Consider the following 1,153,433-nt stretch of genomic DNA (forward strand, 5'->3'; position numbering starts at 1 on the left):
CCTGAACCTCCCCAAAGTGCTAGGATTACAGGCATGAGCCACTATGCCCAACTGGAATCCTTGGATTTAGCTGACGATGTAGCTAGTTCCACCTCTGTATTTACAAATTAAATGAACCAATAAATCCCCTTTTACTGCTTAAGGTAGTTTTAGTTAGCTTTTTGTCACTTGCAAACAGACTTCTAATATCCAGAAATAAACTTCTAAGGATAGAGGAAGCGAAGTGGATCTAATGTAGTAAATGTTAGTCCTCAGGGTAGAAAGCAGAGTGAAACAGAAATAGAAACTTCTGTTCATGAATAGGTTTACAGAGTGTCCCATTAGTCCATCTTATTTTTGATTCCATGGTATCCTACAAATTTGTATTGAAATTAAATGAAATGTGGTTTCTGTCTGTGTTCTTCTGGCACTAAATAAAAATAGTACCTTGAGTGGCAGTCTTATGAATAATTTTCATTTTCTTTTTACCTGCATTTTCTGATTTGCCTATAATAAACATATGTAGATTTTTCACCATTTTAAATCAAACACTTATCATTACTCTTTACCAACTATTGTATTAGTTTCCTATCAGTGCTGTAGCAAATTGCTATAAAGTGGGTGGTTTAAAGCAAAACATATTTACCATTTTACAGTTCTGGAAGTCAGAATACAGTGGGTCCGCAAAGCAGTTTATCCTGGTCAACACTCTGACGGGAGATTTGTTTCCTTGCCTTTTCTAGTTTCTAGACAGCACCTCCATTCCTTGGCTCATGGCCCCCTTCCTTCATCTTCAAGGCCAGAAGGTTAGCATCCTTTCTCCTCTTTAACCTTCCACCTTCTACCTACCTCTTAAGAAGACTCTTGGGATTACATTGGATCTACCCAAATAATCCAGGATAATCTCACTTTGAGCCTTAATCACACGTGCAAAGTTCTTTTGCCATGGAAAGTAACACATTAACAGGTTCCAGGGATTAAGATCTGGACATCTTTAGGGGCCATTTTGCAGCCTTCCACAACTATCTACATGTAAATGAATACGAAAGGTAATTAAATTAAAAACTGTAAAGTAAGCACAGCCTACCCCTGCAAATAAAAGGCACAATTTCAATGGTTGGATGAAAGCTCCCAGGGAAAAATAAGCTGGTCTGGCTTCAGCTTCCCTGACAGTCATAAAGCCTATTCTGGGGAAGTGAGGGAACAAAGCTTTAAGTGATTTCTTGGAAACAAAGGGCTTAATATTGTTGGGGTTTCTGGCCAGGCTGGAATGCTCATTTGGCAGGCATAAGTTCAGGGATGAACTCCTATGAATTTTATACTTGCAAGCTCTCCAAGAGCAGGTACATAGTAGAACATTTCCAGCAGCTCAAGGAAGGAACAGGAACTTCATTAGAACACAGAACATAGTCTTGGGGACTTGGGAGGAAGGGTGGGAGTGGGGCAATGGATAAGACTACAAATAGGGTGCAGCATATACTGCTTGGGTGATAGATGCACCAAAATCTCACAAATTACCACTGAAGAACGTACTCATGTAACCAACCACCACTTGCACCCCAATAACCTGTGTGTGGTGGAGAAGAACATGGTCAGATTTTCGGCCAGTTTTCCCCCGGGCTGTTTCTCAGTGTAAAATGATGGTACAATGATAGCAGGCATCTTTGTGATGACAGCTCTCATGAGCCAGTGTTCCAATCTGAACCACTTGCCTTCTACAGAGTGTACATGTATAATCCCGAGAGTCCTTCACCAAGCTCTTTGGATGAGTCCCGTCACTGCTTCCCTGTGTTTGGCTGGAAAAGCACACATCCTTCAGAAGCCCCTTAAGAAATGGTACTCAGGAAGGAAATGCTTTTGAGATCTCTTATATCTCAAAGCGTCTTTATTCTACCCTAACCCTTGGCTTAAAATTTGGCTATGTATAGAGTTCTAGGTTGGAAATAATTTTTTTGTAAGAATTCCAAAGGCATTTCTCCATTATCTTCTTTGTAGCTTCCAAAGATGTTGTTGAGAAGCTTGAAGACATTTTGATTCTTGATCCTTTATATGTAACAATCTGCCCCTCCTCCCCCACTCCATGCCTGCAGAATCTTCGTGTGCTTGGGTGTTCTGCTATCTCACAAATAACATGCTCCAGAGTTGGTCTATTTTCATCCATTGTGCAGTGACCTTTTGATTCTGGAAATTCTATCAATCAGTTCTGGAAAATTCTGAATTATTTTGATGACTTCTCCCCTCCAGTTTTCTCTCAGGTCATTCAGCTACTGACTTTCCAGACTGGTCCTCCTATTTTCTCTTCTCTGTTTTCCATGTTTGTCTTTGTTGGCTCCACTTTCTTTGAGTTTGTCAACTTTAATTTCTAACTTTCCCATTGAATTTTAATTCCTGCTACCATATTTTTAATTTCGATGAGCTGTTTTGTTCTTTTTTAATAAAATAGCATCTTGTATATTATTATGGCTGCAATTGTCTTCTGTGAGGATATATTTTTCTTTTTTGAGACAGGGTCTGGTTCTGTCATTCAGGCTGGAGTACAGTGTCACATAGTTCATTAAAACAGTAACCGCCTCCTGAGGCTTGAATTCCTGGACTCAAGCAATCCTCCTCCCTAGCCTCCCAAGTAGCTGATACTATAGGCGCACACCACCATGTCTGGCTAATTTTTGTATGGTTTGTAAAGATGAGGGTCTCACTACGTTGCCCAGGCTAGTCTGAAATTTCTGGGCTCAAGTTATCCTCCCACCTTGGCCTCCCAAAGTGCTGGGATTTACAGACATGAGCCATCACACCCAGCCTGAGGATATATTTCTTAAAAAAAAGTTTTCTTCTTACATCATCTGTTTTCTCCATAGTCTTTCGCAGATTTGTTTTACTCCTTGTCTTTCACAATGTACAACTGCCTTATCTGGTGATCCTCAACTCTCTACTGATGTTTAAAAGTGGGGAGCTAAAACACGGTTTAGAAGCTGTGTTGGTTAGGGGGTGGTTTGTTGAGCCTCTCTGCTCTGTGTCCTGGCTTGGTCATTTCATTTGTTGGGAAACTCTCAATTTCAACAACTGTAGTAGGTCTTTCTCTTAGGCTGGTCAGATACTCCACAACTCTTCCCATTTCCTTCCGAGAGAAGGCCAAGGGTGGGGAATGAAGAGATGGATGACAACACTCCATATGCATTCATTCCCACAGTCCCTACCTTTAACACAGAAATGTAGCTCTTGCTGGGTGCCGTGGCTCATGCCTGTAATCCCAGCACTCTGGGAGGCCAAGGTGGGCGGATCACCTGAGGTCGGGAGTTTGAGACCAGCCTGACCAACATGGAGCAATCCCACCTCTACTAAAAATACAAAATTAGCCAGGCGTAGTGGCACATGCCTGTAATCCCAGCTACTTGGGAGGCTGAGGCAGGAGAATTGCTTGAACCCGGGAGGTGGAGGTTGTGGTGAGCTGAGATCGGATCACTGAACTCCAGCCTGGGCAACAAGAGCAAAATCCGTTTCAAAAAAAAAAAGAAAGAAATGTGGCTCTCAATTGTCTTAAGGTACTTTCAAAAGTACTGACCATTTATCAATATCATAGATCAAAAAGTTCTAGGTTTATTTTGTATTATAATGGACATCCTTTTATATTTTTCAAAATTGAAAAATAATTTTTAGATTTTTCAATTTATATTTTTCAGTTATTGAGATAAACATCTCAATAATTTTTTTTTTTTTTTTTTTGAGATGGAGTCTCACTCTGTCACCAGGCTAGAGTGCAGTGGTGCAATCTCGGCTCATTGCAACCTCTGCCACCTGGGTGCAAGCGATTCTCCTGCCTCAGCCTCCCAAGCAGCTTGGACTACAGGCACATGCCATCACGCCCAGCTAATTTTTGTATTTTTAGTAGAGACGAGGTTTCACCATGTTGGCCAGGATGGTCTCGATCTCTTGACCTCGTGATCCGCCCACCTCAGCCTCCCAAAGTGCTGGGATTACAGGTGTGAGCCACTGACCTTTCAATAATTTTAAGTCAGTATTTACACATTAAGACTACCTTGATTCATTTGAGACAGGGTCTTGCTCTGTCACCCAGGCTGGTGTGCAGTGTCACAATCATATCTTATGGTGGCTTTGAACTCCTGGACACAAGTGATCCTCCTACCTCAGTCTCTCAAAGCACTGGGATTATAGACGTGAGCCACCACACCTAGCAAGACTACCTTTTGATATGTTGCAAATATTTTTTCTGAATTGGGCACGAATCTTTTATACATTTTAATTCCTTACAAGTAGAGAAGTAAGAACATTAACTCTGGAGCTGGACTATTGGGTTCAAAACCTGACTGACATTTTCTATAAAAAAGCTGACATTTTCAGCTATAAAACCTTGGCAAGTTATGTTATTTAACTGGGGTGTGTTACATGTCCACATATGAGAAAAACAGTAACCGCCTCCTGAGGTTTTTGTGAGAACCAAGTAATTTTTATTCCTATACATCTAGTTCACCGATCTAAGGTGTTCAGAACAGTGTTCAGCACATATTAAGCTTGATATAACTGTTACCTATGATGATGATGGTGATAATGATGACTCTGTACAGTCACTGTATTTCTGAAGTCTTGTTTGGTAATCAAGAATGTGTTTCGAACTATCTCTTTATTAGACAAAGTCATAAACCAAAAATTTCCAACTTCCTGTACATGTTGAAGGCTTTAAATAAGGATCCTTGGATACAAACTATGGTCCGCATGGCTGAAAATTAATTCTATGACACAGTATTATTCTAAAGTCATAACTGACTTTGAAAGCCTAAAGATTTTCTTTTATGGTTACAAAAATACCACCAAGCTAGACATTTTAATTCTGTTGAGATATACAAATAGAATTACTACAGCAGCCCACACATTCTATGATTTCTAAACATTTAAACATCAATGGTTTTGCGAAGATGCTGTCGTCCTTCACAGTTCATTAAAAGTTCAGATGCCTTTTGTGAAAGCCCACCTTTTCTTCTACCTGCTAAACTGTCTTTTCAGAAGTCTTGCCGGATGTTTTCTTTGTTTGCCTCTCCATGTTGCTGCTTAATTTGATAGATTTCATTTTCTAGCTGAACAATAGTCCGTTCAATCTCATAATTCTTACTGACCAGGGATACCCAACTAGAATGGGGGGGGAAAAAGGAAAAAAATTACTCAAAGTAAAATTTCTCTTAGAAGATTTTATTTTAAATGGATACACATGTTCACCCAGAGCTATAACACTAATCTTCACTTTTTTTTTTTTTTTTTGAGACAGAGTCTCACTCTTGTTGCCCAGACTGGAATACAATGGCACAACCTTGGCTCACTGCAACCTCTGGCTCCCGGGTTCAAGCGATTCTCTCGCCTCAGCCTCCCGAGCAGCTGGATTACAGGCACCTGCCACCACGGCTGGCTCATGTTTTTGTATGTTTAGCAGAGATGGGGGTTTCACCATGTTGGCCAGGCTGGTCTCAAACTCCTGATCTCAGGTGAGCCACCCACCTCGGCCTCCCAATGTGCTGGGATTACAGGCGTGAGCCACTGCACCCGGCCTAAACTTTACTTTCAACTTTCCATTAAAAAAAAATCAAGGCACAATTGTGGAAAAGTAGGTAAAGGGTACATGGAATCTGTATTCTTTCTTTCTTTCTTTTTTTTTTTTTTTCCCCCCAGAGATAGGGTCTTGCTCTGTTGCCTAGGCTGGAATGCAGTGGTGTGATCACAGCTCACTGCAGCCTGGAACTCCTGAGCTCAAGCAATCCTTCCACCTTAGCCTCCCAAGGAGCTAAGACTACAGGTGCATGCCATCATGCCTGGGTTCATTTAAAAACATTTTTTTTTGTAGAGACAGGGTCTTGTTATGTTGCCCAGGCTCATCTTGAACTCCTGGCTTCAAGCAATCCTCCTACCTTGGCCTACCAAGGCACTAGGATTACAATGTGAGTCACCACACCTGGCTCTCTGTATTATTTCTTACAACTGCATGTGAATCTACAATTATCTCAAAAGTTCAACTAATAAAAAAGCAAATTAGAAACAGATGAGAGAACTTGTAAACCAGAAGAAATAGGAAAGAGTGATGAAGACAGTATCTAATTTAATCAACAAAAAGGAAAGAGGCAACAGTTTATTAAATTGAGGAAAAAACATGAAAAGGTACCAAAGAGACTGATAACACGTACATGGAGATGGTAGAACAAGGAGAATAACTTGAGTAATGAAGGGACAAAGGGAATGGGAAAGCAAAAAAGAAGAGAGAAATGACACAAATATTCAAGATATTGTATAAAGGCATACGTGTGTATGTAAAAGAACATTTTTTAAAATGTATAAACCTGAGGTACAAACAAATTATCAAGAAAAGTATGAAATCTCCCTCCCTACAATATTTTATAAAATTAATTTTTTTCCTTTTTTTTTTTTTAAGACTAGGTCTCACTCTGTTGCCCAGGCTGGAGTGCATTGGTGCGATTATGGCTCACTGCAGCTTCAACCTCCCAGGCTAAGCAATCCTCCTGCCTCAGCCTCCACAGTAGCTGGGACTACAGGCATGTGCCACTGTAGCTGGCTATTTTTTTTTTTTCCATTTAAAAGGAGAATAAAGGTAGAATTCCATTCAAGGCCAAAAATACTAGACTAAAAACAGGGTATTCTAAGACCAGAATCCTTTAGCAATGGTTCAATTTAGCAAAGGATCCTTCACCAATGGTTCAATTCTCGTTTATAGTTCTCTTTAACACCTTATAGAAAGGCAGAGACAGTGAAGGGTGAATTCAGAAAACAGCATTTTCTTTGACACCTATGGCATCCCACATGAATGCTATTTGAATATTATTGAATCGACCTTAGACTGGGCTAAACAATTTAAAAGATGATGGAATTACAGATACTCACTTTGACTCCATTTCTCTCAATTTAGATCCAGCTGTGAGCTGCATGTTCTTTCTCTGCCAGTTTAAATCTTGAATATGTTTTCTGTAAAAAATTATACAACCTAATGACATTTTAATGTAAGACCAAAACTCAACAGAAAACTCTGTAACACAAGAGAATATCTTAATCCCATGAGAACAATATCATGTACAGTTATAGGCTAACTGTAGAAATTACCGTTCTTCTAATTATTTTTTGATTACAAGTTTCATAAAACATGCTCATTGTGAGAAATCACACACACACACACACACACACGAGCACACACAGATTACAAGTCTCAAGTCCCTCTTCCCATGCATGTCTCCTTTTTCCTGGTAACTCCTGTTGAGTTTTTGCTGGGTGTCCTTCCAGGCTTTCCTATATGTGTGTGTAGAAATCGGTCTTAAAAATCAGATTATATGTGTTATTCTCCAACCTTTCCCCCTCTAAAAGCGTCTTTCCATGTTCGCAGACTTGCAAGCTACAAGTGGCAGAGATGTTTTCAGACCTCAGGCCTGCTACTCGTCTACTTAGGTAGGCCAAACCCAGTGCCAGATGCTGAACAAAGACAGTGGATCAATTGTTTACTTTCACCTGGCTGCAGTCTCTTTGCTTTCTTTTTCCTCCTATTTTCTATTCATTAAAGGTTCACTTAAAGTTCATTCTGTAATAGGAAAAAACAATTTACCTTAATTTCTGAAGTTCTTTCTGTGCGTGTTCAATCATATGAACTAGATTTCTGAAGGAAAAGAGGAAAATCAGATTTAAATACATTAAAATAGTACCAATTAAAAGTGAACTTTTTCAAGTTTTTTTGCTAAAAATCGTATTTCTGGAGCTCTGTGCCAAGAACATGTTGGCCAGGCTGGTCTCGAACTCCTGACCTCAAGCAATCCACCTGCCTCTGCCTCTCAAAGGGCTGGGATTACTGGCGTGAGCCACTGCACCCAGAACCTCCCATACTTTTAAAAAGTACTAACACTTTGGGTGAGATGGAAAGAAAAGGAAAAAAAAAAGGTTCTTACTCATTGTATACTTTCCAGGCATTACATCCATGCTGTGACATTAGTTCCAGATTCTCAATTCTAACTGCTTGATGCTCTAACTGGGCCATAGAATTGTTTACACATTCTTGCCATGCAGTAATGTCATTTTTTTGACCAGAGGAAGGGGCTGGAAGCTCATATCTGAAATTAAACAACAAAATAAAACCATCTGTACTGTCAAGCCTTTACATCTCTTCCCAACAGAATGTCCCATGAGTCTCCATATAGTATAAAAACTACAGAAGACTGAGGATGTAAACCTTGCAATAATAAGAAACTGATACAGCCTAACAATCAATTTACAAATATGATTTAGCACCGTTATGTTCACTTCAATGTGAACTGGTTAAATAAGCAACATTACATTCACATAAAAGATTGTTATATTAGCTATTAAATGATGTCACTGAAGAACATTTAATAATATTAAGATGTGAATAATATATTAAGGGGAAAAAGTAGTAGACAAAAACCTTTGCTACCATTTTTGTAAATTACTCACACCCACCCATCCACTAACATACCCATTCCCCGGTAGAGAAAAAAAATGAGAAGTGATATGACTCCTTCTATTCCCTCTTCACACTACCCAGTCAGTCCTTCAACACTGCCTCCCTAGATATCTATAGATCTATATCTACAGATATCTATAGATATATATCTATAGATATATATCTATATCTACATCTCTATATCTATCTATAGATCTCTGTATCTATATCTATATCCATAGATATATCTTCATCTATCTATAGCTGTATCTACAGATATCTCTCTCTATATAGTTTTTTTTCAAGACTGGGTCTCCCTCTGTTCCCCACGCTGGAGTGCAGTGGTACAATCTCGGCTTGCTGCAACCTCCATCTCCTGGAGGATGTCAAGCGATCTCCCTACCTCAGCTTTCCAAGTAGCTGGGTCTACGGGTGTGTGCCACCATACCCAGGTACGTTGTTTATTATTATTATTATTATTTTGGTAGAGATAGGGTTTTGCCATGTTGTCCAGGCTGATCTCAAAACTCCTGGATTCAAGCAATCCGCCATTCTCGGCCTCCCAAAGTGCTGGAATTACAGGTGTGAGCCACCACGCCCAGCCAACACTGCCAATATTAGCCAGCAAATACATTCTTCACAAATCTCAGCTCATTACTGAGTTACTACAAATTAAATTTTAATTTCCATTTTAATATTCTTACCGTTTCATACTGAGCAATTCAATTGGTTGTCGAGCAGCCAGTCTTTCAAATTCATTTCTCATTATGTCAGTCTGATGTGTAAATCAGAAAAAGATTTCTAAGATCATGTTGACAATTGAAATTAACAATCACCAAAGAATAGATTTAAGCTACACTACCTATTATAATGAATCATTTCCCTTTCCCTAATTCTTCTCTGAGTTAAATGCTCTCTAGAATCACACACAAACACACAGTCACTTCACATTCAGCTTAGCCAGGAAAAGTGGCATGTATTAAGGAGCCCACAGAGAAAAGGATTAATCCTAACTCAGATGTTCTCAATTCCAGAAGCATGTTACCATCAGTTGGACAGTGCTATGGTTTGAATGTTTGTCCCCTCTGAAACTCATATGGAAACTTAATCCCCAATGTAATAGTATTAAGAGGTGGGGTCTTTAAGAGGTGATTGGGTTATGAGGGCTCAACCCATTCATGGATTAATGAGTTATCACCAGAGTGGGTATGTTATAAAAGCCAGTTTGTCTTTCCCTTGTGTGCCCCTACGTGCCATGTAATGCTCTGTGCTGCTTCAGGACTGTACACCAAGTACACATCAGCAAGAACGCCCTCACCAGATGCAGCCTGTGAACCTTACTTACACTTTCCAGCCTCCAGAAATCTAAGAATTTTTTTTTTTTTTTTTCACGATGAAGTCTCACTCTTGTCCCCCAGGCTGGAGAGCAATGGCGCAATCTTGGCTCATTGCAACCTCTGCCTCCCAGGTTCAAGTGATTCTCTTGCCTCATCCTCCCGAGTAGCTGGGATTACAGGTGCCTGCCACCATGCCCAGCTAATTTTTGTATTTTTAGTAGAGGCAGGGTTTCACCATGTTGGCCAGGCTGGTCTTGAACTCCTGACCTCAGGTGATCTGCCCGCCTCAGTCTCCCAAAGTGTCTTTTCTTTATATTCACTATCTTCTCTAGCAATTTTACTGTTTGCCAAGTAAATGTAGTATGGCTATTCCTCTTTAGGGATGTTTTGGCCAATATCTTATCCCATTTCCGTTCTGCACATTTCCTACCCCGAGTATAAAGAACTGCTTAAAATATTTGTTTGTAGTAATACTTCAGTTATTCCATGTAATTTTAATTTTCTGAGGGCTTCAACTATCTTAACAATTAGACTAGAGAATAAGTATCAAAGGCCTTACAGAAGCCTGCATTAATGTTTAAAAGTTTTGTATTAGGCCGGGCGAGGTGGCTCACGCCTGTAATCCCAGCACTTTGGGAGGCCGAGGTGGGTGGATCACGAGGTCAAGAGATTGAGACCATCCTGGCCAAGATGGTGAAACCTTGTATCTACTAAAAATACAAAAACTAGCTGGGCATGATGGCACGCGCCTGTAATCCCAGCTACTTGGGAGGCTGAGGCAGGAGAACTTCTTGAACCCGGGAGGCGGAGGCTGCAGTGATCCAAGATCGCGCCACTGCACTCCAGCCTGGCAACAGAGTGAGACTCCATCTAAAAAAAAAAAAAAAAAAAATTTGTATTAAGCATTTCTTTCTGGAGAAAGCATTTTGCAGGCGCTACTGCTAAATTACACATAATCTTAAGAAAATGTAGTTATCTAGTTTCCTGCAAAAAATACCAAGGCATTTTAGCTAGAAAATTCTGCAGTGACAAAGAGTAACAGCTAATAATTAAACAAGAGGCAGTATAAAAATGTATAAGTAGTCTTGAGCCATACAGCACAGGAGGAACCCTTAACTAACTCACACGCTCAGTAAGTGATAGATCTGGAATTTTAGCTCAGCTCTCTCCAAAGACTAAGCCAGTGTTCATGGAGCTAAGTCATGGGCGGCGGGGTCGGTGGGGGAAATCCCTGCTCATGGAGTAGTCTCATCTCAGCTTTGAGAGGCCTTCCTCAACCACCCAACCTAGAGTCACCCAGTCACTTTATCACTATCATTCTCTGTGCAGCATTTATCAACAATTTTTCTGATCTATTTATTGTCCGTCTCAACACTCTAGATTGTAAGGTTCATAAGTATGGACCCTGCTGATACTGTTCTCCAATATCCAGCATGGAATAGACCTTCGTAAATAGTTGTTAAGTGAATTAATGAAAGAGTAATTTCAGAGGCAGTTTGAAGAATGGTTAAGGTCTTAGTCAATGAGCCTTTCTAAGCTGCAGTTTTCCCAGCTAAAAAAATGGGGATAGTGAACATAGTTATATAGTTTATAGAGCTGTTTTGTGCACCAAGAAAGACAGTGAGCCCAGTATACATTACCAACTATTACTAAGAAAGGATGCCAAGTGTGGTGGCTCACACCTGTAATCCCAGTACTTTGGGAGGCCGAGGCAGGTGAATCACTTGAGGTCAGGAGTTCGAGATCAGCCTGGCCACAATGGTGAAACCCTGTCTGTACTAAAAATACAAAAATTAGTTGGGCATGGTAGTGCATGCCTGTAATCCCAGCCACTTGGGAGGCTGGGGGAGGAGAATCGCTTGAACCCAGGAGGCAGAGGTTGCAGTGAGCCAAGGAGTTGCATGCACTCCAGCCTAGGCGACAGAGCAAGACTCTGTCTCAAAAAAAGAAAGGATTAAATGATCAGTAAACTAATTACAGGAGAATCATTTGAACCCAGGAGTTTGCTAATTAAATAATCAGTAAACTAATTACAAAGGTATTTGAGAGAAGGAAAAAAACTGGCAAAAGTATTATAAGAAGTCTGTGATTGAATGCAGTTATTTGAAAACGTCAGAAATCAGTCCAAGAAGCATTACTGTACTTAATTCTCTTTTTTTTTTTTAATGAGATGGAGTCTCGCTCTGTCGCCCAGGCTGGAGTGCAGTGGCGCCATCTTGGCTCACTGCAAGCTCCGCCTCCCGGGTTCAGGCCATTCTTCTGCCTCAGCCTCCTGAGTAGCTGGGACTACAGGCACCCGCCACCATGCCCAGTTAATTTTTTGTATTTTTAGTAGAGGATGGTCTCGATTTCCTGACCTCGTGATCCACTCGCCTCAGCCTCCCAAGGTGCTGGGATTACAGGTGTGAGCCACTGTACTTAGTTCTTAACGTGGTTAACATCTACACCTAGGTAACAATATTTGGAAAAAGCATAGGAAAACACGTTCATAGAAACATATGTCTTCTACTTAAAACTTAGCCAAGGCAGGGTGTGGTGGTTCACCCCGTATCCCAACACTTTGGGAGGATGAGGTGGGCGGATCACTTGAGGCCAGGAGTTCAAGACCAGCCTGGCCAACGTGGTGACACCCCATCTCTACTGAAAATACAAAAATTAGCCAGGCATGGTGGCAGGCACCTGTAATCCTAGCTGCTCGCGAGGCTGAGGCAAGAGAATCACTTGAGCTCGGAAGGTGGAAGTTGCAGTGAGCAGAAATGGCACCACTGCACTCCAGGCTGGGTGACAGAGTAAGACTCCGTCTCAAACAAAAACAACAAACTTAACTATTTTTTCATGTTACTTTAATGTAAATAATATCTTTTTTTTTTTTTTCCCCTCTGAGACAGGATCTCAGTCTGTCGCCAGGCTGGAGCGCAATGGTATTATCATGGCTCACTGTAGCAGCCTTGAACTTCCAGGCTCAAGTGATCCTTCCACCTCAGCCTCCTGAGTGGCTTGGACTACAGGTGCATGCCATCATGCTTGGCTAATTTTTTAGTTTTTCTTTTGTAGAGAAAGGGTCTCACTATGCTGCACAGGCTGGTCTCAAGTGATCCTCACACCTCAGCCTCCTAAAGTGCTGGGATTACAGGTGTGAGCCACCACACCCAGCTAAATACTGCCTTTTAATAATACAATCCTTTCATAAATAAACGATTAGGTATAATGGGAAAAAAACCTCCAAGCTGTACATATTGAAATACTTGAATCCAATAATTTAGAAATAACTTACATTTCACTTAGCTAATTAGACCCTAACTAGAATCTTGGGTGTACTTCAAGGTTATACATTTAAAATAGTATCATACTCACTGTGTGCAGTAGAACAGCATCTGACTCCCTAGGCAAGCATGGGCACTCCTTTCTCTAATTCTCTTGTCCTTATATATACCTCCACTACAGGTCCTTTACATATTATTACACATTTATACATACTATTGTAAACTTTCTGTTTTATATATCTAGCTCCTCATTGTATTGTATTTTTCTGTATTCAGAAACCCTATCTTTTTTTGGAGACGATGCTTGTCTTAAATAAAGAAAAGAAAAATTAAAATACAGCAAAATACATATTTTTTTAAAACCCAGATATTTTTATCTCTATGATTTCAGAATCTAGAATGGCACCTAGCACTTGGAAAGTATTCGTATCAGGGAAAGTTCTTGCCTACATTAATCAGAACTGTGTTAATAAAAACATCGGACAGATTATAGAAAAAAGGAGAAGGCTGAGAAAAGAGTAGTATACACTTGGATATGGTTTGTCCCTTCAGTCATACCACAAACGTTTGGTAAATAACTAGACTTTAATACGCCACTCTCCAGTGGTTCTAAAGAGCTTAGGTAATTAGGCTTATACATACTAAAAAATTCTAGATCACCTGCTGTAGAGTGACTCTTGGCAGGAGAGGGTCCCTTTGAGAATTTACGCATGGATCCTATCTCAAAGAATTGTGGCCACAAATTTTTGCATTAAGTGAGTCGTGGAGTCCCAGAAAGTCTTCCTATGGATCTTAGAATAAGAACCTCGGAGAAGACTTATCTATCTAGCTGTTTTCAACAGACTGGTACCTATGCAGGCAATGGTTAAAACTGGAATTTAAAAATCACTTTTACGTAGCTGAAGCTCTCAATCCAAAATAAAGGTTCACAGGAATCCTCGTTCATACCCGGGCTCAAGACATACTTACTTCAAAGGCAGAATAATCCGGGGCTGTTAGGTAGCTCAGGTAGTTCTTAGTAGGTCGGTATCTGCGAGTTTCCTCCTCCACCAGCGCTGCAGCCTTAGAAAGAGAATTGGGGCCAGGGTAGAAGCGGCAAATTGTAACATGTTTCTTTCGGTACCGAGCCAGGGAACAGTGAGTCAGCTACAAAGACACCCCGCACTCACCGCTTCCCGCACACCAGGGGCTTCATAACCTTGATCAAAATACGGCAGCGCATCCACCACAACCTCTCCAGCCACCAAACCCGTGCCCGCCATTCTGAGGACCTCAGGTTTGCCTGCGTTTTCTGCGTCTGCGTAAACTGAGTTCTATTTAGATACGCCGGCGCCTGACACTGATGTAATCACGTTCCCTGCATATTGACGTTCGCGCATGCTCAGTTGCTAATTTTGAAGGCGGGTCCGCCCGGTATCTAGAAATTGCCGGGCTGCTTTGTTTTGGGCGGACGTGACGTCAGTCTTGGCTTCACTGCGTCAGCGGAAGGCCTCAATTTCCTGTCTTCTGCTTACTGTATTTTTTTTGCCAGCGAATGGTGGCGATTTGAAGTTAGGGCTTTTCGTTTCCTCCAAAACATTGATATCTGGAACGGGAGCCCCTTAACACTTTTGGAGGGAACTGGCTGCAGGATTTGACGGGGAGAGATAACTGATTTCCCACCTCTGCTTACTGCCACCGTCTTCCCTTAATCTTCTCTTCCTCTGTGCCGGACTTCTTTCCTTTTTTATTATGGACACACGCTCTTGTTCTGCTGCCCAGGTTGGAGTGCAGTGGCGCGATCATAGTTCACTGCAGCCTCAACCCCCCCAGGCCCAAGCGATCCTTCCACCTCAGCCTCCTGAGCCGCTGGGCCTAGAGGTGCACACCACCACGCCTGGCTAATTTTTAATTTTTTTTTTTTTTTTTTTTTTTTTTTTTTTTCCGAGACGGAGTCTCACTCTGTCGCCCAGGCTGGAGTGCAGTGGCGCGATCTCGGCTCACTGCAAGCTCCGCCTCCTGCGTTCACGCCATTCTCCTGCCTCAGCCTCCTAGTAGCTGGGACTACAAGGCATCCGCCTCCATGCCCGGCTAATTTTTTGTATTTTTTGTATTTTCACCGTGTTAGCCAGGATGATCTCGATCTCCTGACCTCGTGATCCGCCCGCCTCGGCCTCCCAAAGTGCTGGGATTATAGGCTTGAGCCACAGCGCCCGGCCATTTTAAAATTTTTTTGTAGAGTTGGAGCCTTCCTATGTTGCCAAGGCTGGCCTCAAGCTATCCTCTCGCCTAGGCCTCCTAAAATGTGGGGAATACAGGCGTAAGCCACTGCACCCCGGGTCGTTCCTCTTTTACTTCCTTGCTGTACCCCGACTATCCTCCCCCCTCACCACCCTGAAAACCTTTGCATTGGATAAGTACAATTCTTAAAGAGGCTCTAGAATTGGGCGCCAGTCTCCAATTAAAATTGTGAAGCTTTATGGTCTGAGTATCAAAAGGAACCTCAGTTCCTTAAAAATCTTGCCATTTTGGCTTTAGGACTTAAACGGTAATAGAATGGCACTCCTGTCTCCGAACCATTCAAGCTGCTGCCCATGCACTTTGTCTTCTTCATGGCTCCTGGACTAAGCAGCCTCCCTTTGATTAAGCAGTTAAAGACCAAATAAAGTTGTCAGACTATATACCCTGCCCAGTGTGCGGTCTAGACCCAGGCTTTGTCTGCCAAGAGCCTCGAAATGTTGACCTCCATTATTAAGCCTGATCAATCTAAGACTAATTCTTATTACTTAAGTACCATTAGGTAAATGTGCTAGCTGTAGATTTAAGTGACATAAAAGATCTTTACATCTTAAGAATTCTCCAAGGGATCTGTGGGGTTTTTATGTATTTATTCATTAAAAGATCTGTAAACAATATTTTATACAAATCTTGATTCTTTTACAAAAATATCCAGAATTCATAACACTTTACAGAAACAAAACACAACAGACCTAAGGAAATGAAGCAGCTTCAGGCTGCAAAGATGAAGACAGCATTCCTGAAGCGCAAAGGTCTCCTCCTAAAGGGATAGCCAGGATCCATCATAGTAAACCCTTTTACCCCCATTTTATAAACATCCAATTATTAACTGTTCCCGCTGGGTTGCAGTGTAAGAAGAGACCAAATGGAGAGATGTCTAGTAGAAGCCCCATTAGGGTAACCTGCTTAACATTTAAAAAAAGGCTCAGTTCTATTCCCTGGACCCACATCTGTAGGAATTATATTATACAGCACCAGTCTTAAATGGTGTTCTGCTTCAGGTTCATGCATACCTGAATGGGTTGTAATGAAATACTGTGCAAGTCAATAAACTGTATCACAATACAACTTAACAGTTTTGTAAGGTTGAATAAATACTTTCTGTGCCAGTTGAAACCATCAGCAGAAACTGAAGAAAACAAACTGACATTTGCTATAGCATTAATAAATGAAAAGTGCACCATCTGTGAATTTGCCCATTAATTTGAAAAAACAAAACAAAACAAAAAAACAGGCCCGGTGCACTGACTCATGCCTGTAATCCCAGCACTTTGGGAGGCCAAGGTGGGTGGATCACCTGAGGTCAGGAGTTCGAGACTAGCTTGGCCAACATGGTGAAACCCCGTCTCTACAAAAAATACAAAATTAGCCAGGTGTGGTGGTGGGCACCTATAATTCCAGCTACACGGGAGGCTGAGGCAGGAGAATTGCTTGAACCCAGGAGGCGGAGGTCTCAGTGAGCCGAGATCGTGCCATTGCGCTCCAGCCTGGGCAAAAAGAGCGAAACTCCATCTTAAAACACACACACACACACACACACACACACACAACATTGCACCATCACTGAAAAATTTCTCTTTCCAATCACTACTACTACTACTTTAGATATTAAAGGTCCGGATGACTAAGTGGTATATGTTCAAGGAATGTTCATATTTTGAGTCTAATTTAATTAGAGCAAAAATTTCAGCATTTCTAGGGCAATAAAAAGAGTCTCATCTAGGCATATATATATAAAGTCCCTTATCCTCAGAGCTGAAAAGTGGCTCTGGTACACTTAATAGAAAATTTTTTATTAATAAAATAAATAGCTATATAATCCTACTGAGATGAAATTTCCATCTGGAGGACTAACCAACTTTGTGTCCATAAAAGTCCTGGCTTCAGTTCTGTGTTGTATAACTTTGGGCAACTTATTTAACTTCTTTGAATTTGTGTTTTTTTCTTTTTTTTTTGAGATGGAGTCTTACTCTGTCACCCTGACTGGAGTGCAGTGGTGCGATCTCCGCTCACTGCAACCTCCACCTCCTGGGCTCAAGCAATTCTCGTGACTCAGCCTCCCAAGTAGCCGGGATTACAGGCACCTGCCACCACGCCCAGCTAATTTTTATTTTTATTTTATTTTTAGTAGAGGGTTTCACCATGTTGGCCAGGCTGGTCTCGAACCCCTGACCTCAAATGATCCACCTGCCTTGGCCTCCCATAGTGCTGGGATTACAGACGCGAGTAACAGCACCCAGCTTTAGTTTCTTTATTAGTAAAATGCAGATGTAAATATCTATCTCATAAGGTTGATTTAAGGATTGGTTGAGATGATATGCATACATATACCACAGTGCATGGCACATGGTGGACACTAAAAAATAAAGGTGGCTCCCATGCCCTTGAGAGGACATTTTCATAATAGTTATAATTCCACAAAGTTTAAATTTATTTACTTATTTTTAAAATGTTTTTGTAGCGATAGGATCTTGCTACATTGCCCAGGCTGGTCTCAAACTCCTACCCTCAAACTCCTGCCTTAGTCTCTCAAAGTGGTGGAGATTACAAGTGTGAGCCACTGGATCCAGCCTCCACAAAGTTTAATGTTGACATGTGAGGGACAAGCAAGCTACTCAAATGCTACACAATTTGGAGGAGGAGTTGCAAGATGTCTAATTTTATAAGGTACTTAATAACAGTACTTTATTTTTTTTATTTTTTTTTTTTTTTTGAGACGGAGTCTCGCTCTGTCACCCAGGCTGGAGTGCAGTGGCCGGATCTCAGCTCACTGCAAGCTCCGCCTCCCGGGTTCACGCCATTCTCCTGCCTCAGCCTCCCGAGTAGCTGGGACTACAGGCGCCCACAACCGCGCCCGGCTAATTTTTTGTATTTTTAGTAGAGACGGGGTTTCACCGTGGTCTCGATCTCCTGACCTTGTGATCCGCCCGCCTCGGCCTCCCAAAGTGCTGGGATTACAGGCGTGAGCCACCGCGCCCGGCCAATAACAGTACTTTATAATATTACAAGTAGGGCTTCCTCCTGAGATTCCCCTAGATACAATATAAGACAAAATAATGGAGATATGTAATGAGTCTATTCCTTTGCCCAGGTCAAACAGCCCACGGATTTAAAGCTGCCATGATAGTTCAGTGATGAGAATTACGCGTATAAGGCCAGTGTTCTCCATTTCCATCGTGTCTCTCTACTATGTTAAACTCAGCATTTCTCTCCTTATTCTCATCTTTGAGCTATTTTTAAAAATGTAACAAGGCTTTTCCTTGTGAAAGACAACTGCTTTCATAGATGAAGCACAAAACAGAGAATGAGCCCAAGAATTACATAGAAAAGGCTGCTATTAAAAAAAAAAAAATGGAGACAGAGTAAAGATGGCATTGGTTCCAGACCATTCCCAACAATTCTCCAGTAATTACTACAGCAGCAACAGGAGAATCCTCCTCCGACAGCCTGACTCGCTCTTTAACCTTTTAAAATTTCAAGAATTTTGTAGAATACTTCATGGGATCCTGACCCTTGGAAAAATATTTTCTTTGGCACTTTCTATTGTATATTCAGGATGGAGACAATCAGAGGTTTCATTTCTTCTGCAGAAATTTCATTTTACTTCCTAAAGGGAAAGAAAAGGACAGTGAACTCTCAATTCATTTTTATTTATTGTACATTATTTGAGGCAAGGGGTTAACTGGTCAGTCATTCAGAACAGCCCAAGAGTTAAGCTGACATCTCAAACTCAGTTGATGTGTTTAACCACCAAAACCAAAACAAAAACGAACCCCAAACCCCATGTGTCTAATTAATTGCAGAGGTCAAAAAGAACTCAGACATCATGTAATCTGGTGGTTTTCAACCTTGACTATGGGTTAAAATCACCTGGCTTCTCCCCAGAGATTTCCTGGAGCCCAGGGGAAAATTTTTTTAAGTTCTCTGGAGATTATAAAATGTAGTCAGAGCTGGGAACCACTGATCTAATCTAACCCCATAGTATAAAGATGAAATAACAGCCTAAGGCCTAATATGTCCATGGTCTGTCAACTAGTGAAGGACAGGGCCTAATTAGGGGGCATATATTTCAAAGGCAAAATATAAATATCATAGAATATAGGTTATTCATAATTTTAGGCTAGCCACACCCCTGTTCTCTTATATCATACTAGATAATGAACTATTATTGAAAAATCATAAATGTGTTTATGAAGTAGAAAATTAGAGACTTGTAAGAAATCCTCTTTTGCCTCAGAAGTCCCTCTAAACCAGGTGTTTTTAATCTGGAGTACCAAGGATAGACTTCATGGGTTACATGAGCAGCCTAAAATTATACGCAAAATTTATTTATATGCTGTAAATACATTTTTCTGGGAAAAAGGACCACAGTTTTTATAAGATTTCTCCAAGGAATGTGTCCTAGAAAAGATTAATAATCATGATATACAAACATATCATGAAATAAATAAACTTCTATCAGAGAGGTTCATCTCTGGGAAATGGCCCCACAGACTACTCTGATGAGGGATCCCAAATTTTGAGAAAAATGCTTCTTTTTCTCCAGAACACTTTGAAACTAGCATCATGGTTTATGGTCAGCCTATTTAAGGCTATATTACTGATCTGATTATAAAGCTTTTGTGATGAGGCCCACTTACTGCAAAGCTTTTTCAGCCACATTTATTTTTTATTTTTATTTATTTATTTTTTATTTATTATTTTTTAAATTTTTATTTATTTTTTTCAGAGACAAGAATCTCACTCTGTTGTCTGTGGCAAGATCATCTTACTGAGGCCTCAAACTCCCAGGTTCCAGCAATCCCCCTCAGGCCTCAACCTCCTATGTAGCTAGAACTACAGGCATGTGCCAGCATGCCTACTTTTTTTTTTTTTTTTTTTTTTTTGAGAGAGAGTTTTGCTCTTGTCGCCCAGGCTGCAGTGCAACGGTGTGATCTCTGCTCACTATAACCTCTGTCTCCTGGGTTCAAGCAATTCTCCTGCCTCAGCCTCCCAAGTAGCTGGCATTACAGGTGCCTGCCACTAAGCCATGCTAATTTTTGTATTTTTAGTTGAGACAGGGTTTCACCATGTTGGACAGGCTAGCTAGTCTCGAACTCCTAACCTCAGGTGATCAACCTGCCTCAGCTTCCCAAAGTGCTGGGATTACAGGCGTGAGCCACCATGCCAAGCCATGTCCAGCTAATTTTAAAATTTTGTGTACAGATGGGGTCTCACTATGTTGCCCATGCTGGTCTCAAACTCCTGGCCTGAAGCAAACCTCCTTACTTGACCTCGTAAAGTGCTAGAATTACAGGTATGAGCCACTGCGCCTGGTCTTCAGCAACATTTATCTAACAAGAAAACACAGCAACTTACCAAGACTCCGCAAAATTCTATTCATCCCACTGGGCTCTGACTCAGGAATTGTTTCCAAATACTGGATGGCCCGGACCTCAAACAAACCTACAAGGAAAAACTCATGTTGGTGAAACTGTCTAACACTCCAGACTGGGAATTACATAAAACTCTGTGCTCATTACCAGTGTATTATTTGCAGGGCTAAAACAATATTACAAAATAAACAATTCTTATAATAAACAACTCGGATTTTGAGTCCTTGTTGCTTTACAATACTTTTTATTCATAATATAGTAAAATCTTTCAAGGTATTCACTAAATAGAGAGGGAGAACTTAATAATGAAACCGACCTTTAACTCCACTTTTCCGGAGCTCTCGGTCCTGGATGAATCCTGCAAACATCTGAGTCTCCATGAAGAGATCCAGGAAGTGGCGTACACTTCGGGAGGTGTGAGACTTACGGAATGGTTCCCTTTGGAAAACACGCTCCCCACGCTCCGTGACAGTCATGTTCAAAGAATAATGTCCTACCAACTCCACAAAAAACCTGACAAATGCTTCAGACACCAGAGAGTTGAGTGTCACATCTGCTGCAACATGAAAAAAAAAGAAAAAATCTCCTCAGTTATCTGTATCTGTAAACACTGGCTCTGGTTATGGAAGTCATGCCTAAGAAGTTATAGATCAAAGGACTGAGAATAAATCTAGGAGTGTTCATTCTTCACTTTCTTTCTCCATGACCTAGAAAAGGCTAATTGATTCTACCCTTACCTTCATTTTCTTTCCATACATACTCCTTCTACATCTTGCAAACTGGCCTGCACATCTGTTGATTTCATGGTAACTGCTCTTTCAAAGGCCACTGGTGAGAGCCAGCCAAATTTAATCTGCTCTTCTATTTTTATCTCCTTTAAGCTCCATGTTGCATTTGTGCTGACTACCTCCTCAGTTCTTTTGTCCCCCACAACTCTATGCTCTTCTGATTTCCTGGTTCCCTTCCTGACTTGATGACAAAGCAGTTATTTTTCTCTTGTCCTTTCTTTCTCTTCCTGAGCATGGTGCTCAGACACTCTTCTTCAACACTCCCTTCCTTAAAGGGCTAATTGGCACAGAGATAGAGCTGGCTATGATAATACTGTAATTCCAAACCTTAGTTTTCCAGCCCTGTGATCTCACCTTCTACATTTTCAGGCTACCTATGGGTGGTTATCATTTGGCTGTCCCATTAGCACATAAGTTCCATCTGTCTAAAGGTCACTATATCAGGTTCTTTTTGGAACTTGGACTATGAATCAATTAAACAAACAATACATATCTAAAGCCAAATCCATTATATTTCCCCACCAAATCAGTTTCCCTCTCAATAGTCCCATTTTTTTAAATAAAGATTTTTTTTTTCCTAAAATACAGACAGGGTCTTGCTATGCTGCCCAGGTGCTGGTCTCAAACTCCTGGGCTCAAGCAATTCTCCCACCTCAGCATTCCAAAATGCTGGGATTACAGATGTGAGCCACCATGCCTCGGTGACATTGCCATTTCATACTACACTATAATTATTCCATAAAAATAGTGATTTGAGGTCTGAAGTTGCACTGTATTAAGTGCTTTTACAAACATAATAATCTATTATTATTTTTTTCTTTTACAGAGGAAACTGAGATGCCAAATGATTAAATAAATTCTCTAGGGTCATCCCATCTAGTAAGTGAAGATGCTGGACTCACAAGTCAGGTGATTTTTAATCCCTATAATACACTACATTATATTGCCTTCCAGGTTCCAGGCTCAAACTTCAGATTCAACTTACACTCCCTCTTTTTCTTCCATATCCAAATAGTCTTCCCCCCACCGACCCTTCACACTGTCTGTTGCTCTTTTCCCAGGGATCCACTCAGGATGGGAATCAGGGACCTAAGTTTAGTCAGAGTTCTACCATAAAGCAGTTGCATAATAGTGGGTGGCTCACTTTTCTCAGTTGGCCTGTCCACATCTGGGCAGCCAGCAGGGCTGACCAGGTGATTTCCAAGGTCTCTTTCTGAATTACACTTTGACTCTAATCTAGGGTTTTGCTATATTTTGTCCAACTCCCTTCCTTCTCATCTCTTTCCTTCTGCAGCTGAGAATCCGTGTCCATCACTGCATTTATCTTTCTTTTTTTTAATTAATTTTTTTTTTTTTGTAGAGATGGGGTCTTGCTATGTTGCTCAGGCTGGTATTGAACTTATCCTGCCTTGACCTCCCAAAGTGCTTGAGATCACAGGTATGAGCCACCACACCCAGCCCCAACACTGCATTTATCTTCAACACTTTTGCCTCACTGTTATGTCTTATTTTCTTTCTTTTAAAAATTATGTTTTTCTATAATTTCTTTATTCTTTCCTTTTTAATGTATATACTTTACATATTCTTTGATATGTATGAGTATTTTATAAGATCAACAATGAAATGAATAAATTCTCTACCACAAACAAAGCTTACAAACAGAACATTACTAATATCTTTGAAGTTTCCTGTGTGACTCTCTCTAATGGCATTCTTCTCCTACTTTCCAATAGAGTGACCATGGAATTTTGGATTTATTATTCCCTTGCTCTGCATTATAGTTTCACTATACACATATAAAACCCCAATAGCATATTATTAGGTTTTGTATGTCTTTGAACGGTATACAAAATATTGTAGTCTTCTTCAACTTACTGTTTTATTCAATATATGTTTTTAAGAATCATTTTTAACTGGGTGCAGCTAAAATGGCTCATGCCTGTAATCCCAACACTTAGGAGACTGAGGCAGGCAGCTCACCTGAGCCCAGGAGCTTAGGACCAGGCTGGGCAACATAGACTCCATCTCTACAAAAAATTTAAGAATTAGCTGAGTGTGGTGGCACAGGCCTGTGGTCCCAGTTACTCAGGAGGCTGAGGACAGAGGATTGCTTGAGCATAGGGGGTCAAGGCTGCAGTGGGCCATGATCACACCACTTGCACTCCAGCCTGGTTGACAAAATAAAACCTTATCTCAAAAAAAATTCATTATTAAAGCTTTATTCTCCTGAAAATGGATATTCACATTGTTTTTAGTTTTTGCTATCACATATACTGGCACTATGAAAACTAATGAACTTGTTTCCCAGTGATCATGTACAAGAGATTCACTAGGATATGTATCTACAAACTACATTGTTGGGTTGCAGGATATGTACACCTTTAATATTACTAGATAATGCCAACTTCAAAGTGGTTGAACTACTTGACACACTCTTACCAACACTTGATATTGTCAGACTTAAATTTTTTTTTTTTGAGACAGGGTCTTGCTCTATTGCCCAGGCTAGAGTGCAAGTGGCACCATCACAGCTCACTGCAGCCTCAAATTCCCGGGCTCAAGTGATCCTTCCACCCTAGCCTCCTGAGTAGCTGGGACTACAGGCACACATCAACACTCCTGGCTAATGTTTTAATTATTTTTGTAGAAACAGGGTCTTGCTATGTTACACAGGCTGGTCTTGAACTCCCGGGCTCAAGTGGTTCTCCCACCTTGACCTCCCAAAGTGCTAGGATTACAGGTATGAATCACAGTGCCTGGACAGATTTTTTAGTTTTTGTGAATACGGTGGGTGTAAAAAATGGTATTGCACTGTGACTTACATTTACACTTCCCTGAATGTAAATGATGTAGTGAGGTTGCATGTCTCTTCAATTACTTATATGCTTATCATGTTTCTTCTTTTTTGAATGTTTGTTCCTGTCTTTTTCTCATTTTTCTATTGGATTGTTTATCTTTTTCTTACTGATTTGCAGGTGTTTTTTAAAAAAATTAATTCTAGACACTATTCATTTGGTAGCTACATATGTTGAAGATGTCTTCACCTAGTCTGTAACTAGTTTTTTAGATCTCTTTTCCATGGTGTCCCTTGATGAAAAGAAAATTTAAAGATTTAACACAGTCAAATTAACCTATCTTTTCCTTTATGGTCTCTGCTCTTTGTGCCATGTTTTTAAGAACCCCACCACTGTGTTATTGACATAAATAATTTTCTTCTATTCTTTCAAAAATATTTTCAAAAGCTTTGCTTTTAACATTTAAGTCTTTAAATTCACTGGAATTAATTTTCTGTATAGTATGAGGTGTATATCCATATTCATTTCTTTTCATATAGAAGACCAATTGTCCTATTTATTATTATTATTTTAGACAGGGTCTTACTCTCTCACCCAGGCAGGAGTGCAGTGGCACAATCTTGGCCCACTGCAACCTCCACCTCCCGGGTTCAAGTGATTCTCCTGCCTCAACATACTGAGTAGCTGGGATTAAAGGTGTGCACCACCACACCTGGCTAATTTTTGTATTTTTAGTAGAGACGGGGTTTCACCATGTTGGCCAGGCTGGTCTCAAACTGCTGACCTCAAGTGATCTGCCCACCTCCGCCTCCCAAAGTACTGGGATTACAGGTACGAGCCACCGTGCCCAGCCCATGGATCATTAAATGATCCATCCTTTTTCCACTGATACACAATGCTGGCACTGACACAAATCAAGTTTCCTTATGCATACGCACTCTGTATTCCTTCTGTTGCTCTATTTCTGCACCAAAACCAAACTATCTTAATTACTATCTTTATAATAAAATTTGATGTCTAGTAGTGCAAGCCTTCCAACCTTGTTCTTTTTTGAGTGCCTTGGCTGTTCCTGGCCCTTTTTACATCCAATTAAATTTTATGGTTGGGCGCAATGGCTCACCCATGTAATCCCACGGCTTTGGGAGGCCGAGGTGGGTGAATTGCTTGAGCTCAGGAGTTCAAAATCAGCCTGGGCAACATCGTGAAACCCTGTCTCTACAAAAAATACAAAAAACTAGCCAGGTGTGATGGTGCACACCTGTTGGCCCAGCTACATGGTGGGCTGAGGTGGGAGGATTGCTTGTGCTCAGGAGGTCAAAGCTGCAGTGAACCATGATTGCACCACTGCACTCCAACCTGGGTAACAAAGCAAGACCCTGTCTCAAAAATAAAGATAAAAATAATAAATAATAAATTTTACAATCAATCGGCTGAATGGAATTCTAATTCTCTCTTGAACCCTCTCCCATCTCACTTTCTTCCCCTCATTCCACTGAATCTGCTGTTATCAAGGTCTTCATACTGTCAAATCCACTGGTCAAATCTTAGTCCCACCATACTTGGTCTCTTTGCAGCTGTAGGCATAACTGATTACTCTTCTTTTCATGAGGTATTCTATTTGCTCAACTTCTGCAATGTCACACTCCTGTTTGTTTTTTATTTTTCTTTTCACTTTTTGTAGAGATGAGGTCTCATTATGTTGCCCAGGCTAGTTTGGAATTCCTAGGTTGAAGCAATCTCCTGCCTTGGCCTCCCAAAGTGCTGGGATTACAGGTGTGAGCCACTGTACCTGCCCACACTCCTGGCAGTTTACACACATACTTTCCTGGTTTTTCTCCTTTACTGGCTGCTCCTCTTAGTCTCCCTTGCTGGATAGTTCTCCTCCTTCCAACCTCCAAGTGTTGGAAATCTAACCACGCCATTTACAACCAACAGAGGGCTCAATCCTTAAACCTTTGTTATTTTCTAACAATACTCACTCTATACGATCATCTCATCTGGTCCCACAGCTTTATAACAGCAATTTCTAAATGTTTGCATTTAGCCCAAATCTTTCTTCTAAAACATTTCTAGTTGGAAGTCTGCTTAAGTATTAAACTTCTAATAGGTATCTCAAACTGTAACATCCAAAACTAAACTTTTTATTACTCCTCTAAATCTGCTCCTTCTAGGCCAGGTGTGGTGGCTCACAACTGTAATCCCAGTGCTTTGTGAGGCTAAGGCGGGAGGATTGCTTGAGACCAGGAGTTTAAAATCAACCTAGGCAACATGGTGAGACCCTGTCTCTACAAAAAATAAAAAGATTAGCTAGGTGTGGTGGTGCATGCCTGTAGTCCCAGTTGAGGCAGGAGACTTGCTTGAGCCCAGGAGGTTGAGGCTGTGGTGAGCTATAATTGCATCACTGCACTCCAGCCTGGGTGACACAGCAAGAAACAAAAAACAAAGAAAGAAAAAAACCCAAAACAAACAAAAAAAGCCCTGCTCCTTCCCTAATATTCCTTGTCAGTACATAGCCTTAGTTTTCTCATCTGTAAAATGAGGATTAAATAATGATACCTGCTTCATAAAGATAAAACAAAATGTATGTTAAGTGCTTAGCATAATGCCTGATACAGTGTAAGCACCCAATAAATATTATTTGCCCATTTATTTAACAAGTATTTATTGAGTACCTACTTACTGAATACTGTTTAAAGTACTGGAGATAGAGAACAAAATAAAGCCACTGTTCTCACAGAACTTACGCTGTAGCATATGAAATAGTGCTAAGAGCCTTGAAGAAAATTAAAGCAAGGGGAAGAGGATAAGGAGCACTAGGGGAATGGGTACAATTTAAAATAGGACAGTCAGGAAAGGCCTCAGTGAGAAGGTGATGTGAGCATGGACCTACAGGAAGAAAGGGCAGGAGTCATGTGGATATCTGCGGGAATAGCATTCTATAAATGTAACTGAGCAAGTGCAAAGGTCCTGAAATAGAAGAGGACCTGGCATATTGAGGATAAGCAAGGAAGCTGATTATAAGATTTTCAAGGCGCAGGCAATCTAATGCTACTTTGGTATATCCTTTAACATAGTGCTGGGCATTCAGTAAATATTTACTACCTTAATCCTTAAGTCCTTGGCTCACTTGTCTCATACCTTGTGAAAAATTCTGCTCCTGAGTCAAGATTTCATTTCGTTCTTCCAAAATCTGCATCAGGGCAGCTTGAAGTTTTGGTGGTAGAATTTCATCCTCATCAGATACCTTAAGAAAAAAAATGGAGATTTTTCTTTGTAGGAGATTTGAGGGATTAAGTCTCAAATATGCCCTAGTTATTTCTCCAAAATTCCACAAGTGACTTTATATATTTTGGCTAAAGAGTCAGTCTGAAGTCTCCTTCCCTACATGAAGAATCTTTCATGTTTATGGTGTATATATTTTAACTATATTAAACAAATAAACAATATACTTTATAAAATTTTCTGGCACTTTTCCACCAGATCTCTCTCATCTACAAGTCTTCTATTATATTATGAAGATCATCCACAAATAAATTGTATTTCAAACGTGATGAGCTAATTGATTCTGAAAATGTCCTGGGAAACACTCTTCTTTTCACCCTGTGTTTCAGAGCTCACACTCCGACACACAGGTTATATCTGGAGGGCTGATCTAAGAAGGCTTTTGAACTCTTCCTTTCCACTTCAGTATTAAGAATAAATGGTCACTTTATTCTTGCTCCGACTGTACCTTGTACAAATTTCTATCATACAATTTCTAAAACTTTATGTATGTCTGTTTCTCCGCATTAGTCTGTAAGACCTAAGGGTTCAAACTGTGTCTTACTCATTTTTACATTCTAACAGAGTATCTAGAAACAATCAGTGCTTAATAAATGCTTTTAAAATGTAATTAAATTAGAGGCTTATGTGTCGACCCACCTGGAGTTGAAGGGTGGTTTTACCTCTTTTGAGAATGACACATTTATGTTTCCTCCTTCCTTTGGGATAGGCAGCTATAAACTGAAGCCAAATTTTTCAGGTCGATCTTGCTTGATTGGCCATGGTGTCAACTCAAGTATGTGTAGGAACTAAAGTTTTGCCTGAGTCATATTCTCTAAGTACTTTCACATATTGTCTGTCCAATTATCTACAGTAGACATTTATCCTAAAACATCAGTAATTACCTCCTTTGGCACTCACCTCCTGTAAGAACTTGTCTGCACAGAGATCAACTATCAGCACCTATGAAATAAAGGAGCCAGGCAAGTTCAACCAGAGACATTCACAGACAAATACAGGCAATGAGAATAGTTTTAAACAAAATTTACTCAAAGTTTTAGCCCATTTAAAAGTTAGCCAATCAACACAACAAAAAATAAATTGCAAATAGAAGAATGATGACATGCATACCAATAGATTAAAAGAGACTAAAAACATATCAACTAAATACAATGTGTGGGGCCAGGCACAATGGCTCACACCTGTAATCCCAGAACTTCGGAAAGTCGAGGCAGGAGGAACTCTTCAGCCCAGGAGTTGGAGACCAGCCCTGGCAACACAGTGAGACCCTGTCTATACACAAAATTTAAAAATTAGCTGGGCGTGTGGTACACACTTGTAGTCCCAGCTACTTGGGAGGCTGATCTGAGAGGATCACTTGAGTCTGGGAGGTCAAGGCTGCATTGATTGTGATTGTGCCAATGCACTCCAGCCTGGGTGACAGAATGAGACCCTGTCTCTAAATAAATAAATAAACGAATAAATAAGTACAATATGTGGACTTCGTTTTGAACCTGATTTAAATAAATTATTAAAAGTTTATGAGACAACTGGAGATTTAAACACTGGATTTTGCTGATATCAAGGAATTGTTGGATATTTTAGGTGTGATAATGGTATTGAGGTTATGTTTAAATATGCCCTTATGTTAGAGAGATTCACATTGTAATATTTAGAGATGAAATTGTGTCAGGATATCCTTCAAAATATTATGGGAAAGAGGAACGGGTAAGGGTAAAGACTGGCCATTATTTGATAAGTACTGAAGTGAGGTGACTGGTACACAAGGATTCATTTCACTCTTCTGTTTACTTTTACATATGTTTAAAGTTTCCAAAATAATTTTTTTTTTTTTAAGAAGGACAAAGCAGTGGAGTAACAGGGAACAGTCTTTTCAGTAAGTGGTATCGGCACAGACGGTACCATATAAAAACAAATGAAACAACCCCTACTTCACATTATACACACAAAAATCAAGTTCCAGGAGGATTCATAATCAAAAGTTAAAGGCAAAATAATGAAAGGCCCAAGAGACAATATAGAAGGATATTTTCATGAGGTTAATATAAAGTAACTTAAGCAGCTCACTAAAAACATCATGTATAAAGAAAAAGATTGATAATTTTAACCACATTAAAATTAAGAATTTCTGTGCATTAAAAAACATCATTTTTGAAAATGAAAAGGCAAGCCACAGACAAAGGGGCCAGTATCCAGAGCATAAAAAGACATCTTAACGCCAGGCGCGGTGGCTCACGCCTGTAATCCCAGCACTTTGGGAGGCCGAGGTGGGCGGATCACCTGAGGTGGAGTTCAAGAGCAGCCTGGCCAACATGCTGAAACCCTGTCTCTACTAAAAATACAAAAATTAGCCAGGCGTGGTGGCAGGCGCCTGTAATCCCAGCTACTCAGGAGGCTGAGGCAGGAGAATTGCTTGAATCCAGGAGGCAGAGGTTGCATTGAGCCAAGATCGTGCCATTGCACTCCAGCCTGGGAGACAAGAGCGAGACTTCATCTCAAAAAGGAAAGGAAAAGGAAAAGGAAAAGGAACAGGGAGAGGAGAGGAGAGGAGAGGAAAGGAAAGGAGAGGAAAGAAAAAGAAAACATCTTAAACAATAAGAGAGTAGGGGCTGGGTGTGGTGGCTCACACCTGTAATCCCAGCACTTTGGGAGGTGAAGAGGGCAGATCACTTGAGGACAGAAGTTTGAGACCAGCCTGGCCAACATGGTGAAACCCTGTCTCTACTAAAAATACAAAAAATTAGCTGTGCTTGGTGGCGTGCACCTATAGTCCCAGCTACTTGGGAGGCTGAGACATGATAATTGCTTGAACCTGGGAGGCAGAAGTTGCAGCGAGCTGAGATCACGCCACTGCACTCCAGCCTGGGCAACAGAGTGAGACTCCATCTCAAAAACAAAACAAAACAAAAACAAAACCAAAAACAAAACAAGAGAGTAAACAATGTAATGGAAAGAGACAAAGATTTTTATAAAAGATGATATTCAAGAGACCAATAAATAGGATGCTCAACCTCAACAGGAATCAAATTAAATTAAATTTGTGCAAATTAAACCACAATGTGAATAACACTATGCACCCACCAGATAGGCTAAATTATACAACTGATGACAGTAAGTAATGGTGAAGACGTGGAGCAACAGGAATTCTCATACACTGTTGAAGGGAATTTAAATTGGCACAACTACTTTGGAAAACAATTTAACTTTATTAAAGTTGGAGATATGTTTACCCTATGACTCAGCAATTCAATTTCCAAGTATATACCCATTGAATTATGTGTGTATGCACTGGGAGTCATGTATATTTATAGCAACATTATTCATAACAACCTCAAACTGGAAACAACTCAAATGTTCAATTGTAGAATGGATAAGAAAATTGTGGTACATTCACACAATGGAATCCTATATACAATTAGAATGATCAAACTATTGTTGACCTCATCAACATAGATCAATCTTACAGATATAATATTGAGCAGAGGAAGCCAGGCAAAAATATATATACCATATGAATCTATTTATATCAAGTTTAAAACCAGACAAAGCTGAATTACATTGCTTAGGGAGGAATGCCTAGGAGTAAAACTATAAAGAAAAACAAGTCAATGAATACCATTAAAGTCAAGATAATGATTACCTTTGGTGGGGGATGGGGATGGGGATGGAAACAGAGATTAGAAAGAGGCATGATGGGGACTTCTAGGGGGTTGGCACTGATTCCATTGTGGTAATATTTCCATTCCATTCTAATGCTGGTTATGTATCTGTACATTTTGCTTTAACCACATATCTATATTGTGTTTTATTTGAAATAAAGTTTTTTGGGTTTTTGTTTTGAGACAGTGTCTCCCTCTGACACCCAGGCTGGAGCACAGTGGCATGATCTCAGCTCACTGCAACCTCTGCCTCCTGGGTTCAGGCAATTCTGCCTCAGCCTCTCAAGTTGCTGGGATTACAGGCATGTGCCACCACACCTGGCTAATCTTTGTCTTTTTAGTAGGGATGGGGTTTTACCATGTTGGCCAGGCTGGTTTCAAACTCCTTGACTTCAAGTGATCCACCTGCCTCAGCCTCCCAAAGTGCTGGGATTACAGGCATGAGCCACCATGCCAGGCCGTGAAATAATTTTTAAAGTTAATCCAGAGTACTGTACCCTTCAGAATAACACAAGAATGACCCCAAGGTTACTACTGTAAATAAGATACAGGTTTGGATTTATGTGTACTATCAAATTTTCCCATCTTAATACTAGAAATATTATAAACAACAATATTATAATATAATAGAAATATTATAAATAGCATAAAGTAGTAATAATAACTATATTAATTAATAACAATTCCACCACTCTTAAGATTACTTATTTTTACTTCTCAGTGCTCCAATATTAGGTTCTATTCTTCCATCTCACCTCTTCAATGGGTAGGTCCTGGAGCTGTGGTAAGGAGCAAGACAGGATTCCAATAAGGAATGGAGTAGGTGAGCAGACGATGTCAATCATAGATGCTGGCAGGACTGGGATGTAGGTATGCTGCCAGGTGAACGGATACAGTGTAGCTACCACAGCATGGCCACATTTTGACAGGGTGCTAGCCAGAGGAGAAAACAAATGGTGTCATATATAGAGCAACATAAGCAGGACATTTCAGTTATTATGTTAAAGAATTAAAAATTGATGCTGGTTAGTGATCACAGATTAAAAACTATGTGAACAGTCATTAATTTTTTAACATTTTAGTTAAAATTTAAACTTAGTTTACTGAAAATGTTCAATCTCAATCCAGCTCATCTCCACAATTTCTCATGCGAAAAATTAGTGTACTTAGAAAAGTATTACCGACTTTTGACAATAGGGTAAGCAAAATGCATTTAAAAGGGAAATTTATTATAACCCAAAAAAGTCATTTGTATACCCTAATGCAAGTGGCTTTTTGATGATTTACCATTTGAAATTATCCATGCCACTATATACCACTAGCTAATTGAGAGACTGATCCTACATTTTAATAATATGCCCAAATTTTTGTTCTCACTCATAGGTGGGAATTGAACAATGAGAACACTTGGACACAGGGTGGGGAACATCACACACCAGGACCTGTTGTGGGGTGGGGGAGGGAGGGAGGGAGGGATAGCATTAGGAGAAATACCTAATGTAAATGACGAATTAATGGGTGCAGCACACCAACATGCATACATATGTAACAAACCTGCCCGTTGTGCACATGTACCCTAGAACTTAAACTATAATAATAAAAAAACCTCCAATTTTAAAATTTGGAGCAAATAAAACGCCAGTGTGAAGTAACATATTTCACTTATTTCTTACCTTAGGCTGTTGGCAACAAAGATTACCCTACGCTCCAAAAGGAGAGAGGCACAGACGCGGATGAGATGACACACACTCAGGCACTTAAAGAGACATTCAAAATCAACATGTTCCAATCGGGAATCTAGTGGTCGGCAGAGTTCAATGGACTGAAATGCAAGAATTTGAATCATGTGAGCTAATGTTGGAAAACAATCCCTAGTGCCAACGCTATGGATCCTGTTATTCTTACGTAAGTTAAATTCAAGAAGGGTCTGCTACACAGGGTCTGTGAAGCTTCCTATACTAATGCCAGGACCCAACAGCTTATTTTTGTTCTGTAAATCAAGATCCTTTATTCCTTCTGACAACAGTACATACAGTCTTCATTTATCACATTGAAATTGTCATTACAAAGGGAGTCAGTCTATGTATGGTAGAAAATCTCTAGGTCCTGGGTCTAGGAAGAACTATGTTACAGATAAGCTGGATATTTCTCCATTGCTTTATGGAAATAAAACATATCCTTTACAGTTTATAAAAAAGGGAAATCTATCCCCTTGGGCTCTGGAAACTGCCTACTAGTATAAGTCCTGCTTTTTAGTGGCTATCAAATCTTTTCAAAATGAGCTAACTTACCTCATCTCCAGCCCCAGGGAGGTAACTCTTAACTGTGATGGTGCGTCCAGGAGCTGGGAAAGGAGCTTCTATGACACTTCGCATGAATGGGTAAACAAGGGCTGGAGACATTTCTCTTCTCTTCTCTACTTCATCCAGAATCTATACATGCAAAGCGTTATTTTGTTATGGACTAAGTTAAAAAACATAAAAGAATGCTATTACAGGAACTGCCCAGCCTGGTGTACAAACTTTAAAATAACCCAAATATAATTTAAGACAGATAAGCTTCTGCAATCAATAAAAGTTAAATAAGCATCATATCTCTTGGGAGGTATCATTATACCCTGAAGAAAAGTTACTAACATAAATCAACATATTTTTAAAGGAGAAGCCCCTTTTTGGCTCACTAAGGGAGGGGCAAGGAAGGTGACAGTGGCAATGATATCCTGCAATTTGGTCTAAGAAAGACACAAGACAAGATAAGCTTTGGACTATGTTCTCCCTTAAGCTGAAAGTTCTAGCAAACCAAAATGAAGATGATATAGCAACAGCAAATGGATTAGAGATGTAAGTTTAAGCCTTCGGGCATGTGGTTCCTACTTTACTAATAGGGAACCTTTCTGAAGTAGTATGTTAAAGTCTATGCCACTTAACATTGCGAGATCAAAAAGGACACCATTTTTCATACAGCTCATTCTCCACTCACCTTTGAAAAAAGATTGAAGCAGCCTAGGCGACTAACCATGCAGTATACCTCAGGGAGTCGCTTTCCTTTGCCTTCTGGCTAAAAGATAAAAACAACAACAAAAAAATCAAGCAGCGTTAAGTTTTTATTAATATTGATTTGGACTATTAATTACCTTTTACTACTCTTTAGTACAGAGCAGTAACCAAGGCTCTCATCTTCAGTGAACACTAAAAGATGTGAAAAGTGCTAAAAATGATAGCATGATTTATTCTAGGTTTAGTGAAGCCACCTAAGCAAGAAAAAAGCCCTAATATGTTGATGAGTAACTCAGAGCTCCTTTGAGTAGCTCATTGTACTCTATTCCAAATATATCCAGATGAGATTCAGCCCCTATGTCATCAGTTACTTTCTCTATTATAAACAAATAAAATAAATCCATACCCCTTCTTTTCTAGAACACTCCATGGTTAACCCCCTACCTTGCTCTTGCTGTTTAACGCTAATACAGCTTCCTTAATACACAGGTCATTGAGCATCCCTCAAACTCATCTAGAGATAGTGCTTCTGAAGTTCCTACTCTGACTCAGTTGTTCCTTGACCAACCCTGTCCTGGTAAGTAACACAGATCTGATACTTACCAAGAGCTTCTTACAGTAACCAAACCACCGGCTTCCATCTTCACCAGTCAAGACAAAGGAGAATGTTTCACTGAAAAAAGAGCCAATAGTTAGTTTAGGATCCAAACAACCACTTACGGCATTCTCCATGGAACAAACAATTGAAAACTAGAGTCCAACAGTAGTCATTTTGTGATCTAAGAGGAGGCATAATATTAAATTCATTGCAAGTCACATTCCTCCTAAGGAATGAATGCCCAGGCCTTAAGAATATCTTGCCTTGTACTGGAGTGAGAGAACAGGTATGGGATAAGCTGTTGATGCTGGTTCCTTTTGTTTTCTTATTCATCCACTCTAGGTATTAATCAGGCTTATTTTCATTTAAATTTTATTTATTTATTTATTTTTGTTTTTTGTTTTTTGTTTTTTTTTTGAGACGGAGTTTCACTCTGTCCCCCTGGCTGGAGTGCAGTGGCGCGATCTCGGCTCACTGCAAGCTCCGCCTCCCGGGTTCCTGCCATTCTCCTGCCTCAGCCTCCCAAGTAGCTGGGACTACAGGCACCCGCCACCGCGCCCGGCTAATTTTTTGTATTTTTAGTAGAGACAGGGTTTCACCGTGGTCTCGATCTCCTGACCTTGTGATCTGCCCGCCTCGGCCTCCCAAAGTGCCGGGATTACAAGCATGAGCCACCGTGCCCGGCCTAAATTTTACTTTTATTTTTTAAGACAGTCTCACTCTGTTGCCCAGGCTGGAGTGCAGTGGTGCAAACAGAGCTCACTGTAGCCTTGACCTCCTGAGGCTCAAGTGATCCTCCCACCTCAGCCTCCCAAGTAGCTGGAACTGCATATGTGTGCCACCATGCCCTGCTAATCTTTTAATTTTGTGTAGAGATAAGGTCTCACGATCTTGCCAGGGCTGGTCTCAAACACCTGGGTTCAAATAATCCTTCTGCCTTGGCCTCTCAAAGTGCTAGGATTATAGACATGAGCCACTGCACCTGGTCTTATTTTCCTTTTGTTGAATCCCCAATTTAGTCAAACAGGTAACCTACAAAGACTTTTGATATGTCATTTCCCAGTTACAAATTCTTCTCTTTAGTTCTGAGAGGCTGTATAGAGCAGTGACAGGCAAAGGATTATATCCTTAATATATAAAAATTATTAGGAAAATATCAACTCCTCATTAGAAACATGGGCAAAAGATATGCGTTAATAATTTACAAATGAAAACCTAAATATGCCCAAGAAAGAAACTCAGACTCGATAATCAAATAAGTCCCCCCCCTTTTTTTTTTTCTGAGACAGAGTATCACTGTCACTCAGGCTGAAGTACAGTGGCGCCATCTCCACTCACTACAACCTCCACCTCCCGGGTTCAAGCAATTCTCCCACTTCAGCCTCCCGAGTAGCTAAGTAGGCATGTGCCACCACACTCAGCTAATTTTTTATTTTTAGTAGAGATGGGGTTTCACCATGTTGGCCAGGCTGGTCTTGAACTCCTGACCTCAGGTGATCCTCCCGCCTCGGCCTCCCAAAATGCTAGGATTACAGGCGTGAGCCACAGCACCTGGCAAAGTCCAATTTTTTTTTTAAGAGACTGGGTCTCACTGAACAGAACTTAATTTTCTGAAGACATATTTATTATCTTCCTTCCTTCCTCCCTCCCTCCCTCCCTCCCTCCATTCCTTTTTTTTTTTTTTTTTTTGGACAGCGTCTTGCTCTGTTGCCCAGGCTGGAGTACTATGGCATAATCATAACTCATTGCAACCTTGAACTCCTGAGCTCAAGTGGTCCTCCTGCCTCAGCCTCCTGAGTAACAACTGCACACCACCCTGTCTGTCTAGCTTTTTGGTATTTTCTGTAGAGACAGGGACTTGCTATGCTGCCCAGGATGGTCTCAAACCTGGCCTCAAGTGACCCTCCCACCTTAGCCTCCCAAAGTGCTAGGATTACAGGTGTGAACCACTGCACCTGGCCTAAATCCAAACTTGAACAATATATACATATCTGTATTTGGCTAAAAATAAAGATTGGAAGGGAATATGACAAAATATTTACAGTGATTACCTTTGAGTAACCAGATTGCCAGTGATCTGCAATTTCTGCTTTTTATTTACTCTTCTGTATTTCCCAAATACTCTAGAATAAACATATATAACTCGTTGTGGGGGAAAACCAGCCACAGAGCAGCCAGGTCAATATGAAAGGCGCTGTTTATAAAGGTAGCAGTGCAACTGACAACACAAGAGCATCAACAGTGATGGCTGAGAAATGACAGTGTCAATCAGGCTAAACTGCTTATGAGAGACAGTAGCTTAGTCTGGAGGCAATGCGAAGTTGAAGTGCAGAGCTATTTAAGCAAAACCTGAGGCTATTATCCAGAAGGTCATTACCATGTGATATAGTTCAACAAATCAAGCTTTTCAAACTAAATGGCATCATCAATAATTACAGTTTTGAACAAAGCAGGCATCTATTAATATTTACAAGCAGAATTCAGAGATTATGATAGTTCATTAATTAAAAATAGCAATTTCCTCTAGATACCTGGAAGAAATTCTTTAATACTTCCTTTCTTAATATACTATACTTCCCAAACTGGAGCCTCCCTTTGTACAGGTTCCACAGGGGAACATAAAAGCTGGGCTGTGGATTCTTCTGTTAATTTGAAGGAGAAAGAAAATGAAGATGAAGGCCTCACTCTGTTTCATCTCTGTTTCTAGGTTGAGTCTCAAAATCCAAGTCTTTTTTCCTTTCTGTACACTTGGGAGCATTTTTGATTGCACATAAAATAGAACTTTTTTTGTTGTTGTTGTTGAACTGGCAACCTTGAAGTGACTCTCAAATTTGTTTTCCTTTTGACACTGAAATTATTCCATGTTTTTCTTTTTTTAAGCCCCACATAGGAAATGTTCTAATACTGCTTCTTCCTTTCCTCCCACCACATCCTTGACTTGCCACAGTATTCACATAGCTTCACTAATGGCTCTACTCATTTCTCAAATACTCTGATTTATTTTTGCAGTTCTAATGAATATAAATTAGATAAATTAGCCCATTTACCTCTTGAGTTCTGAGGTTGGCATCCAGTCCTTTGAATCAGGAAAACAAAATTTTGGGATAACTTTAAGCCTCTCTTCCGTGTCTTTGGACTGCTTATAGCCATGATCGTCCTGAAAAAGATAACACCTTCAAACACCCTCAAAATAGGTGACTTGAATTATACTATGTAAGTGGGGAATAGAAATAAAAAACTCAGTCTCATCTCAGGAAAAAAGGTCTCTGATAAGCTTGGGCAGTTACTGATAAGCCTCAGCATGGTTTTGTACTGCTTAACAAAATTAAAAAGTCAATTCTGGAAATCACTGAAGATGAACTGAGAACAGAGTTACTGAGAACAAAGTATCCTATTTTTACTGAGAAATGGTACCTGTGGATATCTCAGCATCTACTGTAAGAGAGATTAGTGAAAAGTTTCCTATCAAGAGGAAATATCTTAATTCAGGATTCACAAACTAATGGGAACCCAGTATTTTTATGAACCGTGGGACATAAGATAAAAATTCATTCTTCAATGTACTGAGAACAAAAACCTAGTCAGCTCAAGACACTGTCCAATCAGTAATTAAAGAAGCTTTGAAATGGTAGATGAAAGGGCCGGGCGCGGTGGCTCAGGCCTGTAATCCCAGCACTTTGGGAGGCCGAGACGGGCAGATCACGAGGTCAGGAGATCGAGACCATCCTGGCTAACATGGTGAAACCCCGTCTCTACTAAAAATACAAAAAATTAGCCGGGTGTGGTGGCGGGCGCCTGTAGTCCCAGCTATATGGGAGGCTGAGGCAGGAGAATGGTGTGAACCCGGGAGGCGGAGCTTGCAGTGAGCCAGAGATCGCGCCACTGCACTCCAGCCTGGGTGACAAAGCGAGACTCCGTCTCAAAAAAAAAAAAAAAAAAAAAAAGAAAAGAAATGGTAGATGAATATTATTTAGAAAAGATACGGCCAGATGCACTGGCTCATGCCTGTAATCTCAGCACCTTGGGAGCCCAAGGTGGGCGTATCACTTGAGCCCAGGAGTTGGAGACCAGCCTGGGCAACATGGTGAAACCCCATCTCCACAAAAAATACAAAAGTAAGCTGGGTGTGGTGGCACATGTCTGTAGTCCCAGCTACTCAGGAGGCTGAGAAGTGGGAGGATCTCTTGAGCCTAGGAAGATGAGGCTGCAGTGAGCCGTGATTGCGCCATTGCACTCCAGCCTGAGAGACAGAGAGAAACCTGTCTCGAAAAAAGAAAAAATAGGCGGGGTGCGGTGGCTCAATCCTGTAATCCCAGCACTTTGGGAGACCGAGACAGGCAGATCACGAGGTCAGGAGATCGAGACCATCCTGGCTAACACAGTGAAACCCCGTCTCTACTAAAAAAAATACAAAAAACTAGCCGGGCATGGTGGTGGGCGCCTGTAGTCCCAGCTACTCGGGAAGCTGAGGCAGGAGAATGGCTTAAACCTGGGAGGCGGAGCTTGCAGTGAGCTGAGATCCAGTCACTGCACTCCAGCCTGGGCAACAGAGCGAGACTCCGTCTCAAAAAAAAAAAAAAAGAAAAAAGAAAAGATACTATTTTGAGAATCCACCCCATATATAATCATTTCCTTTAGCATAGAATCTTTGCTACCTAATTGCTGGTTTGCAACTTCTTGTAAAATTTTAGCATAGAAGACCCTTTTGCATAAATCTGGTACTGTACCTATGTGACAGTCTGAATTTCAGTAAACCAGACATTTAGAAATTAGTATGACCTGTCCGCTATAAAAACAAGCCCTTAAGTCTAATTACCATATTGCCTTCAGATAACTAGTAAAAATGACGTCCCCTTTAATTTCTTTTTTGTTGTTGTTGAGAAGGCGGTCTTGCTATGTTGCCCAGGCTGGCCTCAAACTCCTGTGCTCCAGTGATTCTCCCATTTCATCTGGCCAACTAGCTGGGATTATAAGCATGTGCCACTGTGCACGGCCCCTTTAATTTCTTAAAAAAACCAAACTATGTAGCCATTCTGGGTCACTTAACAGTGCTGTGACATTGTACTTTCAGGCTACATTGAGAAATTTTATGAGAAATTAAACTTACTGATTATTTACTGTAGGGATATTTTTGAGGACTTTGAAAATGAGAATCCATGCAGGAAATGTCTCTTAGATTCCAGTACAGTTGTACTTCACCAGCTTTTTTAGTGAAACATGTAACTCAGGGTTATAAACCCAAAAGTCCTAAAGTGGCCAAGCAGGTAACTGAAATGAGAGAAGTGGTCCAAGTAATAAGCAGGAGAGTGAGTAAATGTTCCTATTAAAGGGATCACTCCTTACTAAGGAAAACTACATAATTCAGACAGCATAATGCAAAATGAAAATGTGGAGCTTCTTGTCCAAAAAGCAGAAAAAATTAAACATAAAACATCTTTTCTTCTGTGGCCTCTGTAATGGAGTTTTTATTTGCTATTTAACGTCACACTCCCTTAGGCATGAGGATCCTGGGGGATGAGTGTAGACTCTCACAGACACCCAGGTGCTGCAGTCTGCAATTTGGTACGCAAGGGGCCCACGAGGTACTGGGTTTCCTCTCCGGGTAGCTGCAGAATTGAGACTCTGTGTTTCGACTGGGGGTTGGGAAGTTAAGCCAGGCTTCTCCCCTTCCCATGGGGGCCAACATTCCAACCCACAGCAGTTGAGCAACCCCCAAAAAGTCACCCATGAGTGGCACCACCAGCCCAGGCCAGGGAAAGCTTCCCTGGAGATGCTGCAGAGCAATGCTGGCCTGATCCTAACCCTCCCAATGCCTGTGGCCAGCTGGGGGGAGAAGGTGGCAGTAGTCACTGAGTAGAGGTGGAAAGGGCACATGCTAGGACCCAGGGAATCAGGCAGTGGAGAACAGGACAAGAGAACTCATCCTAGGGAAGCAGCAGAAGGTGACACCATGAATGAACTCAGGCTTTAAGACCTTGGCACATGCCCAATTTTCCTATCAGACTTCATTTACAAACACAAATTCAAAGCTAAAATTATTTAGCATTTCAAGATGGTGACTGCAGATCATTAAACCCTACATGCAGGGCCCTTCTGAGTGACGGCTTTATGTAACTACACTGGTCACCTGCTCTGAAGTCCTGCTCCTTATTAAGCTTCAACCCATTCCTGACACTTAGGAATGCAGGCTGTGCTGGCATTCTTTCCAGTTTCTCAGCAAAAGGCAGAAATACAGATTTGTATGTGAAATTTGATTGTTAAATGTTGGCAACAAAAATTATTGTTGTTACTTTTACACAGATACTCTGCAAAGCAAAAGAAACCCAATCATGTCTGTGGGCTTAACTAAGATCTTTTTCAGTAGTACTCCCATCATCTAATCCTGGCAAATATTAGGTATTTTTAAAATATTTGAATGAATGAATGATTTTATTTATTTTTATTTTAAAAAAGGTAGAGAAATCAAATATTGTTGTTAATAATAATGGCTACCAAAAATTAGTACCTACCATTTATCGAGTACATACTATGTGCCAGGGATGGCATTAAGCACTTTATATACATTATCTCACTAAATCCTTACTAATAATGGATAACATCATATTGAGCTTACTACATGCCAGACACTGTTCTAAGTGCCTTATATAAATTAGCTTATTTAATCCTCACTCTGACTCAGAGGGGTAGATACTATTGTGATTACCCCCATTCTACAAATTAAACAACTAAGACACAATATGGTGGCTCACGCCTGTAATCCCAGCACTTTGGGAGGCCAATGTGGGCGGATCACTTGAGGTCAGGAGTTCGAGATCACTCTGGCCAACATGGTGAAATCCTGTCTCTACTAAAAATATAAAAATTAGCTGGGCGTGGTGGCACATGCCTGTAGTCCCAGCTACTCAGGAGGCTTGAACCTGGGAGGTGGAGGTTGCAGGGTTGCAGTGAGCCGAAACTGCACCACTGCACTCCAGCCTGGGCAACAAAGCGAGACTCTGTCTCAAAAAAAAAAGAGAGAGAAAGAAAAGTAACTTCTTAAAGTCACAGAACTAATAAGTGGGAAATGCAGAGCTTTTGCACAGAGTACATACTCTAAACCACTACCCTATTCTGTCACATTTATTATTCCCCTCCTTAAGGTTTTGTAACTTGTTAAAGATTATTAAATGGCAGAGCCAAAAATTTAAAAAACTAGGAAAATGAGTTGTTTTGTTTTGCTTTGTTTTGCTGGGTTGCAGCTCATGCCTAACATAACATGTTTTCAAAGCCACCAGATCCTACCACAAGTACTGGTAAAAACTGGCTGAGATAACAAAAACCAAGAGGACAGGAAATAAATGTACACAGAGACACAGGAACATTCCTGAATGCCTCTTGGCCTCCTTGTACCTACCTTGCCAGGGAATTGTTGTATGACCTGGGGAATATAGCTTATTCCTGATGGTTTCTTCTGTAGAGACACCACCACAAAAAGTTCAAACAGCTGCTGCTCCTGTAATTCAATAAGATCCCGCTCCAAGGTCTGGTAGTGAGGATTCCTCTTGGAAGACTGTTGCAGTTGTGCTAAGCGTTTATGGCGATCTGTAATGAAATCATGGAGCAATGTTTTCTCTCTGTAGCCCTACCTTCCTTCCAGCACCAGAGGTCATGACCCACACAGGAGTAATCTTCACACAGTCACTGCGGAATGAATGTTGAATAACCAGTATCTGATGCATAGACATATCTGTTAGGGCTCTGACATTCTAGGGGGAATAGGTGCAGACCCTCACAAGTGCACAGGGGCCTCATTCCACTTCTGGCCAGCAATGGGACTGACATTCCATGTACCAACCAATACTTACGTATGTCCCAACAAATAATCTATGCTATCCCATCTTTCACGGCATCACACCAGGACACATGGAAAATGTCACGAAAAAGTGCTAGACTGACAACAGATGCTACTGCTGGGAATGCCATGAAATCACAGGGTGCCAGGTGGCAGGGGGCAGGGGGCAGAGATTTGATAAAATAATTGAGTCCTAAGTACAGAAAGGGGTGAGTTTGATAAATTAAAACAAAAATTATCCTCACATTGAAGAAACTGTCCAGTTCCCTCCCCTCCTTGCCATATATTACTAACAATGAATATATGCTTGTATCAGTAAATGGTGCTAGACGCAAGAGAAAAATATTAAGTGGAAGAAGATATCCACCAGCAGACTTTCTCAAAATAATAAAATTATGGAAGCATACTATTTAAACAGTCATAGCAATATCAATCAAAACTGGATAGCACCTATACTCTATTCTCATTTATCTCTAAATTTTGAGCAATCTAGGGTGGTCCCCACTGAAGGAAACTATGGACTTGCAGAACAGTCTACATGTCCCAATGATTTGCTTATGTGTCATTCTGAGCCACTGATAGACTCAACCTCTAATTGTCTTTCCTTTCTTTTTGATATAATGCATGCTGTCCCAAAAGAAGTTATACTATAGATCAAAATATGAAGAACATTTTAAAAAATGCATCCGGGAATGGCTCCCCAGAATAATCCAGTACATTCAGTGCTCTAGGCAAAACTTTACTTACGTCAAAGGGCTGAGTTCAAGTCAAGAAAATTTTAGGTCCTGTTTCTCAGTAGTAACAGCCCTAAATTAGTCGTCTTTACACATCTAGACTGAACCTGATGATTATTAAATTTCACCTTCAGTCAGGCTACAGAATCAAACACCTGAAGCAATTCAGGCCAGTGGAGGGAGCACAAGACTATTAATCATAAAATTAGGGTGTCAGATTGGAAGTGGAACTGCCCTGTACTCAGCTTTGATAATGTACGTCTTCTACTTTTTACACGGCTTAGTATGTCAGTCACTTAAATAGGAAGTAGATAACTTGCTGTGATAACTAGATAACATCATCATTAGATGAAGGATGAAGGTACCATGAAGTGCTTGGACAAATAGAGTCAAAAAAGCATGATGCATTCTATATTCTACTAGAAAGTAAACAGCACAATAATCTGGAATATAAATGCCTATAAATAACAAATAGATGTTTCCTTTTTCAATATCAGAGGTATCAAAGTTACTTAAATAATTACACTTGAGTGGCTACAAAAAAATCAGATATTTGGCCGGGCGCGGTGGCTCACGCCTGTAATCCCAGCACTTTGGGAGGCTGACGTGGGAGGATCATGAGGTCAGGAGTTCGAGACCAGCCTGACCAACATGGTGAAACCCCATCTCTACTAAAAATACAAAAATTAGCTTGGTGTGGTGGCACGTGCCTGTAATCCCAGCTACTCAGGAGGCTGAGGCAGGAGAATCGCCTGAACCCAGGAAGCAGAGGTTGCAGTGAGCCGAGCTCACACCACTGCACTCCAGCCTGGGCGACAGAGGGAGACTCCATCTCAAAAAAAAAAAAATCAGATGTTTACTGCTCAGAGAATGATTCACACACTCTGTTTTGGCTGCCAGGAAACTACTGCATATATGTCTGGACATGCAGCTCTCTGCCGCTCCCCTAAGAATATTCCATCATAAGAACCACACTGTTCAGCCTCACTCCACCACGGGAGACTTTAAATGCTGTCAAATATCTGACAGTGTTTAATTCTGACTGTTTAATTCTCCAAACCTCAACAAGTTCTGAAAATAAGGAAATCACCTACAAAATGGGACTTCATGTGGGGAAAAACATGCTTAATCACAAAGGTAGGTGCCACTCCACCTAACCCATGATCATCACAAGAACGGGAGCAGCTCCACTGACTCACTCACTCTTTGGCAGATACTCGGCATCACTTTCGTTCCCACTGGTTTCACCTGAAAAAGAGAGAAGGAGTTTCCATTTGTATTGTCCAACAGTAGGAAGTACATGAGGATGAGAACAATGTAAACCCACAAACCTGGGGACTTGGAGTAAGGAATAATAAAGCTGCTGAGCCTTTCTCCAAACCACTTGGTTGTATCAGGTTGGGATAGCTATCAAAAGAGAGTAAAAGGCTCAAAGAGGAAACTCCTCTACTACATCTTCTTCCCACACCCTACTTCACTCCTCAGCTCCCCTCTCATCCCTAATTCTAGAAACTAATTGCATTTCAGACCAGTTTTAAGAAGTCTAGTTCAGAGTGGATTCTATTTCTATATCCACATAGTTGTCTGTGTATTCCAAACAAAGTATCAAAGGCAAACTCCAAGAGGGCTAACCAAGAATATAAACACCAACCAGACTATAAATTAGAATAACAGGAAAACATGAGAACTAGGAGAGAGATATTACCAAGTCAGCCTACCTCTTCTATGATGCCTCTAAACTACTTCTAGTCCATATTGATTTTTTCTTTACTCCAAATTCTCATAGTACTCATAATGCTTTGAACTATTTTCATTTTCCCCAATCATATTTTAAGTATTTTGGGGATAAGGGGCTATCTTGTTTTCACAAGGGAGTGTTTTGTATAATTCTGAGCACACAGGCAACACACACACACACACACAAAGCAGCTTTTAAAATAAATAAATGAAACATTTCTAGATTAAGTTTGAAAAGTTAAAGCAAAATAGAAATGCAAAGAAAGGGAAAACATTTAAATGTATCAGAAAAAAACAAGGCCTAGAAGTCATAAGTGAAATTTGATTATATAAACTTGTATCTAATTTAAAAGTCAGTATTAAACTCAAAAAGTGAACGATAAACTGGGAAAATATTTGTAAACACATTGCAGATATAAGGCTGTTTCTTAATGTTCAAAAAATTGTTACAAATCAAGAAGAAAAAGCCAACAGAAAAAAGGAATAAAGGGTGGGAACAGGCAATTCATAGAAAAAGATTTGTAAGTTGTTGATAAACATGAAAACTGCCCAAATTCATAACGAAATAAATGTAAATTAAAACAATAAACAAGACATACATTTTCAACCATGATACTGCCATAAAAAGCTTTAATAAAGCATAGTATTTATTGATGAAGATTATGGGGAAAGAGGTATTTTCAAATGATGTTTGTAGAAACATAAGCTGTTACAATCTGCTTGTGGGACAATTTGGCAGCAGTTAAAATTTTTTTTTTTTTTTTTTTGAGACAGGGTCTCACTCTGCTGCACAGGCTAGAATGCAGTGGCACAATCTTGGCTCACTGCAACCTCTGCCACCTGGGCTCAAGTGATACCCCCTAGCTCAGCCTCCCGAGTAGGCTGGGACTACAGGCGTGTGCCACCACACCCAGCTAATTTTTTTTTTTTTTGAGACGGAGTCTCACTCTGTCGCCCAGGCTGGAGTGCAGTGGCACAATCTTGGCTCACTGCAACCTCCACCTCCCGGGTTCAAGCAGTTCTCCTGCCTCAGCCTCCTGAGTAGCTGGGATTACAGGCGTGTGCCGCCATGCCTGGCTAATTTTTGTACTTTTTAGTAGAGACGGGGTTTCACCATGTTGGTCAGGCTGGTATTGAATTCCTGACTTCGTGATCTGCCCGCCTTGGCCTCCCAAAGTGCTGGGATTATAGGTGTGAGCCACCGCACCTGGCCACCCAGCTAATTTTTGTATTTTTTGTAGAGACAGGATTTCGTCATGTTGCCCAGGCTGGTCTCAAACTCCTGGGGTCAAGTGATCCACCCGCCTCAGCCTCCCAAACTGTTGGAGTTACAGGTGTGAGCCACCATGCCTGGCCAAAATTTTAAATCCATATGTTCTGTGATTAAGCCCACTTCTAGGAACTTATTCTACAAAAATAGTCTTATATAGAAACATAAGTAAAAGACGCATTTGCAGCATTGAAGATTTTTATGTAAACACACACACACACTTTTAAATATCTACAGGTTAAATAAAATGTTAGAAACAACTAAACTGTCTACTAGTTAAATAAAATTATTTTACTTCTATGCAATGAAATACAGTACAGCTATGTGGATCTCTATGTGTTGATATTGAAAGAGCTCTGAAATACATTAATTAAGCTTTTTAAAAAAGGAAGGCATACAAAGCCTGAATAGTGTAAGAGTATTTGTGTAGAAAATGTATTTGCATGCACATGAAATTTTCTAAGTGTGCAAGGGGGAAGTTTGGAAAACTCTGGCTTTTCATTTTATAATAAGGAATAAGAGAACATTAAAATAAATGCTGCCTATTCTTAGGTGGGAAAGATACATAAGAGATGTTACAGAAAAAGCGCTTATTTAAATATTGCATATTACATATGTTTTATAACTCAAAATTAACCACCAAGACAAAAAGTATAGTGTGGCTATAACATATTATTCAGAGGAAGAAACGAACACTGTGAGCTCCTGGTCCTATCTATAGTCTTAGGACCAGGTACCTCTTAGAAACTTAGGAAGTGCTTGGAAAGAAAGAAAAGAGAGAAGAAAAGGAGAAAAGGCAATATAACTAGAAAAGTCCTTATAAAAGATCACTTAATTGGCTTAATATATTCTCATCTACGGGTTTTGATGACCTGTATTCTAAGACAATGAATGAGGCAAGAGAAAAATCTACTGAGAATCCACAGGGATCGAAAAAGTACCAGATAGTCCACTTTTAATATGAGACTTCAACACACAAAATTATAATGACAGAATTGATGAAGGCTGGTAAGTCCTTTTGTAATACGTGAAAACTGAAAGTTAAGAAATATTTAGGGCCAGGTATGTTGGCTCATGCCTATAATCCCAGCACTTTGGGAGGCCGAGGCAGAAGGATCGAGCCCAGGAATTCAAGACCAATCTGGGCAACACAGTGAGATTTTGTCTCTATAAAAAATTAAAAATTAGCTGGGTGTGGTGGGCATGAGCCTGTGATCCCAGCTACTCAGGAGGCTCTGGTGGGAGGAAAGCTGGAACCCAGGAGGTTGAGGCTACAGTGAGCCATGTTTGCATCACTGTACCCCTGCCTGTGTCACAGAGTGAGACTCTGTCTCAGAAAAGAAAAAAAAAATCAACAAATATTCAGGTTGGAATATATTCAGTAAACTCTAGCAGGGACTTCAGAGTAGGTAAATATAATTATCTATTGTATTAGGCATTGTTGATATACAGACGAAAGTTTAAGAAAGAAAATGAAAATCTAAGAACTCTGATGATAAAGGCAGGAGATCCTCAGGCATGAGAGAAATTTCTCTGGTGCACTGGAGGAGTTGGTCAGAGGTAGGGAAAGGTAAATGCTTATTTTATTTGAGCCATAAGTGAAGGGTTACAATGTAGAGGCTGCTCCTTTTTTCTTTACTTTTGTTTTGGACAGCAGAAGTTGGCTAGAAGTTGGAGGATTTTTTGTTCTTTTCAACATTAATACAGTCAAAAAACTGGCTCTTCAAAAACTTGTCGTAGAGCCAAATTTACTAGAATGTTCCTAATCCATAAGGCATAGACTACAAATAAATTAAGGGCTCGGAAATAACCTACTTAGAGATACCTGGGCGCAGTGGCTCACGCCTGTAATCCCAGCACTTTGGGAGGCCGAGGCGGGCGCATCACGAGGTCAGGAGATCAAGACCATCCTGGCTAACACGGTGAAACCCCGTCTCTACTAAAAATACAAAAAATTAGCCGGGCGTGGTGGTGAGCACCTGTAATCCCAGCCACTCGGGAGGCTGAGGCAGGAGAATGGCGTGAACCTGAGAGGCGGAGCTTGCAGTGAGCTGAGATTGCGCCACTGGACTCCAGCCTGGGAGACAGGGCAAGACTGTCTCAAAAAACAAAAAGCAGCAGCAAAAGAAAAAAAAAGAAAATTCTGGCCAGGTGTGGTGGCTCATGCTTGTAATCCTAGCACTTTGGGAGGGCCAGGGAGGTGGATCATTTGAGGTCAGGAGCTCAAGATCAGCCTGGCCAAATATGGTAAAATCCCATCTCAACTTAGAAAAAATTAGCTGGGTGTGGTGCCATGCGCCTGTAATCCCAAGCTCCTCAGGAGGAAGAGGCGGGAGAATCACTTGAATCCAGAAGGCAGAGGTTGCAGTGAGCTGAAATTACACCACTGCACTCCGGCCTGGGTGACAGAGTGAGAGACTCTGTATCAAAAAGAAAAAAAAAAAGAAAAGAAAATTCTATCTTTAAAAGTCTGCAAAAAGAAGAAATATTCTCCTTTGCTATGACTTAGCTATTGTTTCTAAGGAACTTATAAACAAAAATTGCTAAATTCTACATATTTGCCAGATGTGTTAGTCCATTTTCATGCTGCTAATAAAGACACACCCAAGGCCGGGCACAGTGCTTCACGTCTGTAACCCTAGCACTTTGGGAGGCTGAGGCGGTGGATCACTTGAGGTCAGGAGTTTGAGATCGGCCTGGCCAACATGATGAAACCCCGTCTCTACTAAAAACACAAAAAATTAGCCGGGCATGGTAGTGGACGCTTGTAATCCCAGCTACTTGGGAGGCTGAGGCTGAGAATCGCTTGAACCTGGGAGATGGAAGTTGCACTGAGCTGAGATCATGCCATTGCACTCCAGCCTGGGCAGCAAGAGCAAACCTCCATCTCAAAAAAAAAGGCATATCCAAGACTGGGAAACAAAGAGGCTGAACTTGACTTACTGTTCCATATGGTTAGGGAGGCCTCAGAATCATGGTGGGAGGCAAAAGGCACTTCTTACGTGGTGGCAGCAAGAGAAAATCAGAAGAAGCAAATGCAGAAACCACTGATAAACCCATCAGTTCTTGTGAGACTTATTCACTATCATGAGAATAACATGGGAAAGACTGGCCCCCATGATTCAATTACCTCCCCCTGGGTCCCTCCCACAACATGTGGGAATTCTGGGAGATACAATTCAAGTTGAAATTTGTGTGGGGACACAGCCAAACCATATTCCCAGACAACCAAGTTAAGAATCTTGCATAAGTTTTTAAGAAAGTTCTAATGATTTATTATAAATATTGACAATTTCTTAGTTAACAATATAAATTTTATCTAGGCATCTGAAGGATAAAACTTTTTTTTTTTTTTTGAGATGGAGTCTCGCTCTGTTGCCCAGGCTAGAGCACAGTGGCATGATCTCAGCTCACTGCAACCTCCGCCTCCTGGGTTCAAGTTATTCTTCCGCTTCAGCCTCCTGAGTAGCTGGGATTATGGGTGCGTGCCACCACGCCCAGTTAATTTTTGTATTTTTAGTAGAGACGGGGTTTCTCCATGTTGGTCAGGCTGGTCTCGAACTCCTGACCTTGTGATCTGCCTGCCTCGGCCTCCCAAAGTGCTGGGATTACAGGCGTGAGCCACCATGCCTGGCCAGGATAAAACTTATTAAATGACTACAAGTTGAGTACCACATACCTTCAGTCTATACAAGACTAATGTTTTCATACCTACAACAAAAGAGTCTATACTGATAAATGATTATAAATCAAAGTAGGACTACAAAATAGTGATTCAATTTGTCTATGAAAATTAGTATCATTGGTTTATGATTATTTTTGCATTTTTTATTTGTTCATCCAATAGTTATTACTTGGCACAGAATTAAATAAAATGGATTTGAGAAACAATCCCTTATCTTAAAGAAGTTTATGCTTAAGTGGGATAACAGGAAAGTTAAGCCAAAATTTTTAATACATATTAAACATTAAGTTATATGGTGATTCTCCTCTTATATCCTGACAGCTACAGGATAGCTGAAACAGAAAACAATTCTTACCTTTTGTTGGAGGTAATTCCTTTCCAGTGTAAGAATGTAACTTTACCTTCTTCTTCCCTCTTTTAGATTCAAATATGTCATCTATTTTCAATACAAGCTGAAAAAAGACCAGAAAAATACAAATTAAGACCAACACCCAAAAGTTTCAGTTTGATGATATTAACCTATTAAGGATTCTTATTCAGAGAAAAGACCTATTTTATAAATAGAAACCTTTACCTTTTTGAATTTTGGATTTAAAATGATGACCTTTAATTAGATGATATGTTGTTCTAATACCAAGTCCACATAACATGGGGAAGGAAAATGGGAAAGGATGTCGTATGAACCCAGCACAGGCTTTTAGATTCCTTGTCACTCCATGTCACAACATGCAGGAAATGTGGCTATTGCCCTTTGTATAGTGATCAAGCCTCTACTATTAAACTCAAGTTCTCACTTGCCTGGAGTAGGAAGTGGAACACTCATTTATCTAAAAGGCAAGGTGAGGCATAGTTATTTCTGCTCCCAGAAATTCTTCCCAAGGAGCGGATAAACATACTTAGAAAGCTTTTGTCAAAGGGAATATTCTAAGAGTACTAACATTACCATTTATTTCAGAAATATGTCATAAAATTACGAGACCCAAATATACTGAAATACAAAAACTATGTTTTTTCTTCCACTCATCAATCTATTTCTCAAGCAAGTAAAATCCAGACCATTTATTTTTAAATTGTTATATAACTGCTTCTCTCCATTTCATAAGTATTACTCATTAGAAAGTTTTCTTTGCTGCTGGGAGAGATATGTGTGTGTAAGAGAGACAGGAGACACACACAGAATGTGGTAAAAAAGAGGAGATTCAGAGCTGATCAACAGGTACTTTTAAAAGGAGGAATTGATTAGTTTTTCTATAAATATTTCTCTTTTTTTCTTAAAATTCCAAGCTTTTCTTAAGTATCAATCCTGATTTAACATACTTAATGCCCAGAATTACAATTGTTAGGAACATTATATATGATAACAACCAATAAAGTTCCCCGAGAAAAATGCTCTTGTATTCTCTTTTGTCCTTGTTTCTCTAGCCATCCTGGCAATCAACAGGCAGTGAATCAGTCCAGTGCAAACCACCGTCCCCTGCCAACCACCCACCCCCAAAAAACCATGTAAGAAACACATGCTTCCAATACACAGATTATTACCACATTTTTGGATGAGTTTGTGCTCTTAAAGATTTTTATTGCTGCAACGCAAGTGAAAAATTGCCAATGTTCTTAAATATCACCATTACAGAAAACAAATAAGAGAATCTAAAATTAAAAAGTACTAAGAGCTATAGGAAAGATGTATGGAAATAAATATATATTTGGGTTACATAATGACCCAAAATAGCATAATTGTTAATTTGCATTTGAAAAGTAGAATCAAAAGTATATTCAAGTATAAAGGAAAGAGAACTGTTCTAAAACTATGCGATAAAGTGATAAATTTAAATTTCTGTCATGAGCTAGGAAGAAGAGCCTCCTAGTTGCAAGAAATACTGTAGAATATTCTTCCTAAGAAATGATGGAAATCATACTGCTGTACACACAACACAAACAATAAAGACAGTAGGAAATGTACTCTAGCAAACAATCCGACACAGGATTACACAGCAGGGAAGGAACGGAAGAGTGGGGAAGAGGCAAATGGACTAGATCAGTGAGGTGAAACTGTGAGGCAGTTTCCCTTCCAGGGACAGCTGGAGGCCTTAAAGGGGAAATAAATGAAAATGGACTTTCTTATGGAATGTTGTTCTACAAGATACTCCAAAGCCAAACTTTGTATTGCATAAGGGACATCCTAACAAGATTTAATCCAAGGAGGGTCATGGGTAGAAATGCTGTCATGGCTTGTTCCTGCCTGACAATTAAAAATTCATAATGATTTTTTTTTCCTCACATCTCCAAAAACCTTCAGAAAAATATTAGAAAGGGAAAAGTTAGATCATATCACCTATCATCAGATACAGAAAAAGCTTCGAGTACTTGAGATCCATAATACATAAAATATTGAGGCATGAAATCAGAAGTGCTATAAAGCCTCCCTGGGTCTCATTAAACTCTATAATCCATGATTCCTAAATATTTGTTAATGCCATTATAAGAACCACATCTTAAACGCAGTCCCTTAAGGTGTTTGCATTCTTCTCCCTATGAACACACAATTTGTCGTTTCTTGACCATGTGGGAGGCTGCTTTGTTGTGCCAACATGATCTACCGGAGGACGGAGCTACTGCAAGATGCCTGGCAGTTCTTTAAGCCTCTTTTTAAAAAAATATTCCTCATCATACACAGAAAGATAAACAGTTAATGTTTTTTTTTTTCACTAAGAAAGATCAGTTTAGCTCTTTTTTTTTTTTTTTGAGACAGAGTCTTGCTCTGTTGCCCAGGCTGGAGTGCAGTGGTGTGATCTCAGCTCACTGCAAGCTCCGCCTCCCAGGTTCATGCCATTCTCCTGCCTCAGCCTCCCAAGTAGCTGGGAGTACAGGCACCTGCCACCATGCCCAGCTAATTTTTTGTATTTTTTAGTAGAGAAGGGGTTTCACCGTGTTAACCAGGATGGTCTCGATCTCCTGACCTCGTGATCCGCCCGCCTCGGCCTCCCAAAGTGCTGGCATTACAGGCGTGAGCCACTATGCCCACCCAGTTTAGCTTTAAAAAACCTCTATGTCTTTAACTTTTCACATAGTAAAGAGGAAGGGGCAGAAAACTGATCATAAGAATTAAACTGTGGAATAGAATATTTCCCAAGGAATCAATCAACAGTTACTAACCCAAGAAATAGATGTGACTTTTGTTTAATGTTAAAATCAGGTACAAAAAGTACATGTTAGGCCGGGCGCAGTGGCTCAAGCCTGTAATCCCAGCACTTTGGGAGGCCGAGGTGGGTGGATCACGAGGTCAGGAGATCGAGACCACCCTGGCTAACACAGTGAAATCCCGTCTCTACTAAAAATACAAAAAAGTTAGCCAGGCATGGTGGCGGGCGTCTGTAGTCCCAGCTACTCAGGAGGTTGAGGCAGGAGAATGGCGTGAACCCAGGAGGTGGAGCTTGCAGTGAGCCGAGATTGCACCACTGCACTCCAGCCTGGGCAACAGAGCAAGACTCCATCTCAAAAAAAAAAAAAAATTACGTGTTAAATGAACACATATAGCTAATTCAGATGGGATTAAAGAAGGAATAATATTTAAGTGATCTGATTTCTTCATTACAGCAGAATATTTGCATAGTATTTTGACAATCCTGATAACACCCTGCATTACAGCAGAACAAAGTAACAGAGAAAGTTTAAAAATTTTTCATATAATTCCTTAAGTATTTCTCCTAAAAGAAAATGTCTATCAGTCAGGTGTAGTGGCTCACACCTGCAGTCCCAGAACTCTGGGGGGTCAAGGCAAGAGGATCGCTTAAGGCCAGGAGTTCAAGACCAGCCTGGGTAATATAGCGAGACTCTGTCTCTACAAAATAAGTAAACATGTAAGAAAAAAAAAATATATGTCTATCTGCAAGTCATCTCAATTTCTTCATTTTGGTTGCAATGCTTCTAGTAGAGATGATGTACAGACTTACCGCCTTTTCTCCCTTGAGGGAGAAGTCATTTACGTATTATGATTGCTGATAATTTCTATTCCCAAGTAATAGATTTGTTTTTTTCTTTGGAAATTTTTGCCCCAAATAAATGGCATATACTTTTTCGTTACTGAAAATCTGTAAACTCAAGCACAAAACTGAACTCACTTTGGCAATGATATGAATGAGTGAATTAGAACAACACTGAAGCCATCCTGAGAGAACGCCCTTTTATATAAGATTCTGGTGCTTCCTTGAAATAGGCAGATGATTTTAATGAGAGCTAAAGTAACTGAAGTGAAGTCCCCATCTAAATCAATTTTACAAATCCATAATGAAACTCTGGCAAAAGCCATTCATGCACTTTTCTAGCATGAGCAAAAATTTAAAACGTAACGCTGCCTTCCAAGTCTTCTAATCCCAGTAGGTCAGTTCTAACCTATTATTCATTCCAGTCTACAGTTTACTTATTCTCATTCATGGAAATGCTGAAGTAAGAGTCAAAGAATGAAAGCACTGGAGTCTTTACCCTTGGAAGATTTTTCATTTTCCTGTTTGCAACTTCACCAGCTCGGAAAAGCTTCCATTCCGTTAAAGTTACCGGCAAAGTGGTATCTTTTGTGAGCTTTGACCGCAAATAAGCTTGTGAGTTCTTTACTTCCATAGTCTTCCGGTGAAGGAATTGAGGTTTGGGAGGCAGCTAAAACAGGATAAGATGTACTGGTAAGATCACCTAGTTCTGTTGTTGTTGTTTGTTTGTTTGTTTGAGATGGGGTCTTGCTCTGTCACCCAGGCTGGAACTCAGTGGCATGATCATGGCTCATTGCAGCCTCAACCTCTGAGCTCAAGCGATCCCCCCACCTCAGCCCCTTGAACAGCTGGGACTACAGGCACGTGTCACCACATCTGGCTAATTTTTTTTTTTTTTTGTAAAGATGGGGTTTTACCAGGTTGCCCAGGCTGGTCTCAAACTCCTGGGCTCAAGCATTCCTCCCACCTCGGCCTCCCAAAGTTCTGGGATTATAGGTGTGAGCCACTGCGCCTGGCCAGCATCATCTAGTTAATCCCTGTGTTATCATACAAAGTCAAAGCTATTCCAGAAATGCATTTATCCTGTATTTCATTTAAAATCATTTCAAATGAAGATAACATAATTTCTTTCTCACCATTTATAAAGAAGTTTCTCAGGTTTCTAATCCAAAGTTCCACTACAGGGTAATCAAATTCCCAGAAAACAATGGCTCACAGTTTTTATGAACTCTAGGGAGCCTTTGCTTCTAGGCGTCTTGCATGCTTTCAGGGACTAGGAAGGTAATTTAATGGTCATAGGTTGACGTAGATTAATAGGGAAAGTGGGAACTAAAGTGAACTGAAAAGTTCATGGCTGTCTAAAGGCATATATATTCAATTATTTTTGAGGTGTTAAAACAACCACCAAAAAAAAAAAAAAAAAAAAAAAAAAAAAGCTGTATGCTACCCCAAAAACAAAACAAAACAAAACAAAACAAAAAAACCACCACCAACATTAAACCTTACATTTCAGTGCCTCTTAGTTCTGGCCCCAGTTAAACACCCTTAATCTTTTTGTAGATACCATGAATAAGATTCTAATGTTTTCTTCAATTAATTATCTGGTTATACCTTGGGCGCTTTAAAAGCACTTTTAGTGGGTGGTAGCTTCCATGCTGAAGGGGATCTCCACATAGGTAAAGGCTGCACTGGAATATCTTCATATGGATTTTCTTTGGTGGGATCTTAAAAAATAATTTTAAAAAATGCTTACATGAACATAACTAAATGCAAAGATAACCACAGCTAGCAAAAGAAAGAAAAAGCTAACTATGTTCAGCTTTCTTATTCGACATTGCTGTAGGGATGTGGGTTAAAGCACTTTAAGCTTATAAAGCCACTTATGTGTCCAACAGAGCTAAAAGAATTCTCAAAATGCTATATTATAAAAATCTACTTATGAGCTGAGCAGTCTATCACATTAGTTGTAAAATTCATTACAGAATAAAATAATTTATACACCAAAGGTTTCCATGCTAAAGAGAAAAACCTAGGGCAATATATGCTTGATTATAGAAGAAAATACCATCCTACAATTAAAGGCTTCACCAAATACATAATCACCAAATTTAATTGCAAAGTTGTCAACACCTACATATGATATCTTCATAGATATTGTCCTCAGACTGTGTGTAATAAAGTGCTGACCCAGAATTTTTTCCAAGTTCTTCATGAATCGTCTGTGTGTTCCGATTTCGAAAGTGCTGAATATCCTCAAATTCAAAGGATTTCCTTAAGAAAATAGATATATTTTAAAGTTATATCTTTCAAAACTCTTTATTTTTTAAAATTTTTATTTATTTATTTGATTGTTTTATTATTGTTATTTTTTGAGACAGAATCTTAGTCTGTTGCCCGAGCTACAGTGCAGTGGCACAATCTTGGCTCACTGAAACCTCTGCCTCCCAGGTTCAAGTGATTCTACATTGCTGTAGGGATGTTACACCTGGGATTACAGGTGCATGCCACCATGACCAGCTCTTTTTTGTATTTTTAGTAGAGACGAGGTTTCACCATGACCACCAGGCTGGTCTTGAACTCCTGACCTCAGGTGATCTGCCTGCCTCAGCCTCCCAAAGTGCTACGATTACAGAAAATTCTAATCTTCTTTAAATTGGTATGGGAGACAGAAATAAATAAGTACAGAACTTGTATGCAAAATTACAAAGGTGTTTTATCAGAGATCTAAGAATAATGAAGTAGGCTGTGCCTTATAAACACCATGAGAAAACTGGATGCTTGCAGCCAATCATATTTATGTTCTACATTGGGTTCCTTTATTAAGTTCACTTAGTAAGGAAAAGTAGGGCTGAGGCCAGCATGCCCTAAATGAAGTGGAAGAATGTTACTGCTTCCCTACAGAATTTTTAAATTTAATTTAATTTAATTTTTATTTTATTTTATTTTAGAAGCAGGGTCTCATTCTGCTGCCCAGGTTGGAGTGCAGTGAAGTGATCACAGCTCACTGTAGCCTGAGCTCTTGGGTTCAAGTAATACTCCCAAGTAGGTAGGACGACAGGAACACATCACCACACCTGGCTAATTTTTTCTCTTTTTTTTTTCTATAGAGACAGGGTCTCACTATGTTGCACTGTCTAGTGTTTGGCTGGTCTTGAACTCCTGGCCTCAGGTGATCCTCCTGCCCCAGCCACCCAAAGTGCTGAGATTGAGCCAGCACACCCAGCACCTATAGATTAATTTTGTTTTTTGTTTTTTTGAGACTGAGTCTTGCTCTGTCACCCAGGCTGGAGTGCAGTGGCACGATCTCAGCTCACTGCAAGCTCAGCCTTCCAGGTTCAAGTGTTTCTTCTGCCTCAGCCTCCTGTGTAGCTGGGACTACAGGTGCACACCACCATGCCCAGCTAATTTTGTATTTTTAGTAGAGACAGGGTTTCACCATGTTGGCCAGGCTGGTCTTGAACTCCTGACCTCAAGTGATCTGCCAGCCTCAGCCTCCCAAAGTGCTGGAATTACAGGAGTGAGCTACCATGCCCGGCGCTGGCCCAGATTCTTTTTTGTTTTTGTTTTTTTTTGTTTTTGTTTTTTTGAGACGGAGTCTCGCTCTGTCGCCCAGGCTGGAGTGCAGTGGCGCGATCTCGGCTCACTGCAAGCTCCGCCTCCTGGGTTTACGCCATTCTCCTGCCTCAGCCTCCTGAGTAGCTGGGACTACAGGCGCCCGCCACCGCGCCCGGCTAATTTTTTGTATTTTTAGTAGAGACGGGGTTTCACCGTGGTCTCGATCTCCTGACCTTGTGATCTGCCCGCCTCGGCCTCCCAAAGTGCTGGGATTACAGGCGTGAGCCACCGCGCCCGGCCGCTGGCCCAGATTCTTAAAGATATATTAATAAAATGGAAGGTGTTCCAATGCTCTTATGTCAGTAGATTATCTTAGACATTACTACATTTCTACTTTTTTCTCTTATTTTCCTTCCACATTAATCAACACCTGCATGTTCAAATCAGGGCCACCACCTAAGCTGGGAAATGGAAACTGGTTTGAAAAGGAAAAAGAAGCTCAATAATCCTGTAAGGAAAATACCTACAAGTCTTTATCTGTAGGATAAAAACATACCTTTTAGATCTTCCTCTTATTTTTCCACCATATTTCTTTGGTTCGGGTTCCTGAGAAGAGGCCAAAGAAGATTGTGCACAAGAATTATTTTCACAGTATTTTTTGTCACAGTTTCTTTCTTTATACGGCATAACACCGGATTCGGATAAATATCTGAATGTCCTACGAGGTTTTGGCAAAGGATTTATGGAAGGTCCACATTCTTGCCCCTCAGGCTCAGAGTAAATATTTTCTAAGCTCTTGGTTATTCCATATGAACTATCCAGAACTCTGAAGTTCAGTTCTTTTTCTGAAGAGTCACAATGTTCTAAAGCCAAATTTAAGAGTTTATCTGGGGGAAGTGCTTCTATTTTCTTCCACAGTATTTGTGAGGTATAGAAGTTTCCTGGAGGTAATGAAGTCTCTGGATCTAAGACATCTTCTTTACAGCTTTCAATTTCTTTGACCCGAGAACATACCCAGTTGGATTCTGATTCATTTTTAAAGAAGTGTGTATCATCATATTCCTGTTTCTTATTTTCATTCTCACTTTGATCATGGCTTTTGGTATCTTCATTTATATCTAGACCTACATTCTCACAGCTGGTTACATCCAAGTTTTTGCTCTTTCTCTCAGCTATAGGATTTTTCTTGGGAAGGATCGCTTGGTGACAGTTATATCTCACTCCAAAGTCCTTTGGACGCCACTTTTCTGGATTAGATATATTAGCCCTTCCTTCCCATTGAGAAATTTTTTGTTTGATATTTTTGCAGTGGCTTCTTGACAGTGTCTGAACAGCAGTACGAGAAAAACCAACATCCATGTTCCCAACTGGGTGAATGACAAGTGATTAATCTTACAAAGGTTCCATTACAAGTAAATGTGAAATATTGTATTTTTTATCCTGTCAGAATCCAAATGATTCCAGTATTTTCCCTTCATGTTTAACTTGTAAATCTCTTTGTAAAAAGAACAATTTTGATCAGTGATCCTTGTTGAAAATGGCTACAACCTGATCTTGAATAATCCTGTGAAAATGACACAAAAATATGTTAACACATTTTATAATTTCCTAATTTAAAACTCCACTGAAACACTGCCCACCTATCCCTACATAATTCATATACATTGCACATGTAAAAACATACCTGTCATCTATTAAGTGATTCAACTACATAAAGGCACTCCTAAGATGGTGAGATAATAATACTAACAAAACATTATTTGTGGTATTTTTCAAATTGTCAGCTTTAATGTTCTGCCATATTTAATTTCCTAAAGTTAGGTAGAATGAGGTTTTAGAAAAAATTATACATAGTAGTATACAATATTATTTTGTAATAAATTAATTCTTTTTTTTTTTTTTAGACAGAGTCTTGCTCTGTCACCCAGGCTGGAGTGCAGTGATGGTGATCTTGGCTCACTGCAACCTCTGCCTCCTGGGTTCAAGTGATTCTTCCACCTCTGCCTACTGAGTAGCTGTGACTACAGTTACGTGACACCACACCTGACTAAGTTTTTGTATTTTTTGTATAGACGGAGTTTCTCCATATTGCCCAGGCTAGTTTTGAACTTCCTGAGTTCAAGCAATCTACCCCCTTGGCCTCCCAAAGTGCTGGGATCACAGGCATGAGGCACTGCACCTAGGCATACATTAATTCTTTATGAAACCTTCTCTTAATGAAACAAGGAGCAATGGAGTATCATAAGGAGCATATATACACACAGAATTACATCTCAAAAACCCCCCAAAATTTATGTATGTCCACAGCAAGAGCCAGTTAGCATGGAAACACACCAATAGCCAACTTCCTCCTCCTGTCCTACGTTGATTAATACTATCAGCCCATCATATAGCCTATTTCAACTTTACTATTAGCAGCACAGGATTCCATATACACTAAAGACAACTCAAAGTGCCCATTAACTATCAGTTGCTTTAAAATGTAATAACCTATTTTGATGACTGGACTTCCTACATCTATGCTACCACACCCTTGACCCAAATCAACACAAATACTTACAGCCACTGTCACATTCCTTCCTTTCACACAGAGGCTTCATTCAGGCCCATAAACCATTTCCTCATATGGAAGTTTCAGTGGAAAACTTTTCCTACCAACTGAGTAAAGACTTGATCTCAAGTTCTACTGTATACTTGTTAAAAATAGCAGTTGATTCAAAACTTCCTGAGGCAGGGATCATCCTTCCTTGAGCTTTGTCTGTGTGGCCTTGATTAACAGGCAGGAAAATATCTTAGCCCAGCTCTGTCAGTACAGCTGACCAAAACTGTCACATACAGAAAGCACGCAAAAATGTTATTCTTGGCAGAGCAACTGCTAACTAAGACTTCCATCAACTTTCATTTAAACCATTCCTACCTACAAATCTGTGGGAAAACCAGCTTTGCCAGCAAATACACTTTGGTGACAGTCTGATGCAAAAAAAAAAAAAAAAACTTCCAAACAACTTTGAGAAATTAACCTCATGTGGATGAAAAAATAATAACTATACCCAAAGCCCAAAACACCACAACTGTTGCACAGAACTCTTAATAAAAAACAAATGCATACAATTTAAAGATCTAACCTGCTACTGTTGATTATTAAAACTGAAAATTCTTTTCTTGCTTCCGATATTTATAGGGAATTCCTAGGATTTTAGGGTGTCTTTGAGACTCAAGTTTTCTTCACTATAGACAAGATAGGACTTTTTTTCTCCAGCTCCGGGGAAGCTTCTAGAGGTTTTTGGTGGTCCTTGTTAACCCTTTCTTTATTCTTCTCTGGTTAATGTGTCTTAAGTGTGAATGGCTCAAATTGAGAAAAAAAAAAGATGAAAATTGTCAGAGCTAAAAACAATTTTTAACTTGAAAATTACTGGCAACATGGCTGGGTGTGGTCGCTCACACTTGTCATCTCAGGACTTTGGGATGTTGAGGCAGGAGCATCACTTGAGGCCAGGAGTTTGCGACCAGCCTGGGCAATACAGTGAGACTTCATCTCTACTAAATAAATAAATAAATAAAATTAGCTGTGCATGGTGGCATGTACCTGCAGTCCCAGCTACAGGGTGGGAGGGTGAGGCAGGAGGACTGCTTAAGCCCAGATATTGGAAGCTGCAGTGAGTTATGATCACAGCATTGTGATCTAGCCTGGGTGATGGAGCGAGACCCCAACTCATAAAAAGAAAAAAAAAAAGGTAAAAGTCAAATGACTGGGAACATGGCTAAATCTACAGAATTCACACACAAATATAAATGATGTATACTGATGGTGTTTCAGTTGAACAGAGTAGCACGGCAGGTAAGACTCTCATAAAATAAGTAGGTATTTACTTTCTCCTAAATGTATGCTTTAATACTTATAGCTTTCAAAAAATGAACTATTTCAAAAATGAAAACACTTTAATGAATTTTAACTAGATCTATGACTGTACTGATAACACAGAAAATCTGTCTTAGAGCTGATTAACAGTTCCAATTTTTGCCAAATTAACTTACATGCTTTATAATGTGGCTTGCCTATTCTCACATACAGGCTGTGATTTTGTCCCATTCAAAAGTAAGAATTGCTCACCTCAGTTGTTTTCTTACAGAAACTTCACATCTGTCCCTTTAACCTAATTATATTCTGAGCCACCTTGCTTCTCAGTGCCTCCTCTCCCATGGCTCTCCTAGCCTGCGAGATCTTACTCATCCCATTCCTCATCTTCCCAGTTTCTTGCCTTAACCTCCATTACTGGTGGACATCCTAACTCCTAAGTGCTGGCCCAACTTTCAAATCCTAGATCTCTCCCAAGATTTGTCTTTTGAAAACTTTCGAAAGTCAACTTATTTGCATACTTGTCCTAGAGACTGCTTTCTCAAGTTTGCTTTAACAGTTCTAACAGAAATAGAGGGTGAGAAAATCTAACAGTTTCAACAATCTTAAGAATCATTTTGTCTTTTCTTTTAATAGCACAAAATGAGTCGGAGACTTTTCCAGCTATTAAAAACTACTGAAGTCAGATGGGACTCACAAAAAGAGAAGGCAGAACACACACAACCACAATGGGCAATTTCAACAAAAGAAACAACAGCAGTCATTCAGTTCCTCACCTGAACAATAGAATATAAACATAAAAACTCACGCATGATTTTTTTCTTTTATGAGATGAAGTTTTGCTCTTGTTGCCCAGGCTGGAGTGCAATGGTGCAACCTCGGCTCACTGCAACCTCTGCCTCCCGGGTTCAAACAATTCTCCTGCCTCAGCCTCCTGAGTAGCTGGGATTACAGATGCCCATCACCGCACCCAGCTAGTTTTTTATATTTTTAGCAGAGACGGGGTTTCACCATGTTGGCCAGGCTGGTCTCGAACTCCTGACCTCAGGTGATCCAGCTGCCTCAGCCTCCCAAAGTGCTGGGATTACAAGCATGAGCCACTGCGCCCGGCCAAGCATGATTTTTAGAAGCCTATTCAAACAGCATACTTTGAGATGACTCTTAATCATGTCCCTTTCTTTTTATTTTCTATTGCTCTTCTGTGTATTTATTTTCATCCAAGAAATATATCAACTGTAGTTTATCAGCTTAAAATACAATTTATAACATAACCTATCATATATAGAATTTTGTGTTTTTAACATATTAAGAGAAACCAATCTGAATTCACTCAAGTAAATTAAATTATCTTTGGGAAAGAGGATACTGATGCTCTATTTACTAATTCAAGTCTTGGATAGGGCAAGTTTCTCACTCCAAATCTTTTAAAATATTTTATTTGATTAGATATAAGCATCTGGAAAAATAACTTGGAAGAATTTGGAACATTCTAAAACCTGATTTACAAAATAATTGAGGGGTACACTGTAAAAATAGTGAATTTTACCTCAATTAAAAACAAAACTGGCTGGGTGCAGTGGCTCACGCCTGTAATCCCAGCACTTTGGGAGGCTGAGGCAGGTGGATCACAAGGTCAAGAGAACGAGACCTACCTGGCCAACACGGTGAAACTCCATCTCTACTAAAAATATAAAAAATTAGCTGGGCGTGGTGGCACGCACCTGTCATCCCAGCTACTCGGGAGGCTGAGGCAGGAGAATCGCTTGAACCCAGGAGGTAGAGGCTGCAATGAGCCGAGATTATGCCACTTCACTCCAGCCTGGCGACAGAGCAAGATTCTGTCAAAAAAAAAAAAAAAAAAAGAAGAAAAATGATGAAAGGGACCAGGAAAACTTCACTTCTGGCCATGATGGAGTAGCTGAACTAGGCTTGCCTTTCCCACATTAATAACTATAAAACCAGAAAAATATATAAAATAAGTGCTTTCAGATACTGGATAACAGACAGCTTAGGATTATGATCCCTGAAAGAAGAGAGAAAAATGAGGCAGGTTCTATGATGGCCCAGCTTTCTCCCTGGAGACTCCAGAAAGTAGGGTCAGGAAGGGGAACACAAATAGACATGGCAACCTTACTGAGTTGAGGATAACAAGATTGGAATATGGAGAGGCTGAGGCAAACAGAATTTTCAGGGCACAGTATCAGAAAAGAGAGCAACATAGAGAAAAAGTTCCAGAAATCTACATAGAGTCCCCTTGAATCTTTGGTTGAATACTAAGCTGTTAATGCATAGGGTAATACTACATGAGGCTAGACAATGAACAACTAGTGGAGAAAGAAAAACTATGGGGGATTTTTAAGCTAACCCGGGGTTCACCCAGCTCTGGGAAACCTTCAAAGTCCAACAACAGAGGAGCAACCTCATTGAACGCCCAGGTAATTCAGTAGAGAAACAAGAGGTCATGATTTACCAGTAGGATGAAATTAACCCTAGAGTAAAGACTATCTTAGAGCCACCCTAACAAGGATGAAGTTGATTCTTACGAAATTTAAGTATGCACAAAAACAAAATTCAATAATTTTTACATGAAGACAACTAAATCCAGATAGTCAGCAACGTAACATTTAAAATGTCTGGGCATGGTGGCTCACACCTGTAATCCCAGCACTTTGGGAGGCCAAGGTGGGTAGATCACCTGAGGTCAGGAGTCCGAGACCAGTCTGGCCAATATGGTGATACCCCATCTCTACTAAAAATACAAAAATCAGCTGAGCATGATGGCACATGCCTGTAATCCCAGCTACTTGGGAGGCTGAGGGAGAATTGCTTGTACCTGGGAGGTGGAGGCTGCAGTGAGTCGAGATTGGGCCACCGCACTCCAGCCTTGGAGACAGAGCAAGACTCCGTCTCAAAAAATAAATAAAAATAAATAAAATGAAATAAAATAAAATGTCCATCATCTAATCAAAATTACTAAACATACAAAGAAACCTGAAAATAAGACCTATACCCAGGAGAAAAATCAATCAATAGAAGTAGAACCGGGCCGGGCGCGGTGGCTCACGCCTGTAATCCCAGCACTTTGGGAGGCTGAGGCGGGTGGATCACAAGGACAGGAGATCGAAACCATCCTGGCTAACACGGTAAAACCCTGTCTCTACTAAAAATACAAAAAATTAGCTGGGTGTGGTGGCAGGCGCCTGTAGTCCCAGCTACTCGGGAGGCTGAGGCAGGAGAATGGTCAGAACCCGGGAGGCGGAGCTTGCAGTGATCCGAGATTGCGTCACTGTACTCCAGCTTGGGCAACAGAGCAAGACTCTGTCTAAAAAAAAAAAAAAAAAAAAAGAAGTAGAACCAAAATAATACAAAATAAAAGAAATAGATCCAAAACAACAGACATGATGGAATTGGCAGACAGGGACTTCAATTCAGCTATTATAAATATTTTCATAAATTTGAAGGAAAACATGAACATAAGTAGAGTAATGGAAGATATAAAAAAAGACAACAAATAAAACTTCTGGAGCTTAAAAATATACTATATGAAATGAAAAATTCACTGGATGGGTTGAAGAGCAGATTTTAGTTATTTTAGAAGGAATGACCAATAAAGTTGAATAAGTAGCAATAGAACCTGTTTTTAAAAACGCCTGAAGCACAAAGTGAAGAAAAAAAGGTAAAACAAAGATGAAAAACAGAGCTTCACTGGGACAACATGAAGTGGTTTTGCTTTACCCTACATATAACTGGAGTCGCAGAAATGAAGGGGTTGGGAGTGGGGACAGAGAACAAATATTTCAAGTAAAAACAGATGAAAATTTTCTAAATTTGATGAAAACTCTAAACCCAAAGATCCAAGAGGCTCAACAAACCTCAAACAGGATAAACACAAAGAAAGCCACCAGGCAAACCATAATCAAGTTGCTAAAAACCAGTGATAAAAAGAAAATTCTTTAAGAAGTCAGAGAAAAAATATATATACAGGGGAAACAAGGTAAGCCGGGAAACAAGGTAAGCCAGAAAACAAGGAAAATTTTTAAAGTGCTAGGAAAAAACCCAGCAACTGCAAATCTAGAATTCTAGACACAATCTTCAAAATGAAGGCGAAATAAAAATGCTTTCAGTTAAACATAAGCTGTAAAAATTTGTCAACAGCAGACCTGCATTCAGAGCCAGTGATATAATTCATGAGTCCAAGTACAAATTGAAAATGTAAGGTCCCTGTTCAAAAGGCAGTAAAAGTGCCTTTAAAGGTACATATAAAGCTTTTTCTTTTCTTCTGCAGCCTTGCTTTCAACTTGTGGTGTTTTTTTATTTTCTATTTAACACTGTTTTAAGTAAAAAAAGAAAATTATGCTATTAGGCCGGGCGCGGTGGCTCAAGCCTGTAATCCCAGCACTTTGGGAGGCCGAGACGGGCGGATCATGAGGTCAGGAGATCGAGACCATCCTGGCTAATACGGTGAAACCCCGTCTCTACTAAAAAATACAAAAAACTAGCCGGGCGAAGTGGCGGGTGCCTGTAGTCCCAGCTACTCGGGAGGCTGAGGCAGGAGAATGGCGTGAACCCGAGAGGAGGAGCTTGCAGTGAGCTGAGATCCGGCCACTGCACTCCAGCCTGGGTGACAGAGCGAGACTCCGTCTCAAAAAAAAAAAAAAAAAAAAGAAAATTATGCTATTAGCAGAAATTTTACATTTATCTATATTTAGTGCCCATTTTAAATGCAAATATCAGCACGTTTAACTCGTATGCAGCATCACGTAAAAATGTTAAAGTTCTTCAAGTTGAAGAAAAAATGATACCAGATAGATATCTGCATCTAAAAAAGGAATGAGGAGAACAAAACATGGTACTTGTGGATAAATATAAAAGGCATATTTTTTCTTATTAATCTCTTTAAAAGATGACTTGACTAAAGTAAACATGAATGCACTGTGAAATTTACAACAATGTATGTGGAAATAAATGTAAGACCAGGGCATAAAGGTAGGAATGGAAAATTGTGTATGGTGTTGTAAGTTTCTCTAACCCACAATGGAACTGAATTAAAAATCACTTCACGCCAACGCGGTGTCTCACACCTGCAATCCCAGTGCTTTGGAAGGCAGAGGCAGGTGGATCACTTGAGGTCAGGAATTCAAAACCAGCCTGGTCAACAATGGTGAAGCCCCGTCTCTACTAAAAACACAGAAATTGGCCAGGTGTGGTGGCACATGCCTGCAATCCCAGCTACTCAGGAGGCTGAAGCATTAGAATCGCTTGAAGCAAGCGAGGTTGCAGTGAGCCAAGATTGCGCCACTGTGCTCCAGCTTGGGCAACAGAGTAAGATCCTAGCTCAAATAAATAAATAAATAAATAAATAAATAAAAAAAAATTTTTTTAAAAAGACAAAAAAAAAGAAAAAAGAAATCACTTTACATATGATATGAAGTGGTACTTTATATATAATTTCAAAATGATGGGTTAAAGTTGTGTTATAAACCCTAATGAAACTACAAAGGAAAAAAAAAGGAATAGCTAAGAAGTCAACAAAAAAAGATTAAATGGAATTCTAAACAAAAATTGATGCCAAAAAAGCAGGGGAGTTGGAGGGGGAACCCTAAGAATGGTAACAACAATAATAAAAAAACCCACATGGGACAAACAGAAAATGAATAGCAAGATGGTACACTTAAATCTGACTATATCAATAATTATATTGTATATAAATAGGTTAAGCTCTAAGCACAAGGCAAAGATTATCAAATTTAATTTAAAAAGCAAGACCTAACTCTATGCTGTTCATAAAAAAATGCACTTTGAATACAAAGAGACAGATCTGTTAAAGAGACACAAACAGTAAACACTATCATAAGAAAGCTAGATTGTCTATATTAATATCAGACAAGGTAGACTCCTGAGCAAGAAATAACAGCAGTGATAAAAGAGGGACATTACAAAAAGATAATGGGGGCAATTCATCAAGAATACCTAACAATTCTAAATGCTCATGCACCTAGTAAGAGTTTCAAAAATGTAAGAAGCAAGAAAATATCAGAATTAAAAAGCCAAATGGACAAATCCACAATTTTAGTTGGGGATTTCATAACTTTTCAACGGTAGTTGACAAAACATATAGACAGAAAATCAGTAAATATATAAAAGATTTGAATATCACTATCAATCAACTTGACATTTTAGAATGCTTTACTCAACAAACATAAAATACATACTCCTTTCTCTTTTTTTCTTTCTTTTTTTTTTTTTTTTTGAGACAGAGTCTCACTCTGTTGCCCAGGCTGGAGTGCACTAGTGTGATCTCGGCTCACTGCAGCCTCAGCCTCCTGGGTTCAAGCGATTCTCCTGCCTGTCTCCTGAGTAGCTGGGACTATAGGCACGTGCCACCAAAAATTCATACTCTTTTCAAGTGTACATGAAACATTCACCAGTAGACCATATGTTGGGCCATAAAATAAGACTCAATAAATTTTAAAAGACTGACATCATATTGAGAATGTTCTCTAGCCCAAAATGGAACTGAAAGAGAAATCAGTAACAAAAAGATATCTGGAAAATCCCAAATTATTTGGAAATAAATCTTATAAAATAAAAAAGTTTAAAAACACTAAGTGAGGATACTACTTCTTGATATTTGAAACTGGAACACGGCCGAGCGTGGTGGCTCAAGCCTGTAATCCCAGCACTTCAGGAGGCCAAGGCAGGCGGATCACCTGAAGTTAGGAGTTGAACACCAGCCTGGCAAACATGGCGAAACCCCACCTCTACTAAAAATAAAAAATACAAAAATTAGCCGGGCAAGGTGTCGTGCGCCTGTAATCCCAGCTACTGGGTAGGCTGAGGTACGAGAATCGCTTGAACCTGGGAGGCGGAGGTTGCAGTGAGCCGAGATCGTGTCACTGCACTCCAGCCTGGGCGATAGAGTGAGACTCCATCCAAAAAAAAACTGGAATACATTTTACCTCATAAAGTTTCAAATTATTATTTTAAATTTCTCTCTAGGTTAGGTGCTCTACCTTAACATTTGTTTAAATGGTCTCATTGCTAATCCTGCACAAAACGTACCAACCTTTTCAACATCATAGTCTTCTACATCCTGTACTGAAATTTGAGTGTCATCATTACACCTAATAATATCTTCAAAAGGATCAATTATTTAAAGTTCTCCCTTAAGAAGAAAAAAAGCGTAAACCCAAAGAAAGTGGAGGAAAATAAAGAGTGAGTATTAATGAAATAGATGAACATAGGATAAAAATCAATGAAACAAAAAACTGTTTCTTTAAAAACATTAGTAAATTGACAGACCTCTAGGCAAAGTGAAGAAAAAAAGAGTCTGAGGCTGCAGTGGGTTATGACTGCACCACTGCATTCCAGCATGGGTGACAGAGCAAGACCGTCTCTTAATACAAAAAATAAGAGAAGAAAAAGAAATAATACCAATCATATACAAACTCATTCAGAAAACAGAGGAAGTAGAAACCATTTCAACTCATTCTATGTGAGACCAGCATTACCCTACTAGGTAACTGGGCAAAAAACTTATAAAAGAAAAATACAGAATAATATAACTCATGAACATAAATGCAAAAGTCCGTCTAAAATATTAGCAAATCCACTAGGTGCGGTTGCTCACACCTGTAATCCCAACACTTTGGGAGGCCGGGGAGGGCCGATCGCTTGAGGTTAGGAGTTCGAGACCAGCCTAGGGAACATGGAGAAATTAGTCTCCACTAAAAGTACACAAAAAGTAGTTTTTGTCTCTAAATTAGTCTCTACACAAAAAGTAGCCGGGCATACTGGTGTGCACCTATAATCCCAGTTTCTTGAAAGACTGAGGTGGGAGGATTACTTGAACCCAGGAGGTGGAGGTTGCAGTGAGCCAAGATCACGCCTCTGCACTCCAACCTGGGTGACAGAGAAAGACTCCCACCTCAAAATAATAATAATAATTTTATATATATATATATATATGCAAATCAAACCCATAAATAAATATACAGAAAGGATACCAGAACGCAAGGTTGCTTTAACATTAAAAGTAACCATGATTATGGGATAAAGAAAACTATGTAATTATCTTAATAGGCCGAGCGAGGTGGCTCACGCCTGCAATCCCAGCACTTTGGGAGGCCGAGGTGGGCGGATCACAAGGTCAGGAGATCGAGACTCCCCTGGCTAACACAGTGAAACACCGTCTCTACTAAAAAATACAAAAACTTAGCCGGGCGTGGTGGCAGGTGCCTGTAGTCCCAGCTACTCGGGAGGCTGAGGCAGGAGAACGGCGTGAACTTGGGAGGCAGAGCTTGCAGTAAGCCGAGAATGCACCACTGCACTCCAGCCTGGGCGACAAAGTGAGACTCTGTCTCAAAAATTATAATAATAATAATAAATTATCTTAATAGATGAAGAAAAAGCATTTTAAAAAATTTACACTTTCAGCAAATCGGAAACAGAACAGAATTTCTACAATCTGATAAAATATCTATAAATAAAAAAACCCACTGCTGATATCACAATAAGTGGTAAAGACTAAATACTTTTTCCTTAAGTATGGGAAAAAGGCAAGGATGTCTCCTCTTACCACTTTTATTCAACATTGTAAAAGAAGTTTACAAAGGCCAGGTGCAGTGGCTCATGCCTGTAATCCTAACATTTTGGGAGGCCAAGGAGGACAGATGGCTTGAGCTCAGCAGTTCAAGACCATCGTGGGCAAAGTGGTGAATCCAGTCTCTACAAAAAATACAAAAATTAGCCAGGCGTGGTAGTGCGGGCCTGTAGTCGCAGCTACTCAGGAGACTAAGGTGGGAATAGGGGAGGACTGCTTGAGTCTGGGAGGTTGAAGCTGCAGTGAGCAGATCTCACCACTCCAGCCTGGGTGACAGAGTGCAACCCTGTCTCAACAGCAACAATAACAACAACAACAAAAACATAATGAATAAGGCAAGAAAAACTAAGTAAAAGGCACAGAGATTGTAAAAGAAGCTGTTTTTTTTTTCCTGCAAACAATATGATTGTAAATGTAGAAATTTCTAAGAAATCTGTATTACAAGATATAAGAATTCGTAAGAGAATTTAGCAAGGTCTCAGAATACATGGTCAGTATAGAAGAATTAATTGTGCATCTACACACTAAGAATAAACAATTGGAAAATGAAATTTAAAATAGCATGTACAACAGCATAAAAACATGAAACAGTGGCCGGGTGTGGTGGCTCACACCTGTAATCCCAGCACTTTGGGAGGTCAAGGCGGGCAGACCACTTGAGGTCAGGAGTTTGAGACCAGCCTGGGCAACATGGTAAAACCCTGTCTTTACTAAAACAAAAAAAAAATCCAAAAAAAAAAAAAAAAATTACCTGGGTGTGGTGCACACCTGTAGTCCCAGCTACTCAGGAGGCTGAGGCACGAGAATCGCTTGAACCCAGGAGGTGGAGGCTATAGTGAGCCAAGATCATGCTACTATACTTCGGCCTGGGCAGCAGAGCAAGACCTTGTCTCAAACGAAAACAAAAACAAAAACAAAAACAAAAAAAAACAAAAGAAAAGAAAAAGAAATACTTAGGGATTCAAGATGTGTACACTGAAAATGACAAGCTAATGCAGAGTAAAAAATAAAGAATAACTACATAGATATTATACATTAATGTTCTGGAATATTCAATTTTTTTTTTTTTTTTTGAGACAGAGTCTTGCTCTGTTGCCCAGGCTGGAGTGCAGTGGTGTGATCTCGGCTCACTGCAGCCTCAACCTCTCAGGTTCAAGCAATTCTTCTGCTTCAGCCTCCCAAGACTGCAGGTGTGTGCCACCACACCTGGCTAATTTTTATATTTTTAGAAGAGATTAAAATGTGGTTTTGCCATGTTGCCCAGACTGGTCTTGAACTCCTGGCCTCAAGTGATCTGCCTGCCTCGGCCTCCCAAAGTGCTAGAATTACAGACGTGAGCCACTGGGCCTGGCTAGGAATATTCAACTTTGTTACAATAAAAAATTATCTCAAAATTGATCTATAGATTCAACACAATCCCTAGATTGTTGAATCTACAGATTCAACAAAATCACAGCAGGCTTTGCTGTAGAAATTGACAAGTTGATTTTCAAGTTTATAAGGAAAGGCAAAGAATCTAGAATAGCCTAAATAATTTTCAAAAAGAATAAAGCTGGAGGGCATACGCTACCGATTTTAAGACTTATTATAAAACTGCAGTAATCTCAACAATGTATGTTAGTTGATGGGATAGACAAAAAGATCAGCAGAAGAGCAGAATCCAGAAATGAACTCACGTTTATATAGTCAATTGATTTCCACAAAGCTGGGGAAAGAATAATCTTTTCAATAAATGGCATTGGAACAAATAGGTATCTATCTGGAAAAAAAAATGAACCTCGACATTTACCCATAACATTTACAAAATTTAAGTTGAAATAGATCATAAACCATAAGTTGAAATAGATCACTTTTTCTAGAAGAAAAAAACTTCATGACTTTGAGGAAGAAAAAGATGTCTTAGGACACAAAACACATTAACCATGAAGAAAAAGAATGGATACACTGGACTTCATCAAAATTAAAACCTTCTGCTCACTTAAGACATTGGCTTAAAAATGAAATGGAGCTGGGTGTGGTGGCTCACACCTGTAATCCCAGCACTTTGGGGCGCCCAGGTGGGAGGATCGTTTGAGCTCAGGAATCTGAGACCAGCCCTGGCAACATAGTAAACCCCGTCTCCACAAAATTCAAAAAAAAATTAGGCGGGCATGGTGTCGTGCATCTGTAGTCCCAGCTACCTGGGAGGCTGAGGTGGGAGTATCGCTTGAGCCTGGGAAGTCAAGGATGTAGTGAGCAATGATTACTCTACTGCACTCCAGCCTGAGCAACAGAGCAAGACCTTGTCTCAAAAAAAAAAAAAAAAAAAAAAGAAAAGAAAAGAAAAGAAAAAGAAAAAAAAAAGAAAGAAAAGAAAGAATATATAGACAGAAAAGCAGTAAATATATAAAAGACTTGAATATCACTATCAATCAACTTGACTTAATTGGCAAGAAATAAATAAATGGCAAGCCACAAACTGGGAAAAAATATCTGCAATACATATATCTGATGAGGACTTAAATCCAGAATATGTAAACAATTATTACACTAAAAAAGTCAAACAACACAACTAAAATATGAGTAAGATTTGAACACTTCACAAAAGATTTATGAGTAGCCAATAAAGCACATGAAAAGATGCACACCATCCTTAGTCACCAAGAACATGCAAATTAAAACACAAGATTCTAAAATTACACACCCACTAGAATGGATAAAATTTAAAAGAATGACAATACAAAAGATTGGAGCACCTGGAACTCTCAAATATTGCTAGTGTAAGATGGTGCAACCGCTTTGGAAAACAGACAGTTTCTTACAAAATTTAACATATGATTGCTATATGATGTAGCCATTTGGCCAGGCGTGGTGGCTCACACTTGTAATCTCAGCACTTTGGGAGTCCGAGGTGGGAAGATCACGAGGTCAGGAGTTTGAGACCAGACTGGCCAACGTGGTAAAACCCCGCCTCTACTAAAACTACAAAAAATTAGCCAGGCACGGTGGCAGGTACCTGTAATCCCAGCTACTTGGGAGGCTGAGGCAGGAGAATTGCTTGAACCCGCGAGGTGGAGGTTGCAGTGAGATGAGATTGCTCCATTGCACTCTAGCCTGGGCAACAGGAGCAAGACTCCATCTCAAAAGAAAAAAAAAAGAATTTTTATTTCAGCTATTGTATTTATCAGCTCTTAATTTTCTATTTGGTTCTTTTTTTTTTCTTTATATTCTCATTTGTATTTTGAAACACTCCTTCTCTTCACCCATTATATTAATTTTTTTCGAGATGGAGTTTTGCTCTTGCTGCCCAGGCTGGAGTGCAATAGCGTGATCTCAGCTCACCGCAACCTCGGCCTCCCAGTTCAAGCAATCTGAAGTGCTGAAATTACAGGCATGAACCACCTGGCCACCACTGCCTTTTTAATCCTATCAATGTTAAGCTGGAAAGAGCATGGCTGCAGTTTCACATAGTTTTGGTTCACCTCTGTAATCAACTCTGGCAGGGCATTACTGCATAATATGTGGGACTACACAATTTTTTGTATCTCTCCTGTCCTCCTTCAATGCTGCTTTTTTTTTTTTTTTTTTTTAAGGGCGACTCTGATTTCCAGAGTTAGTGTTTATTATATTCAAATATCATTTTCAACAGTAAAATCACACCACCAACAAAAAAAGGAAAACAGGAAGGTATGGCCCATTCAAAGAAAAAAAATTATTCAACAGGCACTATCCCTGAATTAGACTTAATGGCAAATCTACTAGACAAAGACTTTTTTTTTTTAAATATCATTTTTTTCTCCCACGTGTTTACATTTTTTTAAAATTATTATTATACTTTAAGTTCTAGGGTACATGTGCATAACGTGCAGGTTTGTTACATATGTATACTTGTGCCATGTTGCTGTGCTGCACCCATCAACTCGTCAGCACCCATCAACTCGTCATTTACATCAGGTATAACTCCCAGTGCAATCCTTCCCCCCTCCCCCCTCCCCATGATAGGCCCCGGTGTGTGATGTTCCCCTTCCTGAGTCCAAGTGATCTCATTGTTCAGTTCCCACCTATGAGTGAGAACATGCGGTGTTTGGTTTTCTGTTCTTGTGATAGTTTGCTAAGAATGATGGTTTCCAGCTGCATCCACGTCCCTACAAAGGACACAAACTCATCCTTTTTTATGGCTGCATAGTATTCCATGGTGTATATGCTGCTTTTTTAGCAAAAGCTGGGAGAAAGAGGACACAGCAGATAATTCCTGGGCTAAGTGGTTTGTTTTTCCATTTGAGATTCTTCCAGATTCCAACCTACATTTCAATTTCAACAATTTACACCATTAACTAAGGCTTGTCTGATTTCATAAAGTCTTACCATCTATGTCAGAGCTACTCAAATCCAGATCATGTGCTTGTCCCAGGTGTAAAAGTTCCTGTGGCTCTCTGCTCATTTACGAGGGGCTATTTTTACTTTGAAAATCAGTTCATGGAAGTTTATTTGCATACACTGCTAGTCACTAGCCCCAGAGAAATATATGATTTTTATTTTGTCTAGAATGTTCTTGTTACTATCAGAGCAAAGGTCTTTTTACATCCTTCTACATCCTAAATGGAAGTCTTAAAATCAATGAAACAAAATAGTGTAGAATAGAATACATTAGAGTACACTGCATGTATTGCTTCAGAAACGTTTGTTTCAGGGATGTGTGTGTGTGCATGTGTGTGTGACCATGGTGAGGTATGGTCAGAAAGTTGTGGAAAGCAACTGTTCTAGAGACATTAAGGTCCACTTCAGTGCTAAGCAGGAGTTCAGAGAAAAGATGTGAGGACACCAATCTTTAAAGAAAATAGTCCATAGCTAGATCAACTTCATGCACTGAAACTGTTCAGAAACCCGAAGGCTTTTACATATCAACACAGAACAAACTCAGTCTCTGGAAAAATACACAAAAACATAATTTTTTTTAATGTTTTATCACAATTTAACACAAAACTTAACACAATTTTAACATAACAAGCAACTGCTGTTAAAGAGTAAAACACATGCAGATATTTTAATAATAGCCTTTGATTTTTTATTAAAGTTATTTAATAGTTTTGAGTGCCTGTGTACTATGTCTCAATTTGTTGCTTACTGATTGCTATTATTAGGTTGAGAATGCACAGAAATTCTGAAGAAAGAATATGTTCCTTTTATGTTTGGCTTCCTTAAAAAAAAAAAAAAAACTTTCTAAAATCTCTTTTTTAGAGAGGAGGAAAGAGATAAAAAGATTATCTGAAGGTAGGAAAGCCATTCCTAGGTGAACAGAATAAATCACTTTGGCCGGGCATGGTGGCTCATGCCTGTAATCCCAGCACCTGTTGGGAGGTCAAGGTGAGAGAACTGCTTGAGCCCAAGAGACCAGCCTGGGCAACATAGAGAGACTCTTTCTCAAAAAAAAAAAAAAAAAAAAAGAAAGAAAGAAAGAAAAAAGAAAAAAAAAATCACTTTGAACTCAGCAATTAGAGGCAATACTAACATAATGGCAAAACAAATATACAGCTGATAGAGTTTGGATATCTGTCCCCTCCAAATCTTATGCTGAAATCTGATCTCCAATGTTGGAAGTGGGGTTGAGTGGGAGGTGTTTGTGTCACAGGGATGGATCCCTCATGAATGGCTAAATGCCCTCACTAAGGTAAAAAGTGAGTTTTTGCTCTATTAGTTAATATAAGAGCTGGTTATTTGAAAGAGCCTGGCACGTCCTTTCATTCTCTTGCGCCCTCTCTTGCCATGTGACACGCCTCCTTCCCCTTCACTTTCCACCATGATTGTAAGCTTCCTGAGGCCTCACCAGAAGCAGATCCTAGTGCCATGCTTCTTGTCCAGCCTGAAGAACCATAAGCCAAATAAACCTCTTTTCTTTATAAATTACCCAGCCTCAGGTAATCCTTTATAGCAACGCACAATGGACTAATACAATAGCCAACAAATATTTATGAAACAATTGAGAAAAGACAACTGTATAGTTTTAAACCTATTTTAAAATGTCACAGGTACACAAAACTTGTATTTTTATGATGCATACAAAAATATGATCATAATTTTGCCACTAAACTAGTTTCTGGTATAAATTATATATTTATTTATTTATTTATTTATCTTTGAGATGCAGTCTTGCTCTGTCACCTTGGCAGGAGTGAAGTGGCACAATCTAGACTCACTGCAACCTCTGCCTCCCGGTTCAAGTGGTTCTCCTATCTTAGCCTCCCAAGTAGCTGGGATTACAGGCACATGCCACCATGCCTGTCTAATTATTGTATTTTTGGTAGAGAGGGGTTTCACCATGTTGGGCAGGCTGGTCTCAAACTCCTGGCCTCAAGTGATCTGTCTGCCTCGGCCTCCCAAAGTGCTGGGATTATAGGCGTGAGTCACCGCGCCCGGCCAATAAAATTAAACAGGTAAATATTTCATGGTGTGCAAGAGATAAGAGAAAGTCTATACTCCTAAATATGACATATAAGGTCTTTCACCCTCTAATTCGAGCTTTGACTCTTGCCACTTGCCTTACTCACCAGCTACATATTTTCCAACATTGCCAAATAGTCTGGAACTATTAGCAGTCCAAAGTTAGAATGTTTGAGTTACAGAGTTTAAATACCAACAGCTTTGGTTCTTGGTTGTATATCATTAGTCAAATTACTTAACCCTTCTAAGCTTGTTTTCTTATCTGTAGAATGATCACAATGTTTACAGATAATACTTACTGAGTACTTAATATGAGCCAGGCATAGCTCTACTAACTTTATCCATATTAACTCACCTAATTCTTGTAACAACCGCATGAGGTAGATACTACTGTAAATCTCATTTTACAGATAAGACAATAAGGCACCAAAAGGTTAAGTAACGAACACATGTCTTAACATCCTTTGGCACAACAGATACAGATATTTATTTTATAAGGTTGTGAGGATTAAATATGAGATAAAGTAAATAAAATGTTTAAGACAGTGACTGGAATATAGTAACTGCTCAATAAATGACAGGTACTATAAATTTCTCTCTGAATACACCATGTACTTTCAAGATCAGTTGAAAGTTTTTCCGTGAAAGCTTCCTTAGCCCTCTCCCCAGAGTTAATCACTCCTTCTGTGTGCTTCTATTACACCTATTTGCATATTGTTATACTTTTCCGATTCTGAATTTGCCTTACAGCAGATACCTGTGTACGTCTTTTCCATGACCTTAAGACTCTTAACACTCATTCTTGCTGGCGACACTTAGAAAAAGAGGAAAGTCAGGGATAAGACTGAAGGGGAGGTAGCATGAATAGTGACAAGCAAATGCTTCTGCAATGCTGTCTTAGAAGACCTAAAGTAAACCTCAATCTCAGAATGTCACTCCTGAACTTGTTATAGCAGAGGATGCTAAGGCTTGTGTCAGGGAAAAACAATGAACAACATAAATTCTGCTCAGGAAGTTGGGTGGGAACTTGCACTATTCACATTATTTGCTTTTTTCAATTTTCTATTACATTAACACATTATTTAATTGAAAGCCTCAATACATTTTTAATAAAGCCCACAGGAATATATCTTGCATAAGATTCTTCATTAAATGTGGCTAAACATATTTTAAAACAAATAATAAAGGACCAGGCTAATAGAGGAAAAAGTGTCAAACAGGCTTCTACTTTTCAAACCTCTATCATCTTGTTGACTGTTCCTTGAATAACAAATCTTCAAAGCAAGCACATACAGGATACCAGCCTTTTATCTCACTCCTATCAGAGGAAACAGCCTTATAAGTAACTAAAAATGGTTCCCAAAATAACAAAGAAACTTTAAATAAAGTCCTAATATTGCTTATAACACATAATACAAATTTCTCAAGTCATTACTCTACCTATTGGCAAATCAAGAAATATGTAAGATTCTTTAAAAAGTAAATTTAATCCTTTTAACAGTTCTATCAAGTCTGTTGTGATATTTGTCATGGAAATTTTTTCAGGTTTTTTAAAATGAAAGAATGAAAAATGATAGCTGATATAATGCAGATTATATTCAGAATTTTGAGGCATAAGCCAAAGACTTAGAATAATGCTAACTTCATGATTGTGTTACATGGTTGGTTATCCGCACTATTCATAAAACCTTCCAAATGACTACAATTCCTTTTCTTTGCTGTTTACTGATTGTAATGGGTACTACTGGAGGGTTTATTTGCCACAGCTACATGACCCTAGGTGTTATCTCCATAACAAACCCAATGGTAATTCCTGTTAGCTCCACCTTTAAAACAAATCGAACTCCCACCACTTATCATCTGTACTGTTAACACACTAAACCAGGCCACTATCACTTCTTCCTCTCTCATTTTCTATTTCTAGTCAATTTTCACCTTCCCTGTTCATTCTATCTGAAATAAAGCTCCTTTTCCAACACGATTTTCTATGTCCACACTCTGCCATGTTTTCGCCATAGAAGTTATCATTTATCTGAAATTGTGTTACTTATTTGCTTATTTACTTCTCTCCCTCACTGGAATGTAAGCCTTTTTACTACTGTATCCCCAGCACCCAGAAGAGTATGCATCATACAGTAAGCCCTCAGTAAATATTTGTTGAATGAATGACAAAATCCTAAGTATAAGAATGCTTAAAAGGAAAAGGCTGATGAAAAATTTGCAGTGCCTGTTACTTTAAGTGCCTCCAACGATTTGAAGCTGCCCCATTTGTAGAATCGGGAAGCTTCTTAGAATAGTTTAAGAATATGAGTAACACCAAAATAACTTATTTAAATAATTCACACCACAATAAGAATGTTTTTTGTATATTCACTATTTGCCAAGCACTATATGCATAATCTCATTCAATCCTCATAACAATCCTTAGAGGAAGATATCTTCATTTTCTAGATGAGGAAACTGAGGCTTAGCAAGTTTAGATGGCTTTCTAAGGTCATATACATTGTTACAATTTGAAAAGCATAATTTAATAGCACATAACATACTACCTTCAGGATAGAAAGACATTTTGAGAAGGGGCAATATCTAAGTTAGGGTTCTCCAATGAAGAAAACAATTGATTTATATATAGTTATTTATAAATTATAAACATAAAACTATAATATCATGTACATTATAAAGCATACTGAAACTAAAAATTTAAAGGTATGAGATTTTAAAAACCATTTTACTAGTTTAAATTAGTAAAAATTAAATATGTAAAAGAAGGGTATAGTAACCATTTCATTCTCACTGAAGTTTAACTACAAATATTTTGAGTAAGAGCAATGTGATGAAACGTGGTTTTTTTTGATACAGTGATTCAAAGATTTAGTCTAAAACTCAGTTTATTTCAATACTTGGTTCTAAGGGTGTTACAGACTGAACCGTGTCCCCTGAAAATTCATATGTTGAAGTCCTAACCCCCAGCACCTCAGAATATAACTGGATTTGGAGATCAGATCTCTTGAAAGGTAGTTAAGTTAAAATGAGGTGACTAGGGTGGGCTCTAATCCAATGACTGGTGTTCTGAGAAAAAAAGAGGAAATCTAGACACAGACAGATTCAGAGGGGAGACCATGTGAAGACACAGGGAGAAGACTGCCATCTACCAGCCAAGGAAACAGGCCTCACAAGAAACGTACCCTGTCAGCGCCTTGATGTTAGATTTCTACAGCCTCCAGACTTGTGAGAATATCAATCTCTGGTGTTTGAACCACTCAATCTGCGGTATTTGGTCATGGCAGCCCTAGCAAACTAATACAAAATGCCACAGTAATAGAAAATGGCAACTCACCACAAATACATGGAGACAATGAAAGAAGAGCTTCACTGACTGAATCAGAATACTTATTTGTCAATTCTTTTCACCTTAAATTAAGCATGGATTTTTGTTGGAATTTGACTAAGTTTTCATCTTCTCTAATGTTTATCATCTGTACTTTCAAACTAACTGAATATTTAAAAACTTTTAACAAACTGATTCAAAATCTAAGTGTGTAGATAGGAGAGCTTTAAAGATAACACATTCTTTGCTTTGGGCAACATTAAGTAGTAATTGATATATTACCAAATATCAAATTCTGTCTGCAAATCATGTTTCTTTAGAAAAATAATTTCTCATTTATTGTTTTTTTTTTTTTTTTTTTTGTTTTTTTTGTTTTTTTTGAGACGGAGTCTGGCTCTGTCGCCCAGGCTGGAGTGCAGTGGCGCGATCTCAGCTCACTGCAAGCTCCGCCTCCCGGGTTCACGCCATTCTCCTGCCTCAGCCTCCGGAGTAGCTGGGACTACAGGCGCCGCCACCACGCCCGGCTAGTTTTTTGTATTTTTAGTAGAGACGGGGTTTCACCGTGTTAGCCAGGATGGTCTCGATCTCCTGACCTCGTGATCCGCCCGCCACGGCCTCCCAAAGTGCTGGGATTACAGGCGTGAGCCACCGCGCCTGGCTGTTTTTTTGTTTTTGAGACGGAGTTTTGCTCTGTCGCCCAGGCTGGAGTGCAGTGGCGCATTCTTGGCTCACTGCAAGCTCCTCCTCCCGGGTTCACGCCATTCTCCCGCCTCAGCCTCCCGAGTAGCTGGGACTACAGGCGCCCACCACCACGCCCGGCTAATTTTTTGTATTTTTAGTAGAGACGGGTTTTCACCGTGTTAGCCAGGATGGTCTCGAACTCCTGACCTTGTGACCTGCCCGCCTCAGCCTCCCAAAGTGCTGGGATTACAAGTGTGAGCCACCTCGCGTGGCCTCTCATTCATTGTTAAAACATCATGTTTACCTTGTAGGAACACACTGACCATGTTTAAGAGAATTTTTTGCTGACAACCACTTGTCATTACAGAAAATCAACAATTTTAGAACACTTTTCTTTGGAAAAGAAAAATGGTGTGACTTATTTTAAGATTGGCAACTTTAAAAAATACTTTTCCATAATGTAATCAGAAAACTAGTATGTGATATATTTTCATGACTGTGACACTTCTCATTTTCAAAGGATTATAATGATTCTATTATTTAAGATATAATCTGTAAATCCACCTACTTGGACACATATGAACTGCTGTATGTTGCAACAGCTAAAAGTGAACAAACAAGTGAGGATGTCACCGCCAACTTCGTTTTATTTGAGGGAATGCCTACTCTTCCCCTGGGGATCACTGCTTATATAAAGTCTGATCCAGAGAAAGCACCAGTGTCAAACTGTGTATTAAATATTTAGTAAGGCTTAATTTATTTTTAGATGAAAATGAATACAAGTAGCATTTCTAATGTTTTTTTCACATCCTAACATACCAACTTGTGCACCTCTGGGAGATCATGAGTCCATAATAAGGTATTCTAACTTACACATGCATTAGCTTTAATGTTCACCATTACACCTAGGTAAATAGAGAATATTTAGGGAGGGCACGGTAACTCACGCCTGTAATCCCAGCACTTTGGGAGGCTGAGGTGGGAGGATCATCTGAGGTCGGGAGTTAGAGACCAGCTTGGCCAACATGGTAAAACCCTGTCTCTACTAAAAATACAAAAATTAGCTGCATGTGGTGGCGCATGCCTGTAATCCCAGCTACTCAGGGGGCTGCAGCAGGTGAACTGATTGAACCCAGGAGGCACAGAGGTTGCAGTGGGCCGAGATTGTACCACTGAACTCCAGCCTGGGCAACAGAGCGAGATTCTGTCTCAAGAAAAAAAAAAAAAGAGAGAGAGAGAGAATATTCAGGGGTCTGCTAAAATAACCAGGTGGCCAAAAGTTGTATGAATATAAAATGTAAACAACCCTTTCCTTTGTTTACTCAGAAGAAGGAAGAACTATTTCTTTTTTAATTTTTATTTTTAATTGACCAATTCCAATTATATATGTTTATGGAGTACAATGTGATTTTTTTTTTTAGACAGAGTCTTGCTCTGTCACCCAGGCTGGGTGGGTGATCTCCGCTCACTGCAACCTCTGCCTCTCAGGTTCAATAATCCACTATTGTACAGCCTGGTAACAATACTCTCTAATATTCTTCTGGTTTCTCAAGCCATTTACTTAGCTTCTAATTCACTTATTTATATTATTAGGTAATGTTTGTGAAAGGAATGCACTGCCACGTCTGGCTAATTTTTGTATTTTTAATAGAGACAGGGTTTTGCCATGTTGGCCAGGCTGGTCTGTAACTCCTGACCTCAAGTGAACCAACTGCCTCAGCCTCCCAAAGTGCTGAGATTACAGGTGTGAGCCACCACGCCTGACCTGTTTAGCATATATTTTAAATAATTATTACTTAAGTGTTTACTGTGCCAGACACTATGCTATGTATCTGCTTGCTTTCATTACTACATTTAATTCTTTTTTTTTTTTTTTTTGAGACAGAGTCTCGCTGTTGTTGCCAGGGCTGGAGTGCAATGGCGCCATCTTGGCTCACTGCAAACTCTGCTTCCCAGGTTCCAGCAATTCTCCTGCCTCAGCCACCCAAGTAACTGAGATTACAGGTGCCCTCCACCATGCCTGGCTAATTTTTGTATTTTTAGTAGAGGCAGGGTTTCACCATGTTGGCCAGGCTGGTCTCAAACTCCTGGCCTCAGGTGATCCACCCGCCTCGGCCTCCCAAAGTGTTGGGATTACAGGCGTGAGCCACCGCGCCTGGCCTCCATTTAATTCTTACAACAACCCTAACAGATAGTTACTATTACCTACAATAGTAGCAAGTTTTATTATTTTGTGAATGAGTAAACTGAAGCTGAACTGGTTAATTACCCAAACTAACACAAACCTAGTTCTGCTTTACTCCAAAGTTTGTGCACTAAACCACTATATATTATATTACTTGTTAGTTGGTAGACATAACAATAATATAAACTAACGCAACAGGATGTCAAATGCAACTTTTCCTGTGTTCTCCGAGTTTCAGCAGGGCCTCAAAGGCCAAAACCAAAACAATAGAAGTCGAATACCCCCACATTCTAAGAAAAGTGCAAGGCTTAGAAAGTGAGGTTGCCAAAAATTGGCTCTGCTGACATTAGTTCACTATCCTTCTCAAGGCTGTATAAGAGAAGAATTACAATTTCTTAAATTGTGAGGATTACAAGGGACAACAGAGAGGACTTCTTTAAAGAAACTAGGTGGTGTGTTTCCCTGCCTCCTATAAGGAAAGAGGGATGTACCTCTTGCCTACCTCAAGCCAGGGACTGAAACCTCAAGATAACCACTCAAAGTGCTTGAGGCATATGCCCAGACTTAGGGAAGTACATAGACACAGGGACTGGTATCTGACTCCCATCTGGTGGATAAAATGAGCTGACATGTAGCTAAATGTTAAAGACAGCTTAGGCACAACAGTCATATGAGAAATTTCAGCAGAAGTTCTACAAAATGCCACAGTGTGGAAAATTACATGTAAAACTAACTTTAATAACATTAAAATTTTAGAATTTAATTATGTTAATGCAATGTTATTAATTGCCCATATAATTAAATAAAATGTCTCTTTTCACATAATTATCCTTTTTTTTTTTTTTTCTGAGACAGAGCCTCGCTCGTGTTGCCCAGGCTGGAGTGCAGTGATCTTGGCTCACTGCAACATTCACCTCCCAGGTTCAAATGATTCTCCTGTCTCAGCCTCCCGAGTAGCTGAGATTACAGGCGCCTGCCACCATGCCTGGCTAATTTTTGTATTTTTAGTAGAGACAGGGTTTCACCATGTTGGCCAGGCTGATCTCAAACTCCTGACCTCTAGTAATCCGCCCACCTTGGCCTTCCAAAATGCTGGGATTACAGGTGTGAGCCATTGCACCCGGCACTTTTCATTTAATTATCCTTTTAAAAATCCCCTCCAAAGTAAAAAATAACTGTCCCAAACTAGAACTTTGCAGCTATACAAATTGCTTCAAAACAACTTTAATGTAACCTAGTATTTTCCTAGTGTTTCTGTTTTGTTTTGTTTTTGAGACCCGTCTTACTCTGTTGCCCAGAGGCATGGTGTGATCATAGTTTACTGTAGCCTTAACTCCCTGGGCTCAAGCAATTCTCCTGCCTCTGCCTCCCAAGTAGCTGGGACTACAGGAGCATCCCACCACATCTGGCTAATTTTTTTTCTTTTTTTTTTTTTTTAAATAGAGACAGCGTCTTGCTGTGTTGCCAGGGCTGGTCTTGAACTCTTGGGCTCAATCCTCCTGTCTCAGCTTTCCAAAGTGTTGGTATTATAAAGTATGAGCCAACATGCCTGGCCAATAAAACCTAGTTTTTAAACCACAAATTCAAACTTGGTAAGCTCTTCTTAGCAAGACATTGGAAAATAAAGGCAGCAAAATCATTACTAAAGTATTCAAAGGTTGAAGAAATTTTCCAAAAGCTAAAAAGAAGCAATAAAAAAAGTTTTAAAAGTCACAAAGTAATACTACTAGTAATACTACTACTTTTTAGAAATTTTGAAAACAGAGAAAACAGGAGAAAAATACCTGTAAGTCTACTACCTCCAACATGGTCACTGGAACATTTCGGTGTATCTCCTGTTTTTTAAGCACATTTTTATACAGATGCAATTACAGTGTATATGTAATTGTATTCTGCTTTTTTTTGTATTCAGAGTTACATAAAAAGATGCAGTTTTGGCCAGGCTCTGTGGCTCATGCCTGTAATCCCAGCACTTTGGGAGGCTGAGGTGGGCGGATCATCTGAGGTGAGGAGTTCGAGACTAGCCTGGCTAACATGGTGAAACCCTGTTCCTACTAAAAATACAAAAAATTAGCCGGGCATGGTGGTGCACGCCTGTAATCCCAGCTACTCAGGAGACTGAGGCAGGAGAATTGAACCCAGGAGGTAGAGGTTGCAGTGGGCTGAGATCACGCCATTGCACGCCAACCTGGGCAATAAGAGTGAAAGTCTGTCTTAAAAAAAAAAAAAGAGATGCAATTTTCAAGAATTTCAGACTGCAGACATACAGGCTTTCTTAAAAAATACACATTCATAACAATTGTATGATGTAACTTTCTATTTCATTCTAAAGCTTAAAAGCCAGAAGATGTATTTCTCAAATTTTCAAAAGAGATTCCAAAATTATATATTCTTTGCATATTTTATCTCATTTGACAATACAAGAGCAACAAAAGTAAAACTGCAGTAACATGGTTATTAAATACATCTCATATCCCTCACAGTGCCATGTAAAACACAGTAAGGGCATTAGCTGGGTGTGGTGGTAACCGCCTGTAGTCTCAGGTACTTGGGAGGCTGAGGCAGGAGAATCGCTTGAACCCAGGAGGTGGAGGTTGTAGTGAGCCAAGGTCGCGCCACTGCACTCCAGCCTGGGCAACACAGCGAGACTCAAGACTCTGTCTCAAAACAAAACAAAACAAAACAAAACCAACAACCAAACATAGTAAGGGCTGGGCATGGTGGCTTACACCTGTAATCCCAACACTTTGGGAGGCTAAGGCAGGAGGATCACTAGAGGCTAAGAGTTTGAACCAGCCTGGGCAACACAATGAGACCTTCCCTCTACACACACACACACACACACACACACACACACAAAAGCCAAGTATCAAGCATGTGCTGTAGTCCCAGATACTCAGGAGGCTAAGGCAGGTGGATTGCTTGAGCCCAGAAGCTGGAGGCTGCAGTGAGCCATGATTGCGCCACTGCACTCCAACCAGGGCAATGGAGCAAGACTGTCTCTAAAAATAAAAAATAAAAATAAAAAGTGCCTGTAATCCCAGCACTTTGGGAGGCTGAGGTGGGCAGATCACCTGAGGTCAGGAGTTCAAGACCAGTCTGGCCAACATGGTGAAACCCATCTCTACTAAAAATACAAAAATTAGTCGGGCATGGTGGCATGTGCCTATAATCCCAGCTACTTGGGAGGCTGAGGCAGGAGAATGACTCGAACTCGAGAGGCAGAGGTTGCAGAGCTGAGATCATGCCACTGCACTCTAGCCTGGGTGACAGAGTGAGATTTTGACTCAAAGAAAAAAAAAAGTTATTACCAACTCTTCTTCCTCAACAATTTGGCCCTAATTAGGCAAAGCAGAGTAAGTAAGGCAGGCATACTTCCCTCATGCTAACGAGCAAGGTAAGGAGAGCATTTGTGTAGGAGGGCTGCCTACTGTGGAAGTATCAGGGCCTAAACAAGGTAAGGAGTGCACTCCCACAGAGGGGTAGCCCAGCATGGGATGTTAGAGCTTCAGCAGAATGAGGAGGGTATCCAGGCTGATAGATGGCCTGGTGCAGGGTTGTCAGAGTCAGGGCAAGGTGAGGAAAGCATCCTAGGAGGGAGCCAACTGGCACAGAGCCAATTGGCAAGTGGACCTTGGGCTTGATTTCAGCTTCTTGGCTGGGTGCTGTGTGTAATGCACAAACTACTTAATCAAACACAGCACCCTGACTCAATACTATGCAACTATTAAAAAGGATGAGGTAAAGATCTGTATGCAGACATGCAAAGATGTCCAAAATAAAAGTGGGGCAAAAGCAAGTGGAAAAACAATTTTCAATACACTTTTTAAAAAGAATATACATATATCTATATACCTGCTATACATGTATCTATATACATGCCCTCCCCTCACACATGTACTGCAATAATATGAATTCGAATGTTACACAATTGACTCTTAGTCTCTGTCCAGCCCCCTTTTCTCAAATGGGGGTTCTCTTCCTCAAATTGTAGGAGGTGGGTAGTTAGGAAGCAATCATTTTCTGACCATTTGAACTTTCTCAATTCAGTACAGTAATCCTTTGGTATGTGTAGGGATTGGTTCTAGGACCTCCCTCGGATACCAAAACCCATAAACGCTAAAGTCTCTTTTATAAAATGGTGTTGAATTTGCATTATAAAACCTACTTACAACTTATATCCTTCCATTTACTTTTTTTTTTTAAGAGGCAGAGTCTCCTCGTTGCCCAACCTGAAGTATAGTGGCTATTCACAGACACAATCATGGTGCGCTACAGCCTTGAACTCCCAGACTCCAGTGATTGTCCCACCTCAGCCTCCCAAGTAGCTGGGACTACAAGCCCCATGCCTGACTCTATCTCCCATATGCTTGAAATAATCTTGAGATTACTTATAATACCTAATACAATGTAAATGCTATGTAAATTACTATTATACTGTATTGTTCAGGGAACAGTGACAAGCAAAAAAAGTCCATTCATGTTCAGTACAGATGCAACCATCCAATTTTTTCTGAATCTTTTCGATCCATGATTGGTTGTATCCACAGGAGCAAAATCCATGGATACAGAGGGCTGATTCTATATGATCAGTTATACCAATAAAGTTTTTTTAACTTCACATTGGTACTTTTTTTGTTTTGTTTTGTTTGAGGCAGGGTCTCACTTTGTTGACCAGGCTGGAGTGCAGTGGTGCTATCTTGGCTCACTGCAGCCTCTGCCTCCTGGGTTCAAGAGATTCTCTTGCCTCGGCCACCCAAGTTACTGGGATTACAGGTGTGCACCACCACACTCGGCTAATTTTGGTATTTTTTTGGTAGAGATCAGGTTTCATCATGTTACCCAGGCTGGTCTTGAACTCCTGAACTCAAGTGATCCACCTGCCTCAGCCTCCCAAAGTGCTGGGATTACAGGTGTGAGCCACGGTGCCCAGCCTCGCATCAGTACTTTTTATACTATTAATATTAAATCATATTTTTAAATGTTGTTTTTTCATTATCCTTAAAATAAGACTCGAGATTTTTATAAGATTGAATTTTCTGGTCCCCACTTATTAAATTACGGTGGCTACACAAGAAATTGTCAACAATGGTACCAGTGAGAGAACCTGGGGTGGGGAAACAAGTCATTTACTGTTTATTTTATAACTTTTTATAATGATTACATGTTTTGTGTTTTTTGTTGTTTTTAAATGTTAAAACAGGATCTGAATGGTGGAATAATGGACCTTTTAAGTGGTATTTGTTATATTTTTCTATATTAAGTAAAACCCTAATAAATTTTTTTAAATGAACACATATGATGATGCAGAGATATCACTTCCAATAATTTACCCTAATGAAATAAGTAGACAAATTCACAAAGATATATGTACAAGAGGAGATTTAGAATATTATAAAACTGAGAATAAATTTCCAGTAGGTGATGATTAAATGTACCATGGTAAATCCATACTCCGAAATACAATGAAGTTATAACATGCTCAAGATCTATTAAGTAAAAGAATGTTATAAAAGGTTGTGTAATATAAATTAACTTTAATCTGTATGAATAAACAAATAGAATTTATAGTTAATATGGATATGCACCAAAAAGCTAACAACGATTATCTCTGGGTGATATAACTATGGTTGAATTTTCTTTTGGTTTATCTGTATTTTCTAATTTTAAAAAATAAACGGGCCGGGCGCAGTGGCTCACGCCTGTAATCCCAGCACTTTGGGAGGCCGAGGTGGGTGGATCACGAGGTCAGGAGATCGAGACCATCCTGGCTAACATGGTGAAACCCTGTCTCCACTAAAAATACAAAAAATTAGCCAGGTGTGGTGGCGGGCACCTGTAGTCCCAGCTATTCAGGAGGCTGAGGCAGGGGAATGGCGTGAACCCAGGAGGCGGAGCTTGCGGTGAGCCGAGATCACACCACTGCACTCCAGCCTGGGTGACAGAGCAAGACTCTGTCTCAAAAAATAAAAATAAACATAAATCACTTTCATAGCATTTGTTTCAAAAAGAGATAGCTTACTTTTTAAAGATACATCAAATACTTACTGAACACCCACTTCATACAGAGCATTGTGAGAATTAAAACAGCAAGAACAGTGATTACACTTTATTAAATATTTTGTTAAATACTATGTGCCAATCACTTCAATCACATTATCACAATTAATTTTCATAGCACCTATTTGGGGTACTATATAAGATTAAGTCTTGGTACATACAACTGGAACTGGAAATAGCAAATGGTTTAAGCAACACCGATGTTTGTTTCTCTGCCACTTAAAAAAAAAAAAAAAAGAGTAGGCAGTCTAAGATGTCATCAAGTCCCCAGGCGCCTATGTTTCTGCTATGCCACCCTCAACACATGGATTCTGTCTTCAAGATCACTTCATAGTTCACACATGGAGCTCCAGCTATTACATCCACATTCAAAGAAGCAAAAAGGAAAAAAGTTCTATTTAAGCAGCACTTTTGCTATGGCTTATTGACCAGGACTTAGTCACATGTACAAACTGCAAGCCAGGCTGGGAAATATAATCTTTAATCATTTTATCCTGCAATGTGCCTCAAGTAAACTACTGAGTTCTATTACTTAGAAGAATGGATATTAGATTAGCCAAAAAATCTCTGCCACAAGCAGGTATTATTATCCTCATTCGCACACAGAAAACAGGTACAGAATCAAATGGTTAAATGACAGAGCATAATTTGAAAGTGGTCTATATACATTTCACTACACATTCTGTGTCCCATTAGAAAATTATATGCATGAAAATAAATATAAGCACACTCACAGGACATTTATATATGATTAAAGGCAGTTTATTACTAAATGAGATTATTGATAGATGAGAAGTCATCTACAAAATGAAAAAAACTAAGAGCACATTCCTGGCAAATGTAACATCAGCAACAAATTATTTATGAAGCACCTATGATGCACCAAGGGTTTTCAAAAACCTGTAAAAAAATTTTTGTTTGTTTGAGATGGAGTCTTGCCCTGTTGTCCAGGCTGGAGTGCAGTGGCGTGATCTCGGCTCACTGCAACTTCCATCTCCCGGGTTCAAGCGATTCTTCTGCCTCAGCCTCCCGAATAGTTGGGATTACAGGCGCCCACCACCACGCCAGGCTAATTTTTGTATTTTCAGTAGAGACGGCGTTTTGCCATGTTGGCTAGGCTGGTCTTGAACTCCTGACCTCAGGTGATCCACCCACCTCGGCCTCCCAAAGTGCTGGGATTATAGGCATGAGCCACCGTGCCCAGCCTAAAGCCTATAAATGTTTTAAAATGTAACATACATAAAGCACATAAAGTCCACCAATCTATGTACAACTCAAAGAACTTTTATTTATATATATATAAATACATATATAAAATATATATGTCATTCATGTTGTTGTATATAGCAGTCAGTTTTTCTTCTTTGTTTCTGTATAGTACTTCATTTAATGGTAATGCCAGTATCTATTTATCCATTCTCCTGTTGACTAATATGCGAACTGTTTCCAGGTTTTGGTTATTATGAAGTCGTTCCAAACAATTTTTTTTCTTTTTTTTTTTCGGAGATGGGGTCTTGCTCCGTCATCCAGGCTGGAGTGCAATGGTACAATTAAGGCTCACAGCCAACTCAGCCATCTGGGCTTAAAGTGATCCTCCCACCTCAGCTTCCCAAGTATCTGGGACCACAGGTGTGTGCCACCACGCCTGGCTAATTGTTTAAAAACTTTTTTTGTAGAAATGGGGTCTTACTATATTGTCCAAGCTGGTTGCAAACTCCTGGCCTCAAGCAATCCTCCTGTTTCCGGCTCCCAAAGTGCTGGGATTACAGAAGTGAGCCACTGTGTTCAGCCTGTTATAAACATCCTTTTTTTTTTTTTTTTTTAAAGACAGAGTCTCGCTCAGTCGGAGTGCAGTGGTGTGATCTTGGCTCACTGCAACCTCTGCCTCCCAGGTTCAAGCGATTCTCCTGCCTCAGTCTCTCAAGTAGCTGGGACTACAGGTGCACATCACCACGCCCAGCTCATTTTTTTGTATTTTTAGTAGAGACGGGCTTTCACCATGTTGGCCAGGATGGTCTCGATCTCCTGACCTTGTCTGCCCGCCTCAGCCTCTCAAACTGCTGGGATTATAGGCATGAGCCACCACACCCGGCCTAAACATTCTTATATGTATCTTTGATAGACACAATCACACTTCTCTTGGGTATCATCTAGGAGTAGAATTGCTGGGTTATAGAATAGGCATATGTTTTTGGGTTTTATTTGGTTTTTGTTTTTGAGATGTAGTCTCACTCTGTTGCCCAGGCTGGAGTGCAGTGGTGCAATCTTGGCTCACTGCAACCTCCACCTCTTGGGTTCAAGCAATTATCCTGCCTCAGCCTCCTGAGTAGCTGGGACTACAGGTGCATGCCACCACACCTGGCTAGCTTTTGTAGAGATGCGGCTTCCCCATGTTGGCCAGGCTGGTCTCGAACTCCTGACCTCAAGTGATCTGGCCTTCCAAAGTGATGGGATTATAGGCCTGAGCCACCGCACCTGGCCAAGCAGGCATATGTTTAACTTAAGTGGACACTGCCAGAGTTTTCCAAAGAGGCTGTACTAATTTACACTCTCGTCAGCAATGTAAGTGGTTGCAGTCACTCTTCAGTCACACTGGAATTGTTAGTCTTTTTAATTTTATCCATTCTGGTATGTAGTAGCATCTCACTGTGGTTTCCATGTCAACTTTTCAAACTCATTTGTTTCTTTTGTTTGTTTGTTTCTTACCATACCATATTTATTTTTACTTTATTACTATATTATCATATTTTATTTTTTAAGATTATTTTTATACATCATGTTTTGTTGGAATTAAGCTTTATAAACTCCAAAACATTGGTAATCAAGAATAAGTCAGTTCTCAAACATTTTAGGTAAGTCCTCATGTATCACATATGGTCATGAAAGAAGACAAAAGATGGCAGAAATACTATCAATGTGTGGAATCATGGAAGCCAAAGGAAGAGACTTTATCAAGAAGGAAAGAGTGGTCAATAATGACAGATACGTTGTCAAAAGGTCAAGTAAGATTAAAAACTGGAGTGTCTGTTGGTCATTAGGACTTGGACAAGAGCAGGTTCCGTGGCGTGGAGGAGGCTGAAGGAAAATAAGTGAATTGAGAATTGGATGAGAAAAAAAGAATGCAAATATCAACTGTAGACAATCCATTCAAGGAGTTTATCCAAGTAGGCAAGTGGACAATAGAGTGGAGCTGGACAGGAACGTGAAGTCCAGGAAAGCTTTCTAAATTTGTTTCCTAAACAAGTTTAATCTTGTTTAAATACAGTGGGAAAGAGTTGCTAAAGAGGAGGTAAGAAAAGAAACAAGGGTGTAAAGCAAAGACCTCAAGAAGGAGAGAGAGCATGGGCCTCCAACGGGACCTGGAAGGATTATCAGCATCTGCCAGGAAGACGGACAGGTCTTCCACGGGAACAGAAGGTAAATGATAAAAGAAAGATAAGAGTGCGGGTAAATTTCCAGGTTTAGCGGCTAATACACTGATGAACTTTCCATCTGATGGGTTCTATTTTCTATTTTAACAGCCACGGTTATCTGCTGAGAGTAAAGTGAGAGATACAAAAACCAAAGGTTTAAGGAGAAGGAAGGTTTAAAATAGGAAGTGTGGCGGGGGAAAGGTGCAAGAATACACAGGTTCCCTAAGCAGAGAGTTTTCAAAGTTATGAAAAAAACCTTTGAGAACATTCATCATGATTAGGGACATAGATGAGAAGAAAAGAGAGCGTCAGATAAAGAGTGGGAGAAAGGCTGGTGAGGGGTAACAAAACCAGGATAGTATCACGAGAAGAAAAAAATTCTATAAAGAAAAGAAAGATGCAAACCAGTGTCATACAAGTAAGGAGAATAAAGACTGAGAAAGGATCCTTGCATTTGGTAAGAGGGCATTAAATAAATGGTTTCTAAAGGATGGTGAAGGCAGGTAACAGCCAAAATTAAAAAGAAAATTAGTGAGGAAATGGACAAAGTATGAATACAACATTTATTTGAAACTCAATAAGAGGGATAATAACAACAAAAAGGAGACACAACTACAAATGAAACATTTTAAAGTTGGGGAAAATCGATATTTTTTAAAACTGCAGCAAAAAATAATGAAAGATAAAATAAATACACAGAAGAGGGAGGAGAAAGTCTGATGGAAGAAAGGTGCTACGGCTCACAAGAGGGGCGAAAGAATGGCAACACTACTTTGCAACAGTTACTTTGTCTTAATACAAAATGATAACTGAGGCAGAGGATTGCTTGAGCCCAGAAGTTCAAGACCAGCCTGAGCAACATAATGAGACCCTGCCTCTATTTTTAAAATTGTTTAAATGATGATAAGCAATGCCAATTAATCATTCTTCAAAATAAATGAGGAACTAAGCTGCAAGAATTCATTCTCTTTTTGGAGTGCACATTAAACTCAATTATTGATGTGATGCATTGCTTCTCAGTCTTTTGGCTAAGATCAAGTGTATTGATGTGATGGGGCACAAACGAATCTCTTGGTCAAATATTTTTCTTTAATGTTTCAGGTTTCTCTTCAGGAAAATAACAACTAAAAGTCTGGTAATAGTAATAAGAACTAACAATATCACTACATTTTATTTTGGTCAAACTTTCTTCACTGATAATGCCATGTTCAAGATGCAGTAGTGGCCAGACGCGGTGACTCACGCCTATAATCCCAGCACTTTGGGTGGTAGAGGCGGGTGGATCACTTGTGGTCAACAGTTCGAGACCAGCCCGGTCAACGCGGTGAAACCTTGTCTCTACTAAAAATACAAAAAATTAGCCAGGCATGGCGGCCGGCGCCTGTAATTCAAGCTACTTGGGAAGCTGAGGCAGGAGAATCGCTTGAACCCAGGAGGCAGAGGTTGCAGTGAGTGGAGATCCCACCACTGCACTCCAGCCTGAGCTACAGAGCTAGACTCTGTCTCATAAACAAAGGTGCAGTAGTGATGCTTGAAAGATACAGTAGCCAGATATAGACAATAGTACCAAGTGTCATTTGCCATAACAACGTCTGTCTTTTGGAATCCTTCAGCATATAGCTTCAAAGGTAGTTCACTAGACCACCAAAAGCAGCAAATTTGCAAATTTTGCTATTCTAAAATATTGAAAAATATCTGCCCAATGAGATTCTTTCTTACTCTCCCTCCTCCCCTCCCCTCCCTCCCTCCCCTCCCCTCCCTTCCCCTCCCTCTCTTCCTTCCTTCCTTTCCCTCTCTCTCTCTCTCTTTTTTTTTTTTTTTTTTGACAAAGTCTCATCCTGTTGCCCAGGAGGGACTGCAGTGGCATAATTGCAGCTCACTGCAGTCTCACTCTTTGGGCTTCGGTGATCCTTCTACCTCAGTCTCCCGGGTAGCTAGGACCACAGGCACACATCACCACGCCTAGCTAATTTCTTGTATTTTTAGTAAAGACTGAGTTTCGCCATGTTGCCTAGGCTGGTCTCAAACTCATGGGCTCAAGTGATACTCCTGCCTCGGCCTTCCAAGTGCTGGGATTAAAGGCATGAGCCACCATGCCTGACCAAGATTGCCTCTCAACTAGAAAAATTCTGGATTCATAAAATCTGCTTAGCTCCTCATCTCAACTATCAAACTCCATTACGATATAGTAAATAGCTACAGTTAACTCTCAATAAAATATTTTAAACGTTGGTTACTCAGCAAGCTTCCTTTAATATAATTAACAACTTTCAATATATTCGTGACATTCAGAAAGTTTTCTGTGCATTCCAAAGCTTTGCAATATATAAAGCAGCAGTTTCAAACAGCACTCTTAGCCCTTAGAACAAACAGGACAGAAATGGAGCCCAGCAGTGACTTGCTGGGCAGTATGTTCACCCACACCCAGCTTATTGTTTTTGCTGGAGGTAAAGCTCCAAGGAGCTTTCCTGCTGCCCTGGACAGTCAGAAGAAAGCAGGAGGATGTCTATACTTTCAGCTGTATTGTTTTGACTACTGGCTGTAAGTTTGTCTCTAATTCCCTCCCTCCCCTTGAGTGCTGGAAGGTGCTTTGAGGAGATACTCACTAAAACACAAGTGTGAGACTTGCATGGGAGGCTGGACAAGGGGGAGGGAACACTGTTAGTAGCAGCTTCAAACAATGCTTAAAATAACTGCTTTATATTTTCTAATCACATTTGCTATTCAATTGCTCATAATTAATAGTTTTTTCCCAGTTTAATTTCTGAGGATCAACAATTTATTTTTTTAAATTCTGTAAATATGCCCATACAGCTGTGGTTAAATTTAAACAACACAAGAAAATCCTCCTTATTATCTTCACTACCTAAAAGCACAGTACAACTTAATGATATCAGCAACTCCATCGATTTGGACTGCAAAATCTGCACCAGACTCTAACCATCTTACAAGTACTGCTGAAATGTCCCACAATGGTAAAGAATAGAGATATGTCATCACTAAGAAGTATAATTTTTAATTTCCAGCTCATTTAGTGTCAAAAATCATGAGCACAATATCCATGAATTCTAGATGCATACTTTTTTCAAGAGATGTGTAGTCATTTTTCCCTTATGCCACTGATATACAACTAAATGAGACAATAATCTTTCTCAGGAATGATCCTTGAATAAATAGGAAACTGAGATAACTTTATCTCTTTTTATTTCTTTGAAAACATTTGAAGGGCTTATTTAAAAGTCCAGTATGCTATGTTTCCAAGAATCTTTTTAATTTTAAGGATTTTAAATTTTCATTTGCAACATTATATGAAGACATGGGTCTGTCATTTTACTCAGATTTTGCCCATTTGATAAAGCCATATTTTAAATAATCTTCATTCAAAGTATTATACTTTTTCTCAGGTGACCATTTCCCTCAACAGTTTTGTTCTTCCAGATCCAGTTATTGCACCTACTTCTGTATTTTTTACTTTGTTTCTTTCCTCTAATAATGAAACAACAAATTTGAATGGCAAATTGATCTAGTTTGATTTAAAAATACAATTATCACTAGACTCTTGAAAATATCACACTTGACGAACGCAAAGTTCAAAAATAAAATTTGGTTCAACAACTCACCATTTTTAACAACAGCAGATAAAATTCTCCTACACTTTGCTTAATCCTGATTTATGTCAATATAACTATACAACGATAGCTATCACATTACACTCATGATTAAACTGACCATCACTCTAATTCACATAATTTTCCTCTTTTGTTCCAAGTTACCCCTTATAGTTTAAATAGGGCCCAGGGAAAAGGAAATTTTCAGTAAATACTGTTGTGCAGCAGGCTATGTCATTTCCTCACAGAAGGCTCTATTATTACAGCCTTAATAGACCCTTGTTTAATCAGAATATCAAAGAGTACAGATAAATATTTAAATACAAAATTATGCTTTACATTGCTAAGTAACCAATTCAAACACATCCCACACAGCTGGGAGATTTTGTTTTTTCACTCCAACAGAAAAAAAGACAGAGAAAAATGCAAATCCCTTTTAAGCAGCAGCAAAAATAACTCTCTCTCTCCCCCACCAATCTGTCCTGAATTTTAACATCCAAATAAAAAATCCGCAAACATGTCATTTCTATGAATTCAAACTTGAAGGAAAACAAATAATTTCTCTCCATATCCTTTGTTGTAAATACCACTGCCATGAAAACTACGAAAGTTAGAAATTTAACTTTAAAAAGTACAGCATAAGTAACCTTTAAGTAATATAAATGGATTAATATTGCCTGAACTGAATGCTAAAAACTCTATTTTCACGCCACTAACCAGAAGTCTAAGATACATAAGGAAAAAAAAAATCTTGAGTTTCTTCCTCAAAAACAGGGGCCAGGCATAATGGCTTCATACTTGTAATCCCAGCACTTCGGGAGGCTGAGATGGGAGGATCCCGAGGCCAGGAGTTCAGGCCCAGCCTAGATAATGTATCAAGATCCCATCTCTACAAAAAGTTTTTTTAAAAATTAGAAAGTCTGGGTGGCGTGCACCTGTAGTGCCAGCTAACTGGGAGGCTGAGGTGGAGGGATCGTGTGAGCCCAGGGATTGGAGGCTGCAGTAAACTGGAGTGCCACTGCACTCCAGCCTGGATGACAGAGAAAGACCAAGAAAAGAAAAGGGAAGGGAAGAGGGAAGAGGGAAGAAGGAAAAGGGAAAAGGAAAAGGTAAACACCAGGGATAGATGTGAAAACGTCAGTCCTTTAAATTTTCTTCTCTTACCATCATTTACTTAATCCTTCAGTCTTAAAATTTGCTATACTGCTTATAAAGTGGAGACATTGTCATGTTTTCTTATCTTTAGGATAAAAATTATTCATTCAGGGCAAAGAAGAAAAAGAGAAAAAAATTCCATCCTGTCCAATCCTCTGGGAACCAGTGAAGAACACCCCTTCAAGTCTATCTTTTATTTCACCCAGGCTTCAATGTCCCCACTTTCACCGAAGCAAACAGATCAATGTTTTATTGATTCAGTAAAGAATATTGAATATCAAAAAGTATTTTTCAAACATACTTCTTTATTCTGACTCTACAAGTTAATCTATTTCTCTGTATCTCAGGTTCCAAATGAGTAAAGGGAGTATTTTCCATTTAAATGAGAAATGGAAGATGAATGAAAATGTTTTAATTATTTTAAGAAATGTACTAGAATTTAAAAACAGGAGGTATAATTTCGAAGAACCATGATTTTTTTCTAAACCAAGCTTACGAATTTAAGTATTTCAAAGAAGATCCCTTAGGGTTGGCAGACTATGGCCTACCTGTGGGCCAGATCCGGCCCACTGCCTGTTTTTGCAAGGCCTCTTGAGTTAAGAGTGGTTTTTACATTTTTCAATGGTTGGGGGCAAAAATCAAATAAGTATAACATTTTGTGATGTGAAAATTATATGAAATTCAAATTTCAGTGTCCATAAATAAAGATTTATTGGAACACAGTTCATGCTTACTCATTTAAGTGTTGTCTACGGCTGCTTTTTGGCAGAATTGGGTAGTTGTGACAGAGACCGTATGGCACACAAATATTAATATTTGCTATCTAGCCCTTTACAGAATATTTGCTAACCCTTGCCTTAGAAGACCATATAGTTATTCTCTCTTTTTTTTTTTTTTCCTGTCTTGTCACCCAAGCTGGAGTGCAATGGCAGGATCTCGGCTCACTGCAACCTCTGCCTCCCGGGTTCTAGCAATTCTCCCACCTCAGCCTCCCAAGCAGCTGGGACCACAGGCATTTGCCAGCAGGTCCGGCTAATTTTTAAAAATTTTTTGTAGAGACAAGGTCTCCTTACGTTGCCCAGGCTGGTCTAGAACTCCTGGGCTCAAGTGATCCTCCCATCTTGGCCTCCCAACGTGCTGATTACAGGCATGGGGACACAGTCTTTTATTGTTTTTTAAGCTTTGTCTATGATTTCCAAGAACTAAAGAGCCAGTGTTGGGATAGGAATATGCTTTTAAAGCTTTGATTGACGGTTAAAAAAAAAAAATGCTGGGCACAGTAGCTCATGCCTGTAATCCTAGCACTCGGGTAGGCTGAGGCAGAAGGAGTGCTTAGGCCCAGGAGTTTAAGATCAGCCTGGGCAACACAGTGAAATCCCACCTCTACAAAAGAAAAATATTTATTTATTTAAATTTTTTTTGAGATGGAGTTTCACTCTTGTCTCTCAGGCTGAAGTGGAATCGCGCAATCTCAGCTCACTGCAACCTCCACCTCCCGGGTTCAAGTGATTCTCCTGCCTCAGCCTCCCAAGTAGCTGGGATTACAGACACGCACCAACACATCCAGCTAATTTTTAGTAGAGATGGGATTTCACCATGTTGGCCAGGCGGGTCTCAAACCCCTGACTCAAGTGACCCACCGCCTCGGCCTCCCAAAGTGCTAGGATTACACGCGTGAGCCGCTGTGCCTGGGCAAAAAAAATTGTTTTTTAATTAGCAGGGGGTCAGGCCGGGTGCGGAGGCTCACGCCTGTAATCCCAGCACTTTGGGACACCAGGTGGGTGGATCACCTGAGGTCAGGAGCTCGAGACCAGCCTGATCAATATGGTGAAACCCCATCTCTACTAAAAAGTACAAAAATTACTCAGGCGTGGTGGTGTGTGCCTGTAGTCCCAGCTACTTGGGAGGCTGAGACAGGAGAATCACTTGAACCTGGGAGGCAGAGGTTGCAGTGAGCTGAGATCACGCCACTGCACTCCAGCCTGGGCAACAAAGCAAGACTCTCTCTCAAGAAAAATAAAATAAAAAACAAAAACTAGCAGGGGGTGGTGGTGCATGCCTGTAGTCCTAGTTTCTCAGGAGACTGAAGCAGGAGGATCCCTTGAGCCCAAGAGGTCCAGGCTACAGTGAGCTATGATTGCATCACTGTATTCCAGCCAGGGTGGCTGGGCAAGACCCTGTCTCTTGGGGAGAAAAAAAAAAGTAAATAAGTTATATGTGCCACACAAATAAAAAGACAGAAAAATAATTCCATAATAAAGCCAGAAGATCAACATTCTTGTGTAGCTGTGAATTTGCTATAAAGCTTTTTACAAAGAGAAGCTCTAATAATACTTTGGGCAATACAGACAGTCTCTGATGTTTTAAATTAATGATTTTTCAACTTTATGATGGTGCCAAAGTTGTATGTGCTCAGTACCCTCCTTAACTTATGATAGGGTTACATTCGGATAAACCCGTCGTAAGTTTATCATATGTTGACTAACAACAGTTTCAGCTTATGATGGGTTTATTCAGACATAACCCTATTGAAAATTGAGGAGCATCTGTACTTCTGGAATAAATGAGTGACTCCCAAATGAAATTTTAAAAGAACAGGACTCATTTGGATGCAAAAGTTGTTCAAATTTCAAGTAAAACCCATTTCATTGCTTTATAATAATTTACAGAACAAAATTAGCATAGATAAATACTCCCTTCTACTTATACAAAGTAAGTCACTTATTCTTGGCCCCCTTCTCTTCTAATTCTGTATGCTCCCTTGAGCAATTTCATCTGCTCTTAGAGCTTCAATCAACACTTACTGGTTACCTCTGAAATCTGAATCACCAATTTTAGTCTGGCTTCTGGACTCTAGATCCTCTCTTGACATCTCCACTTGAATGCTCCAAAGATAATTCAAACTCAACATGTTCAAAATGGAAACAATTATCTTCCTCCAACATTAAAAAATAAAACAAGACCCTTCATCCAAACAGTTTTCCAAGCTAAAAAACCAAGTCATTTACTTTTCTGTTCACCTTCTGAGCCAATTGATTTTAAAGTCCTGTCAAATTCTACACCTTCACTATCTATCCTCTCCTCTCCATCCCTATTACTATTTTCCTACTCCAGGCCCTTATCCTCTCTTATCTGGACTATTTCAATAGCAATAGCCTCCTAACTTATCTCCCTACCTTTTGTCTCTCTCCATCCAATCCAGCCTCCAAACCATCTTCAGGTTATCTTTCCTAAATACCTATATCTAAAATCCTTCACTGCTCTCCATTGTCTTTAGAATCAAGTCCAAAGTCCTTGGCATGATACTCTGGCTCTTCATGACCTAGCACCAGAAGACTTTTTTCCCTCTTTTTCTGAATCATAACTTTTTTTTTTTTTTTTTGAGACAGATTGCCAGGCTGGAGTGCAGTGGCACGATCTCAGCTTACCGCAAGCTCCGACTCCCTGGTTCAAGTGATTCTCCTGCCTCAGCCTCCCGAGTAGCTGGGATTACAAGCATGCGCCACCACACCCAGCTAATTTTTGTATTTTAGTAGAAACGGGGTTTCACCCTGTTGACCAGGATGGTCCCGATCTCCTGACCTCTTGATCCACCTGCCTCGGCCTCCCAAAGTGCTGCGATTACAGGCATGAGCCACTGCGTCTGGCCCTAAATCTTAACTTTTTACTTACCTAAGTCTGTAATGTTGTCTTATAACATATCTTGTACTTCAAAGTATTAAAAGTACCTTCAACACCGTATTTTTTAGTGAAACTTTCTGCCAAACTGAACTAATTACTCATTTCATTGTTACAAATGAAGGGAAGTGAAATACCACATTATCTAGCAATTTTAGTGATCCTAATGCAATCAGCAAGGAAGCTTTGCAATTTTCTTTTTTCATCTTATTTCCAGGCACCATCTCCTTTAGCCCAACCACCCATTTCTGTACACCCTGGCCTTCAGTGACAATGGACTACAACACATTCCTCAAACATACCATACACTTTCACACTTATCCCTGTTCTTTATTCATATCACCTGTTTCCTGATCCAGTTTCAGCAAACTCCTATTCATCCTTCAAAGCCAAATGTAATATCTTCTCTCTAATCGTCCTCCCTACCACATGTAGAATGATTTTTCCTCATCAGTGGTTAAACTCTATCTATACTTCTTTTTTTTTTCTTGCATCTCTTCAAACATATATAAATCTATACTTCTTTACAGGTCTTACCACGCTGAAAATTGTAGGGACTTATTTACATGTCGGGTTATAAGCTTCTTGAAGATAGGGAAGCATTTTCTTTTCTTGAATCTAACACTTAACTTACAGTCTGAGAACAGATATTTTTAACTTCTTAACGAAAGAAGTTATAAGGTGCTTTTTAATGAAAAATAAGCACCTCATATTGTTAAGATAATGCCATAACTGTTGTTACTGAGGGACTGAGAGCTTAGAATCAACACCATGTCATTCACTGGCAACAACAAAAAAAAGGGTTCCTACATACAAACTGTAATTAAATAGTATCTTGGACATGCCTTCATCCACATATTGCAATACCAGTTTATTTTTTCCTCTTTCTTTCCTTCTTTTTGAAATAGTTTTTTATAGACCTCTTTTTAAAATACCTATTAGATGTCATTTGTATCTCACTCACAGAATTTGAAACTCAGTATAGTGCAAAGGTTACAACCAGGTCCTTGGAGTATGACTGATTTGAATTCTACCTTCGCTATCTAGGTTGTCTAATCACGGGCAAGTTACTCAACCTCTCTATGCCTCTTAACGAGATGATCATAATTAACATCCCTCATGGTGCTGTTGTGAGGATTAAATAAGCTAATACATGTAAAGAATTTAGAATACTGTCTGGCACAGAGTAGGTATCAATGAATGTTAGTCGATGTCGTTATTGTCACCATCCGCTTTAAAAACAGCTTTTGTTTTTTTGGTACTTATTTTAGCTCACTTGGTAGAATGGAATCTCCTAGATGAAAAGAATTACATACTGCTCTTACATAAATATAATCTTGTGCCTATTGCATAGTAGGCCCTCAAAAAACAATGTGAATGCAAGGTTTCAGACTTCCAAGATCACAAATTGTAAAATCACAGAAAAATTTATACATGGAGTACATGTTTAAAACTCATGTTTTAAAGTAGTTTCAAAAGACCCATCCTCCACTGAATTGTTGAAACATGTTTAAGTAAAACTTCTAAAGCAACATACACAAAAATTACATTCACTAGTAACTTTCCCTCTACTACTTCATTTAATTTGATCTTGGTATCCAGTGACCTAAAAATCTTGCCTATAACTTAAGACTCACTACAGATCATTTAAACGCAATATAATTTCCAGCTTTAGAAAGCTGCTTATTTTCAATAAGAAAAATGAATATTCTTCCTTTATTCCTGCATTTAAAAAACGCACTGCCACATTCAACACACACACACACACCAACTAATGAAAGACCAAGACACATAATTACTACATTTCCTGGTTTCTGCCTGACAAAGTCAGAACAGGCCTACAAGTATCCCCAGCAAAAGCCTACGGGTTACAAAACTGCCATTTTCTTTTGTATTTCCCATCTCCCCGCTAAAATCCCTTGCACACATATCCATAGGAAAGAACAAAAACGTCTATAATAAAGACTGTATGAAAAAAACATATATTAACAATATTTTGGAAGATTTAAATCTTCCTATAAGCAGCCCGTCAATTCACAAAAACAAATGAAAGTCTTGATTTGGAGCAATATTCCCAGCTTACTTTAGCAAGCATTTTAAACTACAACTATTTAGCTAAGGCAAAGAAGTAGATTATTTGATTGCTACAGACTTCGTGGTAAATGATTCAGCAACAGTGTATAGATAACACCACTGCGCTATTCTAGAAAATTTCATCAATCATTTAAAAATAGAACACACTCAAACAATGGTGACTGTGGGAAAAGTTTAAACAACTTATTTACACAGTAAGCAAGGATCTATCACTTTATCTAAAACACTGCAGGAGAATCACTAGCTTTAGGGTAAAGTTTTGTAAAGCACCTACTATGTACCTTAGTAGTTGCTTCACAGAATATACACATTCCACACGCACGTTCAAATATCTGAGATTTGTAGAATACTCTCACTCATCTCACTTGGCCCTGAGAATGCCCATAGGCATGAACTTACCAGTTTCATAGTTACGGAAACGGAGGCCCAGGAAGTTAATTTGACCGAGGTATCACATCTGGTTCCGTGGGTTCTGGCCCTAGACTTGAGCCTTTTGACTCATAATCTAATCATCAGCTGCTATACAGCACTAGTTACTCAAATGCTCTTAGGTGTTCCATTGTAAGATTTTTAAATTAAAATTATACTTGACAACTTTCGGTATTGTGCTTATTAGATGCTGTTAAGAATCAAAACACCAAAAAAAAAAAAAAAAAGCAAAAAATTGTTTGGAAGTGGATCGTCCCAGCATGTCGAAGTTCAAGCTCACTAGCTAATCTTGGAGAAAGCCCGCGTTTCCCCGGGCTGTGGGGCGCTCCCTCCCTCTTCCCCAGCAGAGCGCGGCGCCCCGCCTAGGGGTCCCCAAGCCCCTGAGGTGAGCGAGGAGGTCCTCAGCCAGGCTCCGCGGCAACCCGTGCGGCCACGAGAGGACGTCCCAAAGCTGGGCCCAACACCCGGTTGCTCCTCCGGACCGGGGAGGTGCCGAGACAGCAGGGCTCGGAGACTCCACCTCCGCCAGCCCGGCTCGCACCTTCCGCGGACTAAACCGCGGCACCTCAGCCCGCGTCCGACGCCCAGAGGGGTGATGCCAACCGCCCCGAGAGTCCGAAGCCTCTGTGACTTGAGACCCCGCACCGAATCACCCCGACTCCTACCTGTCTGGACCTCAACGTTGTCTCTGTGGCCAGGCTATTCTCCTGGGTCTCACTCGGGTCCGCTCAGTCCCGCCCCCGCAAGCCTTGCCAAAGGCTCCGCCCCGGCTGCAGCCCCACCCCTAGCCCCGCCCGGTTTGGCAAGACTCAGTTCTTATTGGCTTCTATTCCCACCCCTCCCGCTACGCCCGCCCCTAACACCGCCCCGGCCGGCGGTGAGAGGAACTTCCACACCTCAAGTCCGCTGAATGGCCAGAACCTTGCCAGGACCTCGGTCGCTGCAGTTCCAGCAGGCGGACGATCGGTGCCACCGTCGTCCGGCCGAGCCCTCGAGCCAGAGCTCCATCGCCTTCGCTTGCCGTCGCATCGGGCCCACGGCGACGGCCCTACGCTTTATGTGAAGGTTTACTCTTCACAACTACTCAACAAGATAAAGCCTGGCTTAATCAGGGAATCCAAGCATTCTTTCCTAGGTTGACCTCAGTGGGCAAACAATTGCACTACGGTGCCAATTTGAAACGTCAAGAGAAGCAAATAACTCTCGCAGCACCTCAGGCTTGGAATCTCAGAACAGGGGTGCCTTGATACTCCCAGTGCGTGAGGTCAGCCCCCACGCCCTGTTGAGACACACATGCCTAAGCGCTCCGCCTGCAACACGCTCTTACTCAGGTATGTGCATGGCGTTGTGCCTACTGCAAGCTGTAACCCAGTTTCACCGAGGCTGAGGGACAAGGATCTGTTGAGCCTGTTTCCCAGGCACTCGCTAACCACCCCACCTCGCCTCGCCCCGCCCCACCCCACCCCACCCCACCCAGCCAGAGCCTCTTGGGTCTGGTGACCAAACTCTTCCTACATTTGTTCACACAGAGGTACCAAAATAGAAGACTACCAGAAAGAGAGGTGTTTAGTTACGTATCACAGATGACTGTCACAAGCAAACTTAACCCAAACAATAAAGGCAGCATATCCCAAACAGCTGTGAAACTATGACCTGTAGACAGTAAAACAGAAATTACATTCCATGATGGGGGGAAAAAGTAATGACATACTTAAAAAAAATCATGTCCCAATGAGGAAATAAATGTGGATACTATTTGTAGTAAATTTTGAACACTGATCTTTATGGGCTTCCCCCACAAAAAAAAAAAAAAAAAAAAAAAAAAAAAAAAAAATCTTATCTAACGTATCTTTTTATTTATTTATTGAGACAGGATCTCTGTGTGTCACTCACACTGGAGTGCAGTGGCCCAATCATAGCTCACTTGAAACCTCAACCTCCTAGGCTCAAAGAATCCTCCCACCTCAGCCTCCCAAGTAGCTAGTACTGTAAGCATGCACCACCACCCCTGGCTAATGTTTTTATTTTTTTGTAGAGACAGGGTCTCACTATGTTGCCCAGGGTGGTCTCCAACTCCTGAGCTCAAGCAATCCTCCTGCCTCAGCCTCCCAAAGTGCTGGGATTACAGACACGAGCCACTGCACCCAGCCCAGAAATGTATTTTTTGTCCTCTGCATTCAGGAAGATTATTTGGCAAAATGAGGCAGGTTGAATTCCAAGTATCACATATGAAACCAAATTTATAGATGTAATAAATGAATTCACATGTATGTATTGTACTGCCCTCTCATGGGTAAGATGGAGATATACATAATGGTAGTTCATGCCCTCTGAAGTCTGAGAATACAGTGTTTAATGTAGCAATTTGTACTATTTTGATGAGGAGGAGGCCAAGGTAAAATAAAATCTGGTTCTTTAAAGGGTTTACAAATACTCAACAAACAAAACTTCAACTTAAGAAATCAGGAAGAGATTCTTACACCAGAGCTAGTACAAACATGCCGTCAGGGTTACACCTATGCTTATGGCTGCCTGTATAGAATATAGAAACATGCAGGAATTTGCTTTCAATTTTTTTTCCATTTGAAAGTTCAGGCTGGGCGCAGCGGCTCATGCCTATAATCCCAGTACTTTGGGAGGCCAAGGCACGTGGATCATTTGAGCCTCGGAGTTTGAGACCAGCCGGGGCAACATGGTGAAACCGTGTCTCTACAAAAGATTAAAAAATTAGCCAGGTGTGGTGACATGTGCCTGTAGTCCTGGCTACTCGGAAGCCTGAGGTAAGAGGATCACCTGAGCCTGGGAGGCCAAGGCTGCAGTGAACTGTGATTACACCACTGCACTGCACTCCAGCCTGGGTGACAGAGCAAGACCCTGTCTCATAAAAAAGAAAAAAGTTCATAACTTTTGAAGACATCTCACAAAATTCTCTTTTTTACTTATAGCCACACTGTAACTTCATGCTGAGGACAACTAGAGGATAGGAATGAAGTCTTATTCTGTATACCTTTGGTATTTAGAATAGTACCTGATAATTTAGCTATTTGATCAATAATTGTTTATTGAGTAAATTGAATGAAATGTCAGCCCAGCCACTAGATGCCAACACAGTTGTATGTGTGGAAGTATCATCTGCCCATTTGGAATTTCACCTGACCTTGAGTAATATGCATGCTTCTTAAAAGTTATATGTGCATTTTACTTTGGTAAGCAAAATCATTTAAAATGTACCAGTTTAGCTCACTATAATCTTATTGTCAATTACATCCTTAAAGCTAAGAATCCTTTTGTAAGATAAATTCTCCCTGAGTATACTAACTCAGAAGTACTGATTTTTTATATTAAGGCACACCCTCTGGTTTTGTCTAAAAAAGCCACTATTCACTTATACGTTGTCAAAGGACTTTTTAATAGTTCTAAGTGCCTTAAGCAAATTTCATTCTATAAACCAGAAGCCTATCTCCCAAAAAGTCATTTGCTTGTATTTTTGCCCAGCTTTATTAGATATTTTGCCTGAAAGTCATAGAGACTACAGTCAGAGAAACCTACATTCCCACTGCTACCCTTCACCAGGTATATCCTTGTGCAGGTTATTAACCTTATTAGCTTTAGTGTACTAATTTCCCCAAAATGGAGATAATAATGTCTACTTTATAAAGGTTGTGAGAAGGATTAAGTGAAATAATATCAGTGGAACATCTAATATTGTCCTTGGTTTATAGTAGGGACTCAATTAACAGGTAACTATTATTATTCAAACTCTACAATGAAATTCTCACTCATATTATTATTTGGTTTATTTTTTTTTTATTCTGTTGATTTAAGACCCTCAGCAATTAAATTGAGTTCATAACACCAGGTTTCATAGCGATAGGCCATGCGGATTTGGGCTACGTTTGTCCTCCGGATATCATTTCCAGCAGGGCCTTCTTCAAGGTAATTGTCACCCAGAAACTTTACTTTCTCCTATAAGAGAAAAGGATGCAGAATTATTGTTGTCTCTTTTCACACTGGTATAGACAATAATTGCATTCTTTACAAAAATTCCTTCCTTATGTTAGCCACTGACAAAAGAATAATAATAATAAACCATTAAAAGCACTCATCTAGTGCCTCAGTGTTCACAGTCTGCTGAGAAATCAAGTGTATTTTACTTCCTTTGCCCAAAAGGCATAGGCAAAGAGATAGAATAATCCCTTCTAGTCCTTGTCCATAGTAACTGCATGTGATTCGTGGGCCAATTTTTCCACATGTGTTTCCCATCTACTTTTTCGATATTCAAGTTAGCAGACCCTATACTCAGAAGGGAAGCCATTTGAGGACAGGTCTACCTCATGAGAAATTCCACACTGCAAGACACTGTTCCTTGCCACTTCGCACATATCACAGGTGCTCAGCTTGAAGACTTGTGCAGCAATAGCATATTCTTCCATTAGGGGCTCCTGCAGTTAATTATTAAATGAGGAAAAAGGAGGAATGAATTAATAAATAATATGTATCCTGCACAAAAGAAAATAATGAAATACCTTTATTTGACTTTCAAATTCTGGATGGGAAACAACAGTCCAGCAAAATACACTTGTATTGCGCAAGTCCATACTATACCTTGGTAAAGTGGAATTGCATTGGGTCATCTGTGGACAGTGAGATCATTAGCCCTTTCTGAAGGAAATTCAAAAAAGGATTTTTGGCATACTCTAGAAATAGGCTATTGTTACTTAGTGGTGACATGGCGATGGGAATCTGGGCTAAGAAAAACAAGTACTGTAACACGGGACTCTGAAAAAGAAAAGTGAAAAAATACGTAAAGATGTTGAAAAAGAAATACAAACTAGAAACACTACAATCTCATGATCTACCTTAAGCTTCAGCTTTCAACAAAATTATCACTTGTTCTTCAAGTCCCTTAGTAAGGAGAATTTAGGAGTTTTTCAATGTAAATGCTATTTGGGATAAATGTATTTAGGATACATTAATTTTCAGAAGCATTGAGTCAAACCAGATTGTTTATTCGATCTATAATTGCCTACGTTAGATGGTCTGTCTCAGGCAAAAGACTTTGCCTTGAAACATTCTTTTTTTCCCTCTCTCTCTACAAGAAAGTTCTGACTCTCACAAAAAACATCTTGAAGCATGCTATAACAAGAAATCTGGCAAAAACTAGCTTAAGGAAAGCCAGGCCATCTCTGAATTATTACCCTTGTCAGGATTCTAAGCTAGAAGTCAGGAGATCTGTGTTAACATATCTCTAACAGCAACTAGCAAGGTAATCTTGAGCAAGTCCCTTTACTTCTCTCTGTAGAATGAACTGCACTAAACTAAAAAATCTTTTATGCTCTACTTGAATATGATTCCAGTGTCGATAATGACTTGTGACAGTATGGTTGGCTAAGGGAAAAAAGATTCCTCTAGCTCCAATGTAAAAATTAAGAAGAGAGCTTCCAACTCACCTTTTTTAAATTTAGGCCATGAGATATATTATCTGCTGTCATGAATGCTGTCATGAGATGGGTGAGGGCTCCAGCTTCCCCACAGTGAGGTCGGAACAGAAACGTATTCATGCCTCGTTCCCTGGGGAAATAGAACTGCTATTGGAATCACAGGTTCTGAGTATGGAGTGATTCACAAGAAAATTCAGTAGAAAAATGAACACTCTGGAAGGAAGTAAGCCATCCAAAGGATTCAGCAAAACAGTCCCAAATCATAATCTTAACTCTTCCTAAATACAAAGTTTCTAAAAAGAGGCAGCAGAGGATATAGGGGTAAGGAAGTAAATCAAGTGTTGATTGCCTGGATGGAAATACCTTCAGTCTCAATAGGAAATTTACCAATATCAACATCTCATCATTTATTCTATTCTATTCTATTCAAACTTTAAGGGAGAAATGTTTCCAGAAAACCCCAGTATAATATTCCTCTACTTATTCCTTACCCAAATATATCAAGAAGGGTAAAATATATGAAGTGTTATAATTAATTACACAATGATTAGTATAAATTCCTAAACTTCTCCCCCAAAAAAATGAACTGTGAAAGTTATTGAAAGCATCAAAATATCAATCTCTGCCCCTAAGTAAATAAACTGAAGAAAAAAGTTAAGAGAAGGAAATTTCTGATTTGGGCCAGTTGGAACCATCACAGTGATGCATGAGACCCTTGACCACCTTTAGTGCCAATATATGTGGAAAGAGCTGTGTCAAATAGACCCCCCTGGCTCCAGTTCTCTCTTGCTTACTTTCTCAGGCTGTTGAGCACCATGATGTTTGCATACATGTAGTAGGCATAGTAAGTGTAAGATGGATTCTTTTCCAATGTCCACTCTTGGGGCTTAGGACTCTTGGAGGAGAACATGTGGCCACTGTGTTTGGACTCATCATCCACACTGTCAAAGCCAGTGATCTGTTAGGAAAAGTGAGTCATGCAATGGGTTCAGTCCAACTGCAGGTTCCCAGTCCTCACACAAACTTTCAGGTCCAAAGGCACAGACCAAACATAAAGAGATAAGCACCAAGAATTCGTCATGACCAGGTAGGGAGGTTGGTTCATGAGCAGCAGTATGAAGGCCTGAAGGGTCATGCTTACATGCTTGAGGAAGACACTGAGTTCTGGGTCAGCCTGGGGGTTGATGGTGGCCTCAAACACTGGCATGAAAATATTCTCCAGCATTTTTCCAAAATGTGGAAGGAAATTCTTGGAACGGAACACATCACTAGAGGCAAGAATTAAGAGAATTTAGGAGAAAAAATGATTTTTAGGACTGATAGCCCCAGTATGAGGGAACCAGAGGACCGAATGTCATGCACAGGAAAAGACTTGGTATATCTATCCTAGGTCCATGCTCCTCATACATTCTTCTTGGTCCCATACAGAGAGGGATTCAGTTTGGGCTGCACATAGGAAGTAAAAATTTTTTGGTGGACCCTATTCCCCCATCTTTTTTACAAATCTTTGTCATAAGAAAACTAAACCTTCACAGCTAAGTCCTCATAGAGGAATATAGCAAGTATGTCATAAAAGTTTCAATATATGTGTGCAGCTACAAGACAGTGAGCATGAAATGATTTCCAAGAATACCTCTGGTCTGCAATTTAACACTCTTATATAGCAGTTAATATATCCCAACCACTCTTCTAAGTGTCCAGAAATATTAGCTAATGTAATCCTCATAACAACTCAATAAGTTAGGTATTGTTTTTAACCTTGTTTTAGAGATGATGAAACTAAGGCACAATGGGGTGATATGACTTAACCCAAGGTAACACAGTGAAATGGTAGAGCCAGGATTCAAGTATCGCCACTCTCGGTCCAGAATCTGTACTCCTAACCAACCTACTGCCTCTCTGCCTATTAGACAGGAAGTATTATCCTAGTCAAAAAATTACTTTTTTGGTTAAAGAGACGGGATGAAACTCTTGCATTGCAGTAGGTCACACAGAACACAAAGACAGGTAGCCAGAAAATACATAAACACCTAAGTTAGGTAAAAGATCAATGATACTGAACAAACGGAAAGAGAAGCCATCCCTGAAGGCGATGAATGACAGCAGGGGGTATGAAAGGGAGATGACATCCTCAGCAATACCATTGATAAATACTTTTTGATTGTGGAGAACTTGAGCACTTGTAGGTGGGACAATTGACAGACAGTAGTAAAGGTTCTGATACAAGAAAGCCACATCCCAGTAGAGATGAGCATGGGAAAGAATGGACTTGACACAGAGAAGACCAGGTGAAAGACAATGTATACCAAACTACATAGTTCTTATTCTATCTTAGTTTTAATCATTCTCAGTAAATTATTTATGATCTTCATAAAGCTAGAGGACTGAACTGAAATGATCTTCCTAACTCCTGTCTGTGGTTAAGAGCGCTGTACCCAGAGTGCACAAAACCAAGCATTCAGGACCCAATAGTGAATGCTGATTTAACAAAGCTGATTTCTATCTAGATGGGCAACACATTCCTTGTTCATACAGGGGAGTTGAAGCAGATGAGACAAGTGCAGGCTCTAGAGTTTCTAGAGGTACATACTAGATCCTGGGGACCTGGATCATCCATGTCATGTTGGGGCAGTGGATGCGATTGCGGACGAACCAGGAGGACAGTTTGTTCCACTCATCAGGACTGCGGCCATAGATGGACAGGCGGGGCTCAGCATGCTGGTACTTGGCCTCCACCAGGTCTGCACCTACCTCCTGCAAAGCCAAGGGAGAAGTCCAAGCCAGGAATTCCCACAAGTTCCTCTGGGGTCTAGGGAGAGGAGATTCCTTTTCTAACTCTTCCTTTCAGAATCTGAAAAGGCTAGGTCCTTAATCAATCTCAAAACCACACCCTTAATTTCTATACCTTAGGAATAGAGGTCTTTAGAAATCATTAGAGTGGATGTTTCAGAAGAAATTCTTATATTCATTTGTGTGGTGTTTGGCCCCAGGGATAGCATCCTCCCTCTCTTCCTTCCTTCCTTCTTCCCTTTCTTCAAGAACGGTGCCAGGTACCATAGATCTGATTGGTTCCTCCTCACCTTGATGATAGTGGCAAAATATTCTCCATTAATGTAATTGTCTGTCTTCAAGTAGAGGTCCCGTAGCTCACTTGCTCCTACAGGATTATATTTGTCATTGAACTTATCAAAACGCTGGAAGGTCTGGCGTCCCTGAATCAGGAAAAAATTGCAGAAATGTATTATTACCAGAGTGGTCTGGACACAGAGAGCTAGGAAATAGTCAAGCAGACCTGGGGTCTGGTAGTGGGGGAGGGCATTGGGCTCCAAGAATGGAATTTGGGACAGGTGACAATGAGCAAACTTCAAAATTGTCTGTGGTGCTTTCAGGCATCATGGCAAGCCAAGATAGTTAAAAGAGCTCTGAGAAGGGAGGGCTTGTAGGAGAAAGACACGTGAGGTTCTGAGTATTAGAGTGAAACTGACATTGGCATTTCAACCTACAGCATGAACATCCAGAGAATCAACAGTCAAGTCATAAGGATGCATGTTCAATTTCACAAAAAGTTCCTTTAGGGTCAGATTCTTCTCTTTGGTGCTATGGACCACTCTGTCAGCATCAGTTTGGTAAGATTTCTTAATAAAACGCAGCAGATGTTTCTGGTTCATGCAAGCGGCTGCATGGATATGAGTGTCCACCTGTATGTACATTCAAAGAAAGAAAAAAACATCAATCAGCCTTAGTTATGATACTCTGTTTAGAGGATATGGTGCTGCAAATCCCACTATGTTGGGACAAAGTAAATAATGAGGATGTGAGCTGACAGTTGGTGGAGGTGGTCCAGCAATAAAAAACTCGTTACAACTGTGATGTGCCCATGTGAGGATGTGGAAGGTTTGGCTAGATGCAATAATAATGCTTGCTTCTTCCGTATATCTGTACATCCAATTTACTTCCTACATCTGATCCACACATTCTTCAGGACCATTCTTCACTCCTGAAACACAGCTGGAAGTGAAGTCACTACCGTAACTTTCAGCCTCTAAGGATAAAGGATTGAAATTATGAAGCCATGACACGGTGGTGGCTTTTATGAGGTAGATATTCTTATAACTAAATTTTATACACTGAAATTTCAGCAGATTAAGTAATTAGTCCAAAGTTGTATAGGCAGCTGAGCCAGGATTTGGGCCTGAATCTCTGCTCATATATTTCCTATTCCCACTTCCTTGTAATCATGTTAATGGTCAGAATACATCTTGGAAGTGTTTCTAGTTGATTGGGTTTCACAATCTCTAGGCTAGCTCATTTGATATTCACAATCCTCATGTGAACTGGACTGTGCAGATGTAGTTCCCAATTTGACAAATGAGGACTGAAATGAAAATATGTTGTCACTTCCTCCAAGGTCTTACAGTCAGGAATTCAAAGAAAAAGGACTAGAGGGAAGATCTTTCAAATTCCAGAATGGTCATTTTTGATTTTTTTGTTGTTGTTGTTATTTTTGTTGTTGATGATAACTATAATTTTTTATGCCAAAAATGTGGCAAACCTTTCTGTGGGGAAAACAGTAGAAATGGCACTTAACTCTAACCCATTAGACATAATCTGTTATCTGCTTTTACTAAAATCCACTAAACCTGTAGAAATCTTAGATTAATCAGAAACACACTGTTTTCTTGCGCCTCTCAATAAATAATTGAATTGCTTTTGCCCAGGAATTACCTCGGAGCAACTAAAATGTTTACCTTCCTGCAGTTATAAAAATCTCGGTGGGGGTTGTTTTTCAGCTCTTTTAACTCGTCCATCTCGTTGAGCATCTGATGGACCTGGAACTTGGAGGAGAGGAACTTCAGACGCCGGTGGGTATAGGTCTTACTGTGAAAAATAAAATTAGATAACTCCAAAAAGTTTCAGACATTCAAGGAAAACAGTCACAATTTCAAAACTATCAGGACCTTTATCATTCCTAGGAAATAATTATTGGAACAAACATTTCAGTTTACTCTTCAGTTAATCTCATTGAGAAGTAGTGGGCTCCAAAGGCTTAATCTTTTCAACAATGTTGGACACAATAATGAGGGAGAACTTGGAAAGATATCTTAAAACTCCGTGGAGAGAGTGTTGTTCAAAGTTAAAGGCCCTGGCATTGGGGTCAGCAAATTCAAGTGCAAATCCTGGCTCAGCCAGCTGTGTCACTTTTGGCAAGTTACTTAACGCATCAAAGTCTTAGCTCATAAAACTGGAATTATGAAAATAACCACCTCACAGAGCAAGTGTAAGGAATAAAAGGAACAATGTGCATGAAGGGTTTAATATAGTGTTTGAACATAGTAAGCATTTAGTAAACACTTAGTCTTACTATCAGTAGTCGTAGTACTAGTTGTTTAGGTCTCGCTAAACACTTACACAGGTCCTTGAGCAATTAAAGCAAGTAAAAAATTCATATCATCTAAGAAGGTGTCCAGATTTGGGTAAGGAAGTGGCTTAGGCTGATCTTTGCTGGCTGCTGCTTCGTTAGGATAGACGTAAACTACACCGTCCTTCATTTTGAGGTGATAGCCCATGTTTTCAGGAAGGTTGTCTGTTCGGAAAGGGTCCTCTCCCTTCTTCACAGGAGGAGTAAAGACTTTTTCAATCAAGGACAGAGTAATATATTAGCACATAGGATGAACGACCACATAAAAATAACCAACATCTGAAATACTACAACATCTCTTTAGCTTGGAATCCTGTACTTAAGTTGTAATTATCTGGAATTAAGCTAACCTTTATTTTTGCATTATTTTTCAAAGGTGACTTCATAGTATAAAATAACTATAAAAATAATATGTTGGCTGGGCGTGGTGGCTTGTGCCTGTAATCCCAGCACTTTGGGAGGCCGAGGCGGGTGGATCACCTGTGGTCAGGAGTTTGAGACCAGCCTGACCAGTACGGTGAAACCCCGTCTCTACTACAAATACACAAATTAGCCGGGCTGTGGTGGTGCACACCTGTTATCTCAGCTACTCGGGAGGCTAGGAGTAGAGAGTTCAAGGAGAATCACTTGAACCCGGGAGGCATACGTTGCAGTGAGCTGAGATCACACCACTGCACTCCAGCCTGGGTGACAGAGGGAGACCCTATCTCAAAAAAAGAAAAATAAAACAATATGTTATCTAGTGTAAGAATGATTTTTCAATTTATTTGGAAGAACTGTTTACATAAAGTAATCCATATACTACTTACAAACAATCTTCATTATTTACTGAAGTTGGTCATCAAAGGCTTTCTGTTTAGAGCATATTATTAGGTCTTAGATAATGAGATAAGAATAAAAGTCAAACTACAGTTAAAAAAAATAGAGTTTAGCTTATTTAAGCCAATCTTTTTTATTAGGCTTAATTTAGAGTGTTTTCTGAAATAGGCTTTTAAAGATCAGTTTTGGGTTCACAGTAAAATCAAGTAGAAAATGCTGTTTCCAGACTGGGCACAGTGGCTCATGCCTGTAATCCCAGCACTTTGGGAGGCCAAGGTGGGTGGGTCGTTTGAGGTCAGGAGTTCAAAATCAGCCTGACCAACATGGTGAAACCTCATCTCCACTAAAAATACAAAAGTTAGCTGGGTGTGGTGTTGTACACCTGTAGTCCCAGCTACTCAGGAGGCTGAGGTAGGAGAATCTCCTGAACCTAGGAGGTGGAGGTTGCAGTGAGTGAGTTTGTGCCACTGCACTCCAGCCTGGGTGACAGAGTGAGACTCCATCTCAAAAAAAAAAAAAAAAGAAAGAAAGAAAAAAAAGAAAATGCAGTTTCCCCACAGCCCTTGCACCCACACATGCACAGCCAGTCTCCACTCTAGGCATCCTGCATCAGAGGGTCCATTTGTTACAACAGATGAATCTACATTAACACCTTATAATCACCCGAAGTCCATAGTGCACATTAGGGTTCACTCAAAGCCTATGGGTTTTGGCAAATGTATAATGACATATATCCACTCTTATAGTATCATACAGAATAGTTTCACTCTCCTAAGAATCCTCTGTGCTCCACCTAAAGTGGTTTTAATGTAAAAAAGAGATATAAAATAAATTATTATTGTAAGAGTAATAATTCTTATGAGAATTATTTTTCCCACCTTTTAAAGCACATACAATTTCTGCTAAAGGAATTGAGAAGAGATTAAGTGGATGTGTTCCCTTCTTTCCACTGCTAGCGGTTTCAGCCTAAGGAAGCCATGAACACATTTCACACTGTCACAGCCTTTAAGAATTCATCCTTTTACTTTCAACAAGTATGGTCATTTATGCCTCTTCACTGCTGTGCCCAAGGAAGGCATCAGAAAGTCTCCTGTTCGCAAGTGATGCCTACAGCAGCCAAAGTGAGAAAAATAGCATAGAAAAAAAACAAAACAAAACAGTCTGCACATTTCCTATTCAAAATTGGGAGAAAAGGAACCTAAGAGAAGTGAAACAGCATGTTGCTACATCAAATATTAATTTTAAAATCCTTATACTTAATGATTAATAGCTCACTATTAATGATATAATTATTATTAAAGCATAACTTAGGGGAAATAAAGACAAGACAAACTAAATGTCAATATTATAGAGGATGGGTAAACCACTGTTATGAGTTACCAAACTGGAGACATGTTTAATACGATTTTAATATTAAAAGGAATTACAGACAGGAAGTTGTGGAACTGGCAATCTTTAATAATATTACAATTTGGAAGTTCAAAAATCTTTTTTTTTTTTGAGATGGAGTCTCGCTCTGTCACCCAGGCTGGAGTGCAGTGACGCCATCTCGGCTCACTGCAAGCTCCTCCTCCCAGGTTCATGCCATTCTCCTGCCTCAGCCTCCCAAGTAGCTGGGACTACAGGCGCCGGCCACCACGCCCGGCTAATTTTTTGTATTTTTAGTAGAGATGGGGTTTCACCGTGTTAGCCAGGATGGTCTCTATCTCCTGACCTCGTGATCCGCCTGCCTTGGCCTCCCAAAGTGCTGGGATTACAGGCGTGAGCTACTGCACCTGGCCTCAAAAATCTTAAGTATTTGCCTCCCCAGAAATTTTAGTTCTAGGAGTGTAATCCTAAAATTATGAGACAATTACAGGAAGATGTGTATATAAAGATGCTTATTGTACCCTTTTTAGAAACAAGTTTTAAAAAGTCAGAAATTTAATTGCCTAAAAATAGGAATTAAGTCAATTATGTTCCAGTTATACAATAGAAATCTGTAAAATTATTAAAATCTGATTGTTGAAAAATATGTACTTAACTTTCTACAAGGCAGAAAGTAAAAGCTGAGATAAGTAAATAAAGTGCTATAGAAAGTCAGAACATGTAGTTTACATCTATCCAGAAGGCAAGAAAGGATAGTATTTAGGCTGCCTCTTGAAAGATTGGGTTGGCTCTAGAGACTTGGACAAGTGGTGAGTAAGTGAGAGGAAGGACAGTCTGGGCACAGGGAAGCAGAGCAGCAATCCAGGAGCAGGAAAGTGTTGATCTATGCAGGGAACGAGAACTATTTCCAACCGGAACCAAGAGTATAAAGATGGAGCAGAGAAAGTAAGTTCAGAAATAGCTTGAGTGGGCCAGGCATGGTGGCTCACACCTGTAATCCCAACACTTTGGGAGGCCGAGGCGGGTGGATCACGAGGTCAGGAGATCGAGACCATCCTGGCTAACACGGTGAAACTCCATCTCTACTGAAAATACAAAAAATTAGCCAGGCGTGGTGGCCGGCGCCTGTAGTCCCAGCTACTCAGGAGGCTGAGGCAGGAGAATGGCGTGAACCCAGGAGGCGGAGCTTGCAGTGAGCTGAGACCGTGCCACTGTACTCCAGTCTGGGCAACAGAGCTAGACTCCGTCTCAAAAAAAAAAAAAAAAAAAAAGAAAAGAAAAGAAAAGAAAGAAATAGGTTGAGTGTGCAAGTTCAAAAATAAACAGGCCAGGTGTGGTGCCTCATGCCTGTAATCCCAGCACTTTGGGAGGTTGAGGCAGGCAGATCACTTGAGGCCAGGAGTTTGAGACCAGCCTGGCCAACATGGCAAAACCCCATCTCTACAAAAAATACAAAAATTAGACAGGCATGGTGGCGCACGCCAGTAATCCCAGCTACCCAGGGGGCTGAGGCAGGAGAATCGCTTGAACCCAGGAGGTGGAAGTTGCAGTGAGCCAAGAGGGTGACGCTGCACTCCAGCCTGGGCAACAGAATAAGACCTTGTCTCGGAAAACAAACAAACAAATAAAATGTAGTTAGGGGGCGAGAGGATGTGGGCCTCAAATGCCAGGCTAAAGACTGGACTTTGCTTTGTAGGTAGCAAGGAGCAGCTAAAGGTTCTTGTCAGGAGAAGGATGTGCTCAGATCTGTGTTTTAAAAATTAGCACCAAAGTAAAGATGAACAAAAAAGAGTGAGACTGAAATTTAGGAGAGTAGTTAGGAAGCTCTTGTAATTATCTGGACAAGGAGAAGGCTAAGCCTGAATGATGGTTTAGGGAATGGTGAAGAGAAAAAGTTCAGAAAGATGTTGTGCAGACTGAATCAAGTGATTGGACACATGAGGAAATGGGGCCAAAGATGACTATTACTATGGTATTTTTAGACTAGATTACTTATAATCTAGGGGCATATTTTAAATTTAATATTTAACAGTTTAAATAAAAGACATGTTTCATACATTATGTAAGAGAATTGTTACCTGGATAGAAGCTCTCATTTGCTATCCAAGCCTCACCATCAATGTTGCGTAAGTATTTGGAAGGGGTTTTAGGGAACCTCTGAAATGATTTCTGCATGTATTTCTCACGTATGCATAGTGCCCGATACAGACCTTTGCAAACAATTTCAAAATCTTCAACTGTAACCTGCAAAAAAAAAAAAAAAAAAAACTCAGCATATCAGAGTCATCCCATGAAAACCTGAGAAGTTAGTAAAGCTTATCCTTGGCACCTCCCAGCTCTCCTGTGTGTCGCAGCCTATTCAGAGCCTCACCACTCACCTTCCTGCTTCTTCATTGACTTGGGACCAAAATCTCCCTCCCAGAGCAGGTCCTGAAGCTTTTCTAGCTTTTTCGTCTCTACCAAACTTACCTGTCCTACGAGTCTTTCCCTTATAGTCCTGTATTTGTTTTTGGTTTTTGTTATATAGCAGGGATTATCTAGCAAATAAGATTAAAAGAATCCATTCTAACATGGTATATACTTTCTTCCTTCCAAGTGCGTGTGAATATTTTAAGTACAAGACAATACCTCAGGCCGGGCATGGTGGCTCACGCCTGTAATCCCAGCACTTTGGGAGGCCAAGGTGGGTGGATCACAAGGTCAAGAGATCAAGACCAGCCTGGCCAACATGGTGAAACCCCGTCTCTACTAAAAATACAAAAATTAGCCGGGCGTGGTGGCTCGCACCTTTAGTCCCAGCTACTCGGGAGGCTGAGGCAGGAGAATCACCTGAACCTGGGAGGTGGAGGTTGCAGTGAGCCGAGATTGCGCCACTGCATTCAAGCCTGGCAACAGAGCGAGACTCCGTCTCAAAAAGACAAAACAAAACAAAGACAATACCTCAACTGAAAGACTATGTGACTCAAATTGTGAGAATTCAAACCACTTGGTCAGTGAGGGAAATATTTTGGGATGAATAAGGGGTCACAAATCTCTCAAACCCATGCACTGCCTTCTTTAGCTATGATGATCACAACATCATTCTGTGAGAAGTTAGTCTTTTAGATGATTTTATTTCTGGGTAAAAATAGAGAGATTCTAGAGGAAAGCCTCATTAGAGCTGCTGGAAATTTCCCCTGCTCCCATTCCCAACTCTTGACTGGGCCAGACAGGCATGCCCAAGTAGTTATAACTTGAAATCACTGAATGTTCATTATCAGAACCCAAAGACTTTTACTCTGGGACTAGCATATGCTTGTCCCCAATAGTTTAAGGTCCAGATATTGATCCTGAATTAGTTTAACTATTTTAAAGACCTGCTGACCTTGGCCAAAAGAGTCTGGCACAGGTGCTAGGTCTGGGGGTCTGCTTCCATGCTTCCAGTGGCATGTGTAGCTCATTGCCACCTAATAGGCCACTAGTCTATCAGGTCCTCAAGAATGAGAGCTGGGTCTTATTCACCTTCATGTTCTCAGCACACAATGCCTAGCACAGAATAGGTGCTCAATAAAGACTGATTAAATTGAATCAAGTGTTTAGCAGGAATTAATGATCTTGGGAACTGAGCCCTGGTTTCCCCTTTGCCTCTCTATTTAAATTACAAGGGTGAAGATTAATTTGGGTAGAGACTACAACCAGGTAGAGCATAGAGTGTTGTTCAGCAGCCCACATTCAGCCAACAGGTACAGCAACATACTTCGTTTTTCCCAGTCTCCAGGTCAAGGTTTCAGGTGCTCTCCAGCTTTCACAGGAGGAGAAGCTACTCCTTGACTTCTGTACATTTTGTTTGTCCTCCTAACTTCTTTGTTTTTATTGTTGTTTTCATTTCTATCAAGCATGCGGGTATGACGTTTATCTCCAAATTTTTACGTTATTTTTGAATTCTGGAGTCCTCCAAACTGTGTTTCCCCTGTACTCATCTCTATTAGGCATTTCTTTTTAGTTATTTAGTGCCTAAACCCCCTGACATTTAGAGAGCACCCATGTTATACAGAAAATGAATAAGCAAGGATGAGGTGCATTTAATTGCTCTGTCACTTTTAAGTATCTTAGGACTGACTCTAAGTGGGTCAGTTACATGAGAAGGGGACCCAGCACTGGTCATTAAAACTATATTTGGAGCATCGACTGATGGCTGCACAGCAGTTTCACCAATATGATGCTGATTCTGCAAGTCCCCGTGGCAGAGATTTATTAATTGACCAACTGTTCTGGATGAGACAAGCAGGTCAAGTTGCTTGTGACATGACTTTACTATCCCTGTGGCATACTAGACTCTGTTCCAAGTAATGATCTACTATGTAACCATCTGCAATGAAATTGGAGAGTTCAGCTCCTCAAAACACAATAGCCTCATTAGGATTCTCTAACCCCTCTCTCGTCTTCCTTCTTTTCTCTGATTCCTTCTTTTTTCTCTTCCCTCTCTCTTTCTCTGGATCTGTTTTCTTTGGTTGGTTTATGCTATCTGCAACCCTTCTCACTATCCTAGGTCTGCTGGGGTCTTTCTTTTCCCCAGAGTCTCCGTGCCTCCCCAGAGGCTCCCTTTTCTGATTTATGATAACATCAGTGAGATTTGACCACTCTCCTGCTCTCTTTGATCCTTTTTGCCAAAATCTGTCCATTGTATTCTGTAACATACACACTGTATTCTACTCCATATTCTCCATGTGCAAGCAAATGAGACAGAGGATACATTATGTGGGATGATAAAAACAACAGAAATATAAGACATACCATATTAGTAGTGATATGCAATAATGAAGTGTAACAAAGCACAGGTGAGCTACACCTCCCTCAACAGGAAGGAGAAGGTAAGGCGCTAGAACTGTCAAGCTGAATGGCTTCCTGGTTGCTAAGTCTGAGTGGCAAGGACCAACTCACCCCAGAGGCATAGTCACCAGTGATCTGCACTCTCTGAAAATCAGGCACGTTCTGGTAGGTTGGAGATGAGGAAATGTATTCATCAATGTGGGACAGTTTGGTGGAAGATGTTTCACTTAGTGGAATGGACAAATTAACAGTCTTCCGTCCTTGGAAACGCTTTTTTCTGGGTTCGAAATTTAAAAGTAAGAGTTAATTTTGTCTTCATCAGGCATTTCACTGTGACAGATAGATGTTTCTCTATACGATTTTATTCTGAGGACAAAAAGTAAAATTTAAAATGTGGTTGGGTATCAGAAACAGGATCCAAGCATAGTGGGAGGAGAAATCACTGAAGACACATGACAGTGTGCCCCTGTCCCTGGTCTACCTTGGAAGAGCCTTAGCAATCCTAGAAGACCTTCACCATGACACCCTTCTTCCCAGGCAATCCACTCCCAGCTGAACAGGCAGTTTAGGTACTACAGAAAACACAGGTTATATCAGTTACTACCTGTATCATTTTATTCATGTTCCTTAAACATGGATAAAGGAGCTCCCATTTACCCACCTAAAAAAATGGTGCAAAAATGACTACCTTATAGGATTTCTATGAGATTTAATGTGTACAAAATGCCTAGCAGAGTACCTGGAACTTACAAGGTATTTAATATTATTTTCTCAAATCAACAAGTATTTGTTGAGTTTGACCCAAGTTTATTGCTTTGACCCAAGTCCTGTGTTAAGTCCTATGGGGGACACCAAAGGAGGTGGATTGTTCTTCTTTCCTTAAAGATGTAAAACCAAGAGAAAGACAGCAGAATAGTCTTTTCCCCATGAAGCTGGTGGGATCGGGAGAGGACTTAAGGAGAGGATTCCAACAAAGTGGTTAGTATAGGTTTGAGGTTTGAGGACTAAAGTATGGCCGGTAGTGAATCCTAGAGTGGTTCAAATAAAGGAAAATAGATTTGGTGGAGAGGGATTTTCAAAGACTGCTTGGGGGAGGCAGCAAGTATGCATCACAGACATAGGATGGGCAGGGCATGAGGGCAGAAGTAGAGAGCAGTATTCCTAAGGCCAGGAGGTGGTCAGACTAACTGGAAGGCAAGATTCACGCCAGGGAGCATAACACTAAGGTTGACTAGGGACAGAGTCTGAAGATGGAGGCTCTTGTGTCCCAGTTTATATAACCGTTGTGTGTAAATTGAATATGTTCACAGCAGCCATTTGCCCACTTTGGTTTGAAATAATTCTATGGTATCTTGAAGTCCTCTTGCTTAGATGGGTAGGGAGGCTTCAATCAAGGGAGATGTGAACGAGATAGGAGGCCCACTGCTTTCTTCTTTTTTCGTCATTGGCTCCTCTCTCTACTCACTCTAGCATATCCAGTATGGGGGGAAAAGAATTTTTTTTTTTTTTTTTGAGACAAAGTCTCGCTCTGTCACCCAGGCTGGAGTGCAGTGGGGCGATCTTGGCTTACTGCAACCTCCGCCTCCCAGGTTCAAGTGATTCTTCTGCCTCAACCTCCCAGGTAGCTGGGACTACAGGTGTGCACCACCGTGCCTGGCTAATTTTTGTATTTTTAGTAGAGACAGGGTTTCACCATGTTGACCAGGCTGGTCTCAAACTCCTGTCCTCAAGTCATTCACCCACCTCAGCCTCCCAAAGTGCTGGAGTTACACTTGTGAGCCACTGTGCCCAGCCTTAGGAATTCCTAACTCTGGCAGAGTTCTTCCTCTGAGTTGAACATCATTTGGATAAATTAAACCATATCTTCCCTGGCAGATACCCCTCCTTAGGTGCCAATATGCTAAGCATTCCGCTTACACCACTTACCTCCTGGCTTCTATAGAGGTGGACAGAGTCTCCAGATGGAATATGTGTGCTTGCATCTCACGATGAGAAATTGGACAGATCTCATCCACATCAAAGGGGGAAATCTCCTGACGACCTCCTTCATCTTTGACTTCAGTGGCAAACACTTTTTCAGCAAAGCTGCGCGTTGCATCATCAATTTCTAAAGGAGGTTTTCACATTAGTGTTCAAGCCCCTTTTCAAAAGTCATCTGAGAGTTTCTGCTATGTGTAAGGCATGAGACAGGGACTGTGCTGCGTGCATGGCTCCCCTGCTTTCCAACCAGGGTCCCGGAAACACCGCAGAGCTCAGTGCCTGTTCTCCTTTTAGTGGGTTTCTGTGTGGGTACCTTGAAAATATGCTCTCAGAAACATGGGTCAGATTCTCATAGCGCATATCAGAATAGTCCTAAAGATGGTCCTAAAGATGAGACTGGGCTCTTGGAGGACCAGCACCTCATGTAAGATCACCTGTTTCTGGCAAGGCTAAGTTTGATTTCATAGTTTGAACCATGCAGCACAGTTCTTCCCATTAGGTTGGTGGAGTTTTTCTGATGGTTTTAAAGATGTGGATAGGATTATTGGTCCTTGGAGTTTCTCTTGCTAAGGAGAACCAGTGATTCCAGTGATCTAAGTAGTTCTGAGAAATAAATGTGTACTTTAGGGCCTTTCTTCTACTTAAGACAGATACTGTGTTTCTCTCACACATCAAACCTTGTTTTCTTCAAATCCAGACAACTTTGTGATATGCTGCTGTATGCAGCGAGGGGACCACTGACATTTACTACCTAGTACTGGAAGTCCCATTTCTTGTGGACATGGGCCTCAGTAGTGAATGACCCTTGGAAGGCCAAGTTTACTTGTATATACCCTAATTTTCCCATTCTTAAAATGGGGGGAGAGGATGCTTCTTATTTTGGCAACGAATAACCCCAAGACCCTCAGGATGTAAGAAAACCAGTGTCTCTGGGCACGGTGGCTCATCCCTGTAATCCCAGCACTTTGGGAGACCAAGGAGGGTGGATCCCTTGATGTCAGGAGTTGAAGACCAGCCTGGCCAACATGTGAAACCCTGTCTCTACTAAAAATACGAAAATTAGTTATGCATGGTAGTGCACACCTGTAATCCCAGCTACTCAGGAGGCTGAGGCAGGAGAATCACTTGAACCCAGGAGGCAGAGGTTGCAGTGAGTCGAGACTGCACCTCTGCACTCCAGTCTGGATGACAGAGCAAAACTCTGTCTCAAAAAAGAAAAGAAAAGAAAACCAGTGTCATCATATAGGATGGTGATGGCCATCAAGTATCTGCCTTTCTGTTAAGTTCCACTGTGTTCTCCAGATCCTCAGTGTTTTCTGTCTGAATAATCATTACCTCTAATACTTTTCCTAGTATTTCCAGCAAATAGCTGGTAGCAATAATGACAATGGCAAATAGCTAGCTATTTGGAGCAACAGTAGAAGACAGAAACATTCCCCACAGGATGACAGAGCAAACTGTATGCAGAGAGAAAGATGCCCCCACCCATGAATGTCTATACAGACCTGCAAAAGTCCATATTTTCTATTCTAAATTAAGTAGATGTCATGTGTTCAAGCTCCCTGCTCTGCACTTAACACCTCCTACATCTTCCTCTATTTCCATTTCTTTATCTGTAAAGTGGGAATACTAATACCTACCCAACCTCGCTGGCAAGGCTGTTGCGACACGAAGTGAGATAGTGTATGTGGAAATGCCTTAAGACAAGTAAAGCACCAGATTAAATTGAAAGAGGTAATGTGTAGCATTGGTCAAACAGACATTTGGTGTGTGGGGTTAGCTTTGGACTATGAATGAGATGATAAATGATATGACTTAGTATGTGATGTAATGTACATTGGAGATGATAGGAATTGATTCATAACTTCCCCAACAATAAGTCAGGTCAGCCAGTTTTTAAAACCTGGTTTGTTACAGCAAAGTTAACAGAGAAGCCCACTATGTTGGCCAAACTTCATGCATCTATTTGCCTTGTTAAACTCAAACACCTGAAACGGAAATGCATCCTTGGATGCTATCAGTAGTCCTTTGGCAAGCACCATGATCCATGAAGGAACAAATGGAACATCAAGTAAATGCATTCGATGGCCTGAGAATGCCTCCACACCCTACTGCCAACTGATCCCCAGAAATAATGTCACTTCTTCCTAAGCATCACGAGCAAGCACATGCATCTCAAGGGAGAGTGGCAAGCAGAAGTTGGAAGAGGCTGCATGCACCATGAAGGGTAAATGGAAATAGGACAGTTGGTTATGAAGATGAGAATGAGGATGATGCAACTGGTCAGTCATGCTGGGTCTGCAGCAATAGTGCTGGAGGCCTCAGGAAGGACAGTATGGAAATGGATGCCCAGAAACCAAATCCTACTTGCTTGGTATCTGGCTTTTCCAGAACAAGCATTCATTGTCTGGGACTGCACATTTCTATTTGTTTCCTATTTTAAAACAGTATTGTTTTTACTAAGATTGTATCTCTCTAAGCCACTATAGACAGTTGAAAAGTAGAAACTCTACTCTTGAGAAGTAGCTTACATGATGACCAAAAATTATATGGTTGATATTTCCTTCCACTGAATCAACCACTTGTTTTGACTTCATGTAACCACAGCTGAAATTTGACTCTAATTCAAGAGCTCTGCTTTTCAAAAATACCTAGGGGAGTGGGCCTGGCATGGTGACTCACACCAGTAATCCCAGCCCTTTGAGATGCTAAGGTGGGAGGATTGTTTGAGGCCAGGAGTTCGAGACTTTGGAGCCTGGGCAACATAGTGAGAACCTCATCTCCACAATTTTTTTTTTTTTCTAAAAATTAGCCAAGCATGGTGGCATATGCATGAAGTCCCAGCTACTCAGGAGACTGAGGTGGGAGGATCATTTGAGCCCAGAAGGTTGAGGCTGCAGTGAGCCATGTTCGCACCATTGCACTCCAGCATGGGCAACAGAGTGCAAACAAACAAATGAAACATATTTCAGGGAATGGTGGTGATTATGGAAAGGAAAAAATGAAACTTATATTTCAAAAGATAAGTAGATAGGCCAGGCGCAGTGGCTCACGCCTCTAATCCCACCACTTTGGGGGGCTGAGTGGGCGGATCACCTGAGGTCGGAAGTTTGAGACCAGCTTGACCAACATGGTGAAACCCTGTCTCTACTAAAAATACCAAATTAGCTGGGGATGGTGGCACGTGCCTGTAATCCCAGTTACCCAGGAGGCTGAGGCAGGAGAATTGCTTGAACCTGGGAGGTGGAGGTTGCAGTGAGCCGAGATTATGCTGCTACACTCCAGCCTGGGTGACAGAGCAAGATTGTCTCAAGAAAAATAAAAATAAAAAAAGAAAATGTGTGTAGGACAGCTGGATGGCCTTGGGCAAACCACATAATAACTGGGAGCCTCAGTGTTCATCATCATAAAGGGGAATGTTAATAATAATAATGTCAATTTCAGAGAATTGTTATGAAGATTACACAAAAAATACTTTAAAATTATGCAGTACCGTCCAGAAGTTGGGGATTACTATTATTAACACCGGAAGCGCAAGACTCTTGAGAAGAGGAATATCATGCTTGCTTCTTAACCCAACAGGTCCAGAAAAACATGCTTGTTTCTCAGCAGTGCTTTATTAATGTGTAGGAAAGACAAGGTTGTAGGCCTTTCATCTACCACATCTCATCTCCCAAAGGAATTCAGAGGCAACCCTACTATCAGTCAGCAAAAGGACAAGTCTAATTTGAGATTGAGGGGAATAGACAACTAAAGTTATGGTTTTATCTAAAATAGGTTTTTAAAGCCAGGCACAGTGACTCATGCCTGTAATCATAGCACTTTGGGAGCCTGAGGTGGGTGGATCACTCGAGGACAGGAGTTCGAGACCATCCTGGCCAATATAGCAACACCTCGTCTCTACTCAAAATACAAAAATTAGCTAGGTGTGGTGGTGGGCACCTGTAATCTCAGCTACTCGAGAGGCTGAGGCAAGATAATTAGTTGAACCCCGGAGGCGAAGGTTGCGATGAGCCGAGGTCACACCTCTGCACCCCATCATGGGCTACAGAGCAAGACTCCATCTTTAAATAAATAAATAAATAAATGTGCCACATGAGGTTTTCTTTTAAAAAAAATATCTATCTATCTATCTATCTATCTATCTATCTATCTATCTATCTTTATACACACACTAGAATCCAGAAAAGCCATGAGCTTATTTACTATGCTATGGGATAGCTATGGTCATTACGAATCTCTGTTGACTTTCAAGGCTATTATTTAATAAACACTGCTGAAAAATAGCCATGTTTCTGAATTAAGGAACAGTATATTTTCTTTAATTAATACTCTGACAAATGGCAGCAAAAGTAATGCAATACTCACGTTTCTCTTCAGCTGTATGAAGTAAAATAAAACAAGATAAAATATGTGAACAACTTTCTGTAATCACGGTGGCTATTAATCACTGCTTTGGGGTAGACGCATGTAGATTGCTGTTATTTCAGCTCAGTCTTCCAGCTTGTCTACACTTGGCATCAGAAAGCTTAGGAATATGGTCATTATACAGCTCTTCATTTTCTTTTCTTTTCTAATATGTCTCTTAACATTTTTAAAAGGCACTCTCTATAAAATATGATTTTTAAAAATATCTGATGAAGAAAAATGGGAACGCTCATATGATGTTGACAGTTCATTTGGTAAACAATTTAGTAACACCTACCAAACAACCATTTGAGAAGCTATCCTATGAAAATCATCCTTAAACATGGAAAAAGCTTTAGGTGTCAATATTGTTGTCAGAACACATTTATACTTATAAAAATCCATAAAGAGGCCAGGCGCAGTGGCTCACGCCTGTAATCCCAGCACTTTGGGAGGCCAAGGCGGGCGGATCACTAGGTCAGGAGATCGAGACCATCCTGGTTAACATGGTGAAACCGTGTCTCTACTAAAAATACAAAAATTAGCCAGGCATGGTGGCGGGCATCTGCAGTCCCAGCTACTCGGTAGGCTGAGGCAGGAGAATGGCGTAAACTCAGGAGGTGGAGCTTGCAGTGAGCCGAGATGGCGCCACTGCATTCCAGCCTGGGTGACAGAGCGAGACTCCGTCTCTAAAACAAACAAACAAACAACAACAACAAAAAACCCCCCAAAACCATAAAGAACCTAAGGAATTAGTTAAGAAAATAGAATATGCAGTCTTTTAAAATGTTTTTTAGGAAAAGTTTGGGATACCATGGTAAATGGATAAGTTGTAAAGTTAAGCCAAAACATTATCCTGCCAAAAGCAGGATATAAAATTACATGTGCAATATAATCATAACAGTGTCTTTTTAAAAAAATTCTTTAATTTTGCACAGAAGATAGATTGAAAAGAAAAAACACTAAAATGTTAAGAGTGGCTATCTTTGTATAATGGATGTGCAGAGTTTTAAAATTATTACTTTTGGCTGGGTGCAGTGGCTAATACTTGTAGTCCCAGCACTTTGGGAGGCCGAGGTGGGCAGATTGCTTGAGCCCAGAAGTTTGAGACCAGCCTGGGCAACATAGTGAAATCTTGTCTCTACAAAAAATACAAAAACTAGCTGGGCATGGTGGCACGTGCCTGTAGTCCCAGCTACTCAGGAGGCTGAGATGGGAAGATCACCAGATCCCAGAAGATTGGGGCTGCAGTGACTCATGATCGTGTCACTGCACTCCTGCCTGGGCAACAGAGGGACACCGTGTCTCAAAAAAATAAATAAGTAAGAAATAAAATTATTATTTGTACTGAATTCCCCAACTTTCAAAATGAATGTTTATTACTTTTATTTTTTCAGCACAATTTCTATTTCACGTGAAACATGTATTGCTTTTATCATGTAAAATTATAACATTATTATTTTAAAAATTACTCTGTGTACAAACCTGGACAACAGAAAGCTATTCTCATGAACTATCAGAATACACACATTGGGTTATTTTTGTCATGTACATGATTTTCAGCTAATACCATAGCTAGAGTCATTATGTAGGAACTGTCTCAAAGCTATGGCAGCACAGGTTTTGTTTAGACTAGCAGACTAGTTATTAAATATTTCACAGAATTTTCTACTGGGATCATCAAAGATGCAACATGCATGATAACAGTTTTAGAAACTTACCCACATACCAAAACTAAAAACAAACAAAAAACCCTTGAAAACATTTTGTGTTTTCCAGAAATGTATTTTAAAGCTATCATGAACCCCAAATAAAGAATGATCAAAGCTGATATGGTAGCTAAAGGAACAGTTGCATATGAAAAAAAAAACAAAACCTGAGCTCTCCAAATACTTTGTATACCTACCTGCGAGTTTGAACAGAGGCATTGTTGCTGAAATCCCTGATTCTAGGATAGCACAGTAGAAAAGAAGAGAGAGGAGACCGTGGGTGACTGACTGACACTATAAAATATCCTGACATTCATTTTATTATTTTGCTTTGCCCCCTGAAATTTGACCCTTCTCTGCTAAGTGGAGAGAGATGAGCTTTGGACCTATTTATAGCTTGAGGCATTTGATAGTGAAAAACAGGTGAAGCTTTCAGTCTTTACTTTGGGATTAGAAGTTATCTGTGGTGGTTCAAAAACTGCATTTCAATACTCTCTAAATCTTCCTACAGACTGGATCCTTGGCAAGTGTAGTACACGATGTGACCACTGATGGTGATTTCCCACCCTAGTGAAACACAGTGAAGTCTTTTTGGTTTCTGAAGCTACGATCCTCAGGGTTTCACATCACACGAACAGCTTTCTGTGGTTGGTGAATATGCTGGTACATTCACCAAGCTCTCAACAGACACACACACACGCACGCACACACGCGCAGGAATGCATGTTTTTATTAGAAATATATCTGACTTAGCAGAAATTCAGTTGACAGTTTAATGAATTAAGTGGTAAATTTACTTCAAGTCTTACAGAAACTCAACTGTCCTCCGGAGTGTTCAGTTACCACTTCTCTACTTATTGTTATAACAGGAACAATAGCTTTGTTTTGTATAACATTTTATTGTATGTAAAACACTTTGCAAACATTATTTGATACTAATTACAATCCTGTAAGGCAAGTAATACCTTATCTCTGTTTCCCAAATAAGAAAACTGGGGCTCTGACTGGTATCTTGCTCAAAGTCATTCTGTTCATCCTAAATGGCAAAACCAAGGCTCTCTGGACCCAAATTTCACTCTCTTTCCACAATAACACACAGTCTTTTTTTCCACCCCCCCCGAGACAGAGTCTCGCTCTGTCGCCCAGGCTGAGGTGCAGTGGCGCCATCTCGGCTCACTGCAAGCTCCGCCTCCCGAGTTCACGCCATTCTCCTGCCTCAGCCTCCTGAGTAGGTGGGACTACAGGCGCCCGCCACCACGCCCGGCTAGTTTTTTGTATTTTTAGTAGAAACGGGGTTTCACCGTGTTAGCCAGGATAGTCTCGATCTCCTGACCTCGTGATCCGCCCGCCTCAGCCTCCCAAAGTGCTGGGATTACAGGCGTGAGCCACCGCGCCCGGCCAGTTATGACTAAATATTTGATGGTTACTTCTAGGTAAAGAAAGTACGCTGCTGGACTCAGCAGAAATTTTAAATTACAACAGCTTACATTGAAGACCAGCTTGGCATTTCAGATTAGCAGCAGAATTATGGGTATAAACCAAAGGATCTTTTTACTATTAACTATTTCTTTTTGAAAATTGGGACAAGCCTTTTTGTTGGCAAAACTTAATAATATTTTAGTGTTTAGCCTTATGGCCAACCTCTCAATCAACAATATTGGAACACATTACAAAGGTGTTACTGAACCAAAATATTTGCTCATTTCTTTCCAACTCCTTTTTGTTACATTTTCAACTGGATTTCCCAACAGTATCCACAAATTGATATATCCAAACTAAGCATCTTCCTCCATGAACCTGCTTCTCCTTCAGTAATTCCTATCTTTATATAAGTTACCCTCCAATTTTCTCATTCCGCTTGTGTAAATACCCTTGTTGCCTACCCAAAGGTCATTTTCCCTACCTTTCTTACAAACAAAAAAATTTGATTTGAGCATTAATGTGCTCAGCCAAAAAACAACATTTGCTAGATTCCTTTGTGGCTAGAAGTGGCCATTTGACACAGCCTGGCCAACGTGATGTAAGCAGAATTGCTGGGTGGGATGTCTCCAAAAATTCTTTTAAAAGGGACCAGCTCAGCTGGCATATGTTTGCCTTTTGCCCTTCCTCTTCTTCCTGCCTGAAAAAGGAAATATGTGGATAGGGGGCTCCAAACCAACCATTGTTTTAACACAAATGGTGAGCAGGACAAGAGCCACATAAAGAGTATCCGAACAGAAACAAAGAATTAGGGTCCCTGATGCCATCCTAAAGCCACCATATTAGTCCAGGACTTCCCATATTTAGAATTCTTGTTTAATTAAAGAATGTTTTCTTAACAGACAGGGTCTCACTATGTTGCTCAGGCCAGGGTGTAGTGGTATTCACAGGAGTGATCCTACTACTCATCAGCACAGGAGTTTTGACCTGCTCTGTTTCAGACCTGGGCTGGTTCACTCCTTAGGCAACTTGGTGGTCCCTAACTCCTGGGAGGTCACCCTATTGATGCTGAAATTAGTATGGACACTTGATCAGCATAGATTACTATAGCCCAGAACTCCTGGACTCAAGCGATCCTCCTGCCTGAGCCTCCTGAGTAGCTGGGACTGCAAGCATGCAACACCATGCCCGGTCAGACTTCCTGATACATAAGAAAAATGGCCGGGCACTGTGGCTCATGCCTGTAATCCCAGCACTTTGGGAGGCCGAAGCAGGCAGATCACGAGGTCAAGAGATCGAGACCATCCTGATCAACACGGTGAAACCCCGTCTCTACTAAAAATACAAAAATTAGCTGGGTGTGGCGGCCTGTAGTCCCAGCTACTTGGGAGGCTCAGGCAGGAGAATTGCTTTAACTCGGGAGGCGGAGGTTGCAATGAGCTGAGATCACACCACTGCACTCCAGCCTGGTGACAGAGCGAGACTCTGTCTCAAAAAAGAAAAAGAAAAAGAAAAGAAAAGAAAAATAAATTTGTTTTAGTCACTGATTAGTCAGTTTTTTTTGGTTATTAGAAGCCAATGTAATTCTACCCAATAAGTCATTAGTTACCTCAAAGTTGGATAATTGCAATAGATTCCTAATTATCTCCCTTGCCTCCAATCCATATTGTATAATACCACCAGGTTAAATCTTCTGAAAAACCACTTGATCATTATATTCTCAGTTCGGAAACATTCAGTGACTCTTTTTTTTTGGAGATGGAGTCCTGCTCTGTCGCTTCGTCTGGAGTGCAGTGGGGCGCTCTTGGCTCACTGCAACCTCCATCTCCTGGGTTCAAGCGATTTTTCCTGCCTCAGCCTCCCGAGTAGCTGGAATTACAGGTGCACACCACCACACCTAATTTTTGTATTTTTAGTACAGACAGGGTTTCACCATGTTGTCCAGGCTTGTCTCTAACTCCTGACCTCGAGCAATCTGCCTGGCTTGGCTTCCCACAGTGCTAGGATTACAGGCGTGATCCACCGTGCCTTTATTTTTATGACTTTCTTAAGAAAATTTTCATGTAAGTAATCAAAAATGTAGTTCAAGAATGTTTATTGTAGCTAAACCTTTATGATAGTCAAAAGGCAGGAAAAACCCACATGTCTACAATAAAAGATTTAATAAAGCATGGTATAACCGTAAAGTAAAATGCCACACATTGAAATAACGATGTAGATGAATACATATTAACATGAAAAACATTCACAAAATGTTATTAGTGAAAATAATATTACGACAATGTATATATGGTATAATCTTGTCTTTGTAAAAAAGAAAAGTATTAATTTACATATCACTCTAAGCATTGAAAGCAGCTTGAGTAGTTTACACTCTTATTCTTTCTGGGTAGTGTGATGATGATGATTTTTACCCCATTCTTTTGGCTTATGTACATTTTCTACCATGAACAAGTATTATTTCTATCACCAGGAAACAAACTCTGAATTTAAAGCAAAACAAAAATAAAAATCTCAGTTGTATCATCGTTTGCAACCTTCAAGAAAAACGCCCAGAAATTCCCTCTAATGGGAAAAATCTATCTACTCATTCTTTTTCTCTAATTAAGCACGCGTTTCTTCAGGCATAAGCATATAAGATAAACTAGGCTCATTTAATTCTATTTTTGTTTTAGTTTTCAGCGAAAATATTGTTTTCTATGTCTTTTTTAAAAATTATACTTCAAGTTCTGGGATACATGTGCAGAACGTGCAGTTTTGTTACATAGGTATACACATGCCATGGTGGTTTGCTGCACCCATCAACCTGTCACCTACAGTAGGTAGTTCTTCTAATGTTTCCCCTCCCCTAGCCCCCCATCTATTTTTTATGTCTTTTGAAATGATTGGTGTGCAGATATTTCAGCTATGTGATGGACCACATCAGTTGGAGCTAACCTAGGGACTTAACCATTGTTTACAACATTATTTTAGGGGAAATCATTCTAAGATCCAAATATCAACTTTACAAAGGTACTTTTTAAATAAGAGATTTCTTGTAGTTCATTCAGTTGGAGATACCTGAGGATCTGCGGGAAGCAGATGACCTTGTACAGGAATGAACTGTACACAGATTGCTGTGCTTGGCTCCTTATTGTCCAGAAAGCCTTTACCTCCATTCTGCTATAGCAGGTCTCCCTCCCTGCTGTGAAACTTGCTGGGGCTCCCACCTCTTTCCAACTTGTTCATCACCCCACATCCTTCAATGCCTCAATGACCACAGTAAGTTGTGGTTGAGAAGACAGCATACCAAAGGGTTCTGTGGGGCTGAGGGTGACTGTCGGTAAACTGCCAGCTCCATTTTTTTTGTTACATTGCTTCAGTGGGAGCAGTTCTGAGTTCATTACAACTTCCAGTTTAGGAATAGAACTGGAACATAGTTGCCAGCAGCAACCATAGATTTTGTCATCCTGTTAGAGGTATATAACAATTCCTTTATACTTAAGGAATGCGTTTTGGTTTGGAGCATAACCAAACCTGTGGAATGATGAGGCATTTTATGGTACTTTACTACATTCAGTCTCATTTTCCCGTCAGTAGTAATTTCCCCTACATGCCTAAAAATAAAGAAGTCAAATTTTTAAGACACATCCTTTTCCGTGAGACAAACTGACTTTATTTCCTGTCTCTGGAATGGAACTGAAATTCAGCAATTTGCTTTAAACAAAACAAGCTGTACTTCAGCAGTGTACTATGTTCTGTTAGAGGAGAGAGGGAGGCATACTATGGGGTCCCTGCAATAAAAACAGTGCTAGATAGTGTTCTAACTTATTGTTTCTTGTTGATGTTGTTTTTACTATATATTAACTTATCTAATTTTCACAATAGTCTTTTGAAGAACTATTATTTCTTCCATGTTACAGTTGAAAAACTTCAGGTATGGAGAGGTTGACTTGCTCAAGGTCAGACAACTAATAAGTGGTAGAAGGGGCATTCAAGGCAAGGTATTCCGGCTCCAGAGTGGGGTCTCTTAAGCACTATGTTATACACCATCTCACTATTATGTAGAGTGCAATGAACATGATTGTGTCTATAGAATATTGGGATCTGGACTAGACTTGAGGTTGTGATCTAGTGATTCCCACTTTGATAGATAGTCGTAGAAGTAGATTGGTGAAGTCAAGTGGTTTTTATACTTTTACTTATGAAATCTTTTTTTTAAACTAAATCTTTTCTTCCCCCCACTAGAGACAGGGTCTCACTCTGTGGGCCAAACTGGAATGCAGTGGTGCCATTATAGCTTACTGCAGCCTCAAACTCCTGGGCTCAAGTGATCCTCCTGCCTCAGTTTCCTGAATAGCTAGGACTACAACAGGTGCGGGGCTAGCTAAGTTTTAAAACATTGTAGAGACAGGGTCTTGCTATGTTGCCCAGGCTGGTCTTGAATTCCTGGCCTCAAGTGTGGCCTCAAATGTGGCCTCAAGTGATCCTCCCACCTTGGCCTCCCAAAGTGCTGGGATTACAGCGTGAGCCACCATGCGCAGTCACTAGTAGTTTTTAAGCCATGCTGCTCAGTCCTTGGAGTATAAAGGAGACTTTTAGGAGAGGCTGAATGGCTGTGGTTCTGCTCCTCCTCCCTTGTCCCCCAACTTCAAGGAAGGAGGAGGAGGTAGGGTGAAGAACCGGTTGGGAAGAAGTGGGAGTTCCCAACAAGTTTCACACCAGATTAATTCCACGTTCATCTCTTTCATTTCAGGCTTTCATTCAAGATTTAGTTTGAGGCTGGGCATGGTGGCTCACACTTGGAATCTCAGCACTTTCAGAGGCCAAGGTGGGAGGATCACTTCATTTGCCATGCTAGTTTCATTTTGGACTTTAATAGTAAATGTCAAACTCCTCAGCTTCACAGGCAAAACAAGCATACACTTAAAAGATCTCTTGATCTAACTTTCAACATGTCTTTACACTTTATACCATTGATTTACAAAAATATTCCTATCAGGAATGTTGGGCCTCAGTTGTAAATGTGAATTGATTTACAAGAAAATGTTTTCAAATAATGTGCAAGTTTTCTTTCAGACTGAATTATAATCCACACATTTCAAGCTCCTACAGAAAGTATCGATAGCGCCAATTGTATCATGTCCACAGCATCCATTCGGGAAGATTGCCTTTCCTAACCTGGGTATTTCAGGCTGCTGCAAATAAAAGAGCCTGCTAGTAGGCAACTGCTAGCTACAACCACATCCTCCCCTATCAGGCACGTAGCTGCCTCTATCTTTAGAAACATTTAATACAACTCTAAGACCCAATATTGCAGGTGCTACCCATTTTTACTTCATATGGCTTCTACAAGTTGATGGTAATCTTAATTTATACTAGGTAAGAGACTAAGTTCATTCCTCCCCTCCATTCCCCATTCCCACCCCTGCTCCCCACCAACATCAATAGTTTATAATAGACTATTTTGGTGCAAGTGTGAAGTAAATCATGTGGTAGAATACAACTGCAAATAAGAATGGTCAACTCAACTCTTGGTTCATGAATCTGAACCCTCTTATATTCCTTTTGCAACTGGAAAGAATGTTTATCTCCATTTTGTATGTTCCTGAAGTTCCAGCTTTCTTTTATTAAGGTAAAGGGTCACATTTCACCGCCCAGTTACTTTTAAAAGTATTACAAAGCATACCCTTCCCACTTGGAAACTGGACATTGATTCTCTCTGTGCTCTCATGGAGCTGGACATGCTCAGTTTTGCAAAAAGAGGCCTCTTGGCCTCTTCTCATGTATTTATGGATATCAAATAACTCATGCAACTATGTTGGCCTTTCAGTGACCTTAAGTATTGCTTATGAGAACAGAAACCTTAATAGCACAGAGATGCACAGGACGTTCCCTCATATTCCAAATAAGTAAGTTTCTTTAGGTACCTTCTCATTATTTCCGTAGCTTTATTTTGCTGAACGGAATAGCAGTTCTCACCAGAAAACATCCTTTCCTCTTTTCTGTTATTAGAGGGTCAAATATTGGAACAAAATTTTGTAAAATGTGTATGAAAAAGAAACAGAATTGTGGACTGTTTCTCTCTCAAACTATCACCTAGGCCTCTATATGATGTGATAGTTTGAAAGATACAAAGTCCATAATTCTTTCTTTTTCATATACATTTTACAATTATTTATACTCTTTCTAGTTGTCCTAGCTAGAAAAAATACTGTCATTTAAAATTGGTTTTCCCAAGCTTGCTTCAGCCACATGTTAATGACCTACCTTCCCTGCCTCCTTTTTAAGAAAAAAAAGTGAAGAAGAAAAATTGTGATAAGTCTTTCGTAGAGTAAACCAAGGTCTCCAAAATTACAGTATTCTAGTGTTAGTTGAAAATGCCTAGATTTGATATTATTCTTTTAAAAATCTCCTTAAGGTTGAGAAATCTGATATATCCTAATTCAACTCTCCAATTTTGTAAGTGAAGAAACTGGGCCAGCGTAGTAAAATTATATTGGGCCTCAAGTTCTCCAGCCCCTAGCATCAATGCTCCTCCACCTATACCAAGATTGCTAGATTGTGCAGTAATGCAAAAACGAGACAAAAGAGCTCCAATGGCATCTTAATGTATGCAAATCTGACAAATAGCTATGAATCATCCGCAGGGTAATACTTTAAAGCAGGCTTTGATATATTTTATATTATGATGAAACAAGGAACTCAGATATTCCAACACTTCCAAATGTCATATCCAAAAGTTTGAAATTAGTATTAGCGCTTTAGTGAATATAAGAATTACGACTAAGCCAAGAACTTCCAGTTTTTATTTTTTAAACATCATTTAACAAGAAAAACATTCAACCAAATTAAAAAGAATTAGGTTGGATTAATTTACAATAAAATAATCAACTTAAAATATCAGCCCTTCCATTTAGGGCCAAGGAGGCCAATAGTTCCTGTTTAAACAGCAGAATTGCACAATTATTTTTATCTATATTTGATGGCACAAAAAAATAGAAGTCTTACAACTTCCACGGACACCCTTCCCTCCCTCCAGAGTAGAGTTCATCATACAATTCCATCTTAGGTCAGTACTCAGGCTTTTAAAAATCATCTTACATTTTGAAATATAATACAACTACTCTGGTAACAAGAATACTTTTAAAACAATTCTTATAGAAAACAAATACCTTAGATAATTGTGTGGCACATTAGACTGCTCAAAGAAACAGCAAAGATGAAAAATAATGTACAAGAATTATAGTCCCTTGTTTATAGAAACCATCCAAATAAAATATTTTCCCTAATTTTCCTTGCTTCTTATAATTTATTAGCAGAGATGAATTACAAGAAGCAGAATGCACCATTTTTTGGTTCTTGGTTGTAGCTGCCAGCTTAGGAGTTCATGACTATAAATATAAAGCAAATATGATTATGCTCACAAGTTCTGGAATGGGAAAAAACTCCAGATATGTCTAACGTGTTTCTCTATCCTTGCTTTCAAGTCATGACAAAAAAATTCACAGCAGTTTAAAGGATGGTGAAAGACTAAACATGGGCCCACTAAAATAGAGATTAACTTTACCTATTACACTCCTATAGTGAAAACTGTAGTAAGTATGATATTGTATTAAGTAACGTTCTATAGTAAGCTGTTGGAGCAAACACAGCATTTGACAGGTTCATTTACAGACCGGGCATGGTAGCCTTTAGACAGAACATCTTATTTTCACACTCTTGAACATGTAACCTTTAAAAAAACCAAAAGGAATATGTAACTTATGACAGCTGGCCAGGCACTTAAATCTGGGGAAAGAGAAGGATTTTGAGGTAAACTAGAATTATTTTCAGCAATAACAAACATAGCCTAAAAACCACGTTTTACATCACACTGAAGTTATTCAGCTTTTAACTATAGTTTGTCACTCCTTTGTGCCAAAATTCACACCTAGGTGTAACTTTATTTTTTTTTTTGGAGACAAGTCTCACTCTGTCACCCAGGCTGGAGTGTGGTGGCATGATCTCCGCTCACTGTAACCTCCACCTCCTGGGTTCAAGTGATTCTCCTGCCTCAGCCTCTCAAGTAGCTGGGACTACAGGCATGGGCTACCATACCCGGCTAATTGTAACTTCTTAAGAAGCTATTCAAAGAACATACTCAAGTCTGAATTTTGGCCCCATTTAGAAACTTCTGTGCTTAGAACATACTTGAGAAAACTGTAAGTATATACATACAAGGGCTATTGGCACAGGAGCCCAAGATGAGTATCTTTCTCCCTAATTTGACATCAAATTTAATAGATTTTTAAGGAAAAGAATCACACTGCCAGTCACAGACACTAAAAAAAAAAAAAAAAAAAAAAAAGAAAATGACTGAGGTGATAAGCCTCAGGAAAATTACAGAGTAACACCGCTCCAGAAGGAGCAGAAACAGAAAAGCAGAATTTCTGTTTACAAATGATGATAGTACTGTGAAAGCTCCCAGAATTAGCAGTAAGGAGCACAACTCTCCAGGTTCATTATACTCTGGGCACAGTATATGTTTCTTCTTTTCTGAATTTCAAGGTAATATGACATTTGCTTAATAAATGAAAATTCCTAATATAGAAGATGTAGGACCTCAGTAAGTATTTAGATATTAAAGACAGGAACAAAGTGGCCATTTTGGAATTAGTCTTTTATCAAAAGTTATCCAAGTCTGTTTTTCATGAGAATTACCAGGGTATTATCTGCAAATGAAAATGCCAAGCCTCCAAATCCTTATAACTATCAATTAATTATATTTTCCATTCCTGTCTCAACAATTTCAACTTCCTGTTTTGAGCAAACTCATCAGCTTAATCAACATCTTGTTTTAAACCCTTCAAAGAACATTATGAGTAAAGAAAATTTAAAACATTTTTCAGCTGAGACATCCTCATTCTCAAATGAGAATATTGGCTTTAGAGTTTCTACATGGTTAAAAGAAAAAAAAAGGTTTAAATACGTGATACCGAGTTTTCCAGTCATGGTAAAGGGTTTGTGCTAACTGATCTCTTCTTTCCTTGCAGGGCTAACTACAGGCACCCAGCAAAAGTACTAGTTGGAGTTAATGGTGCAATGAGCAAATGTAGAAGAATTTCTTTCTCTGTGATGCTAACTGGATTGTTCAAGTTTTGAAACTGTGACCCTGGTCCATTAGCACCATGCTTTACTCAACTGAAATAATCAAGCCCCTCCTGCTGTGGGGGAAGCTGTAGAAGATGGGGTAAGAAGGGGATTGGGGGCAATTATATACATCATTAAGATACCATGATATACAGTGAAAATGTAATTTGTTAATATACTATATTTGAGGTTTGAAAATCACTGATCACAGCTATTAAATAACAATGCACCAAAGTTTTACAATATTTGAACACCTGCAAATGTAGAGCTTTCTGGTATGACCCAAATTTGAATACAAATGGAAGTTCATTGAATAGTAGGTTTATCAGTAAGCTAGAGGAAACGAATTACATACATTGTATAGGTAGTAACCTATGAAAAAAGTGGAGATTAGGTAAAAATTAAGTGAAATTACTCATATGCTTTCAGTTTCATCTTTCTCCTGGGAAAGCCCCAAAACAGGCCTCTGGAAAACCAACTTCATACATGTACAAAATGGCATCTGCTCTCAAATAGATATAGCTTTCCCTCAATGGTTGATAAGTCACAGAAGTATCTCAGACATTCATTTCATGCATAAGGATTTTTGAGACATCTATTCCATTGAAATATTATAAAGGAAGTCTACAAACCACTTCTAGGAAAAAGGCACTTCACTGTGAAAGTTGGATTTAATTACGTCAAAGTAGTGAAGACTAGGATAGACTCAAAATTCAGTATTCATTTTTGTATTTATGAATCTAGAGCAGATGCCAGTTTAGAGAATACAGCCGAAAACATTATAAACAAACCAAACAGCAATAACTATATTCTTGGCAAAACAGTAATTTATGACATTTCTCCAAAAATTAGCATAGTTCTAAGTTCAACAGTAAAAAGAAAAAAAAAATCACCAGCAGTTGCTACTTTAGAGCTCAAGACACTGTTTCCAACAGAATTTCACGTTTGCGGTTTGGTTCTGTTTCAGACATGAACTGCTTTTCAGATGAAAAACCTGGGGTGGCAGAGGTGTGTTTGTGCTGTGGAAGAACCCAGGGCAGAAAAATAACAGGGAGTAACAAGAGGTGCATTTCTCTGGTCAGACAGCCAAGTGAGGAGGTAGTTATTCTGAGAACTTCTCAAATAGAGAGTACTGTACTAAACTACTGAGAGCTGGGGAAGTAGCAGGAGCTTCTCTGTGAGACTGAAGATAGCAACAGGAATACTTCTCCTCCAGGGAAGTCAGGACCAGGGTGTCAGTGCAGCTGAAATAAAAACAGAATTTGTGTAAGTGACACATTCAGAGTATAAGAAAAACAAGTATACGAAATTAACAGGAATGAGAATACATTTCCAAACTTGTCCTACCTTGAAAGTGGCTCTTTTCTGATAGAACTTTAAAAGTATCTGTAAACAAAGAACACAAACCATGTCATTATTATCTAGTTTCAAAGTAGTGATCCTTCAAATTCCTGGTCATTGCCAGGAATAGGGTATGCCTACATTTCATAAATAATGTCTTATAATTTCTAATGTTAGCAAAAATATAAAGATACCTGTAGAATAATCAAATGTTTTAAATACTTTAGACCTCAGTACTTTCAGAAAGGATGCCATATGGAAAATATGCAGAAAAGAATAGGCAGAAGCTCAAATAACATATAGACGATAACACTAACACTCCTCCAAAAATTGACCAATACTAAATACTAAGATTTATAATTATGCCAAGAAACCATATGCTTACCTTGTTACATCACCACACATGGTAATCCCATACAACCCTGAGTCCCATCATCACTGCTGTTGAGTTTTTTCATTCGGTACTGGCGTATTTCTCTTACCAGTGTGTAAAAAGCATCTTCAACACCCTATAAAAGGAAAAAATGAAAAAAAATGAGAGAGCTAACTCAACGGACACAATCCAAATTGTAAGCTCTCTTGCACTTGTATCTCTTTATGTGGACATAAGATTCCAATTACATAATGAATAGCTGATAAAATAAAATATGGTGATTTAAGGAAGAGAACACTAAATTTCACATTCCTATTGAATCACATGAACAGGCTGATAGAAAAATGGCACATTTTGCCAAATAAACATTCAGGCAAAGGAAAAGGGTAATGTGAGACATACAGAACAAAACTACATTAAACTAAAGACTCCATTCAGGAGACTTAAGCCCTAAACAGGGGCTGGTTTTGACAGAGAAATAACTAATGTTTATAAATATTTTTAGTCAAGGATCTTCAGAAGAAATATTTGTGGATGTTAATGCAGGAGTTAACATGCCATAATAGACTATTAATACATTCATTTTGGGTTTAAACAAGCGATAAAAAAAAGAACACTATTAAAAATGTCTAACAACAGGCCGGGCGTGGTGGCTCACGCCTGTAATCCCAGCACTTTGGGAGGTCCAGGTGGGAGGATCACTTGAGGCCAGGAGTTCGAGACCAGCCTGGGCAACATGGTAAAACCCCATCTCTACTAAAAGCACAAAAATTAGCCAGGCATGATGATGCGCCCGTAGTCCCAGCTACTTGGGAGGCTGAGGCAGGAGAATCACTTGAATCCAAGAGACGGAGGCTGCAGTGAGCTGAAATTGCACCACTGCACTCCAGCTTAGAAGACAGAGTGAGACTGTGCCTAAAAAAGAAGAAAAGAAAAAAATGCATAACAAAGAATATGAACATGGATCACATCTCTACCAGAGTTAATCAACTGATGTTCTCTCGCCTACAGCAAACTGTTGCACAAATGCTGAAAGCTGTACCATACCTGTCTGGTCTTGGCTGAGGTTTCAATGAATGGAATCCCGTAACTCTTGGCCAGTTCGTGGGCTTGTTTTGTATCAACTGTCCTTGTTGGCAAATCACACTTGTTTCCCACTAGCACCATAGGTACATCATCTGAGTCTTTTACTCGCTTAATCTGCTCCCTAAAAACGGGAATATATTATCAGAAAATAAGAAAAACAAGATTAGGCTGGGTGCAGTGGCTCATGCCTGTAATCTCAGCACTTTGGGAGGCTGAGGAGGGCAGATTGCTAGAACCCAGGAGTTCTGAGATTAGCCTGGGCAACATGGCAAAACCCGGTCTCTACAAAAAATATAAAAATTGGGCCAGGTGCAGTGGCTCACACCTGTAATCCCAGCACTTTGGCTGAGGTGGGCGGATCACAAGGTCAGGGTCTGGCCACTAGAGTGAAACCCCATCTCTACTAAAAATACAAAAATTAGCCAGGTGTGGTGGCAGGCACCTGTAGTCCCAGCTACTCGGGAAGCTGAGGCAGGAGACTCGCTTGAACCCGGGAGGCGAAGATTGCAGCGAGCCACGATCACGCCACTACACTCTAGCCTGGGCGACAGAGTGAGACTCCATCCCCACCCGTCAAAAAAAAAAAAAAAAAAAAAAAAGTATATATATACACACACACACACACACACACATATATTATAGCTGGGTGTGGTGGCTCATGCCTGTAGTCCCAGCTAATTGGGAGACTGAGGTGGGAGGATCACCTGGGCCCAGAAAGGTCGAGGCTGCAGTGAGCCATAATTGTTCCACTGCACTCCAGCCTGGGCAGCAGGAAAAAAGAAAGAAAAGAAAGGGAAGAAAGAAAAGAAAAAAAAAAAAGGAAAAGGAAAGAGAGAGAGAGAGAAAGAACAAGAGAAAGAAAGACAAGATTTCAGGAAGGAATAAATGGCTAGGGCAAAAAAGAAATTAGCAAATTTTATGTAGCCCTATTAACTTCTAGTATTTTTGCTTTTTTCTACCACTTAGAGAAGACGTTGTATATGAAGGAGACTGCTTTAGACTTGATGCAACAGCCATCAGGAAGCCATAAGTACAAGCTCACCTTCTACTGGAAGTGGATGGGTCTTTTATCCTGACAGATGCCCTAGTTAGGCTCCTGGATTCTCCAAAGAACTTGGCTCTGGATTTAATTGGCAACTAGAAATCACTCCTTAGATTAAGGTCTAAAGTATAAAAAGTGAAGCTCACTGCTGCTAATAACTGGCGTGACAGTATTTAATGGAAGGCAATCTATCACTTTTGAAGATGGGTGGTGCTCAAACATTTTCTTCAAACAAATTATAGATGAAGCTGGGCATGGTGACTCCCACCCATAGTCTTAGCACTCTGGGAGATTGAGGTGGGAGGACCACTTGACCTAGGAGTCTGAGACCAGCCTGGGTAACCTGGTGAAACCTTGCTTCTACAAAAAATACAAAAATTAGCTGGGTATGGTGGCACATGTGCCTGTGGTTCCAGCTATTCGGGAAGCTGAGGTGGGAGGATCCCTAGATCCCTGAGAGGTTGAGCCCTGAGAGTGTCATGTCACCGCACTCCGGCTTGGGCAACAGAGGTAGACTCCTCCTTAAAAAACTAAAACAGGCTGGGCACGGTGGCTAACACCTGTAATCCCAGCACTCTGGGAGGCCGAGTTAAGTGGATCACCTGAGGTCAGGAGTTTGAAACCAGTCCAGCCAACATGGTGAAACCCCATCTCTACTAAAAATAAAAATAAAAAAACTAGCCGGGAATGGTGGTGGACGCCTGTAATTCCAGCTACTTGGGAAGCTGAGGCAGGAGAACCTCTCAAACCCGGGAGGCGGAGGTTGCAGTGAGCCGAGATCGCACCATTGTACTCCAGCTTGGGCAACAAGAGCGAAACTCAGTCTCAAAAAAAAAAAAAAAAAAAAAAAAAAAAAAAAAGAAAAACTAAAACAAAACATTGTATCTGGAAGCCCAACCTATACAACAGAAAACTAAGAACTGCTCTTAGTAAAGGGAGGCTGAAGCATCTAGAACTCCTGACAACGCCCCCTTCAATGACATGTAAGACACACCACACCTGGGAAAACTATTGCTTTAGATTGTCTTGACCAACACAATCCAACAGTACTTTATGTGATGATGGAAATGGTCTATATCTGTACTGTTCAACATGGTAGCCACTAGTAGCTATTGAGCATTTGGTGGTCAAGGAACTAATTTTTAAATTTTATTTAATCTTAATTAACTATAAATAACTACATACTGCACAGTACTGTTCTAGACTCTACCCCTGGATTACCCACAAGATCATGCATCTGAACTACACTCTATTGGCTGTTTGCAAAACTATGCTTGATGGCAGTAGCCTACATTAAGGGATAAGACAGCCTAAAGCACCTGGACCATGTCACTGTTAGGTTACTAGTGATTTTTACATTAAACAAGCCTCTTTGAGGATCCATGGGAAAATTTCCTTCTAGTAGCAATATAATTCTGCTTCTTCTGAGCAACTTAACTGCTTTCAGCATACAGATACTGAATCTTTCAGTTGGCTACTTTCTTTTTCACAACAGTGACCAAATTGTAGTCCACCTTTAGAAAGTCATTGGAGCTTCATGCACAATCACACAATATGCTCATTCCTAAATTTGTTTTATTTCCTTTACCCTATTTTTTTGGTCTCACTTAAGCCTATTTTTCATTAATTTTATCTTGCTCTACTATATGCATTTTCATAAGATGTTTTAAATACTCTTTGGTTTGAGGTAAGGCATACAGAAAAATGAACAAATTTCTTGTAAGAAAGAAATGACTTCTAGAAATTCAACAAACATTTATTAGATGCACGCCACCAAGTGTGGGCATTTTATTAAGTACTGCTATTACTTTTAGACAATAAAAATGGGAAGTACAACAGGTTAGGAAAAGAACACTTGAATTCAGCTTTGGACCAATCTGCTTTTGAGAGCAGACATCTTCACATGGACAGGAAATAAGCCAAGACTCAAGTCTTTAGGCAGAACACTTAAGTTGCATTTACTGTGTGCCAGGCACTATTCTGAGTGATTTGCATATTTATTAAAACTGTAATCTTCATAACAACTCTATGAGGTAGGTATTATTATTTAAATAGAGCTAGGTTTCAATCCAGGTAGAATTCCTATTCTTAACCATTATATTACTCTGTTTAAGAACACTGTGCTAAGAAAAAGGAGCTTTGGGTTTTTGGTCCCGGCTCTGCTACTAATAACAATCCTGACTCCAAAACCTAACAAACCACCTTCTGAACTCTTTCTGATTCTGCAAAATAAGAATATTGTACTAGAATTTTTATGGTCCAATCTAGCTTTGAAACTTTATGGTTCTATGGACAAAGTCTATCTTTATGTTCCTTTGCTTTGTTTTCATCTTTATGTACTCCCTATTTACTTTTTTCTATCATTTTGTTTTTTATTTTTAATTTTTTATGGAGACAGAATCTTGCTCTGTTGATTAGGCTGGAGTGCAGCAGTGCAGTGGAGTGAGCATGCCTCGACCTCCTGAGCTCACGTGATCCTCCAACCTCTGCCTCCCGAGTAGCTGCCACCATGTGTGACTAATTTTTTTATTTTTATTTTTGTAGAGAAAGGGTCTTGCTCTGTTGCCCAAGCTGGTCTCCAACTCCTGGGCTCAAAGTGATCCTCCCGCCTTGGCATCCCAGAGCACTGACATTCCAGGTGTAAGCCACTGTGCCTGGCCCATCTTTTCCATTACATAGTGAAAGATGTTTCTTGGAGATGTTTTCCTCTCTGAAATTCCTTTGTGATCTCCAATTACAACAACTCTGGTTCCGAGTTGTTCCCAGTAGCAAGCTTCACTTATGTATTATCAAACATTATAGTAACAGTATATTATGCAAAATAAATTCCAGTATTAACTTTCAGTAATTACCCTAGATTCTCAATGTCAAACAACCTAAAACCAACTCTTCCTGTAATTAAAAAGCTCTATCTTCCCTAGTGTGTTAACCTCATTTCCCTATAAAGCTTCAGAACACAAAGATCATCCTTTCAGAGAAAACAATGCTCCTAGTACCTGTAGAGATTAATATCCGCAAATGACTTGCTATTATTGATGGCAAATACACAGAGGAAGCCTTCGCCTGTCCTCATGTATTGGTCTCTCATGGCACTGTACTCTTCTTGTCCAGCTGTATCCAGTATGTCCAACAAACAGGTTTCACCATCTATAACCACCTGTTTTCTGTAAGAATCCTGCGGGTGTGGAGGGTAAGGGAAGGAGGGAGGTTCAATTTTTATTAAAAACCACAGGGAATGCAATGCTATTGTCAAGGTCAAATAAGCCTCTAACTATTCAAGCCCATTTCTGCCTATCTGGTTTGTCCCTCAAATTGCTAATATAAAATCACAAACAAAAAGTATCCAATATCACCCTATGTAAAAGAAAACCCACCAAATTCTATATGCCTGCAGAAAATAAAGATGGTCACTCTGTTCCTGGAAAAGATTAAAAAAACACAGTAACTCAAATGACAACTCTACTGCAGCCAGGAGGCTACAGATTAGGTACCTAGTGTATTTCACTAAGCTATGAACTGTACTATTTTATTTGTGCTGTTTATTTTACTTTAAGAAATCTAAACATACCTTCACCAATTATAACCTGGCCCTATATACATCATTTGTGTTTATGACTAAATAAACAAATACCTTTTGTTTCAGAGAAGGTTATAACACTAAATATTTTTTTTCTCATGACAGAACGTACCTTTGGGAAATATTCCTGAATCAAATTCTTAAAGGTTCCAAACAAGGTATAGTTATGATTAATTTCTCAGGAAGACAGACAGGCATAGTTCATATAAAAAAAAAAAACTTTCATTTTGGTTTTATGGCAACAGGCCCTTTACTTGTATTTTAATGTCATCACACTTGGAGAAGTCTCTGGAGTACTGGAAGTGCTCTATGTGGTTATCTGGGTGGTAGCTACATGACTATATAAAAACGCAAAAAGCACTGGGTTCTAGACATAAAATTTATGAATTTTACTTATGTAAATTGCTCAATAAATCAAACATTTAAAAATATTTAATTAAAATATTAAACATATCATGTAAAATATTAAAGCTGTTAAGCTGGAAATAAAGATTTTGCCAAGGGTTAGCAACCAATTTTTTTATAGTTAGTTTGCATCAATTAAACACTAGTAGCCAGATGGTAGGGAGGCCAGGTGTTGATTAAAATAATCTCTAAAGTTAGGCATTTCTAAACTGAACAAAATTACAAAACCGTTTATTTATCTATTTATTTATTCGTTTATTTTTTGAGAAGGAGTCTCCCTGTGTCGCCCAGGCTGAAGGGCTGTGGCGTGATCTCGGCTCACTGCACTCTCTGCCTCCGGTTCAAGCGATTCTCCTGCCTCAGCCTCCTGAGTAGCTGAGATTACAGGTGCGTGCCACCACACCCAGCTAATTTTTGTATTTTAGTAGAGATGGGGTTTCACCATGTTGATCAGGCTGGTCTTGAACTCCTGACATCGTGATCTGCCCGCCTCCGCCTCCCAAAGTGCTGGGATTACAGGCGTGAGCCACCGCGTCCGGCAAAACCCTTTATTTAAAGAGCCTTAGATGCCACTTACTGAAGACAATCTGTACCATGAACCCTCACAATACAATAGAATCTCTAAGTACCATTACATAGTACTTTACCATTCATAAATAACTTAAATATATTAACTTTCCATAACATCCCTGTGTGGTAGGCAGGACAAGTTTATGATAATACATGAGGAAAATGAGGTTGAGAGAGATTCATTTGCTCAATATCACACAACTAAACAATCTCCCATACAGTCTCGCTACTATGGCCTGTGTTTCTCATGTAATAGAGCTGTCATATATGAAGAAACTCACGAATGAACTCAACACTGAGTTTGCAAGTTTACAGAACTGTTAAAAACTGGACGTTTTAGAAACTTCAGCAGCTAATAAAAATGAACTGTTCTCTATAAACACGTTAAGCTTATTGCATAACTGAATGTAGTACCCAAAATAACTTTTACTTTCTCTCCTCTTATTTCTTTAATAAAGAATATAGGTAAAGATGATCTGACACGTGAGAGACAGGGTCAGGTCAGCGGGCTACCACTGGGCCTCACCTCTATGGTGGGATCATATTCATCTACAAAGTGGTTCTGGATTAGCTGGATTGTCAGTGCGCTTTTCCCAACACCACCTGCTCCAACCACCACCAGTTTGTACTCAGTCATTTCACACCAGCAAGAACCTGTTGGAAACCAGTAATCAGGGTTAATCGGCGAGCACCACAGCTAAAGTACTTTAAAGCTTTCTATAATCAATGGAAATGAAAACCCTAGCGTAACCTGCCATTTGGTTCTTAAAGTGACTCGGGAACGCAAAAACACCGGACCAATATCGGCATCACGTTTCTGGAGTACAGTTTTCTAGCAACCCCCACCCTTGGCTATTTTTCAACAGTCCTTGGGCCCCGCCCTCGCCTAAGCAATGGAAATCCCCCTTCCTATTACTCCCCGAAGCCTTCTCAGCTCTAGCGGGAAGCCTCCAGGCCGCAACTCCTTCCCATTCTCCCTTCTGCCTCCAAAGATCTCCCCACGTAGGCACCAAATGGAAGGACCCCCGCCCAAGGCCTTTGTCTCCAGCTGGTAGATTCTGCTCGATTTCTGGCATCAGTGAAACGCCTGAACATTCCACAGCCCAAAGCCAAACACTATGCATGCGAGAAACTTACCTCAAGCTCCACTGCCTCTGCTTTGGACAGATTCAGGACCACAGCAGGGAAAATTGTTGGAGACCCCGGAACCGCCATGAACAGCCCCCACCAGGGAGCGGCACTTCCGGCCCCGCCCGCTACGTAATCAGTCGGCGCCCCAGGCGCCTGTGTCCCCGCCCCGGCCACGTGGGCCTCCGAACCAGGAGTCATGCGGCAGGCCGCACCCAGACCCGCCCCTCCCACACGGGACGTTTCAATAATGAAAGCGCTAGGTGCTAGTGTCTCAAAAATCAGTAAAACTTTATTCGCTTCCATTCTTTCGCCATTAACAGAAAACTGGAGAAAGCAAAAATGTTTTGTGTTTACAAAGATAAACGGCCTCTTTACCCAGAGATCAAAACCTCAAACGACAAGGGGGAAGATAAAACCGCCCTCCCCCACATCCCCTGAGCTGACCCTTGTCATCTTAGACAAAGCCTTCAGTCCACTGGCCAGGGACCCTGTATATGGCCAATTCAAGAAGAGGGCCAAGAAATCAGACCCATCCATTCCCGTGATATAAAGTTGAACAGAAGCTACACCAAGGGTCAAGTGTCTGTATTTTACAGGACACAGTAACCAGGCGGCTACTTATTAAAAAAACAAGATTCATTTCAGGCACAACTTTTTTATTTTTATTTTTTTGTTTTGTTTTTAAATCAGTAAAAGAAACCGGGTCCTAGAAGCTGCAGTGATCTAAGCAGCAGCAAGTTTGTGCATTCATTTTTTTGTTTTTGTTTAAATATGTTTAAATTATCACACTGCTGGCACTCCTCATTTGCATGAAATTCTGCACCATACTTACTAATTGTAGTAAAGTTACCCCCCAACCCACGAAAAAAAACCTACTCTGTAAGATAATTTTCACTGAAATATAACCAAACTTCTTTAAGTGGATTGTGACAAGATTATAAATGATATGAAAAATAACACTTTAAAATTTGGCCATCAACTTTAAGAAATGGTTTGCCTATACAAATCTTTGTAATTTTTAAAAGATAATATATTCTACCCTCATATGGTCCTCAGAATTAAAGCATAATGAACAGGAAGAAAAAGAAAAAGAACGCAACTGAGTGCTAAGGCAGAACATCTTGCCAGAAGTAATTAATGAAGGTAGAGTATATAATGAAAAGTGCAGAATTTCATAGGGCCAACAAGATAACAGTCTATATTTTTCACTTAACACAGGCGAAGTGGATTTTGCAATTACCAGTTGCGTTAAATGCACCAAATAAAGCTCCTAAAATTGATACTATAAGGCGCCACCTTAAGTTTTCCAGGCTGCAACTGTGCATTATTTTAAAATGGTTTTCTTAAATTTATTTATTTTTTTAAACATAACACGAGGAAGGTGTTAAAACTGGTGTAATAGCTCAATAGAATAAGTATTTCAGATTTCGGGAGGGATGAAGAAGGAGATATTCAGAACCCTTCACCAGATTCCCCCCAACTTGATCATATTGGATTAATGATGTGCTTTGTGGATGTGGTTAGTCAATGACACCAGCTTGACGGATCTTTCTTTCTGCACCAAACCCCTGTGGGGGGGGAAAAAAAACCCTGCAGTTAATGATTTGAGTGCACAACAATCACGGTACATTCACTATTCCGAAATGAAACTACAAAAGCATTATTTTTAATCATCTTATGTACTACTAATTCTTTTCTAGAGGAGAAAATCCACAGTAAGCCCTCCTGACCCATTACCTAAACTATCTTCAGAGCATCAAGAAAAGAAATGTGCTTCTTACTGTAAGCAACCATTAGGTTACGGGCTGAACCAATGTGTAGAAAGTCCTAACTAGTTATAAGCAATATGCAAGTCTCCCTGCTTCATTTCCTGACCTATAGTTTAAATAGGACCACATATTGTATGTAGGTCTATCAGCTGGCCTCCCCCAAGCCTTGTATGCCCTCATACCATTGAGTTATCTGGTCCCCTTGGCTGACGAAGAACCATTAGGCGAGGAGCACTGGCATCATCCAGAGTGATGTTCTTCAAGCGATTGACCAACCGATCAGGTCGAGGAGCTGCAACAGCCTTGGGGCCCTCACTGTAATGAAGTCAAAAGACGAGAAGAAACCACACTTGGTAGGCAGACAGCAAGCACTTGCAAAGGAGTGTGTTTTCCACCTAACTGCCCAAATGACTCACTTTTAATGACGGGACTCTTGCCTCATCTACCTAGCTAGAAAGACAAGATAGACAAGTTTGTTTATGTATTATTATCCCCAACTCAAGGTTCCAGCTTAATAGGAATGGAAGGAATCATTTGCAGACCCTAGACTTGAATGCAATCAGAATGACCCATTCCACAGATGCATAAAAAACAAAGTAGCAGATGTGGTGGCTAACACCTGTAATCCTAGTGCTTTGAGAGGACAGGGCAGGAGGAACACTTGAGCCCAGCAGTTTGAGACCAGCCTGGGCAAAATAGTGGGACCATGTCTCCACAAAAAATAAAAGTGGCTGGGTGTGGTGGTGCATGCTTGTAGTCCCAGCTACTCAGGAAGCTGATGTGGGAGAACTGCTTAGGCCCAGGGGGTTGAGACTGCAATGAGTTGTGACAGCGCCACTGCACTACAGCCTGGGTAACAGAGTCAGACTGTGAGACTGTGTCTCTGGGCGGCAGAGAAGCAAAGAGGCATTATGAATCAGGATGACTAAAGTATTAGAATTTTAAGTAGCATATAACCTAGAAATGACTTAATGGAAGGAAAGGAATTTGGCAAAAATTTTAAAAAACATGTACTACACAATCTTTTTGTATTAGACTAGAAGTAGGAAGTAAATAAAAAGTGGCAAAAGGGGAAAAAACAAGGCACAGAAAAGTAAAGAAATGTGATAAAACAGAGACTACAGAAGTTGAGACACTCCAGGGTAGTTACTAATCAAACCACAACAACAACTCACCAGACTCGCCAAACATTACAGGCGCTGCACTTGCCAGTGCGCTGATTAAGAATCACTGAGAACTCCACCTCATCTCCTGCCTGTAGCTCAATGCCATCCTGAACTTCTTTCACATGGAAAAAGAGCTTCTTGCTATCTCCTACTTCATAGTTAATGAAGCCAAACTGGAAAAAAAAAAAAAAAAAAAAAAAAAAAAAGTAGGTAAAAAAGAGAGGACATGCCACACCTCACTCTGAGTGAAGCACAATGCCTGCCCCTATATAAAAGGATGTATAAAACATGATATTAATGTTGATACTCCAGTCCAGCTGCCTGTGGCAAAACCTGTCAGGGAAGAAATGTATCTTTGAAAGTGCCATTCACTATATCACAAACTTGAACCAAACAAATAAAAGTTGCCTTGTTCCTTCATACATTATGAACTAAGCTTTTTGATTTAAGCAAACTCATCAGGAAGTTGTTACTTCAACATACATATTGTTTGGATCCCCTCTAGAATTAAGCTGGGTTATAGCAGTATATGAAGCAGCCATACAAAATGTTGTTATTCTCTCTACTGATGACGAAAAACATTATGAGGACTCAGATTTCCCTGAGATCTCAGTAGTAAGACTAAGTTTGTTTGCCCTAAGCTTATTTTTTAAGTACTTTCGAACACAGTTTCTGTGTCTGTGTGATATGCAAAAGAAGTTCTAAGCAAAAGTGTACAAAACCATACAGTCCTTCTATTCTGGAAATCTCACCCCAAACTTATTTTCCCCATTGCGTAATGTTAGTTACCAATACCAATCTTACTTTCTCATTGCTAATATAGTCACTTTTTTGTGTAGTTTTCTGTTTTTATTAAGCTACCTCAAATGACTGAAAAAAGGTAAAGTAGAAATACAAAAACGAATGAATGTTGATGATTTCCCCTTGGCTGAAAAAATTTGAAGGTTCTGGTTACCAACTCATAGAAGGATCAAATTCAGATACAGAGATGCTGGCACTTACCTGATCTTTCACACATTCCACTGTGGCCCTACGCAGGGGTGTGATGTTGTAAGCCATAGTTTGTGCATTTTGGCCCAGGACACACAATTGGAACTTGACGCTCTCCCCTTTCTGCAGGCAATCCCCTTTGTTGGCCATCCCAACGATGCCAAATGGATAGACCTCACCTTTCATATCGCCTGTAAAACAGGTACAAAGTTTAAAAGCTAGTATTTCACAACAGTCCTCTGCTGATGATCCTAGAAAGTTTATATAGTTGCTAAAAATGTGTTATGTTACCTAAAATATATATATATCTATTTTTAGTACTCAGAAGTTTCACCTTAAAGCTTAAATGAAATTCCAAATGTTAAATACTACCATGGAACCAAATGAGAATGTCACAGCTCATCAATACTTTATTAGCTGATGAACAATTTTAAACTGCATTTATAAATTAAAAAAAAAAAAAAAAAACACAAAAGAACAAAACACTGTCATTTACAATCCCATTACCTAAATTTTAAGCACTATGGGTTGCTAATAATATTCACAGGACTATCTTCTTCTCAAGTTCACAATATGAGCCAACCAGCCAAAAATATTTTTGTCCCATACTCAATCGGCCAGTAAACAACTAGGCAGGCATAGGCAAAAACAATTTAGATAAACCTGACACCCCATCTCCTTTTTTTTGTTCCAGTTCTGGTTCCCTCATAGGTTCCTTTTTCCAGATCAGAGATCAAAAACCATTTTCCTAAAGGGCCAGATAGTATATGTTTTAGGTTTGCAAGTCATCCTGTCTAACCAACTCTGTTGTTGTAGTGAGAAAGCAACGAAAAACAGTATGTAAACAGATGGTTATGGCTGTGATCACAAAAAAAGGCCACCATGTATGCTGAGCCCTACCCTACAGTATAAAGTTGCCTGGAGCCCAGTGCAGGCTACAGATATAAACTATGCCAAAGAATTCAGCTGCCTAACAATTCAGCATCCAGGCAAATGTACTCGCTCTGCCGCCCAGACTGGAGTGCAGTGGCGATCATGGCTCACTGCAGCCTTGATTTCCTGGGCTCAGGTGAGCCTCCCACCTCAGCTCCTGAGTCACTGGGACTACAGGCACGCACCATGACTAATTTTTGTATTTTTTGTAGAGACAGGTTTTTGCCATGTTGCCCAGGCTGGTCTCAAATTCCTGGGCTCAAGTGATCTGCCTGCCTTGGCATCCCAAAGTGGTGGGTTTACAGGTATGAGCCACCACACTTGGCCTTTTTTTTTTTGAGACAGAGTCATGCTCTGTTGCCCAGGCTAGAGTTCAGTGGCATGATTCAGCTCACTGCAACTTCTGCCTCCCAGGTTCAAGGGATTCTCCTGCCTCAGCCTCTGAAGTAGCTGGGATTATAGGCACCCACCACCATACCTGGCTAATTTTTGTATTTTTGGTGGAGACGGGGTTTCACCATGTTGGACAGGCTGGTCTCGAACTCCTGACCTTCAGGTGATCCGCCTGCCTTGGCTTCCCAAAGTGCTGGGATTACAGGTGTGAGCCCCTACTCTCGGCCCCAGCTGACTTTTTATTTTAAATACAGCAACCAAAAAACTTTGAGGAGATAATCCGAAGAGATCAAGTCATGAGGAAGAGTGATTAGAGGAAGCTGGTGTGACCTCATGCAATATCAATAATTACCACTTATGATGCACATACTGATTCATACTTTATAGAACCTTCTAAGGCTGAAGGTATTACCATTTTAAAGATGAAGAAACTGAGCTAATAAAGATTTAAGTTATTTGTCCAAGATTATAATGCTAGAACAGTGTCCAGATCTATGTCTGCCCAACTTTAAAAGTCTTAGTATAAGTTACAGTTGTGTTACTGAATAAAAGAGCTAGTGCTTACCAAGTGGGAAAATGTAATCTGTCTAGTCCCAGGCTTAGAGATGCCTAAACAAAACCCTTGCTTTGGACTATATCCCACAGCCAGTGCTGAAGAATGAGTGGACTGGGAAGTGGGGATGCAAAAGGAAGTAAAAGCAGCATGTTAGGAAGAGGTGGAAAGGCAATTTGATATCATATCATGAGTTAAAGTAGTAGTCTATACTCCCATGGCCTTTTCAGGGGTGTGCTGTCATGGCATTTGTTTAAAAATTCATATTTAGAGGTGGGGGAATAGTGGTTTTATGTAAAACAGAAATTCTAAGAATCCCATGTGGTAAAGGAATAGGTTATCAAGGTTCATTTCCTTCTCCCAAATGACCTGCTATTCACCACTTTATGTTCGCTGATTCTTAGATGATGCAAGGACTTTATTTTCTTTGTAAACCAAGCCATCATCTTTGGCTGGAATACTCAAGCCTTCTCATCTACTCCACCATCATGTAACTCTGCTATCCTAATCATCTACAGAGTTCTCTCCTATTTCTATCGTGTATTTATTTTATGCATACAGATCACACAAAGTTGGTCTTTCTGATGGTGACTGCTAAAGGAACAGTTGCACTGAACTCTGGGAATTCTTGAAGATAGCAGGGAGAAAAAACAAGAAAGTAGAGAATGAAAGGAACCCTGACCTAGAAACGAGAAATAGGATCCTCATAGAACTCTAGCTATTAAGAAACAGATTATGCACATATGTGTAGTCTGGTGGGGGGGGGTGCGGGGTGGGGGGGGGTGCGGGGTGGGGGGCAGAACAGTAAACTTTTACAGGAAGCAAAAATACAGAACTGAATGGTTACCGATCTAAATACTAGTGAAGGAACTGAATATTTGATCATAACACTCAACATTAAATGTTTTGGTATCAGATTTTGTTCTTAGGTCTATCTCAATATAACTCATAGTTGCTCATGTATCAGTCATGTGCTCACAAAGCAGTCATGTTTTCACTACTTAAATCCAGACTGACCTCATTTTCAAAGGGTATGAAAATAAGCAAGCATGAGAGAGGTCACTTTTCCTTAATTCAGTTTTAACCTAAAAACAACTGCAATGAGCACGGTATTTTAAAACTTTATAGGTGCTCATCTGAAGTTATGGCAAATTTCTAACAGCCTGATAGTGACGATCCTTACCCTCCTCCACAATCTCAATCATTCCTTGGTACTCAGTCTGTGTTGGATCAACACTCCTCAGGGGGCGAATTACTTTGCCAGAGTAAATGGTGGGATCAGCTTCCTCAGTAATGCCATTCACTGCAAAACAAAGGCATGTGCATCTTTCAATTTTATTTCATCTCTACTGTACAGAAAGACAAGCAAGCAACAAATAACACAGATGTTAACAGGGTAGCTTGGCTGCCTGCTATTGAAATGGGGTAGGGAACCCGAAGCCAAGTTCTATTTTTCAAAACAGCTGTTGGACTTTAAATACTTCTCAACTACCAAAATGCCTGCTTTTCCTAAATAGAATTGTTTAAATAAAATTGTTTAAGGAATTAAGAAGTATTCCATAAATAAAACATGCCTTGATCTCTTACTTTTTCCAGGTGACCCTATGTCCCTTTTTAAGAAGCCTTTCCTGGTCTCCAAAATGCAAATCTCAATACTTATATACTGTCCTGATTCATCCTTATTACATGTATTACTGTCTTTCTAAACATCATATACAGTATTTTACACCTCGTCTGCCCCAACTGGGACTGTCTGCCCCCAGTTCCACCAAAAAATAAGGTCAATGAATGCAGGGATGTATCTGATTTCTTCACTGCTGTATCCCCAGTGTCTAAAACATAACACACACTTAAGAGTTTAGATGAGAGCCAGAAATAAGCTGCAGTTCTTTTAAAGTCAGAGATCCTAAATTACAATTAATTTTCTTCACTTCCCATTATTTTTCACATTTAGATTCATTCCTCTTCAAAACGGTCTTCTAGGGAAATGCTTCTCTTCCCTACTCCATGGAGATGTATACGTATCATGACGTTATTTTTGGTTTTGTGAGACAGTCTTGCTCCATCACCCAGGTTGGAGGGCAGTGGTAGGATCATGGCTCACTGCAGTCTCAACCTACCAGCACAGGCGACCCTCACACCTCAGCTTCCCAAGTAACTGTGACTACAGGCATCCACTACCCACAGCTGACTATCTTGGGGTTATTTTTTTAAAAGACAATGAATTGAAAATATAAAGCAAATTACCTAAAATATCTAGGCCAGTCCTTCTCAAACTTGTGTATACCAAAATCACGTAAAGGACTTATTAAAACAGAATGCCCACCCACAGAGTTTCAGTAGGTATGGGACAGGGTCAGAGAATATATATTTCTAATAAGTAACCAGGTGATGCTGTTTTAGGGAATTGCACATGAGAATGACTGATGGAGAATAATTAGGCCTCATCTCCTTCTACTACTCCATCCTTTATCTCCCACTTAAAAGCACAGGCTGAATGAGAAGTCACAATTTATTACCTGAGTGTGTTTTGTTCACTTTTTCTGCACTGACTTTGTTGCCTTTGCCTTTGGACAAGCTATACTCGACCATGTCCCCCAGTTCCAGGCTATCAACATCACCAGAGAACTCACTAAGGAGAAAGGAAATGACATTTAACTAAACATTACCATAAACATCAACAGTAACAGGCAGCCTTTATTTTACAGTAACAGTCATGGCATGGCATGCTTATTCATGTTAGACACCATTTTAAGTACTTTCTATGTCTTGACTCATTTAATCCTTTATCCCCATGAAGAGGTAACATTATCCCTAACTTCAGGATAATAAAACTAAAATACCAAGAAGTTATTTGGTAAAAATTACACAGGTATAAAGTGGCAGGGCCTGGACTCAAAAGCTGAACCGTCTGGTTCTAAGAGCCCCCCCTTTTTTTTTTTGAGAGAGAGTCTCACTCTGTTGCCCACGCTGGAGTACAGTGGTGCAATCTCAGCTTACTGCAACCTCTGCCTCCGAGGATCAAGTGGTCCTCCACATTGGCCTCCTGAATTGGTGAGACTAAAGGCATGCACCACCATTTTTTTTGAGATGGAGTCTTGCTCAGTCGCCCAGGTAATTTTTGTACTTTTTGTAGAGATGGAGTTTCACCGTGTTGCCCAGGCTGGCCTCGAACTCCTGGAATCAAGGGATCCACCTGCCTCAGCCCCCAAAGTGCTGGGATTATAGGCATGAGCCACCACACCCAGTCAGACCCCCTACTCTTAACCACTGTATTATACACCAAATGGCCAACCTTATGGTACCAACACGTAAAACAAGAAGGCACAGGCCTACTTCTTTTGGCCACGTGCTCTGTATATAGAGATCAGTGATTAACTTCAGTTTATATCATGGCATAATTCTACAAATACGAAATCTGGGCCTCAACAAGTATAATCAATCAATACTAAATGTTTTTTATTGCAACAGCAAAGAATGGATGGTAAGCTAGCTGTAAGTTCCTGAAAGTCACACCTTACCTGTAATGGAAAAAGATTTCCTTATCATGATTGGCTGTTTCAATAAATCCAAAATTATCCTTCAGAGTTGCCACATAACCCAAGAGCCTCTTTGAGTTAGAATTACGACCTAAAAGTCGCACACAAGTTGCAACCTGCTGTCCAGGCCTCTGTTTGTCACTAATACTAAATTCAACCTGTGAAAATTAAGGGTGCTCATTAACACCATATCACTTCCACACCAATGTCCTTAACTCAGAAAACAAGACCTATAAATCCCCCAGCACATGCTTTTCATTCCAAATATCCTTTGTAATTACTCCAGTGGAATTGATTTTCACCAAAACATTTATGTCTCATCCCATTTTTCACAAAGGATCAAAGTTTTGTCTTTCAGTCTGTATTTCTTATAGATTCTTAATTTCTTTAGAGGGCTATCCAAAAACCATAGTAAGTATGAGAAATAAAAAATGAACAGCAATGTAAAATCTTTGGTGTGCTTTTACTTTGATAATGTTTCAGTAGTAACTGTTTTAACTTTCTTACCAATAACAACTTTATTTAAGCATGTTTCATCTGACGTTTAAACAGCTAGATTAACAAGGCTGTGATTAACAAAGAGCTTGACAGACACTGTTTTAATAAGCTGCTTTCAAATAGGAAGATAATAATGTATTTCTCTTAAACACAAAATATACTTCAGCAAAACCTGACAAAATCTGAAGAACCATCCTGCAGGATTTATGATTAAGATGACAACTCTTAACCCTCTCTCGAATAAGCAGAATTATCTTGCCTTATCTCCTATTTGAGGAGAAGTAGATCCTTCCACATCCTTGGCTTGAAAAGCAATAGTCAGTTTCACCCCACAGTCATCATAAGCAATAATGCCATCCTCAGCCTCCTAAAGAGATGCAGTCAAAAATAGAATGAAAACAATCTCAAGAACAAAAACCAATAAAAGCAACTACAGTTCTTACAGATTCTTGAGCCAAAGGATTGATACAGCTGTAAAAATGTCTTATTCCAGGGTTTTCTAATAACAGATTATTCATATGAATAAAAGGTAGTCTTGCCTTAAGACTAGCTCAGTCTGCTGTAATTTTTAATTGTCTTTTAATCTTAAGAATCTAATTTTTGCTATTGAGGAGAAAAAAGCTTACTGAAAATGTTTAATACACCTACGCTCCTCATAGCCAATCAGAAATTAAACTGGGCATGTTACTTCCAACGAAGCAGAAATTCTATAGGGCAAGAAGCTTTAGTATTTTCTAAAGAAGCTGCCGAAGTATCCTCTTTTAGTAGCACACAGCACCTTGCACGGTATTTAACATGTAATGTCAATCATTATACTTAATGCAGAAGAATTTGGTATATGATCTAGTACAGTTCAAGCACTTGATATAAAGTAGGTGATTAAAAATTATGACATACCAGTATTTCAACAATTGTTTTAATACCAGACTTCAAGGAGAAGCAACATGTCAATCGTCTTACATGTAAGAATGATTAACTCTTAAAAAAGTCTAAGTGCTGGTCTGAAGGTAGCGAGTTATCTTGATTATTCAGTCCGTTACAGATCGAACTTCCTTGTTCTACTCTTTCCCCCCTTCTCACTACTGCACTTGACTAAAAAAATAAAAAACAATAAAATTCTAAGAAAGTTCAGGTGTGTCGTATTGAATCATACACGTGAAGTAACGACAGTGTACAGCAACTACATAAATTATACTGATTTTATGGTTTCAACATTTCTATGGAGATAATGCCCACATCCCTACTCTAGCCCTGACTTCCTTCCTCAACTCCAGTCCTCATTACAAACTATTACAGTCCTCAAAACCACTTCATTTTCCTCTACCAATCACACTCCTTCCATAACTGTTATAGATTTACTGACCACTTACAACATTACCAGGTATTATGTATTATCAAATTAATCTTGTACAAAATTATCCCCAAAGTTTCTCTTTTCCCTCATTTTACAAATTGGGAAAATCTGAGGAATTAAGTAAACCTTACCAAGGTTACAAAACCCAGCACAAAATAACCCAGAGGATTTGAGTTTGGTTAAGAACAATGTCAGTGAATTCACGTCTGACTCCAAAGTCATCAACTTTTCCACAACCAAACTCAAAAGTTTACTGTTCACCTTTTGCTCTTAACTCATCAACTTCGACATCCAGTCAACAGCTGACAATATACTATACATCAAATATATTAGAGATAGGAGAATCCCTGCCCTGCGGGAGTCCAGTGCAGCAGAGAGATTCATAAACTGGTAAATGTTATATATTGTAAGAAGCACGATGACAGAGGATTTACTAGCTAGGGTGTTGTTGGACTAACAAAAAAAACAAAAAACAAAAACGGCAGGGAGAGTCTCACACAAAGGCTCTCTTCATCAAGCCAGTTTTGCCACACATTTGGGAAGCAGAGCTATTAAAAATAACCCCAACTGAAGTTATTTTTATTTTTGTTAACAGTATCATCTGTCACATGTGAAATTCCTATTATGAGCTAGGTATTTTGAGGGCTTTTTAAACTATTACACAATCATTTTTGAAACTTAAAAACTGAAGCTCAGAGGTAAAATAATTTCCCAAGCTACAGTAAGTGATAAGCAAGATACTAGCCTTGCTCTTTCTGCCTAATAGTAATTATTAAATTACAACACGACTGACTTTCCAGTATCTTTTATGTACCTTCACTTGTCTATAGCCACTATCTCTGTGCCCAGTTCAAGGACTACCTTAACTATCCAAGTAATTTCATAGTAATCCTTTTCATCTTTTGTCTTTCTCCATCCCATCTAGGCTTCATATTGCTGCCATTACTCTCCCAAAGCACATACCTAATGTCATTATCTAAAAGAGATCTTTTCCTTTAAGTACAGAACAAGGTCTAAATTTTTTTTTTTAATTTTTGGAGACGGAGTCTCGCTCAGTCGCCCAGGCTGGAGTGCAGTGGCAGAATCTCAGCTCACTGCAAGCTCCGCCTCCCGGGTTCACGCCATCCTCCTGCCTCAGCCTCCCAAGTAGCTGGGATTACAGGCACGCACCACTGCGCCTGGTTAATTTTTGTATTTTTAGTAGAGACAGGGTTTCACCGTGTTAGCCAGGATGGTCTCGATCTCCTGACCTCGTCATCCACCCATCTCAGCCTCCTAAAGTGCTGGGATTACAGGCATGAGCCACTGTGCCCGTCAACAAGGTCTAAATTCTTTAGAGAAGCAATCAACACCCTCTCAGTCTAGCTGGATCCTGATTTTTCATCCTTATTTCTCCTAACCTCCCTCACCAACAAAAACCCATACACAAAACCCCCCAAAAAATTCCTGTCAGACTAGTTACTCATTGCTTCCTAAAGAAACCCTGAATTTTTCTCATCTGTACTTTTACTCTGTGAATAATGCTCTTTCCTGTCTCCATCTATTAGTGAAACCATCCCATACCCTACCAGTTAATTTTCACCAGAGCACTATCGCTGACCTTCAATAGCAATATTTTATATTCTGTATGAATTACTTGTTTCTATAAAACTCTCTCAATTTGTTATTAACTTGAAAGGAGAATTCATCTCAGACATCTTTATATTTCCTGTTCAGGGGATTTTTCAATAAAATGAAGTTTAAATGTGTGAACTGAGGATACCCAACTTTGAAAGTTTTAAATTGCCTGGAAGACAGTACTATCATTTTATATAATTGGTTCTCTACTTGGAGTGAGTTTGCCTCCCTGGGGACATTTGGCAATGTCTGGAGACATTTTTGGCTGTCGTAGTGGGAGGTAGGGAAAAGGGATCAGAACACCAACTTCCAGTGGGTAGAGGCCAGAGATGCTGCTAAACATCCCATTCCCCACAGTAAAGAATCATTCATCCCAAAATGTCAATAATCCTGAGGTTAAGAAACCTTACTTTGTTTAGTTCACTGTTAATATGACAGAGAATTCTGAAAGAGACAAACTCTGCTCATTATATGTGCTCCATTAACTATGTGCCGTTAAAGCAGAAGAGGAATAAAGAGCTACAAAAATAATTTGGATTACGCAAAACCTACCTTCTCTTTGCCTTTATTTGGGCTAGTGGTTTTAGGGTTGGAAAAAGTGGCTTCTTTTTCTACCGTGCCCAGAAAACGGTGATCTGAATGGGAATGAAACGAAACCGTGCCCTTGGGAAGTTTCTTAATCCTAATAGCATGATTTCTTTGAGCAGAGAGCATATCCTAAAAAATGATAAAACAAAATTAACTTTCAATTGAAAAAGAAAGCATCAAGAAACACCTCCCAAGTTTTCTCAAAAACAACTCACAGGAACCACAGTAAACTCTACTTCATCTGCAATATGGAGCTGGTTCCCATCCAGAATTTCACTGAAGTGGAAGAACATACGAACATCACGATCCACACATTTGATGAAACCAAAACCATCTCTCATGGCAGCAATCACACCCTGAAACCCAAATAATATTTTCACTGGCTGTGAAATTTGTCAAGTAAGGCAACATTCAACTTTACAACCACCATCAAGTTAAATTCATCAGGAATTTTCTCTGATGTGACACAAATATTGTATCCACATTTGAACTGTTCTCACTTAAGTACAAACTCATTGCTTTCAACAAAGTAACCTGAGCAATTTTCTAAGACTCCCCAGTTGCTACTTCCTGGCAAATATGCACTAGAAAAAATCACCACATTTGAACATAAACACATGAACACCATGTATTTCATAAAAGCCCACGCCTAATGACAATATAATTTCCAGAAACTTCACTAATTTAGAGACCATAATTCCAAAGTAGACAAAGGCAATTCTCTAGTTTCTACCTCAAAAATTGCATGAGTTTAGGCCCAGGAAAGAGTTAAAATTACATCTGAAGAATAAAACATACAAAATCTTTTCTCCTGTTTTTTTTTTTTCCTTCTTACTAAATTATCAGCTTTGTAAGGGCTATTGTATCAATAGTACCTGGAACATGGTAGGTACTCATGTTTAATGAGACAATGAACACAAATTATCAATCTGCTATTGTATTACATACTACATATTTGCTCACTGCAGAAGTAATTCTGTAAGTTTTAAATATGACCTAAACAATATTCTGACATTTAATCCTTGCTATGTCCTGATGGTAGCCAAGTTATATTTTCCATACTGTAAAGCAAAACAGATCTTGCCTTTGAAAATGTTAAAAAAAAAAAAAAAAAAAATCACGCATTCAGACTTACAAACTTTTAAAGTTAAATACACTATGTCAAATACAATCAGTTCTTCAAAGGCAAAGGATCAAAAAAAACTCAAGAAACTTAAATTTTCATTCAATGTACCCAGTTCCACTGACAACACTGAGTTACAGTGTAGATGGTATGATCCCAAACATAACTAAATGTAAATTATGTCTGAGAAAGTGAATTCATAAAACATGTTTGGGAAATAATTCTGGTTGGTATAATGCCACTCCCAGACACAAACTCTTTAAAAACAATTTGCAAAGTTCTGCCAAAACGAAACCTTTTTGACTCTGGTTTAATTGCGAGCTTGTCCAAACTGTGGCCTAGGACAGCTCTGAACATGGCCCAACACTACAAATTCTTAAACCTTCTTAAAACATGAGATGTTTTTGCGATTATTTTTTTGAGACAGAGTCTCCGTCACCCACGTTGGAGGGCAATGGCATGGTCTTGGCTCACTGCAACCTCTGCCTCCCGGGTTCAAGCAATTCTCCTGTCTCAGTCTCCTGAGTAGTCAGGATTACAGGCACCCACCACCACACCTGGCTGACTTTTTCTATTTTTGGTAGAGATGGGGTTTTACCATGTTGGCCAGGCTGGTCTTGAACTCCTGACTTCAAGTGATCACCTGCCTCAGCCTCCCAAAGTGCTGGGATTACAGGTGTGAGCCACCACGCCTAAGATTTTTTTTTTTTAAAAGCTCATCAGCTATCATTGGTGTTAAGTGTATTTTATGTGTGATCTAGTGTCTAGATCATGGGTGTCCAATCTTTCGGCTTCCCTGGACCACATTGGAGAATTGTGTTTCCTAAAAACAGAAACCATCACTGATTAAATGTCTTAGGAAATAGTTTGGGAAAATCTACTTTCTACAATGATGAACTTGAATTTTCTTACTCTTCATATTAAGGGCCAGAGAATCACTGACTCTAACAATACCTTAGTAATCCTGTCCAGATTTCCATTCAAAAATTTTTTCACATATATTTCCAAGATAACTGCCAGAGATAACCCAGACTAATCAAATGTGTATGATTCTTAATCACCTTAACAAGGTAAATGCCCATTAGGGTCATTTAACTTAAAAACATTTTTAATTTAGTAGTATAAACTTGAACATAACATTGGCTTTCACATATTAGATACACATCCAGGAATATCCAACACTTACCATTTCTCGGGCTTCATTAGTGAACTGAAATGTATTTGACAGAACTTCTATATTAGTTGCTCGTTCTAATTTGTCACGTCGGTCTGTTGAAATATTAAACCTAACATGGTCACCTTCCAGCAGGGTCACCTTGGATTTCGTATCTTTGTCTCCAAAGGGAAGTTCTTTAGGGATCACAAAGTCAACTTTGATGCGTCCTGGCAATGGGTCATTCTGATGAGAAGGAAAAACGATTTTAGCTGGAGATTTCTCATCCTTCCTAGTTCTAAGTCAAACAAGAAGAACACATAGTAAACCCATGTTATTTTTAACATAGTTTCCTGAAGCGAAAAAAGGTGTTGACAACATAAGTCCAATGTGAAAGCTTCATGGTCTATGGTCACATGAGTCAACCATAAAATTACAACACTGCTATTAAGACCCTGTACTCTAGTACCAAAAAATTTTATTTAAGGAATTTTCCCAGCAATGACACCATTTGTGTCTTCAGCTTCCCCACAAATAAACCGGAGGGGTGGGGCAGGGGCAGAAGAGGGAACAAATGTACACTTGAACTGCAGTCTAATCCAATCAGGTGCTTTCCAATTTAATTAGCATTTTCTTCTTTGGTCTTTTCTCATCACCCAGTAAAAAAAAAAAAAAAATACACATTTGGCTGGGCGAGGTGGCTCATGCCTGTAATCCCAGCACTTTGGGAGGCTGAGGTAGGTGCATCACAAGGTCAAGAGATCGAGACCATCCTTGCCAACAGGGTGAAACCCCGTCTCTACAAAAATTAGCTGTGCGTGGTGGCGCGTGCCTGGAGTCCCAGCAACTCCTGAGGCAGGAGAATCACTTGAACCCGGGAGGCGGAGATTGCAGTGAGCTGAGGCTGTAACAAGCTGAGATCGCGCCACTGCACTCCAGACTGGCGACAGAGCAAGACTCTGTCTCCAAAAAAAAAAAACAAAAAAACAAAAAAAACCACAAAACACCAAAAACCATATTATGGGATGTAAATCTGGTTTCTCTTTTAGTTTAACTATACATAACAAGAGGTACTTAGTTGTTCCACTATCATGTTAACTGAGTAAGATAAAATTTCAGTATACCATACCATATTATTCTATTACTACTGAGGCGAAATAGGACTCTCCTGGAAAAGATTATTTACCTGGTTTTTACTGGGTACTTTTGGGATAACTTTGGTTACAGTTCCTTCAAAATGTTCAATGCTGATATCTTCAAAAATGACTGTTCCTTGAGGCAATAGTCTGACATCTGTTGCAACTTCTTTACCCTAAATCAGAAGGGGTTGGAGGTGGTGGGGGCACAGGGGAAGGAAGAATCACATAATTTTAAGTGTTTCTTAAAAACATAAACCACCGCTGATCTTAAAAGTCCAAAGATCAAGTTAACTATCTTACATTTCTGTCCTTGATTGTGAATTCCACATCATCACCAGGCTGTAAGGTTTCTAAGTCACCCTTAAATTCACTATAGTGAAAGAATATCTCTTTTACAACATCACCTCTTTCAATAAAGCCAAATGCCTCCTGAAGCAAAACAAAAAACCAAGAACATTATTACCACTCTGTACAAATTTAGGATTACAACTTAAAACCAATAATTTTTGTAAAATTATACTGTAGTCACAATAGTATAATTTGGTACAATCTAATATTATCAATTAAACAGCCAATTTTAAAGAAGACAATGTATTAGCAACCAAGGAATTTTAAGAGACTACTTTTGAGGCTAACAGTGAAATATTTTTAAAGGGAAAAGATAAAAAAGAAAAAAAAAAAAAAGGCTGGAGTTTGAAGTACAACACTTCAAATGGCCAAAGAAAAACTCAAGATTCTCAAATTTAATACTTACCTTCATGGCACAAACTACTCCCTGACAGCGGGCTTGTTTCTTTTTCAACAGCATAATGTTGCGAGCACTTACAGCACCAGTACTAGAAAAAAAATAATTGCAGGGAGGAGGAATGAAACACGGGTTAAAAATGTATTGGCTTGCTTAGATATGAGTTTAAAGAAACTAGTTTCCTGGGGCTTCAATAATTCTATCATCACTAAGAATAAATACAGGGTTTATGACATTTGATTACTTTCATATGGCTTTATATGCAAAGGACTTTAACTCCTTAGCCTTCTACATTTGGCAAATATATATATAGGTCATCTTTCTCTAGGACTGTTGTTAGAAGATTTGTTTTTACAAACTTACACATGGGTGCATGATGTTCTACTGTTTTTCTATTTCAACAAAAGAACTGAAATAAAGCCACAAAGCGAATGCTACCAAACATGGGGAATACTAAAGTTTTATAAAAGGTACTGGTGACACACAGATAAATAGGAGATGGTCTCTATTTTCAGTGAGTGCTAAACTTAGTAGCTATCTCAATTATTTCTGAGTAAACAGCCATAAAAGTTGAGCAAATGAAGTGATTTTAAGAGAACTTGCTATGCTTTTAAAAGTAATGATATTCACCGCCATTGGAGAATGGAAACAAGTTAGAGACACCACATGTTGCTTTTATGCCCTCATTTTTGTGCAGCAGTGATGTAAATTCAATTTTAAGATAACATAGACTATATAAGACATAATGGTACTGTTAGTCTAAATGTTTTAAGAGAAGACCTATATACCAAGCAATTACTTCCCTTAATTTTTCATGGACAAATAACCCAAAATGTGTTTTTTATTTAAAAAAAAGTTACAGACTAACAAAGACACCAGAAAAATTCTACCTGCTTTTGTAACTTACTGCAGTGAAAAGGCTTTAGAATCAGATGGGAATTTAAATGCCTGCTATTTAAAAGCAGTACGAATGTCGACAAGTAACTTTGTGAGAACTTATACCTCATTTTACAGATGAAGAAACTTACCAGGTAAGGCTGTTCTGAGATTAACAACTATATAAATTGAGGCCTTCAGACTGTAATAATAACCATACCTACAATGCAATCTGATTCCTTCTAGACTTGCCAAGAAAGAGAGAAGGTTCAAGGCAGATAATCCTTAGGATTATCTGCTCTTAGGACTTTTCCCTCCACATGCTACTGGAAAGTACGTTACTAGCACTTTCTCCAACTTCCTATTTTAATTTCCTTCTCCTCTTGCATCTCTCATCTCTCATATCCCAAGATAAAAATATTCTCCCTGAGCTTTCTTAACTACATTTTCCTTAACTGTGTATGCTGATGAATTCTACAGCTCTATATACTTTCCCTATAGGCAGGAAACAGACCTTAGACTTATAGGTCTAAGTCTCAGACCTATACACGCAACTGTAGATTTGATATCTCTACCCAGATGTCACAAACACCTCACTCAAAAATTGCCAAAGTAAGTATGATTCTTTTCCCACCCTGAACTTTCTCCTATGTCTCCTTAGCCCAGTTTATGGTACCATCTGCCCAGTAGGCCAGGCCAGAAATACAGTATTTGGGACTCCCTTTAATTCCAATCCCACCTTCATCTGATCAATTAAGATTGATGATGGTATCTTCTCAGTATGACTTGACTCCTCCACCTCATCCTCTTAGTCTATCCATATTAGCTAGCCATCTTTCACGTTAACTCTCACATCACTGCCTCTGGTCAACAGCATCCCCACTTTTCAAAAGTCTACCACTTCCACCACCTCCAAAGATCTAAACCAATCACACTTCCTTGTTTTAAATACCACAAAGATTCCTACATAGAAGAATGCTCAAACTTTACCTTCCGGCCAATTCGACTAAACTTTTGGCCATTTCCCCAAAACATGTCATGATATTTCTTCTATCCATAATGCTCTTTTTTCTCATCTCTCTAGTGACTATATCCCTCCCTTAAAACTTACCTCAAAGCACTATTTTTTGAAAAACCTTCACTGATCTCTAGAACAAGTCCTTGAAATGCCTGACAATGTTTTAATTATCATCTTCCTATTTCTGAGATTCTACATCATAGCTGTAATACAATATTCACAGACCTCAAATCATTAGTTGATGAACTGAAAGTTCATGAAAACTATTCAGATTTCCAAGTTAGGTTTTAAATCCACTTCAAATTTCTTAATGGAGGAAAACAAAACACACGCAAAACACTTAGGTGAGAAAATTTTTTTAAAAAAGAACTTACTGTTTATTGTTATCAATTACAAAGTTTATTTTATCTCCAGTTTCCAGCTGAACATTCCCTTCGACATCTTCAGGGGTGTAAGTCAGATAAAACACTTCCTGTGAATTAATAAATCCTTATCACTATTTTGGCAGGATGCATATTCACTGTATACTGTGATTTACTTACTTAAAAACCTCTTATACTGGCATTTTAAGCCAAATTTCTTAAAATTAAATGCTTTATGACAAGTAAGTTACTTTATTCATGTAAACACACACTTCCCCTCCATGGTGCTGATGACTTCTGCGAGTCCACAGCTGAGCAGCAATCCAACTTCAAAAAGCTTACACACGTGGAAGCATTTGCCCAGAGACTATAGTTACATTTCAAAAAAACCAATTTTATATAAGGCATTCCAAACAAAAAAAGCTGGTGTTAGTGCTTAAAAGAAACCAGAAAAAGATCCCCCCCACAACCCCCAAAAAAGTGATTAAAAGGAACATTTTACCTTAATGTTCTAACTAAGGTCATACTTGGGCAAACTGACACTTGGAAGTCCTATGGAATTTTTCTTTTTAAATTTTTTGATTATGCTGCATTTGAAGCCTCTTAAAAACCAAATTTAAAACTGATTTTAACAATTGCAGCTTACGTTTTCTATTTTGAATTTTAAAGTACGCTTATAGATCACATGGTGGATCAGGCAAAGGTTTAAGAAAAATACACAAGTTTACCCCATTACGTTCGTAGCATACACTCCCTGTTGGACTCTGACCCGGGGCAGCTGGAGATTTACTCTCTAAGTTGTGAGGAACAGCGCACACAACCTACCAGTCAAAAAAAAAAAAATTTCCATTGCTAATCATTTCAGGAGCAGCACTGTGCAATATAAACTGAATTTTAATATCCTCTATACTATACACAGGGATGCATTTTAATATGATCCACAAGAGGATGTCATGCTGCCAAGTTTCAAACTTACAGTATGTAAATTGACTGTAAGCATTGACTCAGGGTTATATGTAAAAACCCAACTGAGTCTTGACCATATTTTTATTTCAGGTCAAGAAATGCCAGTGCTTTTGATTAATTTTAAAATAGTAATCTTTATATACTATAGCTCTCTTTCGTGCAAACTGAGGAGATGGGGAGAATCTTCCTTTTCTAATGTGAAAGATATGCAAATGCAGGGCCCTAAAAAAACAGAAAGCATCAAAGTCACTAACTTGTCCATTCATTCGTTCTTCAGGGAGGATTTCTTGTTTTATCTTCACCAGTTTAACAGCAATGGGTTTCCCAGTCCGCCGGTCCGATGATACTTCAAATTCAACATCATCTAAAATAAAGAATGTGTTATATTTGTTGAACTAATTTTTGCGAAACAATATATTGATTCCAAACTAAACATAGCATTTGAATCGCCTTAGACCAGTGGTTTTCAAAGCGTGGTCCCTGGACCAGCATTAACACCACCTGGGAGCTTAAAAGAAATGCAAATTCTTGGACCTCACTCTAGTCTTAGCCAAAGACAAACTCTGGGGATCAAGTATGGCAATCTGTTTGAACATGCCTTCCACGTAATTCTGATACACACAAAATGTTTCAGAACCACCATCTTAGGCTAAGATAGCCATGTCTTAATCTTAGTTTTTATGGAAGTTACACATACTAAAAATGAGATCACTTAATCATAACCTTTGGCAAGTTTTTTTTTTTTTAAACTCCTCTGTACCTCAGTTTTCTCATATGTAAAAGGAGAATAATTCTTAACAAACAGGACTGCCATGAGGATTAACCAAAACAATGCTCCTATAGCATGCATCTTGTCAGCTATTACACTCTTTTCTCAAACATGTTCTTAAAAAACGCACAGAGGCCTCATAATTTCAGTCCTTTAGTAAGCCAAACACTTTAACACATAAAAATGATTTTTTTTTTTTGAGACAGTCTCCCTGTCACCCAAGCTGGAGTGCAGTGGCACAATATAGGCTCACTGCAACCTCTACCTCCTGGACTCAAGCGATCCTCCCACCTCAGTCTACTTAGTAGCTGGGACTACAGTCACAAGCCATCTTCCCCAGCTAATTTTTGTATTTTTTGTAGAGATAGGGTTTTGCCATGTTGCCCAGGCTGCAAGCTGGTCTTGAATTCCTGCGCTCAAGCAATCCGCTTGCCCTGGCTTTCTAAATTGCTGGGAATACAGGCATGAGCCACCATGCCAGACCTGTGAAATAATTTGTATAGTGTCAGCCAAAATGAATTTCCATATAATCTAAGAGGTGACATTCTAAGAATTACTTTTTTCAGGTACTACCCCAAATAGTACCTGATAGAATAATCATAAGTAACACTATAACATTATAAAAGTTCAATATTCCTACTGGCTTAAAATCTTACAGGTAAACAGTCATCATTAGGGGGAACAAAGAAATCTTCCAAGCATTTATTGTAAATATAAACAAATATATCTTTTAAGGATTCTGCTGGTTTATACAGATATTCTTCAGTAAACAATACAACTGAAAGTCCAAAATGTTTTTATTTACATAAAACATTTTTTTGAAAAACACTCATGAACAAGTTGATATGCAAGACAAATTTTGTGATTACATTTTTACAAAGGAGAACTGACAAATTACCTCCTACTTTTAAGTCTTGCAGGTTGCCATTATACTGTGAACAGTGGAAGAAAAGTCTAGCTTGACGTTCTGAACACTGAATAAATCCGTAAGAGGTTAACAGTTTTTCAATAACCCCAGTTTCACGCAGTGCTGCTGAAGTACCATTAGGGTACCCATTATGTCCATTGTTGTGGAGAAGGTTTGGATCAAAGCTCATCTGTTTTAAAAACAAAAAGAATATATACGTATCTGCACATTATCTCCATAGCATATTATGTCTGGTTAATAAGTCACTAAATCTTCCATATAAAAAGGCAAAAAAAAAAGTAAAATGAAAGGAAGATTATGGACTTTTATTAATGCAGCATTAATTTAGCTAATAAAACATTTCAGAGGAAACAATTTAAGTTATTATATTGGGGAACTGCCCCAAATTATGGTAGAATTTCCACTTACCAGACAAAAATAGAATTTCTGGGGTTTACTATTAACATATGACAACAACATCAGTAAATGCTGCCTTTACATAAACTGAAAATTACTAAAACAAATTCAGAACAAGGGTAATTAACATTAAGAGACAGTGACCACTAACTACCAAAGACTCTTAAGAGATTTGGTAACACTATTTTGAAACTTCAGCTGATACCTTAATACAATTTAGTAAGTCATGCATTTGGAAGGCATATTTCAAGTTAGTAAAGATTAACACAATAAAATAAACTTTCTATGCAATACTTAAACTAGAAAATCTCAGAGTAATTCATGCTTAGGTCCTTTAATGAAAGACTATCCAAAATAGTGTATTAGAAAACTTCTGAGACAACAAAACTACAAGACAGCAAAAGCATTTCCATTTTAAAAATGCTGAATCATTTCACAGGTACATTTAAAGACATCTTTACCTGAAAGAAACCCTTCACTTTTCACATACTGATGAAATCTGTAACTATCATTTCTTTCCCATTCTTTTTTTTTTTGAGACGGAGTCTCGCTCTGTAGCCCAGGCTGGAGTGCAGTGGCCGGATCTCAGCTCACTGCAAGCTCCGCCTCCCGGGTTCACGCCATTCTCCGGCCTCAGCCTCCCGAGTAGCTGGGACTACAGGCGCTGCCACCTCGCCCGGCTATTTTTTGTATTTCTTAGTAGAGACGGGGTTTCACCGTGTTAGCCAGGATGGTCTCGATCTCCTGACCTCGTGATCCGCCCATCTCGGCCTCCCAAAGTGCTGGGATTACAGGCTTGAGCCACCGCGCCCGGCCTCTTTCCCATTCTTTAGTGAAACAGGAGCTATTTAAAAGCAATATAACGTAATCTGCCTAGGTCATAAAATACTATCACATTGGATGTTCCATTTTCCTTTCTTTGAGTAAAACAACAAAAACTGTAAGTGAAGCACAAAATAGGACGAAATCCTTAGCAAAGCCTAGGTCTATAATTTACCATAGTAATGACATTTCCAAATCATTACAATTATGTTTTAGACCCTTTCATTGAAAATCTCATTTATAATCAGTATTTCCATTTAAGTGGGATATTGGACATTATTAATAAAAAGGATACATTTTCATTAGGAAAACAGAGTAACAAATTCTAGAAAGATAAACAAAAGTAGGAGTCAACGATATGTGTGGTCAAATCAGGTAAATTAAAGCCACCACACCTGTAGGTGGTTACGTTCTAATTCTTCTACAATAGCCACTGTTCTGTGTTTAACATATATTAACTCATTTAACTTTTACAAAAGTATTGTATTAGCCTCATTTTACCAATGAGAAAACAGACAAGAGAAGTTAAATGACTTGCCAAAGTCAAATAGAAGATTCAAACCAAGAAAGTCTGGCTCTAAACCAGGGCTTCTCAAATGAGAAGTTAAAATACAAAATCAGACTCAGTGCGTATAGGGATTTGAGATTTTCCATCTTAATTAAGATCCAAGGTGTTAATAATGCTTCTGATTCTTGGACATACTTTGAGCAAGGCCCTAATCTACTGGGTTATCTTTCAAGACTGAAGTTAAAAAAAATGATTCGGGAAGTTAGAAGGTGAGTCTGCAGGATATTTCAACCAGAATGAGTGGCAATCCTAGGTCATGCTCTTAACACAAAGCAAGGTAAGCTGAGAATGACTGCTTTCCTGACTTACAGATCTCTGATAAGTTGGGGTCCTCTTTTGTTTTTTAGTCCCAGATGAGGTAGAAGATGAAGATAAGGGTAAAGAAAGTGAAGGAGGGGCTGCAGGAGAGGGATGAGGATCTGACGACACAGTAAAAACGTTCTCCATCTCAAACAGCTGTTATAACATAGCATAATGTTGATAACTATGATCAATAACAATTTTGTGCACATTTCACAGTCAACCTTTATATATTTTTAGCTCGGGTTTAGCAAAATATAATTAATCAGATTTCTATCGACATAGGAAATATATAGAATTAACATTACTATAAAAGGTGAAATGTATTTTTTTTTTAAGCCATTAAAACATACGACGATATCAACAATTCTGAAAATGCCACAAGGACTCTTGATGGTTGTTGGAGTGAGACTATTCAGTCCAATTTCTTTTCAATGCCAATCAACTTTAAATAGAACCTATCATTTTTAGTCACTAGTCTCCCTAAAGTACAGTACACACAGATAATCCAATGGGGTGTAGAATAATTGGGACTATTTTTCTGCCCAGAGATAAAAATGAGCTTTTATAAATATTTACTATGTATTTATAGTCTAGGTTTCACCGAGTTGGTATGTCAGATGGTATCATGTATTACTCAGGTATTCTGAGGGAAGAGTGGAGAACTCCATAAGAGGCCGACAGTGAAGTCCTCACTCATTTGCTCTTGCTATATTCCAGTATGGCCGATAAGGAAATACACAAATTTAGTTATCTAGTGTAACTACACTACCTTCGCAAATAGACAGATGAGGCCGGGTACAGTGGCTCACACCTGTAATCACAGCACAGGGAGGCTGAGGTGAGCAGATCACTTGAGGTCAGGAGTTTGGGACCAGCATGGCCAACATGGTAAAAGACTGTCTCTACTAAAAATACAAAATTTAGCCAGACATGGTGGCATGGGTCTGCAGCCCCAGCTACTCAGGAGGTGGAGACATGAGAATTGCTTGAACCCAGGAGGTGGAGGTTGCAGTGAGCCGAAATTGTGCTACTGCACTCCAGTCTGGGCAATACAGCAAGACTCCAACCCAGAAAAACAAAAAAAGCCCAAATAGACAAATGGTTGAAAGATTCCCGCAGAAGAACTTCAGATGGAAGATAAGGCAAGCACATGTAAAGGGCATGGGAATTGACATTTCTATTCCTAGTACTAGTTCTTCAACCTCCACATTAAGAAACCATCTAATGAGATATGACAAGTATGCCAAAAAGTTAAGATCAAGACTATGATATGGATTTATATTAGTTGCAATACAATGCACTAAATGTTGATCCCCTTGATACTAATTCATGGTATTATAAAGCTTTATAAAATTAAACACTCAAAAACCAGCAATCCAGAACATAGTATTTCTAGCAAGAACAGAACATTTCTGCACAAGTAAACTTTTTATATAATATCCCTCACTCCACATTTTTCCTATTTATTTGTACCACTATGTTTTACAATGCAGACACAAAATTGTAATCACACAATTTATAAATATATACACTTATTGACAATACATGTTTTTAATTGACAAGCAGTATAAAATTACCTTGAGAACCATTATTCTAGATCACTGAGGGACTTTCAAGCTGTGCTTCTTTCATGTTTGTTTATTTAATTATTTACTTTTGAAGACACAGTCTTGCTCTGTCACCCAGGCTGAATTAATTAATTAATTTTTGAGATGGAGCCTCGTCCTGTCACCCAGCCTGGAGTGCAGTGGTGCGATCTTGGCTCACTGCAACCTCTACCTCCTGGGTTCAAGTGATCCCCCTGCCTCAGCCTCCCAAGTAGCTGGGACTACAGGCATGCGCCACCAAACCCAGCCAATTTTTGTATTTTTAGTAGAGACGGGTTTTCACCATGTTGGCCAGGTTGTTCTCAAACTCCTGACCTCAAGAGATCCGTCCCCCGTCACCGGCGCCCCGGGCCTCCCAAAGTGATGGGATTACAGGCGTGAGCCATTGCACCTGGCCTCATGTTTGGACTATAGTTCTGATTACCATTAAACAAGAACACAATGATATTATCTGAAATATATATGCCTGAAAGCTGCAAAAAATCCATTCTCAAGTCTCCAATCCTGCCACACATCTCTGCAGGTAGGAGATAGAAATACTCTTTTTCTCACCCAAAGGGAGACTGAACCAGAATCAGAAAGCATCAAAGCTAATTTTCTTTTAAGACTCTAAATTGCTCCCCAACAAGACTGCTGGAATCTGGGCTCTACTGTTCGGGTCTCGTCTCATCCTTACGTGCATAACAAAATAGCTGAAAAAGCTGTCCCCTTCTCCCAGAATCTTTGCTGACTAGAGCTCTCTTTCCCTAGCCTTTATCCATTTGGAGGATGCCTTTATTTTATTTTTCCAACAGGAAATGCACCACTCAAACAACTTTATATAAGACATGTGACACGTTAATACTTTTCAAAGAATTCCTAATAATTTGGCTAAACTATATTTTTATGGCATTGCAAATATTTCTTCATCAGCACCACCAAAAAACAAGCAAAATGGAAGTTATCACAAAAACAACACATAAAAGTAGAACACAAATGGAAGTAATTTAACAGATCCTTGTTTATAAAAAATTAAAGACACTAACAAAGCTGGTGGTAGGAAGGACCCAATAGGTAAATGTTACTTGGCTTCTTTTTCAAACAGGGGAAAACAAAATCCACAATTTAGTTGCTTGCCTAACAGCATATAAAAATGTATGCAAATGAACCAAGTTTAATGTCTTAAAAAATATTTAAAAACCAGCCAGGCTCAGTGGTTCATGTTTGTAATCCTAGCACTTTGAGAGGCTGAGGTAGCAGATTGCCTGAGCCCAGGAATTTGAGACCAGCCTGGGAACATGGCAAAACGCTGTCTCTACAAAAAATACAAGAATTAGCCAAAATTAGCCGGAGGCCTATAGTCCCAGCTACTCAGGAGGCTGGGGTGGGAGGATCACCCGAGCCCGGTAGGTCAAGTCATGATCCTGACACTGCACTCCAGCCTGGGTGACAGAAGTAAGACTCCGTCTCAAAACAAAAACGACGACAATAAAACAAACAAAAACCCCAAAACACACAACACACACACACGCACACCCCGGATGTGTATATTTGTAAAATCTTTGCAAGGGAGGAACTTTCTAGATTTGAAATCAATTAAAAAAAAAATCACAAGGGACTGATATCTGATTATAGAAAAAGCACAAGCTTTCATACTCAAACCTAGGGGGAAAAGTGTATATACACCAGAGTAGTATTGAAGATTCTAGGCAAATCAGTATAATTAAATTACCAGAATATAAGCTTCTTGAGGGGCATAACTTTCTATTAAAAGCTAAATCCCTAGATTTTAGATAAACAGTGCCTGGCACAGAGCAGGTGCTATGTTGAATTACTGATTAAGTGAGTAAATAAATCATCCTTGAATATCAATCATTAAACTTTAAACACAAAAGCTCAAAACATTAAACATAAAAAACCTTTGAATTTTTGCAATAAAAAAATTCAGATAAAGCAAATTAATACTTTCATATACCAAATTAGCAAAGATGTAAGATTTTAAAATAATGAAAAAGTGAGCTAAGAACAACACATACACTTTTATGGTAGTAAATTGGTACAACATTTAGAAATGCAATTTAGCAACACGTATCAAAACGTGGAGATACTTTTCTTAACAACTGCATTGCAGAAAAGCTCTCCTGGGGAAATCTGAAATGTGAAAAAAGCTTTATGCACAAGTATTCTAACAAACATATTTTTGTAGCAAATTCCTGGAAATAATCTAAAGTCTAACACTTTATGGTTCAAGACGTCATTGCAACTTATGTAATGCTATGTGCTCATTGGAAAGAATATGTGGAAAATGCTTATTCTGTAATAGGAAATGAAACATCAGATATTTATACAGTATGATTTCAAATGTATTTAAAGACCAGAAAATCTACTTTAATGTTCACAGATGAGAAAACACTTAGCCATCTTAAGGGCACACTGCTAAAAATGGCAAATGTGGGAACAGAATCCAGTTCTGACTCCATTCTTAACCACTGCCTTATTCATTCAACCACAATTGAGTTCGTACAATGCATCAGCACTATTTTAGGTTCTACTCATATAGTAGGTAACACAACAAACAAATATCTCCAGCCTCATAAAGTTTAGACCTTCTACCCTTTTCTGCATATTTACTTTTAAAACTGAAGAAGTCATTAACAAAGTTAGTCCTCCTTTAATAAAAGCAAAACTGGAACAAATCTCAGGTCAAATTTAAACTTCATTTCTAACCCAAGAAATAAACTGAAGTTCCCTGAAGAACATAAAAGTCAAAAGACTGGCTTTCAGCCCTGAGTCTCAAGTACTTCTAACATCTCTGGGATTTTGTCCTCAAAAGTAAAGTGGGAGCACCTAACTGGTTTCCAAGTTCCTTTGGGGAGAGGGGGTGGAAATCTATGCTTTGTAATTTATTACAAGATCTAAGTTGTTTTTCCCCACTAATCTGGTCTGCTTGGCTTCTACTGATTGTCAAACAATTACTTTAGAAAAGGTAGCCTATTTCACCATAAGATCTTTAGAAAACCACCCTGTATTCTCAAACATACCTCCCCTTGACTTCCACTGTTTCTTTCAATTTTCTTAACACAACCATTTTTCATACTAATTGCGGTCTCTGGATAGGTTCTAAGTAATTATTCATTAAAGCGCATTTCACGACTATTCTTAACGTACCCGACCAATATAAGGTACTGAGTGATTACACCCCTTGATTCTGTAGACTGAAGTTTTATAACTTTGTAAAACTAAAAAATATCCCCATCATTTCTTCACAAATCACATTAGCAAAATCAGGTTTTCTTTCAGTTCCTCTGTAATGGATCATTTGTTCCTAAATAAAAAACTATAACCTAATGCTTTTAAAATGCCTTCTGTTGGTTAATCTAGTATTTCAATTTGGTGACTAATTTTAAATTATCAGACTCTGTGTAGTGTATCTTTTAATCATTCATTCTCCTATCTTAATACCTGTCTCACACAGTTGTTGAGATAGTTAAATGAGTTGCTTCATGTAAAAAGCCTAAAATAAGTGCTTACGTAGCACACAGGTACTCACATAACTACTTATTAGGTCTCCGAAAAAAGCAGGGCAAGGATAGCATCTGGCAGCATACACCTGGAGACTTCTCTAAAATCAGTCTCTTACTAACCTCTTTTAATTGTTATCCATCCAACATTTCTCCATACTGACCATTATGCTATCATGAGCTACTCTGTCAAGTTTTTTATTCACTGGCTCTGGGGTTTTTGCTAGAGATGAAAAGTAAGCTCAACAGTTCCCACATCTGACTGAAAAATCAGGACACTGACAGTTTCTGTCATAGGTCTCTATTTGACTACTATCACACACCTAGTAACTAGCACCTTAGCAACTGCCAAGTAATCCTGTTACTTTCTCACTCATCTGGGGCTTCGGTTTTCTCTGCTTTGCTATGTTTCAAGTATGAAAATTATTGCATTCAGCAGAAAAAAACTAGGAGCATGACAGGAATTTTCTAGTTTTGCTTTCCTCTTGTCTGTCACCTTTAGACTACCTGGATCAAATCATTCACCAAACAATTCAGGTCTATTTTCACATGTCAAACAAATGTTTCACAGTCCTTGTTCTTTCTTGCCATTTTATGGCTAATTCTACCCTTCCATATGTGTTTGTTCCTAATTATGTATTATTTTTACTGACTTTACAAAACCCCCCTTTAAAATCTGGGGGTTCCATTGCATTACCAAATCTGTTTCCTTAGGTGTGTGTCCCCTTTCACTGAACTATTTCACAACTGTACAACCATGGCCATGTTTTACTGCTAAAAATCTTCATCCCAATTGTGGTTTCTTTGTAACTATGTAAACATGTAATTTTTAGACAGCTATGGATACATTTATATATTAAAATGTTCATGTAGTAAACTAATATTCGGAATACAAAGATTACGCTAAACAAAAAGCATTTCTTTAAATCTATTTCTATAAATCATGTCAATGAAATGAAAGCCTTAATATCTAATCTTGCCAGGCACAGTGGCTCACAAGGTCAGGAGTTCGAGACCAGCCTGGCCAACATGGTGAAACCCCGTCTCTACTAAAAACACAAAAAATCAGCCAGGTGTGGTGATGCACGCCTGTAATCCAGCCTGGGCAACAGAGCAAGACTCATCTCAAAAAAAAAAAAAAAAAAAAAAAAAAAAAAAAAATCTAATCTTTTATCCTTCAGAACATAAAACTGTGGTTTCAATTTGTGTTAATCTTCCTTAGCTAATCCAACAGAATCCATAACAACTAGTCTAAAACTCTAAAATTATTCTTTAAAAATCAGCTAAGGTAAGAAGAAACAAACAGAAAAACTAAATGGTACAGTTACCTTAAAATTAAATAACTGTCTGTTTATGAGACATAGATAATATTACTAGTTTTTAGTTAAGGAATATTCTAGTGCACAGTAAGGTCATCAACACTATTACATAATCCTTCAATAAATTGGAAATAAAGTCCTAAGTGCTTCTTGAAATAGCAGTGAAGCTTTTGTAACTGCACAACTTACTTTCATTCTTCATTTTATTTGACCTCTGTAGCATTTAAAAAAATGTTTACCATTGACTTCTTGAAATTATCTTTGGTGCTTCTTCCTGACTTCTACTTCTTTGCTCTCTTCATTGGTGCTTCTTCCTTTATTACCTATAATCTGATGACTTCTTTCTGAATTCCTTTATGTCTACTAACTTTAGAAAATCTGGAAACTAAAGATTAAAGAGGAAAATTGCTCTTCATAAGCCAACCTTCAAAGTTAACCACTGTTTAATATTCTGTACTAGCGTATTTCCTTCAACTTCAGATTGCTAACGACCTCAATAGATTTCCACTATATATTTTAATATCAGTAAGTTACTATGCTAACTTCCCTATTCCTATGAACAATGGTTTCTAGCTTGGACAACTGGATTTGATAAAGTCATTCCCTCTACATTTACCTTCAGAATCAACTGGTCTCCAAGTCCTCACTTCTATCATCAGAACATTCAGCATCTACCTTTTTCTCTACCTAAACCTTAGCTTTTATCTTCCTTATACTCGATCCACTGCTTTTGGCAGATTTTCCCATCCTCAGCCTTTCCCTCAAAAGTGTCACCATTTGTCTTTTAAAGGTACACTTCTGAATATTACTTTAAAATGTTAAGCAATAAAGCTATCTTACTTTTGGGGGAAAAACCCATTAAGCCCTTGCTTACAGACATCTGATGGCTCTCCTAGAGAATAAAGACAAATGTATTGGGCCAAGCCTCCAGCAAACTTCCCTTTCGTAACTCTCCCCACAAAATTGTATTCTCTACTTTGTTCATAATGAACAACTTAATATATACCATGTGCTTTCAGGTCTCCCTGAATCTGCTAATTCTGTTGTCTCTATACCTCTACCAATGTCTCTTCTCCCTCTTAACAAGGTACTACTCACCTTCAAATATCCTTTCTCTGTAGGCTTTCTTTACCCTCCTCCTTACCTTCAAGGGAACAGCTTCAGTTATATTCTTAATATTTTATGAATATCTTTTAGCCTATATTAAACTGTGATCCTGTGTAACAAATCGTCCTGTATTGCAGGTCCACTAATATCTTATTCACTCATTATATTTCAGCACTAGCAATGCCTAACAATACAGTAGGCATGTCAACCATTCTTTCACAAATATGCACTGTAAATGTAGGTATGGACATAAACCAAGGTTCTTCCCTCAAGAAGCTAACATTGAAGAGAGAAAAACAGATGTCAGTAACAAATATCACCAAAGTTTCACAGACCCTCGTGGAAAGACTGCAATGCATTCTTATTTGAAATCCTAACTTCTAAATAGTACAGACAGAGCTTCTCTAAGAGACCAGTAAGTCGAGAGATCAGCATGTATTAATATAATCTGGTGTGAAAAATCTGTTTTGACCATAAACACTGTCCTTATCTAACAAGAGATAGTGTTGATATTTCATACTAGTTGAGAATAGAAAAACTGTCTTCTGAATACCTTTAGAAAAGAACAAATAAAGATTTTATATTTGACCAAATAATCAGGAAATCCAGAATTATGGAACTGATTCTTAATAGGAAATTACAAACCTACCTCGCAGTGATAATCGAATATTGCACTTTCAGTAGTATTTGCTGATTCTTCTTTTCAGCACACGTTTCAAAGGATGAAAGTTGCTAGTATTAAAAAAAAGAGCGAGAGAAAATGATCTACCAAGCTAATAAAGAATACAACTGCTGCTGTACCGGGCAATCTCACAGTACAGCACTGAAGAAAACAAAGACTACTAGCAGCGTTGGGAAGTGCTCTTTCAAAGCTGTTGAGTAGGCACAAACTTCTTGTTTCAGATCAAGTGTTGTGTCTTCAACTTAAGTGTACTCTTCTTTGGTCTTGTTAGTTGTTACGAGGTTTGTTCCTTGCCTGATCTGAACTTGAAGCAGCAGTTTCAGGTGGTAAAGTCTGTTCTGTTACACTTCATACTAGAGGTAAAAAATGAAGACATTAAGTATAACATATATAAAATAATCAGGGACAGTGGGTGAGAAGAGGGACGAACTCATTTCGTTAACTTAGAATCATAGGTCATGCAAGTAATACAGAAAACCTGGAAGCATGCTCATTTGATGTTATTTGGAGCAATCTCTCAAGTACTAACAACTACCTCCTTTGGTATCTCATACCCAAGACCTCAAATTATTCCATAGTCTTTATTGACCTCTTCCCCCAAATAAGCTCAGTTACATGGCATAATATTTAATTTAGTGCAAGTATTTTATAATGATCTAGCTCTGTGGAAAACATAAAAGAAGTCCCTGCCATGAAGGCATAGACAATCTTGCTGAGAACACAAGATTTATACATGAAAAAAAACAGAGTATAGGACAAAAACGCCAAAAATTATTTTGCTCAATTAGCATCTAGATATCTATTATGTCACAGACTATCTAGAAATATTACTTATTGTTTATCCAGAACTGCATGTGCATCAAAGCAACATGGCAAGTATAGAGAAAGCTTTTAAATAAGTGGAATTTGAACTGAATCTGGAAAATCAGGCAAATAGCTGAGTGTTCTAGGCATGAAATAGCACGTAAGTCAAGCTAGAATATGCCACTAAATTCTAAGTTTCTTGAGAGAAGCAACCACGCATTCTATGATTTTCTAAGCCCGGCATCAATGAAGTCTTCTGCATGAATGCCCGTGGCAACAGTGTGGCTTGTTGTTTCAGAGGAAAATCAACAGGCTAGCCTGGAGAACAGAGAACTGGGCTGAAGTGAAATAGGATATGTAGTGTGACAGGTGTAGTGAAGCCAGATTATGAAGCATTTCAACTTGATGTAACAGGAAACAGTGCCTTAGTTTTTGATGAAAGTGGTATTAAGTCTTGAAATCCTATAGGAGATGACTTAGTGAGCAAATAGAAATCTCATTTGCACTGCTGCAGTAAATAGATGAGAAATGTCTATAGAAGAGAAATAAAATGTATTTGTCAGTAAAAATTACATTTCTGCTTTATATTAGCTATAAAATAAACAACTATTTTGCACTGAATCCAAAGTTAACCAAATGGCGTTAACGAAAATTATTTCTACAGGGAGAAGAAAAAGGTGGACATGCTGAGAAATGGATAATATATTTGAAAACATCAGAAGAATGATTATCAGGTGAGAGATCAGAGCTGATGAAACAGCTCAGACCAGAAGAGCGTAATCTCAATCACTGGTACTAGTAAATACCATGAACAAGTTATTTAATCTCTCTAGGTTTCACTTTCCTCACGTGCAAAATAAAAACTCAATAATAGCTGATCTGGCCATTTTCTATTATCTAACATCCCATGACTTTATATTGTTCCTTCAAACATCAAATGTTACATACACTTGTCTGATCTTTCAACTTTATATCATCCTATTACCCAGACTAGATATATGTCTGAGGGTAATGGTGCTCAAATACTTGGGAAGCTTTAAAAAAAAAAACCAAAAAAAACCCAAAAAAAAAACCTATGCCCAGCCCCCACTCAGAGGAATATAACTGGTCTGAGGTAGGGCCACTTTAACTATCTTGATTCTTCCCCTCTCAATCGCCGTACCCAATGTTGCAAGTTGTGTTAGTATTTCCCTCACGATATCGTTTGTATCCATCTCTTGTCCTACTAAATGACGTATTTTAGCTCAGGTGTCTAATATATCCGCCAAATTCCAGTGTACACACTTTCCATTTTCTGTCACATACCACCACCAGACTATCAAAAAACTTGAATTTTGGCCAGGTGAGCTGGCTCATGCCTGTAATCCCAGCACTTTGGGAGGCCTTGGCAGGAGGATTGCTTGAGCCCAGGAGCTCAAGACCAGCCCGAGCAACGTGGAGAAACCCCATCTCTACTAAATATACAAAAAATTAGCCAGGCATGGTGGTATACGCCTGGAGTCTCAGCTACTGAGGACTGGGAAGTCAAGGCTGCAGAGACCAGGACAGCGACACAGCACTCCAGCCTGGGTAACAGATCAGAACCTTGTCTCAAAAAACAAAACAAAAACCCTCCAATTTCACTTCTCATCTCCCCTATCAAACATCTTCAGTTATTTTTCCACCACTCTAGATGGGAAGTTTTTAATCCTGGCTATCCACCGCCCCCAGCAACCTTAAACAAACAAACAAAAATAAACAAAATCAAAGCCTGAGTCCCATACAAAGATTCTAAATTTAACTACACTAGGTTAGGTGCCAGGCATTGTTATCTCCCCCCACCCCCCAACCACAAATCTGCCCCAAGTGTTTCTGACTTCCAACCAAAATTAAGAACTACTATTCCAGGTGTCTCCATTCTACCTCCCATTCGTACTCTCTACTGTGTTCCAGTTCTCCCAGAAGTCCATTACCTTGCCTAATCCTTAAACACAACTCTTGGGAAATTCTTGAATTCTAGCCACCTTTGTTTATATGGGTCTTCCCACAAAAAAATACTGTTGTGATCTTCAAGGTGACAAAAAGCCTTTCTTGACCATTCTAGCAGACTCATTAATTCCTACTAAAGAATGGGGCAGTAACATCCACTGCCTGCATCAAGCAATTTGCAGCAAGTGGTACCAAGCAATTTCTGTACTTTGTTTACTTCATGTTTTTATGTATCTTGTTCCTCCAATTCTATTTCAAATTTCTGAGAGGTAAACTCAAATTTCTTTATCACAGTCTCCTTTAGCACCTAATACAGTGCTGCCATAAACAACCAAAGGAAAAAGGTAGTTAATCCTTAATAAGCAAAAGGACACCACAATTCAAGTGTAAACAGTTATACCACCTTTAATTGTATGAAGTTTTAATTATCCAATCAAGAAATAATCTCTTCTTTAAAAAATACGGACTGTGTATATTGGTTTTATCTTAATACTTTAGGTCTATTAATGAACCCAAAGAACTCAAGACGGAGAAAGGAAGTTATCTTGAAAAACTTGAACTGGATTAACCCAGTCTAGGTTGTTGTATTACATTAAGAACCGTCAATTCCAAGATACAGTAACACAAAAAGAGATTTCTGGAACCGAAACTCTGGAGTATTGCAGGGCCATTCTTAGGCACTAATGAGGTCTATTAGGAGCTACTAAAGCTCAAACGAACCCACCAACAGTCATGAATAATTTACTGGCCGAATTAACATCTTCACAGCTTCTGCAGTTAAATAAATGTTTTTCAATTAAATTAACACTTACTGAAGAACTTCAAGGTATTGCTCAGGCATTTTAATATAAATGGCTATCCACTCATGCCCAGATTAACATTAATTGGTGCTACTAACCAACTCTTTTGCCTTAACCCTAGGAACGTAAGTGCATCTCCTCCATCCACCTAAAAGCTTGAAACTTAAGTCACACAGAACACTGGGTATTGGGCTGGGGCGGTGGCTCTCGCTTGTAATCCCCAGCACTGTGGCAGGACGAGGTGGGAGGATTGCTTGAGACCAGCCTGGGCAACATGGTGAGACGCTGTCTCTACAAACAATTTTAGAAACAAAAAATAAATTCACTGGGTGTGGTGGCACGCACCTGTAGTCCCAGCTACTCGAGAGGCTGAGGCAAGAAGATCGCTTAAGTCCAGGAGTTTGAGGCTGCAGTGAGCTGATTGTGCCACTGCACTCTTCCCTGGGCGACAGTGAGACGCTGACTCAAAAAAATCACCCCCACAAACCCACCATAGGATACCAATAAAAACACTAGTGAACAATTTAAATGTGTATCTGAGAATCTCCCTGAGTGCTAAGTAATCAACTCCTTTTCCCTTTGCTCAGCATGGAAATAGTAGTATTACTTAATCACTGCAATTTCCACTTCTCGGGTTCAAGCGATTCTCCTGCCTCAGCCTCCCGAGTAGCTGGAATTACAGGCGTGTACCACCACGCCTGGCTGGCTAATTTTTGTATTTTTAGCAGAGAGGGTTTCACCACGTTGGCCAGGCTGGTCTCGAACTGACCTCAAGTGACCCACCCGCCTGAGACTCCCAAAGTGCTGGGATTACAGGTGTGAGTCACCCCACCTGGCCACCACCTGTTTTATTTCATGTCTTCCTCAGTTGGCTGTTTTACCTCAAAGGCCTAGCATAAACCATGACATAGTAGGCACTAAATCAAGAGGTTAAACTAACACATTTATGTGGTAAGTAATCCATCTAAAATGTATCACACTACCTAGTTTATTATTTTGACAAATTATTTTGAAAGTATGGGCAGCACTGACTTTGGGAAAAGTTAATAAAAGGCTAAGCCAGTCTACAAAAGTCTGCTCACCTAACCCACTTCCTTCAGGCAGTGTCTTCTTTTAGGCGGGAAAAACAAAGACCCAAATAGGTAGCATAGGACTGAAAAGTTTCTCTATTGCCTGACATTTCATTGAGCACCACAGTTTATAACTGAAGTGCTTAATAGGTCTTAATTCATTTTCACTTTAGGATCTAAGGTAAATGATAAAGTCTAGATAATTAACCAACCTAAGTCACCTGTTGAGTAAAAAAATAAACTCAAACCGACTCAGCTATCTTTTTGTATCTGTTTAGTAGTAACAACTGTACTGGATTAATTATCTAAACAGATACCGAGATATTTAAAACTATCTATCACTTAACTGCTTATACACACACCCAGAAGTCTAATACTTTTAAGCAGGACAAATGGTAGTGTGGGAAGATGCTGAAGAAACACTCTAGACACATCAGAAAACAACACAGACCAGCAGTGTCCAACAGAAATACAGTGCAAACCACATGTGTAATTTTAATTCTAGTAACCATATTACAGTCAAACAGAAGGAATTTTAATTAAATATCTTAGTTAACCAATTATATCCAAAATGTTATTCTCTACAGAATCAATGTAAAAAATTGACACTTTTACATTCCTTGAAATCCAATGTTATTATACAATCACAGCACATTTCAATTCAAACTAGCCACACTTCAAGTGCACAACAGCCACACGTGGCTGGCAGCTACCATGTTCCACAGAGTAGGTATAAACTGAGCAGGGGTCTAAAAAAGCACTATTGTGCCAATTAGCAACAGGAAGTAAATGTAAGGGTCTTGAGCAAAGATTTTCACTAATAAAAGTAGGCAGTATCTAGCACAGAAGCTTGTTGTTACTAAATTGGAGAAACAGAAATGCAAATAACTGGTTATGTACTGATTGTAGCTGCAAATCAACGGATAGCTTACATGTGCAACATATGGCAACTGATAATTTTCAATCACACAGTTTTACCTCAGCATAAAAGGACATTAAAATATTTAAAAGTTTTGTGTTCTTTTTAACTAGGTACCCACACATGCAAGTGGAAAACATTCTAATATCAAAACAAAGGAATTTTTAAAATCCTGACTGGGCAGAAGGGTTTAACAGCAAGTCACTCTCACCCATAGTAGTTTCACCACTTAAGACAGTCTAGCTATTAAAGCTTACAAAATAGATCTCAAAGTGCTTCCTCTTCTGTTTTCTGCAAAGACAAAGCTAAGAAGAAAGCACATCAATTCTTTGTGTTTAACAAGATCAAGATATTTATCTCATTTTGCAATACAGTCCTGAAATGCAATTCCTCAAAAATCTGTCCAAGAGAACATCGGTCCAAAATTTCCATGTTTTAACTACCTTGTCGAAAGTATGGCTCTCACAACAGTTTCAATAGACTTAGTGCCATTGAACTCTACAATAAAAAACATTGGAACACTAAATGTTATGTATATACTCCAGCATAATTTGATATTTTAGCATTTTGTTTGTATAAAACAAAAATCGATGGCCCTACACGATGTGTCTTCGCGGGGGGGGGGGGGGAGGGAAAAATAAGGGTAGGGGATAAAGCCGGACTGCACATCAGCTTTCACACTTTCAATTTTGATTTGCTAGGACTTCACCAGATTTTCACCCACACTCGCTAAAGGTCATACTTAAGTCAGAACTTACTCACAAAAAAAGAAAACCTATCTTCTGTGCCTCAAATACTTTAGTTTTCAACTCAGCTGCTATAAATACTCATCTCGATGGTAAACATCCAGAACAGCTGCAAAACCAAACTATTAGCTTCTCTTTTATTTTAGTCCCAGGGCTAAAACGAAACAAAAAGAAAGCCGAATATTTATCCAGGTTTTATGACTCAGGTATATGCCTATTCAAGTATATAAACCCCCTCCTTACCCACACCAAGGATATACATTATTGGATATCAATACCAAAACAAAATCAAGGTATGTATTACAGTGCCCCTCAATGTAGTATCAAGAATGTTTGCCTTTACTCAAAATGAAAATTACTCAGCATTTTAGAAAAGTGTAGCTTGTATTTGTGGGTTACAATCTGAAACCTACATTTTAAAAAAGTAGGTTAGTAGCAGTGGCTGAGAACTGCCAGCTCATACCAGCCTGATGAAAATTTAAGCCTCTCAAAAAGATTTAACTACCACAGTGCCTTTGAGCATTCTCCCTCTCCGCCCTGCCTCCCAACTGTTTAAAGAGCGCCACATTCTTTTACTCATTTAAGGTGCAAAACACGAAAATTAACTTGCCTAACAACGTTCAGATTTTCTTTGCAGATTGAAGCCTGTTTCAGGGAGCGTTCTCTGCTTCACCTGTGAGTTAAACAAGACGGCCGCCATCTGGGTGTTTCTAAGGGAAAACCTTAAAGCAAAAGAACCTTGGCACTAAGATTTCGTATTGATAAAACATCATGGTAAAAATTTGAAGCTGTCTCCCACGGGGGAACTTCAAAAAATTCTACATACAATGACGAAGCCAGGCAGTTCATTGCACAATGTGGGCCAGGCGCTGGCACCATCAGAGCTAGAGGAGGTGGAAGGGAGGACACTACTGAGCTTTCAAAAAGGCGCACGCCCTTTCCTCAAGATAGAGGGGTGGGAGCCACGTGCCTAAAAGATTAGGGACTGGTTCCCTTTCCCAAGAAGCCGAAGGGGAGACAATGCGGGGAAGGTTGGGTGCTGAGACCCTGCTCTAGGTGACTGGAGTAACGATGTCAATTCCGCCACGCTGCTGTACCAGATGTGGCTGGGGAAAGCTGTCTTTAAGCACTACCCCTAAATATCTAGATGGAGCGGGGTCTCAGTCTATACACAAAGAAGGCGCCACTGCCGCACTGCGCTCTGGTACTGGTAGTCAGATTCCCAAGCAGGTAATGGCCAGCAAACTATAGGGTCCAGAGTCAAAGCAGGCCCCTCTTCTCGGTCTCAGGCTCTTCCAACCTCACACAAAGGACCGCGCCACCACCCCCTCGCCCCGCCCGCCGGGACATGTAGTTCCCATTTCCCCAGCCAAGCGGCAGATGGGGAAGCCGCCAGACTACAGCTCCCAGCAGCCTCCGCGCCCGAGCCCCGCACCCTATGCCTCCATCTTGGCTGCGGTCGGAGCCTCCATTTTCGCTCCCTCCCCCCACTTTAGTCACCACCACCACTACCAAAACGCGCAGCCGGCTGGCCTCGACTCCTGGTTTCAGCTCTGCGACCTGACGTGAGGCCCAGGCAGTTGAACGGGAGACGTATGAAAAAGCTCAGGGCAGGGAATTGGGGTGCATTCTTCCCCACCTAGAGCTCTACGAGTGCCCACCTTGACTCAGAAAGCTTTCCCCTTAGCCTTGGTCTTATTCTCAGCCCTTCCCCTGGGTTTTTGCTACCCCCAGTTGGACCCTGAGGTCGTACTCACCCCAACAGCTCAGCGCCCCCTCTCCAGCGCCGCCATAAGCAGCACGGCCCGGTACGTAGGAATAAATCTCGCTTCTCTCGCGAGAGTTGCGCGCTCCGAGCTCGTGCACGAGAAGGGGCGGAGTGAAGCGTACTCTCAATACGCTTGCGCAGCAGGGCTGAGTGACGCCAAGCAGTTTGCTGCACTTAACCACAACCAACATGGTGGCTGCATTCCCTTACATTCCTTCTTGGGTGTGCTGCGGGAAGCAATCTGGGTGTTTACTGACTCCTCCTGGACACTACGGGTGGCGGGTAGCTTTAGGCGTCTCTAGTCTTTGAGCGTTTGAATACGTTTTAGCCCACAATAATGGGGTAAACCTTGAAGGCGAACAATTCTGAGGGCATATCCAGGAGTCATAAAAAATGATTTATCTTTTCGCAGCAAAAAATCCAGAAGGGCCTCACACTCGTTTCTTCTCATAGTGCAAGCATTCTTTCTTACATCTACTGCATTAGACGAATTTCATTAGTATAGAGTCAGTTTTTTAGCAAGGTAATTTGGAAATCTAAATGAGACCTTTGTTTTCCACAAACAACATTGCAACAGATGCACAAGAGTGAGCAAGGCTGCATAATCACTAAACAAAATGAAACAAATTCAGTCAACTGACCTTTCAAGTTACCAAAGATATTCCTGTTGTGTCAGGTAATCAAAGAGGGTGAATCAGTAATTAAAAGGTTGAAATAAGAGCAAAGAGATGATTCATCCAATGGGGGAAGAGGGAAGGAGGAAAATGGGTAATTATGACCACAGGAAGTTCAATGGATTATCCCCTGTCAGACAGTACAGCATGCTCCTCTGGTGAGAGGAATGCTTTTCCCAGATTCAGTGCTTCTATTTTCACAGATTCACTGGCTCTCTCACTTGACAGTATTGGATAAATAATGAGCAGCCAGTCTCCTGAGTACTCTCCTACCCACTTTTTGCTTACAACACATTTATTTGACATGTTGTATGTGTAATCACTGGGAAGTGTACAGTTGTAAAGAAAATCGGATATAGTCTTGTCCTCAAGGAACTTTTAGTCTAGCATCATTAATGATCACAAAAATAAATCCAAACGTACACACTGGAATAAGTGCAATGAAGGAAAGATAACCTTCAATTCAAACCTCTTGAATTCTAAGAGGAGGCTGTGTCCCATTTCTGTTTAAAAATTTCTCTCCACCTTTGTTGCTGGTGTCCGGTCCCATGTATAACACCTCAAAAGTGCCCCTTTGCTCTCTCTGATGCCTTCCCACGCTTTCCTAAGCACAAATATTTGCTTCATTTTCAATGCTTTCATAGCTCACTCTATTGTAATTATTAGTTTTTACTAGGTAGTAATACTCCAGCACAGAGCTTATGACATTCATCTTTGCATCCCTGGTTGCTGACAGTGCCTGGTCTCGACAACTCTCAAAAGTTTGTTGAATAAATAGCACTGGACAACAGTATGATAAATTGTTAGAGATTGGAATGTATTTCTGGGAAAGTACAGAATGTAAACTTTTTTTTTTTTTCAGATGGAGTTTCACTCTTGTTGCCTAGGCTGGAGTGTGATGGCATGATCTTGGCTCACTGCAACCTCCGCCTTCTGGGTTCAAGCAGTTCTCCTGCCTCAGACTCCTGAGTAGCTGGGATTACAGGCGCACACCACTACACCCAGCTAATTTTTGTATTTTTAGTAGAGACGCGGTTTCACCATGTTGGTCAGGCTAGTCTTGAGCTCCAGATCTCGTGATCCACCCGCCTTGGCCTCCCAAAGTGCTGGGATTACAGGCGTGAGCCACCATACCAGACCTAATTTTGCATTTTTTTTTTTTTTTTTTTTTTTTTTTTTTTTTTTTTTTTTTGAGACTGAGTCTGGCTCTGTCACCCAGGCTGGAGTGCAGTGGCCGGATCTCAGCTCACTGCAAGCTCCGCCTCCCGGGTTCACACCATTCTCCTGCCTCAGCCTCCCGAGTAGCTGGGACTACAGGCGCCGCCACCTCGCCCGGCTAGTTTTTTGTATTTTTTAGTAGAGACGGGGTTTCACCATGTTCACCAGGATGGTCTCGATCTCCTGACCTCGTGATCCACCCGTCTCGGCCTCCCAAAGTGCTGGGATTACAGGCTTGAGCCACCGCGCCCGGCCCTTGCATTTTTAGTAGAGATGGAGTTTCTCCATGTTGGTCAGGCTGGTCTACAACTCTCTGCCTCAGGTGATCCGCCCACCTCGGCCTCCCAGAGTGCTGGGATTACAGGCATGAGCCACTACGCCTGGCCCAGAATGTAAATATTTCAAACTAGCTGTTTTTTTTACTTCACTCAGTTCTTAAATCAAGATCTCCCCTTCCTGCAATACAGCTGGTCTGTGTATTCTAATCAAATGTTATAGAGAAACTGTACCAGGCTCTTGCACTAGATATGAGGTCATGTGAAACTAATTAGGCAATTAGGTAATTCTACTTTTAGCATACATTCTCAAATATCACAGCAATAGAAAATGTAAAAAAAAAAGTCTCACTAAATTCTATCAATACAATTACTGTTAATAAGAAAGGATAAAGCCTTGATTTCTACCATTACACATAACTTCTGAAAACCTTCTTTAATTATATGATCATTTCATCATCGTCATTCTGAATATATCACAATTGCCTTTAAATTCCTTTAAATTCCTCCTTGTTCCAAAATTAATATCGATTTACATTTATCACAAAATGCAAATCTGTATAAACCCAGAAATATACACTTTAGCTTCTAATGCATTAAAGAAAGTAACAGGTGGAGCAATTTGATGTAAATCACAAGTGAAAATGATTTACTCTTTCTACAAGTAAAACCCATAAATAGAGGTAGGTTTCATTGTTAGATCACTACGTAATGATTTTTTTTCAGATGAATTTTGAAGTCAAATCAAAAACTGAAAAATTGTGGTTATCTTTTTATTTTTTTTAAATTAAATCAGAAACTTGTTAAATCACTGGAAAACCATCTCCTATGCAACAGGGTGACATGGATTTTGGGAAGATAGTCTGTTAAGGGACCATCAGAAAAAAAATTTCAGAAATTATTTTTAGTTATTCATCATACTTAGTTTTCTACTCTGAAAGACTTAGACAATGAAATTGATAACGGTTGTGTGCTTTTTTTTCCCTCTACAATAATAAATAAGCACATTATCTCTGAAGTCTACTTTAGAATCAAAAGTAAACATTTCTTACAGTTTGTAAGGTTTTCTTGAGCAGTGGTGGGTGAGATTTTTGTCATTTCTCTGTCAAATGAGAAAAATTCAGTCAATGTAGAACTGTTTTAAAAAATTAAATAAGGCTAAATTTATTGCAGGTTTTAAGAGTTGTTTTTATTCTGACATGTCCTCCCTGTTTAGAAAAACTAAAGAGGATCTTCTTTTTTAAAATTATGATAGGCTGGGCACGGTGGCTCACAACTGTAATCCCAGACTTTAGAAGCCAAGGTGGGAGGATCACTTGAGCTCAGGAGTTCTAGACCAGCCTGGGCAATGTGGCGAACCCCCGTCTTTACAAAAAAATTAAAAATTAGCCGCGCATGGTGATGCGTGTGTGGTCCCAGCTATTCAGGAGGCTGAGATGGGAAGATTGCTTAAGCCTGGGAGGTCATGGCTGCAGTGAGCCATAATCATGCTATTGCACTTCAGCCTGGGCAACAGAGTGAGACACGGTCTTAAAAAATATTTAATTAAATAAATAAGATAAAATTATGATAATAGTGGATGGTAAAGGGGTCCACATCCAAGGTTTCAGAACAGAAATAATACTTCTAGAGCAAAAACATTCATAAAGAAGAATTATTTCCATAAGAAGTAATGTGACCCAAAACTTATTCTTTAACCAGCCTCTAAACAGTTAAAGTGCATTATATAAATAAGAATAATATAATAATACCACTAATGTAATCAGATGTTAGAATTTAAATAAGAATGCAAAAAGCTTTGTATAATGCTTCCCTTTAAAATGTTAACATTGCACTTACTGGGATAATTATGTGGACATGCTAAACTGCTGCACCAAAAGTAACCATCTAACATTGTAGCTCTGGGAGTCAGTTAATAGAGGGAAGGGTAGAGCAACAGAGTATTTATAATTTAACTAAAACTCAATCCCAATGAAATCCAATTGTATTTAACATAAATCCAAATTCTTTTACTGTGCTCTTCAAGGCCCTGAATGATATAGTCCCCACCAGATTCTCTAACCCCTGGTTAACTGGTTCTTCCAATATTGTAAGTTTGTTCCTCCTTCAAGGCCCATGAATTTACTGTTGTCTCTTCCTGGAATGTTCTAGCCCAAATCTTTGGGCACTTTCTCATCATTCAGATCTTACGTCAAATGTTACCACCTTACAAAGGCCTTTTCTAAAGTAAAAGTACCCACTAAACTATCAGTTTCCATTTGTTTATTGCTCATCCCTCTGAACTACAGCATAAGCTTCAATTCTCTAGTTCATCATTGTGTCCCCAAAACCTGGCACAGTGACTTACGTATGCAGTAAATACTTAAACAATATTCATGGAATGAGTAAATTACACTTATTTTATTGAATCCAAGGCAGTAGTGATTGTAAGGTCCGGTCATCATTTTTGGATTACCAAAATGATGGTTTGGCTGTGTCCTTTCCTAAATCTCATCTTGAATTGTAGTTCCCATAATCCCCACATGTCATGGGAGGGATCCAGTGGGAGGTAATTGAATCATGGGGGCAGTTACCTTCATGCTCCTTATCTTGTGATAGAGACTTCCCATGATATCTGATGGTTTTATAAGGGGCTTTTCCCCCTTTGCTCAGAACTCATTTTCCTTCCTGCCACCATGTGAAGAAGGATGTGTTTGCTTCCCCTTCCACCAGGATTGTTAAGTTCCCTGAGGCCTTCCCAGCCATGCTGAACTGTGAGTTAAACCTCTTTCCTTTATAAATCACCCAGTCTTGGGTGTGTCCTTATAGCAGTATGAGAATGAACTAATACAACAAATTGGTATCAGGAGTTAGTGGGGCACTGCTATAAGGATACCCAAAAATGTGAAAGCGACTTTGGAACTGGGTAACAGGTAGGGGCTGGAACAGTTTGGAGGACTCAGAAGAAGAAAGGAAAATGTGGGAAGGTTTGGAAATTCCTAGAGATTTGGGGACTTAGAAGACAGGAAGATGTGGGAAAGTTTGGAACTAAAATGCTGATAATAATATGGACAATGAAGTCCAGGCTGAAGTGGTCTCAGTTGGAGATGAGGAACTTGTTGGGAACTGGAATAAAGGTGATTCTTGCTATGCTTTAGCAAAGAGACTGGCAGCATATTGCCCCTGCACTAGAGATCTGTGGAACTTTGAACTTAAGAGAGATTTTTTAGGGTATTTAATGGAAGAGGTTTCTAAGTGGCAAAGCATTGAAGAGGTGGCTTGGGTGCTCTTGTTTTTGTTTTTGTTTTTTTTGACGCGGATTCTTGCTCTGTGCCCCAGGCTGGAGTGCAGTGGCGCGATCTCGGCTCACTGCAAGCTCCGCTCCCCCGGGTTCACGCCATTCTCCTGCCTCAGCCTCCCGAGTAGCTGGGACTACAGGCGCCCGCCACCTCGCCCGGCTAATTTTCTTGTATTTTTAGTAGAGACGGGGTTTCACCGTGTTAGCCAGGATGGTCTCGATCTCCTGACCTCATGATCCGCCCGTCTCGGCCTCCCAAAGTGCTGGGATTACAGGCTTGAGCCACCGCGCCCGGCCTTAAAGGCATTTAGTTTTATGCATTCACAAAGACATGGTTTGGATTTGGAACTTATATTTAAAAGGGAAGCAGAGCATAAAAGTTTAGAAAATTTGCAGCCTGATGATGCAGTAGAAAAGAAAAGCCCATTTTCTGGGGAGAAATTCAAGCTGGCTATAGAAACTTGCATAAGTAATAAGGAGACAAATGCTAATCATTCGGATAGTGGGGGAAATGTCTCCAGGGCATGTCAGAGACTTTCATGGCAGCCCCTCCCATCACAGGCCTGGAGGCCAAGGAAGGAAAAACCATTTCCTGAGCCTGGCCCAAGCCCCTCCTGCTCTGTGCAGCCTTGGGATATGTTCACCCTGGGACATGGTGTCCTTAGTCTCAGCTACTTCAACTCCCTCTGTGGGAGGGAGTAAAAGGGGCCAAGGTATAGCTCAGGCTGTTATTTCAGAGGGTGCAAGCCCCAAGCCTTGGCAGCTAACACATGATGTTGGGCCTGTGAGTGTGCAGAAGTCAAGGATTGAGGTTTGGGGACCTCTGCCTAGATTTCAGAGGATGTATGGAAATGCCTTGATGTCCAGGCATTAGTTGGCTGTAGGGGTGGAGCCCTCATGGAGAATCTCTGCTAGTGCAGTGCAGAAGGGAAATATGGGGCCCCCACAGAGTCCCCACTGGGACACTGCCTAGTGGAGCTGTGAGAAGAGGGCCGTTGTCCTCCAGACCCCAGAATGGTAGATTCACTGACAGCTTGCACCATATGCCTGGATAAGCTGCAGACAGTTAAAACCAGCTGTGAAAGCAGCTGAGAGTGGGGCTGTACCCTGTAAAACCACAGTGGTGGAGCTGCCCAAGGTTGTGGGAGCCCACCTGTTGCATCAGTGTGACCTGGAAGTGAGACATCAAGTCAGACAAAGGAAATCATTTTGGAACTTTAAGGTTTGATGACTGCTGTAATGGATTTTGGGCTTGCATGGGGACTATTGCTCCTTTGTTTTGGCCAATTTCTTCCATTTGGAAAGGGTATATTTACCCAATGCCTGTACCCCCATTGTATCTAGGAAGTAACTAACTTGCTTTTGATTTTACAGGCTCGTAAGTGGAAGGGTCTTGCCTTGTCTCAGATGAGACTTTGGACTTGGACTTTTGGGTTAATGCTGGAATGAGCTAAGACTTTGGAGGACTGTTGGAAAGACATGATCTTGTTTTGATACATGAGGATATGAGATTCAGGAGGGGCCATAGGTGGAATGATGTGGTTTGGCTGTGTCCTCACCCAAATCTCATCTTGAATTGTAGTCCCATAATCTCCACCTGTCGTGGGAGGAACCCAATGGTAGGTAATTCAGTCATGGGGGTGGTTACCCCTGTGCCACTGTTCTCATGATAGTGAGTGAGTTCTCACAATATCTGATGGTTTTATTTGTATTTATTTATTTTTTTTGAGACGGAGTTCCGCTCTTGTTGCCCAGGCTGGAGTGCAATGGCACGATCTCAGCTCACTGCAACTTCCACCTTCTGGGTTCAAGCAATTCTGCCTCAGCCTCCCACATAGCTGGGATTACAGGTGTGCACCACCCCGCCCAGCTAATTTTGAATTTTTTTTTTTACTAGAGATGAGATTTCACCATGTTGATCAGGCTGGTTTCGAACTCCTGCCCTCAAGTGATCCACCTGCCTTGGCCTCCCAAAATGCTGAGATTACAGGCATGAGCCACTGCTCCCAGCCTATCTCATGGTTTTATAAGGGGCTTTTCCCCTTTTTCTCAGCACTCATTCTCCTTCTTGCCACTATGTGAAGAAGGACGTGTTTGCTTCCCCTTCTGCAATGATTGTAAGTTTCCTGAGGCCTCCCCAGCCTTGCGGAACTGAAAGTCAATTAAATCTCTTTTCTTTATAAATTACCCAGTCTCGGGTATGTCCTTATAGCAGCATGAGAACAGACTAATAAAATTATGAAATAAAACTTCCACTACTTAGAATTTTTATATTTATTGAAAGGACTATTTTAAACTTACTAGGTTTTTTTTTTTTTTTTTTTTTTTTTTTTTTTGGAGACAGGGTCTCACTCTGTTGTCCAGACTGGATTGCAGTGGCATGATCTCAGCTCACTACAGCCTCCACCTCCTAGGCTCGAGCAATCCTCCTGCCTCAGCCACCTGAGTAGCTGGGACTACAGGCGTGCACCACCATGCCTGGCTAATTTTTGTATTTTTTTGTAGAAACGGGGTTTTGCCATGCCCAGGCTGGTCTTGAACTCTTGGGCTCAAGTAGTCCTTCTGCCTCAGCCTTCCAAAGTGCTGGGATTACAGGAATGAGCCACCTGTGCCCACCCCAGACATAGATTTAAATTATGTCTCCCTTTTGTGTGTATATGAAGTAAAAAAAAAAAAAAAGCCAAATAAATTTGTTAAGGTATTCTTCACAAAGTCTAACTCTTCTGAATCTCTTTTCAGTAATACATTTGACCATATTTTAAAAATTCCACTCATCATGAGTCAACATAAAAAAGTCAACAGACTAGAATATATATTTGCAATATATAAAAAATGTATTGGTATCATGAATATATAATACATTAATAAGAAAAAGCCGAAAGGAAAGAAAAGGAAAATGGGGATAAGACTTGAAGGTCCGTATGTTTTTAAAAACCTGTATAGGCAAATACTTGAAATTATACCCAGCCTCATTAGAAATCAGGGGGATGGCCGGGCACGGTGACTCAAGCCTGTAATCCCAGCACTTTGGGAGGCCGAGACGGGCGGATCACGAGGTCAGGAGATCGAGACCATCCTGGCTAACACGGTGAAACCCCGTCTCTGCTAAAAATACAAAAAACTAGCCGGGTGAGGTGGCGGGCGCCTGTAGTCCCAGCTACTCCGGAGGCTGAGGCAGGAGAATGGCGTAAACCCGGGAGGCGGAGCTTGCAGTGAGCTGAGATCTGGCCACTGCACTCTAGTCCGGGTGAAAGAGCAAGACTCGGTCTCAAAAAAAAAAAAAAAAGAAAGAAATCAGGGAGATGATTTTTTTTTTTTTAAAGATTTTTACATTTACAGAAGAGGTAGAAAATTGTACAGAAAGTTGCCATAAACCCTGTACCTGCTTCTCCTATTTTAACCTTATATAACTATAGAATAATTTTCAAAACTAGGAAATCAACTTTGACATGATAATATGACTTGAAATACAAAATTAATTTGGGCTGCACCAGTTATTCCTCCAATGTCCACTTTCTCCTCCAGGATCGAATCTAGGATCTCACACTGCATTTAGTTTTTATGTGTCCTTTGTCTCCCTTCTATGACAGTTCTTTAGTCTTTGTCTTTTACAGCTTTAACACTGAAACAGTCTAGGCATGCCGGATCATGGCTGTAATCCCAGCACTTTGGGAGGCCGAGGCAGGCGGATCACTTGAGGTCAGGAGTTTGAGACCAGCCTGGCCAACATGGTGAAACCCTGTCTCTACTAAAAATATAAAAATTAGCTGGGCCTGGTGGCAGGCACCTGCAATCCCAGCTACTCTGGAGGCTGACGCTTGAGAATCACTTGAACTCAGGAGGTAGAGGTTGCAGTGAGCGGAGATAGTGCCACTGCACCCCAGCCTGGGCAACAGAGTGAGACACTGAAAAAAAAAATTTATATATATATATATATATATTATATATATATATACACACACACACACACATTTTGAAACAATATCAGTCAGCTATTTTACAAATGTCCCTCTTTTGAAGACTACAGAGGTTATGTGCCTCTCATTGCATCAATATCGGGGTATATAATGTTGAAGTGTATTATTACTATTATTATTTGAGGTGAGGTCTTGCTTGTTGCTAGAGTACAGTGGCATGATCTCGACTCACTGCAGCCTCCACCTCCTGGGTTCAAGCAATTCTCCCACCTCAGCCTCCCGAGTACCTGGGATTATAGATGCCCACCACCATGCCCAGGTAATTTTTGCATTTTTAGTAGAGACGGGGTTTCACCATGTTGACCAGGCTGGTCTCGAACTCCTGACATCAGGTGATCCAGCCACCTTGGCCTCCCAAAGTGCTGGGATTACAGGTGTGAGCTACCTCGCCCAGCCGTTGAAGTGTATTATTAATGATGTTTACCTTAATCAGTTGATGTCTGCCAGGATTCTCCATTGTAAAATCACTACTCTTTGCTTTGTAATTAGTGGGGGCAGGGCAATGCTTTGGTAATGTACTGAATTGAATAGCATCCCCCCCTAAATTCATTCCCACCCAGAACCTTAGAATGTGACCTTATTTATAAATAGGGCCTTTGTGGATGTAATCAAATTAAGATAAAGTTATATTGGATTAGAGTGGGCCTCAATCCAATGAGTAGTGTCCTCAGAAGAGGGAGTTTTATACACTGACTAGAGACATGCAGGGAGAATGCCATATGAAGACAAGAGATTGAAGTGATATATCTAGAAATCAGGGAACAGGAATTGCCAGCAACCCCAGAAGCTAGGAGAGGGGCATGGAACACATTCTCCCTGAGACTTCTAGCCTCCAGGAATATGAGAGAATAAATTTGTTTTAAGCCACCCAGTTTGGGTTCATTTGTAATGGCAACTCTAGGAACTAACACAAACATATATAAATATCCTGTTTTTGCTTAAATTTTAGCCCACCATCCATTGGTGGATCTTGCTGAATCTTTTTGGTTCACAGATGTCCAGGTTTTCCCATATAGAATTATTTTGAGCCCACCAAGAACACTGATAATGTAGTATTTCCTCAAAGAGTGCTTCATGGTTTCCAGGATTTTATTCCAAGCTGCTAAAAGCCACTGGGGTAGGCAGAATTCCAAGCTGGCCACCAAGATTGCCAATGGCACTGTACATGTCTTGTATCATCCCATCTTAAGCATAGGTGAAACGTGGATATGAGAAGCTATATCACTTATATCTCTTTTATGGCAAAGGGACTACTGCAGATATAATTAAGATCTCTAATCAGTTGGTTTAATCAAGAGGGAGATATTCTGGTTGGACCTGACTTAGATGTATTCTTAAAAGGGAGTCTATTTGCCAGGCGTGGTGGCGCATGCCTGTAATCCCAGCTACTCAGGAGGCTGAGGCAGGAGAATCGCTTGAACCCGGGAGGCAGAGGTTGCAGTGAGCCGAGATCATGCCATTGCACTCCAACCTGGGCAACAGGGGTAAAACTCCGTCTCAAAAAAAAAAAAAAAAAAAGGGAGTCTAGAGGTGGGAGACAAGAAGTCAGAGATGATTTCCTGTTGGCCTTGAAGACAGTCTTTGAGTTGTATAGCTGTACTCAAATAGATTTTGTCAATAATTATGAGAACATGGGAGAGAGACTGGAGCCTCATATGGGATGCTGGCTTCAGCTGACACCTTGATTTTAGCCTTGTGAGTGCAAGAGAGAAGAACCCATTTGAGCCCTGCATGGACTTCAGACCTACAGAACTGTGATATAATATGTGGATGTTGCTTTAAACTGTTATTTGTGGTAACTGGTTATATAGCAGTAGAAAACTAAGACAGCCAGCCATACTCCAAATTTGTATAGTGGCACACTCTTGATAAAAACGTGTCAATGGAAAGTACAGAAAATGGCCAAAACCCATGTTATTTTTTCAAGTGGTCCTGAGTTTGATTGAGATATTCAGATTGCCTTTGTCTAGTCGTCCCCCATGAGTGCAAACCAATTTTGTATATGCTTACAGTCAACCACATTGGAACCTGTACCTGTGTAAGACATATCCCAATATCAAAGATGTTAAAATAAGAAATAGAAATGAATGTAACAATCAGTAACATATAAAAATTCATCAATTAGTTCCACACATATTTCTACGAGGCTAGATGACACTGAGTGAGGTTGTACCTAATTTAAACTCTGAAGGTTCTGCCTCCTCTTTAGCATTACAGGAGTGACAAAACAAAAAGCATTATCTGCTTTTTCCTATATTAGCAGATAATACCCCTTAATTCACTCTGAAAGTTGCCATGAGATATATCAGTGAAATAACTGCAGAATGTGAAATATGATCTCTTATAGTTAAATGTGTTTAATATAAATGAGGCAGAGGAAAGGGGAATTAAAAATTAGGAAGTAAAATGTTAGCAAAGATTTTTTAAAAATGCATAATTTATTATATATGTATGTATTCCTTAACAATATGTTGTATAATCCAACAAAGAAATATATATCAATGAAAATGACAGCTATAAAACAATAAAATGTATAAATTCTATAGACATGTTGAGTGAAAAAAAAAATCCTTAGACTACATAAGAGTATGATACAATTCTTTTGAAGTTCAAAAAAAAAAAAAAAAGAAAACTAAAAAATAAGTCACTTTAGGGATACATATGTATTTTAGGTCTTTCTACATGTGAATAAAACTATTAAAAAGCGAGCAGGGGGGTGGGCAAAGATAGGAAAAGAGCTCAAATAGATAAAATACAAGCACTCGTAATGTTATCATTCTTAAGTTAGGTGATGAGTTATTATGCTTGATAATTTATTTGCATTCCACATTTACCCTTTTATAAGCATCAAATATTACATTTAAATATAAGTCCAAAATTATGTATAAAATGTTGATAAAATTTATATCTGCACGGCTGTTCCTAAAACTATGCTTATTTTATCAAGCAGAGTTCTTGGTTTTAGGCAATTCAGGTTAGTTTTAATAACAACAAAAAAATGATTTTATTAAAAGTAATTCTCAGGTTCTCTAGGACAGCCAACAAACAAGAATTAGAGGTTACAGGCCAGGCGTGGTGGTTCACGCCTGTAATCCCAGCACTTTGGGAGGCCAAGGCGGGCGGATCACCTGAGGTCAGAAGTTCGAGACCAGCCTGGCCAACATGGAGAAACCCCATCTCTACTAAAAATACAAAAATTAGCTGTGCATGGTGGTGGGCACTTGTAATCCCAGCCACTTGGGAGGCTGAGGCAGGAGAATTGCTTGAACCCAGGAGGTGGAGGTTGCAGTGACTTGAGATAGTGCTACTGCATTCCAGCCTGGGTAACAGAGGAAGACTGTCCCCCACCCCCCAAAAAAAAAATAGAATTAGAGGTTATCATTAAACCACTTTTGCTGCTCCTCTGTGGAGATGAATGCAGTAGTGTTGTTAGTCACCATTTTCAAAGGAATCTGCATGGTTCCCTGCTTCTTTGTATCACTAACTTTAAAGTTGAAGGCAGATGTTTCTTCCTTAGCTGCAAAGCAGGCTGATAAAACATTTACCTGGTACTTTCAAATTCTTTAGGAGGGAGGAATGCTCTGCCTTATTAGGTGAGGGATTCCCTAAACACAGGATTTAGGATATTGGGCAGCCAAAAGAGAAATGACAGATGTCTGCTACAGCCCATTCTCTTGGCCATTCAATATCAACATACTTCTTCAGCTAATTCTTCCAAAACTATATTCAAGGGGAAAGGACTTGACAATGTTAACAGTCACAGACATGTAACAGTCACAGACACTGTTAGTTGCTTTCTCAATATTCTTTCTTCTTGCTAATACTGATTTTATTTGGGACAGCTATGTACCCTGCTTTCTTTGCAGGTACCAGTGGCCATTTAACTGGTCAGGCAAGTAAGTCAAGGGGGAATCCATTTGGAATTTCTGGGAAAGCTTTGCTTTCCCTCATAAAAGGGGAATATATATAGCTGGCACAGGCCATTTCCATTTTTTCTTCCTTGCCTTCAACATGGGCATGACACTTGGCTAGTCAACAACTTTCTAGCAAACACAAGAAAACAGCATGAGGGATGAAAGCCAATATGGTAAGGAGGCAGATCTGAAAGACAGAACTGCACCTTTTCCTGTATATAGTAAGAGTCACTGATTATACATTATTCCTTTCAGTTGAATGCACACATACTCTCAGCCACGCCATTCTAGAAAATAATAATATCTCATTAGTTAAGACTCCATTTATTGAAGTCATAATACTTTCTAATATATGAGCTGTGGTGTTTCTTTTGCACTGATAAAAATAGATTTTGCTAATTAAGAACCACTTGAACTCCCAGCAGTATTTGGCATTTAGGCATCTCAAGTTAGTTAGTGATTAAAAATGAGCTTAAGACTGTCTGGGTTTGAATCTTGGTTCCAGTTTGGACAAATAACCACCTCCTTGTGCCTGAGTATCTGCAAAATGAGGTACAGTTAAAATGGAGATTATATAATATAGTACCTGACAGACAGTAAAGCACTCAATAGATGGTAGCCATTATTGGCAATACCATACATACTTTGCTTTTATGGCACCAAAGTTTTCTATTTCTCTCCTACCCATTTATTATCTCTATTGAATTCTCAAGTTTAAAGTCCCTCTTCTGTATCCTATACATACTTACATAATGGATTTATCACACTGCATTATAATTATATATATACTTGTCTCCTGTACCAGACTTTTTCATTTTTAAAATCATAAGTATTAATGAAGTGGTTGGCACATAGACTATTTTCTTTTTAATTTTTTAGAGTGCTAACTATTACACAATGGGGCCTAGACTAGACATTTTTAAATTAGTGTCTTCAGGAATTCTTTGGGATGATTAGAATATAAATTCTTGAACTCCATCACCAAATTTCTATTTCAGTGGGTCAGGGAACCACATTTTGAAGAACACTAAAATAGACCTTTAATGTTTGAAACAAATTATGCATAAGGTATTAATATAAGAATCATATATAAGATATGGATATAATACTACACTAATATAAGGTACTATTTGTAGAGTTATACACTGCTGAATATACTGTGCTAATTACAAAGTATGTATGACTCTTGTGAGGACCACTTGACAAGGTTGCTATATATATATATATATATACGTAAAAAAACACTGCACTTCCTAATTTGACTTATTACTGAATAAAATCAGCTAATCTTCTCAAAATGCAGTTTTTGTTAGAAAATGTAATTTTGAACTAAGATTTTTGCAAACCAGGCAAGTTCTTCATCCACTGAAAGAGAAACTTTAAAATCCACTTAAAATGAAAAGCATTCCTCCCCCACTCAATTTTCTAACTACACATTATCTTCATAGCATTAACACCAGCCAGAATTTATATTATGTAGGGCACTAAAAGCTTCTTAGACTTGTACCTCAGGCTTTTAATTTCTCAGGGGGAAAAGTTAATATATAGATTTATCCTGACACTTGAGATATAAAGAACTTTATAAACAGCTCTAAAGGAACGTAAAGCAGATAAAGGGACACCATATTATACCTTAATTTGATTACTTCATCATTTTCGCTGAAATCTGGCCATGGTAAGTTTGGCCATAGCTGCCAAATGGCATAGAGTACCTGCCTCTTGAATGGATTTATGGGTCACTTAAGGTATACTTCAAGGCAGATGGCTGGGCTAACAGTTTCCTTACTTACTCTTGGGAAATGAAATAAAAAATGCTCACACTTGGAGGTGTTTTTTTGTCAAATTCTATGCAGGATATCGAACAGAAATTTGAAAAATTCTTAAATGACATATACCTATTCATTAACACCCACTGCTCTAGATGACATCCATTAGTTATTACTGGGATCAGATGCTTTTAGGACATCTTTGAAAGATTTTGTTTTAACTGTAGTTCTTTATAGCATTACAAAAGAAATATATCACATAAAGCACTAACAACTCTTTTTAATACTGTGTCTCTCCCATGCAGTATGGTGCTTAATGTTACTGGAAACTATTGACAGGTTTAGCATTATTTCAATTAATTCTGGGCAAATCTAAATAGAATAGTATAACACGAAGAATTTATAAATTTGAAATGTGAGTAAACTGAGATGGGAATGAGTTGATGAGTGAACCCAGTTGACCACTGGGCATTTGAATCTCAATGTTGCCTACACAGCATTATGAGTGTAATAATTTTCATTAGGTAACAAAACTGCTTCCTCACCTTTTTATATAGCTTAAAAAAAAAAGAAAAAAGACAAAAAAAAAAAAAAAACAAAAAACACAACTGCTTCTATGTAAAAAAAAAAAAAAAAAAAAAAAAGCAAGCCAACTACCTATTAGTGCTAGGACTGAAAGATATCCAATCCAAGTAAGTGATGGTTCTTGATTATAAAATGGAAATTGTATAAAAATTAAAATAGAATATAGAACTAATACGATAACATTGAAAAACTGACTACTTATATTTGGTTTTTTGATTTTTTGTGTTTTTTTGGCTGATTATATTTAATAAAAGCTACTTTTAGTATTTGAACTAAGTGCACATGTGTGCATGCGCATACACAGGACAAGCTCCTCAGCTTTGAACAGTATGAACTTTGAACAATACGACAACTATAGTATCACTGGGGAAAAAAATAGCTGACTTATTTCCAAGTACGTTTCCTGGGACTAGCAGTAGGTTCTCTCAAATTAAAAGTAAAGGCACCAGGCTATAAAGTGCCAATTCTTAGCACCAGAGAGACTTAAAACTTCACAGGTGAATGACATTACAAATCAGAGAATCTGCTGATCTAGTTCTGTGGAATTGTATTATTTTGTCAAATGGAAAAAAAAAAATCAGGGTTTATGCCAAATAGATTTAAAAAGTTAAATCTTTCCTAAAATTTCCTAGAAGTGTATTTTACAATGCTATATAAAATAAAATTGCTGGCTTATAAAAAAATGCTCAAAGTTTCAAAGATGTGAAAAATAACAATGAACTGAAAACATAGTTTATATAAATCAAAGTCCCAGAAATGAAAATTAAAAGTAGTCTCTTTGAGAAAGGAATGGTGAAATTCAGCATGTATTCATATTAACACATCTGAGAACCGTGGACAGCCATTATTGACTGGAATTCTAAATTGCCACCTGATACCTTTAATTAAGATTAAATCAAATCTGAGGCAAGACACTTAATGGACAGTACTTGAATGGGAAGATAGTAACTTCCTTCCTTGATAGACAATCTCCAGCCATCATTCAGAGTTCAGTTATTTGATGGCTTGGGAAGCAGTGTCCATTGAGTTTTCCTTTCTGGCTTGAAGAGACTCACTGCTAATGGACAATAATTCTCGAAGTTCCTTATTTTCAAGCTGGAAAAAAAAAAGGCATGTTTATTTCTGGTATATTTACTGTCAAGCTGCATTACAACAACACATTATTTTGAGCCAGGAGCAGAAAACATTATTTTTAATTTAAAAAATTTTAAGGAAACAAAAAACCCACTAGTTGAGAATTTCCTTAACTACTACTAATTTATTCATTTAACAAACATTTACATGTAGGATGTAGGCAATGATACTCTTTTGTAGTAGTAATTTACTGAGTAATTTCTATATACCAAGTGTTACAATTACAAAGGAGAAACAAAAAACAGGGTCCCTCTCCATTTGAGGAATTCACTATGTTTTATTCTTCATGGTTCCCACAGTTTTACTATTATTTCTTTTATTTAAAAAATTCCTAATAATCGTTTCACTCTGATTAATCTCCTCTCCTGGATATCTTATAGTTCCAGAGAAATGGAAGGAAAGGGGGAAAGAAATTACTTATTGAGCATGTAGCTGGGTACTACTTGGGTGCCCTGTATATGCTATCTCACAATAATCTGTAGGGTAGGTATCATTGCCTACATCCATGTATTTCATGAGGATGCTCTGGCTCACAAAATTCCTAAAAGTTGTCCAAATTCAGACAACTTGGATGTGGTATTACTGGGGTCTGAATCTAGTGGTCATGTTTTTTCTACTTGAAGTATTAAGGTAGAATTTGTCCCACATTTCCTTAGGGCTGTTTCCATAAGTGAGGTAAATCGAGGATAAATAGAAGGTCATGCTATCATTTCACTAGCTCCTAATTCCTCCTTGGGACCTGTCACTACCTTTGATTTCTAGAGAGAGTAGCTTCCGCTCTTCATCCTTATTCTCTGCAGAAAATTCTGGTAAACCAAAGCATTTTTAGCTTCACCAAGATGTGCGGAAGTCCCAGCTAGAGTAACTAAGAGATTAGAGCCTGTGGTCGATGAATCTTCAGTATTTGTATCTGTCTCCTAGCATTTACATACTATTTAATATCATATGATACTAGGATTATCCCTTCCACTAGACTCTGGGCAGGTACCTGTGTTTTTCTCTCTGGTATTTCTCAAAGGCCCCAGGACAGTACCTTGTAATAAGCAGCACACAAACCATTTACTGAAATGCTTCATTTTTTTTTTTTTTTAATTTTTCAGACAGGATCTCATTCTGTCGCTCAGGTTGGAGTGCAGTGGCATGCATGATCATGGCTCACTGCAGTCTTGACTTCCTGGGTTCAGGTGATCCTCCCACCTCAGCCCCTGAGTACCTGGGATTATAGGTGCACACCACCACACCCGGCTAATTTTCTGTATGTTTTTTGTAAAGACAGGGTCCCCGCCATATCGCCCAGGCTGCTCTTGAACTCTTGGGCTCAAGCAATTCACTCACCTCAGCCTCCGAAAGTTGAAATCCTTAACAATTTTATGAGCACACTAATGCCCCAAACCCTTTTTTGTAACATATTCCTATTTTAATCAAAATATGACCTAAACATAGCTTTTAAGAAATCAAGACTACAAGGCTTATACAAGCAGTTCTTTGGCTTTGTAACCCAAATGCAACCACTTTTAACACTTTTATCTATTTCTTTTGGTATTTAATTCTGTAATTCTAAATAATATGCTTATACTGCTATTTCCTGATCATTAATTTTAGACATTATCTACTTCACTTATTATGGCAGATGAAGGATTTTATCTCACATATAACTTCTCCCCTCTACTCCCTCTACCTTCCCATTATAATATCTCAAGTTATTGCCAATACATAGTTGGTATTTCCACTGATTGCTGTTTACTATATTTCCTTTCTTCAAAAGGATATCAAAGAGTATGAAGGAGGAGTTTTAATTTTAAATCATGAGCACACAGAAAACATTAATATATTACAGTGATGGGATAGTGATGGCATATCTTCCAGACTCCGAAAACTCTGAAATACTGTGAACCTAAAATAGCTACAATCTTACCTCTAATTGGGCTAATTTTTCCTGAATCTTACAAAACTGGTCATCATCCACCTGAACTGCTCTCCTCATCACTTCTCCCATTTCGCAGATTCTGTCAATCTGACTCTCAATTTCCTGTGAAGATATTAAGGAAACAAAGGTGGAAAAGTCACCTGTTCTCTATATATAAAGAACATAAAAGTGTGTGCATTATGATTTTTAAAAGTTCATTTAATCTATGATACAGAAGTTACAATGGAGTTTCACTATAATTTTAGTCCTTAGACATAAAGCCATAGTAAAGTGATCTTGTGGTATTCACAGATAATTTTTTTTTTTCCAAAAAATCAATTGTGCAAGACAGTGTGGCGATTCCTCAAGGATCCACAACTAGAAATACCATTTCACCCAGCCATCCCACTACTGGATATATACCCAAAGGATTATAAATCATGCTACTATAAAGACACATGCACACGTATGTTTATTGCGGCACTATTCACAATAGCAATGACTTGGAACCAACCCAAATATCCATCAATGATAGACTAGATTAAGAAAATGTGGCACATATACACCATGGAATACTATGCAGCCATAAAAAAGGATGAGTTCATGTCCTTTGTAGGGACATGGATGAAGCTGGAAACCATCATTCTGAGAAAACTATCGCAAGGACAGAAAACCAAACACCACATATTCTCACTCATAGGTGGGAAATGAACAATGAGAACACTTGGACACAGGGTGGGGAACATCACACACTGGGGACTGTCGTAGGGTGGGGAGAGTGGGGAAGGATAGCATTAGGAGGAATATCTAATGTAAATGACGAGTTAATGGGTGCAGCACACCATCATGGCACATGTATACATATGTAACAAACCTGCACGTTTTGCACATGTACCCTAGAACTTAAATAAAAAAAAGAAGGCCTCCTTAAGGGGATCCTCATTCCAGTTGTATATGTTCTATTGATACCATTACTAAGGGATACAGTTTTTAAACAAATATATAATGTTTCTTATATTTAAAACCAAGAAGTGAAGAGTAGAATGCATTTTCTGTTTTCACTCTTTGCCCAGACATCAAGTTGATAATCCTATGGTTATCAGTGATATGCATCAGCTCATAAGTAACCCTTCAGTATGTGAACATGGGGAATTTTTAAATACTGGGCTCTTCGATATGGATTTGTGTTACAGTCATGTTATCTTCTCACGCCTTCCAAGATTTCAAAGGATCTGATGGCTGTAATTGCAGAGAATAAATGAGTAATCTTTAGTCTATTTCAGAAATAGAAGGCCAGATGATTCCCTTTCCATAAAGGATTAAGTTTTCATCCAATGCCAACTCTGATAAGGCCTTAGTCATTTCTGTGGGTGAAATCTGATCTGATGCAAGCAATGTTATTTTCATTTCTGAAAATTATCTATGTCCAGTGCATCAATCACCCAATAGGTCCACCCTCCAATAAAAATATTTGAAACGGAAAAAAAAATCAGTTGTAGTTTAACTACCCATTGGATGTTGGATACTACCTCTAAGTGGCTGTTTAACTTAAATTTGAATACTTTCACTGGCAGGAAGCTTACTACATTCCAAGGTGCCTTATTCTATCTTTGGACATATCACTTAGAAAGTTTATCTATCTGAGTAAACTGTCTCTTTCAAAGTTCAGGTTTTTTCCTCCATATGAGAATAAATAAAATCTATTTTTCTCTTCCAGTTGAAAGCCATTCAAATATTTAAAATATCTGTTTCCTAAAACTTTTAAGTCAGTAAAATGCATTCAATGTAATTTAAGATGAAGCTTATATTTCACTACATCTCACAGAAGTAGTAGGCTCCAACTTATACATCTAGAATTAAATGACACAGTACACACGAATGTACAATGACAACCATGAAGCACCTACAAACATAAGAACAATTACCGAGTCTCCCAAATTAGATAATAAGCAATCAAAGCATAGAAACTATGCCATGTTTGTTTTTTTTAAAAACCATACTTCTATCCCCTAATAACATAGTACGATGCTATGTGGTTCAGTTTATAAAAGGTTTATTGACTGCTTGCTATATGTCAGGTACTATGTTAGGAATAAAATGTGAATTCAAGTGCCTCACAACCAAGGAGCTTAAGTGAAATGTATAATAACCAACCAAGTATTTACTGGGCACCTTCAACACTAACTGACATTACGTTTGGTGTGAGGGCTAAGAATTAATGAACATTTTCAAAAGAGATCTTGGTGAGGGAGGGGGAACGTTAGTCCCATTCAAATAAAAGGACCTGAGCAACCACTATCCTTCTTTCTATTCATATCTTTACAAAGCCATGGCAAAATAAACAACAAATGTGATAAACATGAAAGGAAAACAAGCTTACTTTTCTTCAAAAACAAGCACACATGGCCAGTCACAGTGGCTCATGCCTATAATCCCAGCACTTTGGAAGGCTAACGTGGGTTGATCGCTTGAGCCCAGGAGTTTCAGACCAGCCTGGGCAACATGGCGAAACCTCATCTCTACAAAAAAAAAAAAAAATAATAATAATAATAAAAAACCCCACAAAAATTAACAGGGCATGGTGGTGTGCACCTGTAGTCCCAGCTGCTCAGGAGGCAGAGGTGAGAGGATGGCTTGACCCCAGAAGGCAGAGGTTGCAGTGAGCTGAGATCGTGCCATTACACCACAGCCTGGTCGACAGAGCCAGACCCTGTCTCAAAAAGCAAAAAAACAAGCACACAATCTAAAACAATCTCAAGATTTCAATTTGGTTCATTTCAAATTTATTCGAAGTTTCTTACTGCAGAGTGAGACTGGTGAGCTTTCAGGACTGGTTCAGCATCCACAGCTTTTTTAGCAACCATTAACTGTAACATCTGTTTCCGGTACTTGCTCATGATGAGCTCCAAAGCATCCTGGTGTTCCTCCAAGGAAATCCACAGCTCTGTCAAAAAATAAAATAACTTGGCAGTGATGTCTGAGAGAGAGTTCCCAAATCCAAAGTCTTAACAGTTAGAATTTTGCAATACTATAGAGATAATATGAATCCAAGGTTGTAAATCAATGTTTCAGTCCACAAAACTGAGCAGTTAAAGTCTATGTTAAAGGTAACTTTCTAGGCAGAGAAGCAAAATCTTGCAGTAACAACAACGGATATGTCATCAGAAGACATGGATTTGAGTTCAGTTCTGTAACTTGCTTGGTTAATACTCATAAGTAAATCATTTAGCTTCTCTGAGCCTATTTCTTAACAGCATTGTGATAGATAAAAATGAAGATATGAGAATACAGTAGAATGATATATGTGAAACCCCTCTGGTAAACAACTATTAATACTACAGTCATTAATAATGTACTAATCAAGCCTAAGAATATATACCCTTAGAGTAAAATTCTGCTGCTTCACCTTGCACAAACAAGAACATAAACAAAACCTTAAATCTTACCTTCAGTGTTTATATTAATATTTAAACATTAAATTTTAAGTCCATGAGGATATGAACTCTTTTGTTACACATCTGGGGATGCTTAAAAATAAACCATGCAATAATTCTAACTCTACATAGCCCCTCTTTGGTAAGCTGCTACAAAATCAGTCAGATGACCTTGAAATGGGTAATCTAACAAACTTTACTGTTACTGAGCCAGCACAGGAGGACTCTCCTACTAAAAGTACTGACCTGGAAATAGATGCACACCCTTGTGAATGTTTAGGGCAATTTTGCAGTAACTTTAAACTATTACCAGATATGAAAAGGCCTGACTAACCTCTGTTTTCCTGTTGCAAGTCTCTAATCTGTGTGTTCTCTTGAGACAGCAGAATGTGAGGTTTGTATTTGGACATGTCCTTCATATCGGATGCATCCTCTTGATACTGGACAAATAGAGACAGTCTAAGCATGCCTTAAAGAGAACAGCGGCAGATGCAACTCAAGTGGCAGAAGTCAGGGCTCTAGGGCAGGATTCTCAGCTCCGACCCAGGAAAAAGGTCTCACCGCCGCCCTCTGAGACCGGGAATAAATTTCAGGCCGAGTTCCCACTTTACCTCGCTCTCCACCCTTCAGTGCCCAGAATCCGAGAGCACTGGACTCCTACCCTCTGCCTGACCTGGTCCGGAAGCGCTGTCCCCGCCTCCCGCATAGCGGCTACCCGCCGGTGCAGCGCTGCCGACTGATCCACCAGCGACTCGGCAGCCGCATCGTGCTCCCGCAGCCTCTCCAGAAGCGTCTTGGCGTCTGTCAGGATCTTCTCGATGGTGCAGCTCATAGCAGCAGCACAACCCCAGCCCCTGCCGGGCTCAGCTACGCGACTCGCTCAGATCTTCTGGGAGTCTGTCTCAGCATTACTGGCGTCACTTCCGGGCACGTTTAAAAGGTGTCTTGGCAGACGCAAGAGGCGCCTGCGCAGTGGCAGCCTATTTTGCGGGTTCACCCGCTTTTACCTGTGGCTTCCTTGCAGTCCTGCCTGACGCGGAGCCCCAGACCTGCCCTTACCACGCTCTTGGTTTCCAGTTGCCACAGCCTGGTGGTCAGGCCATGATGAGCTGGGCAGAAGGAAGGTCTCCTTTCCCCACTGGTTTTCATTGATGTGGATTGTTATTCAGTCACAGTTATTTTCTTTTTATTTTCATTTAATTTTTATTTATTTTTTTTTCGTTTTTGAGACGGTATCTTGGTATCTTGCTCTTGTCGCCCAGACTGCAGTGCAGTGGCGCGATCTTGGCTCACTGCAACCTATGGCTCCCGGGTTCAAGCGATTCTCCTGCCTCAGCCTCCCGAGTAGCTGGGATTACAGGCATGCACCACCATGCCGGCTAATTTTTCTATTTTTAGTAGAAACGGGGTTTCACATGTTGGCCAGGCTGGTTTTGAACTCCTGACCTCAAGTGATCTGCCTGCCTCGGCCTCCCAAAGTGTTGGTGTGAACCACTGCGCCTGGCCTACTTTCATTTAAGTTTTAAAAAATTGTGTCAAAATGCACATAAAATTTAATATCTCAGCCATTTTTAAGTGTACAGTTCAGTAGTATATTCATATGGTTATACAGCCACCATCAGCATCCATTTCTAGAACTCCTTCGTCTTGCAGTACTGAAGTTCTGCACTCTTTAAACAATAACTCCTCATTCTTCCTTATCCCCAGCCCCTGGCAACCACCATTCTACTTTGTCTCTACAAATCTGACTATTCTGGGTACCTGACGTGAGTGAAATCATACAGCATTTATATTCATATAACTGCCTTTTTTCACTTAGCGTAATGTCCACGAGTTTCATCCACACAGTAGTATATGTTAGAATGTTCTTCCTTTTTAAGGCTGAATAATATGTATATGCCACGTTTTGTTTATCCATTCATCCGCTGGACAGTTGGGTTGCTTCCGCCTTTGCTATTGTAAATAATGCTGCTATTACAACTGGCTCACGTCTGGCTGTTTGTTGCCTAGAGGCCAAAATCATGAGAAGTGACTGATGGTGAAAGGAAAGCAGTTTTACTAATCAAACGCTCGCAGATGGGGAATGGCTACACTCATGCCTTCAAAACAGCATTCCGCTTTTTTTTTTTTTTTTTTTTTGTCAACGTATCCCAGAGACAGTATCAGTGTCCAAACTTTAATTTTGTCCCATATCAATGCCAGGGTGGTGTGCTACCTGCCCTGAGTCCATCATGTCACTCCTGCGGCCAACCGACTTAGAGTCAAAAGAGTTACAGCCAATTAAACATTCTAGGCCAGATGGGGAAGGAGGTGGGCAGGCACTCATTAACCTTAAAACTCCTCTTAAGCAATGTTAAGAGCCAAAAACCAAAAACCAAAAGGCAAGGTTACAAAATTGACTTATCTATAAATTCTATGCATTGAGCTGCTGTAATCTTGGCTTGCTGCAATTAGCTATATGAAATGCAAGCATTGGCCGGGCGCGGTGGCTCAAGCCTGTAATCCCAGCACTTTGGGAGGCCGAGACGGGCGGATCACGAGGTCAGGAGATCGAGACCATCCTGGCTAATATGGTGAAACCCTATCTCTACTAAAAATACAAAAAACTAGCTGGGCGAGGTGGTGGGCGCCTGTAGTCCCAGCTACTCGGGAGGCTGAGGCAGGAGAATGGCGTAAACCCGGGAGGCGGAGCTTGCAGTGAGCTGAGATCTGGCCACTGCACTCCAGCCTGGGCGACAAAGCGAGACTCCGTCTCGGAAAAAAAAAAAAAAAAAAAAAAGAAATGCAAGCATTTTGTTCAGCTGTTTTGGCATCTGTGTGTCATCCTTGATTTGTAGGGTCTGAACTGATTTTAGCCCTCAATACTGGCCCTTACAACATTATGTTATAGTCTCTAGGCCTGAGGGGATTGAAGAGTTTCAACTATTGTAGGTAAAACAAAACAGAAAGAATTAACAACTTTTCAAACACAAAGGTCATAAACCTTGCCTAGTTTTGAGAGTAACAGGAAAGAAAGTTCATACGGAGCTAAACACTTAAATTATTTACTATCAAGGCACAGAATACATTACATTAGTTCAGATAGAGGCAAAATTGTTAAGTGAATCTTAATATTTTTGAACACAAGACTGTCCCTGTGTCTCATGAAAGCAGTTTACTTTGTCGCCTTTGCCTGAGTCTAAAGATGAGGCTTTGGTTAACTGCAGTTTAGTGTCAGATACTGGCAGGAGTTGGTGCCTTCTTTGGATGAGATATGTGTAAAGCCCTGTAACTTGAAAGCACAAGGATTAGTTAATATCACCTGATAAGGACCTTTTCAAGGAGCTGGAGTTGTGATACTGGAGTCTATGACCTGACTGAAAGCTGTAAAAAGATTTTACAACCTTGCAGTGAGTAACTTTTATAGCTTTGATAAACCCTAGCAATAAGTCAGAGACTTAATTTATGATTTTGATTTTGAGGACATCTGTCAAAGATTTCAAAAGTCTCAAAACATTTGATCAAAACAGGATAATATTCATTGTAAAAATAATGTATTTATTTTTATTAATAAATTTGGTTAAATGGTTACTCATTTAACCAAACTGATAATTAAAGACTTTAAAGGCAATTCAGAAGGTTACCTGCACATAAAAACCCGAACCCTTTTAACTCTCAGTTTTTCTAGGCAATTAAAAACCAGTTAAAGAGAGCATGGGAATTATCTTGATAAAACATAAAAATCTTGTTTCTTAAGCAAGTTACTACACAGGCAAAAAACCCCTTCTGCTGTGTGACTGCTTCTCCTTATGGGAAGACCATGTAGATAACCTGAAAGTCAGACTTGAAAAAAGTGCTTGAATTTAATCAGACACAAGAAGAGCGTATTCACGATTATGAGTACAGCAAAGGAATACACCACTCTGAGCAATTGTGTCAGAAGTTTTCTGATTACAATGAAAATCACACTTATCAAGAAAAGCCAAGAGTACAGAATCAAGTTATATTGGAGGAAAACAATGCTTTTATAGAATTCTAAGATAAAACATTTCAGCATCAGGCCCCAACAGTTGGAATCAGAGGAAAAAATTAGAGGAGCTGATGGAAAAAGTTGAAGAGTCCTTTTCAAAGGGAGGAAAAAGCTGAAAACAGCAGGCACAACAAAAGTTGAACGTCTAAGATATGAATCTGAGAAGTTTTGAAAAGAAATAGGTGATAGAATTAAAAAGCAAAAGTTCCTTTAATTTCATTAAGAGTAAACCAATACCTTAGGAAAACCTTATTTAAACCTAGGGAATCATTCATTATTTTTACTTTTATTTTACTTTAAGTTCTGGGATACATGTGCAGAACATGTAGGTTTGTTACATAGGTATACATGTGCCATGGTGGTTTGCTGCACCTATGAACCCATCATCTAGGTTTTAAGCCCCACATGCATTGGGTATTTGTCCTAATGCTGTCCCTCCCCCTGCCCACCACCTGCCGACAGGCCCCAGTGTGAGATGTTCCCCTCCCTGTGTCCATGCATTCTTATTGTTCAACTCCCACTTATGAGTGAGAACATTTGGTGTTCGGTTTTCTGTTCTTGTGTTAGTTTGCTGAGGATGATGGTTTCTAGCTTCATCCATGTCCCTGCAAAGGACATGAACTCATTCTTCTTTTTTTTTTTTTTGGAGACAAGAGTTTCACTCTTGTTGCCCAGGCTGGAGTGCAATGGTGCAATCTCAGCTTACTGCAACCTCTGCCTCCTAGGTTCAAGCGATTCTCCTGCCTCAGCCTCCCAGGTAGTTAGGATTACAGGCATTTGTATTTTTAATAGAGACAGGGTTTCTCCATGTTGGTCAGACTGGTCTCAAACTCCCAACCTCAGGTGATCTGCCTGCCTCAGCCTCCCAAAGTCCTGGGGATCATAGGCATGAGCCACTTTGTCCAGGTGAAGTCATTCTTTTTTATGGCTCCATAGTATTCCATAGTGTATATGTGCCACATTTTCTTTATCCAGTCTGTCACTGATGGGCATGTGGGTTGGTTCCAAATATTTGCTATTGTAAATAGTGCTGCAATAAACATACATGTGCATGTGTCTTTATAGTAGAATGATTTATAATCCTTTGGGTATATACCCAGTAATGGGATTGCTGGGTCAAATGCAATTTCTGGTTCTAGATCCTTGAGGAATCACCACACTGTCTTACACAATGGCTGAACTAATTTACACTCCCACCAACAGTGTAAAAGCGTTCCTATTTCTTCACATCCTCGCCAGCATCTGTTGTTTCCTGACTTTTTAATGATTGCCATTCTAACTGGCATGAGATGGTATCTCCTTGTGGTTTTGATTTGCATTTTTCTAATGACCAGTGGTGATGAGGCTTTTTTTTTTTTTTTTTTAATGTTTGTTGGCCCCATAAATGTCTTCTTTTCTTTTCTTTTCTTTTTCTTTTTTTTTTTTTTTTTGAGATGGAGTCTCGCACTCTCCCCCAGGTTGGAGAGCAGTGGTGAGATCTCGGCTCACTGCAAGCTCTGCCTCCTGGGTTCACACCATTCTCCTCCCTCAGCCTCCAGAGTAGCTGGGACTACAGGCGCCCACCACCATGCCCGGCTAATTTTTTTTTTTTTGTATTTTTAGTAGAGACCGGGTTTCATGGTGTTAGCCAGGATGGTCTCGATCTCCTGACCTCATGATCTGCCCACCTCAGCCTCCCAAAGTGCTGGGATTACAGGCGTGAGCCACTGCACCAGGTATAAATGTCTTCTTTTGAGAAGTGTCTGTTCATATCCTTTGCCCACTTTTTGATGGGGTTTTTTCTTTTTCTTTTTTTCTTGTAAATTTGTTTAAGTTCATTTTAGATTCTGGAGATTAGCCCTTTGTCAGCTGGATATATTGCAAAATTTTTCTCCTATTCTGTAGGTTGCCTGTTCATTCTGATAGTGTCTTTTGCTGAGCAGAAGCTCTTTAATTTAATTAGATCCCATTTGCCAATTTTGACTTTGGTTGAAATTGCTTTTGGTGTTTTAGTCATGAAGTCATCGCGCATGCCTATGTCCTGAATGATATTGCCTAGGTTTTCTTCTAGGGTTTTTATGGTTTTGGGTGTTATGTTTCAGTCTTTAACCTATCTTGAGTTAATTTTTGTTTAAGGCATGAGGAAGGGGCCCAGTTTCTGTTTTCTGCATATGGTTAGCCAGTTTTCCCAACACCATTTATTAAATAGGGAATCCTTTCCCCATTGCTTGTTTTTGTCAGGTTTGCCAAAGATCAGATGGTTGTAGTTGTGTGGTGTTATTTCTGAGGCCTCTGTTCTGTTCCATTGGTCTATATATCTGTGTTGGTATCGGTACCATGCTGTTTTGGTTACTGTAGCCTTGTAGTATAGTTTGAGGTCAGGTAGCGTGATGCCTCCAGCTTTGTTCTTTTGCTTAGGATTGTCTTGGCTATATGGGCTCGTTTTTGGTTCCATATGAAATCTAAAGTAGTTTTTTCTAGTTCTGTGAAGAAAGTCAATGGTAGCTTGATGGGAATAGCATTGAATCTATAAATTACTTTGGAGAGTATGGCCATTTTCATGATACTGATTTTTCCTATCCATAAGCATGGAATTTTTTTTCCCATTTGTTTGTGTCCTCCCTTATTTCCTTGAGCATTGGTTTATAGTTCTCCTTGAAGAGGTCCTTCACATCCCTTGTAAGTTGTATTCCTAGGTATTTTATTCTCTTTGTAGCAATTGTGAATGGGAGTTCACTCATGATTTGGGTCTCTGCTTGTCTATTTTTGGTGTATAGGAATGCTTATGATTTTTGCACATTAATTTTGTATCCTGAGACTTTGCTGAAGTTGTTTATAAGCTTAAGGAGTTTTTGAGCTTAGACGAGAGGGTTTTCTAGATATACAATCATGTCTTTTGCAGACAGAGACAATTTGACTTCCTGTCTTCCTATTTGAATACCCTTTATTCTTTCTTTTGCCTGATTGCCCTGGCCAGAACTTCCAGTACTATGTTGAATAGGAGTGGTGAGAGAGGGCATCCTTGTCTTGTGTCGGTTTTCAAGGGGAATGCTTCCAGCATTTGCTCATTCAGTGTGATATTGGGTATGGGTTTGTCATAAATAGCTCTTATTATTTTGAGATACGTTCCATCAATACCTAGTTTATTGAGAATTTTTAGCATGAAGGGATGTTGAATTTCATCAAAGGTGTTTTCTGCATCTATTGAGATAATCATGTGGTTTTTACATGGTTCTGTTTATGAAATGGATTATGTTTATTGATTTGGGTATGTTGAACCAGCCTTGCATCCCAGGCATGAAGCTGACTTGGTCGTGGTGGATAAGCTTTTTGATGTGCTGCTGGATTCAGTTTGCCAGTATTTTATTGAGGATTATCACATCGATGTTCATCAGGAATATTGGCCTGAAATTTTCTTTTTTTGTGTTGTGTCTCAGCCAAGTTTTGGTATCAGGATGATGCTGGCCTCATAAAATGAGTTAGGGATGAGTCCTTCTTTTTCTATTGTTTGAAACAGTTTCAGAAGAAATGGTACCAGCTCCTCTTTGTACCTCTGGTATAATTCGGCTGTGAATCCATTTGGTCCTCGACTTTTTTGGTTGGTAGGCTATTAATTACTGCCTCAATTTCAGAACTTGTTATTGGTCTATGTAGGGATTTGACTTCTTCCTGGTTTAGTCTTGGGAGGTTGTATGTGTCCAGCAATTTATCTATTTCTTCTAGATTTTCTAGTTTATGTGTGTAGAGGTGTTTATAGTATTCTCCGATGGTAGTTTGTATATATTTTTTTAAGATGGAATTTTGCTCTTGTCACCCAGGCTGGAGTGCAATGGCATGATCTCAGCTCACTGCAACCTCCGCCTCCCGGGTTCAAGCAATTCTCCTGCCTTAGCCTCCCAAGTAGCTGGGACTACAGGCGTGCACCACCACGCCCGGCTAATTTTTGTATTTTTAGTAGAGATGGGGTTTCACCATCTTGGCCAGGCTGGTCTCGAACTCCTGACCTCGTGATTCACCCACCTCGTCCTCCCAAAGTGCTGGGATTACAGTCGTAAGCCATCATGCACAGCCTGGTAGTTGGTATTTTTGTGGGATCAGTGGTGATATCCCCTTTATCATTTTTTATTGCATCTATTTGATTCTTCTCTCTTTTCTTCTTTATTAGTCTTGCCAGCCATCTATCTATTTTGTTAATCTTTTCGAAAAAACTGCTCTTGGATTCATTGACTTTTTGAAGGTTGGGGTGTGTGTGTGTGTGTGTATCTCCTTTTTTGCTCTGATCTTAGTTATTTCTTGTCTTTTTCTAGTTTTTGAATTTGTTTGCTTTTGCTTCTCTAGTTCTTTTACTTGTGATGTTAGGGTGTCAATTTTAGATCTTTTCTGTTTTTTGACATGGGCATTTAGCGCTATAAATTTCCCTCTTAACACTGCTTTAGCTATGTCCCAGAGATTCTGCTTTGTTGTCTCTTTATTCTCCTTGGTTTCAAAGAACTTATTTCTGCCTTAATTTCATTATTTACCCAGTAGTCATTCAGGAGCAGGTTGTTCAATTTCCATGTAGTTGTGCAGTTTTGAGTGAGTTTCTTAATTCTGAATTCTAGTTTGATTGCACTGTGGTCTGAGAGTCTGTTTGTTATGATTTCCATTCTTTTGCATTTGCTGAGGAGTGTTTTACTCCCAATTATGTGGTCGATTTTAGAATAAGTGCTACGTGGTGCTGAGAAGAATGTATATTCTGTTGCTTTGGGATAGGTGGAGAGTTCTGTAGATGTTTATTAGGTCCGCTTGGTCTAGAGTTGAGTTCAAGTCCTGAATATATTTGTTAATTTTCTGTGTCATTGATCTAATACTGACAGTGCGATGTTAAAATCTCCCACTATTATTGTGTGGGAGTCTAAGTATTTTTGTAGGTCTTTAGGAACTTGTTTTTATGAATCTGGGTGTTCTTGTATTGGGTGCATATATATTTAGGATAGTTAGCTCTTGTTGCGTTGATCCCTTTACCATCATTTAATGCCCTTCTTTGTCTTTTTGATCTTTGTTGGTTTAAAGTCTGTTTTATCAGAGACTAGGATTGCAACCCCTGCTTTTTTTGTTTTGTTTTGTTTTGTTTTGTTTGCTTTCCATTTGCTTGGTAAATATTCCTCCGTCCCTTTATTTTGAGCCTATGTGTGTCTTTGCCAGTGGGATGGGTCTTCTGAATACAGCACAGATAGGTCCTGACTCTTTATCCAATTTGCCAGTCTGTGTCTTTTAATTGGGGCATTTAGCCCATTTACATTAAAGGTTAATGTTTTTATGTGTGAATTTGATCCTGTAATCATGATGCTAGCTGGTTATTTTGCACATTAGTTGATGTAGTTTCTTCACAGTGTTGTTGGTCTTTATGTTTTGGTATGTTTTTGCAGTGGCTGGTACCAGTTTTTCCTTTCCATATTTAGTGCTTCCTTCAGGAGCTCTTGTAAGGCAGGCCTGATGGTGGCAAAATCCCTCAGCATTTGCTTGTCTGTAAAGGATTTTATTTCTCGTTCACTTATGAAGCTTAGTTTGGCTGCATATGAAATTCTGGGTTGAAAATTATTTTCTTTAAGAATGTTGAGGCCGGGCGCGGTGGCTCAAGCCTGTAATCCCAGCACTTTGGGAGGCCGAGACGGGTGGATCACGAGGTCAGGAGATCGAGACCATCCTGGCTAACACGGTGAAACCCCGTCTCTACTAAGAAATACAAAAAACTAGCCGGGCGAGGTGGTGGGCGCCTGTAGTCCCAGCTACTTGGGAGGCTGAGGCCGGAGAATGGCGTGAACCCGGGAGGCGGAGCTTGCAGTGAGCTGAGATCCGGCCACTGCACTCCAGCCTGGGTGACAGAGCGAGACTCCGTCTCAAAAAAAAAAAAAAAAAAAAAGAATGTTGAATACTGGTCTTCACTCTCTTCTGGCTTGTCGGGTTTCTGCAGAGAGATCTGCTATTAGTCTGATTGGCTTCCCTTTGTAGGTAACCTGACCTTTCTTTCTGGCTGCTCTTAACATTTTTTCCTTTATTTCAACCTTGGAGAATCTGATGATTATGTGTCTTTGGGTTGCTCTTCTCAAGGAGTATCTCAGTGATGTTCTCTGTATTTCCTGAATCAGCATGTTGACCTGTCTTGCTAGGTTGGAGAGGTTCTCCTGGATAATATCCTGAAGTGTGTTTTGCAACTTGGCTTTATTCTCCCCATCACTTTCAGGTACCCCAATCAATCGTAGGTTTGGTGTTTTCACCTAGTCCCATATTTCTTGGAGGCTTTTTTTGTTCCTTTTCTTTCTTTTTTTTGGATGGAGTTTCACTCTTGTTGCCCAAGCTGGAGTGCAATGGCATGATCTCAGCTCACCGCAACCGCCGCCTCCTGGGTTTAAGTGATTCTCCTGCCTCAGCCTCCTGAGTAGCTGGGATTACAGGCATGTGCCACCACACCCAGCTAATTTTTGTATTTTCAGTAGAGACAAGGTTTCTCCATATTGGTCAGGCTGGTCTCAAATTCCCGACCTCAGGTGATCCGCCTGCCTTGGCCTCCAAAAGTGCTGGGATTACAGGCGTGAGCCACCATGCCCAGCTGTTCGTTCCTTTTCATTTTTTTTTTCTAATCTTGTCTTCAAGCCTTATTTCAGTAGTTGATCTTAAATCTCTGATATCCTTTCTTCTGCTTGATTGATTCGACTATTGATACTTGTGTATGCTTCACGAAGTTCTTGTGCTGTATTTTTCAGCTCCATCAGGTCATTTATGTTCTTCTCTAAACTGGTCATTCTAGTTAGCAGTTTCTGTAACCTTTTATCAAGGTTCTGAGTTTCCTTGCATTGGATTAGAATATGCTTCTTTAGCTCAGAGGAGTTAGTTATTACTCACCTTCTGAAGCTTACTTCTGTCAATTCATCAAACTCATTCTTCATCCAGTTTTGCGCCCTTGCTGGAGAGGAGTTGCAATCATTTGGAGGAGAAGAGGCATTCTGGTTTTTGGAATTTTTAGCATTTTTGCGCTGGTTTTTCCTCATCTCCGTGGATTTATCTACCTTTGATCTTTGAGGCTGATGACCTTTGGATGGGGTATTTGTGTGGAGGTTCTTTTGTTGATGTTGATGTTGTTGCTTTCTGTTTGTTAGTTTTTCTACTAATAGGACCCTCTTCTGCAGGTCTGCTGCAGTTTGCTGGAGGTCCACTCCAGACCCTGTTTGCCTGGGTATCACCAGCGGAGGCTGCAGAACAGCAAAGGTTGCTGCCTCTCCTTCTTCTGGCAGCTTCATCCCAGAGGGGCACCGGCCTGATGCCAGCTGGATCTCTCCTGTATGAGGTGTCTGTCAACCCTTGTTGGGAAATCTCTCCCAGTCAGGAGGCACGGTGATCAGGGACCCACTTGAGGAGGCAGTCTGTCCCTCAGCAGAGCTCAAGTGCTGTGCTGGGAGAATGCTCCTTGTCAGGATCTGCTGCACTCTTCAGAGCTGGCAGGCAGGAATGTGTAAGTCTGCTGAAGCTGTGCCCACAGCCTCCCCTTCCCCCAGGTGCTCTGTCCCAGGCAGATGGGAGTTTTATCTATAAGCCCCTGATGGGGCTGCTGCCCTTCTTTCAGAGATTACCTGCCCAGCGAGGAGCAATCTAGAGAAGCAGTCTGGCCACAGCTGCTTTGCCATGCTGTGGTGTGTTCCGCCCAATCTGAACTTCCTGGCCTCCTTAGCACTGTCAGGGGAAAACCACCTACTCAAGCCTCAGTAATGGTGGACGCCCCTCCCCACACCAAGCTTGATCATCCCAGGTTGACATCAAACTGCTGGCCTGGCAGTGAGAATTTCAAGCCAGTGGTTCTTAGCTTGCTGGGCTCTGTGGGAGTGGGACCCGCTGAGAGAGACCATTTGACTTCCTGGCTTCAGCCCCCTTTCCAGGTGAGTGAATGGTTCTGTCTCGCTGGGGTTCCAGGCACCACTGGGGTAAGAAAAAACAAAACAAAACAAAACAAAACTCCTGCAGCTAACTCGGTGTCTGCCCAAATAGCCATCCAGTTGTGTGCTTGAAACCCAGGGACCTGGTGGTGTAGGCACACAAGGGAATCTCCTGGTCTGCGGATTGGATTGCAAAAATCATGGGAAAAGCGTAGTATCTGAGCCGGATAGCACAGTCCCTCACGGCTTCCCATGGCTCGGGGAGGGAGGCCCCCGGCTTGCACTTCCTGGGTGGGGTGACGCCCCACCCTACCTTTGCTCACCTTCTGTGGGCTGTCTCCACTGCCTAACCAGTCCCAGTGAGATGAACAGGATACCTCAGTTGGAAATGCAGAAATCACCCACCTTCTGTGTTGGTCCTGCTGGGAGCTGCAGACTGTAGCTATTCCTATTTGACTGTCTTGCCAATCTCCGGAGATCATTCTTTTTTTTTTTTTTGAGAAGGAGTCTTGCTCTGTTGCCCAGGCTGGAGTGCAGGTGCATCTCAGCTCACTGCAAGCTCCGCCTCCCGGGTTCATGCCATTCTCCTGCCTCAGCCTCCCGAGTAGCTGGGACTACAGGCGCCCGCCACCACACCCGGCTAATATTTTTTGTATTTTTAGTAGAGACAGGGCTTCACCGTGTTAGCCAGGATGGTCTTGATCTCCTGACCTTGTGATCTGCCCGCCTCGACCTCCCAAAGTGCTGGGATTACAGGCACGAGCCACCATGCGCAGCTGGGGATCATTCTTTAGAAAGACTATGTAAACACTTTCTTTTAAATTATAGCTAACTTAATCACATACAAAATTCCTTTGATAAATTCTCCTTCACTAACCTTGTCATAACTTACACATAACTATGACATGCTTGGGGTTCCTAATTTGTACCCTTTCTTAAATAATCAGTCATTTTGCCTTAGGACAAAAGTTTACCATACAAGATCCTTTTTCATACAAAATTATTCTTTTTTCTTTATAGCATTCCTTACCAAAAATATGCCATAACTTTTTTCACATCTCGCTCCCCTACTTACTGATTTTTTAACCTTCTTCAATAAATAACTTTCAAATAACCTCCAAATGACACAATTTATTTTCAATAAGAACACAACTTGCAGAAGTATATATCAGCTAGAATACTTATCCTTTGAAACCTTAAATTTTAGTGCAGAAAACCCTGAACTGTCTGATGGATGTTAGCATTTTATAGATGAAATCATTCCGCAATTTTAAAAATATGTTTTTCTACATCATAACCTTTTCTTAAAGGTTCTGACTTCAGGTGATCCACTTGCCTTGGCCTCCAAAAGTGCTGGGATTACAGGCGTGAGCCACCATGCCCAGCTGTTCGTTCCTTTTCATTCTTGGAAATTACCCAGACATTTAATGAGAATTTATTACCTAATTCAAAATAATTAAAAAATTTTAAATTATACATAAAATCCACTTATAAGCATTTATCTTACTTACATGTACTCATTTTCATTTTAACAGTTTCTCTAGATTACTTCTGAAAACCGAGACATTATACAAAACTAATTATTATTTAAAGTTATTTCCCAGTTAATCATTTTTAAAGTCAGAATAGCAGGTGAACAGTTAAGTAAGAACCTTAAAGTTAAATGCCTTTTGCTGTTAACTCAGAAGATTCAGCTATTTTCATTGAACCAACAATATTAAATTAGTCTTAAATGACAAAAAAAAAAAAAAAATCGCACAAAGATTATCCTGTTTTTGGCTGGGTTTATAGTCTCACAACCTTTGTGACAAACCCTGATACCTTAATATAGAGAGACAGAGACAAATATAAAACCATTTGTTCAATTAACTCAGACAAAAATGTATGCTGACAATTCTGATAACATTTCTATTTTTACCAATAATTTTTTTGAGACAGGGTCTCACTGTTGCTCAGTATGGAGTGCAGTGGCACAATCACAGCTCACTGCAGCCTTGACCTCCCCAAGGTCAGGTAATCCTTCCAGTTCAGCCTCCCGAATAGCTGGAACTATAGGCATTTGCCACCACACCTGGCTAATTTTTCTATTTTTTGTAGAGACTGGGTCTTGCTACGTTGCCCAGGCTTGTCTAAACTCCTGGGTTCAAGCAATCTTCTTGCCTTGACCTCCCAAAGTGTTGGGATTATGGATGTGAGCCACCATGCCTGGCTTAATTTTATCAATAATTTTAAAGCCAGTTTTATTTACCAAAGATTCATGTAAATTTGAAAAGCATTTGGACTTAATTTATGAGTACCCATTTACTTATAAGCCAATTTTGTAGCATGCTAGACACAACATATAACAATACATATACATACACATAAGCATATAAAAACATGTATACGTATATGCACAAAGATCCAGTAGCTTTTACCTCAGAACTCTAGCCATAAGACAGCAATACAAACTCACCACTTTATAAAAGATAGCTGAATCCAAATTTTTTTTCTGATGAAATTGGAACCTGTTCACATGGTTAAACCTTGTTTGCCCTGACAGGTAATCTAAGGAAAGCTGTGGACCAGAATTTGGGTAAAGTAGTTTTCATGGCAGTTTTGATTTTAAAAACATTTTTTACCTCTTTTTTTCTGTCAGTTTCAAATAAGTTTCTAATGTTTCCATTTTAGCCAGAACTGGCTGACCTGTATAAGAAAAACAAAATCTCCAAGTAACCTTGAAACAGTAAGTTTTGTCTCAACACCAGTAGCTTAATAACAGGTTGAAAGTAGGCAGAAAAGAAAATAAATTGATAGCTTTAGAAGACTTCTTAACTTTATAGTTGCAGGCTAACCATTTGAACTCCAAATTTTCCTTAGCATAATTTGCCCATTAGTTAAAAATGTGCACAAAAACTGGCAATAATATATAACCAGCTGGAGTCCCAGATAGTCTAGGAAAGAGTTCACATGCTTCCCCACTACATCCCCCAAAGCTCGACACAGTTACAGGAAATACTCTGGATTCCCAAAAAGGATGACAAAATCGGGCCAGGAGGTTGAAAATTTTTTCTCCCCGAGTGAGGACAGGAGCAGCCTATTTTGCTGCCTTCTGACAAGCAGATAAGACTGGTCTTATTGGGTGGGATGGAGACTGTGCTAAAGTACCCTGTACTTTACTGTGCTGAGCAGTGGGACTTAAGCCAGTCACACTATGACCATGAATATACAAATATTCTTTAAGTCCCTGCCTTCAGTTCTTCTGGGTAGATACACAGAAGTATAACTGGGGAAGCATGAAGTTGAAGGGAGTTCTAAATTTCAAGATAATCCAACACTTCCACCTCACCCATGAATAATCCAATCTTTAGTGTTGTTTTGTGGAAATTATACAAATCATCCAAGACCTCTTTTACTTGTTCTGAATTATTTTCATTCTGGTCTAATTTCCGTCTGTCTCCTGTTTCTTGGCTACATTTGCTCCTCATTATTTCACTGTTGCTCTTTGGGCCGGAAAGCAATTGTGGGTCTCCCTAACTTTATGCTCAACTCTCAGACTACCCTATTTACAATTCCACTTCTACTTCTTTTTGGGTATATACCTTACCCCAGTGGTCCTTTGAGGATCGAAATGCCAAATCTGACCCACAAGGCAGTGTTCCTGCCACACCTGAACTCTAGTGAGGGAGGGACTTGTACATTTTATTGCAAATTCCTCTTCCAATACCATGCCCATTGTTATAGCCATGCCACATAGACAGGATAACTGGCTTACTTTGGTCACTGAACATGAGAAATGCCGCAGAAGTATGGGAGTACAGGGCTCTGCGAGTAGAAGATGAACCCATTGGTCCAATAACAGAGGCAAGGGCAGAGCTACTCTGCTTTATCTGGCCAGTACCACTCACATAGCTCCCTTGAGTCATGTCTACACATCCATGCCATACCTGTTAATGCCACCTCTGGAAAAAATTTTCAATAATTCAAAATGCAAATCTTTATAGAAACTTAGAATCTATGGTTGGGAAGCATAGATGGAAAGCATTTCATGTCCTGTACTGCATTTATTAAGTATCCTATTTTACTCCTTTCTCCTTTCCCATATGGTCAGTTTTGAGCTTTCAGAGCTGGTTTTTTCCCCTGTTGCCACCAATTAATGGCTGGTTTTCTAAGACTTAGGCTTGAAAAACCACAGGCCTTCATAATTATGGTGAAAGAAATATTAACAAGATAAGGAGAAATGTTTAGTCTTCTCCAAGAGGGTCAGTAAATAGATACTAGTTTGTATCATAAAATTCTCCTTGTAAATATTAATTTTAATTAAGAGTCTTGTAAGACACTGTGACTTCAGAGATTGTTGCTGTGGCCTCTGAAAGTAACCTTTAATATCTAAAATTATGTAATTCTGGTTGGTAGTCTTAATAATTGCTTGTGCTGATAATAATATTTTAATTGAGTTCCCTATTTTCTAAAAGGTTTAAATACACATTGTAGTAGATTGAATTGTGTTTCCCTAAAAGATGTGTCCAAACTATAACTCCCAGTACCTGTGAATGTGGCCTTATTTGGAAAAAAGGTCTTTGCAGATACAACTAAGGAAAGGATCTCAAAGTGAACTCATCCTGGATTAGAGTGGGCTGTAAATCCAATGACAGATGTTCTTATGAAACAAAAGAAGAAAACACACAAGGACACACAGAGAATGTCATGTAAAGATGGAGGCAGAGACTGGAGTGGTGTCTATAAGCCAAAGAATGTGAAGGATTTTCTGCAGCCATTAGAAGCTAGGAGAGAGGCATGGAATAAATTCGTTCAGAAATTTCAAAGTAACCAACCCCAGTGGCACCCTGATTTCAGACTTTTGGTTTCTATAACTGTGAGAGAATACATTTTTGTTGTTTTAAGCCACACAGTGGTAATTTGTTATAGCAATCCTAGGAAACTAATATATACATATAAGGTTGATTTCTCTAAATGAAATCAGAAGAATTTTGATGGTATTGCCCTCTTCTCCTTCATTAATGGAGTTTAAAAACAAATAAGCAAAAGCTATTACTGGTGGATTTCTAAAGTAAACAAATAATCTACTCTCATTCAAATTAATAGTGGAGAATCCAAAAAACAGACATTATTTGTATTATGCCTGCTGGAGGAAACAGCAAGATGGATGGTGCTAGTTATGAAAACCAAAATACCTCCTTCTGGTTTCCTAAAAACATTAAAAATAGAACTACCACATGATCTAGGATTCCCACTCTGGGTATATTGCCAAAGGAAATGAAATCAGTATCCCAAAGATATCTGTACTCCATATTCATTGCAGCATTATTCACATTAGATAAGTGTCCCTCAGTGCCTGAATGGATAAAGAAATTGTGGTATATACACAATGGAATATTACTCAGCCAAAAAAAAAAAAAAAAAAAAAAAGGAAATTCTGCCCCTTGTAATAATATGGATGCACCAGGAAAACTGTGTTAAGTGAAGTCAGACACAAAAAGACAAATACTTATATGATCTCATTTGTGTGTGAAATCTTAAAAAGTCAAACTCATAGAAGCAGAGAGGAGAATGAGGGTTTGCAGGATCTGGGTAGCGGGGGAAATGGGGAAATGTTAGTCAAACGATACAAACTTTCAGTTATAAGATGAACAAGTTCTGGGGATCTAATGTACAATGTGGGTGGTGATGGATGCTTAATTCATTTGATTGTGGTTATCATTACACAACATATACACATAGCTCATCATGTTGCACACCTTGAATATAATTTGTCAGTATTTTAAAATTAAAAAGATTAAAAGTACACTGATTTTTAGGCATTAAAAAAACCTGAAACCTCCTGGTGGGTTAGACACAGGACAAGGCAGGTGCTTCCTGGGTAGAGTAGGAGGACAGATCAATGCAGCCCCTACATCCTATTAACAATAGCAGAGTCGGTGTGGAATCAAAAGGTGGGTAGCTGTACTTTTATTTTAATGAAGTTGGCTATTTATCCATTTGAAAAACATTTATTCATTCACTCCACTGTTTCTCATCTAATTTGCTCCAAGTCTTTCACAAGCATGCTGAAAAATGTTGATCAGTATGTAAAAATGTGTGCAGTGGAATCACAAATTTACTTTTAGCACATGGATGTGAAAAGAAACTTTAACTGATTTTCTATAACAAATTTGCTTTTTCTTGTGAGCCCCCATACCCACCCCATTAGGTGATATGGGAAAAAAACCCCTAGCTTTTAACTGAGTCTGATAAACTTGGTCTGGTTAAGTAATTGAACAGTCTCTTAAGGTGAATAGTATTCTTACGTATGATTCAGTCTTTCAGATTTCCCCCTCTTTTCCCTGCTTTAATCTGTGGGTGTTTGGTGTTGGGGGTGAAGAGTGCCCCTCTGTCTCAACCCAACCCTAGCCTTGTGGAGGTGTTGCTGTTCTGAATCCATTCCTGGGCTAGCGTGCTCCATCCCCTCTAGGCTCACTGAGGATGTGGCAGACCTCCATCATCATACTGGCGATGGTGGTGGAAAAGATCTCATACTTCCCCAGACCTGTACCACCCATGTTGTCCCATGTTTAGGCAATGCTCCTTGGACTCCTCAGCTCCAGGACCACTTTGGGCACCTCCTGAAGTTGCAGTGAACTCCTCTGGTAAGATCCCTAGCCAAATTCTCAGCTACCGTTCTCATCTCCTCAGAGCCTGTGAGACCCTCTGGGTGTCTTCCATGTTGTTATCACTATTTTTCCTTTTATGTGGTGGCAGCAGCAGTGATGGTCATGGGGGTAGCTAGCAATGAGTCTTTCTCTTTTAATTAAAATCAGACACAGATAGCAGACTTTTTGTTTAAAAAGAAATCTAGCTGAGTCGTTGGTTTTAGTTTTCCCCTCAGGTATGTGAAAGAAGCAGGAAGAGCGAACAGGCTTCTTTTGGTTTGAAAAGGAAATGCTATAATACCTTTTTTTGAGTAATAATTATATCATTTTTACTTAGGCAAATATAACGTTATTATCATTGAGCAATCAATGAGAGATGTAGATGACTTTTAACTATTAAAAAACTTTATTTTTTAAGAGAAGTTTTAAGTTCACAGCAAAAATGAGGAGAAAGAATAGAAAGTTCCCATATACTCCCCGTCATATAGATAATTTTTAGAGATTAAAGTAGAATTTCTCAACTCCAGCACTATTGACACTTTAGACCTAACAATTCCTTGTTGTGGAGTCTGTTCTGTGGGCTTAAAGATGTTTAACGCCATCTCTAACCTCTGCTCACTAGATGTTAGTGGCATTTTCTTCTAGCCATGACAATAAACATGTCTCACAAGATTACCAAATACTTTCTAGTGGGCAAACAATCCCCCATTTGAAAACCTCTAGGCTAAATGTTACTTTCTCAGAGTCATATAGTTTTAGTTTGTACATTTAAGTTTCTTATCCATTTTGAGTTAATTTTTGTATATAATATCAGGTAGTCAGTTTGCTGCCAAATGAGTTATAAAAAAGCTTTGAATTTTAATACATTTTTGGATTTTGGAAGTATATTTAAGGGACTGTGAGCTTGTATTATCCTGTCCCCTGGTCACAGCTGGTCAAAGTAGACATGGACAAATCACCTGAGGCCTCAGGAAACTTACAATCATGGCAGAAGGCAAAGAGGAAAGCGGCCCATCTTTCATGGCTGGAGCAGGAGGGAGGGAGGGAAGGGGAAGGTGCTACCCACTTTTGAGCAATGAGATTTTGTGAGAACTCACTCACTATCTTGAGAACAGCAAGGAGAAAATCTGTCCCCATGATACAGTCACCTCCCACCAGGCCCCTCCTCCAACACTGGGGATTACAATTTGACATGAGATTTGGGCAGGGATGCAAACCCAAACCATGTCATTGAGTGATAAATAATACTATTTAATGTTTTGGGGAGGGCCCTGACACAGTGATAGAAAACAAATTAATATGCCTCCGTTTTAGATAAATGTTTGCGGTAGTAGTATGAATTATGTGCATCTTTTGCCTGCAATTTCATCTTTTACAGACTGGTTGCCTACAAAGTTGATTGTTTTCTTCAAATTCCAGACTTAGGCTGCTCAATGATAGACTATAATCATTATTTTCTCTGGGAGTTGTGTGTATCTTTGGTTTAAATATTTGCTTAGGATGGGCGCAGTGGCTCATGCCTGTAATCTCAGCACTTTGGGAGGCTGAGTGAGGCAGCTGGATCACTTGAGGCCAGGAGTTCAAGACCAGCCTGGCCAACATGGCAGAACTCCATGTCTACCAAAAATACAAAAAATTATCCGGGTGTGGTGCGCATGCCTGTAGTCCCAGCTACTTGGGAGGCTGAGGCAGAAGAATTGCTTGAATCTGGGAGGCAGAGTGAGCCAAGATTGCACCACTGTACTCTAGCCTGGGTGACAGAGTGGGACTTTATCTAAAACACAAACGAACAAACAAAAAATTGCTCAAAAGAGATTGGGAGAACAGACCAGAAGAGAAGCATGCAGATCTGAAGTCCTTTTCACTGTAACCCGGAGGACAGTGTGTGAAAAGGAACTATACTGTGTCTGTTATAGCAGTGTCTAAGCAGAATAGTCAGTGAACAACATGGTCCTAGTTAAGGCTGAATAAATCAGACTTTGGGAACTGTACTGTCAACTATAATGTATTGGCTTCCTGGAGCCGGGGTCCATATCATACTTTGCATGGCAGGAAATAGGAGTGCTTTCCTGAATACAATGCATGTCCCCACTGTCAATCATCCTCAAGGAAGAAATGTGGCCCATAGGTAGAGAAGGACAGATTTTTTTCTCTGGCTGGGTCTGTGAGAAAGAGAAACCATGGTTTGGGGAGGAAAAGACAGACTTGAAGGGACTTCTGCTTCTGTAGTCCTGACCTTGAGAGGGAAGCTGTATTCTATAATTCTGTGACCAACTGAGGGGTAAAGGGAAAGATGACTGGTGAGAAACCCTCTGAGGTCAAGTACGGCCAGTAGATTCTAGAGTAATGATAGCTGTGTTTTGTTTTAAATAATCATCTTTCCTGTGTTGTTGTAGTGCTTTTATCTTGAAGTCAGCAGTTAAATTTATAACACTAAAGCCTAACATTTCCTGTAATTTGGGATTTTAGGGAGATGCCTATGTCTATACTTGGGGTAAGGTATTAAGAGGATACCTCTGGCAGGATGGAGAAATGACTTTGAGAGAGTAGGAAGAGATATTGTGAGAAACAAAGAAGTAATCTGGAGTAAGAGATGGCAGGAAACAGTAAGGATATGTTTGTGGAAGATGTAAACATTTCCCAGGGAATCTTAGAAATACTTGGAGAGTAGACAAAACTCCCCGAAGTTACATAAGATGAGGGCTTAGACTGTGTTAACAGAACCTGGGCAACATAGAGAGACTCTGTCTCTACAAAATATTTAACAATGAGCTGGGTGTGGTGGTGTGTACTTGTGGTCCCAGCTACTAGGGAGGCTGAGGTGGGAGGATTGCTTGAGCCCAGGAAATTGAGGCTGCAGTGAACTATGATTATGCCACTGCATTCTAGCCTGGGTGGCAGAGTGAGACCCTGACTCAAAAACCAAAATGACAACAAAAAAGACTATGTTAATAGGACATTAAAAAAGAAAAGCAGGCCGGGCGCGGTGCTTGTAATCCCAGCACTTTGGGAGGCCGAGGCAGGTGGATCACCTGAGGTCGGGAGTTCAAGACCAGCCTGACCAACATGGAGAAACCCTGTCTCTACTAAAAATACAAAATTAGCCGGGGTGGTGGCACATGCCTGTAATCCCAGCTACTCGGGAGGCTGAGGCAGGAGAATCGCTTGAACCCGGGAGGCGGAGGTTGCGGTGAGCCGAGATCGCGCCATTGCACTCCAGCCTGGGCAAAAAGAGTGAAACTCTGTCTCAAAAATAAAATAAAATAAAATAAAATAAAATAAAATAAAATAAAATAAAATAAAATAAAAAGAAAAGCAATCCCTTTGGTTCTGAACTTGGGGGACATTTGAAGGTTATACTTGTAACCCAAAGAACGTTGACTAAGGCATACCAAGATATGTTAGGACTTTTTAGAGGGCAAAAATCTGGGGCAAACCCTTGATTTGCCAGCCTTGGCAGGGGAGACCTGAATGTGGGGATTGAGGAGCTTCCCCTGATTCCACATCTTTAAGCCAGTCTGGTATACATGGTAATGTCAGCTGTAGACAGTCTAATGCTGCTTATGTCCTATCCTCTCCCAATTTTCACTATTAGTTAAAATATATCTAACCATATTCCCATCTGACTCTGATTCTTGGTTTCATCTCTTGTTTACAGTTCTGCTTCTGTTCATTGGACCAGCATTCATATTTGATCTTCCTTGTTGTATTCTTGGCCTTTTCCCAAGGAGTTGTCTCAGATCCACCTTAGGACTTCAGGTCTCAAAATCAAGCTGTGTTTGGGTTGATAAAAAATTCTATAAATTAGACAGTGGTGATGGTTGTACAACTCTGAACATACTAAAAACCACTGAAACATATATTTTATCATATACTTTATTAATTTATATAAATGTTTTTGAGACAGTCTCACTCTATTGCCCAGGCTGGAGTGCAGTGGTGTGATCTTGGCGCACTGCAACCTCCACCTCCTGGGTTCAAGCAATTCTCCTGCCTCAGTCTCCTGAGTAGCTGGGACTGCAGGTGCATGCTGCCATGCCTGTCTAATTTTTTTTTTTTTTTTTTGGGATGGAATTTCGCTCTTGTTGCCCAGGCTGGAGTGCAATGGTGCAATCTCTGCTCACTGCAACCTCCGCCTCTCCGGTTCAAGGGATTCTCATGCCTCAGTCTCCCGAGTAGATGGGATTACAGGCATGCGTCACTGCGCCCAGCTAATTTTGTATGTTTAGTAGAGACAGGGTTTCACTATGTTGGTCAAGCTGGTCTCTAACTCCCGACCTCAGGTGATTCGCCCACCTCGGCCTCCCAAAGTGCTGGGATTACAGGCATGAGCCACCGCGTCTGGTCTGAAACATATAGTTTAAATGTGTGAATTTAATAATAGGTGAATATATAAGTATGGTATGTAAGTAAAACTGTTAAAAACATTAAGCTCTGGATCACTGACCAGTGCACAATAAAAAAAAAAAGGTAGTTTATATAGCATTCACTGTATACAATATAATGATCTAAACTCTTCATTTATAATTCTCATAACAGCTCTATGAGGTGGATATTATCATTATCCCTACTTTTACAGAGAAGAAACATGAGATGCAGTGAAGTTGTGTAATTTTCTCTAGGTCTTACAGCTTATATGTGCCCAGAGCCAAGAGAAGAGCAGGTAATTTGGCTTCAAAACCAGTTCTCTTTACCACTATGCTATAGTGTGCTGTTAAGAAAGTGTGGGAAGTTAAGTGTGTCTGTTTTACCCATCAAAAAAGGAGATAAAGTTAGGTGCTAAGGATAAGAGTAGGAGCAGTCATTGATGATGCAAATGTTTAGAATAATTACTGAAGTGAGTCAAAGGGTGTATCATTAATCTATTGTTGCATAATAAACTATTCCAAAATGTAGTGGCTTAAAACGAAAACCATTTATTTCGTTCATGAAACTGCTGGATAGCTTTGGTCTGAGTCAGGTTCATCTGATTCTAGTTTGCGATTGGTCGGTTGGCCGAGTCTAGCTGGTCCTAGAAGCATTCACTCACATGTCTGTCTGGTGATAGGCTGGCTGTCAACTGTGGTGATGTGGGTGACTGAATCATGTGTCTCTCATCCTGTATCAGGCTAGCCCCAGCTTGTTTACATGGCTACAGGATTATAAGATCATTCTAAGTTCCAACATGCAAGTGTTTTTTAAATCTCTGCTTGCTCATGTATGCCAAAATGTCTCACTGGCCAAAGCAAATCCTGTGGTCAACCTGCATTCAAAAAGTAGATAACTATTTGTTATTATTATTATTATTTCAAATCCCCTGCTTTGAGAAGCATGGTGTGGAGAAATAAATCCCACTTCTTTAGGGCAGGGAAAGAATGCATGGCCATTTTTGCAATCTGCTGTAGAAGGAGAGGTAACAATGGTTAAAGATTAATGAGGGGTGTTACGAGTCTAACTAAAATTAGAAATTATACTTTTGTCATAGCACAATCCCTATGATTTTACATTTTCTGTAGCATGGCTCAGCTTCTTAAAGGCAGATTGTGGTATTAGAGGTGGAAGAGAGTGAGGCCTTTGGGAATTAGTCATGGTGCCCACTCGAAGAAGGTGGCAGTGGACTTAGGGATATGGTGTTTCGTGGACAGGGTGATACCAACCTGAGGTGGCACTGGTGCTTAACAAAGGCAGTCCCATGCAGTAGAAGGTACCGAGTAGAGATCACTATTTTAGTAAGATAGACGAAGCTAAACAACAAGAATTCCAGATTATTTTTGACCAGTCATTTTTGTTGTCACATTTGATGCATTCCTTAGAACATCCATAAATATAAGTGTGGAAGACAGGTGACTTGAAGAGACAGTGAGGGCAAAAGCCAGAGAAACACTAAATCTTAAAATTCTGTATGCAATATAAACCACAGTTCCCAGGAAGAGAGTGGCTTCAATTTTTAATAAATTGGAAAGTTGGGTTAGATAAGCATGCTTGCTTTATTTCTTTTCATTTCTTTTTAAAAATTTGTGAGTGGCTTGTGTAATATGAGAAGTACTGGCAGGTTTATATTTTAGCTTTGTTACTCTCGAATGGGTTCATAGTGATGATATAGTCAAATTTCTCTACTGGACTGATGCCAAGGCTTCTGCTTTTCCATTTACAAGGTTGTATATGTTCTAAACAATGTGAACATTTTTCAGGTATCACTAGACATTTTTTTTCCCTTTAAAACATGCTATAAGGCCAGGTGCAGTGGCTCATGTCTGTACTCCCAATATGCCTGGGGAAGCCGAGGCAGAAGAACTGCTTGAGGCTAGGAATTTGAGAACAGCCTGGGCAATATAGCAAAGGCCCTGCCTCTACAAAAAATATATATAAGAAAAACTGGGCATGGTGGTGTGATAGTTACTCAGAAGGCTGAGGCAGGAGGATTGCTTGAGCCTAGGAGTTCTAGGTTGCAGTGAGCTATGATTGCACCACTGCACACTTACCTGGGTGATGCAGCAAGACTCTATCTCTAAAATAAGTAAATAAAATAAAACATAAAATGTGCTATGGGGATTCTTTGGTGAATTTGATTTAATGACACATCTTTGTTAAACAAAATGAAAGTAGTAATGAAGCTTAAACCTAATATCTCCAACCAAAAAGCACAAAAATGTCTTAAATGATAACAATCACAACAATAATGAATATTTATTGAACACTTTATATGTTTTAGGCATCTGATAAGCATTTACAGGTATTTGCTCATTTATTCTTCACAACATTTTATTTTACTTTATTTTATTTTATTTTATTTTATTTTGAGATGGAGTCTCACTCTGTGGCCCAGGCTGGAGTGCAGTGGCGAGATCTCCGCTCACTGCAAGCTCCGCCTCCCAGGTTCACGCCATTCTCCCGCCTCAGTCTCCAAGTAGCTGGGACTACAGGCATGCACCACCATGCCTGGCTAATTTTTTTATTTTGTATTTTTAGTAGAGACAGGGTTTCACCATGTTAGCCAGGATGGTCTCGATCTCCTGACCTCATGATCCGCCCGCCTCGGCCTCCCAAAGTGCTGGGATTACAGGTGTGAGCCACTGCACCCGGCCCACAACATTTTATGAAATGACTACTAGTAAAGGGCACTGGTGTGTTTTAAAACTTTCTAAAATGTTCTTTAAATGTAATAATGGTAAGTTCACTCATACTAATTAACTATTAATTTAGTATGAATTTAAAACAGAGAAGCCATCCTTGACCAAAAGAGATTCAAATTTTCAGTTCAGATATTCCTTAAAAACCATATGATAAAAATCTGTTGTTATGCCACCTTGTCAACAATGTTACTCACATTAAAATAACAGAACTTCTTTGAATTGATTTTATTCTTGATTTTCTGCCAGAAGATTCCCCTGGTATTTACTTTTTTAAAATGTCCAATTAAGTTTTACTTTCAGAACATTAACCATTTAAGTAATTAATTTACACAGTTTTATTAAAAGTTTAAAGTATTACTAATTTCATTGAACATTATTGTTGTTTAGTATATTCATTGAAATTTAAATGACCATTGACATATGGAATATTTAATCTGATTTTCTTAGCCATCTAAAATTCACTCAAGGAATAATATATAATATAATCGATGGAAGCATAGTGGAAATCCAATTCAATTGTTAAACAATTATTTTGGGCCAGGTGTAGTGGCCTATGCCAGTAATCCTAACACTTTGGGAGGCCAAGTGGGGGGATCACTTGAGACTAGGAATTTGAGACCAGTCTGGGCAAGATAGGAAGACTCCCATCTCTATGGAAAAAAAAAAAAAGCCACGTGTGGTGGCACACACCTATGGTCCCCAGCTACTCGGGATGCTAAGGTGAGGATTGCTTGAGCCCTAGAGGTCAGGATTGCAGTTAGCCGTGATCACTCCAGGCTGGGTGACAGAGCAAGACTCTGTTTAAAAAATAAATAAATAGGGGCAGAGCAAGATGGCCGAATAGGAACCACTCCAGTCTCCAGCTCCCAGCGTGAGCAACACAGAAGATGGGTGATTTCTGCATTTTCAACTGAGGTACCAGGTTCATCTCACTAGGGAGTGCCGGACAATTGGTGCTGGTCAGCTGCTGCAGCCCGACCAGTGAGAGCTGAAGCAGGGCGAGGCATGCCTCACCTGGGAAGCACAAGGGGAAAGGGAATCCTTTTTCTTAGCTAGGGGAACTGAGACACACAACACCTGGAAAATCGGGTAACTCCTACCCCAATATTGTGCTTTACCAAGGCTCTTAGCAAACGGCACACCAGGAGATTATATCCCACACCTGGCTGGGAGGGTCCCACGCCCGCGGAGCCTCCCTCATTGCTAGCACAGCAGTCTGTGATCTAACGGCAAGGAAGCAGCGAGGCTGGGGGAGGGGCGCCTGCCATTGCTGAGGCTTAAGAAGGTAAACAAAGCCGCTGGGAAGCTCGAACTGGGTGGAGCCCACAGTAGCTCAAGGAGGCCTGCCTGTCTCTGTAGACTCCACCTCTGGGGACAGGGCACAGCTAAACAACAACAACAAAAAAGCAGCAGAAACCTCTGCAGACACAAATGACCCTGTCTGACAGCTTTGAAGAGAGCAGTGGATCTCCCAACATGGAGGCTGAGATCTGAGAATGGACAGACTGCCTGCTCAAGTGGGTCCCTGACCCTTGAGTAGCCTAACTGGGAGACATCCCCCACTAGGGGCAGACTGACACCCCACACCTCACACGGCGGGGTACACCCCTGAGACAAAGCTTCCAAAGCAAGAATCAGACAGGTACACTCGCTGTTCAGCAATATTCTATCTTCTGCAGCCTCTGCTGCTGATACCAAGGCAAACAGCGTGTGGAGTGGACCTCAAGCAATCTCCAACAGATCTACAGCTGAGGGTCCTGACTGTTAGAAGGAAAACTAACAAACAGGAAGGACACCCACACCAAAACCCCATCAGTATGTCACCATCATCAAAGACCAAAGGCAGATAAAACCACAAAGATGGGGAAAAATCAGGGCAGAAAAGCGAGAAGAGAAGTCTAAAGAAATGAATGAAATGAAGAGAGAAGAGAAGTCTAAAGAAAAAAGAGGAAAAAGAAATGAACAAAGCGTTCAAGAAGTACGGGATTATGTGAAAAGACCAAATCTACATCTGATTGGGGTGCCTGAAAGTGAGGGGGAAAATGGAACCAAGTTGGAAAACACTCTTCAGGATATCATCCAGGAGAACTTCCCCAACCTAGTAAGGCAGGCCAACATTCAAATTCAGGAAATACAGAGAACGCCACAAAGATACTCCTCGAGAAGAGCAACTCCAAGACACGTAATTGTCAGATTCACCAAAGTTGAAATGAAGGAAAAACCGTTAAGGGCAGCCAGAGAGAAAGGTCAGGTTACCCACAAAGGGAAGCCCATCAGACTAACAGCAGCTCTCTCGGCAGAAACTCTACAAGCCAGAAGAGAGTGGGGGCCAATATTCAACATTCTTAAAGAAAAGAATTTTCAACCTGGAATTTCATATCCAGCCAAACTAAGTTTCATCAGTGAAGGAGAAATAAAATCCTTTACAGATAAACAAATGCTTAGAGATTTTGTCACCACCAGGCCTGCCTTACAAGAGACCCTGAAGGAAGCACTAAACATGGAAAGGAACAACCGGTACCAGCCATTGCAAAAACATGCCAAAATGTAAAGACCATCGATGCAGGAAGAAACTGCATCAACTAATGAGCAAAATAACCAGTTAATACAATGACAGGATCAAGTTCACACATAACAATATTAACTTTAAATGTAAATGGACTAAATGCTCCAATTAAAAGACACAGACTGGCAAACTGGATAAAGAGTCAAGACCCACCAGTTTGCTGTATTCAGGAGACCCATCTCACATGCAGAGACACACATAAGCTCAAAATAAAGGGATTGAGGAAGATCTACCAAGCAAATGGAGAACAAAAAAAAAAAAAAAAAAAAAAAAAAACAGGGATTGCAATTCTAGTCTCTGATAAAACAGACTTTAAACCATCAAAGATCAAAAGAGACAAAGAAGGCTATTACATAATGGTAAAGGGATCAATTCAACAGGAAGAGCTAACTATCCTAAATATATATGCACCCAATACAGGAGCACCCAGATTCATAAAGCAAGTCCTTAGAGATTTACAAAGAGACTTAGACTCCCATACAATAATAATGGGAGACTTCAACACCCCACTGTCAACATTAGACAGATCAATGAGACAGAAAGTTAACAAGGATATCCAGGAGTTGAACTCATCTCTGCACCAAGTGGACCTAATAGACATCTACAGAACTCTCCACCTCAAATCAACAGAATACACATTCTTCTCACCACCACATCACACTTATTCCAAAATTTACCACATAATTGGAAGTAAAGCAATCCTCAGCAAGTGTACAAGAACAGAAATTATAACAAACTGTCTCTCAGACCACAGTGCAATCAAACTAGAATTCAGGACAAAGAAACTCAATCAAAACCGCTCAACTACATGGAAACTGAACAACCTGCTCCTGAATGACTACTGGGTACATAATGAAATGAAGGCAGAAATAAAGATGATCTTTGAAACCAATGAGAACAAAGACACAATATACCAGAATCTCTGGGACACATTTAAAGCAGTGTGTAGAGGGAAATTTATAGCACTAAATGCCCACAAGAGAAAGCTGGAAAGATCTAAAATTGACACTCTAACATCACAATTAAAAGAACTAGAGAAGCAAGAGCAAACACATTCAAAGGCTAGCAGAAGGCAAGAAATAACTAAGATCAGAGCAGAACTGAAGGAGATAGAGACACAAAAAACCCTCCAAAAAATCAGTGAATCCAGGAGTTGGATTTTTGAAAAGATCAACAAAATTGATAGACCGCTAGCAAGACTAATGAAGAAGAAAAGAGAGAAGAATCAAATAGACACAGTAAAAAATGATAAAGGGGATATCACCACCAACCCCACAGAAATACAAACTACCATCAAAGAATACTATAAACACCTCTGTGCAAATAAACTAGAAAATCTGGAAGGAATGGATAATTTCCTGGACACTTACACTCTCCCAAGACTAGACCAGGAAGAAGTTGAATCCTTGAATAGACCAATAGCAGGCTCTGAAATTGAGGCAATAATTAATAGCCTACCAACCAAAAAAAGTCCAGGACCAGATGGATTCACAGCTGAATTCTACCAGAGGTACAAGGAGGAGTTGGTACCATTCCTTCTGAAACTATTCCAATCAATAGAAAAAGAGGGAATCCTCCCTAACTCATTTTATGAGGCCAACATCATCCTGATACCAAAGCCTGGCAGAGACACAACAAAAAAAGAGAATTTTAGACCAATATCCCTGATGAACATCGATGCAAAATCCTCAATAAAATACTGGCAAACCGAATCCAGCAGCACATCAAAAAGCTTATCCACCATGATCAAGTGGGCTTCATCCCTGGGATGCAAGGCTGGTTCAACATACGCAAATCAATAAACGTAATCCAGCATATAAACAGAACCAAAGACAAAAACCACACGATTATCTCAATAGATGCAGAAAAAGCCTTTGACAAAATTCAAGAGCTCTTCATGCTAAAACCTCTCAATAAATTTGGTATTGATGGAACGTATCTCAAAATAATAAGAGCTATTTATGACAAACCCACAGCCAATATCATACTGAATGGGCAAAAACTGGAAGCATTCCCTTTGAAAACTGGCACAAGACAGGGATGCCCTCTCTCACCACTCCTATTCAACATAGTGTTGGAAGTTCTGGCCAGGGCAATCAGGCAAGAGAAAGAAATAAAGGGTATTCGGTTAGGAAAAGAGGAAGCCAAATTGTCCCTGTTTGCAGATGACATGATTGTATATTTAGAAAACCCCATTGTCTCAGCCCAAAATCTCCTTAAGCTGATAAGCAACTTCAGCAAAGTCTCAGGATACAAAATCAATGTGCAAAAATCACAAGCATTCTTATACAGCAGTAACAGACAAACAGAGAGCCAAATCATGAATGAACTCCCATTCACAATTGCTTCAAAGAGAATAAAATACCTAGGAATTCAACTTAAAAGGGATGTAAAGGACTTCTTCAAGGAGAACTACAAACCACTGCTCAGTGAAATAAAAGAGGACACAAACAAATGGAAGAACATTTGCATTGGGATTGCATTGGGAGTTATACCTGATGTAAATAACGAGTTGATGGGTGCTGATGAGTTGATGGGTGCAGCACACCACCATGGCACAAGTATACATATATAACAAACCTGCACATTATGCACATGTACCCTAGAACTTAAAGTATAATAATAAAAAAAATTAAAAAAATAAAAAATAAATAAATAAATAAAAATAAAAAAATCTAAATTATCTAGGAGAAAGAAATACAATGTATGCTTAAGTTGTAGACAACGCGATTGAGCCATTTACTTAGATTATTTATGTTAGTGTTTCCTTGAGACTTCAGTGCAATCTCTCTCAGAGAATTTCTTCAGGGAATCTAAAGATCTTTTATCTTCCTATGTTTAGGTATTGAAGAAATGCTTTTTCCAGCATATCTTGGATATAAGCAAGTATCCTCTGAAACTCTACCACTCTCATGGAACAGAGATTCATTCTAGGTTTAAATCCCTACTCAGTAGTTTGCTACTGCAGAGCTATGATCCTGCCACTGCACTCCAGCCTAGGTGGCAGAGTGAGACCCTGTCTCAGAAAAAGATAGAGAGAGAGAAAGAGAAAAGGACAGCAAAACACGCCATCAAAACATAATACTTCTGCTTCCAAGCTTCAGCCAAAATGGAGTAATCAGGACTTGATTTATCCTCCTGCCTGCTTGATTGTTTTGAACCAACTAAAAAATTGCACAAAACATATGTGCAACAATGATTTTCAAGACAGTGTGTATCAGGTAGCACTGGAGAGTGATCCTGAGAGGGGAAACAAACAAGGTGAGGCCTGTGATTGCCCAATTGACAACCTAGAGAGAGATTCCAGGCACAGCATGGAGAGGAGCTACACAGGCAGAGCCTAGTGGTCTCCCTGAGTTGAGAAGAAACTAGGAGTCTGAGGGAGGCCCAGGCATCCCAGAGTTCACAAGTCAGAGTACCAGAGAGAAAAAAGCTTCAGTGAGACCAAGACAGAAAGCAAGAATGAGTGAGAGAGAGAGTGAGCTCTGCAGATATGGACAGAGCTGGGTTTAGGATGAGGCAAGGGAGATACCTAGACAAGAAAGTGTAAGGAGACACTCATATTTAGGTACTTGCTTGAGCACAAGCAGGTGAGAAAACTGCATGAGGCTGGACAAAGACCACTTAAAAAGATTAGAGGGAACCATATTTGAAATTCTTGAAGCAGAGACTAAGGGAAGTGTATTACTCTTGTAAACCAAAAATAAAATTCTAAGCCCCCACCATCTGAATGGACCCTCCTCTTAGCAAGGGTATTCGAAAGTTAACCTGAAAAACTGATTCAGGCCGTGATTGTAACGGGGAGCCAGACATGCCTCATTATACCCCTTTCCCTTTTGAAATTACTGATAGAACACACTCTTTAAGTTTGATAAGAAACATTTACAGTTTATTCTCTTTGAAGCCTGCTATCTGGATGCCTCATCTGCATGATAAACCTTGGTTTTCAGAACCCCTTAGCATAACCCAGACATTCTTTTCTATTGATAATGACTCTTTCAACCAATTGCCAATCAGAACATCTTTAAATCTACCTGTGACCGGGAAGCCCCTGCTTCAAGTTGTTCCACTTTTCTGGACCAAACCAATGTACATCTTACATGTATTGATTGATGTCTCATGCATTCCTAAAAAATATAAAACCACGCTATACCCTGACCATCTTGGGCATATGTTGTTAGGATCTCGTGAGGCTGTCACGGGTGTGTCCTTAACTTTGGCAAAATAAACTTCCTAAATTGATTGAGACCCATCTTAGATACTTTTGGTTTACACTCTTTACGGTAGCAATAGCCAGAGTGTCAGCACTGTTGCACTGGTTCTCCAATCCATAATTACCAGAGGATGGTGAAAAGTGGGGCTAGGTGACACCAGTGCATGCAGTGGGTTTTTGACAGGAGAGAAATCCAGAGCTTAGGAAACCCGAATCTTTTTCGTAAGGCTAGTGAGCGTGTCTCCCTTTTGGTATGGAGGGAGACACTATCTCATCTTTGAAGGCTGTTTGCTATTCAAACATCTTTGAAAAGATAGTATGAATAAAAGGAAGTAAATGCAGAAATGTGTAAGACACTTGCAGAATTGTTTCTCAACAATCACCTTCCTGTATTATTACAAATACACACTATTCCCTTATGGGAAGTGTAAACTCAAAGGGCCAAGGTGAGGGGTGGGGTGCATACAGGTATTATAAATAAGTTTATTGAGCTAAATGCTAACAACAGGGAGTGGCAGGCTCTGTGGTGAAGATGAATTCAAGAGAGCATGCTCCTCCCTATCCCCATTTCCTGAAGACATTTAGATTAAATAAACTTTAAATAATAGTGCTTGTCAAATAAAAGTATAGTCACTGTTTACACTCAGTGATGAGCATGATCCCTTCCTTACACATTTTATTTGTGTACCTTCTACAAGAATCTTGAAAAAAATGTATAGCTACATATATATATATATTTTTTTTTCCTTCTTTTTTTTTTCTTTTTTTTAGACAGAGCCTCACTGTGTTGCCCAGGCTGGAGTGCAGTGGTGTGATCATAGCCCATTGCAGCCTCAACCTCCAGGGCTCAAGTGATCCTCCCTCCTCAACTTTCTGAGTAGCTGAGAGTATAGACATGTGTCACCATGTCTGGCTAATTTAAAAAATTTTCTTGTAGAGACGAGATCTCACTGTGTTGACCAGCCTGTTCTTGAACTCCTGACCTCAAGTGAACCTTCTATCCCAGCCTCCCAAAGTGCTGGGATTACAGGCATTAGCCACTGTACCTGACATCTACTGATAATTTTTAAGTTGTCCTCAATGATTTTTCAGCAGACGTTTAAATAAGTTTAATTTTTGTTAATATTAAGTAGAAAATAAACATTTTATAAGACTAGAATTGACTAATTGGAATAAACACTTAATTATATGATTTGATAAATTTGGTTTTAATGCTCAATTAAATAAAGCACACCATGTATCTACAGATTTTAGTCAGTGCATCTGAAAAAATTTGGGAGTCCCACAAAATATTCCATTTATATTGAAAAGAATAATCCTGACAAATATACTTGTTTTATCTGTTCTGAATTTATGTGCAATGTGGACCCAAATGCCCAATCTCTAATGCCAAGCCTTATAAAAAAGATAGAAAGCCTTATGGATTAGTGTGCTTTGGTTCATTGTTAAGGGAGATTTCTTCCAAACCAGTGTTTTCATGTATGCTGTTGTTTGATACTCTGGAGGCATAACCCAGGGGAAAGTGGCACGTTAAGATTTGGGTTGGCTAAGAGGTATGCATTTATTTTGGAAAGTAGGAGAAAGACTTTTATGAATATAAGCATATTATCAGGAAGATCAATTGTAGAAAAACGTTTCTTGTGGATCTAGAGGTTGATTTCTCAAAAACATCACTGGATGATGTAAGAAAGTTTTCATGTGTGTCCAGGGGTATCAGTATCCCAGTTTGGAGACTGCTGCCTTGCATTGTGTCCCCAAAAACACACTTTCTTTTGTGAACAAATTCACTGGCTATCTGGATTCTTCAAACATATTTTCCATCTTCCCTTTTTTGAAGCTTGACTTTCCTCTGATAATAGTCCCTTTGAACACTCTCAAGAGGAAATTGCTGTCTCTTGGTCTCGCACTGTCTCCTAGTTCCAGGAGATGAGACAATCTAATTTGGTCACTGATCTGACATTTTCATTCTTGCATTTCAGTCTGAGATCCCTTATGGGCCGACTCAAATGTCTCTCATTCTTCAGATCTCAACTCAAGCATCCTTCACGAGGGAAGCCTTCTGTAACCCTTCAGTTTTGGTTAGATTCCTTTATTATTGCCACAAAGTTGTGTTTTTAAAAAACGTTTATTTCATTTATAATTACATATTCATCAGAGTGCTTGTGAGATTACTTTCTCTTTTCCCACAAGGTAGTCATTTCCAGTAGAGACAACATACTTTATTTATTTATTTATTTATTTATTTATTTTTACCTTTGATCCCTAGCACCTGCAGAGTGCCTAAAAAGTAGGAGGAACTCAATAAATAAATAGAATGAATGAATGGTGCTCTTTGGGCCTCCTGATCAAATAGTCTTATTTTGAATTTGAAAGCTCCCAAATTTGATTCTGATGGCCAGCCAGGTTTGGGGATCATTGCTGTGATATGTGATAAAGGGTCCTGCTTAATACTCTGGGCTGAGTCAATATGTGGAAATATGACAGAAGAAAAGCCAACTACTTATTAGTTGTTAGTTGTTGTGTCTTCCAACATTGTTAGTTGCTGGCTGTAGAAATAAATTCTGGTGGGTTTGAGTGAAGGATCATTTATTTTAAGGATATTGGGTTTCCTAGTTTCCTACAGAATTGTTAGGAAGACTGGAGAATCAGATTACACTTGTGCAACCAGGAGCAACATTCAAAACCATGTTGCAGGTCAGTGTGGTGGCTCACGCCTGTAATCCCAGCACTTTGGGAGGCTGAGGTGGGTGGATTACCTGAGGTCAGGAGTTCAAGACCAGCCTAGCCAACATGATGAAACTCCTGTCTACTAAAAATACAAAAATTAGCTGGCGTGGTGCCACACACCTGTTATCCCAGCTACTCGGGAGACTGAGGCTGGAGAATTGCTTGAGCCCAGGAGACAGAGGTTGCAGTGAGCTGAGATTGCGCCACTGTACTCCAGCCTGGCCAACAGAGTGAGACTCTGCCTAAAAAAAAAAGATTATGTTGCAGAGCTGACCTAGTGAGGACATTACAACCACTATCCTCATCACTAGATGCTTCAGCTTGTTCTGCAGGCATTGCTCAAAAACAACTGCTGTAGTTGCTCCAGGAACTTTATTTGCAATTGTAGCTACTACCATAGACAGAGTTTTGTGGAAGTTTTTACTACTGGGCAGAGTTAGGGGGTGCAGTTTGGTCTGTTGAGCTTAAATCATGGGATGGGCCTATGCTGTAGCTTCAAGGGAGGATGGAAAAGTCACATTTTTAGTTTTCATAGTGGAGGCTGGGCTCTGCCTTACCAAGAATCATAGGATGAGGGGATTTTACAAACAACGAAGTTTCAGATACTAGGTAGCTAGAAAGTATGACAGATGTCAATTACAAATGTTTGTTGTGGCCATGCTAATTATTTTTCCTTTCGCTATGTCCTCATAGTTCTTTGTTTGCATAGTACTTACCATGTTTTATCCTGTGTAGTATTCCTTGAATACATGTCTTTCCCACCTGGAAAGGACTTACGTTGCATTCATCTCTGCATTCCTTTAGTGGCCAGTGAAGTGCCGGGGGTGTAGTCATGTGGCAAGAGGTTTGGGGTAGTCATTAGTAGTTGTTGAGAATCTGCTATTGAGGTGTGTTGTGAATGGCTGTAAATTGAACTAAATTAAATTTGTCATTGGGGGCCTGCTATCTCAGTACTCTGATCTGAAAATTCTTGAATCTAGAATTCTTATGTAATGCACAATAAATCCGTTATTAGTACTACAAATTCTATAACCTTTGTTCTTATTTTCTTTCTTTTCTTTCTTTCTTTTTTTTTTTTTTTTTTTTTTTGAGATGGGAGTCCCTCTCTGTTACCTAGGTTGGAGTGCAGTGACATGATCTCGGCTCGCTGCAACCTCTGCCTCCCAGTCTCAAGAGACCCTCCTACCTCAGCTTCTTGAGCAGCTAGGACCACAGGTGTGTTCTATCATCTTGAAATACTGACGACTAAATGATAATTGTAGTGAATATTTCTAAAATAATTTCCTGACACTTAAGTTACACCAACCATAAGTGAATAGGATTACATTAACTGACACTAAAACAACTATGAACACCCTCTTTATACTAATGCCCTTACTTTTGATCACATTTATTCTTTTAAGGCTAAAGAGAATGGGTCAATTTTTCACTCTAATTTTTAGTGTTTGATTTCAGCTTGATAAAATACTTAAATGTGTATTCCGAGTGAAAAATGAGGTTGTTGAAGTTAATGCTTTGGTGCTTTTAATAACTATCAGTGCCACTTCTGCATCTTGTCAAAATGATACAAGTTCATTCTGGCAGGACCCAGAAACAAAGAATTACTTGATTTAATTAAAAAACAAGAAAGAGCAACCATCATTCTCCGTAGATAATCTTTAAAATACCCATTCTAACTCTAGAACTAATATAAAGAGAAGTGCCAAATAGTCATAAACACTGCATTAAAAATGTGAATAACTTTTTACCCTTACAATTAGAGCCTGAGCTGGTCTGTCAGTGCCCCATTACACAAAACAGACAACGACAATGAAACAGTCTCCACATATGATGTGTATTTCTAGAATATTATATCAAACATATGATTGATTGAAGAAAGGGGGATATAATGAAAAAAAGTCTTAGAGTATTTAATTCTACAATTTAAAGTGCATTTATACAAAATATCTGACAGTCCAAAATCAATGGTGAAATTTCCAGGTGAAGGTTGTCAGGGTCATAAATGGTGAAACCACAAGTTCTCCTTTATATTGTTCAGTTCTTTAATTCATACAAGGGTGATTCACCTGGCCATTTAATGAGGTGTTCCTTCTGCCCTCTGTCCATTCCCCAGAATAAGATCCTTAACAGGTGCTCATATACCTTGACACTTTGGAGAAAAAGTACTATTTCTCCAGAAGATTTTGACTGGTATTATGGAAATATATTGGGCAGTATTGTTTCCCAAATTCTCTAGACAGGAAAACTGTAACTAGAACACTTTAGAAAATTTTTCCTGCCCTTGAAATTGAGATTGTCATGAGTTTTTATTTATTCATTGGTGATTTTATTATGATTTTTAAAATGTCGTGCTAATCAATAAGATTTAGAAAATATATTAAAGTTATACATAGGTAGAAATGCCTCTGTCATTTTCTATAGATTTCTGAATTCTGAAGTCTGTACTACATTAGAGTACTAGAAACAACATAAAATGAAGATAATATTTTAGAAAAAGTATCAATCTCAGATTCAATAAACGTCTGTTAAGTATCTCTTACATGCAAGTCACCATATTAAGTACCAGAGAAAGAAAAGTAAAAATGACCATTGCTTGTAAGCTATACACAATCAATTGGTTAGATACATATGAATGAAAGCAATTACAGCCCAGCAAGATAAAGTACTAACAGATGCATAAACAAATTGTCAACTACTAGTTTTTCTTCTATGAAATGAGAATAAGTCTTGAGTTCAAAATAGAAGGTATAAGATAAAGAACGCCTTGAGTATTCTGACTTTCTTGAATCCTAGAGGCAGCTCAGTTGATTAACATAGCCATTCATTCTTGATCATTTATTCACTTACATAATAAATACTTATTGAGTACCTGTTGTGAGCCAGGCTCTGTGATGGCACTGGAGACACAACAGTAAAGAAGATAGCCACAGACCAAGAGTCTAACCGAATGATAATGAAAAAAAGATCATGAATTGGATCACCAATCACAGATTAGAGCCTTTGCCTGTTTCACAGCTTCAGATTGACCCCTTAAGCTAGCAAAGTGCAGCTGTGAATTGTGAAAAGTGCTAGAAAAGCAGCTCAAAGAACGTATTCAATTGATGACCAGTCACTAGTATCATATGTATATAAAGCTGGCATCCTATGATTATTCCTTATATTCTGATTAGCATTGTAGTTTTTTGCTTCATCTTCCTGATTTAATAATATTCTCAACTCAATAAAATATGAAACTTTGGAAAGAAAGAATTACAACAGTGCAATATATTTTTCTATAAACCATTTAAAACTTTGTGGCATTCTCATTAAATCTCAGTAAATAATCTTTTAAAATTGGAAATTTAAATCTAATTTTGGTTTTGGGTACATAAATTGATAATCTTGCTTGTACCATCTTACAAGATGTATTTTTTTAAAAATAGGAGTTTTTCTATGTTGCTCAAGCTCCACTAGAACTCCTGGGCTCAAACAATCCTCCTGCTTTAGTCACTTGAGTAGCTGGGACTTCATATGTCTGGCACAGTAGTGTGGAAAGAAATATGTCTTATTAATTAATTAATTAATTAATTTTGAGACGGACTCTCGCTCTGTCGCCCAGGCTGGAGTGCAGTGGCCGGATCTCAGCTCACTGCAAGCTCCGCCTCCCGGGTTCACGCCATTCTCCTGCCTCAGCCTCCCGAGTAGCTGGGACTACAGGCGCCCGCCACCTCGCCCGGCTAGTTTTTTGTATTTTTTAATAGAGACGGGGTTTCACCGTGTTAGCCAGGATGGTCTTGATCTCCTGACCTCGTGATCCGCCCGTCTCGGCCTCCCAAAGTGCTGGGATTACAGGCTTGAGCCACCGCGCCCGGCCCTATTTATTTATTTTTGAGACAGAATTTCTCTCTGTTGCCCAGACTGGAGTACTGTGGTGCCATCTCGGCTCGCTGCAACCTCCGCCTCCTGTGTTCAAGTGATTCTCCCGCCTCAGCCTCCCTAGTAGCTGGGATTACAGGCACCTGCCTCCGTGCCCAGCTAATTTTTGTATTTTTAGTAGAGATGGTGTTTCACCATGTTGGCCAGGCTAGTCTTGAACTTTTGGCCTCAAGTGATCCGCCCACCTCGGCCTCCCAAAGTGCTAGGATTATAGGTGTGAGCCACTGTGCCTGGCTGCAAGAGATATATCTTAAACTGAGAAATGTATCTTAAACTCCCTCCCATACCTTTTCACTCAGTCAACTAAAAATTAAGTAGAATAGAAAAAAAAAATGTCTCTAAGGGTGTCTTGATTAATAGGAAACTTTAAAAAATAACTTAATACATAAATAAGCAGCTGAAAACTCAACTTTTCACATTAGTGAATGAAAGTACTGTTAAAATAATTACCCTTGTATAAAAGAATTCAGGTAGAGTCTAGAAGAGCTATGCCAAGAGAAATGCTGTAGGTCTCTAGGATTTCATCATAATAAATGGAAAACAACAACAAAATAACCTGAATAACCTTATAATTAGTGGCATTAGCTTTTAAAGGGCAGTAACTTTGCCCAGATCCTGTTTTTTGTTTAGACTTTGTGTGACAAGTGTTTCATAAATGATTAGAAGAGGTGGTTTCTGTTTCATCAATAAGGATGATAATGGTTAATTACTAAACTGAAATAAATAGTCCCCAACCAGATCACGAATGAAAAGCCAATTATGTAGAAATAATCCAACTGTATTAAATATTACTTACCTTTCCGTTATGAACCTTAAATATGTTTTAAACTACTTGAGGAAAAAAACCACTCAACCATCTATCTTGTAACTATAATTTATACTGCTTTTTTGGGAGATTGAAAGCTACATCTAGTTTAGCTTTCAAATTCAGTGAAATAAGTCCAAAATATGAAATAGAATTCACTTGATCTAAACATAAAGTGAAAATCAGTACTTTAGGAGACATTATTTCTGATTGCATAATTTGAGTTCCATTTGTAGGGCCTGGCTTAAAAAAAGATTAAGTGAGAGTCATATAACATAGAATTAACCATTTCAAAGTGAACAATTCAGTGGCATTTAGTATATTCACCATACCATGCAATTACCATTTCCATGTAGTTCTAAACATTTCATCACCCCTACAGGAAAGTCCATACACCATAAGCTGTGTGCTCCCCATCCTCAAGTCCTGGCAACTACCAATGTGTGTTATATCTCTACAGATTTACCTATTCTGGATATTTCATACCAATAGAATAATATAATATGTAACCTTTTGTTTCTAGCTTTTTTCACTCAATGTAATGTTTGTGAGGTTCATCCACATGTATCAGTACTTCATTACTTTTTATGGCTGAGTAATATTCCATTTGATGTACTTACCACAGTTTATCCATTCATTTCTCTTCCCCTTCCCCTTCCCCTTCCTCCTCCTCCCCCCCCCCTCCCCCTCCCCCTCCCCCTCCCCCTCCCCCCCCCCTCCCCCTCCCCCTCCCCCTCCCCCTCCCCCTCCCCCTCCCCCTCCCCCTCCTCTTCTTTCTTCTTCTTCTTCTTCTTCTTCTTCTTCTTCTTCTTCTTCTTCCTTCTTTTTTTGAGATAGGGTCTCACTCTGTAACCCAGGCTGGAGTGCAGTAGCACGATCTTGGCTCACTGCAACCTCCGCCACCCAGGTTCAAGTGATTCTTGTGCCTCGGCCTCCTGAGTAACTGGAATTACAGCAACGCACCACCATTGCCCAGCTAAGTTTTGTATTTTTAGTAGAGACAGGGTTTCGTCATGTTGGCAAGGCTGGTCTTGAACTCCTGACCACAAGTGATCTGCCTGCCTTGGCCTCCCAAAGTGCAGGGATTACAGGTGTGAGCTGCCATGACGGTCTCCATTCATTTCTTGGTGGACATTTTATTGTTTCTGTCTTTCGACTATAGTAAATAGTGCTTCTATGAACATGTGTTTCTTTGAATACCTGTTTTAAATGCTTTTTGTTATGGACCTGGGAGTGGAATTGCTTGATCATATGGTAAATTCTATATTTAACTTTTTGAATAGTCACAAAACTTGTTTCCACTGCATTGAACCATTTTACATTCCCACCAGGAGTGTATGAGGTTTATAACTTTTCTACATGCTCACCAGTACTTATTTTCTGTTTTTTTTTTTTTTTTTTTTTTTTTTTAGTCATGCTAATGGATGTGAAGTGGTACTTCATTATTGTTTTGATTTGCATTTCCCTAATGGTTAATGATGTTGAGTATCTTTTCATGTGCTTTTGGTTATCTGTATATATTTGGATAAATGTCTATACAAGTTCTTTGCCCATTTTTAAATTTAGTCTTTTTGTTGTTGAGTTGTAAGAGTTCTTTGTGTATTCTGGACACTAGACCCTGATAAATATATTATTTGCAAATATGTTTTTCCCATTTTGTAGATTGTAGATTATCTTTCCACTTTCTTGGTAATATTCTTTGATGCACAAAAGTTTTTAATTTTGATGAAGTCTAATTTATCTATTTTTGTATTACTTGTACTCTTTTAATGTCATATCTAAGAAACCATGCCCATATCCAAACTCATGAAGATTTACCCCTATGTTTTCTTCTAAGAGTTTTATGATTTTAGTTCTCATTGACACATTTTGAGTTTATTTTTTTCATATGGTGTGAGGTAGGGGTCCAAATTCATTCTTTTGCATGTAGAGATCTATTTGTCCTAGCACCATTTGTTGAGACTATTCTTTCCCCATTGAATGGTCTTGGTACCCTTGCCTAAAATCAATTAGCCATAGATGTATGAGTTAGAATCTGACTTTTAAATTATTGCAAAACTAAGCTGACTTTATTTTTTTTTTTTTTTAGAGACAGGGTCTTGCTATGTTGCCCAGGCTGGTCTGGGCTTTCTGGCCTCCAGAGATCCTCCCATCTTGACCTCCCAAAGTCCTGGGATTACAGATCCACTGTAATCCAGGGCATTCAATGTGCTCTGCCACCAAGTGGACATTTTAATCTCACTACAGAGATGCTCAAAAATTTGACTCCAGATTAATAGGGTATGTAAGTTTTTTCCAGGTACGTATTTTGGTCTCTTGACTTTGTTTTATAATAGGAAGCAGTAGGGAAGAAGCATTTTATAGTTGAAATAGCATTCTCTCTAGGCTGCCTAGGTTTGAATCACATCTGTGAGTTTGCTAGTCATTGAGCCCAGCCAAATGATAATATCTGCCTTTATAAGAAAATGTCTAGAAGTTTCTTGTTTGAATTAATCATCATGGTGCTCATTATTACATGTTTTCAAAAACCTCAGGCATGCTTCTGAGTTTTGCTTTCTACTGCAATGACAACTGGGTGAAGAAGGGTGTCCACTAGATTTTTTTTTCTCCATGATAAGGTATATTGTGGAAGAAAGAAGTTTGGTGTTTACTTTTCTATTGTACATGATGCCCTTCTAATCAGTGATGCAAACTCACACCAGTTATGAAAGCTGATTGTGTACACCTTTTTCCAACTCTATATTCTGTGACATTATACTGGTAGCTTGAAATTGGGCATGGTGGGAGTATATATACCAGGAAATTATCAAATGCTACAGATAAAGTTTGATTTTTTCCAGTGAGCTGTTTTGCCAGCACACCACTGCTTCTCTTCCTTCCTTATCTTACTCATTTTTAATAATTCTTTAAGACTTAGTTTAAATAAAACTACATTTCAGAAGACTTCATTCACCTCTACAGGCAAGTGTCCCTCTTCTCTGCTTTCACATAAAACAGTATATAACTTTATTGCCTTTTCAAGGACTTTTCAGGGACCAAATTCTGTTATCAGTTAGTGATCAATTAGAGAAGCCAAACCAGGAATTTTAAGAGATTTATTACAAGGCATTGGCTTATGCAATTGCAATTGTGGAGGCTGTTTAAGCAAGTCAAAAGTCTGGTGGTCAGGAACGGATTACAAGCAGGCTGAAACCCATAGGCATGAACCATTTGGAGTCTTCTTTTTTATCCTCTTGCCTCCCTGCATCATTAGTCTTTCCCCCTCTTCACTACAAAACAGTTTCCATCATCTTACAAACACAGCCTACTGCTTCATGTGAAAAGAGGCAGAGAAGTGGAATGGTATCTAGATTGAGTTGTGGGGTCTGGGGAAATTTTTTGCTTTATTTTTTCACAAACCTCTGGTCAGATAGATAGAAAACATTTCTACTCATTGTGTTTCACTACCTCACCTCCCAATTACTCTTATTAATCCTTAGAATCTGATTTCATTCTCTCCACACCAGTAAAGCTGCTGTGATCAACGTCATCACAGCAGGCACTTTTGGTTGTTCTAATCATCCAATTCTAGTGCATTTTTCCTTTGTCCATTTTCACTATAGAGACTAGAAAAATTAAACGGTCTCTTTCCCAGAGCTTCCCTTGCAGTTTAGGGTGGTCACGTGATATAGTTCTGACTAATGAGATGTAAAAGAATTCTGGGGATAAGGACTTCTTGAAAAGTTGTTCTGTTTTCTTTTTTTAGTTTATTTATTTTAGTTTATTTTATTTTAGATGTTTACAGATAACGATCTTTACAAATAATTACCATATCAAGGTTCTAAGTTTTAAAAAATTTCTTCCATTGGTTTTGTTTAGAAAACCTATTCTTAGACCAAGTTTCAGTTCATCTTTAATGTATCCATGGATGAAGAACCTAGTGAAGAATGTAATGTAACTTCGCTTGTATATGATGTTGTTCAATTTACCTAACACTTTATGGGACAAGCTAGGCCGAAGTATTAAAGGTTATCATTCCCATGTATTACCAAAGAGGCTGGTGCTACTTCAGCTTCAGAAAAAACAATCTCAGCATCCCCCCTTCAGGACATGATCACCCTTGGGGTCACTGTACTGATCTGGGAGGGCAGACCCTCACACACAGGCCTAAAGCCTCAGAAAAGAAGAGCTCTGGACTTTCCTTCTCCTACTACTCAGGATTAGTTCCATGTGGGTTCATGTCAAGTTTTTCTATTCTTGATAAAGGACACATGTTGCTGGTGCCATACCTTTGCCTTTTTTTCCTGCCTTGCACATAGATATGAGTCTAGAGCAATGACACCCACCTTGCAACTAGTAGAGAAAGTCCAAGGAAATCCCAGAGAAGCAGGCCCTGATGTTCAGCTGCCAACAAATGTCTTTAGCTGCTTGCATAAAGACTTTCTGTTGTGTGGGGATAAAAAAGCAGAGCCCTATTTGGGTTTAATTGGATTTTTGTTTCTTGCTTCTGAAATAAGTTCTAATGAATACAATCATCAGCAACTTTCATTTTGCCAAATCCAATAGAAAATTTTTTTCTTCATTTTATTTAGCTTCTCAGTAGCATTCCACACTGTTGAGTACCTTCTCCATGAAACATATGTCCCTTTTGATTTCTTCGATACCATGCTATTTTTTTCTTTTACCTTTTTAGCTATGCAATCTATTTTGTGAGTTTACTCTCAAACTAACATTTAAATGTTGAAGTTCCACAAGGCCATGTCCTAGTACTTCATTTTAATCTCAACATGTCCAAAATGGAATTATTGATTTTCATTAAAAATCCATTGTTATTCAAATCTTATTTATCCTTAATAAACTGTAAATTGATCCAATAATCCATCAATGTGAAACCTGGAAGTCATCCGTGATTCATTACTCTCCATCATTCCTACTATAGTAGATACTATGAACTGGCTCACCTGACACTATTGTAATAAACTTTCTAGGGGCTGGAAAATGAAATACTCATTTCCTAGCCTCCCTTGAACCTGAGTGGTTAATAACATACTTTTGATCAAGGAGCTATTGATGGATGTTTCTAGAAGTGCTCATGTTTCTGAATGAAATCTCACTAAAAGAAAATCTTTGTAACTCTGCCTCTATCTTCCTTACTGGAACTCAGCAGTGGTGCCTGGAAGTATGGCATTTATCTTGTGACCATATGTTTGAAAGCCATACACTAATGATGAGAGAGCTAAAGATAGAAAGATCTTATGACATTGATGACATCACAGAACTACCATACCAGCCCTGGACTACTCAGATTCAGACTTATTGTTAAATGGGAGAAACACTTCTCTATTTAAGTCATTGTAGTAGAATTTTCTATTATTTGCTGCCAAATGCAATTTCTCATTCTAATCATCCAATCATTAGAAAAACTTACAGATTCTACAGCAAAATGTTCTTGAATCTGTCAACTTATCTCCATGCCCTACTTCAAGTCACAGCCATCGTCCTAGTTTTATATACTGTGATAGTCACCTAACTAGTCACCTCACTTTCTCGCTTTCTCTCCTCCATTCTAGTCCCTATATAACATCCTGAGTTATTTGGAAATTAAATTCACCCAGCAAGTTAGGAGTAGAGGAGAATTATCTCAATTTGATAAAGAGCATATATAAAAATCCTACAACTAACATCACTGAATGAAAAACTGAATGCTTTCTCTCTAAAACTAGGAACAAAGTGAGGATGTCTTCTCTCACCATCCTTATTCAATATAGTGCTGGAAATTCTAGCCATTGCAATAAGTCAAGAAAAAGAAATAGAAGGCATATAGATTGGAAGGAAAGAAATAAAACTGCTCCCATTTGCCAATGAGATGATGGTCTGTAAAAAAAAATACCAAGGAATTAAAAATTCACTCTGGAAATAAGTAAGTTCAGTAATGTTGCAGGATATAAGACAATACAGAAAAATACAATCACATTTCTATATACTAACAATGAACATGAAGAAACTGAAATTAAAAGCCATACCATTTATAATCACTCCAAAGAAAATGAAATACGTAGTATATACTTAACAAAACATGTACAGGATTTGTATTCTAACAAATATGAAGAAATAACTCAAAGAAGACCTAAATAAATGGAGAGATATATCACGTTCATGGACTGGAGGACTCAACAGAGTAAAGATGTTAATGTGTCTCAAACTAATCAATAGGTTTATGAAAGGAAAACAAATCTTTGGGCCACAAAATCACTAAGCTAAAGGGAAAAGTCAAGCTGGGAACTGCTTAGGGCAAAACTGCCTCTCATTCTATTCAGAGTAACCTCTTTGCTCACTGAGATAAATGCCTATCTTATTGCCTCATTTGGAGAGGCTAAGAAGAAACTCGAAAGAGTGGAACCATTTGTCTTTTCTCTATCTATGACCTGGAAGCTTCCTCCCTACTTCAAGATATCTCACCTTTGCTTTGAATTGCCCCACTTTTTCCGGACCAAACCAATGTTCATGTTACATACACTCCATTGATGTCTCGTGTCTCCCTAAAATGTACAAAACCGAAGTGTGTGCTGACCACTTTGGGCACATGTCGTCAGGACCTCCTGAAGCTGTGTCATGGGTCCATGTCCTCAGCCTTGGCAAAATAAACTTTCTAAATTAACTGAGACCTGTCTCAGATATTTGGGGTTCACAGATTTAATACAATTCCTATAAAAATCCCAGAGAATTTTTTTTTAGCAATAGACAAGCTTATATTGAAAGTTACATGAAAAGAGCACAAGTCATAGAAAAATTAAAATAATCATAACAAAGAAGAAAAAAGTGGGAGAAATCCCTCTAAATACTGTGGATTACTAGCTATAGTAATCAAAACAGCAAAACAGTTTATTGTTGGTGGAGAGACAGACACATAGAACAATGGAAGAGAATAGAGAATCCAGAAATTGGCCTACATGAATATTTCCAACTGAACTTTGACAAGGGTGCAAAAGCAATTCAATGCAGGAAGGATCACCTTTTCGATCAATGATGCTGTAGCAATTGGTTGGATACCCATAGGCAAAAAGAAAAGAATAGAAAAGAAAAAGAAGCTTAAGACTCACTCTCACTCCTTATAAAAATATTAACTAAAAATGAATCATAGATTAAACATAAAATTTAATATATAAAGCTTTTAGAAAAAAAATCAGAGAAAATCTTCAGGATTCGGACTAGGGAAAGAGTTCTTAGATTTGACATTAAAAGTAGAATCCATAAAAGAATAAGTTGATACATTAGACTCTGTAAAAATGAAAAACTTTCACTTTGTAAAAGACCTCTCTGAAGAAGATGAATAGATAAGCTACAGACTGGGAAAATATTTGCAAATCATATACGCAACAAAAGACTAGGAACTAGAATATATAAAAAGGCAACAGTAAAAAGATAACCAATTAGAAAATGAGAAAATGACATGAATAGACATTTCCCCATGTAGGATATACAAATGGCAAATAAACACATTAAAAAATGCTTAGCATTATTAGCCATGAGAAAAATACAAATTAAAACCACAACCTATCAGAATGGCTAAAATAAAACATAGTGATAATACTGAGTTCTGGTAAAGATGTAAAGAAACGGGATCACTCATACATTGTTGGTAGAAAAGTAAAATGGCACAGCTATTCAGGAAAAGTTTAGAAGCTTTTTATAAAATAAAATTTTCAATTGCCAACAAAACCCAGCAATTGCACTCTTGGACATTCATCCTAGAGAAATGAAAACACGTATTAAAACATGTTAACACAAAAACCTGTACATGAATGTTCATAGCAACTTTATTCGCAATAGCCAGAAACTAGAATGAAATAACAAGTCCTTCAATGGGTGAATGTTTAAACAAACTTTGGTACACTCATACAATGGAATATTAATCAGTAATGAAAAGGAGTGAGCTCTTGATATATACAAGTTGGATGACTCTCCAGGGAATTATGCCAAGTTAAGAAAAGCCAGTCCTATTTGCACTAAAAGGGCTCCTGGTTAAAAAAAAAAAGCCATTCATGAAAGATTACACAATATGCTAACCTGGAAATGACAAAATTTTAGAAATAGAGGACTGTTAGTGGTTTCCAGAGGTTGGCAATGGGAAGATGGTGGAGGGAGAAAGGTGTGGTTTAAAACAGTACAACATGAGGGATCCTTGTGGTGTTGTAACTGTTCAGTACTTGAACTGTGGTGATGGACACATAAACTTGCAAGTGACAAAAATCTTACAGAACTTACACACATACATAACTGCAAGTAAAACTGGGGATATTTGAATAAGATAGGTGGCTTGTATCAATGTCAATGTTTTGCTTGTGGTATTGTACTATATTTTTGCAAAATATTACCATTGAAGGAAATTGGATGAAGTGTAAGTGAGATCTCTCTGTATTACTTCTTATAACTGCAAGTGAATCTACAATGATCTCAATAAAAATTTCAATTAAACAAAACAAGAAGAGCAAACAAAACAAAAAATATACTTCAGATTGTGTGCCTTCTTTACTTAAAACCCTTCAGTGATTTTCTATTACATTCAGAATAAAATTCAGACTTCTCTGTAAGGCCCTATACAGTCTGGTTCATATTTTCTCTCCAGTATCATTGTGTTCTAATCCTGTCTTTTCTCGTTATTCACCACACTGGACTTCTTTTGGTGTTCACACAGGCCAAACTCTTTCCATACTTAGGAACTTTGTGTGTGTTGTTCCCACTCAAACACTCATCCCTCAGTTTTTATTGTGGCTGGTTTTTCTCATCTTTTAGATCATGGCTTGGATGTTACCTCCTCAAAGTCCCTTCCCTAATGACAATCAGTCAGTCAAGAAAATAAAATAAATATTAAACATAAATAAATAAAACAAGTGGATTAGATCTGTAACTCTTTATATCATTACTTATAAGGCAATAATGTTAATATTTTAAATGGCATATATCTATCTATGTAGGCTAGCTGTGTATTGAGTGACATTATAAAAATAATAAACTGTAAGAGATTTCCCCATTCATGCTTGTTAAGGAATGTCAGTGAAATGTGTGATCATAAATAAAATGCTCAGGCAATAGTAGCCTGTGCAAAACTTAAAAATATATTCTATTGGCCGGGCGCCGTGGCTCATGCCTGTAATCCCAACACTTTGGGAGACCAAGGCGGGCGCATCACAAGGTCAAGAAATCGAGACCATCCTGGCCAACACAGTGAAATCCCGTCTCTATGAAAAATACAAAAATTAGCCGGACGTGGTGTCACATGCCTGTAATTTCAGCTACTCAGGAGCCTGAGGCAGGAGAATCGCTTGAACCTGGGAGGCGGAGAATCGCCTGAACCTGGGAGGCGAAGGTTGCTGTGAGCCGGGATTGCGCCAGTGCTTTCCAGCCTGGCAACAGAGCAAGACTCTGTCTCAAAAAAAAAAAAAAAAAAAAAAAAAAAAAAAAAAGTTCTACTGGCCAGGTGCAGTGGCTCACGCCTATAATCCCAGCACTTTGGGAGGCTGAGGCAGGTGGATCACGAGGTCAAGAGATCGAGACCATCCTGGCCAACATGGTGAAACCCCGTCTCTACCAAAAATGCAAAAATTAGTTGGGCGTCGTGGCATGTGTCTGTAGTCCCAGCTACTCAGGAGGCTGAGTCAGGAGAATTGCTTGACCCTAGGAGGCAGAGGTTGCAGTGAGCTGAGATTGCGCCACTGCACTCTAGCCTGGTAACAGAGTGAGACTCCGTCTCAACAAAAATGTATATATATGTTCTATTTTATTATTTTAAAATATTGACATAAATTTGTATATCTTAGATATATATTGTGCCTTGGAATAAGTTAACTATACAACTTAATATGTAACTTATATGTATGACTTGATAAATACTACTTGGTTGACTCTCCAGGAAATTATGCTGAGTTAAAAAAGGCAATCTTATTTGGACTGAAAGGCCCCTGGTTAAAAAAAGCCCATCATAAAATTATCAAGGCTAATTTTAACCTTGATATTAGTGTACTAATAATTAAACTTTAAAAAAATGTTCTCTTAAGAAACCAATGGCTGGGCATTGTGGCACCCACCTGTAATCCAAGCACTTTGGGAGGCTGATACAAGAGATCACTCCTGAACCCAGGAGTTTGAGACCAGCCTGAGCAACATGGTGAGGCTCCATCTCTGCAAAAACTAAACAATACAAAATTTTTTTTTTTAAAAAAAGAAACAAATGTTTCTGATAAGTACTTTAGAAGTTAAGCATTGCTTTAAAAAATATCAAGTACTATGAATTCTTTTGCTATTCTTCAATGTGAGGTTGCCAGTAGAGTGTCACTTCTTTTAAGGCATAATTTGGAGCCTATTTTTGGAATATTTTTTAATCAACACAAAGGAATTGTAATGCTATGATTATTATTTTTTGGCTCATTGACTAAAATTCACAGGCACCGGGCCTATTATTTTAAAAAGTAAACAAAACTCCGTGTAATATGACTTACAGTGAGGACCCTTGAAGAATTCAACATGAATATAGTCATTGGGAAGCCAGAAACAGGATGAGGGCTAAGACCATATGCCAGGGAAAGTCGAGGCGTATACTGAAACAGTGTGTTGTTCCTGTGAACGTAGAATTGGGCAGGACTGAGACCAAACCCTACAGCCAGATAAAAAAGGTTAGTCGGTCGGGCATGGTGGCTCATGCCTGTAATCCCAGCACTTTGGGAGGCTGAGGCGGGTGGATCACGAGCTCAGGAGTTAGAGACCAGCCTGACCAACATGTTGAAACCCTGTCTCTACTAAAAATACAAAAATTAGCCGGGTGTAGCGATGCACGCCTGTAATCCCACCTACTCAGGAGGCTGAAGCAGGAGAATTGCTTGAACCTGGGAGGCAGAGGTTGCAGTGAGCCAAGATCATGTCACTCCAGCCTGGGTGAGAGAGCGAAACTCCATCTCAAAAAAAAAAAAAAAATGTGAATCATCAGATCAGAGATGTAACCAGGAGAGTCAGAGTTTACTGGCTGAACCTGTTTGAAACTTTGCTTCTTAAAGGGATGAGACTATGAGCTTAGTAAGTAACAGACTTTGTTATTGTACGTGATGTTAAAAAAAAACATGACCAAGTTATTTATATATTCTGTACAAGTGCTTGGATTTTCATTGATTCTCACCTCCACTACTAATTAGCTATAAGAACTTGAACAAGTAGTAACATCTATTTGTGTCGCAATTTTTCTTAGCCAAAAAAAGAGCAAGTTTGATTAGAATGTTCAAATCTAACATTGTATCAATCTATGGATTATTCATCTTTCTTTCTTTTTTTCTTCTTCATCTTCTTTTTTAAAATTTTTTTGATACAGGGTCTCACTCTGTTGCCCAGGCTGGAGCACAGTGACACTAATTGTGGCTCACTGCAGCCTTGACCTCCTGGGCCTAAGCCATCCTCCTCCAAGCTCAGTCTCCTAAGTAGCTGGGACCAGGCACATGCCACCATGCCAGACTAATTTGTTTTAAATTTTTTGTAGAGACAGAGTCTTGCCATGTTGCCCAGGCTGGTCTTAACCTCCTGGACTCAAGCAATCCTACCACCTTGGCTTCCCAAAGTGCTAGGATTACAGCCATGGCACTGGCCAAGAGATTAATTTTTTTTTTCTTTTTTTTTAGATACGGTCTCTCTCTGTCACCCAGGCTGGAGTGCAGTGGTGCGATCTTGGCTCACTTCAACATCTGGCTCCGCTCCTAGGTTCAAGCGATCCTCCCACTTCAGCTACACGAGTAGCTGGGATTACAGGCCTCACCACCACAGCCACGCTAATTTTTGTGTTTCTTTGTAGAGATGGCATTTTGCCATGTTGGCCAGGCTGGTCTCAAATTACTGGGCTCAAGTGATCCAGCAGTCTCAGCCTCACAAAGTGGTGGGATTACAGGTGTGCATCACATATTTCTAATTGGCTGAAAACTTTATTTGTAGGTAATGCAAAGATAAACATCAAGGCGAATCATTTTAGCATCTGCATTAATGAAGTTTGAATTAATCCGGGTTTTTTTCTGCTTCCTTTGTATTTTACTCATTAGTTTGTAGAGATCTAATGTTTTGTAACCAAAGTGGAAGAATGTCAAATTCAATAAAGCAAATAAAATATTTATTAAGTAAACAAGGAACTCTGGGAGAATGTGGCCTGGAGATTCCAAAGGCCTCTATCCCTGATGATCTGGTTATCTGATTTATCTCAGCTTGTAATTGCCCTTATTTTGACCCAAGAGATGATTGTGTGGGAAGTTTTTTTTTTTTTATACTTTAAGTTCTAGGGTACATGTGCACAACGTGCAGGTTTGTTACATATGTATACGTGTGCCATGTTGGTGTGCTGCACCCATTAACTCGTCATTTACATTAGGTATATCTCCTAATGCTATCCCTCACCCCTACCCCCTCCCCACAATAGGACCCGGTGTGTGATGCTCCCCTTCCTGTGTCCAAGTGATCTCATTGTTCAATTCTGTGTGGGAAGTTTGTCTCTGAGAGCTAATGCATGGTTCTGCAGTGTGTCTGGAGTGTATGAAGAGTGCCGCCTCTCCACACCTTCATAGAGAGAGAAGGACTTGTCTCCTCTAGCTGGAAAGTGACGTTCTTTGCTGACCACTGGTCAGGAACCCTGTACAGGGACAAGGGTATGAGGTCACTCTCCCCATTGTGCTTTTATTGGACAAGGGTATGAGGCCACTGTCCCCATTGTGTTTTATTGACTCTGCAAGTTGAGCTTGACTCCTTAAAGGGAAGAATACTCTTCCAGTCAAACCTAGAACAACCAGTTTCTCCAATTGTGTTTTGTTGCAAAAGAAAAATAGATTCTTACTGCACTGATACAAACAACTATATTGCCACAGTTAAGAATACTCACAGATAGTTTCTGAATTCTAGAGGAACCAGGCAAAGAGAAACAAACATGCTCCAAATTTTGTTCACAGAAGTATACCTTACTCAATTATTAAAGGCTGTAAATAGTTCAAAATAAGTTTCCTTGACTCTGAAAAAAACATAGGTCAACAATATTCCAAGCAAAAGTAAAAAAGATTTGCTTCAGTTTCCTGAGTTCAGTCCATTTAGTTAACTCTTATTTTGCTTGATATTTGTGAACATTTTAGCTCTTCATGAGTCTTGTACATTTCCCTTTATTCTAATGTTACAATCTCCAAAATCATCAAAAACCAAACCTGTATTTGAGAGCACCTGTTACAGTTCTATAGCCTATTATGAACGATCTTTGGAAAAGGATTACAACAAGACAACAATTGTCTGTGAATTACAAAATGTCCAGGGTGGTTACAGTTAGAAACCCAATTGACAAAGAAGGTTAGTTATCTCTGTGGTTTACAATAACTTAACATAACAACCTTAATTATTATTGATAGCATATACTTAGACATTAAAATTTTAGAAATCCCATACAATTTTGGAACATATATTAGTATTATTCATCAAAATATGACCTAAATAAAATTGAACATCATTTTGGCAATCTCATGGAACTAAATATGTAAAAAATCCTGTTTGCTTCTTTTCTGGATGTTTCAGGGGCCCTCTGATCCACCCAAAAAGCCAGACAATCAGCAAAGACAATTTTGAAACTAAAGTTTCATTTTGGGAAGGTTGTTAAAGATGTTTGATTTTTAAAACACTTGATGTTATGAAATAGAATTCCAGATTACAATAAGTTATTTATTTTGCCAAAATGATGACTCAGAAATTGTAAAGAAATAAAAACCTTTTATAACCCTTTACGAATTTTGCTGAAGAGCAGATTCATGCCTAAAGAATACCTCATTGTGCTTTTAATGCTCAATTTACAGAAAAACCATATAATACCTTTTTTGAATTTACTCGATATGTTCACACAGAGGACTGCTTCTGCAAGATAAATTTCCACAATCCTTCCACTACTTTTGTTTGAACTTTCAGCCTTATCCTACCTAATGTAAAACAATTTTTTAACCCTAGGCAAGAATTTATATTTCCATGCCTTCTTATAACCTTTTACTGAAAAACATATTTTACTGTTCTTACACATCTCACATGTAAATCTATTTTCAACAGTTTCAATTACATGATATAATGGTAATTCCTAGCAATTTTTAACCTTAATGTAAAACCTGGTAACTTGTTTAATGGTGTGCTATATGCAGCCAAGGTTTGACTCCTTCCAGCATAATTAAGGGCGTGTTTAGTTCTACATGTCCCCAGGCCTTACCAATTATGAAGCCAGCAAGTCAAATAGTTCTCAAAATCCAAAAAGTAGTTTATAACACTTAGCAAACCTTGCATCTGACCTGCATAGTTTAGTCCACTTATTTACATTTTGATGACATCTGCTTTTTACCAATAATGTTAAAGGCTGCTTTTATTTTTCAAAGATTAAAGTCATGTGAACTGAAGGGTACCACAGCTTTTATATTTCCTTTAAAAACTACTTGATCCAATTGCTTGTATTCTTTTAGGCCAATTAATTAGAGCTCTTTTTACAGACATTACACACAGCACACATATTGCTACACAAACAGGCAGAAGAAAACCCAGTCCCCAGGTGGAGCCCTTTAAGAGAGAGGGCTAGGAAAATATGCAGATATCAAACCAGAAAGAACTTATTTCCTAAAGCAGGATTGCTAAAGAAAGCCTTGGCACGGGTTATAGGCCACAACCCCAGGATGTAAAACAAGATGAAGGCCTGCAGCGAAGTTTGCTGTAACAGTCATGCAAAGCACACCAGATTGTCTACAGCTTAAGACCAGCCTCACAAAGTCTTTTTGACAATTAAAACTTTACAAAGAAATATAAACAGTGATCCTATCATTCCAGCTGAGTAAAACGCCTTCTAAAAGGAAAAAAACCTTTAACTGCTGATGGGGTAGGGAAAAGGATGCCTGGGGGAACAACCTCTTATTTTTATGCAAGTGGTTTTTCCACTGGGGAGAGAAGCTTAATTACTGTCCAGTGGAGTTGGACCCCTTGCCCAGGGAAGGGGAAAGTCTCTGGCAGTGAGTGGCAGGGAATGCCAGCTAGCTGGTCATTCAGGGTCCTTAAGCCATGTATTTCAGCCCTGGCAGGGAGGGGAAGGTGAGGGGAGGAGGAAGCAGTTGCTGGCCTGTCCATCCCAAAAAAGGAAGGAAAAGACCATGGAGACAGAAGCTGACCTTCTTGACCCCCAGGAGTGATGGGGGTGGGGGCATAGTTTCCCCTACCCTCAGAAGTCCGAGGATGAAAAGGCTTAGAAACAAGAGGGTAAAAGATTTGTTTTTTTGGTTTGCATCTCCTTCACTGCTTCTCGAGCCCCATGTTGGGTGACAAAGATGTTGTAGGACTCTCTCCTTAGTTTAGCTAAGAGCTGGGTCCTTGTCACATGACCATGAAACATTAGACTTCCAGACAATTTGAAGGGTGAGGCTAATGGAATATTTTGGACAAAAAGGCAGAAAGGGAAACAGGAACTCTCTGCAAAGCCAGAGTCCCTGCTACTGTGCTTCCCACCTCACAGATTGAACCCTGGGTTCCATCCAGGTAGAGGTGGGGCCAGGCTCCTCCCCTTTGCAAATCGTGTGAAATTCTGTGGCTCCACCCCAGTGTGCACTCCTCCCAGTGCACAGGCCCGTTGGATTTCCAGAGACCTCCTTACACTTGGCTGTCTCAGTAAGTCATAAGGAGCTGTCAGAGCAGCTGTTCCAATTAGTGTCTGTCCCAGCAATGTCACCAGCAGACAGGGGAAGGTTTGGAGGTCATGCAAGCTGGTAGGGTAAAAACAAGTATAAATCTCAAGGGATATCTGCAAGAGAGCCTGTGTCTTTGCTGCCACATAAACACAGTAAGAGCTGTGGGCACACAAATAACAGGGAGTGTGTGTTTAAGAAGCCATGTGGCATGTGAAGTAAAAGCAAAACAGGCAAACTTGCCCCTGTGGTGGATGGTCTGGTGGGTGTATAAGATCATTTCTGAAAACACACAGAGAAAATAGGAGAATAGGCAGTGTGGGTTCTTAGAAAGAGCTGATTTTAGTTGAAAAAGCAGAAGAAACCCCAGACATTGCCCGGTTTTAGGCTTTAGACCTCTCACTCTTGAAAGCCCCTTGTCCAAAGGGCCATTAGTGCCTCAGTTCTACTCGGTGTATACCCCAAGGTCCTTCCCACCTCCATGAGCTACCCCTATGAGCCAGGGTGAACTGAGAAATCAGCAGGGGGAGCCGAACACTGTGGCTGAGAGGAACCGTTCTGGGTGTTAGTAAGCAGGAGAGGGAAAGGGGAGAAGAAAACAGTGTATGGGGGTGAAATGCCTCCAGATGAAGAAGGCAAGGATAGAGGTGTCTTACCACTGGGGAATGTATCCAAGTCACGTGGCACCAAATGTGTTAGCAACAGATCGTATTGAAGTCACACAGCACCCAAGTATGCTAGTGGCAGTGAATCTGCATGGGTCTGCTGCAACCTCAGTTCTTGCCTCCTCGGAGGAAAGAATTTGGCTGAAGGGCATAAGGTGGAGGAGAGTCTGAGGCAAATTTTAGAGCAGGAGTGAAAGTTCATTAAAAAACTTTAGAGCAGAAATGAAAAGAAGTAAAGTACACTTAGAAGAGGGCCAAGCAGGCAACTTGAGAGATGTTTTTTGACCTTTGACATGGGGTCTTATACTCTGGCATCCTTCTGGGTTCTTGCATCCCTTCTCCCCTGATTCTTGCCTTGGGGTGGGTTGTCTGCATGTATAGTGGCCTGCTAGCAGTTGGGAGGGGAGCATATACAGTTTACTAGAGTTGTATGAATGCTCACTTGAGGTGTTCTTTCCTTACCAGTTGAATGTCCCTAGAAGGTCATGTACCAGTTAAACTCTGCCATTTTGCCTCTTAATTGCGCATGCTTGAGCCCACTCACTTAACCCCTGAGATCTTACTGGAAAGCTGCTGATCAGCAGCTTCTCCTGCCCTGCTCATATCCGCCTGACTATCTACTGTAACAGAATTAAATAAATTAGTGTTTAGAGATAAAAAATCAACATTTTCCCAATTAAAGTGTAAATATGAATGTCTTGTATAAATTCTGCTAAATCCTTAGTTTAAAAAATAGCATTGTACTTTCATCAAACCATACGATTTGATAACCATACTTTCAAATAGTCTGCAAAAATTTTGTTTCCTTCATGTTTTACTCTAAAAAGTCCAGCATTGACTGAAATGAATGAAGAAGTGAGAACTGGGCCAGGGAATGGCAAATACTTATGCATCTGATAGGTATTGTCTTGCTGAACCAGTCAGTGCATTGCTATGATATGTAACAAAAAACTACAGTAAAAAATGGTTAATAAGGCTTTTTTGTGAGAATTATGGTTAATTACAGAGATTTAAAAAATAAATTAACAAATGAACAAAAGACTGTAAATTATTCTCTCTGAAAGAAAATAATTAACTTCAAAAATCAATAATACTAAAATATTGTAAGCCAAAATGAAAGGTAAGGAAGGAAAACCACAATAGTCTAAAATTTTATTCAGTTTTAAAAAAGAGAATTAACATGCAAATTTGAAGTTATTTTTAGGGGTTGGCTCAAACTAGTTTTCATGCCATTTAGTAAATGCAGTTTGCAATAGCTTTTCACATGCTTGGCATTTTAATCTTAACATAAGATTCTTATAAAAGGTAAAGAGAAAGAAAACGGAATGCAAGAGAAACAGGAATTTTTGCAAAAAGACTAAGATTATAATATACATTTAACCTTAAATGCAGCTTTCTTTTATAGTTTGAACTCTGATTTCCCATGCCAACAGAACATCAGCCAGTTTTCTACTGTAGTGAAAAAGAGACAGTCTTTTTTGACAGTCATCCAAGAAAGGTCCTCTTCTTTCTTTTTTTTTTTTTTTAAAGAAAGCTACATTGTTTTACTGTTAACCTTTTTTCTTATATAAGGCTGTCATTTGGTATTCATTCAACATTTAGCATTGCTTTGGATACTGTAAGATTGTAAATGATTTATGTAAATTAATTAAAATTACGATGTTTACCAATCTTGGTGGCAGAATTCTGAGGATAAGAATAAGTCTAATCATCTAATGATTCAGCACCAGGGGAAGCACACATATTACTAGTTATGGACATTGAACAATGAAGTATTCCTGGATCTTTCTATAGCCAAATTTTAAATTTTAAATTTAGTAATTCTCCTGAAAGCAGGAAGTAAGTTGGTGTTTGGGAGCTTCTGATAATAATGATATACATTATGTATCATTTTATAGTATAGCATATACATGCTTTTAATTACATATAGTCATGTGTTACTTAATAACATGTGCTGCTTACATACGTTCTGAGAAATGCATTGTTAGACAATTTCATGATTGTGCAAATATCATGGAATGTACTTACACAAACCTAGACAGTATAGCTTACTACATACCTGGGTTGTATGGCCTAGCCTATTGCTCCTGGGCTAAAACCTGTATAGCATATTACTGTAGTTAACACTGTAGGCAATTGTAACACAATGGTAAGTATTTGGTAGATTATTCTAAACATAGAAAAGGTTCAGTAAAAATACGGTACAAATGATAACAAATGATACACTTGTATAGGGTACTTATGAATAGAGCTTGCAGGAATGGAAGTTTTTCTGAGTGAGTCAGTGAGTGAATGGTGAGTGCATGTGAAGGCCTAGGACATCACTGTACATTATTATAGAACTTATAAATACTGTATACTTAGGTTACCCTGCAGTTATAAACAATTCTTTTCTTTCTTCAATAATAAATTAATCCTAGCTTACTGTAACTTTTTTACTTTATTAACTTAATTTTTTTAGCTTTTTGACTCTTTGGCAATAATACTTTTATTAAAACACAAACACATTGTACAGCTGTACAAAAATATTTTCTTTATATCTGTTTCCTATTCTTAACTTTTTTCTATTAAATTTTTAAAAAACTTTTAAAACTTTTTTGTTAAGGACAAGACACAAACACATGCATTAGCTAGATTTACACTGGGTCAGAATCATCAGTCATCTTCCACCTCCACATCATTGTCCCTCTGGCAGGTCTTCAAGGGCAATAATACACATGGAAACATCATCTCCTAAGATAACAATGCCTTCCCTGGAATATCTCTTGAAAGATCTGCCTGAAGTTGTTTTACACTTAACCTTTGTTAACATTGCTTTGTTAACCTTTTCTTAGAAGGGCACAAATCCCATCACCAGAGCTCCACCCCTCATGACCTTATCTAAACATAATTACTTCCCAAAGGCCCCATCTCCAAATTCCATCACATGGGGGGTTAGGGCTTCAATACATGAATTTTGAAGGATACAATTCAGTTCCTAGCAATCCCTGGTAAGTTGTCTTTTAACCTATGCCTGAAAACCTATGTGAAAGGGAACTCATTTTCTCCCAAGACAATCCATAAGTGAAATCAGTCCTCCTTTTCTCTAAACTTGAAGGAATTATTCCAAAATTGAAAAAAGAGAATGGATATGAGTGTAGCTGTCATGGAATGTGAATATAAACATTATTCAAATGTTATTCATATGCTTTCCAGTCTCCCACTGAATCTCTCTCTCTCTCTCTCTCTCTCTCTCTCTCTCATGTTTATCCTTCTATGTTTGAATTTCTGGGTGTCTAGACCCCATATTCTAGGTAAAAGGAGTTTTCATCAGGAAAGCCCTGGATTTTTATGTGGCTTGGTTTCATTACATAATCAAGCAACTGAAATGATGCAACTGGAAAAAGATGAACCAAAAGTATTAAATACACAGTACATTCCTATCTTCATAGAATACAGGAGTCCCAGTAAAGTAATCGGTATATCATTAAAACTTTGTGATTCCTATGGAGTACACAAAGCTAGTCCACTTGCTTCTCAAGCATTTGGTGCCTATTTATCTGAGAGATGTGTTCACAGAACAATGTGCATATCTCTCTAGACTTAGGTCTGCTTAAGTCTGTTTCTGTCAAATAAAACACAGAACAATGGAGAGATTTTATGTGAAAGGTGCATTGCAAGGGGGGAATGGACTTTTGCAATAGGGCAAGGGGGACTACTGCAATAGGAAGAATGCTGTAGTTAAAAGATATACAAGCAATTCAAGAGTTAGGCAAAAAAGAGTTTTATGGGAAGGAATAAATAAAGCTAGAAAGAACTGATTACAGAGTAGGATAAAAAGGTGATATGATCAGAAAATGTATCAGAGAATGTTTTACTCTGAGTCCAGCCTAGTCTCAGAAAGCTATGTTTGCTGGCTCAGGCTTAGGGTAGATCAAAGTTTCAGGGCCTGGAGCAAGAAATGAAGGTTAGCCAAAGTTTGATTAATACATATTTTGTTTTGATTGATCAGTGGGGATAAAACAGTTGAGATAATCATTCAGGAAGCAGAGAATGTGAATTTTCATGGTCTGCATCTGGCTTTGTCATAGGTAAACAAAGGGGCATCCACGAGTCTTACCTAAGTCAGACTGAGAAAGGTAGCTCTTTGCAGGTAGCCATTTTCCGGAACATAAAAGGATGGGAAGATTCCTTTAGCTTTTGCTATTTTACAGGAGCATGGGGCTCAGGTAAAATTTGAAATTGTCAAGACCTAGTGAATTGAGGGTTGCCACAAGTTTGCCCTAAAGTAATGCATGACTTTGGTTTTTATGATCCTGCCACCGTTACCATAGATATTCATACTACACTTACCATTAAATTGAACTAACATACTTTTGCTTAATTTTTTTTCAGTTTCATATATAGTTATAGAAGTCTGTACAAACAGAGCCTGTACAACATTACTTTCTTTCCTTTGGAGTCCGAATTCCCTTGCCATGTGATGATACTTTAAGTGTCTGAATATAGCTATCTTGTTCCTCATGGATTCCTTTCTCTCATTTTAAAGTATCATGTCAACTACCAAATATGGTAATCAAACATGTGCAAAGCAGAGTGGAATTCAAATACTTCTGTCTTTCTAGATACTATGGGTATATTAATATAGTTTAAGAGCACATTGGCTTTTAAAGGTGGCTGCACTATAGATCCCTTTTTCTCTGTTTTAATCTCAGCTCAATCTTACTGGTTGCTAGTAAGTCTGGACCCTGAAACTATTATCTCATATTGAGCTAAGAGTTGACAGACTACCTCCTTTTGCTTGTACATGTACTGCTATTAATTTACTGTTATTAACCAGTTCACTCTACAAAGTTCAAAAGTTGTATGCCAAGGACAAATCTGATTTATTAGCAAGGGTGTCCCCTGACCACACTCTGAGGTATGATTACCATAGGATATCCCAGGTAGTGGGAGTCATTTGAAGTTAGATGAGTTGTAATGTCATGGTTCCAGTGAATTAACATCCTAGCCAAAGGTTGCAGACATAGGAGACCAAGTCCTATACTTTCAGGGGAGCTGGTGAGATCTAAGAATGTTTATAGGCCACTAGAAAAATAGGTTAAGGCTCAAGAGAAGGTTTCACTCTCACTGGGGAGCTGAACAGAAAGCTAATAAAAATAAAAAATAGAACCAAGCATTTTTCCACATATCTTACTTAATTCTCACTATAACCACAATGAAAATGGCATTTTATCATTCCATTTTATGGAGGAGGAAAGCAAGTCATAGAGTCACATAGCTAACTAGGTGGTAGAGCCAACATTCAAACCCAGGCATGCTGACCAGCTCCAGTATTGGTTATGTTAAACATTATGTGGTGTTACAGTCAGAAATACAATGTGTGTGACTGTGTCCCCCTTCATGTTACTCAAGATTGGTTCAAAAACATTGCAAAGCCAACCTTGCAGGTTAAAGATACTAGCACTTCCTGCTAAGGAGCACTGGAAAAGTCAGGGACTGACATCATGTTCAGGTCCTAATATCTATCCTCAGTAAACTTTTCCTTTGTTACATTTCAGCATAATATTCAGTCTGAAGAGCTTTAAAAAATTTTTTTTGTCATATGATATTTGGGTTATTTCTTTAAGATAACATTGACAAATTTGATCCATATTGTGGTTTAAAATATTGTCTAGAACTAGATGAAGTACGAAACCTTATGACTTACCATTAAAAATATTCTTATAGACTGGCATTCATCTATCTATCAACTTTCTTTGAATATGGTTCCTCAAGTAGTTATTACTTTACACCAACAATCTTGAATCCAACCTACATCTCGATTCTGGCTCTAAGCACATATTAAGAGGACTTGTGAAATGATGTGTTAAATTCCATATATACTTTGTCTAAAGTATTTCCTTGATCTGCCATTTTAAGAAACCTGTCGAAGACAGAATTGAAATTAAGCTGACATGATTAGTTGTTCTGTTATAATTTATACTGGGTTTCATTGATTATTGCTTTTCCTTTTGAGCTTCCATAAACAAATTGTTCAGGTGTAGTTTGTATGAAATTTATCTTTCTGCCTCTTTTTGAAAATCATTATGAAGACTTCTGACTTCTAATGACATTTCTCTTATTATCTACTATTCCTCCAATATCAGACTATAGTTCAATTCTATAGAAACTAATGTTTTTCAGTTGAAGAGATATAAATGCATTAAGAACACTTGCTTATAAATAATTTCTTCAACCATTTAGATGACCATTTTATTTTGTGCTGTCCAAAAAGGTTGACTTGTTTCCTTTAAGTTGTCATCAATATTATATACAGGCACCAAGTTGTGAGTCTCATTTCTTGCTTGAATGTAACTAAAAACATGCCCTTTTCCCACATATCATGGACTCCATTTTGACATGACTCCTTATTTTTTTTCTTTTTCCTTTTTTTTTTTGAAACAGGATCTCACTCTGTTGCTCAGTCTGTGGAGTGCGGTGGTGTGATCACAGCTCACTGAAGCCTCAACCTCCCGGGCTCAGGTGATCCTCCCACTTCAGCCTCCCGAGTAGCTGGGACTACAGACACACACACCACGTCTGGCTAATTTTTATATTTTTGGCAGAGATGGGGTTTCACCATGTTGTTCAGGCTGTTCTCAAACTCCTGCATGGCTCCTTTCTTTAAAGGAGTCTATAATTTCTCTTTCCAAACAGTTAATTCTTGTTAATTTGAAATCTTTCTGTAGTTGAAATTCTTTACCACCATTTTGTCTTGTGCCTGTCTAAGATTTTATGAATTTATTTTTCACCCTTTCATGACTTATCTTCACTTCTCTGCCATTGCCTTTTCCTTTAGGGTACTCTTCTTTCTCATAACTAAAACCTCTTTCGAATATACCTCTTCAGTAAGCCTCCCCACAATTAATTCTCTCTGATTTTAATGACTCCTTTTCTTTATATAATTTTTGCATTTGTGTATTGAGTTCTAATTATTTTAATATTTGATATTCTTTAAACGGCTTTATGTTTTGATATATTCTTGTTTCCCAACAAAATAATGAAATAATTTAGAAAGGGGCTAAGGCTTTTGTTTTTGTTTTTTTCTACCTCAGCTCCTGACATACTTTTTATGTGATTGCTATGTTTTAAATACTTATGAAAAAATGACAAACATTACAAATGATAAAGATCAATATTTGGTTAGTTTTAGCAACAATTGTTGCTCTTCAGGTAGAAGTTCTAGTTGAAGATTCAAAGATGTGTAAAGGTGGCAAGCCAAAAATAAAAATTGTTCACTTTATAAAGAGTGTCCACTGCCTTGTCTTGATTATAAGAAAAAAATTGACCGAGCTGATTTTGAACATCACAAGATACTCTCTTGACTGTATGATGTAAAAATCAAAGATAAAAGCCTGTAGCTAAGGTAGTTCAACTGCTTTATGAGTTGATATTTTATGTTGTTTCCAAAATATAATTAATGTGAAAATTGTTCTAATATTAAAAAGTCTAAATTTATAATTTGGAGATGCAAAATTAATGTATAATTTATGTCTAGGATGACTATGTACTTTTAAGTAGACAAGACAGTTGTGGAATGAAAAGGAGAAAGTAATGTAGTAAATGTAATTGCTATGTACATACTTGCCCAAAAGAAGGCTTCTTTGTAAAAAGACAAGTCTATGATGATGTATGTATATATACATGTACAATATAAGAGAATTTTTAATCCTATCATGTTATCTGTCATACTGAAAACACTTTGTATGAATTTTGTAATAACACGGGTTTGCTCACAGAAATCCAATGTAAATCGAGGAGACTTCGAAAGAACTTTAAGCAGAATAATTGATTTTACTCTAACATGAAAGTGGAAGAGGAGGGAGTAGACAACACATTTCTATCATCCACCAGTAGATCTGGAAAAGTGGCAAGGTTTTTCTTATAAAATTTGTTTCTTTAATTATGATGTTTTGTTTAATAACTATGAATTCTATATTTATAATTTTCCTCCTATGTTTTCTTATAGATTCAGGAAAGCATGGAACTAACTCAAGAGGAACATCAGCTCATTAATAACATTGTGGCTGCTCATCAAAAATATACCATTCCTTTAGAAGAAACAAATTTGTTTGTGTTCATTACTGAAAGAAATAATGTATAATTATGTTAGGAAGCAAAGGCACAAGCATAACAGCTTAAAATTTCAAAAGATATTTGAAAAAATAAAATTTATTAATCTTATTGCTTTTTTATGGGTTAGCTGCAGGAACATGCAAATTCTGAACTGAGCTTTTTGCGACTTTCAGAGACAGCAGTCCTACACATATGTGGGCTAATGAATTTTACCAAGAGGCTCCCAGGTAATTACCTTTGGGAAAAATTAATTTAATACTTAAGCTAATTTTATAAAAAGTTCCCTGTTTTAAGGGAAGTGGGTATTTTAGGAAAAGGAAAAAAAAAACTCTCTATTTTTTTCACCAACTTTTTGTTTCTTTCTCTTTTTCTTTTTTTTTTTTTTGAGACAGGATCTTACTCTATTGCCTAGGCTGGAGTGCAGTGGCATGATCACGGCTCACTGCAGCCTTGACTTCTTGGGCTCATGTGATCCTCCCACCTCAGCCTACTGAGTAGCTGGGACTGTAGGCATGCACCACCATGCTTGGCTAATTTTTGTATTTTTTGTATGCAGAGGGTTTCACCATTTTGCCCAAGCTGATCTTAAACTCCTGGGCTCACAAAGCTGCCTGTCAATGCAAAAATATGTTTATTTTGTCTGCTTTAATCAGATGGGTGAAAAATCTAAATATTTAAAAATACTGCTCAGAGAGTAGAATTCAGATAAAGAGGCTAGGAAGAGTAGTGTGGTGAGGGGAGTGAGGATGGTTAATGGGTACAAAAATATAGTTAGAATTAACAAGATCTAGTATTTGATATCACAACATGTTGATTATAGTCAACAATAATTTATTGTACATTTAAAAATAAAAGAGGCTAGTGCAGTGGCTCACACTTGTAATTCCAGCACTTTGGGAGGCCGAGGCAGGAGAATTACTTGAGCCCAGGAGTTTGAGACAAGTCGACTCAACACAGCAGGACCCCATTTCAACAAAATATTAAAAAATCTCAGGCCTGGTGGTGTATGCCTGTGGTTCCACCTACTCAGAAGGCTGAGGCTAGAGGATTGTTTGAGCCCAGGAGTTCGAGGTTACAGTGAGCTGTGATCACACCACTGCACTCCAGCCTGGGCGACAGACTGAGAACGCTGTCTCTAAACAACAACAAAAAACCTCACAAAACTATAAGTGGAATATTTGCAACACAAAGAAATGATAAATGCTTGAGGTGATGGATACCCATTTTCCCTGATGTGATTATTACACATTGTATACCTGTATCGAAATATCTCATGTACCCCATAAATATATATACCTACTCTATACTCATAAGAATTAAAAATAAAAAAATAAAATTATTCAAATGACTTCAAAGACTTGAGAATTAAGACAAACAAAATGTTGTTTGTTTTTGGAAAATGACTTTTTTTTTCGATAAAGCATGTAACAAAGAAAATTCCCTGTACAATACTGAAATATCAAACCACTGTTGGCCAAAACTTAGCTATCTATTTACATGTACAGATATCTCATTCTAAACATAAATTCTTCAAGGCTAAATCCACTATGTTTAATTTGCTCTTGCCATAGGAAAAGTATTATTTAGTCCTGATAAAAGTGTCCCAAAATATTACCATGTGGAATCAAAATTTTATTTCAGATTTGAAGTAAGATATTATGATTGTTCTAAGGGAGCATTTAGGACTCATACTATTATATGAATAATTTAAAATGTTAAAATACTACGTCTGAAAATTATCTTCTCATTATCGATTTCAAACAATTATGTGATCTTCTCTTTAAAGGATTTGAAAATTTGACCAATGAGGATCAAACTGCACTACAGAAGGGATCAAAAACTGAAGTGATGTTTCTCCATGGGGCCCCACTTTACAGTCAGAAAGAATCAGACTCTGAAAGTAAAAAAGGATTTCTTTCTAACTTTAATGTTAATAGTTATTGTTAAATTTAGCAATAAATTATATCACATTGAGCTATTTTTATTTTAATTTTGCCAGTTACTATAGGCAAAAATACTTCATAATAGCTCTTTATAAGTTGTTTTATAAAAAGCTATTTTTTTATTATATAGCATTATGGAAAACACATTTTTGAAGGGTCTCCTATACAATCTTTCTATAAACTACAAACTATTAATTTAACTTCATGTTTCAGTAATAAAAATTATAAATCTATCATTTGCTGGGAGTATTTCTGATCTAACAACTATGCTGGATTCTGAAAGATTGAGTTTAAAGATTAGAAAAAAATTCAGGCTTTATATTTTTCCTTTTAACTAGATTCTGTGAGAATATTAAATCATTCAGATTATACACCGAATTGTCACAGTAGGAGTGGTGACAGAAGTCTTATCTGTTCTATGGAAAAATGTTACAATGAAGAATGTCCTTATACTACTCTAACTGGTAATATGACTCAGTATGAAATGTTATATTGGATGGAAAAATTTGTATATAATGTTTCACTTTCATATACTGCTTTGAGATACAATGATAATTTCCATATGTTTGATTCTACCCTATGTTTGGATGGAAATACATTTTTGTATCAATTTTTTAGGTATTACTGAAGAATTTATTACCACACTGTTTTACTTCTACAGAAGAATGAGCAAACCTGATACTACTAATACTGAATATGCTCTGATTGCAGCAACAATTGTTTTTTCAGGTAAAAAGTTTTTTCATGTGAAAACCATTCAGTGGTAAAAATCTGTATTAAATTTGGCAATGAAATGATGAAGTTTGTGGTTACTAAATTATTAATTACAGCCAAATGTACCAATTTTGTTTTATCACAATTTCCTTCTCTACAGGAGCATTCCTTTAAGCTTATATACATGCTATAATTTTTTGCAGCTTAAAAAATGCTTTCTTGACCTCATATCCACTTTCATTTACTCTCTTATTTCTCTGTTCCACTTCACAGAAAAAAATTTCTTTATAAAGGGTTGTGTATACTCCTGTCTCTGTTCCTTTGGTTAACTCCTAAACCCTCTACAGTAACATTATGTCCTCTCCTCTCCATACCACCATAACTAGTCAATATCTTTAGGATCTTGGCATTGCTGATTCCGGTGGTCAATTCCTAGTCCTCAGCTTTCTTGACCCATGAGCTACATTTGACAGAACAGATCACGTCCTCTCTCTTAGAACACTTTCATCACTTGGCTTCAGTTGATCACTTCTTCCTTCTTGACATGCATTTTTTTTCTTGATTTCCAAGACCCCACACACTCTTGATTTTCCTCTTTAGTGGTTGCACTTTCAGTTTCTTTTGTTAATTCCTCTTCATCTGCCACAGTGACAAACGACAAGAATATTCCAGGGCTCAGTTCTCTTTTTTCTGTACTCACTTCCTTTGCAATTTCACCCTATCTCATGGCTTTAAAGGCCATATATATGCTGACCACTCCTAAATTTATTATACATACCAACCTGAAGTGCTCCCCCAAACTCCATTAAATAGCCTATTCAAGATTTTAACTTGCATATCTAGTAGGCATATCAAATTTAACACGCTTGAAAGTGAATTCCTAGTTGCCTCCCGCTCCATCCTTCTATATTTGTTCTCCATCTCTACTAAATGGTATTTTCCATCCTTGAAATCGTATATGCTAAAATTTTTTGTCATTCTTAACTTCTTTCTTTCTCTTATACCCATATCAAATATACAACAAATCCCACTGGGTCTGCTCTCAAAATATATCCAGAACTAAACCAGAACTTACTATTTCTATCCTTACAATCCTAATTTAAACTACTCTTCTAACTGGCTTTTTCTGTTTCTGCCCTTGCCTCTCTAGAATCTATTCTCTATACAGGAGCCAGAGTAATTCTTCGAAAATGTAAGTCAGATCATGTGATACACCTCCGCTCATAACCCTTAAATAGCTTCCTATTTTACACAGATAAAGCCAAAGTTCTTTTCATCATTGCCTATTACTATTCATTTTGCTTATTCCATCCCAGCTATGCTGCTTTTGACGTAGATATTCCTAGAAAATTTCAAGCAGGCTCCTGATACAGGTTCTAGTGTATTTGATAAGTCTCCTGCCCAGAAACCTCTTTCCCCAGATAGAGTCCCCATATGACTCCCTCATTCACTATCTTAGATTTCTGCTAAATGCCATTTTATCTCTGACTCGCCTTTGAAAATTAGTTACTCCCCCTTACACTAAATTCTTATCCTCTTCCCTGTTTTTTTCCCTCTATAACACACCACTCTGCTATGTTACATTATTACATTTAAGTGTGTATTACATATACACATTTTAAAAATGTGTATATGTCTCTTTCCTCCTTGACTCCTCTCAGACCAGAATATAAACTCAGTGAAGGGAGAAAATTTTGTCTACTACGTTCACTGCTGTATCACTAGCACAATGACTGGACGGATGAATGAATGCTGTCTAAACATTAATAAATTATTGGTTGGCTCTTATATTTTACAGCTGGATACTTGAACAGCTTTACCTTTTATTTGCTGTTGACTTTGGGAAAATTACTGAATTTTTCTTAATTTCAAGTAAGCCCTTGGCTGATTTAAATTTTTTTTTTTTTTTGAGTCGGAGTTTCGCTGGAGTGTAGGGGTGTGATCTTGGCTCACTGCAACCTCTGCTCCTGGGTTCAAGTGATTCTCCTGCCTCAGGCTCCTGAGGAGCTGGGATTACAGGTGTCCACCACTATGCCTGGCTAATTTTTTGTATTTTTAGTAGAGATGGGGTTTTACCATGTTGGCCAGACTGGTCTCAAACTCCTGACCTCAGGTGATCCACCAGCCTCGGCCTCCTAAAGTGCTAGGATTACAGGCTTGAGCTACCGTGCCTGGCCTGGCTGCTTTTATATTCTTATAACTACTTACTGACCCTTCTTTCCTATGTGACTTAGTGGAAATGACTTATTTTTCTAAGTTTCAAGAAGCTCATCTGGAAAATGGTGGTAATAATAGAACTTAACCTCATATGGTATTGTGGCAACTACATAAAATAATGCATAGAGGCAAGTCACTTAGCATAATATTTAGCATATATTAAGGGCTCAGTAAATATTTGTTTTTTATTATTTAAAAGCTGCATTGTTTTAAAAGATTATTTATCTTTTGCTACTTTCCAATATACATTAAGATAAATATGATGATATTTTTCAGATCGTCCATGCCTTAAGAATAAGCAATATATGGAAAATTTAGAAGAACCAGTTTTACAAATATTGTATAAATATTCAAAAATGTATCATCCAAAAGACCCACAGCTTTTTGCTTATCTCATATGGAAGTTTACTGAACTGAAAACTCTGAATTACAACCATTCAGAAATACTTAGCACTTGGAAAACAAAGGACCCCAAATTGGCTACTTTACTCTCTGAGAAGTGAAATTTGTATTCTTGCTGAAGTTTTAGAATGTTGTAGTTTGTTTTAAACTTCCTAAATCTGAACTGTTTACTTTATCATATAGGATGACTGATTTGGACAACATGAACGGTATTGCTGTGTTACCAACATATCACCATAAAATGGACATCATCAATGCTCATCGAAATTTTATCAAAATTTTGTGGAATATAGAACTATCACTGAGGGATATCTAGGATTCTTTTATGATTGGACTCAAAAAAAGCAAAAGTTGTTTCCTCATGGTTCCTTCAAAAGGAGCCAGAGAGTTATTACCTAAAGAAGCTTCACTTTTTTCATTGAGTAAAACATTGAATGAAAATATATAAATTTATGGATATAAGAAAGGCTAGCTAGTGGAAATGGTTGTAATCAGAATAAAGAGAGTTTGGCCAGGTGTGGTGGCTCACACCTGTAATCCAACACTTTGGGAGGCTGAGGCGAGTGGATCACCTGAGGTCAGGAGTTCAAGACCAGCCTGACCAACATGGTGAAACCCCGTCTCTACTAAAAACACAAAACAAAATACAAAAATTAGCCAGGCATGGTGGTGCGTGCCTGTAATCCCAGCTACTCCAGAGGCTGAGGCAAGAGAATGACTTGAACCTGGGAGGTGGAGGTTGCAGTGAGCCGAGATCACACCCTTGCACTCCAGCCTGGGCAACAAGAGTGAAACTCCATCTCAGCAATAACAGTGACAACAACAACAACAACAACAACAACAACAACAGAATAAAGAGAGTTTGTGAGCCTCATTAACTAAAGCCAGACTGATGGAATAAGGAAGTAACATTTTAAACCTATTCCTGTTACAGCATTTTATGAATTATTAAAGACAAGCAAAACCTGTTCAAATCTTATCATTTCTTAAAATGCCTTAAAAAAAGAGATGCTTTATAAAAAAGTAGAAATTGTGTGATGGCGAGAATAATGAAAAATTAAAATACAAATTATTAAAATATTTTAACATATATTTGGAAATTAAACATAATTTGCTTCTCATTCTGGCAGAATATTTTAACATTTTTGCAGAATATTTTAATATTTTAACATCTTTTGTGGAAAAAAACGAAGTTCTTAAAACCAGAAATCTTTCTACAAATATTTAAGTCCTTATATGGACAGGATGTTAATATGTTAAATTAAATTTCATGTGAAATACATGGAAGTGAGAAATTCTATGGTGGCACCATTGCTTTGAAAGACTGATTTTAAGTAAATAAAATATGGTAAATTTAATATAACACTAGGAGTAGCATTTTGATTTTCAATAAAGAACAAAGTGATCATAGTTGAAATTTTCACTGTTGTAAAACTTTTAAAAATATTGAGATATTAGATTTATACTCTCAATTGAATGAAAAATTTTAATTAGATCAATTATTGCCTCTGGTGATACTTTGTGTATATTCTTAGTATCATCTCTCTGAGGTGATACCTCTCTGAGGTAGTACCTTATCTTTTTCAGAATATCTAGACTCAGTTTCCTTAAATAGCAAAATGAAGGAGTTAAACTGGATCATCCTTAACTGCTCAAAAATTTTATCAGGAATGATTGTTTCTGATTATACAAAGTGAGTTCTTAAAAATATTGCTAAAGCCCTTAGAAAAAGCATCAATTGTATTATGATGCCCCGAGAAAGTTGGAAAACAGAGTCAATGGTATATTCAAAATGGAGCTCATTATTTTATTGCTCAAAATTAAGTAACTTAGCACTAGGATAATGATAATAGCTAGTTACTCAAGCCTGAAACCAGCCAGTCATCTTAGACTGCTCCCTTTCTTTCACTTATTATTAAAAAGTTATCAAATTCTCTTAATTTTACTTCTTAAATATCTTTTACATTTGACATCTCCTCTTCAGTTCCACTGTCCGTGTCATAGCTCAGGTCCTCATGTCTCACCCAGGCTATTAAAACTGTCTCCCTACTCTGGTCTCTTAAGCCTAAATCATTCCTCATACTACAAGTTTTCTTCTGAACTCGATCATGTAATCCTTTCTGCTCAAAATTCTTCGGGATCTCCGTCCACAAAGTCTAAAATCCAGACACTTTTTCAAGGCCTTTCTATAATACTTGCTCTCTCGCTTGTTCTTTTTTTATTTGAGAGAGTCTCATTCTGTGGCTCAGACTGGAGTGCAATGGTGCGATCTCAGCTCACTGCGACGTCCGCCTCCCCGGTGGTTCAGGCGATTCTCCTGCCTCAGCCTCCGAGTCGCTGGGACTACAGGCGTGTGCCACGTGCCTGGCTAATTTTGTATTTTTACTGGAGACGGGGTTTCGTCATGTTGGCCGGGCCGGTCTCAAACTCTTGACCTCAAGTGATCCGCCCTCCTTGGCCTCCCAAAGTGCTGGGATTACAGGAGTGAGCCACCACGCTCTTGAAATCTCTAGTGTCATCTCTTGCCATTTTCTCCACTTAATCCTTACACAGTACGCTTCTTGGGCTTAGTCATACTAATCTCTCTTACAACTCCAAGGCCTTTGCTAGCCTTCCGTCAGCCAGCAATACTCTTTTCCCATTCCCTCTCCTTCTCCCCCTTCTCCCCGCTCTCCCCCCTCACTCCATTCTCCCCGCTGTCCCCCGTTTCCTCCCTCTGCCCCCTTTCTCTCCTCTGCCTCCTCTCTCTTCTCTCTCTCCTCTCTCTGTCTCTTTGAGACACAATCTGGCTCTCTTGCCCAGACGGGAGCCAGTGACAGGATCATTAGCTCACTGCAGCCTCTATCTCCAGGACTCAAGCGATCTTCCCTCTCTGCCTTTTAAGTAGCTGGGACCACAGGTGCGCGCCACCACACCCGGCTATTTTAGGATAGGCAGGGTCTCACTATGTTGCCCAGACTGGTCTTGAACTCCTTCCTGGGCTCAAGCAATCCTCCCGCTTTGGCCTCCCAAAGTGTTGGGATTACAGGCGTGAGCCAATAGCCCGCCTAGCCAACTCTCCATTCACTCATTCTTATGTGAAGCAGTAACAGAACCATACCACATGTGTGGAGCTTCTCCTGACTCCACAAGCCACCGTGAGAGCCACTTTCCCTACGTCCCTATCATAGGAATCACCCTAAATGATTATACGACTTTGTAATTGTTTGCCCATCTGTTTCCTTCCTAAGATAGTGGACCTCTTGGAGGGCAGAAATGGATTTTTCACTCTCAGCTTCAGTCTGTCATAGCGCCTGACATTTTCCCCAGCATTCTTCGACAACAGAAGCCTAAAGAACTTCCACTCCAAGGAAATACAGAACCCGGGAAGGAATTGTTCCTAGCGAGAAGGGAAATCTCGCGAGATTCAGGTCCTGGGAGCCTGGCAAGCCCACGCAGCGACGGTTATTTAGCCGTTGAACTGCCAGCCGCCCGGGGCCCACGCGCTCCGGGCCGCTCAGCCTGAGCGATTTCCCGCCTTTTCTGAGGTTCTGAGGCGGGAGCTATTGGTTCTTTCTGTTGCCCTCATAGACCATAGGTAGCAGTTCGCGTGGGCACGGAGCCCACGGTTTCCCGCTAGTTCTTCAAAGGTGAGGGCAGGTGCCCCGAGTTCTTTTCTTGGGGACTGAGCCCAGAGCGGGGCGATACTGTGCTACTGCGCCTCCCCGCCGCAGCCCGCCGCCGTTTTCTTTTGAATAGTGGTCCAGGAACTTAAGACAGTTCCTCCTGGAGATGTGGTGGAATTTACCAGGGCAGGAGAAGGGAACGGGCTTGCTTTTCAGGCCAGCGTGGCGGCGGGCGGTGGGGCGAAAGGGAGAAGGAAACGAGGGTTTATCCCTTTGCCCACTCCGCGGTAAGCGACCTTGTAGGGCTCCACTGTAGCGAGAGCCCCGTGGATTCCTTTTTTTTAGCCATTTAGTTTGTAAACATCACTTTAAAGAATACATAGTGTATTCACGGCACACGGTGAAAAAACCTTTCCTTCCCCTCCCGCCCCCAGGGCAGTAGATATTTACAACCGTAACAGAAAATGGAAAAGCAAAAGCCCTTTACGTTGTTCGTACCACCGAGATTAAGCAGCAGTCAGGTGTCTGCGGTGAAACCTCAGACCCTGGGAGGAGATTCCACTTTCTTCAAGGTAAATTTCCATGTGACTCTTAATTGGACTCTTCTTAACTTTAGGGAAATGAAGAAAAGTGTACTTTCTTCCTGGTGGTGTTTTATAATTATTTCTTCTCAATAAATGGTGTCATTTACCCAAGAATTTTGAATCCCATTGCTTTAAATGAACAGTGAGCATTATTATGTAGGCATCATTCATTTAAATAATAACTGCTGCCGTAGAACTCTGCATACATAGTGGAACCTGCTTATTTTAATCCTCCTTCTTCCCGTATTTGATTCGAGGCAACTTATAGGACAGATACTACAAGGCAGTAGAATATGTTAGGAGAAAATTAGGAAAATTATCAAGAAAAATGAGGACTATTTGGACAAATGCCTATATATGAGTAATAATTCGTGTTGTGACTGGGCTTCAGATTTGACTCTGAGCTTCCTAGTGGATAGGACAAAGAGGGAAATTCATTTGTGTAATGGAGTTATCATTGGATAGGAGGAATTATACCAAGTTTCCCAGGTGAAACAGAGCTTTAAAAAAATTATTTTAAAAAATTTATCATCTGGATCCTTATATTGGAGATGCAATGATGCAATGAATATTTTACTTGTATATGCTGTAAAAAAATTCTTGTTGCTGCTATAGGCAATGATATATTATTAAATGCTATTGAGTAAAGACAATCTTTAATTCTATCAAGGGAAATCATAAACTGAAGCAATCTGCTAATATTATTCTATACTACTAGTTAGATTTACTGTTATTCTTGAATACCTACAAAGCCATATATTGAGTAATTTATAGTTTAGCTTCATCTTACAAGTGGAAATATCTAATTAGAAGTTTTTCTTTGTTTATATAGAAAACGCATTTGATATTTTAAACATGTATGTACGTTAAAGGATTTGCAATTATAGTGACCTCTTTAAGCAGGTGTATATTACATATGTATATATTACACTATTAGTATCAGAGTGGTATGAAACAGCATATTTAAGAACTTCTTTGTGTCTCTAGAGTTTCAACAAATGTACTGAAGATGATTTTGAGTTTCCATTTGCAATGACTAATCTCTCCAAAAATGGGGAAAACATTGATTCAGGTAAGAGCCTGGAAAAGCAGTGTATCAGCTTATATGGAAACATTGTGTTATATATATCGCTAGTTATTGAAAATATAACGTATTATATCAGTATTATTGACACAAAAGCTAGATATAATACTTAATATAAAAAATAAGGCTGGACACAGTGGCTAACACCTGTAATTCCAGCATTTTGGGAGGGAGCTGAGGGAGGAGGATCACTTGAGGCCAGGAGTGTGAGACCAGCCTGGGCAACATAAGGAGATCCTGTCTGTCCAAAAAAAAAAACAACAAACAAACCCCACCACCCCCAAAACTAGCTGGACGTGGTGGCATGTGCCTGCAGTCCCAGCTACTTGGGAGGTTAAGGTGGATCATTTGAGCCCTAGAGATGGAGGCTTTGAGGCTACAGTGAGCCATGATGGCGCCACTGCCCTCTAGTCTAAGCAACAGAACCAGACGCCCTCTCTCTCTCAAAAAAAGAAAAAAAAAAAAAAGAAAGAAAGAAAGAAAAAAAGATGTTGGCATATTTAATACCTGTCGTCTTTTATCTTGCAGATCCTGCTTTACAAAAAGTTAATTTCTTGCCCATGCTTGAGCAGGTCAGTTAAGCATAGTACATACAGATATAACCTGTTTAGGTAATGAACTGCTTATTTGAAGAAAACAGTCTTTAGTTATTGCATTACTAGTCTTCTGTATTTAATTGTTATTATTTGGAAGCTCTTATCAGAAGTATTTTCTTATAGAAACATCTATTTTTTTAGGTTGGTAATTCTGACTGTCACTATCAGGAAGGACTAAAAGACTCTGATTTGGAGGTCAGAAGATTTTCCATTCATATTAAATTTCTTATAATTGGAATATAACTTATTACCTATATGTATATTTCTTTTGAAGCTTCAAAAGGATTATTATTTGGTTAATGTTTTAAGATATATCCTTTAAAACCTTTTTTCCTGCTTCTGTATTTTTTGGGTTATGAAAGTTCCATTTATGTAGAGGCAATTTCGTTTTAGACCATGAAATCAAGAGGAGGGGAAATGGGTACTGTACGTGAAAAGTATAGTATCAAGAGAGTATTTTACAAAATCAGCCTTTAATTAATACATGAAATTGACTGGTTGGCTGGTTTATTGTATAAGGAATTTGTAGGACATGCTATATACTTTTGATTTTAGTTATAAAGATATTTCTTATTTATGGCATATAGATGTCTTTAAAATGAAGAGAAATTCCACAGCCTGGTAAGGTACTAGATATTTGTTGCTGTGATTATAGTACCAAACGGTTCAAAATATATAGAACTTATTTATATATTTTTATAAGAAAAAGTTATCAACCAGCAGAAATTGATGTGATTAAAAATCTCTGATATTTACAATATAATGTGGATTTAAAAGAAGGCAGGAAATCTATCTAAAACATCAGACTTGATGAAAATTATATCTTGTGTTCACTTTTATTTTTCTTGTCATTATATTTTAAACTTCATGTCCTTTAGTGAATCTTCAAACTGTTTGTATAATCAAAGTGTTTCAAGACCATTGTTAAGATTTATAGATTTTTATAGTTTGATTTATTTTAGCTTTTAACCAGCCAGATCCTCTCACTAACTAAAATATTTTTATGGAGCCATTTCATTTTATTCAGCAAGGTATAATTTAGTCAAATGACCAATAACTTTAATGAAGTAGTTAATATTGCCTTAGTAGTTTAACAGAGTTAATGTGGCTTTCAGTATGCTATTAGTGCTTAAATTGAGGAAACATTTGGTCTCAACTATTAGTATATGGATATTTTCAGTAGGCAGCCGTAGTTTGGTTATATTAGAATTTTGAACAATTAATTTTTGAAAACCTATTTTAATAGAATTCAGAGGCATTGAGCAGAGTGTATTCAAAACTGTATAAAGAGGCTGAAAAGATAAAAAAATGGAAAGTAAGTATAGAAGCTGAACTGAAACAGAAAGAAAATAAGTTGCAAGAAAACAGAAAGATAATTGAAGCACAGCGAAAAGCCATTCAAGAACTGCAAGTATGATAAAATTTTGAATTGTAAACATAGTATAGTAAATCTTATCATAATACTGTTGAAAGTAGAGTATTATTTGGGATAAATTGGATTGATCTTGTTTTCGTGATGAATATTTTAAGGATAATGCTTTTTAAAAGTTACATCAATACTGGATACATTTTAACTTTAAGAATGAGCATAGAGGACAAGTTGTATAATGCTTAGTGCAAATGATTAGGGAAATAATAAATCACTTTATATAAAAATTGATTTAATGATTCTAATTTTTATAAAGAGTTTCAATTTTTATTCCTATTGATGTTTTATATAAATATATTCTCTTAGAGTACAATAGTTGCAGATAACACTTTAAATTTTAAACTGTGTAACTATTTATTTATTTATTTTTTTGAGAGAGAGTCTCCCTCTGTCACCCAGGCTGGAGTGCAGTGGCACCATCTCGGCTCCCTGCAACCTCCGCCTCCCGGGTTCAAGTGATTCTTCTGCCTCAGCCTCCCAAGTAGCTGGGACTACAGGCACCTGCCACCACGCCCGGCTAATCTTTGTATTTTTAGTAAAAACGGGATGTCACCATATTGGCCAGGCTCATCTTGAACTCCTAGACCTTGTGATCTGCCTGCCTCGGCCTCCCAGAGTGCTGGGGTTACAGGCGTGAGCCACCGCGCCCGGCCGAAACTGTGTAACTTTTTGTGTAGCATAAAGTGAAAAAAATGTTAAAATGTGACATTGTGTTAGCACAAAGATAAAACATTACTTCAAAATATTTAGAGAAGATAATATTGCATTAAAATATTGTTGAATGTTTTTTGGAGATGATTTAGCCATCTTTATTTTAGATTGATGAAGGCCATATTCTTAAAGGAAATCATAAGCTATTACAAAAATGTTTCATTTTTATGTGGAAAGAAAATAATTCTTTTAGACTATTGTGCATTAGTAAAGAAATACTGCTTAATGATTATATTCATGTTTATTTTTGCTAATAAGCAAAATGTGATGAACTGTTCTGTTTTATAAATTAGTTTGGAAATGAAAAAGTAAGTTTGAAATTAGAAGAAGGAATTCAAGAAAATAAAGATTTAATAAAAGAGTAAGTAGTAATTTAATGAATTTGTTCTTTCACATTTTTTATTCCAAATTTACTACTAAAATAATTTTCAAAAAGGTATTGAGCACTTTCTATATGTTATATAATATGAATTTATAAGTAGAATTATATCTGAGTGCTATGGGAAAAGGAAGACATACATTCTTGTGTTTGGCAAACTGTGGTCACTGACTAATAGCTTCCTTTTTAAAATGTCAGGCATCAGGAATAAACATTCCTTGGTGTCAAAAAAGATGCCTGATAATTCTGTATCTGCAACTACCTATGTATGTTGTCTGTTTCACTGCTGCCTTGAGTACAGTACTTACAAAATAGGGCTTAATTTAGTTCCAAGTTAATTCTTACTCAAATTCCTGTTTTTGAAAATGTAACAGTTTATTTCTACAGAAAAATGATAAGTTAGAAAATTAAGTCTAACTGCCATATGTGTTAGTAACTTCAAGATAGTCACAGGTCTCATTATTCACATAATGAATGCCTAATCAGAAAGTTACCTTATTTTGTGTTTTGAAGGTTAGACATATATTAATTTGTTAATGAATGGCCCAACCTATTCTCATTATTTTCCTTAGGCAAATCTAGACCTGTCTACTGAAAATTTATTGATAGCAACTTGGGTAGAAACTTGTTAAGGAGCTGTCACTTTTATTTGTTTATTTTAGTGGCCAGTTACTAGAACTTTTACTTTTAAAGGGAGGCAATTACTAAATCATCTTTGCTAGTAGTATAGTCAACCCACTGTTTCTTCATATAGTCATTTATGAATAACGTGATATATACCAAATATTATAATATTTTAAAAATTTCTTAAAAATTGTAACAATGTATTTCATAACACAATGTGATTTTGCTTTGGAATCAGATTACACACAGGCAAACTCTTTCTTTTGTTTCAGGAATAATGCCACAAGGCATTTATGTAATCTACTCAAAGAAACCTGTGCTAGATCTGCAGAAAAGACAAAGAAATGTAAGTATCTTTCTTGTTTTATGTGATTTTATTCATTTATTTTACTGGTAGAGGTGGAGAGGGGAAGAAATTGTCTTTTTAACTTTTGGAACCAATTCTGATTTGAACAAATTATATGTGCCTCAGACTATTTTTATGTAAGTAATAAGGAGAGTCACAGTTCTTTGAGTTTTGAAAGCTCAAAAATTTTTGAAAGGTAATATATGTCAAAAGGTATATTCTTGGTATTTATAGTTAATCCTGGTTTCAGGTAAGGTATGATTTTGAGACTAATCTTTGTCTGGAACAACTAGGAAATTCAATCAAGAATAAGATACATAGCCATGCTCATAATAGAAAATAGCAGTAGAGGCTTTGCTAAAGCCATTGTATTTATGAGCAGTGGTGCAATGTTTATATTCAATCTAAATAGAATTATCAAATTTTTCCTAAAGAAACATTCTTTTGAAATATTATAATATGGTTGTGTTGTGTATGTGAAAGAACAGTGTAAAAATTTTTAAGCATGTTTTCATTTTTTTAAATTGTAAAGTAGGATTTTTTTCCCATTTTGATGAAAAAAAAATGTGTGATTATAAAAAATAATAGTCTTTATTTTTGCCATAATTTGACACTGACTTTACTTTGTTTCTGCCAAGAATCCATTGGGAAATACTGTCTGCCTGCTTTTTCAGTATAGTCTCTATTTTTCTTCGGTAAAAATTTTAATTTGTATCATGCAGCTTACTACTTAACAGCTTGGGCTTAAGGATTAGACAGCCTGTGCTCAAATTTAGACTTTCAGTCTTTGTCCGCCTGGGGAGCTTGAATAATTTGAGTAAATTATGTAGTCTCTCTGTCACTCTGTTTATTAATTAAATGCCTCTTAGTATTGTCCTGAGAATTAAATGTTAATAAATATGCTTAGAACAGTGCAAAGTGCTCAATAAATGTTGGGTATTTTATTATTATTATTATCGTTATTTCTAACATTGACTGTTAGGTGTTTTATTCTTTTTTTTTTTTTTGAGATGTAGTTTCGTTCTTGTTGCCAAAGCTGGAGTGTAATGGTGCAATCTTGGCTTACTGCAACCTCCGCCTCCTGGGTTCAGGCAATTCTTCTTCCTTAGCCTTCCGAGTAGCTGGGATTACAGGCACGTACCACCACGGCTGGCTAATTTTTTGTATTTTTAGTAGAAACGGGGTTTCACCACGTTAGCCAGGCTGGTCTTGACCTCCTGACCTTAGGTGATCCTCCCATCTTGTCCTCTCAAAATGCTGGGATTATAGGCTTGAGCCACTGCGCCCGGCCAGGTTTTTTATTTTTAGTCCCTGCCTGTAGTACCTTGCTTTTTAAAACTATATATATCTTCCAGAATGTACCATGACACTACCAGCTCCTCTGCTATATCCTGTGTATTCAACATTCAAGATTAAATTTTTCTGCCTAGATATAAAAAGTGGTGAAAAGTACAGTGATAGGGTAAAAGGATAGTGCATTGGCTATCTTGCAGAAAATAACTTGGGTTAGAGAGACAAGTCTGATAGTTCTTTCTTTTTTTTCTTTCTTTTTTTTTTTTTTTAGATGGAGTCTCACTCTGTGGCCAGGCTGGAGTGCAGTGGCACAATCTCGGCTCACTGCAACCTCCGCCTCTCAGGTTCAGGTGATTCTCCTGCCTCAGCCTCCTGAGTAGCTGGGACTACAGGCACCTGCCACCACGCCTGGCTAATTTTTTTGTATTTTTAGTAGAGACGGGCTTTCACCATGTTGGCCAGGATGGTCTCCATCTCTTGACCTCGTGATCCACCCGCCTCAGCCTCCCAAAGAGCTGAAATTACAGGCGTGAACCACTGCGCCTGGTGATAGTTCTTTCTTACATTTAGTTTTTAGCTAAGTTAGAGATCAGATGGTGAGGAAGGTTTAGAGAACCCAACATTTTTCAAGCTTGTCTCTTTAATAGACTAAAGTTGAGGTATGTCTTGATGTGACATGTAGAAAGTTTTTTTTTTTTAAAGTCTTGATACTTGCCTTATTATTAGTGTAAACTCTATACAGATTCTTGCCTTAAGTTGTTGACCAGTCTTTTTGTTATTGTGGTGCTTTTTTCTTTCTTTTATTCATTCATTCAATATTTTTTTTAGTGCCTGCTATGTCACGAAATCTTCTAGATGCTGATGAAAAACAGCAGTGAACAAAGTCTCTACTCTTACAAGAGTATATATTCCATGGTGTATATGTGCCACATTTTCTTTATCCATTCTGTCATTGATGGGCATTTGGGTTGGTTCCAAGTCTTTGCTATTGTAAATAGTGCTGCAATAAACTTGTGCATGTGTCTTTATAGTAGAATGATATTTAATCCTTTGGGTATATACCCAGTAATGGGATTGGTGGGTCAAATGGTATTTCTGGTTCTATTTCCTTGAGGAATCACCACACCGTCTTCCACAATGGTTGAACTAATTTACACTCCCACCAACAGTGTAAGTGTTCCTAGGCTGGGCACAGGGGCTCACACCTGTAATCCCAGCACTTTGGGAGGCTGAAGCAGGCAGATCACGAGGTCAAGAGATCGAGACCAGCCTGGCCAACATGGTGAAACTCCATCTCTACTAAAATACAAAAAAAATTAGCTGGGCGTGGTGGCACACGCCTGTAGTCCCAGCTACTTGGGAGACTGAGGCAGGGGAATCGCTTAAACCTGGGAGGCAGAGGTTGCAGTGAGCTGAGCTCATGCCACTGCACTCCAGCCTGGCAGCAGAGCAAGAGCTCTTCTCAAAGAAAAAAGTTCCTATTTCTCCACAGTCTCGCCAGCATCTGTTGTTTCCTGACATTTTAATAATCGCCATTCTAACTGGCGTGAGATAATATCTCACTGTGGTTTTTGATTTGCATTTCTCTAATGACCAGTGATGATGAACTTTTTTTCATATGTTTGTTGGAAGCATAAATGTCTTCTTTTGAGAAATGTCTGTTTATATCCTTTGCCCACTTTTTAAATGGGGTTCTTTTTTTTCTGTAAAAGAATGAGTTCACATCCTTCGCAGGGACATGGATGAAGCTGGGAACCATCATTCTCAGCAAACTAATACAGGAACAGAAAACCAAACACCAAATGTTCTCACCCATAAGTGGGAGCTGAACAATGAGAACACATGGACACAGGGAGGGGAACATTACACATTGGGGCCTGTCGGGAGATGGGGGCAAGGGGAGGGAGAGCATTAGGAAAAATACCTAATGCATGTGGGGCTTAAAACCTAGATTATGGGTTGATAGGTGTGGCGAACCACCATGGCACGTGTATACCTATGTAACAAACCTACACATTCTGCACATGTATCGCAGAACTTTAAAAAAAAAGAGTATACAGTCTAGTGAGGGGGAGGATACAGATCATAGTGAATAAATAAAATGTATGTTAGGTGATAACTGCTTAAGGAGATAATATTTTGGGACAGTGTGATTGGGAAGTTTTTTCTGATTAAGTGACATTGGGTAGAGACCTGAATAAAGTAAGGGAGTGGGCCATCTATTTTGGGAAAGAATATTTCAGGCAGAGGAAGCAGTTAAGTGCAAAGTCCCTGAGATGAGAGCCTGTTCAATCTTTTCAGGTCACGATAATGAGGTCACTGTTCTGTATTTCTGATTCTGTATGTATTTTTCATCTTTTTTCTCACTGTACTCCACTCAGGATACTTTTTTCTTTTTTTTTTTTTTTTTGGGCGGGGGGTGGTCTCACACTGTTGCCCAGGCTGGAGTGCGGTGGTTCCATCTTGGCTCACTATAAACCCCACATCCCAAGCTCAAGCAATCTTCCTACCTCAGCTTCCCAAGTAGCTAGGACTACAGCCGCACAAAACCAGGCCTGTCTAATTTTTGTATTTTTTTAGAGATAGGATTTCGCCATGTTGCCCAGGATAGTCTCAAACTCCTGAGTTCAAGTGATCTTCCCACGTTGGCCTCCCAAAATGTTGGGATTATAGGTATTAGCCACTGCCCTGGCCCACATAATTTCTTCTAACCTCTCTTCCAGTTTACTGATTTTGTATTTAGTTACTTCTTGTCTGTTTTTTTTTTTTTTTTTTTTTTTTTTGAGACGGAGTCTTGCTCTGTGCCCCAGGCTGCAGTGCAGTGGCGCGATCTCGGCTCACTGCAAGCTCCGCCCCCCCGGGTTCACGCCATTCTCCTGCCTCAGCCTCCCGAGTAGCTGGGACTACAGGCGCCCGCCACCTCGCCCGGCTAATTTTCTTGTATTTTTAGTAGAGACGGGGTTTCACCATGTTAGCCAGGATGGTCTCGATCTGCTGACCTCATGATCCGCCCGTCTCGGCCTCCCAAAGTGCTGGGATTACAGGCTTGAGCCACCGCGCCCGGCCTTCTTGTCTGTTTTAAAATTTATCAGTTGATGTCTTAATTTCTGTTACTGTATTTACTGGTTGAGTATTAGCTGGTTCTTTAAAAATTTGTAGGGTCACTTTCCAGAATTTTAAGTTCTTTGCTGACTTTTTAAAGCTCTACTTTTTATCTCTATGAACATAATAAACATAGTTGTATCCAGTAATGCCAATGTCTGGAATATCTTGGGGTCCATTTCTGAGATTTTTTCCCCATAGATCCTAGTTTTATTGGTTATCTCATCAACTATCTTAGGTAATAATTATTAATTTGAGACTTAGAATGGTTAAATTTTCCTAGTTCATTGAATGTTCAGCAATTCTGGATTATGTCCTGGACATTTTGAATATTATGTTGTGAGAATCTGAGTCCTCTTCAGATTTCCTAGAGAATGTTTGTTTATTTTCTAACAGGCAGTCAGCTCACTTAGGTTCATAATAGGTTCTGTCTTGCTTTTTCAGTGTGGGAGTTCCAATATCAGTTCAATTTTTAATGCCTTTGCTGTGCTGCCCCTGGGTCTGTTTAATGTATGCTCTACTCAAGGATAGTTCTGGGTCTACTCAAGGATAGTTCTGGGTTTTATGTAGATTCCAGTTTGCAAAGCTTTTGTCCCATGCATATATAACCTCTCCCATTATCAACATACCTCACCAGAGTGGCACATTTGTTACAATTGATGAACCTACATTGCCACATCATGATTGTCCAAAGTTCATAGTTTACATTAGTGTTCACTCTTGGTATTGTACATTCTATGGGTTTGGACAAATATATCCCCCATTATAGTATAATACAGAATAGTTTCATTGCACTAAAATTCTGTGTTCTGCCTGTTGATTCTCTACACCTTACCCTGGTAACCACTGGTCTTTTAACTGTCTCCATAATTTTGCCTTTTCCAGAATGTTAGGTAGTTGGAATCCTACAGTATGTGGCCTTTTCAGATTGGCTTCTTTCACTTAGTAATATGCATTCAAGGTTCCTCCATGTCTTTTCATCACTTGATAGTTCATTTTTTAAGCACTGAATAATATTCCATTCATTGTTTGCACACACCACAGCTTATTTATCCATTCACCTACTAAAGGACATCTTGGTTGCTTCTAAGTTTTGGCAGTTATGAATAAAGCTGCTATAAGTATCCATGTGCAGGCTTTTGTGTGGACATTTTAAACTCCTTTAGGTAAATACCAAGGAGCACAATTCCTGGATCATATGGTAAAAGTATGTTTAGTTTTGTAAGAAACTGCCAAACTGTCTTCCAAATTGGGTGTACAATTTTTATTTCCACCAGCAGTGAATGAGAGTTTCTATTGTTCTATACTCTCACCAGGATTTGGTGTCGTCAAAGTTCTGGATTTTGGCCATTCGAATAGGGGTGTGTATTGGTATCTCGTTGTTCTAAATTGCATTTCTCTGATGACATATGATGGGAATCTTTTCATATGATTATTTTCCATCTGTATGTCTCCTTTGGTAAGGTGTCTGTTAAGGTCTTTGGCCCATTTTTAAATCAGATTGCTTATTTTCTTATTGTTAGTCAACAATAAGAAAAAAGACTTAACAATTTTGAGTCTTTGTGTATTATAGAAAACAGTCCTTTATCAGATGTTTCTTTTGCAGACATTTTCTCCCAGTCTGCGGCTTGTATTCTCATTCTCTTGACATTATTTTTTGGAGAGCAGAAGTTTTTATTTTTATTTATTTTATTTATTTATTTATTTATTTATTTTTTGAGACGGAGTCTCGCTCTGTCGCCCAGGCTGGAGTGCAGTGGCCAGATCTCAGCTCACTGCAAGCTCCGCCTCCCAGGTTCACACCATTCTCCTGCCTCAGCCTCCCGAGCAGCTGGGACTACAGGCGCCTGCCACCTCACTCGGCTAGTTTTTTGTATTTTTTTAGTAGAGACGGGGTTTCACCGTGTTAGCCAGGATAGTCTCGATCTCCTGACCTCATGATCCGCCCGTCTCGGCCTCCCAAAGTGCTGGGATTACAGGCTTGAGCCACACGCCCGGCGAGAGCAGAAGTTTTTAATTTTAATGAAGTCCGGCTCATGAATTATTTCTTTCATGGATTGTATCTTTGTTATTGTATCTTAAAAAAAAAAAAGTCATTGTGATACCCAAGATCATCCAGGTTTTCTCCTATTTATCTTGGAGTTTTATGGTTTGTATTTTACATTTAGGTCTATGATACATTTTTAGTTAATTTTTTTTAAGGTTGTAAGATCCGTGTCCAGATTTTTTTTTTTTTGCATGTAGATGTCCACTTGCTTCAGCATCATTTTTTGAAAAGACCATCTTTTCTCTATTTTATAGCTGTTACTCCTTTGTCAAAGATCAGTTGACTATTTATTTGGGTCTATTTGTTACTCCCTTGTCAAAGATCAGTTGACTATATTTATTTGGGTCTATTTCTGGACTCTCCATTTTGTTCCTTTGATCTCTTTGTCTCTTTTCCCCACTAATCCCTCACTATGTTGATTACTGTAGCTTTATAGTAAGTCTTGAATTTGAGTAGTATCAGTTCTCCAACTTTGTTCTTCTCCTTTAATGTCGTGCTGGCTCTTCTGAGTCTTTTGCCTCACCATATAAACTTCAGAATCAGTTTGTAGATATCCACAATATGACTTGCTGAGATTTTTACTGGGATTGCATTGAATCTGTAGATCAAGTTGGGAAGGATTGACATCTTGACAATATTGAATCTTCCTATCCATGATCATGGAATATTTCTCTATTGATTTAATTATTATTTGATTGTTTTCATCAAAATTTTATAGTTTTCCTCATATAACTCTTGCACATGTTTTGTTAGATTTGTGCCTAAGTATTTCATTTTTTTTTGTATACTAATGTAAATGGTATTGTGTTTTCAATTTCAAATTCCACTTATTCATTGCTGGTGTATAGGAAAATGATTGACTTTTGTATAGTATATTGACCTTGTATCATGCAACCTTGCTGTAATTGCTTATTAGTTCCAGGATTTTTTTGCTGTTGATTCTTTCAAATTTTCTTTTTTTTTTTTTTTTTTTTTGAGACAGAGTCTCGCTATGTCGCCCAGGGTGGAGTGCAGTGGCCGGATCTCAGCTCACTGCAAGCTCCGCCTCCTGGGTTTTTACGCCATTCTCCTGCCTCAGCCTCCCGAGTAGCCGGGACTACAGGCGCCCACCACCTCGCCCGGCTAGTTTTTTGTATTTTTTAGTAGAGACGGGGTTTCACCGTGTTAGCCAGGATGGTCTCGAACTCCTGACCTCGTGATCCGCCCGTCTCGGCCTCCCAAAGTGCTGGGATTACAGGCTTAAGCCACCGCGCCCGGCCGATTCTTTCAAATTTTCTGTACAGACAGCTATGTTACCTGTGAACAAAAATAGTTTTTATTTCTTTATTCTCAATCTGATTCCATTTGTTTCCTTTTTTTGTTTTATTGTATTAATTGAAACTTTAAGGACAATGTTGAAAAAGAATGGTGAGAGGGGACATCCTTGCGTTGTTCCTGATCTTAGTGGGAAAGCTTCTAGTTTCTCACCATTAAGTATGATATTAGCTATAGATTTCTGTAGATATTCTTTATTAGGTTGAGCAAGTTTCCTTCTATTCCTAGTTTACTAGGAGTTTTTATCATGAATGGGTGTTGGACTTTGTCAAATAATTTTTCTATATCTATTGATATGATCATGTAATTTTTTTAGCCTGTTATGTGATGGATTACAATAATTGATTTAAAATGCTGAGCCAGCCTTGCATACCTTGACTGCATTCCATTTGGTTGTGTGTTGTATAATTCTTTTTATACTTTATTATTATTATTTTTTTTTGAGACAGGATCTTGCTCTGTCACCCAGGCTGGAGTGCAGTGGCTTTTCACAGGCATGATCATAGCTCACTATAGCCTTGAACTCCTGGGCTCAAGTGATCCTCCTGCCTCAGCCTCCTCAGTGGCTGAGACTATAGTTGTGTGCCACTGCACCCAGATAATTTTTTAAATTTCTTTTTAGAGATGGGATCTTGCTGTGTTGCCCAGGCTAGTCTCAAACTTTTGGCCTCAAGCAATCCTCCCACTTCAGTCTCCTGAGTAGCTGGAATTGGGATTTTAGGTGTGGGCCACTGTGTCGGCTCCTTTTATACATTATTGGATTTGATTTGCTAATATTTTGTTGAGTATTTTTGTATCTGTGTTTGTGAGAGATTATTTGTCTGTAGTTTTCTTATAATGTCTTTGTCTGGTTTTGGTATTAGGGTACTGCTGGCATCATAGAATGAATCAGAAAATATTCCCTCTGCTTCTATCTTCTGAAAGAGATAGTAGAGAATTGGTATAATTTCTTCCTTAAATGTTCGTAGAATTCACCAGTGAAGCTGGCAGGTCTGGTGCTTTCTGTTTTGGAGGGTTATTAATTATTGACTTAATTTCTTTAATAGATATAGGCTTATTCATATTGCCTATTTTTAATTCTGTGAGTTTTGGCAGTTGTGTCTTTTGACAGTTGGTCCATTCCATTTAGGTTAGCAAATTTGTGGGCATAGAATTGTTCATAATATGTCTTCATTTTAACATCCGTGGGGTTTGTATTGATGTCTCCTTTTTCATTTATGTATTAGTAATTTGAATCTTCTCTCTCTTTTTCTTAGCCTGGCTAGAATTTATTGATTTTATCGATCTTTTCAAATAACCAGCTTTTGGTTTCATTGATTTTTTAAAATTGTTGATTTTCTGTTTTCACTTTCATGGTTTTTACTCTAATTTTCATTACTTCTTTTCTCCTTCTTAGTTTGGATTTAATTTGCTCTTCTCTTTCTAGTTGCCTACAGCAGAAATTTAGATGATTGATTTCAGATAGTCTTTTCCAATTTATGCATTCAATGCTATAAATTTTCCTCTCAGTTTTTCCTGTATCCCACAGATTTCGATAATGTGTGTTTTAATTTTCATTTAGTTCAAAATATTTTTTTGAATTTCTCTTGAGATTTCTTCTTTGACTCAGGTGGTATTTAGAAGTGTCTTGGTTAATCTCCAGGCATTTTGTGATTTTCCAGCTATCCTTCTGTTATTTATTTCTGGTTTAATTCCATTGTGATCTGAGAGCAGATACTGTACAATTTATGATCTTTTAAATTTGTTAAGGTGTGTTTTATGGCCCAGAATATGGTCTATCTTGATGAATGTTCCATGTGAGCTTCAGAAGACTATGTATGTTATTGTTGGATTAAGCAGTCTGTAGATGTCAAGGTGATTGATGGTTTTATTGAATCCAACTACAGGTTAAGCAGCCCTAATCCAAAAATCCCAAATCTAAGATACTCCAAGATCCAATTGAGTGCCAAAATTGATGCTCAAAGGAAAATGCTCATTGGAGCATTTCAAATTTTGGATTTTCAGATTGGGGATGCTCGACTGGTAAACACAATGGAAATATTCCAAAATCTAAGAAAAAATCTGAAATCTGATATATTAATTGTTCTGGTCCCAAACATTTTGGATAAGGGACACTCAACCTACATGTCTTACTGATTTTCTGCCTGCTGAATCTGTCCATTTCTGATAGAGTTGTTGAAAGCTTCAGCTATAATAGAGGATTAATTTATTTCTCCTTGCAGTTCTACCAGTTTTTGCTTTATGTATTTTGACACCGTATTGCTAGACCTATACATGTTAAACATTGTTATATCTTCTTGGAGAATTGACCCAAAAGCATTTTATTATTATTTATTTATTTTTTTGATACAGAGTATTGCTCTGTCACCCAGACTGCAGTGCAATGATGTGATCACAGTTCACTGCAGCCTTGAAATCCTGGGCTCAAGGGAATATCTTACCTCAGCCTCTTGAGTAGTGGGGACTATAGGTGTGTAGCACCATGCCTGACTGATTTTTCTATTTTTTGTAGAGGTGGATTTTGCTATGTTGCCTAGGCTGGTCTCGAACTCTTGGACTTAAGTAGTCCTCCATCCTCAGCCTCTCAAAAGTACTGGGATTACAGGCACGAACCACTGTGCTCAGCTGTAAAAGCATTTTGAAATGGCCCTCTTTGTATCTGACAACTTTCCTTGCTTTGAAGTTGGCTGTGTCTGAAATTAATATAGCTATTCTTTTTTATATGATTATTTGCCGTCTGTATGTCTCCTTTTGTAAGGTGTCTGTTAAAGTCTTTGGCCCATTTTTTTAATCAAGTTGCTTGTTTTCTTATTGTTGAATTTTAATCAACAATAAGAGAAAAGACTTAACAGTATTTGAGTCTTTGTATATTATAGATAACAGTCCTTTAAAAGATGTTTCTTTTGCAGACATTTTCTCCCAGTCTGTGGTTTGTATTCTCATTTTCTTGACATTCTCTTTTGTAGAGGGGAAGTTTTAAAATTTCTTTTGATTAGTGTTAATATGCTTTCTTGTGATTAGTGTTAATATGGTATATCTGTATCCATTTACTTTTATTCTAGATGTGTTTTTACATTTAAAGTGAGTTTCTTATAGACAGCATGTAGTTGGGTATTGTTTTCTGATCCACTCTGACAATCTCTTAGTCGGTCATTTAGACTATTGTCATTCAAAGTGATTATTGATATATTTGGATTATTATCTACCATATTTATTACTGTTTTTCTATTTGTTGTCCTGTTCTTTGTTCCTATTTTTGTCTTTTACACTTTTTATACTATTTGTGGTTTTAATTGAGCCTTTCCTGTGATTCCATTTTCTCTCCTTTCTTAGAATATTAGTTATACTTCTATTTTTACTTTTTAAAGTGATTTCACTAGAGTTTGCAATATATATTTACAGTAATCCAAGTCCACTTTCAAATAACCCTCTACTGCTTCAAGGTTACTATGGGTACCTTATAATTCTTTCCTCCCATCTTTTATTTTTTTCTTTTTTTTGGATACAGAGTCTTGTTCTGTTGCCCAGATTGGAGTGCAGTGGTGCCATCTCAGTTCACTGCAACCTCCACCTCCCGGGGTCAAGTGATTCTTGTGTTTCAACCTCCTGAGTAGCTGAGATTACAGGTGCCCACCACCAAGCCCGGCTAATTTTTGTATTTTTAGTAGTGACAGGGTTTTGTCATGTTGGGCAGACTGGTCTTGAACTCTTGACCTCAAGTGATCCACCCTCCTCCGCCTGCCAAAGTGCTGGGAATACAGGCTTGAGCCACCATGCCTGGCCTCCTCCCATCTTTTGTATCATTGCTGTCATTCATTTCTTTTATATAAAGCATAAATAAGCATTTATAATCTAATACATTGTTGCTATTTTTTGTTTTGTTTTGTTTTTTTGAGGCAGAGTCTCATTCTGTTGCCCAGGCTGGAGTGCAGTGGCATGATCCTGGCTCACTGCAACCTCTGCCTCCTGGGTTCAAGTGATTCTCCTGTCTCAGCCTCCTGAGTAGCTGGGATTACAGGCATGTGCCATGACACCCTGCTAACTTTTGTATGTTTAGTAGAGATGGAGTTTTGCCATGTTGGCCAGGCTGGTCTCAAACTCCTGACCTCAAGTGATCCACCTGCCTTGGCCTCCTAAAGTGCTGGGATTACAGGCGTGAGCCACTGTGCCCGGCCCGTTGTAGATATTACTATTTTTGACAAACTTATATGTTAGACCAATTAAGAATAAGAAAAATAAAAGTTATTTAGCCTTCACTTATTTCTGCGTTGATGCTCTTTTTTTCTTTCTTTCTTTTTGTTTTTGGTTTTTTTTTTTTTTGGTAGAGATGGGGTCTTGCTAAGAACTTCTGGCCTCAAGTGATTCTCCCACCTCAGCCTCCCAAAGCGCTGGGATTACAGGTGTGAGCCACTGAGACCAGCTGTTGCTCTTTTTTTTTTTTTTAATAGAGATCTGAATTTCTAAACCATTTTCTTTCTCTTTAAATAATTTCTTTTAACATTTCTTGGAAGGCAGGTCTGCTGGCAACACATTCTGTCAACTTTTGTCAGAGAAAGTCTTTATTTCTTCACTTTTGAAGGATAGTTTCTCAAATTACAGAATTCTGTGTTGCTTTTTTTTTCCCTCTCAACATTTTAAATATTTTACTCCATTCTATTCTTGCCTGCATGGTTTCTGAGGAGAAGTCAGATATAATCTTTCTTTTTGCTCCTCTATAGGTAAAATGTTTTTTTCCTCTAGCTTTATCTTTGATTTTCTGTAGTTTGAATGTAATATGCATGGGTATAGTGTTTTTGGCATTTATCCTGCTTTCTGTTCTCTGAGCTTCCTGGATCTGTGATTTGGTGTCTGACATTAATTTAGGGGAAATTCTCAGTCATTATTGTTACAAATATATTTTTTTTATGTTCCTTTTTTTCTTTCTTCTCCTTCCGGTATTCCCATTCACAACTACTTTTCATAGTTGTCTCACAGTTCTTGGATATTCTGTTCTGTCCTTTCTAGTCTTTTCTCTCTTTGCCTTTCAGTTTTTGAGGTTTCTGTTGAAATATCTTCAACTTCAAAGATTTCTTTCCTCAGCTGTGTCTAGTCTACTAATAAGCCCTTCATTTATTCGTTTTATTTTTTTTTAGAGACAAGGTCTTTCTATGTTGTCTAGGCTGGTCTCCAACTCCTGGCCTCAAGTAATCATCCTGCCTGAGGCTTCCGAGTGACTGGGATTATGGGCCTGAGCCCCCACACCCACAAACCCTTCATTTCTGTTACAGTGGTTTTGAGCTGTAGCATTTATGTTTTGAGTCATTCTTAGAATTTTCACCTATCTCTTTAAATTGCTTATCTATTCTTGTGTGATGTCTACTTTATCCATTAGAGCCTTTAGTATATCAATCACAGTTGTTCTAAATTACTGGTCTGGGATAATTCTGACATCCTTAATTGTATTGGAGTCTGGTTCTGATGCTTGTCTTGTCTTGTCAAAGTGTATTTTTTGCCTTTTAGTATGCTTGTATTTTTATTGTTTTGGATAGCTACACATGATGTACTGGGTAAAGGAATTGTTGTAATGTGCTGGTAAAGTATAGGGGGAGGAGTGTTCTATAGACCTGTGGTTAGGTCTCAGTTTTTCAGCAAATTTTTGCCTCCAGACTATGAACTTCATAAATACTTCTCAGCCCTTGCATCCCGCTCCTCCTTAGATGGGACGGGGTGGGTAGAGTGGGCTGCAGTTGGGAATTTCCCATTTTCCATGTGGAAGGCTAGAGGGGGATGGAGTTGGATATTTTCCTTACTTCACATGGAGGACTACAGCTGTCTGGAATTGGGTATTTCCCTTCCCCCAGGTTAGTTAGGCTCTGACAAATTTCCAACAGATTTTTCTCTCCCAAGGGAGGCCTTGTTAAGAACAGGACACATTGGCATAGTTCAAAATGGCTTTTCCTGCCAGAAGCACAAGGGGATGTTTTTCCTATATTCATTGTGAGAAACCTGGTAGAGCTCCAGAAGGTAAAACTCACAATTATCTGGGCCCTCTCTGATGACTGGTTCTCCATAGAGGTTTTATTATTTTTATTTTTTTGAGATAGAGTCTTGCTCTGTTGCCCAGCTCACTGCAACCTCTGCCTCCTGGGTTCAAGCGATTCTCATGTTTTAGCCTTATGAGTAGCTGGGACTGTAGGCATGTGCTACCATGCTTGGAGAATTTTTGTATTTTTAGTAGAGATGGGGTTTTACCACATTGACCAGGGTGGTCTTGAACTCCTGGCATCAAGCAACGTGCCAACTTCCGCCTCTCAAAGTGCTAAGATTACAGGCATGAGCCACCACACCCAGTTTCCACAGAGTGTATCTCTCAGATTTGTTTACACTGAATTTCCAGCAATGCATCAATTATAGTTCAGGTTTTCTTTCCCTGACTCTGGTGCCCACAGAGTTTTCTGCTCATGGGTTTCTGCCCTGGTAAGTTATGATTCTCTCTGTGTTTGCCTGTCTGTCCGATTTTGGGGTAGTTTGCCCTGCGACTTTACTTCTCTTAAGATTTGAGAAGAGTTGTTAATTTTTTAGTTTGTTTAGCTTTTTACTTGTCGTTAGGATGGAGCAGTGACTTCTAAGATTCTTCACATCAGACTGGACCCAAACAACTTTTGATGCAACTTAAAAAGACCCAGTAATGATTTAGATAACCCAATGTTCATCATTAACACAGAATTTTAAATATTTTAATGTTTTCCGGAGGCATTTTGAGCATTATCTTGTTGATATCTTATTTTAAAATTTAATTTTGAAATTTTTATATTAACAACAGATGAATATGAACGGGAAGAAACCAGACAAGTTTATATGGATCTAAATAATAACATTGAGGTGAGTGTTAATGAAATCTGAGTATTTTAAACATAGAAATTTCTAAGCAAATTATAGTGATTACCACAAAGATATGGACAACTATTCTTACTGAAAAGATTATTATTTATTTGTTGATATATTATTGTATCACTAATAAAATTCCTAAGGTTCTATACTATGAGCATTAATGTTTTGTTATGTAGTAGCTTTTTGATTTATATGTTAGTGACATCACTTAATTTATCAAATATTTGCTGACTCTTGTCAGAAATCAGCACATTGTTACACATAACCATTAATTTGAAAACAGATAAAGTATTATTCATCTGTGTCTGGCTTCTGTTTACCTTTGTTATCTCGTCTCTTGTCATTCTTCACTTTGCTTTTCTGCTATAGTCACTCTTATGTTTCTCAAATTTGCTAAGCTCTTTCTGATGGTGCTTCTTTGAATTTGTACCTTTTCCAGAACTTTTATATCTAAGGTCTTATGCACATTTCTAAAGTTCATTTTTCTTTTTTTGTTATTCTCCCCTTAATACTTTATCTAAAATTTCTATTTGATTATTCTATATATATCCACCTCATTTAACTTTTCTTAAGAGCACATAAAGCTACTTGGCATTTATTTGATATATATATGTGTGTGTGTGTGTATTTGCATTCTTTTTTACACTTTATTATAAGTCCCAGTAGGGTAGAGACTTTGTCTTCTATCCCTATTGCCTAAAACAGTTCCTGGCACATAATAGGCACTCAGTAATTAATTAATTAATTAACCTGATTTTACAAAGCAAGATTTGTTGAAAGCTGAATGAACACATGCTGCCAGATGATGGAAGTGTAACTTCGGATTCATGTTGAGAGGCCTCACTTTAGTGGAGAAGACATAAATAAATAAGCACAAATAAATATGAAATTACAGATTTTGATACATGCTATTAAGTAAATGGCTGGTGTACCAACAATCCATTTGCTGCTGTTTTGTATTGTATAACATGTTGCCAGTGCATTTAAGCATTTGGGAAACTAACATAAGGCCCTCTTAATACATTTTTAGTAAGTAATTCAAATTACAATTTTTAATTATTCCAAATTGTGTGGTTTTAAATTTAATGATCACATGATACAAATTTGATAATATTTTCATAGTTTGAAGAAAGCTATTTGAAAAAATCTAAGTGTGATTCTTAAAAGTTAAACTTTATATTTCAGAAAATGGTAACAGCTTTTGAGGAACTTCGTGTGCAAGCTGAGAATTCCAGACTGGAAATGCATTTTAAGTGTAGGGATAGGGATCTTACTTAATTTTTATATTACTGTTTTGCTATTTATATTTTTATTGGATTCCATTAATGTTTTCATCTCTTTAGCCTGATGCTCTCAACTATTTTCTATTTTCTTTATTTCTGTAAGCCCTCTAAATCTTGTGGAATGTGGCAGGGAATTAATATTTGTTAAAAATAGTTTTGGGCTTTAAAACTATGTCTTTCATGAAATCAAACTAATTTTATTTTTTTAGAAATGTGATTTGGTCTCTTTTTACATATCTTGGTATAGTATGCATGTTAAAATAATTTTATATATATCATATTATATATACTTAAAGCCTGTTGTTTCAGATTAGTGTGTTTTAGAGAATAAACTTTTATATAGAAGAATTGTAAAATTTTAGGTTATTATAACTGATATTATTTATATTTAGTATTTTACTAAACAGAAAATAAGGAAGAAAACAGCAATTTTAACCCATTACAAACTTTTAGAGTTTAATATAATTTAGAGATAAATAAAGAGGTGAAATAAACTTTAAATTTTGTTTGTAATAGAAATGTGATACAATTATGTTATGACATTACAGTATATTTGTTTTATTTTTAAAGTAAAGGAAGATTATGAAAAAATCCAACACCTTGAACAAGAATACAAGAAGGAAGTAAATGACAAGGAAAAGCAGGTTTTTTTAAAAAAAAAACTCTTTGTATTCTTTATATTTGCTAATTCATTAAATACTTAAAATTTCAAAAGAAGTTTATATTTGCTGAATGTATGATAAATTCCTATGAGAGAATTTTAGTATTATACATATCTAAATATTTAACCTTTAGATTCACTTAATTTTTGTTGACTCAGATATGTACTCACTCTAGCTTTTTTTGCGTTTTAATCAATTATTCTATAATATTTATATCAGTAATAGGATATTGCCTCAAAATATATTATTTTGTGAGAAATTTTGTTCAGACAAAAACTTCATAAAATGTATAAATGATCATTGACTACTCAACTTACATTTTGCAGTTTGTTTTGAAATGTGCTATTCATAATACCAATGAAGAGGAACTAAAATATTCTGTTGCTTCTTTCTTTTTTCTTTTTTAGCCTAAGAAAACAAGACACAGATGCTTTTTTATATTAATGTCACGTAGTGGAAGACTTGAAAATGTTAACTCTATATCCTTTGGCATTCACAAGAATGTTTCAGATTATTATTATGCCATCTCTATCAGTTTCAAGTCTTCTGCTTCCCAAATGGAAAGCAATATATATAATAGAATCCTTTTCTATTTCTCACTATATTTGCAGTTTTTCTTGTCTGATTTGCCACAAGATGTCTTCTAACCTGGTTAACAGGGATATCTACTTAATAATTTAAAAAATTATTTCACAGTACAGAGAGGATAATAAAAACCACAAAAATAGAGTGAAGTACTAAAACGCTTTTTGGTGTTCTAGGTGCATGGGCAGAGCTTACAGATTGTTGGGCTTCCTTCTAAAATGATGGCATGGCCAGCTAGTACTTTTACTGAGGACTCCTAAATGTCGTTATTTGTAACAATTTTTTTTTGCTGGGGCTTTCTAAATTCTTGCTTGCGGATACAAACTTGGCTGATGGCATTCTGGAGCTGGATTGGGCAGGATAGCAAAGACAGACTGAATCTTACCATTATATATGTTGATTTTTCCATTATATATACCCCCACCCATCCCTGTGCCTGGAATACCCATGTTTAGAGATTGCCTTTTTCAATTTGATATGCCACTGTCTCTTACAAAGATAATAGGGCCAGTTCTCTGACTACATTGGCTGCCAGGGAGTAGAGTACCAGTGTGGGAGGGTTAAGTGGACCAGCTGAAAAACATGTAGACAAGTACATAAAATAATTGTAGGTATTATGAATGTTAAGGTGTCATATTTAACTTTTTATATTGATAATGTATTATTTAAATATTTTAGGTGTCACTACTATTGATCCAAATCTCTGAGAAAGAAAATAAAATGAAAGATTTAACATTTCTGCTAGAGGAATCCAGAGATAAAGTTAATCAATTAGAGGAAAAGACAAGTAAGAATTTATATAAGATAATATAATGTACCTTATGTATTCCTCTTGTTATGTTCGAAATGTTGGCTTTCATTACAAGTTTGTTTTAATGCTTTCTAGTACTGTAATTCTCAATCTGAGTTGGTTTTGTTGGAGGAGGGCATAATAGATTAATCTGGGAAGCTTTTGTAAAATACATATACTCTTCTTTTCCCTTTTCCATGCTCTTACCTTTTTCAAATGTTTCAACTATATGCTCCACAAAGATAGAGACCTTGTCTTTTTTGTTCACTGACTTGAAACTGTTTGTTGCATTCCAAGTGTCGAGAACAGTGCCTGGCACATATAAGACACTCAAAATTAATAATATTATTATTTTTTGAGATGGAGTCCCACTCTATCACCCAGGCTGGGGTGCAGTGGCACAATCTTGGCTCACTGCAACCTCTGCCTCCTGAGTTCAAGTGATTCTCCTGTCTGAGCCTCCTTAGTAGCTGGGACTACAGGTGTGTACCACCACGCCCGGCTAATTTTTGTATTTTCTTGGAGACAGGGTTTCACCATGTTGCCCAGGCTGATCTTGAACTCCTGACCTCAGGTAGTCCACCTGTCTCAACCTCCCAAAGTTCTGGGATTACAAGCATGAGCCACTGTGCCTAGCAAAAATTATTTTTTGAATGAACAAATCGTATGGGAGCACGATGGAGAGAGTTACTGATTTTTCCCAGAGAGAGACCTGTAGAAAGGCAGTAGGAAAAAACTGTTGAACTGTTTAAAAGTTTACTAGACAGTGAACTGGAGGAGACAATATAGGTGGAATAAATGGCTTGTGCAAGTCATGGAAGTAGAAATGTTAGGGTATATTTTTAGTAAACTGACTGGTGTGGCAATATCTTATTGAACTCAGGCAGATGAAATTGTAAAAGATTTGGATCCCTTTATGAAGGATCCTGAGTGTAGTGTCATGTTTAGACTCTCTTATTAGTGAATATTTTTCAAACTTTTCCAAAAGGCAGGACACTTAGAAGGCATAGTGTTTGTGAAACACCATGCACCTTGCAGAACATTATAGAGATCTTATGTTTTTCTGTTCTTCAAAACGTTCTCTTTTCTTCATATGGCAAATGATTATCTGGTTTCTGCCAATCTATACCTGCTAATTTCATCTTACTGTCATAACTATGTGATATTCTCCAGATATATTGAAATAATTTAACTTCACTTATATTTTGTGATCTTTCAATCCCACCCCATGCTTTTGGCTACTACCTCTACTCAAAATGAATCTCTTCTCTCCACCCCACGTCTGTTGGCTAAATTCTTAGTAATGGCGTAAGCATTACCTGTTTGTCTGTCCCCTGTGACTAGGAGTGTCCTGAGGAGGGATTGGGTTTTAAATATCTTTGTAACTATAGTGCCTAGTATATTGTTATGCATATAATATGAGTTCAATAGTTGGATGAATGAAATAATATTTAATCTTATCATATAAACTGAAAAAAGTAATACATAACTATAATTCTATATGATTTCTGTAGACTCAAACCCACTGAAATGTGTTCATTTAAGTGATTTTTCATTGTTTCCCATATGTGTGTATCTTCTGCTTATTTTTCTCTGTGTTCAGTGTGGATATTTTTTACTAATCTGTTATCTGATCCTGCCTGTGATATGTCTAATTTGCTTTAAACCCATCTACTGAATTCTTTACTTTAAATGAATCATATATTTTTCATTTTGAAGTTTCCATTTGATTACTTAAGAGTTCAATTCTCTGGTTAAGTTTTCTCCTCTTTTAAAAATCTCGTTTTTCACCTCTTAAATATATATTCATCATTGATACTTTATAGCTATTCTCTGTTTATTTTAATATATGTCTCATCTGTTGGTTTATTTCTGTTGTTTCTTTTTTAAAACTGTGGTAAAATATGTGTGACATAAAATTTACCACGTTAATAATATTTAAGTGTCCAGTTCTGTAGCATTAAGTATGTTCACATTGTTATTCAACCATAACCACCATCTGTCTTCTCCAAGAACTCACCATCCAAGAACTCTTCATCTTGCAAAATGGAAACTCTGTACCCATTAAAAAATAGCATTCCATTCCCTTCTTCCTGCAGCTTCCGGCAACCACTATTTGATTTTCTTTCTTTTTACTTTTACTTTTTAATTTTGCTGTTTGGGCATTTGTTCTTATCCTTTGGTGTGCCCAGTAATTTTTAAAATTAAATTCTGTACATTGTAATAAGAAAAATCTTGGAGCTTCCCGAAGATGTTGTCTTTTCTCTGCTAGAGAGAAATTGGGTGTGTGTTGGGTTGATTATCTGAATCCAGTTAGAGACTGAGCTAAATGAAAGGAAACTGGCCAAGTATATAAGGTTTTTCAAGTCTTCAATTTTGTTTCTTTAGCTCTTTGAGACGTCTCAAAAGTAAGCTGGCTTTTCTGTTCCTTAGCAACAGGCCTCTCTGCCTGGTTTAAGACAACATCTTAGTCTTTTGTTTATACCCAGATCGGCAGATGTCAGTTGTACTTTATCAGTTCACTTTCAGTGTTTTCTTTTAAGAATCTTAGCCCATTTAGTCCTTTTATGTCATTCTGCCTTTTTTGGTTGTTTCCAGTGTGAGAGTTGGTATGCTACTAACTACTCCACCCTGCCTAGAAATATTCATTTAAATTAATTATGATCGACTAATTTTTGTTTTTCTTTTTAATGTTTGCTTGTTATTACCTAATTTATTTTGTCACTTGCTAATAATAGTTGGTTCCTAAAGAGTATTAATTATCAAAAATTAAGTAGATAACAATAATATTTTACATGATTTCATTATTTCTTGTGGCTGAACAGTATTCCAATTTGTGTGTGTATGTGTATATATATATATATGTATGTATACATTTCTTTATCCAGTCATCTGTTGATGAACACCAGTTGATTCCATATTGCTGCTATTGTGAATAGTGCTACAATAGGTGTATTTTAGTTCTATAGACAGGACATTATTATTACTGTTTTATACAGACAGTATTTATTTCATTTTACCCATGTATTTTTTTTTCAATTTCTTTGCTGTTTTTTTTTTTGTATCTTAAACTTTTTGTTCAGATCATTTTCTGTTTAAAATAGGAATATTTAAAATCTCCTTTAGTGAGAATATGTTTGTGATTAGCTGTCAGAGATTCCATTTGTCTGAAAATTTATTTATTCATTCTCATCCATAAAGGATATGTTTGCATGATATGTCTTTCTAGGTTGGCACACCATATGTTATTTTTAGACATTTCTTTTAGCACATGGAAGGTATTATTTTACTTTCATTCTTTCTTTCTTTTTTTTTTTTTTTCGAGATGGAGTCTCGCTCTGTTGCCCAGGCTGGAGTGCAGTGGGACAATCATGGCCTCAAGTGATCCTCCCAACTCAGCCTCCCGAGTAAATGGGATACGGGCAGATGCCACTACACCTGGCTAATTTTAAAATTTTTTGTGGAGACAGGGTCTCACTATGTTGCCCAGGATGGTCTCAAACTCCTGGGCTCAAGCAATCCTCCTGCCTTGGCTTCCCAAAGTCCTGAGATTACAGATGTGAACCACCACACCTGGCTTACTATGTTGGTTTTAAGAAGTCAGTAGTATCTTTTCAGATTTTCTTCATCTTTGATTTTTAGCATTTACAGTATAATATGTTTACTCATAGGCTTAGTTTTGTTTAATAACTTCTTCAATCTATAAATTACTGTCTGTTACTATTGTGTCTTGGAAATTCTCAACAATAATCTCTTCAGATATTGTATTTACTCTACTTTCTGTTTCCTCATTTTCTGAGTAAGAAAAAAATGTTGAGGGAAAAAACCCATGTTGCTTCTTGGGAGGCTAAGGTGGAAGGATCACTTAAGCCCAGGAGTTTGAGGGTACAGTGAGCTATGATTGCTCCATTGCACTCCAGCCTGGGTGGCAGAGTGAGACCCTGTCTCAAAACAAACAAACAAACAAACAAACAAAACAAACAAACCAAACCCGAAACCAAAGTAAAAACCTACATTAATTTTCTAATTCTTCTTTGACTCTTAATCTCTTTTTCCTATTTCAACAGTTTTGCCTTTCTATACCTTATCGTAGATAATTTCTTTTTACCTATCTTGTAATTCACTAATTTTCTTCTCTTTTATTTCTCACACATTATGAAATTCCTCCATTTAATTTTAGTTACTAAGATGTTTATTTTAAGATGTTATTTTTCTTTTTCTAAGCTGCCATTCTACTTTATCTAGTTTTCTATTCTTATTTTCAAGGTTGTCTTTTCTTTAAATATACAAATCATAGCTATTTTATATTCCTTTTCTGATAATTTTTTATTTTAAATGTTTGTGATTCTCATTCTGTCTTGTTTATGATAGTTTTTAGTCAAAGTGCCTTGTTTGCTTGTGTGCCTTATTGTTTTTGACTTTATGCTCAATTTTTTTACGTGAAAAAAAAAAGATTACTTATAGGAATAAGTTAAGGCCTGCTTAACATCCCCCTGGGAGGATTTGCTTTTTCCCCCCCCATGCACATGGTGTTTCTATCCATTTGGGACAACCTTAAGTCAGCTTGAAGGCTTGGGGTGTCCTGAACCACTCAGGTGATTTCAACCTGGGCTGCAAATCTGCCTCTGAGTTGGTTTACTTTTGCTTGCTCCTTACATCAAAACTGTCCCAATTTATTGTACAAAAGTTTACTTCTTAGACTTTCTCTACTCTCTGTAGTCTTTGGGTTTTCATATATCTTAAATTCTTTATCCCATCATATTTTAAACCAAAAGTCCAACTTTGCCAGGGTTTGCAAATGCCCTTTGGGCACAAACAAGTTTTGTGGGTACCTTACTTCTATAGGTTTCTATTTTCTCTTCATTTTTGGCCTGGCAAATTCCTATTTTGTCAGGAGCTTAATGCTTTAATATTCTTAATATTTGATCTTGAATTTTTATTCCCGTTTACAGGAGTGTTTAAATGACAAAACTCATCATTATCCCTTTGGAGTTTTCAGTTTCAATTTTATGTATTACTTCTAGTAATTTTATTGATTTACTGATATCTTCCTTTAGTTTACAAAGTATGTGATAATACTTATTTTTAAGTTTCATAACCAATAATTCCAAAATCTGAAATCTTTGCAGATCTAAGTTGGCCTTTTGTTCACTTTGCTGACTCTGTTCATGGTGCTTTGTTTCCCATTGTGTTTGTTGATTGTGAGGTCATGTAACTTTATTTGTGTAAATTCTTTAAGGCCTGGATTAGCAGTATATTAGGCCTGGAGAAAATTTGCATGTTCCATTTTCTAGGATCCTGGGGAAATTTAGGAGCACTTCAAATTAAATTTTGGCTTGGAGCTCTTTTGAACATTCTGGCAGTATACATTCTGTTCCCATATATGACTAAGGGCTAGTTTGTGCTTATGATTTTTCAGGGGAAACATTTATTACCAGACCATAAGAAATAGTATCATAATGGACACCACAATCATTAGTCAACATTTCCCTCTCTCCAGGTTAACTTTTTCATTTTTTTGTTTTGTTTTGTTGTTGTTGTTGTTGTTGTTATTGTTTTTGACAGAGTCTCAGTCTGTCACCAGGCTGGAGTGCAATGGTGTGATCTCGGCTTGCTCAACCTCTGCCTCCCTGGTTCAAGTGATTCTCCTGCCTCAGCCTCCCCAGTAGCTGGGACTACAGGCACACACCACCATGCCCACCTAATTTTTGTATTTTTAGTAGAGACGGGGTTTCACCATGTTGGCCAGGATGGTCTCGAACTCCTGACCTCGTGATCTGCCCACCTTGGTCTCCCAAAGTGCTGGGATTACAGGCATGAGCCACCGGGCCTGGCCCAGATTTACTTTTTCTATTTTTTCCTCAGAGTTGGACCAATGACCCTTTCATTCTATGTAGGTTTTTCAGAATGGAATTTTAAAAATATAAACTTGGCACATACTTCTGTTGCTTAACATCCTTCATTGTTTTGCATGGTCTTCATGAATTATGAACCAGAAGACTCTGAACAAGTTATATAAGTCCTGTTATGATCTTGTCCTTATTATCCTTCCAATCATATCTCCTGTGACTTACTCGTTATACTTCAAGCCTTATGCTCCTAAAATACATTTTCTTTAGATGCCAGAATGTGTCATTCTATCTCTTCTGTGTTCCATGCTCTTACACTTGCCTGTGACCTTTTCTCTCCTAACTCCCATTACCTTTGCTAATTCTTACTGTCTTTCAAATGTTTCAACTCAGCTGCTACTTTCTGGAAGTCTTTAAACTTTCTCCATCTCCCTGTACCTCTAACTCTGACTGATCTTATTTGACTTAGGTGTCTCCTCTATGTAAACTCGCAGAACTTCTAGTGAGTACCCATCAGCGCAATCATTGTTTATTTGCCTGCCTGACCAATATACTGTAAATTATCATGAATATTAAGGTCCAGTTTCTACCATATATCACCATTATTATCGTGTTAATAGCAGTTATCATTTATTGATTATAGATTAGACACTGTGCTTGAGCATTTTAAGTTGCATTATCTTGTTTACTTCTAACAGCAGGTAACTCTTCATAATATGAATAATTATCATTATTCTAATATTCCAGGTGGGAAAAGTAGTCAGACTGGTTAAGTATCATGCCCGAGGCCAGGTAGCTTAGTAAAAGGAAACTGTATAATTTGAATCCAGAGAATATAATGAACTTCTTTTTTCTATTGTTTTTATGATGTTTAAAAATGAGTGCATAAATATGAACCATATAGACTAGTACCTGAGACTTAGTATTTATTAAAAATGGGCTCTTAAGTGGAGTCAAAAGCTTTTATTTGTCATTTAATAAATAAAGAGAATATTTTGAAAAATAAAAAAACAAGATAATCAATAATGAAAATAAAATCATGAATAATTTTACCCTCAGGAGATAAATTACTTTTCATATTTTAGTGTGTATCTTTTCCTTTTGCATGCAGTATTTAAATATTGTTTTAAACCCACTCTTTTTATTCTACATTTTATGAATATCCAAATTAGTAATCAATCAATAAAATTTGTGTTAAAAAATGTAAATCCTTAAATATTTATTTTTGAGTTATTGGGAGATAACAGTCTTGGTAAGTCAGTAAAGCTTGATGGTGACCAATATTTGTGTGTTTATATTTGCATATTTCCCCCTCATTTTGTACTATTATCTAATGGAGGAAAAAGACTAATTGTCACAAATAATAATTAGTTTTCTTGGTATATATCTTCTGCTAATTACGATCTATTTATAACTTTCTCTTTTAGAATTACAGAGTGAAAACTTAAAACAATCAATTGAGAAGCAGCATCATTTGACTAAAGAACTAGAAGATATTAAAGTGTCATTACAAAGAAGTGTGGTATGATTTAAAAACTCAGTAATGTGTAATAAGTCTCACACTATCACTCAGTCAACAAATATTTATTAAATACTAATACAATGTACAAGGACCTGGAGTTTCAAATAGATAGAGAAGACACAATCCTAGTCTGCAAAATGCTATAGTTTAGAGACATTGCATAAAAACACATCAAAAGTATAATTAAGATACAAGACCCTGGACAGGTGCCAACAGGGTGGTTTAGGTAATAAATCAATAGTTCTAAGAATTGAAAGAATAGTATGGCTGGGTTGGCTAGGAAGGCTCCATGGTGGAGTTGGAACTATAGGTGGGATATGGAGAATAGTGAATTGAAATAAGAGTAGTGGGTGGGCATTTGAGGGTAGGGAGGAGGAATAATAGTTAGGAAAATATGAGGGTGGGAAAGGGGAAGTAAATGTATAGAAGCAGATAAGTTCAGCTTTTTTGGTTAAGGCCTTTGGATCATTGCTCTTATTTTATACTTTATTTCATTTAGAGTACTCAAAAGGCTTTAGAGGAAGATTTACAGATAGCAACAAAAACAATTTGTCAGCTAACTGAAGAAAAAGAAGCTCAAATGGAAGCATTTAATAAAGCTAGAGCTGCTCATTCATTTGTGGTTACTGAATTTGAAACTACCATCTGCAGCTTGAAAGAATTATTGAGAACAGAACAGCAAAGGTAAAATATATATTATTTTTAATACATAAAATAAGTGAATAAAAAACAATTTACTTTTAATATTCAATGCCATTTTCTTTGCATTGCCAACTGATGTATAATTCATATAACAACTATAGTCAGGTCTCTTATGTATAAAGTGGGAATACATTTTAAAAGTTTCTTTGGATAGACAGATATCTTAGGAAAAGATGTAATAGAAGATGTTCTTTAGGATAGTTCCCATGTGTGCTTTGCCATAGAATTTAGTTATATATATAAACTCATGAAAGGTTGATGCGGTGATTTATTTAATGACTGTAGATTATTATTAACTTCCTAGAAGTAACTTCTAGACTGTAGGGTTTATCTTACTGAGGTCTGTAGACCTTTCTGATTTATAAGTTTAGCAGCTAGCCTGGTATAGGTACTACTCTATGTTTATTAAATTAACCAATTACTCTGTATCAATTTAATTAATATAATTATTATTAACTTAACAAATGGTTTAACAAATGTGATTACATAAAAAATAAACTAGTATTTTCACTTCATCTAAATAGCAGTTTTTCTAACACTTGAGTGTTAAGACTCTATTTTTCACTACTTTATATTAAGGAAATATTTATATAAAGCTGTGTTAGGAGGCCTAGATAATTATTTTTTTGTCTCATTAGCATTATGGTTAATTAAGTTTGGTAGGATAAAGGAGAACACGTTTCTCTCTGAAGCCACAGCCGGGGCCTAGCAATATTTTTTCTCCATTGCTTGTGCATGGTGAGGGAAAACTAGCCTTTCTAGCTCCCCTAATTTATATATTTTTGATTGACCTATGCAGTGATTTTTCATTTTTAAAATGGTAAGTTACCTAAGATTCATCTATCCCTATTACCTCAGTGTTATACTTTGAGGAAACAGAAAGCCAGAGAAGTTAACCAAATTATACATATTCTCATAATTATATTGTTCCTAAGGCAGAATTCAGTATAATAGTAGTTACATACTCAATCTCTTTCAGAGTTCTAGGATGTGTTAATCTGATTATCATCAACAGCTAAGAGAAAACTTATACCATAAGCTTTAAGATATATATGTATATTACATAAAAGTAATATACAATTATGTATTTATAATAGTAATATCTTATTTTAAAATGTTACACTGTATGGCACAGAGTAGGTACTTAATAAATGTTTAAGAATCCAGTGGGTGAATCTATTTTAAGATGTATCAGTTGCTAAATTGCACCAATTTTAGTTATGAGATGAATTCTGACTAAAATAATATTTTGTATTGAAAATGATATATTTTACAAGATTGGAAAAAAGTGAAGATCAATTGAAAATACTTACCATGGAGCTTCAAAAGAAATCAAGTGAACTGGGTAAGACTTAGAGAATAATGTGTGTTCCTTAATAATACTAGCTTATTATAAAATCATAAACACTGTTTTGAAATAAAATATAATTTCCTCTCTGTCATTTGCCAGTAGAGATTGCTTGATAATATTTTTATTTCAATATTTGAAGGTAGAAAATTTAAAACTTAAGAAAGACTATTTTATTATGCAGTTAATAGATATTTAGAAGTGTGGGGAGCCTAAGAGAGGACTGAGGCTCCTAACAGAATACAACTAAGAGAAGTTGATATTCTGCTTTTTTTATTTTAGGATTCAGAGACCTTAATAATTCTTAGTGAGAAATGTCTGTTATTGTTTAATTGAATTTTGAAATTTAATTGCTTGTTGTGTTAGATTATGTACTATTCACAGGAAAATGTGATCCTATTTTATCATAGGTATTATTAAAATTCAACAACTTTCATGGCCAAAAGAGAGAGACATTCTCTACAGTAGTTATTTTATAATTTATGGCCATGTAATTAGATAATTCTAATAACCTATGCTTCATATTCATAAATCTTCATATCTATAAATGTAGAAAATTACAAAGCATAAAATATTTTCCAATTTTAGTGAAAACAAAATTTTTATAAATTAAAAATATTCATGAATTGGCAAATATTTTATAAAATATTTTCATAACTTTATGTAAGCTTTATTATTAGATTTAACTACTTATATAATTAAAATAATTGTCAACTAAAATATTATCTAGTATCTGAAATGTGTGCTTTACATTTCACAAGTAGTTAGGTTTTGGACCATATGAACTTTTGGACCATATTTATGCTTATTTTTGTGAGGCTTAATTTTCCACTATAGATTAACCCTTTATCATCTAAAATTGTACTATCAAATGCAAATAATTTTATCTTCTTAGGATAAGTTTAAATTAAAAAGGTTATAATATAAACCATTCCATTTTTTATTCCTCCTTCGAGCATAAAGTACTGTTTTAAATCATTATATATACCTATACTTACTTTAAAAAAATTATTACTATGCTTTAAGTTCTAGGGTACATGTGTATAACACATAGGTTTGTTACGTAGGTATACATGTGCCACATTGGTTTGCTGCACCCCTCAACTCGTCATTAACATTAGGTATTTCTCCTAATGCTATCCCTCCCCCAGCCCCCCACCCCCCAACAGGTCCTGGTGTGTGATGTTCCCCTGCCTGTGTCCATGTGTTCTCATTGTTCAACTCTCACTTATGAGTGAGAACATGCGGTGTTTGGTTTTCTGTCGTTGTGATATTTTTGCTGAGAATGATGGTTTCCAGCTTCATCCATGTCCCTGCAAAGGACATGAATTCATCCTTTTTTATGGCTGCATGGTATTCCATGGTGTATATGTGCCACATTTTCTTTATCCAGTCTGTTATTGATGGACATTTGGATTGGTTCCAAGTCTTTGCTATTGTGAATAGTGCTGCAATAAACATACATGTGCATGTGTCTTTATAGTAGCATGATTTATAATCCTTTGGGTATATACCCAGTAATGGGATTGCTGGGTCAAATGGTATTTCTAGTTCTATATCCTTGAGGAATCGCCACACTGTCTTCCACAATGGTTGAACTAATTTACACTCCCACCAACAGTGTAAAAGTGTTCCTATTTCTCCACATCCTCTCCAGCATCTGTTGTTTCCTGACTTTTTAATGATCGCCATTCTAACTGGTGTGAGATGGTATCTCATTGTAGTTTTGATTTGCATTTCTCTGATGACCAGTGATGATGAGCATTTTTTCATATGTCTGTTGGCTGCATAAATGTCTTCTTTTGAGAAGTGTCTGTTCATATCCTCTGCCCACTTTTTGATGGTTTTTTTTTTGTTTTTTTCTTGTAAACTTGTTAAGCTCTTTGTAGATTCTGGATATTAGCCCTTTGTCAGATGGATAGATTGCAAAAATTTTCTCCCATTCTGTAGGTTACCTGTTCACTCCGATGATGTTTTCTTTGGCTGTGCAGAATCTCTTTAGTTTAGATCCTATTTATCAATTTTGGCTTTTGTTGCCATTGCTTTTGGTGCTTTAGTCATAAAGTCCTTGCCCATGCCTATGGCCGGAATGGTATTACCTAGGTTTTCTTCTAGGTTTTTTATGGTTTTAGGTCTTACATTTAAGTCTTTAATCCATTGAGTTAATTTTTGTATACCTATAGTTATTTTCTTTAGAATTGTTTAATTTAATGTCTTAGACTAAGGAATAATTTTGTTTCTTAAAATGTCTTTAATGGATATTTATTTGTAATAATTCAGTCTAGTATTGAAATTAAGTGACTGCTATTTTGTATTATTATATGATTTTCTCATAGTAGAGCAATATATTTTGGCAAATTTGAAAAAAGTATTCTAGAATTATGAAATAGAACCATGTATGTTTTTTAGCATTGCCTTAGATGTTGTAGGAATGTATAGAAGTAAAATACCATCCTTTTGAGAAATCTCTGATTATTGTTGGAGAAAGGTTAAACACATAAAACCCTTATAGTAATGGTGTCCAAAATGAAGGGGTGAGCAAAATTTCCTTTAGGAAAAGGGAAGAAAATATTAGAATTTTTATTTTTATTTATTTTTATATTTTAAATTTGTTTTATAATGAATACTATAATACATATTTATATTTTATAAATTTATATTTATAAACATTTATAACATTGATTATACATTTATGTAAATATAAATATGCATTTGTATTTTATACACACTTACATATTTTGGGTGAATGCTTATAGATTTCTTATTGATGGAGGTATGTTAATACTTATACCAAGAGGAAGCCTAAGATAGCAATGTGTACTGCATAGTTGGAAAAGGCTTTATGGAAAAGGTAGATTTAAATTTAAAAGTAGGCTTTAAGGCTTCGGATAGTTGTAGAGGATGAAGGAGTGTAGGAAACATCATGTGTAGGAAAGTAGCATTAACAATGACATAGGTACTGAACTTCTTTGGGTGACAATATAGTCTCAAAACCAGAAATCTTGAAGGATATTCTGTACTATTCTCTTTCCCTTATGCTTTACTGCTAATTGGTTATCTGGTGTTCCTTGACACCTAACTCATAAAATATCACTAACTTAAAAGTTCCTCTTAACTATCATTTGAATATCTCCCTTTTCTTGATTTCCACAGACCTAGAACAGTTCAATTCCTCATTTTCTCTTTCTTGGTTTTAGAATTTCAGGATGCATGTAAAGAACATAATGGTACCAAAATTGTATTTGTAAGATTAATCATCAGTCCGTGCTTCACATTACCCCCATTTGTCCTAATCTTTATTCATCCCTTGCTATATTTAACTAAGTTTCTGTTTGCTTTACCTTTCTTTGAAATCTCTTTTCTTACCCCAACAGCTCTCCTTCTTCTTTGTTTCCTGGCTACACTTTACATTCTTCCTTGATGGTATTTTCTTAGGCTTACATCTTTGTTAAAGTGGTCTTCCATTATTTCCTCAGCAGTTTCAATCCTCAAAACACTTTTAACCTGTGTACCGCTCAGATATAGGCTGCCCTACTCCTTGTATCTTTTAGGTCAGACATCTTTGACCAGTGCTATTATAGTTACAGTAGCTTGAGAATCAGTCCTTTTGTTTCTAGGATAGCCACCTTTTGATCATTTTCTACATTGCTGCTAGAGTGTTTCTTTAACAATACAAATCTGATTATTCTATGTGGCAAATTTAAGAGGCATCTCATTGTCTAAGTTCAAACTATTTAGATATCAGTTATCTTTTCATTGTTCATTTAAAGAGTGGGAGTACTGCATACCAAGTGAGTTGAAGTCAACTGCAATAGGAAATCATTGGCAGTTTTTTCCCAGCTTCTTAACTTGTTACAGTTTTTTTTTTTTTTTTTTGCTGCTTCATGCATTGCCCATCTTCAATTTAATCTAATATTGCTGTAAATGTGTCTTATTCTTGTACTCATTTTTCCATATCTGGATCCATCTTTGCTTTCAATTTGGTTATGTAACAGATTCCCCTCCTAGTATGTTCTATTGCTTCTGCTTTGATTATTAGATGTATAATATAATAACTATCAAAGTAAGGCTTAGATGTTTATTCCTTATTTAGCCTTGGATACGTAATGAGGAATGTAACAGACATGTCTTTGTTCTCACGAGGTTTGCAGTCTTCTTGGAGAAACATACAAAACAAATAATCACAAATAAATATTTAATTATAAATTGGCATAAGTGCTATGAAGGAAATAAAAATGATGCAATGCGGTGGCTGCAATGGACTGTGTGGGCCAGTCCCCAGGCCTACAGGCAAGTGCATGTGGGTGAGTGCCAACTGTGGTGGTAGTGGCAGGCCTGGCTGACCCTTCGTCGGGCACCCAGGAGGAGTGCTTAGGTGCTAATGGTGGTGGATGGAGCAGTGTGATCCCCTAGGCTCTTGGACAGTGTACTCAGGCACTTGAGGGAGCAGAGATAGTCCTGGTGGGCCTCTCTTCAGGCTTCCTAGTTGTGTTTATAGGTGCTGGCTCTGGTGAGCAGGGTGGGGTGATTCCTATGCCCCTGGTGGAGCACTCAGGTGAGTGCTGCAGCAGTTGTGGTGAGCTGGGGGAGCCTGCCCTTAAGAGTATGTGCAAGTGTGCTATGGCCCTGCTGCCAGGGATGATGGGATTGTTTAGGTGGCAGCAGCTATAGGCAGGCCTCTGAGGAGTGTGCACTTCAGCCCCAGGCATCAGCTGTCCGTGAGCCTGTACTCAGGGTATGTGACTCCACTGCTGGGAGCAATGAGGTTGCTGCTAGTGGCTCTGGCTTCACCTGGTAGCTGGCAGTGGCAGTGGTTGTGGCTGTGAGCAAGGTAGCTTGTCCTTGGGGTGTGTGCAAATGTGTGATGGCCCTGCTGCTGGGATGACATGGGATTGATGCCATTGGCTTCTGCTATGGCTCCAGCAGCAGCAGCCAGTAGTAGCAGCTGCGGGAGGGGGAGACTTTCCCTGGGGCACGGGAAGATGTGCGACAGTCCTGCTGTTGGTAGGGGGCAGGGTTGCTGCCAGTGGGGTGCACTTCAGTCTTGGTGGCAGTAGTCAGCAGTGAGTATTGGCTGGGGGTATGTCAGTGGGGCTCCAGGGATATGGAGATGCAGGGGTTGTTGGGCCTCAGAGTAAGATGTAGTCTCCTGGGGGCTGGGCTCTCAAAATGGCACTGTGCTATAGCTGCTTAGAACTCAGAGGGTGGGTGGGACTCAACATGAACTCCCTCTCTGGAGCAATGCCTTTGTGAGATCTCTAGTCAGCTACCTAGGTTAATTTCAGGGCCCAAAGGAGTCTACAATGGCTAGGATTGCAGGAGTCTGCAGTGGGACTGTGGATAGTTGGGGCTCTCTTACTTACCCTTTCCCTGGATTAGGGAGTCTTTCCAGGCTCCCAGCCCATCCTGAGCAGGCTGCCTCACTTCCCTCTCCTTCCTTGCCTTAGGTGTTTCCTGACACATCTCTGTTGAATTTCAGTGTTCTTAGAGGATCTATTTGAAGTGTAATTATCTACTCACTAATTTAGTTCTTCTTTGTGGAGGAGGTGAGTGGGCAGATGCCTCTAATCAGCCATCTTGAAGCCTCTCTGGTTTTTAAACTTTTGTCTTACGTTTTCTACCTCTTTGCTCTTTTTCCTGAATTGGGAGATATCTCTATCCTATTTCTGTCTGTATCTTTATCTTTATCTTTATCTGTATCTGTATCTGTATCTCTATATCTATCTCATCTCTATCTCTATCTTTCTAAATTTGTTTCTCCCTTGCTAATTCAATCTTTAAATTTTATGTCTGTTTTGCTATTTTAAAAATCTCAGTTGTCAAATTTTAAATTTCTAAGAGCTCTAGGTAATTTATATCAGGGATCTGGTATCCTGTTGGAACATTATACTTAGTTAAATACCTGTTTCTGTTTACTCTATTAACTCTTTTTCTTTGGGTTTTAGTTTTTTTCACAGTTTAATTTGGAGCTTTCTTTTTCATTGTTTTGCTTTTCTTCACAAATTGTTGGTACCTGATTGTTGACTCATCTATGTATAAGTATTCATCTTTTCCCACTGTGTATTACAATCTAATTCTTCTGATTATGGGAGTGAGTGGGAGTTGCTGTGTGGAAAGGTGGGCATAGTGTCTTGTCTTTTACTATAGGGGATGTTTATCCTGCTTAAGAATAATGAGCTATTTGGAACACTACCTCGTCTGCCACCCAAATTCCTAGGATCCTTACTTTATCCTGAGGTAGGCTTTGTGGTGAGAGGTATGGTCACTTGGTCTTGTTGTTCCACATAGCCTTCATTGAATTAGTGTGAATTTTTTTTCCTCCAATGATTCCTTAATTTTCTGGTTTGTTAATGATATTCTCTTATTTTGTTAATGTTGTTCTTTTATATATATTTTTTCTTGTACCTTTTTTCTTAATTTTGTGGGATTGGGGTGAGAGAGCATATAGAAACATGCTCAGTCCACTGTCTTTAATCAGTTTTTGAGTTTTTAAAAATTAAATATTTTAACCTGAAATACACTTTCTGGTTAAATAAGCTATGTATATGTCAGGTTTTTCTTTTGGATTCTATATTGACATTTTATATTTTGTTAATTTTCCTTCAAGACTGTGGACAATTATTACAAGTGTTTTTAAAAATGTACAGAGTTTGAGAAATTTTCAGTAAGTCTATTACATCTCCAGTAATCAATAATGACCCTTAACAGCGAGGAAGGACAATATTTCAGACATAATAAAGTTTTAGCTGACAGCTGGACATATTAGGTAACTCTGTAGGCAGTTCTTTTTTGGTTTCATCTTTTGTGGGCAGGTTAAAAATATAAGAAAGTTGAAAAATGCGGGAGGCTTGGGCTGGAAAGATTTTTCAATTTATTAGCATAATGTTGAACTCGTGGAAGTGTAGAAAGAAAAACATTGGGCCTTATTTTTTAGGATGGCAAGAAAGAAGGCTGTCAGCAAAGAAAACAAGAGCAGGAGTTAGAGAGGAAACAGGAAATATGAATAGTGCAAAATCAAAGAGGAAAAAATGGGAGAAGTTAATAGTATCAAATAGTACAAATCTCCACAATGATGAAGACTTAAGAATTGTATCACAAAATGGTTATTGGTGATCTTTAAGATGATAATTTTATTATTATGGTGATAGGCATTAGTTTTACTTGGAGTTCAAAATGAGATGTGTAGGTAACAAATAGGAATTTGTTGGCAAAACAAACTAAGAAATTTGATAGTTGCTTGAAAGAGCAGAAAGGTCAGATATTGTTTTATATTCAAATAGAATGTTTAGACGAGATAGGGGAAATTAAAGATTCCTCTACATAGAATCTGTGTATATTGGTAGTATAAGAACAAAGTCTCAGAGGAGGTGGGAATGTTGAAATCCAAAGTACGATGCTCAGAATTAGCTTGAAAAAAGAGAGTCACTTCTGTTAAGTTTGGAATGACGATTAAAAGGTCAGATGTTTAGACAGTGATGAGTTGAAGGTAAATGTACATTCTGACCTCATTTCAAATATATTTTATATAGATTTATTGCTTATTTTGCTTTGTGAATGTTGGGTTATTTGGCAATGGCATTAACTTTATAGAAACATCACTATTAATATTTATCTTTAATTAGCTTTGCATAGTTAGATTTGGACTTCCTCTATGCTTTACATTGCTCTAATTGCATTTATCTCTCCTGATTTTTCCCTTTTGCATAGTATTATGCTTGTTCCTTCTGTCTCTTTTCCTATTATTTTAATCCAGCTTTTTAACACTTTTTTTTTGCTTATTTTAGAAGAGATGACTAAGCTTACAAATAACAAAGAAGTAGAACTTGAAGAATTGAAAAAAGTCTTGGTAAGTATAGTCTTTCCTATTAATATATAGCAATTACTTTTCAGAAGAATATTGAATCCCTTAACTTACAGACTCTCACACTATAGATGTTTTATACTATTTTTTTCAGCAAAAATGTAAAAATTATATTTGGTTTTAAGTAAAGATGCATTTTTATACCAATTTTTATATACCTTGTTAACTGTCTTCATCAAGCTGTTTATATCATTTGAGTATGTGTTGATAGCACACTAAGATCAAATTTGCATGTTATGTAGCTGATTGTAAATTTGGTAATTTTGGATGTTGTACCCTTTGAACAATAAAGATGCAATTTTGAAAAAGGTGTATGATATATATTCAGTACCTATGTTTAATGTTCAGGTAGAATCATGTTTAGTGAAGATGTAGGGTAAAATTTCATTATATTTTAATTGATTGCAGTGTATAGAACATGGGTCAGCAAACTTTCTGTAGAGGACTAGATAGTAAATATTTTACAGTTGGTGGGTCATACATGGTCTCTCTTCTCTCTTCTCCTCCTTTTTGCCTTCTCTCTTTTTAAGAACCTTGTAAAAATATAAAAACCATTCCTAGCTTAAGGGTCTAGGAAAAGAGACTTGAATTTGTCTTGCATACTGCAGTTTTCTGGCCCCTGATGTAGAAAATAATAATGTTTATGGTGACTGATTAATTGATTTTGTGTTTACCTATCATATCTCTACCTGATTTTGCAGCTCCTACTTCTTCTGTCGCTTGGAAGCATTATTTTAAAATACTTTTTTTTTTCTCCATTTAATTGCTCTGGGACAAACTGTTTGCAACTAATAATAATGTTTTCAGTGCTTTCAGATTTATTAATGCATGCTTATACAGGTCTTAGCTTAAATGTCACTGCTTTATGAAACCTCTCTTGATACTCCAGGCTAGGTTTAGGTCTTTGTATGGCTTATTTCCATAGCACCCTGAATTTTTCCTTTATAACACTTATCACAAATGAAATACATTTATTTTTGGTATTACTATTTAAGGCTTTATTCACCCTTTAGACTCCTTACCTAGCATAGTGGCTGGCACATAGTAGGTGCTCAATAAATAAATAGTGGAATGAATGTATGTAAGGGTTAGGAGCCTTTGTCTTGTTTACCTTGTGACTCTAGTACTTAGTACAGAAAGGGACACTTTGTAACACTTTATAAATATTTGTTGAATGAATACTAAAGCATTGGCTTTTATATAATGATTCCCTTCTGCATGGATGATTTCACTAGTAAATTCTGTCAGACACTTTAGGAAGAAATAATACCAGTCTTCCACAAACCCTTCCAAAAAATAGAAGAGTGAAAACAATTTTCAAGTAGGTTTTTGATACCAAATCCTAACAGAGATATTATAATAAAGGAAAATTACAGACCAATATCCCTATGAATATGAGTATAAATATAAAATTCTTAATAAAGTATTAGTAAATCTAATCTAGATTTTAATACATGATAAAGACCATATTACATCAAACAATTTATCAGGAATGGGATTTATCAGAAATGTAAGGTTGGTTTAAAATTTGAGCTATCAGCGTAATTTACTGTATCAAGTAATAAAGGAGAAAAATAATATAATTATCTCAATAGTTGCAGAAAGACATTTGACAGAATTTCACACTCATTCATGATTAAAAAAAAACTTTCGGCAAACTAGGAATAGATGAGGACTTCTCCAATCTGATAAAGAGCATCTACAAAATACCTACAGCTAGCATCCTATTTACTGATGAAAGGCAGTGTCAAGAACAATGTCTGCTCTTACCATACCTATTCAACCTTGTATTGGAGGTTCTGGCAAGAAAAATAAATATATACAAATTAGAAAGGAGTACGTAAAACTGTCTCCCCAACCCATGACAGGCCCCGGTGTGTGATGTTCCCTTTCCTGTGTCCCAGTGTTCTCATTGTTCAATTCCCACCTATGAATGAGAACATGTGGTGTTTGGTTTTCTGTTCTTGCAATAGTTTGCTGAGAATGATGGTTTCCAGCTTCATCCATGTCCCTACAAAGGACATGAACTCATCCTTTTTTATGACTGCATAGTATTCCATGGTGTATATGTGCCACATTTTCTTAATCCAGTCTATCATTGATGGACATTTGGATTGGTTCCAAGTCTTTGCTATTGTGAGTAGTGCTGCAATAAACATACGTGTGCATATGTCTTTATAATACTTTAGGTATATACCCAGTAATGGGATGGCTGGGACAAATGGTATTTCTAGTTCTAGATCCTTGAGGAATCACCACACTGTCTTCCAAAATGGTTGAACTAGTTTACAGTCCCACCAACAGTGTAAAAGTGTTCCTATTTCTCCACATCCTCTCCAGCACCTGTTTCCTGATGTTTTAATGATTGCCATTCTAACTGGTGTGAGATGGTATCTCATTGTGGTTTTGATTTGCATTTCTCTGATGGCCAGTGATGATGAGCATTTTTTCATGTGTCTGTTGACTGCGTAAATGTCTTCTTTTGAGAAGTGTCTGTTTGTATCCTTTGTCCACTTTTTGATGGGGTTGTTTGATTTTTTCTTGTAAATTTGTTTAAGTTCTTTGTAGATTCTGGATATTAGCCCTTTGTCAGATGGATAGATTGCAAAAATTTTCTCCCATCCTGTAGGTTGCCTGTTCACTCTGATGGTAGTTTCTTTTGCAGTGCAGAAGCTCTTTAGTTTAATTAGATCCCATTTGTCAATTTTGGCTTTTGTTGCCATTGCTTTTGGTGTTTTAGACATGAAGTCCTTGCCCATGCCTATGTCCTGAATGGTATTGCCTAGGTTTTCTTCTAGAGTTTTTATGGTTTTAGGTCTAACATTTACGTCTTTAATCCATCTTGAATTAATTTTGTATAAGGTGTAAGGAAGGGATCCAGTTTCAGCTACATGTGGCTAGCCAGTTTTTCCAGCACCATTTATTTTTTATTTATTTATTTTTTAAATTTTTTTGTTGAGATGGAGTCTTGCTCTGTTGCCCAGGCTGGAGTGCTGTGGCTGGATCTCAGCTCACTGCAAGCTCCACCTCCTGTAGGGAATCCTTTCCCCATTTCTTGTTTTTGTCAGATTTGTGAAAGATCAGATGGTTGTAGATGTGTGGTATTATTTCTTAGGGCTCTCTTTTGTTCCATTGGTCTATATCTCTGTTTTGGTACCAGTACCATGCTGTTTTGGTTACTGTAACCTTGTATAGTTTGAAGTCAGGTAGCGTGATCCTCCAGCTTTGTCCTTTTGGCTTAGGATTGTCTTGGCAATGCAGGCTGTCTTTTGGTTCCATATGAACTTTAAAGTAGTTTTTTGCAATTCTGTGAAGAAGTCATTGGTAGCTTGATGGGGATGGCATTGAATCTATAAATTACCTTGGGCAGTATGGCTGTTTTCATGATATTGATTCTTCCTATCCATGAGCATGGAATGTTCTTCCATTCGTTTGTGTCCTCTTTTATTTCATTGAGCAGTGGTTTGTAGTTCTCCTTGAAGAGATCCTTCACATCCCTTGTAAGTTGGATTCCTAGGTATTTTATTCTCTTTGAAGCAATTGTGAATGGGAGTTCACTCGTGATTTGGCTCTCTGTTTGTTATTTGTGTATAGGAATGCTTGTGATTTTTGCACACTGATTTTGTATCCTGAGACTTTGCTGAAGTTGCTTATCAGCTTAAGGAGATTTTGGGCTGAGACGATGGGCTCGCAGACACTTTGAAGGGTGTGTAGATCAGTTTTTATTTGGTGAAAAGTGAAAAAAGGGAAACAGGGACTGTCAGCAAAGTGAGAGTCCTGCTAGCAAGCTTTCTGCCTCACAGATTGAATCCCCAGTTACCACACAGGAATAGAAGGGGCCAGGCTCCTCTTTCTTGCAAATGGCACGAACTTCCCAAGGCCCCACCCTGTTCTCCCAGTGCACAGACTGGTCGGAGGTTCTCTGGGAAGACCTTTTTACTTGGCTGTCTCATTCTCCACTCTAAAGAAGTACATCTAACTGCCATTAGAATAAGGATAAGGATATGGACAAAGACCAATCTTAACTGCTTCCTACTGACAGGGGGTTCTGTTTTGGGAAAACAGCAGTCAAATCTCCCTCAGAGACGTATGACCGTTTTGGAGTTTGATGGCCTGAAGGTGAGAAGACACAAACAGGGTTATTAGAAAATATGTATCAAAATGAAATGTGGGGTGGGAGGTAAGGACAACTCAAAAATCCCAAGGCTTTTTACCAGTTTGCATGGCGAAAGGGGGGCCAAAAGCCTGACTGGTAAGAAAAACTTTTACCTTTTTGCTGGTATGTCAGGCTTCTGGGTTCCCTTCCCCTGAGCCCAATCCTAAGCAGACCAGTTTAAGGTTTGAGAAATTAACTTCCCAATTTGGAGGATGCATCTGAGGGGAGTCTCCCATAGTACGGACACACAATTACCTATCAGTGAAGAGAGGAGAGAGGAGGAAAAAGGAAAAAAAAGGTTTTTTTCCAAAGGAGTCCCAGGAATTCAGGATGCATTTGAAAGGGGTGCAGACTGAAGATGAATGGTTATTCATCTAGAAAAAGAGAGCAGGCATCCCTGGTTCCTTTCTCTTCCTAGCAAATGCCTGAGATATATGAGGGAGGGAAAGTGAGGCATTCCTCTTTCTTTCCTCTGTTCTTGCATCCCTGAGTCCTGGCAGCCATGACAGGGTACCACCCATTGGTGTTTTAGTGGCTTTCACTCATGTTAACAGGGGAGCCTAGAGGATGGAAGTATCAGCTCTTACCCGCATATGCTATATCTCTCCTGTTGTCAGTAGCCTTTGAATTCCCTAGACCTCATTTATGTCATGAATACTAGCGTAGACTTTATCCATGAAATGGGAAGCTTGGCTTAGTTGGCAGGAATCAGCCACACTCACCTGTACTATGCCTTTTATTTTCCATTATTGTCTGCCTCTGGATCCAGTTTTCTTTCCTAGTGCTTTGACCCAAACCTTGGAATTGAGTTTGGGACCAAAATGTGTCTCAGGGGTGTTGCATGGACTCCTTATTGTAAGCTGAGTGCTAAGGTAACACTGTGGAATTGAGTTTTCCTCCAACAAGGGAGAGAAAAGGATGTCTTGTGACACGCCCAGATAACTGGTGGCTATCATTATGCTTGCTAAGATTTGGGTGCATTGTGCTTGGCTTTGGCTAGCTCCCTTGGTCTTACTTTCCCAAAAAAGAAACCTCCAGGTGATGGGCACCCTATTTATTCCCATCATCTGTCTGGATTTGCAAGATAATTGCTCAGAGCTAGAATATTGATCCAGATTTTTACATTACCCATCCCCCTTTCTTCCTTCTGAACTGCATCTGGAGAATGCTGGTTGGTTCATAGGAACAAGCAGGGTTAGTCTAAAATGTAGGCAAAAACTTAAAAACAACTAATGAATTTAGAATGTAATGACAAATGTATGATAAGTTTTGAAACATAATTTCTCTCTCTCTAATCCTCATTTTTGTTAAAGAAACAAATCATGACAGTACTGAGTTGTTTGCAAAATAGACTTTAGTCTTAAACTTGGCCTGATTTTTTGCATAAAGTACAGCAAGAATAACTGTTTCTACATGGGACTTCTAGATTGACTTTGATGGTACTGTGTTCCACAAGGAATCTCAGACGAGTCCTTTTAAAGCTAAGCCCAGCCATGGGTTTCTGTCCTCAAATACCTCTGAGTTGGGTGATCCTCTCCTCCTAAGGTCCCAAGATATACTTGGAACTCCTGGCCTGTTAGAAAGTGACATTCTTTACTGACCACAGGTCAGGAACCCTGTACAGGGGCTGTGCAGACAAGGGTGTGAGGCCAGTTTTTTTCCCAAGGGGCTTTTATTGGCTCTGTGAGTCAAGTTTGACTCCTTAAAGGGAAGCATACCCTTCCAGTCAAAGACTTGGTGAAACAACCAGTTTCTTTAATTGCATCCTGTTGCAAAAGAAAATGGATTCTTATTGCACTGATGCAAAGAACTATATTGCCATAAGTTAAGAATACTCACAGATAGTTTCCAAATTCTAGAGGAACCAGGCAGAGAGAAACAAACATGCTCTAAATTTTGTTCACAAGAGTATACCTTACTCAATTATTAAAGGCTGTAAATAGTCCAGAATGTTTCTTTTATTCTGAAAAACAAAACAAGTATCAGCAATATGCCAAGAAAAAGTCAAAAAGATTGCTTCAGTTTTCTGAATTCATTCAATTAGCTCTTGTTTTCCTTGATATTCATGAACATTTTAGCTCTTTGTGAATTCTGTACATTTCCCTTTATTCCTGTGTCATATCTTCAAAGTTATCAGACCTGTATTTGAGAGCACTTGTCAAAGTTCTATAGCTTATTATAAACAATCTTTTGAAAAGAATTAAAACAAGACAACAATTGTGAAAAACGAAATGCCCAGGGTAGTTACAATTAGAAACACAATTGACAAAGAAGTTTGGTATCTCCTTGGTTTACAATAACTTAACCTTAATTGTGATTGATAGCATACTCAGACATTAGAATTTTAGAAATCCCATACAATTTGGGAACATATATTGGTATTATTCCCAAAATATAACCTAAAGAATATTGAACACCATTTTGGCAATCCTATGTAACTAAACGTGTCACATAATCCTATTTACCTCTTTTCTGGATACTCCAGAGGCCCTTCTGAAGCATCAGAAAAGTCTGGCGTCAGGAAAGGCAATTTTGAAACTGAGGTTTGATTTTGGGAAGCCTGTTAAATATGTTAGAGGTTTAAAACACTTAATGTTATGAAATAGAATTCCAGATTACATAAATCATTTATTTTGCCAAAATCATGATTCAGAAACTTTTAGAACCTGTTACAAATTTTGCTAAAGAGCAGATTAGTGCCTTATGAATACCTTCTTGTGCTTTTATTTTAATGCTCAATTTACAGAAAAACCTTATAGTACCCTTTTAAATTTAGTCAATATATGCACACACAAGAGTTTTTGCAAGATTAATTTTTACAATCCTTCCACCACTTGTATGAACTTTTATCTACTTTGAAACAATTCTTTAACCTTAGGCAAGAATTTAGATTTTTAATGCCTTCTTATAACCTTTTTTTTTTTGAGATGGGATTTTGCTCTGTCACCCAGGCTGGAGTGTGGTGGCATGATCTCAGCTCACTGCAACCTCTGTCTCCCACGTTCAAGCGATTCTCCTGCCTAAGCCTCCCTAGTAGCTGGGATTATAGTCACCCACCACCATGCCTGGCTAATTTTTGTATTTTTCATAGAGATGGGGTTTTGCCATGTTGGCCAGGCTGGTCTCAATCTCCTGACCACAAGTGATCCACCTCCCTTAGCCTCCCGAAGTGTTGGGATTACAGGCATGAGCCACTGCATGTAGCCTCTTCTAATCTTTGATTAAAAACACATTTTACTGTTCTTACACACCTCACATGTAAATCTATTTCTAGTAGTCTCTATTATATGTCATGGTGGTAACTTTTAGCAATTTTTAACTTCAATGTAAAATCTGGTAAGTTGTTTTGAGTATGTGCTAGGAGCAGCTAAGGTTTGACTCCTTCCTGCCTAATAAAGGGTGTGGCTAGTTCCATATGTCCCCATGCCTTACCAAGTTGAACAGTTCTCAAAACCAAAAAGCAGTTTATAACCTTAAAACACTTAACAAACCTTGCATCTGACCTGCGTAATTTAGTCCACCTATTTATATTTTGATGACATCTGCTTTTTACCAATAATCTTTAAGTCTTTCTTTATTTTACAAAGATTAAAGTTATATGAACTGAAAGGTACTACAGCTTTTATCTTCCCTTTTAAAAATATTTGATGCAAGCACTTATCTTCCTTTAGGCCAATTAATTAGAGCTCTTTTTAGAGACAACACACATACGTAACTACATAGGCAGGCATAAGAAAACCCCAGGTGTCATAAGATTTTTTCAAATGGGGAGAGGGATCTATCTACTTTTAATTCCTAGGGTTCCATGAGGATAACAGAGGTCTCTCCCCACTCAGATGTACAGTAAAAGTGGCAAGGCAAAATCAAGAAAAATAATTCAGTCAACTGAAAAAAACCTTTTTTTCCAGAAAAACAAGGTCCAATAAAAGGAAAACATAAAGGCCTTATAAATAGAACTATAACTTGGATATCCACTTTAATTAAGCTGAGTGCTCCTTAAGAAAATCCTTTTAACTCCATTATTAGCCAACTTTGGTTGGGCCAAGCTGCCAATACTTTTGGCTTTCAAACTTTACTAAAGGCTTAGAGAAAGGAAAATCCAAGGCAATTCATGAAGGGGAAGAGAGTCAGTAAGCAGCAAAAAGTTATGCAGATATGAAACCATAAAGGACTCATTTGCTAAGCTAGGATTGAACCTGGGGCCACCATTGTAAAATGGCAGAGGCTAGAATAAAACATTGCCACGTGGTTACAGGTCTTGCTCTCAAGGACAACAAGGTGGAGGCCTGCAGCAAAGTTTGCTGTGGACTATACAGAAAGTCATGCAAAGCACACTAGATTGGTTGCAGCTTAAGACGAACCTCACAAATCCTTTCTCACAACTAAAACTACAGAAAATATAAATAGTGATCCCCATCATTCCCGGCCCAGCAAAATGTCTTCCAAAAAGAAAAAAAACCTCGTGTAAGAGTCACCTGCTGACAAGGTAGAGAAAAGGATGAGACAGCTTAGATGCAGGGCTATGTTAACTGCTGACAGGGTGGAGAAGAGAAAAGGATGCCTGGGGGAAGAACCTATTATTCTTATGCCAGTTTTTCCTCCACTAGGGAGAGAAGCATAATTGCTGTGGGATGGAACTGGACTCCCTGGCTGGGATAGTGGGAGACTCCACGGGCGCTTGCCAGGGAATGCCAGCCAGCCTCACGGGGCCCTTGGGTCATGCGTCCCAGCCCTGGCAGGGAGGGGAGGGCGGCGGGGAACTGCTGCTCGCCCATCTGTACCAAAAAAAGAAAGAAAAGGCCATGGAAAGGCTGGGTTGGATTGAGGCCGACATTCCGAATCTCAGGAGCAATAGGAGTGGGGGCACAGTTTCCTTTATCCTCAGAAGAAATCCGAAGGAAAAAAGGCTTAGAAGCGAAAGAGAAAAAGGTTTTTTGTTTTTTTTTTTTGGTTTGCATCTCACTAACCCTTTCTCAAGCCTTATGTTTTGCAAACAGTATGTTGTAGGAAAAAACCGGGTTCTTGTCACAGGATCAGGAAAGATTAGGCTTGCAGACACTTTGAAGGGTGAGTAGGGCAGGGTTTATTGGGTGAAAAGGACAAAAAGGCCCACAGGGACTCTCAGCAAAGACAGTCCTGCTATCAGGCTTTCTGTATCACAGATTGAATTCCTGGTTACCACATAAGAGCAGAAGGGGTCAAGCTCATCCCCCCTGCAAATGGCATGAACTTCCTAAGGCCCTGCCCTGTCCTTCCAGTAAGCAGGCTGGTCGGAGGTTCTCCAGGGTGCTCTTTTTACTTGGCCGTCTCATTATATATGAACAACAATTAATATCTGGATTCTCAGGATCAGAATGTCTTGACTGGTGTGCAGCTCTTTACTTGCTAGCTGTATGACCAAGAGCAATTTAAACTCTTGATGCCTCAGTTTTTCCATCTATGAAACGGAGAAAATAATTGTACATATTTCATAGGGTGATTGTGAGGAATAAATGCAATAATTCATTTACTCATTTAACAAACATTTGTTGAGTTTTGCAGCTGGGCATGGTGGCTCACACCTGTAATGTCAGCACTTTGGGGGGCTGAGGTGAGCAGATCACTTGAGACCAGGAGTTTGAGATTGGCCTAGACAGTATGGCAAAACCCTGTCTCTACTAAAAATACAAAAATTAGCTGGGCGTGGTGGCGGTGTGTCTGCAATCCCAGCTACTCGGGAGGCTGAGACATGAGAATTGCTTGAGCCTGGGAGGTGGAGGTTGCAGTGAGCCGAGATCAAACCACTGCACTCCAGCCTGGGCAACAGAGTGGACCCTGTCTGAAAAACAAAAACAAACATTTGTTGAGTTTTATTTATGCTAAAACTCTGGGGATACAGTGGGGAGCAAATGGATGCATATACTGCCTTCATGGAATGACAGTGTTCAAATAGTCACACTTAAATTCAGTCACTCATTGAAATGTAACATTACAATGGTGACAAAGGCATTAAGGAATTAGTTCATAGTATGATGAGGCCTATGATAAAAGGATGTGAAGTAGTTAGATTAGAATAGGCTTTTTTGAAGAAGGAAGGATTGAACTGAATTCTGGAGAAAAAATACAGCATATCAGATAGAGGAAACATGCTAAGATTTTTTTTCATGGGAGGGAGTATGGTGAGTACATGATGAAGTAAAAGATGCTGCTGGAGAGTTAGGAGCCTTACAATTCATGGCCTTGTAAATCATATCAAAGAAATTTTGTATTTAACCCAAGAGGAATGGGAGCCTTACAATTTATGGCCTTGTAAATCATATCAAAAGAATTTTGTATTTATCCTAAGAGGAATGGGACACTCCAGATAATTTTAGCAGGGAGTGACTTGATCAGATTTGCATTTCAAAAAGCACATTTGGCCTGAAGGAGAAAAGTATATTAAGGTAGAACAGTTAAGAGTAGACAGACAATCACAGTAGCCAGAGGAGAGATGATGGTGGCTTCCTCTGGGAGGTGGTAGTAGTAGTAAAAAAAAGTGATGTAGGATGACATTACCACTTGTTAAAAATACTCTCCTTTCTCCATTGAATTGCTTTTGCACATTTATTAAAAAAATCAACTGGCCGTGTTTGCATGGGTCTATTTATGGGCTCTCTTATATTGTCTTGGTGTATTTGTCTATTCATTTGCCAATATTGCAGTGTCTTGATTACTGTAGATTTAATACTAAGTCTTAGAATTGGGTAATGTGATTCCTCCAACGTTATTATTCATTTTCAAAATTGTTTTAGCTATTCTAGTTCCTTTACGTTTCCATATAAATTTTAGAATTAGCTTTTCTTTTTTTCTTTTTAATTTTTTTTGAGATGGATTCTCGCTCTGTTGCCCAGGCTGGAGTGTAGTGGCGTGATCTCAGCTCACTGCAAGCTCCGCCTCCTGGGTTCGTGCCATTCTCCTGCCTCAGCCTCCCGAGCAGCTGGGACTACAGGCACCCACTACTACGCCCGGCTAATTTTTTGTATTTGTAGTAGAGATGGGGTTTCACTGTGTTAGCCAGGATGGTCTCTATTTCCTGACCTTGTGATCTGCCTGCCTCGGCCTCCCAAAGTGCTGGGATTACAGGCGTGAGCCACCACACCCAGCCTAGAATTAGCTTTTCTATACCTTAAAAAACACTCGCTGAAATTGTTGTTGGAATTGTGTGAAATATATAGATTAATTTGGGTTGAACTGATGTCATTAGTATGTTGAGTACATGAACATAGTAGTATCTGTTTCTATTTATATAGATTTTCTTTATAATAATTTATTTCATTAGCATTTTGCAGTTTTCAGCATACAGTACTGTAAATGTTATATTAGGTTTATACCTAAGTATTTCTCTTTTTGCAGGTATTTTAAATAACTACCAAATAGGCATTTGATTTCTTTTTCTTGCCTTATTGCTTGGGCTCAGACTTCCAGTATGCTGAATAACAGTGGTGAGCTTGTAAATCTTTGATATCCTGATCTTAAGAGAAAAACATTCAGTGTTTTACCATTAAGTTACTTGCAGGTTTTTTGTAGAAAGTTCCCTTGTATTTCTAGTTCACTGAAAGTTTTTATTATGAATTGATGTTGAATTGTGTCAAATGCTTTTTCTGTGTCAGTTTATATGATCATGTGGTTTTTCTTCTTCAGACCATTAATGTGGTGTAGACATTCATTTACCAATATTGAATGAGCCTTGCATTTCCAGGATAAACCCCATTTGGTGTTGAGTATTGTACTTTTTTCTATATTACTGAATTTTATTTGTTAATATTTTGCTGAGGATTCTTATATTTGAGTTCATAAGAGATACTGGTCTATAGATATCTTTTGTTTTGCTCTCTATGTCTGGTTTTGGAGACAAAGTAATGCTGGCTTTATAAAATGAACTGAGAAGCTGTTTCACAGAGGCAGGTCTTTGCAAACTCCCAAAGTTCAAAGAAGCTTAGAGGCTGAAGAAAGAAGCTTACAAATCCAGTTTATTGGAAAAGTTTAATAGGGACTTACAAATAGAAGCCATGTGTGTCTCAAGTGGGGGCAAGACAAGATGATGAACCCCTGCATCATTATCCCCCAGACCCAAGGATTATATACCTTAGAGGAGGGGCACATGTGCATCAGAGGCAATACTAGGAATATGCCCTAAGGGCAGAATTTACTGGAAGTACCTTCTTGTACACAAGGAACAATAGATAAACTGGAAATCTTAGAGGCCTTTCTGGAACAGGGGTTAAGCAGAAGCCAACGTGGTAGATTAGCTTCCAAAATAGAGTTGTTTTAGGCTCCATAGAAGCTTTTGTTTCTTTCTGTTTTCTGGAAGAGACTGTGTAGAATTGTTATAATTTCTTCTTTAAGTGTTTAGTAGAATTCTCTAGTGAAACCACTTGGGCCTGGAGATTTCTTTTTGGCAAGGTCTTCAGTATGGATTTATTTTTCTTTATTGTTATAGAACTATGCAGGTTACCTGTTTAATCTTGAATGATTTTGGTAGTTTTTGGTTTTAAAGGAATTAGTCCATTTCACCCAAGTTGTCAAATTTCTGTACATAGAATTTTTTGTAGCTTTTCCTGTTATCCTTTTTAATATTTGTACGGTCTGCAGGATTACCTTCTTTTTGTTACTGATATTGGGCGTTGTGTCATTTCTCTTTTGTCTTTTTTTTTTTTTTTTTTTTGGAGATAGAGTCTTGTTCTGTCGCCCAGGTTGGAGTGCAGTGGCATGATCTAGGCTCACTGCAGCCTACACCTCTTGGGTTCAAGTGATTCTCCTGCTTCAGCCTCCTGAGTAGCTGGGATTACAGGCATGCACCACCACACCGTACTAATTTTTTGTATTTTTAGTAGAGGTGGGATTTCACCATATTGGCCAGGCTGATCTTGAACTCCTGACCTCAAGTGATGCACCCGCCTTGACCTCCCAAAGAGCTGGGATTACAAGTGTGAGCCACCGTGCCCGGCCCCTTTTTTGTTAGTCTTGATAGAGGTTTCTTAATTTTATAGATCTTTTTAAATAATTAGTTTATATTTCATTGATTCTTTCTATTGTTTTTCTGTTTTCAATCTCATTGTTTTCTGCTCATGTCTTTATTATTTCCTTCCTTCTGCTGCTTTGAGTTTATTTTGCTCTCTTTCTAGATTCCTAAGGTGGAAGTTTAGATTGTTTTGAGATCTTTCTTTTCTGTAAGCATTTGCATGCTATAAATTTCCTCTAGTCACCTTTTCAGCTGTATTTCACAAATTTTTATATGTTGTATTCTCATTTAGGTTAAAATATTTTTAAATTTCTCTTGAGGATTTTCCTTTGATCCCATGTAGAAGTTTGTTGTTTAATTTCCATGTATTTGGAGAATTTCCTGTTATTTTTTGTTATTCTTTCCTAGTTTAACTTTGTTATGGTCAGAGAATGTACTTTAAAAAAAATTTATTAAGGTTTGTTTTATATATCAGGATATGATATATCTTAGTGAATGTTCCATGTGCACTGAAAATAATATATATTCTGCTATTGTTAGGTAGAGTGTTCTATAATTGTCAAATAGGTTCAGTTGACTGATGGTGTTGTACAAATATATGTTTTTAATTGAATTTTTGGGTCTAATTCTATTATTTATTGAGAGAAGAGTGTTAAAACTAGTACAATTTTGGAATTGTTTGTTTATCTCTTTAATTCTATCAGTGATTGCTTCATGTGTTTTGAACTTCTGCTATAAATTTCACATTTGTATATAACTGCCATATCTTCTTGATGAATTGACCATTTGATTATAATTAAATGCCCTCTATTTCTGATAATACTTTTTTGTTTTAAAGTCTATTTTAACATATTATTATAGCCACTCCATGTTTCTTATGCTTGTTGTTTGCATGGTGTATCTTTAACCTACATTTGACTTTATATTTGTACATATGTGCTTATATGTAGCCTGCATGTAATTGAGTCTTCCTTCTTTATGCCCTTCGACAATCACTGCTAATTGGAGAATTTAGGCCATAGATACCTTTAAAAATTGCTGTTTAAATGTTGATGTGGCTAGATTAGATTTACCATTTAAAAGTTGTTTTCTGTTTGCTCCTTTCATTTTGTTCCTCTATTAAACTCTCTGCCTTATTTTGGGTTATTTGAATATTTTTTGGTATTCCATTTTAATGTATCTACTGGTATTTTATCTATACTTCTCTACATTTATTTTTGTAGCTATTCTAGGGATTACAATGTGTATCCATTACCTTGTCTATATTGAGTTAATATTGTACCACTTCATGTTGAATGTTGAAACTTTTTGACTATTTATGTCCTTTTCCCACTTTGTCCTTTGTGCCAGAGTTGTCATATATATTACACCTACATGCATTTACATCTTCATAAGACAGCTATAATTTTTGCTTTAGTAGTCATATGTTTTTTTAAATAACTTGAGGAAAAATGATCTTTTATATTTACTCCAATATTTACCAGTTGTGATATTCTTTATTTTTTCCTGAAGATCCACATTTACCTCTAATATTGTTCTCCTTTAGCCTGAAGAACTTCCTTTAGTATTTCTTGTAGTGCAGTTTTGCTGCTGACAAATTTTCTTAGTTTTTCTTTTTGAATATATTATTTATTTACTCTTCATTCTGAAAGGATTTTATTTTATTTTTTAGGTATAGGATTGTGGGTTGACAGTTTTGTTTCTTTCAGCACCTTAAAGATGATGTCTTATTGTCTTGGGTCCTCCATGTTTTCTAATGAGAGACCACATACTTTCAAGATTTTCTCCTTAACTTTGATTTTTCAGCAGTATGTAAGTGAAATTGAATTACTATATTTGAGTTTCACTGCACTTCATAAATCTGTAAATTTTTAACTTTCTTCAAATATGGGAAGTTTTGGCCATTTAAATATTTTTCTGCCCTATTTTTGCTGTCTTCTCCTTTTAAGATTACAATTATACATTGATTTGATCTTTTTATATTGTTCCATGGGTTCCTGAGGTGCTATTCATTTTATTTCAATATTTTTCCTCTCTGTTCTTCAGAGTATCATTTCTGTTGTTCTGATAGTCAGATTCACTGTCTCTTTCCTTGTAATCTCCATTATGCTCCTATGAGCATCCAATGAATTTTTTTTACCAGTTCTAAAATTTCCATTTTTCTTATTTTCTATTTCTTTCCTTAGATGTACTATCTTTTTATTCATTTTAAGAGTATTTCCTATACCTGATTGAGCATACTTGAATTAGCTGCATTAAAGTTCTCATCTGATAAAGTTCTCACATCTTGATTATACTGGGGTTAGTATATATTTGTTGCCTTTTCCCTTGAGAATGTTGACATTTTACCAGTTCTTTGTATGTTGAATAATTTTGGATTATATTCAGGACATTGTGAAGGTTATATTATGTAGATTCTATTATATTCTTCTGAATAATGTAAATGTTTTTGTTTTATCTATCTTTATTTTTGCTAGATTCAAAAATAAACTTTATCTCACCTTCTATGAATGGTGCTTCAAATCTTAATTCTCTAAGCCTTTGGTGTACTTCTTTTGACTCTGTATATGAATGTATGCTTCATGGGTTGTTTTTAAATTTGTGTAGTATTCATACATGGAATCAGGAGATTACTTTCGGTGGTTCTTTGTTCTGTATGATTTCTCCTTTATATTCTGGCAGCTGGTCATGGTTCCCAGGGCTCCTTTCCCTGGTTCTACCAGGTTCCTCTAGCAAGAGAGATGGTGGGATTTCTATTGTAGTTTAAGCTGCCTATACCACACTGCTTAGCAGTGACATTTCACCATTGGGACAAAGCTACCAAAAACTGACAAACTCACTCCGCTTCAGCCACTGTGTTAATTTTTCTTTTTTCACTTGTTAAAATCCTTAGGTTATCTCTCTGTCTCTCTCTCTCTCCCCCTCCCTCCTTCTTTCCCTCTCTTTCTCCCTTGCCATCTACACACACACATACACACACACACACACACACACACATTTATATGTATTTATTTATTTTGTCCAGAGTTTATAGAAGTTTTCAGTGGGAGAGTTGGTCTTTGGGCATGAGATTATAGTGACATACTAAAAGCTAAAAGACTGCTTCTATTTTTTGATCTGTCAAATTGAGACACAAAAATCTGACTTCCATAGGGTAGTGTAAAGAATGAAAATATATTTTAAGCATCTAGTGAGGGCTGGTCATATAGAAGTCATTCGAAAGCGTGAAACCATGGTTATTGTTATCAGTCTGTCTCCACAGCCCTTGACATAATTTAAACACTTTTCATCTTGCATTTGTTTTGGCACAGTAGTCTCATTACTGGCTTTCTTGTTTTTAGGTTCACCCTATTTAAGCTTTCTTGTGCACTGTTGCTAGTGTTATCTTTTAAAATTACAAAATGATGATGTTATATTGTTACAGTAAAATTTATGATGATTCCACATTGTCTATAGATAAAATTCAAACTCCTTAACTACAATTAGTAGTTTTTATAATTAATAATATAGGACCTTTTATTGTGAGGCCTTTTATAAAATTGTTGTGATGTTGTGCTTGGGAAGACAAAGTAAAAAGTGAGTTCATAAATATATGCTGTGTTGGATAGTAGAAGGAATGATGAGAAATTAATCATCTGTAACTAAATAATTAATTATTGTGTTCCAGGGCTGTGTCTATTGAATTGTCTGTCATCATGTTTAGTCTTTGAATTTACTTAATATTGACTAATTTTCTCTTTTTAAAGAATTTTAGCCAGGGGGAAGCTCATAGATCTTTCCATAGCTCCATTTGACTAGTTTGATTACTTTGAATATGTGTATGGTTTGGTACTCCTGATTTGTTAATGTTTATAAATAGGGAGAAAAGGAAAAGCTTTTATATGAAAATAAACAATTTGAGAAGATTGCTGAAGAATTAAAAGGAACAGAACAAGAACTAATTGGTCTTCTCCAAGCCAGAGAGGTTTGTTTAAGGAAACATTTTTATTTTAAATATTTTGTTAGTAGAATATAGATTTATGAATTATGGTATAAGTATTTGTTTTGTTAAAGATTTCTTCACAAAATTCCTTTCAAAGCATTTGTTATTACATTAACATGTTTACGATTGATTTAAAACACATCTAGACAACCTCCACATTATAATGTGAGAAAGACCAACATTTAAAAGATCAATATGATGCATTATGGTTTATAATAGTTATATTTCTTGATGTCTTGAGTATTTTTTCTTTTGAGACAGAGTCTCACTATGTTGCCCAGGCTAGAGTGAAGTAGCTAATTCAAATGCACAGTAATTGCACACTAGCTTTGAACCCTGTGCTTCCTGGAACATCCCCTCAAGTAGCTAGGATTATAGGGGCACACCACCATGCCTAGCCAAGTATTTCTTAATTGGTACATTTGAAATTTAGCCTTCATTAAGTTAGGTTCTTAGTTTATAGTACTTTTTATAGTGCTCATGTTATAGTTTTAGAATTTGTATTTTAAAGTATGTTTCTAGTCCATGACAGAATTACACCTTGTCTTTTTGTAATAATAACATTTTAGTTTTTTAAGATACTACCTGATTTCATCAATTAATATATTTCTCCTTGATAATGTAAAATTTTAATTGAAATTAATTAGTTGGCAGAGTGATAAGAATATTTTATAACATGTAACTATTTTTCTGGTTGAATTTTACAATATCAAGATAGAATTTACTTACATTGAATATGTCATTGTTCATTGTTTTAAAATTATAGTGATTATAGTAATTATTCACTTTAAATTTACTCATTTAAAATATTTGACATAACCTGCCCAATTTTTGCCAAATATATGATTTAATTACTCAGTGAATATACCTTTCAAATGAGAAAATTGGAAAAACACTTGCCATAGTTATATATGTTTATTTTGCAGAAAGAAGTACATGATTTGGAAATACAGTTAACTGCCATTACCACAAGTGAACAGTATTATTCAAAAGAGGTTAAAGATCTGAAAACTGAGCTTGAAAATGAGAAGTATGTTTTCCATTTATGTAAGCATAGCTTATGTACTCAATTCCTAAGCTTTCTGGTGATAAATAATAACTTAATTATATTTAATATTTATTTGAATGTATTTGAAATTATATTTTTATTCTTAAGGATCTAAATAATGTGCTAATTTCATTGCTAAGGAAAGTACATATCACTGACATGAAAAAGAGTACACTGCAAAGTTTAGAAATACTTTACATCAATGTGCTCCTTTTCTTAGAGGTATTTAGTTCCTCATAAAAATAATCATTTTCAGTTCTAACTAGTTGTTTTGGTTGTTTTGCTAAATTATTTTATAGGTTTTTGTTGATAAAGTGTCAAAATAAAAATTTATTTCTTACATTATCCAAATAAAATATTGAATTGGATGATTTTACCTACGCAGTAAGTTTAATTTGGAGAGAAAGCGGGGGAAATTATTATTGTATTATTACTCAGAGAAAAGTAAATTCAAGTAGCCAGTCTAGTGGTGGTGAGCATGATTTTCCCCTTTCGGTGGCTTCTCAGTGCTAGATTAAATAAGAGAAGTAAACAGTTTATGCAGCATCCTCTCCCTTCCTTTTTATCTAATTCTCTATTTCTAGTACCTTTTCAATAGTACTTTTTTAAGGGCCCTAGGTAAAACTCATCTATGAACTAACGTCCCTTTTAATGAATGGACTGGTTAGTTATTTGTATTTTAATGTACATTTGTTATCCTTAGTATATTTGCTTTTCAACTTTTCATGGCTTAGTGAAACGCTTTATCTCCTCTTTGATGAATTTCCAGTATCATTAAATAGAAATAGATAATAGATGCTCCTAAAATCACTCTGTAGAGCCACATACTCCTCTGCCTTCATTTAAAATTGATATTGGATGTAACCAATACAGCAATAATCTCTCTTCCAAGGTAGAACATTTGAAATCTTTTAAGAGCAAATTAGGTGTTGTGCACAAAAGTTAAACTTAGGTTTTTTTTTTTTTAATGAAAATGTCTTAATTAAACACAGCTCATGCCTCATGTACTACTTTAATCAAGTTATAGGAAATTTGAAATAACTTCTAAGAGACAGTCTAATGGAGAGGAAAAAATTATTGAAAAAAATAATGTACTTTTCAAAATTTGTGGAAAGTATGAAAGGATGAGCATACAGGGAACATGCAAGGAAATACATTGTGTGACATTTGAAAATTTAGTAAAGAAAAATTTCAAAAATATATAAATTAGAGGGAATAATGTAATGATCAACCTATCACCCGGCTTCAGGAATTATAAACCAATAGTCAATTTTGTTTCATGTTTTTCCCCCAGTCCATCATCCCTTTCCCCTATCATTATGTTGAATTAAATTCCATATTATGTCATTTCATTTGTAAATATTTTGGTATGACTTTTTTAAAAAAATAGGCTTAAGAATATTGAATTAACTTCACACTGCAACAAGCTTTCACTAGAAAACAAAGAACTCACACAGGAAACAAGTGATATGACCCTAGAACTCAAGAATCAGCAAGAAGATATTAATGTGAGTTGAAGAAGAAAGTGCTGGTGACTTAGTTTTCTTCCAATTAGTAGGTTAGAATAGATGACCTCTAAAGATCCTTTGAACTTTAAAGTCTGATTGCTTTAGAGCTAAAACTTTGTTTTAGAAGAAAAATATGCATATTGGTCTTATAGGGTGGTAATGGGTGACAGAGGCTACCCTCTGATTAATGTGGAGGCCACTCCTAGAACAAGTTAATCTAATTTTAGGCATCAAGATTTTTAAAAACCATCTAGTCAATAGGTATTTATTAAGTCATATAAGATTGTGGAGGATACAATGATGAATAAAATGTCACCCTTTCTCTTTAAGAACTTATGACTTAATAAAAATAGTAATTTCTCACATAGCTTAAGCAAAATAGTATGTCATATGTGTTGTTAGTGGGACAAAGTGTTATCAGAGTTTGCAGTATCACTTCTGTTTTGGATAAAGAGAAGGCTTCTGAGAGACTATAGCATTGATTTTGGTCTTAAAAGATGAATTATGAGTTCAGTAGGTAACAATGAATGGAAAACATTACTTGAAGTGACAATATGAACAAAGGATACAGACTCAAAGTAACACTGGAAAACCAAATGAGACTTGTTTTGTTAACTATTGTATAGGGATTGTTGGGAGAATAATTAAAGTAAGGCTTAAAATGTAGTATGAAACTATACAAGTTGAAAAGCCCATTTTTTTTTTTGCTTTATGTATAACTAAATAAATTTTATACTGACAGATAAAGGTCTTAAATAGTAGTTTAATTTTATTTTTGTTTAAACAAAATAATTGATATAAACAATGTTATTTCTTTAGAATAACAAAAAGCGAGAAGAAAGGATGTTGAAACAAATAGAAAATCTGGAAGAAACAGAAACCCAATTGAGGCAAGACTAACAAATTGGCCTTTTTTTGTCTGGCAAAATATTTTGATATTTCTTTTCTATTAACTTGTTATCATTAATTTAAATTGGACTGATGTTGAATATTGTATGAAGTAAAAATTAGACATAAATCACTGTTGTGGAATCCTGCTTAAAATAAAATTATAATAATGTCTACTTTGTGCTTAGTGTTAAAAGTTAGTGAGATTAGACAGAAATTTTAAAGCATCATAAACCTTCTAATTCTTTAATATTTAAGAAAATATATTAATCACATTTCATAAAATATAGAAATCTTAAAAATTACTTCTAATCATATGAATGATTATAATACTGGAGTTTTATACCCGCTCTATATTTTAAAGAATGTATTTGGTTTTTGCTTATAACCATACACATATAATTTTATATGTGGTTTTTCCATTTGATATTATTTTTAGCATTATTAATGTTTTTATGTTTTTTCACAGTCATCTATTTTATGTCCATCTACCAGTCATTCAAGTGGATGTAATGACATTATTTTTGTCATTTTTACTTTTGGATATTTATGTTTTTTAGTTTTTCACTTTTTTTTTTTTTTTTTTTTTGAGACTGAGTCTCGGTCTGTCACCCAGGCTGGAGTGCAGTGGCGCGATCTCGGCTCACTGCAAGCTCCGCCTGCCGGGTTTACGCCATTCTCCTGCCTCAGCCTCCCAAGTAGCTGGGACTACAGGCGCCCGCCACCTCACCTGGCTAGCTTTTTATATTTTTTAGTAGAGACGGGGTTTCACCGTGTTAGCCAGGATGGTCTCGATCTCCTGACCTCGTGATCCACCCGTCTCGGCCTCCCAAAGTGATGGGATTACAGGTGTGAGCCACCACACCCGGCCTTTTGTTTGTACTTATATTCTGAAGCATTCAGTTTTGGCTTTTTACATTTGGTTAAAGAATGTGGTCTTTAAGACTTCCTTATTTCGAGTTATTTGAGATCTTCTTTAGACCTAATAATTTTATTATAATGTAACTCTTCCATTTTCTTTTAGAAATGAACTGGAATATGTGAGAGAAGAGCTAAAACAGAAAAGAGATGAAGTTAAATGTAAATTGGACAAGAGTGAAGAAAATGTATGTTGTATTTAATAATGGATTGTATCACAAAATTTCAAATCGTAAAAGCAACACCACATGTCTAAACTAAAATAAAGGGAAGTATACTGTTGTATAAATAATAGTGATCTAGAGACTGTCATCAGCCATCAACCTTAAATATTTAGGAAAAGTTGGATTATTTTACTACTAATCTGTTATCTATATCTAGAAGAAATAGTGGCATAATTCTGATTTTCTTTTAACATATGTTTGATATTTAATGTAGACTAACATTTTTTAAGCTAAACAAAAGGCTCATACTTCAGTAATATAAAATATATGGGTGACAAATTGTTTAATAATTTTGTGTCATGCTTTGGTGAATATGATATCAAATTAAGATAAGGTTTTTAGGGAAGAGTGTCATGAAAATGGAATAGTACAAGATATGTGACATGATTATAGTATATATTATACAGAGTGGAAGAAAATTGTGCCAAAGTAGAAAGATCGATCTAGATTATGAGGTCTTTGATTGTGTTTTTTTCATTCATTCAACAAATATTATTGACCACCTACTATGTGTCAGGCACGGTTCTGGGTGTTACATTTGGATTTCATTTATTTGGTAGATTGTAGTGATCTAATTAAAGTTTTTTATTGAGGAGGTGACACCGTCTAATATTTGCGAATGGAATGGGGAGAGATGAAAGGCATTGGAATCAGTTGGGAAGCTATTAAAAGTCATCTTGAAAGTTCTAAAAAAATCTTGGAGAAGACTCTGGCCTAGTTCAATTCATACTTATTCCCAAGTCAATCATTGTGGCTAGGGGATAGAGTAACCTGGCTAAGCCTGAGCGGCATGTCCACTCATAGAGATAGAGTTAGCCCCCATCAAATTACATGAACTGAGCAGGACTACTGTGAATTTTATAGTAGAGGAATTCTTGCAGGAAAGGGTGTTGGCCAGACCACAACATAGGTCCTCTATTTGGATACTATTAGGGTCTATAGAAAGGACATCTAATTCAAACTTAAGCTAGGGCATGCTTCCTGAAAGAAGTCACATTCAGTGTGAAGCTTTAGATTAATAGGAATTAGTGGAGGACAGGTGGTGGACACAAGGATAGCAGGGAGGATAATATTGTAAGTTTAAAAAAACATAAACATTGTATGTGTAAGTCTGAAAGTATCAGAGCATGGCATATTTAAGTACAAAAAATTCATTGTAACTAAAAGATGGAGTTTAAGGTAGTGGTGGTAGAGGGCAGAGTGAGGAAAGATGAGGGTAGGGAGAGGTAAGAATGGAGAGATGAAGGTGGGGAAAGATGAGGGTGGATCATTTAAGGCCACTTAAGCTGCATTTAGGAGTTTGAGGCCATTGAAGAATTTTGACATGAGGATCGTTAAAATTATATTTACACTTTTGAGAGCTGTAAAACTATTGAAACAGTTCAAGGATGAGATAAGGTACCATTTTAAAGGGCTTACAATAGACCAAGCACGTTCTAGGTTCTTTCTGTGTGTTTTTCACTTAACTAGAAGTCATTATTGCTCTTATTTTATGAAGTGAGAAATCAGACCTCCAAAGGATAAAAACCTTCAAAAGGTTACATGACTAAGAAAGAAGTAGTAGAGCTGGTCTTCTACATTCTTTAAACTATACCACATTCTCCTCCCTGAAAAGCTATTTTTCTTTTAATTCATATTTATTAGTTAAATTCAGCCTGAAAAAAATGAACTTAATATGCTAAATACTTGGTATGTAATTCACTACTTTAAAATTTGTATCAGAGGCCACTGCAGATCATTAAGCCTATTGTTTGTTCATGGAGAAAAACGTGAATTTAATTTTTAATGTAAAATAAAATCCTCTATTAAGAATTTAAAACACAATTTATTTTGCCAATATAGAAAATATTAGTGACGATTTAAGGAAAAAAATGAAATGCATGACAAATTTTTAGCATATTTCAGTTTCCCATATTTTGATTTCAACTTACCTGTTAAAACAGTTTCCCAGAAAGAATCCAGGTTGTAAACACTTCCCAGATATTTTGTGTGACATTAAATTTCGTTACACTTTTCTTCCCTCAATCTGCTACCTTAGTTCCGACATTTTTTATTTTATATATATTTTACCTATCTGAGCCTCAGTTTCTTCATCTCTCAAATGGAGATAATACCTATCCTTTCTATCTCATTGGATTGTTGCAAAGTTTGGAATTAAACATTGCAAAGATAAGAATGATGAATGTTGACATATAAGCAGTAACATAAAAATGATTTTTTAACTGAGAAAAATTATATTTATGGTATACAAAGTGATGTTTTGATGTATGTATACATTGTGAAATGATTAAATCATGCTAGTTAACATATTCATCACTTCACAAAGAAAGATGCGTTTTTTTTAAAAAAGGGATACTGAGGCTGAGTATAGTGGCTCACACCTGTAATCCCAGCACTTTGGGAGGCTGGAGTGAGAGGATCACTTGAACCCAGGAATTGGAGGTTGCAGTGAGCTATGATTGCATTTGTATTTAGATGATCTTTATTAAAATTTGTGATTTTAGTATAATTTTTATATTAATGGAATTACCATGATTTTGAAGTGACATTTATCAGTACTTTATGCAATATTTTTATTAGTCTGAAATTGCCTGTTTTGACTGGAATACTGAATAAAATAGCTATAATTTCTCAAAATTTTTTAGTGTAACAATTTAAGGAAACAAGTTGAAAATAAAAACAAGTATATTGAAGAACTTCAGCAGGAGGTATGTATTTTTTATAAATATTCTCAAAATCAAACTGATATTTTCATCACAGTTTTAGAGAATAATGCTTTCTCTTCCTTTAGTAATTTGAGTCTAAGTCAGTGGCAAGGTAAGTTTGAATAACTTTAGTACTAAATATAATTATTTTTACTTTTAACAGAATAAGGCCTTGAAAAAAAAAGGTACAGCAGAAAGCAAGCAACTGAATGTTTATGAGATAAAGGTATTTGGCATCTTTTTTTTGTTTTTTAAATATTAATAAATGAGAATTTAGATATTTTATTCTACTTGTTTATGCAGTATAAATTGAAAAGTTGAAAGGTTGTTATCTTTTTAAATAGGGGAGATCAATTCTTTTAGTTGTAATAGAGTATACATCTGTGATTTAGCATGCACATATCTTCTTAAGCTTGGATTCAAGCAGCTTAAGAATATATGTGCATGCATGAGCTCTTTGTGTGTGGTCATATTCCCTACTTCCATATTAAAAAGTGAAACTGAGTAAGTAGAATGGATTCTTGGAATCTACATTTTAAAAAGCTCTATGTGTGATTATCCTGCTGCAGAAGGGGATTGAGAACCATTTACTTGTATAAAACAAATTAAAGCCTTACAGTATAAGCTCCTAATATTAGAGCCATATTTTGTAACTTTATTCCTATGTCTTTGAACAATGACTGACAGTAAGTATTCAATAAATAGTTTTTGAATTATGAATGGAAAACAGCAGTTCTCATTGTATTAATTATGTGCTCTTTGGGAGGAAACATAAAAATCTTATACCTTCCTTTAATGGTATTTGAAATTAAAAATATGTAAATGTGATTAAAAATTAAGTCAAGGATTTTCATAAACTGTTGACATTCTATATAAACATAGCAGATTCATATATCTTATAATTCAGCTCTTCTACTCCTAGGTAGAGTAAGGAGAAAGGTACAAAAATATTTATAGCAGCATTCTTTGTATTAGCCCCAAACAGAAGACAACACAAATGTCAATCAATAGTATAAAAATCAGTCAATAAAAAATAACACCAAAATAATCCAGATGTTAGAATTAGCAGATAAAGTCTTTTATGCAGCTATTATAAACATCCTCAAAGACAGAAAGGAAAATATGGTCATAACGAAAGATCAAATGGGGAATGTCAGTGAAGAAATGGAAACTGAAAATAATCAAATGGAAGTTCTAGAACTGAAAAGTAAAATGTCTTTAAAAACCAAAACCAAAACCAAAGCCAAAACCAAATGGTCCTAATAGTAGATTGAAGACAAATGAATCAAGTGTCAGTAAACTGGAAGCTGGATAAGTAGAAATTATCTAGTCAGAGGTACACAGAAGAAGATTTTTTAAAAGAGGAATAGTGCCTTGGTGGCCTGTAGAACAATAACAAGTGTTTTTAAGTGTGTAATTGGAATCCTCAAGTAAGAAGAGAAAGAGAATAGGGCAAATAAAATTTTCACTTTTGAGACAGAGTCTCACTCTGTCACCCAGGCTGGAGTATGCAGTGGAGCGATCACAGCTCACCACAGCCTCGACCTCCTGGACTCAGGTGATCCTCCTACCCTAGCCTCCTGAGTAGCTAGGACTACAGGTGTATGCCATCACATCCAGCTAATTTTTGTATTTTTGGTAGCGATGGGGTTTTGCCATGTTTCCCAGGCTGATCTCGAACTCCTCGGCTCAAGTGATCCACCTGCCTCAGCCTCCCAAATTGCTAGGATTATAGGTATGAGTGACTGTACCTGACCTTGACAAATAAAATTAATTGAGAAATTTCTCAAAAATTTATCACACTTAAAACAAACTCGCAGATCCATGGCCCTCAGCAAATCCAAAGCAAGATAGACACAAAACCTTATGCCGGCAGTCATATCTTAGTCAAAGTGCTAAAACCAAAGATAAAAAGAAACTTTTAAAAGCAGACCAAAAAAAATGTCACATTGCACAACAATGACATAGATACATATAAAATGACACAGATGGTGACTGACCTTGTATCAGGACAGTGAAGGTCAGATGACAAAGGAATGACATTTATAAAATGCTAACAAAAATAAACCATCAACCCAGAATTCTGTATGCAGCAAAAATCTTTATAAAATGAAGACAACATGACATCAAAAGCTGTACCCTAAGCAATACTAAAGGAATTTCTTCAAGCTGAAGGAAAATGGCATTAGATGGAAACTTTGATCAATAGAAGAAGTGAAAAGCACTGGAAATGGTAAATACTGAGATGAATTTAAAAGGCAACATATTTTTCTTTTAATTTTAAAAGGGTATATATGGCTGCTTAAAGGAAAACAAATTGCTATTATAGAGTTTATAATCGATGTGACTTCCGTAACACAAAGGACAAGGGAGTAAATATAACTATTTTGTTGTAAAATTTTTACATTGCATATGAAATAGTTACAATATTAACACTTAGAGTTTGATAAGTTAGTGATATATACTATCCTCCTTAGAGCAACCACTACAAAATAATGCAACAAAGTATAGCTGTCTTAGTTTAGGTTTCTATAACAAAGTACCATAAACTGGGTGGCGTATAAACAATGAACATTTATTTCTTACAGTACTGGAGACTGGGAATTCAAAAATCAAGGCACTTCAATATTTTGGAATCGTTTGTTTAGAATTGGTATTATTTTTTCCTCAATAGCTTTGTAGAATTCATCAATAAATTCATCTTGGCCTGGAAAAAAAATATGGGCAAAGGACTTGAATAGATATTTCTCCAAAGATACACAAATGGCCAATAAGCACATAAAAATGAAAATATGCTTAATATCACTGTTCATTGCAAATCAAAATCTCATGAGATATTACCTCATATCTGTTAGAATGGGTACTAATGAAGTAATAGAAAATAACATGTTAATGAGGTTGTGGGAAAATTGGAACTCTCGAGCACTGATGATGGGAATGTCAGATGGTACAGTCAATGTGGAGAACAATTTTGTGGCTCCTCAAAAAAATAAAATTAGAATAACTATACGATCCTCTCATTTCACTTCTGGATATATACCTAAAAGAATTGAAAGCATAGTCTCAAAGAGATATGTGTTCACCTATGTTCATAGCAACATTATTCACAATAGCCAAAAGTTGGAAGCAACCCATGTGTCCATTGACAGAAGAATGGGTAGACTAAAGGTGGCCTCTGCATACAGTATTCCATACAGTATGGAAAATGTTTTGATGGTTTCTACTAAAACTACACATGCATCTACTGTGTGATCCAACAATTATTTTCCTAGATATTTACTTAAAATAAATGGAAACATGTCCACTAAAAATCTTGTACAAGAATATTCATGGTAGCTTTATCCAGAATGATAAAAAATGGAAACACATAAAATGTTCATTAAGAAGAGACTGGATAAACAAATTTGGTATATTCATACAATGTAATACTACTCAGAAGTAAAAAAGACCTACTGATACTCACAGGAACATGGATGAATCTTGTAATATGCTGAATGAATAACCTATATACAAGAGAGTGTGTTTGGCATGATTTCATTTAAATGAAGTTTTTGAATCGACAGAACCAATTTATGGAGACAGAAAGAACAATGGTTGCCTCAGTAGGGTACTATTAGTTTGTTAAGGGATATGAGGGAACTTTCTGGGATTATGGAAATTATGTCTTGATTGGTATTGCCATTACATGGTTTTAAAAACAATTTGTCAAAGCTTATTAAACTTTACACTTAAAACCTTGCATTTTATTACGTGTAAATTATGTCTCATTGAAGTTGAACTCATCGATGAAAGCTACCGGGCCTAGAGTTCTCTTTATGCAAAGGCTTTTAATTTCTGAAACAACTTAATCATAGTTACAGTATAACTTAGTTGTTCTATTTCTTCAAGTTTGATAAATAATATTTTTCTGGGTTTCATCCAGTTCATCTACATTTTCTACAGTTTCAGAATTGTCTGTAGTATTTACTGGTAAAAACAGTAATATCCTGTTTTTAATCTGATGTTGGTTATTTGTTCCTTCTTTTGTTTTTTTCTTTATCAGTGTCACCAGGAGTTTGTCAATTTGGGAAGTTTTCTTCCGTTTTTTTTTTTTTTTTTGAGACGGAGTCTGCCTCTGTCACCCACACTGGAGTGCAGTGACTGTGATCTCGGCTCACTGCAACCTCTACCTCCTGAGTTCAAGCGACTCTCCTGCCTCAACTTCCTAAGTAATTGGGATTACAGGCGTGCACCTCCACGCCGGCTAATTTTTCTATTTTTAGTAGAGATGGGATTTCATATGTTGGCCAGACTGGTCTCAAACTCCTAGCCTCAAGTGATCCACCCATGTCGGTCCCCCAAAGTGCTGGGGTTACAGGTGTGAGCCACTGCACCCGGACCTATCTTAAGATGAATTCTTAGATCATTAATTTTCAGTCTTTCTAATGTACACATTTCAAGGCTATAAATTTCCCAAGAAGTATTGCTGTATCTGTGTCCTATAGGTTTTGATATATAGTAAATTAGTGTTGTTTAGCCCAATGCCCCCCCCCCGTATTTCTTAATTTCCAAATTTAAGGGGACGTATTGTGTTTTTGTTACTCATTTCTAGCGTAATTTAATTGTTATTAGAGAGCACACTCTTGTATGACTTTAGTACTTTGAAATTTATCGATATTTGCCTGATGGCCCAATATATGGGGTCATGTTTTATAAACATCCCTTAAATACATGAAAATAATGTATATTATATAGTTTTGGGTAAAGTGTTCCTTTATGTAAAGATTACCAGTTATATTCTTTATATTTGTGTATCTTTTTTTGATTCTGTACCTCTGCTTATTTTTTATTTGTGTTTTATTAAGTAGTGACTGAGATAGATGTGTTTAAACATTTTACACAATGATTGTGGATTTCTGTCCTCTTATTTGCAGTTCTGTTAACTTGTCTTTATTTCAAGCTCATATTATTGGGTATACATTATTTAGAATATATGCAACTTTTTATTACATACAATAGAACTTTATATGTACAGTTATTCCCTTGGTTTATAAATGGGGGATTGGTTCCAGAACTCCCCAAGAATACCAAAATCTGTGCATACTCATATCCCCTAGTCAGCCCTGTGGAACCCATGCAGACAAGAAGTTGGCCCTTCATATATGTGAGTTTCATATCCTGTGGATACTGTATTGTCCATTTAAATTTGGTTGAAAAAAAATCCACATATAAGTGGATGCAGTTCAAACCCATGTTGTTCAAAGGTCAACTGTATATGTGATATGTATCTTACATATTTATATATAATGGAAATTGTTGTTAAAACAAGATACCTCCTTTATCTCTAATAGAGATAAACTTGCCTTAGAGCAAGTTTTTATGTTGTTATTACAACTATACCATTTTTTATTCTGTTTTGTGTTTGCTTGTTGTATCTTTTAAATCTGTTCACTCTTATCCTCTATCTTTGTGTGGTTTTTTTTTTTTTTTTTTTTTTTTTTTGATGCGGAGTCTGGCTCTGTCTCCCAGGCTGGAGTGCAGTGGCCGGATCTCAGCTCACTGCAAGCCCCGCCTCCCGGCTAGTTTTTTTTTGTATTTTTTAGTAGAGACGGGGTTTCACCGTGTTAGCCAGGATGGTCTCGATCTCCTGACCTCATGATCCACCCGTCTCGGCCTCCCAAAGTGCTGGGATTACAGGCTTGAGCCACCGCGCCCGGCCTATCTTTGTGTTTTAAATGACTCTTATAAATAGCATGTAGCCAGAATTTATAATTTTATGCACTCTGACAATCTTTGTCTCTTTTACTGGTATATTTGGCCTTAGACTACATTATCTCCTTTATCTCTTATGTCTTACTTATATGTTAGTATATTATTATTGTTGTCATGTACTTTGATGATTTTTTTTCTTAGGGTTTTGTATTGTCCAAGAAGAAAAAAAAAATAGAGTGAACTGGGGATGAGCAGTACTTACAGGCTGAATATTTCTAACCTGAAAATCCAAAATCTAAAATGCTCCCAAATCCAAAACTTTATAACACAGACATAATGCTGCAAGTGGAGAAGTCCATGCATAAGTACTTAACACATACTTTTTCATATACAAAATTATTAAAATATTGTATTAAATTACCTTCAGGCTATGTGTAAGGTATATACAAAATATAAATGAGTTTTGTGTTTAGACATAGGTCCTATCCTTAGGATATCTCATTAGATATATATAAATATTCCAAAATCTGAAAACATCTGAAATCTGAAACATTTTTGGTCCCAAGCATTTTGGAAAAGGAATACTCAGCCTCTACTGAGAATATTTAGAGTTGATGAAAGACATGAATTCACAGATACAGAAAGAGAAATTTATACCAAGCAAGAAAAATTAAAAGAAATCCACATCTAGACTTGGTATAACTAAAGAATATTGGACACATAGAAGTATTAAAAGCAGCAGGAGAGAAACGAAAGATCACCAGTGAAGGAATGACAGATTGGTCATGAACATCTCAACAAACAACAATAGAAGTCAGAAAACAATGAGAAAGTATTTTCATGGGCTGAGAAAATTATTGTCAACATTAAATTTTGTCCACAACATACCTATCTTTTAAGAATGTTGGAGAAATAAGCATAATTTTATATTAAAAAGTGAGGAAAATGTGCTTTTCAAGAACACTTGGACTGTTTAACAAAAATGATCATATAGGCTAAGAATAACTAAAGCAATCTTTAAGAACAAAGTCAGAAAATGTGCCCTACCAGATATAAAGATTAATTGTATAGCTAAGGTAATTAAGACAGTATGACATTGGCACAGAAGTTGTCAAGTCAATTGAATAAAAGAGAAACCGAGACAAAGATCCAGGGGTACATGGTAACTAGACACAATACAGAAGTGATATTGCAGATATGTAGTGCTAGAACATTTGACTATCTACATGTAAAAATATGGAAGTCTACCTCTACACTACATACAAACACAAATTCCTTAAGGATATAAATAAATGTGAAGGGCAGGGCTTCAAAACATTTGAAAAAGATGTGGGACAATATCTTTGTGGCCTGATAGTAAAGAAAAAGTTCCTAAATAAGATTAAAAAACACAACCATATTTGAAAATATTGATAAATTCATATATGCTATAACAATTTCTGGTTACTTGGAAAGTAGAGCAACAAACCTCAAAGCTGGAGAAATATTCCCACTTTACATATATAATGAACAAAGGATTAGAACCCATTAAATGTAAGTAAGAAGAAAATGAAGCACCAAGTAGATAAATGAGTAAAATATATGAACAGAGATGGTCACAGAACAGAAAACATGAAGAGTTAAACATGTTACATAATTTTCTGGAAAATGCAAATAATACAACAAAACTTCAGTTGAATACTTTTATGTGACAGTATCAACTCTTGGTGAGGTTTTGAAGCAGGAAAAGTCATAACCCTGTTACTGGGAATTTAAATTGGTATAAATGCATATGGAAAATAATGTCATTTTGTAAAGTTGTATATGTAACCTGCCCTATGACCCAGCAATTCCAATCCTAGGTGTATACTGTAGAGAAATTCTACATTTTCACCAGGAGATGTTTACAAGAACATTCATAGCACTATTGTGTGTATCAGTCCCAAAATGGGGACAACTCAGTGCCCTGAACAATTGATTACATAAATAAACAGTGTTATATTCATACAATAGAACACTACTCAGCAGTGAAAATGAACGAACTGTATTTTTACACATAAATATCTGAAGTGTAACTGTTCAATGAGAAAAGCAAGCCAGAAAAATAATATACTATGACAACATTTATATGAAGTTCAAAAAAATATTGAAATACTGTTTAGGGATACATAATTATGCAATGAATCTATAAAGAAGAGTAAGGGAATATAAGTTAAGAGTGGTTTTTATGCTTAAAAAGGCAGTAGGGGAAAGCTAATGAAGAGGGAGGGGCATTTAATAGCTTTTATCAATATTGGTAATGGTCTATATACAGTCAATGATTGACTCATGGATACAAAATACAGTCTGATTCATCATTATATTACCCATAACCCTCTTCCCAATTCCTGTCCCTGCTGTATAACACCTTTCCAGTATTAAGTTAGCCCTAAGATAAAAGTGAATATGAAGGGTGCTAATTCAGGGCTTTCCTTCCCTCTTGATAATTTCTATATTTGAATTATATCTACACAACTCAGTAAATATTTATACAAAGTATGTGAAAATAATATAAATGGAAGTTGTTGCTTCTTTATAGAAAATTAATCTCATTAAGAATATGCCTTTTCTTTGAATCACATGAGTTTTCTGTCCAATGGAAATACTTATTCTAATAAAGCATATTAAACAGAGTAACCAATGTAAATATTGTTGAGAAATTCATTAAAAATAAATGCATGGATGTTTATTTTATGTTACTTGTCAAGACAAAATACATATTTTAGGGGAGAAGATAGATTTTGTGAAGATAAAACACTTCTCACCATATGAAAATGTAAGGCGAGTGATCCAACCATAATTTCCATGAATAAGTAATCTTTTAAGATTCACAAAACCACAAAATGAATATGGAATATTTTTAAGTAATCCATAGCATTTACTAATATTCATGTTATTTTTCTTTACTTAAAGGTCAATAAATTAGAGTTAGAACTGGAAAGTGCCAAACAGAAATTTGGAGAAATCACTGACACCTATCAGAAAGAAATTGAGGATAAAAAGATATCAGAAGGAAATCTTTTGGAAGAGGTGGGAAAAACTTAGTATTAAGAACTTATTATACTAAAAATCTATATTTTTATTAGGATTTTAAGAGAAAAGTAAAAAATTCTTAATTTTTAAATTATGATTTTAAAAAAGGTTTGGTAAGTTTATATTAGAGTCAGTGTATCAGTTTTTATAGAAGCTAAAAGTATCCTTGTTATTTTAAGTATTTGAGTATATAATTATTTTGAAAGGGTTAAATGATTGCCACAGTGGTATACTGTCATCTTATTTCATAGAACACCCTGAAAAAACCCCAAACAGTGCATTTTCTACTTGTTTTTCCAGTTTCCTGGTGTTTGAGGTTTGCTTTTATTTAAGTAGAACATACGCTTTTTACACTTGTTTGTTTTTTGTGCATTTATTTTAAGAAACTTTTTTTTGCTTATTTGATAGGTTGAGAAAGCAAAAGTAATAGCTGATGAAGCAGTAAAATTACAGAAAGAAATTGATAAACGATGTCAACATAAAATAGCTGAAATGGTAGCACTTATGGAAAAACATAAGGTAATTTTTTTCTCCTTATATAATGAAAATTATTAATTGGAGCCATATTTCTGTTAAATAATGGTGAAATCAAGATAGTATTCTAATTTGTCAGAGAAGATTATTGTCTATGGAACAGTGACTTACTATAGCTAGAGTACCCTTGATGCCCATTTCTCCAAGTTCAGATCTTAACCATACAAAGTTGAGCCTGTGTGTCACATCCTTGAGGAAATCGCTCTTTATTATCTGTGATGAATAGAAATAATCACTCTTTTTCTGGATTCTCCTAGTAGTCTCTTACAGCACTTTCTACCTTATGTATTTTTAAGTACATAACCAGGGTAAGTATCTCATTGACATCTAACACATAATGGGCTAAATCGATTTTTATCAAAGGAATAAATAGATGAAATACTTAGTGTTTGATGTTTTTGTGTCTTATGTTTTTAATTGTTGTTTTAGAGTATCCATCTGTTAAGGAATTAAGCCTCATTCCCCTTAAGATTTGGAGAAGAGGTAGGGTATACCTACCTATTCATTAAAAAAAAAAAAAAAAAAAAGCTGCTGGAATATGAGATTATTATGAGGGAACGGGTGAAGATTTAAAAACAAATTTAAATAACATTGTGAACTCATAGATTTAAACACACTTGGTATGTTTCAATCCAGTGCGGCATCTGTCCTTATTGATAACTCACATTTTACCACCTTTGGCCAGCAGGAGCCTCTTCAAGCTGACTGGCAAGTCCTTTTGACTTAACTCTAATTTTCTCTGACAACTTTCTTTAAGTTATGACGAAATGTTTAAGGCTTATATTTCCTGTCCCAGATTTGAAATCAGCCAGTTTTGTAGAAGTCCTGGTGTTTCTGGCATATTATTAAATGTTAAAATTCAATGTTTCCAGTAAAAGAATTATCTTTTGCTCTTAGGTCATTTCCAAGACTGTTGTGTGTTTCACTGTTGAGGTTGTTTGAATGAAAAAATATAATTGAAACATTAAAAATATATACCCATATATCTTACTGAATTTATAAACATAATTTTCTGCAAAATTAAATTAAATACTAAATAATTAATTAAATACTAAATTAAATATTGAAATATGTTAGGATACCAATCTTATAATCTATTCAGTTTTAATATATCTAAAATGTCTTCTTTGTTTAATATAGCACCAATATGATAAGATCATTGAAGAAAGAGACTCAGAATTAGGACTTTATAAGAGCAAAGAACAAGAACAGTCATCACTGAGAGCATCTTTGGTAAGATACAGAAAAAATAGCAGTAACGGCCAGTGTTCATAATGTCAGCAGTGAGTGGTGGTAAAGAATAATATTAAGTAAAACTAAATTTTGAGCTATAGAATCAGAGTCTTAAATCTGAAAGGGATCTTATAGATCTCCTAGTTACATGTTTTTTTCTAATTTAGTTTTTGAAATAGGGAACAAACTATTTTTTCAAGTGAAATTTTATAAACTCCTGTTAACAAATAAGTTTGGAGCTCTGATTGAAATTGGGAGAGGAGGCTGGGATAAATTGGGAGAGAACGAGGAGAGATATACTTTGTGTTAAATTTTTCTTTAAAGAAAACTGTAAAAAACTTGATTTTTTTTTGTTTTTTTTTGTTTTTTGTTTTTTTGAGATGGAGTCTTTCTCTGTCCCCCAGGTTGGAGTGCACTGGCATGATCTTGGCTCACTGCAAACTCCTGGGTTCAAGCAGTTCTCCTGTCTCAGCCTCCCAAGTAGCTGAGACTACAGGTGTACATCACCATGCCCGGCTAATTTTTGTATTAATATTTTTAGTAGAGACGGGATTTCACCACGTTTGCCAGGTTTGCCTCAAACTCCTGACCTTGAGTGATATGCCTGCCTCTGCCTCCCAAAGTGCTGGGATTACAGGCATGAGCCACTGCGCCCAGCCCAAAAACTTGTTTAAATGAGGTTTTTAGCTATGTTAAGCTAGCAGCCTTTATATCCGTTGACTTTAAAAGTATCTATATTTTATGAGTGAATTTATTTCTCTGTAATATTGAATTTACTCAGAGCACTAGTTTATATTTTCATTGTCTTGAGAAATATATGGAAGCTCTTCTAAACTTCGTGTTTCTTTTTCTTTAGGAGACTGAACTATCCAATCTCAAAACTGAACTTTTGTCTGTTAAGAAACAACTTGAAATCGAAAGAGAAGAGAAAGTAGGTTTTTTGGCATTATAGATAAAATGATTGTAAGGTTTAGGGCAATTTTGCGTTTTTAGAAATATGTCATATTATAAAATAATTTGATAAATTTCGGTAACGGGATGAAAAAATAGTTTTTCCCCATAAGCTTTTTTTCTAGAAACATTTAGAATATTTCCTAATGTAAATGCAAAACACATGTAAATATAAGTGTACTTTTAAGAAAAGGAATATTTTTAAATATACTGTATTTGAGTAACATTATCTGATATTAAAATGCTTATATATATAAAATGTTTATATTTCATATTAAAATGCTTACATAGAATGCTAGATTCCCACTTTTAGTAACCTTAGGAGATATCACTTCAACGAGATAAACAATTAGTTTCTTCTTTTGATAGTCAGGAATTCAGCCTAGCCAGCTAAGTTAAGAGAGGTCCTCCTAACATATATATTTAGATGTTTTTTTTTGAAGAGATTCATCATGTTTCAGAAAAAAAGGCTATCTCTGTAGTGTTTTACAGTTTGCAAAGTGAATTGATTCACACTATAAATGACAAATACTAATTTTTTTTTGCTTTCTATGAGATAAGAACTGTGTTTAGTACCCTACTTACATTTAATTTAATCTTTACAGCAATGTTATATGCAATACTTTACTATTATCTTCATTTTGACAGAGGTTACATTACTTATTCAGGATTACATAGTAAGAGAGCAGAATGACTAGATTTCAAACCTAGGTCTATTTTTGCATGGCTTCCAACCTATTCTCTTAATCACTCTGCAACAGCTTAGATAACATACACTTTCGATTTCAAGCCTCTAAGAATTTATTTACTTTGTTTTCTGCATTTAATTCCTTTCATCCTTTTCTATCTCGGAAAATCTCACACATCTTTCATCTTATAGTTGTGAGCTTACTATATTCGTATGTATTCTCATAGCACTGTTTTTAATGTTAAAATGGTTATTTCACTTTGTGCCCTCTATTATATTGCAAGCTCTGCAAGGGCTAATTATGCCTTATTTATCTTTGTTTTCCCTTTATCTGTGTACAGGGCTTTGAAATTTTTATATTTTCAATTAAAGGACTAACAAAATGGCTTTCCCTTCATCTGCAATAATAAGATTCATGCTTACCTTTATCCTGCTGTTTCAGTAGAAGAGGAATTCTTCTGTGGCTTAACTCTCGATGCTATTAAACCCTCAGCAATCTTTACTTTTTACTCTAGTCAGTAAACATAAATAAGAATTATATTACTGTAGCTTGTATCTCAAGTTCTTTGGCTCTCACATAAGTAGAAATTAACATCAGGCCAAAGAGACATTTTTCTCAGGGAAGATTTAATAGGCTTGTGGCTTAATCAAAGCAAAGGAGCAGTTTACGGCAAAGGTATCTCGGTGCTAGCTCCCTGAGGCTCAACTCTTGTCATTTTAGAAGCTGAGGCAGAAAATGAAATGATGTACAAGCATGTTTAGGCAAAATTTTCTTTGTGTTTGCACAATGGGGCATCATGCTCTGACATACATTGCATGATCAGAAAATGATGGATAAGCCCTGCCTTTGTTGGACATGTTAGTATTAAAATGATATTATAATGAGGAAAAAATCAGTGAAAGGTCAGTGTAGGAGCCTGTCTTGTCTTCAGCAGACTGGATCTGGTCCAGTTCTTATCGAGAATGCCAGAGCCTCACTCACCTTGAAAGATGGTCAGGTTCTTATCAGGAATGCTAGTTTCTCACTTTTAGTAACCTTGGGAGACATCACTTCAAGGAGATAAACAAGTAGTTTCTTCTTTTGATAGTTAGGAATTCAGCCTAGTCAGCTATGTTAGGAGAGGTCCTCCTTCTGCTATGTGACTTGGGTCAGTTTATTAAGGGAGACAGGAAGGTAGGGGAGAGAATATGCCTTGATATGTGAGGCTCATGGGGTCTTGATTACCATGTCTGTGGTCTACCGGGGCTGAATCCCTTCCCTATACTGTCTCATTTCTATCATCTTATAAAAACTTAAACCATTAAACTGCTTAAGCTGCTATACTACTCTGTTCTTTTCTTAAGTAGCAGTCTATTTTTTCAGTTCTTATCTCCTCACCTATTACAATTTAGCTATTGGCCTAACTGCTTTTTTGACTTGGGTCACACTGAACTCCTTATTAACAAACTTAAGGGCTTCTTTTTTATTTGCATATCAAAAATAATTTAGGACCTCCATTTACATCGTATTGTGTTTCTGATCATTTATCTATGAAAAAATATATAAACATGCACACGTGTACACATGCACACACACAAATATGCCTGTACATAGATATATATAAAAAACTTGGGCTTGTGATAGATTGTTTTATTCAAAATGTATGCTGCCCTTTTCTATTAGGGTCCCTCCCAAAGGAAGAATTAAATATTTCCACCTTGCTGACTTCAGATTTGGCCAAATGTTTTATTTTGCCCAATGGAATGTGAGCAAAAGTGGCATTTCTGAGAGGGTGTTTTAAGAGACACCACATGGTCTTCCCAGCCTCTCTTTTCCTTTGGCCTTGAGACTGACATAGAAGTTGCTTCCTCAGCCTAGATTCCTGGAGATGACAAGAAGTAGGGTAGAAACCAGTCTATAATTGACATGTAATGTGGTTGAGAAATAAACTTCTCTTGTAATCCACTAAGATCTGGGGTTCTTACTACAGTATAATTTAGTCTAAACTCATTGATATCAGGATTTATTGTACACATAAATTTATATTGTTTAATAAAAACACATTATGTTTATATTTTATAAAATATGAATACAGAAAACTACAAAAAGGGTAAGAATAGCCTACAAACCCATGTCTCAGAGTTTACTGTTTTTCCATCTGCTTTCCAACTTTCCATATACTCAGATTGGACTAATAGTTATAGAGATAATACCTTTAGGTGTTCTTCTTCTATTTAAAAAGTGTCCACTTTTATTGCATTGTCTATACTATTGTTACTTTTTGGAAATTTCTTTGGTGTTTTTTCTAATGCTGTAAAATATAGTCAGTATTTATGAATGTACATGAGGTCATAAAATGAAGGTATAATTATAATCTATAGACTGATTATCTAGCTAATGATGAATGCTAATTATACATACATATATACATTATCATGTTAAATTACACTTTTTTTTTTTTTTTTGGAGACAGAGTCTTGTTCTGTCGCCCAGGCTGGAGTGCAGTGGTGTGATCTCGGCTCACTGCAAGCTCTGCCTCCCGGGTTCATGCCATTCTCCTGCCTCAGCCTCCCGAGTAGCTGGGACCACAGGCACCCACCATCATGCCTGGTTAATTTTTTGTCTTTTTAGTAGAGACGGAGTTTCACTGTGTTAGCCAGGATGGTCTTGATCTTCTGACCTCATGATCCACCCGCCTCGGCCTCCCAAAGTGCTGGGATTACAGGCATAAGCCAGCATGCCTGGCCTAAATTACACTTTTATACACATTTTAAGAATGTAAGTAATACATATAAATGTAAAGGAAAATGTTGATGGAATTCTAGAGCTTACATCCCAGAATAACTTTTATCTATTTTGGGCGTGTATCACTTCATATGGCTCCTTTATGAAAAAAAAAAAACAAAAAGAACCATAGTCAGATACACTTACACATACCAAGAACGATAAAGGAAGAATACCTTTGAAAAAATGCCATATTAGTTACTTTAAACTTTAATGTACATATTATATTTGAATTTATCAGAAAAATAATTTGAAATTGGAATTGCAGAATTATTAAACTTAAGATAGACATTTCTTTACAAAACATTTAATAGTTCTTGAAAGAGTTTAGATTCTAAGGTGAAGAAAACAGACTGAAAAACATTTTGAAGAGGGAGGAAAGTTGTAGGTACCAGTGTAGTTTCTTTTAATTAAGCTTTTTATTTTGAGATAATTGTAGGTTCACATGCAGTTGTAAGAAATAATATAGAGAGATCCCATGTATCCTTTATTAAGTTTCCCCCCATGGTCACATCTTACAAATTGTAGGATAATATCACAATCAGGATTTTGACATTGACACAATTAAGATACAGAACAGTTCCGTCTCCATAAAGATTCCTCATGTTGCCCTTTTATAGCCACATCCACCTCCCTCCCTCACCCCTGGCAATCATTAACATGTTCTCCATTTCTATAATTTTGCCATTTCAAGAATGTTATATAGATGGATTCATACACTATGTAACCTTTTGTGACTGGCTTTGTTCCTTGGAGATTTATCCAAGTTGTTAGTCCAACCTGAGTGTGTAGAAAGTTGGAAAGCAGATAGAAAAATGTAAATAATTTTTTTAGTTTTTTTTGCCAAGTAGTATTCTGTGGTATGGATGTTCCGCAGTTTAAGAGTTTGCCCAGTCAAGGGTACCTAGTTGTTTCTAGTTTTGAGCTATTATAAATAAAGCTGTTATGAACACCAGTGTACAGGTTTTCGTGTGAACCTGTTTTCATTTTTCTGAAACAACTAATGGTATGGCAGTTGCATATTAGTTTCATAAGCAACTGCCAAACTATTTTCCAAAGTGGTGGTACCATTTTACATTACCATAAGCAATGTATAAATGATCCAGTTTCTCTGCATCCTTGCCAGCAGCAACTTGCTATTTTTATTTTAGTTATTCTTGTAGATTTGTAGTCATAATTCATTGTGGTTCTAATTTGCATTTTCTGCTGTTGAACAGTGTATTAGTGTATTCTCATGCTGCTAATAAAGACATACCTGAGACTGGGTAATTTATAAAGAAAAGAGGTTTAATTGACTCATAGTTCCTCAGGGCTGGGGAGGCCTTAGGAAACTTACAATTATGGTGGAAGGGGAAGCAAACACATCCTTCACATGGCAGCAGGAAGGAGAATGAGTGCCAAGCAAAGGGGTGAAAGCCCCTTATAAAACCATCAGATCTTGTGAGAACTCACTATCATGAGAACAGCAGCATGGGAGCATGGGGTTAACCAACCTTATGATTCAGTTACCTCCCACTGGGTACCCTCCCACTGGGTACCCTCCCACAACATGTGGGGATAATGGGAACTACAATTCAAGATGAGATTTGTATCTGTGTTTTTATTTTTAACTAATTTTCTAATTAGACTTGTTTTTACCTGTTGAATTTTGAGAATTCTTTATATAATGTAATTATTAGTCCTCTGTCAGAGGACTTAGTCCATTTGTGTTGCTATAACAGAATACTTGAGACTGGGTAATTTATAAAGAACAGAAATGTATTTTTCTCACAGTTCTGGAAAATGGGAAGTTCAAGATCAAGGTGCCAGCATCTGGTGAGGGTCTTTTTGTGGCATCCTCCAGAGGGAGAAATGCCCTGTCTTCATATGGTGGAAGGCAAAAAGGCAAAGAATAAAAAGAGGGCCAAACACGCCTTTTTATGATGGGATTCCTGCCACCCATAAGGGCAGAGCCCTCATGGCCCTGTCACCTTCCAAATGTCCTACCTCCTAACACTGCCACAATGACAACCAAATTTCATCATGAGTTTTGGAGGTTACAAACATTCAAACCATAGCATCAGATATGTGGTTTGCCAGTGTATGCTCCCAGTCTATAGCTTGCCTTTTTATTCTAGCAGTTTTTTTGCAGAACAAAAGTTTTTAATCTTGATAAATTTTAATTTTTCAGTTTTTCCTTTTACGGATTGTACTTTTGATCCCAAGTCTAAGAACTCTTTGCCTAGCCCTAGATCCCAAAGACTTTGTCCTGTGTCTTTTTGTAAAAACTTTAGAATTTTATTTTTTATACTTTATGTCTTTGATCCATTTTGAGTTAATTGTTACATAAAGCGTGAAGTTCAGTTTTTTGCCTATGGATCTCAGATTGCTCTATCACTAGCTGTTGAAAAGACTACTTTATCTCCATTGAATTACTTTCAAACTTTTGTCAAAAACTAGTTAGGCATGTTCTTATGGATCTATTTCTATGGTCTTTATTCTGTTCCACTGATCTATGTGTCTCTTCACCAGTATCACTGCCATGATTATAGTAAGCCTTAATATCAAGTAAAATGATTCTCCTCCTTTATTTTTCTCTGTCAAGATTGTTTTGGATGTTTTAGTGCCTGTTACTTTCCATATATTTTAGAATAAATTTGTTTATCTTTACAAAAAAACCTTGCTGGGATTTTGATAGAAAATTTGTTAAACCTATAGATCACAGTTTGAGGAAAATTGACATATTTGTTGAGTTTTCAAATCTATAGCATGGTATTTTTCTCCATTTGTTACATATTTGATTTCTTTCATAAGCATTTCACAATTTTCATTATATAGCCTCTGAACCTGTTTTGTTAAATGTATATCTATTTCATTTCCTTTTTTGCAATTGAAAAAAATAGAAATTTATTCTTTTTATTAATTTTTAATTGACAAATAGTAATTGTGTGCATTTATGAGGTGCAATGTGACATGTTGATATACGTACATGTACATTGTAGAAGATTCAATCAAGCTAATTAACATGTCTATGACCTTACCAGCTTATCATTTTTTTGTGGTGAGAACTTTAAAAATTTTTTAACAATTTTGAAATACACAATATCTTATTATTAGTGGTGGTCATCATGCAGTGCAATAGACTGTGTTTTTAATTTTGTTTCCTATATGCTCATCATTAGTGTATAGAAACATGGTTGATTTTTGTGTTTATTTTGTATCCTGTGCCTGTGCTAAACCTATTTATTAGCTTGTTTTTATTCTTTGTGATTTTCTATGCAGACATTTGTCATCTGCAGGATGACTGGAAAGGATAAAACACTAATATTAATAAATACAATAATAATAATTATATTTTATTTTATCCTTTCCATACAGTGTGATTTAATTTCTATTTATTTATTTATTTTTGAGACGATGTCTTGCTGTGTCACCAGGCTGGAGTGCAGTGACGTGATCTTGGCTCACTGCAACCTCCACCATCCGGGTAATTCTCCTGCCTTAGCCTCCTGAGTAATTGGGACGACAGGCACATGCCACCATGCGCAGCTAATTTTTGTCTTTGTAGTAGAGACAGGGTTTCACCATGTTGTCCAGGATGGTTTCGATCTCTTGACCTTGTGATCTGCCTGCCTCGGCCTCCCAAAGTGCTGGCATTACAGGCATGAGTCACCATGCCTGGCCTTTATTTCTTTTTCTTGACTTATTGCAGTGAGTGACTAGAACTTCCAGCACCATGTGGTAGACATTATAATAAGTGGTGAGAACATACGTGCTTGCAGTATTGATAAATGTAGGGAGAAAACATTCAATTTTTGAATCAAGTATGATGTTAGCTATATATTTTTTTCTAGATTTAAAAAATCAAGTTGATGCAATCTCCTTGTACTAATTTAATTAGAGTTTTTAAAAATCATGAATTGGCACTTGATTTTATCAGATGCTTTCTCTGCATTGATTGATATTATCATATGATTTTTCTTTTTAGCTTGTTGATATGGTGAATTACCTTAGTTGATTTTTGAATGCTATTCCCTAGAATAAATCCCATTTGGTGTATGACATATACATATGGAGAATATGTTTCATTTACCTTTTGTATTTTTTGTTTCAATTTCATTTAGCTATGCTCTGATCTTTGTGATTTCTTTTCTTCTGCTGAATTTGTGTTTGGTTTGTTCTTGTTCCTCTGGTTCCTTGAGGTGTGTCCTTAGATTGTCTCTTTGTGCTCTTTCAGACTTTTTGACGTAGGCGTTTAATGCTATGAACTTTCCTCTTAGTACTGCTTTTGCTGTATCTCAGAGGCATTGATAGGCTGTGTCACTATTATTGTTTAGTTCAAAGAATTTTAAAATTTCCATCTTGATTTCATCGTTGACCCAAAGATCATTCAGGAGCAGATTATTTAATTTCCATGTATTTGCCTGGTTTTGAGAGTTTCTTCTGGAGTTGATTTCCAATTTTATTCCACTGTGGTCTGAGAGAGTACTTGATATAATTTCAGTGTTCTTAAATTCATTGAGACTTGTTTTGTGGCCTTTCATATGGTCTGTCTTGGAGAATGTTCCATGTGGTGATGAATAGAATGTATATTCTACAGTTGTTAGGTAGAATGTTCTGTAAATACCTGTTAAGTGCATCTGTTCCAGGGTATAGTTTAAGTCCATTTTTTCTTAAATGATTTTCTGTCTTGTTGATTTTCTGTCTTGATGACCTGTCTAGTGCTGCCAGTAAAGTATTGAAGTCCCCCACTATTATTTGTGTTGCTATGTATCTAATTTTTTTTTTTTTTTTTTTTTGAGACTGTGTCTCACCCTTTTGCTCAGGCTGGAGTGCAGTGGCACAATTTTGCCTCACTGAAACCTTCGCCTCCCAGGTTCAAGAGATTCTTCTGCATCAGCCTCCCGAGTAGAGTAGCTGAGATTACAGGCACCTGGCACAATGCCCAGCTAATTTTTGTATTTTTTTAGTAGAGACAGAGTTTTGCCATGTTGACCAGGCTGGTCTCGAACTCCTGACCTCAGGTGATCCGGCCTGCCTCAGCCTCCCAAAGTGTTGGGATTACTGGTGTGATCCACCACGCCCAGCCTGTCTATCTCATTTTTAAGGTCTGGTAGTCATTGTTTTATAAATTTGGGAGCTCCAGTGTTAGGTGCATATATTTTTAGGTCTGTGATATTTTCCTGTTAAATAAGTCCTTTTATCATTATGTAATGTCTCTTTTTGTCTTTTTAAACTGTTGTTGGTTTAAAGTCTGTTTTGTCTGATATAAGAATAACTACTCTTGCCTGCTTTTGGTGTCCATTTGCATGAAATATCTTTTTCCACCTCTTTAAGTTTATGTGAGTCCTTATGTGTTAGGTGAGTCTGTTAAAGACAGCAGATACTTGGTTGGTGAATTCTTATACATTCTGCTATTCTGTATCTTTTAAGTGGAGCATTTAGGCCATTTACATTCAACATTAGTATTGAAATGTGAGGTACTCTTCCATTCATTGTGCTATTTGTTGCCTGAATCCTTGATTTTTTTTCATTATGTTATTGTTTTATAGGCCTTGTGAGATTTATGCTTTAAGGAAGTTCTATTTTGGTGTATTTTTGGGTTTTGTTTCAAGATGTAGAGCTCTTTTTAGCAGTTATTGTAGTGCTAGGTTGGTAGTGGTGAATTGTCTCAGCATTTGTTTGTCTGAAAAAGACTTTATCTTTTCTTCATTTTTGAAGCTTAGTTACACTGGATACAAAATTATTGGCTGATAATTATTTTGTTTAAGGAGCCTAAAGATAAGACCCCAGTCCCTACTAGCTTGTAAGGTTTCTGCTGAGAAGTCTGCTGTTAATCCGATCGGTTTTCCTTTATTGGTTAGCTTGATGCTTTTGCCTCAAAGCTCTTTAGATTCTTTCCTCCATCTCGACTTTAGATAATTTGATGACTATGTGCCTAGATTATGATCTTTTGCAATGAATTTCCTGGGTATTCTTCGAACCTCTTGTATTTGGATGCCTAGATCTCTAGCATGGTCAGGGAAGTTTTCCTTGATTATTCTCTCAAATAAATTTTCCAAATTTCTCTTCTTCCTCAGGAACACCAATTTTTCTTAGGTTTGTTTGTTTAACATAATCCCAAGCTTCTTGGAGGCTTTGTTCATTTTTTAAAAGTATTTTTTCTTTTTTGTTTCTTTTTTATTATACTTTAAGTTCTGGGATACATGTGCAGAATGTGCAGGTTTGTTACATAGGTATACATGTGCCATGGTGGTTTGCTGCACAACCCGTCATCTACATTAGGTATTTCTCCTAATACTATCCCTCCCCTTGCCCCCAACCCCCTGACAGACCCCAGTGTATGATGTTCCCCTCCCTGTGCGCATATGTTCTCATTGTTCAGCTTCCACTTATGAGTGAGAACATGTGGTGTTTGGTTTTCTGTTTCTGTGTTAGTTTGCTGAGAATGATGGTTTCCAGCTTCATCCATGTTCCTGTAAAGGACATGAACTCATTCTTTTTTATGGCTGCATAGTATTCCATGGTGTATATGTGCCACATTTTCTTTATCCAGTCTATCATTGATGGGCATTTGGGTTGGTTCCAAGTCTTTGCTATTGTGAATAGTGCTGCAATAAACATATGTGTGCATGTGTCTTTATAATAGAATGATTTATAATCCTTTGGGTATATACCCAGTAATGGGATTGCTGGGTCAAATGGTATTTCTGGTTCTAGATCCTTGAGGAATCACCACACTGTCTTCCACAATAGTTGAACTAATTTACACTCCCCAACAGTGTAAAAGCATTCCTATTTCTCCACATCCTCTCCAGCATCTGTTGTTTCCTGACTTTTTAATGATTGCCATTCTAACTCGTGTGAGATGGTATCTCCTTGTGGTTTTGATTTGCATTTCTCTAATGATCAGTGATGATGATCTTTTTTTTTCATGTTTGTTGGCTGCATAAATGTCTTCTTTTGAGAAGTGTCTGTTCATATCCTTTGTCCACTTTTTGATGAGATTGTTTTTTTCTTGTAAATTTGTTTAAGTTCCTGTAGATTCTGGATACTAGCCCTTTGTCAGATGGATAGATTGCAAAATTTTTCTCCCATTCTGTAGGTTGCCTGTTCACTCTGATGATAGTTTCTTTTGCTGTTCAGAAGCTCTTTCATTTAATTAGATCCTATTTGTCTATTTTGGCTTTCATTGCAATTGTTTTTGGTGTTTTAGTTATGAAGTCTTTGCTCATGCGTATATCCTGAATGGTATTGTCTAGGTTTTCTTCTAGGGTTTTTAATGGGTTTAGGTCTTAAGTTTAAGTCTTTAATCCATCTTGAGTTAATTTTTTTATAAGGTGTAAGGAAGGGGCCCAGTTTCACTTTTCTGCATATGGCTAGCCAGTTTTCCCAACACCATTTATTAAATAGGGAATCCTTTCTCCATTTCTTGTTTTTGTCAGGTTTGTTAAAGATCAGATGGTTGCAGATGTGTGCATTATTTCTGAGGCCTCTGTTCTGTTCCATAGGTCTATATATCTGTTTTGATACCAGTATCATGCTGTTTTGGTTACTGTAGCCTTGTAGTATAGTTTGGAGTCAGGTAACGTGATGCCTCCCACATTGTTCTTTTTGCTTAGGATTGTCTTGGCTATACAGGCTCTTTTTTGGTTCTATATGAAATTTAAAGTAGTTTTTTCTAATATGGTGAAGAAAGTCAATGGTAGCTTGATATGGGGATAGCATTGAATCTGTAAATTACTTTGGGCAATATGGCCATTTTCATGATATTGATTCTTCCTATCCATGAGCATGCAATGTTTTTCCATTTGTTTGTGTCCTCTCTTATTTCCTTAAGCAGTGGTTTGTAGTTCTCCTTGAAGAGGTCCTTCACATCCTAGTAAGTTGTATTCCTAGGTATTTTATTCTCTTTGTAGCAATTATGAATGGGAGTTCACTCATGATTTGGCTCTCTGTTGTCTGTTATTGGTGTATAGGAATGCTTGTGATTTTTGCACATTGATTTTGCATCCTGAGACTTTGCTGAAGTTGCTTATCAGCTTAAGGAGTTTTTGGGCTGAGATGATAGGGGTTTCTAAATATGCCATTGTGTCATCTGCAGAGACAATTTGACTTCCTCTCTTCCTATTTGAATGAACTTTATTTGTTTCTCTTGCCTGATTGCCCTGGCCAGAACTTCCCATACTATGTTGAATAGGAGTGGTAAGAGAGGGCATCCTTGTCTTGTGCTGGTTTTCAAAGGGAATGCTTCCAGGTTTGGCCCATTCAGTATGATATTGGCTATGGGTTTGTCATAATCAGCTCTTATTATTTTAAGATATGTTCCATCACTACCTAGTTTATTGAGTGTTTTTAGCATGAAGGGGTGTTGAATTTTATCAAAGGCCTTTTCTGCATTTATTGAGATAATCATGTGGTTTTTACATGGTTCTGTTTATGTGATGGATTATGTTTATTGATTTGCATATGTTGAACCAGCCTTACCACCAAGGGATGAAGCCAACTTGATCGTGGTGGATAAGCTTTTTGATGTGCTGCTGGATTCGGTTTGCCAGTATTTTATTGAGGATTATCACATTGATGTTCATCAGGGATATTGGCCTGAAATTTTCTATTTTTGTTGTGTCTCTGCCAGGTTTGGTATCAGGATGATGCTGGCCTCATAAACTGAGTTAGGGAGGAATCTCTCTTTCTCTGTTTGGAATAATTTCAGAAGGAATGGTACTGGCTCCTCTTTGTACCTCTGGTAGAATTCGGCTGTGAATCCATCTGGTCCTGGGCTTTTTTTGGTTCATAGGCTATTAATTACTGCCTCAATTTCAGAACTTGTTATTGGTCTATTCAGGGATTTGACTTCTTCCTTGTTTAGTCTTGGGAGGGTGTATGTGTCCAGGAATTTATCCATTTCTTCTAGATTTTCTAGTTTATTTGTGTAGAAGTGTTTATAGTATTCTCTGATGGTAGTTTGTATTTCTGTGGGATCAGTGGTGATATCCCCTTTATTATTTTTTATTGTGTCTATTTGATTCTTCTCTCTTTTCTTTTTTATTAGTCTGGCTAGCAGTATCTATTTTGTTAATCTTTTCAAAATGCCAGGTCCTGCATTCATTGATTTTTTGAAGGGTTTTTCGTGTCTTGGTGTCCTTCAGTTCTGCTCTGATCTTAGTTATTTCTTGTCTTCTGCCAGCTTTTGAATTTGTTTGCTTTTGCTTCTCTAGTTCTTTTAATTGTGATGTTACGGTGTTGATTTTAGATGTTTCCCACTTTCTGATGTGGGCATTTAGTGCTATAAATTTCCCTATAAACACTGCTTTAGCTGTGTCCCAGAGCTTCTGGTACATTGCGTCTTTGTTCTCATTGGTTTTAAAGAACTTATTTATTTCTGCCTTAATTTTGTTACTTACCCAGTAGTCATTCAGGAGCAGGTCGTTTAGTTTTCACGTACTTGTGTGTTTTTGAGTGAGATCCTTTTTTTTTTTTTTTTTTTTTTTAAGATGGAGTCTCAGTCTGCTACCGAGGCTGGAGTGCAGTGGTGCCATCTTGACTCACTGCAACCTGTGCCTCCCAGATTCGAGTGATTCTCCTGTGTCAGCCTCCCAAGTAGCTGGGACTACAGGCATGTGCCAGCATGCCTGGCTAATTTTTGTACTTTTTGTAGAGACGGGTTTTTACCATGTTGGCCAGGTTGGTGTTGAACTTCTGACCTCAGGTGATTGGCCTTCCTCGGCCTCCCAGAGTGCTGGGATTACAGGCGTGAGCCACTGTGCTCAGCCTTGAGTGAGTTTCTTAATCCTGAGTTCTAATTTCATTGCAGTGTGGTCTGAGAGACTGTTTATAATGATTTCCATTCTTTTGCATTTGCTGAGGAGTGTTTTACTTCCAATTATGTGGTCAGTTTTAGAATAAGTGCTATGTGGTGCTGAGAAGAATGAATATTCTGTTGCTTTGGGGTGGAGAGTTCTGTACATGTCTATTAGATCCGTTTGGTCCAGAGCTGAGTTCAAGTCATGAATATCCTTGTTAATTTTCTGTCTCATTGATCTGTCTAATATTAACAGTGAAGTTTTAAAGTCTCCCACTATTATTGTGTGGGAGTCTTAAGTCTCTTTGTAGGTCTCTTAAAACTTGCTTTATGAATCTGGGTGCTCTTGTATTGGGTGCATATATTTAGGATAGTTAGCTCTTCTTGTTGCATTGATCCCTTTACCATTATGTAATGCCCTTCTTGTCTTTTTTGATCTTTGTTGGTTTAAAGTCTGTTTTATCAGAGACTAGGATTGCAACCTCTGCTTTTTTGTTTGTTTGTTTACTTTCCATTTGCTTGGTAAATATTCCTCCATCCCTTTATTTTGAGCCTATGTGTGTCTTTGCACGTGAGATGGGTCTCCTGAATACAGCACACTGATCGGTCTTGACTCTTTGTCCAATGTGCCAGTCTGTGTCCTTTAATTGGAACATTTAGCTCATTTACATTTAAGGTTAATATTGTTATGTGTGAATTTGATCCTGTCATTATGATGCTAACTGGTTATTTTACCCTTTAGTTGATGCAGTTTCTTCATAGTGTTGATGGTCTTTACATTTTAGTATGTTTTTGCAGTGGCTGGTACCGGTTTTTCCTTTCCATAATTAGTGCTTCCTTCAGAAGCTCTTGTAAGGCAGGCCTGGTGGTGACAACATCCCTCATCATTGCTTGTCTGTAAAGGATTTTATTTATCCTTCACTTATAAAGGTTAATTTAGCTGGATATGAAATTCTGGGTTGAAGATTCTTTTCTTTAAGCATGTTGAATACTGGCCCCCCACTCTCTTCTGGCTTGTAGGGTTTCTGCAGAGAGATCCACTGTTAATGTGATGGGCTTCCCTTTGTGGGTAACCTGACCTTTTTCTCTGGCTGCCCTTAAGATTTTTTTCCTTCATTTCAACCTTGGTGAATCTGACAATTATATGTCTTGGGGTTGTTCTTCTCAAGGAGTATCTTTGTGGTGTTCTCTGTATTTCCTGAATTTGAATGTTGGCCTGTCTTGCTAGATTGGGGAATTTCTCCTGGATAATATCTTGAAGTATGTTTTCCAACTTGGTTCTGTTCTCCCTGTCACTTTCAGGTACACCAAACAAATGTCGGTTTGGTCTTTTCACATAGTCCCATATTTCTTGGAGTCTTTGTTTGTTCCTTTTCATTCCTTTTCTCTAATCTTGTCTTCACACTTTATTTTATTAAGTTGATCTTCAGTCTCTGATATCCTTTCTTCCTCTTGATTAATTTGGCTATTGATGCTTGTGTGTGTTTCATGAAGTTCTCATGCTGTGTTTTTCAGCTCTATCAGGTCATTTATGTTCTCTAAACTGGTTATTCTATTTACCAGTTCCTGTAACCTTTTATCAAGGTTCTTAGCTCCTTTGCATTGGGTTAGAACATGCTTTTTTAGCTTGGAGGAGTTTGTTATTACCCACCATCTGAAGCCTACTCTGTCAATTCATCAAACTCATTCTCCATCCAGTTTTGTTTCCTTGCTGGTGAGGAGTTGTGATCATTTGGAGGAGAAGAAGCATTCTGGTTTTTTGAATTTTCAGCCTTTTTGCTCTGGTTTTTGCTCATCTTCATGAATTTATCTATTTTTGGTCTTTGATGTTGGAGACCTTCAGTTGGGGTTTTTGCATGGGCATCCTTTTGGTTGATGTTGATGCTATTGCTTTCTGTTTGTTAGTTTTACTTCTAATAGTCAGGTACCTCTTCTGTAGGTCTGCTGGAGTTTGCTGGGGGTGTACTCCAGACCCTGTTTACTTGGGTATCACCAGCGGAGGCTGCAGAACAGCAAATATTGCTGCCTGCTCCATCCTCTGGAAGCTTCATCCCAGAGGGGCACCTGCCAGATACCAGCTGGAGTTTTCCTATATGAGGTTTCTGTCAGTCTCTGGGAAGTGTCTCCCAGACAGGAGGCACAGGGTTCAGGGACCCACTTGAGGAGGCATTCTGTCCCTTAGCAGAGCTGAGCACTGTGCTGGGAGATCCTCTGCTCTCTTCAGAGCTGTCAGGCAGGAACATTTAAGTCTGCCGAAGCTGCACCCACAGGTGTTCCTTCCCCCAGGTGCTTTGTTCCAGGGAGCTGGGAGTTTTATCTATAAGCCCCTGACTGGGGCTGCTGCCTTTCTTTCAGAGATGCCTCGCCCAGAGAGGAGGAATCTAGAGAGGCGGTCTGGCTATAGCGGCTTTGCCATGCTGCAGTGGGCTCTGCTCAGTTTGAACTTCCCAGTGGCTTTGTTTACACTGTGTGGGGAAAACCACCTGCTGAAGCCTCAGTAATGATGGACTCCCCTCCCCCACACCCAACAAGCTCAAGCATCCCAGGTTGACTTCAGACTGCTGTTTTGGCAGTGAGAATTTCAAGCCAGTGAATTTTAGCTTGTTGGGCTCCATGGGGGTGGGATCCACTGAGCAAGACTACTTGGCTCCCTGGCTTCAGCCCCTTTTCCAGGGGAGTGAACGGTTCTGTCTCATTGGAGTTTCAGGCGCAACCGGTGTACAAAAAAAAAAAAAAAACTCCTTCAGCTAGCTAGGTGTCCTCCCAAACACCCACCCAGTTTTGTGCTTGAAACCCAGGGCCCTGGTTGTGTAGGCATCCAACAGAATCTCCTGGTCTGCGGGCTGCAGAAACCATAAGAAAAGTGTAGTATCTGGGCTGCATAGCACCATCCGTCATGGTACAGTCCCTCACAGCTTCCCTTGGCTAGGAGAGCAAGTTCCCTGGTCCCTTGTGCTTCCTGGGTGAGGCAACACCCCACCCTGCTTCTGCTCACCCTCTGTGGGCTGCACCCACTGTCTAAGCAGTCCCAGTGAGATGAACTGGGTATCTCAGTTGGAAATGCAGAAATCACCCACCTTCTGCATTGGTCTCACTGGCAGCTGCAGACCAGAGTTGTTCTATTTGGTCATCTTGCCAGCCCCCTGCCCCCATTTTTTCTTTGTCTTTATTGGATTGGATTAATTTGAAAGCCTTGTCTTTGAGCTCTAAAGTTCTTTCCTTTACTTGTTCAGTTCTATTGTTGAAACTTTCCAGTGTATTTTGCATTTCTGTGTGTCTTTCATTTCCAGAAGCTATGATTTTTTTTTATGATATCTATTTCTTTGGAGATTTTATTTTTCCACTCCTATCCTATATGATTTTTTAAGTTTCTTTAAGTTTGTTTTCACCTTTTTCTGGTGCCTCCTTGAGTAGCTTATCAATCTTCTGAATTCTTTTTCTGGCAATTCAGAGATTTCTTCTTGGTTTTGATCCATTGCTGGTGAGCTAGTGTGATCTTTTAGTGGTGTTATAGAACCTTGTTTTGGCATATTACCAGAATTGTTGTTCTTTTTTTTTTTTTTTCTAGTTTGGATGGACTATGTCAGAGGAGAGATCTGGGACTCAAGGGCTGCTGTTCAGATTCTTTTGTCCCATGGGATGATCCCTTGATGTGGTGCTCTCCCCCTTCCCCTAGGGATGGGGCTTCCTGAGAGCATGACCACAGTGATTGTTATTGCTCTTCTGGGTCTAGCTACCCAGCAGAGCTATCAGGCTCCAGGCTGGTAGTGGGGAGTGTCTGCAAAGAGTACTCTGATGTGATTCGTCTTCAGGTCTCTCAGCCGTGGCTACCGGCACCTTCTCTGGTGGAGGTAGCAGGGCAGTGAAGTAGACTCTGTGAGAGTCCCTGCTTGTAGTTTTGTTTAGTGTGCTGGTTTTCTCAAATGCTGGTTATGCTGGCAGTGAAGTTGTGATGTGAACAGATTCAGGACCTCTGGTTGGCCAGGGTGTTACAGGTGGTGGAATTAGCTGTTGTTTTCCCCTTCCTCGGAGTAGGGTTGATCTGTTAAGAGTTGCTGTAATGCTTTGAGTTGGTTGGCCTCCAGCCACGTGGTGTTGCCTTCAAGAGAGCATCATCTATGGTAGTGTGGAGGGATACAAGCTTGGCCTAAGATCACCTGGATAAGTATTCAGGTTTCTCAGGTAATGGGCAGAGCCGTAGAGCTCCCATGAGTTTATTTCTTTTGTCTTCAGTTACTAGGTCAGGTAGAGAAAGACCATCAGGTGGGGACAGTGTTAGGCGTTTCTGAGCTCAGACTTTACTTGGGCGGGGCTTGCTGCCACCATTGTGAGGGGTGGGGTAGTGGTTCTCAGGCCAATGGAGTTAAGTTCCAAGGGGGATTATGGCTGCCTCTGATGCTTTGTACAGGTCGCCAGGGAAGTAGGGGGAAAGCTGGCATTGACAGGCCTCACCCAGCTCCCACACAGCCAGCAAGGCCAGTTTCACTCCCTCTGTACTCCCACAACAGCCAACAGAGCCAAATTTATATCCAGACCTCCAGTGTGTAGGGCTGAGATCTTGCTTTAGCAGCTTTCAGTACTTCCCCGTTCAGTATGATACTAGCTGTGAGTTTGTCATATATGGCTTTTATTATGTTGAGATACATTCCTTCTATACCCAGTTTTTTTTGAGGGTTTTTAATCATGAAGGGATGTTAAATTTTATCAAAAGCTTTTTCAGCATCCATTGAAATGATCATATGGTTTGATATGATATATCACACTGATTGGTGTATGTCAAATCATTCTTGCATCCATGGGATAGATCACACAGCCATGATGGTGATCTTTTAATGTATTGTTGAATTTGGTTTGCCCATATTTTTTTGAGGATTTTTGCATCAATGCTCATCAGGGTTATGGGCCTTTAATTTTCTTTTTTTAATGTGTCTTTGTGTCTGGTTTTGATTTAAGGGTACTACTGGCCTCATAGAATGAGTTTGGAAGTATTCCCCTCTCCTCTTGTTTTTCAGAATACTTTGAGCAGGGGTGGTATTAATTCTTCTTTAAATGTTAGGTAAAATTTTGCAGTAAAGTCATTGGGTCCTAGGTTTTTCTTTGTTGGGAGACTTTTTATTATAGCTTCAGTCTTGCTAGTTGTTATTGATTTCTTCAAGTTTTGGATTTCTTCATGGTTCAATTTTTGTAGATTGTATGTGTCTAGGAATTTATTTATTTTTAGGTTTTAAAAATATTGGCATATATTTACCTCATAGTAACCACTAGCGATCCTTTGAATTTCTGTGGTATTGATTGTAATGTCTCCTTTTCCAACTCTCATTTTATTTATTTGAGGCTTCTCTCTTTTTTTTTTTTAGTTTGTCTGGCTAACGGTTTGTCCTTCTATATATCTTTTCAAAAAAATAAACTTTTTGTTTCATTGATCTTTTGTATCATTTTCTTCAATTTCATTTATTTCTGCTCTGATCTTTATTGTTTCTTTTCTCCTACTAACTTTGGGTTTGGTTTGCTTATACTTTTCTAGTTCTTTAAGATATGTAATTAGGTTATTTGAAGTTTTTCTTCTTTTTTGATGTAGATGTTTATAGCTGTATATATCCCTCTTAGTACTGCCTTTGCTGTATCCCATAGATTTTGTTGTGTTTTATTCCAATTATTTGTTTCAATAAATTTTTTGATTGCCATTTTAATCTCCTCATTGACCCACTGGTCATTCTGGAGCATATTGTTTAAATTCCATGTGATTTTATAGTTTCCCAAATTCCCTTTGTTATTGATTTCTGGTTTATTTCGTTGTTGTCAGAGAAGATACTTGATGTGATTTCCATTTTTGAATGTTTAAAACTTGTTTTGCGGCTAGCATATGGTCTGTCCTTAAGATTGATTCATGTGCTTAGGAGAAGAATGTTTATTTTGCAACTGTTGGATGAAATATTTATAAATATCTATTAGATCCTTTTGGTCTATAGTGCAGATTAAGTCCAGTGTTTTGTAGTTTTCTTGTTATGTGTTTTCCTCAGGCTTCAGATCTTTTTACCAGCTCAGTGTAGAGCCCTGGGGCCTGTGTGTCTGTCTGATAGGATAAGCTGTGGTTATTTATTTTGGCCATTTTACCAGTCTTTTCAAGCTCTGTTACGTCACTTGCACAGCTTTGTGAGTGCAAAGATATAAATATCATGATTCGGGATATTCCACTTACAGGATGATGAGAGGAGCCCAGAGAAAAAGATAAAATTTACCTGGTGCTCTTAGTGAGTCTCTTTTTGTGCTTTGTATTCTTATAGGGGAATCTTCTGTTCAAGAAGTTTATCTTTTGACTTTATTTCTAGTATGTTCTGTTTATTGGCAAGGATAACTAATTCTTTATGGTTATGGTTGTGCCTCCTTTCTCCAATCGAGAGAGACCAAAATATAAACTTAAGTGGTTTTTCCGACTGATCACTCATTATGCATTTTCTAGGCATCTTTTTCCTGGATTGCCTATTTATGTCCTCAAATCTCTTCTTACAAAATTCAGGTATATTAGTGACCTTTACTTTCATTATTATATATTTTCATTTTCTTTCACCAATACTCTACAAGTAGTAATAGGGTGAGGAGCCACAGTGAGTGGGGTCAAATGAGCACAATTGTATATTGTGGCTCTTACTAAGCCTCACTAGTATTAGAGATTATAGCATGAGATTGTATGATTTTGTTGTTGAATGTATTTTTGCCAGTTTTTAACTATTTGTGTTTCTTTTCCTCTCTTCCTCTCTTGCTTTTTTTTTTTGTTGTTGTTGTTAGTTTAGGAGAAGGAAGATTTTGTAATCTGACTTTACCGTCTTTACCAAGAAGTTTGATTTATTGCATTTCAATTATATATACTTTAAATTTCTTATATAATTTTTCTGTTTGATCAATCATGAGCTAAAAGGAGTTATGGGTTCTGTTACTACTATCTTTCTCTTCCTTTTGAATTCTCTACTAATTTTGCCTTGCATATTTTGATGAATACTATTTGTTGTACAAAAGTTTATGCTAATTCATTTTTTTTTGGAAATAGTATACTTTATTTTTGTCTTTTTGCCCCCAAATCAGCTTTATCTGGTGTTCATATTGTGACCCTCACTTTCTTATTGTATTTGTCTCCTGTGTTTTTGTCTATTTTTTATTAACCTTGATTGAATCTGTAACCCAAGAGTCTTTTTTTGACTAATAGGTTAGTTTTCCTGATTGTATTTGTTGATGTGATATGTATCAGTTTTGAATTATTCTTATGTTTCTGTAATAAACTCTATTTGGTCATCATGTATTTTTAAAATATGATGTTAGATTATGCTGGCCAATATTTCATTTAGCATTTTTATGTTGATATGCGTAAGTTGAATGGTTTGTACTTTAACTTCATTATTGTGATAAAAAACATATAACAGTAAGTGCACCATCTTAACACTTTTTAAATGTACCATTCAGCAGTGTTAAGTATATTCACCTTGTTGTGCAACAGATCTCTGGTAGTTTTCCATCTTGTAAAACCAAAAGTCTATACCCATTCAACACGAGTTCCCTTTTCCTCTTCCTCCCAGTCCTTGGCATTTGTACATTCTGTTCCTGATTTTGAATACTTTATATGAGTGGAATCATATGGTATTTGTGTTTATGTGACTGGCTTATTTCACTTAGCATAATGTCTTCAAGGTTTATCTATGTTGTAGTATGTAACAGGATGCCCTTTTTAAAGACTGCATAATATTCTATTATATGTATATACCATAGTTTCCTTATTATTTTTCTCTTGATGGACATTTGGGTTACTTCTACCTCTTGCTATTGTGAATAATCCTGTAATGAAAGCGAGTGTGCAACTATCTCTTTAAGATCTTGCTATGAATTCTTTGGGATATATTTCCAGAAGTGGGATTCTTGGATCATACGGCAACTGTATCATTAATTTTTTGAGAACCTCTATATTGGCCATAGTGACTGTACCATTTGACATTCCCACACAACAGTGCATAAGGATTCTAATTTCTTCACATCAGCATTTGTTAAGTCCTGTTCATTTGATAGTGGCCATCCTAATGTGTGTAGGCAATATCTCATGGGGCTATGATTTACATTTCTTGTATGACTAGCAATGGTGACTATTTTTAATATGCCTGTTGGACATTGTATATCTTCTTTGGTGGTTTAATTATTCAAGTCTTTTGCCCATTTTTGAATTGGGTTAATAATAATTTTAATCCAATTTTTTGTTGTTGAGTTGTAGGAGTTGCTTATAGATTCTGGATATTAACTCTTCATTGATTATATATTTTAATGATGTTTTTATCATCTTATTTTTCATTACATAGTAGTACTTATTTTCTTCCTTATTCTCTAAAGTGTGTGTGTGTGTGTGAGTGTGTCTTACGTTGGTTGATTTGGAAGGTGTATGTAGCCTTTTAAATTAGTTTATTGATTACCTTTATATTTTAAAATAATGTATCTAATACTGTCTCCTGTTTCATATTCCTCTGCATATACAATTTTAGTATTTATTATTCTACATTGTCAAGATTGGTAAAAATGTATATTCTGTTATTTAACTATGATTCCTATATCTTTTTAACTTGAGCTTTATATTTACATAGATTCAGCTCATCTTTTATATGCAATTTTTTTCCAAGTTGTCAGTTAATATGACAATCCCCACTTTACCTATAAGCCCATTGGTATAGGAAACTGTTACTAGATGACCGTCTTAACTTCTAATTAAAATAGATTGGCTTTTGGGGATTATGATAAATCATTTTTCCTGTATCTTTCATTAATTTAATGGGGCCTTAATCTCTGCCTAGCAATGTGAAATTTGTTTACTATCTTGATATGGAGAGAGAGATTCAAAGTGTTCTAGTTGGTCCTTTCAACCTTAAAATCTGTTACTCTGTGGTCAGAACAAACATGGGGATTATTCCTTTTATTGAGTTTATTCAAACTATATACTTAGAGTCTAAAAAAATGAGCACAAGATAGGTTTATGGTTCCATGGGCTCACCATGAGGTAGACTCTGATAAAATTCTAATTATTGCTTGACACTGATATGCTTGCACTCTGATTAGTGAAAAAATAGTGGCATTATAGATTTCCAAGAATTAAGTTAGTTGATGTGCAATTACCCATGTCTTAATATTTTAATCCTTAGTGCATAATATAGTAGGAAGGATGTAGTATGTATTTGTTATATTATTTCAGAACTTTTCCACTAGAGTACCAGGCTTCCTTTTTATTCAAATGGCTATAGGCTGATAAATTTATTTAGATCCAAAATTTGTTCACAAGGCTGTCATTATCTACTCTGGTTGCTCAAGTCAACCCTGTGTTTGCCAGGCCATATTACTGGCATATTTTATTTATTCAGATTAAATAGGAACCTTAAAGGTATGGCCATCTCTTTGGTCTAAGGGAACTGATGATTATTTAGCTACCACTAAAGATGCACATTCTTGTATGAACTGTTTCACACCTTGGAAACATATATTTTATTAGAACAGACTTTACCAAGATCTCCAGACCAGGAAAAGTCAGAATTGCAGAGACAGTGCAGTTGTGGGCAATGGTTTCTCTCTCTGTCCTCTAGAAGCCAAGATACATATTCTGAGAGTCATTACGATATTGCTGGTTTAGGAAATGTACTTTGTCTTAAAAGACAGCATGCCAGCCCCTTAGAGTATACATTCCAATTGTCACTATAACTGAAGATCAACCATTGGTAGATGATAGGATACATAATAAGAACAGTAGTAAATACTATTACATCAGTTTGCAGCCAGCCTCTTTCATAGTGAAGTGAGTTCTGTGGTTAGGAGCAATGCTGCGGGAGAGATAACATGGTGTATGCAAAGTATTCAGTGAGGATAGATACTGCCATAGACATCATGGGCAAGTTTTACTGCCTAAAGTTCTGCACACTTGGAGATTTTTACTTTCTAAGACATCTAATACTCCCTGGAGTTGTAAAAATTTTGTTCTTCCGATGGTTGTCATATTACAGGCACCCTACATATTCATTTATGTAGGCCAGGCTTTTCTTTTATCTTACTGAGTAAATTCTATCTAGTGATATTAGCATATCACTCTTTCCAATCTGACCACAGCTCTCCTTTCCGTTTTTATCTTGACTATACACATACCCTATTCTTCAGCAAAAGTTACGTATTATTTCCTAAGTATTGTGCTCTTTTCTGTATTTATTCATGTGATGATTTTTGCTTCTTAGTTTTTCCTTTTACCCCTCGTCTCTACTTATCCCCTGTTGAAAACTTGTTCATTATTGAAAGTCTAACTGAACTACACCTTTTCTCAACATGCATGGAAAAATCTAATTCTGCCTATAAAGGCTCACAATATTTTAGATCTTTTTGCAACTTTTCACAGCTTAGTTACCTGTGCGTATCTCTCATTCTGTAATTTGTTCCATTAACTTTATTTTACAAATAAGAAAGCTGACATTCAGAGTTTTAAGAGACTTATTCAAAAGTCTACAGATATACACTAGAGACTGATTAGAATAAAGGAAAAGATAATCAAAACCAAATAATACCTCTGTAGAAAGGAACTAACTTTTCTTTTTTTCTTTTTATTACTTTATAAGATTGAGAGGTTAGTCATCTTTCTTTGTTAATACTCATTAAAAAAGATTTTGATAATATTCATTTGTGATCATAGTGATGATTATGTTATTTGTACTTGATATTTATTTTTAATAGGAAAAACTCAAAAGAGAGGCAAAAGAAAACACAGCTACTCTTAAAGAAAAAAAAGACAAGGTAAGAGCATATAATTCTCATAGTTTTAAAATATAAATTCATTTTCTAACATCTACTTAGAAATGATTTTTTTGTTTATAAGTGGGAAAATAGCAATAGCATTTTAAATATTTCATACAATTTCATTTCCTAAATTATTTCTTGCTATTTGTTAATTCAAAAGCATTTTAGCTAAAAATTTCAAAATTTTTGTCATTTGGAGATTTAGAGGTTTCCTAATGCAGAAACAAAAAAGAAGAAAGAAAAGATTTCAGTTTGTCTCTACAATTCTTATTATAGTTTTAATTTAATTAGGTACTTCTGTGTTTCTTAAAATTTTTTTAATGTTAGAGGCAAAATATTTTCATAAACAATTCTAAAACTTATTTAGATTATGTCTAATTTTGGGTTTTGAGGGGGCATAATAAATGACATCCTGTTTTCCTCACTTATGTTCCGAACCAACTGCGAAAGACAAGGGAGAATAAAAATAATATTTTTATTATTGAAGACTTTATTAAAAAGTATCAATATTTTAAATACTGGAGAATGCAGTTTATATTTGAAGGCAAGAGGATCTCTTAATCTTGAAGTCCCAAATTAGAAAAATTTATCTACTGTCACAAGTAGAGCTTAAATAGCATAGGTCTACCCACTTGATCGTCTGGTCTTGTAAAACTTAGGTTATAAAGGAGTAGAGCAGAATTTATGTGTAATTCTTTTAGTTCTCAAGAGGAGGAATAAGGAAGAGATTGAGCTGTATGTGACCAACTTCTCGCTTTCTTTAAATTCACCAATCACATTAAGTAACTTTTTCTCCCCTAAGGAACCAGGAAGAGGTTTGGAATGTTACCCTGGTGGTACTCCCTGCATATGGAAGGAAACATCAGTCATAGAGAAGAAGAATACCCCTCAGCTTCTAACCTATCTGATACTATAGGATTGTTGCAGAATAATTTTGATTTAGCAAATTTTTGGTTAAAATGATTTTTTCTTTACATATAGTGATATAGTCTTCTAAGTTCCCACAGAGGTTGCTATGATTATAGTTAAACTGGAAGGAAACGACACTCAGAGTAGTTTGAGAACAGTTCCTTACATTTTATTACATTTGGGTTAAAAGAGAATAAAGAAAAGATGTATTGAACCTGTAAGTGAATATTGAGTGCTTTGTATGTTTCCGACACTGTGCTAGACACTTGGAAACATTATATTTGGAGAAATTATAATCATAATAAAACTAGCCAGAATGGTTAGATATAGACTTACGGAAGTATCTAATTAATATAAGCAAATTGGTTAATCTCCAATAGTGTTTTCTAAATTTAGAATGTGTTCATATTATGAAAGTTTGTATCACATTCTTATAGAGATGTTTTGATTCATGTATAATTCTGTATGTTTCCATTATCAAGTAGATTAGTAAATGCCATATATTTTATCTGAGAGTCTAGATATATATGTTGGAAAATGAACCATATGTATGTTGCAAAATGAAAAAAATGATGAATGAAGAAATTTAACTAGGCTTTTTATTTTTATTTTTTACTATACTTTATTCCAACACTACTGAAACATAAGTCTTGTTAAATTTACCAAACGTTTCTGAGTTTGGACAAGTTACTTAACTTCTTCGTGTTTCAATTTTCTCATCTATAAAGGGATAATAATAATACCTATTTCCTAAAGTTGTTATGAGGATTAAATGAGATGGTGTTTGTAAAACATTTAAAATAGTGCTTGGCACATAGCACATGCCTTATAAATGTTTGTTTGAAAAATACAACAGAGAAATTTGTGAATTTTCTGTCTACATGCATAACTATAAATGTTACATCCTTCCAAAAAAGAATGTAACTTGTAAGGAAGTACATGTTTCCATCATGTGTTCTGGAAAGGGATAGCTCAGTATTTTCACATGCAGGAGAATTTTCTTTAGGCTACCAGGGAAATGTCAAATTCCAGATATGGCCACAAGGTGGTGCAGTGACCTTAAATTGTCATTCTACTTGTAGGGAGAAACAATTTGTCCATGAAAGCAGTTACATTCTGGAGGTTCCAAAGTTTACCCCGATGAATCCAGACAGCAGTAAAAAAATTGCTTTCATCAAAATTTTGTCATCAACTATGATGTATAAATATGTAGGGAAAAGGATACAGAAATGCAACTCTGAAAAAATTCATACTTGCTGGAGAAAGGATTATGAAATGACAGATCACTAGAACTGGGCAGGAAAGATATAAGCCATCTCATTTAGCCCCTTGGTTTACAGATGAATAAATTTAAGCTTGGAGATACTTGAAGATTTACTTAAATAATCTGGAAAGATAGGAAAGATCTAGGAGAAAAGACCATGTTATGTACTTGGCTCCCAGTTCAATGATTTTTGTATAGTACATGTAGTTGCCTCTTTATCACATACCCTAATTTAAACGCACTGAAAGTTCAGCCACCATGCTTTCAAATTTAGTCTTTGTAGTCCCTTTGTGTGTATGTGTGCTCTATTGTTTCTTTCATATGAGTAATTGCCACGATTGTATTCGTGGAGATGGTAGCGACCAAAGAAAGTGGTGAAATAGAAAGTGATGAGCATGAGTTTCATTTTCATGTAGAATCCCACTAAAGCAACTATTACTAGCTTTTACTAGAAAGCTAGGTCAGGTGCTAAAAGAAGCTGTATACAAAGGTAGCGTGAAAGAGAACTGAGGAAATAGAGTTGAAAAAAGTGTCAAGTATTTAAACTTGCAATTTATTTATTTAGAATTGAAGCAAATAGCCATTTTCTCAGTTTTTTCCTTGAAAATTTTTCTCATTCTTTACTTTCATAATTATTCCCCTTGCTTTTGGAGGCAAAGTAGGCTGGTGGATAGGAAAAGACTGATATTTTTTATAGGTGAAAAAGAAGTATCAATGTATGAAAGAGAATGAATGAAAATTAGAATAGATTTCCTTTTGACTTTTAGGCTATTGTAATGAACCATAGATTAGGGCTTTTTGCCACCAGGAGTACAGATTTTTTATTTTTTGAAGAGAATCCTCAACTTTTGGTCAGAGAATTGAGATATCTTGTTTTCATTTTTGAAAATTTAAGTTCAGGGTACATGTACAGATTTATTATATAGGTAAACATCTGTCATGGAGGTTTGTTGTACAGATTATTTTATCACCCAAGTATTAAGACTATACCCGTTAGTTATTTTTCCTGATCCTCTTCCTCCTCCCATCCTGCATGCTCCAATAGGCCCCAGTGTGTGTTGTTGTCTCCCTGTATGTGTCCATGTGTTCTCATGATTTAGCTCCCACTTGTAAATGAGCCCATGTGGTATTTGGCTTTCTGTTCCTTCATTAGTTTGCTGAGAATAACGACCTCCAAGATATCTTATTTGTTTTCATAGATGCTCTGTGAAGACAGGCAGGGGCAGATAACATTTGCATCTTAAATGGGCAAGTAACAAAGAAGATAACTGTAATTTATTCAAACTTATCTAGTCAATGATAAATTTGGGGATAAATTTGCATATTTCGTTGTTAATTCTACTAGTTGCTGCACTTTAATTAAAGAAATAAATAATTAAAATGACATTTAGTGATGGTTTTATTCACTCTTGTTGTTCAATGCAGAAAACACAGACATCTTTATTGGAAACACCTGAAATGTATTGGAAATTTGATTCTAAAGCAGTTCCTTCACAAACTATATCTCGAAATTTCACATCAGTTGATCATGGCAAATCCAAAGATAAAAGAGACTATCTGTGGACATCTGCCAAAAATACTTTATCTACACCATTACCAAAGGTTTGTGTCTAAACTTTCCAAGTTAGTAGTAATTTTTTTAGTAAATAAAGTTCTGTTATCACCATATACGTGGCGTGACGCACACATATATAACTAGTTTCTTGAAAGTTTCAATTTTTTTGTGGTATCAGCATGAAATGTAAAGACAAGGTCTTGCTCTGTTGACTAGGATGGTCTTGAACTCCTGGCCTTAACTGATCCTCCTGTCTTGGTCTTCCAAAGTATTGGGATTATAGATGTGAGTTACTGTGCCTGGCCTTCGATATGAAATTATTTCTTTTTTTTCTATCACTGTCCACAGCTTAATGTCATCTTGGGCAGATTTCATAACTTACTAGTTATTTATCAGTGTTTAAGGCCCTGACACGGGAAATCTGATTCTGACTTGACATTTTATAGCATCACTGCAGTTACTAGTTCCCTTTGCTGTTTACCCCACATCATCTTGCATCTGTAGTCCTTAGCAGTCATCTTGGAGCAGATGCCTCTAGCAAAGTGGCCCAATTCTGAATGTCTTCCATACATCCACTTAATCCGTGGGGAATTCATACAACTTTGCCATGCTAAATGGCAGTGCAGATGCTCTACCTTTGATCTCTCTTTCCTCTCTCTTGTTTCCTTTTCCTCTCCTCAGCTAGATACAAAGACAAACAAATTTGCTGCCTAGGTTCGTATCTAACTAGGGAATGAGATGCCAGTCTTTCTTTCTAGGAAGCACTCCTAGTATTCTTTATAAAGATGCTCTTGGAGTTCCTGCCTCACTTGTCTTGGGAGTTGAAAGGAAAAGGATCTCAATTGTCTCCATCCCACTAAGCTTAAATGTCATGCCTTTTCCTTCTCAGTTTCCCAGGTGTGTTTGATGGTGTCTGCAAGTCTCTGAGACTTTTGTTTTTCTTCATTTTTTTTTCTATTCCATATCAGTTGAATTATATTCAGGTTCATGGATTTTTCTTCTGCTTGCTCAAATCTGCTATTAAGCCCTTCAAGTAAATTTTTCATTTCAGCTATTGCATTTTTTAATTCCAGAATTTCTATCTGGTTATTTTTATAATTTGTTTCTCTTTATTGATATTCCATTTAGTGAGATGTTGTTTTCATGCTTTTCTTCATTTATGTAGACATAATTTTCTTTAACTCTTCAAACATATTTAAAATAGCTGACTTTAAAGCTTTGCCTAGTAAGTCCAATGTCAAGGCTTTCTCAGGGACAGTTTCTATTGTTTGTTCTTTTCCTTTTCTATTTGGGCCATACTTTCTTCTTTCTTTGTATGTCTCATAATTTTTGTTTAAAACTGGACATTTAAAATATAACAACTCTGAAAATCAGATTCTCTCCTATTCCCATTATTTGTTGTTGCTCCTTGTTGTACTTATTGTTTGTTTTGTAACTTTTCTAGACTAATTCTGTAAAGTTTGTATTTTTTGTTGTGAGTGCCACTAAAGGCTCTCCTTGATTATCTTAGTTTTTAGCTAATGTTTGGACAGAAATTTCTTTAAATGCCTAGAATCAATAAATTTCCCGATGTTTGTCAAAGGTCTCTATTATATGTGTGTAAGGGCATGCCTTCAACACTCAGCCAGGTAGTTGACAACTCTGCCTTAGCTTTCCATTCCTGCTTGTACAGAATCTCAAGATTAGCCAGTGTTGAAAACTTAGGGCCTTTTCAGGACTTTCTTGAGCCTGTAGATAGCCCTACACATATGCATGGCACTCTATATTTCCAGGAATATGTCAGAGCTTTTCAAAGCCCCCATGGATATTTCATTTCCTAGCTTTTCTTTTAAGGTTTTTGGTTAGTCTTTTGTTTGTCCCAACTATTCATCACTGCTTCATGTTGCTGCAAAGTTAAAACACTTGTTGTTGTTTTTGACAAATTCTGCCCCCTACTTCACACACACACACACACACACACCAAGGAGAAGGCATTTTTTCACTAGTGAGCGCTCAGGTTGAATGTAATCAGCCATCAGCCTTTAAGTGGGATCTTGCAGAGACCCACCAGACAAATCAAATAATGACAATTCTTTGGGAATAAAGCTTTGAAAGAGCTTCAATTCTGTTCTGTTCTGTCTGGTGGCTGCCAGGCTGCACCAGGAATGTGGGCTGTTATTCTTTAAGGATAACATAGAGCTAGAACAGGGGATGGGACCGGGGAAGTTAAGACACCACAAAGTTTGGGGTTCCTAAAGAGGTTCAACCATTTTATTTTATTTTTTTTAAAGAATAAGTGCTCTCCAGGTGGCTGCAAGCCTTTGGTTAATTTCCAGAGTTCTGAAAAAAAAAACTGATTCTGACAAGTTTTTACCAGTATTTTTATGTTTTTTATGGAGGAGTGAATTTTTAGAGCTCATTACTCTGCCGTTTTTGCTGATGTCTTTGACCTTAACTTTTTTCGTTTGTTTGTTTTGTTTTTGTCTTTTTTGTCAGGCTTTTGCTCTGTTGCCTGGGCTGGGCTACAGTGACATGATCATGGCACACTGCTACCTTGAACTACTGGCTCAAGCAATTCTCCTGCTTCAGCCTCCTGAGTAGCTGAGACTATAGAGATGGACCACCATACCTGGCTATGTTTTTTTAATTAAAAAAAATTTTAGAGTTGGGACCTTGCTATGTTTCTCAGATTAGTCTTGAACTGGCCTCAAGCAATCCTCCTGCCTTGATCTTTCAAAGTGTTGGGATTACAGGCATGGGCCACTGTGCTTGGCTTTTGACCTTACTTTTAAAAGATACTTTTACAAATTATAAAAATTAGAATGTGAAACATTGACATGTGAATTACTTTACCAATATAAAAATAAGCAAGCATATTTTCTCACAAAGTAATGAGTTTTGTGGAGTGAGAAAAGCTCACCCAGTTATTTTTTGAGATCATGATTGGAAATATTAAGGCCCCTAAGATTGTTGATTGCTGAATCTGGAGTGTGTCTGTCTCTGTTTCACTCTTTCTCTTTCTTATTTTCTTCAGCAAGTTAAAGGAAGGGCAAAGAAAGTCTACCATTGTAAAATTTTTGAAGAAAGACAACTTACAGTATCAAAAACATCTGATTTAATTCTTACTCAAAATTTTTGCCTCATATACTTGCCAATAATAATGGAAGTTTCTGATTGCTAAGGACTCAAATTGCCTTAAAATTATTTGTGAAATCCTTTATTAATAATGCATATTTTGATATGATAATATATTGTTTTTTATTTTTGGATAGGCATATACAGTGAAGACACCAACAAAACCAAAACTACAGCAAAGAGAAAACCTGAATATACCCATTGAAGAAAGTAATAAAAAGAGAAAAATGGCCTTTGAATTTGATATTAATTCAGATAGTTCAGAAACTACTGATCTTTTGGTAAAAATTTTACAAATAATATTTAGTATTTATTTATATTACTTATTTGTATACAATTTTCCTTGATATACATGTATAATATATTTACATAGTACCTACCATTGCAATACTGATATACAGTGGAGCTCTGCTAAAATGCAGATCCTTGTGCTTTTGCAGCATTTTAGAGAAATTAGGGTTCAAATAATTTCCCTGTAAATTTCAGAAAACCTGGCACTTTGAAAATACTTGATATAGCACAATGGGCATATGATATGATTAATCATTGTCTTGTTTTCCAGCAGAATGTCATAAAGGAGTTCTTACTATATTTTTAAAAAGAGAGATGGAGTGAATATTTTACTGTAGCCAAATCGGTTATTTAGGCATCCCCTCTATTTTGCATATTATACATGCTCATTTTACATCACTGGTTGATATTTATATCAAGGTATTTGTTGACGACTATAACATTTCCATCACTCTAAAGAAGTTAATGTATTAAGGAGAACGTGTTTAAGCAAGCTATTTCCTCTAGCACTTTGTATCCCTAATTACTCCCATGCACATATACCACTATTTTCTGAAGGCATAATAATGGTTTATTGAGAATAATTAAGCTTAGATTCATTTAATTTTTTTTAAAAAGGTAAACCATACCAGAGTAAATGGAGCAATGCACCAAAAATTCTTAATGACAAAATCCCAGTTAAATTCATTTATTATTCTCATTTATAACTAGAAGATCCTTCAAGCTTTTCTGTTGCTTTGGGACCCTCTATTTTCATTTTTTTCTGGAATAATGAGTAATTGAAGTCTTAAAACCCTAATTATTGAAGTTAACTTACAGAGTCCCTACTTCAGAACCCCTTTGTTTTATAGATAATGATTAACATCTTAACAATTAAAACTGTGAACCAGGTACTATTGTAAACACTTTATACAATGACGATTACTTTAATTATTTCTTATAACAATTCCAGCCTTTAGAAATACAGTTGGCTTTCTGTATTCACAGGTTCTACATGTGTGTATTCAACCAACTACAGGCCAAAAATATTTGAAAAAAATAAAAAATAACAATTCAATAGAAAATAATATAAATAAGAAAGGAATACAACATAACTATTTACATAGTGTTTACGTTGTATGGGATATTATAAGTAACCTAGAGATGATTAAAGTATATAGGAGGAAGTACATAGGTTACATGCAAATATTATATCATTTTATATAAACATCCACAGATTTTGGTATGCATGGAGGGATCCTGGATCCAATCCCCCATGGATACTAAAAGATCACAGTATATACTGTTCTTTCCAGTTTACAGATGAGGAAACTGAGTCACGAAAGTATTTTTTTTTCAAGATCACATACTAAGATATGGAGCCAAAATTTGAACACAGTCTGGCTTCATAGCCTATGTAAGGCATTGCACATAATAACTGCCAATTCAAACTGTAGTCCAGATATATAAAAATGTAATGAGAATTAGAAAGAAAATAAGCTTTAGAATTGAACATTCTGGAGTTGTAATCCCTGCTATTATTCTAGCAGTTTGAGTTTAGGCCAATTTCTTAGCTGATCTGAGATTCAGAATGATTCAACATGATTTCATTTCATTTCTAAAAGGAGCATCACAAACTTGCAACACAATAAACATATTACAGTATTATAGAATTGCACACAATTGTTCAAACTAGTCTAAAAACACATTTCACAATGAGTTTCGTGGTTATAATTATTATATGAACCTATTAGTCATTTTGTAATTTTCTTAGCTCCTGTAGTTAAATTTTGAACATTCAAATTATAAAAATTAAGATTTAAAAATGGGTTGTTGAGCATGATCTCAGGAAGATGGTGGAGTAGGAAGTGCCAGGAATCCATTTCTCTACATAGACAACAAATATACTGGCAGAAACTGTCTGAAGTAACTATTTTGTAAATATGCAATGTTATTTGAATGTTTATAGCTTCCAGGGGAAAGGTTAGCTGGTAAATTGCAGTTAATTTACGTTGATTTCAGCCTAAAGTATGATAGCAGCTACCAGTCTCTCCAGCCTACAGTCCTATGTCAGGAAACCATGCTCATGTTCCTTGAGTGACTTGCTGGTGCCAGAGGGGGCAATAGGACTTGGCCTTCAAACATCAGAGTTCAGTGTTTCAACCCCTACTGACTGAAGCAACTTCCAGGAATTTACATGAAGCATATCTGTCTTTTTTTTTTTTTTTCCTTTCTTCTTTTTCCATCTTTACCCTTTGGGGCTTTTTTTTCATTTAGCACAATGTCCTCAAGGTTTATCTATGTTGTAGCATATATCAGAATTTTCTTCCTTTTTGAGGCTGAATAATATTCCATTGTATATATACACCACATTTTGCTTATTTATTCATCCATGGATGGATACTTGGGTTGCTTCTATGTTTTAACTATTGTGAATAATGCTGCTATGAACATAGTTGTACAATTATCTCTTTAAGACTCTGCTTTCAATTCTATTGAGTATATATCCAGAAGTGGAATTGCTGGATCATAGATAATATTATAATTTTTTATAGAATTATAAATACTTATTATAAGTGTGAGTTTGAATAAACAGGGTCAGGGAAGGAGGACAAGATAGTATTATCAAGACTCTGAAACTGAAATAGAAATCAGTAGAGAAGTGCTACTCACTACACATGTCTTGTATTTCACATAGCCTTTCAGTAATATAGTTAATAGAATAAAAATCTAGGTCATTTCTTGGCCCATTGATTTATTTTGTTATTGTTTTCTTTGTTTGGTCTTCTTTCTTCTCTCTATAATCTTCTTTCTCTTTCCTCCTCCCTTTGCCCTTCTCCCTTCTTCATCCTTCCTCTTTCCACTCTTTGTTCTCCTCACATGTGATATGTTGACAAAATGTTAATAATATAATATTAATGATGGTAACCCTAACATCATATTTTTTAATTTTTCTTCAAGAGCATGGTTTCAGAAGAAGAGACATTGAAAACACTATATAGGAAAAATAATCCACCAGCTTCTCATCTTTGTGTCAAAACACCAAAAAAGGTAGCTTTTAAATTTTATTCCAGAAAGCAAATTTCAAAAGCTGCACTTAAAAAAATTAAACATGTTATGATTTTTAAATTTTATTTTGTATTCAGGCCCCTTCATCTCTAACAACCCCTGGATCTACAATGAAGTTTGGAGCTATAAGAAAAATGCGGGAGGACCGTTGGGCTGTAATTGCTAAAATGGATAGGAAAAAAAAACTAAAAGAAGCAGAAAAGTTATTTGTTTAATTTCAGAGAATCAGTGTAGTTAAGGAGCCTAATAACATTAAACTTATAGTTAATGTTTTGTTCTTATTTGCCAGAGCCAAATTTTATCTGGAAGTTGAGACTTTTAAAAAATATTTGCGTGAATGATTTGTGTTTCTTTATATTTTTAGCCTAAATGTTAACTACATATTGTCTGAAAACCTCATTATATTCAGATAATTAGATGATTATATTTTGTTGTTACTTTTTCTTGTATTCATGAAAACTGTTTTTACTAAGTTTTCAAATTTGTAAAGTTAGCCTTTGAATGCTAGGAATGCATTATTGAGAGTAATTCTTTATTCTTTACTATTAAAATATTTTGGATGCAAATAAGTGCTTCTTATTGATTCTGTTAGGTCGTATAAACAGCTCATCATTGTAATTTAGAGATAATATTATTCATTTTAAAGTCTTGAGAGCATTGTAGTGGAGTTTTGTACTTCTGAGGCAGCTTTGACTTTTTTATTTTATGAAATTGAGAAATGGCTTTTAGTGGCAGGAAAAAGTGGCTATACCAGTATGACTTCCTGAAATATTTCATTTATACAACATTTATTAAGCAAATATTTATTGATGTTTACTAAGAGTCAAACAGTTCTAGATACTGGGGATGTAATAGTGAACAAAACAGAAAAATAACTTGTGTTTTCCTAGAGCTTACATTCTAGTGAGGGAAATAGACAATTAAAAACATAAAAAAAAACATTATATTAGTTAATGATAACTGCTAAGAAGAAAAATAAAACAGGGAAGAGTATTAAGGAGTATAAAGAAGGCTACGTTTTAGGTATGATATCCCTTACTGAAGTGAATTTCGAATGAAGATATGATTAAAACAGCAGCTGAATCTGGGGCTACCTAAGGGAATAACATTTCTCACAGAAGGAATAGGAAGTACAAAGGCCCAGAGGTGGGAGTGTGCCTAGCATATCTGGGAAGCAGCAAAGAGCCCAGTATTGGGAAGGATAGTGAGCAAAAGGAAGAGTAGAAGGAAGAGAGGGCCTAATAGTTAATGGGATGAGGACTTTGAGTGGGCAGATTATGTAGGACTTTAGGCCACTGTAAGAACTTTGGCTTCTCTGAATATGATGTGACATTAGTAGATGATTTTGAGCAAAGAAAACCATGATCTGACTTATGTTTTAACAGTATCTTTGTGGCTACTATATTGAGAACAGATTGAAAAGGGGACATAAATAAACAGGAGATTATTTTAGTAATGCCTGTGAAAGATGATAATGGCTTAAACAGCAGCAAGAGCAGCAGAGGAGTAAAGTAATTAACTTTTGGATATATTTTGAAGATATAGGTAGAATATGAAAGAAAGAGAATGGGCAATATTTTTGGCCTGAACAGTGTAGTTTTGCAAATGTTAGGCTTGAAATACCTGTTTAGACATCCAAACAGAGATGGTAAGTAGGCTTAGAGACAAGTCCAGACTAGTGATATAAATTTGGGAGTCAACATTATATTTAAAGCTATTACACTGGATGAGAACATTAACAGTCATGGGAGTGAGTGTACCTAGGAAAGAGAACAGGTCAGAGAGATGAGAAGGGGCCGTCAAAGGACTGGCCAGAGTGGTAGTAAAAAAAGTAGGCTATGATAATAAACATACGTGTGCATGTTTATTGCAGCACTATTCACAATAGCAAAGACTTGGAATCAACCCAAATGTCCATCAGTGACAGATTGGATTAAGAAAATGTGGCACATATACACCATAGAATACTATGCAGCCATAAAAAAGGATGAGTTTGAGTCCTTTGTAGGGACTTGGATGCAGCTGGAATCCATCATTCTTAGCAAACTATCACAAGAACAGAAAACCAAACACCGCATGTTCTCACTCATAGGTGGGAACTGAACAATGAGATCACTCGGACTCAGGAAGGGGAACATCACACACCGGGGCCTATCATGGGGAGGGGGGAGGGGGGAGGGATTGCATTGGGAGTTATACCTGATGTAAATGACGAGTTGATGGGTGCAGCACAGCAACATGGCACAAGTATACATATGTAACAAACCTGCACGTTATGCACATGTACCCTACAACTTAAAGTATAATAATAATAAATAAATTAAAAAAAAAAAAAAAAAAAGTAGGCTATGGTTTCTTGGAAGCCAAGCAAGAAAGTATTTCAAAGAAGAGGGAGTGATAAATTGTGTTAAATGCTAACCAGAGGTGAAGTAAAATTGATTAATGTGTTATTAATATGAAGGTCATTGGTAATCTTAATGTCAGTTTTAGTTAGAGTGGAGCTTGATTGGAAGGATTTAAAGGAAAAAGAGGGAGAGTAAGCAGAGACAGCTATTTCTATCAGGTGTAACAAACTCAAGAAGTTGTACTTCACATGAAGATGATAAATAGGGAAGTTACTGGAAAGTGAAGTGGATTAACAGAAGGTTTTTTTGTTAAGACATAAGAATTAATAGCATATCCAAATAATTAGAGGAAGATTCAGAATGGGGAAAATGATGGTGTGGGAGAGAAAGGGAAACTTTTTGTAGAATGTCTTATAACAGGAAAGAGGGGTGGAATTTAGTGGATAATTGAAACTGTTGGGCCTTCGGTAGGAGAATAGAAAATTCTGCCATAGCAATAGGAAAAAAGGAAGAGTATATGGCACAAGATGATGGTAAGTGTATGGGAGCTTGTAGAAGTTTTGGTTCCATAATTTCAGTTTTCTCCGTGAAGCTGGAATTAAGATCATGCACTGAGAATGAGGATAGGGAAGACAGTGTTGGAGGTTGTGGAGAGAAAAGTAAGTATGAAAGACTCAGAGTAGGAAAGTGAACGGGTTTTATGAAAACAATGAATACATGAATAAAAATGGTTTTAGAGTTATCTGTAAATAACTATAGTGAAGTAAAATTTGAATCCTCTTGTGGTGTGGATTATGTTTGTAGGAAAGGTTAACCAAGAAAAAATGGAAATGCAATAACTTTACAGAAATTATTTTGTTCCTCCTTTAATTTGTGTGACTACAACTATACTCTGTTAACTGGCAATGGTCTTGGGATTTCTAGCTTTTGATCTCTTAATTGAAACTTTATAAGTCTCCTGAGCAAGCATTTTTGGAGAATTATTGGTCTTGAATTTGAAGCTATATATTTTCAAATATTATAAATAATATAAATATATTTTCAAATTAAAATAATTAATATATTAATCTATACCTTTAGTGTATTTTTGATTTAAATATTTACAATGGGACTAGTCTATTAAGCTATATATTTTCAAATATTTAGAATAAGACTAGCTGCTCTGGCTAACTATTCATTTACTTCTAACTTACCTAAAGTCCAACATAATGTTTCTGTTTAGTGAGAACCATTTCTCTAGGCAGTAATTCAGGAACTCCGGCTCCTTTCAACTTCTAATTCTGCCATCTTCAGAAGCTGGCTTCCAGGTTTATGCTAAAAGGGAAACACCATGGAGGATCCATGTGGGAAGTTTCTAATGACCTAGGCATGAAAGAGATATATAGCACTTCTACCCACATTTCACTTTCTAGGACCAAGTCAATACGGCCACACCTAACTTCAGGGGAGACTGTGACCCATGTTGCAGTTATCTCTCGGGAGATTTGGGAAAAGGGTAAACAACTAGCCAGTCTGCCACAATTAGTTCACAGTCTTTAAATTTTCAAATATTGTTCTTTCTTGCTTTTAGTTAAAACAAGATGAGTTAGTTAAGTCTCCTAAGTTTTGGAAGATTGCTCTTCCTTGAACATGGTGGGTATGTTCCTGCTTTATAACCCCTCTCCTTCCTCCAGCATTTATTTCCCTTATATCTTCTAACATACTGTATACCTTATTTGGTATGTTTATTATTCATTGTCTCTCCTCACAAGAATGTAAACTTCACAAAGGAAATTTCGTTTCCTTTGCTTATTGATGTGTTCCAAGTGGCTAGAATCGTGCCTGGCCCATAGTAGGTACTCAATATTTGTTGAATAAGTAAAATATTAATACATATTTAGAAAAACATACATATACCATATTAGTGATTCTTACAATAAGTAAAATCTTACAACCTAAATGTTGAGTGTCTGATTTAAAAATAAGATTAAATATTGGAAACTAGAATGATCATGAAATTTTCTAAAAGCATATTGTTATAGTATACTATATTTGACTCTTCTTTGCACTCTGGAGAGTTCAGTTTTGATAATAAAGTGCCCCCCAAAAATTTATAACTAATGTTATTGTTTTTACTTTTAAACTACTCCTTTAAAAACCACTAGTCTTAATGAAAAATTGGCAAATTCGTAATTTGATTATTTAATTATGAAAATTTTGTAAGTTAATTACAAGATTATTAACTAATGCCTTTTTAAACTTTGAATGCATTTTGGAGGTTATTACAGGAAAAAGGTTTTGAAAAAGCCTATTTTTAAGTTGGTAGGAAACTCTTCCTACCTTTTAGCCACGCTTTGTGGGATTGACTTAATCTGATGGATTTAGGATCAATCAGATGTGTTTAGGAGTAGGCATATGGGATACACACTATTCTCTTTTTTTTTTTTTTTTTTTTGAGACGGAGTCTCGCTGTGTCGCCCAGGCTGGAGTGCAGTGGCCGGATCTCAGCTCACTGCAAGCTCCGTCCCCCGGGTTTACGCCATTCTCCTGCCTCAGCCTCCCGAGTAGCTGGGACTACAGGCGCCCGCCACCTCGCCCGGCTAGTTTTTTGTATTTTTAGTAGAGACGGGGTTTCACCGTGTTAGCCAGGATGTTCTCGATCTCCTGACCTCGTGATCCGCCCAACTCGGCCTCCCAAAGTGCTGGGATTACAGGCTTGAGCCACTGCGCCCGGCCTAGATACACACTATTCTCTATCTCTCTCTTGAGTGTGGAGCTTCCTACAGGAATCACATGATCTTCTCTATGCTGCAAGTTTTATAGGGCAGGTGGAAGAGTGGTCCTGTTTTGAGGGGATAAGTTTAATAAAATAAAAATTCAGAAGAATATTTGCAAGTTCCAGTATTTTGATGAATAGGCTGGACACTTTGAGAAGGAAATAGAGTGGCATTCAGAGGAATTAACATACCAATATTGATACTCTGATATGGCTTTGGTGGCACTAATCTGGAAAATAGCCACATAGGAATTTTCACTTGTTAGGTCATTATAGCTTATGGTAGCCTTTTCTTTACATGAGTTACTGTTTTTACAGAAACAGGTTGCAAGTTCTGGATCTTAGGTGAATAGTGCATAAGCTTTATCTGAAGCAAAAATGAACATTTAATATGTCTGCAGGCCATAAACTTTAGAAGATGCACGGCCTGAAGGGGCCTCAGCCAAATTATTGGCTATTAAAAAACAAATATTAGCCACACTAGACTGGGTAAAGAGGTGAGACTCAGTCAGAGATAATACTCTGTGTATATTTTGATGATGGAACCAAAAAGATTTCTGGAGATAAGGATTAAATGAGGGAAAGAGAAGGTACAAGATTTGGTTTTGAAGTACGGTTTTGGGCATATGTAATATTTGAGATATTTTAGATATCCAAGTGGAGATATTGAGTAGACCATTGGATAAATGAATCTAGAATTCTCCAGAAGGGTATTTAGTAATCATTGACATATAGGTTCTATAACTGAATGCACTGTTTTTACAGTACTGTAAAAAGAACATATAGGTTCTATTACTGAATGCATTCTTTTTACAGTAATAAATGTTAGTTATAGAAGAGAAAGGAATTAGTACCAAGCCTTGAGGTAAAGGAATATTTGAAAGTGAAGCAATAAAGGAAGAGCCACAAAGAAGCTAAGAAGGAGGGACTGCTGGAGGAGGGAAGAAGCGAGTGTAAGGGATGATGGAAGCCTAAAGAACAAAGTGATTCCAGAAGAAGGGAATATTCCCCTGTGTGAAATCCTGCTGAGCATGAAAGCAGAAAATAAATAATTGGACCTATGGCTATCTGTATGATACAATCTCTGCTCTCAATGACTCACAGTCAAGGAGCAAAATTTTAAATGTGAACAAATGAATCAATTATAATTAATTTGACAGTACACACACATAAGAGCTACAGAGAAGTGAATGTTAATTTCATGACATAAATGCAGGCATCAGAGAAGGACTTCTGGGTTTTGGACATAAATGGGAATGCTAGAGGTGTATAAGAAGGACAAGAGAAAACCAAGACATAAGAAATCACACTGTAAAGGATGAAGAGAAGAATAGTTAGGAGAACAAAGTCATGGTCTCTTCATGTAGGATTTTATGTGTTATATTGCAAAGCTTGGATTTTCTGGTGTGGGAAATGGAATAGAGTATATGCAAAGAAAAGCAGACTTTATTATTTAAATATGGTATTAAAATGTTTTTATTTCAATAAGCTTTGGGGAACAGGTGGTATTTGGTTACATGGATAAGTTATTTAGTGGTGATTTCTAAGATTTTGGTGCACCCATCACCTCAGCAGTGTACACTGTATCCAATGAGTAGTCTTTTCTCCCTCACCCTCTCCTGTCCTTCCCCCACGAGTCCCCAAAATCCATTGTATCATTCTTATGCCTTTGTGTCATCATAGCTTAGCTCCCACTTGTTAGTGGGAATATACCATGTTTGGGTTTTCATTCCTGAGTTACATCATTTAGAATAATGGTCTCCAATTCCACCCAGGTTCTGCAAATGCCATTATTTCGTTCCTTTTTATGGCTGAATAGTATCCATGGGGCTGGTTCCATGTTTTTGCGATTGTAAATTGTGCTATAAACATGCATGTGCAAGTGTCTTTTTTCTATAATGACTTGTTTTCCTCTGGGTAGGTACCTGGTAGTGGGATTGCTGGATCAAATGGTAGATCTACTTTTAGTTCTTTAAAGAATCTCCACACTGTTTTCCATAGTGATTGTACTAGTTTACGTTCCCACCAGCAGTGTAAAAGTGTCCCTTTTTCACCATATTCATGCCAATATCTATTATTTTTTGATTGTTTTATTATGGTCATTCTTGTAGGAGTGAGGCTGTATCACATTGTGGTTTTGATTTGCATTTCTTTGATAATTAGTAACGTTGACCATTTTTTTCACGTTTGTTGGCCATTTGTATATCTTTTTTTGAGAATTGGCTATTCATGTCCTTAGCCCACTTTTTGATGAGGTTGGCTTTTTTTTTCTGGCTGATTTGTAGATTCTGGATATTAGCCCTTTGTCAGATGCACAGTTTGCAAGTATTTTCTCCCACTCTGTGGGTTGTCTGTTTACTCTGCTGATTATTTCTTTTGCTGTGCAGAAGCTTTTTAGTTCAATTAAGTCCCATCTATTTCCCTTTGTTTGTGTTGCATTTGCTTTTGGGTTCTTCTTCATGAACTCTCTGCCTAAGCTAATGTTTAGAAGGGTTTTTCTGATGTTATCTTCTAGACTTATTATGGTTTCAGGTCTTTGATCCATCTTGAGTTGATTTTTGCATAATGTGAGATATGAGAATCCAGCTTCATTCTTCTACATGTGACTTGCCAATTATCTCAGAATCATCTGTTGAATAGGGTATCTTTCCCCACTCTATGTTTTTATTTTCTTTGTCAGTGATCAGTTGGGTGTAAGTATTGGGTTTATTTCTGGGTTCTCTATTCTGTTCCATGGTTCTATGTGCCTATTTTTATTACCAGTTGCATGCTCTTTTCATTACTATAACCTTGTAGTATAGTTTGAAGTCGGGTAATGTGATGCCTCCAGATTTGTTCTTTTTGCTCAGTGTTGCTTAGGCTATGCGGGCTCTTTTTTGCAGTCTACATATTTAATGCAATTCCTATCAAAATACCACCATGACTCTTCACAGAACTAGAAAAAACAATCTTAAAATTCACATGGAACAAAAAATATAGTATTTTTTAATTTAAATTTTACAAAAGGTTATAAAGTATAAGGTCTCCTAACTCTGTCATCCATCCCCCAACTTGAGGAAAATACTTTTCTTTTGGAAGACAACTAAGGGTAATTGAAACTGGATAAAGCAATTGCAGCTATTGAAATAGTCCAGGTAAAAGATAGTGTAACCAAAATGCAGGTAAGTTGCTTGCCGCATGCAGAGTCCAAATAAAAAATAGGAGGTCTGAAACAGATGTCTTGCCATACTGCTTCACTTTGGGAGTAGAAATCAGGCACTTTCATAAGGTAAGGGAGGAAATGAGCAAGGGCAAGGGTCCCCCTGCTAGCTCAGTACCTTATCTATCCGGCAGTTGAACTGGCGCTGTCCTGGGAAGAAGTAAGTTGTAAAAGTGGCCAAGTGGACATGCTTTTGACATGCCCTCCTGAGGTGACCTCCTGGAGGTGAGAATTCCATAGTGGGGTGCAAGGGGCATGCTTTGGTCTGCAAATTGACTGTCAACTCTCAAGGAGAGATCCATCTAAGAGCAAACACATGAACTTCCCCTGTAGGGAATGTCTGGTGAGTGGGAGATGAAAGGTTATATTTGTGTTTCTAAAGGGCTAAGTAGGAAGTAGGGAACAGGGGAAATGAGAAGAAAGGAAAAAAAATTAAACCACCTCTTAGGAAAATGGGGGTACTCGATTACAATGGGAAAATTTCTTAGGCTGAAAGCTTAAGTTCCAAACTTTTGGATTAGATCTAATACCTGTCCTGAGAAAAATATTCATAACTTTATCACTCTAACAGTAATAAAATGTCTTCTACTTCATGTAAATTTAAATTAATGATGTCAAAGAGCAAGTTGCTTTGGTTGATATAAAGGTTAGAAATAAATTATTGATAATTTAGGTAACCTGAATTCAGTATAATTAATACTCCACAGGCTATTGTAGTACATCAGGAACTTTAATCAGTGACAGGTCAACCATGGGTTAGAAATACAAAATGACAAACAAGAGACAGATAAGACAACATTATTTAAGTTACAAAATCAGAGTTTAGAATGAAGGGAACCAAAAGGATCAAGGATCATTTAATTTCAAAAGATCAATCATTTGAGTCCTATAAAAGCAGTAAAAATGAAAAGGAAAGCATAGTTTTAAAAAATGACTCTAAATTTCAGTATGCATATACATAATTTACACTAATGCATAAATATGAGCATATAAAATCTTAGTACCCTCCTTTTTTTTCTTTTGCTTTCTCCCTCAACCTCTCTCTTCCCCACTCCACACACTTGAGTCCCCCTCTGCTAACTTCTCTCTTAGCTAACCCTCGACAAGAATCTAATGTGTAAACTTTCTTATTTTTCTCCATGACAGAAAGACATAGTTATAATCTATTTAGTAGTTTGTTATATTTTGACACATATATACATATACATAGGGTTTTCTGGTTATGGTTAAATTACAAACATGGGATAATATGTACACTTTTCAGAGTCTTGCTTTACTCACTGTCATGGAAATCTCTCTAAAACCTGGTAAATCTCTCTAAACGTGGTATGGTTGCAGTTTATTCTTTTTAGTGGCTGTATAATATTTCATGGGTATATAATAATTCACTATTTCTCTGTTAAAAGGTGTGGTAGAGACCTTGATCACTTATATCTAATCTTCTCTTCTCCCAGGCACATGAGAAGATTATACTTCCCTCCCTCCTTGGTGATGCTATGTTTTAGCAAATGAATTTTAGGTAGAAGTGATGTGTGTTAATTACTTCTGTGGTGTGAGACCCTCTATCACACTCTTCTTCTGTTGCAGCAATTTGTGGTATTATAGATGACAAAGTCTCTGTCATCCTCAGTTCCTGAAGTGAAAATTGCATAGAACAAAGTTCCCCCATTAACCCATTGTGGTTATGTAGTAATGAATTTGATTCACCATATAAAACTGAAAATTCAACAGGGGCAGTGAAATAGGAGGACTGGTGCTCCAGAAGTTCCCTAGCTACAAATTGGTCCTGTGTGCTCTCCCCATCCTCAGAAACCTTTCCTATCCTGGAAGGACCTGCAATGTCAGTAGAACCCGTATTACCAGATTGATGCCTTTCTTTTTTTTTTCAGGTTGGTGTCTTAAAGTGGCCATTATTATTACCTACTTGCTTCTCCCAGGTTCTTTAAAAATTGAAGTACAGAGCCCAGCACTGTCCGAGCCACTCCAGAGACTGATGTGGGAGGATCATTTGAGCCCAAGAGTTTGAGACCATCCTGGGTAACATAATGGAAACTTCATCTCTAAAAAAACACAAAAGGAATATTGGCATACCTGGAGAATTGGTTCCAGGACCCTCTGTTCCCTGCTGATATACCAAAAATCCATGCCTCACAATTCACCCTGCAAAACCTGTGTATACAAGTTTCAGTATATGTGATTGTTGCAGAATTCATGGGATACAGAAACCTACAAATTATGTATTTTCTCTCTCCTTTCCTTCCCTTCCCTTCCCTTTCCCCTTTCCCCTTTCCCCTTTCCTTTCCTTTCCTTTCTTTCCTTTCCTCACTCTGTCACCTAGGCTGGAGTGCAGTCATGCAGTTTCAGCTCACTGCAATCTCCGCCTCCTGGGTTCAAGTGATTCTCCTGCCTCAGCCTCTGGAGTAGCTGGGATTACAAGCATGTGCCACCATGCCCTGCTAATTTTTGTATTTCTACTAGAGACGGGGTTTCACCATGTTGGCCAGGCTGGTCTTGAACCCTTGACTTCAAGTGATCTGCCCACCTCAGTCTCCCAAAGTTTTAGGATTACAGGCGTGAGCCACTGCGCCTGGCTGAATTATGTATTTTCAATCCATGTTTGGTTGGAAAAATATCTGCCTATACATGGACCCATGTAGTTCAAACCTGTGTTGTCAAAGATCAACTGTAGATTGCAGGCTGTAGTTCCCATGAATTAACACATGAGGGTAAGTATACATATGTAACAAACCTGCACGTTATGCACATGTACCCTAGAACTTAAAGTATAATAATAAAAAAAAAACAACAAAAAAAACACATGAGGGCTACCACAGGAAGGCTCTGGCCAGTGATAGGTAGCTACAGCATATGACATGCCAGATGGGCATGATGGGCCAAGAAAGTAGATGGGTCCAAGGATGACAGGTTCACTTGGTGTGTCATGTGTCTTGAGATTCAAGTTTGGGTCTCAAGATCCAAAAAAAGTTATGAATGTGGCATGGTATCACCCTTCAGATACCCTGTGGCAGGGAGAAGTCAGTAATGAGATTTTTGTCTAGTGAATTTGTAACCTGCAACTTTGATAAAGTCAATGTATTAGGGTTCTCTAGAGGGACAAAACTATAGGATAGATGTATATGTAAAGGGGAGTTTATTAAGGAGTATTGACTCATATGATCATAAGGTGAAGTCCCACAATAGGCCATCTGCAAGCTGAGGAGCAAGGAATCCAGTCTGTGTCCCAAAGCTGAAGACCTTGGAGTTCGATGTTTGAGGGCAGGAAACATCCAGCACAGAAGAAAGATGTAGGTTAGAAGACTAAATCGGTCAACCATTTCCACGTTCTTCTGCCTGCTTTTATTTTGGCTGCACTTGCAACTGATTTGATTGTGCCCAACCAGAGTGAGGGTGGGTCTGCCTTTCCCAATACACTGACTCAGATGTTAATCTCTTTTGGCAACATCCTCACAGACATACCCAGGAACGATACTTGGCATCCTTTAATCCAACCATGTTGACAATTTTTTTTTTTTTTTTTTTTTTTTTTTTGAGACAGAGTCTCACTCTGTCACCCAGGCTGGAGTGCAGTAGTGCAATCTCGGCTCACTGCAACATCCAGCCACTGAGTTTAAGCGATTCTCCTATCTCAGCCTCCCGAGTAGCTGGGACCACAGGCGCACGCCACCACACACAGATAATTTTTGTATTTTTAGTAGAGACAGCATTTCACCATGTTGGCGAGGCTGGTCTCGAACTCCTGATCTCCAGTGATCTGCCTACCTCGGCCTTCCAAGGTGCTGGGATTGTAGGCATGAGCCACCGTGCCCAGTCTGACACTCAATATTAACCATCACAAGTCCACCCCTTGTCAACTTGAACCCATACACATCTCCTGAAATCACACATAATCTTCAAATAAAGGCAATAATAAGGTCATAATTATGCCTAACATAATACTGTCCTTCATACAATGGGAAATGCGCAATCCCCAACCCAAATGCTATTACATAAAGTTAACACTTAAATGCTGATATGAAGTCAATAAATCTTATGTCACATGATAAAGGAAAAAGGAAATAAAATGATCTTTTCTTAGTACAGGTGTATACATGCACAAACGTGTTCTTAACAAAAGAAGGAGGAAATACTCATGACAATTATAGTCATTGTTTCTGCAACTGGTCACGTGGTCATAACTGGTATTGATGACTACCTTCTTCTACTACCCATGCTGTATTCCCTTTGCCTTCAGCAAGCACCTCAGCTGGTCATGGTTTTTTTTTCCTGGTGGAGTGACACAAACCTTCATTCCAGAAGGGTATGTCCCATTTTGTAGTCCTGCCTGGACTGGGCTATTATAATTTCCCATTGACCTTAATCACAGGGCATGGGAATACTAAGAGATGCCCTAAGGGATCTCCTGTATTCCAGACATACTCTTCCTTATCTCCATTGTGGAGTACTAGACTGATTTCTTCTTGACAGTCTGGGTCAATCACCCCAGCCAACACTTTAACTCCCTTCTTAGGCTGTTGACTTAAAGGTAGGAGGAGCCCAAAGAGTTCAGGTGGCAATCTTAACTTCCAGTTTAATGGAATCATTGTTGTATCTCCTGGTGGCAGCATTCCTGCCTCTGGAATCTAAGACCTCTAGGCCAGCAGAACATAATGTTGTGGGAACAGGAAGCAAAAACTTTGCTAGTGGGTCACTAGGGGTGATGGTGAGTGGTGCCACTTCCACTTCCACCCCTTGATTTCTGGACCCGTGAATCCTGGCTATGGGAGAAACAGTACCATATATTGGATGCTGATTCAGAGTATACACAGCCTTCTGGAGAACTTTGCCCCAGCCCTGCAAAGTATTGTTACCCAGTCGGTGGTGCAATTGTGACTTCCAAAGCCCATTCCACCATTGTATCAATCCAGCTGCTTAAAGATAACGGGGAACATAGTAAGACCAGTAAATTCCATAAGCATGAGTCCACTGCTGCAGTTCTTTAGCCATAAAGTGAGTGCCTTGGTCAGAGGCAATGCTGTGTAGAATACCATGATGCTGGATAAGGCATTCTGTGTGCCCAAGGATGGTAGTCTTGGCAGAAACATTGTGTGCAGGATATATCTAGAGTAAGTATCTATTCCAGTGAGGACAAACTGCTGCCCTTTCCATGATGGAAGAGGTCCAACATAATCAATCTGCCACCAAGTAGCTGGCTAATCACCCCAAAGAATGGTGCCTTATCAAGGGCTCAGTGTTGGCCTCTGCTTCTGGCAAATTGGGCACTCAGCAGTGGGTGTAGCCAGGTCAGCCTTGGTGAGTGGAAGTCCATGCTGCTGAGCCCATGCATAACCTTCATCCCTGCCCCATGGCCACTTGGTTCATGGGCTCATTGGGCAATGACAGGGGTGGCTGGAGAAAGAGGCTGAGTGGTGTCCACAGAAAGAGTCTTCCTATCCATTTGATTATTAAAATCCTCCTCTACTGAGGTCACCCGTTGGTGAGCACTCACATGGGATACAAATATCTTCAGGGTCTTTGACCACTCAGAGAGGTCCATCTATATACATCTTCCCCAAATTTCTTTGTCACTGATTTTCCAATAATTCTTCTTCCAAGTCTCTGACCATCCAGCCAAACCATTAGCTACAGGCCATGAATCCGTATATAATCGCACATCTGGCCATTTCTCCTTCCATGCAAAGTGCACAACCAGGTGCACTGCTCAAAGTTCTGCCCCCTGGGAAGATTTCCCTTCCCTGCTGTCCTTCAGGGATGTCCTGGAAAGGGGCTGTAGTGCTGCAGCTGTCCACTTTTGGGTGGTGCCTGCATATCTTGCAGAACCATCTGTGAACCAGGCCCTAGTCTTCTCTTCCTCTGTCAACTGATCATAGGGAACTCTCAATGAGACCATTGACGTAGGCTAGAGGAGAGAAGGCAGGGTAGCAGGAGCGGAGACCATGAGCATTTGAACCATTTCCTCATGCAACTTACTTGTGCCTTCAGGACCTGTTCGAGCCCAATCAGGTATATACCACTTCCATTTGATGATGGAATGCTGCTGCACACACCCCACCCTATGGCTAGATGGGTAAAAAAGCACAATTCATGATAGGCAGTTCAGGTCGCATGGTGACTTGATGACCCATAGTCAAATGTTCCGTTTCCAGCAAAGCCCAGTGACAGGCCAAGAGCTGTCTCTCAAAAGGAGAGTAGTTATCTGCAGAAGATGACAGGGCCTTGCTCCAAAATCCTAGAGGCCTCAGCTGTGATTCATTTCTGGGGATATGCCAAAGGCTCCAAAGAGCATCCCTATCTGCTGCCACTGACACCTCAAGCACCATTGGATCTGCTGGTGTCCAAGTGGCAGAGCAGCTTGCACAGCAGCCTGGACCTGTTGCAGACCCTTCTCCTGTTCTAGACTCCACTCAAAACTGGCAGCCTTTTAAGTCCCTTGATAAATGAGCCAGAGTAACACACCCAGATGAGGAACGTATTGCCTCCAAAATCCTAATAGGCCCACTCGGCATTGTGCCTCATTCTTGGTTGTAGGAGGGGCCAAATGCAGCAACTTATCCTTCACCTTAGAAGAAATATCTTGACAGGCTCCACACCACTGGACCCCTAGAAATTTTACTGAGGTAGAAGGTCCCTGAATTTTAGTCAGGTTTATTTCTCATCCTCTGGCATGAAAATGTCTCACCAATAAGTCCAGTCTGTTTGCTACTTCTTGCTCACTGGATCCAATCAGCCCAATGTCATCAATGTAATGGACCAGTGTGATATCTTGTGGAGTGGAAAAGTGATCAAGATCTCTCTGAACAAGATTGTGACACAAAGTTGGAGTTTAAATATCCTGAGGTAGGACAGTAAATGTACATTGCTGGCCTTGCTAACTGAAGGCAAATTGCTTCTGGTGGGCCTTATGGACAGGAATGCAGAAAAAGGTATTTGCCAAGTCAATGGCTGCATACCAGGTACCAGGAGATGCGTTAATTTGCTCAAGCAATGAAACTACATCTGGTACAGCAGCTGCATTTGGAGTCAACACTTGGTTAAGCTTACGATAATCCACTGTCATTCTCCAAGATTTATCTGTCTTCTGCCCAGGCCAACTAGGAGAGTTGAATAGGGGTGTGGTGGGAATCACCACCCCTGCATCTTTCAAGTCCTTGATGGTGGTGCCAATCTCCCCAGTCACTCCAGGGATATGATATTGTTTTGGATTTACTATTTTCCTTGGTAGAGGCAGCTCTAATGGCTTCCATTTGGCCCTTACCACCATAATAGCTTTCATCCTACCAGTCAGGGAGCCAATGTGGGGGTTCTGCCAGGTGCTAAGTATATCTATGCCAATTATGCATACTGACACTGAGGAAATGACCACAGGATGAATCCAGGGACCCACTGCACCTGCTGTAAGTCAGACCTGAGCTAAAACTCCATTAACTGCTTCAACTTTTAAATTTATATAAGCAGAAATCTGGAGAACAGACAAAGGAATGGATATTAAGGGTGTGGGATAATGATGAAAGGAACGTAGGATTGAATCAGGCTGAATTTATTGATTTGGGCCCACTAAGCAGGGATTCTGCATTTAATGTTGCAGCTTGGGGAGCTGAAAAAGTTTCGAATAGTTTATTTGCTTGGTTAGCTAAAATATGGATTAAAAGAAAGCCCGCTGTGAGCAAGCTGGAAATGCCTGATCTCTTTTGGTTTAATGTAGAGGATCCAAAGGCTTAGGGAGATTGGGATGCTGGAGTAGATTAGTCACTTTAGACCCCCTCATCCCAGCTGGGAGGATCCAGAAGATATACCCTTGACCAATATTTTGTGAAACAGATTTGTGAGGGGAGCATTTGCATCCCTGAAGAGCTCTGTAATTGCTCTTCTCTGTGTGCCAGATCTTACAGTAGGAACTGCAGTCATTCAACTACAAAATTTAAATGCAATGAGAACACTTGGATCCCAAAGTGGCAGGGGCTAAGTGGCAGCAGTAGACATTCAAAGGTAAGGTGGGCGTAGCTACTATAATGGATAGCAGAGGCAAAGCAGCAATCAGAATAGTCTGATGCATGTAGAACTCTGTCATTGGCTAACTAATCATGGTGTAGCTAGAAGTGAAATTTATAGGAAACCTATTGCATCCTTAATTTATATAAGCAGAAAACTTCCAGGTCGAATGGACAAAAGACTAATTTGAATTATAAAAACAGAGAATCACAGCCCCTCAATCAATTTTCAGACTTGAACCAGTTTACAGACCCAGAACCCCTGAGGAAGGACCCCATTACACTACTAACAATTTATGCTGTTAATCTTTGTCTCATCCTTCCCCAAGGAGACCTTCAACCCTTTTTTTTTTGGTGGTGGCGGGGGGAGGGTCAGGATCTCACTCTGTAGCCCAGGCTGGAGTGCAGTGGTGCAATCTCGGCTTACTGCAACCTCCACCTCCTGGCTCCTGGTTCAAGCAATTCTCCTGCCTTAGCCTCCCCAGTAGCTAGGATTACAGGCACAAGCCACCATGTCCAGCTAATTTTTGTATTTTTAGTAGAAATGGGGTTTCACCTTGTTGGCCAGGCTGGTCTTGAACTCTTGACCTCGTGATCCGCCTGCCTCGGCCTCTGAAAGTGCTGGGTTTACAGGTGTGAGCCACCGCACCCGGCCTGACCTTCAACCTTTTACCAGGGTAATTGTGCATTGGGGAAAGGGAAATGATCAGACCTTTCAGGGAATGCTGGACACTGGCTCTGAGCTGACATTGATTCCAAGGGAACCAAAACATCATTGTGGTCCTCCAGTTAAAGTAGTGGCTTATGGAGGTCAGGTAATTAATGGAGTGAATTAAACCTCTTTTCTTCATAAATTACTCACTCTCAGGTAGTTCTTTCTAGTAGTGTGAGAATGGACTAATACAGAAAATTGGTACTAGAAGAGTGGGACACTGCTATAAAGACATCTGAAAATGTGGAAGTGACTTTGGAACTGGGTAATGAGCAGAGGTTGGAACAGTTTGGAGGACTCAGAAGAAGACAGGAAGATATGTGAAAGCTTGGAACTTCATAGAGATTTGGTGAATGCTTTTGACCAAAATGCTGATAGTGATATGGACAATGCAGTCCAGGCTGAGGGTGACATGCTTGTCCGTGTGAAGAGACCACCAAACAGGCTTTGTGTGAGCAATAAAGCTTTTTAATCACCTGGTGCAGGCAGACTGAGTCCAAAAAAGGGGTCAGCAAAGGGAGATAGGGGTGGGACAGTTTTATAGGATTTGGGTAGACAGTGGAAAATTACAGTCAAATGGGGTTTTTCTCTTGTGGGCAGGGGTGGGGGTTACAAGGTGTTCAGTGGGGAGCTTCTGAGACTCATTGTCCAGGAGAAGGAATGTCACAAGGTCAATTGATCAGTTAGGGTGGGGCAGGAACAAATCACAATGGTGGAATGTCATCAGTTAAGGCAGGAACTGGCTATTTTCACTTCTTTTGTGGTACTTCAGTTGCTTCAGGCCATCTGGATGTATACATGCATGTCACGGGGATATGATGGCTTAGCTTGGTCTCAGAAGCTTGACGGAGGGCGTCTCAAATGGAGATGAGGAACTTATTAGAAACTGGAGTAAAGGTCGCTCTTGCTATGCTTTAGCAAAGTGACTGGCAGCATTTTGCCCCTGCTCTAGAGATCTGTGTAAGTTTGAACCTGAGAGAGATGATTTAGGTTATCTGGTAGAAGAAATTTATAAGCAGCAAAGCCTTGAAAATGTGGCCTGGATGCTCCTAACAGCCTATGCTCATTTGCATAAAGAAAGAGATGGTCTGAAATTGGAACTTATATTTAAAAGGGAAGCAGAGCATAAAAGTTTGGAAAATTTGCAGCCTGACCATTTGGTGGAATAGAAAAATCCATTTTCTGGAGAGGAATTCAAGCTCAAGCTGGCTGTAGAAATTTGAATAAGTAAAGAGAAGCTGAATGTTAATAGTCAAGACAATGGGGAAATGTCTCCGGGGCATTTCAGAGACTTTTGAGGTAGCCCCTCCCATTGCCCCGGAGGCCTAGGAGGGAAAAATCGTTTCCTGGGCCAGGTACAAGGCCCTGCTGCTCTCTGCAGCCTCAGGATATGGTGCCTTGCATCCCAGCCATTCCAGCTCCAGCCATGGCTAAAAGGGGCCAAGGTACAGCTCAGGCCATTGCTTCAGAGAGTGAAAGCCCCAAGCCTTGGTGACTTCCATGTGGTGTTGCAGGGGTGGAGCCCTCATGAAGAACCTCTACTAGGGCAATGTGGAAAGGAAATGTAGGATTGGAACCCCCATACAGAGTCTTCACTGGGGCACTGCATAACAGAGCTGTGAGAAGAGGGCCACCATCCTCCAGATCCCAGAACGGTAGATCCACTGACAGCTTGCACTGTGTGCCTGGAAAAGCCAAAGACACTCAGTGCTATCCTGTGCAGAGCCATGGGGTGGAGCTGTCCAAGGCCATGGGTGCCCACCCCTTGCTTGCATCACTGTGTCCTGGATATGAGACAGAGTCAAATGAGATTATTTCAATGCTTTAAGATTTAGTGGCTGAGTTTCAGACTTGCATGAAGCATGTAGCCCATATGTTTGGCCAATTTCTCCCTTTTGGAATGAGAACATTTACCCAATGCCGCACCCCCAATGTATCTTGAAGTAAGTAACTTGTTTTTTATTTTACAGGCTCATAGGTGGAAGAGACTTGTCCTGTCTCACATGAAACTTTGGACTTGGACTTTCAAGTTAATGCTGGCATGAGTTAAGACCTTGGGGGACTGTTGGGAAGGCATAATTGGTTTTGAAATGTGAGAAGGACATGAGATTTGGGAGGGGCCAGGGGTTGAATGATATGGTTTGGATTTATGTCCCCACCCAAATCTCATGTTGAAGCAAAGGAGGAACCTAATGGGAGGTAATTGGATTTTGGGGGTGGAATTCCCGCTTGCTGTTTGTGTGATAAGGCCTGATGGTTTAATAGTGTGTGGCACTTACCTCTTCTCTTTCTCACTCTCTCTGCTGCCACCATGTGAAGAAGGTGCTTGCTTCCCCTTCACCTTCTGCCATGATTGTAGGTTTCATGAGGGCTCCCAGTCATGCTTTCTGGTACAGTCTGTTGAACTATGAGTCAATTAAATATCTTTTCTTCACAAATTACCAAGTCTCAGGTAGTTCTTTCTAGCAGAGTGAGAACAAACTAATATATAGTGTGAGAAACTTACAGAAATGTATTTCTGTTTCTTATTCCTATCCTCTCTTTTATTCTTGACATACTATTTACTTCTACAAACATCACAATAATTATTACTAATTTTGCTTTAAGCTGTCAATTGTCTTTTTAAGAAAATTGAGGTAAATTTTACACAAGAAAAGTAACCATTTTAAAGTGAAGAGTTCAGTGGCATTTAATACATTCACAATGTTGTGCAACCACCACCTCTCTCTAGTTCCAAAACATTTTTATCACCCCAAAAGAAAATTCTGTACTCATTAAGCTGTTATTTTCCATTCCCTACTCTCTCTAGCCTCTGGTAACCACCAGTCAGCTTTTTGTCTCCATGCATTTACCTATTATACATATGTCATATAAATGCACTCATGGAATATGTGACCTTTTGTATCTGGCTTCTTTCACTTCAACCATCTTTTGCCAATATTAAAAATTAAAAAAAAAATTATTTTCTCACATATTTACTCACCTCTTCATTGAGTAGTATCACATTTTCTCCTGTTTATTTTATTTTCTCAAAGAACCTCCTTTAACATTTCTTGTAATACAGATCTGCTGATGATGCAATCTGTCACCTTTGTTTTAATCTTAAAAATTTGCCTTCATTGTTGAAAGCTTTTTTTGGTGGGAAATCACATTTCTAGGTTGACAGATTTTCCTCTTTCAACACTCTTAAGTGGGGATTTTTTTATTGAATTCTGGATTGCATAATTTCTAATGAGAAGTTTGCTGTAATTCTCACCTCTGTTTGTCTATACTTAATGTGTCCTTTTTCTCTAGTTGCCTTTAAGATTTTTCTTAACAATAATTTTCAGCCAGGTGATTATGATAATTTGGAATAGTTTTTTACTTGTATAAATGTAAGGGGTACAAGTAAAGTTTTGTTTCAAGGGTATATTTCATACTGATGAAGTCTGGGCTTTTAGTGTAACCATCACTCAAAGAGTATATATACATTGTACTCTTAAAAGAAAAGCTTTAGCTAAATTAAATTTAGAAGAGTTTAATTGAGCAAAGAATGCCTCATGAATTGGGCAGTCTCCTGAGCCATAGTAGGCTCAGAGACTCCAGTGCAGTCATGTGGTAAAAGATTCATGGATAGAAAATGGAAGTGTAGTACAGAAATAGCCAGAATGGCTACAGGTCGGTGTTTTATTTGTACATGGTTTGAACAAATGGCCCCCTTTGATTAGTCAAAACTTGGTGATTGGCACAAGAGTGGACTGTAGTCTGTACACAACTCCATTTAGGTTATACTTCACAATGTACAGAGATACCTTTAGATCAAACTTAATATGTAAGGGGGCAGCTTTAAGCTAAACTTGATTTAGCAGTACCCATTAAATAACTTCTCATTTCTCACTTCCCTTTCACCCTTCCAAATCTCTCTCCAATGTTTATTATTCCACACTCTATGTCTATGTGTACACATTACTTAGTTCCCACTTATAAGTGAGAACATGTGGTATTTGCCTGTCTCTGAGTTATTTCACTTAGGATAATTGCCTTCAGTTCCCTCCATGTTGCTGCAAAAGACATGATTTCATTCTTTTTTTCTTCCTAACTTTCATTTTAAGTTCAGGGGTACATGTGCACATGTGATATGTAGGTAAACTTGTATCACAGGGGTTTGTCTTACAGATTATTTCATCACCCAGGTACTAAAACTAGTACCTGATAGTTATTTTTTCTAATCCTCTCCTTCCTCCCATCCTCCACCCTCAAGTAGGCCCCAGTATCTATTGTTCCCTCTTTGTTTCTATGTGTTCTCATGATTTAGCTCCCATTTATAAGGGAGAACATGAGGTATTTGGTTTTCTGTTCCTGCATTAATTTGCTAAGGATAATGGCCTCCAGTTTCCATTCATGTTCTTGCAAAAGACATGATTTCATTCTTTTTATGGCTGCATAGTATTCCATTGTTTATATGTACCACATTGTCTTTATCCAATCTGCCATTGATGGGCATTTAGGTTGATACCATGTCTTTGCTATTGTGAATAGTGCTGCAATCAACATACACATGCATGTGCCTATATGGTAGAACAATTTATATTCTTTTGGGTATGTATCCAGTAATGGGATTGGTAGGTAGAATTGTAGTTCTGTTCTTCATTCTATGAAGAACTGCCACACTGCTTTCCCCAAAGTTTGAACTAATTTACACTCTCATCAACAGTGTATAAGCATTCTCTTTCCTCTGTTACTTTTTTATCTTTTTTTTTTTTTTGAGACAGGGTCTCACTCTGTCACCTTACCCAGGCTGAAATGCAGTGGTGCTCACTACACCCTCCACTTCCCAGGCTCAAGCAATTCTTCCACTTTAGCCTCCCGAGTAACTGGGACTATAGACACATGCCACCATAGCTGGCTAATTTTTTAACTTTTTGTAGAGACACTGTTTCATTATATTGCCCAGGCTGGTCTCAAACTCCTGGGCTCAAGTGATCTTCCTGCCTTGGCCTCCCAGAGTGCTGGGATTACAGACATGAGCCACTGACTTTTTAATAATAGCCATTTTGACTGGTGTGAGATGGTATTGTAGTTTTGATTTGCATTTCTCTAATGATCAGTGATACTGAGCTTTTCTTCATATGCTTGTTGGCTGCATGTATGTCTTCTTTTGAAAAGTGTCTCTTCATGTCCTTTGCCCACTTTTCAATGGGGTTGTTTTTTTTTCTAAATTTGTTTAAGTTCTTTATAGTTGCTGAATATTAGACCTTTGTCACATGCATAGTTGGCAAATATTTTCTCCCATTCTGTAGGTTGTCTGTTTACTCTGTTGATAGTTTCTTTTGCTGTGCAGAAGCTCTTAAGTTTAATTAGATCCCATTTGTCAAATTTTGCTTTTGTTGCAATTGCTGTTGGTATCTTCATCATGAAATCTTTGCCAGTTTCTATGCCTGGAATGGCATTGCCTAGGTTTTTTTTCAGGGTTTTTATAGTTTTCAGTTTTACATTTTAGCCTTTAGCAATCTTGAGTTGATTTTTGTATATGGTATGAAGAAAAGGCTCAGTTTCAATCTTCTGCATATGGCTAGCCTGTTATCCCAGCAGCATGTATTGAATAGGGAGTCTTTCCCTATTGCTTGTTTTTGTCAACTCTGTCAAAGATCAGATGGTTGTAGCTGTGCAGCCTTATTTCTGGGGTCCCTATTCTGTTCCATTGGTCTATGTGTCTGTTTTGGTACCACTACTATGCTGTTTTAGTTATTGCAGGCCTATAGCATAGTTTGAAGTTGGGTAATGTGGTATCTCCGGCTTTGTTATTTTTTCTTAGAATTGTCTTGGCTATTTCAGCTATTTTTTGGTTCCATAAGAATTTTAAAATAGTTTTTTCTAGTTTGGTGAAGAATGTCATTGGTAGTTTGATATGAATAGCATTGGATCTGTAAATTGCTTTGGGCAGTAGGGCAATTTTAATGATATTGATTTTTTCTATTCATGGGCATGGAATGTTTTTCCATTTGTTTGTATCACCTCTGATTTCTTTGAGTAGTGCTTTGTAATTCTCATTGTTGAGATCTTTCACCTCCTTCATTGGCTGTATGCCTACATATTTTATTCATTTTGTGGCAATTGTGAATGAGATTGCATTCTTGGTATGGTTCTCAGCTTGGCTGTTGTTGGTGTATAGGTATACTAGTGAGTTTTGTACATTGATTTTGTATCCTGAAACTTTGCTGAAGTTATATCAGATTAAGGAGCTTTTGGGCAAAGAATATGGGGTTTTCTAGATATAGAATTATACTGTCAGCAAACAGAGATAGTTGGACTTTCTCTCCTTCTGTCTGGATTCCGTTTATTTCTTTCTTTTGCCTGATTTCTCTGGTTAGGACTTCCAATACTATATTGAATAAGAGTGGTGAGAGAAGGCATCCTTATCTTGTGCTGGTTTTTAAGGGGAATGCTTCCAGCTTTTGCCCATTCAGTATGATGTTGGCTGTGGTTTTGTCATAGATGGCTTTTATTATTTTGAGATATGTTCCTTCAATATATAGTTTATTGAGAGTTTTTAACATGAACGGATATTGAATTTTATCAAAAGCCTTTTCTGCATCTACTGAGATGATTATGTTCTGTTTATGTGATGAATCACACTCGTTGATTTGCATATATTGAACCAAGCTTATATCCCAGGGTTAAAGCTTACTTGATTGTGGTGGATTAGCTTTGTGATGTGCTGCTGGATTCAGTTAGCAAGTATTTTGTTGAGAATTTTTACATCAAGGATATTGGCCTGAAGTTTTTTTCTTTTTCTTTTTTTGGTGTGTCTTTGCCAGATTTTGGTATCAGGATGATGCTGGCCTCATAGAATGAGTTAGGGAGGAGTCCCTTCTCCTCAATTTTCTGGAATTGTTCCAGTAGGCATGGTATCCGCTCTTTTTGGTATATCTGGTAGAAATCAGCTGTGAATTTGTCTGGTCCTGGGCTTTTTCTGGTTGGCAGACTATTTATTACTGATTCCATTTTGGAGCTAATTATTAGCCTGTTCAAGGAATCAATTTCTTCCTGGTTCAGTCTTGTGAAGGTGTATGTGTCCAGCAATTTGTTCATCTCTTCTAGGTTTTCTAGTTTGTGTTTGTAGTAGTTTCTGATGGTTATTCGTATTTCTGTAGGGTCAGTGGTAACACCTCCTTTTGCCATTTCTAATTGTCTTTATTTAGATATTCTCTATTTTCTTTATTAGTCTGGCTAGTGGCCTATCTTATTAATCTTTTTAAAAATCCAACTCCTGTATTCCTAATCCTTTGAATTTTTTGTGTGTCTCAATCTCCTTCAGCTCAGCTCTGATGTTGGTTATTTCTTGTCTTCTGCTACCTTTGGGGTTCATTTACTCTTTCTTATCTAGTTCTTTTAGTTGTGATGTTAGGTTGTTAATTTGAGATCTTTCTAGGTTTTTGAAACAGGCATTTAGTGCTATAAATTTCCCTCTTAACACTGCATTAGCTGTGTCCCAGACATTCTGCTCTGTTGCATCTTTGTTCTCATTAGTTTGAAATAATTTCTTAATTTTTGCCTTAATTTCATTATTTCTCTCCAAATTATTCACAATCAGGTTGTTTAATAGCTATGTAATTGCATGGTTTTGAGCTTTTTTAGAGTATTGATTTCTATTTTCATTGTGCTTTTTATGATTTCAGTTCTTTTGCATTTGCATTGCTGAGGATTGTTTTATGCCTGACTGTGTGGTTGATTGTAGAGTATGTGCCATGTGGCAATGAGAAGAATGTACATTCTGTTGTTTTTGAGTGGAAAGTTCTGTAGAGGCCTATCACATCCATTTGGTCCAATGTTGAGTTCAGGTCCTGCATATCTTTTTAAAATTTCTGTCTTGATGCTCTGTTTAAGACTGTAAGTGAAGTATTATTGTGTGGAAGTCTAAGTCTCTTTGAAGGTCTCTAAGAACTTGCTGTAGGAATCTTGTGTTGGGTACATATCTAATTAGGATAGTTAGGTCTTCTTGTGGAATTGAATTATTTACCCTTATGTAATTTGCTTCTTTGTCTTTTTTGATCTTTGTTGGTGTAAAGTCTGTTGTGTCTGAAATTAGGATTGCAATCCCTGCTTTTTTTCTGTTTTCCATTTACTTCTTTGTCTTTTTTGATCTTTGTTGGTTTAAAGTCTGTTTTGTCTGAAATTAGGATTGCAACCCCTGCTTTTCTCTGTTTTCCATTTGCTTGGTTGATTTTCCTCCATCTCTTTATTTTGAGCCTATGGGTGTTATTGTGTGTAAGACAGGTCTCTTGAAGGCAGCATATCATTGGGTCTTGCTTTTTTAAAAAAATTTTTTATTTTTATTTAAATTCAGCTTGCCACTCTGTGCCTTTTAAATGGGGCATTTAGGCTGTTTACAGTCAAGGTTAATATTGATACATCTGTATTTGATCTTATCATCATGTTGTTAGCTGGTTATTATGCCAGCTTGTTTGTGTGGTTGCTTTATAGTGCAACTAGTCTGTGTACTTAAGTGTGTTTATCTATTGGCTGGTAATGGTCTTTCTTTTCCATATTTAGTGCTCCTTTCAAGATCTCTTGTAAGGTGGGTTTGATAGTAATGAACTCTCTCAGCATTTGCTTATCTGAAAAGGATCTTATTTCTCCTTTGCTTAGGAAGCTTGGTTTGACTGGATATAAAACTATTGGTTGAGGATATTTCTCTTTAAGAATGTTGAATATTGGCTTTCAATCTCTTCTGGCTTGTGGGGTTTCTGCTAAGATGTATGCTGTTTGCCTGATAGGATTCCCTTTATCTCTAGCTGCCTTTAACATTCTTTCTTTCATTTCAACCTTGAAAAATCTGATGATTATGTGTGTTGGGGATGATCTTATTGTGTAGAACCCTGCAGAAATTTTCTGTATTTCCTGAATTTGACTGTTGGTCTCTCTAGTGACATTGGGAAAGTTTCCATGGATGATATCATGAAACACACTTTCCAAGTTGTTTGCTTTCTTCCCCTCCCTTTTAGGTATGCCAATGATTTATAGATTTTTCCCCTTTACATAATCCCATGTTTCTCAGGGGTTTTGCTCATTCATTTTCATTCCTTTTTTCTTTATTTTTGTCTGACTGTCTTATTTCAGAAAACAAGTCTTCACTTTCTGAGATTCTTTCTTCAGCTTGGTCTATTCTGCTGTTAATACTTTCCATTGCATTGTGAAACTCTTGTAGTGTGTTTCAGATCAGTAGCTTTACAAGATCAGTTAGGTTACTTTTTATACTGGCTATTTCATATGTCAGCTCCAGCATTATTTTATTGTGATTCTTAGTTTCCTTGGATTGAGTTTTGCTGTTCTCCTGAATCCTGATGATCTTTATTCCTATCCACATTCTGAATTCCTTTTCTGTCATTTCAGGCAATTTGGCCTGGTTAGGAACCCTTGTTGGGAAACCAGTGAGGTCGTTTACAGGGCATAAGACACTCTGGCCATTTGAGTTGCTGGAGTTCTTGCATTATTTTTTTAAATTTCTGTGTGTGAGTGTTCCTTTAAATGTGGTATAGATTGAGTACAATCAATAGACTTCTTTTCTGGACATTTTCACATGACCAAGGCTTTGTACAGGGTCTTTATTTATAGCTGATTCTTGTCTTTGGCTTCACTTGGGGGTATGTTAGTGAGGTATTTTTGGTGTTGAAGTTTTGGGGTTTGATCTAGCAGGTGGTGCTTCAACATAGTGGTCAGTTGGTAGGCTCCTGCTGAGTTGTGCCGCTCTCCTATATTTCTTCACAGTTTTAGTCATGCTCCCTTTAATGCTCAGAAACTGTGGGCTCCTGTTCCACTTGAGTGCTGACTGTAGATCATGGCTTGGCAGTCACTGCAGGCAGTCAGTGCAGTCTATGCACTGCAGCTCTAAGGTGATTTCAGGGTTTATATTTCCTCCACAACTTGGAGGCAGTAGAAGAAGGGACCTTAGTAGTGGTCGTGGCTGAGAGTCTTTTACTCATCTCCTAGAGAGATGCAGGCCAGCAATCGCTCGGTGTGAACAGCCTGGGATGGGGGGTGGTCTGTGCTGTGGGCCCAAACTGTGGGCTTCCTGCCTGGTGATAAGCAGTGAGGATGGGTAGGACCCATGGGAGACAGACTGGCCTCCTTTCCTTAGGTTGATTGCAGCTTGTTGGACATGTAGATAAGGTACTCGGGGTTGTTACTCCTTCATTAGTCCAAGGTTAACAGTGGTAGTACCACTGCAGAGGCAGTGGCAAAGAGGCTTTTGATTGCCCCTGGTGGTTCCACCTTGGAGAAACACACAGCTGCTGTTACTAGGAGTGTTCAGCCAATGGAGTGGGGCAGTTGCCCTGTTGGTGTGAGCTTGGGCTCTGCCTGTCCGGGAGCAGAGAGTCAAGGCGTCACTGAGAGAAGAGACTGATCTCCTCTCTATATGGTGATTGTGCTAAAAGCTTGGGTGTAGCCTCGGGCTCTTTGTTTCTTCCCAATACCAAGGGGCAGCAGGGATAGATCTGCTGTTGTAGCAGTGGCAGAGGGGCTGTTGTATGCCTCTGGGAGCTTCTGCTCAGAGAAATTCTGGGCTGCTACCAGTAGATATGCTCAGCGGTAGGGGGGGGTGACTGTACTTTGGTCATGAGCTGGGGGCCCTGCTTGGTGAAGTGAAGAGTTGGGGGTGAAGGTTCCCAGAGAAGAGGGGGTAAACTTCTCTCCAGGGTGGCTGTGGTGTGCTGAATGTACCATCGTGGTTTCTAGGCCTTTTGTTCCTTCCCCAGCCCAAGGACTGCTAGGGTGGTAACACTGCAACCATGATTGCAGAGGGGTTGTGGCTCTGAGATTTCCTCCTTGGAGAAATTCTAGACTACTTCCGATTGAAGTGGTCAGGCAGGGGCAGGGTGGTTGTGCTGGAGTCCCAGATCAGGCAGTCCTGCCCAGTGAGAAGTGAGGACCGGGACCTGTGTGAACAGTCCAGCCACTTTTCCGTAAGGTTGGTGTTCTGTGCTGGGGATCTGCACCAGCCCCTGGACCCCACGGACTCTCCAGTGCTTAGAGATAACAATGGCAAGGGCTGTGAGACAGCAAAGATGGCAACATGCCCCTCCAACTGGGAACTGTCTCCCAAGTTGTTGCAGAGCTGATATTGGCTCGATAGCCCTGGTGAGGGGTGGTTGGAGTCTCAGACAGGGAGGACCCACCCAGTGAGGAGACACAGGATTAGGGACCCACATAACAAACAGTCTTGCCACTTTTCCATAGGGCTGCTGCAGTATCCTGGGAGCCTGCTTTTGTCTCTGGTCACCTCAGATTTTCCAGTACCTGAAGGTATCAACACGGAAGGCTATGAAACAGCAAAGATAGTGGCCTCCCCTCCCTCTGGGAGCTCTGTCCCAAGGAGGTACAGACCTGTTGCTAGCCTGAACACACTGGCAGGAGGTGGGTGGACACCCTGGTTGGGAGAGCCTAGTCAAGAGGAATAGGATCTGGGACATGTAAAAAAGCAGTCTGGCTGCTCTTCTAGTAGGGCAGCTGTGCTTTGCTGGGGTCACATTAGCTCCTGGTCACTGTGAACTCTCTAAAGCCTGAAGGCAACAATGGCTAAGATTGCTTAAATAGCAAAGATGGCAGCCTACCTCTCCCATTGGGAGCTCTGTCTAAGCGAGGTTTGAAACTGCTGCCGGCTGGAAAACAGTGGCAGGGGCAGCTGGAGGCCCTGGTTGGGAGATTCTGCTCACTGAAGAGAAACGGGATTCAGGACCTACGTGGATAAGCAGTCTGACTGCTTTTCTGTAGGGCAGTTGTGCTATGTTGGAGGATGACTCCAGTCCCTAGTCATCGCAGACTCCTTGGAGTTCAAGGGCAACAATAGCTAAGGCAGTCAAACAGCAAAGATGGTGGCCATCTTTGGATGGAAAACACTGCTGAGCCAGTGGCTGGAGACCTGCTCAGCAGGCCCCCCAAGGTAAGGAGAAGCAGGGTCAGGGACCCATGTTAAAAAGCAGTCTGGCCACTTTTCTGTAGGGCAGCTGCACAGAAGACAACAATGGTTAACTCTGTGAAACAGCAAAGATGGTGGACTGCCTCTCCCTCTGGGAGCTCCATCTCAGGGAGATGTAATGCTGCTACCAGTGGCTAGCTGGATCCCAAGCCAGTGGGTCTTATCCTGCAAGGTGCTATGGAAGCAGGGCCTGCATCTCATCACTGCTTGGTATCCTGTATTCAGCCCCTTTCCTAGGGGTATCTGTGGGGCAGGGGTGTGTCTAACCTCTTGCTTTGCCAGAGTTGCAGCTGCTTTTTGCTGGGAAAAAAGAGCCCCAGATATCTAAGGCTCCCAGGGTTCTGTGTGTGCCTAAGCAGCTACTCTGCTGAGACTCCAAAGAGTTCTGCATGTCAGACTGAAGGCCCTGGTGGAGTATGTTCATGAGGGGATCTCCTGAGCCAAGGGTTGCAGAGATGCATGGGAAAAGTGCGGATCCCCAGGGTTGCTCACTCACTGCTTCCCTGGGCTGGGGAGGTTCCCCTGGCTCTATTTTGCTCCCACATAGGTGGTCGTCTTGCCTTGAATTTCTCCATTCTCTTTGAGTTGAGTTGTTTCCTTGATGAGTCTCAATGCATGTACGTGGATGTTTCAATTGAAGATGCTGTATTTACCTGCCCTTACTGTATTTTCTTGCCCTTTCTATTTCTCTCCATGAGTGTGCACACCAGCTACTTCTAGCTGGCCATCTTGGCCAGCATTTTTATTTGATTCTTTTTTATGACTGAGTAGTATTCCATTGTGTGTGTGTGTATGCGTGAGTACACACACAATGGAATGCTGTATTGTCTTTACCCAATCATCTGTTGATGGACACTTAGGTTAATTCCATGTCTTTACTATTGTGAATAGTGCTGTGATAAGCATATAGATGTAAGTATCTTTTTAATATAATGATTTCTTTTATTTTGGGTAGATACCCAGTAGTGAGATTGCTGGATCAAATAGTAGTTTTTTTTTTTTTTAAGTTATTTGAGCAATATCTCTATTGTTTTTCATAGAGATTGCACTAATTTACATTCCTACCAACAGTGTATAAGTGTTCCTTTTTCTAGGCATACTCATTACATCTATTATTTTTTGACTTTTTAATAGTAGCTGTCCTGACTAGTGTAAGATGATATCTCATTGTGGTTTTAATTTGCATTTCTCTGATGCTTCATGATGTTGAGCATTTTTTTCATGGTTCTTGGCCATTTGTATGTCTTCTTTTGAAAAATGTCTATTCATGTCCTTTGCCCACTTTTTGTTTGTTTATTTTTTTTTTAATTATTATACTTTAAGTTCTGGGATACATATGTAGAACATGCAGGTTTGTTACATAGGTATACACGTGCCATGGTGATTTGCTGCATTTATCAACCCATCATCTACATTAGGTATTTCTTCTAATGCTATCCCTCCCCTAGCCCCCCAGCCCCCAACAGACCCTGGTGTGTGATCTTCCCCTCGCTGTGTCCATGTGTTCTCATTGTTCAACTCCCACTTATGAGTGAGAACATGCCATGTTTGGTTTTCTGTTCTTGTGTTAGTTTGCTGAGAATGATGATTTCCGGCTTCATCTAAGTCCCTGTAAAAAACATGTACTCATCCTTTTTTATGACTACATAGTATTACATGGTGTGTATGTGCCACATTTTCTTTATCCAGTCTATCATTGATGGGCATTTAGGTTGGTTCCAAATCTTTGCTATTGTGAACAATGCTGTAATAAACATATGTGTGCCTGTGTCTTTATAGTAGAATGATTTATAATCCTTTGGATATATACCTAGTAATGGGATTGCTGGGTCAAATGGTATTTCTGGTTCTAGATCCTTGAGGAATCACCACACTGTCTCCTACAATGGTTGAACTAATTTACACTGCCACCAACAGTGTAAAAGCATTCCTATTTCTCCACATCCTCTCTGGCATCTGTTGTTTCTTGACTTTTTAAATGATCACCGCTCTAACTGCTTTGCCCGCTTTTTAATGGGGCTATTTCTTTTTTGTTGTTCAGTTGTTTGAATTCCTTGTAGATTATGGATATTAGTCCCTTGTCAGATGAATAGTTTGCAAATATTTTCTTCCATTCTGCAGGCTGTCTGTTTATTCTGTTGATTATTTCTTTTATTGTGCATAAGCTTTTTAGTTAAGCCCCATTTGTCTATTTTTGTTTTTCTTGCATTTGCTTTTGAGGCCATAATTGTTGTGAATACTTTGCCTAGGTCAACGTCCAGAAGAGTTTTCCTCATGTTTTCTTCTAGTATTTTAATAGTTTCAGGACTTACATTTAAATTCTTAAACCATCTTGGGTTGATTTTTGTATAAGCTGAAAGGGGAGGGGCTCCAGTTTTATGCTTCTGCATATGGCAATCCGATTTCCCCAGCAACATTTATTGAAAAGAGCGTCCTTTACTCAATGTATGTTTTTGTCAACTTTGTCAAAGATCAGTCGGTTGTAATTATGTGGCTGTATTTTTGGGTTCTCTATTCTGTTCCATTTATCTATGCATCTATTTTTATACTGGTAGGATGCTGTTTTGGTTACTATAGCCTTGTAGTGTAAAGTCAGGTAATCTGATACCTCCAGCTTTGTTCTTTTTGCTCAGAAATGTTTTGGCTATGGGTTCTTTTTTGATTCCATATAAATTTTAGGATTGTATTTTTCTGTTAAAATTGCATTCATATTTTGATAGGAATTGCATTAAATCTGTAGATTGCTTTGGGTAGTATGGTCATTTTAATGATATTGATTCTTTTAACCCATGAGCATGGGATGTTTTTCCATTTGTTTGTGTCATCTACAATTTCCTTTACCAGTGTTTTGTAGTTTTCCTTGCAGAGAGCTTTTACTTTCCTGGTTAAATATATTTCTAGGTATTTTTTTGTTGTTGCTATTGTTAATGGAATTGATTTCTTGATTTGATTCTTAGCTTGATCATTATTGTCATACAGAAATGCCACTGATTTTTGTACATTGATTTTTTTTTAATCCTGAAACTTTATTGAACTCATTTATCAAATTTGGGAGTCTGTTGGAGGAGTCCCTGGGGTTTTCTAGCTGTAAGATCACATCATCAACAGAGATAATTTGAATTTCTTCTTTCCAATTTGGATGCCTTTTATTTCTTTCTGTTGCCTGATTGCTCTGTCTAAGACTTCCAGTACTATGTTGAATAGGAGTGGTGAAAGTGGGCATCCCTTCTTAGGGCGTTCCTGTTCTTAGGAAATGATTTCAACTTTAACCTGTACAGTATGATATTGGCTGTGGGTTTGTCATATATTGCTTTTATTATTTTAAGGTATGTTCCTTTAATGCCTAGTCTGTTGAGGGTTTTTATCATTAAGAGATGCTGAATTTTATCAAATGCTTTTTCTGCATCTATTGAGAGGATCATATCATTTTTGTTTTTAATTCTGTCTATGTAATGAATCACATTTATTGATTTGCATATGTTGAACCATTCTTGCATTTCTGGGATTAATCTCACCTGATCATAGTTAATATCTTTTTGATGTGCTTTTGGATGTGGTTTGCTTGTATTTTGTTGAGGATTTTTGCATTTATGTCCATTGGTGATATTGGTCTGTAGTTTTCTTTTTTTGTCGTATCTTTGTCTGGCTTTGGTATTAGGATGATACCAGATTCATATAATGAGTTAGGACAGATTCCCTTCACCTCAGTTTTTTGAAAGAGTATCTGGAGGATTGGTACCAGTTCTTCTTTGTATGTTTTACAGAATTTTGTTGTGAATCTCTGTGGTCATTGGCTTTTATTTTCTTGGGAGATTTAAAAATTACCGATTCAGTCTCACTACTCGTTATTGGTCTGTTCAGTATTTCTATTTCTTCCTGAATCAATCTTGGTTGGTAGTATGTTTCCAGGAATTTATCCATTTCCTCTAGGTTTTCTAGTTTGTGAGCATATAGTTGCTCCTGGTAGTCTCTGATTATCTTTTGTATTTATGTGGTATCAGTTTTGGCACCTCCTTTTAAATTTCTGATTATGTTTACTTGGATCTTCTCTGTCTTTCTTGGTTAGTCTAGCTAATGGTTTATCAATTTTATCTTTTAAAGAACTAACTTTTTTTTTCATTAATCCTCAGTATTCTTTTGTTCTTAATTTTATTTAGTACTGCTCTGATTTTTGTTATTTCTTTTCTTCTGCTAGCTTCGAGTTTGGTTTGTTCTTTTTTTTCCTAGTTACTTGAGGTGCAATGTGAGGTGGTTACTTTGTTATATTTCTTTTTTTTTTTTTTTTTGATGTAGACATTTAACACTATAAACTTCCCTTTCAGTGCTGCTTTTTCTATATCTTAGAAGTTTTGGTATGTTATGTTTCCATTTTCATTTGTTTCAAAAAATTTTAAATTTCTATCTTAATTTTGTCATTGACCCAAAGATCATTCAGGAGTGTGTTTAATTTCCATATATTTGTATCATTTTGAGAGTTGTTCTTGGCATTGATTTCTAGTTTTATTACACTGTTGTCTGAGAAGATACTTGGTATAATTTCACTTTTTAAAAATTTATTAAAACTTGTTTTGCAGCTTAATATATTACCTGTCTTGGAGAATGTCCCCTGAACTGATGAGAAGAATGTCTATTCTGCCATTTTGGGGTAGAATGTTCTATAAATGTCTTTCAGGTTCATTTAGTCCAAAGTCCAATTTAAGCCCAGTTTTTCTTTGTTGGTTTTGTGTCTCAGTGATCAGTCTAGTGCTATAAGTGGGGTAGTGACATCCCCTGGTATTATTGTATTGCAGTCTATGGCTTTATTTAGGTCTAGCATTATTTGTTTTATGAATCTTAGGGCTCTAATGTTGGATGCATGTGTATTGTGATCATTATATCCTCTCGTTGAATTGATCCCTTTAGCATATTATGACTTCTGTCTTTTTTTTTTTTAATTTTTGTTGGCTTAATGTCTGTTTTATCTGATGTAAGTATATCTACTCCTTCTTGCTTTTGGTTTCTATTTGCATGGAATATGTTTTTCCACCCCTTTACCATCAATCTATAAGTGTCTTTTCCAGAAGGTGGGTTTCTTGTAAGTAGCATATAGTTGGTTCATGTTTTTTTATTCCTTCTGTTAATCTATATCTTTTAAGTGATTAATTTAATCCATTTATATTTAATGTTAACATTGATATGTGATTTTTCATTATTGTCATAATATTAATTGTTATCTAGTTGCTTTGTAGATTCTTTGTTTCTTTCCCCCACCACCCCCATCTGTGGTTTGGTGGAGTTCTATCATGCTGCCATTTATTTATTTCTCTTTCTCCTTTATGTGATTGTTTTATAAGACCTGTGAGTTTTATACTTCATGAATTTTTATGATGGTGAATAACAACCTTTTGTTTTCCATGTTTATAACTCCTTTGGACATTTCCTATAGGGCTGGCCAAGTACTGACAAATTCCCTCAGCATTTGCTTGTCTTGGAAAGAATTTATTTCCTTTTCATTTATGGAACTTATTCTGGCAGGACACAGAATTCATGATTGGTAGGTTTTTTAAAGCACTTTGAAAATGAAATCTCTTCTGGCTTGTAAAATTTCTGCTGAAATTTCCACTGTTAGTCTGACAAGGTTTTCTTTATAGGTGACTGGATGCTTTTCTCTTGCTGATTTTAGGATTTTTTTTTTCATGTTTACTTTAAACTGTCTGATGACAACACGTCATGATGAAGTCCTTCTTGCAGTGTATCTTCCTGGTGTTTACTGGGCCTCCTGTATCTAAATGTTTAATTCTCTTGCAAGACTAGGGAACTTTTTATGAATTATTTCCCTTAATCTGTTGTTAAAACTTTTTGCTTTTTATTCTCCCATACAAATCATTGGTATTCCCATGGACTCCATTATATACCATGAATCTATATATTGGTATTCCATTGGAATACCAGTGATTTGTATGTTGGGAGACTTTACCTAGTCCCATACTTCTTGAAGACTTTGTTTATTGTTTTTTTATTCTTGCTTCTTTATTTTTGCTTGACTGGGTTAATTAAAAAAATCTGTCTTCAAGTATTGATGTTGTCTCTTCTGTGTATTCTAGTCTACTGTTGGAGGTTTCAACTGTATTTTGTTATTCCTTCAATATTTTTCAATTCCAGAAGTTCTATTTTTAAGATATTTATCTCCTTGGTAAATTTCTCATTCATATCCTGAACTGATTTTTTTTGTATTCGTTTTCAGATGTCTTCTGAATCTTACTGAAGTTCTTTAAAATCAATATTTTGATTCTTTATCTGACATTTCAAATATTTCATTTTGGTTAGAATCCATTACTAGAGAGTTAGTGTGATTTTTTGGGGGATGTGTGATAACACCCTACTTTTTCATACTTTTAATATTGTTATGCTGTTTCTTCTCATCTGAAGAAACAATCATTTCTTATATCTTATTTTTGCATTTACTTTTATTTGGATAGGACTTTTTTTTTTTTTTTTAAGATCCGAAGTGATTTTACTTTTATTTCCTTCACTTTAAGCCAGTCTTGAAATTTCACTGTGATTTCTGGGGTCAGGGCAGCAGGAAGGCGGTGTTAAGAATCATCAGGACTGTGACTCAGTTGGCCCATGGAGGTGCAGGCAGGGTGGACCCTCACTGGGGCAACTAGAGGAGCACAGACTGCCTGCTGGCAGGTAAGTGATGTTCCAAGGGCATGAGAGCTGGTACACGATGTCCTCTGTGGCTTACAGCTTGTGCAGCTCAATCAAACCATCCCCTGTGGTGGTCAGTGAGTCGGCAGTCAGCTTGGCTGCTTTGGAGTTGCCCTCAGCAGAGATGATGGCTGCCTTTTTCTGCTGCTCAGCCTTTTTCCACCACAAATCTGGCCCTCTCTGCTTTCTGCTGAGTCACCTGTTTGGCTTTCACCACTTCTGTGAACTCATTCTGGAAGCTCTGATATGCCAATGACATATTGTCCAGGATGAGCCCAAAGGTGGCTGCTCACTCCTTAAGGTCATTGCTCACCTGCCTGGAGACCAGTTGTCTCTGTGTGATTAGTTCTCCAGCATCAAAGTGAGCCAACACTGACTTGAGGATCTCTATAGTGATGGATGGCAGCACATGCTCATCATAGTCCTTTCCAGTGCTGGTATAGATGTGAGGAAGGTGGCTAGCAAAAGGTCAGAAGAAGATGTGGAGTGTGATGTTGACATTCTGTAAATCTTTGCTACCTGTGATGACTGGCACATTACATAGTTGAGATGGCAGTCAAAGGTAATTGGTTTCTACACTCATGGGATGAAAAAGTGATTCCTTTCCCTACCACAATGTTCTGTACTCCATGGAATTGGTCAAAGACAATAACTCTGCACCCAGCATCCACATTATATAAGGCAGAGTTCGCCACATCTACTGCAACAGCTAACGGTGGGCCAAACTTGCTAATGAGCTCAAACACTTTGGCAGTCATGTTTCCTTGTGCTGGAGCTTCCCACACCTGCTTCCACTCTGACCTCCACAAGAATTCCCCAGCCACAGATGGAACTTTTTAATTTTTCCTTGAAGCTGTGACTATAAGGTATGTTGAGTAGGGCCATTTTGCTTTGCTTCTGAGTGTGTTCAGTGGCAAAGACTGGTTACAGATAACCTTAGTGTGGTAGGTTTCTCAAATGCCAGCTGTAGTAGTTGTGTACCAGTTGAGACCACAGGCTTATGGTATCCTGAGAAGCTGGAGGCGTGGGGGCCAAAGAAGCTTCTCTCATTCTCAATTGCTGTGCAGTTGTGTCAGAAGATTTTGTATTTGGTTGTGCTACTTGACCCCCAGGCCAGTAGGTGGCACTTGCAGGTAAGAGACGGCTATGGTGGCAGCAATTGGGTTTATCTTGATCTTTGTTTACCAGGAGAAGTTTTCCAGTGTCCCAGGCATTGGACTGGGCTGTGGGATGCTCAGTGGTTGGGATTCTAGGCTCAGCCTCAGTGGGAGTTGTGGGGGTGAAGCTGTTGGAGCTGGACTAGCCTAGCCTGCCCTCAGGCTTCCTAATTGTGGGTGCAAGTGTCTGCTCTGATGAGCCCAGGGGGCAGTTGCCAAATGCCTGGAGATGTTCCCAGGTAAGGAGTGAAAAACAGCCACTGCATGAAGTTCCTTGCATGGGAAGGGAGGGGTGGCACTAGCTCCCAGACTAGGTGAGTGGGTGTGGTACTCACTTATCTCTCACTCCTCAGATCCAGCTGTGCTCAATCCCTCGTTTTGACCAAAAGAGCAAGGTTGGGCACTCAGTAAAGTTGCATGCAGATTGCCTTTAGATTGCAAAGCTGTTCATGTCTGAAAATTTCACCACCTGTGCAAAACCACAGCTCTCCAGAAAATTTCCTCCTTCTCTGATCCCATGAAGAGGCAGAGCCCAGTTCCAGTGCCCATAATTGCAGCACACTCCAAACTTGCTCCTCAGTTCTGGCTATGGGAGCTCCTCCCTCACTCCAGACCCAGGACTCCAATCTCCAGTCCAAGACTCTCTAATGCTCACGGCAGGCACTGTTGCTAAGTAGCCCTATCCCACCAAGTTTGGGATGAGCCAGGATTGAGAATACTATCCTCCAACTGGGTCCCAGATTTGAGAAAATGCCTAGGACATTTCTCAGTGTCTTTTCTTCTCACAGTATCCAAGCCTTTCCCCCAGTTAGCTCCAGGGCTTGGGAGGGACAAGGTGCTTTTGGTACAGTTCCCCAGTGGAAAGGTAGAATGTAGACTGATATGCTTTGGGTCCGTGTGCCCCACCAAGTCTCATGTCGAACTCTAGTCCCCAGTGTTGGAGGTGGGGCCTGGGGGGATGTGGTTGGATCATGGGAGTGTATTTCTCATGAGTGGTTTAGCGTTATCCTTTCAGCACTGTTCTTGTGATAGTGAGTGAGTTCTCATAAGATCTAGTTGTTTAAAAGCGTGCAGCATCTCCCCTCTTACTCTGTCCTGCTCCTGCTCCTGCCATGTGAGACACTTTGCTCACCTTTTGATTTCTGCCATGATTGGAAGCTTCCTGAGGCCTCCCCTGAAGCAGAACCTGCTATACTTCCTGTATAGCCTGCAGAACCATGAACCAATTAAACCTCTTTTCTTTATAAATCACCCAGTCCTACATCTTTTTTACAGCAATGAGAGAACAGACTAACTCATAGAAAGACACCATCTCGGCTTCTCATGTACTGGGGCTTCACTCTCATTTCTCAGCCAGATGTTGCTGTGCAGACTGCCTGCCTACCTTTTTTTTCCTGAGATCTGAAGTGTCCTTTGCTTTTCTGTCGAATTCTCAGGTTCTTTCTTGAATAAAAGATCACAGTGTGAATCTCAAAACACTGTTTTGCTTCTTCCAAGTAGGTGAAGGATGCTAGAAAAGCATCTAATCTTCCATCATGGAAGAGAAAAGCAGAATAGTTTTTTAAATGTTTATTTTACTTGGGTTTTATTGAACTTCTAGGATTTGTGGCTTTATAGTCATCAAATTTGGAAATATTTTAGCCACATTTTTTCAAATATTTTTTTGTCCCCACTTTAATTCTCACCTTTTATTCTGGACTCCAATTACATGTATTTTATTCTGCTTGATATTATTCCACTAAGGCTTTTTAAAAAACTTTTTTCCCTGTGCTATTCATTTTAAGTAGTCTCTGAATTAGGTATTTGTTGCTGCTCAAAAAATTATTCTAAAACTTAATAGGTTAAACCAGTGATAAATATACATCAAATGATTTCTGTGGATCATGAATTTGGGTGTGACTTAGCTAATGGTTCTGGCTTGGAGTGTCCCTCATCAAGTTGCAGTCAAGATATTGTCTCAGGATTGCAGTTATTTGAAGACTTAATAAGGGCTGAAGATCTACTTCCAAGATGGCTCACTTACATTGTTGACAAGTTGGTTCTGATTGTTGGCAGGAGGTCTCTGTCCTTTGCCATTTGGACTGCCCCATAGTTGCTGTCATTTGAGTGTTTTTGTGACCTGATAGCTGACTTCCCTCATAGCAAGTGATTCAACTGAGCAAGATGAAAGAGGAAATGTCTTTTATGACAGCTTTAGGGCGTAACTTCAATTTTGCTCCAGTCTGAAGATCACACAGATATATCAAATCCAGGTATTACACAATGGGTGGGTATTACACAATGACAGAAGTACTAGGAATTGAAGATCGTTGATACCATCTTGGAAGTTGGCTACCATGGTTTCTATTGTTCTGTCTTTAAGTGTACTGATATTTTCTTCTGAACTATCCACTCTGTTTTTCAGTTCATTCAGTGACTTTTTTTTTCATTTTGGATACTGTATTTTTCATCTCTAGAAGTTCCATTTGGGTCTTTTATTATACTTTTTATTTCTCTTTTCCTCATGTTCATGTTTTCATTTAGATTCTTAAGCTTATTAAAAATGTTTGTAAAAACTCTCTTAAGGTTCTTGTCCCTGAATTTCATTATTTCTGCCATTTTGAGCCTGTTTCTATTTATTGATTTTCCTTCTGGTATGGGTCACATTTTTCACTTCTTTGCATGCCTAGTTATTTCTTATTGGATGCTAGACATTGTTAATTTTACATTTTAATAAATGAGTTATATTTTGTTGTATTTTTTAAAGGAATACTGAACTTCGTTCTGGCAGACATTCATGTTACTTGATTCGCTTAATCCTTTTGAAAGTTGCTTTTTATCTTTGTTCAGGAAGGTTCAGAGCAGCCTTAACTCTAGAGTTAATTTATCCTCACTTTTAAAGCATGACTTTTCTGAGGACTCTACCTAATTATGTATTATAGTACCTCTCCACTCTGGCTTATGGAAGCACAAACTATTTTTAGATATAAGTAAGCTCTAGGAATTGTTCAGTCTCCTGATTTTCAGTGATCTTTCCTTGGCTTCATAGTTTCAACCCGATCATATACAAATTGGTCATCAGTCAAAGACTCAGTGAAAACCCCTTTCAGATCTCCAGATTTTCTTTCTAGGCAGCTCCCTCCTCTTCATTTCTCTGTCCTAAAAATTCTAGGCATTTCAGCCTCCCTGAACTTCTATATGTGTCTTCACAATTCCTCAAGAATATCATCTCTGTTTGGTTGCCCCTCTCTGTGCTGTAGCCTAGAAACTGCCTTCAGGTATCTAGGACAATCATAGGGGTTAACTTATTGGTTTCCTTTCTTTCAGTATCAGCCTTGTGGTTCCTATTATCAAAAGTCTATGAATAATTGTTTCATATATTTTGCCCTGTTTTCTAACTGTTTTTAGTAGAAGAGAAATTCTTATACCAGTTTATCCTTGATGGGTGAGAGCAGAAATATGTGGGGCTTTGGGGAGAAGCTGAATAGTCTGGGCACTGACAAATGAGAACAGTTGTTGGTAGTGCTGGAGTAGAAACTGGGAGGCCTCCTCTTGTGCCAGGCAGGGAAGAGCTTTTCCCTACTCCTGACTTCCTTGAAATCAAAATGTCTTTACCTAAACATATTTTGGTCCTCTCCTTATTCTTTTACTTACTTTACCTGTGGGGAGGTTCACCAAACCTGGTTCATGTTTTGGGCTAGAATAGCTGGCTTAGTCTTGTTCTCCTGCCTTATTTTGGGAGTAAGCCCAGGGGGCGATATGCTGGTATAAGAATGAGGCATGTAACTCAGTCCCTGGGATTCATGGTGCTCACTGAGTTTGGAGTTCCTGTGGAACATCTAATTGGAGATGAAGACAACTCCTACAAGATAGGGAGTTGGATACATGGGTCTGGGGCTCAACTGGACTGCTATTTTATAGCTGTGTGAAGAAGATGACTGGTAAGAAGGGATTTCTTGAGGGCAGTGTCTGGAATGAGGTGGAAATATCATAGATTTGTTGAACAAATGAATTAATGAGTCCATGAATAGCCATTGTTCCCAATAGAAGATAATTTTAAACACTAGGAAAACTCATACATATGTAATGAGACACGTTAACTACATTATGGATTTATTATTCTGTGACTACCACTGATTAATTTGCTAACTAAATTTTTGATTGATTTTTGCATATAATAATACTGTGAACTTCTTTAGAAACAAAAGGTGTGCTAAAAAAGATAAGAAAAGTTAAAAATTTTTGGGTGAGATTAACAGCATATTGTTCATTAGTTGCTGAGAAGTGGCTACACCTATTATTGTGAGTACGGTTAATACTGCTCACATTATTCAGCCAGAGAAATAATATCTAATTACCAGGGGTTATATAAAGTAACATAAGTAGAAAGAAAGATATTATACTAAGGGACAAAGAAACTAGTTTTGACATACGGGTAAGGAAAATTAGATACCAATCTGACTTTTTAACACTACAAATTTTATTACAGAAGACATTAGCAATTTCTATTAACATTTATAGATGACCTTAATTTAAAAAAATGTTTTGAAATAGAAAAGAACTTGCATACATTCATGTAAATCTGGTATACAAGGGGCTTTAATCTGTTACCAAAAGAGAGAAGCAAATTGACATAATTTTTATACATATTAAATCAATTTTGTCTTCTCACTTGAGAGCTTTAAAATAATAAAATGATCAATATGCAAATAGGGTGAACTCTATTTGCTACCAATTATCTGTATTAAGGAAAAAAGCATTGAAAGGAATTAAGTAAACAAACAGGTTTTGTTTCATGTTGCAGGCCATTTTAATATGATTACTGATAACTCAGACTTAAGATGACTAAACCGATTTTTTTAAAAGTGTCTATATTGACCAGGATTTTAGAATTGTATGGATATAGAGAATAGTAGGAGCTAGAAAAGTACCCAATCTTTGGGGTAAAGGATAATGTCAGTAAATCTGATTCATATTTTAATGCCACTTCTTTGTTTGGCTAACTAAAGAGTGTGAGTGTTTGCTTTTCTTTGAAAATGAGTTAAAATTTTAATGCAACGAAAACAATGTCAAGAAACTTGGATGTTAGCCTGACTGTGCCTGTAACTATCTATAGAACATCAGAGCATTAAGTAACCTCTCCATGGATGCAAAATGTCAGAATAGGATCTATGTTTCCATTTATTTATGTAATCAGTATTTACTGAGTACCTAATATATAGCAGAGGCTGGTTTGAATTCTGAAGATATGGTGATGAGCAAGACAAATAAAGCTTCCATTTAAATTGCTTACAGTCTAGTTGGAAAGGGAGAGACAGAGAATAAGTATATAAACAAATATAGTATCAGAAAACGCTGAGTGCAATGAAGAAAATATGAGATAACAGGATAAAAAGTGACAGTGGCAGTAGGCTGCATTAGACTTGGTGGTCAAGGAAGGGTTTTCTAAAGAAGTAATTTTTAAGCTGAGATGATAAGGAGAAAGCCATTCAAAGACTTGTCGAAAGGTTGCTCCATAATAAACAAATAGCAAATGTAAAAGCACTGTTCCAAGAACAAGTTTGGAATGTTCAAAGAGACATAATAAATAAAAGGTGGAGGGAGGTGGGTATGACATGAAGTTAGACAAATAGGCACAGATCATTTCCACCTACCATATTTTTTATCAGTTTTATTGAGGTATAATTGACATACAATAAATTGCATATATTAGTTTCCTAGGACTGCCATAACACAGTACCATAAACTGAGTGGTTTAAAACAACAGAGATTTATTTTCTCACAGCTCTAGAGGCCAGAAGTCCAAGATCAAGGTGTCTGCAGGGCCATGTTCCCTCTGAAGCTGCTGAGCTAGGATGTATTCCAGGCCTCTATTGTAGTTTCTGGTAGTCCTTGGTTTGAGGCAACATAATTTCATTCTTCACATGGCATTCTCCTTATTCATGTGTCTGCGTCCAAATTTCCTCTTTTTGTAAGGGGATATATCCAATCATATTGGCTAGTGGCCTACTTTACTCCAGTGTTATTTCATATTAATTAATTTCATTTGTAATGAACTTATTTCCAAATAAGGTCACATTCTTATATACTACAGGTTAGAACTTCAACATTTGAAATTTGGGGGTACATAATTCAACCCCTAACCCTGCATATATTTTGGTAGGTTTTAACGTATGTGTATCCTGTAAAACCATCATCACAATCAAGATAATGAACATATTTTTCACTTCCTAAATGTTTCCTCTGCCCCTTGGAAATCCTCTTTCTTCCCCTTCCTTGTCTTTCCTCATCCCCAGGCAATCATTAATCTGCTTTCTGTCTTACATTAATTTGTATTTTCTGGTATTTTATATAAACAGAATTATATGGCATGTACTCTGTTTTGGTCTATGTTAATAATATTAAGATTATAACATAATTATTGATATTAATGTCACTGCTATGTCGGTAGTTTATTCCTATTTATTGCTGGCAAATATTCTATTGCATATGTATGACATATTTGTTTATCACCTGTGGAGGGACATTCAGTTTGTTTCCAGTTTGGGACTATTAAAAATAAAGATGCTATAAATGTTTGTGTACAAGTTCATGGATGGATATATCCTATTATTTCTCTTAGATAAATACTTAGGAGTGGAATGGTTAGGTCATATTGTAGGTGTATGTTTAACTTTTTGAGAGACTTATGAACTGACAAACTTGTACCATTTTATGTTTCCATCAAACATTGTATGCAAATTTCAGTTGCTCCACATCCTTGCTAACCCTTGGTATTTCCTATTTTTAAATTTTAGGCAGCCCAAGAAGTGTGTAGTGCTACGTCATTGAGGTCTTAATTTGCTTATCTCTGAGACTAATGATGAAAATTTTTCATCTGTTTAGTTCCCATCGATATAATTCTGTGAAATGTCTATTCAAACATTTGCTTATTTAAAAAATTGGATAATTTTTTCTTACAATTGAGTATAGCAAGTTCTTCATATATTCTGTATACAAGTTCTTTATCTTATGTATAATTCGCAAGTTTCTTTTCTTCCAGTTTGTGATATGTCTTTGTTGTTTTAACAATGCCTTTTGAAGAGAGAAGTTCTTAATTCTGACAGAGTCCAATTTATTGTTTTTGAAAATGGATCATGCTGTTGGTGTTATATGTAAGAAAGTTTTGCCTAATCCAAATTTTGCCTAACAGACGTTTTATTCCGTGCTTTCTTCTAGAAGTTTTAGAATTTTAGTTTTTATATTTCATGTTAACATTTGTATATAATGCAAGCTATGTATTGAAGTTATTTATTTATTTTAAAAAAGTATTTATTTTTATATATGGATAACGAATTGTTCTAGCACCATTTGTTGAAAATACTATTTATTCTCTACATAATCTGATTTTCATCTTTCTTGAAAGTCATTTGACCACATGTGTGCAGGTTTATTACTGGACCATATTTTGTTCCAATGATCTGTCTTACCACCACTTTCTTAATTACCATAGTTTTACAATCTTGAAATCAGCGATTCAATAAGATTTTCTACATAGATGGTCATGTTATATGTGAATAAAATTTTACTCCTTCCTTTCCCATCTGAATGTCTTTTTTCCTTTGGCTTATTGCATTAACATTGCACATACAGTACAGTGTTTAATAGAAGATGCAAAAGCAGACATTTTTGCCTTTTTCCTGATGTTAGAGGAAAAGTATTTTGTCTTTCAATATTAAGTATGATATTAATCATAAATTTTTGCTGATGCCTTTTATTAAGTTAGGAAGTTTTCTTCTATTCCAAGTTTCCTGAAAATTTTTTCAGGAATGTATGTTGGATTTTGTCAAATGCTTTTGTGTATGTGGTTGTGTGTGTTTCCATTGACATCATTGTAAGCCTTTCATTTTTTAGTCTGTTAGTATGGTGAATTTTCTTAATTGAATGCAAACTAAACTTGCATTCCTGAAATAAATTCCACTTTGACCATGATGTATTATTCTTTTTATGTATTGTTTATTTTGTTTTGCTAAATTTTGTGAAGAATTTTTGTATCTATGTTCATTTCATGAGGGTTATTAGTTTGTGGTTTTCGTTTTTGATAATGTCTTTCTTGTGAACTCTGTCTGCCTTGGGGATCCATGGACTCCCAGGTCTATCTCTTCAATTTGGTGATGCTTCTGGCCTCTGCCTTGGTAACCTTTCCTGCCCTATGGCTCAGAAACTTTCTCCAGGCAGTTTCTTCCTGTTTGTTTCCTATGTCTCTCAGATCACGTACTTTTGTTTCCTGATGTCCAATATGTATAGAGATATTATTTTATATATTTTGTACTGTTTTGTAATTATTTTGGGTGAGAAAGTAAACCGGGATCAGAAGCACAAATTCAACATGCCTGGATTCTTTTAACAGTATGAGATCATATACATTAAGGCCTCTTTAGCAAGAAAATCACTACCCAAATGCATGATATTTATTATAGTTCTTCTAGTAACAGGCCAAGTGTTTTTATAGTTGCCCATTACATATGTACACACACACATACATATATATATCTCCCAGGGATAGGTATATAAATCCACTAGAAAATGAGCTCCTGAATCAATGCTTTATATACAAAGGAGGCACTCATTCCATTAGAAACACATATCTAATATTCTTCCATTTATCATACTCTTGTGTTAGCATCTTGTCTGAAATTAGATTGGCACCCTCATTTCCAGTTTCCCTGTTTTCAAAATTATCTTATTACATAGTAGCTCACATTCCCAAGACTTTGGAGCCCCTGGCATGGCCATTTCTCGGTATATATCTGTTAAAGGAAATATGGCCTGAGGATACCTCTGTGTTGTGAGTTCCTACATAATGAACTGCAACCTAACTTAGTATGTAAACTAACTGAAAGCCTAACTTAGGAATATACTTTGGTAACAAACAGCTGAGTTTCAGCTCATCACAGCAGCTGAGCTTCAATCAATTATAGGCAGCCAGCTGATCAGACTTTGTCCAAGTAAGGCAAGTGCTGATCTATAATGAAATCAAGCTGTTTCAGTATCTTATTTCTACTTTCTGTTCATAAATGCTGTCTGCCCACATTGAGGAGCAGAGTTCTGTGAATCTCTTCTGATTCTGAGGGCTGCCTGATTCAACAATCGTTCTTTGCTCAATTAAACTGACAAAAACAAGCAATGGGGAAAGGATTCCCTATTCAATAAATGGTGCTGAGATAACTGGCTAGCCATATGCAGAAGATTGAAACTGGATCCCTTCCCTACACTGTATAGAAAAATCAACTCAACATGGATTAAAGCCTTAAATGTAAAACCTAAAACTAAAAACTCTGGAGGATAACCTCGGAAATACCATTCCAGATGTAGGACCGGGCAAAGATTTCATGACAAAGATGACAAATGCAACTTCAACAAAAACAAAAATTGACCTTTTTTTTTTAACTAAAGAGCTTTAACTAAAGAGCTTCTGCATTATGGCCCAGAAACTTTCTCCAGTCTGTTTCTCCCTGTTTGCTTCCCATCTCTCTAGGATCGTGTACTTTTGTTACCTGGTATAACAGCAAAAGAAACTATCAACAGAATAAACACACAACCTATAGAATGGGAGAAAATATTTGCAAACTATGCATCTGACAAAGGTCTAATACCCAGAATCCATAAGAAGCTTAAACAAATTTATAAGCAAAAACTGAAGAACCCTGTTAAAAAGTGGGCAAAAGACATAAACAGACACTTTTCAAAAGAAGATATGTACATGGCCAACAAGCATATGAAAAAATGCTCAACACCAAAAATTCTTACAGAAGTGATATTACCTTTTCATAGAAACTAAAGCAGTCAAGCATGCCGATGTCATATAGCAAGCAAATGGCAGGGCCAAAATTTTATCTCAGGTCAGCTTGACATCCTGTCAGATGTGGCCATGTTCCTCAGACAGTCATTCTTTCACACGTGTAAATTTTACTTAATATCTTAAAATCTCCCCCAAAATATTTTGAACTACACATTTTGTTCTAAACAAAATTTTTAGATGAGGAATAATTTTATATATCTTTACATGAACATTTAGGTAAAACTTGAAGCACTCAAGCCCCAAATAAATTTTTATTCCCAAGACTTACTTAGATGATGTTAGAGTGTTTTTTGAATTTGGCTTTTCCCATTCTGTATCTATCTTTTATTAATATTAATAAATAAATATTAATAAAGAATAAATTTAAAAGGTAATTTATTTTGAAACAGGAGAGAGGAAAATGCATGCTTCAATAATGTCAGCTTCCAGGGAAAGATATTGTGAGCTTGTTTGTCTAAATACATTTTATTTGGAGTTCAGTATGAATTTTCAATAGATGCTTTTCAGATAAAAAAGCAGTAAATCAAATGCAATTATATAAACAGGAAGATCAGAGGGGATTATCCTGAAGGGTATAAAATGAACCAAGAGCTTTTAGTTTGGGTCATCACAGCATCTGCTCACCAATGCAAAGTAAGGTAGGTGTCTATAGTAAGAAGGCTCTGTGAAATGAAATGTTCTTAAGCTATTTTTTTTCATTTTCACCATTTTACCATTTTTTAGAAAGTGGAAAATGCTGAAAGATAATTTGCTTCAATAGGCTCTAATATTTTAAATTATTGCTCCAAATTGTTTAGCAGTAGATGAAGGTGAGTGAACTACATACATAAGGCTAAGGAAAAAATTCATTGACTTAAAGAAAGAGAAGCAACTGGTTAGTTCCCTAATGAAGGATATTTGATATTCATGGCTTTCTTCTGTTTTCATTTTGATTTAAATATTGTTGTCAGTTTAATGATCTGTGTATTAAATCCTCTCAATTCCTGTACTAATGGTCATCTTTTATGAAAATATGCTTCTGGAAATGTTAGAGCAAATTCATTTTTGAGTACCTGCAGGGGTAATGTGCTCTGTATTATAAGTTCTTTTTAGTTATTTAACAGTTAAACCACCTTTGATAGTGTTCAACACACACACACCTGCTGTATAGCACATTTTGCTTTCTAGAAAAATATGCTGCTTTAATGAAGTTCCAGGATTATTCATAGGATGGGCAATTAGTCCTTTTCATAGTAAGGGATTTGGAGTGTAAAAATTAATGAAGGAAATTGGCAGAGCAGAGAGGAAAGTGTTTATTAAGAATGAAGCATTGGGAGCAAAAATAAGAGGAAAAAAGAGAGGAAAGGGGCAAAGGAAAGAACATATCTTGGAATAAGAAAATATGTTGAAAGTAGGGACATATATGGTCATGCATCTGAAGAAGGCATCTCATTATTTAGGCCCTGCCTGAAACCATGCCTTCTATGTTTAGGTACCCAACAAATTATTTATGATGATTTCAGATGATTAAGTGGCAAAGATGAGAACCCAGATGACGATGAAGAAGAAATTGTGGCGTATCACAGAGGAAGGGATTAACTAACGCTGATTTGTACAGTGCTATATAGCTATATGATCTTTCTTATATAGAGTGCCAAGCATTTCACGCGTATTCTTTTATTCTTTTTATGACTTTAGGAACGGACATATGGAAAAATGAAGGCACAAAGACATTAAATTACTCAGTTGCACACAACTGCAATTAAATCCTGAAGTAGAATTTAGATCACTAACTCTTAATCAGATCTGACACTAATTTATCATATAGAATTACAGACTATTTGTGCTGCGAAGATTTTCATGATCATCTTCTGGTTCTAAGCCTTCCTTTTATAGATGAGAAAGTTGAGGCCCAGAAAGATTCTGTGGGTGAAGTTTTACTATTTGCAATAAAGAAGTAAAGGAAAAGGCACAGTTCTTGCTTTCTTTATGCCCACGAAGTTGTACAGCTACTGTGGCTGGTAATTCAGCACTTTCATTTTCTACTTTTGTTACTTTAGAGTTCTACATTTATAGGAGAAACTTAAAAAAATATAGAGTATCCATAGTAAGTATGACAATTTTCATCCTACCAAACCAAAACAAATTTTCATCCTACATTTTAAAAAGGGTCGGGTGTACTTGTCACTTTCTGTTTTGCAGATGGGGAAATAACACCCAAACAGATTATACATTTTAGTCAAGTTCTCATAGATTTATGGAAGAATTCTGTTTCTTAATTTTTAGACCAATATTTTCATCACCAGGTCACCACATCGATTTTATACAGAATCATAGAGCTAAAAGGTAAAATATGTGAAGTTAATTGTTTCCTACAGAAAAAACTCAGTAGCTGGCTGTCTAAACAAGCCAGAACGATAATGACCATGATGGGTAGGCATTTTACATAATTTAGCAGTTAGTAATGTTAAGCTCCTACAGAGGATCCTCAAGGTCTGTATCTCTAAAATACTGGGACCAACTCTGGACCATAGAGGGAGCTGACATTTGAGAAGCGCTTGAGGAAGCCAGGTTCCATGAGTAAGGAATTTGTATGCTTTTTGCTCCTTAACTCAAATACCAAAAAAAACCCTCCATAGAATGTTTGGATATGCAACATTTCATTTAAAAGAATTTGTGAGAAAAATCCCTGTTATTTTAACCTTTAAAAGTTAAGTCTTCCTAAAATGGGTTACTTTCTTGTGTAATAAGAAGTATAGTAAACATAAATCTTTGATAATTGTAGGTCTTAAAGTCATAATCTGGACTTTTTCAGAGCACTAGAACAATCTGTATTATTATTATTTGTGTTCATATTAGCTCCTCCACTGGACAGTCACCCCTTTAGGTAAAGGACCGTATCTTTTCCATTTGTGTCTGTCAGTGCCTGGTTCAGATGCTCAATATGTGTTTATCTAATTTATCTGCAATTCTCATTCTAGGAATAGAAGGTTGATTGAAATGGCCACTAACCTCTGGAATCTGACATTTAAAATAAATCCCTGGTAACCTGTGTAATGTGGTTTTCATGGTTTCTCATAAAAAAAAAATCCTGGTTAACTGAGGCTGAACCTATGAGGTTTCAGTTAACATAGATTTTAGTGTATCTAGCTTAAAGATGCTGTTTAGGTATAACTGACAGATTTGGGGAAATCTTGGTACTTCTGATTATTGAACAAAATATTTTGTAAATTATAATTTATTTAATAGAACAAGCAAACAAGTTTATGTTCATAGACAACAATAATACTCCATTAAGGTGTATATTTTCTTTACTGACAATGATACTTGAGAATGAAAAAAATCCAGACACATCTAGCTAGCTGTACAATATTTGTAAGATTAAAAAAAAACTTCTTAAATCTTCAAGGTGATCAACTTACATCCAAAAGTCTGAAATTTAATTACCCTTCCTCAGTAGTAGAACTAAAATAATTATGTCATAACATTATCCAGAGTTATAATGATATCAATATCATATCAATGTCATATTGATATGATATATCCAATATATCATATAAATATAACTATATCCAATCAATACATATTGATAATATCCAATTGATATTGAAAAAGTTCTTCATCACGCAAGCTCTATTGAGATGCATGTTCTGTTTCTGCCTGAGGCACTGTGGATCCTCTATTTTCTTCCATGCATCCAAAAATTATGTAATATTCCTGGCTAACCCATAATGGAGCTGTCATCCTTGATTGTATTCTTCTAATTGTGTCAATCTTTTTTTTTCTTTTTTGCCTGTTAATCTTTTTGAGAACAAATTACATACCTCTTTCTGTGTAAAATAATCTTTTATTTGTTCCAACTGTACATATTTCAAACTTAAAGGGATATCCTAAGGGTTTGGAAGTGGGATCAGGGGGTTCCTAGATTTCTGAGTTAGCCCCTTAACACCAGTAGTAATTTTAGCTGACCTTTTTTGGACTTTATCTTTCTGGCATCTTCCTTGACCAAATGGTAGAATTATAAGCATGATTATATGCATTGGGATGGTATTGAGGTTTGGTTATACTTTTTCTTGGCTTATTTGCCCTTTCTGATTTTAACCAATAGGTTCTTTAATTTTGTCTTTGATTTAGCATGACGGCTGTCTTTCTGATGTCCGTGCTTTTTGGCCTTGCATGTGGACAAGCGATGTCTTTTTGTATTCCAACTGAGTATACAATGCACATCGAAAGGAGAGAGTGTGCTTATTGCCTAACCATCAACACCACCATCTGTGCTGGATATTGTATGACACGGGTATGTAGTTCATGTTACTTCTTTTGGCTGTAAATTATATAAGGCTTTAAGAAGTCCGTTCCTATATAGAAAGGAAATGAAATAAATCACAGCCTTGTTTCCCAAATCTAATGGTTATTGACTCCTTAGAAGCAGAGTACACAGGTTACAATATTATGTGAATCTACTCAGCACAATGGATGCAGATAATTTTATAACAGTTTTATGTCCCAGATTTACTTAAATCTTATCTTGTTCCCATGATCAATGATAAAAGAGAGGAGGGTGTCACTTTTATCTCTGTAGAATTCAGCTTGGTTAAGTTGGTATTGGAGAATGGGGCTAAAGAATTCTTTCCCAGTTGTATTTGTGATGAAGGAATATAAGTGAATTTATTTTTATGTTTCTATTTCTATATGTTTCCTAAAGTCCTGTCACATATGTTCTCTTTTCTGTTCTTTCCTCAGGATATCAATGGCAAACTGTTTCTTCCCAAATATGCTCTGTCCCAGGATGTTTGCACATATAGAGACTTCATCTACAGGACTGTAGAAATACCAGGATGCCCACTCCATGTTGCTCCCTATTTTTCCTATCCTGTTGCTTTAAGCTGTAAGTGTGGCAAGTGCAATACTGACTATAGCGACTGTATACATGAGGCCATCAAGACAAACTACTGTACCAAACCTCAGAAGTCTTATCTGGTAGGATTTTCTGTCTAATAGTGATATAATTTGCAATTTGGTTAAATGTGCTTGCCTGAAATAAAGCTAACAAAAATATTATGTTTCACAATATCTTATGTTCATTTTGAGAATTATTTAATCCATACCCATACCTACACAGGCGTTAGAGAGCTTAAGTGGTTTTAGAAGAAAAGTTGAATGAATGGGACTTTTGGGCTCAGTCGAAGGATGGTTTTCACGTGAAAGAGCAGAGTGGATGTAAAATGGAGAACAGGGATATGATATGCCAAAAAACTTGCCTTGAGCAGTCTCTCCTAACAGAGGGCCAGGAGGTTTCTGTGATATAGAAAGTGAATGTGGGATGACTACAGAGTTATGAAGAGTAATGTGATCAAAAGCTGAAGGAACACATGGTGTCAGAACTTCAGAAGGCTAGAAGCAGGGCTGGCATGGAGGTGGGGAGTAAGGAGCATGTGGAATCTACAATGTAGTGCTTTATTCCTGGTCATTCAAATGCACTGGATAAATTTTTTTTTTTTTTTTGGAGTAGGGGAGATGGGGAGATGGAATCTTGCTCTGTTGCCCAGGCTGGAGTGCAGTGGTGCAATCTCGGCTCACTGCAAGCTCCGCCTCCTGGGTTCACGCCATTCTCCTGCCTCAGCCTCCCGAGTAGCTGGGACTATAGGTGCCCACAACCATGCTCGGCTAAGTTTTTTGTATTTTTAGTAGAGATGGTGTTTCACCATGTTGGCCAGGATGGTCTCGATCTCCTGACCTCATGATCCACCCGCCTTGGCCTCCCAAAGTGCTGGGATTACAGGCCTGAGCCACTGCGCCCGGCCTATTTTCTTTAATTAATTACTCTGGTGCACCAACTGACCTATAAAAGTTATACCCCAAAAAGTCAGTTTACAAAGCCTAGAAAAGAGGCCACGATCACTTTACATGTGAAAGTATAAATCCTTCGTAGTCCTTCAAGTAATAGGAGATGCTTTTCAGCATTCATACCAAAAGCAACTGGGGCTGTTTTGACTTTTAATGTAATGAAAAACTAGTATGACTGTAAAAGGTTTTAGGAATGGGGGAGAGTGCAAAGGGATTTGAGAGAGTGGAATTATCCTAAATTTTAATCTAAACCTTCATCAATATTGAAACACTGTTTTCTGGTAAATGTGCTTGGTAAGCAGCTGTTTATTTTTCTTCTCCTTCCTTAGATACTCTTTCATGAGAATTTGCTTTCAACAGATGACTGACATGAGACAGACCTAGTGCCCTGTAGACTTGATCTCAAAAAGATGATATATCCTCTATTTGTCCATTCCTTTTCATTCACACTGCCCCCACCAAGGCAAAAAACAGTTTTCAGCAGGGCCAGTTGCCTTTGCTGTATTCTACAGCCACCAGTTAAATTCAGCTAGGCATAATGTAGATGTCTGTATGCTGATAGTGCACGGGGGGTGGGGGCGAGGAGGGTGGTGGTAGTAGTGGTGGGGTCCTGTAGATGGATTAGCACAATGGGGAGGGAATAGACGTGTATTTACATACGAAAGTCAGAACCCACATTGTTTTACTTTAATATCTGAAGTTGATATTTGTGTGGTCTCCACATATTAATCTAGGGTTTTGGGTTCTCATATCAGCTGATAACATGGACATTTAAAGCTGCATACCACTTAAAACTGTATGTCAAATATAGACCTTTGATTAATAAATACAAAGTCTAATGTTCAAATCTAACTGGCACTAGTCACGAATGCCTTCATGGATTCTGAAAAAGTTTTTTCAAGGATTTGAACTGAGTCTAAGTGTAATAAAAATTCTTTTATAAAGGTAACTTCCACTCTGCTGTTCACTGTTGGGTTCCTCCCTACTTGCTCATCTCTCCTGGTTAATTCCCACTTATAAGACAACTCTAGCTCACTTTCTCTAGTTCTGCCACCCTCCTTCTACCTGATGTTTCTGCCTGCTTAGCATCCATGTCTTTTTTTCCGGTAGCTGCACCTTGATTTCCCTCTGGTGTTCTCTTCACTTCCAGTTTGAGTTCAAGTGGTTTCAGTGGGGATGATGAGGGTGGGTATGCTGCTAGGCTCAACCAAACCTGGACTATTAGAAAGACAAGTGGTTGGCCTGTTGGGGTTCCTAAACTGATAAAATGTGAGCCTGGAGTTGCTGCTAGCCATCTTTGGCATCCCTTGGAAACAGCTAGCTCTCCAGTCCAGTGGAGAGCAAGAGAGACTGAGGAGAGAGAGGCCTATTGTTATCATTTGAGCCTAACCTGAAGCTGGCTTCACCCCTTAACAGAAACCATAACTTCCCTTTTCTGCCCAGTTAGAGTTAGGTTTCTGACACTTGCGCAACTGAGAAGTTTTGATGAATTCAGCATCTTTCCCACTAGTTTCAGAAGATGCTCCTAATTCCATTCCTCATCTCCCCCAGGACTTTGCTGTTTGCTCTTGTATTTTCTCTTGCTTCCTTTTTCTTGATTTCTTTTCAGTATGAAGCATCCTTAAATCTCTTCCCATCATAAAAAAAGCAAAAGCAAAAAAATAACCCTCTCTTCATCCTCTGCAACCATCTAGTTATTTGCCCCCTCTCTCCTTGGGTTCTTATTTCAAGTTTGTGTGTGTGTGTGTGTGTGAAAGAGCCCACTACACTAACCAGCTACTTCCTTGCTTCTCGTTCTCTTCACAGTCATTACAATTTGGCTTCCACTACTGTCCCCTCTTGAAATTGTTTTCAGAAAGGTCAACAATGACTTGCTAATGGGCCAATATGCAGGACAGGTGTTAGTCCCAATCTGCCCTGACCTCCCTTCTTCCCTAGAGGGCCCAGTGGTCCTCACATATCTGGATTCACAATGCAATACATCTTATCCTAGCAGCCTTGCCAATGCACCAGGATGTTTTAGTTTTGTTGTTTTTAAGTAGGACCCAGAGTTCTTTGTCTTACCACCAAGAAAATTAAGGAACATGAACACTAGGGTGAGGATGAAGCGAAAGTTTAATAAGCGAAAGGAGAAAGCTCTCCTTTAGAGGAGCTGGGACCTGAAAGAGGGTTGCCATTCTGCAGTGGAATACAAGGGCTTTTATAAACAGGCTAGTAGGGCAAGATATTTCATTTACATAAGGTGTGAAAAAATGGTTAGGACTAGGTGTTTCATTTGCATAAGACACGAATTCCTGACAGCTCCTCCCTGTGCTTTTGGTATGCATGTGGACTCTTAGCCTAAGTTACTCTATGTTACTTAGTTTCTCTTACTGTGCATGTGTAAGGGGGCAGAATTCTCCATTGTGGACTTGCCAGGTTCTGTGTTACTGTTCTTGGGCATGTTTCAAGCAAGCCCCCCCCCCCGCCCCGTGCAAACTCCCTTATCTGAATATGTTCAAAAAGGAAAGGAATGTGCTCACTGAAGCCTACTGTGTATAAGTGACCCTTGCTAATTACACAGAAGGCATCTTCGTAGTGGACCTTACCTCCTTATCTATGCTTGCAGTCTGATCTTTCAGGCCGTTCCTTTGTTAGACAAAAGGAATCCTATGGAGGACTTATCCTAGCTATGTGCCTAACTGGTTCCTTTCTCTCTTTTTCCTCATTATGGCATTTATAACCAGTCTTAATCAAGATGAAATCCACATTTTCTTCTTTTTTCATGTTTTCTTTCTACCCTCCTTCTCCAAGAGGACTCAAAAGCTATGCCATGGTCTTTAGCAGGCAACAGTAATGTAGGTCTGGACTGTACTTTTGCTTAGTGATTTTGCTTGATTCTGTAGTGATGAAGATTCCAAACTTTGTGAAAGGAAGGCCAGTGTGGAGATAACTTTATGTGTCATATTGACACTTTGGACATTCATATTGACATTTGGAGCATATGAGAAACTTGGGTTTGTATTAATTCAGCCTTGGATATCCTAAGGACTTATACCCATTAAAGACAGTTTTGATGGCAGTTGTTCAAGTAACTGTTATCCCCAGGAGATAAGCCACATGAACAGTGGATTCCTGGAACGTATTTACCCTTTGTTGTTACAATGAGGATATTTAAAAAAATCATTTTGCATTGGTGAAGACTTTTTACCTTTCAAAAGAAGCTTACATATAATACCTTACAGGTACATGTTATAGTAAAAAATGAAGGATCATGCTGAAAAAAAGTAGAAACCTTTTGTCCCTCTTAAAATATAACAACATAAATTTGATTTGGATGAGCCTGAACTAAGATGATGCAGTTAATCTACTAGCTTTGAAGGCCCATGAGTATCCTCCCCAGGGATGGGGAAAATGAAGTTCTTGAAATTGAGGAGCTGGTGGTCAAAGAGGATATCAAAGGGGCCATGAACCAGGAAAGCTGGGGTGTGGTGCACCTATTAAAGGTCCAGTGGCTTTCCCAGTGGCCATGGAAACTGCATTTTACCCATGACAGAAGGGTACCTCTTCCTTTTCATCTTTGATAAACTTATTTCAGAAGGGAAAACATGCTATCTCCTTCACTGCCATCTTCCCACCAGCCTCATTCTCACCCAGTCAAATCTATAAACACTGTTCACAGGGTAAGGAGAACAATTATTGTTGCTGACTGCATAGGGAAACACAATGGACCCTGCATCAGTGTGCAATTTTATAGCTTGAACCATGAATAACAAAGGAGCAATTCTGCAGAAAAGAGGTATAATTTACATAAAAACTATTAATTAAAATACAACTATAGTTGATCCTCAGTATCTGTGGGTTCTGCATCTGTGGATTTAACTGACTACAGATTGAAATAATTTGGACCAAAAAAAAAAAAAAATGGTTGCATCTGTACTGAACATGTATAAAATTTTCTCTTGTCATTATTCCCTAAACAATAAAGTATAACAAGTATTTACATAGCATTTACTTTGAATTAAGTAAATGAGTAATCTAGAAATGGTTTAAAGTATACAGGAGGAGCTAGGAAGTGGGGCAAGATGCTGGAATAGAACCATGCAGTGACAGTGCCCCTACCCGCAGGAACATCAAATTGAACAACTATCTATAAAATAAAGCACCTTCGAAAGAACTAAAAAATCAGGTGAGAGATCACAGCACTTGGTTTTAATAAAACAACAAGGAAAGATGCATTAAAGAGGGTAGGAAGGACAGTATTGCATTGCCTATACCACCCCATTCCCAACCCCAGGCAGTGCAGCACAGAGAGAGAATCTGTGTGCTTAGTAGAGGGAGAGCAAAATATGAGGGATTTTGCACTGGAACTCAGAGCTGTTCTGACATAGAACACAACACCAGGCAGAATTTCTCTGATGCTCAAGAAGGGAGCATTTCAACCAGTCCTGGGACAGAGGGGCATCTTTTGCAGCAGGAGGAGGAACACAAGTCACAGCTGGCTTCACTACAGGCTGACTAAAGTGGTCTGGGGCTCCAAATAAATTCAAGTGACAGTCAGGTCATAGTGACTCTCATCTTTGGGCAAACCTTGGTTTTGCATTGGTCTTGGAGGCAGTGGGATTGGGATGTGACCTGGTGCAAACACCAGCTGCAGCAGCCATGAGAGTGCTGGTGTCACCCCACCCCAACTCCAGGCAATGCAGCAAGGAGGGAGACTCTTTCTACTTGGGGGAACAAGAGGTTACTCTTTGTCTTGCAACTGAGTACCAGCCCAGCCACAGTAAAACAAAGCACCTAGAAGAATCTTGAAGCCCCTATTTCTAGGCCACTGCGCCTGGACCACACTTCTAAACCCACTCCAGACCAGGAGGGAATCCACTGCCCTGGCAGGGCAGACCCAATTCTTGGCTGGCTTTATCATCTGTTGACAAAAGTGGCCTTGGGCCTTGAATAAACATCAGTGCAGTCAGACAATAGCAGCCATGGGCCTTGAGTATCCCAGTCCTATGCTGGTTTGGGAGGTCATGGGTATCAGATGCAACTCAGTGCACTGCCAGCTGCAATGGCCACAGAGTGCTTGAGTCACCCTTCCCACAACACCAGGTGGCCAACCCCAGAGAAGGACTCCTGCTTGGGGGAAAGAGAGGGAAGAGAGTGAGGGACTTTTCCTGGGTATCCAGGAAATTCCCTTATTTTCCCCAAGTCCATCAGGGATGGATATCCAGGAATCTGCAAAGAATCTTAGTGTACGTGGGCTTTGGACACCCTCTAGTGCTGAAATAGCTGTAATGACACAGGCTTACTGAACTCAAAACTCTTCAGAATTCTTGGAAGGCCTTCTGAAGAAGGATGAGGGTAAACAAGGCCAGACTATGAAGACTGGAATAAATACCTAACTCTTCAATGCCAAGACATCAATGAGCATCCAAAAGCATCTAGCACAAAACTTCAGGAAAATATGACCTCATCAAACGACTAAATAAGGGGCCAATGACCAACATTAGAGTGGTGGAAATATGTGATATCTCAGACAGGAAATTCAAAATAGATGTTTTAAGGAAGCTCGATGAACTTTAAGAAAACAGAAAAAATTCAGAAGTTTATTAAAGACATTTAAAAAAGAGATTGAAATAATAATAAAAAAGAAATAGAAATCCTGCAGCTGAAAAGTATAACTGATTAACTGAAAAATGCATAATCAGAGTGTCTCAACAGCAGAACTGATCAAGCAGAAGAAAGAATGAGTGATTTCAAAGGCAGGCTATTTGAAAATACAAAGTCAGAGGAGAAAAAAGAAAAAAGATTGAAGTACATTACGAGATCTGGAAAATAGCCTCAAAAGGACAAATCTAAGAGTTACTGGCCTAAAGAGGAAGTAGAGAAAAAGATGGGGTAGAAAATTTATTCAAAGAAATAACAGATCACTTTCTAAACCTAAAGAAAGTTATGAATATCCAGGCACAAGGAGGTTAGAAAACACCAAGCACCTTCAACCCAAATGGGACTACCCCAAGGTATATAATAATTATACTCTCAAAAGTAAAGGATAAAGAAAGGATTCTAAAAGCAGCAAGGGCTGCTTTTCTTTTGAAACAAATAACATATAAAGGAGCCCCAATATGTCTGCAGAAACCTTACAGGCCAGGAGGAAGTGGGATGACATATTCAAAGTACTGAAGGAAAAAACTTTCAACTGAGAACACTGTACCCAAAAAAGCTATCTTCCAAACATAAAGGAGAAACAAAGACTTTGCCAGACAAACAAAAACTGAGGGAATTCATGAGCACCAGATCTGACTTACCAAAGACGCTAAAGGCAGTTCTTTAATCTAAAAGAATAGAATGTTAAAGTGTGACAAGAAATCATCAGAAGGTATAAAGCTTATTGGTAAAAGTAAATACACATTCAGAATATTCTCATACAATAATTGTGGTGAGTAAACCACTCATATCTTTGGTATGAAGACTAAAAGCCAAATCTATCAAAAATAATAACTACAACATTTTGTTAAGAGATAAGAGACATAAGGCTGGATGTGGTGGCTCATGCCTGTAATCCCAGCACTTTGGGAGGCCGATGTGGGTGGATTACTAGAGGTCAGGAGTTCAAGACCAGCCTGGCTGAAACCCTGGCTCTACTAAAAATATAAAAAATTATCCGGGTGTGGCGGCAGGCGCCTGTAATCCCAGCTACTAGGGAGGCTGAGGCAGGAGAATAGCTCCAACGCAGGAGGCAGAAGTTGCAGTGAGCTGAGATTACGCCACTGAACTCCAGTCTGTGTGACAAAGTGAGATTACGTCTCAAAAAAAAAAAAAAAAAAAAAAAAAAAGAGAGAGAGAGATAAACAACAAAAAAAGTTATAAATGGAGACAATAAAAAGTCAAAAAGTTGGGGAAGACGGAGTTAAATTGTAAAATGCTTTTTTTTTTTTGTAAAAAATTGTAAAAAGATTTTTTTGTCTCATAACAGCCACAAAGCAAAAACCTACAATAGATACAGTAAAAATAAAAAGCAAGGAATTAAAATGTAATACGAGGGACAATAACCACAGAGAAAGATAGTAAGAATAAAATAAAGGACATACAAACCAGAAAACAAATAACAAAATGGCAGTAGTGTTTACCCATCATTAATTACATTGAATGTAAACATGGACCAAATTCTCCAATTTAAAAGACACAGGGTGACTGAATGAATGAAAAAACAAGACCCAACACTTTGTCTCTTTTTAAGTCAGAAACTGTAAAAGGAGACAAAGAAGGTCATTATATAATGGTAAAGGGATCATTCTGTAAGAGGATATAACTGTAAATATAATAGTACCCAACATCAGAGCACAAAAAGAGAGCTAGATTCCAGTACAATAATAGTAGGGAACCTCAAAACCCAACTTTTGCCAATAAATAGATCATACAGAGAGAAAATTAACAAAAAAAGAAACATGAAAAGTAAACTACACTCTAGACCAAATGGACATAACTGACATTTTCAGAACATTCATCCTACTGCTGCAGAATACACATTCTTCTTGCCAGGACATAAAAACATTCTTCAGAAAAGACAATGTGCAAGGTCACAAAACAAGTCTTAAACTCAAAAAATTGAAATAATATTAAATATTCAGGCTGCAATGGAATAAAATCTAGAAATCAATAACAAGAAGAGCATTGAAAATTGAACAAATACATGAAAATTAAACAATATGCTCCTCAATGACCAATGGGTCAATGAAGAAATTAAAAATATTTTTAAAATTCTTGAAACAAATGAAATTAGAAATACAGCATACCAAACCAATGGAATACAGCAAAAGCAGTATTAAGAAGGAAGTTTATAGTAATAAATGCATATATCAAAAAAGTAAAAAGACTTCAAATAGACAAACAAATGATGTACCTTAAAGAACTAGAGAAGTAAGAACAAACCAAATCCCAAACTAGTAGAAGAAAATAAATAATAAAAATGAGAGTAGAGATAAAATGGACACTAAAAAACAATGCAAAAGAGCAACAAAATGAAAAATGAAATTTTTAAAAAGATAAAAATATGACAAAATTTTGGCTAGATTAATTAGGAAAAAAGAAAGACCTAAGTAAATAAGAGACAAAAAAGGAGACATTAAAACTGATACCACAGTAATACAAAAGATTATTAGAGACTTTTGAACTATATGCCAATAAATTGAAAAACCTAGAAAAAAATGAATAAATTTCTAAATACATACAATTTACCATGATTGAACCACGAAGAAGTAGAAAACCTGAATAGATTAATAACAAGTAATAAGATAAAAGCAGTAATAAAAGCCACCCATCAAAGAAAATCCCAGGACCTAATGGCTTCACTGCCAAATTTTATCAAATATTTAAAGAACACCAATTCTACTAAAACTATTCCCCAAAACTGAAGAGCTAATTCAATGAGCCCAGCATTACCCTGATAGCCATACCAAACAAAAATACAACAAAGAAAATGACAGACCAATATTCCCGATGAACATAGATGCAAAAATACTCAACAAAATACTAGCAAACAGAATTCAACAACACATTAAAAAGTTCATTCACCATGATCAATTAATTGGGATTCATTTCAGGGATACAAGGATGGTTCAACATACACAAATCAATAAACATTAATAGTAACAAGGACAAAAACCATATGAACATTTGAATACATACTGAAAAGGCATTCGATAAAATTCAGTATCCTTTATGATAAAAACCCTCAACAAACTGGTGATAGAAGGAACATAATACAAAACATTAAAAGCCATATAAGATAAACCCACAGCTAACATCATATTGAACACGGAAAAATAAAAAAATTAAAAGTCTTTCTTTTTTTTTTTTTTTTCTTTTGAGACAGGGTCTCACTCTCTCACCCAAGCTGGAGTGCAATGGCGTGATCTCAGCTCACTGCAACCTCTGCCTCCAAGGCTCAAGCAATTCTCATGCCTCAGCCTTCCAAGTAGCTGGGATTACAGGCATGCACTACCATGTCCTGCTAATTTTTGTATTTTTAGTAGAGACGGGGTTTCACCATGTTGGCCAGGGTGATCTCAAACTCCTGACCTCGTGATCCACCTGCCTCGGCCTCCCGAAGTGCTGGGATTATCAGCGTTAGCCACTGTGCCTGGCCAAAAATTAAAAGATGTGGAAAAAGACAATAATACCCACCACCTTCACCACTTCTATTCAACATAGAACTGGAAGTCCTATCCAGAACAATTCATCGAGAGAAAAAAAGGGCATCCAAATTGGAAAGAAAGAAGTCAAGTCATCCTTGTTTGCAGAAGACATATTTTATATTTAGAAAAACCTACAGATTCCACCAAAAAAATTGTTAGAACTGATAAATGAATTCAGTAGAGTTGCAGGATATAAAATCAAAATAAAAAAATCAGTAGTATTTTTATATGCCAGCAGTGAACAATCTGAAAAAGAAATCAAGAAAGCAATCCCATTTACAATAACTACAAAAAAATGTAGGAATAAATTTAACCAAATAAGTGAAAGGTCTCTATAATGAAAGCTATGAAATGCTAATGAAATAAATTGAAGAGGACAGAAAAAAATGGAAAAATATTCCATGTTCATGGTTGGAAGACTTGATATTGTTAAAATGACCATACTACCCAAAGTGTTCTACAGATTCAATGCAATCCCTATCAAAATACCAATGACTTTTTTTCACAAAAATATAAAAAAAAATGCTAAAATTCACGTGGAACCACACACACACAAAAAAACCCAAATAGTCAAAGCAATCCTCGGCAGGAAGAATAAAAGCTGAAGGCATCACACTACCTATCTTCAAAATATACCGCAAAGCTATAGTAACCAAAACAGAATGGTATTGGCATAAAAACAAACACATAGACCAATGGAACAGAACAGAGAACCCAGAAATAAATCCATGCATTTATTTTTTTGACAAAGGCACCAAGAACTTACACTGGGAAAAGAACAGTCTCTTCAACAAATAGTGCTGAGAAAACTGGTTATCTACATGCAGAAAAATGAGACCAGACTCCTATTTCTCACCCTACACAAAATTCAAATGTATTAAAGACTTAAATGTAAGACCTGAAACTATGAAACTACTAGAAGAAAACACTGGGAAAATGCTTCAGGACACTGGTGTGGGCAAATATTTTTGGGGTAAAACCTCAAAAGCACAGGCAACCAAAGTAAAAATTGACAAATGGGATTACATCAAGCTAAAAAGTTTCTGCACAACACAGGAAACAATCAACAGCCACTATGCAAAACAGTTTGAAGGTTCCTCAAAAAACTAAAAATAGTACTACCATATGACTCAGCAATCCTACTGCTGGGTATACATCCAACAGATAGAAAATCAGTATATCAAAGAGATGTCTGCATGTTCATATTTATTACAGCACTATTCACAATAGCCAAGATGCAGAATTAATCCAAGTGTCCATCAACAGATGGATAAAGAAAATGTGCTATATACACACGATGAAATATTACTCAGCCATGACAATGGCTGATTAATGAATAAAATCCTGTCAATTGCAGCAACATGGATAGAATTGGAGGATATTAAGTGAGATAAACCAGGCACAGAAAGACAAATATCATCAAGATAAATCATGTTCTCAGTCACATGTGGGAGCTATAAAAATTGATCTCATGGAGGTAGTAAATACAATGGTGCTTACCAGAAGCTGGAAACGGGAGCAGGCAGGGAGGGATGAAGAGGGGTTGATTATTGGGTACAAAAATACAGTTAGATAAAATGAATAAGTTCTAATATTTGGTAGCACAATAAGGTGACTATAGTTAACAATAATTTATTATATATTTTAAAAGGCCTAGGAGATCTGGAATGTTCCCAACACAAAGAAATGATAAATATTTCATGTAATAGATTTCCCAATTACCCTGATGTGATTATTACACATTGTATGCTAATATCAAAATATCACATATATCCCATAAATATATACAACTATTATGTAATAAAAAAATAAAAATTAAAAAAATAAAGTATATGAGAGGATATGCATAGGTTATATGCAAATACCACACAATTTTATATAAGGGGCTTGGACATCTGTGGATTTTGGTATCCACAGGGGATCCTGGAACCATTCTCCTATGAATACTGAGAGATGACTGTATATACAATAACAGTCCTTAGGGTGTTGCTTTTAAGTCAACTATCAATAGCAAATTATAGAAGGGTTACCACTCTGTTTTTTTTAATCACATTATTTGATTGGTAGTTAGACATTTAGATAAGTTGGGTGAAGGTTTGTAGAAAGATACTATAGGACTTTAAGATAAATCAAGCAAGCAATTTCAGTATATAGAAAATTTAATATGAAATCACTTAAAATATTTCAACATTAAGAAGTTTTAGTTCAGTGCCTTGGCATGAGACGTTTAAAAGCATATTGGGGTCTAATCTCAAATTAGTTCAGGGGAACAGAAATAACTGAAAATTTATGTATATGTGTATGTGCATATATATACACACACACACATCTATATATACATGTATATATTCAAATTATATATGTATAAAGATATTTGTAGAATCAAGATATATAGGGATTATATATCTATATATAGATATACTATATGTGTCTATTTATACAGATATATATATTTATCTTCCTGTGTGTATCTGTATATATACATGTATATACATGTGTGTACACTATATACACAGACACACACATATAAAATCTATTGTAGTTTAGTGGTGGAATTTTCTAATTTTTCTCACACACGTATTTTGGAAAGCTTACCCCCAAAGGGGCACATTAACCGTACATGGAACAGAACCCTTCTCTTCTACTTTAATTCATTTCTTTTTAAATTTATTTATTTCTATTCTTCCACTTTCAACTATTGCAGCCTCCTTCCAAGTTGTTAATTCAGATAGGAAATTAAACTCACTTTTGTGGAATCAGAGATAATTCTGAGTTGGAAAGAACCCGAGTATGCACTTGGGCCTGTTTCCTGTCTTCAGGCAAAGAGATAAACTAAAGCTAAGAGAGATGGACTGTCTGTTCTTTGCCTAAAAGGTCACATTTCTCAACTATTGGGGTACAAACTATATTTCATGAAGTAATTTTTGTAAAATAATTTTTCTTTAGCTATAGACACAAGTAAAGTAGCTACTTATAATTAAGTTTTTAGCTTGCCTCAAATATGACCTTTGTTCTTCTGGAAAAGTTTCCTCCAAAATCAGTAGCAGTAGCAAGTATGGCAGAAAGAGAAATGTGGTTCTCCATGGGAGAGAGACTATTTCAAGCAGTTATATCTTTTTAGCAAAATGTTTTGTGAGGTTTTTTGGGAGTGTGACACTTTTAGTGCACACTCAAAGACTTGTGTTTTCACATGTATAGAAGTTCACTTGGGGGTTTCCAAAGCCTCCCGTATTTTCACTTAAGTGTGGTCTTATAAAACGCAGTTTTTAAAAAATCTATGGTTTACTAAATGTAACATGTTAAAAATTACTGAAAAATTTGCCAATGTAAATCCTAAATTTAGGTTTACTAACTTAAAATGAAGCATTAAGACCAAAAAAAAAAAATTGAAAATTTTATTTTCACAGGGGATTTGCACAAAAAGAACATATTTTTGTCCTGTGTGTATATAAGCATTTTTCTTTCCTTAACTTGTTTCTGTTGTCTGCACACAACTAGAAGATGCTTTTCTTTATTTTGGTTTGGCCAAAGATGCTAATGGTTAAATTATGAAGGACTTTGTTTTACTTATTTTAAGTGGTGAAAACTGTAGTTCTTAATCTATAAAGAATTATCCAGGTGGAGATATAAGAAAAATACAAAAAATTGGGAAAACATGTAAACATAAGTTATGAGGTATTTCAAAAATACAGTGCCAGTAAAAATTCTCTTTCCCACAATTTTCAACTGCCAGATCTCTTGCTTTAGTCTTTTTGTCCTTATATTTGGAGAAACAGAAGAGTTTGAGATAAAAGTCCCTTTGAGGATGTGAGGGTTGCAGTAGTTTACAGCAGGGTCAGAAAAGGAAAGTAATAAAGCAATATTTATGTGTTTTTGTATAAGAACAAAAATATTTCCTTAAAAATTTATTAAAAGGTTTTTAGTCCTATAAACACTCACTTTTATAGGGCACATGATTGTCTGTGTGACTTCTCTTTCCAGAGGAAGACTTTTTTATTTTTAAATTCTAGGAAAGCATGACTTATTCAAATTAGATTTTCCATGCTATATTTAGTTTTACAGATGTGTTTAGTTCTAAAACTGTGGTTTACTGTATTCTGGGGAGAGCATGTATATAAAAAAAAACCCAGGACACTCTTACAACCAACTTAGATACAGTCAGTTTTAACATTCCACTGTGATCTCTCAATTCTTACAGCTTATTGCTTCCATTAAGAAGAAATCTCTGAATTTTCTGCATCTAATTTTCAATGGCTACAGTCTGAGAAACTGACCCATTATCACTTTTTCTAAATAACCAAGTTCTCAAAGTTTCTGAAAGCTCTTTGATCTTTTTTTCTGGGAGTGAAATAGGTTGTTTCTCTTATATAACAAGAATCAGGAATTCCCAGCAAACAGATTTCATTATGTATAAAGCATATTTCAGAAACACACAGACCACACATGAATATGCTCTCAGTCAACATTCACAGGCATTCACTCAAGGGGTAAACCAGTAATGAGTCAAACATATGTACTCATGCAAATGTACAATTGACAGCAAATTATTTTAGATATTAATGTCATTTCAGTATTAAAAATGAGCTGGGAGACAGCTCCTGTGACATTTGGTATGAAAGCTTTAGATTGCAGTTTTCATGTAGAAGTAGCTTCATATCACATCTCGTGAGTTTCGTATCGCACAGCAGAGGACCATACTGAATATCATGCCAAAGATCTGAAACAGAAGGAAACACTCATCAGTGACTTTGAAACGGGTACTGATTGGTAAAATGTTCAGCAGATTTTCTGTGTGCCTAACTCAAGTTAACAAATAATTATAACCAATTATTACCAGTTACAAATGACATTTTAGTATGTTACTTAAGGTTGGCTATGGGGTAAAGATTTCCAGATTAACTGTTTAAATGTATATGATTATTGTTAACAAGTAACAAGGCTCTGCTTTAAAGGAACCTACCCTGCTTCAGAATTATAGAACCGTTCTGAATACTTGTGAAAGACAGATACAATACTGGCTTTGGAATTTCATATTTCAGGTTAATCCCAGATCTCTTTTATAAGTTTATTTTGAAAATTGTGTTCATAACCATTTGTTGTTTAGATATGCTTGTGGTCTAAATAATTTTCTATTGTTGGAAAAGCTCTGATTTTTTTACAACAGTGTCTGTATATAAAAAAATGGAGTATCAGCTGGGTGCAGTGGCTCATGCCTGTAATCCCAGCACTTTGGGAGGCTGTGGTGGGAGGATCGCTTGAGCTCAAGAGTTCTAGACCAGCCTGGGAAACATGGTGAAACCCTGTCACTACAAAAAATACAAAAATTAGCCGAGCACGGTAGTGTGTCCCTACAGTCCCAGGTGCTTGGCAAGCTGAGGCGGGAGGATTGCTTCAGCCCAGGAGGTCGAGGCTGCAGTGAGCTATGATCGCACCAATTCACTCCCTGGTGACAGAGAACCTGTCTCACAAAAAAAGAAAAAAAAAGTGGAGCATCACTTCATTTTTGGTCCATTTTTAAGGGCAAATGATGCTTCACTGTTTAATTCAACAGTTTTAGCAAAGCATAAACTAGTGTTTATACTATGATATTATTGACTTTTACCTTTTGGATAGTTCTCTGAGAAGTCAAATACTTGATTGAAATCAATATCCACTTCCATGGTTTAAAAGAAGAATGCCAAAGATTCTTCTTGTCTGCAGTTATTTCCCCTACAATTTTGTAGAGCCCATGAAACCCTATCTGTAGGCACCATTCTATAAACTACTGTCAATGCTTATTTTAAAAAATGGGTACTATAACTTTCTGGTTCTCTCCTCAATTCCATCCTAAGTCAGACTAAGATCTGTAAATGTTAAATTCAATAAGATGAATGATCAGTTGTTTTGAAAAGGGAGGGACAGAAGCAGGTAAGGGTATGGCCAGGAACAGGATTTCAAGCTTCTGGATGACAGGACTAAGTACCAGTATGTAGCACAGGAGACACCCAATGGACATTTAGTTAACTGATTACATTGTGCAACTCTCACTTTACAGAGAAAAGAACTAACGAAGAAACCTGGAGGTGCCGACTCAAGATAGGCTCGCGGCCGGGCGCGGTGGCTCAAGCCTGTAATCCCAGCACTTTGGGAGGCCGAGACGGGTGGATCACGAGGTCAGAAGATCGAGACCATCCTGGCTAACACGGTGAAACCCCGTCTCTACTAAAAAATACAAAAAACTAGCCGGGCGAGGTGGCGGGCGCCTGTAGTCCCAGCTACTCGGGAGGCTGAGGCAGGAGAATGGCGTGAACCCGGGAGGCGGGGCTTGCAGTGAGCTGAGATCCGGCCACTGCACTCCAGCCTGGGCGACAGAGCGAGACTCCGTCTCAAAAAAAAAAAAAAAAAAGAAAAGAAAAAAAAAAAAGATAGGCTCGCTATGGGCATTTCCCCTTTACCACTGCCATAAGGTTGGATGTAATCTCTACCCCATCCTGGCTTCAGTGTCTTCTTCAGTCTCAGCCTACTGCTGACACGAGTCAGGGGTGAATGCTTCTAGGCTGCTCATTTGCTGAGATTGTGAAACTCTCCATTATGTAGCACATGCTCAGACCTGCCTCAGGATTGTCCTTTGGGGAGCTGCGGAACTGCAGCCAGGCTATCCCCAGAGCAGGTGGGGAGGACCTGAGAGCTGTCCCTTGATTTGAAGGGCCTCAGCCGAGTATTTCCAGCCACTTCCCCACCCCTCTGTGCTCTAAATACAGAAAAGGGGAAGGCGCTTGTGTGTCCCCTGATAACTGCAAATTCACTGATTTCCTCACAATTCCCACAGCCCTTGCCTTAGTTTAGGACATGAATTAATCTACATAGAGGGCTAGAGACTAAGTGCCATCTTAGTATTAGCTATTATCACCCAACCCCTGGACAATGGAAATCACCCTTTAACTAGCCTCCCAAATCCAGTCTTGCCTCCCTCCAACCTTTCCTCTAATCTCTACCACAGGTTCTTCCAACCCTTGGTGACTCCCCTCTCCTTAAGGATGAAGCCCACCCTTTCAAAGGGGCATGCAAAGACCTCAATGATGTGGACGCAACACTCTCCATTACCATCTCTCGCAACTCCTGCCATACCTGTCCCCTGCTCTCCGTTCTTCCCACACACTCTTCTTTTGTACTTTAGAAGTACAGAGCCACCTGGTGGTGGCCTGGATGCACTACGCTTAATACCTTCTATGGCATTGCCTTTGCCTGGTAGATTATTCAGAGAGCTGGCATTTGTTGAGTGCTATATGTCCCAGACACTTTACCTGTAATAATTTGTAATACTACTTTATATGTAGTATCCCATTTAATTTTCACGGCAGTCTTATGAGGTTTATATATTAACAAGATGAGGAAATTGAGGTGTAGAGAAGTTAAGAAACTTTCCTATGATCCCAGAGTTTGCAAGTGGTGGAGTCTAGAGTTAAATCCAAACTATGTGATGCCAGAGCTCGCCCTATTAATCTCTATGCTCTGCTGCCTCTTAAAATAATAGATGAGAGAGATTAACCTGATATGTTGCATTGAATTTGTAACAGTAGAAAGAGACCCAGAACTGAAAATCACTTATCTGGGTTACGGATGGTAGCCTTAAAATGGGAAGTTAATAACAATGGTACACTCAAGGTCATAATGAGTTAAAGTTGAAATTTGTATTATATTTTAGAGGACAAACTATTAATATATTTAATGAGCTTTGTTCTTAGAAGATATAACACATTGTGAACAAAGGTCTTTTTTCTTTATGAGAATTCTCTCTTAAGATACTATCACACTTGAAGAGAAATAAGATGCAAAGTTTCAAGGCTTTTAGAGGGCAAAAAAGGTAAGTTCTAGAACTTTCTCACCGTGAGACCTGCAATTCCAATACCGACAATTCCAATGAGCTGGAGCTTAACACTGATTATGGTCTCAATTTCATCGATGCAATTCTGTTTTGAGGAAAAAAAGCCAGGAATAAAAACTGATTGTATGTGTCAATCATTACCCTGATCCAATCCTTTCCATCCCTACAGTTCATTCTATGAGAGTCAATCCACGCCAGCTTCTACTCGTGTTTCAACAATTCATCTTTGGTAACATCATCTTGATAAACTTAACGCAAAAATGCAGTTTGGGGAAAAAAATAGAAGTCTCTCTTTTGGGTGAGATTTTCATGTTTAGGACATTGGCTTCTTCAGAGCCCTGAAATATAACTGGAGGAAGCTATTTGTCTGGTTCCAAGGAATCTAAAAATTTGGAGCCACTTCTTACTTGTAGCAAATAAGTAAAATGCCCTTAAAACAATAACTCTTTGTTTTCATATTGTCATTTACAGTTTAAAATACTTTCTATGTCTTTGATCCAATTTACTATGCAAGGTAGGCATGACCTATTAAGAAACTAAAAAGTCTTAACAGGTTCAAGTTAAACAAAGAAAAGCCAAGAATAAGAAAAGCCAAGTCTTGGGAGCTAAAAGACCATTCTTTTCTGTGGTGGCTGGGCTGGGTGGGTTCCTATCCTTTCATCTGTGCCCATAAGAGACCTGTGTAGCATAGATTCAAAGGGCCTTCATGGATGTGGGGAAACTTAGACAGAAAGCCAAATAGATCACCTGTAACTATTATTAGTTTCCCCAACTTCAAACACTTCTATTTGGAGTGCTCTTAAATAGCCGGATGCTCTCAATCCAACAGTATCCCCGGGTTGTTCAGATCTGTTCGCTTGTCACTGGTTGGTTCCTTCTGATACCATCTGAGCTATGTGAAACCCTCACTTCTCTCTTTGTATTTCCGATCACACTTCATTCATTCAACAAACATTTCTTGAGCATCTACCTTGCGTTAGTCACTGGAAGAGGGGTGGCAGATGCAGAGACAATAGGATATGGTTTCTCCTGCTTTCTGGGAATTCACAGTTTAGAGAAGGACACAGATCCACAAGAGAAAGCTATAATACATTCTGACAAAAGTATGAAAACTACTGTTCTATAGAGTGGCTCCCTTACTTAGTAGAAAAAATAAGAGTCAACCTATAGCAATTCTTTCACTCTTCCTCTCCTTCTCCTATACACTTAGATGCTCCCTTCCTTCAGTGCCAGGCATTGCTGTAGGTAGCAAGCACACTCCTGACTCCTTTTTCTCTAATCAGAGCCAAAGAGGTACCCTTCTCTGTTGAAAGTTAACCTCGTGGCTGGGCGTGGTGGCTCACACCTGTAATCCCAGAACTTTGGGAGGCTGAGGTGGGTGGTTCACCTGAGGTCAGGAGTTCGAGATCAGCCTGGTCAACATGGCAAAACCCCATCTCTACTAAAAATACAAAAATTAGCTGGGCATGGTGGCACCTGCCTGTAATCCCAGCTACTAGTGGGGCTGAGGCAGGAGGATCACTTGAACCTGGGAGGCGGAGGTTGCAGTAAGCCAAGATCTTGCCACTACACTCCAGCCTGGGCAGCAGACTGAGACTCCGTCTCAATAAACAAATACATAAATAAAAATAAAATAAAGTTAACCTCATATCCTGCTTTGGGTCTCTCCCTCAGCTCCTCAGGAAGCCTGTGCTGCCAGTTACTTTTTTTCCTTCCTATACATTCAGCCTCTCCTTACCCAGTGACATTTCCACTTATCCTATTACCATGCTCAAGTTCTTCAATCAAAACAAACAAAACAACACTCAAGATTGTCCTCCTCTAGTTCTGCCATTAGGCCCTCCTTCCCTTCATTGCCAGTTTCTTTTTGTAAAAACCAAATGTACAAAAGATATATTGGCTTTAGTCACAAAAGGAATACATGCTTCTTGTAGAAATCTAGAAAAGAGATTTTTTTTAAAAAAGAAGCATCTGTACTCTCACCACAAAAGGTAATAAATTTGTTGGTGATACTCACACACACAAACACACCTACACCCTTAGGTCATTCTTTATATTCAACAGTGTGCTTTTTTAACTTAACAACTTCAAAAATGCCTTGTTTCACTAAAAAATTCTTCGAAATCATGATTCTTTTTTTTTGGAGACAGAGTCTTGCTCTGTCACCCAGGCTGTAGTGCAGTGGCGCAATCTCAGCTCACTGCAACCTCTGCCTCCCAGGTTCAAGCGATTCTCCTGCCTCAGCCTCCTGAGTAGCTGGGATTACAGGCACATGCCACCATGCCCAGCTAATTTTTGTATTTTTAGTAGAGACGGGATTTCACCGTGTTGCCCAGGGTGGTCTTGAACTTCTCAGCTCAGGCAATTCACCTCCCTCTGCCTCCCTAAATGCTGGGATTACAGACGAAATCATGATCCTTAATGGTGGTAAAACATTTCATCATATAAATAGACCACAATTTATCTAAACAATCCCCTACTGCCATATATTAACAGCCTATCCAGCGTTTTGTTCTTATGAATAACATGTAATGAACAAAATGGTTTGCACAAAAATGTCTGTCTGCATTTCTGATTCGTTTTCCTTAGAATAAACTCCAAGAAGTGGAATTTCTGGATAGAAGGGCATAAACACACTTCATCCTCCAGTCTTACACAGTCATACTGATCTTTAAAACTATTTACTAATTTCTCTGAACATGCTCATCACATCACTCTTACCAAAACTGTGTATTATTAAGGGGGAAAAAAAAAAACTTGGTCAATTTCATAGGTTAAACAACAGCATCTCTTCATTTTAATGTGCTATTAATTTTAAATATTACTTTTAATTTCCTATATTTTCTATATGTTTAATGGTAATGTGGACTTTGGCTTTTGTAAACTTTCTTTTTGTGTCCTTGGCTCAAATCCAAACTTCTTGAAAGGATGCTCTCTCTCCTCACATCTTGCTCTCTGAAACCTGGGCTCTGTCCTCACTCCATCCCTCACAGCACGCACCAGTTGGTTCCTTACATGCTAAATCCTGCCATCTTTTCAGTAGTTATTAGTGGACCTTCTTAGGCTTTTAGTTCCCCACACAAACCATGGCATTTCTACCTCTGTGCTGTTGTTTACCCTGGTCTCTTGGCAGACAGACCTCCCCCTCCCGCTTCCTGCCCAATGCTAGCATAATTACTTTCCATTCTTGAAGATTTAGCTGAGACAGCATTACCTCCAGTCAGCCTTCCCCATCCCCCAGCCTCTGGCCTCTCCTAAGTGTCTTTCCCTGTGTGCTTTCGGAGCACGATGCACATTCCATGCATGCCTAATCACTGCACTGTACGGACTTCATGTTCATCCCTCCTACTAGACTGCAATGCAAGCTCCTTGGGAGTAGGAACCTTTTCTCCTTCCCCTTTGCATCCACAGTGCCGAACATAAGGTAGGCAGCCGATCAATACTGAATTGCCCTCAACAGCAGCATATGGGCCTGGTGACCATTCCCTCTCCTTCCTGCAGTGTCTCCTCACTTGTGTCTGGCTGCCCCTCCCAGTTTCCTTCTTTGGCACCTCTTCTTTTGCCCACCCTTAAATGTGGTTGTTCCCCAGGGCTCCATCCTCATCCTTCTTTTCTTCCAAGTCTAATGAATCAAATCCGTATTTATAGCTTTAAGTTTCCCATCAAGTGCTGACACTCAGACCTCTCTCCTGAGCGACAAACCAGATTTTCCAACTGCCTACTGGATATTTCCACTTGGAAGTGCCACTGGTTCCTCAAAATCACCATGTTAAACACAAAGCTCATTTTTCTCCACAACTGGCTCCTTTTCCTCTCTCCCTCAGCTCCGTAAATGACACCATCATCTACGTAGGTGGTGAAGCCAAAAACCCAGTAGTGGATTCTCCTCTCTTCTCTGATTTTTAACTGGTCACCACTCCTATAGACGTCACTTTCTAAAAGACCCTCTTTAACGTCTCTTGCTAACAACAAGGGCAGCAGCCTTCCCAATGGGTCTCTCAGCTCAACGCTATTCATTTTTCATCAATCCTCTATGCTGCCACTAGAGCAAATTTGGTAAAATGCAGATCCCATCCCAGATTCTACCTTCAATGGCTTCCTAAGCTAGCAGCATGAAGGCTAGACTTTTGGTCTCACAAGAGTGCCCTTGGCCCTTTGAGTACGGGTCCCTCCTTTCTGAAGTACTCATGTCCCACAGGCAACCTGGGCTTTCAGACACTTCTGCCGCTGGCACTCGCCTGCAGACAGCTACCTTTTCTCTCCTCCATGCCTTTGCCCTGTGTTTCTGCCAGAAATATCCCATCCCCCCAAAAAATATTTTTTGCTTGCTTACTGAACTCCTAGTCATCCTTCAAAATTCATCCTGAGAATCACATCAGGGAAGTGCCTGTGGACCCTGGAATCCTATGCCAGGTTTGTCTGCTGCACTGTCCTGCATAGCCTTAACTCAGCCCACGTGCTGTACATGGCTCCTGTGCGGGTCTCCCCTGCCAGACGTGAGCACTTTGAGGGCAGTGCTGTCTTGTTCATTTCATCCAACTCAGAAAGGCCCAACCAGTGTTAAATGGGCAATTCGGGACACAAGCTGGAGCTAAAATCTCATCCACCCCATTCACAGCCGAGGATCTAAGAACATCTACATTATTGTCTCCATAGTCTCATAGTTCCCTCTCTCGTTCCCACATTGTATTTTTCCCCAATTACTTTGCTGACACTGTATGACAAAAGTCATTAATGATATTCTAACCAACAAATCCAACAAACTATTTTTGGTCTTCATTTACTTGTCTCTTCCCAGCATTTGACTTTATGGGTGAACCATCTCCACCTTGGCTTCCCAAGTAGACTCTGAATCCTCCTTCACAGTCTCTTGTGCTGGCTTCTTGGCCTCAGTCTGCCCCTGAAATGAGGGAGCCCCTGCTCCTTCCTTGTTCTGTTCATTCTCCCTGGTGCTCTCGTTCACTCCGAGGGCTTCGGCTATGGCCAAACCGCTCAGTTTCCAACACCGTGTCTTCATCTCAGCCTACCCGTAAGTCGACAGGCACCTAAAGTACAAACTTGACCAAAACCAAAGTTGTCATCTGTCTCCAGGATCTGCCCCTTTCCCTATATTCAGGGAGTGGAACCTCTACCCACCCAGCCACCCAAGCAGAAGTCTGGAAATCTTAGTCCCTTCCTTCCATTCACTCACCACTTATACCCACTAAGTCACCCAGGCCTGTTGATTTTGCCTCCTGAACGTCTCTTCAACTGTCACTTCCTTTCCATCCCTACTGTTTCTGACTTGCTGTGGCCACTCATCCTCTCTTATCAGGGTGACCACAAGTGCCACCTAAGCGGTCTTCCTCCATTACTCTCCAACCCTATTCTATCCTTCACACCCCAGCGGCCTGAAAATACTCTCTACAACTCAAAGCGGATTTGCTCACTCTCTACTAAAATCAATGGCTTCCTCAAACTTCCAGGTGTAAAATCCTGCCTTTGCCTGCTTCTCTCAACATGTTACCCAGTGCTCTCCGTGGGCTCCCTGTTCTCCTGCAGTCCTGGAGTTTTTCAGGTGGCCGTGTCTGTGTTCCTGCTGCTTCCTGGGCTTGGAATGACCCTCCTTTGTTAGAACTCAGCTCGGGGACCCACTCCTCTATGAACCTTTCCTAAATCTGCTGCTTTAGGGCTCCCTGTTCAGACTTCTTACATAGCACTATTGCCCTTGACTAAGTCTGTGAGGCCGCTGAGCACAGGGACCATGTCTTTTTCATCTCAGAGTTCCCAGAAACTGGCATAGTGTCTGACACACAGAACTGAATAAAGGAAGCATTTATCAGTGCTTGGAGAGGTGTGGGACAACATTCTTGGGCACAAACTTCAGCCCTGGTGACCTTAATTAATACCATAAGCAGGTGGCATCACTACTGGAAGTTGGCATACCATTTTTCCCCAGGGCATCAGGGGACTGTGACACCGCATTGCTTCACTTATTTCACACAGAATAAGGCCAAGCCACAGAAGCCACTGAGAGAGGGCCTCCCAGAATCCCTGAGGTAGGAACTGAGCCCCTGGCCCTACCCTGAAGGCAAAAACACCTCACACTACAGGTAGAGCAGGAACCTTGGTAGAAGCTTACCTTGTGTCCCAGAAGCTCCTTTGGGCATGTAGGCTGAACCTGTTCGGAGCTTTCCTTCCCACAGCACTGAAACTAGAGAGTCAGAAAAGAGACTTCAGGGCCAGGAAGGAGGAGCAGCAGCTACAAGTCTGGGCACCCTGCTAAGGACTGGGGTGCCGAGGTGGCAAAGCAGCTCCGAGGCCCAGTCACTGCAACCCAGACTGCTATTTCTGGAAGGAGAGCGAAGAATCACACAATCATGCTGGCAAAACAAGAAAATGACTTCGCTAAAGCCATCTGAGTTTATGATGGGAAGTGACTCAAGGCAACCCAAACAAGGCAAGAAGCTAACTGACAGCGTTTGTGTAAATTGTTGCTTTTTAGAAAGGGGTTGGGGCTTTAGATTCCTTCTTTCAGACTGGGGGTCATTTAACCTGCTGAGGAGCTCAAGTTTTATGAGCTTCAGGAAGGACTCATTAGCTGGGAATAGTCTGGGAAAGAGGGGAGAAGTGGCTGCAGGAAATTCCAGGGTCCGAAAGACCAGATTTGAAGATTGGCCAGCAAACAGGTATCCTGCCTTAGGACAGCTGGCCCTTTAAGACAAAAGAACCTGTGTGCTGCCTCAGGTCCGGAGGGCAGCTGAGGTGAAACTGTGTAAATGTGTAAATGGTAGCCACTTTCCAGGACATAAACTGTCCTAGACGAGAACTAGGTACCTGAAAACACCTGACCCAGGAATTCACAGCTACTTCTCCATATCACAGTGTCTAAAAAATGAGAATGACTGGCCTGGCCCATCTCCTCTGCAAGCCTTCCGTGATTAACTGCATGTAGCTCTGAGCACTCCATGGACAGCACAGTCCCACTGAATGTTCCAGAAGGGAGTGTAGCTATCTCCCACGACCCTTCATTTTCCAAATGAGAGAGTTGAGTGGGTATCAGGGAGGCCAAGTAACTTGCTCAAGGTCACGAGGCTGTGAAGTGGCAGAGCGGCAGCTAGAAATTAGCTTTTCTGACTTAAAGATTACACTTGTTTCTGTTACACCACAATGCTGCCCTGACAGAGCCTGCTATTTATTTGGGCTCCTTTCTCCGTAACCTTGTTTGTGCTCTTTTGTCTCTTTGGGGCATGTGTCTTTTGGATTCATGCTGTTCTGTCCCTCTTGTGAACTCTGTGTGACAGGCATCTTTCCCTTCTAGGGTTCCACACATAATGCAAACTATGGCCCTCGAAAGGGCTAAAATAGGGGGTGTTACTTGGCTTTACTGAATTTATTTTTATTTTTCATCCTGGTGATTGGTGAGAACCTGGCTCAGACATAATCTTCAGAAGCTGCGATTTGAAGGAAGAAGTGAAGTTACTCACTGTTGAGTGGAAGGTGATGAGCGTCCCATTGCCTTTTCCCCTGTCTTTAAGGTAATCATTATAAGCCTCTTCATACATGGTCTGAACATGGCGGATAGCCTGAAAAAATACCAGGAAAAATGAGGGACTACTGAGTGGGAAGTTTCAAACATTCTCCTTTCATCAAGGAAAATCCCTGCTTCCACATCTTTCAAAAATACTGCCTTTCTCATAAGAATGATACAATGGACTCTGGGGACCTGAGGGAAAGGGTAGGAGTGGGGTGAGGCATAAAAGACTGCACATGGGTACAGCGTACACTGCTCAGGTGATGGGTGCACTGAAATCTCTGAAATCACCACTAAAGAACTTACTCGTGTAACCAAACACCACCTGTTCCCCACAAAACCTGTTGAAATAAAAAAAAAATACTGCCTTTCCATAGGTATTTTAGGATAATTCTGCACATATGGAGAAGATTATAGTTTCTGGAGTCTCTAAGATGCTTTTGAGGATGGAAGGATAGACTAACCAGAACAATTTTCATGGACTAGAAAGATTTCTGACAGTTCCCAAGCCCAGCTGGGCATCAGCATCAACTGGGCCCCAGATTCCGGGGCTCCACCCAGGTGATTCGGATGCATAGCTAGAATCGGGACTTATACATTCCTGTTACCCCATTGGTTAAAAGCATTCAAATCTTTTTATGACATGGTTTAAAAGACATTCATCACCAAGGAAAACTTTCTACATTCAAATATCATATAAAGCTTAGAGAATGCTTTTTCTAGTATAAAAGCCTGTGATTTCAAATCCACAGAAATCTCAAAAGGTCCGAAGATCCCATTCTACTTCTGTATGTAGCTGAATTTAAACTAACCTATGAACACAGCCAGCTACTTTAGAAAAACTCAAAAAGAGGTGACACTTACTATTCTACATGTTTACTGTTTTTATAGTCTAAAATAAGTTCATAAACATAATATTAATGACACAGGAGTTAATGTGAAATACAGCAAACTTAAGTTTCCATTCTTTCTCCTTTTCCATTCCATTCTCTTCTACCCCACAGTGTGTTTTACCCTCCTAAAAAGGCTACTTCCTCTGTGTGTCCTCCTGATAAGCTATTCTGGACATGTAGAGTTGGGCAGCAAATATAAACTGGCTTCACTAGCCCACAGCAGGGCAGGCTCTGGTCTTTGAGAATGAAACGGCCCTGTCCAGGTCAATCCTTAAGAAGAAATGACAGTCTGACAGGGGATGAGAATCTAGATTCTTTCTCAAGTCTGTACTCTAACTCTTACCCCATTTCAAACTGGGGAAGAATCTTAAACTAGAGATCCTTTTTTGTTTGTTTTTTTGGTTTTATTATAGACCACTTCATAAGTCTAATGGAAGATATGAACTATCTCTCCAAAAAAATGTGAGCATGTATATATGCCTGCACACTCATACACACATATGCTCAGTTCTGCACACCACTTCTAAGTTAAAAAGTTCTGTTTAAACTACAATAATGGAGATTATTTGGTTTCTTAATAATATTGTGGGTATCAATATTCTAACACTTTTAACCATCACAGAAAAATACTATAAGTAATTTACTTACTACCCCCTTGCCTATAAAAGCAAATACTCCAGTGGTTACTTCAGCAGCAAATATCACCAGGAGGCAGGTAAAAAACTGTAGAGGAGAGAAAATACTAATTTCATTAATTTAATACCTTCTCAAGGTATATATTTTGCACCTTAGTTTCCCTATGTAATGGCTGAGTCGCTTTCATGCGGTTCATTCATTCATTCATTCACTCATTCATTCAGCAATTGTTTATTGGGCATCTATTCTGTACCAGGTACTGTCCTTGGTGCTGAGTATTCAGTGGTGAACAAGTTAATATCCCAATGTCTCTGCTACCACGGACCTTGGATTGGACAGGGGAATATACGATAACTGAGTAAAGAAATTAGAAAGTGAATACGGTAAGTTCAGATAGTGATGTAAAAATCCCACCACCTAGACCACCACCTGGCATCTATGTGCTCAGTAAATACTTGACAAACACAAAAGACCTAGAAAGATATAAAATAAGGCCAGGAGAGAGAGAGTCACTGATGCAGCTTGGGCATGGGGAAGGGGGTGACTTGAGACTCTGTGGTCTGGAAAGTCTTCTTTGAGGAGATGGGAGTAGAGGTGAGGGTGTGTCCTTCTGGATGGATTTCTGTTCTGGTCTATGGATTTGCTCTGATCAAACTAAGTTCAGTGATAAACAAGACAGAAATGTGCTTAGCAGTAGGAGAAAGAGAAAGAATGAATGGCAAAGAAACAAGTTAGACATTTCATGTAGCAAGAGATCAGAGGCTGTGGCCAGAGTTAAAAATCCAAAGATCACAATGAGTAATGAGATGAGAGGCTGCCTCTTAAAACTGCTGTTTCTGACTCCCTGTGGAGAAATATCAACACTTTCTCTCCTCCTGCCCCTCTTCTTCCCTTCCGTTTCTCTTAGGCTACACTGGCATTGAATGTATAGCAGTTAATTGAAATTATTTGATTTTTTTTAAACAGAGGTTGCTTGTTAAAATAAGCCACAAGAGGGATTTTGGTTAAGTTATTGATCTCAAACATAAATGTTTTCCTCGTAGATACCAGTACTGCCCTGGCTATAGAAACCTTTTAGCTGTCTCATCCACTGTGAAATATATATATACACACACACACACGCATAATGTATACCTATATATGTATATATACACATATATGTATACATACATATATATACACACACATACATACATATTTTTAAGAACAATCATAGTCACCCCTTACAATTACTAAGTACTTTTACTCCCAAAACATCTTTACATCAATGACCTCATTTCTTTTCACACTTCCCATATGAGGCAGGAGCAAAGATAATATTTTTTTTCTTTTTTCTTTTTTCAAGACAAGGTCTTGCTCTGTTGCCCAGGTTGGAGTGCAGTGGTACAGTCATGGCTCACTGCAGCCTCCCAACTCCTGGGCTTACGTGATCCTCCCGCCTCAGCCTCCTGAGTAGCTGGGACCACAGGTGTGTGCCATCACACCCGGTAGAGACTGGGTCTCCCTGTGTTGCCCAAGCTAGTCTTGAACTCCTGGGCTCCAGAGATCCTCCTGCCTCGGCATCCCAAAGTGATTACAGGTGTGAGTCATGGCACCCGGCCCTAGGTAATATTATTCATATATAAGAGATGGAGAAACCAAGACTGAGGGAGGAAAAGTGCATGCCAAGGGTTCAGAGAGTCCATGGAGGAGCTGGAGCCAGGGGCCAGAGGCACTGACTCCCTTCAGATGCAGGCGGCTCCATCACTCCCACCCCACCATTTACCCCCACGCCCCACTTACTGATCCAAGCACACATTGCGACTCCCGCATGGCTCCACAGCACCCGAAGAAACCCACGGCCATCATCAGGGCCCCGGCTCCAACCAGAACATAGAGCCCTGTGGGGAAGAGATCAGAGGAGACCATTGACAGCCAACCGAATGCCTCCATGACCAACTAGGCTTAAGACTCTGGGCACTGCAGTGCATTCTAATAGTACCACAAGGTACTATCCTTACTGCCGTGTTTAACACGGAGGAACTGAGTCCCAGAAGGTTAAGCAGTTTGCATCAGGTCATAGAGCTGGTGCTTGGCAGAGCCGGGAGAAAAATAGCCGTGAGCCGCAAAAGGCTGCCCACATCCCAACTCTGTCCTGCCTCTCCAGCGATGGAGGCAGCCATCATTCAGGTGGGGATTTCACTTACTACTTAGTCAAGCCCCAGGTACATTTCTGATAGAGAAAGAAAAGAGCAGAAGTGCTCTGGTTCTGAGAGAACTAAAGCCATGCCTTTTTGTATTTCCTTCTCTGATTCTGAGATAAGTTAGAATACAATGTGCGACCTGGCACTTGTCTTACTTGGAATCATATTAATGGTCTCTATTTCATTTTTTGCATTTTACTCATATGAGTAACCTGGAAACCACGCCCATTAACAGGGAGGGTGGGGGCTGGTGCCCCACCTCCATGGGGAACCCCTGGGCCTGGCATTCAGGGTGCTTCCTGGGGCTCCTCTGGGTTGCTGATGGTGGTTTGTGGGCAGATCTGACAGTTCACAGACCTACTAGGAGCCACAGGCGAGGCTGCTCTGCTTCCTGCCCCACCCGGGCCTGGCCGCAGGGTTCTTTTCAGGGCCCTGAGGCCCTGCTGCTCTGTAGCCTTGAGGCGGGTATTTATTTCCTGCTGTTCCAGCTCTGGCACCTCCTCCCTTTCCCTTTTCTCTAAAAGAATAATTTCATGAGGGAATGGATGTGGTAATGCGAGAAACGATATCATATTAAAAATAATAGTGTTGTTGGCCCCACTGCTTAAACACTTTATTGTTTTTAAAAATGTCTTTCACCAAAGGTCTAATATCCAGAATCTATAAGGAACTTAAATCAACAAGCAAAAAGCAAATAACTCCATTAAAAAGTGGGCAAAAGACATAAACAGACAATTCTCCAAAGAAGACATGCAAGCGAGCAACAAACATGAAATAATGCTCGTCATCTGTAATCATCAGAGAAATGCACATAAAACCACAATGAGATACCATCTCATAACAGTCAGAATGGCTTTTGCTAAAAAGTCAAAAATAACGGATGTTGGCAAGGCTAGGAGAAAAGGGGACACTTTATACACCACTGCGAATGTAAATCAGTACAGCCACTGTGGAGGGCAGTTTGGAGATGATTCAAACAACTGAGTTGAACTACCACTCGACCCAGCAATCCCATTGCTGGGTAAATACCCAAAGGAAAATAAATCATTCTACCAAAAGGGCACATGTTCACTGCAGAACTATTCACAATAGCAAAGGTATGGAATCAACCCAGATGCCCATCAATGGTAGATTGGATAAAGAAAATGTGGTACGTATACAGCATGGAATACTATGCAGCCCTAAAAAAGAACAAAATCATGTCCTTTGCAGCAACATGAATGCAGCTGGTGGCCATTATCCTAAGTAAACTGTCACAGGAACAGAACATCAAATACTACATGTTCTCACTTATAAGTAGGAGCTAAATATTGGGTACAGATGGACATAAAGATGGGAACGATAGATACTGGGGACTATTAGAGGGGCACAGGGGTTGAAAAACTAACTATTGGGTACTGTATTCATTACCTGGGTGACAGATTCAGTCACACCCCCAATCTCGGCATCTCCCAATATACCTTTGTAACAAACTTGCCCATGTACCCCGATTCTAAAATGAAAGTTGAAAAAGAAAAAAAAAAGTCATTCACTGTGTTGCAAAGTTTTCAAAGCTCTTTCACTTCCATCATCTTATTGGCTTCTCAAAACAACCTGGTTAGGTAAGCAAGGACTGTTATTTCTGTTTTACAAGGACTGTTATTTCTGTTTTACAAATATTCTGTTTTACAAAAGTCCATTTGTAAAGAGACTTGTCTCTCAGTCTCTCTTGTCTGAGAGACAAGATGGCTGCAGGCAAGATGCCCTGGCAGGGCGGCAGCAACACCACCATATTCAACTCCTTCACGAATGTCTCCTGGTGGATCACCTTGCTACAGAACATGCCATTGCCTCCCATTGCTACTGTCACAATTGCTACATGATGCCGTTTGCAGATCTATCATGAAGTCACAGCCTGCAGACCAGTTGCCCCCCAAATCCTTATCCATCCTATGCTCCAGCCACCTGGGAATTCACCACGATCTGACTGTGACCTGCTCTTTTCCATTTTGTGCTTTTGCAGGTTCTTATATTAGTCTCTCATTATAGATTTCAAGTCAACAAACAAACCTTATTCATCCTCTCTAGAGAATGCCTTGCACAAGGCAGAATTCTCAGTCGGTGTGCATTGCATGAGTAGATAAGATAGAGAAAATCAAATCAGTTCCAGGCTGGCTGGCTGTCATCACCCATCTTTGCTTAGAGATACATGCTGGAAACACGTCTTAGCAAACATCCACAGAGGAACTACATAGCTGGGCTCTCCAAAGCCAAGCACAGGAGGATGGTTGCTTCACACCCTGAGAAACCCTGGAATATAGGAAAGAGGGAGGCTCCTGAGGAGGCGGGAGGCTCACTGCACAGGGGCACAGAGGTTTGAGGAGGCCAGAGTTGCTCCCCACTGTAAAGGAAACTGTCTGCTCCCTCAGGCAACAATGCTTATCCTGCTGAAATAATGAGCTTTTCAGGAAAATGTGCTTATGTGAACAATATTTCATTCTTAGGCCATCAGAATCCCATATCTCATGGCAAAAACAACCTGAAGCTGCCCTAGCAGCTTCAACTTTAAGGCCTCTTCTCAGCCAGCCTCTGTTTTGTATGTGTGGGCCTATGACTCAGCCCAGCTCCAAATGAGCATTGCTTACTGGAGTTGAAGGGAAAAGCAGAAAAAATTCTGCAAGAGGAGAGGTTCCCTGGGCCTGCTGGATCCAGTTCCAAATCTGGCTATAATACTCTGCATGCCATAAGGCCACCTGTGGCTTCCAAGGATACTTTATCCTTCTTATGGTGTGCCCCTCAAAAAATAGCTGCTGAATGTAATTAATTTACAGCCACATTTTAAATTCCAAGATGGTGACTGTAGAGCACTCTCCTTCCCACAGGAGCAGGTGTGACAAACATATGACCTACTTCCCGAATCCCTCACGCTTTCCGAGTCCTATTGCCTTTGATTTGAAAAATAGAAAACACTTTGAAATTACATTTTCACCATGAATAGCTGAGCTTTGGGATGCCAGTGATCTTGGGACATGCTACCACAAGTACTTTCCCTGGGACACCTTCTTTTTTAAAAATTTAAAAAGTATTAAAAATGTTTTTTATTAATATCTTACTGATAATATTTATACATATTTTGGTGGTACGTGTGCTATTTCAATGCATGTATACAATGTGTAAGGATCAAATCAGTGTCATTGGGATATCCATCACCTCAGACATTTATCTTTGTGTTGGAAAGTTAAAATCTAAAAAAATTCTTCTCATCTAGCTACTTCGAAATACATAAAAATTATTGTTAAATATAATTTCCCTACTGTTCTATAGAATACAAGAATTTCTTCCTTCTATTTAACCGTACTTTTGTACCCATTAAGCAGCTTCTCTTTATCTCCCCACACCCCTACCCTCCGCAGCTTCCAGTAACCATCAATCTACCCTCGGCCTCCATGAAATCCACTTCTTTAGCTCCCACATGAGTGAGATCATGTGATATCTGACTTTCTGTGCTTGGCTTATTTCACTTAACATAATGGCCTCTAGTTCCATCCATGTTGCTACAAATGACAGGATTTCATTCTTTTTATGGCTGAGTAATATTCCATTGTGTACATGTACCACATTTTCTTCATCCATCCATCTGCTGATGGACACTTATGTTGACTCCGTATCTTGGCTATTGTGAAAAGTGCTGAAATAAACATGGCAGTGCAGATGTCTCTCCGATTTACTGATTTCCTTTCTTTTGGATATATACCCAGCGGTGGGAATGCTGGATGATAGCTCTATATTTATTTTTTGAGGAACTGCCATACTGTTCTCCATAGTGGCTGTACTACTTTACATTCCCACCAATAGTGTATGAGGCTTCCCCTCTCTCCATATCCTCACCAGCATTTGTTATTCTTTCTTGCTTTGATAATAGTCATTCTAGCTGGGGTAAGATTTGGAACATGTTCCCAGGCAATTCCATCACTCTTTTCTTAGGTTTCAGAGGCTTCTTTTAAGCTAGAAACATCATTTTAGTTAACATAAAAATGAGAGAGAGCCTTCTAACGGCCTACTGGGACAAACTCATTTTAAAAAGGTTCCCCCCTTTTAGGGACTGGATGTGGTCATCAATTTTAATGGCTTTCTAGCAGCAGATGGTTTTACATAATCTGCTAATGACCATTTCTTATCTAAAAAAATTTTTATGTCCCTACATTTATGTCCCTCTCTCTCCCTTCCAGTATCCCCTGAATGCATATAATAATGCAAATACCTAGAATATTGAATGCAACTTAGTTTTTGGGAAGGGCAAGTGTTTCAGCTTTAGGATGTTTTCACATTTTGAAATGTTTGCATTACACTGGTCGAGTATTCCTAATCCAAAAATCCAAAATCTGAAATTATCCAATGAGCATTTCCTTTGAGAGTCAGACTAGTGCTCAAAAGGTTTTGGATATGGGGGAATTTTGGATTTTGGATTTTCAGATTAGGGTTGCTTGATCTGTAGTAACAATAGCCAATATTTACTGAGGGCTCACCACAAAACAGATACTATGCTTAAATATGTTCATATTTCACAGCTGAAGAATCTGAGACACCAAGAAATTAAAAAATTTATATAAGATTGCATAGCTAGTGAGGGGAAAAATTGGAATTGAACCCAGGGGAGCCTACTCCAAAGTGTACCCCCTGAACCCCTATGCTTTCCTTTTAGCAGTAACTCTGAAGGACAATAATGCTCTTAGTTAGAAATTAGTTCATTTTGCAATTTATAAATGGCAGTACAGTTATTTTTCCTCTTCCTTGAGAAAAGTACTTGAGATATCTAGAATTGACGGTTCCTGGTTTTTCCTCTGAAAGTACAGGGCTGGGAGCCAGAAATCCAGGCCTGCCAACTATGGCTTTAGGTAAGTCCTCCTACTCTTCAGTTTTGTTAGCTGCAATATGGAAATGATTGTCTATTCCAACTTCTTATAAAAATGCTCTGGAGAAACTGGCTCAACAATGTAAGCTACAACACCTCTCTGGTATCCAGTTACCATGGATGTCAGGTACAAGTGAAAACGGTAAAAAAATACGACCAGCTTGAGTCAGAGTTTTTAACAAGCCAAGCCACCCCCTTGGTGTTCAGCACTGGAATGCTTTCCTTATACGTAACATTCAGCCACAATCAGAGCCAGGCTTGGAGACTCTGAGTTCCACAGGGAGCGACAGCTGCAGTCAGGCTGCGATCCCGGAGAGCCCAGTGGCTCCTGTGTGTGTGGGCAACCCCTTCTTGGAGAAAACCTGTTAATATTCTCTGCTCACAGACATGACTTCATGCCCCAAGCACACGGTCTCTCCAGTTTTCCAAGGGCTGAGGGCCTCACTCCCTACTCTGTAACTCTAGAAAGAAGCCCCCGGGGTGTCTGCCCACTCCAGAGAGGGACCGTAACAGGAAGTCAGATGGGCAGGTTGCTGGAGTTTGGAAGACACGGGGCTTCTCCCAAGAGTGCCCTGAAAGAGACTAGCGTGGACAGGGTCTAGGAAACACTGAGCAACCCAAGCCCTCCCCTGCCAGCATCACTCCGGCCAGGTCCTCTCTTCTACACTAAGCAACCAGTGGACACAGAGACCTTGGAAGGGCCTCCAGGCCTTGGCCTGGATGCAGAGGGCCCTGAGAAGAGACACAGGTGGCAGTCAGTCAGACCACCCTCTCGCCCTGTCCTCATTTCCTGCAGTTGGATCCTCCTGCCCTGGCCTGGGATTGACCAACCCCCTGGCTTGGAGGTTATGTCCGATCTTTATCACAGGGAGGGAAACTCGCTCCATCCCCAAAGAGAGAGAACCAAGGATGCCAGAAAGGAAAGCTTCCCCCAGAAGATGGGACAATTTCCCTTACAAAGTCTGGCAGTCATCTACCCCGAAGCAGGGACCTAAACAATGTGTCTTCCTGGGGTTCCTCTCAGAGAGGAGAGTCAAGGCTGGAAGGGCTTATTACTTCTTTAAGAACCACTTGAATGTGCCATGCCAGTTTAGGACACTCTTTAACAAAGGGGTGATAAGAGTTCAATGGACTGATTTATCTGGAACCTATTCTGAAAAGGAAATACCCAGATCAATGAACGGTGCCCTGTGACAATGGAGCGAGATTTTCCAAACACTTGGCCTGCTTGTTTCCTAAAGTGCTATCACCTCACACTGTGTGCAGTGCAAATCCATAAACAGTACCCTAGTGTATTTTTCTCCTTGTTTTATTGCTGGAGAGCGGGTATCTTTCTTATTTGGAAAATTATTCACTAAGGAAAAAATGTCAATTTCTACAAACATGTCTATTGCTCTTTCTATTTATTTTACAAGACATATTTGAAGGAGAAAAAAGGTACCTGACTTCACAAGGACTTCTTGTTGCCACTATCCAGAGAGGCAGCACTGGGAGACAGAGCAAGCACAGACCTGGCTGTCGGCAAACCTGGGTTCCAGGCCGAACCCCACCAGGAGGAGCTGAGAAGCCCTGGCTGACTGCCAGCCCCAGGTGCTTATCCACGGTCTGTAGTTTCCTTATTCTGCATGGTGCTAAGTTTCTATGATGACCCACTTCCCTGAACTTTGAGCATGGATTGTAAGTGCTTTACCACCAACCACTCCGGGCTGCCTCAGGGAAGGGAGATGTGGTGGACGAGGAACGAAGGGTGGGTAAACCCATATCATGCCCTGTGACACCAAGGGCAAGCAGGAGGATTCAGGCCCTGCTGTGGCCTGCTGTTTTCCCTGCCCAGAATCCACTTCTTTTTCTCTATTGGGTAAAGGGAACTCCTCCATTCTCAGCCCATGTGGTTTGAGAGGGCTGACTCACCTCCAGCTCCACGGTGGGCATGAAGCCCAGGCATATGCCCGCAAGCAGCTGTCCACAATGACAAGTTCAAGGATGGGCACGAGGTCCAATATTGCCAATAAGAGTTAGGCCCGGGGCATTAGATGGATCTGTTGCGATGAAAGAAGCATGTTCTACTTCTGGAGTCACTCTGGAAACGGAGCCTAGAGCCACTGGCAGCCGTTTTATCACATGGAGAAGAAACCTGCCTAAGAATGGAGCCAAAGGAAAGCAGGGCCAAGAGATGGCTCCAGATTGAACTCTGGTCACATCATTTGAGTCCCTGAGACCAGTATTAACCCTTGACCTTTCAAGTATGTTACTCAATAAAGGTCTGTGTTGCTTCAGTCAATTTGAGTAGGTATCTGTGATTTGCAATACGAAGAGTCCTGATAGACATGTCCATAAAGATAGGACATAATGAAAAATTCCTCATATCTCAGGCAGTGTGTGTATTGTTTGGTTTAGATTAGAAACAAAATCAGGAATGTGTGTGCGGAGCCAGTTCAGCCTCCGGCTCAGCACAGGAATCTCCTGAATAAAACACACAATTCTGATTCTTGCCACGATAGCGGTTAAATATGACATGAAGGACGGCTCACTTTCATCTGTGGAAGTCTATTCAACCTTTTGATGTATCCAATCATGAAGGTTTTTATGTGGAACTGACATCTACAGCTGTGAAATGGCTATCAGCCTTTTGTTTCTGGAGAAACACAGACTGAGGCTGCTGCCGGGGAGGTTTCCATCTGTAGCTCCACGCAACGGCCCCTCCCTCGGACGGAGCAGGGACCCCTTCCTCACACCTGTAACTCAGGTTTCCATCAGAAAGTCATGAATTATTACTGAGAGGCTTGACTCTGCCTCTCACTCATCTCTTTTGCCATTTTGATTTCTTCTGTCCCTGAGTTTGATTAGGCAGGCTTAAAAATGTTTAATAATGTTTCTTATCTTTCTGTTTCTTTCTTCTTAATTCCTTCTGCAACCACTGTGGGTTATATCCTAATTTCTCAGGCCTGATTGTATCAATAATCTGCCTTTTTTTTTTCTGTCCTGGGATTCCCCTCTCATTCTACTTCTGCCATAATAATCTCTTTAAAATGCAGTGCAGATCATACCTTACCCCTGGCCCCAAATCATCCTTCGACTGTTTACCAACTTAACCCTGACATTCAAAGGCCTCTATACTTGTCCCCTCTCCCTCCCCAACAGTCCGAATCCTACTGCCCACTATGCCCCAGTCCTCAGACTCCATCACAGCCCCCTGCCCCGCCCAGCTTGCTAATCCCTCCCCACAGTCATGCTTTGTGCATGCCTTCCCAGTCCCCATTTTTCCTCTTCTCCATTGATTACAGCCTGGTCTTTAAAACCTAACTTAAATTCTTCTTTCCTTACCAGTTTAGAATGACCTCTAATGCACCCACTGCAAATACCACTTAGTTGGCATTTAGTCACATGCTAATTTTTATTGTAATTTAAATTGTGAGGTCTATGAGTCTTTTCATTTATATTACAAGTTACATGGGGGCAGTTACAGAATTCTTATACATTTTGAGTGACGGCAGAGCCCAGGACTGTGACGGCTGGCCAATGGATTATATTGAGGTTATACTGATAGGTTATATTTTCTTGTCTCAAATGTCCTTGTCCTGTGCATACTTCCTGGAAACCATGTGGGTAGAAAGGAGCATTTCAGTTTTATGTCTACGGCAGATTCCTCTGCTTTTTCATTGTCACAAAATCCCAATCTTGTCCAAGTGTCACAGGCCCTGTGGGGGGCCCAGGCCCCTCCCCAGGCCCAGGGGAGGGTGCGAATATCAATTAGTCAGAGATCCAATCATAGTAATTCACTTCTTGGCCATGACTGGCTTAGGCATGAATACAGAATGCGATTTTGACTAAGAAGCTGCAAGAGGAAATGTGTTGGCAGATTCTGAAAAAGGTTTTACTCCTTCAAAAAAGGGACAATATGAAGCGAAATTTTCTATGTTCTCTTTTGGATGTTGCTGTATGAGAATATGATGCTTGGAGCCACTGCAGCTATCTTTTAAGGGGAGATGTCTAAGGACACTGAGGACAGCAGAGACGGGGAAAGAACCTGGGCCCTTGATGACTTTGTTCAGCCTTGAACAAATTCTGGAAAATCCCCATCTCCAGACTTCTTGTACTATATTTCATCACTGTTGAGATGGTTTATTTTTTGGTATATCTTAACATGCTGAAATTAGAATGCATCTTTTATGGTATGTCATAGCTAAACTGGTAGCATTTTTTCCTTTCTTAGTGGAACCTAAAATAATTGAGTGTTTTACAAAGAGCCACATCTAAGATTTCCTGAAATGTGGAATGTCCTTATTGTTATCCATCTTTAGTAGGTTTTCTGCTACTCTCCTCTAAAAGTATCCTAACTGACACAGCTCTTCTCCTCGCAGGAGGATGCTGTGTGGGAAGAGTGTTTGTAACAAGAGGCAGCACAGCTGCAGGCTGGCCCTTCTGGAGGATGTCCCTGCTCTGAGTGGGGCCTGCACTCTCTCTGTCCTGGAAGAGACTCTACTCTTCTTGTGATTTAGAGCAAATGACCTGTGCAGGATGCTCCTCCTCCCCGCCATAGAGGTCACCACAGCCACTGAAGCTTACTCTATGGCTGGTGCAGATCCTAAAAGAGCCAGTCATATGGGGGTGTCCCCTATAATGATGATGGTCTTGGGCTTTATGAAATTTACAGTCTTAGTCCATTTAGCTGGAGAATGAGAAAAGGCCACAGGAAATGCTAGAAGTAGGTCAACTAATCCCAGGGCAATAATGCTCAGCCCCTACTAAGAGTTTATTTTTTGGTATATCTTAACATGCTGAAATTAGAATGCATCTTTTATGGTATGTCATAGCTAAACTGGTAGCATTTTTTCCTTTCTTAGTGGAACCTAAAATAATTGAGTGCCTTGCGGGTGGAGGCTGTACCTTACCCTACACTCCTCACCCCTTCCTACTGTGGCAGGGGCGGAGCTATTGCCCCTTCCCGCTGGAGCCTCTTCCCAGGGGTAGCCCTCTCATCTCCTCTCCCTCCATCTCTCCCTTCCCTCCTTCTTCTCTCTCCTCTCCTCCTCTCTGCAGTCCCTAGTCATGGAGAGACTGAGATTAGCCCCTTCAAACCTGTATTTTGAGTTATGTTTTTTCCTACACAATTTAAAACATAAGATCAGAAAATAAAGTCCTGCAGGGGTCCTGTGTCACCCCAGATGGGCTAGTGAATGACACACTTGTGGTGTAACCACTTTACTCCAGGGGCAATAGGGACTTTTCTCATTCTTTGAAATAAATTTTAATTGCATTTCCTTGAGACTTCTTTCCCTGAAATGAAGCACAACAGGCTGCTCTTACTGGCTCCAGCCTCCCTTGATTTTGGAGAGTGGAGGAACAGGCCGCGTGAAGGCAAGGGGAAGGGGTCACAACAGCTTCTCTACCTGTCTCCAGCACACAACCAGTGCACAGGGGCTCAGGGGGGGCTCCTTTCAGCCTCTTTCCCTGCCCCTCTTCCCTCCCGCTCCCACCAAAGTTTAAGTGCTGCTTCTGCTCTAAGCCTTTGCACAGCCCCATCTACTCCGAGCTGGAACTTAGGGAAGCTGGAGTCACTCACCCACATAGAAATACTCTGGGGACTTGTCCTCTGATGATAACTCCTTTATGGCACCTCCGAACCGAAACCATAGTCCAAAAGCAATGACGGCCGATCCAGCCAGCTGGAAGGCAAACAACACTGTGTTTACAGTGGAAGGGGAACGAGCACGCACAGATCCGAGAGCAGGCTCCAGGCACAGGATGCTGACGAGGTCACCCCTTTAGAACTCACTTAGACCACCCTTCCCATTTTATAGGGGAGAAAATGAAGGCTCAGAGAGGTGAAGTGACTTGCACAAAGTCCCTCAGGCCCCTGATGTGACATTGGACTGGGTTTTTCGGATTCTGAGAGCAGGGATTTTCCATGATGCCAGGCTGCGCTGTGGTTATGGGGCACACTCAGCACAGCCAGGGAGGTGTCTCAAAAGCAATATTCCAATAACATTCCCTCTGGAAGGCATCTGCCCCCTGCCTTTTTGTCCCTTGCTGGGCACGTCGGATCTCTTCACCCACACCACAACGAGAGGTGGCTACGTCTCAGCTGCCAGGTCACCAAGAACAAGATGAACTCCAAGACCTCAGGGAAATCCACTTTTCTAAATGGGAAGACAATACAGCAACCTCAACCTCAGAACCCACCCACACCTCGTGAGTGCACAGTCTCCAAATAGAAAGCTGTTTTAGGGGCACCCGTAACCCTCTCCCCCTATCCTGTATGGTCACTGCCCTGACTGGGGATGGTTTTGCTGGTAGGGAGATAGCCCAGTCTTTTTTTTTTTTTTTTTTTGTTGCTATTTTGAGTTTCCATGGAAAGTGAGAAAGGAAAAAGTAATTTTCTGAAAAAGCATGGTCTGTGTGCTGTGTGGCTCATGGAGAGGCTGAGTGGCTGGCGCAAGCAGTGGCTGGGCAGGCTGGTGGCTGGTAGAGTCATCATCCGGCTTCCTTTGCTTCCCTACTCTGAAGGCTTTTGTGAGGCTCAGCATGGAAGTTGGAAGCCCTTTCTGCCATCTCAGGACTGTCACTGCTGCGTGCCAGCAGGCTCTAGCCACGGTGTTCCCTCCCCACCAACACCGCTCTCGAATTTCACTGTATCAATCCATCAACAGATATTTACTGGGCACCTTCTGCGCTCAGGGCACCATGGGAAAGTAAGCAGAGATATAAAAATAGCCTCCTAATTCTGCTGGCCCATCTAGTTGCTGTTGGGCTGCCCTCGCCTACCACTAAATGAACAATTTAGAGGCTTCCCCTGCCCAAACAGAGCAGAGCACACACAGATGCTGGGAACAGGAGCACGGAGGATGGAAATCAGAGGAGCAGAGGTCTAAAAGGCAAAATCACACCAGACACAGCATAGTCCTTTTTACACAGGAGACTTCTATCTTGCCAGGCAGCTTATAAAGCACCCGGAACTAGCCTTCTGGACGATCTGGTTGGATTTCTATGAGGACTCTATCCCTCTTCTCCTTCTATCCCCCAAGGCCAATTCCCTTTGCGGCCAGTTTCTTCAGAAAAGAGGTGTGATTTCAGTGAGGAAGAGTCAGAGGGGCAGAATTCTACCAGCTGGACTCTCCCTTGTGGAGTAACTAACAGTTTCTGGCACTTAGAGGAAAGCACTAATTGGATAATGTGAGGGGCAGCTAAAGGAACCGGGATCAATCAGCTTTTGAAAGACGTCTGCGTTAAAAAAAGGCTGGCATGGCATGGAAACATACTGAAAGGAGTCTTGCTAAAACATTAACAATATCTTTTTAGGGCAGGATTTCAGGTGACTTTTTTCCTTCTCAGTATATTTTCTAAGTTCTCTGCATTAAGCGTGTACCTCTCTTGTGGCTTTAAAAATATATTTTTAAAGTGTTACACTGTAGTTTCTATATTCAATCCAGAAAAAGTGGGGAGAGTCTTCTTGGGCCATGCTTTAACTTGGGAGGACACCAGCTTTGAGGTCCTCGCTGTTCCTGTGCAGAAAAGAGAGCAATGCCCTTGGTCAAGCACCTAGGTTCCTCCTAGGAGCACTTGGAGGCTGCCTGGGACAAGTCTGCCCGGCAAAGCGTCTCAGGCAGCCCTGCACGCCCTCATCTCTGTGGCAACTTGATGGAAAGACAGAGTTTCCAAATACAAAGCAAAACCTATTGACAGAGGCATCGGGCCAAAGCCAGCAGCCACCGAGCAGACTGTGGAGGAGGTGACTGGTCCCAGGGACACCCTACCGCGAGGCCACAGTTTTGGAATCTCTGTACACAAACTTTAATTTATAGCTGTCTGGGATTATCCTCCCAGACGGAATACATGTGTCCAGTTCTGGCACAGATGTGTTTGATGCATAATGGAAAATTAAAAGAGAGGTTGCAATTTAAAGCCATAGGGCAATGGGAAAAAATCTGCGCTTGCTCATCCATGCCCCTAACCCCAAACCACACGGGTTTCCTCCTGGGTCGAGGAAGCTGTGGCTTAGCTGAACGTCATCACTGTGTGGAAGGGAATCCTCCCAGCAGGCTGCTGCCGGCTGTGTCAGGGATGCTGTGGGTAAGGACCTGGCCAGGGCTGATGCTGCTGTGACAAGAGGCAGGGTGATCACTGCTTTGGAAAGTGGCATCGGCACAGAACACACAGCCGTTTGGTCCTTCTGAACTCACCATTCCTGTACGATTCATGGAATGCTCTGTGTTCACTGGGCTTTGGTTGGTCTATCACACACTAGAAATTGCTTGAGAAAAATTCACACCAGTTCCAGTCCAGTCAGGAACAAAGTGAGCACGTCAGTGTCACTAAGTTCTCAACACTCCCTGTATTCCATAGAGCTGGAGCAAATGGTCTCCCCAGTGACCTGAAGGAAGTCTTCGAACCTCTGTAATCTTAAATGTTAACCCAATGAGGCCAAAACTGCCTCATGCCCACATTTCCCTCTTCTCCCTTTAATCTCAACCACTCTTTTGCATTCAGACATAACATTGCACCTCAGCCAATGTTAAAACAAATAAGAAATGAGAGGCTACCATTTTTTTAATGGTTCCTTCTTCTGCCCCTAGCCACATCTTTCCCTGTCTTTCTTCTTTGCATGTTTACTAAGAATAAACTATGGTCCTGGCCAGGTACTGTGCTCAGTGTTAGGGAAACGATGAAGAAAAAGACATGGTTCACAGTCTAATGTGGTAGATAGTCACATAAAGTACTGAGTGCACTATAATGCAGGAAGTGTGCTGAAGAGGAACAGCGTGCACACTGCCAAGGGACTGGAGCAAACTGTAGCCACTGGCATGCAGGAGGAGTCATTAAATTTTGATTTACATCTTGAAGAATGAGTGAGAAGTCACTGGGCAAGGAAGGACTGGCAGCAGAGGCAAACTCCAGGCAGAAATGGCAGCACAGATGTGCATTTCCTTACCTCGATGCTGTGTTTGTTAAGGAGAGTCTGGGGGAGGTCGGAGGTTCGGGTTTAAGAGCGTGTGGGGCAGACCATGACTCGGCTTCTACTTTGCTTGCTACCATCTTGGAAAGCCCATAGCAAGGTCTGCCTGAGGGGAGGAGGAACAGAAGCCCACATTTTGATGGAAACCATCAGGAACATGAATACTACCTGGATGTTAGACATAGCAAGGAGCCAAAGGCAAAGGCTTGAATGGCTGAGGACCAGAGACAGGACACCAGGGGAGTGGATGTGGAGAGCTGTGAGAACGATGAGGTCACTGTACCCATTGAAGAACTTTGCTGAGGGTTGGCCTGCTTCCAGGACCAGTGCCAATCCCCGTGCCTTTGGAACAATTACAACTAGAAACGTTGTTGTTTTTCAGAAACGGACTTTTTCATACAGAAGCAAAAGTTGGACTTTGATGTTAATCCTTTAAAATACATGTATTGAACACCCATTATGAGTCAGAAGCCAGGGTTTCAGAGATGAGGAAAGTCCAGTCCTTCTCCTGGGGCTCAAGGAGACGCTAATCCCCACTGGGTGGCCCAGGAGGGGATCCAACCCTGCGGGTGGGAAGTCAATCCAGAAGCAGCCCACCAGAATGCACATGAGAAGATGCCAGAGAGTATCATTTTTTGAGTCCTCCCTCCCTTTTTTTTGACAAGGTCTCACTTTGTCGCCCAGGCTGGAGTACAGAGGTGCCATCACAGCTCACTGTAGCCCCAACTTCCTGGGCTCCAGCGATCCTCCACCTCAGCCCTCCAAATAGCTGGGAATACAGGCGCACACCACCACACCAGTTAATTTTTGTGTTTTTTGTAGAGACAGGGTTTCACCATGTTGCCTAAGCTAGTCTCGAACTCCTGGACTCAAGTGATCTGCCCACCTCAGCCTCTCAAAGTACTAGGATTACAGGCATGAGCCACCACGCCCAGCTTCATCATTCCTTTTCTGAGGACCGGTTGTATGTGAGGTACTCAGAGAATGTGATAAAATAGTATTTAAGGGCAAGAGTGTGCCAACTATTAAAAAGAGGATGAGAAAAACAGTTTAAAAAAAAAAAAAGAGATAAGAATGCAGGGAAAGGAACAGATAGTGACAATAATTCCGAGTCATTAAATAGGGGATCATCAGATATGGTTATAGTATGTATTGTCATGGGCAGGTTCTTTCAGTAGCTAACCATATTTCAGAGAGTTTGGAGGACACAAAATTGCAAATTGTAAGCATATGTCTTTAGTGAAAACAATGTGTGTTCTAAAACTACAGAAACAGAAGAAGGACTGAAAACCTGATTAGAAAGCATTTCAAGCAAAGTGGATGGACAAAAAGTTTTCTTTAATAATGGCTATCTGCCTAAAACAAGTCATCGTGCATGAAGCAGAGCTTGCTAATAGATTTCAATTTTATTTTACTGTACTTACTTCCATTTTCCTGGGATTGCTGATGAGATGTCCTATCTTGAGGACATATTTTTTCATTTTTAAAAAAGACAAGTTTCACGAATTACAAACATGGTTCCTAGGGAGGCGCTGTGGTTGGAGTGGGTGGTGCTGAGATGCAGGAATGCAAAGATCATTCCCCATTCTGGGCTCCCCCAGTCTGCCCAGCTGTCCTCCTTTTCCCTGAAGTTAGCCAACCAGACCACCAAGAGCAAATACCTGCTATCCACTTTCTAGTGACTAAACCCAGCAAAAAAAGCGCCCACTTTTGGGGTAAGAAACATCATTTAGGGAAGTTCTAGATAGCATGTGCACTTATACCTAAGTGGGAATCACAGGTCCTGGCCCTCAGATGCTCCAGCTACAGTTTCAGATCCTTCCTGCCCCTGTGGAGGTCTCTGTTCTTGCTGTTCCCTCCTCCCCCTCCCCCTAGCTGACACCCATTCACAGCTCTAACATCAGTTCCTCAGGGAAGCCTACCATGGCCTAGATAGGTACCTTCCTTTATATCTCACATCATGTTTTCTACTTAAATATGTCCATTTTTTTGTAAATTAAGGTCTAAGCTCTGTGAAGGCGGGGACAGGGTCTATATTGCTATTTCCCAAACATAATCCCCTTTGCCCTGCAGAGTGGGCTCCCAATAGACATTTGCTAAATGAGTGAATGGAGGACCTTCACAAAGATGCTATGGACTGAATTGTATCCCACCAACGTGCAAAATTAACAGGTTGAGGCCTAATCCCCAGTGTGAGGGTATGTGGGGATGGGGCTTTGGGAGGTAATTGGGTTTAAATGAGGTCACGAGGGTGGAGCCATCACAAGGAACTAGTGTCCTTATAAGAAGAGACACCAGAAAGCTTGCTCTCTCTCTCTCCATCACATGAGGACACGGCAAGAAGGTAGCTGCCCACAAGCCCTCACCAGGGAGCCCTCGCCAGAACCCAACCTGACCTCCGACCTCTAGCATCTGACCTCTGACTTCTAGTCTCCAGAACTGCGAAAAATAAATTTCTGCTTCAGCTACCCCACTCTGTGGTACTATTTTTTTTTAATGTCAGCTTGAGCTGATTAAGACAGGCTGACAGGAGCAATTGCGAACAACCTCCTTCACAAGTCTCCAAGGGAATACTTCACAAAGTGCTATTTTCAAACTCATCTGCACCTGGGAAACACTGCAGATACCTTGGAAGGCACTGTGTGAACACATTGTCAAATATGTTCAGCAAAACACTTGCCCCAGAAACAGAAAACAAAACTAGAGCACGTAGTATCAGTTCTGTGTTTTCCTAAGCCTGCAGAAATGTATGTTGTGCACCATCCGTGGACATAAAGAAAAAATCTACACAAAGTAAATCTACACAATGTATATATGCCTTCCACTGGCAGGGGCATATGAACACAATACAATTATGGTGACACACACACACACACACACGCGCGCGCGCGCGCATGCTGCACTCAAATGAAAGAATGAACAAAATCAGTTCTGTATTCTGGCTTCTCCAGGGTGAATACCAACTCATTTGCAATTCTGTTCTTTGGGATGAAGTCACAAAATTGGAAATGATGCTTCAACCCTAGAATTTTCATTAAATGCTTTTAAGCTAATACTTGCTCTTGGTGGCAATTCTCATCCGCATTGGAATCACATAATGAGCACTTACGATTCTTGATCTGATTGTAAACCCCATTATGATACCCCATAAGGATAATGGAGTCTCACCCTCTTAGCAGGCAAAAGTCAGAAGCACATTTGCTCTGGAAGATGATCTGAATTTTCTCAAATAGGAAAACCGGCTCCCAAGATTTTTATTCCGTTATGCAGTGAAAGCAAGGCAAGCATTCAGATGGCACTTCTTCAAAATCAAGGGTTTTATCAGAAAAAATGTGAGAATTGAATGCCATACGACATCCACATCAAATAGTCTCCGAGGGACCTTGCTACCTTAGCCTTCATCAGGACTAGGTGAGTGGGAACTGAGAGGCAGGACTGTGGCAGCATGTGATGATAAGGCTGTGTTAGTTTGGAAATGCATGGCAGCTTCTTTAGGTACTAGTGTTTCTGATCTCCCCATTATTTTCCTCATACAATTTCCTAAGAAAAAGCTCACTCTAAGAAAGACTTCCTTCAGGTAAGAGTATATTTTACAATCAACCAATGCTTAACTCTCTGCACTGATGGAAGGGTGCTGCAATTCAGGCCACAATAAAATCAGGAGCATTCCATTCATTTCTGGAAAGAACAGTGGGCAACACATTTGTGCCAGATGTACCTTCAGTCTGTTTAAATTGTTATAAAGTTAACTTGCATGGGTCAACCAACATTGCTGGGGGCAGTTTATAAGTGCTGGAGAAATATAAGCTCAGGGGAAGGAAACTAACTTGGGATGAAAAGCTTGCTGCAAATGATAGAGCAGATAATTTACACATAGACAGTGGAAAGTGTGTTGTTTATTCAGTGATTATACATAATGTCTTTTCTCTTAAAAATATAGGGGGAAGGAGGAGGAGATTAGGGAACATCAAGAATTAGGAGAAAGATGATGGCTGTGTAGTTTTCTTGCTTTTTATTTTTTTGAGACAGGGTCTTACTCTGTTGCCCAGGCTGGAATGCAGTGGCCTGATCACAGCTCACTGCAGTCTTGACCTCCCAGGCTCAAGCGATCCTCCCACCTCCTCCTCCCACTACAGGCATGTGCAACCATATCCAGCTAATTTTTTAAATTTTTTTGTAGAGATGGGGCCTTACTTTGTTGTCCGGACTGGTCTCGAACTCCTGGGCCCAAGTGATCCTCCTGCCTCAGCCTCCCAAAGTGCTGGGATTCCAGGTGTGAGCCACCATGCCCAGCCTATGTAGTCTTCTTTATACAGCAAAGTGAATGTCATAGACTACTGGCTAAGGATTCCAGGGAGCAGATGGCTTACTCAAATGAAGATCAAATATGTACAGAGCTAAAATCCAGCCTACCAAGTCACAGAAGTGAACTGAACTCAATGTCCGCCTTACTTACCTCATCAAGGGGATAAGCCCAGGGAGGAAAAAATGGTCTTTTCTAGGTTCTCTGGACTTCCTCCTTGGAACACCCAGCTGGCTCTCATCCTAGGCCTGCCCTCTGCATATATAATCACTTCTCTTGGAGGCCACAGTGACTACTGTGACATCTCATCTATCTAGAGCTTTACATAAGCAAAGACAATACATTAAACACAATTTATGTATAGTGGTTGGGAGAACTACTTTGGAGCAGATAAACAGAATTCTTAATTATTGATCAATAAATATGATCTTCATCCAGTTTTAGTTGTTACAGAATGACAATGGTTAAAAAGATGTTTCAAGTAGAACTAAGGCTAGATTAGAAAAGCCAAAACAATTTGTTTAGTAAGAAGTTAGCATGGGTGGAATCTAGCAGAAATTGTGAAAGTCTAGCTTGGTGCGCTATAGAGATTTTTCTTAAAAGCCATTTTACGAGGACCTGTTCGAGGTCAGGAAGGTGCAGCACTGGTCCGTTCACACAGGGCTAGATAGACTCTGGCGTGAGCAGGGAGACAAAGTCAGCTCCCTGGATGAGTGACAGCAGCCTCCAATGCAACCCTGGCCATGCTCAGCCTTGCTCTGCCACCTCGGTTAATAAGCTGACTCCCAATCACCATTATAACGTGGGGGACAGAGCTTGGTACACATCCTGGAATGTCTGCCAACTGCTCTTCTAGAAATTCACCTCTTCTGGGTGTTCAGAGTGCATAACGATGCCCTTAGGGTAATAAACACATGCGCGCATACAGTACTTAGGTGTAAAGGAGCTGTAGTGGATAAAAATGGGGGTTCTAGGCATTTGGGTTTGAATCAGGCTCTGGCACTTACTGGTCCTATAATCTTGGGCAAGCCACTTAACCTCTCTAACCCCAGCTTCCTCATCTGCAAAGTGAAGGTACTAATAGTGCCTCCTAAAGAGACTAAATGAGTTCATGTTACACACTGAAAGCAGTGAGTGCCTCACACTTCGTGTTATTATGTTGGTAGACTTGCTAATGTTACCTTCAAACTGAAAGCTTAATCTTCAAGACAGGAAACATCGCTCCCACGGTTCCAATAATGTGGTCTGCTGCAGCCGTCCTCTACTCATTTTTATTTTAGATCTACACTCCCTCTTTCCATGACAGCTGGAATTCCTTTCGGTTTTTTAAATCTTCTATATTAGAAAGTCAGTGGCCTTTTGTGGAAATTATGTCTTCTCTCTTTAATGGTTTTAAGGCCTCATAAGAGAAAAATATGAATAGATGTATTTATGAGTGAAAGAATAACTATATTTAGGCTAGGGCTGTCAAGTAGAACTTTCTCCAATGATGTAAATGTCCTATATCTGTGCTTTCCAGCATTGTGGCCATTAGGCACCTATGGCTATGGAGCTCTGAAATGTAGCTAGTGGGACTGAGAAAATGAAGGTTACATTTCATTTAGTTTTAATTAATTTAAATAGCTACATGTGATCGGTAGCATAGTCCTCACATTGGACAGTGCAGGTCTAGAATTCACAAGCTCGTCAGAGCTTCAACCTTCCTCTCTGATCGTCTGTAAACTTCGAGTGGTTACGAGTATAGACTCTGGGGACACACACAGAGACACAGCTCTGCCACTGGCCAGCTCTGAGACCTGGGCAAGTCTCTTCAATGCTTCAGACCCCTGTTTTCTCATATGTAAACTGGGGATGATAACTGCTACTATTTCATAGGGTTGTCATGAGGATTAAATTAGTTAATAATAAAATGTGCCTGGGAAAGCAGCCGGCACATAGTGTACATTTATATAGTGCTTACTGTTCTTCAAATTTTTGCTCCTGAAATTAATTTTTTAAACTGTCTCTTGATATATACCCTTTCTCAATTTCCATCTTACTTTTCCTCTGCCTGAAACTGATCAGCAGTGTTCCCAACCTCTCTCCTGCTTCTTCTCCCATATGCCTTAGTATTTTAGGCATCTCTTTGTACCTGTGTTTCTGGAATGCATCAAGACTAAATCTGACACTGAATATAATCTCCCTGATCACAGACTTCACATTTTCCAAGTTGGTAGCATTTCTTATACCTTATATTCTACATGTTCCAATAAATTAAAACAATCAAAAGAGCATGGGGTTTAAAGTCAGAAGACCTGGGACATACCACCTACTGTGCCTGACTTTCAGCTTTCACAACTGTAAAATGGGAATAATTACACTATTTCACGAGATTGTTGTGATTCATGATCAGGTGGGATAATGCATATGAAAGCACTTTGTAAACTGAAACATCGTATGAATGTTAATCAGCATTGTTATTTTTGTTCCCAATCAAATTCAAAGAGGATGAAAAAGGCAGGCCAAGGTAACCCGAGGTAATTCATCTGTAAGACGTGCTCCCAGCCCAGCTGGTATTTCCATCTTACTGGCAGCATTCTCTCTTTAATTCCTTAGCAACCGTGACATGATTTGTTTCAGTGCTCAGTATAGCATCACTTGTTTTAAGGGAGCAGCTTCGCAATATTAACTGTCAAGGTTGGGGGATAGAGGTTACGTTCTCTTTTGCCACACATGGTTGAAGACCCAAAGATACTTCATGGCTGATGTTCTAGAATAACACGGTGAGATGCAATGAACAATGGACGGGTGGCCTCCCAGTAATTCCAGAAAGCATCAAGTATTCGCATAAAAAAGAGACTTAATAAAGGTAAAGTGGTAACTGAAATTAAAAGAACGGCCAAAAACAAGCCAAGTGAATAAGCCAAGAAGTAGGGCACACCCTGCTTCAGTCAGAAACAGTGCCACTGCTGAATCTCTGATCTCTTCAGACCACATCTAAAACAGGGGTTCTCAAGGCATGTGCCCAGACCAGCAACACAAGCATCACCTGGGGGCTTGTTAGAAATGCAGACCCACTGAATCTGAATAGAGCTGAATGAGCTCCCTAGGTGATCTGTATGCACGTTAAAGTCTGAGAGGCACTGATCACCAAAGGTTTTCCCATTGCTCTTCCTTGGCCTCCACTTAGTAGCACAGAAGCAGGAAAGGAAATAAACAGATCCTGCTCCAAGGTCAGTGCACACAACTCCCTTAGCTGGAGCCATGCTTAACTCTATTAGGTGCTGAGGGACTGGGAGAAAGGGGATGCCAAAAGGACATAGTCCCTGCCCTCAAGGAGCAAAGACTAAACAGGGAATAAATTCTAATCAAAGGCAAAATGGAGGCTAAATAAAGGCATGAGTGCCTCAAGATCAAGGACTGTGTCTTAATCATCTTTGAATTCCCAGCACTTGGCAGGGAATTGTAGAGGAAGTGATCTCCCCTTTTGACTCCACGCCCTTGATAAACTCCGACTCTTGCCACCTTGCTTCCTTAGTTGGATGTAAAACACCTGCCTGCTTCATCGTGCCTTTATAAACCTCTTGGATTCTAGATTCTACTTTCCCATTTGTACTCCTAGTATTTAAAAACAATAACTACTACTATCTTATGTTATTATTTACTGTATGCATGAACCATACTTAGAACCTTACATATATTAACTCATTGTATCTGCACAAAGTTCATAGATTGATATTAGTACTTTAATATGTCCATCATACAGATGAGAGAATGGAGGCTCAAAGAGGTTACACAACTTGCCCAAAGTCCCCTAGGTAGTAAATAATGGAGGCAGGAATAAAGTCAGGCAGTGTGATGCCAGTATCCGCTGCCCAGGTTTTCGATTCCTGGATTTGAACTGCCACACTGCATAGGTCTGACCGAGGTCTACCAGAACCCTGGGACCATAGCTGTGGCTTCTTCAGACTGTCCCCTCTGGTAGACTCCCTGTTCCTCCCAGCAATGCTAGGTCCCTCTCTAGGTCCACACTAGGCGACACTGGCCCCTGTTGCTCTCTTTCCACCTTAACAAAAATCAGAAATGAAGATTCTCCTACAGCGAAGCTGAGAACATTCCTATCTGCCTTATGGGCTGGTCTCCAAAGGATACTTTCTTGAGGTATTTTTTCCTAAACCAACCTCTCTGACAAGTGATTGCTCTGAAGTTACTGTTTGAAATAAATTTGGGAAAGAGGGGAAGGTGACCTCTATAAGATTCATGTGAGTCAAACTTCTTTGACTCCCAAGCCTGCAAGACACGGTCTTTCTTAAACTCACCTGTTAGGCATCTCCAAGTGAAAACCCAAAGCTGTATTAATAATGGTGAGAAGGAAAGGAGGGCAACTTCAAACTTGCCATATATGGAATCTGCTTTTCAACAATGAACAGCTCTGCTTCCTGTGGGTCAGTACTGCTGAGCAGCTAGTGCAGCACAATGATAGGAAAACGCTGACCATACCACAATAAACCAAGGAATAAACAGCGCCCAGGTTTTCCTTTAAACCAACATATGCGGCTTGGTGGGGGTGTAGTGTTTTATTTATATTGCTATGCAACGTAGGAAAAAAATAAAGGTGATTTCAATGAAAGGCACAGGAATATGCTGTGCTATCTGATCGCGGGTCTGAATTTAGACATGACAGATGTTGGGAGGGGTTTCACCTTAGACATCAACCATGATAAGAGAAATTAATGTAGTGGGGTTAATGGCTAGGCTTGACTTTGTTTTTAAAAATTCAGCGGTGAGTACAGTCAGTGGCCCTGGGCCAGGGAGTACTGTGCTGGCTCTGGCAGGGTCTGGTTGGATGTTTATGAAACCAGGAGCACAGCCTAGGGAAACTTAAAGCAAGCTGCCAGAGGAGGCTCCAAATTGATCTGTTAAATTGCAGATCACCAAACGAACCCTGCCCCGCCTCTGTGCTTACCTCTGGCGAGGTTCTGACTGGAAGGAAGTGCTGTCACCCAGGGAACCCCGTAACTCAGAGGGGCAGGCATGTGAGCTTCTAAGGGCGTGTGTGTAAATGTTACACTGTAGTCACAGCTAAAGCCTGGCCTTCCAGGAAAACTATCCCCCACCCCTTTCCCAGACTTCCCACAAAGCCCTCCAACCAGGAGAAAACAACTTCAGAAACTAGAGTGGAGCTTTTCTGGAATCAGGTTCCCTCAGTTACAGTGAAGGCAAATATCTAGATACTTTATCCCACACAGCTACTTTCCCTTAAGTCATGAGGTGCCTGTTTCAGTTGCCACTTTGCTCTGGTTGCTGCCTCCGCCCCCACCCCCATGAAACTGGGGGAGAGGAAGGTCCTTCAGTTCTCACTGCATGCCTTCTATACGCCACGCACTATTCTAGCGCTGGGGATACAGCTATGAGCAAAACAGAAAAAACAAAATTCCTGCTCTCAGAGTGTTTTAAGTTCTAGTGGGGGAAAATCCACAAGTACAAATTGACAAGATAAGGTATAGTTATCCTCAAATGAAGACAAATTGCAAGTCACTTGGCAAACTTATATACTATTCCCCAACATGAAAAGAATCAGGAGAAAGAGAGCTAACGTTTATTAAATGCTTCCTATGTGCCAGGCACTTGATAACAAAAATAATAGTTAACATTTTTTGCATATTTCCTATGTCCTAGGCTCATAGGAAGTTGAGGTGACATACTTTACATATTCCCTCTTAATCCTCTCAATATTTCTGTTACTCCAATCGTACAGATGAGAAAATAAGCCTAGAAGCAAGAATAACTTGCTCAAGTACACCCTGTTTGTGCAGGCACACCCTGCTTGGGATCTCTGCACTCCAGCCTGATAGCTTTGACAGTCAGATGGTGGCACACACTCCCCCTTGCTCTGCTCCTCTGCTGGTGGATGGTCAGTCACCCCCTCGCCTTTGCCCAGCTCCATTCTACCAGTCCTTCCAGGTTCAGCTTAAATAGCTCCTTAAGGAGAACTTTTCTGGCTTCTCATGATGACTCTGATCCTTTCTCTAAACTTCTTACTTAGATCACATATAGAAAAGGTCAGATCTAACCTCACTGGTTAACACATTCAGGCACTCAAACATTGCATGGCTCCTACTTCCTTTCCTTACTGTGTCTATGGTCAACAGTGTGATACTTGTCACTTGATTCCACACTGTCTTGTTTTTGTGTTGTTCCATATCCCTTGGTCTCGTTTCCTCAGTGAGATGAGCAGCTTAGGGAACTGTGTTTATATTTATACATTATTATTTGTTTAATCATTGTTTAATAGAGTGGGTCTCAAATTTGAGCATGGATCAGAATTATGTGAATGGCTTGTTAAATTAGATTGCTGGGTCCTTCCCCCAGAGTTTCTGATTCAGCAAGTCTGGGATGAGCTGAGAATGTTTTGTTCATTTGTTTGTTTGTTTTTGAGATGGAGTTTCGCTCTTGTTGCCCAGGCTATAGTGCAATGTGGCACCATCTTGGCTCACTGTAACCTCTGCCTCCCAGGTTCAAGAGATTCTTCTGCTTCAGTCTCCCAAGTAGCTGGGATTACACGCACCCACCACCATGCCTGGCTAATTTTTGTATTTTAGTAGGGATGAGGTTTCATCATGTTGGCCAGGCTGGTCTCGGGCTCCGCTCAGGTGATCCGCCTGCCTTGGCCTCCCAAAGTGCTGAGATTACAGGCATGAGCCACCGTGCCTGGCCCGAGAATGTGTATTTCTGACAAATTCCCAGGATATGCTGACGCTGCTGGCCCAGGAACCACATTTGAGAACCACTGGTTAATTGAATGTACCACAATGCTTAAGAGAAGGTAGGCGGCTGGGTGCGGTGGCTCATACCTGTAATCTCAGCACTTTGGGAGGCTGAGGTGGCCAGATCACGAGGTCAGAAGACCAAGACCATCCTGGCTAACACGGTAAAATCCTGTCTGTACTAAAAAGACAAAAAAATTAGCCCGGCGTGGTGGAGGGCACTTGTAGTCCCAGCTACTTGTGAGGCTGAGGCAGGTGAATGGCGTGAACCCAGGAGGCAGAGCTTGCAGTGAGCGGAGATCGGGCCACTGCACTCCAGTCTGGGCCACAGAGCGAGACTCCATCTCAAGTAACTTAACCAATTTGAGCCTCTGTTTCCCCATCTGTAAAAAATGGGGATAATAATAGTATATGTATATCAGGACTCTTGTGAGGATTATGTGTAATAATGAATGTAATATGCTTAGCACTATCCCTGATGCATTGAAAACATTCAATGAATGCTTCCAACTATTACTGGAAAGGCTGATACAATATCAGGCACTAAATAAGCACTGAACCCAGTTGAAGAATTCCTCCTCAGGCTTAAAACTTCTTTTGAATTCATAAGCAGTGAGAACGAAGGGTGTCACTGTGGCATGACATCTATAATTAACAGCTTCTGAAATTAAGCCAGATTCCTAAAAAATACAACACAAAGGGTCTTCAGAAACCCCTCTCCCCATAGTATGCTTAATGTAAATCCCCACGTGTACAAAGGCCATGTGTCTTTTTAAAGTTCAGGGGATGTCTGGGAGGAACCTCCTTCACACCTTCCACTGCTGAAGGATACTGAAGAGCTTAGAGTTGCTGGAGTCATCCAGGCATCTGAGCTAATGGGTTGACAGACAAAAGCGGAACCCATCATTCAATAATTAATTACTTGCAATCATGGGACTACAACTTCCCCCAGAGCAGATAGGACAGCCACCTCCTCCAGCCTGGTAGTTTCAAAGCACCCAGGCCCTGGCTGCTCTCAAACCTCTTTATCCAAAGCAAGAGCTACGTTTTCCCTCAGGGTCTAGCTAAGCAGTTACACTGACTGACATTCTCTTAAGAAAGCCCAAGAGGAAATGTGCAGAAAAGACAATTTCCAGACCTTGTCTCACAGTCCTCCAGGGCCTGGGACAGGGTATCCAGGGATGTAGGTTTGGTCTAGCTGTATCCCTGTCTCGATAATATAGGAGACAAGGGTCAAGATCCTATCACTCTGTGAACCATGAATCCTGGGAATGCTGTCAGTTCAATGAAACCCTGCAAAGTTGAATGAGATCATCTCTGGGAGGATTAGTATTTAGCAGAGGCTGCGGCTGGGGGTTGTGGAGAGATGCTGCTGCCCTTTGGAAGCCCTTCCATTCCCCATCCCCTTCTCAGAAGAGCACCCACCACCTCCTCTCACCCAGCGGTACCCTTACCCTGATGCCCAGAAAAACGATGATCCCCCCACCACCACAATGTTCATTCCTATCTCCAATTTCTTAAACAAAACCTTCAGAGCCAGGTACTCTGTCCACACACTCGAATGGAGCACCACCCCAGGCAGCCCCAGGGCAGGCGTTTCTCTCCCAACACCCTGGCCAGGCCCTGGTTCCAGCTGGTAGGCAGAGTGAAAAGGGGGTGTGTGCACGGGAGGCTGGAGGGGAACAGGGACCGCCAGGGCCCCAAGTCCTCCGGGGGTGAGGAGAGACTGGGTTCCCGCACCTGGGGTCACCAGCTGGGAGATAAAAACCTAGGCAGGTGGTGTTCCTTCCAGGAAAGGGCCACACGGTGTATCTCCCCTTCTCACCATTTCTCATTGATCAACCTTCTGTGTTCCCGTTCTCTCCCCTCCAGCCCTCCCCTCCCTCTTTGTTTGCCTTCTCCTCGCCTCCGCGTTTGAGCACCCTGCCCTCCCCACGAGCGCGACTCGGACGCCGCAGTCAGCTCCCCGGGGACCCCGGCCCCGCGCCCGCCACCCGGCCCCCTGCCCTGCCCAGCCCTCCCGGCTCCTGGTCTCACCCAGAAGAGCAAGTTGAAGCCGAGCAGCAGGTACTTGATGCATCGCAGGCCCCCGCGGAAGCGCCCCATGCTGCGGCCCGGCGGCGGGATCCCCAGTCCCCAGGCCCGCGCTGCGAGCGCCGGGAGCGGCAGGCGCCGGCGGGGAGGGGGAGGAGCGGGGAGGACAGGGGCGGGGCCTCCGGGGGGCGGGGCGGGGCGCGGCGGGGAGGGGCGCGAGGACCCCAAGCGGCCAGGCTGGCGACAAGTGGGGGCGCCGGGGGATGGAGATCGAGCGGCCCGAGGGAGCATGTCCGCTCTTCCCCCGGACCCAGGGACCACCTTCCTTCCCGCCCGTGGGCGCACCGCTGCTGGTGGCTATCTGAGCACCTGCAGGGCGTGAGCGCCCACCGGGGACTGGGGACCCATTTAATCAGCGCCCAGTGCGGAGACTGGTTTGAGGCCCGGGCGATGCTTGAGGGATAAGCACTTGGTCTCGTGGCTATGGAAATCTAGGAAGGTGAGACCTCGGGTAGAAGAACTAAGTGGGGTCCGAGGTTGCCCCGAAGCTGACAGGACCCGTGGCGGGGCACCCGGCTGAGTGTCCAGGGCTGCGGCTCCGCGGTGAGGAGCAAGCGTACAGGCCGCTTCTAGGGGACCCTCCCTCCGGCCCCTCCCCCTCCTCGGGGGACTCTTACCTTAATAGGCAAGAACTGGGAGAGGGCGCGGGAGGCGGCGCCCTGCGTCCTGAGAGTTGCCCCCAACCCGGTCGGCCAGTGAAGGGAGTCTGACTTCTCACATCCTGCCAGGTTCCGCTGATCGGAAGACTTGGAAGGATCCCAGATTTTCGGGATCTTAATTACGATGTGGAGATGGGAGAAAGGGGGCGGTTTTTGTTTTGCTTTGTTTTTATTAAGTTAGGCTGTTGGCAGGAAAATCAGACTCCCACTTCCATTGACTAAGTGTCTACAATATGTGGTGTCAGACAGTATGGGGGAGACAAGAAAGTGTAAAATTCGGAGAGCTTATGCATAAATTCAGCAAAACTTTGAGTGCCTATTATAGGCCAGACATAGTAGCAAGCCCCAGGGACTCAACAGTGAGGAGACAGCCAGGCCCGGAACCACATCTCTGGTGGTACAGACAGATCTGTAAGCAAATAAGGTGAGAAGAGGTGGGCTGGGTGCTGGACAGCTGTGCCTGGCTTGACTGCCTTAACCAGAAAAGGCATTGCTAAGGAGAGGGGCCTGATCTGGTCTAGAAGAGGGAGCCCAGGCGGAAAAGATCAGTCCAGGAAGACGGCATGTGCAAAAGCACAGGGCTGGAGAGAACAAGGCCTCCAAGGGAGTTCTGAGAACCGCAGTTAGCCTGAGTGAAGCCTGATGGGGCAGAGTGAGTCAGGAAGGCAGGAGGGCCAAATCACAGCTTTCAGTCAGCTGACCAATGTGCAAAACTGTCCTTGGCCCCGAGTATCCCCACGTGCAACATGGAGATAATAGTACTCCCCTCATAGAGTTGTGAAGATTAATGAGTTAGTATTTGTGAAGTGCCTAGAACAGTGCCTGGCACAGAGTAAGTACTGCATAAGGGTTAGTATTATTGTATCACACTCTTATCAGTTAACCATTCAGTTTCTACCATGTTGCCATCTTTGCCTACCTCTGTGTCTTTGGACATTTGTTTGAATATCGACTCATTTATAAAAATGAGTAGAAGACAGAAAAATGAAAGTGCTGATTCTAGTAATAAACATGTCTCCAACAATGAAATAAAGACAAAGATGGAAGTCATTAGGTATGCAGAGAGAAGTGAATCATTAGCTTCAATCAAACACTTATAGTTCTATATCTGTCACCTCTGTTTTAGTATAAAGGAAAAGAAGTTAAAGAGTAGTGTCTGGTACATAGAAGGCGTTCAATAAATCAATGAAATGAATAATGATATTATACTTTAAATATATCGTTGAATTTTGCATCTCTAAGACAAAATATTTCTAGAGATTACATAGAGGGAAGAGAACCCCTATTGTAACATATACATCTATTGTTTGTTTTTTTATGCTGCAATTTTAGCACATATGTATTAGAGACAGATGGTGGCTGCCTGTCAACATAACAGTTTCAGATCTTTAGTATAGACTTGCCCAGTCACCGTTTCACAAAGTTATATGTCTTAGGGGAAGCTGACCCTTGACAAGAGTAAGCTAAGGTAATCCCATTTGCCTTGTAGTTAGTTCAGGAAACAAATTGACAAGCACTCTGACTAATGGGATGGGAGTGGTGTCTACTGAGGGGCCAGATGGTCTTCTTCCTCTTGAGGCTGTTGGATCTGGATAATATACATAGAGTTGCTATATCCATCTTCATACCAGCCTGAGGACAGATCCAACATTGAAAACAGCAAAGCAGGAAGCTGAAAAAACCAGTCATAGGTGACATTAACCATAACTGAGTTAGCCATTTCTGAAGCCAATTGAGGTTTAGGTTTTTATGTACATGTATGTGTATGTGTGTGGATGCATGTGTGTTAGTCCATTCTCGTGTTGCTATAAAGAAGTCTCTGAGACTGGGTAATCTCTAAAGAAAAGAGATTTAATTGGTTCACAGTTATACAGGCTATACAGGAAGCATAGTGCTGGTGTCTGCTTCTGGTGAGGCCTCGGAAAGCTTTCAGCTGTGGTGGAAGGTCACAGGGAACCAGTGTGTATATAGCGAGAGTGGGAGCAAAAGAAGTGGGGAGTGCCACACTCTTAAACAACCAGATCTCACATGTGAACTCAGAGCGAGAACTCACTCATTATAGGGAGGATGGCATCCAGCCATTCATGAGAAATCCACTCCGATCCAATACCTCCCACCAGGTTCCACCTCCAACATTAGGAATTGCCATTATCAACATATATGTATGTGTTGTGCCTGAAAGGCATCCCATACATTTTCAAGGGTATATTACTATAAGAAAGTACAGGACTACATTAAATGACATAATAAGAAAGTGAGCCTTTCAACTGTCGCTGGCATTGCTCCCTTTTCTTTCTTTCCTGTCTTGAACTCAGACATGATGCTTGAAGTGCTAGAATGTTTTGTGACTCTGAAGAAAGGGCAAGACAATTGCAGACCTTCCAGTTAGGACATCGTGGAACCACTGAACCAATACCAGCAGCCACCTAACTCCAGATTTCTCAGTATATAGGAAAAATAACTCTATTTTTGGTTGACTTTGTGTTCTGTTGCATGTAGCTAAAGATATTCCTAACTGGTAGAGGGAAGACAATACATTCATTTTTGGATCTGCTGAGTTTTAGATACGGTGGGAAATCCAGATGACATGGAAATATGATTGGATTCTGGAGAAAGGTTTGGATGGTAAGTTTAGGGTAAAGATTCTTCAGCAAATGGTGATAAATAGAAGTCAGTGGTCTTTAAACTTTTGCCCACACATGCCCTAAAATAGTTACAAAAATATTTTCTCTTGCATTTTTTCCCAATATTTTATTACATACAAAATAATTGAAATAGTTGGGCAAGGAGCACCATGTACTCACCATCTAGATTCTACAATCAACATTTTGCTTCGGTTGCATTACTTATCTATACACTTGTCCATTTCTCAATCTACCTTGTTTTTTGATTCACTTCCAAATAAATTTTAGGCAATATGTTTCACCCCTAAACTCTTGAGCATGCATAACATTACCTAGAGTTCAAATATCTATTTACTATTTTTCTAAAATTTGCCTCAATGAAATGTACATTTTAAGTATATTATTTAATAATTCTTGACAAATGCTTTTGCCTTTCTAACCCCAAATCCTATTAAGATATAGAATATTACTGTCACCCCAGGAAGCTTTCAAGTTTTCATATAACCCTTCCCAGTCAATCTTTGCCCACATCCCTCCTACAGGCAAACACTGTTCTGATTTTCTTTCACTATAGATTACATTTGCCTGTTTTAAACCTTCATATAAATGGCGTTGTATAGTATTACCCTCACACATTTTTAAGTTACATGTAAAATTATTTATTATAAGTTTGAATATTTTCAGAGATGTCACTTCTGGTGTGTCTTAAATATTGACTTTTAAAATAAAATGACCACATTACTCATTTTAATACATCCAATAGAAACTGAATGCCAGTATGATCTGCTACCTGTTATCATCCATTTAAAAAATACATGAACAAGGCCGGGAATGGTGGCTCACACCTGTAATCTCAGCACTTTGGGAGGCCCAAGGCAGGAGGATCACTTGAGTCCAGGAGTTTGAGACCAGCCTGAGAAACATAGTGAGACTCTATCTCTACAAAACAAATGGACAAAATTAGCCGGGTGTGTTGGTGCTCACTGTAGTCCCAGCTACTCCAGAGGCTAAAGTAGGAGGATCCCCTGAGCATGGAAGGTCTAGGCTGCTGTGAGCTGACATTGCACCATTGCACTCCAGCCTAGGTGGCAGAATGAGACCATGTCTGGAAAAAAAAAAAAAAAAAAAAAAAAAAGCAAGTTCCTCTTTAACAGGGTGAAAATTTTAATCTTTCCTTTTGCTTCTTGAACTTGTATTTCCATTTTACAAAATGTCATCCTAAATTAATGCATGTTTATGCTTGAAAGATTTTTCTTGAATGTCCTTTTATATCTGTCTGAACAAAATTTCCTATGTTTATTAAAAGAAATTAAACTTTTCCCTTGAGACCATAAGGCTGTAAGTGTTAACAAATTTCTTCTAGATCAGGGGTGTCCAATCTTTTGGCTTCCCTGGGCCACATTAGAAGAAGGATCATTGTGTTGGGACACACATAAAATACACTAACACTAATGATAGCTGATGAGATTTTAAAAAATCACAAAATACTCATAATATTTTAAGAAAGTTTATGCATTTGTGTTGGGCAGTATTTGAAACCATCCTGGGTCACATGCAGCCCAGGGTTGGTCAAACTTGTTCTAGATTAAGTTACTGTTAAAATTATTTTTGGTATACAAGTGGTTAAAATTGTATACTAAATTTAAAATACTTTAAATAAATAATCACTAAATAAATAAATAGTTTTAAATAAATAGTCACTAAACTTAAAGGTAAAATATTGCTGGAAATGCATCTCTTAATGATATTGGTGGGATTGGTATTTTTTTTCTACTAGTTCATATATCTCTGAATGAATATTATTGCTAGAATCACAAGGCTCACCATAAATTCCCTTAATGTTTTTCATTGTTTTGATATGAATATTGAAAAACTCTGTTTAGACAAATAAGTAGATAAAGATGGAAGACGTTTTTATAGCAATGCCAATCAATTCTTTAAAACTCTTCTGAATTATGTGCCCCAATTCACACACTGATACATGCTTATATGGTAATTCCCAGTGTTGGAGGAGGGACCTAGTGGGAGGTATTGGATCATGGGAGTGGATCCCTCATGAATGGCTGGATGGCATTCTCCCTATAATGAGTGAGTTCTTGCTCTGAATTCACGTGTGAGATCTGGTTGTTTAAAAGAACATGGCACCTCCCACCGTTGCTGCCACTCTTGCTATTAAACTATTTTAAATGATTAAATCAGCTGACAATTCTATTTGGCCTTTCTTCAATTTTATTTTTTTATTATAATTTTTTCTTTTTTTTTTTTTGAGAAAGAGTCTCGCTCTGCTACCCAGGCTGGAGTGCAGTGGCATAACAAAACTCACTGCAAACTCTCTGCCTCCCAGGCTTAAGTGATCCTCCCACCTCAGCCTCCCAAGTAGCTGGGACCACAGCCATGTACCACCACATCTGGCTACTTTTTGTATTTTTCTTTTTTTTTTGGTAGAGATGGGGTCTCATCATGTTGCCTAGGCTGGTTTCAAGTGATCCCCCTGCCTCGGCCTCCCAAAGTGCTGGGATTACAGGTGTGAGCCACCTCATCTGGCCCTTTCTTCAATTTTATTGAAAGCATAGAGTTGGAACCCTTCTAACTTACAAAGGCATTTATTACCCATATTATAGTTATTTACTTTCTCAGCACCTACAGCAACTTTGCAAATTGGTGACCAAGAGATTTCTACAACCTGGGGACATATACCCGATTCAGAATGGGTGAGCAGTAGCTTGTAGAAGATATCTCGGTTGTAGGCATATTCCCAGGCAGATTGATTCTAGGAAGGAATACACCTGGAAATTAACAAGCGGCAAACTGATTTTCTTAAAACTGTTTGTGTTGGAGCACCTCTGCAAAGAGTTCTTGTATCCCAGGACATGCATGCCTCAGAGATATACGGCTATCTTAAGCCATAAGAATGGATGATATGCCCGGGAAGAGTGTGAAAAGGGTCGAGAACAGAAACTTTAGAGCAACAACATTTTAAGATGTGGGCAAAAGAGATGTGACACTTAAAGGAGACTGGTAAGAAATGACCAGAGACATAGGAGTAAAATCAGAAAGAAGTGGTGTCACAGAAGCTGAGTGAGGAGTTTCTCGATGGAGGCAGTGTCCACAGTGCAAAATACCTCAGCAGTGTGAGGTGAGAGAAGAGTTCATTGCATGTACTGATTTGGTACCTTAGGACACTGACAACCTCAGCTATTGCCACTGCAGAAAAGTGGGGGTGGACTGGGTAAGCTGGAACACAACTTAGGAGGGAACAAGTGGTGAGGAAGTCATAATAATTCCTCTCTCTCTCTTTTTTTTTCTTAAGTGAGAAATGTGCTTTTTGTTTAACTTTTATTTTAAGTTCATGGGTACATGTGCAGGTTTGTGATATAGGTAAACTTGTGCCATGGCTTTATTTGTACAGATTGTTTGTCACCCAGGTATTAAGCCCAGTATCCATTAGTTATTTTTCCTGATCCTCTCCCTCCTCCCACCTTCCACCTTCCTATAGGCCCCAGAGTGTGTTGTTCTCCCCTATGTGTCCATGTGTTCTCATCATTTAGCTTATAATTGAAAACATACGGTATTTGGTTTCCTGTTCCTACATTAGTTTGCTAAGGATAATGCCCTCCAGCTCCATCTGTGTCCCTGCTAAGGACATAATCTTGTTCTTTTTTATGGCTGCATAGTATTCCATGGTGTGTATGTACCACGTTTTCTTTATCCAGTTCACCATTGATGGACATTTAGGTTGATTTCATGTTTTTGCTATTGTGAAGAGTGCTACAATGAACATATGCTTGCATGTGTCTTTATAATAGAATGATTTATATTCCCTTGGGATATACCCAGTAATGAGATTGCTGGGTCAAATGATATTTCTGTTTTTAGTTCTTTGAAGAATCACCACATTGCCTTCCACAATGGTTGAACTAATTTACACTCCCACCGACAGTATATAAATGTTCCTTTTTCTCTGCAACCTTGGTAGCATGTGTTATTTTTTGACTTCTTAATAATAACCATTCTGACTGGTGTGAGATGGTATGTCATTGTGGTTTTGATTTGCACTTCTCTCGTGATCAGTGATGGTGAGTATTTTTTCATATCCTTGTTGGCTGCATGTATGTCTTCTTTTGAAAACTGTCTGTTCATGTCCTTTACTCACTTTTTAATGGGGTTGTTTTTTTCTTTTAAATTTGTTTAAGTTCTGTATAGATGCTGGAGATGAGACCTTTGTCAGATGCATAGTTTGCAAACATTTTCTCCCACTCTGTAGGTATTGAAACTGGGTATTGAAGGAACATACCTCCAAATAAAAAGAGCCATCTATGATAAACCCAGAGCCAACATCATACTGGATGGGGAAAAGTTGGAAGCATTCCTCTTAAAAACCGGCACAAGACCAGGGTGCCCTCTCTCACCACTTCTATTCAACACAGTATTGGAAGTCCTGGCCAGAGCAATCAGGCAAGAGGAAAAAAATAAAGGGCATCTAGATAGGAAGAGAGGAAGTCAAACTTTTTCTGCTTGCAGACAACATTATCCTATATATACAAAATCCCATTGTCTCAGCCCAAAAGCTCCTTAAGCTGATAAACAACTTCAGCTAAGTCTCAGGATACAAAATCAATGTACAGAAATCACTAACTTTTCTTTTCTTTATTATCATTATTTTTAGATGGAGTCTTGCTGTGTCACCCAGGCTGCAGTGCAATGGCACTACCGCGCCTCCCTGCAACCTCCACCTCCCAGGTTCAAGCAATTCTCCCTCAGGCTCCTGAGCAGCTGGGACTACAGGCGTGCGCCACCATGCACAGCTAAATTTTTTTTTTTTTTTTTTTTTTTTTTGTAGAGATGGGGTTTCACCAAGTTGGTCAGGATGGTCTCAAACTCCTGACCTCATGATCTGCCTGCCTTGGCTTCCCAAAGTGCTGAGACTACAGGCATGAGCCACCACGCCTGGGCAAAAATCACTAACTTTTCTATAAACTGACAACAGTCAAGCTGAGAGCCAAATCAGAAATGCAATCCTGTTCACAATTGCCACACACAAAACAAATAAAATACCTAGGAATACAGCTAACAAAGAAGGTGAAATATCTCTGTAAGGAGAACTACAAAACACTGCTCAAAGAAATCAGAGATGACACAAACGAATAGAAAACATTCCATGCTCATGAATGGGAAAAGTCAACATTGTTAAAATGGCTATACTGCCCAAAATAATTTATATATTCAATACTATTCCTATTAAACTACCATTGACATTCTCCACAGAACTATAAGAATTATTTTAAAGTTCATATGGAACCAAAAAAGAGCCCAAATAGTCAAGACAATCCTAAGCAAAAATAACAAAGCTGGATGCATCACATTACCCAACTTCCAACTATACTACAGGGCTACAGTAACCAAAACAGCACAGTATTGGTACAAAAGTAGACACATAGACAAATGGAACAGAATAGAGAACCCAGAAATAAAGCTGTACACCTGCAACTATCTGATCTTTGACAAACCTGACACAAACAAGCAATAGGGAAAAGACTCCCCTATTCAATAAATGGTGCTAGGATAACTGGCTAGCCATATGCAGAAGATTGAAACTGGACCCCTTCCTTACAACATATAAAAAAATCAACTCAAGGTGGATTAAAGACTTAAATGTAAAACCCCAAGCTATAGAAACCCTAGATGACAACCTAGGCAATACCATTTTGAACAATTAATTGCTCTTTCAAGAGACTTAGTTGTGAGTGGTGCAGCAAGATGGGTGGAAGCAAGCTTCCTTTTCTTTTTTCTTTTCTTCCTTCCTTTCTTAATGGGGAAAGATTTAAATGTGTTCATAGTCCTGGGAGAAGGTGCCTGGGGAGAGAGAGGTTGAAGGAGAAGAAAAGCAAGGGGAGTGTTTCTGAAGAAATAGAAAAGGACTGAGAACCAGACACTGATGGGGGCTTGCATTTGGAAACAAGGAAAATAAACAAGGGTGGAGTTGTAGAACCATTTTGTATTATATATCTCATAACCCTGGTATCTGAACTCTCTGTGATCTGACTTTGCTGCCTGTAGACTTTTCTATGAATTGATTTTAGTGTCTTGTTCCTCGTGTATTATGTGATTTTTTTTAAAGCTGTAAACCGTTTACTTTCCTTGGAAATTTGTGGGAATTCTTTAAGTCCTTTGTTGAGATTTTATTCCTGCAGAGAGGATTTTCTTTGCCTTCTGCAAATCATCTCAAGGCAGCACCACAGTGTTAATTCAGACAACAAATCCATTTGAAGGCTGGCTTGTGGTTACAAGGTCTCAGGGGAGATTTTCCCCACTCCAACACCAAGATCAAAACATATACATTTCTTCGTCCTCTTTCGCACAATGGGTTTATTTCTTATCTACTCTTCCCTTGAGGGTGTATCCTTTGGGAGGAGGTACCAGGTTTGGGTGCGGTCTCCTAATACACTGTCTATGTTAGTGGCATTTGAGGCTTTACTTCACAAACCCCAAGCCGTTGCAGCTGTCGAAACAGAAACCCAGGGCAAAAGGTGGCTTTGGTGCCTGCTTACTTCGAGTTCTGGCTTTCATTTCATTTTGGCCTTTGTAGATTCTCTTCCTTTTGTGCTAGCCCAGCAATGTGGTTTTATTTTTACATTCTTACATATTTTATCCAGTGTCTTAGTTTCAGTCGAGAAGGTAGTTCAGGATATCAAATCTGCCCTACTGCTAGAAAAGGAAGCCTGGTGTGCCTGCTATCATAACTTTGGTGTTGATAAGCAAACATGAACAGGTTTTGACTGCTGGGTTTACAGCATACGAACCTTGTTGCTATGCAGCTGTTGTTGGAAAATAGTCTGTGGGCTCAGAGTTTCTAAACCAACCGTTTATTGGATGCCCAGAGAAGGAAGGAAAGCGAGGGCCCTGGCTTGCTGATTACAAACCATCTCCATGGTCACAGGTTGCTGGGTGCTCCTTTTACAATGTTTTCCCAGCAGCATTCAGGCAGCAGTAGCTTCCTTTGATCATTTTTCAGTTTCTGTTATTTGCTAATGAGAGAAAGTTTATACCTGCTTGTGGGGACATGAGTGAAGAAAGAGAAGGGACTTTGAAACAGGAGAAGAGAGCAAACTCAAAAGGTAACTGATTGTTTCCATAGGACCCTATGGGAACAACTAGCCCATTTTTGTTTTCACTTGTGCAGCCAGTTGGGGGAAGGAGAGAAACATAACTCATCCAGGTCTGAGGTCTAAGTTTGAATATTTATTGTGCCTCACAGATGATCCCCATTTGAATCATCCAAATTAGGAAAGAGTTTAAAAAATTACTGAGTAATAGCCTGGCAGAATTTTAATGTGACTTTTCTTGTTGTCTTTAAGTTTGAACAGAGGCCCCAAAGGCTGAGATCAAAATTGTAGGTACTTAAGTACTTTTACAATCTAAAGCAAGGTGCAAGATTGTCTATATTAGCCAGACATTATGTATTTATATAGGAGATTTATTATAAGGAGTTGGCTCATGTGATTATGGAGGCTGGTAGTCTTGAGGTCTGCAGTCAGCAAGCTGGAGACCCAGGAGGGCCAATAGTGGGGTTCTAGTCTGAATGCTGTCAGGCTCCAGATCCAAGGAGAGCTGATATTTCAGTTCAAGTCCAAAAACAGGAAAAGATCTTGTCCCAGGTCAAGCACTCAGGAAGGAGTTCCTTTTTACTTGCAAAAAGGTCACCCTTTTTGTCCTATTCAGGCCTTCAACTGAGCAGATGAGAGCTGCCCTTTAAGAATGGCAATCTGCTTTACTTGGTCTACCAATTTAAATGTAAATCTCATCCAAAAACACCCTCACAGGCATACCCAGAATAATGTTTGACCAAATATTTGGGGTCCCCATGGCCTAGTCAAGTTGACATATAAAATTAACCATCACAGGGAACAAAAGAAATGTAAAACAGTTGCCCAAATTGAAAACATACAATGAGATGGTAAATTTATACCCACATATATCAGTAACTTCTGATGAAAATAATCAAGAAAAAGAGAGATTGCACAAATAGCCAATGTCAGGAATAAAAAAAGATTAATAACTCCAGATCTGCAGACATTTAGATAATAATAAGAGGATAATATAAACAACTGCAAATAAATTTGAAAGCTAGGTAAAATGGACTGCTTCCTTTGAAAAGTAACATCAGAATGGACTCAGTGAAAATTAGAAGTTTGAATAGTCTTGTAAGCATTAAAAAAATTGTATATGATCTTTTCACAAAAACGAAAAAGTCTAGCCCAGATTGTCCTTCATTGGTGAATTCTGCCAAATGTTTAGGTATGAAATAATTCCGATCTTATGCAAACTCTTCCAGAGAATAGACAAGGAGGAAGCGTTTAAAAAATACTAAAATTATGAGACTCATAGCATGATCTTGAAACCCAAACCTGAAACAGACAGGACAGTAATGAAAAGGAAAATTATAGGTCAATTTCACTTATGAACATAGATGCAAAAATCTTCAGCGAAGTAATAGCCAACAAAATAGTAATATCTCACTTATTTGTGGGATCTAAAAATCAAAACAATTGAACTCATGGACCTAGAGAGTAGAAGGACAGTTACCAGGGGCTGGGAAAGGGAATGGGGAGTTGGAGGGGAGGGTGGGGATGGTTAATAAGTACAAAAAAAATTAGAAAGAATGAAGAAGACCAACTATTTGATAGTACAATAGGGTGACTATAGTCAATAATAACTTAATTGTACATTTTAAAATAAAAAGTGTAACTGGATCATTTATAACTGAAAGAACAAATGCTTGAAGGGATGGACACCCCCTTTTCTATGATGTGCTTATTTTACATTGCATGCCTGTATCAAAGTATCTCATGTACACCGTAAATATATACACCTACAATGTAACTCCCCCAAATTTAAAAAGATATGTAGTAATACATAAAAAGTCTAATACATCGTGACTGTATAGGGCAGGAATACAATGTTGATTTACATTTCAATCAGTATAATCTACCACATTCATAAAGGAGAAAAATTCTATGGTCATCTCAGTAGATACAGAAAAATCTTTTGATAATTCAACATCGATTTGTTGTAAAAATTCTAACCAACTAGGTATAGATGGAAATTCATTGCTATAACATAAAATTTTGGTGACAAGACAGATTCCTGCTATAACTACTTCTACTCATCACTGTACCACAGAGCTTAATAAGATAAATTAAATGTATAAGGTTTAGAAGGAAAGAAATAAAGTTGTCATTATTTGCAGATGATCTAATTGTGTGTTTATTTTGCTTTTCTACATAAAAAATAGGTTACTAGAATTAATAAGAGCGCTTACTAAATTTTCTGATGATTAAAATAAATGTAAGAATATCTTTTCATTATATTAGTAATGAATAAGAAACTAAAATTTAAAAGAACATAGTTTAAAATAGCATAATAAGTATCTACTCTCTAGAAAAGACATGTAAGAACTTTACAGGGAAAAATTAAAGTCTTTGTTGCATAATGTTAAGGAAGCTGTTAATGAATGGAGAGATACGCTATGTTTGAATTAGCAAAACTGACATTTTAAAAATGTCAATTCTCTCCAATTTGATGTATAGATTCAGAGCATTTACAATAAAAAAATCTTCACAAAGATATTGTTTGTAGGTTTTTCATGGTGGCATGTGACAGGGTGATGCTGAAAAATTTATATGGAAATTCAAAGGATCAAGAATAGCTGAAACATCATTGAAGAACAAGGTGGGCTGGACTCACTCTACTAGATATCAAGTTTTATAAGCAAGTACAGTATTTAAGACAGTGTAGTATTGGCACTGGGATAGACAACAAAACTAAAAGGAAAAAGAGCCCAGAGACTGACTTTTGTGGATGTGAACAGTTTGTTTATGATGAAAGTACCACTGCTATGCACTGTGGGAAAATGTCCTCAAAAAATGACACTAGGTCAATTGGGTATCCCCACGTAAAAACAATTAACCCCAACCTCACATCGCACACAAAAATTAACTCCGTTTGGGGTATGTACTTAAATGGTAGGTAAAACTATTAATATAAAGTTTAGAGAATATTGTTTATTACTTTATTGGCCCCAATTCTTCTCTCCTCCCTGTGCCCATGCCCTTTCCCAGGTGACTTTGCAGTTCCTCTCACAAAAGGGGAAGAATATGTTTTTCCTCCCTGGACTCTATATGTTTGGCTTAAGTCCTTCAGTGGAAGTGACAGTGTGCCATTCTGAGCCTAGGCCTCAAGGGACCTTGGACATCTCTGCTTGCCCTCTTCCACTTATGCCATCCCCATGAGAAGGATATGCCTGATCCAGTCCACTGACCCTGAAAGGGAGATCAGAGACACATGGGTGGAGCTCTCTGGTGAAGCTGCCCGAGCCAAACCCAGCCTGGAGCCAAGCCCAGCCAAGATAAAGTGAGCCCATCCTAGACCAGCTGACCCAGGCACCTGAATGAGAACAAACTAATTTTTGTTTTCCATCACTGAGCTTTGGGTATGTTTGTTAGGCAGCAATAAACTAATATTAGAAGGTGATATAGGCTATATGACTTCCAGATAGGCAAATGTGTTTTAAGGTAGTCACAAAAGTACCTGCTCACCATAAAGAAAAATAGTTTTTATGTTAAAATCAAGAATCCTCATTTATCAGAAAATACTATTAAGAGAGTAAAGAAGCTTGCCATAAAATGGAAGGTGATATTTGCAACCATTTAGCAAAAAACCAGTATCAAGAATATTTTAAAAATTCCTACACAGAATTAAGAAAAGATAATTTGACATTTTATATAAAAGCCCATCCACCTTTTATATGCACCTGTTGCATATAAAAATGAGCAAAAAGACTTGAAAGAGTATTTTGCAAAAGAGTAAATTCAAATGGACAATAAACATATGATAATGTTCTCAATCCCAGAAACCAGGGAAATGTCTATTAAAGTCAACAACAAAGTGATAGCTTAGAGCCCAAGATTAAAACAATGTCAGTGAGAAAATATCAGCTATAGAGATAGTCAGGAATCTTTAAGAAGCAAGATGCCGGATGTTACATTGAAAAATATGTGCTGAGCTGTGCTGCTCTGTAACTACCTGCCCTGTTGTGAATCTGACCCACAATGCCTGTGAGAGTGGTGTTTTCTCTGGAGGATTGAAAGGAAAGGACAGTTGCCTTCTTCCTTGTGTTGCTATGGGGCAGAGAGAATACTGCAGCAGGTGAGGGGCAGAATAGAGTGTATAAACTCAACTGCAGTGTGAAAATGCTGGTTACCTCCACCATGTCTTAGGGTATAGCAGCCATATGTTTTGAGTCGGGTTGATTCCATCCACCTTCAGGGATAAGCCCTGATTGCCCTAAGCCATTCATCGTAATCCCACTTCCTTGGCCATGGATGGCAATATAACCTAAATTGATTCAATCAGACTGAAGTTCTGGACTCTTGCTGAATATTAAACACACATATGACCTGAAAGTGCTGCAGCCAGTTTGCTACTATGAGGAACCCAGTCTGAAGACAAATTGTATATAAGGGAAGGGGCAGAGCCAAGAGAATTATGGAATGAAATCCAGTTTGATTAGATCATGCCTGAAATTTTTCTAATTACTGTACCTTTCAGTTATATGAACCAATGAATTGCCTTTATTGTTCAAGCCAGTTTGAGCTGGCTTTCTGCTAGTTGCAATAGAAGCATCTGTAGAAACTAGAGCAACAGGTGATGATGAAAGATGTACCGAAATTTCCGCAGGATCTGGTGATGAGGAGAAAGTGCAAGTTATACCACCAAATATGGAATGGAGGCTTAGTAGGTTTAAAAATAATATTAAGGGGGAAGTTTGACTGAGGAACTCTAGCAAATGACACTTGACTGACATATATATCTAGTAGTTTAGTGAAGTTTAGGGATGGGTCCTTGAGAGAACCAACTAGAAAGCCTTTTAAAACTCCTTTGAAGATAATATAAGCTCTTGAAAGGATCCCAAAGAGCAATCATTTCATCAAACAGCTGGGGAAACTGAGGCCCAAAGAGGTTATGGTTTAGATAGCACTTAAGATGGGGCCAGGTTCTGGGTGTCCAGAATTCTCATGAGAATTCTATCAACTCATGAAGGCTCATCATCTTAGATGTGTATAATGAAAAACTGTCATTTTCATCTACCCACATTGAATCTCAATGACTGTATTTTTTCTTTCTCACTCAACTTCTAAAGATTTTTTAGCAATTTAGCAGCAAATAGGTCACTGCCACTCAAATTTACCATCACTTGCTGATGTGGGGAATTCCTGGGGTGCCCTGAGGTGTCCAGATCAGTTATGTAAGCCCTGAGTGAGATTCATCTGTCACAGAGGCTTTCACTCTGCTCATTGCCTCCTTAGCTCCTGGTGGTTTGAAGCTTCCCTTGGATTTGGCATCTCGTCCTGGGTTCTTGCTCCTACTCTCCTTGGGGTTCAGTTCTCTCTCTTGGATTTTGAGCACAGTGGCACCAACTCCCTAATTTCTGGTGCAGGTGGAGCCTGCTCTGGCTGTGGTCGTGGATTCTGCCATGATCTCTCCAGGTCCTACCTGAGAATTTGATAGTCCTTGACTTTTCTGTTTTTACCCCCGACATGGCTTTGTCACGCAGTGTGATTCTCTCTGGTGTCTACCAGCTTTCTTGTCTTTACACCACTCTTTCAATCCCCACCTCATTATCTTTTGCCTGGACCATTACGATAGTTACTAAAGGCCCTAAACCAAAAAGATCTGAAGAAATGTGTACCTTTTCTGTGGCAATAATGTAAATAATAGAATTTGTTAAGCACTTAATATGCAGAGCTCTATTCTAATCTCATTATAGTTATTAACTCTCCAAACAACCTTATGCATTATTGCCATTTTTTAACTGTGAAACTTAAGCACAGAGGAGTTAAGTAACTTGCCCAAGATAACAATGACAGTGGTTGGTTTTGAATTTCAGAAGTCTGGCTAGAATAATGTTTGACCAAATATCTGGGCTCTCCGTGGCCCAGTCAAGTTGACATATAAAATTAACCATCACAGGGAGCAGAAGAAATATAAAACAAACAGGATAAATTGAAAATATACAGTGAGATGATAAATTTATACCCAAACATATCAGTAACTTCTGTTGAAACTAATCAAGAAGAGAGAATGTACAAATAACCCATGTCAGGAATTAAAAAAGATTAATCACTCCAGATCTGCAGACATTCTCCCGAATGCTCCAAGAGCCTGCATTCTTAACTCCATACTAGTAATTCACCAAACACTGGATAACTGTTATGTGTCAGGCACTGTGCTAGGCACTGAAAATATTGAGTAAATACCTGCTCCTGGGGAGCTTATGGGCTAATGGAAGTGACAGTTATAAACAAAATGTTACGTCATCAACAAGTGCTTTAATAGAAGAATGTATACCATGATTCTGGCAATACAGAGGAGGGACCTAGGGAGCTGTGTGAGGCTTCAGGAAGACATCCCATTTTAGCTAATGTGTCAGAACTGAGTTGGAGTTTGATAGACAGTGAGGGAGTGTGTTTAATGGATGCTGGAAGGGAGACTAGCCCAAGGGATGGTCTGTCTTATCCAGGGAATGCCAAGGAGCTGGGTGTGGCAAGAGCATGGAGTGTGCATTTGGAGGGGCAAGTGGCTGGGGGGCAGGTAGGAAGAGGTGGGGAGTAGTGGATAAAATGGCATTTGAGACCAAATTTAAAGGATCTTGTCTCTATAGCTGCTAAGTCGTAAAAACTTTATTTTGTGAAGAACAGGAGAATGACATGATCAGATTTATGTGCTTTGTTTTGTTTTGCTTTTTGAGACAGGTTATCTCTCTGCCACCCAGGCTGGAGTGCTGTGGCACGATCATGGCTCACTGTAGTCTCTGCCTCCCAGGCTCAAGGCATTCTCCCACTTCAGCCTCCAGAGTATCTGGGACTACAGGTGCACGCCACTACGCTGGGCTAATTTATTATTATTATTTTTTTTGTAGAGACAGGGTTTTGCCACGTTGCCCAGGCTGGTCTCCAACTCTTGGGCTCAGGTGATCCACCCACCTTGGCCTCCCAAAGTGCTGGGATTACAGGTGTGTGCCACCACATCTGGCCTCTCAGATTGATGTTTCATGAGATAGAGTACTGGACAGAGTGGACACATTCATCTAACAAATAAATTTTAATTGCACAAGACCCTATGCAGATAACTAGATACGATCTCAGATCTTGAGAAGCCCACACGTTCTGAAAAAGATGTCCATGAAAACCTCGTATTTCAAGGAGATGAACATTGAGTCCTATGTGAGAAGTCCTGAACGCTCTAAGTGCAGTGACAGTTCAGACAGGAAAGATTCCTTTAGGCCACAGAGGGTTGCAGGAAGTGGGGCTGGTATCAGAAGGCTGGGTCCTGAATGATTATTATGATTTCAATATGGCTTGCCCCTTGACACACGTTCTATCACAGCTAGGTGATAGAAATGACTGTTGTGAATGTGTGGAAAGGTGGGATCCACATCAGCCAGAGCGCTGGTGTGTAAAGCCAGGTCTTGATTGACCAGCTGAAACATGATTCCCAAAGTGCAATACCTCAGGCGATGTCCTAGATGACTTTCGGTGGTACATGGTAGACATTTAAAGTTTATTAGTTAGGTGTTTATGTTAGTATGTACTGAAAATACTTAAACAAGAAATGATAATGTTGCTTCTGACTATACAAGAAAACGAGGCAATTTAATCAATAACTGGAAGTAGTAATATGGATGGTGCACAGATATGACAAAAAGGGGTTGAGGAAATATGCAAATAACTGAACATTTGGGGGAACTGGGCTAAGGAGTTTAGGAAAATTTAGGAGGGTAGGCACCGTAAGTGTTAAAGAGTGGTGCTTCTCTAGAAAGATCAAGCTGAGAGCTGGTGTAAAATGGATTCAAATTTTAAAAGTAGAGGCCTGAGCTAGAGATACCAGTAAGGAAACTGTGGTATGCATCAGTGGAAAGAGTTTCCTTTATAAGGCATCTGTGCTACTTTTCCTTCACACGTTGCTATACTTGCTCAAGGTCTCACTGTAAATGTATCAGCTTGTTACACATGGAAGTGACACTTGCTGTCAGAAGCGCCCACAATCTCTCCTGCTGCTTTGCTGAAAAATAGACATTTCTTGATTTTGGCAGTGGTCTTTTGACGATTTGACACATTACACATCACAGTTTCATTTCTGGACTCCTTTCCTTGGAATCAATGCCACTCTTTTTGCATCAAAAAGTTTTCATCTGAATGCAATGGGAGAAGTCTTCCAGGAAAAAAGGTAAAAATAAGACTTTCAAAAACTATCAGGCCAGTGCCTCAAAACTGCACAGAAACCTGAGCTCTATCCCAATGAAACTAAGCAGTACAGAGGCAGCAAAGGCTCCTCATCCCACCCCAATGTCAAACTCTTGTGCAATATTTACCTTCAGTCCTTTTGCGATGTCTGCTTTCTTTGAAGAACTGTGGATTTCTTAAGATACTGTAAGCCACATTTGCAATGTTCTTCCTGTGAGAAATTATGTATTACATTAGCACATTTTGAGCAAATCTTGCTTATTCAGGAAGGAAATTACCGTAGCTATTTCAACGGATGGATCTCTTGGAGCAGGAGAAGTGGCTCTGGTCCCTCTTGGACGCTTTCTGCTTAAAGCCTTGGATGCTTTCTGCTGGCAGATCCTATGGATTCGTTTTCTTGACATTTTGAACATACAGAATCTTGTCTATAGATAACACTTACTCCTTCCTTCATTCTCCCAAGGAGGGGAACACTTCGGGGTCAACCTTCATCCTTAGATGAATAGGTTTAGACATACTTATTAGCAGAATAAGTACACTCCTCAGTTTCCTCTGCCGCCTCTTACTACTTTTGGTGGCTTGTGTGTTGAGTGATGCCCTATCTCTCTGAAAGCTACAGAGGAGTCAGAGAGTGAGGTGTGGGGAAGGGTTGTATGACATGTGACCTTATCTGAGGCGCCATCTAGCAGCTTCTTTGTCTACTTCCCATCTCCCAAGCCTCCACATGGCTTGCCTCCTGAAAAGATGGTGTCTGAAAGAGTTGCTGCCTAGGCAAAACCACAGGTAAATCCACTTTGTCCTTGATGATCCTCCCACCTTTCCTTTGGAACCTGTAGTAGATATCTGATGGATTTTGTTTGTTTTACCAGAATCCCTCTCAGTTCTTTGGAAACATCACCACAATTTCTTTGTGATTTTCCTGTGGGAACAACCCTCCCCCTCAGAAGCTGTTTTTTGTCAAGGAACTGTCACTTTAGGTGTGTTGTCTTCTGGCAAGAAATGAGCATGTGACTGGGCCAGGTGTGGTAGCTCACACCTGTAATCCCAGCACTTTGGGAGGCGGAGGTGGGCGGATCATGAGGTCAGGAGATCGAGACCATCCTGGCTAACACAGTGAAACCCTGTCTCTACTAAAAATACAAAAAAAAAAAAAAAAAAAAAATAGCCGGGCATGGTGGTGGGCACCTTTAGTCCCAACTACTCAGGAGGCTGAGGCAGGAGAATGGTGTGAACCCAGGAGGTGGAGCTTGCAGTGAGCTGAGATTGCACCACTGCACTCCAGCCTGGGTAACAGAGCAAGACTCTGTCTCAAAAAAAAAAAAAAAAAAAAAAAAAAAAAAAAAAAAAAAAAAAGAAAAGAAAAGAAAAGAAAGAACAACAACAACAACAAAAAAGAAATGAGCATGTGACCCAAGTGTGGCCCATCAGAGTCTGTCTCTGTGGATCTTGAATCTTGAGAAGAGTGACACAGGGTTCAAGAATGGCTGGAGCACATTTATCCTGAGGTGGTGTATCTCAGTCCCTGCCACCCGGATCTGCAGCACCTTTTTTCCTTCCGTCCATCTCAAGGACCAGTTGTTCAGCCTTTCCTTTGATGCTACCACGTCTTCTTGAAGTAAATTAGTTTTTTTTTTTTTTAATGAAGTAAAACAGATTTTGTTACTGTTGCTTATAATCAAAGAAACTTGAAAAATCCATCCTCTACTCGTTTTCTTAGTCGTCTTCTAGGCTTCTTCCCAACTTAAGACTCTTTAGTGGTGTCTTAGTCCATTTGGGCTGCTATAAAAAAATACCATACAGTCAGTGCCTTATAAAAAACAGAAATTTATTTCTCATGGTTCTGGAGGCTGGAAAGTCCAAAATCAAGGTGCTGGCAGATTTATTGAAGAGCGAGGGCCCACCTCCTGCTTCATCGGTGACAGTCTGTTATCTGTGTCCTCTTGTGGAGGAAGGGGTAGAGGAGCCTTCCAGGCCTCTTTTTATAAGGGCACTAATCCCATCACAACCCAGAACCCTCATGACCTAATCAACCCCTAAAAGTCCCCCTCCGAATACCATCACATTGAGATTAGGTTTCAATATGTGAATTTTGAGGGGACACAAATATTCAGATGACAGAAAATGGCTTCACATTTCTATGAGAATAAGACCCAAGTCTCAACCACAATCTGTAAGGCCCAGCCCTGTCTGGCTGTCTGGCCCATGGGGACTTCTCTGCCCGCCTTCCCACCCTGACTTCTCCTTGGCTCCCTCTTCCACCCTACTCACTTTCTCTCATTTCTTTGGGTGCTCCCTGCTCTCTCATCACAGGGATTTCACAGCCACTCTCCTCTGCCTGCAGTGCTCTTCAATCTGCCTTCCCATGCCCTCCACATGCCCTTGGCAGGGTTGATTAGGTTAGGGGCTTTCTTAATGCACCTGGTACTCCTGCATCATGGCACTCACCTCAATTTGTAATTGGATATCTACATGTTGATTATTTGATTATTGCTTATCTCCCTCAGTAGACTCTAAGCTTCATGAGGACAGGAACTATGCTTCTGTCCATGATTATATTCTGGTGTTTGCAACAGATGTACATATGAAAAACCCAAAACATCTTTCAAATTTCTTTTTTTTTTTTAAGATGGAGTCTCAGTCTGTCACCAGGCTGGAGTGCAGTGGCATCATCTCGGCTCACTGCAACCTCTGCTTACCGGAGTTGAACGATTTTCCTCCCTCAGCCTCCTCAGTAGCTGGGACTACGGGCACGTACCACTATGCTGAGCTAATTTTTGTATGTTTTGTAGAGATGGGGTTTCAACATATTGGCCAGGATGGTCTTGATCTCTTGACCTCGTGATCTGCCCACCTCGGTCTCCCAAAGTGCTGGGATTACAGGTGTGAGCCATTGCGCCCAGCCTAAATTTCTTAATTATAGGTTCATGGGTACATATGCAGGTTTGTTACATGGATATATTGTGTGATAGCGAGGTTTGGGCTTCAATTGGACTTGTCACCCAAATAGTGAACATAGTACCCAATAGGTAGTTTTTAGACCCTTGCCCCCTGCCTCCTTCCCTTATTTTTGAAGTCCTCAGTGTCTGTTGTTCTCATCTTTATGTATACCCAATGCCAAAAAATGTTTGTGGAATTAATACATTTTAGAAAGTGAAGTCTGACCTTGTCAGACCACCTGAGAGATGAACCTGTGTTCCCAGCCTTCTCACAATAAGATTTCTGAGCTTCCTCTGCTGCCTTTAGGGCTCTGGTCTGCATTAGCATTTTACGGCTGGAATAGTTTAATAGAATATATAAGCATGGTTTTTGCTAACACGCTTTCCTGCAGTTCTTTCTCTGGCTTCCTATTGTACTCCTGTCTAATGTTGACCTCCTACCACTTGATTATGTTCTCCTACTGAGGCCTATTTTGTGATAGAATGGTTACATTCTTGAAAGCAAGAACTAGGGGGTTAAAGGCTAACTCTTTTCCTGGTTCTGCCCCATTGTAGCTGGGTGGACATTGGCTAATTCATTTAATTTCACTGAAACTTAATTTACTCATTTTAAAAATGGGGATAATATCTGTTCCACTAAATATAGCTGTCCCTTGATGTCCATGGTGGAGCAGCTACAGGACTGCCTGCAGACACCCCAACCCACAGATGCTCAAGTCCCTTATGTAAAATGGTGTAGTATGTGCATATAACTTACACACATCATCCCGTATACTTCAAACACTCTTTAGATTACTTAAAATACCTAATACAATGTAAATGTTATGTAAATAATTGTTACACTGTATTGTTTAGGAAATGACAAGAAAAAATGTTTGGTACAGACACATCCATTTTTTAAAAGAAAAGGTTGAACCTGTGAATGCAAAGAGATAATGAATATCAAGGCACTTCAGAAAGTTGCTAAATTAACATATAATGTAAGAAGTATTTATCATTACTTTACACCTGCTGTGGTCTAAATGTTTGTGTCCCCCCAAAATTCACATGTTAAAATCTAAACCCCCAAGTTGATAGTATTAGGAGATGGGGCCTTTGGGAGGTTATTAGGTTATGGGGTGGAGCCCTCACGAATGGGATGAGTGCCCATATAAGAGAGGTCTGAAAGAAAACCCCTTCCCCTTTCACCGTGTGAGGACACAGAAGGCACCATCCATGAAACAGAAATCAGGCCCTCACACATTGAATCTGCCAGCACTTTGATCCTGCACTTTCCAGCCTCTAGGACTTCGAGAAATAAATTTCTATTGTTTAAAAGCTATACAGTTTACGATATTTTGTTGAGAGCCGGAGTGTACTGAGACAATACCTTTCTGATATTCATAGTAAGATTTGGTTTCTGGTAGGCACTCTCCAAATGCTATAGTGCTTTAGTGTAGCTGCACTTATTTCAGGTATTCAGTGAAATAAGATGTACTACTAGTTACCCTGAGTACCTACCAAGAGCCAGGCACGGAGCTAAGGGCTTCGCATGTGCTGCTTCCACGGATACTTGCAATATTATAGAACTGACATTAGTTTTTCTCATTTGACTGAGGACAAAATGAGGCTAGAAGAGGTTAAGCGACTTATTCAAGGCCACACAGCTTACAGACTGGGGAGCTGGGATTCAAGTATAAGCCACTGACTCCAAGGGCATCGCTGTTCACCAGGGTCCACACAGTTGCCCTTACCCTGCACATCCTTTCCGGGGCAGACCAAAAGTTATACTTTACTGAGGGCCTCTTATGTTCTGAGCACTAAGCAGGCTGATACACGTACTTCCCCTCACTTAATGTTTACATATTATCGTCATTTCACAAATGAGGAAACAGAAGCTTAGAGTGAAAGCCTGCACTGTCGCCCCTGGATAGGATACAGAAAGCTGCAACAGGCCCCCACTGCTACTATTGCAATAATAGAGAAAAGTGGATTAATTGTGAAAATCCCATGTTTAAAGACAATGGAGACCAGTGGAAGCAATGAGCAGGACAACTGAACTAGAGAAGGAAGCGTCCTTCCTAAGCCCTCATCCCGCCTCACTTTTTTTCTGGGGGCATTTGCCTTTTCTGAGCTTGGGTGAGGGCTTGACCTAAGCCAGCAGAGACTCTGAAGACAGAGAGAGAGGAAATAGAGGTTGTGGCAGTCTTTCAGGGCTGGCATGACAGACTAGAAATCAGAGGAGCCCTAAAGGTAAGACAGGTTTTCCCCAAGGGACATTTGCTGAGCTCTGGGATGCTGATAAGGAGGCTCAATAACATAGGATCTAACACTGACTAAATCTGGGGCTGAGTGCCCGCACCACAAGACAATTTTGTTTTGAATTTCTTTCCTGGGGCCTGTCAAGCCCAGGGGATCATAATTTGCCCATCTTTTCCTTTGGGCATTTACATTCCTCAGCACCAATTGTCTGGATTTTCTGTGGCAGGTAGATTTTTCCCAGACATTAGCGCCCCCTGCTGTCAGACAGCAGCTTTGCAAGGACTTGGAGCCTGGCTCACAAACCATCATGATGCTGATGGGGACAGAAAACAAAGGGTCGCTCAATGTCCTCAGGGTATTGCTGGGCTTGGTGGGCTGCCCAGGAAAGCACAGGTCATCTGGAATGCCTCTGAGTGCCCCAGCCCCCCGCTGCTGCTGGCTGCTTCCTAGTGTGGGTGGCAGGGTCTGGGACCTTGGGAGCCTTTTACTGTGCTCCTAAGAATCAGGGATTTAACCCCAATGGATGATGATTTCCAAAGTCTGATATGGGCTAGTCTCACTGCTCTCTACCAGTGGGACTTGTCCTGAGTGTTAACTCTACCTGACTTGTCCTGAGTGTTAACTGTCCAGACTGGTAGATAACCGTGGCTCCAAGTCCCTGTTTGTAAAATGAAGTCAACGGTGCCCACTGCACAGGGCTGTTTGTGCATTAAATGAGACAGTGTGTATGGAGTGCTTAGCAGTGCCTGACATACAGTTAGAGCTGGGTTACTAGTGAGAATAGCAGTGGTAATTCTTGTTGTTAGGGTCACCCCCCCATCCTCCTCAAGCTCCTCAAAGCTGGGCTGCACTGGCCACCTCTTAGTAGTGGTGAGAGCTGGCCTGAACGTACTGGGCCGTTCAGACATTCTCAGCCTTCCTTCACATGCTGGGTGCTAGGGAATCCGTGGGTGTGGAGGTGAAGTGCTGTCTGGGTACTTCTTGGTGCCAGACTTCTGGGACGAGACAGCCTGGATCTGGGCCTCGGTCCTCCAGTTTCCTGGGGAGCCGAGACCTTTGGAATATGGGCCTTCATCTCTGGATTGCACCCGTGCCCTGTTTTGTAGTTTCCCTAGTTCTCAGGTCCCCCAGTCACCAGCACCCTTAGCAGCAGTGTCACAGAGGTTTATTTCCTGGCAAGAAAGAAAACGTCTCATCACTCTATTTTGAAAGCACACACCATTCCTTGGGTGCCCATCTGTACTCCCAGGTCTTGGCACCCACTCCCTCATGGGCCCTGCTGTGATCCTGTCCCACAGTAGGCCTTGCCTCACCTCTGGCTGGAGAGGTTGCAGCTGGTTGCCAAGCCCCTGGAATGCCCTCCCAGGGTCCCAGACTCTGCCACCCACACAGAGATGGAGCCAGCTGCAGTGTGAGGCTGAGGCTGAGTCTGAGGCCTTCCAGGCGACCTGTGCTTTCCTGGGCAGCTTGCCAGACCCCAGCAGCACTCTGCAGACATTGAGTGAGCCTTTATTTCCTGTCCCCATCAGCATTATGACTCAGTTTGTGACTTTTTTACCTGCTCACGTATGTTATCTTAGGTTTTCGCCTTGTGACTTTGTTTTGTCCTAGAGTTGCCAGATAAAACGCAAGATGTACAGTTAAATTTGAATTTCAGATAGATAAGGAATCATTTTTTTAAGTGTAGGTATGTCCCAAATATTGCTTTTTAAGTTTGAGTATGCCCCAAATATTGCATGAGTTATGCTCATCTTAAAAAATGATTCCTTGTTTATCTGAAGTTCAAATTTAACTGAATGCCCTATATTTTTATTCACTAAATTTCTATTCACAGTTAACTGGGCGTCCTGTATTTTTATTCAGTAAATTTGGCAACCCTGTTCTCATCTCCCCCATCAGAGGGGCCCTTCCTGAACTCAGGAACTTTCTGAACTTGAGTCTCGGGGAGGCTTCCAGCCCCTGACTGCAGAGACTTAACCCCCCTGTTTAGAAGAATCATAATGGATGATTTCTTCCTCAGACTGGGAGCTCCTTGAAGGTAGGACTTGTGTCCCCTCCCACTGCCACACCTTAGATGCTTGAACTAGGGCTAAGGGGCTCAGCACTTTGTAAACAATGTAGGTCCCATTGGGGCTAAAACCACAGGGACCTTGGTGCTGTTTGCCTGCTCAAGGGACCATATTTCCTGAAATGGCACAGGGCTGGTGAGCGGCAGGGAGCCTTGAGAAGAAATTCCCTGGGATCACATGTCCTGTGACAGCTGCTGGGCTGGGGAATGTGCGTGAGCAAGGTGGGCTTCCTGTGGGAGCCTCATGTCATTTTGCCAGATACAGAGGTGCATTTTACCCTTTCTGCCGCATATGATGTGAGATCATGGGCAGGCCTGGACCCTGTTTTCTCCGCCCGATGGCCTCTCAATTTCTTGCCTCATCTCAGAACAAAGGGCTGACTCCTTATATAGATGAGGGGAAATAATTTGCCCAGACACCAGTCAAATTAAGGGAAGAATTGGGACCAGGATAAGTTCTTTTGGTTCCCAGTCCAGTGCTCAGCACAAGGCTGTCTTTCTATGGGCAACAAGGACCTGAGGCAGGATGTTTACTGGAGCCCTGAGCCCTGGCAGCAGCAGCTGGTTATTGCTTCTGTTCTCAGCCGTGATGACAGAGAGTGTCAAAACCGAATATTCACTGGAGGCAGAGTCTGAACACTTCAAATAAGATGTGGTGAATCATATGGTTGAAGGGAAGTCCCCACAGGTTATACACTGATAGCCTAACTAATTTTAGGGAGATAGACAGGAAGAGCTTCTGGTGTTTGTGTTTTGAAATTTCCCTTTTTTTCCTCCATAAAGGAAAATAAACTTTGTCCTTGGGTGGTGAAGCCGAGGAGGCCTCTGGAAGCTGTGCTCAGTTAGTGACAATGCCAAGGACTGAACACTCCTGTAGATTGCCCCTGGGCTCACAGGATCCATTGCCTTCTCTTCCCCTGTCCTTAGCTCTCCACTCATTTCTGGAAACTCTTGCAATGTGCATGGGCCACTCCAGATGTTACTGTGTTAGAGGCATAGAGGTTACTGGGTCCTACCTGCAAGGGTGTCTCTTTCTCAAAAGGGCAGGCTTTTCTGCTTTTGCCTGAGCTCTCTTTAGTATATTATCTTTCCCCCACCCACATATTTATCATCCTTTTTGCTATATATCAACCCCCCTTAGAATCCTCTGTTGGGACTTGCCCACGGTCTCTGACAGGAGACGGGTACTTCTGCAGTTGAGATTTTTCAACTGGAGCCCTTTTCCCTGGGGCAAACTCTCCCTCCAACCTCTTGTCAACCTGGCAGCTCTTAGGAGTGATTAATGGGGTAGTCTCTCATTACATTGCCAGAGGGGAGAAGGTGAGGAGGCTGAATGAAAGGGAGAGGGCCCTGGGTCTTGAGTGGGTGGGCTTGTCTCTCTGGAGGGGCCCTGAGGTCCTTTTAGTACCTGGGATTTCATGCACAGATTCCTCTGTGGTCAATAAATTACATTTAAAAATGTTTTAACTAAAATGAAAGTTTTAGAAAGGACTGTCTCTACAGCCTTGATGCTTTGACACAAGAAGAATAGTTTCTTCTTAAACAAGGCACACACAAAATATTTACCATAACATTGATTATATTACAGTAACAAATTTGTTTATTTGACATCTTAAAGACAAGTTGCATATTAGGAGAAAATATTTGGGATGCATGTAAGTTGCAAAGGTTCAGTTCATGTTATATATAAGAACTACCATAATTCAATGAAAAGAGATCAAACAACTCAATAAGGAAATGGATAAATGACAAAAACAAGGGTTTCACAGAAAAGGAAATATATATGGTGAATAAATACATGAAGAGATATTCAACCTCATTAGTTTTCTAGGAAAAATAAAGACAATAGTGAATTAACATATATCTATTCAATTGGCAAATATTACAGCTTGTTAACATAGGGAATTGGAAACAATCAGAGAGTCACCTATATATTTGATAAAAATGTATTGACCCCTACTTTGCACTTGTAAACCAAAAATAAAAATCTAAGGCCCCACTCACCCATCTGAATGGACTCCTTCTCTTGGCCAAGGACATTCCAAAGTTAGTCTCAAAAACTAGTTTTAGGCCATGGTAGGAAGGGGGAGCCAGACATGCCTCATTATACCGTCCTCTCTTTTGGAATTACTGATAGAACAGACTCTTTAAGTCTGATACAATTTATTCTCTCTGAAGCTTGCTACCTGGAGGTGTCATCCACATGATAAAACCTTGATCTCCACAACCCCTTATTATAACCCAGATGTTCGTTTCTACTGATAATAACTCAACCAATTGCAATCAGAAAAACTTTGAATCTGCCTGTTACTTGGAAGCCCCCCACATCCAGTTGTCCCACCTTTCTAGAATGAACCAATGTACATCTTACATGTATTTAGTGGTGTATCATGTCTCCCTAAAATGTACAAAAACCAAGCCGTACCCTGACCACCTCAGGCACATGTTCTCAAGATCTCCTGAGGGCTGTGTCATGGACCATTGGTCACTCATATTTGGCTTAGAATAAATCTCTTCAAAGATTTTATAGAGTTTGACTCTTTTTGTTGATACACTGGATTCTCTTTCAGGTGCTCAGGATATGGCAATAAACAAAGAAGATAAAAATCCCAGTTCTTGTGATAGCTTACATTCTTTGGGGAGGAGATAGAAAATAGACAATAAATGTAATAATCAAATAAGTTTTATCTTATGCTAGAAGGGGAAATATATAGGAGAAAAAGAACAACTGAGAGTGATGGTGGGATAATTTTCCAATTAAATGGAGCATTCAGGATGTACCTTATTTAGAGTGTGACACTGGAGAAAGACTTGAAGGGCATGAGGAAGTGGCTTGTGCAAATGCCTAGGGGAAGAACATTCCAGGCAGAAGGGACAGCCTGTGTGACAGCCCTAAGGTGAGAGATCAACAGGATTTCTTACACCTTGTTGAAGGGAATGTAACTTAGTACAACCTCTTTGAAAATCAATTGGCATTATCTTGTAAATTTGAATATCTCATAAACAGCAGTTCTACTCTTAAGTACATAGCCAAAGGACACTGTTAACATGTGTACCAGGGGAAATGTGCAAGAATATTCATAGCAGCAATGTTCAAAAATTAAGCAACTCAAAGGTCCAGGCATAAAAGTTTTAAACCGTATTGTTTAGGCATGTTTCAATTGTCTATTGTGCATAACAAATAATCCCAAACTTTAGTGACTGAAAACAACAACAATCATTAAGAATCCTTTATGGTTTCTGTGGGAAACCAGAAATTTGGACAGGGCATAGAAGAGATGGCATATCTCCATTATTACACCTGGGGGCTCATCTGGGAAGACTTGAAGACTGCAGGGGTGACTCAACATCTATGGTTTACAACTATCTGAAAATGTAAGGAGTCATATGTTATGTGGTTGATGCTGCCTATTGGTTATGATCTCAACTCAGCTGTTGACAGGAAAACGTACATGTGGCTTCTCCATGTGGTGTAGTGTCGTTTTTTTCTTATTTTATTGGTAGAGGCAGACACAAGGCCCACCTATGTTCAAGGGGAGGGAACACAGACACCAGCACTCAATGGGAAGAATGTCAAGATGTATCACTCTGTTCTTACACTGCTATAAAGAAGTACCCAAGACTGGGTAATTTATAAAGAAAAGAGGTTTAATTGTCTCATGGTTCCACAGGCTGTACAGGAAGCATGGCAGCATCTGCTTCTGGCGAGGCCTCAGGGAGGTTTTACTCATTGTGGAAGGCAAAGCAAGAGCAGGAGTCTTACATGGCAGGAGCAGGACCAAGGGGTTGGGGGAGGTGCCGCACACTTTTAAACCACCAGATCCCATGAGAACTCTTCCATGAGACAGTGCCAATGGGATGATGCTAAACCATTCATGAAATATCCACCCTAATGATCCAGTTACCTCCCACCAGGTCCCACCTCCGACATTGTGGATTATAGTTTGATATGAGATTTGGGCAGGGACACAGATCCAATCCGTATCATTCTGCCCCAACCTCTCCCAAATCTCATGTCCTTCTTACATTGCAAAATAGAATCATGCCTTCCCAATAGTCACCTAAAGTCCTTCCAGCATTACTCAAAAGCTCAAATTTCAAAGTCTACAAGACAGGTCCCTTCCTCCTACGAGCCTGTAAAATAAAAAACAAATTAGTTGTTTCAAGACAAATGGGGGTATAGGCATTGGGTAAATACTCACTTTCCAAAAGGGAGAAATAAGTTAAAAGAAAGGGGCTACAGGCCCTGTGCAAATCTGAAACCCAGAGGGAGTTATTAAATCTTAAAGCTTCAAAATAATCTTCTTGGACCCCACATCTCACATCCAGGGCACACTGGTGCAAGGGGTGGTCTCCCAAAGCCTTGGGCAGCTCTTGGCTTTCCAGGACTTGTGGCTGCTCTCATGGGCTGGTGCTGAGTACCTTCAGCTTTTCCAAGTGATGGGTGCAAGCTGTTGCTGTATCTACCATTCTGGGGTCTGGAGGACAATGGCCCTATTCTCACAGCTTCACTAGGCACTGCCCCAGTGGGGACTCTGTGTGGGGATTTTAACCCCACATTTCCCCTCTGAAATGCCCTAATAGAGGTTCTCCATGAGGGCTCCATCCCTGCATTAGTCTTTTGCCTGGATATCCAGGCTTTTCCATACATCCTCTGAAATCTAGGTGGAGGCTCCCAAGACTCAAGTCTTGCACTCTGCACACTTACAGTCTTTAATACCATGTGAAAACTGCCAAAACTTATGGCTTGTACTCTCCAGAGCAGTGGCCTGAGCAGTACCTGGGTCCTTTTGAGCCACAGCTGGAGTTGGAGCAGCTGGGATGCAGGCAGCAGTGTCCCAAGGTTGCAATGGGCAGCAGGGCTCTGGGTCTAGCCTACAAAATCATTCTTCCTTTGTGGGCATCTGGGCCTGTGATGGGAGGGGTTGCCTTGAAGGTCTCTGAAATGCCTTTGAGGCGTTTCTCCCATGATTTTGACCATTAACATTTGGTGCCTCTTTACTTAAGCAAATTTCTGCAGCCAGTTTGAATTTCTCCCCAGAAAATGGGTTTTTCTTTTCTACCACATGGCCAGGCTGCAAAATTTTCAAACTTTTATGCTCTGCTTCCCTTTTAAATATAAGCTTTAGATTTAGATTATTTCTTTGCTCATGCATATGAGGTTGTTAGAAGCAGCCAGATCGTATCTTGAATGCTTTGCTGCTTAGAAGTTTCTTCTGCCAGATGCACTAAATCATCACTCTCAAGTTCAAAGCTTCACAGATCCCTAGAGCAGGGGCACAATGCCTCCAAGTTCTTTGCTAAAGCATAGCAAAAGTGACCTTTACTCCAGGTGCCAATAAGTTTCTAATTTCCATCTGAGACCTCCTCAGCCTGGACTTCACTGTCCATATCACTATCAGCATTTTGGTTACAACAAATTAACAAGTCTCTAGGAAGTTCCAAACTTTCCTTAATCTTCCTGTCTTCTAAGCCCTTTGAACTGTTCTAACCTCTGCCTGTTACCCAGTTCCAAAGCTACTTCCACATTTTTGGGTATGTTTATAGCAATGCCCCACTTCTTAGTACCAATTTTCTATATTAGTCCTATCTTGCACTGCTATAAAAAACTACCTAAGACTGGGTAACTTATAAAGAAAAGAGGTTTAATTGGCTCATGGTTCCACAGGCCGTACACAAGTATGGCAGCATCTGCTTCTGGGGAGGTTGCAGGGAGCTTTTACTCATGGTGGAAGGCAAAGCAGGAGCAGGTGTCTCACATGGCAGGAGCAGGACCAAGTGGGTGCGGGGAGGTGCTACATACTTTTAAACAACCAGACATCATGAGAATGCTATCACAAGACAACACCAAGGGGATGATGCTAAACCCTTCATGAAAGACCCACTCCCACCAGGATCCACCCCCTGGTGGGAGGTGATCCAATCACCTCCCATCAGGCCCCACCTCCAACAATGGGGATTACAATTTGACATGAGATTTGGGTGGGGACACAGATCTAAACCACATCACAAGGTAATGTTGTAAGAAAAGCATACAGGATAAAATATATTGTTTTGATTATTTTTGAAAAATATAACTTGCCACAGTCCACCCTCTGGCCACAACAACTCACATCCCTCTCATATACAAAATGTACTTGTCTTCAAGACTCCTAAGGCTTAGCCTATTATGGTATCAGCTTGAAGAGTAGGTATCATAACTTAAATCAGGTCCAGGTGTTAATGAGGATGCTCAGGTGTGGTCTTCAAGGATAAACTTTAATATGTTCCTCTTGATCTGAAGAACTGTGAATTAAAGAGGTAAGATTTCTTGCCCCCACACATCCAACATACAATGGTGGGTTAGGCATACCTAAGTTATAGACACTTCAGTTCATAAAGAGGCATATAGCAGTCACTGGTCCATAGCAATTCTGAAATCTATCTGGGTTCATATTGCCAGTTATAATTAGGTTTAATTCTACTCTTTGGAAGTTGTTCTGAGTATCTCTTCACTTTCCCCTCTGGGCTCTTGGGCTCTTGAGCTCTTGGTGTTGCCTTCTGAGTTATTCTTCTTTTCATATATAAAACAGCTCATGTTTATAGCTGAGTGATTTTCTAATTCTGTTCTCTTCTTGTAGAGGGTTTGGAGTCTAAAGTCCTCTTCATTTTGTACTGTCCCCTTCAATCTAAACTGGAAAAATCATTTTAAAACTTTGTGTGCTTTTTATGTCTCAATTTATATCCACTTCATTAATCCAAAGCCACATTCATGATGATCTGAGAGATAAGGCCTTCTCTACCTTGGGCACCCAGTGAGGCTCTGTGGGACAATGCCCTAAGATTTTAAGAAATTCTATTTTTTTTTTTTTTGAGATGGAGCCTTGCTCTGTTGCCCAGGCTGGAGTGTAGTGGCGTGATCTCAGCTCACTGCAACCTCCACCTCCTGGGTTCAAGCAATTCTCCTGTCTCAGCCTCCCGCATAGCTAGAATTACAGGTGCATGCCACCACACCCAGCTAATTTTTGTATTTTTAGTAGAAATGAGGTTTCACCATGTCGGCCAGGCTGGTCTTGAACTCCTGACCGTAAGTGTACCACCCACCTCGACATCCAAAAGTGCTGGAATTGCAGGTGTGAGCCACTGCACCCGGCCTGAAGTTCTATTTTTCAATAGAGAGGATCTGCAAGCCATGCCCTTCATATTCTTACAAGGGAGAAAGCCCTTCAGACTGACAGAGTAAAGATCTCTGAATATCTACTCCTCTGTAAAAGCAACTGGAACATTGGCAAAAATAGCATTTCTCAATTATTTCCATAACTCTGGAAATTAACCAAAAGCTTGTAAAAGTTCGAGGAGTGTTTATTTTAAAAAATTGGGTTAATCTTGGCAAGAAAAAGCAAGATTTGTGACATTTTTATTTCTCAATTCTCATTCCCCTTGCCCCAGCTCTGTGGTAGCCTTGAAAATCAACAGCCTTGGAGCCCTGATACCTGTGATAATTAATCGTCTTGCCAAAACTAATTGGAGAGGAGCAGGATGGGCTTGGAGTGCCCCCTAAAAGCTCCATCTCCAGAGAGTTATCACTCTCTGACCTCCCTGGAAAAGCCTTATTCACAGGACTTATCTTTATTTGCCTGACTAGGTTCACTCAGAAAAGCCCTACTCCTAGGGTATGTTTCAAAAAACAATCAGCTGCAACTGTTTCACATCAAGCTGCTTGAGTCAGTGAAGCCACCTGGGGCAAGTGGCTGGCCAAGAAACTTAAAAAAATCTAAGGAATGAAATATCCACAGGGATCTTCTTAAAAGTATAACATATTCCTGTGGTCTAGAACGTGAGCATATATGGGCAATATGCATATGCCCAGGAAAGACGTGAGAAAGTCCACATCTCTCATCTCTGGCCGACGTTGAGGCTCTGCACAGCAAGAAGTGAAGGGTTAACAGAGGTGTAAACTGCTGGAAACTGAAGATATGTCCCAACAAACATAGAACCCTTGGCATAGGATGGGAGATTAATTGCTTCAAGGCATTTAAATAAACCTCTCTCCAGTTATTAGCCAATCACCAAGCTAGTTGAATACAGGCTGCACATGACAAAGATGATAGACTACAGAATTATTCTAGGAAACAAACAGCAGCACTTCACTAAGCAAACAACAGCAAAAATAACAAACTTGGAGAGGATGGGTGGGAGGAAAGGAGGATCTCATTCTCAGAGTTGCCACATTTTATTATTCAACATGTCCAGTTTTAAATAAAAGATTAAAAGCTATGCAAAGAAAGATGACTGTATGGCCCCTACACATGGATATGCAGTTGACAGAAACTCTCCCATAGGAAGCCCATATGTTGAATTTATCAGACAGAGAATTTAAATCGGCTATTATAAATATATTCAAAGAACATAATTAAAGAAAATTATATCTAAAAATTAATTATGTCTAAAAATTATGTTTAAAATATTGCAACAATGTCTCACACAAATAGAGACTATTGATGAGTCAGAAATTATAAAAGGAAACAAATAGAAATTCTGAAGTTGAAAAGTACAAAAACTGAAATTAAAAAGTCACTAGACAGTCTCACCAGCAAATTTAAGCTGGCAAAAGAAAAAATCAGCAACCTTAAAGGTAGGTTAATTGAGATTATTCAATCTAAGTAATAGAAAGAAAAAAGAACTGAAGCTCAGAGATGTGTGGGTCTCCATTAAACACGCCAACATGTGCGTAATGGGACTCACAGAGAGAGAGAGGAGAGAGAAAGGAACGGAAAGAATATTTAAAGAAATGTTGGATAAAGACTTCCAAAAGCTGATGAAAAATAATCTTCCCATCTAAGAAACTCATAAGCTTGAAGTAGGATAAACTCAAAGAGCTCGAAACACATTATCATCAAATTGCTAAAAGTCAAAGACAAAGAGAGAATATAAAAATTGCAACAGAAAAACAACTAATCATGCAGGGGCTCATTAATGAGACTAATAGCTAGCTTCACATCAGAAGGCAGTGAGATGACAAATTGAAAATCCTGAAAGAATAAGGCTGTCAACCATGAATTTTATATTAAGCAAAACTATCCTTCAAAAATGAAGGAGAGGTTGGGCATGGTGGCTCACGCCTGTAATCCCAGCACTTTGGGAGGCAGAGGCGGGCGGATCATGAGGTCAAGAGATTGAGACCATCCTGGCCAACATGTTGAAACCCCTTCTCTACTAAAAACACACAAAAAATTAGCCGGACGTGGTGGCATGCACCTGTAGTCCCAGCTACTCAGGAGGTTGAGGCAGGAGAATCGCTTGAACACAAGGGGCAGAGGCTGCAGTGAGCTGAGATAGCACCACTGCACTCCAGCCTGGTGATACAGCAAGACTCCGTCTCAAAAAAAAAAAAAAAAAAAAAAAAAAAAAAAAAAAGAGAAATGTAAACATTTCAAGATAAACAAAAAAATTAATGAAAAATAACTAGAAGAACTTCTCTATTAGAAATACTAATAGGAGTTCTTTCAGGTAGAAATGAAAGGACTGTTGCAATAGCTTGACTCCATGTAAGGAAATGAAGAGCATTGTTGAAGGTTACTATGCAGGTAAATTTTTAGCTACACTGACCAAGAAAAAAAGGGAAGACCCAAGTTTCTAAAATCAGGAATGAAAGAGGGGACATCACCACTGACCTTACACAAATAGAAAGGATTATAAGGGAGTACTTATACTTAACAACAATACTCACACTTAACAATTATACTTAACAATTATATGCCAACAAATTAGATAACTAAATGAAATGGGAAAATTCCTAGAAGGACACAAACTACTAAAGCTGACTCAACAATAAATACAGAATCTAAATAAACCTATAGCAAGTGTTAAAGACTGAATGCTTGTATTCTCCCCAAATGTGTATGTTGAAGCCCTAAACCACAGTGTGTTGACATTTGGAGATAGGGCCTTTGGGAGGTATTGGGTTTGGATGAAGTCATGATCATGGAGCCCCTAAGATGATATTAGTACCCTTATAAGGAGATGAAGGGACCAACACTCACTTTCTGCCACATCATGTGAAGGTACAAGAAGGGATCTACCTGCCAACTAGGAAGAGGGTCTTCACCAGGAACCAAATCAGCTGGTATTTGATCTTAGACTTCCCAGTTTCCGGAAGTGTGAGAAATGTTTGTTATTTAAGCCATACCACCTATGGCATTTTTGTTACAGCAGCCCAAGCTAACTAAAGATAGCAAGTAAGGAGATTGAATAAGTAGATAGACTGCTTAAATGTCTGCCTCCTTCCCTTAGAGAGGGCACCCCAGGAAAGCAAGATAAAAGTGCACAGCATTTTTTGACTTAGCCTTGGAGATTACACAACATAAGCTCCTTCATACTGATAGAGGCAGTCACAAAGGACTGCACAGATTCAAAGAGAAGACATAGACCCCCTACTTTGATGTGAGAAGTATTAAAGTCCTTTGGCAAGATGAGCTTATAAGTGGGAAATATTGTTGAGGTCATCTTTGGAAAATATCACCTGCCACAGCAGACATATATATGTAAACTATATTTAAAAAGAAGGTTGTGGTTAGCTCTTTAGGAGAGAAGAGGCAGAAGGACAAGATGGGAAGGAGTACATGTGTGTTTTGATTAGTAGTCTAGTTCTGGAATGGGTGGTAAGCAAGGTCATCTAGTATCGCTGTACAGGCTGGGATTCAAACAACTCCAGGAACCATTACGAATTACAATGTGAGTGGGACTCCCAGAACTGTGCAATGTGACCATCCTGGGGGTGGTTCACAGATGTTTACTATAATATAACTTAATATATTGTCTGAAAGTAACAATAGAAAATAAATACATGAAAGGAAAAATAAATACACAAATTAAAAGAGGACAAATAATAGTTTTTAGTCAATGAAATAGTCAATGGCATTTCGGGGGCACCCAGGAGCCACTTCCTGGGAGTGTCCCAGAGATACAAGGGCTCTCTTTAGAGAGATTAATGCCTCACCACAGTAGATTGCACTGGAGTGCTGCTTGGCTCATAACCATGCTTTCTCTTCTGGGACTAGCAGAGGTGGGTTCCAGGTGACCCTGTCTGTGCTTCATGGTCTGTGTTTATCGGAGAATGCCCTGACCATGACCACAGGGATGGCCATCTGACTAAGTTAGGCGGATTAATTATTTCTCAAAATTTGTCCAAGCTGGAATTGAGAAAAGGGATTCAGCCTCTCTCTGGCGGTGGAAGCCAAAAGTTGTGAGGCTCTGCAGTCCTTGGCCACCAGGTGACTTCCCAGGGAGATGGTCAGTCAGCAGAAGGGAATGAGGCAGCAGGCAGAGAAAAGCAGGGGCGGGAAGACAATGGTGAGCTGGTCCAGTTGCATTCAGCTACATTCTTATAGTCCCTTTGGTTGCTTTCCCTTTTATCCTGGCCTAAAGAGAAAGCTGGGTTTTTGTCGCTTCCCATCACAAGGTCAAGAGGAACGCATACACACCCTGTCCGCAGAATAGCACTATATAGCCATGTTTCAACATGCAGATTTAAAAGTGAACACCTAAGTGCTCAAGAGTTTCTAAAAACAAAAGTAAGCGTTTGAAATCCATCTGAGTAGCCCAAATGCATTCATTCATTTATTTACTTTATTCAGTCTTTAAACCAACATCTATTAAGCACCTTTTGTGTCCTAGGTTCTTTTGAGTCCAGGCTATTCATAGTTGGAGAAACCTGCCATGCTACTCATGAAGCTTATAGTCTAGTGCAGAGGCAAACATTAAACCACATTATCCAACATGTAAATATGTAATTATAAATTCTGATAAGTGCTTGGAAGGAAAAGAATATGATGCTGTGGGAGAATAACTGGATGGAAAGAGTTAAGAGTGGGCAGTCAGGAAGGCCTCCCTGAACAAGGGATACTTAAGCCAAAACCAAGATGGGGAAAAAGTCAGCCAGGTGAGAAATGTTATTAAGTTCATGCTCGGCACAGGGAACAGCATGTGCAAAGCTGTGAATGATAATAATGAAAACACAGTGCTTACTATAAGCCAGACATTCTTAGAATGAATCCTCACAACAATCCTGTGAAGTGAATACCATTATTAAGTCTCCTTTTTTTCTTTCAGAATTGGAATCCAGGGCACAGAGAGGTTAAGTAATGTGCCCAAGGTCACACAGCTAAGTAGTAGAGCTGTGGCTCATATCTAGGAGGAGGCCATTGCGGTTGGAGCTGGTAAGTGATGGCAAAAATGGCAGGAGATCAGGCTGGAGCTGTGTGGAGGGTCTGCGTCATGTCCAGCCTTGTAGGCCATGGAAGAGAGTTTGAATTTTATTCTACATAGCATGAGAAACAATAAAACATATTTAATCAGAAAAGTTCATGATATCTACATTTTGAAAAGCCAGTGATGGCATTTTAAAAATTCTATTTTATGATTATAAAACTTATATATGCTCATTTGGAAAACACAGAAAAGCACCAACTGGAAAATAAAAATCACCTCTAATGCCACACCCTGCAAAAAACAGACAGTCACTGTTAACCTCAGAATATAGTCTTCCAATCATTGGTAAGTATTTGCATCATAGCATAGTTAGAATTATGCTGCACCTATTGTTTTTCAACTACCATCTAGGAGATATACAGTATCATATGGTAGTTTTGATCCAAGATTTTTCGGGAAGAAATGTACATTAGTGATGTGGGGTGTGGGATGGGAGGACAGAAAGAAGCTCTTTTTTCAGAAGAATTAGTCCAGCAGGAAGACAGGTCGTGTCTGGGACATGGGTTTAGGTTGTCACTTTGGAAAGCTGCTTTTGAGCCACATGTGAGCTCTCTGAAGATTCCATTTTCTCTGAGTTCTCCAAGGAAAAGACTAGCGCCAATACCTCTCCTTCCCCGTAGGACTTACCCACACAAAGCAGCTGTCCTGTGCCACTCAGGCGGAGGAGAGACTGTCCCGCTGTGCTGCTCTGCAGCTTCTCTTGTACTCATCTTCCTTTCTGTCTTCAGGAGGTCGTAAATCTGGGATGAGGGGATGGGTAGGTGATAGGCCTCAGATGGCTCCACCTGTTTATACACACAATAAATTACCAGCTTTGTATCAGGCATGGCCACAAGCACTTTTCACATGCGTTACTTCAGTGAATCCTCCTACAGCCTCTGAGTAAGTGGTATGACTCCTCACCTTCACTGGTGAGGAAACTGAAGCCAGAGAAAGAACAGCTGTAAAGTGTCAGAGCCATCACTTCTGGGCCTTTTGGTTAAGATCAAATGTAAGTGGCAGAATCAGTTGAACTTGAGCATGTCAGACCCAAATTCCATGTGTTTAACTGCTTCTTCATACAGAATATGTCCCTTGAAACCCTCTCACATTTTTCTGCTTTGTTGGAGGCAAATGTTCACTACTTTCCCTCTGACCCCAGGATTGCGCTGGACTGAAGGATGGCCACAAATTATAGGTGAAGCTGACCAGCCCCAAAGCTTGGGATATTTAAGACATGTGAATAATGGGCAGGTGCTTGGAGGGTAGAGAGCCAAGTGATAGAAACCCAGGCTAGAACTACCGTGCAGACCCCATGAAGAGAGGAAGCTGGACCAGCTTGTGCTTTAAGATCAGGGCGAAGGTCCGAATCGTCCCACATCCATCATGGCCTCTGCCACAGCTGGATCAGGTTGGAATAACTTCCCCAAAGCTGGCTGGGAAAATCCCCAGGAGGCCAGGCCACCAGGCCGCACTCCCAGGGAAGCTGACCCTGCTGCTGCCCCTCCCTTCCATTGATGGAAAAGTACAGGCAGCGCTGGTGCTCCTCAAGCCTTCAGGCAAATGCCGCGCTGCCCTCTGGACTCACCAACTGCAAGTAATGACTCTTTTGTCCTTGGTCCAAGGCTGAAGGAAAATAGTTTCCCAAAAAAGCAGTTTAAAAAATGTGGAAAATATCCACAACCCAAGTGTCTGCGTAGAGTGGGGTGGGAAGCCTCCTCCTAGACAGACTTGCAGCTGAAGATTCTGCGGTCCTCCTGCAAAGAGGCAGGGAAGGAATGTGAAACCCTATCACTTGGGGGGCAATGCACAGTATGTCTTTCACTTTCTAGCCACTCTGGGAAGGAAGGGGTCAGGGCTACAAATCATGCTGGGGAATCGCAGCCTCCTGAGAGTCAGCTCCACATGCCAGAGGTTCAGCACATGCATAAGTCAGGATACCTGTCTGATCCCCGGGAGAGCTCAATGGAGACGTGGAACACACAACTATTTCCTCGTGGACGCTAAGGTCTCCCAGGCCTTCCAGTTCTAACCTACTCTTTATTATACCCCCTTCTCTTCCCACCTCATGTAGTAATTCACAGGTTTACTTATGATCTCATTTGACACTTGGCAGCAAATGAGAAAGTGAGATATAATAGATGGGTATTATTGGGTTTATTGTACAAAAGGGGAGCCTAGGGTACAGGGAGGGAAGTTGTCTGCTTGGGATCATTCAGACCTGGGTCTCCTCTGAATCCCGGTTCCTTGCCGCTAGACCATGGCATGTCCCATAATCTTGTACCTGCAGCAGTTGTCTTAGAAGCAAGAAGTGTGGGGAGTGAGCACTGGTCTTCAGTCAGTGGGCCTGACTTTCTGTGGCACTGTGCTTGGCCCATGGTTGGCTACTGATTGTATGAGTAAATGCGTGACCTTGGGCAAGTGACTTTACCTTTCTTTGGTTTGGTTTCCTCATCTGCACAATGCAAGTGTTGAGTGGATAACCTCTGACATCCAAGCCCTATCTGGTTCCAGTTTTAAGTATCTGTATTTTCTGATTCAATCCAAACTTCCTAGGCCCTGCCAAAGAAGCTATTCCTTTCTCCTCAGTCCACTCATCCTCGTTTCCCAGCACAGACTCTCCGACATGACCTTTCCTGATACCCACCTTGCCCTAGTGGAGTGAGTGGAGTGCAGGGTCTGCCAGGTCAAGGCCTGCTCTGTTCTGCATCTCCACACAGTGCCCAGGCTGGGTTGTCCAAACAAAATGCTTTGCAGAGTCTTTGATCTCTTGCACAGTCCAGCCATGGAAGGATGAAGTGAGGCTGGTATTTGGGTGAGACACTGAAATGTGTGGATGAAAATCATGGGTACAGAAACATCAGGATCTCAGTGTTGGGGTTGGGGGTGAGGTATTTAGGATGCGGATCATGGCGAGAGACTAAGAAATGGTGGGTGGTGGAGGTGAGGCTTTTTAACTGGAAGAGGGGAAAATGCTGTGACTCTGTCATCCTAGGCTGTCTTCTGGATCCGGAATGGATGATTCAGAGGGTGCATTTCCTTTTTCTGGTCTTAGATGACTGGGTGTTCCATGATTGGACTAATGGTACGGAGGGTAGAAAAGGCAGGGAGAGCTCTGACAAGGGTCAGGGACTGGAGTCCACGAGTGCTGGGTTAGCCTGAGGGGGTCTGAGAGCTTGGTTTTCCACCCTGTGGATGGCTGAGCATTGTCTGGAGGTTCCATCAACATGGCCACGCATGGCTAACCAGGGTTGGTCTGGTGGTGCCAGTGGTTTGGGGAGAGAATGTAGAGGCTGACTTGGGGAACAAGGAGAATCTGGCACTGGGATGAGGGTGGGGCCACATCTCCGGGCTGGAATGGCCTACTTCTGTTGTGTGGAGATGGTGGAGAGGGGTGGGGGTGTTGTGGCTCCAGACTTCTCAGCCCAGCCACCATGTTGGAAATCAGTTTATTGAATTTACAGTAAAGGTTTTATGGGGCTTTCCTGGAAGCTTCCCATTATGGAAACTCTTGTGCTGGCAGTTTGGTGGCTGGTGTCTGGTTTGTTTGGGAGAGGTTGAGTCAGGCTCTGTCTTGATGGAAAGTTCCTCTGCCTGGGTCACTCAAGGGGAGCAGGCTGGGGACCTGAGTGGGCCTGCCAGATTCTTGGAGAGGGTAGGCTGTCTTGCAGCTTGGTCCTGCGTGGGATCCCTTTTGTTTTCTCTCTGAGCATCCTCTGTGGGTTCTGGACATCTGCTCTTCAGGGGAAGCCATGGTGAAAAGGCCACCCCGTTATTAAAGTTCTTTTCATTATTTTCCACATATTTGAAAAGTATGAGATGTTGGTCCACTGAGCAAAAACATAACAACTCCACAAAAATGGATTTGTTGATTATAAACAGCAGGAACACCACAACTCACCGGACCACATCTGAATCGAGTATCCTTCAGCCCTGCTGTGAGGTCCCAACTGCTGCCCCCTTGCTGTCCTTAGAAGTTCATTTCTCTGGCGTTTCCAACATCCTCTTGGACTCCCACTATATTAGTTCATTCTTGCATTGCTGTAAATAAATAACCGAGACTGGGTAATTAATAAAGAAAAGAGGTTTAATTGGCTCATGGTTCTGCAGGCTGTACAGGAAGCATGATGCTGGCATTTGCTTAGCTTCTGCGGAAGCCTCAAGAAACTTACAATCACGGTGGAAGGTGAAAAGGGAGAAGGCACGTCACATTGTGGGAGCAGGAGTGGGGTGTGGGGAGGTGTCACACATTTCTAAACAACCAGATCTCATGAGAACTCACTCACTATCATGAGAACAGCACCAAGAGGATGGTGCTAAACCATTTATAAGAAACCCACCCTCATAATCCAATCACCTTCCACTAGGCCCCGCCTCCAACACTGGGAATTATAATTGGACATGAGATTTTGGTGGGGACACAGATCTAAATTGTATCACCCACTTTCCACTTTGCACTGTCCTCCACAACTAGGCTCACATAGCCACTGCAGGATGCCTGACTTCATTAAGGAGTAGAGCATGGGCTTTAGGCTCTAGATCTTTGAAAAGGCCCAGAGCCTAGTTTGTGATTGTGATGACTTCGTCATGCTCAGGCCCTGAAATGGAGACTGATTTGCACATTACCAGCCTCCCTTTGGCTATCAGCAGGACTATTAGATCTTGTAGCTCTGGGCCACCCATCCTCCCCCATGTACTTTTCATTTAAGCATTTATATCGCTGGTGTCCTTATTCTTTAAAACACAGATACATTCACAGAATAGAACATCCTGCTTGGTATATGAATGACATTGTGAAATCATTGAGTTGTTAAGGTTTCTGCAGGTTTCCAGGTGGGCCCCTTTTGACAAGGGTGTTGAGGAGGATCTCAGCAGCAGCACTTCGATGGGAAGTGATGCTGCCTCTCCTCAGCGCTAGTGAACGGCCACATTTCTAATGGTCTCAGGTGTCCAAATGTGTTCTGTGCTGCCGCGGGAGACGGTAAGCTGCCCATCACGGGAGACGCCAGCTGGGATTTTCACTGACTGCGCAGAAGGATGGTTGGCCTGAATAATCTCTAAGTTTCCTGACCTGAGATGTGAAGGGGAATCTGCTTGTAGCAGACAGGTGTCAGCTTTGCAGTCTGCCAGACCTGAGTTCAAGTCTCAATTTTCCCACATACCTGGTTTCCTTCTCTGCAAAGAAGAAAGAGGAAAATAATATCAACTTTGCAGGACTCCCGTGAGGAATCCATGACACAGCACCTGGAGCTACGCTGCGTCTCTTATAATTCTCCCCTCTTCATTTCAAGTCAATTGTGTGCTCAGGGTATGGACTCCACACTGGAACCAAGCCCACATTTAAAAATAAACAGCCACTTAGCTTCATTTGATACATGATCTATACACCCACATGACTGTTTTGTCTTGTTTGAATTTCTCCCCACTGTCTGTGTTTCCATCATGTGTGTCTGGGTGTGTCTGTCTTACACGGCCAGCCCTGAGGCATTCTGAGTGGCACAAAGCACAATTATCTGCCTCGCAATGATGAGGATGATGATAACAACGCCGTTTTACATTTGTGATTGCATTTGACTTTCGAAGTACCACTGGGAGGTAGGGAGGACTGATGAAGTACGTGGCCGCAGTTGATGAGAGACTGCTCAAGGACACACAGCTGGCCGTAGTAACAAGACCAGACCTAGAACAGGGGATCAGTTTGTGGATTTAGTGGAAGGCTTTCTTGGATGACTCTCCTTCTCACCCCTTCCTGAGCATTCTTTCATCATGTGCTCCTGAGCCCCTTTGTTCTGGGCTTGGCTTGAGCCCAGATGACTCAGCTTTCCACGTGGTAGCATTATCTGGAAGGATTTTCCCAGAACCTGCCTGGCCTGGGCGTCTGGGGTAGCGGAGAGCTCAGACGCCCATCATGTGAATGCCCTGGGGAATTAGAGCAGTGGGTCCTGATGCAGAATCCCGCATCCCTGAGGGAAGACCAGGGCAGAGGAGCATGGCCAGAGTGGGCAGGTGACCATTTGCCCAGGAATCTGCAGGGCTGTCTTGCTTTAGAGAGTGAGGGTCAGTCAGTCTTTTTTTTTTCCTCCCTAAATTAATGTATTTCTTCATTCATGCTTCTGGCCTGCATGAACTATTATCCTCAGTGCTTTGTCATATACAGGAAAGGTGAGATCACCCCTGGTCCTGATAATTTTGTAGTCTAGTTAATGAGTCAACTAGACAATGGAAATAGACAAATGGAAGCACCAGAGAATAATCCAAAGACACAGAGAGAGAAACAGTATTTTAGCAAAAATAGGGTTTAAAGCCTGGCTCAGAGTGGGAAGCAGGGATTCAGCTGAAGGCTATTTTGGAATTCCAGGTGTGAAGTAAAAAAGCCTAACCTAAAGTCATTGTGGAAGGGAAAAGGAGAGATACATCTGAGTGCAGGGACTTGGCAGTCATTGTCTTATCTGCCCAACTTTTCACTCACAGCTCCTAGCTCTGGAAAATAGCCCAAAGCTTTTATTTTTGCCCAAGACTGGCCCTGGATTGGTCAGGGCATCTGACTCAAGTGCCACTAATCCACAGGCTTGCCAGTGGCATGGCTCATTTGAAAAGAGGAGCCTGGCCAAGCCAGATTCCCCACTAAGTCTCTGAACCAGAAAACACTGAGAGAATGGACAGCACTGGGACTGACGCTGCAAGATCACGATGTTGCAGAGAGTGCAGCCCGGATGGGCACGTGGAAGAGCAGGTGCTCTGAGAAGCAGGAGCGCTGAGGTGGGGGAAAGCAACAGAGAGTATGGGGAATCAGAGAGCCGTTCAGTGCTAAGGAAGGAACAGAAAAAGTCGTTATCTGTCAATGCAGAACATTAGGTGGAAATGTACAAAGTCCCACTATCGAGGGCCTGAGGGCTACTGCAGATCTAGAGCCAGCTTCTGAGTGCTGCTCCCACCCCGCAATGCCAGGCCTTTTGGCTTTCTCTGGGTGCCTGGGTCCTTGCATCCTTCAAGAAACCCCCACGACAAGAGGAAAGATTGGTTAGTCTCAGTCTTATGCAAACAGAATTTATGCTAGCCTAAGTCATTTCTTAGAGACCTGGAGAATGAAAGTCAGTGGAATGTCCCCAGGCACACACACATGTGAGTATCTCAGTGTAAATGGATCTGCAGACTCCACCGCAACCCAGAAGTCCTGTGAGTGCCGGGCAAGCATGGCGGGGAGGGGGAGGTGGGGCGAGTGCCAAGAGCGGGGAGACCGAGGGATCAGGGAGGAAAGCTGCCTCCGCTTCCTGGAGAGTCTAGTTGGAAGAACTCATGGGTCACAGCAGTAGAAAGTGCTTCTTTTAGTTTCCTTTAGGATGTAGATGCCATTTAAAGTCAAACTATTTCCTAATACTGGTGCCCAGAAAATGATTCACTAGAGAATGCTGATGTTGTTTTCTGTGCCCGACAAGAGGCAGTGTGATGCTGTTTCAGAGCAGAGGATATTGACCCAAAGGGCAGTAACTCTGCGCTGTCCCCAAAGGCCGTTTCTGGGCAGTGTTTATCTTTTGTCTGTCTGAGACTCTCCGTGTGGCTGACTCTTCATCGTGATTCTTTGAATGCCTGTAACGTGTGTCATCTACACGTATTCTTTTGGCACCCACCACCTACAGTTTTGGTTACTTCCCTTAGAGGCTCGTGTTTGTGTCTGGGGGTGTCTTGCTTTCGTTGCTTCCCCAGACCCTGGATCCATACTCAGGAGTCCCTGCGCCGACACTCTGTGTTGTGTGAACTGTGACAAGCCACGAATGTCCCCACACTTCTATTTCCTCACCTGTAAGATGGGAATGATGACATCTGATGACAAGCAACAATGGCCAACTTATCTAACAGAAATGAAGGTCCAATGCCAATGTTGGAGAAAGCTTTGTAAATTCTGATTTGTAGTGTTCAGTGAGAAACTGATAACATTTTCTTCTTGTAAGGACTGTACTTCATAGATTTTTAATGGCTGTCTCAAATCACCACCCCAAGATAACACACTGCTGAGCAAATAGGAGGAGCTCAATAAATAATTGTAGAATGTGATCATCGTTGTTCTCATCTTTACAAATTCTTTATTAATGCCGTTTTGTTGCTGCCAGAGAACTCATTGTCTTCCCATGCTGACATTAGATAAGTCTGGGACACTCATGAACATGGAAAGACATCAGAAAGTTACATAACGGACCAGTAGAGAATAAACATCAGTTACACAAAAAGGGTAAGTGAATTTTGGAGGTTAGAAAAAGTGATGAATGAGTAATTGAGATAGGAAAGTGGTTTGTGGAAACAGCTTTAAGATACAGATAGAGGCAGGTGGGGTTGGGGAAGCTGCTTTTATCTAATTAATCTAAGAAGCCCTTCCAGAGGAAGTGGGTTTTCAGGAGCAGGTAGACAAGAGGGCAGAATGGGCTTGGTGAACAGGTGCCCAGGGAACAGTCCAGACACATGAGTGTCCTCCGTAGGCTGTGGGGGCAAGATACCTTCAGGGTGGTTTGCCCCTCTTGACAGCTTGGAATGGCTAGAGGGGTGTGTGTGTGTGTGCGTGTGTGTGTGTGTGTATAGACATAGGGAAGAGGAAGGCAAGGGACAGATAAGAAGGGTAGGAGAGAGGAAAGGGGGACCTGCTGGGGGTGATGAAGAAAATGTAAGACTGATAACCTTCAGGTGTGAGATGTTTTGGAGGAGCCCTGTAGAGATTTCTTTACACTATCCGATAAAGTTGTCCTCAGCTTCTTTGTTTGGATTTGGCACTTGGAAATGGGGCTAGTTTAAAATCAGAGGGAGGGATAAGGTTAGGAATGTGGGCAGGGTAAAGAAACCAGGTCCCAAAATCCATATAACAATTTACAGACCTCACGCCATTTTAGTTTAGACTTGGCCTAGCACCATTTGGTTTGAAGGTTTATCATTAAATAGCTTTTATTTACTTGCTTCTCATTGTGAAAAATTGTTGAAACACCCAGGTTCCTATTTGTTCTAGGCCTCAGAAGTGAGTAATTGATCATTAGGCATCATAACATTGGTCCAGGACTTCTGAATGCGCACTTTCACTTAAAGTGAGACAGAGGACGGGCCTCCCCTCTGTCTAAGCCAAACAGCTCAGTGTCACTTTCTGGCTTCACCTATTTCCATGGATCCTGCAGCCCAGACATGATCTCATCAAGGCCACTCCTTAGAAGGAAGTGGGGAAGCACAGGACTATTCTGTCTCATTTTCCAAACAGAGAAACTGAGGCACTGAGCAATGAGAGAAGCTTAGTAAGGATGAGATAATGAGCTAGCTGCAGGGCTGAGAACAAACTGGGCTTTGGCTCAGAGTGGCTGCTATCTAGTACTCTGTGTGTGTAGGTGTGTGTGCACACGTGCACACTCGCACGTTCCCTCTGATCCTAAATCTTCCAAAGGGACACCCTGAAGATGACACAGTTTAAAAAGGGACCCCATTTTGCAAGACAGAATGTGTGACAATGAGCTAGTTATAGAACCTCTGTAAGTCCAGTGTCCTCACCTGTAAATAGGGAATAATAGTATCCATCTTTACAGTATTGTAATGAGTCATTAAGGTTAGTAATGAATCTGAATATCAGGATCTAATTTCTGACCCCCAGCAAACACATGAGCCACCTGATGACAGCGCCCACTTCGTGGAGTTTATGTACTGACCTGACACCATTCTTGGTTACCTGGTTCAGTGGTGGAACCACTGACCCGGTCAGCCTGGAGACCAGCTAATCTAACCTGCATCTGTATTCTATTAAATTTACTTTCCTAAGTATGTTATTTCAGTGGGGGAGGAAGCTAACTTTGAGTGCCTACTATGTGCTGGGCAATTTTCTAGGTGCTCTATGTAAATGATCCTATTGAATCCTTCTCATAGTCTTGTGACAGGTGTTACCAAACCAAGTGTTTGCATTCCCTAAGAAATAGTTTAACTGAGTGTCCTGAACAGAGAGTGGTAGAGGGAAACAAAACTGACATTTTAAGAATCCAAATTGAAAAGATCACAAAGCTGAATGCCGGCAAGACAAAACTCCCTCTCTCATGCCCATTAACTCAACTCATTGCAAGACATTGTCTTGGTAGCCATTTCATGAGGTTGGTCATACCCTTCTTCTTGCGGCTCCCTCTTTTCTGGCTTCAGCTCTTTTCTTGTTCTCTTTCCACCTCAATCTTCTTAGTCTCCATGGGGACTGCTCTTTCTCTGATTGCCTCTTCAACATTAGCTTTCCCTTAGGGTCTGTCCTCAGCTCTTTTCTCTCTTCATGTTGAATGCTTACCTTGAGAGAGCTTTTCCCTTCCAATGCCATAGGTCACTGCCAACTGCCAGATCAGTTCCCAGTGCTTCAGACCCAACAGTCAATTACCAGTTACCTCCCAGAATTTCCTCTTGGTGTCCCTGGCAAGCATATGCAATTCTGCATGTTCAGAATTGAACTTACCATCTCTCTTCTTAACCCGCTCCTTCTCCTTTACTCCCAGCTTGACGAATGACATCACCATCAAGCTAGCCTCCCAAACTGGAGCTGAGTTAGTCGAGTCCCCTCTCCACTAACAGTGGAGACCCTTCTATTTCCTTTACCCTCCACACCCAATCTGCGCCAAGTCCTGCTGACCTTCTTTCCTTCGCATCTGTTCCCCCTTGCCGTTCCCTCATCTTGATCCTAATTTAGGCCTTCGTTTTTAAACTTGGCATCTATTTTGCTTCCCTGCAGTTCAGCTGCTGCTCCCTTTACCAGAGTGATCCTTTTATAAATCTGCAAAATTGATTGATGCCTCTGTGGCTTCCTGTCATCTTTAGAATGAAGGCCAGGCTCTCCATGATCTCCCCCTGTACACCCCTCTCCAGCTTCCTTTCTGGCCATGACCCCCACCTTCTTTATCTCCAGGTGGCGTCAGAACATCTCCAGCTTGTGCTAATGCCCACCCCCCACTTGTCTGTCCAGCAAACATCTCCTCAGCATGAGGGTCAGCTCTCTTGGGAAGACCTTCCTGGCCCATCCACCCCTTCTGCCTTTGCAAGCCTGCATCCTTGGCGCACATGCCTGCCCTGACTCGTCCCATCCCCTCAGTCTGGCCATAAACCTCTTGGGAGTGGCGATCATGCCTATTCACACGTCCCCCTGGTGTTTATCATAGTGTTTAGCACATAGTGGGAATTAACCAGTGCTCGTTGACTGAATGACTGAAGCAGGGTAATGGAAAATTCAAGTCCATGCTGATCTATTAATACCTGGACCTGAGGGGTGGTGAGCGCTCGTTCCCCCCGCTAGAGGGCACTCTGGTCGTGTGCTTCACTGGAGGCCGCCAGCAGTGTGGCTCCACCTGGGAGCCTTGTGAAACCAGCTAGGTTCCCGTTGCTGGCAGCTTGAGCCAAGCTGCACAGGCACACTTACGCTCAGGCCAGTCCCTTAACAGGCGCCATCATTCTCTTCACACAGATCCTTTGTTTCTCTCCTTGCCTTACCCTCACTTCACCTCACCTCATGCTCCCCCTGGAGGTACACAACCTTCACCTATGGCAGATTCAGAACTTTTCCTACTTCCTTTAGTGGTAGCCAATAATATCTGAAATAACTTCAGCTAAGACCCTAGTTAGTGTCCATTGCTGAGAGTGACTTCCTGCTGCTCAGATAGTTGTGACTTACCACTGCTTTTAATACCTTTGAGTGACGTGGCACAGTGATGTGTCCTGGTGGTGGGGATATTTTTGATGGGAAGGATGGGATTGCCCTAGAGACCCTCAAGTCACCCCACACAGTGGCCTTCCTAGGAGTGCTCGGCCTCGCCTGTCGTGCTAAGGGCACGCGTCCATCGGCGTTCTACTCACAACATGCCTATTTATGGGAGTGTGGTGGGGCCTCGGAAAGTTAGTGTCCAGTTTTGAACAGGGTTGTACTTTTTATTTTTTTTTTGAAGAAAATGTGGTAAAAAGTAATGCATTTTTTAGCTTCATTCATAAAGCTTCTTTTTCATGGAGTTCCACGGTCTTATGTGTTGTGAAACCACGCTTGAATTATTGTGGATAATTACTATTATCCACATCGGAGTGCTGGGGCTCTGGGAGCTGTGCCATTGGAGGGTCAGTTGAAGAAATGGGGGTGGTGTAGACTGGAGAAGAAAAGACATTAGAGAAGTATGACAGCTTCCTGACATGCAGATGCTTCTATTTGCATCAACATGTTATAAAGAATTTTAAAAATAAGTGTTGTCAATACTAAAGAAGCTCCTGGGATCTCTTTTGTAGAGCAGAATCTGGGGAGAGGGGTAAGAGAGGAAACAATAGAAAATTAAAAAGCAAGAGAGGCTGAGAGTATCTACCATCATTAGTTGTGCAGGATAGGGGTGGGGGTCTTGTGGAGAAAGGCTGCAGCCTACTTTCGGGCTTGGTTGGGAATGGTCAGAAGAGGGAGAGTTTTGGGAGCCTCTACACTGAGTAGGAGATCCAAAGAGAAACATGAGGAAAGAGGACTGTAAGAGGATGATTGCTTTTTCGTTATTTTTGAGAACTCCCAGCATGTTTTGAATTGCATTTTCACCTACTCTAGGTTGTTAGACTCTTATTTGAATGAGATTGTGTTGAGACAGGAATACATGGAACGCTGGGATTACCTGGATTAAATGAGGAAGCATTTTTCTAATAACCAGTCAAGAGCAGGCCAGGCTTCCTCACCAGGATGAGGTGAGACCTACTGAGTTTGGATGAGCATCTGTAAGGAATGTAGGGGTGTTCTGCCCTAGGTGGAAGGCTGTGATGGCTTCTGGGATCCTTTCAATTCTGAGGTTCTATGACTTCATGAAAACAAGACATTGCTGGACAAGTTGAGTGGCCCACCTTCTTACCTGCCTATCCCACAGTCTGAAGTGGCATTTATGAAAAGCTGGGAACACAGAAGGAGATGATGGGTCTCCAGTGTATGGCAAACAGTTCTTTTCTGGCAGCTAATTTAGCTCTAGGAGACTCCAGTTCCCACCAAAACACTGAAGGATCATCCTGTAGTTTGGGGCACACAATCAGAATGTTAAATAAAAATGCAAGTGGTTAGTTTTACATCTGCTGGGGACATTCCATGGCCAGCTACATAGAAGTCTAGGCATTCTATGTCTCTAGCCCTAGGAGCTGGGGATACAAACGTCAGTGAGACATCGCTCTTATTCTTGAGGCATTCATCATCTGTCAAAGAGAGAGCCATGGAAACCAGTGATTACAATCCAGTGTCCCAGCATGGATGGAAATATGCATAAGGAGGGGGCTATGGGAGGGGAGGACAGCGTTGCTGCAGAGGCTGTTCTTGAGCAAGTTGGAAAGAGTAAATGTGGTCTACCAATGAGACCTACTAAGAGCAAGGCTAGGGAAAAGGCATTCCAGGCAGACAAAGCACCATGGGCCCAGGAGCAGACATGTGAGGCCAAATAATGTATTAGGGGAGTTGAGACCAGGGAGGGGTGGTCAGGCTGGAGCCTGAAGGTCTAGTTATGAAGTTGTATGACATGAGACTACAGAGCTGTGAAGGGCTTTGTCTTCCATGCTAAGGAGCTTCAGCTTTATCCTACAGAGGTTTTGGATTTCTGAAGTGTTTTAATCCTACCCCTTTTTGGTGAGCAAATGGAGGACAGATTGGTGGGGTGTGAATGAGTGTGTATACATGTGAATGCACACTTATGGTTGTGCATGGTCCAGATAAGAGCCCAGGGCCATGGGGAAACTTCCCAAGCAGAAAGCCTCACAATCTGTTTCTAAACCAAGCTTCTATCCCCAAAGTGTTTCACTTCACTCTTGTGGAATAATAAAAAAAAGTCATTTAGCTCAATTATCTCATTTGACAGAGTTGGAAATTGAGGCCCCAAGAGGGACAGTTCCTTGCCCAAGGCAACATAGCTAGGGATTGGCAGATCCCATGGATTGTTGGCTCTTGATCCAGTGTTCTCTTTATGATGTAATTCTGCTTTCTGAAATTCTCTGATACCCATAGGACAATGTTGGAGCTCTGGAGAATGGCTAATAAGGCTTCAGCAATCTGGGCACAGCTGTCTTTCTTCCCCATTAGGTCCCCAGCACATAGTATGCCTGGGGACATCTCTATGCATCACTTAAAAAAAACCTCCTGATTCTACTCTTCCTGAAGAATTCCTACACCCTCTTTAAGGTCCAGGGCAAATGTCACCTCTCATCTGAAGTGGTCCCTCAGCTCAGTGACTCCTCTGGGCAAAGCAGATCATGTATTCTCCCTGTTTGCACAGCACCCAATATGGCAGGTTTATTAGCTTTCTGCTCCATGAGTCTGCAGGCTCCTTGAAGACAGGCATCATTTCTATCTGCTTCCTGGCCGTAGCTCCAGTGCCTGTCATGGTACCTGGCACAGACTCGATGTCCACAAAATGTTTGTTGAACGACTAAATTAATGAATGTATCAATTAAAAGTCTGCCCTCAAATCCCTCCATGTGGGTCTATTGTGAGGTCCTTGGGGCTCTAATTGAGTTCATGATTTTCTTATTTTAAAAATCATGAAGTGGCCGATGCTGGTGTTCTCAGTAGAAACACATTAGAGTTGGGAAACTTTCTATGCATTTCTTTTCTCTAAAGCAAAGTGAAGCTGGGGACTCTAGGCTCATCGCTCCTTTTTAATTCCTCTGTATTATATTGAACTGAGGAAGTTAATTTCCCCTGAATACTTTCAGCATTGTAGATTTTTTTTTTTCTCTCATGACTAACTTAAAGCTATTCTTACAGTTTAGATTTGTTTTGGGTCTTTAGGGGAAAAATTCTCTTGCTTTTTTTTTTTAGTTTCATCCTTCTCTTTCTCAAATTTCATGCTTGTTTAATCTTGTTTAAACAATTAGATTCACCTTAAGAAAGCCAAAATTGGAGCCACTATGGGGCAGCACTCCTGCCCAGCCAGCTTTTCTCTCCAGAAGAGCCTTTTTAATCCGGGTCCTTTTGCCATCTGATCAATACCTCATGAGCAGCACCCAGGCCCTGTCTTTCCAAGAGTTAGCTGTTTCTGGATGGAGATGACTTTTTCTTTGTTTAAGGGAGAGCTATTTACAATTTTTCTTTTTCATTGGATTGAAACTCCTGAACCTGGTGCAGGCAAAGCTGAGAGAGGATGACCGTAGGGGCTAGATGGACGTGATGTGTGAGCAGAAGACCTGCTTGGGTTGTAGACATGTGGACACCTCCTTCCCTCACCAGCTTCATTTTTGCCTGAGCCTCAGCTTCCTGTCAGCTGGTGGTTGTGGGCAGGAGGTTACACAGGGCACTGAAGCCCTGGAGTCCAGCGGTATTAAGTGGGAACAGAAGTGTCTTCCTAGAGCTCAGGGAAGTCTGAGGACGGAGTTGATGTGGAATAACAGCCCTCCGGGACGTTGAATTCAAAAAGTGATTGCAGGGAAGGGAAAGGAGTGGTGTTTCTGGATCACCTTGCAAACTTGAGGAATTGGACTGGACATGTTCAAAATGTATTTTCATTTAGTCCTTGTGATAACGATCACTACCATTTGCTGAGCACTTAGCTTACACCAGGCAGATTACACACACGATTACATTCTGTTCTCAAAATGTTCCCCAGGGAGGACATGATATTATTTCCATTTTACAGAATTGGAAACTGAAGCTTGGAGAAATCGGGTTAAAGAACTTGCCCAAGGGTGGGAACCAGAGTAAGCTCAAAATCCTGTGCCTGCCACCAAGTCTACCCAGGTAGGGGGCTGAGGTCTTGAAAGTCAAGAGGGATTTTCAGAATACCATAAAATATGACCTACTGATTTTCCTCAAATGAGCAAGGAACAATTTCCCTAGCAAACAAATGATTATATTCTGTGTCCACATTATTAAACCACAAGCAGCCTGGGGCCACAAAAAAGCCAGCTGTTGAAGGACACATGCACATTGGTTTCTGAGTTTTTTCATTAAAAGTTTCTACTCATTCATTTTTTTGTCTTATGCTAATTCTGGCTAACAGGCAAGTGGTAACAGGCACTGAGGGTGGAACAAAAATTGAGAAAAGTCTGTATGCTCACTTTTTTTTTAGTGCATCAGGAAAGCTGATAGTATTTAAGCAGTGTACCCCCAAGGCATGCTTCCAGAACTCCACCGTTATTGATTCTGAGCAATACTGAGCATGAATGATGAAAGCAGATGTTTGCGGGGGAGGGCTTGTCCCAAAGAATGATCTTTCCTCTGAGCTCTCAACGATGTTGCACACCATTTTATGGGCAAACAATTTATCTTCCGTGTCCTTTTGCTTAAGGTTATTACCAAATTTGAAATGCTCAAGGACACTCTTGGGCCTATGAATGTGGCCCGAGTGTGCTAGAATAGGGGTGGAGGTGGAAAGGTACTATTTCCCTGGAATTTTAGAAACGGTTGGGGATAATGCCTTAAGTGGACCACTGAACTCTCAGAAATCACCTAGTTGATCATGTTCTTCTTGGGAAGTTCTCCAACAGGCAGACTTACCGACCATCATTTTGTCTAACTTGCAACATTCTCCCTGGGGGAGAACAAGAGCACTCTGGTGTGCCTTCCTGTCATCATTCCTCACAAGGGCTTTGAAGGTGTGAGCACTGCAGATTCCCACAGCATTCGGAAGGATAGGGCTCTCTCTGCTTTACTGCTGTTGTTACGCACAAGATCAGCTCTGTTGACAAAATCTCATGTGGACCTCCTATTGCTCCCTCCCTTTGGATGGTAAGGGTGGGTGCATGAGTTGGGTGGAGGAATGATACCAAAGCTACAGCAATGCCAGTGCATTTCTCCAAATCATCTCTATTAAGTCTCTGGAGTGAACAGGGGCTGGGCCCCAGATGATAAGGCATTAATGAAATGATTGTGCTGCACTTTGCAGTTGCGTAAAAGAACAGATGTTAAATAACAACAGCAATAATAGTAATATGATTTTGGTTTGGAGCTGAGGCCTCAGAATTTCAGAGATAGAATGCATATGGAATACATTCATGGCTCTGTATAATACTCAATACACTAATTGGGTTCAGATGAGAAACATTTGTCAGTGAAGTTCCCATTACTGGGTGGGGTGGGGTCTGACTTGGGCTTTTGCTGGAGGGGCTGCCTTAGGAGACAAGATGCTATTGTAAGCTGTGATAGTGGGAAATGTACTGCAGACAATTCTCTTTATCTTCATATGTGCTCTAAGCCAAGGAATTGTTGAAGTGGTTTGTTTCAGTCTGTTACACAGAAGGTGTGATGGATTAAATAGGAAATTCTTAGTAGGAGATCTGCTCAAGTTATATATAGGTCATGAGAATTTTAGATTTCAAATTCATCCCCATAAGGCCCCTGCTATTCTCTTGCCAGTAATGGGATATTGACTTTGGTGAAGTTATTGCAGGTTTGGGCAATCTAAAAGACCATATGTGATGAGTTCCAACATACTGATGGTTGGTTGTGGTAAATTGTGGTGGTGTTTGGGTGCAGTATACATAATAACAAAGCCTCTGTCATTCTAGTGTCTGGGCTGGGCACCACTTTCATGATAAGGTAAACCACCATGTGACTACATGTTTGCTCTGGGAAAGAGAAAGCTGAAGGTTTCCCCAGAGGGCTGTGTCCCTAGAGTTTCCTGCTCCTCTGTGGTTTGGCTTCCCCACTTGGGTGGTCTTAGTGATCTGCTGTTTTTATCCAGTTTCTTTGCTTCTATTTTAATCATCATCACTACCAGTCATTGTTGTATGTTCCAGTGGAAATTTTACAAATATTTAAAAATGAAATTGAGTTACAGGTTTATCAAATAGAGATGTTTGCCACATTTAGGGAGTATTTTAACATATGCAGAAAATTACAAAGCCAAAGTCTATTTTAAGCAGGTTTCTCCTTTGTGACATGAATTGGGTTTTCAAGTTTTGTTTTATAAAACTCAGCTTTTGCAGAACTTCTCAGGGGTATGGGTAAATAAGAGACCTTTGAAGAGTCTGAAGGAGAAAGGTGCTGGGAGCTGGAGCCAGTGGGGGGCTGTTGAGGAAGGAGTCAACAATGGGAAAATGGACAATTTACAGACGGTGGATACTCAGATGGATGATGTAACAACCACCATTATCATAAAAAATAATGGTCATCGTTGATATGATCTTCTATCTAGAAAAACCTAAGTACTCCACCAAAAAACTCTTACATTTGATAAATGAATTCAGTAAAGTTTCAGTATGCAAAATCAATGTATAAAAATCAGTAGTGTTTTTATACACCAACAGTGATTTAGTTGAGAACCAAATCAAGAAGGCAATTACACTTACAACAGCTACACACACAAAAACCCTAAGGATATATTTAACCAAGGAGGTGAAAAGATCTCTACAAGGAAAACTACAAAACCCTGAAATTATGTTGACACAAACAAATGGAAAAACATCCCATGCTTATGGATCAGAAGAATTAATATTGTTAAAATGACCATACTATGCAAAGCAATAAACAGATTTAATGCATTCCCTATCAAAATACCACGGCATTTTTCACAGAATTAGTAAAAAGAATCCTAAAATTCATATGGAACAAATAAACAGCCCAAATAGCCACAACAATCTTAAGCAAAAAGAACAAAGCTGGAGGCATCACATTTTTTGACTTCAAATTGTACTACAAGGCTATAGTAACCAAAACAGCATGGTGCTGGTATAAAAACAGACAAATCAATCAATGGAAAAGACTAGAATACCCAGAAACAAATTTACTTATTTACAGCCAACTGATCTTTGACTAAGTTGATACGAACATACACTGGAGAAAGGACACCCTTTTCAACTAAGGTGCTGGGAAAATGGACTTGCCATACACAAAAGAATGAAATTGGACCTCTATCTCTCACCATGTATAAAAATCAACTCAAGATGGATAAAAGACTTAAATGTGAAACCTGAAATCATAAAAGTAAAAGAAGAAAACCTGAGGAAAACTCTTCTGGACATTGGTCTAGGCAAAGAATTCATGACTAAAACCTCAAAAACACAGGCAACGAAAACAGAAATAGACAAATTAGACCTAATTAAACTAAAAAGCTTCTACACAGCAAAGGAAATAATCAACAGAGTTGACAACCTGTGGAGCAGGAGAAAATATTCGCAAACTACTCATTCTATACATCTGACAGGAGGTTAATATCCAGAATTGACAAGGAACTCAAACAGCTCAGTGACAACAGAACCCCTGATAATCCCATTAAAAAGTGATGAAAGAACATCAGTGGACATTTTTCAAAAGAAGACATAAAAATGGCCAACAGACATATGAAAAAATGCTCAACATCATAAATCATCAGAGAAATGCAAATTTAATACCACAATGAGATATCATATTAGACTGGTTAGAATGACTATTATCAAACAGACAAAAATAACAGATGATGGCAAGGATGTGGAGAAGAGGGAACTCTTATACATTGTTCATGGGAATGTAAATTAGTGCAATCTCTATGGGAAACAGTATGGAGATTTTTGAAAGCACTAAAACTAGAGCTACCATTGGATCCAGTAATCCCACTACTGTCTATCTACTCAAAGGGAAGAAATTTTTAAATCAAAATATACCTGTACCCATATGTTTATCACAGCACTATTCATAATAGCAAAGATGTGAAATCAACCTAAGTTTCTGTCAGCAGGTGATTAAAGAAAATGTTATATATATATATATATATAAAATATATGCAGTAGAATACTACTCAGCCATAAAAAAAGAATGAAATTATGTCTTTTGCAGCAGCATGGATGGAACTGGAGGCCATTATCTTAAGTGAAACAAGTCAGACACAGAAAGACAAATATTACATGTTCTTGCTTATAAGTGGGAGCTAAATAATGTGTACATTTTGTACATAGAGTGTGGAATGATAGACAGTGGAGACTCAGAGGGTGAGGGGGTGGGAAAGGATAATAAGAAATTACTTATGGGGACAGGGTACATTATTTGGGTGATGGATACCCTAAAAGCTCTGACTTCACCATATGTAGTCTATGGATGTAACAAAATTATACTCACACCCCATAAATTTATACAAATAAAAAAAGACAGAAGAAGAAAAGAAAATCATCATGAAGTTCTTCTGTATGCCACTAAGAGAAACATGGGGATGACTGATATGGCCAAATCTAGGAAAAGAGTCAGGTAAGCTAGTGTTTCTTATCTTACCAAAACAAGAGGGCTTCCTGGAGGAGATGAAGCGTTTGGAATGGTGGATGGGAAGAATGCTTTCTCAGCAAGAGGGCAAGGAGGCTGGACTTCCTCCTGTGTGGGCTGTTCTTGTCCTATTTACTTCAAAAAAACTTCACTATCTTTGTTAGTCTTTGGTCTAGTTAAAATATTCCAAAGCAGTGGAAGAGTTTTGGCAGGAAGTTATGCTAACTTTCAGCAAGGTAAACCCTACCTTCACAGTTTAAGCCACCCTCTCTCTACAGGCTTCGGACCTTGACTTCCTGCCTGAGTCCCAGCTGTGCATTTCACTGTATGTTGAACTTTTTCAATTGCACTTCCATTTGGTAGCTCACATTTGAAATGAGCAAAATAAAATGTTCTTATTATTTCTCCTCTTTTTTCTTTCCTGACATCCAGGTTTACTCTGAAATGCATTTCACAACCTTCTTATGATTTTCATTCCTATCACCACTTCCACAATCCTCTTTTGAGACCGACTTACTTCATAACAGTGTACTACCATGGCCATATTTCCCATTGCCCTGCCCCACATTCTCACTTCTCCCATGTTCTGAAGCTAGAATAGCTTCTCATATATAGTCCAGTTTAATAAATGTTAACTAAGTGCTTAGTGTGTGCACAAGGTCTGGCACTTGTAGGCCTTTGATAAATGTGTCCTGTATTACACCAATTGAGAAGCATATGATCTCTTTCAGGATGACAAATACAAAGTCATAAAACAGAACTGAACAAAGGGAAGGGAGAGAGTAGTACAAAAGAAGAGGACAGAGAAGAACTTTCCAGCCAGTGCTGAAGGGGGATCTGGGAATCATTGCTCATCAGTGGTAGAGTTGCAGCCCTGTGCACATTAAGTACCAGACCTTGGGCAAATTATTCGCCATCTCTGGACCACAGTGTTCTCATTTGTAGAGTGATAATTAAACACTAGATCATCGCCAAGGACCTTCCTAGAGGAACAATTCTTTGATCATTTTGCTGACTTTTTGTCATTTTCCAGTTCTGCCTAAGGGCTTAGAATTGGGGTGATGATTAACAATTTAGTTCTGAAATAAGCAAGACAATAACTTGCCTGAAAATTGGAGTCCTTGAGTTAGTAAACATGACCACAGGCACACCAGTTCATATTGAACTAACAGACAGATGCACAACTCATATGCTCCTGCAGGACTTTAATCTGCATCGCTATTCTTGGGAGTGACATTGATGATTATGGCTAGCCACCAAGACGGGTGTGTATGTAAGGTCCCAAACCTGGAGCAGTACTTAGCTACCACCCCTGTGCTCCTGTAAGAGTTCACCTTATTCTTGACTCTCAAGTCCCAAAGTTCAACTATAATCCTTGTTTATAATGCTCTAAACAGTGCTTTGAAAGGCCCAGGTAATACACTATGCTAGTCTACCAGATACATCCTGGGACACTGTTAGTTAAAGATCACCAAACTGTGAAACGCAGAGAGGCTGCTGTCACTCTGAACACAGGCTTCGGGAAATCTGACTCCAGAGTATGTATTAACTCAACTGTCACAGAGAAATTATGAGATCAAAACAACTCCAACTTTAAATATTACTTAGAGTCTTATTTTAAATTGGCTAATGTTGAGTACATGGCCTAATTTCCCTGGCTTATTAACTGCCAAAATATTACTTTTGAGGAGCAGTGCTAGGGGTCTGGAAATCATCTCAGGAAAAATAAATCATATGTCTTTTAATTCTTCCCAAACCTGGGAAGAGTTATTGTCATCAAGGATAAATTTTATTAGCCTAACAAGTCTAGGAAAAGTTAATTTTGGTCCCAGGATAAGATTAATAGAAGGAAATCATTCATATGCATTCTTTGCTCTTCCAGCCAAGCTAATTTGCTCTCAGCATTCTCTCTCTCCATGCAACTTTTTCTTTCCTTCACCTCTATCAACGTTTGCCTCTCAGGTTTTGACTGTTCTCTATCAGGACTTGAACTTCACCCACTCGTCATAGAACTCTGTTATTGGTGCTCTCCCAAACTCATTCCCTTTGAAGTTTTTCATTATCAAGATAACCAATTGGAAGATCACACAGTTGTGTGATAGTGGACAAGACTCTTAACCCCTGTGTCTCATTATGTTTAATCTTTGAAATGAGAGCGTAGACTATGAAGGACCTGTCTAACTTTAAGAGCTATGGTTCAAGATGTGGGAATTTGTATCCATTTTCCTTCTTTGTAGGATCTAGATTGAAGATTCAGATATAAGGGGAACAGAAACAGATCTGCGGCTCTGTTTGAATAGAAATAAAACATAGAAGACACATTTCTATCCCTCTCTGCAAAGTGGACCACCCTCTTCTTCAAATTAATGTTATCTCTATTCTTCCTGATATCCATCCTGTAAGGTAGGGGTCATTTTGATTCTTTCTGTTCCTATAGGTTCCCTCCCCATTTAAGGTCACCACGGTGTGGACTATAGTATTAGGTCAAACCATATGAAATTGCCTTTATTTTGCAGGTCAAAAATGGTCTGATATTAGCAGTTTCATCCGGTCAACATAGTACACAAGCCTTTACTGAAACTTTTCCCTCAGTCTTGCCACTATTGTTATGCCCTCTCTCCCACCATATCTCTTTGACCAGCTGACAAACTTCTACTCATCTTCCCAGGTTTTGCTCAGGTGTGAACTTTATCTCTGCAACTTTCTCTGATCTCTTGGAGTACTTGTACTCATAGTACTTCACATACTTCATTTGTGATGTCAGGGTACCAGTAGGAAATACATGGCATACTCAAGTTGGGGAAATAAAGGAGAGTTTAATGAGGGCACCATTTATAAAGATGTGGTCATAATGAAGGGGAACTAGCAAGCGATGTTGGAACACCTGGGGTTAGCAACAGCAGGGAGCTATTGCTCATCCCAGGGCCTGAAGAAGCAAGATGAAAGAGAAATTACTGCTTCCTGGAGAGAGCCGCAGGAGAACCGAAGAGAGGCCTACACTTAGGAGATGCGGCCCTCAGTAGAGAAATGCTGCCACTTCTAACCTGCAGGCCAACAGGGAGGAAATCAGCAAAGAAACACACTGTTTTTTTCTCTCTTCTTGTCATGCCATCTCTGCCTCTGCCTCCAACTTGTCAGGCCCAGTTTAGCCAGAAGACAAGAATCCTGTTGTCCTCACAAGTCAGCTTCCCAGGGCTAGAGCAGGATGGAAGGGGATCTGCTGAAAGTCAGAGATGCTTCTGTGTCAGCAACTGGCCAAGGTGAGTTGGTGACCTTTCTGCCAACTTCTGTTTATCATAAATTTCCATTTGCATCTTGAAGAAGAAGGCACATCTAGCAGAATTAGACAATTTATCCTTTGTGAGGGAAACAGGAGCTTGGAGCATGTTTCAAGAGAGATAATTCACATTCTTTTTTTAAAGTTAGGAAATATTTCGAACATAGAAAAGGAAACAATAATGTAATGGACACCCAATGTTCCCACCACTAGGTTCAAGCAATTGTTAATATTTTGCCATATTTGTTTCAGATACTTATTTAAAGAAACAAACTGTGAGAGATTCAGCTATAGCAGTCTCCCTTAAATCCCATCCCCCTTCCTTCGCAGAGGTAACCATTCCCTTGAAGTAGGTCGCTTTTCCATAATTTTGTTTCACATTTATAAATGATATGCATTGTCTTGTATGCTTAAATGTGTGTAAATGGCATTTTATGGTGTAAAATATACCCTTTGCAACTTTTTGTTTTACTTAACTGCATTTTTGAGATTTATCTATGCTAATAAATTAGATCTGGTTCATTCATCATAACAGCTGCTCTTTGTGTGACTATATCATAATTTATTTATCCATGCTTATATTGATGGATATTTAGGTTCTTCCAGATTTTTTTTCTTTCCTCTTTGCTGTTACAGATAATGCTGCATTAAACACTGTTGTACCTGTGTATTGTGCAAGAGCACTTCTAGAAGTGGAATTGATGGCTAAGAGGAAATATGCATCTTCAACTTTACTGTTAGTGTTAGTGCTATGTTATCCTTCAAATCGATTGCACCAATTTATAAAGTTGTAGATCAGAGGCATGCTAAGGCCTCTTCGTGGTTGCCCTAGGGTGTAATTCCCCAAGATGTTATTTCTAGAGAGTTTAGGACAGTCATAGTGAAGACTACCTCCTATGGGATCACTATATTTATGCTAAATCTGGCGCTGCTGCTCAGAGATGTGAAGAGACTTGCCTGGCATGGCTCCCTGTAGTCCCGCGGCTGAGTCAAGGGAGCGTAACTGCTGTGTGCCAAGTGCCTTGACCTGGAGAAGCTTGAGCCTGTTCCTGGGATGAGAGGCAGCGGTGACTGATCATGTAACTGAGTGTGCTTAGAGCTCCTTCAGATAAAAACAATCCTTGCAGAAGGCAGTGGGGGTCATGTAGATTCTTGTAAACAAAGTAAGAAAGGTCACTTTATGGTTTCTGAGTCTTGAAAAGAGGCACAAACTCAGCAGCAGCTTATTATGCTCTACATTATTCTGTATACTTTCTCTGTGTGCCCAGACCCTTCAGTTTGTTTTACTATTAAGTGGAGGAAGATGCAGGTTGTTTTTAAGAGCCTGCAGCTTATACAGTTTGAGGGGTATGTTTTATTAAAAAGTACAAAATTGCCAATATAAAATTAAAGTCTTGGTAAAACTGCCTCTGCTTTGGTGATGTTGTGAGGGAGAAGGAGGGGAAGGGGTATCTGTGAAGGTATTGCCAAGGCACCCAGGCAGTGAGGAATACGGAGGACAGAAGTGAAGAAGCATTTCTTAGGCACATGTCAGGCCTGCACTAAGCTTAGGAGGTGACATGTTGGGAGGGTGCGTGTGTGTGGATGCACAAGAGAGAGAAAGGATGGTGGAGGAAAATCTGGCAGAGAGTGGTGTAAATGATAAGAAAAAATTAAACATTAAAGGCAAAGTCCTATGTGAGATGAAAGAAGGAGGGATGTTGGCACCTGTGAGTATCCTGTGATATCCACTCATTGGCTCCACTACTCCCTAGAAGCAATATGACCAGTGGTATACAAAGACAGGCCGACGGTATACTAAAGTGCAGGGAGGAAATACAAAGGAGCGTAAGGACCCACTCTCCGACACCCTTTGCATATGGGAGAATAAAGTCTACAATGACTGGAACAAGACACCATTTGGGTTCTCACCAGTGGTTCACGTATCTCTGTGGTTTATGGACAGTCTTGAAAAACTAGGTATTTGCACTAAAGAGATAGGCACATGTCAATATACAGACAACATTTCGTATAAAGAGTCAGGGGGAGCAATGACTGCCCCTCATTCCCAAGGAAAGAAACCCAAATCCATAAACTAGTTTGTGGGTGCTGGGAAGGGGAAGCGTAGGGTCTTTGTGGAAATCCTCAGTGCAGGGTAGGAGATGGTGTAGACATGTGCCAGAGGTTTTCTTTCTCTAGAAAGTATGCAACTTTGAGTAAAGGAGGGTCATATTTTCTAAATCAAAAGTGAGGAACATAGTCCAGTGAAGGAACAGAATATTTGAAACCCCGATTTTCCAGGTGCATTCTGGTCCCAGGAAAATACTTTTGGATGCCTGAACTTCCTTGGAGAACATTGGAGAGGGACAGAAGATGTTAGGTTTATAAAGAAGCTACACTGGGATGGGCACTTTCATAAAATCATCCTATTTAGTTTCCTCATTGAATCCATGCAATGACCCTAGGAAGTAATATAATTATTCTGAGGCCTGGAAAGTTTTAATAATTTTTCCAAAGTTACCCTTGTTTATACATGGTAGAACCTGGACTCTTCAGTAAGATCTGGTCTCCAGCTCTTAGAAAGGGGGGATGATCACAAGAGTCTACCCTTGGTCTGAGTCTGGGGTAGCAATGAAGAACTGCTTCTGGGTCCCTTCTATTACCTGTAACTTTGGAGGGAGAGGGAGAGGGAGAGGGGGAAGGGGAGGGGGAGGGGGAGGGGGGGAGGGGGGGGAGGGGGAGGGGAGGCGGAGGGGGAGGGGGAGGGAGAACGCTTTTGCCTGTGATAGCTTGTAGTTTCCTTGGAGAGCCCTCTGGGAGAAGAAAGTCTGTTCTGTGTGCTCAGGGGTAAGAGCAGTGCTGAGAGAATAACAGTGGGAACTTTATTCTGAGTGCTTGTGGCATGCCAGGCACTATTTAATTAATTTATTTATTTTTAACTTTTTAAAAGAAGTTTAATACACACATAGAAAAAATATATATCACAAAAAATAAATGTGCTCAATAAATTAAAACAAGTATCTGCACAATCTCCACTAAGGTGAAGAAAGAAAACAGTCACCACCCCAGAAACCTCTCTCATGCCCAGTCCTCTATCTTCACACTAGAACTTTCCTCAGTGTCAACCATTACTTGACTTTTAATGCTACAGTTTAGTTTTGCCTGTTTTGAACTTCAACCAGAACCATACAGAATTTTTTTCTTTTGTGTCTGTTTTCAAGTCATTCATTCATGTTGTTAAATGTACTTGTAGTTTACACATTTTCATTGCTATATAATATCCCATCGTAGATATACATCATAATTTATACATTTTACTGTTGATGGGCACTTAGGTTGTTTTCAGTTTTAGCTATTACAAATGAAGCCACTATTGAATATTCTTGACCCTGTCTCTTGATACTCCTATGCATGCATTTCTCTTGGGTATGTGGCTTGGTTATAGGATATGAGTACTTTCATCTTTAACACTTAATGCCAAAGTATTTTCCAAAGTGACTGTACCAATTTATGCAACAGTGTATGAGAAATTCTGTTGCTCCAAATCCTTGTCATTGCTAACTATGTGTAGTCTTTTTAATTTTGGCCATGCTGGTAGAAATGTAGAGCTACTATCTCATTGTGGCTTTATTTTGCATTTCCATAATGACTAATGAGGTTGAACAACTTTTCCTTTTTATTAGTCATTTGGGTATTATCCTTTGTGTCTTAATTCATTCTTGCTGCTATAACAGGAATACCTTAGGCTGAATGATTTATAAATAATAGGAATTCATTTCTCATAATTGTGGAGGCCAGAAAGTCTAAGATCAAGACACTGGCAGATTTCATGTCTGGTAAAGGCTCATTCTTTGCTTCCAAAAATGGTGCCTTGTTGCTGTGTCCTCATATGGTGGAAGGCAGAGATGGGCAAAAGAGTCTAACTAGTTCCTTTGAATCTTCTGAGGGTACTAATCCCATTCATGAGGGCAGAGCCCTCATGATTTAATCACCTTCTAAGGTCCTGTCTCTTAGTACTATCACATTGTGCTTAGGTTCCGATATATGAATTTTAAGTGGGGGACATACCCTCAAACCATAGAAGTTTGTAAAGTGCCTGTTCAAACTTCATGCGCACTTTTCTATTGGGCTGTTTTTTAAATTATTGATTTGTAGGAGTTCTTTGTATATATTCTGAATGTAAGCCCTTTATCAGTTACATAAATTGCTAATATTTTCTTTTACTTTAAGTTTTTGATTTTAGTGGATTTTATTAATCTTTTTCTTTACAGTTGATGCTTGTTTTCCTCCTGTTCAAGAAATACATTCTTCCTCACAGTCATGAAAATATTATTATATTAATATTTAGGGTTTTTATTTTGTTATTCACGTTTAAAGTTATGTTCTTCTTGGAATTGATTTCTTTATATGGTGTGAGATAAGAGTTAAGTTTATTTTTTTCCATATGGGTATCCAGTCAACTCAGTACCAGTTATCAAAAATATCGTATTTTTTTCCAGTACATTGCACTGCCATCTTTGTCACAAATCAAGTGTTCCTAGATGTAGGGGTTTTGGAAGTGCCATTTATTCCATTTGTCTTGTTTGTTTATACTTGCACAAATACTACTCTTAATTTTTGTGGTTTTATAGTACATTTGATATTTGGGGAAAATATTTCCTCATTTGTTTGTCTTTGTCAAGCGTCTCTGTTATCCTTGGTTTTTGTATTTCCATACATGTTTTAAAATTAGCTTGTTAAGTTCCACCAAAAAAATTCCTACTGAGGCTGGGCGTGGTGGCTCATGTCTGTAATCCCAGCACTTTGGGAGGCTGAGGCCGGTGGATCACGAGGTCAGGAATTTAAGACCAGCCTGGCCAACATGGCGAAACCCCATCTCTACTAAAAATACAAAAATTAGCTGGGTGTGGTGACAGGTGTCTGTAATCCCAGCTACTCGGGAGGCTGAGGCAGGAGAATCACTTGAACTCAGGAGACAGAGGTTGCAGTGAGCCGAGACTATGCCATTGCACTTCCGCCTGGGCGACAAGAGCAAGACTCCGTCTCACAAAAAAAAAAAAAAAAAAAAAAAAAACCAAAAAAAAAACCAAAACAACAACAACAACAACAAATTCCTACTGAAATTTTTATTGGAGCTATGTTGAATTTACAGATCAGTTGCAGAGATTGATAACTTTACAATATTTGTTTTTCCAAGCCATGAACATGGATGATTATTCCATTTATTTAGGTCTTCTTCAATTGATCTCATTGATGATTTATATCTTTCTCTGTGAAAGGCTTGCTCATTTTTTATTAGAATAATTTCTGGGTGCCTAATATTTTAATGGTTTCATAAATGGCACCCCCTTTTAAATTGAGGTTTAATTTGTAAACAGTAAACTGCATAGATCATAAGTATACAGTTCGATGGGATTTTGACAATAGTACACATTTGTGCATACTAGATATGTATAAGATACATGAATTTTCATGACCTCTGAAAGATTTCTTTTCTTTCTTTGAGTCAATCCCTCCTCCCTCCCTCCTCAGATGTAACCACTGTTCTATGTTCTTATTTCTTTCACCATAGATTAGTTTTGCCATTCGAAATGTCATATAAGTGAAATCATGCAGTATGGACTCTGTTGTGTCTGGCTTCTTCAATTCAGCATATATCTTGAGGTTCACCTATATTATTGTGTGTATCAATAGTTCTATCTTGTATTTTGCTTAACAGTGTTCAATTGCATAGATGTTCTACAATTTGTTTTTACATTCTCCTATTGATGAAAATATGGATTGTTTCTAGTTTTTGGCTATTACAAATAAAGCTTCGCTGAACATTCTCATATAAGACTTTGTGTGGCCACATGTTTTCATTTCTTGTGGGAAGATACCTAGAAATGGAATAGCTCAGTCATAGGTAGGTGTATATGTAACTTTATCAGAAACTACCATATGTATTTCCAAAGTGAATATACAATTTGACATTCCCACCAGCAATATTTGAAGTTTTACTTGTTACATATCCTCACTAATATTTGGCATTGTAATTGTTTTCCATTTTAGTCATTCCAGTGGACGTGTTGATATCTTATTGTGGTTTTGATTTTGTTTCTCTGATGGCTAATGATCTTGAGTATCTTTTCATGTACTTACTAATCATTTACAGATCATCATTTGTCAAGTATATATTCAAATATTTTGTCCATTTAAAGAAAAATGGATTGCTTATATTTTTATTGTTGAGTTGCAAGTGTATCAAAAATATATTCTTAATATGTCCTTTGTCAGAAGTTGTGAATATTTTCTTTCAGTCTGTCTTGCATTTCATTTTTTTCATAGTGCCTTTTGATGAGCAGAAGTTTTTAAATTTTGCTACAATAATTTATCAAGTTTTGTCTTTTATAATTACTACTTTCTGAGTCCTATCTAAAAATCTGTTATCTAACCAAAGATTGCAAAGCTTTTCTCCTATGTTGTCTTCCAAAAGCTTTATAGTTTTAGCTTTTGCATTTACTTATGCAATCCATCTATAATTCATTTTATGTACGGGTTGAGGTTCTTTTTTTCAGATATGGTAGGTGATTTTTCTAGCACCATTTATTAAAAAGATTTCCCTTTCCTTATTCATCTGTTTTGGCACATTGGTAAAATATTAATTGGTCATATAGTGTGGGTCTATTTTTGGACTCTGCTTATTCTATTGATCTAGTTGACTATCTGTTTATCTGTATACTATAACACTGTCTTAATCACCGTGGGTTTATAATAAGTCTTGAAATCAGGTAGAGTAAGTTCTCAGAGTTTGTTTTTTTGAAGATTGTTTTGATTATTAATGTTTCCATATAGATTTTAGAATGAGCTTGTCAATTTCTACAAAAAGTGTCTGAGGATTTTCACTGAGATTGTGTTAAATATACAGGTCAATCTAAGGGAAACTGACAAAATATTGAGTCTTTTAAACCATGAACATGATATACTTTTGTATTTATTTAAAACTTCATTACTTTCTTTCAGCAATGTACAATAGTTTTTTATATGGAACTCTTCCACATGTGGCTTCAAATTTATCTTTGAATGTGTTATGTTTTTGATGCCATTATCAATAATACTTATAATTTCATTTTCCATTTGTTTTGCTAAAAATAAAAATACAACATATTTTAAAAATATTTGAGTTCATTTATTAATTTGTTATCTACTGCTGTGTAGCAAATTACCTCAAAACTTAGCAGCTTAAAAAAATACAAGTATTTATAATCTCACAGTTTCTGTGGGTCAGAAATCCAGGAATGACTTAGCTGGCTCAAAGTCTCTCATGAGTGGCAGTCAACTGTTGGCCAAGGCTGCAGTTGAATCACAGATTCAATAGGGGCTACAGAATATTCTTTCAAGGTCACTCACATGGCTGTTGGCAGAAGGCTGTAGTTCCTTATCATGTAGTCATCTGCATAAGACTACATGTGACATGGCAGCTGGACTTTCCTGGGGTAAATGATCTGAGAAAGAGAGAGTAAGATAGAGTACCCAAGGCAGAAGTTGCATAACCTAATCTCAGAAATGATATACTATCATATCTACCCTACATTTAGCCAGACAAACTTTGGTACAATATGGAAGAGGGCTACAAAAGGATGTGAATGCCTGGAAGTAGGAATCATCCTGGAGTATCTTGGAGTCTGGCTACCATAGTCTCTTCTCCAGCCCCCAATAACTCATATCTCTCCCACACGCAAAATGTACTCGTCCCATCCCCAGATGTACAAAAATTTTATCCCATTACAAAATCAGCCCAGAGTTCAGAATTTCATCTTCTAAATCAGGTCCAGGTCCTCAGGTCCTCAGACATAGTTCCCTAAGCACAGCTCCATGAGTACAGTTCTTCTCAGTTTGTAGACCAATCAACTTAGGAAACAAGTTATCTATCCCCTGCACACCCAACATACAATGGTGCCATAGGTAGAGGACAGCCAACATAGACACTCCTGTTTAAAAAGGGTGAAACTGAGGCACAAAAGAATCACTGGTTCATATCAATTCTGAAATCCAGTCAGATAAATGGTGTAAATTCTATTAGGACTCAATCCTACTTCTGCCTGAAAATTACTTTATAGTTTTTGAATTTGTTCTCTAGGTTCTTGGTTCACCTTTTGAATCATCCTTCCTTTCTCATGGAAAGTATAATGTATTTGCAGCTGAGTGATTTTTTTTTTCAGACTATTTCTCGCTTATAGAAGTTTGAGGGTTCAAAGGTTTCTTTTCATTTTATACCATCTCTGTCACTTTCAGTCTGTGTCATAAGTATATCCGGTGATATAAATCTCTCAAAATCTCTGTGGTTCTCCTGTGAATCTCACTGGGGTTTGCTTCATTAAACAAATTTACACCTACAGATATCTTTGAGATAAATCCCTCCATGTAAATCTTCTGTTGAGAAGGGTGAGGAACTTAAGCTTTTTAGAACCCTTATTTTATATATAGGTGCCATGAAGCAAAACTTTAAACTCTTTGGTGGGTCTTTTCTCTGGCTTAACATATTCTGAAAAACCACCTTTTAACTTAAAAAAACTTCTAAAAAAAGGATTTTGTATTTACACCCTTGGCTTCATCTTTAGAACATTGTTTCTAGAGGGTGTCCTGGATTTGACCTTTGCTTGGGAGCAATTTCTTAATTTTAGTATTGTCTGCCATCTGGAGTGCCTTTGAATCTTCACAACCAGCCAGATCCCATCTTCTTTTGGTTTAATAGTGCTTTCCTTAGCTTCTCTCTCTCCTCTTACATATTAATATAAGCAGCCACAAGAAACCAGATGGCACCCTCAACACTCTGGCTGGAAATCTTAGCTAAATTTTCTACCTTTCACATTACTGCAGGAGACAGTGCTGCTAAACTTTCTGCCATGGCATAACAAGGAGCTCCTGTCTTCAAATTTCCAACAAGATTTTCCTTTTTTTAAAGACCTCACAAACAACCTCTTTAAAGTCTAATTTTGCTAACCGCCTGTTTGAGGCAATTTAGGATTTCATTAACGTTTTCCTTAAAGTCCGTATAGCCATTCCATCTTCTGCTCACTGTCTGGTTCAAATGTCACTCCTGCATTTTAGATTTTTGTTATGCTAGCACCCCATTTCCAGGCACCGAAATTTGTATCGGTAGATATAGTAGAAAGTAGACATTTTTAAGTTATAAAATGGTGAGTCACTTGACCCACCAAGAGAAAACAAATAAAGGAGAGGTGCCTTGGCATATACTGCTTCTTTCAATGAATGGTCATCTGGTTCCATCTAGAGTCCCTAAGGTAGTGTGAACCAGACCTGCAAAACTCTAGTGGCCTTGGGAGGAGTTGATGATAAACACATATGGAAAAATGTAGGTCAGTGCTAAGTGTTTAAGAACACACACATGCATACACACACACAGAAAAAGAGAGAGAGAGAAACCTAGACTGGTCTCATATTCCAGATGAGGAAGCTGTGATTCAGAAGGGTAAAGTGACTTGTCCAAGGTCACCATGACCAATTAATAGTTGAGACAGGAATAAAACCAGTTCTTTTAATTTTCTCCAGTGTTCTTTCCAGGTACCATATGGCCTCAGGCTCCCATCATGTTGCATGCCTTCAACAAAACATCTCTGCCTGAGAGCTCTCAGTGGCAATGCATGGGAAGAAAACAAAGGGAAGAATGTTGGAGTTTCCTATTAGAATATTTTACACTCTGAAGTAAGTCAGCTTACTAATGCTTGGACAACCAATTGTGCTTATGGGAACCTTTCCATTGAGAGTCTGAAGATCTGAGAAATTCACTATGACATCTTCAGATACAAAAGGGCAGAGGATGATCCCTGGCTCCTTCTCTTGTCTTTGTTTTGGTTTCAGCAGTGATGAAGCAGGAATCTTTAAAAACAGTTTTAATTTTCTTGTTTACTTTTTTCTTTGGAAATAAACTCTTCAGCCCTTGTTAACAACAGCAACAACAACAACAACAACAACAACAACAAACTGGATTCTCAACAATTTGGTTCAACTGCCTCAATGAATGGTTGTAAGTGAAAATCAGCCAGTGAACTCTTAGCAGCTCCTGACTTAGAGTTCCAGCTGCCCACTAGACTTTAGGCCCCTGGCTAATGGACACCTCAAACTCAACATCTTCCTAACTCAACTCTTTATCTTCCTTTCTCTACCTGCTCCCACTCTTGCATTTTTAAATGCAAGAAAAAAGTGTTGAAAACTTTATTTTCAAAGAAAAAGTAATCAAGAAAATTAAAACTGTTTTTGAAGATCCATGCTTGCATTTTAGTTGCCCAATATAGAAACTTTGGAATTTTCCCTCTTACTTAGACCAAATTCTTTAGAATCTAATTCAGAAAATATTTCTTGAATCTACCCTTTCTTTGTATCCCTACTTCTACTCCCCCTTTTTATGTCTTAATTTGTGCACTCACCTATGAATGGTGTTTATTGCATGCCTATACTATGTAGCACAGGCAACCTGCTCTGTGCTAGGATACAGAGGTGAACAGGACATGATACTTGGTCACTGGAAACTTATCTCTGTGTGAGGGGTAAGGAAGGAGACAAAAACAAATAGTGATGGTAAAATATGATCTTTTTTACATATGCCATTTTTCTCCTGAGCCATTGCAATAGATCTTGACCTCTTTCTGCCTTCCTTCTCTCCCTCTTGATCCATTCTCTTCATTGCTATCAGCATTACCTTCCTAAAATACAGACTGGATCATGATCACAGTCATCTTTGCCTCCCTGTTGCCTAAAGAATGAAAGCTCTAGTCCTCAGTATGTTGGTTAAGGCCTTTACAAGCAGACCCAAATCTACCCGTCCACCTCTCAACTCCTCTCCCCTCTAGCATTGAACACTATGCTTTAGCCACACATAGACTGTTAGTAGGTCTCCAGTATACCTCATAAACTCTCACATATCTGCCTTTTATTTTCCTGTCCCTTTAGCCTTGAATGCCCTTCAAATCTCATTCACCCTTTGGCTAGTTCTTACTCGTCTTCCAACTCTTACTCATCATTTAAGACTCACCGTCCTCAACTTCCCTACCTTGAGGCAGAATTAATTACATCCTCCTTTGATATACCGTAATTATATAATTTATTTCATATGTTATAGATAATTTATAGAGGCTGAATACCCTCTTACCACCTACCATAGTTCTCAATATATGTTGAATGATTTAAAAAATGTAAAATATTGAAAATATACAGTGCACCACTGTAGGAGGTGTTCTTATTTTTACTGGTAATGCCATTGTGAAAAAATAAAAATACTCAGAGTCCCCAAGTGCCTTTCCAGGGTAATAAAAATTCCTGCATTTGGAAATAAAAGAAAGTTTCCATGTGTTTTTTTATTCCGTCTCTTTCATGTAAAGTTTGGGGATACAGGTTGAGACATTTCTGTTAGGTTATATTGAGTTTACGAAGTATGAGATGAGACTAAATGACCTCAAGGATTCCCATCAGAGAAATATGCAGTGGTGAGAGAGGATTCCTCAGAGATGTGGGAGGTCAGGAGAAAGTCCCACTTTCACTTTATGGATGTGGTTGAAGTTCTTTCACAATCTATTTCATGGTGCTGGTGGTGAGGTATATGTGAATGTGTGTGTGGCAATACTTGGAGATAGTTTGAAACTTAGACATGACATGACCTCGACATGACTCACTAGTTGCTGTCAGCGCATCTTCCCTAATAACCTGATGAGTAAGTGGCAAAAATATCTGGCCTAAGCTCTTTTTCCTACCAAACCCTGCTTTGAGAATGCAAACAGGATGCTTCAGAAAAGAATATGCTCCACATTCAATTAGATAAAGATTTCTCATACATTTGGGAAAAATCACTCAGAAAATTTTCAACCCTCATTGAGGATTAATCCCCAGAATTTCGTTTCATAGACAATCCACTATTTCAAAACATTTCCCATAGGAAATTCTATCAATGGGTAGGAAGTCTCCAGAAGGTTACAGATAGTAGCTGGAATTCTCTCCTTTTTTGTTTTTTTCTTTAACAAAAAACTACATTTCCAAGAACTAGACCAGATGATCCCTAGACGTGGTTTAGTGTTTTGTGTTTTCAGGCTTTTAGAATGTTGGTGCTGGAAGAGACTTATGGGAACATCTGGTTCAGGCCCCTCGCTTTACAAACGGTATCAGGAAAGTTAATGGCTTTTTAAGGTCATCTAGTGTGTCAGGAGTGGAGCTGGGACTAGGACTCTCAGGCGCTCTAACCCTTAGCCAATGGATCATCTTTCCTCCATGCCAAGTTAGACACAAGACAAATTACAAGATGAAGAGAAATTTTAAAGAAATGCAGGCCTTTAAACACCCCGAATATGGTGTGTACCACTGTTTTCCTGAGACCTGAACTTCACTGTAGGACCACCTCTCAAACGGAGACTTCTAAGAGACTTCTGCTGCCAGCCCTTGCCTTGCACATCACCTTAGAGGACCTGGAGATGTTGATGTGATAATGGATCAATATTTAACTTATTTAACTTAGATTTTAGGGGCTGGTTAATTCAACGAACTTAATTCGTATTTGCTCTGTCCTCCCATAACAGACAAGAATCTCTAGCGCATCTCCAACTTAGAGCCTCCTTTATCCCTTAATCATTAAAAACTGCTTCCTACTCCCCTGTGAGTGAGTCCCACTTCTCTCTCTTTCTATCCTGTTCAGGCCCACTCCCACCCTTGCTGCTCCTCAATGGGACGCTTCACCTGAACCCATGGAGCCCTGGTTCTATTAAGAACAAACTCCCCTTAACCTTTCCCTCAAGCCCTTTTTCTGCTTCCTTATCACAACAGCCTTGCCTTTTCCCTGGATGCTGTTTTTGCAATTTTCTTCCACGGAGATTTTCTTTCTTACATTCCCGGTGGAATAGGAGGGTGAGGAGAGTGGGTTTCTTCATTTCTTTCAAATTGTGCCCATCAGTCATCCGCAGGCAATCTCAATACCTCTACTTTTATTTTAAAGTTTATTAGTGGCTCACTAAGCCACCTCCAGGAGTCTATTTTTTCCTCTCTCTTTAAACCTTGAACAATACTTCCACTTCCTCAGGCTTTGTAGATAGCCTCAGTCCTTCTTTTGGAGAACACTGAAGCTTTTCCTTCTATTTCAAAGTTTCGATGTATTTTCACCCTTTAAAAATGTCTTTCCTCTTGTTTCAGACAAAACAGTCAAAACTTTAAGGCCAACTTCCCCATGGTTCCTGGATTCTTGCCCCTTCCTGCTCTTGGACCTCAAGACCCACATCTCTGAATTGCATATCTTTGTATTTTCTTTTCACTGCATGCAAACTTCCCACCCCCATGTGCAACGGAACTATCTAAGGTATTTCAAAATGCAGTATCTTTAGTCTCTTCCAAAAGAGTGCTGTCCAGCTAGTGCTGTATCCCCAGTGGCTAAATAAAATTCTTTGGATCTGGTTCCTTTATCCAGATTCAAAGATTTGGATTATACGTTTCAGGTTCCAAGGTAATTCTTAAGCACAATAAATGTGAGCCTACAATCATGTGCAGACTTCTCTTACAAAAAATACCCATTCCGTATTAGCTACCTATTGCTGTGTCATGAATTATCCCAAGATTTGGTGGCTTAAAACAACATTCATTATCTCAGTTTTCTATAGGTCAGGAGTCAGCATGTGGCTAAGCCAAGTCCTCTGCTCCCAGGTGTCTCACAGCAGCAGAGTGCTGGTTGGGGTGGCTGTCCTTGTCAAGGCTCAATGAGGGAAGGATCCGCTTCCAAGCACATTCATGTGGTTGTTGGCAGCACTCAGTTCCTTGTGGGCTGCTGGTCTGAGAGCCTTATTTCTTTGATGGTTGTTGGCTAAAGGTCATTCTCAATTCCTTGCCACATGGGCCTCTCCTTAGGGGAGCTCATAACATGGCAGCTTGCTTCATCTGAGTGAGTAAAACTGAGAAAAACTAGAGAAATGGGGAAAGGAGAGTGCAATCAGACAAAAGTCATGGTCTTTCATAACCCAGTCTCCGACATGTCATCTCACTCCTTTTGCCATGTTCTATTTATTAGAAGTGAATCACTAGGTCTGGCCCATACACAAGGGGAGACGTGAGCACTGGGAGGAGGATTATTGGGATCCTTTTAGATGCTGACTGCCGTATACCTCAACCCCAAAATCTTTTCCTTAAATGCTGCCCGTTTAAGGCATCAATCTAGTTTTCTCCTTATATTTAGCACTCAGCTTTCTCTGGAGAAGAATATGAACTGGTAGCCTTCACTCCTAACCACATGCTGCCTCCTTAACCTATCCCGTTGTGGCTTCCACTCTCACCACTTTGCATCACTATTTTCTTGATTCCAAGTGAACTCCTGACTGCCAAGTTCTTCTTTCCACCTCCTCTAGCTGGTCTCTTTCAGCATTGGATTGCCTCTTTCTTCTTAAGATTCTCTCCGCTTTGGCCTCCATGATATTCCCCTTTGTCTACTCCTCTCTTGATTCCTGCGCCACAATTTTGACCAGTTATTACACTATTCTGTACATATTATTTGTATCTGAATAGGACATATTATCTTAGGGACATCCAAAAAGTTTGGGACCAGCTCAATATTTCATGGCGACAGAGAAATGACAGGTCTACTAAGCCTGTTTGCAAAGACGGTATGAGAAAAATAAGATTGCTTTAAAAATGCGCACCTGTCAAGGAGACTTGATCAAATTCAGTGTGGTACTCTGGATGGGATTCTGGAAGAGGAAAAAGACACTAGGTAAAAACTAATGAAATATGAACAAAGTAGGCACTTAATAATTAATCAATATTGTTTCATTAATAACAAACGTACCATACTCATGTAAAATGTTAAAAATTGGAGAACTTGAGTGTGAGGTATACAAGAACTCTGTACTCCGTTCATAGTTTTTCTGTTAATCTAAAACTGTTATAGAATTAAAAGTTTAGTTTTTTAAAATGTGTCTTATCAGGTTCCCCTCTTTGTGTGGAAAGGTCACACTAATATTATGGGCATTTACATATATGTCTCATGTCTCTACAAGATCCTGCCTTCAGGTTTGTGGTCACCTTTGTAATCCTTAGAACCAAGCCCAGGGCATTGCATGGTCTGCAAGTAATTGTTGAATGAATGAGTGAATGAGTGAATGATTGTGAAATACCAAAGTAAACTGTTGGACAGGACATTCTGTAAGGACATAATTAACCTGATTGAAGCCAAGGGTAATGGGAATGATTTACTGGCCTTTGTCTTCAGTTCATTCGGTTCAACCAAACCTCTAAAGTGGCCTGTTTCCACTTTCTTCTTCAAATTACATGTTCCTGCTCTGTTTTTATCTCTGTCACTTCCTTTTCTTTCTTTCCTTTTTTTTCTCTCTATTATTGTTTCTTTTACTGTGGTGCACTTTCCACCCATTTTGACCCAAACAGTAGCTATCCTTCCTAATGTGTTGTGGTCTAGTGGAAAGCTTCTTGAGCGTCAGTGATGAGCTCAGATTGAAGGACATGGAGAACAAAGACATTTGGCTGTGGATGCATGCCACCCAGGTAATCAAGATCCTGGATCCAGCTCCGTGCCACTTCCCATGGAATTACTCAAAATTTACTTGTCTTTACTAGCATTGGACAATTAGACTTAACCCCCAAATTTCATCATTTTGGAACAATTGTTTTGACTTCCGTTAGCTACAGTTTTAGTGTTTGCTCATGGATATTGTTGTCAAATAGAGAGGAAAGTCTCCTCTTTAATGATCACTCATGGAGCTCCCATTTCCACATGATACCTAACATTTGTGTATTTAGAAATATCTGTATGATTGGCCACATTTTTCTGCTTCTTTCTCCTCCTCTCTCTCCAAGCATATTCTCTTCTCTTTCTCTTCCATCCTCTCCTCCTCCTTCTCTCCTCCTCCTTCTCCTCTTTCTTTACCTCTAGATAAATGGCTTGCTTATTCATGGATTTGGGTTTTCCTGGACCTTGCTAAGTGTCCTCTTTCTGTTTCTTTCTTCATGTGTTAAACAAACAAACAAAACATACCATCCTCTGTAAAGGAAGCTAGTGCTATTGGCTGATGCTCAAAAGGATGGATGGGGGTCAGCTGGTTTCCAGTGGCTTTAATCAGCTGTCCGGGGTTTAAGTCCAGTCTGTTAAATGAGAACAAATGCAGTTAATTGGACCACAAGGTTTTGACTTTGTCCATACTATTTTCTGATCCTCTGACTTAATTGGTTATGGATTAAAATTTTTAAATGCTTGTATTTTTATAGTGCTTCATGCTCTTCAAGAACTTTATCTGGGTTTCACAGTCTTTAGACATCATTCTTGCAGGAATTCTAGTTCTCAGGTTTTCAGTCCAGCATGGTGCTGGGTGGAAAGTGTCACTGTAGCATACTGGCTATTGGGAGGGAAGTAAGCTTGGAGTGGGCTTCCTTGGACTGTGTTTCAGAGTGATGAAGGCTCACTGTAAGGCCCAGGAAGGAATTTATGACCCTTCATGGAAGCAGGGACTGCATCTGCCCTTTGAATGCTCTATCCTGGTACCTAGAACAGTCCATGGCAGCAAGTATGCAACCAGAGAAAGTTGGCACAATATCTCTTATTCTTGTGGAGGTGAGAACAGGAAGCACAATATCTCTTATTCTTATGGAGGTGAGAACAGGAAGCTAAAATGAGCAAAAGGTATAGTTTACTGTCATCATCCATGTCCCAAAATAGAGGCTTTGATCAACAGTCTTGGGGAAATTGTTGTTCCCAAATTGCTCCTATTTGTGGGAGAGGGATGGGCTTGGCTCCATTCCCACGTCCCTTCTTATGTTGACAAGGTGATGAGTTGTTAATTAGATTAGCCACAATCCTGGACATAGAGCCACATTTACCAGTGGACTATATATATATATATATATATATATATATATATATTTTTTTTTTTTTTTTTTTTTTGAGACGGAGTCTCGCTCTGTTGCCCAGGTTGGAGTGCAGTGGCCTGATCTTGGTTCACTGCAAGCTCTGCCTCCTGGGTTTACGCCATTCTCCTGCCTCAGCCTCCCAAATAGCTGGAATTACAGGTGCCCTCCACCACGCCTGGCTAATTTTTTGTATTTTTAATAGAGATGGGGTTTCACTGTGTTAGACAGGATGGTCTCGATCTCCTGACCTCATAATCCGCCTGTCTCGGCCTCCCAAAGTGCTGGGATTACAGGCATGAGCCACTGCGCCCGGCCCAGTGGACAGGATTTGAAGGACAACAGGCTGGTGTGTTTGCCAACCCACACATGTTTGTGGGGACTCAGCTTGTGGTTGTCCATGACTGGCCAGAAGGTGGTAAGACCCTTAATCCATTGGACTGGACCAGGAAGCTCTGCAGTGGAGTTTCAGGCCCAAACCCATTTAGATGGTTATGTAGTGGTCCGTTGGTTTTCCCTTTGCCATTTTTCCTCATGTTCACATCTTTCCTGGGAACTCACAAAAAGGAGGGGTGGCCAAGTCAAAGCAGGTCTTGGATACTCCTTGGACAGGACCCCCACAACTAAGAACTCTCAACCTCACCCAGGTTTCAAATGGAATCACTACTGAGGTGCTATTCTCCCACTGCTCTGTAGTATCGCTTTAATCTGAATGAGTGCTGAACAGATGCAAACATCAGTCACCAATGAATACCTCTGTGTATAGAAGATCTCACAGACTATTCGTCCACTTGTTCTCTCCTTTTCCTCCCATCTCCAGGCTTGTCTACAGTAGCTTCTGGAAATAAGCAGTCTATTAGTTTCCTGTGGCTCCCGTAGGAAATTGCCACAAACTTGGTGACTTAAAAATAGCTTTTATTTCACAGTTCTGGAACCTGGAGGTCCAAAATCAAGGTGTTGGTAGGGTTGTGCTCCCTCCAGAGGCTCTGAGGGGCACATCCCTGCATGCCTCCTGAGCTTCTGGTGGCTGCCAGCATTTCTTGGCTTGTGTTTGCATCACTCCAATCTTTGTCTCTGTCTTCACATGCCATCCCCTCTCCTGTGGGTGTCAAATCTTCTGTCTCCCTCTCAAATATATATATGTCACATCTTCAAAGATTAGTTTTCCAAATAAGGTGTGTGTGTGTGTGTATATATATATATATATATATATATATAGGTATATTTATAACCTATATAAATATTATAGGTTCTAGGGACCAGGACCTGATAACTTTGGGGCCCCCAATTCAGCCCACTACAGGAAGACTCTAGAATTTTGCTATCACTTCTTTTTCTGAATAAATGCCCTTATAAAAACAGAGCAGCATGTCCACAACTAAATTTATTCGAGCAGGCTAAACCCCCAGGTTTTTTCTTGGGTATGGTGTTGGAAATGCCTTGCTAAAGGACAAGTGGCCTCTCACTTCTTCCAGTTGTTGCAACTTATTCCGAATTGTAATAGAAAACACAACTTTTAGCTGTGACCGCAGGACTTCCATGCAGGGTCTGCATTACACCAACATCTGGATGAAAAGCAAAAAACAAACAAACAGAAAAACCCCAGCCAATTAACCAGATGCTTCTTTCCAAGCATCTAGATGTTTGGCTCTTGTATTTGGGGTGCGGGAAACTTCACAGGCAGTCCTGAGTAAAGAAGAGGCAAGTTTCCCTTCACCCAGATGGGACAGGACTGAGGGAGATGATGAGGCCAGTCTGCTGGGCAGGGGGCAGGGCTGTTGGTGGTCTGGAGTTTAGGGCCCACCTTCAGCAGTGGGTGAGATGAAAGAGAAGAAGGTGAAAGTCCTAAACTGTGTCCAGGAACTTGGAGTGGAGGTGGACTCTGTGGAGTATGAAGACAGAACCAGCTGCAAATGTGAGCTCCTGGCCCTGCTGAGCAGCCATATTGAAGAGCAAAGGGACAAGGCTGTGCATTCCAGACGGAATCAGGCAGCAAAGCACAACTATAAAAGCATTCTTGGCTGTCATACCCTCGAGTGCCATGAGCGGGCTCTTTGCTCAGCACTCTGTATTCTGCCTACTGAGTCAAGAAAGCTCCTGCACAGAGTCAGAGCTGTGGCAGGGAAGATTTTCAGTGCAATCAAAACAAGATGCTTCAGTGCAGTGGCTCCTCTCTGCTTCCGTGGGGACAACTGGGGGGCTTTGGGAATAGGAGAATGGGGTGGGGGAACTCGATCTCCTTGGTTTCTGGCCTTTTGAGAGCAATTTCACCAATTCATATTTAGGTCAAGTCTTTTTGAACAGTCACCTGGTTGACAGCCCACTTTCTCTTTCGGGCCTTTCTGAGCACTCAAGATTCCAGATTCCTGGTCAGAGTGTGCTTGACCAAAGGCGGAAAGAGAAGTTGCTTGGGTCTGAGCCTCTAGGCCTTTGTTTCTGGGATGATGGTGTGATTTCTCCTTGTCTCAAATGACAGCAACTTCTATTACCCGCCTCCCCTCCCACAGTGGCTAGCTTGGATGTTAGATTGGCTAGCATATGCAGGCCATGTCAACTTGGTAATAGCTCAGCCGAAACTAACATCCAGATGGGCCACTGGCATCAGTGTAACTGGGTATTAAGAGATAAGCTCTGAACTTAGTGGCTCTGCCATTTACTAGCTGTGTGACCTTGGACCTTGGCTTCTTCCTCTGAAATGTGTGATAATAATGCTCACATGTTAAACTGTTTGTGAGGACTACATGAGATAAATTTTGTAAATCACTAGCTCTGTGGCTGGACTATAAATATGATGCTCAATAAATGCTATTTTTATTGATTGTAAAAGTACTTCTCAGAGAAAGCCCATTTTTTCCTCTTTTTTGTGCTTCCCTCCACTTGCTTTCCTTATAGGATTCTACATCTAGGAACCAAAAATTAGAGGAAGAGAAAAAGAGAGAGAGAGAGAGAGAGACACCATGGATTCTTCCAGGGGCCTTCTCACCCCGGCTGGGAGCTTATTTGTAAAGCAGTTTTGGGTCACCCATGCTCTGAGGCAATTAATTATTTTTAGAAATTTCTAAATTCCAGCTAAAGAAAAAATTATGAACCACCATTATGGTTCCCAGGTAAAGTTAAATCCAATTGGTGCGTTAATATGTCTTTCCTACAAAAAGTCATGGTGCCAGATCTTTGGACCAAACTGCTGCGTATTCTCTTCGCTGTCCACCTTTATCTTACCCCATCTCCTTCCTGAGGCTCAAGTTTCCAGTTTTTCTGATATTTCAAACTTATTCTTCACATGTGGGTCATGCCTATCTGATTTTGGAAATCCTACTGAAGCAGAACCCCTTGTTCATAGTAGGTGTTCAGTGAAATTAGGTTGAATAGTTGAGCTTGCTTTCAAGGCAGCCTATAAGTTTTGTTAGCAAGCTTCTTTCTTCATGAAAGGAAGGCTGTGCTCATGACTATCTGTAAAGTTAGTGCGTGATTGCCCAGGTGGGGTGGTTTAGAGGTGCAAGTAAAGGCCCCCCACATATATATAGAGCCCACCTTCACCTGCCAGCTAGAATAGATGGTGTATGATCTTTAGAGTCCGCATCCTGGCTTCCAAAACCAGCTCCACCGTGCACTGTGTGGCCTTGAGCAGGCTTATACCCTGAGAACCTTGGTTACCCCATCTATAAAATAAAGATAGTAATATATATCTCAAGGGTGCTGATAAAGCTTAAATGGGACAAAGTAATGTATATGCCTGAACATAAGTGAGAATTTATCCAAACGATTCCAAGGAAGAAACCTCGTATTTGAGACTGCACAAAGGCTGGACTATGATGGGGAACTCTCTCAAATAGGTTATTTTGAACAATAGGTTAGTGTTTGGGTAAGGCCCAGCCTGAAACAATCTTAATGCCCATTTGAGGGGCTTTGGAGATTTTTAGATAGAATCTATGGGGAAAAAAGGGACAGTAATTATGACTGGAAATGAGGCTTCTCACTTGCAAGTGACAGATGTAATGGTAAATAAGCCCTTTGAAGATCATTCTTAGATCATAAATACCTACCGATGAGAAAACGAGGCCAGGTGTGGTAGCTCATGCCTGTAATCCCAGAATTTGGAAGGATTGTTTGAGGCTAGGAGTTAAAGATCAGTTACAGACCCTGCTTTTAAAAAAAAGTTAGCTGAGCCTGGTGGGGCATGCCGGTAGTCCCAGCTACTCAGGCAGGAGGATCACTTGCACTCAGGGGTCCGAGGCTGCAGTGAGCTATGACCTCTGGACTGCACTCCAGCCTGGGTGACAGAGCGAGACCTGGTCTCTAAGAAAGCAGACAAACAAAAAAAAGAAAAAAGTATGTATATAGTCGTTCTGATGTTATAAATTGTAAGTTGCTGATGTTATAAATTGTAAATTACTTTTCTCCTTCCTTCCTTCCTCCCTCCCTCCCTCCCTCCCTCCCTCCCTCCCTCCCTCCCTCCCTCCCTTCCTTCCTTCCTTCCTTCCTTCCTTCCTTCCTTCCTTCCTTCCTTCCTTCCTTCCTTCCTTCCTTCCTTCCTTTTTTCATTCTGTGGCTTGGGGTAAAATTTCCAGTGGCAGGCTTATGTATAATCTTGAAAAACATACATGGAAGAAGTTGAAATACTCTAGAAAACAAAGTCTGATAATTCAGAAGGTGGCTTCAGGGAGGTCAGAACACTGGTATTAGAAATGAATATGAGAAGTTTGAATACAACTGTTTCATGAACTGTGGGTGTGGAAAATAGCATTTTAAAATATTGTATCAAGTTATATACTCTGTGATTTCAAATATTTTTCTAATTAAATGTTCGATTGTAAGTGGACATTTACCTATTTCATCTACTGCCCTATATGTCTGTATATTAAAATTGGGGAAAGTTCTTTTGGGTCGTATGGGTCCCTGGGGACTGTAAGGGACTGGGGGATATTTTTTCTTCTGCATCCACTTCGCTGCACATGTCAGCTTCCTTCCTCCCTCACTGCGACTTGCCTTCTGAGCTTTCCTGGTCATGTCAAGGGAAAAATAGCTCCCACCATTCCTCAGTTTTTACATCTTACTTGTTGAAGGCTTTGGTCCACACCGAGACTGGAATTCCTGAGCCTCTATTCCCAGGTGAGATTCAGGCTGTCCTGGGTCAGGTCGGGGGCTCAGCCCTGGACCACTGAGCTGTGGCCAGGGCCACTTTGTACAGACATGGCTTCGGGAGCTTTCCCTCCCACCCTATGTTCAGCTGGCAACAAAGTGTCCAGTGTCGGGGACAAGACATTTCTAGGGGTCCTGAAGACATTTACAGGGACTGAATTTGGTATGAGATGGAAGTTTTTGAGCAGTGAACTACATCTGAGGAAGGCTGATCTGGTAATAATGTAAGGAATGATTTCAGGGGTGAATAACAATTTACTAGGAATTATTTTATGGGATTGGGGGAGGGGAATTGGGAAGGCTTTGGGGCATTCAAGAGTTTTCTAATAATAAATTGCAAAAGGTAGGGAGGGAAATGCCTTTTTTGCAGTTATCCCCTATGAGTTGATAAAAACATGGTGTCTGTGAGGGGAAAAAAGCCAGAGGAGGGAGGCTTTGTGAGGAGGACCTGTGGTAGGGCTTGGGGTAGGGCGTCCCGCTCAGCCTTGGTCCTGGGCCCCATCTCACCAGGGTGCTCCCGGTGAGGCGGAAGTGCAGTTGCTGATACCTGACAGGCCTGGCTAGGAAGCGGAGCTCTTGGCCTGACACACCAGGGGCAGGCTGGGTTTCACCTCTGTGGGCAAGGTGGCAAGCAGTGAGTCAGGGCAGCGTGACAGGACAGTGTGGTGATAGAGCATAGTGAAACGTGAGGGGAGCCCTGAGTCACCGCAGCTGGTGGAGTCCGCTGAGTGTGTGGTGTAGATAAAGACACCCGCGAGCACACCCCACAGCCCTCACCCAGGAGAGCAGGTCCACCGGGGCCAGGCGGTGACTCAGAAAGCAGCCGTGTAGATAACCGCTGACTCAGTTATAAATTCCTCAACTCCCTCGGCAGGACTGGGTTTGAAGGATAGGTGACTCACAGACTGACCCTCTCTTTGCTCTGGTATTTCCAAGGGTTATCTTTAGATCTCCAGGTCATTCCCAACCTCTGGGACACCCCTGGTCTGGAGGCCAAGCCAGCCATGTTGATGTTCTCAGCCTACACTTGGTTACTCACTGGGATTTCTGTTCCAGCAGCCTCTGTTCTAGTTGTGTATCCACTACACACATTTTCAGTTGGCATCTACAACTGGCTCGGCTCCATGCTGGGCACTGAAGACATAGCAATGCATCAGAAATGATCCCTGCCCTGGAGGAGCTGCAATCGCCTTTTGGTGACTGTTTCTGACTCACTTTATGTGGAAGTTGGTTCAATCAGGAAAGAGACACCTCTTTGGAACCCCATCTCTCACCCAGGGGTCCACACTCTGGTGGTGACTGGTTGGCTCCCTAGTTCCCTGGTCTGGCCTGAGCAGCCGGATTTTCTTCTATGTACCTGCTTCATTTTTCCTGTTGCTTGAAGAGAGTGAGTCTGCTTCCTTCCACTAATGGGTGGTAATGTGGGAGTGTTTTGATAGCTAAAGGGCTGCTTGTGTGTTAGTGCTGAGTTTCACACACATGCAGAGGCACCCAGCCCTGCACCGAGACTCCTGGAGATTGTCCATGGACTCACCCTGGAACAAGAGTCACCCCATTTAGTGAGCCTGTGTTTTATGTGCAATTTGATAATCATAGTAGCTGTGAGATAGAGTTTCATCAGATATTTAACATCAGACTGTATTAACATCATTATTACTTTACAGGTCAGGAAACTTAAGCTCAGAAAAGTTGCCTAAGATCCCACAGCTTTTAAGAGACAGTTCTGTTTCACCCTAAAACCTGTTGCTCTTAATGACTTGTACCTACTGTTCCAATCCTAGGGTGAGTTCTCTGCCCTCTTGGGAGCATCCTCATTTTGAGATCAGAGATTCTTAATCTTTTGACTTTCTGAGGTCCCAAACCTCATCGGGGCACAGCAGGTATAGGCTGGCAGCAGAAGGAAGGGAAAGATCTAGATAAGAGTGTGTGGGTGCACACTCAATAAAAGTAGAGAGCTCAGTATTGTGGGGGCTGGGTGACCAGGGCTTGTGATGACAGGATGAACTGCAGCAAGGCTGTGATATAGATATGATTTCTCATCAGGCTTCAAGCCCTTTAGTAATATCTCCTCATAGGCCTGGGTTGATGGGCTACTCTTTCAGATGAGCCCCACCTCTCCTGCCTATTCCAAGAATGTGATGAGAGAAGGGTGCTAGAATCATGATCACATGCTTTTGAGCTGGAGGGGTCTCAGAGGTCATTTAATCCAATTTCTTCATGTAATAGGCAAAGAAAACGAGAGACAGAAGAGCTTCTGTGACTTTCCTGAAATGGTGGCAAGACCAAGACTTGAACCCAGGTCCCTGTTCTGCCTAGTGCTTTCTCTGACATCACCTCTCAATACTCTGAACAGGATTACAGGCAGCCTGAGAGTCTATACATTTGGCATAAAATACAATGACGCTTTCACCTTACAAGTCCACACAGATGGGCTACTCCTTCCCCATCCTCTGGCCTCCCCTCTCCAAGTAACCTATCTCATTATTCCATTCTAGGCCCCTTGGGGCCCATCCTCCCCTGTCCTTTATTTATATAGTCTTATGAATAATCCGCAGTGTAAGAATTACTTTCTAACAATGGCATCTAAGAGTGAAAAGTTTAACTGTAAATTTGGCGGGCAGAGCAAGCATCGCATTCATCTGCAGATGGCCTTTCTCTCTCTTTTGGCATTGATAACTGTCAGTTAGTTCCCCTCCACCCGACAAGAACCTGTATTTGGCAGAATAGATATGTCAGCACGCTTGTAAAGTACATTTTTTTCATTGTGAGAGGCCTTGCAAAGTGAGTCCTTAGCTTTCTTCCACTGGCTTCGAAGTGTCTCCTCCTGGGAACATGCATGATTCCCTTTAGACTGTGTTGTGATGAGGTGTGATGTTACGGAAAGATTTCATTCCTGAGGTCAGATGGCTCCTAGGCTGAGTCCTGGCTCCACCGCTTTCATAGTAGTGAGACCTTGGGAAAGATACTTAGCTCTAAATCTTGACTTCCCTGCTGATAATATGGGGACACTGGGGATCACACAAGAAAATGTATATGAAGGGGCCTCCCATGTGAGATGGTCTGGATGCCTCCTGGAAGAGACAGCTTTATCTTTAGGAAGTTGAGGAGATTTGGCTGCCAGTTGTTGCCTGAGAAGGGTAAAGACTTTAACTTCAGGTAAATTCCACAGTCATCACTTTGGTACACACGTATTTGTGTACCAAAACTAATAAATAACAAATAATAGTAATAAAATTTTAATAAAAACAATTTTAAGATAAAAAATATTTTTTAAAATAATCTTTTTAAAAATAATGTATTTAAATAGATATTTTTTATTTTTAAAATAAAAACATTTTAATAAAAAATAATTTTTTCTCTTGCTGTTGTTCATGTTATTTTCCTCGGTGGCATCATGGGGGGAGTGGTTACCATCTAGGAGAACAGCAGGGCACAGTGTGGGGAAGTGTGGCTCAGAGGGTCCTGGTCCTTCCCCCAGCTGCCATTTACCAACCATCTGAGACACTGGGCATGGTATTTAACTATAGTTTACTCATCTGGAAAGTAATAGGAACACTTACGTGTCATGGGGTGACTAGAGGATTGATGGGATGGTGCTTGGGGAGCACTTACTGTACAGGGCTTGGCATATGGCAAGTGTTGCTTATTGAGTTGGCATAATTTCTGAAATCCTTGTTTTGAGGGTATTTCTACATTATTAATGATAAGCAATAGATGCTTACAGGAACCTCCCCTAGGAGGTGATAATTTTCCTGGTTCCCCCTAAAACTTTTCTAATTGGCTAGGTTATGTTTCTGATTTTGGAACACAGGCCTTCCTTAGCAGGAGGGTCGCTGGTCTATGTGGTAAGTGTGGCTTATTCTCGGTTCCCTCCACTCTTTCTGGAGCTTGAAGCTTCATAATCTTGAGCCTTGACATGACTGTACAGAGGAGAGTCTGGCGGAGGGTGTGTTGCTCATCTTGGACCCTACTCGGGATAGGAGAGAGAATAGGGTTAATTTTCAAAGTGCCAAATTACCTTTGATATTGTTTTCTCTGCCTGGAATGGCCTCGCTGCTTCTGGTAGGTCCCTAGTCATCCTTTAAGAGGCTTTTTTTTTGGTCAAAGCCTTTTCCAGCCACCCTCAGTAAGTTCCATCACACCCTCATCTGTGCACCCCCTCTATTTAAACTCCTGCCATGTGTGGTCCAGGTGGCTCTGCTGGCTGTCCAGCTTTATCTCTGACCCCCTCAGCTGCTGAATTCTATGCCCCTATGTTACTGTGTCCTCTTAGTTTCACAGGTGCGCTAGGCCGTCCCTTCCCTCTGAGCTTCCATACCTAGTCCTTCCATGTGTAACACTGGCACCCTCCTCTGACCCCAATTTCCTTGGCCCCCCAGCCCCGTGTGGTGAACTGCGGCCCATCCTCAAAAAAGCCAGTTAAACATCCTTTTCCTGGTTAGAAGTCCCTGTGCTCCCAAGCCTGGAGTCTCGTTATGGGCTCCCGTGAAGCCTTCTCACAGACCCCATCACACTTTGTGTTTTATATCCATCTCCCCAGCTAGACTGTAAGTATCTTGTGGGGAAGAGGCTGTGTATCTTGCTCCTTATTGTATCCCTGAATCTAGTACAGGCCTGTAGTAGCTGTTCATCATATTCAAAACCAAAATCGATTTTCATGTTGTCTTTCCCCAAGATTGCTAGCCCCTTATCTGTGTTATCGTTGAGTCCAGTGGTTAGCACAGTGCCCGGGGCTTCTCATCAGGGCCAACTTATAGCATGAACTCCTAGGCCCTGTCACAACCTGCTCCAAAGTTACTTTTTTCCGAGCAATCAAATTTCTCTTTTTAGCATCAGAGGAGCAAGAAGCTGGAAGGAGTCCCAGAGCCCCGGCTCCTTTCAGAAGGCTTCAGATCCCTTCCCCTCCCTGGCGGGTGGTCCTGCACGCCTTCCCTCCCTCCTCTCTTCACTTCCACTTATCCCCCCCCCCCACCCAGTCAAGCTGTTATTGGCAATTAATGTAACGTTTCTGGGCTTTTCTTCAGGCTGAGACTCACTCTCGTTGTGCTTAAGATCATGAATCAGTTTTGTCCATGCTTGGGCCTGCCAATGTCAGTAAATGATCTTCTAAATCTGGTCATTGCAAACATGACTCTATCCTTTTCATTTGATCAATATGTTGAGCAACCAGGTCAATGGGAGTCTCCCCATGGGTTCCAGGCCCATTTATTAAAAATGTGGAACAATTTAAGCTCTTGCTGCTTTGACTGAAAAGTTGTAGAGCACATGTTGTTTCCAGCAGGCTCCAGGGCTGGAAGGTCAAGTTTCAGATGCGATTAATTCAGTGTAAAGGTGAGCCTGCCAGGCTTGGAAGAAAGAAAAACTGACAGCTGATTTATGATGTGGCTTTTAAACAAATCACCCTTAAAACCCAGCTCGTTTCATTATGGCAGAGGTTCAATTTGTATTGAAGTGTCATCCTTGGACATTGAGTGCTGTCCCTATAGTCAGCAGCTGGAAGAGAGAAATGGAATCTCAGCCGTTCCAGAAACCCTCTCCACAATGCTTGGCAAAAGAAATACTGGTGCCTTCAGGTCCCTCTCATATCTACTTAATGACAAAATGTACCATTGGCTGCTGGGCGTGTGTGTGACTGTACAAAAATAGCTCTGTGAGTCCCCATTCTTGGGGCCAAGGGTGACTGCCTATGTAGAAACACCTACTCACAAACTGCCCTTTGCTTCTGTGGCCCGGATGGGTTTCTGGAGGTGAATGAGATTAGGAGTAGTGACAGGTATGGAGATGGAGCTGCTCTATGCTTTTGGGAAGTGACACTGGCCTGGAAATGTTGACGGTTCCTTTTTCTAATTAGCATGCTTCAGTTTACTGTGTGCCGTGCAGGAAAAAGAAAGCACACGTCAGTGCTGAGGAGAGGAGAGTGTGACTAAAGCCTTCTCTTAGGTTTTGGGTAGGGCCTGACTTCCAGGTATTTTGGTGCTTAATGACAGACTGCTTTTCTGTTCTAAATATGAAATGGAACATTTCGCCACCATCCAGGCACACTGGGGCCTGAGGTGGACCTCCCGCCCCACTTCTCCCAGTATGACAGTGTGAGGAGTGGCCCTCAGACACAGACTCGGTTCACTTTCATAGGTTTGGTCTTCCCATCTCTGTCCCAATAACAATGACTCAGTGGCAGAAAAAGTGGAGTCATTTCTGAATCCCAGACACACTGCCGCATGGGCTCCTAGTTAGTGGCCAATCCAGGCAGTAGCTGGCGGACTGTGAGGGAGCCATCTGTGTGGCTAACGTGGGAGGGCGATGCTGAGAGCCAGGGGCTCTGAAAAGCCATGGTGACAGGGGAAGAAAACTTCTCTGTGAGGGGCGCGTGCACACGCACATGTAGGTTTTTGGCCAAATAATCCTGGGTTTCCAGGTTGTGCTCTGCTCTCTGCTTGGCTTCAGGTAGACATGTAACCGAAGATTGCTCCTAGGATGGGCAACCCTTACTCTGGGTGTCTGCAGACAAAATGCCTGTTAGCATCTGGAGCCCTGAGCCAGAGAAGCCAACATCTCTTGGCTGGGCAAGTGGCTTCCTGGACTGTGGAGCTGCAGTCCATAAAAAGAGAATTTGTGAACAAACGAGAAAACCTGTCTCTTTTCTGCAATGTTAAAAAATACATTTTCAACAGGATGTCTTCACTGCTGCTGTTTTCTGGTAGTCAAATTTAACAAATATACTATCGTTCCATATACTATATATAGTATATATACTATATACTGTAGTATATAGCTATAGTATACAACTATAATATACAACTATACCGTAGCTCCCCACTGAGTCTGCAGTGGGCTCACCTACCATCCCCCCACCCCGACCGCCTCCAGTAGGCTGTTTGTATTTCTCATCTTACACATATCACACAAAACGCAGAGCTTGGGGGCATTTACATTTGTCTATGTCCTCAGTATGGCTTGATGAAGATAGTTTGAGCTTTAGAGCCAGACAGACTCAAATTTGAATCAAAATCCAACTTCTCAGTGGCCGTGTGAGCTTGAGAAATCTAGCTAAATTTTCCTAGTCTGGCTTTCCTTCTCTGTGAGATAGAGCCACTCTTATTTCAGGATGATAGTGAAGATTAAGCGGGGCAATGCGTATACTGTAATTCTGCTGCAGTGAGAGGCCTGGCAGAGGGTAGGCCTCACACTCCATGTTAGTACCCGTCTCTCTCTCCACCTGCAACTAGATGGTCATTCCTTAAAAAGCAACATGGTATCGTATGCGTTTGTATATCTCTCTTCTTGCCCAAAACTTAATCCATTGCCTTGTATCTAGTAGGCACTCAAATAATGAAGGAACTCATTTTATTTTAACGTCAAAGTGGAGTGAGAAGTGAAGCAAAGGTCAGGTGAAAGAAATGTCTAATTGGACTAAAGCCTCCCTACTTGAAGTGAGGGTCAAAGATCAGCAGCATCAGCATCACTGGAGAACTAATTAAAAATGCAGAATTTCAGGCCCCACCCCCAGCTACTGAACCAGAATCTGCATTTTAACCAGAGGGCCAGGTGATCCATGTGCATGCTGAAGTTTGAGAAGCCCTGTCCTAGAATATTGTATCAATAACCAGGTACTATATAAATAAATGAAGGAGTAAGATTAGGAGGCTAGCAAAATAACTTATTAGAACTCTACCGGTTTTATTTAAAAGGAAAAAAAGATCTATTAAATTGAAATACAATACTAAGAATTTCAAGACCAATGGCAATTTTATTTCAATTCTAACAGACGTTGTCTTTGGCTATGATTCTGCAGCTGCAAACGTGGACTCTCTGACTTATGTTTCCCTCTCCCTCTCTGAGCCCCTGTGAGCTCTTCCCTTGTGTTGCCTTCTGCAGAAGGCCATCTCCACTCCCTAGGTCTGGGAGCTACTTGGGGTCTCCCCGATGAGCCTGTGAGCCAGGATGCTCTCAGTTACTGCAACTGCCTGCAAGTGCCCAGTGGGGATCACGCTCTGCTTTCCACAGAACGCGTATTGTTCTTGTTTGGATCACTGCCCTAAATTCAAGCTCATTCAAAAGTGCCTTTGAGAACTTGGCTCTCTCTTGCATCTGCCCTTCAGAGTTGTGTGTACCTGGAGGGCAGCCTGGGGACCACTGCTTCCAGGAAGACGAAGCATCCCTTTGTGTCTGTCTGTCTTCCTTCTGGGTGGGGGTGTGTAGCGTTTCCTGCCCTCTTCCTTTGGATTTATGTTTGGCAAATCATCTCATCAAGTCATCTGCTTGAGCTGTAAACTCTGTGGCTGCCTGTAAAACCTGTTTTCCAATGGTGGTAGAAACAGAGCTACGAGCACCTGTGGATTCTGTCTCTAAAATATCTCCCAAATGCCTCTGCTCTCTGCCTTGACCACCACCACCACCTCTCCGGGCCACCACCTTCTCCTGCCCGGATGACAGCAGTACCTTCCTGGCTACATCCCTGCAAGCTGTTCTCCCCACAGTGAGTCAGAGATTTTTTCTTAAACATAAATTGGGGTGCCTTTTTCCCGCAGAAAGCCCCCAGTGTCTCTGCACTCCCCTTAGAATGAGATCCAAACTCCTTCTGGTGGCCTCCAGAGGCTTCTGTGTCCAGGCCTGCCTGGCTCTGGGGCCCTGTCACCTCTTCCCTGTCTAGTGTGCTCCTCTTCCAGAAGGATTTGCTGCTCTTACAGCGTCTCACACCCACTCAGCTCTTTCCTGCCTCACCTGAGACATTCCGTCCGCAGACAGGCCTTCCTATCACCCAGTCGTCACTCCTCAGCTCCTTCCTTCATTCAGCCATCACTTTTCTAGCTGTTTTATGCATTCATTGGCTTTCTCCTTGTCCGTCTCCCCTATTAGACTGTAAGCTCCACGAAGGCAGGGAGGTGACTGCTGATTCAACAATGTCCGGAATGGGGCCTGGCACATACTAGGTACTCAATAAACACCGGCTGCATTGAATACATGAGCCTATTGTGTGCTAAGTGTTTTCTCCTGAAATTCCTTTTCCCGTATTGATTTTCTTCACTCCTCTGGGTGCCCTCCATCAGGTGGATGGACTTCCTTCATGAGGACTTCCCAACCCACTGTAGCCTGGAATCATCCTCTGTCTTAGGATCTATTGTCGTCCTATTCACCAACAAATCTCTCACCTCACTGAAACAGCTTCCTGCTCCTCCTCCGTACACCCACACTCACATGCACACACACCTGTTCTTTCTGTGTTGGCGGGATGTTTTTATTCTAAGGGGGTGGTAAGGAACAGTGGTTAAGTACCCAGGCTCTGGAGCCAGACTGCCTGGGTTCAAATCTTGGCTCTGTCAATTACTTGTTGGACAGGTGATTTAACCTCTCTTTGCCTCAGTTTTCTCATCTATAAAGCACGGGCAATGCTAGAACCTTCCTCACATAGTTGTTGTGAGAATTAAGTGGATTAAAACATATCAAATGTATAGAAGAGTGCTGGGCACATTTGAGCAATATAGAAGTACTGGTATTATTGTCATTTAAATGAGGAAGAAATGATTTTGCACTGTGATATTCTCATGGAAATGGGTTTTCAATCTAGATTTCTCCTAGACTGCAGGCCTTTCTACCTTCATTACGGCTGCTAAAGGATTCCTTTGGAACACATTTCCCCTGGCATCTCTTAGGGCTTAGTCTGGTTGAAAGAGGATGGAGAATTTAGGCATGAGCAAAAACTTGATGCCATTTAGCAACTTGGGTCACTCTGCTGACCCCTGACTGCCAGGTGGAAACGTGAGGCCAGGATTGGCTGTGGTTCCCAGGACGGACTGACAGGAGAGGGGGGACCGTCTCAGCAAGTGATGCCATGAAGGCGTCTGTCCACACATCTGCTTCATTCTCAGCGGCAGTGGGGAGCTGGCCTTCTCTTTCCTGGAACCTTCCCTCCCTCTAGCTGTCCTTCAGCCTGCTGAAGTCTTGATGGCCTTGCTGTTATTTTGGGATTAAATCTTTTGGGATTTGTCTTAGTTTAGTTGCACCTCTCTTGATCTCTCCCACCACATTTTTCTTCCCCTCCTCTCCCCCTCTAACAGCTGAAATGTCTCAGCCCCTGGAGCTGACTCATGGTGACCCCTGCCCTTCCTAAGATAAGAGTCAGTGGGGGCACAGGTTAAATACACTGTTTACCAGGTTTTTTTCCTGGAAATTCTAGAGGCCTGGATCAAACTTTGGGAATCCATACCTTTAAGTGCTCCTGGTGACTCTTATCTTCAGGGAAGCTTGGAAGTCACTGCCCAGGACTTGCTCATGTTTTTCATTCTCCACAAATTCTCATGGTTTCCTCCAGCCCAGAATGTGTCTCATGCCTTTGACAACAGACAGATCTTGTTTTGTTACCCTGTGTTGCTATCTAACTCTCAACAACCTATACCTTTTCTCTTCAAACAATAGAAACTTCTGGAGAGTAGGCATCAAGTTTTTTTCTTACGTAGTAGACCTTCAATAAATATCTGGTTGAAGTTTTACGTTTTCCTCTCATTATATTCATTTGAGGTGAACATTGAAATTGTTTTACTTAAGCACTATCAAAAGGCCATGAAGGAAAGGGCTTAGAAATATGTGAGGTGGGCCAGGCACAGTGGCTCATACCGGTAATCTCAACGTTTTCGGAGGCTGAGGTGGGTGGATCGCTTGAGCCCAGGAGTTCAAGACCAGCCTTGGCAACATTGTGAAACCTGGTCTCTACCAAAAATACAAAAATTTGCCAGTCTCATAACCCGGTCTCAAAATAAATAAATAAATAAATAAATAAATAAATAAATAATCGATCAAAATTTAGAAATAAAATTTAAAAAAATTTAAAAGAAATACATTAGGTAAAAGAGGCATGTTAATTTGTGATTTCACATGCCTTCCATATTCAAGGTTTGACTAAGTAACTCAAATGAAAACATCTCTGGTGTCTGGAATAACTTGCTGCTGTCTAAAAGTGATGAGTCATGGACAGAGCGGGCAGGGATGTGTTACCTGAAGAACTTCTCCAGTTCTTGGCTCCACCATGAATTGTATGTGTGACCTTAAGTGAGATGTGTCTGCAAACTAAGCCTCAACGTCCTCATTCTAAAAAAGTTAAATTCCGACCTCATTGGGTGCTTGAAGTCAAATGAGATACTGGGTGCAGAATCGTTTTATAATTGGTACGGTGCTGTGCAGAGGGTAGGAATTACCCTTAGTCATCCTTACAGTTAGTTTTCCAGCTCACCTGCCTTTCTGCATTCCCTCATGGCTTTCCTATCTGAGTCATGTGACTAAATTTAAATGCTGTTCCAGGGAGCTAGGAAACCTACTTTCCAGCAAGAGCTGTAAAACCTCACATCCTAATTAACAGAGACAAGGAGGAACTGTGATTCAGAGGCAGCTCTAGGGGAGCAGCCAGCTCAGGCCTGAAAACGTCTCCTTGGATGGGTCTGCTGGGGAATGGGAACAGATCCATTCTAAGCTTCGGTTTGTTTCAGACAGGAATTTAGAAACCGGACTATGATTGGAGAAATGGTTAACATCCATGAAAATATACAAGATTTTCAGATGGCAATGCTTACAATCTCAGCAACAATAAAAAATCATAGCAGCATTACAGCGAAAGGGGGCTGTTGTCCTCTAAATGAACCCTTAGAAAGTCAGTTTTCTGAACTTGATAAGAATATATTACCAGAGGCAGTTTTCAGAGTTCTGTAAGCTTTGGCAGGGATGGGCTGGTACATGTGAGAAAAAAGCAGCAGATTTAAAAAATCTGTAGAAACATTGATAGAAATAAACTTGCTTCTTGTTGCAACGTACCCATGCTGTTAGAGATTTTGCCCTTAACATCTCTCTTTTAAATTTGACTCCAGGAAATAGATTTGGAACCTGATCAATCCCATCCTTGACTCTGCCATCCTTCTCCCAGAATTATAAACATAAGATTATTACAGCGCATTTCCTGCATGTGCCTTCCATGTGGCTCCAGTCTCCACCTCATAAGTGTAGCAAGTAAACACTCCCCAAGTGTAACTCTGAAGTGTAGCCCATATGCTGTGGTCTTGATGAGAAGGGCTGGAGACCAAGGGTGCAGACAGTGTATATATTGTGAGAGGTTGCACTTGAGGGAGGGAAAAGGTCTCCTGGTGGCAGAAGAGGCATCCTTCCTTCATTTCTTTGCATGTTTGGTTGGTATGTGGGAGCTACGAAGGAGGGTTGAAAATGTTTTCTTTTCTTTCTTTCTTTTTCACAGATCTATTTCAATCCATCCCATTCCTGGAAAAACCACAATCCCCCAGCACTCTCTAAGTCCTTCACTTTTGAAAAGCACACAGCTTCCCTGCTACCCCTTGCTTCTGTGGGTCTGGCTGGAACAGCAATTAATTTCAGTGTAAATGAGTTTGGGGCTGAGGCTTTCATTCATGTGTTAGGGCTCCAGGGTCCTGTGGTTTGACACCATCTGAGTGCACAAACTGTTAGCTTTATACATTTTCAGCAATTTTCCTTCTTCTCCTGAATCTCATATGAAGCTCATTTCCCAAGGAACTGACCAAGGATCTCTGACCTCTTGCCTCAATCGCTTAAAGGCCACCAGTTCTTTTTCTTGACCTTTTACTCAATATTAAAAGGTGAATTGAACTTCAAAGGGCAGTAAGCCAGATGCCTTCTTTCCCCCATGAGGGGCTGGCTTCCTCTCATTTGTCTGCACTCTGTATGAATTCAGGTTGGTATCCATTTCCCCTGGGCCTCAAGCTGTTTCTACTGCTATACCCAGATGCCTGGGTACAAGGCTCTGATTTGTGTGATTTGCTGGTCCCGATGCTGATATTTGACAAAGTCCCTTAATTTGTGCTGGTCTGGTATGAACATGTGCATATGTGTGTGCACGCATGTGTATGTGTGGGTATGTGTGCATGTGTGCATGTGCATTGTGTACAGATGTTCATGTATCCATGTGGGCACGTGCGTGTGTCCTCTGTCAGCACCAGCAGCCCACTCTAGACCTGCGCTGTCCAATATGTGTGGCTATCAAACACTTGAAATGTGGCTGGTCCTTATTGAGATGTGCTGTGAATATGAAACACACACCAGATTTTAAAGACTTAATATGAAAAATAGAAATGTGATATACCTCAATAAGTTTCTATGTTGATTGCATGTTAAAATGATAGTATTTTGGATGTATTGGGTTAAACAAAATATATGATCAATATTAATTTCACTTATTTCTTTCACTTTTGAAAATGTGGCTACTGGAGAATGCGAAATCACATATATGGCCTGTATTATATTCGCACTAGACAGTGTTGATCTAGATTGCCAGTTGAGGCCCTAAATCACGTTGTTGCTGAGTCATAGGCTTTGACCTCACTTGCTCTGGTGTCCTCCAACCTTCAAGTTATGCAGCATGTGAGTAGCTGAGCTTCCATAAATCCCGTTTCATAACTTGGAGCTGCAGAGGACACTTTGTATGTGTCTTTATGATCCCACCTCATGTTTCCTCTGGTGTCCCTCTACCCTGACCAGGTTGGTCTCCTGTGCACATGCTCATGTACAGAATGAGAGACTAGTGCCCATGGGTTTGGGGGCCAGAAGGAGGCTGCTGGTGACTCATACCTGCTTGGTGGCCCATACTATACCATAGGTGTTGATATGGTTTGGCTGTGTCCCCACCCAAATCTCATCTTGAATTGTAGTTCCTGTAATCCCCATGTGCTGTGGGAGGGACCCAGTGGGAGGTAATTTAATCATGGGGGCAGTTCCCCCTTGCTCTTCTTGTGATAGTGAGTTCTCACAAGATCTGATGATTTTATAAGCGTCTGGCATTTCCCCTGCTGGCACTTATTCTCTCTTCTGCTGCCCTGTGAAGAGGTGCCTTCCACCATGATCGTAAATTTCCTGAGGCCTCCACATGCAAGTCAACTAAACCTCTTTTCTTATAAATTACGTTGGGTGTTTCTTCATAGCAATGTGAGAACAGACTAATACAGGTGTATTTGTCCTGCAGATTACCCATTCGCTTCTCACTATGTGCGGGTTGGACTGCTTCTCTTTGATATTGACGTACTTAGAATGTGGTTTAAGGGCTTTAAAGATTATCTAGTCTTATCTTTTCATTTTACAAAAAAGGACACTAAGACCCAGGAGTACAGTGTTAGAGGGAGATGATTGTAAGTTTGGACTTTGACAGAGGCAGCTTCAAGTTCAAATCCTAGCCTTGCTACTTCTTTGCCAATCTGTACTGCAATGATCTGCTCAATCATCTGTGTCCCTCTGAGTACTGTAGACTCCTTGAGGACCAGGTCTGTCTCTTACACATTATCATAGCTCTTTTGTTTTTTCAACAGTGTGTTAAAGATGTGCCATATGCCAAGCCTGTTGTAAACTCTTGGGATGCATCAGGAAGAAAAACAGAGAAAGCCTATGTGCAGCTTATATTCTAGCTGTGGGAGATGGATACCATGTCGGAAGGTTGTGTGGGTTTCAGTTTATGCACAGTCCAGATCCACACACTTACCTGGTCTTGCAGGAGCAGCCCTGGCAACAGCTTGCTCCACCCCTACAGTCCTGGGGCTGCTGGTGTCTCCTCTACCCACTGCTGCCATTCCTGCAGGCTCAAGGGCCACTGTGAAGATTACCCCATCCCTCCTGTTGCTCACATGCAGGGCCCATATCTCCTCACTGACTGCCTGAGCTGTATACCTCTCCACTCTCACCTTCTGCCCTGGGGCTTCCTGACTGACCCTTAGGTAAGGGATTGAGTACACCCTTGTTCTCATCACCTGGAAGTATGAGAAAACCAACACCCACAGGGCCAACTTTGACCAATGGGAGTAAGATACTGAAGATACATTGTCTTTTCTTCTTCCCCTAGGCAGACAGTGGAGACACATTAGCCCCTTTCTGAAGATGACCTGTGGAACCCAGCCAGTAGCTTGTTACAGAGCTGTGGTCAATTGGAAACAACTCCTTTAAGTTTGCTCTTTGTTTTTCCCTCCTTAATCCTCTATTCTCTCCTTTCTGCTTCCCTGGAATTCATCCTTTTGAGCTATGTTTTCTAGAGATCCTGGCCAAGGCAGTAGGTGCTAAGTGTGATGGAAAAAGCAAACCCAGAGCAGGCAGGCTCAGAATGGGGATCAGGAGTGCTGTGGGGGGTCTGCAGTTTTCAACAGCACTGTCAGTTTAAGCCTTGTTGAAAAGGTGATATTTGAGCAATGAATGAAGAAGCTGAGGGAGTTAGCCATTCTGGGGAAAAGGTGTTCTATCCAGTGCAAGGGCCCCAAGGCCTGACTGTGGGAGAGTGGAGACTAGGAGTTTTGTAGAAGATGAGGTCAGGGAGGTGGGAGAGGGGGTCATCTTAGGTCTTCTAGGCCATTGTAAGGGTGAAATTGGAGCCTGGGAGGAGTTTTGAGCAGCTCTGGGACTTGGCATCTAGCAAGTGCATGATGCCTGGCACATAGAAGGCACTCATTCAGAGTTTGTTGATTTGAAAGAAGGCATGCCGTTGATCTTCCACAGATCTCCTGCCACCCCTTTCTTCAGGGCAGCACTTTGCAGAGGAGCCCCTCACCCTGCAGAGGGGTAGAGCGGAACTTGTACATTTCTAGCCAAGAGTTGAAAACAGATGGAAACAAGATGCCAGCATTAATCCAAAAGGCATGTGGAAGAAAGATCAAATGGGAGAAGAGGATGAACGTGTTTTCAGCAGAGCTGTGTGCTTCCTATAGAACCCGATTGTGGGAAGCCAGCTGAGCTAGTCTTGTGCCTCTTGGCAGAAAATGGGTTTTGCCTGGAGCCTTAAGATTGGAAATGAGGGGTGGGCTCCCTGCTAAGAGCCAGACCAGTTCTGTAAGCTTTGACTTGTTGGGGATGCACACAACAAAGTTTGCCATATTCGCTTCTGTAAAATCCCCTTGGCTGAGTCCTTTCAAGTGTAAGTTCTGTAGATCACATGCTTTTTAGGTCCTTGGTGCAGTAGCTGGCTTTTTTTCCTGTCACGAAGGCCGGCTGAGAGCAGGAGGAGCCTCAGGGATAAGAACCTACAACATAATCCTTATTTTCCCGAAGGGCTTTTCTCCTTGGCCCCTTTCTTTCATACACACCTTTAAAAGATTATGAGCGTAAGAGGAGAAAGAGTCTGTGGTGCTGTCTGGGAATGCTTGGAGTATAGGTAAGGGAACAGGACAGTGGAAACATCCCAAACATTTTCTCTCATACGGGGGGATATTTGCTTCCAAAAAGCAGAAAACAGGGGAAGTGTAATTACATGAATCCTTCTATTTTAGGAGCAGTGGCTTGGGCGGAGGGAGGGATTTATAGGCCAGTGGTTTTACAGACTGAATTTGACATGATATTGATTATTTATTTTAAGGAAATCCAGAGACTTGTACTTAAGCCAAGGAAAACCATTGGGCTCTTTTTCAAGAATCAAGTTCGTCTTCCCAATGATCTTATTTTGATGCACAACTACCCCTTGGTTATGTTGTTAGAAGAAAAGACAAAACTCAAGGATTTTCAGATATTTTCCAAACAAGGTCACATAAATCTTTGGAAACTAGAAAAGATCATTTAGTATCCAGTGAGGGAAGGAGATAGAGGTTTGTGAGGGTAAATAAATATTGTGTTTCTGTGGAAGGTCTGAGAATCTCACAAGTAAGAGCAGCCAGTTGGCAAGAGCAGGTCCTAAGCATTTTAAGAGGTTCCGTCCATTTTTTCAGATGGACAACTGAGGCCTATGGCGAACTGAGAGGTCCAGCTGCTCATGGCCTGGCCCAGGTGTCACCTGGACTACTTTTAGTAGCCAGAAGAGCATATGATAGCCTGGATATGTATTTCTGTTTATTTTTTGTTTTGTTTTGTTTTGTTTTGAGATGGAGTCTCACTTTGTCACCCAGGCTGGAGTGCAATGGCGAGATCTTGGCTCACTGCAACCTCTGCCTCCCAGGTTCAAGTGATTCTTCTGCCTCAGTCTCCCAAGTAGCTGGGATTATAGGTGCCTGCCACTAAAATTTTTCTACTAAAGTTTTTGTATTTTTAGTAGAGATGGGGTTTCACCATGTCGGCAAGGCTGATCTCCAACTCCTGACCTTAAGTGATCTGCCAGCCTTGGCCTCCCAAAGTGTTGGGATTACAAGCATGAGCCACCGTGCTCGGCCTGCTTTTGTTTAACTATTTAGTTTTTTTTTTTTTTTTTTTAGGACTTTAAATACCCTGATATAGTTTATAGAAATATAGGAAGCAGTATTTTAAAATTTAATTAATATAAAAACATGTAAAACCCCATCACTACATCCTTAATTGTGGGGGAAAGGGTGGCACAATCCATGACTAAACAACTTACTGTTAGTCAGAGAAGTACCTGTGAAATTCATAAAAGCATAGAGGGCAGTTCTTTTCTTCAAGTTCAGTCCAGTATTCCATCCCATACAGATTCCACAGGAGTGTAGGAGTGTAGAGAGTAGCTCCTCTATGCCAGCTGACCGATCCTGGCTCCCCATCTGTCATGAGATCCTTTTTCTAGGCCAGGGATGGCAAACCACACTCTGCACACTAAAGCTAGCCTGCTGCCTATTTTTGTATATGATCTAAGAATAATTTTTACATTTTTAAATGGTTTTTAAAAATGTAAAGAGAATAGTATTTCGCAATGTGAACATTTTATGAAATTAAAATCTCAGTGTCCATAAATAAAGTTTTACTGAAAGAGGGATGCTCATTTCTTTATGTGTTATGTGTGACTGCTTTTCTTCACAATGGTAGAGCTGTGTAGTTGAGGCAGAGTGAATTCACACGAAGCCCTTTACAGAAGAAGTAGGCTGACCCCAGCTCTAACCCTTGGGGAACCCCTATGATATCCAGGTTGTAAGGAAATCTCTCGCTTTTTGATAGTCTTTCCCCCTCTCCAGGGGTCCACCCTCCCCAATTGTGCTCCTTCTTCTTGGCACACTTCTCAGCCAGTCACTCCTGACAGCCCGTGGATGACAGGGAGTGGGGCTGGAGGCGAGGATGAGAAAGGAGCAGAGGAAAAGGGCTCTATCCTTGTCTGGTCACAGCCTGAAGTCACCATACGACCACCAGCCCTTCCATGCCACTGGGGGCCACTCTGTCATATCTTTTCTGGATTTATAATCTAGAAGAATTTTTGAATCATCCTTTACCTTGAGCTTATTTTAGTCTCTCTTTATGCCTAGCCTCAGGAAAGGAGGGGATTTAGGGGAGAAAATATAATTTATCCTGCCGCAAATGCTTTCCCTATGATGGGGATGAGAATTCACAATGTAGAAGGCATGTTGAAGATCACACACTCTTACCGCCAACTGACCTACTTCTTCTGTAAACACCACCTAAATAATGCTGCTTCTTTGCTTTGTCAATTCTGTTTCCCTGCCTGAGATCTGCCCCTCTTCTCTACCTAGGTCCCGTTCTTCTTTAAAGGGCTACTCATGTCCCACCTCCTCCATGAAGCTTTCCCAGACTGTGTCTGTGACAAAGCCTCTCCCAACGTTTAAGTATTTCCTTTCTACTTCTCACTGGACTCTTGGGATAATTAAAGTCAGTCCTACCAGTTGATTTCCATCCTTCTCGTCTCCATCCCTGTGATCACTGTCCCAATCCAAACGTATTTTCCTTCTGAACCCTTCAAGGTAACCCCTAACTGCAGCCAGGCTTGTCCCGTGCAAGTCTTCCCTCCAGAGGGAACCTGGAATCCCACAGGGCTGCAGAGGCTTTATCTGAAATGTCACTCTGGCTACCTTAATGCCTCTCTCCTCAGCTTCAAATCCTCTGTTGCTCTCTGGATACGGTGTACAGAACCTCATATGAGTTGGTTCCCACCCACCTCTCCAACCTCATCCCCTACTTCAAATTCTATGCTCTGGCAAGACTGCACTGTTTGTGGTTCTCTAAAATGCTGTTGCATGTGTTTTCCTCTCGCCTAGGATCTTGACTACATTCCACCCTGTTCCTTTTTCCTAACTAACTCCCACTTACACACTAAGGTTCAGCTCAGGGGCCAACCCCCTTCAAAAAATCCTTCCTGGACTTCCCCTCTTCCCACAGCAGATTGGATGAGGTGTTTATCAATCTGTGTTCTCATATGCCCAAGGCTACAATCGCCACACTATATTGTATTAGTCTGTTTCGATTATTGCTTCTCCCTCACTGAAGTACAGTAAAGACTGTGTCCTATTTATCTTCATACAGCTAGTTCTTCTTTTAGTCTCTGACTTAGAGGAGGTGCTAAGTGTTTATTGAGTAGATAAAGAGATTGAAAACAAATTCTTTTAAGACAAGGTAGTGTTTCATGCATTTTTACATCCTTAGGACTTGGCTCAATACCTGTTTTTGCTGTGGATAAGGATGATTCCAGGTTACTGTTGCTTGTTTGAAAGATGCTGCTGCAGACTCCTGGCCAAACCTGTGGCTCACAGCAGGCCTAGCAATGCCTGTCTGTTCTCCAGCACACTTCTTGGTTCACACTATGTAATGGTGACAAAATTAATTACAGACTGAGTGGTTGCTCTGTGTGTACTAGGTGTTTAACATATAATCTCTAATTCTAAACACAATCCTGCAAGGTTAACATTATTCTCTGCAGAGAAACTGAGACAGAGGGAAGTTAAAGAACTTTTCCAAGATCATACAACAAGTCATTGGCAAAAGTGGGATGTGAATCCAGGCTTGTCTGTCTATGAAAGCCTTAACATTTCTGTTATCCCTTTTCCTATCTATAGTTTATATTTTAGCAACATAAATGAAACTATAAAGTAATGGTTTATAGTTTAGAAAAAGAAGGAAAGAAAAAAAGGGGAAGTTTGGCCATGACCCTGCCACCTGAAAAAAATCCAGCTGTTTTAATTTGCCCGTATTTTCATCCTGTGTGTGTCCACATGTTTATCAAGTGAATATGGTAGACATGCCATTTGTGTTTTGCTATCTTTCTCTCTCTCTCTCTTTTTTAACCAAACGTTACATCAGAAGCATATTCCAATGTCTGGTCATAGTCTTTGTGATTGTAATTTTAACGACTTGCGCTTCATTTTTGATCTTGACCTTAATAAGACTCTTCCAACTCCAGTGGCTCCCCAGTCCCTTCTCCTTTCCAGTCACTGCTCTGTAAGTGCATTTGGCTTTTATTGGAGGCAGCTGTGAAGAGCGTGCTGAACTCGTTGCCAGAAAAGTTGGACTGAGTCCCAGATCTGACAGTTACTAGTTGTGTGACCTTGGACGAGTCAGGTTCATTCAATGTCAAGCTCCTCCTTTGGTCTGTGAGCACCTTTAAGGCAGGGATTATTTTATTTCTCCTTTGTAGGCTTCGTTTCTGGCACAGAGTATGAGATCAATACATGCTTGATAAAGTCTCTCAACTTCCTTATCTGTAAAATGGGATCATTAAGCATATTCCATAAAGATACGGTAATTAAATAAGGCTTTATATGCACACACATACACATACACAAACATACATTCTCTACAGTTGTAAATCATAATATAAATATAAGTTGGTATAACTATTATCATTGCTGGGTTTATACAATTCACATAAAAGTCCATTCAATTATCTGGAAGAGCGGCAAACTTCCTGACTGAAAGATTCATCTTTCAACCAGATGTTTGGTATGCTGTAGGCACAGTAGACCACAGACTTAAAGGAGTCAGTGCTTATGCTGACTTGTTTGTACTGCTTTGACATGATGTTGTCTGCCTTGACAATAGAGATTGCATAGGTTTAACTTGCTGGGTACAACACCATGCTCAGCCAGGACCTAAATAAGTTCACTTTAGCGTGATTAAAGTGAGAGATGTGGAATGTTTTTTAAAAGTTCAGGTCCAAGTGACAGAGTAGTTTGCAAGAACTCATTCTAGTTGGTGCAGTCATTTGCTGGGGGGCATACTAGGATTAGTTGGGTTTATGCATGAGGAAACAGTCCAATAGTGTGGGAGCAGTTTTCCATTTTTTCCAGGTATAAAGACAATGGCCCTACAGAAACAAAAGGAAATAGTCCAAAGACTTGTGAAATAATTCTTATCTCATCTGTTCTTGTGATAATAATAATTCTTTTTCACAAAGTAAGTCCTAAGAGCCAAAGTTTTCCATCATCTACATAATATCAACATTGTAATTCTGAGTATTAGCAAAGATTAAGTTGTTTTCAAGGTTGGTTGACTCAAAAACCCCAGAAACATGCTGGCACATAACACTGGGAAATAAATACTTTTAAAAATTTTAACATTTTATTTAGAGTGTAGTATTGTTATCTGCAGGAAGGTTAATACAATGCAAGCTACTTTATCATTACTAGAAGCACACTTTTTCATACTGCTTTTAAACTACATTAATCAAATTAAACAATATTTTAAAAGTACACACCTGAAAAAATGACCACAAACAATATGTGTGATGACTGACAAACTAGAAAATCCAGAGGAAATTGATAAATTCTTGTAAACATACAATCCCCCTACTTTGAATCAGGAAAAAATAGAAATCATGAAGAAATCAATAACAAGTAGTGAGATTGGATCAGTAATGAAAAGTCTGCCAAGAACAACAAAAAACCTAGGACCAGACAGATTTACAGCTGAATTCTACCAGATGTTTAAAAAATAATTGGTACCAATCTTAGTGAAACTATTCCAAAAGATTGAGAAGGAGGGAATCCTCCCTAATTCTTTTTACAAAGCCAGTATGACCTGGATACCAAAGCCAGGAAAGGACATAACAATAACAACAACAACAGCAACAACAAAACAAAAAACTACAGACCAATATCCCTGATGAACACAGATGCAAAACTTCTCAACAAAATACTAACAAATCAAATCCAAGAGAATATAAAAAAATTCACTACAATCAAGTAGGTTTCATCCCAGGGAGCAGAGAAGGTTCAACATACACAAGTCCATAAATATGATACAGCACATAAACAGGATTAAAAACAAAAACCATATGATCATCTCAATAGATGCAGAAAAAGCACTTGATAAAATCCAGCATCCCTTTATGATAAAAACCCTCAACAAACTAGGCATAGAAGGAACATGCCTCAAAATAATGAAAACATACATGACAAATTCACAACCAACATCATACTGAGTGGGGAAAAGTTGAAAGCATTCCCCTAAGAACTGGAACTAGACAAAGATGACCACTTTCACCACTTCTGTTCAACATAGTACTGAAAGTCCTAGCCAGAGCAATAGGGCAAGAGAAAGAAATGCAATGTACCCATATGAGAAAAGAGGAAATCAAACTATCCCTGTTTGCCCATGATATGACCTTGTATCTAGAAAACCCTAAAGACTCCTCCAAAAGACTCCGAGATTTGATAAATGAATTCAGTAAAGTCTCAGCTTACAAAATCAGTGTACACAAATCAGTAGTACTGTTACACACCAACAATGACTGAGTTGAGAATCAAATCAAGAACTCAATCTCTTTTACAACGGCTGTAAAATTAAAATAGAATACTTAGGAATATACTTAACCAAGGAGATGAAAGAGCTCTACAAGGAGAACTACAAAGCAGTGCTGAAAAAAATCATAGGTAATACAAACAAATGGAAATACATCCCATGTTCATGTATGGGAAGACTTAGTGTCATAAAAATGACTAAACTGCCCAAAACAATCTACAGAGTTAATGCAATTTCTTTCAAAATACCAACATAATTCTTCACAAAATTAGAAAAAAAGTCCTAAAATTCATATGGGACCAAAAAAGAGGCTGAATAGCCATACCAGTCCTAAGCAAGCAAAATGAATCTGGAGGCATCACATTACTTGACTTCAAATTATATACGACTATAGTAACTAAACCAACGTGGTACTGGTAAAAAAGTAGATATATAGACAAATGGAATAGTATAGAGAACCCAGAAATAAAGCCAAACACAACCAACTGATCTCCAACAAAGCATACAAAAACACAAACCAGGGAAAGGACACCCTTTTCAATAAATGGTGCTGGGAAATTTGGATAGCCACATGAAACTAGATCCCTATCTTTTACCACATATAAAAATTAGTTCAAGTTGAATTAAAGACTTAAATCTAAGACCTGAAACCATAAAAATTCTAGAAGAAAACCTAGGAAAAATTTTTCCGGACATTGTCCTAGGCAAAGAATTTTATGATGAAGACCTCCAAAGCAAATGCAACAAAAACAAAAGTAGACAATCAGGACTTAATTAAACGAAAAAGCTTCTGCACAGAAAAAAAAATAAGTATCAGAGTAAACAGCCAACAGAATGGGAGAAAATATTCGCAAACTATACATCTAACAAAGGAATAATATCCTGAACCTACAAGGAAATCAAAAAATCAGCAAGAAAAAAAAAAACACCAAAAAATCCCATTAAAAACTGGGTAAATGACATAAACAGACATTTCTTAAAAGAAGATATACAGAAGCCATATGAAAAAACATGCTCAACACCATGAATCATCAGAGAAATACATTAAAACCCCAATGAGAGACCACCGTATTGCAGCCAGAATGGCCATTGATAAAAAGTCAAAAAATAATAGATATTGGCTGGATATGGTAAAAAGTGAACCTTTACATGCTGATGGTGGGAATGTAAATTAGTGCAACCTCTATGAAAAATAGTATGAAAATTTCTCAAAAAACTAAAAGTATATCTACAATTTGATCCAGCAATCCCACTACTGGGTATCTACCTCAAGCAAAATAAATCATTATATCAAAAAGACACCTGCATGCATATGTTTATTATGGTGCAATTCACAATTGCAAAGGTATGAAATCAACCTAAGTGCCCATCAATTGGAAAGTGGATAAGGAAATTGTGGCATGAATATATCATGGAGTACTACTCAGCCATAAAAAAAGAATGAAATAAAGTCCTTTGCAGCAACTCAGGTGAAATTGGAGGCCATTATTCTAAGTAAGGTAACTCAGGAATGGAAAACCCAAATACTGTATGTTCTCACTTATCAGTGGGAGCTAAGCTATGGGTATGCAAAGGCAGACAGAGTGGTATAATGGACACTGGAAACTGAGACAGAGGTGAGCAGGAAGGGGGTAAGAGATTTGAAAAAAACTACCTATTGGGGTACAATATACACTGTACTACATGTGATTTCACACACTAGAAAATATTTTTACTGTGTAATTTAAGGCTAATTCATTTTGCCACTTGAGCAGAAGAGATGACTTCAAAAATAACTATGATTTATCTGTATTTATTCTTTGATTCTTAAATTCAGTTTACCTGGGTATATGTTCACTCTGAATTTTCATCAAATTTATTTATAAACTAATGAAACAAATACATATTTTTAATAATCAGCAAACAAAATAAGACACGTAAGGAATAGTGGAGAATAAAAGATAAAGAACTAGTAGGTTGGTGCAAAAGTAATTGCGGGTTTTTTTTTTTTTTTTTTTTTTGAGACGGAGTCTCGCTCTGTCACCCAGGCTGGAGTGCAGTGGCCGGATCTCAGCTCACTGCAAGCTCCGCCTCCCGGGTTCGGGCCATTCTCCTGTCTCAGCCTCCTGAGTAGCTGGTACTACAGGCGCCCGCCACCTCGCCCGGCTAGTTTTTTGTATTTTTTAGTAGAGACGGGGTTTCACCGTGTTAGCCAGGATGGTCTCGATCTCCTGACCTCGTGATCCGCCCGTCTCGGCCTCCCAAAGTGCTGGGATTACAGGCTTGAGCCACCGCGCCCGGCCGTAATTGCGGGTTTTGACATTGAAACCCGCAATTACTTTTACACCACCTGAATAGTATCTTTAAAGTGCTGAAATTAAAACAAAACAAAACAAAGCCTGTCAACCTAGAATTCTATACCCAGCAAAAATTTACTTCAAAAGTGAAAGCAAAATTAAGATGTTTTTAGAGAAACAAAAGCAGACAGAAACCAATTCAAGCAGACATAATTATAACTGCTAAATAACTTCTTCAGACTAGAAATTTAGACCTATAAAAAAATGAAGAGAACCCAAAATTGTAAATATGTAAAAAAATATAAAACATGCTGTATTTTTCTTCTCTCAATTTCTTTAAAAGATAACTTAGTTATAGTCATGATGGAATAACAGAACTAGACTTACCCTCCCACTACAAACAACTAGAAAGCTGAACAAATATATGAAACAATGTTTTCAGCAAAGGACAACAGGCAGCATGAGCTTATAATTCCTGTAAGAATGAAAATATATGAAGTGAAAGCTATATAGCAGGCCTGTATTTCTGTTATTCTAGTAGAAGGCACATTCTAAATGAAAGTATAGGAGGAGTATCCAAAGCAGAATAAAAAGTAGTCTCATTAGGTATTATACAGAGCTCAGAGTTGAGGGAGGTTGAGATAACTGGAACTCATGGGGCAGAGTTCTGTAGAGGAGGAAGCTATACAGAAAAAGAGATCCAGAAATCTGTATCTTAAATGTCCAATTGAGTCTTTGCTGAGTACCAAGCTGCACATGTGTAGAGTGAAATTCCACAAGGTTGGGCAAAGAAAGTCTGTGGAGCTATAAGCTGAGCAATGACTAGATCTCACACAGGACTGGGACACGATTGTATTCCACCCAGCAAGAAGACAGAGTTCTCTATAATCACCCAATGGCACAAAATAGAGACTCCTGGTTGGGGTTGGGGAGTGTCATACTTTATTAGTAGGGTGAAAATATCTCTAGAAAAATGAGTTCTATTGTAGACTCACAACAACAAAAAGCTTAAAAACAACTTCTGAAAGGATTAAGATTATTGAACATTATTTACTTTCCTGAAGAAATGAAGCATAATTCTATTGTTTAAAATGGCAACAAATTGAGGCAATCAACAACATAAAATTCATAATATCCAGTGAGCAATTAAATATTTCTAGACATGACAAGAAGAAGAAAAATGTGACAAATAACAAGAAATCAGTCAATAGAAATGAACCTCAAAATAAAAATGATAATGGGAAAAGCAGGCAAACATGCTAAAATAGCTCTTACAAATATATTCAAGTATTTTAAGAAAACACAAACATAATGATAAGAGAAATAGTACAAAAAGAACCAATTAGTACTTTGGGAATGGAAAAAGTCTAAACATTTCACAACATCTGAAATAAAAACTTACTGGATGGGATTAACAAAAGATAAGACACAACAGGAAGAAACATGAGTGAACTTGAAAACATGCAATAGAAAATATTCAGTTTGAAGCACAGAGAGAAAAAAGAATAAAAACCAGTGCCTTAGTGATGGGTAAAATAATATCAAGTATAGTCTAATGTAAAATAAATATCAAGGTGGTAGACTTATACCCAACCGTATCAATAATTACATTGAAGGTAAAAGGCATAAACCATCCAATAAAAAGGCAGAGATTGTGAGACTAGTTAAGAATGCAAGACCTGACTATGTGCTGTTGAAAAGGAACCTACCCAAAAAATAGTTTAAAGGTAAAAGGATAGAAAAGGTAGGCTATTGATCACTTATACATTGTTAGTGAGAATGTAAAATTCTATCATCATTCTGGAAAGGATTATGGCAGTTTCTTGCAAAACCAAACAATCTAATAAATGTTAGTTACAAAAAACTTGTAGCTAACATAGTGCTCAATGAAAGAAAGACAGAGTTTGCCTGCCACACCTACCCCCAATATCATAATCAAGGCAAAAATATTAATACTCACTACCTCTTTTCAATATTTTACTATAGGCTTCAAATGATACAATCCTGTATATATTATTTATTTTCTTATAAAAATAAAGCATAGTGCTATTTTCCATTAAATTCCATAAAATCCTAAGGAATCTACAAAAAAGTTGCCAAAAGTAATGTGAGGGTAGTAAGATCACAGGATAAAAAGACAATATCAAAAAATTAATAGCAATTCCATATACTAGTAATGAAATTAGAAAATGAAGTTGAAAAACATTATCATTTACAGTAACATCAAATTTGGAATTCTTTAAGATAAATTTAACAATTATAGGCCAGACTGTACAATGCAAACTACAAAACATTGCTGAGGGAAATTAAAGAAGACCTAAGTAAAACGAGGTATAAACCAATGTTCCCAGATGAGACGACTCAATATTGTTAAAATGGCAGTTCTCCCCAAATGGTCCATAGATGCAATGCAATCCTACTAGCAATCCCAGAATGTTTTCCATTGCAAACTATACAATCTAGTTTTAATATTTTATAGAACAGCAAAGGACTGACGATACCCCAGGCTGGAGTGTTGCTCCGCCTCCCGGGTTCACACCATTCTCCTGCTTCAGCCTCCCATATAGCTGGGACTACAGGCACCCGCCACCAAGCCCGGCTAATTTTTTTCTATTTTTAGTAGAGACGGGGTTTCACCGTGTTAGCCAGGATGGTCTTGCCTGACCTCGTGATCCGCCCGCCTTGGCCTCCCAAAGTGCTGGGATTACAGGCATGAGTCACCACACCCGGCCAATAATTTTTAAAAGAGAAAGAAATTCAGAGGATTAAACTACTTGATTTTAATACTGTGAAGCTATAGTAAACTGTGAAGCTATAGTAAACAAGACAGTGTGATATTCATGTAAGGATAGATAAATATGCTAATGAGACAAAACAGAAAATTCAGAAACAGACCCACACATTCATGGTTGATTGATTTTTACCAAAGGCATCAAGATAATTCAATGAGAATAGGATAGTCTTTTCAATAATGGTGTTGGAACAATTGGCTATCCATTTTGAAAAAATAAACCTCAGCATTAAACTTATTCCTTATATAAGTATTATCTTGAAATTAATCTTAGATCTAAAAGTAACAGCTAAAACCATAAAACTTCTACAAGAGAACATTGAGGAAAATCTTTGCAAACTCAAGATAAGCAAAAAATTTTACAGATAAAATTAAAATAACTGTGAACCATGTAAGTTGTTAAACATTGTTTAGTTTTCATGAACATTAAAAGCTTTTGCTCTTTGTCATTGTTAAGAAAATGAAAAAGGCAAGCCACAAACTGGAAGGAAATATTTGTCTCACATGTATCTGACAAAAAACGTCTATCTGAAATATATAAAGAATTCTTACAGTTCTGTAATAAAAAGACAAATGATCCACTAAAGATTTTAACAGGCACTTCACAAAGGAAGATACACAAATAGACTCTAAGGGAGAGCATGTGATCAAAGAAAAGAGAGGCATTTCATAATAATAAAATGAGGGCATCATAATGAATTCATTAGGAAGACATAACAATCATAAATGAGTATTCACTTAATAGCAAAGCCTTTACATTTATTATTATTATTATTATTTTTTTTTTGAGATGGAGTCTCACTCTGTTGCCCAGGCTGGAGTGCAGTGGCGAGATCTCAGCTCATTGCAAGCTGCGCCTCCCAGGTTCACCCCTTTCTCCTGCCTCAGCCTCCTGAGTAGCTGGGACTACAGGTGTCCGTCACCACGACCGGCTAATTTTTTGTATTTTTAGTAGAGACGGGGTTTCACCGTGTTAGCCAGAATGGTCTCAATCTCATGACCTCGTGATCTGCCCGCCTCGGCCTCCCAAAGTGCTGAGATTACAGGCATGAGCCACTATGCCTGGCCAGCTTTTATATTTATGAAATGAAAACTGACAGAACTAAAGGAAGACAGACAATCCATGTAATAGATGAAATTTTTAACAGTTCACATTCCAAATTTCCCACCTTACAACTTTTCTATAATGTATGTTACCCTGGATGAGCCATCTTGGCTTCAGAAATGTCAGGCAGTTGGGTAGAATGAAAATGAGGAGACCTGTGTTCTGGGACTGGATCTGACCCTAAGGATCTTTGAGCAAACTTCATTTAGTCATTCAACAAATACGTATCAAGCTTCATCCGTGGGTCCCAGATTCCCTAGAAGCAGCAATCCAGAGACAATCTGTTCTCTGGGTTTGTGGTTTAATGGCACACACAGGTGAGTACCTCTCTGAGACTCCGATTTTCTGTTTCTGAAATGTGGGCCACAGCAACAATATGGAAATATCATAAATGGCCAGCCACATACGGATGCACAAATACACTGTGGTATAATCATGATAATCTATATAGCAGTGAAATGGATCAACTGGAACTACATTTATCAATGTGAATAAATAAATAAAGTGAACCAGAGAATGATACATTAGTAGATTATTCATATAAGGTTTTAAAATGTGCAAAACAATAATGGGTTATAGGCACGTATCTACAGTAAAGGCAAAAAAAATCATGCATGGGAATAATATATCAAATGTGGAAAAAGATCTTTGGACTTGTATGGTAAGAAAAAGAGCTCTTGAAAGTTATTAACATAACAAGTTAAAATTTGGTAGAAGGATTGAAAGATAAAATGGAAGACATATTTCAGAAACTATAGCAAAAAGAAATGAAAATTAGCAGGAAAAGATATAAAATTAGAGGAATAATCCAGGAGGTCTGGTAACTGAATAATAGGAGCTCAAAAAAGAAACCAGAGAAAACAAAGGGGAGGAAAATATCAATGAAATAAAATTTTCCAGAACTAAAGGCTATGAGTCTTCAGGGTCCACTGAGTATCTAGCACAATGGTTAAAAATAGATCCACATCCAAGCACATGCATGTGAAGTTCCAGAATATTGGTGTATTTGTCAGGATTATTAATTCCAGCTCCTGAAGCAGACAATTCTCAAAAATCTCAGCGGCTTAACAAAACCGTTTGTTTCTCATTTATACAAAATCTAGTGCAGGAGTGTCCAATCTTTTGGCTTTCCTGGGCCACATTGGAAGAAGAAGAATGATGGTCTTGGGCCACACATAAAATCCAGTAGCACTAATGATAGCTGATGAGCTAAAAAAAAAAAAAAAAAAAAATTGCAAAAAGTCTCATACTGTTTTGAAAAAGTTTACAAATTTGTGTTGGGCTGCATTCAAAGCTGTCATGGGCTGCATGCGGCCCATGGTCTGTGAGTTGGATGGGCTTGGTCTAATATGTTTCAGGTGGTTCCACTTCACCTTGTAAACATATCACTTGAATCATGTGTCCCTTGAAGTACCTGTGGCAGGAGAAAACAGGGTTGAAGGAGGCACACCGGCTTTTAGCTTCCTTAGCTTGGAGTTGACATCTGTCACTTCTGCTCCCAGGCCACTTGCAAGAACATGGCTCCAACCTAACTATGGGAGAGGCTGGAAAACCCAGAGGGGCACATGCAATACTTGATGTTTTGCATACCAATATGGGTTATAAAAGGAAGATCCTATACATTTTCAGAAAAAACCAAACTGTTCATACATAAAAGATCACGAAGCAAAAAGGCTTTGGATTTCTCAATAGCAACACTGGAAATGAGAAAAAATGGAGTAATGCTTTAAACATTTTCAATGTAATCAACTTATACCTGGAAGTCTATACCCAGCCAAACTATCAATCAAGGGTCAGTGCAGAGTAAACCCCTTTTCAGACATTGAAGGTCTCAACTTGCCTTCCATGTACCTTTTCTCAGGAACCTACCACAGAATGTGTTCCATTAAGTGAGACAGAAAATCAAGCAAGAGGAAGACAAAGGATCCAGGAAGTAAGAGACCCAATACAGGAGAGAAATGAGGATTCTCAGGATGATGGTTAAGGGAGATCCTGTGATGAGAGCTGTGCACCTGGAGGAGGAAAAAAAAAAAAATCAGATAGTAGCAGGTGAAAAAACTCCAGGACAGGCGTCTTCTAGAAGATATAGTTAACAGATTACGTGGAGTATCTGAATATGTTGAGAGAAAATGCAAACAATTGGTACTGAGTTTGTTGAATTAATCATAGTTAGGAAAAGAAGAAAATGGGGGAAAAATAATTATTAAATCTAGAGAAAGCAAAAAGTTCTGCAGGGAAGGAATTAATTAGAGCTTACCGTAAAACTCAGCTGTGAGTTGCATAATAGTCATCATATGAAATATTGTTCTAATCAAAGTTGTGATCTACGTATATTGAGAGGTTGAAGGGATGGGAAGAATGTATGTGGCAGAGTTGGCAGGGGGTGGGGGGAAGGGAAGAGCCAAACTTCACCTTTTACTGTGAAAACTTAGTTGATAATTCCTAAAACTGGAGAAAAACGTAGCAAATATTTTAAGAGGTAGGAAGTAAATACCTAAAGAACCCAAAGAACCAGCAAGAGGAAATGCAAGGGGTTGACGCAGGGAGAAAGAAATGCAGGGGGCAGGGAGGCTGGGGACGGCCATTTGACTTCATAAACTTTGATCTAGTTGACTATTTGCTTGTATAACTTTGATAAAAAACAGTTAAAAAAAGGCAAACCAAGTTCTAGCATGATATAGTATAATACAACTTTTATAAATTTCTCTACACTATATTTTATAGACACATACATGGATGTGTGAGTGACTGGAGAAAGACTAGAATATGCACCAAACAGAAAACAGTGTTACCTCTGGAGAGGTTAGCCTGGCATAGTGTTTAGTGGAAAATTTAGTTTTATTGTCATAAAAATGTATTCACGTGTTACTTGTTAAATTAAGCATAAATAAAAGACAAACAGTAAAAGAAAAAAATGTATTTTAGATCTGGAATCTAATGGCCTAATTAAGAAGCCATTTTTGAACTTACCCCACTTTCGCAGAGTTGACAGTGGAAGTGTCAACAGGGAGGGTGAAGCTGAGTAAAGAGGTGACCATGAGAGGAAGTAGCAGGGGGTGGCACCAAGGGAGGGACAATGCATGGGACCTTTACTTTGTCTCACTGTACACAACTGTATGTGACTCGTCTGGTCCAAGGCCTACAAAGAGATTTGCACATTTTCAACTAGAAAGTCCTTTCAGGTGGTAGCTGATTATTACTGTCTCCATAATCCAGCCTTGAGAGAAAGCCCAGATACAGGGTGGGGGTGGACGGGGACTTGCTCAGCGTCAAGCAGTGAATTAGGATTGGTGCTGAGTTGCCCAGGAGTTTTACCCATGCTTAGAGCTTCTTACTGCTGACCACTCAGGCAAATGGATCTGGATGTGAATTCCAAGTTCTGTACTTACTGGTCATGTAAGGTTGGCAAGTTCCTTAACTTCTCTGAGCTTTAGCATCCTCACTTACAATGATAATAATGCATGGAACATCCTTAGTGACTATGTACTATATGCCTGGCACACAGCGAGCACTCAATATGTGTTGATAACAATAAATATAATAATCAGAAAGTCGGCTAGGCACGGTGGCTCATGCCCGTAATCCCAGCACATTGGAAGACCGAGGTGGGTGGATCACCTCAGGTCAGGAATTTGAGACCAGCCTGGCCAACATGGAGGAACCCTGTCTCTACCAAAAATATAAAAATGAGCTTGTAATCCCAGCTATTCAGGAGGCTGAGGCAGGAGAATCACAGCCAAGATTGCACCACTGCACTCCAGCCTGGGTGACAGAGCAAGACTCAGTCTCAAAAAAAAAAAAAAAAAAAAAAAAAAAAAAGAAAAAGCAAGTCAAATCTTTTACTTTCCCTTCCTCTTCCCTTTGAAATCAAATGGCATGTTCCAGATCCAAGCAGATATGCTCAGGGTTATCTGTTGTTTTGGGTTATTCATAGACATTAAACGTAGTATTAAACTTTTTTATTGTGATATATTATCGGTAAACCAAAAGTATAAATAATAATATAACAAACTCCTGTGTACCTAGTAGCTCACACAAAAGATAAAATATTTCAGGTTCAATCGAAAACTTCTGAGTGCATCTTCCAATTCCTCTCCTCCCCAAAGATAATAATTTTTCTAAATTTGGTATCTTGTTCCCATGCTTGTTTTACTACAAAGACATGTGTCCATAATCTATTAGTGAAGACCATTGTGCTAATGGTATTATGCATTCATAACGATTGACACATGTATACAACTGAGTCATCTGTGTTGTATACAATGATTGACACATATATACAACTGAGTCATTTGTGTTGTATACATGCTTCATCCTGATAAAGCAGATCCTCCTCAACTTCCCCTTGCTTTCACCAATATCCTGTCAAAAGTGCAGTCTTACTGCATGTGCAGTCCTGTGAATGGTGATTGGTCCTGACCTAATCACATGCCAGAAGGAAAAGAAATTCCTCACTTGGAATTCCTCACCTTACCTTTCTACAATGTATGTTGCCCTGGAAGAGCCTCTTTGACCTCAGGGAATGTCAAGAAGTTGGGTAAAATGAAAGGAAGAGATCTGTCATCTGACACTAAGTTTCTTTGAGGAGTCTTCATTCAGTCATTCAACAAATATGTATTGAGCTTCATGTACGTGCCCCAAATTCCCTAGAGGCAGCAATCCAGATGCAATCTGCTCTCTGGATTTATGATTTAATGGAGCACACAGGTGAGTACACATCTCTGAGACTCAGCTCCCCTCGGCTTTGATTTGGTTCCTGGATTTCTGCCTATTCCTCATTATTCTACTTGCTGCCACAGCGAGATGCACCTTCCAGCCTAACGAACTATTTTTAAAGTCTCCAGGGGAAGCTCTCATCATTCAGACAGAAGCTCCAGGGAGATTTTAGTGTTCCCAACAACTTCAGGATGAGGGTTTGTACTGCCAGGCAGAGCCAGTCCTGTGACATATGAAGGCTTAATTTACCCACCCAGAATTTAGTGCCCACTCGGAGCTGGCCAATTCATAGTCTTCTGTTTACAGGTTGCTCCAGCCCTGCTGGCCCCTGCTTCCACCTCAGCATGGGGGACCCCAGTGGCTCACTGCAGGCCCTGTGCCCTCTTTATGACACACCATGCTGGGATGATGTCCTCTGTGGAAACCTCTTGAGTGCAAATGGCCCCTTTATGACAGAAGCACCACAAGTACATTCCCCAAGGGTACTGTTTGCTGTGGTAGTCCGTCTACAGATTTTCCCACCAGGATCCTGGAGCAGGTCCAGTTTGGAATTGCCACTGACATGAGAAAGGAACAGATGACCATGGAATGAAGTAATAGCCCTTCCCCCTTCCCTCTTCAACCCTTTGATTTTGGAGGATCTGCACTCACTATTAGTGGTCAGGAGTCCTGCAGCTTCCTTTTGAATTAGGAAGATATGGGAATAAGAGGTCTTTTAGGCACTTAAAAGTGGCAACAAATAACCCACAAAACTACTATCTGCAGATTGAGCAACCCTTACTATGAACCTCCCTGGATCTTAGCCATGAAAACAACTCAAGCCAACCCCCAAAATAGGCTCCTTGCAGACACTTCCTTTAAAAAAAAAAAAAAAAAAGCAAAATCTAAAAAACAAAACAAAACAAAAAATTCATTCAGAAGGAATAATAATATTTGTAGAATGCATTTCTACTTTTGCTCACTTGGCTCAAGTTTAAATGTGAAAAATATGTTATTGGCTGACTAATAGCATGGCTGTCAAGAAATTTATCACCATTTTCCCCTGCAAAGCAGCTGGTTTCAGATTCAAATGAAGCTCTGCACTGTGATTTTGCCTTTACCAAAGCTGCCAAGGAAAGGTCCATGAGGCATGGAGAAGACTGCTGCTGAGGGTGGTCCCCACATTATTCTTTGCATTTTCTAGAAGCCTTTTGGATTGAATACTCTACCATTTATTGAAAAAGGCCTGCTAGGCCCAGTGGCTCACACCTGTAATCCCAGCACTTTGGGAGGCCAAGTTGGGCAGATCACGAGGTCAGGAGTTCAAGATCAGCCTGGCCAACATAGTGAAACCCTGTCTCGACTAAAAATACAAAAATTAGCCGGGTGTGGTGGCGTGCACCTGTAGTCCCAGCTACTCAGGACCTTCAGGCAGGAGAATCGCTTGAACCCAGGAGGTGGAGGTTGCAGTGAGCTGAGACTGCACCACTGCATTTCAGCTTGGGCGACAGAGCGAGACTGCCTCAAAAAAAAAAAAAAGAAAAAAGAAAAGAAAAAGGTCTACATTGTGTTAGATACCTCCCTATGTAGGCACTTTTGCAAATTTTGGCTCCTTTGAGCTTCAGGACAATGCTTCTTGGTAGATAATACCAAGAACTCCATTTCACAGACAAACAAAATGAAGATCAGAGAGGGGGAAGCAGCTTGCTCAGAAAGTGGCAGATTATTCTGGTTTTATGAAGCTGAGTTAGTGTTCCTTACTGTTCTTATAACCACTTGTTCTTTTTTTACGGCAACTTAATGAGAGGAGTTAATAAGTGATCACACTGAATCACGGCCGTGTCCTACCATCTTAGAACTGTGCCTTGCAAACCTAACCTCTACCTGAAATTATGGACTAATTTCCAACTGTCTACTCAACATCTCCCTTGGATAGCTAGTATGCTTCTCCAAGTTGACAAAGACAAAACAAATATTTTGAGGTTTACTTCCAAGTCAGCGACTCCCATAGTTTTCTCTATTTCTGTAAATCACCCTGTTATCTACCCACTAGCCCAAGCCAAAGTCTCATCCATGAGAAATCCTACTGAAAAATACAACAAAATCAGTGCACTTCTTTCTTCTCTACCATCCTGCTCTAACCCTTCTTCTGTCTCTTACCAAGATCACTATAGAAGAGCAGTAGTAGCCTGTTCTCTGATTCTTCTATTTTTACTCTTCCCTTCAATCCCGTCTCCATTTTCCATGCACAAATCAAATAACAATGCAAATTCTTACTTAAAGCTCTTCAATGGCTTGACCCTTCAATGGCTTTTACGTTAAAATCATAACTCCTGCATGACTTCCTTATCTAACCCTCATCTCACACCAATCTCACATTCCCCAACATGCCAGCTCGCTGGCATCCTCTCTGTTTCTTGAACATGCCAAGCCAATATCATTCCTGCCTCAAGACTGGTGTTACTCCCCTTGTCTCTGATTGTTGCTTGCCTGGCTCCTGCTTGGCATTAGATCTTAAGTGTCACTTCCTCAGAGAAGGCTTTCCTGATCACCCAACTTAAAGGAAAACTCAGTTATTTTCTATGACATCATCAGCATTTTCCTAATTTTTCTTTATAGTACATACTGATACCTGGTTGTATTCATGCACTTATATATTTACTTCCCCCTGTAGAATGTGGATTTGGACTGACTTTTCTTATTTATCTCCAGCACCAAGAATAGTTTTCCCCAATACCTAGATCAATGCATGACACATAATGGGCATATCATATGAATGCTTTTGTGGGTAGCTGCAAAGAATGGTTTCTGGGAGATTTTTCTAGGTGTCTTCTATGACCCAGTCCTCAGAGGTAGAGATGTACACTGTTCTGTGTTATATGTCCAGAAAAAAGGTGACAATTTCAGAGATTAATATTGCGTTCAAAGACACAAACCTAGTTCGTGAGAGAGTTACAGTTAGACCTCAGGTTTCTTTTCACGAGACCGCTATCATCTGTCTCTCTCTGTCTCCATAATATCAAGGGCTTGCTGTGTGACTAGTGAAGCCTTCTTCACCTCCCTTAAATAAAAGTGTTTCTTTAATTAATTCAAATAATTTACTCATTTATTTAATCTTCATGCATCTATTCGACATATACTCAATGTTCAGTGTTTCCAAACACTTTGATATGATTGTAGAAGAGGTTCTGTATTCGTGGTTTGAGCTTTCTGAAAAAGAAAAGGAACTGATTGCAGCTGCTGGGGGATTTCTGGCCAATCAGAAGGAACATTTGACTAAAGAGCTGAGTCTACTCCTAGGAGACTGAGAGTTGGCCTATGGGAAAAATTATCAAAATCCCTACTGCCCCCACAACATCTCCCTCACTGTTTGTCATCTGGAGTCATATGGGTACCACTGTCTGTGTACCTCTGGGGCTAGTAATGTAGGAGCTCTCCCCCACGGACCCTTGGCTTGACAGCCTGAGGTCTGGCTAAAACTTTACAGGCATGTACAGGTGAAGGCAAATAGTATGACTCATGGAAGAACAATGACAGAGATGTGTTGGACTCTGGCCTTTCTGGTCACATTTTGAGTGCTTTGCCCCACTGGTCCTGCCCTTCCCTAATGTTACATACCCTGAAGAAAGAAACTGAACATATATTTTAAGCAAATGTCATGTGAGTGAGCCTATCCTGGCAACCTTAGTTACATTTGTAGTTCTCCCCCTACTTGGTCCTCCCCATCTGCATTCCCTATTTGCTTTCCCCCATAGCATTTATTAGTCTCAAACCCACTAGATAATATATTACTTCTTTGCTTATTGCAGCCTCCCTTTACTGAAGGGAGCTGAATGTAAGCTCCTCTATGAGGGTGGGATTTTTTTTTTTTTTTGTCTGCTTTTTTCACTTCTGCATCCCTAGCACCTTTAAGAGGGTCTGGACATTATAGATGATTAGTAACTATTTGTTGAATGAGAAAATGAATCTGACACCATGAAGTATGCAATATTTTTGACCTAGAAATTCTATTTCTAGAAATCCATTCTTCACAAATAGGCATGAATGAATGGAAAATATGTGAACTAGTATTGTTCATTTCCTTATTACTTAGAAGTGTGAAAAATGAGAAACAGTCATTCAGCAATAAGGGATTATTTAAATAAACTGTGGTACATTTATACAATAGAATGTTATAAACTTAAAATTCATGTCTGAGAAGAATTTTTAATAACATGGAGGCATGTTAGGATATGTTGTAAAATGCAAATAGTGAGTATTGTATAATTTGATTGCAAATTTGTAAAATGCCTATGTATGCATGTACAGAAAAAATAGTGGAGAGATAACCAAAAGTTGACAGTAGTTATCTCTCAGAGATGGAGTTAACAGATTATTTCAATTTTCCTTTTCTGTGTTTTTCTCTGTTTTGAACTTTGCTATGATGGAGAGAGGAGGGGATTGGTGATGGTGGGTGTTTCCCCCGGCCCTGGGGGACCGGGAGAAATGACCTTCTCTTTGTTACCTCCAGGTAACCACAGCCTCAGGGAGATCCCTCTCACACAGATGCTGGGGCTTGGTCATGTGACTTGCTTTGGCCAATGGAGCTTTAGCAAACATGAAACAGGTTTAAAAAGCACTTTTGCATTGGGACTATCTTGCTGCTGGGAGTTCTTCTCCCACCATGTGAACAAACCTGCACTGATAAAAGCTTGATGGGAGAACAAACCTGCAGGATAAGAGGCTGTATGACAAGAAGCTTCAGCCATCCCAGCCGTGCCAGTCATCCCAACTGAGAGACCTCAGACATGAGTGAGGTCACTCAGGACCTCACTCACAATATGGTGGCTACTAAACATTTAAAACATGGGTAGTCCACGTGCAGATGTACTGTATGTATTTTTTAAAATTTGCACTGGATTTTGAAAATTTGTATGATAAAACAAATGCCAAATATTTCATTAATAATTTTTCTGTAAATTATACACTGAAATAATAATATTGTGAGTACATCAGGTTAAATTTTAAAATATTAAAATTAACTTTACTAGTTTCTTTTGATTTAAAAATCTTGAAAATTTTTAAATTTTGAACACATACATGGTCTGTATCATATTTCTATTGGACAGCTCTATCCTAGACCATGTAGCCACAGCCAAGTCATCCCAGACCAGAACCACCTAAGTGACTCAGAATTGAAGCAAATAAAATAGTTGCTGCTATAAATCACTGATTTGAGATATTTCATTCTGTAGCAAAAACTCTCTAATATCAGAAGTATACTGTGTTTTACAGATCCTACCAACTTCACTTCTTGGCCTTATAGGAAGGAGCCAGCGTCCCAAAGAAGTCTGGAGAGAGTAGGATGTGGCAGAGAACAGTGATCGGTGCCTTGGTGTGGAACGGGGAGCACTGGTGAAAGGGTGCAGAGTTTGGGGGAGGGGAAAGCTGAGGGTTCTTGGCCTTCTCAGATTCCCAGTCTGGAAGGCACACTTGCTCAGCCTGTGGCCTGGAGAGCAGGGGCTTGGGAAATGCTGGAAAGGCCCTTTCTCCCCTTTCCCGCTCACACCCTCCTTTCCTATCTGCCCTGTCTGTGCTCTGCTGTCCTATCCCACAGAGTTCTGTGGGAAAAACACACTACATCAACAACAACAAGATAATAAAGGGCATGTCCATGAGAGAGTAGGACAGGGGAGGGGGAAAGGGTGATTTTGGCAGCAATACCCCATCATCTAGTGCCTCTGCACTTCCCTCACCTCCCTCCTCCCTGAACCAGATGGGATTGGAAGTCAGAGCTGAAGGAAGCCACAAAGATTGCCCACCTAACCCCTTTCTCTTACAGATGAGGAAACTAAGCCCCAAAGACATTAACTGATTTGCCTAGGGTCACACAAGAAATTTGTGATGGTCAGATCAAGAATTCAGTTTTCAGACTCTCAGCCCAGTGCTCTTTCTGCCACTCCCCATGATACTGACTTGTCAGGTATCAGTCATGTTACACTCAGCCTTGACTTTTGGAGACCCATTTCCAAGAGTAGTGTGAATCCAAGGGTTTCTTTTTTGCCTGAGCACTGTTTCTCTCTCTGAGCTGATTCCTCCGCTGCTACTTAACTTTGGCTCCAAGATGTCAGAGGTTCAGAGTCCATTTCCGTGGGGGCCAATCTCTCCTCCTGTGGCGCTCTCCTTGGGTGGACTCTCACTTCTGTCTCCTCTCACTTTCTGCTGTATGCTGATTAAACAGAGCTATAGGCCCTGGAATGTTTCTGCAGCCAGCACACAGAGACTGATCCTGTAGCACAAGGACAAGGATTGACAGCCTTGCCAGAACTTCTCAGGCAATGGGATGAGGGAGCAGGATTGGCTGGGAATAATGTGGAGGAGGGTGAGGAAGTCCTGGGGGCACCACTTCTCTCCCTGTGCATGCCCAAATGATGAGCTGGGCTGGGATAATCCTTGTATCTACTCTGCTTCTGAGCACAGCCTACTTTGGAAGCCAACTCTTTCATACTTGCACCATTTATTGCCTCACTGCATTTATCACGTGACTCCAGTGTGGACAATCTGTGGCTGTTCTCCATGATTTGAGCACATGCCGAGATGCTGTGATCATCTCAGGGATGTTGGCGTCCACTCGGACCCATTCCTACACTCCCAGCTCAATTTCTTGACGGAGTCAGCTCCACTGACTTATCTCTATTTCTGTTTAGCTGTTGTTGTCAAATCTTGGGTCTAATTGCTGGGCCATCGCCAAACACAGACTTGCTTATCTTCAGGATTCCACAATCTCTGGCTCTACTCTCCTGTGCATTCAGTCTTTTCACTCCTCTACGTCTGTGAAGTGTTCTTTTCCTCTTAGTTCTCCTTGCTGACTCAGTCCCCTATCTGGGTGAAGGCACGCAGTGCTTCCCTTCTAGAAGCTTGCTTCCTTTCCTTGGGACAGAAGAATTCATGCCTAAAAGGCTGCTTGATGTCAACAAAACAACATGCAAAGAGGCATTGAAACCAACAACCTAAAACGGATCTGATTTAAAAAAATTCTGTCCAGTATCTAGAACTTTGTCACCATGATGTTGAGCATCTTAATTTTTTAAAAGCATTTTCCACTTTTCAGCCAGATGTTTGAAGTCAGGCAGATGTGCCTAATATTGCATAATTACAAAGCTGCTCACTCTCAGTTTCAGGAGGCAAATGCGGCCCAATGCAGGGAAATCAACTGACAGCATGTCATGGCCATCACAGATCTGAGGAGCTGGCCTTTGGGTGATTTCTGGTCCACATGACAAACATTCAAGATGAATCAGAGGAGAAAAGCTACATGAAGTGATGTGCAAGTTGAAAACAGAAAAGGGTGTGGTGCTATCCAGGAACCGTCTAATGAAAAACCTCTTGCAAGGCTGATTGAGAATTTTAAAACAACACTCTCCGACCCAACTGCCCCATGACATCTGTTAATACAAAAGGCAGAGCTATTTCCAGGAAAGGCTCTCAGTGTTTGCAAGGCTGAGACCCTCCTGATGTTTTTGCAACTTTAATTAAAGAGCCAAGGGATGGATTCACATCCTCAGCATTTCCCGCGGGGGAACTCACAGGCTGGTTGTACACAATGGTGTACATTCAAATGAAAAGAGAAAAAGTCAATCAGTTATCCAGATGTTTTTGAATTGTACCTGGACATAGTCACAGTGGGGATTTGGTCCATGGTAATAATGTATTATTCTTGCAAGATGGTGAGAGAAAAATGTTCTGAAAGGAAGAAGAGTGTGTTTTCTTCATACCCTTTTATACTTTCTTCTCCTTTTTGGGTTTATGTTTAACAGCATCCAGCAAAACAGAACATGGAAACTGAGGAAAGAAAACAGAAAGGAGCATAGGGCAAGACCCCTCCTCCAAATTGCAGGTGGGTGCTCCTGGTTGGATAGAAATAGCCTTGGAGCAGGGTAGGAGTTATGGAAACAAGAGCCTGGCAGCTCCAGGGTGAAGGAGCAGATACACAGTAGGTGAGCACTCAGAAAGTGTGAATGGCATTGAACACGACAGTTTGTTTCTCACATAGATTTTACTATTTCTTTCTTCGAAGTCTAAAATTTCATCGTTAGAAACCTAGTTCTTTGACTTAAGGAAAAGGTTCTCAGACATAAATGTGCATAGGAATCATCCTAGAAATATGTTAATTTGCAGCTTTCTGGGCAGAGGCCACTCTCAGAGATTCAGATTCGGTAGGTCTGGGGTGGTTCCCATGAATGTGCACTATGAACAAGTATCGCAAATGGTTCTAGCACGTCTCTACTTTGTGAGACAATTAAGGCATTGCCTATTCCAGCTATTCTCTTTCAAAAGAAGACACACAGGCTGCAAAGAGTAACCATCCAGCCGCAGTATGGGAACCAGGCTCCAGAAAAGCTAGGGTCTGATCTCAGCTCTCCACCCTTCTTGCTCTGTGATTTTGCGCCATACAAATACACTCTTAAGAAATTTAGTTTCCTCACCCACAAAATGGAGAAGAAAATTGTAGCCTAAGTACATCACGTGTCTGACTGATGGGTCAATGTAATAACATTATTAAATAAAATGATTAATGTAAAAGCCTTGAAGAGGCTTTGAAAAGTATTTCATTCAATACATGTAGAAATTGTTCTTATTATTTCCCATTATCACCCATTAACACATGGGTTTGAACTAGTTTGCGAGATTAAGCATTAGGGTAAGAGGTGAACTTAGAGTGTAAGGGATAGCTCAGAAAGGGAAGGTGTGGGTAGTGCCTCTGTGGCTTGCCCAAGGCTGCCAGGAAGCCTCAGGAGGACGCCGAGATGGGGAGATAGACAGGCGAAGTATGAGGATGACGGGTGGGGTGAGTGTTGGAGAAAATCTGAACTTCACAGTTTTGTTTCAGGATTCAGGTTATTGGGCACTAATAGTGTGCTTGGGGGTGAGTTCTGTGTTTTTTACTCTCAAAGTGTTTTAATAAGCCTTGAGAGACCCAAACGGTGAGGTGTAGGAGGACAGTGTTTTGTGGAAAAATAAAGAAGACAAACATTATGGAAATTGTATGGGAAAAGAATCAGCTTCAATGTAAAACTTAAAGAATGTATTCAAACCAACCACAGATGGCCTCTCACCTTCTAGATAATCTTGCTCTCTTTTTGGATAACAAGAATGGTCGGCTATCTCTATATCCCCTAAGCTGGTTTTGAAATAGCCACTTCCTTTGGGAAGTGGAAATAAAGAACCCTGCCTTCCAAGGGTAGAGAACCAAGCTATGTGCGTGTGCATTCATCTCCCACAAACAGGGGCGTAACATCTCCATCTCCCCTGCTGCTTGCGATTAGCAAATTTGGGAACAGGGGAATGATGCCTGTCCCTTCCTTAGCACAGAACATCAGAGGCCTGAAGATATGATTCCCAAGGGAAGGGAGGAAATAGGTGCAAGGGTGGACTGGGGTGTAGGGCTAGTTGCACAAGGAGCCTCCAGTGGAAAGCTCAACATGAGCCTGGATCCAGCAGATTACATCTTGGCCAGCTAGACCACTCTGAATCATACAGATCCTGAAGCTCTCTGCCTGTGTTGTCAGCTCAGGACACCAACTAGAGTTCATGCAGCCACTTGGCATGGCACTGTTGGGGCACTGAAGGACATCTGCTTGGGGGGGTTGGGGGGGTGGGGGGGTGGGGGAAGTGGCAGACTTTAAAAACCGGTGGAGAGGGTGAGACAGGAAATGAAGAGCAACACATTTCTCATTTAAAATTTTGTGGAGAGGGGAAACAAATGGAGACTGGATTATCAACTGGGAATTTGGCCTGGAACTGTGGAGTCAGGAATGCTGAAGGGATGGGGTCCAATCTGCCTGCAGAAGGCCAGGGAGGCCTTTTGTGGTCAGGAGGAGTCGGTCAGGCACAGAGGCCTGGCTGATGGGCTGGATGAGACCCTGTCTTGCTAGTGAGTCCCCCACTGAAAAGTCTCTTGCTCATCCTGAGCTTGGAGAAAGGAAGGCGCCATGCAAATGTGGAGCTGTTTTCACGTCTCTAACACGTCCCAGATTTGCACCGCTGAGAGTCTGGTCCAATCCTGTGAAATTCCTGCTGTTTTTCTGTTTCTAACAAAACCACAGGGTGAGATGTCAAGACTGCTGCTTCCTTGATCAAGATAACAGAATGGGCCACAGTGAAGGCTCTAGAGGAACAGGAATATGGATAACCCCTAGCTCTGGAAAAAACCCCAAATCATGAAGAATTCACTTTGGAATTGTATGTGCATGTGTGCTCCTGTGCGCCTGTGTGTATGTGAGGAGGAGGCATAAAAAGAGAGAGTGGGGGTGGGCAGGTGAGGAGAGTAGCAGGCTTACTCGTATTGTGCTTGTTTTGGCTGATATTAAAATGCATCAGCATTTCCTGAATCCTCATGGACTATTGACAGGTTCTGAGCTACCTTGAAACATTTGTGGGCAGAGAGGTGGGGGGAATGTCACCCTGTGATGCCAAATTGGGTGGAAAACTTGTTAAATAGTGAAGTCATATATGTGTAATGGAGTGTTTCCTGCACTTGAGGATTCTTTTTAAATGGAATGTGTTGTAACTTCTTGGTAATGTTTCTATTCCTTTTCATTAGTTTCTTATCAGTCTGGGAGTGGAAGAGAATTTTTTCTTCCTTAGGCAAAGTAGGTTTTAAAGCATCCCTGTGGGCCAGCTCGGCCCTCTGAGGTGGCTGGTGACTCCAGTGCACCTGGGGAGTCTGATATGGATATATTTCTGGGAGGAAAACAGAGAGGAAAAGCACAGATGGGCTCCTGAGAACCTGGGCTATCATTCTGGGACAGGAGCATGTGGTTTTTGACACCCTGCTTGAGGACACTGCCTTTATATCCCCAGTGGCAGCAAACTTGCTGCTTACTACCTAGAACACAGACGCATTTTTTGTTGCTGCAGTTTTGCTAGACTCCTGAAGGGGAAAATGCCTTCATTTTTACATGCTTTGGGTGTTAACCCTTCTGAGTTAGGTGTGAGGTTGAGATCTTTGGCCTGTTGGGATGGAGAGCTTGCTTTCTTGGGCTGTTTTGAAATGTAGCTTCATGGTTCTCTCCCCCTTCTCTTCACGCAGTCCTTTAGGAATTTCTGGAGAGGTAACCTGGAGTCTCCTCAAGCTTCCTGCAGCCCAACCCACCAACCCACCAACCTGGCTGATGCATATGTGGAATATCAGCTTCCTGTTCTTTGAAGGGCAAAAAGGACACCGAAGTATAGCCTACGGGCTCTGCGGCCCAAAGCTCATTAAGAAGATAGTAGATTTAGGCCAGGCGCAGTGGCTCACGCCTGTAATCCTAGCATTTTAGGAGGCCTAGGCGGGTGGATTGCCTGAGCTCAGGAGTTCGAGACCAGACTGGGCAACACGGTGAAACCTCGTCTCTACTAAAATACAAAAATTAGCCGGGCGTGGTGGCGTATACCTGTAGCTCCAGCTACTCGGGAGGCTGAGGCAGGAGAATTGCTTGAACCAGGGAGACGGAGGTTGCAGTGAGCTGAGACTATACCACAGCACTCCAGCCTGGGCGACAGAGCAAGACTCTGTCTTAAAAAAAAAAAAAAAAAAAAAAAAAAAAAGAAGAAGAAGAAAATACATTTTGAAGACACACAAATAATTGTTTAAAAGAATGGCTCTAATGTGCTGCAGTCTGAGGTGGAAGGTTAGTAAGGTCTGGACTTCCTCGGAACATGACTGAGTTTTCAGATCATGTGAGACGTCTCCATGGAAGACACTGAGGTAGTTACCATGTCTTCTGGATGTCCCACAGCCAACAGCATATCGATTTGGGTGAGTTTTAAAGATTTGGTCCTGATAATGGCACCCTGACTTGAAGTTCCTGAGACCCCAGGGATATTTAGGAAGGTCATGTGACTTCCAAAGGGTCCCCTGATGGAATGCTTTCTCTCCTACTCATGGGGAAGAAGGTGGCACAGCATGGGGCTAAATCCTCACTCCATCCTTACTCATGTTCGAGCAATCCCAGACTTACTGATCCACGAAATATGTCTCAGGTGTGTCTGTGGTTTCTGGGTGAGGAAGTAAATGGACTTTTGCAATTCTTTCTTATATAAATAGGAAAACTGAGATTTAGAAAAGTTGTGACATGCTCAAGATTGTGACAAAGCCAAATAGGAACTTGGTTCTCTGAACTTGCAGTTTCCGTCAGACATTGAAAGCAGGAATTGGATGAGTGTAGCTGCCGGAGGTTTCCCAGCGTCTCCGCTCCCAGTTTCCACGTGCGTTTCCTCTGGTGCTCATGAAGCGTGCAGCACCGCTGTGGTGAGAAGTTGTCAAATGACTCTCCAGTCTCAGAAGGTCTATGTAAATGGGATTTCAAGTCATCACAGGGACTGAATTTAGTCTCAAGTACCATAAAGAAAATACTTTTAAAGCTCTTCTAAAAATAAAGCTCCTCTGAAGCGATGTTTGGCCTGTGGCGAATGTGTTTGGAAACATGTTTTCTGTAAAACTCAACCTTATTCATCTACTTGCAAATCCAGAAAGACAACTTTCACTGCACACATCAGGGCTTGTCCCAAATTTTCCCTACTCACAGTGGGAGATGCTGGGGTGTGAACCATCGGCTTAAGGTGCCTCTGCCTTGCTTCCCCCAAAACAGTTAGGAAGGGAGGATTTGGGTCTAGTGTCCAGCCTGGGCTCAGCTCTGGATGCTGGCAACCTGGACCTGGGCACCCCAGGGAGGCTGCTTTCTTTGCCCTTGTCTTGCCACTTCCCATCCCCCATGTCAAAGGAGGAGCTTGGAAGGAGCTGAAGGCTGTCACCTTCCTACAAATCAGAGAGAGGATCTCTTCTCTCTAAGAATGGCTTTTGCTGCCCTCTGGGTCCTGCTATTTCCATAGCTCCTGAAGAATCAGCCTCTGATGCTTCAATTGCCCCTTCATCAGAATTGTCAAACCTGGTGAATCTCTTCTCTTTTTCTCTGGCTCACTCTCTCTAAAACACGCATCTTAAACAAGTTTTAAATCACTGAAGAAAGGTAGAAGTACAAAGAACTCAATTCCAAATAACATTGTCATGTTCTGCTGCATAGTTGAGGTAATCACCGTTCAGTAAGTGCTGGTGTGGGCGACTCTCTAAGAAAAGGATGCAAGTACAGTGGGCAGGTGAGCCCATGGCCCAGGACTTGGGCACTCACAGCCTGCCACGTTTCTTCTCTATTTCACAATTGCCACAAGGTGGCAGGGGTGCTGTTCATGTGTGGCATTCACATGAGAGAGGTGGGCATTGTGGGTCTTCAGCGCAGGACCTGTTGTGTCTTCAATGGACCCAGGATTGAGTCCCACATTGGAAAGACTTTGCCAACTTTTATAAACCTATTTAAAGACACTCTCCTCCAATATCGCTCCTCGAACTGATGTAATTTCTTGTAGCAAAAAAATTAACCCCCCCCCCCTTCTTGACTTCCTATTCAACATGCATATCAAGAGAATTGTCTTAGCAGCAGCAATTTTGTGTTGGGAGATTTGAGCATGGACTGGCTGTTGGGAGAGCTTTATGAGGCGTTCCATGATGTCTTGGCTTTAATTTTGCTTTTATTTTGATGTGACAAGATGTGTTGGACTGAGATGCCTTTGGGCTCTAGTCCTGGAATTTACAAAAAGAGAATACTGCAGGGTTATGGCGGGGGTGAGGCTGGAAGATGTTACCCACTCACAAAACTTCAGCACACCAACATATGTTAGACGAATAAACTAACATTGGAACAATAAATACACACACACACACACACACACACACACACACAGTGTGAGAGAGTGAGAGAGAGAAAGAGAGAGAGCAAAGTCAGTGTTAAATTCTGGATATCCCTGCCAGGTCCTCATGCTTGCCTTTTTCTCTTATTCTTGTGGGAGTGGGAAACTCTTTGGTATCCTCCTTTCTCACCTGTAGCAATATAAGGAGGAAAGGAACCAGAAGCAAAGTGTCTGGGCCTCTCTCAGTCATGCTTTCATTTCCACTTATTATCTAAAGTCATTCATTACTACTTTTGTGCTCTCTTTTCATCTTTTCCTTGAGCCTTCCCCTGAGATCCCTCGAAGGTGGCAGGTGACAGGCTGGCTTGTCCAGAACAAAGACAGTTATCCCTGGCTGCCACCTGTCTCCCAGTGAGTGCCTGCCCCATCTTGTCACACTTTCTCTGTGTATCTAATTTACCCTGCAAGCCCTCTGGGCAGTGGCTCTTTTTTTTTTTTTTTTTTCTTTTTTAAAAATTATCTGCTCTTCTCTGCTTACGACTGATGTTTAACTTCTCCACCCTAACTCCTCCTCATTCTTAAGAAAATGCCAACAGAAAAATATTTAAAATGATTGCTGCTGTATGTAAAAATAGGAGGGCAAAACCGAGGCACTGGAGGCTTTGGGTGGGTGTTGGTGGAGGCCTGGAAGCAGTTGGTGATTGACAGGGAGAAGAGCTGAGTTAGTTAAGGAAGGGTCTCCTGGGTTTTGCTGGGAGTGGTGGCCAGACACAGTCAAGGACAAGGAACAAGGCCAGGACCTCTGATTGCTTTTCTCAGAACAGAAAAGACATTATTATTTGAACCTAGAGGCTGGGCAGTTTCCTGTGGTAGAAAAACTGACTGGCCTCATGGCCAGAGAAAGGTACCAACTACTTTCTTTGTTATTTGTGGTTCTTGTACCCAATGTAGGAAGTTAGGGCTAGACAAGATCTAGGGCCTGGTAGAAGTATCTATTTATTTAAACCAGCCATCCATTCATCTAGCCATCCATCTGTCCATCCACTGATCCATCCATTCACAATTACTAACTGCAGTGAAACAGAAGAAATTTTTAGAAGATAAATGTGGTCAAATGTCCTAAAGTTTTATCCACTTGCATTCAAGTAACTGTGATGTGCCCGGAGGACTGGAGGACTGGAAATGAAAGGAGAAAGGCAATTATCTGAGCCCCTGTATGTGGGAAGCAGACATGGGGATCCTGCTCACAGAGCCCCAGTAAAGCATCTGGAAGGGTTTTAAACAGAATGAAAGTGTAACAATGACAGACGTATTCTTCCTCCTTCAAAATCCACAACAAAATAAACAACATCCAAAAAAAAAAAAAAAAAAAAAAAAAAAGGAGAGGCCAATTCAGGAAACTTTCCTAGAAAAGTGCATGAGGTAGAAAAGAAAGGATAGGGAGGAGACCAAGCATTCTAGGTTGTGAGGAAGACCTAGGGGATGCCTGAGGGTGGGGATGAAGGGACTGACAAACATGTTCCATGGGCCATCTGTGGGTAGGGCACTCTGTCAGTGAAAGCAGTGATGGCATCTGAGGCAGGGCTAGAGGAATAGATGAGGTAGGAGGGCCCTGTCAGGGTGCAATGAGCATCCCATGGAGAAGGCACTCACTGTGAGCCTGGGGCTTCCTGGGGAGGTGGAACAAGCAGGGAAGTGGTCCTTGGTGCAAGTGAAGATGCACGTTCCACATCAGGCTGTCCGCCCACAAGGAGAGCCCACACTTGTGGCTCTGAATCCATGTGGAGGAGGAAACGGTCTGGTTAAGATAGTGACAATGTGCTTTGTGTTTGTGCCTGAAGGGCCAGGGACCACGCTGTGGCACAATGAAGGTATTGAGAGTCAGCAGTCCCCGAGACTAGGTGTCCTAACAAGATGCCAAGGCCCAGAGAGACAAGAGCTGAGTACTTGCCATGAAGGTGCCGAGAGCTGTGGTCTCAGTCCTTGGAAACATCATCAAAAGAAGCTGTTCTGAGCAAAATGCATTCCATGTGTTGGCCCTGCCCATGTGTTTCTTGTCAACCAGGCCGATCTTCCTGGGTTCGGAAGGGTTTCGTTTGAAATTTTATGAGCCTTGGCTGGGAAGCAGCACTTACCCCTGAGTTTGTGGGAGTTAATGGCCTTTTCTGGCGGCACAACTCTGGGGGCCTCAGGGAATTCCCAAATGCCAGGAAAGAAGAAACCCATAGACCATATTTCAACTGAAAATTATGCTTTATTTATAGGCAGCCAGGGAGAAAAGACTCCCCAGAACACTTCTCCAGCGTCACCTCAGTGTGGTGTGTCTGGGCTCACAGGCCCTTCCTTGGGGCAACCCTTACAGCTCATGCCAGCACTCTGTGGAAAAGATACGCCTCACTCCCCAGTGCCAAATAAAGACATCAGCCTACATCCAGAGCAGAAACGGCATTTGTTCCTGAGTCTTCCATTTTTGCCATTTAAATAGAGAAGTCAAACTATTCCTTGATACACTGACGTCCCCCTAATTTACTTCAACCGACATGTATGGGGCACAGACTGGGAACTGGTCATTGTATTGGGCATCATTATGAGCACAAAGGGACAGATATGAGATGGGCAATCCAGAAGGTCTTGGTTCAAGCCATTTCCTTCCATTGTCTATCAAGTTCTGTCACTGGGACAAATCATTTCCCCTCCCTGGGCCTCTGCCTCCTCATTTGTCAAATGAGGAGCTTGGACCAAGGAATATGAATTCTGAAGAAATTCAGCATAAGAGGAAGAGTCTTAAAATATTAGTCCTAAAAGGTTAATTGAAGGAGATTCATGGAAGTGAATCAAATATTGGTGTTTTGTATGAGTGACACTTAACTGCTTCTTGTCTATGGCAAATGATGTCCCTGGAGTAGCTAAGAAAGACCCTTTTGCTGCCTGGTGTATCCCTTTGTGAACCCTGCTAGCCTGACATGTCGCATCACAACTCCCTGCAGAGGAGTTGCTGTTCACAGCAATCATCAGGGCCAGGCTCTTGACCTGTACCCCTGTCAGTGCTTCACTGTCTTGGCCTGACCCTTGGCCTTGGCTGTTCTCTGTCCTTTGGACTTAGGGTTGCTCTTTTCTCTTCCTGTCTTGATTCTCAGTTTTCCCTCAAGGTCTTGGCTGGAACCCATCCATGGACTCATCTTTCCTTTTTTCAAACTACTTCAGATAGGATTTGAGTGTCCTGTTTGATCTCTTGTGACTCAATTTCTGTTGCTGGACAAAGAAAAAAGAAAGGCAAGGGAATTGGAAGATTTACAGTATAATACTCCTTGCTCGGCAGTAAGTATTGCACCAGAATTTTAGCCAAAAGGAATATGTATAAAAGAAACCATGTTAGATCGAGCTAAAATATGACTCACTGAGAATTCCAACTCTTAGTCTTAGATTTTTCCTTTGAGGTCACACATGAACAAGCCGAATTCCTTCTCATATGATACATCTTCACATATTTAAGTATAATGACCAAGTCTCCAGCCTTTGGTGACCACCCCCTCTCCTGCCAAGTCAGTTCTTCTCTAGGCAAAACATGTCAATTTCTCTAGCATTCCTCAGATATTTCAGTTCTGAATCCTTTTGCCAACGTGATGGCTCTTCCTAATCCAGTTCAACTGATTTCTATTCCTCTTCCTTTGAGGTGCCTGCAGCTGCACGCAATACTCTAGATAGGCTCCAATCAACCCAGGGAATTGAATTCCTTTGCCTTAAATTGATGTTTCCCAAAGTGTGTCCCATCAATCCCAGCCCCTGTGACATGCTCTGGAGGTCAAGGGTGGGTGATCACTTAGTTTCACAGTCAAATATGTTCAGGAAATCCTGCAGACTAATATCCCTCTTGGAGATTTCAGAATGTATGTTAGAGTACTAAAGGATCTGAGTAGTCCTGTCTACCTTTACTTCACCTAATTTTTCCCGAATTATTTGACCACTGAGCCATTTGTTAAAGTATTACTCATTAACCTCCCTAGTGTGCCATGAAGCTTTGGGTGGCACTGTTCAACTTCCATTTATGCCACCTGAAATCATTTATTTTTTTCCTCTTTCCTTCCTTTTCTCCCTTTTCTTCCTTCTTCTATCACACTATCATTACATATTGATTTTAGTGTCAGTCAAACCTCCTACATATTTTTCAAACCTATTGCTGATAAATCACGTGTGAAGTCCTTCACCCTTCTTCCCTTTGTTTGGGCAGTTGCTATTTGATATTCATCACTTATGTATTAAGCATGCCTTTATTTAAGCCCTTAATAAAAATGAAACCTCATAAATATTTGTTGAATAATTTAAGTACAGGACTGAGGCCTACACCCTTTGGACATGGTAATTCAATTAGCTATTAATTGTCCTAATCACACTAGTATTCAGTCCATGTTTCTCTATGCTTGACCATGAGGCTATCTTGAAATGCTTGTCAAATGCTTTGCTGCAATCAGATTCACTACAAAGTTAGATTCCGTAATCTACCAGTCTAGACCCATCTTGTTGAAGCAGGAGACGAAATTGATATGGCAGGACTTTGTACTTCAGGGTCCTGTGCAGGAGTTTAGAAACACAGGTGAGCCTTGATGAGAGGGTAGGATTTAAAAAGTGGAGGGGATCATAAAAAGGATTGTGAACTGGTTGGGGTAAGCATGAGCAATGGACTACAGGCAAGTGTAGACATGATGGGAATGGTTAGGATACATTTAACAATATTTATCCAGTGTTCACTATTGTGAGGTTTCATGCACGGAGCTGGCAGCAAGGGGGTTGGTTGAGATGGATAAATATCTCATAGTTAACTTTGTAAGTACACTTAAAAGATAAAATGTGATAAGTGTTACATAGAAGGAAGGAGTAAAGTAACATAGAACATTTGTTCTGCAGAGTCAGGGAAGGCTTCACAATAGAGGTGGCCTTGAGCAGCTATGAAGACTGGGCAGGGCTCTGCCAGGGAATGATAGAGGGCTTCAGGATTCAAAACTTTGATGATGGAACAGATCTGTGAATGGAGGTGTCAATCTGACTGGATTAACGTGGTAAGCATGATTTCTGGGTATGTTTGTGAGGGTGTTGCCAGAGTAGACTGGTGTGTGAGTTGGTGGACAGAGTGGGGAAGAAGATCCATCTTCAATGTGGGCAGGTGCCGTCTAATTGGCAGGGGCATGAATAGAACAAAAAGGCAGAGGAAAGGTGAATTTTTTCTTTTCCTGAAGCTGGGACACTCTTATTCTCCTGCCCTGGGACATCAGCACTCCAGGCTCTCTAGTCTTGGGACTGTAGGACTTACACCAGTGACCCCTCAGGTTCTCAAGCCTCAGCCTTGGACTGAGAGTTACACTATCAGCTTTCCTGGTTTTGAGTTGGTCTGAGCCACACTACTAGCATCCCAGATTCTCCAGCTTGCAGGCGGCCTGTTGTGGAACCTCTTGGTCTCCATAATCTTGGGAACCACTTCCCCTAATATGTCCCCTTTCATCTCTCTCTCCCTCTCTCCCCCTCACCTCCCTCCCTTCTCTCCATCCTATTGGTTCTTTCTAGAGAACCCTAATACAAGATTCAAAGGATGACAAACTCAATGCGATTAAGGGAAGACAAGACTTGGTAGGAATGAGGTGCCACTGGCATGACATTAAGGGCATGACATGAAAAATCTGTGTTTAGGAAGATTGGTGGGACACTAACATGCTGACAGTATATGGAGGTGTCCTCCCAAGAGGGTCTTAAAACAATCACAAGGGGATGAAGGCCCAGGCTGGGGTTGTAGCCATCTGGATGGAAAACTAAGAGCAGATGTAAATGTTTTTCAAAAGAAGAAATGGCAGGACATAATGACTGTTAGGATCAGGAAGGATGGAAAGAAAGGAGTCAAAAATGCTTGCAAAGCTTTCAGCTCATGAGGCTGGAGGGGGAAGATGAGGGCGACAAGTTCAGTCACAAGGAGGGGGTTTTGCTAAATGCCCTGCTGCCCACCAGTGGATGAAAATCTTGGGATTAAACATTCTGAGTGTTTAAAGTTATTTGGCACCAACTGTGGTTTTTGTTTTATTTCAGACATCTCTCGATATGGTAAGATTAGCTCATGTCACTTTAATGAGCTAGCCTCACAGAACAAACACATTTTTGTATTTGCTGAACACAGGGCAGTGCAGGAAGTAATTCTGGCATATATTGTCCTGAAGCCTAATGGCTCAACAGGACTTTGTATTTGGAGGTTTTCTCACTGTGGGACTTTTCATATGTTCAAATACTATGGCTCCTGTTGTGAGGCTGAAGTGGGTCTGAGACAAGCCCATATAGGTCCCTAGAGCCTCCATCCTGGCTTCCTTTTGCTCTTTTCCTAATAGACCTCTGGCATCAATCCACTGAAGAACCAGCTGGGATAATTGCAATTCATTAATTCATTGATACATTGCTTCTTTCATTCATGAAAGTTCTACCTGTTAATTTCTGATTGTCCCTTGTGGGGAAGAATCAGTTCTTACTTCCTCCTGGTCTTGCCTGTTCCCATCTTCCCCAGAGTATTGTATCACATTTTTGGTCTGTTTTCCTGATGGTTGCCATTTTCTGGGTGAGAACCATCCCAGAGCAAGCTGCATGCTGCGCGATGACCAACAACTGTCACCCATCTGCCCACCCTGCTACATGCTTTTCACTTTGCCACTCCTAAATGTGCTTCAAAATCTTCAAGGACTATCAAAGTTAGGATAGGGCAGCTAAGTGATGATGACTAGCTGTGGCTGCCTTTACTTTTTGTCCCTCTTAAGAAGTGACAGGCTGGCTCTCAGCTCTCTCCAGGCCAGTGAGCCATTCAGCAACAGCAGCAAGGAACGCGGAGTCAGGGAACACTGTGAGTAAGAGGTGCAGAGCCCCCACTGCATGGTCACAGTGACTTTTGCTCTTTAGCCGGAAAGGTGCTGTAGAGAGGATACTCTCTGTACAGCAGCATTTGTCTTTGTACCCCACTCCCCTAACCCAGAACTTTAACCCAAGTGCTCTCAGGGTCCCTGCCCCCAGGTCCTGCTCCCCAGACAGAGGGGAGTGCTGAGGAGAAGGACCAGCCACTAGCCTTTGGGGACCTGTGGGACTCCATACTACCTATTTATTTTATATAGTTACTATATATTTTATATAGTTCCTCTCTAATGTGCCTGTCTTGCCCATTAGAAAGAAAGCACATTTTCTTCTGATAGTCTCAAGATTTATTTAAGAAAACTTGATATAAGATAATCTGAATTTGTCAAACAAAAGAACGTAGACATTGTGGCAGGACTCACCCACCAGTTGCCAAAAATAGTGGTTATAATCTAATGAGTGCTTATTAAGTGGAAAGATCTTTGCGCTATTTCATTTAATTTTTAAAAAGACTCTATATGACCAGTGATCAGACTCATTTTACGGATCAGGAAACAGAGGTTGAATAACTCTCCTGAGGTCACACAGGTTATGAATCAGAACTGTGCCACTTCAGGGTCATGCCTTCAGCTTCCACATCATTCAGCATCCCTCTGTCAGCTTAAAATGTCACATCTGCCTCCCTAAGAACACATTCTTGGGGTGAATGCCTCCTTTCTCTCTCCCTTCCCCAAGGGTTACTCTTGGCATTAGAACAGTAAATACCACCCAGCTCTATTTCCCACATCAATGTCTGGGATGCTGGTGGAGTGGTCTCAGATGATAAACTGTTAACAATTGTGTGTGAGTCTCCCTAGTACTTTGACCCTTTGCTCCTCCCAGCAAAGCTGGGACCCCAGGTTTTGAATTTGTTCAGAGTTTCATGGAGAAACCCAGAGGCTATAGTTGTCCATCTATGAGGACATCAGGGTGAGTGTGGTCCTAGAGTCTCTTGGCTCTTTATGTAGCTGGGCAGATGGAAAGAGGGAAAGGGCCATAGCTTTCTCTAGGCCAAACATCAGGTTATGCCTTTTTGGTCCCCAGAACATTTAAAGATTGGACATCCCTTATGCTTTGAGGACAAGAACTGTTAATAACACAATCTCAAAGGAAATAAATAACAACCTTATTTAATATTACTCTGGGACACTATCAAATGCAGTAGTGTCCACTTAAGTGTTGTCGACTGTGTGGCTTAGAGCAGAGGGATGTGCACAGAGGGATGGCTGGTGGGACTGTGTGTCTAGGGTAGGAGGGGACAGGAAAGATCAATGGAAGGGAAACAAATTGTGTAGATAGAGCTCCAGTGCTCCATGGGTGAGGGGTCCTCAGGGTAGGGATAGCTCTCTCCCAGTGCAGTAAGCCTGTAATGACTGCCCTGGATCAGACACTCCGAGAATGCAGATATGGTGGGTTCTAATGTGTCATCAAGGCCATGTCTCATTTTACAGATGTGGCATCTTGGGCCCTCAGAAGCAAGATGCTTGTCCAAGGGCACCCAGTTGGTTTGGGACAAAATAGTAACTAGAATTCACTTTCCAGACTTTCAGACTCATGACCTCTGTCTTGGATCTGGGCAAAACCTTGGGGCATTTTAGATGGAGCTGGGTTTTAGAGTCACCCACACCTGTGTTTGATTAGTCACTGACTGGCACCATGACCTTGGGCTCTGCCTGAACCTCATGTGGATCATCTATAACATGAAGGTAGTAGTATGACAGTGGGGGTGAGGATTGCATAAATAGTAGAAGTAAATCTCCCACATATCAGAGTTGCTTACTGAACCTCCTTCCTCTCATCTCTTCCAGCCACTCCAAATAGGGAAGAACAGTGAGCACTCTGGTCTATTGACCACAGATCCTGGACCCAAAGTTACTTAGATCTTTCACTTCATTCAGCTCTAACCAGTTTACTGGCATACTAAGTAATAATAATTGGTAATAGTTGTTACAACAATAATAGTTATAGCTGGAAACAGTGGCACAGCCCTGTAGTTCCAGCTACTTGGGAGGCCAAGGTGAGAGGATCATTTGAACCCAGGAGTTGGAGACCAACCTGGGCAAAATAGTGAGACTCCATCTCTTAAAAAAAAAAAAAGCAATAGTTAACAATGATTGTTTTGTGCAAGGTGCTATGCTAAATACCCACATTATCTCATTAAATCTTTACAGAATTAGAGATTCTTAGAATAGGGATTATTACTATGCTCATATTAACAGAAGAGGTAACCAAGGCTTACAGAAGTGAAGTAATTCACAGGATTGCAAAGCTAGCTAGCAGCAGAGCTTGGATATGAACTTAGATTTGGCTGGTCCCAGAGCCCCTCTCTTAGCCACTGTAGTTTGCATGACACACAATATATAAAGCTCTGTGGAAAGTCTACTGTAAGTCCACCCAGCCCGCTACCCCCAGCCTCCCTGACTTAGATCTAGAGGAGGCTGGCAGGCCTGCCAGGGCCAGCTGCCAGGAAGGGCTTGTCTTCATCACTCCCACGGGGACTGCGACATGTTAGGAGCAAACAAAACATGAAGAGAAGGCTTCCCAAGGCGTCCAGCCTCCCTGATTAGTCAGGCTGGCTGTCCTAAACCCTTCAGCCACAGCATCAAGGTCGTAAAACGGAGGGTTGCAATTTCCTCTCTTCAGTCCTGGCTCTGGCGGCATCAGGAATTGATGGAGGAAGGGGACACTCCAGCAGGTCTTGACTCCTCGCTCAGCAGGGTCTGGGATGTTTCACAGACTGTGCTGTAGTTAGAACTGAAATGGCATTTACATCTCTGGGCTCAGAAATCGTGTCTAAAAGAAAACAGCCATCGCCACTAACATGTTGTAGTTTTATAATTTATGGAGCATTTGTGCTTTATACCTCGTGCCTGTAGCTCCTGATTGGTTCTTAAGTTTCCTGAGCCAAAGTCTGTGAGTCTTTTCAACTATAAATATTACAGTTTTCAATAAAGGCTAAAGTTTTCAAATACTTGTCAAATTACTTTGGTTCTTTTGCCCTTGAAGGAGCAAAATAATGCGGTTCTAAGCATTATCTTTCTCATCTCTAAAAGGAGGTAATACTGACCTTGCCTGATGTACATGGATGTTGTAAAGATCAGATGAAAGGCATGTAAATTGGTGTTGGAAGCTCTAAAGTCCTAAAACCATGTAAACTAATGTAAACTTACAGTTATTTAAATGCATGTATATAGCTTCCTGTGCAATGCAAATACTTCACTGTCCATCTATGAAATGTATCTGTCCCTCTCTGATACACCGTAGTAACTGTGATTGCTCACATTCACGTAGCAACAAATGGTGTATTGTTTCATGTTATCTAAACTATTAACTTGAACTCTTATTGTTATTTAACATTTCATGTAATAATAATACTTTCTTTTTCAATTGTATTATAAGTGCCATCCTGGTGGAAACTGAATTTTAAACCATTTCTAGATCCTGTCTGGTGTCACATGTGGCTTGCCTAGGTTAAGAATTCTTTAAAGGGGGCAACTTTCCCAAGCTTCCCATTCTTGGCACAGAGCTTTCACAGGAAATGTCAGTGGAGTCCATTTCAAGTATTTATTAACAACTTTCAAGAAAAATCACTTTATGCTGAATCGAATACAATAAGGGATACAAGAAAATGAGTTGATAGGAACTGAACCCCCACCATGGAAAGAACCAGGTAGAATTTTTCAAGCAGCTAACTCAAGAGCATGGTGAGTATATATGTGTGTGTGTATATACCGAAATCATACATGTTAGATAAAAGAAAACCAAAGTAATAGAATAGTTCTGATTCTGGCATTTATTACCAAAAAAACATGCTCTATAGAGTATTAGTGAGATCCTGAGCCAGGCGTGATTAAGGAGAGTTTTTCTAGCGAATTGAGTTTTAGGCCTCTACCTCTGTTGTCCTCTTCTGGGTGTCAAGTTGATTCAGAACAGTACATACGTCGCTTTCTTTCTTTGATTAATCACAGAGCTTCACACTGACTGTGGAGAAGGCTCATTCTCTACCTATGAGTGGTTTATTTATTTATTTATTTATTTGCTCTGTTGCCAAGGCTGGAGTGCAGTGATCCTCCCATCTCAGCCTCCTGAGTAGCTAGGACTATAGACGTGCACCACCACACCTGGCTAATTTTCAAATTTTTTATATAAAACGGTCCTCAGGATCTCACTATGTTGATCTCAAACTCCTGGCCTCAAGTAATCCTCCCACTTCAGCTTCCCAAAGTGCTGGGAATGTAAGTGTAAGCCACCACGCCTGGCCTTATGAATGGTTTAAGGTACAGAATTGTCATCCCTCTGATTACTTCAATATTTATTCTGATCTTGCTATTTATTGTGTGCAATAAATTGTGTGCAATGCTGGACTTTCTTTGTCTTTTTTTTGTAAGTTTTGTAGTGTATTACAGAATCCCTGCTTTCTTTGGCCTATGGCAGTTGAGAATTTATAAGATTCCATAAGAGAACAAATTTAGGACTGATGATGCTAACTTCATCATCCTTCATCACATATGGTTACTTCTGGTGCACTCTCAAACTCTTCCTCTCCACCTGCTGAAGTAGGCTGAGCTTTTGTCGTTTAACAATTTCATATCTGCTGCACATCTTGCACGCAAAACTTCATTTGTAAATTTTGTTAATGTGGTTCGTACTTTGGCTTAATGACCTCTATTTTATTGTCTGTCCTACACAGAATTAACATTAAGACAACACAAAAGAGGGAGGTGAGTTTTCGTTCTCCCGGACCTTTCCTTTTCTGTCCCTTTCTTCCCTGGCATGGGACGAGGATCAACGGTCACTCATTCAGGTAGCCTGTGGGCTCATGCAGCCTCTTTCAGATAACAGTCTGCAGTTTATGGCAGCTTTTCTTGTAAAATAAACTCTCAGCTAGCTGTCACAGAGAAAAGGTAGTCACCCCCAATGTAGGCTCTAGGTAAAATCATGTCCTTTCAGGAAGAAAAGGCAAAAGAACCTGAGCACTGCACCATTATGCTTCAAATTATTAGGTAATAAATGAGTCCTGGACACTCAGCCAAGGTAGAAGGAATAAAGCAGGATAGAAGATGTCAGAAGGAAATGTGTCTTGAGGAACGAGATGGGGATCGAAGTGGGTGCCCGGGATTGATTGCATAAATAAAAGAAAGACTTCAGCCCAGGGAGGAAGACAGAAGATAGTGTGGTGCTGTTGGATATATGCGTCTTTGGAGATTATACATACATACATACACACACAATATACTGTGGATATATTTATAATCTCCATAACATATTTTATATGTTTCATATAAATAATATCCAAAGACGTGTGTGTGTGTGTGTGTGTGTGTGTGTGTGTGTGTGAAGGCTGCTTTAGGAGGAAGTTAAGTTTAAAAGTAGAAGGCAAAGAATTGAACATGCTGACATATTGAGTCTTTGAAGAGAAATTTAGAACTCGTATCTAACACATGGAGGGAAGACCTACCCAAGGTTAACAGAGACATGTAAGAAGAGTGTCAGAATTCCCAAACTGCCGAAGATGATCAAAGGAGACACAGGTCTACTTTTTGGATGGCTGGTGAAATGTTAATGGACAATGAAAGAAACCAGAACTACTCAAACTAATTTTGTATCCATTGTCTCCATAAAGGAGAATATCTTCCACATAGGAAAGGTGTGGACCAGTGATAAAAATGGGTAGAGGCCTGAGAGAGGTAAGGAGCTGGTGAGAGGGCCCGCAACATAGTCTTTCAATGAATTGCAATTCCCAAAGCAGATAAATTGCATCCCAGGGGCCAGATGCAATTGCAGATGTAATTATGGAATATTAAGTGCTTCAAAATTGGGGATGGGCAGATGCCTCAGCATTCAAAATGGTGGGAGAAAGTATATTCAGGAATTCAGAGACCAGAAAGTTTGCTTCCATTTTGAAACAGAATGGGCAAGTGGTATGGACAGAAGCCCGTAAAAGCAGATATTCACAAGAGGATTCCTCCACCTGAGGCCCTTCACTTCCTGGTGGCAAAAGAATCAGGAGATGCAATTCGGTGAGGGCAGCCCTACCTCCAAGGGAGAAGTTGAGGGCGGGAACTACCAGAAAGTATTGAGTTTACATGGCCTTTTCAGTCCAGTCCTTTAGATGTCTCCCACCTCTGAACCTTCTTTTTGGGTCTTCCTCTAAATCCTTTATCAGCCCCTTGATTTTACAGACATGAAAGCTTGGGTGCCTGGATTGGCAAGGTCTGGAGGGTAGAAGCAAACTGTCCAAGTTTACACAGCTATTAATGGCCAAGCTGGGATTAGAGCCATGTGAGATGACGTACCACCTGGGGTTCCCCCATTTATTCCCCACTTGTACTGCCTAGCATGTACTTTTAATCTGTACTTATATATCTTTTATCTCCCCAGTAAGACTGCATTCATTTTACATTGATTGATCATTTAATGTGTGCCAGGCACTGTGCTAGATGCTTTGTGAATATAAAGATGATTAAAATCTTGTTCTTGGATTTAGTGTGCTTCTAATGCCATGAGGGACTTAAGCAGACTCACAGAATAGGTAGAGTGCTATGAGATCACAGTGGAAGGGAGCATTGTGAGTTCGAGGGTCCAAAAAGACTTTACCAGGAGGCATGAACTTTCCAAGGGCAGGGAGAATACCTGACACAACTTGGTATTTTTTCTGGTCTGGAACAGCATGCTAGAAGCCAGGAGAGTGAGCTGAGACCTCAGCAGAGCTTACTGTTTTAGAATTTAGAGAACTAGCTAAACCTGTTCTTGATCTCTGCTCTGAAGGATGCTAGGGACCAATACATTTTCCTTTCTCCTTCCTCTCCTTCTCTCTCTCTCTCTCTCTTTTTTCCCTCACGTCACTCAATTCTCCTGGGCTCTTCTTCAAAGATTTAATGAACTTTGGAGCCAGGATATATCACAAGCTGGGAACAGAAAGGCCAATGAATCACACCAGGAAGCCGTGAGTTTCCACCCCTTGCACTGGCTCTGAGGCTGGACTGCACCCAAGGCTGCCTGCAGGAATGAAAGGAAGTTATGGGGTGGAAAGCATTGCATCTTGGGGCCTTCTCTCTGAGACAGCATGGAAGCATCCACAGCCCAGTCAGGAAATTCAGAGAAAGAAACGAAACCAATGACACGGATATTAGGAACACATTCTTTCCCACTGAGCCTTGCTCCCTGGAGTGCAGGCCTATGGGGTGGTTTGTAACAGAGGCAGCTCTCTGGGTGCCTAGACTGGCAAGAACTGAAATTTGGCCTGAGACTACACCAGGTTCCAGATTCCAGTGGTGAGCTCCAGGATCCTGTGGGGATAGTCTGCTGTGGGCTCTGCCACCAAGGCCAGGCACTCATTAATCTGTACTGGGTATCTGCAACAGGAGCCTGGTCTGAAGTAGGTAAAGTTGGGAAGGAGAGAGCCATGAGAGTCATTAGGTTTTGAAAAGTCAGCTTTATTATTCTCTTATTAGGTTGACCTAAGTGCACAAAGCCAATTTTCCAAAACTAAGAAGGACTTCATGTTACTGATAGGTGGGTTGGAATATAGAGCCTCTAAAGCTCTTTTCATCTGAATAATTCCATAAGACGGACTTTGAAAGAGCCCATGTATCCTCTGCTTTTTCTTTGTCATGATGTTGTCGGTCTCATTTACTAGGTGGGTGACCTTTGGCTCTTGCCTTTTCTGGATGTCCTATCTTCAAACGTAAAATAGGCCTAATACTTTTCTACTGCTCTAGGTTGTCTTGAAAACTACATGAAGTAATATAAAAGTGCATGGTTAAAATTCACAGAGGCTTAATAAACATAAAATGTGTTCTCTTCCTTCCTCTCTGTGCTCTTGGTCCTCAATAACTCAGAAGGAGACTGATGCAGGCAAGCATAATAAACCGAAACCAGTTTTGTGCAACAGTGAAGTTGCCAGTGAAAATGCATTAAGAAGACCCTCCTTGCCCTACCCTAGACAAAAATTTTATCTCCCAAGTCCTGTGATAATGTCTGTGATAATGCCTAATGTGGTACCATTAGTCATTGTGTGTGTCAGATGGTCATATTATACATATTAGTCATTAAAACCTTAGTATAAAATATTTTTAAAATCAGAGCTTCTTAAGGTTGGAGATCATTTTGTCCAACTCTCACCACCCCCCTCAAAGAATTATTTTGGTAAGTTTCCTGATAGTCATCTAGACTCTTCTTGAATGATTCCAGTGATAAAGAGCTCACTACTTTATGAGACAGCCCATTCATTGTGGTACAGCTGAAGTTGATTAGATATTCTTTTTTAAGTTGAAATAAATCTCCCTTCTCAAAATTTTCTGTCTTTGGTCTGAGTTCTGTAAAATAGACCAAGCAGAGGTAAATCTGCTGCCTCATTCATCTGACAGCACTTTAAATCATTAAAAATAGTGATCTTCTCTTTTTCAGCCCCCATCACTTGGTTTATCTGATTTTTCTCTCATGTAATAGAGTTTCTAGATCTTTTAGATCCTTTATAATCCCAGTCGCTCTTCTCTGAGGATGCCCACGTTTTCCAGCATTCTCAACTTATGGCACCTGAACACTACCCCAGGATGGTTCTGACAGTGTAGTGAATGGGAGGTTATAATCTCCCTTGGTCTGGATTTAGGCTGATAGTATTACAGAGGGTTTTTGTTTGTTTGTCTAATCAGATTACATGGTTGTTTAATATTTAGTGTCTAATAAATTAATACCTCAAGATATTTCTATAGGAGTTGCTATCAACTTATGCATTCCCCTGATTAGACTATTATATTAAGCAATTTAATGTTTTAGTTCTAAATGAAGATAATTTTATTCTTAGTTAAAAGCTCTCTCTCTTTCCCCATTTGTTTCAGGCCATTGCTTTGTCTGTTTACTGGATCTTAACTTGTCAATCCACCCACTAGTGGTTCCTCCCAGCTTTGTGTCATCTATAATTTTAACTAAGCAGGTCCAATGACAGAGCCCTTCAGCCCAACACTAAAGGCTTTATTAAAACTGGCACATATCCATCATCCCTGAGTAAGATTGCTGAACTGCAAAATTATTTAATAGTTCTCTCATTGAGGCTACAACCTTGAGAATTCCCAAGCTTGGCCATTTCCAGTCATTCAGTTAGTAAGTGAAAGTTTATTTGTTAATCTGGGTGGGGTTCTTAAAATGCATATACTTGGCAGAAAATGTTAATTGGTATGAGGTTTCTGGATGCCTACAATGCCACTTACCCAGGTGGAGTGATGCAGAAATTATTATTCTAACCCAGGGGCAAAATATTCATTCGTTGACTATGAGGAACATCGGGAAATGCACATGAGAAATTATTGACTTGTCTTGATGTCTCAGAACATTAAGGAAGAGCTGACTAGACCTAATTCTGCTAGTAAAAGGATTCCTCACCCACCCAAGGATGTCCAATCTTCAAGGGATTCTCTGTTTTCACTTTGTTCCTTTCATCAGCAATTACATGAGCAGCTTCTGCTGTTGTGAGGAACTGCTAAGAAAATCAAGGATTTGGTGATTGGGGAAGGAGGAAGTATTGTCATTAGGAGGAAACCTAAAACTTGGCAAGTTTTGAACATTGGCTTTGAACATTGGCCTCCATGGTGAGAGGAGTGGACCTGGGAGTGAGGCCTGGTATCAGGGATAGGTCAGAGGGAGGAAGGGGTTGTTTATATAAATATTTTCCTGAGACCATAGGCTTAGCTTGGTCATCTGGGTTGGTTTTTGCCTCTATCAACTGGTATATATTCTTGTAGGGGGATGAGCATGAAGCAGTCATCACTCTCAAGTTTGATCCAAGATATTTGGAATCCCTCAGCATACCAGCCTCCTATGGAAACATTTGCCAACCTATCAGGGATGTGGAAGACACAAACTTTGGGTGAAAGCATCATATTTTCATGTAATTTGTGAAGGCCAAGGAAGGGTCTTCTTGTTTAAATGGCATATGGCTTGCAGTTTCTGATACAGTTTCTCAAAATATCCGAAAGATATAAATATTCCTGAAGGACTAGAAAAAAAAAAAAACAAAACCCTGTAACACTAAAAATTAGTATTAATGGACAATCTCGTGCTATAATCTAAGAAGAATCTCCTTAATATAAGAAAGATGGAGCTAAATTAGAGGAATAAAACTTGCATAGGTTTCTCTTTATGACACAGCCAGGTTTTATTTATTTAACTTCATGAAACAAAACACCTAAGGTGCGGGGGGAAGTAATTTCATAATTCCTTGATGTCTGCTTCATTGACCAGAGGCTGAGGATGTTTACAAAGCATAAAACAGGAGAACATTCATTTAGGGAATGGGATAGAGCATTTTGATCTACCTGAAAACTGTTCTTCCACCACTCATTTATCTTCCTCTATTTGTAGACAGATATAGTCTGGTCAGTTACGAAAAGAGTATCATTGTATTGGGAAAAGTCACTGTACTTCTAGAAAATAATTCTGATGACAAAAATGAACAGAAATTGGAGAAAAGATGGAGGGAAGAGCTGGAGAAACTAGTGGTTGAACATTTCATTTAAATAGGTGTGGTTCTCATGGGTAAAGTAGGTAGAGTCAGAGAGAACAACAACATTGATAACAATATATGCTGGAAACTATAGATTTCCTGGAACCATGTTTGTTAAAGGTATTAGAGACTCAAACAATGAGTTTAGGAAAAAATGCCACTGAAGTTGAACTAGATGAAAGTCTGTTAAACATAGTAGTAACTTGAGCTGTGAATATCAACCCACCCTTTATCTGTTGAATGGAGGAGCCATCCATTAGACTAGGAGTTAGAGTGGACTCAAGGACAATTCATATACCCTGGTGTTGGCAAAGACTCATAGTATATAGTTCCTGCCTCATAAGAGGATGAATGAAGAGGAAAAATTGTCCATGGAGAGCACCAAAAAATACTACATGACAAAGAAAATTTAACATCACTGTGAAAACTCAGAGGAAAGAATTTCTATTTCTAATGACATGAAAGAGACTGGAGAAATCCTCCAAGTTTAGAACACCTAAAAATGCTGGATAATTTATTTAAATGCTTTTCTAAGTTGGTGGGAAAGTAAAATACATCTTCAAAGCCTGAAAATGACAAGAGAGTTATGGCCTGCATTTGTCATGGAGCATATGTGGATCCCTCATGGCCTAGAGCCTAGACTTTAATTAGGCAGAAGATAAAGCCCATGTAAGGTGAGAGTGTAGTTAGATCTGCAACTACTACATGAAGCTGGCATCACTGTAAGGCAGAATCCTCAGTGGTCAGTTAGAATAAAACTTCACACCATCAAGATTGTGGGGAACCTTGCCTGTTTGGCTTTGATTCTGGGTGGAGTGAAATAAGGTAAAAGCCTTCTGCAAGAAGTCTTCACCTCAAGTTTGCCTTCACAGGTATCTGGGACCAAACTCCCCAACAACTCTAAAACTTAAAAACCAACCTCCAAGCTGAATATTTACTTTACAGAGGTGTCAGGATTGGTAGTCTACCCAGATCCATGGAAGAATCAAATGAAAATCCTCTGTAGGAATATTTTCAACACACACACACACACACACACACACACACACACACACACACACAGTCATCATGTGCTAGAATCAGAACACACAATAAACTGCAGAATCAGATGCACAATGCATTAGAATTGTTAAAAATGGAAGTAAATAGGGCATTTAGAAATATAAAAGAGGAGATTATGAGTGACTAAAAGATTTGAAAAGGAATCAAATAGAATTAGAAATTCAGCATATGGATTAAAGAGGTTAAATAACAGTTTAGAATCACCAAAAGAAAAAATCAGTGAGTTGAAAGACAGACTGAAATATTATCCAGATTTTAGCGGAGAGACACAAGGAAAAGAAAAACAGAAATGGAATATTGGAAAGCACGGAGGTTAGCATAAGGTATGCCATTACCTTAATCAGACTTGCACAAGGAAATATTATAGAGAATGAGTGGTTGTAATGGACAATATTCAAAGAGAGAATGGCTGAGAATTTTCCATCATTAAAAAATAAAACAATCCTTATACCAGGAAGCCAAAGTAGAATAAACAAAAGGAAATCCACACCTAGACACATCATTGTAAAGTGCAGAACAAGAAAGTTCATAAAAAGCATAAAGATCATAAAAATCATAAAGATCATAAAAGTCGTCAAAAGAGAAAAAAATCAATAACCTGCAAAAGAATGCCAGTTAGATTCACAATAGACTTTTAAAGAGGAACAATGGAAATCAGAAGGCAATAGTATAATGCTTTATAATTGTAAACCTAGAAGTATACACCCAGGAAAAATTTCTGACAACAATAAGAGTAAAATAAAAACTTCCACAGAAATAAAAACTGAGAGTTTACAACCAATTTATTCTTATTAAAGAAAATTATAAAGGGTATACTTAAGGTAGAAAAAGAAAACTGAAAAAGAAGATATAAAATGCAAGAAGAAACAGTGAGCAAAGAAAATGGTAAATGTGGGAAAATATAATCATTAACTAAATCAAAGTTACAATAAAATCCAATTTTGGAGAAAAAACAACATAAAATTAAAATCATGGAGAAAAATACATGTAAATATGACTGGGGGTGGAAGGTTGCTGTGATTTAGCAATGAACTGTTCTAAGCTCTATTTTCAGGGAGATAGTAAAAACTTTTGCTTAACTTTGACTTTGTTAGGTTATATGTGTATGTTAAAAGTCTAGGATGACCAATAAAAGAATAGAAATTGTAAAAGTTTTAAATTAGGTGACGGAAAAAATATAAGAAATAAGAAAAAGCCCCTACAAAATCTAATTAATCTAAAAGAAGGCAAAAAATCAAATGAGCATATATGAAATATAATAAATGGAAGCACAAAATATAAAATTTTAAGTAAGTAAAACTATATTATGAATTACAATAAATGTCAGTGGACTAAATTCCCCAGTGAAAAAAGTAAAAGGCTGGATTTCAGAAGATAAAAACAAAAGCAACATCTAGTTTCACGCTGTTTATAATTGTCAAAAGGAAAAAATTACAACAAATTAATTTAAAGATCTTAATTTGCTGATTTTCATGGTTGTATTGTGGTTATGTAGGAGAATAAGGAGATACAAATTAATGTGTTTAGGCATGATGAGAGCATCAGATTGGCAATTTATTTTTAAATAGTTCAGAAAAAAGTTATTTGTACCTCACACAGCTTTTCTATAAGTTTGTCATTGTTTAAAAATAAAAAATATCTTTTAAAAAAAGAAGAAGAAAAAGAATTTCCAATAAAATGACAAATATTGAAGCCAAGCAAAGAAGATGCAACACATGAATAATAGTAGTTTCAAAAGGAGAAACTCAACAAATACTAAAAGAAAAAGAACAAACACTAAAAACTGTAAATGAATAAAACTTTTCTGACAAAAAATTAAAATACAAATGGGAAAAACACACATGCATTTGAGAATACTCACCCAGTATAACCAATACCAAGACATATACAAATATAGACTTCTTATACTAAAATTGGACTTTAAAGAAAAAGAGAAAATCCTTTTGGGATCCAGACAAAAAAATCCTGTGATTTATAAAGAAAAGAAAATTATGGTAACATCAGAATTTTTCACAGTAAAATTTTATGTTGGAAGAAAAAAGGAATATCATTTAAGATAGCCTGGGAAAGAAAATAAAAAACAAAAACTTTTATATTCAGCAAAACTGACTTTTAAGTAAAAGCAACAAAAACTGTCAACACACAACAACTCGTGGAACATTGTTCTCATGAGCTTTTCCTGAGAAATCTAATAGAGAAAAACTTAAATGATTAGAGAGACATTAACAGAAATGCTGCCACCTGGCCTCTATTTCAGGATCCTATTATCTTCATTGTTGTCAGCAAGTTAAGTCCTCTAACAGCCTCTTTTACTATCAGCCATGGCCTACAGAGGGGAGTCTTCATTTCTTTGCTGGCTATTTCACCAGCACATTCTTTATTGTTTCTGTAAATAATGTGTAACTATGTTCAAGTGGAAAATAATCATCTAGCAGATCTCCTAGTAGTACATAGTATATTCCAGTATTCCCAATTTCTTGAGATTTCCTGCCCCTACCTCCCCATCCAATTGGATATTAAAAAACAAACAAACAAACAAAAAAACAAAAAAAAACAAAAAAAAAAACCTCTTCATCTACCATATGTCATGGCAAGTCTGGCATTTTCAACTCTACTCAGTGTGAGCCACTGGTTTTTCAGTGCTCCGTTAAGCCCTCCTATTAGGAAATTTGAATCATCTCTGGGGGCCTTGCCAGTATTTTAAATCCTGTGTCTTATGAGAATGTTCCCAAGTCAATGAACCCTTTTCTATCCAATTATATCTTGAGGCCTCTTGACTAATCACTCTCAGAATCCAGTCCCAGGAAAGCTTGACTGACTCCTCCTGAAATATGCTGGTTAGTTGTTCAAGTTCCTTTGGTATATAGACCACTTTCTCTCTTACTAGTTCCAGCACATCCCCCACTGGGATTTGTTGCAACTGAACCGTAGATATAGGGCTAGTGAATGGCTAGGAGAGGAGGTGGGAATGGTTACTAAAAGGAACACATGCTACTTTCCAGAGAATAAGATTCCAGGCTCTTTTCCAGCAAGAGGATGGGAGGAAGGTAAGGGAGACCATGCTGGTTTTTAGGAGTGGGGCTGCATATGCAACCTAAGAAACTTTGGAGGAGTTTTGGTAGTCAAAATACTCAGGGCCTAGATATCCAGATATCCCTATCTCATGTTTCGAAGTTCCAGATTTCTCAAATAGGGGCCTGATCTTGTTAAAACAGACCTACTTTATTGTGCATTTAACCATGTTTGATGTTTAGCCATTCTATTAGGTGACAATAGGCAATGAGAGATTCTTTGTAAGCACCTAAAGAGGCTCTCTGGCTTTCACAGCAGATTTTCAATTGCATGTTACACTTAGTTATTCCTTACCTTTTTGTAGTGCATCAGTGGTGCTTATTTATAGCCATCTAATCCTGTCCTGTTTTCTCTATACATATCAAACAACTGATACATCACCTGTACTACATTCTCTTTCCCTAGGATATTCTCCCAATTCATCACTTAACGGTTTTAATGTCTGAACCACCACCTCGTGCCAGAGGCCATTGTTATACTGTCTTATCATCAGTGACGGGGTTCTCATTGCCAACTAAGCATTGAGCAATCCAGCTTCAAAATATCATTTTATTGCCTGTTTTCTCACACCATTTGTGGTACTAACTGTTGTAGTTTGGATTCTTTAGATGCAGACATTGAGACGGAGTTTGGGGCTTAAGATGTTTATTAGGGAATCAACACCTGTGAAAGAAAGGGAGAGAAAGCAGGATTGTTGGGTTATCATACAAACCCAACAAAGTCTTAGCCAACTTGGCAAGAAGCTCTGGAGCAAGTATTGACTATCAGAGTATCTGCTATTAGCACAAAAAGGCCAGGTCTTTTTTTTTTATTTTTATTTTTTATTTTTTATTATTATTATACTTTAAGTTCTAGGGTACATGTGCATAACGTGCAGGTTTGTTACATATGTATATTTGTGCCATGTTGCTGTGCTGCACCCATCAACTCGTCAGCACCCATCAACTTGTCATTTACATCAGGTATAACTCCCAATGCAATCCCTCCCCCCTCCCCCCTCCCCATGATAGGTCCCGGTGTGTGATGTTCCCCTTCCCAAGTCCAAGTGATCTCATTGTTCAGTTCCCACCTATGAGTGAGAACATGCGGTGTTTGGTTTTCTGTTCTTGTGATAGTTTGCTAAGAATGATGGTTTCCAGCTGCATCCATGTCCCTACAAAGGACACAAACTCATCCTTTTTGATGGCTGCATAGTATTCCATGGTGTATATGTGCCACATTTTCTTAATCCAGTCTGTCACTGATGGACATTTGGGTTGATTCCAAGTCTTTGCTATTGTGAATAGTGCCGCAATAAACATACGTGTGCATGTGTCTTTATAGCAGCATGATTTATAATCCTTTGGGTATATACCCAGTAATGGGATGGCTGGGTCATATGGTACATCTAGTTCTAGATCCTTGAGGAATTGCCATACTGTTTTCCATAATGGTTGAACTAGTTTACAATCCCACCAACAGTGTAAAAGTGTTCCTATTTCTCCACATCATCTCCAGCACCTGTTGTTTCCTGACTTTTTAATGATCGTCATTCTAACTGGTGTGAGATGGTATCTCATTGTGGTTTTGATTTGCATTTCTCTGATGGCCAGTGATGATGAGCATTTTTTCATGTGTCTGTTGGCTGTATGAATGTCTTCTTTTGAGAAATATCTGTTCATATCCTTTGCCCACTTTTTGATGGGGTTGTTTGTTTTTTTCTTGTAAATTTGTTTGAGTTCTTTGTAGGTTCTGGATATTAGCCCTTTGTCAGATGAGTAGATTGCAAAAATTTTCTCCCATTCTGTAGGTTGCCTGTTCACTCTGATGGTAGTTTCTTTTGCTGTGCAGAAGCTCTTTAGTTTAATGAGATCCCATTTGTCAATTTTGGCTTTTGCTGCCGTTGCTTTTGGTGTTTTAGACATGAAGTCTTTGCCCATGCCTATGTCCTGAATGGTACTACCTAGGTTTTCCTCTAGGGTTTTTATGGTATTAGGTCTGACATTTAAGTCTCTAATCCATCTTGAATTAATTTTCGTATAAGGAGTAAGGAAAGGATCCAGTTTCAGCTTTCTACTTATGGCTAGCCAATTTTCCCAGCACCATTTATTAAATAGGGAATCCTTTCCCCATTTCTTGTTTCTCTCAGGTTTGTCAAAGATCAGATGGCTGTAGATGTGTGGTATTATTTCTGAGGACTCTGTTCTGTTCCATTGGTCTATATCTCTGTTTTGGTACCAGTACCATGCTGTTTTGGTTACTGTAGCCTTGTAGTATAGTTTGAAGTCAGGTAGCGTGATGCCTCCAGCTTTGTTCTTTTGACTTAGGATTGTCTTGGGGATGTGGGCTCTTTTTTGGTTCCATATGAACTTTAAAGCAGTTTTTTCCAATTCTGTGAAGAAACTCGTTGGTAGCTCGATGGGGATGGCATTGAATCTATAAATAACCTTGGGCAGTATGGCCATTTTCATGATATTGATTCTTCCTATCCATGAGCATGGTATGTTCTTCCATTTGTTTGTGTTCTGTTTTATTTCACTGAGCAGCGGTTTGTAGTTCTCCTTGAAGAGGTCCTTTACATCCCTTGTAAGTTGGATTCCTAGGCAAACAGGGTCTGGAGTGGACCTCAAGCAATCTCCAACAGACCTACAGCTGAGGGTCCTGACTGTTAGAAGGAAAACTATCAAACAAGAAGGACACCTACACCAAAACCCCATCAGTACGTCACCATCATCATCAAAGACCAGAGGCAGATAAAACCACAAAGATGGGGAAAAAGCAGGACAGAAAAGCTGGAAATTAAAAAAATAAGAGCGCATCTCCCCCGGCAAAGGAGCGCAGCTCATCGCCAGCAACGGATCAAAGCTTGACGGAGAATGACTTTGACGAGATGAGAGAAGAAGGCTTCAGTCCATCAAACTTCTCAGAGCTAAAGGAGGAATTATGTACCCAGCACAAAGAAACTAAAAATCTTGAAAAAAAAGTGGAAGAATTGATGGCTAGAGTAATTAATGCAGAGAAGGTCATAAACGAAATGAAAGAGATGAAAACCATGACACGAGAAATACGTGACAAATGCACAAGCTTCAGTAACTGACTAGATCAACTGGAAGAAAGAGTATCAGCGATTGAGGATCAAATGAACGAAATGAAGCGAGAAGAGAAACCAAAAGAAAAAAGAAGAAAAAGAAATGAACAAAGCCTGCAAGAAGTATGGGATTATGTAAAAAGACCAAATCTACGTCTGAAAAAGGCCAGGTCTTTAAACCCTTCCTCTCTTAATCACTAGATGAAGACTGCAGTAAGAAAAGCATAATCTCAGGAAAGTATCTCTTTGCAGCTGAGGTAGACTCTGAAGTAGCTTCCAGGTATAGGCTCTCTACTGCTCCAACTTCTTGAAACTGGGCAGGAAGTCCCTCTGTGAAGGAGAATTTGGTAACTCATCTCTGTGGCACACAATATGTAATGGCATACATTTGACAATGTATGCTTAGTATTAGCATAAAAATTGGGCTTGAATAGGAATAGCATATGCAAATATATTTTATAATCATGATTGGTGGTGGCAGTAGTAGTATTATGCTCAGACAGATATGTGTGAAATGTGGATTAAAGCAAATGAGTAGTAATGGATATTTTAATTCTATTACCCTTCATGTCCTTGAGGATAAAAACAATTTTTATATATGTATATCTACTGAAAGGCCTAGAGAAAGACTAGGCCAGTAGCAATGAACATTGCTAGAACCTAGAATGTAATATTGAATTATCATTTTCTTCTAAAAGAAACCAGGGCTTTTTGGAGAAATGACTGATTCAACATTTGGCAAAGGAATGTATTAGATTAAACTAGAATATTTTGTCATGCAAAATAGCAAAGAAAGTAACAAAGACTATTCAAATCATAGCAGAAGGACTAAGGAACCAACTTGAAGAGACTCCTTTTGGCAAGAAGGGATAAAGAATCAATAAGGATAAGAAAATTGAAATATATTTAAATTCTTGTGTTTATAATGATATTTGAAAAACTAATTGGGTGATGATAGAAAATCAATTCATTTTCTTAAAATTAGTAAGGAGAAAGAATAAGCATTTATTCTGCCTTCCTAAATGAACGGAACTACTGGGTAACAAAATAGCAAAATGAGGGAATCATTTCTTTATAAAGTTCTCCCAGCTAACGATAAAAACAAAATTATAAAATTAGAAATATCACCATAATCCAACTGCTAATTAATTATTGGATCTGGACGATAAGCAACAATATCATAAGAAGAGAGACAACCAGGCATTATATGCCTCCTGATGAATAAACATGACACCACCTGTAGTATTGTGAAAGAGATCAAGCCTAAATCTGATTGAACCTCTAGATGCAGCTGCCATTTTTTAAAAAAATCCGGGGAACAGAACAGAGGAATGTGTTGAACTCCACCATGGGTATGCAATAAGCAAAATCCGGACTGTAGGAAACTCTGGGAGTCAAAAGTCTTGGGTTTCAACAGCTAAATTATAAGAAAAAGAAAGAAATGGATGAAAAACTGTAGAGTAAAAGAAATATTAGACATAACAATATTTGTCAAATGGACGTGACAAAACACTATGGTATCTAACGATGCATACTTAGGTGAGGAAAAAAAACATTAAAACATATTCTTATGTGATTACCATAAAAATCAGGATACGGTTACTTTTGTAGAAATAGGCAGTTGAGATTGGGCCAAGAGAAATGGAGGGCTCCTGGGTGGCTGGCAAAATTCTATTTTCTTTTTCTACCATAGTGATGGTTCAGGAATGTTGACTAAAATATTTCACTAGTCTATACATTTGTTTATTCTGTTTTATGTATATGTGTTTCATTTTACAATAAAATGGCTAAACATTTTTAAAAAGTAATAACAATAAAACAGCAACTTTTGAAGTTGGTTAAAGCTGTACCCAGAGGAAAATTTACAGTCTCAAATGTTTACATTAGAAGAGAAGTTAGGTCATAATTAGTAAATTAAGTTAGAAAAAAGCAAAACCAAGTCAAACAAAGTAGAATAAGGGAAATCAAGAAGATAGGAACTGAAATTAATGCATTAAAAAACTAAGACAAAAGACCAATGAAGCCTGAGTGCAGACACTGATATAAATTATAAAATCAATTATAAGATTGATCAAGAAAAGAAGGAGGTATGACATATATAGATCATAACATATCTATAGAAACAGGAAATATTTAAAAGACAAGAGAATACAATGAAAAACTTTATACCAATAAAATTGGAAAACATAGGTGAGAGGGAAAAACTCCTGGACTCAACATTATAAAATCTTTTCAAACCTAATCCAAGAAAAATTAGAAAAGATGAATGTTTGTGTGAACATTTAAGGAATTAAGTATTGAAAGAGCTTCCTAAAGAGAAAACACCATGCCCAGACTGTTTTATAAGCAAGTCTTATAAGAATACCTTCTATCACACTTCTATTTAACATTTTTCTAGATGATATACCTAGCAAATAAAACAAGAATTATAAATGAAACTTACAAGATTTGAATAGGAAAATAAATGAAAAAATAAAAATGTAGTTTATAGATAATGTCATTATCAATACAAAAAATTAAAATAATCTGCAAATAAATAACTAGAATTTAGAGATTCATGTTTGTCAGATATCAATGTATAAATACAAATAGAAAATACATAAATAGAAAAGTCTATGGTGTGTCTGTATAATGGCAGCATTTACTTAGAGAACACATTTATATTGAGTTTGAGGGATTCCAATTAATAGCACCTATTTCCCCAGCCTGAGTTCTGAACCAGACAAAAGATAGGGATTCAGAAAAACTAAACAACCCAATTAAAACATGGACAAAGGACTTGAATAAGCATTTTTTTTTAAAGAAAACATACAAATGGCCAACAGGTATATAAAAGATACTCAATATCACTAATTATCTGGGAAACTAAATGTAAGCCACAGTGAGATATCATGTCACACCTGTTAGGATGGCTATTGTTAAAAGTCAAAAGATAGTACGTGTTGGTGAGAATGTGGAAAAAAGTGAACCCTTGTGTACTGTTAGTCAGAATGTACATTGATACAGGCATTATGAAAACAGTAACATTCCTCAAAAAATTAAATATAGAACTACCTTATAATCCAGCAATCCCACTTCTGGGTATCTATCCAAAGGAAATAAATCACTATCTTGAAGATATATCTGCCCTTTCATGTTCTTTGCAGCATTATTCACAATAGCCAACAAATGGAAACAACCTAAATGTCCATCAATAGATGACTGGATAAAGAAAATGTCTCACACACACACACACACACACACTTCAGACTTGAAAAAAATATATTGTTGGCCGGGCACAGTGGCTCACGCCTGTAATCCCAGCATTTTGGGTAGCCGAGGTGGGTGGATCACGAGGTCAAGAGATCGAGACCATCCTGGCCAACATGGTGAAACCCTGTCTCTACTAAAAATACAAAAATTAGCCAGGTGCGGTGGCACGTGCCTGTAGTCCCAGCTACTCAGGAGGCTGAGGCAGGAGAATCACTTGAACCCAGGAGGCGGAGGTTGCCCTGAGCTGAGATCGTGCCACTGCACTCCAGCCTGAAGACAGAGTAAGACTCTCTCTCAAAAAAAAAAAAAAAAAAAAAAAAAAAAAAAAAAAAGGGTATTGTACTGTTTGTAACAACATGGATGAAGCTTGAGGACATTATGCTAAGTGAAATAAGCCAGACACAGAAAGACAAATACTGCATGACCTCACTTAACATGTGGAAACTAAAAATAATTTGAGCTCATAGTAACAGAGAGTAGAATGGTGGTTACCAGGAGCTGTAGGGTGGGGGAAAAGGGGTATTGATTAAAGGTATTGATTAAAGAATACAAACCTTCAGTTATAAGTTAAATAAGTACTGGAGACCTAATGCAGGAAACGTGGTGACTATAATTACTAAAATGTGTCATGTACATGAAATTTGCTAGAAGAGTAGATCTTAAGTGTTCTTACCACACACACACACACACACACACACACAATGGTAACTATGTGATGTGATGGGTATGTTAATTAGCTTGATTGTAGTATTGACAATGGATACATATACTAAAATGTCACATTTTATACCCTAAATATATACAATTTTTATTTGTCAATCTTACCTCAATAAAGCTGAAAAAAAAAAAAAGAACAGGTAGATAGATAGAGGCTGAAATCCTTTTATTACCGCAAACATCGATTTTGGAGAACGTCGCTAATATTTATGCAAAAGAGAGATTCATAATCCTGAATTCCAGAACCAGACAGCCTTATCCAGTGAGTCACCAGCAGCATATGAACACCAGATGCTGGTGTTCCTGTATCTCCTGTAAAGGAGGGGCTGTTTCTGTTAGGCTTTCTGCATGACTTAGAGTAATCAAGACCACATATTCTCACAGACAGAGCATCTCCTAAGAGGAAGGAAAGAGGAAGGGCCTGGGAATGAAAGCCAAGTTTATCCTTTCAAATTGTTAATCAGATTATGCCGCTTCTTCTCCCCCAGGGCCAGAGTGAGTGAGGGGCAGAGACAACCAGGATTGTTTCAAGGGTGAAGCTCCCTCCACGTGGAAGAGAGTATCAGAGTAGAGAAGGATTCCTTACATCCTAGTCAAAAAAGAATGTATAATATCACTCCCTCTCAAAAAGGCTGGCCCCTCAGAATAGATTTTAAAAAACATATGCAAGATTTTTATGGAGAGAGGTATAAAAATTTATTGAAAGATATTAAAGACAACCTAAATAAATAGAGATATATCATGGTCACAGACAGGAAGACTGACCATTGTAAAAGTTATTAATTTTCCCCAAATCAATCCACAGGATCAATGTAATTCTAATAAAATTCTGAAGTAGGATTGTGAAGAATTTGACAATTTTTAAAGTTTATATGGATGATCAAAATGCGGTACACAATATACTCCCAGAGAAAAATGTTAGATAGGAAGACTTGCTCTACCAAATCAAGCCTTATTTCAAGTTATCATAATTAGAAGTGTGGTTTGAGTGCAGAGATAGGAAGAAAGCCCAATGGAACAGAATAGAGCCCAAAGACAGATGCATACATAACTGATAAAAGCCATTACATGAAGAGCTGGCATTGACAATAAGCTGGGAAAAGAGTAACCATTTACCAGATGACATTAAGACAACTGCTCATCTATGTGGGGAAAGAACTGGATCCATGCCACAGACACACACTCTAAATAAGTGTAAGGATTCCACTGAAAAAGGAAAACTACAAAATGTTTAGTGAAAAATGTAGAAAATATCTTTTAATTTTGGGAGTGGGAAAGAATGCCTTAAACAATATTCATAGGAGGAAAACCTTATAAAATTAGATTATAAATTTGACTGCATCATAATCAAAAACTTCTTTCTTTCAAAACACACCATAAAGAAAAAAGATAAGCCCCAAAATGTTAGAAAATAGTTGCAACATACTCACTAATAAATAGTTAATATCTATTATATAACAAAATTCTGTGATTTAATAAGACAAAGAAACATGGGCAAAACGTATGCACAAGCCTTTCACAGAGAAGAAATAGGACTGGTTAATAAATGTGAAAAGATGTTCAATTACATAAGTAATATCACAACTGGGTAGCACTTGTATCTGCTATATTTTCCAAAACTAAAGAATCTTATAATACTAAGTATTTTAAGAATGTGGAACAAGAAAAATATTCCTACACTGCTGGCTGGAGTATAAATTGCCTTAAGCACATGGGAAAACCATCTGGCATTCCTTGGTATAGTTGAAGATGTGAATGTCCTGTGATAGAGGAATTCTACACCAAGGTGTCTTTCCTAGAGAACTTGCACAGGTGCCCCAGGAAACATGAACAAGACTATGATTGCAGCATTATTTGCAACAGCAAAAACGGAAATAATGCCAGTCCATCAACACTAGAATGGGTAAATAAATCATAGTACATTTATGTAATGAAATATTATACAAAAGTAAAAATGAGTGAACGACAATTATATGCACCAATAGAGATGAACCTCATATTGAATAAAAAATAAAAAAATCATGAAAGAATACATGTAGTATGATTCAATTTATATAAATCTAAAAAGGCAAACAAACTTATTTTGGGGGATATATTAATTATGGTAAACATATAAAGGAAAGCAAGAGCATAATTAACAGCAAATTCAGTTATTTCAGGGACAGGGATAAGGGGAAAGGCTTACATGGACTTTCAAATACACTGATCGCTATGACCTAAATGTTGTTGTTCCCTCAAAATTTATATGTTGGAACTTCATTTCCAATGTGATAGTATTAATACATAAGGCTTTTAGGTGGTGATTAAGTGATAAAGGCAGAGCCCCATGAATGGGATTAATACCATTATGAAAGTGAGGGAGACTGTTTACCCTTTCTGCCATGTAAGGACACTTACAAGTCACCATCTATGAGGAACAGGTCCTCCCCAGACACCAGATCTGCTGGCACCTTGATCTTGAACTTCCTCCAGAACTGTGAACAATAAATTCTGTTGTTTATAAGTTGCCCAGTCTAAGATATTTTGTTATAGCAGCAGGAACAAACTAAGACATTATCATATTCTATGTTTAAAACAAAGAGGTGCCTGCATGTGTACTTATTTAATACATACTTTTGTATAGTAGACATAAATCACACATACTATATATTAACATATGGTACAATGTATTTTATTTGAAAAGTGAAAGAACATTCCTCTGAAAATGATATATTGAAAGGTTCAGAATAAAACTCTAGCAAATTATTTGGGATCTTCAGTGAAATGCAAGAAGACGTAGTTTCTATAGCAGAGGAGCAGAAAATTCTAAGGAGACAACAGGCTGGGATGAAAAATCAGCAGGTTGAGAAACAAAAAAAGAGCATAGAATCAATTTGGAGGGCCTGAGATAATTTTTAAATTATGGAAAATTAATATATAAGAGTAGAGTTTAAATCCATATTGGGAGCAAAAGGAAGATGATTTTATAGTTTAGAAAATTGTATCAATAATGTGAAGAACAAATTTAAGAAGATTTTCCAAAAGATAGATAAAAGAGACAAAGACATAAAACTCATGTGAGAAGATGAAAGATGTGGATAGGTCCAGTTTTCTCTTTCAATCGTTCCTGGACATCTCCAGAACTAGGTTTGGTACCTTTCTCTTGTGTTCCCACAGCAACCTGCATTACCCTATTGGAGTATTTATCACATTCTGGTGTGACTACCTGCTTGCTTTTCTCCCTCTCTTGCCTTGGAGGTTAGTTTGTAATATTCATAAACTCTATCTGATTCGTGATGTATCACTCAGAGTATAGGCAGGGTTTGCAACATAGTATTTGCATCCTTCAGGGTAGAGTCAGTTGTGTCTAGCAGAAAGTCCTATTCAAAATATCTTAGACCAGTGGTCAGCAAATCACAGCCCACAGGTCAAATCCTGGCTGTTACTTGTTGTGTAAATGATGTTTGCAATGGACTGAATGTTTATTGCCTCCCAAAATTCATACTTCGAAATCCAAGATGATGGTATTAGTAGGTGGGGCTTTGGGAGGTGATTAGGTTTTGAAGATGGAGTCCTCATGAACAGGATTAGTGCCCTTATAAAAGAGACCTTAGAGAGACCCTCACCCCTTCTGCCATGTGAGGCTATAGCAAAAAGAGAGCTAGCTGTCCATGAGTGAGGAATTGGGCCCTCAACAGGCACCAACTCTGCTAGTACCTTGATTTTGAACTTCCCAGCCTCCAGAACTGTGAGAAATAAAGTTTTGTTGTTTATAAGCCATCTGGTCTATGGTATTTTGTTATAGCAGCCTGAATGGACTAAGACAATGTTTTATTGGCACACAGCCACTCCTTTATGTCTTGTCTATGGCTGCTTTTATGCTGCCATGGCAGAGTTGAGTAGTTGCTACAGAGAAAATATGGCCTGTAAAGGACACAATGTTTATGCAAAGTTGCCAAACCTTAGCTTAGACAACAATAAGACTTTTTTAAATCTTATATATCATGAATTTCAGAGGTACTGTGGGCCCAAGATTGATTGAGTGGCTCAATGACATCATTAAGAGCTCAGATTCTCTACACCTTTTCACACCGCCATTATGGGCAAGTTGGCTACATTCCCTGGTCCCTGATGGGTATCCAGAAACAAAAAAGAACTGGCTTTTTCTTGTGTCTCTTTTATGAAATTATCACATATGTTCCAAAAGCCCCTCAAGGAGACTTTCTCTCATGATTGGCAAAAACTGAGTCCATAAACCACCACCTAACCTACTCCCTAAATCAGTAACTGACAAAATTTGCAGAGACACCATGATTAGCCTGTATCAAGCAGGATTAACCTAAGTCATTTGGAAAAAGAACAAATACTGGGAAAAAAATTGGGGTTCCATGAGCATTTAGGAAAAGGGAAATGGCTTTTAGATAGGCAATCAATAGTGGATGCCATAACACTCAATAAATGTTTGTTGAATGAAGTAATTACCAATAAAAGCTCTAACATTTTGGATAACTGATGCTTCTGAAGAGTCAAGGGGAAAATGAGCAGAAGAAATAATTAAGGTTGCAATAGAAAAAATAGAATAACCTTTTTCTGCTCTGAACAAGGGCTGGTGTATATAGATTACAAATATTTATTGTGTTCCAGGGAAAACAACATCAATGAAAAGAGATTCTTGGCTAGATTTTTCTGACCAAAATTTTGAATTATAGAATAAGAAAAGAATTCCCCAAGTGACAATATGAAAAAACAATATACTGCAAATGAACTGAGATCAAGCTGTCCTTAGATGTGTACTCTTCAACATTAATTACCGGAAGATAGTGGAGCAATGTATACGTATGTAAACACCAAAAAGCTGTGACTCAAGTGCATTTTCACAGCCAAGTTGTCTTCCATGTGTGAAGGTAAAAGAAAGCTATTTTCTGACATGCAAGGACTCAGAAAATATACCTATTTATACCTTCTAGAAAAAATAATTTCTAAAGATGTACTCTTACTAAGGATGAAGAAAAATTAAGTGTTCAATAATGGTGAGGCCATGGTATAAAGAATCTGATATCTGCTATTTGCCAGATGGTAGGGCAGTAACTCTCAACCAGGGAGTCTGTGAAAGTGTCTTTATTGCCCTAGGAGGCATGTCCCTGGCTTCCTTCTTCTACCCCAACTGAAAATCAGTGTGTAATAATGGGTGGTACTATAAATCTAGAGCCATCTAGGGCAGTGCTCCAGAGCCCTGATAAAAATATCAATGCTTGATCCCATTCCAGCAGTTCTGATTTGTTTTGGGGTGAGACCCAGACACAGCAATCTTTTTAAAGCTCCCCAAGTGATTAGAATATGCAGTCAAGGTTGGGGAGTACTATTCTAAGAGAAGAAAGCCTGTATTAGTTTGCTAGGGCTGCCATAACAAGTTCCACATACTGGGTGGCTTAAGTAACAGAAATGTATTGTCTCAGGTCTGGAGGCTAGAAGTCTGAGATCAAGTTGTTGGCAGGGTTGGTTTCCTCTGAGGCCTCTCTCTTTGGCTTGTAGATGGTCATCTTCTTCCTGTGTCTTCACATGGTCTTTTCCTCTGTACCTATCTGTATCCTAATTTCCTCTTCTTACAAGGACACCAGTTTTATTGGATTAGGATCTACCCTAGTGAATGACCTCATGTTATTTAGTTTCTTCCTTAAAGACGCTATCTCCAAATATAGTCACATTCTGAGGTACTGGGGTTAGGACTTCAGCATATGATTGTTTTGGGGAAAAAATTCAGACCACAACAAAGCCTTTGGCTCTTCCACATCTGAAGGAGTAGGAGGGATACTGAAGAGTCATCAAATTCTAGGGAATTTGCCTAGACCAAAGAACTAATGGGATGGTCTGCCTCTCTCTTAGGATCTCAAATCTTAGAAATTCCACTCCTGTTCCATAGTGATGCACTTTTTGCTTCTACTACAAGGCTGATGAAAGGAAGAGAACTGACTGCTGCTTCTGCCTAAAATTTCTGTAGCAAGTAGCTCTAGGCACTGGAAGACTCTCTTCCTTGCTTTGTCTAACCCACCCCCCCTAGTACTTCCACTCTGTTGTGCTAATGAGATGAGGCAGCCAGGCAACTCCTTGCTCCATCCTGCTGAGTTCTGCTCAAGACCCTGGTACTATGCTCACTTGCCTTAGTGCAAGGAATTTAGAGTTTAGCTTTGAAGTAAGGATGATAATAGTCCCTCTCTAAAACCGAATCCCTCCTTGTTTGGAGACTGAAACTGCCTCTGTAAAACTAATAAAAGCTGACAAGACTAGGATTATGGGGGAGGGGGCGCCCAAATTCTGCTAAGATGTAGGCATAGTTAAATGACAACCAGCCATTGTTCTCCAGCTTGCTTTTCTATAATCCCTTACTGCTCAGGGCCAGAAGTCACAAGATTTGTGACTTTCCCAATTTCTCCCATAGATAACATCACTATTTTAGAACCTAAGATTGGTTTTTCAGACTTGCACATTCTGGCAACTGACTGACTTCACCCAGACCTGTGACTTGTAACTCAACTGGTTCCATGGCCCCCACCCAGAGGCTGACTCAGCACACCCAGAGGATGACTCAGCACACCCAGAGGCTGACTCAGCACACAAGGTCCATTTTCTACACTCCTGTGATTTCATCCCCAACCAATCAGCAGTACTCATTCCGTAGCCCCGTGCCCACCAGATTATCCATAAAAACCCTAGCCTCTGAGTTCTTGGGGAGGCTGATTTCAGGAATAAACTTCTGTTCTGTAACTTGGCTAGTTCCGCATTTATTAAACTCTTTCTCTATTGCAAGACTGCTATCTCAGTAAATTGGTTTTATCTGTGCAGCAGGCAAGAAGAATCCACTGGGAGGGTGTTGAAAATTAAAATAAGGTGGTCAGCAAAGGCTTTATTTCCTTGAGAACATGATGCTTGAGCAACGCTTGAAATGGGAGCAAGAAAAAAATCAATCTACAAAGGGAAGCACAGAGACTGTTAAGAGGACATTGAGGCCTGATTTAGGAAAGAAGAAATAAGAGATCACTTAGTCACTTTCAGTTCAAACTTCCAGGCTCAGTAAAAAATGTATCCTAGAGGACCTAAAAAGCTGCATAGGAGTTTATTCCCACTCACATGGAGACAAATAAATAGTGTGTTCTTTCAGAAAATAGGAAAATATAGATTCTAATACCACTTGGTTAGATTTCTCTGTTTCCTTGACAGAATTCTAGAACACATTCACAAACAGGTGATTTGTGTGCATTTAGACAAGGAAGTAGTTATTGGTGTTCAAATATACCCATATTATATAACATACTCCTAATATCTCTACACAGGGTGTGTGTGTGTGTGTGTGTGTGTGTGTGTGTGTGTGTGTGAAAAAGAATGAGAAAGAGTGAGAGTGAGAGCAAGAGAGAGAGAGGGAGAGAGAGCACAGATTCCCCGGCCAACTAATTTGAAATTCTTCACAGAATGTCACTCTAGCCAGAAATTCACAATGCACATTAGCATACGAAAGGCTCTGCAGTAAATAAAATAGTTTAATTTTATTTAACCCAAGAATACTCCTTAAAAAAACCCAAAACCTATTATCTGGTAGAAAGAATGTTTTATAAAACATACTTATGGGAACAGGGGGAAGAAGAGCATCAAGATAAATAGCTAATGCGAGATGGGCTCAATAACTAGGTGATGGGTAGGTAGGCACAGAAAACCATGATGGCACACATTTACCTATGTAATAAACTTGCAGATGTATCCTGGAACTTATAAAATAAAATAAAATAAAAACATAGATACACCATATGAGAAGAAAGGATCAAAGGTGGGATTCAAACACCAAGTAATTAAACTAGGCATCAGAGGGTTTTGGAGCAAGAATGGACTAGACTAGAATAAGCAAGAATAGCCCTCTGCAATAACCAGGAACAGCGGGGGTGGTGATGTGGGGCAAGCTAGGCAGGCTTAAAGGGCCAGAAAGCAGACAAGTACTAGTACATGCACAAGCTCTCTAAGAACAAATCATTCCAAACTAAACTCATTTTCTTTGACAAGTGGTTGAACCTGCATATCCAGGTAATGCTATAGACAGTACATTTTGACTTCAGGAAACCATGTGATGGAGTTTCTTATAATATACTTACGGAAGGATGAACAAAAATAGGTTAAATTATAGTACAAATATTGGCCTTTTAGCTGGTCAACCCAGTTATTCCTAAAGAGCATTGATTGTTGGACTACTGCTGTCAAGGTGGAGGGAAGTCTCTTGATGTCTGCGAGCAGGGGCAATATAGAAACGTGGCTAACACCAAAGGCTCTGAACTTGGACTGCCTGGCCTCAAATCCTGCCTCTGCCATTTACTAGCTGGATGACTGTGGGCAAGTTGCTTAACCTCTCCATGCTTCAGTTTCCTCATCAATAAATGAGGGCTACTAATGATACCTATATGTTAGTATTGATATGAAGATTAAATGTGTAAATTCACGAGAAGGATTTAATAGTGCCTGCCTATGGTAAACAATAAAACAATAAATGTTGGTAATTATTATATGTTCTGTTTTGGAACCTACCATATATACACCTTTTTTTTTAAATCTTGGGCTTGGATTAAGACACAGAAGTCACTTTCTTCCCAAAGATGGGAGGGATGGATGACATATTAGATGACAAAGTCAAGGTACAAAAAAATTTCAACAGACTAAATGAAGCGTTTAAATTGTGAAGATAAAAATTTCAGAGGTAAAGCTCTAAAAAAATTTCAAGTTCAGCTCTATGCCTCAACAAATCTACAAAGTCCAGGACAGGGTGAAGGTGAGTTAAAAGCAGTTAATACATGGAGGGGAACATGGGAGAAACCCACGGATAAACCACAGAATGCTATGGTTTTCTAAAGAACAGAGGTTAGGGGAAGTAATGGTTTGAGTGTTTTCTGTAGTCAGCAGACCACATTCAGAGGATTTCATTCCTTTGAGGGAGTGTCCTGCCTGTCTGCAAACTATCTTCAAGTGGGAGCATATCCGGTGGGGCTGCATGAATGACTAGGGAACGGCCCCACAATCCCATCACGTGCAGGCTGGTTTCAGAAAATGGGGACTATTTAGCCCCAAGAAGGGAAGACTCCAAGGAGGCCTGACAATTCTTTTAACATATTTGAATGTCTGCCATGGAAAAGAGGAATTGATTTGATTTATCCTTTGAAGTTTCACAGGGTAGAGCAGGTCTGATGATTTGAGTTACAGGGAAGCAATTTGGGTGAATGTAGAGAAGTGACCACGAATAAGAGACCTGGACTTCCTGGGAAGTGGTGAGCTCCTGTTATTGGAGGGTCCCCCACGGAGGGGAGATGCCCCTAGCCAGGCCAGCCTGGTGACAAGAAAATCCCTGCGTGGGGAGGGGTGTCTTTGTATATGCCCTCAAAGGCCCCTGCTGACTCTGAGATTTGCCATTCCGTGGGTCTGGGAGGTTTGGGAGAATTTTTTCTTTGAAGAAAATTTCTCATGAATTTATGTTATGTCTGGAGGAAAATGCATAGGAGCATTTGGGAGTTGGTCTACTGATTCCTGGAAAGAGGGCAGTGAGAGAGGCTGCCACCCATTGTCACACCCCAGTCCACTCACCTCTAGCCCATCTCTTTTCACAGCATGAAGAAGGCCTTGCAAACAAAGCCATTTGGGGAGAAAATAAAATAAAAGCGAAAGCAAGCAAGTGTGCATGCTGTAGAAAGGGAACACTTACTTGGAGAGTTTGTTTGATTCTTCTTCTTTAGTTATTTTCTAAGCAGCTTGGCAGCAGACCTGTTGGAGACAGCTTCCATGCGCTGGAGTGTGAGTTTCCAAGCATTACAGGCACAGATGTTTTGGAAATCTAAACAGGCTGTCTGAAGCTGCTTTTTTTAAGTGAAGAACTGTTTTCAACAAATGTGGCAATCCATTTCAATTAAATATTTTAAAAGGTTCTTGTGTTTGTGTAAAGAACAGTTTTAATTCCATGGCCTGACCCTAACTTCTTCGTGGAGATCACCAGAACTCCTGTGCTATTGAAATCCAGGGCCACAGACAACTGATTCTACCACAAAGGAGAATGCCCACCCTCGACCCAACTCTTTGTCTCCACCCACGGGGGCCTTTTCTCCGCCCCTACCTTCTCTTATTTCAGGGTACATTTAATTAAGGCTTCTGTGTTCCTGACCCTGATAATACATTTAAACAGTAAAACAAGGCCCACATCTTCAGGAAGCTTAACATCTAGAGTAGGAAATAATTTGACCCATATGAAATGACTTGAGGATAATTGCAAGGCAATTAACAGGTCTGGCCATGGCAAGGGTGGAGATAGGCCATACTCACCACCGCCCGTGCCACAGTGCTTTTTGTATGTGTAGAAAAACTCATATTATGGCAGCTTCTTGGGGAACACACTTACGGAGAGGGATAGTTGCAAAGTTACATAATCTCAATGCCCTCGCAAGCATGATGCTCTAGTTGGCCCCTGTTCTTCGGGAGGCAACTTAGAAGAGAGTATCGAGGAGGAACTTGGTAGGAACTTGCTGGCATAGAATGTGTATATCTTCCACTTGGCTTTGAGCAGGAACAGAAAGAATAGTTTTGATAACTGCATATAGTAACCCTGGTTAATTTCTGTTCCACAGATGAATTAAAATATATTGTCATTCCACATTAAGTTTTTGAGTTTTTATATTTATGGGCTGCTATCTGCTAAGTGTGTGGTACCTGACTACCAGAGAGATCTTATTCTTGTAGAAAAGACAGACTCGTGAACAAACTTTCCAATATGTTAGATACAAAGAACTAACCAAGGCACCCTGTTTTCCAGCCACAGGTCAGAATGAATTCTTTGGGACTGCTTTGCATACCAAGTGTTCTAAATTAAACCTTAAAAGTGTCTTTATTTTTTAACTTCTCATACACAGTGATTAAACAAAAAAGGAAGAAAAAAGAATTAAAAAAAACATTGACAGGAATTGATAAACACTGTGTTTCATTTAGGGTTGGGAGTACGAAGAGTATGTCTCTTATTTTTCTGCTAGTTATTATCCATCTGAAGGGATTATGTCATTATTTGTCCAACCTTCACAAACCTCATGAACAACAGTGCTCTCCACATAGAAGCTGGACTTAAGATTCACCCTCTTAATCCTGAAGGCTTCCTGCTGTGTCCCTTGCTTGAAAGACAGGGTTTGCAGAAAGGATGTTGAGTTTGGCTAACCAACAACGTATGATTATTTTATTTTGTTAAAGATTGCAACATTATGCAGCCCTTTCCCCTCCTGTCAGGATTTTTTTATCTCATGACTTTCATTTCTTCAGAGGTGTTGAGACCATAGTCCCTGGTTTCAGGCTAGACACACGTCCTTCTCCTAGAGTCTACAAGTCTGTCTTTATCCTACAGGAAACCATCCAACTGAATGCTGAGTGTGCATTGACCTCTCATTCAGTCTTCAACAGGGCACACACACTGTCTGGTTCCTTCTTCCAGAACTGTTTTCCTTTAAGTTCCAGAACTAAGTTCCTTTAAGTCCTTTAATGAGTTATACATGCTACATGGATATCTTTGTTCCTAACCATTTGTCTGTACAAAAAGAATTGGTTACCAAAGTGAAAGGAGGGCTTTGGGGCGGGTAATTCCTATTTGAGATGCTTTGAGTCTTACTTGTTTCGTTTGTAAAATAGATTGAGGTAAAGCAGTGGGTGCAGGGGTTCTTTATAAATGGTAAAGATCTGTAAAATTACACGGTATTGTCCAGGCGTGGTGGCTCACAGCTGTAATCCCAGCACTTTGGGAGGCTGAGGTGGGTGAATCATGAGGTCAGGACATCGAGACCAGCCTGGCCAATATGGTGAAACCCCATCTCTACTAAAAATACAAAAAATTAGTCGGGCCTGGTGGTGGGTGCCTGTAATCCTAGCTATTCAGGAGGCTGAGGCAGGGGAATCGCTTTAACCTGGGAGGCGGAGGTTTCAGTGAGCTGAGAACGCGCCACTGCACTCCAGCCTGGGTGACAGTGTGAGACTCTGTCTCAAAAAAGAAAAAAAAAATTACACAGCAATATTATAGAATATGCCCCATGGAATATTTCAATGGCAAGAAATTTCTTGCCAAATTTATACCACCTAGAAAACTTGGAGTCATCCTTTACTCCTCCTCCTTCATCACCTATGTCTAATCTTCCACCAGATCCCACTGATTTGCACTGCAGTATCTGATACTTTTCTTCCCACTGTCTCCACCCCAGTCCAGGTTCTCATTTTACCACCATATCTCCCGCCCCATCCACCTCTTGCCTTCTTACACACAACTGGAGTGAAGGTCCAGCCCCACTGTTCAAAGAATTACTGTGCTGCCTGCTACAGATGCCAGCAAATCCCACCTCCACTTTCTGGACTCCAGTGCCTACCATCGACATTTCTTACACCCCTGTCTCACCAACTCAGATCTCCTAATTCATTAACATGCATTCCTCACTCTTGAAAATATATTTGTCACTACCAGAATGTGATTTCAATGTCTGATTTTTTATTCCTTTAACCCTTTCAATAAACATTGGTTGTTTTTCTTTCTCTGTGCCAGGCATTGTGCTCTGTTCGCTCTAAGAAATAGCCCTCAGTCTCCAGGCAGTACTGTGCAGAATAAAAGATCTGGGTTTGAATCTTGGCTCTGATGTTTACTACCTGTGTGATCTTGGATAAGATGCATATCTTTTTGAGTCTTGGGTTCTTCATCTGGTGTTGCAAGATGTAAATGAAACAATGTATCTGATCCATATCTTTGGTATTTTGTAATTGTTAGAAGTTACTGTTATCATTATCATTGTTAATGAGCCAGGTCAATCAACACTGTAATTCAGTTAGAGGAAGAAGAAAATGCAGGGAGGAAGGAGTGAATGCAAGGAAAAAGATGATGGGCCATTTCTGTGGTAGATAAGAAGGCTCGGTTTCAGAGCATGGGTGAAATACACCCTAGTGATGCAATAAATCATAGAGAATATCTGGTGAGAAGTGTTATTCTTGTATTGGGTCCTACTGCGGCCAGTGTGGCTTGGGGAAGGCACAGTTACACTTAAGGGTTTGGCCATTCTCCTTAGCTTCCTGGGAACAACAGGACCACCTGTCTCCTTTTCTTCCCTTGCCACTTACACCTGCATGTAGAGTGTGTTTCCCATCTTTACCCTTTGTACTTCTGTTTGTGCTATGAAGCAGCAGATTCTGCCTGTATTACAGGGTAACTCTTATTTCCTAAGGCTTTGTATGCTCCTAGAAGAGAGGAAATACTTTATTAATACTGAAAACTCCTGCAATGTTACAGTAATAGGGGCATGTAATATATACACAAATTGAATGTCAGTGATGCCTTATTGATTACTGATCAGTTCCAAACTCAGCCCACAGCCAAAATTCTCTGAGTTTATCTTTCACTGTTCCCTAGGGCTGCTTTAGACAATCCAGCCTCCTCATGGTCCTGGAAAAATATAACGCTTATTACATTCTTGTGGTGTAGAAAATTTCACACACTTTGGAGACAAGGATACTTATATTTGAAAGCCAGCTCTGTATTTATTAGAAGTATGTGTATAGGAGAATAAGCTTTATGATTTCTCTGAGACCCAATGTCATCTGTAAAATGAGGATCATAAAATGTAAACTTTTCTACAGAGCCCTTGGAGCATAATAGGTGATTTATAAATTTTAGTTTCCTTCCCACTTTGCTCTGTCATTTTCACTTCTTCTGGAGATGGTATTTTCCTCTCTGTGCCTCCCATTTACTTACTTCTCCCCTTTCAGTGGTGTAGCCACATCCTAAGTCTTTCTTTTTAATGTTGAACTCACTTGAATTTCCCATTCATTCATTCATTCATTCATTCATCAAACTGTAATGTGGCACTTTCTTCACTGAGTCCTTGATTACATACTGCCCTATATTGTTGTTCAGTTGTTGCAGTAACCCGGGGCATTCCCCAAAGCTAAGCCTCTGTTAGCCCGGGTCCCCAAGCCAAGAGGATGTGGAGCAGAGCCCTGCCTCCTCCATGACTTATGAAAGACACCTCACATACATGGGAATTTAGGCATTTATAGTTTTAAGTTTCTGAAATTAGCATCAGTTAAGTGATCCTGCCTGATATAGGTATCTTACCTCCTGAGTAAGGCTAAGTACAAGGACTGTGTCTTCTCATCCCCTCATGTCTCATGGTACCTCAAGGAGTACAGTGCACTTACCAGGCTTTTAGTATTTGTTGGTAAGCGAAAATATTTTCCTTCGATTATAGCATATTGGGATTGAAAGGGATAACGAACCAACTAATGTCAATATTTGTTTGTCTGAATCTTTTCTATATATTTTCTGCCTGGTGTTCAAACAATTCCAGTGACAATTTCATTCCATTCCAAGTCAAATAGTCCATTTTTTAGAAAATTATTCTAGAAATTTCAGCCTCATGTAGATTTTTTAAAACGATTTTTCATGTAGCATCCTTCCCTTGGTCTGAAGAGGCTCTCAAGTAGTGAGGAAAATGCTGGTGCCTGAGCCCTGCTCCTCGCTGTGCTGGTGTGTAGAAGGGGGCGGTTTTCTCCCGCCTGGAAGAATTTACATCAGTGAATTCCATGATCCAGGTAGAATTTTCCCTCCATTCAAGAAAAGCCTTAAAAGGCAACAGGCCACTTGTGGAACAGTTTTCAGACATGGGACATGGCCAGCGGGTGAAGGAAAAGCTTTCTTTTGGCCACCTTGAAGCATGGAGGGGCTTTGAGGAAAGACAGGTGCTCTCTATGGTTGTGAACTGTGAGGACAAAGACACTCTATCTGGGATTCCAGGGATTTTTCCCTGAGATGTTATAAGGCAATCTCAACTGTTGCCACAAAACCATGCAGAGACACTCATCTGACAGCCCTGAGCTTGGCTGTGCTGACTCTAGTCGCAGATGACCCTACACTTTCCCCAGGGAAAAACCCATGATTAAGAGGCGTGGGAGGGTCCACTTGCAAGGATGCTGTTGACGTCCATCTGGATAAAGCCCGTAGGGACTGTGATTTATTTCCGTGAACTGCGTCTCAGGGCTCTGCAGCCAGTGGTGGCCTGCAGAGAAGCACCATGTTACATACGCAAGAGCACGCTCAGCCCCTGAGCTATTCAGCCCCAGAGGGGTGTAGAAAGTTGAAAGCTCAGCAGAGGAAATAATATCACAAATTAAATGGTTTTGAATCATAGCAAAAGGAGTTTTTCTTGGAAACTGTTTTGTTTCTTTAAATCAAAAACAAAACCTCTCAGACTGCAGAAAAACACAACCCAGAGACGTAGGCAATTTGGGGAGCTCGTCACTCTTTTGCTCCCTCCCCTTTCGCTCCTTCCCCTTTTATTTTGAAGACTGATTTCTTTGACAACTGAACAGTCCCCCAGATGAGTCTGTGACTTTCTAAGGCCAAGAGATTGAGTTTTCTTCAGGATGATAGAAAGAGCAGAATAGAAAACATGATGAATGTATTCGGGCTGAATCCTGAAACAATTATTTAGTTCGTCTACTTTCCAGGCACTGTAGAGGTCCAGAGGAACAAGACTCAGCCCCTGTCTTCAAGGTAGAAGAAAAACCCATTCAATAAATAATTGTGGTGAGTTTTGATATATAGATATGTAGCAACCTAGCATGTGTAAAGCAGCTTTCTTAAGAAAAAATAACTTTTGTTGAGTGCCACTATGTGCCTCAATATTTCTCACTGAAACCCAATGAGGTAGAGGGACCCATTATTATTCTCTCCTCATAGATGGGCAAACTGAGGTACAAAGAGGCTAAGTAACATGGTCAACGTCTCATAGCAAGTAAGAGGCGACTGCTATAACTAGAACCAGATCTGTCTGCTTCTATCACCAACAGACTTAACCATGGAGTTATACACACACTCTTTATTTTATTTAACACTCCCAACGGACCTGATAGGTAACAACAAATATACTTGTTTGACTAAATGAGGCAATGGACACAGACAGGTTAAGCAATAACTTGCCCAAGGTGTCATGGCTAGTAGCAGAGCCAGGACTTGCTCCAGGTTTGTTTCCAGCAGACTGTCTCTGGAGGACCGTCCTAGGCAGCTGGTCAGGACAGATTCATGCTATCTACCAGATATAGGAGCGGGGGTTTGGTATCAACTAGCATCCAGCATGGTGCCTGGTACCTGCCAACTCTCTGTTAGTGTTTGTTACCTAAAATTTAATTCAACCTTCTACTTCCCCGTAGCAGAAGAAACTAAGATCGTGAGAAGTAAGTGACTTACTTGAATTTGCAGAGCTAGTAAGTCCAATTACTTAAAAACTGAAGTGTGAGAAGGAGTTTGCAAGAAGACAAGAGCCTGGTTATTAGAACCGAGGTGAGGTGGTATATTTGTATTCATTTAGATAGGCTAAGTTACACTGTGAGTATATATTTTTTTCTCTTTAGCATAACCAAATCTCAATTGCCTAAAGGTTTACCAAACAAAAGCTTATTTGTAGTTTATGCTTTAATCCTGTGGCTTGATGGAAAATTCAACTCATATTGGTCTCTCAGGACCCAGGCAGAAAAGGGCTCTATCATTGTATGATTCCATCATCTCAACACAAAGTTTTGGGGTTCACCACAGCAGAGAAGGAGAGCATGGAGAATTACACACAGGCTGAAATGCTTCCACCGGGACATGAGCCACATCACTTCCACTCACTTCTCATTGACCAAAGCAGCTAACATGGCTGCTTCTAACATTACGGAGGCCAGGCAGTGACTTCCTTAAATCCTCCCTTGTGCTTGGTGGGAGCAGAGACATTAATGACACATGATATTTGAGTGCTTAGGCTCTAGAGTTGGAGAGTTATGTCTGCGAATTTCATCTGAGATGTTTATTGCTATGTGATCTTGACTATTTCTCATCTGTGGTTTCTTCTTCTGTAAAATGGGTCAATAATAGTAACATATCAAACACTTAGCCCAGTGTCTCACACGACGTCAGCCCTTAATACATGTTAGTATCACCATGAGGTCACAATCAGTTGGGAAGTACGATGGGTATATTTCTGTTTTAGAAAGGAGAGGAGGTAGATACTAGGGCAACAAGACTGGCTACAGATACAGTAGTAAGGAAGCTATAGCAGTGTTCCAGGCAAGAGATGATGAAGGCCTGAACAGGGCAGTGGTTGCAGAAAGAGAGGGATCAGATCTAAGAAAATTAAGAATTTAAATTCCCAGGACTTGATGATAGTGAATTTTTTTTTTTTTTTAATGTTACTTAAGTTCTCTTCAGTACCTTGGAGGTTCACAGTTGGTGGCATGAGGAGGAGTGGGGCACCACGGTAAAGTCGTAAAGGAGAAGAGACTCTCACAGGAGGCAGAGGACTGATGGCCTGGAAGCAGCAATGGGTGCCCAGTGCTACTGCCTCTCTACCCCCACCTCAGCTTGAGGTAAATGAGGAATGGAAGAATGAGAAACCACAGAGAGAGTGGTAGGGGGGTGCTATGGTAAATGTTTGTATCTCCTCAAAATTCACATGTTGAAACCTAATCCCCAATGTGCTGATATTAAAAGCTGAGGTAATTAGGAGGTGATTCAGTCATGAGGGTTGTGCCCTCATAAATAGGACTGCGCCCTTAAAAAAGAGGCCTGAGGGTGCTTGTTTGCCCCTTTGTCATGTGAAAACACCAAGAGAAGGTGTCATCTATGAAGCAGAGAGCAAGCCCTCACCAGAAAGTGAATCTGCTGGCACCTTGATCTTGGATTTCCCAGGCTCCCAAACTGAGCAATAAATTTCTGTTGTTTATGAATTACCTAGTTTATGGTATTTTTGTTACAGCAGCCCAAACTGACTGAGGCAGGGGAGCAGTGTCCTCAAGAAGTGTTAGTTTCTGCTAAGGCCAGAGGGAGACAGTGCAATGGAATGAGATTTCTTGAGGAGGCAAAGGGTGAATACTTGCCAAGGGACTGACTGGGAACCAATCATCTTTTGGGCTCCAGATCTCTAGGGAAGGTTACAACTAGGAAGAATGAGGCTTGAGGTTTGAGGGAGGGCAATGCCCTGACCTCAGGGTCTTATCTAATTTCTCTGTGTGGTCCCAGGATCTAGCATGGAATACACAGTCGATGCTTGACTAATGTTTCTTAAGTTGGAAGGGAGGCCCCCTTTAAGAAGAAGGGAGAGGCTACAAAGCCCCTTTCCTGGCCAGACCTGATATTGTTCTATCACTAATGTTGGACTGAAGACATTAGGCAGCAAGTGACAAACACCAACTGAAGCTGGATAATTTTACAAGGCTATTCTTATAAATTACCCTGCAGACATAAAGTGTTGTCACTTTTGTCACTGTTTCATCTTTGAGCAGGACAGGGAGTGCCTCTGAATTGAACATTCCTTGGCCAGGCTTTCCGAGGCAGAGACTGACAGAGCTTCTGAGGACAAGACCTTGGGTGTGAGCATGCGGAAGTCTCTGCCTATTACTGTGTTCCAGGACAGCCCTAGCTGGACCCCACACACATGCTATGGACCAGGGGAGGAAAATGGACATTGGCTCGGCTGAGTATCAGCTGTGTGGGCAGTGCATAAATAGCTGGGCCTTTTTGCCCAGTGGTGGTACAGTTACTGCCCATCACTCTGCAGATCACACATGGCCAGGAGTAGCTTTTGCTCCTCCTTTCATGATACTCAGTGCACTGCAGCACTTTCTTCTCTTGTTATCAGATAGCGTGTGCCCAAGAGAAAGGTGAACATATAGGAACATTACCAGCCACATACGCAGACTCCTATGTTGCCATCCAAAACCAAATAAAGATGTTTTTGAACCAACTGCACCATAGATCCCTTCCCTCTATGCAGGTTATAAAGAATCAAGTTGCTCCCCTCATTCTCTTTGCTCATTAAATAAATTATTATGGTAAAATACATATGAGATAAAATTTACCATTTTAATCACTTGTTTAATCATTGTTAAGTGTACATTTTAGGGCATTAAGTGCATTCACATTAAGTAGTTTTACAATGTTATGCAACAGAATCAACTTGCTTTTGCGTTGAGTGCCAGCCACCCTTGTTTCTGTCTTTTTCATATTCCTGCAAATATATCTAGCAGTTCCCTCCATCTTCCCTGAGTACATAATCCTTGGAAAAGATGACACCATGAACATTGCTCTGAAATGCCATTTGCTGCTCTGTAGGAAGCGGGTATTATCAGATTTCTTATGCTCTCGACCCACTGGCATTTTGCCTGTGAGTTATATGACTCTACTCCTGGGCACTTGGCGTAGTGATTGGCCACAGTGTGAACCACACACCATTCAAGACCTACACCCCCTTTCCTCCCTTTCTGTGAAAAGACAACCATGCTCAAATTCTTCTCATGATTATAGAAGCTAGGAAAAAGCAAAAATTAACAAAATAACACAATATTACCATTTCTATGGTTTTGACTTGCCTAACAAAATTATTGATCTTAATAAGCCTAAGTTGGTAGCACTGCTAAACTTTTCCCACGGTCCCTCTTCAGTAAGCTGTCTTCTGGGCCCATGTTTCCTGCTTACCTAGCTTTACCATTTTAATCACTTGTTTAATCATTGTTAAGTGTACATTTCCCGGAAGTCCAGCCTAGTGTTGGAATGAAGTAAAAAGAGGGAGAGGAGTGGTTAGCAAGACTCTTAGTCTGTCTGGCCTGCTATAACAAAATACCTTGACACACATGTCTAATAAGCAATAGAAATTTATTTCTCACAGTTCAGGAGGCTGAGAAGCCCAACATCAAGGTTCTGGCAAATTCAGTGTCTGGTGAGGGCCTGCTTCCTTCCAGACGGTGCCTTCTTGCGGTTCCCTCACAGGGTGGAAGGGGCAAGGCAGCTCTTTCTGGCTTTTTAAATAAGGGCACTAGTTCCACTCATGAGGGCTCTGTCCTTATTACCTGATCATCTTCTAGAGGCCCTACCTCCTAATAGCATCACTTTGGGAGTTTAGATTTCAACATATACATTTTGAGGAGACACAAACATTCAGACCCTGTGCCACTTTCGGTGTTCCACCAGAAATAGGTCTGCCAACTGGTGTCATTTTTCTAATGAAATAGGAAGCCTATATCTTAATGAAGGTTTTCGTATCTTTCTGTTGGGATAAAGACTCAGAGGGTCATTCTACAAAGAAACACCGTGTCAAAGTAGAATCTCCTTTGGAACACAGAGGTAGGAATAGGTTGGTGATGTGGAGGAAAGCTTAAATTATAGAATTTATTTAGCCATCTGTTCAATAAATCTTAACTGAGCATCTACTGTTGTGTCAAGTTCTGTATTGGACGCTATAGGAACTAAAATTAATCAAATGATTCCTGCCCAGTAACTTATAGTCCAGGGGTATGACCTTGCCTACCCAGGTGCTGTGCCTTTAATGCACAGTGACCCCCCCGCACTTCCATATCACACAGACAGCGCCTCATAAAAAGATGCTGCGAGCTACCCGTCTCCATTCACGGAGAAAGGCCTAGACCTTCTTGTTTCATTCACATATTGTTCCCAGCTTCCTATTATGTCTCTACATTAATTGGGACCTAATATCCTACTGATTTTTTCAGGCCCAGGTCTAATGTCAGATTCAACATTTCTATCTTGATACTCAAACATTCTCCCATGGTCACAGCTTAACACTCAAGTTCTGGATCTCTTCTCTCATCTCTTCCCTGGTCCCTCCTCTCTCTGACTTATCCTGACCCCTTGAGTCTTCTCCTCACCTTGATCAGCCTGGCTGATACCATCTACACACCCTGGCCCTTTCTCTAGGGGAGGGTTAGTCAGCTGCACAACAAATTCTCAAATCATAAATTAATTTTTTCCCTGCCACCCAGCTGAAGTTAAAACTGCAACAAGTACTTGTGTGCTCAGAGAATATCAATATCAGCCCATTTTAGCACTAGCCCAAGGAAAGTAAGCACAGAGAAGGAAGCAAGAGGTTATGTTTGTGTCTATAGCTTCCTGCAATATGTCTTCTTTGATGCTTTCTGAAGAAACATAGAAGCATTTTCTCTGCTTTATCTTTTCTGGGTTACCCATAATGCCACTCTATCCCCTAAGGGTAATAACCTTAAGTATAATTTCCTAAAATGTAACTGGTAGACATTCCTCTACCCCCATACCCCTTAGCACCTACTAATACTCCATAGAACTAGCATTCTGTAGAACACAATTAAGAAAAAACTGAGCTAACCCCAGCCATCTTTTTCAGAGATTCTGGATTCTAATTAAGGTTTAGATATTCTTCCAAACAAATCAAGGCAGCACTGTGGGTATACTGCCAAATGTAGATGAACCAACCAGTTATTGATGTCAAGTTCAGTTAAAATTCTCTTCAGGTCATTATGATTGAACTTATCTTTTACATGGTTGCCTGAGCAGTCTTTCTAAAATGCCAACTGGAGCTTCACCATTTGCCTAGCCAATAAAATCTAAATTGTAGAAAACAGAGTTCATTGCCTATCATGAGTGAATCCTACCTGCTCTTCCAGCCTCATCTTCTCTGGACTCCTAAGGCCACCTCAGACTCTATCCACACTACCTTTTTTCAGCAACTGATTACTCCACATTTTTCTTTGTCTCCAGGACTCTGCAAATGTTGTCTCCTCTACCTCGGACTTCCTCTTGCACTGGTAATATGCTCCCACTCATCCTCCAAGTCTTAGCTCAAATACCCCTCCACGAAAGGCCTTCCTTTCCTCCATACACAGAATTAAGAGCTTTCTCTCACCTCGTGTTAAAATTTGTTTACATTTGCATCTACTCATCACTCATTAATTGTGTCCTGTATAGTTTTCCCACTTGTTGGTGAGCCTTCTGAGGACAAATACTCTGTTTTATTAATATTTTTAGCTCCAATATCTAGCACATAGACAGAACTTAATACATATTTGCTGAAAGAACGGGTGATTAGACGAATGAACAATAAAAGTAGAGGGTGCTACTGCTTGGTTACAGATGTGTAGCTGGTATTCAATAATCCTGGAATGGAGAAAAATAGGCTTCAGTTTGCTTGGTCACCAGTTGATATTTCTTACCTACAAGAAAAAACATTGAACAAATAAAAAGTATTGCCGAATGATATGATTTTAAAGACATAAGTGAAACTATTCATAGAAAGATATTAGGGAGGCACCTAGTGTCTCCTCATGAAGGAATCTGTTTTTCCTCTATTTACCATCTTCTCTAGCACCCATTGTTTCTCCCTGTTTGACTTCTTCCTATGTTTTTAAGCATGTCCAAACATTCCCTGTTAAATAAGAAGAGCAAACAATCTTCAATCATCCTTGATATACTATGGCTATGGTCTGTAATGGAATCACAGCTCTATCAAGGTCATGATATGCACATAGTGTATTTTGATTGCCTTGAAGTATTTGACAGTGTATTTCATGAAATTCTGGCAGATAGAGTGGAAAAGGAAGATTAGGAATTATGTGACAGTTGGCCGGGCATGGTGGCTCATGCCTGTAATCTCAGCAATTTGGGAGGCCAAGGCAGGCTATCACTTGAGATCAGGAGTTCAAGACTAGCCTGGCCAACGTGGTGAAACCCCACCTCTATTAAAAATACAAAAATTAGCCAGGCATGGTGGTGCATGCCGGTAATCCCAGCTACTCAGGAGGCTAAGATAGGAAAATCTATTGAACCCGGAAGGCAGAGGTTGCAGTGAGCTGAGATCACGCCACTGCACTCCAGCCTCAGTGACAGAGCAAGACTTTGTCTCAAAGAAAAAAAAAAGAATGATGTGACAGTCATGCTCAAAAGGCATGGGTCATGGTCACAGTTAATCTGGAGGCAGGTCTTGGTGACAAGCCAAGCAGTTCTCTTCTGTAGCCTTATCTTCCTGTGAGCTTCCTCTCTGCATTCTGTTCTAACTATGCTGGCCTCTTTTCAGCTTCTGGTACTTGCTGGGCTCCCTTATGTACCAGGTTTTTTTTTGCAGAAGGCCATTTCCTCTACTTGGAAATTCCTTCACTTTAGTCCCATCCTTAACTAGCTGACTGTGTTCATTTCTCATCTCACACATCACTTTCTCCTCCTCGATAAGGTCAGAGCCCCTTATCGTGGTGCTCAGGACCCTATGTGATTCTTTTGGCTACAACTTCACTTATTTGTGGGTTACTTTCCTTTTTCACTAGATTATAATTCCCATGCCTGATTTATCTCTCTAGTGTATTCCCAGCGCCTATGCAGCCCTGGACTTGGATGACCAAGTGAATGAGTAATAAATCTGAAGTCCAAGTTAAGCAAATACAAAGCCTGGAAGTGAGTGGGAGGCTGCCTGGGGTCCAAAGCTGACAGGAGCAAGCAAACAAGGTAAGGAAGTTCATGTTCAGGCAAAATGAGTTTGCAGTGACTTCCTTGGACCAAGGTCACATGCAATAGTATTTCATTTAGAAGCCCCAGGTTGGCCCAATCCTTCTTAAACTCACAATTATCTGATAGTTGAGAGGACTGATCAATATGTTGGAATACTGGATCTAAGATTCAGAAAGAATGCAACATCAGTGATCATTTAAGTATTGAACATCTCTTATTAGTCCCATACTCTAACCTCTAGGGGGAGCTCAAGGATCCCCCCTCCTCTCACAGGATGCCCCAAATTGAAGTGGTAGAGTTCTTGGTGGGAAGGACAGGCAAATAGACATGGAGCTGGACTGAGCAAACACTCTTTTATTCACCCCCTGTTTTCGATTTGCTTTTTTCCTTTCCTCTTTCTTCCCTGTTGAGTTTGCCATCATATAGGCAGATTCAAGTAAGGGCATAAAAGTCCTACAAAGGTGCTCTACTCTGGGTTGCCAGGGTGGGAGATGTCATAGGGATTTGGGGTTAATGCTAGAATTAAGTGTAAAGATTGAGCTTCTGCCTGGTACATTCTTTGTGCCTTTATTCCTTAAGCTGTCATCACGATGGGAGGCAAGAGGTAGAAGATACAGCTACCACATGGATAAACCAGGCAATGTGCTAGACTCGGGAATGCCATGATGAGCTAGACATAGTTCCTGCCCACAAAGACCTTAACTCTCACCATTTAGTCAGTCAGACTTCTGTGTTTAACCGAAATAATTACTGGCAAAATGCAAGATAGAAGAGTCCTGGTTCAATAATACAGTAGTAAAAAATAAACACAATGCAACAAAACAAAAAACCAAGGGGCTATAATTTACCATAAACTCAAAATGAAAACGTAGTGTGATGTGGCCACCGAAAACATTTGTGTAATTTTAGGCTCCATTAATAGAAATATACTATGTGGATCAAAGGAGTTAATAGTCCCATTGTAATTAGTGTTTGGTCAGTCCACATCTAGAGTATTGTGTTTCCTTCTGGACACCACATTTTAAGAGGAACATGGAAAAATTAAAGTGTGTCCAGAGAAGGCTGGCCATGATGGGAAGGGGCCTGGAAACTCCGTCATCCAGGGATAATCGAAGGACTCGGGAATGCTTAGCCTGGGAAATAAAAGACTTAGGTGGGGACGTAATAGCTATTTTCAAAGATCTGTCACATAGAAAAGGGCATGGGCCAACTCCATGTATTGTTCCAGAAACAACACTTTGGGTGAAAGGTGGAAATGTTGAGGAAAGATGTTTAGTTCAGCATGAACTAAACTACCTCTCCTTCTCAGGGTTGGAACTGATGATGTGTAGGTTACCTTTTCTTTCTCTAGTCCTTCTTGGCTTCCCTAATGGAATGAAGCCATAGAGTTCATTCCTGTGTGAGAGAAAGGTAACGTTGTCAACTAACAATATTCTGGGCACTTTACAGAGATGATATTAAACCCTGAGGCAAAGGATCATCTCCATTTCACAGATAAAGAAGCACAGCTTAGGTAACTTGCTCTGGGTCACATAGTTATTAAGCAAGGGAGCTAGGATTTGAACTGAGGAATTCTGCTCTTGTACCTTATTCTCCTAACCTCTCTGCCATACTTGCCTCTCCCTCACTAAACATAAATTCATAAAAATCTAAAAAACAACAAACAGGTGAATTTGTAGTTTGGGCCAATATGGGCTAATGGAGTAGATGGAGCAAGATTTTTTATTTTTATTTTTTTTACCCCCAGCCAATAATGGGCAGATATAAACACATAGCTGGTGTGGGTGTGTTGAGGGCAGTAGTGCTCACTGTGTTCTCCTCAGCCTGCCACTATTTGCCACCTGAACTCTGCAGTGTCTTTGTTAAAAGAAAATAGCACTGAGATTTACCTCATGCTCCAGATGGTCTGTATATGTCAATGGGTTGAGCCTGTCTTCCTCACCTTCTTTTTCTGACACTCTCCCCTCATTCCACTGGAATCTGGATATTCCATTTTAATTGTGTTTTTATTGCTTTACATAAGATAAAGCTTTTATAATGAAGAAAAATATTGAAAAGCCTCTTCCTCTTAAAAGCCTCTGTGACTCACCAAATACACACAAACCACAGCTGAATAAAGCCATGATTAAAGTCTATGTAGAATAAATCTCTCAATGAATAGAGTTTTGCTTTTTGTTACCACGAGTCATCCAAGCCCCTTGATGTATGTTGGGCCCTCTTGCTCATAGACCTCAGTCCTATCATCACTTTCCCCAGCCATGAATCTTATCCTGTGTGATTGCTCAATGGGAAGAAGTCTTGTCTGACAGGAGGCTGAGGGAAGGCTTCCTGGAACATGTGTAGAAAAATCAGGAAAATGACCCAAGTGAAAGGTAAGCACAGAAGAAGAAAATCAGCAGCAAACTGATAGCTTTCCCAGCTGGAATCCCTGCCTGTGCTGAATCCAGAGGCTGCTGGAAAAACTGAGCAAGACTGATTTAGGGGGAGTTTTGCCCAGATTTTGGTCTTCTGGCTATTGCTCTGTGTAGAATCATGTTGTAAAATAAAAGTAAAAAAAAAAAAAAAAGCAAAAAAACAAAGAACGAAAACTTCAGTCTCTGAAACAACATATTTTCCAGAGATAAATTTATATTTACCACCAGTGCATATCTGTGCATATCTGTGGCACGAGATACCTAAATGTAAACCAAAGAACTTCACTGGGTGATCTGAATATGTGATTTCTTGTATACACAGGCAACATTTACTTTGATTTTATTGCTTAGAGCAACTATTAATTAAGAGAACTTGCTGGCCATCTGTTCTGATAAACTTCTGGTGGTTTGAATTCTTTGCAATATTTTTTCTAGCTAAACTTCTCTTATGACAATCATAAGCCTCATTTTTATTGTGTTCATGATCTTTTGCCCAAAATAGTGATATTTTTATTTAATGGATAAAAGAGAGATTGTGATTACAGCAACAACTGTTATGGGCTGAGAAAGGAGCCAACTTAAGAAAGAAGGAATATAACTGGTTGTTATTTTTAAAGGACATTCTTCAAATATGACAAACTGTAAATAAACTGTATATTGCCCTTTGAGGGTAAGAGCCTGAGGTGGAAACTCCACACATGGCCATCAGGAGGCCTGGTTTGGGGTTTTCAAATGCTTCAAATGACTCCTGACATGGTTTGACTACGGAATTCATCTACTTAAAGATGAAGGAAGACAAACTCTGAAACTGATGGGAGCTACTTGTTTTACACATTGAACTGTGACATTTTTCATTTTTACAACCATTGCTGATGTAAGTGTTATGTAAACTGTCCTGGGTGCAGTAAAAACAGCCCCTCTGGGAAGCCTTAGGACAGTCCCAGATGTCTGACACCGAGGAGGAGGACTCTATCTTTTGCTATCAAGAAGAAGAAGAAACTGAGGATAAGAGAAGAGAGGATGCTTGCTCAGATTTATTTCAAGAAGGAAAAACTCCGCCTCAGGTCTCCATTGCAGTGCTTTGCTTGCCACCATGTCTTTTTTCTACGAATGGGACCAAGGCTGGTGCTGTGTGGCAGGTGCCTTGCTCTTTCTGCCTCTCTGTCAAATATACCTTCAAGGCCTGACACACACCCTCTCCTTCCTACCCGCGTCTCCACCTCCAGCTTCCTTTTGGGATAGGTTCCTACCTTCTTAGGACTTGGTTGTCATCCACACCACGTTTTCCCCAGTATGATGTTAGTCAGATGGGCCTCTTTCTGACTTCTCCTTACCAAAGGCAGAGGTTGGATTCCCATTGGTGGAGCTCAAGCCAGGACTGCTCTGTCTAAGGCCAGTTGGCCTGAGAACCAAAGAAATGAGCCTTGTCAGAGTTCCTAAGCAAGAACAGATTGAGACCACTGGGGAGCCATGTGTGGTGTAGGACCTCGCTGTTCAAAGTGCGGTCCCCAGAGCAGCACTGTGTATGTCACCTGGGGGTTTGTTAGACATGCAGGATCTTAGTCCCCCATCCATCACCTACTGAATCAGACCTGATTCACGTGAACCTGAAAGTTTGAGAAACACTTCCATAGAGAACTCAAGGCAGGATTAGGGTTAGGGGTGCACGGCCAGCTGAGAGTTTGGAACTCAGTAGGTTTGAGACAGGAGTGGGAGCAAGTCCTCAATAAGTAGGTGGAGGCCAAGGTGTATGTGGGGGTGGGCCGGGTGATTGCTGCCTACACCAGAGGGAGTTGGGGGCTACCTGTATGTGCTGTGGATATGTGGTCTCTGGGTATATCCAGACTGAAAGTTGAAAGTAACACCCAATCCTCTATTCAATCTCCAACTGGGATGTAAGGGCCCGGAGGACAGGGGCCCCATCTTACTCCTCTGTCTACTCTGGGCTTAGCATGGCACCTTGCATATCACAGATGTGCAGTCAGTGTCTGCTGAACTGAATAAGGTCCCTTTGGCCTTACCTGTCCATCACACAGCTTGGGGTGATTATAGTGGAGTCACCATTGATTCTATACTTCCCGCCGAGTCTCCTGGTGACATAATGACATTTTGATATTTTCTTCAGGAAAAAAGCATACTGCTGGATTACATAGGGTTCAGCATCACAACCCTTGAGAGTCCAAGCAATACTCTAAAAGACCCAGGCCTCTGCCTCGGTGACAACTCATCAATGTGCCATTTCTGCAAAAAGGAAAATGGACCTGCTGTTTCTTGCTGTTATTTTCTGAAAAGTCAGTGCCCAGATGCCAAGCCTAGAACCTTGCTGTGCACTCAGGAAACCATTATTGCCAGCCTCTACAGACCCTCAGGAATGAGCTCTGCTTGCAACAGCCTTCTCCTGGCAAGAGTTAATACTAAGGTGCAGCTGAAGGAATGTGAAGACTGGAAAGCCAGCTCGGGGGATTGCTATTGCAATCAGAAGACGGCCCAAGTCAGAGTTCCAAAGCCCTTTGAAGGTATGCCAGCTAAGACACATGTTTCCAATTATCATATGCAATCTCGAGACAGTGTGCAAGTTGCACTTTCATTATGTCAAAGTGAAAGGAACGGTGGGGGCGAGATAAAGGGGGAGAGGCTGCTAAGCTGGAGACTGCACTTAGCTGTGGCACCAAACGTTAGCCAAGGCGCCTGGCTGGCCTCTCCAACCCAAGTCTCCCCCTGGAGCCAGGGGTGCACGGTACCTACTCTGAGAGCCTTTTTTTTCTTCTTGCTTTGGGGATCAAGGAAACCCAGCTGATACGGCTAGAGGAGGCCCCATCTTCAGGAAGATATTTGACCAGCTCTTTGGTGTTTGGTCTTAACAGAGACAAGATTTTGTGAAAACCATATGGGGACTTTAACTGCGTTTTCCTACAGGGTTTCACAGGATTATTCTCTGAATTTTTCTAAGGTCTGGAATTGCAGGAGAAGCTAACTCCTCTGCCAGTTGTAGCTCAGAACGAAGTGAAAGAATAGACAGAGACTCTCACTTCTATTAGTGATCTCTCTCCCATTGAGGCTGGGCAGCCTCTTGGTTGGATTTTACCCTGTTCTTAATTCTGGAGTAAGTCTCAGCATAGGACAATAATTTCACTCAACTTATTTTCCACGCGCAGTTTGAAGTTGTTTCCGCCAGGAAGTCTTTCCTGGCTTACTCTTTCCATTGGGCTACTTCTTATTACAGTAGTCATCATTTAGAATGCTTATTGGATGGATTTGTATGTTACACTGTGTTTTTAAGTCAGTGTGTGGGTGCATGTGAGTGTAGAACGAGCACTTCCTGGCTGCTTCTCAGCTTCCAGGGATTATTCACACATACACACACACATATGCATACACACTATCCTTGTGTGTGTACGTTTGTATATTGTGTCTATATCTGTGCATATATGTGTATATAGCTGTGTGTACTGTGTATTTACATATGTTTCAATATACAGTGATTTATTATGTACCAAACATTGAATCAAATGCCTTACAATACAATGAAGTAGGTTCTCTTATTATCACCTACATTTTACATATAAGAAAACTGCAGTGCAGAGAGAGAAGTAATTTGTCCAGTGTCACTCAGCCAAGCCATGGGTGAGGCCAGGCTTTATCCCTGATGGTCTGATCTTGCTCTTGACACCAGCCTCTGAAAACTACCCAGATGCCTCACATGCCTCAGGGAGGACCCTGTTTTCAACTAAGACCATTAACGCATGTATGGCTGACACAAGGTACGTGCAGGGGATAGGAGGAGACAGGGTGGGGATGCTGGGGATAGAGAAAAAGATGGAAACTTCCCTTCCTTAAGACATTGATTGCCTGCCACATGCAAGAGTGGGTCCAGGTGCTGAAGAAACACAGATGTGCTGCATCCTTGACTTTAAGGAGCAGCCCTGGGTTGGAGGGATTCTCTGCAGGCTGCTGTGGTAGAGGGAAGATTTGCACAACTTACTCTTGGCCCTGGGCCCCCCGAGCCATCTTCACACACCCAGGTGAACTTTGGGAAGGTCAGAGCTTTTCAGTTGCAAACCCAAGTGAATTAGAGCAAAACAGATCCCACGTGCTTGACACGTGGAAACTTTCAAAGCCAATGGTTTATAAACTTGCCAAGGGCTGGGGGAGTAAACACATCCCAGAGAACAGTGGAGCACTTCTCTGGCATTGATACACATAAGCAGAAAGCACAGCCTTCCCCGCCGCTTGCCTTAAGATAGTCTTCAGTCTTAGAACCCAGAGGCTTGCTCAGAGCTAATCCACATAAAGTGCTTAGTGTGGTGCCTGGCACATACCAAGCTCTTAATAAATGCTAAGGTCACTATTAGCATTGCTTGTCACAGAATAAACCTAGGATACATCTATAAAACTGTCCATAAGCTTCCTTGCCTTGTGGAAAGTTGTTCCACTCTATTCTAACATGCTTTTAGGGGTTCTCAGCTAATCTACTTTTCAAAACGAAAATGTATTATACACTTCGTAAGTGTTAGCTAGTTTTGTATATTTATATATATTATTCCATTAAATTATCTCTCAGCCCTCTGAGAAAAGCACTATTATCATCCATATTTCACAGGTGAAGAAATCATCAGAGTTTCTATATGTCAATTGTCAGAGATGTTAAGCAACTTGCTTAAGGTTACACAGCCTTAGCAGAAATACTTGTTTGAATCCAAAGCCTACCACTATGCTGGGATCACTAGAATCCAGGTGGCCTACCTGAACTCGGATTCAGGCATCTGAAGCTGAATAGCTGCTGTTCTTGCTTTTACCCTCCTGGTAAAAGCAGGCTATGCCTTATCTATCTATCTATCTATCTATCTATCTATCTATCTATCTATCATCTATAATGGCCTGGCTATGCCACATCTATATTCCATGATGTCCACTGACCAGAGGGTTTCCCTTCTCCAGTCCATACATGTGCCAATAAACAAATATTCAGTGAGCACCAACATGGCTGCTTCTCTCCTATAATCAACACAGGAATTGTTAAGTTTGGAATAAATTACTTTGCCTAACACTTGTATAGGACTTGACTGTTTGCTTTCAAATACTTGGTTTTGCTTCTTGCTCACAACTCTGGGATATAGGAATGATTATTTTCATTTCACAGCTGCAAGAACTGAGCTCAAAGAGGAACTGTTGCTTGCCAAAGTTTCACAGATAGAAATGGGGGAGCTGGGGCCAGAACCCAGCTCTGCTGACACCAAGCCCAGAGTTTGTACCATGACACTGGCCTGCTCCCTCGGCACTGGGTTTGGCTGGTGACCTCGACTCTGAGCACCCGTTGCCTCCCACTGTTCCGTTCAGGCCTGTGCAAGAAAGACTCCCAGGCCCCTGGGTTCTCCATAGCCCACACTTCCACTCGGTTCCGCTTCTCTTGCCCAGCTGCCTCTCCTCCAAGGAGCAGACACGAGACCCGGGTGCCCTTTTGTCCTCTACTCTAGCTCTGGGCGGATCCTCCTCCCATGATGTGGATGATGCTGAGGAGAAAGTGGTAAGGCTTTTAGGAGGAACACTGCTGTTTCACGGAAATGAAAATAGCTGCTGCGTTGTTGCTGAAACTCTGTCCCCATGGTGGGCTTTCTATTAGCAGGGAAGGGGGTCAGGCTGGGGAGGCTGGCGCTCTGGTTGGGGGAGGGCGTCAGAGGGACGACTGAGTGTACCCCAGAGCCAGGCACCCCGCGGTCTCCCAGGCCGGGGCCTGAGCCTTGCTAGCAGGGCGGACAGCCAGGGCGGGTGCTAGTTTTCTTGAGCATGGTGGAGGATGCCTTCCACCAAAGGAAGCTGCCGAGGGGAGACGGATCTGCTCTCACCTTTTGGGCTTTTGGGGAACCCAGGCAGAAAAATCTCAGTGAGGCACGGGAAGGAAACTTTTGCAAAATGTGCCGCTGCCGCTCCTCAGCAGAGGATAGTGGGCGGTTTGAAGCTGTTTTCTCCAAGTGTTCAAGTGGCTGGGGCCCTGGCGACCCGGGTCAGCCTCTCTGGGACAGCCCGGGTGGGTCTGAAAGCCTGAGCTCCCCCGCGTGTGGGAGCAGAGTCCAAGCTGCGGAAACCACCGGGCGCTGGGTTGTTTTTGGAAGGCTCCGACACTGATCAGCCAAACTGATATCCCTTATATTGTGTGAAAACATTGGCTCCCAGGCTGGGACTCCAGTGTTTCCGCCTAGAGCAGATTTTGCCTTTGGGTAGGTGGTGGTGTTCCTGGGGTGAGGGGCCCTCCTCTTACCGGACACCCAGGAGAGCAACCTACATGAAAGTGAGGGCCTCAGCCTCCGGGCTCCCTCAGAGGGTTCTCCCTCTTGGCGGCCCAGGGGAGCCAAAGACATTTTTTAGATGTCCCAATGTCTTACAGTGCTGCGGGCAGCACTCCAGGACCCTCTTTGTTGGTGTAGCTGCTCACAAGCCCACCTTCCTGATGGGGAGCTTCCTGAAGGCCTCCCTCTCCACTCCTCTCTCCCCACATCCCAGGTCCAAAGTCCAGTTCTAAGACAAAGAGAGGCACCCAGAAATTGTTTGTAGGGGCACCTAGGATAGGCGAGGCCACTGGCATTGGACCCCAGTAAAAAGTCACAGACATAGATCACTGGGAGGGCTCCCTCCGGAGCCCTGTATCTCACCGAGAATCTCAGCACAGAATGTTCTAGCTGGTGTTTCTTGAACATAAATCTTTATTCCAACTGCAGTAGCTGTGACAGAAAAAAACAGGGCACATTTCATCATGCTTCGACCCTAATCAAATGGTTCTCATGCCAAAGCTCCCTACGGTTCTAATTTGCCCTATTTGGATGGGGTTGGGGGTGGGGCAGGACAGCGAGAGTTACAGAGGGAATGAATAAGACCATTTGCTCTTTTCTCGGATGGACAATTTGGGCCTGTTCTCTTGAAAACCAGTGTAGGCATTTCATCCTCGGGGGGAGACAGGACGGCTAGGAGGGGAAAATGTCTGTCTTACTACAACTGCTCTGTCTGGGGCAAAACTGTGGCTTCAGGGAAAATACAAAATGAAAGTTGCCGGGGAAGGGGGTTGTGTGAGGCTAGGTGGAGCGAACCCTGGAGTCCCTCTGTGACCTTCACTCCTGTCTAAGATGCTCCGGATGGAATCAGTGTTGATGAACACATTCACAAAGCCCCACGAGAACCACCCAGGTTGCTAACTTTCCTGGAGGCTGGAGAGTGCTGGTAAAGATGAGAGATCACACCTTCCTCCTCCTGCTGCTCTGTCCTCCCCTCCCCTTCCTCACACCCCTCTCTGGCCTTCTCTTTGTCCTGCTTGTTTCATTTCCCCTGTTGGGGAGAAGCAGAAAGCCGTTGTTCCCTGCCGGCCCACCTGTCCTCCACATCTCCGGGTTTATTTGGTTCTCACTCCATTTACTTAGTCTTTCTGTCCCACCCACTTCTCTGCAGGTCTCACGGCCCCAGTCACCTTTGGTCACTTATGGAAATCATCCAATTAAGAATCAAAAAGTTTTCAGAAGTTCTTTCCCATCTCTGGCTTCCTTGGCTGTGGGCCAATGCTGGGGCCCCTGGAAGTTGCTACTGCAGCTGTTAGTAGGTTGTAAGAGTGTCAGAGGCACTAATGTTTTCTTGGGGTAATGAAGTCTTTCTGCAGGAGGCTGCTGAGGGATAAACCGAGGAGTGGCCATGAGTACTAAGGCCAGCTGAACATGAAACCAGATCTACTTTGACAGGCCTCATGAGATTACTCTGTTACAACTCTTCCAGACGGCACATCTTCCCCTACAAATGAGCAGCGCACAGATCTTTGGTGCAAGCCTCGTCCTATCTATCGAGTGCCCCCAGAACTGAGACTGTGCCTCTGAGGCCAGGGCAGCCCCGTGCCCAGTGGTGATCTGCCTCCTGATGAGGCTCCACTAACTTCCCCAAGGGAGGAGACCAGAGCCCATGCTTCCAGGCGGTGGGCAGGTAATCCAATGATTAGGTAGCTTTGGCTCTGGAATGTAGAACAAAATTGCAATCCAGCAGGCTTCCTTTGCTAATCATGCCTGACTTATTCTAATATCTGAAACCAGTTAGCCTTTCCTGAAGTTGCAGCACTGGCTGGGGGTGGGGTAAGGGTTACAGGTGGGCCTTAGAAGGAGCCAGGGAGTACTTTGGACAATTCGGACAATTCCCCCTGCATCTTCCTGAGACTTGCAGATGATTTTACTGGGAAAAATAACCAGTGTCAGCACACAGGATGCTTCCAAAAATTTAATAAATAATGATTCTTTAAAACTGTATAAACTATAAATTACCATGCAGTCCTTATAATTTAAAATAATTTACAGGTTGAGGTAGGGAGGGGCCCAGGAGAGTGTGGAAGGGGCAGGGGAGGGAGCGTGTCGGCAGGTCAGGCTCTTCTCACAGCCTTCCTGCTGAGCACACACACACAGGCCGTGTCGATCCGGATAAATCGCCAGGCAGCCTGCTTGCCATCCATGGTCAGCGCCTTGACAAAGGTGTGAGTCGTGGTACAATATGAGTTCCAATGCTTTGAGTCAATGCCCCGGCACCCGCTGTCAACGGGATTTGGGTCCCGGCACTTGGTCTCAAAAAAGTACTGTTTGAATACACTGTTGTTAATGTTCACCTCTCCCAACACCATCACCTCCTTGCCCTTGATGTCTGTGGCGGTGGTCTTATCCCCAACCCACACGCTGACACTGTCACACACCGAGAACTCGCCCCTGTGGAAGATGGGGTGGGACGATGACCGCTTGCTCCTGTGAGTCCTGTTGAAGGGGGCAGCACCACCGACCTCAAAGTCCAGATCCTGAGTGTCTGCAGCTTCAGGTGGGGGCTGAGTGCTAAACAGCACACGGGGTGAACGGAGTCGCCGCTTTTTAAACAGCCTGGGGTCCACAGTAATGTTGCGGGTCTGCCCTGCCACTCGTGCAGCTATCGCCACTGCCGGGGCGCTGCGGACTCTGCGAAGGGCCGTGTCAAGGGAATGCTGAAGTTTAGTCCAGTGGGCTTGGGGGATGGTGTGTCCTGCAGGGACATTGCTCTCTGAGTGTGGTTCTGCCTGTATGCCGATCAGAAAAGCTGTGATCAGAGTGTAGAACAACATGGACATTACGCTATGCACCTGGAATGAAAAAGAAATGAGGGTGACTCCATGGAGTACTAAATGCAGTCAAAAGGCAGTTTCTGGGTCCCTCAGAGTTGACCTCCCACGGGGATCACAAAGAGATTTCATTCAAACTGGGGCATTTCTGAGAGGGAAAGGGTGTGCTAGCAATGGTTACACCGGGACAACAGGCATAAGCCGGGCTGACTCAGGCAGTATGGATGTGTGGTCTCCCCATCCAGGCTTCTCCAGGAAGGGACAGAGCCCCTGGAATTTTGCCCAGTAGTTCAGTATGAGCTTGGAAATATCAAACAGAATCCTTTGAGTTCTCTGACACTTAAGGAGGCTGAGGGAGGTGGTAAGTGTCCATGTGTGTACCAGGGAGGCCGGTGGGGAGAGTTTGACACCTCTCCCTGGCACTTGTGCCTTGATGTGATGGTGCTGTCCTGCTCAGCAGTTCTGAATCCTCTGGGAAGGCACTGGGGAGATCTGCTGGGGACATGTCTTGAAGCCTCAGCACTGGGTACCCCCTTTCAGACAGTGCACTGGGTCAGCTCTAAGATCTGGTGACTCGGAGCCCTTGTTATGAATTCACAAAGCATCATGTTTGGCAAAAACCTTGTGGCTCTGGGACCAACTTAGTCCAGGCACCTCTTCAGACACTACTCCACATATATAACTGTGGACCACATAATAGTTCCTCTTTGTGTAATGTTTTTAAAATGTTTTCACTTCTATCTTCTCATGAGTCTGTGAGTTCGATTAGGATTTATCATATTTATTTCACATATAAGGAAACTGATTCACAGAAAATGAACTAACACTAAAGCATTGAAGTCATAAATGAAAACTGAACCAGAAATAGAATCCAAAGTCGACCCCTTACTAAGCCAGTCTGTCCTTCCATCCACCCTTCCTTCTTTTCTCCCTGCCTTTCTCTTTCACTCTTAAACATGTCTTTTCTTTTTATTATTTGTTCTTATGTGACTATAGATCAAATGGTATGGATCTATCTGTCCCCAAGAGGACTCTGTACTGCACTGCAGTTACCCCACAAATAATCCCCCCACTTGGTCAAGTAGTTGTAGAATTAGTTCTCCTAGAGGGCCTCTCACTGGCCTCTGTGGCTCTCCTGTGCATACTTGTAGATGTGTAGCAAACATCAGCTCCTCTGTAAAGCTTCCATAGATCTTCTTGGTTGGATTAGAAATATCTCCTGTAAGAGTGTTCTGCAAACTTCCAATTCTATCCTTTCTCCCATCTCTCCTTCCCACTCTCATGGATCATTCTACTTCCTTTCCACACAGATACCACCTAGTCCTCGAAGCCTTTTCAGACCACTCTAACCAAAAATGATATCTTTCCATTCTGCACTTCAGAATAGCATAATTGTATGTGCATATGTGTGTGTGTGTGTGTGTGTGTGTGTGTGTGTGTGTTCTCTTCTACTAAATCAGTGCAATGACAAGAATTCTGCATTGGGTCTGGGGGTTAGAAAACCTTGTTTGGATTCCTACTCCACTACTTGTTAGCAGAAGAAACCCATTTAATTTCCCAGAGCCTTAGTGTTCTCATTGATCGGAGGTGGGCAAGAAACACTATTTCCCAGAGTCATTGTTAGGATGAAGTAGGTTCTCACAAAATTTGTGTAAATTATGAGTTATTTCCGTCTTCTTGTGTCAAGGACTTTGTCTTTTGTGTTTTCTACTGCTGGGTTTACCTCTCTCAGACCTCCTTCAAAGCCATTTTTATTGTCTCACCGTGACTGTGAGGTACTGGAGGGTGGAGCTGTGTCTCATCCACTTGTGTATCTGGGCACTCCATCCCTTGTATTCCACAACAGTTTGTGCATAACCCTATCACCTCTCCTAGGGTTGTGGGTAATCATTGACTTGTCTGTCTCCCTGAGAGTGCTTTGGAAGCTGCACATTTTGCATTTCAATATTTCCAGGGCCAGTTGCCGTGTCTGGCATGTAGTAGGTACTCAAAAATTAAGGAGAATGAATGAAAGAATGAATGGGAGTGGCAAGAGAAGCTCACCATCTGCCTTCTTGCCATCACAGTGCGTGGTTTCTTTTGGCCTTTGTGCATATGGCTACACACTGCTTTTCTAATCTGTTTTAAGGCAACGCATTCTTCTCCTCCATACTGTGCTTTTATTCAGCTGGAAATAGACAGCTCTTTGGTGAGATATCAAGAAGGAAATCACCAAATTCTTTTCTCTTTGGTTTCTTTGAAGAATGCTTCTGTTTGCTCCAATTCTCCAGCTGACCATGCAAAGGAGGCAATGGCATATCTGGGGTTTTGACCATTACCAGATCTGTTGGCTAATGGTCTTGCAGATAAATGTCTGGACAACTCTTAGAGGACTGAATATTCAGTTGGCAGCAAATCTAAACCCTTTACTTTTGCTCCTTTTCATGTTTCATTTCTTTGTTCTTCTCGGTACATAATATCTCTTATTAGATAGATTAAAGGAGAAGAAAGAAAACTGAAATTCATCCCCTTATATCCAAATTAGTAACACTTGTTAGAATTTTGAGGGGAAAATGAAAATAACTAAATAAAAAGGTTTCGATGGACATAAGGGACATACTTCTCCCTATTCCCCATTACCCGAAGTTCCCACTTCATTCATGGTCTCCCCTTTGGTGGGCTCATCCTCTTCTAAGGAGCCCATTGAAATTTCTGTGCAATCGACTCCCATACCTGGATCTCTAATCAACTAGTCTTTTGAAGCTAGTTCTGCCTTCCAGCTTCTTGAAGGCAATTCTCCATAGATACTAGCATTTTAAATGCAAGACATCTAAAATGAAAATCTCCATACTCATAATCCTAATTAGGACCATCTTCTCCCCATCTTCCTTCTCTGCATACAACAGCAACAGACCCATTTTGGATCATTTGATTATTAGTTTCACAGCTACCATCTCTTTTGATCCTCTCTCCTCATCTCCCTAAACACGCTTCTTCACAGTTTCCTTTTTCTGTTACTGGAACCATCATTCATTCATCCATTAGCTCTATACCTCTGCTTATCCCTCTGCTTTTTCATCCCTGACCTCCATCCAGCCTTTTTGGTTTTGTTTTGGTAGCATTCTCTCGAAACTGTATTTTCCCTTCCATTCTCATCTCTGGGCCCCTAGTTCAGGTCATGGGAACAGTTCCCCACCTGACGTCCTGTACCCTCATCTCTCTTCTTCCAATGCCTTCTATCCCTGGCTGCCCCATTTAGCTTCTTAAAATCTGCTCTGATTCATATCACCCTGCTCAAAGGAACTGGTGCCAAGTCCCTTGTCTATAAGTCAGTAGGGACTGCTCTGCCTGGCAATGGGATCCTGCCTCCTTCTACTCCCCTCACATAGTTTGCATTCCGGGCGCACAAAACTCCTGGGGGCAGTTCCTGCTTGGGCTTCCCCACCACTGCCCTTTTTCAGACTCTTCCCTTCCAGGTATGCTCCCCTACCCTCCTAGGGCCTTTTCTGCTCTCCACCTCTGCTGGTGGAATCCTCCTGTTGTCCTTCAACAACTTCAATGCTGCCTCCCCTGGGGAGTTTTTTCTAATTCCAAGACAAACTACCTTCTCTCTCTCTCTCTGTCTCTTTTTTGTTTTGTTTTGTTTTGTTTTTGAGATGGAGTCTCACTCTGTTGCCCAGGCTGAAGTGCACTGGTTCGATCTCGGCTAGCTGCAGCCTCCGCCTCCCAGGTTCAAACAAGTCTCCTGCCTCAGCCTCCTGAGTAGCTGGGACTACAGGCACACGCCGCCACACCTGGCTAATTTTTGTATTTTTTTGTAGAGGCGGGGTTTCACCATGTTGGCCAGGATAGTCTTGATCTCTGACCTCGTGATCTGCCCCCCTCGGCCTCCCAAAGGGTCGGGATTACTGGCGTGAGCCACCATGCCTGGCTCCTTCTCTATCTCTTAAAGCCTTCCCTTTATATTCTCTTAGGGCAGTTGTATTCTCTTATCCTCCCTTCTAGAGGACAAACTCCCTGTAGGCAGCAAAGTGTCCTACTCATCTTTGTTGCCTCCAGGTGACCTAGAACTCCCAGGTAACTCCACCTCTAAGAACCTGTGAGTACCTAGACAAGTCTCCTGCCTCCAGTGTTCCTTAATTCTCCATCTGTGTGATGATGTTTAAGGTATCTTCCAACTAGTATATTCTTTCATTTTAGGCACTTATGAAGTTTTCTACTCTGCCTTGCATCTGCTGGTTTGACTGAACTGACTTCACAAAGTTCCTAAACTCTAACACTACCTTTCCACTCACAGTCAAGATACCAAATGGTATCACATTTAATCACAATGGAGATTTGTATCACAGGCAGATTGTTTCATTAAGACTTGAATATGTCTCAAATATATCTCTCATTTAGATTTTAGGTTTAAAGTTTTAAAAATATATATATTTAATTCACTCATGAGAGTGTGTTCCGATAAACTTTTAAGTTTTTAAACAAAAACTCTCTTTTAAAAAATGATCAGTAGATAAAAGAAAAATTGAGTGCATTCTCTATTCTAGTGATATAATGCACCGTTTAGAAAAGAACATTCTTTTTATTTTTGATGTGAACCAGAGGAGAAGTTTTATTTATTTATTTTTTTAAAACACCCTTTGAAGCCTTTCTCCTGAACAGATGACAGCCTTCTGTGTGGCTTTACTAAGCAGAGCTCTGCAAGCTGAATGATCAGATGGGGAGAATGCAATTAGGGGCTCACATGAATGAACATGTTCTATTTAATGTGAGAATGGTCTTTAATTGTCTTCCTCCTACCTAGAATGGAAGATCCATGACTAAGAGTGGGGTGGCCCATCGGGATGCCTTTACAACCAGCCACTGATGGGGTGCCCCGCTCTCTTGCCCTCTTCTGAACCAGCGGTACATTCTGTGGATTTCCAGTGGTTCACACACTCCAGTAATAGGATACATTTCTTGCACTAGGTGAATGATCTTCAAAGATTCTGGCCTCACCTAAATGGGTGATGAAGCTGCTGGACAGAGCTAAGCAACTGGCCCAAATATTTGTGGTTAGGAGGGCTGACGGCACTGGGAGGCTTGGCAACCGTGCCTGGGGAGATGTGTTGTAGAAGGGAGTGAGAGAATTCCTGCCTTGGAGAGAGCCATGCCAAGAGCTGCGAGCGATTCTCGGGCTAGAGATGGTATACGTGAACCCGGGTCACTAACAGTTGGCGAGAGATGAAATTCTTGTGGCCAAGGAAATCCAGCCTCCTCCTCCTCCATCTCATTCGCCACATTCCGAGAGTGGGTCAAGGGTCGTTTCTTGTTTTACGCTTGACCTTCACTCTAAATGTTAACTGGCTGCTGTCTTCAGTTGTAAAGGCTTGAATGCTCTTGGGGGTCGGGGTGAGAGGAATTCTGTGACTTCTCATTTCCCCAGCAAGGTACTTCAGAGGTGTCCTGGGCTGGGCTGAACAGAGAGAGGCATCGACAGAGTAAAATCCAGAGCCTCCGTTAGTATCTCCCAGACAGGATTTATTGGGAGGAGGCATGGCTTGGAAGGTACATCAGAGATTCAAGTCCAGAGGCTCTCAAACTTCAGGGCATCAGAATCACCTGCAGCGTTTGTTACACTACAGACTGCTGTGCCCCATCTCCAGAACGCTCGATTCTATAGCTCTGGTAGGAGGACACTAAGAATCTACATTTCTAATAAGTTTCCAGATGATGCTGATGCAGTTGGTCTGGGGACCACATTTTGAGAGCCACAAGTCTAGCCTAATTCTTTAACTTTGTAGAAGACGAAAATGAGCCTTGGAGAGGCTAAGTGACTTGGGCTTTTGCAGCCAGTGAGTGGCAGGGCCAGTCTGTGGACACCTGACTTGAGCTCAGCCTTGCTATCTTTTAGAGGAGAGAGGCCTGAAGCCATATGCACACTGTAACTGATAGGTGCTGGGGTGAGTTTACTCATCCCCCAACATCGAAATGAAAATTCCATTCAACAGATTATAAGTTTTACCTTCCTGATGCCACAAATCCAGATATTAGGGAATATTTAGATATTGAATTGTTTCATATCTGCTTTGTTGGATTTCTGGGCACCATATAGACTTTATCCAAAAGCTCTTAAAATGCCCATGATAGAAATATGCAACCAGAAAGCACTAGCAGGTACCGGCACCTGTGGGGTCACTGGGTTCTTGGAGGGCAGGTGTGCTGGATACATGAATGGGAACCAAATCAACTGATCTGAATTCTTAGAGACATACCTTGACATGAATGAGCTGAGATAGTAATAATTATTATTTATTGGGTATAATTTTCTAATTAACCATTACACAAACCTGGGAGGTTGGCCATATCATTCCTGTTTTAACAATGAGAAGCCAGAGATGTAGTAAGATTAAGTAATTGCATCACAGGTACACGCCAAACAGAAATGGAACTCAGAGCCAGACCTCCTGTGTACAGATCTGGAACTCTTCCACACCCCTCCACTCCACTAGCCAAGGGCACAAAGAGTGGCTGTGAACCTTCCATTTCACAAGCTCCCTGCTCAGTCGGACCAGAGAGTTGTGTGGAGGGTCTGATTGACACTGGCTATTCGAGGTCCTGTGTTTGGTGACTTTAGACCCTTGATGCAGCTCAGACTCCTGATATGTCCCTGGGGGCCATGGGGCCAACCTAAGGGCACAAAAGATTTCCTCTCCTGGGCTAGGCAGGCTGCGTTTGCTGCATCACTGAGAGCTTCTCCAGGCCCTTGCTGCTCAGCAGTTCAATCTGACTTGCCCTCTCAGGTTCTGTCACTTGGGACCCGTGCTTCTGGCAGCTGCAGAGGCAGGACCTTGGCAAGCCAAGGCCCCTTAGGCACTTACCTCAGTGTGGCCAGGATAGAAAGCTGCTCCCTTGGTAAAACTGTTATTGGGTCCGGACGCTGAGCTGAGCTTGGGTCCAGCATGCCATCCAGCCCCTTGGACTGCACGACCACTGACCAAAACTCTGTGGAGGGGGAGAGCTGGCATTAGACTGGTACCTCACCACATTCCCTGTGCCCTACACAGTGGGGAGGCATGTGCCAATAGGACAAATTCCATTTCCTTGAGTTCTGGGATTTTACCAGCATCAGGGCCCAGGAAGGAGCTAGAATTTGGCTACCAAAATTTACCGGGGCCTGGCCTCTCATGGTCCTGTAGTGGCACTTGCCTCTCACTCTTGCGCCATACCTTTTCGTTTCAGCCTGGACACCATCCATGGCTGATCTTGCACCTAGTGCAGGTGTTTCTAGACACATGCCAAAGTCTTGCCCCAGCAGATCCCTAATCTGGAATCAAAATGGAAATTGTTCAGTACCTGACACATGCAGACGTAGTAGATCCAACTCTGAACCAGCCTAAAATACATTATACAGATGCAAAATCTCTGACAATCCAGGGCAAGTTGGTGCTTTGATAAAAATGCAGATGAGTAATGGTGACGAATAAGACAGACTGACCATTTGAGAGAGAGCATGGAGCTCTCACAGAATCAGACAGGAATCTCAGAGTACCACAATGAAAAGCAGGTTTTAGAATTGGAAGCTATGGAGCTGATACAATTTTAAAAAATCAATTTTAGGCTGTAATTTCTAAAAACAATGTAAGCTTTCTATTCTCCTCTCCCCTCTATTACCTAATCTATGTAGGCGCTTCATTCATTCACAATATTTTCTGGGCACCGACTATGTGCCAAGCACTGTTTTTGGTGTCGAGCAGCAGTAAATAAGACAAACAAGGCCTCTGCTCTCAGGGGGCTTACAGTCTTGTGTAAATAAGCAAGATATCTCCAGATTCGTTATATGCCATGAAGGCAATTACAGGGTCTGATGATAGAGGGAAACTGCAGGAGGTATCGAGGGGCCACTGTAGACGGGACCTTCAGCGAGGAGTCCTCTGAGGAGACGGCCTTCAAGCTGAGACCTGGAGGACGAGAAGGAATGAGGGAGAGAACATTCCAGGCAGCAGAAACAAGTGCAAAGGCCCTGAGATAGAAACAAGACAAAGGTTCTGAGCATGAAGGAATGAGACCTAGAAAACGAGCTGGAGAGCCAGAAAGAGCCAGGTCTACAGAGACACAGCACGGAGTTATGGTTTTATCCTCAGGACATTAGGAAGGGAGTGGAGGGCTTTGAACAGGAGGGTGATATTTATGGGTAAATGAATGAATGTCTATGACAGAATTTGTTGTAGGGTGGAGAAGCCCTCCCAATAAAGTTCTAGAATGACATCTTAACCTTCCTGTCCATATTCTCTTTTCAACTCCAAAAAACTCCCCTCCCTGTGGTATCTTTGTCCAGCGTGGATCCCCACCACATACCTTCATCCAACTCCGTCTCAGCTTGTGCTATGAAAGCGAATGTCAGAGAAGCCACCACGGCTCCCCAAACTCCAACCACGAAGAGGAGCTGGAGAACAGGGGAGGTAGCAAGGGCCTCTGAAGTGGTCTTCAAGCCACTAGAAATCATGAAATTAAGCCCTGGGATGTCTCCATTCTTCTTCCTTTCCCATCCTGCTCAAAATAGTCTTCTTGCCCCAGAAAGAACCAGAAAAATCTTTCAATACTCAATTGGGGTTGAAGGCTAGTGATGAAAATGCATACTCAGACACTCTTTAAAAGGTTACATTCTGTGACAAAGAACATTTTCATGCTCTCCCAGAGTTGGACCTAGCATGGGAGAGGGAGAATGGCATGTCCCCAGGGTAAGAGGTGGACATTATCTGGTCCCATTAGTCATGGGAAGACGGTTTCATCTAGTCCATAAACCCTTCATCTGGGTGTTTGGCTAAACCTGAAAAGTTGCAGGCTGGAACCCATACACCTGCATTCTGATTCAGTTCACTCTGAGCTTTCTCCTCTATAGGATGAGAAGCTGGCACAGATAAGAGCTAAGGTCCCCTTTGGCTCTGATCATCTGAGATTCCATGACTTTGAATGTTTTCCAGGCTGCATTGCTACTAGATGCTTAAGTAGTGCTTTCTCTCACCCCAAAATTGGGATTCATTTATTTCATTGATTAAACACTTAAACTTGCAGGTCCTGTGCTGGCCACTGTGTTAGGTGTCAGGCGCTAGGGATACAAAGAAGAATAAGACATAATACTTAACTTCCTAGAGCAAGTAATCTAGAGATAGGAAAAGGCACGCATATAAACAAACATTTAAAGTACAGTGAGGTAAGTATGATGTATATGTGACATGATATGGAAACATAGTGGAAGGAGAAATTGGTTTTATCTGGCCAGACTGGTTAGAGACATATTCATAGAGGAGATAACATCTGAGCAGGGTTCTTAAGGATGAATAAGAGCTCATTAGGGAAGAAGGGAAGGAAAGGTCCCAGAGTTCAAGAACTGGGCGGAGGTCCACCATGGCACTGCAAGAGTAGGGGAGAGGAGAGGAGTATAGAATGGGCCTTACACATCAGAAGGTGCTAAGAGACTTGCAGTACCCTTCTGGGGCCTGCCTACTGAACTTCTTCCTATAGGACACAAAAAGCCTCCGCTTTTAATCAGTAGAGCAACCAGAGAAGGAATAGTGACTTTCTCTGGAAATATTCTGGATATTCTACTACAAGCTAGGATGGCCTCCAATCTGGATGACTAGAAGAAGAGGGACGTTTGGTTTAAATAAAAAATTCCACAATTCCTAGGAAGATCTGCATTCTTAGGGTATCTACTGTAAGCCAACCACAATAGATTCCCTGGCCCTGTATCTGCAATTTCTGGACCAAGTCACCTTGGTGCATGCCAGGGTCAGGGTCTCCTGCCAATCTCATCTGGATATCTGATTGCTATATTTGGAATTGTGTCCAGCATTTCCTATGCCTTTGGCCTTGTCTTATTCTGTGTTGATATAAGCAGTTTATTACTGCAGAGAGAAATTCTCTGTCCACAATAATGAAACTCTAAAATATTTTTGTAGATATTGTTGTCATTGTTTTTAGTCTCATGCTAATGAAGGTTGAGGCTCTAAAATTAAATCCAATTTAAATATTACAAATTTCTAATGCAAGGCATTGGGACAAACAACCCAAATGCATATCTATTTTTAAAACCCTGTCTGTTTTCATAGAGTAATCACTTAAACAGAAATCAGCTCTCACACTTTTGATAAATGCATGGAAATAAATCTCAGCTCATTTCAGGATCATATTCTATTCCTTCTTACAGGGCACAAAGGAATCCTAATAAAGTCTGGTGTACCTCTTCTAGAGCTTGTCCTGTCCTGGGTTTTATGCTTTGAAGCAGTGGTTCTCAAAGTGTGGTTCCATAGTAGTATTGTAGTAATATCTTAGAACACGTTAGAAATGCGAATTCTTGGGTTTTACCACAAACCTACTGAATCAGAAACTCTGGGAATGAAACACAGCAATCTGTGGTTTAACCAACCCTGCAGGTGATTCTGATAGTCACATAAGTTTAAGAACCATTGCTTTAGGGCTTCCACCTTGTTCCTCCTCATGGGGTAAAGGATCCAGTGCAAAGACGAAGCACCAACCCAGAGCCAGTCCACTCTGTAGACCACTGCTTGAATGTAACTTTCCATATAACAGTCAAAGGTATGTTGTGGGCTTCTTCCCTCTTCTGGACCATACTCCTAGGACTTATCTCAGAACCCAATGTCCAACCAACCCTGAGCCTGGTAGAGCTAGGGGAGAGAGGGCTCTTCTTAAGACCCCTGAGGTTAATCGATAATATTTTGGTCAATTTCAGTCATGAAACTTAGATTAATGGCAAACTGTCCAAAATCCAATCAATATATAGTTTAAGGAAACTGTGCCTCTGCTGATCGTTTGTCAGGGACTAATGGGCCTTAGCCGCAGCTATTGAAACCCGATAACTGTCAATCTCCATCCCCTTAATCCTTCCACACTCAGATTTTGTGGGACATTCTATCTATCTCACTGGCTCCCCGTTTCTACTGTCCCTGAATCCTCTATAGCAGTGGTTCTCAACTTTGTCTGTAGTTTGGAATCTCCTGGGCAGCTTTTTGCACTCCTGCTGCCTGTGTCTCACCTTCAGAGATTCTGGTTTCATTGACCTGGAGTGCTGCCTGGGCCTCGGGAATTTGTAAAGCTCCCTAAGTGATCCCAATATAAAGCCAGGGCTGGGAACCCCTGCTGCATAGGATGAATGGGAAGTTTGGAATTGTTTTTGATAAGCTAGTAATTGTGAGACATTATCAAGAAATTAATATATCTCAGAAAACATAAAGTTCAGGTGTGGTCACATTATAAGCCACAAGAAGGTCTGAGAATATAGTTGACAAACTCTCCGGGGAATGTTGCCCCCGTCTCTCCTGCCTGACCAATGCCCAGTTGTCTAGATATAACTGACATTTGTGAATTGGAAGCTTTTTGTTTGTTTTACTCCTTTCATGCCACTTAAAATCTTCTCTGGTGATGCCTATTATTGACCATTATTAAGGCCATTACCAAGCACATCAAATCATGTCAAAATGGCCAAAGTTGATTTTTTCCCCCCAAAAGAGCTCTCAGTCAGCAAACTTCATGGTTGTATTCCATACTAGAAAAGATTTCAGATTCCTTTTCCCATTGTGGACAGACTCCAAGTAGGGACTAACAGAGAGAGGGGAGGATTAAGGGGAATAGTTACAGCCTATAGCAATCGCACCAACAATCATTCTTATACCCTCAACAACATGTCCTTCATCTAAGACATTCCTAGTGAGTATCCCTACTCACCGAGCTCTCCTGGGCGGAAACTAGGAGAAAGGGGGCTGCAGTCGCCTTGACATCTTTAATGTAGTGCAAGCTGCTCTTGGGACTAGCCATTGCTTTGGAGCACATGGGAGGAGTGGTCCCGGAGGTCTTTTTGGCCAGGTGTCCCCAAATCTTTGGTATTCAAAATTTCAGCACATGGTCCTTGGACTTAATAATAGTCCAACCCACTATTTGGTAATAGCCAAATTGATCACTGCATCAAAGATGCCAGGGCAGCTTCAGCCCCCTCGCTGCTAGTTTCCACCAAGGAGAGCTCTGTGCGTAGGGAAACTCACTAGGAATGTCTTACATTAAGGACATGTTGTTGAGGAAATAAGAATAATTGTTGATGTGACTGCTGTGATCTTCCTGGCTGTAGCCATTCCCCTCAATTCTCCCCTCCCTCTGTTAGTCCTTACCCTGAGTCTGTCCACAATGGGAAAAGGAATTTGAAATCTTTTCTAGTATGAAATATAATATGAGGTTTGCTGAGAAGGAGCTCTTTTTTGAGGGAAAAATCAACTTTGGCCATTTTAAGATGATTTGATGTGTTTTAACTATCCAGTGGTTTTGGCACATCCAATAGGAAATTAATACCAAGGACTTAGGAAGACATTAAGGTTCGGTGAAATTGCTGTTCTTTTTGATGAAAAGTTTCAATGCTGACAATTCTAAAGTACCCTGGCACATTTTCCTGAAAGAAAAATGGTCCTATGGCTCTTTGGGAAATTTGTGGGTAAATTACAAAACCCTTTCTAGCACTTCCCCGGAGAGTGAGACAGCTGTAGGTAGGAAGAAGTTGTGGTTGGCTGACCTCAGCTTCAGAATCAAAGGGCACTTGCTATGAATGAGAGTGGCCTTCTATTGTGTGTGGCGAAACACAATCCGCATGTTTACCTGACTGGAGGAATTCATGAGCTGTATAACGTCCCACACCCCAGGGAGGTTTTCAAAGTGTGGGTAATTACAACAACATTATTGTGGTAGAAGATAAGACATCTAAACACACAGCAGCCTTCCGTTACAGAGTTGAGGGCAGAATATTTTTGCAAGAATGTATGGCTAAATAATAGTCCTTGTAGTATAGCCCATCAGCTTAGTAATACTAGTAATATATCTATAATCTATATTTGAGTGCCAAAAACAATCCAATAATTTTTCAAACTTTTCTGAGATCCTAAGAAAACATATCCTTTGTTCCAACTGGCTAATCCTTAAACCACACACAAAAAACTTCATTTCAGTGATGCTTTTGTCCTTTCCCTGGTCCGTTGTTCCCATACTTGGGACTAATAGCAGACAGTGGTACTGGGAGCAACGACTCTCAGGTTGGTTGCAGTCAAGGTTCGCATATAATCATAACAGCACCTATGGAGTCTCCAGGCTACTGCAGACCTTGAATGACCACCTAGGATTGAACACACGAAGGAAAGCAAAACGGTGCCAGTGAATGTTAACTCAGATCCAAGCCCTTTATTCTACTTGCTTTATAGGATTAAATGTCCTCGGCTCTTCTTGAGCTAGCCTTTTCCTCTCAGTGTGTGGTATGTTTTCTAAGCAATAGGTCAAGAAATGTTACAACACAGAAGTCTATAATGCGATTCAGATGTAACTTCAGAAATTAAGACAAGGTAAAGATTCATAGCCCTGAAAAAGACCAGGAACTATACTGGCTTAACTGACACATGGGATTCCGGTGCTTTAAAAAAGACAGGCAGTCCGTCCTTCAATTAAGGAGGGATAAGGGATGAGTCATGACACTTGAATGTAAGGATTCAAGTAAAATGCCACCCTTACTCATTAAAGTGTCCATTAGATGAGGCCATTTCTGTTTGAGCAGCTGGACTTCAGTTTCACTGCAAAAATCGCTGCACCTCAACCAACCTGCATCCAAGAAAACATGGATCACAAGCAGTCAGCACCAAACACATCCCAAGGGAAACTGAGTCCGAGGACACATCAGATACCGTCCCACTCCACACCACTCTGGAGTGACAGCTGCCATCGTGTCTTGAGCTCCCTTGCTCTTCTGCACTGACATTTCCTGGCTTGTCTGCTGACTTCACATCCAGAAAATCTGACTCAAGGCATGAAAGAGATAACTCAGCCCAGCTTTGCCCAGGCATGCAGCACATGCAAATCCTAGGTAACCTGAGGCGAAGATAAGAGCTGGAAATGAAGAATTTACTTCCATGTGTGTGTTTGTCAGGGGGCTTTAGCTACTTCCTGTGCATGGCTTTAACTATCTTAGTCCCATATGGGCTCCTATTATACAGTAACACATAGGACTTATGGGGAATGCTGGAATACCATCAGGGTGGTTACCTCTAATGAAGGGCTATTTGACAGGGATTTTTGAGCTTAGGTTAAGGAGTTTCATCTAGCTCTTTCATTATCTCGGGATGAAAGGTCAGGAGAGATGAAAACCTGCTGTCCTTTCTAAAGTCACTTGCTTCTCATATAATTATATTTCAGAATATTCCCAGTCTTCCAGTGTTTCTTCTTTTAAGATTTATTTGATAATGACAACATGAACAAAATAAAAACTCTGCATTGGGGAAATTTACTCCGGAGCTAACGAGAGACTCACAGAGAGCATCTGTCTCTAGAGACCCAGAACATTGTGGGTAATTAGAAATTCCAGAGATGAGAGCAGACAGTTTTCCTTCTCAATCACCACACTTCTCAATCTTCAGCAAGAGACTTAACCTCTCTGCCCCTCAACATCTTCTCTCAAAAATCAGAACAATTATACCCTCCATATTGGGTTATTGAGAGGGTTAAATTGAATAAGCATTTAGCCCAGTGCCTGACACCTAGTTGGTGCTACATAAATATCAGCTACTCTTATTAATATCATTAAAGACATTTGGCCAGAATCAGGCAGCTAGTTAGTGGCAGATCTGGGTGCAGAAGAGAAAGTGATACCTCCTGTTCATCCCATGCCCCCATCTGGCCCACTCTGGCAGGAAGAAATCACCACTTTGTGTCCCAGTTGTGATTGGAATGGCTGGCCATGCACATGCTCAGTGGAACCGAGCAATTGTAGACTGCTCAGCCTGCAGCTGTGGGGCGATTATCTGCAATCATTTGCCAACAAAGATGCTGAGTAACAAACTGAAACATTTGTTTTTGAAATGATCCATTTTCTTCAGCCATGTCGCAGTCAGAGGGAGGAAGCTGCTCCAGCTATGGCTGTGTTCATCGGAGCGCTGCGATGTTTAGCTGTCACTAAAACTTGCCAGGCACTGTAAAGTTAATAGCATCTTTTCTTAAGTAATTGCTGCCTTGCAGGAAAAGTGAATCACAAGGAGAATACAACATAGAAGATATCCTCATGATCACATTTATACTTGGTTATCCAGGGATTTGGGACAAGTTTAGGCATCTGCTGGATTAACTTCTTGAGGTCTTAAGTGTATTTCTATCTGTGGGGCTGTCCCAGTGTAGGCACTTAATGAATGTTTATTGAACGGAATTGAAGACTCTTCCCACAGCTGCGCCAGTTTATTCAACCCAAGTAAATCATTATTTCATGTTATACTGGGAAATAACAAGTGGTCCCAATTCACCTTCTTGGATAACTGGGCGAGCCTCCCTTTTACTTTGGCTATTTAGTGTTTTATTTAAGCAGGAGAGTGCCACATTGGTGGCCTGACAGGTGGGCCTCAGAGGAACTAAGAATCTAAGACCCTTCTTTATGAGCCCTAAAAGTGTACACAGGTGTTGTGCAAAACAAACACCCTCCTTACTTCCAGCTTGTTCATTTTTCTTGTCTAGAATTTCCTTGGAGAAGGCTATGCTCCAACCCAGCCGCTGGTTATGTTGTGCAATCCACTGGGATGGCAATCACCTCATTGTTTAGTTACAACCCATGAAAAGATGAAAAAAAGAAAGAAAAAAACACAGTACACATACAGAATGAGGGTGGAGACTGCATGATGATAATGAAAACCATTTGTTAGCATTTCACTCCTTTGTGAATCAGCCGAGTTTCTGGCACCAGGCCTCTGTCTGTAAAGGAAGCTGCACCTCAAAGGCCCTCCAGGGACTCTTTCTGCCTTGTCTGGTCTAGAGAGTGTCGCCTTTTGTCCCCAGGAAGGTAGGCGCTAGACTGACTGCCCCAGCTCCCTCTGCACTGCAGCCACCAGGACTGGCTCCAGCTCTCACCTTTTGTCCCAGGGCCATGTACCTATCCTGTGTGGTTGCACACTGGTGGTTACTTTTAAGCTCTGCCTAAACCACAGTTTGGTCTCATGCGTGTGAGGATGCTTTTCCCCTTTGTCATCTCCCTGTATTGTGTCCCCTCATCTGTGTCCAGCACTTTCAGCCCTGCTTTCTTTTTGGCTATTTCAACTTTTCCTTCTTTCCACAGACCTGATTCCTGTATTCTCAAAATAAGGATTCAAACTTTGGAGGAATAAAAAGCAAAAATAAATTAAAATTTAATAAATAAAACAAAAAACCTCAACAAACAAACACCGAAAATTTCACAACCAGTAGAACACTGTGTATCTGCCTGAGCATGTATGTTTTGCCTGCATTGTCCCAAACAGAAGAATAACTTCAAAAGGCACATATGATGGTTATGGGCAGAGACCAGTACCAATGCTCTTTGTGCACCTGTATTCATTAAGTCCCAGGACCTAAGTGCTTTCCCTCTCTGCCCACTTCTGAAATCTATCACAGCATTTAGATAGGTCAAGTATAGAATTTAGATCCACAAAGCATGGCAGCATTATCTTCAACAACCATCACCACCCCTACCACCATCACTGCCTCCACTTCTTCCATTACCATCACTACTATCACCTCCTCCAACACCATCATCACCACTACTTTCTCCATCACCATCACCACTATCACCTCCTCCATCATTATCACCACCACCATCTTCCCCAACACTTCCTCACCACCAACATCCTATCGCTACCACCAGCACTACCACTTCCAACATTTTGCCACGATTACCACCCCCACCATCAACACTGCCATTAATATTACTACCATCGTCACCATCCCCATCACCTCTAAAGGGTTGAAGAACTTTGGAGTCATGGAAGTTTTACCAGTGTTCTCCAAGACCTCCTCATAGGCCATAAGTAGAATCACCAGAGGCAGAAGATAGCTGAACCTTGAGGTCATTTAGTCTCTTCCAGAGTAATTAAATGAATTGTGTAGGTCCATATAACCTCAAACTGACTGGTGAATAGAGTTAGATCTAGAAATCAATATTCCTGATTCTCCATAAATTTCATTATACTATTTTCTAGCACTCATTCTGGGGCTGTTTTTTCCTTTCTTTCTCCTGAGATTTTTCTTTTCTTTTGTCAGCTTTGTATTTCCAATAATGTTGGTTATAACATTTTTCAGTTTAGACCTTGATAAATCTTAGAATTATCTCAAAAGAGCAATACCTGTAATGGTCACAAGAACATTTATATATAGACATGTGCACATACACACACAAGTATTTTTTACTTCTTCGAGATGTAGTTTTGCTGTGTCACCCAGGCTGGACTGCAGTGGCATCATCTCGGTTCACTGCAACCTCCGCCTCCTGGGTTCAAGCAATTCTCCTGCCTCAGCCTCCCAAGTAGCTGGGATTACAGGAGTACACCACCATGCCTGGCTGACTTTTTCTTTTTCTTTTTTTGTATTTTTAGTAGAGATGAGGTTTCACCATGTTGGCCAGGCTGGTCTCAAACTGCTAACCTCAGGTGATCTGCCCACCTCAGCCTCCCAAAGTGCTGGGTTTATAGACATGAGCCACTGCGCCTGGCCATATTTTTAAAAGCAGGTAAGGGATTACGTATCTTGGTCCTCCAACATGAGAAAGGCTCTTCCATTTGCCTGATGCAATCTATTAAAGGCAGGTACACAATTTTTGCAGACCATGTTGAGTTTTACCATTTCTTCACATCTGAAGACAAGTGGACTTTGTGCTTAGGCCTCTAAAAGAAGGGAACACCCTCTCTGACCTCTCCTCTCAGCCTCCAGAAGGAGGCACTCCTCTGGTTAGTCCAATTCCATGACAGCAACGACTCCCACTTCTAAGAGAGGTGTTCTGGGAGTTAAAGGCCAGGCCCTGAGCATGGCTGTCTCCTGGCCCTTCCACGCAGCGGGAGAAGTGGCAGGACAGCTGTCTGAGGAGGAGGCCTAGACAGCTTCTTTTTTCCTCAGTCACTGGTTCAGACTGAATGGGGAGCTCCTAGTGACTGCTGGGTCACTAGGGTGAGTATGCCAAAATTGTGAGTTTGAGTTTGGGTTTGTAGGAAGAAAAGGCAGGGATAGGATAGAAATCCCCAAGAGTCTTCTTTGGCCTACAGCTTAGGCTGTATTAGAAGTATTAATAAGGATAGAATGACCTATATTTTATGTGTGAAATTAAATGTAATATAATATTATGTGTTAAAATATGTTAATTACTCCTTTAGCATAAACTGTGGGTTAGAAATGAATACAACTACTACCACTAAAAATCAATAACATGTATTACGTATTATGTACCAGACACTATACTAAGCACTTTATATATATTTATTTCCTTTTAAAATACTCATTAAAAATCTTTTGAGGTTAGTATTTGACAGAGAAGGAAACTTCTGTCAAACTTCATTTGACAGATGAGGAAACTTCACCTCAGTAATACAGTGGGGAAGTAGAAGGTCACACTGTTGAGTGGGTGGCATGATGGACGATAGCCCAGGTCCCTTGCTCTGTGGTTCACTCCTTTTTAACCCTACTCCGCACTGCTCACAACACTGATCAATTCAAGGGAGCAAGAGTTCTGTCCTCTGGGTTTTGTTCTGAGTGTCGATTTCTGCTTCCATGATACGGATAATGTATAGGTGGGATTCTGTGCATCTTCTATGCTTGAATATACCTAATTGCTTTTAAAAAATTAGCACACACTTTTGAGTTTGTAAAATACCTTGGCTTCTCTACTTATCTGTCATGACATTCTCTTTGTTTATACCCTTGAGGGACCCCATAACCCATCCTCTCTCCTCACTGAAGTAATCTAACCAACAAGGAACAGATTTTGGAAGGACTCACTAATCTGATAGAAATGTAGCAATCGAAGATAGATGTTTAGACATGTGAAGTTGTTCCTTACTGAGAAATTTATAGAAATAGAATGTGGCTATTCCATTTAATTTTATGTATTTTGGATAAGACTTACTCTTAATTCTGAGACTGTGAAGAAAAACTGCAGGCAAGACAGAAACTACTCACTCTGGGCTGAGGATGTGATTCTCTTGGTTGGCTTTTTGGGTGTGAAGACCAAGCCAGAGGCTGATGGAGCCAAGTGGAGACTGTTAATATTTCCATTCATGGACATGCAATAGCAAACCATCTCATACATTTACAGGAAAGCATCAAATATAATATCTTTGTTGAGCTTAATCAAAACCAGAGTAAAATTCCAGTCGACAAGAATAGAAACTTACCCTAATGATTTCATTTTTAGTCCAAAACATACAGTGTTTTCTCTGCTTGGTCTGTTTGTCACGTTCTAAAACAAGAAATTACCAAGCAAAGACTTTGGTTTGAGGGACGAGTGGAAAGCAATAAACATTGAGCAGAAATGCAAAGAGATCGAATGTCAAGAGTCCTTGGTGGATGAACATTCAGAAGTGGATTCAATTTGTGAATTGTTGACTTTATTTCCCAGAATTCATGTGAGTTGCTCAATCAGGATTCAATTGTCCAGGCTTCATGCTCTCAGCAGTGAGTGTTTCATATAACAGAAGTAAATCATAAGGCAAAAAAAGAGGAGGTTGAGTTACCATCAGCGGTATGTTGTTTGTTTGTTTGTTTTAGGCAAGACATTTGCTTTCATTGTTAGCAGGTGAAATGGCCTTTTTCTAGAATAATAAAAATCTCGCACTACAAAAAACATAACCAGAAGAGAAAGAACCATCTTCTGATTTGCCATAGTGAGTTCAGTCGATAGCTTAATATTAGGAATTACATTGCTATGTATACAGCAAATTGGTGGTTTTCATTACAAGCACTGGGTGAAACTCTGGAATTTGCTCTAGCCCACCAGCCCATTGCCTCTAGAAACTCTCTTTAAAAGAGATAAAGCCACCATCTTCTTTTAGCTTCTCAAGAATAGTGAGTATGATGGTGCAAATTAGAGGAAGGCTCTTCATCAGTGAACAATGGCTGTCACCTACAGGGTAACAGTGACATTTTGGCAGGCACATCAGAAGAGCACAACATGGCCATTAATTATGCAGTTTGGTCCTGTCACCACTGGGCACTATGGGATATCTGACAATGTTGGTACTGATGATTGGTGGCCCTGGCCCTGGTGCTGGATCTGCTGATTCCAGTTAGGAGCCATCCTGGGGCTAAGCCCAGGTCAGGGACAGAGGGAGAAATGGCTGTCTCATTTCCCATCATCCTGGAGCTTGTTGAATGTGGTGGCATGAATGGATGAATCCTGAACAGATGGAATGAGATCACCCCAACACCTATAGGCACTGGAACAAACTAAGTGAGCTGGGATTTGTCTTACCCTTAGGAAACCTGATGTTATTGTAGAGGAAAACTGAAATAGTAGAAAGAGAACATTGGCGCTATAGTGGGACGCAATTGAGAGAGGAGGGGAGTAAGAGAATGAGAGCAAAGAGTAAATGAGAAGAAGGGGAAGCAGGAAAGTAACAGAGGGGAGTGGAGAAAGCAAAGGAGGGTGTGGAGGGAGATCCAAAGGGCAAAGGAGCAATGCCAGCAAGAGAGAGAGAAGCTGAGAGAAAGATCAGAGAGACAGAGACTGAGGAAAGACTTTGAAGATAATCTCAACCTCAGCTCTGGTGAGGAGGAAGAAATCACTGCACAAATCACAAGCAGACTTACAGTGATGTACTCAGCTTGTGCTGGTGAGATGTGATTCCTGAACTTCCCTAGAGAAAAAGTCCAAGGAATAGGTAATCATAGCCATTTTATAATAAGCAACAACTCTACCGAAAGAACCCAAATTTCATTGAACCGGCTTCTGGTAATCTTACAAGATTATGCATGATGATGTTTCAGTTTAGAGTCTATTAGAATATGATTTCTGCTGGAAAAATTTCAAATATAATCCCAAACCCAATGATAACATTGCCTTGGCAGAATGAAACAGTGATTTCATCTCATAGGTTAGGATAAGGCCATATCCAAGGGCTCACAGCATCTTCAACACAAAAGTCCTTCATTGCAGGGCCACTGGGCTGGGCGTGCCAGACTGTCTCTTAAAATAAATGAGATTATATGACCTCACCATTATCAGATTCAGAGAAAATGCCTTGGAAAAGAAATTGTGAGTAGAAAGGACACAAGGACAACATCGAGGGAATTGGGGTTTCCCATTGATGCTTGGATCCAGCTGGAGTTAGTTACAGTGTAAACTTTGTTTAATCACATCCTCTGTCATTAATAAAACCCCAAACCAAATACAGAGATAGATGATGATGTACTTGGATTTCACATTGAGTTTGCATCATGCTTTACCAGGTGCCATCCATAAATCTGGGATGCAGGCTGCTGGAGCTGGGGCCACAGAGAGGCTGTCTCAGGGATGTGCTTCCACCATTGCTCTGTGCCACTGCCATGCCCCTGTCACTGCTGTGCAGTTGGTCAGTGAACAGGCTGATGAAGGCTATAGGCTTTGCCCAAGACCCACAGTCATTCTCTTCCCAGAGTGGCAGGTGTTAAAGGCAAACCAGGAAGGTGAGGCACCTGAAAAACCACACCATAACAAAAATGGGTTGGATGAAGTACGGATGTTAGAACTTCAGGAAGGCTTTCACAGGGAGTCTGAGAAGAGCTGCTCTCCATCATTCCAGGAAACACAGCGGGCAGAACTGGAAGAGAGGCAAGTGCTACTTCAACATGAGGTTTCTAAAGATATTCAACTAAAGAAATGGGCTGCCAGTTGTGGTGGAATTCCCTGTTATGAGCAGTGTCCAATTCAGTATGAATGACTGTCATGGCCTTTTGTTATAAGAGCATTAAACTTGTGTAGATTCAGTTATATGTAATCAGAAAAAGATTAAAAGAAGGAGAGAAAAAGGAAGCAATGAAAGAGGTAAAGAAGAAAGGAAGGAAGGGAGGAAAGAAGACAGAAAGTGAGAGAAAGAAAGAGTGAAAATGATGAACCACTTAAAAAGTAAGGGTGATTCTTAGTGTCATTCCACAAATGACTATGTGAGGCTGAGATTTGAATATACCATTCTTCAGTCAGAGTTGCTTCCCATTCAACTTTCATTCTGCATGATATTGGTGTTAAAGATTGGTGTTTTAAAAAAAAATATAGCCCCTTGTAAGCCAACTACTTTGTCTTGTGCTCAACCCAAGAAAGAGCAACTAGTTCTCACTGGAGGAATAACTAGCTGGTTGAACTTATTGAGAGACACTAATGGTTCTCCAACACGGCTCCTTCCTCAGGGATTTTCAAAGGTAAAGTCGGTTACAGTTCAAAGGCCTTTCAGACATTGATTTTAGAATGCAGTCCCTGTATGTGATCAGTTAGGCTCCATTTAACAGGAATGCTAGACAGTCCTATTGGCAAGGAGGGAAGATAAGTGATCTTTAGCAGAATGAGTGGAGAAGGCTACTGGGATACCTGAAGCAATCAGGTAGCCTTTGAGCCATCCTTTGCACTCTAATAAGACCCCTTTGTTATGCCTTAGAGCAGTCATACCTACTCATTTAGGAAGCCAGGACTTGATAATATTATAATAAAACTAATTTTAGATAGATGCGTATATTAAAGACAGACACAGGGAATAAAGACTAGAAGGAAATACAATATGTGTTGGCAGTAGTTGAATTACGAGATTATGGGTGATTTTTGTTTTATTCTTTATACTGTTCTATATTTTGTAAATATTTTGAAATAAACTATGAATAGCTTTTTAAATAATTATTATACTTTAAATTCTGGGATACATATGCAGAATGGCAGTTTTGTTATCTAGGTATACACATGCCATGGTGGTTTGCTGCACTCATCAATCTGTCACCTACGTTAAGCATTACTCCTAATGCTATCCCTCCCCTAGCCCCCGACTCCCCGAAAGGCCCCGGTGTGTGATGTTCCCCTCCCTGTGTCCCTGTGTCCTCCTTGTTCAACTCCCACTTATGAGTGAGAACATCAGTGACAGACTAAATAAAGAAAATGTGGCACATATACACCATGGAATACTATGCACCCATAAGAAAGGATGAGTTCATGTTCCTTTGCAGGGACATGGATGAAGCTGGAAACCATCATTCTAGGCAAACTATGAATAGCTTTTGTAAACAGAATCATGTATTTTAAAATAATTTGACAATATTATACTTAAAACTGTAGAAATGCCCATAGTTTTTAACCTACTAATCTTACTTTTGAGGTTTTATCCTAAGAAAACGTCCTAAGAGGGAAAAAGCTATATTTACGACTTTTTTCCTGCTACTAAATGATTTATAATTGCAAAGTCAGAAATCAAGTGTTCCTCAAAAAAGGGATAATTAATTAGTTGCTTTATGGAAAATCTTCTGCAAGAATTTCTATGCAGTCATCAAATGTGAAAACTGTGAAGACAGTAAGAATCAGGGACAATGCTGTGATCTAGTACAGTTTGGGGGCAAAACAGGTTGAGAAGAATATGTGTGAAATTATTGCAGCCAAGGGAAAACACATGTGTGTGGGAACCAGGCCTGGAAGTAAATATGTAAAATGAAAACAGTTGTATTGAGTGCTACAACTTTGGGTGATCTCCTTCTTCTCTTTCCCATTTTCCAAATGACTGGTAATGTTATTATAATGCCTTTATAATGAACATAAGGTCCATAAGCCCTTCCATGTGTCCTTTCTGTAAATCCTTCAGGTTTAGGACTATACCAGATACATTTCCATGTTACTGTTCCCACCATGGTGCCAAGCCTGGGCCTTTTCAGGGGCAATGGCTGCAGTCAGTGTTGCTGAGAAAGAAACCTGGTCTATTGGATGGCTTGGGGGTGTCGGTAAGAAACATGGTCAACCTGTGAGCAGCCCCTGTGTTTGGTCAAGTTACAGTCTTACCATGTTGGACAGAGAATAAGAAGCTGATAAGTTAGTCCAATGTGTGTGGACATATTCCCTGTAATTGGAAGTTCTTAGGCATGAAATATTAAGGGTTGAGAACTCAGATTCTCCTTTATTTATTGTTGACTTAGGCTGTTCTGTTCTCCAAAGCTCGCATAAGGTTTGTATATATGACAGCTTTTGATTATTTGTGCCATGGAAAGAAAAATAGGAAAGAATCCACCAAGCATATATGTTGGTTGTGTTTATCCCAGGCACTGGGGCAAGGGGTGTGGGGTGTGGGGAAGGGGTCATGGGAGGAGTAACAGGCGGGGTGGGGGGAGGAGGAAGGGGAACACAAATATTTAATACATGCCTGGTACTTGCCAGGCATTACACTAGAAGCTTTTCAGTGTATAGCTCACTTATGCTTGAGACCACATGCAAAGTAGGTACTCTATTTTGGGCAAACAAGCGAATTGAGACTCTGAGAGGCTAGATAACTTGTCCCAAGCCACGCAGGCTAGAAAGAAGATAGATTTATCTAGTTCCAAAGCACAATAAGCATTGATTTTCATTCTCTGGGAACATACTAACCGATACTCCACTAAATTGAAAATTCACTTACTGACTTTAGTCACTGACTTTAGTCACCAGGGGTTCTTTTATCATCAGTGGCTCTCAACCAGGAGAGGCTTCTCCCACTCCCACTCCTCCCACAAGGGACATTTGGCAATGTCTAGAGCCATCTTTGGTAAGGGAGTAGGAGGGGTGCTACTGGCATCCAGTGGGTAGAGGCTAAGGATGATGCACACTTGCCATAATGCACACGTCTGCCTCCCACAGCACAGAATCGTCTGGCCCAATATGCCAGTAGTACAGAGGTTGGGAAATCCTGCTGTATCATAATAAAGCCTAATGTAATTTATTCTCACTAAATTCACTTCCTTGTTCACTTATGAAATTAAATTTCTGTGGCTCTGAAGAATTCTCAAATACATAAAGCATCAGAGGTGATGTTTGTTTACTGAATATACTATTAGGAGCCACTCATCATATGTAAATCAAATAAATGTGCATAAGGTCTGGATGACAACGCCAAGCTTAAATCTGAAATTTATGAAGGGAAGTTACAGTGAAATTGCCAGCAAGAAATTAACAACTCCCCAAGTGTTACCAATTGTGGCTAACCCTGATCTGTATTAAATTCTACAATGAATAGCTAAATGTTCACTTGATTTCCAGGATTCCCATACGTAAAATCAGAACTTGACTGTTCTCTGATTACAAGGTCAAATCACTAAATTTTAAGTTAACACTTAAGTTGTGTCCATAAGTAGCGAGTAAATTGCTTTAGTTTGCTGTTGCTTGTCTATTTGGTGGGGCAGCATGCATTAATTTTGTGACTTTTGTGGCATTAAGACATCTCTTGGTAAACTAGAGCTAATGAATTATTCAATGCTTTTGTGGTTCACCATAATTTTGTAGGCTCAAGATTGTACCAGTATTTGAAAAGGACTCTTAGAACTGCAAAATTGAAAAAGACTCAAGTGATTATCTAGTTTAGTCCTCAATCAGTCAATCAACCAGTATTTACTGGATGACCTACTACATGTCCAATCCCATGCCAGGTACCACAGAGAATACTAGACAAGTATAAGGCATGAGCTTTGCTTTTAAGTAATGAACAATATAGCAGAAGAGACATGACAAAGGCACAGGAAATATTTAGTGAACAACTTGGGATATAAATTGTGCTGTACATACTGTCAGCAATGAAGGGGTTCACAGAAGCCTGTATCACATGAAAATGCTGATATTTATGTACATTTTTGTTTTTTGCTTAACCTTGACAGATACCAGAGTTGCTGGATCTGAGCACTTTCTTTTTATTTGCCTTGGGGTCTAGGTAGAGGGCCTGGCCCGTAGAAGCCAAATAACAAAATGTCTACTTAATAGGTGAATGCATGATCCCAATAGGAAATAGACCTTAATCTTGACCTTGAAGTCACAGAAATGTTTAAACCAGTGTTTCTCAACCCTGGAATGTCAAAAGGGGTTAGTAAAAAGAAGGTTCCATGGTCAAACATATTTGGGAACTATTGGATTAGAAACAGCTTTCTTTACTCAGAGCTCTCCACATGCATTGAGAATCTCTAAGATTTCATTTGAGGTCATACTTATTTCACCATGCAAACATTTTTTACTGAGGATTTGGTAACATTTATTTGAATCAATGTACCAAAAATTTATTGAGAATAATCTAAACCATCCAAAGGAAATGGCATTTTGAGTTGACCAATGTTTTCAAAATCGGTATAATAGAGCCCATAAAACTGTGGTTTGGGAATTTTCTAGAGAGAGGAAAAAGAAAGTTCTGTCCCTCTAAGCTAGTTCTGTGTGAAGGAAAGACCTGAATACTTTTGATGTCTCACGTAGTAGCTTTCATAAGTGGCCGTTTTGCAGTTCTGGTTTAGAGAGTACTGCTTTGGTCTGTTGTAATGGTTTGAGCCTTGGATGCACGTCTTTGGAAAACTTTGGATGAGTCTTTCTTAATATTCCCAAGGGGTTTGTACTTTATTTTTTAAATGTCTTTTGCCTTGAACTGCTCAATTGGGCTTGATGAATTCTCAGCAGGCTGCTGGCCCAGACCCTTAGATGAACTGGGACAGCTGCTGTTTGTTTTTCTGTAAATCCTCACTTGCTTTAATTTTGGAGGGTTTCCTGGCATAGTTTACAATGACAAGGATCACTTATGGGCAACAACCCACTAAAAAGGTAAAAGCGAAATACTCATCATATTAAGTTTCTTTATTAAAAGCTTTTTCTTTTTTACTTTAATAAATCTTTGAAATGCATAATTGTTTGTTTGTTTTCTGATCAGCTTTTGAAACAAATCTTCCGGATACTAAAGAGTTTTTAGTAAAAGGCAAAGCAGTTTAAAAATAATTGATAGTGACCTGGGGAGTTGAGTAACATTCTATTGCCATGAGGATAAAATATAAGCAGACAGTGACATATTTTGCAAATTATTTCTATTTAAACATTTGAGCCTGAGGAAACAGTTGAGGGCAGAGCTGAATCCATTTTTGCAAGTAGCTTTGATTTGAAGATAAATTTGTAAAATAATTCCTAGTACATTGTGTCATGTTCTAGCCCCACTTATAACCCTGAAATTTGTACAACTTGGCTGCACCTGAACTCCTTCCAAAGAAGCTAGTTATTAAAAAGACCACATTATAGCACAGCCTATACCAGGACTTCAGGGTGCGGGTCCTGGGGGTGGCATGCTGGAAGACCCCAGTCCATTACCTTAAACAAATGGACATGATTCCAAAGTCAAGGAACAAAGTGGTTTGATTCTGTAGGAGTGTAGCAGAAACAAACAGGAGCAAAAATCTTGGTGTGTCTGACTCGCTGTAGTTTGTCTACATGGTTCTGTGGCCGACACATGGCATACCCTTCCCCTCCAAGACGGACTCTGTGACCTCGTGGCTTGGATCCAATCAACCCTTTTGTTACTCTCCCCAGAGCTTGGCTTTGCATGTTCAGGCCTGGCAAAGGGTTGCTGCTAACAGCTCTGACTGGGACTGCACCTCCCTGTTTTCCCCATCACACAAAGCTCTATTTGTGTAGCTCCTTCTTCCCAGAGCTGCTGCCTAAGTTCTAATGAAACATTGGGACTATCTCTCAGAAAAATTAACAAACCCTTTGGGCATGCTTCTTGTAGATGATATGAACTGGATTTAAGTCACAAAATCTGTTGCTAGTGCTTGGTAATTGCTCAACTTAATTCAACACACACATAATGAGCACCTGTTCTGTGCAGGTGCACCATGCCTGGAACTGCAGGAATTACAGGTGAAGAAGACCAGTCTAGTAGGGGGAATAGATAAGCACACAAACAACTAAGCTAAAATACAGAATGAAAGTTTATTGTTGACTTGCTTGTTTAGCAACTAGATATTGAGCAACTATTATGCACCAAAACACTATTCTAGATACTGGGGATATAGTCGTGAACAGAACAGAAAAATTCTTGCTCTCAGGGAGCTTAAATTCTCCTAGAGGTGGACAGAAGACAAATAACAAATTACTAGGAAATGTCCGTTGGTGATAAGTTCTGGAAGAAATAAAGCACAGTAAGTGTTTTGGAATTATAAGTTGAAGCGCTAGTTTGGTCAGGAAAGGTCTTTCTGATGAGGCAATGTTTACAAAGAGACCTGAATGAAGTGTGGGAGAAAGCTAAGCAGAAATGTGGGAAGGACATTTGAGGCAGAGTGTATGGTCAGTGTGAGGTCCTGAGGCAAGAACCTGCTTGGCTGAAAACAGCAAACCTGCCCCTGTGGCTGGGGCAGAGTGTTAGGAGATGACAGCTGAGGGGCAACTGGAACTAGCTTTTGTAGGGCTTTATGGACCCTGGGGAGTTTGGACTTTATTTCTAAGGAGATGGGAAGTGATTAGAAGATTTTTAGCAGAAAACAATATGACTGGATATATTTTAAGAGGAGCACTCTGGCAGAGCACACACAATGGGGACCAAGAAAAGAAACTGGAAAATCAGTTAAGGCAGTTCCTGCAATTATCCAGGTGGGAGGTGATGGTCTGGGGCCTCATGGCAATGTAAGGGAGGAGAGAAGACAATGTAAGTGGGATACATTGGAGGAATAGGGTCAAAAGGACTTCCTGATGGACAGTGATGTGCAGGAGTGAGGAAACGGGGGGATCGAGGATGATTCCAAGCTTTTTGGCACCCAGCTGAAAGGACGTGAGATTTACTGAGATGGAGAACACTGAAGCAGGAGCAGGATTGAAGGCAGAATCAAGAGTTTAGGTTTGAAAGTGTCAAATCTGAGATACCTATATACTGAGATAGCTATATTTGAGATACCTTTTATTGGACATACACATGGAAAATTGGAATAGGCAGTTGATATAGACATGTAGAGTTAGGGGAGAAGTCAAAAGCTATAAATGTACGTTTGGTAAATATGTAGCATTGGGACTTGTCTGGCATAGGGAGTCTGGAGAATGAACTCGCTGAGGTTCATTACGTGATTCAACTTCTGACTCATTCTCCTGTCGAGGAAGTTAAACAAATTTCCCCTTTCTAAGACCCCCTCTTCCCCTGCTGTAACTTTCCTTGTCAGTCTCTTGAACCTTCCTGAAGGGATTCTGTCTTAGTTGACTTCCTGTCTCTTAGATTGTCAAGTATACACCTGGCACATCAGCAGATTAAGCAAACCATTCATCATGTACCTACTATGCATCCAGGGCTGTGCTATGCACTGTGTGATATCGCAGTGTAGTAAAAGGCACTAGCAGGAGTCAATGTCATTATATATCATTATATATTAACCAGAGAGCCCATCTGTCGAAGTGAAAAGGGGAGCGGTCAAGGCCCTAGAGTCTTGTCTTTGCTGCTCTGTGACATGGGGAAGTCATCACCCATCTGGGCTCAATCTCACTATCTGTTAAATGACCCAGACTGGTTATCTCTAAGTTCTTTCTAGTCCTAAACTCCTGCCACACCAAATTAAGCATTCATTACCTCTAGGGCTGGCTGAGAAGAGATCTAAGAGCCAATGCAGGCTGGAGGACTTGAGTGGGGGCCCTGGATATTTGTTTCTCACTCACATCTATTCAGAAAATAAGCCAATTGATATCTCCTTGTTGATTGTCCACTTGTTTTCTTGCAGAAATTGGTGTCATCTTTAAAAGAAAAATGAAAATTATATAGCTAATGATAGCTACAATTTATTATATATCTTGTATAGTCAGGTATTGTGGTAAATATTTTAAATGGATGATCTCACTTAATGCTCATAATAGCCCTATGAATAGAGCTGTTTAATTTTTGCACAGAGGAGGAAAGTGAAGCTATATATATATGTTTGCCTATGTAAATATCCAAAATCAACCAACAAACTCACTCTAACTTAATGTTTTACTCAGATTACAGTTTTAACCTAGAAATTCTCAAAGAAATTCAATATGATTTAGATTAAACTTAAAATTCAGACCAATTGAAATAGTTGATTATCTAGAATTTAAGGCAAAATTTTCTTAAAGGATATTGCATATTAAAAACAATTTCTAAACAATCTCAGAATTTGTTTCTGACAAGTTGAATACTATTTGGGAATTGGGTGTAATTTTCTAAAAAAAGGATGTACAAGTCCATATATGCCATGCTGCTTTTTAATTTCAATTCCCTCCTACTCAGAGATAATGAATGTTAATATTTAGGGTACATCCTTCCAGAATTGTCCATTGTATTCAAATTTTCATACTACTTTAGCAATCTAGGAGTGCTATATTTCACAAGGGCCTGGCCCCTTAGAGTGGATGTATGGAGAAGAGAAGGACTTTCTCTTACCCAGTTGGTAAAAAAAAAAAAAAAATGCAGTTTTGCATGGTGGAGAGGGGATGGAGTCATGGCTCTTGTAATTTTCCAATGTGATGGCACTTGCGTGGAGCCACCATCTGTTTGCAGGGCAGCTCGAGTGTTGTGCATCTGATTTCAATAAGCTGGGCGAGCAGTTCCATCCTACAGTGCATTAGCAGGCAGGCACATCTGCTCCGTTTCCATGCTCCAGAAGCCAACGGAAAGTTAGTCTCAAGGAGCCCGTGGTCTAGCTTGACAACAGAAGAGAGTAGTTGCTGTTGGATCCTCTCCAATCCCTATGGAGGTCAGGTTTTGACCCAGAGCCTTTTGGAGCTTGAAAGCCAGGCTGGTATTGTTCTTTATCATTAGTTGTGTTGTCTCAATTAGGAAAAAGAAATCTATGAAGTCTGGATGCAGAATTCTCAAGTCTGGAATTCCTCCCACACATGGAAAACAAGACTCAGTCAAGGAAACAATGCCACTGTGTTTGTCACCCACGTATTTGGGGATCTGACCACAGAGAATAATTTGCTCTTTATCAGAGTGCTCTTCACCTGGGATTGATAAGAAGTTGCAGCCAAGCTACAGTCAGGAGACCTTAGTCAAGTGACTGGCAGCAAAGCAAACACCGTGCTCACTGTGTAACTCGAAATGCATTCCTGCCACTGGCAGGAGTCCCGTGTTTACTGTAACATTTGGAAAATTATCAGCAATAAGATGTTTTATTGAACAATGTTTAGACAATGAGCATAATAACATAAACAAGTTAATTATTTCAATGTTAATAAGGAAAACATCCCTTCATCTTCAGACCACAAGCATTTCAGTGTAGTAAAATGATAGCCCCAGGCTGGCTCTCGGTGACTTGTAAAGTGGCTAATATTGGTCTTCACCTTTCCCTGTTCCGAAGGCTGCCCCCTCCACTGGGACCCCACTGTATATGCTCTCTCTCCTTTTCTGGCATTTCTATTCTCTCTTGGGGCCTCCCTTCCATGGCCTGCAGGGGCTCCCAGAATGGGGTCTGCAGCTAGGCCCTGAGTAAGCTTTGTGTGAATTAGAAGAAATGTCCCTTTCTCAGGTAGAGGCCGCTCCTTGCCAGGGGCATGGTTTGGTGAGCTGAGCCCCTACTCATCCCCTTAGCTAGATGCCCTAGACAGGACACAACCTGCACAGCTTTAATGGTGACTCTGCCCACAGTCCCTCTACCGAGAACTGGACAGTGCTTCCCCTCCAGGCTTTCTCACTGACTCTCACTGTCTGGGCCAGGACCCTCAAATTATACTTTGCCAGTGGTGGGGACAGGGTCAGTGGACAATCCCAGGCTCCAAGGCAGTGTCAGGAAAAGGAGTAGCATGTGAGCTGTGCCGACAGGCCACAGCATAGGGCAAAGGAGGAAGCAAGACCTGGGAGAGGGGCAAAGCTTCTCTGCAAAGCAGCCAAGGGCCATCTTCATGTCCACCTACTTTCCAACAGTCTGTCTGCTCACCCTACACCAGCCTCCACCCCTATATACTCTGTGATCTCCAACCATCCTCTCTTCTTTGTTGTTAGAGCCTTCAAATAGCAACTTTCTGCATTACCACATCCCTACCTCCCTGGCAGCCCACCTGCTGGTCCCTACTCTCCCAACAGTACGCCCTTCCGAGAGCCTTTCCCCTCAGCCCACTCCTACCTGCTCCCCACTCCCAAAGATGCAGCTGACAAGCAGAATGAATTCAAGACTAGCCATCAATAGCTGGCAATGCCACCTGGATCACTTCTCATTCTTGCTTTTGGTGGAAGCCTCCTGGAGACACACTGTCAGTCCAAGTGTCACTTACAGCAGGGCTACGGCCAGATGCTGTTGAATGGCTTCATGAGACTCTCCAGATTCATACTCTGCACATTCCTGCCTGGCTCTCGCTAGAGTCCTGGCAGGGAGACACACAGGTCTTATCCAGCATTTAAGTCTGACTAAAGGTCAAGATAGTAAATGGTTGAGTTCCACAATGCAGGGGGTGTCTTCTCCAGCATGGGCCAAGAATGGGAGTCACTCACTCCCTTCCAGAGCCGAGAGATGACCAGAGGGAAGGGAATTCTGTCCATCCAGGATGCCTGGTTTCTTTTCTTAACCAGACCCGGTGACTGGCCTTCTTCAAGATTCTCCATCTCATAGCCCTGTCTGGCTGCTTCCTTTGCACCCTGCATCACTGCAGACACTGTTGCTCTCCACATTCTGTCGGCACTGCAGACACACACCCACAAACACATGCTTACACACACACAAGCACACACACATGTGTACATGTACTCACAGACACATACTCATGTACACACCTGTACACACACGGTTTGGAAACAAAGACACTGCTACTGCAAAACCCCCACCTCTGGGATTGCCGCTCACCCTTGCTTCCTAACAGACTTAGTAAGAACTCAAAACTCACCTTTTCTTTTGGCAAATTTCTTTGGAGAAGTGGAATCGTAGTGGGGGTACAAGGGTGGTAGCGTCAGTTGTTTTTAAAACTTGACCAAATCATACATAGTATGAACTCTAACCCCTACTCACCTGGCATTTCTGGTGCCTCGAAACAAACAAAAAATGGCAGCAGTACCATCTCCTAAACCACGCCCTCAGCTGGGCACCCAGCCCTGGTTCTTGTGCCCCCGACAGCCTGAGTTCTTCCTTATATTAAGGAAGAACAATGTCAGCCTAGCAGCCTCAGCCAGGCCCTGAATTCCTGAGGGGTCAAAGCCTGACTTGAGATCTGCCTGGCCAAGTGTCTTATACAGCACTGAGCAGGCGTGGGTGGTTGATAAATATCATTAGATGGCAAGGGGGTGGCGAAGACCACAAGAACAGGCTCTTTCTTAGCTGCCTGGTATTAACTTGCTGGGATGTTCTGGATCCTGGGAGAAGCCAGATGGCCCAGGGTCTGAAATAAACAGCCCCAAGGTCCAAGTCACTTGTTGACAATGCCTTTCTGGGAACAGGCATTTGGTAGAGTTTTTGCAGGAGCAGGACCAGGCCTATGGTGGCTTAAAGGGCAGTGTTTGTGTCACCCTCAGCCTGAAAACAGGTGGAATACAATAGTCCCTCTTTATCTGCAGGGGATATGTTCCAAGACCCCCAGTATAAATAGTGCCAAATCCTATAAACACTATGTTTTTTCCCCAAACCTACATAACCTGTGATAAAATTTATACCTTAGGCACAGTAAGAGATAAACAACAGTGACAATAAAATAGAACAATTATGAGAAAATGCCAGCATCCCTACTCTTCTGCTTTGGGGCCATTATCAAGCAAAATAAGGTCTACTTGAATACCAGCACTGCCATACTGAAACAGTCCATCTGACAACCAAACCAGCGACTAAGTGGGTAATGAGTGACAGCCAATCTGACAACCAAACAGGCTACTAAGTGACTAAGAGGCAGGTAGCCTAGAGAGCAGACAAAGGGATGATTCACGTTCCGGGCAGAAAAGAGTGGGATGGCGCAATATATCATTACACTGTTCAGAATGATGCACAATTTAAAACATAAACTGTTTATTTCTGGAATTTACCACTTAATATTTTCGGACCACAAATGATCCCAGGTAACTGAAACCTTGGAAAGCGAAACCACAGCTAAGCAGGCACCACTGTATATGAAGCCCATGAAGTGTTGGTAAAAAATGGCTCTACAAAGCAGAGGTGGGTGGAAGCCCTAACTTGGAGCATCTGCTGCTTTCTGCCATGCGATTATCCCCAGTTTGGCCAATTCCAGGTTAGCAGTGTGGCCTCACTGGGAGTGGAGTTGGGAAGAGAAGCTTATGGTGGAGCAGGGGTGAGCCTCTGTGAGCTGGCTTCAGCCCGCCACTGTGTGAGACATTTTCCTGGAGGACTTCTCTTTGTCTTTGGAGCATCCTTCCTCTCCTTTTCCTGCCCACTTTTCAGACCTCAGATGAGTCATGCCTTCTTCCAAGAAGCCTGCTCTGCCCACTAAGATGCAGCATGGACCAGCACGTGGAACTCTCCTTCATGACACTTAGCAGGTGGAAATGGCCATTTCTTTGCATGCCAACTGATTATCTTCCTGGCTAGTCTGTAAGACCCTTCAGGAGGGAGAGAATTATGTATGGTTTTTTTCTACCATTGTATCACCAGTGGTACATTGTATCACCAGGAGCACAGCTCCTGGTACAATGTTGGTGCTTCATAAATAGTTGATGAAAGAATGGAAGGAAGAAATGAACTGAGCCCTGAGCTGGGTGGGCTGTTACTAACACTGTGATTTGAAATCAAGGAACTTCATCCACCAGCTTTTTGGGTTTTTTTTCCTTCTTTTTTGCATTTATTATAAATGAAAGGACTGAATTATTTCTCATTATTCTTTCAACACTAGGATTTTATGGATTTTTGAGTCTGAAAGGACTGTGGTTCTTTAATGTTTGCAGTTGCCTCAGAAATGGCTCCACTTTTGCATGATGTGTGTGTGAGGTGTGTGTGTGTGTGTCATAGCCAAGGGCAGATGGTAGAGCATGCAGGAGGGGAGAAGAAACCTTATAATGAAATGTTTTCATTACCTTTTCACGTCCAAGGCCACAGGGCCATAAAAGAATCTGCATGACAGCCAGCCCAGTAGTATTAGATTCATCCCAGTGATTCTTTTTCCAAAAGGCTAACGTCTTCCTTGTAATTAAAACCGAAATAAGAAGCACCAAACAGATGGCAAGCCCCTTATGGGCAGGTGTAAATCTTAAGTGTTCTTACAGCCCCCAAAAGCCCAGAGCAGTGCATGCACACAGTGAGGACACAGCCATACTTGCTGCATAATTAGCTTAAGATAGACATGGCCCTTGCAGTAAGAGTTCATCCTAACTACCAATTTTGGTGGACCCAAAATGTTTCTCCATTTTTCTGTTTGCTTAGGAACACGGACAAAATATCCTCAAGGCATTTTATAAAGTTTTGGTACCTTTGATCATAAATGAGACAACCCTACAATTTACTTCTCCCCAAGTCCAAGGACACTAGAGAAACCTTGTCTCTGGAATTTCTTTTCTGTTCTTGCCCAGCACTTTCTGGCAGGGCCCATGGCAAAAGCTAAGTCTGGGCGCCTTGCCCTTTGCTGGTGCTGAATAAATTCCTTTCGGGGGTACAGATCCCTTGCTTTCATGACCATCCCAGGAATGAAGGGTGACAGCCAGGTGGGACCAACTCCAGGCCCATGGTAAGAAAGGAAAGGGGCTATTCACTTTCTGTGCATAGCATGACATTGCCTTTACATGTGACAAAGCCACCTGGAGGCTACAAGGAGTGGGCCCTAGAAATCTGTGGGAGTGATTTTTGGAGGCTATAAATGCCCTGTGACACTAAGAGACCTTTGGGGTGGGGGCTGCACTGTCCCCCCCTAAACTGTGAAATAGTGCCTTAGGAACCCAGGTTGGACTTTTCTAAATAGTGGCTTGACCAGCGTAAATAGGTGACAGAGGAGCTAGCAAGGGAAGACTGGTTGTGATAACAACAGCTCTAAATTTTTTGAGGCTCGTGTGCCTGGAGCTATGTTAACCATTTTATAAGCATTGCCATATTTAATAATTATAGCAACATTATTATTACCCCCATTTTGCAGCTGGCTTAATGGGGTTTAGCCCACAAATGAGTGGTCAGTCACCATGATGCCATGGCAACGACCTTCTGCATTCCTTACACGGGGATTTCCTCCCCATGTTTTAGGCTCCACTCTCCTGCCCTCTCACTTTACAAAGACCTCAAGCTCCAAAACATTTCCATGAGTCATTGACTGATGTCTGAAATCTTACTTTCCAAGATTTTAATAATATAATGAGGGTAGCTGCCATTTGTTGAACAGCTTTTATGTACCAAGCACAGTGCTAAGTGTTACATGTGTTCTCTTCTTACAATCACTACTTTATAAGGGAGTATTATTATTATTCTGGTTTTACAGTTCAGGAAGCTGAGAATCAGAGGGAGTTTATACAAGCTATTGCAAGTCACATTGTTAGCAGGAAGGAAGGAACCGGGTCAGGCTTTTGCTTGTTCCATTGTTGCTGAGTGGGGTTTATTAACTTTCTAACTGAGAGAACATGACAGCTGCTTAGAATCTGCCCCTGGGATGAGTATGGGTCTAAGCCTTCATCAGCCCTGTATTTCTTAGTAGGAATGAAGATCCAGAAATCATGTTTCAATGGAGCAGAAGTTTGAGAGTATCAAATCTGTGTCTACCAAGAAGAGGACCTAACGATGGAAGGGGATCCCAAAGACCAGTTGGCAGATGGGTTTTGTGAATGAAAAGATAAAGTGGCCTGTCAGCAGCAATCTGAGGAAGCAGGAGGAGATGGTCAGCACAGGCTGTTTTATGACTTTTGAGGCTGTGGGACAGGCAATCTTATCATAGCCTCAGCCCTGCAAAGCACACAGTGCCCAGGCAGCTATGAGACTACGTCTGTGGGAAAATCCATATTTCTACGGACTGAGTCAGGCTAAATTAAACATGAGGGTAATTTGACACATCTGAATTTCATCACCATTATATCACTCTGTAGACCTTGTAAATTTTCATAATGACATTTTTGTTAGGTTGGAGTAAGCTGTCTGCATCTTAGGTGTGTTACTTTAAAACTACATTAACAGACTAATAAAATGAGGTGTTGGCCAGCTAATCACATGTAGTCATCTCCTTAGAAGGATCCAGGCAGCAAAATGAACCAGAGTTATGAGTAAGTGTCCTGAGGTGGCCCTGAGGGCACAGACCCTGACCATAACCTTTCTCTTGGAGACAATACCAGGATGGCCAGAGCTGTGTACATGCCACCAGGCATCCCTCTCCGTGGGAGACTCTGTGATCTGCAAACTCCAGAATTTGTATAACCTGGAACCCTGGGACCTGGAACCCTGGGACCTTGGAAATATGATCTATGACCTGCCCTGCTCACTTCATCTCCCTTAAGAACTGGACATCAATATTATTATTTTGAGATGGCACAGGGGCTTACCTGGATGGAAGTGAACATCCACCCATCACCTGGCATTGCTAAGCACTGTTACATGTGGTGTTACTGTCATGACTTTCTGAAACTGAAGAACAAGATCCATGTTTGATGATGGGCCAGAGCATTTGAAATCAAGACTGTTCTGGAATTAACTGTGTTTGTCATAATGTCATGTTTCTCGTGTGGTACAAGCTCTATATGGGTCACTAAGTCTAAACAGGACTCTGTCTCTGCCAAGCTACATGAAAGGTTTGATTTTGTCCCTTATCTGCTTTCCATTTCATAGCTTCCTCAATTGATTCCCCACCACAGGATGAGCCAACCCAGAGATTTTCCTCTGCAGCTGTCTGCTTGTCCTTCCCTGGCCCCTCCCTTCCCTCTATACTGGGCTCCATTCCTGACCTGAGCCAACCTGAGCTTCGGCTTCTCTTTCCTGGACCTGCTTCTCTCATACTCACTTTCTTTCCTGATTCCTCTCTTCCATCAGAGCCTGGACCCCTGAGCCCTACAGCTTGGGTCTCTGTCCTATCACGGGTTAAAATCCACAGCTGTCTCTAACCTACAAGAAGGCTATGCTGGGTGCATATATGCTTGAGAGGAAGCCCTTCTCCATTTTAGGGCCAGCTCATCTGGAGGGATGGTGTACTCCGGAAACTCACAGGGTAGCCCATGGCAGGTCTCCTCCGGAAAACATTCCGTGAAATGCTAGATCCTGCTGATCTCTTCTCCTAACCTTCTGTCATAGGCCATGTCTGTGCTATCCTTGTCAGTTATTTGCTGAATTACTCATTTGACAAAGACTTATAGAGCTCCTACTATGTGATGAATGGATCCCTTGATGAACACAGCAAAGTTCCTGCCCTCAATCTTATGTTCTTGTGGAGGAGACAGATAGTAAAATAAGAAAACAAATCATAAAATTAAGTATTAAAAAATAAGTAAGGCAGGGTGGGAGAATAGAATGGCAGGGCTTGGTGGGGGTAGGATAGATATTTTAGATTAGGATGATCAAGGTGATAGCAGAACTAAATGTTGATCAGAAGCTAACCATGTGAAGATCTGTGGGTAGGAGTGTCCCAAATAGAGCAAACAGCGAGTACAAAGGCCCCAAGACAGTAAAAAGTTAGGCATGTTGAAGACATTGCAAAAAGGTCAGTATGGTCACCACACAACCACAAGGGGAGGAGCGATTAAGATGCTGGAGATGGTCAGGGTCCAGATCGCATAAGGCAGGTTTCCTCCACCCCAGAACTATCAACATTTTGAGTCACATGATTTTTTTGTTGCAGGTGCTTGTCCTGTGCATGTTGTTTTGCTGCACCCCTGGCCTCTACCCACTGGCTGCCAGTAACACCCCTCAAGCCTCCACCACCCTCTTTATGACCACCAGAAATGAGGTGGTCACAGATATTGCCAAATATCCCCCAGGAGAAAAATCACCCCCGTTTAAGAACCACTGAAAAAAGCCATGGCAAGATAATTTTATTCTACATATAATGGAAATCCATGGGAGGCTCAGAGCTGGGAAACACCATTGCAATTTACATTTTTAAAGGGCACTCTGGCTGCTATTGGCCTAAAAGAAAAACGACAACAGAGGCAGGAGATGCAGGAAGAGGTCTAGGTGAGAGGCAACCCTGGCCCAGATTAAGGAGGCAGCAGTGGGACTGTAAGAAGTGGTTGGATTCTGACTACATTTTGAGGGTGAAGCCAACAAACTTGCTGGTGAATTGGTTATAAAAGGTGAGAGGGAAGGCAGAATCAAGGATGGTTTCTAGATTATTCTGTGGGAATAATTATGTCATTATCTAAAGCAAAGACGACTAGGAGAAAAGTAGTTTGGGGATAAAAAGAAATTCTAAATTTGAGATGTCCTTTAGACATCCAAGTGGACATGCCAGTAGAATATAAGAGTCTGGGGCCCAGGGGAGAGGTCCAGACTGGAAATGAACATCCGGAAGTCGTAGACCGTAGCTCATGCCTGGGGAGGATGAGATCATCCAGGAAGAGGGTGATCTAGAAAGGAAAGCTAAGCTCCAGGGCACTCCATATTTAGAGGTCCAGAGAATAAGGACAAGCCAGCAAAGAGGCCAGGGAGGAGGACTAATGAGGGAGAAGGGACATTAGGAGAAGAAACAGGGACATGTGTATCCCCGAGGCGTCCTGGCACTGTTGTCACATCTGCCTTAGACTGAGTAGTTGGGGAGCTCCTCAGGCACTCGTTTGTGTTCAATGGTGGTGGCAATGGTACTATATCCAAGTTTTAGACAACCAAATGATTGAGCAAAAGCCACCTTGGTTAATCTTTAGGAAATAAGTGCTACTGATCCCACTTTACAGCTGAACAAACTGAAAATCAGAGCACTATAGCAACTTGCTTTCCATCACATGCATTTTCAGCACGACTCCTGGGACTAGAACCCTGGAAAGCCTGTTTCCACACTCATGCTTTTTCTGTGGTGCTCTTGGCCTCTGCCTCACAAGGTTCTGCTCAATGCCTGGCACAGGCCTCCATTCTGACCATGGCAGGAATACCTCATCTCTGCCCAGGTTTATGTGAGTGCATCTACATCTGCTACTGCGTTTGGAATGGACCAGCAGGAGCCAGAACTGCTCAATACCAAAGCAAGTGACTGTCAAGATCCCTCATGCAACTAAGACCAGAGCCAGCATTAGCACCTGGAGTTTCACACTCCTGGTCCAGGTTTTCCCATCTTACCTTCTGTGTCTACAACCAAGTTGTTTCCCCATCCATCAACCATATCCAATGCAACAGCTCTAACAGATATGCAGGGGAAGTAGCATTATTCTCATTTTCCAGATTAAGAAACAGAGGCTCAGAGAGGTTCTGTAATTTGCCTAAATGATACCACTAGTAAGATTCTGAATCAGGAATAAATTCCTCATCTCGTAAATCTAGGTATTAGTGAATTGAAATAATCTACCCCTGACTTAGCCATTTGTTTTTATTTCTTACATAATAACTTTCCCAAACCACAAAAGAAAGAAGATACAAACAGATTTTTCTAGACACCAGTATTGCCGGTCAGAATTCTGTAATAGGTTCATAGTCATTTAAGAAGTCAAAATGACTGGAAGATGAATATTTTGTGCACTGTGTCAACTTAAAATTATTATTTTTTGGCTTAATCATAAAGATGCTTTAAAAAGAACCTTTGAAACATATTTGTGTTGCTTTATTAAGCTCTCTGCTTTCTGACATCTCCTGCTCTTTTTTGGAAAAGTTCAAAAACAACAGCACTTGAAAACCCCACCCCCAAAATATTTTCTTTCATTTCCAAGACACAGAGATGCTGACACATGGGCATGAAATCTGAAGTCAGGCTTTGGAGTCTGACCTCTTCAAAATAGAAAATGAAAACATTTCTAGTGTTCACACTTTCCCTGTGAAAACACAAACACAACACTCTTAAACCCAGGTGAAAAGAAAGGTAATTCGTTTCATGAGTAAGAAACATTCTTAGTGGCATGTCATTTCAGGGGCAATTGATTCCATTTGTCATTTCAAGTTTCAGAAAGGATGGAAATACACTCCCCACCTCCGCCTTTTGAGCACAATAAAAGTAAGTCAGCATTTGCTTTTTCCTTTAAAAACAGGTGCAACAGCAATGAATTTAAACATCTCTCTGCTGGCTTGTTTGCAGTTCACTCCAGCTCCCTGGTGCTTGGCTCAATATCATCCACCTGCTTGGGAGGTGGGGGCAGGGCATGATGTGACAAATGTCTCTCTTCTGCCATAAATGTTATTTAAAAGGTGCAACTGGCTTGGTGACATTCATTTTACAGGCAATAGTGGAATGAGCGGTGGAGAGAAGAGGATACACTTAAAGAGATGAAAATTATCTCTAGAAGCAGGTCTCTTTTCTTGCCTTCTGTCCCACTATCTTGCAAACCTCAAATAGAGGTATCTTAGCCGCCTAAAAAGCAGCATTAAATCTTTAGTCTGGACAGGAATTCAGCATTTGAGAGGAGATGTCACTAATAATCCTCTATGAGTACCAGTGGTGAAAATGGGGCCCAGTGGGAGGGCATTTTACTAGGAGAGAGTTGGAATGAGCCCTGGGGGAACAAGGGTGAATACAGAATGGGGGCAGGCTAAGCCTACGTGAGAACTAAGAGGTAGGCAGTTTGTCATCACTGATCTGTTCTCAGAGGCTACATTAGCCAGGCTCTCAAGAAAATTGGGACATGTCACCTTTGTGGCCCTAAGGTAGAACCTTGGTGTGAGTCACTCTTTCATGTGCCCTCCACTGGGAACCAAAGGTCTGAGGTCAGTGATAGATTGCTCATTGGGTTGAGGGCTGGAGTTAGGATCAGGGTTTACCTGAAGGTGTCAGCTCCAACATTCACATTAAGAGCCTTTAAACTGTTTATACCACGGGAGAAATGTAAACCTTCCGCATTGTGGCAGCCTGGAGCCTCACTCAGGAGAAAATGTTAGACTCTCTGCTCTGGGCGGAAACTTCTTTAGAATTTTGACAATATCAACATTTTAATGGTATCTTAGCCCTGTTGTTCTTATAAAAATATACTAAAGGGGAAGGATATGATTTTGTGGGAACAAAAGCTCCTTCCAAAGTCACTGAACCCACACTAGGACCAAAGCGTTTATTCCAGTGGCAAGGCCAGGAAAGGCCATGCTACTCCCTGTCAGTGCCCAGTGACAGGGAGGAGGATGTCCTGTGCCCCTTGGACAATTACTGTTATGGTCATGCTTGGGGTAAAGAATCACAGAACGATGGCTTTGCAAGCATGAAATGGGAGAAAGACAGTGCAGAATGTAGGGCCAAAGACAAGATATGATTATTGTTGCTTCTTTGCTGTGTTTGCTAGAGAAAAAGCAAACCTTAGGTATAAAAACATTGTCAATAGTTCTGATGAGGTTGAGTAGTTACAAAGAAGATAAGAAAGAGGGAGGAGGAAGAGGTAGAAAAGGAAAAGAAGAGGAGAAGGATGTAGAAGGAGGAAGAGGGGAAGGGAAAAGAAGAGGAGGAGGAAGAGGAAGAGAAGGAGAGGAAGAAGAGAAGGAGGAGGAACAGGCAAGGGGAAGGCAGATAATGACAGCAGCTCTCACTTACTGAGGGTGTCCTTGGTGGCAGTCACAGAACCTGGTACTTCATACATCTTTGTCATTTAATGTACACAACAGCTGTACAAGAATTACAGCTGAGGACACCTTACAGATGAGGACACTGATGCTTAGAGAAAGTTACCCAAGATCACACAACTGCAAATCACAGACTTGGGACTTAACCCCAAGCTTGCCTGGCTTCAGAGGCATCCACTGTTCGGAATCATGCTGTTGTCTATGCCAGTGGCTTTCACACTTTTTTTGACTATGACTTATAGTTAAAAAAACACATTTTCTATTATGAGCCAGTTTGCATATATATGTATATGTACATATATACAGTATAACTAAAACAAAAGTGTCATAAACATTTTCCCTTGCTATATGCAATGCATATTAATTTTTGAAAATGTTACTCTATTCTCTTTCATTTTTTTTTCCCTAATGAGAGTTGCACACTAAGTTGATTGCGTAACCTGATGATGGGTCTCAACCTGTATTTTGTTTTCTTTCCTCCCTCCCTCCCTCCCTCCCTTCCTTCCTTCCTTCCTTCCTTCCTTCCTTCCTTCCCTCCCTCCCTCCTTTCTTTTCTTTCTTTCCTTCCTTCCTTCTTTCCCTTTCTTTCTTTCTTTCTTTCTTTCTTTCTTTCTTTCTTTCTTTCTTTCTTTCTTTCTTTCTTTCTTTCTTTCTTTCCTCCTTCCTTCCTTCCCCCTCCCCTCCCCTTCCCTCCATCTCTCTCTCTCCTTCCTTCCTTCCTTCCTTCCTTCCTTCCTTCCTTCCTTCCTTCCTCTTTCTTTCTTTCTTTCTTTCTTTCTTTCTTTCTTTCTTTCTTTCTTTCTTTCTTTCTTTCTTTCTTTCTTTCTTTCTTTCTTTCTTTCGGCAGGGTCTCACTTATGTTGCCCACGCTACAGTGTACTTGTATGATCATGGCTCACTGCAGTCTCAACCTTCTGGGTTCAAGTGATTCTCCCACCTGACCCCCCTTGTAGATAGGACTACAAGTGTATGTCACCACGCCTGGCTAATTTTTTTATTTTTATTTTTGTAGACATGGGGTCTCACTATGTTGCTCAGGATGACCTTAAACTCTTGGCCTCAAGTGACTTTCCCGCCTCAGCCCCCCAAGTGCTAGGCATGGGCCACACACCCGGCCTTCAACTTGTGAAAACATTTTCTTTTCTCTGCTCTATGGCAGTTGATTAGAAGTGTCCTTGAACTCCTGCTTGATCTTGGTGGATGCTGGGCAGCATCTCGCTCCTGAGGCATGCAGCTAATTGTATACTCTGGACCATCCCTCTGGCAAGAGGACATCATTAATAAAATATTTCAGAAATTACAAATATCTGACAAAGCCATTTGCTTGGAAAAGAGTCAGTCCAGGAAACCATCCAGAATATATAATCACTGATCTCAGGCACTGACTGCTAATATTTTAGGCAATTGATGTATGCTTTAGCAAAAGAAACTATTTTCTCTGATTTCAGAACCTAAAGAACTCATCTGTTCTGAAAGGCTACACACAGTCGCCATCTAACAATAAATGGTAACAGAAAAGAAACATGCAAGGTGTTGTGGGGACTCTATCAATCCACCCTCCAAAGTAGTGCTGTCTTTCTCAATTTGGGGTGAATACAACCAGGATCTGAAATTAGATTGCTTTTCAGAGGAGCATGTACATCTCCACCCTGGTTTAGGATTTCAGGAATGATTTTGTTTCAGCAGCTAGGGGCAGTGGCAGGGTTGGCTGAATCACATTTAGGTCACGGAAAGTGAAGTCTGATCAGGTGGCTCAGCTCGAGTCAGCCCTGATGGGCTGTGGACGTGGTGACTTCACTCCAAGCAATGTGCACGCTAATTGAGAAAACATGTTCTTGTGATGGCCTCATGCAAAAATCCAGATTTACGAATTTTTTTTTTATTCCTAAGAATTCCTTAAATATTTGCCGTGCGTGTCTATACAGCCTCCTGGAGTACTTCTCCTCCTTACTGAGTAGGGTTGTGTTTTTCTGCTGTGGCCCAGGTCAGGGTTTTAAAGGTTGGGATTCTGACAAAGGGCAAGTGGGCAAGCAGCCACAGGCCTCAGGGAGAAGCAAGAAGAGGGCAGGAGAGGAGAAAAATAACCCAGACCTCCTGTGCTTTTCCTGGGTCAGAAAAAGCAATTCGAAATCCTTGAAAAGCAATTGTCTGCAATGCTCAATGAGGGGGTCCTCATCGGGAAGGGGGCCTCAGCTTACTGGACATTGGCTACATTCCAGACTCAGCAATAAGAACTTTCCAGTACTCTTTCCTTTCCCCTTCACAATTGCCCTCAAAAATCAGTCGGCATCATGATTCCCTTTTACAGATGAAGAAACTGAGGCTTATAGGGGTGAAGTTATGTGCTCACAGAACTAATGAGAAGTGAACTTGGACCTAAATCCGGTTCTATCTGACTACGTGCCAGGACTCCTGTAAAATCCTACCTGCCTATGGGACAACCCCTCACTCCCCTCCGAGAAGCCTCCCTGAAAAAGTCTCCTTGACATCCAGACCCCTTCCCTCTTGGAGGTCATATAGTCACGGAATTCGTACTTCTACTAGTTCCAGTTTTGATACTGCTTGCAATTGCTCCGTGTGTTAATTTAGATAAGAAGATAAAAAGGCCTGCAGACAAGTTTTGTTTGGTCTGTACTGATGTGTGGAAAGGGAAGAAATTTCAAAGTTTTGGCTTTTCAATCTCAAAGTTTTGGCTTTTCTTGAAAAGTTCTTGAAAATATCTGGCAATATTGGACCTACAATCCTTTAGAGCCATGGTTGGCCTGTCCCTTAACAATGAGGCATAGCCTCTCTGGTTTTTCACAGCCCCAGCAATCTCTGGCCTCAGCTCATTTATATTCTCTGATGAGCCACTAAGCCTTTTAGTCATGACTCCTGAGCAAGCTCCTTGGGGCAGGATCATGATTTATATTTATTTTGAGTCCCCACAGTGCCCAGTGTCCCAGGTAGCATATTCATAAGATCGCTAATTGAGAGAAGGAAATCTATCCAGTACCCTGATATATGGTGGGCCCCCTCCCCTGTGGGGCGAGGACTATCTTCCCGTTTAACCACGGGTTCTATGTAATTCAGCAACAGCTGCTTAACCCTTGGCTCTTGGTCTGGGAGAGCACACATGCCCCACTGCCATAGCAAAATTCACTTTCTCTTTCTTTCCTTGTAAACTTGAAGAATTCCTAAGACACTTAAAATCCTAAAGACACAGAGGAGTTGTTATGTGGAGTAAGGAAGCAAAACACTCTTAAAGCTGCCAGCAAAAATGGTCATTCTCAAGAAATGCCTTATTTAGAGAGTATTGCATAACATTTCTGAAATAAAAGTCTGAGGAGAAGTTTGCCTCTGAAAGAAAATTACAGGAGAACCTCCGTTGAGTCTTCTCTTACCCAGCCATTATGAGGTGAAGATAATTCGCAAGATGAAATGTTTGGTTAAAATTCTATCAAAATGAGAATGTTAATTACAGAAGGTTAAAATATCAGTGAGTAAATTCTTAGACAAGTCTTCAATGCAACCAAAAAGATTTCTCCTCCCAATGCAGAAAAGCTTTATATGCACAGATACATAAAAAAAATACAAAAAAGATGTTATCCTACCTGAAATTAAAAAAAAAAAAAAACAACCATGCAGTGGGGGCTCCCCTCAGATCAGCCCTTCCAAGGGAGAAGGTAAGGGGAGGAAGCTCATGTTCATTGGTCGAACTTCTTTTTCTGAAAGTGTTCTCCATAATCCAAAGGGAGCCTGTCCCGCTTGGCATCACCCATACACAATGGGGGTTCAATACACAGTTATCCATAGTGATGAGGCACTACCTCAATCTGTTGACCTCTCAGCCAGGTCTGTTCAGATCCAAAAATGGGTTGGCATTTCACTAGACTGAGTAAGTGAGACATGCAAGTCACTCTATTACTAATGAGGGTTGTAATCCATCTGTACTGATGAAGAACTGAAGACAGGACAGTCTCCTCCACCCCCTAACGTGGGCAAGGGCTGAGCTCTTGAGACCATCCTCTCTGGGCTCACTTAGCAACGGCACACAGAGGGGAGGTGACCTGTACCACCAACTCTGACTACTGAAGGAACAGCCAAAGGAGATGGGAAAATCAGCCCATCTGTACTGATAGCAAATACTTCGTGGTTATTGGGAAACTATTTCTGTAGTAGTGGATTGACACTGCCCATTGTGGAAGGGCTTCTGTGTGACACTTGGGCGGTTCATTCCCACTGACTTCATAGCCAGCTTCTTTCATTTGCAGGGCTCTCCACCTGCAGAAGCCACCACAGGCGGTGCCAAAAGTGCCAAAACATCTCAATCTGCTTAGCCTAGTGGTGGATTTTCAGGGAAATCCTGACTGTCTGACTCTGACTAATAGTACAACTAATAAAAAAAAAAAAAAAAAAAGACTTCCCGCACGTGAATGCGTTGGCTACAGTCTTAGGCAATTCAAAAGCATTGTTGCCAGTTCCACCTGACAGATTTCATCATCAGATCAACCTCATTTGGGGAGGGAGCTCCTTAAGACTCTCTCTTTCTCTCTTTCTCTTTCCCTCCCTCCTTCCCTCACTTCCTTCCTTCCTTCCTTCCTTCCTTCCTTCCTTCCTTCCTTCCTTCCTTCCTTCCTTCCTTCCTTCTTTCCTTCCTTCCTTCCTCCCTTCCTCCCTCCCTCCTTCTCTCTCTTTCTTTTTTTGTTTCTTTCTTTTATTTTGCTCATTTGAAATCAGCGCCAAGCTCTGCAGTTCATTTTCACTCCTACTTGTAATGAGTTGGGCATGAGTAGAAAGCACGTGTTCCTATAATACCCTCCTGTCCTCTGAAGACATTATTCATTTTAACCCTATGTACTATAAATAAACTAATAGTTCTATTTTCAGTCCCCCAATGAGACCTTGAGGCAGAGGTGAGAATAACGAGCTATTCTACTTGAGAATAAACTCAGTGCCACAAGCACCATCCAACGAGTGTAGTGTCGCTAGCCTTTTTTTCAATGAAATGTCACATTATCAATTCTCATTTATTTTTGCAGCTTGGGCACAGTTGTATTAATTTGATGTCAACATGCACTCATGTTGTATTAAGTGCGGTCAGTGCTGGGGGCTTCTGCTTCAGGGAAGGAACCTCCTGGTGCCAGAGTGTGATCCACTTAGCAAAGGAGGGAAGGATTTCCTCCCAGTGCTACAGACTCCACAGGCAGGCAGTCTGCCTGTGTTTTTAATAACATATGGCAGAGAAGGAAGCTGCCATGCTCTAATAGCACCTGTCCCTTCACCTTACTCTTTCTGGTTTTCTTTTCCCATGGGTCATTTGTAGTCCACTTCACTCACAAAAGGCAAAGGATAACACCTGGTGGGACTACAGCACTGAGGACCCTGCCGATGGTGGCCTAGAGTCTGATTTGTTGGCTCCTGGAGGATGAAGCCCAGGGATTGACTTCTGAAGCCCCAATTTGATGATTAACCACAGAAACCCCAACAATAGGGCCCTTGTTGGTAATTTCCAAAAGACTTCTCAACTGGGAGCAACATTATCTTTGAATACACTTAGCCCTCTATGAGGGGCATTTGGGGTTGTCACAATGACTTCTGACATTTAGGAGGTAAGGCAGGGATACTAAACTATCTGCACTGTGCAGATTGGTCACACTTAACCAAGAATTGTCCCAAAATGCTGACAGCTCCATTCAGAAACAATATTAATCCATATACTTGCCTAGTGAGTTGGGAAAGTGAGGCCTGAGAAGTTTAGCGACTTGCTCAAGGTCACAAAGCTACTTCCCTTCCCTTCTCCCAAGTGAGGAAACTATAACAGCAAGTTTACCCAAAATATAGGAGAAGAAAATCAAGGGATCATCCTAACATTTTAATCTGATTCCTACTGTGTCATAGTCTGAGGCCTCAAAAGCATGTAAAGTAGCCCAGAGAGGAGCAATGAAAACATCACCAACCACCAGAAAGTCTTCTCCATTGCATGTTTTCATTCTTCTGGTCTTCGCTAAACTTTGTGGCTGAAGGTTTATTCTCCTTGGCTCAAATAGTGACATTTCCATGCTTCTGCACACCCTAATAAAAGACCGAGGACCCCAAAGCCTCAATTTCTCCATTCACATATCAGCCTCAGGATCATCCTGGTCTGACTGCTATTTGGAGTTAGGATCTTAACTGTTTCCCCACTGTTATCAAATGAGGTCTCATGGGAATGGGTTGGGGAAGGGTCTTTCATCCTCATTTATTTACCCGATGCCAGCGGACACTGTTTGCTCAAAATGGTCCACCACAGAATTGATTTCTCGGAACTGGCTAAGCCTGAGAGCTGATGGTTTGTGAGATCAGAGGTGCTAGTCAAAGAAACACACAGGAACTCTTTCTGTCTCACAGAAAGGTGTTTTCTGGGAGCATGGGTTGTTTGCACACAGATATCCAGAGATTTTGCGCAAGACCTCAGCAAACCTTCCATTGCTTCCTGAGAGCAGAGAATTTGCTGCCAGCAAAGGTCTCTAAGGCTTGTTTTAGACTCTGAAGTCCGTGAAAGTTCTTACTGGGAAAAGGTAAATGGCTGGGTCTCTGGTCCCGGGTCTGGCACTGACATCTGCTTGGGGATCTGGGCCTTGGCCCTGCTCCATGCCCGGTAGAGAAGAGCAGTGGCTGAATCTCTGTGTAGTTTCCCTGCTGCTCTGATGCAGGGTGCTGCAGTAAAGCACTCTATGAATGAGCAGCAGGAGTGCTCAGCACTCTTTAAAAAGTAAAGTTGTGTGACTTTTTTCATCAGTTTAATCTCGGTAATGATGAGAAACTTCCCTCGGGCTCCAGCCCTGCCCTGCCCTACCCTACTCTCCCTGCTGATGTCGGCAGCCAGGGCCCCCTTCTTGTCCAAGGCACGGATTTCTCCCTGAAAGAGAATGAGAGTGTGAAGCCTCATCCCTTGCTCCCACTGGCCCTTGGGGCAGGGGAGTTGTGGGGTGGGCAATAGGAGAAGGCGAGAACCCCATTCCTTGGCAAGGGTTAAAAGTAGGGAAAGAGCCACCAACACTAGGATGAGTGCCCTGAGTGGGCCCAGTTCATTTCTCTGATGGGCCTGGGCTGCTGTTGGAAATGCAGTGGTGCCAGCAGCTGGTTCTAAAATCCTCTGAGGTGCTCCTATACTTCTGCCAAATTAGTGTTCTCATGCCCCGGTGATCTTGGCTTCCCATTTTTGGTGCTTCTTTTTTCCCTTTACCTGCATAAAGATGTTGGGGAAAGAGTGGGGTAGGAGTTTGGCAACATGTGGCATTAACCCTATCCCCCTTCAACAAGAGGAATGTTCACTTTTTGTGTGAGTCAATTCCAGCTAGGCCAGTCTCAGCCCCCAGACCCGCCCGTCTCCTCTGACCCTCTGGGAACATTGCCCATCATGAATTAACATTTGGGTTGCTCAGGTTGACATATGACTTATTCAACAAAAGAGACCCATCAGGTTTGATATAGCCTTTCTTCTGTGACTCTTTAGAGGGAGAAAGTTTCAGACATTCAGGAGGAAACTGTAAACACAGGGTAAGAAGGGCTGGCAGGGGCCAATGGCTGCTGCCCTTCTGCACTGCCTAGAGAAGGGGAAAGATTCCCCTCCAGTAGACTTAACTGACAGCTTCAAGAGTTTGAAGACCCTGGAGAGAAGTTACCGATGGGGCCTCCACTGTCATTTCTGCATTTGCAGAGTGCAGCTGGCTGTGCATGGGTTGGGGAGGAGGGGACTGGCACTGGTAGTGGGTGTGCCCAGAGGATGGAGCCAGGACAATTAATCAAGTGCCTTTTCTACAGGATTTCCATTGGCCTTGGATGACAGATGGGGCAGAGGCACCCAGGAGAGCACTATTTTGGTTTCCAGCTGGGAACGTGCACTAAGTTTTCCTTAATACCCACAGCACCCAAAAGGCTTTGCTGTAATACACTTTAATGCATGAAACACTCATAAATTATCCTTCGAACTGTTACAACTTCCAACCTGGAACAACTTGGAAAAACCAGCCTAGCAAGCAGGCTCTTTTTTAATCTCTCAAATCACAACAGAAGAAAAAGTTCAAGCACGAAACACCTTCCTTAAGAATCTCGGAGTTTTTTTTTTTTTTTTCTTTTTCTTTTTTTTAAGAAGGAGGTCTGTAATTAGAGGGAGCTAAGCTGCTTGTTTCTGCTGGCTCAAAGTTGCAGCTCCCTGACCCCCGAGTCCTCTCTTCCTCCCCTAGATCCTCCTCGCCTGAACCCAAGGCGCTGCCCGCCCCAACCTTCCACGCCCGCTTCTCCCACACCTGGCAGCAGACAGCTGGAGATGAAGCGTGTGACCCAAGTGGCACGGCTGAACCTTGGCGACCTCGACCTGAGGTTGTCCAACGCGGCTCCGTGGAGGGCCCCGGTACGCCGGACGGACCCCGGTATTGGCTCGCAGACTTCCTGGGTTAACCCCCGGGGCCCTCAGTCACGACTCCCAGCCCTTCCGAGACGCGCTGAGGGAACTGCCCTAGGTCTAGCGCGCCCTGTTCCGCTCGTCCCCCTACCTGGGAGCAGCGCAGCACTTTCCTGACTCGGCGCTCACCTCAGCCAGCGCGCTCTGCGCTCCCCCCGCGGTGCTGGCCGCCACTCCTCCCGCCCCGGCGCGCCAGCTGCCGGCGCATCCCTCTCGGTGCCCATTCGCTCTCCCTCACTTGCGCGTTATCCACTTCTAGCCCTCGAGCTAGACTCTGCCATGGCCGTGGGCTTCTGCAGGCGCCAAGGCTGCTCCCTGGACCGCCGGCCATCCCGGGACTAGGAACTCCACGACGAGAACGAACGCTGTTCCCGCGGTCCGACTCGTCCTCCCGCGAGGGTCCCGCGACCCCACACCCACTCGGGACATTTCTCAGGGCTGCTCTTGGGTCCGCGGGAGCCTCGGGGGTAACCAGAGAGCTCGCCAGACCGGTATCCTTGCATACTCTCCCGCGAAGCCCAGCCACCCCGGCCCGCGCCCGCGCTGCGCCCCTCTCGGGATCGGCTCGGGGCAGCCTGACTCACCGCTGCGCTCCCCTCCGGCTCCCAGCGCTCTCTGCTGTGCCGGAGCGCCGAGCTGCTCTCACACAGGCTTCTTGAATTCTTAGCCCCTCCTCCCGTACTCCTGAGTCACACGCTCCAAATCCTGGCCCCCATCCCTCCCCTCCCCATCACCAGCCCCGCACCTGCTGTGGCGGGGTGGTGGTGCCTGGCTGGAGGGGGTCCTGAGGACTAGAGACGGATCGCTCCTGGAGGGCTGGCCAGACCCAGCCAGAGAAGGACTTTAAACTTCCAGAGGTCAAAGGGAAACCCACTGGGGTCTGAGGGGCCGCGCGCGCAAAGCCGGGAGGAGGATTTTCTGGGGCACCGGCGGGGGTCGTTGGGCCGACTGGTTGGGGCTAAGCGGAGTTGCTCGCAGCTTCCCTCACCTCTCCGCCCTGCCCCCGCGCGTTGCCCTTCGCCAGTGCTTCCCTGGTCTGCCCGGCATCGCCCTCAGTGCCCCAGGCATTGGCTGCTCCCCGCGCCGTCTAAGGGAGCTTTTCTTCGTGGCACCTTTCCTCACCCCAGGATAGGTGAGCACCCAGGGGGAGCTCCGCGAGGGGCAGGTGCCCAAGCTCCTCTGACAAGGGAAGGCGGCTGCAGAACCAGTTAGAAGGCCCCCAGGCACTGGCGAGTCCAGCGTAAGGACAAGGGGCAGAGGACTTCAGGAGTAAGGAGGAGCTAGACCAGGGACCTTAACTTAAGGCCCTGGGTTCCAGGAACTTCCCGGAGTCCCTGGCCCCTCTGAAACGGTAGGCTGATTTGCGCGACTGTGTGCAATGCTAATATTCTTTTCTGGGCTGAAGGTCTGCAGCTTTCATCAGTTTTGCAACGGGCCTGTGACCCCTAGACTGACATAGCCAGCAAACCTTCTGCTTAGGCCCTCTCTCCACACTCCAGGCCCCACACAAATCCTTCCTGACCCTTCAAGATTTCTTGAGTTCCCTGGATTCAGCCTGACGGGGGAGCTTGCCTGACTTTCCCCTGCCCCTCTGCCAGGGCTGTTCCCACCCCAGCATAAAATTAGCAAGGGAGAAATACCCCTGAAGTCAAATTTGCCGCCAAATGTGCACCATTAATTGTAGCATTCCAGGGGATTCACAGCTCTTTGGAAATTTACAGCCCCATTCCCTCCTGTGTTGAGCTTGTCTGTGTCTTCACTTCTTCCTTTAGCAAAGGTGGGTTGGACCGCTACCCCGTGTGGATGCCACAGAGGATAAGTGGGTGTGGGGAGAGTAACAGGAAGGGAAGGTGAGGCACAGAATCTGTCTATTGCTGGTGACACTAGCCAGTGCAACCCAGCAGAAGGGCACCCTCTGGGGAGCTGGGATTTAGTGAAGCAGATGATTCCTGTCCTAAGTCCTGAGGTGGTCCTTTACTCCCAATGGATGGCACTTGAGCAAGATGACGCCCTGACTAGGCATTTCCAACTCCCTTGGCTCAGATTAGTCTTAAAGTCTTACTTCTTTCTATTTTCACGTTTGCTCCCATAAGAAAGTTCATTCCATTTACACGTGCTCTGAGAAGGACGAAGAAGGCAAAAAGCCCTACAATTGGAAGTGGGCCTTAGCTTTGGTGTGACCTCGTTGTTTCCCAGCCTTAGGCTTGTCCACTTCTAACTTGTTCAGATACAGGCTGGTGTATGAACACACTTTGGAAGTGAGGGCAAGAGACCAGGGAACACCGTGAATGGCCCTTTCTACAAAAGTAGTATCATAGTCGGGGTGATCCATTAGGAAATTTATCATCGTCAATTAAACAAAAGAATTTCCAGACAACAGGATGAATTCATCCATCAATCATGTCATGTATAAACTTGCTTGGAAAGCACTAGCCCCAAGCCTTACATAATAGCTGCCTGAGAATTTGGGTATGAAATTAAACTTTTAGAATAACAGAGAATTTCATTGTTGAATGCAGAGCTTTTGTATGTGTTCTTGTGGCATCATTCAGAAGGACAAAAGGATTTGGGGCACTTGTGGTTCTTTTTCATGTGGTATGTAAGGGGGAAATTTTTAAGTGATGTAAGCAGAGTATAAGTTTGCTTATATGCTCCATCCTCATCCCCTAAATTGTTGGTCATATTCTTATTGCACACGTTGGTTTAATAAGAGCTCCTTTCTGCCCCTAACTACCTCTGTTTCTGTCACTGGACTTCAAGGATCTTGAGTAAATAAGAACGTGTGAACAACAAACACAAAAAAACTCCAAAGATTGTTGACTGAGAGCCTACCATATGCCAGGCACTGTGTGCTGGCAGTGGTACCTGCTCTCAGAGAGCTTATGTTCTAGTGGGGGCTTGATTATTAGTCCCTGACCATGTTTATCACAGTTTCCCTAGGTCCTAGCATAGGACCTGGCCTGTAGTAGGTGCTCAGTTGATACTTGTTGAATCCAACAACGGTCAGAGTCACTTGTGACTGTCAGACAACCCACTAACACTGGATTGGTTTCCAGCAGGTTCCAGATCAGCCTGCCTTTGGCACAGAGACCACAGCCAGGTGCCTTTTCCCCTGCCTCTTCCACTTTCAAGAAGGTTCCAGCAGAAACGTCCTTCTTTTGGGTCATTGAGAGAAGGACTTCTAGGCCTGGACCAGCTACATTCATAGGAATGAAAAACAGCTGAGAGGGCAGCGGCCAGAGGAATGGTGCAGACAAGCAGAGGATAAGAATGTTTTTCTGTACTAGATTTTCTCGAAAGAGCTTTGAAACCAGGGTATCAAAATAACCAGCAGCTGATGCATTTGCTGACTTGGAGGAGAGATTGTGGCGTGTACAGTAATTGTTGTTATTTCTGAAGATCTAGAAGCCTGCAGCCATTGAGTGCCTCATCAACAGCAACAGTCAGCTAGCACAAACCCCTGGCCTCTCCCTTGCTTCATTCCAGGAGGCCAGGACAAAGTGCATGTGCTATTTAAAACACCAGCAGGCTCAGCAGAGATCTGCCAGCAAGGATGGAATCACTGGATCTGCTCTTTCTTCACGTGAAACACAGAAATATTGTCCCAGTTGCTGGAGGAAGTGATAGCTTCCGTTTAAAGATTTTTTTTTCCTCTTCCTTGTAATCAGAGTGAAGAAGAACTTCAGAAGAGGATATGTTTCATAATGCTTAGTGAGATGACATGGCCACAGAATCACAGAAATGATCAATCCAGCCACCTTATTTATGGATTAAGGAACAAGGGCTCAGGAAGGAAAAAGGCTCAGCCAAATACACGTGGCCAGTGTCAGGCTTTTTGACTTCTAAGCAAGCCTTCTTTCTACTACACTCCCTGAAAGAGGCTGGGAGAAAAACTGACCAACTCAGGCTACAGTAAAAAGCTGGTAAAGGAGCTAAAGTAGGCCAGGGTGCAGAGAGGGCCAGTGGTGCCCCTTTCATCTCTTGGCCATTCCTGCCTGCTCCTGTGTCCTGCTGCTGGCTTTTGCTGTTTCTCCTTGAGATCTCCAGTTCCTCCATCTCTACTAGTTCCCTCGCTTTTGCTTGTGAACATTCACTTGCCTTTTCTCTCTTAAAGAAACTGCTAGCCCAAACTCTGGATTTCTCAACTTCCATTCACTATCAAATTCCTCAGCAAACTGATCTATACCCATCATTTCCTTGCCCCCTCCTCCAAACTTTCTGCAGCATAGTTCCCATCTTCCTCCCCTTCCTTTCCTTTCTCCCTACTGAACTGATGATTTTTTTTTTCTTAAAGGTCATTAGGCCGGGCGCGGTGGCTCAAGCCTGTAATCCCAGCACTTTGGGAGGCCGAGACGGGTGGATCACGAGGTCAGGAGATCGAGACTATCCTGGCTAACACGGTGAAACCCCGTCTCTACTAAAAAATACAAAAAACTAGCCGGGCGAGGTGGCGGGCGCCTGTAGTCCCAGCTACTCGGGAGGCTGAGGCAGGAGAATGGCGGGAACCCGCCGGGAGGCGGAGCTTGCAGTGAGCTGAGATCCGGCCACTGCACTCCAGCCTGGGCGACAGAGTGAGACTCCGTCTCAAAAAAAAAAAAAAAAAAAAAAAAAAAAGGTCATTAGTTGCAAGAAAACCACCACCACCAACACAATCTCAGCAGCATTTATCTAGTGCTTGCCTTATTTCAAATACTGGGCAAGGCACTTTTCCTAGCCTTATTAATTTGTCCCGTTCATTTGTAGATAAAAAAGATGAAACTCTGAGAGGTAAGTCACTTTCCAGGTCTCATAGCTAGCCAAATGGCTGAGCAGAGAATTGAACCCAATCCCTTGCTGTTAAATGCCATGCCTCCCCCTCCTTTCAACCAAGCTCAGCTGGCTTTGCCAGTCCTAGTCCACTCTATTCATGACCTCCTTTGTCTACCACTTTCCTTTCAGAGCCCCTGTGACTGCACTATCCTGGCTTACTAGCCACCTCTGATCTCTTCATCTACCGTCTGCACTCATGGGCCTTCCACAGCTCAGTCCTGGGGCTTTACATTCTCCTCCACTCTAGTTCTTCCAGGTGTTTTTCCTCCTAATTTTATAATTCCAAGCATAGTTTCAACTCTGGCCTCTCCTTTAATCACCAACACTTGGAGTGTTATATGCAAAGCACTACCTAGGTTCTTGTTTCAGCGAACCCGCACAGGCCCTGGCAAGGACTGTGTTTCTGTCTTTCCTCTGACTCTCAGCCCCTCCATCCAAAGCCCTTGCTCTTAACTCACCAGGCAGGTGCCCCACAGATCCCCTTCTTGAAAGGTCAGGAAATCCATGTGGGCCCAGGACAGTTCAGCTCTTTTCTTGCTGCCCAGGAAAGTCACCAGTTTGGAACTGGCAAGATTTTTTTTTTTTAAATTTATTTATTATTATTATACTTTAAGTTGTAGGGTACATGTGCATAACGTGCAGGTTTGTTACATATGTATACTTGTGCCATGTTGGTGTGCTGCACCCATCAACTCGTCATTTACATCAGGTATAACTCCCAATGCAATCCCTCCCCCCTCCCCCCTCCCCATGATAGGCCCCGGTGTGTGATGTTCCCCTTCCTGAGTCCAAGTGATCTCATTGTTCAGTTCCCACCTATGAGTGAGAACATGCGGTGTTTGGTTTTCTGTTCTTGTGATAGTTTGCTAAGAATGATGGTTTCCAGCTGCATCCATGTCCCTACAAAGGACACAAACTCATCCTTTTTGATGGCTGCATAGTATTCCATGGTGTATATGTGCCACATTTTCTTAATCCAATCTGTCACTGATGGACATTTGGGTTGATTCCAAGTCTTTGCTATTGTGAATAGTGCTGCAATAAACATACGTGTGCATGTGTCTTTATAGCAGCATAATTTATAATCCTTTGGGTATATACCCAGTAATGGGATGGCTGGGTCATATGGTACATCTAGTTCTAGATCCTTGAGGAATCGCCATACTGTTTTCCATAATGGTTGAACTAGTTTACAATCCCACCAACAGTGTAAAAGTGTTCCTATTTCTCCACATTCTCTCCAGCACCTGTTGTTTCCTGACTTTTTAATGATTGGGAACTGGCAAGATTTAGCCCATCTGTCCTCTTAGGTGGTGTGTTCTTAGGAGAAAGATTGACCCTCCTTGAGCCGTAATAATCATAATTACTTTTCATTATATGGAGTGAATATGTTAAACAATTTTCAAGCACCCGCTATGTGCCAGCCCCATTCTAGGTGCTGGGGATTCAGCAAATGAACAAAACAGCCTATAAACACATAGAATTTTATTTTTAATTTTTTAAAATAATTTCAACTTTATTTTAGATTCAGGGGGCACATGTGCAGGTTTGTTGCAGGGGTATATTGCCTGATGCTGAGGTTTGGGATATGATTGATCTCATCACCTAGATAGTGAGCATAGTCCCAACAGTTAGTTTTTCAACCCTTGCCCCACTTCCTTCCTCCCTGCTCTGGTAGTACCCAGTAGACACATGAAATTTAAATTCTATTAATTTGCTTCACCTATTTAATAAATGTGCATTATTTAATGTACATTGTATGCCAGGACCATAAAAGTCAGTTGTGATTTTGGTGAGCTTGATCTGCACAGGACAGGTGAGTGAGACAGATGCAGAGACAGGCAGTGCCAACCAAGTCAATGATCTCCTTAGGTACCTGCAAGGAGAGTCAGGTGAGCCCTCTGGGGACTGGATCCTTTCCTCTGCTCTCCCGATTCAAACAGCTGTGAGCCTCCACCTTTTCAGACTGGTCTGACTCCAGTCTCCACAAGAACCACTGGTGACCCTGTGGCTTTCACTGGTGCTTTCTTCAGAGTACCCTGAGGTTCTCTTACTCCTCTTCCACTGGGGCAAACCCTCAGGGTCCCTCACAAGCCCACAGCCAAGGCAAGTGTGCCTCCATCTGGGTCTTCACTATACAGTCCTCCCTGGCCCTGGAGTTGGTACATTCCTATTGGGGCCACCCCAGAGATACCTCTGGGGCAGGATTCCCCAGTGATCAAGTTTGCCTGCATAGCATCACAGCTGCTCCTTCCTGTCACGTGGTATCATGTTGACAAGTAAGGTTTTGTGGTGCTGAGGCAGGCAAGAACCCCACATTTTCATTTGTGATGCTCCTATGCAAGAGTCTGGGATAAATGAACTCTGCCACATCCTGGGTAGATCTCTGTCCCCTCAATGGTGACACTGAGCTCATTGCATTTATTAAAATCCTATCCTGGGGCAGAATCTGTGTTAGGTACAAGGAAACAAAGATCAAGAAGAAATGATTACTGCTGTATAGGAACCTACTATCCAATGGGGCACCAGGCACATAAACTGATAAGAAATCTGTAAGAGAGGATCTAGAAGCTGGGGAGATGGGAAATTCAACCAACTTAGGCCTTTGCCTTTGTTGTTATCCCATTGCACTTTGCATAAATTCCATATTCTTTGAAGAGACTTACGAAGTTCTGTGTCATCTGGCTCCTCCAGCCCCCCTTCATCCTCCTTTCTTGCTACTTTCTTTTCTTTGCTCTAGCCTCTGCCATGGTGAATTTATTTCAGTTCATTTCACAAGCAGCGCCAGCCCCACAGGTCCTATATGGTGTTTTCAGTGCTTCAAAAACTTTTAGCTTTCCCCCAACTCCTTCCACCCATCCATTTTCTCTTCCTTTGAAACTCAGCTCTGAGAATCTTCAATGACATTTCTAGTCAGGTGTTTTCCCTGATCCCCCAAGTTAAGACTGAGTGTCCTTTCTAGGTGCTTCTGCAGCCCTCCATATTGCACAAAACACATGCTCAATAAATCATTTAAAATAAGATATTACCTGAGTTAAGCTTTGAAGCATGAGTAGGAGCCAGGAGAAGAATGCTGGGAAGAGCATCATTTGAGACAGAGGGAACACTTTGAACTAAGGTGTGCAAGTGTGAGACAGCATGTTGCATGCAGGAAACTGCAGCTGATTCAGAACTGGTGGGACATGACGTGGTAGGAGATACTGCTGGATCGGTCACTGGGAAGGTCGAGGAAGGCATGGATAATGAAGGGTGAAATCAAATGCAGAGAGACCACCTGGGGCCAGTAGTCATAGTCAGGGTGACAGTGATGGCAGCAGGCTGATTCATGCCCTGGGAGCTAAGCCTGCAGAGGAGAGATTCAAACAAAACTTAGGGTATAAATTCATCAGGGAGTGGGGAATGGCTGGATGCAGGGGTAGGGTGAGGAAAGGGTCTCCTGGGTGCCCTCTGGAATCCTGATTTGCCTGAACAGGTAAATGATGATGCTGGCTATGGAGATAGAGCATCCAGAGGTGGGGCCTATGTGGTGGCCTGGGAAGCAGAGGTCTTCAATTTAAGATTTTGCTGGGCCCATGGAATACTCAAGGACGTATGTGCAACATATGGAGTTTGCAGATCAGGAATGATGTTGAGGCTAGCTGTTTCTGCACACTGCACACAGGCTGAAGGCAACCAGTGTCATCATCTCAGAGTCTCCACTGAGAACTTAGCCCCCCATGAAGCTACACTCTCACTGTCCACCATGTTGGCACCATGCCAACTATGAGGCATCTCCCAGAGGCCAGAACCCAGGGAAATAGATCACTCACTCCAGTGTTCCCTGGTTCCCTCCTACCTGTTTATTTCTATAATACTCATTCTGTACCTTGAGGTGCAGGCCAAAGTGTGAGAGCAGTTGGGAACCCTGGCAGATGACCACCTTGCCTTTCCCATTTCTTTCTTCCTCTTCTCCTCTCTGGGCTGAACAAGAGTGTTTTTTTCTTCTCTTCTCAACCAGAACTCCTCTTACATCACATCCTGAGCTCCCTCTACCATAATAGCTTGTAGTAAAACTCTGTGATCAAGCTCTCCAAGTCTTTATAATCTGTGAGAGCTTAAGAAATTCAGCATCCCTCCCCCTTTTTTTCTTTCACAAGAATGACTGACTTTCAAAACCACTGTCTTGCTGTGAAATGTCTTGCTAAAGATGTATATGGACAGTTTCCCTTTGCATTCCAGCTGCAGCAGTCCCAAGGGTACCCTGTGAAAATCATATGCCCCGGCAGGATCGGGAGGGGAATCACACAACTGGCAAATGTGAAAGAGAATACCTATGCATTCTTTATCACGTTTGTACAATAGATAACAATCTGCTATCCCCTCTAAACTATAAAATTTTCAGGAACCTTAAACTTCTAGTACCCATCATAATACCTGGAATATAATAGGTTTTCAACAAATGCATTTCATATGGATAAATAAATTAAGCTCAGAGGGTTTAATAATCATCTTGAACAAAACTAGCAAATAGCTAACTTAGTCTGTTGGTCTGTGATATAGATTGGATATTTGTCACCTCAAAATCTCATGTTGCAATTTGATCCCCAATGTTGGAGATGGGTCTTGGTGGGAGGTGTTTGAGTCATGAGGACAGATTCCTCATGGCTGGCCCTGTGCTGTCCTCATGGTAATGAGTGATGCCTCACTATTAGTTTCCATGAGCTCTGATTGTTTGAAAGAGTCTGGTACCACCCTCCCCTCTCTCTTGCATCTTTCCTATCCCCATGTGATGCCAGCCCCTCTTCACCTTCTGCCATGAGTGGAAGCTTCCTGAGGTCCTCACCAGAAGCAAATCCTGGTTCTGTGCTCCCTGTGCATCTTGCAAAATCATAAGCCTAATACATTTCTTTTATTTATAAATTATCCATCCTTGGATATTCCCTTATAGCAACACAAATGGTCTAAGACAGTCTGCAAAACTCATGCTCTCAGTACTATACCTTACAGACTAATATTTGGGAAAATTCTTAAAGAACCAAATCAATTTTTATCAGCATGGTGGAAGCTAAGAAGACTCTCTGTATCACTCAGATGTGCTGGTTGATTTAACTCCTCCATGACCTTTAGCTGTGCCCCTTCAGCCTTGCTCAGTCCAGAGCTGTATTACTCTTATGTAAGCAGCAGTTTTGGACCAGTGGGGAGTTCCTGGGACCCCTCTCAGGTACTGAAGATGTGCCTCCGTCATGTGGAATTGCAGGTTGAGCTGCTACATAGCCAATGGGAAACATGCATCACCCCTTATTTGACAAAGGCTTGCTTTGAGCAGGACTTCAACTTCTGCCAAATTCTGAGTCTGGCAAAAATTGCCTTGCTCTAGGGGACCTTAGGTCATCTTCAGGTCTCAATCCTACCCTCAGTAAATGGCCTAGAATACTCGCTGGCTTTGAGATGAAACCACTGGAGTCCACTGGTTCTTGCAGGAGTATTTGCATTTCAGTGGGCAGCAGAGCTAACAGAAAAGATGGAGGAGATAGTTTGTACATTGAGTGAAGAAGATATTCGGAAGAATACAAGGTCAATGGGCAGGCCCTGACATCATTTTGCATAGGTTTTAAGATTGCTCACAGACAGGCTGTATTGACTTCCATGAATTATGCTCTATCTCGTCTCTGGGCCTTTGCAACACGCTCCTTCCTCTTCCTGGGAATTTTCTCTGTTCTGTGTTTCCTTCATTAAGCCAACCCCACCTCATTTCTGAGGCCTCAGTGCAAATGTGACTTTCTTACTGCCCAAGTCTGGGTTAGGTGTCCTCCTCTGTGACCCCATCATCCCCTCTGACTGGGTCTCCACAACACTCTGCAGTCTACACACTATATTACAAAGGCCTACCTGCTTGTTTGTCCCCCTTCGCCTCCCCACCTCCTTTACAAGCTACTGTCTGGGGTGGCAGGGCCCGTGCATCCCCAGCACCTAACACCATGACTGCATGCAGTAGGTATTCCATTCTTAATTGCTGCCTAACAATATGTTTACATGCACACTCTTAGATTCTTTATTTGCCTTTCTGTGGATAATCATACTTTCTTAGGACACACCTTTCCCCAAAAGAAGCAAAACAAAACAAAAGCCTAGGCTTTAGAACCATAAGATTTGAGTTCCTAATTCCAGCCCCTTCGCTCATTGAGTCCAATGCTTGTAAATGAAAATGACACCTGCCCGTAAGGCACATGAGAGGGTCTGTGTAGGGAGTACACAGCACAGACTTGGGTGCCTCTCCTCTTCCACCACAGCTCCAGCACACATGCTCCACACATACGGCCCCCCAGCTCCAAGCAAACAGCCCCCCAGCACACACACAGAGGCACACGTGCCTTTTCATGGGCTGAGCCTGATGGGATTATAGCAGTATTTGGGCAGACTAAGGGACGCTTGAGTGATTGTCACAAGGTTAAAGAAAGAGAGACTGCCAGATGCTTGGGAAAAACAGAAGGCGAGGATTCAGACCAGAACTCCTTCTTCAGGCTCCCAGCTCCTCTGGGCTGTGGGAAGTCCTCAGGCTGTCTTTTCTCCCTCATTTTTTAAGCCTGCAGAGTGCAGAGCTCTTTTTCTTAGGTTGGAGATTCATTTATCTGCATTCTAATTTTAAAAGTTCCCCATGTGCAGAGATGACTTTGATCTTCAGCAGGGGTTTATTTCTTCCTATTAGCATCACATTATACGATCTCTGACAGATTAATCACAGCTATTGTTGTACTGTTTATTCTAAACACTGTATAACTTTACTTTCAAAATGTTATTTTAATTAAGAAGGAAGTGCATGGCCGGGCGCGGTGGCTCAAGCCTGTAATCCCAGCACTTTGGGAGGCCGAGGCGGGCGGATCACAAGGTCAGGAGATCGAGACCACAGTGAAACCCCGTCTCTACTAAAAATACAAAAAATTAGCCGGGCGCGGTGGCGGGCGCCTGTAGTCCCAGCTACTCAGGAGGCTGAGGCAGGAGAATGGCGGGAACCCGGGAGGCGGAGCTTGCAGTGAGCCGAGATCGCGCCACTGCACTCCAGCCTGGGCAACAGCGTGAGACTCCGTCTCAAAAAAAAAAAAAAAAAAAAAAAAGGAAGTGCATTAGGGGAAGGCATTTTCCTGACAGACAGGCTTCTCTGGCCCCACCGAGCAAGCGTATGCCCTGTGCTGCCTACAATGGCAACGTCTCCAGCAACGAGCTCAAGTCCCAGGGAGCATGTGGGAGCTGGGGTTTTCTGCTGTCACAGGAGGACTGTGAATAACTTGAATTATATGTGTGTATATTGACTGTGAAGCTGAATTATATATTTTGCCAAAATTTTTTTCTTCATTGTCTTTTTAAAAAATAGCATGTCCTTGTACCATGTAGCCTAAAGAATGTAGCTGGAGTTTGATAGAAGGCTTTAAAAGGCAGAGTTGGGCCTGTGGCCTTTGAGGTTTCTTTATCCTACATGTGAGTCCAGCCTGCATCAGCTACTTCCTACCTTTATGACCTTGGGCAAGTTACTTAACCTCTCTGAGCAGCGGATTCCATAGAGGAGGAAGAACTCTGCTAAGGATGTGGATGGAGAGGTTTAACCGTGACAGTGCAGGTAAGGGACTTTGGAATGTTTCTTGGCATATGGTGAGTGCTCAGTCAGGGGGTCCTTTGATTCCACAGACGCATTTCCTTTTGCTCAGACCAAGCTAGGGACAATGAAGGGGAGAAGCAGACTTCGCCAACTTGACAGTTTTGCAGAGGGCCCACCCTGGTTTGGAAAGGGTAACCACTTTGAAGCCGCAGAATCTAGAAACACATTTCAACCTCACCATTTACCCTCAAGTTCTGGACCCAGAGCCAGTAACCAAGCTGGTTGGAGCAACAAGTTCATTTTTTAAAAAAGAAAAACATTTTGTGGTGAGGGAAAAAATGCTTGCACAAGACGCCCAAGGAGAAAAGCTCTTATGTGTGACGTAGTTCCACTGGACAGAGATGAAATAAATGGTTACTTTGCCACCAAGGCCACAGGACGTGGCAAAGCCTTGATTTAAACACTTCATCTGATGTGTACTTTGGTATAGATAAATCCCAAATCAGTTGGTTGGTATCGATGCTAATAGCACACTGTCAGACCTGATTGACCTGATTAAGATGACAAGGAGGCCTCCTCAGTCTCCCTTGGAAATAAGTAAGTCTATGTTATGGTGGAGGAGCAGCTGGAGGTGAAGAACTCCTATCCCGGAAACGGAACCTAGAAACCAGAAGCCTCTGACAAAAAGCTGCAGAAATGGAAGAAGAAAAAAAATAATAATAATCTAAAGCATCTATAGGATAAAACCACCATTCCCACTTGGAATCCTGTATTAGTTCAAGACATAACCACAGTTCCTTTGTGGTGCTGGAATTTTGTCATTTCAAATATTGAGCCCTTTGGCGTAGAGTATTCAGCCTTTCTTTTTTGTCTCTGCATCAGCAGAACTGAACTGAGTATAGTACTTGGAAGAATTTGTCTTCAAATATAGTCATTAAATTGAATTGAGTAAAATTATTCCAAGAAATGGGCCATTGTTTGGGATCATTCGTTGTAGAGAAATATTTGTTGTGATGGGACTTAAACCATGTTCTTTAATAACAGCTGGGATCCGTTAAGGTGGAATAAAGATATATATGGAGGTAAAAGCTAAAGAAAGCACATATGGCATTGTCGTTAATGGAATTTAGAATGCAGTTAATATATGAAACAGGTCGCGTGTCCAGAAACAGACACAATGTCACACTGTTCCAAATGTAGCTTTAGTGATCTTTCCACCACACTGCTCGCACATATGCAGGGAAAGACAAAATTGGTTTGCATTGGAAGAAAGGGAGGTTTACCCTGCACATCAAGTGCAGCATTTGCAGATCTCTCAATAGAGAAATGAGGCACAGAGCATGCCTTTTTATGGGGACATTTCTTTTCCAATGAATTTGTTTTCATTGGAAACATCCTGTCTTAGTTAACATTTTTATAGGCTCTGATATACTTTTTGGCACTTTTATGTAATGCGGATATTCATTTAAACTTCAGAAAGAAAAGTTAACACAATTTCAGTTTATTCTACACATTTTTCCAATACTAGGGCCTGGTAAACATTATAAGCTGTCCCTTATAATGTCAGCTGCCGATGGCTCTGAGGAGTGCTATTTGGCCTCTAACGCTGTGACTGTCTTTTGTAGCATTTTCCGCTTCAGGTTATTCTTTGCCTTCTTCTTAGAAGAAGAGATTCAGGTCTAAACTCCTTGTTGCCTCTCACCACTCTGTCACCCCTGGGAAATCTCCAATCACTAACTATAAAAAGCCGGTTTGGCTTCCCTAGACCTCAGAGCAGGTCTACAACAATAGTCACTAAAAATGGGCATTGTCCAAGGTTTGCAAAAAGCCAGAAAAGGGTTCCAATGTTAATGGTTTCAAATAGCTGTTTTAAAAGGTACAACTCATAATAAAAACCTAATAAAAATTATAGTCAGGCATCTCGCAAATTTAAAGTATGACATAGAAGTGCATAATACAAATGATTCTAGTTAGTGTGCTAGGATACATTGTGCTAGGATACGAAGAGATGTGTTGGCACTGTCTGTTTTTAGCTGTGCCCGACCCATGGGGAGCAGCTGAAAGAATGCTTTGCAAGAAGAATGGCACAAAGCTGGCAGGGCGAGAAGACACCAAACAAGACAAAGTGAAGAAGGGACCTGAATGTGTTCCATGCTTTGTAGGTGTCAAACACACAAACACAGAGAAAGAGAGAGCGAGAGAGAGAGCGCAGGATGTATTTTTTTAGTTTCTTTTAATACTTTTTCTTCTCAGGTTTGGTATTTGGATCAGGACCAATGAAGCCAAGGTTAGCGTGATGGAAGTAATGGCAACCTTAAGGGAAGATATTTGCTAAGACCTGCTCAGGATGGGTCTATACCAAACAGTGAAGAAGGTAACACTCCTTTTAAATGTCTCTCCTCTCCTCCCTGCATCCCCTCCAAGGCCTATGCACACCTAGGAGCATCCCCTGTCCAGACTGGACATGAGGCAGGAGGGAAGGCACTGCGCTAGCAGTCGGGAATCTTTGGATATCAACTCGACCCATTTTCGTATCAACTCGACTCATTTTCTACATGAACCTGGGCAAGATCATTTATCTCCCTGGACCCCAGTTTCTTCAGATAAAATGAGTGGCTTGGACTGTACTATGTGATTTCAAGCGTTTCTTTGAATTGACAGTTGCTAAAATAAATTGATCCACAATAAGCCAACCTCTATTGTGAGTCTGTTCATTTTGACACAAACTGTTGTTAAGGGCAATGTTTATTTGAGAGGAATAACTTCTTTGCCTGCCAAATAAGGAACAGGGTTTGGGGTTTGTTTTTTTAAGGGGTGTGTGTGTGTGTGTGTGTGTGTGTGTGTGTATAGCAGGTGGTTTGGGGGCTTGAGAGCATTTTTATCCTTCTCGTTGTCCACACTGAAAAACTTGAGGTTATCTTTGAGTTTTCTTTTCCACCCAATATCTGATTCATTTGCAAATCCTAGTGGTTCCACTAAAATATCTAGAATATGATTGCCTCTCATTGCCTCCCGTGTTACTATGATCCAATACACCATCCTTTCATCTCTCACCTAGATTATAGCAATACTCTCTTAACTGCTCCTGCATCCAACTTTTGTCTCCTTTCAGTCTATTCTGAACACCAGCTCCAGCCAGATTGACCCTGCTAAAACTTCTCTTCCCAAAACCCTCCCTTGGACTCTGCATCAGTCAGTTTGAGCTAGATTATGTTCAGGTGATAAGCAACATCAACATCTCAGTGACTTAACCCAACAAAGTTTACTTCTCATTCAAACCACATGTCCCATCAAGTAGAGCAGAAGGGCTCTGTTCATCACAGTCCCTCAGGAACTGAGCCTGAAGGAGACTCCTGAAGTCACTGAAAGCAGCGACACTGACAGGGTAGTTCACACAATGGTTCTTAAAGCTTCTGCCTGAAGTGACCACATCTCCTCCACTCTCATTTTGTTGACTAAGGAAGTCATATGGCCATGTATAGCTTCAAAGGGATGAAAAGGGGCAATCCTATCGTGTGGCCAGAGGGGAGGAATGGAAATGTTTGGCCAAAAGCATAATGGCAACCAGTTTCCCATCTTGTTCAGAGGATAGCCCACGTCACCCTCCTCAGGGTCCTCCAGGGTCCTGCATGGTGTGCCCCACCCCCAAACCCCATTACCTGTCTGATCCTACCTCATTCTATCTTCCCTCTCCTTCCACTTCCACTCCTTCAACACTCCAGGCATGCTGCCCTCGGGGTCTTTGCACTCGCTATCTACTCTGGAATGCCCTTCCCCAAGACACCTGCAATGCTCTTCCCTAAGCACTCTAGAATGCTCTTCCCCATGACATCTTACCCAGGATGTTTCCCCCAAGACGTCCCTCACTTCTTCCAAGTCTTTGCTCAAGTGCACCCTTCATATTGAGGATTTTCCCAGCCACTGTAACGAAAAATACACACCCCACTCTCCCCATCACACCCCAGCACTCCTTATCCTGCTTCTCTGCCTTATGTTTTTTCTCCTGAACTTATCATCATGTAATACAATGCATAAGCAACTGATTTATTTTGTGGCAGTGTAGTTGTTTGAAGACTGAGCTCTGTATTACTTACAGAGGTTACATCCATGGCTCCTTCACTTCCTAGCTAGCTCCCTTGAGGAAATTACCTAGCTTCTCTGTGCCCCGGTTTTCTTGTCAGTTAAGAGGGTTAGTAATAGCACCTACCTCACAGACTGGTGGTGAAGGTGAAATATGTGAAGCAGGCAGAGCAGGCACACAGTAATAGCATTTTCTATTATTATTTGTTCTATGACTTGCTGCTCTGGGATGGAAGTTCCATAGGGAAGTAATATTTGTCCTATTTCAGCCCCGAACTGCAGAGCAATGTCTAACACACAATAGGCACGGCAGAAATATTTATTACATAAAAGTGTGACTGCTTGAATGACTAGTGCATCCGGCAAGCTGCCTTGCACTCACTCTCCTCTGGCCCCTTCATGACCTTCCAGGTCTCTGGGCCTCAGCTTGGGTCGGACTGCAGAGGGGCTGGCTCCTCCCACCCAGCCAGACTGCCTATGCTCAGGTTCCCTGAAGCACCTGCCTCCGTCACTGAGGGGACTTCCGTAGATGTGATGATGTGTGATGGGTGGCTTGGGCTCATGTTCTCAGGAAGCATCCTGATGCACTTTGAATCTGAGTATAAATGGATCCCAGAGTGCAGATAAAACCTGAGTGGCTCCGGGTCATCAGAAAGTCAGCGCCGATGCGGAGCAGAGTGTACTGCCTTGAACCCTGCAGTCTGCTCCCATGGTGCCGGGTTTGCCTGTTCATTTTGAAAAATGGCCACTTGCTATTGTCATGATTTCTCTGTCTCCTGTGGGGAGTGCTAAGGACCCAGCAGCGGTCCCTGGGCCAGGCTCATAGTAGTTGCTCAATAAGAGTTTGCTAAATGACTGAGCCAATGGATTCTGAAACCCATTGAGTAGAAGCCAAACCCATTGAGAAGTACACCCTCTCTGGTATATTGGGGGGAATTTTAATCCCTCGAAATATGGGACATTACAAAGAGAGCTATCAGAGTCAAAAGTTTTCCTTGTAATTGGACAAATTAACTTAACAGCACAAACTTGAACTATCTTAGTGGAGGGCATCTGGATTTCTGGGATGTTGTAGTGCTTTCTGGTCCAACATACCAGACCTTCACAGGTGGGTCATCTGCCTGAGGGAGCTCAGGGTGAAGTCAGCAATTTCCTGGTCTGTCCCATCCAGGGTGCCCAGGAGCTTTCTATGGTGGAACTGGCTTAGGGTTACAAAGCAAAGTGTAGACGCTGAGAGAAAATTCCTGGCAGTGAGGACACTGAGAATGTTTCGTGTTCCTAAATATGTTACATATGGCAGTCTTTAAGGTGTATAGCGGTGAGGGGAGGCCCGGGGAGAGTATCAGGTACTGTAATTCTTAGTTCTGGACTTGATTCTGTTTGCCAACATCTGATTCTGTGCAAGGCCCATGGGGAATCCCTTTCCTGTTTGTTGCTTCTCTTAACCTTTGGGCCTTAAGTGAAAAAGGTCCATGGGATGGGAGCTGTTCACAGATGACACGAGCTAAGAAGCGAGAATCAGGGGGTTGCTTTCTGTTTTACCTTGGGACTTGGCATTTGTCAGCCGATTTACTTACTTAACCACCAGTGCCTGCCTTGCAGGTTACTTGCTGGGAGCTCTCCGGCCCCGCCCTACCCCATCCCTGTTGGGTCCCCTTTCTCTTACTGGGAAAACAGAGAGAGCTGTGCTTGTGACTTGTCTGGGGCTTAGCCCCAGGGGCAATGGTGAAGCAGGTAAAGCTTACCTGTGCTCATTGCTCTCTGTGGCTTCCCAACTCTGTTGCTTCTTCAAACCCTATGTAGCCTTAAACTGAAACTGTATAGCCCAAGGAAGTTTTTTATGTTTTTGTGTGTGTCAATTTCTTCATCTGTAAAAAGATATTAATAAAACATGCATTTCTATAAAGTTGTTTGGAGGATTAAATGAGATGGTTCCCATAATGAATGCGTGATATCATCAATGTTGCCTCTCAGGAGAGGTTCTGATATCACTGCTTTACATGTTAGTGGCTTTAAGCCAGCATTTCCCAAGAACAGCTGCCTTTAGCAGAGTGACCCCCATGGAAGGAGGCTTGGCATCAAGATAGCAGTTCAGGAAGGTGCTCCCTGGGTTTGAGGCTCCAGTGCCCCTGGAAACCACATTAAACAGAGAGTTACATGCTCCTTCTAGGAACGACCCTCTCTGCTTTCTTCCTGAGAGAGGTTGCAGGCAATGATGAAATAAGGTCTGACAAGCACTTGTAAGTCCTTTGCAATCTGCTCTCCCTCCTTTTTCTCTTGAAAAAAGACTTACGGTACAGAAGCCAAAAATATGTCTTTTTGCCATTTTGCTTTTAGAATTTTATATCATTATCATATTCATATATCCTAGAGCTTTGCTGCTGGAAGAGGCTGTTTTTAAAAAAAGTGTCATGCATTCCCCTGGCCGAAGGAAACCTCTGAGTTCCCAGCTTATTTGAGAGAAAATTACGAATCAGCACAACTTTAGTTTGTGCTGATTGAATATCAGCTTTTATCAACAGTTCAAACAGAATTTCCAAATCAACAAATCAGCACAGTCCACAATATATGCCTAGTTTGGCATCTGTCCTTGTGACACCATCTCTCTGGATTAGATTCTGCTGGTGAAATCTGTTTAACTTAGCCAGACTGCTGTGCTAATTGGTACCACTGAGATGTTCAGAAGTCTGAACTTTGATCTGATGGCAACAGACATTATTGAAACAGAATTTTGTTTGTTGGCTCCGGGAGTATTGGCTCCTGGAGTCTTTCTGCTGTCAAGTTGCCGAAAGGCCAGTTGTTTATGAAATTTGTTGTCTGGGGAGGAATAGGTTCTGGGGAAGTGCATTTAAAGATTTATTCCCTCAAGGGCGGACTCATATGGAAAAAGACTATTGAGGAAAAGAAAACCTTTTAAGCTTCTTCTGCAGGTACTACTTTTCCATATCCAGTGGGTAGTGGATCTCTCTCTCTCTCTCTCTCTCTCTCTCTCTCTGTGTGTGTGTGTGTGTGTGTGTGTGTGCGCGCGCGCGTGTGTGTAAGGATACCAAGAGGCTCCACTTTACAAAAAACCAGTAAGCCACAACTCAAACATGCAGAGAAAATAGGGAGATTTTTCACGTCTCAGAGATGCATTTTGCAATGCCCCTTTCAGTACCCCAGATTTGAAAAAAGAATCACGAATTCAATTTACGCACAGTATTTTAGGAATACAGGCACAGTGTAAAGTGAGGCACACCTGTACGTTATTTAATAAGAAAGCATTTCTCTAGGATAAACAACCTTTTTACAGAGTCCCATGTTCTGGGTTTTGAAGCTTGAGCTACATAAGGTATGAATTTTCATCTCTACAAATTTCCCCTTTTAACTTATGATTCAGTTTAAAGTATTTCAAGGCTCAATAACAAACTCAGTTACAAGATTATTGGGAAAAGTCAGGTTTTTTATTTGCCAATGTTGCTCTATTTATTTTCTGGTGTTGATCTGTTTATTTGCTGTATCATGCTTTTCTTGGTCCTGAGGGTTTCTTTTTGAGATCTGGCCCGGCCCCCACCCAGCCTCTGCTAAGCCACTTGGTAGGCTGTGCTCTTTGTGTCTTCAGCACCCTCGCCATGTCCCTTGATGAGCTGGTGGCCTCACCTTATTCTGGGTTCTTTGAGTGATGCTCCAACCACAGGTCGGGGTGACACCTGTGGCCTAGGCCTAAGGCAATCAGCACATCACGTTCCCTGGCTACAGAGCTTGGTTCAGGAGTGGGCATGTGGCCCCAACAGGGCCAGTGAGATGCAATGAGATTCTGCTGGGAATTCTGAAACAGAAAGAGAGACCTCAACCTAGGCTCTCCTTCCAACTTGAACCTGAGGCAATGTAAGCTGGAGCTGCTTGGGTTGCACTGAGGTATGAGCTTTACTTGACAATGAAGCCTTGGGTGAGTAAGCAGAGCTGAGATACGGGGGACAAATTAACAAGGTGATAAGGACAGCTTTGATTCCTCCCTCTAGCCAGCTGTGCCTGAAGCTGGGCATATGTCTTAGTCTGTGGGCATTGCTATAACAAAATACCATAGACTGGGTGGCTTAAAACACAGACAATTATTTCTCACAGTTCTGAAGACTGGGAAGTCCAAGATCAGGGTGCCAGCATGGTTGGCTTCTGGTGAGGGCCCTCTTCCTGGCTTGCAGATGGCAGCCTACTTACTACATCTTCACATTGCCCAGAGAAGAGACAGAGAGAAAGTTTCGATCCTTCTTACAACAACACTAATCCCACCATGAGTGCCCCACCTTCACCTATACCTAATCATATCCCAAAGTCCCCACCTCCAAATTCCATCACAATGGGGGCTTCAATATTTGATTTTGAGGGGCATACAAACATTTAGACTTGTAAGTTATATGGACTCATAAATTAATGTTTGGCTTTAGACTAATTAGGCTGAGTTCTTTGTCACTAGTAGCTGAGCCTTAACTAATAGAGAAACGCATCTTGGAGACTAGCATGTTTGAGTCCCGCATGTTAAGAGTTTCCATTTTTCCAGGATTAAAGTTTTTTCTTCTCCTCTACCCCATTTTTCTTTCCTTCCTCCTGAGCACAGGTGTGTCCCACATTGGAACATTCTGAATCAGAGTTTTGAGTCTTAAGTTGCTTTGTATACCTGCTTCCTGGATGGAAGGTAACTCAGCCAATTACCATAATAGAAAGGCTATGAAAAGGTTTAGACTAAACCCTGTTTTCATTGTCCTGCAGGTTTTCCTACACCGTGACTTCCACAGTAAATCTTTACATACTTACAATAAATATAAGTTTATTTGGGACCATAAATGATTCCATAGAATCAGTCTCATAAAGGCCACGATTACCTGCTATTCTTCAAATGGTCAGGAATTAAAAATTTAGGCAAGCAGAAGTGGTTTGATGATCTAGAATGTGGCAATGGATAGCCATGTTTTTTGCCAAAATACTCCAACTTTGCAAGATTGTTTTTATTTGTTGGTTGAGAGTTAAAATCATGATGACCACTCGGCTGGCTGTTTCTCTGCAGGACGGGAGTCACTGGCAGATATTGCAGATCTTGTTTCCAAAGTGGATGGGGAACTTGGGAGGCCTCCAACATTGGATTTAGTGTGAGCTAATATGAAAATATGGCAGGTGGTGAAAGAAAATGGGTTTTGAAGTCAGTAGACTTGCATTCCAGTCCCATCCTAACTGTGCAGAAACTTGGGCAAGTCACTTTACTTCTCTAAATTTTAATTTTTTTCATCTGTAAATTGGGAATAATAATTCTTACTCTATAAAGCTGCTGTAAGTTTTTGTTTGTTTGTTTGTTTTGTTTTTGTTTTTGTTTTTGTTTTTTGAGATAGGGTCTCGTTCTGTTGCCCAGGCTGGAATGCAGTGGCACAATCTCAGCTCACCACAACCTCTCCCTCCCAGGTTCAAGCATTTCTCCTGCCTCAGCCTCCCGAGTAGCTGGGATTACAGGCATGCACCACCACACCTGGCTAATTTTTGTATTTTTAGTAGCGATGTGGTTTCACCATGTTGGACAGGATGGTCTCGAACTCCCAACCTCAAGTGATCTGCCTTCCTCGGCCCCCCAAAGTGCTGGGATTACAGGTGTGAGCCACTGCACCTGGCCCTGCTATGAGGATTTTAATGTTCATAAAATAGTGCCTGACAAATTAACACTCAACAGTTTTCTTCCTCCCTCTGCCATATACACTGGGACAAACAATGGCCTAGAAATCAGGAGACCCTGTTCAAGCCCTGGCTTTATTCCTAATCACAATGATACTAAGTAAATTTGTCCTTTTTTTCCATTGTGGTAGCAGAAACAACATCATTGTCACTGTTTTATAGATGAGGAAAATAAGCTTTAAAGACTTAGACAAGGCTTCTCACTAGTACGTGGAATTGGAAATTGAATCCATCTTGAAAATTAAGGCAAATTCCATTCATCTACCCACCCACTCATTCATCCCTTTATTCAGCAAGTATTTATATATGAGTATGTACTCTGGACCAGGCAACATATTAAGTGCTTAGGTTGCAACAATGAACAAAATAATCCCTGTCCTCATGGAGTGTAATGGTCCTCAGAGTTTTTCCTTTTTAACTTGCAGAGTAATTATCAGGTCCAAAAAAGAGAGGAAATGTGAAAGTGCTTTGTCAAGTATAAAGCACAGTCAAATATAAACTACCTTAATGAAATAAAGCTTGAAGACAAGATTACAGAAAAAAGAATGAAAAGCAATGAGCAAAGCCTCCAAGAAATATGCGACTATGTGAGAAGATCAAACCTCCATTTGATTGGTGTACCTGAAAGTGACGGGGAGAATGGAACCAAGCTGGAAAACACTTTTCAGGATATTTTCCAGGAGAACTTCGCCAGTCTATCCACACAGGCCAACATTCAAATTCAGGAAATACAGAGAACACCACAAAGATACTCCTTGAGAAGAACACCACCAAGACACATAATCATCAGATTCACTATGGTTGAAATGAAGGCAAAAATGTTAAGGGCAGCCAGAAAGAAAGGCTGGGTTACCCACAAAGGGAAGCCCATCAGACTAACAGTGGATCTCTCTGCAGAACTCTATAAGCCAGAAGAGAGTGGGGGTCAATATTCAACATTCTTAAAGAAAAGAATTTTCAACCAAGAATTTCATATCCAGCCAAACTAAGCTTCATGAGCAAAGAAGAAATAAAATCCTTTACAGAGAAGCGAATGCTGAGAGATTTTGTCACCACCAGGCCTGCTTTACAAGAGCTCCTGAAGGAAGCACTAAATATGGAAAGGAAAAACCATTACCAGCCACTGCAAAAATATGCCAAATTGTAAAGGCCATCAACACTATGAAGACACTGCATCAACTAATGGGCAAAATAACTAGCTAGCATCATAATGACAGGATCAAATTCACATGTAACAATATTAACCTTAAATGTAAATGGACTAAACGCCCCAATTAAAAGACACAGACTGGCAAATTGGATAAAGAGTCAAGACCCATCAGTGTGCTGTATTCAGGAGAACCATCTCATGTGCAAAGACACACATAGGCTCAAAATAAAGGGATGGAGGAATATTTACCAAGCAAATGGAAAGCAAAAAAGCAGGGGTTGCAATCCTAGTCTCTGATAAAACAGACTTTAAACCAACAATGATCAAAAAAGACAAAGAAGGCCATTACATAATGGTAAAGGGATCAATGCAACGAGAAGAGCTAACTATCCTAAATATACATGCACCCAATACAGGAGCACCCAGATTCATAAAACAAGTTCTTAGACACCTACAAAGAGACTTAGACTTTCACACAATAATAGTGGGAGATTTTAACACCCCACTGTCAATATCAGTTCAATGAGACAGAAAATGTACCAGGATATTCAGGACTTGAACTCAGCTCTGGATCAAGTGGACCTAATAGACATTTGCAGAACTCTCCACCCCAAGTCAACAGAATATACATTCTTCTCAGCACCACATAGCACTTATTCTAAAATTTGCCACATAATTGGAAGTAAAACACTCCTCAGCAAATGCAAAGGGATGGAAATCATAACAAACAGTCTCTCAGAACACAGTGCAATCAAATTAGAACTCAGGATTAAGAAACTCACTCAAAGCCACACAACTGCATGGAAACTGAACAACTTGCTTCTGAATGACTACTGGGTAAATAATGAAATTAATACAGAAATAAATAAGTTCTTTCAAACCAATGAGAACAAAGACACAACACACCAGAATCTCTGGGACATAGCTAAAGCAGTGTTTAGAGGGAAATTGATAGCACTAAATGCCCACAGGAGAAAGTGGGAAAGATCTAATATCAACGCCCTAACATCACAATTAAAAGAACTAGCGATACAAGAGCAAACAAATTCCAAAGCTAGCAGACAACGAGAAATAACTAAGATTAGAGCAGAACTGAAGGAGATAGAGACACAAAAACCCTTCAAAAAATCAATGAATCCAGAAGCTCATTTTTAAAAAAAGATTAACAAAATATTATTCTCTTTTCAAATATATTGATAGCATGGCCCATACAATGAGGTTCCACCTAATGCTGATTTGAAATGGAGAAAACACTTAACACACTGGTGAAGAGGATTAAGGAAGTTTAACAGTCTCAGTTCAAAGCTTCAAGCTCTGAAAGACATCAGGGCCTGAACCCAGATGTGGCCACAGGCAACTATAAAGAGGTTCCTGCATCTAAACCCCAGTGCCTGAGGCCACGTTCTGGGCTGTGCTTCTCCTGCAGTGTCTGTCTTGGTGACTGGCAGCAGCTCTCACCTTGCGGCCTGGCCTTCAGACAGATGCCTTCTTTGGACCGTCTGCTGGTTCTTGTTTCTGACATCTGCCCTGTTCCTGGCTCTCAAATGCTTGGCTCTATTCCCATGCCCAGCTCCAACACCTAACTATTCCTAAATGTTAGGAAGAAAACCCAATTGTGAGAAAGTTGCATTAAAAAGCAGCACCTTCTAACTGGCCACTGCTCATTTCGTTGGCATCTGATTGACCACCATTGGGCTGCCGGTCCGTGGAGAGGGGTCCTGGAATTTAGCACATCTGTTCTGTTTGGAGAACACCAAGGAGTGATAGAAATTCTGGGATAAGCTTTGGGATGAGAGAACCACACAGGGTATGGCCTCAGGCTGGCTGGGATGGGGTTCTGGGTCGCTTTGGTTTTGGGATTAAGCCCATGTTCTGTGGAATCTCACATGAGCTGTTAAATCCGTCAGGCTTTTTGTGTTTCTAACAAGTGGACTTCCTCAATGCTCTCCGAGCTCTCCTCAGGACTGTGTGCCCTCTACTCTATACCTGGCCTTCCAGCAGGCACCGAAAAGCTCGGTGAGCTTCTCTCTGAGCGGAGGAGAACGGCACAGGTGCCGATGTTACTGCTCCCTGCAGGTATGGCGGGCCCAGAGCCCCAGGGGGCCGTGTCCCTTTTGAAGTGAGCTCCATGAACATGGCACCAGAGGGAGTGTGGGTGGCTGCTCTGTTCCTAGCAGGGCTGAGGTTGGGCCCTTCAGAGCCACAGCCGGGCCAGCTGCTGCTGGGCTTCCCAGCATGTCACACGCTGGGGTCGCCAGCAGAGCACACTGCTCCCTCCATCCTGCCTTCAGGCCACCAACCGAGGGGCTCTTCCAAGTTGGTTGAAATCACATCACCCCAGGCGCCTGCATGTAGTGTGACTCCTGGTGCTGCACAAAAGTCCTCAACTGGAACCTGTGCAAGACTTTTAATATATGGCTGGGAAAAAGAAAAATGAACGTTCCCAGTATTTTTCCCATTCCCATTCCCTCTTCTACCGAGAAGATTTTAAATGAAGGGGGGTGGGGGGAGCTTCATACCAGAGGCAAGTTTGCAGTGAGAATCTCTGAGTCTATTTTTGTCCAGTACCATCTGGACACAAATCAAGAATCTAATTTTTCCCACTACTTTCTCTTTTTTTTTCCCCCTTTGTACTTTAGCTGACTCTGAGAGCACGAAGCCTGAAACCAAGTCTGGACCACAGAATTCCATTAAAACATAAAGAATAAACAGAAAGAAAATGTCACTGAGTTCCATGAAGTATTTCCCCCACCTACAGTGCCCACGGCAGCCGGGGCCCTGAACCCCTCCTTCAGGACCTTCCAGATGCACCAGAAAGTGCAGGGAGGCTGGGTGCTAGGCACAGTGGCTGGCCCCTCCTGTTGCCACTTTGTACCTGGAGCTGTGGCTACAGTGTGCTCTGAGCCCTGGGGCAGGGATCTAAAGTGGACCCATGTGACAGTCATTAGCCAACCTTCAGTAAGTGCCAACAGGCTGCCAGTGGGAAGAGGTCAGTCTGTGAGACCTGGAAACCCTGTCAGCTTAGCAACTTCACCAAAGTGACAGAGACCCTTGAGGCAGGCCTGAAATACCAACCAGTTCCTTCCCTGTCTTGGACTATTTCCCTTTTTCCTTCATGGCCAATGCCCGTGGTCAGCCACAACTTGAGATATTAATGCAGTGGATTTTCTTAACATTATACTAGTGGGATTTGAGTGGATGGGTAGATTTCCTTTAAAGTCATTCGTGTCAGAGGACTTTGGCTTGGAAATAAAGTATCTGAAGTTCTAGGCCCGATCTTCTGTATAAAAATGAACGGATTTATTCAGGATCCTGAATTTTGGAAACTTAGCTCTAAGTTCTGTTGGTTCACCTAACATAACCAAAGATGAATATGGGGGCTTTGTTTCTTGTGTTTTTAATTAGTTTTATTTTTATCGGTACATAATAGATGTACAAGTTTTTGGAGTACGTGTGATAGTTTCATACATTTGCATAATTTGTAAAGATAAAATCAGTGTAATTGGGATATCTATCACCTTTAATATTTGTCCTTTCTGTAGCTAGAAACATTCCAATTATTATCTTCCAGTTATTTTGAAATACAAAATAGACGATTGTAAGCTAGAATCGCCCAATTGATCTGGATTTTTCGGTTGTTTTTAGGAAGATGTGGGTCTGAAGAAGCAAGGACTGGCAAGTCTGATCCCCCACTCTGATTCTCATTGCTGAATGTCTGGGTCTTCCTTGTGCACCTGCTGGGATGGGAGACTGCTCGCAGCATACCTGGCCTATGACATGCCTACCTCTCTGGGGCGGATCTTGGACGGGAAGCCTGCTTCTGCGAGAGTAAAGAATATGATGGAGCTCCTCATCCAATGGAGCTCCTCATCCGGGAAGAGGCAAAGAGCCAGCTGGAAGCCTGGTGGGCCTCTGCTGCCAGAAGGACAGATGCATCAAGTCAGGTTTATGGGAGAAGTTTTCCCAGACCACTATGTCCAAACTTCTGTCCATCCTGCTATAACCTCTCCAGTTAGATGGATGAAAACCAGACCAGTCCAGCCATGGACCAGAGCTGCACAGATAAGAACCCAAAGAAGAAACAAATGGTGTAGCATTAAGTATTTCTTTCCACTTGAGCAGAAAAATCAGTGACTAAGGGAACTGGAGGAGTGTGGCCTTTGAATGAGACTTGAGGTAATGAGATAGCAAGTGGACGTGGACACTTGCTCAGAGCTTTGCTAGAATACCTCATGGCTTACTGGACCTAGGACCTTCTCGATATAGAAATGACCATAAAAAGAAAGCAGACAGATTCCCATGAAGAGAAAGTGACCTCTCCTCTGAATTCCATGCTTGGAAAAGTACTTATTTAAAGGAAGGAAAAAAGTCTCCACAGCAAAACCTGGCTTGTTTAGATAACTTGGCCTAGGAACATGGCGGAAGCTGAACCCAAGAACATGCTTGCACAGTGCAACTTCTGAGTGGGAGTCGGTTGTCTCTTCTGAGTTCCCTGGACCTGAGAGTGTGACACTGAGACCAGGAGTGTGGAGAAATCTATCTCCTATTTATGATATGTAGTGGGATCTTGACTGAGCATTTCAACCCATCCTGTAGAAAAGAGTGCTGAATCATGGGGAGTCACCCTTCTAGACTAGAGACAGCCTGAGTGGGTTCATTGGAACCAGCCAAGGTGGCCACAGGGCCAGCTTGGGTCTCCACTAGAAAGGGCAGGTGTGGGGCGCAGGAGGTGGCACATTCATAGAACAGGATGATCAGAAGCAGAGAGTTACTCTAAGATACGAGCACCAGATGGGGAAATTTAGCAGAGTGGACTGTAGAGTCACCTGGAAGGAAAAATAGAAGAGGATTTTATATTACAGCTGCTGTCAATGGTTCTAACCTTGAAGAAACCTATAGGTAAAAATATTATGAAATTACATATATCCTTTGTTTTCACTTCATTTTTAATTTTGCTTACTCTGATTGCTAGCTTTTCAATTTATATTTAAACAGCAGTTATCAGGTTTTTATTAAGATAGAAGAAATCTTTCCTTATAGACTCTATTTAGTTTTTTATTTTGAAATTTTGTTAAACTTATAGAAAAATTTACAAAAATAGTACAGAGAGTTCCTGTGTATCTTTCAACTAGCTTTCCCTAGTGTTACTGTCATTCTTAACAATAATACACTGATCATAAATAAGAAATGAACATTTATACAACACTATGGGCCAAACTACAGATGTTATTCTGCTAGTGTCCTTTTTCTGGCTCAGGATCCAATTCAGGATATCAAATTGCCTTTAGTTATCATGATTCCCTAGTCTCTTCCAATCTGTAATTGTCCCAAATCTTTTCTTGACAACTTCAACATATATTTTTAAAACTTTTTATTTTGAGATAACTTTAAATTCACATGCAGTTGTAGGAAATAATACAGAGAGATCCCTATATTCCTCACCTAGTTTCCCCCATTGGTAACATCTCACATAATTGTGGCATAATATCATAACTTGGAAATTCACATTGATGAGGAACATGGATCTTCTTCAGATTTCACCAGTTTCACATGGACCTGTGTGTATCAGTGTGTGTGCACGTGTATGTGTCTGATTGTATAAGTTCTGTTCAGTTTCATCACATGTGTAGATTCATGTGGCCACCACTAGAGAACAGTTCTATCACAAGGACCCCCACTGCTACCCTTCTATAGCTACTTCCCTTTATCCCCAGCTCCCAATCCCTGGCAGCCATTAATTTGTTCTCTATCTCTATGGTTTTGTCATTTCATGAATATCATATAGATAGAGTTATACAATATGTAATCTCTTGAGATTGGCTTTTTTTCATTCAGCCTAATTTTCTTGAGATCCATCCAAGTTGTTGCATTGGTCAATAACTCATTTATTTTTCTTGCTGAGTGGTACTCCATGGTTTAATGGACCAGTTTGTTTAGGCAATCAATTGTCGAAGGACATTTGCACAACCTCAGTTCTTTTGAAGTCAGTTTTTGTAGAATGTCTTTTGATTTGAGTTGGTCTGATGTTTTCACATATTTAGATCATGGCAATGCATTATCATCATGAATACCATGAAAGGGCTGTGCCCTTCTGAGATCATCCTATCAAGGAGTACATGAAGTCAATATGTCTCATTACTGGTGATATTAACTTTAATAGATTGGTTAATTGGTATCTGCCAGGTTTTCTTCTTCTGTGAAGTTACTATTTTTCCTTTGTAAGTAATAAATATCTTGGAGGAAATTGCTTTCTTTAAGGGAACTTTGACAAATGTGGAGGGTGTATTCTTAGCTTTCCTAGTTTATCTTGACCCACCAGCCTGTGGCTTTCTGGGTCACTTTGTCCAAAGAGCCAGAGCTTGTCATGAGGTATCAGTGATTAGAGGAGGAGGCATTATCCAAGAGGAAACTAAACACTGTATGCTTCTTAGAACACGTTCTTCAATGTCAAACCTTGATTGAAAAAAAAAACAGCCCAGCTGGAAATGCTAGCACTGTGGGTGAGGACACACTTTTCAATAATTTCCTCTGGTGGGTTGCGCACCTGCTTAGGTAGCAAAAAACTTGTCCCTTTAGAAGTAGATGCAACTAAAAGTGTGCAGTGGGTGGCTTTGACTCAGACCTCTGAAGGGAGCAAGGTTGGCCAGTCACCTGCCTAGATGGGGACCCATCTGCTCTGTGTCTCCTGTTATAATGGAGGAGGGGTCCCTCTCTTACTTGAGAACAACTCCCCCCATTCCCCACCAATGCTTTGGCTCTTGTCCTCTTCCTCATTTATGGGATCTTTATGCTCTCAGTTTTACCACCATTCTCTGTTACAATCTATTATCCATCATGGCTTGAACTACAGATAGTTAAACATACTTAAATCTTTCCAGTCTAAAAAGTTACAATGAATATAAATAAAGTAAGTGAGTAAGGAAATCAGTAAGGAAGTGCCCTGAAAATTCCAAGGGGCCCAAAACTCCGAGGACATTTCCACCTCACCTATAAATGAGTGGCTCAATGGCCATGTGACCCGGTTTTGACCAAAGTGATGGCAAGATAGGTTTGCTGTGAATGTTTCCTCGTGCTCTCAAATGAGAGACACATGGATTGGTTTAATCTTTTTCTCCAAGTGGACAGGAACCAGGAATGACATAGTCCTGACCTCCACATCAGCCATCCTACAACCACGATATCAACCAGGTTAAGGATGAAACAGGCATGTGGATGTTGAAATGGAGAGATGGAAAACATCTAGGCTTTCCTACATGTTAATGTTGGAAAAACAGGATATAGGATGGTTTCAGGTAGACCTAGTTTGTTCTAGCTCTTGCTCGTACTAACAAAGTACTTCATCTCTCTCATCTTCAACTTCCCTGTAAGATGAGAATAACAATAGTGAGAAGAATTAACATTTGAAGAGGTCTAATTGTGTGCTAGGCACTGTTCTAACTCACTATGTCCATTCATTAAGTAGTCACATGACCCTAATTAGATGAACACTGTTATTGTCCATGTTTTAGAGATAGGAGAAAAAAGGCTTAGAGAGGTTGTTTCTAGCACAAAGTCACAAAGCTAGTAAAAAACGAAGCCAAAATTCCAAACAGATCTTGGAGTTCTATCCAACTCCCAGCTCTTACTACTTATTTGGAAGGAGGTAAAATTTGAGTCTGAGCCCTTACTATCTAGCACAAGGCCAGCAAATGGTAGGTGATTAATAAATGTTTGTTGAACAAATATGAACTCTTCATATACTTTTTGCCAGCATAGAAATTGGGATTTTCCTTTTGTGAGCAGAGAAATGCTGAGAGCTGATTGGGAAGAACAAGAACTCTGACTGTAGGCAAGTTGTGACTTTTAGGTGTAGAGACTTAATGTCACCAAGCCACCAGTTAGGAGCCTGTTCCATGTCCCTGGAAACCCAAGCTGTGTTTAGGCCAACAAGCTAGGAAAGTCTAAACAGATCTGTAGTACATGGGGCTCTGGTTTTTTTGTTTGTTTGTTTTTGACGGAGTCTTGCTCTGTCACCCAGGCTGGAGTGCAATGGCATGATCTCAGCTCACTGCAACCTCTGCCTCCCAAGTTCAAGTGATTCTCCTGCCTCAGCCTCTTGTGTAGCTGAGATTACAGTTGCATGCCACCACGCCTGGCTAAGTTTTTGTATTTTTAGTAGAGACGGGATTTCACCGCGTTAGCCAGGATGGTCTCCATCTCCTGACCTTGTGATCCTCCCGCCTTGGCCGCCCAAAGTGCTGGCATTAGAGGCATGAGTCACTGTGCCCAGCCACATGGGACTCTCTTTACACTCATAGGGAGGGTTTATGCAGTACCATAGTACTTTTACACACTGTACCAGCAGAAGGAGACTCCATCAAGATGGCAAAAGCGCATCCTTATTGTGAGGAACTCCTTCACAGTATTATGATGGTCTCCAAAAGAGGAAAGGTAGAGTAAACATTATTTGAGTTTAGCACTTGATAATTTATGGGTTTAGAGTGTCAGAACATTAGAGACAACCTTGTAATGCTCAGCACAACTTGACCATACAATTTTTTAAATTCTTGATTATAAATGTCTTATATTAGATAAAGCAATTAAACTAGTGCTGATGAAGCCATGGTGGAGATGGCCATGGGAGGAGTAGGCCATTACTACTCATGAAAATTAATCCATTAATTTTCATGAATGGATCTTGTGAGGAGCACTAGAAGATGCTGGAACCCTTGTCATGGCCCAGGGTTATTGTAGTTGATGCTATATTCATTCTATTTGAATGATGCACCAAGACCCAATCCCCTTCTTTTGGTTCTCCCTGGACAAGAGTCTTGGCAGAGACTCACAGACATCTAAACTTTGGTCCAGGGGGAGTCATTAACACGTCATTTGTCACCCATCACATCTATCCCTAAAGGGAGAGTGCAAGGACTATGAAAATATCCCGTCCTGGGATTAGGGAAATAGGCAGTTGGAGCCATTTCCTTCCTTGTCTGCTGACCTAGGAGAGAGATTCCTTTTCCTATTTATGTTCTGGTTTTAAGAAATGACTAATTTGATCAGACTGTGTTCATGGGTAAGAGACAATAAGAAGATGCTGTCTTTAATTTCTTTGAATAATTTAATATTCAATCTTAATAGATCTTCCATTATGAAGGACGAAGTAGACAAAAGTTAACTACAAGACTTCTGCCTCCATTCTTGGAAAAGACATGCCAGCAATTAGATGCTGGTGGTGAAGGACTCTTTCCACAAGTTATGGGATTGCTGTCATTGTTCTTCATACACACAGGACTTGATGCTGTTTTAACAGTTTTTGTCTGAAAACTATCTTGATTTTGTATTTTGCCTGTATTGTCCTCTTTTAATCATTCAACCTGGCTGGGATTCAGCAATTTCTGTGTTTCAAAGCTTTCATCCAACTGCTTGACTTAATCAATTTTAACACCTTTGCTTCTTTCACTTTGATCTTTGAATTAGCTTCTCAGAGATACTCTAAAGGATTTATGATTAAAACTTCTTTCTGGGTAAAAGATTATTATTAATAGTATTTAAATTTAATGTTTCCCATGTTTGCTATCTGCCCTCTTTTGCTTCACAAGTTTAACATAACTTTTTCCCTTATTCTCACATGTCTAAAACATCTATCCCATCATCAATGGTAAGGTTAGTTTGTTTTGCTTATTTTTCCCCAGCATGTGCAGATCTGGAGAAATGCTATATAACTTCAAAGATAATGCTATTATCATCACATTCACAGTGACATAAGAAAGCTGATGACAGTAACTGCTAGAGTAGGTCTATTATCTGTTTCTCACTAAATCTTTACCTGGCTCTTCTTAGATAAGCTATTAGACATGGGCTTTGGGTCACACAGGTCTTGATCCAAATCCTGGCTGCACTACTTACTAGCTTTGTGGCCTTGGGGAGTCTTTTAAGTGCCCTCTATTGGTCCAGGTAGGCCAGCTTATGCTGCAGTAAAAAACAATCTCACAATTTCAATGGATTAAAACAAGAAAGGTTTATTTCTTGCTTAAGCAAAGTCTGATACAGGTCTGGGCAGCTCTCCAGCACAGCTGTTCTCCTCATGATGGCTCAGCATTAACCCTCCACGTCTACACTGGTTTCCTGGATCACCATGGCACAAGAAAGGTTAAGTAGAGAATTAAGCATCAACAACTAAATGTTCCTATCCAGGAAAAACAACATTACTTCTGCTTCCTTTTCACTGGACAGAATTCCTATGACCACAACTAATTTCCATATGGCAGAGCATAGCTACTTCCATGTGCACAGAAAGAAGACAGAAGTGGATACCAATGAACAATTATAATGCCACGTTCTATAACCCTCATTTTCCTCATCAATAAAATGGGGATAATACCTACCGCAAAGGGTTATTATGTCAAGTCAATAAGAAAATGTATATTAAATGCTTAGAATTAAAACTGCAAACACTCAGATAATTGGGAGTTTTTATTATATGTATGTTAAAATGTAATAGCATGGACATAATGTTACTTTATTTTGCATGAAGGGAAACCAAAAGACATGATATTAAGAGCTCTGCATGGTATTTCCGATAAAAGCACCATCATCTACAACTGCTATTCGAGCCACTTGAGTGCAAGATATAACTCAATGCATCATTCAAAGAAAGAATGAGAAGGACATACATCAAAATATTAGCAATGGTTAGCTCTAGTTGTGAAGTTGTAAAAAATCTAGTTTACTTCTTTATAAATTTTATTTTTTTCTGGCTTTTCTACCATGAGTATGTATTATTAAGAATAATAGATTATTACATTCCAGGCTCCCATTTTAATTCCCACAATATTTTGTGATTTTGATGTTATCCTAATTTTACACTTAAGGAACCTGGGGCACAGAGGAGATAAGTAACTTGCCCAAGTAATGAATGATAGAGTCAGGATTTGTATATTAATCTTAAAAAATAAATATTTTAATAGCACATTATATTTATGACCCCAATATTAAGTGCACAATATGTGCCAGTCACTATATAAGAGCCTGTGGGAGATACCAAGATGGACCTTATCGTATCATTGGGGAGGTAAGCAACGTATGTACACAAAAAAGTTTATGATGCAAGTCCGTACATCAGAGACAATCATTCAAAGATAGAGACATGGTCCCCATACTCAGGACCTGGCATAGAACAGCTGCTGGATACTAATTTGCTGAATGAATAAATGATTAAATCAAATTTCAGAGCATCTAATTTTACTGATGAGAAGATGAAAGTCCAGAGAGGTTTCTTGGCTTGCTAGAAATGCACAGCTCTTTAGTGGGTGGACTGAGAGAGCCTGTTAGTCTCCTGCTGTCTTCCACCAGCTTCTCTAGGGGAGAGACGACCTTTGGGATGGAGCAGTCTAAGTAAACTTCTGCTTTGCCATGTCAGACTTGATTTTGTCACCCTGATTCACTCTGCATCACCAGAGCCTGAAATGTCTCTTCTCAAGATGATCCATGGCCTCCATGTTGCCTCACACATGAGCACTTCTCAGTCTGCATGGTACTTGACCTTTCAGCGACATTCAACACAGTGACCACTTCCTCCTTCTTGAAATACTTTCTCCTCTAGGCTTCTGTGACAGCACAATGACCCATTTCTCTCTTATTTCATTGTTCATTCTGTCTGGTCTCCTTCGCTGACTTCTTTTCTAGCTGACCACTAAATACTTGAGCTCCTCAGGGATTAATCTACTCTACCAACACACTTTACTTAATTCCAACCAGTCCAGCCATTCAACTGTCATCTTTTATGCAAATGAGTTGGAAATCTATATCTTTTCCCTCAGTTCTGGATTCACATATCTAAATGCTTACTTGGCATTTTCACTTGAATGCCTAATATGCATCTCAAATTAGTTTCAAAACCCAAACCTATTTTCCCTCACTCTTCTACATTTCAATAAATGACATCAGAAATCTCCCAGTTGGTCAAGATAATAACCTAGGAATTATTATTTTGTGACCCCTTCCTTAAATTGTAACATCCAATCCACCAATAATTCCTCTTTTCTGCCTCCAAAATATGTTACCAAATTTATTTGCACCATTTCTTTCCCACCTTCTCATTGTAATTCTTGCTTGGATAACTTCAATAACCCCTAAATGGCTACCTGCTTCGTTTGTTGCCCATATTCATTCTCCTCATAACAAAGAGAATGATCTTTTAACTGTGTAAATTAGATTTAATCCCATTTCATTTAAAATACCATCCAGCTTCTTATGTGGAAAATCTAGCATTTGCCAGTTTCTCTGACTCTCCATACTCTTCCTTCCCCAATAGCCTATTTCCTATTTCCAATCATCCTGAGCTCCTTCCTGCTGCAGTGTCTTTTCACATGCTCTTCCTCTAGAGACAGGACCAAATGTGTGCCTTTCTTCCCAGCTCTGAATTCAGTAATGTCATGTATGTTAGCGCCTGGAAATTGACTGTTGTAATTTTACACCATGAAAATCAGCAAACCTACAAATCGAGGCTTGCTTTCTTCTCTTTTGAGAGTGAGTTAATCAGGACCCCACTGCTCTTCCTCCAGCTTAACTCAAATGTTACTTTTTCAGTGAGGGTTTCTTTGACTACTGTACATGCAAATGCTATCCCCTCCCACCTCTAGTCAATGTCTAGTCTAGTCATTACTTTGCTAACCTCCTTTATAACACACTATCAAAATTATCCATGTTTGCTTACTTGATTGTCTCATCCACTAAAATGTGAGCTTTGTGAAGGCAGGGAAAATCTCTGTTTTGTTCGCTGCTATATTTACCATTCACCTAGAACAGTGCCTGGCGCATAGTAGGTGCTCAATAAACACGGTTTGAGATTTGAATAATCAATCCCTGTCTTGCTCCACCAATTATCCTCATACTGACCCTGGTCTGCTCCCTCTGAGTTCCCCCTCAACTATTCTTTTCAAGCTCACTACTCAACCCTAGAGTCTTCTTTCTCCAATGTCATCATTGCTCATCCCACAGAGCATACAGAGCTCATTGGCTGGCTGCCCTCACCTACCTACATCTATGCATACCATACTATCTCCCTTTCTTCCCACCCTAGAAAATGGTTTCAGCATTCATTAACCACCTGCCGTACAGAGATAAGTACCATACTTCCCTTGTTATCAAGGATATGATGGGCTGATGAGGAACAGAGGTCTCTCTTTTTTCCTTTTGAGCCTTCCTCCTACCTCCTGTTTATTCTCGGGTCTTGTTCTTACCTAATTATCTTCTTCTATTCTGTAATTCCAAATTCTTTTGTTCTCAAATGACTACTTTCTCCCCAGCCTATAACCCTGTGCATATCAAGCCTGTCTTACAAACAAGCAAAGAAATTCCCTGACCTCCTCCCGTGTTCAGCCTCTGTCCTCTCTCCCTCAACGGTCAACCTTTGCAAGAATCATCAATACATGCCGTCTCCACTTGCTTACCTCCTAGCCTTTCCTCTGGCCACTGAAATCAGGCTTCTCCTGCTACATCTTGACAGAAACTTCTTCTAATACGAAGCCCATGAGGTTATTTCTTGTCCGAGAAAGTGGCAGAACTTATTTATATTCAGGCAGTTTCACGCTAGAATTTCATCTCCTTATTCAATACGCCTTATTGCATCCCTTTCATTTTCACCCAACACTGTCTCCCTAAGCAATCTACTCATGGTCTTGATTTTAATTTCACTTATTATCCTAATTATTCTAAAATCCGTATTGTCAAGGTAACCCTTTCTCCTAATGTCAGCTAACCTACTAAGGTGGAAATCTATTCCACTTATGTACAATTTAGACACAACATATCCTGCCAAACAACTTCTTCTATTACATTATCCCACTCTTAATTTATTCATTCACTTAACCAGCATCTATTGAGTATTTACTAACCACCCTGTCTCATCAGTAAGTAATAGGAATATGAAGGTAAATAAAAAAGAGTTAGTCCTTGCCACCAAAGAACCTAAAATCTAATTGGCACAAAAATATATACAAATACATGATTACAATGCAACATATTAGTTGCTGTAACAAGCATGAGTATAGTTTGCTATTGAAGCACTTAGGAGGGACATCTAATCCACTTGTGATTGGATTGTTAGTTTGTAGGTCAAGAAAGTGTTGTTTTGATCTAGCATAATTTGAGTAAACCATTTGATAAAATTTCTCTTATATATTTTTGAATAAGACAGATATTTAGCCAGAGATGAGTGGCTGAAGGACCATTAATGGGGTGAGTTGATTAATAAATTGATACAAACTTAAGAGGTATATGAATCTTCGATACCAGATCAAGGAGCTCCATATTGAGTCCAGCATTATGCAATGTTTTCATCTATGGCTTAAATGAAGACATAAAGGCTATGTTTTTCAGCTTTTCAGATGAAACCAAGCTTGAAGGAAAAACTAGTGTTTGTTGATAGAACTGGCAAAAATAACTCTGGACAAATAGGAAGAAAGAAGCAAGATGAGATTTAATTGCAAAGTCTTACATTTTAGATTCAGTATTCAAATAGACAAACACTAGCTGTAATAAATATTACTTAACTACATATGAAAAATGTATTTGAAGTGTAAGTTAGTTATATAAGAATTAAAGAAGAAAGGGGGAGGTGTGCCTTTCTCTGTATTACTACATTGCTCAGGCCACACAGGAGTTTCAGGAGCTACTTCAAAGGGGAAAATTGACAAATTGATATGGGTTCAGATGCAGTTATCGGGATAGTGAGGAACTCCTTAAGGAAATGATAAATCTTCATTTGAAGAAGACAAAAGAGAAGATGTGAGAAGACTCCTCTGTACTTATTCTGTGTAGGTCCAAAGGGCACTACAAATAGGTGGAAGTTAGATGAAGGAAATCTTTGGCTCAATTAAAGGAAGCATTTTCTAATAATTGGAGATAAGTGACAATGAAATGGGCTGCCTTTTTGAAGACCTGAATGTTTTAACACTGAAAGTTGCAAGCAGAGGCTGGAGAATGTTGGGTGCCTGGTTCAGTTGGTAGTCAGGCTTAATAATATCTAAATGCCCTTCTAGACCTCCACATATCTTTGGCTCCTCTGGGAGGACCTGAAAAGAGGAAGGAGAGTCACAAACAACATAGTCTGCTAACAGTGAAGGACAGACTTTGCATACATGTACCTTGGAAGATGGATGTTCTTTGTTCAACCATCTGTGCACACAATTAGCAGCCACTATCAGCGGTGTTATCTTTAAATACAAAACACACCACATGGATAAAATGTGCACAAATACATTTCTGCTTAAGTAGTGAACCAATAAAATAAATGACCGTGAATTAGAATGCCTAAATATATATTTATATGTTTAAATAAGAGACCAGTTCAATTTCAACTCAAGAACACTTTTATAACCCACTGTGAAAGATGGGGTGAGTTTTAAAAATTGTTTGGTCTTTGTGAAGAGAAGAAGGAAATTAAATACATAGCACACTATTTAAACAACATCAAGGCTATGATTCAAGAAAACAAAAGGCAGGAAATACGAAGTTGAGGTGTGATGTGTTCTCCTTCATTCCAGCTGCTATGTCCATTCACAGAGACAGCTGAAAAGAAAATTGGAACACTATGTAGGCACAGTTTTAAAATATATTTACTTAAGAGAAAACATGGCAAAGATCTTTCATTCTATTTATGGGAGAAGGGATTAAACACTGACTCATCAGAGTGTCTTAAAAACATTTTACAAGTTCAGAAAAATTTGCTAATTCCTGTTTTACTTACCATGTGTAAATCAGCTGTGTTATTCAGAGACAGATTTTCTAGAAATTGATTGAGTTAAGTGAATCTGTTCAATTTCTCCTGATTTCTAAGGGATTGTATCAAAATAAAGTATTTGTATCTAGTCCTGTTGAAAGGCCATATAGATAGAGCAGAAATTTGAAAGAGAAAACAAAACCTGCAGAGAGCATAAAATGCAGGCACAATGCTACCCCTTCTTTTCAGCACTGGTCAAAAGAGAAGGACGTGATAAAGGGATGGGCATATTTGTCTGTTGCCCACTGGATGATGGTATTCTGCTGTAGGATGATGGTTTTCTATTGTGGCTCAAGATTTTGCTATTACCGATGTGACCTGAAATCCCTGTCTTTCTTAACAAAGGGATGAGGGGCATGTTTTTAGAAGCCATGGACAGAAATAACATGGAAGAATAAGAACATGATAGATTTGAAAAGAAAACAAATCAAGAGTCCTGAAACATATGTAGGGATAAGGCCTGAAACAAGGACAAAGAAAGTTTTGGTTTTTTAAAATTAAAACAAAGCAAAACAAAAAACGAAAAAGAATGCTGTTAACCTGGAAGGACACATGCATCAAGCTGTCCAGTCCTAGGAATTAATTTGCCTTGGTCCATCCACAGCCTCCATGGGATCCATCAAGCCTCCTTAGCATGATGTTCAAGACCACTCTCAAGCCGTCCCAGCCAGCATTTGATGCTCCTTTCCCTCATCCTGCCAGTCCTATCCTACACAACAGTCAAACTGGACTATGCACGCTTCCAGCCTTTCTTACGTTGCCAACTCTGCCTAGGATGTCCTTCCATCCTCTTCTATCCAACGTTTTGTCCTGAGGACCATCTCAAATGCCACAAAACTGTCTCTTCTGTCTGCCCCAAGTCCAGGCAGCACATTGCTTTATTGTTACTTAATTCCTTATTGTCTTCACATGGAAAACTATACACTCTTGGAGGACAGGAAGCATGTCTTAGATTATTTGCTCATTCTTATCATATTGTATTTGTTTTAGTATCTTCAATAGTTACTAGAGTGCCTGTTGTATAGAAGGAGTGTACCATGCACTTTAGATGAGTAAATGGAAGATAATGATAACTGAGTTTACTATTCTTTGTAGCACCTAGTTCCAAGTAAAACACTGATATTATGTTAAATGATTTTTGTGTCAAATTATTAAAGCAAGTTTCATAAGACAACAGTTTCTTTTTTTTAATTTCAATAAGTTTTGGGGGAACAGGTGGTGTTTAGTTACATGAGCAAGTTTTTTAGTGGTGATTTCTGAGATCTTGGTGCACCCATCACCTGAGCAGTGTACACTGTATCTAATGTGAAGTCTTTTATCCCTCACCAGCCTCCCACCCTTTCCCCTGAGTCCCTAAAGTTCAATGTATCATTCTTATGCCTTTGCATTCTCGTAGCTTAGCTCCCACTTATGAGTGAGAACATACGATATTTGGTTTTCCATTCCTGAGTTCCTTCACTTAGAATAATGGTCTCCATCCAGGTTTCTGCAAATGCCATTATTTCATTCCTTTTTATGGCTGAGTAGTATTCCATGGTGTGTGTGTGTGTGTGTGTGTGTGTGTGTGTATGTGTGTGTGTGTATATATACACACACCACAATTTATTTATCCACTTGTTGATTGATGGGCACTTGGGTGGGTTCCATATTTTTGCAATTGTGCTGCTATAAACATGGGTGTGCAAGTATCTTTTTCATATGATGACTTCTTTTCCTCTGGGTACACACCTAGTAGTGGGTTGTAGGATCAAATGGTAGTTCTTTCAGGTCTTTAAGAAACCTGACCTGTTTTCCATACTAGTTGCATTAGTTTACATTCCCACCAACAGTATAAAGGTGTTCCCTTTTCACCACATCCATGCCAACATCTATTAGTTTTTGATTTTTAAATTATGGCCACTCTTGCAGAAGTAAGGTGGTATCACATTGTGGTTTTGACTTGCATTTCACTGATCATTAGTGATGTTGAGGATGTTTTCATATGCTTGTTAACCACTTGTATATCTTCTTTTGAGAATTGTCTATTCATATGCTTAGCCCATTTTTGATGGGATTGTTTGTTTCTTGATGATTTGTTTGAGTTCTTTGTAGATTCTGGATATTAGTCCTTTGTTTAAGACAATACTTTTCTAGACTTTACTTTTTTAAGTATCAATATGTCCATTGAAATAATATGTTATAAGCTTTAAAAAAATGAACTCTTGGGAGGAGTAGGGGAAAATTTAGTAACATTGCAGTACCATGAGGAAGCATTCTAAGAGGGTATACAATGCTGTGGATGCAGAGGTGCACCCCACTTCAAGAGAGATCCCCACTTTGAGGGAAGAACTTCTCCTCAGCCACATGATGTAGTCATCAGGCAGTCTCTAGCTGTCAGCAACTCAGGGCTGCCTCAGCAGCAGAGCTTCCCTGCTAAAGGTCATGCCCTTCCTAGGACAACCTTCAGCTGCTCATTAAGTGAGGCGGGAATATGAAAGCTCTGTTATTTCAGTCACCCTGGTCTGGTGTGCTCTGCTGGGCCATATTTGCTCCAGAGTTCTTCATTGGGTTGATCAAGATTTGTTGGGTCTACAGTGTGGCTTGAGTTCTCCCTCTGCCCAATCCTGCTTTCTCTCCCTTCTTTCATAGGTGTTAGCTCCCCAAATTCTGCCTCAGTAGCTGCTTTCAGAAAGGACAACCTATTACACATAGGAAGACCTAAGTTGTCTTTTCCTGGTTGGCCAGGGGAGAATTAAGTCAGGGAGTCTCAATTTAGGCTTAAATGTTCTAACCATTTGTGTCTGGGGTCATACTCACACAAGCTTATATTGCAAAGGATCTGAATATTAGTAATGTATCATTGTGTAGCACAGTCAAATAGAAATAAGTGTTAGGGCAGCATTTCTTTTTTCTTAGTAGGAAAGCATTCAATATTTTTCTGTTTTCATTGTTAGGTGTATTATAGGCTGCAGGCTTTTCCTATATGCCTTTTATCAGATTGAGGACAATCCCTTTTATTCCTATGCTGCTAAAAACTTTTATCATGAAGGGGTGTGGAATTTTATCAAATGCTTTTTCTGCATCTATTGAGATAATGATAGAGTTTTTTTCTATTTTGGTCTGTTAATATGATGAGAGTTACACTAATGATTTCTGAATGCTAAGTCAAACTGACATTGCTGGGATAGAACTAACTTGGTCTTAATTTCTTATCTATTTTATACATTGCTGGATTGGATTTGCTAAAATTTTTGTTAAGAATTTTGACATCTATATTCAAGCAGTATATTGATCTATATAGTTTTATTCTTTTGTAATGTCTTTGTCTCCTTTTAGTATCAGAGTAATGCTAGCCTCAGAAAGTGAGTTAGAAATTCCTCTGCCTCCCAGGTTCAAGCAACTCTCTTGTCTCAGCCTCCTGAGTAGCTGGGATACAGGCACCCGCCACCATGCCCAGCTAATTTTTGTATTTTTAGTAGAGATGGGTTTTCACCGTGTTGGCCATGCTGGTCTGAAACTCCTGACCTGAGGTGATCAGTCCGCCTTGGCCTCCCGAAGTGCTGGGATGACAGTTGTGAGCTACTGCTCCTGGCCAGTTTTAATACTTTTTAAAATGTTTGGCAGACTTTATCAGTGAAATCATCTGGACCTAGAAACTTATTTGTGAAAAAGCTTTGAACTATAAATTTAATTTATTTTTAAAACTTTCGTTACTATTTTTATATAATGAGCTATTCAAATTATCTATCTTCTTGAGTAAGCTTTGGTATTGTGTTTTTTCTTTCAATAAATTTTTACAGTTCATCTAAGTTGTCAAATTTATTGGTATCAAGTTGTTTGTAATATTCTTTTATAATCCTTTCAATGTCTTCAGGATATGTATTGATGTCTCTCTTTCAGATATATATTGATATCTCTCTTTCATTCTTGAAATTAGTAATTTGTGTTTTCTTTTTCTCTTTTCTGATAAATCTGGCTACAGTAAAGTGACCAATGATCCCAGTTTACTCAGGACTGAGAGGCTTCCTGAAATGTGAAGTGTTTGATATTAACACTGAGAAAGTCTCAGGCAAGTCATAATGAATTTGTTAACTAAAACTACAGGCTTATCAATTTTACTGATGTGTTCAAATAACTAACTTTTGGTTTCATAGCTTTTTCTGTTATTACTTGTCCATTTTTTATTTTATTGGTTTCTGCATTTACGTTATCAGCATCCTTCAATTTACTTCAAATTTAATTTACTTTTATTTTTCTTGCTTTTTAAGGTAGAAGTTTAGATAATTGATTTAAGACCCTTTCCCCACTCATATAATCATGTAATGTTGTAAATTACCCTCTAAGCATTGATTTAGCTGAATCCCAGAAATTTTGATATGTTGAGTTTTCATTTTCACTCAGTTCAAAATATTTTCTAATTTCCCTTGTGATTTCTCATTTGACCCATGGTTTATTTTTACTTCTATGGTTTAATTTCCCAATGTTTGGGGATTTCCCGGCTAACTTTCTGTTATTAATTTCTGGTTTGATTCTGCTGCAGTAAAGAATGTACTTTGTATAATTCCAGTTCTCTTGAATTTATTAAGACCTATTTAAGTGTACAGAGTACAATCTAGCTGAATATTCCATGTGTACTTGAATATAATGTCTATTCTGCTCTAGTTGGGTGATATGTTCTATAAATGTTGATTAGGTTGGTTGACCAATAGTATTGGTCAAGTCTTCTGTATCCTTAGTGATTCTTTTGTCTTCTTGTTCTATAAATAACTGAGAGAAGAATATTGAAATTTCCAATTAAGATTATGGATGTCTATTTTGACTTTCAGTTTTATCAGTTTTTACTTTAAAAAATTGTTATTGGGTGCATATATATTTAAGATTGCATGTTTGCTTGATCAATTAATCGCTTTATCATTATGAAATGTTCCTCTTTATACCTGAAACAATTCCTTTTTCTGACATTCTTGTATTCACTGCACACTCTTTATTTTTTATTGTTTATATAGTATACTTTTTCTCATTCTTTTAAGTTATCAGTGTGTTTATACTACAGTAACTATTTCATGGATGATTGATATTTGAATTTTTCTTTTTTAAAGTCAAATCTGACAATCTCTCCATTTTAATTGGAGTGCTTAGATCAGTCATATTTAAAATAATTAGTGATATAGTGATAACCTAACATCTTATAATTCGTTTTCTATTTTCCCCACCAGCCCTTTATTTTAAAACTTGATTAAGTTTTTGTTTATGATTTGTGTTTTTTCCACTATTGGAAAGGCACAGGTTTTAGCTATACCTATTGGTTTCATTACTTTACTGGTTGCTCTAAGGTTTACCATACACATTTGTGGCTTATTTTAGTCAAACAGTATTATACCCTTCATGTACATTATTTAATAGGGTTATACCCTTCATGTATACTATATTTAAAAAACTATTATTTAATAGTGTTATACCCTTCATGTATATTACCATCATTTACTTCGCTTTTACCTCTTTTCTTTATGCTATTGTTGTCCTACTTTTTATTTTTACATACTTTATAAATATTACAATACATTATTGACGTTTTTATTATACTTTAAGTTTTAGGATACAGGTGTGCAATGTGCAGGTTTGTTACATAGGTATACATGTGCCATGTTGGTTTGCTGTACCCATCAACTTGTCATTTTCATTAGATATTTCTCCTAATACTATCCCTCCTCCAGCTTCCCATCCCTGACAGGCACTGGTGTATGATGTTCCCTGCGCTGTGTCCAAATGTTCTTACTGTTCAATTCCCACCTATGAGTGAGAATATTCAGTGTTTGGTTTTCTGTCCTTGTGATAGTTTGCTGAGAATGATGGTTTCCAATTTCATCTATGTCCCTGCAAAGGACATGAACTCATCCTTTTTATGGCTGCATAGCATTCCATGGTGTATATGTGCCACATTTTCTTAATCCAGTCTATCATTGATGGACATTTGGGTTGGTTCCAATTGTTTGCTATTGTGAATAGTGCCACAATAGACATATGTGTGTGTGTGTCTTTACAGTAGCATGATTTATAATCCTTTGGGTATATACACAGTAATGAGATCTCTGAGTCAAATGGTAGAAATACCATTGACAAGAAATGGTTCTAGATGCTTGAGGAATTGCCACACTGTCTTCCACAATGGTTGAACACAATGGTTGAACTAATTTACGCTCCCACAAACAGTGTAAAAGTGTTCCTATTTCTCAACATCTGCTCCAGCATCTGTTGTTTCCTGACTCTTTAATGATCGCCATTCTAACTGGCGTGAGATGATAGCTCATTGTGGTTTCGATTTGCATTTCTCTGATGACCAGTGATGATGAGCATTTTTTCATATGTCTGTTGTCTGCAAAAATGTCTTCTTTTGAGAAATGTCTGTTCATATCCTTTGCCCACTTTTTGATGGGATTGTTTGTTTTCTTCTTGTAAATTTGTTTAGGTTCTTTGTAGATTCTGCATATTAGCTTTTTGTCAGATGGGTAGATTGCAAAAATTTTCTCCCATTCTATAGGTTGCCTGTTCACTCTGATGGTAGTTTCTTTTGCCATGCAGAAGCTCTTTAGTTTAATTAGATCCTATTTATCTATTTTGGCTTTTGTTGCCATTGCTTTTGGTGTTTTGGTCATAAAGTCCTTGCCGATGCCTATGTCCTGAATGGTATTGCCTAGATTTTCTTTCAGGATTTTTATGGTTTTAGGATTAATAGTTAAGTCTTTAATCCATCTTGAATCAATTTTCGTATAAGGTGTAAGGAAGGGATCCAGTTTTAGCTTTCTACATATGGATAGCTAGTTTTCCCAGCACCATTTCTTAAATAAGGAATCCTTTCCCCATTTCATGTTTTTGTCACGTTTGTCAAAGATCAGATGGTTGTAGATGTATGGTGTTATTTCTGAGGCCTCTGCTATGTTCTATTGGTCTATACATCTGTTTGGGTACCAGTACCATCCTGTTTTGTTTACTGTAGCCTTGTTGTATAGTTTGAAGTCAGGTAATGTCATTTGTTGTTTTTGCTTAGGATTGTCTTGGCAATGCAGGCTCTTGTTTGGTTCCATATGAACTTTAAAGTAATTTTTCCAATTCTGTGAAGAAAGTCATTGGTAACTTGATGGGGATGGCATTGAATCTATAAATTACCTATGCAGTATGGCCATTTTCATGATATTAATTATTCCTATCCATGAGCATGGAAAATTCTTCCATTTGTTTGTGTCCTCTTTTATTTCATTGAGCAGTGGTTTGCAGTTCTTGTTGAAGAGGTCCTTCACATCCCTTGTAAGTTGGAGTCCTAGGTATGTTACTCTCTTTGTAGCAATTGTGAATGGGAGTTCACTCATGATTTGGCTCTCTGTTAGTCTGTTATTGGTGTATAGGAATGCTTGTGATTTTTGCACATTGATCTTGTATCCTTAGACTTTGCTGAAGTTGCTTATCAGCTTACGGAGATTTTGGACTGAGATGATGGGGTTTTCTAAATAGACAATCATGTCATCTGCAAACAGGGACAATTTGACTTCCTCTTTTCCTAACTGAATACCCTTTATTTCTTTCTCTTGCCTGATTGCCCTGACCAGAACTTCCAACACTATGTTGAATAGGAATAGTGAGAGAGGTCATCCTTGTGTTGTGCCAGTTTTCAAAGGGAATGCTTCCAGTTTTTGCACATTCAGTATGATATTGGCTGTGGGTTTGTCATAAATCATTCTTATTATTTTGAGATGTGTTCCATCAATATCTAGTTTATTGAGAGTTTTTAACATGAAGGGCTGTTGAATTTGTCGAAGGCCTTTTCTGCATCTATTGAGATAATCATGTGGTTTTTGTCATTGGTTCTGTCTATGTGATGGATTACTTTTATTGATTTGCAAATGTTGAACCACCTTGCATCCCAGGGATGAAGCTGACTTAAACATGGTGGATAAGCTTTTTGATATGCTGCTGGATTTTGTTTGCCAGTATTTTTTGAGGATTTTCATATCAATGTTCTTTGGGGATATTGGTTTAAAATTCTCTTTTTTGTTGTGTCTCTGCCAGACTTTGGTATCAGGATGATGCTGGCCTTATAAAATGAGTTAGGAAAGATTCCCTCTTTTTCGATTGACTGGAATAGTCTCAGAAGGAAAGGTACCAACTGTCTTTGTACCTCTGGCAGAATTTGGCTGTGAATCAATCTGGTCCTGGACTTTTTTTTGGTTGGTAGGCTGTTAATTATTGCCTCGATTTCAGAGCCTGTTACTGGTCCCTTCACAGATTCAACTTCTTCCTAGTTTAGTCTTGGAAGTGTGTATGTGTCCAGGAATATATCCATTTTGTTTTTATAGTATTCCCTGATGGTAGTTTGTATTTCTGTGGGATCAATGGTGATATCCCCTTTATCATTTTTTTATTGTGACTATTTGATTCTTCTGTTTTCTTCTTTATGAGTCTTGCTAGCGGTCTATCAGTTTTGTTGATTTTTTCAAAAGACCAGCTCCTGGATTCATTGATTTTTTTGAAGGTTTTTTCCTGTCTCTATCTCCTTCAGTTCTGCTCTGATCTTAGTTATTTCTTGTCTTCTGCTAGCTTTTGAATTTGTTTGCTCTTGCATCTCTAGTTCTTTTAATTGTGATATTAGGGTTCAACTTTAGATCTTTACTGCTTCCTCTTGTGGGCATTTAGCGCTATAAATTTCCCTCTACACACTGGTTTAAATGTGTCCCAGAGATTCTGGTACGTTGTATCTTTGTTCTCATTTGTTTCAAAGAACATCTTTATTTCTGCCTTAATTTCATTATTTACCCAGTAGTCAATCAGGAGAAGGTGTTCAGTTTCTGTGTAGTTGTGCTGTTTTGAGTGAGTTTCTTAATCCTGAGCTCTAATTTGATTGCTATGTGGTCTGAGAGATAGTTTGTTGTAATTTCTGATCTTTTACATTTGCTGAGGAGTGGCTTTACTTCCAATTATGTGGTCAATTTTAGAATATGTGTTATATGGTGCTGAGAAGAATGTATATTCTGTTGATTTGGGATAGAGAGTTCTGTAGATGTCTATTAAGTCCACTTGGTGCAGAGCTGAGTTCAAATCCTGGATATCCTTGTTAACCTTCTGTCTCGTTGATCTAATATTGACAGTGGGGTATTAAAATCTCCCATTATTATTGTGTGGGAGTCTAAGTCTCTTTGTAGGTCTCTCAGGACTTGCTTTATGAATCTGGGTGCTCCTGTACTGGGTGCATATATATTTAGGATAGTTAGCTCTTCTTGTTGAATTGATCCCTTTACCATTATGTAATGGCCCTCTTTGTCTCTTTTGATCTTTGTTGGTTTAAAAATCTGTTTTATCAGATACTAGGATTACAACCCCTACTTTTTTTTTTGCTTTCCACTTGCTTGGTAGATCTTCCCTTTATTTTGAGCCTATGTGTGTCTCTGCATGTTGGATGGGTCTCCTGAATACAGCACACTGATGGGTCTTGACTCTTTACCCAGTTTGCCAGTCCATGTCTTTTAATTGGGGCATTTAGTCCATTTACATTTAAGGTTAATATTGTTATGTGTGAATTCATTCCAGTCATTATGATGTTAGCTGGTTATTTTGCCCGTTAATTGATGCAGTTTCTTTATAGTGTTGATAGTCTTTACAATTTGGCATGTTTGCACTGTGGCTGGTACCGGTTTTTCCTTTCCATGTTTAGTGCTTCCTTCAGGAGCTCTTGTAAGGCAGGTCTGGTGGTGACAAAATCTCTCAACACTTGCCTGTCTGCAAAGCATTTTATTTCTTCTTCATTTATGAAACTTAGTTTGGCTGTATATGAAATTCTTGGTTGAAAATTATTTTCTTTAAGAATGTTGAATATTGGCCCCCACTCTCTTCTGGCTTGTAGGATTTCTGCAGAGAGATCCACTGTTAATCTGATGGGCTTCCCTTTGTGGGTAACCCGACCTTTCTCTCTGGCTGCCCTTAACATTTTTTCCTTCATTTCAACTTTGGTGAATCTGACAATCATGTGTCTTGGGGTTGCTCTTCTCGAGGAGTATCTTTATGGTGTTGTCTGTATTTCCTGAATTTGAATGTTGGACTACATGGATAGGTTGGGGATGTTCTCCTGGATAACATCCTGAAAAGTGTTTTCCAACTTGGTTCCATTCTCCCTGTCACTTTCAGGTACACCAATCAAACATAGATTTGGTCTTTTCACATAGTCCCATATTCTTGGAGGCTTTGTTTGCTTCTTTTTACTCTTTTTTCTCTAAACTTATCTTCTTGCTTTATTTCATTAATTTGATCTTCAATCACTGATATCCTTTCTTCCACTTGATCGAATAGGGTATTGAAGCTTGTGCATGCATCATGAAGTTCTCATGCCATAGTTTTCAGCTTCATCAGATCTTTTAAGGTCTTCTCTACACTGTTTTTTCAGTTAGCCATTTGTCTACCCTTTTTTCAAGGTTTTTAGCTTCCTTGCAATGGGTTAGAACATGCTCCTTTAGCTCGGAGAAGTTTGTTATTACCGGCCTTCTGAAGCCTACTTCTGTCAACTCTTCAAAGTCATTCTCCAACCAGCATTGTTCCTTTACTGGTGAGGAGCTGCGATCCTTTGGAGGAGAAAACGCGTGCTCTGGTTTTTAGAATTTTCAGCTTTTCTGCTCTGGTTTCTCCCCATCTTTGTGATTTTATCTACTTTGGTCTTTGATGCTGGTGACCTACAGATGGGGTTTTGGTGTGGTTGTCCTTTTTGTTGATATTGATGCAATTCCTTTCTGTTTGTTAGTTTTCCTTCTAACAGTCAGGTACCTCAGATCCTGGCCTGTTGGCATTTGCTGGAGGTTCACTCTAGACTGTGTTTGCCTGGGTATCACCAGTGGAGGCTGCAGAACAGCAAATATTGCTGCCTGATCCTTCATCTGGAAGCTTCGTCCCAGAGGGGCGCCCACCTGTATGAGGTGTCTGTCAGCCCCTACTGCAAGGTGTCTCCCAGTTAGGCTACATGGGGTTCAGGAGCCCACTTGAGGTGGCAGTCTGTCCATTCTCAGAGCTCATATGTTGTGCTGGGAGAACCACTGCTCTCTTCAGAGCTGTCAGACAGGGAAGTTTAAGTCTGCAGAAGTTTCTGCTGCCTTTTGTTCAGCTATGGTCCGCCCACAGAGGTGGAGTCTGTAAAGGCAGTAGGTCTTGCTCAGCTGCAGTGGGCTCTGTCCAGTTCAAGCTTCCTAGTTGCTTTGTTTAACTACTTAAACCTCAGCAATGGCAGACGCCCCTCCCTCCTCCCAGCTGCAGCCTCACAGGTCGATCTCAGACTGCTGGGCTAGCAGTGAGCAAGACTCTGTGGGCATGGGACCCACCCAGCCAAGCATGGGAGAGAATCTCCTGGTCTACCAGTTGCTAAGACCATAGGCAAAGCACAGTACTTGCGCGGAGTGTCCAGTTTTCCCAGGTACAGTCTGTCACGGTTTCCCTTGGCTCCAAAAGGGAAATCCCCCAACCCCTTGCACTTCCCAGGTGAGGCGACATCCCACCCTGCTTTGGCTTGCCCTCTGTGGGTTGCACCCACTGTCCAACCAGCCCCAATGAGATGGACCAGGTGCCTCAATTGGAAATGCAGAAGTCACCTGTCTTCGGCATCAATCATGCTGGGAACTGCAGACCGGGGCTGTTCCCATTCTGCCATCTTGGAATGGAAGCTCCAGGACCAACACATTATTGATTTTGTTTTAAATCATCCATTGTCTCTTAAATGGATTTTAAAAATCAGAAAATTGTCTGCATATTAAACAGGTGAAATCTTTATTCCTTCAGTCCCTAGCAAAGTGCATGTTTGTAATAGTTGCTTTAGTGTCTTTCCTGTTAATTTCATCAACACTGTTTTTTCTAATTCTGTGTCTACTAGTTGACTTTTGATCTAGTCATGGGTCATTTTATTTCATTTTTTTGTATCTTAGCAATATTAGAGTAGATGCTAGATACAGTGAATTTTATATTGTTTAGTGCTGGATTTTGTTGTATTTTAAACAGTGTTGAATTTTTGTTGGCAGGCAATTCAAAGATTGGTTGATTACTTTGGACTGTTTCTATCATGGAAAGGGTAGTGTTCTGTCCTTACTGCAATAGACACTTAAAATGAATATAGATTTGTCTTCCCTGATTGCAATGATTCTGCCAAAACTATCATCCATGGACTTACAGAATGCCTCATCCACCGTCATGTTATTCTACACAGCATTGCTTTTGACCAAGAAGCTCACTTCACAGCTAAAGAAGTACAGCAGTGGGCACATGCTCATGGAATTTACTGGTGTTACTATGTTCCTAGCATCCTGAAGCAACTGGCTTGATATAATAAAGAAATGGCCTTTTGAAGACTCAGTTACAGTGCCAGTGAGGCGGCAATATTTTACAGGGCTGGAGCAAGGTTCTGCAGAAGCTGTATATGTTCTGAATCAATATCCAATATATGGTACTATTTCTATGATAGCCAGAACTCACAGATTCATGATCAAGGGATGGAAATGGGATTGGCACCGCTTACTGTTACCACTAGTGAACCACTAGCAAAACTTTTACTTCCTGTTCCTACAACCTTACGCTCTTCTGTCCCAGAAGTCATAGCTTCAGAATGAGGAATGCTTCTACCAGTAAACAGAACAATGATTCCATTAAACTGGAAGTTAAGACTACTACCTGGCCACTTTGGGCTCTTCATTCCTCTGAGTAAACAACCCAAGAGGGAAGTTATGGTTTTGGCTGGGGTTATTACTCCGGACTACCCGGGGAAACTGGACTACTATTCCACAATGGAGTTAAGGAGGAGTATTCTAGAATAGAGGAGAACCTTTAGGGTATCTCTTAGTATTACCATGCCCTGTGATTAAGGTCAATGGAAAACTATGACAGCCTAATCCAGGCAGGACTATGAATAGCTCATACTCTCAGTAATTGAAGGTTTATGTTACCCCATCAGGTAACATAATGAATCATATCCAACTGAGGTGCTTGCTTGAGGTAAAGAAAATACAAAATGGGTAGTAGAAGAAGGTAGTTGTAAATACCAGCTACAACCACTTAACCAGTTACAGAAATGAGGATTACAATTGTCATGAATATTTCCTCTTTATTTTGTTAGAAATACATTTTGTGTGTATATATACATATGTTAGGCAATATCTTTCTTTTCTTTATTGTCTTATTTCCTTATGATATAACATAAGACATATTGACTTTGTATCAGTATTTAAGCATTATTAATTTTATATTTTAGTATTTAAGCTACAGGATATCAGGAGAAAACTAAACACCACTCAAGGACTACTTCCTCTTCTAGGTGAGGAATTAGTGCATTTTTGGCTGTATGAAAAATAATTGTAACATGTTAGGTAAAATGATTAATGTTATGTTATTATCTTATCTGAATATTGAATATGCTTTAAGTAGATGTGGGTGCTAAGTTGACAAGGGGCTGCCTTGTGATGATTTATTTTGTGTCAACTTGACTGGGTTAAGGGATACCTAGATAGCTGGTAAAACATCGCTTCTGGGTATATCTGTGAGGTTATTTCCAGAACAGATTAGCATTTCAATCAATGGACTGAGTAAAGAAGATCTGAGCTCCCAATGTGGGCAGGCATTATTCAATGTGTTGAAGTCATAGACAGAAAAAATTGCAGAGGAGGGGAAAATTCACTCTCTCTTTTAGAGCTGGAATAACCATCTTCTGCCCTGAGATGTGAGAGAGGTTTAGGTTCTTGGGCCTTCAGATTGTGGGGCTTACACCAGCATCCCCACTACTCTCTGGTCCTCAGGGCTTTGGCCTCGAATGGAGAGTTACATAATTATCTTACCTGGTTCTTAGGCCTTTGGATTCATAATAAATTACACCACTGACTTTTCTGGCTCTACAGCTTGAAGATGCCATATCATAGGACTTCTTGGCCTCCACAATCACATGGGCCAATTCCCATAACGAATCTCCTCTTATATATTTGTATCCTCTGAATCCTGTGCTCTGGAGATCCCTGACTCATACCTTTAAGTTTTGTTACAGTAGCACCCAATTTTAGTACCAATGCATATATAAATTAACGTTTGATCAGAGAAATAATAGCACTTGATTGATACAGAATATGTCATTTATTACAGAGATTTGACCTAATGCAAATTGATCCAGCTAAAGAGGTTTGCTCCCTTCATTTTTGCAAGTTACCCACAACTACTGAATAATAAACCTAAGAACAACTTCAGTGTTTGGTGGCCTGTGGCTAGGCTAGGCAGCCATCTCTCTGCTTTGATATGAGCATTCTGCTTCTGGCTTATCTGTCTGAAACCGCATAGTGCTTTTTGAGAGCACCTTACTGCCAGAGGTGTCACTTGGAGACAGTTTGTTTTAAATATAGAAAAGTCATTTCTGACATTGATGTTAGTGACATTTTAAGCCCTTGACTATTTAATATTACATTAGAGGTAGTAATCAATGTAAATAAGAGAAAGCAATTAGAGGCAGAAGAATTGGAAAGAAATAAGTAAAAGTATCTTTAATTTTAGGTAACATGATTATACATTTGGAAAATATAAAAGAATCAATGGAAAGCTATTAAAATAATAAAATAATTTAGTAAGTAGAAAGTTAAAAAACTTACATGAAATCAAAAGCAAATATATATATACACAAAAACCAAAGGCATAATGAAAAAGGAGAATGCATTTATGATAACAAATAAGAATATAAAATACTTTGGCATAAAAGCAACAAGAAATGCCCAAAACCTATAAGAGAAAAACTATAAACTTCTCCTGAATGATATAAAAGTAGACCTGAACAGTAAAGACATACCATGTTTTTGTCTAGAGAGACTCATATTTGTAAAGATGTCAGTTCTAAGTTCGTGTATACATACAATGCAATCCTAATAAAATGTAACCAGATTGTTTTCTGAACATAGACAATTTGATTATAAAGTTCAGTGGGAAAATAAATAAGTATGGAAAAGAAGAGTATTGAGTTGGTCTTGCCATACTTGACACTAAAATGTACTGGAAAGCCTTTATAATTAAAACAGTTTGATGTTAGTGTGTGAATAGACAGACAAACTAATAGAACAAATGAAAAAAATCTCAAAATAGATTCAATTGCATATGGATATTTACAATACAATCAGGGAAGCATCTCAAATCAGCGGGAGAAAAGGTCAACTTTTTAAAAAGTGGTGTTAGAATAATAATTGGATAACCACATGGAAAAAATAAAATTGAATGGAATCCCTCACATTGTACACCAAGATAAATTCCAAATGCATCATACAAATAAAAGGACCAAAAGAATACATAGTTGAATTCCTCTATAATCTAAAAGCAGTGAAAACTTAATTCAAATCTGATTAAGGAAAAAGATGGAAATTGTTATATTTAAGAAATTTAAATTTTATATGGAAAATACGTCATAAGTAAAAAGAGATAAGGTAAAATAGGAAAAATATTTGCAACTTATATTTATAATAATATAAAGAGTTTATACAAATGCAGAAGAAAAAATCCAACAATCATATAGAACAATGAGCTAGAAATATAGACCATTGACCAAAACAGTACAAATAACTCTTAAATTATGAGGAGATGCTCAACCCTAAACATAATAAGAAAATTTAAATTTAACCATGCTATCAGATTGGCAAAAATTCAAGTTTAATAACAAATTCTGTTGGCAATTCTATGGGGAAGTGGGCACTCATAAATTTCTAGTGTATCTACAAAAGGTTGAATCCCTATGGAGGATAGCTTGACATCATCAAGTAAAATTATTTATGCATTTACCCTTTGTCTTTACCATCTGCTTGTAGTTATCTGTCCCAAAGATACAACTATAAAACTATGAAAAGATATATCCACAAAGCAATTCATTATAACACTATTAGTAATAGCAAAGACTGAAAACAACCCAAATATCCATTGCTAAAGAACTGGTTGAATAAACCATGCTGACCATAAGTGGAACCCTAGGCACCTGTATAAAGGAATGAGGACTCTCCATATACTACCATACTACTTTGGAGTGATCGCCAGAATATATTGTTAAGTAAAGAAAGGCATGGTGAAGAAAAGTATGTATAATATTTTACCTTTCACAAAGATGAAATACATATACACACACATACATATATGTTTATATTTAATGCTTTGAAGTATAAACCATAACATTTTAAAAATTTTGGTTACTGGATGGGAATAAGGAATGGATAGAGAAGTTAGACTTGTTTGAAGTTATGCTCTGTGTAAACTTAAGTTCAAAACCTTGTAAATATTTTAAATATTATAAACATGAATTAAATTTTCAAAAGCAATGTCTAATGATGTGCCTCTATTTGGGCACATAAATACACAGAAAGAAACCATATTCCAGGTGACTTTAAAGCACAGTCATGTGACTATACCCCAAAGCAAAAAAGAAACTAATAAAAAACTTTAAAAATTAGATTATTTTCAGTAAGCTATGATGGTAATATTGTTATACTAAGACTATATTCATAATGAGGGATAAAGCAAATTAACAATAATGTGGTATCATTGAGAAAAAGATTTTTGCTGTGGGAGAAATGCAAGAGGAAAGAGCAATAAGAATGAGCAGAAACCTTGTAGTCTCGAAGTTGAACTGGAGGTATGTATTAGTCCGTTTTCATGCTGTTGATAAAGGCATACCTGAGACTGGGAAGAAAAAAAGGTTTTATTGGACTTACAGTTCCACAGGGCTGGGGAGGCCTCAGAATCATGGTGGAGGGGAAAGGCACTTCTTATATGGTGGTGGAAAGAGAAAATGAGAAATATATAAAAGTGGAAACCCCTGATAAACCCATCAGATCTCATGAGACTTATTCACTATCATGAGAATAGCATGGGAAAGACCGGCCCCCATGATTCAATTACCTCCCACTGGGTCCCTTCCACAACATGTGGGAATTCTGGAAGATACAATTCAAGTTGAGATTTTGGTGGGGGCAAAACCAAACCATATCATTCTGCCCTGGCCCCTCCCAAATCTCATGTCCTCACATTTCAAAACTAGTCATGCCTTCCCAACAGTCCCAACAAAGTCTTAACTCATTTCAGCATTAACTCAGAAGTCCACAGTCCAATGTCTCATCTGAGACAAAACAAGTCCCTTCTGCCTATAAGCCTGTAAAATCAATAGCAACTTAGTTACTTCTTAGATACAATGGGGTACAGGCATTGGGTAAAAACAGCCATTCCAAATGGGAGAAATTAACCAAAACAAAGGGGCTACAGGCCCCATGCAAGTCCGAAATCCAGCAGGGCAGTCAAATCTTAAAGTTCCAAAATGATCTGTTTGACTCCATGTCTTGCATCTGGGTCACGCTGAGCCAAGAGGTGGGTTCCCATGGTCTTGGGCAGCTCTGCCTCTGTGGGTTTGCAGGGTACAGCCTCCCTCCTGGCTGCCATCATGGACTGGCATTGAGTGTCTGTGGGTTTTCCAGGTGCATGGTGCAAGCTGTCAGTGGACCTGCTATTCTGGGGTCTGGAGGATGGTGGCCCTCTTCTCACAGTTCCACTAGGCAGTACCCCAGTAGGAACTCTGTGTTGGGGCTCTGACCTCATATTTCCCTTCCACACTGCCCTAGCAGAGGTTCTTCATGAGCACCCTGCCCCTACAGCAAACTTCCGCCTGATTATCCAGGTGTTTCCATACATCTTCTGAAATCTAGGCAGAGGTTCCCAAACCTCAATTCTTGATTTCTGTGCACCTCCAGGCTCAACACCACATAGAAACTGCCAAGGCTTGGGGTTTGCACCCTCTAAAGCCACAGCCTGAGCCGTACCTTGGCCCCTATTAGTCACAGCTGGAGCAGCTGGGATGCAGGAACCAAGTCCCTAGGCTGCACACAGCACGGGGACCCTGGGCTCCACCCATAAAGCCATTTTTTCTTCCTATGCCTCCAGGCCTGTGATGAGAAGGGCTGCCACAAAGACCTCTGACATGCCCTGGAAATATTTTCCCCATTGTATTGGGGATTAACATTCAGCTCCTTTTGACTTATGAAAATTTCTGCAGCAGGGTTAAATTTCTTCTCAGAAAATGGGGTTTTCTTTTCTATTACATTGTCAAGCTGCAAATTTTTCAAACTTTCATGCTCTGCTTCCCTTATAAAATGAAATGCCTTTAACAGCACCCAAGTCACCTCTTGAATGCTTTGCTTTTTATAAATTTCTTCTGCCAGATACCTGAAATCCTCTCTTTCAAGTTCAAAGTTCCACAAATCTCTAGGGCAGGGAAAAATGCCACCAATCTCTGCTGAAACATAACAAGAGTCACCTTTGCTCCAGTTCCCACAAGTTTCTCATCTCCATCTGAGACCACCTCAGCCTGGATCTTATTGTTCATATCACTATCAGCATTTTTGTCAAAGCCATTCAACAAGTCTCTAGGAAGTTCCAAACTTTCTCTCATTTTCCTGTCTTCTTCTGAGCCCTCCAGACTGTTCCAACCTCTGCCTGTTACCCAGTTCCGAAGTCGCTTCCACATTTTCAGGTATCTTTTTAGCAACACCCAACTCCCAGTACCCATTTACTGTATTAGTTTGTTTTCACACTGCTGAGAAAGACATAACAAAGACTGGGAAGTAAAAGGGGTTTAATTGGCCTCACAGTTCCACATTGCTGGGGAGGTCTCAGAATCATGGCAGGAGGCAGAAGGTGCTTCTTACATGGCAGTGGCAAGAGAAAATGGGAAAGAAGCAAAAGTGGAAACACCTGATAAACCAATCAGATCTCATGAGACTTATTCACTAGGACGATAATAGCACTGGAACGACCAGCCCCCTGATTCAATTACCTCCTACTGAGTCCCTCCCACAGCACTTGGGAATTCTGGAAAATACAGTTCAAGTTGAAATTTTGGTAAGGGCACAGCCAAATCACATCAAGGTGTCTGGGTAAATTCATGATTTTTCTAGCTCACCAAAAATACCTAGAGGCAATGAGCAGCTCAATAACAATGAGCTCCCCTAGGGCCAAAATGATTATCTCTAAATACTGTTTCCAACCAAAAGAAACCAGGGCTTCTTGGATAAATAAATGGCTGATTCAAGGTGTGGGGTAGGAAGTGTACAAAATGAGTCTGAAAAATCTTGTCATACCAAAATCCAAAAGTACCCATCAGCAACTACTAGTAGAAATGGCTTGGAGCCAATTAAATAGTCTCCCTTTGGGTGAAGGGGAACAATCAAAGCATCAATACAGATAATAACCACAATAGAATAAAATACATCAATGTGTCAAATCCATGCATATGTAATAATAGGTAAAATTATTTTTCATTGATTCCCTCTAAAGGATATTAGAGGACCTACTTAATATTTTTAAAACTGGAAAGTAAAAGAAAACAATCAAGTGTTTATTCTGCCATTCCTAAACAAAACTGTAGCTTAAGGTAAATAAATAATAGATGAGGAAAAGTTTGCCTTTTACAAGTATTTCTGTTAATACTTGAAGAAATGATGGAATTAGAATTTCATGAATTTGCAAAACCTAATGAAATAATGCATCTAGGCAACAATCATCAATGATCAAAAACAGGAGACAATCAGACATCTTGTACCTCCTGGTGGAAACACAGCACCTTCTATACAGTATTTTTTTAAAAATATTAATCTAATCAAGCTTCCAGATCTAACTACCATTTGAAGGATACACAGAGAACAAAGTAACATGTTAACAAAAACCATGAAGGTGCAATAGACTATGGGAAACTGTACGTTAAACAATGTGGTTTTACAACAGTAACAAAGTGCAATTAAAAAAAAATAAAGCAATGGGAAAGGAGCATTTTTAACATATATTAAAAGAAATTCAAGAGATATATTAATCAATAGAAAGTGCTGGCTTTATTTAGATGCCATTTCAAACTTCCAACTTAGAAAAAGTTTAAAAATAAAAAGAAACATGTATAGAACATCAAAGGACATTTGATAATATTAAGGAACTATGTTGGGTGTGTTCGTGATGATGGTATTGTGATTGTGTTTAATAAGGAATCCTTGTCTTTAGGAAGTATATACTAAATTATACAGATGAAATTTTTAAAAACATACAATAAAATCAGAGCATAAAGTAAAAATATTTTATAGATAAAAATTATCCTAGAAAAATCCTTTAAGTTGTCCAAAAAGTACAGAAAAAGTCTATCATCTTTAAAAAATCCAATGGTTTTACCTTTACTCTTGGAACAAATGAGTGTTTCTATGTTCCAGACGAAATAGATGGCATATATTTAGGAGCCAAATTGCATAGAAATGTGTATTGTTAAATTCTGAAATCATAAGCAGTGAGGGCATATAGTTGAATTTATAAAAGTTAAATGTGCATCTGATAGGACCCTACCGTCGCAAATGCTAAACAAGGCATTCTACCCTGGCACAGTAGCACATAACTCACGACATACAACAAAGCACTTGTGGCAGGAGGGTGGTAAGTGGGAGGGAGAGGGAGTGGTTCAGGCACTTGACCTGCAAGCTCCACGCCAGGCAATTAGAGGATCTACTTAGTATTTTTAAAACTGGGAAGTAAAAGAAAACAATTACGGGTGAGAGGCAACATTTGACATCGGGGCAGAGAGCACGAACGAGTCTCAGCTCGGGCCATCCTGTTGAGTAAAGACATTTATTCATTCACTCATGCACTCATTTTTAAAACTTTTATGGAACACTGTGTGCTAGACACTAGTGTACCTGATGAGGATACAAAGATGAACACATGATCCCTTTTCTCTCCTTGCTCACAGTCAAGTGTGGAAAAGAGATAAGTGGATTAGTGATTGCACTGCAACTTAATGAGTACAGATATGTACACATTATATGATGGCATACTCTACATTATACACATCCACACCTGTGTAGGCTTCCAAGAGGAGGTGATGGTCAAGGTAAGCTTTGGAGCATGAATAGAAACCAATACAGAGGAGAGTTGGGGACAGGGAAAAATGAGTATATATTTGAGAGTCTGCACACAGAGAGGCCAAAGGTAATCTGGGAAAAGCAACATCTGAGAAATGCAAACAACTTGCTGTCCAGGAAAAAGATAATAGATTTGGGTCCTAAGAGAAATTTCAGTCCTGGGTATTCAAGAGAAAGTAGGAACCCCAGTCCTGATAGTAGGTTCTCAGATCAGAGCAATGTCAAACTCCAGTTATCTAAACTAGGGTTTAGGGCAGGGGAACACTGGCAGAGGCCTCACCTGCACTGCATTATGGAACCAGAGCTGCTCTCCTCCTTCATTCAACGAATGTTTTCTGGGTAGCTACTCTGTGTCAGGAACTGTGCTAAGTGTTGGGAATATAAAAGCGAAGGTCGTCCCTGCCTTCGGCTTGAATACCTCTTGCTGCCTGCCATCGGTCATAAAAGCAGATGGCAGGATGAGCTTACTGAGTCTTACTATAGGTCTGATTCTGTTGCCCATGCTAAAAGTATTAAGCACTTGGTATTAAGAGCTTGTGGTTATGGATCAAGTGGATCAGCTTGGGGAAAAGTCAGGGTTCAGACTGGAAGCCCAAAGCTGGCAAGGCCCACCAGAAAGGGATGGGAAAAACTAGAACCTATTGAATTCCCATTTTCACACTGACTTTTGTGCCCAACTTGTGACTGACACAAGTAGGCTCTGGTTCGTTTATTGTTAACCATGGATACAAGCAGTTCTGGTGATCTGGGCTTTCTGTCAGCCTGCTACATGGATGAACAAGTCACTAGTGGAAGAGGCTTGTGCCCAAAGGCGTTGAGGTTGTGTTTAGAACCAAAAGCTTCCCTTCTCCTTTCTCTCACTTCTTTTTGGATTCTAGTCTATCCAGTGGTGGGAGTCTCTATCACCAAGGTTAAAATTGTGGCATTGCTCAGGGCTAAGGGTTGGCCTCAGGTATGTGAATGCTTGCTATATCTTGATGATTTCCCAGTTTCCCAGCCCTGCAGAATGTCCTGAGGAACATGAAGACAGGAACTTTTTCTGATCTACCCTCTCTCTTCTCCTCTACAGTGGCCTGAAAGTTTGTGTTCCCCCAAAATTCCTGTGTTGAAATCCTAACCCCCAAGGTGATAGTGTTAGGAGGTGGGGCCTTTGGAGAGTGATTGATTAGGTCATGAAGGTGGAGTCCTCATGATTGGGATTTGTGACCTTGTAAGAGACCCCAGAGAGCTAGCTAACCCCTTCCACTATGTAAGGACATAGCAAGAAGGTGCCATCTCTGAACCAGGAAATTGGCCCTCACCAGACATTGAATATGCTGCTGTCTTGATCTTGGACTTCTCAGCCTCCAAAACTGTGAGCAATAAATTTCCGTTGTTTATAAGCTACTCAGTCTATGGTGGTTTGTTATAGAAGCGCAAATGAACTAGGACATCATCTATAATATCAAAAGTCTAATGAATTTTCAAAATCACCTCTTCCATGGAACATTTCATAATAACCATCTGTTTATCATTTAATCATCCTTCCATCTATCCATCCATCCACTCACTTATTCAATAAATATTTATTAAGTATCCACTATGTGGTAAACCTTGATCCCTACTGCAAGGAGCTTAACCCCTCCAGCCTACAGGGATCTCTTTTTCTGACCTGCTGTAGTTCTCTTTGGATAGTTAGTCCCCCGTTACCTCCTACTGTGACTCAACTTTTCATAGATTTATGACTTGTCTCCCAGTACAATTATAAGCACAGCCTACAACTGTGTCTGATATTGTTCTGATATCTATCACAGGGCAAGGGCAGCATCCTGGACTTGATTGAATACACAGACAGTGTTCAATCCATGCTTTTGAATGAATGCATGCAGGCACAAATATCTGCTCAGGTAGGAGTGGAAGGTTCCGTTGGTGATTGTACTGGGACTTTGAGACACTGACTCACCCCCTTCCCTAGCAGGTCTGCACTGGCCTGTGGATGGGGACTGAGAAATGAGGTGCTTTGCACAACAATAAGAACTGAGAACAAGGAACACAGAGTTATATAAAAACTAAAAAAAAAAAAAAAAAGTGAAACCTGGCACAGTGGCTCATGCCTATAATCCCAGAACTTTGGGAGGCAGAGGTGAGAGGATTGTTTGCATCCAGGAATTCAAGACCAGCCTGGGCAACATAATGAGACTCCTGTCTCTACAAAAAATAAACATAAAATATTAGCTGGTCATGGTGGTGCATACCTGTAGTCATAGGCACTCAGGAGGCTGAGCTAGGAGGATCACTTGAGCCTGAGAGGCTGAGGCTGCAGTGAGCTGTGATCATGCCACTGCACTCAGCCTGGGCAACAGAGAGAGACCCTCTCTAGAAAAAGGTGAAATCTGACTCTGAACATCCTTATTGAGGATCAGTGACTGTAGCTGTTTTGTCAGAGTGCCATAGGGGCAGGTGACATCCTGCCATGTCATCAGGCTCTTACTGCAATCTGATTGGTTCTAGACCAGAAACTCTCATATGACTACAAGCTGAGGCAGGGGAAAAAGGGTGGGGTGTCTTAGTCTTGGTTATCAAAACCATCAAACTTGTCTGTCTTGCAGTGCTATAGAATCTCAGGTCTTGGGCACCATTTCTCACTTGTGAATTTCTGTGCCTCTAAACTGTGATAAAGGCTGGTCTTTAGCAAATCCCAAGTAGAATAAGTTGGGATGCCCCAGCCTTTAATTCACTCTTCCTCCCCTCTTTTCACCTCAGCAGCAACCCCTTTTTTAGCCATGGTGCCAGCAGTCTGACGAAAGAATCTGATAAATTTATTTGTACTGCGGTATAAAAGACACCTGCAGGGATGGCTATATTTAGAAAGAAACTTTATAATAGAGAAATGAGAATCTACCAGTAGAAGCTCAGGTATCATCACTTGGCAGTAGACATGTAAGAAACATTTAGGGAAAACATAAAGTGCCTCTAAAATTACACTAATTGTCAATGAATGGGTATGTTTGATCTTCCATCCCTTCTTACCCTTGATATCAGGCAGCTCATCCTAACCTCAAATCTTTTTAAAAATCAACCCCTTAATTTTTACTATTGAGAAGAGGTGAGTAATATACAAAGGGCACAATTTCAGATACTTCTTTTTCCCAAATGCTTCTGTTTCTAGAGTGTGATCACATGGGTCTTTAACAGAATTGGCTAGAAATGCTGAGGTTGTCAAATTTCAAAACAGAGTTACTTTTGCTGACTTAAAAGATGAACACATGTCATAAAATCAGGAGCTGTTCAGTTATCTGGTGGATTTAGGGTCATTCTACCTGTCTACATTGATAATCAAGGCAGCAAAGTTGTCACAGTATGATTTATACTCATTGGCTGCCAGGATAATTCTGAGCTTATGAGGGGATTGGTCAATTCTATGAGGACTAGAAATCAGAAAATACTTCTTGATTTGAACTCCTGACCCTGGAAAAGGGCCACTTTTCCCATGAAGTGTTTCCTGACTTCCAATTGACAACTCCCCTCATTGGGACTCTCAACAAGGCCCCTTCTGCTAGCCTGTGAATAATCCCTTAGGCAGGGATTGGGTCATGTATATTCGTGTCTCTCATGCTTACAAAATATCGGCACAAATGGAATACAGCAAAATGTTTGTGAATGAATAAATTCAGCCTCATTCATTCTGGTAGGTGATCACATCCTTTGTGGATTGAATATAAGTCACAGAAACTTTGACTAAAATCACTGTTATGTCTTCACTGGTCTCACCCACTTAAGGTGCTGGATTACAGGTATGTATAGAGCAAGCTTAAGGGTAGGGACAAGAGTATGCTATCAATTTCAGTTTCCCAGATTACAGGTCAGACAAAGGATCCAGTGTATTTTGACACGCTTGGTTTGCCCAAGAGTCGATCAGAGCTCCAGGAACCTGTAGGGGAACACTCCAGATGCATTTATTTTAGTATTTATCAAGGTAAATAACTCAAATTTAAAGTTGAAGTATTCTGTGCTGTGATTATGCAGAAACTTGGGGCTATACTTTATCTTATCCAAAATAATAGAATTCACTAGCATTGAGATAGTTCCAGTCAAGCAAGGATATTAAAACGCCTTCTCCTGCCAAACACAACACACAGCATGAACTTAGAGCCAATATGCTAAGACACTGAAAACAAACATGGGCAGGCAGACAGACAGCAATGTACACTGTATATAGCATAGATCAGCTTGGATAACGTGAGTTATCCAAGCCCTCTACATCTCAGCCAAGTGGGAGAATGTTACAGGATGCTTTTGCCACTTAATCAAATAGGTGGGGGTGCCCATCCTCTCAAGCCATGGACCTGGCCCATCTTTACTGAGCAGAGCTCAAATCCACTGAAAGCTACTCCTGTCCCACCAAGTGACCTTTGGCCTCAGAATAGCCAGCTCCTCTGGAATGATCTGAAAGTTGCTCTGGCTGGCCCCCGTCTATGGGAAATTCCTTTCCATCAGTCTCAAACTCAGTTTATAGTTGGACTGCCTGTGGTGACGCTGGGGGAGGTAGTGATGGCCACTCCTTTCTCTTCTTGAGTGAAAGAGGAAAGTTGCTGAGAGGGAAGAAAGAGACTCCATTCTGAATAAAAAGGATCTGAGGCTGCTTTGAGTTGCGACCAGAGCCACCATTAATGGGTTCTTCTCTGTGCCAGGCACTTTACATCCCTATTTCACTTTATGCTTTAAAGAACTGTGTAAGCTAAGTATTATTATTTCCATTCTGCAGATGAGGAGACAGATTCAGAGGCACTAAACAGCCCACCCTACTTATTCAGCTGCTAAGAGGCTAACTTCTGACATCACCGCTTAGCCTACTGCATGGTGCTGTCCCATCTCACTGAGTGCTGTGTTCCAGAAGAAATCTCCCTCCAGACTCAGCTCCTCCATGCCCTCAGGACAATTGAAAAGAGAAGAGATACTCCCTGGGCCACCGCTGGCATGGGAAGAAGCCCAGCTCCCAAGCTTGGAGTTCTAGAGGATGACTTCATTCTCCATCTTCATTCCTCTGTTGCACAGCGGGACTTGGCTTAAGATGATGGGAACAGATGATAAGGCTGACCTACCAGCCCTTAGAGCCTGCGATCCTGATAGGGGCTGCCTTCTACACACTCAGAACTCCGCTGGAACCAATCTTGTTAAAACATAAAATTTGTTTACCTAACATAAATTGTTATAACAGGTTTTTTCTTTACAGCAACATATCCTTCACTGTGCTAGGGAAGAAAGGGCTTATAATGGCCATCCTAGGCTCTTAGATATTTTCTGAGGAACTACTTAGTAACTGAAGGAACAATAGCATCATAAAATTAGTCTGTTAACAGTAGCAGCAGTATTAAATGAACCTTAATCTCATATTTATCCTGGTACAACATCATTTAAACAATATAGAAAGAACCATGCTAGTCACCAGGGCCAGACAAGGACTTAGATAATAAACTATTTCCAAATTCTTATTTCTGCCTTTCACTGGAACTTTTCTATCCTAATTATCCATATACTTTAGCTGATATTTGATGGTATGAGTGGGTTTTTATTTCAATATCCTCAATGTATTCCCACTAGGAAACTATTTTTACTATTTTCTGTAATTGGACTGTTAAAATTTCCTATGTAAGAAAATTAGCATTTTTCCCATAGTTTTAAAAAAAGGCAAACCCTGTTTTTAATAGGAGACCTCGAAGAAGACACTTAACTTGTGCTTCTGATTTATTATGACTTTTTCTGGCTCATTTTAAAAATACCCATTACTGAAAGGCCTCTAGTATATGTCCATGTTAAAAAAGTGGTATTAGTTGTAGTTATTTTTATTCTTATATCTCATTCCAGTTAAATTATATATCTAAATAGAATTAAATTATGTAAGAAATTATTAAAATAGTTAAATTTCAGAAGCTAAAATATAAAATCATCATGAAAGAGAAAAGCCAAATAAATAGTGTCAGAGAATCCTTAAGCCCCAGAGCCTGCCCTGTAGGTCAAGAAGCAAGAGGGGAAATGAGCTATGAGAATTCTCTAAAGACGTCCCTTTGCCTCCTGAAAAAGCCAGTGGGAGCAGGTGACCCGTGGACCTTTAGAGCCCTGGGATGCTGTGCCCAAAGTAAGGATCAACTTGATATCATGGTCTGAGATGCTCAATAAATATTTGTTTATTTTATTTAGAGAGCTGGGACCTACAATGCTCAGATTCTGAATAATAAACGTCTTGCCTTAGAGCAACAGTTTGAATTGCCCTTGTATTTAGCAAAGGAAATGCAGCCTTTAGAGGGCAAGCTAATGTGATGGAGACAGTTGGTAATTAGACCACTTTGAAATAGTTCTTGTTACACAGAGCTCTTATTTTGACGCAAATCAATGCATCACTCTTACCCTTTAAACTCTCCCCATTTCCTATCAGACAAAATCACAGCATGACCTTTAACAGATTCTCAGTCTGAAATTCCCTCTTTCTTGCTTGGCTGTTCTCTGTTGTGTGGCCACTCTCAGTTATAATAATGTATTGATGTTGGCTCCCAGAATAGTGACTATTTCACAGACCATTGTAACCAAGGAATTACAGACATCCCTTGAAGATATTGCAAGTTCAGTTCCAGACCATCATAATAAAGTAAATATCACAATAAAGTGAGCCACACATTTTTTTTTGTTTCTCAGTGCATTTAAAAGTTATGTTTACACTGTGCGGTAGTCTATTAAGTGTACAATAACATCATGTCTAAGAGGAGTCATAATTTTTTGCTGGTGGAGGGTCTTGCCTCTATGTTAATAGCTGTTGACTAATCAGGGTGGTGGGTGCTGAAGATTAGAATGGCTATGGCAATTTCTTAAAAGAAGACAACAATAAAGTTTGCACCATCTATTGACTCTTCCTTTCATGAAAGATGCCTCTGTACTATGCAATGTTATTTGATGGCATTTTGCCCACAGTAGAACTTCTTTCAAAATTGGACTTAGACCTCTTAAACCCTGCCACTGCCTCATCAACTAGGTTTATGTAAAATTATAAATCCTTTTGATGTCACTGAAAATGTTCACAGCATCTTCACCAGGAGTAGGTTCCATCTCAAAAAACTTTCTTTGCTAATCCATAACAAGCAGTTGCTCATCTGTTCAAGTTTGATCATAAGATTGCAGCAATTCAGTCTCATTTTCAGGTTCTACTTTAATTCTAGTTCTCTTACTATTTGTACCACATCTGCAGTTACTTCCTCCACCGAAGTCTTGAATTCCTCAAAGTCAACCATGAAGGTTGGAATCAACTTCTTCCAAACTCCTGTTAACATTGATACTTTCACCTCCTCTTATGAATCACAAATATACTGTGTCATGCGTGTCCATGTGAAGAGACCACCAAACAGGCTTTGTGTGAGCAATAAAGCTTTTTTAATCACCTGGGTGCAGGCAGGCTGAGTCTGAAAAGAGAGTCAGCAAAGGGAGATAAGAGTGGGGCTGTTTTATAGGATTTGGGTAGGTAAAGGAAAATTAGAGTCAAAGAGGGGTTGTTCTCTGGTGGGCAGGAGTGGGAGTCACAAGGTGCTCAGTGGGGGAACTTTTTGAGCCAGGATGAGCCAGGAAAAGGAATTTCACAAGATAATGTCATCCTTTAAGGCAAAGACCGGCCATTTTCACTTCTTTTGTGGTGGAATGTCATCAGTTAAGGCAAGGCAGGGCATTTTCACTTCTTTTGTGGTTCTTCAGTTACTTCAGGCCATCTGGGCTTATAGGTGCAAGTCACAGGGGATGCGATGGCTTGGCTTGGGCTCAGAGGCCTGACATACTTCATGGCATCTATAATGGTGAATCCTTTCCATAAGGTTTTGAATTGAGTTTGCTCATCTCCATCAGAGCAATTACTATCTATGGCAGCTATAGCCTTACAAAATTTATTTGTTAAATAATAAGTCTTGAAGGCCATATTTATTTTTTGATCCATGGGCTACAGAATGAATTCTATGTTAACAGGCATGAAAACAATATGAATTGGCTTGTACATCTCCATCAGAGCTCTTGGGTGACCAGGTGCATTGACAATGAGCAGTAACATTTTGAAAAGATCCTTTTTTCTGAGCAGTAGGTCTCAACAGTGGGATTAAAATATTCAGTAAACCATGCTGTAAACAGATGTGCTGTCATCCAGGCTTTGTTCTTCCATTTCTAGAGCACAGGCAGAGCATATTTAGCGTAATTCTTAAGGGACCCAGGACTTTTGGAATGGTAAATAAGCATTGGCTTCAACTTAAAGTCACTGCTGCTGCCCCTAACAAGACAGTGATCCTGTCCTTTGAAGCCAGGAGTTGACTTCTCCTCTGTAGCTATGAAAGCCCTAGATGGCATCTTCTTCCAGTATAAGGCTATTTCATCTACACTGAAAATCTGTAGTTTAGTGTAGGCAACTTCACTAGTTGTCTTAGCTAGACCTTCTGGATCACTTGCTGTAGCCTTTATATAAGCCCTTGCTCCTAAATCATTTTACACTTTCATGTTATAGCAACAACTTCTTTCCTTAAATCTCATGAATCAACCTCTCCTACTTCTGACTTTTCTTGTACAACTTCCTCACCTCTCTCAGTCTTTACAGAATTGAAGAAAGTTACAGCTTGCTCTGGATTTGGCTTTGGCTTAAGGGAATGTTGTTGCTGGTTTAATCTTCTATCCAGACCACTAACACTTTCTCCATATCAGAAATGAGGCTGTTTTGCTTTCTTATTCATGTGTTCACTGAAGTGGCACTTTTAATTTCCTTCAAGAACTTTCCCTTTGCATTCACAACTCGATTGTTTGGTGGAAGAGGTCTAGTTTTCCGCCTATTTTGGCTTTCAACATATTTCCTCACTAAGCTTAATCACTTTTAGCTTTTGATTTAAAATGAGGGACACATGACTCTTTCACTTGAACACTTAGAAGCCATTGTAAGGTTATTAACTGGCCTAATTTTAATATTATTCTGTCTCAGAGAACAGGGGCACCTCAAAGCAATTACAAAAGTAACGTCAAAGGTCACTGATCACAGATCACTATAAACGATATTATAATAATTAAAAAGCTTGAAATATTTACCAAAATGTGTCACAGATACATAAGTGAGCATGTGCTGTTAGAAAAATGGCTCCAATAGACTTGTTTGATGCAGGGTTGCCACAAACCTTCAACTTGTGAAAATGCAGTATCTAAAGCAAAGCATAATAAAATGAGGTATGTCTCTATTTGAAACAACTCTTTCTTGAAAGGAGTTCAGTTGGAAAACCTTCGTCCTGATTTGGAACACGTAGTCCTGGAAGGAGACTGTTACATTGAGTCCTGGGAATCATGTAGGCCATTAAGACTCATTGCTAGGGCCCCAGATGACCTGTTTGAGGGAGTATTTTTCCCAGTCCACCCCACTACCATGCATGCCACACACAAGTGTGTGCATACACATTGCACACATATATGCTTAGAATGCAGCCAAAGTTGTTCACCCTTTGCCAAAAATACTTGCCTCTTACCTTCTTTTGCTGCCTTTCTGTCCAGTCAACCAACACCTACTCATCTTTCTACATTCAAGCTCAAGAAATGTTTGCTCTATAAACCCTTCCCTGGCCTCCACCATCCCTATGCTGGACCTAGCTAGTACTGGCTGTCAAAAGCTGCTTGTGTGCATCTCTTCCCATGTCCTTGTTAGTAATTTCACTTTGGCATCTTGAAATTGACCATGAAAGGAGCATTTATTCCAAGGAAATCAGCAAATGCTACAAATCAGTGCTTTTTCTTTCCCCGAAGAGCTAGTTTTCACACATTTGCCAGCATCCTACTGGATGCAACCCAGTGTTTGACTTTACAGAGAGAGAAAACCCTCTATGGTAGTGGACCAAGGATTCTAACATGAACTGGAATTCACTGCTAGGGGCACTGTGTGCTTCCTTCAAGTCTCAAATAGCTCAAATAAGGACTTTCTCTCCTTTTCTCTCTTCTCTGGTCTTTTCTACTAATTCCAGTCCTCTATTTCTATATTCAACTGTGGGGCCTTTAAGTTTGAGGGCAACAGCTTCTGTTTGGACAACACTGAGGAGAGGAAATGCTTCCTAGAAAAGATGCATTTTGAGGGAGCAAATGGGACAAGCAGATGGTGAAGAAAGACAAAATGGTAGGCTGGGAGGAGTGGCTAGGAGAAAGCGTTGGAGTAGATTGTTGGAAGCCCTGCAGAGCCAAGGTAAGAAAATGCAAATATCTGATGCTTTTACCTCTCTGTAGCTAACAGTCCTAACCCACACAAAGACTATCTCATCTTTCAAGATGGAGGGTACCTAGTCTGTATTCTGTTATTAGCTTTGCTTCCTTAGCTAAGGGAAGGACTGGGACCAGGACTGAGTCTTGTGTGTTGTGGGGAGAGGCAGGCAGCTGTCAAAGAGGTGCCAGCTAAGCTGTCTGGGAGCCAAGCCATAATTAAGTGATAGGACAAATGTCAAATTTCAACAAGTGAAGCTCAGGAGAATTATCCGGATATGTTTATATCCCACATGAAAACACAGTACTAATCCCTACACAGGGAGTTGATAACAGATACCAGGAACTTACTGAGATTCTCTAACTAAGGAGTCTAAAGCCAAGCTAACACCATTTGAAAGGTGTTGAAAGTTGGGACTTTTATCAAAATTACTTTATTTAAGATACACAAATTATTGCCAAGTGAACTCTGAGAAGATTTCTCTGAAACCACCAGGTAAAAAAAAAAAAAAAAGGAAAGAGGGACCAAAAACAAGTAAAATTTTGAATATAGCTGAGGATTTATCATTTACAATGCTAGATCTCAAATGAACTCGACATTAGGGTGGGACAGTGATAGTCACTGGGGTTGGTATTTCTAATAAAAGTGAAATTATGTGAGCAATCCATGGCCCTTAGTAGTATTTATTTTTCAAAGCTCAGATAGTTGTTTATATATTTTCCTGTATTCCATGTTCCTAAAGCCAATTAGTCATGAAGTGGTGTCTCCCCACTGTCTTGTTTTCCAGCATGTTTGCCTTCAGTCTGATAGTTGGTGTTCTGGCCCTGGGGAGGAGGTCAGGGGGCAATCTACTTCCCAGAATTAGGTTTAAAAATGTTTTTCTTCCCCCTTGGTCTGTGGCTATCATTAGCAGAGCCAAAGACATGATTATGTTTTTAAGAAATGCATTCCTTTCTACCCAAACCGGTGCTACCTATTAAATGTCATTCTCAGCCTTGAAGGAGAGGCCCAAGACATTAAGAGTTCTTGATTGGGGCTCTCAGGAAAAGAGATAAGTCCCAGTAGCTGTCCTTGAGAAGCAGAACTGGAGAATTTCGGCCAGTCTTTTGGGTGCCCGAGCCTCCCCATCTCTTCAACCGGTGAAAGCAGCCCTCCAAAAACAACTCATGGAGTCAGCAGCCAGTTCCCTCTGCTTGCAATCAGATGATCCCAGGCCACTGGCCCTCAGTGTGTCTAAGGCCTTTATCTCTATGAGCTATTTCTAATACGTTCTTTCTGCACTCAGCCTGCAACCGCAAATGGGTATTATTAAAAACAGAGAAGAGAAGCAGATAAGAAACTTAATATGCCAATTAAAATACCAAGCAGAAACCAGAAGAACCCTTTCTCAGACTCACAATTCCCCAGATACAGATAGCCCCAAAGGAACTCAGGCTAAGAGAGCAAAGGAACATCTTGTAGTAATCTCAGAGCCAGGCGCTTACTTGGAGCTGAGATATTTACTTCCTGGTTTGGGAGACGTTTTGCACTAGGTTATTTGGGATTCTCAACTCCCACTTTTTGCTAGCTCTATAAATGCTTGTGAATATTCGTAAATAAAAATAGCTACCAGTTACTAAGCCCTTATTTGGACCACAAACTGTTAGTGCTTTATATATATTATTTTATTTTATTTTCATAAGAATGTTATAAGACAATCATTAATATTCCCATTTTACAGATGAAGAAATTAAAAGTTAAACCATTGAGAATAATGTATTAATTTATTTATGCCGGGTATTCTGGTAACAGTTTTGCACAAATGGCTTCATTTTTCTTTATTGACAATGCTTACTGAGTGCCAAGTACTGTTCTAAGAGCTTTGCACATACTAACTTAATTACTCCTCCCAATAGACCTATGAGGTAGGTGCCATAATTATCTCCATTTTTCAGATGGGGAAGCTGAGGCATAAAAGTTAAGAACTGGCCCATGGTAAGTAGCAGAGCCAGGAATTGAACCCAAGCATCTGGTGCCAGAATTCATGCATCTGAACCGCTTGGCTGTGCTGTCTTTCATAATTTTTGCCCTATCAGGTGCCCTATGTCTATTTTCAGACAAGAATATTTACCCAAAAATCCACAGCCAGTAGAGCAGACTTTTGAAGCCAGGTCTCTGGGATCCCCAAGGCCTTGTTCAAGCACTCTGCTATCTATCCATATCATGTTTTCCATTAGGCTCAATAAGGTTCATATAATTCAGCCTCATCAACTGGGTTACAATGCTTTGGAGTTACTAAAAGTTTTATTTACTATCTTTTCACTAAAGGACTCTGCTCCTAGTATGTGGTAAGTAAATGTTCTTGGCTAATTGTGGACATTAATAAGATGCTCTTAGTGAGGGGACAGATGTGCACGCATGGTCAAGTGGCCATTGAGATACTTCTTTTGGATCTTATCCAAATCATAACATTATAGAAATCTTTGCAAAATAAGACTTGTGTAAGTGCAAAGAACATTGTGCCAGATTCTTCTTATCCATGTTATTTTATTATTGTATGTTATACATTGCAGCTTATATGTTGTTTTTTAATATTGTATATATAGACATACATATATATAATATATTGATAGACACACACACCAAAACAATATTTTATATATAATATGTATAACATTATATGATATGTAATATATAGTGTATAATGGGAAATATATGCACAGCTACATCTTTCAAACTTACTTTGAACTGTCTGGTTCAAAGTGCATGTGAACTTCTCTGAAATTCTCTCCTGAAAATTTTAGTAAAGCAATGTTCATGTAAGGAGCTAAACACAAGTAGAATGCTTAGTTTTACCTAAGGGATGGTTTAAATATACACAGTTTTTGTAAAGCAGAGAATATGTTAGAACATAAAAATGAGTTCAGAAAGATAATTTCTACAAGGCGATTCCCACCTCCTGGTATTCATGCCTTTGTGTGCTCCCCTCCCCTTGAGTGTGGGCTGGACTTATTGACTCACTTCTAAGGAACAGAATATAACAGAAGTGACAGATGTCACTTTCAATTTCAGGTTATAAAAAGACTGTGGCTTCCATCTTGGGTGCCTTCTCTCCCTCTCTTAATTACTCACTCTGGGGGGAGCCAGCCGCTACGTTGTGAGGTGCTCTATGGAGAGGGTCACATGTCAAAAAATTTATGTCTTCAGCACACAGCCAATGAGAAGCTGAGGCCTGCCAACAGCACATGCATGAGCTTGGAAGAGGATCCTCCCTGAGTTGAGCTTTGAGATAGATGAGGCAGCATCAGCCAACACTTTGTTTGAAGACTTGTGTGAAACCCTGAGTTCAAAGCACCCAGCTAAGTCACACCCAATTCCTGACTCATAGAAATTGTGCAACAATAAATGTTTGTTGTTTTAAGCAACTAAGTCTTGGTAGTAATTTGTTTAGCAGTCATGGATAACCAATAAAGCAAAGGAAAAGAAAGCACAGGCTTGGGAGTCACGCAGACCTTGGCTAAAGCCTAACTTGACTAAATCAACTGTGCAACAATAGATAGTTTATTTAACCTCTCTGAGCTTCCATTTCCTCAACTACAAAATGGGGATAACAGTAATCCTTGTAGAATTATTATTGTTATTAAATCAAATAACATATAGTAAGTGACTAGTGAAAGGCTTGAAATATATTGGGTCTAATCTGAGATTTACCTTTCCTCTCCCTTCATATTCCCATTAACCCCTTCTTACATTTGTCACCCTTTCTTGGGGATAGGTATTTGAAATGATAGTGAGGGTGGAAGATTTCAAAAACCAGTGGTGCTCAAGGAGACAGGATACAACAGAATTTTAAAAATAGAGGAGAAATTACTTGATCTAGAGGTGGGGAGAGAAGGAAGAGGTACAGTAAAGGAAGAGAAGTCAACCCTAAAGATCCCCTTCTTGCCAACATGTTTGTTTTTCTAATTTCATTGCAGAGAGTGAATGTGTATGTGTGTGTGTATGTGTGTGTGTGTGTGTGTGTGTGTGTTAGTTACTTTTCCCCCACAAAAATGGATATTCCCAGAACGATGAATGAAAGATGGTCTTAATTTGATATGATTTTCCTCATAGTAATAAACACATTGTTTTCTACCGACTGTTTCTAAAGCTAACTAATTTTACTTCTTTTTCAAGGAGGAATAAAACCAAAGGAAAGGGCCCCAAGAAGGCTCAGCAATCTTGGACAGTTTTTGCGGGATATGCAGAAGCCCCAGGCTCCCAGCTGAGAGCAGGATCTAACATTGGAAATAAAGCAAAAGCATTTACGAAAGTCAAGAAACTTAGGGCTAGGTAGTGAGGTGCCCTTATTTTACAGATTAGAAAACTGAGAGCTGTAAAATCTCTCAAGGCTGGAAAGGCAGTTGAAGAATGGGTGAACCTCCCCTGAGGGAAGGGCACTTGGATTCTTTTCTTTCTGTGGATGTGAAGAATGTTTACCTAGCCCAGGAAGGATTTACTGGAAGAGACTGGTTTGAGTTGTGAATTGAAAAACTGATGTGAAGAGATAAGATGAGGAACACCCCAGGACAGCAGAGCCCAAATGGGACCATTCAAGGGCCATTTGTAGCCAATGAAAAATGGAAGGCAGATGGAGGAAGAAGAAGAGGAGGAGGAGGAGAAGGGAGGAAAAGAAGAAAGAGGAGGAGAATGAGGAGAAAAAGGCAGAGAAGGAGAAGGAGGACATGAGAGAATTAAGTTTAAACTCCAAGTGGACAACGGTAAGAAAGTCAGTGGAAATGTTTCATGTGAAAAATCAAAGAAAAAAAGGGTAAGACCAAGAAAAGAGCTAAGTTTGCCAGCATGAGGAAGGTAAGGGGTTTACAGCAGAAGAAAAAGGAGGCTGCAGAGGATTACAAGGCCAGTTAACATTTGCTGGCACTTACCACAAGCCAGGCACTCTTATAAGGCATAGTGTTTACATTCGTATTTATTTGTTTGATTCTCATGACAGATCTATGAGGCTAACAGCAGTCAGATAGTTTCAGGTTCCAAGAATTGGTGAAAATCATGGTTATGAGAAATACAGAATCAATATGTCAATTAAAGAAGAAAAATGTTGTGTTCAAAGCCAGATAGAGTTGAGTTCAAATCCTGGCTCCAACACATCCGCCCAGATATGCCTAGTAGGGTTCATTCAGGAAAACAGCTTAAACTTCCTAAGACCCAATTTCCTTATGTGGAAATAGGGTTAATGATAATGTCTACTCCACAGAGTCACTGTGAAACCAAGGTGACACAGAACATGCATAACGCCTGGCATGGTGACCGACATGTGTGAGTATTAAACAGTAGCCACAAGTATTGCTGTTGTTGTTTATGGTAACAATGTCTTAATGTCTATTGTTGGTGAGTTGCTGGCATCTTAAGAAAATACAAATGCAGAGTCCTATATTCGTCTTAATTGCAAGTTAGTTTACAGTGTGGCATACTCTGAAGAGCATGGGAAAGGGAATGAGGAGAACCACGTTTTAGTCCCCCTCTGACGTCCACTTGCATGTGACCCTGAACTTAGGTATCAATATCTCTGAGATTACAGGAGAGGGAGAAATGATCTCTAAAATTACTTCTAGTTTAAAAAATGTGGCAGGGCATGATGACTCATGCCTGTAATCCCAGCACTTTGGGAGGCCGAGGCGGGTGGATTGCCGGAGGTCAGGAGTTAGAGACCAGTCTGGCCAACATGGTGAAACCCCGTCTCTACTAAAAACACAAAAAAATTAGCCAGCTGTGGTGGCATGCGCCTGTAACCCCAGCCACTCAGGAGGCTGAGGCAGGGGAATTGCTTGAACCAGGGGGGCGGAGCTTGCAGTGAGCCGAGATGGCACCACTGCACTCCAGCCTGGGCAACAGAGTGAGACTCCATTTAAAAAAAAAAAAAAAGCCTATTCTGTAAGTTGTCTGTCCACTCTGTCAGTAGTTCCCTTTGTTGTGCAGAAGCTGTTTAGTTTAATTAGATCCCATTTGTCAACTTTTGCTTTTGTTGCAATTGCTTTTGGTGTCTTTGTTATGAAATCTTTGCTGGTTCCTATGTCCAGAATGGTATTGCCTAGATTGTCTTCCAGGGTTTTTACAGTTTCAGGTTTTACATTTAAGTGTTTAATCCATCTTGAGTTGATTTTTCAATGTGGTGTAAGAACGTGGTCCAGTGCATATGGCTAACCAGTTTTTCTAGCACTATTTTTCATAATAAGACTATTAAAAATATCAACTCCTTGAACTACATGCCTTCACAACTTTGTAAAACAATCTAAATCAAAATGAAATAAATACATCTCCTCAAAAAACCAAAAACATGAAAACCTAATGGGTGAAAAAGTTGAACCTTTAGTTGACTGTGCAGGCAGAACTTAGATGAGGCTGAAAGCGGATATAGAAGTAAGACTGTGTAAACTTCATACGCTATCATAAGAATTTTAATCTTTATTCTGAGACCTGTGGCAAATCTGTGACATAATTTAGGCAAAAATGTGACACAATCAGATTTGTATTTTGTTTATTTTTATTTTTATTTGAGACAGAGTCTCGCTCTGTCACCCAAGCTGGAGTGCAGTGGTGTGATCTCGGCTCACTGCAAGCTGCGCCTCCTGGGTTCATGCCATTCTCCTGCCTCAGCCTCCCGAGTAGCTGGGGCTACTGGCACTAACCACCACAGACAGCTAATTTTTTTGTATTTTTAGTAGAGACAGGGTTTCACCGTATTAGCCAGGATGTTCTTAATCTCCTGACCTCATGATCTGCCTGCCTCGGCCTCCCAAAGTGCTGGGATTAAAGGCGTGAGCCACCGTGCCCAGTCCAGATTTGTATTTTGAAAATAACAATGTGACTCCCCTATGAGACTAGGAACTCCATGAGAAGAAGGAGCAGAACAGTTACTGTAACCCTAGCATCTAGAGGCTAGGCATAATAGAAAACAACTTTCATAAGTAACTGATGAGTGAAAGAATTGATGATGGATGGAAGACCATGTCCTTCCCCCATCTCAGTTTCCTCATCTGTGTAATGGGGAGAACAAACCTGCTTATTTCCTCGTCTGTCCTCTTTTTGATCTACTGTCAGGAATGTTGGGTAGACAAATGATGTAATAAATATAAAATAACTTGGGTACTTCAAGAAGTACCATTCTTTAAAAGGGTGGCAGCAAACATATTCTAGTAAATTAAGGAGTAGCACATCTGTAGACTAAATTAAATATGAGTATCTGCTCTAGTTTCTGATGACAGAAGTATCCTGAATGAAATAGGAAGGGATGGGAAGCCCACCTCAAGACACGAAAGTCTGTGAAGACTTGATTGCTGAAATTGTGTTTCCATTTGTGATTAGAGATGTTTAGAGTGAAATCAGTATCTTCTTTTGAGAAGCACATTATGAATGCAGCCTAGTCAATATGTCAGAGTGTGTGTGTGTGTGTGTGCATGTGAGATATATATATATATTGCATTTTTATAATGTTAGTTTAGTTTGTAAAAAAAAAAATTATGTGAGCAGCAGGAGTTTGTCATGAGCAATAAAATTTTTCATGTGGATTCTTTCCCATTCTTTTCAGGGGAATTTCTCAGAATTTTTCCACAACTGTTTCAGACTCTAGAGAGTCCTGAGTGTTGGTTTTTTCCCAGCCATTGCTGTTTTCTTCCCCTTTGCCACAGCACTGGGAGAGATAGACAGGCCATTCCTGGAGTACTGTTTGTTGATTAAATGAGAACTTTTGGCATCAGTGGTCTTTTGCAGCTTGGCAGGTCTGGAATAATTGGGGGAAACATTCCTATCCCATATTATTAGTGACTCTGAATTCAGATGATTACAGAACAGAAAAGTTCACAGAAATATTGGCATTCCTCTGGGAGATTACTGTGGAAAGGACCAGTCTCTTACCTGGGGGGCCAGGGATTTACCATGAGGTGCAGTTTGAGGTATGTCAGAGGCCTCCTTTGCCTTACTCCATCTCACTGTGGAAGATGGACAGTTTTCATCAAGTGAGTTAGCACTCTGCCTTTGTGGCCCCCAAATATTCTCACTTTGCTTTGACGCTGCAAGACACTCAAGAATTGACCAGTTGATTGACTGCAATAGCTCTAGCCTCTCTCTCAGTCTGTCTCATTCTGCCTCACAAATATAAGAAAAATTTTCTCATGTATCAAGTAGAAACAAAATTTCATCAGTGTTTTTACCTAATTTGCAAAGAAACAGAAGAAGTGCAAGACTTATAAACTATAAAACATAATTGAAAGAAATTAGAGAAGCCTTAAATAAATGGAAAGCCATCCCATGCTCATGGTCAGAAGTTTTAATATTGTTGATATGGCAATACTCCCCACACTGATGTACAGATTCAACATAATCCCTATCAAAATCCTAGCTGCCTTTTTTGGTGTGCAAGATTTACCAAGCTGATCCTAAAATTTATAGGGATATCAAGGAACATAGAATAACCAAAACAATCTTGAAAAAGAACAAAGTTGGAGGACTCACACTTCCCAATCTCAAAACTTACTATAGTGCGGTAGTAATTAAGACAGAGTGATCTGGTATAAGAATGGATAAATAGATTAGTGGAACTGAATTGATAGTCTAGAAATAAATCCTATGTTTATGATCAATTGATTTTCAGCAAAGAGACAATTCAATGTGGAAAGAATCATCTTCAACTAATGAAGCTCTGACAACTGGATATTCACATGCAAATGGATAAAGTTGGATCCCTACCTCAAACCGTATATAAAAACTCACTAGAAATGGATCACAGACCTAAATGTAAGAGTGAAAACTCTAAAACTCTTGGGAAAAAAAATATGCATATCTTTGTGACTTTGGATTATACAATGGTCTTACACATGACATCCAAAACACAAGCATACACACACACAAAATTACATTGGGTTTCATCAAAAATTAAAAACTTTTGTGCTTCAAAGGACACCATCGAGAAAGTAAAAGACACCCAAAGAATAGAAAAACATATATATTTACAAATCATATAACTAGTAAGAGACCTGTTCTAGAATATGTGAAAAACATTTATGATTCAATAAATAATCTAATTAAGGAAATGAACTTGAATAGAAGTTTATCCAAAGAAGAAATGCAAATAGTCAATAAACTCATAAAAAGATACCCAGCATCATCAGTCATTAAAATAATATAAATTAAAACCACAATGTGATACCACTTCACACCCACTAGGATGGTACAACAAAAAAGACAGACAATCCAAGTATTGACTATCATGAAGAGAAAGTGGAACTCCCATACATTGCCTGTGGGTATCTAATTCAGCAATTCCACATTTAGGCAAATACCCATGAAAATGGAAAACATGTCAACACAAAAACTTGTACACAAATGTTTATATCAACATTATTCATTATACCCAAACAGTGGAAACAGCTCAAATGTCTATTATTTGATGAAGGGTTGAACAAAATTGTATATCCATTCAATGAATATATAATGCAGTATATCCATACAATAGAATATTATTCAGCCATAAAAAGGAATGAAGCACTAATACATAGATAGACCTTAAAAACATTATACTAAATGAAAAAAAGTCAGAAACAAGAGGCCACATATTCCTGATTTTATTTATGTTAAACGTCCTGAATGGCAAATTCATTGAAACAGAAAGTAGGTTAGTGGTTGCCAGGGGCTAGAGAGAGGAGGAAATGAAAAGTGACCACTAAAGGGTATGGAGTTTCTTTCGAGGAGAATAAATTGTTCTGGAATTAGGTAGTAGTGATGATTACAAAATTTTGTGAATATACTAAAAACCACTAAACTGTACACACTGATATTTTATGGCATCTAATTATATCTTAAATTTGTAAAGAACACCATTTCAAAGACAGCTTGCTAGTAACAGCTAACATTTATTAAGTCCTTACTATGTCTGAGGCTAAAACTGATGTTGGCTAAACTCTGTGGAGCAGAATTTGTTACTGGGAAAAACTAAGGGAAAAATGGCATCTGTCAGACAAATTTACGTCTGCAAATTTGACATAAGGAAGAAACCACAAAAAAATAAAAATGACAGAAGCTATAATCAGAAAAAATAAACCAAAACTAATTAGCAAATCAAATATTTATAAAATATTTAAATATAAATACTTTTAATAAAAATACTTTCAAAATACAAAATGAATTATGAAATTTTTGTAATAGCTTAAGAAACTGTCTTAATAGAGTTTTTAATGGAAAATACTTCTCTTATAAAAATTCATCAATGCTGCTATAATACTTACTTTGTATTGAAATCACCCTTGGAGCTAAAATAGCAAAGTCAAACTTATTGTGCCCACTAACTGGACCTGGCATGAGGGTCTTAAATTCCCACTGTTTTCATGCTCCAGGTTAAAGAATAGCGTGACACCTACTATTATGGGTTGTTAAAAAGAGACAGACTCACATATTGTCATTTATGAGATAATCACATTTCAATTCAAACTGTTTCTGTCAAAGAATTGGGACCTGGAAAAGTGAAGGCCAGACAGTTCAATGTCTAATAATGGGGATAGGAAAGATGCAATTTGGGGCATTATTTGGCTGAAGCATCTTAGTAGGAAATTTTGAATAGCCATAGGAAAGTTCCAAAACTAGAAAACTTATTTGTGCATAGGGGCTGGGCATGAATGTGAAAATGCTTAAGAAGAAAAATGGAGCAAATTAAAGGGAATCAAAAGACTCCAGAGAGAATCTTTGCCTGCTTTACATTTTACCTTTGCAATCAGTTCAATTTGACATGTCTAAATTCTTGATGCTCTGACGAGCATTTTCCAGGACCTAAGGAGTGTAGTAGCAGTTACCGTCTCCATTGTATTCAATCTCCTCTTTGTTTGTTCTTAGATGTCTTCCAGAAGCCAGCACACAAGTCAGTCCCAGACAGAAATCTGCCACCTGGTGCTGCCATGTAGGCATTCATTAACTTGCCCATGCAACACACATTTGTTGAGCACCTACTATGTGCCAGACCCAATGTCCACAAACAAATGAATACATACTAAGTATAAGATGATTGAGACACAGTCCATGCACTTAAAAAAGACAGGGCTCAATGGAGGAAACAGACATGTAAACTGCTAATTGCAGGAAAATAAGATCAACGCAGGGATACAGCTAAGCCCAGGGTATCATGGGTGTATCAAGAAGAGGCACCAGACATGGCCTCATATAGAAAATCTAAAAGCCACTGTTGTCTTTCAGATACTTCCCAGATAGAGCTCTTTAAATTCTGAGATTGCAAGTTTATTTTAGCTAAACTTTTTATTTTGAGTTAATTTTCAACTAGTAGCAAATAATGTAGACAGTTATAGACTTATAATAATGTAAGATATAATATAGACAGAGCCCATGTACCCTTTACCTAGTTTTCCCCAATGGTGACATCCTGGAAATGACAGTACAATATCACAACCAAGATATTGACATTGATATACTCAAGATACAGAATATTTCCATCACCACAAGGTTCCCTCAGGTTGCCCTTTTATAGCCACATTCACTTCTTTCCCACTCCCACCCACTCCGTCACCCCTGAAACAACCCCATCTTTTCTCCATTACTGTAATTTTGTCATTTCAAGAATGTTATATAAATGAAATCATGTGGTATGTAACCTGTTTTGGCACTTTTTACTCAGCAAAGTTCTCTGGAGAGTCATCCAGTTTGTTGCATGTCTTAATAATTCATTTCTTTTTTTATTACTGAGTAGTAGTCTGTGGTATGGATGTACCACAATTTGTTTAACCATTAACCTGTTGAAAGGTATCTGGGCTGTTTCCAGATTTTTACTATTACGAATGAAGCTTCTGTGAAGATTTGTATACATGCTTTTGTGTGACAGTAAGTTTTCTTCTCTCTGAAGTAAATGCCCAGATTGCAATTGCTGGGCTATATGGTGGCTTATATTTAGTTTTCTAAGAAACTTCCAAACTGTTTTCCAGAGCAACTGTGCCATTTTACATATTCACCAGTAATGTTTAAGCCACCCAGTTTCTCTATATCCTCATCATCATTTGATGTTGTCATTATTTTTTATTTTAGCCATTTTGATAGGTGTATGGTGGTATCTCATTGTGGTTTTAATTTTCATTTCTCCAATAACTGATGATATTGAACAACTTTTCATGTGCTTATTTGTCATCTGTATATCCTTTTCAGTGAAATATCTGTTCGTATATCTTGCTTATTTTCTAATTACATTTTTTGTTTTTTACTATTAAATTTTGAGAATTCTTTATATATTCTAAGTTTTGAGAGTTCTTTATATATTCTAAGACACTAGTATTTTGTTGGATATGTGGTTTGCAAATATTTTTTCCCAGTCTGCAGCTCATCACTAATTCCCTCTACAGAGTAATTTGCAAAGAAAAGTTTTTTAATTTTGATAAAACCCATTTTATCAATTTTCTTGTATGGTTGATGTTTTTAGTGTCAAGTTTAAGAACTTGGCCCAGTCCCAAATCCCAAAGATTTTCTCTTTTTAAAAATAAAAGTTTCATAGTTTTGTGTTTTACATTTAAGAACCTGATACATTTTGAACTTACATTTGTATAAGTTGTGAGACTTAGGTCAGAGTTCATTATTTTGCCCATGGATGACCAATTGCCCTGGCATTGTTTAAAAGGCTATCTTTTCTTTATTGGATTGCTTTTGCAACTTTGTCAAAAATCAGTTGGACATGTTAGTGTGGGTCTATTTCTGGGTTTTCTTTTCTCATCTGTCGATCTATGTGTCTAATCTCCTACTAACACTTCACAGCCTTGATTAGGCTAGCTATATAATAAGTCATAAAATTGCATAGATGGATTCCTTATATTTTATTCTTTTTAAAAATGGTTTTAGCTATCCCAGTTCCTTTGAATTTCAATATAAATTTTAGAATAATATTCTACATATCTACAAAAATTCTGGCAGATAATTTGATATAAATTATATTAAATGTGTATATCAATTTCAGAAGAACTGACATCTTTACTAAGTTGAGTCATTCAATATGAACACTGTATGTCTCTCATTTATTTAAATCTTCTTTGCTTTCTTTCCTCAGTGTTTTGTAGTTTTTAGCACACAAGTCCTGTACATGTTTTGGTAGACTTACACCTAATTATTCCATTTTCTTGAGAGGCTGTACACGATAATGTATTTTTAATTCCAGCATCTACATGTTCACTGCGAGTATACAGAAATGCAGTTAATTTTTTAATGTTTATCTTGTACCCCGTGACCTTGCTGATCACATTTACTGGCTCTAGGAGGTTTGCTTTGTTGATTCCCTAAGACTTTCCACATAGATAATCATGTTATCTGCAAGTGGGACAGTTTTCTTTCTTTTTTCTGATCTGCATATCTTTTATTTCTTTTTCTTGCCTTTCACTGGCTAGAACTTCCAGCAATACGTTGCATAAAAACGATGAGAGAGGACAACCATGACTTGCTCTGAATCATAGAGGGCAAACATTCATTCTTTCTTCATTAAGATTAATGTTAACTATCAATTTTTTTGTAAGTGCTCCTTATCAAAATACAGAAGTTCCTCTCTATTCCTAGTTTTCTCAGCGTTTTCATCATTAATAAGTGTTGAGTATTCTTGAATGCTTTTTCTCTATCAATTAAGATGCTCATGTGATTCTTCTTCGTCAGCTTATTAAGGTGAATTATGTTGATAGAGTTTCAGATAATGAACCAGCCTTGAATCCCTTAGACAAACCTTACTTGGTCATGGAGGATAATTTTTTTTATATATATTGCTAAATTCTATTTGTTAACATTTTTCTAAGTTTTAGAGGTTAAAGATTTTTGCCTCTAAAATTCATGTGGTATATCGATCTGTTTTTTTTGCGCTGTCAGTGCCTGATTTTAGTATCATAGTAATACTAACTTTATAAAACACATTAAGAGGTATTTCCTCCTCTTCTATTTTCTGGAAGCCGTTTTGTAAAAGTGATTTGATTCTTTTTTAAACAGTTGGTAGAACTCTCTGGTAAAACCATCGGGTTCTGCAGAATCTTTTTTTGTAAAATTTCAAATTATGAATTGGCTTCCTTAGTAGTTATATATTTAATGTTGAGTGAGTTTTGGTGGTTTGTGCTTTTTGAGGAATTGGTCCATTTCACCTCAGTTGTGAGTATATCTGTAAAGATAAACTTGTTTGTGATATTTCTTTATCACCCTGTGTGCAAGGTCTATAGTGATGCCCCCTGTTTTACTCCTAATATTAGAAGTCTGTGTCTTCTCTTTTTCTTTGTCAGTCCTGATAGAGGTTTGTCAATTTTATTCCTCTTTTCAAAGAACTAGGTCTTTATTTTGTTGACTACCTCTATTGATTTTCTGTTTTCAGTTTCATTAATATCTCTTCTTATCTTTATTATTTCCTGCCTTCACTTCACTTTCTTTGGGTTGTTTTGCTTTTCTTTTTCTAGATTCTTGATGCAGGAACTTAAACTATTTAGTTGAGACTTTTTAAATGTAATAGGTGGAGATGAAAGTGCCAGCTCCCTATTTAGCCCTCTCAGGCACCACCCCAACAGCAGATGGGGAAAGCTGGGGTACCTCATTACATCCTAGAGAGGGTGGAAGCCTAGGTTCGCCACTTGATCTTTGCTGGTGTTGGTGGGGTTGAGAACCAGATTTTCCTCTGCTATTTGATTGGAACAGAGCAGTTTCTGACTATAAGCTTTATTGTACCTTTCTAGGTTGCTCTTTTCCTGGTACTTTGGCTAGAGAGAGCAGGCTTTTGTTGGGGTTTTTTATGTCTGCACCGTTGGTGTTTCCCTGTTGCTGGCTTCTCCAGCATGCAGTCTGGGATATGTGAGGCAGAAAGAAAGCCCAGGCAACTCACCTCTGTGCCATTTTTTGGATCACAAGGTCCCTAGTCTGTCTGCCTCTTCTCTCACCCTTTTAGGGTCTTTTTTATTGTTGTTTTACACATAATATCCAGGGTTTTTAGTTGGACCAAGCAAGAGGGATGGAGGAAAATACATTTATTCTCTTCCCAGAATCAGAAGTCTGATTCCAAAATTGTAACGTGACCAGCTTACTGAAGAGGTTGAATCAGAAGCAAACTTTACATTCCTTTCATTGCTACCCATCAAATAGACTGTCAGATCCCCCTGCAGTGGATGATGTCATCAGCAGATCCTTGTGCTTTTCAGATCAGTTTCATGTGTGAACATTCTTCATTTTCAGGGATTAAATCCGAACTAAACCAAAACTTCAACTTACCCACTTCAAACGATTATTTTTTCTTTCTGCCCCATCAGGCTTGACTTCAGTTTGGCAACCTGCATAGAGGAGGACTTCACTTTCCTTTCTGTTTTTCTCTGTCTGCCCTCTAGCTCTCCGTCTATCGCTTCTTTTCCCTCCATGGTTGGGATCAAAAGAGGGGGAAATTAAAGGAAATGGGCAAAGTGTTTTGTTATGGACTGGAGCTGCTGGAATTAGACGTGAGTGCACTCTGCCTGGAAGGTGCCCAGATGCTGGCTCTTGCTCTCAATTGTGAGTCCTTCTGAGACCGTGCTCTGGTGGGGACCACAGATGCTACAATTGTTTTTCTGACATAGGTCATGCAGTCTCTGGCTGGCAAACTCTGTCTCCTGGCAAGCCACTGCCAGCACCAAGTGGTTTGTGCTGGGGTTAATTTGCCCCAGCTGGGCAGGCATATGAGCAGGATCCTCTCAAGACAATTCAAGACCAATCATCTTCTGCAGTATCTGTGCTAGCCCCAGGAGAAAGCAACCTTGCTCAGTCACTGTTGAAAGAATAGTTTGCCCAACCTCAGTGCCTTGTCCACTTTTGACTCTAATAAACGTCACTAGTGGCCTTCTCTCCTTTAGAATTTTCTGGAGGCAATTCAGGCACTCATGTATTTGCTCTACAAATTCCAAGGGACTCTTCCATCCTGCTCTGCTGTGGTCTTCCAGCAGCACCGGGGCAACAGAATCTCTGTATTGGTTTGAAAAAGGGGAAAGAAAGCACTTTCCCTGAACCCCCATGAGGCGGGAAAGCAAAACTCAGGACACTGATAAGTCACTTCAAGGAAATCTTTACTCCTCAGCATCATTGATCAAACTCCAGCCTTCTTCTAGAGGCTAGAGGTGGGTGGTGGGACAAGAACCATAGAACTATGGTTGAACCACCTCTTAGCAACATGGATGGCCTGGCAGTTTCTTTAGAAAGTGGAGTTGTCACCTCAGGAGCTCAGGTGTAACTCAGAAAACACAGGTAAAGTTCCATTTAAAACTCTGTCAGAGTAAGAATGAAACGCCACAGTCCAAAACATGCCCAAGTCTATGGCGTAGTGGTTTTGAGACACATGTCTATCTCCCAAATCACATTTATCTTCATGTGTAGTTTGAGTTTTAGGTTGACTCACAGCCCACCCAGTGACTAAGTCATGGCCTCATTATAACACAACTTCTTGTGCCCTGTGGAGAAGTGCATTTAGCACAGGCTAAATGCAACTGGATAGAGGAAGCAGGACATTAAAGGGCAAGCCATGTGACAGGACAACTTGAAAGTGACTGCAGCAGAAATGTGAATTGACGAGAGCCTTCTTCAGCCACAGAAGTTTTGTAAGTCTGTGAGGCAAAAAGATAGAGCCTCACATAGCATTGGATTCTACAGCCTAAAGCCTTTGTCCCATGCCTACAGCTGTCTTCCTAAGGGTGCCCATGACAGGCCCATGTTCCTGTGTGTATTGCTTCAGCCCTGCTGGTGTTCTTGCTACACATTTCATGGCATCATCCTCAAAATAAAAAATGAGGAATTTGCTTAACATTCCATGTTCTATCGCGGCTGTTCATCATGCTGGTTACTAGAGTCTCCATAAGTGACGCACAGGGATCACCAGGTTTTAATAAGTCTGAATAAATAAAACGCATGCAGCCCTAAGATTATAGGGTGCTCACATGTGTCTTAGGGTCTTGTAGTGTTGAAGGATCATTATTGTGAACATCAATTGCTCTTGGATTGGTAGCTGCAAGGAAGGTCAGCTAATAAATTGTCCAATTAAGAGAATAAACTTTTCAGGAAGCCGAGCACCCCAAGAAATCAGGTGGTTTGCCTAATGTCGAGCACCGGGTGTGCAAACCTGCAGCTGCCGTGACAGCTTCTGGGTTCCCATTCATTTGCGCTTCCCTCTAGCTGAGGAAAAATAACCAACACTGAGGAGACAGCCTCTGAGGTTTAGCTCATGACTGACATGTGGGTCAAGTGTGGGAAACTGAATAGACTCCAACACCATAGCCTGACATTGCTATTCACCCCCTCTACTAAGAACAAACTTCCATCTAGTACGTGACATCTGAAAGGAGGTATCTCACCCTGCCTCCATGGTGTGGGCAATTCATTTGGCAATCTCTCGGGGAAAGCGCAGAGCAGAGCTGATTTACGGCACCACCACAAGGTATCACCGCAAGCATCAGGACTAAGTGGAGGAAGTGCCATAGCCCAGCCCGGAGGCCGGCATTCCAGCCTGTGAACAAATCCTGTAGATTGGAATGCTGCTGCTAACCCAATGTGCAGGGACTGCTGGCCCATGCCTCTGACAACACTTTCCTGTGAGAGACCTGGGCTCTGGGGAGGCTGCTTCCTGCTGTGTCACGGTGATGTGACCACGAGGGTGGGAACTGAGCCCAGGAAAACTTCCTTCTGGACGAGGTCGACCCTGGCTTATGCTGAGTGCTTTTCCCTGAGATATCAGGGCCTCTGTCACCCTGTTCAGACCAGCCCCTCTGACCACTGCCCTGCCAGGATGTATCTTATGGCACTCTTGGGACTCTAGGGCTAAGGACCGACCAGATTTAGAAATTTTGATGACTCAGGTACATGGGAATTTGAAGGTCTCTCAAGCTATCAACAAAGCAAACAAATAAAAAAATGAACAAAATTTCTCTTAGAAGACAAAAATGTCAATGGGATTTTTTAGGCAGTAAAATTATGTTGATTTTTCCTCTTTTTATTTTGCTGTATTTTCCAAGCTTTATACTACTTTTATGCTGGAAAAATAAACTTTATTAAGAAAAAATGATCACAATAACATCTGATTGATTTAATTTAATTATCCAAGGGACTCCTATAAATATTATTAGGAAAGCTTTATAACTTAGCAGGCCAGGAGGTCTACTGCTGGGCGGGCAGATTCCTGCGCCAGGTTCCTCAGATATTGCCTGTTCACCAAACCTTTAGATGTTACCATGTCACAAAACCCCTACGTTTTCTAACAAAGAAATCTTTGCATAGCTTTCTCATCATCACACAAGATGCAAAACAGCCCGCCCGTGTGATCTTATAAGAAAATCACATGACTTGCATCTGTTCAGAAGGAACAATGATATAAAGATAGTAGCTGTTTCTTGTGCTTGGCTTCAGTTGCTCTACATAGATCTTTAACCTTTACAACAAGGATTAAGGGGAGGTGATCTAAGGCAAAGGTAACCTACCTTGATCCTTATTGTAAGAATTAAGCTGCTGGGCTCGGATCTTGGCTTGATTATTTTTAAACTCTGTTATTCAGGTGGGTACTTAATTCCTTTAGTCTCAGTTTCATCATCTATAAAATGATGAAAATAGTACTACCTGTCTAATAAAGTTTTATGAGGATTAAATGAGGAACTCTGGTAAAACTCTGGTGGAATTTATTTGAATTATAAATAGATAGGGCTCCAGTAAACTAGTGCCTACATCCCTAAGTTTTCAGACCAACCCACAGTTGAGAGTTCTCTTCCTGCTTAGCTCCTGTGATTGGGAGCTTTGAAGGGAGGGTGTTGGAGAACATCGTTGGCCAGTCAGGTGGAGGACATCTGACGTCTACCCATGACTGTATACATGACAAATCATGAGGTCCACAAGGCGTGTCAACTCAAATCGTGGGTCATCCGTATTTACCCCTTAGAATGGCTTAAGTTGTCAGGAAAAACCACAGTCAATGGAGACACCCTTTCAAGAAAATTCAAATCTCAAGGTGGATTCTGGTGGAAGAAAGTTCCAGCGAATGCCTTTATTGTTGCTTCTATTGTGGCTTTATGTAGTTAAACCCAGAAAAGTCAGAGTTTCTGTTGCGGGAAGTCAGGGACCCCGAAAGGAGGGACTGGCTGAAGCCATGGCAGAAGAACATAAATTGTGAAAATTTCATGGACATTTACCCTTCCCCAATCAATACTCTTGTGATTTCCTATGCCTGCCTTTACTTTAATCTCTTAATCCCGTCATCTTCGTAAGCTGAGGATGAATGTCGCCTCAGGACCTTGTGATGATTGTGTTAAATGCCTCAGGACCCTGTGATGATTGCGTTAACTGCACAAATTGTTTGTAGAGCATGTGTGTTTGAACAATATGAAATCTGGGCACCTTAAGAACAGGATAACAGCGATTTTCAGGGAACAAGGGAGATAACCTTAAAGTCTGGCTGTCTGTGGGCCGGGCAGAACAAAGCCTTATTTCTCTTATTACCAAAAACAGGTAAGATAAATGTCACTGAATTATTTCCCCAGTAAGGAATATTAATAATTAACATTTCTGGGAAAAGAATGCATTCCCAGAAGAGGCCTCTAAAATGGCCGCTCTGGGGGTATCTGCCTTATGCAGATGTAAATAGGGGTGAAACACACCCTAGTCTCCTGCAGTGCCCCCAGGCTTGCTAGGATTATGAAATTCCAGCCTGGCAAATTCTAGTCAGACAGGTTCTCCACTCTTAAACCTTGTTTATCAATGACAATGCGTGCACAGCTGGACATGGAAGTTCATTAGTGATTCTAGTTTTGCCCTGACCTTGTGATCTTGCCATGACCTCCTGCCTTGTGATCTTTTGTCACCCTTGAAGTATGTGATCTCTGTGAGCCACACCCTATTCGTGCACTCCCTCCCCTTTGAAAATTGCTAATAAAAACTTGCTGGTTTTACGGCTTAGGGGGCATCATGGAACCTGCTGACATGTGATGTCTCCCCTGGACACCCAGCTTTAAAATTTCTCTCTTTTGTACTCTTTCCCTTTATTTCTCTGACCAGCCAACACTTAGGGAAAATAGAAAAGGACCCACGTGAAATATTGGGGGCCAAATTTCCCTGAATAAGTTTCCAAATATGAAGCCATAGGAGAGAGGATAAGCAGGAGGAAAGAACAGAACAACCCCTGGAGCATTTTCCACATTATTTCAGGATCTGGGTTGCTAGATGTCCACATATAATATCTTCACTAGGAAAGGAAGGAAGCTGAACACACTACACACTCAAGACTTTTTTCAGCTATTTGCCAAAGTGAGTACCTTAAAGAATGAAAACAGAGGCAAATATAGCACTGTTTGTATTTTATATTCAGAATCCATACAAAACAGAACTATTTGGGCAACCATGGTCTATAGAGTTATTCTTACATTTGAGTCATGAGACTACTCAACCCAAGGGAGGTCCCTGTAGGCCACTGAGATGTCTGAATTGTTCTTTTCACTAGCAATAAAGAGGAATGATTCTGCACTAGATGGGTCAGTGAACATTTCAAAGGGCTCTATCTCTGTATCTCTTCTTACTCTCTACATTCTTCCTAAGTGAAGTCATCCACTCCCTTGGCTTTACCTATCACATATGATATGTTTTGAAAAATGTAGATACCACAGTCAAAGAAAAACTCTGGATAACCCATCAAAATGCCTCTCCTATCTCCAGACCCATTAGATCAGTGAGAAATTCTTTCAGCTGCAAATAAGAAAAATAAAACTCAATTTACAGTTGTGTGACAGAGACTGCTAGTTGTTCACCAAAATTCATCCTTTCATAGAAACTGGAATATGGTTTCCTGGTTACCATACATTTCCCAGCTTACCTTGCAGTTAGATGTGGCCAGTTCTCTCCAATAGAATGTGAGTGGGAGTCATACGTTTGGTCCATAAAACCTCGAAAGAGTAGCTCTATCCTCATCCCCCTCTGACTAACTGTGACTCTAGGCCTAAGATGACTTTGGGAGCCATGTGTTATGAAGAGCAGGGCCTCCATTGGCTGTGTCCCTGAGCTTTCCACCACCTGTGACCTGTAACATCCAGCCTCAGTCACTCGAGAACAAGAGATGTGTCTATTGTGTCTGAGACATTACTTTTGAAGCTATTTATTACCCTCAAATTTCCCATCCTTTAAAAAGCAAATGCCTAACCTAACAGACCATTTTTATCTTACTTAACAGGAAGTTCTGAGGCAGTAGATGGTAGCATTTATTCAGGTGCTCAAAGATGCCATCAGGGACCTAGTTCTCCCTTTGTGCTCCACCATCCTAGTGTACTGACTTCGTTCTCTCACTGTTGGCTCATGGTCACAAGTAGGCTCTTGCAAGGAGATATGTTGGATATGAAGGTTATGTCTCCCTTCCATGCAAGTAGAAGGGGAAATGGGCAAAAGTCCCTCTTTATGCTTCATTAGCTGGAACAGATGAGTCACTTGCCCACAATTTGACTAAGTGGCCAAAAGGAATGAGATTAGCACAGCTCATTTAGACCGGTCATAATTCATCCATTGGAGTTGGGTATATACCCTTCTAATATAAAGTGATCTCTGCTTTTAATGGAATACTTTGGGGTTCAAGCAGAAGGAAAGTGTCATATGGGAGATGATTGTTGTCTTGGTCCATGCAGGTTGCTATAACAAAATACCACCGACTGGGTAGCTTACAAGCAACAGAAATTCATTGCTCACAGTGCCTGCAGATTTGGCATCTGGTGAGGGCCCACTTCCTTCATAGATGGACATTTTCTCACTGTGCCCTCACATGATGGAAGGGGCTAGCTGGTTCTTTGCAATATCTTTGTAAGGGCACTCATTCCATTAGTGAAGCCTCTGCCCTCATGATCACCCCCAAAGGCCCCACCTCTCAAACCATTACCTTGGGGATAACACATCAACATATAATTTTGGGGGGAGGGGCACAAACATTCAGAATATAACAGTTGTTGTGGAAGCAAAGATCAGAATCTGCCACACTCACATAGTCAGCTGCTTGCTGGGCCTCTCTACACACCAAGAATCATCCTGAACACTTTACTTTCTCTTACCTCCATATCCAACGATCACCAAGGCTGATTCATTTTTGTCTTGTGAATATCCCTCTGTTCTGCTCTGTTTCTCCCCTCCCATTCTCTTTCTCCGTTCTCTGCTATAGCTGCCTGCAGTCCACGCCACTCTCCATTTCTCACACAGTCCCTGGAAGGATCCTGCAGAAACTCAAATTTCAGCCCACAACTCCCCTGGCTTAAATTTTCCAGTAGCCACTCACTGGCTACAGACTAAACTCCCGCGTGTGAAATCTAAACCCCTTTATGATGTGACTTCTGTCTTTCAGCCACTAACCAGCAAAACCACATTATTGTAAGTTACACACACACATACATACACACACTGTCTCTCTCTCTCTCTCCTCTTTCTTTCTCTCTTTATGCCTCTATTCTCCCTTTCCAGACACACTTTCTTTTCCTTTTCCTCTGTCCTACCTTAAAACTTAGTTCCGTCTTCAAAACCCCCTTCCCTGCCTATCCCCCAGTTCTGATTTATACCCTCTCCTATGTCTGCCCTGCAAACTTGTCATGCTTCCACCCACACAAATGTTCTGTTATTCCAGTTCCTTGTCTATGTGTCTGTTTCCCCATTACCCTGTGTTCTGCCTGAGAACAAGGACCATATTTTGCTCACCTTTGCAAGCCCAGTGTCTCACCCAGTGACTGCCACAAAGTAAATACTCTTGTAAATAAATATAAAATAAAATTCTATATTGGCTCAACATGAGCAATTTGAAATGAGTCTTTAAAAAATCTTTTACATCGGGGATGGCCATAAAATTTAATTAATGTGTTTCATCCAGATTAACCAATAAATGTCTCCTGTCATAGTGTGCATTGTTGGAAGATTAATTCATTGTTAAGTTGGGTTTCCAGGGACGTATGATGAGTCACCAACAGAGGACTAAGGCAGCACATGCTCCTGAGATGAAAGAGCAAGGTGGCAACATCGAGGCCCTGCACCATCTTCATGACAGCAACAGCAGCCAGCTGTTGGATGCTTACATCATGACAGCACTTTGTGTACCTTTTTAATTGAATTCTCACTATAACCTCATGAAGTAGGCATTCCTACTAGCTCCATTCCACATGTGAGAAGACTAAGGTCGGAGAGTATAAGAGTTTCTTACCTTCATACAGCCAAGAGGGAACAGAGCCAAAACTAAAACCCAGGTTTTCTGATTCCAAAGCCTACACCTCTAACTGCTCTATTCTCTTAACGTCTCTTTAACTTACCTAGGATTGGGAACTCCTGGAGTGAGAGAGTCTCCAACATCTCAAAAGAGATAGAGATAGAAGTAAAGAGAATAGTCCTGCTATGGACCCACAAAAATTAAACATTAAATTAAATTCAAAAGAAGAAGTAAAGAGAGAAAGATCGAGATTAGAATTTTAGGAACACTGAGGTTTAGCCTGAGCAGAATTAGATGTATGTATTCTCCTTCATGAGAACCCCAAGCATGACTGAATGGTGGTTATCAAGCACATGGAGAGTATCTCTGTGTATGTGAGTGACCATCTGGGGAGTTTTCTACCTGGGGTTTCAAAAAATGCTTTTGAAAAGTGGTAATGCTTTAGCTCAGAGCTTCTCAGACTTCAATGTGCACAGGGATTACCTGAGACGGGGATCTTGTTAAAGTACAGACTGAAGCCCGCTGCGGCAGAGCCCTTGGGGGCGCTCATCACCACTGACCTGTACAGACCCTCAGCTATGTGTGCCATTCACCCTCCCACGGCGGTGCCTCGGGGGAACGTAGGCTGTCTCAAGTGTTCTGCGCCTGAAGGGAGAAGGGACCTGGGCTGCACAAGTGATGCTTAGTTTTCTCCATATCTCCCTCCCTGTAGAAAACAGAAATCTGTGCATTTACCACAGTCATTCTGTGAAATAAGTAAACCCTCAAATCTGATTAGCCCACCGACCTCCAATGCTGGCTTTTACTTCACACTTTCATCACCCAAGAAAGTCTCCTGAAATAGAGGGGCCTGACAGGTATTCCCTGAGCTGAAAAGCAGCTGAGTGTGGCATCGGGGCCATGGGGGCAACACCAGACACCAATGCTGGGCACCCCGGCTCCTGACCAGAGCTCTGCAGCCTCCTCACCCCTGTGCTCCTTCGTGCTCAAGGACAGGGCTCTCCTGCCAGGTGCAGCTGGACCACTGCTCCGTTGGATGCACTGTACCCAAGTCCCCAATCTGCTCCTAAGTGTCCCATCCAGGACAAGAGCCCTACAGGCTTGCAGTAATGTCAGCCAGCTAATGCCATGCCCTTCCCAGGCACTCCCTTCTACATGGAGTCCTCCATGACCTATGTGGACAGCACTGTTTCTTCCTCAGCTGAGGCTTTTCCTGCTATTGCCTTCTTGTGCAATATCCTCTCCTCCCACACACTGTGTTTCTATTTCCCTCCTTGAAATCTTTGTCCTGGTCTGTTTTGCTTTTCCCTCTTACTTTTCAGTCATCCTTTCTCTAATGACACCAAAGATTGAGCCATCTGGCCACAGGTGACCTATAGTTTGGGGCATAATTTGAGGCTATGGAATTCAAACATTCAGAGATCACAGGACGTTTTGAGGGGATAAATACTGGATGACTTGCATCAAGTAATGGAGGAGGGAAAGACATATTTATTGAGTTCCAACTGCCCACTAGTCCGGGTTGCTAGTTGCTTTCACGTGCTTACCTCTGAGAGGGCAACGGAAGCCCCAGGAGGCACACAGCCTCACTGTGGTGTGCAGGGACTGCCTGCAGCCTTTGCTTCAATAACAGTAAATTCATCCTCTTCACTTTAGGCATATATGTATGTTCTTGAGGGTTTCTTGGCTTCCTGATGATACCAGCATCATGTACCTGCTCTAAGTCTTAGTTTCCTCCTGTGCAAAATGGGGACAACAACAGTGTCTACTTCACATATTTAGCATAATATGTAGTTTATAATAAACACTTAGTAGTTAGTACCAATTAGTACTATTGGTGGTGCTGCTGTGTCATCATCATTATAACTGGAGCTCAAGACAAAATTCATTACTAATAGGCTTCATTTGTTCATTCAACAAGTATTTATCAAGCACTAGATATGCTTAGGCTCTATGTACTCACCCAAATCTCATCTTGAATTATAATCCCATAGCTCCTATGTGTTGTGGGAGGGACCAAGTGGGAGATAATTTGAATCATGGGGGCAGTTTTCCCCATACTGTTCTCATGGTAGTAAATAAGTCTCATGAGATCTGATGGTTTTATCAGGAGTTTCTGCTTTTGCATCTTCCTCATTTTCTCTTGCCACCACTGTGTAAGAAGTGCCTTTGGCCTCCTGCCATGATTCTGAGGCCTCCCCAGCCATGTGGAACTGTAAGTCCAACTAAACCTCTTTTTCTTGCCAGTCGTGTGTATGTCTTTATCAGCAGTGAGAAAATGGACTAATATAGCACTGAACTCTGTGCCAGGCATTATCTGATGTAGAACACATACACCAGTCATGGAACTTACATTCTAGTCAGTGGGGGGAGAATAAATAAAGACATGGGGCAATTTCTGGAAGTGAAAAGCTCTCCAAAGGAACTAAAATTTTAAAAAATGGGCTGAAGAGGCTGGGGCTTGCAGTGGAGAGGGCTGCTTTGGCTTGGGGTCAGGGAAAGCATTTCCAAGAAGTATGAGTGAGCCAAGACGCAAATGATGACAAGGAGCCAGGCAAGACAAGACCTAGGGAAGTGCGCTCCAGCAAAGGGAATGGCCAGCGAAAGGTCCTGAGATGGGAATGCACTCAGCATGTCAAATATGCTTCCCTAATTCCAGAAACTTTCTTACATGAAGAAGGAAGAAGTAGTACTTACAGAGGCTACAGGCACAGACTCTGGAGCAAATGCTGCCTGGTTTCATCTCCAGATTATGACCCTGAGAACATTATCCAACCCTCTATGCCTGTTTCCTGATCTGCAAATTAGGAAGATGATAGTGGATATGAAATTAATTACACATGAAAGTAGTTAGAACTGCTCTTGGCATGTAATAAGCAGAGAAAACTACTGCTGTTACAATTGTGATGAGTGTGTAATGAATAGATATAAATCACTTGAACAATTCCTGGAAATAATAAGCAGTCAATAAGAGTTAGCTGTTGTTATTGGAGCCTAGCACCTCGTGGGTTTCTGAGAGGGTACACAGGGAATAAGGGGATTCCTTTGTGTTTTCTCATGATGCCCTTCCATTTTGATCAGTGTAGTGGAAGGATTCAGCATATAATTTTACCACTTAACTTAAAAATGCATCAATATAATCTCTGTGGTCAGGATGACTTTTATTTATCATTAGGTCTGCCTTTCTGAATGCAAATGATCATTTAAAAAATAAAAGAAAAAAAACCAGAATTACAAAATATAGGGCATTATTTTTGAAACCAACCACTTTTTGCCCAATGATTTAACTACTGTTTCCTTATTGCTAACTTGCAAAGAGTGGATGTAATTTCTGTATTTCCTTCATCATTTCCTGAAGCTACTCATTCCTTTAGGAGGTGAGGTGCTGGGGAGAGAAGGTCAGTTCAAATTCGGTCACCATGGAGTTTGGGCTGGTTTCAACTGCTTCCCATCAATGTTTTTCTGGCTTCCGTAAGTTATTACCTATGGGCTATTGGCCCTGGAGACACCATAGTTCATGGCTGACATGGTTTGTTCCCATGCCAACCAGAAAGTGCAAATTCTCCCAAACAACCATCAAGAACTGGGTGTTATGGACTCAAGCCAAGAGGGTTTCAACTGAGGCTACTATGGTGCAGGTCTACATTAGCAGGAGACCCTGGTGGTGTTCTTCTGCTTAGGGGACCCTTCCCAAGGGTGGAGCCACCAGGCCTGGGCACCAGCACTCGTTGGGCAGCCTCCCATTCCAACTGCTTGGCCCTTCATAGGGAAACTGATTTTACAATTTCTCTATTTGGGACATCAAGATAGGTTGCCATGGAAAAATGACATCTTCTAATTAAAAACACAGAGAGGTCACAAGTTTCCCAGAACAACTAGGGCACAGATCCTAAAAGGAAAGAAACGAAACATTTGAAAAGAAAAAAAAAGTCAAACAAACCTCCAGGGCTGTGTCAGGCTGTAACTTTCCAAACCTGAATGAGATGCCTTGTATGGATGGGGGATGCTGAGAGGATAGTGTAAGTTCATCACTGATGGATGCTGTTTTCAGCTGGCAGGGGCTCAGTCAGGCAGCAAATCAGGGATGCTCAGGAATATTGACCTAGGATGATTATTCTGAGCTATCGTTTAAACTGTACATTTCTGGATTTGCTTCCTGAGACATGGGAGGGTACAGGGAAGGACAGAAATGAGAAATCAGAAGGCCACTAGTTCCAAAGGAGAGAAATCCTGTAGCCCTCTGCCAATTTCCCTCGTTTGTGCTATACTTTGTATGTGTATTGACAATAGCACCTGCGACCTGTGTTGTGCTTAATTGCTGTCTCCCACACTGGACTGTAGACTTCCCAGGACAGGCACGATGTTGTATTATTTCTGTACGGCCAGTGCCTAATATGTTGTTTGGCACACAGAACATGTACAGTAAATCCTTGTTGAATGAACATTAATAATAATAAGAGCTGTCAAATACTGAGGGCACTGGGTTTTTGGATATTATTCATCTTCTTTTACAGTAAAGAAACTTTAGTTCAAGGGGGACAAAGCAACTCGCATAAGTCCATGGAACTAGTAAATGACAGAGCTGGGACTTAGAATCAGCACTGAAGACTCCAAAGCTCAAGAATAAATGGATCCCTGTGGGGCTCATTTTCTCTCACTCAGAGGCTGATTAACCAACATGTGGTTTGAGGGGCCCTTTGCTGTGGCTCCTTCTCCCTCTCATTGACCACTTGTTGGCACCCTCAAGTCTCCCAGCAAGCCCTGAACTAGAGAAAGCAAGAGAAACAAAAAATCTGCACTTGGCTGCTTGGCCAAGGCTCGTGTGAAAAGGAAGCTCACAATGGCAGTGGGTAAGGATGGAAAGCTCCGAGTGGCTTTCTTTCGCCTCTTCCTGCCCCTCCCTGTGAGTGCCCCCCTCTCCCATGCAGGAAGGTGTAATCCCATTCCTAGGACAGTGAGGCAACCACAGAGGCTCTACCAGCTGTGCTGATCGACCCCTTCTCCCTGGGGATTGGATTCAGAGTGGAATCCCACACTAGAAATTCATAACAATGAGATGAGTATTGTGGTTCTCATTTAGCCAATACCATCAGGCTGCACAGCTCTGGGCACCAGTGCACAGAATATGATGTGAGTAGCACCCCTGAGAGCTGTGTAAGAAAGTTTTTGATGTGATCTTTCAACTTTCAAGTGTATTTTGCATTTTGCATCATAAGCAGTGGATAATAACGTTAGTGGCCTGTGGTCATTTAGAAAGGCCTTTATGCACATTATTTCATTATTACCCTGTGAGGCAGGTAGCACTATTAACCCCCTTAGAGATGATGATGCTGAGGCTTTGAGGGATGCATCACCTTCTCTCTGTCAGAACTACTCAAAGTGTATTTCCACAGGCTGGAAATAGCAATATAAACCAGAAGCTTGTTCCAAATGCAAACGCCCGGGCCTCACTCTGAGCTGACTGAATCTGGGTGACACGGCCCAGGATTCAGCTCTCCAGGTGGTTCCTGGGAGTGCTTGAGTTTCAGAAGCACTGCCCTAGGACACAGAATAATGGTTAGAGGCTGAATTCAAATTCAACCCTCCCTCTCTCACTCCAAGTTACCCTATGCTGGAGGTACTGAAAAAGGTGCAGAGGAAGGCCAAAACCTTGAGTACAAATCATAGGACAACTTTTATTTGTTGAGAGAATGTGAACTAGGCATTTACCCTCTTATTCTTCTAAAAAAGAATAGGCATACTATTTCAATTAACTTTACTGAGCAGTTGTGAAAACCAAATGAATTAATGTATGTTAAAGTACCTTGTAAACTGCTAAATACTAAACTGTTAAATACCATAAACTTTTGTTGTTTATTATTATTATTACAGTAAATGTTAGATTATTACTATATTTCAAACAAAAAAAATAGAAACTAATGGGTAAAGTGAGTTTTAAAGTATCTAATTCCCAGGAAGTTTCCATTGCATAATCCTATTCCGGAAATACAAAATTATTGCCATGGAAAAGAAAATGAAGGTACACTGAGGGAGCCCAAGTTGGTGAACAATGACAACAATCATCACCATAATTGTTTGTGTATGAAGAAGAGGTGCCGTTCTGTCTACCCACAGAAGTGCAACTGACAGAATGGCCGGAATATGAGGTCATACTCGGAACACCTGCATTCTCTCCAGGCTTCTCCACTGACAGGTTATTCGATCTCAGACAAGGCCCTTCACCTCTCAGAGCCTAGTTCCTCTCTTATAAATTTGAAATCGTAATAACAACTACATTAGAATAATAACGACTTATTTGATGTGAGGCTCAGTTAAGAGAATGTCTGTGAAAGTGCTCTGCAAACTGCAATTCACTGCACAAATGTTAATTGTTCTAGTTGCTGTTGTTATTTACAGTAGGAGAGACTAAAAGGCACTGAGCAGAGAAAACAATGACTCCTAATGGAACTCCTGAGACCTGCTAGCAGTAAGGCTAGGAAAGGAAAAAGACAAGAGGGGAAAAAGCTCTTTAGCTCCCTAGATACTGAGCAGCGCAGGGCAGTTCTCTGGGGTGTGGGGTGGGTGAGGAAGCCCAGAACCCGAAAGGCTGTAAGTGTTGCTTCAAAGAAGGTCTCCTCCTGGGGGTCATGCAGCCACCCAATGTCAGAGGATCAGGCATCGGAACTGGGTGCAGCAGACCAGAGCATCCAGCTCAGTGCTATCACAGGCCTGGCCCAACAAGCCAGGACTCACTTTCACTACTTTTCACTTTCATCTCAAACGTAGACTTTGGATGTTATTTTCAAGTGAGCTTATACAATCACAGAGACACTGATGGAACAAGATGTTACTCATACAGCCTTAAAAGTATGTGTCTGATCATTAAGCTATGCCACCTGGGCATCACCGGAATTTCTTTAAAAATAAATCCTTGGGCTATATTGTGCATTGTTCAATTATACTTTTAAAATAAAATATTAATTTGTTCATTATATGATGTTTAAAAATACCATAATTTTTATGAATCTGTTCTGACCCATCTTCATTTTTCACTACATCAGGAGCCTCTGCAAAGCCCCATTCAGGGTCAGCAGCTCTAGTAATCACTCTCCTGTGTGGGACGTAGCTGGGAAATTGTCATATATATATATATAGATAGATAGATAGATAGATATATAGATATGCTTGGGTTTTACTTGAGTCCTCCTATAACAACTATTTATGTTTGTATAACACTTTAAAATTTACAAAGCATTTTTATACACATTCTCTCATTGTTTCATAACAATCTTATTATAAGTAAAGCAGATATTTTTGTCCTTATTGTTCCTACCATCTATTGCTAGGTAGCAAACCACCACCAATTCGTGAACAAAATAAATTTTGTTATTTCATTACTTTTGTTATTTTAACATTCAAATAACAGCAAACTTCATTTTGTTCATGATATTGGAAGAGACAGCGCATCTCTGCTCCAACTCAGAAAGGACTGCTGTGGTTCAAGGGCTGGGGACTAGAATCCCCTTGAGGCTTGCTCACTCACACATCTGGTGCCCAGGCCAAGAGGACAAACAGCTGAGGGCTCAGACAGTCAGGACTCCTCCATCTCTCTCTTCACGGTCAGTTACTGATTGCAGTACAAGATACCGGGCAGCTGAGATTAGGCTGCTCACACAATAGACTCACAGGAAGTGATAAGTACTTATTTTCTAATGCACCTCATTAGAAAATTTTTGTAAGGTTATTGTTAGTGATATGCCTTAATGGAAATTCAAGGACAGATGTGTGGTGTGGTCAGGGTGTGAAAGTCTGGTTGTAGGGGATGTTACCAAAGGAAACATACTCAGTTTCTGGTTTGAATATGGGCATTTCTCATGCTTTTATTTCAGAAGACAAAAATGAACAGTTACACTGAGCTGGTTACCTCCAATCCTATCAAGAACTACTCATTTCTGTCCAGGAGTGATGCCTCACACCTATAATCCCAACACTTTGGGAGGCCAAGGCAGACAGATCACCTGAGGTCAGGAGTTTGAGACCAGCCTGGCCAACATGGTGAAACCCTGTCTGACATGGTTTGGTTCTGTGTCCGCACCCAAATCTCATCTTGTAGCACCCATAATTCTCACTTGTGGGAGGGGCCCAGTGGGAGATGATTGAATCATGAGGCGGGTCTTCCCTGTGCTGTTCTCGTGATAGTCAATGGGTCTTATGAGATCTTATGGTCTTCTTTTTTTTTTTTGAGATGGAGTCTCACTCTTGCTCAGAGCTGGAGTGCAGTGGTATCTTTCTCGGCTCACTGTAACCTCCACCTCCCTGGTTCAAGCAATTCCCCCGCCTCAGCCTCCCCAGTAGCTGGGATTACAGGCTTCCACCACCACGCCCAGCTAATTTTTTTGTATTTTTAGTAGAGACGGGGTTTCACCATGTTGGCCAGACTGGTCTTGAACTCCTGACCTCAGGCCATCCGCCCGCCTCAGCCTCCCAAAGTGCTGGGATTACAGGCGTGAGCCACCACACCCGGCTGAGATCTTATGGTTTTAAAAACAGGAGTCTCTCTGCACAATCTCTCTTTGCCTGCTACCATCCAAATAAGATGTGACCTTGCTTCTTCTCCTTGCCTCCCGCCATGATTGTGAAGTCTCCCCAGCCATGTGGAATTGTAAGTCTAATAAACCTCTTTCGTTTGTAAATGGCCCAGTCTTGGGTATGTCTTTATCAGCAGCATGAAAATAGACTAATACACCATCTCTACTAAAAATACAAAAATTAGCTGGGCATGGTGGCACGTGCCTGTAGTCCCAGTTACTCAGGAGGCTAAGGCAGGAGAATCGCTGGAACCCAGGAGATGGAGGTTGCAGTGAGCCGAGATCATACCACTGCACTCCAGATTGGGCAACAGAGTGAGACTCCAACTCAAAAAAAAAAAAAGAACTTCTCATTCCTGAAACACATCTTTGGAGACATTGGTTCTGACTAGGTGCATGTGCCTATGTCTGTGTGGGTTGTTTCCAAGTTAGCTTGCTTTCCAGCTCAAGCTGGGGTTTTAAACTGCATTGTACATCAGCTACCACCTTGACCTATGACTTCACCTCCAGAAAGGAGGTGGCAAAAAGTCAAGTGGTTTGGTAAAAAAGCATAAATGACAAAGCTGCTCTCAGGGGCCTAATCTCCCCTTGGCTTTCTAAAAAGCCAAACACACTTTAATTGGATTTATATATTTCAAAGCTGATACAGTTGTACCAAACTTCAAGAGAAAGAGCTGTAATGTAAAAGCCCACAAAGGATGCTTGTCTTCCTCAGATTTTTAACTGCCGTGACTAATCAGGATGAGGGCTAGATGCGTGCGAGGTCTTTTAGAATGCTGATCTATACTTTTGCAAATGCAGAAAATGCCATTCATCTTTGCTTAATAAGAAAGGATCCTTTCTGAAGTATAAAACCCCCACTTTCTGACTAGGACACAGTTTATCTAACAATCTTAAACTGTTCAGCAGTGATAAATTCCTCGTGGATCTGCTGGTAAAAGTGGTTCCAGTATGTTCTCTCTAAATAAGACATATTTAAGGGCTTATATAGTAGTATGAACTACGCTGCTTTTTTTTGTTTGTTTTGAATTTTCTTTCAAACACATGGAGTTTAAGTTTTTGGCCAAGTTTTGCTGGTCTTGGAGGTATGGTAATAATAATGATGGTTAACATTTATGTAGCACTGTGTGTCAGACACTAAGTGTTCTATGCATGTTTCCTCAGGTAATCTCCACAATAACACTATGAGGTAGGTACTATTATTATCCTACTTTTGCAGATGAGAAAATTAAGACTCAGAGTAACTTCCCCAAGGTCACACAGCTAGGAAGTAATGGAGTTGAAACTTAAGGCAAGGCAGTTTGTCTACAGAATCCATGCTTACCAAGGACAGGGTCCTAGAAAGCTGGTACATTTAAGGCAGGGACAGAGGTCAAAATGTTTGCAAAGCTCCAAACAGACTGTTAATCACAGGGCACCACCATGAGGTGGACATGTGCCCAGGAGAGCCAATTAAAGTACCTAATTGCTGTAGTTAGGAGTAGGCATATAATCTGAAGCAAGATCAATCAGAGTTCAGAAAAACACAGATTCTAGGAAGCAAGGGCTCTGTCCTTGAGCTGCCAAGATCCATTTTTATCATCTTAGTGCAAGATCCTTCCTGAGAATAAAATTAATACAGAGAAAACCTAAATGAAGAGTTGGGTTGGGAGAGTTAGAACTGAAGATATTATTTGATCCAGCTGGACCTGAAACCCTCCCTGCCTCTGCTCCTTGACTTTCCAGTTAAATGAGCTAGTACATACCCACTTTTGCTTAATCCAGTTTCAAATGGGTCTCTGTTATTTTGCAATAAAGGAATCTGACTGATACAGGGATTTTTACCAAAAACTTTTTCAGAGGAGCAGTCGGGTCAGGGCAGAGCTAGGAGCACCAAGGGTAACTTATATGGAAGCAGATTTGGTTCAACCTAAGTCTATATTCAGCAACTGACATTGTAAGTGCTTAAAAACAAACAGAAAACAAACCTCAGTTGAATGAAATACTGAAGCCAAATGTTTCTAGGCCAGTCTGTGGGTAATGGGTATGAATAATGTCACAGTCATAGTAATAACTCAAGTTTCACTGGCCTATCACATCCACATACCTAGGTCAGATCCTCTCGTCCCCCAAACTCATTCCCAAGTGCCCTTTTGGGCCTGGCTGCTCCTGCACCGGGCACTCATGTCTAAAGTGGTGGACCCCTCAGGACCAACACTTCAGGCTGGGAAGTGGTTGGAGGTGAGGTGAAGATGGATGTCTTCTCCCTTCAGAGTGGTACTGTCTGTTATGCTGCTTCTGTCTCCAGATCTGACAGAGTTTTAAATGCAGCAGCTTGTTTGGGTTTTGTTTTCAGTTCCTCTGCTCTTTCTAAAACTCAGATATTAATCTCATGGAGGACATCTGTCCCAGTGGCAATGATAAGGTGCCTCTCCAGGGACACTTGGACGATGGACATGTACAAGGGAGCTAGAGAGGAAGAACCCTTGCCCCTCAGAGGACACTTGGTGAACCCCCAAGTAACTGGGGAGGCTTTCACACAAGAACAAAGTAGTATGAAGGGAAATGAGTCAACCACAATTCAGGATTAAATCATGGCTGGTAATGTATAGAGACATTCTGGTTTCACATGTGCCCCTTAGGGAATTTCTCTGTAATTACACAATATGCTCTCTGAAAACCGACAAGCAGATTTGACATTTTGTCAATACTCGAGGCTTAGAATGTGTTCATTAATCCTACTATGGTGTTAAAACTTTTTGATTATTTGGCATTATGTATCAAGATCTTGAAAATGTTTTTTACCCTTTGACCAAGAAATTCCATTATGGGCCTCTATCCTGAGGAAACAATATGAAAAATAGAATTAAAGAAAAACGTTGATGTCTATAACAATGATGTCTATAAGCATATTATTTACAATAGGGAACGTTTTTTCATCTATAAGGGGATAGTCAAACTCCTCATCAGTATAAATAGTGGAGAAATATGCACAAATTCCCATAACCTGAGAATGAGAAAAATCTATGTCTTTAATGAAAGGAAATATTGATAAATTCAACAACATCAAAAGGAAAAAACTGCATGGCAAAACAACATTCCCAGATATTGAAAAAAGTACCCACAACCTAATAGAAGAATTAGCCAAAGACATGAACAAGCAGGACTCATACAATGGTCTTTAAACATATTAAAATAGTCTTCACAACCTAATAGAAGAATTAGCCAAAGACATGAACAAGCAGGACTCATAAAATGGTCTTTAAACATATGAAAATAGTCTTTAAACATATTAACATAGTCTTTAAACCATAAAATGGTCTTTAAACATGTTAAAGTTGCTCAAGCACACTCATAATTAGAGAAACGCAGACCAATAGTACACCAAGATACCATTTCTCACCTATCAGATTGGCAAAAGCCCCAAAGTCTGATAACAGGTTTTGATGACAAGACTATGAGAAATCGGCATTTCCTTCATTGCTCCTAGGAATGCAGAAAATAGCAGAGCCCCCACAGAGAGAACTGACAGCATCAAGCAAAATTACACACGCGTGGACCTTGGATATGGCAATCCTAGTTCTGATAATCTATCCCAAAGTGACAGTAGCCCTAATATAAAATAACATTTGTGATGAAAGGATTGGAATTAACCGACTCTCCATCATCAGGGAACTGATTAAACTATCGTAAACCTACACAATGGAGTATATGTAACCATAAAAAAGATGAGAAAAAATTTTGTGGAGTGTTTTTCAGGATATATTCTTAGGTGAAAAAAGCAAGATGCAGGAAAACAAAAATATGCTATTTTTGTGTAAGGAGAGGTGAAAGTATGAGTATAAATCCACACGTTTATACAGGTACATAATAGTTTCTTATATTTGTGAAAAGAAACGCTGGAAGCCTAAATCAAGATCTAATAAAAATGGTTACCTAAAGGATGAGAAGAATGGACTAAAGGCATCATGAGAAAGCAAAATTTATCTGAGTATTCTTTGGACATGGTTCATCTACTATACAAGCTTAGTGTGATTTATCTGAAGGAAAAAAAAAAACAAGCATAACAACAATAAAAAACTTCAAAGGAATATTAATTTATATTGTTTGACACTGTTAGAAGTAATGTTAGCATTGTCATTTTGAAACTATTTGTGTCACCTATGATAGCTTTATAGTGTAAGATTTATATTGTAATTAATGTAAGAAAAGACATAAAAGTATAAAATCAAATATATTAGGTAAAAATCCTATAATATTTAAATTTGAATTATAAATATTAGTATACATTTAAAATTATAAAGACACACACACATATACATATATATACATACATTTTTTGAGAAAGAACTTGTCTTTGCTCTGTCCATTGAAAAGCTGTGGAAGCCAAGCCTCCCATGTACTAATGAACATCCTTAGTGTTCAGTTTTGGTTTCTAAATATCATTCTAAATATCAATATACTAAATATCAATAGGAAGGACTTCCTAGGTGCAATGGCTAATTCCAGGAATAGAGCAGGGGATATACATGAGCCTGACTCATCTTGTTATGCCAGAAAGCAATGAAGCTATCAAAGGTTAATGACATATTGTCAAAAAGACAAGGAAGCCAGCTCACAATGGCTCCCATAAGCCAAAGTTGGGATAATCTGTGTATTAAAAAGAATAAATTGAAGCGTATTAAATATTTTTTAAAAATCAATGTGTTACTAATGTTAGTCAAAAGTGAGAAAGCCTCACACTCGCCTCTCAGAGAAACACCCTAATCTGATATAATTCAGGGTTCTACTGCAGTGGTTTCTTACTCGGAATATGGATGGTTAAATGGAGAGAATCAGACATTTATTTTCCTGTTATGTAGAAACTGCCTTTCAGGATGTGGCAGACTGCATCTTCTAGAGATGGCCACAGTGTTCCCCATCCCACGTGCTCTTTCACAGTGTGACTGTTCTGACCTACCATCAAGAAGTGGGCTCTGTGTCACCTCCTCTTGAAACTGGGCAGGCTGGTGATGGTTTCAACTAATAACAGACTATCATGAGAGTAATTCTTTGTGATTTTTGAGGATCGGTCATGAAAGGCAATTCAGCTTCTGTCATGTCTGCTGGGATATTCATTCTGGAGTTCTGAGCTTCTACATAAACATGTCCACTTCCCCTGAGGCCACCATACTGTGAGGAAGCCCAAGTCACATGGATAGTCCACATGTAGGAGCTCTGGTTAGCAGTCTCAGCTGAGCTCAGTGTTCAAATCATTCTGGCCCAAGACAGACTATGCATAAAGGAGCCTCCAGATCATTCAAGTGTCCAGTTGTTGAGTCACTGTAGTCCTTGAGTCTTTCCAGCTGAGGCCCAGACATCACAGAACAGATCCCCATTGTGCCCTGTCTGAATTCCTCACCCACAGAATCCACAAACATAATAAAATTCTTATTTTACACCATTAAGTCTAAGGTGGTTTCCTACACAGCAATATTACCTGAAATTCAGGGTCACTAAATAGCCCTAGCTAATAAAAGAAAGTTCTTCTTTTGAAAATAATCTCATTAGTAAACATAGAAAGAAAAAGAATCTCAATAAAATTTAATCAAATAAATATAGATGTGATAGAAATAGAAACTGACATTTTACAATCCCTTAAGAGATATTTGATTCAGGCGATATTCAGCAATGACACTAAAATCAATAGGAGAAAGATTGAATGGTAGCTAGATATTTGCAGGATGCTAAAACATTACCTCGGTTGATTATTTGTTAACCTAAAGGGAAAATAAATACAACTTTAGGATGGACAGATCAGGCTACCACTATTTAAAGTCCCTAATGAAGTAATCTTATCACATTTGGTAGAACAACTTTATATTAGGTGCATTCTGATGCAGTATGAAATACAGTCCCCTATAAAGTATTTTTACCAAAAATGTGATTAAGATTCAAGTATCAATTTAAATGCAAGGATTAGGAGAATATGTTTAATAATGTTCCAGAAAGCAATCCAGAAGGCAGAAAATTCTAACTGAAAACTGATCCAGTTTCCTCAAGTCAATGGAAGGGAAAAATATTGGGGACAGTTAAAAGCGACTCAAGAGCCATGACAAATGCAATGGATGGACCTTGTTTGAGTTTAGGTTTGAGCAAAAATGGTAAGAAGACATTTGCAGAGACAACTAGGAACTTCTACTATTGGCCAGGTATTAGGTGATATTAAGGAATAAATACTAATTTTGTTAGAACTGATATTGATATTGGCATTAAATGCCCTTATTGTTTAGAGATGCAAACTGAAGTACTTAGTGGTGACATATTACGATATCTGTAATATATTTTTAAACACCTTAGCAAAAATAAGTGCAAAAATTGTAAATGTTAATTGTTATTAAATATAGGTAATGAGTTTTCGGGGTTCATCATTACATTTTCTCTGTTTGAAATTTTTCATTGCATAAAGTCAAAAATTTGTATAATTAATTACAATTATAAAAATGTTTTCGAGAACCTAAGTGTTCAACCATAAAGGAATATCTGATTCAATTATAGTGCATCTTCTAGATGGAATATTTAGTCATGTAAGATGATCATTACAAAGATTATAAAAAAGTAGTGGTGCAAGTCTATAGTTCCAGCTACTCGGCAGGCTGATTCATAAGGATGACTTGAACCTGGCAGACAGGGGCTGCAGTGACCCAGGATTTCACCACTGAACTCCAGTCTGGGTGACAGAACGAGACTCTGTCTAAAAAAAAAAAAAAAAAAAAAAGAAGAAGAATTATGATTTTTAAATTAAATATGCGTATACAAAATTAAAATTTCATAGTGACTTCAATTTTACTTGAAGGAATGTGTGTGTGTGCATCCTCTTAAAACTCACATCAAGTCTATATCATTTCTCATTTTCTTACTTGTTGGTCTTAGGGATGGCTTGTCTGAAGTAATCAAGGCTGATGCCTGCCTGTGCCAGGCACTCTGAGGGGATGGCAATCCCTAGCACAGCATTGAACATCACTTTGGAGAAACCTGTAACCATTCATGAGGAATCCAGATTATCTCTTTTACACCTTATTATAGGAAAACACGGTATTCTTGTGGGGTTCCCATTTTAAATATTATATAGCCAAGGGAGAGAGACTGCTAAAGTTAGAAAGAAAGCCATGGTGAGATTCTAGGTCATTTATTAATAAAAGTTGACAGTGGCCAACTCTTCTTTTCCTGCTCTAAAGACCTTAATGAAAGCAGTGCTGGGCATAGGCTCAGACCCTAGAAGGATGTGGGAGAGGAGGAAGACAATCTGATGAGCGTACGTTTCTTCCTGTCACCTGGTTCTGGCTTCAGGAGTATCTCCAACCCCAACTCGCTTGCCTCTCCCCATCTCGACTTTTCTCCTCATTCCCATGCCTGTCCCCAGAGTGGGCATGTAATACTCCTATGTGTGGCTCCATGAGTACTCTGGCAAAGCTTCCTTGCCAATCATCATTCCCATGAAGGTGTATTCATACTAACAGCTTATGGTGTTGGATATTTAAGGCAGATTTGCATCCCAATAGCAGTCAAAACCTGAAATACAGAGTGGGTTATTCCGTACGGGAAGCTTCTAGGTAACCAGTTGGTCAAATTTTATTTTAAAGTAATTATGTCTTTTAAGAGCTCCTGGATTCATACTACATTGATGGTTGTTTCCTCTTCTTTCAAGTAGGGTCATCCAGGCTAGAAAAATACAAAAAAAACAAAATCAAAAAAGACACTTGTAGAGAATTATTGAAGTTACTGATGAGAAGGTGATATAGGAAACCACAAAAGTAGGAAGGAATTTTCTTATAGTTTACTCATTCCTTTGATATTCAATAACCTTTCACTGTGTGCCTATGATAAGCTAAGTGTTGTGCCAGGCCCCAGAGACACAAAGATGATTGTACTATCTACCAACTTGGAAGAGAGAAATATAAATGGATCATTTATTATATAATGTGGTAAATAATAGAAATATGCACAAAGCATTATGGCAACAAAAAGCAAAAAGCAGCTAACTCTGATAGGTGTGTCTAGAAATGTCTCACACAGAAAATGACATCTGAGCTGGGTGATCCGGGACAATGTATTTAACCTCTCTGTGCCTCAATTCCTCCTCTATGAAATGTAAATAATAGTACTCTAATCACATAGCTGTAAGAATCAAATGATTTATTACATAAGGTAAAGTGTTTAGTGCCTGAAATGTAGGAGTTATTCAAGAAATATTAACTAACAAGAAATATTAGCTAACAGGAAGAGGAAGAGCTGGTAAAAGGAGAAACAGGAGGAGGAGGAAGAAAAGCTTGCCACTAAGGGAGTAAGAACATTCTTATTAGAAGAAACAGCATGGGCAAAATGCAAGGTCATAAAAGAACTTGGCATGTTAGGAGAATACAAAGCAGCTCAGAGCAGCCAGAGCATATGGTGTTTAGAGGGGGAAGTAGGTTTAGGGCCAAAAAAGGAGGAGTCTTCCCTGCAGGGTTGGTTCAACTGAGCCACGCTGGCACAACCTTATCCTTTCGTTGGTTGGTTGGTGCTCCTGCCATATCATTTATTAAAACTATCACCCCTGCTTTCTTTATATTAATTATAAAGGGTAGAGAAAGCAGGTGGGAGTTGATTTTAAACAGAAAATGGTGAAATAACCATGCATTTTAGTAGAAGGAATATAACTCTGGAGCAGTGAAGAGAATGCATTAGAATCAGGTAGATTGGTGCCCTGGAGAAGAAACAGTAGGCTTCAGTAGTCTGTGCATGGCCCTCTGGTTAGGTGAGTGTTTTGTTTTGGTCTCATCTCCCCTGTTACATATGAGCAGTTGAAGGACAAGCACCATCCTTCTCTCTTTAGCACCTATGTTATCACTTGCTTTGGAGTGGGTGTTCAATAATTACTTATTGAAGAAAGAGAGAGACTGGCAATGCCCAAAGACACCCTTCTCCTCAGCTCCATTCTTGTCTAATACAGAGAGAAGATTCAATGTTGATTAGATCAGTAGGGAAGGCTTTGTAGAGGGGATGGGATGGCTGCAAAGAGAGAGAGGCAAGACTGCTTCAAACTGACATTCTTGGATAATGAAAGCAATAGATGTCACAGTGTAATTTTTAAACTGGAGAGGAAGCCAAAAGTTGCCTCTCTGCCTCTCTTTTTTTCTTTATCTATATTTGGGTGCCAATTATACCCAGAAAAGACAAACTCAGTTTGTTTAATGTCAGACTGTAGATATTTGTGATATGGCAAAGGGCAATCCCTTTGCAATTTTGGAGCCTGTCATCAGGATTAATGGACCTAGAGAAAAATGTCTGGAGCAATGTTTGGCCCTTCAAAGACCCTCAGGTCCAGATCCATCATGGCTGGGCAACCTCCCAGAGCTGCTCAAGCACATACTATGATTCCCTGTTGCTTGGTGGACTGCCAAGCCTGCTGCTCCCTTTACCCTCCCCAGCTCCACAGAAAAGTTCAGAAAGTGCAGGTTACTCCCACGGGTCACCTGGCAGATGCCCAATCCTTCTGTGGAAGAGGCTGACCCTGCAACCAGGGAGAGCAGCATTCCCTGAAATGACTTATGGGTCTTCTCTTTGCAATCTAAGAAGCTGCCAGTGGGGTGCTAACCCCTGATGCAGAGAGGGCTACCTCTTTTAAGTCACTGGTAGCATCCTCTTTTCTTGGACCACTCATTTGCTGTGTGCCTTGAAACACCCTTGGAGCAGTGGATGTCATGGAGAACAAAATAGTCATCTAGAGGAAAGGCCCAGGCTCCCTCAGAACCTCACACATATCCCTGCAGCTATGTGAGTATTGTTTACCTCCCTCACTAGGAGGAGAGAAGTTCCAGTCACTCTTAGCATAATCCTGCTATACCGGCTATCACAATGGACTTCAAGTTTCTGACGAGATATGGAGATACATGTTATTCAGCTTTGTACCCATCTCTGCTCTTCTTCTTAAGAGCTAATCATACTCCTTGGCATTTTAATGCTTTTGCAATAATTCTCAACTTTTGGTGCATCTCTGATTTTTTGTGAAGCTTTAGAAAATTATACATGCCCGTATCCCATGAATGGATGCCCATTATGTAGGTGTGGGACAGGCGCTGTGCTGTGAACAACTGTTGTTTTTAATCTGCTTAGCATTTTCTACCAGTTAAGGTGAAACCACCTCATTCTTTCCCTGGGAAACAATACCGCAGCACCACACACTGCTTTGAAGGGATGTTAGTGAAGATATCTCCATAGGACCCCAACAAGTATGGGCATGAGACCGAGCAAGGCCATTGTTTTAGTTCAGGCTGCTACAACAAAGTCCCACACCCAGGTGGTTTATAAGCAACAGAAATTGATTTCTTGCAGGTTCTGGAGGCTGGAAGTCTGAAATCAGGATTCCAGCATGGTCAGGTTCTGGTGAGGGCCCTCTACCAGGTGGTAGACTGCTAACTTCTCATCATATACTCATATGCAGAAGAGAACAAGCCCCGTGACCTAACCACCTCCCGAACGCCCCACGTCCAAATGCCATCACACTGGGGATTCAATTTCAGCATATGAATTTGAGGGGGACACAAACGCTCAGTCCATAACCCAGTCTCTCCCAGAATGAGAACCCTGGATGAAGAAAAGCAAGAATGGACATTTATTGGAGTGGATTGCTCTGGCGAGGCCTCGCGAAGTCCATTCACCCATGGTAATGCCAAGCTCCACCCTGCCTCGTCCGTTCCCAGGCCTGGTTCCTCAGCCTTCCCTTCCTTCTGTGAGCACTCTGTCTTCCTGATAAACTTCTTGCTCGTTTAATATTAGCCAAAGTAAGTTTCATGTTTACAACCAAGTAACCCTGACTGCCACTGGGACACAGGTGATTTTTAAAAGCTCTGCAGGTGCACTGGCCTGCGGAGTTGAGCTGGGAAGCACTAGCCACCTATGCGTAGGGCTCTGTGCTAAGAGTTCCATGTACACTTTTCTCATTTAACACTCACAAAAATCCAACAAGTGAGGAAACTGAGGCCCAGAGTCATCCAGTTAGTAAATGATCATTCTGAGATTTGAAAACATTTACTCCCAAAATCTCTCAACCCCACTGATAACTGTTTTCCAGTGGCAATGATATCTCATTCTCTTGGTTTCTCATGGTTCTTTGACTCTTTTTAACTTTTCATTTGCTACCTTTTATTATATTTATCATGTGTATCTAGTAATCTGCATTACTGGACTATAAGCTCCTTGAGGACTGTTTTAAAGTAGGGCAGCTCTTAACCCTTAATATGGTACCTTTTGTGCTGCTATACTACATATAGAGATTCCCCTGTATTTGTTGAATAAGTGAATGATGGTAACTGGTTACCACACAGCATGAATTAGTGAATAACCAGCCACTGATGAGTTCATCCTGAAGCAGAGAGAGCAGGAAGTGTTGACATGGGCTGACATAAACATATGGTCACGAAGCCATTTCTTGGTCTAAAGAATCATCAATTAATGACTTTCTCCAACCCTGGAAATTCTTTTTCCTGCTCCCTGACACAATGCCCAGCCTGAGCTACCCTTTCCCAAACATCTTACTTTCCTGCCTGTTCAAGTCTAACAAACAGTGGAGGAGAGGCAGAGAGGATGACTTGTCCTCCTCAAGCACAGAGAACATCATAATTTCTCTTGGTCATCCAAATATAGAATCTCCATGGGCCAGAGCAATAAGCTGGACACAAAGAAGTTAACACAGCCTTAGGATTTCCTGGGTTTTACAAGCTTGCCCACTTAAGGAAATGCTACTAACTCTTCTGGGATAGTGATTTGTAATATGCTGAATAAATATTCTTAGTTTGCCTCCTACCTGCCACTTAAGTGAACTGAAAGAGAATCCAGATCATGATGTCTGGCCACAGGGCTTTGGTTCAGATTTGAAACCCGTCTATCTGTCCATCTATCCATTCACAAAGTATTATTGAGCACCAGCTTCTCTCCCAGGCACTGGGCTCTGCTGTCTTAAAAAGACAGGGTTCCAATTATTAAGGATCTTATAGCAAGTAGTGGAGACCAACCTGTAAATAGGCTAGGCTATTTGAACATGGTGTGGCAAGGGCTAAATTGAGATAAGCACAGCTTGGGAGTGGACAGGAAAGACAGGAACCCAGCCTTGTCACATGGAGTGGAGCTGCCTACAGAGTGCTTTGACAAGATCTTTCCTTATGCAGAGTTTTACTTAAACCAACCCTCTCTAGACTTTTACCTAAACAAACTCCAGGAGAATCCTTTCGTCTCAATTATTCCCTACCCAAAACACTGCTTTATACCATGAGTGGTGCCAGGTTGTAAGTGACCACAGGATAGGTAGGCTAGTTAAGATGGGATAAGATTGAGATATCAGGAGGTCAGGCTTATTTGAGCCAACATTAATCGAGCACTTACTACATGCCCAACAGTATACTATGAAATTCATCAAAGTATCTCATTAAAGCCTCACCATAAACTGATTTCATAGTATAGATATTCTGACTACTATTTTCTAGATGAGTACACTGAGCCTCACATAGATTCAGGAGCTTGCCTAATATCTCACTGGAGTGAAGCCAAACTTCAAAGATCTCTGGCTCTATAGCATATAGAGTCACTATTGCACCTGCTTCCCGAGGGCAGGCCTATGGCATATACTTTTTTGATAAAGATTTCACCCTAAAAAGGACTTTTCAAATTCATTACGGAAACAAATGCAATTTTGAGTTTTGTTGTAAAATAAAGTATCTACCTGCCCCAACTAAATTCTTAAAGTTGCACAAACATGTTCAATATTTTATAAGTTCAATGGAGATTCTCATAATTATTATTGACAGTAAGTTAAGGGCAATTTCCAATGTGCAAGGTGAAGCCCCTGGGCCTGAACTGCTCCATGGCCCCCTCCTTCTGAAAGACTTCCCAGATCCCCTCCATAAAGATAATTCTCTCCCACTCACTTGGCCTGACTTGTGCCTCTCTCTCCTGAGAATCTGCAAGCTGTGGAGACCAAGCCAAGTTTTTATTATTGTCTTTTGTATCTCCCTTGCAGCCAGATCAGTGCTAAACCCATAGTAAGTCCCCGAGATATGTTCCTTAAGAGTAATTTGTATTGACAATTTTGGAAACAATGGCTCACTCTCAACATAAGCAATTGCATTCCTTGCTACTCTGTCCTTTAAATGGTTTCCTAAAATATGAACCGAAAGAGCCCACCACCCAGGACTCTCTGTGTTTCTCATAATACACTTTGCAACATGCTTCTGTATACATTTTTCTGAGAATAAATGAGTAGCACTCAAAAAGACTTTTAGCTATGATTTGAGGGACATACGTTATGATCAGGCACAAACTTTGTTACTCTGTTATTTTGAAATTAGAAAATTAAGTTGCAGTCACACACACACACACATGTATTTCAAAGGCCTTGTTTATTTCCTGAGTCTCACAAAGATGTTAGTTTGTAAAATAACCTGAAAAATCACCTATGGCAAATTCTTGCCAGACTTGGATCTCAGAAATGCTGCCTTCCTCAAAAGTCTGTTAGAAAGTCTGTGGTGTGTAATTAAATCAAAGCCGTTTGTTATTACTCTCTTCAAAGCTTTGAGCCTGGGTATATCAGCCTCTACAGCCAAACCATTTCACCAGACACTCGGCACTTGTTTACTCCAGCTGCCTCCAGGAGTTCCCTCTGGACGGCCTCCCAAGCTGCCGCCAGGACTCTTCCCTCACCTCCATTCATCTAAATGTGTCCAGATGGCTCCGGCTTGGGCTGGGTTGCAGAGCCTCATAGAGAAAGCCTAGGACATTTGGGAGTACAGTTGTGAATTGCTCATTATGAAACCCAATTTGGGATCTTTAAAACTTTGCTGTATCTTTTCATTGACAGCCACAGGCACTTGGTTGAAACACAGCCTGCGAGAGAAATTTGAAGCCACTCTGGAAATGCTCCGTGTTTCAGCTGAGAGACTAATACTCGACCACACAGGACTATAAGCTCCACAGGGCTAAGAGCCACATCTGTCTTGTCACCGTTGTATCCCCAGCGTCTAGACATGGTACCGAGACATAACAGGTACCCCACAAATATTTGTAAAATGACTGAAGAGTTGAAAAGGAAATTTTATAATAAGCTAGCAATGTCATCACTGCCACAGACGATGTTTACGAACCTGTTTAATTTCTTTTCCCCCACCAAACTGACTAACCAGATGGACTGGCTGTCGAGGTATTTGTCACATAAACCTTGAGCTTTGCCGTTTGGGGTTGACATTTGTCCCATCTTTTCAGCACACACAGAACCACTGTCAAATTCCTGAGTAACACATTTGAGAATAGAATTTATTTTCTCTTGAGCACTATTCAGTAGAACTTTCTGTGATGATGACAATGTTCTATTTAAATAGCCTCATGTAAACTAGTAGCTGCCATATTAGATAGCAGAGATCTAGATATTCTAGATTAACTTGTCAAGTTTCCCAAGAAGGAGGCTGGGAATGACTGATCCGTACCTTGCTAACCACAAACTTTCAGATCATCAGGCTGGTGGAGAGGACTTCAGTTTCTTACTGTGACAAGCTCAGTGGGCTAAGGCAAGAGTCCCAGAGTCATTTTCTGAGCACTTGTGACCATGATATGCATGTCCTTTGAGTTTTATTTGTACAGTTTGGGGAGGACATGATGACGTTGAGTCCTGCTCTGTATAGCCAATGGCATTTCTCAGGTCCACAGCCCCAGGATGTCATTTAGTCCCTGGCCAAGCAGGGGTGAGGCTGGGAATAGGAGTAAGCCCGTGGCAGAGGGTCTCGACATCTAGAATCTGCTTTTCTAACAAGCACTCCAGTGGAGTCTGGTATAATCGGGCCCCAGACCACACCGAGGAGCAGTGCCAGTGGACGGGTCACTACCTGGTGTCTCTGGCTGAACAGTAATCCTCGGTAGGTCACTATTTCCTGGAAAACTGCCTCTACCTCACCAATCCCGACATGCCCCTTCCCTACAAGATTCTCCTTTCCTGCTCCTCTGGGCAGAATCCACAACAACCTTCAGAATACTGCCCTATGCCATTTCCTTAGGGAAGCCTCTCCACCCACATCACCATTTGTCATTCAGTCACAGCATATGAGTTGGCCATGGACACACACAGGGTAGAAGGTAGACTAACTCATCTCGGCATACCCAGTGCCAAACCCCAATGCTTGGCCCACTACAGGCATTTATTACCCCATACCTCTTGTTCAAATTTCTCCAAGTTCTCTTTTTAAAGAGGAGTGAGTGCCTGTGACGATGACGACTCATCCCTCAGACATTAATGTCATGCCAGGCACACAAAGCAAATGAGAGGATCAGATGGGAGAAATGAGAGTGGCTTAGACATGGGTGAAAGGTTTTAGGCTGCTCATGCGAGGGGTTTGTTCCAGTTGAAATCCAACTGCCTATCATAATCAAAAGCCCAGGGCAGGACAAGGGGGTGGGAAGGGCCACCGAGTGGACTGTCATTAACTCTGGACTGTGCCCACATGCCTCTTTCCCACAGTGAGCCAGGACACTGAGGAGCAGGGCTCAGAGCCAACCCTTCCACCCCTCAACACACACACATCCAAACCAGGCCGCATTTCACTCATCTCTTGCTATGACTTGCTGGGGTTATTGTCTATTCAGAGCTACTTGCCCTGTTATACTGTGGAAATTTTAAATAACTTATTGTGCCTTGCATGTAATGTATCTTCCAAATTAGCCTAACAAGGTTAACAACCCTAAGTAGCAAGGGAGGAAATTCCACCAGGAGTGGGGAAGGGGAGGTGGTGTAGGTGACCTAGATCATTTCTGTTCTTCACTGAGTCTCCGTATAGCTTACGAGGGGGTTCACAGCCATTGTTATCAGATAGTGGATTTGGATCATAGGTGGGTGAAGGCACACTGGACTTAGCTCCGCTTTCTGGATTTCTGTTACAACAAGCTATTATTCATTTGCTTTTATATATTTAACAAGCATTTTCTGAGGCCCTGCTATATGCAAGACACTGTTTCTTTCTTTTTTTTTTTTTTTTTTTTTGGTCACCCAGGCTGGAGTGCAGTGGCGCGATCTCCTCTCACCGCAAGCTCCGCCGCCTCCCGGGTTAACGCCATTCTCCTGCCTCAGCCTCCCTAGAAGCTGGGACTACAGGCGCCCACCACCACACCCAGCTAATTTTTTTGTATTTTCAGTAGAGACGGGGTTTCACCATGTTCACCAGTATGGTCTCGATCTCCCGACCTCGTGATCTGCCAGCCTCGGCCTCCCAAAGTGCTGGGATTACAGGCATGAGCCACCACGCCTGGCCTGCAAGACACTGTTTCAAGCACTCTGAGATACAGAGATGAGTGAACATGGCCTCCACCTTCCCCAAGGAACTCGCCATCAGTGGGGAGCCTGATCCACAGGCTCAAGAGAGGAGCTGGGCAGAGAGCCAAGAAGGGGACAGAGCTGGGCAACTAACAAATTCTTTAGTGTTTATTATTTCTAAGTGATACCCTGTTTGTTCTCTAAAAGAAAGCAATTTAATATAAAATGTATTTAAGATAACACCAGTAAACGTTGTAACTCAAAGCCATGTTGAAGGAGGGGCTAACAACCTAAGCTAAAATGGTCCTGCTGGCTACACAGCACTCAGCCCTGAGCATCACAGAAGTCAAGGAACAAGAAGGGGCTGGTGCAGTGGCTCACATTTGTAATTCCAGCATTTCGGGAGGCTGAGGCAGAAGGATTGCTTGAGCCCAGGAGTACAAGACCAGCCTGGCAACATAACAAGAACCTGAGATCCCATCTCTACGAAAAATTTAAAAATTAGCCAGGCGTGGTTGCACATGCCTGTAGTCCCAGCTACATAGAAGGCTGAGGCAGGAGGATCACTTGAACCCAAGAGGTCCAGGCTGGCAGTGAGCCATTGTTACGCCACTGTACTCCAGCCTGGGCAACAGGGAAGCACAGTATGGGCTTGTGAATAGGTGTTCCAAAGTCACCTTTCTCAGCCCCCTGAGCTCATTGCTGCCTGCCCTAGCTGCATCCCTTCCTTGCTCTCTGTCTCAGGCCAGAGATTGGATTCCTGGTCCTCCTGGTCCTCCTGGTCTCCTATGAACAGAACCCTCCATCTGGGCCGAGGAAGTCCGCCTGTCCTGGCTGCTGGAAGTGCCAGGATGAGCAGCTATTGGGGAGATAGGGGATGGGTACACAGCGAGCCCCTCCTCCAGCCCCCTGAGGCCCAGGTTACATCCAGGACTACTGAACAATATAAAGGACCAAGTTTTGCCTCCAATCTGTTCCTAATCAATAAAAATACAATAAAAATGAATCACTAGAACACTAAAATTTTATAAAAACAACTAAGGGTATGGCCATATTGGATGCCGCTTGGATGTTTCAGCAATGCCAAATTTCTAAAATATTTTCTGGACTTCCTTTTAATTCCTGTATTTATCTCATGGCTGCCCAGAAACAAACATTTTACAGTGAGGCATGGCCACAGCCCATACTTTAAGTAGCACTGATCTGGACCAAAGGTGGGCAAACCAGTTAAATACCTTCTCTTTTCCCAGGAAACTTACCAGCCAGCTGGACTGCTCCCTCTGGAAGATGAGGCCAACCACCCCCAGAAGGTATCCTGTCTGGAAAGGCTTAAATATCATCCTCCCTCACGGTCAGATCTCTGCTGGGGTAGTAAGGTACTGACGCCCCACCTCATGTGCAAGATAATCAACAGTGGACTCAGCCATCCACCCTCCTGCGTGGAAGCCCAGGATGAGTCCAATACTTTTCATATGTCATTTCCCTTTATCCGCATAGCAGCGCAGGGAGTTGGGCATGTGTTTCCCCCTTTAGACAGGTGAGAACCTGAGCTTCAGAAAGATAACAACTCAAAGCACACAGCCAGTGGGTGGCAAGCCTAATACCGGCCCCTAGGGCTCCTGACACCAGGGCTTGTCTCCCTCGTTGTACAGTGATGCCTCTATGAGATGGCAGGATTTCCATGGGAGTCAGCCCTGGCGGAGATCAAGAAGACCTTTGTGGCCCAGGGAATGCTAATTAGACACCCCTGGGAGCCCCAATAGCTGGAGAGTTGGAATTTACTGTAGAAATTGCTGTAGGAAGGAGCAGAACTTGGCAGTAGGGACACCCCAGGAAATCCACCCTCCCCCAACACGCACACAAGAAAACAGCCCTACTTGAGAGCTGCTTGGTCCGGGATGGGAATGTTCCTTTCCAGAGGGACTGTGGGGCCCACCACCATGTTGTGAAGCCCCGTGGTGTTGCACCCATAACAGAAACCAGGATTCCATGGGATGGAGGCGGATCTGTGCTGCTTTGGCAAAAGACAGGCCACCATGGGAATGTGACAACCTGCCTAACCCTATCTCTACCTGTGAACGTCCCTCCAGGACCTCTCCACTTATCCTTACCATGGTGAGCTCATGTGAGAGCAGGGGATGACAGGGGTGATACTGTTGATATTTGGAGAAGGCATTTCATTCCCAAGCAACCAGGGTGTGTCTCTCTGCACCTCTGAGTGAGGAATCACAAACTCAACTGTTAATCTATAAAGAGAGCCATTCTCCTAGCCCCTGGAACATGCCTTTCTCTGATGATGGCTGTGGGTAGGAAGAGGCTGATGGTTCTAGGCCTGTCTGTGCATGAGCAGGTATACGGGGATAAAGATAAAAGTGTGAGAATCCACATGTGTGTTCATGGTCATGTGCCCCTGTGACCTTGCGGGTGCTGTGGGCCCCTGTAACCACATTTCAGGCCTTGTCATCTTCCACTGCAACCCAGGGGCCCCCAAGGTCTAGCACTGCGGAGGCCCCACTGCGGAAGACAGTCAGAACGGAGCAGGCCCACTTGTCCCATGCTTCTTGCCCCAAGACTACTGCCTGGGAGACTGGGCTTTGCAGTTCTTGGCCACATGCCTCCAGAAGTGATGGGAGTCTCTGCAGGGCAAAAGATGTCTTTCTGCCTCACATGGCCCCAGCCAGACTGTAAAGTAGGTAGGAGGAAGGCATGGAGCAAATTGGAGACTCTGATGGGGGATAGATATTACTTGCTTCAAGGGCTCTCATCTCCCTTTCTGGGTGGGCTCAGAAAGCTGGGTACGAAGGCGCACTCAAACCCACTTCCTTCTGGCATCTCTGAAAAGTACCCAAGATGTGAGAAACTAGGAGGGCCTGAGCATCTTCTGATAGGAGAAGGGGAAGGGGGAGGGTCTTTTCACAGGTCCCATCCCTTTTGGTGTGTCCATGACAGTAGTAGAGGGACGGCCTTCTATGACTATGGAAAGGAATAGGAGTAAGGGTGGGGGATGAGGGAGATTCAGGGGAACCTGGACTAGAGTCAGTCTGGATATTTTAACAGGTGACTTTCAGGTGTCTACAATGTGTCAAGTGCAGAGTTGCCTCATTTCACCCTCACAGCAACTGTATGGGGGGAACACATTATCCCCATTTCACAGAATAGAAACCTAGGCTTAGAGAGTTAAGCAGTGTGTCCAAGGCCACAGAGCTGAAGAGTTTGAGCCAAGAGTTGAACTCCCACGTTCCAACTCTAAATGCTGTCATCTTCCGACACACTACAGTCTCTTCTTCTTCGCCAGCTCCACCCTTTCAAGCACCTCTGGTGGCAGAACCAACCCTTTCCCTGAGCGATTTGTTTTGGGAAGCAGGAGTGGCAGCCAGCAGAACTCTCCCTAGCTCCTCTCCAGACTCCTTCCATAACAGCAGAGGCGGAGCCCCCATCCCCAGAGGAGGCCTTCCTGCCTCAAGCCTCATGTGGCAGTCAGGCACCTAGCTCCTGCATCCCTACCCACACACACCCCTGCCTCCTTCTCCCTCTGTCAGCAGCTTCCTGAGGGCGAGGCTTGGTTGCAGGTGGTGAGGGACATTGAGTCTGAGGAGGTGTGTGCCCTTCTTCACCTTTAGTGCCTCCTGCCATTTTAAAAGACATCAGAGTCCAACATGGCCCCATGCTTGGCTCAGAGAGGGGATCCTGCAGCAGGGCTTGCTTTTGGTTGTTGATGGAGCCAGGACATAATGAACAGCCCTGACTTTTGCCACCCTTTTAGGTTTTGTTTTTCTGTGGTTTCTCTAATGTCTACCCAATATGGTCTTAACAACTGTCCCTTCAACACATTATCTTCATAAAATGTTAAAAAAAAAATGTCACTTTGATACATTTGTGCCTGCCTTCTCTCTAAGTCCCTTAAAAGACTTATGGAATAAAGGAATAAGAAATGTATTTCTTATGTAGCAAAGGAATAAGAAAAATATAAACTCTCATGGACAAAGACAAGGAAGAGAAAACCATTGCTGAGCAGAGCCGGCAAAGCGTTATATGAAGGAGATATGATGATCTCACCCCTAGGACCAAGTCTTGGGACTTGTGTGTGTCTGGTAGAGCTGAAGCCTGCACTGAAAACAGGAGACTGGCTGGAAATGTGTACATGGAGGAGTTAGAACTCCTGGGTCCCCTCTCCCAGCCAGCACAGTCAGGCTGTCATGCCACCCTGCAAGGAAGAGGCTGGAGGCTTCCTCTCTTGAGGATTGCAGTAGACATTCCAGTCATGGGGACACCAAATACAGTCACCCCACTGGCCATGGCAAGTCACAGTCTTGTCAAGGCCTGCTGTTGGAAAGGAGACACGTCACCCTCCCTGGATTCATAACCGACTGTCCACCAGCAGAGGGGTGAGGTGAGCCAAGATGAGATTCTGGGCCAGACACCGACTACCCGGGCAGCTATACCCACATGTGACACAGGTTGTGAGGCAGGGAGATTCATGTGCTGCCTCTGCCACTTACCCGTTGGGAGTTAGAACACAAGGTTTACCCTCTAAGGTCTTGGTTTCCCTGTGTTATGGAGATTCACGTCTTCCAGGGCTGACGTGGACAATGGGAGAAGACACTCCTTCTGCAGGCGCGTACTTCTTTGCCTTGGGCCCTCTTCCTTGACTGACTGCTGTCATCACTGGACCTCCAGTTCCTACCATATCATTGATCAAAGACGTTGGCTCTGGACTCACATATTTCCTCTGCCCTCACCTCCCTACGATTCTCCTGGATGACAGCATGTGGACATTGACCTGCCAGCATGCTAGCTCCCCAGTTTCTTGAGTGCATTCCTTCCAGTGGCCTTCACTCCCACTCCACTTCCACCATTCACTCCCTTGTCCTCCTCCTCTGGAGGGTCATCACTCATAATTGTTCCGTTTCCAAAAAGATGATCTCGACATCCCACTCTTTCTCCACCCCACCAGCTCCTTGCCTTCCTGTGAGATGGTTCAACTCTTCTCACCATTGTTCTTTCTTCTCTCCCCTCTGTAGTCCTCCCTGCTTGCTCTGAGCTCACCCATCCTGTTCTATCTTGACTTCTCTCTAGTATCCAGCTTATATTCCACAGCCCATCATTCAATAACTTTTTTTTTTTGCCAAGACTCTGAATTCCTTTTTCCCTCATACTTAATCACCACTTTTGGCAAAACCTCAGCCCTGGATGAAGCCAATCACACTTGTCTCCACATCTGTATCCAAGCAGCTGAGCACTTAGTGGTGGTAGAGGAAGTCAGAGAACAGGGTGGACTGGCTTCCTCTAAAGTCATGATCTCCAGCCATTATATATGCTCTTAATTCCTCCCAGAAACCGTCTTGGTTTCCCTTGCCATCTCCTTCCTGCTTTCTGTAATTATTTCAAACCTTTTCCATTTTTCTCATGCCTTCAAACTTCTTCTCATCTCCAGCTCTCAGCAGAGGTCTTTGTTTCCTACTTGGCAGATAAGATAAGAGCCACTACACAGGAAGTCCCTCAGCTTCCAATAGTAAGCACATAAACTACTGACACCTGCATGCATCCTGACTTTCTTTTCCTGCTCCAGTGGAGGGGCTGCCTGCCCCCCAGCTTATCCTATTCTTTGCATTCCTACCCTCTTGGAAATCTCACTGTATTGATTATCCTTTCCTCTTGACTGTGTTCTTTCTAAGCCTTTAAATATATGCAACGCCTTCCCATTATTAAAAAGGAAGAGAGAAAACAGAAGGAAAAGAAGGAAGGAGTGAAGAGAAGGAAAGAAGGAATGAAAGAAGAAAGGAAGGAAGGAAGGAGGGAGGGAAGGAAGGAAGGAAGGAAGGAGGGAGGGAGGGAGGGAAGGAAGGAAGGAAGGAAGGAAGGAAGGAAGGAAGGAAAGAGGGAGGGATGGAGAGGGGAGGAAGGGAGGGAGGGAGGAAGGAAAGAAGGAAGGAAGGAAGGAAGGAAGGAAGGAAGGAAGGAAGGAAGGAAGGAAGGAAGGAAGGAAGGGGCAAAATAGAAGGAAAGGAGGAAGAGGAAGAAGAGAGAAAGAGAAAACCTCTCACTTGGTCCTCATTTCTCCCTAGTTATCACCTTCTTTTCCCTCCTTTACAGCCCCAATTCTCAAAATACCTGTCTTCATCTCCTGGCCCCCAATAATGACTCAATCCACCCCTGTCTGGATTCCCACCCCTCTGCTCCACCAAAATACCCACTACCAACAGCACCAAGGGCTGCATATCTATATTTAGTCCATGTCTTACTTGACCTTGCAGCCACAGCCACCATTGCCCCTCACTCTCCTGTGGCTTCAGGGACCCCTGCTGGTTTTCTCTGGCCACTCCCTTTTGAGCTCCTCCACAGAATTTTTCTCCACTCATGGCCTATTAAAGCTTGGAGTCCTGGACCTTCTTGTACTATACTTTCTCCCTGGCTAATTTTATTCATACCCACCGTATTAATTATCAATTGCAAATAATGCTTGAATCTGTCACCCAGATCCCTATGTCCATCTACTGTTTAACCTCATCCCTGGAATATCTCATAAGAACGTTATGTTCCACAGGTCCTCAAACTCATAATCTTCTCAAGCTCTCTTCCTTTTCTGGAACCTGTTTCTCTTCCACCGCTCCATATGTATCAACAGCCATCCAAAAACTTCCCTCTCCTTCACTCCCTATGTCCCATTCATCATCAAGTCCTGTGAATTTTATTTCCTATATTTCTCTCAATTCAATCTAATCTCTAGCTCTAGCATAACTACTTACCACAGTCCAAGCTTCCATTGTAACTTGCAAGTTCAAATGGTGTGGCACCCCAACTAGTTTATGCTAGACTATTCTAGGCCTATTTGGATCCTTTGCTAGTCCATATTGCAGTCAGTGTTATCTTTGCCAAACACCTCTAATTACATCATCCCCTGCATAACCTATCAATAGCTTCCCACCGATTTTAGAGTAAACATAGAACTATTTAATATGAGGCTTAAGTGCCTTTATGGCTTCACACTCAAGTCAACTATGTAGTGAGTTCTGGGTCACATGGCCTAAATTCACAGCCAGGCTCTATCACTATTGCCAGTGTGATACTGGCCAAGTTACTTTCTGAATCCCCCCATACCTCAGTTTTCTTATCTGTAAGATGATAATATTGGTTGCTAACAATGGAATCTATCTCATAAGGTTGTGGCAATCTCATTATTGGGTATATACCCAAAAGAATATAAATCACTCTATTATAAAGATACATGCACACATATGTTCATTGCAGCACTATTCACAATAGCAAAGACACGGAATCAATCCAAACTCCCATCAATGATAGACTGGATAAAGAAAATGTGGTACATATACACCATGGAATACTATGCAGCCATAAAAAGGAATGAGAGCATGTCCTTTGCAAGGACATGGATGGAGCTGAAAGTCATTATCCTCAGCAAACTATTGCAGGAACAGAAAACAAAAAACAACATGTTGTCAGTTATAAGTGGGAGCCAAATGATGAGAACACGTGAACACATGATGGGGAACATCCACACTGGGGCCTGTGAGGGAGGTGAAGGAGGGAGGGAGAACATCAGGAAGAATAGCTAATGGATGCCAGGCTTAATAACTAGATGATGGGTTGATCCGTGCAGCAAACCACCATGGCACATATTTATGTATGTAACAGCCCTGCACATCCTGCACATGTACCCAGGAACTTAAAATAAAAATTGATGAAAAAAACAAAGATAAATGTGTTAAACACTTAGAGTGGTGCCTGGCACATAGTAAGCACCCATTAGGCCTCAGCCCTCATCACCCCTGCCTCCCCAGCCTCATCTCTCCCCTGACATCTGCTCATCAGTCTGTTTTAGCCGGGCTGGCTCCCTCTTGGGCCCTTGTTCTCACCACACTCCCTCTTTCCACATGGCTTTTGCATGTGCCATTCCCTTTGGGCTTTTATTTCCTTCCCTGGAAGAAGGCACCATCCTGGAGGCACAGAACTCAGGGCGCTAGAGTACTTGAACTGAAAGTCACCTTAGGAGCCATCTAGCCATCTCCTCAATATACAGATTGGGAAATTGAGGCCCAGAGTGGGAAAGGGACAGGTCCAGTGTCACACAGCAAGTTCACAGTAGAGCCAGGACTAGAACTCGGGTCCCTGACAATGAGCCCAGAACTCATTGTGCTGCCCATCACAGCTCACTAGTTCAGTCGCTTAATAAATATTAAGCTTCACTTTGTGCTGGGCCACAGGCAGATGTACACATACAGAAATAACTCTGATTCAAGGACAGTTGAGGCCAGAGTTTTTGAAAAAGGGTTTGTATCCGGACTGTGGGAGCCCACCGCAGAGAACAGTCAATGCCAGGCTGACTCAGGCCTGCCCATGGGGAAGGTGGGAGGTAATGATATCAGAAGTGGGCCCTGAAGAAGGAGCAGGGTGAAGCTGGGAGAGGACATCCAAAACTTTAAAAATATTACACATTCTGAGACTTATGGGATGGATGTGTGTTGGGGGAGCTTCCCTAGACTAGTTGAAAACCTGAAGGGAAAAGGGAAAGTGGCAGAGAGGAATTGGGGAATTGGGGCCAAGCAAAAGTGGCAGAGAGGAATTCCCAAAGGGGAATTGGGGCCAAGCAAAAAGAGGAGCTGGAAGACCAGCGGCCCTGCCTCACTCTTCTGCAGAAGCCTCCCCAAGGCCCCGAGGGCTGCCTTTCCTCCCTCGCTTACTAGGTCAACTGACGATAGATATAGCACCCTCTATCTCATTCCCAGCTCCCCACTTTCAGAATGTTACCTGGTGCCTCTTCCCCAGCCAGGCTGTGGTGGACTTTCCCATAAATAGCCACTACTAACAGAAGCTTGGAGGGAGGCAGCATTGAGAGCCCTGGGTCTGACTCTGTCGGGAAACAAGCCTGGAGGGTTCACCCATGCTCTAGATGTAATCAGGATGTAATGTGGAGGAAGCCAGTCAGGAGCAAAGCCAAGGTTAATACCAAGGATGGAGCTTCAAGGAGTTAGAAGGCAGGGTCGGGGCTCAGGGGCTGGAAACCTAGGTTCAATGTCTGTCCCAGCCCTGACTATCCCTAGGCAGTGCTGTTCCTCATCAGCATCTGCCCCTCTGGCAGCCCAGAGCCAGGCTGAGACAGGGCTGGTGACAGTGTTCCTCTCCCACAGCCCTCCTCCCTCCAGCTCCCTGGTCCTGGTCTGAAAACCTAGTCACTCTTCACTCACCTAGCTAGGTACCAAGGGTAGGACTTATTACCGGCTGCCCTGCCATCTGCCCCAGGGTGGTAAATGAGGGCAGATGAAAATTGCAACCTCCCCATGTTAAATGTATAAAAGGAAAAAGACTCTGGGGCCGCAAGGCTTGAGTGGATCACAGGAAGCGAGCCCCAGACTGAGGGGAGGCAGAGGGCGGTGGAGGAGGAGACTCCTTGCTGGGGACTCCTGCTGGAGCTCTGTGGCCCCTGCACCTTCAGTCCCAATGCAGACACTGGTGCCTTCAAATAATGACTTAGGCAGGGAGGGGATGGCAGGGGTTCAAGTGTTCCCACCTTCCTAACATCCCCAGTTTTTGGATATGTGATGTCATCCAATCCTCATGACCAGACAAGGAGGATCCCATTCCAAAAGGTCAAGTGCCAAAGCCACACAGCAAATAGATCAGTGGCACACAGGCAGACCTAACAGCTGTGTCTTGATTCCTATCTTGAGGCCCTGCTAGGCACCCCTTGTTAGGCATTGTGGGAAACTCAGAGATGTTTGAGACATGCCCCTTGCCCTCAAGGAGTTTGCAGCTGCACTAGTAAAAAGGGCACACTCAGGATGGCAGCATCCACTCCTGCCTGTGACAGCCTCCAGCCTGCCCTATGGATTTTGGATTTGTCAGTGCCTGCATCTCACAAGCCCATTTCTTGAAACAAAGAAAGAAAAGGGAGGCAGGGCATGGGCACAGTTAGCTCTACCAGGGAAGCAGCACAATACAGTGGTTAAAAGTAAGGCTTGTAGAGATCAGTGTTCTTGGTTTAAACGTCATTCCACTAGCAGAACTAATGAGGTCTGGAACCATGGGTAAGTTCCTTAACTGCTCAAGTCTCAGTTCATTTATTTCCAAAACAGAGATATTGGCAGCACCTGCTCCACGGGTTGCTTTGAAGATGTAATGAGATAATGTATGTAAAGCCCTTAGCGTGCTGCAGCGAACATTGTAAGAACTCTGCTGTCATTAGTACTAAGGGCAGATTATCATAAATGTTAAGGTGTAAAAGGCAGCAAAAAGGCAAAAGAAAGGATTAAGGCAGCCTAAAGGAAGAAGAAAAATTATCCATTCTGTGCCAAGTCCTATGGGAACAAGCAATTCATTAAGGCTGGAGGAAGGAAGGAGGCAGGGTTGGGAGAAGATCTCAGAGAGAAAGGGGATTTCAGTACGGGGAGTGCAAACAGGATGAGAAGACCTGAAGGTAAGTAAGCAGGCAGGTTTTATAGTAGTCATGGTTGCTAAGCCTGTAAAATGCTCTGGATTTCACAGATCTTTTCTCATGTCTCATCTCCAATCATCCTCCCAACAATCCTACATTCCCGTTTTCCAGATGAGGATACTGAGGCTCAGGGAAGTTGAACAGCAAACCTTGAGTCATAAGTAAGAGTCTGAGCCTGAAAACACACCTGACCTATTGTTTTCAAGCCTCTTTTCCCTGCTTCAGGTCCCTGGGGAAAAACTGTTAGGCTGGGGGTAGGGTGAGGGGGTAGGTGAGCACAGGCCCAGGGCAGTCCCGCCTCCCTGTAAAGGTATAGGGACATGGAAAATGTCCTTCCTTGTTCTCTTCCAAAAGAAAAGAGTCAGAAGAAAATTGGGCCGGGGTGGAAGGGGAGTCAGGCTTTTGAAACACAGTTGTAGAAATCTGTCAGCTGTTACGTGCAGAGCATGATGCAGGGCGCTTTTGAGATCTACTTCCATGAACGCATTCTCAGGGTGCGTTCATTGCCGTATGCACACTCAGTTTACATTGACTGAGCAGCAGGCAGCTCATTTAATCTGCACAGAGACTCTCTGAGGTAGGTGCAAATATTAAGCCCATTTTCATAGAGGTGCTTAGAAGAGGCCCAGACAGGTTAAGTTGGTCAGAATCCCACAGGTAGTAAGAGGAGGTACCTGAATTCACATGTGCCCCCTTGCCCACTACTATGCCCTCCACACCATACGGCACCACCTCCACAAGCCTCAGGCTTTGCAGTGCCAGCTGTGGGGCCCCAGGAAAAAACACAGCAGGAGCAAAGGGAAAGGGGAGGCCAGTGTGGACAGGAATTCTTGAGGCAAGCTTCCTAGACAAGGTGCACATGCAGGGCTTTGAAGGGTTAAAGACCTGGGAGGAAAACAGGAATCAGAGAAGGAAGTGATTTTCTGAAAGGGGAATTGGCAAAAGTAAAGTTTCTGGGCAAAAGGCTGTTTGGAGTAAATAGTGGGGAGTGCATCATCTTTGGGGTAAAGCCTTCTCTGACCTTCCATAAGAGGAGAATAATGAAATTACCTGCCTCATGGGAAGGGTGAGAATCAAATAAGATCTTAATTGTGAAAATACTTTCTGTTTTGGTTTTTTTGTTCTGAGACAGGAACTCGCTCTGGCACCCAGACTGGAGTGCAGTGGCACAATAACGGCTCACTACAACCTTGATCTCCTGGGCTCAAGTGATCCTCCTGCGTCAGCCTCCCAAGTAGCTGGGACTGTAAGCACATGCCACCACGCCCAGCTAATTTTTTATTTTTTGTAGAGATAGAGTCTCGCTATGTTGCCCAGGCTGGTCTCGAACTCCTGCCCTCAAGCAATCCTCCCACCTCAGACTCCCAAAGTGCTGGGATTACAGGCATGAGCCACCATACCCAGCTGAAAATACTTTCTGAATATTAAACTGCTGTATAATTATGCCAAGTCATTTTGATTATAACCTTATGCTGACAGGCAAGAAAGTCGTGTTCATATTGTGGGGCATAATGGTGAGACAGTAAATAGAATGTGCAGGGTATGAGAAAGAAAAAGTGGTAGAACTGAAGGAGGACTCACAGCCGAGGAGTAAGGGAAAGTCCCCAGAGGCACGGGGAAAGGCTACTTGGCAAAGCTAAGTGTGCCTGGGATCCTGGGGCCTCTTGAACAACAGCTGAAGACATCTTCCTCCGGGCTTCTTTAAATAATCTTCATGTCGGTGAAGCCCAGGAGGTCATTGTGGAAATATGTCAGGCCCTTCATCAATTCTGAGCCACCTTCATTCCATTGAGCCTCAGTTTCCACATCTATAAAATGGGAATAATTCAGCTAGTTTGCTGAGTTGCTGTAGGGGGGTGCATGGCGGGTGTGCAGTGTTTGACATGCACTGAGAACAGCTCAGTATGCTGGGAGTTTTCCAGGTCTCTTTTTAAACTCTGCTTCCCAAAGGTGAGAGGATGGTATCTGGACAAAAAGCTGAGGAACTGGGACTGGGCCCAACCTCATCTTTCTAAGGACAAGGTGCACAGGTGCTCTGGCGATGCTGACTTCTCTCCTTGCCCAATCCAGTTTAATCCGACCACCTTACCCGCTATCCCCTGAGTACCTGCCCCCAGGTGTCCCAGGGCCCCAGCAAGCTGTGGTGGGCTTCTGCTGCCACCTATAGGCCCCATGTGGCACTGCCTCCCCCTGTCCAGCATTGAGGCCGGCATTCCCAGCCTTCACTTCCTCAAAGGGGATGTCATCGCTTGTTTCCTCATCTGTCTGTCTGCCTGCCTGCTGCTGTGCCTTAAAGGCAGTGTTTATCTGCTTTACTTGTATCTCCACTGTACAGCACAGTGCAAGCGCAGAGTAGGTGTTCAACACGTGCAGAATGAATGAATGAGCAAATGGTCTTGCAGTGATGGAGATCACAGAAAAAACAAGAGGAACTTAATTGGGGGTTATTTAATGCCAGCACAGGTGACTCAGGGAGGCTTGTAAATTTCCCTTCAGAGGCTTTAGGAAACAAAGTGATTCTTAAGTGCCTGGGTTAAGGTTAGGGCAATTGTGCTAGAAGCAGGGGGTGATTCAGGGATTCTGCCATGTGGGAAAGTACAGGTCTCTTCTATTTTTGTTTCTCTTCTCTGAGCCAGGACCTCCCCCTAAAAAATGTCCGCAGTCCAGGAAAACCTGAAGGAGGGAGTCACAAATGTGGCCTGGCTCAGCACCGAGTGGAGACAGTTCAATGAGGCTCTCCTTTGGCAACCACACCATGGCCCTTACCAACGACCCGGATGTGAGTGCCTGACTCGGCCCCTCCTTCCTCCCTATCTCTCTTCCTCCTTGGACCCAAGGCTTTCTTTGCCTGTAAGGCCCACTCTTTCTCAATTGTCTTGAAGAAAACAGATTTAGGGGGTAAAAGTGCAGTTTTGTTACATGGATATATTGTGTAGTTGCAAAGTGTGGGCTTTTAGCTTAGCTATCACCTGAATAGATGGTGTACATTGTACCCATTAAGCAATTTCTCATCCCTCACCCACCTCCCACCCTTCCAAGTCTCCAGTGTTGACTACTCTATTCTCTACGTCCAGGTGTACAAATTATTCCGCTCCCACTTACAAGTGAGAACACGTGATACTTGACTTTCTGTTTCTGAGTTGTTCCACTTAAAATAATGGCCTCCAGTACCATCCATGTTGCTGTGAAAGACATGATTTCTTTCTTTTTATGGCTGAGTAGTATTCTACGGTGTAGACACACACACACACACACACATACACACATCATGTTTTCTTTATCCAGTCATTCATTGATGGACATGTAGTTTGCTTCCATATCTTTGCTATTGTGAATAGTGCTGCACTGTCTTTGACTGAGGAGCTGAGAAGCATATGAACACCCTAGAAAATTCCCATTTTACAGCTGGAAAGCCTGAGACACATAAGGCAAGAAGGAGCTCAGAAACCAGAGTCAGGATCAGGTTTATAATCAGGCATCCAGGATCTGGGCCTCCAGCCCAACTGTCACTGATGGATGGGGAGGGGAATGAGACCTCAGGCAGGGTTTTCTGTGACTGGCTGAGCACACCTTGACCTTTACACACCAGTGGCTACTTGAGTGAAAGGGTCTGAACACCTTTCAGTTTCCTTTTCAATGTCTTTATTTTGCCCCCTTGTCTCACTGAGGCTCCCACTTTCTAGGAAGTCATAAGACAGGGCTAAGCCTCCACTCCAGTCCTTGCTGGAAAATGGAAACCCAGAGCACCTATATGATCTGCTGAATCCCACCCTGAGAGCCAAGGGTGAAGCCAGGTGAAACTCAAAGCCCGAGGCTTCTGCACTCCCTTGAGCAGCCCTCTTCCTTTTACCCCGACAAACCCGGCCCTATGGCAGGAGAGGCACTGGCATCTGCTATGATGACTGTTATACATGATGATGAGACACAGTGAATGTTAGTGTCTCCCACAATTCATGTGTTGGGACCTAATAAACAGTGTGATGGCATTACAAAGTCGGGCCTTCAGGAAATGATTAGGTCATGAGAGTCCCACCATCAAGAATGGGATTAGTGTCCTTATAAAAGAGGCTCAAGCAAGCTCCCTGGCCTCGTCAGTCATGTGGGCACACAGCAGCAAGATGAAAATAGAGCACCCTCACCAGATACTGAATCTACCAGCACCTTGATCTTGGACTTCCCAGCCTTCAGAACTATGAGCAGTAAGTTTCTGTTGTTCACCCAGTCTAATGTATTTTGTTACAGCAGCCCAAACAGACTAAGACAGCACCCCACTCCAGACCTTCAAAGTTGCCTTTGTCATGGGTTCAGCCAACCTCTGGGTGTCCTCCACCCAGTGCAGCCCTTACACTGTTTGTGCTGAGCCACAGGACCTTTGGCCCCTCTCCCTAAGTCTCCTGCCCTGCCATGGTTAGGCAGTGCTGCATCATACCCAGCTAAATTCCTCCTGCTACCATTGCAACTTCTTCCTCCCTGCCTCTGCTCCCATTGGCCCTGAGAGGAAAGAGAAAGGTGTCTCCTAATTTCTAAATATGGCCACCAAAGTAAAAACCATTCCAGGAGCCCCTGGTTCTACCCAGGAGGCCATATCTCAGTCTTTCCGAGATTGAGACAGGATTGAATTTTCAAACCCACCGCAAGCTGGCACCTCCATTCCCATCCTTAGTCAACAATCTCGTGAGTGCTCAGTCTGTGTGTGAAATCCTCTTCCCATTCTGGTGGTAGCAATTATTTTAAAAGTATGATTTGAGACAAAATTGTCAGAGGTGTAATCACATAATAGGAGCTGAAAAACACAGTCTTTGATTGGTGAAATAATTTGTCCAAGTCCCTGACCCCAGGACCAACCTATCCTTATACCTAAGCTAACTCTGCAACCATATTGACTAGACCTACACACAGCCTGCCTCAGACCCCCACTGCCAGGGCCTCACCTGGATAGACCTGAGCCTATGCCTCTCTGCCAGAGACTCAGAACAACTAGGACTCCTTGGGATCCACCAGCTACATGGAGAATGGGACAGAATTTGCTATCCACTACCGTTAAGGGGAAAGTCAAAGGCTTCCTGAGCCAGGACATGGTGATTGTGAATGGGGCCACCCCAGGCCATCTGACCTCTGCTCTTCTTGTCCCAGGGCTCCTCTTCCCTTTCAGGGCTCATGCCTGGGGGAAGGTGCACTCTGGCCCACCCTAGAGCCTGCAGCATTGAGGAACACCCTGCTCTGCTGGAGCTGCAAAGAAGCAGAGTCTGTGATGGAGCAAACAAGAGCTATTAGCTAAAAGCTGAGGGGCTAAAAAGGGGTTTGCCTCTCACTTGCATGTAGGGAAAGTGACATGGAGACCACCCCTGTGAAGAGCAATAACTCCTCACACAGAGATGGCCAACTTCATTCATTCATTCATTCATTCATTCATTCATTCATTTCTTCATTTGTTTGCTTGTTCATTCATGGAGTCAATAAATATTGGGTGCTTATGTGCCAAGCATTGTGCTAGGCTCTTGGGGGTACAGCAATGAACTCAGCGAACAAGATGGAGTTGCTACCCTCATAGAATTACTGTCTAATAAGGAAGACTTGAACCATTATAATGTGATAAGTGTTACAGGCATACTAGGAGCACAGGGATTAAAACCATAGATGCTTTCCAATTCTAGGCAGAGTTTGTATGCTGGGTGACTTGAGGGCACTGTCGTCAGCTTTTGAGAAGGTTTGTGACCTGCTCCAAGCTGCTGGGTTTAGAAAGATGGTATGAACTGGAGACAAGGTACATAAAGGTAAGAAGGTGAAGCCAGCAGCAGAGAGGATAAAGACAGATAGGGTCAGAGTCGGGGAAATCTGATAGGTAAAATGGAGAGAGGTCTCTGGTTGGTGAGAGGAAGGGAGGCAGTGAGAAAAAGCCACCACCAGCAGCTCGTAGCTCTGCAGTCCAGTATGGTCTTGGGAAAAACCATTTTAAAGGATGCGGATGTGGAGTAAGGGCAGATGGCAAGCAGCTAAGAGATAGATGTTGGTGTCGGGAAGTAGAGGTTGCAAATGTAAGCTGCCCTGAGAAAGTCAATGGGAAAGGGAATGTGGTGGGTAGGAGGTTGGGGGTGAGATCCAGAGAGAAGCAGGATAAGGAAGGGTGAGTGTTTTTAAATGCTAGGAGATCCTGAGTATGCTTATAGGTGGGAGAAGAAGCCAGTAGAAAAAGAAAGACTGAAAATAAGGAAAAAAGAGGAGATAATTAAGAGCAGAGGAACCTGGAGGCTCTGGGAGGGATGCAGAGCCAACAAGCAGGAGGAACACAGGCTTCCTTGAGGAGGGGACTTGCTTCTTTATCCCAAGGAAAAGGAAGGAATGTGAGATCCTGAGGTATGAAGAGGGATGGGAGAAACTTGTGCTAACACATGCACATATGTATTGAATTTGCACACTTGCAATCATACTTGCACAAAATAACATGGGTCACCCACACACACATGCACATACGGGTGCATGTATGCATGCCACCTATCACAAATGCTGGGAAATCACATCACACACACATGCACACCCTGGAAACCAGGCCTGAGGTAGCCCCTGAGCTGTGGGAGGCATCTTGCAGTGTGGAGGGGAGGAAAGCCAGGAGAATCCGTTTCAGACCCGGCACCAGGAGCCCCGGCTCCAGGAGCCCCGGCTCCAGGCTTTCACTTTTCCACACACAGCCCGGCTGACTTCAGGGAAACGACTTCACTTCTGGTGACTTTGTTGTCTGAATGCTGAATGAGGGTGAATCATACCCACCTTGCCCAAAACAGGGCTAGTGAGACTCACCTGAAAGAAAAGCTTCCTTCCTTCTGTCTCGTCCTCTGCAGAAATTCCGAGTAAGGAGATGAGCACCCAGGAGGCCCTAGACACTCCAATACTCCCTGACCACATGACCCACAGCACTCACCCAAAACGTATTGCAATAGGTCCGGGTTCTGCTGATGCCAAAGTTCTCAGTCTCTTCCTGCTGTCTTCATGCCCCCACCCACCCCTCACCCCAAAGCCTTCCCAGAGTCCCCTCCCAAGCACCTACTCAACCAGCAGCAACCCAAACCCAGGTGGCAGTGGGGCCAGTTTGTGCCTTGTTTGCATTTCACCACTGGCGTTGTTTCTCTTCTGTGACCTCTCTGAGGATGCTTTATTGGGTACACCTAGACTATCCTGGAAAAATCTCTAGTCAGGCTTGGCCAAGGCAAAGAAAGGTGGGGCACATGCTACTGACAGCTTCTGAGCCTTACCACCTGTCCCACCTTCCTCCAACCCCAGAGCCCTCTGCCCTGCCCCGCACCCTTGCCCACATTCCCTGGTTGTTTGGGTCACTGGGTCTCTGAGGTTACAGGTCTCCAAGAGTTTCTGATCTTTCCTTTAGAAATTTCCACTTGCTGGGGGAGAGATTGGACTGGGAGGCAGCAAGCCTCAGTATTACCAAGGGACTGTCCACTCCCCGAGCATCAGCAAGACTGGCTCCTGGTAGACCACAGGGAGGCGTGCAGAATCCTCAACTCTCCCCACACTGCAAAATGTTGCTGTCACTGGGGTTTGGGTAGGTCAATATCCTGCCCTGTCCCCAAATGCAGCCACTTCTCAAGGCACAGCCAGTGTTTGCTCTCTGCCTGTTTTGTCCAAGGATGGGAAACATGGAGATATGAGGAATGTGAAGGGTGGTGGTGGGAACTAACGAGAGGCAGGAAAGTGTCACCAAGCCACGTACTGAGGGTAGGGGATGGCATCATTTCTCCTCCTTACTCCTCTGCCAATGCATCCATGACAACCACCAGTATGGCCTCCAACCCCTCAGACTCACTCAAAAAACACTTGCAGCCCGGTTGTGCCCCATTGGCCTCTGTCTGCCTGTCTGCCTGTGCCCTTTTCCAGTGTGTCTGTGGGGTCTGTCCCCTTGCTTTGTGAGGAGGGTTGCACAACAATGATGGGAATGACTTGTCTTGTATCTTAGGTCCTTCCGCCTCCCCAACGCAAGGCTGCTCATGGAAAACTTGGGCACTGAGGAGCTTAGTACAGATGAGGTAAGATACCCACATCGAAGCTGAAGGCATGGTGCTCAGGCTAGCAGAGAGCCACCTGGTCCGGGCCACAGAATCACCCTGCATAGCATCAGGTCCCAAATGAGACCGCTTCAGGTCCTTGCCTTCTTATCTCCCACACACCCTTCACATGTGTGGCTTGGTCCCCAAGGGAGGTAGAGCACTGCACTCAGCCCTCTCCAGGGGAGGGGTCAGGCCACAAGCTCAGGTTCTGCGTCTGCCCAGAGGACCTGCAGGCTCAACTGGGCTCCCTTGCCCACCTCCTCCTGTGTGTCATAGACTGGAAGCAGGTGCCCACACTGCACAACGTCTCCTTCCACCTCGAAGGCAGGGACTGCCCGCTCACCAGTGCAGATGACCTACAACAGGCAAGGCTCAAGTGTGTGGCAGGGAGGAAGGCTGGGCAGGGCCCTCTAAGAGGCAAGAGTCATTATGCACAGGTTACATGCCAAGCTAGTGGTTCTCAAACCTGGCTGCACATTAGAGTCATCTGGGGAGCTTTTAAAATTCCCAATACCTAGGCCTCATCCCATACCTATAAGATACACAGAATCACCACAGTTCTGCTGGACAGAGCTGGATTCTGGACAGCAATAACGAAAGGACTCTTGAGTTTGAGTGGTTCCCAAATACACCAAAGGGACAACTTGGGGAAACATAAAAGGGCCCCTTCTCTGAAGGTACTTTTCTGGTTGGGGCAGTGAGAGATCTGGTCTCTTAAGAAGGCTTCCCTCTAAGGAGGTGGTGACCAATGAGGTCCTTGAGGCAGACAAGAGAGTGGACAACTGAGGTTGGCTGTGGCCAAGAAGGCTGACAGCCTACAGAGCCCTGCTTAGGAGGTGACAGAGTGATCAGAGTCCAGCTAGCAAAGAAAGTCCCCCTAACTTGGCCTGGCCTCTCTTCATGTCTCCTCTCCCCACAGAAACTCTTCCTCAGGACACCTATTCCCCCAACCACCACCACACACCCCACCACCACCACCACCACCATCACCAGCTCATTCTACTTTGGCCCTATTGTTATGCCAGGCCTTTTATCTCCCCTGCACAAGGGCAAGCACAGGGGCTGCCCTACCTCCTTGCCTCTAATGCCCAGCAAAATGTGAGGCTCAGGGAAACCTGCTTGCCTAGGACCTGCCCTCAGTCAGGCTCTCAGGATGGGTTAGGGGAGGGGGAGGCTTTAAGAATTATTTAGTGACTCAAACTCTGTCCTGCTCAAAATCCTGGCCTAAGGGGTGTTTAAATACTCCCATGCCTGGAAATATTCAGTGACCTGTCAGGCACAATATCCGCCACCCACCTACGCACACGGGCAAGCACACTTACACACACTCACACACACATCATCATCAAACGTCATCTCTCCATCAAGTGTGTGTTGGAGTCGGAGAGGGGTGCTTGTCAGGCTCCCAGGAGGGAGGGCCTTTGAGATGCAGCAGGACCCTCTCCTACAGAGCCTTTCCCAGGGGTCCGGGGACTGGCAGCAGGGAGCAGGAATACGCAGGAAGAGCCCGCCACTGCCTGCGTCCCAGGCTGCCGGGGTGGTGGGGGAAGCGACCCAGCCTGGGTGGGAAGGGACTGGGTGAGAAGGGAGAAGCCACCTCCCTGCTCCAGGAGAAGCCCGGCAGGGACCTGGACGGGTGCGGGTGCGGGTGCGGGTGCGGTCTCCCGGGTTTTCGCGCGGTCACTCTCTCCGGGCGCTCCAGGTAGCTGGCGGCAGTGGCAGCCCGCACTCCCAAGCAGCCTGTGGGCCAGGGGAGGGCTGGTAGGAGGCGTTCCCGCGGCTGCCGGCCAGGCTTGGCAATCCATGGATCTGGATGACGTTATCCAGGAGCTGCAGCCACATTGGAAACCGGAACAAATTCGCAGCAAGGTAGCAAAGCAGGCACCAGGAAGGATGGAGCCCTGCAGGGCTGGAACCGGGACGCGGTGTACATCTGTTCATGCATTCTTCCAGTTGTGAGTCCCACAGGTGTGTACGTACCAGTGCGCCTCGCTGTGCAGAAGCCAGCCTTGAACCTTCAGGAGACAAGAACCTTTGAGGGACCTCCACATTCACATATACACCGCTGTCCCTTCTCTACCCATGGTGGCAGCAAAGCCTCCAGGCTCAGAGCTGCCCCAGCCCGGCCCATGAGCCACCCTTTGGAATTCCCTGCGCTGGATGGGAGCTCTTACCATCACTGCAGACCCACACAGGGAGCCTTCCCCTCCCCTAGCTGAGTGCATTCTCCTGGACACACATGTGGGCAGAGTCTCTAGGCTGATGCCCCAACTGAATGCTGTATTATAGTCCATTTTCACACTCACACTTTACTATAAAGAATTATCTCAAACTGGGTAATTTATAAAGGGAAAAGGTTTAATTGACTTACAGTTCTGTGTGGCTGGGAAGGCCTCAGAAACTTACAATCATGGAGGAAGGTAAAAGAAAAACAAGCACCTTCTTTACAGGATGAGGGGGAAGGGAGGGAAGAACCGCTATATGCTTCTAAACCGTGAAAGAACTCACTCACTATCACAAGAACAGCATGGGGGAAACCGCCCCCATGATCCAATCACCTTCACCAGGCCCCTCCCTTGACACGTAGGGATTACAATGGAGATGAGATTTGGGTGGGGACACGGAGTCAAACCCTATCCCCTGCCTTCTCTGAAAAGCAGCCTTCACTGCCCACCCACCCCAATCCCCTCTGGAGGCTGCTTGTGAGGAAGGTGAGCAAGGGCAGGTGTAAATTCACTGGGGTGTGCAGCTTGTGCTGGAGAGTAGTAGGGGCCCCATGCTGATGGGTCTTCTGGGTGGTAGAAGGCCAAGTTCTCAGGAGATTCAGGACCAAGTGTGCAGGCTGACAGACCTACTCTTCCTTAGGGGACAGGGATAGGGTGAGAAAAGGAGGTAGCATTTACAAAATAAAAAACTCACATCGTTAGTAAGACTGTCAAAGTTTCAAGTAGACCTAAGGTTAACTCCAGCACTCCCCTACCATGCCATCTACCAGTCCATTCCCTCTGAGCCTCAGTTTCCCCACCTGGAATTGGTTTACATGCCCTCTCTAAGGCCCCTTCAGCTCTGTCACACTGTGCCCCATAAATTCCATGGTTCCTTCTTCCTTGTCACCCTGCCCAGAGAGCCACTCTCCCATTCCAGCACCTTGTGTCTCTTCTGGAGTGGAACTCAGAGCCCTGAAATACTTCTAACCACTAAAGCTCTGGGGTAGGTGCCAGCCTTGGTACCCTGCTTGTGCTGCTGATGCTGGACAAGCAGGGCAAGAGGTAGAGCAGAGAGCACTCTGCCTGGCAGGAAGAGAGGATGCTGGTTGGGATGTACTTGTCCTCGGCCACTCCTGCTCCTCCCTGGCCACTTTTTAATTCATGCGATTTTTTCTTTCAGGGCAAGGTTGGGAGAGTGAGGAGCATGTAGAGACTTTGCTCCATCAAGTGGTACAGAACTTACTTTACTGCCAAATCCTACCCACTATGGGCAGACCTAGAAGAAGTAAGTGTGCCTGGGCTGAGCTCAGTACCATTTTTTTTCTTGGACTCTCTAGTCTTCCCCAAGTGTTGGGGACAGAGTAGGGCATTAAGATCAGTGCTGAGATCTTTTTTAAGTGGGATTCTGTGTGGTTGTACTTAACATTCAAATGAGCACCCTCTTTTGGGCCCAGGGAGCCACAGGCAAAAACCAGAGAGACCCTGTGCCACCCACACATGCTCTGCTCCATGCTAGTGCTTTACTGATGGATGCTGTCACCAACATGCTGGTGGCTTGCTATGTGTGTGACTATGTCCTAGCATATGGGGAGTGGACTGAGTTGCTGATGGACTGAGAGAATTAAGCCAGGACTTTCCAGCTGCTGCAAGCACGTGGCTGCACCTCCAAACTCTACTGCACGTTTTAGAATGGACTGGGCTATGAGTACATCTAGGGCATGGTGATGGGGCTTGAAGCGCATCCATGAGCCCTGGCCCTTCAGGTGAGCAAAGTGCCCAGGGGACTATTCATCTCCATTATGCCTCAGGCCTTGGGCTTCAAAATCCTGGGCCAGCTTCCTTAGTATAGAGCAAGGTCCATGGATAAGAGTCATAAGGTCTGTGAGTTCCTTGAAACTACATGAAAAATGTGTTCATGCACTTTGCTCTGCAGAGAGAGACTACAGCTTTCTATAAATTGTCAGTGGGGTCTGCTGGGAAAATGAGATCTGGAGGGAGAAAGTGAGAATTTTGCTGAGCCTGGGACTAAAGGATCTTGCTCTCTAGGGATACACAGAACGTATCTGCTTCCTGGCCCCAGGTCTCAACCCTCTGCCTACCCCACATGTGACCTGGAAACGTCCTGGAGCCCTGAAAGTGAAATCTGAGCCAAATCCCTAGCAGACTCAGGGCCCTTGCCCCTCTTCTCCTTCTGATAAAAACTTACCTTTTCAGGGAAAATAGGTTCCATCTAGGGTGAACATGTTTCAACCAGAGAGATGCCATTCCTCTTCCCATTCTGAGCTCCTTCTGAGCTCCCTGACAAGGTAAGAGCCTAGTTTTGGAAAGCTGCTGAGGCTTCCTTTCAGAGGCTCGCAGGAACTCATAATCCCAGGGAAATCCTTCTACTAAGTGGCTAGATGTGTAGGTCCCAGGAACTAGACTTAGCCTTCAAGTCCTATGAGTGCTTCCATGGAGTCCAGAAAGGGAGAACGAAAAAGCCTGTAATACAATCTTCCTCCTCTGACACTGCCAGGACAGGGATATCAGGCTGTATTCCTCTTCTTTGCAATGCCACACCTCATGTAGAGGGGACACAGACTATAGTGAGGCCCAAGGCAGGTTGAGGTTTGCTCCTTACAGCAGGGACAGCAGCACAGGGTTCTTCCTAAAATCATTCGGATCTCTTGTCTGACCCAAGGGGAAGCACTCTGCATACTTAGGTATAGACCAAGAAGCTTCTTTGCTTTTGAAGATTCTGAACAGAGCATGAACTGAGCATTTCCTTGAATATCAATATGGCTTGTTGTCTGGAATAGCAACGAAAGTAACCTCAACACTTATCATTTTTATCCTGTAAAGCCTCAGCAGGTGGACGTTGGAGGTGGAGTGAAGAGGCATATGTGGAGGGTGGTTCTCAGAGGCCTTCTCTTCCCTGACTTGATCTCAGACATACGCTTTCACCCCAGAAAGATAATTGCCTATCACGGTAAAATCATCAAGGAACCCCCTGATTCCTTCACCTATTTCAGGTTTTGACCTTGTCCTAAATGCAGAGGGCTTTGGAGAAAGTCCACAGGAAAACTTGAAAATAGAATGCTGGAACTTCTGGTTTCCAGTCCAGCATTTAAGGAGCTTGGACGTTGTCACTTAGGTTTACACAAGAAAAAAGCTGAACAAACTAGAAACCAACAACTTTTTTTTTTAGATCCACCAGAAAACTGGGGTCACAGGGTAAGCTACCACCCCCAAAATTGGAAAGCCAGACAGGCAGATAGAGACAATCATAACTTACCAGAGCAGAAAATCCTGAGTAGAAGCCTACATGGGAACCAGGACTGGGATAGAATAACCTAAACTGTAATTAACCAATTGCTGGAGTTTCAGTGTGAACAAATTTAGAGTTAAAATCTCCAGGGGACTGAGTGTGGTGACTCATGCCTGTAATCCCAGCACTTTGGGAGGTGGGCGGATCACCTGAGGTCAGGAGTTTGAGACCAACCTGGCCAACACGGTGAAACCCCACCTCTACTAAAAGTACAAAAAATTAGATAGGCGTGGTGGTGCACACCTGTAATCCCAGCTACTCAGGAGGCTGAGGCAAGAGAATCTCTTAAACCAGGGAGGCAGAGGTTGCAGTAAGCCAAGATTATACCACTGCACTCTAGCCTGGGCATAAGGGTGAGACAAAAAAACAAAAACAAAACAAAAACAAAAACAAAACTCCAGTGATACCTAGTCATGATAGGGATGGGGCATACTTTTGTGAGTTTTATCTCCAGGAGCTGTACCATATTCTCACAGTGAAGATCAAAGAAGAAGAGTCCCCTTGTACTTCTGTGAGATGGGGAAGAAGATAAGAAGAAGTAGCCATTTTGAAACACTCCCAGAAAACTATGTCTTAGCAAGGTCTGCCCTCAAAACTAAAACAAAAAACAAAAACAAACTATTTCACCAGAGCCTAACTTAATGATGTTTTATCAGAGCCTAATGGACTTGGGGAAGGAAATTATCCAATTCCAGCACCATCTAGCCTTCCTGTCTCACCTAAAGAATGGGAGTGGGTAGAAGGTAGGACTCAAAAGCACTGTGAAGTTGATAGCCCAGGCAGACGGGCTCATTTAGAGACTGCGACTTAATCATATGACTATAGGATGCTTCCCTTCTGCTCATACCTCACCACCATCTCCCTAAAGGCCTATTTACCTCATTTCCTTTTCCCGCTACATTATGTCCAGCTTTCAACAGAAAAGTACAAGGCATACTAAAAGACACAGTTTGGAGAGATAAGGTGAGCATCAGAACTAGACTCAGATATGACAAGGATGTTGGAATTATCGGACTACAATTTTAAATAATGATGAGTAATATGCAAAGGGCAGTAATGAAAAAGTAGACAGCATTCAAGAACAGATGGGTTATATAAGCAGGGATGGAAATTCTAAGAGACAATTTAAACTAGTTTAAAAACACTGTAACAGAAATGAAGAATGCCTCCCAGCATTTTGGGAGGCCAAGGTGGGCGGATCACCTGAGGTTGTGAGTTTGAGACCAACCTGACCAACGTGGAGAAACCCTGTCTCTACTAAAAATACAAAATTAGCTGGACGTGGTGGCACACGCCTGTAATCCCAGCTACTCGGGAGGCTGAGGCAGGAGAATCACTTGAACCCAGGAGGTGGAAGTTGTGGTGAGCTGAGATCATGCCATTGCACTCCAGCCTGGGCAACAAGAATGAACTTCTGTCTCAAAAAAAAAAAAAAAAAAAAAGAAGAAATGCAGAACGTTTTTGTTGGGCTCATTAGTAGACTAGACATGGCCAAGTAAAGAATCAATGAACCTGAAGAAATGTCAATAGAAATTTCCAACATGGAAATGCAAAAAGAAAAGTTAATGAAAAAATATAATATTCAAGAAATATGTGGCAATTACAAAAGATGCACATCATGGGAATGCAAGAAGGAGAAAAAAGAGAGAAAAGAACAGAGGAAATATTTAAAGCAATAATGACTGAGAATTTCTCAAGGTTAATGTCAGACACCAAATCACAGATACAGAAAGCTCAGAGAAAACCTAAAAGTATAAATGCCCCCAAAAATCTACACCTAGGGATGTCATATTAAACAGAAGAAAAATCAAAGGCAAAGAAAAAGTTTTTAAAGAAGCCAGAGGGAGAAAAGTTTCATTGCCTATAGAGGAGCATGGATGAGAATACACTGAACTTCTCCTCAGAAACTGTGCAACCAGAAGAGAGTGGAGTCAAAAACTTTAAGTGTTGAAAGAAAACCTCCCCAAAACAAGAATTCTGTGTCCAAATAAATTATCTCTCAAAAGTCAGGAAGAGGCCAGGCACAGTGGCTCATGCTTGTAATCCCAGCACTTTGGGAGGCCAAGGTGGGCAGATCACTTGAGGCCGGGAGTTTGAGATCAGCCTGGCCAACATTGCAAAACCCCATCTCTACTAAAAATGCAAAAAAGTAGCCAAATGTGGTGACACACACCTGTAATCCCAGCTACTAGGGAGGCTGAGGCATGAGAATTGCTTGAACCCAAGAGGCAGAGGTTGCAGTGGGCTGAGGTCCTGCCACTGCACTCTGTCTTGAAAAAAAAGGCAGGGAGAAATAAAGACTTTCTCAGAAAAACAAAAATTGAAAAAATTTGTCACCATACACCTGCCTTGCAAAAAATGCTAAATAAAGTTCTTCAGAGAGACAGAAAATAGTAAGTCATAAACTCAAATCTATATTTAAAAAGGAAAAACTATTAGAGAGGGAATAAATTAAAGTAAAATAAAAGCTTTCATTTTTTATTCTTAATTGATTTAACAGATAATCTTTTGTTCAAAAGAACAATAGTAACAATGCTTTCAGTGATTATACCTGGTATATAAGTGAAATAAATGACAGTAATTTTAAATGAGACTGGAAAGATACTCTACGATGTTAGGTTGATGCAAAAGTGTGGTTTTTGCCATTAAAAGTAATGCAAAAACTGCAATCACTTTTGCACCAACCTAATACTTGCACTACCCTTGAGGTGTTATAGTGTTATTTGGACATGGACATGGATTATACTGTAAACTCTGGAGCAACCACTGAAAAATGCTTAAAAAATATATACTTGATATATACTAAGAGTGGAGAAAATATGGAATCATATAAAGTCCTCAGTTAAAAAAGAGAAGGCAGAAAAAGAGTGAGGACAAAAAATGAAATGAAGAACAAGAATAATAATAAAAAACAGTAACAAATGTGGTAAATAGTAATTCAACCATATCAATAATCATTTTAAATATTAATGGTATAGATACACCAATTAAAAAACAGAGACTGTCAGAATAAACAAGAAAACCAGATACAGTAATATCTCTACAAGAAACCCATTTTGAATATAAAGACACAGATAAAATAAAAATAAAGGGATGGAGAATAGTATAACAGGCTAGCAATAATCAAAAAGAAAAATGGAGTAGTTATATTGATTTTACACGCAGCATACTTTAGAGCAAAGATAATTATCAAGAATAAAGAGGGGCATTATATAGGTATAAAGGGATATTAGTCTGCTTGGGCTGCCATAACAATATAAGATAAACTGGGTGACTTAAATAACACAAATTTGTTTTTTCACAGTTCTTTTTCCTGTAACATCCAAGATTATGTTTCTAGGTAATTTGGGTAATTTGGTTCCCGGTGAAGACCCTTCCTGGCTTGTAGACAGCCACCTTCTTGCTGTACTCACACATGGACTTTTTCTATGTGCTTATGTGGGGTTGTTGGGGGAAGTGTGTGGGGAGGAGAGATCAATCCCTAGTATCTCTTCCTCTAAGGATACTAATCCTACTGAATCAGGGACCCTACTCTTACGACCTGATTTAACCCTATTACCTCTAAAGACTCTATTTCCATATATAGTCACATTAGGGTTTAGGGCTTCAACATATGAATTGGGAGGGGGCAGTTCTCCAAGAAGTCATAACAATATTTAATATGTAAGCAAGCAATTAATAAAAAGCACCAAAATATGTGTGGCAAAAATTGATAGAACTGCAAGGAGAAATAAATGAATCTGCTATTATAGTTGGGGACTTCCAACACTCCTCTATCAGTAATTGACAGAACCAGCAGGCAGAAAATCAATAAGAACATAGTTGAACTAAACAGCACCATCAACCAACTGGGTCTAATCAACACTTATAGATTACTTTATCCCACAACACTAAAATACACATTCTTCTCAAGTTCACATGGAACATTCACAAGGAAGATCAAATTATTATGTGCCATAAAATTCACCATAACAAGTTTAGAAGCCTAGAAATCATATAGAAGATTATCTCAGATTACAATGGGATTAAACTAGAAATAAACAACAGAAAGATAGCTAGAACATCCCCTCAAAATATTTGAAGATTAAATAACACAACTCTAAATAACATATGGGTCAAAGAATAAGTCTCAAGAGAAATTTTGAAAATATTTTGAACTAAATGAAAATAAAAATCCAATTTATTAAAATTTGTAGCATACAGTGAAAACAGTGCTTAGAGGGAAACTTATAGCATTGAATGCACATGGTAGAAAAGAAGAAAGACCTAAAATCAATAGTCTAAGCTAAGCATTCACCTTAGGAAACCAGAAAAAGAAGAGCAAATTAAATCTAAAGTAAGCAGAATTTTAAAAAAAGGAAAACAACAGTAAAAATTAGAGCAGAAAATAATTAAGACAGCAAATTAATAGAAATGATCAACAAAACCAAAAGCCGTTCTTTGAAAAGATAAGTAAAACTGATGTACTAATACTGGAAATGAAAGAGAGGCCATCACTATGGAGCCCATGGAGATTTTAAGGATAATAAAGAAATATTATGAACACCTTTATGCCCACAAATTTGACAACCTAGATGAAATGGATCAATTCCTTGAAAGACACAATCTATCAAAACTCACACAAGAAGAAACAGATTATCCAACAGGTCTATATTTATTTTAAAAATTAAAACAAGTCTATACTTATTTTAAAAATTGAATGGATAACTGATAATAGTAACTGATAATGTTTCAAAACAGAAAGCCCCAGGTCCAGATGAATTCATTGGTGAATGCAACCACAATCATTCAAGGAAAAAAAGTATGAATTCTCTACAATATCTTCTGGCAAATAGAAGTGGAGGGAATACTTTCTAACTAATTGTATGAGGCCAACATTACCCTAATACCAAAAACAAACAAAGATATTACAAGAAAGAAAAAACTACAGACCAATATCTCTCATGAACACACAGATGCAAAAATCAACAAAATACTAGGAAGTTGAATCCAACAATGCATTAAAAAGTTATACACCATAACCAAGTGAGATTTAGTCCAAGTATGCAAGGCTAGTTCACAATTCAAAAACCGACGTAAGGATGGATTAATGTAATCTATCACATCTAAAAGGTAAAGAAGAAAAATTGCATGATCATATCAATAGATACAGACAAGCATATGACAAAATCCAACACGCATTCTAATAAAAACTCTCAGCAAACTAGGAATAGGGGGAATCTTCCTCAACTAGATTGAAAAAATCTATAAAAATCCTACAGCTAACATCATATTTAATGATAAGAAACTATATGCCTGAGTGAGACTCAGTCTCAAAAAACAAACAAGCAAAAAATATATGCTTTCCTGCTAAGATCAGGAGCAAGGCAAGGGTATCCTCTATCCCCACTCCTATTCAACATTGTATTGAAATTCTAGCTCATGTAATAAGACAAAAAAAAAAAAAAAGGAAATAAATGGCATACAGATAATAAGGAGAAAAAAGAAATGAAACTGTCTTTAGTTGCAAATGACAAATTTTAAAAACCTGTGGAACTAATAAGTGATTATAGCAAGGTTGCAGGATACAAGATTAATGTTCAAAAGTTCACTGCTTTCTTATATACCAATAGTGAACAATCACAATTTGAAATTAAAAAATAATACCATTGATATTAACACCAAAAAAGAGAAATATTTAGGTGCAAATCTAACAAAATATGTTAGATCTGTATGAGGAAAATCACAAAAGTCAGATGAAATAAACTGAACATCTAAGTAAATGCAGAGACATTACAGATTCATGAATGGAAAGACTCAATATTAGGCCAGGCGTGGTGGCTCATACCTGTAATCCCAGCACTTTGGGATGCCGAGGTGGGGGGAATCACGAAGTCAGGAGATCGAGAGCATCCTGGCTAACACGGTGAAATCCCGTCTCTACTAAAAATACAAAAAATTAGCTGGATGTGGTGGCGGGCAACTGTAGTCCCAGCTACTCTGGAGGCTGAGGCAGGAGAATGACGTGAACCCAGGAGGCAGAACTTGCAGTGAGCCGAGATCGCGCCACTGCACACTCCAGCCTGGGAAACAGAGTGAGACTCTGTCTCAAAAAAAAAAAAAGAAAAAAGAAAAAGAAAAGAAAAAAAACAAAAGACTCAATATTGTTAAGATGTCAGTTCTTCCCAGCTCGAGCTATAGATTCAACACAATCCAACTAAAAATCCCAGTATGTTATTTATGGATATTAACAAACATTCGAAAGTTTATCTGAGAGGCAAAAGACCCAGAATAGCCAGCACAATATTGAAGGAGAAGAATGAAGTCAGAGGATGACCCTACCCAACTTCAATACTTCTTGTAAAGCTACAGTAATTGAATATGGTAATGGTGAAATAATAGACAAACAGGTCAACAGAACAGAGTAGAGCACCCAGAAGCAGACCCATACAATGTAGTCAACTGATCTTTGACAAAGGAGGAAAGGCAATTAAATGGAGAAAATCAACAAATAATGCTGGAACAACTGAGCATCCACATGCCAAAAAAAAAAAAAGAATCTAGACATAGACTCTATGTCTTTCACAAAAAGCATCTCAAAATGGACTATAGACCTACATGTAAAATGTAAAACTATAAACCTCCCAGAAATGAACATAGAAAAAAGTTTAGGTGACCTTGGGTTTGGCATCACAAAAAGCAGTATCCATGAAAGAAAAAGTTGATAAATTAGACTTTATTAGCATTTCTCTGTGAAAGATATTGTTAAGATAATAAAAAGATGAACTACAGACTGGGAGAAAATCTTTGCAAAACACATATGTGATAAAGCACTGTTGTCCAAAATATACAAAGAACTCTTAAAACAACGAATATCTCCTTCAGTAGGCAAATGGATAAGCAAACTGTGGTACATCCATACAATGGAATATTATTCAGCACTAAAAAGAATTGAGCTATCAAGCCATGAAATGGAGTAACCCTAAGTGTATATTGCTAAATGAAAGAAGCCAGTCTGAAAAGGTCACATAGGCTTCTGATTATACAACATTTTGGAAAAGGCAAAACTATGGAGAAAGTAAAAAGATCCACGGTTGCTAGGTGTTTAGAAGGGAGCACAGGAAATTTTTAGGGCCATGAAACTATTCCATGTAAAACTATAAATGTGTATATATGTCATTATACATTTGCCAAAACTCATAGAATGTACAACACAAAGAACTAACCCTAATGCAAACTATGGACTTTGGGGTGATAATTATGTCCATATAGGGCCATCAGTTGTAACAAATATACAACTCTGATGTGGGATGTTGTTAATGGTAGTGGGGAGGCTGTGTGTGAGGAAGGATGAAGGGATGTGTGGGAACTCTGTACTTCCCCCTCAATTTTTTTATGAACCTATAATTATTTTAAAGGTCTATCCTTTTAAAAAGTTAGAAAAGTTTATTCTGTTTTTTATTTTTAATAGAAAAGTCTAGAGAAGCCTGGGCTCAACGTTTGGCATTCCCAGAGTGTGGCAATTTTGTGACTATTGAGCTGATGGGTCCATCTAAGGAGACCAGATGTTGTTAGTTGGCTGTTTCTGAGCCCAATGGAGCCAAAGATTATATACAGTCAGTTCTCATTATTTGCAGTAGTTTTGTTCTATAAAGCTGCAGTGAACACTGAATTAGTGAATATTGAACCAGTGTTCCTAGGGGAAATAAGTGTGTGTGTGTATCTATATCTTACATAGATTATAGTCTTAAATCCTAAAACAGTTCACTCTGGTAGGTTCCATTTTCTTTATTTTACATTCCCTAATACTCTCTCAAATGGAGATGGAGTATTGACTGCCCTATACAGTATGCTTTTATGTTTTGTTTTTTTAACAGTCGAGTTAAAAGAGAAATATTTTATATATCCACGTATCTGTCAAAATATGAACAACAAATAATGGGCTGAAAGGATGAGTGATTTTAAGGGGAAGATTTCCTCATACTAGCTAGAGCCTCTCGTCTCGTCTGGCCCCTGTGAGCCTCTGAATGTGTGCTCCCTGGCTGAGCAGGTGATACACCCGACTGACTCTGCCTGGGCTGCGCCTCGTGGCTGCCTCCCATCCCACCATTGCACTGGCTGGGACGTGTAGAGAAGTTGAGCCAGAAAAGGATCCTGGGGAATAGTTTCCTATGGTCATGCCAGACTCAGAGCTGGAGCAGCAGATGCTCATAGCTCACCTGTCTGCCTGGGCAAGCATGCAAAGATGTGATCCAGGGAGGCCTGGATTCCAGTGCGGACACATAGCAGCTTACGGGTACACATGAGTCCTGCCTCTGCTGCTCAACCAGCTGAGTGGCCTTGGACAAGTTACTTAGTCTCTCTGCCCCCCAATTTCTTCATCTATAAAACAGGGATGATATGAATCCCTATCTCATAGAACTCTCATAAGGATTGGAAGTTGTTGTTCTCATGGTGTTTAGAACAGATCATGGCTCTTGTAAGGGCAGTGGTGTTTGTTGAAGCGCTGCTGTCCGTTGTATGATGAAAGGACCTGCTGCCTTGGCATGGCCCAGGGCATCAGAGAGCCAAAGTCACGGGTCCCACCTACAAATCAGAATCTCTGAGGTGGGCCCAGCAATCTGTTGTAGCAAGCCCTGCAGGTGCTTCTGATACACGTTAGCTTCAGAAGCACTGTTAAAAACATTTTTACATGGGAAATACTTGTTTGGAAGAGATGTAAGGCAAAAATCAGGTGTAGTTACAGAGCCATATATGAGAGCACAGTATTTGTAAGTAAATAACTGAAGATAATTATAGTTTAGTAAAGTGTGTGTGTGTGTGATATGATTCCACCCTACAGGTCAGGCCAGACCAGACTCTCCAGCCCATCACTTTCAAAGGGCAGGGTGCCCTGGGGGTTGGCATGGAACCCAGGACAGGGTATTGCAGGACAAGGAGAGAGGCGCACATGTGACTCTAAGAACGTCAGTCCCTTCCCACCTAGAGAAGGAGAAAAGAAGGGACTCCAGCCTAGCTGGCCCTGGGGCTTTGGAGTCTAACTCCCAGGTCTTCTCTCCACTTCCCAGGAGCCTGGAGAGCTTTGGAAAAAGCAGGAGGCTCAGCCCATTCATTCCTGGACAGGGACAGGGAGGAGCACACCAGAGCTCCCAAAGGTAGGATTCAGGGAGAGGTACGGAGAAGGTATTACCCCGAAGTTAGGCCAGCAGTTTCATAACAAACAAACTCGGGGCTCAAGCTGTGAATTAATCAAAACTTTGAAAAGAAAACCTTCCCGTCAGGAGCTTCAGACACAAGGAATGAAAACAATCAGGCTGGCTGCAAAATGAAAGCAGCTCTGAAAGTGGGGGCCAAAGGAAGCCAGACACTCGGGGGTTGGACAAAACCAATAAAGCCAAACAAATTGTGCTGAGGGGCACTACAGACCTGTGGGCCTCTGATCTCAAGTGTCTTGACCTCCTCCGCCCTACACTCCTGTTCCACACCCACTCTCCCACTGGCCATGGGCATGATCACATCACCAGTGGCCTCCTTGCTCCAGACTTGGGACTCAATCTGGCTTCTCTTCCATCCTATCCCTGCTTTGTGACCTTCCAGCTCCCACCTCAACCCCCTTTTCTCCCCATGCAGTCCAGAGATCCCTGCAGCAGCCACGGGGAGCACGGGCAGATCAGCAGGGACTGGGCTGCTACCCTCCCAGGCCACAACAGCAAATGTCCACTTGGGAGGTGACAGTGGAGGCAGGGGAGGTGATTATCTGTTCTGACTCACTCCAGGCCTGCACTGCCCAGCACTGTAGCCACTGCCACATGTGGCTACTCAGCACCTGAAACACAGTCAGTCCAAGCAGAAATATGCTGCAAGTCCAATAGGAACCAGACCTGGCATGGTGACTCACGCCTGTAATCCCAGCACTTTGGGAGGCCGAGGGGGGCGGATTGGTTGAGGCCAGGAGTTAGAGACCAGCCTGACCAATCGGGTGAAACTCCATCTCTTCCAAAAAATACAAAACTTAGCTGGATGTGGTGGTGTGTACACCTGTAGTCTCAGCTACTCGGGAGGCCGAGCAGGAGAATTGCTTGAACCCTGGAGGCGGAGGTTGCAGTGAGTTGAGATCGTGCCACTGCACTCCAGCCTGGGTGACAGAGTGAGACCCTGTCTCTAAATAAATAAATGTTTAAAAAATAGAATTAATCTTACTGGTTTCTTTTTTTACTTTTTAATATGAAAGATTTAAAACCACACATGTGGTTTGCATTACATGTCTGTGGGACGATGTTGCACTAGAACATCTCCCTTTGAGCTTTGCCGGCCATTTCTACCCACACTCATCCCCTAGCAGTACCTCCTGCTGGGCACTGGGACTTAACTGTCTTGGGGAGCATGCCTCCTGAGGCCCCCAAAGGCTCATCCTAGTCTCCAGGTCAGTGCCAAGTAACAAAGAAAATGACTCCTGGCGACCAGCCAAGCTGGCTGGGAGGTGTCACTTGGTTCACCAGGGCCTAATGCCCACCAGATAACCCTGCTAGGGCCTGCTGGCCAGACAGGGCCTGTCCAGTCTCACAGGCATTTGACTCAACTATGGGCATCTTCTCTAGGCCTACTTGTTGCTGGAGAGGCAACAGTCCAGGTATGAGGGTCCCTTCCATAGCAGGGGCAAGGGTCCTGGGGCACCTCTGTGCCTCCCTCTTCTGCTCCCTAAGCATAGGCCTGTTTGAGAGAGCAGTTCCTGCCCCTGCCCTTCACAGCCTGGAGGGAGCCAAGGTTCCAGCTTGCCATGGCTCACTTGGATGGGGGTCTCTCTGCCAGGCATGTCAACACCAGGCTTAGAACCCTGGCATCCCAGCTGTCCGTCCCAGAGCAGGAAGCAGAAGCCACATGTGATGAACTAAATAAAAGGAAAAGGGGAAGCAGGGGGAGGGTGGGGGGCTGTTTTGCAGTCCCTGCTGTGTCACTGGGCAGTCGGGTGCCCCTGCACACGTTCCTTCACCTCTGCAGCTTTGGCTGTAAAATGAGGGGTATTGGCGTGTCGACAGAGCAGAATTTGGAAAATTCACAGGCTTTTAGGACCAACAAATTTGGGTTCAAATTCCTGCCTTGTCACTGACTGATGTGTGTGACCTTGGGCAAGTTAATTAACCTCTGTGAGCCTCTGTCTCCTCATCTGTACAGCTGGCACAATAACCTATAACTCACAGGTGTCCCTAGGATTAAATAACAAAGGGTCAACATCCAATAAGTAGTTGCCCTAAGAGTCCTGGGAACTAAAGAACAGCAGATCAGGGCTGGCTGCCTGGGTAGCCAGATGCCCCAGGAGCCCAAGTCCTGGGATCCAACTTGGCCTGGGAAGGGCGCCTCCCAGGGTTCTCCAACATCACAATGATGATGGCTCACGCTCCCAGGGTGGCTCTCCATTTCATAGCCAACCATCCCAGCACACCCCAAAGCACAGCCTGAGGCCCCACATAAGAGAGGTAGGGTCTTCTCTCCCCTCAGGATCCATTTGCCCTCTTTGTGTTGCTTTCCACAGGCTCCCAAGTCTCCTGCCTGTTACCCCCTCATCACAGGCCCACAGACTGAGGGCTCAGTCTCCTGCTCACAAACACAGGCTCATGTTGCAAATGTGGATGACCACAAAATGCTTGAACATACGTGCACCTTTACATGTATGCACATCAGCATTCACATGTTTTCTCATGACACAGCACTCTAGGTGGGCTATACACACGTGTGCAAACACACACACAAAGCCATGCTGTGCCCTTAGCAGACCTGGCACCAGCAAGGTTGCAGGCTACACTAGGCCCTTGGAGAGCTGCCCGGGTATGCTGGTCCCAGTTTTATCTGAAGAGCTGCCCCCAGGTGTGCTGGTCCTCGCAGGGCCTGGGAAAGGGGCTGTGTGCTTCTGGCAGGGTCATGTAGGTGTGAAAGGGACAGGCTGGGAGAGAGCTGATGGTCTGAGGAAACAGAGAGAGGGCTTACAGGTCTTTGCTCCAAGACAGGGCAGGAAAAGTAAAGTGTCAAGACTGGAAGGCTTGCAAATCACACCAAGATAGAACAGACCATCTTATTCTTCCCGTAGCCTCTGAACCGGGTCTCTAGAGTCAGGTGGGTGGAAGAAAAGTCTCTGGGATCAGACAGACCTATGAATGCTCCCTCTGCCCATTAACACAATCTTGGGCAAATGACTTAACCTCTCTGAGCCCCAATTTCCTCCTCAGTGAAATAGTAATAAGAAAACCTAATATACAGCAAATGAGTCTTCCTAACATCCCAAAGCCTATCAGATGCGCCTGTTTCACATTCTCATGGCGTTTGTACATTCTCGCACACATTTACATGCGTAATTTATTCTGACTCACCCATTAGCCTGAGCTCTCACCCCACTCTACCCAGGGCACTGTGGAAATAGATCTGTTTTGCTCATCATTATAACCCCAGAGTCTAGCACAGTTCCTGGAGCATAGTAGGTGCTCATGGACCAAGAGAGTAGCATATAATTCAGCAGCATAGCACAAGACAGACCTGGGTGTAGTCGGCGATGGCTGCTATTATTGCCATTATTACAAAGGTGCTGCTCTCTGAGAATTATTTCCACACCCTTACCTCCCACAATCAGTTCTCCTCGACTGCCTCTTCCTTGCATCTAAGCTCTTCCTATGGGTGACCCAAATCCCCCCAGTAGCAAAGCTAGCCCACTTCCTTTCATTTTTGCCCTGGGACAGATGAGGAGCCGTTTCTACACTTTGGGGGTTTAAAGACCCCATTGAGGTCCTCCCTAAGTCTCTTTCTTTCTAGAGATTAAAAACTTCTCAAACTATTTTATTCCTTCCTTACAAAACATGTCCCATGCTTCTTCAATTACCCTGTGGTTTCTCCAGAGGTTTTAAGATCAGTAGCCATAAGCTCCCCTCTCTCCAGGTGTCCAGAAACCAAAGGGCCTTCAGCCCACAGGATATGTGTTATTGGGCTCCCCTAGTTCCCAACATAGTCTGATGCTCCTGGTTCTGTGCAGAGGCCACAAGCCCACAGGACACCCCAGCCTACCTGCAGCTTATTGGAAGTGCTCCTGTGCCCCCACCTGCTCAGTCTGGTCCCCACTCTTAAGGCAGAGTGCTTAGAGTTGTATGAGACCAAATCAGACAATCTTAGAGCCAAAACAGACCAACCTCACTCCTTTTATAAACTGAGAAACTGAGACCCACAGATATCAAGTTCATGGGACTAGTTTTGGCAGTGCTGCTTCAGGAGTGGAGAGATGGAGGCCTCAACCAGCTGGGACACAGAACAGCCTGGAGGCCCTGCCGCCAGCTCTGCCCTCCCTTCCTGCCTGAAACCATCTCACAGACCCTCTGTCTCTCTGCTTTCTTCTTGGCCTTATCTCACCTGGACCTTAGTAAGAGGTGAAGACCCCTAAGAGGAAGGGCTCTGACCATCTTCATCCTTGTTTGATGTCTGGTTGTGTCCACAGGGTCCTGAGTCTTTGAGGCCCTGGGATGGGCTAAATCGAGTGCCTAGGACAATGTAGAGAGAGGAGCCTGCCCTCCATAGAGGGCCAGCGATGCTGACTCTTACATGACAAAGACTGTGGTGCTGGCTCTCTCCCTTTCCGCCTCCCCCAGCCAACCCTCTCCCACGCCCTCTGACCCCATGCACCCACCCATCCACAGGAGCACATCCACTGTGCCTGTTTCTACCCAAAACAAATCATCAGCTCCTTCCTCTCCTAATCAGTCGTTAGGCCTGTTGGTTGGAAATAGAGTTTCACCTTCAGCACTGCCCCCCATCAAAAAAACATCTAGATCCAGATAAAGATAAATTTCAGTCACTGAAGCATAACAAGTGACTCAGACTCGAGGGGATGGGCAGACACTCCAATTACCCAGGAAATTCCAAGGGTTTAGTTACCTCCCAGGAACTGGACAGAGGCCGGTAAAGTTAATTCTGCTCTATACAGGGCACTCCTAGCCTTTGGACATGGTTCTTATATATGCCTAAGATTTGGAGGAGCCAGTGTGGGGGAGGGACAGGAGACTTAACTCGATTTCCCAATACGTTTGACCATTAATATCAGCCAATAGAATCTTCATAACAACGCTGGTGTTCTACTGTATTGCAGTATGGTGGGTGTCACCTAAAAAATAATAGTCTAGATATGAGCACATTACTAGAGTTTCATTCAGTCATTAATAAGTAGTCCAGTCTATCATCATATCATATGACCCAAATGTCTCCCATAGCAAGGCCACTCAGGTTTGCAGGCTTCCATTCAGCCTCATCAGGCTCCAAAAAAAGGAGTGGTCTCCACAGTACATGGTTCACCCTTTCAGGCACCTGGAATAACTGACCTAAGAGACAGTACCACCTCTTGCTCTAGCATTCTCAATATATTAATGTAATATTAGATTTCCCTCATTATATAACCTGTTTATTTCTTTACCCCCATCTACTCCTTCTCTCCACTTACAGCCAAAGGTTTCCACCTTGGTGAGGGACATTGGGTTCGGCCACTGTGCTGGTCTAGATTACTGGCAGCAATACTGGTCTAGGAAGTGGTCTTCCTCAGTCCACCAGTCACAGGCTCTGGGGTCCCCAGACCACCCTCTCTTCTGACCAGCTGGTTTCGAACTAAGGGGTTCCCACTACCCTCTCAGGTCTGATAATTTGCTAGAACAACTCACTGAACTCAGGAGTTCTACTTACAGTTACAGTTTTATTGTAGGAAAAGAATACAAATGAGACCCAGCCAAAGGGAGAGACATATAGGGCAAGCTCCGTAAGGGCCCTAAACCCAAAGCAGCTGTGTCCCTGGTGGGGAAGAGGTACCACTTTTAACCCAGGTTTTCATAGGCAGTGATGTCCACTGCTCCTTCTGGACTAGTGTATCAGCACCTGGGGCACGGCAGGCCTCGGTACTGCTTAGCTTGACCGTCCATGGTCTCCCATGTTATTGTTGGTATGTCTCTGACCACCACTGCTGGCTATACTTGTGAACAGATCTCTGCCCAGCCTGGTTACCCTCCATTACTAGGCCATAAAGCACAACCTCCTCATGGTCACTCCTCCAGGCTCTGGTAAAGTCCCTGGGGCATTGGGCAGAGACAGGAGGGGGTGGCCAGCTGGAGGTCAGTGTGAGAGCACACACCCTTGCTGTTCTCAGGAGCAGCCCCTCTCTGTTGAAGCCTCCTTGTCCTTGGGCTCCAGGACCTCAGCATCTTCTTTCCATGTGTTCCATCCTCTAAGATTCTGCCTCAGCCCCTGAAAAGTAGAGATCCCTTTTTCCTCCCTCACCCCTCAATGCTCACTGTCTGGACATGCCTGGACAGTGTGAACCCCAAGACTGCACAGTGTGGTCTTTCCTTCCTCTGGGTCACTCAGCCAGGACTGTGTGCTGGAGACTTAGCCTTGCACATGCACAGATTCCTCATATGTTGGCTCACAATTTGCTGAGATGCCTGATGAATGCTCTCTTAACTCTTGAAGTTATATTTTCCATAAGATGCCCCAAAATATCCTTGCTCAATACAAACGGAAAAATGTGAAGCCAACATCATATTATTCTTGGTTATTTTCAGTTGTGCTTTGATGGAAAAATAAGTTATTTCTTACATTAGACCTTAACCTACAGCTATTCTGATTACATTTCTGAGAAATGGAGTTTTTAGGGACTCATCTCATGTTTCCTTTTCTTTATCCTTGGATTAATATAATTACTATATACATTTTATGCTTGCAAGCTATTTATAAGAACTGAAACTTTCTCTAGGAAAAAAAACACAAAGGTCTTTATGATTTGGCCTCTGCATACTCTTACAGCCCCATCTTTATTCACAGCCCCGCCTATCCATCCCTCTACTTTCCCCAAGTTCCTTAATGGGCAGCCTCAGTAGTGCTTCAGAACACAGCGCTGGATAGGATGGGCTCTGGTTTAAATCCTGATTCTGCCTTTAGTTGGCCATAGAATTTTTGGCAAGTTTCCAAACTTTTGTTTCCTCATCTGAAAAAAGTGCAGATAACAGTACCTATCTCACACACATTAGGATGAGATACCTCTTCACACACATTAGGATGGCTGTTATTTAAAAAAAAGAAAAGAACAGATGTTTGCGAGGATGTGGAGAAATGGAAACTTTTGTGTGTTGCTGGTATGAATGTACACGGCAAGCTACTGTAAAAAACAATATGGCGGTTCCTCAAAGAATTAAAAAGCTGTGCTCAGATTTTCCTAAGTAATCTCAGAATTATTATATGATCCAATAATTTCACTTCTGGATATAAACAAAAAAAGAACGGAAAGTAGAGACTTGAAAGGATATTTGTACATTCGTGTTTAGAGAAGCATTACTCATGATAGCCAAAAGGTAGAAGCAACCAAATGATCATCAATGGATGGATTAGTGCAGTGGTCCCCAACCTTTTAGGCACCAGTGACAGGTCTAATGGAAGACAATTTTTTCATGGGCCAGGGACAGGTGGGGGTGGATGGTTTCAGGATGATTCAAGCACAAGTTGCCTTAAAAAAATAAATGAAATTATAACATATGCCAGAACATAGATAAACCTTGAAGATATTATGCAAAGTTAAATAAGCCAGTCACAAAAGGGCAACTATTATGTGATTCCATGTAAATAAAGCACCTAGAGTAGTAAAATTCATAAAGACCAAAAGTAGAAAAGTTGTTGTCAGGGCTGGGGGAAGCGAGGAATGCAGAGTTATTGTTTGATGGGAACATTGTTTCAGTTGGGGAGATGAAAAAGTTCTGCAGGTAGATGGTAGAACTATTTGTACAACAATGGCAATATACTTAATGCCACTGAACCATACACTTAAAAGTGATTAAAATTGTAAATGTTATGCTATGCATATTTTAGCACACTAAAAATTGTAAATAACTTGTCTGAGAAGGTAAAGTACCTGTCTTAGAAGGTCACAGTGAAGGCACAAATGTACAGAATACATTTGGCATGATTCCGGAATATAGCAGGTGTTCACAAAATGTGAACTCTTCTTTCTGGAAAGCCCTTGCTCTACTACCAGACTAGCTCTCATTCACAACTCAAACATACATGACTCTAAGAACTTGTTCCAACTCTTTTTACTCACATCACCATTTTGTGCTGAGCATCCACCTCTGTTCTCCCACCCACATGCTTCTACTATGGTACTGGCTTCTCTGTAGTTCATCCTTGCTTTTCTTCTCTGCCTTTCCCAGTAGACTGAGAGCTACTGAGAACACAGGGTTTGTCTGTTCCTTTCTTGTCCTAGGACCCAGTAGAGTACACCCTATACATGTTTAGAATGTTCATCCCACAAATATGGGAGGACCAATAATTTTAAAGGGGAAAATTAATTAAAATACAGGCTTCACTTACATATAAGGACCTCCTTTTTAAATGTCAAACAGCTACATAAACCAATATGTAAACTATTACTTGAATTTGTAATATTTGAGGATAAAAATCATGATCTGATGGTAGTAGAAATACAGGACTTTTTAAAAATGCACTAAGTCAAACAAAGTTTGATGCACATACAGTTTTGTAGGTCAGTGGCTATAATTCCCAGCCCACTGGGGACCCAGGACCCTCATGTTGGCAACCATGCCTCTGTACAATAGGGCATTTGCAGAGTAGGCTAATAACTAAAGATTAGTTTGTAGAAAGATGATAAAGCATTTATGGTTTGTTCACTCTGCTTGATGGCATAGAAAAGGAAGCTTGTGACTGTTCTGGGGTTTGGTGGAAGGAAGAACTGTTGGAAACAGGCAATCCCAGAGCTGAAGACCAGGCACTAGAAGGCTTGCCAGTCAAGTTGAGGTTTTCTGAGAGGAAGAAGGCAAAGCTCTGTAGACACCTGTGAGCTCATGATGTCTGGGATGAAGAACACATCAAGGATGTAAGTGTCCACATGGGAAAGAAGGTGGTCCATTGTGAGATGGTCAGTGCCAGCAAAGAAACTCTACCTGGGACTGTGTGTCTGTGTTTGTTAGTTTCCTGGGGCTGCTGTAACAAAGTATCAGAAACGGAGTGGCTTAAACAACAGAGATGTATTGCCTCAAAGTCTGAAGGCCGGAAGTATGAGACCAAGGTGGTGTCAGGGTTGGTTCCTTCTGAGGTCTCTGAGACAAAGAACCTGTTCCATGCCTTTCCCTTAGCTTTTGATGGTTTGCTGTTAACCTTCAGTGTTCCTTGCCTTCTAAAAGCATCACCAGTCCCCACATGGCATTCTCCCTGTGTGTGTGCGGCTTCTGTCATTTGTGGCTGATATGGTTTCACCATGTCCCCACCCAAATCTCATCTTGAATTGAAGTTCCCATAATCCCCATGTGTCGTGAGAGGGACCAGCTGAAGTTAATTGAATCATGGGGGCGGTTTCCCCCACCCTGTTTCTATGATAGTCACTTAGTTCTCACAAGATCTGATGGTTTTATAGGGGGCTTCCCCCTTCGCCAGACACTCATTCTCTCCCCTGCTACCCTGTGAAGTGGTGCCTTCTGCTATGATTGTAAGTTTCCTGAGGCCTCCTCAGTCATGCAGAACTGTAAGCCAATTAAGCCTCCTTCCTTTATAAATTACCCAGTCTCAGGTATTTCTTCATAGCAGCATGAGAACAGACTAATACAGTAAATTACTACTGGGTAGTGGGGTACAGCTGTAAAGATACCTGAAAATATGGAAGCAACTTTAGAACTGGGTAACAGGCAGAAGTTGGAACAGTTCGGAGGGCTCAGAAGAAGATAGAAAGATGTGGGAAAATTTGGAACTTCCTAGAGACTTGTTGAATGCCTTTGACCAAAATGTTGATAGTGATATGGACAATGAATTCCACGCTGAAGCGGTCTCAGATGGAGATGAGGAACTTGTTGGGAACTGGATTAAAGGTCGCTCTTGCTATGCAAAGAGACTGGTGGCATTTTGCCCCTTCCCCAGAGATCTGCAGGACTTTGAACTTGAGATAGATGATTTAGGGCATCTGGTGAAAAAAAATTTCTAAGCGGCAAAGCATTCAAGAGGAAGCAAAGCATAAAAATTTGGAAAATTTGCAGCCTGACAATGTTATAGAAGAGAAAAACCCATTTTCTGGGGAGAAATTCAAGCTGGCTGCAGAAATTTGCGTAAATGATGAGGAACCAGATGTTAATCACTAAGACAATGGGGAAAATGTCTCCAAGGCATTTCAGAGACTTTTATGACAGCCTCCCCCATTACAGGCCCCAAGGCCTAGGAAGGAAAAATGGTTTCCTGGGCCGAGTCCAGGACCCCCTGCTGTGTGCAGTGTTGAGACTTGGTGCCCTGCATCCCAGCCACTCCAGCCATGGCTAAAAAAGGGCCAACATACAGCTCAAGCCATTGCTTCAGATGGTGCAAGCCCCAAGCCTTGGCAGCTTCAATGTGGTGTTGGGCCTGCAGGTGCGCAGAAATCAAGAATTGAGGTTTGGGAACCTCCGCCTAGATTTCAGAGGATGTATGGAGAGGCCTAGATGTCCAGGCAGAAGTTTGTTGCATGGGTGGAGTCCTCATGGAGAACTTCTGCTAGGGCAGTGTGGAAGGGAAATGTAGGGCTGGAGCCCCCACACAAAGTCCCCACTGTGGCACTGCCTAGTGGAGCTGTAAGAAGAGGGCCACCATCCTCCAGACCCCAGAATTGTAGATCCACTGACAGCTTGCATCATGTGCCTAGAAAAGCCGTAGACATTCAATGCCAGCCTGTGAAAGCAGCCAGGCAGGGGACTGTACCCTGCAAAGCCACAATGGCAGAGCTCCCTAAGGTTGGGACCTGTGGCCCCTTTGTTTTGGCCAATTTCTCCCCTTTGGAATGGGTGTATTTACCCAATGCCTGTACCCCCATTGTATCTAGGAAGTAACTAACTTGTTTTTGATTTTACAGGCTCGTAGGTTGAAGGGACTTGCCTTGTCTCAGATGAGACTTTGAACTTGGACTTTTCAGTTAATGCTGGAATGAGTTAAGATTTTGGGGGGCTGTTAGAAGGGCATGATTATGTTTTGAGTTGTGATGACATGAGATTTAGGAGGGGCCGGGGCGGAATGATATGGTTTGGATGTTTCCCCACCCAAATCATTTTGTAGTTTCCATAATCACCACGTGTTGTGGGAGGCATCAGGTGGAGATAATTGAATCATGGGGGCAGTTTCCCTCATCCTACTCTTGTGGTAGTTAGTTCTCATGAGATCTGATTGTTTTATAAGGTGTTTCCCCCTTCGTTGGAGACACATTCTCTCCCCTGCCGCCCTGTGGAAAGGTGCCTTCCACCATGATTGTAAGTTTTCCGAGGCCTCCTCAGCCATATGGAACTGTGAGTCAATTAAACCTCTTTCCTTTATAAGTTACCCAATCTCAGGTATTTCTTCATAGCAACACGAGAATGTACTAAAACAATAGTATACCTTGTAACTTCATTTTCCCAAGAGTAACCTGGTGAGGCTTTAAAGCCTATACAAAATAAATACAAATAGATGCCATGTAGAGTAGAATCAGGCTTTGCCATTAATACAAATAAACCCTGGCAGACAGCAGTAGCATTTGAGTGGCAGAGAGGAGTGTACATTCCATAATCAAGACCAGGGCTCAGCAAAGTTTTCTCATAAAGGGCCAGATAGTAAATATTTTAGGCTTTGTGAGATATGGTCTCTGTTATAATTAGCACAACTCTGCCACTGCTGCATGAAAACAACCATAAACAATTACTAAACAAATGAGCATCACTGTTCCAATAAAACTTTATTAGCAAAATCAGGCTGTGGGCCAGGTTTGACCCACTTACCTTATTGGCGAAGAGTATTCTTCACTCTACTAAATCCTTTCCCTTTTCTTTTGCTCTTCTTATTTCCTTGGTGTCATTCCTCACATCAATTCTATCTCCTCTTGCATCTTTACCTCTAATCTAACCCTTGTGGCTTTTCTTCCCCTTCATGCAACTTACCATGAAGGATCTTCTGCCCCCACAGCAACCTCTCCTCATTGCAGTCTTCCACTTTTTTCCATTCCTCCCCAACTATGCAGCTTCTTCCTCAAAGCACCCTTTCTTCTCCATCCCAGTTCTAACTCTGACACTGATTCAAGCTCCCCACCCATCCCATATCCACAAAGAAGACAGCATCAGCATTTGTGCGAGGCAATTCAATCCTGAGCTTGAGCCGCACAGTGTATATATAACCATATGTAGGCAATGGAAAATACTTGCAGATCATTCATCTCAATTTATGAACCTCTTTGGCAGCCTTTGTTCTACTCTCACATGTGGCTCTGCCAAGTTTATAAATACTTCCTCTGAATGACAATAAATTTGGTCTCCCCTAATCATTCACTCCACAGATAAAATCTCATTGAGGTTGCAATAGCACTGACATGTAAAGTTAACTGTTTTCTTGCTTGGTCTTAACATTCTAACCAAATGGATTTTGAGGGCCTCCTATTCATGGGTCACAGCTGCTTGACTCAAGGATTTTTGCCTATGCATGTCCTGACAGTCAGATACTAACTCACTTGGATGCCTGCCTCTCACACTGCTCTACTTTATGAAGTCAAGACCATTAATAAAATCCAGTTTACAGAAAGGCCTAGAGAAGGTTATTTCTCTGAACACTTCGCTGTACCTACTCCCAGAACAGATGAACTTACCAGATGTAACAGAAGCGGTTCTTCTTGTTCTCATGGAAGATGAGGTTGTCCTTTGTTTTGATGAGTCCTGAAGGACTTACAGGTAAGAAAACATATTCATAATATATTATCCTTTTCTGCTTTTTCCCTTAATTCTTGCCAGTTGCCAAACGCAGTGCCAGGTACATTAAGACTTTTTTTTAAAAAGGCATCTTCTTGTTATCACTACTATCAGCTTCACAACACTCTTTCCTCTTTTCTGTATCTACTCAACTACACAAAGCTCACTTGACAGCTTTGTAATTTTTTTAAAGTGGTTAATCCAGACTACAATTATCTCAATTTTATTTTGTTGCCTGAATTGATAATTGATGGATCAATCCTTTTTTTTTCTCAATGCAGTGAAAATTAATATGTCATTAAATTGCTGGAAATATGCTGTGGGAGGGGAAGGGAATCATCTTTGAATTCTATTTTATTTCTGTATTTATTTTCAAATATATGTATAGAGAGAAGAGTCAGGGAGGCACAAGGGAAAATAAGCAAGAATAAAGGCCACAGGGTCATGAGGAAAGACGCAGGTGCCCAGGTGGTGCAGGGAACCTGTTTTTGTTCCTTTTTGTTTTCCTTCTCCTCTGTCATTCCTCTGCTTCTGTGTCCTCCTTATCTCGCCCTCTTTTCAGTTTCTCTCCATTTAAAATAAATTAGAACATGGAATCAAAACGTCATGTTTTATTTTTCAAAGATTATTATTACCAGCTAAATAACATTGACTGGTAATTTTTATTTTGAGTATTGTACAATTTAGTTACTGATTACTAATTATTTGAGAACAGGATTTATTTTTTGGATTCTTAGTCTGTTGCTTCCACATGCTCTGAGAGGTGTAACTTTACATGGAAAATAAAATACCTTCATGGTCAGAACAGAAGACAGTCATGATGGTTTTGGTTATTTTGGTTCTTCCTTTTTTCCCTTCTCCCCTCCCTCCCGGTCTCTGGTTACTCACACCCAGCTGTGTCACTGCGATGACCAGTGAGTCAAACACTCACCTTGGGTTCCTCCTGGGGGAGTAATAACTCACAGCAGCCTATCTCCCTCCGGGAAGGCCACCTGTGACTTTCACTGCCACAGGGCTCAAGCAAGGCTCTGTACACAAAGTGGTCTTCACACAATGAATCAAGACTGTTGATTGACTGAGGGGTCAGAAGGTCGACAGGCTGGTCGTTGGCTAGAGCCCAGTAAAGATGACAGCAACCAGGCTCAGAGACACACAGGGATGGCCACGGGGGTTAGGCACCAGATTTCCCCCTCTCAGGCTTATGGACTTTGCAAGTCCCACTTATCGAGATTCAAACCTTGGCTCTAGCTGTTGAATTTAAGATTCAGAGAGCTGGGGCTTCTCACGCTATATATCTGGGTCTCATTATTTTCATCTTTGAAGTAGATAAGGCTGCCTATCCTACAGGTTTCTCATGAGCATGCAGGAGGTAAGATACAAGGAGCACCTAGCACAGCACGCAGCAGATGAAAAAGAGCATGGAGAATGGAGGGGAAGAAAAAGGACACAGGACAGCAGCCAGGAGTATGCACAAGTTAATTTGGGGCTGTGTGAGGAACTGATGCAAACAAGCCCTGATACATAAAGGCACCACAGGGAAAGTTGGGATTCTGTGCTAAGTGAGGTTATTTCCTGAACTTGCTAACTACACAGCACCATCTAGGGGCAGAGCGTGCTTCGAACAAATGGTGGTCTTGACAAGGTCCTCTGACCCAGCGGAATTCCCAGTCCCTTTTTCCCCTTTCCCCTCAGCCCTCTTCTTGCCTCTGCTCCCTTCTCTTCCATGGCATGTCCTTTCTCACTCAACACTTATTCCCTTTTCTTCTTCTATCTACTCTTCCTGGTGCAGTAATTTTTTTGCAATGGGATCCTTAGAGTTTTGGACAAAATAATCTGTGGGAAGTCAAATAATTACTATCCTCAAACATCACTAGCCCTTCCTCCTGTCCTCATGTCACTGATGTCCTTTGGATGGCACGAGAAATTTGACTTGCCGAGACTGTGCTGTCTCTGGTCTCGGATGAGGGTCATCATGGTGCTATGGATGTAGGGCTGGGTGTTACCACAGCAGGTGGTGAGAAGATGGCAGTGAAGGAGAACACTGGTTTCAGCTCACATCCCGGGGGGCCACATTCTGTGATGTGAATTCCACTGTGAATCTTTTCTTGTTCTTCAACCAGAGTAAGGACTCTACCCAAAGAACTCAGAAGCTAAAGCCAGCAGCAGAGTTTTCACTTAAAATGTTTCTTTAAAAAAAAAAAACCAAACCCTCAAAGAGGGAAAGACTATTTTGGCCAAGTCTGCATCTTATGAGACTGAGACTTGCCAATTCTTATTCCCCATTTTAGAAACTGTGATTTTTAAAACAATGCTGAATTATTTCTTTCAAAATACATTTACAAAGAGAGTTTGGGTTCAGTTCAACATTCTTTCCACACCTCCTTAAATCTCTCTCATTCTTCTCAAGAACGAAGATTTGCTTTCAAATCCCAACAAGTTGTGCTTGAAATAGCATCAAGTCTGTTCACTATAAAGTGTTTTTGAAAATTCAGTAGGAACATTGTAATACAGTAATGAATTTCCTGAAGCATTATTAGAATGCATCACTTCCATACAGTTTGCATGTTCCCTGCAAATTATTAAATGCCAATTTAAGTGCCACTTTATGGTGTTTCTGTTTGTCTTTTCCCCAATCGAATGTTACTAAGTACATACTTTTGCTCTGAAGGTGGCCATTAGTAAACTAAAATTTGTTTGGATTTTACAAATTGTCTAGTTTACATCAGGGAGTAAGACTTAGCAAATATTTTAAAACTTCAACAATTCTGATCAAGGCAAAAATGTATGTGGAAATAATTACCTGTGTCAACTGAAAACTAAATAGAAACACAACATATACATTTTCTTATTTTTCCCTTGCTAATGATCATCTGTTGTATGTATAATGAAACTACTCACCAGAACAATTTCTCTGTCTAGAGCACCCTCTCTCTCCAATGTCTGCCTGGAAAGGGCCTCATCATTCTTTACATTTAAGCCAAATGCCATCTACCCAATAAAGCTAACTACCTAGAGTACTTAGGCACTGCTTCTCAGTGTGTCCAGAGAGCTTTGTATGTGCCTTGATTAAAACAATGACTTTGCTATATTATAATTTTTGGTACTAATGCTAATCTCATTTCCATTTTAAATTCCTTTGTTCCTGGTATAGTAATAGCTACCACTCTGCACAAAATACTTTTTTTTTTCTTTTTTGAGACAGGATCTTGCTCTGTCAGCCAAGCTGGAGTGCAGTTGCATGATCATAGCTCACTGCAACCTCAACTCTTGGGTTGAAGTGATCTTCCCACCTCAGACTCCCAAGTAGCTGGGATTACGGGTGTGTACCATCACCACACCTAGAAATTTTTTTTTTTTTTTAAAGATGGATTCTTGCTATTGTCACACGCATCCATGTGAAGAGACCACCAAACAGGCTTTGTGTGAGCAATAAAGCTTTTTAATCACCTGGGTGCACGTTCAGTCTGATCAAGTCTTTTGGACGCTGAGTCCGAAAAGAAAGTCAGCAAGGGAGACAGGGGTGGGGCAGTTTTATAGGATTTGGTGGGGGATGTATGATGTCCTTTTGAGAATAGATGTTGGAGGAGGAGGAGCATGTCCTATTGGGAAGATTTGTAGGAGGGGCTATAAACTAGAAGGTTATCAAAATATTGAATAAGGTGAGAAGCAGATGGATGGAAAGAAAGTAAATCATGAGACAGGGCCTGACTGAAGTAATGGGGGCTGTCCCTGAAGCCTTGTGGCAGTACAGCCCAGGTAAACTGCTGGGACTGATGGGTGTCAGGGTCAGTCCAAGTGAAAGCAAAGAGATGCTGGGATGAAGGGTGCAAAAAGGAATAGTAAAGAATGAATGTTTGAGATCCAGAACAGAATAATGGGTTGTGGAGGGGTTGTGGAGGGAGGTATTGAGGATAGGAGAGTATATGGGTTTGGCACCACGGGGTGGACAGGCAAGACAATTTGGTTGATAAGGCGCAGATCCTGAACTAACCTGTAAGACTTATCCAGTTTTTGGACAGGTAAAATGGGGGAATTGTAAGGTAAAAAAGGGGGGAATTTAAATAGGCTTTAAAACTCCATGCTGTAACATGCAAATGATAACAGGCTTTATTCTTTTTAAAGCCTGCTGTGGAATGGGATATTGGGGTTGAGCAGGGTAAGTGTGATTAGGTTTTAATAGGATGATAAGGGGTGCATGATTAGTCGCCAAGGAGGGAGTAGGGCTGTCCCATACTCATGGATTAAGGTGGGGAGATACAAAGGGAAGATGTGAAGGAGGCTTTAAACTGGGGAAAAGGGTGGCAATGAGATGTGGCTATCGTCCAGGAATAGTCAGGGAAGCAGATAACTTGGTTAAAATGTCTTGGTCTAATAAGGGAACTAGGCAGGTGGGGATAACTAAAAAAGAGTGCATAAAAGAATGTTGTCCACATTGACACCAGAGTTGGGGAGTTTTAAGAGGTTTAGAAGCTTGGCCACCAATACCCACAACAGTTATGTAGGCAAGGGAAACAGGTCCTTGAAAAGAAGGTAATGTGGAGTGGGTAGCCTCCGTATAGATTAAGAAGGGGATGGACTTACCCTCCACTGTAAGAGTTACCCAAAGTTCAGTGTCCATGGTGTCCCAGGGAGCTTCTGAGGCGATCAGGCAGCATCAGTCTTCAGCTGCTAAGCCAAGGAGATCTGAGAAGGAGTCAGCCAAGGAACATTGGGTTTGAGCTCCAGGAGCTTTAGGAGCGGCGGCGATGTGAATCAGACAGTCCGTCATCCAGTGGGGGCCTACACAGACAGGGCACAGTCTAGGAGGAATCCCAGGCTGTGGGCATTCCGAGGCCCAGTGGCCAGGCTTTTGGCATTTGAAGCAAGGTCCATGAGGAGGTTTTGAAGGAGCCCCTGGGAGCTGTGGCTTGGATGTGCTGAAAGTTTTTGTATGCTGAAAACGTGGTTGAGGGTTGTCTTACAGCAGAGGCAAGTAGCTGTAACTCAGAGATGCATTGTCATTTGGCTGCCTCCTCTCTATTATTGTACACCTTGAAGGCGAGGTTGATTAATTCGTGTTGTGTGGTTTGAGGGCCGGATGCCAATTTTTGAAGCTTTTTTCTAATGTCAGGAGCTGACTGGGTGATAAAATGCATATTTAGAATGAGACAGTCTTCTGACCCTTCAGGGTCTAGGGCTTTAAAGCATCTCAGGGTTGCCGCCAAATGAACCATGAACTGGACTGGGTTTTTGTCTTTACCTTGGGTGGTTTCTTTCAGTTTGTCATATTAACAGCTTTGTAAGCTGCCTTTTTAAGCCCTTCAACTAGGCAGGAAATCATGTAATTTCACCTAGCCATACCTGGGGAAACTGCCTGATAGTTCCATTGGGGATCCTCTTGGGGAACAGCTCTAATGCCTTCCTAGAGGTCTGGTTCATGAAGCCAGCAGTTATAAGAGTGAGATTGGGCTAGAGAAAAAACTCTTTCCTGTTCATCTGGGGAGAGGGTAGAAGTTAGGATGGCATTTAAGTCACTCCAGGTTAAATTGTAGGACAGAGTTAGATATTGGAATTCCTGTATATATTTAGTGCGGTCTGATGAGAAAGATCCTAAACACTGACTGGTCTGGGAGAGGTCCGACAGAGACAAAGGCACATGCACCCTGACTGTGCCTTCAGCTCCAGCCACCTCTCTAAGAGGAAATTGTTGGGCAGGTGGAGGAGGGCTAGTCACAGAATGAAACTGTAAGCCAGACTGGGTGTGAGGAGGGGAGGTCATGGAAGCGTTATAGGGTTGGGGAACGGAGGCTGTGGAAGAATTGGGACCTGGTGAGGGGCGGCCAGGGGAGAAGGGAGAAATCAGAGGGGTCAGTGGAAAAGGAGGATTCAGAGGACTCTGAGCTTGGAGTGGAGACCAAAGGAGGGGACAGGAGAGAAAGAAGGAAAATCTGGGACGAGTCACATTGGGAGCAGAGACTAGGGAGGGAATGAAGTGTAAAAAAGGCCTGGATGTAAGGCACCTCAGACCATTTGCCCAATTTTCAACAAAAATTATCTAGGTCTTGTAGGATAGAGATATTGAAAGTGCCATTTTCTGGCCATTTAGAACCATTGTCAAGTTTGTATTGGGGCCAAGCGGTATTGCAGAAGAAAATAAGGCATTTAGATTTTTTGGTCAGGCATAAGTTGAAGAGGTTTTAAGTTCTTCAGAACACAGGCTAAGAGAGAAGGGGGAATGGAAGGCAGAAGATTGCCCATAGAAAGGTGGAGACATGGACAAGTTGGGGGAGGGGGTGAGTAGCCCTGGGCTGTAATGTGGGTGAGCAGCCAAAGCAGGCATTCCCACAATTGACTTGCCACCAAGGGAATGTGGGTAAATGACCAATGCAGGTGTCCCCGCAGTGATCAGACACCAATGAAATGTGAGTGAATAATCAGGCAGGCATCCCCACAGTGATTAAACACCAAGGGAAGACTGTCTTCCCGAGTCCAAGACCGGCACCGGAGTTTTGGGTCCATTGATAAAATGTGTCTCCTTTGTCTCTACTAGAGAGGAAAAAGAACTGGAATTGGAAGAACAGAGAGATTGGAGGGTGGCGAGAGAGGCTAGAGAAGAGAGTGAAAAGACTGCTTACCTGATTTGAAATTGGTGAGATGTTCCTTGGGCTGGTCTGAGGACCCGAGGTCATAGGGGAATCTCCTCACAGAGTGATGGCGAGGACAGGGGACCAGTTTCCTGAAGAAGTCCCCCTGTCCTGGGTCTTCACCACCAAATGTCACATGTGTCCATGTGAAGAGACCGCCAAACAAGGTTTGCGTGAGCAATAAAGCTTTTTAATCACCTGGGTGCACGTGGGCTGAGTCCAGAAAGAGAATCAGCAAGGGAGATAGGGGTGGGGCAGTTTTATAGGATTTGGGGGGAGTGGAAAATTGCAGTCAAAGGGGGTTTTTCTCTTGCAGGCAGGGGCAGGGGTCACAAGGTACTGGGTCAGGGAGCTTCTGAGACTTATTGTCCAGGAGAAGGAATTTCACAAAGTTAATCGATCGGTTAAGATGGGGCAGGAATGAATCACAGTGGAGAAATGTTATCAGTTAAGGGAGGAACCGGCCATTTTCACTTCGTTTGTGATTCTTCAATTGCTTCACTCCATCTGGATGTATATGTGCAGACTTGGGCTCAGAGGCCTGACAGCTATATTGTCCAGGTTGATCTCAATCTCCTGGGCTCAAGCTATCCTTCTGCCTCAGCCTCAAAGTGCTGGAATTACAGGCATGAGCTGCTAGACCCAGCCCAAATAATCTTCTGAGAGCTTTGAATATATCATTAACCCATTTAACCTTCATAGTAACTCTTAGAGCAGGGTTTCTCAAGTGGGGTCCTATGGAATCCTAGTGCTGTTTTGCAGGTTTTATATCTTGATTAAACAAAAAGAAGTATTACTTTTAAAATCTGATCATGTAAGCCAATGCTAGCACTCACAGTGATGGATCGTGACAGAGCAGCCCAGTTTGCAGTTTCATTAAAGGTCTTTCAGCCCCATGTGGTAGCGTGCAGTAGGATCAAGTCCATTTGAATGAATCAATTCTCAGGGTTTGGCACTGTTGATAATTGGTGAGTGCTGTATTGCACTGAGAAAATGAGAGTCTGCTGGCCTCAGCCTCTCCCTCCTGAATGACATTCTGCAGACTTACCCTTCCCTGGACCGCTGTACCTGAGCAAATGAGCCCTCCTGGGGTGAAAGCAATTCCCGGGGAAATTTTCATTTTAAGAAGGAATTTTTATGTGCTCATTTACCTTCCTGTTGCTATACTGTTGTTATAAACATCATAAACCCATGAATCTTGTAGGACCCAAGTGAATTGCATTGTGATGTTTTTGTACTCTTTGTATTTTTCTCATTTTAAGTATTTCTTCTTAGTGTTTTACACATATCTGACCATCCAATATGACCATATATGAAGATGAGTCATAAGATGAGAAAGGAAAATACTAAGCCTAGAATGCAACATATGTGTATAAGAATCTTGTAAGTATTGGGCCTATTTTGAGTCTGATCATGTCTCAGTAAGAAAATATTTTTTCAAAATCTCAAATAAAATTGTCTTTTGGGCTATGCTTTTATTAATGTGGCTTTGGCTTATGATTTGGGTAGCTTTACTATTCAATATAGTCAATGATATTTCACTGTGTCAACATGATGATTAAGTTTAATATACAGTATTTAATTAAATTAAATCTACATAGTCTATTTTTTTTTTCAAATTATGCCAATCCAGTTATTTAAAGGAAATTTATTTGGATTCCCATAAGAGATTTTTTTTTTTTAATTTATAAAAGGGAAATAATAGTTTCACAAAAGGTAAGCTGATCTTAACTACCTTTTTTTAAAAAAGAAAAGTTGTCACCAAAGTTACTTTATGGCCAGGCTCATGCCTGTGATCCCAATACTTTGGGAAGCAGAAGCAGGGGGATCACATAAGCCCAGGAGTTTGAGACTAGCCTGAGGGAAGAATGGCAAAACCCTGTCTCTACAAAAAAAAAAAAAAAAAAAATTAAATATTTTAAAGCTATTTTCAGATTTAGATAGCAAGAAAAAAGTACTCTTGCACATTCTTTATACTATACCTCATTAGCATATTATATTGTAGACATTTATGATAAGGTTTCTAAAGCCTATTTAAATAAGATTTTTCTTTTAAGTAGAACATTTTTAAGTAGGAAAAACTGATATTTTCTCTAGCTACACTACTGACCTACAGAGTTAATATCCTTTGTGGGGAGGCAGAAATCACACAGAGAAAGTAAACTCGTATGTCACGCAAAATAAACAGAGCCATAGAAAAAATTGAAATGTGTAACTAATTGATTTAGACTTGTAATTTTGGGTTGAAATTGTATTGTTTATATAGTTTTTCAACATTTGAGAGACCCTAAGAAACCATCTTTCAGCCATGTTTTAGTTTATTAGATTTATGAAAAGATTTTTCATACAATTACTTTGTTTGAAAAGAAATCAAGTATATTAAACTCATAACTGCAGTTTAAAATATTTGAAGTGGGGTCCCCCTGCCACCCTACTTTAAAACGTATCACATTCCATCTTCCCTATTTTAATTGACTTTATAGAAATTACCACCTTCTAGGACAGATGCAGTGGCTCACGCCTGTAATCCCAGTACTTTGAGAGGCCAAGGCGGGTGATCACCTGAGGTTGGGAGTTTGAGACCAGCCTGACCAAGATGGAGAAACCCCATCTCTACTGAAAATACAAAAAAATTAGTCGGACATGGTGGCGCATGCCTGTAATCTCAGCTACTTGGGAGACTGAGGCAGGAGAATCACTTGAACCTGGGAGGCGGAGGTTGCAGTGAGCTGAGATTGAGCCATTTCACTCTAGCCTGGGCAACAAGAACGAAACTCTGTCTCGGAAAAAAAAAAGAAAGAAAGAAAGAAAAGAAATTTCCACCTTCTAATATAGCATACACTTTGTTTACTTTGCTTATTTTCTGTCTTCTGTCCGTTAGTATGGAAGCTTCATACTATGAATATATGTATAGGTTAACCACAGATATTTTGTCTGTTTTGTTCCTGATGTTCCCAGTGCCTAGACCAAAGGCTGTCAACTGATATTTTTCAATGCATAAATAAATGAATAAGGTTTATAAGTTGAGCCTAAAGACATAAGCAGGAGCAGGGATGTTTAAATGTGTCATTTTAATAAAATATTATTTGTTAAAATTAATAAATTTCTGGGAAGTCTTTTTAGACCACAGAAATAACCCTCAAGTATATTTCAAAGTTTACATTTGACATTTTGCAATTTTTCTCAGTTTCCTGGGCCAGCGGGCCAGCTCTAATGTAGAACACATGAGTGCTCACTAACAATTTTGTCATTCCTCAAAGACTCCCATTATCCTTTTTTGATAGTTAATTTTCAGCATGGACGTCATTCTCTTGGACAAGAAAAGCAGGAACAAAGCAAGATCCAAGGAGCTCCACTGTTTCTCTATTAGTGTTGCACTGTCAGGCCCAAATGGGGAACATATTAGATTTTTCTTTTCCTGCTTTAATAAGAATTTGTATTTTAAAAAATTATTTTGTTATGGTTTTTCTTTATAATTCAGTACATTTGAGGTTTTAACTTTCCTGACACAGGTTCATGTCAACATGTCCTATTTAGCTCAGCTGCACATTGTACTATTCTTTTGAAGTCTAAACTCAAAGAGAGGTACTTGATACAGCTATACTGGCTTCTACAGGTCCTCCCTGTCTTTTTCCACATCTGATTCAGTTCAGTTGCAATCACAGCATAGACATCAGAAAAGCACCAACAGCTGAAAGGCCATTGGCACTGTAGCAGTCTTGATGGACATTGGTAGCACATATTGTTATCAATTGCCACAATAACATTACCTAACAAATAACCCTAAAACTCAGTGGCTTAAAACAATAACCAATTATTACTACTTATACATTTATGAATTAACTGGACAGTTCCAGTCTTGACTGAGTTCAGCAGGGCTCAGGTCTCTGTTCAGTATGGGTCAATTGTAGCTTTCTTGATTTTAGCTATGCTCTCTCACATGTCTGCAGCTCAGCTGGGCCAACTAGACTGACTCAGCTCTACTCCACATGGTCTCTCATCCTCTAGCAGCTCAGTACTGGCTCGTTCTCATGATGGAAGCAGGGATCTTAAAGAGAGAGAGGTATGTGATGGCTCTTGAGGCTTAGCCTCAGGCCTAACTTCTGTGGCATTCTGTTAGCCAGAGAAGACCACAAAGCCAGCCCAGATTCAAAGGGTGGGGAAGTAGATATCTACAACTGCAAAGGGACCATTTCTACAATAAATCTACAAATAGCATAATTGCTTATTTGAGTGTTGACAGCCACAGAAGACACCACCAAAGTCACCCAGAGAAGTAAAAGAGGCTCTAAAGATGATTCCACAGTGTACACAAAAGGATTAGTCTCCTGAGCATGTGCAGGCAACACCTGAGGAAGTCAGAACTGCTTGAAAGGATTATGAAGAGAGTTCATTTTCCTGAATAGCAAGAGGCAACAGAGCCTGATTGTCAATGCTATTTGTCCACCCTAACTGGCGAACTTAAAAATATGGGTAATATGGGAAGGTTTGTAGCACTCATATAATCCAGGGCTCAGGTATTGCACCAAAGTTGTGGAACATGCATAGCTCATTTTGTTCACATTACTGAATATTAGACTACATCCTGGGATATGATATGTAAGTGTTATGTAAGTGTGGGTTGCTTTTATTTATGTGATGTGTACCAAGATGTTTCACCAAATTAAGTCTATTGTGTCTGTAGTACTACATGTGATGGTTTGAAGCAACCCATGGAGGCTGCTCTCCTGTCTGAGGAGCTTCCTGGTCCCCACATTGCAAGTGCAAACTTCCTTCCTTGAGCCTTGAACTTTGTCAGTCCTTAGCCCTGAGCCTGTCTGTCCACTCCTGTTCTGATTCATTTTCATCCCCTTGCCTCTGCTCTTTTGTTTGAGGAAGGAAATAAACCCAAAAAGCAATGCTTAAGAGGCAAAATTCTAAAAACAATCAAACAAACAAAATTCCAGCTCCTACAGTTTAAAGCTCATTAATCCTTGAGGAGAGTGTAAATCACATATCAGTAACATTTTTAGAGGCTGATTTGGCAATATCTATCAGCATTTAAAATGTGTACACCCTTTGTGTAGCAATTCCACTTTGGGGAATTTATAAATAAACTTGCACAAATGTGCAAGTGTGTGAGTGTGTGTGTATGTCTCCATAGACATATCATCCTACCAACTTATAAAGTGTGTTGATAGCAACATTCTAAGAGCAGGAAGCTGGAAATACATAAATGTCTATCAATAGGGCCTGCTTAAATACATGAAGACACATTCATACACTAAATTACCACATAGCCATTAAAAAGAGTGAGATAGATCTATGTGTACTGATTCAGAAAGGTGTTTAAGACATTGTTAAATTTTAAAAATCAAATTACAGAAGAGTGTAATGTGTTCCTTTTGTGTTTTTAAAAAATTAAGGGTATGTATGTACATATACACTAAATTTTTTTCTTTTTTAAACTTTTATTGTAACTTCAGGGGTACATGTGCAGGTTTGTTACATAGGTCAACTTGTGTCATGAGGGTGAATATTAAGAGTTGTGACCTCTGGGGAAGCAGACTGGAAAGTTGTTAGGGGAGGCATTTTTTACTTAATACTCATTTATACTCATGGAAAATTTTTACCAACTTGCATAATTTACATTTACAATTTTAAAATACATTTAAATATAAAATATATAATCAATCCAACAGAGTTGTGTAAAGCATCTTCTATGTCCCAAGTCATTTGTATCAGTCAAGGTGCTTAGTTACTGCTGGTAGAAACCACTTTGTCAGTTTGAACAGCAAGGGATTTACTGTAAGATACTGGATAACTCATGGAACTGTTGGGAGAACTGGAGTATGGAGTTCTAGATCAGACTTCCAGGAACATCTCTTAGAGCCACAAAATTGTGATGAGGAAGTTGTAGCCGCCACCATCCCAAACCCCCACACTTCCTCTGCCTCTACCCAGGCCCAGCCTTTTAGCACTCATTCTAAACCAAGCCACGCTCAGGGAAATCTGACCTGCAGGATCTAAGTCACATGTCTGTCCTCTAGCAGCAAACGAGGCTAAGAAATATAAGGATTTTTTAAAAAATTCTTACTTGAGAAAGTAAAATTCACAATGTGGAAATACCAAAGTGTGGGGTGTGTTGTTTAAAGATGGGGGCAGTTATAAATGACAGCTATCTACTACACAGTGCTATAGGTTCCCCCACTGGGATCCTACTCAATGAAGCATATATATATATATATATATATATATTTTTTTTTTTTTTTTTTTTTTTTTTTGAGACGGAGTCTCGCTCTGTCACCCAGGCTGGAGTGCAGTGGCCGGATCTCAGCTCACTGCAAGCTCCGCCTCCCGGGTTCACACCATTCTCCTGCCTCAGCCTCCAGAGTAGCTAGGACTACAGGCACCTGCCACCTCGCCCGGCTAGTTTTTTGTATTTTTTTTTTTTTTTAGTAGAGACGGGGTTTCACCACGTTAGCCAGGATGGTCTCGATCTCCTGACCTCATGATCCGCCTGTCTCGGCCTCCCAAAGTGCTGGGGTTACAGGCTTGAGCCACCGCGCCTGGCCCAATGAAGCATATTTTATCAAGGAATAAACTTATTCTAAAGTTGAACTTGTGTCAGACTGAAGATGATTGCTAGCAGTGATCTGAATTATCCCTCAGTTAATCATTCTCTAATTAAGTGTGGGCAGCTTATCTGGCATAAATAATTAGAATTTCAAAGACCACTAAAATATGAGTAAAATCTGTTTTAGATGGTTTTCTCTCTGAGTACTAGAATAGTAATTACAGCTACCATTTATATTATGCTCATTATATTATTAGGCACCATGCCAAGATCTTTAAACATAAAAAAGTATGATGATTAATTTTATGTGTCAACTTGACTGGGCTAAGAAGTGCCAAGATAGCTGGTAAAACATTATTTCTGAAAGTGTCTATGAGGACATTTCCAGAAGAGATTAACATTTGAATCAGTAGACTGAGTCAAGGAGATTACTGTCACCAATATGGGAAGGCATCATCCAATCCGATCATGGCAAAAGCAGAACAAAAAGGCAGAGGAAGAGTGAACTCTCTCTTCTTGAGCCGGGACATCTATCTCCTCCTGCCCTCAGACGTCAGAGCTCTTAGCTCTCCAGCTAAGACTTACAGCTCCCCTGGTTCTCAGGCCTTTGAATTCAAACTGAATTACACTACCAGTTTTCTTATTCACCAGCTTGCAGACAGCATATCCTCATCTCTATCCATGTATTATCTATCTATCCATCCATCTATCTATCTATCTATCTATCTATCTATCTATCTATCTATCTATCTATCTATTATCTAGATATCCTGTTGGTTCTGTTTCTCTGGAGAGTGCTGATTAACACAAAAGGAAAAAGAATTATTTAAAAAAATATTATTGCAGCCACCAACCCAACACTTACTGTATCAGTCAGGACTCAATAAAAGAAACAGGATAAGCAGAAGATATGTAGTAACAGACTCATGGCAAGGAATTGGCTTATGCAATTGTGGGGTTGGCTAGACAAATCTGAAATCCACAGGGCAGGCTATCAGGAGAGCACCCTGGAACTCTTGGGCATGGGCTGAAGGGGCCATTCCACACGTGAAATTTCTTCTTTAGGGAAGCTTCAGCTCTGCTCTTTCGGCCTTTAAAGTAATTGAGTCAGGCCCACCCAAATTATCTATAGGATAATCTCTCCTACGAAGTCAACTGATTATGGACTTTAGTCACATCTATGAAATATATTCACAGCAGTACCTGTCTTAGTGTTTGGATAACTGGGGATTGTAGCCAAGCTAAATTGACACATAAAACTGACCATTACACCTACATACTACCAATCATCCAGAAAAAGGTAGGGGACATTTCATTTTAGACAGACTGTTAGTAGACTTCTTCAGCTATGTAAATAGGCCATTTGGCACTAAACTAGAATGACAGTCATTGAGAGAAGAAAGCTCTGCATTCATTTAATTCATTCAATTCATTCAACAAGTACAGTAGTTTTTTCCTATAGGAGGAGACGTTCCAAGAACCTCAGTGGGTGCCCAAAACCACAGGTAGTACCAAACCTGATTGTCATCAATTGAAACACATTTCTGTTCATGTCTTGCACTCACAAATGTAATGCATTTTCCATCTTAACTAAGCACTTGTCACACACAGTGGCTGTAATTTTTGCAGTTTGAAGTGCAACAACGAAACTAGTACAAATTTTTTTTTCCTTCTTCACAATTTCACGGACAGAAGATTGATTCTTACCATAGATCTTGGCAACCTCAGTATAGGATTTTTTTTTCTTTCCTTATTAAACGAAGAACTTTCTCCTTTTTACTTAAAGGAAACACTTTATGGTTTCTCTTTGGCATATCCAAATTGTTACCATCATTATTCTTGTATTTTGGGGCCATTACTAAGTAAAATAAGAGTTCATTGAACACAACCACTGTGCTACCACAACAAGCCATCTGATAATGAAGACAGCTACTAAGTGACTAATGGACAGGCAGCATAAGCAGTGTGGAGAAGCTGGACAAAGGGAAGACTCACATCCAGAGCAGGACGGGACAAGATGGGGCAAGGACAGAGCAGGATGGTGCAAGATTTTGTAATGCCTAAGGTTGTTGCCTAGCCACGCCAAAAAATTGGTATGGTGGTTGACCATGGCAAGTGATAGAGACACGGACCCAGAGGGAGAAAAAGCTGTAGGCTTTATTGAGCAGAGTGAAAGTACAAAGCTTCCAGTGGGTGGAAGAGGTCCCAAACGGGTAGCCAGAGTTAGATTATACAATTGCCTTTTAAACTCTTTAAGGCGGAAAATACGTGCAGCGGGAAGATGTTACCAGAGCAAGAAACAAGGGCAGTAAAGTATTTTGTGACATGTCGTAGATTTTGGGGAAAAGCGGAATTGCAACTTAGGTTTTATCTACTTTATCACCTTGCAGTGGCATGGCAAAGGAGACAGGATCTTACAGGACTTTACAAAGTTGTTTACAAGGGATTGGAATTGGAAGTATAGACAAGGTCCACTGGTCACAGAAAAACTGGCAGTTAACATTCCTTTTACTTTAGTTTCGGGGGAGGGGGAAGGGAGAGAGGACACAGGGAAACTTAGAGCAAAATTTTCGCTGTTTACAGCTTTCTTGGGGAAGAAAACACATGCACAAATCCTGGTGTTAGGAATATTTTAAGCATATATCTTCAATATTATTCATCCAGGACTGAAGTAAGTCCTGATGCAGGAAATGAGTGAGTTTCACAGCTTTCTGAGCCCCTGCTAGACCCAGGAAGCCCAGCTGGCCCCTCCTCTCAATTTGATCACACTACTAAGAATAGTGTGCAACTTAAAACTCATACATGGTTTATTTCTGGAATTTTTTATTTAATATTTTCAGACCTCAACTCACCATGGGTAACTGCAACCGTGGAATGCAGTGCCTTACTGTGTGCCATTGTTCTTGGTGCTCGGGATATGTCAGGAAATAAAATAGACAAAGATTCCTGCCCCCATGAAATTTATATTCTTTGTATAATAAACTGGTGGCAATTTTGAGTTTGTTTTTATTTTAATTATTTTTCTTTTGAGACAGGGTCTCACTCTGATTTTCCCAGGCTGGAGTGCAGTGGCCCAATCTCAGCTCACTGCAGCCCTCACCTCCCTGGCTCAAATGATCTTCCCACCTTAGCCTCCCAAGTAGCTGGGATTATAGGCACACTCCACCACACCCAGCTAGTTTTCTGTATTTTTTGTAGAGATGGAGTTTTGCCATGTTCCCCAGGATGGTCTTGAAGTCCTGAGCTGAAGTGATCCACCCAACTCAGCTTCTCAAAGTGCTGGGGTTACAGGCGTAAGCCACCATAAACCCCCAGGGGCAATTTTGAGTTTTCCATTGGCGGTTGGAGGAGATTGAAGTTTAGAGGCCCAGGATCCAAGAAAAAAGTTAAGAAAGACAGACATGGGGAAAGGATGGATTCCAACATAGTGACAATTTGGAATTAAGAAAATGATGACCAGTGAGAAATCCCTTTGTGCTAATCACAGATGGCTATTAAGAACAACGAAACCCAGTAGTCCAATTTCCTGCTCTATTGTATTATCCTCTGTTACTCCCAAAGCATCTGCTAAAGTGAGTTAATAAAGTATGGTAGTGCCTATGAATGCAGAAAACTGATGCAGATGAGGACAGCAGTCACAGGAGGTAAGGGGTTTGGGGGTGGTGAAGGAAGGGGATGGGAAGCGGGTGTCAGGTATTCAGCAAGGGTATTGTATTAGTCAGGATTCTCCAGAGACAGAACCAGTACGACAGGAGATACGTTCACACACACAAACACATACACACACACATGAAGTCATGTATTGCTTAACAATAAGGATACATTATGAGAAACCTATCATTAGGCAATTTTATTATTGTGTGAACATCACAAAGTATACTGACACAAACCTAGATGGAATTGCCTTCTATACATCTAGACCATATGATTTAGCCTACTGCTCCTAGGTTATAAGCCTGTTCAGCATGTTATTGTACTGAATACTCTAGGCAATTGTAACACAATGGTAACTATTTGTGTATCTAAACATAGAAAAGGTACAGTGAAAATATGATGGTATTGTAATCTTAGAGGACCACCATCATATATGCAGTCTGTCATTGAATGAAGCATCATTATGGGTGCATGACTGTGTGTGTGTATATGTATGTACACATATTTATATACATACACACATATATGAGTTAGGATATTTATTTCAAGGAATTGGCTTACATAATTATGGAGGCTGGCAAATCCAAAATCTATAGGGCAGGTCAGCAGACCAGAAACCCTCCATCAAGAGCTGATGCTACAGCCTTAAGGCAGATTTACTTCTCCCTACAGGAAACCTGTTTCATTCTTGAGGCCTTAATACCTTCCAAGTGGTTGAATCAGGCCTACTCACATTATCTAGGCAATTGCCTTTATCTAAATTCAATGGATTGTAGATGTTAACCACATCCACAAAATGCCTTCAAAGCAACACTTGGATTTATGTTTAATAGACTAACTGGTTACTGCAGTCTGGGCCAGGCTGATACATAAACCTAACCATCACAGGCAGCAAATTCAGAGTGATGCCCAGAAGAATCTGAGCCCCACAGGAGTCCTCTGAATATTGAAAACAGAACCAGACTTTTGTGAGATAGAACTTGAGACCCTTTGCCTGTTAGCATGTTAACAAAAAAAGATCAACACTTGGAAATAGACAATAGGATGACCACATGTCCTGTAAGTCCCCTTCTGGAGCACCATCTAGTAGGTCCACCCAAGGATTAGCACATTCTCTGGAGGCATGCACACTGTTTCACACACTGTTTACTATTGTTTAAGAGATTCTACAACCCTGTCGGGGGAAGGTAATATGTTGAAAATGATTCTTATCTGACTGCAATGCAAATATTTTCTGTCTCATAATAATGAAAACTATTTCCACCTATTGGAAATATAATTGCCAAAAGTTACAGTCTTACTGACCTGTGGATTATTAGCCAGTGTTGTTACTTAATTTAGCAATCTTATTCTACTATTATATCTTTCTGACCATAAATATTTCTAACTCTACTAGGCTTCTTTGTACCAGTTTTATGATTCTGATGCTTCCATCATTAATGAGTTAAAAAGGTCTCTGACACATGTACATTCTATGTATGAGAAGTCTGCTTTTAGCTTTGAAAATTGTGCTTTGACAAAAGAAAAGGAGAAAGGACCCTAGAAGCCTGAATAGCTTTGGAGTATTTGGGTGGTACTTACCTTATCCTGATTTTCATAAAACACAGCAGCTTAATATGATCATTACTATTTTAATAGATAAAGAAATAGAGACTCTCTAAAGTTAAAAATTTGCCCAGAACTATATAAATAATATGTGGCAGAGCTAGGAGCTGCTGGGGCTCAGAACACACATCAAAATATGACTATAAGAGATCAGAGTATACCACCTCAAAAAATACTTCTTTTGTATATTTTGAGCAGGTTATTTTGAGAAACTTCAGACACAGTGGTAGCTCTGAAAAGCTGCCCTTCTGTAAATGTCAGATGTGTTTCAACCACAGCAACTCCATCTTGACTAGTTGCTAGGTAAAACGAGGCTGAGACCTGCTGGGCTGCATTCTCAGGAGGCTAAGCATTATAAGTCATAGGATGACAGGAGGTCAGCACCAGATACAAGTCACAAAGACCTTGCTGATAAAATCGGTTGTGGTAAAGAAGACAGCCAAAACCCACGAAACCAACAAGATGAGGAAAGTGACCTCTGGTCGTCCTCCCTGCTCATTATATGCTAATTGTAATGCATTAGCATGTTAAAAGACACTCCCAGAGCACCGTGATGGCAATGTCAGGAAGTTACCCTACATGGTCTAAAAGAGGGAGGAACTCTCAGTTCTGGGAATTGCTCAGCTTTTTCCCAGAAAACTCATAAATAAACCTCCCCTTGTTTAGTATATAATCAAGAAATAACTATAAGTATTATCAGCCAAGAAGACCAAGCTGCTGTTCTGCCTATGGAGTAGCCCTTCTTTTATTCCTTTACATTCTTAGTAAAGTTGCTTTCACTTTATTCTGTGGACTTGCCCCGAATTCTTTCTTGAGCAAGTCCAAGAATCCTCTCTTAGGGGTCCGGATCTGGAAACCTTTCTTGTAACATTATAGCTTAAACATGAATCAAAGATGTTCTAGAAGTCTAAATCTTTACACTATGCATGAATCTCTTCTATAAGACTCTTACTAGTAGTTTCTCTATTCCATATGATAGGACCTTCTCAATCATGTTGTCAGGGCCAAACAAAAACTTCCACTTCACCCTCTGAAGGTTTGCCAAAAAATCAACTGAAATAAGGCAGATTAATTGGAGAAAAGACATACAAATTTATTAATGTGCATGCAGGGGAGAGTCACAGAATAATTGCCCAATATCCCAATGAGTCTCAAATACTTATATAGCTTTATTTCAGAGTGGAGGGGGAAGATGGGGAATATAGATAACTCTGTTGAAAGGCAATAAATGATTACTAGGGAGAGTGAATGGGTCTAGCAACAGAGATTAACTTGTAAATGTTTCTCTTTGGAAATTGAGTCTGAGAGAGGGACATTATCTTGTGAATGCATCTGTTCAGGTGTGATTACCTTCTTGGTCTTCTTTTCTGTAATAGATAATGAGAAAACCTGAAGAGGAAGGAAAAACAATGTTCCCTTTGGCAGATCCCTTCAGTTTTTATGTAGACAGGGGAAAAATCTCCTCCAGAATCTGTTGATTTCTAAGGGCCTTTAATTTAAAACACTCATTACACCAGGGAGTCATATTTTAGAGTGAAGTTTTCTGTGCTCCTTCAATGTTCCTATAGTTTATTTCCTTTTCTGGCTCAGCCTTAGTACTCTTACTATTCTTGAAAATGTCACACACTTCAGATCATCAGCCTCCTAGACACTAGACCTTGATCATTTTGTGAATATCACTCTTCAGGTATGATATCCTGAATTGCATATCATAACACTCTACATTGGACTGATAAATGAAATCTAGGGAACTATCAATCACCTTTCTTATTACAGAAAATGTTCTTTCTTTATTCAGCCTATGATTGAATTAACTTTCTTGATAGTTTTGATAATTGATGATAAATATTACTCTTGCATGCAAACAAAAAAAAATCATGTTTTTTACATAGGTATTATTTGTTTTCCTACTTCTGGTTTTCTCCAGTCTTTTTGGCAGAAATGAAACAGAAATATGTGGCACAGATTTAAGGAATTCACGAAAGGAGGGCAGCAGCTCAGTGCAGTCTCTGTATTTATTTTGATTTACAGAAAAGGAAAGATATCCTTTGTAAAGTAGTTAAGCTAAGGCAGCCAGCCAGTAAAGGGTCCTAGAGGACAAAAGATATGTAAAAAACAGAGACCACAATTTGATTCACATAGCCTAGGAAATATATTAATACAGATAGTCATTTGAAAGTTTCAAAGTGAATTCCTGAACTGTCAAAATATTGCAATGACCAAAAATAAGACTGTATTTTTCAAAACAAACCTGAATTTTGAAAATAAGCCATTTGTGTTTGGTTCCAAAAGAAGTTTAATTACAGGGGGGCTACTTGTTTTAACAGCCGAATGCTAATGATTGCATTAGGACAATGATAATACATGTAAATGCAATAAAGTCATCCTTTATAGCAAGAATAGAACTAACCTCACCTGAAATTGGGGCATCTAGCTGAGTATATCAGGATTCTTCTGGTTGCAGAACCTATTCAAACTTTTTTGTCAGACAGAGGTTTCATCTGCCTGCAGGAAGTGTTCCGGGACCTAACCAAGGGTCAGGCTACTTATTCTCGTGGCCCTATAACGAGATGCAGATGAACTGGGAAAGAAGAGAGTTTATTTCTGTAACCAGCTTCAGGGAGAAGGCCGGGAAAATATTGCCAGACCAGCTCAAAATTACAAAGTTTTCCAAAGCTTATGTACCTTCTAAGCTATATGTCTACACATAAGTGTGCATTCATCTAAAGACATAAGTGAGTAATTTCTTCTAATCTGTAACTAAGGTCTGAGTCCTGAAGATCCTCTTCCAGAGCCTCAGTAAATTTACTTAATCTAGATGGGTCCAGGTGCCAGGAGTGATTACCCTTATCTTGTCTCCTGCTAAATCATGGAGGTTTGGGGAGTTCCTAATAAAATTTGTTTGTGGAGGTCTGGGGAGTTTCTTCAGACCCCCAGTAAAATTTGTTTAATCCTAAATGGGTCCTGGTAAGAATTCCTTTGTTATCTTGTCATGCTTCAAGGCCCGTGATGGCCTGGGCGAGACTCTTGGTGGGCCTTTATTACTCGTTCCAGCCTCTATGTAAAGGCACTCGCTCTCTCAGGCTTTAATATCTAACCTAACCATTCAGTCAGTGCTGAAACAGTTGTTATGGAGTCCTGCCTGTTCAGCTTTTTTGAGACCTGGTCTGTCACAGAAGGGCCCCAGGGTTGCCCATCGAGCTTCTTTGCAAGTTGGCATCCATTTCTTTTGCAATGTGATACAGTCATCCTATAGGTTGACATCTCTACACCCAGAGATCTGAGGCTCACAAAGTAATTTCTGGAAGGTTCTCCCATTGGTCCATCTTAGTGATAAGAACAGGAGACAGAAAAATTCCAGGCAGAAAGGGGCAGGGTCCCTGGCCAGGACCCCAACCACAGGCCTAGAACCGCAGACCAAAGTCAGAACTTTACATCCCTGTTTTCCCACTTGAATGTTGCCTTTTCCAAAACCACCCCACACCCCATCCTGTACCCATAAAAACCCCAGGCTCCACTGGCACAGAGCAGAGAAGGAGAGAAGAGGAGAAGCAGCCGGACATCGAAGATTACAGTTTGACATCAGAGAAAAGCAGCTTCACTTCAGAGGGACAACTTGACATTGGGACATCAGGGGAAGAATACCTTCTTCCTACTCCATCCCTTTTCCAGCTCCCCCTCTCGCTGAGAGCCACTTCCGTCAGCACTAAAATCCTCCACGTTTACTATCATTGAATTTGTGCAACCTCGTTTTTTCCTGGACACCAGACAAGAGCTTAGGATACAGAAAACTGTCACACTAACCCTCTGCCCTCGTGAAAAGGCAGAGGGTCCACCGAGCTGTTAAACACTGAAGCTGTCTGCAGACAGCAAAGCTAAAAGAGCACTATAACACACTCCCTCTGGTGGCTACATGGAGTTTTGCTCCTGCCAGTACCCCCCAAAGCGCTCACTCCGGCTTCTGCGCCTGCTCACCTGCATGCGCCCCCTCCCATGAGGGGATGAGAGCTGCGGGCTAAGTGAGGCACCCCTGTCACAAGGCTTGAGAAGGAATCAAGGAAGATTTCCTGTTTCATTACGCTTTGTTCATGCCTATCTCTGGACAAGCAACTATGGCCAGGGAAAAGGGGTGATATAATATGTTCAAAAGAGAGGAAGCTACTCTTTTGGCCATTTTGAACAATAGCCAAGTCACCACACAGGACAATTAATGGTTTAGAATTTTTCTTCTTTTATTTTTTTCTTTCTGTAGAGACAGTATCTCATTATGTTGCCCAAGCTGGCCTCAAACTCTTGGACTCAAGCAATCATCCTGCCTCAGCCTCCCAAAGTGCTGAGATTATAGGCATGAGCCAATATGCCCCACCTAGAGTTTCATTTTTATTCATTAAAAATACACCAAATGGTATTACAGTAAAATCACTCTCTATTTCAAATGATTATTCCATGTATTTTATGTGCAAAAGTAAGAGCTGCCATATTGTCTTTAAGGGTCTGCAGGTATAAAAAGGACTCATTGCTTTTTATTAGCACTTCTATCCCATTCACACTTCCAAGAGTTATTGCTTCTTGGCAATCCTCCATTAAGCCTTTGATTAAATTCAAGGTAATTAGACTATTAATGCTTTAGTCATGTTCTGGTTGGCTTATCCCCCTACCCCTCTCTATTCTTTTAATCACTGCTCTATTCATTCACCCAACAAATATTTAATGAGTGCCTATTATATGACAATTCTATAGATACTAAACATATATAGAGATAAATAAAGCATGATCTCTGCATTTAAGGGCTATATCAAAGATGGGACATCAGACAAATAAACAGATTATTATAATACTGTGTAGGAACCAAGGGAAAATTTCCCCTTCATCCTCTGAAAGTTCACTGAAAATCAACTGACAAAGGGCAGCCTAATATGAGAAAAAGCACACAAATCTATTAACATGTCATAGACAGTTTACAAAATAAGATATCTTAAAAAGGCAAATGATTGACCCATTTATGCCATGTTGAGGTTACAGAAATAATAGGTCTTTGGATCATGGCAAAACAAATTACAGGAGGGGGAGAAGAGGAGGCCTGGCCAGCAAAGGTGGTCTTGTGCTGTAGATGAAACCTCACAGGCCTCAGCCCTCAGAAAGAATATATGGTAAATGTTTATTTTAGGCTTTTAAAGGTGTCAGACTCTTGGCCAATCTTTCCTAGATCTCAGACAAAGGCTGGCTGCATCAATGTAGATTCTCTACAGATGCAAATCACTCCCTCAAAACAGAGTTTTACAGAGCTGCATCTGTTTGCAGACCCCTGAATGTTACAGGGAATTAGACAGGCATGAGCAGGGCAGGAGAGGGCTCTCCTCGACCCACCAGGAATGTCAGGTGATGATTCAACAATTAGCACATTGCCTCTCTACAAATGATAATTTGGCAGCAGGCACCAGGGAGAAGAAAAAAATAACTTCCAATAAAATCTCAGGTGTTGGGCGAATGAGTCCAGACATGTAGATTAAGAGACAAAATGGCGGAGCATGACCTTCCGGGGGCAGTCCCCCAGAAAAGAGAAGAAAATCTGAGATGTGCGTGTGTACAGCCTCCTGAATACACTGCGCGTGCTCACTTCCCAAGCATAAAGAGGGCACTCCACATACGGGCAGCCCACCCGAAGGGAAGAATCATGGGAAAAGGGGATGTGAGAAACAAGTGGTGGGCCAGTCTATAAAGTCCTGGGATCAAAGTTAAACACCACACTTGACCTCGATGCCTGGTTGGGTCTCTTGCAAGTGTATATTTCTTTCTTTCCTGTTCTAAGGTCTTTTTAAACAAACTTCCACTCCTCCTCTGAAATTTGCCTTGGTCTCTTTTTCTGGCTATTCCCCTCAGTCAAATTCTTTCTTCTGAGGAGGCAAGAATTGAGGTTGCTGCAGACTCATATGGGTTCACTGTCGGTAAGTCAGATACCTGCCACCGGTAACATTTGGTGCCAAGAGACTCAGATATTTGTCACCAGTAATGTGAACAGCCATTTCAAAGTATGTCAAAGTAGTGTATCTTGAGGGGAAGCAGAATATTCTCCTTCAACTGTATGATAAGTGCTGTGATAGGTCTTTTCTATTTTTCACTAGCCTCTGGGCCACAAGGAACAATCTGTCCCTTTGCATCTCAGAATGCTTGCTCACCCTACCCAGTTAGAAATTAAATAATTCAAACTTAAAATAATTCAAATATAAAGCTGTTGGAACTTTACATGATTCTGAGCCTTGGGAAGAATGTGGCTATGCGGCCTGAATCATGTACTCAGCAGCTACAATTTCTGCCTTTTATTTCTGTAAATAATTAGGAAGAACAAGTGACACTAGAGATAAGACCCCTTCATATTATTGCCCCTCCTCATGGAGTAATAAAGTAGTCGTCCTCAGAATCTAGCAATCTGCAACCAATCAAATTGCTGTGGTGTATGCACTGGTCTTATATGGGAAATGCAATCTTGCTGGAACTTCTCTGTCTGCCTATATAAGTGAAACCTTAACTTCTCCACTTCTCTACTCCCAATGACTGCTGACCCCATTTATTTGGAGTTGGTGTTTCCAAGTGACCATCCTCAAACTTTGCACTAGAAACAACTCCATTCTGAATCATATCTTTTTTTCCAAACAGGATCTCACTCTGTTGCCTAGGCTAGAGTGCAGTGGTGTAATCACAGCTCACTTCAGCCTTGACTTCCCAGACTCAAGTGATCCTCCCACTTCGGCCTCTTGAGTAGCTGGGACTACAGGTGCCTGCCACCACATTCAACTAATTTTAAAATTTTTCTGTAAAGATGGGGTCTCATTATGTTGCCCAGGTTTGTTTTGAACCCTTGGGCTCGAGCAGTCCTTCCACCTTGGCCTCCCAAAGTGCTGGGATTACAGGTACGAGCCACCACACCTGGCCCCAATCATATTCTTTGAATTTCATTATTTAAGGTTGACACCAATGATGTCTACATCTTTTCAAGCAGAGACTAACTTCTATTCACAATTATAGATAAGGATTAAGGTGAAAACACCCTTGAGGACTAAGCGTTTTTAATTCACACTGACATAAAATGACTGATCTTATATCCTGTCTTGTAAGCAAGTTCCCCCACCCCTGCTCCCTGCCTGCTGTCTGGATGAAGTAAAACCAGGAGTCCTCTGTGAAATTACCACTAATCAGGCACCATCTTAACGTGTTGTTAAACATCATCTGTTTTCCTCTGGGTACCAGCAGTCACTGAGTTCTTTCTCACTGAAAAAGCGAAGTTGCGTATTTCATCCACTTGCTTTTATGAGTCCTTTGGCTCTTCTAGGCTTTCTTTTTTTGTTTTAACCAGCCCACAAACCAAAGTGAGTATCTGTTAATATTTCCCCAGACCACTGTTCAAGGAAATGAACCACTTGACATTAATCATGATTGCAGAACTCCTTGACTGACAGTCTTCTCTCAGAATTCATGAGGCTACAGTGCCTGTGGATCACTACTGTGCAAACTTTGCTAGCCAAGACACTCCCTGAGGAGTTTGTGAGTGGTTTGTTAGCAAGTCATGTCCCTCAAAGGCTCTGATTCAGTGGGTCTGGGGAAGGACCCAGAAATTTGCAGTGTTACCAAACCTACCGGCTGATTCCGGAGCAGGTGTTCCGAGGAACCAATTTCAAAAAACCTTGCAATATAGAGGTTTTTTCTTATTAATGGGGTAAATTTAAGTGTTTAATTAATGGGGTAAATTCATTCATTCATTCAAGTACTTATCAAGCACTTTCTATGTGCCTCCTAACTTGATTTTTTATTTCTAATTATTTTTAATTTAAATTCCATTGTCAAGTTTCACTTTTCTCAGGAGAGTTGCCAAGGGTGAGGTTTGTAAGAGACAAAGTGGAATTGGCTGCAACAGTGGTCACTCCAGCTGCAGGCGAGGAGGCGGGAGGGATGACATCCAGGCGGTTGGAAACCATCTGGTAGGAAGCAAACCCAATGATGACCCTCACCTAAGGAACTTGGCTATTTGTCTAAGCCTCCAGAGGGAGTGATCCCTGGCCCCATGATGTGCTGAGGCAATTTCAAGAGTTATGAGAGGATGAAGATTTCAACATGTGTGATCAGAAAGATGAATACGATCTTTGTTTGGGCAGCTAGGAGGCCTTCCTCTGTTTTCTTTACTATTACACTGTGACTAACGATTGGGTGTTTGGCTTTGGTTAGAACCTGAAAATTGTTGTGATCCATGTGAAGTAATGTCTTGTGAATATTCCACATGGATGCAGCCCCTACATCGTCAGATCTCTCCAGGTATTTCTGAAAGATTCCAATCCCTCAGCTTAAACACAAGTTCGGTTTTAGGGCCGACCGCCAGATGGAGGAGTTAGATGTACATTCCATCAAAGAGGCCCTCGCCAGCCACCCCAAAGTTTGGAGCATGTGAGTGAGGCAGTCTGGAACTTTTGTCTGGTTGGTTTCACTTTTTTAGTTTTCTTTTTGGGACCGGTGGTAGAATTTTACAAAGACTTGGTGGGGGAAGATGGGAAGAGAGCTGTCCCAGAAAGGAAGATTTTATACTCCATACCATCTTCTGACTTTCCCTTTTTAAATGGTCTTGTAATTTGTCTCCAGAGAAGAATTGGGTAAGTCAAAACCATGAGAGTGGGTGTGTGTGTGTGTGTGTGTGCGTGTGTGTGTGTGTGTGCGTGATCACTGTGTTTGTGAGGGGAGGCAACATATGAGTGAGTGGGAGGTAGCATTCCCAAATCTGCTGTATTAGTCTATTTTCATGCACTGATAAAGGGATACCCGAAACTGGGAAGAAAGAGGTTTAATTGGACTTACAGTTCCACATGGTTGGGGAGGCCTCAGAATCATGGCGGGAGGTTAAAGGCACTTCTTTCATGGTGGCAGCAAGAGAAAATGAGGAAAAAGCAAAAGTGGAAACCCCTGATAAACCCATCAGATCTCCTGAGACTTATTCACTATCAGGAGAATAGCATGGGAAAGACCAGCTCCCATGATTCAATTACCTCCCCCTGGGTCTCTCCCACAACATGTGGTAATTCTGGGACATACAATTCAAGTTTAGATTTTGCGGGGGACACAGCCAAACCATATCATCTACCATCAGGTGCCACATCCGCCATCTGCAGTACAGAATGTGCCTTGTGTTTGGCTTGCCCTCTGTAACTCTGGAATGTTCAGAGTCCTCCTTCTTGAAGTAGATGGAGAAAAATGAGAGTGTGTGTGTGTGTGTGTGTGCGTGATCACTGTGTTTGTGAAGGGAGGCAACATATGAGTGAGTGGGAGGTAGCATTCCCAAATCTGCTGTATTAGTCTGTGTTCATGCGCTGATAAAGGGATACCCGAAACTGGGAAGAAAGAGGTTTAATTGGACTTACAGTTCCACATGGCTGGGGAGGCCTGGGATAAAGGAAAATGACAGACAACAAAAATCCAGGCAGGAAAGGGAACCCCCATGGGTGATGCAGTCTCACCCAGCTGCTAAGCAGTAGAGCTTGTGTTCTTCCCACCCCACCATAATAAATGGGGATGCCCATGAGGACACACCACCCACACAGAAAGGTGGCACGTACAACGGCTCAGTCCTAGGCCCTTCAGGCAAATGGGCATTCAGACACGTAGGCTCTGCCTTCTGAGAAGTTTTGCCCATGAGTACCCTCCACCTTCACTCCTTCCACTGCCATTCCAACCATTAGCACAACTCAGGAGAAGTTCTCACTCCCAGGGAAGTTATCTGGCAGCCTCACTTGACAGCCTCACTAATATGGATTTGCAAGGCAGAACCAGCTTCCTGGGCATGACCTGCAAGGTGCCACAGGGTCTTACACTTAGAAGGGCCTTGTGCTTGGTTCAGTGCTCCACTATCACCATCTCGAAATTCTTAATAATTTTTTAACATGCAAATTGCATCAGCAGGGCTGCTTGCCAGGTCGGGAGGATGCTTCAGGCTCTGTGAAAATCTTCAGGGCAGGGAGCGAGGGGGTCTTCCTGTCTTGTCCCCCAAAGAATAGGTCTGTGGATCTCTATTAGCTTTGTTTCTCATCATCTGTCTTCTCCCTTCCTACAGGAACACGACCTAGAAAGCAGAGGGGCAGCTTTGTTGGAATGTATTACTGGTTCTGGTAAAATTAGGAAGCGGGAGTGGAGGGATGGAGGAAAATAGTGAGTGTTGGGACTGAATGAACCTTAATTAGGAGAGGTGACAAGAAATGACCCTGTGAACATGCCTCAAACACAGGGATGAGTACTACTCAGCAGGACAGAGGCCAGCCACCTATGGGATGAGCCCTGTAGGGCCACCTTTACCAACAGACTCTCCTTTCCCTGCTCAGCACAGGCCCTGGCCCGGGTCCCAGGGACATCAGGGACCCGGGGCTTGTCCTCACCTGGCTTGTCTAGGTTTGAGGTGCTGCTCAGGATGAGCCTTTGCTGCTGCCCTTGAACACTGCCTGCCAGCACCCCAGCCCACCGCCCTGATCTCATCACCCCAGAAAGGAGCAAGCTTATCAAATAGGAGAGTGCTTGGGGTCTTCGCCAGTAACTCGCACTGGCTGCTGTTTATGAGCATCTGTTATACACAAAGCAATGGAGCATTCTCACATTTAATCCTCAACACAGTGCTGTCAGGTAAGTTATATTATCCTCCTCATTTCACACATGAGAAAGCTGACGTTTAGTGGGCATATATAACTTTCTAGGGTTGACAGAGCTTGTGTTTGAATTCAGGTTTTTCTGACGACAGAAAACAGTTACACTCAGCTGAACTTAATCGTGAATGAACTTAATTGACTTTTCCCCATTAGATTTCATTGTCTCTCTAATATCTACCCTTCTTATGGGGACTTTATGGCTGATAAGAATCCCATATCAGTTACAGGTACATAAACATGTGTGTCAGTCACGTGCCTCCTCTGCCTCCCTGTGGCATGTACAGGGGGCCATGGTTTTATCCCCTGTGAGCCTGAGAGATCAGGAGAAGAAAGTCTCCTTGTCTCCTTGTCTCTTCAAATGGTGTTCAACCATCTTGCTCACACCTGGTTAGTGAGAACCCTTAGTGATGGTGACAGCGATGATGACGACTAACATTCATTAAGCACACTTCACCAGCATCTTCTCATTGAATACTCACAAGAACCCTGGGAGGTAGACACTGTCATCACATCCATTTTCAGATGATGAAACTGAGGAATGGAGACATTAAGTGCCAAGTTCATACAGCTAGACACGGTTGGTGTCATATATTGATTTATTTAACAAACATTCTATCTAGATCAGGAGGATACAGAATATGAGAGAATCTCAGCCGAGGGGCTGGTCTGTGCAAAGTGTGTGGTAGGACACAGCACAACCTATTAAAGGAGCAGAAGGAAGGCCAGTGAGGCTGGAATGGACAGAAGGGTAGGGGCCTAAAGCCAGACAAGCCCAAAGAGAAAACGGACTGCCTTGCGAGACCTTGGAGAACTTTGGTCTTTATCCTTAGATCAATGGAAAGCCATCGGTGAGTTTGAAGCAAAGTGATAGGAACCAGATCGTAGTTTAAGAAGATCATTCTGAGTGCTGTGTGGAGAACACATGGAAGAGAGGCAAGATTGGAGATGAGTGACCACATAGCCAGCTGTTTTAGAAGCCCAGAAGAAACATAGTAGTGGTTTGGGGGTAGTGGTGAAGATGGAAAGAATGAAAAACTTGAGAGGGAGTAAAAAGATGAAACCATAGGACTTGACTGTGATTGAATGCAAGTAGAAGGAAAGGGAAGGACTTGTTTTTGTCTTTATTTTTTAGAGATGGGGGGGGTCTCACTATGTTGCCCAGGCTGGCCTTGAACTCTTGGTCTCAAGAGATCCTCCTGCTTCAGCCTCCTGCATAACTGGGACTGCAGGGACATACCACCATACCCAGTTACTTTCAAGGATTTGAATTCAGGTCTGTTATGTCTCCAAATACTGTACTTTTAACCACTACCCCTTAAGAATTTGGTCATTCAGGATTAAGCTCAGCTGCATAACCAGAAACTCCAAATAATAAAAGTTTAAATTAGACACAAATTTGTTTCCACTCACATGAAGAAGTTCAGAAGTAGTCAGGTCGTGGTTAGTGAATTCTATTACGGGTTCAGGCATCGTCAACGTTGTTGCTTTGTCCTCCTTAGCAATTCCATCTCCATTCCAGCCAGCAGGAGCAAGGACGAGGAGAGACGGCATGTTTCCTCCCTTTGAGGGCATTTTTTAGAAGACACATACCAAACTTCTACTTGCATATCATTTGCCATAACTTAGTCAATGGCCATACTGGCTGCATGGGAAGCTAAAAAATGTGACCTTTGTTTTGGGCAGTGAAGCGACCAGCTTAAAATTAAGAAATTGATTACTAAAAAGGGGAAAATGGATATCAGGGTACAACTAGTAAGCTCAGCTACAACTGTTTGACGTAAGTCTGCAATGCGAAGCCACATAGCAAATGATGAAAAGTCAAAAGTAGAGACTTGAATATACAATGCAAATTTTTCTAGATCGCTATTTTATGCATAGTTTAATGTTTCATTTTTGCCCAGTTGTTAAACTCTTTGCTAGATTAACAATACTCATCTCGAATGTAAAATGGTATAGCCATTATGGAAGACAGTTTGGTGGTTCCTCAAAAAGTTAAATCTAGAATTACCCTATGACCCAGCAATTTCACTCCTAGATATATACCCAGGGCAGTTGAAAATATATGTTCACACAAAAATGTGTACACAAATATTCATAGCGGCATTATTCAAAATAGACAAAAATGGAAACAGCCCGAATGTCCATCAACCAAGGCATGGATAAACAAAATGTGGTAGGTCCATACAATGAAATATTCTGCAATAAAAAGGAATGAAGTACTGATACATGCTAAGACATAAATGGACCTTGAAAGCATTATGCTACGTGAAAGGGGCCAGACATAATGGCCACATATTGTGTGATTCCATTTACATAAAATGTCTAGAACAGGGAAATCCACAGAGACAGAAAGTAGAGTAGCGATTGCCAGGGAATGGTGGGAAGGAGGCACAAGGGTGAGGTTTCTTTTTGGAATGATAAAAACATTCTAGAAGTAGATAGTGGTGTTGATTGCACAACATAATGAGGACACTAGAAAGCACTGAAGTGGACACTTTAAAATGGTGATTTTCGGCCAGGCACGGTGGCTCACGTCTGGAATCCCAACACTTTGGGAGGGTGAGGTGGGCGGATCACTTGAAGTCAGGAGTTCAAAACCAGCCTGGCCAACATGGTGAAACTCCATCTCTACTAAAAAAATATATATTAAAAAATTTAGCCTGGCATGGTTGTGGGTGCCTGTAATCCTAGCTACTCGGGAGGCTGAGGCAGGAGAATTGCTTGAACACAGGAGGCAGAGGTTGCAGTGAGCCAAGACTGTGCCATTGCACTCCAGCCTGGGCGACAAGGGCAAAACTCCATCTCAAAAATAAATTAATTAATTAAAATAAAATAAAATGGTGATTTTCTGATATGTAAATTATATCTCAATTTTAAAAAAATTATCTTTGGTTCCATATGTAGTTCTTTAAAAAGGCAAAAAAAAAAGGAAAAAAAAAATCCTGATAAACGTTATGTGTATGTGTGGCCGGAGGCAGGTGTTTTATACACATAATGGTTTGGTTAATTCTGATGTTTGTAAATAACACAGATTAATTCCAACTTTCGCTTAATGTCCTCAGAATCATATTTTAGCTGTAGGAAGCCAAACATTTATAATTTTTGCTTGTAGTTTGAATTTTTCCTAAGGATGCCTGTTATGGTCTGAATGCCTGTGTCCCCCCAAATTCACATTTTGAAACCCTGCCCCTTAATGTGACAATAGCAGGAGGCGGAGTATCTGGGAGGTGATTAGGATAAGATGAAGTCATGAGGGCACAGCCCACCTGAGTGGAAGTAATATCTCCCTAAGAGAATTTGTTTCCTCTCTCTGCCATGTGAGGACACTGACCAACCCTGGGACAGTGCTGGAGGGGAATGCAAAGGCAGCAGGATCCCCGGGAGCCGCTATGGAGGCTGCTTGTCCCATGGAGACAGCAGAAAGCAGGGTTGACAGAGCCAGAAACTGGAAATTCAGAGTGATGGTTGCCAAAGTGCTGTCACTCAGCCAAACAGGGACCTGGCTCAAATGCTGCAAAGCGAAGGCCGTATCTGCTTCGCAGGAGCCACAGGCCAGAGGACCGGCTGCTGGTGCTACTCTGAGACTATCACTCAGGACAGCAGGCACAGGTGAAAGGCGTCAGACCTGGAATGAGACCTCTCTGAGTGCCCCCTGTCCCTCACTCCCTCCATGAGCCTGGAGAAGTCTCGTTCCCTCTTCAGGCCCCCTTTTGTAAAACAGACGAGGTAACTGGGCCAGTGTTTTTCCATCTGGGTTCTCTGGGCCTCCAGGGATCTGAGGATGGAGGACCAAGGTAAGCTGTAGTTTCATCAGGTCTCTTTGGAGTTCATTTGAGAAAAAATAAAAGTGTACTACTGATCATTGATAACAAAAAGACAGGGCAAGCTTGAAGGCCACGGCACTATGTGATGCTGACGCACCCTCTGTCTTCACTTTGAATGCTCTGATCTCAGAATCAGGAAAGCCGTGGCTGTGGGATCACTCTTAGTCATGGTGAAGGTATGCGAAGAATCTGCAGTTATGTTCCATCGTGTGGTTTGCTAGCCAGAGGGAAATTACCCCTGTATCAGATGCCACAATAATTGTCATTCGATCATTTTCTTGTTGCCCAGAAGGGGAGTAATCATAAAGGAAGGGTGGTGTCGGCAGTGTTGACGTGGGGCCAACATATCTGGATGGAAAGTGAAATCTCAGTCAGTCTTCCAGGCTCAAAGCCCAGGCAGAGAGGCCCCGGGAAGGAGCACAGGGCTGGGAGTGAGTGTGGGGCTGAGAAAGGGCTGTGCCAGGAGGCCTCTCTGCTCCACATTCCTCACCTGCGATCCCTCACAAGATGACCAAGACAACCTAGTGAAACTGTCTTGCTTGGAATACGCATAAGAGAGGAAGTGCCCTAGCCACAGAAGGCTGTAATACACTAGAGGGCAGTGGCGCCCAAGGCCACAGGGAGGGAAAGTGCCATGGAACGTGGGCCGCCCTTCCCTGACTCCCTCTGACCATTCCCCGGGGGGAAATGCAGGCCTGGGGTTGCCAGATTTTCTCATTTTCCAGGAGAAGCCAGAAACTCAGGTTTTTATGTGACGTTTTCCAATTTTTAAAATACTTTGCAAATCAAACAAAACATGTTGCTAGGCCAGAACTGATCCATTAGCCATCAGTCTACAATCCCTGAATTCCAAATGAGTGACTGCATTTTAATGAAAACACCAAGAAAATTAGGTAAAAATGTTCATTCTCCTGAGAATTTGGCCCCTGGGAGCACATTATTTATTCAACCATCAAGTGCCGACTGTGTGCCAGGTACAAACAGAATGCTAGAAGTTTTCTATTTTCTCATCTCTTCTCTGACCATAACTCTGTTTCATTCATGAAGTTTTCTGTATATGGGAAAGTGGGAAGAAAAGAAATAGAAGGGAAGAAAAATATTGGCCTGGAATAAAAGTTTAGCAAGGTATCATTCCAATGTGGAGGGTAAAATTGTGTCTCCAAGTCCACCGTCTTAATACACTGAGCAACTAGCACAGAGCTGGTCACCTGGTTATTGAAAGACACAGCAACAATTGTAGCATATGTCGGTTGGTCACCCATTACCTGCCAGACTCAGCGGTGTTATTATGTTACTGGGCTGTGAATTTTAGTCCTCATTATACTTCTATGATTCAGGGACTTCCTTTTATCACAGGAGGAAACTGAGGTCTAAACAGACTAAGTAACTTGCCCAAGTTCATAGAGCTCTCAAGCTGTAGGCCTTAGATCTTAATCAAGGTGTGCCTGACTCCAGAATACACACCTTCACATTGTACTGAATGAATGAATATGAAGAGTGAGTGGATGAGTGAGCTGAGGCCCTGCTCCCTCTCCCCATCATCTTTCAACTTCCATTCCCACCCTGCCCTCCCAACTCATGTGCTGGTTCTGAGACCGAAAGATCAGAATTACATTTTTGCAGATTTCCCAAAGGAACATTGAGGCCATCACTCCCCTTAGTGCCTCAGGACACTAAGCTGGCTGGGGCATTGCCATCTGCCTTGGCCCTTCAGGAGCTGTCAATGTCTACATACCCACTTAGCTTCCTTCCTGTCACATTGATACACTCAGCATCATTTGCCTCTAAAATATGGTGTGTGAAGGGGAAAGATTTGAGAAAGCAGCATGTTTTACAGATCAAGAAGTTTTCTTATTTACCAGTGTGCTAGTTTCTGTTATTTTTTTCTGTACCCTAGTGTATAATCAGAGCTCATAAAAGTGCTACTGTGTGGGAGGTCTACATTTCCTCTCGATTAAGCATCCCCAGATGTTCATAGATCCTGACACTTCATGCCTCCCGCCAGCTTTGGTTCACCTTCCAGCCTCACGGCTCCTCTTTGCTTCAGTCGAGGAGCTCAGCATGTCCCACTCTGTGGTTCACTAATCAGTCATCATTCCCCAACGTCGCAACTCAACGTCTGCCTAAAAGTCTGTTTCCCTTTGATGTGGTCAGGTGTCTGTTGTCTGCTCATATTCAGAAATCCCTCTTTTATGAGAACCTGACTCCCAACTGCAGATGGATTTCCTTGCTGCTTTTGGAAATCACTGATAGCACTTCCTCCTTGGTGCAATCAGAGGAGTCCCTGTGTGGTACATGCTGACCCAGTGGCTAGACAGGGGTTCATCAAACATTTTTATACATTGCAGTTGGCAAACTCTCAATTTCAGGATATGCTGTGATGAAGCAAGGAAACACCGTAGTCCTCCAGATATGTCTGATGGTCTATGTTTGCAAAGTATCATACCCGAAGGATGCTTGGGATGGCCCAAGTAGGGGCTCTTTGCTTTTCCCGTGAATCCACTCAAGGACCAGCTCCACAGGCTTACGGTTCTGGCCTGAGGGCTTTGACCTTTATAATCTTGGAAAGGACAATGCAAGGGCTTAGGATGATCCAAGACTTGGAGTCTGCAGAACTGGGATCGAATTCTCACTCTGATGTGTTCTAGTTCTGTGATATAAAGAAAATCACTGAAATTCAGAGCTTCATTTTCCTTACTTATGAAATGGGAATAACAAGGACAAAAATTACTTCACAAAATTATTGTAAGAATTAAATAAGTGAGCATGTGTGGATGTATTTGGAACAGAGCAAGCTTTTATCAACTATTAAATGAATTTCTGAAGTGAAACAAATGAAGATGTCCTCTTTCATTTTCCCTTCTCGCCATTAAGGAGAGAAATAGCATCGCCTCAGGTGAGGAGCCTGCACCCAAGCTCGAGAACCACTCTGTTGACACTATGGTGGGACTCCGGCCATCCTAGTCCTAGTTTCTTAACTCTACCTAGCCAAGAAGTCTGGTGTCATTTCTTTACTCCTTTATTTTAAAATTTTATCATAAAAATTTGTAAACATACAGAAAAGTAAGATGAATGACATAATGAAGAATCTACCAGCTAGTTCCAATTATTAGCACTCTGGCATATTATAATATGCATGCATATATATGTATGTATAATATGTACATGTGTATACACACACACATATCTATTTGCTAAACTATTACAGACATAATGTTTCTTCATTCTCAAATACTTCATCAAGCATCTCTAAAAGTTGTCATTATTTATATGATTACAGCAATATTATGCGGTAACCAAATTAATAGTTCCTTAATATCGTTTATTATCTAGTTCATGTTAATACTTCCCCAATTATTTCCAGAATGTGTATTGTAACATTTTTAGGAGTGGGGATCCAATCAAAGATGCATTGTTTGTTAAATCTTTCAAAATCCGTAACAGACCACTTCTCCCACTCCCAGCCTACTGCCACACACTTTGTTTGCTTTCATACTAAATTCGACCCCAGGGCTATGACAGTGATCCATCAGCTGGCATCAGCTGGCACTTGAGCTGGCTTCTGAAGCTGGCTTGGATTGACAGAGCACAGCAGTGTGTGAAAGAGGACTGTCAAAGGGAGCAGCATAGGTAGAGACACAGAAGGAGGGAGGCCTGGAGTGTGTATAGGACACTCTGAACCGTTCCATCTAATTAGAGGGCGGGAGTGTCCTACTGATACAACCCGTCATGGTGGAAAATACTAACTTGTAGTCCATTTCCAGAAAGACGTAACTTGGTGTCAACCATGGATATACTAGGTATTCAGAAGTCAGAACAAATATTTCTTCACTGTTCCCTTGGAGTAGAGCTGCCTTTTCCTCAAAGAGTTACTGGGAGGTCTCTTTCCCCTCTAGTCTTCCTCCTTCCTGTTGGACTCTTCAGCCTCTAGGACCTTGGCTTAACTTCGCTGCCACCTTCTTAACCTTGGTTGCCAAGCCCCATGTCCCTGGAGCTATGCTTTCATTAAAGAGCAGCCTCTACCAGGCAAACCAGTGTCTCTCCTAGGAAACCGATTGCCTCTTGTAGCTTTGATTCCTTATCATGCTAAAATGCACTAAGGATGAGGATGGTGAGAGGCAAGAGGGGTGAAGGAAGCAAAGAACCCTGCACTGATAAGTGAGAGAAGCAGAATTCTCAAGTGGTGAAAAGTGGGTTTGGAAGCATAGGTTGAATTTAGTCACCAAGAATTTCTGAGAAAGACCTAGAATGAACACTTTCATACTAGGAAAGACCTAGTATGAACACTTGAAATGTGTCAATCTTGGAGTGAAGCATAAAGTAGGCTGGAAAGAAGTAAGTCAATGTGGGGAGATTACTGTGGAGAGGCTAGCTGGGAAGTGGTAGGTAGCTGTGAAAACATGAATACCACTATCCAAAGAGAGAATGTTGAGATAGAGAACACTGCTAAGGATGACTCCTTCAGCCCCTCTGCTCCACAGTCAGCAAGTCCCAAGACCTGCTTATTCCTCCTCTTTCTTACCCACCCCCCCTACATCCACTGCCACTGGTTTGATTCTGCCCCTCACCACACCTGACCTGGATTCTCACAACAACTATCTGGAGTCTCCTGCCTCTGATTCTTTCCAAATGCTTTCTTCTTTTTTTGGAGCCTGAGTCTTGCTCTGTCACCCAGGCTGGAGCACAGTGGCGTGATCACAGCTCACTGCAGCCTCAACTTCCCAGGCTCTAGCGATTCTCCCGCCTCAGCCTCCTGAATAGCTGGGAACATAGGCACACACCACCATGCCTGACTAATTTTTGTATTTTTGGTAGAGTCAGGGCTTCACCATGTTGTCCAGGCTGGTTCCGAACTTCTGAGATCAAGTGATCCACCTGCCTCAGCCTCCCAAAGTGCTGGGATTACAGGCATGAGCCACCACACCCAACCTCCAAATACTTTCTTCTAAAATACATTCTGATCCTGTCTCCAACTGTACCCTCTGCCCTCCTGCTTAAAGTCCTCCTATTTCTTCCCCAGATTACAGAATGAATAAAACTCAAAGTCACAGGAAATAAGATGGGAAAGTCCAGGGAAGCTCCCAGATGGCTATCTCATGCTTCTGCACTTTCCTACTAAGCCCTTCACCTCTTCTCTTCATAACCATCACAGACTCCTCCCAAAGTGAATTTTTCTCTCAGAAGCCTTCTTTATTGTTGGTACTTTATTGAAAGTACCAACCCCACTGGTACTTTCACAGCACACATTATGTATTTATCTATTGTTGCATGTCTTGTTCTGTCTTTCCATTGTTAATTTGCTGGTCTCATCCACCAGCTGCAAACTTCTTAAGAGGAGGGACTGAGCCATATTGAACTGTGACTCTCTAGTACTTCAGAAGCTTCTGTTGAATGAATGAATTAATGACAATAAAATTGTGTGATATTATAATTGAATAATTGACTGTTCAAGGGTCTGTGATCTAGGATCAGCTACCTCATTTAAAATCCCATTTCAACTGTCATTTATAAGATCTGTTCATTTGGGCACATATTTTAATGCCCTATGGCTCAGTTTTCTTGTCTATACAATTAGGATTAATAAGAGAACCCATAGGTTCACTGTGGTAATTAGATACTCTACAAATTATTAGTAAAATATCTAACATGTGAGTACTTAATAAATGTCTGCTATTACCATTTTTAAATTGGAAATCAATTACTTTTCAGGTGCTTGGAAGTACTTTTTTAAAATGCAGATTGAATATTCTTCCTGCAAAAGTTGTTATGAATTTTAATACTTTCTATAAATTGTCTTCATTTTTGTTAATTTGCAGTATTAAAATTTGATCTATAGCAAGGAAAAGCTCAGCTCAGCTCTTGGCATAATTATCACAACTTCCAAAAAAACAGGAGATGAGTTAATGAGATGATCTTACCCTGTTGGAGGTCCCAGATTCAGATGACTGAGGGATATAATCTTTCATTCCAGGAACGAGGGGAGGAGGTGGGAATCTTGCCACTCACTTATGTTTACTGCCGTTTCCTGAGTCAGAAGAAGCTTGAAGATCAAGGTGTACACTCCAGAGACCTACTAAATGTGTTCACCCTGCTCCCCAGCACATTTCGGGGACAACCCTTCCTTTCACTGGTTGGAAAGAGTATGAAGTTGCAAGGGTGTTGAATATTTGTGAATGCAATGTTAGGAATTCTGTAGACCACTTAAATATCCTGTGAGACTAAATACAAATAATTTCTGATTCAGCCACAGATTTTAAATTTAATACAGGTGAGGAATAACCCCCTCAAACATGCAGGAAGCCTGACTGCAGAATTTTGAAAGCCTGTCTTGGCTACTGAGAGATCATTTCAACAACTAATTAACCAGTATCACAAACTTAGTTGAAAAACCACTGATCAGTTCAATTTTTTCTATCAGGACCCCTTTACCTGCATGAACATTTATGTTTGGACCCAATCCAGCTGTTGCTACTACCAGATGGTTTATAGATGCATGCTGAGACACATCTAAGAAGTAACATCTGGAAATCTTTGAATCGCATTCTTCTTGCTAAAATATCCCTGGGGGAACAGGGGCCTCAAAATAGAGAAAAATCCAAACCTTTAATGGTTCCTGTGAGGGGTGTGAGATATTAAAGTTTTTCTGTCTTAATTAAAACTTCCAGAGAACAAAACAGAAATTGACCTAAAATTCTAATTGAAAAAGCATTAATTCCATGTGTAAATGAGTATCACCTTTTCAATTGTATTATTAATGTGTCATTCTTCATCTTTATGAGATTGAAGATTATGAGGGCATCATCTTTAACACAAGTTTATAAAAACATTCAACCACTTGAAAGATCTGTGTTCAAAATCCTTTGTCTAGCAGTGGTGACAGATTTGCACTGCCCCTTCATGGGTATGTCTGCACCAAGGGACCTGGAACAAACAATCTCCCTGGATTGTTGCAAGGTTTAGTGAGATAATGTACATGAAAGAACTTGCAAAATGAAGAGCACTTTATAAACTGTAAAGGTCCACATCAACACAGACTGCTTGGACCAGAACTCACAGTACAGAAAATAGTAGAGCAAAGCAAAAATGATTTACTCAGGCAGGTACAAAAACACAATTCAGTGTTTACGAACCAGTGCTCAAACTACCAAAGTAATATGTTGGCTTGCATCATAGACCTGTTGTGGGGGGTGAAGGTGGGTGTAGTTTTTGTTGTTGTTGTTGTTTTTAATTTTAGAGCAGTTTTATTTTTTCAGACAACTCGAACAGAGTACAGAATCCCCATAGACTTCCCCTCCCTCTCTTCCCCTGCCACCTCAGCAGTTTCCACTAGTAACATCTCCCGTTATTGTAGTACATTTTTGACAATAAACAAATCAATATTGATATATTATTAGCTAAATTATTAGTTTCTGTTATTAACTAATTTGATATATTATTAATTATAATCTAGATATTGATATATTATTAACTGAAGTCCACAGTTTACACTAGGTTTCTCTTCCTGTTATATAGTTCTCTGGATTTCATCTAAACTTTGAAATTACTCCATATAAAGCCGGGCACAGTGGCTCACACCTGTAATCCCAGCACTTCAGGAGGCCGAGGTGGGAGGATCACCTGAGATCAGGAATTTGAGACCAGCCTGACCAACACGGAGAAACCCTGTCTCTACTAAAAACACAAAATTAGTCAGGCGTGGTGGCACATGCCTGTAATCCCAGCTGCTTGGGAAGCTGAGGCAGGAGAATCGCTTGAACCCAGGTGGAGGTTGCGGTGAGCCAAGATCGTGCCATTGCACTCCAGCCTGGGCAACAAGAGGGAAACTCCATCTCAAAAAAAAAAAAAAAAAAAAAAAGAAAGAAAAGAAAAGAAAAGAAAGAAAAGAAAAGAAATTACTCCATATAGAATGTTATTCAAATTTGGGACTTCCTTCTCTATTTGTGGATTTCAGATTTTCTGAGGCCACAGAATTTTTACAGAGGATCCATAGATCCTGTGCAAAGCTAGCCTTTAGGGTAGACTGGACAATGTGCTTTTACTGGGCCCTGGAAAAAATATTTATTAATGAATGAGTGAAAAAGTAATTCACTTACTCATTTATATACTGCTATATTTCAAATTCTGTAAATGCCATTATATTTCAGTTATCTATACTGTGTTACAAAACACACCAAAACTTAATGGTTTAAAACAACGATTTTTTATTTCTCAGAATTCTCTGCATCTACTAAGTGGTTCTGCTGGTTTTGTCTGGGATCGTTCATGTAACTGCATTCAGTGAGCAGAGAAGCTGGTGACTGGGCTGATGGCTTATCCTCAAGGAGACTAGATCAGCTTCCTCACGTAATGGCAGCCAGGTTCCAAAGGAAACCCCAGTACGCAAGTACTTATCAAGTCACTACTTGTGTCAGGTTTACTGATGTCCCCTTGGTCACAGTGCTAACAGAGTCAAGTCCAGAATTAATGTGGCAAGAAATTGAACCAGGAGGTTTGATTTTCTGTGGACAAACAATGTAACAATCTACAGTGTTGTAATTAATTAATTCGTAAATTCATGTAAAGGAGTTATTGAGGCTGGGCGTTGTGGCTCACGCCTGTAATCCCACCACTTTGGGAGGCCGAGATGGGCAGGTGGATCACTTGAGGTCAGGAGTTGGAGATCAGCCTGGCCAACATGGTGAAACCCATCTCTACTAAAAATGCAAAAATTAGCTGGGTGTGGTGGTGCACGCCTATAATCCCAGCTACTTGGGAAGCTGAGGCCGGAGAATCACATGAACACGGAAGGTGGAGGTTGCAGTGAGCTGAGATCGTGCCACTGCACTTCAGCCTGGGTGACAGAGCGAGACCCTGTCTCAAAAAAAAAAAAAAAAAAAAAAAAGGAGTTACTGAATCCCTAATAGGTTTTCATCAGAAGTTTTATCAATCATCAGAATTTTCATTAAAACTTCAGATACTCTTCTGAGAATCCATTAAATTGTCTGGCATTGTAAAGAGATCTCTGTAGTTAAAAGGGATGGGAACCTCTAAATAAACGCGCCATCTGCTAGGAATTTAAAATATTTGGTCTTGATGTTTGGGATGAGATTTGACATATTTGGCAAATGCTGCTTCAATGTTTATTATGTTTTCCGCCCTACTTAGGATCATGAGTATTAAATAAAGAATGTTTAAAAAGGTAATTTATTACTGCTCCTTTGCTAGAAGAATAAAATGGGGAATTTGTTATTTCTCATCCAAGGCGGACTATGTCACCTGAATGCGTCAGGCCCACCCCTGGCTCCCATGGCTTTAATGTGGCAGACATCAAGGATAAAGCACCCAGTCAGGAACTCATGGCGGCAGGCAGCTGGGAGTATGGGGGCAGCCCTGGAGTAGTGGTTGTGGCAGTGCACATGGACGCAGCTGCAGTGGCTGTGAGGCTGACTACTAACGTTCCTGGTGAAGCAATGTAGAATTTCATAAGAACTCATAGAGGGAAGGAAAAAAACCTATGGTGACCGTGAAGGCCCTGATGCCGTGTATGTCAAATTGATATCGTCTGTTGGTCACAAAGTTATTGTAAAAAGAGAATATGCAGTAACATCAATAACAATAAAGGCTATGTTGAGTGACCCAGGTCAGTTTGCTGAAAATGAAATCAATGAAGTCGGTTTTAGAGAAATCTCTTCACAAGTGCTATCAAAAGTATGCATGGAAGCTGCATGCTCTGGCTCAAGCCTATAATCACAGCAGTCTGGGAGACCTAGGTGGGAGGATTGCTTGAGCCCAGTTCAAGACCAGCCTGGGCCACAGAGTGAGACCCCGTCTCTCCAAAAAACATTAAAAATCAGCTGGGTGCAGTGGCATACACCTGTAGTCCCAGCTACTTAGGAGGCTGAGGTGGAAGTATCCCTTGAGCCCAGGAATTCAAGGTTGCAGTGAACTATGATCACACCACTGCACTCTAGAGTAGGTAACAGAGCAAGACCTTGTCTTAAAAAAAAAAAAAAAAAAGTACGAATATATTTTACATACAAGGTTCACTACACTAACAGCCCCACAGAGATTCTCAGATTCGCAACTGCACCTCAGATTGCACCAGAATTGCTGATGACTGTAAACTTCCTAGATTGTTAAATAAATTATAATAATTTTTAAAAGTACCAAAAGTTAACCTTTGAGCAATGCAACAGTGCAGAAAGCTGGCAACCAACAAATATAAAATCCCTACTTTAAAACGCTGTTTTAAATTATGAAACCAAGAATATAAAATGATGTAACATAAAGTTTCTTTATCTTCATATCTGCTTTCTAAAGTGCTAGACAATGACTGTAAAGTGAGAAGGGCATCAATCGGTAACAGAACAGGCAAGGGAAATAGAGGGTGAGTAAATTGTTACATTGACCAAGAATCTAATAATCTTCTTGTTCACAAGGGTGAAATCAAAAGTAAGAACTTAAGTTTCCTGGTGAGTTGGATACCATTCCATCTTCATTGGTGATAATGAGTCAGTACTCTGGGCAATCAATGATCTCACCAGGTGGGCAGACTCAGAAGGAGGAGCCTTAGTTCCTTTCTAAGGGAGCCTCCCTGCAAGGATCGACACTACACAAGTGATGAAAAGGCAATTCATTGGCTTGTGGCCACCTGCTGACATCATCGTTCCAGCAGACTCTGACAGCCTGCTGGAGAATTGCATTAGTTGTTGTTTGTCCCCATCTTTATTGGTGCCTCCCTGGGGTGTCTGTACCCCAATCCCACAGTTTTCTAGCTGGGTCTGATGTTTCTCTTTAGACATTTCTAGTGGACCATTTTCTCAGTTTATCCTACGTGGCTTAGCAATTCTCTCTAATGTCCTTTATGTTTCATAGTTCTTTTCATTAATTTACTCAACATGCATTGAATGGCAGGTGTGTTCAAGGCTCCATGCTAGAGGAGTTATACAGTGGAAATGCAGTTGGTTAAGAGAGAGATAGCAACAAATAGTTCTCAAAAAAGTAGTGCATGCTAATCTAGGAGGACAGGTACCCAGACAGTGTTGGCCAACCTAGCTTTCTCCCTTGTTACTTACAGAATGCAGTGTCCTGGGATGAAGTGGAACTGTCCAGAACAACCCAAACTTTGCCCTTGTTCCTACTAGAACAGGATGTTTTGAAATCCTTGTGTTCGGTGAGCCCAGAAATGCTCAGGGTATAAAACCCATGGCAGAGCGATTGCAGGGTCTCCCAGCTGCAGAGTGACATGGAACACGGGCAGACAAGGCTCCACCTGCCCTGGAAAGTTGTATTGAGCCTTGCTGGACCAAATTCTTGGTTTCCTTTTTTTTTTTTTTTTTTTTTTTTCCTGTTTATCTGTCAGTAACAAATCTGCTTTGACTAACTTGTTAAGCATGAATTCTGTCTCACTGGACTAGACCTACAAACCTTTGCAGTAATAAATTTCCAAGTGGTAGAATGAAGGGTCAGAGGAAAGAACTATTCCATTATGCTCCTCCTTCGGTGAACACTGTTTTCTGACTTCCTTCAAGAGCTCCTTTTCCTTTTTGCCAGTACTCACTTTCCACTGTCTTCTCTTCTTACTCACTAGGTAATGCATCTATTCATGTGGCTTTAACACCTAATTCTCAGCACCTACCATTCTCCTTAACTCCCACCCATATTTTCAACTATCTGTTAGATGTTGCTACTGAAAGTTTCTAGGTCTTCTCTTATGCAGTATGTCTAAAACCAAATTTATTTTTCTGGAACTTACAGATCCTCCTGTATTCCCAGACTCCAACAATGGCTACAAGCTAGAAATCTTAAGTAGTTTTGATACATCCTATGCCTGGACTCCTAAACCTAATGCTTTGCCAAGTGTGGTTGTTTTTACCTTGGTTTTAAACTTTTTGTTTAAACCAATACCTTGGTTTTACCCCTTAAACTCTTCATCTTATCCCCTTACTGAATTATCTGGTTATTCTTTTTCAGAACCGTTATACCAACCTGTTAACTGGACTCCCAACCTCCATCTCTTTCTTCTGAAACTATCCTCCACTGATACTAGAGTGATCACTTTAATATATATAGTGATCATGTCACTTCCCTGTTTCAGAACCTCATTATTTCACAGAGTAAAGCCCAGATTTTTTAGCATGCCAGAGAAGGCTTTCATAATCTGGTCTAATTGGTGATACATAAATACCCACCCCCACCCCAACACACACACATACACACATACATGTTAACTCTTCCAAAAGCATCCTAGCTTCTTAGGGAGAAAAACTTGTCAAAGATTTGAAAATGAAGAAAAGTAATCACTAGCAGTGTCTTCCATGAAACGCTGGCCTTGTCTAGTAGGGCCTTCAGGGATGATCTGATTCTATAGGGTTGTATGCCTTTGATTGCCTAACTAGGCTATCTAAGTAGAGATTAAATTGTAGAAAATTGATAGTAATACAAATATCTCTTCCCAAATGTTCACACTCTCTGTCTTAGCTAGGATATCTATCTTCTCCTGCCCCTGGGACATAGGCGTGCCTGGTTCTCTGGCTTTCAAACTCAGACCAGGGCTTACACTATTTGCTTCCATGGTTCTTAGGTTTTGGGGCTCAGAATAAATTACACTGCCAGCTTTCCTGGCCTTCCAGCTTATAGACAACAGATTGTGGGAATTCTCAGGCCCATGCTCACTCTTTAAATCTTCTGCTAAAGTCTTCTATTTGTCAAACCCAACCAGAAGCCAGAGGACAAGAGACCCCAAGTAGTGTGCTACGTAATGACATGCTGCCTGATGCACCATGAGAGGAAAAGCCAGCTGGTAAAGGCCACCCATGGAGATAAGCAGAGGAAAGCCGACAGAGCCTGGGCCCCTGATGACATCATCTGGTTGCTGCTTCATCGCATCATCCCAGAACCATGTTCTACAGCCTTCTCATCAGTCCCAGTGCAATAGATGTCTACATATATAAATATGTAACATATATAGACAGATGTTTGCATATATATGTAATACATATGTTACACACATGTGAGGGTATGTGTGTGTGTTTCACCACATCACATGGTGAAAGCATGAGCAAGCAAGAGAGGGTTGGGGAGGGAAGGTGCCACATTCTTTTAAATGACCAGACCTCATAAGAACTCCCTATTGCAAAGACAGCATCAAGCCATGAGGGATCCACCCCTTCATATATATATTATATATGGGCCACCAGTACCATACTCACCTTCCAGGGACCTGGGAATCGATCTGCTCCACCTGATGCAGCTGGCACCAGCGTCCACACACATTATCCATGGGCCTAGGGACTGGCTCACCCCACTCACCACTGCCAGCACCTGTGGACACTGAAAACAGGGGCCTGAGAACAGCCTTTTCTGCCCATTGCTGCCACCACTGGTGCCTGAGGATCAGCCCACCTAATATTCCCATGCCCAGAAAAGCTTCATCATAACCTTCACTAACGACTGCAGTATAAGCCACTGAGGAACTCACAAATTTCACTAATGCTGATTATCACTGAAGAAATCACATGGAAATTACACTACTGCACATGTGCAGAATCAAAGCCGAAGCACTCTGCCTGACCAACACTATAGATAAATCTATAAGTAAAAAATCTTCCCGATGAAAGCCAATTTATAAAATTGGAAGAAGTGAATGTTACACCAGATGCACAGACATCAGTGTAAAGACACAAACGTTAAAAACTAAGAAAGCATGACACATCCAAAGGAACACAATAATTCTTCAGTAACAGATCTCAAAGGAAAGTTAGGAAATGCCTGAAAAATAATACCAAATAATAATATTAAAGAAACTCAGTGAGATACAAGAGAACACAGATAAATAATACAAAGAAATCCAGAAAATAATTCATGATCTGAATGAGAAATTCAAAAAAGACATAGATATTATTGAAAAGAAACAAACATCAATCCTAAAACAGAAGAAATCAATCAATGAAATAAAAAAATACAACTGCGAGCATAAACAACAGACTAGCTCAAACAGAAGAAAGAATTTTTGAACTCAAAGACAGGTCTTCTGAAGTAATCTAGTCAGACATCCCCCCCGCCAAAAAAAAAAAAAAGAAAAAAAAACAAGAAAGAAAGAAAAGAAGAAAAGGAAATAAAAAAGAAGAAAAGGACTGAAAAGGCTGCATGACATACATATAGGACACCATAAAGTGACCAAATATTCAAATTCTGAGAGTTCCAGAAGGAGAAGATAGAGGCAAAGACATAGAAAACCCATTTAACAAAATAATAGCTGAAAACTTACTGATATCATTTGGATGATCGTCCCCGCCAAATCTCATGTTGAAATGTAATCCTCAGTGTCAAAAGTGGGGCCTAGGAGGTATTTGCCTTATGGCTTGGTGTTGTCTTTGTAATAGTGAGTTCCCACAAGATCTGGTCCTTTAAAATGTGTGGCACCTTCCTCACAGCTCTCCCTCTCCTGCTTCTGCTTTCGCCATGTGACATGCCTGCTCTCCCTTTGCATTCAGCCATGATTGTAAGCTTCCTGAGACCTCCCTAGAAGTCAAGAAGACGCCAGCACCATGCTTCTTGTAGTTCCTGCTGAACTGTGAGACAGTTAAAACTCTTCTCTTTATATATTACCCAGTCTCAAGTATTTCTTTTTTCTTTATATTTTTTCAGATAGGGTCTCACTCTGTCACCCAGGCTGGAGTGCAGTGGCACAATCTCAGCTTACGGCAACCTCCACCTCCTGGGTTCAAGCAATTCTTGTGCCTCAGCATCTCAAGTAGCTGGGATTACAGGCGCACACCACCACACCAAGCTAATTTTGGTATTTTATAATTCAGTTGCCTAGGATGGTCTCGAACTCCTCAGCTCAGGCAATCCACCCCCTGTGGCCTCCCAAAGTGCTAGGATTACAGGAGTGAGCCACTGTTCCTGGCCTCAGGTATTTCTTTATAGCAATGCAAGGACAGCCTAAGACAATGAGTGAGTTCTCATTCTGAGTTCACACAAGATCTGATTGTTTAAAAGAGTGTGGCACCTCCCCCTCTCTCTCGTGCTCTCGTTTTTGCCTTGTGACATGCTGGTTCCCTTTTCACCTTCAGCCACGATTGTTAGCTTCCTGAGGGCCTCATCAGAAGTAAATGCTGGCACTATGCTTTCTGTACAGTCTGCCGAACTGTGAGCCAATTAAACCTCTTTTTGTTATAAATTTAACAGTCGCAGGTATTCCTTTATAGTAACAAAAGAATGGACTAACACTCTTTCCAAGTCTTGCAAGACAAGTAGACATTCAGATATAGGAAGCTCAAAGATCACAAAATAGATTCAACCCAGGAAGTTCTTTTCAAGGCACATTATAGTCAAATTGTCAAAAGTCCAAGAGAAAGAAATAATTCAAAAGTCAGAAAGAGAACAGCATCAAGTCACATATAACAGAATCTCCATCAGGCTAACATCATATTTCTCAACAGAAACTTTACAGGCTAGTAAAAAATGTTATGCTATATTAAAAGAGCTAAAATAGCCTTTCACAGACAAGTAAAAACTGAGAAATTATCATCACTAGACTGATCCTTCAAGAAATGCTTAAGGAGTCCTATATCTAGAAGTGAAAGGATGATATCTACCATCATGAAAACACATGAAAGTATAAATCTTACTGGTACAGCAGATATACAAATGAGAAACAGAAAGGAGTCAAACATTACCACTACAGTAAACCACCAGACTGTAATAGTAAGCAATATGAGACAAAGAAAGGAATAAAGGATCTACAAAACAACCCCAAAACAATTAACAAAATGACAGAAATAAGTCCTCACCTATCAGTGACAACTTTGAACATGAACAGATTAAATTCCCCACTTACAATTTGTAGACTGGCTGACCAGATTAAAAACATAACCCAATTATATGCTACCTATAAGAAACTCACTTCACCTGTAAAGACACATATAAACTAAAAGTGAAGAAATGGAAAAAGATTTTCACACAAATGGAAATTCAAAATGAGCAGAAGGGGCTATACTCCCACCAGATAAAATAGACTTTAAGTAAAAAACTGTAAAAAGAGACAAAAAGGTCATTATTTAATGATAAAGGGATCAATTCAGCAAAAGGATATAATAATTCTAAATATATATCTTTTATATTTTTTGTACATTTTGTACATGTATATTTTTGTAAATTTATTTACATATAAATGCATGCATATTTATAAATATATATATATATACACACACACACACACACACACACATATATATATATCCAAACTTGGAGCACCCAGATACATAAAGAAGCAAATACTATTAAGTCTAAAGGGAGATAGACTACAATACAATAATATTTGGGGACTTCAACATTTCACTCTCGGCATTGTACAGATCACCTAGAAAGAAAATCAACAAAAACATTGGACATAAAGTGCACTTTAGAAAAATGGACCCAACAGACATTTACAGAACATTTTATAAAACAAATGCAGAATGTACATTCTTCTCAGCAGCACATGGAACATTCTTCAGTGTAGACCATATGTTAGGCCATAAAACCAGTTGCAACAAATTTTTAAAACTTGAAATTATATCAAGTATCTTATTTGGCCACAGTGAAATAAAACCAGAAATAAATAACAAGAGGAACTTGGAAAACTGTACAAGTACATGGAAATGAATCAACATGCTCCCAAATGACTATGGAGTCAATGAAGAAATTAAGAAGTAAATCAAAAGTATTCTTGAAACAAATGAAAATGAAAATACAATATACCCATATCCCATAGGTATGGGATACAGTAAAAGCAGTGCCTAGAGAGATGTTTATGGCAATAAATGCCCACATCAAAAGGGTAGAACAATTTCGAATAAACAACCTAACAATGCACCTCAAGGATCTATTTATAGCCAAAGTCATAACTGCTATGAAATAGCAACCATTTGACCCCTTCATAGAGGAGCACTCCCAAAGTCATAAGTTCAGCAAAGTACTAGGTCTCAATTCCTTCCTCCCAATGTTTTTTATACTAGATATCAGATGTTGTTAGTAGCTCTATAGAGTGCTGGGAACACATGTGCTCTGTCAAATCAAATTTAAAATTAAGCTGCCAAGTTGAAGTTCCTGGAGGGTTTTCTCCTTGCTCATTCATAAATGTCAGTCCTAGTTGAATTATCTTTAACAAGTCTACATTACACCCCAATAGTTGATATTGATAGTCAGGATCGCTCCTGAATTCTCTAATAGGTCTTGCAACCACACCTGGAAACAGTCATGACATGAAACAGTCCTTTTATTTTTATTTTATTTCGAGCTACACACATGCTTATATATAGATTTTATCTCTGTTGAATCCCTTGAACAACAGACAGTACCTTCCCCCACCTTTCATGGCCCATTTTATTGTCTGCCTTTCAGTACTAAGTATGACCATTCCTATCTCAGATCTTAAGAAAAAGAAACACAGTCAGGTTAAATCTGGCCTTAATTTAATATAATTTAATGGGGAAAGAGACATCGTATTGAATATTTTGATAAACTTTACCTACTCGAGTTTGGTTTATTTTTCCCTTTTCCTAAATTAACTAGCACTGACTGTAATTTATTTCCCTGTTTCATATCTCTCCATTCCATTCTACAGGCATTTTAGCTATTTGAGATTGTGAACCATCAATTTTGCACTTTAGAGAGTGATTCTGACTCAAAACCTCTGTTTTATCAGAAATTTTGTTTTCTCTTTTTCTTAGCTGGAAAAATGACCATCTGCCAACTTTACACAGTATTTACTTGTTTTTGACCCACAGAATATAGCACATTCATTGTGCAACTGTCAATACAGTGAAACCAATAAAAAGAAAGACAAGAAACTACTGAGGAGCTTAATAACTGCTGTTTCTGTACACAGCGTTGAATCTTCCAAGTGCTTCTAGTGTCTGTCAGTTTCTAATTGGCATGTGTAGGCTGCTCTGTGACTGAAGAATTTTCAAACCAGTTTTACACCCTTCAGGAAAAATTCTTTGTGATTGGATGTTTAGTATCTGTCAGGAAACTGGTACTCAAGATGTTGAAGCTACAGTTATTTTATGATAGCACACTTCCCTTGATCTGCTTCCTTTTATTCCAACACTGTTTACCCTTTATTTTATTTCATTTTGTAGCCATACTTATGATGCTCTTGATTTGTTGGTTACACAAATCAATTTTATTAAAATCCAAAGATAACAAGTCTTTAGGTATATTTTGTACCAAATTAAAGACAAAAATTGTGCTTTCATAGTTGCTACAAAGATAAATAATGAAGAAATTTGGTACAAAACAACAAAATACAATATATATACGTATCCATATATATATATATGGATATATAGAGAGAGCTAATAAAATTACCTGAGGAGTGTAATGCTTGTTTTTTTAGTGTGTGTATATCTTTGCAATCTATTTTTATATATATTGACAAAAGAGATTATGAAATATTTAGCCATGCAGAACATGTGACCAGACCAGAGCATGTGTAGGAAGGCTTTTTGGTAATCATTAACTCTACCCTGAAATGACGGACTACAAGTTATGATGTGTGTTATCTACACTTCAATCAGTAATATTAGCAAATCTCCAAATGTTAGCCACATTGGTTTGTCTCCCTTGTACATTCTTTATTCATGATATTACAGTGCTGTAACTGGGTAATCCTTTTTAAACAAAAGATTATTTACAAAACAAAGAGTGTTATTTGTTTTTAGAGCTTTTGTAAATAAAGGCTTCAAATATATTTTCTTACAAAAAAAGTTTAAAAATACAAAGGATTAATTAAATAAAAAATTGTGTTTTTTTTGAAAAGAAAAAAATTGATAAACCACTAGCTAGAGTAACAGAAAAAAGAGAGAAGACTCAAATAAAAGCAGAAAAAAGGAGACATTACAACTGATACCACAGAGATCCAAAAGACCATTAGAGACCATTATGAATAACTATACACTAACAAATTGGAAAACTTAGAGGAAATTGATAAATCGTTGGATACATAAAATGTACCAAGATTGAACCAGGATGAAATAGAAAACCTGAACAGACTAATAGCATTTAATAATATTGAATCAGTAATAAAATTATCCCACAATAACAAAAAAGCCCAGGACCAGACAGCTTTGCTGCTGAGTTCTACCAAACTTATAAAGAAGAACTAACACCAATTCTTCTCAAACTATTCCAAAAATCTGAAGAATAGTAGGGAATTCTTCCTAAGTCATTCCATGAGGCTAGCATTACCCTGATACTGAAACCAGATAAGGACATAATAAAAAATAAAACGACAGGCCAATATCTTTGATGAACACAGATGCAAAAACCTTTGACAAAATACTAGCAAACTGAATTCAACAACACATCAAAAAGATAATATACTATGACCAAGTGGGATTTATCCAAGAAATGCAAGGATGGTTCAATACACACAAATTTGTTGTGTGATACATCATATCAACAAACGAAGGACAGAAACCTTATGATTCTCTCAATAAAAACAGAAAAAGCATTCGATAAAATTCAACACCACTTCCTGATCAAAACTCTCAACAATTCAGGCATACAAGGAACCTACCTGCTATGGTTTTGTTTTGTGTCTCCACTCAAATTTCATGCCAAATTGGAATTCCCAATGTTAGGAGAAGTACCTGGTGGGAGGTGATTGGATCATAGGTGTGAATTTCCCCTTTGCTGTTTTCATGATAGTAAGTGAGATCCAGTTGCTTAGAAGTGTGTAGCACTTCCTTGTTCACTCTCTCCCTCTCCTGCTCTGCCATGGTTAAGAGGTGCTTCCTTTCCCTTTGCCTTCCAACATGGCAGTAAGTTTCCTGAGGCCACCCAGCCATCCTTCCTGTACAACCTGCAGAACTGACTCAATTAAACCTCTTTTCTTCATGGATTATCCAGTCTCAGGTAGTTCTTTATAGTGTGAGAACAGACTAACACTACTTCAACCTAATAAAGGCCATATATAGCAAATCCACAGCTAACATCATACTGAATGGTGGGGCTGGGACTTTGGAGGCTAATGTGGAAGAATTGCTTGAACCCAGGGGTTTGAGGCTGCAGTGAGCTGTGATAACATCACTGTCCTCTATCCTGGGTGACTGAGCAAGTGAGATCTTGTCTCCAAAAAGAAGAAGAGATACAAAATATCCAACAGATATATGAAAATATGCCCCAAAATATTAATCATCAGGGAAATGCAAATCCAAACCACAGTGAGATATTATTTCACCCCAGTTAGAATGATTATTATTACAAAGACAAAAAAAATAACAAATGCTCATGAGGATGTGGAAAAAAGGGAACTCTCATACACTGTTGATAGGAATGTAAATTGGTATAGCCATAATGGAAAAAATATGGAGGTTTCCTAAAAAACTAAAAATTAACTACCCTATGATCCAGCAATCCCACTACTGGGTATTTATCTAAAGGAAAGGAAGTCAGTGTATCAAAGGAATACCCGCACACCCATGTTTATTTCAGCACTGTTCACAATAGCTAAGATAGAGAATCAGTGTTTAAGTGTCCATCAATAGATAAATGGATAATGTGATCTATACATAATAAAATACTATTCATCCATAATAAAAGGTTGAAATTCTGTCATTTGCAACATGGACAGAACTAGAGATCATTATGTTAAGAGAAATAAGCCAAGAACAGAAAGACAGACTTTGTATGCACTCATTCAAATGCGGGAGCTAAAAAAAGTTGATCTTATGGAGGTAGAGAGTAGAATGATGGTTTCCAAAGGCTGGAAAAGGTGGTAGGGAGATGAAGAGAAGTTGTTTAGGGGGTACAAACATATGGTCAGATAGAAGTAATAAATTATTAGTGCTTGGTAGCACAAAATGGTAACTATAGTTAACAACAGTTTATTTTGTATTTCAAAATAGGGAGGAGAGGCTGGGCACGGTGGCTCATGCCTGTAATCCCGACACTTTGGGAGGCCAAGGCAGGCAGATCACCCGAGGTCAGGAATTCAAGACCAGCCTGGCCAACACTAAAAATATAAAAATTAGCTGGGCATGGTCGTGCATGCCTGGAATCACAGCTATTCAGGAGACTGAGGCCAAGAATCACTTGAACTCAGGTGGTGGAGGTTGCAGTGAGCTGAGATGGTGCCACTGCACTTCAGCCTGGGTGACAGAGCAAGACCTTGTCTAAAAAAAAAAAAAGAAAATAGGGAGAAGATTTGAAATGTTCTCAAGACAAACGAATGATAAATGTTTGAGGTGATGGATATTCTAAATACCTTAATTTGATCATTACACATTCATGCATATCTCAAATTATCATATGTACTCCATAAATATGTATAATTTTTATATATCAATAAAAAATAATGTTATCAGTATAGTTTACCCTTTTTAAATTTTAATAAAAATTTCTTTAAGCAAACAAAAGTGTTTTCTTCCATAGCAGTAAAAATGATTCCTGTCTATAACTGTGTAAATGGATTTTGCCCCACAAAGGCTGTGAATCATTGGAGGTCAAATCTTGATATAAACTGATTTTAATATCTTACCAGTTTCCTCTTTATTTAAAGAGTTATATAATGTGTTGATACATGTTTATTTTAAATTTCCATGAGAGTCATGAATTTGCCATTCTGAGACTATCTTAGCACTTTTGGAGATCATCCACTAAGCTGCTCCAGTGACTCTCCTGAAGGAGTCAGGTGAATTGCACTGCATGAGACATGCACCCCATGGGCTGCCTAAGTCCAGGTACATCTTTTGTTAGTTCTCAGAGTGGCTTCCAAGTTGCAATGGAATCTCAACTTCTCTGGTAAGCAAACTTTTAATATCAGCAGAAATTATGTTTTATTGTATGTCAGCTTAAACATAATTTTGAAGGTCTTAGAAACCATAGAAGTAATATTAAAATGAGCGAATAAAAGGGAAATATTGGCTACAAGCATTGAGTACTAAGAACAATTTTAATTTATTTTCTTTTGATTCTTATTTTCATATGCAATAGAGCAGCTATATCTTTTGGTCATTTTTGCCACTTTGAGAAAGTGTAAAAGGATTGGGTGGTGGTAGAAAATTGTGCTTTGTCTATTCACAAGAGCAAAGACTTGGAACCAACCCAAATGTCCATCAATGACAGACTGGATTAAGAAAATGTGGCACATATACACCATGGAATACTATGCAGCCATAAAAAAGGATGAATTCATGTCCTTTGTAGGGACATGGATGCAGCTGGAAACCATCATTCTCAGCAAACTATCACAAGAACAGAAAACCAAACACTGCATGTTCTCATTCATAGGTGGGAATTGAACAATGAGAACACCTGGACACAGGAAGGGGAACATCACACACCGGGGCCTGTCGTGGGGTGGGGGGAGGGGGGAAGGATAGCATTAGGAGATATACCTAATGTAAATGATGAGTTAATGGGTGTAGCACACCAACATGGCACATGTATACATATGTAACAAAGCTGCACATTGTGTACATGTACCCTAGAACTTAAAGTATAATAATAAGAAAAAAGAAAGTTGTGCTTTGTGTATTCAAGATCTTTGATGATCTGCTAAAATCCTTGTATATGACAGAATTTTCCCAATTTTCTGCAAAACAAATTAATTATTTTGATTGAAAGTAATAATAATATAGGTGGCTAAAACTATATCAGAACAATAGTAACAAGGAAAATAACCTGTATGTTTATTTTTCAAATGAAAAGTAATAGTCCTAAAGTAACAGTTCCTTCCAGGCAGAGGAAGAAAGAGCATAATGAAGGACAAAGCTCAAGCAGAATGAACTGCATTTGCCTCAGGCTAAAGCATCTGAGTCTGAAAAGAAATTATGAACTCCACTAAAATTTTGACAAACTTTGGTCAGTTTTGATGGACCTGCTTTCTTGGTTAATTGATTAACGATTTCATTAACAATGTGAAAGGTTATTAATTATCATCCCTGCAATCTGCCTACAGATAAAAAATTCCATGTCTTAGAATAAGTTCCTGTGTCTTTGTTGACTTTATGATTATTTAAAAAAATAGAAGTACTAAGTTTCTGTGGAGCTGTATTATTTTCTTTGGTTTATTTTTTAATATTTTATTATAATTAAGTTAAGTTGCTAAATGTTGCTCCTCAGTCACCCAAGACCCTCTCTACATCAAGTGATCAATTCTCTTCCTACAACCTTCTTGAATTTGCTCTCTCAAGATCAGGCCCTACATTTAGAACAAATAAAAAGTAATATTTTCAGAATATTATTTATACCTAGAACTATTATTAAGATAACCCCGGGGCATGCCCAAGATGGCCAAATAGGAATAGCTCCAGTCTCCAGCTCCCAGCTTGAGCGACACAGAAGATGGGTGATTTCTGCATTTTCAGCTGAGGTACTGGGTTCATCTCACTGGGGCGTGTCAGACAGTTGGTGCTGGTCAGCGAGTGCAGCCCGACCAGCGAGAGCTGAAGCAGGGCGAGGCATCACCTCACCTGGGAAGCACAAAGGGGAAGGGAATTCCTTTTCCTAGTGATGGAAATTGAGACACACAACACCTGGAAAATCGGGTAACTCCCACCCTAATACTGCACTTTTCCAAGGGTCTTAGCAAATGGCACACTAGGAGATTATATCCCACACATGGCCCAGAGGGTCCCACACCCACAGAGCCTCCCTCATTGCTAGCATAGCAGTCTGAGATCTAACTGCAAGGCGGCAGTGAGGCTGGGGGAGGGGTGCCCACCATTGCTGAGGCTTAAGTAGGTAAACAAAGTCGCCAGGAAGCTCGAATTGGGTGGAGCCCACCACGGCTCAAGGAGGCCGGCCTGCATCTGTAGACTCCTCCTTTGGGGACAGGGCATAGCTAAACAAAAAGCAGCAGAAACCTTGGCAGAGGTAAATGCCCCTGTCTGACAGCTTTGAAGAGAGCAGTGGATCTCCCAGCACAGAGGTTGAGATCTGAGAACAGACAGACTGCCTGCTCAAGTGGGTCCCTGACCCCTGAGTAGCCTAACTGGAAGACATCCCCCACTAGGTGCAGACCGACACCTCACACCTCACACCTCACACGGCGGGGTACACCCCTGAGACAAAGCTTCCAGAGCAAGAATCAGACAGCAGCACTCACTGTTCAGCAATGTTCTATCTTCTGCAGCCTCTGCTGCTGATACCCAGGCAAACAGGGTCTGGAGTGGACCTCAACCAAACTCCAGCAGACCTACAGCTGAGGGTCCTGACTGTTAGAAGGAAAACTAACAAACAGAAAGGACACCCACACCAAAACCCCATCAGTACATCACCATCACCAAAGACCAAAGGCAGATAAAACCACAAAGATGGGGAAAAAGCAGTGCAGAAAAGCTGGAAATTCAAAAAATCAGAGCGCATCTCCCCCTCCAAAGGAACACAGCTCATTGCCAGCAACAGAACAAAGCTGGACGGAGAATGACTTTGATGAGTTGAGAGAAGAAGGCTTCAGCTGATGAAACTTCTCAGAGCTAAAGGAGGAACTATGTAACCAGTGCAAAGAAACTAAAAACCTTGAAAAAAGAATGGATGAATGGATAACTAGAATAATCAATGCAGAGAAGACCTTAAAAGAACTGATAGAGATGAAATCCATGACACAAGAACTACGTGACAAATACACAAGCTTCAGTAACCAACTCGATCAACTAGAAGAAAGAGTATCAGCAATTGAAGATCAAATGAATGAAATGAAGTAAGAAGAGAAGTGTAAAGAAAAAAAAGTAAAAAGAAATGAACAAAGCCTCCCAGAAACATGGGATTATGTGAAAAGACCAAATCTACATCTGATTGGTATGCCTGAAAGTGACAGGGAAAATGGAACCAAGTTGGAAAACACTCTGCAGCATATCACCCAGGAGAACTTCCCCAACCTAGTATGGCAGGCCAACATTCAAATTCAGGAAATACAGAGAACGCCACAAAGATACTCTTCAAGAAGAGGAACTCCAAGACACCTAATTGTCAGATTCACCAAAGTTGAAATGAAGGAAAAAATGTTAAGGGCAGCCAGAGAGAAAGGTTGGGTTAGACACAAAGGGAAGCCCATCAGACTAACAGCAGATTCTCGGCAGAAACTCTCCAAGCCAGAAGAGAGTAGGGACTGATATTCAACACCCTTAAAGAAAAGAATTTTCAACCCACAATTTCATATCCAGCCAAATTAAGTTTAATCAGTGAAGGAGAAATAAAATCCTTTACAGACAAGCAAATGCTTAGAGATTTTGTCACCACCAGGCCTGCCCTACAAGAGATCCTGAAGGAAGCACTAAACATGGAAAGGAACAACTGGTACCAACCATTGCAAAAACATGTCAAAATGTAAAATCCATCGATGCTAGGAAGAAACTGCATCAACTAGCGAGCAAAATAACCAGCTAATATCATAATGACAGGATCAAGTTCACACATAACAATATCAACCTTAAATGTAAATGGACTAACTGGTCCAATTAAAACACACAGACTGGAAAATTGGATAAATAGTTAAGACCCATCAGTTTGCTGTATTCAGGAGACCCATCTCACATGCAGAGATACACATAGGCTCAAAATAAAGGGATGGAGGAAGATCTACCAAGCAAATGGAAAACAAAAAAGCAGATATTGAAATCCTACTCTCTGATAAAACAGACTTTAAACCGTCAAAGATCAAAAGAGACAAAGAAGGCCATTACATAATGGTAAAGGGATCAATTCATCAGGAAGAGCTAACTATCCTAAATAAATATGCACCCAATACAGGAGCACCCAGATTCATAAAGCAAGTCCTTAGAGACTTACAAAGAGACTTAGACTCCCATACAATAATAATGGGAGATTTTAACACCCCACTGTCAACATTAGACAGATCAATGAGACAGAAAGTTAACAAGGATATCCAGGAATTGAACTCAGCTCTGCACCAAGCAGACCTAATAGACATCTACAGAACTCTCCACCCCAAATCAACAGAATATACATTCTTCTCAGCACCACATCGCACTTATTCCAAAATTGACCACACAATTGGAAGTCAAGCACTCCTCAGCAAATGTAAAAGAACAGAAATTATAACAAACTGTCTCTCAGACCATGGTGCAATCAAATTAGAACTCAGGACTAAGAAACTCAATCAAAACTGCTCAACTACATGGAAACTGAGCAATCTGCTCTTGAATGACTACTGGGTACAAAACGAAATGAAGGCAGAAATAAAGATGTTCTTTGAAACCAATGAGAACAAAGATACAACATACCAGAATCTCTGGGACACATTTAAAGCAGTGTGTAGAGGGAAATTTATAGCACTAAATGCCCACAAGAGAAAGCAGGAAAGATCTAAAATTGACACCCTAACATCACAATTAATAGAACTAGAGAAGCAAGAGCAAACACATTCAAAAGCTAGCAGAAGGCAAGAAATAACTAAGGTCAGAGCAGAACTGAAGGAGATAGAGACACAAAAAACCCTCCAAAAAATAAATGAATCCAAGAGCTGGTTTTTTGAAAAGATCAACAAAATTGATAGACCACTAGCAAGACTAATAAAGAAGAAAAGAGAGAAGAATCAAGTAGATGCAATAAAAAATGATAAAGGGGATATCACCACTGACCCCACAGAAATACAAACTACCATCAGAGAATACTATAAACACCTCTACGCAAATAAACTAGAAAATCTAGAAGAAATGGATAATTTCCTGGACACTTACACTCTCCCAAGACTAAACCAGGAAGAATCCCTGAATAGACCAATAGTAGGCTCTGAAATTGAGGCAATAATTAATAGCCTACCAACCAAAAAGTCCAGGACCAGACGGATTCACAGTCGAATTCTACCAGAGGTACAAGGAGGAGTTGGCACCATTCCTTCTGAAACCATTCCAATCAATAGAAAAAGTGGGAATCCTCCCTAACTCATTTTACAAGGCCAACATCATCCTGATACTAAAGCCTGATGGAGATACAACAAAAAAAAGAGAATTTCAGACCAATATCCCTGATGAACATCAATGCAAAAATCCTCAATAAAATACTGACAAACTGAATCCAGCAGCACATCAAAAAGCTTATCCACCATGATCAAGTGGGCTTCATCCCTGGGATGCAAGGCTGGTTCAATATACACAAATTAATAAAGGTAATCCAGCATATAAACAGAACCAAAGACAAAAACCACATGATTATCTCAATAGATGCAGAAAAGGCCTTCGACAAAATTCAACAGCCCTTCATGCTAAAAACTCTCAATAAATTCAGTATTGATGGAATGTATCTCAAAATAATAAGAGCTATTTATGAAAAACCCACAGCCAGTATCATACTGAATGGGCAAAACCTGGAAGCATTCCCTTTGAAAACTGGCACAAGACAGGGATGCCCTCTCTCACCACTCCTATTCAACATAGTGTTGGAAGTTCTGGCTAGGGCAATCAGGCAAGAGAAAGAAATCAAAGGTATTCAGTTAGGAAAAGAAGAAGTCAAATTGTCCCTCTTTGCAGATGACATGATTGTATATTTAGAAAACCCCATTGTCTCAACCCAATATCTCCTTAAGCTGATAAGCAACTTCAGCAAAGTCTCAGGATACAAAATCACTGTGCAAAAATCACAAGCATTCCTATACACAAATAACAGAGAGCCCAATCATGAATGAACTCCCATTCACAATAGCTTCAAAGAGAATAAAATACCTAGGAATCCAACTTACAAGGGATGTGAAGGACCTCTTCAAGGAGAACTACAAACCACTGCTCAGTGAAATAAAAGAGGACACAAACAAATGGAAGAACATACCATGCTCATGGATAGGAAGAATCAATATCGTGAAAATGGCCATACTGCCCAAGGTAATTTATAGATTCAATGCCATCCCCATTAAGCTACCAATGACTTTCTTCACAGAATTGGAAAAAACTGCTTAAAAGTTCATATGGAACCAAAAAAGACCCCGCATTGCCAAGACAATCCTAAGCAAAAAGAACAAAGCTGGAGGCATCATGCTACCTGACTTCAAACTATACTACAAGGCTACAGTAACCAAAACAGCATGGTGCTGGAACCAAAACAGAGATATAGACCAATGGAACAGAATAGAGCCCTCAGAAATAATACCACACATCTACAGCCATCTGATCTTTGACAAACCTGAGAGAAACAAGAAATGGGGAAAGGATTCCCTATTTAATAAATGGTGCTGGGAAAATTGGCTAGCCATAAGTAAAAAGCTGAAACTGGATCCTTTCCTTACTCCTTATATGAAAATTAATTCAAGTTGGATTAGAGACTTAAATGTTAGACCTAAAACCATAAAAACCCTAGAAGAAAACCTAGGTAATACCATTCAGGACATAGGCATGGGCAAGGACTTCATGTCTAAAACACCAAAAGCAACGGCAACAAAAGACAAAATTGACAAATGGGATCTAATTAAACTAAAGAACTTCTGCACTGCAAAAGAAACTACCATCAGAGCGAACAGGCAACCTACAGAATGGGAGAAAATTTTTGCAATCTACTCATCTGACAAAGGGCTAATATCCAGAACCTATAAAGAACTCAATCAAATTTACAAGAAAAAAACAAACAACCCCATCAAAAAGTGGGCAAAGGATATGAGCAGACACTTCCCAAAAGATGACATTCATACAGTGAACAGACACATGAAAAAATGCTCATCATCACTGGCCATCAGAGAAATGCAAATCAAAACCACAATGAGATACCATCTCACACCAGTTAGAATGGCAATCATTAAAAAAACAGGAAACAACAGGTGCTGGAGAGGATGCAGAGAAATAGGAACACTTTTACACTGTTGGTGGTACTGTAAACTAGTTCAACCATTGTGGAAAACAGTGTGGTGATTCCTCAAAGATCTAGAACTAGAAATACCATTTGACCCAGCCATCACATTACTGGGGATATACCCAAAGGATTATAAGTCATGCTGCTATAAAGACACATGCACACGTGTGCTTATTGTGGCACTATTCACAATAGCAAAGACTTGGAATCAACCCAAATGTCCATCAATGACAGACTGGATTAAGAAAATGTGGCACATATACACCATGGAATACTATGCAGCCATAAAAAAGGATGAGTTCGTGTCCTTTGTAGGAGCATGGATGCAGCTGGAAACCATCATTCTCAGCAAACTATCGCAAGAACAGAAAACCAAATACCGCATGTTCTCACTCATAGGTGGGAATTGAACAATGAGATCACTTGGACACAGGAAGGGGAACATCACACACTGGGTCCTATTGTGGGGAGGGACATGGGGGGGAAGGATAGCATTAGGAGATATACCTAATGTAAATGACGAGTTAATGGGTGCAGCACACCAACATGGCACATGTATACATATGTATCAAACCTGCACATTGTGCACATGTACCCTAGAACTTAAAGTATAATAATAATAAAAAAAAAATGCTGGTGAGGATGTGGAGAAAAGGGAACAGGTACACTGTTGGTGGGAATATAAATTAGTACAACCACTGTGGAGAACATTTGGAAGTTCCTCAAAAAAACTTAAATAGAGCTACTATATGATCCAGCAATATACTGCTAGGTATATACCCCAAAGGAAAGAAATTAGTATATCAAAGAGTTATCTGTACTCCCATGTTTATTGAAGCAGTGTTCACAATAGCCAAGATTTGGAAGCAACCTAAGTGTCCATCAACATATGAATAAAGAAAATATGGTGGTTAATCACAATGGAGTACCATTCCGTCAAAAGAAAGAATAAGATCCTGTTATTTGCAACAACATTGTTGGAACTGGAGGTCATTATGTTAAATGAAATAAGCCAGGAACAGAAAGATAAACTTTGCATGTTCTCACTGATTTGTGGGAGGTAAAAATTAAAACAATTAAACTCAGAGAGAGTATAAGGATGGTTACCAGAGGCTGCAAAGGGTAGTGGGGTAGGTAGGCGGGAAGTCAGGATGGTTAATGGGTACAAAAAAAATAGAAAGAATGAATAAGATCTAGTATTTGTTAGCATAACAGTGTCACTATAGTCAAAAATAAATGTACATTTAAAAATAACTAGAAGAGTATAATTGGATTGTTTGTAACACAAAGGATAAATGCTTGAGGTGGTAGATACATTTACCCTGATGTGATTATTATGCACTGCATGCCTGTATCAAAATACCTCAAGTAACCCACACATATTTACACCTGTTGTATACCCACAAAAATTAGAAATTAAAATTTTAAAATTTTAAAAACCAAAAAAAAAAAAAAGGATAACCCCAAGGGCCCATGGAAAATAGCCATAATTCTTTTATTTTACCTTATAACTAAGAGTGATGTTAGAAATAATTAGGTTCATTTGGCATGCTTCATATTTCTTAACCAGCTCAGCATTTATTGTAAGAGCTGCAGAGGAGCCTGGGTGAGGTGCCTCACACCTGTAATCCCAGCACTTTGGGAGACTGAGGCAGGTAGATCACCTGAGGTCAGGAGTTTGACCACTCTGGCCAACACAGTGAAATCGCCTCTCTACTAAAAATACAAAAATTAGCCAGGCATGGTGGTGGATACCTGTAGTCCTGGCTACTCAGGAGGCTGAGGCAGGAAAATCTCTTGAACCTGGAAGATGGAGGTTGCAGTTGGCTGCCGAGATCACGCCAGCCTGGGCAACAGAGCAGGACTCTGTCTCAAAAAAAAAAAAAAAAAAAAAAAAAAAAAAAAGTCGGGTGCAGTGGCTCATGCTTGTAATCCTAATCCTAGCACTTTGGGAGGCCAAGGCGGGCAAATCACCTCAGGTCAGGAGTTCGAGACAAGCCTGGCCAACATGGTGAAATCCCATCTCTACCAAAAATACAAAAAATTAGCCAGGTGTGGTGACTCAAGGCTGTAATCCCAGCTACTTGGGAGGCTGAGGCAGGACAATCACTTGAACTCAGGAGGCAGAGGTTGCGGTGAGCTGAGATGGTGCCACTGCACTCCAGCCTGGGTGACAGTGCAAGACTCTGTCTCAAAAAAAAAAAAAACAACAAAAAAAAAAAAACTGCAGAGGAAGAATTATTAAATCATAGAAAACACTTAGCCCTCCCTGAATTAAGTTTGAATAGGTGAAATATTGTTAACAAAACTATTTCAAAAACAATATGCTTTATGTGAAGGCCCTGGAGATTTTTCAGTGTGTTCACTATGTTTTTATCCTCAAGGAAAAATGTTGATCAAATGTATATAAAATAGTTATAGGCCAGGCATGGGACTCACACCTGTAATCCCAGCACTTTGGGAGGCTAAGACAAGAGGATTGCTTGAGTCCAGGAACTGAAGAACAGCCTGGGGAATATGGTGAGACACCATCTCTACAAAAAAATAATAATTAGCCAAGTATGGTGGCTCGCGCCTTTTTTCCCAGCTACTCAGGAGACTGAGGTGGGAAGATTGCTTGAGTACAGGAGGTTGAGACCACAGTGAGCTGGGATTATGCCACTCCACTTCAACTTGGGTGACAGAGTGAGACCCTGTCTCAAAAAAAAAAAAAAAAAAAAAAAAAAAGTTCTGTATTGTACCCCAATGGGGAATTTTACTTTCCTTTCTTATGATATAATTGGCCTCATCCTTCTAGTGTTTATCATCTACAAATACTTTTTGTTTTACTCTGATTCTTGCCAAACAGCTAAAAGGCTTTTAGAAGCTGTGTTTTCAACTAAGGAAAGTTTCAGAGCCCCATGGAAAGGTTTGCATCAATAATTTTCAACTATTGATATTTGATATGGTTTGGCTCTGTCCCCACCCAAATCTCATCTTGTAGCTCCCATAATTCTCACCTGTTGTGGGAGGGACCCAGTGAGAGACAACTGAATCATAGGGGTGGGACTTTCCTGTGGTGTTCTCATGATAGTGAATAAGTCTCACGAGAACTGATAGTTTTAAAAACAGGAGTTTCTGTGCACAAGCTCTCTCTCTTTGCCTGCCACCATCCATGTGAGATTTGACTTGCTCCTCCTTGCCTTCCTCAATGATTGTGAGGCCTCCCCAGCCATGTGGAACTGTAAGTCCATTAAACCTCTTTCTTTTCTCAGTCTTGGCTATGTCTTTATCAGTAGCATGAAAACAGACTAATATAGTAAATTGGTACCAGGAGTGGGGTGGTGCTGAAAAGATTTCTGAAAATGTGGAAGCGACTTTGGAACTGGGTAACAGGCAGAGGTTGGAACAGTATGGAGGAAGAGAGAAAAATGTGGAAAGTTTGGAACTTCCTAGAGACTCAATGAATGGCTTTGACAAAAATGCTAATGGTGATATGAACAATATGGACCAGGCTGAGGAGGTCTCAGATGGAGATGAGGAACCTGTTGGGAACTGGAGTAAAGGTGACTGTTGCTATGTTTTAGCAAAGAGACTGGTGGCATTTTGCCCCTGCCCGAGAGATTTGTGAAACTTTGAACTTGAGAGAGATGATTTCGGGCATCTGGCAGAAGAAATTTCTAAGCAGCAAAGCATTCGAGAGGTGACTTTGGGTGCTGTTAAAAACATTCAGTTTTATAAGGGAAGCAGAGCATTAAAGTTTGGAAAGTTCACAGCCTGACGATACAATAGAAAATAAAAACCCATTTTTTGAAGAGAAACTCAAGCCTGCTGCATAAATTTCCATAAGCAATGAGTTAATTAATGAATGTTAATCCCCAAGCAATGGGGAAAATGTCTCCAGGCATGTCAGAGGTCTTCACAGCAGCCCCTCCCATCACAGGCTTGGAGGCCTAGGAGAAAAAGATGGCTTCCCAGGCCGGGCCCAGGGTCCCTCTGTTGTGTGCAGTCTAGGGACTTGGTGATCTGCATTGCAGCCACTCCAGCTGTGACTAAAAGGGGCCAAGGTACAGCTCGGGCTGTTGCTTCAGAGGGTGGGAGCCCCAAGCCATGGCAGCTTCCATGTGGTGTTGAGCCTGTAAGGGCAAAGAAGTCAATAATTGAGGTTTGGGAACCTCCACCAAGATTTCAGAGGATGTATGGAAATGCCTGGATGCCCAGGCAAAAGTTTACTGCAGTGGTTGGGCCCTCATGGAAAACCTCTGCTAGAGCAGTATGGGAGGGAAATGTGGGGTCAGAGCCCTCAAGCAAGTCGCTACTGAGGCACCACCTAGTGGAGTTTCGAGAACTGGGCCACCGTCCCCCAGACCCCAGAATGGTAGATCCACTGACAGTTTGCACTGTGCACCTGAAAAAGCCACAGACACACAATGCCAACCCATGAAAGCAGCCAGGAGGAGGGCTATAACCTGCAAAGTCACATGGTCGAAGTTGCCCAAGACCATACAAAACCACCTCTTGCATCAGCGTAGCCTGGATGTGAGACATGGAGTCAAAGGCACTTTAAAATTTGACTGCTGGGTTGGTTTTTGGACTTGCATGGGGCCTGTAGCCCCTTTGATTTGACTAATTCCTCTCATTTGGAATGGCTGTATTTACCCAATGCCTGTACCCCCACTGTATCTAGGAAGTAACTAACTTGCTTTTGATTTTACAGGTTCATAGGTGGAAGGCACTTGCGTTGTCTCAGAAGAGACTTTGGACTGTGGACTTGTGAGTTAATGCTGGAATGTGTTAAGACTTCAGGGCACTGTTGAGAAGGCATGATTGGTTTCGAAATGTGAGGACATGACATTTGGGAGGGGCTGAGGCAGAATGATATGGTTTGACTCTGTGTCCCCACCAAAATCTCATCTTGTAGCTCCCATAATTCCCACGTGTTGTGAGAGGGGCCTGGTAGGAGATAACTGAATCATAGGGTCGGCACTTTCCTATGCTGTTCTCATAATAATGAATAATTCTCACGAGATCTGATGGTTTAAAAAATGGGAGTTTCTGTGCACAAACTCTCTTCTCTTATCTGCCACCATATGAGATGTGCCTTTCACCTTTTGCCATGATTGCAAGGCCTCCTCAGCCACATGGATGGTACTGTGAGTCCATTAAACCTCTTTTTTCTTTAAATTGACCAGTCTTGGGTATGTCTTTATCAGCAGTATGAAAACAGAGTAATACAATATTTCAAAGAATAGATTCTTGAATACATAATTCCAAGATTACACTGCTTAGAGAACCTCAGACTCTACCAGTGGGCTAAGCAGAATTTCCATGGCTAGTTTTACTCAGGAAGCAAACAGCTTTATGAAGGCAAACTACTACTAATGGAAAACCCAGTAGCAAAGAGTTAATGACATTATTACATTAAGTCTCCCTTTCTCCAGGTTTTTTTTTTTTATCTTTACTGAATTTTTTGTTTTGTTTTTGGCCAAACAAACTTTTTGATCAAAAAGTTATTCTCCACTGGTAGCAGCAATAATTGAGAATTTGGTTTTATGCACTCACAATTTGGGTTATTTTTCTGGATAGAGGACCGACATCTGTTCTCTTTTGAGAGAGATGACAATCCCATTTGACACCCTTTTCCTTTATTTGTCCACTTTTATCTGAAATCAACTAAGTATTTGAGGCACACTGAGAAGAAAAAGAGATTTTTTATATCTGTAATTGTGACATTTTTGTTTTGGTGTCTATTTTTTGTTACTCTCTAGAAAGCATTTATTAACACTTAATTTTCTTTCTGTATTCTGGAAAATAAACATAATACACAAAATGCAACAAAATGCCCTCTTCCCATTTCAAATAAATATAATTTGCTCTTGCAAAAAGAGGTAATAATCTGTGTAATTCACCACAGTATATGTGTTAGTCCGTTTTCACACTGCTATTATAAAAATACCTGAGACTGGGTAATGTATGAAGAAAAGAGGTTTAACTGACTCACAGTTTCACAGGCTTAACAGGAAGCATTGCTGGGAGGCCTCAGGAAACTTACAATCATGGCAGCAGGAGAAGGGGAAGCAAGCATGTCTTACCATGGCAGAGCAGGAGAGAGAAAGTACGTGAGGGTGTAAGTGCCACACACTTTAAAAAAATCTGATGTTGTCAGAATTCACTCACTATCACGAGAACAAAAGGGAAGTCCACCCCCATGATTCAATCACCTCCCAGCAGGCTCTTCCTCCAACACTTGGGGATTACAACTTGACATGAGATCTGGGTGGGGGCATAGAGCCAAACCATATCAACATACTATCAGGGAAATAAGGATAATCTCTAGTTAAATGGTCACTTATTTTAATGACTCTCACAAGCATTTTTTTTCTGGAGAAAAAGAACACCATTGTCTGTGGGATTATATTGACTTGGAGACTGTTGCTTCTTGTTTGGAGAAGGCAAATATAAACTCTCTTAAAAAGCATTTAGTGTCCACCAGGCACAGTGGTTCATACCTGTAATCTCAGCTCTTTGGGAAGCCAAGATGGGAGGATCACTTGCGGCCAGGAGTTTGAGATTACAGTGAGCTCTGATTTTTATGCCACTGCACTCTACCTGAGTGACAGAGGGAGACACTATCTTTAAATATATGTAATAAATTTAAAATGCATGTGTGTGTTTAGTGTCAAAAAGAATCTTAGTTTGGGAGAAAAATAGCATCCAGGTATTTGCTAAATCAACTAAATTGTGTGATAACTTTCATGTTAATACTTCCTAGAGACCAGACCACATTCTGAATAATGAATCCTGTGTATCACACTGGTAATTTTCAAAATTAGTGGTTAAGTATTTGAATTCACAGTTATGCATGTACTATTATATAAACCCAAAACAGAATTTTAAAACTCCGTTGACAGAAAAGGCTAAAAATAATGGTGCTATACAGGACAAATTTATCTTTTTTACAATTGTTATTATTAACATTATAAGAACCGAAATCTATTGAATTATAAAGACTTTACACAGGCTTATAAATGCATATGTCCCTGATTACTTTAAGACAATGTATTAGTTTGCTCTTACAAGTGGTAAGAATATTTTAGTAACCAGCAAAAATCACATGTAGGTATTCACATTCACCAATCTTAAAAGTTTTCTTTTGTGTAATCTATTCACACTCAAAAGCATATATCACCAAGTAATAAAAGTCATTATTACTGTTTGCCTTCTTATGTTAGCAGTTGATTGGTACTTTATATACTACCTGGTAGAAGTAAATCAACATTTACTGTAGTTCCAGTCCCACCATATGTGGCTTATCTACATGGATGCAGAAATGTTGATCAAACCATGCTACCTCAAAACATAACTGTGTTCTGTAAAAAATCTTACACAGGCTATAAAGTGGGTATTACATCTGTCCTAAGCATTATAAAGGGCATCAATTAGTGTCCAGCTGGTGACATAACATAATAACTTTTTTCTTCATTTATAAGGGTAGAAAATTATATGCCCAGGCATTCTTTTATAGCAACATGTTTATTTCTACAAATTTCTGAAACAGTTAAGTGTGTACTCAAAAATTCACAAGTCCAATAAAACAAGTTTGTAGTTTCCTTCTTTGGCATTCTTAGTGTTTACTCCATTTCAAAGGGTGTATTAAAGTTGTTTGCCAAGGATATATGTTCAAAGATCCTTGACAGGCTTGGTTTCGACAGTTTTACTGAGTGACATGGGTTGCTGAGAGGAGCTTCAGGAATATCATTTGGTCTGTCTCAGGCTCCCTTCTCTCATAATACAGAGCCCAGAGCTAAGTCGTGGTGAGAATCATGGCCAGGTTTATGTCACTTTAATGGAAATTCCCAGAAACCTTAGCGCCTGTGATTGTTTGGTTCCTTTCAAAAGGAAACATTTTTCTTCCCACAATCCTCTTGATAAAGGTCACTGAGATCTTCCTGGTGGGTTTGTTTGGAACATCCTGGGAATTCTCTAGCATAGCAGGATTCTGGGGGCTAGTCCGTCTCTGTCATTTCCAACTAGTCATTGAAACATACCACTCCACAACACTTAAACTCCCACTGAAAATCTTCCAACCATGAGTAAGCCACTGGTATCCAGGTAAGTCATATTTGCCACTCTGACTTTCAAAGTGACTACATCTAACCACTGTACTGGAATCATACACTTCTCTTCATATGTCCAAATGCCACTAGCCAGATCTGCACAAAAAATGACAAGTAAACTTCCAAAGTACCACGCAAGCAGCACAGGATTTTTTCTCTGTTCCACAATATCCTGACATCCCCACAATAATAAGGAAAAGAGCAAATAGCAATCATGACCAGGTGAGTCATAGGAAAGTAGGTCAAGATATCCTCTCCTCCACCTTGTTTCTACAGTTAAAGTCAGAACATTATTAGGTAGTCCCTCATCTAAGCAAAAACTGCCAACACGCTGATGAACATTAACCAAAAAAGCAAATTGAGGGCAGAGAGCAGGCAGTGCATGGAATCTTCTCTGGCCATTATGAGCCCCAGGAGGGAGAAGCCCCCCTCCTCTCACCAGATTATATCCTCATTGTCAAAACAGCAGCAATCATCAGCCCTGGGTTTCATGCCCTACTTCAATCAGACAGTTGGGGTGCATGGCAGAGGCTCATGGGGGCAAGAATGCTTCTCCTGGATTTCTGTTTATTCTTGAAGGTGAAAGTGCTCTGTGTGTCTTTATATGTCTAATTCAGAAAGGCCTTTATCTCTTGTTGTAAGAGTGTGCAATGATTTTCTATCTTTGGAAGGCTCAAGGTCTCCATGAGTTTGCAGTCAAGTCACTGGCCAGGGCTGCAGTCTCATATGAAATCTCAACTGGGGAAGAATCCACTACCAAACTCACTCATGTGGTTGTCAGATGGACTCAGTTCATCATGGACTATTAGGCAGTGGTCTTCAGTTTCTCACTGGCTGTTGGCCAAAAGCCTCTCTCACTTTCTTGCTACATGAGCCTCTCCATAGGGCAGGTCACAACATGGCAGAAGGCTTCCCTCAGAATGCGTGAGCCAGGGAGTGAGAGAGAGCACCCAAGAAGGAAGTCACAGTCTTTTTGAACCTAATATCAGAAGTGACACCCCATCACTTCTGCCATAGATGATTCATTAGAAGTAAGTCAATACATGAGCTCACACTCAAGAAGAGAACATTACACAAAGGTGTGAATACCAGGAGTCAGGATCACTGTTGATCATTAGAGGCTGCCTACCCCAGACCTCAAAGAGCATTTATATATGTGGATTATAACTGTCAGTATTATCCACATTGGAAATTAAAACTAAGACATTTTTAATATTCTCATTTATTGATTGATTCATTAAAGATAGCAATGATAAATCCATTGCACGTTAACATAAATAACATTTTAGTATTATTATATTGTTTTTTGGCCTCATGGACTACTGAGAGAGAACTGCTCTTTAAGTGTCAATTTGTTTCAGAATATGAAAGCACATAATGCAAGTCAAAACTTATAAAGTTAAATTTATTTGCTTTGGTTTAATATACCCACATACGAAATAAAAGCTATGAAATGTGTTAAAATTATAGCAAAATTCACTGAATGTTGATAGGTTTACTTCTTGCTTTACTAACAAATGCATTTATTTGCCTATAACATGAAAGACTGTTCCTTATCTTCTTTATAATCTACCTATATTAAAGGTTCTGGGTCTTACCAAAATAATTTTCTGAACTTTATATTGACTTTATCAAGACTTTTATTAAAAATAACAACAACCAAACGAAGATTCTTCACTTACAGAATAACTAAGTTGTTTTTCAATTCATGTCACCTTCTATGTTTACTTTTAAATATTGTATTGTCTTTTTGATTAAATACTTAGCCAAGTACAGTTTCTCAGTTACCCGGGAGACTATCTTAGCCCAGTGTCCAAATTTCCTCTTACAAATTCTTTTTGTAGCTAGTCAAAATTGGATTCTAAATACAGAAAAAAAAATAAAACTTTCAGGATCTCTCTTATACCTAAAACTATTTTTCTAGTTCCTTGGAAAATCACAAAGATTTATTCTTTTAGCTTATAAAAAGAAAGATATTAGAAATAATTAGTTTTTTTTTTTTCTTTTTGAGATGGAGTCTTGCTCTGTTGCCAGGCTGGAGTGCAGTGGCAAAATCTTGGCTCACTGCAACCTCTGCCTCCCGGGTTCAAGTGATTCTCCTGCCTCAGCCTCCTGGGTAGCTGGGACTATAAGCATGTGCCACCAAACCCAGCTAATATTTTTTGTATTTTTGGTAGAGACGGGGTTTCACCAGGTTGGCCAGGATGGTCTTGGTCTCTTGACCTCATGATCCTCCCAAAGTGCTGGGATTACAGGCGTGAGCCACCATGCCCAGCCAGAAATAATTAGATTTATTTGATGTCCGTCTACTATAACAGTTACATGGAAAGAGTTGTCAAATCAGAAAAGACACCCAATCTGCCCTAGGCTAAATTTGCATAGGTAAATGCATAGGTAAAATGATATGCAAATGCATACATTTGCATAGGTAAAATGATGTTTGTATAAATATTTCCAAAATTATATATTATATGAGAACTCCCTGGATATTTCTCAATATTCCTTGCTACTGTAATATAATTTTTTCTCTTTTTTATTGTTATTATACTTTAAGTTCTAAGGTACATGTGCAGAACATGCAGGTTTGTTACATAGGTATACATGTGCCATGTTGGTTTGCTGTACCCATCGACTCGTATTTACATTAGGTGTTTCTCCTAATGCTATCCCTCCCCCAGCCCCCATCCCACGACAGGTCCCAGTGTGTGATATTCCCCTCCCTGTGTCCATGTGTTCTCATTGTTCAATGAGAACACATGGACACATGTGTTATGAATGAGAACAAGTGGTTTGGTTTTCTGTCCTTGTGATATTTTACTGAGAATGATGGTTCCATCTTCATCCATGTCCCTGCAAAGGACATGAACTCATCCTTTTTTATGGCTGCATAGTATTCCATGGTGTGTATGTGCTACATTTTCTTTATCCAGTCTATTATTGATGGACATTTGGGTTGGTTCTAAGTCTTTGCTATTGTGAATAGTGCTACAATAAACATACGTGTGCATGTGTCTTCACAGTCGCATGAGTTATAATCCTTTGGGTGTATACTCAGTAATGGCATTGCTGGGTCAAATAGTATTTCTATTTCTAGATCCTTGAGGAATTGCCACACTGTTTTCCATAATGGTTGAACTAATTTACACTCCCACCAACAGTGTAAAAGCATTCCTATTTCTCCACATCCTCTCCAGCATCTGTTGTTTCCTGACTTTTTAATGATCACCATTCTAACTGGCATAAGATGGTATCTCATTGTGATTTTGATTTGCATTTCTCTGATGATCAGTGATGATGAGAATTTTTTGATATGTCTGTTGTCTGCATAAATGTCTTCTTTTGAGAAGTGTCTGTTCATATCCTTTGCCCACTTTTTGATGGGGTTGTTTATTCTTATATTGTAAATTTGTTTAAGTTCTTTGTAGATTCTGGATATTAGCCCTTTGTCAGATGAGTAGATTGCAAAAATTTTCTTCCATTCTGTAGGGTGTCTGTTCATTCTGATGATAATTTCTTTTGCTCTGAAGAAGCTCTTTAGTTTTAGATCTCATTTGTGAATTTTGGCTTTTGTTGCCATTGCTTTTGTTATGTTAGTCATGAAGTCTTTGCCCATGCCTATGTCCTGAATGGTATTGCCTAGGTTTACTTCTTGGGTTTTTACGGTTTTAGGTCTTACATTTAAGTATTTAATCCATCTTGAATTAATTTTTGTATAAGGCATAAGGAAGCAATCCAGTTTCAGGTTTCTACATTTGACTAGCCAGTTTTCCCAGCACCATTTATTAAATAGGGAATCCTTTCCCCATTCCTTGTTTTTGTCAGATTTGTCAAAGATCAGATGGCTGTAGATGTGTGGTGTTATGTCTGAAGCCTCTGTTCTGTTCCATTGGTCTATCTCTCTGTTTTGGTAGACAGTACCATGCTGTTTTGATTACAGTAGCCTTATAGTATAGTTTGAAGTCAGGTAGTGTGGTGCCTCCAGCTTTGTTCTTTTTGCTTAGGATTGTCTTGGCTATGTGGGCTCTTTTTTGGTTCTATATGAAATTTAAAGTAGTTTTTTTCCAAATCTGTGAAGAAAGTCTGTGGTAGCTTGATGTGGATAGCATTGAATCTATGAATTACCTTGGGCGGTATGGCCATTTTCATGATATTGATTCTTCCTATCCATGAGCATGGAATGTTCTTCCATTTGTTTGTGTCCTCTTTTATTTCGTTGAGCAGTGGTTTCTAGTTCTCCTTGAAGACGTCCTTCACATCCCTTGTAAGTTGGATTCCTGGGTATTTTATTCTCTTTGAAGCAATTGTGAATGGGAGTTCACTCATGATTTAGCTCTCTGTTTGTTATTTGTGTATAGGAATGCTTGTGATTTTTGCACATTGATTTTGTATCCTGAGACTTTGCTGAAGTTGCTTATCAGCTTAAAGAGATTTTGGGTTGAGATGATGGAGTTTTCTAAATATACAATCATGTCATCTGCAAACAAAGACAATTCGACTTCCTATTTTCCTAATTGAATACATTTTATTGCTTTTTCTTGCCTGATTGCCCTGGCCAGAACTTCTAATACTATGTTGAATAGGAGTGGTGAGAGAGGGCATCCTTGTCTTGTGCCAATTTTCAAAGGCAATGCTTCCAGGTTTTGCCCATTTGGTATGATATTGGCTGTGTGTGTACCATAAATAGCTCTTATTATTTTGAGATACATTCCATTAATACCTAGTTTATTGAGAGTTTTTAGCATGAAAGGCTGGTTGAATTTTGTCAAAGGCCTTTTCTGCATCTATTGAGATAATCATGTGTTTCTGTCATTGGTTCTGTTTATGTGATGGATTACCTTTATTGATTAGCATATGTTGAACCAGTCTTGCATCCCAGGGATGAAGAAAACTTGATAATGGTGGACAAGCTTTTTGATGTGCTGTGAGGTGTCTCCCAGTCAGGCTACCTGGGCAGCAGGGACCCACTTGAAGAGGTAGTCTATCTGTTATTGGAGCTTGAATGCTGTGCTGGGAGAACCATGCTCTCTTCAGAGCTGTCAGGCAGGGACATTTAAGTCTGCAGAAGCTGTCTGCTGTCTTTCATTCAGATATGCCCTACCCCCAGAGGTATAATCTAGAGAGGCAGTAGGCCTTGCTGAGCTGCGGTGGGCTCCACCCAGTTCAAGGTTCCCTGCTGCTTTGTTTACACTGTGAGCATAGAACCACCTACTGAAGCCTCAGCAATGGCAGACACCCCTGCCCTCTCCAGCATCTGAGGTGGATCTCAGGCTGCTGCACTAGCAGCAAGCAAGCCTCTGTGGGCTTGGGATTTGCTGAGCCAGGCACTGGAGGAAATCTCCTGGTCTGCCAGTTGCGAAAACCATGGGAAAAACACAGTATTTGAACAGGAGTGTACTGTTCCTCCAGGTACAGTCACTCATGGTTTCCCTTGGCTAGGAAAGGGAAATTCCCCTGACCTCTTGTGCTTCCTGGGTAAGGCAATGTCAAGCCCTGCTGTGGCTCACCCTCTGTGGGCTGCACCCAGTATCCAACCAGTCTCAATGAGATGAACCAGGTACCTCAGTTGGGAATGCAGAAATCACCCATCTTCTGCGTCAATCTCGCTGTGAGCTGTAGACTGGAGCTGTCCTATTCAGCCATCTTGGAAGTGACCTGTAATAGGATGTTTTACCCTCAGAATAACACCAATCAAAAGTCTAATGATATAGCTCTGCTGCCTTTTCCTATATTTGTCAGAGTCCTAGAGGTAATTTGTCTGATATTAGGTCAACCTTATCTGTAATAATTTTATATATTATTGAAATATTTAATTGGCCACAATCTTACTTCTTTAATTTGAGTAAAGCATCTTCTAGGCCAGTGGCTCTCAAGTTAGGATGCAGATCAGACTATTCTTGGAGTTTTAAAAAAATATAAATGTCTAGCCCTGCCCCTACTCCATACTTACTGAATCTTTTTAATTAATATTCTCAGAAAAAAAAATGACGTCTCAGGATAATTACATGTTGACCTCAAGATTTTTAAAATTTTTACATGCCTTGAAAGAACCAAATTTCCTCAACAGTTGCATTTTTTATTTTATGAAACATTCATCAGAACTTTTAGGTTTGAAAATTATTAGTTATAAAATAGACCAAGCACAGTGGTTCATGATTATAATTCCAGCACTTTCGGAGCATGAGATGGGCGAATCACTTGAGGTCAGGAGTTGGAGACCAGCCTGGCCAACATGATGAAACCTCATCTCTACTAAAAACACAAAATTAGCCGGGCGTGGTGGCACATGCCTATAATCCCAGCTACTTGGGAGGTTAAGTATGAGAATCGCTTGAGTCTGGGAGGCAGAGGCTGCAGTGAGCTGAGATTGCACCACTGCACTCCAGCCTGGGCAACAGAATGAAATTATGTCTCAAAAAAAAAAAAAGTTATAAAATAACTGCAGCCATTAAGCCTCTGTTATGCAAGTGAATGGAGGCAACCCAAATGAAAACAAGCAAAGCCTATTTATCCTGAGCTTGCTATAGCAAAGGAGTCAGCCACCACCACTTGCATTTTGACAGAGACTCAAAGGCAGAGGAGTGGGAGAGCTTTATAGTGGGAAGAGGGAAGGCTTCAAGAGTGCCCTGACTAAAGGCTGTTGCCCTGGGGAAGTTGTAGGTGGGCCAGCTGGAAGTGGGGAATCCTGTGTGATTCGTCTGGGGAACATACTTGGCTTTTTCTGGTTGGTTCTAAAATTGGTAGCAGGGGTGAAAATTAGGGAAACTATCAGTTATGAATCAAGTCCTGGCCATTTGAGGACAGTTGCTTCCAGGGCTATCATTTGATTTATTGGACTGGTTGCTACAGAAAGTAGGTTGCTTCTCAGGCTGGTTGCTGCAGTCATGGGTCAGTTCCATTTGTACAGTTTGGTCCATAGAATTGCCTGTCTCATTGTTATTTACAGATAGCTTTTGTTTCATCCAGATACTTGCTTAAAGTTTCTGCTAAAAGCTACAGGTCAGCACTTGTTTCTTCAAAAAAGAACATCACAGTGCCTGCCTTGAGAAAAAGGACTATGCAAACTATGAATACTTCAAAGAATAGTCTTTTAGGTCCAAGACGCTGTGCTGACATTGATTAGACAACTTTTATACCACAGCAGTGGGATGAGTTGGAATTTTCAGAATCATTTTTAGTCTAGAAATAGACAGCTTCTTGAAATTAGACTGCAAACACAAGATCTAACACAAAAATTAATTACATAAGACTGAATAAACTGATGAAGGAAATTTTTTGATAACTGTTTATTTTTTATATTGTTGGTATTGTTTTAGTGGTCTTCCATATGTATATGTAGAATATATAGATATATAGACATAGATATAGATATAGATAGATATAGATAAGTATTCTATCTCTTTCTGAGCTTTCTGGATCCAAAAAAATTAATAAACTCAATATCTGTAAACTCAAGTAAAAATTTTAAAATGATGCCTGATTATTCCTGAACCTCAGATCAGAAATTCTAAATTCTGAGTCCCCTTGCTTTCTGTGGCAACATAGTTATCTACATAGGTTCTTACCAGGATATGATTGGACAAATTGTGCAGCATTAGCTGGAGTGTCACATTTGAGAATAATCCTCACTGAATTCAGCATGATCAGCCACTTTTGAGGAGCAAGGGTTGACTTCACTTATAGAGCTGGTGCATACAAATCCCCCCTGGGAATATGGTCCTTCTTTAAAAGGTCCCATTCTCAAAGGCAGTAAGGAAGATCACTTCCTGGAAAGCCTGGGACCTTAAGAAGACAGGGATTTGCTCAAATGTATAGGTAGCACAGGTGAAGTCTGGTGGAGACAGTTTCTTGGGTTTGACCTTGTAGTAACAGAGACAGGAGACAGCCAAGTGTCCCCTGCCCCCAGGACTGGTGAAAGCCCACCTTCAACCCTAAAACAGCCTGAAGACTGAAAAACCAGACTGCAGGTCCCAGATGAAGCCTGCCCTTTCCTGACTTATTCTTTCTGTATAATACCCACCTGAGCACTGGGAGGACAGGGTGGAGCCTCTGGAAGTTCATGCCATTTGCAGTGGGGAGGAGCCTGGCCTCTCCTGTTTCTGTGCAGCTACCTGAGATTCAATCTTTGAGGTGAGAAAGCTGCTAACAGAATTCTCTCTAGCGTTGTTGAGAGTAATTTTCCCTTTTTGCCCAAAAAATCCCATTTTTTCTCACCCTTATATGTGTCTGTGAGCCTAATCTTCCCTGGTTGTGTGACAAGAGCCTTGTTTTAGCTGAACTAAGGAGAAAGTTCCGCAACATTTTTGGCACCCAATATGGGGCTTGAGGAAGGGGGAGTAACCTACAAACCAAAAAATCTTTTTTCCTTTCACGTCTAAGCCATTTTGTCCCTGGACTTCTTCTGAGGGTAGAGGAAATTATGCCCCCACCACACATTGCTCCCAGGGGTAGGGAATGTTGGTCTTTCCCTTCTCTTTTTGGGATGGATGAGTGAACCAGTGGCTCCTCAACTCCCCTCTTAAGTTTTCTCCATATTGGAGGAACCCAATGGCATATGAATAAGAGGTTCTTCCCGCAGGCATCTTTCCAACCCTGCACTTTAATTTCCTTTTCCTTTTCTCTACCCTGTCAGCAGTTAACTTTTATGTTAGAGGCTTTTTTTCTTTTTAGAAAATGTTTTACTAGGCCAGGACCCCAACTATCACTGTTTATATTCTCTGTAAAGTTTTAATTTTGAAAAAGAATTTGTGAGGTTGGTCTTAAGGTGTAGCCAATCTGGTGTGCTTTGCATGACTTTTTCTATGGTCAGTAGCAAAGTTTGCTGTAGGCTTTCATTTTGTTTTACATCCTTGAGAGCATGACCTGTAACTATGTAGCAATGTTTTGCTTAGCCTCCACCATTTCACAATGGCAGCTGCATTCACTTTTGGCTTAGGGTATGAGTCCTTTCTGGTTTGATATTTGTGCAACCTCTGTATTTGTTGATTCTCTTCCCCTCCACCATGAACCACCTTGGATTTTCCTTTCTCTGAGCCTTTAATAAAATTTGAAAGCCAGAGTTATTGGCCACTTGGTGTGGCAAGTGGCTAAAGTCAGGTAATAGGGGATTTACATGGATTTTCTTAAAGAGTGTTCAGCTTAATTAAAAGTGGATATGCAAGATATAGGTATATTTAAAAGACTTTTATCTTTTTCTTTACTTCAACCTTGTTTTGCTGGAAAAGATTTTTTTTTTTTTTTTTTTTGGTTGACTGAATCATTTTTCTCCATTTTACTTTGCCACTTTTCATGCATGCACAAGAGGAGAGAGACCTCTGTTTTTCTCATGAAACCCCAGGAATTAAAGGCAGATCAATCCCTCTCAAAATCTGTTTTTGACTCCAAGTTATGCTGTCTATTAAAAGGCCTTAAAAACGAAATGTTTTCCTAACACTGTCTTTTAAAGGGCTCCACTCAGAGGCCAATAATCCAATTAGGAGATTGGCAAACAAAAAAATCTTATGGCTGCTGGGTTTCCTTCTGCCTGTCTCTGTAGTTATATATGTGTTGTGTATGTGATGTCTATAAAAAAGAGCTCTAATTAATCAGCCTAAAGGAATACAAGTGCTCGGATCAAATATTTTTTAAAGGGAAAATAAAAGTTCTGGTACCTTTTAGTTCACATGACTTTAATCTTTGAGAAATAAAAACAGCTTTAAAAATTATTGGCAAAATGCAGATATGAAAATGTAAATAGGTAAACTAAATTATGCAGGTAAAATACTAGGTTTGCTAAATGTTTTAAGGTTATAAAGTGCCTTTAAGAATTTTCAACTTGCTGGCTTCACCAATGGTAAGGACTGGGACATATGGAATTAACCATGCCCTTAATTATGCTGGAAGGAGTCAAACCTTGGCTGCACCTAGCATGCAATTTTAAAAACTTACGAGTTTTTACAGTAAAGTTACAATTGCTAGGAGTTACCATTATAACATGTAATTGAAACTACTAGAAATAGATTTACATGTTAAGTGTGTAAGAACAGTAAGACGAGTTTTCTGTAAAAGATTATAAGAAGGCATGGAAATGTAAATTCTTATCTAGCGTTAAAGGTTTGCTTTTAATTAGATAATATAAAGCTGAATGTCTGAAACAAAATGATGGAAGGATTGTTAAAATTTAATCTTGCAAAAAATTTCATGTGTGAACATATTGACTAAATTCAAAATGGTATTACATGGTTTTTCTGTAAATTGAGCATTGAAATAAAAGCACAACAAGGTAATCTGAAGGCACTAATCTGCTCTTTAGCAAAATTTGTAAAAGATTATAAAAGGTTTTTGCTTTTTAAAATTTTGAGTCATTTTGGCAAAATAAATGGTAATCTGGAATTCTATTTCATAACAGCAAGTGTTTTAAACCTCTAACATATTTAACAGCCTTCCCAAAATCAAACTTCAGTTTCAAAATTGTCTTTCCTGATGCCTGGCTTTTGGATGCTACAGAGGGCCCCTGAAGTATCCAGAAGAGAGGGAAACAAGATTATTGAACATGTTTAGTTACATGGGATTGCCAAAATAGTGTTCAATCTTCTTTTGGTTATATTTTGGTGAATAATACTAATATATGTTTTACAATTGTATGAGATTTTTAAAATTCTAATGTCTAAAGTATATGCTATCAATTATAATTAAGGTTGTTAAGTTACTGTAAACCACAGAGATAACCAAACTTCTTTGTCAATTGTGTTTCTAACTGCAACTACCCTGGACATTTTGTTATTCACAGACAATTGCTGTCTTGTTTTGATCCTTTTCAAAAATGTCTTATAATAAGCTATAGAACTCTGACCGGTTCTCCTGAATACAAGTTTCTGATAAGTTTGGAGATTTTGACACTTGAATAAAGAAAAAACACACAGGATTCTTGAAGAGCTAAAATGTTCACGAATATCAAGCGAAACAAGAGTTAGCTAAATGGACTGAAATATAACACTGAAGCAATCTTTTTGACTTTTGTTTGGAATATTGCTAATCCTCGTCACATTTTTCAGAGTCAAGGAAACTTATTTTGAACTATTTATGGCTTTTAATAATTGAGTAAGCTATACTCCTGTGAATAAAATTTAGAGCATATTTGTTTCTCTCTCTCTTTGTCTTGCTTCTCCACAATTTGGAAACTAGTTGTGCATATTATTAACTTATGGCAATATATTTGTTTGCATCAGTACAATAAGAATCCATTTTCCTTTGCAACTGGATGCAATTGGAGAAACTGGTTGTTTTACCAAGGCTTTAACTGGAAAGGTATGCTTCCCTTTAAGGAGTCAAGTTCAACTTTCAGAGCCAATAAAAGCCCCTTGGGAAAACTGGCCTCATACCCTTGTCTATGCAGTCCCTGTACAGGGTTCCTGATCTGTGGTAAGTAAAGAATATCACTTTCTGACAGGCCCAGGAGCTTCAAGTTTATCTTGGGACCTTAAGAAAAGAGGATTACCCAACTCACAGGTACTTAAGGAAAAAAACCCATGGCTGCGCTTGGCTTTAAAAGGTCTTATCTGTGATTCCTTGTGGAACCAGAGTTTCATCAAAGCCAATCTAAAAGCCTTATGTAGAAATAATTATTCTTGCTGCACTTTATACAAATAATCAGGCCAAGTATAAGACTAACTTCTATTTTGCAAAGAAGTCAGTCCTATCAGGATTTGTTTTTGTAACAAAAATGGGGACTGGAGAGAGAGAAATTATATTTCAAAACTTATCATACATTTGTCATTAGATTCTAGACTCCTTATCTGTTTTTAAGTTTTTGCCTACATTTTAGACTAACTGTGCTTGTTCCTGTGAACCAACTAGCAATTTCTGGCTGCAGCTCAGAAAGAATAAAAGGGATGGATGATAGAAAAATCTGGATCAATATTCTAGTTCTGAGTAATCATCCTGCAAATCCTCCCAGATGATGTGAATAAATAGGGTACCCATCACCTGGAGGTTTCCTTTTTGGGAAAGTAAGACCAAGGGTGCTAACCGAAGTCAGGCCCCATGCACCCAAATCTTAGCAAATCTTAGCAAGCATAATTATAGCCACCAGTTATCTGGGCATGTCACAAGACATCCTTTCCTCTCTCTTTTTGGAGGAGGACACAATTCCACAGCTTCACCTTAGTATTCAGCTTATGATAAGGAGTCCATACAACCCTCCCAACTCCCCACCACAAGACACATTTTTGTTCCAAACTCAATTCCAAGCTTTCAGTCAAAGCCCTAGAAATGAAAACTGAATTGGAGGGATCCAGAGGCAGACAATAATGGAGGTTAAAAGACAGAGTGCAGGTAAGTGTGACTGACTCCTGCCAATTAAGCCAAGCTTCCCATTTCATGGATAAAGGTCACACTAGTGTCCATCACATAAATGAAATCTAGGGAATTCGAAGGCTACTGACAACAGGAGAGATTGGGTGTATGTGGGTAAGAGCAGATACCCCCACCCCTTAGGCCCCCCATTAACATGGGTGAAAGCTACTTTGATACCCATTGCTAGCACCCTGTCATGGTCACCGGGATGTGGTGATAAAAGGATGATGAAAAGAAAGAAGAATGCCTCATTTTCGCTCCCTCATGTACCCCAGGTATTCACTAGGAAAAGAAGGGAGCCAGGGATGCTTTGCTCCCCTTCTTCTAGATGAATAGCCATTCATCTTCAGTCTGTACCCCTTTTGAATGCATCCTGAATCCCTGGGACTCCTTTGAAAAAAATTAATTCTCCTTTTTCTTATTTTTCTCCTTTCTCCTCTTCCCTCTCTTCACTGATAGGTAACTGTATCTCTATTCTACGGGATATTCCTTTGGATGCATCCTCCAAACTAGGAAAAGTTAATTTCCCAAGCCTTAAACTGGTTAGAATTGGGCTAGGGGAAGGGAACCCAGAAGCCTGACATGCCAGCAAAAAGGTAAAGTTTTTTTTTTCCAGTCAGGCTTTTGCCCCCTCCCCATCCCCATACAAACTGGTGAAAGGCCTTGGAATTTTTGAGCTGTACTTAACCACCCCACTTGTTTCATTTTGATACATGTCTTCTAATATCACGGTTTGTCTCTTCTCACCTTCAGGCCATCAAACTCCAAACAGTCATGCAATCAGAACCTCGGATGATGGCCCCTTCTGCCAGGGACCCTTAGATAGGCCTCTGAGGGAGATCTGACTGCTGTTTTCCCAAAACATCACCCCCTGTCAGCAGGAAGCAATTAAGATCAATCTTCATGCTTATCCTTATTCTAACAGCAGTTAAATGTACTTTTTTAGAGGGGGTAACGATAGATAAAGGAGGCAGCCAAGGATTCCCTGCACTCCCCAGCAAACCCCACCTTCAAGCCTAAAATAGCCTGAAGGCTGAAAAACCAGACTGCCAGTTCTGGATGAAGCTCACCCTTTCCCGATTTATTCTTTCTGAATAATGCCCACCTGTGCACTAGGAGAGTGGGGTGGAACCTCAGGAAATTTGTGCCATTTGCAGTGGGGAGGAGCCTGGCCTCTCCTGTTCCTGTGTGGTGACCTGGGACTCAATCTATGAGATGGGAAACCTGCTAGCAGAACTCTGTTGCTTTGCTGAGAGTTATTTTTCCTTTTCACCCAATAAATCCCATTTTCTCACCCTTCTATGTGTTCACAAGCCTAATCTTTCCTGGTCCTGTGACAAGAGCCCAGTTTTAGCTGAACTAAAGAGAAAGTTCTGCAACAGTAGTATGCTGTTTCCTCTGCCTAAAATCTCTACTTAAACCTCTCCATCAGAAGGATTTCCACACCAAACCAAAACATTCTTCCAGATCCAGCTCAAATGCCTCCTCAGGGAAGCCTTCCCTTGTTCCTTCTCTATCCAGAAGACCTCTCCCTCCCAGATTCTCAATGCACTTGTATGTTTTTGGTTATCCTGAGAGGCTTAGTTATCCTGAGAGGTTTTAGTTATCCTGAGAGTTATCCTGAGAGACTCTTCGACCCAAGGGCAAAGAGCAACACATGACACAACACAGGAGCTGAAAATAGGACGACTGAATGAATGACCAAGTAATGAATGAACGACTAAGTGACAGACGAATGAATTAATGAAGAGATGGCTTGTGCTAACAGGAGAGATAGCATCTGAATTGAGATTTCAAGGGGATCAGATTTTCAAACTAGGAATAAGTAGGTCAAGTTTAGGCTCTTGACAATGCTACCTCTTAGCCTGGTAGTATTGACCCACTCACAGTCTGCTTGCTGGCAGGGAGATTGTCCCACTTCTCCCAAAAATAAGGATATGAAACCCTAGTGCTACAAGCTTGGGAGGCAGATCTGGGCTGGAATCCTCCATCCCTTTCTCTTGGGTGAGTCAGCAAGTTTACCTAATCTCTCTTAGCCCTCAATTTTCCTTATCTATGGAGTGAGAAAAACGATATCCAAATTCTAGTTTGGCTGTTAGGATTTAAGTAGATAATGTCTGTAAAACATTTAGCTCTGTTACTGGCACAAAGTAAATGGTAGCTATTGTATTATTATCATCACTTCCTCCCTGGGATCCCCAGGGCCTATGATGTTAGTAAGTGAAAGAGCTGCCTGACCTGGTTGTTGTCCTTTGACACATTTTGAATCCCCAGTGGTTGCTTCTACTTGCCAAGGCTTTTACCTCTAGAGGTCAGGGCCCATGATTTGTGATTTTTTTCCCAGATAGGTATATGTGTTTTGGGGACTCTGAGGCCCTGGGTGCCCCAGATGACTGCGCCCAGCCTAGGAGTTTATTCCTGGAGAAGGCTCTGCGGTGACCCCAGTGCTTTCTGTGTGTGGATTTTGGCAGGGAAGATGCTGCTGAGCCCAGGGAAGCTGGGCTATGAGGCCTAGCCCCTCTTTGGTGGAACACAGCCTCCTTGTGTGTTAGAGAAGAGCTGGCCCACCCACCTAGAGAAAGTGAAGGGAAAGTTGGGCTATCCCGAGTCCAGGCCAGACCAGAATTTATTGTGTGGGATTCTCTTAACCCAAGAGGTTCCCTTAGAGAGGAGAAGAAGGGAGGGGAGAGGAGGAGCTACAAGCTAGGACTGTTCGACCCAAGCACCTGCTCCATGTTGGATTCTTTGGGACCCTCTACGGCAGGGCCTTTCATGATTTGAGAATGGCCCAGTTCTATTCTGTCTCTTGAAGCTTCTGCTGCATTTTAAAGAAATGGATAAAAGCTATAATGGGATCATAAAATGGGAAATTTATAAATTATTAATTAATGATTTGACAAAAAAATGTATAACTGAATAATCACATTTGAAGATAGTATAGGGCTCACATTTCAGGCTTTCTGGGCAGGGGAGACTCGGGCCCTCCTAGCCCTGCTCTTCCACACCTGGCTGTCTGATGTGGCCCTCCAGGTGCTGATGGATATGAGGGAATATGTGGTATGTCTGAGGGTAGCAGGCTGTGAATGTGAAAAGAAGGGAACTGGCTGTAGCAACACAAGGTGGGTGCCCTTGGATCTGGGTGTGAGGACTCAAGGACCCCAGTCCTTCCTTCCACAGACTTCCCCAGCCTTGGAACCACTCTAGGCCTGTCTCCTATTAGTTTGTAAGTGGTCATTTCCTTGACTCTGGGATCACAACCAAGTCCCATTACTGCAGGACGGATTCCCACACTCTGCCCTGGGCCCCAGGAGTGCTGCCATCCCTGCCTGGACAGTGAGTTGCTTTCTGGGGCCCCGAATATGGGAAGAGCAAGACTGAAGCATAGGGACCTGAGGAAAGAGAGGCTAGCTAGAATAACTGTGAGGATTGTCTCAGGACATAGAGAGTCTCTGTGTCAGGAAAAGTAGAAGTGATGCCCCTTGGGCTTTGTGTTAGGTGGATGGGTTGGGAGCAGCTGGGTGGCCTCAGCCAGTCTAACCAGACACAGAGCTGACCTACTGCCTCTCAGACCCTATGGCTGTCCTTGGTCCAGAGAATCCAGTAGAAGCCTTTGTGCTTGTCCAGAGGCCCAGTGGCCCCCAGGTCTTCCTCTTCACTCCCCAGTCCCCTTCCATCAGCTTCTCTGCCTAAGGAGCTCCAACAGTCTGATACCAAAAAGCCAGAAGATGCAGGTCCTCAATGCCAGACAAGGGGTGTGACTTCTCAACAGTAGTGCTTGAAGCTCCAGCATGGATATGTGCAGGCTAGTGGGAGGTCATGGAGACTCGGGAGTACATGCAAGTCACTGCTGTGGAAACAGTTCAAGCGTGAGGTGCTGGGGACCAAGGGGGAAAGCAGCGGGTGGAGGAAAGGTTGGCTTCTAGTTCTGTTAGAGGCTGGGAGACTGTTTGAGCCTAGAGACAGGGGGCAGGCAGAGCCAGTGTTAGGCACCACTGCAGCACCATCAGGTCTCCTAGGACAGAAGAAGGGGTTGCTTCTGTCCTCTCTGAGGATACACTGACTGGGAGTGGTGGTGGTCTGGGAAATGGGGGGACCTCTGGCCTCTCACAGTTCTGCCCCTGACTGGGTCTTGGGAAATCTACACCATTACTTCCCAAGACTGACTGCTGGATCACTGTGTCTCAAAATGGGTGGCTTTGCAGAGAATTCTACTTATTTACGCTCTGCCAATAACTGGAGCCTCCTCTAGGCAGACCCTTGTGGGGGTGATTGATAGTGCCAGTGACTACAGTTTAGTCAGCCTGCTAGCTCTGTATTTCCCTCCCCTTGAGGAGGTGCTGGCAGAAATCCTGGGAGCCCCATGAGACTTCCTTTTCCATGCTGGCAGAGGAAGCCACAGCACTGGAAAATTAGTGTAAATGTGCATCTGGCGCCACCTAGCGATCAAGGCCCTCCTGCACCCTGTCGGACGGCTTTCCCAGGAAGGCAGTTTGCCTTCTTACAGTGCACACTTTCTCAGGCTTTGGTGTGTGTGACGGTCACCTAGGATGCTTGTCCAAAATGAGGACTCCTGGCCGGGTGCGGTGACTCATGGCTGTAATCCCAGTACTTTGGGAGGCCGAGAGAGGAGGATCGGTTGAACCCAGGAATTCAAGACCACCCTGGGTGACATGGTGAGATCTCCCCCAAAAAAATTCCTGGGCTCCAGACACTGAGGTTTTAACTTAGTTTGTCTGGGGAGGAATCCAATAATGTGTTTTCCTAGCTAGTATCTCAGGAGTTTGTAAGGCAAGTCTCTGGACTACACTTTGAGAACCACTCTCTTGAAGGACCATGCCTCTTAAGTGTCTGCTTTGCACAGATAAGAATGTGCACTCACTTAGTTATGAAAACTGTGCGGAACACTCCTAAATCCTTATCTTTAGGCAAAGTCTCTTGAGTTTCAGCTGCTATTTTTTGACTGGTTGCTTTCTGTCTCCAGAACAGACGCACAGAATTATCATGGCCAGCTCTGAATTTTTAATCTCTATACATCATCCCAAACCTTGTATTAGTCAGGATTCTCCAGACAAACAGGATGTACATATATATGGAAAGAGATTTATTAGAAAGAATGGGCTCATGCAACAATGCAGGCTGACGAGTCCCAGGATCTGCAGTCAGCAAGATGGAGACCCAGGAGAGTCGATGGTTGAGTTCCCACCCAAAAGCCGGGTTTGAGACCTAAGAAGAACTGACATTTCAATGCAAACATAAAGGCAGGAAAAGTTTGTGTCCTGGCTCAAGGCAGTCAGGCGGAAGTTCCCTCTTACAGGAGGGCCAGACATTTTGTACTAATCAGGCCTTCAACTCATTGGATGAAGGCCACTCACATTAAGGAGGTCAATTTGCTTTATTCAGTCTACTGATTCAAATATTAATCTCTTCCCGAAACACCTTCACAGACAGACCCAGAAATAATGTTTGACCAACTTGATCCCATGGCCAAGTCAAGTTGACACATAAAATTAACCAGCACAAGTCTACTCCTTCTCAACTTGGCATGCATGTGCATGTACTTAAACCATGCTAATTTCCAAACAAAGATGGTAACATGGTCATAATTTCACCGACACCGATACAACTATCCTTTGTACAACAGAAAACACACTAAACCCTTCCACAGAGGAAGAAGCAATGTCTTTGAGCTATGCTCACTCTTCTCTGTGATATACCAAAACTTGAATACTATCATATAAAATTAACGATACTTAAATACTATGATATAAAGTTAAAACATCTTATGTTACATGATAAGGGGAAAAAATAAGGAGGAAAACAAAGCTATTCAAAACACACACACACAGAGACACACACACACGTATACATATCTTGTTACCTTCTTCCACTACCCATTATATATTTCCCTTATGTTCAGCAAGCACCTCAGCTGTTTGTGGTTCTTTACCTGGTGGGAAGATATAAACCTTTTTGTCTGAAGGGTTTGGGCCATTAATAATCTTGTCTGAATCGCATTGTTTTGCTTTTCTATTGACCTTCATCACAGAGCATAATACTAAGAGACATCCTAAGGGATCTATTATATTCCAGAATACTCTTCTTTACTTCCACTGTAGAGCAGTAGTGCAATTTCCCCTTGGTGTCCAGATCAATCACCCCAGCTGACACTGTAACTTCCTTCTTGGGCTGTTGACTTGGAGGAGTGCAAAGTGTCTGAATGCCATTCTTAACTTCCAGTTCAATAGAACCATTGTTGTGTCTCTTGGTGAAGCATTCCTCCCTTGGAACAAAGATCTCTTAGCCACCTAAGCATAAGGCCATAGGAACAGGAAGCAAACATTTTGCTAGTGGGTCATTAAGGGTAATAGTGAGTAGTGCCACTCCCATTTTCATCGCTTGATTCCTGAACCTATAAATCCTGGCTATGAGAAAAAGAGCACCATGTACTGGATGCCGATTCAGAGCATACACAGCTTTCCGGAGAACTTGCCCCGGCCCTGCAAGGTATTGCCACCTAGCTGGCACTGTAACTGAATCTTCAAAAGGCAATTCCACCGTTCTATCAAGCCAGTTGATTAAGGATGGTGGAAAACATGATGAGACCATTGAGTTCCATGAGCATGCACCCATTGCCCCACTTCCTCCTGCCTGACTGCTTTTCAGCTGAAACACTCTTTTTGTTTTTTGTTTTCTACCTTCAAACTCTAACTCAAACATTGGCTCTTCCTGGGTCTCAAGCCTGCCAGCCTTTGAACTGGAAGTACACCATCAGCTCTCCTGAGTTCCAGCTTGCTCACTGCAGATCTTAGAATTTGTCAGTCTTCATAATTGCACGAGCCAATTTCCTGTAATAAACAAACAAAGATCTCCCAGAGAACTCTGACAAATGCAGATTTTGGTACTGAGAGTAATGTTTGACCAATTGTCTGGGCAACCCATGGTGCAGTCAGGTTGACACATAAAATTAACAATCATAACTTTTTTGCCTTCATTTAGCTGTTTTAGGAACCATCATGTTCCCAGTCACCAAACTAGAAAACAGGGAATTATCCTTGAGTCTGTCTTCTTCCTTACTTCCCCACAGCTATTCAGTGATTTATGCTGATTTCGCCTCACAAACTTCTGTCTTCTCCTCTCTATCCTGCCTACTATTTGAGTTCAGGCTTTTCTCCATTATTTCATAGATATTTTAATTGCCTCCTAACTGGTTTTACTGGTACTCTCTTGCCCCTTCTTAAATCCATTCTTGATACACTAGCCAAAGGGATATATTTGTTGGTTCACTGTTTAAAACAGCACAATAGTTTCCCATCTCCTAGAGCAGGAATTGGTCATGTTTTCCTATAAAAAGGCACATAGTAAATATTTTAGGCTTTGCAAACCATATGGCTTCAGTCACAACTACTCAGTTCTACTGTTTTAGAATTAACAAAAGCAATATCCAAAATAGAAAATTTCACTGGATGGGTGTAATAGGAAAATGAGATGTCAGAAGAAAGAATGAGTAAACTTAAATTATCCAACCTTAAGAAAAGAGAGGGGCCAGGTAGCATGGCTCATGCCTGTAATCCCAGCACTTTGGGAGGCCGAGGCAGGAGGATTACTTAAGCCCAGGAGTTTGAGACCAGCCTAGGGAACAAATTGAGATCCTTTCTCCACAAAAGAAAAAAAATAGAAAAATTAGCTGGTTATGGTGGCACATGCCTGCAATCCTAGTTAGTCAGGGTCTGAGGCCTGAGGTCTGATTGATCCCAGGAGGTCAAGGCTGCAGCAAGCTGTGATTGTGCTACTGTACTCTAGCCTGGGTCACAGAGGGAGACCCCATCTCAAAAAAAAAAAAAGAAAGGAAAAACAGAGGAAAAAACAGAGGAAAAAAAGTATATACACACACACAATATGGCAAAAACTTCACATATTTTATGAAAGACAAAACATAAACTGGATAAACTCAAAGAAAACTATATCTAGACACATCATAAACTGCGGAAAACCAAAGATAAGGGAAAAAAGTCTTGAAAACAGCACATCATATATAGAAGAACGATTCAAATGACTATGGAGTTTTCATCAAAAAACCTTGGAGACCAGAAGGCAGTGGCACATCTTTAAAGTGATTTTTTGAAATAGCAACCCAGAATTCTATATCAAGGGAAATATCTTTGAGAAATGATAGCAAAATATAGTCATTATCAGGTAAAGGAAAACTAAGAATTTGTCATAAGTTCACCTGCTCTAAAGTAAAAGCTAGAAGACGTTATTTGGTCTAAAGAGTAATGACACCAGAGGAAACTTTGGAACTTTAGACATGAAGAACTAAGAAAAAAGTAAAATATGGGTAAATACAATAGATTACTTTTCTTCTCTTAATTTCTTTAACATAAGTATGAATGTTTAAAGCAAAAATTATAACATTGTCTGGTTGGGTTTCCAATGTACATGGATGAGATATATATGAAAATTATTTTTTTAATGGGAGTTAAGGGATTTATATATGGTTGTAAGATTTCTACATTTTACTTAAAGTAGTAAAATATTAACTATATGTAGACTATAAAAGGAAAAAAAATAACATCAGAAGGGATAAATTTAAAATAATAAAAAATGATGTCAGATAAAATATTACATTACATATACATAGTCTAAATACACCTATTTATTTGTTTGTTTGTTTGTTTTAAAATAGAGATGAGGTCTCCCTATGTTGACCAGGCTGATCTCAAACTCCTAGCCTCAAGACATCATCCCATTTTGGCCTCCCAAAGTGCTGGGATTATAGGCATAACCCACCATGCCTGGCCTAAATATATATATTTAAAAATCAAAATTTTCCAGATTAAGTTTTAAAAAGCCAGATCCAGGCCTAGTGCAGTGGTGCATGCCTGTAATCCCAGCACTTTGGGAGGCTGAGGTGATAGGATCACTTGAGCCCAGGAGTTTGAGACCAGCCTCAGCCACATAGTGAGACCTTGATTCTATGAAAAATTTAAAAACTAGCAGAGGATGGTGGTGTATACCTGTAGTCCCAGGTACTCAGGAGGCTGAGATGGGGGGACTGCTTAAGCTTGGGAAGCAGAGGCTGCAGTGTGCTGAGATCATGCCACCGCACTTCAGCCTGGGTGACAGAGTAAGACCTTGTCTCAAAAAAAAGCAAGACCCAATTACTGTTGTCTACAAGAAAACCTCTTTAAATATAAAAGCACAGATAGATTAAAGGTCAAGAGATAGAAAAAATATATCATGCAAACACTAATGAAAGTGGCTATATTAATGTCAAAGTAAACTTCAGAACAAGGAATAGTACCAGGGATGAAGAGGGTGATCACATAATGATAAACAGGTTATTAATTCACCAAAAATATATAACAATCTTAAATTTGTATGCACCTAATAACAGATCTTCAAAATATAGGTGGCAAAAACTGATAGAATTGAAAAGAGAAATCAACAAACCCATAATTACAGCTGCCGATTTCAACATTAACCTCTCAGTAATGATAAAACAAATAGAAAAAAAATCAGCAATGGTATGGAAAACCTGAATGAGCTGGGTGCAGTGGCTCACGCCTGTAATCCCAGCAGTTTGGGAGGCTGAGGTGGGGGCGGATTACCTGAGGTCATGAGTTCAAGACCAGCCTGGTCAACATGGTGAAATCCTGTCTCTACTAAAAATACAAAAATAAGCCAGGTGTAGTGGCAGGTGCCTGTAATCCCAGCTACTTGGGAGGCTGAGGGAGGAGAGGCGCTTGAACCCGGGAGGTGGTGGTTGCAGTGAGCCAAGATCCTGCCATTGCACTCTAGCCTGGGCAACAAGAGCAAAACTCCGTCTTAAGAAAAAAAAGAAAGAAAGAAAGAAAAAAAGAAACGAAAACCCGAATAATGCTATTGAAACAACTTGACCTAACTGACATTGATAGAACACCCCACACAAAGACAACAGCATAATATACATTATTTTCAAGTACACATGAAATTTTCACCAAGATAGACCATATTCTAGGCCATAAAACATACTTTACTTAGTAAATCAAAAGAAGTGAAATTTTGCAAAGTATGTTTTCTGACAACAGTGGAGTTAAACTAGAAATCAACAACAGAAAGATATTGGGAAAATCTCCAAATATTTGTAAATTAAACAAAAAAATTGAAATAACTCATGCATCAAAGAGGAAGTCATAAGAGAAACTAGAAAATATTTTAAACTCAGTGAAAATGAAATTAAAACATACTAAAATTAACATAGTGCTCAGAGGGAGATTTATCGCGTTCAAACTTTAATTATGTTAGAAAATAAGAAAGTTTTCAAATCAGTAGTCTTAACTCCAAAAAATTTAGGAAAAAAGAAGACCAAATTAAACTGAAAACAAGCAAAGAAAGTCAATAAAGATAACAGCCGAAGACACCAATTACCAATTACAGGAAGGAAAGAGTGGAATCGCTGTGCATTCTACATACATTTTAAAGGATAATAAAGGAATACTACAAAAAACTTTACGCCAGTACATTACATAAAACTTAGATAAAATGAATCAATGTCTTGACAGATACAAATGACCAACGCCCACTCAAGAAGTTAAACAACATGAATATTTCTAAATTGATAAAGAAAACTCCATGTCCAGACTGCTTTGGTTGAAATCATGGCTCTACCACTTACTAGGTATGTAATGTTGAGAAAGTTTCCTAATGTCTCTGGGCCTCAGTTTCCTCATATGCAGACACTTAATAATACTTACCTCATAAGGTTGTTTTGAGATTTAAATGAGTTAATATTTGCGCGGTAGTTGGAAATGCTTGGCATCTAGTAAAAAAACTCTAAGTATTTATTAAATAAACTAATTAAGTAAAAAGAAATCCATATAAGGATGACACAGAAATTCACAACTGAACAGATGATTATCTGATCAAAGACAAGGATGCAAGACAAAAATATAGTGGAAGAATATCTTTAATTTGCTAAGAGAAAAACAACTAAAATTATATAACAAAATACTTTCCAAATACAAGGATGAAATAAATTCATTTTTAGGCAAACAAAATCTGAAAGAGTTGATCACAAAAGACCATCATTAAAAGGTATTCTGAAGAGTACTCTTTAAAAAGAAGAAAAACTATTCTAAGGGAAATATCTGAGGAATGAGAAAGAATGAGAAAATAAAACAATAAAGATGGAGTAAATCTACGTAGTACACAGAAATGCCTCATGAAATTTAGAAAAAGAATGACAATAGCATGACAACAATAGCACATAGGTTGCAGGAGGATGGTCAGAGTTAGAGTTCTGAGCTTCTCTTATTTTTTTCAGAGGATAGTAAGAAGATTGATTAACTGGTTAGTATGTATGTTAGCATTTCTAGATTACTATAATGTGAGAAAAAGAGTGAAAAGCTTTTAAACTAGTGAAGTAGAAAAATGTAACAAGAAAATGTATTTAATTAATTCAGAAGAAGACAGGAAATAAAAAAATAATTTAAGTGAGAGAAATAGAATTTATAAAATGTTAGAAATTCAAATATCAGTTATCATAATAAATATGAATGTCTTAAAAGCTCTAGCTAAAAAATAAAGACTGTCAGATAAGATTTTTAGAAATTCATCTATGTGTTAAGAGACACCGCTGAAAACCAAGGATACAAGCTTGGTGCAGTGGCTCACACCTGTAATCCCAGTACTTTGGGAGGCTGAGGCGGGTGGATCACTTGAGGTCAGGAGTTTGAGACCAGCCTGGCCAACCATGGTGAAATCCCATCTCTACTAAAAATACAAAAATTAGCCAGGCACAGTGGCATGCACCTGTGGAAGGCTGAAGCATGAGAATCCAGGAGGTTGCAGTGAACCCAGATCACGCCACTGCACTCCAGCCTGGGTGACAGAGAGAGATTCTCTCTAAAAAAATAAAATAAAATAAAATAAAAAACTAAGGATACAGAGAGACTGAATGCAAATGCAAAAGGATCAAAAAATAGGAAAAATATATGTGAGGCAAATGTTACCTTTGAAAGTAGTGCATTTATATATTAAAAACAACAAAATAGACTTTGAGGCAAATAGCATTATTAGAATGAAAGAAATCACCACATAAAGATAAAAGATTTTCTTTACCAGAAAAAATAGCATTCTAAACTTATATGCACCTAATGTCCCTGATCTATAAAAAGCAAAATTGACAGACGTACAGACAGAAATGCATTATTCCATCATGATGGATTTTATCACACTTTCTCAGTAACTAATGGATCAGTCCTGAAGGAAAATCAGTAATGATATTGAAGATTTGAACAACACAGTTATCTAATGGATATATATGAAATTTCGCATCCAACAACTAGGGAATACACATTTCCTTCAAACACACATAAAACCAATTTTTGTAAATGCTGGCCTTAAACATCCATATATTTAAATACTTAGAAACATACTTTTTAATAATTAATGGGTTATAAAATTAATCACACTGGAAATTAGATATCACTTAGGTTTTGGGAAACAAACCTTGCGTGCCTTCTCAATCTCTCAACTACCTCCCCTTTGTCGCTTGGTCAGTGGTCCACCACACCAGGTTGCCCCTACACTTTTTGACTTCAATGAAACACTTCAGTGTGGAGTATGGGATCTGGCTTTCCGAGCAACCAATGAAGGCCCTACATCCTGGAAATGTAGGGTATTGTGTGTGAATTGGGTATGAATGTTGACTAATGGGAAATGGGAGATGAAAAAGGCAGCTGGGAAAATAAATTTCTCCTTCTTTCACTCTCCTACAGTTAACTCTGAGGTGAGGTCCCTCATTGCAATCTTTCTAGGGAAATTTAACACACTGAGTGAACACAGCTGCTGGGTAACAATTGCCTTTTCATGGTTCATAGTGAAGTAGTATGTGGCACAATTGGGCACTGCATCACACTGCATCAAACGCTCCCTTGCTTCATCTCTTTTCTCTCAGTTTCACTGCCCTGTGCTCATACTTTCCAAACATGTGAACATCTTCATTACTGCGTCAAGCTCTGCCTTCTAAAGGACGTGGGCTAAGACAACTTAAAAGTGAATGATGGTGAACATGACACATATAAAAACATTTGAAATGTAGCTACAACTATAAAAGAGGAAACTTTATGCTTTAAATATCTAAGTTAGAAAGGAAGAAAAGGTGCAAATAGATGAGTTACTATCCAATTAGGAAGTTAGAGAAGGAATAAAATAAATCCAAAAAAAAAAAAAAAGGAAAGAAATAACAAAGTTAAAAGGAGTTAGTGAAATGAAAAACAAAGATATAAGTCAATAAGCCCAAAAGTTTGTTCATTGAAAATATAAACACTGCCGGGCACGTTGGTACCTGTCTATAGCCCCAGGTACTCAGGAAGCTCTGATGCAGAAGGATCACTTGAGCCCAGGAGTTCTGGGCTGTAGTGTGCTAGGCTGACAGGATGTTCACGTTAAGTTCAGCATCAATATGGTGATCTCCAGGGAGCAGGGGACCACCTGGTTTCTTAAAGAAGTGTGAACTGGCCAAGGATGGCAACAGAGCAGATCTAAACTCCCATGTGCTGATCGGTAGTGGAATCATGCCTGTGAGAGGCCAGGCGCCATGGCTCACACCTGTAATCCCAGCGCTTTGGGAGGCCAAGGCGGGTGGATCACAAGGTCAGGAGTTTAAGACCAGCCTGACCAACATGGTGAAACCCCATCTCTACTAAAAGTACAAAAAATTGGCGGGGCATGGTGGCAGGCACCTGTAATCCCAGCTACTCTGGAGGCTGAGGCAGGAGAATCCTTGAACCCAGCAGGCGGAGGTTACAGTGAGCTGAGATCGCACCACTGCACTCCAGCCTGGGTGATAGTGCGAGACTCCAGCTCAAAAGAAAGAGAGAAAGAGAGAAAGAGAAAGAGAAAGAGAGAGAGAGAGAAAGAGAAAGAAAGAAAGAAAGAGAGAGAGAGAGAGAAGGAAGGAAGGAAGGAAGGAAGGAAGGAAGGAAGGAAGGAAGGAAGGAAGGAAGGAAGGAAGGGAGGGAGGGAGGGAGGAAAGAAGGAAGGAAGAAATCGTGCCTGTGAATAGCCACTGCACTCCAGCCACACAACATGGCAAGATCTTGTCTTTATTTAAAAATAAATAAATAAATAAATAAATAAATAAATAAATATAAATACTTTAGAAAAGTCTGTGATAGAATGATCAAGAAAAAATAGAAAAGGAACAAATAAACAAATGAGTAATGAAGAGAGGGACAAAACAATAGCAAAGATTTAAAAAATAGTAAGCAAGTATTTTAAGTACATCTTATGCCAATAAATTTGAAAACTTATGTGGAAATAATGATTTTCTGGTTATAACTTCAATACTGACTCAAGAAGAAATAGGAAACTGGAACCGAAGTTAAATCGGGACTTTTGATTCTCATAGGCGAACCACAGCCACCTAAAGAAAGATCTCTACAGACATCCTCCAAAAACTATGCAGATCAATGAGCAGAACAAATAATATTACTCTTAACCCACACCTATATTGGAAGATAATTTACATATATGTGGCTATAAATCTACACAAGGAGCAGACCCAGCTTTAGAGCCCTCTTTGGAGTGGAGAATCAAGCAGGGATTTTGTGTAAGAAAAGTGCAACAAGATCCAAGCAGTAGCAGAAAATAAATAACCGTCCCCAGAGGCTGGGCACGGTGGCTCACACCTGTAATCCCAGCACTTTGGTAGACCAACGTGGGCAGATCACGAAGTCAGGAGTTTGAGACCAGCCTGGCCAGCATGGTGAAACCCTGTCTCTACTAAAAACAGAAAAATTAGCTGGGCGTGGTGGTGCGCTCCTGTAATCCCAGCTACTCTGGAGACTGAGGCAGGAGAATTGTTTGAACCCAGGAGGCGGAGGTTGCAGTGAGCTGAGATAGTGCCACTGCACTCCAGCCTGGGTGACAGAGCAAGATTCCATCTCAAAAAATATAAATAAATAAATAAATAAATAAATAAATAAATAAATAAATAAATATATACTGTCCCCAGAGTACAGCATCAGAAGGAGAGCCTTCCATCCTAGTAGAAAAATATTGACAATACGTTTGAGACTAAGTAAATCTGAGCAAAACAAAGAGCCTTAGAAAGTGTGTGAGCCATAAAAACTTTGGGGGGAGCGCGAGGTAACTTGGAAGAAGGAGGCGTACCTTAAAGGCTTGGTAGTGAAAGAAAAGAAGGAAAAAATATCTGAATTAAGTGTCATCAGGAACAGTATCACAAAATCATTAGCATGCCATTTCTCTCTCTCTGTCTCTCTCTCTACTTCTGTCTGTCTCTCTCTTGTCTCACACACACACACACACACACACACATTCATTAAAGAAACTGAACTACTTCATTATATCATCAGAAGAGGGCACTGTTGAATTTGAAAATCCAGTAAAGCTGGCTGTCGGCCTGGGTTCCCACAAAAGCGGAGCTTGAGAACAAGGCTTGCATGCAGAGAATTTATTTTGAGAAGTGATCTCAAGGAATAGGCATGAAGGACTAGAAGAAGGATGAAAGGAAGGAGGGAAAAAGCAAAACCAAGTGTACATTACTGAGCTAATTATTGCTGTAGGCAACTAGGGCTCAGTCTTGCTGGGAACCCTCTATACAGCCATGGAGAATGCAGCATTGTCTGGCCTAGGGACAGAGGAGGGGAGCATTTAATCCACTGGCTCCCTCCCCTGTTGGTTCATGTGTAGCCATGGAGGTGGACTGCTTGGATCTCCTTTCAAGAAATAACTTGCTACTTAATTAACTGAAAGAAGGGCACCTATCTGAAAGTCTTCAGCTGAGTGCCTTCAGGATATGCCGCAGCTTTTGAACCAAAGCCATGCTCTTCTGTGGCAGCACCAGTGAATGGGTGAGCACAGTGGGGGTCCCAGGGCTTTGTCATTTCTGCTCAACATGGGCAATCGTTGTTCCAAAGCTCTCTGTTGGGCTAAGACTGACAGATCTGCCTCACCATTTGAGGTTCACCCTGCCCAAACCTGTGTGTGGCCTTGCCTGTTTTCTCTCACAGGTGTCTGAACTGCATTGTGGTCTGAAGAATTTTCCTACCCAGTCCTGCTTCTCTCCCCTCCAGCCCACCTTCTTTTAACCTTTCATGAGAGTTAGATCCAAATAAACCACTTGCACTCCTACCTCCCTCTCAGCATCTGCTTCCTGGAAGACTCAATGGATACAGTCAAGGATTGCCTCATGGATGTTAACTCCCTCATACTTCCAGGTTTGCACATGCGTTTGCACATGCCTCAGAATGGTTGCGTAGGCTGTGGGCCAGTGCCAGAGAAACTCCAGGAAGAGTATGCTAGCTAGATATGCAACACTAGACATACACAATGCAGTGGAAGCCAGATGTGGTCAGTTTATTCCTGTGCCCAGCTGGTCACCTCAGCAATGACTGGCATAAAAAAGGTGAGCTGAGAAGATGTGAGGCCAGACTCAAGAGGTGTCCAATACAACCAAAAACAAAAAAAAAAGCGAGAGAGAGAGAGACAGGGTTTCACTTTGTTGCCCAGGGTGGAATACAATGGTGTGATCATGGTTCATTGTAACCTCAAACTCCTGGGCTCATGGCATCCTCCTTCCTGCCTCAGCCTCCCAAGTATCCAGGACTACAGGCGCCCACCACCATGCCTGGCTAATTAAAAAAAAAAAAAAAAAAAGGTAGAGATGGGGTCTGGGCTGTGTTGCCCAGGCTGGTCTCAAACTCCTGACCTCAAGCGATCCTCCTGCCTCAGCCTTCCAAAGTGTTGGGATTATACAGGCATGAGCCACCTTGCCTGGCCCAACAAACTACCCTCTGTACCTCAGATTCCTGCCTAACAGTATGTCCAAGCTGTTACACAGCCTTTGGTAGCCAGACAATACACAGATGTAGCAAATAGAGTGTGCACTGCTGCAACTCATGCCCAGACTATAACTTATATTCATCCTGCCCTGCCCCCACCCCCACCACTCCCAGATGTCCCTTTTCCTCAGCTGGCACCTCAGTGGGTCAAGTTTGCCTGCCTGGTGTGGTGCTTCAGACCTTGATCTCTGAGGGGTGCTTGCTGGGCCATAAAAAGGATATCCCTGGGTTCCAGATGTACTTCTATTGTGTAGCAGAAACCCTAGCTCTTCACAGTAGCTAGGGCCAACCACCCCTACCAATACTGCAGCTTCTTTCTTTGCCTGCACTGACACGAGGATCCCAAAATGAGACAGTGGTTATAAAGCTTCATTTTCAGTGGAACCCTGTGTCTCCCGGTGGGATGCATGGAATCTCCCTCACCATCCCTCAGAAAACAGACAACCAGGGCAGCAAAATAACAGTCACCTGTCTTTGAAGAAAAATACTTCTCTGATGTCTAAGATTGGCATTCTTTGGGCTGCTCATATTTAACTTGAGAGTAAGGGAGCCCCGCCACATTGGCGAGAGGAGGAGAAACTCTAGTGTTCTCTACTCCTATCGGTTCCCTTTTAGAGTCTCCTTCCTCCCTCAAGGACTCACTACTTTCTCTTTACAGTCCTGAGGTGGGTGGGGAATCTGGATCATCTCAGCCACCCCTCAGCAAACCCTAAGATGGACCCAGTGCCTCTCTTTAGAATGAGGTAGTATTTATCATCTACTGTTTTCAGCTTTGAGGCTTCAGCAGAAATTCTGAGATGACCAGAAATGTCCAGTTTAAAATGAAAAGATGTTCAACTTCACTGTAGTCATAGCAATGTAATAAGCAATAAAGAAATGTCATTTTTGACTCACATGGTTGGCAGAAATTAATCAGAGCAATAACAACCAGTGTTGGGCAGGACCTCGAGCAACTCTGCAAAAGGCTGATAAGATGCAGTTATAATTTTTTTCTTTTCTTTTTTTCATACAGGGAAAAAACTCTTTTGTACCTGGAAAATACCAATTTTAGTTCATTTTTAAAAGGTAATATGCAATATATTAAACTTTTTATTTTAAAACCTAGATTATCTTAAACCTTTAAGTTAAACCTACAAATCATCTTGCTCTATTTGCAGATTTATCAATAAAAATAATTTTTAAATCATTGATACTGGCTCTTTGATCAGTGTTCAACTAATTTAAGTTCAATGGATTAAATCCTTCTTAAACATTGACTTCACTTCTTTAAAAAAATCGTATTTTCTTAGACATTTACAACTACAACCACAACCACAAATTTAATATATCAGATTTTTCTAGGCAAATGAAGCCCCTGTTGTGGCAGACTTAACAAGCAAAATTATTCTCAGCAATTATGCTATTTTTGTAAATTAATAAATCAATCTTGTAATATGGTAAATCAGAGTCTCTTACCCATTTCAAACATTGTGAAAACAGGAAAGCAAACAAAGCATATACAAAGCAGAGCAATGGATTTTTAATGATTTCAAGACGTTTTACAAATCCCATATAATCCAACCTACTCAGAAGAAATCCACATCCACTCTTTCATTATCTATATACTTATTTATATACCTGTCCAGGGTTATAAATCACTCCCCTAAGCTATGGAAAAAAATCACAGTCTCCGCAGAATAATCCAATCCAAGATGCTGGTTAAAAAGATGGCTAATTTTACTGCCTGGTGTGACAGATGCAGTATCTGCGCCCTGTCTGTCTATTACTTGCCTACCTGTCTTATTGCCCACTTTTTCTACAATGCCATGTTGGCACACCTAGAGGTGATGCACCCACATGGGGTGATCATATAAGCTAACGAGGCCTCATTCATAGCCATGGGTTGGCAAGTTTACACATTCCCAGTTCGTAATTAGAGTCTAACCTCTCTTGTGCACCAAAGACTTAAAGAAAATGCCATGCCAGCACACTCCTTTAGAGTGCTTCTTCCCATTTAGATGAACAAGCTTCCATGACAGGGTGTTTTATTTCTAAAATTTGACTCTTGGTTCAAAAACATGTCCTTTTACGGTCAGCCAAGGAGGACTAGGGTAGTGTAACATTTTCATAAATGCATCTTTTGAGAACAAAGCTCTTTCATTTCAGTTAGCCATGGTTGAAACTCACGCATGAGCACATACACCTCATAAATTATGTCGGCACATCATGTAGGTTAGCAGCAAATTCTTAACTTCTCCCTTCCCTGTTCATCTGAGGTGGAGTCACTGATACCCTCCTCCTGGCTCCATTTCTTCCTCGTTCCTCCACCTTCCTGCCTGCCATTTGGGAGGCTGAGAATATGTATACTTACATTGACCCAATACTTGGCCACCAGGGATGAGCCTGTACAGGCCCAATTAACAACCTGATCCTACTGCTGTCTTGCTGGTCTGTCTGCACAGCTAGGCTTCAGTCGCCACTGTCTACAATACACTCCCCTATAACTGAATCCCTCCCTATTATGCTTTGTGTCCCCCAAGTTTCATGTATTGCAAACTCAATCCCCAATGTAGCATGTTGGAAGGTGGGAATTTTCAGAGATGCCTGGGTCATGAGGGCTCTGCTCTCATGAATGGATTAGTCTATTCATTGATTAATGGATTAAAGAGTTGATGGATTAATGAGTTATCATGGGAGTGGGACTGGTGGCTTTATAAGAAGTAGAAGAGAGATCTCTTGTCATGTGATACTCTGTACCACCTCTAGACTCTAAACAGTCCCCTTATCACATGCCAGGTCACGCCCTTGGACTTCCCAGCCTCCAGAATTGTAAGAAATAAATTCCTTTTCTTTATAAATCACTCAGTTTCAAGTGTTCTGTTATAAGCAACAAAAAATGGACTAAGACACTCTAGCAGCCCCCAAGCTCGTTGACTGGGACCCTCCCCTCCCGTAACAGTGTTTCTTCAAGGGTGGCCAATGATCACTTAAAGAAGAATCACTTGAGGTGCTTGTAAAATGCAGAATCCCAGGCCACATCTTAGATACACTAAATCTCTGGGGATGGATGCAGCAATTTTCAAATGTGAAAGATGATAATTATGCAAACCAGAATGTGAGAACCATGACTTCGATCATTCTTATCTATGTCTTCCCTTGGACCAATAGAGGTGGCATCCTATTCCCTGCTGTGAGTGGCCTGCAGTTAGGACTCCACTGATCTTCTGATTGTGGGCAGAAGAAGTACCTGCATTACTCATATTGAGCCATGTATTGGGTGTAATTCTCGACCATTTTTACTTGAATCCCAGAATGACTTGTATTCATGGCTTGATTTATATTCTTGCTTAATTCGTCTTGATTGCTTTTGTTTCTCATTTATGATCATTTGTTTTATAAGTGTCCCCTTTCAAAAACTTGAAATGCTGACACTCTTTAATTTCTCTCTTGGTTAAGTTTCCACCTCATTAGAACACTGCCTTAATCAAGGTTCTTCAGAGAAATAGAACCAATAGGATATTTTCAGATATATAACAGGAAATTTATTATGAGAATTGGCTCCCACACTTACAAAGGCCAAGAAGTCCCACAATATGCCATCTGCATGCTGGAAACCCAGGAAGGCAGTGGTAGAATTCCATCTGAGTCAGAAAGTCTGAGGACCAGGGGAGCCCATAGTGCAACTCCCAGCCTGAGTCTGAAGGCCAAGAATGAGAAGTGGGCAGGGGCAGAGGGACTATCAGAGTCTGAAAGCTCCAGAACCAGGAGCTCTGATGTCTGAGGACAGGAGAAGACAAATGTCTTCACTTGAGAAGACAGAGTTCACCCTTTCTCCACCTTTTTGCTCTGTTTGGGCCTAAACAGTTTGGATAATGCCCACTTACACTGGTGAAGGTAAATCTTCTTTACTCAGTCTACTGATTTAAATTTCAAATTTCTTCCTGAAACACCCTCACAGACACACCCAGAAACAGTATCTTACCAGCTATCTAGGCATTTCTTTTTTTTTTTTTTTTTTTTTTTTTTTTGAGACGGAGTCTCGCTCTGTTGCCCAGGCTGGAGTGCAGTGGCCGGATCTCAGCTCACTGCAAGCTCCGCCTCCCAGGTTCACGCCATTCTCCTGCCTCAGCCTCCCGAGTAGCTGGGACTACAGGCGCCCACCACCGCGCCCGGCTAGTTTTTTGTATCTTTTAGTAGAGACGGGGTTTCACCGTGTTAGCCAGGATGGTCTCGATCTCCTGACCTCGTGATCCGCCCGTCTTGGCCTCCCAAAGTGCTGGGATTACAGGCTTGAGCCACCGCGCCCGGCCTTCTAGGCATTTCTTAGCCCAGTCAAGTTGACACATAAAAGTAATCATCATGGCCTGGCATGGTGGCTCATCCCTGTAATCCCACCACTTTGGCAGGCACAGGTGGGAGGATCACTTGAGCCCAGGAGCTCAAGACCAGCCTGGGCAACATAGTGAGACCCCATCTCTAGAAAAAAAAAAATACAGAAATTAGCCAGGTGTGGTGGTGTGCACCTGTGGTCCCAGCTACACGAGAGGTTAAGGTGGGAGGACTGCTTGAGCCCAGGAGGTCAAGGCTGCAGTGAGCTCTGATTGTGTTACTGCACTCCACCCTGGGTGGGTAACAGAGTAAGACCCTGTCTCAAAGAAAAAAAGAAACAAGAAAAGGAATCATCATGGACACACTCTGAGGGGACACCAATCACAGACTGGTGGGTTTATAGCCAAAGAACCACTTCCTTCAGTTAGTCATAGAACTGGAAGCCTGTTCTGAATTATGCAGTTGAAGGTGTGATGGGCTTTCAGGTAGGGAGACAGTCCTTTAGGAAAGGCAGTGAATTATCTTAGGAAGATGAGCTTTTGGGTTTGAGCTACAAAATGAACGGGTTTTAGAGTTGCTGGGACAGCCATGCCCCTGGGATACTGACTCTCAGAGCAGCCCTGGGCAGCTCTATAAAGCCCACCTTTTTCTCTCCTCCACTCTGAAGAGCATGTCCCATATCCTTCCAGGTGTGCACTCACTCCTCTTTAACGCTTGCTTTTGTGAGTTCTAACCCTCAGGATCTTTCCCCTGCTTCCTCAGGTAGACGCCTGAGAGACGAACCCACACAAATAATTGCTAGTTTGAGGCGCTTCTTCTTCTAAATGTATCTAATCTTCATAAGATATCCACAAAGTCATAGTGTGCCAAATCTTAGATTGTCTTTTCCAACCCCTTCTCTGTGGACAGGAAAATGAACTCAAAATAGGAGAATCACCTGCAAAATGGCACACTAGGAAGGGGTGGAGCCTGATGTGAACAGCTAGAGCCTATTTAGAGTCTGGCCTTTCATTTCTAGGGTCTTCTCTACCTGCTCCTAAAACCATACCTAGATGGGAAAAAGAGTGAACGGTCCCTCAAATACTGCCCTGCCTCACTGTGTCTATTTTTTATTTCCAGTCCTCTCCCCCATATGCCAGACTCACATATCCATCTGTCTACTTGACTGTTCCTCTTGGGTATGAAACCTTACATGTCTAAAACTAACCCGAATCTCCCCTTCTCTCCAAACTTGCTCCTCCCTACTCTTCCTTATTTCAGTAAATGGCAAGTCTGTCCTTCCAGCCTCTCAAGCCAAACAACTTAATTATCCTTGCCTTTCTCTCACACACCATTTTCTAGCCATCAGCATATCCTTCAGCTCCACTTTCTATGTGGAACCTGACCTGTTATGACAGAGGTCACAGCCATCCTTTCCTTATATTGCAATCACTTCCTAAATGGCTTTCTTGCTTCCGCATCTCCCTGTTCCCTGAAGTCAATACCCCACATAGCACCTGGGGTGGAAGGAGGACCAGTTCTCTCCCCTCTCATAACACTTCTGTGGCTCCCATGTCAGGCAAAAGCTGTGGTTCTTACCATGGCCTACAAGTCCTGCATGACACGTGGCATCCTCTGGTGCTGCCTCCCACCCTCAGCCTCCACCTCATCTCCTACCACTCCCCATTCTCTCACTCTGCTCCACTGCCCTGACCTCCGTGCTGTTCCTCAAACTTGCCAAGCAAGGTACAGACTTTTATGTGAGTCTTCCCTCTTCTGCAACTCTCTCCCCGGATGTCTAAGGCTCACCCCCTTGTTTCCTTCAGGCTCTGCTCCAACGTCACCTCGTGGAAGAGGTCATCTTGACTGCCCCATAGAACTTTGTAATAGTGGCCCATCTTCCCCTCACTCCCTTTCCCTCTGCTTTATTGTTCTCCAAACCATTCACCATCTGACACATTTTATATTTACTTGCTGGCTTACTTATTTATTTTCTATCACTCTGCTCTAGAACATGAACTCCATCATGGTACGGAATTTGCTTTGTTTACTGCTGAACATTTCCCAGCATGTAGAGCAGCACCTGGCACTTACTAGATGCTCAATAAACATCTGGTGAATGTACAAAGGAGTGATTCTGTGGCAGACACTGTGGGAAGCATTTTATGTTCATTATCTCATTTCACCCTCACAACAAACTTGTAAGATGAATATCACATTTTTCTGATGAGGACATGGATAATCGAATGATTCAAAACTACAAACAAAAGGTTCATAGTGCTCACTGCCGATAACTGGCAGAGTCAGGATTTGAACTCAGTTCTGATTCAATTATTTATCCATTTTTTAAAATAGAAGAAGACGTTGCAGGAATTATTCTATTATTTATTCTAATATAAAGCCATACCAACAGAATCAAACATATTATTCTTTCTAAAAATATTTGCATTTTATTTATTTTTACCTTCTTTTGTTTTGTTTTGGAGACAGGGTCTCACTGTGTTACCCAGGCTGGAGTGCACTGGCATGGTCACAGCTCACTGCAGCCTCAACCTTCTGGACTCAAGCAATCCTCCTGCCCCAACCTCCCAAGTACCTGGGACTACATGCATGCACCACTACACCAGGTAATTTTTATATTTTTAGAGATGGGATCTCACTATGTTGCCTAGGCTGGTCTCAACTCCTGGGCTAAAGCAATCTTCCTGCCTCGATCTCCCAAAGTGCTGGGATTATAGGTGTTAGCCACCACACCCAGTCAATGTTTGCATTTTTAAAGATAGTATGGAGAATATGGTAGTGTTGAATCCTTGATGGTGGAATTTCATACATTCAGCAGTAGACCTTCCCCAAACCTTCACACCACTGATGAAGACATACCCAAGACTGGGTAATTTATGAAGAAAAAGAGGTTTAATGGACTCACAGTTCCATGTGGCTGGGGAGGCCTCACAATCATGGCAGAAGGTGAAAGCCATATCTTACATGATGGCAGACAAGAGAGAAAATGAGAGCCAAGTGAAAGGGATTTCCCCTTATAAAACCATCAGATCTCATGAGACTTATTCACCACTATGAGAACAGTATGGGGGAAACTGCCCCCATGATTCTATTATCTCCCACCAGGTCCCTCCCACAACACATGGGAATTATGGGAGCTACACTTCAAGATGAGATTTGGGTGGGGACACAGCCAAACCATATTAGTGGCATTTTGTTCTTGGTTGCTGGATGTATTCTTGCCTCTGACAGAGGTGTGCGTCTTGGTGACCCTTGAGCTCTTGGTGGGCAGATCTCTACTTCCCATGCTCTCTCACCTCCTGGGAACCTCAGGCTTTCTCCATGGCTTCCTGCTCCCCCATCACAGAGGTCTTCATTATAGCTGAGGCGTCCCAGCTTCATCACCTGCCAGTAAAGGAAAAAGATTTCTCTGAGAGCTTAGCTTCCTGTGTATAAAATGAAAAACTTACCTCTGCTGGTCATTGAGAAAAAAGAGAGAATCCCATGATAAGAAAATGGGACTTCCTTTCAGGATGAAGAAAGTGGGAAAGAATGATGTTCCCATTCTACAATAAGGAAAAGCTGCATAAGCTACAAAGTTACAGGTTTTATGAAGCCCATTAAAGAAAGGCACCAAGTAAACCAAATTCCAGGGAGGGACAAGGCCCTCGGAAGCAAGATTGGACACATACAGTCTCTCCTTTGGCAGAGCATGGGAAAAAGACATGGTTGCCAAACAAGCGAGTAAGAAAAAGTAAACTAATATGTTAGCAAATTCTTAGGGGCCCAGGATGGGCCAGCATGTCAGCTTGGAATAGCTGGGGGCTTTAGACACAAGCAGAGCTTGTTCTCCCTGGCAAGCTCTTCATGAACCTCAAAGACTGGGGTCAGGCAGAGACTGGCGAGAGCCTCCTCACTTGCAGGGGGAAGGGGGATGGTATGAGCAATGAATAGCTGGGGGACAGGCACAAAGCCTGCTTACTTACTTCTCTGGACTCTTTTCTCCTATGAAGCAAAAAGCATTATGCCATTTGGGAACAGGTAGTGAGTCATTTTGAACCATGACTTTTTAGAAAATATTGGAAGTGGCCGGGCGCGGTGGCTCAAGCCTGTAATCCCAGCACTTTGGGAGGCCGAGACGGGCGGATCACGAGGTCAGGAGATCGAGACCATCCTGGCTAACACGGTGAAACCCCGTCTCTACTAAAAGATACAAAAAATTAGCCGGGCGAGGTGGCGGGCGCCTGTAGTCCCAGCTACTTGGGAGGCTGAGGCAGGAGAATGGCGTGAACTCGGGAGGCGGAGCTTGCAGTGAGCTGAGATCCGGCCACTGCACTCCAGCCTGGGTGACAGAGCGAGACTCCGTCTCAAAAAAAAAAAAAAAAAAAAAAAAAAAGAAAAATTAGAAGTAAAACCCATCTTTCTCTGGAGAAGGTAGGAAACCATTTCCCAGGACATGGGCAAAGAGTCATTGTTACTGGAAGAGTAGAAGCAAAAACCCTTTACTCCTAAGGAGGGCAGGAAACCTCTTGGGTCGAGAATCCTACGCTGATACCAAGAATAGAACTGCACAGCTGGGACGTGGCGGTCCCTTTCCACCCAAGACTAACAACAAATATAAAACAGAGCTTCCCTGCCACAATGAGGAGTGCAGGAACATCAGTAAAGCTTCATCCCCAGTCCCAGGTGCCCAGGGTCCACCTAAGACTGAGGCCAGTCCAGGACAAGAAAACATCTCCTGCCATACCATGAGCCTAGCACTGAGTAACAAGAACTCTACTGTTGAGGATGGGGGAATAGCAGCAAGAGAGATTCCCTTCTGTGGTGTAAGCACTCAAGAACAGTGAAACGTTTAGGGGGAAGCAGAAACACCAGGAGAAACTCACTAGCACCTCAGACCCACACTAAGCAGATGGTAATGGCATCCTACTGCTAGAAGAATTTGAAGCTCAAACCAGCTCAATTGCTGACTAGTCTAGCTCAACTCCCGTCTCCCATTCCTACATACACACTAATGGCCTAACAGTAGAAGAGGCATTTCTATTTCCAGGTGTGCAGGACAGGTCACCAAATGACCTTGGTTAACCCAGCTCTTCCTCCTCTTGCTTGCAATTCAGTACAATGCTCTGAGAAAGCAATATGCTGAGATAAGAAGGACCTGTCCAGAATAGCTTGGGCTTTTTCCTCATTTCTCCCAGAACAGGATGTCCTACAACACTTGTGCACAGTGATCCAGGTTTCCCCTGGGGAATGAAACCCAGAATGCCATGATTTTGGAGTCTCTCAGGTTTGGTACAAAGTGGGACACATGCAGATAAGACTCCATCTGCTCTGGACAGCTTTCCTGAGCCTTGGAGGACTTGGCTCACCATAGATTCCAGGCTTCTGTTGATTCTTGCTGCCTATTGGTGAGTAACGAGTTGCTCTGTCTGACTTGTGTGTGTTTTCTATCTTGCCAGACTCATGCTCTGGTAGCTGGGTTTGTGCAAAACCTCCTGCCAGGTCTATGAACCTTAACAAAGTATAAATACTATTTACCTCAGTTTCTATTGTTCCTCTACACGTGATGTATAGCATTCAATAAAAAAAAAAATTGTAAGACAGACAAAATTGCAAGAGAAAAACAACCTATCTTCAAGAGATAAAGGAATCAACAAAACCACAATCAGAGAAATCCAGACATTGGAACTATCAGACAGAAATTTTAACATAACTAAATAATATGTTAAAGGCTCCATGGGAAAATATAAATGCATGAACTGGAAATTTCAGCAGAAAGATGGAAATGAGAGAAAGTGTCTGCTAGAAATTAAAACCATGATATCAGGGATGAATTCCTCTCACAAGCCCCTGAGTAAAGTAGACACAGCTGAGAAAAGAAACAGTGAACTTGAAAGCAGGTCAATAGAAACTAATAAAACTAAAACACAAAGAGATAAATGAATGAAAAACAAAAAGATCAAAGTATTCAAAGCTATAGGACAATATCAAATGGCCTAACATGCATGTAATTTGAATCCCAGATGAAGAGAAAGAGGACAAAGTGGAAGAAATATTTAAAGACGTAATAGTCCTTTAGTAAAATGAAATACATGAAACAACAGATCTAAGAGTTACAGGGAACCCAGAGCAGTAGATGCACTTTTAAAACACCCAAACACGTCACTGCCAAACTCCTAAATACCAAAGATGAAGAGAAAATCTTGAAGGAAGCCAGGGAAAATAAACACATATAGAGAAACAAAGATTAGAAATACAACAACCTTCTTGTAAGAAGCTGTACAAGCCAGAAAAAAAAAAAATGAAGTGATATCTTTAAAGAATTGAAGAGAAAAAAACCTTCTCAATCAAGAATTTTGTACCCAGAAAAAAAAAATCTCAAGAATGAAGGCAAGATAATGACTTTTTAAGACAAACAAGATCTAGGAGAATTAATTTAAGGCAGACTTGGTTCTATAAGAAATGTTAAATTGTAAGTTCTTTATGTAAAAGGAATATGATAACCAAATTGAAACTTGAATATAATCAACGAATGGAAGAGCACAAAAAAAGTAAACATTAAGATAAATATAAGAGACATTCTACTTGTTGATTGCATTGTGAGATACCTGGCTAACTAAAGATAAAAATCATAACAATGCATTGTACAGTTTGTAAGATAAAATAAAATATGTGACAAAAACAGCACAAAATAATTGGAAGGAGAGATTGTAAATATACTGTTGTTTCTTATACTACATATGAACTGGTATAATACTGTTGAAAGAAACATATGATAAGATAAAAATGTATATTAGCTACCCAAGGCCAACCACTGAAAAAGTTAAAAAGGAGTATAACTAAATGAACTAACAATAGATAAAAAATGAAATCAAAGAAATAACTAATACAACTGAAGGCAGGAAAAGAACAAATCAAACAAAGGAAACTAATAGCAATGTGGTAATGTAAAGCCAACCACATCAATAATTAATGTTAAATGACCTAGGACATCTGTTTTTAACCAAGACAGAATAGTAGTGACCACATTTACGCTCCTTCCAGAAACCAGGAAACTGGACAAAATATGCAAAATGATGATTTTCAGGACCCTGAACATTAGTCAACAAAGGATAGTGATTCCTGAGAGACAGAGAACAAAGTGAGACCCATGATTGCCCAGGTATAGTCCTTTGGGAGAGTTTCTGGCTCTGGTTCAGGGAAAGCAAACCCAGGAAAAGCCTAGGATACTATCTGATGAGGAGACAGAGCTGAGAGTCCAGGGAAACTAAGGTAGCTAGAGTTTTCAGTAGACAGTACCAGAAAATCAACAACTGCAAAGGGAGAACACTGAGATCTGCAGAGGGTCCATCACAAGTATTCTACAGGGTACTGATCAGTGTACAGGTGTGAGGAAACAATCTGAGACTGATGAAGGATTGGAGGAAACAGTACATGACATTCACAGTGACTAGGAATAGTGCCTAATCCTACCAGCCAGGCTGGAAAACCTCACAATTCAGGGGGTATTGGGTAGAGTACTCCAAAAGATCTTCCTCAGTGTTTAGAAATAATGAGCCGTAGGCTAAATATGAGTCAGGTCCCACCTAACATATCTTAAAAGCAATACCTGAAAGGATCTAACTGTGTCCAAGTAACTTAACTGCATCCCTGAACAAAGCTCAAGAACATTTATAGAAATATAAAAATATCCAGCACACAAGGTAAAATTAACAATGTCTAGCATCTAGTAAAAAATTACTGAACATGAAAAGCAGGAAAATATTAACTAAAATAAGGGGGTAAATAAATGATCTGAAAATGGCACAGAATTCATAGTGATGTTAAATTTAGCAGACAAAGGCATTAAAATAGTTATTTCAAAAAATCAAGTAAAAACATGGATGAGATATAAAAGAAACCAAAATAAAACTTACTTTAAGGATAAAAATTACAGTGTCTGAAATTTAAAAAAAAACAAACATTGAATGGGATTAACAAATGATTAGATATTGCAGAAGATGGATAAACTTGCTGGTGATTAATACTTTCAGATTTTTTAAGTCTAAAAATTTATTTACTTTACCTTCATTTTTGAAAGATATTTTCAATGGATATAAAAGTGTATCATACAGAATGCTAAACTGACATTTTTTCTTTCAGTACTTTAAAGATGTTACTCCATTGTCTTCATGCTGGCATTGTTTCTGAAGATGAATTTGCTGTTATTCTTCTCTTAGTTCTTCTGTATGTAATGTCTCCATTCCCTGTGCCCCTCATCCCCCAGATGTTTTTCCCTTTGTTACTAGCTTTGAGCAATTTGATGCTGATGGATTTGGGTGTCATTTTCTTCATGTTTCACTGAGTTTCTTGAATCTGAGAGTTTATCATTTTCATGATATTTGAAAAGTTGGAAGCCATTATTTCTTCATGTATTTTTTCTATCCCCTTCCTGGAAAATCCCTAGTACCTGTATATTATACCCATGACTTACTGATGCCCTGTTCACTTTTTAAATTTTTTCTATGTTTCTTTTTTTGAGACATAGCCTCGCTCTGTCACCCAGGCTGGAGTGCAGTGGCATGATCTTGGCTCACTGCAACCTCTGCCTCCCATGTTCAAGCAATTCTCCTGCTTCAGCCTCCTGAGTAGCTGAGATTACAGGCACTCACCACCACAGTTAGCTAATTTTTGTATTTTTAGTAGAGATGGGCTTTCACCATGTTGGCCAGTTTGGTCTCGAATTCCTGACCTTGTGATCTGCCCACCTCAGCCTCCCAAAGTGCTGGGATTACGGGTGTGAACCACCATGACTGGCCTGCCCTCTGTGTTTCATTTTGGATACTTTCTATTGCTATGTCCACAAGTTTATTGATTTTTTTCTGCAATGCCTTACCTTTTGTTAACCTATCCAGTGTAATTTTTATTTCAGAAATTATAACTTTCACCTCTAGAAGCTCAACTTGGATGTTTTTGCTTGTTTGACAATGGGCAACCCCCTTCAGTACTCATAGCCCATGGGAAGGAGGGTGGGCAATCGTTCAAGGCTGAAGTTTACACTGGCTTGGGTATGCTATAAAGCCCACAGAGAAGGGCCCCCAATGAACCCATTACCATGCTCTTGGGTTCATTTTACGTCTTTCATTTCTCTACTTAACATGTTTAATCTTTCACCTATATTTCTGAACATATGAGATACAATTTAAGATGACCATTTTGATGCTGTTTTTCTACTTCCATCATCTATGTCAGTTCTGTGAGTTTCAATTGATATATTGTCCTCCCTGTTATGGCTCACTTTCTACTGTATACTTCTTTATAGGTTGGTAATTTTTATAGGATCTCAGTCATTGTACATTTGCTTTATTGGGTGATAGATATTTGTGAATTTCATAAATATTCTTGAACTTTGTTCTGTAATACAGAGTTATTAGAAGAGTTTGACACTTTCAGGTCTTGCTTCTAAGCTTTCTTTGGCACAACCTGAGCAATGTTTCAACTAGGGGGCTTTTTGTCCCACTACTGAGGCAATACTTCCCTGATTACACTAGCCAGTGCTCCATAAACTGAGGTTTTCCAGCCTGGCTGGTCATAACAGGCACTATTTACATTCCTGTATGAGTTCCAGGTACTGTTCTCTCTTATCCGTTCAGAGGATTTTCTCCTCACACACCTGCACTCAACAGGACTCGGTTGAATGCTTGAGGGGATTTGCTGTGGATTTCTAGGGTTTTCTTTCTCTGCAGCCCTCTCATCTCTGTTACTCTGTCCTGCAAACTCTAGTCTCCTTGGCCTCCTTGAAATCCAAGGCCTCCCTCTTCAAGACAAGGAGATCAATAGTCTCTGCCTGGGTTTCCTCTCCCTGTACAACCTAAAAAATCCCTCTAGACAGCAAGCTGTGACAACTGTAGGAAAAACCTAATTTGTTTCCCGTCTCTCAAGAATCATGGTCTTTTGTTACCTGATGTCCAATTTCTTGAATCCTGTTGTTTCCTATGTTTTGTCCTAATTCATAGTTATTTCAGGTGGGAGAATAAATCTGGCCCTGTTAGTCTATCATGGCCCTCATGTTTTTTAAAAAAACATTTAAAACAAAGTACATGTTTGAAGACTGTATTGTTAAACTCAAAAACATAAAAATATTAAGATCCAAACTTAAAGTCATTGTAATCAAAATGAAAAAAATTTGTTATAGTCTGTAATTTGTAATTTATTTGTATTTCATATTTTCACCTGGGAGGGGAAGAAACCAACAAATAATGCTGCAGAGGAATTTTTTTTTTTTTTTTTTAAGAAAGGGATAGGTAGAACAGTGGTGGTGAGGATTGGACAGTGATCATTAATCAGGGAAAGAAAAGGGAATAAAAAAACAACAAAAAGAAATCTGCTGGGCATGGTGGCTCATGCTTATAATCCCAGCACTTTGGGAGGCCAAGGAGAGTGGATCACCCAAAGTCAGGAGTTTGAGACCAGCCTGGCCCACACAGTAAAACCCCATCTCTACTAAAAATACAAAAAATTAACTGAGTGTGTTGGCAGGCACCTGCAATCCCAGCTACTTGGGAGGCTGAGGCAGGAGAATCACTTGAACCTGGGATACGGAGGTTGTAGTCAGTCAAGATCATGCCACTGCACTCCAGCCTCGGCAACAAGAGCAAAACTCCACTTCAAAAAAAAGAAAGAAAGAAAAGAAAAGAAAAGAGAAAAGAAATCTGATGGGCACGGTGGCACACACCTGTAGTCATAGCTACTTGAGAGGCTGATGGGGAGAAGTTTGAACCAACCTGGGCAACATAGCAAGACTCCATCTCTTTCAAAAAAACACAAAAGAAAGAAAGAGAGAGAAAGAAAAAGAAAGAGAGAGAAAGAAAGAAAGAAAGGAGGGAGGGAAGGGTAGGGAAGGGAAGGGAAGGGAAGGGAGAGGAAGGGAGCGGAACGGAGGGGAAGGGAGCGGAAGGGAGGGGAAGGGAAGGGATGGGAGGGGAAGGGAAGGGAAGGGAGGGAGGGAGGGAGGGGAGGAGGGAGGGAGGGACAGGAGGGGAGGGGAGGGGAGGGGAGGGAAGGGAAGGGAGAAGAAAAGAGATTTGTCTTAGTTATCTACAAACAGTGTGGTAGGAAATTCCTGAGCTGAGAACCAGAAGACCTGAGTTTAGCCTGTCTTGCGACATTGGTAAAGTTATTTAACCTACTTGATTTTGGAAATTACCATTAAATAAGTAATAGATAAAAAAAGACTATTACAATGCCTGACACATTGTAAAAACACAATAAATATTAATTGCTTCTGTCTGTTCATTTATATAGTTCACATATCAGGAAAGATTGAATACAAACCCTTTTTTAAAATGTAGGTTTTATGGGGCCAGGCACAGTGGCTCATGCCTGCAATCCCAACACTTAGGGAGGCCAAGGCAGGCAGATCACCTGAGGTCAAGAGTTCGAAACAAGCCTGGCCAACTTGGTGAAACCCGTGTCTATTAAAAATACAAAAATTAGCTGGGTGTGGTGGCACATCCCTGCAATCCCAGCTACTTGGGAGGCTAAGGGCAGAAGAATTGCTTGAACCTGAGAGGCAGAGGTTGCAGTAAGCTGAGATCACGCCACTGTACTCCAGCCTGGGCAACAGAGTGAGACTCGTCTTAAAAAAAAAAAAAAAAAAAAAGTAGGTTTTATTATACTGGGGTATGGTGAGGTCAACAGATCAGGAGACAATTGCCATTGAAAAGACAGTTGGTTCCTCATAGTTCCTAAGGGGAGAACGCATGCCATGCTGTGCAAGGCCACACAGGGACGCACCACAGTTGGCCGGGAGGCAGACAGAGCAGGCAGGAAACATGAACAAGAGCTTTTATTGTGGTTGCTATGGGAAGAAACAGGCCAAGCAGGGTAAATAGGTGTAGGATTGGCTAGTTTAAATAACGTCAGCAGGCTCTGGGGTATAAGGACAGTCTCTATTCGTCTGGTACCTGACCCTGGAATGATTTGGGCAGGGGGATAATGGCCCAGTATCTGACCCCTGCAAGAGCTCAATAAAAGAGTTGGTTGGGGTACAGGGTCTGGATTGATTCCTTTGCGCACAACAAGGATGCTTATGGGTGAGCCTTTACTATCACTAGGAACTAACTAGCCCTGGGAAGCAGGACTCCAGATGTCAAAGCATCAGAAATCCAGAAAATAAATACGCATGATTAATACAAAGCCTGACTGCTAAGATGGGTTAACTGTGTTGTCCTCCTATGCCCAGACCTAGCCCTCCCCTCTGCAGCTCCCATGGAGACCACTTGTAACTCAGAAGGGGGAGCCGACTGCTTGCAGACCAGGAGCCAAGGCCTTCCTTGCATGCCTGCATTTCCTCCACAGCCAGAAGGAGTCTGAGCTTGGGGCAGAAGCTCTGGAGGCTGGTTCGCCCTGGGGAAATAATGCCACCTGGTGTCAGTCCAAATAATTAGTTCAACACTGTATGTGGTGTATTATTCAAATGTTTCTCATAAATAGTTAATGAATTACTGACGATGATGCCACAGATGAAATAAACATTAGAGAATAAACTTCCGGGTCTCTAGAAGGTGGTATTAGCGTGGAGCAGCTCTGCCCATGACTGGCCCTGAGTGTGATCCTTTGCACTGCTCCGGCAAGTGGAATCATCTGGGGAGCACCCAGTAGCCCTGAGGCCACATGCACTGACTGGTGTCTTTATCAGACTCTCTTTCTCTCTGCTTGACTTGTATCCTTTTCAATGATAACAAGGCTGCCAAAGTGAGGGGTTGGCTATAGTCTTGGCAAGATCCCACTTTTGCAACCTGAGATCTCTATCTCACATTGGGTCCCTCCCAACCCCCAAGGTAACACTAGCCACTGGGCCTGGGAGTGGGCCTGCCTGCCAGGGCCTGCAGAGAAGCCTGGAGGGACACCAGTGGCCGGTGTTCCTGGGAGTCACCGCACTTGGTCCGCAGACCATGACTGCTTGCTTAGGCTCCCGTGGGCCAGTGGCTTTGCACAGAACAAGCTTGTTTCCTGTTTATATACTATACTTTCAAACCCAGGCAAGGCTATTTAGTAGAAAATCCCACCATTCAACTGCTTTTTCAAGTTTGCTCTTGGACATCCCACCCTCACCTCAAACTCAGCCCATCAAAGATAAAAATTCTTGGACACAGAAGAGCCGTTAGAGACTGCTATGTCTAGGGCCACTGCAAGGAACCAATTTGGTCCCTTGGCAATTTTCTCAATTTGAAGGGCCCATTCATTCAAATTGTTTGCAAAAATTGGGGGGATGTGCAGTTTTTCAGTGGTTTCCATCCCATTGACAATCAAATTCTCAAAGGGCCCTGAGAAGCCATCAGATACATGTCTTCTCCCAGCTGTCTCTATTTCCTGGCTGACTATCTCCTGCCTTCCTGATTCTGGCAGAGCTTTTTGCCTCCTACCTCATGGCAAATACTAAGACACTTTGACCTCCTGCACTCACCAGCGGTCTCACATCTGTACAAGGCTAGTCTTTCCACCTGTGCTCGCCATCACACATCTTCTTTGTCCCACAAGTTACCCCTTCTTAAATTTTGAACCCGTCTGGTTGCTTCTCCCTGGTCTATACAAAGGTTTCAGGGTTGCTCATATCAAAACAAAACAACAGCTCCTGCCACACTCCCTGTCTTATCTCTGCTTCACACGGTCTGTATTCCTCTACCCACTTCTTATTCTTTTCTCTACTGCATTGCCAGCTATATGGAATCTCTGAAACCTATAGTCACTATCACTAGCCTATCTTCTCCTGAGTTCTAAATCTATACTGTTAGAAAGCAGTATAGTTTATGGATCAAAAATGAGGAATCTATGGTCAGCCAGTCTGGGTTCAAAGCCTGGCCCCACCAGTTAACAGCTGTAGATCTCAAGCAAGTTAAGCTTTCTGTGCTTGAGTTTTTCTCTTTGTAAAATCCGCCGACATCATCAGTTGTAGTGAGGAATAAAGAAGACATGAAATGCTCAGCACAGTGCCTGACACATAATGAACGATCAGTAATGTGAACTATTATTCTTTGCACCTGCACATCCTACAGGTCCCTTACACTCAACATGCCTAGAATTAAACTAACCTTTTCTCCTTGAGCTTCTTCCTCTGCCTGGTTCCCCATTTGTGATTGAGCTTTGCCTGTGAAGGCTGCATTAACTAAGGCCTACTGGCCTCTTTGGGCTTCCTATGGTCTCACCAGCCTCCCATTTGGTCTCCCTGCCTTTACTTTTCCCTCCCACCAAGCCACTCTCCACACTGCAGTCCAGATCGGCTCATCTTATCCCTCTCTATAAAAACCCAATGGCTCCCCATTGTCCACCAGATAAAATCTGAACTTTTTTTGTTTGTTTTTGGAAACAGTGTTTTACTCTGTTGCCCAGGCTGGAGTGCAGTGGTAAAATCATATAGCTCATTCTCACTGTAACCCCAAACTCTTGGGCTCAAGCAATCCTGCCACCTCAGCCTCCCTTGTAGCTGGGACTACAGGCATGAGCCACTATACCCAGCTAATTTTTTTTTTTTTTTAATTTCTGTAGAAACAGAGCCTCACTATGTTGCTCAGACTGGTCTCAAACTCCTGGGTTCAAGTGATCCTCCTGCCTTAGCCTCCCAAAGTGCTGGGATTATCAATGTGAGCCATTGCGACTGGCCAAAATCTAAACTTCTAAGCCTGCCATGCAGGGCCCTCTGAGCTTTGGCGCTGCTCCTGTTCCAGGCCCATCCCCACCCTCTCCCCCGTATCCCAGCCTGATCCTCCCTTATGCTCCCATGATGCCAAACTGCCAACAGGCACCCCACAGAGCCGTCCTGCTTCAACACTCTGTACCTGCCTCTCCTTCCCCCAAAACACCCCCACATTCAGCACCTTGTTTCTTCAGGCCTGTGAAGTCCATTAGCACGGAAGCCACAAATGTGCTTTCCTGGACTTTTCTGTCACACTTCTGTGCCTTGGCCCAGAATGCTCCCTCCCCCTTGATCTGCCAAATACACCCTTTTCCTTCTGGTTCCAGAGTCACAACTAGGTGAAGCCATGCCACTTCTGCAGACTGAGCTAGGCCTTCTCTCTGTGCTCCCACAGTGCTCCCATCCTGCCTCTGGTCTCTGTCATAGCACTGGCACTATCAGCACTATGGTATTTGATAGCAAGACTTTATTTATGTAGCAGTCTCGCCCTGGAGTGTCTGAGCTCCTCCGGGAGAGTGCCGTATGCACCCTCACCCGACTTCTCCATGTTCTTTCCTGCTTTATTTTTCTCCTTAGCACTCGTTACCATTGGACATACTACACATGATGCTCATTTGTCCATCTCTCCCCACTAAAATATGAACTCTCTGAATACAGAAGCTTTAGTTTGTTTTAATATATCCCTAGAGCCTAGAATAGTAACTGGTACACAGTGAGTGCTCAATAGATGTTTGTTGAATTAATTGTTGAATCACTGGTCAATGTTACATTACCCAGTTTTGTATCTCTAGTAGCTAACATATTGCCTAGCACATAGTAGATACCAGAAGTAGATATCACAGAAGTCAGGTACTGCAGCGTGCACCTATAGTCCCAGAGGCTGAGGTGGGAAGATTGCTTGAGATCAGGAGTTTGAGTCCAGCCTGGGCAATACAGTGAGACTGTTTCTAAAAAATAAACTTAAATAAAAATGAAATTTTAAAACACTAGGAAAGAACATTTCAGGTTTATCTGTGGTGCCTGAGCACGTACTCTTAAGGAAAACAAACAAACAAAAAAAATCCAAACATTAGTGTTGGATTCCAGGTTCTCTACCTTCTAATCCTAGCCACTCAAATTTGAATCCTCTTTGTCTTAGCATAAGCCTTTATCTTGACCCTGACTGCCCTGCTCCCTGCCCTTGAGTAAATACCAGGCATTGCTTTTCCTCTCTCTGGTCCATACTCCAAACAGAAACATTGTCGAACCATTCTTCAACATGTACAGACCGAGCACCTGGGATCCAGCCACTGTCCTCCATCTATGCCTGTTCCATTTCTCTTTCCTCAAGGTGAGGACAAATTGACCCTCCCTTGGGAAGCTTTCCCTGACCATCCAGGCCTGTGTGACTCTCTCACTGGGCACTAATGACCCATACTGTAGCACCTCATCACTGGCATTATTAACCAGCAGACATAAAATCAACATATGTAGATTTTACAGAAAATGACCCTTTAAAGAATTGGCACTTTTTAACATTTCAAACATTTTGGATGGAAATTTTTCTGATATTTATTTTACATCTTCTCTGTCTTCTGAAATAGAGTACTGTATACAGAAGGGCCATCTCGCCTTTTACAACGAAGGCACTGTGCATCCCTAGCCATTATTCTGTGATGTGTAGTGTGCCAGGAGCGAAAGAGAAGGGCACGAGCTCTGGAATTAAACAATCCTCATAGTGATCCTCTTTGCAGTCCCTGGGGTCTTCCTGAGGTCATTGCCTGACTCTCTTTTTGATGTGTTGCTAATCTATAGTGAATCAGATAGTAAAGTTTATTAGAATTGTTAGTAAACTAAGTGTAAGCAGTATCTAAGTGGGATATGACGGATTCTCTTGTTTATCAACTCTCTCCACTTTAAGGCATAGACTTTGCAGTCTATTTTGTAGATCAGAGGCCTTTCTCACTTACCTCCTGATATTTGGGGTTTATTCATAATTCTTGAGGTTGGTTAAGTAACTTCTTTAAAAGAGTGTGCTTTTAATACATTTAGCATTTTATGTATTATCTTCTGTTAACAACCTTTATATGCATATATAAAAACTCTGTAATTAGATTGTTCTCTGGTTAAATTATTAACTTTCCAGGGGCCGAAAATATTTTATAGTCATTTATCCATGTGTTAAGTATTTTAGAAAGTAACTACTATGTGAAAAGATCTGTGATAGAAAAAAGATAAATAAGACATGGTATTTACACATTATTGAGGAAACAAGACACAAATAACCAATACAAAGCAACAAGGTGAATGTAAAAAAATCAGAGTGCTATGGCAATTCAAATAGAAGAAACTGTCTTCTGGTTGGGAGACCTGGGAAAGGCTTCATGAAACAGGTGGCATTTGAATTGGGTCTTGATGAACAGGAAAAATCTCAGTGGCTAGCTGAGAAGAAAAAACAAACTCAGTTTCTTCTTACTGTACTCTCACAACATGGAATGCTTCTCTGACCACATGTGTAAGGGATTTTCCCAAAGACCAAGCAAGCAAGCAATTCTGCAGGAGACACCACTCGGGTATCCTCTAATTCAAATCAGTTCTGACACTATGGACTTGGAGAGTGTCAAGACCCACAGGCTGAGGGCTCAGCCTCCAAGAATGCCCTCACTTCGGCCAGTCGCAAGTCCAGGACTCTGGAACTTATGGCCAACTGGCTATAAATCAGGGTTCCCACAACACTCTCATCAGATTCAATTAATTTGTTACAGTGGATCACAGAACTCAGGGAAACATTTATGTTGTGATAAAGGATATTTGAAATAATACAAATCAACAGTCAGATGAAGAGACACACAGCAGGAGGTCTGGAAGGGTGGCACGCAGAAGTTTCCATCTTGGTGGACTTGGGCTCCACCACCCTCTAGACACATGGATATGTTCTTCTTCACTGTCCTGGAAGCTTCCATGTGTTTGCCTATCTGGTAGTTACCCAAACCCAGTCCTTTGGGGTTTTTATGGAAGCTTCATTATAGAGGCATGATTGATTAAATCACTGGTCACTGTGATCAGCTTAACCTTCACCCCCCTCTCCTCTCAGCTGGTGTCTGCTGCAGAATTGATTGCTAGCTTGGTGTGTGGGGAAATACTCCTACAGTGGAATCTGAAAAGAACTCTGTATTATGAGAGCACATTAGGAAGAAACTAAGTTTATTTTTTCTTCTCAGCTACCCACCAAAGTTTTTCCTATCCACCGAGCCCCAGTTGAAAAGCCACCAGTTGCACGAAGCCTTCCGCAGGTCTCCCAAACAGAAAACAGTTTCTCCTGCTTGAATTCCCACAGCACTCAATTTGAATGTTCACCTTGTTGCTTCCTATTGGTTATTTGCATCCTATCTCCTCAATAATGTATAAATACCACAGGCAGAACCTTTCAACCCTGTGACTACAGGATTGGTTTCCCTGACAACCAGTGTCTCTCCCCCAATCCTACAAAGTGTTATCTAGGGACTTCCCAAAAATTGCCTCATTAACATAAGCTCAGGTGTGGGTGAAAAGCATTTGTTATAAATAACAAAAGACTGTCTTTCACCTTTATCACTCTAAAACTGTTTCCAGAGCTGCTTCAGGAATCAAGGACAAAAAGCCAAATACTTGAACAAAAGATATCCTTACTGCCCTAGTCACTTAGGAAATAAGAATCTCACAGGAGATGTGAGCCAGGAACCACCGTGGATGAAAACCAAAACATACATATCATCATATCACGGCATCATACCAAGATTTGGGAAAGCTGTGAGAATGAGAAGGGAGAAATATTTGTATGCATTTGTGGAACACAGTCTTGAGATCATCCAGGGCATAGTACCCCACTTCGCACATTGAGTTTGCAACATATATACTAGTGAAACAAAGAAGTGGCATGTGGCACCCACAATATTACTTTTATTACTAATTAAAGATAAGCTGGAGCACTCAACTTTGGGCAAAAGCCAAATGAGGTTAAACCACTTGGTGACAGTAACCTTGAGCTAGGGCAGGCCTCCATCATTCAGTTCCTGAGCTTTCCAATGCTTACCTTTTCAGCTTGAACACTTAAGATCGTTGGAGAAAAATGGACAATAAATGGCATTTTAAAAATTATACTTCAAGTTCTGGGATGCATGTGCAGAACGTGCAGGTTTGTTACATAGGTATACATGTGCCATGGTGGTTTGCTGCACCCATCAACCCGTCATCTACATTAGGTATTTCTCCTAATGCTATTCCACCCCTAGCCCACCAACAGGCCCTGGTTGTGATGTTCCCCTCCCTGTGTCCATGTGTTCTCACTGTTCAACTCCCACTTATGAGTGAGAACATGCAGTGTTTGGTTTTCCCTTCCTGTGTTAGTCTGCTGAGAATGATAGTTTCCAGCTTCATCCATGACCCTGCAAAGGACATAACCCTTCCTTTTTCATGGCTGCATGGTATTCCATGGTGTATATGTGCCACATTTTATTTATCCAGTCTATCATTGATGGGCATTTGGGTTGGTTCAAAGTCTTTGCTCTTGTGAACAATGCTGCAGTATACATAAGTGTACATGTGTCTTTATAATAGCATGATTTGTAATCCTTTGGGTATATACCTAGTAATGGGATGGCTGGGTCAAATGGTATTTCTGGTTCTAGATCCTCCAGGAATTGCCACACTGTCTTCCACAATGGTTGAACTAATTTACACTCAGACCAACAGTGTAAAAGCATTCCTATTTTTCCACATCTTCTCCAGCATCTGTTGTTTCCTGACTTTTTAATGATCGCCGTTCTAACTGGTGTGAGACAGTATCTCATTGTGGTTTTGATTTGCATTTCTCTAATGACCAGCAATGATGAGCTTTTTTAAAATATGTTTGTTGGCCACATAAATGTCTTCTTTTGAGAAGTGTCTTTTCATATCCTTCACTCACTTTTTCATGGGTTTTTTCTTCTAAATTTGTTTAAGTTCCTTGTAGATTCTGGATATTAGCCCTTTGTCAGATGGACAGATTGCCAAAATTTTCTCCCATTCTGCAGGGTGCCTGTTCACTCTAATGATAGTTTCTTTTGCTGTGCAGAAGTTTTTTAGTTTAATTAGATCCCATTTGTGAATTTTGGCTTTTGTTGCCATTGCTTTTGGTATTTTAGTCTTGAAGTCTTTGCCCATGCCTATGTTCTGAATGGTATTGCCTAGGTTTTCTTCTATGATTTTTATGGTGTTAGGTCTTACATTTAAACCTTTAATCCATCTTGATTTAATTTTTGTATAAGGTGTAAGGAAGGGGTCCAGTTTCAGTTTTCTGCATACAGCTAACTAGTTTTCCCAACACCATTAATTAAATAGTGAATCCTTTCCCCATTGTTTGTTTTTGTCAGGTTTGTCAAAGATCAGAGGGTTGTACATGTTTGGCGTTGTTTCTGAGGCCTCTGTTCTGTTCCATTGGTCTATATATCTGTTTGGTACCAGTACCATGCTGTTTTGGTTACTGTAGCCTTGTAGTATAGTTTGAAGTCAGGTAGTGTGATGCCTCCAGCTTTTTGCTTAGGATTGTCTTGGCTATATGGACTCCTTTTTGGTTCCATATGAAATTTAAAGTAGTTTTTTCTAATTCTGTGAAGAAAGTCAATGGTAGCTTGATGGGGATAGCATTAAATCTACAAATTACTTTGGGCAGTATGGCCATTTTCATGATATTGATTCTTCCTATCCATGAGCATGGAATGTTTTTACATTTGTTTGTGTCCTCTCTTATTTCCTTGAGCAGTGGTTTGCAGTTCTCTTTGAAAAGGTTCTTCACATCCCTTGTAGTTGTATTCCTAGGTATTTTATTCTCTCTGTAGTGAATGGGAGTTCACTCATGCTTTGGCTCTTGGTTTGTCTGTTTCTGGTGTATAGGAATGCCTGTGATTTTTGCACATTGATTTTGTATCCTGAGACTTTGCTGAAGTTGCTTATCAGCCTAAGGAGATTTTGGGCTGAGACGATGGGGTTTTCTAAATATACAATCATGTCATCTGCAAACAGATACAATTTGACTTCCTCTCTTCCTATTTGAATACCTTTATTTCTTTCTCTTGCCTAATTGCCCTGCCCAGAACTTCCAATACTATGTTGAATAGGGGTAGTGAGAGACGGCATCCTTATCTTGTGCCAGTTTTCAAAGGGAATGCTTCCAGCTTTTGCCCATTCAGTATGATATTTGCTGTGGGTTTGTCATAAATAGCTCTTATTATTTTGAGATACGTTCCATCAATACCTAGTTTACTGAGAGTTTTTAGCATAAAGCTGTGTTGAATTTTATCAAAGGCCTTTTCTGCATCTATTGAGATAATCATGTGGGTTTTGTCATTGGTTCAGTTTATGTGATGGATTATGTTTACTGATTTGTGTATGTTGAACCAGCTTTGCATCCCAGGGATAAAGCCCACTTGATCATGGTAGATAAGCTTTTTGATGTGCTGCTGCATTTGGTTTGCCAGTAATTTATTGAGGATTTTCACATTGCTGTTCATCAGGGATACTGGCCTGAAATTTTCTCTTTGTTGTTGTGTTTCTGCCAGGTTTTGGTATCAGGATGATGCCAGCCTCATAAAATGAGTTAGGGAGGAGTCCTTCTTTTTCTATTGTTTGGAGCAGTTTCAGAAGCAATGGTACCAGCTCCTCTTTGTACCTCTGGTAGAATTCGGCTGTGAATCTGTCTGGTCCCAGGCTTTTTTTGGTTGGTAGGCTATTAATTACTGCCTGAATTTCAGAACTTGTTATTGAGCTATTCAAGGATTCAATTTCTTCCTGGTTTAGTCTTGGGAGGGTGGATGTGTCCAGGAATTTACCCATCTCTTCTAGATTTTCCAGTTTATTTGTGTAGCGGTGTTTATAGTATTCTCTGATGTATTTCTGTGGGATCAGAGATGATATCCCCTGTATCATTTATTATTGTGTCTAGTTGATTCTTCTCTATTTTATTCTTTATTAGTCTGGCTAGTGGTCTATGTATTTTGTTAATCTTTTCAAAAAAAAAAAACAGCTCTTGGTTTATTTGATTTTTTGAAGGCTTTTTTGTGCCTCTATCTCCTTCAGTTCTGCGCTGATATTAGTGATTTCTTGTCTTCTGCTAACTTCTGAATTTGTTTGCTCTTGCTTCTCTAGTTCCTTTAATTGTGATGTTAGGGTGTCAATTTTAGGTCTTTCCTGCTTTCTCCTGTGGACATTAAGTGCTATAAATTTCCCTCTGAACAGTGCTTTAGCTGTGTACCAGAGATTCTGGTACCTTTATCTTTGTTCTCATTGGTTTCAAAGAACTTATTTATTTCTGCCTTAATTTCATTATTTACCCAGTAGTCATTCAGGAGCAGGTTGTTCAGTTTCCATGTAGTAGTGAAGTTGTGAGTGAGTTTCTTAATCCTGAGTTCTAATTTGATTGCACTGTGGTCTGAGAGACTGTTTGTTATGATTTCCATTCTTTTGCATTTGCTGAGGAGTGTTTCACTTCCAATTATGTGGTCAATTTTAGAATAAGTGTGATGTGGTGCTGAGAAGAATGTATATTCTGTTGATCTGGGGTGGAGAGTTCTATAGATGTCTATTAGGTCTGCTTGGTCCAGAGATGAGTTCAAGTCCTGAATATCCTTGCTAATTTTCTGTCTCATTGATCTGTCTAATATTGACAGTGGGGTGTTAAAATCTCCCACTATTATTGTGTGGCAGTCTAAGTCTCTTTGTACGTCTCTATGAATTTGCTTTATGAATCTGGTGCTCCTGTATTGGGTGCATATATATTTAAGATAGTTAGCTCTTCTTGTTGCATTGATCCCTTTACCATTATGTAATATCCGTCTTTGTGTTTTTTGATCTTTGTTGGTTTAAAGTCTGTTTTATCAGAGACTAGGATTGCAACCCTGCTTGTTTTTGCTTTCCATTTGCTTGGTAAATATTCCTCCATCCCTTTATTTTGAGCCTATTTGTGTCTTTGCACATAATATGGGTCTCCTGAATACAGCACACTGATGGGTCTTGACTCTTTATCCAATTTGCCAGTCTGTATCTTTTAATTGGGGCATTAATTAGCCCATTTACATTTAAGGTTAATATTGTTATGTGTGAATTTGATCGTTTCATTATGATGCTAACTGGCTATTTTGCCCATTAGTTGATGCAGTTTCTTCATAGTGTCAATGGTCTTTACAATTTGGTATGTTTTTGCAGTGGTTGGTACTGGTTTTTCCTTTCCATATTTAGTGCTTCCTTCAGGAGCTCTTGTAAGGTAGGCCTGGTGGTGACAAAATGTCTCAGCATTTGCTTCTCTGTAAAGGATTCTATTTCTCCTTCACTTATGAAGCTTAGTTTGGCTGGATATGAAATTTTGCGTTGAAAATTCTTTTCTTTAAGCAAGTTGAATATTGGCCCCCACTCTCTTCTGGCGTGTAGGGTTTCTGCAGAGAGATCCACTGTTAGTCTGATGGGCTTTCCTTTGTGGGTAACCCAACCTTTCTCTCTGGCTGCCCTTAACATTTTTTTCCTTCATTCCAACCTTGGTGAATCTGATGATTATATGTCTTGGGGTTGCTCTTCTTGAGGAGTATCTTTGTGGTGTTCCCTGTATTTCCTGAATTTGAATGTTGGCCTGTCTTGCTAAGTTGGGGAAGTTCTCCTGGATAATATCCTGAAGAGTGTTTTCCAACTTGGTTCCATTCTCCCCAACACTTTCAGGTACACCAATCAAATGTAGGTTTGCTCTTTTCACATAGTCCCATATTTGTTGGAGGCTTTGTTCATTCCTTTTCATTCTTTTTCTCTAATCTTGTTTTCCTGCTTTATTTCATTAAGTTGATCTTCAGTCTCTGATATCCTTTCTTCTGCTTGGTCGATTCGGCTATTGATACTTGTGTATGCTTCACAAAGTTCTCATGCTATGTTTTTGAGCTCCATCAGGTCATTTATGTTCTTCTTTAAACTGTTTATTCTAGTTAGCAATTCCTCTAACTTTTTTTCAAGGTTCTTAGCTTCCTTGTATTGGGTTAGAACATGTTCCTTTAGCTTGGAGGAGTTTGTTATTACCCACCTTCTGAAGCCTACTTCTGTCAATTTGCCAAACTCATTCTCCATCCAGTTTTGTTCCCTTGATGGTGAGGAGTTGTGATCCTTTGGAGGAGAAAAGGTGTTCTGGTTTTTGGAATTTTCAGTCTTTTTATGCTGGTTTTTCCTCATCTTTGCGGATTTATCTACCTTTGGTCTTTGACGTTGGTGACCTTTGGATGAGGTTTTTGTGTGGATGTCTTTTTTGTTGATATTGATGCTATTCCTTTCTGTTCGTTAGTTTTCCTTTTAACAGTCAGGCCCCTCTGCTGCAGGTCTGCTGGAGTTTGCTGGAAGTCCACTCCAGACTGTGTTTGCTTGGGTATCACCAGCAGAGGCTGCAGAACAGCAAAGACTGCTGCCTGTTCCTTCCTCTGGAAGCTTTGTCCCAGAGGGGCACCTGCCAGATGCCAGCCAGAGCTCTCCTGTATGAAGTGTCTGTCAACTACTGCTGGGAGGTGTCTCCCAGTAAGGAGGCACAGGGGTCAGAGACCCACTTGAGGAGCCAGTCTGTCCCTCAGCAGAGCTCGAGTGCTGTGCTAGGAGATCTGCTGCTCTCTTCAGAGCCGGCAGGCAAGAACATTTAAGTCTGCTGAAGCTGCCCCCACAGCCACCCCTTTCTCCAGCTGCTCCATTCCAGAGAGATGGGCATTTTATCTATAAGCCCCTGACTGGGGCTGCTGCCTTTCTTTGAGACATGCCCTGCCCAGAGTGGAGGAATCTAGAGAGAAAGTCTGGCTACAGTGGCTTTGTGGAGCTTCAGCGGGCTCTGCTCGGTTCAAACTTTCCACTGGCTTTGTTTACATTGTGAGGGGGAAATCATCTACTCAAGCCTCAGTAATGGCGGACGCCCCTCCCCTCAACAAGCTCCAGCGTCCCAGGTCGACTTCAGACTGCTGTGCTGGCAACGAGAATTGCAAGTCAGTGGATCTTAGCTTGTTGGGCTCCGTAGGGGTGGGATCCGCTGAGCTAGACCACTTAGCTTCCCGGCTTCAGCCCCCTTTCCAGGGGAGTGAACAGTTCTGTCTCACTGGCATTCCAGGAGCCACTGGGGTATGAAAAACAAACTCCTGCAGCTATCTCAGTGTCTGCCCAAACGGCCGCCCAGGGCTCTGGTGGCGTAGGCACCCGAGGGACTCTCCTGGTCTGTGGGTTGTGAAGACCATGGGAAAAGCATAGTATCTGGGCTGGAATGCACTGTTCTTCACAGCACAGTCCCTCATGGTTTCCCTTGGCTAGGGGAGGGAGTTCCCCAACCCCTTGCACTTCCCAGGTAAGGCAATGCCCCCACCCTGCTTCAGCTCACCCTCTGTGGGCTGCACCCACTGTCTAACCAGTCCCAATGAGATAAGCTGGGTACCTCAGTTGGAAATGCAGAAATCACCTGCCTTCTGCGTTGATCTTGCTGGGAGCTGCAGACTGGAGCTGTTCCTATTTGGCCATCTTGCCCAGGACCCACACAATGGTTTTGTTTTGTTTTGTTTTAATTGAGATGGAGTCTCGTTCTGTTGCCCAGGCTGGAGTGCATATCGGCTTACTGCAACCTCTGCCTCCTGGTTCAAGCAATTCTCCTGCCTCACCCTCCTGAGTAGCTGGGATTACAGGTGCCTGCCACTATGCCTGGCTAATTTTTTTATTTTTAGTAGAGATGGGTTTTTGCCATGTTGGCCAGGCTGGTCTTGAACTCATGAACCCAAGTGATCTGCCCATCTCGGCCTCCCAAAGTGTCGGGATTACAAGTGTGAGCCACCAAGACCAGCCTCTAAATGGTATTAAAGGTGAATTTATTATTTTAAAATAGGTTATTTGCAACTACCCGTCTTTCCCACAAAACATCATCTGTTAAGGTGGCTGGAAATAAGAACCTAAGTGAATTAGAACTACTTTCTGAAAACTCATTGAAGATCTCTGTGTCAATTGGAGCTATTCAGGTACATGACTAGAACTGGAAATCCCTGGACTGTTTGAACTTTGAAAGTACTACATTTTAGAGATGAGACAGACATGTTTTTATAATGTTCTACATTTCTGCACCTGAGTGCTGATTTGGGTGAATAGACAATTGGCTTTTCCTATAGGAACCTGGCTGCCTGAGTCAGTAACATCTGCTCTCTGGAGCCTACTGGGAGGCTGGCGGTGGGGGACAGATGGTCTAGGCCACTGAGTGGGGCAGCAGAGCCTGGGGGCTGGGAGTGGTGAAAATCAGCCACATTGAACATATGGGTGTCTTCTCAAGGAAGTGTGATATATGCGAGAGAAAATGGAGGCTAGAAGGGATGAGGAAGAGGTAATCAGGGGAGTGAGGGCTTCTTGGGGCCAAGGTTCCCTGACTAAGGTTAGTCAGGGTGGGCCTGCGTTTCCCCACCCCAAATGCCCACAATACTCCTACAGAAACTCTTAGGAAATTCAGCACTTCATCATACATTGCTTCCACTGTAAAGTTCTGCCACGTAAGCAGCTTTGGGTCCCGGCTAGACTGGAGATAATCAGTAAGGAACCCTAATGCTACCAACACAAGACAACTAAGAAAAGTGCAAATATTCATCAAAATCGTTGCCAACTGTTTTGTAATCCTCACCACAATCCTGCAAGGTGGACATCAGCGTCCTCACCACTTTTCAGACAGGGACACAAAGGCTCAGAAAGGAAAGAGTACCTGGTTGGAATCAGCACTGAAGCTTCAGCTACCTGCTTGCAGAGATGTGCTCATCCAGCAGTTTCTAGGAGACTGGGCTAGCGGCTGTGCCTGCTCTTATAAGGGAGGAGGAGGGGAGAGGCTTGCTGTGGTGGCTTGCAGGCTGTGTGTGTGTGTATTTGTGGGGTCATTCCTAGGGCTACATGTGAGTTTAAGTGTGTGTATACGGGTTGAGATATGGTGTACATGGATATTTGTCGGTCAGTTCTTGGAATGTGTGTATATGAGTGTGTGTTGAGTGGGGTTGGGGGGTTAGTCCCTGAGCCATGTGAATATGTGGGTTGGGGCGCTGGTGAGGGCAAAAGGGCTTGAATTTTGTGCATGATTGTGTGTGTGTGTGTGAGTTTAAGATTCCAAGTATGTGGGCGTTGGGGGGGGAGGGGACGGTGTTGGAGATCAATCCCTGGGTTGTGTGTTTATAGTGTGTGTGTCTGCCCAGAAGAGTGGGTTACTGGGCTGTGCGCCTCTGTGTAGAGTGTGAGTGTGTGTATGAGGGTGAATGTGTGTGGGAGGTGTCATTCCCTGGACCGTCTGCATGAGTGTGACCGCGCACGCCTCCGTGTGTGTCCCGGGTGTGTGGGGTCGGGGTGGTGACGAGTTGAGGGGGACGCCGGTCGGGCCCCGCCCTCCGCTGCAGGTGGGCCGGGCCCGCGGCGGGGCCGGTAGCGCTCGCTGCTCTTGGCTCGCGGCCGCGCCGGGCTCGCAGGGCTGGGCTCGGGCTGCGGGGCGGCGCCGGGACAGGAAGCGGAAAGCAGCAGTGCAGCGGCGGCGGCGGGGCTCTGCCTCTCCAGGAGCCCAGCGCAGGCCGCAGAGCCGGGGCCGCTGTGAGCCGAGACCGCGGGCCGCGGAGCCCGGGCGGCCAGGGCGGAGGTGAGTCCCGCGAGAGGCCAAGCGCTGCGCGGTGGCGGCCTCCGGGGCAGACCTTTAGCTGGGAGACGCCCCCACCTCGGACCCCGCGTGCCCCTGCGCCCTCCTCCCGCACTCGCCCCGCCGGACTTCGACCCCGGGTCGCCGGCTCCCGCCTCGGGCCGGGAGCTCCCTCCCCTCCTCCGGAGCGCTCCGGGTCGTGCTTCCTCTGACTCCACTCTTCTAGCCATGCGTTGCGCCCCTCCTGGCCCTGCCGTGCGATCTCCGCCGCACCCCACTCCCTGGGGTCGCGGGATTGCCTGCTCACGCCTCGGACGCCCCTTTCTCCCCTGGCTGGTCTTTGGGGTGCGCCCCTTCGGTGCGCGTGCCGGGGCGGCGGGCAGGCCGGCAGGGAGTGGCCGAGCGTTGGAGGCACCGGGCGGCTGCAGTAGCCGTGCAGGGCGGGAGCCGGGCGCGCACCGGGGTTCCCACCCCTGGCGGGGCTCGACCCGGGCACCGCCTGGCCCTTCGCCAGGAAACGGGACAGAGCTGGTCTGTGTGCACACCTCGCTCACAAAAAATTGAGCCGGCCCTGGAGGCCTGGGGGGCGAGTCCGGTTGCGCCTTGGAGAGCGCAACAGGCAGGTAGGAGTTTACTTTCAAAAACGCCGGGGTGGAGCAGAGGCGCCCGGCGGGTCTCTGCCCAAGGTGTCCCTGCTGGAGGAAATCTCACCGCGCCGGGGCAGCCTTCGCCACCGGCAGGACCTCATTTCCTTCTGCAGTCTTTGAACTGCCCCAAGCATCGCGCCTAGAGAAGTGTGAAGCTTTATAAAAATTTAAACGCGTCCGTGGTGGCGGCAGGAGTAGGGCGGAGCCGCGGCCTGGCTGCTGGGTGATGAGCAGATGAGACTTGGAGCCGAGAAATCTGTTGCTCAGTTTTCACTTCTCCAAACCAGGTCTAATGCCCACACTGCGAAGGTGTTGTGAGCTCCCTTAGATGCTCGTTAGGAAGTATTAGAGCACCTTAAGATGATGATTGTGTGAGAGGCCCGTGCATTTTGTTAAAACTCTTGACCTGGCTTTGGTTAGAAATGAATGTATTCTTAGGCACTTAGTCCAAAAGCTAACAAACTGTAACGAATTGGTATTTTCACTGACATGTTTATAAATTTTGCGGGGTTGCTGAAAAATATTATAACTTGTATCACCAAACAACAATGTTAATTAGCATTCTCCCTTCAGTGGGTGGGTTGAGTACACAGCTCCCAGGCACTGCAAGTGAGATGGCAGAAATTGTCTGAATACAGGGAGAGGTAATTAGCCATTTTCTGTAACCACTAATTATAGAGTTTTTAGAGTTGAATTAAATCAATGTGATATAGTTGGGGCTTTGATTTGTGGGAGGAAACTGTTTCTTTTCCCAGTTCAAAGAAATAACACGCTTCACCTATCCATGAGCATTAAACATTCCCAAACGTTGATGTCTCTCAGTATAATTAGTGAAAACACTTAAGTGTGAAATTTCACTGTCAACAATGTTGGCAGTGAGGCTTGCTTGCAACTTAATTTGTAAGTAAAATGGGAGAAGAATTTTGAGAGTGTTATATTTGTAAGTACTGCTTGCCAAGCAGTACATTTTTATTGTCTTATGTATTAAGCAACATAAGGACAAAACCATAAAGGAAATTTAAAGTTTCTTTACCAAGCAACAATTCCATGTCACCCTTTGTTTGAAGGATAAGTGCGTTGAATGAAGAAGGCATTCTCCCCTTCATCATCCCCTTAACACACATATATATACACACCGTGCTTGCTACCCTAGGCCTTATTAGCAATTTGGTTGGGATGGGCCCTTGTCACATTGTGTTTTAATTGGAGGTCTCCACATTGGGGCTGTGAGCTCCTTAGGAGTTAGAACTATTTTAGATTCATTTCTTTTCTCCTGAATGCCCCACAATGCTTGGGACACTGAACCTGTGAGTAGAAGTTGAAATTGCAAAATTCTCTGTGGGGTTATATGTGGTTTGGGACAATTTATGATTGTTGCTTATACTCCTCTATATAAACAAACAATTCTAGTAATTGCTACAGTGCTGTCAATTTTCTATAGCTAAGAGCACAGGTTCTGGAGTTAGACTCTCAACGTTCAAGCCCTGGCTCATGTGTCAGTCTGGTTTCCCTGACTAACATGGTATTAATGTTTTATTTTCCTTAAAGGCTTGTTATGAGGATTAAGTGAGATATTACATGTAAGTGACTTTAAACAGCATCTAACACATAGTAAACACTTGACAACTAGAAACTGTTAGAGTATTACCATCATCTCTGTAAAGTCAGCTAGCTGGTTGGGGTCTCGCTGTATAGGGCATGTGATTTGGGCATCATGCTATTCTATTTTCCTTAAGATGGAAATGGTTAGGTGGGCTTGTGATTGGACCATGTTTCTGTTAGCAGTATTGGTTTGATGTTAGCAGTACTAAAGTTTGATGCAAGGATACATGCGTGTTCTGTTGTCTTTAGCAGTGTCCTTCTGAATCCCACTTACAGATCAGCAGTGATTAGACTCTGTACCATCAGATTTACAGAGGAGATGGTACTCATGAGATCTATTTTTCTGAAGTTTAAATATCTGGCAGGGGACAAGAGAGTCACTTGCCTTCAAATATACATCACGTAACTCCAGACATGTTAATTCACGGCTCTTCAGAAATCTGTACCCAGTTGCTGGAGGTGTTTTGGGGGTAATTCATGACTGGAGCTGAGAGAAGTTATTCTGGCAAGGTGAGTTGAAATCATTGGCCAAACAAGTAAAACGATGTTAATGTTTTCTCTCCTTGTAAATAATGACCCAGAATCATTCATTTATAAGCTGTTGTAATAAAAGAATCAATGGGTTTGTCACAAATGCCATAAGCCCAGCAAGATCCTCACATCAGTGACCTGCATGATATTTGATGGTTTATAGACCACAAGTTCAAAATGTTTTATAGATCTGCCCTGCATCTCTGCCCACTCCTTTCCAGGCCCATGCCCCTCCAAATAAACCCACTAAAACACACACAGTTTTCTCTGGTCTCTCTGACATTTGCTTCCAACCTGGGGATGGTAAATAGAGGCCTGTAAGAAACAGAATAGAAATCACTTGTTACTTAGCTATAGTTAATAGTAGTAGTTAAAGGTGGTAGCAGAGACCAGAAAAATGTGTATAAGTTCAGTGAAAATGATAGAGAAGTTTTATGCCATACAACCCCTTCAGTTCTTCCTAACTGAAGGAATTTTACTCTAGTGAATACTAGTAGTAGTTGATAGTTGTGAGTGCCTACCATGTGCTAGGCACTGTTCTAGTAATTTGTATGAATAATCTTATTTAATGCCCACCACAGATCTATAAGTAAAATAAAAAATGTTGTTACAGTTAGGGAAACTGAGGCAGAGAGCAGTTAAGTAACTTGCTCTGAGGTCACACAGTAAGTACTAGAGCCAGGATTCGAATGCTCTTAACCCACAATCTGGGCTCATTGCTACTCTCTAGAAGAATAGTTGACTCTAAACAAAATTATTCCAATTGTCATTTTCCCCTTGAGTACCATTTAATTAAAAATGGGTACCCCTAAGAAGAATGTTAGCTTCAAGACAAAATATAAATAATAATTAATAGCATAATCTCTGCAGAATTCTATATAAAAATCAAATATTCAATGTAATGTACACAGCATATATAAGCATGGTTGTACCAGACACCACTTTTCCTTGGAAATAGATCTACTTACTGCATAGGAAGCAAAGTGTCTCTTTAAATTCAGTGCGTGTCTCTGTACCCCTTACATAGTAACTTTCCAAACCAGAGCTCCCTTAATTACTTAATAGCTCTAGGCAGAGCTGTTGATGTTTTTATAATTTCCTTTTTGCGAAGGTTAGCTTGTGTTTACCACTGTCATTATCATAACGTATTATTTCCTTCATACGATTTGCTAAACACTGTGTTTTCATTTTAAGTAGTAGGATTTTTATATGAGTGAACATGACTTTAGGAGAGAATTCTGTTTGAGGCTGCTTATCTTCATTTTGCTTTTGATAAAGGGTGGTAAAGGAGGTTCTCTCTGACATTTTTGCCTAGGAAGTCCAGAATTTAAGACACTGTCACTCAGAAGCACCCGGTGCACCTATCTCCCAGTGTTGACCTTGCCTGCATGCGATGTGGTTCGATGAGCCAGGCCCTGCCCTGATACTTGCCTCCAGCCCCCACGCAAGCAGTGCCAAGCAGTGCACTCTTAAGGGGTGGGTGACAGGTGAGGCGAGATGCTCTTGGGCAGTGGCTGAAAGAGGCTGCTGCTGATTTTTACTCAGTGTGTCTGGAGTATGAACTCTGCCCCTGAGTGGGACTGCCATGCAAGCCAGTAGTAGAGCTCTATTTTTGATAGTTCTGGTATCATGGCTCTATCTAATATCTGCATCTTTTTTTTTTTTTTTTTCACCTCTAAAACTAAGGATTTAAAATAGATAATTTCTAAAGTTTCTCCCACAATGAATCTATGGCCTCGTGTCCTAAGATCTGCCATAAAACCCTTCATTCGGCAGACGTTTATAGGGTACCCATAGTGTCCTAGGAGCTGGAAAGACAGTCATGAAAGTGCCTCTGCCCTCATGGAGCTTACAGCCTGTAAAGGAACTAGACAATAAGTGCTCACACAAACAAATGTATCACTGGAAGTTGGATAGAAAGGAAGAGTACAGGGTGCTGGAGAAGAGCCTGATTGAGATTGAAGGATCAGGAAAGGCCTCTTGAAAGGAGCAGTATTTAAATTAGGGAGTGATGAGTAGGAATTTGGCAAAACAGAGCACGTAAAGGGTGAGTACCAACAGATATACTGGGCTCTGCCAAAGCCCTAAGACTACCTTAAAGGAGCTGGGGCTAGAGAAGGAGGAGGGAGCTAGCGCGCTGGGCAGGACGTTGCATACCAAATGAAAGATTTTTGTATTTTATTTAAAGTGCAGTGGGACACCATGGAAAGGTTTTAAACAGGGAAGTGATGTCTGCATTGTAATTTAAAAGGTCACTCTGGTTGCTGCCCAGCCTGGGCCAAACACAATATGAGTCATATGAGGGGTCACTGTGATAGACAGTTCTAGGTTCTAGGAGCCATATTCCCACCTTTATATGACTGTCCCATTCATGCTGTTGTGACAGTCTTTCAGTTTATTACCCTGGGAACCTGATTCCTTTTCATTGCTTTATTATCTTTTTTGATAAGGGATTCCTTCTGACCTTATCATGAGTTTTGTTAATTTATTGTATATGCAAGGGAACTATCTCATAGATATATCATTGCAGTGATAAGCTTCAGGATATCCTTTTCTATTAAGTCTGTTGAAAATCCAAAGTCGAGCCCCTCTTATTGCATCCTCTTAATCCTCACTCAGATCTTGGATAGGATAAGAGTTGGTAACTATTAGAAACGGTATGACTTACAAGGGGCCTGAGCTGTGTGTAGACTGGTGAGGACACCTGGAGGCTTTGTAGTGGTCTAGCCCTGTGTAGATGGAGCCTGGAGGAAGTGGGTGGCTGTGAATCAGTAGAGGGAGGGGAGGGTCAGAGAGGGTGTTGAAGGTGGCACAGGGCTGGATCCATAGGATGAGGGTATTGCTTTAGCTGAGGAATTGGGAAGAACAGGACAGGATACTGGAGAGCACCTTTGAGAGGGATGATGGCATTCCCAAGGGGAGCAAGAAGAATCTCAGTAGGAAATGTGCCCTTGGGTTTTAGTCTTTCAGTAAGTATTTGTTGGGTACCTGTTATGTTCAAAATATCCTGGGTGGAGGTAAGACATAGCTGCTCTGTTCAAGGAGCTTCTGCCGTAGGAAATCTGTGGATGGAGAAGAATGAGAAGAGTTTTGAATGTTAAGGGATAATGTGGTGAGGGGAGAGGAGAGGGAGTGTTAGAGAAGTAGTAACATAAGTGGCATCAAATTGGAGGCTAGCGAGCTACAGAGAAACTCTGCTAGGGCAAGCAGTGTGCCTTTGTCATTGCTGTGCCCTAGTGTTGCTTAGCATGGTCATGTAGATGCCACTTAATATGGAGGTGGATGGACTAATAAATGAAATAAAAAGCACTGGGGGAGGAGGACAAGGATGTTACTTGGCTCACAGCAGTCCTTGGCCAACTTTGAGTTGTTTCAGTGGAGTGTTGTGGATGGGGATTTGGAGTGACAGTGGAGAAGGAGGGAGTGACAGCATGTATAGACCGCTCCTTTGGTAAGTACAGGAAGGAACTGTGGGAGGGAAACCGGACTAGGGTGGTTGGTAGAGTTAGATAAAGCCTTTCCCTGGAGGGCATTTGGGATCCATGGTTTCCTTTGAGGGACAGGTCTGGAGTTGTCTTAATGAGTGGCCACAAGTTTTCAATGAGGACAAGGAATGAAGTCCTCTGGCAGAGGGGGAAGGGAATAAAATTTGGGTTACCATGTGCCAGAGACTTTACCTTTGCAGTTTCGTTTAATCCTCGCAAGAACCCTGGGAAGAGAGAATATTAAATGACCTCATTTTATGGGGCAGGGTTGGACAAGCTCAGAGAGGCAAACATCTGCCCCCTGATGTCACAGCTAGGAAGCACCGAGCTGGGTCTGCCCAGATCTGCGGGGCCTGGGCCGCCAGCCTCTGAGACACTCCAGCAGCATTTAGCAAAAAGTAGCTGGAAGTTGGGATGGATTGGGGAATCCAGAGTTATGGGATGCAAGGCAGAAAGAGTGTAGGAGTTGTGAAGGGTTAATTATGAATCTAGAAGAGAGAGGGAAATCAGTGTTCTGGGCCAGGGAACTGGACATTAGAATCTGCAGATCAGCAGAGAGCTGGGTGAGGGGCTTTCAGGGAGGATCTCAATTCACTCAGGGCTGGAGATCTTCGATGCACATCCTAATGTTGACGGCTGCCTGTTATGAAGCAGGTGAGAAAACAGCAAAGCCCAGGGCAGAAAGGAAGTGAGACTGAGGTGCTGAAAGCTGATTGAAATTGCTAGTGAAAATGGTGGAGACAGTAGGCAGAAAAAAAGATGACTCAGCTCTTGAAGTCTTCTAGGAAAGTAGGGTAAGTGGAGGAGCAAAACTTAGCATTTAAAAAAGGCCTGCTGTGTTTGTTTTCACATTTAATCTTTACAGCTACCTCCCCCACCAAACGCCCACCATAATAGGCTGCCTTGCTTCCTTTTTATGGATTGGGAAATCTCTGAGGCTCCAAGGAGAAATTGCTTTGCCCAGGTGTACAGCTAGTTAGTAGGCAGCGGACTGAGATGCGAGCTCCATTCTGTCTGACTGCAGGTGAACCCATAGGTGAGCTTTGTGGCAGGAAGGCTGGCACAGAGACTGTTATCTGCTCTGCTTCTTTCCAAGCATTTCTCTCATTAGGAAGACAGAGGAACAAGGGTTTCGGAACCCGCAAAGGGAGTACTGATACACACGGACTTTCATTTACCTAGCACATCTGGAGCTCGCGCTGGGTGCCTTCTAAGTTGTTAGCTCATTTGGTCTTAACAGCAACCCTGATGTTTGCATTTTACAGTTACATGTTCAAAGAGGTTTACTCATTTTGACTGGGGCCTGATAGCTAATAAGTGAGTAAAACCCGAGATTGGAACCCACCTCTGGAAACTGTATCTGGTTATATTTTCAGATCAACCTGTGAGATTGGTGGCTGGTTGGTTTACCCCGTTTAACAGATGAGGAAACTGAGGCATAAGAAAGACAGTGGCTGGGCTCAGACTAGAACTCAGGTTTCCCCAGGGCTAGCCTTGGGCTCTTGATGGCAGAGGAGAAGTGAAATGGCAAGTAAGGGCATCAGGGACAAAGGAGACTGGCCCTGGGTGGCAGACCTTGGAAGTGAACGTACCTGACTCCCAGGAAGAATGAATGGTAAGGGTAAATACACCCTAAGTGGGATGGGAGGCTATGGGGGCTGTGTTGGAGGTATGTGGCGATTTGTGCTGACCTGATTCCCTCCAGACTTACGTGTCATTGCTGGGATCAGGGAAACGTGGCCTCCTCCCAGGAGGGTTAGGGTATGGCCTTTACAGCTCCTTTGTTTTTTCTTCACACTTATCTCACTGGCTGTGTTTGCAGTTTCAGCTTCCAGCGCTGGAAGAAGGAACCCTGTTGAGCTGAGACTAGCTCTGGGGTGAGGGGTGCAGAGAGAGACAGAACTTGTGGATCTCGGTTTTCTCGAAGTAAAAAGTTTAGCATGTGGGAGTTCAGGAATGTACTTGGAAATGTTTCCAATTTATTTTTATTGCAAAGCGATATCTAATGAAAATGTGGGAAAAGACCCAGGAGCCTGCAAATAATAAATTGCCTGCTTTTATTTTCTGTGTCTCCTTTAAAAATCTTTGTCCTTACCAAGGCAATTTTATGTGATTGTAACTGTAATGTTGGTGCACTGTGTATCAACAATACTGTTTCCTGCTTTTAAAATTTATCATTATAAGAGTTTCCATTCTTTATAATGATCATTTTACACATATGTGATACTTTTTTGGTGGATGAACCATGTTTTCCTTACCAATTCCTGTATTCTGAGGGCATTTAGATTGTTTCTAGCATTTTATTATTTATAGACAATGAGACAACAATAATTTTTCTTTGAAAAAGAAATCAGTTCCCTAAGATAAATTCTCAGAAATTTGGATACTAGATCAAAAAGACTGAAGATTTTTTTTTTTTCAATTTACTTTTGGAAATTATAACCAAATCCCTTAAAAGCAACTTCGCTGAGTATTGTTTTTATAACCAGCAAACTGGCAGTTGGGGGCTGGGCATTGTGTGGAGGGCCAGAGATGTGGAAAGTCACCTCCTAAAGCCAGTGAGCAGGCGTCAGGCCGCACTGAGGAAGTGGATGAGTGCCTCCCATTTTCCTGCTGCTGTGATAGGGGTTCAGCTTGCTCAGCACCTATCCTGTCTCCCTCCCAGACACCTGGGAAAGCCGGTTGCTGCGTGGGTGGAGCATTTAGAGTTCAGCTGCTTCACCCTCGCTTGCTTGTTCCATGATAGAGACCCCAGAGAGGAGATGTGGCTGTCATTTATCTTTCAGCCCCATTAAGGTTGGCTTTGAAGACTAATGTCTTGTTTTTTTCCCTCTTTCCCAGAATTCGTTCCTGTTGAAGAGTGCCTGCTCTTCTAATTTCCAGACTCCTTGAGGTTTTAGGAGTCTGGTAGGTGAAATTCTCTACCTCTAAGGAGAAACAGTACCTGCTCCTTCCTTCCTCAAGGGCAAGCCCTCCATTGCTATGGATACCGAATCCACTTATTCTGGATATTCTTACTATTCAAGTCATTCGAAAAAATCTCACAGACAAGGGTATGTAAGTTGTTCATTACTCTACTTTTCCTTTTGGGGAAACCTACAGGTTGGTGAGGTTCTCTACACTCACTTTTCACTGACTCGGCGCTGGAGCTCGGGTCCGTTGGTGCGTGAGAAGCTGAGCTTTAAGAGCATTTAACATTCTCGGGAGTAACTATGCCACCAGTTTACATTTTATAGCCACCATTAGAGTTGATGACTTTAATTTCTCACAATTGGTTTTAAATTAAAGTTGTTTCCTGCAGTGGAAATGTTTTTCATTTCTAGGTATTTCTTTTCTTTTTTTTTTTTTTTTTTGAGACAGAATCTCAGAATCTCGCTCTGTGGCCCAGGCTGGAGTGCAGTGGCGCGATCTCAGCTCACTGCAAGCTCCGCCTCCCGGGTTCACGCCATTCTCCTGCCTCAGCCTCCCAAGTAGCTGGGACTACAGGCGCTGGCTACCACACTGGGCTAATTTTTGTATTTTTAGTAGAGACGGGGTTTCACCTTGTTAGCCAGGATGGTCTCGATCTCCTGACCTCGTGATCCGCCCGCCTCGGTTTCTAGGTATTTTTTATAGGTATCAGCTCTCCTGAAAGTTTTATGAAGAATGTAAATGGAAGATTTAAAAAGTGTTCATTGCTTGTTGGTTTTCACCCGAAGTTGCTGACTCATTGTCCATTATGCCTTTGTCATGAGGCTTATTTGGTGAACCAGTAGGATTGGCCTGGTACCTTATTTCTCTTTGACTAATCTTCAGGTGAACAAATTTGGGTTGGAAAACACTGTCCTGGGCGGTATTGGTCAAAATTTTGCAGTCTCTGCAAAATTAGCAGGTGTGCACTGCTATTCTTAGGACCTGCTGTGTTACTGACCTGTAGAATGTTTGCTAAGTAGAAGAGCAAATGAATGAATAAAGAAATCAGTGAACAGATAGGTGGTACTGTACCAGTTAGGATTGTGCTTGGTGAAATTGCAGTGCTGCCATTTACTTAGGGTCCTCATCTGTGAAATGGGTACAGCAGTCCTCTCCTACAGGGCTATTGAGAGGATTAAATGAGATTATGCTTGTAAAGCATGTAATGCAGTACAGGTTGGAGGTCACTCACCAGTGGCTAGATTAATATTGTAATGGCCTTGGCATTTTAGTGCTGTGTTCCAAGGTACCAACTGGCCCCAGCCCAAAGGCCCAGCTCTGCACTGGCTTGGGAATAGTGATTGTAGTGGTTTTTCCCTGACTGAGCTCTTCCCCATACAAGCAGCCGAATGCAGAGTGAGATTTTGTTCTGTAAAACAGCAGCGAGCTACATATATCTAATGATTTACAAGCCCATCTGGATTACTCACATAGAAAAAGGTTTGGGAGGGTATACTCCAAACTGCTAGGAGTGGTCATCCACAGGGGGAGGCTCGGCAGAAGCTAGAGACTGATGGGAACTTTCCTTTATCTTTTTGTACTTGTTCAGTTTTTTTACAAGTGTATATTTTGCAATTTTTAGAAATGAATGGAACAGAATATAAAGGAAAGGTTCTCAAAGATATTTGATGATGTGAGAAAATGTTCATGAGACCATGTTATAAGAAACAGGATTCAAAATGTTGTATGCTGTAATAGTTACATATACATATGATGAGTATTCACATGGTGACTATGCCTGTCTCTGAGTATAGGACTATGGTGGTATTTTCTTTTTAACTTTAACTGTTTTCTACATTTTTATGTATTGCTCTTATAAAAATTTGAGGAAAACATGTCAGTGAGCTTCTGCTGGAGTCCAGGTAAGGCTTTCAAATAAGCATGAGAAACAGAAGGAGCTCGGGGCAGGTGCTGCTGGACGGGGCCTGTGGTAACATGGCAGAGCCCAGCTCCTGAGACAGTTAGAAGCCCTCTGGCCACAAGAATTAAATCACACATTTCAGCTGATGGGTAAACTTATCAGATTTAGTTATGAAAAGTCCAGAAGCAGCTGTTTTAAAATACTAGTTTTTTAGCCCTACCAGTTCCCTTGTCAATACCAGGCTTCCCTCATCCACACCACAATGACAGAAGTAGGAATTTGGGATTCCCTGGGTGCTTGGGGATGAATAAAGGAGGCTGGCTTGCAGCATCCTTTGTGGGAACCATCTCTGGCCTCTTTTGTCTACACTCGAGTTCTGACTTTCACGCTTTGGGGCCCATTGCTACGCTCTGCTATTTCCTTAGGCCTCTTGGGGCCTCCAGAAATTGATATTCCAATGCCCTTGTAGTAACTTTAAGAGACTGTAACTTCCAATTAAAACAATACACAGAATTTTTAATGTAGTCTTGGACCCATATGGAAAGTACTTGGCAAAGGTTAATACGAGCTGAGACTTTTAATCAATTATTCAAAAAATGTCCCTGGATATCTACTCTGAGAAAAGCTCTGAGAGAGGAGATGAGCATTAGAGATTTGTAGGTGCACTCCATGGGTTCTTTAAAAAACACCACTACCACCTATGGGTGGTGGATTCTCCAACTGACAGCAGCATAGGGCACAGCAACTATGGGGCAAGGGATACCATCCCTAGGGAGCATGGGCTGTGGTGTACTTTGCTGGGGCCTAAAGAATGTTAAGCAGGAGGGTTGCCCTCCACAGGCATGAGAGCAGGCCCCAGGCCCCAGGCCCAGCCGAGGGTGTTTTGTCCCAGGAGTGTTCCTGTGAAGGCTGCCCTGCTCAGAGGTTTGTTGGGAACTTGAATGGAAGGGTAAGAGGCAGGTTGGGGCTGGCCGGGGGGGCGGTGGGACCATGCTGTTTAGTAATTTTAGTCAGACTCCCACTCAGGGAGGAATAATGAAGTGCACCAAACTTGATATGCCTGATTATACCATGATCATCTTAGAAGGCTGGCCAGGTTCCAAGCAGATGACAAGTGACTCTTTTCTCATGAAGAGGTCAGTGGCCTGGTTTTGCGATGCCTGCAGTCTCCAGAGGGTGTCCAGTTAACTTGCTGGGAGAATGGTGTGGACTGTTGCTGACCCCACCTAACCTTTGGGTTTGGAGCACAAGTTCCCTGATTTAAACACAGCAGCTGCCAGTCACGTTAACTGCTGTGGGGGTGTCTGCTCGGCCCCTCCCTCATAGCCATTATCTCCTATTCTCACAGCAGTGCTAGAATGGCGGGAGGTCGTAGCCCCATTTTACAGGTGTTGAAATCGAGGCACAGAGGGCAGCGTTATTTGCCTAAAATTCCAAAGTTAGTAGGTGCCCTCAGCAGATTTTGGGCCCACCTTGTTTCTTTAGAAGGGAAATGCTACTTTTGGAAAGGGAAATGAAGGGTGACTCATGTGACGAATGTGCTAAAATGCACAAAAAGAGGGCCGCCAGGGCAGTGGAGGAATTGGTGCTTTTGTTCCAGGGCTGCTTCAGAGTCTGTGTGCCCAGGGCCCAGCCCTCTTACCCCAGCCATAGCCCAGAGGAAGCAGCCAGCCGGTCCCCAGCAGCCAGCAGAGAGAATGGACAGGTCGTGGGTTGTGGGAGAGAAGGAAAGGGAGGAGTAACCGGTGGGGCCAGCTTTCCCCAAATAGAAATAGGCAAACAACAGAAACAGGACTAAATAATCTTCCCAGGAAATGCTGACTGTAAGTGGGAACAGTGAGAATTACAGGGGTTCTAGCTGGAACGAGGAGGGTGACAGCAACCCCCCAGGGCTTAGCTCTAGAACTACCTAAACAGACGCATTTGCTCACACACGTGCGGTGCAGACACATGCCCGGGCTGCCTGCATGCCACCACTTGCTCTTCCTGCCCCTCACACAACACGCACAGATATACTTATCTTTACTCCTACAGGCAGATGTTGCGTGGAGACAGATTCAGAGATAAAGATACAAAGAAAAACTCTCGCAGCTGACACAGCCGCCCAGCAAAGGCACAGAGGTGATCCAGACCACTGAGGCAGAGTTGGAAACACACACATGTGTACATGTGTTTGTAACACCCCTCCCCCTGTGGCTTGGCAGTCTGTTTACTCCCGTGGTCTCCCATTTCCGTACTCTTAGACGCCGTGAACGGATTGTCTTCATCAATGGGGAACCCTCTCCCAGACAGCGCTTGGCAGCCATAGGTTTTCCCTGGAGTTGTAGCATCTGGAGCTACAGGGATGAGCCTTTGAGTACCTATTACAGTGAGGTGGCCACACTGTGACCTGCAGTTCTGCAGACAGGAAGTCACTGAATGCCAGGATTTTTGTAGAGTGTGACTATGAAGTCCTGGCTTGGCTCAGAGACCTTCTTAGAGCAGTAATTTGGGACCAGTGATTTCTGATAAAGTTTTTCTAATTTCCTAATAATTTTTTTCTAATAAAAGCCATATGGCAGGTCCTGCTCCGTCGGTAGCGTGACCAGTACCTGGCGCAGTGCTAGTGTTGAGCCGACAGGAAGTGCCTCACCTTCAACTCTCACTTGACAGTGAGTGGAAGGCTCTTGGCTCAGGGTATCCCTCAGTCATGACTGCACACTGTTCCGAACCTTTCTCCCAACTTCATCCACTTCATACTATTTTAAGAAAGCAATGCCGTGTATTATAACATTGTGCAGCTGAGCATTACACTCATGGCTCCCATTATCAAGCCCCTGTTACATACAGGGCGTTTCACAAAGAAGCAGACTTCCAAGCAGTCACTCAGCAACCTCCTCCCAGGAGCATTCGGGGAAGAGAATCTTGGGGCAAGTTTCCTTTACCACCTGCAGTCTCCTGGGATGCTGGGGAAATTTTTGATTTCTGTTGTCTCCCTTCCAGAAAATTATTTGAGAGTGGGGTCAACAAATCTGCACTTGAGTCCATACCCAGGGTAGTTTTTCTGTACCGTTTTTTAAGTTTAAGAAGTTTTTAAAGTTTAAGACACACTGGTTAGGGTTTTGGGCTCTGGAGGATGAGAAACCTTCCTTGGGTTATCAGATGACAGGTTCTTCTCTGGTTTCCCTCCGATGTTATCAGGGGAATTGTTAAACAGTTGTTTCACATCTGAGTGCTCCTGGGCCTTTTAAGAGCCAGGCTGGGAGGGCTGGTGATAGGAACCCTGGCTGGCAACAGAGGCTGTTTTCACCTCTGGGTGTCTCCCCACCTGCTTTCTGCCCTGGTAGGGTGCAGGCTCCGGGAATTGGCACTCAATGAAAGAATTTTGATTTCCAGTGGAATTTGTGCTGTCACAAGATTTGACCCATGGGACTAGTGAATAGATAGATGGGTTAGGTGAGCATGTGACTTGGCTGGTGGCCGAGAGAGTGATAAATGTGAGAGCAGTTGGGGAAAATGGAAGCGGATTAAGATAGAAGAGGGGCATTGTCCATCTGGCTGGTGGCGGGGCTGGTGGAGCAGCAGTTCTAGACCTATTCTGAGTTTAGTTCTGAAACCGACTAAACACGGGGGAAGTCTCTCCCAAATTGTTTATGGTTTCTCACAGTGGGTGCCTTTTGAAGTGATTGTTTTTGATAGCCCAGAGTGTTGGGCACACAGCTTTGTGCTATCTAAGGTCCAATTATTACTCCTAGCAATAGCTTCAAAGGCATATTTCATAGCTCTAATAGTTTTAAAGTATAAGGGTGTGAGAATGATTTGAAGAATATTTATGCCATGAAATCTTCCAATTCCTCTTCAACACGGTGCACCATAGTGGGTGTGAATAGAAGTGGTGGCAACAGACCTGAATTCAGGTCTGCCACTGACTATAATACTACTTTGAGAAGTAACTTGAACTCTGTGAGCCACAGTTTCCTTGTCTGTAAAATGAAGACAATAATACTGGCTTCATAGGATTATAATTAGCATTGAATGAAATATAGTGAAGCATTCAGCAAAGTGTTCTATAAATTGGGGTAGGATGTGAGGTAATTGGCATTGTTAGATGCATCTCTGGATAAACAACCAAATTCTCTGCTTATTTGGCTGTTTCTCTAGCTGCCTTGTTAAAATAAAACACCTGAGTTGACCAGAACACCTCTATTTTTAGAATCTAACTTTGCGGTTGTATTAGTCTGTCCTTGCATTGCCATAAAGAAATACCTGACACCTTCATAAAGAAATGAGGTTTAACTGGCTCACGGTCCTGTGGGCTTTACAGGAAGCATGGTACTGACATCTGCTTGGCTTCTAGAGAGGCCTCAGGAAGCTTACAGTCATGGCAGAAGGCGAAGTGGGAGCAGGCACATCACATGGTGAAAGCGGGAGCAAGAGAGGGAGTTGGGAGAGGAGGTGCAGCACACTTTTAAACAACCAGATCTCCTAAGAACTCACTCGCTGTCGTGAAGATAGCACCAAGCCATGAGGGATCTGTCCCCATGATCCAGACACCTCTCACCAGGCCCCACCTCCAGCATTGGGGGTTACAGTTCAGCAAGAGATTTGGGTAGGGACAACTATCCAAACTATATCAGCAACAGACTGTAATTATAAGTTATGTTCTAGGAATAGAATTGTTGTCACTGAAAGATTCCCTTGGCATGGGAGCCTCCTGGCTCTTTGAAGGAATCAGTCAATGCTTATCCCAGGGAGATAATGATAAGGTAGAAGTTTGACAAGAAATCTACGTTTTCTTAAGCTAAGTAGTAGGTTAACAGAAGATGGGTTGTGTGTTAATAGTTCCATTTACATCTCTTTCTCCAAGGTATACATACTCTGCCTCACTAAGTCAAGACACTGTTCTTTGACATTGGCTAATAGTAATAGCAATCACAGCCACTCTGCATTAGCACTTACTCCACATCCTTGTACTGAGCACTGCTTACATTATGTGATGTTGTCGTTGTCACCATTACATACATAAGGAAGCTGAGGTTTTCAGAGATTGAGTAACTTGTGCAAGATCACACATCTGGTAGGGCAAAACCAAGATCTGTTTGTCTCCAAAATCTGCTTCTATCCTGCCTGGGAGACCTTGGGAATGACGACGGTGAGTGGTTGTAGGAAGGAGGGCTGATGTCAAGGTGGCTGTGGGGGCAGGAGGCTGAGGGAACTCACTGACCCTTGAGGGGCTCCTGAGGTGGGGGCTTCTGGGTTTCCTGTTGGCAACGGGAGGAGGAGTGCCAGTTCCCATAAGTGGTTATTGCCCAGGTTGTGACCTGGGCTTGGCCACAATGATTGGTTCCTTTTGGAATTTCATGAATGACCCCCAGGCAGGGTTCTTACAATCACACTGGAGACCACCCAGGAAGTTCCTGTGGGGTAAAATGATGCAGCAGCCTGCTTTCCTCAGGAGGCCTAAAACCCTCCCCGTGTACACACACATACACACACACACACACACACGCACTCACACACACACACTCTCCACCCCCTTGGTGTCTTTGGCCTTTTGTCCTAGCTTGTTTGTTTCTATGGATGTCTTCAAGTTCAGCTAGAACCTATGGGAATGACTTAGTTTTGAACCTGTAAGAATGAGAAGTAAACAGTTCTTTGTAGTGACTTTGAATTTCCTTTCTTCTCCTGTCCAAAGGTGAAGGGTGAAAATTGTCCCAGATTTTTTTGGACATACCAAAGCTTAGATATTCTACAATGTTGTCCCAATTTTAAAAGCCCTAGAAAATTGGTTAAGGCAAATTTTAACCAAATCAAATCAGTAATTATTACAATAAAGTGTAACTAGCTACATAAATCCTAACATTAAATTTTAGGCTTTGAAAAAATATCACTGTTGATGGAAGAGTGACAGGTGGTTGTTTACAAGTGTGTCGTGCCTCCTCTCCCAACTCTCTCTCTCTTGCTCCCGCTTTCACCATGTGATGTGCCTGCTCCCACTTCGCCTTCTGCCATGACTGTAAGCTTCCTGAGGCCTCTCTAGAAGCCAAGCAGATGTCAGTACCATGCTTCCTGTAAAGTCTGCAGGACCGTGAGCCAGTTAAACTCATTTCTTTATGAAGGTGTCAGGTATTTCTTGATGGCAACGCAAGAAGAGTGTTTTGGGTCTTGGGATGGCAGAAAGAAAATATTAAGTAGGGAGTAAAGATCAATGCACCCTTTGAAGTGTGGTGAAGATGGGTGGGTTTTGATGCAGTGTGTGTGTGTGTGTGTGTGTGTGTGTGTGTGTGTGCGCGTGTGTGTGTGTGTAGAACTTTCCTAAATTCAAAATGATACTTACATTTTGATAAACCCAGAGAGTTAATTAACATGGCATAAATGTGCTAGCTCGTTGTTGTTTTTCAGGGAGAGAACTAGAGAGAGACATAAGTCACCCCGGAATAAAGATGGCAGAGGGTCAGAAAAGTCTGTCACCATTCAACCTCCCACTGGAGAGCCCCTGTTGGGAAATGATTCTGCTCGGACAGAGGAAGTTCAGGTAAGGATCAAAGGTAGTCTCTAAGCACACTGCCACTTGACCAAGACTCCTTTCTGTAAATGTTTTCCTTAGGTTCTCTTGGGTTTTTGTCTTTATTTTTCTAGCATGCTAATTTATCTATGTCCCGTGGTCTCTTTTTGGTCTGAGGACAGCCTGTCCTGCCCTTTGGTAGCTTGGGGATTCTTCTAAAGTATGATTGGTTGGCCTGCTTTGCATGGTGTGGAAAAGAAATCAGTAAGGTTGATGACAGGGTAGAGAAGGGAAAAGCTGAAGGCTGTCACTGCTCATTTCACAATGGAACAGTGTAAGAGGGAGAAGGAAACTCAGAAACCCTAAGAAGAAGTTTGAAAAACGTGGGACAGCCCAGACTGACCATTACTACTAGAGCTATGCAGTAAATCAGAGGCCGCACACTCAGATGCCTGGTAGAGAAACGTAAGTTAATTAAGGAGGCCCTGGATCAAAAAGAGGGGGCAAAAATATATCAAACAAGCTTTGGGTTAACAGCAGTCTGTGCAGTGCATCAGTGTGAGTGCTGTAGTGTGGTGTGAAGGAGCCTGTGGCTAACTGGAGAATGCATTGCCTCTGTAAAGGAAACAGTAGCCCCGCAGCTCCAGACACCTACTGTTGCTCAGGAATTCAGGGATTCAGTGTTTGAGAAAAGCTGCAAATCCGGATTTTATGTGAAATCCTAACTTTATAGTATTTTTGAAATACTGACACTTTATTAATTTTTTAAACCATTGAGTGGGTTCTTCTCCAGGTTCCAACTGTCTGGCAGCCCACCTGATTTAAATAAATATCTGAGCTATACACAGAAACATGTTTGCACACCCTCTGCACATCCTGAAATATATATACACATGTCCAGCCTTGCCCCTCATAAACAAAGCAATGTATGATACACAGCTGTAAAGACAGATATAGGACTATAGATAAGCATACATCTGTACATACCTGTGCATACACACAGGTAAGCATTTATAATCAGATAGGTGCACTGGAACTGGAATTCCTCAGAGTACACAAGGTGTTCTTGGGACTCAAAGCTCCAGTTGTGGGTTGAACGTGGGGTTCACTGAGCAATGAGCAAATGCATTTAGTGCTGCCTGTCTTGGCTCTGGGATGGCTGATGGTTGGGTGGGGCCAATCCTAGGACTGGATCACCCTGGAGTGCATGAGGGGGTCAGTTTCCTCCCGGATGTGGGTTCAGAGGTGCCGGTGGCCTACAACAAAGGCTCTTCTTTCTCTGCATCTCCTCTGCACCTCATATCTGAGAACTACTTTGGGAAGCTATTGGTGTTGCCCAAGGATGATCTGGTGTGAAAAGCATTGAGATGGGTGTTTGGAGGCTGTATTTTTTAGTAGCTCCATTATCTTGAGCAGTCACAGCCTTTGTAGGCCTCAGTTTCTTTATTGAATATCTAGGGGGTTTTGATGAAAGCATCTTAGGTGCTTTTTCTTCTAAGAACCTCAAGCTTAACAGGATCCTTTGTACATCTGCATTTTTTAGGCATGCATGTGCACCCCAGGAAACTCGCTTGTGCCCTTCCTAGTCAACCTCTGCCCCACCCTCACCTCTCCAAGGCAACCGCTGTGTTGATTTCTATCACTATAGTTTAATTTTGCCTGTTTTTGAATTTAATATAATTAGAATCATATGGTCCACCCCTGCCCCCCAACCCGCCCCACTCAGCGTAATGATTTTGAGATTTATCCATATTTTGGTATGTTTCAACAGCTTATTCTTTTTACTTTTGCTGAGTAGTATTCCATTGTGTCAGTCTACCACAATTTGTTGTCCATTCTCCTAGTGAATGGACATTTGGGTTTTTGTTTGTTGGTTGGTTGGTTTGTTTTTTGAGACAGAGTCTTTCTCTGTTGCCCAGGCTGGAGTGCAGTGGCATGATCTCAGCTCACTGCAGCCTCCACCTCCCGGGTTCAAGCGATTCTCCTGCCTCAGCCTCCCAAATAGCCAGGATTACAGACACGCGCCCCCAAGCCCAGCTAATTGTTGTATTTTTAGTAGAGACGGGCTTTCACCATGTTGGCCAGGCTGGTCTCGAACTCCTGACCTCAGGTGATTTGCCTGCCTTGGCCTCCCAAAGTGCTAGGATTACAGGCGTGAGCCACCGCACCTGGCTGGATGTACATTTTTATTAATTTTTGGATAAAACCTGAGCGTGGAATTGCTGAGCCATGTACTTAAGTGTATTTTTAAATTTCTGTGAAACCGCCAGAGTGGTTTTCCAGAGGCACTGTGCCATGGTCCACTTCCACCAGTAATGTTCGACAGTCCTGGCTGCTTCTGGCCATCGTCTTAAATAGGAATTTCTCTCAGTGTATGTGATACTTCGAACTTTCCAAGTTGAAGGATTATTAGTTCATAGGATTGAGACCTTAACCACCACTTCTTACCATAGCCCATACATTTCATAAATCATGTTTTTTGGTCATGACTAGATTCGGGGTTATTTGGTTATGAGCGATCTCTGTCTTGCTGATTTAGCTACTAACTTCAACTAGCTTTTTCTAAGTTGGTGTCCTAATTTCACCACTTTGCCACTGCATCTGACGTTTTTTTTTTCTGAGTGAGAGGATACGTACGAATTTCTGAGGCAAAACCTCTTTGGCCCCCTGTGTCTTTTCAGCACCTTGCTCTCTTGTTGCTCCATTATTATTGCCAGTTGTTTTTTTTGTTTTTTTTGGTTTTTTTTGAGATGGAGTCTCGCTCTGTCGCCCAGGCTGGAGTGCAGTGGCCGGATCTCAGCTCACTGCAAGCTCCGCCTCCCAGGTTCACGCCATTCTCCTGCCTCAGCTTCCCGAGTAACTGGGACTACAGGCGCCCGCCACCTCGCCCAGCTAGTTTTTTGTATTTTTTAGTAGAGACGGGGTTTCACCGTGTTAGCCAGGATGGTCTCGATCTCCTGACCTCATGATCCACCCGTCTCGGCCAGTTGTTTTTAAACAGCAGAATCCTTTAAAATTCTATCAACTGGGTCATGCTAAGTGAATAGACTAATTGCTTTAACTTGCAACTGCCTAGAAGTTTAAAAAGACAAGAAGCTAGAAAGTAAAAGATACATTATAATAATCCTGGTTGTTTCTATGCCCTTGATGTTTAGTTCCTCATGAAAACATGTTTTAGAAAGAATTTTTAAGTCAATATGGCCATACGTGGATTCTTGGATTTGCTTAGCTTGGTCCATGAGAAATATTGTTAAAGAGTACTTGACACTGATACTTGTTAAGTGGATCTTGTGAACATCGTAAGGAGTTTTTTGTTTTTTTTTTTTTTTTGAGACGGAGTCTTGCTCTTGTCCCCCAGGCTGGAGTACAGTGGCGCGATCTCAGCTCACTGCAACCTCTGACTTCCGGGTTCATGCAGTTCTCCTGCCTCAGCCTCCCGAGTAGCTGGGATTACAGGCACGCACCACCATGCCCAGCTAATTTTTGTATTTTTAGTAGAGACAGGGTTTCACCATGTTGGCCAGGATGGTCTCGATCTCCTGACCTCGTGATCTCCCCACCTCGGCCTCCCAAAGTTATGGGATTACAGGTGTGAGCCACCGCGCCCGGCCCATAAGGAGATTGTAAAATGTGAGTCCTAGCTGCAGGTAAGCTTGGGTTTGTTTAGTGGTGTGAGCTCCCTTGCTATGCCCTTTGCTCTTCTGGGCTGCTGGAGGGTGTAGTAATACTCCCACCTCCAGAAGTTGGACTTGGTGAGCCTTTATATCCCAGCGTGAATTGGAAAGAAGATGCAGGAGGTTTATCTCTATAGATGAGCTCTCATATGATTAGTCTAACACCTGGATTGCGCATTGCAGGGCAAACAGCTCCAGGCCCTCAGAGCCTCTCAAGGCATTTCAACACGGGGGTGATAATCAATGTTATGTCAATGGATCACCCAAACAGACAGAAAGATCACATTATGTTTTCTCTGTTTGAAAAGGTAAATACTGCACACATTTTGAAAATTTCAATGAAAATTGTTTGAGTTAAAAAGTTCTAATATTTAAAGAGTTAAGCTTTCATTTTCTGGAAGCCTTTGTGAACAGGGCTGGGTAGATGCGGCGGGCCCTGCATGTTCACTGCTCTTTGTAGCTTTTACAAATGACCTGCATCGTGCCATCCTCACTGTCTTCTCCCCACCAGGATGACAACTGGGGAGAGACCACCACGGCCATCACAGGCACCTCAGAGCACAGCATATCCCAAGAGGACATTGCCAGGATCAGCAAGGACATGGAGGACAGCGTGGGGCTGGATTGCAAACGCTACCTGGGCCTCACCGTCGCCTCCTTTCTTGGACTTCTAGTTTTCCTCACCCCTATCGCCTTCATCCTTTTACCTCCGATCCTGTGGAGGGATGAGCTGGAGCCTTGTGGCACAATTTGTGAGGGGCTCTTTATCTCCGTGGCATTCAAACTCCTCATTCTGCTCATAGGGACCTGGGCACTTTTCTTCCGCAAGCGGAGAGCTGACATGCCACGGGTGTTTGTGTTTCGTGCCCTTTTGTTGGTCCTCATCTTTCTCTTTGTGGTTTCCTATTGGCTTTTTTATGGGGTCCGCATTTTGGACTCTCGGGACCGGAATTACCAGGGCATTGTGCAATATGCAGTCTCCCTCGTGGATGCCCTCCTCTTCATCCATTACCTGGCCATCGTCCTGCTGGAGCTCAGGCAGCTGCAGCCCATGTTCACACTGCAGGTGGTCCGCTCCACCGACGGCGAGTCCCGCTTCTACAGCCTGGGACACCTGAGGTAAGAGGCAACATCCAGGAGGCAGAAAGGATGGCTGATGCCTTGCTGGGAGACAGCTGCTGTCTAGCACGGGAGGGGTGGCAACAGATGCCAAGAGCTAGGACCAGAGTCTGACCCTTTTCTGGTTTGGGGAAGAGATGCGAAGGTGGGGAGGGTTTCCATGTTTATTGAGTTTCTGGACTTCTAGATGGTGCGGGGCAGTTGCTGGCTCTCACCCGGGTTGAGGTTTTGCTGGGTCAAAGTTATTGGCAGCTCCCAAAAATGATGGAGAAAGGAGATGCATAGTGATGACTGCCTACTTTGACTCTGAAATTGGCCAATGGACAATGGATAAAGTGACCAACAGCTCCATTTTGTCCAAAATGTGACATGTGATTTACCATGCTGTCCCAGTGGAATCGTGAATTGTTCCTTTTTTCCCCACCCTCAGAGGCCTGGTTTGGGCAGTAAATTGTATGGTCATCCCAGGGACCCTCCAATAAAGAATCAGATGCAGGTTAGAGACTCCAAGTGTGTGAGCCGTGAGTGTTTTGAAAATGTATGCCTGAGAAAAAGTTAGAAGTCAGTTGGGTTGTTATACTTAAATCTCTGCACATAATCTCATTATTTTGTGGTTAAATAAGAGTGATTACCATCATTTTATTTGCTTCAAGGTAAGCACTTTATATAGATTGTATATTTAGTCTTCATAGAACCCCATGACCTAGGTGTTATTAATCCCCGTGTCACAGATGAAGAAACTAGGGCTTACGGAATTTACGTAATTGCACAAAAACATATGGCTAGCCTCATTTAGGATTCACTCAGATGTCGTGAGGCCAAGGCTGAGTGAATGCCCCCATAATGGCATCTCTCACTTTGTGGTTAGTGGCCTATTTTTCCATCTGTTTTCTTCCACAGACTATGAATGAGGCCAGGGGCCACCCTTATACCTCATGACATTCTCAGTGCCTGGCATGGAGCATGGACACAGTTGGCACTGAGATGGTCTCTGGGTGAATGCAGAGCCTGGGACATCTGACTTCAAAGCCTTTACCCTCTCCCAGGCGCTCTGCCTCCTTAGGCAGTATATGCTGATGTGTGTACCCTGCTTGGGGCAGGGTAGGCACTTAGTTCATTGCACCTATTACTGCTGTGATCATGTAGCTGGCAGAGCAGCCAAAATCAGCAAGGACACACCTTAGTGGGTATCAGAACAATCGGCTTTGTCATAGATTTGGCTGGGCTCCAGGGAGGTGGCTCAGCCTGTATTTGGAGTCAGGCCACGCTGCCAAACCGTCTTCATGTTGGTGTGTACCCTCTTTCATTCCTCTGGCTTGGCTTGTACTACGGGGATGGGATAATCTAGCATTCAAGGTTGCTGCCACCCTTGGTGGAAACTGGTGTCCAAGTCACATGTCTGTGTACCAGAAATCTGGGGTTTTGAGTCCTTCACAGATGCCTGTAGGGCTCTGAAGACAAGTAGGTCACCGTTTGCCACGTATTCATCTCAGAAGGCTTTCTTTCCCCATGTTTGGCGTCGGGGAATGACCAGCAGATTTGTGTTAAACATCTTGTGTTCAGAGCCCCGGACACATCAGGCTGGCTGCCTTCAGAGCTCTATCTCAGCACCTGTGACACTCACAGTCACTTGGAAAGAGACCAGCGCACCGCTGTCTGGTGGGCAGGTGCAGAAACAGGCCTGGGGTATAGGTGATGGGAACACAGGAGGACAGAGAATTTCAGATTGTGGCAGCAATAAAGCCAAGCAGGAGACAGTCTGTCTCAGAACAGGTTTTGCTGCAGTTAAAGCAGTAGAGAAAAATCTGGCTGTGGTCACGGTGGAGATGAGTGATACTTGGAGCTCTATATGTAAGTAGCCAAGACACTGGCCAGGAGTGAGGTCTGTGGTGGTTTTGATTTTTGGCCCTCAGCCCTAGTTGGTGTGAATTCCACCTGTGTAGGTGGGAAAGGGCAGGGCGTCTTCTCACCATAGGTCATCCAGGGTGGTGGGACTGACTTCCCCCCATGGGCTCCCACATTGCTCCTCCCTGTAAGACTGGTTGAGCTGCACACTGCAGCTGAGTGGGGCTGGAGAGGGGACAAACCAAACAGCCTGGGGAAAGTATGCCTGTGGCATGTTCAGAAAACGTAATTAGCAACAGCCCTTGCCTCTCACCACACAGTTCTGCTGGTCAGGGCAGAGCTGGACGGGAGAAGCCAGACTGATTGTGCTGCATGGCTCCCAGGCTTGCTGCAAACCTTTCAGTTTGCTCTCACCATGACCAACAACTGTCCAGGCTTTCAAAAACTCAAGTCAGTCACCCCAGCTCCCCAGGGAGACGTGAAAGGTGGCAAGTGCCCATCTGCCCTGGGGAGAGTGTTTTGAGGTGGTCCCCAGCCTCATCCTTTCAGCTTCTCTTTAGGGCCATTGGTTTTCCTCCTCTCCCTGCCTTTAATAAGGCCCCCTTTGTCCCTCTCGTGGAGAGCCTGGGTTAGGAGGTGGAAAGAATGGCTGGGGAAAGAGCGACATCTTTGCTGACAAATGGAGCCCTCAGGGAGAGCCAGATGCCCAAGTGACAGCCAGTCTGCCAGAGCTGGAGCAGGCTTGGCACCTTTCCTCCTGGCATTGTGTGGGCCTGGTCACCCGCTGATCCTTGGGCTAAATCTGGTCTGAACCCAGCAGTGGCTGGAAGAGTTACTAGGCCAGAAATACAACTTCTAAGGCCTTTTGTAAAGTGTAGAAACAGACAGGAGGGAAGAGGGAGCGGGAATAGACAAAGCAAGCCTCGGAAATCAGAATAGCAGGTCTCCATCAGACCCAGCAGAATCACAGGCTGTCGGCTCTCCCTTTATGTAAAGCCTTCACCGTGGCAGCAACCTATCGGGCTTAGGTGCCAAGTGATGGTGAGTTCTTTTTTATGTTTTCAAAGATGATTTTATCGAATTGACTGAGCTATTTTTGAGAATTGTCAAAAAGAATGTCTACTCTTTAGTTTCTTAAAGAAAATAGGCTTCTCGTTAGTTCATAAAAGGCACTTGCTGTGGCCCTGCTTGTTGGCAGGAATGAAGTTTTGGGCTTATTTGAAAACTTTCAAAAATGTAAAAAGTTGTTGCAGAAAGTAAGAGACCGTAAATAGATTGAGATACTTCCTACCCTCTGCCCAGTGCCCTAGGAGTTAGGAAAAGCTTTTCATAGGTTTGGACTCATTTGCCCCTCCTTGCTGCCCTGTCAGAGGTCAGAGCAGGTGGGGTAGAGGTATCCCCTCTTACAGTTGAGGTCCCCAAGCCCCAGGGTCAGAGACCTGCTCAAGGTCACAGGGAATCAGCACCTTCCTGTGCATCACACCCCTTACCCCACCGCACTCTCTACGGCATCCTGGTGTCTCACACAGTTGCTTTGTCATTTTCCATACACACCTTGCTCATCACTTTTCTTGACCCCGTTCTCACAATAAGTTGCTAACTTTTCCAGGATGTTACCAGAGACTAATGACTTTTGATATGACTTTATCTGAGGAGAAACCCGGAAGAATAGAAGAGCCTAAAAATTGGCATTCAATTATCGTAACCATTTTTCAGTTTTGAAACCTCTGAAGGGAAATACTGTGAACACTGGCGCAGACACTAGTGTAATTGACTGGTTGAATGTGAAATGGTAGAACAACAGAGACAGAAAAAGAAAACCTTAACGATAAACAATTACATAGTCTTTACTGGGTGCCAGGTGCCTTCTAATCTTTGTTTTTTTTTTTGGAGGGGGGATGGAGTCTCACTCTGTTGCCCAGGCTGGAGTGCAGTGGTATGATCTTGGCTCAGTGCAAGCTCCGCCTCCCAGGTTCACGCCATTCTCCTGCCTCAGCCTCCTGAGTAGCTGGGACTACAGGTGCCCGCCACCACACCCGGCTAATTTTTTTCTGTTTCTTTAGTAGAGACAGGATTTCACCGTGTTAGCCAGGATGGTCTTGATCTCCTGACCTCGTGATCTGCCCGCCTCAGCCTCCCAAAGTACTGGGATTACAGGCATGAGCCACTGCACCCGGCCGTACCTTCTAATCTTTTAACATGCAACTCAGTTTTCACAACAATCATGTGAGGTAGGTTCTGGTAGCCAGCCTCCTTTTCAGATGAGCAAACTGAGGCATGCGAGAGTCAGGTAAGTCTAAGGCCCCATTTGTGATTGTGGGATCCAGGATTTGAGCCCAGGCTCTCTGCTTCCAGAATGATCTTACCCATTTCACCATACTACCTCTGAATAGATAGGTTCGTGTTCACATCACTGCTTTAGGAACACGTGAACAAACCCAGAAGCATTTTTTGAGTGTTTCCCATGTGCCAGCCTGATTGCCAGCTATTTTTGTATACATTATTGTGTTTCACTTAACACAGAGCTTAGGGCTGGAACAGAGAATGTGGAGGATTGTCAAGATGGCTTGCACTCTTGAGATCCATTCCTTAGCTCCACTGGTTATTTTATTCACTCAGTTGACAAAGCTTGGTCCTTAAAGTCATAGCAGTAGGTTTGAGCCTTTGGTCAGACCTTTTTAACTTCCTATACTTCACATGTCTCAAAGAAGATATCTTTTATCTATTGTTGTGCAACAACTATCCCACCACTTAGTAGCTTAAAACAACCAATACAATATTTCTCACAATTCTGCAGCATGGATTGGGCTCAGCCAGGAGGTTCTTTAACTGATCCTGCCCATGGGCCTGTGTGATTATACTCACATGGTGAGTCAGCCAAGGCTGACTTTCTTTTCCTGTGTATTCTGTCCTCCTTCTTTTCCTATATATTCTCTCCTTCTCGTGGCCTCTGCGTGTTGTTTCCTCACCAGGTTGCTAGACTTCTTAAGTGGCAGTTCAAGGCTCCCAGGAGCACAAAAGCAGAAGCTCCCACCCAGGCCTTTCAAGGTCTGGGCCTGGAATTGTCCCAGTATTATTTCTACTGCATTCTCTTGGTGAAAGCAAGCCACAGCCCTATCCCACATTTAAGGGGAGAGGACGACACAAGACAGAGGCTACTAGGGCATAAAGGTCAATATCGCAGACTCCCACAACCACCTTGGACTCTCTTTCTCAGAGTCTGTTTATTCTTATTTTGCATATAGTTCTAACCAATTTAATTATTGATTTCTATACCTTAAAAAGCCCAGAAGTAACATGTTTTGAGGGGGAAAAGCGCTGCTTTAAGGAGGTATATGAACATCAATGAAAAATGATAGCTGATAGTCATCAACAAGGAGGGAGACAGAGAAACCACAAAAGCAGGTATGACTCAGCACTCTGGGAAACTTTCCACAGTGACCCATTCTGTAGCATATTTATATTTCTGAAGCTCCATTCTACCTAATTCTGCCAGCAGGTTTTAACCATTTGGGTTTTTAAGCTTCGGGGTCAAAGTTTTGGAGTCAGAAATGCTTCATTCATTGAGACTGAGAAAGAGTAGCTTATATATCGACACTGACCATAGACCTTGATTTTGTGTCCCCACCCAAATCTCATCTTCAATTGTAGTTCCCATAATTCCCACATGTTGTGGGAGGGACCCAGTGGGAGTTAATTGAATCACAGGGGCGATTTCTCCCATACTGTTCTTGTGGTAGTGAATAAGTCTCACAAGATCTGATGGTTTTGTAAGAGGAAGCCTTGTAAGAGGTGGCTCTCATTTTCTTTCTTGTCTATAAGATGTGCCTTTTGCCTTCTGCTATGATTGTGAGGCCTCCCCAGCCATGTGGAACTGTGAGTCCATTAAACCTCTTTTTCTGTATAAATTACCCAGTCTTAGGTATATCTTTATCAGCAGCATAAAAATGGACTAATACAGATCTTTTAATCAAAGACGTGGTAACTGATCACAGAACCACCTGTTCTTTCGAAGAAATGATCCTTGGATTGCTTTTCAAGCAATGGAAGTTTATGATTGTCACATTGTCAATTGTGATTATATTCAAGGAAGTGTTATGGACTGAATATTTGTAGTCCCCCCAGATTCATATGTGGAAGCCCTAACCTCCAGTGTGGCGTATTTGGAGATGTAGCCTCTAAGGAAGTAATTGAGGTTAAATGTAGTCAGTGTGGGGCCCTGATCCCATAGGACTGGCGTCCTTACAAGAACAGACATGAGAGAGCTTGCTCTCTCTGCATACACCCTTAGAAAAGGCTGTTTGAGGCCACAGAAAGAAGGTGGCCATCTGTAAGCCCAGAAAAGAGCCCTCAACAGGAACCACATTGGCTGGAGCCGTGATCTTGAACCCCTAGCCTCCAGAACTGTAAGAAAATAAATTTCTGTTGTTTAAGCTACCTAGTCTGTAGCATTTTGATAACAGCAGCCTGAGCTGAGACAGGAATATTACATACACTGGAGACTTTTTTTTTTTTTTTTTTTTTTGAGACGGAGTCTTGCTCTGTAGCCCGGGCTGGAGTGCAGTGGCCAGATCTCAGCTCACTGCAAGCTCCGCCTCCCAGGTTTACGCCATTCTCCTGCCTCAGCCTCCGGAGTAGCTGGGACTACAGGCGCCCGCCACCTCGCCCGGCTAGTTTTTTGTATTTTTAGTAGAGACGGGGTTTCACCGTGTTAGCCAGGATGGTCTCGATCTCCTGACCTCGTGATCCGCCCGTCTCGGCCTCCCAAAGTGCTGGGATTACAGGCTTGAGCCACCGCGCCCGGCCTTACTGGAGACTTTTGACCCCAGAGACTTTTGACCTGTTGAAATAGAGCTCATCTTGTCCTCTCTTCAGCTCATGCAGGCATCCTCCCAGCTTGTACGGGGGCCTTGCTTCCCTGGATTGAACTTTGATTTTCCAGTTTTAAGTGACAAAGGGAGAGTCTCTTAGGGAGGTTAAAGTTACTCCAGTAATTCCAGGATATTTCCAGCTCCTTTTGAAATCTTATGTTTGTGATTCTGGGTCAAGTAATGTCCAAGCCGGTGATTACATTACTGGTAGGCATGTCTCTCGTGCAGGGCCACGCCCTCCATCCCGTGTTCACGATGAGCACCAACGGTCTCCAAGAGCCCAGAGCCAGTGGCCGCAACGTTGGGAAAATTCTTAAATGACCATCAGTGGTTTTGACTCATGTTACTACGATCGTGGGTTCATATGCCATCTCATTTTTAGAAATGTGTGTTTTTGTACTCCTGTAATTACTTTTTAATGAAGATATTCTTCCAGTCCTCAGCCCCACTCTGTAGCAAAGCAAAGGACAAGAGCAAGTAAGGGCTAAAACATAGAGTGTGGAGGGTTTTGCTCAGGCCTTATTTTGCTGTGGGAGAATTTTGAAGGCAGGAGTGGAGCTGCCGTTTGTGGTTTGGTGCTGTGGTGCCTGTTAAAAGTGGCTTTAATGAGAGTGTAAGGTGCTGCACACTGAAGCCCTGTGTTTACTCAGCTGCCTCCTGCCAGCGGCCACAGCTGGGATGGCTTCCCTCGCACGGCGTCTGCCCACAGCCTTGCGCCGAGGCCCAGAGGACTCACAGGGAAAGGAGCTGGCAAAGGTGAAGCTGGTTTTCATGGTCTCCTTAGGAGCCCAGCCCCTGGGAGATGGGTCATACTCCCTGAATGCTGTGCTGTTGGTTTCCCTGGAGGCTGCAGGCCAGGCCCCGTATTCTCCACACTTACCACGAGTGGCCGGGTGTGACTTGACACAGTGTGAAAGTGGTGGGGTGCGAGTGCTCAGGAGGGCAAACAGCCTGCAGCCTCCTTTCCCCGGCTGCAAAGCTGCCACTCGGCTCTGCTCCGGCCCGGGTTTCGGGGAGCCAAGATCCACTTGGGCAGGCCGGAAGCCTCAGACTCCAGACTTCATGGTGTGCTCCTTCCTGCGTACTCACGAGGAAGAGACTAGGCAGTCCAGCATCCTGGGTCGGGTGGAGGTGTTTCGAGTCCATATCTAAATCTTTTTCTTAGAGCGCCCTAAGCAGGCCGCTGTCTTTGATCCCCATGGCTCTGTTGTTTATCTTGGTGTAATTCATCACTGTAATTTAAGACGTGGAGAGAGCAGAGTTCCCATCCCAGGCAGGGGAGGCACAGTGCAGGTTGGACTGTGCAAGGAAGTGGCAGCGTGGCGAGGTTTGTGTCGCGGCCTGCAAGCAGGGCTGCGTGCAGACTGTGGCAGAGCCAAGCCCCTCACTTGTAGGGAAGCGTGTCTCCTAGGTGCCCCGGTGGTGGAGGTCTGCCAGCATCTCTGTGCTGTGGGGAAGGCAGCCAGAGGGCTTCAGCCATAACTATCTCAGCCGCTCAGCAGGAGACCAGCAGTGTGTCTCTGCACTCAGAACTGCCATGGGCCGTGGTGTTAAGCCCAGGAGGGGTGTCCATGTTAACAACCTTGTATTGCTTAGTTGCTGAGACCAGAAGAACCAGGTCATTGCATGAGCTGTTAGCTACTTCTGGTTCTCACAAACTCCTCCCAGTGTTGATAGAGAATGGTGTCCTCCAGGCATGCCCTGGGTGTAGTTTTATTGGTATTATTAGGGACTCATGGAGAAGCGCTGTGGGTGTCCCCCACACTGCACTTTGGAGATCATTCTGTGATTCCCAAGTCCTGCTGATTCCACTTCCTTGGCGCTCTGGGATTAGATATCCTAGGCTGCCCATCTGCTTGTTCATCTTTCAGCGGAGATACCCTGCAGGGCTTGTCCACAGCTTGAATTTCAAAGCAAAAGCCAGGCATGCTTTCCAGCCTTCAAATATTGGTTCAGAGAATTCGGCTGCTGAAACTTCCGTGTACCTGAGGCACCAGCAGGCCCGGGACACGAGTGAATCCAGGTGGCCCGAGGAAGAGCCTTCCCACGGGCCTCAGCCGCCACACAGAGCCTCTGATCTGTTTCCCCTTGCAGAATGGGCAGTCTCCTGTGTCTCAAGACCTCAAGCAGAAACCTGTGGCCCTCCTCCTCTATCCTGAAAGTCCAACCAAGTCCAGGCCTTCGTTATGAGACCTGTTAGTAAACATGAGCTAATTCCAGTTTTTGCCCCTCTTTGTCTTTCTCAAGTTCCGAGGTGATCATTGCCCATTGTCTATGGGACTTGTGTAAGCTAACTTCCCAAATGCAGCTGTGAGACAAACATTTTAATTAAAAGGCAGAAGGGCCAGGAGATATAAACACTCATGTGCCTGGTTGTCAGTGAAGGCGGTGGCGTTCAGCGTCCAGGGGCTAATTATATTCTCTTCTCTGGGAGTCACACAAATATTGCCACAAATGGTCCTGACTGTCAGACTGAAGTCATTTATCTCCAAGTGTGGGGAGCAGTGAAGCCCATACATCCAGGTAGATTAGCTCTGACGGACTCTTCTGGGAAGTAGCAGGTGGGTAAAACTGAGAGCATCAGCTATTGCACCCTAGCTGGAGGTTTTCACAGAAAGCTGAATCAACTTGTATTAGGGGTTCTGCATTTTAGAATTTTCTCAAAGACCTAGGTTTGGGCCCTAAAATGCAGCCATCAGAGCAGGCACACCTTAAAAAGTAGGTAATGAGTGGCCTTAGTGCCTGGGCAGCCTTCAGTACTGGCCGCCTTTGGTTGTCCCTGTCCACTGACCCTCCTTCCTCCCACGCTTTCACCTTTGCATTCATCTGCAGCCTCAGTTACCATTGACCAGCCTGCCTCCACCCTTCCTTCCCTAAGTTCAAGTACATTAGTTTCCTAAGGCTGAAGTAACAGAGTGTAGCACAAACTGGATGGCTTAAAAGTTCTGCTTCTCAGAAAGTACAAAATATAGGTGTTGGCACAGCTGTGCTCCCTGCAAAGGCTCTAGGGAGGAATCTTTCCTTGCCTCTTCTTAGTTTCTGGTGGCTGCTGGCAACCCTTCATGTTCCTTTTTTTACGGCTGTGTCACTCCAGTTTCTGCCCCCATCATTACGTGACCTCCTCCGTGTGGGTCTCTGTTATGTCCTCTTTTTTTTTTTTTTTTTTTTTTTTTGAGACAGAGTCTTACTCTTTCGCCCAGGCGCGAATGCATTGGTGCGATCTCAGCTTACTGCAACCTCTGCCTCCCAGGTTCAAGCAATTCTCCTGCCTCAGCCTCCTTAGTAGCTGGGATTACAGGCACACGCCACCACACCCAGCTTATTTTTGTATTTTTAGTAGAGACGGAGTTTCACCTTGTTGGTCAGGCTGGTCTCGAACTCTTGACCTCAAGTGATCTGCCTCTGTCGGCCTCCCAAAGTGCTGGGATTACAGGCATGAGCCAAAGAGGCCTGGCCACCTCTTTTCTTATACGGATACCAGAATGACTCTACCTTAACTAAACATAACATCTGCAAAGACCCTGTGTCCAAATAAGGTCACATTCTGAAGTTCTGGGTAGATGCCCATTTTGAGAGACACTATTTGCCACTACAGGTTTCTCCAAGCTGTGCTGTCCTGTGACTGAACACTGACCCCGTTGCTCTATTGTGGATGTTTGGGAGGATTAATACCAGCCTGTTTCTGCTCACACTGCTTTCTCTGCCTGGAATTTGCTTTACAGCCTGTTGTCCATGGTGTGACCATCATTCATCTTGTAAGACTTAACGGTCCAGCTTTGCCCCCACTGTGGATGCCCAGCGGGAACACCATCCCCCTCTTCTTAGTGTACATGTTCTGTCATGGTCTCTGGATCACTTGACTGTACTTACTGTTTGAGTGGTGCTCACCACTGATTGGAGCGTAAGCCCCCGGAAGTTTTCATTTACATCCGGGTCACAGTACTGGAGACTTAGCAGGTGCTCACCATTTATAACTGCTTTTGATGGAGTTGGAGAGGCTAGTTATTAAGATTTTTCTGAATGTAGCATCCTTAGCTGGCTTTCAGGATAGTGACTGCATGCCCTTAAAGGAGATCTTTGCAGATTTTACTCTATGACAAGAAAACTTTTTAGTGCTTTTTCTGTCAGCATGTACTTAGGTAATGAGAAGAATGACCTGGCATATATTTGGGGAATTAGCATGCAAGAAGTTCTTTGACATTTTCCACATGTGAAGAAAGCTGTTTTTCTTGACCTAGCTGAAGGGATCAAATTCATATTTGAAAAGATGTGGCTAAAACTTGAAAAGGACTTGTCCATAGGGGATGTCTTCATCTCTTCTCCCTGCTCAGGGAGAAGTTGCAGGCCATAAAGTGTGAGGGCAACAGTCTGGATGAGCTCTAAAGCTCAATGTTAATTTCTGATTTTAATAACATGTAAGAGTACAAGTTTGATTGCAGAAGCCACAATCAAGTTCACAGGAGGGTGAATGAATGGGAAATAGAAGGGACTGTGTGTGCATCTGTGTGTATGTGTGCATGTGTGCACACATTTTTTTAGGCTTTGGTTCCTTTAGCTACAAAATAAGGGAGTTAAAATGGAGGTGGTTTATGGCCACAATTGTTTCCTTCAAGTATGTAATAGGCTTTCACGAGAAGGGGGGACTTGGGTTCAGAACAAAGCATTGGGTGAACCAGTGGTAGAACTGAAAGGTCATTTCAATGTGAAAATGAACTTTCTTTTCAAGCAAAGGCTGGATGTCATCTGGGAGCTTATAAAAAGAATTGGTATATGGATGCCAGGCACAGTGGCTCACGCCTGTAATCCCAGCACTTTGGTAGACTGAAATGGGTGGATCCGTTGAGGCCAGAAGTTTGAGCCAGCCTGGGCAACATGGTGAAAATCCGTCTCCACCAAAATACAAAAGTGAGCCAGGTGTGGTGGCATGTGCCTGTAGTCCCAGCTACTCTGGAGCCTGAGGCATGAGAATTGCTTGAACCTGGGAAGCAGTTAGCTGAGATTGCACCACTACACTCCATCCTGGGCAACAAAGGAGACTCTGTCTCAAAAATAAAAATAAAAATTGGCCAGGTTTGGTGACTCACACCTGTAATCCCAGCACTTTGGGAGGCCAAGGCAGGTAGATCATCTGACGTCAGGAGTGCAAGACCAGCCTGGCCAACAAGGCGAAAACCTGTCTCTACTAAAAATCAGCCAAGCATGGTGGCCTGTGCCTGTAATCCCAGCTACTCGGGATGCTGAGGCAGGAGAATTGCTTGAACCTGGGAGGCAGAGGTTGCAGTGAGCTGAGATATGCCACTGCACTCCAGCTTGGGTGACAGAGTGAGACTCCATCTCTAAATAAATTAATTAAATAATTTTTTAAAATAATTGATATATGGATTGGGAGATTGGACTGATAGACTCTTGATTTCTCTAATTCTTGAATCTCTGCTTGGGTGAACACTAAGATTCCTTCCATTTCTAAAATTTTGAGGTTCAGTATAAATTGAAGTGAGGTCATGCTTTTGTGCCTAGGGACTATGTGTATATTCTAGCCATCAACCAACCCCATCCCTGCTGCAAAATGTTCATGCTCATTATTAGTAATGCGATAATATTTTGTGTTTGTAGAATGCATTATAGTTTATAGATGCCTTCACTGTCATTATTTCATTTGCTCTTCTCAACAACCACATGCGGTAGTCAGTATTATCTCTTTATCAAAGGCCAAGGAAAAGGCCAAGAAAGGGGAAATGACTTATACAGGATTACAGGGTAGGTAGCAGGAGTCTAGACCTTCTGGGATCTAGTACTCCTTCTATAGTGGATGCCTCCCTATACATAGGTTTGATTTTCAGGAGGCTGAGAGTTGGCAGGAAGTACTGCATAAAAACAAAGAGTAGCATAGCTTTGTGGCCCCAGTCCCTAAGGAAGACTGCAGAGTGGACCCATCTTGGCTCATTTCCCATGGCAGTACCATCATGGTGGGCCTCTAGGGGAGGTTGGTACAGGCGCACATGGGATCAAGTTGGCCGCTTCAACATATATGGCCATATAAGCTCATGGTGGCTATCGTTTATGAGTTATTTACTTTGAATAAGCACTTTAAAATGTGTTATTTCATCTTCAGCATAGACCTAAACCAGGCGGGCTGCTCCTCTTTAGGAAGCAGGAAAGTGGAGGGCGAACTCCCAAGTCTCCAATATTTTTCCTGGTCTAAATGCCAACTAGCTTTGAAGTCTCAGAATGTCATAGAACTTGGAATCATCTCAATGGATATTTAAGCTCATGAGACTTAACCTGCCTTAGGGCGATGCCGACCTCAGCCAGCACCTGGTATACTTGGATCTCGCAGGCTGCTGCTGGAGGTTCTGAGTAGCTGCCTGTACCAGGCCTGCCCCAGTCAATTCATTAGCTTTTCAGTAAGACATTTTATGCCGCTGAGTATTTTGGAGCCCACTTATCTTGGTAAGCAGGGTTTTCTGTACTGTTCTTCCCATCCTGCAGATGAAGAGTATGAGGTTTGAAGAAGTGACTAATTCATTCAAGTTGAATGAATGAGGGAGAGAGCCTGGAGTCGTGTTGTCTGGGGCCAGAGTCTGTACCAATTGCACTGTGCGTGCCGTTTTCTGCAGCCTCTGTGCAGACTCAGACATGCACAGAGCATGGGGAGGCAGTGGATGGTCTAGGTATGCAGGGCATTAATTTGGTTTGTATTTTTTCCTTCAGAATTTATCTTTAAAAAATGTGTCTTTCAGATTTTTGTGCATTAACATTTGAACTGTGTTTTGAGATGCTTCTTTCCAGGTCTGTTTAAGAAATGTAGCCCAAGGGCGAGCCCCTCTTCTCTGTTGCCATGGCAGTCATATAACAGTTGTCAACAACACTGGAAGTGCTTTCGTGGTTGATTAGACACAAAAGACCACAGCCTTTCTCATTCCACCCTCTTTGTCTTGCAAAGAAAGTAGGCCAGTAGGCAATGTGGTCAGCAGTGAGTTTTAAATTAAAATGTAGCTGTCGGATTCCCTTAGACCTTTATGTAGACTCATTGCTGGTCTGTCTTTCCCAGGAGTTCAAGTTTGGACCAGCCTAGACCCAAGCCGGTTGAGGAGGTTTTTATGCATTGGTCTCAAGTGAATTTCTGTCACAACTAGGTGTACCTTCATGTGCTGTTTTCCACACATCTATGTGGTCTGGGAGAGGGTATTTCTTTCCTGGGGTTGTGACTAGGCAGCTATGTTGGCACGCGGCACCAGTTGAGCACAGAGTCCTCTATCTTGGGAAAATGCTCCTTGTCACAGGTTTCTGAGGGGGCTGAGTCTGCAGTCTATACTTCAGGCTCCCCCTGACAGCAATACAGGGGTCCTGTTTCTCTCTGAATGTAATGGTGATAACAGAGGGGGCAAGTTTCTAACCAACTTGATTTTTCTTGCTTCCCATGTTTCCCCAAGATTGTCTGGTCTAGAGATTGGGGTTTGTAGAAGGATTTGCTTTTGTTCATCTCTGGGGCCCTTTTTGCCTCTGAAAGTCCATGATTTTATGAAATACATATTCAGGACTGATCTTAGGCCTATGGGAATTCTAAGATTGCATGAACAGAGAAGCTAAGCCTGCAAGTATTATATACCCATGGAGGAACCAAAGGACGTGTCCCCTGTGTGTCAGGAATTTGCATAGGTGAGCTTGTTGAAGGGGCAAGACTACCTTCCTCGAAGACATCACAAGTCACGTGTCATCATCTTCGATACTGCAAGTTTAGGGACGGATCAGCGGGGCCTGGAGGATTCGAAAAGGCTTCCTGAAAGAAGCCAGTCCTGCGTTGGCTTTGTGGTTCCTTCCATATTTGGAGGGTGGAGAGGAATCGAGGCAGGAGGAATGCTGGGCGCTGACAGTGGTGGAGGGAATGGCTGCTCCCTGCGTCCTGGCCTCCTGGGGCTATGACCAAGGCCATGGCGTAGTAATTAGGAATGACTGATAGCCAGTAGCGAGGGAGAATGTAGAAAAAAATGTAAACAAAACAACCTCACCTATTCACACTTGCTGCAGCCTGGGACAGAGTGGGAATAGATGGCCTCCACCTCCTGATGGAACCCAGTGTCTTCACTGCATTATGTACATGGCACAGCTAAGTGTTAAGATGCGTAATCATCTGGAGTCATCATGAAGACTTAAATCATACATCACAGACCTCACTGTCTTCAAAACGATGAAGAAAGGCCCGGCACAGTGGCTCACACCTGTAGTCCCAGAACTTTGGGAGACCAAGGTGGGCGGATCACTTGAGCTCAGGAGTTCAAGACCAGCCTGGGCAACATGGTGAGACCCCGTCTCTTCTAAAAATATAAAAATTAGCTGGACGTGGTGGTACGTGCCTGTAGTCCCAGCTATTTGGGAGTCTGAGGCAGGAGAATCTCTTGAACCTGGGAGGTGGAGGTTGCAGTGAGCCGAGATTATGCCACTGCACTCCAGCCTGGGTGACAGAGGGAGACTGTCTCAAAAAATAAAAGATGAAGAAAGGCATATTGGATTTTATCCCAAAAGGTCACAACCATTTTATTTAAGTCGTGCACTTGAGTTATGTGTTTATTTAGTTACTTGGAAATTCTCATTCCCTAATATTGCTAGATATGCTGGGCATCAGACAGACCATCCTCTGTAGGTGAGAGCATGCACACTCTTGCAGGTGTTTATCAACTTCTCCCTGAGATCCCTTCAGCTCCAGCGTTGGCTTCTCAGCCTGGGAGCTGGCCAGGCTCTGAGTCATCCCGTTGCTTCTCTGAGAGGGCAGAGCCAGAGGGAGTGCAGGACGCCTGCGCTTTCCCTTTGTTTGGTATTTTTGAGCAAAGCCTCTCACTCCTTGGGAGGACTGTGAGAGCTGTGCCTGTGACACCCAGGGCTGGCATCTCACGGTACCCGCTCCCACCCTGGGCACTTCCTGGGACACCAGGACTTTGCTCTGAGGGGGCTGTCAGGTAGGCTGTGGACTTGGCTCATTTGGAGAGCTGGCCCATTTGGAGAGCATCTGCTGAGGCCCCATGCTGGAAGGCAGTGGGCCAGGAGCCCTGCTGGAGACAGAAGCCACTGCTCGGGGCAGTGCAGTGCATCGCACTCACAGGGTGGAGGGTGAGAGACACAGCCAGGAGGCTTCGACCCAGCCATCCCCTCACCGGCCCCAGCTGAATTAGTGGGATTCCCTTGGCCCCTCTTCACAGCCTCGCTGAACAGAAAACCAAAACTCAGCAACCACAAGACAGTTTTGAGTTGGAGATGGTTCTGAGGAGAACTGATGATTGCCTTTTAATTTTTAAATTTAGATCAAGGTAATACTTTTCTATTGGGAATCCAGGGACCTGGAGATGTTTCTGTATCATTAGAGGAGGGGATGAAGTGGGTTTGAACCCTAGTGGGTGTGTGTGTGTAAACTGAGTCTTACAGCCATGCAGAGGGGCTCCTTGCCTCCCAAAGCCCAGGCACTCTGGAAAAGGCACACACAGGGCTGAGAGCTGAGCTAGGCACACCAGGGAGCATGTATGTGTGTGTGTCTGTGTGTGTGTGTGTGTGTCTCTGTGTGTGTGTGTATGTGTGTAGAGAGAGAGAGCAGGGAGAGGGCTGCGATGAATATCTGGATGGGGTAGGAATAAAAAAACACTTGCCTCTCTGGAGAATGCCGTGGACAGGGGGCAAGGACAGGGTTGGAGCCACATTGACTTGGAGATTGCTAGGTGAGACTTTCAGGGCAAGCAGAGTGGACTTCTGCAGGAAGAGCTCTCGTGACACACAAATCTCCACACAAGGCCACCTCCTCAGGAAGGCTGCACCCTGTCCCAGGCAGCCAGAAGCTCTTCTCCGTGGTTACTTAGACCCACGTGTTCCAGCATGAGAGCACACTCACTGTCATGGGGTTCATGCTCCATGTACTGACTAAGGAGGAGCTCCTTCTGTCTATCTTGATATTCCCAGGGCTTAGCAGACACAGGCACTCAAATATGGAATGACGAGTGAGCAACTGAGTTAATTGAATGATCAAAATTTTTGAAATGCAGATTTGCTGTTAGGAGTCTTAGCTTTACTTCCATTATGCAAAGTTGGTCTCACCAGATTTCCCCTGATAGTGTTCCCCAGCCTCACATGACTGTACATTATCTAGGACAACGTTAAGTACCAACTGAATACAGGCACTGCCGGGGATATAACTCAGAAAGCTTTGCCGTGATTCTGCTCTTAAGCAGGTTAGCTGACTGACTTCCAGATTCAACTCTGTTAAAGTCTTGAAGCAGAGCTCCAAGGGGAGCCAAAGGGGTGGGTCGACAGAATTTCCAGCAGATGGTTTAGGAGCTCCCTTGCCTTGGTGTGAAGTGAAGATCCCTGAGCCACCCTGAGAGTGTTGGAACACAGTGCGGTCATCCAGGAATCAAAGGGAGCCCCGTCCTGGTGCTCCGGCTACTGCAAATAATCCTTGTAAGCCGATCTGCTTAGCAGAGTACTAGAAAGGAAAATCTAAAGGGCAAGATAAAAATATATCTGTGGTATTTAACATGGTGGTGGTTGGAGATGTCAGCACGTACACTGTTATACAGAGGCTGCATGTTACCGGAAAGCCCAACTTGGAGGTTTGTAAATCATATCAGAGTTCCAGGTCTCCTACTTACTGACTGCATGCTGTTGTGCAGGTCATAGATTTTTGAGCCTCAATTTTCTTACCTCGAATGACTGAGGGTGAAATGAGAATCAGATATGTGCAGGCCCTTGCTGTATCATTGCAAGGTGTTCTTCAAAGTGGCAAGTGTCATGCACCGTAGACCAAGAGCATATTCTTTTGCTGTCTAGACTCATTTCCAATTGTAAGTGCCCTCCCACATCCTCTCTCCCACTTGTTGATGGTACCTGTTCTTTGTTCTCCTGCTGCTCTCTGACAACCAAGCAGAGGATAGGTTGGAGACCTAGAATATCAGAACATGGATAGTCACCTTCATACCCCTCTGCCAAAGGCCAGAGATAGCAGTCCAAGGGGCAGGGGGACCCAGAAAGATCAGGTGGTCTCAGTGGAGGCCCTCTTTTTTTTTTTTTTGAGACTGAATTTCATTCTTGTCCAGGCTGGAGTGCAATGACGCAATCTTGGCTCACTGCAACCTCCGCCTCCCAGGTTCAAGTGATTCTCCTGTCTCAGCCTCCCGAGTAGCTGGGATTACAGGCATGTGCTACCATGCCCGGGTAGTTTTTGTATTTTTAATAGAGAGGGGGTTTCATCATATTGGTCAGGCTAGTCTCAAAGTCCTGATCCACCTGCCTCAGCCTCCCGACATGCTAGGATTACAGACGTGAGCCACCGTGCCCGGCTGAGGCCCTCTTAAGTACACTCTGCCCTGGATGGCTGCAGTTGTTCTGGTCTGTATAAAACTTAAGTTCCAGGATTCCTCATACCCAGGGGCACCGAGGCCTACGGAACAAAATCTTGAATGAGGACCTTAGAAACGTGAATCTATACTTTGTTCTTTCACTTATTAGCCCTGCAACCATTAGTAAGCCTCTTGCCCCTTTGGGGGGTTCCTCAGTTTCTTCTTTTGTAAACCGAGGAAAAATAGAAAAAGTTCTTGGGTGCCTAAAACTAAATATAAGTTATGAGTTACAACTTCTTCCTCTTTCAACAAAGGGCTAGATGGAATGCGGCTAATCACAGGTCCAGGAGAGGGCACAGAAGCCACTTGGCCATGGGGCTTAGTTTCAGCTTTAAGTTCTCATCCTGGAGACCAGAGGTGTGGTAGAACCCAGTGGACTTCTGTATGAGATTATCTTTGATGTTGTGTTCCTCCAAAAGAGGATTTTTCATTTAGGACCTGCGTATTCAGTGAAAAAGCTTTGCATTAATTTTGTTCTTTTTTTCTCAGTATCCAACGAGCAGCACTGGTGGTCCTAGAAAATTACTACAAAGATTTCACCATCTATAACCCAAACCTCCTAACAGCCTCCAAATTCCGAGCAGCCAAGCACATGGCCGGGCTGAAAGTCTACAATGTAGATGGTATGTGCCTTGAAAGGGTGTCTGCAGTGCTCATAGGGGCACAGTTGGGTGACTATTTAAGCTTCATGGTATGTTTGGTTCTGCTTCCTCTCTGGGCCTACCTTTATGGTACATTCTCGTTTCAGAACAATTTCTGTATTTTATGTAGGCAGACACATTTTTAGAGAAGTGTTGATTTACCATCTACCTATGTGGGAAGCCTGTTCATTTTGGGATTTTATGATTGAAAACAGCAGTGGTGTGTGTTTCCTGCCTTCTGCCAGGCTCACCTTATATTGGAAGCTATTAGGAAAGGGTTGCTTTTCAAAATTTGTGCACATTACCCACAGACTCAGAAAGCTACCTAAATCATTAAGACTAGAAATCTCAGTAGTTCAGGCATCTGGTGAGATACCTACAGGCACTTCTTACTCGTGGCTAGGAGCCGGAGTTGAGTGGGTGGCAGGAGGCTGGAGGCCAGGCTGGGTAAGTCCAAGCTATGTTTCAGGGTATCAGATGGTTAAGTGCAAGAAACAGGATGCGGTGTCATTTCTTACTGGGTACATTGGGTGAGGGCAAGAACTTTACAAACCCTCGGAGAGGATTATATTGTCAACAAGTCAAGTGATTTATATACAGTGTCAATTTTTGGTGGTAATATCCTCGCAGTTATGTAATTGTTTATTTTTTGGCTATATGAGGTGTGAGCTCCCTCACGAAGCCTGAAGGATTGATAAATTTAATCTGTAATCTGAAAACTTAGCAAAGATTCCCACTAGTGAAACCAAGTCATCAGCCAAGTAGATCATCCATAAGAAAGCCGGAAATCTGCCTATGTTTCTGAAAAGTTAAGGTGGTCAATGGTTAGGACAGGACAGGACTTCTGAGTCTGTATTCATTAATGGGTCATTAATATTGGTATTTCCTGTAAAAGTTATAGCTGCCATGACATGCCAGCATAGCTTGCTTTCCATTGTAGACTCAGTGTCTCATGTCCTTTGACTTTCTTTTTTGTCTGTCTGTCCTTGTTCTCCCCATCCCTCTCATTCTGTCTCATTGTCTTGTTGCTGAAATTTGATGTCCCAGCTGCCCTTATGGCCAAACTGAAACTTTATGTAACAGATGGTAACTTCCTCAGCACACTCTGTGTGTTGTTTTTGGCCAACATTTTAATTGTCAAGCATTCTTCATCCCCTTCTGAGTTCTTTTTCCATTTCCACTGACCAGATTGGGGTTTAGGGAGATTCCTCTGCTCTCTTGCCTTGGACATAGTGAATGCGGATCCGGGGCACAGTTCACCCTCCTGGGAAGTGACCTTTAGGATTTGTGTATGTGTGTTTCATAGGGGGTGGGTAGACAACATTGACAGATTGCAGTACTAGTTTTCTGCTCTGTTTCCCAGCCTCGTGGTATTAACACTATTCTTTCACTGTCCTTTCCCCAAAGGCCCCAGTAACAATGCCACTGGCCAGTCCCGGGCCATGATTGCTGCAGCTGCTCGGCGCAGGGACTCAAGCCACAATGAGTTGTATTATGAAGAGGCCGAACATGAACGGCGAGTAAAGAAGCGGAAAGCAAGGTATACTGCCCTCCTGATGCCAGTACCCTCTTATAGACTTTTAAATTTTTATTTTATTTATGTATTTATTTATTTGGAGACAGAATCTCACTTTGTTGCTCAGGCTAGCGTACAGTGGCAAGATCTTGGCACACTGTCACCTCTGCCTCCCAGGTTCCAGCGATTCTCGTGCCTCAGCCTCTCACGTAGCTGGGATCACAGGCGCCCACCACCACGCGCAGCTAACATTTGGTATTTTTAGTAGAGAAGGGGTTTCGCTATGTTGGCCAGACTCTTCTCAAACTCCTGACCGTAAGTGATCTGCCTGCCTCAGCCTCCCAAAGTACTGTGATTACAGGCGTGGGCCACCATGCCCGGCCTCTTGTAGACTTTTAATCTTTCCTTTTTTACCGCTAGAATGAGGTTTCTGTTTAAAAACATGACCTGTGGGGACACCTTTGGAGTGCACCTTGCTCCAGTGTTTCTTAAACTGAAGCCTGTATGAGCATCACTGGGAGGGCTGTTCAAATATAGGATGCAGGTTCCAGGCTCTGCCTGCACAAGCCCTACTCAGTAGGTGTGGAGTTGGGCCCAAGAAATGGCATTTCTAACAGATTCCTGGGTGGTGCTGCTGCTCCTGGCCCCCTGCCCACACTTGAGTGGGCCTGTTCTGCACCCCTGGACCCTTGCTGGTGTTCACCATCAGGTCATATTCACTGAAGGGAACAGAGGTGCATTCCATCATGTGTGCTGTGCCTCTTCCTGTTTCCCAGGGGCTGCTAGTGTGGGTGGCTGGACCAGGGAGCACACAGCTCTGCTTCTTTGCAGGGCTGCTTCTGCACCACCAGCCACCTCTCTCTGTACAGAGCCTTTTATAGCCAGTTGGAGAGGCCTTAGAACTCTTTTCATCTAACCATTGCAGAGATGAAAAAAGGACTTAAGTGCGTTTCCCAAGCTCATTGGTGGCAGAATTGAGAACAGAGTTCATCTCCCAGTCCCGGGGCTCCTTCCCCCCGACGCCTGGGGCCCCTGTTCCACATGTTATTTTTGCTGTTGCTTTTCTTTCTCCCTTCCTTCCTCTCCACCCTCTGGGGGACAGCTAAGGAAGGATGCAAGCAGCGTGATTGGGCCTTGAATATGTTGGCAGGTCAGGCCGCAGCAGGGTGGACAAGTGTCATTCTATTCACTCACCCTGTGGCAGGCACCATCCTAATTACTTAGTGTTGCATCACCTTCTAGGCTGGTGGTTGCAGTGGAAGAGGCCTTCATCCACATTCAGCGTCTCCAGGTCGAGGAGCAGCAGAAAGCCCCAGGGGAGGTGATGGATCCTAGGGAGGCCGCCCAGGCCATTTTCCCCTCCATGGCCAGGGCTCTCCAGAAGTACCTGCGCACCACCCGGCAGCAGCACTACCACAGCATGGAGAGCATCCTGCAGCACCTGGCCTTCTGCATCACCAACGGCATGACCCCCAAGGTGCGCTGCTCCGGGCGGGCTCTGCCACCGTCATCCTGGCTTGTCACTGAGCTTGGCCAGTTGAATTTTAGCGTGTTACTAGAAGTGATAAAATCGAAAGGCTTCTCTAAAATGTCAAGTAATAAGAATTAGTGATTCTCGCTTACTTTATACTATGTTAGTACAATTGTTTTTTTAAATGTGCCTTTTGAAGGCCTCTGGATTCTAACAGAGGAGAGAATTTCACTTGCAGACAGTACGGAATGGTGATTGGAGACAGTACAGAATAGTGATTAGGGGTGCATTGTGGACTCGGGAGCGGAACTGATTCATTCTAACCTGGGTCCTCCACCAACTAGATGTGTAACCTTGGGCAGATGGCAATAGCTCTGTGCCTCAGTTTCCTAACCTGTTAATTGGTTAGGATAATACTAGTAACTATCTCATTTGTACGTTTTGGGAACTGAAAGAGTTAATTCATGTGAAGTGCTTGAAACGGTACCTGTCATATGATGAGGATGGACTAAATAGTTCTTATTATTATTGGTAAAAAATAGAATGGCATGAACCCAGGAGGCGGAGCTTGCAGTGAGCCAAGATCGCACCACTGCACTTCAGCCTTCAGCCTGAGCGACAGAATGAGACTCCATCTTAAAAAAAAAAAAAAAAATGCCATCAGGCATTTTGGGCATTACAGAATGAGTTTTACTGAGTGGTCTTTTAGATTACGATATTTAGGACACCTTAAGGAGTGTTACAAGAAACAGCCAGGTATCTAATAGAGGGTTGTGGCCAAGGAGGCAAAATAGAGTAAAGATATAGCAATTGACTTCTCTACAGAGAGGTGGGTTCAAATCCTAGCTCCCCACTTAATTGGTTTGTGACTGTGCTCAAATTATTCTACCTTCTATTAGATACATGTCTGTTTCTTGTAATATCCCTAAAGTGTGCTAAATACCATAATCTAAAAGACCATTCGGTAAAACTAACTCTGTAACGCCCAAAATGCCTGACAAAGCAATAGCATTATTTTTACCAATAGTAATAATAGCAATTTAGTCTGGCCTCTTCATATGACAGGTAGTGTTTTAAGTATGTCACATGAATTAACTCTTTCAGTTCCTCTACACTTGTTTGCTCTTGTATCAATGAGGATAATAATAATACCTCTCTGACAGGGTTGTTGTGTAAGAATTACATTAAATATAGCAACATGGCATGTAAATTGCATGGTAGAGAGTAGATGAGCTTGGCATGTGGCACGCATGTAACATTTGGTAGCTGTTTTTTATAAGGACCTCTGTTTATACGTTGCACTATATGTGTATCCTGCTGGTTACATTGTCAACCAGTAACTACCCTTAGGAAAGCAATGTAGAAATAGTAAGAAACCAAAAAGTTTTCTGTATTGACTCACTAATCTCTCTCCTAGGAAAGCTATTTAATACAATAATATATACACATGATTATACACAAAGGTGGTGTTTTGCAAAACAATCTGTAATACTTCCACAAGGGAAATAATTTAAAACATAACAGTGGCTTATAAATTATGGTGTATCACCTGTTGAATCGTGAAAGAATCTGTTAGAATACTAAGTTACAAGAAATAGAATTCAGAAACATGTGAATACTGTGGTTGCAAATGAGGAAAATATGTCTGCAGATATAAAATGATGGCTTGTACCATGTAGAACCAAAACAGTTGTTTTTCTTTTTACAAGATTTTAGAAAGTTTCCTGGTTGCTTTTTGTTTCATTTAAAAATTTTATACTTTTCTGAATTAAAAATAATAGCTGTTTTTGGCATAGAAATCCAAACATTAAAGAAAAGTATCATATGTGGAAAATGAAATTTTCATCCCCCGCCCCAAAACAGTTTTTACGGATAAGGAGTTGGTATATATTCTTTCAAATATCTGTGGATGTTTTTTATGCTGAATTGGGAAAACAAAACAGAAATAAGGTCATTGCTCTTTCTTTCTCTCTCAATCTCTGTGTGTGTGTGCGTGTGTGTGTGTGTGTGTGTGTGTGTGTGTGTGTGTAAACCACAGGCACATGCCACCATGCCTGGCAGTTTTCGTATTTTTGTATTTTTTTGGTAGAGACATGGTTTTGCCATGTTAGTCGGGCTGGTCTCGAACTCCTGAGCTCAAGCAATCTACCTACCTCAGCCTCACAAAGTGCTAGTATTACAGGCCACTGCCCCAGCCTATATATATCATTGATTGATTGATTGATAGCCTATATATATCATTCATAGATGGATATTTACATACTACATCTCTCTATATAATGTATATTATCTTTATATATGTAGAGAGATATAGATATATAAAACTTTGCTTTTTTTTCTTAAAGCTATCCCTTGGCTGTCTTTCCAAGTCAGTACATACAGATCTTACTCATACAGATCTAACTACAGATAAAACTCATTTCTGGTAATAACTACATCTTATTCTACCAAATACCATGATTTATTCAACTGATTGTCTGTTGATGCACATTTGGATTAAGAGTTTTCATTAGTCAAAGCTAGGGGCTGGTTGTATTTGTTAATCAGATTTTATTGGCACACAGCCATGCCCTGTTATTTATGTATCACCTATGGCTGCTTTCACTCTGCACCAACAGAGTTGAGTAGTTGTGACAGAATATGGCTTGAAATGCTGAAAATATTTACATCTATGGAAAAGTTTGCCAACCCCTGGTTTAAACAACATTGCGGTGAATGCTTTTTTACATATGTGTTTGTACAAGTATTTCTAAAGCCTAGGTTTCAAGTAGAGGAAAAGCCAGGTCAGCATTGTAGATCCTACCAAATTGCCTTCCTAAGGGGTGTTCCTTTTGCATGCTTTGCTTCTAACATCTGAGATTTTTTATTTCCCACATATTCGGGAGCATTGGATGTTATTGTTTTAAATCATTGCCCATCTAAGAGGAGGAAGTTAGTTTTAATTCTTCTAATTTATATTTCTTCTTCTTTTTTTTTTTTTTTTGAGATGGAGTCTTGCTCTGTTGCCCAGCCTGGAATGTAGTGGCGCCATCGCAGCTCACTGCCAGCTCCACCTCCCAGGTTCACACCATTCTCCTGCCTCATCCTCCCAAGTAGCTGGGACTACAGGCGCCTGTCATCACACCCAGCTAATTCTTGTATTTTTAGTAGAGATGGGGTTTCACCATGTTGGCCAGGCTGGTCTTGAACTCCTGACCTCGTGATCTGCCCGCCTCAGCCTCCCATGCCTCAGCCTCCCAAAGTGCTGGGATTACAGGCGTGAGCCACCACGCCCAGCCTATATTTCTTTAGTTAATAATGTTATAGAACAATTTTTTTTTCTTTTTCCTTTTTTTTTTTTTGAGATGGAGTCTCTGTCGCCCAGGCTGGAGTGCAGTGGCACTATCTCGGCTCACTGCAAGCTCCGCCTCCCAGGTTCACGCCATTCTCCTGCCTCAGCCTCCCAAGTAGCTGGGACTACAGGTGCCCGCCACCACACCCAGCTAATTTTTTTTTTTTTTTTTTTTTGTATTTTTAGTAGAGAGGGGATTTCACTGTGTTAGCCAGGATGGTCTCGATCTCCTGACCTTGTGACCCACCTGCCTCGGCCTCCCAAAGTGCTGGGATTACAGGCGTGAGCCACCGCACCCTTCCAATAGAAAAATTTTTATATGCTAACTTTCCAATAATATTTATTCTTCTATAAAATTATTGTTTCAGTTTCATTTCTCCAATTGTTGAGTTATTTTCTTTTTCTTATGAGTCGTAAGAGCTATATTTATATTGGCAGTGTGAGAGTATGCAAGGCCTTACTTTCTGCCTTACAATAGATGCTCCACATGAAAAATATACCTGGCAGTAGCAGCAGGGTGTGAATAAAAGAGGATACCAGGCCGGGCACAGTGGCTCACACCTGTAATCCCAGCACTTTGGGAGGCTGAGGCGGATCAATCACCTGAGGTCAGGAGTTCGAGACCAGTCTGGCCAACGTGGTGAAACCCCATCTCTACTAAAAATACAAAAAAAATTAACCAGGCATGGTGGTGCATGCCTGTAATCCCAGCTACTCAGGAGGCCGAGGCAGGAGTATCACTTGAAATGGGAGGCAGAGGCTGCAGGGAGCTGAGATCATGCCATTGCACTCCAGCCTGGATAACAAGAGCGAAACTCTGCCTCAAAAATAAAAAGAGGATACTAGTTAAAAACTGTTCTTGGCCGGGCGCAGTGGCTCACGCCTGTAATCCCAACACTTTGGGAGGCCAAGACAGGCAGATCACTAGGGGTCAGGAGTTCAAGACCAGCCTGGCCAACATGGTGAAACCCCATCTCTACTAAAAATACAAAAATTAGCCAGGTGTCGTGACATGTGCCTGTAATCCCAGCTACTTAGGAGGATGAGGCAAGAGAATCACTTGAACCTGGAGATGGAGCTTGCAGTGAGCTGAGATTCTGCCACCTCTAACCTGCGCAACAGAGTGAGACTGTCTCAACAAAACAAAATCTGTTCTTGACTCTGTCTGGGACCTGATTGATATATTCCAGTATGTTTCTATCTGTATTACTGGCTCATTTCATTCTTCCTTCCCCTCATGGCTAAATCAGTGTATTTATTTGATTTAATTCACATGCTGTTGAACTCCTAGTATGTGCTACGCACATTAGAAATTCAAATTTAAAAAAAAAAAAAACATACTTCCTGCCCTTCAAGAGAGTGAAGTGTAGTGTGGGGAGCGGACACGCAAGTCAGCGATCACTTTGAAAGTAAAGGGTCACACGAGAGTCAGTGATTACAGGAACCTGGAGGAGCACATGTTAATCTGCCTGAGAGGTTCAAGAGAGGAAGCTTAAGAAGATTTGAAGGGCAGGGAAGAATGAGCTGAATGACAGTGTTTAGCTGGAGGAACAGCACATGTATCAGAACTCTATCGAGCCAGGTGCCACTGGAGCAGAGAACTCAGGAGAGGGAAGGGGGCATCAGGCCTGGACATCTCCTGGACTGGCCATGTGCCCACGTAGCCCAACATGGAATAACCATTGCTTGCTTACCATGCCAGGCATTGCTATGAGTGCTTTTTGAGAGCTAACATTTTCATCCTCATGGCAGCCCTGTGATTCAGGTAGTGTCACTGCATCCACTAATAGAGAGTGTAAATGACTTGTGCAGAATCACTGCCAATAAGTGGTAGATCATGCATTCTTGTTCATGCAAATATATTCAGCTCGTATTTCCTGACTGCTCCTTTGGGCCCGACATGGCCCTGGCCCTGAGAAATGTTTGGTTCAGGAGGAGGAAGACATGGAGAAACACGTCCAGTAGGGCCATACCCTAGGAATGGAGTGATGCAGCCATAACGGCTTCCAGCCAGACACTGACCCCAGCCACCCCATTTTCTCTCCCCTCCGTGGGTACCACTATGCTTGCCCTTGGTGGGTAGGAGGTAAAGGGGAGTGAAGAAGTCCAAGAAGTCTTCCCTCCCCAGTAATGACTCAGTTGTGAGGATCTGACGGGAATTCAGTGTGATGAGCTGGGCTCTGGTCTAAGCTGGTTTATTTGGAAAAGGTTCTTTATAGGTGTGAGAGTGGTTAGCCGCCTAGCCAGGACTGCCCTTAAAACGAGCTGTTCTTCCCTAATAGCCTTTCTCCTCTGCTTCCAGGCCTTCCTAGAACGGTACCTCAGTGCGGGCCCCACCCTGCAGTATGACAAGGACCGCTGGCTCTCTACACAGTGGAGGCTTGTCAGTGACGAGGCTGTGACTAATGGATTACGGGATGGAATTGTGTTCGTCCTTAAGTGCTTGGACTTCAGCCTCGTAGTCAATGTGAAGAAAATTCCGTTCATCATACTCTCTGAAGAGTTCATAGACCCCAAATCTCACAAATTTGTCCTTCGCTTACAGTCTGAGACATCAGTTTAAAAGTTCTATATTTGTGGCTTTATTAAAAAAAGAAGAAAATATATAGAGAGATATATATCTATGCCAGAGGGGTGTCTTTTTTAAAAAATTCTTCTTCATTGCTGACTGAAACTGGCAGATGATTGACCAGTATCCTTTGACCATCTGCACTTTATTTGGAAGGAAGCAGGGGTTGTCCACCCTGAAAAAAAATGACTGATGACATCTGACTTTTGTCGATGAGACTTCTCAAGAAGCCGTTCCCTGGAGCTTCTGTTACAGCTGTAAACCAAAGTGGAGCTGGTGCTTCTTGGGAGCCTCGCCTTACAACAACTAGTTCCTGCCTTTCGTCCAGTACCACGTCCCCCGTTGCTTCTGGTCAGCCCACTTGTAGACTTCCAGGGGACACATCTTTATTCTGTTTCAGGAAACCAGTCACGACACGTCCACATATGTATTTGTGTATGTTAATGTCCAGTATCACATCACCCATGAAAGTCATAGGCAGTTCAGGAGATACCTGCCTTCGTCTTTGTTCTTTGTTGCCTTAGGTTCTTCAGAGAAAGATCACAACAAAAAATGTGCACTCTCGTTTACAGCTATTAAGTGGTTTGATTTTGTTTTTTTCCCAAAGAGAAAACCTACACGCCCTGTTTCTGATCCCACCCCTCTCCTGGCTTGAAGCAGGTAGCCCTTTCCCAGCCCTGCAGCTGCCCACCTGGCCTCCATGCCGTCCTGCCCCCACCTGGCTGGCAGCCCTGGCTCTCCATGTGTGCCCTCCAGCTCTTTGTGAAGACTCAAGTCGGTCCCAGCATTGTTTCCATATTGAAGTGCGGGGTGCCCAGCAGGGAAAGCACAGGGAGAGCAGGCAGCGGAAATGCCCCCTTTAGGCTGCAGCAGGAGCCCCACACTGCCCAGTTTTCCTCCCCACTGCTCTACACCAACCAGGGGAGACTAACACTGTGACTCTGGGATTGGCAGGTGCAACTTGGAGCCACTTAATTTCCTGGGGAGGTAAGTTCTCCCCAAGATTATAGCAAGCTGCCCTGCCAAGGGAGACCAAACCATGCCAACCATGCTGGCAACTGCTGCTCTCCAGTCCCTGTGTTTTCTGACCACAGTCACTGTGCAACTCATTGCCTCTGCCACTCAGGACCAGGAAGGGGGCTGGTTTTTGCTCCCACTCTTAGTTGCTGATAAAGTGGGGAGAAGGAAAGTGGACACTCTACAGAGTTTGGGGAAAGGAGAGTAGGGAGCCCATCTTCTTGTCCAGAAAGATTCACCTGTGGTCTGTCTGTTAAACACAGCTGATTTCAGTGGGCTTTCCCCTGGCCCTGAGGGAGCAGACACTGGGTTGTGGGCAGAGGAGCCGTCCTGGCGGAGCCCTGCTGCAGGGGAGCTCCTTCAGGAGCCCCATCCGGACCTCTTGCACTGGGCTGCCTTTGCCTCCATTTGCCTTCCTATATCTGCAACAAACCTTTGAAAGTGTTCACTCTTGTTTTTCCCAGTATTTCAGGTAATCAGCCACCTTGCTGTAGTACAGGATGACTCTTTGTATGTGTGCACACCCCCTTACTCCCTTACTGCTTCATGCACTCCACAAGTGGTAGAGTATTTTGTGTCATTGTAAAAATCAAAATTGGCTTTGGATCTTTGTAATACACCTGTACCTGAAAAAGTAAACAACATTCTTCAATCACCAGCCTTCAGCTTGAAAAGACATGCTGGAGAAGAAGGAAGGGGGAGCCCATAGGTGTGGCAGGGAGCCAAGATGTACTATTCAACTATGTGGTTCTGTTTATAAAAAACACATACCATGGAACCATGGTGTTTTGTTCTTAGTTTTTGCTGTTAGATCCCTTCAAACTGGAAGTTCCTTATAATGTCTTTCTCAGGAAATATTTTGGGAGATGGGGTAAGGGATGGCAAGTGTGAGACGGGCTGTGTCAGAGGTTGCTACGTCATGGATACAGAGCAGTTCCAAGTGCCATAAGTGTGTGTACATATAGTTAATAATGACACTGTTCACCACCATTCTAAAATACTGTTCTTCCAACCCTATCTTAAATGACCAGTCCAGAAGGGGTTAAGCTGGATTCATTTGCTCTGGCATGTGCATTCCCAGCAGGGTGAAGAAAAGTTTAAATTAAAGAATTTATTTTCCCTCTGCCCCTTCCTCTTTCTCCCAGTCTTTGCATAGGAGAATGTCAGACGTTCAGAAATTACTGTTTCTATTTTAAATTGAGTATTGATTTTTTTACATTGACTTTGTATTGAGTTCTTTTTGAAAGAATAACAAAATAAAATGCAGGATCTTTGTAAAGCCTTTGCACTTTCAACCTCTTTATAGCTTGAGTTACTGTTGCAGTGGGAACAATGTAAATGACATTTAAAAGATTTAAGGTTTCAGAAAGCTGCATCCCACAATTGAACACAATGCGTTTTTATTTCAATTCTTGGAACTGGTAGGCTATTCTTTTTAAAAGGGGGTAAACTTTGCCCTAAGGCTAGTAGAACATACGTTCATATTATAGGAGACAGGATTTCATTTGCCTTAAATGTTTATAGATTTTTTTATAATTTTCAACCTACATTATTAAAATTAGAGCATTGAGTGTTAAAGAACTTAGTGAGGAGTCTATGTCTGAGATTGCTCTCTTCCCTGGTGATGTTTTAACTGGTAGACAATTTGTTTTTAAATGTGTACTTTTGAAGATAGGACAATTTTTATAGTCCATGAACTGAATGTTAAAAAGTTCTGTATGCATTCGCAGAGAGGATTTTAAAGCTATATAGTTCATCAATCCTTTGCATTATCAAAATGTTAAGTCAAATGCATAATACTTTAGCTAAAATTCATAAAGTAAGCCCTAGAGAAAATACTTGACCACCAATTTTTTGCCCAACCCGCATCACCTCCCTTCCCCGACCCCCGCCTCTGTTCTTCCGTTTTGACATCTACATAGAAGACAAGTTCTTTATAGCAAATGGTAAGAGGCAGGTGACCTGGTGTGTTTGCTGTGTTGTAGTACATTGCCTGGGGCTTGGGACTCCTTTTTTAATGGAGAGACTGGCTGTGCAGGTGTGTGTTGGATACGGATGAAGTGCTCACCCCTCCCCTCTCTTCAGTAGTTGGTAGATTTCTCTCCCATTTTGCCTCTCATAATCACTTCGAGTGCATGTATTTACCTAAGGGCTGTAGCTCTGTGGGATGCTACCAGCATATTGGACTGACAGAAATTGATTACCTTGCCACTCCAACCCACGTACTGAGTGAATGTTCCAGCCACTCAGTGAAACCAACAAAAGTGAGTCCTTGGTTTACCTTCCAATCTGGGCCCTGCTGTGTAAGTATCCCTAGGTAGGAATGCATATTTGTTTGTGCGTTTTTATTTCCATATACATGAGCATTTCTCTGAGTGTATTACCCCATGGATAGCACATTTACATGTCAGACGTCTTAACATCTGTGTTATCTGTAGCAGATAGGTGCATAGCTCAGCAGGTACGTGTGAATGTGTATATAGCTGAGTGTGTGAGGGTGTCTGTGTTTCTGCAGTCCCCTGTGTTTGAGAGATTACCTAATAACCCTGTGTTTGGGGAGGTCACTCTGAACCAGTGACTTTTCCCTCCCCTGCTTTATTCCTTTCCCTCACTGACACTGGCTTCTCCCCCTAGAGTAAATGGCTTTAGCACAGCACTGTCTTCTGGGGAGCCTGCTGTCCTGCAGGCAAGTCCATAAAACTCTTTCTTGCTTTAGGACTCTGAAAACAGCAAGAAACAAACAAAGAAAGGTCAAGATCTAAGAAAATTACTGCACAAACTTCACTACCCTGGAAGCCTTACTAGATATTTCTTAAGGTAACTTAAAAACTGGGCTTTATTTTTAAAAAGTGATAGGTTAGTTAAAGTAGCACAGAAATGTTAGCGTATTTATTTAAATAGTCCTGCAGCAGAGACCCTGCGATTGTAAAGTGAATTAAGTATTTCTGGGTAGTGTTTGTGATTTATGGATTTGTTACCAAAAAACAAAAAAAAAAAAATCACTACTGTGAATTTACTACTATGTAAACTTGTGGTCATATATCATTATAAATAAAATAAGAATTGCTCTTCTGCCCACCGTTCTTGATTGGTATTCAGTGCAGTAGTGAAATGAGATAGTTTAGACACTGTTGAAATAGCTGTATTGAGCTTTAACCAAGTGTATGCTCAGAAAATTCGGTTTGGGATCACATTTTGAGAAAACGTGTTTTGGTCAAAGAAAGGAAGGGCTACTAACACATTTATCAGGTATTGTATATTACAGTCCGCGTTCCACACAGCCTTGTTATCCCCACATTCTTTCAAGATAGGAGTTATCTTGAATTTTCAGGTGAAAAAAGGAAGATCAGAGAGGAAGGGGCTTGTCCAAGGTCTCATGGCTGGTTAACAGAATTTCAAACTAGATGTTTGATTCTAAGCCCTCAGTCCACTGTACCTTGAAGTATGGTCTAAATGATTTGGCGCTTCTGGATGTTGAGGAAGGACCTAGAGACACATCCTTGAACTAGAACCTGGCGTGGGAGTTCACTGGGAGGCAGGATCTCTTCTTTCACTTTGGATTTACACCTTGTCCCTTGGAAAGCTTCTCCACTATGCTAGCAAATATCTTAGGATATTTGATGGAAAGAACTTGAGAATCCCCTTTCTTTCTGGAAAACCCAGCCCTGCCAGTGTTGCACCTGCTGCAAGACAGGGATGCTGTTGTTCTGGCAACCCGCCTTTGCTTTTGCCTGGCCCCACCTGCTCCCACTCTGCTGGCTCGGGCAAGATGCGTGCCTTTGGCCTTGGGTGAAGGGAGGTAGGCAGGGTCTTGACCTGGCCTCTCTCTGGTGCCATGGCAACATTATGCCTCAGCCTTCTTCCCTGGTTGAAGTGAGAGGGGCTGTCCACAGCCCCATCCTGGGGGGATCTCAAGCCGGGGTCCCTGGCCTGGCCTCCTTGATATAGGTGTTCTCAGCAAGCAATTTGCGTCCCACTGTTTTTCCCAGACTTGCGTCCAAGACTTTGGACAGCGCAGACATAAAACAGGGCTCAGAAAACCATTTTTCTCTATTCCCATATGTAGTAAGTTTTGATTCAGTTGTGCGTAAACCATGGTTTTCTGCCCTACTGTTTGCTTTCAATGGAAGACAGTAAAGGGAAGATGGTGCTCATGTCTCTCCACATGACATCTCATTAGGAATTAAGATGCAATGGATTAGAAATGTAAAACTTCGGAATAAAATTAAATTTTAGGGCTCTTTAAGTCCCGTTTTCCCGGGTCCTGTTCCATTTCTACGTAGATAACCCAATTTGTTTTGTCTATTAAATAAGTCTCTTTAGTGGGTTGTTTTAGAGTGTCCAACAAAAGAACAGATTCCTAAAGCCAGGTGCAGCACCGTGAAAAGTTTCTTTCAATATGGCACCAAGACTCTACCATTTATGTCTGTCTCAGCTTACAAACATCAGCGTTTTGTCCTTGTCATAGTGGAAGAAAGACATTATTTTAAGCTTTGGGGACAAATGTGACAAACCCCAGGTTTTTATCTTAAAAGTGTCTTTGGCACTTCTTTTGGCACTGAAATGGGATTTGGATAACATTATTTGAATGTACAGTTGTTTGGTTTTGTGTGTGCTTATCTTTATCTGAGCTTTCACTTGTGGGCATGGCATTTGTTGTAAAGTTGCTCATCATTTAGGAGTGTTTAATTCTAAAAAGCCCTCAGCCTAAGAAAGCTTCGTCTGTGGGGACCAGAGACTGTTGCTCAGGGAATTAGTGACGGGACTTGGGCATCTGATCTGCAGGTGACAAGTTTAGTTCAACTCAAGTTGTAGGGAATTTAGACAGTTGCACATCATCGCCATTCTACGGGCCTTGTAGAAAGACGCGACCGTTGTTTTTCATTTATCAGCACCCCTCAGTTATAGAGGTAATGGAACATTCACTTACTTTTCATCATCATTCTTTAAAAAGGGAACGTACAGAAATCTAAACTTTGGCAATAATTTCTTTTTATAATAGTTTACTTTAATTGAATGCCACACTCCTCTGAGACCCCTAAGTTATGGCGTGATTAACCAAATTTGATTTCCAACAGTCATTTACGACCATAACTATTGCACAGAGTGCAGGATGCCAGCAAAGATGAGGGTGGGGGCAGATACTGGCTCAGTGATTTAACTCACATTATAGATGACCCCTCCTCAACAGAAATGCTACTGAGAGAAACAGAAAGGCCTGGGCCAGGCAGGTCTTATTTGAGAGGAGATTATTTGATAATTGCTTTGGTTAGAAGGACTTTACATTTGCTGATTTCAAGTCCAGCACCAATTTAGAAAGTTCAGAGATGAAACCACCTGTCTTTATCTGACAGAGTCATAACTGTTTGTGTACAAATGTGGCCAGGGACCTTTTTTGTTCTTTCTGATTCGTTAATACTGTGCATTGTAACCAGGAGGGGCAGTTTGGCCAACCAGCCTCTGCTCACGGTCACCATATGTGTATGACAAGGCCTGAGTGAGTTCCTGCATAAACTGGGTAGTGGGCTCTTTTGAGGCATTTTTCAAGCATATACATGAATGAATGACACTACCAGCAACCATCTGTACAAGCCCATTTACTCACATTCATAAGGTTTATGCTATGAAACTTCTTCTCATTGTGATGTCAGTAACAGAGTTAGTGTCTCTGATGGAATAGTGTACCTGTCACCCAAGTTATTTTGTTCCTTTTTGGGTCCTCCAGTATAATCCCCGCCTCATCCCAATTCACTGTAAAATGTTTTACACATCACATTTTTTATACTGTAAACTTGGAAAATAAATTGATATATCAAATCGTATCTTGTTTCTTTTCTTCATGTGATTATTTCAATCTAAAAAGTTGCTTACTTTTTCAGGGACATTTTTCACTCTTGCATAATTTTGAGACCTTCAGAATTTCAAGACAACCTGTCATATTTCTATAAAAACCAAGACAATTATGACGGATTGGGAAAGTAGAATTACCATTGTAACAAAAACTACTGGTTGTCAATCATTTTACAGTGAAGAAAATGTTTTGAATAGATAACTAAAAATGAAATCCTCAGGCTCGAAAACATGGAGATGAAACAGATCTTTTGAGTAAACCAGCAAGTGGAAAGGTGTTCGAGTCAAATAAGGAGAAAAGTAACAGACCTTGGGTTGATGTGGGAGGTGAATATTGGATTAGTTTTCTGATTATTGGCTTGGGAATTCAAGTTAAATTATCAATTGATTTTAGATAGGTCTATTTAAAGGAAATTTGATGATTTGCAAAGAAATATGAAGCTTGTTTTCTGCTAAACTCAACGGTAGAATTTTGACAGCACACAATCAAATTCTTACCTATCGCATGGACAGAAATTAGAGAAATCAATTGACTCAAAGATATTCATTGGATAGATTATTGATAAGCTGTTTTTTTGGGTCATTAAGCAAAATGTGCACAATTTATATCTGCATAAGTAAATGCTGCTAATACACCTTGTGCTATCATTTGGATATTTGTTCCCACTAAATCCCATGTTGAAATTTAATCCCCAGTGTGGCAGTGTTAGGAGGTAGGGTCTAAAGGGAGTGATTTAAGAACTTGGGTCATGGGATAGAGCCTTCATGAACAGATGAATGTCCTCTCTGGAGGAAGTGGGGTGTGAGTGGGTCGCTCTGTTAGTTCCCTGGAGAGCTGGTTGTTAGAAAGAGGTTGGCACCTCCTCTCTCATGCTTCCTCTCTCACCATGTGATCTCTGCACACCCTGGTTTTCCTTTACCTTCTGCCATGAATGGAAGCAGCCAGGGCTTTCACGTGATGCCCAGTCTTGCAGCCAGCAGAATTGTGAGCCAAGTAAATATTTTTTCTTCATAAATAACCCACTCTTCGTTATTCCTTTGTATCCATAAAAACAGACTAAGATACCTTGTAAGCTCTGTTACCCAATAGTGCTGGGGAATTATAGGTATTCTGGTTAACCAATTATTCATCCACCAACTCAATAAATGAGTATCTACTTTGTGATGGGCAAAGTGCTAAGTGCTAGGGATTCTAAGATAAATTCCTTGCCTCTAAAGAGCCTGCAATTTAGTGAAAGGACAAACATGCAAATATATGTTATACCTTAAATGATAAGTGACATGATCCAGGGATTCACAAAGCACAGAGGGGAAGGGGCACCTTCAGGTCACCTAGACAATTGGATAAATGGTGCTATCACCCACCCAAACTAGGACTCCATGAAGAGGAGAAGGAGATGCTTAGGGGAGAAGGCAATGAGTTCAGGTTTTATTGTGTTGAGTCTGAAGTGCTTGTACAACATCAAGTCAAGATGTCCAGAGGCAGTTGAATGAATGTGTCTAAAAATAAGGCGAGGAGTCAAGGTTAGAGACTCATATTTGGAGGTAATTAGCACATGGATAGTATTGATGGGCATGATGACATCGTTTTGGAAAAGTGTGTAGAGTTGAGATGCTGTGAAATACCATCATTTAAAGAGCAGGCAGAGGAAGAGTGGCTGGAAAGGAAAATAGAGAAGAAATAAGGAGGTAGGACTGGAGCCAGATGAGAATGAGCAGAGTCAGAAAAATCAAGATAGGATTTTCAACATTGTCTGAATATTTTCAAAATATGAGTTTAATGACAGAATTAGTTAGCTAGTTTTCCACAAAAACTATTGCTCTATTTTCAAAAAATTTGTACAGTGTCTTACACATGTGCTAAAAGATTGAGAAAATAAATTAGAAAATTATACTGCACACTTAACACTAAAACTACCAAGCACAATATAACTTTTAGACAGCTCAGAAGGCACTTTGGAATTTTTTTTCAGTGCCTCAGGGCATCAGTATGAACTCCAATTACTGTTGCCCTGGCCAACTGTGAGAGTACTGATAACTGGAGAGTTAATTGACTGCTGGATAAAGCAATCTTTAATCCAAATGGGAAGGCTCACTAGCAGCTACAGAGAAGGGGTATTCAGATCCCAGCTTAGGCTAGGAAGCTAGCTGACCCAGTCAGAGACATGAACCCATCAGAAAAATGTAAGACCTTTCATCTTTCTAGTTTTCCCCCACCCTCACTCCTGCTAATGAATATGTGAGACTTACCAACCAGAGGGAAGTTTAGAGAGCAAATCCACCTCCCATCCCAGTTTCCTAATACACTAGAAATGATGGTGACAACTGTACACATTTCAAGTCCTCTCCACAGCCATCCAAAGGCTTGAATATCCATAATGATATGAATGACCATCACTTGAAATAAGCTTAACAGAGCCATGAGAATATGATTTACAAGTTTGCTTCCAAGGCTAGCCTTCCCTAAGAAGGATCGTCTTGGCTGGAGGAGGGATTCCAACTCATGTTCGAGGTATGGAGGGAACTAAATCATTAATCATGTGTCTTCCCTGGGCTCTGATTATAAGGTCACTCTATGCCTGTGAGTTAGAAAGCTGTCAATTCTGTTACTGTCATAATCAAAGACAACATAAACTGGTGTTAAGGGATTGTTCACCCCAGACTGCCATGTTCAGGCACTGCCATGACCCTTGATGGTCCAGCAAAGAACAAGATCTGTTCCATGACAGTCAAGACAGTCAACATGGGGATAATTTTCCTCCTGTCTCTGCTAAGTGGGATTGCTGCATTTGAAAAGGCATTTGCTGAATGATACTGCTCCTGATGCAAAGGGAGTGGGAAAAGAGATAATGGAAAAGGGAAAGGAGCTGGCTGGGCATGGGGCAGAATTGCTTGCTGCCACCTTGTGCTGTCTGTATGGTAGTGGGTAGCTGTGATTTTGTTTTCATCAGAATTGTTTGGAGTTGGGCTATTCATCATCATCATCATCACTGTCATCATTATCCTCATCAGAATTATTATCATCATCATCGTCATCATCTTCATCATCATCTTCAGTGTTTATCTTTCCAGAAAGCACATCCTCAATCCAGTCCTCCAGCTCCTCAGCAGTTGGAAGATCATCATCATCTGGAATCTCCATCCAGACACTGTCAGCCTGCAGTGAGGGATTAATGAACGAGTGAGTGGATGCATGAAGGCTGAGCCAGACCAGGGGTAGCTGTGCTGAGTAGCTGTGCTGAGTGCCCCCCGACTCTCTCACACTTATTAGGAATGTGCACATTGTTAAATGGAAATGCCAAACAGCAAAACGATATGTGTAATACACTGTTTGTGTTGCATAAAAGGAAATGTGTATTCCATTACCCAGTGGAATATGTATATGACATTTCTGGTAATATACTCATGCAACAACCACCAGTGGTTCCCTCTAGGAATGAGACTAGGGGTTGGGTCAGGGGAGTAGGAAATACTTTTTACTTTGACCTTCTATTCTACTGTTCTGTTTTAAAATGTTTCACTTGAGCATATTTTAAAAGTTAGGTATTATTATTAATTTTAAAGTAGCTTACAAAATAAATGAATGTAGAGTTCCCTAGGTGATTGAACACCTACCAACGGGGAGAAAGACAATGCTAACTGGCCCTCATTCTTTTTTTTTTTTTTTTTTTTTTTTTTTTGAGACGGAGTTTTGCTCTTGTTGCCCAGGGTGGAGTGCAATGGCGTGATCTCAGCGCACTGCTACCTCTTCCTCCTGCATTCAAGCAATTATCTTGCCTCAGCCTCTCAAGTAGTTGGTATTACAGGTGCCCATGACCATGCCTGGCTAATTTTTGTAATAGAGATGGGGTTTCACCATGTTGGCCAGCTGGTCTCAAACTCCTGACCTCAGGTGACCCACCCAGTTCGGCCTCCCGAAGTTCTGGGATTACAGGCATGAGCCACCACGCCTGACTTGGCCCCCATTCTTAAGAGATTCTACCTCAATTAAGTATGGCTCTAATAATCCTCTGTGATCATCCCTTTCTGTCCACTATTTGCCTGGTTGTATCTGTTCCCACTTCAGCTTTATGATGGTGGAGTTGTATCAGATGTCTGGACTGAGATCTAAGATTTCTTCGCATTCTGCCAGTGCACCTCACTAGCCTGTCCCACCCTCACTTCAACAATGCCTGAACTCTGAGGAGAAGCCCCTTACTCGCATATAATTTTCTTCCTTCCCTTCTGCAGGCCTTGTCTCCTGGCTGGGATTCTGGGCCACAATGGCCCCATCACACATTGTACAATGATGGCTCCTGGTGTGGGTTCCCTTTTGTAAAGGACCTTATTGTTTGTTGTTTGGCTTTGGGGGTAAATACAGGAGAGTTTACTTGAGGGGAAAGTTCCAAGTCAGTGATTCAGGAAAGGCTGGTCCCATAGGCAAGAAAACGTGTCCATGGAAGGGAGCCATGTAACCACAGATTGGAACTGGCTTGGAGACCAGGCGTGGAACACACTGGCAAGTTTCCTTGAGCAGGACCCCCGCCCTCTTCTGAAGAGACTGGACTCCTGTAGATGCTCTCACAATCTAGGCTGTGTAGCAGAACACAGGGCAGGCCAAGGGTGCCTGAGCAAGCCTTCATAGGGGATACTCACATCTGTGACATTCACCACCCCAATCTGTGGCCTGAATAGGTCAATCTTGAAAGTCTTCTCCCAATAGGCAACAAGCTGCAGCAACAAAAAAATAAGATTAGACAGCAGGCAGAGGGCATTCTCTGATAAGGACCCACCCACTGTCCCATTGCAGTAACTAGGTCACCATTGGTTAAAGGTCTTCAAAACAGCTGTGGGCACTTAGCAAATTGAAGACTTGGCCCCAGCCTTCAAGCACTTCAAATAAGCATTAAATAAAAGATGACATAGCATAAATTACAGAAACATGTGTCTACAGCTGTAAGAGAGAAAATTATAGAGGTGGTCTAATGTTGCTTTCCAAATTACTTGTGGCTGTTTTATAGTTTGTAGAGCCATTTCCCTCCACCTCTTTTTTAATGTCCCATTTTTAAAAATACCTTATCTTGTGCTACATGAGATAGCTGGGAAAGCCATGATGGGTCATAAGTTGCCGAGTAAGAAGAAGGCTTCTTCATTCAACCAGGCCTGGACTCCATGTGGACAAATCTCTGACTGGGGCAAAAATAGAGGAGCAAGGGACCACAGGATTTTTTTTTTTTTAATGGAGATGCTCAGTGGTAGAAAATCTCCCATGCAAATATATGGCCTAGTGGGGACTAGGGATAATCAGGAATCTGGAAATCAGAATAGTCTGAAGATTTCTTCTTTGCAAAAACCACGGCAAGCACATAGAACTGGCCAGAAGAGAGGCTGGGCGCAGTGGCTCACGCCTGTAGTCCCAGCACTTTGGGACTGGAGTCCGGGAGTTTGAAACCAACCTGAGCAACATAGTGAGACCTTGTCTCTACAAGAAATTTTAAAAATTAGCTGGGCATGGTGGCACACACCTCTAGCCCCAACTGCTCAGGAGGCTGAGGCAGGAGGATTGCTTGAGCCTGGGAACTTAAGGCTGCAGGAAGTTGAGATTATGCCACTGCACTCCAGCCTGGGTGACAGAGTGAGATCCTGTCTCAAAAAAAAAAAAAAAAAAAAAGAACGGGCCAGGAAAACTGCAAACCATCTGCAAGCTTGTATAACAAAATAGTCAGATAAACTAGAAACACAACCAGGCAAAAGCTATATCACCAAAGCTGTACTGTATGCAGTCTTATATGGCCATGACTTTGTTATAATTACCCAGTGCTATGACAATGGTCTCAAGTGTCACGGAAGCCTCTGCCTTTGATTCGCCCCCCTCCTCTACATAGGGCTGATTTTCAGGACCCTTGAGATGCCTCTCAATTTTCTCTATTTAATCACAGTATCATCAGTCATGACCTATGCAAATAATGATAATTCCTGGAAGATAAAGTCATCATTCATAACCTAATGATAACTAAACTTGTACTGATTACGGCAATAAGCTTTTACCTAAAGCAGTAGGTAGACCAAGCTTTAGCATCATGTAGACCTAGATTGGAATATCACATCTATCACTCACTAGCTTTAACCTTCCCAGCTATCATTCTCTCCACCTTGTGACAGGGATTATAATAGTACCTACTTCACAGCGTTGTTGAGAGGATTGCTGTGATGAGGCATGTAAAGCATTACTATAGTTCCATGCATACAGTAGAGTATATCAGCTATGCTTATTGTCAGTACCAGTACTTATTATCAGTACCAGAACCAGTACCAGGGTTCAATTCATGTAGTGTACAAATTCTGTTTATTCTTTTTAAAAACATATAAGTATAATCAAAGCTTTCGGGCCACTGATCATGGACACTAGCAAAAGTGTGGACTTTAAGGTTCTTTCACATTCATCGTAGGCTAGAGACTATGCTAGGTCCTGGGGAGAACATGATGAACATGACAGGCATAGGCTCTCTTTCTCTCCACAAAGTTCTGAACTCGCTGAAAAATGTTCATCTCTGATTTTAATTACTTGGTAATTCAGGTGGCCTCAGAACGATGGTCCCCACCCAGAAAGTCAAAGTAGTTCTGGGGACAGGGAGTGCAGTGATGAGGGGTAGCTCTGGAGCTGCCGCCAAAGGAGTTTACCCTGCCCACTTGGGTGGGTCCCCAAGGGTCAAGGGTTTTCAACTCCTGGTTTCAACTCCAGGGAGTAAGCCTCATCCTTTCAGGGTCAGCACCAGGCCCCAAGTTCAATACTGCCCCAAGGGCCAAGACCTCCCACATTGGATGGGGGCTGTCACTGGGTTTCTTCAAGTGCCCCCACCTATTTCACCTCCTTGGATGCTAAACGCAATCATGAGGCTGTGACAGCAACTGAGGGTGGGGCGCTGGCCGGAGCCACTCACCAGAGGAAAGTCGTCGGGGTCGATCCACAGGATGCTCAGGTCGGGGTTGTCGGTATTGTCCCGGGCAACCTGTTTCAGGATCTCCAGGAATTCGTAGCCATCTGAAGCAGGATTCAAGAGAGTTGAGTAACCCCTGCACACACACAGCTTCTAACGTGGAGAGCAGAGTGCGGTTTTTCCACGAGGACTTCTTAGGCCATTTGGTGCTTACCCTCAATTATAGGATTATTCTATAGAATGAGTCAGATGAGAGCTCCAGGCACAAAGCAGCTTATACAAAGGAAACAATAAAAAATTTGAACAAAGGATTAAAGGTTCACAGAGAACTGGCTGGTTTTTCACTGGAAGCCAAACTTCATTTGTGAAAACTGCCCAGCCTTGGGTCAGAAAGTCAGTCCCAGAACAGAGAAACTGCTGCCTGTCCTCACTGATCCCATGCCATCTCTTGAAACAGATACTTTGCTGTCCCTTAGAGTCCCAATAACATCTGCTGTATAGACCAAGAATGTTTAAGCCTGGACCCTTCGTTTTCTACAACCAGGAATTGCTAAAACCTTCAAACCAAACGAGCATCTGATTTACAGTTGGTTTCACAGCTCTGAGATAGTAAACGCGGCTTCCCTCCCTCCCTCCCTCCCTCCCTCCCTCCCTCCGTATTTCCTTGTATACTGGGCCCTCCCTCTGTTCAGTCAGCAGCAGTCATTGCCCTAGGGGTGGGATGATTCATAAGAAAAGCAGAGAGGAGCTTTATAAGTTTCAAGAACACAAACTTCTTAGCTTTAAAAGCCTAAACCTTGAAGGACTGTGAGCATACGACTTTTGCCATAAACAAAAATTATAGGAGAATATTCAGTAAGAGATAGCATACTCTCAACCCTCAGCACCACTCCCCAGCCCCCAGCTAGAAACTGAAAAAATGGTTTAGATTCTGGAAGATCCCTGAGAATACTAAACTGCGCCTGTGTGTGTGTGCGTGCGTGTGTGTGTGTGCGTGTGCATGTGTGCACGTGCGTGTGTGTGTGCATGTGCAAAAACACAAGCCATGTGCGCATGTACAGAATCTCCATTGTTTCCGGGAATCCCAGGGTATAGAAGACCCATGATTTGTTTCAGAATTAAACTTAGGCAAATGAAAAGATCCCAGAATCCCCTAAAGAACCCCCTAGTATAGGAGCACTAGGGCAGAAGAGCCTGTCGAAAGGCCCCATGGAGTTGTCTTGTCATTCTGAGGAACTTGGACAAATGACGATGACCCCTACCAGATGTGCACCCCACTCAGCTATGCCTGGGAACCAGAGAGACCCTGGATCCCTCGGGATGGTGGAATTGGGGTGGAGGACCTTTAATTATCAGCCCCAGCTTCCACCACTCAGTGGTATACACTCAAAATTGAAATTTAGGTTCAGTTCTAAATAATAAAGTTACAGTTCTTGCATAGCTGAATTCGTGGCTTGAAATTTATACCGTGAATATAAGTAACTCACCAGCTACTTGGGAATTCAATTAACTGTGTTTTCTTTGCAAAGTTTTTTCCTTTTGCCTGGAATCTCAGCAAACTTGAGCTCCTCCCTATGGCCTCTGTTTAGCAAGCCTCTCCTCTCTCCAGGAATGCTAGCTTTTGTTTGGCTCTTTTGGACTCTTGGTAAAAGTTTTTTCTACACTTCCTTATCTCTAATGCATTCCAGGCAAAACGCATACTATTCTTAGCAACTCTACTTTGAGTTTTTGAGTTGGTGTAGTCACTGTTGCTAGCTCACACTGAAGATTCAGGCTGAGCCCCCTTAGGCCTTACTACGTGGGAAGCACAGCGACCTCTAGTGGAGAAGTTCCTTTTTTGGGGGGGGGTCTCTGTTGCCCAGGCTGGAGTGTGTGATGGGAACATAGCTCACTGCAGCCTCGACCTCCCAGGCTCAAATGATCCTCCTGTGTCAGCCTCACAAGTAGCTAAAACTACAGATGCATGCCATTATGCCCAGCTAGTTTTTAAAATTTTATTGTTTTATTTTGTAGAGACAGGGATCTCACATTGTTGCCCAGGTTGGTTTTAAACTCCTGGGCTCAAGTGATCCTGCCTCAGCTTTCCAAAGTGCAGGATTACAGACTTGAGTCACTATGTCAGGCCTAGAAGTGGTCTTTATGGCTGGTGTCCACTTCTTGCAGAGATACAGAGTGGACTTGGGTAATCTTTTAATCTGTGCTCATAACCATATTGCAAATGAGATTATGACAGACACCGGAGACTGACAGGGCCCTAAGCATTAGAGTTCATTTATCTGTAATTGCGGGGCTGGGGGCAAGGTGGGGTAGGGGCATTACTCCTGCTGCCTGTAGGTGGAACTGAGAAGGTCCGGCCCCTCCAGTGTATCACTGGCTGCCAAGTGTGGACACTATGGGTTCTCCTTTGGCCATATGTCTGTCACAGGACAGGGAAATATGGTGCCGCCTTGGTTATCTGTAGAGATAGGAATCATAATACAAAGACCACAAGGAGGAATTCCTCCAAAACAACTTCAGTTACTATTTTTAGCTGCAGAAAATAAAGAAATGATAATCAATGAGGTGACCCTGCTAGTACTTTGGAAGATGAGAGAGAGTCAAGCATAAAAGGGACATGACAAATCTGAAATTCACAAAGAGGATGAAATGCAACAACACAGACTCAAATGAAAGTAGAAAGCAAACTTGTGGTGCAAGAGACTGATTCACATAAAGAAAAGGAGAGTCTAGGTAGGCACGAGTGTTGTGGAGGGACAGGATCTGTGACCCAGAACTACAAGCTGAATACACAACAGAGCGCTGTTGTTTTCTTATGGGAAAAACTCTCTTAACATTGGGATGCATCAAAAGGAATGTGGTATCCAAGAACATACCTACTACATTCCTATTTGACATTCTAGAGCAGGTTAAGAGACGAAAAGAAAAACTGAACTGTGCAAGAAAAATCAAATGGATGGTAGTATTTATGTAAATGAGCAAAGTCAAAAGTGTGGCCTGAAGCCCATTTTCAAGAAAATAAAAAGATTTTTGTAATATTCTTTGTGTCTATGGAGAAGCAAAGAAATCTCAAAAACCATTCCCAGAATAAATTAATAAATAAGGTTGACATTAAAGCTGAAAAAGTTTCCTCTAGATCCAAGGGCAGGTTTCAGATGTTCAGGGTGATGAACTCTGTAATGGACAATGTCTGTGTCCCCGAATACTTTTAATGACAGAACAGAGCCCATTCTTCAGGGAGTCAACCCAGCATAGCCCTTAAACACACAGACTCTGGGGCCAAATGACCTTGGCCAAGGTCCTGGATGTACCCTTAGAGTGTGACTTAGAGCAAGTTATTTAATGTTTGTCTCCTCATCTGTAAAACAGGGATGATGACAATGATAGCATCTACTTCACTGGGTAGTTGTGAGTTAAATGAATCAGTTTTCCTGCAGCACTTGGACAGTGCCTGGCATAGAGTAAGGTTTAGCCATTATTTTACTTAAGTTACCTGACATTCTATATTCAAAGGCAAGGAAGCTAGCTGGAACTCCCTAAGCCTGGCCGTTCCTCTGTTCATTTACCACATCGGTATTAAGTTCAGTGATCTGGGCACCGGGAGTGGGGTGGAGGCAGTCTTGGACCCACGTGGTAGAGAATATGCCCACAGAAAACTACATCACAAGACAGTACAGCGTGGGGCAGTTCCTTCCGGCTCCTGTTGCTGATTCTGTGACCAAAGGCTTCAGGGATGGCTGTGCCAGCTGGTGTGACCACGAGAACCCTGCCTTGATAACTGGGTCAGGAAAAGGTTTAATTCCTTTGCTTTTAAGGCATTAGCTTGTATGGATATTCCTGATCAAAGGCTTACGAGCCTCCAGGGCTCTCCCCTCTTCAGACCCCAGCCTTGAGTGCAGACCTGTTAAAATGGATTCTCTTTAATCTGTGAAAGTGAGTTAAGGCAGCTAACCTGGTCTCACATGTATTCAGTTGCTAAAATTGTAAGTTACAAGTTCAATTTTTTCCAAAGAGAGCCTCTGTTTCTTTGTAAAACTGGCAGGTCCCCTGGAAAAGAGAAACGTTCTCTGTGGATCCTCCCTTTTTGACCAGGAAGGCAGGTGTAGGAAGCCTCGTTTCACTTTAGTAATTCAATGTTAAGCAAGAACTAGTCCACTGTTAAAATTACATGGATGAATGACTGAGTTTAAAATGAGTAAATGTTTCCTTTATCAGTGGTAAACATGGCTTGGAGGCCTTTCAAGACTGTGGTCATGCATGTTTCAGAAGGAATATAGCCCATACTTCAAAAAAGTATATAGAGATAAAGGGGGAAATACTATTCAGAGATGTGTAGGCTAATAGTTATCTAGACATAGCAAGTAGAGGACTAGTCTCTGCAGTCATCAGAAAAGCATCAGTTCTCAAAATGAGAAGAGACCCCGGCAACCCAGACATTCCAAACATCCAGGTAGGTGAATAGCCCCCCTCAAAACATTTGTATCTTTTGAATATTTCCGGGACTGAGACCCTTCGACATTGCTAAAGGCTGACTACAGAGTTGATCATTGTAACAGCCAAGAATCTTATCCTTGCATCCAATTGAAATCTCCTTTTATACACATGACGTTTACTCCCCAATTTCTTCCTTTATGGACACTAGACATTGTTCTTTTTTGTTGTGTTTTGAGATGGAGTCTCGCTCTGTTCCCCAGGCTGAAACGCAGTGGTGCAACCACGGCTCACTGCAGTCTTGACTTCCCAGGCTCAAGTGATTCTCCCATCTCAGCCTCCTAAGTAGCTGGGACCAGAGGCACACGTCACCACGCAGTTAATTTTTTAATTATTATTTGTAAAGATGAAGTCTCTCTGTGTTGTCCAGGCTGGTCTTGAACTCCTGGGCTCAAGCGATACTCCCACCTCAGCCTCCCAGAGTGCTGGGATTATAGGCGAAAGCCACCACGCTCAACCGGGACACAGGACATTGTTCTCCACATGCAGAAAGTCTATAATCACGCTGCTCCAGCCTTTATTTTCTGAGTGTCTATTGAACACTTACTGGGTACTGAGTACTTTCGCATTTGATTTTTACAACTCATCTTGATGGAGGTTAGGAAGATTTTATCATCTCCATTTTAAAGGGGATGGAATTAAGACCCAAGGAGAGCAAATGACTTGCCCAGCATCACACGGGAGCAAATGGTAGAGTTGGGAGTTGAACTCAGGTCTTAAGTCTGCACGTCTGGCGCCACTTCCACTGTCTCCTACCCTCTGAAGTCTCCTCACTCCTACCAGTGTTGCTGCCATCTTCCTTCCTCGAGTTTGTGCTTGAGATTTTTAAGCCCACTGTGAAAGCTTCAACATCAGGGAAGCAGGGGCTGGGACTCTGAGGAAACTGTCCATGGGGTCAGCGCCAGGGCTGGCGGGCTGGCCTCTACCTTCCCATGGAAGAGTCCCATCCCCTCCTTCAAACCACACTGCCAAGCCCTCGCCTCCCAGCAGCTGCAGTATGGTGGGTTGGCTAACTCAGGGATGGCTCTGAGTGGGACTGGCGTCTCAGAGATGGATGTAAATAAAGAGACCTGGAGCTGTGAGAACTGCAACTCCTCTCCTGCCACTCAGGCTTGGAGTCCTGAGAGGCCATGACCCACAGCCAAGGGATGCACGTTGAACCAGGAGGTTTCCCACGGCAAGCGAGTGGCCTCTGGGAATCACATCTTTGTGGGAGGAGAAACTGGTGATTATCCTCTCCTGTTTCCCTGGCAGGGACTGATGGGAATGAGCCTTCACCAAGCCCTAGGGGACCGGTCCCAGGCCAGGCACAGCCAAGTCAGGAGCCAAGGCCACATTCGGCAGAGGCTCGTGTGTCTCAGACCAAGCAGTGGCCTAGGAGCGAACAGGCCCACAGCACGCTGGCTGTGCTCACTCCACAAAGGCACTGAAAGGGACCCTTCCTGACTCAATGCCGTGGGAAGTTCTGGGCCTCAGGGTCTCTGCTCCTGTGAAGAGAGGCCTGAGCTTGGGGGGGCCGAGCTCTTAGAGTGGGGTCCTGCCCTTACTTATGTGGCAGGTGGACAGATAAACGGCCGGGGCTGGAACCACAGAGCTTAGAGGTTGTGTCTAAAGAGGGCACTGGGTCTGGAGTTTAAAGACCTTGCACAGGTCGCTTAACCGCTCCCCTTTCGTCTCCTCCTCTGAAAGTGGAGAGAACAGCAGCCACATGACCTCTCAGGCATGTTGATATAATGAGATGCTCTCAGCATGTGGGTTGGGTAAAGTGTGTAGGGAGACTCAGGCAGAAGGGCCTCGTAAAGACTTCCTCTGTCTTCTTCCTTTTTCTCCTCCACCCCCATCACACTCTTAATCATTTTAAGGCTTTTTTTTTTTTTTTCCACTACTTTGATCCTTCATTGACGGGAAGGGTTTTTGTTTGTTTGTTTTGTTTTGTTTTGTTTTTGAGATGGAGTCTCACTCTGTCACTGAGGCTGGAGTGCAATGGTGTGGTCTTGGCTCACTGCAACCTCTGCCTCCTGGGTTCAAATGATTCTCCTGCATCAGCCTCCCAAGTAGGTGGGACTACAGGTATATGCCACCACGCCCAGCTAAGTTTTGAATTTTTAGTAGAGACGGGGTTTCACTATGTCGGCCAGGCTGGTCTCGAACTCCTGACTTTGTGATTCACCTGCCTGCAATTCCAAAGTGCTGGGATTACAGGTGTAAGGGTTTTGTTTGTTTGTTTGTTTTCATCAGGCAGGTATAATTTGAGTTCCCACAACATCTTAAGCCCAGAGCCAGGGGCTGAGACACAAGGGTGTATAGGACAGGTCCTCTCTCAGAAAGGCCTTGTTGGTCTCTAGGCCAGAGCTCACTCAGTAAGTATGGAATTCTCAAAAAGCGGCCCAGCATCTGAACTGGACCCTTTGGGAAACCTCAGAGGGAGCTCTCCTCTCACAAGATGGAATTGCCAAGAAGTCACCCGTGAGAGTCAAACATCCGCGTAGGACAGGGGACATTGTCTGGGCCCCACGGCTGTGAGACGGCACTTGAGACATGTGAATACACTACCACTCCTTACCACAGCCCTCTTTCTCTGCCTGTCTTCTGGCCCTAAGATCCCGGAATTGGTGAAAAAGTCAAATGACACGGTGTTGTCATGAAGAGAAGCTTAAGCTGGTTGTTACAGAGCCCAGACTTGGGGCTGGACTGCTAGGTTTGAATCCCAGTTCTATCACTGATTAGCCATGTGAGCTGGGGACATTATTTAACTTCTTCGTCCCTGTATTTTCTCATCTGTACACCGGGGAAGATGATAAAAACAGCACCTAACACGTTGGGTTGTTGCGAAGGTTAAATATGTTGATACTTGTTAAGTGCTTGGAATAACATTCAACACATAGCAAGAACCAGGCCAGGCACAGTGGCTCACGCCCATAATCCCAGCACTTTGGGAGGCTACTGAAAATACAAAACTTAGCCAGGTGTGGTGGCCCATGCCTCTAATCCCAGCTACTCGAGAGGCTGAGGCAGGAGAATCACTTGAACCCGGGAGGTGGAGGTTGCAGTGAGCAGAGATGGTGCCACTGCACTGCAGCCTGGGCAATTGAGGGAGACTCTGTCTCAAAAAAAAAAAAAAAGAAGGAAAAGAAAAAGAAAAAGAAAGAAAGAAAGAAAGAAAGAAAGAAAGAAAGAAAGAAAGAAAGAAAGAAAGAAAGAAAGAAAGAAAGAAAGAAAGAACCAAATGTTACATTTGATAAACCAAATTTAAAATCAAAAGCTCAAAGAGGCAGTTAGTGGTCCTACTTGAGACAATGGTCTCAAAAAGATTTTTACAGGAACCTGAAGCAGTGGAAGCTTAGATGGAACAGAGCTTGGAGACATTCTTTCCAGGGCCTGTCACTAATTCTGTTCCACATGCGCAGACAGCAGCCTGTCCTTGCATTTCCAGCTAACCTTGTTAGCGCTAATATTCCCAGTGCCCTTTGAGGATATCCATCCAGCATGCACTCATGTAGAAATGCCGCTTTGCAAACCTTTCATCACATGTTATAAAGAAGATGTCAGCCTGACACAGACACATCTAGGAGTGGTGAGGAAGAGAGTCGTTCATTTTCAAACCTGTCAGACGAGCGGCTCTGGCGGGCGCTTTGAGCGCAGGAGCTGGAGGAAGACTGGCAGCACCACCAGGCAATGGGCAAGAGCGCAGGGCTAGGAAATGCCCTTCCCAGCCAGGCCTGCCTGAGGGCACGGGATGAGTACAGCAGGAGAGATCCAGCGATTAGGCTCTAGGGCCAGGAGAGCAGACCCTGCCTCCTGGCAGGTGGGGGTGAGAGTACAGGGTTGCTGCCTGCCCTCAGCTTTCTACAAGGGGTGAACTCAAGTTCTTGGCCGTGAGGGTCATGTCAGAACTGTTGGGAGAAGAAAGTGGTTGGGGCAGCTGGATCGCTGGGACGTGTGGTTGTTGCTGCTGTATAATCTTAGATCCCAAACCTGGACAGTGGGAGGAAGCCGGACTTTTATTCCCTGACTAGGCTCTCAAGCTTCCAGGTGGTTTTGCGCTCTTCTCACCTCCCCCTGCTCTGCCTGCTCGTGCCCCCTTCCCCAGTACATGAGGCAGCACTGCACATGCTCAGAGCCTGCACTGGCTGGGGCATTGTTTGGAGTTGGTGTGATAGGGTGGACTGTGCACAGGAGGGGCCCTTGGGAAATCTAAGCTTGATTTTCCACTATTCCTATAACCGTGTGATTTCAAACATGCCATTGCATTGCCCTGGGTCTCTGTTTTCTTGTCTTTCAAACATTGGAGGTGGAGAAGATGGTGAAGGGCAATAGAGAGGCAGGAAGGAGGACCAAATGATCACTTAGCACAGGCCCTGCTACAGACTTACATGCCACTCAGAGTTGCTACCCTGACGACTTCATATAACTCTATGGCAGGGCCTTGTGGTTAAGGGTGTGGGCTGGGAAGCCAGACGTCCTCAGCGTCATTCCAACTTTATGCTTCCCAGTGAGGTAAGCTCTCTCAGCCTCAGCTTCCTCAGTTGTAATAAAAATAATGCCTTCCTCATGGGGTTCTTGTGTACGTATAAGTACACAGTAAGTGACAATCACCATCATCTCCCTCATAGTCATGATGTATTTAGAGGTCAAGACAGCCTGCTTGAATTTGAATCTTGGCTTAGGTACAGTGAGTGATTTGGGCAACTTATTTAACCTCTAAAGCTCACGTTCCTCATCTGACACCAGAATAATGATCATCAGGCACATATTACAGAGTGGCTTTAGGTGCTAAATAAGGTCATCCACATAAAGCTCCTAGCACAGTTCCTCAATGATGTTAGCTCTTTAAGAAGAACTGTATTATTTTCCTGAATGTATGATCTTCTTCCCTGCGTTGGTGGGGTAGGTGTTTGGCTGGGGCGAAAGGCCATGTCTAACTTGTTAGCAAGAACAAAGGAATGCAGAGGGACTGTTTTGCAGGAATGAAATTCCTAGTCCTGCAGTCAGGCCCATTGCCCCAGGTTACACACCAGTGCTCTGCAGGTAAATCACTGATTAACCACAAATTCAGAGTCAGGGACTTTCACAGACAGTTCTTCCCCTTTCCCAACCCGGAGTGGCAAGGCCCTCGCTCACAGAAGATGCTTCCAGAGCTCCTACCCCTCCCCCTCCCCCTCCCCTCACCTCAGTGCGTGCTTACAGCTTCCCAGTACAAGCCCCAGCTTGGGCTCTTTTGGGGAAAGACACAGCTTCAGGCCCAGGGATATTTGTGCAGGGAGGAGGTGGAAGTAGTTTCTGGAGCTTGATTCATTACAGCAGCAATCTCGGTCAAACAGGTTCCTGCAACTTCAGGGAGGCCTCTTTGTTCTATTGTTCCAAAGAGCCAGACAGGCTTCCCCACAATCCTGGAAGGGGGCAGGTGAGGTGGGGAAGGAGCCCTCTGGAGTCTGGCCAGCAGGCTGCTGCCTATGGCAACTGCATCTCTGTTCACATAACACCAGGGATCCAATTCTGTTTGATTATAGTTTGTAAACCTTAGGCAATTGGCTTCCTTTGCTATTTGCTCCTCTGGGGCAGAGTGGTGGCCAGAATCTGTGGAAAACCCACTGAAACCACACTGGCTTTTTTTTGAGGGGGTGGAGACAAGGGCTAGATCATGCTGAAAAATGAAAAAAGCCAAGAGAGTGCTCAGATAATTCAGAACATAAATTTGGTTTTGATACAATGGAATATGATTCGGCCCTTAAAAGGAATATGTGCAATATCATTGGGACACCTTGAAAACATCATGCTAAGTCAAAGATGTCACACACAAAAGGCTACATAGTAAATGATTCCATTTATATGAAATGTCCAGAATAGGCAAATTGTAGAGATCATAACTAATTCCTGCCTGCAGAGGTGGGTGAGAGGGAAATGGGAGTGACTGCTAATGGCTGTTTTTCAAAATATTCTAGAATTAGATACTGATTATGTTTGCACAACTTTGTGAATGTACTAAAAACCACTGAAATCTTTACTTTAAAAAGGTTACTATTATGGTATATGGATTATATCTTGATTTCACAAATTATATGATAAAAAATGTGGGTTTCACTCTATAAGAAGCTATGGAGGCTATTAGTGTATTGCCAAAAAAGGGAAGGAAAAGCTGGTCTGCCAGTGAAGAGTTTGGGGCTCGGTCTTGTTTGGTCATCTAACTCTCTAATCATCTGCCAGACAAATATTTATTGAGCACCTACCATGTGTCAAGACATTGTGCAAGAATCAGCTATATATTGATGAACAAGGCGATCTGTTCACCCTTGATGATCTACCACTAACTGTGTTCTCTTGGGCAGTTTTCTTTTTTTTTAACTTCTCCAAATGGCTGTTTCCTGATCTGTCCAGTGGAACCATCTCTAAATCTCTCCCTATGAGTATATAAGAGACTGAGGTCCCCAGCAAGTACCATGATGTCTACATTCCCTTGTCTTTGGTTACATTCTGGGTTGTCTCAGGGTTTCCAAAATGCACTTCAGAATCTGTGCTTCCACTTTCTTTTGGGGACTCTCTATCTCACAGAGTACTGCCATAGGAAATTGCTACCTGCAAAATTAATTTGCCTGCACTTCACTCTCCACTGGTGTTGAAAAGAGTGAAACCAGAGAAAAGTTGTCCAAGTTCCACAAACAAAGTTACCCATTCATTTACAGGGTCCTCTTGCACTTTTAAAATAAGCTGCTCATTTTCCCCAGTTCTCATTATTTAGGGGAATGTTTCCTACTTCATTTCCTAAGCACAGACAATACTTTATGGATCAAAGTATACATTTATCCTATTTTCAGGTAGAACTGTGGTTGATATAGGCTCGATGGCAAAATTGGTAAATACTCTTTTAATATGAACAGAAGTTCACACATGCACACACACACACACAAGCACACACACACCCTGTAAAGCTGGTATGTTTTAATATCCTCCGCAGTGCCCAGTGTACCTTTCTATGTTTGGGCAGCAAAGCAGAATGTTTGAGGTTCTTGAAAGCATCTCCAAAAGCATTTTATAAAATCAATTGGAGAAAAAAATAAAATCCCACTAGGCTTCCCACACCATCAGCAGCCATTGTGAAGCTGGCTTGCCCTCTGGCCACTTTTGGTCACTGTGTACTACCCCAGGATAATGTAGCCCTTGTCACAAGACTTGTTGTCCCTTCTCTGTTCCATAGATGAAATTTAAGACATGGTGAGATTAAAAGTGATATGGTTTGGATCTGTGTTCCCCACCCAAATCTCCTGTTCAAATGTAATCCCCAATACTGGAGGTGGGGCCTAGTGGAAGATGGTTGGATCATGGGGGTGGTTTCTTATGGTTTAACACTATGCCCCGCTTGGTGTGAGTTCTCACAAGATATGGTTATATAAAAGTGTGTGGCGCCTCCCCACCACCTTGGTCCTGCTCCTGCCATGTGAGATGTCTGCTCCTGCTTTGCCTTCTGCCATGAGTAAAAGCTCCCTGAAGCCTCCCCAGAAGCAGATACTGCCCTGTTTCCTGTACAACCTGAAGAACTGTGAGCCAATGAAGCCTCTTTTCTTTATAAATTACCATGTCTCTGGTATTTCTTTATAGCAATGTGAGAACTGACTAATACAATAAGATTTCCATTTGAGTTTCTCTTTTAGGTTCTGCATACCAATAAAACTACTGACATCAGCTGGTCTAAAAGGCTGAGCAAGGAGCTGACTTATGGAAGAATGCAGTTTCCACATCCTCATGATTTCATCCTCTTACCCAGATCAATTGATGACCCCAATTTTCCAGGCCCTCACCTTCCATGACCCTCTTAAAAACCCTTGCCCAGAACCCCTTGAAGAATTGGATTTGTGGCTTGAGAATCCCTCCTCTTACCCATTTGGCAACCTTGCGATTATTAAACTCTTTCTCTGCTGCAAATCCCACTGACTCAGTGTATTGATCCATTGCTGTGCAGCGGTGTAGGAACCTGGTAGTCTATAACATTCTGATTTGTTGACATCTTTTCTTCTCTTAGCCATGTGCACAATTGAAAACAAACTCATACTTAATGGGTGCCACCAGGGGGTGCCCAATATATTGCAGTTGCATTGTGGATGGGACGTGAGAGAAGAGAAAGGTGAGGGCTGACAAAGGTGAGAAATCGGTTCTTGCTAAAGTTGTAAAAGAGCAGATTGAAAATTTCCTACCTGGGTCACTCTTCTCTGCAAAGGCCACAATGTGGATCCCATTCAAATCATCTTCCTGTATGAGAAAAGAATCAAAAGTTACACTTCCAGCTGGAGGGATACAAAGGACTGAGCCTGGGACAGAGACTCAGAAGCTGGAATGGAAACAGGAGAGGTAGGGAGAAGTGTGGAAGCGGGGATGAACACAGAGGCACAGAGGAGTAGAGTGGGGCTCACATTAAGGAAGGCATGCTGAGGAGCAACTGGCAGGAATGCATAGGGTTTGGACCAGGGACTCAGATAAATGAGTTTGCAAGACAAGAAAATACCAACCACACGTAAGACATTAGCACTAAATAAGCCTCACTCCTGTGGTCTGGTGGTTCCGGGAGAGCAACAGCAAAAGGCAAAATGAAAAAGAACATGAGTCTGGTTTATGAGGAGATCTGAGGGCAACAATGGCTCTAGAGGCAGCTCAGTAGAAGCAGCTGTCAGTCTCTGTTTCAAGAGTTTACCACTGGCAGATAGAGTCAGTGATGCACCAGATTATGCAGGCTTCTGAATGCTGTGGACAGATCCTGAAACTATCCCCAAATGGATGGCAGACAGGAATCATTGAGGTCAATTAGGATGTGGGCTGGTGTTGTTCACACAAGAATCACAGACAACGGTTCAGCTTCCCTGTTAGGTCCCTGCCTATGGAATCCATGTAGTGTGTAGGGGACACTTTGCTGTCTGTGACCTCTAGGTGACTTCCTTGAAGTCCTTGCCCAGTCAGTATAGGCCTCCAACACATTTCTGAGGCTGCAGGAATTGTCTGGAATTTGAGTGTAGGGAAAGTTGAGGGTGTGTGACTGAGAAAAGTGGGTATAGCTGTGGGGGCAGGGGCAGGAAGAAGAACCTAAAGAGAGTATTTTAAGTCTATGGGGCAAACGAGGGGCATTTCATGTCTCTACACCCTGGACAGCAAGGACCCTATGCCTTGTGTCTCCTTTGCAATGATTATTTCTGGAGAAAGAGGAGCTGGAGCTTGGAAGCGGCTCTGCTGTCACAAATGTGATTCTCAGGAGACTTGGAGAGGAATATGTGTGAGAAAGAGGCACCTGGGGACAAAGCTGAGTGCATACTGATGATGAGACCTGGGGAGAGGTATGCTTTGGGCACTCGGAATGTCATATCAGAATCATCCTATGGAGAAACCTCCAGGCGTCTCAACCTTCCCGTGATCTCTGTTTCCATTTCAATTGATTTTAATGCTGGTGCAATCCTATCTAAATGCTAATTTTTTTCCTTTGAGTTTGGAATGGACAAAACTTCCACAAATTCTAAGAAAGATTAAACGGAAAATATTATTATTAAAAACAAGAGAGTGGGCATTGCCTTGGTCAGATTCTCCGGGGAATTTAATTTTACAGATATACGCATGTGTGTGCCTGTGTGTGCCGGCTTATCACACAAATCCGACAGCAAGCAGAAGGGGAGTCCGAGGTTTCACTGTTTTACATTTGCTATTATCGCCAGACAGAATATCCCGATCCGTTCTCATTAGGCTAGCCTGTGTCTCTGTCTCCTGCCATCAGATGGGAGTGAGCGCTGTTAACTCTGTGAAGCGGGCTTCATCTCTGTGTGCCCTGCTAGAACGCATTTGGAAATTGGCTTTAGAATTAAGAATCCATATTTGTTTTCTAGGAGGCTGCTCATAATATGGCTGTCACTCCCCAGACCCAAGATGGCCCCTGGAGGGAGCACTGTCACTAAGGGAAAAAGCCTGTCTCTGTGTGCGTCACAAAGATTCAGCACGCAGACCTGTATGCCACATCTACAAGGAAGCAGGCCAGCCCTAGGTGCCAGGCATTTTCAAGTAATAAACTCACAGAGTAGGAACCCAAGGGCAAACCGGCAAGTCGGGGTTACTCAGTGAGAACCCAGCTTGCACAGGGAGGAAGAGCTATGCTGATCTCAGGGCTGGGAACCCCCAGGGCTTCTCTGAATCCCACAGCCTTTGCTACTCAGATCTCTCTTTTGGTCTTTAGGTTACATTGTCTTGGAAATTCCGTTTTCAATTGCATGAATCTTCCCTCCTCAACTAGATGGCAAGCTCACTGAAAGAAGGGGTTATGCCTTAAAATAACAATTATTAAAGTGGCAACAATATCTGCTATTTGCTATTTTTTCCGTACTTACTTTGTAAGAACATTATCTCAAAATCTCCTAAGAAAGACTTACTCTTATTGAATGCTTGAAGAATCGAAGTGACTTACCTAAGGCCACAGAACTACTAGTGACAGAAGGGGGATTCAAGCCAATTCTGTCTGGCCCCAAAGCCCACTGTCTTGGTCCATTCAAGCTGCTATAACAACATATCAAAAACTGGGTAGCTTATAAACCACAGAAATGTATTTCTCACTGTTATGGAGGCTGGGAAGTCAAGGCACTGGCAGATTCGGTGTCCGGCGAGGCCTGCTTTCTGTCTCAGAAACACTGCCTATCTTCATGCTGTATCCTCACAGTGGAAGGGACCAGCTAGCTCTCTGGGGCCTCTTTAATCAGGGCACTAATCCCAACATGAGGGTTGAGCCCTCAAAACCTAATCACTTCCCAAAGGCCCCATCTCCTCACACCCTTACCTTGGGGGCTATGCTTCCAATGTATGAATTTGTGGGGGGACACAAACATTCAGACCACAGAACCTGTACTCTTTCTTTCTCACCACCACCAGCAGAACAGGCTCCATGAATTTATTGCCCCCCTGCAGGGTTTGCAGAAGATGTTGCAAACTTGGATCAATGGCTCTTAAGTTGAAAGAGGCTGGAAAGAGGCCTGCATGTAAAGTAACTGAGTGCAAGATTTCCCAAAGAACTGGAGATTTTGGAGTAACTTCAGTGAATCCCTTCCTTTGGATCCCCCAGCACTTTGTATGTCCCTCTGTTGCAGCAGTGAGCATACTGGGTTGGCGTTATATGTCTTGAGACTGTTTCATCTACTCAACCTGAGCTCCTAAGGACAGGACAGCAATGTTCATTTTTATAACCTCATTGCTTAGCACAGGGGTTCTTTTTAATGCCTAGACTCAAAAAAGGAGTATGGCAATAAAAACCTTACTCACTGAGGCCGGGCGAGGTGGCTCACGCCTGTAATCCCAGCACTTTGGGAGGCCGAGACGGGCAGATCACGAGGTCAGGAGATTGAGACCATCCTGGCTAACACGGTGAAACCTCATCTCTACTAAAAATACAAAAAATTAGCTGGGTGCGGTGGTAGGCGCCTGTAGTCCCAGCTACACGGGAGGCTGAGGCAGGAGGATGGCATGAACCCGGGAGACGGAGCTTGCAGTGAGCTGAGATCGCGCCACTGCACTCCAGCCTGGGCGACAGAGCAAGACTCCATCTCAAAAAAAAAAAAAAAAAAAAAAAAAAAAAACCTTACTCACTGAAGAAAATTAAATTAGAAAATATTAGGTATACCAAGAAGAAACTATGTGTATCAATTACCTACCAACCGCCTACATCACCACTTAATATTTTACTCAGTTTCCTTCCAGTCTCTGTTGAATATTTGTTCTCATGTTGAATGAAGAGATGCAAAGAAAAAATGTGGTTAAAATAAGCAGGCTCCCTATTTAAGGTGCAATGGAGTGACCTAGATGCCTGTCTGGGGGTCTCTGACCCCATCTTGAAAGTATTTTGCTGTTGCAATAGAGGGAAGCTTCTTTTAGAAGAAACTGCTGACTCTCCTTCCCTGTGGGCAGTTCCCCAGGACTCTAGCGGGCCACTTGGCTAGATGGAGGGTGAGGTCTCCAAGGGGAATGACAGATCAGCACTGGGTCTCTTTTTGACAGCTTGACATTCTTTGAGTATTTAAAATAAATAAATAGCTTTCCAAGGTACACACAGCAAATATTACCAGGCACCAGTTTCTTTAGTAATCATATGTGATGTGTTTTCTATGGTCTGCATCTTAAAAAACCTGCACAATTAGAGAGAGAGAAAGATCAATAGTTGTTTTAGTCCTAGCTGGCTTTCCCATCTTATTTAAATACTTCTCAGTGTCTGGGGAAGTGGATGTTGAAGATAAAGACTTTTCTTTTTCTTTCGAAATGGGGTTTCACTCTGTTTCCCAGGTTGGAGTGCAATGGCACATCTCGGCTCACAGCAGCCTCTGCCTCCCAGGCTCAAGGGATCCTCCTGCCTCAGCCTCTCAAATAGCTGGGATTATTGGCACGCACCACCACACCCAGCTAATTTTTGTATTTTTTGCAGAGACGGAGTTTTGCTGTGTTGCCCAGGCTGGTCTTGAATTCCTTGACTCAAGCGATTTGCCCACCTCAGCCTCCCAAAGTGCTGGGACTACAGACATGAGCCAAGTTGCCTGGCCAAAGACAAAGCCTTTGAAGTTCACTAGCTGGTCACTTTCCACAGCCACATCTGTGGTTTAAGTTGCTGTGGCCATGTGGCCCACAGAGATGCCACTCTTCAGAGCAGTGACCTGCCAGGGGGCACAGGTAGAGCAGGAGGTATGGAAAGTGGCTCCTCAGAGGTCCTTTGGATGCACTGATTTCTGTTTCTCCCTTTCAAGGAAACAAAGGTGACACTGGAGGGGCCTGTCCTGCCTTCCCTCTCTAGTTGGAGACTTGAATGAGGGGCTGACTAGGTCTGGTTAGGGCTCCTGGGTAAGTCATGAGGCTTTTCCAGAATGGGGAGGGAAGGAATAAACCATTTCAGTTGCCCTTTTCTCTACCTGGTTAAATTCAATGCACTGCCCTTCCCCAAGTAGAGAACAATTCAATATGCACTAATGTGGGAAATAGGAGCCATCACCATTATTTTATATTATTGCAAAAGGCTGTATTTTATCTTATTCATTAAATGAAAAGAAAGGAGAGAGTGAGTTCCAATGAAACCAGACACTGAACTTCCTGTCTGAACATCTGCCTCTAATGTGTCCACAGGGAGTATTTCTGCAGCAGTGTGGGACATGTGAGGACAGAGGCTCCCCATCTACAAAACACCATGGTCTTGGGTGTGATACTGCTGTGACAGGAAGGAAAGACCTGGGAGAAGGGGTCCATGGTTTTATATTCCCTCCCTTCCTAGAACCTAGGTAATGGAGATGTGCCTCTTAGGAATAAAGACAATAAAAAGAAAAAAACTGAAGATAAAGCCATAGCAGAAGAGAACATCAATAATGACTCTCAATTTAAAGTGGTATTTTGTGTCATGAAAGACAAAGACCAAGACCCTGTTCCAAATTAAAGGTGACTAAAGAAGCATAAGCAGGCCAGGCGTGGTGGCTCATGCCTGTAATCCCAGCACTTTGGGAGGCCGAGGAGGGAGGATCACCTGAGGTCAGCAGTTCAAGACCAGCCTGACCAACATGGTGAAACCCTGTCTCTACTAAAAACACAAAAATTAGCCAGGCATGGTGGTGTGCACCTGTAATCCCAGCTACTCGGGAGGCTGAGGGAGGAGAATCACATGAACCTGGGAGGCAGAGGCTGCAGTGAGCCAAGATGGAGCCACTATACTCCAGCCTGGGTGACAGAGGGAGAATCTGTCTCAAAAAAAATAAAAAGAAAAGAAAAAGAAAAAGAAACATAGGCAAATGCAAGTGTGGGATCCTGGATTGGATCCTGGGCCAGGAAACAGAGATGTTTTTCTTTTGCAGTAAAGGACATTGGTGGGACAACTGGCCAATCTGAATAATGGTAGTAGACTTATTATATCAGTGTTAATTTCCTGATTTTGATAAGTCTCTCTCTCTCTCTCTCTCTCTCTCTCTCTGTCTATCTATCTATCATCTATCTCTCTATGTATCTGCGTAGATAGAAGGCATCGTAAAATGTTAACATTTGGGAGATCTGGGTGAAGAGATAATGAAGTTCTTTGCACTACTTTTGTACATCTGAAATTATTTTAGGGTAAAAAGTAAAAACGATTTTTAAAAAAAATATATTATTTTAAAGCACTATTATACCTTTTTGCTATTACCATTTTAAAATATATTAATAAGACTCTTTTTTTGAGACAGGGTCTCACTCTGTTGCCCAGGCTGGAGTGCAGTGGTGCAATCACAGCTAACTGCAACCTCTGCCTCCCAGGTGAAAGTGATTCTCTTACGTCGGCCTCCCAAGTAGCTGGGACTACAGGCGCCTGCCACCACACTCAGTTAATTTTTGTATTTTTTGGTAGGAATGGGGTTTCACCATGTTGGCCAGGCTGGTCTCGAACTCCTGACGTCAAGTGATCTGCCCACCTTGGCCTCCCAAAGTGCTGAGATTACAGGCGTGAGTCACTATGCCTAGCGATAAGACTGTTTTAATATCTTTGAAAGCTTTAAATGTTAGGAAAGTTTGTTTCTATTGTGCTGAGTTGTTATTAAATAGTCCACTCCTCTGGATTGTATTATTTACCCTTTGGTATCTTGTGAAATGTTTGCTTTACCTTCAAACATCCAAGTAAGTTACAGACCAGTAAAACAATGTCAAGTTACTCCCTGGTTCTGTTCATCCATCACTTCAAAGAATTAAATAGATAAATACTTCCGTGTTAATTCATCTCTCCTCCTCCCCATCCCTCACCCCAAATGGCCCCTTGTGGGGATATAGTCACTCCGGGGAGGCATTCTGCAGAGAACACCAGGTTTGGCTCCAGATGGCCTGTATTTAAGTTCCAACAACTAATGGTTATTAGTTATGTGTCCTTTAGTGATTAATCTGTATGAGCACCAGTTTCTGACTATGTAAGATGGGGCTGAAATAGTACTTGGTTTTTGTTTGTTTGGGGGGACAGAATCTTGCTGTGTTGCCCAGGCTGGAGTGCAGTGGCATTATCATGGCCCACTGAAGCCTCAAGCTCCTGTGCTCAAACAATTCTCCCACCTCAACTTTCCAACTAGCTGGGACTACAGGTGTGCCCCCTATGACCAACTAATTAATAATACTTCTTCTACATCACTTTCTAGAGCTATTGGAAGATCCAAATAAAAGGATGCATGAAACGCTTTGAAAAATGCTCCACAGCCTTTGTTATTTATGAAATTCTGTACAAAGTTGAGGTGTGGGTTGGGGGTTTATCTCCAAGGCCCTCCATCTAACACTATTTGAGCTGCCTGACATATTATCCATGACACAGACCTAGAGGACAAGTTGGCTCAGCTGCTTGCCAGTACCTTCAGTTGATATTTTTAAAAACATCTACCATATTCTGAACTCTTCATATCATTCATCCTTATAAAAAGTCCCAACTCTAGATAAGGAAATTTAGAAGAGCTCAGAAAGGCCACATGACTTGACGTAGGACACAAAGCTACTAGGTGGCAGATTCTGGACCTGAACCCAAGTCTCTATGACTTTGTAGCCTGAGTCCCTTCCGCTGTGTTACTGTGCGGCTCTGGTGGTCAATGAACAGAAGCTATAGTCACTGTGGGAAATGAACTAAGAGCGATTTTGCCTAGTGAGTAGTACCAAAGAGGCTTAGATTGATCCATCAAGAACTGTGTTTTAATTGAGCATGATGTTGTCCATGTTTTTGTCTTGTTTTGTTTTTTGTTTTGTTTTGTTTTGTTTAAAACAGTGTCTCGCTCTGTTGCCCAGGCTGGAGTGCAGCACCATGATCACAATTCACTGCAGCCTTGACCTCCCAGGCTCAAGCAATTCTCCTGCCTCAGCCTCCCAAGTAGCTGTAACTCCAGGCACGTGCCACCATGCTCGGTTACTTTTTGTATATTTTGTAGAGATAGATAGGGTTTTGCTATGTTGCCCAGGCTGCTCTTGGACACCTGAACTCAAGTGATCCCCTACCCCAACCTCCCAAAGTGCTGGGATTACAGTTATGAGCCCTCGTACCCAAACTGTCCATGTTTCAAATACTCACCTAGACATCCACCTCAGCCAAATAAACCTTGGTTTGAGTTTAGGGACTTAATCTAAGAAGCACTGCTCTTGGGGACTATACTCATCTCTACAAGGCAAAGAGAATTTGCCTCTTTCTTACCCATGTTTCAAACATTTCTTCTGGGCGCAGGCGACGTAGAGTGGGTCTGGAAAAAAAAAAGGGCTTCCTTGAGTAGGGGTCACTGTGGCAGATACAGCAGCCACAGCATCTTGAAATGTAAAATGAGATGCTGGTTCCTTTAAGGCATGGAGAACCCTAAAGACCCACTTATCTCCTAAGGAAACAGACCAGCTCTACTCTGCTGTGTCAGGCAGCGAGCTGGGCCTAAGCCACTCAGCCTTTTCATAGACCCACTGATCCAAGGATTATAAAGTCTGTTACAAACAATGGGTCAGAGGGCACAGGGTCAGCTCACTCCCAGGGCAAGATGCCATTTCCCTCCTCACAGGTAGCCACCACTCCGGAGAGCCCACAGCAGGCCTGGAATGAGAAACCTGAGGGGGAAAACAGGAAATCTCGGATTTTGTAGGTTAAAACTGCCTTTGTTTTATCATCTGGGGTATCCATTGAAAGTCCTTTAGGGATATTTAGGGGAGCAGACAAAATATAGAGCAGATCTATATTTTGCTCATAGTTTCATTTCTTTTTGAATATTGGCAAATAGTGCTGGACATACTAATATTTGTTCCTCCAAGTACTGCCTTCCTGAAGGAACTAGGACTGTCCAGGCGAGGGGGATCACAGTCCTCCAGGTAAAATGAACACACACGTGCACATGTCAGGTAGGATAGATGGACAAGCCAGTGAGCGCACTACCATGTTCCTTTTTCCCATATCATCCCTACCTCCAGAGCAGGGGTCAGAAGACTACAGCTGGTGGGACAAATCCAGCCAGGGCCTCCTATTTTCCTAAATAAACTTTGACTGGGACACAGCCACACCCATTTGTTTATACATGATCCATGGCTGCTTTCATGCCACAGCCGCAGAGTTAAGTAGTTGCAACAGACGCCATCTGACCCACAGAACCTGGAAGATTTACCATTTTGTTCTTTACAGAAAAGATTTGCTGATTCATGCTAGAGCTACACTAAGTGGTATCAAGCATTCCTCTCCCAGAAGTCCTATGCACAGAGTGTTCATCTTTGGCTAAGTTACTTAACTATTGAGTCCAATTTCTTGATCTGTAAAATTGGAATAATAATTACCCAGTAAGGTTGGAGATTAGATAAAATAGTTTCCCTAAAACACTGGGCATGGTTATTGGTATACAGGAACTTTCAGTAAATTGCTATCATTTCTAGTACAGAATTTTATTTATATCTTGCCCTGGCTTTGAGGGGATTTGCTGACTGAGGGATTTATCAAACCCTGCTTGCAGGTGCAGACTTACATTCAGAAGTAATCATATCTCTGCTAGTCATCACTGATCAACAAAGCCATACTACTGAGTTCTGTACTCCTGGGGTACTAACTAGGTTGTTGCTCTTGGCGGGTCTGAAATGGTAGCACAGAGAGGCTCCTCTCCATTCCCCAGATCCCAGGCCCCCAGCCCCCGCATGCTATCTCAGGCACCTTTGGTGTTCCTTCACAAACTCTACAATCTCCTCTTCTGTGTAAGGTTTGTTGGGGATGGCAATGGGCTCATCCATAAATGGCTCATAGAAGTCAACCTCATTCATCTTCAAAGATAATTTCTTTGCAACCTGTAACCATTAGAAATAAGACAAAGTTTATTTGGATGCTAGTCTAGAATAGCAATGTGTTGTCCATCTAAGACAAGTGTGTATGTTTTCTGGCAAAGACATAAAAACAAATGTACAGTTTTAACTTCAATGTTGAAGTGATAGGAACTCATCACCCAAGGCCTGGCTAGCCCAATCTTCTTTTGTGATCAAAGAAGGAAAGATAGGAAGGAAAAAGACTTATCTAGCAAATGAGGGTCAGGCTGGGGCAGGGAGCAGTTGAGATGAGAAGTGGGAAGTTTAATTCTACAATCACCGTCACTCTACTGCATTTGTCAGGGCTGGATGGGAAGCAAATGCCAATGGAACATATTTACTATCCTGGGTTGTGTGGTTTTAATGGAACCAATGTTGATAAAACAGGCAATTGATGGAGATCCTTAAGGCATATAGGTACTCAGAATCAGAACCCAACTCATTAGCCTGTCTTTGATTTGCTCATAACCCTGATTGTTATTTAGGTTGAAGTGCTGGCCCTACAGTTAAATCTCTCAGTACCCAGCTTGCTTTGTGGTTTGTCAGACTTTGGGAGCTGCCCGGTTTGTCAGCAGTCATGAGGTGACTGACCATCTTGCTTTGCTCTGGGTGGAAGGGCTTCCTGGGATGCAGGACTTTCAGTACTAAAACTTGGACAGACCCCAGTAAGCCAGGATGGTTTGCTCATCTTACAACAGATAAGGAGCTCGGAGAGCTCATAGCCTGGAAGACGTTTTCTCTCTGGATTAAAGCAGCCACATGTTCAGTGTGTTGTCAAGGCAGAATGGTTGCTGTTTGCCTGCACAGCTGCCGAACTCGGGACCTCTGTTTGTGAAATGATTTGAGAGGCCTGGAATGTGCAACGCTCTATAGAAAACCAAATGCCATTCTTTTCTAGTTCAGAGCTGTGGTTCAAGAAAGCACAGGGATAAACAGTGGTTCTCTTGAAGCTGAAGAGGAACTGCCTAAGAGCTGATGCTCTGTGGGGGTAACCCATGGTGCCGTGACCCAGGCTGGCTGCAACTAACTGGGGAAGAGGAGGAGCTGGGTATTGCATAAGCTCTTACACAAGGAGGTCCATTCTGAGGAAACACTGATATCCATATGGTTTTTGTCATCAATTGCTATTAATTCCAGGTCACTATATTCCGAAAGGCATTTTATATAGTACTTAAGGGAAAGAAATTCCAGCATCCTACTCAGAGATAAAGGAAACAGGCCATGTTTTCTTTTTTGTTGACAGGTTAATTTTAAGAGAGGGAGACGTGGAGTTTTTCCTAAGTGCTTTTCCATCGTCTCAGGGGTGGGGGGGTGATATAGATGAGGGGCTGATGAAGCAGGGAACCAAAGTAGGCTAGAAAATGACATTGAATTCTGGTTTTCTGAGTTCGCTTACTATATATCCTAGGAATCAGAGGACTGTTTCCATGAAAGGAGAAGTGATCAGAATGAAAACAGTAATAATAACAAACATACGGAGTGCTTATCATGTGCCAGGCACTGCTGCCAGGTGTTTTAGGTTGATTCTTTGTTTAATTCTCACTTGGATTGTATGTGGTAAGAATGATTATTATATTTATTTTACAAATGATGAACCTGAGGCACAATTTGCGTAAGAGATTTGTCAGGATCATATATCTGGAGGGAGCAGAGCCAGAAGTCAAACCCACCCGGTGGTGGTGGTAGTCTCCAGTCCTTGAATGCCAGTGTCTGGGGCCACAGTGCTGTCTATGAATGTAAAAATTGGATTGTCGCATCCTTAATTTAAGTCTTGGAAATGCTGAGTAAAATTTCCCAGGGATCTCCTCCCTGTCTCCCTACCACCATCATGGAGTGCCCTCATCTTGTATCTCAGAGAATTCCTCTCTTTCATTTTTTTTTTTTTTTTTCTTTTTCTTTTTCTTTTTTTTTTTTTTTTTTTTTTTTTTTGAGATGGAGTTTTGCTCTTGTTGCCCAGGCTGGAGAGCAATGGCACAGTATCAGGCTCACTGCAACCTCCACCTCCCAGGTTCAAGTGATTCTCCTGCCTCAGCCTCCCGAGTAGCTGGGATTACAGGCACAGGCCACCACACCCGGCTAATTTTTGTGTTTTTAGTAAAGATGGGTTTTTGCCACGTTGGCCAGGCTGATCTTGAACTACTGACCTCAGGTGATCCACCTCCCCCCTCAGCCTCCCAAAGTGCTGGGATTACAGGCATGAGTCACCTCACCTGACCCCCTCTTTCATTCTTATTATTCCTGTCTTGGATGGTAAGGACTGAAGGGGATTTGATTGGTTGAAGCTTTTATTCATTCATTTATTCAGTAAGTATTTAGTGGGGCCTACTGAATCCAAGGCATTATTCCAGGAGGAGATCTGGTTCATGGGTATTACCATTATATAAGAATGAATTATATTATTAAGAACCAAATAGGTCCATAAAATGAATTCTTTCATGCTTTTATTTGTTAACTAGTTGGAATGGATTTAACAAAGATAAGAAAACTACAAAGTACAACGCTGATTTTCTGACATGTGCATGAGTATGAATTTTGATACAGGTCATTTTTCCTCCAGTTCGCAAGTCAGTTTGGTTGTTGCCAATGAAACCAACTCAAGTATTAGGTTGGTGCAAAAGTAGTCACAGTTTTTGCCAAAAGTAATGGTTTTTGCCATTACTAAATTTAGGTCTTCCCAACACCTATCTTCTCCACTAACTTTGTTTAGTCACAGCTCCCTTTGGCTCCAGTGTGATTTTAAAAAGAAAGTGATTTTTCATCTCATTGTTCACTCAGACAGAGAAAGGAACAGGTCAGTGGGAGGGGATGTGGGATTATAAGAACTGATATTTTTCAGGCTGTGAGGTACAGCAGAGTGGAACCATCCTTGGCCCTCTGACACTTTCTTGTTCTAACTGCTTCTTCAGAGAGGTTGCGCCTTCCTGTGGCTTGATTTAGGATTAGTATCAATAGATCAGTACTGGTCCCAAACCTGAACACCCTTTATAATTCCTTGGGAGGCTTTCAAAAATGCAGATTCCCAGACACTGCCACAACCCTAAAAAATTAAAATTTCCAGGGCCAGGACCCAGAGACTAATGGTTTTAAAAGCTTGTCAGAGGATACTAATATGGATAGTGGTTGGGAACTACTGACCTCCAAATTTACATCAGCAGCCATGACATCTCACCCTCTTTACGGTCCTGCAACTCACATGATGTATTTATTGGTTTGTTTACTTTTTAATTTTCTGTCTTTCCATCTTCTCTTTCCCACACTAAACCTTAAATTCTAAAGGGCAGGAATCTGCTTTGCTCAATGTTGTGTCCCTGGCACTGAGAAGAGTGCCTGGCACGTAAAGGGCACTCAATAAATACTTGTTGAGTGAATGAATGACTGAATTAATTAAAGACATTTCCAGTTGAATGTTTCCCCAACTTTTAGAAAATAGAATTCATAACCCCATCTCATGTTCCTCAATAGATTCTTCTTCCTAGATTTCCTAATGTTTTCAGTAGCTTCATAATTTTTGCTGTCTTGATGCCAAGACTTGCTATCTTAAGTTATTTTGAGGCCTTCTCTCATCACCTCATCAATGGCCAGATCTTCTTGTTACATCCACTTTTGCTAGTGCCGGTTGTTTTTTGCATTTTTGTAACTGCATTAGTGCCTTCTTGTCCCTTGACTCTCCTGGTTTCTGACCTTAACAAAGCACCTCCCGGTCTCTCTGAGATTCCCTAGGGTGTGTTGTACAAACAGCTCCTTTCAGCCACTTCACATTTATTACTTTTCCCCTCTTCTGTCCTAGCACTCCCTGCTGGACACCACTGAGGCTCTACTGGGTGCAGTCATGCCTTCTGAACCCCACCATCTCCCCTTGGACACCCTTTCCACCCCAACTGACGGGTGCAAGTTCTTAAGCACCAAATGGTGTCAGAGTCCTCTCAGTGCTCTCCGCTCTGTGTGCCTTTGTCTTTTTAAATGTTCTGAAATCCAACAAGGCTACGTGAACGCTGGAACTTATGACTCAGTGTCCTACAGAGTTTTAATAAAGCATCTCTCTGAATTTTTAATGATAGCCTGACCTCACCTTTTTCATGGGCCACAGGCAAGAAGCTATACAGTTGCACTAGGAGGCACTTCTATAAACAGATACTACGCTGAGCTCAACATTGAACCACCCCTCTAAAAACTAAGGCTTTGTTGCTTGGCCAAATTAATTGGCCTGCCTCTCTCTTCCTTTCAGCTGGATTCTTACCCAGGAGCCACTTTAGCCACACCTAGTCCATCAGAACCAAATGTTCCATCAGAACCATATGTCAGTAATGGATTCAGTTTCGGCTTCTCTGTTACTCCCTTTCTCTACTAATATCCTATCCAAGCCTCCCACTTCCTGGGCCTAGATGACTGCCTTCTTATAAACAATGGTGCTCATAGCTGGCTAACTATTACCGAATGCTTCCTGTGTGCCAAACACCAGTCACGCAGTTTGCATATATTGCTTCTTTCTCTGGAGTAAAGTAGGACAGAGCACTGACTTTGAAGTCAGGCTGGTCTGAGAATATAGCAAGCTTCTCAACTCAGTAACTACATGACCATGAAAAAATCACCTAATCTTTCAGCACCTCAGTTTCATCCTCTGTAGAATGAGGATACTAATTCCTCCCTTATGTGAGTGTTGAGAGGATGAAGTAAGAAAATCCATGTTAACTTCTTAGCACACACTCTGGCACAAAGACATTTCTTAGCACAGACTCTGGCACATAAAATTTTTTTGAATTTATTATTTTTTATATTCTTATTTTTTGAAAGAGGATCTCACTCCATTGCCCAGGTTGGAGTGCAATGGTATGATCACAGCTCACTGCAGCTTCAACCTCTTGGGCTCAAGTGATCCTCCCAGCTCAGCCTCCCAAGTAGTTGGAACTACAAGTGTGTGCCACCACACCCAGCTAATTTTTTTATTTTTTGTAGAGATGGGGGTCTCACTATGTTGCCCAGGCTGGTCTCCAACTCCAAGGCTCATGCAATCCATGCCCCTCAGCCTCCCAAAATGTTGGGATTACAGGTGTGAGCACCTGGCCCATAACAGACACTTAATACATGATAGTTTTAAAATATTCTTGCTCGAGATCCTTCCCAAGTGTAATACAACTAATTAGGATAAACATTCTTCAAGTTTAGATTATAATACTTGGATTATAGATCACTCTTCTGGATCATAGGCTTGAAGACAGGGCCACTTCCACAGAAGTGGTTCATCGTATACAAGAACTGAACGCAGTCTCATCCCACCATGCCCCTTCCCTGCTCCAGCTCACTGGCTTCTTCTTGTATTTTACAGACCACTTGCTTGAACTCATCACAGAGGAGTTCCCATTCTACTCCCCATCCTGACCCAGTAGAAGGGGAAGTATGTAACCCCAGGAAGGGAGAGGATACCCGCTAAGGAAAAAGGAAGCAGTGACTGAGTGGGCTGGCACACTCTGGGCCCACACATTTCCCATCTCAGTGTATGAGAAGATAAGTGTGGGCCATCACTTTTCCTTGGATGTTTTTAGAAATATTCTTACATCCTCTGAATTAGTCATCTTTGTACTCATCTTAAATCCAATAGTGATTTAGTGATCTTATTAAGAATAAATCACAGGCTGATTGACTCTCAGGCTTACAGCATTTATTCATAACCACCACCACCACCACCACCATTACCATCACCCTCACAACTAAGGCTTCTTAACCCTTCTAGAGAAAGAGGCAAGGGAGGATAGTTAATGTTGCTACAAGAAAAGAAAGAGTGGTGGCAAGTTCAAACTTTAATTCTTCATGCCTACAAAACTGTTCACATTGGGGTTTCGTAGGTACTTACCCCTTTGTCAAAGGTGGCAAAGAATTTGATGTAAGGCTGGAAGTGTTCAGCTGCTTCTTCAAAAGCTTTGTAGTCTAAGGGGAAAAATAAAGATGAAGGGAGAGAGATTTTCAAGATGCACACTGAAGAATCTTCTTTTTAAATGATGTAGAGAGTAGAAAGTCAATTAATCCTGATGGGATACCAATTTAGTAGATATTATTTAGATAGGTATTATTTAATATTATTTAAACCCATAGTTCCCCACAAGGAGTTGGAATTGACTGGCATTCAAACGCCCAAGAGAAGACCCCTTCACCACACTTTTATGAACTGCAGGTAGAAAGCAGGAAACAGAGGGAACCGGGAGGACAAGAGAGAGAAGACGGCACGTAAAACTCCAAACCGAAATAAAAAGGCCTTTCACTCTAACTCACTGCTACTTATAATCATGCCCTCTAGAGAGAGTGCAGTTTGCCAGAATAAATGAGCTGTAAGTAAGAAGGAAATTCATCTCACTGTGTAAAGTAACCTCAATCACAAATGACATCACAGAAGTATTTTAAACTTCTTAATGGAAGTACCCCTGTTGCTGAATTCTAGTTTTCTTCCCCTTTTTTCATTTTAAAGTTTTCTTCTTTATTCTGATGCTTCAAGAGGATTTCTTAAACTTAAACCCTTGATAGACTATGGTCCCAAGCTTGAGTCTACACTGGCCGAGACAGTATGAGATCAGGTGAGTGTGGGAGTGCTGTACCTTGGTCCATCTGGGGAGTCACTTGGAAAAGAGATTTGTACTCAAGCCTTAGTTGTGAGGGTGATGGTAATGGTGGTGGTGGTGGTGGTGGTGGTGGTGGTGGTGGTGGTGGTGGTTATGAATAAATGCTGTAAGCCTGAGAGTCAATCAGCCTGTGATTTATTCTTAATAAGATTAACTTCTTTCCATTTCATGGAATTCCATTTCCCTTAACCATCATAAGTATAAGCCTCTGTTAGACAATGCAGAATTTACTAAGATTCTATCAATTTTTTTCTAGAATAATGTGAATTCAGAGGATCCCAAAATGAATAAGACAAAGATACTGATCTTCCAAAGCTCTCAGCCTCGCGAGGGCTATGAATCCTTTAAAGAATCAAAAGGCAGCGTGATAGTTGTTACCACAGAGGTGAGTGCCGCAAGCACAGGTGAGAGGGGGGTTGGAAAGTCATGAGAATACTTGCACATACTGATACACACTCACACTAACTTGTCCTCATAAAAGTAAGTGGGTAGTCAGAAAAGATATCCCGTAACCTCATAGCTGGAGTCGAGAATTGGGAGGGGAGAAGATGGCTGAGAGCATTTTTTTTTTTTGAGGTGGGGTCTCCCTCTGTCGCCCAGGCTGGAGGGCAGTGGCATGGTCTTGGCTCACTGCAAGCTCTGCCTCCCGGATTCACGCCATTCTCCTGCCTCAGCCTCCCAAGTAGCTGGGACTAGAGACGCCTGCCACCACGCCTGGCTAATTTTTTGTGTTTTTTAGTAGGGATGGGGTTTCGCCGTGTTAGCCAGGATGGTCTCGATCTCCTGACCTCATGATCCACCCATCTTGGCCTCCCAAAGTGCTGGGATTACAGGTGTGAGCCACCGAGCCCAACCAGCTGAGAGCATTTGAAGAATGAATGGAGTGAAGGTAAGGAAGTAGAATGGCTAAAGCAACACCTAGGCCATCTGTGTCTAAAGCAGCAATGGGCTCTATCAGAATCCTCTGTCCCCTCTTTTCCAATCCCCATGTCCCTGATGAATTTCTCCTCCCCTCCATGTACTCTCACCCTGATGGAAAGAATGGCTTAGGCCTGTGTCAGGAGCCTCCCTTCCTCTCTTGGAGAGTTGGTCGACATCACTTTAAGACGAAGAACGAAGCAAGGTGACCTCTAGATGGATGATTCAAAATGTGGCTTGACCTTTAGCCTCAGCCAAACAGCAGTTGCTTTCCAAGAAGCCTCCTCTTGTCTTCTACTCTGTTGGAGCTCAGGTCATGTCTAGGCTTTCCCTGCCTCTTGACCAACCTGTTCCTGGTCCCTTCCAGTCAGACTCCCCTCCCACTTTCTTTGATGACTCTTTTGGCTTCTGGAATAGGCTCCTGAACGTTTAGTTCCCAGCCTCCAGCTTACTACAAACTTATCTTAGCATTTTCTCTCCTTTCTTCCCCCTCTCTCAGGGTTGTGCATACTGGATATTAGTGTCACAGATTTTAGTAACTGGGTGTGGTTGATGGCACCAGTTAGAAACGCTGACCAGAAATGCTTGGAATAATATCATCGGTCTTACAAAGAAGAACCAAACCAAGTTGTTGGGGATGAAACATTCAGAGAAGTAGATAAACATGTCAAAATAGATTCTGAAAGCACTGCGCAAGATAAGTGTACACAATTAAATGTATAAACGTTGTAGTGTATAAATTCAATACACAGTTAAGTGTGTAAACTCTGAAGTCAGATTTTGAATGTCCAAGTTCAAGTATTGATAGTGCAGCTACAATGACAAGGAGGTGTAAAGGCTTTACACCAAGTTCTTTCTGAAAATCTTAAGATTCAAATAATATTTCTTCAGAGAAAAAGGTCATCATATAAAGGTTTGCCTGTGAATCTGCATTCCACAAAAAGGTTGTTATTTTTAAAAAGGGACTCCAATAACATTCAAACCTGTACAACTCCTTCTCTTTATAGCTTTTGGTGAAGAAATGGGTTCAGGAGACCTCTCCCCACTCTTTCATCCTGAAGTGGGTTAACTGGGCAAGAATTTTACAAAGAGTCTATCAGCTAAAAAGTAGATTTTAAAATATGCTATGAATTATACTTACTTTGAAAATATTTTGAGGAATCATTATTGGTTTCAAAAAACGCTAGACCTTGCTAAACACCTGCCTAAATGTACTTAATTGAAAATTACAAGGACTACGTGAAATATGTAATGTACAAACAAAGTCTATAAATTAAAAAAAAAATTCAACCTTAAAAAGCGGTTAAAATGATTCACTAGCAATTTTATTAACTTTTAAGAATGATTATTAAGATCAGTAGAGCAATATCTGTGTATTCCTAAGGAAAAGCTTCATTATTATTTTGAAATATTGATGATATAAAAATTTAATTAGGATTTGTAATCCTTTCAAATTCATTCAAATTATTATAAGAAATGTGAACATTACGTTTGTCAATGAAAAGAAAAGCAATAGCTGTCAGATTGAACTAAGTGCCCTTGAAGGACACTTTAGAGATGGAATTATCTGAATTATGTCCAATGGCAAAAAAAGAATGCTCATCAGTCAAAGAAAGAGCAGGGCCAGGCGCGGCGGCTCACGCCTGTAATCCCAGCACTTTGGGAGGCCGAGGCTGGTGGATCACCTGAGGTCATGAGTTCGAGACCAGCCTGGCCAACATGGTGAAACCCCGTCTCTACTAAAAATACTAAAATTAGCCAGGCATGGTAGTGGGCACCTGTAATCCCAGCTACTCAGGAGGCTGAGGCAGGGGAATCACTTGAACCCGGGAGGCAGAGGTTGCAGTGAGCCAAGATCATGCCACTGCACTCCAGCCTGGGTGACAGAGCAAAACTAGGTCTCAAAAAAAAAGCTATATTCTTGAGGCAAGCATAAGAGTCTCATTTAAATTTTTTTTTAAAAATTGGAAATTTTTTTATAATGCAATATGTAATATATTTCATATTACTTTGTACACTGTACTAGCCATGTGATAATGGGCAAGTTAATTGCATCTTTCTGTTCCATCCTTTCATCATCATTAACATGCAGATAATAATGATAAACACCTCACAGGCTTGTTGTGAGAATGAAATTAAGGCATCCATATAAGATCCTAGCATAGGCCCTGGCATATGAAATGTGTTAATTAAATAGTGTTATTATGACGATTCATCTAGGCGGGGGAAGACGCCAAGGGTACTGAAAGGTGTGCTCTTTATCCTAACCTTGGTTTTACTTCCCTCTTATCTGCCATCCTGAGCTACATGGATGAAGAGGATAGAGGAATATAAAGATGGAAACAAATTGAGACAGAGGAACTGAAAAGGAAGGGGCAGGAGAAGCACCCCAGAGTAGTCAGGACTGATATGGATATGTACGAACTAAAATAAAATTGCCTAAAGAAGAACTGGGGCAAATCTCCCTGGTTAGCCACCTCCCTCTAGCACTTTCATTTTAAGCACAGTAAATGCAGGTTTTAATGAAGCAAATGAAAAGAGGGTTAAGTTGGGACACGGGAGACAGAAAATGAAAGCATTGTTGATGAGGTGACTAAGGATGCTAGTGGGCAGACTGTTTAAAGAAATGGGTTTGCAAACAATTTCAGAATATTTTGGGGTTCCCAGGAATAGTCATAAGCAGCCCACATTTGCACTTCCTACTTGTATGAATGCTACCAGAGTTATGCTCACCCCCGCTAATGCTTTTCCTCTCTCCAAGGCTGAGATACCAGAAAAAAGCCTACCTCATTGGGGCCATGCTGCCAAAGCAGTTTTTAAATATGTACAGTACTCAAGTGCTTACTCCTCCTGATCCCTTCTCCCTGCTCTTCCTGACTCACCCCACCACCCTCTCATCCCTATACGGGCTGTGGTGATGTTATCATAGGTCCTGTGTCCACCCAAAACCTGGTCACAAAGCTTTCAAAGGGAATATGCCCAAGCGTGTGGCTGCACTACGACAGGCAGCCTTGGTGGTCAGCGATTTTTCACATTCTGTAGCTCCTGCTAAGCCCATTCCTACCCCAATTTTCCACTCATGGTTTCCAATTGACTACAAAGCTCTCCAGCTGGTGACCATAGGAGCTACCAAGGCCAGGAGACAGCCCATTGCTTGTCCCATTGTAGGGGAAAATCCGACCGGGAGGTGGGTAGGCAGGAAAAGTGGAGAAGGGTTTTTCTCTCTTTTGTAGAACACTCAGTCTGCTTTAAAACCAGAGGACCTGTCCCCACCTTAATATTCTTTCAGCTTTCCTGACTGTTTTGTACAATTTTTGCACATGTACTCCACTGTGTTAGGCTCAGGAAGGATTCTAACCACCATTCTACCAGCAAAAGAGATGCTGAAGACCCATCCTCTTTTGGGGTAAACTGACATATCTTGTTTGGAATCTAGCTTTTAGACTCATAGGCTGGGGTTGGCAGGCAACTTACATTCTGAGTCCTCGCTCTTGAAAAAGCCGATGAGTTTGATGTGGTCCTCAATGCGTTCGAAGGCTTGGACTTCCAGTTTGCTGCTGATGATCTCCACTGGGTCTTCAATTAGCTGAAATGGCACACACACACACACACACACACACACACACACACACATGTTCAAACAAGAGATTTCCTTCTTCACTGGGGAAACAGAGTGCATTGGAGGGAAGTTGTAGCGGACTTTGTGGTTGGTGCCTCAAATATCTATTCCATTCTCCCCACAGTCCCGCAGTGAGCATACCGGCAGTACCTTCTGAGAAACAGACCTTAACTCAAAGAGTGAGATGATTGGTGGGGGCAACCTATTCCTTTTGCCAGTTTTAAAAAACATTTATTTTTAATTGTAGATTGACAAATTATAATTGTATGTATTTATTGGATATAAAGTGTTGCGATGACCTATAAATACATGAAATAATTAAATCAAGCTAATTAACTTATCCATCACCTCAAATACTCATCATTTTTTGTGGTGAGAACATTTGAAATTTACTCTTTTAGTGATTTTGGAATGTGTAATGCATATTATTCACTATATTTACCATGCTGTACAATATATGCCAAAGAAGAAAATCTTATTCTTCTTATCTAATTGAGGCTTTGCACCTTTTGACCATCATCTCTCCATTCCCACCACCCCCACCCCCATCCAGCCTCTGGTAACTACTCTCTGCTTCTTTGAGTTCTTGTGTTCTAGATTCCACATATAATAAGTGAGAACGTGGTATTAGTATTTCTGTGCCTAGCTTATTTCACTTAGCATAATGTTCTCCAATTCCGTCTGTATAGTTAGTATTTCTTTGTGTTTATATACACCACATTTTTTTTTTTTTTTTGAGACAGAGTTTTGCTCTGTCACCCAGGCTGGAGTGCAGTGTTGCGATCTAGGCTCACTGCAAGCTCCGCCTTCCGGGTTCATGCCAGTCTGCTGCCTCAGCCCCCCAAGTAGCTGGGACTACAGGCGCCTACCACCACACCCGGCTAATTTTTTGTTGTTGTTGTTGTATTTTTAGTAGAGACGGGGTTTCACCGTGTTAGACAGGATGGTCTCAATTTCCTGACCTCGTGATCCACCTGCCTTGGCCTCTCAAAGTGCTGGGATTACAGGCATGAGCCACTGCACCCGGCCATATACCACATTTTCTTTATCCATTCATCTGCTGATGGACATTTAGGTGAATTTCATAACTTCCCTTGCCAGTTATTGATTCAGGAATGGGCAAATAACTGGCCCAATTAGAACAGATTTGCTGAAGGCTTTGGGAAAAGTTCTTTACTCTTAAAAGGGCAATGGGAAGACAAATTTGTTTTTCTATCATGAAATATGAATGAGGAAACGTGATGTATTGGTTCCTGCTGCTGGCCTTCTTATAGCTAACTTGAGAATAGTCAGCTTGAGGACACAGGCAACATACTGAAGACACACTTATCTGTGATTTACAGAGAAAAATGGGGCCAGTGTCTGGATTTGATCAAGTCTGAAGTCTCCCCTAACTGGAGCCTTCTACTTAGGTAAGTCAATCACATTGTTTATTGTTTGAAGCAGTTAGAGTCTTATTTCCAAAAGCCTCCTCGTAGCTGATAAAGCTGGGGCAGAACCATGCTGTCCCAGAGTTGTTCTATCACCCCCTCAACTTTTTTAGGGCTTGTGGGTGTGAGTCAATGAGATGGCCAAGCACGGTGGGTCATGAGATGGCACCTTTTTTTGGTAAGAGGTAGCTTCCAACCCACTTCTGACCTTCCCTCTGGTTTTTGACACTGTAGAGAAAGAATGATAGACCACTGGGTACTGGCTGGTAGATAAGGAATCGTCGGCATGGATGCTGAACACTAGGTTCTTTATCTGTGCAAGAATGTGTGTTCAAAGCATTGAACTTCACAGTGGTCACTGAAAGTGTGAGTTTAACTATGGATGAAATATTTTTAGAATGTTTGTTCCTCTGTTTGTCTGAGCATATGGATATGAGGGTGTGCTATGTCCATGGCTGAAAATGAGTGTGATATTGGGGGTCTCTTTAGCTCTGCCACTTCTCTATGTTGCTCTGAGGGTAGCTAACTCAGGGTGACCTGGCTGATTGGTACTCCCATCCCTCCTCTCTCTTCAGGTGGCTGCTTAGCCCCCTCTCTCTCCACATTCCCCAGCTCCTCTTCAGCAGCAGTGGAGCAAAGCCAAGGAGATTTCAATAGATGTCTATGTATAACTGGTAAGAGAATTAGCATAGTATTACTACATTGCTCCCGACAGTTTCTAGGGTGACTTAAAGATCAGCTTCCCGGTAGAGTGCAATATAGGTGCTCCTTAGTTTTTTTGTGAATCCTGAAAAACCTGTCACAGACGAGGCCAGGTTCTTCAGCTTGTCTGTTCTTTGGGGTTCTACCTCTCCCTATATTTGAACAGAGGCAGCTCCATGCAGTGTCACCGCGTATACATGCTTACATCCAAGAGGAACTCCACCAAGACATCAGCTGCAAACTCGCCATCAAACTCTATTGTGCGATCACCCTTAAGAACATACAGGCTTCCTTCTTCATCAAAACCTGTAAGAAACAAAGAGGCCCACAGAGAAGGTCATCCTGACATAGGAAGAGCCTTTGCATTGCCTGAGGTCTGGCTCAGGGTTTCTGGGTGACAGTGGGGTCAGGATTAATGGAACTAGCATTAACCCAAGAAGCAGTTGCCTTGAAATAACACTTTAGAAGAGTTCCTGAAGTGGACATTTAATTGGAAATAGTCAAGAACAATTCCAGCTGGATTTTGACTTAAGGAAAAAGTCTATTCTCCACCCCACCACTGCTTTAATTTTCCAAAGATACCAGATACAGCTGATCCCATGTCATTCTCCTTATCAAAGATAACCACTGCCCACCTGACTCCTTAGCCTTGCGTTAAAGTCCCTCCAAAATCTGGTTCCAAATCTATCCCTTTCATTCTCCCTTGGGTAGACCTGTACTCCTTTGAAAACTGCTCTCGTCCCTTGTGCAACTCCCTTTGCTTCCTGCCCACGTGCTTATATGGAAAGGTGAGTAAAGGAAAAGTCACTGAGCATTATTCTCTAGACTTCTGTATTCCTTGTTCCCCAAGCCTAGAATGACCTCCATCTTGGTTAGCTTCTTCAGGTCTCAGCTTAGGATTCATTTTTCTAAAGAAAGGTCACTTTAATCTCACTGAGATCATGCCATTATTGATCTTTCTTCAGCTCAATTTACAGGTCTTCACTATCACAGTGAGTTCTCTGAGGGTAGGATCATTGTCTTCTTGGTATCCCAGTGCCTTGTACAGAGCCTGTGCACATCAGCAACCCATTAATGTATGTGACCAGGATGGACAGCTTGCTTTCCTGTTCCAGTTGAATCCCACACATCTTCTTTATCCAGTTGGCCAGTAGATGTTGCAAGGACAGGCTCAGCATCTTCTTATTTTGCTGCCCTTTAGCACCCTTGGTCTGATGTTGTGTACCTTAACAAACACTTGTTGGAAAAATGCATTTTTCTCCTTAGGAATGTTAAATAGCCAAAACTGGCATTTAGTCCAATTGCATGCCATCCTTAATTCCTTAGACTGTTTTAAAACTCTATTAGCTGGAGAAACTTTTCTCCAAATGAACTCTTCTGCAGAACCTCCAGGGACAGGAAGGCTGGACTGCCACATGCTGTGTCCCAAGGCATCCATGAGGTGTAAGAAGCCTTTGGCACATAGGTGGGAAATGGTGGAGGCACCATTTGTAAATCAAAAGGAGCAATGTGCCAGGTATTCTTTTTGTTTGTTTGTTCTTGGAGACAAAGTTTCCTTCTGTCACCCAGGCTGGAGTGCAGGGCCATGATCATGGCTCCTGCCTCAGCCTCCTGAATAGCTGAGACAACAGGCATGTGCTACTATGCAGGCTAATTTTTCATATATACACACACATACATATATACACACATATATATGAAAAATTATATATTCTATATATGAAAAATTATACATTATATAATATATAATGTATATTATATTGTATATATTATATACTATATATTATAATACATAATATAATATATTATATACATAATTACATGCTTGTTTTATATATATATGTAATATATTATATATATATATAAATTACAAGCATGAGACACTGTGTCTGGCCCTGCCAGATTTTCTTGATATCAGTGATGGCCGATCTCAAAAGGTGCCCTAGGGAACATCAGCCAGTGTCCTGCTGTTGGATTCTGTCTTGAGCAAAACCACAGTAGGAAGGCTACTGCAATTGTTCAGGCACAACTTGATAGAGGCCAAAATAAGGCAAATGGAAGAGGAATGAAGATGAAGGAGCAGGTTCACAAAATACCTCCACTGTCCTGTAAACGCCCAGAGATCAAATAACCAGAAAGAACCTGCCCCAACTCTTCCAAACTGAGCTTGTTTCAGTGTATCAAGCCCCATCATATTCTTTCCTAGTCTATTTTTATGTATACTTGCTCAGCTTGTCCATCCAAAATTTTTAGATCACTGGGACACTAGTTTTTTTCTCTCAATAAATTTGCTGGAAATTCTCCCAAATTCAGCTTCTCATTAAACCAATGGGAAGGCAGAAGAGGAATCAAGAGACTGCTGGGGAAGGAGGCAGAACTCATTAAACTGTTGTTGTTTGTTTGTTTGTTTTCAGACGGAGTTTTGCTCTGTCGTCCAGGCTAGAGTGTAGTGACGCGATCTCAGCTCACTGTAAGCTCTGCCTCCCGGGTTCACGCCATTCTCCTACCTCAGCCCCCCGAGTAGCTGGGACTACAGGTGCCCGCCACTACGCCCAGGCAATTTTTTTGTATTTTTAGTAGGGATGGGGTTTCACTGTGTTACCCAGGATGGTCTCGATATCCTGACCTTGTCATTCGCCTGCCTCAGCCTCCCAAAGTGCTGGAATTATAGGTGTGAGCCACCGCACCCAGCCATTAAACTGTCTTTGACTCCAGGGAAAGAGTTTAACATATTTTGCTCCCATACTCAAGGGAGAAAAATATCCCTTAATATGTCTCCAGGGAAACAGATATCCCAGGCATTCTTTATTTTTATTTATTTATTTACTCATTCATTCATTTATTTTGAGACAGAATCTCACCTTGTTGCCCAGGCTGGAGTGCAGTGGTGCAATCATGCAGGTAGAAGTCACAGCAATCTTGACCTCCCTGGCTCAAGCCATCCTCTCCTCCCAGCCCTCCCAAGTAGCTGGCACTACAGGCACATGCCACCATGCCCAGCTAATTTTTAAATTTTTTGTAGAGATGAGGTTTCGCTGTTGCCCAAGCTGTTCTCAAACTCCTTGGCTCAAACAATCCTTTGCCCTTGGCCTCCTCAAGTGCCCAGACATTCTTAATAACTCATCATAATTTTATAGTCATGAATTCTTCCTTGTGTCTAACCTAAATAGTTTCCTATAATTTAAATCATTTTTTTAAAAAAGATTGGTCTGCTTGAAAATAAAATAGAAAACAGTTGTCTGTAATTTTCCAGGATAATGGACTTTTATGTACCTGAAGGTATTTATTGAACCACCACTAATCTCTTTTTTTTCTGTACTTACCACTCTAAATCCAATTAACCTTTCTTCAAAGATCCTGTTTTATAACCCGCTATTTTTTTTAATAGCCATTCTTCATTGGTCATGGAGAAAAAGCCAAATGGGCAGTACATGTGTGTCGGTGTTTGAAAATCAGAGGAGCAGGCCAGGAGCTGTGGCTCACCCCTGTAATCCCAACATTTTGGGAGGCCAAGGCGGGCAGATCATTCAAGGTCAGGAGTTCAACACCAGCCTGGCCAATATGGTGAAACCCTGTCTCTTCTAAAAATACAAAAAAATGAACTGAGCATGGTAGCATGTGACTGTAATCTCAGCTACTCAAGAGGCACAAGAATCGTTTGAATCCAGGAGGCAGAGGTTGCAGTGAGCCGAGATCATACCACTGCACTCCAACCTGGGTGACAGAGTGAGACCTGTCAAAAAAAAAAAAAAAAAAAAAGAAAAGAAAAAAAAGAAAGAAAAAGAAAACCAGAGGCGCTATCTATATTCTCTCTCTTTGGGATTACAGCATTGTGAATCTTAAAGTGCACTGTACTTAAGCCTGACATATCGACACTAGAGAGTACAACTTCCATTGTGCGGTCACTGAACTGTACCTCACCTATGTCCTCCCTCTCATCCTTGGTGATAATGCCCAGCTGGGGTTTAGCCTTAAATTTAAAAAGCACTGTTACCCTGGCATTATTACTATTAATGCTATCTTTTGTTGGCTGCTTCAGCTGCAAGGCAACGAAATAATATGTGATGAAAGAAGAGAATTTTTAACTCTCTCAGAGAGATCACCACAGTGGTGAGCTAAGAGAAGCTGGCCTTTTAGCTTGCTTTAGAATCTAAAAATAAAAACTTAACTCTTTAGCATTAGTTTCTCCAGGAGGAAACCCTCCTCATTGTACTGATACAACAATCTCTTACATGATTAATGTGAAATTATTCAATTCAGGCCTATATTTACTTTTATGAAACGCTTCTCCAACCAAAGATGAAGGTATGCAGGATCATTTTATATATTTTAAAAGAGAATCTGCTTATGCAAGAATAATTGCAACTGGACTTTTCCTTTTGCAAGACGCATTCCTTTCTTTCCCTCATACAGTATCTCAAAAATCACACTTACCCAGTTTCTTGGCAAGCTTGGCTTCTTTCTTGGCATCCACCATCACAAAGCCTATAGCTTTGTGTTCAAGGACCTGGGCCACAAGCTGAAGAAACAATGGAAAGATGAGCGTGCTAAGGGCAGAAAGATGGTACAAAATATTACAGAATTACTATCCTCTTGTATCAACAGAAGGGTTTTCCTCTATACTTTCTGTTACTATGTGACCAAGTCGAGCAGCAGCAGAGGAAATGTACTGTTGTCCCTTCAGGAGAAGGATGATTCAGAAGAATGCTGAGAATCAAGGAGGGAAAATCTGAGGAGCAAACCTAAGAGAGAAAATTTGGAAGAGTATATCCACTGTCACATACCAGTTTCTGCCCTCAGAGTAGATAAAACCTGGATCAAGAGAAAGAAGAATCAGGAAGGAAGCATGGGTGCCTGACAAGGGACCCTGAGCCTTTCTCTAGCTGCCAAATGTACCTGGGGTAGAGTGGGAACACAAGAGGACCTAAGAAAAAAGGAGGCCTATGTCCTCGATATCCAAGCATTGCCCTCAATTCCCCCACTCCCGGGCTTGTGAAGTAGGAATGCCCATTGGGTGAATAGACCTGAGATGTCCTCTCAAGGTTCCGTGAAGCACACTAAGACTTGTAGAGTATCGGGGGTCAGGGGTTTGGCTTCAAAGGCCAGGAGGATGCAGCAGTGTCCTAGATGGACAGGTAGCTGAAAACTTCTCTGGGTAGACACCAGCATAGATGATGACACCAAGCACAAGATTGGCATTATGTTAAGCTTCCTGAAACGCAGAGTGAGCAAGTAGTGAATACTTGCTTACTTCAGGACTGAGACCTAATTCTTGCCATCTGTTTGAATAGGGACTTGAAACAGAAACAGAATGGAGATGCTACCAGACAGATCATGAAATACTCATACTACTTTTTTTAGTTAAACTTTAAAAAAAAGATAATTGTAGATTAACATGCAGTAGTTGTGAGAAATAATACAGATATCTTGTACATTTTATCCAGTTTCCCTCAACAGTAACATCTTGCAAAACGGAGGTACAGAGGTACGATGTCACAAATTGTGTACTGACATTGATACAGTTAAGATACAGAACATTTCCATCACCACAAGGATCCCTCTGTTGCCCTTCACGGTCACACCCACTGCTTCGTGTCCCCATCCCCAACCACTAATTTGTTCTCCATTCCTATAATTTTGTCATTTCAAGAATGTTGTGTAAATGGAATTATATAGCATGTAACCTTTTGAGACTGACTTTTTTCACTCAGCATAATTATGTAGAGATTTGTCTAGGTTGTTGCATGTATCAATACGCTGTTTTTTTTTTTTTTTATTGCTGAGTGCAATGTATGGTATGAATGTACCACAGTTTGTTCAATCGTTCACTTGTTAAAGGATATGTGTGTCGTTCTCAGTTATTGGCTAGTATGAAGAGAGCTGCTATAAACTTTTGTGTATAGGTTTTTGAGTTAAATATTAGTCTCAATTTCTCTGAGATAAATATCTAATAGTACAATTACTGGGTTGTGTGGTAGTTACATGTTTAGTGTTTAAATGAAGCTGCCAAACTATTTTTCAGAGTAGCTGTATTATTTTACCTTCCCATGAGCAAGGTATGAATAATCCAATTTTTCCACGTCTTTGTCAGGACTTGGTAGCATAACCATTTTTCATTTTAGTCATTCTGACAGGTATGCAGTGCTATCTCATTGTGGTTTCAATTTGTATTTTCCTAATGGCTAATAATGTTGAGCATTTTAAAATGTGCTTATTTGTTGTATGTATGTTCTCTTCTATGAAATGCCTGTTCACATCTTTTGCTCATTTTTCAACTGGATTGCTTTTTGGTTGTTGAATTTTGAGAGTTTTTTTTAATATCAGTCCTTTTTCAGATATATGGTTTACAAGTATTTTTTTTACTCTGTATGTGTGTCATTTCATCTTCTTTTTCTATTTGACAAATAATAATTGTACATATCCATAGGGTACACAGTGATGTTTTTTATTCATACAATGTATAGTGAGCAGGGTAATTAGCATGCCTATCATTTCAAATATTTATCACTTTCTTGTGTTGAGAACATTCAATATCCTAATCATTTCATCTTCTTAATAGGATCTTTCACAGAACAAACATTTTCAATTTTGATGAAGTCCAGTTGATCACTTTTTTCATTCAGGGATTGTGCTTTTGATGTTAAGTCCAAGAACTCTTTGTCTAGCCTCAGATCCTGAATTCTCCTATTTTTTTCTAAAAGTTTTATGGCTCTTCATTTTACATTTAAGTTCATGATTCACTTTGAGTCAAATTTAAAATAGGTTGAGGTTCCTTTTTCTTTTTTTGCCAATAGATGTCCAACTGTTCTGACACTTTTTGGTGAAAAGGCTGTCTTTCATCCATTCAATTGCTTTTGTTCCTTTGTCAAAAATCGGTTGGCATATTCATGTGGGTCTATTTGTGGTTTCTCGATTCTGTTCCATTGCTCTATATGTCTGTTCCTCTGCCAACACCACATAGTCTTGATTGCAGTAGCTAGGATCAAGTATACCTGAAAGCAGGTAGACTATCTCTTTTCACTTTATTCTTTTTTTTTTGTAAATTGCTTTAACTATACTAGTCCTTCGGCATTTTTATATAAACTTCAGAATAATCTTGTTTATACATACAAAAAAATCTTACAAGAATTTTGGTAGGAATTGCATTAAATCAATTTAATCAACTTGTGTATCAACTTGGGAAGAGTGACATATTTACTATGTTGAGTCTTCCAATTCATGAATATGGTATGTCTCTCCATTTATTTGATCTTCTTTGGTTTCTTTCATCAACATTGCATAGTTTTCAGCCTACAAGTCTCGCACAAGTTTTGTTAGATTTATATCTAATCAGTTAAATCATTTCAGCTACTGTAAATGGTTTTGTATTTTTAATTTTCATGTCCATGTGTTTATTGCTAGTTTATAGATATACAATTAATTTGTTAATGTTAATGCTAAACTCACTTATTAGTTCTAAGAGGTTTTTGTTTTGTAGATTCCTTGGGATTTTTCTAGGTAGACAATTTTGTCACCTGCAAATAACTTCTTCCTTTTTAATCTGCATGCCATTTTATTTGTGTTTCCTTACTGCACTGGTGAGAACTTCTAGCACTATCTTGAATAGGAGTGATAAGAACATCTTGTTTTCTTAAATTTTTTGTTTGTTTCCCAATCTTAGAGTTTCGTTCATTTTTCCTTTCACTTCTATCAGTTTTTGCTTTGCGTATTTTGCAGTTCTATTTTTTGGTCCAGAAACCTTTAGGATTTATTGTCTTCTTGATGGTTTGACCCTGGGTCTGTTTGGCTCTACAACTCATACTATGAATCCCTCTACTTTCTTTTCTATGTTTGTTTCTTTCATATCTTCTTCATTTTTATGTCTTCCTTTCATTGTTCCCAGTATCTGTGTCTTCTCCTTCAGAGCTCCTCTTCTGAACATCTTGAGGTTTTTCTTTGCATATTCATTCTTCCCTCCCAGACTTTTTCATCTGTTCCCAGGCTCTTTCTTTCTCTCTGGTTTCTAACCATTTCCATTCCTTGAAGAGCAAGGATTGTGAGCAGAAGCACCAAGAGCAGCTCCGAGGAGTACCTCTGGTGGTTGGGGCCTGGGAGGTGGGTGTAGAATGGCAGGTAGCAAATGAGCCAACCCCCACCCCCACCCCTCATTCAGTTTTCTCTTATTTATTTTATTTTGGCTGGAACTAGGCAAAACTTAGGATGAAAGGCATCATCAGTGTTTATGCATGACTCATCTCGAGATTTTCTGCAGTGCCTAAACAGACCAAACTTTCTGCAAGTCACTTGGCTTCACTCTATTGCATTTAATCTATTAAACAAGGTCATTTTTTAATGACTTTTCTGGTTTCCAACATAAGCCCCCTGTGTTCTATTTAGTGCTGTCAAAATCTTAAGTTAAATGTTCCCTTGTATATCATTCAGAGTCAGTAAGGATGGGACCTCATGGCTTTGTGGTATCGTAAGTTTTCTTACTCCTAGTACGTGAGCCTCTGACAGTGGTTCGTAAACTTCAGTGTGCATAAGAATCACTCAGGGACTAAAGTGGGGCTTCCTGGGCCTCAGCACAAGAGAGTAGAAAATAGACCTGGGTGGGGCTCAGGAATCTACATTTTTATAAACCACACTACCACACCCCATTATTCTAACACAGCAGATCTCAAACCACACACTGGAAAACACTGCTATAAATGGTTGTCAGCACACCCAAAGTGACATGACACAGTGCTCTTCTAACTGCTTGGCTCTTTAAGCCCCTCTACCTTTGGCATAGGAGAGAAGTATTCCTAATAGTAAGAATAACCAATGACACAAAATAAGAAATGAACTCTGAGAATTAAACAGAGAATTTAACTCTGATCTCTCCTAGGTATGCACTACCATGTTTTATCTGGTTTTAGGCAGATCCAAATGTGTGCCTCTCATAGGCATGTAAAGCATGGCCTTCTGGTTATCTTATGGATATTTATATGTGATTTTTGAAGATTTATGAGTGGGAGGTGCTATCTCAAATGAACTCTAATCTTTTTTCCTGATTCCCCGGTTAACTAAACACAGCCAATCACTGTCCTGTGCTATAGATGGAGAGACAGAGCAGGCAACAACACATGGGCCAGGATCCCATGCCTAGCTGAGACTTTCCCACCTCCTCTTTGGCACCCTTAGTCAAAATCCCTCCAGAACTCCCATCACTCTTGCCTCCCATGCTGACAAGACCCAAAGTCTGCCTACTTGAGTTCTGTCATCACTGCTGTCAGTCCTAGCAAGTCTCCTTCATGGGAGCCAAGGGTGCCGGGGCTGGCAGCACTTGAGAGAGCAATGAGACTGGGAAGGGGAGAATGGCTGTGGTAAAATTCTGGGACCTTCTAGGTGACTCCTGACACGGCAGCCAGGAGCCTCTGCTGGGCCAGTGGGGCAGGCAGGAGTCTGTCTACCTCTCACATTTGGGTTGGCCTCACCTCCACCTTTGCTTTGGCCCTAAATCTCCAGCTCACATGTTCCCTTCTCTCCTGCAGCCTAGTCTCACTGCATTCTCAGGTCACTGCCAGCCCTGGCCACCCTTGGCTGCAGAGCCCAGCTCCAGTTCATCTTTCACTCCATTCTCCTCTCTGGAACTCCAAAAGCCCCTCACAAGGGCATAGTACTCTGGCACTTAGTGTGTAATCATTAGAGTTGTGTATAGTCTCTATATTGTGACTCTTTCCTCTATAAGAAGAAGGACCCTCTTGTGTGCTTCTTTTGTATCTTGCAGTTTCTTGGAGACACTCAGCATACTTGTGGATGAATGGGTGGATTGGTCCAAGTACTTCACAAGTTCAAGGGCATTGTAAGCCAAGGAGTTAGAGGCAATTGTCATCAAATACAGTGACAAAGAGTTACATACATGAGAAAAAAAAGCAGAGTCAATATATCTCCTAAATTCCCAGACAACTAGTACACGCTTTTCAGATAGGTTTGCAATTTTCTCCTGTTGATGTACAACTGTTTCTCTGCTGGTTTTGTTTGTTTGGTTAGTTACCTCTTAGACAGTCCATCCTAGTGAATGGGGTTGTCTCTTATCGGTTGGTTATATTCAGCCTCTGGGCATTGATCAGTGCTCATTCTTCCTAGAAACATTAGGATTTGCTTTAACCATTGCTGATTCTATTGATTACAAAAAACGTTTTTTAAAAGTTATTTTAAGGTCCTTAAGGTTTTGTTTTGTTTTGGGACCTGGTCTCACTCCTTTGCCCAGGCTGCAGTGCAGTGGCACAATCACGGCTCACTGAAGCCTTGACCTCCCAGGTTCAAGCAATCCTCCCACTTCAGCTCCCTGAGTAGCTGGGAATACAGGCCTGCACCACCACGCTTGGCTAATTTTCTAAGTTTTGTCAAGACAGGATCTTGCTTTGTTGCCAGGGCTAGTCTTCAGCTCCTGGGCTCAAGTGATCCTCCCACTTTGGCCTCCCAAATTGTTGGGATTACAGGCATGAGCCACTGCACACAGCCTAAAAAGTTCTATGTAAATAATATGCATAATTCAATAGGAAAGAAGAGGATATTTATAATATAGCTTTACTCTTGTTAAAAGATTGTATCCTGTAGGTATTTATTGCATCACTGTTACCCCTGTAATGACAGGGTGGATCCAAGTAGATCTCATCTTCGAATGAATAAATGACTCATGGATACTATGGCCCAGTTGTTAAGTGCACAGGGCTTGGAATCAGAGACCTGGATTTTTGACTTGTCCACAAGCCTGTGCTGTGACTCCAGTGTAAAAAGTGGACAATACCAATATCTATTCAATGGGACTGTTTTGATGATTTAACTGAATGCATGTAAAGTGCTTGGCACAGTTCTTGGCATGCAGTAAGTGCTTAGTAAACATTAGATTTTCTTCTTAATATTATGACAGCTGGCTAGGGTTCTGGATCTTGTTCCAATTCAGAAATACCATAGTGTAAAGTATTACAATGGAAAGAGAACAATTATTAATTGAGAACCTACTGTT

The 1,153,433-nt window shown here is 40.8% G+C and overlaps 13 protein-coding genes, 1 long non-coding RNA gene, 1 other non-coding gene and 3 pseudogenes across 27 annotated transcripts in view; 5 read left to right on the top strand and 13 right to left on the bottom strand.

Annotated features, from left to right (window-relative positions):
- Nucleotides 1-4,419: 4,419 nt before the first annotated feature.
- On the bottom strand, nt 4,420-22,494 carry BCAS2 (BCAS2 pre-mRNA processing factor). Its single transcript, XM_050748304.1, has 8 exons — nt 22,491-22,494; nt 14,201-14,326; nt 14,001-14,093; nt 9,136-9,206; nt 7,920-8,081; nt 7,583-7,633; nt 6,874-6,954; nt 4,420-5,118 (listed from the first exon to the last, which is right to left on the bottom strand). Exons 2-8 carry the CDS (start codon nt 14,291-14,293, stop codon nt 4,992-4,994), a joined length of 678 nt encoding a protein of 225 aa, XP_050604261.1. The 5' UTR covers nt 14,294-14,326; nt 22,491-22,494; the 3' UTR covers nt 4,420-4,991.
- Nucleotides 18,297-103,879, bottom strand: DENND2C (DENN domain containing 2C). Of its 2 annotated transcripts, none has more exons than XM_050748063.1 (19): nt 103,765-103,879; nt 58,150-59,157; nt 56,173-56,309; nt 55,650-55,762; nt 54,538-54,708; nt 50,414-50,510; nt 44,570-44,614; nt 42,195-42,382; nt 37,849-37,958; nt 34,807-34,876; nt 34,187-34,264; nt 33,499-33,639; nt 32,881-33,029; nt 31,963-32,140; nt 28,449-28,490; nt 27,405-27,510; nt 21,000-21,236; nt 20,667-20,753; nt 18,297-18,915 (listed from the first exon to the last, which is right to left on the bottom strand). In XM_050748063.1, the coding sequence occupies exons 2-19, from the start codon at nt 58,950-58,952 to the stop codon at nt 18,884-18,886; spliced, it is 2,784 nt and encodes a 927-aa protein (XP_050604020.1). In that variant the 5' UTR covers nt 58,953-59,157; nt 103,765-103,879; the 3' UTR covers nt 18,297-18,883. The 2 variants fall into 2 exon arrangements, with proteins under 2 accessions (XP_050604020.1, XP_050604010.1); XM_050748053.1 differs by having other exon boundaries at nt 21,000-21,239.
- Nucleotides 103,880-106,889: 3,010 nt separating this feature from the next.
- Nucleotides 106,890-129,368, bottom strand: AMPD1 (adenosine monophosphate deaminase 1). The gene is given in 17 exon segments (XM_050748452.1): nt 106,890-107,065; nt 107,431-107,541; nt 107,705-107,878; nt 108,550-108,670; nt 109,335-109,498; nt 109,682-109,808; nt 111,131-111,294; nt 111,621-111,752; nt 112,044-112,238; nt 113,289-113,418; nt 113,950-114,169; nt 118,225-118,390; nt 121,067-121,232; nt 122,882-123,062; nt 127,304-127,315; nt 129,249-129,332; nt 129,335-129,368. Coding segments are annotated over 17 exon segments (2,340 nt in total). The 3' UTR covers nt 106,890-106,906.
- A 7,865-nt stretch (nt 129,369-137,233) lies between these two features.
- On the bottom strand, nt 137,234-149,293 carry NRAS (NRAS proto-oncogene, GTPase). Its single transcript, XM_050748343.1, has 7 exons — nt 149,113-149,293; nt 148,502-148,629; nt 146,420-146,598; nt 142,343-142,502; nt 141,308-141,431; nt 140,929-140,967; nt 137,234-140,825 (listed from the first exon to the last, which is right to left on the bottom strand). Exons 2-5 carry the CDS (start codon nt 148,610-148,612, stop codon nt 141,312-141,314), a joined length of 570 nt encoding a protein of 189 aa, XP_050604300.1. The 5' UTR covers nt 148,613-148,629; nt 149,113-149,293; the 3' UTR covers nt 137,234-140,825; nt 140,929-140,967; nt 141,308-141,311.
- A 77-nt stretch (nt 149,294-149,370) lies between these two features.
- Nucleotides 149,371-321,800, bottom strand: CSDE1 (cold shock domain containing E1). 7 transcript variants are annotated; one of them, XM_050748123.1, is made up of 21 exons: nt 321,790-321,800; nt 181,857-182,242; nt 173,681-173,827; nt 171,556-171,754; nt 170,143-170,252; nt 169,651-169,743; nt 168,935-169,032; nt 166,676-166,757; nt 166,222-166,350; nt 165,969-166,094; nt 164,816-165,028; nt 162,722-162,862; nt 162,471-162,635; nt 159,207-159,314; nt 158,432-158,607; nt 157,430-157,542; nt 156,094-156,213; nt 153,044-153,222; nt 152,051-152,214; nt 151,058-151,190; nt 149,371-150,674 (listed from the first exon to the last, which is right to left on the bottom strand). In XM_050748123.1, the coding sequence occupies exons 3-21, from the start codon at nt 173,816-173,818 to the stop codon at nt 150,627-150,629; spliced, it is 2,535 nt and encodes an 844-aa protein (XP_050604080.1). In that variant the 5' UTR covers nt 173,819-173,827; nt 181,857-182,242; nt 321,790-321,800; the 3' UTR covers nt 149,371-150,626. The 7 variants fall into 7 exon arrangements, with proteins under 7 accessions (XP_050604080.1, XP_050604071.1, XP_050604106.1 ...); XM_050748114.1 differs by lacking the exon at nt 321,790-321,800 and adding an exon at nt 189,954-190,057; XM_050748149.1 differs by lacking the exons at nt 173,681-173,827; nt 321,790-321,800 and adding exons at nt 188,807-188,869; nt 189,954-190,046.
- On the bottom strand, nt 202,972-481,169 carry SIKE1 (suppressor of IKBKE 1). Its single transcript, XM_050748331.1, has 6 exons — nt 481,158-481,169; nt 212,798-213,026; nt 212,459-212,564; nt 211,492-211,634; nt 208,700-208,813; nt 202,972-206,745 (listed from the first exon to the last, which is right to left on the bottom strand). The coding sequence occupies exons 2-6, from the start codon at nt 212,954-212,956 to the stop codon at nt 206,644-206,646; spliced, it is 624 nt and encodes a 207-aa protein (XP_050604288.1). The 5' UTR covers nt 212,957-213,026; nt 481,158-481,169; the 3' UTR covers nt 202,972-206,643.
- Nucleotides 285,157-396,914, top strand: SYCP1 (synaptonemal complex protein 1). The gene is made up of 32 exons (XM_050748443.1): nt 285,157-285,327; nt 285,738-285,875; nt 286,875-286,959; nt 287,500-287,543; nt 287,709-287,762; nt 288,814-288,978; nt 290,001-290,068; nt 290,983-291,056; nt 305,615-305,673; nt 306,868-306,937; nt 307,536-307,609; nt 308,891-308,999; nt 316,279-316,373; nt 316,873-317,057; nt 318,353-318,420; nt 326,208-326,269; nt 343,280-343,384; nt 344,329-344,432; nt 345,841-345,958; nt 346,778-346,848; nt 347,871-347,952; nt 350,634-350,696; nt 350,857-350,919; nt 359,316-359,432; nt 359,844-359,954; nt 361,110-361,202; nt 362,059-362,133; nt 386,121-386,180; nt 389,782-389,958; nt 393,163-393,306; nt 396,257-396,346; nt 396,442-396,914. The coding sequence occupies exons 2-32, from the start codon at nt 285,768-285,770 to the stop codon at nt 396,577-396,579; spliced, it is 2,931 nt and encodes a 976-aa protein (XP_050604400.1). The 5' UTR covers nt 285,157-285,327; nt 285,738-285,767; the 3' UTR covers nt 396,580-396,914.
- LOC126930650 (uncharacterized) lies at nt 408,827-412,101 on the bottom strand (annotated as a pseudogene).
- On the bottom strand, nt 432,061-432,610 carry LOC126930828 (prohibitin 1-like; annotated as a pseudogene).
- On the top strand, nt 443,608-448,063 carry TSHB (thyroid stimulating hormone subunit beta). The gene is made up of 3 exons (XM_050748370.1): nt 443,608-443,642; nt 447,118-447,280; nt 447,727-448,063. The coding sequence occupies exons 2-3, from the start codon at nt 447,119-447,121 to the stop codon at nt 447,979-447,981; spliced, it is 417 nt and encodes a 138-aa protein (XP_050604327.1). The 5' UTR covers nt 443,608-443,642; nt 447,118; the 3' UTR covers nt 447,982-448,063.
- On the bottom strand, nt 461,384-504,150 carry TSPAN2 (tetraspanin 2). Of its 2 annotated transcripts, XM_050748319.1 has the most exons (8): nt 504,023-504,150; nt 487,547-487,649; nt 476,692-476,789; nt 474,922-474,996; nt 473,334-473,432; nt 471,989-472,060; nt 465,869-465,952; nt 461,384-462,720 (listed from the first exon to the last, which is right to left on the bottom strand). In XM_050748319.1, the coding sequence occupies exons 1-8, from the start codon at nt 504,089-504,091 to the stop codon at nt 462,655-462,657; spliced, it is 666 nt and encodes a 221-aa protein (XP_050604276.1). In that variant the 5' UTR covers nt 504,092-504,150; the 3' UTR covers nt 461,384-462,654. The 2 variants fall into 2 exon arrangements, with proteins under 2 accessions (XP_050604276.1, XP_050604282.1); XM_050748325.1 differs by lacking the exon at nt 465,869-465,952 and having other exon boundaries at nt 504,023-504,138.
- A 10,190-nt stretch (nt 504,151-514,340) lies between these two features.
- On the top strand, nt 514,341-632,006 carry LOC126930899 (uncharacterized). The gene is made up of 3 exons (XR_007717706.1): nt 514,341-514,477; nt 516,999-517,091; nt 631,878-632,006. It is a non-coding gene; the product is annotated as an uncharacterized LOC126930899 (long non-coding RNA).
- Nucleotides 632,007-697,037: 65,031 nt separating this feature from the next.
- The window catches only part of NGF (nerve growth factor), a 1,213,865-nt gene continuing 757,469 nt past the window's right edge, over nt 697,038-1,153,433 (bottom strand). For 2 of the 4 annotated variants that reach the window (XM_050748412.1, XM_050748402.1), the window contains exons 2-4: nt 749,177-749,213; nt 704,746-704,869; nt 697,038-697,927 (exon numbers count right to left, since the gene is read on the bottom strand). In XM_050748412.1, the coding sequence (XP_050604369.1) occupies nt 697,190-697,915 (726 nt within the window). In that variant the 5' untranslated portion in view covers nt 697,916-697,927; nt 704,746-704,869; nt 749,177-749,213 and the 3' untranslated portion in view covers nt 697,038-697,189. Of the gene's footprint in view, nt 697,928-704,745; nt 704,870-749,176; nt 749,215-886,287; nt 886,293-1,153,433 lie in introns of those variants that run through there. The other 2 variants (XM_050748421.1, XM_050748392.1) reach the window with 2 other exon arrangements.
- Nucleotides 953,857-955,629, top strand: LOC126951410 (elongin-C-like). Its single transcript, XM_050785515.1, has 3 exons — nt 953,857-953,998; nt 954,977-955,206; nt 955,516-955,629. Exons 1-3 carry the CDS (start codon nt 953,857-953,859, stop codon nt 955,627-955,629), a joined length of 486 nt encoding a protein of 161 aa, XP_050641472.1.
- LOC126930750 (tetraspanin-12-like) lies at nt 981,888-982,775 on the bottom strand (annotated as a pseudogene).
- On the bottom strand, nt 1,024,802-1,024,935 carry LOC126945346 (small nucleolar RNA SNORA42/SNORA80 family). Its single transcript, XR_007722424.1, has one exon. It is a non-coding gene; the product is annotated as a small nucleolar RNA SNORA42/SNORA80 family (small nucleolar RNA).
- On the top strand, nt 1,042,993-1,097,205 carry VANGL1 (VANGL planar cell polarity protein 1). The gene is made up of 8 exons (XM_050748207.1): nt 1,042,993-1,043,142; nt 1,052,246-1,052,457; nt 1,060,599-1,060,731; nt 1,064,887-1,065,494; nt 1,084,078-1,084,211; nt 1,085,637-1,085,769; nt 1,086,988-1,087,222; nt 1,092,850-1,097,205. Exons 2-8 carry the CDS (start codon nt 1,052,387-1,052,389, stop codon nt 1,093,108-1,093,110), a joined length of 1,575 nt encoding a protein of 524 aa, XP_050604164.1. The 5' UTR covers nt 1,042,993-1,043,142; nt 1,052,246-1,052,386; the 3' UTR covers nt 1,093,111-1,097,205.
- CASQ2 (calsequestrin 2) overlaps nt 1,101,725-1,153,433 on the bottom strand; it is a 69,537-nt gene continuing 17,828 nt past the window's right edge. For both annotated transcript variants that reach the window (XM_050748222.1, XM_050748221.1), the window contains 10 exons: nt 1,146,878-1,146,962; nt 1,142,649-1,142,749; nt 1,140,167-1,140,278; nt 1,135,015-1,135,088; nt 1,129,021-1,129,151; nt 1,127,545-1,127,590; nt 1,119,575-1,119,629; nt 1,106,904-1,107,004; nt 1,104,619-1,104,693; nt 1,101,725-1,103,140 (listed from right to left, as the gene is read on the bottom strand). In XM_050748222.1, the coding sequence (XP_050604179.1) occupies nt 1,102,952-1,103,140; nt 1,104,619-1,104,693; nt 1,106,904-1,107,004; nt 1,119,575-1,119,629; nt 1,127,545-1,127,590; nt 1,129,021-1,129,151; nt 1,135,015-1,135,088; nt 1,140,167-1,140,278; nt 1,142,649-1,142,749; nt 1,146,878-1,146,962 (969 nt within the window). In that variant the 3' untranslated portion in view covers nt 1,101,725-1,102,951. The remainder of the gene's footprint in view (nt 1,103,141-1,104,618; nt 1,104,694-1,106,903; nt 1,107,005-1,119,574; nt 1,119,630-1,127,544; nt 1,127,591-1,129,020; nt 1,129,152-1,135,014; nt 1,135,089-1,140,166; nt 1,140,279-1,142,648; nt 1,142,750-1,146,877; nt 1,146,963-1,153,433) is intronic.

The sequence above is a fragment of the Macaca thibetana genome, chromosome 1, assembly GCF_024542745.1.
Source record: "Macaca thibetana thibetana isolate TM-01 chromosome 1, ASM2454274v1, whole genome shotgun sequence".
NCBI lineage: Eukaryota > Metazoa > Chordata > Mammalia > Primates > Cercopithecidae > Macaca > Macaca thibetana.

Coding starts and splice junctions, on each gene's coding strand:
- BCAS2 (XM_050748304.1), bottom strand. CDS start 14,293: ATGGCGGGCACGGGTTTGGTGGCTGGAGAGGTTGTGGTGGATGCGCTG. Junction 14,094..14,200: donor CCCCTGGTGTGCGGGAAGCG/GTGAGTGCGGGG, acceptor TCTCTTTCTAAG/GCTGCAGCGCTGGTGGAGGA. Junction 5,119..6,873: donor TTGAGAGAAATGGAGTCAAA/GTGAGTATCTGT, acceptor CCCCCATTCTAG/TTGGGTATCCCTGGTCAGTA.
- DENND2C (XM_050748053.1), bottom strand. CDS start 58,952: ATGGATGTTGGTTTTTCTCGTACTGCTGTTCAGACACTGTCAAGAAGC. Junction 44,615..50,413: donor GGAATTACCTCCAACAAAAG/GTAAGAATTGTT, acceptor TCTCTTTTTCAG/GTGAAACCAGTGGGAACGAA. Junction 34,265..34,806: donor GTTACTGTAAGAAGCTCTTG/GTAAGTATCAGA, acceptor TTTATCTTTTAG/CCAGAAGGCAAAGGAAAGCG.
- NRAS (XM_050748343.1), bottom strand. CDS start 148,612: ATGACTGAGTACAAACTGGTGGTGGTTGGAGCAGGTGGTGTTGGGAAA. Junction 146,599..148,501: donor AATATGATCCCACCATAGAG/GTGAGGCCCAGT, acceptor CCACACCCGCAG/GATTCTTACAGAAAACAGGT. Junction 141,432..142,342: donor CCTCAGCCAAGACCAGACAG/GTATGGTACAGC, acceptor TTCCTTTTATAG/GGTGTTGAAGATGCTTTTTA.
- CSDE1 (XM_050748123.1), bottom strand. CDS start 173,818: ATGGAGAACGTTTTTACTGTGTCGTCAGATCCTCATCCCTCTCCTGCA. Junction 169,033..169,650: donor TATGCTACGAACGTAATGGG/GTAAACTTGTGT, acceptor ATTAATTCACAG/GAAGTGTTTTATCTGACTTA. Junction 162,863..164,815: donor CTAATGAAGCCCGAGAAATG/GTAAGTGTTGGA, acceptor TTTGGGTTTCAG/GGTGTGATTGCTGCCATGAG.
- SIKE1 (XM_050748331.1), bottom strand. CDS start 212,956: ATGAGCTGCACCATCGAGAAGATCCTGACAGACGCCAAGACGCTTCTG. Junction 212,565..212,797: donor GGACAGCGCTTCCGGACCAG/GTCAGGCAGAGG, acceptor CTATTTGTCCAG/TATCAAGAGGATGCATCCGA. Junction 208,814..211,491: donor CTCACCAGTCTCACTCTGCA/GTAAGAAACTTC, acceptor ATATCTTCACAG/GAAATTGAGAGTCAGATTGA.
- SYCP1 (XM_050748443.1), top strand. CDS start 285,768: ATGGAAAAGCAAAAGCCCTTTACGTTGTTCGTACCACCGAGATTAAGC. Junction 326,270..343,279: donor AAGAATTGAAAAAAGTCTTG/GTAAGTATAGTC, acceptor GTTTATAAATAG/GGAGAAAAGGAAAAGCTTTT. Junction 350,920..359,315: donor TGAATGTTTATGAGATAAAG/GTATTTGGCATC, acceptor CTTTACTTAAAG/GTCAATAAATTAGAGTTAGA.
- TSHB (XM_050748370.1), top strand. CDS start 447,119: ATGACGGCTGTCTTTCTGATGTCCGTGCTTTTTGGCCTTGCATGTGGA. Junction 447,281..447,726: donor CTGGATATTGTATGACACGG/GTATGTAGTTCA, acceptor TTCTTTCCTCAG/GATATCAATGGCAAACTGTT.
- TSPAN2 (XM_050748319.1), bottom strand. CDS start 504,091: ATGGGGCGCTTCCGCGGGGGCCTGCGATGCATCAAGTACCTGCTGCTC. Junction 472,061..473,333: donor TCATCACCTTCCACTCAACA/GTGAGTAACTTC, acceptor CTGACTCTCTAG/TTTCAGTGCTGTGGGAAGGA. Junction 465,953..471,988: donor AGGAGCTTCTGGGACACAAG/GTAAGCTTCTAC, acceptor TCCTCAAAACAG/AATTGCATCGATGAAATTGA.
- LOC126951410 (XM_050785515.1), top strand. CDS start 953,857: ATGGCAGCCAGGTTCCAAAGGAAACCCCAGTACGCAAGTACTTATCAA. Junction 953,999..954,976: donor GCAAGAAATTGAACCAGGAG/GTTTGATTTTCT, acceptor GAATTTCATAAG/AACTCATAGAGGGAAGGAAA. Junction 955,207..955,515: donor TGCTATCAAAAGTATGCATG/GAAGCTGCATGC, acceptor AAAGTACGAATA/TATTTTACATACAAGGTTCA.
- VANGL1 (XM_050748207.1), top strand. CDS start 1,052,387: ATGGATACCGAATCCACTTATTCTGGATATTCTTACTATTCAAGTCAT. Junction 1,052,458..1,060,598: donor AAAAAATCTCACAGACAAGG/GTATGTAAGTTG, acceptor GTTGTTTTTCAG/GGAGAGAACTAGAGAGAGAC. Junction 1,087,223..1,092,849: donor CCAACGGCATGACCCCCAAG/GTGCGCTGCTCC, acceptor CTCTGCTTCCAG/GCCTTCCTAGAACGGTACCT.